This window comes from Mesoplodon bidens (assembly GCF_964165515.1).
Source record: "Mesoplodon bidens genome assembly, chromosome: X".
NCBI lineage: Eukaryota > Metazoa > Chordata > Mammalia > Artiodactyla > Ziphiidae > Mesoplodon > Mesoplodon bidens.
Window position 1 is genome coordinate 32,921,672 of NC_138163.1, and position 1,153,433 is coordinate 34,075,104.

Sequence of the window (1,153,433 nt, forward strand, 5' to 3'; positions counted from 1 at the left end):
TAGAGCAGTGCTCATTGACTGCTAAATGAATAAATGAATGAGTCAGAGAGGCAGAGAGAGTTTCCTTGGATTAAGATCCATATCAGTGGCCCCCCTACCTTATTTCTGCAAAATATATACTCTTTTGAACCATTAACTAATTGATCCAGTGTGTTAATGTCTTTTATTCAGATCTGAGTCATAGTAATTATGCCAGCAGTTTACTATACTGTCTCATCACAAGTTCAATTAAAAACACAAGTGTGTATCTGTATGGGATGTGTGTTTATCTATATAATCTCCAAAGGCAGATAAGAATATTATGTGTTTTTTGTTTGGGTAAACAGATCAACTTGTAGTGTGTTTCAGGTAGGTGAATACAGTTTATTATCTTAGTATCTGGGTAAATCTTGAGGTAAAAATTGACTCAGACCTATTCAGATTTTAATATCAGACTTTAGACAAATCTTTTCATAACAAAAAATAAATGGAGAATATATGATGGCTTAGGTCTTTTATATATAATTATATGGTTCCCAGAGGGGAGTTATAATTGAATTATAAGCTGCCTCATGAGTATTCTAGCCAGGGTTTAGAGAACCACGAAGCAGAGCTGAGCAATTTTTTTTTCACCAGCTAGAATGTGAACAAGACACCCTATAATTCAGTTATAACTAGCCTCCAGGAACTATATAATCATATTATAAAGTAGTTTGGGGAAACTGGGGAACTGAATGTTTTTCAACACACTGTATATGTTTAAATGATAATTTGATAATTTTCCTTCCCCTCTCACCTTTCCTAATCACGCAGGTATGGGGGCACGTTTTGTGACATTAGTCTCATGTACTTTAAAAAATTTTTGGAATAAATTATCATCCTGGGAAGTCCTTAGCTTACTCTCCTTTGATTGTAGGATTATCTGTACATACATACACATCACTTAAACTCTTTAGTCCTCAATTTTCCCAACTATAAAATGATATATTCGATTTAGATGATATTTAAAGTATTTTCCAACAATTAGGGTGCTTCAGAGAAGAAGACCAATAGGATCAGCTGATTATTGATTGATCTATGATAAAAATATATATCATATATATAGAACTATATATATACATATATAGAGAGAGATAGAGAGAGCGCGAGTGAGAGAGAGGGAGTTTAAGGAATTGGCTCACATGCAGGGTAGGCTGGCAGACTGGAGACCCAGGGAAGAGTTAGTGTTGCAGCTTGAGTCTGAAGTCTGGAAGCAAAATTCCTTATTCCTCAGGCCACCTCAGTCTTTTCTCTTAGGCCTTCAACTGATTGGATGAGATTTATTCACATTATGGAAGATAATCTTCTTTACTCAAAGTCTAATGATTTAGATGTTAATTACATCCAAAAAAATACTTCCACAGCAACATCTAGACTGGTGTTTGACCAGTAAGTGAATACTATGGCCTAGCCAAGTTTACACATAAAAATAACCATCTAAGTCTTTATAGCAAGAGAATTTTGTACTATTCAGGGTCTGCTTCTCCAGATTGTGGATTATCTTTTAGGAACGTGAATGTAAATTGGGAAGGTGAAACTTTAGCTCTGAAGCTTTGGTATAATTCAACATTGTCATGAATATAATATATAAAAGTAGATATTTTTATTTGTAACAAACTCATCCTAAGAAATATGCCTTCAGAAAAGAAAAACGTGTTTATATCTGTTTCCTATTGAAGACTTCCTCGAATTTTCTATTCTATAAGTAACTGATGGTACAGTAACTCTCCGTAGAAAACCCACCCTTATCTGCTTTTCCACCATCTTACCATCTTACGGAGGTTTCCTCTGAGTAACTAATAGTTGTGGTGGCTATATTAATTTTTAATATTTGAAGTAGTTTTTATTTAAAAGTAATGCATACACATGTACATTAATGCTCATAGCAGCACTATTCTTAATAGCTAAAAAGTGGAAACAACCCAAATATCCATCAACTGGTCAATAGGTAAACAAAATGTGGTATATACATACAATGGAATATTATTCAGCCATAAAAGCGGGTGCAGTTCTGATTCATGCTACAGTAATGATGAACATTGAAAACATGCTAAGTGAAATAAGACATTCACAAAAGGCCACATAGTGTATGATTCCATGTGTATGAAGTATCATGAATAGGTAAATCATAGAGCAGAAACTAGATTGGTGGTTATCAGGGGCTGAGGGGGAGAGTGGGAAATGGGGAATGACTGCAAATGGGTACAGGGTTTCTTTCTGAGGTGAAGAAAATATTTTAAAATCAATTGTGGTGAAGGTTGCACAACTCTGAGGAGACTAAAAACCACTGAACTGTGCATATTAAATAGGTGAATTGTATGGTATGTGAAATATATCTCACTAAAGCTGTTGAAAAGTAATGTACACATAGGAAAAGTTTCAAACAACACTGAAGAATATATATTGGAAAGTTAAAGTCTCCCTTTCACTCCCATCCCAATCTGCACTCACCCCGGGACTCATTCCTTTCTGGTAACCACTGTTAATATGTCTTGTCTTTGATTTTTCACTCAGTGGTGAAACACTGTTTTGTCCCTTGATTTTTCACTCCATGATGTTTTAAAACTTTCTGTATCAGCACATATACAGCTTTAACATTCTTTTGAACAGCTGTCTAGTAGTCCTTTATGTGGGTACATCACAATCTTTTTAAACGTTTCCCTCGTGCAGAATTCTTAGTTCTTTCCAGTTTTTGCAAAGATGCTGCATAGTCATTCTTTCATATCTATTCACAAGACAGTAGAAACATGTCTGTAAGATAAATTCTGAGACATGAAATTGTCTAGTGAAAGGGAATGTGCATTTTATTTTATTTTATTTTTGAATTTTATTTTATTTATTTTTTATACAGCAGCTTCTTATTAGTCATCCATTTTATACACATCAGTGTATACATGTCAATCCCAATCGCCCAATTCAGCACACCACCACCACCACCCCCTGCCGCTTTTCCCCCTTGGTGTTCACACATTTGTTCTCTACATCTGTGTCTCTATTTCTGGAATGTGCATTTTAGATTTTGATAAGTATTGATTGCTTCATTGCCCTATACAATAGTTGGACCAATTTAGACTCCCATTGACAGGGCTTGAGAGCACTTATTTCTCCTAATTAACACTGGGTATTATCAAACTCGTTAATCTTTGTCAATATGATGAGTAAAAAAATTTTTTTCTCATTTCAGTTTTTAATTGTGAAGAAAGTTGAACATCTTATATTTTCTCATATGTTTTCTTCATGTGAATTTTCTGTATGCTTTGTTCACATTTCTATTGGGCTGTTGGTCTTTTTATTATTGATTTGTAAGAGCTCTCAAACATTAAGGAAATTAGCCCCTTGTCTGTCATAAATGCTGCCAAGATTGCCCACTTTTTCATTTTTCTTTATTGTCTGTTTATGATATTTTTTTGATGGGTACTTCTTTAAAGTGTTTGCTTTGTTGCTTTCAAAGAGACTGGGATGTACAATAGAAAATATAGTTCACACTAAAATCACACCTTTATGTGACTTATTTTTTTTCGATGAGGCCATGAAGTCCCCTCTGGAGGAAACCCTCAAATTACCAGTGCTGTCAATACTCCACTTCACAGACCCTTGTCCTCATAGATATCAGATATTCCTTAATTCTCATCCTCAAGTTTAAGGGTATTTTTGGTTGTTTATTTTTTAATTGGACACAGATTGATCAATAAAAACATGATAACATTGAACAGATTTCAGATCATTTTTCTTTTGCCAGGTCATTCTCACTTCACTCAATATAACAGCTGCCACAGTGCTTACATTATATGCTAATTTAACTCTATTACTCTTTTCTTATGTACCAGATAAGAGTCTTTACAGCACACAATTTTGTAATGGAGACAAAAAGGCACAGAAAATGGTTTAAAGTAGAAAATGCAATTAAAAACACAGAAGACCTGACAATAGGGTATTAGCTATTAGTACTACTTTCCTTTTCTCTTCCCTTCCTCCCTCTCTTCATCTCTCCCTCCTTCTCTCCTTCATTTCTATTTTAGTTTTTTCATTTTTGTTTTTTTTCCCTTCCCTCTTTCCTTTCTTCCTCCCTCCCTTCCATGTTATGAAAGCAATTACACACACGGTAAAAAATGTGTGTGTGTGTGTGTGTGTGTGTGTAGATAGATATAGATATATCATTAGAAACAGGATACATAAAGTAAAACCTCCCCTACTCTGCATCCCCCCCAACTCTCCACTGAAATGCCCCAGAAGGTACAAGGTTTTTTTTATGTATTTTTCTTGAAATTTCCTATGGAAATACAAATGGGTATGTGGGTGTGGGTGTGCAGTATATCATCTTGCAAGAATATATGCATACAGATGAGTGTGACTCCCTTAGGAATAATCATCTCAGCCTATACACTAAATCTAGTGCCATCACTGCTAAACATTTTCTTAGGGTTTCTTTCTGACAACTGCTTTTAGACCTTGCAAATTATCACGAAATGTACTCACTGGTGGAATTTGTTTTCTTTGAAGATGGAGCTGATTTGGAGGGAATAAGCAAATGCTATTTGGAGTCAAGTCTGTTGGCTATAGGCGTTCAAAATATGTAGTATGACCTTTTATCAAAAACTCCAGAACAGTAAAGCTGATTTTTTAAGCAGCCCATAAACAAACACTAAAGATAATCATCAATGAGGAATTGTATTTTGAGTAATGACAACATTGTTTGTATGTTTATGGCATCACAAGATGACAGAATCAATAAAGGAGCCAAGGCTCATTTGAATGTATGAATTCCACTGTACTGGTGTTTGGATGTCAGAGTTCAACTTATAAAATTTGCCTTAGTTCCCCTGCTTAAGAGAAGAAGCCTCATTCTAGGTCAGCAGTGTGGGCCATCCAGCATAGACTTCTGCTTCTGACAGTAGCCCTGAGGGGTATAATGACAATCGCAGAGGTGAGGAAGAGCCCCCTGAATTTTTTTGGCAGTCTTTAATAACCCGTTGTACAAAGACTCTTTTTTTAAAAAAGAAACCTATTTTTAAAAGGATGTCTGATTATAGTCTGTTTCTGACACAGATATATTGTTTTAGTTTGGCTTAAATTCACCTCTTATCTCTTCAGAGAAGTAAGATATACATCTTATGACATTCTCTATCATCATTCACATTGAGACACTTAAAAAAACTTTTCAAAAGCTGTCACTTAATGAAATCATTATTATGTCCTAATATTCAAGAGTTTCTTGCTTCAGGACAGCTGCTCTTTTCATTGACTTTGATGGCCTGTATAGAAGCTTAAGATTTAAATTAATGAAGGGCACAATAATAATCTATGGTCAATCTTTCCTGGTTTAGGTAAGAATTGTGGCACAAATAATTGCTCTTTGTTTTTCATTCTGTAACATGTACAAATGCTAGATGCAGTAGAACTAGGAAAAACATTGCACTGTGATTATAAAGAGGATTTGTGGTACCATGTGTTGGGCATGAAAGAAAGTAATTATAAAAGCCATTCATAAGAAGTGAAACTTGGTTTCTAAATATGACAGGGTAGATAGGAGGAGGCCAATGATTTGGATTCTTAGTAAGAGCCCTGACTTTCAAAATGAAGAATAGTCCTCTAAATTAACTGCACATTTCCATCAACATATTGATGGTTGTGATGGGGCAACCCTGTGTTGTTAATCCTATGTTGTTAATACGTTGTTTTAAATATACAACTGTTCATGTCTATATACAGTGAAGCCCGTGCCAGGCAGTCCCAGTTCTTGTTAAATACAGGCTTCCATGTTCCTATTCACTAGTTTGTTCCTTTTTGGAACATGGCCCTTCACTGCAACTGAATGGGCAAAATGTGGGTAGAATCGTCTTCAAATGGTTTTATAGAATTTATGTTGACAAGATGTCATTCCTTCATTCAAAAAGCATGTGTTGAATACGTACTATGTGCCCGTCACTGTGGTAGGTGCTGGGAATATAGAAATGAAGAAGATGGCATATGCCCTTGAGGAACTCATAGTCTGAGGACAGAGGTTGGAGGAAGGTGCTGAGAAAGAAGTGTCTTTATGGTATTGATTGACTATACTAAAGGCTTTCTTCATCTCCTCCTCCATTAAATAAATAAAAGGCACACCTGGATTCAAATCCCATAATAATTACCTCACAGAATTTCAGTGAGCTTTATAATTTATGCATATAGTGTGACTAGTCTTTTGTGAACAGTCAAATAAATGGTAAGATCATGATTATTAATATATAATTTGCTTATATGGATTGCAATTGTGTGGCTGAGGTTTTATTTTTTCTTTTCTTTTCTTTTTGGAAACATGATTTTTACAATTTAAAAAGTGACAAACATTAGAAAAGAAAATGACTGTTTTCCCAAAGCCTTACAAGTGCTTATAGATCACACCAAACATGCTTTTATGGTGACACATTTCCTGTCTGTCCAGCATGGAATGCATATTACGCTTGCCTTAAACACAATAATTTCATTTGCCACTTAACTCCTGTCTCACACATTTTTCCTTCATACTTCCCTTGTAAGGGTCATGCCAAGGAAAAGTGTGCACAGAAAAACGTTACCCTCCCTTCCTCCACATGTCTCCTTTCTAGTCTCTGATACCTTCCCTGTCAAATTGAAGCCTTAAAATTGGACTCACTTTAGGACATGAAAAGCCAGCATTGAATAAAGAAACAGAAATACTTCAACCTGACTTATGGCAGAAAGCTTTATGTGCTGTTTTCCTGTCTCTGTCCTTTATGTCTCTGGTTTCAAGCTTTCTCTACTTAATGTTGAAACATTCAGTCATTGGGAAAAAATCAGCCAAATTAGTTGGCAGTTTATAGACAGATTTTTTTTTTAACTGACTGCACTTCTCGAGCTTTTTGACTTTATGATATGTTGGTACAGACTTAAATGTATCTTTCAAATGAGAGATGATATTTGCATTGGAGTAGGAGTGTCAACTTAATCACATTTTGTTTTTGTTAGCTATTAAGCCTAAATTCTTTTTTAGTTTATTACTAGTAAAAAGCCCAGTAAGTAATTTTACTTCCTTAGTAAATTCAATAAAGGCGTGGATAGCACACTGTATATGTGTATATTAAGGAATACGTGTGTATCATGTGCCAGCTATTGTGAAACATACTGAGGAAGCAGATAAGATGCTACCTCCTTCCCTCATCTTGAAGAAGGGTCACAGTGTAAATAGAGACTTACTGTAGAAATTTGGTGAGTGCTATGATAGAAATATGAACAGATAAGATAGGGCAGTTATCTTTTCAATAACTATCATTCATTCACTTAAATATTTCTTGAGCACCTACTATATGCTAGTTACTATGCAAAGCATTGGGTAATTAGCAATGAAAAAACAGTCTCAGTCTCTGCTTTCTGGAATTAATAATGAGACAGATAAGAAATAGTTATAAAATTAAAATTGTAATAAGTATGCTGAAGGATAATTACCGAATAGTATAAAAATATATCAGAGGGGACTTCCCTGGCAGTCCAGTGGTTAAGACTCCGCGCTTCCACTGCAGGGGGTGCAGTTTGATCTGTGGTCGGGGAACTAAGATCCCACATGCCGCGTGGCATGGCCCCCCCCAAAAAATATATATATATATATTGGCCTTAAACTCATTCTGGTGGGCAGGGAAGTCTTCCCTAAGCAAGTGACATTTAAGTTGAAAGGTGGAGGAAAGGCAGGAATGATCAATGCAAAGAAAGGACAACAATTTGTTGCGTTAGGACAGTGGTTCTCAACTGGGGGTGATTTTGCCCTCCAGAGGACATTTGGATATTCATGGAGACATATTTAATTATCACAACTTGAGGGTGGGATGCTACTTAGTATCTGGCGCACAGAGGCCAAGGATGCTGCTAAACATACAATGCACAGGGCTCCTCCCTCCCCCAACAAAGAATTATCCAGCCCCAAATGTCAATAGTGCTGACGTTGAGAAGCCTTGTATTGGATTCTAATAAAAGAAGGGAAGATCAGTGTACCGGGGAAAAGTACAGAAATAGTACAAGAGAAACCTGAGTTCAGTTCAGCAAACTTTATTGAGTATGTATTGTGTACTAGGCATGAGGGTGAAAGACATCGTTCCTCTCCTTAATGAGCTTAATCTACTAGGGAAAACATAGGTAAACTCCAGAAATAGTACAAGTGATATAAATAATTATACTGTGCAAAGGACACATTGAGAAGGGGTGACTAACACATTTTGAAGAGGTCAGGAAAAGCTTCCCTACAGATAAGACACTTGAATAGATTTTAAATTGTGAATAAGAATTAATCTTTCTGAAACCTTTGGAATCACTGAGGGCAGAGAATTAGAAAATGGACTACAGAACCTTAGAAATGGACTAGGGAGCCAAAATTAAGGCTTAGGAACACAAGAGAAGGGTATGACATTCCCTCAGCTAGCAAGCAGGCTCATCCCAGTGGGTCCTGGAACAAAAATACAAATGTCGCCTCAGGCCTGCGAACTGACCCCCTTCCTTGCCATCCACGGCTCTTTGTAGACACTTTGGGCAAAGAACTGTGGGGCACAACATGGTCTGGATGGAGGGGAAGATCAGGCTCAGTGTGGGCATGGCTCCCTGGGCTCTGCAACATTCTCATTCTGTGAGCAGGAGAGTGTCTAGGGTCCTCTAAGGTGAAGTGCAAGGCCGGGGTGTCAGCAGCTGGAAAACCCAGAAAATGCAGCTAGAGGCTTGGAGTCAGTTAAGTAGTTACAAGTCAGGGCACAGAAAACACAGATTACTTTAGGTAATGGATATACTCTGGATTTAGGATAGCTTTTGGATAGTAAACATGAGACACTGTTAGCAAGGACATCTTCATCCTGAGGCCCCAACCTCTGAAACAACTGTCTCAACTAGAAGCTTCTTGTGTATCTCCTGCTAGTGAAGGAACAAATACAAAAGTATTGTAGATAAGTGAATATTTCTTCAAAATAATTCAAAATTTGGGGTATATAATGTTCATTCTTCTGAAACACTCTTTTTTTGCTGTGCAGGATTGTACCTAGAGATGGATGGTATAGGTGGTTTAGTTGATTGTATCGTGACCCTTGTGTCCATGCTGTAAATTCTGATGTTAATTTAATTAGCTCATTGTAGAGCTATGGAATTTTTTAAAGCTAAAGAGGTCTTTAGAGCTTATATTGTCTAATGGGGTTCAAAATTTTACCTTTTATTTTTTAAGCAACAGAAACTTCTGTTTTTCAGACAGCATAGCCGTAGTGGTGAACAGTGTGCGTGGTGGAGCCAGACTGCCTGGGTTCAAATTTGCATCTTTTATTTACTGGCTATGAGAACGTGGGCAAGATCCTTAACTTCTCTGTGTCTCAATTGTCTCATCTGAGAAAATGGGGATCATGTGCTGATTAAATCAGCTAATGCATAAAAAAAGGCTTAGAACACTGCTTGGCACCCAAGAAAGTGTCATTAAAATGTGTAATATTTTTCCAAAAAATAATCTTTTATAGAACCCAAACCTATACAGCAGACAAAAGAAAACCATTTTGGTTGAATGGGAGAGGGTGACAGAAGTGACAGCGCTGCTCAGCCACACTCCACCCTACAGCCACTACCAATGTGGAGCCATTCCTTTTTCTTCCAGTAGAGGCAGTCTGGAGAGACTTTGAAAACCTGGAAATAATTTGAAAACCACCAATCTAAGCCAGTCACCTGTTTTTGCAAATGAGAAAATTGCTTTAGGTGTATTAACTCAGTTAATCCTCACAAAAGTTCCCATTTTGAAAAAGTTCAATAACTTGCTCAAGGTCATGCTACTAGTAAACTGCAGAGATGGAATTTGAACCCATGCAGAAAAGCATGTCAAAGGATACAGGTATTTTTACATGTTGGCTCCCACATCTACCATCTTCCCCAAAGAGGACTTTGTCATAGATTAGATATTTGATTTTGAAGTCATCTCAACTTTGTTTAATCTCAATTAAATTAGAGCATAGTAAATTAGAATATAGTAAACTTTCAATCAATATTACCTAGTATTTTTCTTTCCTACAGTTTTCAGTCACTTTCTACCGTTTTTTATAATAGTTTTAGCAACTATCATGTCAACATGCTACCTTAAAATTTATTTAATTAAATTTGTGCCACTTTTGGAAAACGTGTTTGGGAGAACAACCATTTCTCTGCTTCTGTTTTCTGTTGGCAAAGCCTGAAACATTTGTGTTCAGCTCATAAAAGTACTTGGTGCTGGCAAGCAGTGGAGTGGGAGGTGGATTGTCTGCTTTATTTGAGGGATCTATCCATTGGATTGCAGGTCTTTTAAAAAATTTTAACAATATTGGTCTTCATGTGCAAAATGAACTAAATGTCCTTTTCATATTATTATTGTTATGATGATGATGATGGTGGTGATGTCTTTGAAGGAGGGGAGAAATCTGGTTGCTTGTTGTGTGGCACTATGGTAGCAGTTGAGCTTGCTCTCTCCCGTATAAAGTGTCTTTGGTTAAAACTGAATGCGTTAAGTTTCTCCACTGCATCCAATTACTTCAGTAATTGAAAAGGATAGCATTCCACTGTAATTATGTTTTCTCGTTTCTGCATTTCTTTTAATTTATGGGATGATAAAAAGTAAAGCAATGCAAAAAACAACCATTTGAAGAGCCATTTGGTGCTGTTCCTGTTTGACCCCGTTCATTTGATATTTCCAGATTTTCTGTGATTTTGGTCTGTCTCCCTAAGCATGGTTGGTTAGCTTCACTCGTTATTTTCAACAGCACATTAAATGTCCCCTGAGACCCTGCTTTCTGGCTGACATTTGATACTGTTTCTGCTGTCACTTTGAAGATTCTATACTTCTCCAGCTGTCGGGTTCTGGAGTAACCTGCCTGTGTTGCTTACATCAGAATCATTTAGAAATTACAGGGAAACATGAATGGGATTGCATCAGTGTTTCTCATGAGCACTTTTTTACTTCCTATAGATGAAGTAATAGTAATAATAACAATAACAACAGTAATAATAATGGAAGATGGAGGATGAAGGTGAAGGATGGGGAAGGGGAAGATACCATCAAGAAAGTGAAATGAATGGGGAAAATACTTGCAAACCGTATGTCTGATAAAGGACTTATGTCCAGAATATATAAGGAACTCTTAGAAGTCAATAATATAAAAATAAATAACTCAATTAAAAAATGGGCAGATATCAGCAAGATGGTGGGATAGAAGGTATCACACTCATATGTCTCCTCAGCAAAAATAATTTGACAGCCATCCAAGGACAAAAGCACCTTTGTGAGAGCTTTGAGCTCCAGGTAGGAGATTGTAAAACCTTGGTGGAGTCCAACACTGAGGAGGGCATTTTGAGAAGTCAGGCCCCTGCCCAGGTGGCAGATTCCCCAACCATGGTCCCCCAAAACAGTTCTGTCTCCTCGTGGACTCAGCTATAGCCCTGTTTGGCTTTGGTCCTGCCTTACCAGCACCATCTGCTGAAGAACTTAGCAGAAATCATGCCCACTCGTGCCCCAGATGACAGGCCTGCTGAACTTAATCCTGACTGTGACTATGACCCGGCTCCAGTCCCACACAGTCATCAGTCCTGCCTGGGGACTGGGCAGGAGACATGCCTGACTGTGCCCTGAGACAGGCCTTCATATCCTGAAATGGGCCTATGACTCAGTTCCAGCCCCTCTCAGCCATGGGTTGACAACACATGGCAACATTAGCCATGGCCTGCTCAGAGACCGGGTGGGACATGCACCCATCCATGTCCCTGAAGCAGGCCCTGTGACATTGGTCCACCTGCAGATCCCTGTAACTCAGCTCAAGTCCCTCTCAGCCATGGGCCAAGAATATTCTTGTCTACCCAGGAGCCAACTGGGAGCCATGCCTGCCTGTGCCTTTGGAGATAGACCTGTTGACCTTGGTCCAATTGTGGGCCTTGAAACAGTCCTGTAACCTGGCTCCAGCTGCTTGCAGCCATGGCCTGGGAATAGTCCTGTCTGCCCAGGGACCCAGAGGGAGGTATGCCTGTCTGTGGCCCTGAGCCAGGCCTATAATCTTTGGTCCCAATTGTGGGCCCTGAAGAAGTCCTGTTACTCAGTTTCAGCCCCACTCAGCTGTGATCCGGGGCCAATCCCACCCGCCCAATGACCTGTTGGGATCCTTCCCAGGGACTCAGAAGGAGCCACAACTGTTTGCATACCTGGAAAACAGGCTTGCTTTCTGAAGGCACTGGGGAACGCTTGTCACAGTGCCAGTGCTACTGACCAAGGTCCTGGAGGCAGTCTCGTCCACTCAGGGACCAGACAGAATCCACACTCACCTGCGACCCTGGTCATAGGCCCGCCAACCATGCACTCCACTGTGGACTTAAAAACAGCCACATGACCTAGCTCCAAATGGCTTGACTAGGACACTGTACCATCAGATGAGGGACCTGACATAAAGACTTTACCAGCCAAAACTATTCTTTAAAGACTGGAAGAGATGTTTGCTTCTTCAAATGCACAAACACCAATGCAGGGCTATACAGATCATGAAGAATCAGGCAAACATGCTATCACCAAAAGAAACTAATAAAGTTTCAGTAAGTGACCCCAAAGAAATGGGGATCTATGAATTGCCTAACAAAGAATTCATATAATCCTCCTAAAGAAGCTCAATGAGTTGTAAGAGAACATGGATAGACAGCTAAAAAATAATCAGGAAAACAATGTGTTAATAAAATGAGAAGTTTAATAAAGAAATATAAACCATAAAAGAGTGGAATAAAAATCCTGGAGCTGAAGAATACAATGATAGGACAGAAAAATTCAGTAGAGAGCTTCAACAGCAGACTCGATCATGCAGAAGGAAGAGGCATCAAACTCACAGAGGTCATCTGAAATTAGACAGTTGAAGGAACAAAAAGAAAAAAGAATGGAAACCCACACGTATATAGTCAAAGGAGCCAAGAATATACAATAGGGAAAGGATAGTGTCTTCAATAAATGGTGTTGGGAAAACTGGATATCCACATGCAAAAGAATGAAATTGCACCCTTATCTTGCACCATACACAAAAATTAACTTGAAATAGATTAATGATGTAAATGTAAGACCTACAACCATAAAACTTCTTGAAGAAGCATAAAGTAAAATCTTCTTGATATTGGTCTTGGCAATGATTATCTTTTTTTAATGTACAATGCTCTTAGATATGACACCAAAGCACACGCAAACAAAGTAAAAATAAAAGTGTGGGATTATATCAAACTAAGAAGCTCTGTATAGCAAAGGTAACAATTGACAAAATTAAAAGGCAAACTAGGGGAAGGGAGAAAATATTTGCAAATCATGTATCTGATAAGGGGTTAATATCCAAATATAAAAGGATCGCCTGCAACTCAATAGGTAAAAAACAAATAACGTGATTTTAAAAACGGACAGAGGACCTGAATAGACATGTTTCCAAATAAGACACACAAATGCTCAGTAGGTACATGAAAAGGTGCTCAATATCAGTAATCATCAGGGAAATGCAAATCCAAACCACAATGAGATATTATCACCTCATACCTGTTAGGGTGGTTATTATCGAAAACACAAGAGATAACAATTATTGGTGAGGGTGTGGAGAAAAGTGAACCCTTGTACACTGTTGGTGGGAATATAAACTGGTACAGCCATTATGGAAAACACTGTGGAGGTGCCTTAAAAAATTAAAAATAAAACTATGATATGATCCAGGAATCCGCTTTTGGGTATGTATCCAAAGAAAATGAAAACGCTAATTAGAAAAGATTTATGCACCCCATGTTCATTGTACCATTAGTTACAATAGCCAAGACTTGGAGACAATGTAAGTGTCCACTGATGGATTAATGGAGAGAGTAAATGTGATTTTATATATAAATACACACACACACACATACACACACACACAGTGGAATATCCTTCAGCCATAAAAAAAAGAATGAAATCTTGCCATCTGCGAAATGGGTAGACCTCGAGGGTACTATACTAAATGAAATAAGTCAGACAGTGAAAAACAAATACCCTATGATCTCACTTATATGTGGAACCTTTAAAAAAAGCTCCGCGCTCCTAGGTACAAAGAATAGATTGGTGGTTGCCAGAAGTGGAGGACAGGGGTTGGGCGAAATGGGTGGAGGGGGTCTAAAGGTACAAACATCCAGTTACAAAGTAAGTCACGGGGATGTAACGTACAGGTTGCATCTTTGGAAGTTGCTAAGAGAGTAAATCTTAAAAGTTCTCAACACAAAAAAATTGAAACTCTTTAGTGACAGATGTTAACTAGACATGTTGTGATCACTTCACAATGTATACAGATATCGAATCATTAATACATCTGAAACTAATATAATGTTCTATGTTACTTATACCTCAATTTAAAATATAAATAAGTAAATAAAATAGAAGTAGATATTTTCCTTTTTCATAACTTAAAAAGATGATTTCATTTACTTTTAAATCCTGTCAGTGATGAACATTTAAAATGTTACCATTTTATCCTATACACATATCTTTGCCATTAAGACCGTCTATATTTATATGGGATGTTGGGTAGGAAGGCACACAGGAGTTTTGATTCCCCCTCTTGATGAAAAAAGCAACAGCAACAAAAAACCTATGTCCATTTTACTTGAGTGTTCAAAGCAGCATTATTCATGATAGTGAAAAAATAGAAATTCACAAAATGTCCATCATGTGATGAATGGATAAAACAAAATGTGAAATATCCTTACCAGGGAATATTATTTAGCCATAAAAAGGAATAAAGTTCTGATACATGCTGCAATGTGGGTAAGCCTCAAAAACATTATGCTAAGTGAAAAAGCCACACACAAAAGGCCACGTACTATATGATTCCATTTATATGAAATGTCCAGAATAGCCAAATCCAAAGAGATAGAAAGTAAGATTATTGGTTGCCACTGAGGGAGGAGAGGACAATGGGGAGTTAACTGCTAATGAGTATGGGGTTTCTTTCTCGGGTGATGGGAATATTCTGGGTTTAGATACTGGTGATAGTTGCACAATTATGTGGTTATACTAAAAATCACTGAAATGTACACTTTTTTTAAAAAAAGGGTGAATTTTATAGTATGTAGATTAGATCTCAATAAAGCTGTTACTAATTTTTTTAAAGGGAGAGAATAATAGCCAACATTGAGCACTTACTGGATTCTAGGCATTAGGCTAAGCATTTTGCAACATATGATCATATTTAATGTTCAGAACAACTGTATGTGCATAGATAATACACGTTTTCTCCTTTTTACAGATCTGAAAATTGAAGCTTAGTAACACTACTTAAGTTACTTCATAATGTACCCAAGGTCCCATAGGCTATAAAGTCCAAGGACTGGAATTTAGCATCTAGATAGCCATCTGGCTGTCTTGACTACCACATTTTCTTCCTGCCTATATTTTTTATAATAACTTTAGGATATAATTAACATACCATATAGTTTGCCCATTTAAATGAACCACCCATCAATGTTTGTTTGTTTCTTTGCTTGAGTATACTCACAGATATATGCAACTGTCACCCTAGTCAATTTTAGGACATTTTCATCTTATAACACATACAACCCCTACCCCCACCCCCAGCCCTAAGTAACCACTAATCTGTCACTGTGCTGGTAGATTGATAATGCTACCTGTAGCTACTTGCATCACTGTATTATCTGTTAAAATTGTGTTAGTCGATACAGATACAACCAAGGAATTGAGACTGTAGAATTCCTTTTAAAAATGGCTTGGAAACCTCCATGGCTAGAAAAGGGAATAACTGAATATGATTTAAATGGACCGAAGGCAAAGGAGGGACATTGCAGGTGTCGATTTGCCCTGTTTCTGGAATTACATTATTTTACTGAGGAGCTGGGTCTAACCAAAAAAAAAAAAAAAGGAAATCTTGATTGCAAAAAGTATATTTTGCTTCTGAGCAAGGATACAGAAATTGTTAGGCACTTTCCTTGACTTTGAAATTGGCACAATGCCCTCTAGCTAAATGGTTTTGCTAAGTGGCTTTGCAAGAAAACCTTTCTTACCCTCCTTGTCCCGAAGCTACTGCTTTTCCTCCTGACCCTCTTGACTTCAGTTTGAGTGCATGTCTTCCAGTTAACAGGTAATTTGGGGGAGTGTCAAAAGGTAACTAGTGCCCCCTGGGTTACAATTAACCTAAAAATTAAAAGGTGGAGTTTAAAATCCTCATTAAGTATAACAAAAACATGAAAGGGAGTTTCTAAATTGGAGTTGGATTTAGAAAGTCACCTTTGAATTAATGAAACTGACCGTACTTGACTAAGTACCAGGCTAGGTATTTGAGAGAGGGTATATGCTTGAGAGAGGATCTGTATAGTTTAGTAGGGATTAGTGGTTTAGGCAAAACGAGTAGAAAGATATTCTTTCTGGGAATCTTTTTCTGTGATCGCACTCACAGTGCACATACTAATGCCCTTGAGTTTTAATTACCACTAATTTCTGAAATATGTTTATGAGTGTTATATCATTGGAATTAAGAATTAGTGTTTTCTCATTTAACCTGGCCAGATATTTGGCAATGTCACATTGCCCTGAGAAATTCTTCATGATTTATTTTTAAAGATAGCATAATAAATATAGCTGGGGTTTCTAAAAATGATTTATAGTGAACTTACAGCTTAGTAGTGAATTCTAACTAATATGCATTACTCATAATGGAGGCCTGTAGCTTGTCAACTCTGAGCTAAAAGTGGGTAACAATATTGTTATTCTTCTTATGTAAACCTTAAGCACCTATTTTATGCTTGATATACTCAAAGCATGGTGGATGCTTAAAATATTTAATAATTCAGGCATGCCAGCGTTTTTTAAATAATTCTAAAAATTGGTTCTAAATGCAACAAGGTTCTTACTCTAAAATAGCATTTAGAATCTCATTTTTTGGAAGTCAGTTTGTGACCTCTAGGAGCAGAAATATATAAATATAATCATCTACTGAACAGGAAACATTGGGGAAAGGATTGAAAAATATCACTGCTCTTTTGGAATATTCAAAACTGAACTGTTCCCCCAGAAGTGCACATGCTCTCTTCTGGTATTTCTATTAAATGGTGCCTGGGTAGTAATAAGCCTTATTTACTTATTCAAATGTATTCCTCTCACCCCATCCCCCAACACACACGTTTGAAGGAGCAGATACGCTGTGGGTTCCATTGTCTTAACCTTCTCAGTTGCCACGTTTTTAGGGACGTTCATTTGGAGGCATGGAAGGATTTAGAGGTGAAATGAAGATGACCCCACTGACCCACAGTCAGTAGGCCATGTCCCTTGAGTTTAGAAATGCAGATGACCTTGCCAGTTCCTCTGTTCCCTGTGGTGAACATTTCTGCAGCAGCTGGTTGGGGTTAGGCTTTCTTCTGTATCCATGGAAGAGAGAAAAGGGAACTGGCCCATTTGAAGATCAAACCCCTACCTTGGCCTCATTAGTGCTGGGCTTTAACCAATGGATATGGGATTATATAGAAGTGAGCAAGTAGCAAAGGGCAACTAGCAAGTTCATGGCTATATGACAGAGATATAGTGTAGATATCGAGGACATTTTCTTCATTAGGAATGCCTCTGAAAGGCTCAAGGGCTTGAGTTCTTTGGAGAGCCATTTAAGACATCTCACGTGTAAGGTTTCAAACGGATTCAAACTGAATTCAGACACACTGTAGGTTTTTGGACTGAGGTCAAAGAGAGATTTTTAGTTGTTATGAGTGCATGAGCAAGTTTGTCTCTTTTTTACATGCAGGCATACAGATAAAAATAACACTTTCTAAAAGGGTTGTGTTTTTGTACTTAGTTCCTTCATCCTTTAATAACATCAGTAAAAAGTGAACAGATTTGGTTACCTAGTGGACCTCCTCTCAGTTTAGTTTCTATCACCAGAAATGGACAGGCAAAAGTTAGAATTTGAGGTTTTGTTTATTTTTAGTACTACTCTTCCAATATTTTGCTTTTTCCAAACTACCTCCAAGTCAGGAGTGCAAAGATAGGACGTGGATGCTCTGCTTCTTCAAGAGACAAAGAAATGTTTCTAGTATTTGTAGGTGGAAAATGGTATACTAATGCATATGAGAGTTTTCTTTTGTTTGTTTTGAATTTTATTTATTGTTTTATACAGCGGGTTCTTATTAGTTATCCATTTTATACATATTAGTGTATATATGTCAATCCCAATCTCCCAGTTCATCACACCCCGACCCCCAAGTTTTCTTTTTTTTAATTGAAGTATAGTTGATTTACAATGTTGTGTTAGTTTCTGGTGTACAGCAAAGTGATCCAGTTATATATATACTTTATATAATATATATATATATATATTTCTTTTTCATATTCTTTTCCCTTATGGTTTATTACAGGTTATTGTATATAGTTCCCTGTGCTATACAGCAGGACCTTGTTGTTTATCTGTTTTATATTATATATAGTAGTTTGTATCTGCTAATCCCAAACTCCTAATTTATCCCACCCCCACCCCCTTTCCCCTTTGGTAACCATAAGTTTGTTTTCTCTGTCTCTGAGTCTATTTCTTTTTGGAAATAAGTTCATTTGTATCATTTTTTAAGATTCCACATATAAGTGATATGATATTTGTCTTTCTCAGTCTGACTTACTTCACTTAGTGTGATGATCTCTAGCTCCATACATGTTGCTGCAAATGGCATTATTTCCTTCTTTTTCACGGCTGAGTAATATTCCATTGTATATGTATACCACATCTCATTTATCCATTCATCTGTCGATGGACACTTCGGTTGCTTCCATGTCTTGGCTATTGTAAATAGTGCTTCAGTGAACATTAGGGTGCATGTATCTTTTCGAATCGGAGTTTTCTCTGGATATATGCCCAGGAGTGGGATTGCTGGATCATATAGTAACTCTATTTTTAGTTTTTTAAGGAACCTTCATACTGTTTTGCATAGTGGCTGCATCAATTTACACTCTCACCAACAGTGTAGGAGGGTTCCCTTTTCTCCACACCCTCTCCAGCATTTATTGCTTCTAGACTTTTTGATGATGGCCATTCTGACTGGTGTGAGGTGGTACCTCATAGTAGTTTTGATTTGCATTTCTCTAATAATTAACAGTGATGAGCATCTTTTCATGTGCCTATTGGCCATCTATATATCTTCTTCGGAGAAATGTCTATTTAGGTCTTATGCCCATTTTTGGATTGGGTTGTTTGTTTTGTTACTGAATTATATGAGCTGTTTGTATATTTTGGAAACTGAGCCCTTGTTGATCACATCTCTCTCAGGAGAGAAAATATTTTAATTGAAATTAAGTTGAAATTAATTGGTAAAACTGTTTTTGGCTTAAACTGAATGAGTCATTAATGTGCTTTAAACTCTCGCAAAAAATGAAGAATTTGATGGAGAAAAGAATCTGGAGCTGAGTCGTGACAATAATTCAGTAACTTGAGTGTTGGGACTATTTTCTACTTTCACTGAAGTCACAATGATGGTCAGAATTTCCATTGACAAGAGTTATGCCTAACTGGCATAATGATTAAGGAATGTGGATTTGCTGAATCCTGAAGATAGATTTGATAATTTCTCTGGCATTTAATGCTGAGCTATAGCCACAGGTAGTAAAACATTCAGGAGTAAAGGAAAAAGGAAAAATAAACAAACAAACAAACATCGTTCCACCTTTCCCTTTGGATATATGCATAGGAATGGAATATGTCAATCTACAACCTAGCTTACTTTCAACCAACAACAAAACTAGAGACCACTCCGTAACTTTGAGATTATGTAGAATATCATTATTCTTAGGTATATTTCAGAAAGAAATCAAAGAACTAGCTATTAAGAATTGAATCAGTAATGGAATACGAACGTTAGTATAAAGATAATAAAGTCATTGTCATGTCTTGTAACAAATTTGAAATTACTCATCAAGTTGCAAGATTTGGTAGTATGATAGCTCTCCATTCCTGCAAATGGTTGTTGTCATTTGTCATTTAATGTAGAAGAATATCCTTGTATAATGAGTTGGATTTAATAGAGAGATGTGAATGCTTTCTAGGCTGATAATACACCACCACCTGGAATTTATATAGTCTCTGTTGTGGTTAGTGAGGAATCCTTCTGCCAAAGAGATATATTTCTATTTTGGGGTTTATTAAGGAAGATTACATATGATTTGATGATTTTATAATTTTTAAGTCTCTGTAATTTGTTAGGTACTTACTCATCTTTAAAGATGAAGGTCAAGTTAACCTGTTCCTAAACTTTATACCCAGATATGATTTTCTTGCCTTGTAATACCCTAGTCTGTATAGTGTGCTGACCAACCTGTTGTTCAACTCTAGGCCTGAATCTGACTTCTGTCACCTACCATCCATCCCTCCAGGTATTTTTTAAATGTTAGCATCTAGTCAGGGTCTTGAACTTTGTTACCTAATGATATCCTCTTCTAATGGGTCCATCATATTTCTTTTAAGAGCTCCACTTGGTATATATTATAAAAGAGGAGGAATTTCATATCAATGCCCTCTCCTTAGGTATCTACATATTTTTATTTTCTCCCCAAACATCTCTGACCAACCCCACTATGGTGCCTAAAATTCCTTCTTGAGAGTTAAGGCATCATTGCTCTAGGAGTCCCATGCTATAAATGCAATTACTTGTATTGACATATTTTGTTTGATTAGTTTATCCAAGTCATTTTCAGGTTTCTCATTTGAGAGCAGAGTCCTAAGGGAAAGGTTAAGTTTTGGCTTGGCTTGGGAATGAGAGGAACAAGTCTGAAGATCCTATTATTGTCCATTCTGCTATTAAGTGAGAAGACTGTTTAAAATTACTAGTGTAATTACTATTAAGATAAACAAGGGGAGGGCTATAGAAACAGGGAAAGAGGACTTAGAAGGAAAAGCAGATCTGCAAAGACCAACATTACCTACTTTACTGTTCTGCCCAAGACTGATTCAAAAATGTAACTCAGCTCATTACTGGCATTCACTTCAAGGTATATTGCTGCTTTTAAACTTAAACTGTGTCTAATTCTGTGATGAAGAGAAATTAATGAACAACCTCAGCTTTTCGGTATTTTTTTAAAGTGCACTAGAGTCATACTTAAAGCTGTTGAATAGAAAGTGCCCATTAATTGAAGTGTGGGATATGTGCTGATATGAGAGGTTTTATTATCCTTTGGAAAGTACAATGAATAATCATTAAAAGTCATTAAAGCGCACACATTCTACTTGACCTGTTATGTTTACATAAGCTTTGCCGGTATATACCTTTGTGGGTGTATCCTCTTCAATTGTTTTTTCTATTCTTTCTCCCTTTTATCCTCCTTACTATTCATTCATGCTTCCTTCAGCTGTTCACAACATTGCTAGGCTAAAGTAATATATAGTCCCCTGACTGGTACCATTGAATGGTACCATTTGAGGGATGCCACAAGGTCTACTTGCTAGTGTCTTTTGTTCTGTCCTGCACTGGTGCCTGAAATTTCCACCATTTTGGTTATGGTTTGTGGCTAAGCCTAAAAAATAAAAAAACAACAAACAAAAAAACCCATACGGGTAGTGCCTATGTCCAAAGTAAGTATACTTACATTTATTTCTTAGAAGGCAGAGAGAAGATTAAATGTTCCATTTCCTTAAGACTTAGGTAACCTGGCATGTTAGAGTTGGAAAGGGTCTTTGAGGTCCTCTCCAGTTATTAATTAAAGTTGGATTTTTTCTTGTTTCTTTTTGTTTTGTTTCAGAATTCTTTCATTAAATGAGATTTGATATGAAAGTTCAGTGAGTAAAATAGATGAATGAGAGAACATTAGGGCTCACCTTCTCTGGTCATTATCAGTTCTGTGGAAGCTTAGTTCTTCCATTTACTTTAAAATGAACTCATAGTCCTGGAACTATTTTGTGGAGAAAGGTGTTACTAGAAGCCCTGATTCTGATTCCTAATCCATCCTCTTTCTATCCATTGAACTAGTCCAGTGATTACTTTTTGTTTAACTCCCTCAAATTCCTTCTGTTCTGTGGAAATATGCATATGAACATGCTACATAATAATACTGCAGTAATACTAAATAGAGAAATGACAACCATAGGGAAAATAATCCAAAGGGGAAGGAATCAGGGTGGTTCTGAAATAGAACCCTTCCTTGCAGGGTCTACAACTTTTAAGAGAATCTCTGAAATATGGCTAGGAAGATTGGGGAGGGGTGTTGTATTATTAGCAATTTTTATTGTTTTTAATGACTCCCTAATTGACATTAAACAATATTCAATGAAAGTGGCCTTTAATAGAAAGGAGAGTGAATTGTAGGTCAGATTCTCCCAACTCTAGAAGATTACTTTCTGAAAACAAATAGCAATATCTGGTGAAAACCAGTTTACTGAGGTCATGTGCCTAAATTTTACTGCAAAGTTCCAAATGATGAATAGTATCCATTTTTTTCCTTCAGCTCAGATTTTTAAAATCGGAGGAAAGGATGTTATATATGGCAAAACAGATGTAATTAGTGAATCCAAATAGAACAGTTATTGTGCAGTGAAACAGTGGATCCAAATGGAATCTTATTAATTAAAATATGTCATATTAATTAGGAAGACAGTTAATGTCATAACATGTATCTAGATGTTTTAAAATATTGTAACTGATGAAAGTTGCCTATATTAAGCATGTGAATGGGTTTTTGCAATGGATGGGAGATTGCCCAGTTTTTGAGAATTGCAATCGGAGCATTAAAGAGGTGCTGACCATGAGGGAGAGAAATAAATATCATATCATTACGTTTAATTTCCATAGAGTTCCAATTATTCGATTATTGGTGTCCAAGTTTCTACAGCTTTTCCTTCAGAAACACTTCTGGAAGACATGCAGGAAGGTGAAGATCCAGGTTTTTTGGAGGCCTGAGGTTTATACAATTTGGGGGCCCCTCTTTAAAAAAAGAATACAAGATCACAAATGTGAAATTAGATATGAAAGTGAATATTTAGAAGGGACCTATGCAAGTGCGGTGCCCTGAGGCTTAAGCTTCAAGGTAAATCCACTCTGGCATGCAGAACACACCACTAAATAATTCAGTAGTTGATCAGTGAAGGAAAGGGAAATTTTTCAAAAGCCACAACCCTTTGATGTTGGCAGCGTTTTTGATATGCTAATGACATGTATAAATACAAGTGACAAGATTGCAATCATTTGGTCAAAGAAAGACAAAATTATAATGCACAGTTTGATGAGATCTAAATTAGATCAATTAAACTTTGATAGTGCTGTGACAATCTGGTATATCTTTATGCAGTGCATCTTGAGGAATTTAGTTACAATTATTTTAAATCATTGGTAGTACATTTTATACCAATGAAATGGGAATTACCAAGAAATACATTCAGTCTGATCCAGGTTAATAAGAAAAGGCTCAACATTTTCATAAATGCCCTCTTAAACAGATGGTCTTGTATAACATGTAAAATGAAATCTAGGATTAAAGTAATGATTCATTTTTTAATTTGTGATATATAGTCTGCAATTTAATCTAGAATCACTGTAGTTTTAGGCATCTGAGTCTATTGTCTGGGCAGTTCACAAAGTAACAGCATCGAGTTGATTTCAGCTTCAATAACCTTTGTACACACACTTTTTTATCTATCAGTTTCAAGTTTAATTATGTCTTTTTTTTCTGTAATTCATTAGAAGCTTTTTTTAAGGTCTATGTATATCATTACTAGCAGAAAAGTTAGAATATATGTTGATGGTTACTAATGGTGGATGAGCACAATTGACTCATGCTTTTGGGACCAGTGATATAGGTTAGGGAAGCTTTTGGCTCGCTGAGTAGTACCATTTGTGGGGGACCACAAGATCACCACAAGATCACTTGCAGAATGTCTCCCCCTCTGTTCTGCACTGGTGCCTGAAATTCCTCTCACCATTTTGGCTATGGTTTGGGGTTAAAACACTGGTCTGAAAACACAAATCATCAGAAAAATTAAACCTGCTGGAAGGAAAAAAACCTTATCTGATATCGATCCATGTCAAATGTAAAACTGATAAGAGCTTGGCTATAAATCCAGTTAAAGGTGTGTAGTCAAGAAGAAGATAATGAATGTTACTGGAATGTATTCATACACACGCAACTTGAATTTAGGGATATAAGTGTGATAAATTGGCTCATTGGGAATGAGACCTTAGTTCTACTCTTTGACTTGGTTACTAGCTAACTGTATGACTTCAGGAACGTCACTTGAATTCTGTAAGTTGTCCCTCTCTGTAACATATAGGAATTAGTCCCTTCCAGTGACAAAAGTCTGTTTAGTTAAATACATGTTGAGCATCAAACTTTTTTTAGCTTAGTCTTCTGGAATATTAATCTGGAGTTCTTTAAACTGAGGTCTGTAAGCCACTTGCCACTGATGAGCCTTGCAGTCACCATCTGCTCATGCACTACTAAATTCATATTTACTCTCCCTTTTCTGCTATTCACTTTTGGTATAGAGGTCTAGGTCAATTACAGTGGTTTTGTGAGATGAAAAATAAATTGAAAAATGACAACTTTATAGGCTGATTTAAAATTTTAACTTGAAAATCATCTACTGTAGACATGCATGTCCTACTTCAAAACAGGTGTGAATGTCCCTGTGACCATGATGTCTATTGCAGATAGTTAGATGTGGCCCTCAGAGAAAAGTATAGCAGAGGTCTCAGTTTAAATAGCAGAGAATGCCATGTGCCTATAATAGCTGTTATAAACAATAAGGTGCTTTTTGTACAGTAAATGTATGTATATAGCACTTACTATGAGTCAACCACCATTCTGAGTGCTTTAATATATTTACTGATTTACTCTTTTTAATACATCAGTGAGGTTTGGCACTCTTATTATGTCCATTTGACAGATGATAGAATTGAGACACAGAGAGGCTAAGTAACCTGTTTAAGCTCACAGAGCTCAAAGTGGCAGATGGAAGGATTGAACTTTCTGACTCCAGAGTCATACTGAATAAAGGAAAACAAAGGAAGGCTAAGCTGTCAAAGGGTGTAGAAACATCTCTGGAAGTAGCCAAGCAAAGCTATTTCACATCTACAAAGCTATATTCTAAAGAATATGTAGTTATTAAGAGCTACTTATCATAATAATCTACAAGATTGGCTAGTATGAGACAGAGAGGAAATGTGAGACAAGCATGGCTGGAGAAGTGTGGAAAACAGGGCTGTGAGGCTCTTGTTTTACTGACTCTGTCTTTCTGCCTTGGGATAATGATTACAGCCCCTGCAGAAATACACCTGTGAATGTGGTGTTCCATATACCAATGTGAAACAGATAAAGTTCTTTCCCACTTGGTTCTGTCGTAATGGCATGAGGAAGACAGGGCAGCTTATAACAAAAGTCTGGGAGAAAGTAGTGCACAGTACTGAGAATATTTCAAGAGCCTAGAGAGACTAATTTATGGGGAAAGATTAAAAGGATTAATTATATACAGCTTGGTTAAGTAATGACTAATGAGAAACATGAGACCTGTCTATAAGTATTTGAAGAACAAATATAACAAGGAGAGAAGGGATTTACTTATAGCTGAACTAGAAACATTAGTTGAAATTACAGAATGGATCATTGGGTGTATAAACCTTCTTGACAGGTGATATCTACTATACTGTAAAATAGATTCAGAAAATAAAACAAAACATAAAAGGTCCCAATATGGGTTTTAAGAATATCAGTAGGTTTTACAAGAAGGTGCAGTGACGTATATCAAGAGGTGTAGTCTAGGTTAAATACTCTGGTTCTAGAGTCTGATGTCCCTTAGAGTTGGGAAGGCCATTGTCCATCTAGCTCATAACAATGTTATAGTGAGGGTTAAGGTTGTTATGTTTTTCTTTTTATTGCCCAGTGGCATGTCCAGTAGTTTTTGTTCCTGGTTCCCTGGATAGGTGTTGCTACAGCAAGAGGGGCATCAGTGAGAATCAAAACCTGTTCTCCTGAGGGAGGAAGTGTTGTTTCAAGCAGAGACCAGAGGCTGGAACTCAGGAGATTAGACATTGCAAATTGGGCATTTTACTTAACATAGTAAGTATTCACTTATTTATAGACTGAATAAATGGATGAATGAACAAATCTCATTGAATCAAAATATCCTAATCTGTAAAACATGGTTAGCAAAAAATACATACTCATTAGGTCAGTTAACTACTGTGTGTGGAGCCTGACATCAGGACTTCAGAATGAGCCACTATTGAAGCACTCACTTTTGGATTCAAATTAAGTCATTCTGCACAGAGTAGAAGCCTGACGGTGCCGCCGAAAAGAAAAATAAATCACCATGTTTCACAACATTGTCCTGGTAGAAGAAATGAAGATTATTTTATACAATAGCTTGCCAAAGCATTTGCTTATCCTTTTGATTCTCTGTCACTAGAAATCACGCATGTTCATTAAGTTGAAAGTCCCAGTTGGCCATTCGAATATTCTCATAGACACTCCAAGTTGTGGTGGGCATTGCTGTACATGTAAATACAAGTGTATCGTGTCTAACCTCTCCCCAGTACCCTGTATTATGGTTGAACTCTATGGGGTTTTTGTCTTTGTTTCCCCTTTACAATTCTTTGCACATTTTGACACCTTAACTCGTAAACATTTCAAACTTAAATGTTTTTTTTTAACTCTCAGATGTTTAAAATCAACACAAATATGTTGCAAAACCATGATGCTTTATTTAGGGTGAAAAATCATTCTTTTTAAAGATACAGTGGTTGAGCTTTCAACAAATGCATCCTTAAAATGAGTATAGCAAAAGCAGTACCAAGCATAAATTACATTAAAAGATAAATCAGGTGGAAATAGAAAATTTTGACTAAGTGCCAACTGCTACATAATGTTGCTAAGACTTAAAGAATACATTTACATTTATTTAGGAAAGATTAAAGGCATCTCTGTTTGTGAAATGTCAATTAATAAGGACCTGCAGTTTTTGTTAGAGTGAGCATGCATTTTAATTGTTTCTGTGGAATTTTAATAATGATTAGATTGTCCTTTTAACCCAATTACTAGCCCTCAGTCTCCAGAGTAGCCTGAGATAATACACAAGATAGTTCCTGCAGTCTTTTTTTTATAAAGTTGTCCATTGAGAGTGACATGCTATTGTTTCTAGTGGAGCACCGTAATGGGAGGACAGCACACCTTCTCCATTCGCGAGGGATAGGCCCTGAGACCTTCTTGACTCCCCACGTCCTCAAATATCACTTTAGCATATAATTTCCCTCATAAAATGTAGTAAAGTATAACTGAAAAATTTAACAGACCCTTTTCAGACCATTAATGATTCTATAAATACAAGACCGAAGTCATTTACAAAGCCATTTTCTAGCTAAGAACTAGCACTTTCTTTTCACTGCCAGGATTCTCACTAGCAGTTGTTTTTCTTTTCAGGGCCATTTTTCACACAGAAATAAAGTTAGCTTTTATCACTTCAGTAGACTTGCTGCATACACCCCAACACATATAGAAGGGCATAGAGTTTTGGATGCTGGGTAGTTGGCCAGCTACTCAGTAGCTATACCAACTTTAGTAGACCAGCCTCTCAACACCAAAGATCCAAATTCTTGTGTCAGCAACACAACCGGTTACTACAGGTCATGGACCCATGGAGTCACTTCATGAATAGTCAAAATTGCGAATGTTAAATCCATAAATTCCAAGGATCTACTGTATTTACTACCTTAATGAGCTTGGAAGTCGCTCTTCACTGGTTATTAGAGCAGAGTATCAGAAGCATCTGAATCTTAACGGACTCTTGGTGCTAATATCAACTCTACAAAGAAATCTAGAAAAATGTTTTACATCATAGGTGTTGAAGACCAGTACTGGCCTTTTTTAAAAGAATCAATGTACCTTTACTTTAATAATGTGGAGATTATGGATTGCAAATTAAGAGATTTTCTGCACAAAAGAATCCCCAAAGAGGGCTTCTTAAAAAAGATTTTTAAAATGCTGCTATCCATGCTCACTTTTTGATACCCCCAGAAGTAGTATATCATTTCTAGTAAATTTTACTTATATTACTATTAAGAATTTAGAGAGCATTCTATTTATCTGAAAATTAGATGCTAAATAGCAGTATGTATGAGCCCTAAATACCTGCTATATCCAAACACTGTGCTTGGCACTACAGTGTATAAAGATATTAATATAGAAGCTTTCATTTGTTGTTCACTCACCATATGTCAGACATTGGGTAATCCCTTTACATGCATTATATCTTCTTACTTTTAATGATGAGCATATGAGGGATTCTCCTTGCTCTTAAGGAGTCTGTAATCTGTTTGAAGTGATGTCATAAAAGTTACATCTGATTGGTTCCTTAGGATGGCCTGAGAGGCATAAGGGGTTTTACCTGAAAATAAACTGGAAGTCCAACATCCAGTTTTCCAAGTCAATTGCATTCTCATTTTTTTCACAAACCAATTAATTTAGAATTTCTGGTAATTCAAGTAGGTGTCTCTGAAGTTAAAACCTTTGTATGTCTAATTTTAAATGATTTATAGAATATTATAATGATTTATCAAGAATATAGTAGGATATTATAGTAAAATCTTAATCTTCATTTGACCAATCTACCTTTGTGCTTTTTATTCCAAAGCTTTTCATTACATATAACAGGATCTTTATCTTCTATTAAGTAGTCTACAGCCCTGTTGGGTTTGTGTTAGTTTGTGAGTTTACTATAATCCTACCGGTGATCTTAGATCAAAATTTCATTTTTTTTCCATGGGAGTTGCAGGCATGAGGCAGTCCCAAGCTTGTTCCTTTAGAGCAGGCTCAACTTACTGAATTAGAATTTGTTGATCGGTGCATATTGATGCCAACTTTTGCAAATGACAATTTTTGGTCTCCCGCCTCCTCTGGTGTATACTTAACTAAGAAAATCCTGCAAAACCAAACAGATTGCAGAAGTCTAGCATCTCGGACGGTATGTAGATTTGTTGCTTTTCCTGGAGGACTCTTATCTGTGAAGCAATAAAGGCAGATAAATAAAGTCTCCTGAGTTATATATTGTCTACGGAGTCAAGGACTCTAGCTTTTAGTCCAGGCCTTGACACAGACTATGTAACTTCTAGCAGGTTACTTTATCTCTAGGGGCCACGGTTTCTACAGCTATAAAATGGGATGATGATGTCTATCTCATAGTGCTAGTATAAGGACAAATGCAAAAAAAAAAAAAAAAAAAGTGTTCCTTTCAGAAGAAAGGCACAATATACATCCAAAGTAGTGTTCTTAGATATGCACGTATGATGTGTTTTTTCATTGTTGGCATGTATAATGAAAACTATTTGTCATTTTATTTAACTGTTGCAGCCCAACAAGAGGTACAGATGAAGAAAATTTGGTTATGAACAAAGGAAGAATATTGTGTAGATGAGCTGAGTACATTTTTCTTCTGCAGTGCATGCAGTTTATTATTGTTACACTCAGGAAGAGGATATGAAAAAAGAAAGTAAATCGGCAGTAATTCAGCACCAACCTCTATAAAGTAAAATGTTCTATAGCAAACTCATGGTTCAAGAGAAGGAATTGCGACTTCCACTGTTTTGCCCACCCTTTGTTGTTCCCTGTCTCCTACTACTTATTGCCAGAGGCTGCTTTTTCCACTCTTAAAACCCCATTGCTGTCCCTCAGGAGGTTTAGCAGGCTCCACTGTCACAGCTTTGTCTTCTTCACTGATTTTAAAATGCAGTAAGGATGATATGATTATCTGTAGAACTATCCTTCCCCTGGATGACATAATAAACATTGAATTTTGGGTTTTTTAAAAAAAATAGATTTCAAGTCAGTAAGTCTTTACCTAGTGTCTACCGTGTATCCAGACTAGTGTTGGATACCACAAGGGACTGATGGAAAATAACCAACACAGTCCTGACACCAAAGAGTTTACATGTTGAGATGTAACATTTTTATGTATAACGCTCATGCTATCTTCCCTTTGAACCAGTAAGCTCACTGAGGCCATGAGCCATGTCTCATTCATATTGGGGTCTTCACTCACCTTTTGGGAGGGAGAATTCTTCACATATGGGACTGCTCCACACCATTGCATGAGAATTATTATGCCTGGACCCTGTACACTGAATGCCAGTAGCATCTCTCAGTCACTGTAACAACCAAAACCACCCCCGCACATTTCCACACTTGGGGTAACTGTCCCCTCAACTGAGAGTCACTGTTTTATAGCCTCGTAGATGCTACCTTGCACATGATGGGAGCTCAGTTTATATTTTCTGAAGGAATGAATTCATAAAACATAACAATTGGAGAATAATTCAAAAGAACATGAAATCACATGTAAGAATCTTTGGAACAGAATACTGGTACATTAGGGCTCTGGGAAGCAATACTGTATTACGTTGGGCTGTATGAATTGTTACCTTGGGCTGTGCCTTAAAGGCTAGGTAGACTTTCAAAACTGAATGGGAGATTAGCAGCCCCTGTAAGTAAGAGTAGCAAAATTAAATAAAAGTAGGTTTTGGAAGGTGCCATGCTGACTGGGTTGGAAGACTGTTTGGGGAGATAGTATAAGAAATGTTTGTTTAGGTAGGAGTGGACCGGACTGTAGACAGCTGAAGAGTCTAAACTTGAGCCTTGCTCCCAAAGGCTTGCGTACAAGGTTATAACAAGGTGGAAGTCTTATTTTATGAAGATGAATTTGGTTATTTGGGTATAATTTGGATATAAGAAGGCACATAGTGGTGACTAGTGAGGAATTGTTACCATAATCTAGTTGGAAAATATGTCATTCCCTCTTCTTTTTTGTTTTCCCATCCACATTTTTCTTTTACTGTTCCTTCATCTCTTTGGGGTATTTTTTTTTTTTTTTTTTTTTTTTTGCGTTATGCGGGCCTCTCACTGTTGTGGCCTCTCCCCTTGCGGAGCGCAGGCTCCGGACGCACAGGCTCAGCGGCCATGGCTCACGGGCCTAGCCGCTCTGCGGCATGTGGGATCTTCCCGGACCGGGGCACGAACCCGTGTCCCCTGCATCGGCAGGCGGACTCTCAACCACTGCGCCACCAGGGAAGCCCCTCTTTGGGGTATTTTGATACCAAAATTTGTTAATGTTTTTTTTTTTTTTTTACTTCTCCTTGCCTTTCTAGTACCAATGGAACATATTCTATTACTTGCATAATTTTTAAAAATCTGCATAGTTTTATCTTCTAGTCTTTATTTCACATTTTAAAACCTTAAAATTAAAGTACTGGAAGATGGAAACAAGAATCAACTCAGTCATCAATCTGCTCTGCTCCTAGGAGAAATGGGAGCATAAGAGGAAACATTTAACTCTAAAATTTAATTCTTAAATATGAATGGATGAAGTTCACAGAAGAACAATGCCTTCTAATTTCTGAAAAACAAAACACTTGACGATGAATTGGACTGTATTAACTCGTGTTTTTCTTAGCAGATTCTTTTATTCAATTGTCAGTGTTTTAAAATTTCAGTTGGAAGAGGGTTAGAAGAAGGAATGATATATGTCCTTACTTCTCAGAACAATTGTTACTTACTTAAGGTAACGAGAAAAGGGGCAATATAGTTATTAATATAGCAATATAATATGGCAACAACTCATTAATGTCTATTAATTTATAAAACAATTCAGATTAATAGCTAATATAAGGTTCCTAGGCTGGTGATTTAAACTTTGGAAGAAATACATTTCCAAAACATAGGTTTACTCAAGTGCCCATTTATATACAATCAATATACCAATTTCATATTATATTTAACTAGTCATTAAATGTCCCTAAGGGAACATCATGTAGCAGTTAACAAGAATCATTGTTTACAAATTAATGAAACTATTGCATTAATTAAAATATTTTAAAATTTACACCTTTTTTAAAAAAGTCACAATTTTCTTATACCACTAAGATTTTACCCTCCGTATGTTACATGTGTTAACATATAACATTAAGCAGAACAACTGTTAGACTGTTTGGGTAGAGATAAATGAACTTCTGACATCTGTCATATGTATAGTTTGAAAGAGAATTCTGGGGAAAAGAAAATATAAGATTGAACGTTTTTCATGAACAGGTAGTTAAGAAAGTATGGAATACAAAATCCTACATGATACAGGAAGCCACTCTGGTGGCTCAAAACTAGAGTAGTGGCTTTTTACCTTGATAATTAAATTTTCTTTGACATCTTTTTGAACTGAAGTCTTTTGGGAAGCCGATAAAAGAATGGTTAAAGTAAATACATTTAGGAAGCAAAGACAACAATGTAGTTAAGAGTGAGAAATGTATTTTTCCCATAAGAGTTCATTTGAGCTTCATGTGTCCCTAAATGCCAACCTTTGAACCTTTCAGGATTTAATTTTGGTAATATTTAGCCAATTATGATTCTGCAATTTGAAGAGGGAGAAAAAGGCCTCCTAATATCTACCGTGGCCAATGTGCCCCCTGCTTGGTAACATTGGTCCTCAGTTCTCATCAGTGCCCTACCTTGGGAACTGGGTTGGCCCATGTGTCAACTGCAAGGTCTCTATTTGCCTAGGCCATGGGCAGACTATAGGGATATGCAGTGCCACTTGTTTCCTCTTGGCCTTCTAAGAGGCCTGTGGTGAACTTGGGCCTGTGTTCCCTACAGGAGGATTCCGCTGCTTTCTTATTGTGCTGGTTGCATGAGTTCCAAAAAGTAGAAGAGCAGAGCAGTGTAATATTTACTTTTGAGGTTAACTAAGTTATCGTAAACATAGGAGAAGAACATGGACTTTGTAATCAGACCAACCTAAATTCCAATCCCAGGTTTGACACACATGAGCTCTGCCATGTCACCTTAGGCAAGTTGCTATACAACTCTGAGTCCAGGCTCCCCATGTGTAAAATGGCCAAAAGTATGCCTATTACCTGCTAGAATGCTTTGATTTTAAAGGGTGGCAAGACATAAGAAGAGATGGGGTATTTTCTGGATGTTGGAAAGAGTTGATATAATATAGACTGCTTCCAAGAGTGATTGATACCTGTTGTTGAGATTTAGCATGATGATAAAAATAAATAAGGACTATTCTTAACATCTGGCTTATGAATAGATTTAAGGAAAATCAAATAGAACATAGATCAGGATAAAAGTGAGACTTCAATGGACTGGAGCCAGAGAGCTCTCCAGAAGAAGGGTGAAAGAACTACCTATAAGTTCACCGTCAGGCAGCCTGAGGACCAGCCTGAAGCCCAGTGTCATCATTACTCAGTGTGCATCAGGGCAGGATCAGCAGTGCCCAAGGTAGTCGCAGAGCAGGAATTTAGAATATTTCATGGCCAGCATCTATAAAATGGAGGACTATACCAGGAAAACAAGAGTGATATTTTTATCTAATGACAATAGGATTCACATCCATAAAGCCAATTAATTCTCATCACAAATCTGTGGGAGAGGCATGACAGCTATTTTTATCTTTTTTAAAAAGTCTTTTTTAATAGACAGGAAACAGGTTTGGGAGAAGCAGTAAAAGGATAAAAGATCAAGACAGGCCCACCCCTAACATTTGCCAGGCCTCAGGGTAAGAATATATATATTATCATATGACTAAAAATTTTAAAGCTGTATATTAAACTGACATACTTTTAAATAAAATGTATTATACCTTCCTGCCTATGAAATTTATCTTAATAGTGACCTAGAGGGTCAGGTTCAAATTTAGAACACTTCTAAGTGTCCTCACATATACACAGTTGACATTCCAGCCAATGTGTAAACTCCATCCACATCTCCTGCAAACAGCTACTTCTTGACCACAGTGGACCTGGGGATATGGACACAGAAATCATGTCTGCCATTAGGGCTAAGGACTTGGGGAAGAAACCCTTAAAAATCTTGGAAATGGTTTCTAGCTCTTTGGGGAATTCCACGGTTTTGGACACCCAGAACATAGTCTCTCCCTCCCCCTCCCTATCTTCCTCTCCCTCTCTCTACTGTCTTCTTTATGTGAAGCTTTGGGTAATTACTGTGTAAGATATTTGACTTCTAAAGTCAAATATCATTAAAAGGCATCTTTAACCTAGCAGCAATTCATAAGAAATTTAAAAATTTCTGCTCAGCTCACAATTTTTAGGCTTCTTTGGTTTCTCTTTTAACTGCTGCTGTTTTTTGGGGGGGGCATTAAGATGCATTAATATATATTTAAACCAACTTCTCTGTTCATTTAAATCATTTGATGTTTTATAGAATTTGGTATCTTTGGAGTCAATATTTGGAAATCTTTAGTGGCATGTGAAGTCAGCATACAGCTGCTAAATGCCAACTTAACTAGTACCTCAGATAAAACTTTTAATTCTGGATGAGTTTATCCTGGGTTTTTAATGCCAGGCTGGTTCCTAAACTTGGGAGAAATTTTTAGGAACATTGGGTGAAATGGTTTTTATTTTCCTCTAAATATTTTTATTAATGATGAAATATGTCAAATATACAGGAATTTCACATGGCAAATATGCGTATACCCATCGCTCTTTTCTCAGCTCAGATCTAACATGTCACCATATTTTCTTTAGATTTATTTTCAGGAAATAAAACATTACAGACAAAATTGAAACTTTTTTTGTATCCCCCGTCTCATTTTCCTCCCTCTCAAATACAATTCTCAGATGTAACCAGTATCCTGAATTTGATATTTATCATTCTCATGTATACTTTTTTTTCAGCATCCCCATAAGTTTTCATTAAATACATATCCTTCATCAATGGTCTTTTGTCTCTTAACATTGTTTCTGTGATTTAACTATACTGGTACGTGAGGCTCTGTTTCAATCTGTTAACTTATATAAATTAATATACTAATCCTCCCCTACTAATAGACATTTAGACTGTTCCTCAAATTTAATTTTACAAACAGCTGCAGTAGAAATTCTCGTGAGTGTTTTTTGTGTGTATGTGTGAGAGTCTTTAGAGTATATACCTAGAAGTGGAATTTCTGAGTCAAAGAGCATGAGTACCTTCGACTTGACTAGATATTGTCAAATCGCTCTCCAAGGTGCACGAGGTGAGACTTCCACCATCAGTACCTGAAATTCCTAATTCTCTATATTCTTATCAACATTTATTTTTGTTAAATTTTTGCAGTCTGCATGCATGTTATTGTTCCTCACTGATTTAATTTATATGTCATTGATTGCTTGTGAAGTAAAGGGCTTTTTCAGATTTCTTTGTCTGAGAATTGCCTGTTGGTATCATTTATTTATTTTTCTACTTTTTTTTTTTTAATTGTAGCTTTTAAAGAAGTAAATCCTGGACACTAATCTTTGTAGTTAGGATCTTTGCAGTTTTTGTCTCCAAGTTTGTGATTTGTGTTTTCAGTTTGTTTCTTGTGTCTTTGATTGATTGGCATTGCAACACGTTTATAGATTAATCTGAGTACAGTTCATATCTTTCTGATATTGAGTCTTCCAATTCATGAACATATTTTAACTCGTCCATTCATTATAATCTTTTATGTCCTTCAGTAACTTTTGCCGCTTACTCCATAAAGGTTTTGCATAGCTTCTGCTGGATTTATTCTTAGGTTCTTTTCAGCTTTTGTTAATTCTATAAATAGGATCTTACTTTTTTTTTCTATTGAATTATCTAATTGGTTATTACTTGTATAGGGGTTTGCTATTGATTTTAGTATATTGATTTTGTTTCCAGAAACCTTGCTAAACTTTCTTGTTAGTTCTAATAGTTTTTACTGGCTCTTGGATTTTTTTTTTATGTAGACAGTTATATCATTTGCAAATAATAACAATTTTGTCTCATCCTTTCCATTTTTTTTTTTTTTTTGCTGTACGCGTGCCTCTCACTGCTGTGGCCTCTCCCGTTGCGGAGCACAGGCTCCGGACACACAGGCTCCGCGGCCATGGCTCGCGGGCCCAGCCGCTCCGCGGCATGTGGGATCTTCCGGGATAGGGGCACGAACCCGTGTCCCCTGCATCGGCAGGCGGACTCTCAACCACTGCGCCACCAGGGAAGCCCTCATCCTTTCCATTTTTATACCTGATTTATTTTCCTTATTTTACTGCATTGTCCAGGACCTCCATTAAAATGTTGAATAGAAGTAGTGAGAGTGGGTGTCTTTGTCCTGACTTTAATGGAAACACTTCCAAAATTACACCATTGATTATTCTGTTTACCACAGGTTTTTAATAGATACCCTTTAAGAAGTCAAAGGACTACTGCTGTATTCCTAATTTGTTATATAAAAATAGATTTTTAAACATAAAAAGATGCTGATTTTGTTAAATGCTATTTCTCTATTCCGATAACATGCATTTTTGTTTCCATATTTGTTAATTTGGTTAATTACACTGATTAATTTTTCTAATGTGGAACCAGCCTTTCATTTCTTGGATAAACTCAGCTTGGCTATGATATATTATCTTTTCTTACACATTCCTGGATTGGTTTGTTCTTTTTTTTTTTTTAAAGGATTTTTGCATGAGTAAGATTAGTTTGTAATTCTCCTTTCTTAAATTGCCCTTGTCAGGTTCTTCCATCATGGTTATACAAGCCTCAGTGAATGAGTTGGATAGCTTTCCCTCTTTTTTTAGTCTCTGGAACTGTTTATATAGACAGAAGTTATCTATTCCTTGAAAGTCTTATAAATTTTGCATTTAAAATTGTGTGAGCCTCTTGTATCTTAGAGTGGGAGATTTTTGATTACACATTCCATTTGTATAATGGTTATTGTTCATTTTTAGTTTTTTATTTCTTCCTTAAAGTGCTTTGGTAATTTACATTTTCCTAAAAAATATTCCTTTTATATAATTTTTCAAATGTATTTGCATAGAGATGTGTATTGTTTTCTTTTATGGTTTTTGTAGTTTTCATTATAGCAGTATTTTTTCTTTTTGGTCTTACTTTGCCTTTTCTCCTTTTTTATTTATCAGTTTTGCCAAAGGATTGTTCATTTTATGTATTTTTTTTTAATGAACGAGCTTTTAGCTTTACTGTTCCTTTCTCTGCTTTCTTTTTTCTATTGCAATAATTTCTGTGCATATTTCTATACTCCCTTCCTTTTACTTTCTGTAAGTTTAGTCTGAGGTTATTTTTCTAACTTTTTGAAATAAATATTAACTCACTTATATTTCCATCTTTCTTGTTAGTTAATAAAGGCATTTAATGCTATCTCTTTCCTTCATTGTATAACTTTAGGTGTGTCCCATTGATGTTGATACATGGACTCTTGCTGTCTCTAAGTTCTAAATGTGTTTTTTAATTTCCATTATGATTTCATATTTAACTCATTAGATATTTAGCAGTACACTTAAAGTTTTCATACATCTATGGGTTAAGGACTGTCCTGTTAACATTGATTTCTTAGTGCTCATCACTGTGTTCAAGGGCTCTCACTAATCCTGTCCCTGAGCCAGTGGGTACTTAGCTCAGTGCTGGTGTCTGTGCCTTGTTCTCTTTTCTCCCTAGGTCAGCAGTTTCTTATAAATCTGTGACCCTGTTCAGGTGGCCTGCCATCAAGACGTTTTACTATTCACCTAGCCTGCCTGAGAGCACTTCTATTGCTGACAGTCCTCTGGAACTGAAGTCTTGGTTAGCACCACATACTTTTGGACTCAGAACCTAGCACATCATTTGCTTCACACCACTTTGCAGTTTCTCTTCTGTTCCTAGTCCAAGGAGATGCTAATCTCATCTTTGAAACCAGCTATGTTTTTTTTCTGTTTTGCTTTTCCCTTTGTATGAATTATCTATCATTTCTGTGTATTTAGAATAGAGGGATGAGTCATTTTGACTTCCAGTAGCTTTCATATTGTTAAGGCACTTTATTCCTTTGTAAAGATAAAGAACTGGTATAACATCTTCACTTTCACTTCCCTGCCCCGCAAGCAACAGTATATATACTTATAGCCTCAATTAATCTTCTATTTTGACTAAACACCCCTCTTCATGCAATGTTGAAAATTGCTCTTTGCTTTATGGTCAGGCAGCTCAATACTTATAGGAACATTACCCTGTTTTTTGGAGCCTTCAGAAGTGATTATTCCCAAATAAAATAATACTTTTGTGTTGAATATTCTCAACATAATTTTTTTTAAACTTTCAACTTTTCAATATTAAACTGAAGGTCATGCTGCCTGTTGATAACCAGCTCACTCAAGTAACAGTGAATCATAAGGCCAAACAGAATTGATTGGGAATTGGCAGGACTCTGCATTCTCAGGGCTTATCAGGAGATTTAGTGAAAGCTAATCACTTCACTGCAAAAACAGCTAAAAATGTAAAGATCCCTTTTGCATTAGGTAAAGCATATTGATAGTAATTAGTTGAGAATAATAAAGCTAACTAACTGCATTATTCTAAGCATATTTTAATGGGTAGTAAGAGTGTAAGTTTTGGGTTAAAGGAGGCATTGTAGAATGCATCTCTTCTACCAGCATCCATGACTGAGAACAGTGGCTACATGCCTTATACTGAGTCATCTGGGAGCATTATTTATACCACTGACCCATCCAGTGAATTTTTTTTTAGGTTCTTTTGTCCTTATTCATGAGGCACAATCTACTCAGTAAAAGTGTATGCATGTTATCATCTGTCATCATCCAATGTTACTCTTCCGGAGCATTATTCCTTTCCAGAATCTTAACCTGCCCAGTTGATGAAGAGCTGTAAGACTCTGGTCAGTCTTCGAAATATATTGTCACATGTCCATGCCTAAAACTTAGCCAAATGGTGGATTTACAACCTGATACTTGTGGCTTTCAGAACTCATGTGGCCCAAAGCTTAGTGGACCACTTATTCCTTTAATCCTGCATATTATTTTTGTACATTCAATATGCAGAATATGTGATGTATAATAAATCTACATTTAAAAAGATAACACAAGAAAGAGAAATGAAAAAGTCTTACAGAATTAAGTTGTATTTCTTGGGGATCCACAGAGAATATATGCACATTTAATGCAGACCTAAGTTTCTCAAATATAAAATCAATTGTACTTTAACTCATACCTCGGAGGGATAAATGGTCTGTTTTAGTAGAAAGTGCCTTACTCTAAATTAATTAAGCCCCTTGATGCTTGGGATGCTAAGCAGAAAATTTGTAAAGTAATTTTGTAGTAGTCATAGAAGTGCTCTTTGAAAGGTTCATTATATATCATATTTGAGACTGGAGGTTTTAGAGCACTGGGCTATTACTGAAGTTGCTAAGACCAAGCATCAAACTCTGTTTACTGTAATAATTTTGCTACTTGCCCCCCATATTATAATACCACCCGAATCTCTGAGGAGTTAACCTAAAAGAAGATCATGTATTTTATACATTTTGACCTGAGAGCTTTCATCTTGTATTCAGCCTATTTTTACGGAACCCTGAGCACCACTTCTGCTAGTTCTTTGGCTTCCTCTTTGCAGAGGGACACTAGATATGGTCAATACTAAGAAGACTGAAACCTGTAAGATTCTGGTTTTATTTTTTTCTACCATTTGAGTTTCTCTGGGTCTTTCAGCCACCGAGTATAGAGTCACTAATCTCTAAAGTGAGGTCTTTTTCCTTGTGGAAAAACTACTTATTTGCCCTACAGGGGTGAGGCACATATCAATTATTTGAATATTGGGGTGGAGGGGCTTGATGTTGCTAACACATTCATTTCTAGCCAAAGAAACACTCAACAAATAATTTGCTGAATGAATGAATGACCATATATTGTGCTAGTACTTGCTACAACTTCCTTAATTTTTTAGTGTTGTATCATCATCAGAGGAGAAAAGGATAATAATTTCTGCCATGTACAACTGTCACGGAACAACTTAGAGCAGGGTTGGGCCAACTACAACCCTCAACCAGATGCAGCCTGCCTCCTGTTTCTTTTGTGTGTGTGTGTGTGTGTGTGTGGTTTGTGAGCTAAGAAGGATTTTTGAATGGTCGAAACAAAAAAATCAAAAGGAGGATAATATTTTGTGATATGTAAAAATTATATGAAATTCCAGTTTCTGTGCCCATAAACAAAGCTTTATTGAAACACAGCCACGTTCATTTACTTACATACTTACTGCTTTCACACTACAAAGGAAGAGCTGTGTATGACAGATTCTGTATGAACTGCAAAGCCTAAAAAATGTAGTATCTGGTTCTTTACAGAAAAAAAAAAGTTTACCAACCCCTGACTTAGAGGATTGATGAAATGGTTCTCATAAAGAAACCAACTAGGGGAAAAACAGTGCAACATAAACACAAATCGTTATGACTTTCATTTCTAAATCTGTTGCTATTATTTCTGAGCTATTTGCTTGCAGGCCTTTTTAATGGTAACAGGTGATAATGCACAAGAATAGAACAATAATTCCTATCATAATTGTCCACATTCATACAAAATTACAGGTATAGCTGCAGCTAGATGTTTAAAGAATAGGAACTGAAACGGAAATGTGAAAGTCTTCACTGGGGGAAAAAAAAAAAGGATAAATGATAATAGGAATTGCACCAAAGACCTGTTAAGAAGCACAGGCAAAATAATTGTTTGTCTTTAATTCATGTGTATAATCCCTGGGGTGGATTTTTAATAGACAGCCCAACAAAAGCTCAATAAATTTTACTAGACCATAAAGCAGTTTTCTAAGGCAAAACCTTAACTTCCTTAAAATTTACATAACATCAACCAGTTCAAGTAAAAGTTACATTTTATTTTATTAACAATGAGTCATGTAGAAAATTTTGGCAATTTATTTACAATCACAACATAAAGCCTTGGTGAGATATTTATATTCCTATGGGGTAAGCGTGTAGCATATTAATTCAGTGGTGGAGGGAGAAAAAGAATGGAATATTAAATTTTGAATAATACAAGGAAAATTCGGCAGATTTTAGGACTACAGCCATTTTTAGGACTACAAACTTACAACATAGGCTATCTTAAAACTGCACAAATGGAAGTGAAGTTTAACTAATGAAGTTCGTTTAACTAATGTAGACACTAAAACCAGATACTTAACTCCCCAAATGGGATTACATTTTGGCAGTTACCTAGTTAATTTGATTCATGGGGATTTGTAAATTGGATCATTCAGAGTCCAACGTGAAATGGTGATTTAAATGCAGCCCAATGGCCTCTGGAGAAATAATCAATTCTTTAGAATTCATCTGAAGACTTAAGTTTTATCCTAATTACTCACCTGGAGAATTAACTTGAATTTTGAAGCATTTGACTAGGAAAAAAAAATAAACCCGGGCCTTCCATTTAGAAAAACTCTCCAGGGGTACGCGGGCCTCTCACTGTTGTGGCCTCTCCCGTTGCAGAGCACAGGCTCCGGACGCGCAGGCTCAGCGGCCATGGCTCACGGGCCCAGCCGCTCCGCAGCATGTGGGATCTTCCCGGACCGGGGCACGAACCCGTGTCCCCTGCATCGGCAGGCGGACTCTCAACCACTGCGCCACGAGGGAAGCCCCCAAACCCTTTCTTGATCAAAAAAAAAAAAAAAAAAATTCAGTTATATTGCTTCATGAAGTTAGCAGATCTATTCAGTTGTTTATTTAGTAAATATTTATGAAATCTTTCTATATACGAAGTACTTACGGAACTATTGGGAATACAGAGGTAAACATGTGGATAAGACAAATAGGTTCTCTGCCTCTTTGGGGCTCACATTCTTGTTGGGGGAGATAGATGAAAACTGTATTTAAAAAACTTATTTCAGGAAGCAATGAGTTTCATGTAATTAAAAAAAAAAAACAGGTCATTCCTCAGAGACTGAGATAAGAGAGTACTACTCTATGGTCAGCAAAGGCCTCCCTGAGGAGTAGCTTTTGAGCTGAGACCTGAAAGATGAAAAGGAGCTGGTCATGGGGAGTTTATAGAGAAGATACATGGAAATATGTGAAATTAACCCCAGTATGGAGGCAGATTTCATTCCAGAGACTATTTGATTTTGCTCAACATTGAAACCCAACCTACGTTTTCCAATCAATTCTCAAAAACACCTTTGAGGGACAATTATGACATGGATTTTATTGCTATCATTATTTTTGTTAGATTATGATTAAGATTTTATAACTCTTAGAGTTAAGGGATGTTTTAACATATATCATACCATTTGAACCTCATGTGGTGTGGGTCCTAATAATATCCCCGTTTTATAGAAAAGAAGACTTGGCATTCAGGGAGCTCAAGTAGCTTACCCAAATCCGCTGAGAGAACAGTTTAGTAATTGTGCAGATAGGGCCTTGAATTCAGACTTTTTGTTCCAAATTTCCAAATTGCTCATTTTATTATACCATTCCACCTTAAGCTATACCTGGAATTATAAATGTCTGAATACTAATTAATATCCACAACAGACAACATATTTCTGTCTGATAAAATAAGATAGTTTAATATGTGCTACTTAGGAAAAATAATCAGAACAAAATTTTCCATCTGAAACTTCACAATGATTTGTGATCAAAATAGAGGATATGATTGATTTTATATAGTATCACACATGATTACCCATGTTTAGTTTTTTGGGCTTCCTCTTTTCAAAGTAACTCAACCTGTGTAAATATCAATATTGTTATTGGTTTATTTTTAAAAGGGGAATTGTTCTTTGAGCATAGAATTAGTCATAGTGTAAATTTGCAATTCAATGAGGTTTGTTTGGTTTCTTTTCTGTTTTGCTTTTTGTTTTTATTTTTGAGCCTCCCTGGCACTAATGCTAAAATGCCCACCTGCAGTGGCCTGGGTTTGTGGGGTATTCATTGACTTTATGTCCATACTGAAGTAGTGCACATTGTCTTATGTGCAAAACACATCTGGCTATGGTTGACAGGATTTTCATTTTCCATTCACAGATGTAAAGCATTTTCAATATAACACAAGCTTCAGCGCAACAAAATCAGCAATTTATGAGAGTCATACAGCTCTGCTTACCTTTCATTTGTCAAAGGTTGATGTGAAACATCTATATTGCTTGTTCAGTCTGTTAATTGTATGTTTTCATCCAAGCTGAACTGACAAGCTAAGATCTGTCCACTCATACTAGTCTGCAGGGAGGTGCTTGTCAATAAGGCCTTTAAACTGCTTTACATGTGACCTATAATTCAAGTGATTCTTAATAAAACAATATTCAAAAGGTTATCTACACTTTAACATTACAGTTGTGGCACACTCTAAAGAAAGGATGCAAATTTCAAAGACTGCAGTGTCATCATCTCTAAGGTTGTAACTTAGTTAATTTTAGATGCGTGTAGTATTAGTTTTGAGGAAGGAGTTAGGAAATTTACCATCGAAATAGTCTGCTTTTAATTTTTAGATTACTCAGACTTTTACAGAGAATTTGGAGAAGTTTGGATAAGTAACGTTGTGAGTTTTAGAGATGTTTTTTCCCCTATAGATAAGACCTGAAAAGTCATTTCAAAATCCAAATTGTAGAATATTCGAACCAGAAGCATAGTGGACTATGAGCCCCTTGAGAGGTGTGTCTCAACTCATTAGCTCTGGCTCTAGTGTATAAAAGGTGCTCAGTAAACAACTTGATGAGTAAGTCAGTTGTCTAACTTATTATTATTTACTGTTTTTGAACCTGGGGCCCAAAGAGGTGAAATGACTTTTACATGGTCACACAAGTTAATGGTAGAAGAGGAAAGAATTGAATCCCCTTCCACTCACTGCCCTTTCCTCTACAGCACCATGTTTCTTTCAATTAATTTACCTTGCTTCCTCAATCCTAATTTCCAATGACTTGGGTTGGGTAGGTGATTGGCTATTTAGACTCTGTCCCAGTATAAGGCTGCACTCTCAAAACAAAGAAAGTATAGATAATATATCAAAGCATATATATGGAGCTTTTAAGGTTAATAATGATTCCTCCATAAAGGGGTCAGTTTTTATTTTATAGGTTGGATCTCAGCAGTGACAGCTGAAACTAATGTACAGCACGGCTTTTTCTCATTAAAGGGCTATTGGGCAACACTGGGAGCTAGAACATTTTCTGAATAAATGATCAAGTTGAATTGCTTGCTCTGATATATTACACGTGTGCTCTATGATATATTGCATAATCCCTTGGGAAGTGTTATCTTATTGATGCACTAGAGGGAAGGTTTCACTAAGTGTTGCCAGATAAAATACAAGATGCCCAGTCAATTGTAACTTCAGAGAAACAATTAATATAATTGTTTATATAAGTCCCATCTGGGACTTAGTTGCTGAATCTGGCAATCCTAGATTATCTACCATGTAAGGTTGTCTTGATTTGCTTTTTGACAGCCTGCTCTTCATCGCTTGATTTTAATAGTGGTGGTGATTGCTTTGCTCGCTGTTCTCTTTACTGTGTGTCAGTGAATCTTCAGAGAATCACTGTGGGCCAGTTGCTAATGCTAGCAATTTACAGGACCTGTTAACAGATTAGTGATCCAGGCATAACAGAAACCTTTTCCCAGAGCCTTTTGGGAGCTGGGGCTAAACCTTTGAACTATTTTTTAACCTATTCAAGCACATGTCTCCTTTTAAGAAACATAAAAACTTATGGCTCTGAACTCCCTTGAGAGTGTTATTTTCTGTAGATTCTTTTGTGAAAATATTTAATCTTTTCCATTTTACATATATAAAATTATATTATGATAGTAAGTATGCTTTTTCAAGTTACACTCCACATAACATTGTTCTTGAGATTTTGTAATCCAACCCTGGAGAATTAGGCCCCCAGTTGAGAATCAGTGGTCTAAGAGATGCCAAAACCAATCAGTGAAAAGTCAAGTATTCAATCAATTTTTCTCTTTCTTTTTTGCTAAATCAGTGTTTCTCAAACAGTAACTTCAACAAAGGTTAAATAATAATTATATAGTTATTTTAATGTGTGTTACAAAATTACAGTTTTCCATTCTGTTGTAGAGGTAGAAAGCTTCATTTTGGAAACCACTGGTCCATATGAAAGCCCAGAAATAGGTAAGCAGAAGACTGCTGCCTTTAAAAATGGCCACATACAAATCTGAAAAGCCTTTTATTGTTAACAAGTGTAAAATTATAATACCTAGCATTTTTTCTCAATTTATCTTTTCAACACTGGGATATGATTATATTATTCCCATTTTGCAGATGAAAAAACTAAAACTCAGAGTGGAGAGATACCTGGTTAAACTATTGAGGATCAGATCATAATCTTTATTATAAACCATAGCTTGTTTTTATTTCTATTGAATTAATTTAAAAAATTACATTATTGCACATTTCTGTGCTTCAAGTGTCTATTGATATATGAACTATTAGATTTAAAGGAGGAAGTTTTTATGAGAAGATTAATATCTAGGCAATTACAGCTCTAGGAAAGAAGCTTAGAGATATGTATTAATTCTCCTTGTAGGTATTTGTTTTATTTTCATCCAAATGATAGGTTTATCATCATGCAAAAAATATGTAATAGCAGTGTTTTGTATTGTATCATCCACTTGTGGATTAAGCTTGCTGAAATGCTGTAGCAGCCCAGGGTTCACACGCTTAATTGGGTTAGGCTGTTGCCTGCCAGTTAACTAGGACTTACTGATTTTTTTCAGGTTGGAGAGCACTGTGACTCAGAAATCTTTACCCTTTGATTTAATCAACCTAAAATAAATACCAAACTTAAACTGATTTCTGAGTTTATCACATAATATCACTCAAGCACAGAGCATCGTTTATCATTGTGGCATATCCTGGCCTCCTAAATAAAGGAAAACACAAATTACCCCGTGAAATTTTTTGGTGGAAAGGTGTGAAAACACCATTTTACTAATTGACATCCAATATTAGCTCTTCATGTTAACCAAAGGCAGAAATGAAGAATCAGGATCTTTAGTGGTTACTGTAATATGAATTATGTATTTTAAGGTTATTGGCAGATTAAAGTATTAAGCACTGATTATTATTAAAATTAAATACTAAGATATTTATCAGGCTCACTTTAAAATTCACTGTCTTGAAACAAAATTTCTACAGCAATAAAATTTAGATAAAGTGTCTAAAATTCTAACCTAAAGCAATCATTTTGTAGTTACTCTACATTTATGATTGCCCATCACCATTTGCGTAGACATCTTGATTTTTGAGATAACCAGTTTTGTCTTTTCTGTTTATCATCATATAAATCTAAAAATGTTACCAGCTCCTTTGGAGACGAGGGACAGTGAGGTGCAGGAAGATTAGGTAACTTCATAAAGGACTTCTCTGAATCTTCATCCTCAGCCAGCACTAGACAGAATTGTAGATATTGAATATTTGGGTGTTCTGTCTTCCAGATAAAAAAAAACCATTCATAGAAAAAGTGAAATGTTGCCTGTTAACTAGGTAGTCAATCTATACAATGCCCAACTTTCAGATACTTTGAAAATATCTGGTTGTTTATTTTCATCTGTAAATCAGATGCTTGACAAGCTTGTTGCCCCAGCCATCTCGTATATTTTTAGATAAAGCTAAAATACCATGTTAATCAATCAACTAGACACCAAATGACCTCAGCTAATATCTGAATTGTTTTGATCTCATGCACATCCATCTTTGGTCTTGTGCCGTATCAGTGTTTTCATGTTTCCTTCCTTTAGCCTTTATTTAAATTGATTTTAAGGATAACAAAGTATAATTCATGTTAAATATAATTCTCACTTGATTTAGAGTGTTTTTTGCAAATATAATTATTATACTATTCTGTGAATATCTAAGTCACTTTCCAATTTACTATAATGAGATTATCAAGATATATATCAAAAAGAACACTTTAATTAAATTATTACAACCTAAAAAAACTGGCTCTGGGTATGATGGTATGATTAAATTATTATAATTATATGATACTTTTATTTTAAAGTACAGTTATAAATATATTTAATTTGAATATCTACTTTAATATTTTTAAGTTGTAATGAAGCAATTCACTTCTACATGTGTAGTCTCATTTTAATATTTGAAAGTGGACAGGAATCTGTTCTTAGTTTCTATCACTGGAATATTCCATCATTTTTCCTTGAAAGTTTTCTCCAACATGTAAAGTAAAGCAAACCCTAGATTCTCTTAGTGGAGCATTTAGCAAAATGTTTTCTCAAGATACCCCTTAAACAACAAAAATAATACACACACACAGCAACAACAACAATCAAAAGTTCATCGTTTAATACAATGGAGAAATACTGCATACAAACTGTAATATTATCTTGGAGATTCCCAATGTATATTAGTTAATTAGAGGCTCTATAAAGTTCTGCAACAAAGAAACCCGTTTATTTGAACCACAGTTTCCCAAACTTATTTGACCATAGCAGTCTTTTTTTTTTTTTTTTTGCGGTACGCGGGCCTCTCACCGCTGTGGCCTCTCCCGCCGCGGAGCACAGGCCCCGGACGCACAGGCCCAGCGGCCACGGCCCCCGAGCCCAGCCGCTCCGCAGCATGCGGGACCCCCCCAGACCGGGACACGAACCCGCATCCCCTGCATCGGCAGGCGGACCCCCAACCACTGTGCCACCAGGGAAGCCCGACCATAGCAGTCTTTTTGTGGGTGTGTGTAACACCTATTAGCATCCTAATGAATGAGTATTACGGGGAACACGCTTTGGCTAATGCTGACTCAGTCTAATTTCAATTTCTTTCAATATTCTTTTGGAATGAATTTTGAACAGCAACTTAGTTTCCTGGAAAGGGCATTGAGCTAAGAGGCAGGCAAGTTGTCATTACCTTATTCCTAGTGCCTAGCCCAGTGTCTGACACAGAAAAGGGGTCCATCGTTTCTGTTCTGTTACAAACTTGCCTTGGTATCTCGGACCAGTCTTTTGAACATTTCTTAAACTTCTTTGTCTTAAAAAAAGGAAGATCTCTTGACCTACGTTCTTAATAGATGTTGAGAAAATGGTAGAAATTTAAACATTTTGAAAGTAAAAGTACAATATAAAAGGTTATGTTCTTTTTATATACAGAAATACTTCGGGGAAAGATATTTCTGGGATTTACTTTAAAATACTCCAGCAAAAAAGAAAAATAAAGCAAATTTAGCAAAATATTAATAATTATTCAATCTAGGTGATAGGTATGTTGGTGTCTATTATACTATTCTATTTTTAATCTATGTTTGAAAATGTTTTGACTTAAAAGTTTTAAAAATTAAAAAAAATGGTATGCTCTTTGTATGTAAAGCTGCAGTTACAGTTTAGACATGTTTGCATGACTGTACAGAACAGGGCATAAGATTACAAAGAAGCGTGCCTATTTTGCCATCTTGTCCTCCCTGTAACCTAGGGCAGACAAATGTTGAACTGTCATATCTGGTTAGGGTGATCACATCAGAATTTTTATCTGTGTAAAACCAACTCATTGAAATGAGATTTGAACTTAAAACCTTAGGCTGATTATGACCGTGCTCTAGCACAGTAATTCTCAAAGTGTGTTCCTTGAACCAGCAGCATTGACATCATCTGGGAACTGGCTCGAAATGCAAATCCACAGGTCCTATCCCAGACTTACTGAGTTAGAAACTCTGGGGGTGGAGTCTAGAAATCTGTGTTGTAACAAGCCCCCCCAAATGATTTTGATGCATGCTCAGTTTTTAAAATCACAAATCACTGCTCTAACCTATTGTGTCGATCTACATAGACTGAAGTGCAGTATGAAAACTATCGTTAGCATTGTGTAAATTCTCTCTTAACTCTATACTAATAGGAAGAAGTTAACAGAGATTGTATCATTGCTTGACTTAACCTGCTGCTTCTCCATCTTTTGAGGACTGTTTACACAGGGTGAGTAGATTGAGGCAGGAGCTGAGAATGTGTCTACTATCTTAATGACCTGAGAGCCTTGCTGCGTGCCACGATAGCCCCATCCACACAAGACATGCTTATGGCATGCAGTGAGAACCTTTCATTGTGCAGGTATTTTTAGACACATCTTCTGAGTTGTTGTGGATGGCTTATTGTTTTTTTGTGACAAGGATATTCTCTAGCAGGGTCTGCTTATCTATAGATGATGGGTCGCATCCCATCTCCATGCCCGCAGCATATATAAAAGCACTCAAGTTACTGGATCACAGAGTTCGGGTTCAGTTACTATTTAACTAGAACTAGTTACTAAAGTAGAAATGTCCTTCTCAGTTTTGGTAAAAAGCAAAAGGAAACCATAGTCATCAGGCTGAGGCTTCCAAAAATTATAAAGCAGCCCAAACTCTGTCCTTTGAGGCTTTATGGTAGAGGTGGCTAACATCTTATAACTTGAAAATAAAATCCTAAATCAAGCTTCTTCATAGGAATTCACATTGCTCTACATTCCTCTATTAACTTGTTGAATTAGAGAAGAGGAGAATTATTTCCATACGGGGGAGGGGATTGATGAGAAAATGGAAATTTGGGAACTTTTCTCTAATTGCATACTTGGCATTATATATGTATTCTAAATGCAAAGCAATATAACCCTCTGTTCTTACATTTCTTAATGAGGAAGGCCATTTTGTTGATCGCATTTCACTTTTTATGCTAACACTTGGCAAAAGTTCTTCCCAAATGTTCATGGAAACACAGGATCAGACATAGCATTACAGGTAATTTCCTCAAACCTTCTCCCTATTTCTGTTGCCCCATCAAAAAATGGCAGAAGCTTTTGGCTTCATAGACACCGTGGCCATTTCTAATCCTGACAGCTGTAGTATGAGATTTACTGGCACTATCCTGCTGGCAAATCAAGGGCATGTTCTCACTTTGTACAATGAGTCAGTATTGCCATAGGTTTTATCATTTACAGTGTTTCCTTTTCTGCCTACTTTTAATTTATTCAATTCTAGAGCAATTAGGACTGTGAAAAATTTCCAGTTCCATTTAACAAATCTCTTGGGACAGTCAAGAGTTAAGTCAAGTTATGAAGAAGTGAATTGTAGAAACCAGAGGGCCCTTTAATTAGTAGAATCACTTGGGTGTGTAAAGGAAGGAGCCATTTACTGGGTCTTTCTCTGGCAGTTGCTACAACAGAGTCTAGTAAAGAGGAAAAGATGAAGGAGCAGGTCTTATGAAAGTGGTTCATTTTCTTCTTTTACTTTATTTTCATCTAAATCTATATGAAGTATTTTAACTGAAACCCATTTGGAAAGGGCTTACTTTTATGAGTCAAATGTACACCAATAAATGTTGAGGCTATTTTTAAGCTTTATCGAGGTATAATTGACAAAAATTGTATAATATTTAAGGTGTACAACATGTGATTGGATATATGTATACACTGAGAAATGCTGATCACAATCAAGCTAATCAGCACATCCATCACCTCACATAGTTACCCTTTTTGTGTGGTGAGAACGCAAGATTTACTCTCAGCAAATTTCAGGTGCACAGTAGAGTATTGTTGACTATCGTCACCACGCTGCAGGGTCCCAAGAACTTATTCATCTTATAAGTGGAAGTTCGTACCCTTTGACCAACATCTCCCTCATTCCCCCCACCCCCCAGCCCCTGGCCACCACCATTCTTAATGATATTCGGTCCTCTGGCAGAAAACCAGGCTTTCAGTCTAGGACAGGTTACAGGCCAGTTTGCAATGAACAAGGACAAGGTGCAGGAGATTTGGGGGTACCAAGACACTTTTGAGCTTTGTCTTAAGCAGGGAAGGACCCTCAGTCACTCAGGGGAAGGGAAAACTTAGAGGGCAGGTTTGACTGAGGGCCTTTATGTACACAAGGCAAGAACCCTTTTGTTGGCCCCAGAAGGCATTCTCCACTTACAGTATGAAAACATTCACTGAGTTCAGACCTTGATTAAACAAATACTTATTGAGCACCTTGCTCTCTAAAGAAGGAGACAGACAATATATAGCAATTACAGTATAAAGTGATAGGTGCAAGGATGGTGCAGGAAGCCCAGGTGAGAAGCACCATGTAACTTAAGGCCTCTTTCATTGACTAAACAAATATTTACTGGACACCTACTATGATCCTGGCACTAGGTACTGAGAAGGCAGTGATGAATATAAAAGACAGGACCCCTGCCTTCCTGGGGCTTATAGTCTAGGAGGGATGAAAATTCAATAGCTATAGCTGTACTCCCCAGTGCGATCAATTTAGTCATGGGAGTGGGGGGATGGGGGTCGTATTGATAGATACCTTCCTGATGAGCAGTAGGGCCTCATGCTTTGACCTGAAGTGTGTGCGTGTGCCTGTGTGTGTGTGTAACCTCTTTAGACAAATAGAGGTAAAGGTATATGTAGAAGTATATATGAAGTTAGGGTAAGTAATACTGCTGGAACAAACCACCCTCAAATCACAGTGGTTAAACACAATGAAAGTTTATTTTTTTGCTTACTTCTTAGTCCAATGTGGATTGGTGAGACTCCACTCTATGCACCATGCTTCTCATTTTGGTACATAGTAGCCTTTTCCTACCCTGCACTGTTTTGTATCCTTGTACGGATATAATCTTATTTCTCTAACTGGGTTTCTAGCCACCTGTAGAATCTTAGACCTCATTGTCTCCCCAGTGCCTATCATGTTTGTTGAAGATAATTTTCTAAATGTGTGTAGATTATTAAATCAAATGATAGAGCACATTTAAAGTGAGTCGAATCGTAGATGGTTAAAGCAGGGGAAAGAATTTGCACATCATTTAGTCCCAACTACCTCATTTTACAGACAAGAAAACTGAAGTCTAGCAAATAGTTCTAAGACTATCATTTCAGTCAATAAATCTCACCTGACACAGTCAGCCAAGTGTGTCCTATCTCATATGGAAAGGCTATTGTGGGACCAAAGGAGATGATAAAAGGTAGTTAACTATGGTGGGCCCTGCTTCCTTTTACTTTGCAAGGGAGGCTGGAGGGGTGTTTTAGTTAATCCACATTATTCACTGTTTCTGATGCTTGGATTCGCCTCCCTCATCTCATAAATTTATATGTGCAAGGATCCTTTCAAATATATAGCAGAATTTGAAAAGAATTGAAATTAGACAAAAATAAATAAAAACAAGGTTGCACATGTATGTATGGGATGACTGGAATACACTCTTAGGACAGCGGGCAAGCCCTTGGCAGGCTTGTAAGCAAAGTCCTCTCTGGAAGTTAATCAAGACACTAATTTGAATTGAAACAGGTGGGGGGAAAAATTGAGCTCATTCAAGTACAGTAAATTGAATTCCAGTGGGGTCAGTCTCTGGTTGTGATTAGAAGCCTTTGGAAGTCTCCAAAACGAGAAACAGAACCCTCACCGTCATAGCGTCAGCAGCTCAAGGTGAGTTTGGGAAAGGCTTTATTTCAGAATATACTTCTTAGATGGCTGGGCTTGCGGGCCAGCAAGAAACCATCTGGCTGCAACAAATACAACGTGTGCATGGTCATTTCTCATTTTATATGAAAAAACAGACTCAAACAGGGTTCAGAATTTTCCATACAGTTTATCACTTAGTGAAAAAAAACAAACTTACTATTTTGATATTAAGGCAAACATCTTCTGTTCATGCCAGACTCTAACTCGATGTACATTAACTTGCTCCTCTCATATTTGTAACATGCATTTTGCAAGTATGATGGTTTTAAAGGAATTCTGGAACTATAAATTCCACAAAACAATGTAATTTTCTTTGTTCATGTATTCTATATTTTTCTATTCTGACATAAATAAAAAGATGGCCCCAGTGTTCAGAGACTTCTGTTATTCTCAACCATGAATTTCAGATGAACTTTCAAGTTTCAACATTTTCCTTCCTCTAAGTCAGATAGTATTTTCAATTATTAAAATCATAATCTTGAAGATAAGCATAATTTTTGTAGCTTACTTGTAGATTTGTAATTTTAATGACTTAGTTTATGCTGAACATGAATAATAAACTATCACCTATTGAACCTGGAGAGCACCAGAAGTTACTAATATGATTTACAATGCACTGTGAAATGGGATTCATTATTGTCTTGCATTTTAAAGATTTTCAGTAGAGTAGTGTAAACAAGTATTTAATTAAGAAAATAGCAAGGATGTTTTTAGGGCCATATTTTATATAGAAAAGAATTATCCAATAACCAAGGAAACTCATACTTGGTAAAAAGAATTCTCTGCATGTACTGAATTCTACCTGAAAACTCGTTCATCCTTTTGAAAGCCAATAAGGCATTTATAAAAGCTTATCTACACGCTGCTGATGGCCCCTTTTCGATCTTGCCAGCTCGCCCTGTCTTTAAAGCAAGGTCAGTGGGAGGGCCTTTACTCAAGGGAGAGAGAATTTGAAGTATCCATGTTACTTTTCTTTTCTTAAATTGCCTTTGTAGAGCCAGACATCTATTAATGGGCCTTGACAGATCCTTGAGATTTACAAAATCACAGGTGGAGGGATAATAGGCTAACTTTGGTTTTTTTCTCCTTTTTTTTTTTTTTGGCTGCATTGGGTCTTCGTTGCTGTGTGCCAGCTTTCTCTAGTTGCAGGGAGCGGGGGGCTACTCTTGGTTGAGGTGCACGGGCTTCTCCTTGCGGCGCTCAGGCTTCAGTAGTTGTGGTGCACGGGCTTAGTTGCTCCGCAGCATGTGGGATCTTCTCAGACCAGGGAATGAACCTGTGTCCCCTGCATTGGGAGGCGGATTCTTAATCACGGCGCCACCAGGGAAGTCCCTAGGCTAACTTTAGATCATGCTCAAACTCCCCAGCTAGCATTCATTGGCAGCCCTCCTCCCCCTGTAATCTGGGTCTAATATTAACGCCTGCTTTTGCTGATGTTTGGTTTAAAAATGAGTTTCAGGTGGGCTTCTATTTCATGGATTAAAATCTTTTTCAAGTCCACTTTTATTAACTCATCAAGGTAGATTCTTCTACACTACATGGAAGATCTTTTCCCTTACTGTAATTTCCCTCATTCTTCAAGCCCGGGTCATCCCTACATCTCTCCAATAAAATCCTTGTCAGCTAGTCTAGTCCATACTGATCTCCACATAATTTGAATACCTATAGTATTTATAATGTATCTGTGCATGGATATCCACATGTAGGAATATTATTCTCTAATGGTCTTACATGAAATGTGTGATGTAAAATGTATAACCTCTTAATTTTAATATAAAGATTTGCATTTTAATATGAGTGCACATATTAGAACCAGAATTTATAGAGTTTGGTTTTCTTCTTGGGAAGTTATTGCTGATTTTAAAGATGCTGCCACTGCTCCAGAATTTGGGGGGAGTCCTTTCCGAGAAAAATTCCGTCTGATTTCTTCATGTCACATCATGTTCTTGATCCCCAATGAAATTATATAGCTTGATAGCTTACTTCATTTGACAGAGTTTATTCCAATTTATTTATTTATTTTCAGGTATTTACAAAATTTAAACTTCACCTCAAGGATAGAAGGTTTCCACTAGTGAATAGGGTAAGTGTGTTTCAGGTTTAGAACACAGTCACTAAAAAAAGAGTTTTGAAATGTTTGCAGCAGTGTAATAAGTGTATGGCTCCCTAAGGTGACTTCTTTGAGCAAGACAGTCCTCATTTGTTTGTATAAATTCTGCTGTATTGTTAAAAATCATCCATGGTTGCTGTGTTCTCAGGAGGCATATGTTAAATTGCCTCAACCAGAATGTAACCTCATGCCTCAACCTGACATTTAATCTCAGGAAACTTACTTAAGTTCTCTGTGCCTTACTTTTCCCATAAGTCAAATGGTTATAATAAGGCCTGTCTCATAGGATACTATGAACACTAAATACGAATACATAGAAAGCAGTTATACATTGAGCCTGCCATGCAGTAAATATTCAGTAAATATTAACTGCTCTGGTTATTGTTAACATTGGTTCTTTGTAAATCCTTGTTCTTGTCTACCTTCTTTTCTCAAATCCTCTGGTCACATTTCATATTTTGGATCCCAGTCGTCTTATGTTAAGTGACCATGCACAACACTCCTGCTAAAATCATCTTTATCTGTTTCCGAGCTTTCTCTTATTCTTGAAACCTCTCAGTAGCTTCCTATTTAATTCTGTTCTAACTTAAAACCCCTTGATGCCAGTTTCAATGCTTATATCCTATTACACTCATTGAAGTCAGAGACTATACATCTTTATGGTATCTAGCATCATGTAAATTATGTTAATAAATAACAGTAATACCATAATGAGCTACGTTGAAGAACTAGCAGCAACCAGAAAGGCACTTGTGGGAAACAAGTTTTTTTCTGGAATGAAACTCCCCAGTTCAAAGCCACATGGTGATTGGCCATAATATAGAATCACAGGTGAAGCAGTTGAAAAACTCATCCCTTCTAAAATGAACATGGACAACTGATGCTGTTAATAAACAAACTCAGGGATCATTGCCTTGACCTTGTACATAGATGAAAACAGAGTGGTTTAGGAGATGGAGGCTTTTCAGAGTGGTTTAAAAAATGGTCAGATGTTGTTCTACTTGAACAACCTTACTATCCATGTTGAAAATGGGACAAGGGAGCAATCAGATCTAAAGTCGAAAATTACAGCCCAGTTTGTGTTCAGGTCTCCTCTGTGTCTTCGTGTGGTGTCCAGAACCACTGCCTCACACCTGGCACTAACTGTACCAGGGAATTTGAGACTTTGGCATTTGACAGAGCACATGGTCAAAGTTCTTATCGTTCACTTGACCTAAATTAATGGAAGCATTTGTGATGAGAGCACACCAGTTATGTTAAATCACATTAAACTGAGACCTTTTGTCTCTGCAGAATAATGTTCTGTTTTGAGATTTCTCATTACACAAAGTAATGAAACAGCCAAATCACTATGTACATCTGCGTTTGTTGATACTTGACATTTGGTTTTAAAGTGAGATTTAAGAGGACCCATATTTAATCTGGGTTGGACTCTCCTGTGATCCAATTTATTTGCTGCCATTTGGATTTCATTTCTATAGTCGAGCATCCTGTTGCCCCAACATAAAATTAAAAGACCTTCTTCCTTTAATTAATTATACTTACCATATTCTGGACCATTATTCAACTCATTCACCTTGAAGAGTTGGAATTAACTGTATCTCAGGGCCATAGACAAATGGCACTCTCATCTAAAGTTGTGCTTTGGAGAGGTTTTGGAATAGAGTTGCTAATTGCTATTGGCTCAAATTCAAACTCCTTAATCCACTAGCATTTCAGACCTTCCAAAATCGGGTCCCAATTTGCCTTTTCCTTTCATAAATTCCCTTGTAAGTTCCCTGCACAAGGTAGTTGCTTTATGAACCAAGTATGTTCCTCCTTTTCCCAGCTTTCCGGGTACTTTAATCAAGCTGCTGTCTTCATACTTCTGTGCTTTCAAACTACCTGTCTTTTAAAGTCTACTGAAATCCCACCTTTTCTTGAAAGTTTTCCTTGTAGTATAGCCTCCTCTATGCTTTCCCTCTTTAATTTTTTGGGGGCTAGGTGCTAGATTCTGCTGGCTAGTTGATAAATGTTTTTACAAAGATAGACCTTTTTAACAAGATTATAATGGTTAAAGGGGCAAGGACCACATCTTATTCACTTATAAATCCTCCAGAGTGCCCGGCACAGTGCTAAGCATATAAACAACACTTACTGATCTATGACCGAGTAGTTGATTGGCCTGATGTACCTTTGAAATTGTTTATTTGATGAGTATATATTGCCTACTATAAGGAGGATTCTGAGAAAGTGAGAATTTCATGTGAATGAAATACAGGGTTGAATTTCATTTGAAAATGCAATTGTATTATTCTGGAAGGATAAAAGTGGTTGGTTGTTGTGGTGGTGGTAGTTGTGGTTTTTTATTTGTTTGTTTGGGGTTTTTTGTTGTTGTTGTTGTTATTTGGTTATTTGCCTTTTAGCTGTAATGGAATCAGTAAATCCCCTTCTGATATAACATGGAATCTGTTGGTAAGCAGCTGTTAGGTTTCTAATCCTGCAATCCAGAAAATAAAATTGGACTTTCGACTGGAATATCTATTTTTAGGAGTGCTGTATTAGACATATGTTTTCATATGGACTACTCAGAACCAAACTACATCTGTAAGATAGTTGCTAACATAGGGCAACCTGAATAAATTAGGTTTTTGTGTCACTAACATATTTTCAGGGACTTAAGAGGGTTTGCAAAAAGCTAGGTCAAAAAGTTAATATGGAGAAGGATTAAAGAATTTGAAAGATCAGGCACCTATTAGATGCTTTTAGTACTTCAGGATTATAACTTGGATTTTCTAAAGAATATGCACAATTCTCAGATTTCACTATTAAAAGTCTACTTATGAGTTTAAAATAAAAACCTTCTATAAGTAGTTTTTCCAGAAAAGCATTTCATCAGTTTTCTTTATTATGTCACTTAAGTTTAAACATCTAAAAATGTAAATACATATTTCCACTTATGTTTTTTTAAGGAAGAACAGTGTTCTGTTTTGTTTTTTCCTTCCAAATAAGTAAACAACTTAGTCTGTGAAAGGTTGTGTGTGATGTTTCTATAAAAACATTAGGCATTTTAAAGAAAAATGAAATTCAGAAACCCAGGTCAGCAAACTGAAAGTATTGAGGAAAAACTTTCAAAAGAAACTTAAATGCACTTGTAATAGTACTACATTCTTTTCTTTTATGGTTAATGCTCAAATACTTACCTTTAAAATTCACATATATACGTACTACTTTGATGATAATAAAAACACTTTGTGCTCACATTCTTTAAAGCATGTGATTTATTGTTCTACCAGTGGGACTGAGTTGCTAATGCATTCATACACTCCCCTTGGTGAAAAATGTCATACATATGTGTAGCAGCTGGCAGAAGTTAAGGGGTTAATATAAAGCCAAGAAATAGAAAACTGTCCCAATCCTGTGTTGTTGGCCTAAATAGAAGCAGCATTGTGCCGTGAAGAGTTCCAAACTAGGACTCAGGAAACTTGAATTCTAACTCTGTGAACTTCTGGAAATTCATGCATTAATTTATTAAATTAATATTTATTGAGCTAAGGGCAGGCATTGAGCTGGGTATTGGGGCTACAGTAAAATAAAATAGACAGGATCCCAGCCCTGATGTAACTTATAGTCTGGTGGTGAAGACAGACATTATTAAAATAATCACACATCTACACTATAAAACTGTACCTGTGATAAGTATGTGAAAGGAAAGACACAGTGCTAAATAAGAGCATAAAATAGGAGAATTTGAACAAGTCAGGAAGGTCAGAACAGGCTTCCCTGAAGAAGTGTTGATTAATACCTGAAGGTACAAATTAGGCAAAGAGGGGAAGGGAAGATCATTCCAGACATAGGAAAAGCATGTGCAAAGGCCCTGTGGTGTGAGGGAGCTTGGCATGTTTAAGGGACTGAAAGCAAGTTAGAATGATTAGAGCAGAAAGAGTGAGGATGCAGGTGGAACAAGATGAGACTGCAGAGGTCTGCAGAGGCTAGATAGTATAGGGCCTTTTGGGCCACATTAAAAGTTTATTGTTCATCCTAAGATCAGTCAGAGGCCTTTGAAGACTTTTAGGCAGAGGTAAGTTGTGATCAGATTTGCATTGTGAAAGATCACTCTGACTACAGCATGAAGAGCAAATCAGAGTAGGGCCAGATGAGAAGCAGGGAGAGTACTTAGGAGACTGTTGCAGTGGTACGGGGGCGGGTTGTGTGTGTGTGGTGGCAGCTTGGACTAGAATGGTGGCAGTGGAGAGAAGTGGAAAGATTCAACAGGGAGGACACAAAATTGGAAGAGCTTAGACTGGATCTAGGGATGATATAGAGGGGTCTGTTAGATGACTTGTGGATCAGGTTTGTCTAACTAGGTAGATGGTGTGTCGTTCCTTGAAATGAAGAACACTGTAGAAGAATTGTGATTATTTTGGGGGTCCAGGAGGGTAACAAAAACCATGCATTCTTAAATCAGATATATTGAAGTCATTTAACCTGTTTGGGCCTCAATTTCCTAATCTATAAGATGAGGGTGATGATTCATTGAGGTCTCTGTCTCCTCTAGAGCAGAGGTTAGCAAGTTTTTTCTGTAAAGGACCAGACAGTATTTTTGACTTTGTGAAACATGCGGCCTCTGTTGCAACTACTCCACTTAGCTGTTGTAGCTGGATTAAAGCTTTCTACCTCAGTTATCAGATATAACGTCCTTAGACCACGTCAACATAAACCTGCCAACGGATTTGATCAATTGCAGGAGATAATCAGTCAATTCAATGAAGGACTGATTGTATATTCAGTTAATGAGTCAAATCAGTAAAATTAATTGAAGCAGTAGACTTGAATGGACATAAGTATATGTATTATGACTATAACAGACCCAGCTGCCAACTTAAGGGGTGGCAATCAGGAAGGTATGGATTACCCCCACCAATGCAATAACTAAACAAAGCAAATCAGAGCAATCCTTGTGAAATGAGGGCTATACTAGGCATTTACTTTCTGAATAGAAGTTATTGTTTTTGCAGATGTTACTTCCTGTTCCAGTCATGGGTGTTGCCTTTGCCTCTTGTTTTGCAGCCTCAGATTAGTGGGACAGCCCAGGTACATAAATGATATGTGTGTACGTGCACGTTTGGCAAAATAAAACTATATGAAGAATATTATATTGTAATCTGATTTTTCAACTTAATGAATGTTTTGGACATCTCTTAATTTTATAAACTTTTTTGTTGAAAAATGCTTATTCTTAGCTTCGTGAATTGTCTGTATTTAAGTCTCCTTTGGCTTTATCCTTGCCACTCAAAGTTTTCTGAAATAGCTTCCTCTCATCCTTAATTGGTGTATATTTTGTCTGTAGCCACTGCTCAATAAATGTTTGTGTGGGAACGGGGTAGAAGCATCATATAATGTACTCCCAAAGCTCAGAAGATTTAAGTTTTGAATAATATACTATTGTTGATGAAATGTTTTTCTGCTTCTCACCATTAACAGGGATGATCAAGAGTTAACCGTGAACATGACTTATGCAATAGGCGTGCAAAATGAGGCTTCTGAGTATATGGACTATGGCAATTGGGTGAATAATTGAGTATCTCAGGAAAAAGTAAAAATTTTAATCGAATCATACCCATAATTCATCCTTATGAAATACTAGTTCGTTTCCATTCTTTACAGCTTGTCATGAATGAATGTAAGGAAGCTAAGCCTAAAACCAAAGATAGTTTTCATAAAATTCTTTCAATTTGAGACAGGTAGGTTGCCGTTTCCATGATTTATTTAATGAGATACTTTTACTTCATGCTATATTATTGTTATTTTATATTTATTGAACACTATAGACTGAGATGGTTGCAGGGGGAAAAGAAGGGAGTTTGTCAAGTCTTAGTTGACACCAATTCTGAGCAGAAGTTTTGCTCTAGCATTGAGTCAAAGCCACTGTCTCTGCCTATCATGAGTGGAACATGACCAGCAGTGAAGGCGAACTAAAGAGACCAAAATCTGAAAGCCAGGCAGATGGAGAGGGACTAGACAGAGCATTACAAAAACCCAGGAAGGTCTTGGTTGTGGGGAATAAATAGAAGGAAATCTAGACATGTAGAGAATTGTCCTCAGGGAAACCAAGCAGTAGATAAAAGTCTTAATAAGCAAGTTTAACATGTATCAGAGAAGGCCAGTGACAGATATTCAGGTATTCTGGTAGTCGCTAAATGTCAGGTCTAGCTCTACCAGGAGGTGATGGGGCCTGAGATTCAGAGCCAGGTTTCCATTCTCCAGAAACACTAGAGTGAAGGTACTAGCCATGACCGGGGAACTGTAGTTTTAGGCTAGAGAGTTATGAGAAGGCAAGACAAAGACTTGGTTCCTGGAACCAGGATCATGGGTGGGGCTTAATTGTAAAGGAGCAATAGTGAAATACTAAGAGTTCACAGGGTTAGAGCAAGTCTAGCAGCAAAGTTGATTGGATGCCATACACTTGAGTCACTTAGAACTTTAAAAAATTTTTCCGCTTGTCTAACTGGTCCCAGATTCAAGGATGGGAGGGGGGAGCATTGAACACAAATGTGGGTACCTAGTGACACTGGCTGCTCATATTAGAAGAATATGGAGTCAAGTATCCTATCATTATCAGAGCAGGATGATAAGTTTCCCTTTTCCATCAATCATTTGACTGAAAATGATAGAGTCATGAGAACAATTTTGCTACATGAATTTGAATGCTCTTTCTCTTTCTCTCTGTCACACACACACACACACACACACACACACACACACAACACACACTTCCACTCTCACAAATATATGGATCCACAAGAAGACAGCAGAGCCAGCCTTAAGTGTACATAGTCTTGTCTGTGGTGAGCTGTGCTCTCCCCCAACTGTATCCATTTCCGACTATGACTGGCCTGAAATTCCTGCACTGGCTGCTCCTTTAGGAAGAAAAAGAGATGGTTGCTAAATGGTTTCTTTGAGATATTCCAGATATTTAAGGGAAGACACAGAATGGGTAGCAAGTGTCACTTTGTCCAGGGCTAGTCCTGTACAAAATTCTTAAGTAGGGGTGAAATCAATCGATCTTTGCCTCTCTCCCACCTCCCCTTTCATACCCTTCTTCCCAATATGGCAAGTCTACCAAATTATATTCAGACTCCTCTGCACAATAACAAAACTCCCAATCATACAGCTTTAATCTCCCTATTTAGCTTTATCACTCCATGCTCTCCTATACTGTCCCTCTACTTCAGACAAATAGACCCACTGAACATTCTGTGAATAACATCAGCATATTCCCACTACACTGCATTTGCTCAAACTGTTCCCTATGCCCAGAAACCCCTCTTATTTATATCATGGTTCTTTCACTTACTGTGTGACTGCGAGCAAGTTATTTCACTTTCTGTAAACCTTAATTTCCTCGTGTATAAAATGGTAATAATAGTCCCTTTCCTGTAGGAGGGTTGTGAGAATTAAATGAGAAATGAATAAAAAGTGCAGAGCACAGTGCCTGACACATAGAATATGTTCAATATATAATAACTCTAATTAGTTTTATGATCATATCTTAAATACCCTATCTCTTTCATGAAATTTCTTCTTGATATTATTTCATGTGCTTTGGACCTATTTCAACATTTCCTTTCACTTTGATAATTAACTTTTTAATTAACTGTCACTCAGTGATAATAGATAATTGTGATATTGTGATTTATAATAAGAAATAGATATTTAGTCTTCATCCACTTTTTCTGGCACAGAGCTCCTAAAACCCTTGGAGTTTCCTAAGTGATGAGAGCCATAAAGGTGTCTCTTGATATGTTCATGAGGTGACTTTTGAACCTCACCTAAAGATGGAGACTGGTTGCCAGGAGAACCAACCCTGTGACTACAGGATTGTAACTTACAGTCCTACTCCCCTGACTTCTGGGGAGGGGAAAGGGGCTGGAGATTGAGTTCAATCACCAAAGGCCAATGATTTAATTATTCATGCCTATGTAATAAAACCTCCATAAAAACTCAAAAGTATGGGGTTCAGAGAGCTTCCGGGTTGGTGAACATGTGGAGGTGCTGGGAGAGGGCATGGAAGCTCTGCAGCCTTTCTTCATACCTTGCCCTATGCATCTCTTCCATCTGGTTGTTCCTGAATTATATCCTTTTATAATAAACCAGTAACTAGTAAGTAAAATGTTTCTCTGAGTTCTGTGAGCTGCTCTAGCAAATGAATCGAACCCAAGGAGGGGGTCTTAGGATCCTCTGATTTACAGCCAGTTGGTCACAAGTACAGGTAACAACCTGGACTTGCAACTGCCATCTAAGGTCCAAGGAGTAGGTCATGGGAATCTCCAGTCTATAGCTGGTCTATCAGAAGCACAGGTAAATAGTTTGGGCTTGCAACTGCTGGCCAAAGTGGGAGGGGGGGCAGTCTTAACCTGTGGAATGTAATGCTGTCCCTGGGTAGACAGGCGTTAGAATTGAGTTGAATTCATTGTAGGCCACCCAGCTGGTGTCCTGAGAAGTGCTTGTTTGTGTGGGGACTCACCCCCACTGCCACATTGGAATTGGTACTAGAACCAACTTAATAATAATAATAACAGCAACCATTTTTTGAGTTCTTATGTCATGCCAAGCACAATATTAAGCACTTAATGCATTATCACATTCAGTCCTTACCACAATTTTGTGAGGGAGGCACATTCTCTGTCTTTCCAGGCACCAGTTCTTCTCCATGTCTGTGAGGAAGGTGAAAAATGAATTTATTTTTGTTTCTAGCCTTAGTGACTAACACAGTGGCTGTCATGTTATAGGCACTCAATGGAAGATTACTGGTTGAGGGAGTGAGTGCTGTTCCCTTGATGCTCAAACTCCGCCACCACAGTGCTCTACCTAGGTTTCAACACCTGAGCTCATCCCTAGCTCCACCCACATTAAGTTGTATCTTTCCTACATTAGATACCCTCAGGGCTTTTGTTTCTGCTGGACAGTTGATAAATTAATCCTGATAGGATGATAGCAGCAGATAATTACTGTGAGTATGTTAATGTGTCACCCCTCCTACATACCTTATTTGCATTTTAATGGAGCAATTCTGGAGATAATCCCTTAAGGCAAAGGACTGAATCTTGAGGGTAAGAAAGCCAGAGTCAGTGCCAAGCTGCAGTTGTAGGGGTTGGGAGGAAGGTGGTGATGTACATATCTCAGAAGTGACACCATATAGACAGCTACCTACTCCACTTATGTGTTGTGCCAGCTTTGATGAGTAATTTTAAAAGCCAGAATTATGATCTATGGCTGTCCTTCCTTAGTATTTTATTAGATTTGTGGATTCTCTAGAGCAAAACCTCAAGACCTTTTGGGCAAAGATGAATGGCTAAGCCTAATAAGATGCATGGTGCTGTGAAATTAGATTAGCTAGGATTTGAATTGAAATTGTTTTCCAGATAAAATTTATCCAAAATGTATTCTTATGAAATGTTTGTTTGTAGTGCGTACAGTATGCCACTTTGAATGTAATTTTTCTCTTGGTACTGGGAAGGGGAGCATGTAGTGGGACATCTTAGAAGAGGAGAAAAATATCTCACTCTATACCTTTCTATTATCCAGGAGGCTTCAGATTAACTCACCATGGTGTATTCCATTTGGGGTCAATTATATCTTTAAGAGGTCGTAAGAATAACCTTTAAAAATTGTATTTAAAAAAAGAGGTCATAAGAAGTATATTACCACAGATTTTAAAAGGTTTGCTAATTTTACTTTGCTAAGCTTTATGCACATAATCTGCTTTTACACATAAATGATTAATTTTGAGGTTGATGGAGTTAGATTATTTTCAAATAATATGATGATGTCAGTTACCACAGAGAATTAATTAAATTTCTGCCAAATGGATTATTGCCCTAGCGTGAATGCTTAAGATGGATTTATTCAACAAATGTTTGATGGATACCAACTATGTACCAGAACTGTGAAAGGCATTATGGGGAATGTGAAGATTATTAATAAGTGAATACATTTCATATATCCTCAAGCCAAACCTGGGGTTTCAGACTTTTTTTTTCCTACATAAGGCTTCTTTAAGAAATTGCTTCCATTTGGTTCCATTGGTCTATTTGTCTTTTCTTACACCAATACTATACATTCTTGGTTATTGCCATTTTGTAATGCATTTTAAAATCAAGTAGCATAACTCCTTCAACATTGTTCTTTTTCAAGATTGCTCTGACTATTCTGAGTTATGTGTTTTTCTACCTAAATTTTAAAATCAGCTTGTCAGTTTCTACAAAAAAAAAAAGCCTGTTATTTTGATTGGGGAGGCAATTTGGGGAGAATCAACATCTTAATGATATATATCCATGAACATAGTATATTTCTTCATTTATCGAAATATTGTTTAGTTTCTCTCAGTAACATTTCATAGTTTTTTTTTTTTTTTTTTTTTTTTTTTTTTTTTTTTTTTGCTGTACGTGGGCCTCTCACTGTTGTGGCCTCTCCCGTTGCGGAGCACAGGCTCCGGACGCGCAGGCTCAGCGGCCATGGCTCACGGGCCCAGCCGCTCCGCGGCATGTGGGATCCTCCTGGACCGGGGCACGAACCCGTGTCCCCTGCATCGGCAGGCGGACTCTCAACCACTGCGCCACCAGGGAAGCCCCATTTCATAGTTTTAAGCATAGAGGTCTTGCACATTTTTGTTAAACTTTTTCTTAAATATTTTGTTTTCGTTTATGCTATAGTTATTGGCATTTTAAATTTGATTTTCCAGTTGTTTGTTGCCAGTATGTAGAAATACAGCTGATTTTCATATATTGATCATGAATCATGTGACCCTCCTAAATTCACTTATTAGTTTCCAGTAGTTAATTTGTTAGCACTGTAGGATTCTCTATGTATCCTGTAATTTGCAAATAAAAGCAGTTTTACTTCCTTCTTCAAAACCGGTATCGCTTTTATTTTGTATTTTTGCTTACCTTATTGCATAGTCTAGGTCCTGTAGTACAATATTGACTAGAAGTGGTGAATCCATACATCCTTTGCTTGTTCCTGATCATAGGAGAAAAGTTTTTAGTCTTTCACTATTATGATATTAACTATAAATTTTTTATAGATTCCCTTTACAGGTTGAGAAAGTTCCCTTTTTTAATACTTTGCCAAAAGGTTTTTTTTAATCATAAATGGGTGTTAATTTTTGTCAAATATTTTCTGCATGCATTTTTTGAGGTGATCATATGAATTTTATCTTTTATCCTCTCAATAGTGTGAATAACACTGACTGGTTTTTGAATGTTGTATTAACCTTGCATCCCTGTGATAAACCCTATGTATTTATGATTTATTGTCCTTCTTTATATATTGCTTGATTACCTTTGATAAGATTACATTGATGATTTTATGTCTATGTTTATGACAGATAATGATGCATAATGTTTTTTCTTGTAATGTCCTTGTCAGGTTTGGGTATTGGTGTTATAGTGGCCTTGTAAAATGAGTTGGGAATATTTCCTCCTCTATTTTCTGAAATAGTCTAAGATGATTATTATTTATTTATTTTTTAAATGTCTAATAGAATCCACCAGTAAAACCATCTGGGTCAAAAGTTCTTTTCTGAAATTGGTTTGAAAACTACAAGTTCAATATTTTTAATAGATATGTGCGTAATTAGATTTTCTATTGCTTCTTATGTAAGTTTGCCAATTTTTAAGAGAATTTGCCCATTTTATCTATGTTTTTATTGCTGTAAAGCTGTCCCTGTCCTAATTTAATGTCTATGGGATCTGTATTGATATCCCTACCTTCATTCCTGATATGTCTTCCACTTTATTTGGTGGTAGGGAAGAAATAGGTCAATCCTGAATTCCATAGCCAGTGCTTCTTAAACTCTAGGCACTTGTTTCTCCTTCTCTTCAATAATCCACCACTCCATCCTTCCCAAAATTCTACAATTACCCAGAAAAACCATTTTTAAAAAATATTTTATTGAAGTGTAGTTGATTTAAAATGTTGTGTTAATTTCTGCTGTACTTCAAAGTGATTCAGTTATACATATATATATTCTTTTCCATTATGGTTTATCACAGGATACTGAATATACTGTAGTTCCCTGTGCTATACAGTAGGACCTCATTATTTATCCATCCTATATATACTAGTTTGCATCTGCTAATCCTAAACTCCCAATCCTTCCCTCCCCCACCCCCGACCCCCCTTGGCAACCACAGATTTATTCTCTATGTCTGTGACAGAAAAACAATTTTTTTCTGTATAAACTACTGCTGTTGGGCTTCCCTGGTGGCGCAGTGGTTGAGAGTCCGCCTGCCAATGCAGGGGGTGCGGGTTTGTGCCGAGGTCTGGGAGGATCCCACATGCCACGGAGCAGCTGGGCCCGTGAGCCGTGGCCGCTGGGCCTGCGCATCCGGAGCCTGTGCTCCGCAACGGGAGAGGCCACAACAGTGAGAGCCCCGCATACTGCAAAAAAAACAAAACAAACAAACAAACAAACAAAAACTACTGCTATTTTTTTTCAGGGAATTTTTAATCATTAAGAAACAATCCATTACCTTGAGCCAATCAAACCTGACTCCAAAAATAGCTACCACTTTGAACTTTAAGCTACAGTAAGTTTTCAGATTGTTTGAGGAACAACCAAAAATCTGGTGTTAATGTAAATGCTTGAATTAATCAGCCAGAGTTCATGGTTCTAGAGATTGTCTTCTAAATTCCTAGGGGGAGAAACATAAAGCTTGTTAGGAAGTATAAAATCTTTGCTGAAAATTACATAAATGTCTTTGAAGATAGTCTATGTCATCTTTTTTTTTTTTTTTTTTTTGGTTCATAGGAATTTTATATAAGCCTCTCCCGTTGCGGAGCACAGGCTCCAGACGTGCAGGCCCAGTGGCCATGGCTCACGGGCCCAGCTGCTCCGCGGCATGTGGGATCTTCCCGGACCGGGGCACAAACCCGTGTCCCCTGCACTGGCAGGCGGACCCTCAACCACTGCGCCACCAGGGAAGCCCCTAGAGCTATTAGTAGTAGTATTATTTTAAAAATTAATAGTGATCACCTCTCCTTATATTTCCCCCACTGTGTCAGCTCATACACCATTCTTTCTAACCTATGTCCTGAATGTCAGTAAGAGACTGCAAACTTTTAACTACCAGATTTCCCTCCATCACGGGCACTGCAGCTGAGCACATTTGATGTGCCACATTTAATTTTCCATGCTTTTCAAAATGATGTTTGAGTTGTGATGTTGTGTAGAAATGTCAGGGCTACTGACTTGTCAGCCTCATTATGCTGTGCTTTTCCCAAACATTAATTACATTGCACAGAGACCATGTCTATTGTTTTCAGTTTTTTTCCCCTTAAACTATGAACTTTGAATTGCTTTAAAAATTAAATGCAGCCAATTAGTGTTTATAATATTCTCTTAATTAAACACAGTTGGAGGTCCAGGCTACGTATTATATGAAACACTGACAGCATTGCCAAAAGATAGCCCACACCCAGTTCATTTTCTGTGACAAGGAGTTTGTAAATGATTACAGCTCATGCCACATTTGTCAACCTATGTATATTCTGATGTCAAGATACTTTAGAGATACAAATGACTACTTATCTCTAAGCATAGTGGATGTCACCCATGTGTTAGTCACAGTTGCTCATGAGTAAATGTTTTAAGGTGACACTGCATCAAAGAAAGTTATAGTGGTCCTAGAGGGTGATTCAGAGGTCTGTGTCTTGATGGCAGTGTTTTTATAATTTCAGTATGATTGAATAATCAGATGCCCAGCTTAATCAAATAATATACTTTGTAGCACTTCCAAGGAATGAGAATTTAGTAAACAATATTTAAATGTAAAACTTCAATGAGTGGAGTACAGTCTTTCTTTGAATATTCAGAAGGCACTTCCAGTTGAGGCTCTTCTTCAGGGTCATCATTAGAATTATCTATTATAGTACTGGCTGAAGCCCCAATCAAGAGAGATTTCTTACTGACAGAATGCCAGAACACAGAGTGTTGACTGTAATTCACATGCTTTGTTGATGACAAAAGGGTCAGAGTCAGTTACTGTGGGCATTTTTAACCTTAGATATTTGAAACAAACACTAAATGAGACTCAGTGGAAAAAAAAATTCTAGAAATACCAATTCCTTCTCAGTAACTTGAGGCCAGTAGCTTCTTCAGGACTCTTACAGCATTGGCAGAGGGGGAAAAGAGCCCTAGCTTTGCATCACTGAATCCTATTAGAGGAATTTTATATAAGCACAGGAATACAACAATTCATAGGAAGTTACAAACTCTTAATCTTATTCAGCAGTGTTAAATCATATATTTAAGCGACCAGTGATGTAACACTGAGTCCCTCTGAGGCTGCAGAGGGGAAAAATTTTATCATTTGTTAGTTTCTATCTAGAGATGAGCTCAATTCTCCTCACTTAATATTAAACCCATGGAAGACATTCCGTGAGGATTCAGGCCAGTCCTGTCTCTGTCCTAAGGCTTAAAGAATCATGCCTGGCTAGAACTCAGCCCTGTAAAGTTGGTGGTTGCTGGAATACTTTGATTTTAGAAACACAAAGGAAAGCACTCTCTAGTCACAGGATATCTTCTTAATGGTCTACTATGGGGCTTATTTTTCAAAACTAGAAATTAATACCTTTAGTCAAAGATACTGAATTTCCAAATGCCCTCTGTAAAAATTAACTTCTGGTAGGGATAACCCATTTAGTTCTGATTAGTCATTAATCACTTTGAATAAATTGTTGACAGGTAACATCTGGAAAAGACATGAGAGAAAGGGATATATAGACAGATCAAGTAACCTTTGATGAAGGAGAGGAAAGAGGGATAGATTTAGAGTAGGGATGAAGGAAAGGTACTGTAGTAGGATCTTTTATTCAGTCTGGGAGCAACAAAAAGCCACTGGAATTCCAAAGAAGCAAGGGGAAGGGATCCTGGGTGTGGGTGTGGGTGTGGGTGTGGGTGTGGGTGTGGGTGCTCAGACACCTATACAAGATTTAGAGAGAGAGAAAAGCTTTACCTACTGATGGAAATCTATGAGAATTGGCAAATTATTATTGAAGACTATTGTTATTCCTTAATTTTCAGTATTGGAAATCCCTTCCTTTTCTTGATGTGATTTTATGACTCTGTCAAATCTTCATATAATTTCTTGCATACATAGTCCCCTTGTCAAAATTTTGCTCCATTTTAAGCAGTCTGATTGAGTGAGGGCTTATGTGTTGCTCAAGTTTCGGTTGGTGACTTTCTCAACCAAATCTACTTATTCATGATTCATAAAATGAGATGTGTTTATATATGTGTAGATTTCAAGCAGTATGTTAGGTATTTTGCTTGCTTCTGAGATACATGTAATTAATAAGTAAGCTACCAAACCTCTTTAGGCCTCTATTTTCACACCTGTAATAGGAAGAATAAGATGATGATGATATCAATGACAATGATGATGGCAGCCACCAATGAGGAATGAGTCCTTATTCTGTTCCCCACACTAGAATAGGAACTTCACATATATTATTGTAAAATAGTATGTGATATCCTTTTCCTCATTATAATATTAGAATATGTTCATTGTAAGAAAAAATAAGATGATAGAAAACAGTAAAAATTTACCTTAGTGCTATTATTTAATAATTAACCTAAGAATTCTACCATCTTATCCATTGTTGATACCTTGATGATATATATACTTTCAAACTTTTTGCTACAAAATACATCCAGCGTATGTTTTTGTTAATTCTCACATCAACATTGCAAGGTAGATATTGTTATTCTAATTTTATAGATGAGCAAACATGAAGTTAAGTGAATGGAAGAGATGGTAGTAGAACCCAGGTCTCTCTGACTCAAGAGCATTCCCCAATATGCTTCTTCTCACTCTTCTGTAATAGAGGTATTTGAGGATACATACTCCTCCCTTTAGCCAAGTAGACATCTGCACTTAGACTGAACTCCAAAATATTTCATTTCTTCCCCTATACAAAACAACTTGCCAGTAAGGAGTCATATGCATGTAAGACAAGGTTTACCAAATAAAAAAGATTGATCATACCTGCTGGAGGACCAAGTGACACTGTCTGTCATCCAAAGTGACAGTGATATTTCTGGAAAAGTCCCCTGTCTCACTCAGTGAACCCCTTCACTTAAACAGGAGGTATTTTCCCTGAGAGTTTCTATTAAACTGATAGCAAATGTTCTTGTAGCAGATAAAGCAAAATTTTCTTATTCTTAAAAATCTACAGAAATGTCTTCTTCATGGGACTTCCCTGGTGGTCCAGTGGTTAAGACTCTACGCTTCCACTGCAGGGGACGTTGGTTCAATCCCTGGTCGGGGAACTAAGATCCCGCAAGCCATGTGGCGCAGCCAAGAACAAACAAACAGACAAGACCAGAAACGTCTTCTTCAGATATTCCACAGTGCCCTGCTCTCCAGCATCTTCCCTCCCTGTTAGAGAAGAAGTAGACTCACTTGCAATGATTAAATCCTTTGTATCAAACTAAGGGCTACTTGGAGATTTTACAACCTCCGAGGGCAAAAAGGGCAAAGATATTATTCTGCATAGGAGCCCTTAGCTACTTTTGCCCTTATGCTTTTAGTATTCTGGGTTGCTTCCTGGTTTAACTTTCATTTTCTTTCCTGGGGGTTACTTTCATTTTCTGAAATGATAAATCCCCATTCTCTAGCCAGAGGTAAACATAAGGCTCAGTTGTATCTCCACTTTCCTTGAACTGATGACGAATCCAGATGACAACCTAGAGTCCTTCTCCACAGTGGATAATCTGGATAGTTTGTACCCACAAATGGGTCAAGCATATTGCATTCAGTGTTCCATCAAGTCATGCCAAGTCCATGCTCTCACAGGTTTAGATTTTAAAAGAAAGGGCTAGGAGGTTGGTGCATTTCCTGGCATGGAGTATACCTCTTAGTGAAATGAAAGACACTTTGCAGACCAAAAGCTGGCATGAAACATACCTTTGATTTCATCGGCAAGCATGCCATATGTCACAAAATTCTACTGCTTCCTCCCTGTTATTTCATCTGAGTGCCTCTTTCCTGCACATGGCTCTCAGTTGCAGTTAAGTAAAATGAATAGTACAGTTAATTGATGTAAATAACTTGAATTCATTTGGACCTAAGTTAGTTATTTGCTAAATTAACAGTATTCTGAGTTTGATACTCTTTATGGGAGGTAACATGTTATAGTGAAAAGAGGAGCAGACTAGGAATAATGAAACCTGAGTTCTCGTCCAAAGTCTGCTACTGCCTCGCTGTGTTTTGCAAATATTTGAGGCTCTGTTTTCTCATCTGGAAGTGGGAGTAATAATATCCTGCCAACGTGCTATGTCAGAGGGGCGTAAGCGTATAAATTGTAATATTGTATGTGAAATTTAAAAGTTGAAAATGTCTAAAGTACTTTGCAAAGTGCAAGGTACTCTTAATATATACCTTCTAATGAATGGCCAAATAGCCATGCATATATGAACATGGATAGGAAAAGCAGGAAGGACAGTAAAAATTTCAAGTTTTCCACACAAAACTTGTCATTCCTAATATTCTGGTGAAAAAGTAATACATCCTCAATGTAGAGAATAGGGAAAATATAAAGGAAATAAAAATCATTCATAGTCACACAACACAAAGATAATTGCCATTAGTATTTTGATGTATTTCCTTTCAGTTTTTAATTTTCAAAAAATAATTGGTAATAAACCTCTGTGTATGAGGGGTACTGCTTTTCTGGTTAAAAATTAATAGAAGTTAATTATAGAAAATTTAATAGTTCTCTGTAATCAACCCCTCTTCCCATGAAACTAGTTTTAACAATTTTTCAGTATTTCAGTTTTGTACCTTATTTTTTTCATTTAACATTGTATTCTAGTGTTTCCCCAAATCATTAAAAATTCTCTGAAACTATTTTAACTTTTTAGTACATAAAATTTTAAATATATATTGAAGTAGAGAGCATGATTGAATGAATCCAATATTTAGCCATCACATAACTTCAGTAATTTTCCACTCATGGGCAATCATGCTTTATCTACATCTCACTCATTTCCCTCTGTTGCCTCCCTAGACTTTTTTGAAGTCCAAGATATCATATCACTTCATCCATAAAACTTTAGTATATGACTACAAGATATAAAGACTCTTCCTTAACCTAATTTTGATACCATATTGCACCTTAAAAATATACAATAAATCTTTAATATCATCAGATATGCTGTACATTTTCAGATTTCTCAGACTATCTCATAAATGTATGTAGTTTTTCATTTTGTTCAAATGAGAATCCTAGTAAGATGTACATATTACAATTTATAGCTATGTCTCTTAAATCTCTTTCAATTTCTGTATTTCCCTTCCTGCTATTAATTTTTTTCCTTGCAATTTATTTGTTGAGGAAACTCGATCATTTCTCACACTCTTAATTTTGCTGTTTGCATTCCTGTTGCATTATTTGATGTGTTTCTCTGTCTAGTATTTCCTATTAACTGGATGTTAGATCTGGACCACCACTGGTTAATAGAAATATAATGCAGGACACATATGTAGTTTTTAAATTCTGGGAGCCACATTGAAAAAGGGAAAAAAACATGTGAAATTAATTTTAATAATATATTTTACTTAACCCAATATGCCCAATTGTTATCACATCAATATAAAATTATTAATGAGGCATTTAAAATGGTTTTTATTATATTCTTTGAAATACTAAGCAAAAAGGCTATAAATCCCTAATGTGTAGCATTTTTATAAAGTCCTGCCGTTAAAAGATCAGTGATTTGGGCTAGATTTCTGGCTGTGGCCTAGTAAGGATCTACAAAACCACTTCCTAAAAAACAGCTATAAACTATGAAGCTCTACAGGTTGACAAAAACAACCATTTAAACACCCTGGAAATCAACCAAAAGCCTCCAACAATCCAAAAGTCACCCATACTTGAGTAAACTATTGGACTTTAAGTAACAGTAGTGGGACTCTGTGGTTTTTTGGCCTGGGAATACTCGTGCTCTACACACACCCCTCCCCCCTTCTTTACACACACACACACACACACACACGCACGCACACACACAGACTGGTAGGTGCCCATGGTGGGACAGGCAGTAAGAATTGTAGCTGCACTGCCATGGTTGACAGTGGTTCACTTAATGTGGAGAGGTGCACGATGCCCACGTCCAGTGATATTGCTGGTATAAGTGATAATCTCAGTGGAATTTGACCAGTGGGGCGGGCCAACCGTTCTGCTAATCTGAGATTGTGGTAAGCGTATTCCTGTCTAGGACTGTGCACATGTGCAGTAGGCAATGGAGACTTGAGAGAGCCTCAAGCCAGCTCTATTCATCAACCCTGAGGCAGTGCACAGAGGAGACCTGTAGAGGCCCAGTGGAAAATGAAAGCTTTGGCAAACTTAAAAATGTCATGAGGGCTTCCCTGGTGGTGCAGTGGTTGAGAGTCCGCCTGCCGATGCAGGAGACACGGGTTCGTGCCCCGGTCTGGGAAGATCCCACATGCCGTGGAGCGGCTGGGCCCGTGAGCCATGGCCACTGAGCCTGTGCGTCCAGAGCCTGTGCTCCGCAACGGGAGAGGCCACAACAGTGAGAGGCCCGTGTACTGCAAAAAAAAAAAAAAAAAAAAAAAATGTGATGAACTTTGAATGTGCTCCCTTTTCCACACACAGATCCATTGGCAGAAGATAGAACCCTTATAGGTTCGAGGTGGTTGAGGACAACCTCTTTGCAATTATTGACTGATCACAAAGCTACAGGGACACAGAGTTCACCCTTAGGAAACCAAGCTTAAAAAAGAATATAACAAAAATGCTGACCAGAGAAACCAGCCATACATCATCAGATGACATATTTCACAGATTTAGCCCAGGCGGGTTAGTAAATAAATTTAAAAATCAGCAACAGTTACCTTCAGGGGAAAAGTCAGAATCCAGAATTGTTATATTTCCAAAATGTCCAGTTTTCAACACAAAATTATGAAATATGCAAAGAAAAAAAATCAGTCAATATAAACTGTCTCTTAATATCTCCAGATGTTGTAATTAACAGATAAGACTTCAAAGTAGCTATTATAAATATGTTCAAAGAAGAAAAAGAAACCATGAATAAAGACAATGGAAATTGTGAGAAAAATGAACAAACTAGTGATTTTCAACAAAGAAGTAGAAATATAAAAAGAACCAAACGGAAATAATTGAAATAAAAAATTCACTAGAGGGACTCAACAGCAGATTCAAGATGACAAAAGAAACAGTTAACTTGAAGATTGATCTATAGAAATTATTTAATCTGAAGAACAGAGAGAAAAACAATCAAAAATGAACAGAGCCTCAGGGACATGTGGGGCAACATTAAGAATACAAAAAAAACAAAAAACAAAAAAAAACCCCAACATATACATAGTATGAATCCCAGAAGGAAGTGGAAAAAGAAAGGGGTGGCAGAACATGCTTAATAAAAATATTTGCAGATTTAACACAACATACAAAAAAGATTATGTTCAGAAATAAAAAGGACATGAAAGACTGATAAATGCTCCAACATGGATGAACAAGAGCATTATGAAAGCATTGTGAAAGTAGCCAGATGCAAAAAGACCACATATTGTGTGATTCCATTTATAGAAAATGTCCAGAATAGGCAAATCCATAGACAGAAAGTGTATTAGTAGTTGCCAGGTGCTGGGGGGGAGGTTGAATTGGAAGTGACTGCTTGATGGATTTAGGGATTATTTTTAGGATGATGGAAATGTTTAAAAACTGGATGGTGGTGATGGTTTCACAACTCTATAAATGAACTCTATAAATGTTATATAAATTATATATCTAAATAAAGCAGTTTAAAAAAGAAATAGTAAACCAACAACAGAAACAAAACAAAAAGATCAGTAACAACTGACTCCCTGAATATTATTTTTTCAAAACAATAGATAACCTAGGATTGCTACATTTACAGTTGCAAAAGTCATTAATTAATAATCATAACTATAAATTGTTTTGCAGTTTACATGGGGCTTTCATATATTTCACATATTTTATTGGAGTCATCTGCCAGCACTCTGGGGGAGGAAGGTCGTTTAGCCTTTATTATGCAAAAAGGAGAAGAGGTTAGCTGATTTATCCAATGCCATACAGTAAGTGACACAAGATGGGCCCAAACTCAGACTTTCTGACTCCAAGTTCAGTGCCCTTTCTGCTATATTATATCAACCCCACTCTCTGTGGTAGCAACCCAATTGCAGTTACATTGTACTACTCCCTGTAGGTAAATATGGAAACTTAGATATTAGAGGAGGGAATCACAAAGGTGAAAATTACAACTCAATGTGTGCTGTGTTCTTACTGGGCATTTGTTGGTAGGGAGGCTGAGGAAGTCTAGTAAACTTCCGGCTTGTGGCCTGGAATGGTGCAGAAATCTGTATCAAACTGATCACACGTTGACCCAGCAACACCAAGCCTGTTCTAGGCCTCTTTCCTCTGGGTGTCTAGTAAAGGCAAAATGCGGTAGGCAGGAGAAATTGTGTTGGAGATTTATACCCAATAGCGTTTGCAGAACAGCCATGTTTTTATAGGTTTACTGGTATCACTCATGGCATTGTAGGATCCTTCCACTTAGATCTGAATTCCTCCTTTCCTGGGCATCTTTATGCCATCCTTGTCCATGAAGCTTATTCTCTTTGTTACATATGCAATACCTTTCAGATGCTTTGTAGGATCTAGAAGCCACTTAGTCTCCTTCTAAGCTGCTAAGCTGCAAACTAAAATCTTGCCTGAGTTTCCCACTCTGGTTCCAGCAGCTTCCTCTGAATCTTATTTCGAAGAATCTGACCCTCATAGCAAAGAGATTAAGAGTACAGGCTATGGAGCTGGACATTTTGGATTTGAATTCTAGCTTCACTAGCTGTGTGATATTGGTGAAATTACTTTACCTTTCAGTGCTTCTGTTTCTTTATCTGTCAATGAGGAAAACATATCTCATTATGAAAATTTTGAGGATTAAATGCAATCATGGATGCATATTGCTTAAAAAAGTTCCTGGATCTTCTTTTTAGTCATTTTACTTCTGATAATAATAATAATGAGGAGGAGGGGGAGGAGAAGAAGGAAGAAGAAGAAGGAGAAGGAGAAGAAGAAGAGGAAGAATCATTATTTAAGCAAGCTGAAAACTTGAACTTATACTACAGGCTTTCCTCTGGTACTTGTTTTTTACAACTTTCAATCATATTATTTTCATGTGCTAGCCATACCAGCCCTGTGAGGCTCATAGGATTAATGATATTAGGTATTCCCCCCACTTTACAGAAAAGAAAATAGTGGTACACTACTTTGTCATAAAGCTGGGTCCGGAACACACATTTTAAGATTCTCTCATAGGGCTCTTTCTAATACAGTCTGCTGTCTTTAACATAGTTAGCATTTGCCCAAAGGAGTAAAATACTTGGTGCAAAACTCAGCAATCATTATCAACCCCTGTATCCACCTCTACAATTAAGTCACTAAAGGGTCTACATCTTTGTAGCATATGTTATGCTAATTTGATTAGCTTCTTTTCCACCTAATATTTAACATAATTGAAATTGAAGTTCAAGCAGTAAGTAGTGAAAATGTTTCTGCTCCCAATTGTTTTACATGAAACTTGAGAGGGTTACTGATAAAGTGCGAATTTCACTGAACTAATGTAGAAGATGGGTGGCAACAGAAAGTTATGATTAATATTTGCTATTTGCAAACTATGGAAGAAAGTGATATCTCTGGTTGTTCAATGTCATATTTAAAGCCTATTACTTTTCAAGATACTGTATTAAATTTGATGCTACATTTTGGATAAGTGTGTTAATGCTAAAATTACTATGAAATTTACACCACCCCAGTGGATTTCATTGTAAGAAAAATGAATCGACTGTGATTGTTTATTTGGGGAAATAAGCAGCTATTGTTCTTCTCCAAAGAGTGAAAAGACTTTTATACATTGAGTTACCTTCAGTTTTTTTGAAGTGTTCCCCATATTAAGTGTTTAGCTGATTTACATAATCTGCCACAAAGGATATTGAGAAGTTATAAGAGAAAGATAATTTGAAATTACTTCAGGTAGTTGTTGGAGTTCCAAAACAGGGATGGTGTGATGCAGATAGATGTCACTGCAACTCAGAGATGTATTATTATTTTCAAATTACTAAGGTATAGAGATGTGCTAGGTATTTGTACACAGTTTTTAAAAAATCCCTGCCTCAACAAATTTGAAATATGAACGAGAGATTCTAGGCCCTCATTTTGGCATGTGGTAAGCTGTTGCCATTTATCTAATGGGATATTATGAAATACTCAATAAATCTTTAAAATTATGATATATATTGTTCCAGTTCCCAAGAACTTTGACCAAACGTCTGTGTGTGTGTGTCTGTGTGTCTGTGTCTGTGTGTCTGTGTCTGTGTGTGAGTTTTGGAGTCCAAATTCCCTAAGCAGCAATGGGGAATACAAAATTAGAGTGTCTAAAATAATTGGTCTAGAATTCTAGATGTTTTCCTTTTAAAGTCATTTTCCAGATTAGAGTCTTTTGTGGAGTCTGGCAACAACACCAACTTAGCCATTCACTAATTCTTCTCTCTCCCTGCTTGTCTCATGTGATCTAGCATCCATATCCATAAAAGTGTTTAGAGTTTTTATCCAAAAATAATGAGAAAAAATAGACACAAGAAGCCAGAGGAAAACAGAGCATCTACAGAAAGAGATGTGAGATTAATCATCACTATTTAGTTGTGGAATTAAATGACTTCCATTTTTCTTTTTCAAAATGGCCTAAAGAGCCTCCTGAGGCAATGGGAGGAAATCCACTGCAGCTGTTCTCACAACTGAGTCAAATCAGTTTTAGAGGAATATTTTTCCAGGAGGGACCTTTCATGCTTCCATTGTAAGACTTTAAAAGCACTAATAGAACAATTAGGTTAAACAAACTCATGTGAACCAATGCGGTAAACAGAATTTCATTTCAACTCTTGAGTATTATCTCTTTGATATAATAGGATATCTATGTACCACAAAAGCAGTCTATTTCTAAAGGTATCATTTCCTGGATAAGAAGCCCCATATGCAGTACATAAAATTCTCAGCCTATCTCCTGAAAAATGATGATTTATTTCTCTTTTTATTTACTAAAATGTTATAGCAGTATCCATGAGATACCATAATACCTGGCCAATTCCATAACAAAGCAAACTAGTGCTTTAGGCTTTATGTACCTATCTAGGCTCTCATCATACACATATTGGTAGGTTTTCTTTTTTTTTAAATAATAGAATTCAGTCAAACTACAATTCATTTGGTGTATAAGTAAATGGAGTCAATCAAACAGCTGCTGGGTAGTTAGATACTAACAGATTGTCTTCAGAAAGGCTCTTGGTTTTATCAAGTTTGTCATATTTTTCTAAAGCATCTAAAGCAACTGATTTATGTCCAGCCAGTGATCATGCTTTCCTCTTAGTATAAAGTTCATTCATCTAAAAAGGACAAAAATAAAAAGGGCAAACAACAAACTATGAAAGGCAGTTTCAGCAAATATTATAAAGGCTTAATTTATTTGCCATATTGTACCAATATAGTTTAATTTTTTAAAAACTCACTAAGGACCCCAGTAGATAAATGCACAAAAGCCATAAATAGTTCACAAAAGAGGATAAAGAACTAGCAAACACATGCAGAGGAAATATTCAACATCACTAATAATCAAGGAAATGCAAAGTAAAAGTGAAGATACCTTTAATTTACTTATTTCAAGTAGACATTAAAAATTAATACTCAAAGTTGACAAGGGTACAGCAAAAGGAGAGTGTTCCCATACATTGCTAATAGCAGGGTAAATCATTATAATCCTCCAAACCTTTTGACTCATTAATTCAACTTCTTGGAATCTACCCTAAGGAAATAATAAAAAATATCAAAGATGTTCATGTTATTTTTATTTGACTCCAGTTAGAATACTTGTAAATAGAAAGGGAAGAATATAAATACCCAATAATAGGGGAATGGGTGTGTAAATTACGGTACATCCACACTACACTGCTATTAAAAATGATGGTTACACAAATTCTACAGAAACATGCAAAAAACATCTACTGTGAAGGAAACAACATGAAAAAAAAATGTGTATATTATGACTGTAAAGAAATGGGCCAGAATGACAGCAGTCACTCTTACAGGCTGGTAGGATTATGGGGGAGATTCCTCCCTCAATTTTGCAAAGATGCAAGTGATCATGTTACTTTTAAAGCTTCCCCCCGCCCCCCAACAGTTCACTACTTAAATGTTTCTTAAGAAAAACAGACAGGTGAGAGAAGAATCAGCCAAGAATTCACATTTACTTCCTAAGTCCAATGTCTTCTGAGTCAGTCAATCTGCATTAAAATAAAAGGTCCTTATTAAGGGAAATTATTGTAATAATTCCAAAGAGTATGATCCCCCTTTTGCTAGCTGTTCTCCAGGTACTTGGTGGCCTCATTTGGTCTTGTCTGGTGTGCTATGAAGGCCTGTTTTCCTTGGGCAATATGCTCTGTACCCTTTAATTTTTTTTCTAGGGTGGAGTGAGCCTTTTTGGTGAAAGCCCCAACAGTTGCTATGAGTAGGACAAGTCTGTTTTCCGATTTGAGAGGGCAGCCATATATGATAAAGAACAAGATATGGAAAGAAAGTAACAGGAATAGAGGAAGAGGAAGAGAGGTTATCCTCAATGCATAGATGTATACACAGACCCACGGATTCAAAAGCAGTATTTTACTTAAACTACCCTATAATAGATTGGAATGAGTATGAAGGGTTGGGAAAAGGGAGGGGAAAGAAAGGAAGGCAAGCTGATAGGAGGAGGAGTGATAAATAATGTAAACTTGGCTTTGAATATACCCACCATTTTGGGGGGCAATCAATTTAAGCTTCCCTTCAATTTCATATACAATCATGGGATTTTAGAGCTGGAAGAGCTCTTTGAGATAATCTAATCTCCTTTTATATTTAGGTAAACTAGAGGCCCCGAGAGAGGGAAGATGATGTACCTTAGGCCAGTATTCCAGATATTCTTCTGAAAGACAAAGTGGAATAGTGATCAAGAGTGTGGCCTTTGGAGACAGATTGTATGAATTGAAATCTCAGCTCTCCTGCTTACTAGCTGTGTGACCTTGGGCAAGTCACCTAACTGTTCTGTTCCTTGGTTTTCTTTATAAAATTGGTATAAAAGTAGTACCTACCTCATAGGGTGCTATAAGAATGAAAAGAGGTAATATATGAAAAGCATTTACAACAGTGTCTGGTAGACCTGATACCTGGTAACTGCTGTGAGTTAGCTGCTGCTGGGGCAGCTGCTGCTTTTGTTGTGATAATCCTGCCATTCCAAGGCCAGTGATTTCCCCATACTAAATTGTCTCTCCATAGCCTTATGTGACTAAAGAAATAAACATAAAACCTCCTTGGGTCTCCTCTGAAGTCACCTTGGAGTTTATCTTGTTAGCAAGTAGAAAGTGGAAAACATGAGGGTAAACCACAGGTGGTGACATTTGAATTTATACTATGTGATCTATCTGAATGGATCTTCTGCAGTAGCAAAGATAATTGACTTCTTTGTTGTTTACTCTGTTACATTAGCAGCATGCATTTACCTACACAATTGCTTTTTTAAAAAAGTTTATCATTATCAAAATAATAGAGAAATTAAAAATTATTTTGATGTGAATTGCATTATATGTACCTTTGGTTTTTCTACGAGTTGATAATGTCATCATCGTGTCTAAATGACATTGGCTTGTCAGTGGACCTCCAGGCACTGAATGAAAAAGTCAGTTAAGCAGATATGAACCTATTCTTTACCTTAGAGTATTTAGAACAGCATCTTTTCAGAATTATTGTGTTTTCAAACTTTGTTACATTTAAAATATTAATCTCTTTCTTAATGTTTTACCACTTTTATTTTCAAAAGGTGAACTAGTTTTGAGTAACGTCAAGCTCTGTCTCTCAAGACCTTGGTAAATCTCACAGTTGTATACTTTCACAGCTCTAGGCACACGATTATGTATGCCTCCGTATCATGTGTCTAAAGAGAGCTGGAGTATATCTTCTGCCATCTCTGTCCACTGACGTAGATTTTAACATAAGAAATTGTGGTTGAGGGCCAGGGAACAGGGAAAGATTATTTTCTCTTGGTTTTTACCAATTTGTGGTGTAAGATTGTTTCCAAGGGACACTCAATGATTATAGCTGTGAATAGCTGTGATTAGAACTTCAAGAATGGTTCAGAATGGCTATAGGAATCTCTCTCTCTCTCTCTTCTCATCTCATTTTCATGTTGCAAGTACACATACTGAGGGAAAGAAGAATGTCTAGATTTCCATACATAAAAATACAGGTGATTTTAACATGATAAATCATAGTAACTAAAGCACAACGTTAGGCATTAGAAGTGAGATGTTTTTCATTTTTAAATTTAACTTGTCAGGTTCGAGTGGTGTAAATTTATAACCAGCTGAGGCTTAAGAGGGAGCATTATTTTGGCCATACCTCTGCTGTGTTAATCCCAAGCAGAGTGAACCAAAGATTTTACTGAAAGAGCAAGTGAGAGATCGGAAGTGTGCTTTAGAAAATAAAATAATATCTATTTATCTCCTTATGATAACATTTTATCAAGCATGTTACTGTTATTTTTAATTATAAGGTCCTTGATTGATATTTTTGCATTATCAATGGCCTTATGTGGAAAATAACTCTCCACCCCTGCTCAGTAAACTTTCAGTCTTTAATGAACAAAGAACTGTATGTGTTGGTTACAATGAAGTGAAGTGAATTTTATTGATGCCTCCTTTTCTGGGTGAAAGTCCAATCTTCAGCTGCAACAATGCATCTCGGGAAGTCTGCTATTGGTACATTTCTCACTTTGCACTGTTTGTAGCTAAGTCAAGGTCTAAAATCCAGGCAACTGTTTACTTTCTGAAGAATATGCTATGGGAACCTAAGAAGAAAGAGATTAAAATTGGCTTTAGGGGCTCAATGGAATTTCAGTGGTTGTGGTGATGGTGTTAGTGATGAACAAATAAGCAGTCCTTTCCCAATATCTTCATCTTTGGTGCTCAAACGTTACTTTGTCTTTTTTTTTTTTTTTTTTTTGAGTCATTTCATTCTGCTTTGTAGTAGAGTTGTTTATTTATCACTTATATTACATAACAACTGTGAGTTCCTTGGGGGCAGAGACTATGGCCTATTCATTTCTATATTCTCTCTGGCCCCTCTTGTGAGTCTTGGCAATGGTTTATTCACTTCATTTAACAGGTATTGATCAAAGGTCTACTATATGCAAGGCACTGTGCTCATTTTGGGGATATAGGAATGAATAGAACAGATAAAAATATCTACCTTCATAGAGGTTGCATTTTAGAGGGGAGAGACAGGTGGCAGACAATAAACAAAATATACAGTATATCATTTAGTGACAAGTGCTATGAAAGACAGGAAGGAGGATGAGAAATGATACTTTTCAGCGGTTCACAATGAGAGATTGCAAAGGCCCTGAGGTGGAATCGTGCCTGGTATTTTTGGAAACAGCAAGAAGGCTAATACATCTAGAGTGCATGAGATGGGGGAAATATCAGAGGATGAGTTTGGAGATGTTAGGGGAGGGAGAGGTGGACATTGTAGGGGTCCACCTAGGTCATTGTAAGGATTTCAGCTTTTATCTTAAAGGAAATAGGGTGCCATTGCTACTTGGTCATTGTAAGAATTTCAGCTTTTATTTTAAAGGAAATAGGGTGCCATTGCTACTTTTGAGCCAAGAAGAGACATGATACGACTTAGATTTACAAGCTTCATTCTGGCTGGAGTGTGGGGAACGTGCTATAAGGGACTGATGGTGTAGCAGCGGATCAATTAGGAGGCTACTGCAATAATCCTGGTGTGGTAGTGGGGAAGTGGAGAGACGTTGTTGGATTCTGGATATATTTCAAAGGTAACACCTACAGGATGAACTGATGGATTGCATGTGGGATGTGAAAGACAGGAATCAAGGATGACTTCAAGTAGTGTGGCCTGAGCAAACAGAAGAATGAAGTTGCCATTTGCCAAGGTGGAGAAGACTATGAAAGGAGCAGTTTTGGGAAGGGAAGCAGTTTTGAACATAGTAAGTTTGAGATGCCTTTTAGATATCCAAGTAGAGACACTGAGTAAGCAGTTGGATATTCAAGTCTATGGCTCAGGGGAGGGACCTATGCTGGAGCTACAGATTGGGGGACTGTGAGTATATAGTCAGTATGTGAAGCCATGAGATGGCATGAGCTTAGATTATTGTCGAATCATCAGTATATATTCATTTATAATACTTTATCTGCTTTCTCTCCAAGGATGCTCAACTCTGCTGTCAATTCAACCAAGCTAGGTGTCTCCGTGGGCCACTTAATGGAATTGGTAGATTCAGGAGTTAAATAGTTCTTACTATGTATGTGCCTAGGGTAGTGCTAAGTGGTATGGGGGACATAAAGAGGAATAAGACTCAGAGTCTGCCTTCAAGGACCTGGTTAGGGAACTAAGGCTTCAACTGGTGAAACTTTGCTCATTACTACGAAGCATTATGTACCACTGAATGCATATCAGCCAATCGATGAGCTTTATTGAGTGATTTCAGTGTTCTTTTTTCTGTACATGCAATAGAAATTCCAAAAAGTGAGATACTGTACATGATAAAGGAGCCACTATCTAGATGCCTGAAGATTTCTTTGACAATGCATATGGTGAAGAGCTGAAGAAGAATAAGGGTGTCATTTTCACTGCAAAATAAAATCATGGCATTATTTGGTTTCAAGCTAGGTTTCTTTAACATTGTATGAAAGGACCAAGTTGCAGAGTTGCAACAGTGGATGAAAATGATGATAAAATAATGCAGAGAATGAAAATAAGGACATTTTGACAGGACTTTAAACTTTTCAGAGGACTTTGACATCTCAGGTGGCGTTTGATCTTCTCAAACCACTCTGGGCTAAGTAAGGTGGATAATGCCTCTATGGGTCTTAAGAGCCTTAGTGGCTCCTAGCTCAGCATTCTGTGGGGAAGGGGGGTTCTTTCCGTGATTTATCATGAAGTGTTAAATCTCTGTTTCTAAACCCAATTTAGATCCTGCTGTTCCTACACCAGTATACTCACCAGAAGTGTTGTTTATATCCTCTCGGTACTATGAAGAACAAAAGTTTACCACCACCTAACTCATTAAAAATGCTCTGCAAGCCTGAGGCGCAGAAGCCACAGTATGAACACAGAGAGCTCAGTCCCCCTTAAGGACACTTTATTTCATGAGCCTCTCTAACTCAGAATCATTCTCTTCCTCAGAGCCCCTTTCTTAAATGCAATATTAAACCAGAGGCAAGTATGTGTTTTTTTCTGAATGTAGTTCTCTTACCAGTTTTCATTTCAGATGTAGGATGTGCTGGGTTAATATTTGTACTTCTGGCCACTTTCAAGTCTTATCATGTTTTTTTAATCTGACCACAGACTTTAACATTAAAATCATGCACACACCATAGAGCAACGCTGTCCTTTATTTGCCTTTCAATACAAATATTTTTGAAGGCTCTCTTTCACCTTGAGTATTTTCTAATACTGCTACCTCCAGCTTAATCCTAACTGCTTGACAAGGTATGCGTGTAACACAGTGTTATTATTGCCTCCGGCTAGCTTCATGTCATCTAGTTTGTCTTTTGCTCCCCTCCTTTGATAGTATTATCAGGACCAATTGTGCATCGGCCAGATGCATTTTCTCACAAAAGGACAAATCTAAGACTTGTGTTTTTCCCTCTTTCTTTCAGGACTGCTTACATTAAAGGAGTTCCTTTTTTTTCATGAAACTGAGCTTGCTTAATCAGAGATGGAGCAAACAGACTGCAAACCCTATCAGCCTCTGTCAAAAGTCAAGCATGAAATGGACCTAGCTTATACTAGTTCTTCCGATGAGAGTGAAGATGGAAGAAAACCAAGGCAGTCATACAACTCCAGAGAAACTCTGCATGAGTATAACCAAGAGCTGAGGATGAATTACAATAGCCAGAGTAGGAAGAGGAAGGAAGTAGAGAAATCTACTCAAGGTATGTTTTTACTGGATTTTTATAGCTAATATTATTTCTCATTAGGGAATGTTTGTATACATAAACATAGGTTTCAAAAACAAATTTGCTGATGTTAACTGGTTAATAATTCGCGCTACTTACATATGCTTAGTGAATCTGTTTCATATGCCAATCCAGCTGAGGTTGTCCAATTGTGCATGAATTTGGATGCAACAATCCTCTTATCAGAGCATTCAAAATTTGTCTAATCCTACAAATAGCCATTTACAGACCGAAGGATAAATAATTTATAGTAAGATGAAAAGTAAACAGCTAAGTGCTTTTCAAGCCATTGCCTATATGGGACAAAAGTCTCAAATAAATATTGGGCATCTAAAAGAGCTTTAAAAAGGTTAGTGGGGACTACCAAGCAAAGGTCGAGAAAGTTTGTCCACAGAATGCTGAAACCTTGTGCAACACAGTCCTAAGGGAAGGTAAGAATTGGTTGGACCCCTTCCTACCACAGCCATAATGTGGGGCATATCCTTTGGACAGCCTTGGTTTTTCAATTATGGATTGACAAGACAGTTTCTAATAAATAGAAAACAGGTAGATAGAAATATTATTTCCTTATTTCTTTTCAATTGATAGATACACGGTATTAGACTATTTTAACTACACAGGGAAAAAAAGATACTGACATTGGCACAGGTTACTTTTTTAAGAAAAGAATAAGTCTGTGTTGAGATTTAAAAAAAAATTAATTGGATTATCTAGATCAGTGGTTCTCAAAGCATGGACCCTGGACCAGCAGGAACAGCATCACCCACAGACTTGTTAGAAAGGCAAATTCTCAGGGACCACAACAAATCATGTAAAGTGTGGTTATTACAAATGAAAATTGCTGTATTCTAATTAGCATTGGAACCTTATGTTAGAAAAACTTTAAATGGAGCCACAGATTTAAGATATTCATACCAACATTTAGATATACACTAAATGTCTATATTAACTATGTTACTCATTTTTTAGCTCTTAACATACTTGCTAAAGGTCTTATATCTGTCTTTTCAAGTAATTCATTTTAATCTTCCCTATTTATTCAGCTAAAGACTGAAACTTTGTTATGAGTAATTTTATTCTTCTGCGTAACTGGAAATTGGAAAATGTCTTCTTATGGGAATTTTTTTGGGGGTGTTCTATTATGCTTTAAGAAATGTGTAGTTACCATTAAAATATTTCTCTATTAAGTTTGTCTTTACAGAATATGAACTTACAATTGAGACTAGTGGCTTATGGAATTGGAGTGTAGAGTGCTTGACCTAATAATGTTGTGAATTTAAATAAGAACGTATTTCTGGTGACAGTTTATTCTAAAAGTATAAGCAATTTTATATTAAGTCAATGTAAAGAGCTAGCCAGCCTCGGATTTTGTCTCTCTGCATTGTGATCAAAATGAATTTTGAGACGAGAGAAGTTTGTCCTTAAAGATGTCATCCTCATTTCCTTTTAATAACCTATTATTACTCAATAAGCTTATTTTTTAACATCTTTACTGGAGTATAATTGCTTTACAATGTTGTGTTAGTTGCTGCTGTATAACACAGTGAATCAGCTATATGTATACATATATCCCCATTTCTCCTCCCTCTTGTGTCTCACTCCCACACTCCCTATCCCACCCCTGTAGCTGGTCACAAAGCACCGAGCTGATCTCGCTGTGCTATGCGGCTGCTTCCCACTAGCTATCTATTTTACATTGGGTAGTGTATATATGTCCATGACACTCTCTCACTTCGTCCCAGCTTACCCTTCCCCATTCCCGTGTCCTCAAGTCCATTCTCTATATCTGCATCTTTATTCCTGTCCTGCCCCAAGGTTCTTCAGAACCATTTTTTTTTTAGATCCATATATATGTGTTAGCATACGGTATTTGTTTTTCTCTTTCTGACTTACTTCACTCTGAATGACAGACTCTAGGTCCATCCACCTCACTACAAATAACTCAATTTCGTTTCCTTTTATGGCTGAGTAATATTCCATTGTATATATGTGCCACATCTTCTTTATCCATTCATCTGTCGATGGACACTTAGGTTGCTGCCATGACCTGGCTATTGTAAATAGGGCTGCAATGAACATTGTGATACATGACTCTTTTTGCATTATGGTTTTCTGAGGGTATATGCCCAGTAGTGCGATTGCTGGGTCATATGGTAGTTCTATTTTTAGTTTTTTAAGGAACCTCCACACTGTTCTCCATAGTGGCTGTATCAATTTACATTCCCACCAACAGTGCAAGAGGGTACCCTTTTCTCCACACCCCGACCAGCATTTATTGTACATTTTTTGATGACGGCCATTCTGACCGGTGTGAGGTGACGCCTCATTGTAGTTTTGATTTGCATTTCTCTAATGATTAATGATGTTGAGCATCCTTTCATGTGTCTGTTGGCGATCTGTATATCTTCTTTGGAGAAATGTGTATTTAGGTCTTTTGCCCATTTTTGGATTGGGTTGTTTGTTTTTTTGATATTGAACTGCATGAGCTGCTTGTAAATTTTGGAGATTAATCCTTTGCCAGTTGATTCATTTGCAAATATTTCCTCCCATTCTGAGGGTTGTCTTTTTGTCTTGTTTATGGTTTCCTCTGCTGTGTAAAAGCTATTAAGTTTCATTAGGTCCCATTTGTTTATTTATGTTATTATGTCCATTTCTCTAAGAGGTGGGTCAAGAAGGATCTTGCTGTGATTTATGTCATAGAGTGTTCTGCTTATGTTTTCCTCTAAGAGTTTGATAGTGTCTGGCCTTACATTTAGGTCTTTAATCCATTTTGAGTTTATTTTTGTGTATGGTGTTAGGGAGTGTTCTAATTTTATTCTTTTACATGTAGCTGTCCAGTTTTTCCCAGCACCACATATTGAAGAGGCTGTCTTGTCTACATTGTATTTTCTTGCCTCCTTTATCAAAGATAAGGTGACCATAAGTGCATGGGTTTATCTCTGGGCTTTCTATCCTGTTCCATTGATCTATTTTTCTGTTTTTGTGCCAGTACCATACTGTCTTGATTACTGTAGCTTTGTAGTATAGTCTGAAGTCAGGGAGCCTGATTCCTCCAGCTCCATTTTTCTTTCTCAAGATTGCTTTGGCTATTCGGGGTCTTTTGTGTTTCCATACAAATGGTGAAAATTTTTTTTTAGTTCTGTGGAAAATGCCAGTGGTAGTTTGATAGGGATTGCATTGAATCTGTAGATTGCTTTGGGTACTATAGTCATTTTCACAATGTTGATTCTTTCAATCCAAGAACATGGTATATCTCTCCATCTGTCTGTATCATCTTTAATTTCTTTCATCAGTGTCTTATAGTTTTCTGCATACAGGTCTTTTGTCTCCTTAGGTAGGTTTATTCCTAGATATTTTATTCTTTTTGTTGCAGTGGAAAATGGGAGTGTTTCCTTAATTTCTCTTTCAGATTTTTCATCATCAGTGTATAGGAATGCAAGTGATTTCTGTGCATTAATTTTGTATCTTGCGACTTTACCAAATTCCTTGTTTAGCTCTAGTAGTTTTCTGGTGGCAGCTTTAGGATTCTCTATGTATAGTATCTTTTATCTGCAAACAGTGACAGTTTTACTTCTTCTTTTCTGATTTGGATTCCTTTTATTTCTTTTACTTCTCTGATTGCTGTGGCTAAAACTTCCAAAACTATGTTGAATAAAAGTGGTGAGAGTGGGCAACCTTGTCTTGTTCCTGATCTTAGAGTAAATGGTTTCAGTTTTTCACCACTGAGAACGATATTGGCTGTGGGTTTGTCATATATGGCCTTTATTATGTTGAGGTGTGTTCCCTATATGCCTACTTTCTGGAGGGTTTTTATCATCTTTGGGAGTTGAATTTTGTTGAAAGCTTTTTCTGCATCTATTGGGATTAGTATATGGTTTTTATTCTTCAGTTTGTTAATATGGTGTATCACTTTGATTGATTTGCGTATATTGAAGAATCCTTGCATTCCTGGGATAAACCGCACTTGATCATGGCATATGATCTTTTTAATGTGCTGTTGGATTCTGTTTGCTAGTATTTTGTTGAGGAATTTTTTTTTTTTTATTGGTACACGGGCCCCTCACTGTTGTGGCCTCTCCCGTTGTGGAGCACAGGCTCCTTGTTGAGGATTTTTGCATCTATGTTCATCAGTGATATTTGCCTCTAGTTTTCTTTTTCGGTGACATCTTTGTCTGGTTTTGGTATCATGGTGTTGGTGGCCTCGTAGAATGAGTTTGGGCGTATTCCTCCCTCTGCTATATTTTGGAAGAGTTTGAGAAGGATGGGTGTTAGCTCTTCTCTCAATGTTTGATAAAATTCGCCTGTGAAGCCACCTGGTCCTGGGCTTTTGTTTGTTGGAAGGTTTTTCATCACAGTTTCAATTTCAGTGCTTGTGATTGGTCTGTTTATATTTTCTATTTCTTCTTGGTCCAGTCTTGGAAGGCTGTACTTTTCTAAGAATTTGTCCATTTCTTCCAGGTTGTCCATTATATTGGCATTTAGTTACTTGTACTAATCCCTCATGATCCTTTTTATTTCTGCAGTGTCAGTTGTTACTTCTCCTTTTTCATTTCTAATTCTGTTGATTTGAGTCTTCTCCCTTTTTTTCTTGATGAGTCTGGCTAGTGGTTTATTATATTCTCAAAGAAACAGCTTTTGGTTTTATTGATCATTGCTATTGTTTCCTTCATTTCTTTTTCATTTATTTCTGATCTGATCTTTATGATTTCTTTCCTTCTGCGAACTTTGGGGGGTTTTTGTTCTTCTTTCTCTAATTGCTGTAGGTGTAAGGTTAGGTTGTTTATTTGAGATTTTCTTGTTTCTTGAGGTAGGATTGTATTGCCATAAACTTCCCTCATAGAACTGCTTTTGCTGCATCCCATAGGTTTTGGGTCATTGTGTTTTCATTGTCATTTGTTTCTAGGTATTTTTTGATTTCTTCAGTGATCTTTTGGTTATTTAATAGCATATTGTTTAGCCTCCATGTGTTTTTATTTTTTACAGTTTTTTTCCTGTAATTGACATCTAGTCTCGTGACCTTGTGGTTGGAAAAGATACTTGATATGATTTCGACGTTTTTAAATTTACCAAGGCTTGATTTGTGACCCAAGATATGATCTATCCTGGAGAATATTCCATGAGCATTTGAGAAGAAAGTGTATTCTGTTGTTTGTGGATGGAATATCCTATAAATCTCAGTTACCTCCATCTTGTTTAATGTATCATTTAAAGCTTGTGTTTCCTTATTTATTTTCATTTTGGATGATCTGTCCATTGGTGAAAGTGGGGTGTTAAAGTCCCCTACTATGATTGTGTTACTGTCCATTTCCCCTTTTATGGCTGTTAGCATTTGCCTTATGTATTGAGGTGCTCCTATGTTGGGTGCAAAAATATTTACAATTGTTATATCTTCTTTTTGGATTGGTCCCTTGATCATTATGTAGTGTCCTTTTTTGTCTCTTGTAATAGTCTTTATTTTAACGTCTATTCTGTCTTATTTGAGAATTGCTACTCCAGCTTTCTTTTGATTTCCATTTGCATGGAATATCTTTTTCCATCCCCTCACTTTCAGTCTGTATGTGTCCCCAGGTCTGAAGTGGGTCTCTTATAGATGGCATATATATGGGTGTTGTTTCTGTATCCATTCAGCCAGTCTATGTCTTTTGGTTGGAGCATTTAATCCATTTACATTTAAGGTAGTTATCGACATGTATATTCCTATTACCATTGTCTTAACTGTTTTGGGTTTGTTATTGTAGGTCTTTTCCTTCTCATGTGTTTCCTGCCTAGAGAAGTTCGTTTAGCATTTGCTATAAAGGTGGTTTGGTGGTGCTGAATTCTGTTAGCTTTTGCTTGTCTGTAATGTTTTAATTTCTCCGTCAAATCTGAATGAGGTCCTTGATGTGTAGAGTAATTTTAGTTGTAGGTTTTTCCCTTTCATCACTTTAAATACATCCTGCCACTCCCTTCTGGCTTGCACAGTTTCTGCTGAAAGATCAGCTGTTAACCCTATGGGGATTCCCTTGTATGTCATTTGTTGTTTTTCCCTTGCTGCTTTCATTATTTTTTCTTTGTATTTATTTTTTGATAATTTGATTAATATTTGTCTTGGCATGTTTCTCCTTTGATTTATCCTATATGGGACTCTCTGCACTTATTGGACTTGATTGACTATTTCCTTTCCCATATTAGGGAAGTTTTCATCTATAATCTCTTCCAATATTTTCTCAGTCCCTTTCTTTTTCTCTTCTTCTTCTGGCACCCCTATAATTCGAATGTTTGTCCATTTAATGTTGTCCCAGTGGTCTCTGAGATGGTCCTCAATTCTTTGCATTCTTTGTTCTTTTTTCTGCTCTGTGGTAGTTATTTCCACTATTTTATCTTCCTGGTCACCCATCCTTTCTTCTGCCTCAGTTATTCGGCTATTGATTCCTTTTAGAGAATTTTTAATTTCATTTTTTGTGTTGTTCATCATTGTTTGTTTGCTCTTTAGTTCTTCTAGGTCCTTGTTAAATGTTTCTTGTTTTTTCTCCATTCTATTTCCAATATTTTGTATATCTTTACTATCATTACTCTTATTTCTTTTTCAGGTAGACTGCCTGTTTCCTCCTCATTTGATTGGTCTGGTGGGTTTTTACTTCGCTCCTTCATCTGCTGTGTATTTCTCTGTCTTCTCATTTTGCTTAACTTACTGTGTTTGGGGCTCTCCTTTTCACAGGCTGCAGGTTCTTAGTTCCCATAGTTTTTGATGTCTGCCCCCAGTGGGTAAGTTTGGTTCAGTGAGTTTTGTAGGCTTCCTGGTGGGGGGGACTCGTGCCTGTGTTCTGGTGGATGAGGCTGGATCTTTTCTTTCTGGTGGGCAGGACTGCTTCCAGTGGTGTGTTTTGGGCTATCTGTGACCTTAGTATGGTTTTAGGCAGCCTCTCTGCTAATGGGTAGGGTTGTGTTCCTGTCTTGCTATTTGTTTGGCATGGGGTGTCCAGCACTGGTTCTTGTTGGTCGCTGAGTGGAGCTGGGTCTTACTGTTGAGACAGAGATCTCTGGGAGAGCTCTCACTGCTTGATATTATGTGGGGCCAGGAGGTCTCTCATGGTCCATTGTCCTGAACTCAGCTCTCCCACCTCAGAGTCTCAGGCCTGACACCAGGCTGCAGCACCAAGACCCTGTCAGCCACATGGCTCAGAAGAAAAGGGAGAAAAAAAAAAAAAAGAAAGAAAGAAAGAAATAAAATAAAATAATTAAAATTTAACAAAAGTTTAAAAAGTAATTTAAAAAAAGGAAGAGAGCAACCAAACGCATAATCAAATCCACCAATGATAACAAGCGCTAAAAACTATACTAAGATAGACAAAAAAATCAGAAACTAGTGAGTCGTTTACAGCTAACCCCAAGTCTACAGTTGCTCCAAAAATCCACCGCCTCAATTTTGGGATGATTCGTTGTCTATTCAGGTATTCCACAGATACAGGGTACCTCAAGTTGATTGTGGAGATTTAATCCGCTGCTTCTGAGGCTGCTGGGAGAGATTTCCCTTGCTCTTCTTTGTTCGCACAGCTCCTGGGATTCAGCTTTGGATTTGGACCCGCCTCTGTGTGTAGGTCACCCTCTGAGGTCTGTTCTTCGCTCAGACAGGACGGGGTTAAAGGAGCGGCTGATTCAGGGGCTTTGGCTCACTCAGGCCGGGGGAGGGAGCAGTATGGAATGCAGGGCGAGCCTGTGGCGGCAGAGGCCAGTGTGACTTTGCAACAGCCTGAGGCGTGTCGTGTGCTCTCCCGGGGAAGTTGTCCCTGGATCACGGGACCCTGGCAGTGGCGGGCTGCACAGGCTCCCAGAGGGGAGGTGTGGAGAGTGACCTGTGCTTGCACACAGGCTTCTTCGTGGCTGCAGCAGCAGCCTTAGCATTTCATCCTGTCTCTGGTGCCCGTGCTGATAGCCGTGGCTTGAACCTGTCTCTGGATCTTGTTTAGGCGGTGCTCTGAATCCGCTCTCCTCGCGCATCCTGAAACAATGGTCTCTTGCCTATTAGGCAGGTCCAGACTTTTTCCCAGACTCCCTCCCGGCTAGCTGTGGCGCACTAGCCCCTTCAGGCTGTGTTCATGCAGCCAACCCCAGTCCTCTCCCCGTGATCCGACCGAAGCCCAAGCCTCAGCTCCCAGCCCCCGCCTGCCCCGGCGGGTGAGCAGACAAGCCTCTCGGGCTGGTGAGTGCTGGTTGGCACCGATCCTCTGTGCGGGAATCTCTCCTCTTTGCCCTCCACACCCGTGTTTCCGTGCTCTCCTCTGTGGCTCCGAAGCTTCCCACCCCCCCGGCCCACCCCCTATCTCCACCAGTGAAGGGGCTTCCTAGTGTGTGGAAACTTTTCCTCCTTCACAGCTCCCTCCCAGAGGTGCAGGTCCCATCCCTATTCTTTTGTCTCTGTTTTTTCTTTTGCCCTACCCAGGTACATGGGGGAGTTTCTTGCCTTTTGGGAGGTCTGAGGTCTTCTGCCAGCGTTCAGTAGGTGTTCTGTAGGAGATGTTCCACATGTAGATGTGTTTCTGATATATTTGTGGGGAGGAAGGTGATCTCCACTTCTTACTCCTCCACCATCTTGAAGTGCTCTCTACTCATTAATTTTTTATTTAGCACTTGCTGTGTGTTAGGCCTCAAGTCACATGCTGGGGATGGAGATGACCATGATAGTTTCTGCTTGTAGGAAACTCATATTGTGGTGGAGAAAATAGATATCCAACAAATCATTACAATTAAATGTAATAAGTACTTTTACAGATAAAGTGCTATGGAAGTACATGGGTGAGTCAGGGTCCATAGAAAGGTGATATTTGATCAAGGTCTTAACCTTTGAATAAGAGTTTACTAGGAAAAGGACATTCCAAGAGGGTAGATTAGCAGGTGCAAAAGCATAAAACTGTGAAAAGGCCTAGCATGATGAAACTTTCAATATGAAAAGAGTGAGGTGCCTTGGCGCCAGATGACAAAAAGTCTTGCATGCCCAATTTAGGAGTTCCTTTTTTTCCTTAAACTTTTTTTTTAAAAGCTTTTAAGTGATAGAGAATTTCATGGTGAATTATAATTTTTAGGATGATAATTGTAGAAGCGAATTGTAGATGTGTAAGCAGCCGTATAGAAGATTGATTGCAATTGGGGGAAATTGGGTGCAGGGAGACAATCTATGAAGGAACTGAATTAGCCCAGGGTAAGAATGGTGATGAATGTCTAAGCTCTGGCTGTATCAGTAGAGGTGAAGAAACATATTCAAGAGGTATTAGTGTGGTAGAATTGATAAGAGTAATTGATTACTTGTCGAGGTTGAAAGAGATAACAGAGTCAAGGATGACTAAATTTCAAGGTTGGAAAACTGGGAGGATGGCGATCCATTTACCAAGAGAAGTAAAATACGAGTGGGTTTGGAAGGGAAGAGAATGAGTTTCTTTCTGAACATGTTAAATTTAAGTTGCTTGGGTGGCATCCAGGTGGATTTTCTTGTCTAGCAGTTGTTAATGTGTGCCTAGAGTTCAGGAACGATCTGGACTGTTGATATAAGTAGATTTGAATTCACAGGTTTCTTATAGTAGGAGATGCCTGGGGATGGATGAGATTACCCAGGTAGAATGTGTAGAGTGAGACCTGAAAATAGTCAAGGACAAAAACCTGATTCTGTCATGAACTGAAATAAACATGTTTTCAACCTTTTTAAATTTTTACCTAGCACCATCCTTTGCTATATTGACTTATGTAAAATATAAAGATCCAGGAGGTGAAGGTCTAGAAACTTAGGGTCTTCTTGCCACTGACTTCATGATCTTTAGAGACACCTAGGAAGGAAAATATGTGCCTCTTTGGGGGAGAAATGAATTAACCTACACTAGGCAAAATTGTGGGTCCCATGATCATCTTTTTTGTGAAGTCTGGAATCCTCTTTGTTGTTCTAGTCCATATATTGCTACCTATGTGTAAAAAAAAATGTTGATTTTCACAAATATATGGTAGCATCTTGCATCAACCTAGCTAAAGGTGAGCCTGACATTTTTAAGGAGTAAAATTCTCAGAAAATCATTGAGTTTTAAGATAGGAAGGAAGAAAGGTAACATAGTGTTGATTGGGCACCTGCTCCAGTGACAGACACTGTGCTAGATGCCTTTTAAGCTCACCAGCTGTACAGCCTTAAGCAAGTTACTTTAGCCCTCTGAGCCTGTAAAGTTCACTGCGAAGTTGACTTCATCATCATCATCATCATCAACACCATAATGACAATAATAAAAATAAAAGTAGTAATAATAATAATAATAAAACTTGAAGAGTACCTGCTCTGTTCCAGGACTCTGCTACATGCTTAAATTTACTGCTCATGCATGCCTTATGAGATATGAAATGTTATCTCCAGTTTACCAATGAGGTAACTGAAGCTTGGAGAGAAGTACTTTTCGAGTTTCTGCAGCTAAGAAGTAGTAAGAGTTGGGTTTGGAAATCAAGTCTGTGACTCTCGTATGTACATCATGAGGTTGTGATGTGGATTAATTGTGATCATAAATGTGAAAGTTTTTAGGGACTCAGTAATTGTTAGTTTCCCTTCATTTCCTTCCCTAAAAGCCTTGTCAACGTCTTTGTGTTCCGATGACCAAGGGTTTAGGAGGTTTAAAAAGGCTTTCTGTTCTGATTTTCTTTAGTAAAGGGTAGATGGTATGCTATGTAATTTTTAATGAAATATTCCTGAGTCTGTTTGTTGTTTTCCACTTTTTAGGGAAGTTACTGTGTCATTCAATTCAGGGCTTGTTGGGGGGAAACACTAATAAGAGGAAATACTTGATCCCATTTGACAGTATCTTCATATTCTTATCTTTATTTGCCAAGAAAGCAGAATCCCCCCTCCACCATGTACACAGAGTGCTGGATTTTAAAACTGGTTTTCTTATTTTCCAAAAACTTTCGAATTAAGAGTTGGACACTAATCTAATATTATTCACAATTCTTTGCTAATAGGATGAATGAGGCTTAGGCAAGCTTACTTTATATGATTTTTGATAGGTCTAATAGCAGGGGTACATTTCCTGGAGGCACACAGGCTAGCAACTCTTCCCAAGCAGCCTCACTTCCAAGGGAGGCATCCGTTAACTAAGAAATTAGTAAAAAACAAATGGAAAAAAATATGGATATATAAATCAAGGATAATAATTTTAGTTATGAGAATTGCCCTATAATTTTTATAACAGGTAAGATTAGTTTTGAGTATAGCCGTTTTACTGAAAAGTAATTATGAATGAAAGTCACCCATGCATAAAAAAAGGTATAGGGAGGACCTATTACAAATCCCAGAAGATCGTAGACTCCTGAGATACTGCAGCTGACACAGACATTTCATTTCTCCCTTCTTAACGTCTCTTTTGTGGCTTCTCTTTCTCCTACTATGGTTTTTGTTTGTTTGGTTGTTTTCTGCTTTCTGTATTACAACCTAAACCTAAATCTCACATTATCGCCATCTGGTGGATAAAAACGAAAACTGCCAATCTGTATTTACCAAGATTACATGGGAGCAAAGCTTATCTGTCATCCATCTATCCATCCATCCATTTTTTCAGTTACTCATTTATGCATCAAACATTCATTTAGTGTCAACTGTTCCAGGTACTTTGTTAGGTGAATGCAGTTCATCTTGAAACAAATGGGCACAAGTGACTATTATTTTCCTCTTAATTGCCCCTGGCTAATAAGCCACTTCATCCCACAGCAGAAGCTGCTCAAACAGTATTGCCACTTGTGGGTTCAAGGTGTAGACAGAAGCCCAGATTTGAAAAGCACATTTCTTGACTCTTATTTCAAACACTTAGCAGTAGTATAAACTATTGTTGGCTGATGTCTAAACAGTTTGGATAACAGTCCCTACAAAAATTTTGAAAGAACTCAACCTCAGAATCTGTATTTATGTGGTAAATATCACAGATGTCAGGTGTAATATAATGTAGCAAGGCCTATGAAATGAAAATTTCAACAGCATTTGATCACCTGTGATGAATTTTATGCTGTAAGCATGTTATGCCTCTAGTTGTCACAAGTTTCTAGCATAAAAATCTATAATGACTGCCCCAAAAATTAAACTCTAAGAGAAAAGTAAGTTATTTAGCAACAACTCCAATTTGCTCATGTCTTTCAGCCAGCATAATTTGTTCATGAAAACTTAATCAATAAACAGTTATTTATGTAGCGTCTAAAACTGGTATGGGATATCAGCGGCACTTGTGCCACTGCTCTCTCTACCTGTCCCATGGCAGACATCCCTGATCAAACAGTGGTGCTCTTTCTTGTTGAGCCCAACTGCGGCCTCACATCTTTATCAACACAGCATTCCATGTAAACATTGTCAGTCAATTAGAGTTGGCAAGAGAGATGAAACCTATTTCCTATCTGTGGTCTGCTTATCTGTGCCAAGTTCTGTGTTAAACTCTGAAGATATAAATGAATAAGAAGCAATCTTTGCCCTCAAAGAATTCAGAGTACATTTAGGAAAGCAGGTATAAACCAGCTACAGTGCTGCAGTATGATTGATGTTGCAATAGTGGTGTAGGTAAAGTATTATGAGAGTCTAGAAGCTAGAAACATGTACTCTCTTTGGGGAATGATAATGATGATTATAAGCGAAATATCTAACATTCATTAAGCACTAGGCATTGAGTAAGGCACTTTAGATGGATTATGTTATTTAATCTTCCCAATATGCTATGAGGTTGGGATCATTATTATCCCCATTGTAAAGATGAGAAAAGTGAGGCACAGAGATGCTAAATAACTTGCCCAATATTACAGAGGTAGTAAGTCATAGGACTGGGATTGGAACCCAGGCAGTCTGACATTAGATCCAACTGCTGTATGCAGAGATTGCTCCAAATTCAGATCTTAAGTTCAAGGAAATGGTGTCACTGTGTGTGTGTGTGTGTGTGTAATCATCTAGAAATAGATGGTTTCTGAAGTAGTGAGAGTAGAAAAAAATCATCCAGTGAGAATATGTACAGTCAGAAATAAAGAGAGCCAAATATAATACCCTGAGAAACATCTGAATTTAAAGTAGTGGGCAGAAGAAAAGAGTTGGTCTTGAGATGTCAGAGAAGAATCAAGGGGAAGTGGTATCACATAAGCTAAGGGAAGAGGCTTTCCAGTGGGAAGATGTGACTAAATAGTCAAACACTTCAACAAATAGAATGAAAATTGAGAAAAAGCAATAAAACAGGCAATTAGAAGGTCATTTCTGACTTTAGACCAGAGATTCTCTACCTTGGTTGGACATTAAAATTACCTAGGGAGTTTTACAAATCCCAGTGCCAACACTGCTCCTCAGACCAATTAAATCAGAATTTTCAGTGGTGGGTCCCAGGCATTAAAAAAATCTCCTCAGGGAATTCCAATGTGCATTCAGATGAGGATCCACTGCCTTAGAGTAAACAGTTTCAATAATCTTAGAGAAAGACACCAAATCCAAGGATTTGAAGAGTGAGTACAACTGAATATAATGACTGGAATAAGGCTCTACTGGAGAATGTTTCGGAATCTCAGGTGGAAGGAAAGGCTTTGAAAGGGTTCATTGCTTCCTCTGAGACAGGAAGTAAATTCCAAAACAGAGTGGCAAGTGTTGAAGTTCGAGTCTTGGATAAAGGAGGGGAAGGTTGTCTGCTGAAAGCGTGCATCAAGTCAAGAGCTTCAGATGAGTAGTGAGGGAGGTTTTTGACCTGGCCAAGATGGAGTGTACATACATACCTGCAGCTCAGGTGACGCAGGACGGAAGATGGAGATGTGGGAATATTAATGACGATAAATATCATTGACCACTATGTGTCAAGTAGTCTGCTGAGTGGGTTCACATATCGCTTGTATTTAGTCCTTGTCATAACCCTATGATGTAGTGATAATCATCATGACCCCTATTTTATAGAAGTACATAGCTTGAGTAAATAGCAGAGCTAAAAATTAAATCCGTGACTGATGTTCTTTCCACTACATTATTAGGTGCAGCCCTAGTACATGATGTCCACACTGTGCTCCATGCTTTCAATATGTGTTCTCATTTGAAAAAATGGTTTCCAAACAGTATTTTTTTTAAATTTTTTAATTAGTTTCTGCTTTATAACAAAGTGAATCAGTCATACATATACATCTGTTCCCACATCCCTTCCCTCATGCATCTCCCTCCTCCAAACAGTATTGAGTGCCAACTTGAAGTTGGAAATTCTTTATTTTGGGGGGTGCCACTCTGTAACAGATTTAAAGGAGATAGGGTATTTACTTTATGTGTTAAAGTTTCTTCTTCTAATGAAAAGGGAACTCCAGACTCTCCTCCATATTGTTACCAGTGATCTTTGTAAAAACACAAATCAGATTACACCATTCTTCTGAAAATCCTTCAGCACATCCCAATGTCCAGAGAAGTGGTTCTTCACAGCAGGGGGTAGAGGGGGGCGCACTACTAAATGCTTTGAGAGTCTAGTCAAAGCTCTGTATCTTCTTTGCAGAAAAAAATGCACACACACACAATATCTGCCGTGTATTTCAAGGGTTTCAGGAAGCTTGAAGTCATTCTACATCCATGGACCATGGGTTAAGATTCTCTAAGGGAATTTCATCTCCTCTGAGTTAATGCAACTTAGATCTTCCACGATCTAGTACTAAAAGTAGAAGCTACAAGGAGAAGCTGTTGGGGGTGGAAGACTCAGCCTCTGAATTTCACCTTCCCTTGGCACTCAGTCACCTTGATTTATTATGTTCATCATCAGCTAGGAAGTTTTCTACCCAGTGCTAAATCCACAGGTGGTCTGCATTTTGTTTCCGACAAGAGAGACAATATTTCCTTATATAGACATGTATATAACACACCCCTACATACAAACGATTTTAAGTTAGGCTGATGTGTACAAAAATATATATTGCACAGGTAAGTTTGGAAGCCAACTTTGGAGAAGGGAAGGGAACCAAATAGGTGGAAAATTGGAGGAAGGATATTTACAGTGATGCACTATAGAAGTTGTACCTTCATGCAACCTTCAGGAAGTCCTCATTTCTGTAAAACTCCCCTTTGCTCTTCATTTAGCCACGAGTATAGGTAGCCACAGTCAGTCACAATTTGTCGCTTCCTAGATACCAAGTCATTATCAAATGGGAGGTTCACCTAGTAGGGCTAAATTTCATGGAAGTAATTCTCTATATAGATTCTTAAACTAACTTTATAAAACAATACGCAGTTACCACTAATTATAGACATATTACACAGTGTGGTTTTACCTCTGACCATCTCTCTGGTTGATGGACACTCTTTATCCAGGAATAGCTAGGTCAGTTTCCCAATTCTTCAGCCTTGCTGCTTCTGAGGCTACATGGCCTTTTGCTCTCAGTCTGAAAATATCTCATCTCTGCACACTCATCCATTCAACTGCCTATCCCTGAGCCCACTTTGCTTAATACTTTGTTTAACCCTTTAATGCTTCTTTCTCAATCTAGATTAAAACCTACACCACAGTATGGAGAATAATTCTGGTGTTTTCTTCTCAAATAACTCTTTACTCAGTGGAATTATGTATTTTCCTTTGAGGATCTACATGATTTCAGAAGGAAAAGACTGGCTCCCTGGCTGAGTGTCACAGAAATGACTATGCCCTGGGAAACAAAGCAACTGTCCTCTTTTTAGGTGCATAATTTGGTTCCTCTTTTTGAACTGCTTCAGCTACAGGGCAGGCTCAAAGGGGATATGTACCCTGGGGTTGTGAAGACTGGGGAAAAAAAGCTTTGTTCTTTTCCTTTTAACTCTTTAGGGCCCATTTATTATATGGTTAACACAAAGGCCAGACAAGGGTAAGTCAGATCATTTGAATGACAAACATGATAGATAACATGGCTGAGGCAGAGAGACTATTGAAGATCGATGAAAAAGGGAGGTTGGTGAAATATAGAAGAAAGCAGTTGCTAAACCTAAAAAGTGAAGTGAAGGGGCATGGATTTGTTTCAATACATAACAGAGAAGCTGTGGCATCTTGAAGGATTCATAGAGTTGATTGAGACTATATTCATGTTACATGTTGCTTCTCTTTTATTACAAAGATTTGAACAAGATTTCAGAATTGGCATTTGAAAATGTAGCTTTATATTTCTGTGAACAGCAAAAAACAGTTTTAAATATTTGCAAAGGAATGACTGTGAGGTATGCCAACATGTCCTGTGAGGAAATTGCCCTGTCAGAAAACGGTTATTCTGCTTTTTTGGTCATCTGTGATGCAGAACTAGCTCCATATACAAATAAGTTCTATTTATTATCTACAGCACTTTTCTTTCTCATTATAATTCTGAAAGGGTCTAGAGGTGACAGAAGATAAATCTTGAATCTTCTGGAACCTTGGAAATAGTCTCATTTGAAGCCTTTATGCTAAAAGCTGAGGATTCTGCTGTCCCGTCAGTATAAACTGAACCATATGCAGTGCTATTTTGGTGCCAGTCATTCCTGTAACACATGAAGTATTTAATTTTATTAATCTTGAGCCTTTAACTGTTGGAGCAAATGACCGTTTGTGTCTTTTATGTCATGTAAGAAAAAGTTAGAAATGAGCTCAAAGGCAAAAAAAAAAAAAAAGAAATTAATAAAGGACACGCCCAAACCTTTCATAGAATTTAAAGGTGTAAGGTAAGATTCATTTCTCTACCTTCAACTAAGACATTTACAAGGCTTCGATACTAAAGTCCAATTATGTCTAATGGTTCAAGTCTAGAGTTTCAAGAACACTTTAAAAAATTATCACATTGACATACAAGTAGGCTGAATGCTAATGTGTCTGAAATTAATCAATAAATATGGTCCAAAACCACCTTCACTAATTGGAAAAAAAGTAATCTGTGGTATTGAAAAATGAGAGAGTCACAGGAAATGCAGAATTTTATTGTACATTTTCTATGTATAAATACACATATTTATATCATATACTTTGTGATCATCATTTATATGTATGTAACATAATTTATAGTTTTATATTTATATAATTTATATATGTAACTTAAAGAAACAGTGAGGTAGATTAATTTTTAATGGAATGGCTCTCTGATTTTTTTCCTATTGATTGCATTTTCTTAAGCAAGACATACTTGTATATAATAATGGAGAGGCAAAACAGAAGAGAAGCTATATGAAGTAGCATCTAAAATTCGAACATGGATACATGCCTCCTGTTTTTCCCATAGTTTCCCACTCCAAATGCCCTAAGCTCCAAGTACTCTCAGCAAGTGTTAGTGGCTGGCAAACTATGTGTTTCTCAATTGTTCCTCTCAAACTACCTCTTATATAGATGGCAATAAAGCTGATTTCTGCTACATCCTAACTGTAACACATTGCCAAGTCCATCAGTCAGCATGCTGTTTCCAAGCCACACTGTGATTGGCAGGGCCAGTATATATGGTCAATGGGCTATGCAACCTGTCTGATCTATTTGACTTACAATTGGGCTGGCTATGCCATCTTTCTGCCACCATGCTTTTGGAATTAACTTTAGAGCCTAGAACAGTATTTGGCACATAATAGGTGTTTGATGAATATTTATTGAACAAATGAATTCATTAACTATGTTGCACTTAATATTCTCTTCTGGTAAATTAAATTTGTAAGAGGCTCAAATTTGAATTTTGCCCACCTTGATTGCTATATATCTTTTTTACTTTTCATAGAAGAGTATTTGATAGTTTTAGTGTATGATGCTTTGTCTGAATGGTTTGTAGTCTTTGCCATACCATAAATAACAAGTTTAGATAAAATTGAAATATAAGTTCAAAACCTTTTGCAGTTAACAACAGTTAGCATAAAATTCATTGACAAAAAGCTTTCTAAAATGTGTGAGTCTTCTTTTTTCCCATGCCTTAGTTTGTAGAGTTGGATTTGGATGTGGGATTGGTTTAAGTGACTTTCTGTGTATGAGGAGGGTGTTATTCTGATCAGTTACTTCCAGTTTTATTGTACTAGGCTATAGATGTAGAAGCCAATGAAGAATGACCTCAGTGTAGAAATATAGAAACAAAGCTCAGAGGTGGCTTTGTATTGTTCATATTTATCTCATTCTTATCAATGCCAGCTGCCAGTGATGAGTGGAAAGGGAGATAATTCCAATTAAACGAGACTCCCTATTATTTAGACTTTTAATCATGGTTATACTGTACTAATAAGATGATCTAAAAGGTCTATTTGCAATTCTTATTTGCACATACTTAAATATTGTGGGATTGAAATGTACATTTCAGTGTAAAGTTTGGAGCCCACGTTGTTAGGATTCTGCCTTCCTAAGAACACTGTGGAGGGCTGTTGTCCTGGATTTGTAATCTTATGTGATGTTCAGATTCAACAAGAGTACCATCAGAAAGTTACCTTTTCAACAAACTAAACAAACTCTCATGAGTCATCCTCTTGGTAAAACACTTGAACTTCTGCTAAAATAAAGCTTAAAAAAATAGAAGCTGTAAAAAGGAACCCAATTAAGCAGTTTTTATTACTCAGGTTCTGAACCAAAGTTCAAAGCACTTAAAATTGAATCACAAGGCTGCCAAGGACCTTCAGAGAACATGCCTTCAGGCGGGAACACACTAAACCTACCCCTCTATGAGTTTTGTGAAATTTGGTTCTATTTCAGTTGTATCACCAAGCTTTGGTGATAGTGGGGTGTGTTGATTTTTCCCTCCCTATGTAAGTGTAGCAATTCTAATTATTCATTCTTTATACCCTAAGTCTCACCAGAGTTCAATGCAGTAATCATTGTTTTCCAGAGGAAGCATTCAATAAGTATTTGTTGATATTGATTTTGAAGGCATCAAGGAATTTGTACCGTTTTCTAGTGTTTGACAATGTTTATTGCTGAGTGTATTTTACCAGAATTCCACAGGTAGAAACTTTAAGCCCCTTTCCCCTTGTCCCATCCTTGGAGATTATGGATTAAAACCAGACATTATTAACCAGTAACTGGGCATTTTTTATAGTGCAATATTTTGCACATAGTGAGCCAGGAATTGAACAAATATTTATAAGTTGAATTAAAAAGTTGAATACTTTGGTTTTGATGTATTTGTTGATAAATTATTCAGGATGGTATAAGAGAAAGACTACTGAACTAACAGTGATTTACTTAATAGCCTAGCACAGTGTCATTACAGAATAAGTGCTTAGTAACTATTTCCTCAAAGAATGAAGGCATTGAATTGAATGAATGAAGCCTTGGGCACCCCTTCCCCTGCAACCTTCTCAGGCAATTCCTCATACCTTCCGTCCTGCCTCAGACATGACTCTCCTCTGAGGCTACTATTTTCTCCATCAGCCACTTTCTTGGAGCTACTCTTCACTCTCTCACACTCCACAAACCTCAGTTCCCACTGCAGCACTAAAACCCTTATGTTAAAAACCAACAAACCTCAATAAAACAAAAATCCTGCTCCTCTGTGGTGCATGCCATCTAGCTATACCACTTTACCAACCCTACTGGCATGGTCCCTTATTTCTGTATTGTCTTGGGAACTGGTAAAATTCTTCCTGTTCATTCCAAATGTTGGTATAGCCCCAGGTTTGCTTGCACCAGCTTTCATTTGTGGCTGAAGCATTGTTATAAATCTGCTCTTCCTATCTCATCACCTGGCTAGGTCCTTCTTAGCCTGCATGTCTCCATCTAGACACTGCCTGCTCTGGAAAGCCTCTCTTGGTTCTGTGCAGTCTCAGCTAGATGCCCCTCCTATGTGCTCCTACAGCACTCAGTACATATTCCTACCAAAGCACCAATCACTCTTAATTGTAACTGACTATTAACTTGTTTGTGTCTCCAACTAAACTGTAAACTTCTTGAGGGCAGGGACTGTTTTTTTGTTTGTTTTTTTTTTGCGGTACGCGGGCCTCTCACCGCTGTGGCCTCTCCCGTCGCGGAGCACAGGCTCCGGACGCGCAGGCTCAGCGGCCATGGCTCATGGGCCCAGCCGCTCCGCGGCATGTGGGATCTTCCCGGACTGGGGCACGAACCCGTGTCCCCTGCATCGGCAGGCGGACTCTCAACCACTGAGCCACCAGGGAAGCCCGGGACTGTCTTTTTTACTCTTGTAGACTTTGCTACATAGGTAAGTTCTCAAAACATATTTTTTCTTTTAATAAGATAACTTTTACAAGGTTTTGTTTCCTCTTATGTAAAATGAAGATGATATTTGCTTACTGTGGTACAGAGGATCAACTGAGATTGTATACATAAATCATTCTGAAAGCTGCTGGGACACAAATATTATTCCCAATTGTCAAATCCTTTCACAGGTGCCTTCTACTCACAGAATACCAATTGCAGCCATTTTCAGAGAGTGACTTCCTGCCCATTCTTAGGATCTAGGAAATTGTGTCACTGGAAATAATATGAAAATGAATGAAGCAGAACATTATGTATGGGAATAAGGGCACATGCTATGTCCACACCAGCTGGTCTGAGTTCATTGAGGATCGTAAATTCTCATGTATTTGCTCTGTAGCTTAACTATATGGATGAGCAGTAGTGGAAACAGGCTTAACAAACTTTTTGGCTCTGTCATAGTGACTGTAATTGTAAGACCTCCAATTAAGTTGCTGTGGACCACCAGAGAATGGTTTTCACTTCAGATCTTCTTGAGAATGTCTGCTAAAAATGACGTGATTAACACCAGATAATAAAAATTTTAAATCCTGAAAGAATATTGATGAAAATCAAATGTCTAACATCCATCTTTTTCAGTATTGTAGTCATGCATATTAACCAATTCGATTAGAAGAGTCTTCCTCTGCTATAATCTACCAGAAGCGTCATGGCTTTTGTTACACTGTAGGTCTCTAAAAACTCTATCCAAAGTAGTTCAGCATGGACCCCCTCTAATACTTGCCGATGACACTGACCTCAAAGACCTTTCAGTAGCAGATGAGTCTTATCCTGTTGGATTCTTTATCACCTTCTATTGCCTTCATGCCACAAACCCATTTGAAAAGTTTTGTGATCCAATCTCATTTCAGTTACTATCATTGCACACCTATATATATAATCAAAACTCTGTACATATTAATAGGTCTATTATGTTGGGAGTTCTCAGGAACTGTTAAAAAATGGAACAAATTTATCTGAACACTTCCCTTCATTGGTAGAATATAGGAGGCGCATTCTAATTGATGTTGTAGTTTGAATAAATGGAAATATTGCTCTTTATTATCCTGACGGCCTTCCTAAGTAAGCATCCACTGGATTGTTTTACAATTTAGTCTACTCAGAGTGAGAATGGGAGAGTTTCTAATCTTCTAGGGGATTTTTCTTTCTTCCTTGAAAGGTTATGATAACTAGAATTCGTAGCTCATAAAAAGCCCAAATCAATATTGCCATTGACTTAATCCACATAAGAGGCTTAACTTCATAGGTGACTTCTGAAAAGCTGAAACAAAACAAAAATCAGTCTCTGTTGAGTTCCCAAGTTTAAAATAAAGTTGAAAGCTGTTGCAGAAAAACGCTTCTCGGCTAACAAAGACAGCACAGTAGGACCCTGTAAACAATTATATCTCAGCAAATAAATGCTCATGCTTTCCCATTTTCAAGAACAGTAAGATCTAATATTTATTATGTGCCAGACACTGTGCTAAGCATGAACTTTAAGACAACCCTATGACATTTAGACACACTTATAATCCCAGTTCACAGGTGATGAAATTGAGACTTAGAGAGGGAAGTTACCTTTCCCAATATAACACATATAGTAAGTGGCCTAGTTGAGACTTAAACATATGTCTGCTGGATACTAAAGATCATGTCCTTTATTTTTTTTTAAACACAGGGTAAATACTTGCTTTATTTATAAAACTATTTATTTATTTATTTATTTACTTGGCTGCATCAGATCTTAGTCGTGGCATGTGGGCTCTTTAGTTGTGGCATGTGGGCTCCTAGTTGTGGCATGTGGGATCTAGTTCCTTGACCAGGGATCGAACCCGGGCCCCCTGTGATGGGAACGTGGAGTCTTAGCCACTGGACCACCAGGGAAGTCCCTAAAGGTCATGTTCTTAATCAATATACTGTGTATATAAAATTCATTCATCAGATATAGTAGTTGATGTTCAAGTAGGTCTATAATACAGGATGATGCTCTTTACCTACCATTAGAAATATCTGTGTGGTTTTCCTAGATATAGGGAAACACCCTGAGCCTTCTGCTCTTTAATGCAGGAATCCACTGTGATTGGCATCAGACCAGTATGGCTGTGTATGACTATAGTGTATGCCATGGCCATGGGACAGTGTTCTTTTCTTTGTCAGAATAGCTATCTAGGATTAAGGTCAAATTCTTGACTTTATTCTGACATTATGCTCTAACTACTTGAATTAACTGAGCCAGAGGTAGTGTACTCACTGATAAACAATTTATTCCAGGCCTTCAGTTTAACAGCCTTTCTTCTGTTGAAATTCATACCATCTGACTTTTGTTTTCTCCTTCCTTCTGCCTCATTAAAGTGGTCTATCAATCTTCAGACTACTGACAGGTGTTTTTCAGTGCCTGAATGTTGCATCATTTCATTCTCTACTAATATCTACATGAAATCCAACATTGAGGTTAACAATTTTTCTAACATCTAACCCTTAGAGTTCTTTGACATCTTTAGTAAATGCACTTGTCAAGATCACCAAGGCCTCCACGTTGCTAAATTCAGTGGTCAGTTCTTAGTTCTCATCTTGACCTTTCAGCAGCATTTGACACCGTTGATCACGCCTCCTTCCTCTTCACTTGATTTTCAGGATATCTGTATTCTTCTGAGTCATCCTATGATTCTCTGTTGGATCTTCCTCATCTTCCCAACCATGAAACATTGGAGGGCCCAAAGACTTCTTCTCTTATCTTTGATACACTTATTCCCTCGGTCCTATCATCCTGTCTTATGATATTAATACCATTTATATGCTGAAAAAAAATTCACAGCTCCGGCTTGGAACTTTCCCCTCAAATTCAGATTCGTATATCCAGCTGGCTATTTTTTATCTCCACTTGGGTGGCTGATAAGTATCTCAAACTTAACATATCTATACCAAACACCTCTTGTTCTCCACCTCACATTCTCTCATCCCACATTTTTATTCCAGCTGTTACTGCAGCTACCAGCTTTGTGCATATGTACACTAACAACATCTCCTCTCAGCTGCACCAGATAGCTCTATTTTCTGCCTTTTCTGCTACCTCTGTGTGGAATGCCTGTGGCAGCCCACTCAGTCAATCTGAAGCATGTGTAAACAGGGAAGTATGAGAGAGTTAATATGGCATGGGACAATTCCTGACCTGTAAGAGACAGAAAGCCAGTCATGAACGTCTCCCTCTTCTAAGTTCAAGCAGATAATCTTCCAGGCATTTTACAAGCTCCTCAGAGGGCCCCCAGTAAGATTAAGCTTCAATTACCCATAGCTGTGACTGGCTCAAACACTCACCCTTGGATTGACTTCCCATACTGGTCTTCCATTCCTGTTTGGGAATCACTTCCCAAAGTTCACTCCCGGCAACACAATCTCTTGTCTCAGGTTCTGCTTTATGGGAAACCTGACTGAGACATTATTCAAAACCAAACTCCTGGTTCTCCCTCCAAAACTTACTTCTCTATCTCAGATTATGGCAAATCTTCTTTCCAGGTCCTCTTTTCAAAAACCTTGGTGAGGTCGCTAACCTCATCTATTTTATCAGGAGACCTTGTCATCTCTACCTTCAACATAGGTTCAGAATCTAATTTTTCCCACTTCCTCTGTTACTCGCCTAGTCTAAGCCAGTATCATTTTTCATATTGATTTTTGCAGTAGTCTCCTAACCTGTCTCCCTGCTTCTGCCCTTCTACTCCAACATTTATTCTCAATACAATGGTCAGAATGATAATTTTAAAACCTAAGGCAGATCATGCCCACCCCCCAGTCAAAAGCTGCCATGGCAGGACTTCCCTGGCGGCCCAGAGGTTAAGACTCTGCGCTCCCAATGCAGGGGGCACTGGTTTGATCCCTGGTCGGGGAACTAGGATCCCACATGCTGCACGGTGCAGGAAAAAAAAAAAAGCTGCAATGGCTCTCCATCTAACTCAGAACACAAGAATCTACGTAATGTCTCCCTTCACATTTGTGACCTCATCTACTACTAACTTGTTCAGTCGTCCTGCTAAAACCACAGTGGCCTCTATGATAGTTCTCAATACAGGCATATTTCTGCCTTAGTGCCTTTGTAATTGCTATTCCCTCTGCCTGGCGTGTTCTTCCCCTTGATAACTACCAGGTTTGGTCTATCACCTGATGGAGGTCCACACTCAAATGTCACCTCAGTGAGGCATTCCCTGCCCATACTACTGAAAATTACAGTCTTCCCCCCATACACTCCTTTTCTGCTTTTTTTGTTTTTCATAGTTCTTATCTCTTAGGTGACTGTATAATTTATTGTCCAAACTGGGACATTTTTGAGAGTGAAAGAGCACACTAGGAAAAATCACACTAGGACCACAGATATAAGCCAAGACTGTTTGAGACAACGGAGATGCTATGGTCACCCTACTTATCACCATCTGACGTACTATTTTGCTTATTTTTATTTATGTTGTATATATTTATACTTACTATGTATGTATACCATAATGTATAATTAAATACATACTTATTTATATTTTTACTATATTTTACTTTGCTTGTTTATTTTCTATCTCCTCCCCTAGAATTAAGTTCTATGAGAGCAGGACTTTTTGTCTGTTTTGATTTCTGCTGAATCCTGGTACTTAGAACATTGCCTGGAACATATTAGGCATCTGATAAATATTTATTGAATTAATGCAAACCCACTAGAAGAGTGTCTGGTACATAATTAGCTCTCAATGAATATTAGTTATTGTTACCACTACTTACTATTTATCATCAAACAGAAGTGACTGCTTTTAGCTCTGACTGAGAATGGTGTATCGGGTGGCATTACTCTATTTTATTTACTCTCCAGTAATATCTTCATGGGCCACCTGTATGGAGATGCTTGCAACTGCCAAATAATTTTTATTGAAATGGCCTGCTCTCCTCCAGTTTTTTACTCAAGATGCCTCATAGTTGGGTGACTTACAATCCTTTGTGATTCCTGACATACTGATGAACTGTTCTTTTATACGTCAGAGCAGATAAAAAAAATTAACTGGTAAAACCTTGTAGGAAGTTCGTGTTTTAGAACATTGGATTAGCTTATTTAAAGTCCAGTTGTGAACATATTTTTAAAAAGCTTGAACTTCTAATTGTAATAAAAAGTAGCACATCTCTTATGCACTTTATCCAGTTAGGGAATGTGGCTATAAATATCTTAGAAGAGTGATTTTGAGTTCTTTCAGTAGAGTTCTAGAAATGCAAATTCAGGTAATTATAATGATCAATCATTTACTGGTATGTTAATTTCTTAATGCCTTCAATTTATCAGCAGCAGGTTTTTCCTAATTCTAAAGAAGCAACGCTTAATTCTCTTTTTACTGATTAATTGTGGAGAATTATACTTCTGGCAGTTGACAAAGGGACTTACATGGCTTGCTTCAATACCATTCAAGACATAGGTAAATAATAAAAGTAAACAATTCATGAGACGTGGAAACATAATTAACAGCGATCTTATAAATGTTTGTCTCCTCTTGCAAACACCTTGGCAAGCTATGGCATGAGCTTCCGGTTTTCTTTGGGTGAGAAGTACTTGTTAGCTAATCAATGTATAATCCCAAATGCTCCTTAAACATTAAAAAAATTGCTATTAGCCAGTTAGATAATTCAGTTGGACAAGCATTTATGGGGCATTTACTATTCAGAGAATTTCCTTTTGGTCACTGTCACAAATTAAATACAGCAGCAGCCCTTTGTAAAGCTAATGTTTGGAAGCATAGCTGATAGCTTTTTTATTTTGGCTTTTGTCTTACTGAGCCTTTGTATTTCAAGGCACAGGATTTCCTCTATAGTATATCTGCAGTCTTATAATCATGGGCTGCATTGTAACAGGATTGTGCTTTATTGAGATAGAATGGATGCATTGAAAGTTCACTTGGTAACTTCTTTTATTTTAATATAGAATTCCATGCTGAGAAGCCTTGTCTTCTAACCTTTTGTGCAGATAGTGTCCCTTATTCCCATTTGCCCCCTTTTGGATAGCCTCTACTCTATTGTCTACCAGAAAGATCACATCACTGGGTCAAGACTCATGCTTTCAATCTTGCTTCATTCACTCACTGAATGACCTTAGGTCTTCTTTTAACTGCCTTTACTAGTATATTAATAGTCACCTGGGGTCTTGTGGCACAGTTAATCAAAGTCCTAAAAATAATTTGAACTGTGCAGCCCTCCCTTCTGCCTCTAGAGAGAATCTTTGAACCAAAGAAGAAAAGTGAAATGGAAAGGGAGATTTGCTAAGATAATCAACAATATCTCTGTGTGATGATTTTGTTTTTTGCCACTGGCCTGTCTGATCCTCCTTAGTCTCCTAAAACTGAAATACTCATTTCTGAGATTCTTCTTTATAATTCCTCATTTGAAGAACAGACCTTAGAAAATGACGAGACTGACATCTATTTGAAATAAAAATAGTAAAACTGGTGATATTTCTTTATGATGCCTGTGTTAAGGTACAAGAGAACAGCAATTACTTCCAATATATGCTAATCATATAATATCAGGCTTGATCTGCATATAGATATGGTTCAGAAGAAGTGATTGAACTCTAGCAATATCCAAATTGTAATAAGAAGTCAGATAAGAATTTAATTCTCCTCTAAATTACATTTCCATCTCTTTTTCTCTACTGTTTTACCTCTTTGTCTAATGCTATTACCAGTATTCAGTGACTTCTTATTGCTACTAATAGACTTCTACTTTACTTAGTTAATTACAGCCTTATCAAAATAACTTTGAAACATTCAAAGGTACATTTTTGAATCATTTATAATGAGCCTGGTGGGGGGAAAATTTACAGTCCTCAAGGTGGACTTTGGTGTATTTTAAGCACATTCCTGTACATTGGGGGAGATTTCCTAACTTTTGTGGTTTCTGTTGGGAATGTAGTGGGCCCATTGGAAGAGTAAAAGACAGGTTGAAAAGTTCCCAGTTAGGAAGGCATTGCAATAATCCAGAGGAAGAGATGATGAAGAGCTTAACATAAGCATTGAATTTCTGAGTAAAGAAAAGGAGACATACATGAGAGAGAAATTAGAGTTTGCAGGACTTGGTGGCTGACTGGAAGTGGGTGATGAAGGAGAGAGAGGAGTGAAGGTTTCCATCTTTGGTAAGTGAGTGAAGAGGGGTGCTAACAATTAAGGTAGGGAAGCAAGAAAGACAGTGTTTTGGAGAAAAAGTGTTCTCATTTGAACATGACTTTGCAGGTTTTCCAGGTGGAAATATCTAGTATGAAGTTAGATATAAACTTGGAGTAGTGGTGCTGGAAAATGGATTTGGGAGTTGTTGATGTATAATTGATACATGAGATTGGATATGATCACACAGAAAGAGCATATACAGTGAGAAGAACACAGAAAAATGCAGATAATGGACAAAATCATAGTGTACACAAACATTTAAAGGACCGGTAGGAAGAGGAGCCCAGGAAAAATGCTGAGTAGTTAGAGAACTAGATGGAGAATGAAGACAAAGTAGAATTACAGAAGTCAAAAAAGAATAGAATCCAGAAAGAGGGGATAACAGTATCATATATGAAAAAAGGTCTCTGAAACCTTTACCAGATTTGGCAATTAGGAGTTCATTGCTGACTTCACCAAGAGAGTTTTTAATGGAATATTAAAGGCAGAAGACAGATTCCAGTGGATTGAAGAATGAGAGGAAAGGAAAGAAGTGGGGACATTAAGTATAAGCTTTTAATATGCTTGGCTGAGAAGGGATGGGATGGTCAAGGATAGGGGCAGTAGCTTAAGGAAGGCACAGGTTCCAGGAAGGAATTTTTCTCATCTTGTTTATTTATTTTATGGGAAAAAAAGAAAAACTTGAGCATGTAGGCTGGCCTAGTCCTGTATCTCCCACAGTGGCAATGAATAAATATTTGAAGTGTGAATGAATGGATGCTTATACAATGAAAGAAAAGGACTAATGAAGAAAGAAAATTTTAAGTGATAGGAAAGACAGGTAATAAATGATAGAGCAAGGTCCTGGAGAAAGCCAAAAGGGATGGGATCTGGAATACAGATGAAAGAGTTAGTCTCTGAAACATGAGAGAAGGAGGGATAATTGAAGGCATTCATGATGTCTCTTAATATCTGTTTTCTATGTTTAAGTAGGAGACAATGTCATTTACCAATACTCAGTGAGAGACGGTTGTGAATGGAGTAAGACATTAGCAGAGTGAATAATTAAGACATTGAACAGACTAGGAATAAATATGCTAAGTGGTATTAGGATTGCAAGGAAGGTTAACATATAAATTAGGATCTTGGTTTTAAGTGATAAAGTCAACTCAAACTAACCAAAGCAGAAAAGGGGAACTTATTGGTTCAGAGAATTTTAGAAAAAAATTTTTGAATATCAAACTTCGGAAAAGGTAGGGTTGTGACTGACACCAAAAACAACTAGAGCTAATGAACCAAATATTACCAGCATAGTCTTTAAATCTTTCTAGTGGTATTTATATTTAAGCTTCATTTTCTTTTATGCACATAGAATTTCTCCACAGAGTCAGAAACATGGCTGGTAAGGACTTATGAGCTTCTCCTCTTATAGTCTATTCTATGGACTCTAAGTCCTAAAACAGTAAGCAAGGACTCTGATTATTCCTGCATGGTTCAGTTGCCTACTTCTGGATCCATCAGTTATGACCAAGGTGGGTGGGACCTGTGAAATGTACCTTGATTGATAAAGCTTGGGTCAGGTGCTCACATATGAACTGATCAACTGTGGCAATTCATTACATCAATTCAGTAAATATTTATTGGGTGCTTAGAGTGTGCCAGGTCTTGTTGTAGGTGTTGGTTACACAGTGATAAAAAGCATAGACATGGTCCCTACGGTCCCTACTTCTGGGAGCTTACACTCTAGTAAAGGGAGGCTGATAATAAACAAGATGTTTCTGGCTATTGATAGACTGAATAAAGTAAAACAGAATGGGGCTGATAGACTGGGAGAATAGGAAGATGTCCTCAGCCTTGTGGTTTTTGGACCACCAAATTGAAGAGTAGGTTTTACGGCCATGATAAAATCCAGTAGGTAGAAGGGTAGGAAGTCATTGTCAGAGGGGGATTTCCTAGTTAAAGGTGTTGTAATGCCCTTTCTCGTTCAGATAAATATTTGTTTTCATATTTTTACCTATGTCTAACCTACATGCTTGAATACTTTGTTAATGTACCTAATTTCCAGGAACTTTCTGATGTGAGTTCAAAATACCCTCTCTTTTTCTCCCTCCGTTTTTAAATTGTGATCTTTTCCATTATTAAACACTGGCTTTTTTCCCAGGGATGGTACTGAAGAAGAAAATCAATGACATATCTAGCCAACCGCCTTGGACTGAACGGGCATTCAAATAGACTCCAAGAGCCAAGTACAGATGGTAATTTATTGTGCATACAACTTCTACAGAATGCCTTCATTTGAGCATTGCTGTATATACAATTACTTACCAGAATGCTGCAGTTTTACAACTTAGCCAGGAATCTGTGGAGAGATTAAGTTCACTAAGAAATCCACAAATGCAGTTTTCGCCCTTTTCAGTAATTCTTCAAACTCTCAGTAGTCTTCTACATGAAGAAAAGAGATTTCAAAATAGTTCTTCCATTTTACCATATTTCTCACTATCGTCATCCTTATGCAATTCTTATTTCCGAACCAATTCAAATTTATTAAACCATGTCCTTCTCCTGACATGTAGGTAGATGGAATTGCTAGACGCGAATCACTTACTGTGGCTATTGTGAAACCTAAAATTGTGGTAGTCATCCACACATATCACAGGCCTGCTCATTGTAAAGGTCATTTGGCAATGTTTATATGATACTGAAATAGTCACTTGAAAGTTGAACAGTTTAAATAAACCAGATACTTGACATCTCATAGGCAGAAAAAACACGAGGGCACTCCTAAATTCCTTTTTCTTATTGAAAACAGTTTGAATTACCCAAGTTTGTCCTTATAATTTGAAGTTGAAATTGTAAGGATATTACTACCTTTAAGAAGATATTTTCCAAATCTTGCTTTTTCTCTCTGGTCAAATATTACCTCATTGCTATGCTACTTTGGGGATGGCACCCATGTCCAAGCATTTATGAGTTTATATTATATTTGTGTTTTATAATATTATGGAGAATGGGTTGTTTACAACTGAAATTAAATTACATTTTTCTTTTCACCAACATATATGGCGTTCTATCACAATGTATTTTCTTTAGTATTTTGGCTAAATTTCAGTGGAAAAAAAAGTTAATCATTTTAATAGAAACACTTCAGACCACTCCTTAATGCAAACAATACACAATCAAGATTAATAGAAGCTATAAATAAAAAGAAGCTGTGATAGTATTGATAAAAATCAGCTCAGCAAATGAAAATGAGGAAGTTCAATAACAAATAATATACTGCAATGACATAGCCCATTGAGTTGCTATATGAGGCAGCATGAATAATAGCCCTTGATTTATTTATGTACCTTACAGTATGATCAGCATCTTGGATGGTAAGCTACTAGAAGGGATAATCAAACTTAGTATACATACAGGGGCTTCCCTGGTGGCGCAGTGGTTGAGAATCTGCCTGCCATTGCAGGGGACACGGGTTCGAGCCCTGGTCTGGGAGGATCCCACATGCCACGGAGCAACTGGGCCCGTGAGCCACAACTACTGAGCCTGCGCGTCTGGAGCTTGTGCTCCGCAACAGGAGAGGCCGTGACAGTGAGAGGCCCGCGCACCACGATGAAGAGTGGCCCCCGCTTGCCACAACTAGAGAAAGCCCTCGCACAGAAACGAAGACCCAACACAGCCAAAAATAAATAAATTTATTAAAAAAAGAAAACAACTTAGTATACATACAGTGGTGAGCCTAGTACCACTCCTAAATTAAATGTGAATGTGGGGGCTTCCCTGGTGGTGCAGTGGTTGAGAGTCCGCCTGCCGATGCAGGGGACACGGGTTCGTGCCCCGGTCCGGGAAGATCCCACATGCTATGGAGCGGCTGGGCCCGTGAGCCATGGCCGCTGAGCCTGCGCGTCCGGAGCCTGTGCTCCGCAACGGGAGAGGCCACAACAGTGAGAGGCCCCCGTACCGCAAAAAAACAAACAAAACAAAAGAAAACAAAACAAAAAATGTGAATGTGCATTCGATGCCACATGATAGTGCTTCTCCTAGTGTGACTGTGCCCATCAGCACTGACTAAGTTTCCAGTTCTCATTAGGGTTTTTTCTTTTAATCTATATTTTCTCTGTGCTTTCTCAGGGAACTGTTCCATTTGAATCTTAGTGTGAATTTCCTAATGGAAAAGTTCATGGTCTGTGTCTGTTAATACAGGGAGAAGCCCTGACATGAGCATCGTTTATTTGTTGAGCATATAGGCACTCTTGGAACGATAAAAATAAAATCTACAGTTGCTACTCTCCATATATAGAGTCTATCCTCAATATATAGGAAGAATAAGCACATACCTGTGGAGGAGTTTACAGGCAGTTAAATATAATTTACCAAAAAAAAAAAAAAAGTTCCATTTTATTTTTAACTGGATCCATCCATTTATAACAGTTTTTATACATATAGATTATCATAGTCATTATTGATTCCATATTACTATATCATTTGTTAAATGAATGACTGAATAAATGGGTGAATGTTTTCAGTGGTTCTTGCCAATATTTATGGGTGAGGTGTGGTGGATAAGTGCTAAATAATTACAGGTCATTTTAAGAATTGTGACTAACCACTAAAGATCTATTTATTAAGAACACCCCTCCCCCATGATTAACCATATTTTGCTTTTGCACCAAAGACAGTGTTGTCATTATTTGTGCTCTCCATCGGTATCTATTATGCATTTGCTTAGGATTACATTTCAACATACTGAAATGCATGTGCTGACTACTGTGGTACACGAAAGAAATATAGATCCTACCTTCATGGAGTTAATGGTCTACTAGGGGATATACACAGCAAACAGTGCTATGAAGGTAACCAACAGAGTGTACTGTTAGAAGATGTGAGGATGAGGCTAGGGGCCTACTTAGTGTGTTCAGGGATGGCCTGTCTAAAGAAGTAATCTTTAAACTGAGATAAGAGAATAAGAAAGAACCAAGCACGTGAAGAACTAGGGACAGAGCACTCTGAGCAGGGGGAACAGCATATGCAGAGTCTCAAAGGCATGAAAAAGTTTGGTATGTTTCAGAAACTTTAAGGAGACCTCTGTGGCTGTGCTGCAAAGAAAGAGGGAAAAGATGCTACTTGAAGCTGGGGAGATAGGAAAAGACCAGACTTAGGGCTCTGTAGGTCATGCTAAAGATTTTAGTCTTTCTCTTAAGGGTAATAGGAAGATATTGATGGGTTTTAATCTGTGATAGGAGGGGATTGACACGTTTAAAAGATTACTCTGGCTGCTGTTTGGATAATGACTGGAGAATACAAAAGATGGATAGGAGAAATCAATTATAAAGTTATTGCAGAGGTTCATGTAAGAGGTAAAGTTAGAGGGAAGTGGACTAAATTGATATATATTCTGGAGATACAACCTATAGGACTTTCTGTTCCAGGTTATATTTAAGTGGAGAGGGAGAGAGAAGAATCAAGAACGAGTCAGGTTTCTGGCTGGAGCAACTGATATGAAGAAGAATAAGAAATGAATGGGTTTTAGGCTGTGAATGAAGAATTTTGTTTTAAACATCTTCACTTAGAGTAGAGACACTCATTAGATATCTAAGAATATAAATAGGTATTTTTATTTGCTAGACAATGATGTAGGAACTTCCGAAGTTTCTTCCATGAAAATAATCGACAAGAGTGGTTTGACTGTCATGCTTTAATTAATTCAGCAAACATTTGTTGAGTCTCTGCTATGTGGCAGGTATTATACTAAGCACTAGGAATAGTAAGTCATAGTCACTGCCGATAAGGAGTTTATTATAATCTAATGAGGAGACTGGGAAAAAAACATGAATAATTTAAAATCCAGTGTGATAATAACAGTAGAAGGAACATCTAACTCAAAAAGGGGGTTGGAAGGGTAAGGGGAAGATTCCTGGAAATATGATATCTGAGTTTGGTTCAAAAGTAAAATCTAGCCAGGCACAGAGAAGCAAAAGTCATTCCAGACTATGTTTATTGGAAAGAATAGTGTCAATAACGGACTTACGATAAATCTGAAAAGGAGCATTTTAGTATTTTTCTGACCACAGAATATTTTATGTCTATACAATATGATTATTGAATATGTCCCCAATATCAGAATCGTAGAAGTGAAAGAGCTGTTAGAAATCATTCAGCATAGCCACCTAGTTTTACAGGTGCAGAATTAGACTGAAAAAAGAGGCCTGTCTAAAGAATCAATTCCACCGTTACTTTTTCCTTTACAAATATTGTAAGTATGCTGTGAATGCAAAGTCTAAGTGGTGCCTCAAAGCACTTATTTTTTTATTTTATTGTTTTTCGTTTTCCTTAATTTTATTTATTTATTTATTAACATATTTATTGGAGTTTGTTTTCCAATGTTGTGTTAGTTTCTGCTGTATACCAAAGTGAATCAGCTGTATGTATACATGTATCTCCATATATCCTCCTCTTGTGTCTCCCTCCCACCCTCCCTATCCCACCCCTCTAGGTGGACACAAAGCACCGAGCTGATCTCCCTGTGCTATGCGGCTGCTTCCCACTAGCTCTCTATTTTACATTTGGTAGTGTGTATATGTCCACGCCACACACTTACTTTGTCCCAGCTTACCCTTCCCCCTCCCCGTGTCCTCAAGTCCATTCTCTACACCTGCAACTTCATTCCTGTCCTGCCCCTAGGTTCTTCAGAACCATTTTTTTGTTAGTCTTTTAGATTCCATATATATGTGCTAGCATGTGGTATTTGTTTTTCTCTTTCTGACTTACTTCACTCTGTATGACAGAGTCTAGCTCCACCCACCTCACTACAAATAACACAATTTCGTTTCTTTTTATGGCTGAGTAATATTCCATTGTATATATGTGCCACATCTTCTTTATCCATTCAACTGTTGATGGACACTTAAGTTGCTTCCATGTCCTGGCTATTGTAAATAGTACTGCAATGACACTGTGGTGCATGGCTATTTTTGAATTATGGTTTTCTCAGGGTATATGCCCAGCAGTGGGATTGCTGGGTAATATGGTAGTGCTATTTTTAGTTTTTTAACAAACCTCCATACTGTTCTCCGTAGTGGCTGTAACAGTTTACATTCTCACCAACAGTGCAAGAGTGTTCCCTTTTCTCCACACCCTCTCCAGCATTTATTGTTTGTACATTTTTCATGATGGCCATTCTGACCCGTGTGAGGTGATACCTCATTGTAGTTTTGATTTGCATTACTCTAATGAATAGGGAAGTTGAGCATCCTTTCATTTCTTTGTTAGCAATCTGTATACCTTCTATGGACAAATGTGTATTTAGGTCTTCTGCCCATTTTTGGATTGGGTTGTTTGTTATTTTGATACTGAGCTGCATGAGCTGCTTGTAAATTTTGGAGATTAATCCTTTGTCAGTTGCTTCATTTGCAAATATTTCCTCCCATTCTGAGAGTTGTCTTTTCATCTTGTTTATGGTTTCCCTTGCTGTACAAAAGCTTTTAAGTTTCACTCAGTCCCATTTGTTTATTTTAGTTTTTATTTCCATTTCTCTAGGAGTTGGGTCAAAAAGGATCTTGCTGTGATTTATGTCATAGAGTGTTCTGCCTATGTTTTCCTTTAAGAGTTTTACAGTGTATGGCCTTACATTTAGGTCTTTAATCCATTTTGATTTTATTTTTGTGTATGGTGTTAGGGAGTGTTCTAATTTCATTTTTTACATGTAGCTGTCCAGTTTTTCCCAGCACCACATACTGAAGAGGCTCTCTTTTCTACATTGTGTATTCTTGCCTCCTTTATCAAAGATAAGGTGACCATAAGTGCATGGGTTTACCTCTGGGCTTTCTATACTGTTCCATTGATCTATATTTCTGTTTTTGTGCCAGTACCATACTGTCTTGATTACTGTAGCTTTGTAGTAGAGTCTGAAGTCGGGGAGCCTGATTCTTCCAGCTCCATTTTTCTTTCTCAAGATTGCTTTGGCTATTAGGGGTCTTTTGTGTTTCCATACACATTGGGAAATTTTTTGTTCTAGTTGTGTGAAAAATGCCACTGGTACTTTGATAGAGATTGAGTTGAATCTGTAGATTGCTTTGGATAGTATAGTCATTTTCACAATGTTGATTCTTCCAATCCAAGAACATAGTATATCTCTCCATCTCTTTCTATCATCTTTAATTTCTTTCATCAGTGTCTTATAGTTTTCAGCATACAGGTCTCTTGTCTCCTTACCCAGGTATTTTATTCTTTTTTTTTTAACATCTTTATTTGAGTATAATTGCTTTACAATGGTGTGTTAGTTTCTGCTTTATAACAAAGTGAATCAGGTATACATATACATATGTTCCCATATCTTCTCCCTCTTGCATCTCCCTCCCTCCAACCCTCCCTATCCCACCCCTCTAGGAGGTCACAAAGCACCAAGCTGATCTCCCTGTGCTATGTGGCTGCTTCCCACTAGCTGTCTATTTTACGTTTGGTAGTGTATATATGTGTCCACGCCACTCTCTCACTTTGTCATAGCTTACCCTTCCCCCTCCCCATATCCTCAACTCCATTCTCTAGTAGGTCTGTGTCTTTATTCCTGTCTTACCCCTAGGTTCTTCATGACATTTTTTTTCTTAAATTCCATATATATGTGTTAGCATATGGTATTTGTCTTTCTCTTTCTGACTTACTTCAGTCTGTATGACAATCTCTAGGTCCATCCACCTCATTACAAATAGCTCAATTTCGTTTCTTTTTATGGCTGAGTAATATTCCATTGTATATATGTGCCACATCTTCTTTATCCATTCATCCAATGATGGACACTTAGATTGTTTCCATCTCCTGGCTATTGTAAATAGAGCTGCAATGAACATTTTGGTACATGACTTTTTTGAATTATGGTTTTCTCAGGGTATATGCCCAGTAGTGGGATTTCTAGGTCATATGGTAGTTCTATTTGTAGTTTTTTTTTTTATAGCTTTTTTTTTTTTTTTTTTTGGCTGTATGTGGGCCTCTTACTGTTGTGGCCTCTCCCCTTGTGGAGCACAGGCTCCGGACGCGCAGGCTCAGCGGCCATGGCTCACGGGCCCAGCCGCTCCACAGCATGTGGGATCTTCCCGAACCGGGGCACGAACCCGTGTGCCCTGCATCGGCAGGCGGACTCTCAACCACTGCGCCACCAGGGAAGCCCCTATTTGTAGTTTTTTAAGGAACCTCCATACTGTTCTCCATAGTGGCTGTACCAATTCACATTCCCAGCAGCAGTGCAAGAGTGTTCGCTTTTCTCCACACCCTCTCCAGCATTTATTGTTTCTAGATTTGTTGATGATGGCCATTCTGACTAGTGTGAGATGATATCTCACTGTAGTTTTGATTTGCATTTCTCTAATGATTAATGATGTTGATCATTCTTTCATGTGTTTGTTGGCAGTCTGTATATGTTCTTTGGGGAAATCTCTATTTAGGTGTTCTGCCCATTTTTGGATTGGGTTGTTTGTTTTTTTGTTATTGAGCTGCATGAGCTGCTTGTAAATTTTGGAGATTAATCCTTTGTCAGTTGCTTCATTTGCAAATATTTTCTCCCATTCTGAGGGTTGTCTTTTGGTCCTGTTTATGGTTTCCTTTGCTGTGCAAAAGCTTTGCAGTTTCATTAGGTCCCATTTGTTTATTTTAGTTTTTATTTCCATTTCTCTAGGAGTTGGGTCAAAAAGGATCTTGCTGTGATTTATGTCATAGAGTGTTCTGCCTATGCTTTCCTCTAAGAGTTTGATAGTTTCTGGCCTTACATTTGGGCCTTTAATCCATTTTGAGCTTATTTTTGTGTATGGTGTTAGGGAGTGATCTAATCTCATACTTTTACATGTCCGTGTCCAGTTTTCCCAGCACCACTTATTGAAGAGGCTGTCCTTTCTCTACTATACATTCCTGCCTCCTTTATCAAAGATAAGGTGACCATATGTGCACGGGTTTATCTCTGGGCTTTCTATGCTGTTCCATAGATCTATCTTTCTGTTTTTGTGCCAGTGCCATACTGTCTTGATTACTGTAGCTTTGTAGTATAGTCTGAAGTCAGGGAGCTTGATTCTTCCAGCTCCATTTTCCTTTCTCAAGATTTCTTTGGCTATTAGGGGTCTTTTGTGTTTCCATACACATTGGGAAATTTTTTGTTTTAGTTCTGTGAAAAATGCCATTGGTAGTTTGATAGAGATTGAGTTGAATCTATAGATTGCTTTGGGTAGTATAGTCATTTTCACAATGTTGATTCTTCCAATCCAAGAACATAGTATATCTCTCCATCTGTTTGTATCATCTTTAATTGCTTTCATCAGCATCTTATAGTTTTCAGCATACAGGTCTTTTGTCTCCTTAGGTAGGTTTATTCCTAGGTATTTTATTCTTTTTGTTGCAATGGTAAATGGGAATGTTTCCTTAATTTCTCTTTCAGATTTTTCATCATTAGTGTGTAGGAATGCAAGAGATTTCTGTGCATTAATTTTGTATCCTGCTACTTGACCAAATTCACTGATTAGCTCTAGTAGTTTTCTGGTAACATATTTAGGATTCTCTATGTATAGTATCATGTCATCTGCAACCAGTGACAGCTTTACTTCTTCTTTTCTGGTTTGGATTCCTTTTATTTCTTTTTCTTTTCTGATTGCTGTGGCTAAAACTTCCAAAACTATGTTGAATAATAGTGGTGAGAATGGCATCCTTGTCTTGTTCCTGATGTTAGAGGAAATGGTTATAGGTTTTCACCTCGGAGAACAATGTTGGCTGTGGGTTTGTCATATATGGCCTGTATTATGTTGAGGTAAGTTCCCTGTATGCCTACTTTCTGCAAGGTTTTTATCACAAATGTGTTTTGAATTCTGTAGAACGCTTTTCCTGTATCTATTGAGAGTATCATATGGTTTTTATCCTTCAGTTTGTTAATATGGCGTACCACATCGATTGATTTGCGTATATTGAAGAATCCTTGCATTCCTGGGATAAACCCCACTTGATCATGGTGTATGATCCTTTTAATGTGCTGTTGGATTCTGTTTGCTAGTATTTTGTTGAGGATTTTTACATCTATGTTCATCAGTGATATTTGCCTCTTGTTTTCTTTCTTTGTGACATCCTTGTCTGGTTTTGGTATCAAGGTGATGGTGGCCTCGTAGAATGAGTTTGGGAGTGCTCCTCCCTCTGCTATATTTTGGAAGACTTTGAGAAGGATCGGTGTAAGCTCGTCTCTAAATGTTTGATGGAATTCGCCTGTGAAGCCATTTGGTCCTGGACTTTTGTTTGTTGGAAGATTTTTAATCACAGTTTCAATTTCAGTGCTTGTTATTGGTCTGCTTATACTTTCTATTTCTTCCTGGTACTGTCTCCAAAGGCTGTATTTTCTTGGAATTTGTTCATTTCTTCCAGGTTGTCCATTATTTTGGCATATAGTTACTCATACTAATCCCTCATGATCCTTTGTATTTCTGCAATATCAGTTGTGACTTCTCCTTTTTCATTTCTAATTCTGTTGATTTGAATCTTCTCCCTTTTCTTCTTGATGAGTCTTGCTAATGGTTTATCAATTTTGTTTATCTTCTCAAAGAACCAGGTTTTAGTTTTATTGATCTTTGCTATTGTTTCCTTCATTTCTTTTCATTTAGTTTTGATTTGATCTTTATGATTTCTTTCCTTCTGTGAACTTTGGGGGGTTTTATGTTCTTTCTCTAATTGCTTTAGGTGTAAGGTTAAGTTTTATTTGAGATGTTTCTTGTTTCTTGAGGTAGGATTGTATTGCTCTAAAGTTCCCTCTTAGAACTGCTTTTGCTTCATCCCATAGGTTTTGGGTCATCGTGTTTTCATTGTCATTTGTTTCTAGGTATTTTTTGATTACCTCTTTGACTTCTTCAGTGATCTCTTGGTTATTTAGTAGTGTATTGTTTAGCCTCCATGTGTTTGTGTTTTTTTACATTTTTTTCCCTGTAATTGAGTTCTAATCTCATATCATTGTGGTTGGAAAAGATGCTTGATATGATTTCAGTTGTCTTAAATTTACCAAGGCTTGATTTGTGACCCAAGATATGATCTATCCTGGAGAATGTTCCATGAGCACTTGAGAAGAATGTGTATTCTGTTGTTTTTGGATGGAATGTCCTATAAATATCAATTAAGTCCATCTTGTTTAATGTATCATTTAAAGCTTGTGTTTCCTTATTTATTTTCATTTTGGATGATCTGTCCATTGGTGAAAGTGGGGTGTTAAAGTCCCCTACTGTGATTGTGTTACTGTTGATTTCCCCTTTTATGGCTGTTAGTATTTGCCTTATGTATTAGGTGCTCCTGTGCTGGGTGCATCAATATTTACAGTTGTTATATCTTCTTCTTGGATTGGTCCCTTGGTCATTATGTAGTGTCCTTCTTTGTCTCTTGTAATAGCCTTTATTTTAAAGTCTATTTTGTCTGATATGAGAATTGTTACTCCAGCTTTCTTTTGATTTCCATTTGCATGGAATATCTTTTTCCATCCCCTCACTTTCAGTCTGTATGTGTCCCTAGGTCTGAAGTGGGTCTCTTGTAGACAGCATATATATGGGTCTTGTTTTTGTATCCATTCAGCCAGTCTATGTCTTTTGGTTGGAGCATTTAATCTATTTACATTGAAGGTAATTATCGATATGTATGTTCCTATTACCACTTTCTTAATTGTTTTGGGTTTTTATTGCAGGTCTTTTCCTTCTCTTGTGTTTGATGCACAGAGAAGTTCCTTTAGCATTTGTTGTAAAACTGGTTAGCTTTTGCTTGTCTGTAAAGGTTTTACTTTCTCCATCGAATCTGAATGAAGTCCTTGCTGGGTAGAGTAATCTTGGCTGTAGGTTTTTCCCCTTCATGACTTTAAATATATCCTGCCACTCCCTTCTGGCTTGCAGAGTTTCTGCTGAAAGATCAGCTGTTAACCTTATGGGGATTCCCTTGTATGTTATTTGTTGCTTTTCCATTGCTGCTTTTAATATTTTTTCTTTTTAATTAATTTTTGATAGTTTAATTAATATGCTTCTTGGTGTGTTTCTCCTTGGATTTATCCTGAATGGGACTCTCTGAGCTCCCTGGACTTGATTTTGAATATTTCGTTTCCCATATTAGGGAAGTTTTCAACTATAATCTCTTCAAATATTTTCTCAGTCCCTTTCTTTTTCTCTTCTTCTTCTGGAACCCCTATACTTCGAATGTCAGTGTGTTTAATATTGTCCCAGAAGTCTCTGAGACTGTCCTCAATTCTCCTCATTCTTTTTTCTTTATTCTGCTCTCCAGTAGTTATTTCCACTATTTTATCTTCCAGGTCACTTATCCCTTCTTCTGCCTCAGTTATTCTGCTCTTGATTCCTTCCAGAGAATTTTTCATTTCATTTATTGTGTTGTTCATCATTGTTTGTTTGCTCTGTAGTTCTTTTAGGTCCTTGGTAAACGTTTCTTGTATTTTCTCCATTCCACTTCCATGATTTTGGAGCATGTTTACTATCATTACTCTGAATTCTTTTTCACGTAGACTGCCTATTTCCTCTTCATTTGTTTGGTCTGGTGGGGTTTTACCTTGCTCCTTCATCTGCTACATATTTCCCTGTCTTCTCATTTTGCTTAACTCTTTGTGTTTGGGAGTCTCCTTTTCACAGGCTGCATGTTCGTAGTTCCCGTTGTATTTGGTTTCTGCCCCCAATGGGTAAGGTTGGTTCAGTGGGTTGTGTGGGCTTCCTCGTGGAGGGGACTGGTGCCTGTTATCTGGTGGGTGGGGCAGAATGTTGTCTTTCTGGTAGGCAGGGCTGTGTCTGTTGTGTTTTTTGGGGTATCTGTGACCTTAGTATGATTTTAGGCAGCCTCTCTTCTAATGCGTGGCGTTGTGTTCCTGTCTTGCTAGTTGTTTGGCATAGGGTGTCCAGCACTGCAGCTTGCTGGCCATTGGGTGGAGCTGGGTCTTAGTGTTAAGGCAGAGATCTCTGGGAGAGCTCTCGCCAACTGATGTTATGTGGAGCTGTGAGGTCTCTGGTGGAGCAGTGTCCTGAACTTGGCTCTCCCACCTCAGAGACTCAGGCCTGACAGCAGGCCAGAGCACCAAGACCCTGTCATCCACTCGGCTCAGAAGAAAAGGGAGAAAAAACAAAGGCTGACTAAATAAATAAATAAATAAAGTTATTAAAATAAAAAATAAAAGGAGAAGAGAGCAACCAAACCAATAAACAAAGGCACCAATGATAACAGGCAGTAAAATCTCCACTAAGATAAAAATGAAAGTCAGAGACATGTCAGATGCAGACAGCAAATCCCAAGTCTACAGTGGCTCCCAAAGTCTACCACCTCAATTTTGGGATGATTTGTTATCTATTCAGGTATTCCACAGATGCAGGGTACATCAAGTTGATTGTGGAGATTTAATCCACTGCTCCTGAGGCTGCTGGGAGAGATTTCCCTTTCTCTTCTTTGTCCGCACAGCTCCTGGGATTCAGCTTTGGTTTTGGCCCTGCCTCTGCGTGTAAGTTGCTCTTAGGCTTCTGTTCCCACCCAGACAGGATGGGGTTAAAGCAGCGGCTGTTTATGGGGCTCTTGCTCATTCAGGCCGGGGGCAGGGAGGGATACAGTAGTTATAATTGGAATGTGGAGCGAGCCTGTGGCGGCAGAGGCCAGCATGTCATTGCAGCAGCCTGAGGCATGCCGTGTGTTCTCCCGGGAAAGTTGTCCGTGGATCACGGGACCCTGGCAGTGGCGGGCTGCACAGGCTCCCGGGAGGGGAGGTGTGGAGAGTGACCTGTGCTCGCACACAGGCTTCTTGGTGGCTGAAGCAGCAGTGTTAGCGTTTCATTCCCATCTCAGGTGTTCGAGCTGATAGCTGCGGCTCGTGCCCGTCTCTGGACTTCGTCTAGGTGGTGCTCTGCCTTCTGTGGCCAGACAGGAGAGGAATCCCCTCACCTCACTCACCCAAAAACAATGGTCTCTTGCCTCTTTGGCAGCTCCAGAGTTTTCCCCGGACTCCCTTCCGGCTAGCCGTGGCGCACTAACCCCTTTAGGCTGTGTTCACGCCGCCAACCCCAGTCCTCTCCCTGGGATCCGACCGCTGAAGCCTGAGCCTCAGCTCCAGCCCCCGCCCGCCCTGGCAGGTTAGCAGACAAGCCCCTCGGGCTGGTGAGTGCCGGTCGGCACCGATCCTCTGTGCGGGAATCTCTCCGCTTTGCCCTCCGCACCCCTGTTGCTGTGCTCTCCTCCGTGGCTCCGAAGCTTTCCCCCTCCGCCACCCAGTCTCCGCCCGCGAAGGGGCTTTCTAGTGTGTGGAAACCATTCCTCCTTCACGGCTCCCTCCCACTGGTGCAGGTCCCGTCCCTATCCTTTTGTCTCTGTTTATTCTTTTTTCTGTTGCCCTACCCAGGTACGTGTGGAGTTTCTTGCCTTTTGGGAGGTCTGAGGTCTTCTGCCAGCGTTCAGTAGGTGTTCTGTAGGAGTTGTTCCACATGTGGATGTATTTCTGATGTATCTGTGGGGAGGAAGGTGATCTCCACGTGTTACTCCTCCGCTATCTTGAAGGTCCCTCTCCCAAAGCATTAATTTAAACCACTGAATTGTTCACTTATTACAAAAGAGTATTTTATTCTCAGGCAGATTGCGTTTATACCCTGATTCTGCTCTGTTATTTTTTCCCCCTTAATTCACAGGGAATAATGTGAAGCAATCCTTCAGTGAGTGGTATCTGCAATTAAGCAGCCTGTTTAACATTATAGGGCAACATTAACATATAGTCTTTCAAAAGAATGTTCTTAATTGTTGAGAATGTTAAACATTCTTTTTACCTCCTAAGCCATTTATGTTTCCATTTCTTGCACAGGACATACCAGTGTTTTGGGGGAAAGATGAAAGAACTGACTATTCATAGTTAAGTTACATTTGGTTGTCTCTTAGCCCTTTGTTTCTACTGCTCCTATCCTTTGCCAGACTAACTCTCTGTTCAGCTGTACCATTGATTTCCTACTTGTTCTGCCACCATTGTTTGTAGTTTTGTACATACTAGGAAAAGCAGCTGCTCACAAACCATATAGTCAAAATAATACAAAAGCAGAGAATAACACAGTTTTCATCTTCTTCCTCTCCCTGTAATGCCAAACACAGTATAAATGAGCTGAAAACTAGCAAAGAGGGCAAAATATGTCACAGTAGCAGCAGTATCTTCAGAATCAAAGGAAAGGATTGTATACTGGTCCTCACTAATTTAGACCAGTTGGGAAGAAGCTCCTCAGAATGTTTGAATGTATTAGTAAGAATTGCAATCTTATTACTCTAAAATATAGTGAATCAACACTCTTGTGTAATGCAAGTCCATGCAGTCTCTTTGGGGGAAGATTGTGCTAGTATCTGACAAAAACAAAACGGAATCATCTTAATCTCTGTCAGTAGGGACTGGTTCAAAAAAACCAAACAATTCTTCCATATAATGGGATACTATGCAGCCCTTAAAAAGGATGTGGATGGATATATCTCCAAGATATTATATTGTTAAACAAAATTAACAAAGTATAGAATAGTCTATGTGAAAAGTTCCCAAATTTTATTTAAAATATATTATACATACACTCATACAAAAAATATGCATGCACTATACTTTGATCCACATATACAAAGGTGCACACACACAATTACAAACACATATAGGTGTGTATATGCGTAAAAGATACATAGATATTCTTAACTATTACCTATGGAGAGTAACACTTAGGAACAGCGATAGAGGAAGTATCACTTTTCATTCTATACTTTTTTTTATTCTTTTGGAAATGTTTACCATGTGCAGGTACTTTTTTTTTTATAATGAAAAAGTATGAAATAACGTGAAAATTTTTGTATGGAAAATATATCGTGCAAAATAATATACATAGTGTTATATAGCTATATAAAAATTATGGAATAAAATATATCAAAATGATTTTTAAATGCAGAGGAACTTAAACTGGGTAAATAAAGTGTGGCCAAATAGAGATTCTTTGGTGTCTGCTTTAATGAACAGATAAGAATGATTACCAATTGTTGGAAATGTAAATGCATGCCTTTAAAACACTTTTTAAAATCCTTATTTTAAATAGCTGAAGCTTTTTCTCTTCAAATTTTAATTTTGCAATTAATTTGTCTTACGTGTATTTTTTCACTAATAGTAAATTTCTGGCAAAGCCTGTTGGAATTTTAACAAATTCTGGATTTGTAGACCATGAAAGAAGATTTTACCCATTTTAAAAAATTAACAATGGATAATATCTAATCCCTCTTTTAAAGTACTCTTTGAAACACTGAATTGAATATTGTCTGTAAGTTGAGAAGTCACTCGATTGCTCTAATCACCCTTGATGTGTCTTTAGATTTATTTTTCCTCTTTGAAATCATAGATATGTTCTGTTTGGTGAGCCAGGTGCTCACAACTTTGGGTTGTTGAAAGAGGGCTTTCCCAGTTGGTAGACTGTGGGTGCCTTTCTTTCTGTGGCTTCTGGCCTTTGGCCTTTTAGCTGCTCATTAACACCTTCCTGAGAGTGCTGGGAACTGAAAGGAAAGGTGAAATACAAAGTGGTTAATACTGCTGCCCCCAGGATAAAAATCTAGGAGGAGGGTTCTGTGAAAACCACAGGTTAATTTTCTCTACTGCTACCACATGGATAATCAAGAGTCAGAATCTGTAGAGTTGGAGGATTTGGTTTTACGATTACTCCTGGGATTATTTTTTTTATTTTTATTTTTTTTTGCTGTACGCGGGCCTCTCACTGCTGTGGCCTCTCCCGTTGCGGAGCACAGGCTCCGGACACACAGGCTCCGCGGCCATGGCTCGCGGGCCCAGCCGCTCCGCGGCACGTGGGATCTTCCGGGATCGGGGCACGAACCCGTGTCCCCTGCATCGGCAGGCGGACTCTCAACCACTGCGCCACCAGGGAAGCCCCCTGGGATTATTTTTAAACAGAATTTATGATTGATTTGAACATGAACTCACCAAGTGTACTGACTTTATTATGGAACACATTCAGAGGCACCTCTTGGGATTTTTTTTACTCTGGCACTGATTCTGATCTTGAACGGAAGTATGCAGAGATGCCTGAAATTTAATTAAAATAAAAATTTTTTAATTTACTTTTCTGTTTGCGTCATAGGCAAGTTTAGAAAAAACCCCACATGAATTGTGATTTATTTCATTTTAATCTCTAGGGACTTTAATTTCCATATTAATAAGAATATCTCCACTGATTCTTATACTCAAGAGTAAACATAGTAACTGTGACTCATGCTGAAGGTCATATTTGGAATCTCATATTTCCCCTGAGTTTTGGTGACAAACATTCTTTCTGGGATTCTTTCTTGCGTTTGCAAATCCTACCCATCCCTCAAGGCCTAACTCAAGTCTCCTGCCTTTGATAAAGTCTTCCTTCCCCACTTCCGCATGTATTGTGCACTGCCTTATGTGAACTCCTATGGTTTTTATTGTCTGACATTCACAGTCTTGCAGTTGACTGTTTACTACTAGCTAAAGCATTGGTAATAAAGCTTGTCTCTCCAAAGAAATGGTAGCTTCCTTAAGGGTAGGAACTGTAAATAGTTTTAATTGTATTGACATAGAGGTCTGTTGAATTCCTTATAGCACCTAACATAGAGGACTTAGTGGGTGCTCAGTAATATTGGATTTATTTTTAGTCCATTTTTAGGCTGTTAATGCAAGTTACATTAAAAATTCTTTGTATCTCACTATTGCCACTGCCTCAATTAGTTCCATCGCTTACTATATCATTTTTTTTTTTTTTTTTTTACAAAGCAGGACAAAATATTGCCACCGATACTGAACTCTAGTTTGGCTTATCTGCTGGCAGCAGGCTTTCCTGTAGGGCACTGTGAGCGTTTACAAAGCTAGTATAGCTAATCTGTTATAGAGCTATCTTACCCTTTTGGTCTGATTTATTTTCATGGGACTGCAGTATTCTCTAGGTGACTGTGGAAGCTCAGAATTCGACTTTTGCAAGCATCAGTGACCAGGTAGTAACTTGTGGAACCAGAAGTTATGGCATGTTCACAAGTGACCATCTACACTTTTAAAGGCCAAACACTTCCTGTGGTGACGAAGGGCCTTTTGGCCTCTATCTACTCCACCAGTCCCAGTAGGCCTCATGCCACCTGAGCTCTAATACCTATGTCATATTTTAATATAGCACATAACAATTTATCTTCTTTCTCCAACGTAGGCCATAGAAAATGTTTGCCTCCCTCCTCTGCTCAGATCTTTAAGAAATTTCCCTCTATCTGCCAGAAAAACAACTTGAGATACTATAAAATTTGAGAGACCTGCATGGAATCTTATGCAAGCCAGCCCTGCCAAGGAAATAACTCCAGAGGAATCAGGGACAATAGTTCAGGGTCGCAAAAGGAATCCTATCCTGCACTTGGGCGTTTTCTGCTGTTTCAGCCTCATGGTTCCTCTCCCTGAAAAGAACAGGTGTGCCTGACAGCAGGTGTGTTTGTTCTACTTTTCATATGGCAGCTGTCACTCCCCAGGTAACTCCCTTTTCCAGGTGGTGAATTCTTACAACCCATCATCTTCTTTCCTGGCTACCATTACTTTAAAAAAGGTTTGGCTGTCAACCGCCATCGTTGGACTTTATATTCTGTTGAAATGTCATTGTTGGTTTGTTTGTTTTTTTGCCTTTGTATTTTGGGTTGATTTTTTAAAAGGGAAAATATGTCTTCAGATGGATTCTATTTACAATTCAGACAAACTTAACGTTTTCCTTTTAAAAGCCTCCATGAAAGTCTGCAGCCCTCTTTGATTTAGATTGAGTTTTGAAGGCTCCTTCTGTGACAGCTTTGGGTTTCTCCATTTTTGCCTCTTCCAGTAGATCTTGGGATCTGTCCTCAGTCAAGACACCTGCTGCTGGGACCGCCAGTCACAACATGCTTGGCTTTTATCCTCCCTTGTTTCTATTCATAGCGTGTACTTCTCATAACTCTAAAGGACTATTTGATGCCCCCATGTTGTTTAATATCTACATGATTAAAGCAGCTGAGAGACTTAGCACATGTCCTAAGCCTAAGGAAAAATCCAGTCCCAAGGAAATTATATTATAGACCCAGATCATTTTTAATAAGTACTGCTGCTCAATCTTACCTCTGCCTCTGTTGGGCTCCCTTGGGCATTTTGTAGATATTTGAGAGTTAGCTTTAAAGGGATACTTTCAGGCGTGCACTCGGCTCTCAGTATAACAACATTTACTGAGCCTGAACAGTGTGCAGGACCATTATAGTGGTCCCCTGGTAAGATACAAAAGAAGCAAGCATACCATTCCAACACTCAAGGAATCAAGGGACCTGGAACTTAAGATGAACTGAGGGAGACAGAGTGCATACAAATAAAAGGCTTATGTGTATTTTGAAGGCACCGGATGGGGAAGAGTGACACAAGTGCCCATCGGGTACATAACGGGGCGGGGGGGGGATGCATAAAATGAATGTGTGATCACAGTTGGAAGGAGGTAGGCGTCTTTAGTGAGAGCTTCAGAAGAGTGAAAGGTGTGAGTGGAAGAGATTTCCTCATGAGGCTTTTCAGGGACTTCAGTAAAGGTGATGAATGAACAGTGCAGAAAACAGGTTTGTCTTCTGATAGAGTTATAGGATAATAATAATAACTGCTACTATTTATTGAATTTTTACTCTGTGTCAGTGTACAATGAGTGGAAAAATTAAGAGAACGAGAAAATATAAGCTTTAGATAAAAACATTTTTTAAAAAACTTTTTGGCTACGCCACAGGGCTTGCGGGATCTTAGTCCCTTGAAGAGGGATTGAACCCAGGCCATGGCAGTGGAGGTGTGCAGTCCTAGCCACTGGACCACAGGCAATTACCAAGAAATACATTCTTGAAGTGTTAAGTGTATGACCATATGTTGCAGTCTACCTGGGGAGGTGGGTGATGTGTGTGTGTGTGTGTGTGTGTGTGTGTGTGTGTGTGTATGTGTGTGAGACAGAGAGAGAGAGAGCGCCAGAAACAGATGGAAAGGGAGAGAGGCAGAAAAACAAAGACAAGCAAAGAGAGACAGAGAGAGGGAGAGAGAGAAACTTGGAGAATAGGGCAGGGTCTGGGAATTAGGGATTACAGTATAGGTGAATAGTAAGTTAAATGAGGAAAGGAGCACAAGAAAAGAGAAGAATTCATAGTTCTATATCTTGGGGTTAACTTCTTTACCTTCTGAATGGATTTGTCAGTGAAACCTTGGACTTATTTTGCTCATGCATAATGAAATAGAACATTTAAATTTCAAAAGAGTGTTTTCACAGAAAACAAAGTGTTTCTTTAAAATGTTAAATTCTTGACTTCTAGAGTATGTCCAGTTTTTCCACATATTTGTAATCTATGGTTAGTCTAGGGCATAGCCTATTGGAAATTAGAATGCCAAAGCCATGTCAGAAAACTAAGCAGGTAGAGATTTGCAGTGAATTATTTAAGAAACTCACATCATCACATTAGCACATGGCTTAGCTGTATTATGACACTGGAAAAGCTGGCATAAGAGCCTCCTAGAGCACCAAGTAATACGCCTGAGGTCCCTTTCCTGCAGGTGAATGCTCTAGTGGCCGTTATCACAATTTATGCCAGAGGCTTTTTTTTTTTTTTTTGCGCGGTAAGTGGGCCTCTCACTGTTGCGGCCTCTCCTGTTGTGGAGCACAGGCTCCGGACGCGCAGGCTCAGTGGCCACGGCCCACGGGCCCAACCGCTCCGCGGCATGTGGGATCTTCCCGAACCGGGGCACGAAACCGCGCCCCATGCATCGGCAGGTGGACTCCCAACCACTGCGCCACCAAGGAAGCTCCCAGAGGCTTATTTTTATGCAGACATAATCTCTGGCAGAAATTTCACAGCTTCTGCTGACAAAACTGACAGTGTCTATCGGCCCAGGCTACTAGACAACACCAGCAATCAGTTAGCAGTCAGCAAATATTTATTATGTCTTGACTGTGTGCCTAGCACCAACCTAGAAATGAGGGGGGTATAAAAGAAGAGGCATACACAATCCCCTCAAATACTTTAGTCTAGTTTGAGCAACCGAGCTGACATACTTAAAGTAACTAAAATAGTGACAAGGCTATATTGAATCAAGTGCCATGTTGGGAGAAGGGTGAGTATTTTAGGATGTTAGGAAACGGAGAGATCAGTTAGCTCAATAGATTGGGGAAGTCTTCATGAAGGAAATAAACTGGTCCTATAACTCAAAAGATAGGTAGAATTCAAAGAAACAGAGTGGAAAAAGGAAATCTGTTTATGTGGAGAATAATTCAAAGGAAGGCAAAGAAGAAACCTGGTGTTTTTATAGTTTAACAAGGAGACCGGTTAGATTGGCATGGAAGACAGGTTTGAGATCAGTAGAAAATAAGTTAGGTAGGGCCAGATTGTCAAAGGACCTTAACAACCAGGTCAAATATTTTGAATTAGATATATTGAGAAATGGGGAACCATTGATAGTTGCAAGATAGGAGTATAGCATGATCATTAAGGGAGTATCTTAAGAAGGTGAATATGATACTGATATACAGGACAGGTTAGAGAGGGGAGAGAAGGGTATACAAATATTACCATAGCTGTAAAAGAAGCACATATGGGAGAAGACTCAAATCAATAAAATGAGAAATGAAAAAGGAGAAGTAACAACTACAAAAGATCATGAGAGATTACTACAGGCAACTCTATGCCAATAAAATGGACAACCTGGAAGAAATGGACAAATTCTTAGAAATGCACAACCTGCCAAGACTGAACCAGGAAGAAATAGAAAATATGAACAGACCAATCACAAGCACTGAAATTGAGACTGTGATTAAAAATCTTCCAACAAACAAAAGCCCAGGACCAGATGGCTTCACAGGTGAATTCTATGAAACATTTAGAGAAGAACTAACACCGATCCTTCTCAAACTCTTCCAAAATATAGCAGACGGAGGAACACTCCCAAACTCATTCTACGAGGCCACCATCACCCTGATACCAAAACCAGACAAAGATGTCACAAAGAAAGAAAACTACAGGCCAATATCACTGATGAACATAGATGCAAAAATCCTCAACAAAATACTAGCAAACAGAATCCAACAGCACATTAAAAGGATCATACACCATGATAAAGTGGGCTTTATTCCAGGAATGCAGAGATTCTTCAATATACACAAATCAATCAACGTGATACACCATATTAACAAATTTAAGGAGAAAAACCATATGATCATCTCAATAGATGCAGAGAAAGCTTTCGACAAAATTCAACACCCATTTATGATAAAAACCCTGCAGAAGGTAGGCATCGAGGGAACTTTCCTCAACATAATAAAGGCCATATATGACAGACCCACAGCCAACATCGTCCTCAATGGTGAAAAACTGAAACCATGTCCACTAAGATCAGGAACAAGACAAGGTTGCCCACTCTCACCACTCTTATTCAACATAGTTTTGGAAGTTTTAGCCACAGGAATCAGAGAAGAATAAGAAATAAAAGGAATCCAAATCGGAAAAGAAGAAGTAAAGCTGTCACTGTTTGCAGATGACATGGTACTATACATAGAGAATCCCAAAGATGCTACCAGAAAACTACTAGAGCTAATCAATGAATTTGGTAAAGTAGCAGGATACAAAATTAATGCACAGAAATCTCTGGCATTCCTGTACACTAATGATGAAAAATCTGAAAATGAAATTAAAACACTCCCATTTACCATTGCAACAAAAAGAATAAAATATCTAGGAATAAACCTACCTAAGGAGGCAAAAGACCTGTATGCAGAAAGTTATAATACACTGATGAAAGAAATAAAAGATGATACAAATAGATGGAGAGATATACCATGCTCTTGGATTGGAAGAATTAACATTGTGAAAATGACTCTACTACCCAAAGCAATCTACAGATTCAATGCAATCCCTATCAAACTACCAATGGCATTTTTCACAGAACTAGAACAAAAAATTTCACAATTCGTATGGAACACAAAAGACCCCGAATAGCCAAAGCAATCTTGAGAACGAAAAATGGAGCTGGAGGAATCAGGCTCCCTGACTTCAGACTATACTACACAGCTACAGTAATCAAGACATAATGGTACTGGCACAAAAACAGAAATATAGATCAATGGAATAGGATAGAAAGTCCAGAGGTAAACCCACACACATATGGTCACCTTATCTTTGATAAAGGAGGCAGGAATGTACAGTGGAGAAAAGACAGCCTCTTCAATAAGTGGTGCTGGGAAAACTGGACAGGGACATGTAAAAGTATGAGATTAGATCACTCCCTAACACCATATACAAAAATAAGCTCAAAATGGATTAAAGATCTAAATGTAAGGCCAGAAACTATCAAACTCTTAGAGGAAAACATAGGCAGAACACTCTATGACATAAATTAAAGCAAGATCCTTTTTGACCCACCTCCTAGGGAAATGGAAATAAAAACAAAAATAAACAAATGGGACCTAATGAAACTTAAAAGCTTTTGCACAGCAAAGGAAACCATAAAGAAGACCAAAAGACAACCCTCAGAATGGGAGAAAATATTTGCAAATGAAGCAACTGACAAAGGATTAATCTCCAAAATTTACAAGCAGCTCATGCAGCTCAATAACAAAAAACAAACAACCCAATCCAAAAATGGGCAGAAGACCTAAATAGACAGTTCTCCAAAGAGATATACAGACTGCCAACAAACACATGAAGGAATGCTCAACATCATTAATCATTAGAGAAATGCAAATCAAAACTACAATGAGATATCATCTCACACTGGTCAGAATGGCCATCATCAACAAATCTAGAAACAATAAATGCTGGAGAGGGTGTGGAGAAAAGGGAACACTCTTGCACTGCTGGTGGGAATGTAAATTGATACAGCCACTATGGAAAACAGTATGGATGTTCCTTAAAAATCTACAAATAGAACTACCATACAACCCAGCAATCCCACTACTGGGCATATACCCTGAGAAAACCATAATTCAAAAAGAGTCATGTACCAAAATGTTCACTGCAGCTCTATTTACAATAGCCAGGACATGGAAGCAACCTAAGTGTCCATCATCAGATGAATGGATAAAGAAGATGTGGCCCATATATACAATGGAGTATTACTCAGCCATAAAAAGAAAGGAAATTGAGTTATTTGTAGTGAGGTGGATGGACCTAGAGTCTGTCATACAGAGTGAAGTAAGTCAGAAAGAGAAAAAATAATACCGTATGCTAACACATATATATGGAGTCTAAGGAAAAAATAAAAGGTCATGAAGAACCTAGGGGTAAGTCAGGAATAAAGACACAGACCTACTAGAGAATGGACTTGAGGATATGGGGAGGGGGAAGGGTAAGCTGTGACAAAGTGAGAGAGTGGCATGGACATATATACACTACCAAACATAAAATAGATAGCTAGTGGGTAGCAGCCGCATGGCACAGGGAGATCAGCTAGGTGCTTTGTGACCACCTAGAGGGGTGGGATAGGGAGGGTGTGAGGGAGGGAGACGCAAGAGGGAAGAGATATGGGCACATATGTATATGTATAACTGATTCACTTTGTTATAAAGCAGAAACTAACACACCATTGTAAAGCAATTATACTCCAATAAAGATGTTAAAAAAAAAAAGAAGCACATATTTGACTTGAATCCCACCTTTCAAAGAAGTCATGCAGGCCATTCCTAACAACATCCTAGATTCCGTTGTTAGAGGGACCATGCACTTACCTCAGGGTAGAAAATCTCCAGTTCTTAATTTTGATTTGGTTTCTACAGATTTCCTTTTAGGAATTATCACTCCTTTTTATTAGAGCTACCGCTCAAATTTTCTCCAAGGCTGATGAAATAGCTTGGCAACTCTTACTGTAGGAAAAGTGGAGCATATAAAAAAAGATGGAGTTCTTTTGTTTGTTTTTAGGAGAAACAGTATGTTTCAAGAGGAAAATATAAGCAAATCAAAATAATTTAGGTGGGTGACCCAAAACCCAGGATGTAGCTGAAAAGAGAAAAGCAAACAAGTGCCATCCCAAAGAAAGACAAACTAGAATAAGAAGATGGGCACTGCAGAGAACTCAGGACATAAACTAAATATCACAGAATTATACATAAACATTAAGACAATTAGTTATTTCAGTTTTGATTCATGCACTTGGTTATTTCCCTGTTAAACTTGGTAAGCGTGAACTTCATTATATTTATATCATCATCAAAGGGTACTTGATTGCTAGATTTGAGGGAAGGAAGTACTTTTCTTTAAAAAATTGGAAATGAAGACTCAGGAAAGCTACTTCTACAATGAAAACCTTTTAAAGATAATTGATATCAAGAAGAGAGGGTAATTAAATGACACTGTAAGGGAAAAAGTCGAGTATATCTTTACTTATTTGTCTTTTGCCTTCCTCTGTTCTTCCCCTACAGCATGATTTCTTTCCTTTAGACCAGTGGTTCTCAACGCTGGCTGTACATTAGGATTTCTATGGGAACTTTCAAAAAATTTCACTACCCGGACTCCACCCTAGATTAATTCAAGCTTTGGTATTTTCCAAAGGTCCCTAGGGGATTGTAACAGGTAGCCAGCATCTTTCCCTCTTCCCTCCTTATATAGTCCCTTAAGGCATAACACTTTTTGCAAAGGACATATATTTTAACGAGACTAAAAACTAATGTTACACTGATGATTGAAAGCTCTCGAGGGCAGATCCTAGTTTTGTTCCCTTTTATGTCAGTCACTGGGCTGTGTTCAGTAAAGTTCGTTAAATTAATATTAAGTAGAGGTATAAGTGGTAACTGGGATTGGAAATAGGACCCAGGACACATGAGTTTTTATATAAGGGGTGAGGGGCAGGAAAAATCCAGATTGTAGGAGGCACTAGTGGTGGCTGTAGCGGGAAAGTCCTGGATAGATCCTGTGGATAGAAAATGCCACTTTAGAACTGTAGTCTATTGCTAGATCTTTTAGTTATTTGCATTGTGACTTTAGGTAAGGTACTTGTCACTGGATGTCTCTGATCTTTGTAAATTGAGGAAAATAGTTTCAGCTCTATCTACTTCATAGGGTTGATGTGCAATTCAGTTGAAATTTATAGTTATGAGTGTTCATTTGACAGTATTTTTAAGTACAATAAGCTAGATATATGTAAAATTGTTATTATGATTTATAAAGCCAGCGAATAGACTTTTTGTCAGGATGAAAAGCCTGGAAGAATCAATAGAGCACTATAAGTGCCTTTAACCATCAAATTCAGTAGAAGTGAAAGAAATAGACTGTTTTTGAAAGGCTTCTTTCCTCAAAGGTTGTGCCCTCTATAAAGCTGAAAGATTATGTCCTTGTAGGACATTACGTAATTTTGGCAGCTTTCATTAGTGCTATGGAAATAATCCTAAAGAAGAAAGTTGATATGAATTTAAGTTCAAGGTACAGTTATTAACTTGCATTTTGAACTTGGGCAGCATACACATACATGTACTTGCATTTGTTTGTTCATTAAAGGGAAGGAGTCAAGGCATTATCATTTGTTGAAATCATTAATTAATCTATTCAGCCTATATTTATTCAACACCTATTATATGCCCAGCAATATTTTAGAGCCTTCAATAAAGTAGTGAAAAAAATAGACACGTTCCCTACCCTCATGAAACTTACTTTCTAGTTAAGAGGTTGGGCATAATATAACTACAGGTGCACAGAATTACTATTGGAAAAAAAATAGAGCACGGTAGCGTCATAGAGTGATGAATGAGGCTAAAATAGTGGATGTTTGCTATGTGTAAAGATCCACTATAGGCACCTCCCATATGTTATGTTTATATAATCTTCATAAGTATCTTATGTCATGTATATAATTACCTTTGTTTTAAGGAGAGGGAAACTAGGCTCAGAGTTCAAGAAACTTGCCTAAGGTTACATAGTAGCTATGTAACAGAATTAGAATTGAACTCAGATGTACCAGAGTTCAAATCCCATTTTTTTTCTGCTACATGTGGCTAAGTACTTAAGTGACTTCATCTATGTTTCCATATTCCTTTCTGTAAAAAAAGAATGTTCTTGATCAGAAATTTAAATCTGGCATGTTATGCACCCTATATGTCTTGCAGATAGTAACATTTTAAAAAATGAAGTAGTTAGCATTGAAAAGTAAAATATTTCATCTAAAATTATTGATTTCCAACTTGTCTTTAAGTATTGGAAAGTCTGCCCCCCGCCCCCTCCGGGCCTGTATTACCACTTGTCAACACCAGCTGAAGCTGAGCAGTAGCACCTCTTTCAGACAGAGTATATTCTCTGGCTCTCCACCAATCCTTATGGCCGTAACCCACCCACTTCCCTCGCTTATATTACTCACTTACCCAACCCATGCAGGTATTTGAATGTGTGACTCACTAGACCACATGGTCTGAAAAGCCCCTTCCAATTCCAAAATATAATCCAATGTTGAAAATTCAGTTATAAACGTTATATTTTTCTTTTAAGCTTTTAACTATTTATTTGACAGCCTTAGCTATATTTCAGTGAGTTTTCTTCCTTCATGTATTTCTCACTTTGCTTATATTTTATGGTTTAGCAACCATGTAAGTGGTAATCAAAACTGCACACTAACTCCTTTATTTTTCCATTTAAAAATATGATCTAGTGAGTCTTTATGAAGGAAAAAAATGTGAGACATGCTAAACATGTTAAGTCTCAAGCATGCATATAAAATATAAACAGCATAATTAACAAGTAATTCATATTGGTAGTTGAATTCTGCCAGTGTGGAAGCATGTAAGCCAGTTTAGAAGTCCATGTTTTAGTTAAGTCTGTCACTCACCATAACCTTTAAGATCCAAATAATTTATTAAGCTAATTTTAGTGAGAAGAGAAATCCAATGATAATACTGAAAAGTGTGTGGGAAAAGATCTCTTTCATGAAAATCAATCAAAGTATAATTATTCTTAAGCACAGCATTATTAAAATGTATTTCTATAATATAAAAGTTTTTATTAGTATTCTGTGATATAAGGTACCCTATTGCATTATTATGTTAAATTCTTTCTCTCTCCATATTTATAAGATTTATAGCATTTATTTTATAGTGGTAAACAATGGAACCTCTGCTAGAGTCAGAGTGAATTACAGTTGTGTTTAATGTTATGGGTACAAGTTGTTTTGTCATCTCACAGGCCCAATTATCTGTCCGTATAGTTGCCTTAGAGCTGCCCTGAGGCACAATCGCCTCTAAGTCTTGGTTGGTGGTTCATACTCTGTTGTTTGTTACTTGTTTGATTTCACACAGGTGTAGTAGGAGCTCACTTACATAGTGCAGGGTGAAGTATGATGTGAAGTTCCCTTCCCTTGTCCCAGCCACAAATGTCTCCTTATGTAGCCGGCCACAATGCCTGGGATTCCCAGCCTTGGAGAGCCATTTCTTTGAGTATAGTTATTGTTCCCTTTTGGAAAGCAAAACTGCTTAGGAAAAAAGGTGAAGCCATTGTCCCCCATATAAATAATATATGTTTCATTAACAGCATGAACTTGTTCATTGCTTTGCATGCCAAAGTGTCATGGAGCATAGAGCAAGTCCCTAGGGGAACAGGACACAGAACAGGTAACTCTTAAGGGAAGAGAGAGAACAATTGGATCCAGATATAAGATATTCACCAGGAAGGTCATGCCTGGGATGGCACTCTTTGGTGGAGAGCCTTGAACAGTCCATTCTTGGTTGGGGATAAAGGACAGGGACAGTAAAATGGGGAGGTAAAAGTGAAATAAGGTTAAATTTCACCTACTTCCTGCTACTCCCTCCCTGGGGCTAACCCTCATGTTATCTGTTGGTTATAAATTAAAAGGATAGTAAGACTTCAGTTAGTATTAGTGCTTGAGGAATGGGCCACTATAACTGAAAGCTTTTGTTAATTTAGATTGAGATATACTGTAAAATAAAGATACCAGTAAAGTTGCAAATTGCTGTGAAGGGGCAGGTAAGGGAGAAAAAGCCAATTTAAAAATTAAATAAGAAAATGTAAAGAATAAATAACAAAGGTGAACATTAATATCCTTATTTAATTCTTGAATTGACTTTTTCTCATTGTCCATCTACCTCTCCCTTCTGCCCCCAGTAATTTGGAAACGTACTGTTATCTACATTTTACAATATTGTATTAGTTTTCTGTTGCTGCTGCAATAAAATTACCACAAATTTACTGGGTTTAAACAACAAAAATTTGTTATCTTACACTTCTGGAAGTCAGAAGTTTGAAATGAGTCTCACTGGGCTAAAATCAAGGCGTCAGGATTAGGACATAGACATCTTTGGGGGGACCATTATCCTGCCAACCACAAATATAATAAATATAAATTATTACACTGATTAAGACATTGGGTTTGTCACAATAATAAAAATGGGTTGACATCTCTTATTCCTGGAGTAAAACACACAGATTTATAAATTTTAACTATGTATGCCTAAAAGAGAGAAACATTAAACAAAATGGTGAAAGTGTTTCAAAATAAAGAAACAAAGAGGTGTAAGAAAACTTTCAATAAATAGTGAGTAAGTAGAGAGATGCCAGTATCAGGTAATGTGGCATTTAAGGCCAAAAGCGTTAAAGTAGAACCTACATGTATTCATTTATTCAAGAAATATTTATTATACATAACTTTGGAACGATACACAAATGATTTGGTAAAACTACAAAGACAGTTGTGGGATGCAACTCTCACAATTTGACAAATAAGTAGGCAAAAAAGTAACAATACAATGTATTTGAATAATATAATTAAGAAACTTGACCTAATATTTTGACAAATACATAGAATTATAGACTTTAATGGAAAAGAATACACATTCATATCGTATGCCCTGGACCATCAAAAAAAATTGATCATGTACTTTGCCACAAGAAAAACCTGGATAAATTCCCAAGTAGAGAACTGACAGGTGACATTCTCTGATGAGAATTTTATAAAACTTAGAAATAAACAATAAAAAATGTGACAAAAAAGTAAATAGGAAAAAACCTTGGAATCATAAAATACTTTTTGTAAATAATTTTTGGATGAGAAAGGAAGTCTAAACAAATTTAAAATTATTTAAAAATAAACAAAAATCAGATTACTTCATAAAAAGCCTAAGGATATGGCTAAAAACAGCACAAAGGAAATTTTATAGCATTAAATGAATTTAAGGAAATATTGGAAAAAAAACATCCAATTCAAGGGAACAGAAAAAGAAACAATATCACATGAAAGTAGTCATACAAAACTAAGGTAAAATTATTTAAAGAATTTAAAAGCCAAAAGTTGGTTCTAGGGGCTTCCCTGGTGGCGCAGTGGTTGAGAGTCCGCCTGCCGATGCAGGGGACACGGGTTCGTGCCCCGGTCTGGGAAGATCCCACATGCCGCGGAGCAGCTGGGCCCGTGAGCCATGGCTGTTGAGCCTGTGCGTCCGGAGCCTGTGCTCCTCAACGGGAGAGGCCACAACAGTGAGAGGCCCATGTAACGCAAAAAAAAAAAAAAAAAAAAAAAAAAAAAAAAAAAAAAAAAGTTGGTTCTACAAAAAGATGTATAGAACAGGAGTTCTTTGTTCTACACTTAAAACATACATTGATAAATTTCCTGAACTCCAGGGATAACGAGAAAATCTTGCAGTGTTCCTGGCAGAAGGAGCAAGTTATCTACAAAGAAAAAAATTAAGACAGGTATTGGTTTTCTCATCTCTATTGTGGAAGCTAGAATATAATGTAATAGCATCTAGAAATTTCCAAGAAAAAAGGATAATCCAAGCATCTTATTACCCAATCAGGATATCATTCACCTGTTTGATTCAGAGAGAGATATTTGAGGACATACCAGAATTCAGAAAGTATATCACTCTCATACAGCATTGAAAAAAATATTTGAGAAAAAACTCAAACCCAACAATAAATTAATCAGAACAGAGACCTCAAGGTGAGAGAAGATAAATAAGGGAGGAAACAAGGATGAGCAATGAACCTTGCTCTCTGGAAAAATATTTAAATCTAAATAGAAAGGCAGATTGCTTCGGATAAAGGTCTAAATTAGTATTCTTTAAACAGAAAGGATATTTTATAAGGGAAATGTAATAACATTCAGAACAGACTCTCCAATAGAAATATGAAATCTAATTTAAAACTCTTCAGTAAACACATTTTAAAAAGTAAAAAAGAAACAGATGAATATATTTTATTTAACTCAATATATCTAAAACACTTCAATGTGTAATCAGTGTAAAAAATTATTAATGAGATATTTTGCTTTACTTTTTATGCTAAATCTTAGGAACCCCACATATGTATTGTATACTCATAACGCATCTCAGTTCAGACTAGCCACATTTCAAGTGCTCAATAGTCACAGGCTACCATAATTGGACAGTGCAAACCTATAACTAAAAATACTAAACCATCTCAGCAAAACATAAGAGTTGGGGGTGAGGAAAAGGGGGGAGGTAACAGCACTCAGAAGATCTCATGAGGTCAGGAAGATAAGGGAGAAAGATATTGAATGTAATATCGTTTTTAGGGTTAACAATAATAAGAAAAAGAAACAACCTGGATATCTAACTATAGAACACTAGTTTAAATAATTAACGGCACATTCATAACATCGAATATTCCTAGATATGGAAAGCATGAATTAGATGCATATCCTATTATAGAAGAACATCCATATTATATCATTAAGTAAAATAAACAAGTGAATGTAATTTATAAAATATCCCATTTTCATAAACATAAGAGGAAAGTCTCTTCATATGTGTCTATACATTTGTATATATGTTTATGGGCCTAGAGAAAGGTAAGGAAAGACAGTCACTCTTTAATGAATATCAGTTGCCTTGTAATGGGATTGGAGGAGGCAGAGAAGCAGTTATTAATTCATTTTGTCTTTTTGAACATCTGTATTGTTTGAATCGTTATAATGAGGAATGTTTTGGTAATTTCAAAAACATCTTATATAGTATAAATGGACTGAGAAAGAGAAATAAACAGCAATGGCTCTTGGTGAGTAGAAAGGATTTGATCTCTCTTGATGGAGTCAAAGCCTGAGTTAATAGCATAATTCAGTCATTAATAAAGGGAGGGTGGCATTAAAGGGGAAAAAAGTGTAAAAACAATTCTGTTATGTAGAAGGCCTTCCTAAGCAAAGCATGCAACCCAGAACCTGTAAAGGATAAAACTTGACAAATTTGATAACATGAAAATTGAACACTCGTAAGCAACAATAAGGGAGAAGCAATAGGCTGAGAGATAATATTTGGCACATATAAAATGCAACGGGATAGCACATTTCATATACAAATGAAAGAATTACATATTACCAATAAATATATAAAAAGACATTCAAATAAAAAGAATATAAATACATTTAAATAAAATGCAAATAAAAATGAAATAACATTTTTACCTTCTTATTTGGCAAAAGGAACAAAAAGATGACTAAGATCTACTGTTGGCAAGGACATAAGGAAGCTGGCACTTGGGCACACTGTTGGTGGGAATGTGAATTAGAATCATCTTTTGTAGCATAACGTGGCAGAACCTAACAAAACTTAAAAAGCATATATGCTGTGACCCAGCAATCAGGCTTTCAGGAATATATCTTACATAAATATAGCAAGAGTGCAGAAAGATGTCTGTACAAGGAGAGTCACTGAACTTTGATTGTAATAGTAAATACTTCAAAACAATCTAAATATGCAGGTCTGGTTAAATAAATCATGATATCCTCAGACAATGGAATTCCTTGCAAGTATTAAAAAGAAGGAAGTAGATCTATATATTCTGACATGGTAAAGGTCCATGATATAGTATTGAGAGGTGAGAGAGACAAGTTACAGAACCTGTGATATGTATCAGTTAATATGATGCTTACAGAACGAGGAATTCAAGTAAATCCATATTTTTGGTTGATTCAGGGTTAACCATACTTATAAAAAATTTCAACCTTTAATTGTTGAAAATCTTTTAAAATTGATTCCTTTTCTGAACTACTACAGGGCATTTAATAATGAGTATTTAGTAATGAGTAAAATAAAACTAAATAGAAGACTAAGTGGTTAGAACAAGACTTTGAAAAGAGATGATTTGAAGTGAGCCTTGAAAAATGATTATAACTTTCAACAGGCAAATATAGAGAGGTTGAACTTTCTGTGCAAAAGAGTCACTTGAGTGCAAAAGTGGGAATTTAAGGACAATATTCAAATACTGAATAGCATAGGTGTGGTTGGAGTGTAGCTACTTGAAGACCTGCCTTACTCAGGCTAGGCAGGAACAGGCTTTAGAGTGAAACAGATATGTTGCTACCTCCATTTTAATTCTATTCTAAAATTCTAGCTCCATTTTAAAAAATTGGCAACGTTACTTAACTTGCCAGGTTACTTAGCTTGACCCTGTTCTCTCATCTGTAAAATAAAGTTAATAATGGCTACCTCTCTGAGTAACTGTGATGACTATATCTTTAAATGTGAAATCTATGTAAAGCTCTTTCTTGCCACAAAGTAGGCCCTTACTGAAGTCAGTTCCCGTCTCTTCCTTGACATTGACTTGAGTAAGGCCTCTTTCACTTGGCTGAATAGGTAATGGGCAGTATATTTTTCTTGGAATTTCTCTTCAGGCTTAGAGCCCCACCATGACACTTTTCCTTGCTTCTGTTAGAAAACTGACTACTCTCTGACTCAAGTTTTCAGCATCTTCATCGAGTTGTCTTCCTCTTCCTAATTCTTATATGTAAATATTAATTCCTGTACTTCAGAGACAGCCCAAGCCAGGATATGAAACTCAGTCCAAGGAGTTTGGATAGAAAGAAGGAAGAATGTAGACAAGGTTTTTGTTTGGTTAACCTGAGCTGAGAAACCAGCATCACAATTGGGTTTGAGATTTGAGTCCAGATCTGATAAGCTACATGTTCCCTTTCTGTTTCGTTCCTAGGGGGCAGAGCTGATGTCAGAGTATAGAGAGCTCTGAGTATATACATTACCTGGCTACCACGGAAGGGTATTGAGCCAAGCGACTTAATTTTACTTGATAAAGGTGAGAAAGTCAGATGAGCCAGTGAATGTACTAGAAAGAAGCAGAGGGTGAATAAGTTAAACAGGGGTGTCCAGAGTTAAATCATATCAGGCAATAGCAAAATAGTGTGACCAGCTAGCAGAACAAGCACATAAACAGAGTTTATTGGAGTTGAAGAGATAAGAAAATTAAAAATCTACAGGAGGAATCTACCACAATTCAATTCAGTAGACAGTTATCAGGCACTAATTATGGACCAGGCTCTCCTCTTGGTCCTGGGATGTACAGGGAATACACCCAAGGACAGTTAAAAATCCAAGTCAAGAAACAAGAGCCAGTAAATCTGTGTGGGGTTAAGGGATGAGGTACAAACATCCATTAGCAGAGACTTGCCCATGAAGATATTTTCCAAATCCAACTCTACAACTATTTCCTCTGATTTTTTTTAGTAGTCAGAACTCCGATTGCAACGATGGAAACCCAACCCCAACTAGCTTAAGAAAAGAAAAGAATTTTTTTGGTTCATATAACCAATCAACGAGGTGGACATGGTCTTAGGGAAAGCTAGAACACAGGTCAGAACCATGGACTTGAGGAAAGCCAAGACCTCTTCTTAAGCCTAGCTCTCTCTGCATGTCAGCTTCATTGTGTACAAAAATTGGAAATCTGGCCGTGCTGACTGCTCTGGGCCATCAACCTACCTAGCTGACTAAGAGGAAAGGGTCCTCTTCTGCCTATTTGCAGAAAACATTTAAAAAGCAAAGGAAGAAAACCTGAGGACATACCTGGATTGGCCTGGCCTAGGTCCCAGACTAGATCAGCTGTCCACCTCTTGAATAATCGCTGTGGCTAAGACTTCAACACAAAGGTAGGAGCTTGTTTTCCAAAAGCACAAGTCTAAAATGGTGATAAAAAGAATGATTTCCTTAAAGAAGTGAGATTACAGATAGAGTGGTCACTGGGATAATCACTGTGAGCCAGTCATTCAAACATGTGGCAGTTCCACTGGGCAGGAACCTTTCCAAACACAGCTGGTCTAGAGATACTGAAGGTTGGGACAGGTATTTGGAAACTCTAGGCTGAAATGGAGACTACATGAGCGATTGTGAGAGCAGCAGATACCAAGAGGCATGTCTGGACCACCTCAAGCCTTCAGTTGTTCTCTATTGCCTACAGAATAAATTCTGAAATACTTACCTTATTAATTAAGGTCCTTTATAATATTATCTTTCTTTTCATGCTCAATATGAACTCTCTAATCCAGCCAGACTGGTGTATTTCCTGAGCAGAGAACCATGTGCTGAAGCTACTCTCATGCTATCATCGGTCCCCTAGATTTGACATCCTCATTTGCATCTGTCTGCTTATGCTACTGTCTTCACTTAGAATGCTTTCCCAATGCAATCCTTTATTCACCAAGTATATACTGATGCTTCTTTGTATAAAAAGTTGTTTTGGGGCTTCCCTGGTGGCGCAGTGGTTGAGAGTCCGCCTGCCGATGCAGGGGACGCGGGTTCGTGCCCCGGTCCGGGAAGATCCCACGTGCCGTGGAGCGGCTGGGCCCGTGAGCCATGGCTGCTGGGCCTGCGCGTCCGGAGCCTGTGCTCCGCAACGGGAGAGGCCACAGCAGTGAGAGGCCCGCGTACCGCCAAAAAAAAAAAAAAAAAAAAAGTTGTTTTGGACACGGCTGTATACAATGATATACAATGATGATCAAGACACATGTGGTCCCTGCTCTCAAGGAATTCACACTCTGGTCATGTTAGACAGTCATTGCATAATTATATAAATAATCCAAAAATTATAACTGTGGTAAGTGCTATGAAGAAAGAAGGACCTAATCTGGGCTGAAGGGCCAAAGAAGTGAGCTGAAATCTGAAAGATAAGAAGGAATTAACCAGGTAAAGAGTAAAGAGATGGGAAGGAGAAGAGGGAATGATATGTACAAATATCATGAGGTGAAGAGGAGGATGACACATCTGAGAAAGTGGAAGAAGTACAAGGTTGCTGGAGGAAGAGAGTAAGGGGCTACAGAAATAGATAGGGAGCCAGATCATACAGGGCTTTGAACAGTATATTAAGGACTTTGGGATTTACCCTAAACATTACAATAAAGTACTGAAAGGGGGTGATGTGGTTAGTTTCATCATATCTTTGGTGGCTATGCAGAGAATGGATTGGAACGGAACAAGATTAGAAGCAAGGAGACCAGTTAGGTTACTGCAGTCATCTAAGCCAGGGATTATTGAAAGAGAAGTTCCTTTAGCGTTTGTTGTAAAGCCGGTTTGGTGGTGCTGAATTCTCTCAGCTTTTGCTTGTCTGTAAAGGTTTAAATTTCTCCATCGAATCTGAACGAGATCCTTGCCGGGTAATCTTGGTTGTAGGTTTTTCCCTTTCATCACTTTAAATATGTCCTGCCACTCCCTTCTGGTTTGCAGAGTTTCTGCTGAAAGATCAGCTGTTAACCTTATGGGGATTCCCTTGTGTGTTATTTGTTGTTTTTCCCTTGCTGCTTTTAATATATTTTCTTTGTATTTAATTTTTGACAGTTTGATTAATAGGTGTCTTGGAGTGTTTCTACTTGGATTTATCCTGTATGGGACTCTCTGTGCTTCCTGGACTTGATTAACTATTTCCTTTCCCATATTAGGGAAGTTTTCAACCATAATCTCTTCAAATATTTTCTCAGTCCCTTTCTTTTTGTCTTCTTCTTCTGGAACCCCTATAATTCAAATGTTGTTGTGTTTAATGTTGTCCCAGAGGTTTCTGAGACTGTCCTCAGTTCTTTTCATTCTTTTTTGTTTATTCTGCTCTGCAGTAGTTATTTCCACTATTTTATCTTCCAAGTCACCCATCCGTTCTTCTGCCTCAGTTATTCTGCTATTGATCCCTTCTAGAGTATTTTTAATTTCATTTATTGTGTTGTTCATCGTTGCTTGTTTTCTCTTTAGTTCTTCTAGGTCCTTGTTAAATGTTTCTTGCATTTTCTCTATTCTATTTCCAAGATTTTGGATCATCTTTACTATCATTATTCTGAATTCTTTTTCAGGTAGATGCCTATTTCCTCTTCATTTGTTAGGTCTGGTGGGCTTTCATCTTGCTCCTTCATCTGCTGTGTGTTATTCTGTCTTCTCATTTTGCTTATCTTACTGTGTTTGGGGTCTCCTTTTTGCAGGCTGCAGGTTCGTAGTTCCCGTTGTTTTTGGTGTCTGTCCCCAGTGGCTAAAGTTGGTTCAGTGGGTTGTGTAGGCTTCCTGGTGGAGGGGACTAGTGCCTGTGTTCTGATGGATGAGGCTGGATCTTGTCTTTCTGGTGGGCAGGTCCACATCTGGTGGTGTGTTTTGGGGTGTCTGTGGACTTATGATTTTAGGCAGCCTCTCTGCTAATGGGTGGGGCTGTGTTCCTATCTTGCTAGTTGTTTGGCATAGGGTGTCCAGCACTGTAGCTTGCTGGTCGTTGAGTGAAGCTGGGTGTTGGCGTTGAGATGGAGATCTCTGGGAGATTTTCGCCGTTTGATATTAACATGGAGCTGGGAGGTCTCCTGTGGACCAGTGTCCTGAAGTTGGCTCTCCCACCTCACAGGCACAGCACTGACTCCTGGTTGCAGCATCAAGAGCCTTTCATCCACACAGCTCAGAATAAAAGGGAGAAAAAGTAGAAAGAAAGAAAGAAAGAAAGAAAGAAGATAAAATAAAATAAAATAAAATAAAATAAAGTTATTAAAATAAAAAAATAATTATTAAGAAAAAAAGTTTTTAAAGTAAAAAAACAAACAAAAAAACACGGACGGATAGAACCCTGGCACAAACGGTGAAAGCAAAGCTATACGGACAAAATCTCACACAGAAGCATACACATACACACTCACAAAAAGAGGAAAAGGGGAAAAAATAATAAATCTTGCTCTCAAAGTCCACTTCCTCAATTTGGGATGATTCACTGTCTATTCAGGTATTCCACAGATGCAGGGTACATCAAGTTGATTGTGGAGATTTAATCCGCTGCTCCTGAGGCTGCTGGGAGAGCTTTTCCTTTTTCTTCTTTGTTTTGCACAGCTCCCGGGGTTCAGCTTTGGATTTGGCCCCGCCTCTGCGTGTAGGTCACCGGAGGGCGTCTGTTGCTCAGACAGGACGGGGTTAAAGGAGCCGCTGATTCAGGGGCTCCGGCTCACTCAGGCCGGGTGGAGGGAGGGGCACGGAGGCGGGGCGAGCCTGCGGCGGAAGAGGCCGGCGTGATGTTGCACCAGCCCGAGGCGCGCCGTGCGTTCTCCCGGGGAAGTTGTCCCTGGATCCCGAGACCTTGGCAGTGGCGGGTTGCACAGGCTCCCCGGAAGGGAGGTGTGGAGAGTGACCTGTGCTCGCACACAGGCTTCCTGTTGGCGGCAGCAGCGGCCTTAGCGTCTCATGCCCGTCTCTGGGGTCCCCGCTTTTAGCCGCGGCTCGCGCCCGTCTCTGGAGCTCCTTTAAGCAGAGCTCTTAATCCCATCTCCTCGCGCACCAGGAAACAAAGAGGTAAGAAAAAGTCTCTTGCCTCTTTGGCAGCTCCGGAGTTTTTCCCCGGCTCCCTCCCGGCTAGCCATGGCGCACTAACTCCCTGCAGGCTGTGTTCACGCCGCCAACCCCAGTCCTCTCCCTGCGCTCCGACCGAAGCCCGAGCCTCAGCTCCCAGCCCCTGCCCGTCCTGGCAGGTGAGCAGACAAGCCTCTTGGGCTGGTGAGTGCCTGTCGGCACCGATCCTCTGTGCGGGAATCTCTCTGCTTTGCCCTCCACACCCCTGTTGCTGTGCTCTCCTCCGCTACTCCGAAGCTTTCCCCCTCCGCCACCCTCAGTCTCCGCCCGCGAAGGGGCTTGTAGTGTGTGGAAACCTTTCCTCCTTCATGGCTCCCTCCCACTGGTGCAGGTCCCGTTCCTATCCTTTTGTCTCTGTTTTTTCTTTTTTCTTTTGCCCTACCCAGGTACATGGGGAGTTTCTTGCCTTTTGGGGGGTCTGAGGTCTTCCGCCAGCCTTCAGTAGGTGTTCTGTAGGAATTGTTCCACGTGTAGATGTATTTCTGATGTATCTGTGGGGAGGAAGGTGATCTCCGCGTCTTACTCTTCCGCCATCTGCCCCCTCTGCTGCGATTTGAATTTTGACTTCACTTCTAACTAGCAATGGTGGCTATAGTCAAGTATTTTAACCTCTTCTCAGTTTCCTCATTTGTTAATTCAGGATAATACTAATACCTCTCTCAGAGAGTTCTTGTTAGGATTAAATGCATAATGTCTGCCAAGTGCATAGCATAGTGTTTGGCACCTGGTAAGCATTAGAGTAACTTTTTTGTTGTTGCTGTTGTTGTTATTATTATTTTGGTAAGGATCAGAAGGTACCATAATTTAATGTGACATCTAGTGGAGATCAGCCATCAATTTGTCCTCATTATCCCTGGTTGGAGCTTGGCTCCTGGTTTTAGAGAACGTTCTAGTGGAGCCAGTCTCTTGGGTTTCAGAAAGCATAAATTAAGGTATGGCTGGAAATCGCAATGTGTTGAGTTGTGTGCACATGTGGCTATATGTACATAAATATGTACCTATTAATCATTTTTATTAAGAGGACCCATTGCTTATGGTGCGTGCCATGTACTGGTTTTTATGTTACTAACAACTAAAAAGAAATCACTCATTTTAGAGGAGAGAAGCATATTAACTCTTTAAACAAGTAGGGGGTGCTTTTTATAAATTACTTGTTCCAGTTGCCTTAATGGTGCCCTAGTCACCCCCCCCCCACCCCAGTAATGTATCTCTGAAGACTAAGTAGTTTTCTGTCACCTCACCAAGAGAACTAGGATATTTCTTTTTTAACATGAAGAGCCTTGGAAGGTCGTGTGGATTTTTTCCCCTTATTTAACTTAATGAAATATTTATGTATGGAATCATGTTGGGAATGTATATAAGTGCATAGTAGACATAAATTGCTACCTCTGCTTATAAAAATCCAGTGTCTCTTTTACATGAATAGTAGTAGCAAAAAAAAAGTTACGATAAACGTTCTTCCAATCTTTTACATACCGAGTCTAATTTTATACTTAAATTATTCTACTAATTCTTAATGTAAAGGGCTTTTTTATTGAAATGTGAATTTGGAATCCAGTTGCATTTTTAATATACCAGTAGATAATATATATTTCAATTTCATATATGAATAATTAGAATTCCTAATGGCCTTTCCAGTTTTCTTCTCACACTTCTCCTAAGGCCCATTTGAATTTTATGTAGGTTAAGAAATAAAACTGATTTCCTAGATGAGTGAAAGTTATCTTTCCATAATTTTAGCGTAATGCTAAAATTAAACTCTTCACAAATCGACTGTTTTAAATAACCCTGCCCAGACTTGAAATTCTTAGAGCAACTATTATTTGGTATTTAAATGGGGCACCCTATCCAGAATGTACTTCTTTTATTGATTATATATCATGAAGTAGAACAGTGATATACGTATCATTTTATAGATAAACTGTGGAATAATTCAGTTTTTCTCTTCCTCCCCCCTACCAAATTCCAGTCACTGCAGGCTAGCCTCCCACTTCCTCCCCTGCACTCAAGATTATTTTAACCTCTCAAGTATTTAGCCAAAAATATTTTTGGAAGCAAAGTGAATACATATAGCAGGGCCATATGTAGCATATCTCAGCCTAGCTTCCTGAGGTCCTCAACTTCCCTGCTGGAGGATGCACAGAAGACATTGTTTTCACATAGTAGGTTCAGGTGTTACAAGAAGCTAAATTCCTGCGTGTCACTGCTTTCATACACACAAGGTTTAATGAAGCCTCCCGAAAGACCTTAAATTAATACCCAGATGAAATACACAGACAGTAATACACAGGTTAATATACAGATGAAAATCTGTGTAACACTGATACTGAGTTTGGTCTGAACACCATTCTTACAAATTTATTCCAAGTAGAATATGAGCTCCATGATGGCAGGGATTTTTGTCTGTCTTGTTCGTTGCTTTTTCGCTAGTACCTAGAACAGTGCCTGCCAAATTATATGGTTAATAAATATTTGCTAAAAAACATGAATTTTCTTACATTCTGGATGAAAACTCAGAGCTCCAGAATTTCCAGGATGCTTCATAGATTTCTGAAATTTTCTGAAAATTTGATTATTTGTGTGTAATGATTCTGACACCCTTACATATAAGGCACAGTAAGCAGCATGGGATATAATTTGAGACAAGTAAGGCCCTTTGCAAACTGGCCCCTCTACCTATACACCTATAGCATAGACACAGCAAATCATTTGCTATTCTTTGAATTTACCATTTCCTTGCACATACCTTTGCTTTCCTCTCTGCTAGAAATGCTCTTACCACCTTTTTAACTTGCCAGAGGCATATTCATCCTTTTTTAAGGTGCGACTCAAGGTAGCATCTCTTCTCTGAAGCCGTTCTCGATCTTCCAGGCAGGAGGAGTCCCTCACGTCCCTTGGACTCCACAGTCCTTTATGCATAAATTTGTCATGGCGTTTACCTCCTTGTCCTGTCATCATTTCCAGGTCTGCACTAGATTGTCAGCCCTTCAAGGGCAGAGGACCTGTCTTTTTTCCCTTTCTTTCTTATCTTCCTGGATCATATCATAGTGTATATCACACAGTAGGTGCTTAATAAATGCTTGTTGAATAACTTACGAACTGAGTGTATGAAAACTAAAGGTGGGAGTGTTCTATTAAAAATGATAATATATAATTTGGCATGAGTTTGGAGAAAGTAAGTGTACTAAACCTGGCTTAGATTTATCAGATTTGCTAGCACAGTGCTGTGGTTTGAGGTAACTGGCCACACAGAGGAACAGTTGAAAAAGAAAGAGAATAAACAGATGGAGTTAAAGTTCTAGGCAAGGAGGTGACACAATAAAAATAATGGATGCTGGATATGGAGTCAGAGAGGCTAACGGGCAAGTGGGTGGACAAAAGGAACAGATGTTTCCGAGCAGATGTTTTGTCAATACAACATCAAATCACTGTTTGGCTGTTTGTGTAGGTTGATTTTTTTTCCCCCAAGGTGATGATTTGGGGACTGAATGGAGTCAACTGTTCAGGCATTATGTAGACTCATATTATATCTGTCCTTATATCATTAATGTCATTGGGCAATTCTCATAGACTGATTCACCCGCCTATCTTTCCAAAATCTGTAAAATGAACACAATTGCATTCGTGTATATAGATTGGCCATTGTTTTTTAAGTGCCTGAAATGTTCGTTTGCTTGTTTGGGTTAAATATTTAGGCCAACGTTAATAAGGAATTGGGCCATATGAATGTCCAATTCAAAAGCATTAATGTTATTGTTGCTGTTTGTATTTGCTTTCTAGCTTTAAGAGGTTTTGGAAAACACATTTTGTAGAAATCGCCTGCGGTGTTAGCACTAAATGATAGCTAAAGAGAAGCATGCCTTTATCTAAGTTCATACCTCCTTGATAAATTTAAAATAAAGAGAAACTTCCTCAACATTTAATCAGAAACTGGAATATTTTGAACTCAAAACCATTCTCTGAATGCTGTACTACATGTGAAGTTCTGAATGTAGGTCACAGATTTAGCCGCAATCTATTTAGCTTGAAATGGTAATGCTACCTTGTAAACAGGAAATGCCCCCAATTTTGATCTGATGGTCTCCTCTGGCGGGGTGATAATGTGATGAAGTAATACTCCCACACGCATTTCCCAATGAATAATATTCCTCTCAATTTTGTTAATGTTAAATAATTTCAAAACTCAAGGCAGCTGCTGTGAGCTAGGGATCTAAACACAGGAGAAGCCAGAGTTTTATGTGTCCGCCTGTAGACACAGATGTTGTTTGTGTTGTCTGGAAGCCTGTAATATGCTCTAAAATCTCACTGTTATTTTCAGTGACTTAAAGTGCCATGATGGTGATGAAGTGAATCCATAAGAATTTGTACAAAGTGAAATAATACTTCAAAAGGTACAAAAATATGTTAGACTCTTATAAGAACAATGAGCTTATATATGCATAGTTTAAGGATCTCTTTTTCATACTGTCAGTAACAAAGGAAATGCTCATTGCCTCCCAGCTGCCATATCCCTCAAAGTATTTTGGCCGCTGGCTGTGAAAATCCAGATGGAAACAGCAGCGAGGTGAATGAAACCTGGGAAGGCGAGAAGCAGGAAGTTCTAGCATGAGCCACATGCACACTGTACAAAAGAGGAAAACTAGGCTGTGAATTCGAATGTGCTACTTATAACTTAACATGCTGTATAAGGTGATTAGGACTCAGTGATAAAATTGTCCCAAGTTGGCTTTGCCACTTGGTATCTATGTGGCCTTGGACAATTTACATAAACTCTATTTGAGCCTCAGTTGCTTTATTTAAATGATAGGGATAATAATAACCTTTCTCACAGGGCATACTATGAGAATTATATAAAGTAATGTATGTCTTGGGACCTGGTACATTGAAGATGCTAAATTTACATCTGGATGTGATCTTGGTGGCCTCGGCCTGCGGCGGCTTGAAGCATCATCTCAGTTCCCCCGACCAGTGACTGAAGCCAGGCCACGGCAGAGAGAGCGCTGAATCCTAGCCACTAGACCATGAGGGCCAGTGGCTGGTTACAAGGCCCTGGCTCGTCTACTTTGGAGAAAGGAATTTCAACAGAAAGACGGAAAGTAGTGAAACAAGTAAAGTGTTTACTAGGTGGAAAAAAGCACGTGTGGATAGATACATATGGGCAGGCTCAGAGAAAGAGTCACGTCTTTGTGGTAGTTTAAATCACTTATATGGAGGCAGTTCTTCCGGGTTTCCTCTGGCCAATCATCTTGCTTTGCCAGGCTCTGTGTCCATATTTGGTCTCAGTCAGGGCCCTCCCCTGTGTGTGCACGCATCTTTTAGCCAGATGGATTCCAAGGGTTTCTGGAAAATAGACCAAACATATTATGGTCTGGCGCCCCCTCCCTTCTCTGACCTCTGAGGAGCTTCCTGTGCATGTGTGGTCTGGGAGGTCTCCTTGACCTCAAGAAGGAGAAATATGTGGTCTCTTTATCTTTTATCCAAGCAGGACTCAGTTCCACCTTGCTCCTGCCATTATCTTTATCTTGGAGTATCAGCCTGGGGCCCATCTATCTCCTGCCTCAGATGTACTTTTTTTTCAATACATAAAAAAAAAAAAGCAAAAAAAAACCCCTGCATGTTCCTTGGTAGCTTGAGTTCCATCCGCTTGTGCCCTAGGACTGGAGAATGTGTGCTTTGAAATCAGAATTACTAGTCCAGGTGTTTAAGTCTAAAACCTTGTACTTTGTCAGTTACAAATGAATTTCCTGGTACATGGGGTAGATTAGTTTCTCAATTTCCACAGCAAATAGAGAATGGCCTTTCTTTCTAAATATAGGTTTGTACAGGTAGGATTGTAATGTAAACACAACTCTCAAAAATAATTCTATTAGTTCAGTTGAACTGTACTTTAGAATGAGGTCAAGACTGGCCCTGATTACTAGAGTGTTTGACTACTGTGCTACTGTTTCTGTGTAATAACCTATTCTACCATTGACTTTATATACACTATGCTACTAAAGAGCCCTTGTAGAAATTAGTGGTAAACAAAGGGGACATTACTAACCTCCCATTAGTGAGAGGTAGCTTTTGAAGGTTAGGGCTGCATTTGCACTGAGTTAACCATTTCCTCTCATCTAAGTCTTCTTTGAAACAAATAACATGCATTTGGACAGAATAGTTAGCCAGGATTATGTGAGAAATCTATAGCTGTAGACTAAACAAAGGCAACTAGCCTGTTAAGGTAGGAATGGCAAATGTGTGTCACTGGTATTGAGTCCACCTGATCTGTCGCGGTACTTTATCGCTGAGCTCAGATTGGCCCATGAATCCTTCCTGCCACATTAGGATCATACCTAATTTGTTGATCATGTTTGCATCAGTCTAACAATCAAAGCATTCAGGAATTTTAGTGTCCAGAATCGAAGTCCTTCTGATTTCACCATAATGAAGGCAAAATGGCAGACAAGTCAAGAGAAATTCACCTGTGATTTCCCTCATTCATGGTGGTTTGTGAACACAGATTGGTTTTTCAGTCTTATCAATTATGTTACTTTGTTTCACTGCTTCCAGTGTTCAATTGTGACATTTGAATTAGGCAACCAAAACATTCTTGTCTTCTCCATTTTCTAAAAACTTGCTTATTAAGGTATAATTAATATACAATAAACTGTACATATTTATAGTGTGCAATTTGGCAAATTTTGACCCACAAAAGCATCACCACAATCATCATAGTGAGCATATCGATAACACCCCAAAGTTTCCTCTTGCCACTCTGTAATGCTTTTTCCTCTACTACTCCCAACCTACTCCACCCCCAGGCAACCTGGGATCTGCTTTCTGTAGATTAGTTTGCATTTTCTAGAGTTTTACATAAATGGAAGCATATAGTATGTAGACTTTTTGACCCTTTAAAAAAAATCCAACATAGCTTGATATTTACCCATGTTTTTGTATGTATCAATAGTTCATTCCTTTTTATGGCTCAATAGTAGTCCATTGTATGGATATATGAGAGTTTACAGTTATTCACCTGTTGATGGCTATTTGAGCTATTTCCAACTTCTGGCTGTTACAAATAAAACTGTTGTTTAGGGGCTTCCCTGGTGGTGCAGTGGTTGAGAGTCCGCCTGCCGATGCAGGGGACACAGGTTCGTGTCCCGGTTTGGGAAGATCCCACATGCCGCGGAGCGGCTGGGCCCGTGAGCCATGGCCGCTGAGCCTGAGCGTCCGGAGCCTGTGCTCCACAGCGGGAGAGGCCACAACAGTGAGAGGCCCGCGTACCGCCAAAAAAAAAACAAAAAAAAAACCTGTTGTTTATGTACAAGTCTTTGTATGGACACATGATTTCATTTCTCTTGGGTAAATAGTTAGATCATATGGTAGGTGTATGTTTAACTTGATAACACGTGAAGGTCTAATTAGCCCTAGAGCAAACGTTGCACTCCACCCACCTAACAAAGCTGAATAGCAGGACTCAAAAGGATAAAACCGTTGCCAAGTATGGACCACACACCAAAACAAAGTTCAATAATAGATATAGGAATGCAAAACCCTTTTTGCGTACTCTACTCAGTGCTCACGAATTATGAGATTTTTCACTCTGGTTGAGAACAGGGACTATTGGCAGTCCTGTTTCAGATTTGCAGCCCTGTTTCAGATTCAAAGTTGCTTCCTTTAATCCTTTCAGATGGTTCTTTCTCCAGTCTCAAGTTGTTTCCTTGCATCCATGTGCTGTTCCGGACTCCGGTGAACATCCAGGGGGACCCTCTGCAGATCTCTGGAATTTTCTTTCTCTGCAGCTCTCTCCTCTTTGGTACTCTGTACTGCCAACTCTAGCTGTCTTGGCTTGCCCAGACTACCAGGTCCGTCTCCACAACTCAGAGAGACTGCCAGGCTCTCCTACAGTCTCCCTCCCCTGTGCTAAGGCCTGGAAACTCTTTGCAGGCAGTAAGCTGGCGCACTCATAGGGCTCATCCCAGTTGTTTCCCACATCTCAGGGATTACCGTCCTTTTTTGCCCAATGTCTGAAAACCATTGTTACATATATTTTGTCTGGTTTTTGTTGCTGCTGTTTCAGGCATGAGAAGAAATTTCGTCCCTGTCACCCTATCTTGACTGGAAGCAAGAGAACATTAAATTCTGGAGAATTCTTCTCCAGAATTTAATGTTTTTCTCTAAACATGTTTTTCTTGACTGGAAGCAAGAGAACATTAAATTCTGGAAAATTCTTCTCTGGAGAATTCTTCTCCAGAGTTTAATGTTTTTCTCTAAACAATTCAAATTCAGAAGTCCCTGATGAGTATCCTAAAATTTCTTTCTACAACTTTTGCCCATTTGGAAAGTTTCTTCTATCTCTGGGAAAAAAAAAAAGACACATTCTCTGAGTTCATGAAAACAGAGTCTCTCAGAGGAGCCACCTATTTACTCCAGGACACTCTACAAATTTGCCAAGATGGTAATTTCTTTCTGGTATATGGGATGGAACCAATGGATAAGAAGGACAAAAGAAGTTTTGACTCAAGTCAGCTGAGAGATCGTCTTCTACCAAGGCTTTGTGGCTGGTTTGATCAAAGGCCTCCCAGTTCTATACCCTAGGGTATATTTTGAAGAATTTTAATAGGAATTAGTTTCCCAGTTCTTTAAGCCAGAAAGAATAGTGAGGACAGCTTCCTTGGTGAGACTATCTCAGTCAGAAGATGGTACAGAGAACTTGTTCCGCATTAGTTTAAGATTGCTATAAATTGGTTTTTTTCCCTAAATCCACAGCCAGTGTGTTGCTGTCTTTCTCTTTCTGCCACATTTGTGGAGCATCAGTCAAAATGCATAGCTAATTTACCAAAATAGCAATCTTTCAATTTGCAGTGGTAGGCATTGTTTTATGTTAAATAAAACCATCTCATATGTGTCAGAATTGGATTCAAGAATTTAACCCTTTCAAGAGTGGTTTCATATTAAGTACTGACTTTAAAACTTTGGTATTTTATGCTCACTCCTTACCTAGAATTATTCTAAGGCTGGAAGGGATGGCAATACTACCTTATATTTATATGTTCCTTCACAGATCATACAACACTTTGCAGAAATTATCTCATTTGATTTTGAGAGATACTAAAAAGTTTAGAAAACTCTAGGATCCAGAGGTCTGATTCAGGAGGTAATACAGATGATATACATATAGAGAAAAAATATAAAATCAGGCTTAAAGCCATGTAGTAAAGAATAGAAATGCTATAAGGAAGGATGAGATTATTGGGAGGAGGGAGAAGAAAGTCAGAGAATACTTTGTGAAGGTACTGACCCAAACTGGATATTAGGAATTAGACTGGTGAAAAATCAGAGGGCCATATTCCAGGTGGTTGACACAACATGTCCAAAGATACTGAGGCACAGATAAATAGGTCATCTTTGAAAGATGGTAACAGGAGTCCCCTAATGGAGCAGAATGTAGTTTATTCAGTAGTTCTTTGTGGACAGTGACTCTGGTGCACAGTTCTACCTTGACATCTTTACTGAACCATCACAAAATAAATGCTTACAGATTAGGGTAGAATGTTACAGAAGTCACATTGTTTGCTTTTAAGAGTATGTGTTTGAAGCACTCTCAAGTGTTTTTAGTGGTCATCTAACTTTTTAGCTCACTGTTCTCACTTCTCTAGATGAAATTGTGCTGCAGATTAATGCAGTTTAACACACACACACGTACACATACAAATACATACATTAAACAGCTTCACATACTTTGTGAACATAATGAAAATATGGAAGTATACATGGAAGACCACAGTGGTCAGTAAGGATTCAGGCTCCAAAGTGTTATGAACAGCCAGAAAATTGGGCCAGCACAGGTAAGAAATGAGAAATTTTTAGGGCCATTGAACATCATGCATTTTCAGTGTTCAGTAGCCCTGAAAATCTCTCATTTAGGCCAGGAAGTCTCAGTCTCATTTGAAATGTTGAAATAAAGAGAACGTGCACAGGTTCTCATTGATCTAAATTTCTCTTGAAGTCCAGGACCTCCCACCATCTTTTCTAGTCCTTGATTCTTTTTCCAGACTCTTGTTATGAAGGGTATAGAGCAGGCCTCACCTTTTTTTATTGTAGTGGTAACTGCTGTGTGAGTTAGCTTCAGAGCAAATTCTCCCATCTTATGTGAGTACTGTCTAAGCTGGACCCTGCACTAAGATGAATATTAGTTCAAGGAAATAAATAGAAGTTGTTTATTCCCACATCAAATTTCCTTCCTTCTTAGATTGCTGAAGGATATTTTCATCTCTTTCTAAATAAGATTGGAGTCCCTTTTGATTTCTTCTAGGTTCCTATCTCATCTCCTTTCCTTTTGACTTTATGCTATAATTCTGTGTCCTTCTCTGGTTTGAGCCATTTTTACAGATTTGCAAATCAGTATACTTTTTTTAAACTGTTTACTTTATATTGGAGTACAGTTGATTAACAGTGTTGTGTTAGTTTCAGATGTACAACAAAGTGATTCAGTTGTACATATACATGTATCTATTCTTTTTCAAATTCTTTTCCCATTTAGGTTATTACAGAATATCGAACAGAGTTCCCTGTGCTATATACAGTAGGTCCTTGTTGGTTATCCATTTTAAATATAGCAGTGTGTACAAATCACTATACTTTTGAGAGCATCTTTTTTTTACATTAACATAGTCTTTTAACTGTGTTCTGGGATGGCTCCAGTTAGCTAATATCAGTCACAAAGGATGAATGTTTATACTTCGGGCTTTTAACTCTGCCAGATTTTTTGCCTTACTTTTCACTATACTGACAGATGGGGAAATCTTGAAAATTAAATAAGGCAAAATTGGTAGGTCCTGAGTACCGAAATAATGGGTGCATTTGGAACTGTGAGGGGGGAGATTAGGCTTCAGGAAGCTTAGTTATTTAAGTCATCTGATATCCACAGGCTCCAGACTTGCATGTGGGAGCACTCCATCTCTCACTCTGGTGCCCCAGAAAAGGCTGATGAGCCCTGAGCAGAAAAACAAAGGTCAGGTCTGGGTGGTGTGCCTTTAATACTCCGTTGTCATTTAGACCTTTAAAAAGGCTCTCTGTGATACTTGCCAAAGGACATGACATGGTCCTGTTAACTCACTCTGCTTAGTGCCTAGTACAGTACTGTGCATTTGATACAGCTTTTTCACAAAGTAACAGAAGAGGAAATTAAATTGGGCTGATTTTCTAAGACTAGGAGAAATCAGAGATGTCTATTTTATTTTGTTTTCTTGACTTGAAATTGAGTGGGTGTTCAGCAGAGCTGGGTTTAAGTAAACTTAGATGAACTGATTTGTTTGACAATTTGATATCATTTCCCCTTCAAAGCCCCCAAACTGAGAAATATAAAATGGTACCCAGTTATGAAAATTATCTGCCTCCTGTCTAGTGTTGCTCCTTCCTTCCTCCCTCCCTCCCTCCCTCCCTCCCTTCCTTTCTTTCTTCCTTCCTTCCTTCCTTCCTTCCTTCCTTCCTTCCTTCCTTCCTTCGTATTTCTTGCTTAAGACTGTAATAAATCATTGTATTTTTCCCTAGAGCCAGTAATGAATTATTAGTGGGTCTGTAGGGTTTTTTTAAATTTATTTATTTATTTTTGGCTGTGTTGGGTCTTCATTTCTGTGCAAGGGCTTTCTCTAGTTGCGGCGAGTGGGGGCCACTCTTCATCGCGGTGCGCGGGCCTCTCACTATCACGGCCTCTCTTGTTGCGGAGCACAGGCTCCAGACGCGCAGGCTCAGTAGTTGTGGCTCACGGGCCTAGTTGCTCCGCGGCATGTGGGGTCTTCCCAGACCAGGGCTCGAACCTGTGTCCCCTGCATTGGCAGGCAGATTCTCAACCACTGTGCCACCAGGGAAGCCCTGTAGTATTTTTAATTGTGTGAATTTCTATTCACTATGCCATAGAGTACAGTTTCTAATAGCCATGTTTATAAACTGATAATTTCATGTTTGATGAGGAATTATTTATTAAGTAGACTTTTTACATGATATATTTTATGTACTCGGGTTATTAATAATCTTGCAATTCACAATGGATACCTAGGCTGTATCAGTACTTTAACATAGCAAGACTTGTAATCATGACACAAGATCTTACTTAGCTAATGTGACTGAATATCTTTCACAGTAGAAGTATGAGTAGCACCTTGACTCATAAAACCACTAGTTCTTTTCCCATTCCAATTTGAAAATATTAACCATTCCACATTTTGCCATAACAGGCTTAAGTTATAATTACAGAAATTTATAGAGGTCAAGGGAGGTCACCTAGAGATCTGTTTCTAGTTGGAGCTGAACATTTTGCAAATGAGAAAACTGAGGCTCCAAGATATTAAGTGACTTACCCAAAAACTGCATGGCTAATTAATAAGAGCTGTCTTTGCATATAGTCTGTGAGGCTTGTTATGCATTACAGTAGTTAAAGCTAATAATTTTATCCCCTCTCCCTCTTTCTTATTTTGGAAATGGACTACACTCTTTGGAAGTTATATTCCAGATCACTCAGGTCATGGCTAAGATTTACCATGCTTTTTGGCCTCCAGTTATTTATTTGGAGTGTGATGACTTAAAGCTCCGTTTTAAGAGGAAGTGTCGATGGGTAGCATTTAAAGAAAAATAAAGTCTTGAGCTCATCAGAAACTCAGAAGTTCTAGAAAAATGCTGATATAAGTATTACTTTCCCTTTCAAGTTCTGATAAATGACTTCTCCAGGCTGAACACCTGAAGATCAAGCCCTAGATTCAGAGAGAATATACAATAGTTCATTTTATTCAGCACTCCATAGAATTTAAAATTTTTTTTAAATTATTAGCATTAATAGAGGCCTAAAGTGATCCTTCGTGCCAATCCACTCAATCTAGTCACGTGATTTCCAACTACAGAATGTTCCCTTAGCTGCTGAAAGCTGACCAGTGATCAGTTTCATCTTCAGTTTCCCCCCTAAAACTGGTTTTCGAAAAATGGTTTTCAATAATGTTCCTAGGAAAAATGTGCTCCCTAGAGGATCAGTGAGAAATCATGAGTCACTTAGCCTTGATTGCCTCTTGACTTATAAATAAGCAAAACGGAATTTTGACTACCTTTTTGTTCATATTACATGTGCTTTCTTCCACTAGGAGGAAAAAAGCAGGGCCTCCTTCTGGCTCAGAGACCCTTAGCTCCACTCTCTTACTATCTGGTGGGGTACAATCCACTAAAGAAACAATTATAGAGGTATAATTGAAGTACAATAAACTACACATACTCAAAGTGTACAATATGATAAACTTTGGTATGTATACACATGTGTGACTATTGCCATAGTCAAGATAGCAGATATTTAGATCATCCCAAAGGTTTCCTTGTGCCCCTTTGTTCTCCATTTCTCCCTTATTGTCTTCCCCAGATAACCATTGATCTACTTTCTGTCACTATAGGTTGGTTTGCATTTTCTAGAACTTTATTTAAATGGAAGCATGCATTACATACACATTCTGTTGGTCTTTTTTCACTCACTTATTCTGAGGTCCGTGCATCTTGTTATATATCAATAGTTCATTTTTTTTGACTGAGTAGTATTCCATAGTGTGCATATACCACAGATGATTTATCATTTCAGCTATTCATGGACACTTGGGTTGTTTCTAATTTTAGCTGTTAATGAGTAAACCTTCTGAATAACCTCGTACAGATTTTTGTGTGGACAGAAATCTTTATTTCTCTGTGATAAATGACCAGAAGTGCCTTGCTCTCCTGTTAAATTTAGCTTCACCTTTTTAGGGAACTGCCAAACTGTTTTCCAAAGTGGTTGTACCATTCTACTTTCTTACCAGCAGTGTATGTAGTTGCTCCACACTTGGTGTGATCAGAATTTTTTAGCCGTTCTGGTAGGTCTGTAGTTGTATCTCATTGTGGTTTTAGTTTGCACTTTCCTAATAACTAATGAGGTTGAGCATCTTTTCATTCATTTATTGGTCATTCCTGTATCTTTTTTTGTGAAGTATCTCTTCAAATCTTTTGCCCATTTTAAAAACTGGATTTCAACTCTTTATTAATTTGCTCAGATTTTGTCTCCTACAAGGCTGCAAAATAGGTTTTCCTTACAATAAGAATTAAATACATGTTTGTAAGGCCCACATACATCATTCACTTGGCAACATCTGTGTCTGCTTACTCCTGAAATGTAGTTTCTCATGTTTCCAGTCTATCCATTTAAATCCTAGATATTCTAAGATTATACTTACATTTCTCTTGTGACTAGCTTTTTGGTAAGAATAGATCTATAATAAATCCATTGAACTTTATCTTCTCTAGGGAATCTGTAGCATTTTAGGTAACAAGGTTATATGTGCAAGGCTAAAAACATCCACTTATGGTGCTTTGTAAGTGCTTTATAGAAAATACATCCTGTGGGAATTTTGAACGCCGCCAAGACATTTGTGTATTTAAGGAAATAATTTACAGTGGTAACATTGATTTCAAGAATGGGAAGCGAGGCTGTTCAATGAATAACACTTGCTGTAAATAAGTGAAACTTTTCCTTTTCTTTCTTTCCTTATTTATTTATTAATTTCTTTCTTTATCATTAAAAAATGAACAACTGATAACTTACTTGCATTGTTTCATTCAAAAGTTATTTATCAGCAAGGCAGTGTACTTTTATCTGACTGTATCTAAGAGAATGTGGGGTTTAGTCTTTGTATTCAAATCATAGTTCCAATAGAAATCTTATGTAATCTTTTTATCGTGTTACACCACATTTCCTTACAAGGGAACAAATCCATGTGCAAGTTTCTTTTTGAATGGGAAACAAATCTCTTTAACAAAGAGGGATTGTGCTTACATCCATCAGTGGTTATTTTTAAAAACTTCTCTGTTATTATCTGAAATGACAGATTAGCCATGTATTTATTTTTATTTGCTCATCCTTTTCCAATGAATGTCTTTACTATGACTCAGATGCTCATATTAAAATCTTTGGAAAGTCTCATCTCATATGCCATCGTATGAGTGAAAATAAATGCAAGTGTGTAAATTTATTTCCTAAATATTCCTAAAGTAAATTTAATTCACTAAAGTAAATTTAATTCCTAAAGTAAACTTAATTCCTAAAGTAAATTTCCTAATTAGTGCCCTGAATCCATGGCAAATAAACGGGGGGTTGGGGGGGGGCGGCAGTTCACAGTAATTCAGTTCAAACACTTTCTTGCTAGTGTCTCCGAATAGAATTTGAGCTGTTGTTGAAAAATCTTTGGTAATGCCACAATACGGTTGCTCTCTCACTTCTCCCCTTTTCCTGGCTCCCACTGATTTCAGAGAAATCTCTAGAGAAGCAGTTTTCAAAGTTTTCAAAGTCCCTGGAAAAATAGCATAGGCCTTACCTGGGTACTTGTTAGAAATGCAGATCCTCTGGCCCTACTGCAGACCACCTGAATCAGACACTGAAACTGGGGGTGTGGGGAGGGCAGGCCCAGCAGTCTGTGTTTTCACACGCCTTCCAGGTGATTCTGAAGCATGCCAAAGTTTGGGAACCACTGGTCTAGGGGAATGAAGGAAGTTGTGAATGCAGGCCTATATAAAATTCCTTTCCTATAGCTCCAAGCTGACAGGTTCATGATGAGGTTGCTGTAGCAACAACTGCACAATAGGATTGGATAATGAAACTTTGTGAAATTAAAAGGCATGAATATTAACCAATCCCATATTCTAGATCACTAAGATTTATATTGGGCAAAATGGATTTTTACTTTTAGCCTTATGTCAAGAAGCACAGTTTCATAAGGTTTTATGTTTGACAAGTGGAAACCATGCCATTTTTTAAGGATCACTCCTATAGAATTTAGACAATTTTGATAGAAAAATAGAATTACTCTTAAAGACATTCATCACAGGACTTCCCTGGTTGCACAGTGGTTAAGAATCTGCCTGCCAATGCAGGGAACACGGGTTCTACCCCTGGTTCGGGAAGATCCCACATGCCGTGGAGCAACTAAGCTCATGCACCACAACTACTGAGCCTGCGCTCTAGAGTGCGCGAGCCACAACTACTGAAGCCCTCGTGCCACAACTGCTGAAGCCCGCAAACCTAGAGCCCGTGCTCCGCAAGAAGAGAAGCCACCACAATGAGAAGCCCGTGCACCACAACGAAGAGTAGCCCCCGCTCGCCGCAACTAGAGAAAGCCCGCGCGCAGCAACGAAGACCCAATGCAGCCAAAAATAAATAAATAAAAATAAATAAATTTATTTAAAAAAAAGACATTCATCATAGAAATCATAAGTAACATCCTCAGCAGTGACATATAACCCTGAAAGAATTTATAATTGACTTTTCATAATAAAATATAGTAGCTTTATTTACCTGTAATACCTGTTTCAGAGAACACGGTGCTGGGTACCTAATGGCTGTTGAATAAGCATTAAGATTTGATTTGTTAAACCCTTGTTTGGCAATTACATGTCACAAAAATTGCTATTTTAAGAAATATATTTGTATTCTGTACTCTTCTTTCTAGTATATGGTCAGTCTAAATTCTAGCACTTTCTGTATTCAAAGAATTAAATTCATTTTAGGGTTTGCATTTTATTGATATGTGCTAAGGATTAGATGTGCTCAGTTAAGCTTCTTCCTGGCCAGGTGACATACCCTGTCTCTGATGTCAGTCTGAGAAAATCCTATATAGTGTACAACATCCCCGGATTACCTTATCTAAGTATTACATGGACATTTCAGATGATATGTCTTGGCATGTGGTCATTTTTCATTAACTTATTAAAGTCTGTTAAAGCATCTTTTCCCCTTTTTGACACCTTGCCATAATTGAATGCAAAGTTGACTGTAAGACTGAATGAATGCCTGATATTCATGCAGTAAGTTGATGGGGCTTCCTTGGTGTCTAGCAGACACCATGCCCAGATGGGTGTTTTAGGAAAAGGGGCTCTGTTGCTATCTAACATTGGCTATGGACAAGTGACATCTACCCTGTGGACTTCATTTTCCTCAACTGTAAACAGAAGGGATTCATTACAACATCTCTAAGATCTTAAACATTTTATGATTCTAAGGCTTAGGGGGAATTGGGGGGAGAATCCAAGCCTTGAAGCACTGCTGAGGTGCAATATACGATTGAAAGTTTTTTTATGTATTTCTTGAAAGAATGAATGAAACAGAATAATTAGCATAAAGTCAGCCTCATACTTCTTTGGAGACAATGGAAAATAGTGATATTAAGTACTCATAATTTTAGAGTTTAGACTAATGTGTTTTAGGAAAAATACTTCCAAAAAGTATACTTAATGATTTTTCCTCAGAGTTTTCACATTGAATTATTTATTCTTAACCCTAAGGTGTATTAAGTACTTAGAAAAGCCAATAATTTTAATGTTTTAAGCATAGGTATGCTCTGCAGATCATATATATTCTTCCTAGAAGAGAAATACCTTTTAAGGGACAGCTCTCTACACTTTATGCTCCCCTGCACTCACTTATTTCATTACATTTGTGCAACCTAAAATTGTAGGTATAAAGCTATTTTGGGCATGCTTTTTCCAGAACCTTGTAAGAATCAACAGGAGTATAATTTTAAGCTACAGAAATGCAAAATAAGCACAGAATCCTAGCTACCATAAATATAAAGGCCAGAATTCTAACTTGGCAAAAACACGTAAATACTAGCAATGGGGGAGAGGGACATAAGGACAAAAAGGTCGAATTTTACCGGGTATTTCTGTATGTTTATAAACCTTTTCTCTGAACGTTGTGTCTTCTCAGAGATGGAATTTTGTGAAACCCCTCACACTCTGTGCTCTGGCTACCAGACAGACATGCACAGTGTTTCTCGGCATGGCTACCAGCTAGAGATGGGATCCGATGTGGACACGGAGACAGAAGGTGCTGCCTCACCTGACCATGCGCTGAGAATGTGGATAAGGGGGATGAAGTCAGAGCATAGTTCCTGTTTGTCCAGCCGGGCCAACTCCGCATTGTCCTTGACTGACACTGACCATGAAAGGAAGTCTGACGGAGAGAATGGTAATAGAACTATCTATATTGTTTACATAAAACCCAGAGAGGATGCAGGTTTTAGCCTTTGATTTGTCTTCCTTCCCTATGTCTGCCTACCCTTCATTTCGTCTGCAGAATGGAGATGCAGGTTAGCAGGGTCCCATGGACAAGGCAATGTACCTAAGTATCTGGCAAATAGACACGTTCATTTACAATAATAGACGAAGTACTTTTTATTTCTGGTGATTCCCCCAAAGGAAATAAATCCCATAGAGTCAGCAATATCGTGCATGTCTTATTCATTACTCACCTTTTATTTTCATCTTTATTTTCCAGTGCAATACTAGTGATATTTATTTTAGAAGTACTCATGTCATGTATTTTGGCTTTGTATCAGTATATGAACAGTGAGACGAACAGCCGTATAGCAAGCTTTTTCTGTATGTGCTCTCTACTTTGATTCAGATTAACCCGTCAAGTGTACAGAGAAAGGCAAATTAACCAGATTGGACTGAAATGATTTAAAAAAACCAGAAGGTGAACATCAGCCATTTGCCAGACAATAAGTAGTAACAGCAGTATCATTAAATTGTAGTTATGTATTATTTTCTGACAACTTTTAGAAATGGAAAAGTTTTGTCATTTTGATTTGTTGGAAAGAGGTTAATTTATTTTGTTGTCTGCTTTTCTGTCTCTACTGAAGAACAAAGTCCTTTCATAAAAATCACATTAATGCTTATTAAACACATTAATCTCCTCCTCATTCTGTTTGTCTAAATTTCATAGGTCCCATCACCATGACCACAAAGCCTGGTCTGTTAGCAGTGGCTAATGAGTATTTTCTCAGATGTCAGAGAGGTAGCCAACAGCCCTGTACCTGCAGCTTTTTCTGTTCTATCCTCCTCTGCCTCCTTCAGCCTGTAGGAGACATTGGCCACAAGGATATAATCAGGAATGATATTTGTAATATCACTAAATATCCTATCACCAAATATCCTTGAGGGTCTTGATATTTTAGGTTTATTTTCATGTATGTATGTATGTATTGTTGACTTAGGCAAAGAGTGTAGAGGAGGTGAAGTGTGGAAGTGAGAAGGGAACATATTTGATCTATGTCATGCATATTCATGTAAGTGAAGCAGCATTAGGATGGAAGTTGGGAGACCTTGGACTAGTCCCTACAGTTTTTGGGCTTCAGCTGTCAAACAGGAAAAATAACGACCAAATTTATGTGAAATGGGGTGATAGAGGCTCTCCTGTATTTCAAAGACTTATTGTTCTTCCTCATCTCACTCCTGACATAAGGAAGTTATAGCCAGTTCACTGGGTTGAAACATTAAAATAAAAGAAAGGAATTTCCCCGTAGGGCTCCACCATTCTTCTACTCCTGCAAGACCCTAGGTATGGGGTTTCTTCTGGGGTGATGAAACTTCTGGAATTAGATAGTGGTAGTAGTTGCACAACTCTGTGAAAATACTAAAAGCCACTGAATTGTACACTTTAATAAGAGTGTGAACGTTATGGTATGTGGATCGTATTTCACTGAATTTGTTATTTAAAAAATACTACTGGATGAAGGGTAAGGATTGAAGATTGAAGAATCCCAGATGACTTGGACAAGGATTAATTAGTAAAAATGTTTGCTATTACAGGTTTTAAGTTCTCTCCTGTTTGTTGTGACATGGAGGCTCAAGCTGGATCTACTCAAGGCAAGTGTTTCCAAATATTTGACGACAAATTATTTTACCTCACCCCATCCCTGACACCCACCCTACAACATTCAACCCTGCCCGTCTGATAAACAACACACAGGCCTGGTTAATTAACCTGTCAAAGATTAGTTTATTGGTAGCTTGTTGGTTTGCTTTCCTCTGGAAGACTTCATGTATGTGTATGTTGATAGTAATGAGGAGGTGTGGGGGGGAGCTAGGTAGAATAGGGAAACATTGATTTAGCATGAGGGCAGAGATTTACATCAGGTTGGGTTGGTTTTGGCCTCATGACTTTCTGTTGTATCAATACATTATCTATGATTTTTAGCATGACTCTAGCCATTAACATAGTATAGTTCAGATACTGTCATAACTTTACACCTAGCAAATGGTCTTGGTCTTTTCCTTCCGATGCTCTGGCTTGACTTAAGAATCACACTATACCCATGTCATCAATTATAAATAACACCTTCAGATGAAGGAAATGTCGTTCATTCTTTTCTGTAGACCTGTTTTTATACTGTGTCATTCCTCAGTGGGGGGACATTGGTGTCCTTTTATTTTTGCCTTGATTGTGCTCACTGGGCTTTGCCCCTTTGCAGAGGGATACTGAAAGCAATATTTATTAATGATTTTAATGAAAATCAAACACTCTGTGGCAGAGGGAATCCTCACATCTGACCACAGGGCAATGACTCAAAATACGTAAGGAACTGGGGGAAATGGATCAGAGGGAAGATGTATTAGAATCAGCTTCATCAAAATGCGCATTATCCTCCCCTTCTTCCACCATGAGAACTGCTTACTGTGATGAGCCACTATACGCACTGTGTTCACGTGCCACGTCCCTTGGATGTGTTAGGAACCTTCAGGAATGTTTGGGGCTGTTCAGTTTCGTTTCGCCTTCAGTCTATAATCAGCCATCTACCTTGATCATGTAACACTATTTACTGAGACAGAGTTGGAAGACTCAGGAGTAAAGGCCGTGTATCTTTTCTTTTCTTTATAGGTTTATTTTCCTTATGATTTATTTTAGGAACTGGATGCGCTACCACAAAATTGGGCAGGGCACCAATATAAAACTATGATCCACTCTGCAAAAAATTAGTCCTTAACTGTAAGCCTCTTTTGACCCAATGTGCACCTCCAAGGAGGATTTCAATAGAACATAGTGATTAAAAGTTTGTATTGTGAAGCCAGACAGCTTAGATTTAAATCCCAGCTGTGTGATCTTGGGAAAGTTGTCTAAAGTTTCTGTGCCTGAACTTCATCATTTGTAAAACAAGGAGAATATTGCTATCTACCTCTAAGATTTTGTGATGATTGAATAAATTAATGTATATAAAGGTTTAGAATACTACTTGTTACATATAAGTACAATAAGAATGTTCACTATTCTTACTGATCAGCACGTCACAATTTCCAAACACACTTTTAATATCTTTATCTCAGTTCATCCTCCTGACCCATCTGTGGAATGATTCTGTTGTTATCAGCATTTTACATAGGAGAAAGAGTTAAACAGCAATTCAGAAACAAGTTAGCTAAATACAATTGATTGTTTTCCAAATAGCCACTTTTTTCCTCCCTTGGATCATGAATGAATATAATATATAAGATATGAACTTGAACAACTTTTCTCTACTCAGAGTTCTGTAAGTTTTACTCTGCTCCTACTAGTAATTTTCAGTAAGGAGTATACAGTTTGGAATCTTACGACCTAGAGTAAGATTTCACCAGTTTAGATTCCAAAAATTTTCAGTCAGTGATAACCAGGCCTGGCCTGCCTTCAACATTTCCATAGATTCTCACAGAGGAGGTTTGAGTTGAGAGTGTAAATGGTTTTTCTAAAAAAATGTTAATTTGAAAAAACAAGTTATTTTTAACGAATTAACATTTGTGTGCAAATGTGGCTATTTATTTCCCATTGATCTCATACATTCATGAAAGCAGGCCTAGCAAGGAATCTATTTCAGTAATTTGAGTTTCTATATACTATGTTTGAAAAGAGTAAATAGCTTAAAATTTGGGGGATTTATATACTTCACTACCTCAGACTCCATGCCACTCCATCCCTGTGTCTCAGTTAGTGTCAATGACATTTTATTTTGTTTCTGTGTTCCTATATACATTCTGATTTTTAGATTATTGATGAGGCAATGGGCACAATATCATGGATCGGTTTAGGATGATTTAAGCTTCACTCCTGTAAATTTGGGAGAGAAGTGAAGATAGGGGAAATTGTTAATTTGGGTGTTTTGTTCAACTGAGAAAGATTCTGAGATGTGATTTCAAAGACACTTTCAATTCTATCCATCCTAGGCTATAATGTCTTGGATTTTCTACTTATAGTTCCAAAATCATGTCTATAAGGACTTATTTCTTTCATTTAATTAATCGATCAAGCCTTTGAAAATATTTATTTTTTCTCATTTTCGTAAACTCTATTTGGTTACCCTTAATTGAATTGAAGTTTCTGATATGCTTTAACCCATGAAAAATTAAAATAAATAACCTTCCATTTCAGTACCGAAACAGACCGAGAGGTCTGCAGTGCAAGGAAGGGAGAGCAGCAGGTAACAGAAGAGAATGTGGATTTCTCGTCTTTCACAGGGCAATCAGAACACTAATGCACTTTATTTCCATTCCCTGAAATTTGTCCTAAGTAAACCCTTTGTCGTCTATTGACGCTTAATTGGCTGTTAGGAAAAATGCAGATTTACTCAAGTTAGCTTCAGCCTGAGGCCCATGAGCAGGACACTTTGATATCAGTCATAATACTTTATTCATGTTACTCCTTTTCTACTCCCATTCCACGTTACTACCAACCTTACTATTCATTATAGTCTAATACTTGAGTTGTGTATTTTCTATCTTCACGATGGTTTTTAATAAGTACTAGATAGGAAGCGACCTGAAGACAAAGCCTGGTTTATTCCATATTTTTGCTTCAGTACTTAGCCACTGGATCTGGAGCCCAGTAGGCACTAAATAAATGAAAAATATGCTTTGCTCTGAGGGGAAGAATTAAAACTGAGAGATAATATATTTTGTAGATCTTCTCTAATAGAAATGCTACAGTGGGTCAAACCTCTGGTCATCTAACACACAACTCTGCCTCTGACAGGTGATCCAGTGGGCTTTTCTTAGAAGGATTTCGCAGTCCTACTTGAGCATTAACCTCAGTGATTAGGGTGTTCCTCAATAATTACATTTGACTCTACATTAGGCTGGAGCAAAAAACTGTATCAGCAGCTAAATCTGAATAATCAATTTCCAAGAATGTGTTTTTCACATATGGCCTAAATGAAACACTTGGATTAGAAAATGTGAAAACGAAATTGCTTATCAAGAAGCTAAATAGAGGGAAATAGGTAGAGAAAAGACATTTATAACCTTTAACTAATAAAGTATAAGTTGCAAAGAAATTATTTATAGCTATGCTCTTGTTGATAATGCTATTTCTGTGTAAGCAATATTTATTGAGCACTTACTCTTTGCCAGGCTCTGTATTGGAGACTGGGGATATATAAAAGATGACCAGTACACGATCTCCTCCCTCAAGGAATTTACAGTCTAGTGGGCAAGATTGATGCCCTATTAATTAGGATTGTTTATTATTATTTATTATTGTTATTGCAGGTAACAGCTTGAGCTAGCTTAAAGAGAGAAAAACAAATTCATAAAAAGGGCATGTGAATGCTTCATGGGACCAGGACAAAGAAGGAACTAGATTTGAAGAATTGCCTGGGCTTTGCCTCTTGCTTCTGAATCCATTTCCTTCAGTCCTGTCTCTGCAGATTTACTTTCTCTAAATCTCCATCCACAAGGCAGGCATAAAACCTCATACAGTTCTCCAGTTTATATTTCTTCTGTTCAGGAAAGAAGTTGAGATTAACTGGATGTTTTTCAATGCCGTTTCTAAATTCCAATGAGACATTAATTTTCCCAGCTCGAGTCAGACGTCTACCACTGGTCCCATCAGCTACAACCAGGGAGTAAGGTCAGCAATACAAATGTTGCTTTCTGGGAACCCATCCACTGGATTCTTGGAGCAGTTTGCAATGCAGGCGGTCAGAGTCAAGTGAGCATGTATACCCAGTGAGGTCTACCAGAGAAGATAAAGAGCTAACTTTAATACGATTTAGTTAGTACCCTGATAAAAAAAATATGTGCAGCTTGCTATGAGAACACAAGGGATGTGAAGTCATTTATTAAAGTAAAAATTGCTGTATTAATGCAATCTAAATAACAATGTTCTCTGGACGGTGAGTGATTAAGAACATGGACTGTGGTATAAGATAGACCTAGGTTTGTGCCCTGGTTCTGCCACTTTACTGTGTGTCCTTGGACCGGTAACTAAAGCTCTCCAAGCCTCAGTTCCCTTGTCTGTCAAATGGAGACATTACCTATTTTAGTTTTTGTATGTGAGGATTAAATGAGAAAATGGGCATATAGCACTTTACAGTGTTTTATATTAAATTAAGTGCTCAATAAATCTTAGTCGTGGTTATCTTTCACACAACAAGAATTTATTATGCATATATTGTGAGGTAGGTGCTACAGGGTGAAGTCTCTTTTATCAAGGATTAGCCAGGGCTTCCCTGGTGGCGCAGTGGTTGAGAGTCCGCCTGCCAATGCAGGGGACGGGAGTTCGTTCCCCGGTCCTGGAGGGTCCCACATGCCGCGGAGCGGCTGGGCCCGTGAGCCATGGCCGCTGAGCCTGCGCGTCCGGAGCCTGTGCTCCGCAACGGGAGGGGCCACAACAGTGAGAGTCCCGCGTACCGGGGGGTGGGGGGAGGATTAGCCAGACATGCAGTGTGGCTTCTGAAACATCTGGTGTCCCAGGAAACACTAGCGTAGCAGAGTTCAGCCTACCTTCTCATTTCAAAATGGGTAAAATTCCTTGCACTTGTCTTACCTTAAATAATACATCATTTTAATAGCCAACAATCTTGTTCTGCTAAGTAGAGAAGACTATGAGAGGGAATTCAATGAAGCACTTCAGACCTGGCTGAGGGTTAACTTTGTACTATTGTATGTCCTATTGTCATTGTAGTAGCCCCTTAAGGTAGAACTGGGATTTCAACTACTCAGAAGCCCTGTTGATTTCCATGATTGTTGGGCAGCTGAGCTCCCTATGCACTGCTCAGGAACTTTACAGGTACCGGATTATCTGATACAATCCCATGATAGCCAAAAAATCCGTTAGTACTTCTCCCTATTGCTTCTGTACTGCATACCACAGAAACCTGGTAATATACCATGTGCTACCAATAAACACCATACCATCATAGCCATGCCTTTGTCATTCTCAGACCCTGAATTGCTTCATTGGAACAGCAGGCAGGAGTGGTGAAAAAATAGCTAGCCTAACACCTGGGTTTCTTGAATGACATGTAATAGTTATACCCAAATGAGGAGTTATGCCTTCTGATATTTGACCATGTGGGGCCATTCATGTGCATTTAATGGAGGGGATTTGTTTGTTCTACACTTCTTTCTTTTGCTTTTTTTTTGTTTTCCCTTGGTAGTGTAAGTTATACAGGACACTTCCATAGCCATGATAACAGTTCCTTGGGAACCATCTGAATGTCGAAGGAAGTGTGTGAAACAATGCAATGACTTGGTAATAGCTTTGGCAGGAGCCCTGCCATATAACTGACATCCTAATGGCTCTGTTGGACCCATTAGGCATGTATAAGACAGTGCAGATGACTTTGTAATGGCTCCTTTGGAGATGTTACACGATCAGAGGAAGAGTGTAAGTCATTGGGATTACTTTATGTGTGGGTGAGACACTTCTGTGATGACCATGATACTCTTACAGTTGAAGACAATTTTGATGATATTGAAATTTCAAGCCATTATAAAGTTAGATATAACAAGCTTATATTTTCCTTTTTAGTAGGGAATTTTAACTACTATTTTTTTAGTATGAAAGTAATATCAGTTGATGGTTTAAAAATTAAAACAGTAAGAACATGTTTAAAGTGAAAATCCTCTCCCTCTTTACGCTTCTATATAAAGTATAAAAGTCATAGGATTACAAACATTCCATCGTGCATATGCAAGAAAATAAAAATTATTAACCGGCATATAAATCTTTTAGGTAATTTTATAACTAGGACTTCCAATTGTATCACCAGGGCAAGAAATTATCAAGACACTCTTGAGAGGTAGCCAGTGTTAACAGTGTATTATGTATCATTCCCCAAATGTTCTGTACATGTACAAATGGGATAACATAGTAAAAAAAAGACCAATAACATTTTTCTAGTTAATATTATACCTATATAATATTAAATATATAAATATATAATATTAAATTATATCTATATAATGGATATAATATTATTATCTAGTTAATATTATATTTTCCCATGTTTGCAGTATAGATCTGCCTTATTCTGTTTTTTTTTTTTTTTTTTTTTTTTTTTGGCCACACTGAGTGGCTTGCGGGATCTTAGTTCCCCGACCAGGAATCGAACCCAGGCCCCGACAGTGAAAGCGCCAAGTCCTAACTGCTGGACCATCAGGGAATTCCCCTGCCTTATTCTTTTTAATAGCTGTATAGTATTCTGTTTCTGTATGTATCATTTTTTACTTAGTCCCCTGTTTATGGAAATCTAGGTTTCCAGGGCTTTGATATTAAAAACAATGCTGTACTTAACATCTTTGTACACATCTTTTTGCATACCTGTTGGATAATTTCTTAGAAGTAGAAATGATGGGCCAAGGATATGTACGTTTGACATTTTTTATAGATATTACCAAATTTCCCCTTTAAACAACCAGTTTATCTTCCTACTAATGCTATATACTACTATGCATCTGTTTTCCTGTATCCTTTTCAACACTGGCAAGGAATGAAAAAGATTTCTAATACCCATTCTGCTAGATGAAATATGGTATCTTTTTGTGCTATTATTTTGCAATTTACTTATGAGTGAGCTTGGGCATCTTTTTGTATGTTAATGGACCATATACATTTCTTTTTCCTAAATTGTCTGTTGACATCCTTTACCAATTTTTTCTATTTGAATTTTTCTATTTCTTTTTAAATTAATTTTTTAAGTTGAAGTACAGTTGATTTACAAGGTTGTACTAATTTCTGCTATACAGCAAGGTGACTCAGTTATGCGCATACATACTTTTTTTATATTCTTTTCCATTATGGTTTATCCCAGGATATTGAATATAGTTCTCTGTGCTATACAATAGGACCTTGTTGTTTATCCATTCTATATGTAATACAAATTTTCATATTTCTTATTAATTTTCAAGAACATTTTTTATATGAGGTAAAAAAAAAAACCTTGAAAACATTATGCATTTTTCCTAGTTTGTCATTTGCCTTTTGAAATAGGTTCATATGATGCATTTGTGTTTGTAGATATAGAGCTTTATATTTTTAAGTGGTCAAATTCAACCATCTATACTTTATAGCTTATGGAAGTATATGAAGATTAGATAGATAGATAGATATAGAGATAGATAGATAGTAGGTAAAGATACAGATGCAATTGTTAACAATATTATAATATCCCCAATTCTAAAAGTAACCTGCTTGAAAATTTATTTTAATTTTAGGTTAGAATATAAATATCTACATACAGATCATAAATCTAAATGGATGGTATGCATGCATGTAGTATGCATCATGGTTATATTTACCTGAAAACAGACTTCAATGTGGAAGTAGTTTCAGTATAAATACAGCATAAATAATGTAATTTTTAAATTAGAATTATTTAGGTTAGTCTTCATGATTGATCTTGATATATTGTTTAATCACTTATTTATTAGTACATTAAATAGTGTACTAATGAGTAGTGTACTAAGAAGCCAAAATGAGTTAATGTGAGGAATTCCCTGGCAGTCCAGTGGTTAGGACTCAGCGCTTTCACTGCTGAGGGCCCGGTTTCAATCACTGGTCGGAGCACTAAGATCCTGCAAGTCGCGAGGTGAGGCCAAAAAAAACCAACCAACCAACCAACCGAACAAACAAACAAACAAAACTCAAAATGAGTTAATGTGCTTACAGTACATCACGTTACTTTATAAGGATCCATGCAACTTGATATTTTAGTTGAATTAAAACATAGGCATGTTCATAGTATTTTAAAATATATTAGTTAAAATGAAAATATGTATCATAAAAATCTAGAACTAATGAATAAATCCAAGAGCCAATTCTGGGATGGGGGGCATAAAATAGATAAGACAATCAAGAAAATGGGAGAAGATAAGAAATAAGCATGTCAGGGCTTCCCTGGTGTCGCAGTGGTTGAGAGTCCACCTGCCGATGCAGGGGACACAGGTTCGTGCCCCAGTCCTGGAAGATCCCACATGCCACAGAGCGGCTGGGCCCGTGAGCCATGGCCGCTGATCCTGCCCGGCTGGAGCCTGTGCTCCACAATGGGAGAGGCCACAACAGTGAGAGGCCCGCGTATCGCAAAAAAAAAAAAAAAAAAAAAAAAAAAAAAGAAGCATGTCAAAATAACTATAAATAAAGAGGCAACTGCTTCATAAGAGACTACTTTGTGTACCTCTTTTAAGATATGCTTGAAAACATGGGTGGAATAGATGATTTTATAGAACAAATATGAATGACCAAAATGCTCTGAGAAGATAGATAAATATAAACTTTCTAATTTATATTACGGAAATAAAATTTCCAAAGAACCACCCAAACCAAAAAAAGTGGCAGATCTAGACAGTTTGATAGACAAAATCTGCCAAAACTTTAAGGAACACATACATCATTTCAATGCTACTTAAATGTTTTCAGAGCCTAACAAAAGTGGAAGCTTCCAAATCTTTTTTTAAATTTTTTGAAAGGAAGAAAAGCAATGAGATCTAAAGCAGAAAAAGAAATCACAAAGTAAATCTACAAACCAATTGTAGTTGTGAATACTGATGCAAAATTTTTAAGTAAAATACTGGCAAACAAGGTCCAGCAATATAGTAAAAGAAGAATACAGTACAACTAAGTGCAGTTCATACTAGGGAATGCAAGGATAGTTCAATATTAGGAATTCTGTTACTCTAATTTATCATATGAATAGATAAGTATAGACAAACCATATGAAAAGTTGCATAGATAACAAAAAGGCATTTCATAAAACCCAATGTTGTATTAAACAAACACATAATATTTACTCTCTGCTTGATAGTGTTAAGTATTTTAGATATTAATGAGTTTAATTCTCACAACCACTCTATGACTTAGGTACTAATAACATCCCCATTTACAAATGTGGAAACTGAGGCACAGTGAGGCTAAGTAAAAAGTCATTTAGCTAGTACGTGACAAAGCCAGGATTTAAACCCAGTCCGATTCCAAACCCTTGCATTTATCCACTTTACTATACTATTGCTCATTAATTTTTGATAGAGACTCTTAATTTTAAAAAATATATAATATATATAATTTCTTATGTAAAATCACAAAATCCAGTTTTACTCTAAGTGAGGAAACACTACAAAGATTTCTGTTAGAGTCAAGAACAGAACAAGGATGTCCATTTTCACCAATTACTTTAAACTTATAATGAAGGTAGCAACTGTAGCCATGAGAAGAGAGACTGAACTGAGAGGAATAAAATTAGAAACAATGAGGTCAATTATTATTTGTAAGTTATACAGTTGTATATCTAAAAAAATCTAAGAAAACTGAACAATAAATTAATACAAATGATAAAAATTCAGCAAATTAATTTGGTATAACATTAGGACACCAAATTAATAGTTTTCTTCCATACAAATCACAACCAATTAGAAAATACGGTTGAATAAATTATTACTTTTACAAAAGCAACAATGACAACCAAAATGCCTAGGAATAAACTAGCAAAAAGGCCAAGACACACACTCACACACACATACATTTACACACACAAACACACACACACACAACAATGCTATTGAGGAATATAGAAGAAAACATAAATAAATGGAAAGCCTTACCCTGTTCTTGGATGATAAGTATCACTATCATAAAATTCTCCCTAAATTAATCTGTAATTCTAACATAGCTCCAGTACCAATATCAATTGGTCATGTAAAAACTCTGATTTACTGGCGCTAATGTTCAAATGGGAAAAAAAAAGCCAAATGCAAGAATACCTTGAAAATATTTGGAAAAAAACATAATGTTGTGATAATAAGTTTGACAGATGTTTAAATATATTTAAGTTCATTTTAATTAAACTAATATTCTAATACATGAATAAAGTGTTAGAATGGCAAAGGAAGCCTGCAAATGGACCCAATACAAATAGGAATATAATATATGATAATGATAGCATTTCAGATCAATAGGGAAAACATGGATTGTTTAAAAAGGTGTTGAGACAATTGGGTAGCTGTCGAGAAAACAATCAAATGGATTCTGTACCTCACTCCCTAAACCAAAATAAATTCTGGTGAATCAAATTTTAAATGTGAAAATAAATAGTAGAAGGAAATATGGAAGAATTTTGTCCTAACCTAGAGTAGGAAAGCTTTTATAGATACAGCAACAAAAAAAAAGAAAAAGAAAAAAGAAGCCATAAACAAAAATGTTGTCATGCTATCTTTATTAGCATCCAAAGACAAAGGGTTAATTTCTCTTATGTAAAAAGTACTCATAGTCAATAAGAAAAATGTCTCAACAATAAAATGAAAAATAAAGTGACTCTAGGCCATAGAAAAGGAAATAAGAATGGTTCATGAGCATATGAAATATGTTAACCTGACTCCTAAGAGAAATGCATAATAGAACTATGTTATTTATCACTGATCACATTGGAAATAAAAAATTTGAGAATATACTTTGTTGGCAAATGTGTATAAAATGTTGGTTATAGGAGTATAAATAGATACAATCTCTATGAAAGAAAATTTGGCAATATCTAGCAAAAAATATACCTCCTTTTACTTAGCAATTTCACTTCCCGGAATTTATCCTACAGCTAGTCAGTGGGTATGCAGTGAAACGTGTGAGGATGTTCATAGTAGCATCGTTTGAAATATCAAAAAATCAGGGATATCAATCAAAATGTAAATCAATAGGAGGCTACTTGTATAATTTATGGTAGAGTCATGCAATGGAATACTCTGTAGCCTTACAAAGAGTGAATATACATAGTGGAAGGAGAAGTGGAATGCCTTAGCGGGAATTGCACAGGGGGATTTCAACTCGATTGACACTATATTTGCATATTTATTTATAATATTTTATTTCTTAAACTAGGTGGTAGGGGTACATTAGTGTTTACATTATTGCTCTTTATACACCTTTATGGACGTCTGAAATATTTTTTCATAAATTTAACACAAACAAAATGAGACAACTATGTATCAAAGTAAAACTATCTTCAACATACATCATTAAACAAAAACCACAAGGTTTGAATCATTGTATATAGAAATGGCCTTTTTGTCTGTGACCCAGAGTAAGAAATAAAATTTACATTGTGATCCAGTTCTCAATGAATCTATAAGCAAAAATAAAAACTAGAAAAAATTTTCATAAGACAATACCTACGCTTACTATGAACAGCGCACTCTGACATTTTCTGTTCTGTTTTATTTCTTGTCATTCTAATGTTAACTGTGATCCAGTAAATTTATTTCTTAACCAATTCATAGGTCACAACCTGCAATTTAAAAACTGTGGTGTCCAGTACACTACACTTGATGTGTGATTTTTAATGGAACAACATGTATATATGCTTGTAGGTATATAGAATTTCTCTTGAAATATTCACAATAGATGGATTATTCTGATTGCATTTGTGGAAGGGAAGTAGGTGACAGTGGGATAGGGTTGGAGGGAGATTTATTTTCATCTGTGCTCTTTTGTACTTTTAGAACTTTGTACCATGTGTTATTAAAATTTTTAATTTAACATAACTAAAAAGTAAATAAAATGACAGTGGTATCAAGGAGGAATGAATCCACCTCACTTGCTTTCTAGACCACTTTTTAAAAATAACCAAATGTAAACTAGATAGCTAATGGGAAGCAGCCACGTAGCACAGGGAGATCAGCTCGGTGCTTTGTATCCACCTAGAGGGGTGGGATAGGGAGGGTGGGAGGGAGATGCAAGAGGGAAGAGATATGGGGATATATGTATATGTATAGCTGATTCACTTTGTTATACAGCAGAAACTAACACACCATTGTAAAGCAATTATACTCCAATAAAGATGTTTAAAGAAAAAAAAAGAAAAATAACCAATAATTAATTGCTGCTTACAGGGTTCTTTCCAATGTTTGAAACTAAATGAAAAAAATAAAAGCTTCCCTAAAAAAATGAGCGCAAGATTATTAAATATTCCCTTTATGGCAATCTCCAGGTGTAGCTCTTGATTTATTTCTTTAACACAGCTTTTTTGATGTGTGTTCCTTGTAAAAATAAGATGAGAAACAAATCTGTTAGACCAAGGGTAATAGTTTGCTCTTTACATTACTATTAAGTCACTTGCTCATTTTAATTGTCATTATGAAATTAGAGCCACATCTATGGAAGAGCCATATTCTTCTATTTACTTGGAAAAAAGCTGTATTTGGAGATTGTTTCTGTCTTACAGAGAAAGCAAGGAAGGCATTGAAGTATTGTTATCCAGCCAACCAGCAGTTTTATGTTGAAAAGTTGTCTGCCAAAATTAGCAGTTTTAAAACAAAGACAGCTGAGAATTTCAAACCTTTCATGTAATATATACCATACTATTTTCCTTTGAAACCAAAAACATGTATTTGTCATTTAACAGCTTCAGTGGTGTACACATAATTGTGTTTGCATGAACAAATCACTATTATACTAGGCGGTTGACTTTAAATAGCATTTCTTTATTCTCCAAGGTCTATATTTTTAATTTTTTGTTTTCACTTTTATTCTCCTATCATCTAGAAATTTGTGTTTAAATAATTTTCATTTATTTTGTTGTTTGTAAGTGCAAAACTAGTTTTTTTGAGATAACTTATCTTTTCTTTTCATTGTCCCTTGGCAAGTTTATATTCGCTGAAATAATCCTGCAGCTAGAGAGGTTGTGTGGCCTGTAGAAATCTTCTGTGCAAAAGTTTAATAACTTTTACTATGAGAAAATTGGCAGCCTTGTGAAATAATCCAAGAATTTCCCTTCTACCACATTTTTTATAAACCTTGGGTTACCTCTGCTAAAGAAGGACCAAGACAAGAGAAGGTTAAAACTAAGGGAGTATCTCATTTCCTGATGAATTCGTGAGTTCTCTGTGCTTACTTCACCTGGCTTCCAGATTACCATGCTCCTCGTTTTCCTCTTATCTCAGTAGTCACTTCTCTGTCTTACTAGCTGATTCTTCCTCTTCTCTCTGACCTTTTAATATTGTAATGTCCCAGTGCTGTCTTTGTCCTAGAGTCTTCTCCATTTACACTCACTCACTGAGTGATCTCATTTGGTCTTGATGCTTAAAACACCATCTAATACACAAATGAGTCCTAAATTCATATCTCAGCCAAGACGTCTCTTCCAACATCCATTTTCAACTTACTTGATGATTGCACCTGGATGGCTAATGGGTATCTTAAATCTCACCTGTCCAAAACTGAGCTCCTAACCCTCCCTCTACTTCAAACTTGCTCCACTTGCAGACTCACCCATTTCAGTTGATGGAAATGCCAGCCTACCACTTGCTCAGGCCAAAAACCTTGGCATCGTCCTGAAAGCTGTCTTACTCTCACACCTTACATCCACTCTATCAGCAAACACTGTTCCTTTACTACCAACCCTACTGCTCTCACCCTTGTCCAAACCACCGTCATCTCTCGCCTGGTTAAGACCCCCTAATAGGTCTCCCTCCTTCCTAGAATGATCCTTTTAAAATGTCAGTCTATTCTGCTTAAACATATTGCAGTGGCTTCTCATTTCACTCAGAGTAAAATATTTACAGTGGTCTAAAATTCCCTCCCTGATATCTCTCTGATCTCACTTCCTTCTACACTTCCCCTTATTATTTCTGCTCCCACTTCAATGGCATCTTTGTCCCTCTCCAGAAAAACTGGAGCACACTTCTGTCTTAGGGACTTTGTCTTAGCTAAGTCCTCTGCTTGGAACTCTCTTCCTCCAGATCTTGCATCTTTAACTCTCACACATCCTCATGTCTTTGTTCAGATGTCTCCTTCTCAGTGAGGCCGACTCTGACCCATACTATATAATACTGCAACTTTCACCCAACCCCAAACTCCCAGTACCCTTTACCCTGCCCTTTTTTCCTCCATAGCATGTATCATCTTCTATATAATTTACTTGTGTACTGTGATGATTGTTTATTGTCTGTTCCCCCCATCAGAATTATAAGTTCCACAAGGACTGGAATCCTTGTCTGTTTTGTTCACTGAAGTATTTAAAGCTTCTATCAGAATAGTTTTGGACACTTAGTAAGTATTCAACAAATATTTTGAACAAATAAATAAATATAGAGATGTAATTCTTGCTATATATGTTTTGACTGTGTCTTTGCACAGAACTGAATAACAGTTTTTGATTGATTTGAACTGTTATTTCTTGCACAATTGATTTTTTGAGTGCCTTGTCTATATGCGTAAACCAATTTGGTTTCTGAATGATTTGATCAGTCAGCTCAATAAACTCAGTAGTTTTTAATCCCCTTTGTTAATAGTTGAATCAGTCAGACCTGTTTACTTGTTTCCTGGATTTGTTTAGTTTCAGTTTGTGATGACTGTACTGGCTTTTATAGGTAAAATATTCAAGCTAATTTATGCATGGAAAAACCACTGCAATTGATATGCCAAATCAATGCATGTAGACATAACCATATTCAATCACAATTAGACTACAAGTCAAATGAGTATTGTAGGAGAACTTTATAGTCAGCATAGTTCGTTTTAAGACTAAGAAATAGCAAATACCAATTGGTTGCATATCCATAAATAAATAAACAAATAAATAAGCACATACATATATCTTTTTGAGTGATTTATGAAAATAAGCAAGTCAATCAAAATTGTCAAACAGTTTGATTCATTTAAGACATTGCCTAAATTGATATGTTGTTTGACTGAATTGCCTGGTCATTCCGGTGGAAGTTATTGAACCTTTTGTTTATGAAGATACAACCATATTTTGTCAAATGACGCATCAATTTATTTTTTAAAAAAATTCCAATTAGAATTGATCAATCAATTCAGTCAAAATTGAAATGTGAGTCTATAGGACAGTCAAGTCTAAATTAAAACTAGGATAAGAAATTATATGAAGATGTTAAAGTGAGATTTTACTAATCCTGAGTCATGTCAGAGTTTGAGGAAGTGTCTGTACAAGTTGAAAGAACAGTGGGAAATGAAATTTCAACATTTCAGCCTTGAAAGAGTCATGAACCCATCAACTCATGACATTTTCACCAGTTCTCCCATACTTACTGCTGTCAAAACAGTGCCACAACTGATATTGAAGTACCTCAGGAAGGAAAAGCAAGACAAAACAACCACAAACAAGAAAGAAAGGAAACAGTAGCTCTATGGATTAAGTACTTGATATATATGTGTTTACTTACCCACAACATATGTGCATAAATTATTTTAACCTTTGGCTGCTTTCATTTTAGTCCTGGATCTGTAGGATACCGTTTATTAATTTGTATAACTTGCACAGGAAGCACTAAGGATTTGGAAAGTAATTTTATCTTTTCCCTCAAGTGTAGTTTTCTCCCTGAGCTCTGTCATTTGTACATCAAACTAACACTGCCATTTTTATCAGCTTCAGCCACAAGAAGGTTTATCAAGGTGTTTCTGTTTCACTTCTTGTTTCTAAGCAGCTGCCTAGAAATTGAGTCACGAGTCTGCTAAATTGGGCAGTCATTTGGAACTTGTTTTTTATCATGTACTTCTAAGAACCATAATTTTTTCTAAAAAGAAATTAGCCCAAGGTAAATCTCAGCAGAAAAGTGGTTTTCTCTGATAATGGTTTGCCTCCAATGAAGAGGTTGGTCTTTACCCACAAGAACTAGAAAGAATAATTTGGACATATTTTCTTGTACCTTATACCTCGGGCCTGTGAGACTTAAAGAAATATCTTGCCTTCCAACAAGTTAAGTTTCAGTTGTTCCAGATTGAATTAGTGTAAATAAAATAGAAAGAAGAGCCCTAGCAAATCAATACTGCATTGGTAGTAAACTGGAAAATACTGACAAATTATCCTTTTAGGCCTTAGCGAGGTTTAATCTAAACATCGTTTTCTCCTGACAGTATGAGAGAGAAGAGGGTAATTTATTACACAGTCCTGATATGGATGAGAAAAGACTGCTGCTTGTTCTTCACTGTTCTGGCTTTTTCCCTCTCCATGCCAGTTCAATTTTTGTTTTGCTTCAGAAAATCATTCTCCAATAATATATTTATAGGTCTTGTAACTTTAATGCATAGCAATTGCTGCCTTATCATGGTGCATTTGAGTACTTGCTAGCTTGTTTAAGAATGTAGATTTTTAAGTGCCCCTTTGAAGCTCAGGTGTCTCTTAATCCCTGCACGAAGCGTGTTCTTAAAAAGCGTCTTATGCAAATCTTTTCATAGTTTACCTGCTGTAGGGGATCAGTATATAAACTAATTTTTTAGAAAATCTGGTCACATTATCATGCAAATAATTACCCTGTTCCCAAATTGATGATTTTCATGACTTGGGCTTTTTGTTTGCTGGATTTATTTAAGGTGGCCCCTATTTCTAGTGCAATTAAGACTTATTAGCCATTTTCAGAAAAGGAGAAATTTGTGTTTTTTGATGGAAAAATATTTAGTGTTTCTTTCAAGTTTCTTATGATTTTAGTTGTTTCATCATATAACTCTTATTCTATGTGATAGGTGTGACGTTCAAATATGTGAAATGTGTGGGAGAAAAAATTAGGTCAGCAGTTTGTTCCTCTTTTTCTGTTAAATAAATTAGTTGTGTTAAATGTCACATTTTCTAACATGGATATGATAAAATACATTTTTAATTAACCCAGGAGGGATATGGACATAAGAAAACCAAACACTTGCTCCAGGCAGGATCATTTCTCAAGATACTGCATTGTGAACAATATTTAAATTACTGGTTATATTTATCCCATATATTTTGCAAAACTTGAAGTCTTATATTAACAGTGCACCTCAACAGTTAGAGTAATAAAGAAATGAACCTCAAACTTTTCACACATTTTGGGGATAGTATATATATTAAGTAGTAATAAATGTTTTCCTACATGATGTACCCCATACCAAATTGAAGCCTTACTATGTTTAATTGCTCATCTAGACTCCAGAAATATTTAAACTCCCAGGTACCTCTAACCAAAAGATTAAAAAATTAAGATGGAAATGGTGAACATATTTACAAAAGGAGGAATTTTAGTAAGAAACTCAGTTAAATTTAGTTTTATTGGTTCAGAAGGGAAATAAATTTCTTTTGGAAAACATTTTCTAAAAGAGAAAAATGTATTATGGATATATGTTTGGACTATTAAATATAAATGTTGCAATCTTAATCTTCTCTAGACCAAGCCATTGTGACAAGATTTCCCTATATAATTAGCAGCACGCTGCATATGCCAGTGAGTTAATGAGAAAAAGAATCAGTTTGATGCCTTAAACATAATTAACTACAATGTATGAATTTGCTTTACTTCAGATATTGTATGAAACATTATTACCATTTTGTGAGACTTCTAAAGTTATTAAACACTTCAGAATTCCCTTTGAGGGCAAGGCGTTGTTATAGGAAAGATACGGGGAGGTGTTGTGCTGGGAGAGATAAGGATTAAAAACAAATGTGGTCACAGGCCTTCTACTTAGCAGCTTGCTTACTTGGACCTAATGGTGTTGATAAAAGTAATTCTGATGGCATTATTAGCCTATCTCTATACAACTAGGCCAATTGACCAAATAAGATCAGTATTTTTTCCCAATTGTCAAGACAGCCAATCACCATGGGTTTGATTGGATCACTGCACAGTTGATCCAATTCATTAGTTAAGATTACTGAAATAAATCACACTTGGAGGAAACTCAAATGCAAGTTAGTAGGCAAGTACCATGTGGTGGAACAGTTCCATAAGAGCAAGCTCATCAAATGATTTCTGCAAGTCATTATTTATATCCAGAATTGATTCAGTGAGCAAAGTCATTTGAAGGGTCTTAAAGATATAAGTAGAAAAAGATGTTTTTAGCAATTTAAAGTGAAAACATTTGTTAGCATTTATTTTTTTTTATTTTTTTATTTTTATTTATTTATTTTTTTAATAACAAATTTAATCAGTTATACATATACATATGTTTCCATATCCCCTCCCTTTTGCGTCTCCCTCCCACCCTCCCTATCCCACCCCTCCAGGCGGTCACAAAGCACCGACCTGAGCTCCCTGTGCTATGCGACTGCTTCCCACTAGCTATCTACCTTACGTTTGGTAGTGTATATATGTCCATGCCGCTCTTTCACTTTGTCACAGCTTACCCTTCCCCCTCCCCATATCCTCAAGTCCATTCTCTAGTAGGTCTGTGTCTTTATTCCTGTCTTACCCCTATGTTCTTCATGACATTTTTTTTCTTAAATTCCATATATATGTGTTAGCATACAGTATTTATCTTTCTCTTTCTGACTTACTTCACTCTGTATGACAGACTCTAGGTCTATCCACCTCATTACAAATAGCTCAATTTCATTTCTTTTTATGGCTGAGTAATATTCCATTGTATATATGTGCCACATCTTCTTTATCCATTCATCCGATGATGGACACTTAGGTTGTTTCCAGCTCCGGGCTCTTGTGAATAGAGCTGCAATGAACATTTTGGTACATGTCTCTTTTGGAATTATGGTTTTCTCAGGGTATATGCCTAGTAGTGGGATTGCTGGGTCATATGGTAGTTCTATTTGTAGTTTTTTAAGGAACCTCCATACCGTTCTCCATAGCGGCTGTTCCAATTCACATTCCCACCAGCAGTGCAAGAGGGTTCCCTTTTTTCCACACCCTCTCCAGCATTTATTGTTTCTAGATTTTTTGATGATGGCCATTCTGACTGGTGTGAGATGATATCTCATTGTAGTTTTGATTTGCATTTCTCTAATGAGTAAAGATGTTGAGCATCCTTTCATGTGTTTGTTGGCAGTCTGTATATCTTCTGTGGAGAAATGTCTATTTAGGTCTTCTGCCCATTTATGGATTGGGTTGTTTGTTTTTTTGTTATTGAGCTGCATGAGCTGCTTATAAATTTTGGGGATTAATCCTTTGTCAGTTGCTTCATTTGCAAATATTTTCTCCCATTCTGAGGGTTGTCTTTTGGTCTTGTTTATGATTTCCTTTGCTGTGCAAAAGCTTTTAAGTTTCATTAGGTCCCATGTGTTTATTTTTGTCTTTATTTCCATTTCTCTAGGGGGTGGGTCAAAAAGGATCTTGCTGTGATTTATGTCATAGAGTGTTCTGCCTATGTTTTCCTCTAAGAGTTTGATAGTGTCTGGCCTTACATTTAGGTCTTTAATCCATTTTGAGCTTATTTTTGTGTATGGTGTTAGGGAATGATCTAATCTCATACTTTTACATGTCCCTATCCAGTTTTCCCAGCACCACTTATTGAAGAGACTGTCCTTTCTCCACTGTACATTCCTGCCTCCTTTATCAAAGATAAGGTGACCATATGTCCGTGGGTTTAACTCTGGGCTTTCTGTCCTGTTCCATTGATCTATCTTTCTGTTTTTGTGCCAGTACCACACTGTCTTGATTACTGTAGCTTTGTAGTATAGTCTGAAGTCAGGGAGCCTGATTCCTCCAGCTCCATTTTTCGTTCTCAAGATTGCTTTGGCTATTCGGGGTCTTTTGTGTTTCCATACAAATTGTGAAATTTTTTGTTCTAGTTCTGTGAAAAATGCCAGTGGTAGTTTGATAGGGATTGCATTGAATCTGTAGATTGCTTTGGGTAGTAGAGTCATTTTCACAATGTTGATTCTTCCAATCCAAGAACATGGTACATCTCTCCATCTATTTGTATCATCTTTAATTTCTTTCATCAGTGTCTTATAATTTTCTGCATACAGGTCTTTTGTCTCCTTAGGTAGGCTTATTCCTAGATATTTTATTCTTTTTGTTGCAATGGTAAATGGGAGTGTTTCCTTGATTTCACGTTCAGATTTTTCATCATTAGTATATAGGAATGCCAGAGATTTCTGTGCATTAATTTTGTATCCTGCAACTTTACCAAATTCATTGATTAACTCTAGTAGTTTTCTGGTAGCATCTTTAGGATTCTCTATGTATAGTATCATGTCATCTGCAAACAGTGACAGCTTTACTTCTTCTTTTCCAATTTGGATTCCTTTTATTTCCTTTTCTTCTCTGATTGCTGTGGCTAAAACTTCCAAAACTAGGTTGAATAAGAGTGGTGAGAGTGGGCAACCTTGTCTTGTTCCTGATCTTAGTGGAAATGGTTTCAGTTTTTCACCATTGAGGACAATGCTGGCTGTGGGTTTGTCATATATGGCCTTTATTTTGTTGAGGAAAGTTCCCTCTACGCCTACTTTCTGCAGGGTTTTTATCATAAATGGGTGTTGAATTTTGTCGAAAGCTTTCTCTGCATCTATTGAGATGATCATATGGTTTTTCTCCTTCAATTTGTTAATATGGTGTATCACATTGATTGATTTGTGTATATTGAAGAATCCTTGCATTCCTGGAATAAACCCCACTTGATCATGGTGTATGATCCTTTTAATGTGCTGTTGGATTCTGTTTGCTAGTATTTTGTTGAGGATATTTGCATCTATGTTCATCAGTGATATTGGCCTGTAGTTTTCTTTCTTTGTGACATCCTTGCCTGGTTTTGGTATCAAGGCGATGGTGGCCTCGTAGAATGAGTTTGGGAGTGTTCCTCCCTCTGCTATATTTTGGAAGAGTTTGAGAAGGATAGGTGTTAGCTCTTCTCTAAATGCTTGATAGAATTCGCCTGTGAAGGCATCTGGTCCTGGGCTTTTGTTTGTTCGAAGATTTTTTATCACAGTTTTAATTTCAGTGCTTGTGATTGGTCTGTTCATATTTTCTATTTCTTCCTGATTCAGTCATGGCAGGTTGTGCATTTCTAAGAATTTGTCCATTTCTTCCAGGTTGTCCATTTTATTGGCATAGAGTTGCTTATAGTAATCTCTCATGATCTTTTGTATTTCTGCAGTGTCAGTTGTTACTTCTTTTTCATTTCTAATTCTGTTGATTGGAGTCTTCTCCCTTTTTTTCTTGATGAGTCTGGCTAATGGTTTATCAATTTTGTTTATCTTCTCAAAGAACCAGCTTTTAGTTTTATTGATCTTTGCTATCGTTTCCTTCATTTCTTTTTCATTTATTTCTGATCTGATTTTTATGATTTCTTTCCTTCTGCTAACTTTGGGATGTTTTTGTTCTTCTTTCTCTAATTGCTTTAGGTGCAAGGTTAGGTTGTTTATTCGAGATGTTTCCTGTTTCTTAAGGCGGGATTGTATTGCTATAAACTTCCCTCTTAGAACTGCTTTTGCTGCATCCCGTAGGTTTTGGGTCGTCGTGTCTCCATTGTCATTTGTTTCTAGGTATTTTTTAATTTCCTCTTTGATTTCTTCAGTGATCACTTCGTTATTAAGTAGTGTATTGTTTAGCCTCCATGTGTTTGTATTTTTTACAGCTCTTTTCCTGTAATTGATATCTAGTCTCATAGCATTGTGGTCAGAAAAGATACTTGATACAATTTCAATTTTCTTATATTTACCAAGGCTTGATTTGTGACCCAAGATATGATCTATCCTGGAGAATGTTCCATGAGCACTTGAGAAAAATGTGTATTCTGTTGTTTTTGGATGGAATGTCCTATAAATATCAGTTAAGTCCATCTTGTTTAATGTATCATTTAAAGCTTGTGTTTCCTTATTTATTTTCATTTTGGATGATCTGTCCATTGGTGAAAGTGGGGTGTTAAAGTCCCCTACTATGAGTGTGTTACTGTCGATTTCTCCTTTTATGGCTGTTAGTATTTGCCTTATGTATTGAGGTGCTCCTATGTTGGGTGCATAAATATTTACAATTGTTATATCTTCTTCTTGGATCGATCCCTTGATCATTATGTAGTGTCCTTCTCTGTCTCTTCTAGTAGTCTTTATTTTAAAGTCTATTTTGTCTGATATGAGAATTGCTACTCCAGCTTTCTTTTGGTTTCCATTTGCATGGAATATCTTTTTCCATCCCCTTACTTTCAGTCTGTATGTGTCTCTAGGTCTGAAGTGGGTCTCTTGTAGACAGCATATATATGGGTTTTGTTTTTGTATCCATTCAGCCAATCTGTATCTTTTGGTGGGAGCATTTAGTCCATTTACATTTAAGGTAATTATCTATATGTATGTTCCTGTTCCCATTTTCTTAATTGTTTTGGGTTCGTTATTGTAGGTCTTTTACTTCTGTTGTGTTTCTTGCCTAAAGAAGTTCCTTTAGCATTTGTTGTAAAGCTGGTTTGGTGGTGCTGAACTCTCTCAGCTTTTGCTTGTCTGTACAGGTTTTAATTTCTCCATCAAATCTGAATGAGATCCTTGCTGGGTAGAGTAATCTTGGTTGCAGGTTTTTCTCCTTCATCACTTTCATTATGTCCTGCCACTCCCTTCTGGCTTGTAGAGTTTCTGCTGAGAGATCAGCTGTTATCCTGATGGGGATTCCCTTCTGTGTTACTTGTTGTTTTTGCCTTGCTGCTTTTAATATGATTTCTTTGTGTTTAATTTTTGACAGTTTGATTAATATGTGTCTTGGCGTATTTCTCCTTGGATTTATTCTGTATGGGACTCTCTGTGACTCCTGGACTTGATTAACTATTTCCTTTCCCATATTAGGGAAGTTTTCAACTATAATCTCTTCAAATATTTTCTCAGTCCCTTTCTTTTTCTCTTCTTCTTCTGGAACCCCTATAATTCGAATGTTGGTGCGTTTAATGTTGTCCCAGAGGTCTCTGAGACTGTCCTCTGTTCTTTTCATTCTTTTTTCTTTATTTTGCTCTGCAGCAGTTATTTCCACTATTTTATCTTCCACCTCACTTATCCGTTCTTCTGCCTCAGTTATTCTGCTATTGATCCCATCTAGAGTATTTTTTATTTCATGTATTGTGTTTTTAATCGATGCTTGATTCATCTTTAGTTCTCCTAGGTCCTTGTTAACTGTTTCTTGCATTTTGTCTATTCTATTTCCAAGATTTTGGATCTGGAAAATAGAAACTTGGATCATCTTTACCATCATTATTCTGAATTCTTTTTCAGGTAGACTGCCTATTACCTCTTCATTTGTTAGATCTGGTGGGTTTTTATCTTGCTCCTTCTCCTGCTGTGTGTTTTTCTGTCTTCTCATTTTGCTTATGTTACTGTGTTTGGGGTCTCCTTTTTGCAGGCTGCAGGTTCGTAGTTCCCGTTGTTTTTGGTGTCTGTCCCCAGTGGCTAAGGTTGGTTTAGTGGGTTGTGTAGGCTTCCTGGTGGAGGGGACTAGTGCCTGTGTTCTGGTGGATGAGGCTGGATCTTGTCTTTCTGGTGGGCAGGTCCACGTCTGGTGGTGTGTTTTGGGGTGTCTGCGGACTTTTTATGATTTTAGGCCACCTCTCTGCTAATGGGTGGCGTTGTGTTCCTGTCTTGCTAGTTGTTTGGCTTAGGGTGTCCAGCACTGTAGCTTGCTGGTCGTTGAGTGAAGCTGAGTGCTGGTGTTGAGATGGAGATCTCTGGAAGATTTTTGCCGTTTGATATTATGTGGAGCTGGGAGGTCTCTTGTGGACCAGTGTCCTGAAGTTGGCTCTCCCACCTCAGAGGCACAGCACTGACTCCGGGCTCCTCAATATTGGATGATGTGTTGTCTATTCATGTATTCCACAGATGCAGGGTACATCAAGTTGATTGTGGAGCTTTAATCCGCTGCTTCTGAGGCTGCTGGGAGAGGTTTCCCTTTCTCTTCTTTGTTGTCACAGCTCCTGGGTCTCAGCTTTGGATTTGGCCCCGCCTCTGCGTGTAGGTCGCCGGAGGTCGTCTGTTCTTCGCTCAGACAGGACAGGGTTAAAGGAGCAGCCTCTTCGGGGACTCTGGCTCACTCAGGCCGGGCGGGAGGGAGGGGCACGGAGTGCGGGGCGAGCCTTTTGGGAAGTCTGGGGTCTTCTGCCAGCGTTCAGTAGGTGTTCTGTAGGAGTTGTTCCACGTGTAGCTGTATTTCTGGTGTATCCGTGGGGAGGAAGGTGATCTCCGCATCTTACTCTTCCGCCATCTTACCCGGAAGTCTGTTAGCATTTATTAAAGAATGTTTCAACACTAGAATTTATTTATTCAACAAGCATTTGTCAAGCACCTACCATATGCAAAGGACTGGGGACCCAGAAATGAATAATTAGACATTTTCCCTGACCTTGAGAAGTTCACAGTCAGCTGGTAGGGTGGAGGAGTAGACAAACTAATAATTATGGTTTGATGTAATAAGTTTTATAATAAAGATATAAGCAAAATGCATGCAATGAAAGCATAGAGAATAAAATAACAAACAGGGGAAATCTGGGAAGCCATCACACAGAAGGTGATATTTGAAGTATGAATACAGATTTACCACAGAAAAGGAAAGGAAGGATATTTCAGGCAGAGTGAACTGAATGTGCATAAGCACAGAGGCATTAAAGGGCATGGCATATTCTAGAAATTGCAAGAATTTGAGTCTGGCTAAGTGATAGCATACTAACAGAGACAGATAAAAGATGATACGTGAAGATAATTTGGGGACAGTTTGCAAGGGCCTCATATGCTTGTCATTTTTCTCCTGAAAATATGGAGCGCCACCAATTTGTTAATGTGATAAGATTTGTACTTTAGAAAGACAACTTTTATGGCATTGCAGAGTATTGATTGGAATTCATTCACTAATTCAACAGTATTTATTGAATACTTACCATTTGTCAAGCAAGTGGTAGAGATAAAAAGACCAATAAATCATAGCCCCTGCCCTAGAAAACTCAGCCTGGTTAGAAAGACAGATATGCAGACGATTACAATTCAACATAATATGTCCTTTATTATAACTATGCCCAAAATACAATGAGAACAGAGAGCAAAGAGTGCCTAAGTTATCTTGAGGAAGTAAGATAACGGTTCAGAAAGTATGTTGACAGTTTAGCTAAGACTTAAAGGAAAAGTAGAACTTTGTCACATGGGCAGAGAAGAAAGACATTGTGGCATAAGGAAAATCTAGAGGTGACTTACATTTTTACAGTGGCATAGTAAAGTGGACCCTGCCCTTTCTTTTCTCTAAAATTACCCAAATACAAAAGGAGAATGAAAAGCAGAATAACCTTATGTCCGAATCACAATGAATGGATAAAGCCTGCCAAGTGCCATAATGATCAAGGAGTGTGGGAAGATGCCTAGAGATGACTAGTTTTCAGACAAAGCAGAGCATACATTCTCAAAGTAATCAGCTCATACTGTGAAATAAACCAATAATCCTTTATTTAGAAAGATGGGAATAGGGTTATAGACTGTTGGTGGAAGTTCCCATGGGCCAAAGGGAGTTCAAGTCTGAATAAGGAAGCATGTACATACATCATCTTTGCAGTAATCATTTTGAGGAATGATAGACAAGAGGGATTGAATTTTGAGTAGCCATTCAACTTCGAATATTCATTGACTGGAGATAAATAAAAGCTAAAACAATTGTCTCTTTCTGTCGCGCGCACACACACACACACACACACACACACACACACACACATGCACACCCCGTGTTGAAAGGATCTTTATTCTGAACCAGGGAAAATTTCTGTTAGTCAGGAACAGTGCATTATCCTGTCCCCTACCTGAACCTATTACTAATAGCTCGTCTAGAAAGAACTAACCTTATTCAAAGATGAGTAATAATCTAAATGGAACCAGAACATAATCTATACAAAGGAACTAGAAGAAAAATAAAAAATAGGAAAAACAAATGGCAGTTAAGCACTCACTAGAGAAATACGACCCACAAGCAGAAAAAGGTTGGAACAAACGATATAGCCATGAAAGGACATAGTATATAAATCAGAGAGCTCAAAGAGAGTGATAAAGTTATAACCAAACAACATAAAGGGAAATAATGTGAGACAGTGAAGCTCATGAAAATAACAAAAGAGCAAAAAGTAATCATGAAAATGAAGAAAACATTGGAAGCAGCAGTAAGGAGAACAGACACTACCAAAAATACAGTTAAGACACATGAAGAACAGAACAGAAAAAAGCGAAAGAAATTAATGGGATAAACAAATAGTTTTAAAGAAATAGAAAGTCAAATCTATTTAATGTGGACAAAGTAGATCCCATCTAAGTGCACGTTATTCCCAAAGATGAGAACCAAGCAAAAGTAACAAAAATATGTGAAGATAAAATTCAAGAAAACATTCTAGAAATTTAACTTGAATTTGTAGGTTGAAAAAGCACAGCATATCCCAGGAAAAGTGTTAAAGGGATGATCATTGAGACACACACTGGTAAAGTGATGAGACTTCAAGAATATTTAGCACATCTAGGTAAAACAGGGTGCCCTGAGACTACTTCACAATAAAGTTCAACACTAGCAAATAGTGAATCAGTGCCTACAAAGTCATTGGGGTAAAATTTAGAGCTCAAGAAATGTGAGGCAAGCAAGGTGTCTAGACCACTGAATTTAAGGTAGCACTCAATCTCAGATGCCAACACTACTCTTCACAAAAGAGTTAGTGCCTTCTTGAATTCTGTGCTCTAGGAGTCTCACTTGCCTCTCCCTAATACCAGCCCCAGATACTGGCTACGAAAGTATATAATATTTTATAAATGTAAATATATAATTTATAACTGCAAAGGTAACCAGTCGTAGGTAATAGTAGAACTAAAAACAGAATATAAAACTTCCACATTATCAGAAGAAATATGCACGTATAATACACACAGCAGAGAAAATATATACCATATCAATTAAGAGAAAAGAAGGCACCACTCTTAGCTCCTAGAAACACGTCTCAGGTCTTTGTCCTATAGCCTCTTCCATCTCAGCAACAGAGAACCTTCTTCACATTGAATCCCTTCTACTTCCTAATTTCTCTTATAATAAATTTAAACTTTCCTTCCTGGCATTTAAAATGATCCATCATCTGACTCCTCTTCATCTCTAATTTAATTTTAACAATGTGAAAATTCTATTATAGTCAGCTCTGTCTCTTTTTGATTTTACCTAGATTGTTCTACTGAGAATAGGCTTGAATCTTTTCTCTACTTAGGCATATCCTACCCCTTCTTCAAAGTGTATCTCATATATGGGCTCATCAGGAGTCTGCTTGTTATGTATTCTAGCCCACACTGACCTTTTCTTAACTCCTGCAGTACTCACATTTTGTTCTATCTCTGTTTTCTTAACTCTGTATACTATCTTTCATTGTTCTTTTTATGTGCGTGTTTGTGCACGTATTTTCCTCTCTCCCCATATAGTCTGTAGGCTCCTAGACAGTAAGAATGCCGTATACAATCCCACAGGATTTATCACAATGCTTTGTCTAATGTAGACAGGCAGTATATGTAGTTATTCATTGATTTCAGGCAATGAGGCTAGTTGGTAATGTATTTGTTAGTCAAAAGGACCCTTGTTGATGCCTCTTCAAGTCAGACAATAACTGCCTTACCTGTCTATTCTGTAAATACATATCTTTAATGAACTTTTACTAACCTAAATACATTATATGTTAGGCTCTTAGGTCCCTGTTTTGTTTTTGTTTTTTTAATTTTATTGATTTTCTTTTAAACTTTTTTTCTTTTAATTAATTCATTTTTGGCTGCATTGGGTCTTTGCTGTGTGCAGGCTTTCTCTAGTTGCAGCAAGCGGGGCCTACTCTTCATTGCAGTGTGTGGGCTTCTCATTGCAGTGGCTTCTCTTATTGCGGAGCACGGGCTCTAGGCACGTGGACTTCAGTAGTTGTGGCACGTGGGCTCAGTAGTTGTGGCTCATGGGCTCTAGAGTGCAGCCTCAGTAGCTGTGGCGCACGGGCTTAGTTGCTCCACGGCATGTGGGATCCTCCCGGACCAGGGCTCAAATCTGTGTCCCCTGCACTGGCAGGCAGACTCCCAACCACTGCACCACCAGGGAAGCCCACTGTTTTGTTTTTTTCCCTCTTCCACACTTGTTTCCATATAGGTCTGTTTGGAAACAGAGAGGTACCTCTGATTTTGCTGAGTTAATTTTTAAGTACATTTTTGCAATAATCCTATGTACTGCAAATACTAGGTGGTGGTGGTTTTGCACTTGAACTGAATTGATGAAGTGATAGGCAGTTAGTTAAGGTTACCGTAGCAGGATGGATATACTTTTCAAGTAAATTGTACTTTTTCTTGTGGTTTCTAGCAAGTCTTATTCTCCTCACAACAAGCATCTGTATTTTTCTTTATTTTCTTGTATAAGTGTGTGTGTATGTATGTGTGTTTGTGCATACATGCACTAGTATCTATATCAGTTAGTACCCTTCAGCTTGAGAGTGACAGATCACCTGATTTAATTTGGCCTAAGGACGAGATGAATGTTGGACTTCAGGTTTATATTTGTCTTCAGATATGGCTTGATCAGGGCTCAATTTATGTCACCAAGATCTAATTTATCTCTGTTTCTTGGCTCAGGTCTACTCTTGGGGTCTTAGCTACATTGTCAGGCTATGTAGTGGTGACAGAAACTTTTCTGGAGGGGGGAGGAAAACCTTCTTCTTTCCCAGAAACTCTAGGAAATGTCTAAGTGCATCTCATTCCCTTTGGTTAGTTGTTAGTCATTTGCCCAACCCTGAACTAATCACCATGGCCAGAGGAGTGAGATTTGCTGATTGTTTAAGCCCATTAAGGGCCTACCTATGGAGCTGAGAATGAGATCAATCTCATCCAAAACATGAGAGTTGTAGAGGGGTAGTTTACAAAAAAATATTTAAGGTACAATTTTACAAAAAGAAGGTTGAAAAGTACTGGCTAGCAAAAACAACAGCTCATCAACACTGTTTGGCTTAGTTGTTCTTTCTCCTGACCTGTGCTTAATATTGATACTCAGATTGCTACTGAGCCTCTTGTTTTTGAAGAATGTTCTTTGTTTTTTCAACAGCTTTATTGAGATATAGTTCACATGCCATACAATTCACTGGTTTTCAGTATACTCACAGTTATATGCAACCATAACCACAGTCAATTTTAGAACATTTTCATTACCACAAAAAGAAATTCCTACCCTTTAGCTATCACACCCCTAACCCTGTATCTCCCAACCCTATGAAACCACTAATCTACTTGCTGTCTCTATAGATTTGCCTATTCTGAACATCTCACAGAAATGAAATCATATACTATGTGGCATTTTGCATCTGGCTTCTTTCCCTTTGTACGTTTTCAAGGTTTGTTCATGGCATAATATGCATCAGCATTTCATTCCTTTTAATTGCCAAATAATGGTCTATTGTATGGATACAACACATCTTTTTATCTATCCACCAGTTCTTGGAAATTTTCACAGGGAGTTTACTCTTTTTTCTTTTATGTTTCTATTGTTCCATCTTGCTGAATTTTTTTATCATCTTGGAGATTCATATGCATCTATATCATTTTTCCCAGTTGAGAAGTATTTGTTCTCCTGAGAATGACATAAATGTGGTTTTCCCTCAGAGGAAAATAATCTTCTGGTCATATCTGTGGTCATAAGTAAAGCTTTTCTCTACTCTCTGTGAGATGTAGAGCAGCTCCTAAAACAGTAACTTTCAAACTTTTTTGGCAGTGATCCACCGTAATAAATACATTTTCCATTGCAACCCAGTAAGCACATAATATATATGAATATACTAAAGTTTCACAAAACAGTTCACCAAACACTACATGCCAATGCACTGTGATATCCTATCCTATTCTAGTCTATTCTTTTCTACCCTACCCTACAATATTCTTTTGTTTTAAAGTGCCCTTCATCACCCCATACATTGATTTCACAACCCACTAATGGATCACCACCTGAAGATTCAAAAACACTATCCAGAAAGATACTTTCTCATCTTTCTGAGGTAATGGCTAAAGAATGATTTTTTATTGTCTGATACCCATCAAATGTTTGTGGATAATAGAAAGCCCCTATGATGACAACTCTGTTCTAAACCTACTGACCTTGAGAAGCAAAAGAGTAATTATTGGCATAATTTGTCGTGTTGGGAACAATTAGAGTAACTGTGCTATGCACATTATTCCCTTCTCTTAGGAATCAACTTCCCTATTATGACCCATAATATTTCTTTTGTACCAAGAATCTAAGATTTACCATTTAAACGTTGTTACCATGACAAACTCTTTATGGGACTTCCCATCCGTGTTTTATTTTATTTCATTTTGTTATTTGTCATGTGCACTAAATTTTTTTCCTTTTTTTGATTGCAGTATAGTTGCTGTACAATATTATATAAGTTACAAGTGTGCAATAGTGTTTTACAGTTTTTAAAGGTTATACTGCATTTATTGTCATTATAAAAAAATTGGGTATATTCCCTGTGGTGAACAGTATATCCTTGTAGCTTATTTTTTTACGTAATAGTTTGTCCCTCATAATACCCTAACCCCGTGTTGCCCTTTACATTCCCATGAACAGTGTACGAGGGTTCTCTTTTCTCAACATCGTCGCCTACATTTGTCATTTGTGATCTTTTTGATGATAGCCATTCTGGCAAGTGTGAGGTGATAGGTGATATCTCATTGTAGTTTTGATGTGCATTTCCCTGATGATTAGCAATGTTGAGCATTTTTTCATGTGCCCCACCTGTATTTTAAAGGATGTCTTAAGGTGACAAGGTTTCTCTGGAGTGACAAGTCCAAAGGAAACATTAGTAAAATGTTCCCTATGGAAACTAGAATAACCTGAAAGACTATTGAGATTTTTTTTCATATGCCCTGCTTTACTAAATTTGGTTTTAACAGTTTAGGTTCTAGAAGGAAGGATAATTGCCAGTTAGAATTGAAATAGCTGTGAATAAAATGTGTGTCTAGGACACAATATGATAATATATAATAGCAATGTATTTTTTTTAAAACTACAATTCCTACAACCTTACATAGCACCTCTTCATGGTTCCTAAGTAGAAGAGTACTCTTATTCTCTTCCTGTATGACATTATTGCTGAATTTACTCTTTTCCCCTTCCCACACTTCTCCCCAAACACATATAAGCTGGGAAAGCTGCTCTAAAGTACCTTCCTACCTCATATACACAAACCTTCCTTTCCCCTTATCTTTATTTCCTATTCCTCCCGCACCACCCCATCCAGAGTCTTCTTTTCCCTCTTATACTTGTGGCCTTCATTTCCAAAAGAATCCAAAATGTAAAACTGACAGGAAATACAATCTGGATTAGAGGGAAGGGCAGAAACTTCAACTTCCCTTTTTTCTTCTTTACCTATCACCCTGATATTTCAGGGAACTTAAGTTTTGATTGCAAAATTACTGCAAAATCAAAACTGAGAAGTAACCACACACAGTGAGGGCTGAGGGAATCCTACAATGGAAGAACGTAAAGATATTAGAACCCTCCAGCATGTTACATGTTCTTAATTTTATTTATTCAAACTCTATCCTTTTTAAAATCTATATTTCCAGCATGGGTCATCATAACAGCTCCATCAAACATCCAATTTTAGCCTTTTTTGTATCAATTTGTTATTTCTTTGGGTGGAGAATTTCACACAAAGCACTGCATTTAAGTAATGCCCAGTAATGGCTAGGAAAGACGGTTTTGTATATATATTTTCTAAATGGCAGATAATGCCCAAATAAGGTAAGAAAAAACATAGATGAAAAGTTTAGTATGTGCTTCTATAGTCAAGCTTTATCCTGATTTCAGTTAAGAATTATGACTTATAAAGGTAAATATAAGAATGTAAAATATATGAAAGTTGTCAAATGTAAAGTGTATGAAAGTCTCACCTACCTGCGAAATTGCAAACATGCTTTCATTTATTCTTGGGGACTAATGACTTTAAGCCAGAACATCTCAAAATAACACTAATGACAATTACATAGGTTAGATGACTATGAAGTGGACTTGAATTAATGAGTTTTTTTCTTTAGTGATGTTGGCTAATATTCAGTCTTCAAGTATAAAATATCCTTTCCATGTTCATTTCCAAAAAAATCATTTTTAACCCAATTCAATTTTACATTTTTCTCTTATCCTACCAGGCAGAGTTTAATGCAGTATAGCTGGACTCGTGTTATCTTTTACTGAATAAGTTTATCCTACTTGCCCAGAGTTAATGCATTTTATTACTTTGAAAGTCATTATTGAAACTTAAACGTGTTTTCCACTATTTTACCTAACAACAGTGAGAGTATCTATTTAGTTAAAGTGTGTCTTCAGATTTTGAGATTCTTTCTCCAAATAGTATTTACAAAACATTTTTTGTTGTTCTATTGAAGTGAGCTTTTATAATTGGCATTTTGGGGGATATTTTCTCATTTATTAAATGGCTGTTGACAATTGTAAATAGATCTATGATTCAGTTCATTTATTTACCTCTTTCACCATGCCGGCCTCTAATGATGAAAAGATAAACAATATATTGTACCTGCTCTCCATAAGATTAAGGTACAAGCAGAAAAGTAAGTATCCTATAATAACAGTGTAATATATGCCATACTTGAGATATGAAGAAAGGAGTAAAGGAATGCAGAGGAGGAAGTAAGTAATTTGGCCAGGAGACAGAATAAAGAGGGATGCAAGGAGCCTTCACTTGAAGGGAAATTCTAGCTGGGCTTTTATAATTGGCATTTCAGTGTTTTTTTGGATCATGAGGATGATACAACATGTACTAGATTTATACTCTGCTGAATTTTTGGTTTGGACTGAAATCTACTTTTTTGATAAAAAAAGTATTCATCTGAAATAATTTGCCTGTATGTTTTAATAGATAACTCATCTGAAACCCTATCTTACTTCATACTTCCTTGACCTTCTTCAGGCCGGTGATCATTGCCTGCACTCCTCATCAGCAAGTCACTTCCACTGCTTCCACTCCTTTCCTCTCATTAAATCGCCTCTGGTATCATCAAGAACTCTAGGCCCTCACAACTCCCTAGCTACCTACCTACCATTCAGATCTTTTCATGCTTTCTTTCTTACTAATCCCAACACATTCTTAACCATTAACTCATTGACATCCTTGTATTGCACCATCTTGCCAGTCCTCAACATTGATCATTTTCACTTGATGTTTTCTTTCTTCCTTCTCCCATTGTGCTGACAACTGTCAAAGAAAATCGCATGCCTGATTGATTGGTGCCACTTCAAATTCATAATATCAAACCTTAGTCAAGTCTTTAAGACTACCCCTTGTCTTTATTTTTATCCCTAAGTCAGCTTCTTTTCTAAGCACTCCATTCTTACTGCTCTGTTGCCATCTTCTTTGAACTACTTGCTTTACGCACACCCTCACAGACAGCAGAAAATCTTGCTTCCTGTCTCAACTTCCTATCACCCCACCTTTAACATTCCTGTATTTATACTCAGTCTCACCAGAAATTTCACAGTCAGAAGTTGCCTTCCCCCTTTTCAATGTCAATTCCCATTCTGTGTTTTCAATCCTGTACATTCTTCACTTCCTTTGGAGCTTAAACCTTTACTTCTCTCTCACTTGTATTATTAATTTCTCCGTTACCTTGTAAATACTTCTTCCTTTACCAGTAAGCCCTCAGTCTTCATGGATTATTCCTTAATTTTTTCAGGTCTTTACCTAATGATAACCTGCTCCGTGAGTCCTTATCTGACCATGTAATCTAAAATGACAACTTTGGACTCCTTACCCATACATGTACACCCTATCCCCCTTCTCTGTTTTAATTTTGCCTTTAGCCCTTGTCACCATCTAACATACTTTAACTGTCTTATCATTTATATCTGCTTTCCCCACTAGAATATAACTCCATAGGGCAGAGTTTTTTGTCTGAATCCTTAACCAGCTATAACAATGTTTGGCACATAGTAGGAGAAAAATAAGTTATTGAATCAAATGAATAAAATAAACTGTAATTTGACTTCTATTTCCACTATTCTATTAGTCATAAAGATCATCACTAACATTTTGGCCAAATCCTCATTTTAGTTCTCATCCTACTTAAACTTTCCATAGAAATTACTACTATTATCCAATTGTTCCCTTGGGAAAAATGATTTCTCTAGGTTTTCCAAAATTTTTAGACTCCACTGATGTCGCTTCATCATCCTGCTCAAGGTCAAGTGGAAGAGTAGTGAGATGCATATTGGGATAGGCAAATTTGAACTTGATTATGGGTTGCCTGAATATCATGAATTTATTTTCGTATTGGGTATGTGTGTGCCTAGGCACATGCGTGCCACTTAGATACAAGATATATTTTGCCCTATTATCTGTCCTTTTCTATCCACTCTCATCCTAATATGACCAGATCTAAACCAAAAGTTTTCTGGAGTCCTCAGAGAATCTATCTGGTTATCCTCTTGCATTATCCTGTAATATTCAATGCTGTCCTTCTGGAGTCTACTCCATTCATTTTGACCTCAGTCTCTGATCTCAGGGTCCAAGTTATACATTGCACTGATTCTGAAGGGAAAGCAGAAAGATGAGAGGTCATAAATGGGATAAAGTGTGGATCACAGAGATCATTTTCTTGATGTGGCAACAATTTTCAGCTGGTAAGGTGAAGAGGCAATAAAAGCAGCAGTGCATATAGTCTGCAGTTTGAACTGCAAATTTGAGCCATAGCGTTGAATGTCCCTTTTGCTTTCTGGTTGTCTCTTTATTCAGAAGTCTATGTTAATTAAACTTTGCTCTCCTAGTGTATGAATGCCAATTCTCAGTGCCTGTGGTAAGAAAATCACAACCTATAAAATCAGTCAAAATGCACATTCTAGAAGAGTAATCACAATTGATAATGATATTTCCTAACATCCTTTTGCCCTTAGTATTCCTGGTATTTTCTGTACTGTTTTTTTCTAATTATTATCTGTGGAGATTAGTGGTTTGCCCTTTGCTTTCTGGCGTGGCACAGTGTACAAATGCTTTGTGGTAGGACTTTAATTTGTTCATGATGACACTCTTTCTGCCTTTGCCCATGGGAAAAATAAAATTGAGTCATTCTTCCTCTGGCCTTTTTCAGCAGCATATCCTGTCAGTATGATGTTTATCTCAACTTGCCTATTGATGATTACATTGATTGTGTCATATTCTGATACGCAGCTCTATGCTTCTGGCTTTTTAGTTTTGTAGGGTTTACTTCCTTTAAAAGGAAGTCCATGTGAACTTAAAAAATCACTGATCTCCTGATGCTAAGGAACAGAACTACCCTTGACATGGGTTATCAACCACTACTCTGTTTGGTGTAACTGAAAGAGGAAATTATGTGAATGGCAGAATACATAAAGCTGTGTGGTATTGTAGCCAAGTTCTACTGTTAATAACTCTTACTGAGTTTTTATTTTAAATCACTGGAAAATGTAACATATTTGAGGGGAAGGAAGTAGCATTTGATCTACTATTTGGGTGGATTGCCAGACTACCATCTTGTTTTTTAATCACTGATTTTGAATGTATTATCTGAAAGTGAAGTGAGTTTTTTAAACGTTGGGTCATTTGTTGATTTTTCTTTTTTCTTTTTTTTTTTTTTAGTCATGTTAAACACAGATTTGGGGTATGAATCCTGGCTTAGCTACTTACTAGCTGTGCCACCTTGGGCAAATTTTGTAACGTTTTAAAGCCGCAGCATCCTTATGTGTAGCCACTTCATAGGAGTCATGTGAGGATGTTGTAAGATAAGGGATGTAAATGCATAGGATAGTGCCTAACATACAGAAAGTGATTTATAAAGTTTGCATGTGTGCACTCATTAATGATTCAGTGAGAGGGAGTTGGTAGACAAATTAGCTGATTGAGTGCATTCTCTTGTCTTCTACTCCTTACTGTGGCATCAGACAGATTGTAAAACAATGTAATTATATTAGTTTCCTATTGCTGTGTACCAAATGAGCGCAAACTTAAGGACTTAAAACAACAAACATTTATTATCTCACAATTGCAATGAGTCAAGAGTCTGGGCACACTCATATGAATTATCTGTGCGTGGTTTTACCAGGCTGAAATCATGATGTTAGCTGAGACTGACGTCTCATCTGAGGATCCTCTTCTGAGCTCATGTGGTTGTTGGCAGAATTAAATTCCTGTGGTTGTAGGACTGACTTTCCTATTTTCTTGCTGGCTATAAGCCAGGGATCGCTCTCAAGATACCAGAGGCTACTCTCCAGTCCTCGCCACATGGCCCCCTTGTTGGTATGCAAACTCAGGAGCTCCCCAGGTAAAATCTGAAATGCCCCCATACATGGAGGGTAAGGAGAGACTGAAGAAAGATGCAGGCCACTCCAGATTGGTAGGTAGCAGTTTTAATAAGCAAGGAAACTTACACACAAGGTTTGTCTTGGATGGCTGCAAGATGAGTAAATCTCTGCACCAGCTCGTCAGAATCTTAAAAGTTTACATAGAGACCTTAACTGGGTTTGGTCACTTATACCATCCAGATGGTCTCCACAACATTTTACTTTCTCAAGGCTGCTTCTTTGAAAGAACTCCTACTGTGGGAACTGTGGGCAGAACGTACAATCCAAGGGCAGGGGAGGGGATGAGGAGCCTCTGATTGCCCAGGTTCAGCTCCAGGGTTAACTGGCGGTCATGTCTTTTCGATGACCTCCTCCAACACCGCCTCCATAGGCCCATTCACAGCATGGCAGCTTCTTCAAAGACAGCATCAGAGAGAGAGAGAGACAGAGAGAGAGAGAGAGACAGAGAGAGAGAGAGAGAGACTCTCTATTATATGCTGGTAAAATGAGTCTTACATGTCTAAGTGGTAATATAATTAGGGGAGTGATATTCCATCACCTTTGCCATATTCTATCAGTTAGAAGCAAGTCATAGACTGTGCCTACACTCAAAGGAGGGGGTTATATAAGGGCATGAACATGGGGGACATTCTAGGGTCCATGAGCCACAGTACTCAAAGAAGTACAGTAAGTCCCTACATACGAATGAGTTCCATTCCAAGAGTGAGTTCGTAAGTCTAATTTGTTTGTAAGTCCAACAAAGTTAGCCTGGGTGCCCAACTAACACAACTAACATGGCTATATATTACTGTACTGTAATAGGTTTATAATAATTTTCACACAAATAGTACTTAAAAAACAAACACAAAAAATAAAGAAAACATTTTTAACCTTACAGTACAGTACCTTGAAAAGTACAGTAGTACCAGCTACATCACCACTTCTTTTACACTTGCTTCCAGACATCCTGAGCTTGAAATAAAGATACTGTACTGTATACAGTATTGTACAGTAAAGTACACAGAAGCACAACCACTTGTAGAGGATGCACACATGTGACAATGTACGCCAGACACATGAACTAACTTACATGATTGGACATGCAAACGCACATTTGCATCTTTGAAATTTGGCAACTTGAAGGTTCGTGTGTGGGGGACTTACTGTAATAGATATTTCACTGGCCTAAAACCTAAGAGAAATAATGGGTGTGTCCTTTAATAATTCTTTAATCTGTCTGATGAGAACTATTATCAAATGCCTCTCATTTCTTTTCTCTGAGTGTATGACTTTTGAAACTAATGTTTTGGAGATTATTGCAGTATCATTTTACTGTAAAACTATTAATTACACAATTAATACAGCATTATACGCTTATTGCAAAAATGAAACAAACCATACAAAAGTATAAAGCTGAAAAGTCCTTTATTTTCCACCCCACCCTGTCTTAACCCATCCCCCTATCCAGAGGTACTCAATGATAATAGTTTGGGAAGTATGCTTCTGTAATAGTTTCAAAACCTAAATAGGATCATGCTATATGTGTTTTATGACTGGCTTCTTCCCTTTCTTAACAATGTACATTGGAGATCCTTTTATGTCAGTATATATAGATCTACCTCTGCTGCTTGATATTCCTTTATATGTAGGGGCAATTAGGCCATTTCTAATTTTTTTACTTACATGAGCAACACTACAGTGAATTCCATGTTCATACATATTTGTGCAGCTGCGTAATTATCCTTTAGGAAGTGGAATTGATGAGTCCAAGGGTATATGCATTTAATATCTTGATAGGAAAATAAATCAAAGATATCTGATATATATATAGTGCTAAAAGGTCCTCCCCAAAGTCCACATATGTTTACAGTCCTACCAACAGTGTGTACACGAGAGTACCCATTCTTTTTCAGAGAATGGCCTTTTCCAAAATCAGTAACATTTTACATTTTAGCAACTCCATAGGGAGAGCAGTAGAAGTCGATGAGCATAGGCATGAGTAGGAGTGGGAAAGCACTGGAAATGATGGGCAAGGTTAGTGCCCTTGTGGCTGGCCCCAAAAAACTTAAGTATACTAACAGTGTTTGAAAATGACTTTCAGGGCTGTATTATATCAAGAGATGCTATCTCTTGTGGTATATAAAATTAGAGTACTCATTCTAATTCAGCCCACATTATGTACACATACCTACATAGACGGGGAGAGAGGAGGAGGAGGGAAAGAGAATGAGAATGGCTCATTTAGAGAGTGAACATTTTGGGAGTATAAGAAGTATCAGGGAATGTTGGTAACGCATGTTATTATTAACTCAACAGCTCTAAGGGTCCTTCTTCAAAGCCATTTCCAAATCACCTATGATTACATGATTAGAGACCTCTTAAAACAAGTAAAATAGTTCTGTAAACTAGGTTATCTCTCAGAGTACTAAAAAGCCTGTTGAGAGCTATCATGTAAAAATGTCACAATACATAACCCCCAAAAAAGAAATACAGTGGCCTTCATAATATATAATAATGCCAAAAGATACACTGTAGGGTGGTATTTCTGGGGCTGCATGGAGATTTTTCAATTTGCTGATTACAAAGCCTACTCAGAATACCAAGGCTCATTCCAAACCATTGTGGCTTGTTGAGACCCACATTTCTTGTTTAGTCTTCTGAAAGTAATTATCAATGCTGCAGAAATACTCAATTTTATCCAATTTCTAGACAACTCCATTCCGATAGCTACTCCAATTTAGTTTCTCTGTTTTGAACGAGAGTGTATAGGAGGAATACAACAAGCAAATAAACCTTCTTTCTCCATGCTTTCTGTTTTGCACACACACACTTTTAATTAATTTTATGTCAACAGTTTGTGGATCGATCATGTAAAGTGGTAATCTTGGCTTAGTCCAATTTGTTTAATTACCCTGAATTACATGTCCAATCTGGAAGTTATAGACACACTACATTGCCAACGCTGAAAGTTGCTGATTAGAGGACAGCATTGGTGAAATGTTTTGAGAGATTTGAAGATATTTTTAATACAGGCAGTTTTTAAAGGAGTGATTAAACAAGATTTATACCATTTCTTAAGTTTAGAAATAATGATTATTTCCAATATATTCTAATTTCTCAAAATATGTTAAAGTGAAGCCCAAGTTTTGAACTATGCACTGAAAAAGATAAACAGTCAATGTGTCTAGGAAATGCTGCTTACCATATCCTTCTCTTGGTAATTGATGATACCTATCAGCATATTAAAGACTCTGAGATGTCCTGTAATTAAGAAACCTGTTAAACATGTGTTTAACACAAAGTTTCCCAAATTTATTTGTATTGAGAACTTTTTTCTCTTGAAACACTCATGAACATTCCCATACATTAGGAAATGCTGATTTAAGAGATATCATTACTAGTATTAGAATTATTTAGCTGTAGAATATTTATTTCAACATTTACCATGCTAGTTTCATGTCATTCCTTTTGATTCATTTGATGAAAAATTTCATTCCTTTTAAAAATACAAATATATCTCAAAATAATAAGATAATACATTTGGCTGGCAAATTGATGACAGCTTTTGTTTATAAAACTCATCATAAAAGCCTTATTAATTAAGGCTGTTGAATTAGCCATGCAATGGGGAAGAAGGTGATTCTGGATCACCACACCCCTCATTTCAAAAGATTATTTGATTCATGTTTAATAAAAAACACAGCCCACAGAAGATGGCATTTGATAACCCCTCATCTTTGAATTTATTTTTCCTGTTACCATTGTAGACTTTGCTTGTGAAAGATAATCTAAGGGCACCTCGGGAATTTGATAAAGAAGGGCTGCTGGGTCACCTTCATCCAAGTGATGAACTGATAACTGTGATTGAAAATTGTAGTCAACTTAAAACAAAACAAAATAAAGAAGGAAATTACTGTCAAATGGAAGTGTAGCTTTGAAGCTGAACCATTATAAATTGTATTGATGGGGAGCCTGCACCTGAGCCACAGTGAATCACTTCACTTGGATTATATTTAATAGCAATTGGAAATATTCTTATTCCTTATGCTTTTATCGTATGGCACTTTTTTTTTGGTTCAGCTCAGAAAGTCAAGTTTATGAGGAAATAAATTTTCAGTGTTTCATACATTGTCTTTAAAGAAACAGTGGTCACCACCTGCCGCTTGACACCCACTGAAGTCGTTTTTCTCCCCAATCAAAAGAAGCAGGTCAGCAATTTCCTAGCAGGACGAAAGTACTAAAGCTTCCTTTTTTCCCTTCACTATATCATGGGCAAGGCTTACACCTAGTCTGATTTGGGGCATATATCTTCCTAACCTCCCTCCAACTACTCTGCTCCCCCCAAGAAGAAAAAAAAAAGTATTTATACAATTGTCACAAGGCCTGAAATTTCATATTACCTTCTCCTTTGGGTCTAAATATATTTTCTGTGAAAGGTACATTTTGGCCAAGTGCTTATTCATGCAAAACTTTTATCACTTCTGAGCCTTCGTATAATCTGTTCCCTGTGCCTGAAACATTCTCCTCCTCTCTCTTCTCCCCCCATCCACTCACCCATCTCCTTCCCAGCCTACCAGACTCCTATGCAGCCTTTAGATCTAAACTTCAATGCTAGTTTCTCCCCGACTCTTCCCATACCCGCTCCCGTACACATTCAGTCACACCGTGTAATTTCCCCGCCTTGTCAAACTTTTTTTAAAAAAGTATAAGTCCCAGTGTTTTATAAAATGAGACAAAATATTAATTTTTAATTTTTAGAATAATTGTGTTTTTTATTATTAACCCCCTTGTCACCTGGAGTGCTTATTATACATGCAGATTTCTCAACCACAGCCCCAGAGATTCTGTATTATGTGGCCTATGATGGGTTCATGAATCTCCCGTTTCAACAAGCTGCAAAGGTGAGTGTGATGCAGGTGGTCCATGGATCTCATTTTGAAAAACAGTGGGAGATTGGGAGTGATAAGGAGATAGAAAGCAATATAAATATAGTAAAATAAACACCATCTGCATCAAGCCAATTGTAGATACTTCCTTAAAAATACAATACCAAATGCCAGATAGTTTATTTTCAAGGGACCCGGTGAACAACATGTTTTACCTCCAGCACAACTTTTATTCATGTTTGCCAAAGCTCCACAGTTAGTGACACATAATTTTTCAACATGAAGTATTAGTTCTGTGGAAGGGCCTGTGGTTAAAAGCCTTAGCTATCATTAGCTATCAGAGTGTATATAGTCTTTAACAGGAAGCACTCAAAATGTAGTACAAAATGACCACCCCTCCTCCTCCACTGCTACCACCCCATTCAACCACATAGTCTGTCAAGACTGAGAAATTGCTGCTGGGAGCACCAAAGGGAATGTTGCAGAAGGGGAACTTTCCCTTAAAGATCCAATGTAGATCTATAGACTGTAGCCCGTGCATTTATAAGAACTTGAGAATAACTTGGGTTATTGCCTAGCAACAGATTCTAGTATTGAGTTATTAGATACATCGGAAATGATAACCTCGAAGACACATTTACAAAAGTTTGTGTGCTAAAAATAGTAAAGTATTTCTGTAGTTGTGTGCCCTTGAAAATTCCTTTCTACTTGGCTAGAAGGTCCAGTGCCGTAAACTCTAGATGTAGCAGTAAAGGAGAGGCTTTGCCTATGGTAAGTAAAGATTCCACAGAGCACTGAACTAGAGGAAGTAAGTCTGTTACATAAACTGTGCATCTAGAGAGGAAGGTGAGGCATAATGTACTTCCACTGTGAACCAAACGAGACAGCAGGGAAGTTGATAAAGTTCTTGATTCCACTCTGGCTGCTAATGGTAATGAATCATTGAATGCATCTGTTCATTGCATTCCTCGGGCATCCCAGGAGGAGAGGACCATCAAACATAAAACCTCAAGGAAGTTCAACAAAAACACAAACTAGAACACTAAGAAAAGTAGGCATCTCAGTGAATGGATCTATGAGTACCACATGGTGCCGCTTAGGAGGTAGGGGAGCCCAGCAGAGAGCTGTGTCATTACTTACACGGATTTATAAAGAAGAAACAGAATCAAGTTTGGACCCTTCCTTTGAAAAAGCAGTTTTTTTGGTTGAAAGAAAACTGCTAATGATATCTGAATTTCCTCCCAGTGGGCTGCTGCAGTGTTTTATGAAATAGGTGAAAAATAAATTGATTAGCTTCCACTCAGCTTTGAGCATCGTTCAAATTAGCTGCAGAACAACTAAGGAGGAGTTGTGCTGTTAGGATCGGATCTCTGAAATGGGGGAGGTTGGGATAGGGAAAGGAGGAGTGGAGAGGCAACAGGAATCAGCTGTGGCTAACACACTCCTAGGCTCTGAATGAAGTGGCAAATAGCTGTAAGAACAAGGGGTTCCAGATGAATAGAATGCTGGGCAAAGCTGCTCCAAGAGTTAATGGCATAGGTCTAGAAAAGTCGAAGAGAGTGCAGCTTGGATTAAAAAAAAAACACAACACTATCTAATTTTGAAAGTGAAACAACGCTTAGTGGGAACAAATTTTATTTGTTAATTACAGGTAATAGAAATGCTGTTAGCTATCTAGTTCTAATATGGCTGGTGTGCCAATAGGAATACTTAGTACATGATTACTTCTTGTTACTGCTTGCATTTGAGCTCGGATAAGGCAAAATGAATGACAGCATTTGAGGCTTTCATTAATACAGATATGTTCATGCTTGATGAGAGGACCTGAGGTTTGAAAGAGGTGGGACTATGTAGGCAGTGGCATCAGTTGATACAAGGGAACCCGAATAGAATGGCTGATGGTAATGATGTCAAAGAAATCTATGCAGTTTTTTTTCCCAGAAATTTATTCTAACTGTATTCTGACCTTCAGACTAGAAATCCTTAGTAATTAACTTAAAAACGAAACCAGTGTGCTGTGGACTGAATTGTGTCCCTGAAATTTTAAATGTTTAAACCCTAACCCCCAATGTGATGGTATTTGGAGATCGAGCCTTTGGGAGGTAATTAGGTTTAGATGAGGTCATGAGAGTGGGAGTCTCATGATGGCATTAGCGCTCTTATAAGGCGAAACACAGAGAGTTTGCTGTCTCTGTGTTTGTTCTGTCATGTAAGGACACAGCAAGAAGGTGACCATCCGCAAGTCCTCACCAGAATCTGTCCATGCTGACACGCTTATCTCAGACTTCCAGCCTCCAGCACTGTGAGAAAATAAATTCCTGTTGTTTCAGTCACCCCATCTGTGGTATTTGGTTATGGCGCCCAAGCTGACTAAGACACAGTGTAGTTGTCATTCAACTTCCAACTTAGTTTCCTTTTCATAAATAGAGAATCAGCAAAGGAATCTGCTGCTTGGGAGTAAAGAATGGACGATGTTTGCATATCAAACTTAATTATTTCAAACCCATGAGTTTATCTCATTTTTCTAGTCATTTCTCACATCTCTGAGAAATTGTCAGGCCTTGGAGTTTTTTTCATTGATTCATTTATTTATTTCACAAATATTTGTTAAGTGCATACTTTGCATCAGAGGGTAGACTAGGCATTTGGTCATGGTAATACGGATTTCTAGGCAGTAGACTGAGAGCATGGAAATCCCAAGGTGTGATGAAAAAATATCAGAAGAGACATAGAAAACTTAGGGGGAAGAAAGGTAAACACCTGTGTCATGATTTTGTCTACACTCAGCTCTGATAACACTGCAAGTAAGACATTAAGTGCTGCAAACTTGGAAATATTTCTAGGAAACCACATTGACTTTCTAGAGGCCAACTGCTCAAAGGCAAGTATAACTATCTATTGAAAAACAGATCACAGACATAAACACACTATTATATAAAAAATAGATAACTAATAAAGACCTACTGTATAGCATAGGGAACTCTACTCGATACTTTGTAATGGCCTATATGGAAAAAGAATCTAAAAAAGAGTGGATATACGTATATGTATAACAGATTCACTCTGCTGTATGCCTGAAACTAACACAACATTGTAAATCAACTATACCCCAATAAAAATGAAAACAAAACAAAACAAAACAGATCACCTAAATAAACCTAAGGTGATTATTCATGAGAGACAAAGTTATTCAACATGTTCTTGATATGTCCTGGAGGTTTTATTTACAGATCTTCAGAAATTTATATAATCCCCAGCAGGGTCTCTTGTTTCCATCAAGGTGATCCTGGCATCACACATCTTCCTGTTCTGTAAGTGGGTGGTGGTTTGAGAGCATCTGAGGTGATAAAGACATAGTAGGTCTTGACCACAGGTAAAAGGACCAGTAGGTGGCATGTTGATTCTGTGTCTAACAAATTCTCTCCAAATTCATTCCTTTTTTTTCTTAATCATTCTCAGAAAGAAGCAGCCAGATTACTTACCTGCTAGCCAAGATGGGTCACAACCTATGTCTGCATGCAGAGCTTTTGAGAAGCCCCAGGTTACTGGGAATGATGCAGAAGCAATTGTACATGATTGGTACTCCTCTGAGCTGAGTTTTGTCCACTCTTTTCTAATAATGGGGAACACATGTTGTGTACCAAGGAAGTCTTTTTGCCTTTGCAGGAGTCCAGGAGTCCTTGCTTTCATTTACAGAATACAAGCTCCCTAAATATTGTAGGTAGGTTTAGTTTTAGTTTAAATTCTATTGCTTTTCTGGTTGCTCTCCTGTTTTCCCTTTCTTTAACCAAAAGGACAAAAGATGGTGTGTTTATCTAACTGTGTGCTTTCCACTGAGGTAGGAAGGCATCAGGAAAAATGCTTTCTCCACCCAACTGAGGATAATGTTTAGAAACAGCTAACTATTTTCTATTTTTGTTGCCTGTCGTTTTACCAAAAGTATCTAGTTACATGGAAAGGTGTTACTTGTCTGAGCCCTTGGGTATAAACCCTCTAGAAGTAATTTTAGGCATAGAAATATCTTATCCATGGTGAGTAAGTCCCTATTTTGATCAACAAAAAAGTGTAAATCACCTTGAAATAAGCAGAGCGAATCATATTCTAACCTCATTCCTTTTTTGCTAGAGAAATCGAGCTGAAATGTAAAAGTAAAATGGCATATTAACTTTGCTGTAACATATTAATGCCTAAGTAAAAGTATAATATGTGTGTGTGTGTGCCTGAAGATATGTATGCAAATCTCCAGGTATTTTTAGCTCTTTTCACTTGAGGTTGTCAAATAGGCAGTTGGGTACTGATTATCACATATTTTAAGAATGATCTGATTAACCTAAAGAGAATAGATCAGCAGCTTTTTGGAATATAAGGCATTTCAAAGATGTGCTACATGCAGATTTTTATTTTATTGGCAGATTTTTATGATTTTTGAGCTATATGGCAGCCCCTCTCCTTTATCTTTTTCACATTTATCTACAAATGTGCATTCAAGAGGTTAGTCCTAAGCCGTTTCTAAAGTTTACCATCTAACATAATTTGAACACATAAAGATACCTTAGAAGTCATTCTGAGAGTTAAATGTCTGAATGTTTTTTTCCATGTTTCCGCTATGTTTGTTACTAAGTCTCATTGCAAAATGAATGGCGAATACTCATAGCTCAGTGAAGGTTAATCGGGAAATTTAATAAATACTTTATAATCATATTATAATCACTGTGAAGTAGATGAATCTCTAGGCCCTCCCAAGAGTTTATTTGATGGGGGGTGGGTACCAAAAGAACTTATCAAGGTGGCCTTTGACTGTAAGGGAATCTTATGCCACGTGTTCCAATGACATCATTATCATAAGGCTTTTGTGTAGCACCGTGCATTTATCTAATGATGAGTATCCAAGAAAAGAAGTATATTTTAAAAGTAGTGTCGATATTATCATCTTCATTTGAAAGATGGAAGAACAGAGGTCCAGAGAGGTCAAACCACATGTCCAACTTTTAAGAAGTCATTGCCAGAGACTGAATTCTCAAGGCTCTAGTCCTGTACTCTATCCACTTCTGTCACTAGGCTGTGAAGCCAAGGATCTACTATAAGCAGAACTAAAAACAGCAGGATCTCCTTCACTTATGATATGCCAAAGAGATAAGTTCCAATCACTTGACAGAATGGATTGAGGCTGATTACATCTGAAGGACAGGGACCAGATGATTTAAAAGGACTTTTTTTTTTTGGTCCATGCCTAAAATGACCACTGATGTACTTCATTTAGAAAAAAGTGCTGTGAAGATGTTTCATTAATTTCCCTGTTCTGAATATGGTATCCTTTTATGACTAGCTGATAAACATTTTCATTGGGTGAACAGAGCAGATGATGTCACTTCTGTCTAATCAGCAACTCTCCATTGCCCTTTTGTACAGAGGCACTCCATTTTCTGTCCTTAGTCTTTTCTAAAGACAAACACAGACTTTATTTTTCTGTATGAAACCTTTTAACCATATCAAAAAAGTGCAGAAAATATAAAATTTATGTGTCCACAACCAATATTAAACCTATATTAACATCTTGCCACATTTGTTCCACAACGCTCTTTCTTTTTAAAGAAATAAAATGTTAAAGACCTATGTAAAGCTCTACCCCCTCCTTTCCTTCCCAGAGTTAACCAATTACCAGTGGAGTTTCTTCCTCTGTAAATTGCCTCATTTTGTCCTTTTCCTGTTTCTTCTTTTGAGTAATTAATGTTTTTCTAATTGATTTGTAGGAATTCTTTATATATTCTGGATATGATCCTTTGTCAGCTGTATACATTGAAAATATCTCCTCTCAGTCTATGGCTTGTCTTTTCACTTTGTTTATGGTTTGTAACCTTTTCCAATCTTTTTCTTTATTTCAATTTTCTGATGGAAAACGAATTATGGAAAACTTAGCTTCATACCCTATTAAGAGACAGATGCCTTCTGTAAATACAATTGTTTTGATCTTCCTGTCTTCCATATAACTTTCAAACTTAAAAAAAAAAAAACCCAGCTCAAATTCTAAAACGATTACTGCATCTCTATGATTACAGAGCAAAATAAGATTAATTTTGGATTGCACTGATGTGGTGCACATTTATTTCTTTTCCTCTTGGTCTTTCTGCTTCAGCACAAAAGCTAATTGCTTATGCATTTACCAGGCGCATCTGCTCAGGTGGAAGAAGAATCTCTCTATCTAGCTAGAGAACTGCTCTTCTTCACAAGTTTGACGAGCTGGTATGCCTGGGGGATATGTCTGAAGTCTCTCTGCTCATGTTTTATCCTGTTTGATTTCATTTTCTTTAAGTGTGAGCAATGTATTTTCTGTTTGTGAATAACATTAGGGAGCATACTTTTCCAATACACATCTGTAAAATACAAAATATTTGGCAATGCGTTTTTGGTTTTTTGCACCTTAACTATGCAACCGTTAACATCCCTCTCTGCAGTGTTGCAAAACTCTATGTGTTTTTTTCCCCTGTCTAACCTATAATTAAAATAAAGCCGCGTTTAAAATATTTTTCCATTGTCATCATCCTTGTGAGTTTCAGTAATTCCCTTTTGTTATCCCATAAGCCCAGTAGACATTTTAGGTATGGAAGAGGCTGTGTTGCATTCACTCAGATTTGATTGTTTCAGGTTCCTGATGAATGTAATATGATATGTTTAGAGGCAGCATTTATATAGTTTGAGCATAACCCATTTTACACTTCACTGATTTGCACCAAGCAAAGAACATTTCTGCCTTTGTTTCCTACGCTGATGGAGCCATATTCACATCTTTAGACATAATTGCCTTAAAGGGAAAGAAGTAGTTTTTTTTTTTCAACTCTGTTTTATTAGAAGTATGTGTCACTGAACCAACTGGTCAAGACAGAGCGAATAAGAGAGAATAAGATCTATGTGTCATAGTTGGATGGCAAAACTTAAGGCTCAAACTACAATCTAGATCATACCAGGTTGAGGCAAGTGAGCAGCCCAGGGACATAACCTGATTAACAGCACAAGTCATGGGATTAACAAACTGGAATCAGTAGAGTAAGAGTCCAAATCCAGATAGAGAGCAAGGATCCAAACAAATCCTTTAAGAGTGACAAAGATCCAAACTTAGAAAGCCAGAGCACTAGGAAGTAAAGCAAAGATAAAGTAATAGCAAATCAAGAGATTGCATGGAGGCTGTTTTCCTAAGTGTTTTAAGTCTGATTCTAGGATGGGACACATCAAAGAGGACTAATGCTAAATCCAGATATCAGGAAACTGTCTACTTTTATGAGAGGGGCAGTTCAACAGTCAGGCAAATAAGATGGTGGTGTAGAATACTTAGGTGGTTGTTCTGCATTTTTAATCTTTATATATTTTCTAGAGCTTGGATATGCAAGAGGTAAAAAATTACAAGAAAAATGTCTCCCTTCTCAAAAGGATAAAGATTTTATTATGCTTGTGTAGAGATAAAGGGTAATAGTCAGACTGATTACAAGTACTCTGGCGAGGAGTGGGAGAAGGAGGGAAAAGGTAGGAGGAGAAAGAGGAAGAAGATACAAAGTTTTTGAAGTAAGGGTTGTAAGGGAGCTGGGAGAGAGACTCGGACACTAATGATGAAGCGGGGGTTGTAAAGGACCTGGAGGTAAAAGAGAGATGGTACTTGGAAAGGAGGGAAGGCGTATTTTCCTACATAATCACAAATATATTTATCATTTGGGTATATATGTACTCTTCTGTACAAAGTACTGATGTGGGCCTAGGAAGTGATATATTTTAGACAACAGTTCTTAAAATCAAGTTATGTTGAACCTGCTTTACTGGTCTGACATGAGATTGTGATTTAAAATGTTCACCTGCTTATCCCTTAAACCAATATCACTAAGCCACCTGTGGTCTGTGGAAAATCATTTTATGGGCAGAGTCGTCATGAGCCTTTCCAGAGCCCACGCTATGTATTTTAAACTGAATTTCACCCCCTCCAAAAACATCCCTATTGTGCATGCAACAGCTGTGCCTCTTTCCTATGTCCTTGAAGCAACTTTTAATGAATGGCTATGTGAGATGATTCCCCTGAGGAGTGATAGTCCAATGATCATTTTTCACTTCTGGAGCCCCATTTTTGCTGTTATTTCTTTAATTTTAATATTTCCCGTTACGTTGAATCATTTATGAAGGTAACTCTCTGTGCCAACTCTTAGTGACCAGCAAACTGAAAACAAATCAGTGACCTCTTAGAAGCTAATGTGGGGAATGCATCCTATTGCTCCCAGTAGGATGGGAAATATTAACACTTAGGGTAAGATGTTAATAAAAACTAGAGTCAAATGTTGTAATGAATTCATTCATAGAGCAGAAATGTATTTTAACATTTTGCAATATATATGAAACATTTATAAATATCAACTAATGTATATTTAATGAACATGGCAAGGATTCTACTGCCTAATATCCAAATATGATATTTCATAATTATGATCTGCTCACTGGGCAACATTTTACAGATGAGAGGTCATGGCTGGGAAAACAATTTCTAGAAGCATAAGCCCCAAATGTACTTTTCATAGCATTTTAGCAAATCAGATTACTGTATTTACCCATGTTCATCTCTAGCCCTTAATTCTGAAAAGGAAATAGGCTTTATTATTGTTATTTTAGCCAAAAGATACTTACTGAGCACATCCTATGTGCTGAGGAGTCTTAAAGGACAGATGGGAGTCTAGGTCACGAAACGAGGTTGACCTTTTCAGGCAGTGGGACTCACATGTGCAAAAACCCAGAGGCATGACTTCTGGGGAAGATGGCGGAAGAGTAAGACGTGGAGATCACCTTCCTCCCCACAGATACACCAGAAATACAGCTAGACGTGGAACAACTCCTACAGAACACCTACTGTACACTGGCAGAAGACCTCAGACCTCCCAAAAGGCAAGAAACTCCCCAAGTACCTGGGTAGGGCAAAGCGGAGAGATTCCCGCACAGAGGATCGGTGCCGGCCGGCGCTCACCAGCCCGAGAGGCTTGTCTGCTTGCCCGCCGGGGCGGGCGGCGCTGGGAGCTGAGGCTCGGGCTTCAGTCGGAGCGCAGGGAGAGGACTGGGATTGGCGGCGTGAACACAGCCTGAGGGGGCTAGTGTGCCACAGCTAGCCGAGAGGGAGTCCGGGAAAAAGTTTGGACCTGCCGAAGAGGCAAGAGACTTTTTCTTCCCTCTTTGTTTCCTAGTGCGCGAGGAGAGGGGATTAGGAGCGCTGCTTGGAGGGGCTCCAGAGACGGGCGCGAGCCGTGGCTGAAAGCACGGACCCCAGAGATGGGTGTGGGACTCTGGGGCTGCTGCCGCCACCATGAGGCCTGTGTGCGAGCGCAGGTCACTGTCCACGCCCCCCTTCCAGGGAGCCTGTGCAGCCCGTCACTGCCGGGGTCCCGGGATCCAGGGACGGCTTCCCTGAGAGAACGCATGGCGCGCCTCGGGCTGGTGCAAAGTCACGCCGGCCTCTGCCGCTGCAGGCGCCACCCGCACTCCGTGCCCCTCCCTGCCCCCCGGCCTGAGTGAGCCAGAGTCCCCGAAGCGGCTGCTCCTTTAACCCTGTCCTGTCTGAGCGAAGAACAGACGCCCTCCGGCGACCTACATGGAGAGGTGGGGCCAACTCGAAAGCTGAGACCCGGGAGCAGTGAGAACAAAGAAGAGAAAGGGAAATCTCTCCCAGCAGCCTCAGAAGCAGCGGATTAAAGCTCCACAATCAACTTGATGTACGCTGCATCTGTGGAATACATGAATAGACAACGAATCATCCCAAATTGAGGAGCCAGGAGTCAGTGCTGTGCCTCTGAGGTGGGAGAGCCAACTTCACGACACTGGTCCACAAGAGACCTCCAAGCTCCACATAATATCAAACGGCGAAAATCTTCCAGAGATCACCATCTCAACACCAGCACCCAGCTTCACTCAACGACCAGCAAGCTACAGTGCTGGACACCCTATGCCAAACAACTAGCAAAACAGGAACACAACGCCACCCATTAGCAGAGAGGCTGCCTAAAATCATAAAAAGTCCACAGACACCCCAAAATACACCACCAGACGTGGACCTGTCCACCAGAAAGACAAGATCCAGCCTCATCCACCAGAACACAGGCACTAGTCCCTTCCACCAGGAAGCCTACACAACCCACTGAACCAACCTTAGCCACTGGGGACAGACACCAAAAACAACGGGAACTACGAACCTGCAGCCTGCAAAAAGGAGACCCCAAACACAGTAACATAAGCAAAATGAGAAGACAGAAAAACACACAGAAGGAGAAGGAGCAAGATAAAAACCCACCAGACCTAACAAATGAAGAGGAAATAGGCAGTCTACCTGAAAAAGAATTCAGAATAATGATGGTAAAGATGATCCAAGTTTCTATTTTCCAGATCCAAAATCTTGGAAATAGAATAGACAAAATGCAAGAAACAGTTAACAAGGACCTAGAAGAACTAAAGATGAATCAAGCATCGATTAAAAACACAATACATGAAATAAAAAATACTCTAGATGGGATCAATAGCAGAATAACTGAGGCAGAAGAACGGATAAGTGAGGTGGAAGATAAAATAGTGGAAATAACTGCTGCAGAGCAAAATAAAGAAAAAAGAATGAAAAGAACAGAGGACAGTCTCAGAGACCTCTGGGACAACATTAAACGCACCAACATTCGAATTATAGGGGTTCCAGAAGAAGAAGAGAAAAAGAAAGGGACTGAGAAAATATTTGAAGAGATTATAGTTGAAAACTTCCCTAATATAGGAAAGGAAATAGTTAATCAAGTCCAGGAGTCACAGAGAGTCCCATACAGAATAAATCCAAGGAGAAATACGCCAAGACACATATTAATCAAACTGTCAAAAATTAAACACAAAGAAATCATATTAAAAGCAGCAAGGCAAAAACAACAAATAACACACAAGGGAATCCCCATCAGGTTAACAGCTGATCTCTCAGCGGAAACTCTACAAGCCAGAAGGGAGTGGCAGGACATAATGAAAGTGATGAAGGAGAAAAACCTGCAGCCAAGATTACTCTACCCAGCAAGGATCTCATTCAGATTTGATGGAGAAATTAAAACGTTTACAGACAAGCAAAAGCTGAGAGAGTTCAGCACCACCAAACCAGCTTTACAACAAATGCTAAAGGAACTTCTTTAGGCAAGAAACACAACAGAAGGAATATACCTACAATAACGAACCCAAAACAATTAAGGAAATGGGAATAGGAACATACATATCAATAATTACCTTAAATGTAAATGGGCTAAATGCTCCCACCAAAAGACACAGATTGGCTGAATGGATACAAAAACAAGACCCATATATATGCTGTCTACAAGAGACCCACTTCAGACCTAGAGACACATACAGATTGAAAATAAGGGGATGGAAAAAGATATTCCATGCAAATGGAAATCAAAAGAAAGCTGGAGTAGCAATTCTTATATCAGACAAAATAGACTTTAAAATAGAGACTATTAGAAGAGATAAAGAAGGACACTACATAATGATAAAGGGATCGATCCAAGAAGAAGATATAACAATTGTAAATATTTTTGCACCCAACATAGGAGCACCTCAATACATAAGGCAAATACTAACAGCCATAAAAGGGGAAATCGACAGTAACACATTCATAGTAGGGGACTTTAACACCCCACTTTCACCAACGGACAGATCATCCAAAATGAAAATAAATAAGGAAACACAAACTTTAAATGATACATTAAACAAGATGGACTTAATTGATATTTATAGGACATTCCATCCAAAAACAACAGAATACACATTTTTCTCAAGTGCTCATGGAACATTCTCCAGGATAGATCATATCTTGGGAAAGAAATCAAGCCTTGGTAAATTTAAGAAAATTGAAATTGTATCAAGTATCTTTTCCGACCACAATGCTATGAGACTAGACATCAATTACAGGAAAAAATCTGTAAAAAATACAAACACATGGAGGCTAAACAATACACTACTCAATAACGAAGTGATCACTGAAGAAATCAAAGAGGAAATAAAAAAAATACCTAGAAACAAATGACAATGGAGACAGAACAACCCAAAACCTATGGGACGCAGCAAAAGCAGTTCTAAGAGGGAAGTTTATAGCAATACAATCCCGCCTTAAGAAACAGGAAACATCTCGAGTAAACAACCTGACCCTGCACCTAAAGCAATTAGAGAAAGAAGAACAAAAATCCCCAAAGTTAGCAGAAGGAAAGAAATCATAAAGATCAGATCAGAAATAAATGAAAAAGAAATGAAGGAAACGATAGCAAAGATCAATAAAACTAAAAGGTGGTTCTTTGAGAAGATAAACAAAATTGACAAACCTTAGCCAGACTCATCAAGAAAAAAAGGGAGCAGACTCAAATCAATAGAATTAGAAATAAAAAAGGAGAAATAACAACTGACACTGCAGAAATACAAAAGATCATGAGAGATTACTACAAGAAACTCTATGCCAATAAAATGGACAACCTGGAAGAAATGGACAAATTCTTAGAAATGCACAACCTGCCAAGACTGAATCAGGAAGAAATAGAAAATATGAACAGACCAATCACAAGCACTGAAATTGAAACTGTGATTCAAAATCTTCCAACAAACAAAAGTCCAGGACCAGATGGCTTCACAGGTGAATTCTGTCAAACATTTAGAGAAGAGCTAACACCTACCCTTCTCAAACTCTTCCAAAATATAGCAGAGGGAGGAACACTCCCAAACTCATTCTACGAGGCCACCATCACCTTGATACCAAAACCAGGCAAGGATGTCACAAAGAAAGAAAACTACAGGCCAATATCACTGATGAACATAGATGCAAAAATTCTCAACAAAATACTAGCAAACAGAATCCAACAGCACATTAAAAGGATCATACACCATGATCAAGTGGGGTTTATTCCAGGAATGCAAGGATTCTTCAATATATGCAAATCAATCAATGTGATACACCATATTAACAAATTGAAGGAGAAAAACCATATGATCATCTCAATAGATGCAGAGAAAGCTTTCGACAAAATTCAACACCCATTTATGATAAAAACCCTGCAGAAAGTAGGCATAGAGGGAACTTTCCTCAACATAATAAAGGCCATATATGACAAACCCACAGCCAACATCGTCCTCAATGGTGAAAAACTGAAACCATTTCCACTAAGATCAGGAACAAGACAAGGCTGCCCACTCTCACCACTCTTAGTCAACTTAGTTTTTGAAGTTTTAGCCACAGCAATCAGAGAAGAAAAGGAAATAAAAGGAATCCAAATTGGAAAAGAAGAAGTAAAGCTGTCACTGGTTGCAGATGACATGATACTCTACATAGAGAATCCTAAAGATGCTACCAGAAAACTACTAGAGCTAATCAATGAATTTGGTAAAGTAGCAGGATGCAAAATTAATGCATAGAAATCTCTGGCATTCCTGTACACTAATGATGAAAAATCTGAAAATGAAATCAAGAAAACACTCCCATTTACCATTGCAACAAAAAGAATAAAATATCTAGGAATAAACCTACCTAAGGAGACAAAAGACCTGTATGCAGAAAATTATAAGACCCTGATGAAAGAAATTAAAGATGATACAAATAAATGGAGAGATATACCATGCTCCTGGATTGGAAGAATCAATATTGTGAAAATGACTCTACTACCCAAAGCAATCTACAGATTCAATGCAATCCTTATCAAACTACCAATGGCATTTTTCACAGAAGTAGAACAAAAAATTTCAAAATTTGTTTGGAAACACAAAAGACCCCAAATAGCCAAAACAATCTTGAGAACGAAAAACAGAGCTGGAGGAATCAGGCTCCCTGACTTCAGACTATACTACAAAACTACAGTAATCAAGACAGTGTGGTACTGGCACAAAAACAGAAAGATAGATCAATGGAACAGGATAGAAAGCCCAGAGATAAACCCACACACATATGGTCAACTTATCTTTGATAAAGGAGGCAGGAATGTACAATGGAGAAAGGACAGCCTCTTCAATAAGTGGTTTCCTGGAAAACTGGACAGGGACATGTAAAAGTATGAGATTAGATCATTCTCTAACGCCATACACAAAAATAAGCTCAAAATGTATTAAAGATATAAATGTAAGGCCAGAAACTATCAAACTCTTAGAGGAAAACATAGGCAGAACACTCTATGACATAAATCACAGCAAGATCCTTTTGGACCCACCTCCTAGAGAAATGGAAATAAAAACAAAGATAAACAAATGGGACCTAATGAAACTTCAAAGCTTCTGCACAGCAAAGGAAACCATAAACAAGACCAAAAGACAACCCTCAGAATGGGAGAAAATATTTGCAAATGAAGCAACTGACAAAGGATTAATCTCCAAAATTTATAAGCAGCTCAATAGCAAAAAAACAAACAACCCAATCCAAAAATGGGCAGAAGACTTAAATAGGCATTTCTCCAAAGGAGATATACAGACTGCCAACAAACACATGAAAGAATGCTCAACATCATTAATCATTAGAGAAATGCAAATCAAAAGTACAATGAGATATCATCTCACACCAGTCAGAATGGCCATCATCAAAAAATCTAGAAACAATAAATGCTGGAGAGGGTGTGGAGAAAAGGGAACCCTCTTGCACTGGTGGCGGGAATGTGAATTGGTACAGCCACTATGGAGAACAGTATGGAGGTTCCTTAAAAAACTACAAATAGAACTACCATATGACCCAGCAATCCCACTACTAAGCATATACCCTGAGAAAACCATAATTCCAAAAGAGACATGTACCAAAATGTTCATTGCAGCTCTATTCACAATAGCCCAGAGCTGGAAACAACCTAAGTGTCCATCGTCGGATGAATGGATAAAGAAGATGTGGCCCATATATACAATGGAATATTACTCAGCCATAAAAAGAAATGAAACTGAGCTATTTGTAAGTAGGTGGATAGACCTTGAGTCTGTCATACAGAGTGAAGTAAGTCAGAAAGAGAAAGACAAATACCGTATGCTAACACATATATATGGAATTAAAAAAAAAATGTTATGAAGAACCTAGGGGTAAAACAGGAATAAAGACACAGACCTACTTGAGAATGGACTTGAGGATATGGGGAGGGGGAAGGGTAAGCTGTGACAAAGCAAAAGAGAGGCATGGACATATATACACTACCAAACGTAAGGTAGATAGCTAGTGGGAAGCAGCCGCATAGCACAGGGAGCTCAGGTCAGTGCTTTGTGACCGCCTGGAGGGGTGGGATAGGGAGGGTGGGAGAGAGGGAGATGCAAGAGGGAAGGGATGGGGGAACAGATGTATATGTTTGTCTGATTCACTTTGTTATAAAGCAGAAACTAATAAAAAATAAAATAAAATAAAAGTAAGAAAGTGGGAAAAAAAAAAAAAAAAAACCCAGAGACATGAGAGCATGGAATTATTCGAGAAACTAAGGCCAGCTTAGTTTACCCAGAACACAAGGTACCCGTGGGGTAGTTGAGACTAGAGAGGTGGGCAGGGACTACTTTACCAAGGGCCTTCCTTCTATGTCCTCTGTGGAATTTGGACTTCATTCTAAAGTCAATGGGGAACATGCAAGTGACATGATTGCATTTGCATTTCAGAAAGCTAAATCTAGCAGCAGCTTGAAATAAAGACTGAATGAAAGATGGTTAAATCTGGAGACAAGGAAGCCAATTAAGAGATTGTTCCATTGATCCAAATGAGAAATAATGGTTTGGACTAACATTGTGGAAGATGAAATAAGGTGACGGAAGAGGCAGCATGGTGTGAGCATGGGCTTTGGAGTCTGTCAGAAATAACTATTAATTCCAGCAATTACCATTTACTATCTCTGTGGCTTTGGGAAAGTTATTAACTTCTTTGAGCATACAGTGATGTGGCATGGTGCCTGGTGTGAGCTTTCAATTAATAAGTAATATTATTTTACTATTTGGATGCTGTGATCTACAGAAGTTGGTAACCAGTTGTACCTAGGGGTTGAAAGACAGAACATAATCTACGATGACCCCCAAGTTTTCCCTTCAGATAAAGTTGTCAGTGGCAAGCAAAGCCCCTGAGAAGTTGAAGAGTGGCATAAATGGTTGTTTCTCAATAATGAGAGAAAAAGTATACAATCTTATTTGTACATTTGTATTTAGGGATATGGCTTAAAAATAGGAACAGTGTCTGGTGACTATAGGGTAGAGAACTAGGGATAAAAAGAAAGGTAAGCAAGATAGATGGGACATTGAGGTAATGAGTTACTCTTTGTAGGAAGCTAATGGACAGTTTTAAGCATGAAAGTAATGTACTAAAAGTATGAGAAATATTGTGTGTCATAGAATCATAGAATCCTAAAGCCAAAATGAACTGTAGAGTCTGTCCTGTTCAATTGCCAAACCTACAACTCCAAGAATCCACTAAGCATATAAGCATCTCTACTTGTGGTTCACTCAACTCAGTATCTCCTGGGCAGAGCCTTTTTGGAAAGTAAGGTGGTGATTTTCCATGAAATGCTTCTCCAGACCTAGAGGGATCATTTGATAACCACTCATAGATCTAGCATTGAAAAGTGTTAGTAAAAATCTCTTGAGCTGATTCAGCCTACATTTAGAAGTTCATCTTTCTCTCTACCAATTTCACCTGTAATGTGTACCTAACTTTTAGCTTTCGGCTCTTGGCAATTTCCACGTATCAGTACAGCACATAAAATTTCTATTGACCTTTCTTTCAGCTACTTTTATTTTTTTGCTATTTCCATAAAAGACGTCCTTTGATGGCCACAAGGCATGTCACCAAAAACTTTTTTCCTATTACATCTAATAGTGTCAATAACACCTAATGTGTTCATTGCGTACTTACTATCTGCCAGACACTGTTTTAAGTGCCTTGCGTATATGAACTCCTCTAATCCTTACGTGAGGGAGACCCTATTATGTTTCCCATTTCACAAAAGAGGAAACCGAAGTCAGAGAACTTCAGTAGTTTGGCCAAGGCCACACAGCTAGTAAATTGCAGAGCCTGTGTTCAAACACATGCAGTGGCAGTCTGACTCCAGAGCCAGGCTCTTATCCCCTCATCATACTAACCAATATGTTTTGCTGGCTAAGAAACAGACACTGTTTTGAACATTACACAGCACTGTTCTGTTCAGGTATGATTATAACTCCCTTAATAATATTTATTTCTCTCATTTTCCTCTGCTAAAGTTTTCATCCAGGCATTTATTTCTGTTTTGCCAGTTGCCTTAAGATGCATTTATTTGTTCAAATTTTGTTTAAGTTTTTTATTATCAATATACGCTCAGGGCAATAACAAGGGTTGCATTAACAAAAAAAGGAAGGGGGTGGGGATAAATAAGTAAATAAGCACCCCCTGCCAGGATCTCCAGGGACTCTGGAATGTGATAAAGCAGAACAATGTTAAAAATTCATACTAGTAACTTGTGTTGTGTATTATGCATGGCAACTAAACTTTTTAGTGTCTTGGCAAAAGCCTGGGGTAGCAGAGAGGTACCTCAGAGCACAGAAAGTGCATTTGAAATGGTAATGAGAAGTGAGCCGTGTGACAAAGTGCTAGTCAGTGAAATATTTCTCTGAGATAAACATGTACTTGGAGAGGTTGGAAAGTCACTGACTGCTGCCGTATCTTGAAGGTTTTCCTTTTTCCCTCCCAAGCTATGCTTAGGTGACTTCACAGAGGGCACAATTTTCATAATGCAATAAATACCACTCCATCTGAAGCTTGATGCTAACATGTTGCATTATTAGTTCTCAGGATGGGAATTCGGGGTTTCATAGTTTTAAAACAGCAGATCCTATATTAAAGTACTTCCAAGGTTTAGAATCCTTTAAATACTACTCTGTTTTGAAGACAATTCCGAAGTTCTTCTTCATCATGCCTTAATAGACTATAAACTTCCTTTTTCTCTGGACTGTTGGATAAACAGTGAGTGAAGTTCCTTATATAATACATTTCTGTTGGTACAAAGTTCATTAGAGTCTCAGCCTTCTGGTCACTGATGAATAAAATATGATAATGAAAAAGAAGCAGCTTCCAAATTTACAAGAGTCATTGAGTACCATTTCTCATCACACACATATACACTTCAGTATTCAGTGCGGCCTGTGGGATACTGGTACAGTGAGTGAGCTGCCTTAAATCAGCAGGAACTTCCAGATGCTCTAGGATTTTGTTCAGAACTTTTGAGTAAGAGATTAGGAAAGAGAGGCTGTCTAGGGAAGCTCTCAGTTCAGGCCCTAAGAAGAAATTTAAGGGAGGAGAGGCAGAAGGCTCCAGTGGATTGTGAAAACTAAAGAAACAATCTCCAGAGGTAGAGCAGTCGGGACAGAGAATGAAGCTGTGAAAATGTTGTGTTGGGAACAAGGAACAAAGTCAAGGGACATTCAGATCTTCAAAAATTGTCCTTCACTAAGACGAAGACAACTATGGACTTGCCTCCGTGCTAAATCATCACAACCTATTACTCCCAGGAATATCTGAAAACTTGGAACACAAACAAAACCAGTCTGGAACTCCAGTGTCTTTTGACATGTATGTGATGCTCTTTGGTCCCCTTGCGAGGGCTTGTGGAGTTCAGTATCCTAACTTTGTAGCCAGCCTTGTGTGTGTAAGAGGTGGGATTGGTTGCGAATAAGCTCAACAGCCTGTTTAGAAAATGCCTTGAATTTTTTCATTATTCAAAGACCATAGGCCTTCATCTGTCTGGAAACGAATGAGGTCACGTGGATGTCAGTACTCAGATTTCCCTAACATCCCAATAAGCACTCACAGGTTTTCCCCGCAATGTGCAGGGTCACAGCTTCTTGCTGCCTTTGTCTCTCCGATTATTTCTGGAATCACCCAGTACCTTACATGCTCAAGGCCAATCCTTTCACGGTTTTCTGCTCTGCCTTTCTATTGCCATTGCTGCAACTAATGCTACACTCTTTATGTAGCCAGTTTCCCCTTCAGGACTCCGAATGTTACCCACCCCTTCAATGTACCAAACTCTACCACTACTTCTCAGCCCTTGCTGTGTTGCCAGAGTCATACTATGTCCCATACAGAAATGGGCAAACTGTCCCTCTCCCCTATTCTATGTCCATTTTTGCCACCTGGTCCCTGAAGCATCACCACTTACTTTTGCTCAATCCTTCATGAACACAGATCCTTCCATTTTTGTCAGCAGCCCTTATTAACATACAGGCTCCCGGGGGCAGGCAGAGAAAATGTGTTCTGTCAGGCCAGTCTCAGTTCTGCATCTCTGACTGCCAGATATCCCTCGCTACAAATTTCCATACAATACATGTACTCAAAGATCTTTCCTCCCTACTCCCTATCTAATTCATTCATACAAATAAACTCCCCTGGGAGTTCTTATATCTCCCATGCTCACTCTCAGTTTATGCTAAGTCAGGACCACCTAACCACCTAACTTGGGATACCTAGTGCCACGGATACTTACTGTGTTTGAGGTACTGGGGCCAAATGGATTTTTCTAGGTTTTATGTGCTATTTGAAGAAACATGAGGAATGAGTATTTAAGAAGAGGTGTTTTGGGTTTTGTTTTTGTTTTATGGGGAGGTGGGGTAGAGGTAGTATGTGATGAATATTGCCCACAGATCATAACATAATAAACTATGTAACAGCCAGCACACAACTATGAGCCCAAGAAGTCCCAACTTTTAATTACATAGGGTGAACACTTACAGGAAATAGTAAAGATTTCTGAACTGAGTGATTTCACCCTCCCTTTTGAATCTCTCACCCACTAGCTTTTGTTGCCTTGGACCTTTTTTTTTTTTTTTTTTTTTTTTGGTGGTACACAGGCCTCTCACTGTTGTGGCCTCTCCCGTTGCGGAGCACAGGCTGCGGACATGCAGGCTCAGCGGCCATGGCTCACGGGCCCAGCCGTTCCGCGGCATGTGGGATCTTCCCAGACCGGGGCACGAACCCGTGTCCCCTGCATCGGCAGGCGGACTCTCAACCACTGCGCCACCAGGGAAGCCCCGCCTTGGACCTTTTAAAAGTAGAGGCCACTGGTCTCATATATGATGCCCCTGAGACTTGAGATATGTTGGTTTGAAGAATGTAATGTCTTAGAGGACACAGACTGTGTCTCCTGTGTATCTTTCCGTCATCTAGCATGCGTGTACTCTCAGTGAATATTAAACAATAAGGTATGACCCTCTTAACCATAAGAAATGATTCCTCGTTTTGATGATGTGCCCTGGGAATAAAGGATGCTTCCTTCATTTTCCATGGCTGTCAAACTGGCATCTTTCATCAACACTAAATTCCCTTTTAAGTAGTGGAATGCCTTACATGGTGTTAACAGGAAATCTCTCAGCACTTCTAGCTATTTGTTGAAAAGAAAACAACTCTTTTTTTTTTTCAGATACGTCTTGCAGAAAAGCATTTCCCAAATAAAATACAAAAACGTGGTATCATATTTAGAGGGAAAGAAATAAGCCCCTGAATCATAGTGCCAGTTTCAAGTTTTCCTTAATGTTGCAAAGGTGATTATTTTTGCCGTAATCTTCTTCTGGCTGTTAGCCCAGGATGGCAAGCTGCATAGTGCCTTGTTAAATAAAAGAGAGGGGAGACTTTCTTGAGGCCATTTTTTCAGAGGATTTGTACATATGTGTGTGGGAAGAGTGTGGGTAGAATCCTCAGGACAAAAATTCCCATCTACTACTTTCATAATAATTCATGAAAAGATGGAGTTCTATCACTTGTTATTAATTCAAGCCCTGGGAATATACTCTAATCATCAGTATTGTTTCCAAACAACATATAAATATCATGGTGTGTTTCAAGTCACCAAAGAACTTACATTCTGTGGTTTCTTTCTTCCTTTCTTTCTTTCCTCCTTCCTTCCTTCTTTCTTTCTGTTGGGAGTCTCTGTTGCTTCAATAAGGAAAGGAATGGGTACATGTAGAATGGGTTAGTTCCTTGCCTTCGGCCTCTTTGATAATTATTCTCTACATTCCTTTTGTCTAATCAAATGTGTACTGTGCTAAAAAGAACAGTTTATTTGAAAAGGGTCTAACTGGCATGAGCTGCCGTTGCTGTCACGTTGAAGTCCCGCTGACAAGGCTGAGGTTGGCAGAGAAACAAATAAAAGCAACTGATAAATGTCAGAAGTGAGTTGTAGTAAAACATACTGTTTGTTTAATGTTGATAAAAGGGCAGGTGGAAAGTGCATCAAATTCTCTTCTCGGAGAGTTCTTGACTCATAAATTGCAAATGCTTGCCAGAAATTAAATTTATCTCTTATTTAGTCATGGCTAAAACAATTGGATAGTGAGTATACTAGGAGTATAGCATACAGCAGACACTGCTAGTGGTCCATGCTTGACTCTAACAGATCTGAGAATTATGAAAAATGTGTTTCAAAAGAATGATATTCTAATGTATCCTTTAGCCATTATAAATACTTAGATTTTAATATCAGAGCAGAAGGACTGTAGTATTCCAGGAGATAACCCTAGAGTAAGATAAGTCACTGTTTGAAATGAAAATATCGTTGGAAAATGTGTGTAAATGGTTGTTAATCAAAGCCTGTCTTTAAATTGATTTGATTTACTTTCAAATTTCTGAAATCTGTTACCTTCCATTCTGATTGCTCTGAAATTGACCATGACTCCTAATGTTTTATCTTAAGTTTTTAATTTTTTGCTTTCTTTATATCATCTGATAGTACTAGCACTGGGGCCATTTCTATTTTAAGGGTCACCTTCTTTTGAAATATATACATAGAAAGAAAAGGATTGACTTTCTATGTGAATAATAATTTACCTTTTTTTGCCTATTCTTTTAAGTCTGTGTTCACTATATTGACTTTTCCTAAAGGGGAAAACCTGCGACTAGTTAAATCAGGCCAAAAATATTTTAAACTGCACATTAATTTTTTTTTTAATGCAGTGAGGCTAGATAATAGCCTTTGACTTGGCATTATAACCAGGCTCTTCTCAGGATAATAAGGGCACACACATGCTGCTTATCTGATTGACACTTTTTTCAGAAGCAGGAGATAGTTTTATTGACTTTGGTGTAAATCCCAGCGTCAGGGCTTCCCTCATATAAAAAATAATAATGTGAACCTTGGCTGTTGGGAAGGTCACAGACTTTGGATCTGAGCCAAAGGTCTAAGTTTTATTTGGGGCTCCCAAGCAAAATTTTCACACAAGAATTCCTCAGATTCACTTCACTGCAACATAATCGCATTTTCACTCCCTCCCAGGTTTAGTGTGAGAGGCCCCTTTGTCACATGGGGCTGCTTGGGCAGTATTTATGCTTCCATATTGACTGCCTGCAAACCTCTCAACTAGAAAGTGAAAGTCATCCAGGTGGGCTTGATAAAAATCAGAAAACCCACATAGACTTTTTAGCAAATTCACTTTTCTCGCCTTGCTGTGCTCTTGTAAAGAATCTGCAATTTGGAGAGAAGTGACACATTTTCGCTATTTGAAACAACACTAGTGTAAGAAACAACCAAGGGATGTTGCAGTGGACAGAAGTGTGACCTTCACCAATATTGGTCCTGTCAATAAAAGAGTCCAAACCTTTGCTGTCAGGTGATTTAAAAAAAATTTTTTTTTCTGATTTTTGAGGAAATAGATGATCACTAGAAAATTTAGAAAGCACAGAGCAATAAATTTCAAAAATACAGAAAAGTATAAAAGTGGAAGGGGGAAAACTGTTTATTTTCCCACAAGCCAGAAGGAACAACTGTCAACGTTTTGGCTTATTTTCTTATAGGTTTTTCATTTTTTATTTAACATGTATCGTATTATTTATATCATATCTTGCCTTTTGTTCAACACTAGTCACATGTAAGTTATAATACCAGTAAACAACTTTTTGGAAATTATTTTAATGGCTCTATCATGTTCTGTAATTTACTTAAATATTCCCCTGATGCTGGATATTTAGGGTGTCTCCAATTTTTCGGTATTCTGAATAATTCTACACTGACTACTTTTTGCATGAATTTTTGCGTACATTTCAGATTATCTCCCCAGGAGAGCTTCCAGCAATAAAATAATAGGTCAAACAGAGGAACATTTTTAAGATTTCTGTTATTATGGTTTTAAATTAATTTCCAGAAAAACATAACTAATTTATATTACAGACAACAATGTATGAGAGGACGTGTCTCATTACTCACTTTCCCCAACGCTGTTTTAATATGTTTTTAATCTTTGTTAATTTTGTTCGTTAAGGGTGGTTTTGTGTTTTAATAACCTTTTTTGCCTTTGATCAATTTTCAAACTAATATAAACTTGATGACAGACCTGAAGGCCAGATCCTGTACCACAGGCTCTTCTTCAGGAGGTGAGACACGTTCTTTACAGTAAAAATTGCCTATTCAGTATTGCTGCATATTTGAAATGATATAAAAAGTATATCATGCACACATATTTTATATCAGTTAAATGCAAAAAATGGTTAATTGGGGATTAGGATGGTTCAAAAGGAAAAATGCTTGCATAACTAATGCCTGATTCTTTTTTTCTTTTCAATCATGGATATCATAAGCCATAGACTTAACGAGTAAAAACATGCAGAAGTTGTCATCCTGAATTGTTTGGATCTTTTGGGATTGATATTTTCTGCCCAGTTTTCTACCTAAAAAGGGATAAAGAAAGTTGACTCGTGTGAAAGAGAAACTTGTCATTTTCTACTTGTTAGAATATCATTCAATTCAAAATCAGTCTGTAGTATAACAGTGTTTTCCAAATTATCACCTTTCTGGGAAGAGCTTGAGAGTAAAAAATGTTAAGCATTGTCTTTCCCATCCTGGAGTGCTTTGGTTTGGTTTGGTGTGATGTTTGTGGCCAGGCCTGAATGTGCGATAAATGTTTTCTTTCAACCAGACCTGGAAGCATGGGTAGAGAGTTAAGAAATTAACTGTATCTGGTAAAAATAATAATAATATTTTCCTCACTTTCCTATATTTCATCACCTTCCCATTTCATTTTTTTATTTCAGCGGAAGGAAATGTGTGTAAATGAGAAAAGAATTTCTGTCCTTTTTAAAATTTTATTTTTGGTAAGGAAAAGTTTGGGATGTGAAATCAGTTTATTTCTAGAAATCCTCTAATTGGAAAAAATGCTGTCCTTTAATAACATTACTCTAGCCTTAAAGTATGGAAGGTAAGAGGTAATAATGCAGGATTGACATATATACACTACTGATACTATGTATAAAATAGATAACTAATGAGAACCTACTGTATAGCACAGGGAACTCTACTCAATGCTTTGTGGTGACCTAAATGGGAAGGAAATCCAAAAAAAGTGGGGATATATGTATACGTATAGCTGATTCACTTTGCTGTACAGTAGAAACTAACACAACATTGTAAAGCAGAATTTTCAAAAAGGAAGTAATAATGCACATTAAATGGATTGTGTTTGTAATTTTCTAAGTTACATCCTGCTGTTGTTTTATTTGGACATGATAAGAACACCCTGGCAGTGGTTTGGAGCATGGACTTTGAAGTCAAACAGACTCAAAGTCTCAAATTCTGATGCTGCCCCTTACCAGCTGTGTGATCTTAGTTTAAATACTTGGAAACTAAGTTTTCTAATCTGTAAAATGGAAATAATAGTAATTTTAAGACTGGGGATGAAAATTATAAGATTATTGGGAATTAAGTACACACACATTTCATTACAGGCTGCCCATGTAAATGCATGTATGTGATACTCCCTCTTATACTTACCTATTTGGTTCTTCCTTCCATCACGTGGCTACTAACCCCACTTCATGTGTTTGTTTTGTGGCCCTCCGTGAAGTGCATGAACAAAAAAGGTCTACAGTGGATATAGCAGCTAAGAAAAAGATACGCTGACAGGTGCAGAGAGCCATAGTCAAGGATATTTGCTTCATTTACCTTTTAATTTTTTTATTTTTTGGCCACGCCGTGTAGCATATGGGATCTGAGTTCCCAACCAGGGATGGAACCCGTGCCCCCTGCATTGGAAGTGTGGAATCTTAACAACTAGACAGCCAGCCCATTGCCTCATTTACCTTTAATTGGCTGAGCTAAAGAAGCAGCAATTTTCTTTTTAAAACTTTTAAAGAAAAATTTTGACAAAAGCAAAGTCCTCTTAAAATATCTTATTAAATAATTGATAAGTATTTTTACCCCCACATTTTGTGAATTAGATATAAATGAAATAAATGTGAGGGAAGAAAGAGATATAGAGACAGGAGGGAAGTCCTATAATGGAGGTCTAGTTAAATAAGTTAGGGTATATCTGTACAGCAGAACATTATGCAGCATTAACCATAATGCTTTAGAAGACTAATGACATGAGACATTTTTCATGATGTGTTAAGTGGAAAAAAAACTAATTATAAAACAGTGTCTATGTAATGATCACGATTTCTTGGAAAACATACTTATATGTGTTTTAAATCAACCAGAAGAATGTCCACAAAATTGTTTAGGATGGTCATCTCTGGGCAATGAGTGTATGAAACCTACATTACTTTCATAAATTTAAAATATTTTCAGGCAAAGGAAGAAAACGAACTCTGTAAGGATAGTATATTCCCATACTAGCCTTTTAGGCTCACAGATAAAAAAAACTATTATTTAGTGTTTTACACTTTTGTCTTTTCACTTTCCTCTTTGCCTGGCACAGGGAATTGAGAAATGTTATTGAATGATGATATATCAAAGTACAAAGAAGAAAATAAGTTTGTTAGACTGCTCAAACTTTCCTGTTTTACATTGATTTAGAATGGTAGGAAAAAAATAATAAATCTCAGCCCAAGATCTCATGTGCAAATTGGTAAGCATATTTATTTATCTGTTTCTGAGTAATTTCTTTGAAAAGTTCAGGTAAATTTCCATTTTTACCAATGCCTATTGCTCCTTAGTATGAAATATAACACATAGGTCTCTGCCATATTGTAAAAATGATGGTGGCACGTGAGGACAAGTGAAAGAAAAGCAGCTTAACATAACAGTGTAGGTTTTCAACTCGAAATGGTTCTTGGCCTATTCAGTGCCTGACTCTACTAAGCTTTTGTAAAGGGACAAAAGTTGTCACGAAGGAGCACTTTGCCACAGTCCAGTCAGGGGATGGTCAGAAGTGAATGTAAACTCTTTAAGGTAACTAACATGCATCCTTTATCTTCTTTGGTGCTATGAAATGCTGGAAACAGAAAGCAGCATAAGACATAAGACAGCAAGGTCATAGGTAAAAGTTGTTCTGAGGTCAACTTGTCATCGATTCAGGGGCCTAGATTCTTTTCTGCTTCTGTTGCCTATGACAAATATGTCCTTGCTCCAGGTTCACTCAGCTACAACAGTGGATTATAGACAAACAGCATGAAGCTCAAATGTTTCCGTCCTTCATTCAGACAATAAGCAATTCTTGAGAAGGGCACAGTACTAGCACTTTAGAGGTTACACAGGAGAATAAACATGAACTCACTCTCATGAAGTTTGCTCTGGTAGAAGAGATAAGACAAACACAAACAAAACTTACATTATGAGGTTAGAAAATGAGAAGTCCCATGAGAAAGGAACAAGCAAGGTTATGTTCAGCTAGTGGAAGCTTGGACGTAAATGGGGAGAAGATTTGTGGAGAAGTTGCATTTCAATTATGACCCAAAGTATGGGGACAATGTTGGCACAAGTAGATGGATGCAATGAACACAAGTAATAATAAGCTCTTTAAATACTTTCTGGTGTGTCATAAGTTTCTGGCATATTTGTACATTTATTAGGGTAAAAGGCTTAGCTGCTGTAACAAAATGACCCAGCAAAGAAAATTATTGCATTCTTATGCAACAGTCCAAGGTGGGTGAGCAGACACCTCTGCTGCACACAGCCATGCAGAGACCCAGATTCATCTCTTCATGTTATTCCATCATCCCTAGGGCCACTGTTATCATCTGGATAGTTGAAACTTCTCTTACTACATCATAATTCCAGGCAGGAACTTGGAAAGAATGGAGGAATATACTTACAATGTGTTAAGGCTTCCATTGGTGAGCACATGGCCACCTGGTTGAACTGGGCTGGAAAATGTGGTCTCTGGCTGGGTGGTCATGTGATTTCTATAAATGTTAGGAAGAAAGAGAAGACAGATTTTGGTGGATAGAGCTTGTAGTCTGCCACAGCTATTATTCCTATTGCACAGTACACTATTATTACCATGCCATAAATGGACCACAGTGATCTGAGATGGTTAGTCCATCTCCCTAAGCAGTGAATTTTCTATTATGTAAGTGACTCAAACCCAAGATATTCTTGTCATTATTTCTATAGAATAGGATCTAAACCATTCCCAAGCCTAGCTCAAGCTATCACTGAGTAAACTTCCTTGACTGCTTAAAGCTCATATCTTTGCCCCTAAGTATCAGGCTGTGAAGCAATGGGTTATAAAAGAGTGAATTGCAAAACCAGTGCATCCACCAGCACCAAATGCCCTGCTCTTTTGATTAATTCATTTCACAGTAGAGTGGCAAGGGAAAATTGGGTGAAATATTTTATTCTATACTGAATTCTTCTCCTTTGCCTTTTATTTATTTTATTTTATTTTATTTTTTGCGGTACGCGGGCCTCTCACTGTTGTGGCCTCTCCCGTTGCGGAGCACAGGCTCCGGATGCGCAGGCTCAGCGGCCATGGCTCATGGACCCAGCCGCTCCGTGGCATGTGGGATCTTCCCGGACTGGGGCACGAACCTGTGTCCCCTGCATGGGCAGGCGGACTCTCAACCACTGCACCACCAGGGAAGCCCTCCTTTGCCTTTTAAAAATCACTTACAGAAAAAAATCTTCAACAGTTCATTTTGAAATTTAAAATAATAGTTGTCTATTTGTGAAATATTTTATAGTGAATTAAATGGATAATAATCAATGTCATAGAAGTTTATAGCTTTCACAATGTGTACTTTTCTAATTGTTCTAATTTTTCATAGTCATCTTGGATAGGAAGTAGCGCATCATCTTATCCAAGCTTGGGAATTATACCAGTTGAACGCTGCGCAGAAATGTCTATTTTTAAGCAACTTTTCATTCTGTATCCTGTTGGCATAATGATTTATTTGTAACTCAGAAATGGAAGGACAAGAAGCCACCTGTCTGTAGTGATCACTTGTCTTATGGAATTTTAATTGCAATGCTAATTCAGTCTTGGAGTTAGATAGTCAACTAAATGATGATAAGTACAAGATATTGATAAATGACAAATAAGGGAAGTATTTAGTAAGTCACTGGTAAATCTGTTTTATCTTAATGTGTTGAGAAATTTGAAAATTAGGAGAAGGAAATAAGAGCATATTTATGAAATTTTATAAATTAACTGCTGGTCCCAGATATTATTCTAGATGTTGTAGAGGGTTACATAAAGGAGGAAGAGTGAACTCAGCCTTTGGTTGATCTTTGCCTTTATCCAATAGAAGACAGCATATACTTACTCAAAAGGACAAGGCAATATGTTAAGTATAGGTTATATTAGAAGAAAAGGACTGGCCTGTAAGGCAGGAGATGTGGCTTCCGGGATATCTTCCACCTGAGTATGCGACTCTGAGCAGGTTTCTGCTTCTCTCTAGGCCTTAGTTTCCCCACCTGCAATATGAGGGGGTTGCATTAAGTCGACTATGATCCCAAAGAGATTATGTGGTTATTTGAATTATGTAGCTGTACACTTAATAGAAACTACCTACTGATAGAGAATAGAGAACACTGAGGGAAAACAATACAAGTGTGAGAAGTTCACTTTCCCAGTAACGATAAGATTTAATGGAGAAATATTATCTAAGATTTTTCGAGTGATTGCTTTCAGTGACCTTCAAGAATGCTTCTAATGCGAGGACTTTATGATTACTGTTGGGCAAACAGTGAGATCTCTCTTCTTCTCTCTGAAACCCTTAGAAGATATAAATTGGATGCTATTTTCACAACTGAATCTCTACTCATCAGATGAATTAAGAGAGAACCCAGATGGAAAGAATAAAAATTGAAGGTCTGTGTGTGTTCAACAGTGAAGGGGCGGGGGTTGGTTCTCTGACTTTGGGTAAGATAATAAACTCTAATTTATGTAATCAGAATAAGAGAAGACATGAAAATAATGTATGACTTACTGAAAAGTGTAAGTAAAAGCCAAGCGGAAAGAGAAATGAGTTGTCTGATACAGGGAAGAACTGGAATGAAAGTGATGGGCTGCATGTCAGAAAGTGAAATTGGGACAGCAACACTAGGACAAAAATACATTGACCGATATATGAAAAAGGAATGGGGCTGGAATATTTTAAATTCATATGGCCCAGTATCATTCAGATTAATTTAAAAACTTGGAACTTGAGAATTTCATGGTGCTTGTGCGTGAGAGAGAGAGTGAAGGTTAGCAGTAATTAAAGAAGGGGAAGAAGTTTCTTACAATTATATAGGCCAGAAACATTTTCTCCTCCTCTCTCAGGAATTATGTTCTTTTGCCTGTTGCCTGAAAAAGACTTTGTATTGGAAAAGTTTCCGTTATAACACTCTGTAATAAAGAAAGAATTAGAGCTTTAGACTCTAGGTGTCAAACCATTGAGACCACATGATCTAGTGGCAATTCTAGACTCTGGTCTACACTCTGCCAGTGACATCAATGACATGTCAAGCTTTTAGCCAAGTCACTAAACCTATCTAACTTTTCTCATATAGCCAATAGGGATTGCCCCTCATGGAGTTGAATGTCATAAGAATCAAATAGGGGGTATATCACTTTGGGATTTTTAAGGTGCTATAAAAATTCACCAATTTCTTATACCTTCTTTCTTTGCTGTCCTATTTTTTTTAAATTTTAAGTGACTTAGTTCATAAGATTGTGCAATGAAAATATTTTTAAATTTAGGATTGGTTGGAGCACCTGGAAGTTTTGAAATTCAGATAAATTTCTCAAATTATTTCATGCAAGTCCTTCTTGATATTGCTGTTAATAATAAGAATAATCCATAGCCTGATTAAGACCAGGAGGCACTGAAATTTGTGGCTGGATTGTTTAAAACTTTTTGGATTAGATTAAATTGTTATCTTCCCGGAATCATTTATCTTCATGTCATCATTATCTTATTTTGTCCAAAATTGGCCTGGGGTGTATAGCCTTGCAATGACCTTACTGTGAGGTTACTATTTGCTCTTAGGCAAATTGTTTAGTTCTTCTTTAATGTTTAAAGTATTCTTACACAACCTGACAGCTTTCTGCTGTGGACTGACCTGAGCATGCAGAACTTTTAGGGTTTTTTAATAAGTAACGGTAGCCTCTGGAGAAGTCTTGAGATGATTGAGGGTTACTCTCTCCAAAATCTCACTATCAGGTTACAGTAAAAGCAAATCTCAAACCAAATCCTGCCATATACACATATATTATTTAAACATTTATTAGCAGTTCAGCATATAAAACAGTTTGTTCAGCGTGTTATCTAAACTCAAGGAAATCCCAGTTCACTGTCCTTTCAGGTGCTTAAGAGATTCAGCCAGACAACTTCTCTGAGAGTTCTAAAAGATATTATGGGTTAATCCTGTCTTATAAAAGGTGCTCCTGCTAGTGAGAAGACTATGTAATCATGGTATTAAGTTCAGAGATGGTGTATCCTTGGTTGTTGGTTGGTTGAGAAATGACAATGATAAGCATGATAAGAAAGAAGATAACAATAAAAGTAGCAACCACATTACTACATCACATTGATATCCCCAAAAGGTAAATTTCATGAGGGCGGGAACTTTGTTTTATTTACCAGTCTATCGTCAGCACCTAGAATTGTGCTTGGAACATACTAGGCACTTAGTAAATTTTTGTTGCATGAACAAATGGACAACAGCAACAGCTAAAAATTTCAGTAACTGATGGGCCAGGCACTGTTCTAAGCATTATCACATTTACTCACCCTATAAACCTATGTGAAAAACAAGTTAAATAGAGTAAAGCTTTTACTAATATAAATGTTCTAGAAATGAAGTATATTAATTGATTGAATTTTATAGTTAACAGAGCATCACACTTCAATTCCTTTTTATCTTAACCCTTTTCATTGCAAATTAAAAAAAAAAAATCAGTGACTTTCCTGGCTCACTAAATAGAATCTAGAGGACATTCTTGAATTTTTGATTAGCTGATTGAAGGTTTTCTCAGGGTCCCAGGAGAAGCTTCAAGCATCAGTTGTTTCACACAGAATCATAAATGGAGAAGGTGTAATACATTAGATTAAATGCATAAATAATCTCATAACATTCTCTAGAAGTTGTTTTTTCCTTCTCGCCAGTGTGGGCAGGGTTACGCTGTTAATGTTTTAATATAGCCTTGTTTTCCTCTGCCAGTGGTCTCATGGAGAGCCAGTAGTGCACAGTGGAGAAAACACAGGTTTTGGAGTGTGAAAAGATTACATTAGAATCCTGGTTTTGTCATTTAGCTGTCATGTAATTTAGGCAGTTGTCTTAACATCTCAGAGTCTTAGTTTCCCCTTCTATGAAATGGGGAGAATCCCACTTAGTCTCAGGTTTGTTGTGAAGACTGAACGAGTAGTGTATGTAAATCACATAGTTGCTGCTGCTGTGAGAATCTCATGCACTCTGAAAGGCAACTTAAAACATATATCTTGCTTTAGAAACACATGAAGTATGATGCATAGGCAAGAGAATAGTCTTTGAAAGTTGACAAATCTTGAATGGGCTGTATACAAATAATTAATTATGAAAGTACTTTGTTCCTTTTATAACAAATGACAATGATAAAATACTAATCCAAAATAACTAAGGTGATTTTTAAAGTTTTACAGCAAATGGTCCATTTTATGAATTCTGTAGAGTAAAATCTATTAATCCTGAAACTATTAATTATTTATGATTATGAGTGCAGTGGCTAGGCTACATCCCATTGCTCTGTGTAAGGTGATAAGCAAATTCAGACATAGAATAAGCTGGCAAATAGCATAAAATACTTGAGGGAAACCAAAGTGTTTTCAAACACTTTGTAAGCACTTGTTTACATAGAAATAACTGATATGCAAATTGTGAATCATTCTTCTATATTTCCAAAAGCAAGTGCTTAGGAGTGTTTCTTTAGCCTATGTTGAACTCTTGTATATATTTAAAATATGTTGCATGAACACATACACAACTGCATACACACATGCACACATATATACATACATGCATATATTAATCGTTTGCTTTTTAATGAACTATAATTCTTATGAGTCTTTTTGCAAATTGGTCCGAAAAAAAGGTTATTTTGGGGCTTCCCTGGTGGCGCAGTGGTTGGGGGTCCGCCTGCCGATGCAGGGGACACGGGTTCGTGCCCCGGTCCGGGAGGATCCCACATGCCGCGGAGCGGCTGGGCCCGTGAGCCATGGCCGCTGAGCCTGCGCGTCCGGAGCCTGTGCTCCGCAACGGGAGAGGCCACGACAGTGAGAGGCCCGCGTACCGCAAAAAAAAAAAAAAAAAAAAAAAAGGTTATTTTGTTGTATTTTATCATCTCCTTTCTTTCCAGCATGCTAATGTAATTACCATTTTATGCCCAGTGATTGATTTTGTCTTTATGACAGCTGTATGATTTTCATCTTTGTAATCATCTCTTGATACATTCACAGATAGAATAATTTCCAAAATATTTAGAAAGAAACAGAAACATGTTCCGTTCATTTTCAAACTTCATACCCAATTTCTTTTCTTTTTTTTTGCGGTACGCGGGCCTCTCACTGCTGTGGCCTCTCCCATTGCGGAGCACAGGCTCCGGACGCGCAGGCTCAGTGGCCATGGCACACGGGCTTAGTTGTTCCGCTGCATGTGGGATCTTCCCGGACCGGGGCACGAACCTGTGTCCCCTGCATTGGCAGGCGGACTCTCAACCACTGCGCCACCAGGGAAGCCCCCAATTTATTTTCATTAACACAGTTTTACAAGATTTTAAAATACTTTTACTTATTTTCAAATATGTTAAACCCCTAAGTAAAAGTAATTTCCTTTAAAATTGCTTAAAATTTGAAACAAATACTATTTTTTGCACAGAGGAATCCTTCTCTCAGCTATTTTACATGCTTTTGTTTCATACGAGTTGTTCTAGTCTATCTAATGTTCAAATAACTATTTGCCAAGTCTTTTCAGATTGTTTAATTGAACGATTCTGTTTCATCGAACAATTCACAATGTCTTAAATCAGTTTTATTTCCCTGAGTACAGTGTTTAGATAAAATTTGCTTTATTCACCTAAACTACTTCTTTTTTAATTAACAGAGAATCTTTTATTATTGAAAATTATCTCTGAAGTATAAAATGCTATGTACATACTGATGGTATTTTAAAGAAAAAAAATAGAATCTATTTAGCTTCTGCCCATAATTTTTCTGGCAACGATTTCAGAGGACAATAGTCATTTAAAATTTAATATTGTCTGGTGTTTTGTAGAGTCCAAATTAGAACGTTATAATTTACTGTATAATGAAATCACTGTTGGAATAAAAATCCCTGGATTTAACAGAGTAAGTCAATTGTGTCTTGGTTTTAGGAAAGTCTCCTTAATGTATTGTTTCATGCGACCAAATTGAAAATTGTCTTTATAAACATTGTAGAGCACTGTAAGTTACATTGTTTTATGTATTTATTTGTATTTACTTGGGCTACAGCATATGATTTGATGGAGGATAAGTAGAGAGTAAACCTTTTATTTTATGCACATGGGCTCCGTGGAGTGTATAAACAAGCATTTCTAAAACCCTGAGTTGGCTCTGACAGACCCAAGGTATTGATGTAGCAGCCTGCCAGCCATTTACAGTCATGCATAGCCTCTTGAATTCCTCATTAGGAAATAATGAGGAAACAGTCCTAAATACATTCAATTGATTATGCATTACTACTGATGCTTGCATTGCCTTTCAGTACTGGTTAGGCCTACTCTAGAGTTTTAATTAATAGTTTCCAGCACTTGCTAATGGAAACATTAGATATATGCCATCAAGGCAGACATAACTTATTTGTTTGATTTAGTGAAAATGTTAAATCCTGTTAAGACTTGGTTACCACAGTACTAACATTGGAGAATACTTTCAGTGTAAGTTCATATCCATAGGATTCAGTTAAATAAGACTGGTCTGGAACTGGAATCATTCCTGGCCACCAACGTGAATCACATCCTGCCTACCCTCCATCCTTTATCACACCTCTTTGTGTTGGCCCTACTGTGTCAGTTAAGGTCTAATCAGGAAGGGAGAAATAGAAATTAAAATAGAGGGAGTTAACATTGGAACTTGGTTACACAAATCGTGGAGGAACTGAAGAACTGAATATGGGACACTGAGGCCACCACGATAAGCAACGGAAGGAAGCCACCGCTGCCTCTTGGGGTGAAGGGACAAGGGAAGAGTCAACTGACATGGAAACCTAGGAATGGGGAGCAGGGATAAGGAACAGAGGAGGAGAACCATGAATACTGCACCTGAGGGCAAACAGATCCAAAACAAGCACAATTGCTGTGGGCTTTTGGAAGGAAAATGAGGAGAGAACAAAGGGATGAAAGTGAGCTTGAAGCTCTGGAGAAGTGAGTAATCCATGTTAATAATAATAATAACAATGATAATGGTGGTGATGATGATGATAGTAGTAGCTAACATTGTGGAGCACTATGTGTCAGGCATTGATCCAAGCACATTAGACATTAGGTCTATTTTATCCAACAATAGCCTGCTGAGTTAGGCACTACTACTATCTCCATTGTACAGACAGAGCTGGGGTACAGAAAGATAACTTAACTTTCCCAAAGTCACACAGCTAAGATTCAAATCTAGGCAGTCTCATTCCATAAATGGGGCTCTTAACCTCTACTCTACACTACCTCCCAAAGAAAAACTATGCTGCTTCCCTCTTGGCCATTCCATTCCCCAGCCATCTACATAATTGACCGTGTCCTAAGTTAATTTGATGACACTATAATAATTTTGGTAAGAGACAACAAACCTTTTGCATGCCTTGCAGCTTTTATTAAAACACTTCCTTTTTGGCCAAAGTAATCTTGAGAAAAAAGAACAAAGCTGAAGGTATCATGCTTCCTGACTAGAGACTATACTACAAAGCTATAGTAATCAAAACACTGTAGTCTGGCACAAAAACAGACACATAGATCAATGCAACAGAATAGCGAGCCCCCAAATAAATCCATGCACTTAAGATCAATTAATCTATAACAAAGGAGGCAAGAATATACAATGGGAGAAAGACAATCTCTTCAATAAGTGCTGCTGGGAAAACTGGACAGCTACATTTAAAAGAATGAAATTAGAACATTTTCTCACACCATCTACAAAATAAACTCAAAATGGATTAAAGACCTAAGTGTAAGACTGAAAACCATAAAACCCCTAGAGGAAAAAATAGGCAGACACTCTTTGGCAGAAACTGTAGCAATAGTTTTTTTGGATCTGTCTCCTCAGGCAAAGGAAACAAAAGCAAAAAATAAACAAATGGGATCTAATTAAACTTAAAAGCTTTTGCACAACAAAGGAAACCATTAACAAAATGAAAAGACGGTCTACTGAATGGGATAAAATACGTGCAAATAATATGACTGATAAGAGGTTAATGTCAAAAATATATAAACAGCCCATACAACTCAATATTTAAAAACAAACAACCCAATTAAAAAATTGACAGAATATCTGAATAGACATTTTTCCAAAGAAGACATACAGATGATCAACAGGCACATGAAAAGATGCTCAAACAGCACTAATCATCAGGGAAAGGCAAATCAAAACCACAATGAGATATCACCTCACATCTGTCAGAATGACTATCATCAAAACCCCTCAAATAACAAATGTTGGAGAGGATGTGGAGAAAAGGGAACTCTTGAACGCTGTTGATGAGAATGTAAATTGGTGCAGCCACTATGGAAAACAGTATGGGGTTTCTCAAAACACAAAAAATAGAATTACCATATGATCCAGCAATTCTACTTCTGGGTATATAGCCAAAGAAAATGAAAACAGTAATTCGAAAAGATACATGTGAGCGTCCCTGATGGCACAATGGTTAAGAAGCTGCCTGCCAATGCAGGGGACACAGGTTCGAGCCCTAGTCCGGGAAGATCCCACATGCCGCGGAGCAACTAAGCCCAGGTGCCACAACTACCGAGCCTGCACTCTAGAGCCTGTGAGCCACAGCTACTGAAGCCCGTGTGCCTAGAGCCTGTGCTCCACAACAAGAGAAGCCACCGCAGTGAGAAGCCTCCACACCACAACGAAGAGTAGCCCCCGCTCGCCGCAACTAGAGAAAGCCCGTGCACAGCAATGAAGACCCAATGCAGCCAAAAATAAATAAATAAATAAAATAAATTAAAAAAAAAAAAGAAAAGATACATGTACCTCAGTGTTCATAGTAGAATTTTTTACAAGAGCCCAAGATGTGGAAGCAACCTAAGTGTCCATCAACAGATGAATGGATAAAGAAGATGTGGTGTGTGTATATATATATATATATATATATATATGTGTGTATATGTATATATATATATATATATATATATATATATACAATGGAAAATTTCTCAGCCATAAAAAAGAATGAAGTTTTGCCATTTGCAATAACATAGATGGACCTAGAGGTTATTATGCTTGGTGAAATAAGTCAGAGAACGACAAATACTGTATGTTATCACTTATATGTGGAATCTAAAAGGTAAAACTTCATGAATGAATGTAACAAAACAGAAACAGATTCACAGATATAAACAAACCAGTGGTTACCAGTGGGAAGAAGGAAGAGGGGAGGGACATGACAGGGGTAGGGGATTAAGACGTACAAACTACTATGTATAAAATAAATAAGCTACCAGGACATATTGTACAGCACAGGGAATATAGCCAGTATTTTATAATAACTTTTTTTGTTTTGTTTTTTTGCATTACACGGGCTTCTCACTGTTGTGGCCTCTCCCGTTGTGGAGCACAGGCTCCGGATGCGCAGGCCAAGCGGCCATGGCTCATGGGCCCAGCCGCTCCGCGGCATGTGGGATCTTCCCAGACCGGGGCATGAACCCATGTCCCCTGCATCGGCAGGCGGCCTCTCAACCACTGCGCCACCAGGGAAGCCCTGTAATAACTTTAAATGGAGTATAATCTATAAAAATTTTGAATCACTATGTTGTATACCTGAAACTAATATAATATTTTAAATCAACTATACTTCAATAAAAAAAGGAAAAAAATGCTTTTTTAATAATAGGAAACACATGCATGGAGGAGTAGATATTGTAATGTTATTTTTGAACCATATGAAATTGATGTTTTTGTATATCAAAAACAGTTCAGTATTGGCAATTTCTTATAGTTCAACCTAATGTAGAGGTTATCCAGTAAAGATAAATATCTCCCATTCCCCCCCTCCCAGTTTCTCTGAAATCAACCACTCCTACTAGATACTAGGTATCTTTCCAGAGATATTATGTAAATATACAATCACATATGCAGATATATTCCCTCTTTTGGCCTAAATAGAAGCACACTATACTTACTGTTCTACACCTTGTGTTTTGTCATTTAGAAGTATCTTAAAGATCCTTATTTTAAACAGCTGCCAAGTTTCCAGTTACACAAGTGTACTGTAATGTGTTTACCAATACTGCTTTAAGTTAGTTTCATTCATTTGCTATTTTCATTTTTTTATTTGCTATTATAAAAACATACTATAGTCAATATTTTTATGCATGTCATTTATACATGAAAAAGTGCTAGAAGTAGAATTTCTGTTCTGAAGTATCTGTGCATTTTAAATTTTGATAAACATTAACAATATTTGTCAAATATTATTAAATTGCCATCAACAGAAGTTAGATGAATTTGATTTCATCACCAATGTGTGAGAGTGCCGGTTTCCTCAAACACTTGCAAACACAGGGTGTTATCAAACTTATTGAATTCTGCCAATCTGATAGAGTCAAAATCCAATATTACTGTATTTTCATTTTGCATTTTACTAACGATGAATGATGGGGGATTTTTCATATGTTCAAGAGCCACTGATATTTTATTTTCTATAAACCATATTGTTTACCGCATTGGATTCTTGGTCTTTTATTATTGACTTGTAGGGTGCTCTTTGTATATTAAGGAAACCAGTCATTTATTTGGGATTTGATTTGCAAATACTTTTTCTATTTCATTGTGTTTCTTTTATGTTTTTAATGGTGCGTGTGTGTGTGTGTGTGTGTGTGTGTGTGTGTATGAATAATAGTTTTTTAAAAATGTTCTATATGGTTTAAAAATACCTGTACTGGGAAAAGCAGACTATACTTACTAATCAAGAAATCTGAAGGAAAAAAGTTTCAAAATTGGCTGGCTCATTTTTGATGTAGTTGGGAAGGTTCTAGTGGTTTGTTTTATTTTAAGCAAAACTACTTACTTTTATCCTTTATTTCAAAATTTCTATTCTAGATTTTTAATTCTAAAAATGATTTTGTATAAGCATTCATTGTATGCTTGGAACAGTGTGTCATATAAAATACATAAAAATATTTTTTCTTGGGCTTCCCTGGTGGCGCAGTGGTTGAGAGTCCGCCTGCCAATGCATGGGACACGGGTTCGTGCCCTGGTCTGGGAGGATCCCACATGCCACAGAGTGGCTGGGCCCATGAGCCATGGCCACTGAGCCTGCACGTCCGGAGCCTGTGCTCCACGGCGGGAGGGGCCACAGCAGTGAGAGGCCCGCGTACCGCAAAAAAAAAAAAAATTTTCTTGTTACCACAGTGTATTCATATAAATGTAAAAACAGAATAAGAAGAAACAAGAAAACCTTTCAGCATAATTTTTTTGTTGTGATCCTTGTTTCTGATTTGTGGAAACAAATTGGAAAACTTTTTCCAAAATGGATTATAAAAAGTTATCAAATTTTATGATACTGATACTGTCATTAATCCTACTGATAAAGTCATGCCATTTGTTAGGTAGTTGTATTTATCTATAGGAATGTAAAATAAAACCTTAATATTTAGCAATGATTGAGATCACCTGTTTCTTTTCATTCCGGCCAAACATGAATATTTTAAAAGTCATCAGGGCTTCCCTGGTGGCGCAGTGGTTGAAAGTCCGCCTGCCGATGCAGGGGACACGGGTTGGTGCCCTGGTCCAGGAAGATCCCACATGCCGCGGAGCGGCTGGGCCCGTGAGCCATGGCCGCTGAGCCTGCATGTCCGCAGCCTGTGCTCCGCAACGGGAGAGGCCACAACAGTGAGAGGCCCGCGTAATGCAAAAAAAAAAAAAAAAAAAAAAAAAGTCATCAATAATGACACATTAAATGCTTTCTTATTTTAGCTGCTTTTAATTTTTGAAATACTATCTTGAGCACTCATTATTACATGCCAAGCCTATTTGATAACTGTTAAGAAATGATTTAAATGGTTGTTAGTTATTAGCACAAATAATTTCATTTGTGTTCCAAAGCATTTTCTTAGTGTCAAGTTAAATTTCTGTCTGGTTTACGTCCATGATATCACAAATATCTCCCGTAATCATTCATTCCTTTATTCACCCATTATGATAATCACCATAATTTTATTGAGCATTTATTATATAGGCACTGTGCTAAGGGCTGGAGATACAGCTCCACTGAGGTGCATATGTTCTGACTTATTTAATGAAGTTGCCTTTTTTTATCATCATGACTCTCCAGCTCTACTCTATAATACTGACTCCATTCCTTTCTCACCCCTTATTACCCTATCAACCTCTGAAAAACTAGTATGTTCCATTTTACCATGTATCTCATTTGATTTGAATCTCTACCTCATTACATCCAAATTCTTCTTTGAGGCTTTCAAGGTTAGAAATATCATCTGTCACTTCCCTTTGTATCTATTTGATATTATTTTCCTATGACTCCTCAACATATTTGCTCTTGCAGTAATCTCCTCAGCACAGCACACTTCAAAATCACTCTTCTTATTACTCATGTTGTTCTTCTCACCTTATCTCTTTTCTCCATCCTTCAAGGCTAACATGTTTCTGAGTGAGAAATACACATGATGTGATATCTGGATTCTTGTACCAGATCTTACTAGCTCTTAATAACTGTGTGACCTTGAGCAAGTTAAAAGAGATAAAGCAGGTAGCATATTTCCTGGCACATTAGAGGACACTAAATTTTTTTCTTTCCAACCTCACTCCACATAGTTTTCGATGAAGACTTCACTGAATACACACTCCTCTGAACTAATCTCTCTCTCCTCTTAACTGCAAATACTCCCTGTGTCACACAAACCAATGCTATCTTGCAGTGATGCTATTTGTAATTTTTTTCTCCCTAACTAGATTATAAACATCTTGAAGTGAAACTTTTCTCCTTGTATGTCCACTACCCCCCTCCCTCAAACACGTGTTATAATGCCGAGGATACGAGGCACTCAATAAATATTTGGTGGTTAGTTTGTCTATATGTGAAAATAGGATAGCAGCGTCAAACTTTCTTCAATTGGTAAGATATAATTCTAGGAACACATATAATTTGAGGACCTGGTACTTCTTTTTTCGTCTTGTTGTGGTCCCTGCTAATGTCTATTGGTTTATAGATGACTGGATACACAAATTTAGCAAGAACCATTTTGTGACTCACAAAATCTTCATTATTCAAAGTCATTTTTCAATACCTCTTAATTGGTTTTAGGATTGTAGGGGAAAATGAAATAAAAGCTGTAGTGATTTAAAATATCATAGGATAGAGGGACCAGGAAATTAACATATTTAATTACAGATTTTGAATGACTTCAAAGGAAACTCAGTTTTTTTCAAGGGATTAAGCCAGGAACTGGGCCCTTATTACAGGAGGCCACTTGGGCCTCCATTTAGCCAGTTACTGGCACATTCATTGACAGGAATAATTTAATGATTGTGAATAATCACCAAGTGTAGGAAATAAGGTCCTCTTTGAATCATAAAGCTTTTAAACATGAAAAATATTATGCATTTGTTTGAGAATGGTGAAATGAGTCAACTAATTTCGTATAGTCCTACCAATTATGAATGTGTTATTTCTGGCAAGCAGGTCTCTTTAAAATTGCATATGCTTAGTTCCTTGCCAAGGAGGTGAGAGAAAAACATTGTCAGCGTCTTTATACCCAGCTGAGGCCAGGTGTTGTTCATTAACATGTAAATAATGCAATGACTGCCAATTAATATTTTTAAAAACATTAACGTCTATGGGAACACAGTTATAGCACCTATAAAATTTAAAAAAATATATACATCTTAGTGCTTTAGGTTCATAGAAGACATATAATGTACAACTTGTACTTTTAATTACACAGTGCATCAAGTTGCTATTCCTTTGCAGAATGTCATGTATGAGCTTAGAATGGTAAGTAAAAAGTACATTGGCTGGTTACTGATCATAGCCAAATATTGAGATTTTATTATGGGTTATAATATTTATTCAGTTCCTACCGTGTGTAAAGAATTGCATTAAGTGCAAGGCATTCAACGATAAACAAGGCAGAAATGGTCTGTGCCTCACAGAGCTCATAGTCTAGTTGGGCTCCACAAGTAAACACACAAACATACAGATAAACACACAAATATATTAATATCGTTATTAGCACTCATGTGAAATGAGAGGGTGCCATTTGAAAACATGATGGGGTCAAGTGGACACAATTTGGGTAGAGTTAGGAAGCTATCTATTAATAAGCAACATTTCAGCTGAAACCCAAAGGATAAGCAGGTGATGATATACTAGTGAAGAGAGTGAGGAAGAGCATATTAGCAAGAGAGAGCAGTGCTTAGGAAGGCCTTGAAGCAGGAAAGAGCTTGATGTCTTCCAAAGAACTGACAAAAAGAATACAATACCCACTTCAAGATAGTGGTTGCCTCTGGGGAACAAGGGAGCAGAATAGAATTTAGCAGAGGTAAGAATGGGACGTCAAGAGTAACTGTAATGTTTTAATTCTTTAATAAGAGATATGAAGCAAATATGATGAAAGGTTAACTTTTGTTAATTTCCCGTGGTGGATTTATGGATGTTTGTTATCTACTCTCAGTACTTTCCTGTGTGATTGAAATACCTGATCAGTGAAGGGAAAAAGCAAATGAGAAGAGATGGAGTTGAAAATTTCTTTCAGTAGCATAAACTGGGTTTAATTTGCTATAAGGTAGAGTTAAAATTTTTAATCTGTTTTTGCCTCAATTTAGTCTTTAGAAAAATACTCTTTATATGCTTGAGGTAGTCAACATCCTTAGCTGCTAGTGACACTTATTAGGAAACCCCATTACCTATAGATGACATAAATACTGTGATATTAATAGATATAACACGGCAGTAAGCACATCTTTCTGCCGCACCCCACTCTTAGGTCCCATAATTTGTTTTTATAGTTATAAGACCACTTGGGGCTAAAACAGTGGGACTTAAATAGTGGGACTTTTTCAGGTAGCCAAATCCCCGTATTAAGAACAACTAAATAAGCCAATCCTGCATCAAATGCTGTTAACACCTAGCTAGCTCAGTTATAGTGTTAAGACTTTAATTATGTTCCCAGGGAAAAATAAATCATGCCACCCTCTCTGAAAACTGCAGTCAAGTAAATAGGAGATCCTTGAAAGGAATTTCTTGAATTTCTTGTGGTATTTTAGGCTTTATCAAGGTTTTATACCTGAATTAACAAATCTCTAGGAATATCTAGTGAGTGAAAAGCTGGAGGGAAAACGGTTCCTATAAATCATTTTGCGAAGCCCCCCAAAACTATGTGATATGGAAAACCACTTAGAAAATAATCAACTGGAAATTGCTCTTGTTCATCTACTCACCTACGTGAAAATGAATTTGGGACTAAAGCTTATTTTGAGAAATGCACATGATGGGTTTACAAGGGGATATGGGGATATATGTATACATATAGCTGATTCACTTTGTTTTACAGCAGAAGCTAGCATGACATTGTAAAGCAATTATACTCCAATAAAGATGCTTAAAAAATAAAATAAAATGAGGACACACACACACACACACACACACACACACACACACATTTGCTAGAGCATCTGGGGAGCTCAGCTAAGCCCAAAGGCTTTTGAAACATAACCAAAAAGGCTCATGCAGTTAAGGTGCTTCTTCCTGAAAGCTTCTGTCAACAACACTTTGCTTGCCAAAGTAGACTTCACATCTTCTAATTAAGTAAATTATAAAACTTGATTTCTTTCTTTAGGATTGGTGGCTATTTCACTTTCTTTCATATAAGAACTGGAAACATATTGACAGATGTTAACAGTTTCCTTTGTTTCATCTCCTGAAATGTAGCTTACTTCAAAAATTGAGAAGGTACAAAATACTCATGCCTCTCTGACGAGAAATACACCAGGGAGACTGTTTCCTCCTTTTCCCTCAATGACAGAAACATGGAGAATTGTTCATAAAAGTTGTCAGCAATTGAAATTCTTGACATGACTTGAAAAGAGAATTTGCGTGGGACACCGCCACCCAAATTCACATCCAGTTCACTCACAGTAGGACTAAATTTCAGTTCAACAAATATTTGAGTCATTACCATATGCAAGGCACTTCATGGGCTAAAACTGAGTAGGATACAACCTGAATACACAAGGAGTTTATAGTCTACTTGCGGAGATGAAATACAGATTCTACTTAACTTCAGAATAGGAGTAAGAATGGGAGAGTGGGACATGCAAAGGTAGCCAGGGAATGGGAAATGACTATTACTTCTTTCAATTCCTAGATAAAACGGTTCCAGTTAGACTGATACCCCTTATTCTTATCACATTTTCATGGAAGACAAATTAGTAGAAATCTAGAAATATTCATTGTAGTTTAAATGGCTGTTTTAAATACCAAAGTGAAATTAATGATGTATGATTATCTTTCGCAATCCAGGGAAACTTTTTTTTTCTTCATAAAAAGTCCATTTATAACAATGAATGTCAAGGTCCTGTAAGTATAAATCTTACAGTTGTGGTTTAAATAACTGAGGTTGTACTCCAGAAGATATAGCTTTGTAAATTATGTTTTATAAAATTTCAAACAGAAATTTTATTCTGTTTGACAAAGTATATCTTCCATTTTTAGTGTAATAATGAGCTCTCTCCAGCAGAGCACAACATTCTCGAAATCTAATGTTTGATGCTGGTCGCAAGACGGTGGTACTCAAGGTACTTGTTTTAGAAAGAAGAAAACAGAAAGGTTATCCTGTGTTTTAAGATTGAGAAGTCCTGATTTTATAAATTGGCTTGGATAGAAAAGTGCATAAAATATAATGCAAAGGTCATAGGGGTCTGTTATCTGTTCCAAAATAGTGATCCCTGGTGGAAAAGCAGTGAAGTGCATATTGCCATGTGCTGCAAAATGAAAATGTGTTATACCGCCCTTCATAAGCAGGACCTGCTGAACTGAATAAGCACAGATGTACTTCAAATTAATATTTAATCTGATACCAAAAGCACTTAAAGGAGTTAGGGATATGAGTTCCCCGTAAGAAATGACTGCTTCCTCACAGACAGCAATTATGGTACCAGAAGATAACACAAATAAGATTCTCTTTAGGCTTGAATAGTAAGTCTGGAGGTGAAAGTATATTATTGTCTCTATTTTGAATTTTCTAAAAATTTCTTTAAAAAAAAGAAAAAATTATTTTTGAATGTCATGGCACGGATCAAATCTAAAGCTAATAAAGTGACTTTGATTAAGAGACTATCTCAGTCCTTGAGAGTAGATGAGAGTGACTTTTAATTGACATCATTAGAATATTATTAGAATGAAATAGAACCAAGTAACCCTTATTGATCTTTAAAAGGAAAGTGCCTATTATAAAGTTACTATTCTAATTTCTTTTTGTTGCTTTTTGAGGCCATCTTTAGAAAATAAATCCCCAAGATAAGTTTGAGTCCAGAGCCATCTCATGCCTTTCATTTTAAACTTAATTTTCTTCCAAGATTTTAGCATCTCATTACATATTAGGTACTCAGAAACTACCACCTTAGGTTAAAGTGACATTTCATTTCTTAGGGTGTTTTTTTGAATTATCTGTAAAAGGAGTGACTGAACCTACTATTTCAATAGGAGGTTTAAAGCAAAGACATTTTGCAAATATTATAGGTATTAACTGGAACACGTTGTATGACAGTTAAAAGCAGGCAGTATTACACTTACTGACTGTCATGTTTAAAGTATTAACTCCTTCTGAAGGATAGTTAGCTTTTAGATAATCAAAATGACAAGTGGGTGTTGTACTGAGATAACTATTTTTAGATGATGGGTTGGTCTTATACATGGTGGCAATGAGAAGCTATGTACATCTTTCAGTTTTAGAGGAGATAAAAAAACATGTTCCTTCCCAACCATTCATTAGACAAGTATGAAACGTACTATTTATTCATATATTTGTTGAGCACCAACTACAGCCAGACACTAGATGTACAACATTGAATAATGCTGCTTATGGAGCTTATATTCTAGTGGGAAAAAGAGGGAAACATCAAAAAAACAAAGACAAAATTTTGAATTAAAGATGTAAGTACTATGAAGGAAATATACAAGATGTGATGAGGCAAGGGTAAGGTAGGGAGAATCTTTGAAGCATAGGCAAAGGACTTGTGGGAAAAGATGACCCCATCTAGGGACTTCTAGAGGACCAGTGTGCCAAAAATGTGGTGGACTAGATGGAGAACAGCTCAGCAGGAAGCTATAAACTAAACAGTGGTCAAGTCACAAGGCTTTGGAGGCCATGATGATGAGTTCAAAAGTCTTCCTAAATGCAATAAGAAGGCTTTGAAAGGATTTAAGCAAGGGAAGGGTGTGTCTAGGGCTGGTTATTGTACAAGAAATAGATTGAAGGGGGTAAGATTGGAAGCGGGGGACCAAGAAGGAGATTATTGCAGTTATTCAGGTGAGACATGAAAGTAGCTTGGAATAGGAAACAGGGAGAAGTGGATAGGTGCAAGATACATTTCTGAAGGAAGCCAATAGAATTTGGTGATGAATTGGATGTAGGAGGTATGGAAAAAGGTGAAATCTGAGATAATTCCATTTTCTTGTTTAAGCAACTGGGTACCTTGTGATGTCACCTAGGTAAGATGAGGAAAAGAGTGTGGTGAGATTAAGGAAATCAAGAATTATAGTTTAGGGATGTTAAATGCATGTTTATGAGATACCCAGACTATATCTTGAATTTCAGTTGGATATACAAACCTAGGCTCTAGGAGTTCTGGAGTTAGCCTTCAACTAACTGGGAGGAGTCAGCAAACAGCCGCATTTAGAGTCATCATTTCTTGATGATAGTCCCTGAATACTTACCCCTTTGGATTCAGGCATTGAAGGCTCTACTCAAAATATCGGCACCACCTCCATGGTAGTTGATCATTCCAGATGCTGTCTCATGGCACTGGCTTGAGAGAATGTGCCACAGGATGAATGAGTTTTGTTGGGATACAGAAATTTTTTTTAAAGGGACTCGATTATAGTCTTATTTAAGAATGTATATTTGGGTGAGATTTCTTAGCCAGAGGGGAAAGGGCCACTTGGGAGGAAAAGAGGAAGCTGTAAAGGAAAGGGGGTTTTAAAGAAAGAGGGAAGAAAATGCTCTAAACAAAACTTTGAGTCATTTCACAACTTTGCATAGAACCACGCCTACTACCAAATATCTATATGTAAATTATTCTGAATTCCTCTTTATTAATAAGAATTGCAAAATTTAGTGAGCACTTACTATATGCCAGGCACCATTTTAAGTATATGAATTAACTCATTTAATTCTCTCCAGAAATCTGTGGGATATTTGTTATTTGACCACTTTTACATGAGGAAACAGGCCCAGAGAGATTCAGTAATGCCTAAATTAACAGAGATATTAAGTGGTATGCTAGGATTAAAACCATGGTAGTCAGTTTCCAGAACCCTTGGTCTAAACACTACACTATACACTTAAGTTTGCATGTAATATAAAAATGTGATTGTAAATGGCCTTCTGTATCTCTAATAAGTCAGTCTCTCAACATGAGTGCCACTGACATCTTAATATTCATTATTTTTCATTCTGTAAGCTCCACATATTTTATGGCATGGAGAATAATTGTGATGATGGTTCTGTAACATGAAGATGTCTGCTTCCTGGTCTACATATTTCATGATTTTTATTTTACTTTATTTTATTTTTGTTTTCTTTTCATATTTCCTAGCTCTTTGCCCTTTAAAAACAGTAACAAGAGCAGTATTCACTGGTTGGGATAGAAACCACCATGCAATTCTGCAACCCTGTTATACTGACCATAATTTATTGATGAAGTCTGCCATCTCAAACTCTTTAACCGTATTTCCTCCCATGGGGAGAAGACTATAAAATTATTTTCTTAACTGGCACATTTAATTCCAGAAACTTGTATCTAACTGGTATTGTGGTGAACAACCTCAGCAGCTGTGCCAGATTCCGAGCCATTTTACCCCATAGAGAGAAATGAAGCATGCTAATTGGCTAATCTATATATTATAATATTTATTTATTTAATGGGATAGTTTTAAGTTAGTTTGGTCATATATTTAAGCCCATGTTTAGAAACCAGTCTGTTTTCAGACTAACATTCAAGAACTACCCAAGTGTAGAGAAAAGCTTGATTGAGATGTTTAAAACAAAACAAAAATGATCTTTTATTGAGTTTAAAGTTATATGTTAATGACTGGCTGTTTTTTAACCTCAAAATACTTAAAACTCATTGAAACTTTATGGTAATCAATTGATTTTCAACTTACTAATTTGAAAATGTTTTGCCTTTTTTAAAAATCTTAAAGAAACCTTTTTCTTTCTCCTTATGCCTGGTTCCCATCTGTCCCTGTGCCTATGGTCTTGCCCTTTTTCTTTTGCAAATGATCTATTTCCCTTTTAATAAATATGTTCCCAATTTTTATAGTAAATATGAAACAGAGTTTGCTCTTATTCTGTGGCTGAGAAATGGTAAAAACTTATGACTCTAAAGAGTTTATTACTGAGAAAGTCTGTCTCTTGAAGTTATTGATGGATCTTTGCAAAAATTATGAGAAATTTTTCTCTCTTTTGATCGCCATCAATAGTACTTCAGTGGAAGGTCGGTTTAGAGGTAATTCCTGTGTCACTGACATGTTTTTTTTTAATGCCCTGACCAAATAATAGACAAAAATCTATAAAACAAAATGACCTACAGTTACCGGAAGCTTGCAGGCAGGCTATCAGGATTCTGGAAATCTACCTACGGAATACTTAGCACACAATTTTTATTCAGCATTGAGTAGGAAAAGAAAATGCAAATTCTCTCAAAGAAAAAAATGTATAAGGAAAAGTGTTGGGGAAAGGAGAAAGTATGGGATTTAGGGAGGTGGAAAATCAGATTACTTGAGTTATTGAAATGATTCAGGCTGGCAAGTTTCTAGAAATACTCCCAGTTTCCCTCTGAGATAATTCAGTCCTCCCAAAGATAGGTCAGAGAGAGGAAATTTTGTACTATCTGAAAGAAATAAAATCCTTGCCTGGATCCATCCTTCATAGGGAGGTTAACATTTCCCTGAAGGCTTGCTATCACCTCTGGAGACACAGTGTGATGTGTCTGGGGGGTATATTTTACACACACACACACACACACACACACACACACACCCCACACACCCCCCACACACACACACCCCACTAAAATAAGATAGAGAAATAATGAATCTACTTATTCCCAGCTTCTGACTGAAGTATGCCAATCCCATTGCTCTCATAATACAGAAAATTAATATATCCTGTCAGGGCCACATGATATGAATACTAAAATGCTGTGAAGTGACTGCATATGGAAGAGTCAGGAAATCCACTTTGATCTACATTTTTGATGTTTGATAATTGCACTTATTATCGGGTCCTTTATACTCTTTTCCTTTGACACAAGATCCATTATCAGTGACAGCATGAGTGTGAGTATGGGTTTGATTTGAAAAACCACTTAAGATGAGGTAATGGAAAAGAAGCTTTTTTTTTTGGTCCACGCATATTAAGAGAATGGGAGAAAATTAAGTCTCATCATACAGTGCCTCACTTGAATTATTTCTCTTTTATGTGTGGTATTGTTTGGGTGCCTTATGAAGTTATTTTTTTTAAGAATTTGTTTCCTAATGAAATATTTTGTATATACACACACTCTGATTTGCTTTGATACCTTCATTCTCTGACAAAGCATTGAGTGAATAAAGAAATGATGGCCACAGAGAATAGGACAGGTCACTGTAGCCAACCTTTGTAGCTTCAGAAATCATTATAAGTAGAATTCAAAAGAGGATGTGGATAGGGCTCAAAACAAAACACAAGCTCATACTTATAGCAAGACAGATAATTGGTAAATTCATTAATTAGGATTCTTTCTGTATCTGTTAACCTATTTTAAATAACACAGATTATCTTGATGCAAGTCATTATTGGCAATTAATATGTGATAATGTATTTGAACTTTTCTTATTGCCTAAATTTCACAACAAGGACCAAGGCTAATTTAGCACTTTAATGCAGAAACTTGAACATTAACAAATTAGTATTCATCACAGTAGAAGCCTAGGTAAAATGCTGATTCATTCATTTACTTCTTGTTTGTCTCTGTTACTAGCATTACCTACTGTTTGGTCGTTGGCTGTAAATAGTGTATAATATAAATTAAAATGAGGTAAATAATACATAGTCAAATAATAAAATTATAAAACTCTTTCAGCCAAAACTAAATGCTATTCCTGTAGTTTTGCTTTTGAGTTTTTCTTTGCTGTATGGAAGAGAAAACAAACTTGTCCTTAATCAAGTTAAGTTGTATTTAATCGGGGGCAGCTAATAGAAATAATAGTCTTCAATGTTCCTCTTTTCCATTGACTATTCTTTTTTTTAGATATGTTCTCAATAAAAGTTTCTGGAGAAGTAGTATTCCTCACAGCTTTTGGAGAAAATGACACTGCATTTGGAAATGGTTTATGAAGTAGCTTTTTGTAGTCCCTGACTTTCTCTGACTGTACCCAATGATCAGGTGAAAGCATTTTATAAAGTATAAAGCACCACACAATTGTCATCAAGTGTTAGGAAAAGTAGAATATGGGAAGGTATGACAAAGTGCAACCACAGACTTTCCAGATGAAAGCCTTAGCCAAATTTGTGCTGCCTTAAAACTGCTAGTCTATTTGTTCCTGTTCAAGTGCATGTACTTTTACATTCTAGCTCTTTATTTCACTGTTTTCTAGATTTCTGTAAATCATTTAGCACATCTTTAGGGAACTGGGAGGAGGTTTAAAGTAGTTTTAATTGGAAATTTATAAAATAATATTAAAAGTCTGTGGGGAAGGAAAAACAATTTTCCCTCTACCCTTCTAGGGTCTTGGCTGAGAGCCCTACCCCTATAATAAAAGACAGATTAACAGGAGAAAAGCAAACAGAAGTTTAATAATATGTATACCTTGGGAGATACCCAAGAAAACTGAGTAACTCCCCGAAATTGCCCAAACCACCAAGTTAAATACCTTCTCCAACTAAAGACAAGAAGATGTTGTGGTGGTATGGGCGGCAGTTATGGGAGGTTCAGGAAAAGCACAGTAAACAAGGGTAAGGTTGTTATGCAGATTTAAGTCGTTACACTCTATTATAAAAGCGTTTCTAGATATTTAGGGCCATCCTTCTTTCCCTGGTACAGACTGAGAGATACCCTTACAAATGGAGATTTTCCACATAAATGTAAATATCTCTTACAAAAGGATAACTTCTACTTGGTTTTAGGAGCTTCTCTAGTGTAGTTTGATGCTGTTATTTGAATATGATCTCTAGGGACAAGCGAGAACTTATTGGGAAGTGGCGACCCTCCAATACCATTTTGATAGAGGTTGACCCTGGTACTAAACTATGAATATCAGGCCACATCAAGAGTATTACTAAAGGCAGGGCCTGAAGTCAGAGAATTAAAAGAAACTGGAAAGAAGCCAAAAACAAACAATCTGATTTCAAATTCTGTTTATAGCCAATAACATCAAGACAAGATTTACAAGAGGATAATTTTCCCAAAGTTTGTGAAATCCTTTAACTGAATTAATTCCATATGGTGAAGGTACACACAAAATGTTTATAGAGAGACATTAATTGTTAGTAGGATTACACTTCCCAGTTTCGCAGAATATTAACTTCGATGCCTGATCAATACCATAGCTGATCTCAGATATTTCAGTTGCAACTAACATGCATCTGCTTTTGTATAGAAGTGTTAACGATTAGCACCGCAATGAAATGCTGTATAACATTTAAAACTGAGATTTGTGTTGGGTGAGCAATAACATTTTCATTTAAATGATAGAGTAAGGGATATTGAATGAAATTACTAATGTTTTCATTAACACTAAGAGGAAAGTATGAACTCCTGTGATTATAGAACTATTAACCTCTTTCAAAGTGAGATTTTGGTGTCACATTTTCATAGTGAGTTACATTATTTTTTTAATAAATTTATTTATGTATTTATTTATGTATTTATTTATTTTTGGCTGCGTTGGATCTTCTTTGCTGCACACGGGCTTTCTTAAGTTGGGGCGAGCGGGGACTACTCTTCACTGCGGTGCACGGGCTTCTCATTGCGGTGGCTTCTGTTGTTGCAGAGCACGGGCTCTAGGCGCGCAGGCATCAGTAGTTGTGGCACGCAGGCTTCAGTAGTTGTGGCACACGGGCTTAGTTGCTCTGCGGCATGTGGGATCTTCCTGGACCAGGGCTCGAACCTGTGCCCCCTGCATTGGCAGGCAGATTCTTAACCACTGCGCCACCAGGGAAGCCCCATTATTTTTTAAAGAATAGAAAGAAGTCTCTCCATCCCATATTTGCATTGAGTTGTTGTTAGGCCATGTTCATTCCTTTGCTTTGTCTTTCTGACTTGCTTTTTGCATTATCATGGATAAGAAGAGGAAGGGCAAGCATTGTATAATAACTTGCTTTGTCCATATAAATAGTGGCTCAAATGAAAATCTAGCAAGTTGTTGGACCATGATAATATTGCATTCCATATTAAAACTCAGCTATAGGAGCACCAGGCTTCCACTGGTTTTTCATTTCTGCTTTGTAACAATTATATATATTTCTTTTAAGCTCTTTCATTTGGATACAGTTGATTTCCAAAATGTTCAATTTGCGGGTAGTGTTCACTTAAGAATTCCCTGAATGTTTGAGAAAATAATTTGAATGTTGACTGATGGTCCACTAAATCCTTTGAAGTTGACCACACAGTCTTCCTGCATACCATAAACCTAAATTGGTGTGTATAGGTATTAGAGGGAGTAATCTACAGAAAAAAAAAATTTATTTTGCAGTACAATTTATTATAAGTTCATTTTAAATCATGTGGTTAAAATATAATTTAACAGAGCACTGATTATGTATATACACTTGCCAGAGCATATATGTTGCATACGGAAGAGATATGTCTGAAAACTCATTGGCAAAAGCACATATCCTTTATTAATTTGTCTTCCTGTATAAATATCAGCTGCTTCCCACTTTGAAAGTGCAGAGTTAAGGTAGAGAATATAGAGCGGTTTTCTTTCCCTGCTTCCAAGTAAGATAACATCATAGTGAATATATATTTTGCTTTATAGTCAACATTCTTACAATGTACATTTTCCAGTTTTACCTGGAAATGCCCTAGAACATTTGTATATATCTATATATTTTTTATATTCAAAAGTAACATTGGTCTATTACACTAATAATACAATACATGAGCTATATATAGTTCCTACTTGAGACAAATGTATTTTCTGTATGAAGCTCCTATAAGAAGTTCCAAATATTCATGGACTAGAGTAAACACAGTTGAGCACAATACAATATTTGTGAATAATTTGAAATTTAACCTACTTGGATATATTTTTTGGGTGAATGACAAGGTAGAGTCATTACCTAGAAAGACTGGATTGCAAATCTGGGCCTCTTGGGGAGGTACTATCCTATACCACTATTTGGCACATTAAGTCTATTTTATTTTGTTTTGACATCTAGAGTTATTTGACCAGCAGGAGTCTGCCTTTCCTTAGCCAAACTCATAAGATACTGATGTATAAAACCAGTAGGTGAATTAATTCTTTTAAAAACGTGAAATATAGCTATTAAACAGGTTAAAATATTCTTGTCAGTGGTCCAAGCATTAATTTCCTTTGGGAAGCTACATGGGAAATCAAATGATAACCAGAAGGCTTCTTGTGTAGGGGTAGAAAATTTTTTCCTTCTTCCCTTCTAGGTTCTTTAGCTCGTCTAATAATTAAAATGACACAAGATAGATCAACAGGAGAAAAACAAATTTCATACATATAGGAGCCCATAAAAATACTCATATACCATCTTGAGCTATGCAGAAGGGGGTAGGGGTCTAGGGCCTCAGAGGGAAGGAAAACAATTCACAGGAAGATGAGAAGAGCAAATGTTTGGCAAACAAATTTTTGCCATGCCATGCAGATAAGGCTTTGTGATATAGAAGTTCTCTCTGATAATAGCTGTCTTCCTGGTACTGGCCCCCTACCTCAATTCTTCTAGGCAGTTAAGGGGGAGGTAAAAAGCTTTTCCTGAGTCTGCTGGTCTTAATTGCCTTCATCTCAAAACAATACATGTGCCAAAGTGTTACATTTTGGGACAGTGTGTTCTGCTCCCCCTCACTTGACAACAATGGATTTGAGAGAAAAAAGGAGTTAGTTTGGAAGATCAAACTGAATATCCCAGTATGGGATAGACCTAGTCTAATGCCAGATACTTAGGTTCCTGAATCAGGGGACCCCTTTAACTAGACAAAATGGGTAAGGGGGACAATGATGAATTCTTCCTCTGATTCCCCTTTTCTATGACTCATGTTTCTGATAGCATGTTCTTTCTTCAGATAAACTACTATAACTATATTAGCATGTCAATTTAATCACATCTGGCTGTTCCTGAAATACTTGACCACTCAGTTATAGATTATTGTTCAGGATGGGTTTCTTCTACAAATAACTGATCTCACTCATTACATATTTTCCTAATTTCATTCTCAATTAATGGCCTTTACTTTTAAATTTGAGAAGATACCTTATTTTCATGTTCTTATTGCTTCCACTTCTCAGCCTTGAGTTATTGCCGCATCCTGCACTTCACGCATAGGTGAATAGCCAAAGAACAGATATATACGTAGCCACATAATCAAGACTCCTTTGATAGCAAGTAACAGAAATGTAAACAAGAAAAGTGGGAAACTGAATTTCTTATAAAAATAAAGGGTCATATCAGAGAACCCAAGAACATAAATCATTATAAGGCCTAATGAGGGACTGGAACCAGGAATTGGAAAAAAAAAATCAGTAACTCCCAAAGTCTCAATTTCTCCATATATTTCTCTCTGCAGATGAGTTCTGTTTGCTTCAATCTGTACATGGCTGGGAAGGGCCACACCTCTGATTTAGAATTGATATGACATCTCAATTTAAAAACTTGACTGAGACTAAGGCTCTGTTCTAATTCTAAAGTCCCAGGAGAGATATCTGATTAGTAAATCTTGGATCAGGGGCCCACTGCCGAGATATTTAGCCCTTAGAATATTAGAAGAAGAATCACGTAAGTGTCACAGGAGCCCTTTCTCTGTAGGTGTTGGGCAGTTTTCAAACAAAAGGGAGGGTGAACTAAGCAAATACCCCCAAATTGACTGTTACCTATGAAGAGGGTAATGAGAATTAGTCATGTTCTTGACTTACACATCCTCACCTTTTAGTTCAATTATTGTAATTTTTACATTAGAACTTCCATTTGTCTTTTAAAATATTTTCTATTTCTCTGATGAGATTTACTTTCTTTCCATTTATTATAAGCATATCTTCCTTCATATTCATGAGCATAGTTACAATAGCTGCTTTGAAATCCCTGTCTGCTAATTCCAGCATCTGGGTTACCTTGGGGTGAGTTTCTATAAGGTCATCTTTTCTCTTGAGAATGGGTCATTTTTTCCTATTTTATCATATTATTAATTTTGGATTATATCTTGGACATTGTGATTGTTATGTTACTCCAGGGGCCATGAGTGCCTGGGTTTCTCATACCCCCCCACAGGGTTGCAGCAGAGGAGGGAGGAACATTTTATGATGAAACAAAAATTCTGTGGGTGGGGGAGTTGGGGGTGGAGGAGGGTGAGAGGTGCCGCCCATAGGCCACAAATCTCTACAAGTGCCTGCTATCCCTCTCCTACTCCCCACCCCAGCACCAGTCCAACCCCTTCACCCCCAGCTGCTCCTAGGACTAGCCTGTAGGCAGGCAGGTGGGAAGGGGGTGTCCTGAAACCAAACTGGAAGCCCCCTCTGCCTCCCAGCTGGGGCCCCTGGGCTGGGGGGTCTGTGATCAAGCCTTATTCTGTATTGGGGATGGAGGTTGGGGGGAGGGAAGTTGGGGGCTGCTGGAGAATGTATTCAAAACAATAAAACTTTGGACCTTTGGATGCAAAAAAAAATGGATTCTGTTATATTCTGCTAAAGAATTTTGATTTTCTTTTTCCTTTTTATCTTTAGCAAGCAATTCAATTTTTTTTTTCACTCAGTCAGCAAACTCTGCCTCTTGGGTTGCAGCTCAAATCTCAATTCAGTTCCTTTTTTCTCAGTTGGAGTCTGCCCCACACGTGCATGGCTCCTGGGTCAGCCAGAGATTGGGGCAGAGTTTATATGAAGAATGTGGGGTGTAGCTTCTCTATTTCCTTTTGGAGGCACCCTCTTTATTTTTCAGTGACTGTCATTGCCTGAACTCTGTCTTCTGTTTTTTTTTTTTTTTTCTTTTTTTTTTTTTGGCTGCATTGGGTCTTCATTGCTGCGTGTGGGCTTTCTCTAGTTGTGGTGAGCAGAGGCTACTCGTCACTGTGGTGCACAGGCTTCTCCTTGCGGTGGCTTCTCTTGTTGCGGAGCATGGGCTCTAGGCATGAGGACTTCAGTAGTTGTGGCATGTGGGCTCAGTAGTTGTGGCTCGCGGGCTCAGTAGTTGTGGCACACAGGCTTAGTTGCTCTGTGGCATGTGGGATCTTCCCAGACCAGGGCTTGAACCCGTGTTCCCTGCGTTGGCAGGAGGATTCTTAACCACTGTGCTACCAGGGAAGTCCCTGTCTTCTGGTTCTTTAACTCACAGATACTAAGAGTTTTCTGTCAAAGTTTTTGCCACTTTTTGCAGCTCTGACCACTCCCTACCCTCAGGTTAAAAAAACATAAAAAATGGAAACTCACTCACACTTTCTTTTCTTCCAAGTTTCAATTCCCCACCAGAATCTGCTTGCCTCTGTTTAGTTTCCAGTGACTAAGGTCATTGATTTTTTTTTAAATTGAAGTTTGTCCAGTGGTTATTGTCTATAGGAGGGCAGAGTAAGGTAGAAGTTTACTCAGCTATACACTTCTCTTCACTTATTGGATAACTCTCACTGCTCTTTAGGATAAGTTAACTTTTTTCATTTTTCAAATTAATGTTACACATGTTTACTGTAAAAACAATATAATAAAAGTAGCTAGCATGTATATACCACTTACTTTGTGCTAGGCCCTGTTCTAAGCACTTTACATATATTAACTAATTCATGAAATCGAGTACCACAAAATGATGTAAAGTACATTTAAAAGTTTAACTTCTCCTGTCATTCTCCTCCCTGAGAGGTGAGTATTCTTCCTGATAATTTTTACACAAATGAGATTATACTATATATCATCTTTCTGCAATATGTTTTTTTTTCACACTCACACTATGTTATAGATATCTCTCCAAGTCACTTTAAATCTTGAATTATCTAAAAGAAATTTGCTACTACTACTACTACTGCAATCCACACACACAAACACATACACACTCACAGACTGGGTACTTTCATAGAGAAAGTTGCAATGGTCATTTTTATGAATGAATTTTTAAGGTTAGGGTAGCATCGCTAACTAATTTTCTTTTCCTCCTCCCTTAGGTGGTTAAACCATGCCCATGACCAGTGTCAGAATACTGAGATCTAGACTATACATTTAACCAACTGTCCTTATTTTAATCAAATCATTTAAGTCTACATAATCATTATAAGGCTAACAATGAAATAATATATATGAAAAATACTTTGAAAAGTTTAAATTGCTAAACAAACCAAGTAATATCAATTCAACCTATATTTCTTCAGTGATTACTGTGTATAAGAGTCTGTGCTGATTCCTGGGGTTTATATGAATAAATGAGAAGCAATCCCTATCCTCAAGGTGATAGCAATCTAGTTTTGAAAATAGGCATATGAACAGCCACAATGTATTTCAATTTAGAAATAAAGTTAATTCTAATGATACAGATTTTTTTTAATGTGTTATGGGAGTGCCAACGGGAAGGCAATTGATTCTGACAAAGAGGAACAGAGAAAGATGTCTTCAGAGATGATGACATGTGAACTGGACCATGAATGATAAAAATAATTTCAAGTATGCAACAGAAGAAAGAGAATGGATTCTAAGATGAGGGAACAGCTTGGGTGTTGACATGAATGTATACTTTTTCCTTCTGAGAATGCCAACTACAGTAATTCATTGTGGTAGAAGCAGAAGTTATGGTATATGACCGTGGGAGGGTAAAAGTTAAGGATTTAAAGTAGAATGAGACTGGTAGAGTGATTCACATTTAGATTATAAAGGGCCTTATACACGTCCTTCTAAGGAATTTGTGTAGAGCATGATAGCCAATGGGTGAAGGATTTTGACCAGAAGAATAGCATGGTGTGTTAGTTAAGACGGTACCAGCTTCTGTTACAAACTAATCTAAAAATGTACACTGGCTCAAAAATAGTAATTTCTTTCTTGTTCATCTAAATGCAACCTGAGAATTCCTCATTAGTAGGCAGTTTTCCCAGGTTTGACCCAGGTCCCAGGCTCTTTCCACTCTATGGCTCCACTGTCTTCTACACATGGCTTGAAAAGTTGCCATGTTTGTCTGCATTAAGCTAGAGGAGGGGAGAGGGGCAAATAAGATCATGAATAGGAGTTTTTTATGGATCAGACCTGGAAATGGTGCTCAACACTTCTGTTTTCTAGACTCAGACATATACCTAGACCTACCTGTAAGAAAGGCTGGAAAATGTGGTCTAACTGTGTTCCTTGGAAGATGGAAAAGATGGTGAACAGCTAGGTAGTCTGTGTCCTGCACAGTCAGATTTAGTTTTTAGAAAGCATGTTCTGGTGGCAATGTTACTGCTAGATTGGAGGGGAGGATACTAAAGGCAGGTTGTTGTAATAGTTCAGATGAGACATAATGAGGCCCCTCAGGCAATGCCTAAGGCATTTGCAGCAGGGTAAAACAGGGATATACTGCAGAGGCAGAATTAGGTGACTGAGATTTTGGGGGTGGGGAGGTTGTTAACATGACCAACTAGATGAACAGTGAATTCTCTATTTCATGTCAATAATGCGCATCCAAAAGTAAAAGGTTGCTTTCTTAGACTCATAATTACTGAGTGCTTAATTGATCAGTGCCCTTTACTAAGAACTATAGGCAAATAGAGTAGAAATATTTGATAGAGCCCTTTCCCTCAAGGAGTTTTTCATCTATCCGGGGAGGGAGAATATACCAAAAGAAGAATTTGAGAATTCTGTGTGTATCAGTAACATAAATTAATTCACCACAAACTGAATCCAGAGTGCTAGAGATATTCAGGGGAGAGTTGTGATCAGGGGTACATGGGATCATTTGGACTAAGTTTGGGGTTTAGATTTTATTCCTTCATTTAACAAACATGTATTAAATGTATGGTGTGCTTGATAACTGTAGTGCCTGGCTCATAAAGGGGCTGAATTAATATTTTTATTGAATTAAATATTAGTTGTTTAATGAGACAAATAAAACACAGTCCTTGCTTCTTTTTTTTTTTTTTTTTTTTTGCGGTACGCGGGCCTCTCACTGTTGTGGCCTCTCCCATTGAGGAGCACAGGCTCCAGACGTGCAGGCTCAGTGGCCATGGCTCATGGGCCCAGCCGCTCCGCGGCATGTGGGATCCTCCCGGACCAGGGCACAAACCCATGTCCCCTGCATCGGCAGGCGGACTCTCAACCACTACGCCACCAGGGAAGCCCACAGTCCTTGCTTTTGAGGGACTTATTTGAAATAAGTAATATGTTTAATAGGATTAACATACAGGTAAATCAACTAGTATGAAAAAGTGTAACGGGTGGTAGGCTAGAATGGTCCAGTCAGGGCACAAAAGAAGGAGTGTTCAGGAAAGTATTTGTAAAGGAGACCCTTGAGCTTGTCTTGAAATAAGAGCGCAGGTGATCACACAAACCAAAGATGAAAGATGAGTGAAGAAAGCTCTTTCCAATACAGAGGTAAAGAAGGAAAAATGACGAGTAGGCAGAAGGTGAAGTATAGTGCTCCTGAGGGTAAGAACCAGGTTGTGTTAATATCTGTACCCTCTTGCCTACCATAGTCCTTAGCCCTTCGCAGATGCTCAGAAAGGTTAGATTCTATCCCTGTATGCATTTTCGTAGTCCATGCTAGTATGTTTAAGTTTACTTCTCTCCAACTTCAGACATCAAAGTAATTAACAGAGGTGGTAAAATAATGATTTTTCCATCAGTAGTTGAAGGCTCTGCTTGTCCCTGCTGGTGACCTCGCTTTGCATTCCCCTAAGGCTACAAAGTCATTTTCCGGTGTATGTGGTTGCTTTAAATCACAGTTGCAAACCATCACTGATATAAGCCATCTGAATCCCAATTTCTGTTCAAAGTGAGATGCCTAACTGAAATAACAGTGTCACCAAATACCATCTTGAAGTCAAAATCAGATTGAGGCAACAAATAAAGTTTTGTGTGATGTGAATCACCAGTGGTTTGAATTCCTCTTACTGTAGCAGAACTATATTTCTTAAAAGCTAACAACCATATTTTCTTAGTGAAATTTACTACTTGAAGTATGTAAGTACCCTTTGGTCCTTAAAGGGTAATAATTTTAACCTGGAATATTTCAGAATAGGATAATAAGTTAAGAAATGAGCACTTGGGCAAGGTGTTTGAAAATGTAATTTTATTTCATTGGAATTTTGGTATCTATCCTCATTTGTGTGTTTATGCATAAAACAAGTATCTATTATAATTTAAACTTTGTGGTTTAATCTTCCATGAGCTCAATTCCTAATCTACCTGGGCAGAATTGATGCTCTTTTAAAATGAGGTATACCTAAAGCTTCTTTGGTGTTTTCCTACTAATAAATACCTTACATTAATAAAAAAGGGTAGGGTGAATATTTGATGTCAGACAGACTGAAGTTCAGCTCTCAGGTTTGCCACTTACTAACAAGGTAGCCTTTCTGAGCCTTGGTTTCTTCATCTGTGTCCATTTGGGTTGCTATAACAGAATTCCATAGACTGGGTCACTTATAAACAACAGAAATTTATTTCTCACAGTTTCAGAGCCTGGGAAATCCAAGATCAAGAAAGCAGCAGAACCAGTGTCTGGTGAGTGTAAGGTCGGATCTTAACAAACGGCACCGCGAAACAGAGGAAAGCTTCAAGTGAGCTTTATTAGCGGGTGCTCCCGGGCCAGGTTCACTGGTCCGAGAGAAAGGGGCCAGAGAAGTCGCACCCGGGCGAGGGTTGGGCAAGATTTTATAGGGGAAGAAGGGAAAGGGGTGTGGTGAATCTGGGAGAGCACAGGGTATTCCTTATTTGGTGGTCTCTTCGGGTATCGTGGCAATATCTGGTGCCGGTTACATCAGTCTTGAGACCGCTAGTCCCGCCCCTTGAAAGGCGGGAAGGCTGGGCCAGGTGGAAGGTCCCCAGGTCAGTTCCTGGAACTGGGTGGTCTGGAAAGTCTCCAGGTCAGTTTCTGGAACTGGGTGGTCTGGAGAGTTTCGGTCTGATGCAACCTGTGAATCTGATTGCGTTCCCCTGCCTCGGGCCAGTTGGCCTTACGGTGAGAACCCACTTCCTAATTCATAGATGGCCCTCTTTGTACTGTACCCTCACATGGTGGAGGGGACCAGGGAACTCTGTGCGATCTCTTTTTAAGGGCATTAATCCCACTCATGAGGGCTCCACTCTCGTGACCTAAGCACCCCTCAAAGGCCCCACCTCCTAATACTATCACATTGGGGATCAGGTTTCAACATATGAATTTTGAGGGGACAAAACATTCCTTCCATAGCAGTCTGTAAGTAACAGCTACCCTCTTGCAGGATTGTTTGAGGCTTAGAGATTATATTGTGGAAATCACCAAGTATGAGGTGTTTAAAGATTGGAAACTTCTATTGCTGCCAGTGTTGTTGTCTGCATCTTTCAATTAAAGTTATTCTTTCTGGGGGAGGAGGAAAGTGTGTTTGGAACTGTCCTCTGCATATATAACACTTTTAAAACTTTCCCCCCTTTGCACCAAGGTATTATATGCAACTGCAATATATACAACAGATAAAAGTGAAAGTGAGGACCTCAAAACGCCAACCCCCATCCTAGTCCCTAAGACATGTTCCTGAAACACAATTTGAAAACCATTCCCTCAGTGGCACACATTTAAAAGGACTGGGGAAATTTAAAATGTAACTTTAAGAACAATAGCAAGATGATTAGGAAAACACTGTATAGTTTCTGATAGATCCTTGTATGATCTAAATATTTATTCTATGGTTGGTGTGATGAAATCACTGCAGTAGAAACCTACAAGAAAATTGTGCACTATGCCTACTGACCTTAGCATTTCAAAAAGAAGAAAATGGAAATGGATGTCCTTTGAATAGGGAGGTATAAACTTTTCATGGTTTCCTATCTTTCTTGCAGTCTTGCCAAGGAGGATAGCTACCACCCGTGCCCACAATTATTAGAGGAAGGGACTAATTCCCTCATATAATGCAAGGCTACTACTGGAACAAATGTTTATGGATTTTTTGTTTTTTGTTTCTAATGTGAATATAAACTTCATCCCTTCCTCGAGACACTTTATTACAATCCATCAAAACATGACTGTAAAATACTGGTTGTTAGAATAAGACTCTCTACAGCCATTTTCCAGAAAACTGTTTTAATAAATCTGTAGATTTTCAGTATACTCAATGATCCATAGTGTCCCAGTGTGAATTGTCACTCCCTGGGGTGGTGCACTCTTTGTAGTGTGCAACCTCCTGACCATTACACAGTGACCCTGCCAATATCCACATTTTTTAATGAAGATGAACTGTTTGGGTAATTTAAAATGGCAGCTAATTAAAAATGTAAGTTTCACTTTAAAATTTTTACGAAATCTTTAGGAATTGTGTTCAAATAAAGCATTAAAACTACATAGATTCTTGAATTTCAAGGGCTTCTCTGTAGGTAGGTAAAAGAACAGAATTTCAGCTGTCAACAAAATTATAAGCAGATTAGGTGCTATCTATGAATTTAAATGTAAATTTTGTAATAATCTTCCTGGAGGTGATTGAGTTGAATATAATTTACGCACATTGACAGATGAAATTCCTTCTTTTACTTTTTTTATGACTTAAAATATATTGGAACTATAAATGCATCCCCTTATGGGGATATATGTTATATGTATAGCTGATTCACTTTGTTATACAGCAGAAACTAACACAACATTGTAAAGCAATTATACTCCAGTAAAGATGTTAAAAAAATAATAAATGCATCCTGTTGACTTGTAAGCTGAAGTACCTTTAGAATATTGAAAAACCAAGGCAGCATTTCTTTCAGTCCTTAAAAGCAAATTTTTCACAAAAGTTCCACTCGGTGGAACAAAAATAGTTTTCAGTTTAAGAGGACAATTAAATAATCCTGGCAGTGAACTCCGTTTTGTGAAATGAATTCACTGAGTAATGAAAACCAAACCAGTACAACAGGGGTCAGCAAACTATCGCCCGTGGGCCAAACCTGGCCTACTGCCTGTTTTTATAAATGAAGTTTAATTGGATCACAGGCACACCCATTAATTATGTATTGGTTGCTTTGGAGAGTGAAATACTTGGACAGAGACCATAAAGACCTGCAAAGCCCAAAATATTTACTGTCTGGTCCTTCACAGAAAACGTTTGCTGACTTATGCAGTATTAAGTTATTTCAGGTAAATATTAAATTCTAATTTAATATTTCAATATTAAATTATAGGATTATGGAAGCAAATTCATAAATATAGGGAGAATATTCTACACCACTTTATTTTTTTATATTTTTTTATTGGGGTATAGTTGCTTTACAATGTTGTGTTAGTTTCTGCTGTACGACAAAGTGAATCAGCTATACGCATACATATAGCCCCTCCCTCTTGGACCTTCCCCCCCCCATCTCACCAATCTAGGTCACCACAGAACACTGAGCTGAGCTCCCTGTGCTATACAGCAGGTTCCCACTAGCTAACTGTTTTTACACATGGTAGTGTATATATGTCAAACCTAATCTCCCAATTCATCTCACCCCCCTCCCCCCAAACCCCCGTGTCCATATGTCCATTCTCTACATCTGTGTCTCTATTCCTGCCCTACAAATAGTTCATCTGTACCATTTTTCTAGATTCCACATATATGTGTTAATATATGATGTTTGTTTTTCTCTTTCTGGCTTAATTCACTCTGTATCACAGACTCTAGGTTCATCCACCTCACTATAAATAACTCAATTTAGTTTCTTTTTATGGCTAATATTCCACTGTATATATGTGCCACATCTTCTTTACCCATTCATCTGTCGATGGACATTTGGGTTGCTTCCATGTCCTGGCTATTGTAAGTAGTGCTGCAATGAACATTGTGGTACATGACTTTTTGAATTATGGTTTTCTCAGGGTATATGCCGAGTAGTGGGATTGCTGGGTCATATGGTAGTTCTAGTTTTAGGTTTTTTAGTTTTGTTTTCTTTTTTCGGTACGTGGGCCTCTCACTGTTGTGGCCTCTCCCATTGCGGAGCGCAGGCTCAGTGGCCATGGCTCACAGGCCCAGCCGCTCAGCGGCATGTGGGATCTTCCTGGACCAGGGCACGAACCCGTGTCCCCTGCATCAGCAGGCGTACTCTCAACCACTGCGCCACCAGGGAAGCCCCCGCCCATGTTTTGATTGGGTTGTTTGTTTTTTTGATATTGAGCTGCATGAGCTGTTTTTATATTCTGGAGATTAATCTCTTGCCAGTTGCTTCATTTGCAAATATTTTCTCCCATTCTGTGGGTTGTCTTTTCATCTCACTTACAGTTTTCTTTGCTGTGCAAAAGCTTTTAAGTTTAATTAAGTCCAATTTGTTTATTTTTGGTTTTATTTTCATTACTCTAGGAGTTGGGTCAAAAAAATCTTACTGGGCTTCCCTGGTGGCGCAGCAGTTGAGAGTCTGCCTGCCGATGCAGGGGACACGGGTTCGTGCCCTGGTCCAGGAAGATCCCACATGCCGCGGAGCGGCTGGGCCTGTGAGCCATGGCCGCTGAGCCTACACGTCGGGAGCCTGTGCTCCGCAAAGGGAGAGGCCACAACAGTGAGAGACCTGCATACAGCAAAAAAAAAAAAAAAAAAAAAAAATCTTGCTGTGATTTATAACAAAGAATGTTCTTCCTATGTTTTCCTCTAGGAGTTTTATAGTGTCTGCTCTTACATTTAGGTCTTTAATCGATTTTGAGTTTATTTTTGTGTATGGTGTTAGGGAGTGTTCTAAGTTCATTCTTTTACATGTAGCTGTCCAGTTTTCCCAGCACCACTTATTGAAGAGACTGTCTTCTCCATTGTATATTCTTGCCTCCTTTGTCATAGATTAGGTGACCTAGGTGCGTGGGTTTATCTCTGGGCTTTCTGTCCTGTTCCATTGATCTGTATGTCTGTTTTGGTGCCAGTACCATGCTCTCTTGATTACTGTAGCTTTGTAGTATAGTCTGAAGTCGGGGAGTCTGATTCCTCCAGCTCCGTTTTTTTTTTTTCTCAAGATTGTTTTGGCTATTCAGGGTCTTTTGTGTTTCCATATAAATTGTCAATTTTTTGTTCTATTTCTGTGAAAAATGACATTGGTAATTTGATGGGGATTGCACTGAATCTATAGATTGCTTTGCGTAGTATAGTCATTTTCACAGTATTGATTCCTCCAATCCAAGAACATTGTATATCTCTCCATCTGTTTGTGTCATTTTTTATTTCTTTCATCAGTGTCTTATAGTTTCCTGACACCACTTTACTTTAAATGTTAATTGTTATCAGAAAGGGTATTGAAAATTAAACAGAACATTTTAACCTCCCTGTTGTACATCCTTAATGCACTCAGACATAATATCACTCAATGGCATCAAACAAACGCCAGCACTGATATCAAACCATCCCACAGAGGGAGCTGTTGTGACACTCAGAATCTGAGGGAGAAGCAGAAAGTCAGTTCTGAAATACAGGAGTTCAGCATCAGGAAGACAGGGAAACAATTAGATGGAGTAGTACTCAGACTTTATTTGCAGAACCCTTTCTTCACAAAATTTCAAGTGGAAAGGCAAGATATGAAAAACAAAGAAGTAAAGGTGATGATGAAGCTAGGGAAGATGAGTCTTAAAGTTCTGCTTGCTTGGATCTCTCTCTTCTGTCTGTGTCTTCCGTGGAGAGGAAGTATGTATTTTCAGTTAGCAGTGTCTTACTGAAAGTGAATCAGAAAGCTTACTCAAAGAAATGGAATATGTGTGTCCAGCCCATCTAATTTACAGCATGTCCTGATAGGCTTATGCTCGGTTGCTCTCTCCCACATATTTTGTCCTTTGTTTTCCTGTTATGAAATACTTGTGACATACTGAAAAAAAGTTGTGTTTAATATTTACTCATCAAATTTTATAAAATGTTAAACCTAATAAATTTGCATATGAACAGAGATATAGTTTGGAATGCTTTTCAGTCAGTATTCGTGGGAAAAGTTTATTACTTCTTTGAAAAAAACAGTATTTTTTGACATTCTGTTCATGACATTAATATGTTTTTCTATGTTTAATTGATTAAACCAGTACTATCGCAAGAATGAATAATGATAACAACAACGGATGTGACTTACTGAGTACTAACTATATGCCAGGCACTATTTCCCAGTATGTTCTGTGGGTTAATTCATTAATCTTTACAAAATCCCTATGACATAGAATCTGTTATTATCTTCATTTGAAATTGAAGAAGCTGAAACACAGAGTAGTTAAGTGTCTTATTCAAGGTTATCTAACAAGTGAGTGGCAGAGCTGGGATTAGGCCTTTGAACTAAGTCTGGCTATAGTGTGCTTTCTTTCATTCTCTCACAATCACTACTTTTAAAAAAAATTTTTATTGGAGTATAGTTGATTTCCAATGTTGTGTTAGTTTCAGGTGTACAGCAAAGTGAATCAGTTATACATATACATATATCCACTCTTCTTTAGATTCTTTTCCCATATAGGCCATTACAGAGTATTGAGTAGAGTTCCCTGTGCTATGCAGCAGGTTCTTATTAGTTATCTATTTTATATATAGTAATGTGTATACATCAGTCCCAATCTCCCAATTTATTCCTCCCTCCCTTATCCTCTGGTAACCATAAGTTTGTTTTCTACATCCATGACTCTACTTCTGTTTTGTAAATAAGTTCAGTTCTAGCCTTTTTTTTTTTTTAAAGAAGATGTTGGGGGTAGGAGTTTATTAATTTTTATTTATTTATTTTTGCTGTTTTGGGTCTTCATTTCTGTGCGAGGGCTTTCTCTAGTTGTGGCAAGGGGGGGCCACTCTTCATCGCGGTGCGCGGGCCTCTCACTATCGCAGCCTCTCTCGTTGCAGAGCACAGGCTCCAGATGCGCAGGCTCAGTAGTTGTGGCTCACGGGCCTAGTTGCTCCGCGGCATGTAGGATCCTCCCAGACCAGGGCTCGATCCCATGTCCCCTGCATTAGCAGGCAGGTTCTCAACCACTGTGCCACCAGGGAAGCCCCTGTAGCCTTTTTTTGATTCCACATATAAGCGATATCATATGATATTTGTCTTTCTCTGTCTGACTTACTTCACTCAGTATGACAATCTCTAGGTCCATCCATGTTGCTGCAAATGACATTATTTTGTTCTTTTTTATGGCTGAGTACAAGCACAACTAAATGAAGAGGAGTAAGCAATTTACCTGAAAAAGAATTCAGAGTAATAGTAAAGATGATCACTACTTTTTAATTGTTATCTTTTCCTGCTCTCTATTGAATTGATTTTATTCTTTTCTCCCTCTATTAATAATTATTCATTTTAATTCCATTATTTTAGGAGATAACTTTAATTTTTATCAGTCTTTTTTGGCTTGAAGTCTAAGATTAGTTTCTCTACTCCTTTCCTTAATAATAGATGGAGCTTAGAATGCTTTAATTTGATCCTCCCCTCTTCACTTACATGTAATTATTATCTAGTTTTTTGGTACCACTTTTTCTTGACACACCAAAATTATTTATTATAATATTTTACACATTCATTTAGATTTACCCATGTGTTTACCAGTTATTTTACTCACCACTCCTTGTAGCTCACTCCTTTTTTCTAGACTCAGTTTTATGCTTCCTGAAGTGCCTCCTCTCATAGTGCTTTCAGCAAGGGTCTGTTTGTGGTAATTTCTCCTTCCTTGTCAGAAATTGTCTTCATTTCAGCATCAGTCTTGACTAACAAATTCACTAGATATAGAATCCAGTATTGACAGTTTTCTCTAAGCATTTTGAAAAAATTCTATCAGTTCGATTGTGTGGTACGAGTAATATAATATCCAGAAATGATGGCTTAAAATATAGAGATATGTATTTTCCTCACATAACAAGCAGTTCAGAGCTAGGCAAGGCCAGCGTTGATTAATTGAGAAGCTCAATTAATTGAGAGCAGCTGATTAATTGAGAGCTGTTCATCAGCTTCTCTGTGACTCTTTTGGCTTGTCTGTTTTAGTTTCTAAATGGCTAACAGCTCCAAACATCATGTCCTCACAATGACAATGTCCAGAGGCTGGAGAGGACAGATTTCTCCTTGTCTCTCTCTCTCTATCAGATAGGATAATCTTTCCCCAAAGCCTCTTTCAGACTTCCTCTCTGCCAGAAACATGTCCACCCAATAACCCAGTCACTGGCAAAAAGAGAATGAAATACCCTGATTTGCTTAAACCAGTAATGGAACTCAGGGTGGGGTACATCTTTCATACCCGAACAACTAAGGGTTCTGTTAGCAATGCAGAAGAGGTTAATGACTGTTGGGTAGGCAAACTACAGTGGTTGCCACACATTGTCTTACAGCTCCAGTGGTGCAATTGAGGAATCAGCTGTCAGTCTAATTAAGTATATATAGTTCCATTGTAGGTTATCTCTTTCTATCTAGTTGTTTTAAGATTTTCCCTTTCTCTTTGATATTGTGATAATTCACATAATTCAAGAAGCAGATGCCAAGATGGGATTAGATGTGCAAGAGTTTTTTGGAAGTCTCTTTGAAGGACACAGGAGAGAGAGCTGAAGCCAGGAAGGATTTTCAGACCAAGATGCAAGGTCTGTCCTGTAGGGGAGGAATAATTGAGTGGGAAGAATTTCATACTACAATGTGGATCCAGGAAAGTTTTAGCCAGGCTGATGTAGAGTCCTAGAACCAAACTTACAATTAAAGGAGTCCCCCATCTTGCAGGAATGGCCTGCACTAGTACCTAAACCTCATTCAGCCATTGCCTAGGAGTAGGCCTTAGCATGAACCTGGTACTGGATTCAAAAGGGCCAGAGCTGGTCAATTCTGCACCCACAGAAGATCTGTGTGGTGCATTTTCATGGCTGCCTCAGATGTTCTTTAGGTATGGATTTACTTTTATTTTTCCTGCTTGGGGGTTGTGCTTCCTGAATCTGAGAATTTTCCCAGAATCTGAGATTCTTGAATCAGTCTTGGGAAATTCTCAGCCATCATTGCTTCTTCCCATTTTCTTTATTTTCTATTGCTAGAACGTTCATTAAAGCTATATTGTACCATGTCATTCTGTCTTCCTTGACCCTTACCCTTTCTTTTAAAGTTTCCATCTCTCTCTCTGTCTGCACTGCATTCTGTGTAATTTCCTGAGACAGACATTCAAGTTCACTAATTCTTCCTTTATTTGTGCCTTACTTGGTATTTAACTTGTCCTTTATGTTTTAGTTTCCATTGAGTTTTTCACTTCAATATTATATATTTTTTAATTTTAGAATTTCTCTTAGTTCTTTTTATTGTCTACATGATCTTTTTTTTTTCCAAATACTGCTTTGTTCTTATGTTTTCCATTCTTTATTTGACCATTTTAAACATATACTTTTTTTTTAACATCTTTACTGGACTATAATTGCTTTACAATGTTGTGTTAGTTCTGCTATATAACAAAGTGAATCAGCTATATGTATATATATATCCCCTCCCTCTTGTGTCTTCCTCCCACCCTCTCCCTCTAGGTGGTCACAAAGCACCGAGCTGATCTCCCTGTGCTATGCAGCTGCTTCCCACTATCTATTTTACATTTGGTAGTGTGTATATATCCATGCTACTTCTCACCTCATCCCAACTTACCCTTCCCCCTCCTCGTGTCCTCAAGTCCATTCTCTACATCTGCGTCTTTATTCCTGTCCTGCCCCTAGGTTCTTCATAACCTTTTTTTTTCTTTTTAGATTCCATATATATGTGTTAGCATACAGTATTTGTTTTTCTCTTTCTGATTTACTTCACTCTGTATGACAGACTCTAGGTCCATCCATCTCACTACAAACAACTCATTTTCGTTTCTTTTTATGGCTGAGTAATATTCCTTTGTATATATGTGCCACATCTTCTTTATCCATTAATCTGTCGATGGACACTTAGGTTGCTTCCATGTCCTGGCTATTGTAAATAGAGGTGAAATGAACATTGTGGTACATGGCAAACATGTGGTTAGGTGCATGTGCACAGACTTTTTTTTTAACATCTTTGTTGGAGTATAATTGCTTTACGATGTTGTGCTAGTTTCTGCGGTATAACAAAGTGAATCAGCTATATGTATACATATATCCCCATATCTCTTCTCTCTTGCATCTTCCTCCCTCCCACCCTCCCTATCCCAGCCCTCTAGGTGGTCACAAAGCACCGAGCTGGGGGCAGAACAGGAATATAAACGTATGCTTTTTTACAGTCTTTAAATAATGGCACTATTATCTGAAATTCTCAGGGATCTAATCTTATAGTTTGTTGAATCTGTTGACTTTTGTTTAGGTAAACTGTTTCCTCATATAATGTTTAACTTTGGATTGTGATCTTATTTGCAGTTGCCTCTGCCAAGGCCTCCAGATACTTCCATATTAAGGTCTCATATTGCTAATTTTGAGACCACACAGAAATTGTAAACCCAACTCTATTCGTTTTTTTTTCTTTTTGGCCTTCTAGTGCAGCTTGTGGGATCTTAGTTCCCCAAATAGGGATCAAAACCCATGCCCCCTGCAGTGGAAGGACAGAGTCCTAACCAGTGGATGCCAGGGAAGTCCCTGTAAACTCAACAGTAAATCCATGTATGACATAGGCCCGTGCTTATGAATTCTCAGGAATGAGTGTTTATTATTTTCACCCAGAGGTCATTCCAGGACAGAAAAGATTCTTTCTTGTCCCCTTATGCCAGTGAGCAGACTTGTTTTTTTTTTAATTTAATTTAATTTATTTTTTTATACAGCAGGTTCTTATTAGTCATGAATTTTATACACATGAGTGTATACATGTCAATCCCAATCACCCAATTCAGCACACCACCATCCCCACCCCACCAAGGCTTTCCCCCCTTGGTGTCAATACGTTTGTTCTCTACATCTGTGTCTCAACTTCTGCCCTGCAAACTGGTTCATCTGTACCATTTTTCTAGGTTCCACATATATGCGTTAATATACGATATTTGTGTTTCTCTTTCTGACTTACTTCACTCTGTATGACAGTCTCTAGATCCATCCACATCTCTACAAATGACCCAATTTCGTTCCTTTTTATGGCTGAGTAATATTCCATTGTATATATGTACCACATCTTCTTTATCCATTTGTCTGTCGATGGGCATTTAGGTTGCTTCCATGACCTGGCTCTTGTAAATAGTGCTGCAATGAACATTGAGGTGTATGTGTCTTTTTGAATTATGGTTTTCCCGGGTACATGCCAAGTAGTGGGATTGCTGGGTCGTATGGTAGTCCTATTTTTAGTTTTTAAGGAACCTCCATACTGTTCTCCATAGTGGCTGTACCAATTTACATTCCCACCAACAGAGCAAGACAGTTCCTTTTTCTCCACACCCTCTCCAGCATTTGTTGTTTGTAGATTTTCTGATGATGCCCATTCTAACTGGTGTGAGGTGATACCTCATTGTAGTTTTGATTTGCATTTCTCTAATAATTAGGGATGTTGAGCAGCTTTTCATGTGCTTCTTGGCCATCTGTATGTCTTCTTTGGAGAAATGTCTATTTAGGTCTTCTGCCCATTTTTTGATTGGGTTATTTGCTTCTTCAATATTGAGCTGCATGAGCTGTTTCTATATTTTGGGGATTAATCCTTTGTCTGTTGATTCGTTTGCAAATATTTTCTCCCATTCTGAGGGTTGTCTTTTCGTCTTGTTCATGGTTTCCTTTGCTGTGCAAAAGCTTTGAAGTTTCATTAGGTCCCATTTGTTGATTTTTGGTTTTATTTCCATTACTCTAGGAGGTGGGTCGAAAAAGATCTTGCTGTGACTTATGTCAAAGAGTGTTCTTCCTATGTTTTCCTCTAAGAGTTTTATAGTGTCTGGTAAGCATTTAGGTAATACATATAAAACTATACATTTTATAGTGTAATGTAAGCATTTAGGTCTCTAATCCGTTTTGAGTTTATTTCTCTGTATGGTGTTAGGGAGTGTTCTAATTTCATTCTTTTACATGCAGCTGTCCAGTTTTCCCAGCACCACTTATTGAAGAGACTGTCTTTTCTCCATTGTGTATCCTTGCCTCCTTTGTCATAGGTTAGTTAACCATAGGTGTGTGGGTTTACCTCTGGGCTTTCTATCTTGTTCCATTGACCTATGTTTCTTTTTTTGTGCCTGTACCATGTTGTCGTGATTACTGTAGCTTTGTAGTATAGTCTGAAGTCAGGGAGTCTGATTCCTCCAGATCCGTTTTTTTCACTCAAGACTGCTTTGGCTATTCAGGGTCTTTTGTGTCTCCATACAAATTTTAAGATTTTTTGTTCTAGTTCCATAAAAAATGCCATTGGTAATTTGATAGGGATTGCATTGAATCTGTAGATTGCTTTGGGTAGTATAGTCATTTTCACAATATTGATTCTTCCAATCCAAGAACATGGTATATATCTCCATCTCTTGGTATCATCTTTAATTTCTTTCATCAGTGTCTTATAGTTTTCTGCATACAGGTCTTTTGTCTCCCTAGGTAGGTTTATTCCTAGGTATTTTATTGTTTTTGTTGCAATAGTAAATGGGAGTGTTTCCTTAATTTCCCTTTCAGATTTTTCATCATTAGTGTATTATGAATGCAAGAGATTTCTGTGCATCAATTTTGTATCCTGCAACTTTACCAAATTCATTGCTTAGCTCTAGTATTCTGGTGGCATCTTTAGGATTCTCTATGTATAGTATCATGTCATCTGCAAACAGTGGGAATTTTACTTCTTGTTTTCCAATTTGGGTTCCTTTTATTTCTTTTTCTTCTCTGATTGCTGTGGCTAGGACTTCCAAAACTATGTTGAATAATGGTGGTGAGAGTGGACATCCTTCTCTTGTTCTTGATCTTAGAGGAAATGCTTTCAGTTTTTCACCATTGAGAATGATGTTTGCTGTAGGTTTGTCATATATGGCCTTTATTATGTTGAAGTAGGTTCCCTCTATGCCCACTTTCTCAGAGTTTTTATCATAAATGGGGGTTGAATTTTGTCAGAAGCTTTTTCTGCATCTATTGTGATGATTGTATGGTTTTTATTCTTCTATTTGTTAATATGGTGCATCACATTGATTGATTTGTGTATATTGAAGAATCCTGCTTCCCTGGGATAAATCCCAATTGGTCATGGTGTCTGATTCTTTTAATGTGTTGTTGGATTCTGTTTGCTAGTATTTTGTTGAGGATTTTTACATATGTATTCATCAGTGATATTGGTCTGTAATTTTCTTTTTTTGTAGTATCTTTCTGGTTTTGGTATCAGGGTGATGGTGGCCTCATATAATGAGTTTGGGAGTGTTCCTTCCTCTGTAATTTTTTGGAAAAGTTTGAGAAGGATGGGTGTTAGCTCTTCTCTAAATGTTTGATAGAATTCACCTGTGAAGCCCTCTGGTCCTGGGCTTTTGTTTGTTAGAAGGTTTTAATCACAGTTTCAATGTCATTACTTGTGATTGGTCTGTTCATATTTTCTATTTCTTCCTGGTTCAGTCTTGGAAGGTTATACCTTTCTAAGAATTTTTCCATTTCTTCCAGGTTGTCCATTTTATTGGCATAGAGTTGCTTGTAGTAGTCTCTTAGGATGCTTTGTATTTCTGTGGTGTCTGTTGTAACTTCTCCTTTTTCATTTCTAATTTTATTGATTTGAGTCCTCTCCCTCGTTTTCTTGATGAGTCTGGTTAATGGTTTATCAATTTTGTTTATCTTCTCAAAGAACCAGCTTTTAGTTTTATTGATCTTTGCTATTGTTTTCTTTGTTTCTATTTCATTTATTTCTGCTCTGATCTTTATGATTTCTTTCCTTCTTCTAACTTTGGGTTTTGTTTGTTCTTTTTTCTCTAGTTCCTTTAGGTGTAAGGTTAGATTGTTTATTTGAGATTGTTCTTGTTTCTTGATGTAGACTTGTATAGCTATAAACTTACCTCTTAGAACTGCTTTTGCTGCATCCCATAGGTTTTGGATTGTTGTGTTTTCATTGTCATTTGTCTCTAGGTATGTTTTTATTTCCCCTTTGATTTCTTCAGTGATCTCTTGGTTATTTAGTAATGTACTGTTTACCCTCCATGTGTTTTTTTTTTTACATATTTTTCCGTGTAATTGATTTCTAATCTCATAGCATTGTGGTCAGAAAAGATGCTTGATGTGATTTCAATTTTGTTAAATTTACTGAGGCTTGATTTGTGACTCAAGATGTGATCTATCCTGGAGAATGTTCTGTGCGCACTTGAGAGGAAAGTGTAATCTGCTGTTTTTGGATGGGATGTCCTATAAATATTAATTAAATCTATCTGGTGTATTGTGTCATTTAAAGCTTCTGTTTCCTTATTTATTTTCATTTTGGATGATCTGTCCATTGGTATAAGTGAGGTGTTAAAGTCCCCCACTATTATTGTGTTACTGTTGATTTCCTCTTTTATAGCTGTTAGCAGTTGCCTTATGTATTGAGGTGCCCCTATGTTGGGTGCATATATATTTATAATTGTTATGTCTTCTTCTTGGATTGATACCTTGATCATTACATAGTGTCCTTCCTTGTCTCTTGTAAAATTCTTTATTTTAAAGTCTATTTTATCTGATATGAGTATTGCTACTCCAGCTTTCTTTTGATTTCCATTTGCATGGAATATCTTTTTCCATCCCCTCACTTTCACTCTGTATGTGTCCCTAGGTCTGAAGTGGGTCTCTTGTACACAGCATATATATGGGTCTTGTTTTTGTATCCATTCAGCAAGCCTGTGTCTTTTGGTTGGAGCATTTAATCCATTCACGTTTAAGGTAATTATCGATATGTATTTTCCTATGACCATTTTCTTAATTGTTTTGCATTTGTTTTTGTAAGTCCTTTTCTTCTCTTGTGTTTCCCACTTAGAGGTGTTCCTTTAGCATTTGTTGTAGAGCTGGTTTGGTGGTGCTGAATTCTGTTAGCTTTTACTTGTCTGTAAAGCTTTTGATTTCTCCATCGAATCTGAATGAGATCCTTGCCGGGTAGAGTAATCTTGGTTGTAGCTTCTTCCCTTTCATCACTTTAAGTATATCATGCCCCTCCCTTCTGGCTTGTAGAGTTTCTGCTGAGAAATCAGCTGTTAACCTTGTATGTTATTTGTCGTTTTTCCCTTACTGCTTTCAATAAATTTTTTTGTCTTTAATTTTTGCCTATTTGATTATTATGTGTCTTGGTGTGTTTCTCCTTGGGTTTATCCTGTATGGGACTTGCTGCGCTTCCTGGACTTGGGTGGCTATTTCCTTTCCCATGTTAGGGAAGTTTTCGACTATAATGTCTTGAAATATTTTCTCTGGTCCTTTCTCTCTCTCTTCTCCTTCTGGGACCCCTATAACGGGGATGTTGTTGCGGTTGATGTTGTTCCAGAGGTCTCTTAGGCTGTCTTCATTTTTTATAATTCTTTTTTCTTTATTCTGTTCCGCAGCAGTGAATTCCACCATTCTGTCTTCCAGGTCACTTATCCGTTCTTCTGCCTCAGTTATTCTGCTATTGATTCCTTCTAGTGTAGTTTTCATTTCAGTTATTGTATTGTTCATCTCTGTTTGTTTGTTCTTTAATTCTTCTGAGTCTTTGTTAAACATTTATGGCATCTTCTTGTTCTTTGCCTCCATTATTTTTCCGAGGTCCTGGATCATCTTCACTATCATTATTCTGAATTCTTTTTCTGGAAGGTTGCCTATTTGCACTTCATTTAGTTGTTTTTCTGGGGTTTTATCTTGTTCCTTCATCTGGAACATAGCCCTCTGCCTTTTCATCTTGTCTATCTTTCTGTGAATGTGGTTTTTGTTCCAGAAGCTGCAGGATTGTAGTTCTTCTTGCTTCTGCTGTCTGCCCTCTGGTCTCAACTTATTCTGCTAGTGTTGGAAGGTCTCCTGCAGAGGCGGAGGGTGGCTGTGGCTCACCGTGGGGACAAGGACAGTGGTAGGAGAAGTTCTGGGAAGTACTCCTTGCCGTGAGCCATCCCAGAGTCCACCATTAGCCCCACAAAAGACCAGACTCTTTTTCTAACATACCCATACCCTTTTTTGGCCTGTAGCGTATATAAAGGTCCATATATATATGGGCAACTGCCTCCCTTGCAAAGACCCAAAGCCTACCTCCTGCCTGTCTCACTTTAGCCTTAAAACCTATGTCCTTAGATCACCACTTGAAGGGAAGCTGCAACATCAACTCGTGGGCATGCCACTCTTGTTTACAATTCCCATCTTGGCTTTGGCTTTTGTTGTTTTTCTCCTACTTCTTCTGAGTGCCATTCTTCATGTGAGTAGAGGTATGCTGTGTTCGTCCAGAATTTCTAAGTGTTTTGTAGTGTAAAATTTTAGGTTTTCTAGTCTACTACTATTTCCAGAAGCTGAATTCTTAATTCTTCCTCTATACTATCTCCCTGTAGTTTGGTTTCCAAGCATCAAACTTCACTTGCCATTGACACATCTTCTCTTTAAAGTTTAAGAAATCATGTTAGTAGAAAAAATCTTGATTCCTCTAACTTCAGAGAAAACTGTAGTGCTTCTAGGGGAACTAGAGAGGTCTCAGACATTCTAGGCAGAGAGATGCTTGAAATGTTTTAACCAAGCTTACCATTACATCACTGAAAAAGCAGTGGTCTTTTTTAGAGAGAGTACTTGGAAAGGTACATTGCTCCTTTTTTAGCATAGGCCATGGTTTCAAGGAAATTGCTCTTAATGTTATCTGTTTCCTATCATCTGGTAAGAAACAGTGAGGAAATAAGCCTATTGTGACCCAGTTGGCTAGTTGTGTAAGTTATAAAGTTCTATTTTGTCAATAAAGACTTACTTTTCTTAAGAAAGTTTATGTTACTGAATCCTGTAAGTGCTGGGTGAAAAGAAATCAGCTGCTAGATTATTACCACAGATTCAAGGTCCTATCTAGTGACAAATGCAAACTGAGGTCCATACAATTAACAAAAATAAAAACGGGGGCTTCCCTGGTGGCGCAGTGGTTGAGAGTCCGCCTGCTGATGCAGGGGACACGGGTTCATGCCCCGGTCCGGGAAGGTCCCACATGCTGCAGAGCGGCTGGGTCCGTGAGCCATGGCCGCTGGGCCTGCGCATCCGGAGCCTGTGTTCTGCAACGGGAGAGGCCACAACAGTGAGAGGCCCGCGTACAGCAAAAAAATAAAAAAATAAAAATAAAAATAAAAACGGGTTCATTCTTTGATATAATTGACACAGAATGACATATATCTGCCTTTCAACATCTGCTTTTTAATAAGGTATCTCCTTTACCGTATGTTGTGATATTGTTTTAGAGTTCCTAGAAAGGGGATTTTAAATTGTTGTCTACCAAGTAACTATTGGAAATTAGAGATTGGCTTTTTAAAATGTTTACACCTTTTATATGCCATTTAAGGGACAATTTTTAATTTAATTTAATATAGCAAAATCTGATAATTTTAAGGTTTACATTGACAGGGTTGAGCTGAAATTTACCTTGAAATACCCCATGAAAAGGGTACTATGAAGATTACAGCTAGCTTGTTTCACCTGCTTAAGAGCATAAACCATTTTAAGCACATTAAAAGCAGTAATAAGAATACAATAGACATTTTTACAGTTTTTGTTTATCCGTGAATCTAAGTGCCTCTACAGGACATTAGTAGTAGCAACATATTTGTAGTGCACGTGAAAGTAAATACAACATACTTGTATTTTAAATATGATTCAAACTTAACAATGAAACTTGACTCTGAATTAGGCTGAATTCACAGAGGTGAAAAATATTTCTACCCATTTTTTTTAATGTAAATATTTTGTAAACTGAGGGAAAGCACAGTTTCTTTTTCTTAAGCTGTTTCTTAAGGAATCATTACATTTTCATGACTCACACCTTTGGATTCCATTTTTATTTACAATCCCAAATCGAGCTGCACGTGTCTCTTCTCTATTCCAAGTAATCTTTTGTCTCATTTATTTTGAAAATGTGGTCAGAGACAGGGTGTGAGTGGGTAATATTCAATGCAAACAACATGACTACACATAATTTAAAGCATTCACTGAATTTTAAACTGACATTTAAGGATCGCTCTGGACTAATTTATCTTGCCCTCTTCAGCCTACGTATTTCTTCTGTGCATAATTCCTTCTTGAAGTTAATGGGAATTTGGCATGTGGCAGGAGTACATGTTTCATGAAATGGGAATCTGGGACCTGTCATTTGATAAGAATTCTGCTTCTACCTTAATTGGTCTGTCCCCCTAATGTCTTTCACTATACTACAGCAGTGTAGGCAGGCCTTCCATTCCAATGTGAAATGAAACTATTTTAAAGTACAAGGTATATGTGGGTTACCATGAGCAGAGGATAAGTAGTATGATCTATTGGACTGAAGATAGAAGGATTTTGAAATGCTATGCTTACTGAACATAACATAAAAATAAAAGTTTCTATGTGCTGCATTACAAACATTTTCATTATAACACATATTTTCACTTACCCATACCAGTAAACCCTGGGAAAACATCTTAATTATGCAATGAGCTTCAAGACTAGGACTTTAAATCAAAGGGAAAGTAATGGCTTTTCTAGTTTTTCTTCAGTGCTGTGCACACTGCCCTGCCTTTGTCGTGATATATATTTTTTCTAATTTTCCATTATGCAGATAAGTATTTCTTATAGGTAGAGTGAAATAATTTTTAGCATCTAAAACATTTTCAATTAATTATTTGTAATTTGCCAACACATTGAATAAACTGTAATATATATGCAAGGGAGCACTGTGCAGCTTAAAAGAAAAAAATAACAGGGAAGATTTCTATGCACTGATATGGAATGATCTCAAGATGTATTTTTCAGTGAATAAAAGCAAGATGTAAAGACGTATGTAGGGTGTACTATATTTACATACAGAAAGGGAGAAAATAATAATATACATTCATACATTGTGCATTGGCATGAAAAAATACTGGAAAGATGAATAAGAAACTAGTAAAAATGGTTACCTGCAGGGGTTGGAGGAAGAATGGGGTTGACTGGGAAACAAGAGAAAATGAAACTTCTTAGTGTATATCTCTGTATACAGGTTGGGGTTTGTTGGTTTGTTTTTAGTTTTGAAACGTTAATTATTGGAATCAGGAGAAAAGGAATTTACCAATACCAATACATAAAATTCTTTTTTACCTGTTGATTCTCCAGGAATACATAAGTTTACATGTTGGACCTAGATTTTTTTCTTGGCCGTGCCACTAATTAGCTATATGACCTTAAGCAACTCATCTGGACTTCAATGTTGTAAAATAAGGAATTTAGAAGAGATGGTTTCCAAGGTCCCTTCCAGCTCTAACGTTCTATGAAATGCAAATAGGTGACAGCATAATATGGGTATATATAAGTCAACTTCTTAAGGACTGGAATTGTGTGTGGCTGATAAGATTATTTATTGCTGCTCTAGGGTGTTCTATTTTGGCTAATTTTTCTCCAGAAAAAGTAACAGTTAAAGTGAGTTTTCTTACTCAGGCAGATAGATGCCTATATATAAGTTACCTTTTGAAAGTAGATATAAATTACCTTTTGAAAACCCAAATTTACTGCTATGCTAAAGAGAATTTCTTTTAACGTTGGGTAAAAACTTTATACAAATATTTTTTAAGATACCGTAAGTGTACTAACACAGATGAACTCAAAACATTGACTTTACTTGTTAATCAGTATTTTGATAAGCTTCTGAGTCTTTATTAAATATGTGTTCATGTTTGATATCCATTCTGTTTAAGCTTCAATTATTTAATTACAGGTCTTGATATGAAACTAATCATGCATATATCCATACGAAGCTTGCATACTGACGGGATAAAATCATTAAACAGTCATTACTGTAAACTGACGTTGGCCTGAAATTTTTGCAGTTAACGGGGGAGTTGATGCTTGATGAACAATCCAATTAAAACTGGCAACAAAAGACCTAAAATGTCAGCCAAATTGCTTTTTAATAGTCAATGCAGCCGTCACAAAACATAAACATTAAAGTCCCCATAGAAGCATAAAGCTTCATGGTGAAACAATTCTAGAAAATGAATAATAATTACAGCATCTTGAGGATTCTTTTAATAGATGTGCACTCATTAAAAATATTTTGTTGGTTAGAATCAGATGATAAAGTATGTTTTGCTGAATACTTCTTTATATTTGTTATGGTAATGGTTTTATTTAATATTAGATAGGTATAATTTCTATTATTATCCAAAAATGTTATTTAAAAGGCATTTTACTAACCTAGAAGGCAAGGTTCTGAAAAAATACATAATATGACTTGCTAGCTCCTCAAAATATAAAAAAAATAATGAATCCTCGGTTACACTGAAGTTCAGATGAAAAGGCAGGGAAGCCAGTTGTGATTTCTACAAGTAATCTGAAAGCAAAAGCCGACATTTACACTCTTGAGGCTCTGGGTGAATACTGAATAAATATGTGAATGGTTTAGTCACCTAGATGTTTCCTACTATCCAACAGTTTGGTTTTTAGTTGAAGATACAAATCCAAATATTTTATTGAATTTTTCACCTTTGGTTCAGGTGCTTCACACCTGGAGGCCAAAGTGTTAGATATTTATAAAAGATTGTCTTGTGTGTTATGAGTAATCCAACTTCTCCCTCTGTCATTACTGCCATCTTTTTCAATAAGCAGAGAAAGAAATTGTGAGGTTTTTATCTTTGTGACATTATAACACAGGAGAAAATATCAAATGGCTCCTAGGGGAAATGTTTAAAGCATCAAGGCTTTAATAATCTATTCATTTATTTTTCCAATAAACATTTGCTGAACACTTATTATGTGTCAACATGATGTTGACCACACTGGGAATCTGGAGCTGAGTAAGATTTGGATACCATCCTAAGCTTTCTATTGAGTTGAAGGTTAAACATGTAAACAATCAGCCGTAATACAAGGGAGAAATGTATGAAGAATTCAAATGAGGAAAATAAAAAATACTTGTCTCTCAGATTCACATGTGAGTTAGGAATTCGTAGCCTACCATATATTTTTTGAAAATATTTTGTAGCATAGATATACACAGTAGAGCCCTCAAACAGATGGTACCCTAATACATTTATGTATTAGAATATCTGTCAATTAAATATTGCCTTCCTCTACAATCATAGAGTGTAATTTTTTTGTGCTATGAAGGGTAAATTGGCATTCACACTTCTCCAGCTGTGGTTTCTCTGTTTTATCTTTTGAGGAAGTTAGTGCTGTTTTCAGAGCAACAATTAAAAAAAAAAATCCCTCAAAGGAGTGATAGACACACTGGGACTTCAAACTCTATTAGCTGAAACAGTGAGGAGAAAACCCTGTAGGAATATAAATGAAACTTTAATGGTACCATATCACAAAATACTAAATGACCCAACTATCCTTGAAAAATTGCTTATCTTTTCATTTTTTTCTTAATACAATGATGACTAAAATTTGGAGGGAAAATTCTAACATGTAGGCTATATCTCTAAGCCACCATCTCAGCCTATAGAAAAGTAAAATTGACTTGGTCTGTATCTTGCACATAATCAGATAAAATGATGTCAGCAGTTTGATTAAATGTTGGTTTGAACAGACCAAATCAGCCAGCTCTTTTGCCGATGTATGGACCACAGAATAATAGATAGAAATATAATCTTCTGCCCCTAAATTAATATTTTAATTTAGAAGAGAACAATGAGGATTTCAATGTGAAAAATAATAGATAATAGATGATAGATTAAAATTCTTATGACCTCTTGTAAAATGCTTTGTGTTTTGCATTTACAAAATGCAAAATGTCCATTAAAACTAAATAATATATCTCACATATTTAGCAACGAATCAGGTGTCTGTTATGTCCTAGGCATTGTTCTGGGCACCAAGGATTCACGAATGTATAAGACAGAGACTTCACCTTCAAGTACCTCCTTGCCTAGCTGAAGAAACTCACACAAAGAAATAATTATAGTAATGTGAGATCTCTGATAGATAAACTGTAATAAGTTATGTGAGAACACTTGAAAAGGAATGGATGAAGGCATCACAGAGGAGGTAACATTGCCTAGAAGACTTGTATTCATCCTTTAAGACCCAGCTTCATTGAGGAAGGTGGGAGGCAATGGCATCCAAGCAAAGGAAGCATGTACAAAATTATAGAGACATGGAAGAGCGTGGCCTATATGAAGTGGAGGGACAGGAGATAAAGCTCCCGGCACTTATATGCTCTACTAAGGATTTTGCACTATATCTTATAGACCAGCGGTCCCCAACCTTTTTGGCACCAGGGACAGGTTTCGTGGAAGACAAATTTTCTATGGACCGGGGGTAGGGGCGGGGGAGGGGATTGTTCAGGTGGTGATGCGAGTGAAGGGGAGCGGCAGATGAAGCTTCGCTGGCTCGCTGCTCACCTCCTGCTGTGCGGCCCGGTTCCTAACAGGCCACGGACCGGTAATGGTCCACGGCCCAGGGGTTGGGAACCCCTGTTATAGGCAATGAAGAGCCACTGTATTAGTCGTAATTAAGAAAACAGTTGTGGATTCATTCATTTTGATTATACATTGATAATACATATATGTAATTAAATACGTTGTTAATAAATCCCAGAGCTATCAGATATTCTTACTTTGATAGGAATCAAATATTTGAATTCCAGGGTGTTATCTATATTCAGTGTTTCCTACATTACCCTGAATATATTTAGTCAGGTAAAGATTTTCTAAGATGATTTCTTAGTAAAGCATGATTAACATTTTTTCCCATAAAAGCTTGAATATAATCAGTATCATGTCTATATAGAAACCCTCAATTTTTAAATATAATATTCAAGTAGAACTCTTAAAAGAGGTCAAACAATGAGCTTACCCCACATAATTAATACCTAACTGAAGGATTGCTGGAAAATACATTTTTATTATCCACAATTATTTTAATGTTAAAACCAAAAACATGAAGACTTTTGGCATCATAAATTACTTTTGAGCAACTTGATTTAATGGGCGACATGGTATATTGATCAGTGACTTTCGATGTACTTTTCTCAAAATTTCTCACAGAAATATATTTTACATTATAGTAGACAAAACTGAAACAAAAGTTTCAGGAAACACTTCTTTCCTTTACTAAACAAATACTTACTTTCAGTAAAAAATGAAATCATGGAGCTAATGCTCTATGATATATTCTGTTCTTTCATTCTTTTTTTTTTTTTTTGTGGTACACGGACCTCTCACTGTTGTGGCCTCTCCCGTTGCGGAGCACAGGCTCCGGATGCGCAGGCTCAGCGGCCATGGCTCACAGGGCCCAGCCGCTCCGCGGCATGTGGGATCTCCCTGGACCAGGGCACGAACTTGTGTCCCCTGAATCGGCAGGCGGCCACTCAACCACTGCGCCACCAGGGAAGCCCTGTTCTTTCATTCTTTAAATGATGGTCAAAGTTGGTCTCACAACCAATCAATTGGTCATAGCCAGAAGTTTAAAAAGCACTGTCATAGATAGACTAGTTGAAAGAAAACTGGATCTGAAGTCAAAAGACTACTGGATTAGAAGTTGAAAGACTTGGGTTCTTTTCCTAGTTCTTTTCACTATTTACTACCTCTGTGACCTTGGCAAAGACAGTTAACTTCTCCATTTTTTAATATACAAAGTGGGGATGATGCCTTCTGTGTCTGTCTCACAGACTCCTGTTGTGAGGAACAAATGAGATAATATATTTCAAAGTGCTTTACAAACCGTAAAACACTATGTAGGTGTAAGAAGGTGATATCCATGAAATGAGACTATACTTCATTGTTATGTATTTCATGTGACTTTAGTGAATCTTTTAATCCTTCAAATTCGTTCTTGAAAAATAATTTCCTTGAGGGTATCTAGTCACACCAGATATATATGAAAATAAGATTGACAAAGTGTTTCCCATTCTGAATAAGAGACAACAGTGACATTAGCTCAATACAGTTTACATTTCTGGCCTCTCAGAAGAGAACCTGATACAGATCACCACCCTTTAAACAAGGATACTTGTTAAAATAATGGGAGGAATGCATGGCTTCATATTATGTAATTTGCTTATATGACATATCTTTTATGATACATGGTACTACTGCTAAAGTTAGCCTTTGGCAAAGATATGTCATAAACACGTTTGCAGAACTCTAATAGAAAGAGAGAGACAGACAAGCCACTCATTTGAAAAAGCAATGTTTAGTAAAATATTATTATGAACTACCTGTGTTTGGTTCTTGCCTTGCTACAAATGACCTGAAATTCAGTATGACGTGATGATCAATTGCCCAGTTTTCTCCATCCTTCCAGCAAGCATTTATTGAGCGCTGACTCAATAAATGGCACACTGACTGTGCCACACTGCAGGTACTAGTGGAGTCATGAGAAGAAAAGAAGCCGTGGTCACTGTCTTGCAAACAATTTATGGCCTGTTAGGGAAGGTAAAACAAGTACATAAACACAAGGCACAATATTAGGCTGTTTTGGTTGCTTGAAACATAGACTTGCTCAGAGTAGCTCAGGTGATAAGGATTTATTGTCAGCGTGCATATCCAAAGACTGAAAATGAATCCAGCTCTAGAAACCTCAGCAGTACAAATTTGTGAATCTTCACCTAGACTTCTGCTGTTGGTATGATGCAGTGACTGGCCTCATGTCTGCTTTTTTCTGTGACCATCTGCTTCTCTCCCCGCCACCACCTAGCTTCACGTCTTAGGAGGTGCTGAGAGCATAAGAGGAATACAGTGCTGTAGGAGGTCAGCAGAGAAAAACATTCCTTCTTTATTCAGATTTCAAGGAATGCTTAACAAAAGGAGTAACATTGGTAACTGGCCTCAGAGGAGTGGGATGTAGACAGAATATGGGATGAAAGCACACTCAAAGTGGAAATTCAAGTATTAAAATAAACATTCAGAGATGGAATGGACTAATTGTCTGTTAAATGACAAACATTGCAATTTGGTTGGAGAAGAGGAAGTATGGACAGGTAGACTGCAGCAAAATGATGCCCTTTTAACCTCCCAAATATATTTTTTTAAATTTTGAATTGAATTGGAATGTAACCAGTCTCTCTATATATATTAAATTATAATAATATATTTTATAAAATGATTGTATATATAAATAGTTTTCCATTTTAAGAAACAGTTTGTACAGAGCATACTTCAAAAAAATGTCTTCCACTGGCCTTTTCTTCTGTTTATTTTGCAGAAATTGGAAGACATTTGTCACTCCATTGACAAGGTTATTTAGTGAGGCACGGCAATAGGCAGTGTGTGGACTGATAAAGTAAGAAATTCCCTGTCCTTAGAATTCACCATTTAGTTGAGGGACAAGACAAACAAGCACAAACACAGACATAATGGTATCAGAAGCAGGTACTTACAGACAGCTGTCACCAAGTGCTTGCATAATCCCTAACCATTGTACACAGGTAGTACTACCCAACTCCCTTATTAGCTTTCTTGTCCCCTTACCTTTTTTCAGATCCCTTCCTCCTCTTCCCTTCAGCAGCACAAAGAGACACCTAATTGGTTCTCAGGTTGAAATATCTAGTCCTGGGCTTAAAGGCCAACAATCAATTGCTGCCCACCCCCAAACTCATCTGACTATGTCGTTCCCATTTGTACTTAGCCATGCTCTGCTGTCCAGAGTCTCAGACTTATTCATCATTGGAAAATACTGTCTTTTGAGGATCTCAGTGTCTTTCTTAATAGAAGGCAGAAGAGCAAACAATGAATGACTAATAAAATTTGATTGTCTTTGATAAAGTAACATGAATAAGAGCTTAACACATAAATTCCTTGATAAGTGTTGGGTCAAAGCTTAACCAAACCCTGCAAATAACAGTTATATGTTTAATAGTTGAGATGTACTAGCAAAAGTGTTTTATTTTTCTTACTAATTCTCCAGGAAATAGAGGCTAACTAATTCAATAGGATTCAACAAAGTCCCAGTCTGTTCCAGGATAGAAAGGTGTCTTCTTGCTTCTCTTGAACGCCCTCCAGAAAGAGAAGACTGCATCCACACCTATTCCAAATTAATTTCAAACCCAAGTGATATCTCTATGCCTAATACCTAATTCAACTACTGCCATAGCACTGATCACCTTGTAAAGCAAACATATAAATGGCTCTGGAAAGAAACAGAGACGTGTCCTCACATGAAACTTAGAATATTTGTGGAGTGACTATATACAGATTAATGATGTGGCCATTAGTAGTGGCAGCTCTACTGAGAATAGCAGACACGTTTCTACAGAAACAAAGAACCTCATGTCTCACCATTTCTTCAAATTGACTCTAGGAAGATGTATGTGTATGTGTGTGTATGACTGCATGATAATAGAAATAAGCTTTCTTGGGGCTTCGCTGGTGGCGCAGTGGTTAAGAATCCGCCTGCCAATGCAGGAGACATGGATTCGATCCCTGGCCTGGGAAGATAGCACAAGCTGCGAAGCAAGTAAGCCCGTGCACCATAACTACTGAAACCTGCATGCCACAACTACTGAAGCCTGCCTGCCTAGAGCCCGTGCTCCGCAACAAGAGAAGCCACTGCAATGAGAAGCCCGTGCACCACAACGAAGAGTAGCCCCACTCACCTCAACTAGAGAAAGCCCAAGCGCAGCAACAAAGACCCAACGCAGCCATAAATAAATAAATAAAATAAAATAAAATAAAATAATAGAAATAAGCTTTCTTATGTAAGCTGAAGATTTAACATGTAATTGGTTTTATTGAACTTCTTTCTAGTATCTTGAATTAATAGTATTTATAAGGTATTGAAACAAGATACCGTTAGTTCAGTATAAAAAGTTATAATAGATTCATGGAAAATAATTTACAGCAATAAGAAAATATTTCTAAAACAAATGGACTTGGCACTTAAAAAACTATGGTCTTGTAATATGCTTTAACTGTATACATGTCTGTCCCCCATGCTCCGGCCCCCAACCCATCACACTGTGAGCTTTTGAGAGCCGTGACATTCACTTTCACCATTATACCTTGTGTATAAAACATGCCTAACCCTTAATAAGTAGTCTATAGATGCTTATTTAGAGAATTAAATAACCGGCTTGGAGTAGGGAAAATACTAACTCAGCATTAGCATGTATATAGTTTTTTGTCCCGTCTTTTTTCTCATTATTTGCTTCTGCCACCTTGCTCTTCCCATGTCATTCACTAAGCCACCAACAAACTCTGATCCCTTTCACTCAGGCCATTTCCCTTCCCTATCACTCAACTTTTCTGTGAAACCTTATAGACGCGTCTGTTCTCTCACTCTCTCTTTTTAACTGTATCACTCTTTACTGTTCCTTGCTGGTTAAGTCAGTTAGGTTCATATGAATGTGCTTCCCCTCCCCCTGTGTCGGTTGTATTACCTTCTCTGATGACCACCCATTGTTTCTTATGGTGATTTTTCAGGCCAATGCCTATGTTAGGGGAAGGGTGAAAGGGTTGAATGGCACATCTATGTCTGTAATCTTTGGAATGAGGTTAGTCAGTAAAGAGTACACAAATGTATCTTTTGTTCTTCCTTAGTTCAGCCTATAGTGTGTTTTGGGAAAGACATAAGATGCAGATCATTTGGTATAAAGGTGGAAAGTGATTATGACATGGAGTAAAACTACCTTCATCAGAAATGCCACCCTTGTTTGACTGTGTGATCTTGGGCAAATAACATAAATTTTCTGTGCTTCATTTTCGTCTTATATTTAAATGTATTTATGTATTGCACCAGCAACTGTAAAATCATAATAATTTACCACATCTTATAATGGGAATGATATGTAAATGGAATGATGTTTGCACTTCTCTCCGTGTCAGAGAACTGAGAGTAATTAAATACAGTAGAAAAACATTTACTCGGGAAGTCTGAGACCTGATCTGTTCTACATTAATTATATCAGTGTTTAGATATCCTAATTCTAAATGAGCATAACAAGTTTTAAAGGGATGTTAGCTCATAAATTATGCCATGTAGTGTGGGATGGTAAAGTATAGTGAGAAATAATTTTTTTTTTTTTTCGGTACCCGGACCTCTCACTGCTGTGGCCTCTCCCGTTGCGGAGCACAGGCTCCGGACGCACAGGCTCAGCGGCCATGGCTCACGGGCCCAGCCGCTCCACGGCATGTGGGATCTTCCCAGACCGGGGCACGAACCCGTGTCCCCTGCTTCGGCAGGCGGACTCTCAACCACTGCGCCACCAGGGAAGCCCGAGAAATAATTTTTTAAATCAACAGTTTTAGGAAGTATGAAACATAATATGGAATGCAAGATATGGTAGAAAATAAGATTTTAAAGCATGAGTCTTAGAAAATGTTTATTTAGTGTTTATATATTATTATCTAGATCAATTAAGGAATATGTTGGTGCTAGGGGCTGAATTGTGTCCCATCCCCCCTCCCAAATTCATATGTTGATATCCTAACCGCTAGTGTGATGGTATTTGGAGATGAGATCTTTGGGAGACAATTAGGTTTAGACGAGGTCATGAGGGCAGGGTCGTAATGATGGGATTAGTGCCCTTATAGCAAGAGACACCAGAGAATTAGCACTCCTTTTCTCTCTCTTTTCTTTCCTTGCTTTTTTCTTTCTTTCTTTCTCTCTCCCTTTCTTTCTTTCTTTCTTTCTTTTTCTTTCTTTATTTCCTTCCTTCTTTCCTTCCTTCCTTCCTTTCTTTCTTTTTTTTTTTTTGCCTCTGGATAAATGATATCTCTAGTCTTACCCAAATCTGATTTAGATGATGTTTAGATAAGAATTTGGACTTTAGACTTGAGTTGATGATGGAATGTGTTAAGACTTTTGGAGCTGTTTGAATGGAGTGAAAATATTTTGCATGTGAGAGCATGAATTTGGGGGGACCAGGAGCAGAATGCTATGGAATGAATTGCATCACTCCAAAATTCATATGCTGAAGCCCTAACCCCCAGTGTGATATTGGAGATGGAGCCTTTGGGAGATTATTAGGTTTAGGTGAGGTCATGAGGGAGGGGCCCTAACGATGGGATCATTGCCTTAATAAAAAGAGATATCAGAGAGGTTTCTCCCTCCCTCCCTCCCTCCCTCCCTCTCTCTCTCTCTCTCTCTCTCTCTCTCTCTCTCTCTCTCTCTCTCCATGCCATGTGAAGACACAGTGAGAAGGTGGCCATCTACAAGTAAGGCCAGAACCTGACCATGCTGGCACCTTGATCTGAAGCTTCTATCCTCCAGAACTGTGAGAAAATAAATTTTTATTGTTTAAGCCACCCAGTCTATGGCATTTTGTTATAGCAGCCTGATCTGATGAAGAGAGTTGGCTGCTTATCATCCTATTTATGTAAATATTTGGCCCAAATTTTCCAAATGCAATCACTTGTTTTCTCTTTCCATTGTATAAATTAAGGAACAGGCTGTACATATTTACACAATTCAGTGCATTAAAACTATTCTTGCCCATTAAAGCATAAATGGCCAGGAACGCCACAGTTCTTGTGTTACCAGCAAGATCTATGATGATGACCATGTCATCATCTATTACAATTTGTCCACCCTGTCCATAGTGCTTGGATTTGGCCACTGTGATATCACTAACCCACATTATCACACTATGACTATATGACTAAGGTAAAATAAAGATTCAGTTAGTGAATTTTATTGAGGTAAAAGAACATACAAAATTTACCATCCTAACCATTTTTAAGCGTACAGTGGTGTTGTGTTAACTATATGCACATCGTTTTGCAGTGGGTCTCTTTTTCATCTTGCATAATTGAAACTCTATACCCATTGAACAGCTCCCCAGTTCCCCTCCACCCTTGGAAGCCACCATTCCTTTTCTAATAGTTTGACTACTACTTTAGATATCGCATATAAGTAGAATCATGCAGTATTTTTGTGACAGGCTTATTTCATGTATAATATCCTCAAGGTTCATTCATATTGTAGCATACAACAGGATTTTCTTCTTTATTGAGGCTGAATAGTATTCCATAGTATGTATATGCCACATTTTCCTTTTCAGTTCATCCACCAGTGGACATTGACCTTGCTACCACATTTTGGCTATTGTGACTAATGCTTCAATAAACACGGGTGTGCAAATATCTCTCTGAGATCCTGTTTTCAATTATTTTGGATGTACACCCAGAAGTGGGATTGCCAGATCATATGGTAATTCTATTTTTAATTTTTTGAAGAACCTCCATAATGTTTTCCATAGCACTGCAACATTTTACATTCTTCCCATCAACAGTTCACAAAGTTCTAATTTCTCCATGTCTTCACCAACACTCATTATCTCATGTTTTTTGCTAGTGGCCATCCTAATGGGTATGAGGCGATACCTCATTGTGGTTTTGGTTTGCATTTTCATGACGATTAGTGATGGTGAACATCTTTTTGTAGCCTTGTTGGACATTTGTATATATTCTTTGGATAAATGTCTTTGCAATTCCTTTGCCTATTTTAAAATAAGATTTTTTGTTGTTGTTGAATTATAGGAGTTCTTTACATATTCTGTATTTTAACCGCTGATCTGATATATAGTTTGAAAATATTTTCTCCTATTTCATAGATTGCCTTTTCATTCTGTGGGTTGTCTCCTTTGCTTCACAGAATGAACAATCATTTAAAAAGTAATTTTTAGGAAAAATATGTTGTTCTGATACTTCTGCTCATTGGATTCCTGGATAAACAAACTTGTTGTAATGTTTAGGGCATTAGGGGTTTGTTTTTGGTTTTGTTTTTTGCTTTTTTTTAATTGAGGTATAGTTGCTACACAATATTTTATAAGTTACAGGTATACAGTGTAGGGATTCACAATTTGTCAACTTTTTATACTCCAATTATAGTTATTATAAAAAATTGGCTATGTTCCCCATGTTGTACAATATATCCTTGTAGCTTATTTTATACCTAATAGTTTTTACCTCTTACTCCTCTACCCCTATGTTGCCCCTCCCCCTTTCCTTCTCCCCACTGGTAACCACTAGTTTTTTCTCTGTATCTGTGAGTCTGTTTCTTTTTTGTTTTATTCACTAGTTTGTTGTATTTTTGAGATTCCACAGATAAGTGATATCATACAGTATTTGTCTTTCTCTGTGTGACTTATTGCACTTAGCATAATACCCTCCAAGTCCATCCATGTTGCTGCAAATGACAAAATTTCCTTTTTTATGGCTGAGTAGTATTCCATCGTGTATATATACCACATCTACTTTATCCATTCATCTGTTGATGGACACTTAGGTTGCTTCCATAGCTTGGCAATTGTAAATAATACGGCTATGAACATTGGGGTGCGTGTATCTTTTTGAATTAGTGTTTTTGTTTTCTTCCAGTATATACCCAGGAGTGAAATTGCTGGGTCGTATGATAGTTCTATGTTTACTTTTTTGAGAAACCTCCATACTGTTTGCCACAGTGGCTGCACGAATTTACATTCCCACCAACAGTGTACAAGGGTTCCCTTTTCTCTACATCCTCACCAATGTTGGCTATTTGTGTTATTTTTGATGATAGTCATTCTGACAGGTGTGAGGTGATATCTCATTGTGGGTTTTTAAAATAATATTTATTTATTTATTTTATCTTTGGCCATGTCAGGTCTTAGTTGCAGCATGCGGAATCTTTCATTGCAGCACACGGGCTCTTCTTTGTGGCGCATGGGCTCTGTAGTTGCCGCACATGGGTTTAGTTGCCTTGTGGCATGTGGGATCTTAGTTCCCTGACCAGGGATCAGACCCATGCCCCCTGCAGTGGAAGGCGGATTCTTAACCACTGGACTACCAGGGAAGTCCCCTCATTGTGGTTTTGATTTGCATTTCCCTGATGACTAGCAATATTGAGCATTTTTCATGTGCCTGTTGGCCATCTGCATTTCTTCTTTGGAAAAATGTCTATTTAGTTCTTCTGCCCATTTTTAAATCAGGTTGTTTGTTTTTTTGATGTTGAGTTGTATGAGCTGTTTGTACATGTGGGATATTAACCCCTTATCGATCATATCATTTGTGCATATTTTATCCCATTCAGTAGGTTGTCTGAATCAGTAGGTCGTTTTGTTGATGGTTTCCTTCGCTGTGCAAAAGCTTTTAAGTTTAATTAGGTCCCACTTGTTTATTTTTGCTTTTATTTCCTTTGCTTTAGGAGACAGATCCAAAAAAATATTGCTACGATTTATGTCAAAGAGTGTTCTGCCTATGTTTTCCTCTAGGAATGTTATGGTTTCTCGTCTTACATTTAGGCCTTTAATCCATTTTGAGTTTATTTTTGTATATGGTGTTAGAGAATGTTGAGTTTTGGTTTCTTTTCTTTTTTTTTTACATTTTCAGGTCTTTCAAATGGAAGTGCAATACAAATTACATTAGAATGGTTGTGTTATAAAGAATACAGTAATTGATGCATAACAAGTTACTAAAATCCATAAAATATAAAATAACGTTTAATTCCTCTTTAAAAACAAAAGCCACCTCTAATATCCCTAGTATTTTTAGAGTTTAGATTTTGACATATCCATGAAGCATTACAGTATGGATTTGTATAATATAGCCAACCGTTAGAGTGACATGTAGTGGTACTACTTCTAGGGTTGCTACTTGAACTACCCTAACTTAAGCCATCCTCATGATTATCCATTGTTGTAACTCTAACACATACTTAGTAAGCGAAAATCCCTACATGTGATTCGTAGTTGAAGGAAATCCATTTTATTTTAATAGCATGTGTTTGAAACCAGTTTTGTACTCTCCATAAGTAGAGAGATGGTCATCATGAGTGCCAGTCGTACAAGAATTTATTTTAGAGCCATAGTATTTCATTAATAAATATGATTAGGTTTTAACATGCAGGAAGAAAAATAACATAAATAAATTGCTCAGTTGTCTTTTTAAAGCAAGCCCATTAAGCAATCTCTTCTGATATTTTCAGGATCAACTTCGGATAAAATCATATACCAAATAAGTTAAAGACTGTTAATAAGGATCACGTAAATTATATAGACACTTCTGAAATGAGGATATTTGCTACTGAGAATTAAAAAGAAGAACTTAATGATGTGTGAACGAGCATACTGAACTGGGTTTACAAATAGAGTAACCCACTACCTAGATTTCATTATGAGTTGTTACATAGCTAATTCAGTCACAGCATTTTATCTTCATTGGTTGCAATAAATATGAATGGCAAGTGTGATAGAAGCACCGTTGGTGTGATTTGCTTGGAATCCCAGGAGAGATGGCTGAGTGGCAGCTAATGGAGTTAGTTCAGTACTATGGTATCAAGGCCTTGGACCAGGTTCTTTTCTTCATTTAGCCTCATATTCGTCCTCTCTAAAGGCGGAACAATATATGACTTTAAAACAATGCATTTTCTTCAAAGAAGTGGAAATTATTCATCGCCTCAGAAGACTTTCATGATCCCACATTCTTAACATTTTTTTCATAGTCCAATTTCACAACGTATTAGTTATGTGAACAAGAAGGTACAATAATAGAGTATAGAGGACCAAAAATAATAACCCTAAGAAGCAGTAAATGAAGCTGATGGTATCTCCACAGGGAATGTGTGTAGACTAATGTTGTGTTTTCATGGCACCAATACAATTGATTAAAATTCTTTGTCAGTTATTTCATTTGGATTATAAAAAGGCTCTCACTTGATACAGTCTCTCCTCCCCTCCCCCCCAGAATTACCCATGTGTTTTAATGACATATCCACAACCATAGTCTCTGTGACAAATGTAAATGATTCCAGTCAGAAGGCTGGAAGAGGTCTCAACGTGCAAGTAGCCATGCCTCTCTCCATCTTGAGCTGCTCTTCCTAGAGAGAAAGGGGGTGAATTTTTCTTTCCTTCCTAGTTCACAGGTACATATTTTAGCAGCAGCATCAACTATGTGAATACAGGTAAGCTTTCACTGAATCCTTTTAAAGAAAACGGTTTTCCTAATCTAAATTCATAATGATAATAATTACAGTAATAATTATTTTGGTAACTAACATTGAGGACCAGGCACTGTGCTAAGTACTTGGCATACAATTCTGGTCTGACGCCCATGCTTTTTATATGTACTAGGGACTATCATTAATATACAATGTTTACATATATATATATATATATATATATATATATATATCAAGTCATCTACCCCAAATTAGGTTACAATATTGATCAAATATCATTAGCATATAATGTAGATGTTGGTCTCAGTGCCAATACAGCAAAGTTCCTGTGTATGTATTTACAATGAAAGCTATACCTATGGGACCCCATACTTCTAAGTAGTAGTCATAGTTTGTTCGCTGATATTTTCGTGTATACTATTTGTAAATATCTCTGAATATTCTTGACACTTTAACCAGCTATCTACAGTTCCTTCCCTCGTGGGGTTTTATGTACTTTGACGGACTTCATTGAAAGGCGGTTTCGTTTGCAGCTTGGCCCAGTGAATAAAGCATCAGATAATATTCTGAAGGTCTTTGAGAGATGCAGGTGAAAGCTGCTCCCTAAATACAAAGCACTAATGTTGTATTCATGAAAATGGTTTTTCTTCACATCCTTTGCTCTAATGTTAAAATCCCGAGGTGTTATCATTTAGAAATAGAGTCTGTTATCTGAAGTAAAAGGGACTGAGAGCATAATAAAGCTAATCAATAGAGAATGTTTGGTGTGACTTGGAGGAAGAGGAAAGGATAGGATTCAACTGTTCTTATATTGACTCATGATTTCAATAATAGCTTCTTAGAACCATTGGGAAGAAAATAAGAAACGTGTGAAAATTGTAAAATATTTTTTAACTATAATGGAGAAGTTTTAAATAATCAAAAAGCTTAGAATCAGATAGATTTTTTTCTTAGGTTACTTACTAGCTAGTGCCTGAATTTTATAGATTTTGTTGGATTCAATAACTGATCATTCATTTAATAACATTATTTAGTGGTTACTATGTGCCAGGTACTCTACTAAGTGTTTTATACACATGACCTCGTTTAATTTTCACAAAAACGTTAAGAGATGTTTAGTACTATCCCTATTTTACAGATAAGGAAATAGAGTCTCAAAAAGGTTTGATTGCTCAACATCAAACTGATAGTAAACGGCAGAGCTATGATTTAAACTCAGATTGATCTCATCTTAATGTCTGTGTCATTTGGAAATGTCAGGATGTACTTACAAATTTAAACAAGTTATGTGCAGATTGAGTTCTCTAAATAAGTAGATGAGTAGTAGAGAAAGTACTCTATACTTGTTTCACCTTATTGAAAATAAACAAATGAAACCAAAACACCCCCTCCTTTGTCTTCTGCTACTGAATGAAAGGTGTTCCATACTAATTAGGTTTAATTCCCTCTCTTATTTGGCTCCTCTGTCATTTCTTTTGAACATTATAAGCAGTAATAACATATTCGTAAGATATGAGCCCTACTTTTAAAAAAAGGTGTATTTCTTTTTTTAAAATTTATTTATTTTATTTATTTATTTTTGACTGCGTTGCATCTTCGTTGCTGCTCACGGGATTTCTCTAGTTGCGGTGAGTGGGGGCTACTCTTCGTTGCAGTGCGTGGGCTTCTCATTGCAGTGGCTTCTCTTGTTGCGGAGCACGGGCTCTAGGCAAGCGGGCTTCAGTAGTTGTGGCTCATGGGCTCAGTAGTTGTGGCTCGCGGGCTCAGTAGTTGTGGCTCGCGGGCTCTAGAGCGCAGGCTTAGTAGTTGTGGTGCACGGGCTTAGTTGCTCCAGGGCATGTGAGGTCTTCCTGAACTAGGGCTTGAACCCGTGCCCCCTGCCTTGGCAGGTGGATTCTTAACCACTGTGCCACCAAGGAAGTCCCCCCCAAAAAAAGTATATTTCAATAGTGGTTCACACTTGACCTTTTATTTCTATACCTTGACCTGCACCTGACTTTTTATGATTACTACTAGAAGGCCCTGTGGTATACTGTGGCCCAATTTGCCCATGTAAATCCCCTAAGTGGGAATAAATGGGAAACACCTAGAACTTGTATTGTGCAGAGAGATAAGGGGACATTTCCCTAGTGTGGCCATAGCAAGAACTTGAAGATCAGGGAGCTGGTTGGACATTTACCCTGCGTGATATGACTGAGTCACAGAATTATGCTTTACATAAGCTGTTTCCAAATGCTAATGAATCTGGGAGTACAAAAGACAACAATCCTGTAATACTATGTTCTTTCCCCCGTTAGACATTTCACTCTGTGTAGGCTACCAACCACCAAATCAAGGCTTGCTTTCATGAAGTACAAGGGAGGCAAATGGAGCCATGTACACATGCCTGTGTTCAAATTTTATTTAATATCTTTTGTAGTGCTTACTTGCAGTTGACAAAGCAAACTTGAGTCAAGTCCAGGTTGTCATCACACCCCACCATGAACCCAGATCCCACTGCAGTTTGGCCTGGTGCAGACCCCCCTTATTAATACACAGGAAGGAGCTTCTGTGCACTCATTCACTGATTTCAGGCACTACAAGAGGTCTCTTTGAGAACTGTTTCACATAAGCAATGTGTGTTTAAATCCTCTGTCCCTCTCAGCATCTCATCTATCATACATAAAATGTTTCCCCTGAGTACCGTTTGAAAAAGGTTATTTAAATGACCTTAACTAGGAATTAAGTTGCTTAAGATACCTTCTTAAAGGAAACACTGATCAATCACTACCTATGAAATATTTTTCTTAATTTCTAGGATTACCATTTATATTTATTTGTTACTGCAGTCTCGGATATTCATAGTTTCCTCAACATATGTTCTCATTTTTCCTTCTGTTTGTGCAGGCTGACACTCTTCCTCTTGAGACAAGTTAATTTTTTAGTTTTCCTAAGGCATCTATACATTAAATCTCAGTGGGTGAGAGAGTTGGGAGGAACTTGTCTGAATTCACCAGTTGTTCATTCAAGTCTAACGTTATATTAATAGATTTCACTAATTTGCTTATTTTTGATGGACCTTTCGCTTGATCCACTAGCAGACACATCTATACCAATATATCAGTATATTTCCTAATTGAGCCACGTTCTCATGACTTTATTAGCCATCTTCCAGTTAATGAAGTCTCAAGTGCAATCTATACATAATTTGAGGATACATGTGAAAAGACATCATTACAAAAGAATTTTTCAGAAAACTTTTTTGTATTCTGGGCGATGTTCATCCAGAATGTTGCATTTTGTTTGGGGAACCATAAAGACCTAGTTAAATTGGAGGGAGTCCAGGGAGATAAGCAGTAATGTAATTGAGGGAATGAATCAGAATTTGAAGGAAAAATAAAATGAGTTAAATATGCATAGCTTAGCATAAACAAAGTTTATAAGGCAGGCTTAGTAATAGGTCTTAATGTCGGCACCTCTCCAAAAATTAACTCTACTTAACGTCTCACTAAAATAACATGTTGAAAAACAAGAAAATGAAAATTTGTAATAATGAGTGAATTAATCAATGAACATTTCCGAACACTTCAGGCAGAAAACTTCAGATACAGGCTGTGCCCACACAATGCCAAAACAGCTGGTAGGAATGTGAAAAATTCAGTCAAATAAGGTATTTGTCATCATCAAATACTCTCCCACCATAGTGGCTATAATTGGTTTTTTAAAAATAAATTTAATTGAATTCAAACTTTAAAATTTTGAATTCATTCAAATTAATTAAATTTGCAAACAAAATTATAAAGCTGTATTGAATAAAATTATGAGCTAAGTGTGTGGGAGCTATAAAGATGATTCAGACCTGGGTCTTGATACATGACAAGTAGATGCAACGCTTGAATGCATGACAGAAATAAAACATACACTCTCCTTCCTGCAGAACTATCGCTTCTCAGCCATACCTTTTGGGAGATTCCCTCAGTAATCCAAAAGATATCCTGCAGAATAGTTGATGGAAGCCAGTAGTGTTTTATATCACAATTCTCCTTTTTTTTGGCTCCAATATATTTGAATAACATGTACATGTATAAAACACTCCTGTGAGAATGCCAAGATTTTTTTCCCAATTCCCCCCTCCCCATTTTCTTTTTTGGGGGTGAGAATAACCAAACTTTCATCATCCCTATGATATGCATAGACTCATTTTACAAGCATGTGATATGGAACTGGTTTATGGGATCGGAGTTGTACCCAATTACTAGCACTAACTCTAGCCCCACCCCTTTTTCTCCCATCCAGGAAAGCATATCCAAATGTAACTCAGAGTGTATTAGAGGTGTCACCTTGAATTCACTTTCATCTACCATTTTTAAAATAATTTGTCTGTGAACTTTAGTCCTCTATTGTAGTAACAGGCGATTGCAAAACATTGGTTATTTAGATCCTGTAGCAGAGAAGTGCTGAGTTAGAGCAATAGACCAAAACATAGGTGAAATTTGAGAATCATCTGGGTCTTGTAAATACTGCCATAACAGTGCTGTCTCTTCCCATCGTCCCTGGTGGAGACTACGTATGTTTTCAGTCTCCAAGTATAGATGTTGGAACCCCTCTCCACCACTCCACTGGGCATCCATGGGTCCCTGTTGTTCATGGGGGAACTTTCTCATCAAATAGCCAGGCAATGATTGTTAGATGGTGTTTAATGTAACATTATTAATGGTTAATAATAAGAACTTTTTCTTCAGTCTTTTTTTGAAAAGAAAAGCTTGGGGTGGAGGGGCTAAAACTTTCCCCAGCCTTTCCTAGTTCTCCATGCTTTCTTTTTATCCTCTAGGAATTTTTTGTCTTTTGCTTTTTGTTTTTTATTACTCAATATAGTTTGCCCTCATTATTTAACATATGGTAGTTTGAAAAATATTTTTCTTAGAGCTTTAGACACAGTCACAATGTTTTCTTAATTTGTGCTTCAAACATTCAGAATTCCATTTTCATAAATGACATTAGAATGATTTTCATCCTTTGCTTTTTGAACAAATATAGCATGACCATTTTTAATAATCTAATGAAAAATGAAGCTCTGAGAATGAAAACTTTGTAAAATTCTATAATATCTGTTATTAGCTAATTTATTAAATGATTCACTGTCAATTAATTCATAACCCTCCATTACCTACTTGCAAATAAATAATGAACTTGGGGACTGAAAATAATTGAAATACCTACATACGACTTTAGTTTGAGTATAAACTAAATATGAACTTTTAAGGATCATTACTTTTTTATATTTTCCTTTTGATATACTTCACTGACTAATAATGGAAGCCACAGCATCATTGTCAGCATAAGATAAAACAGGGCAATTATCTACTTCCTGTTTCATACATAATGGATAACAGAGTTTCCTTCAAGACCATAGTGAAAAAAGGCTTTGGCCGACCACTAATTTTAATTGTTAATATCATATATTAATATTTAGAATTTGGGGGCTTCTGTGGTGGTGCAGTGGTTGAGAGTCCGCCTGCCGATGCAGGGGACGCGGGTTCGTGCCCCGGTCCGGGAAGATCCCACATGCCGCAGAGCGGCTGGGCCCGTGAGCCATGGCTGCTGAGCCTGCGCGTCCGGAGTCTGTGCTCCGCAACGGGAGAGGCCACAGCAGTGAGAGGCCCGCGTACCGCAAAAAAAAAAAATTTAGAATTTGACATTTAAAATTTCAAATTGTGCCATGAAGTAGAGCTCTTTACCATTCTGCTTAGAAAAATAAATAGGTAATAAATATATTGGCTTCATTTTTCTTTTCTTTTTTTTTTAACATTGCCAAATTACTCTAAAAACATAAACAAAGATGTATCCTTCTTGTATTTTCACAACCAAGAAAATCAGATAGTTTAAACATTTACATTAGTAATTTAAGCAAAATAGCATTTAGCCACAGTCCTCTCTTTTTTTTGGTTGTAAAGTCCTAGTTTGTTTGTCTTAATCTATGTCAGAGAGTTGACTGAGTTAACAGACCAGGCATTTATTGGCAGGAATATTGACTATTATGTCTGAGATTGGCTAATTGCACTATGTAAAGCCAATACAGCGTGCAGCACAGTTGGGTTCCCCCAAAAACAGAGACAAGGAGAAATGGATTGCGGGAGGGCTGCCTTGTGGATATTTAACTCTTTGTTATGCTTGTACAACACACTGGAAAACAGGAAAAGAGATTAATGAGACCTAGAAGATAGAAAGTTTAGATTTTCTGGAGGTAGACTAGCACATCCTTTGAAGATAAGCATCAGCTTATGGAGAGGCTGAAGTGCAAATATGTGTTTCAGCACAGACATGTCAAAGGATAGTAGGTGCTTCACCGTTGACCTTTATTTCTAGTGGTTGTAACGAAGATCAACTTAACTGACAAAAATTAATAGAGCATACTCTCTTACTTGCTGGCTTAGTGAGAGGACCATTCAAAGTCCTCAAAGGGATGGACTTTACAATCTCAAAGATAGTACAAAACACTGCAGGGCTCGGGAGCAGGCAGAGGGCAGTAATCCAAAACCCAATTGAAACCATGTAAACTGGATAACATTATAATTTATTATTGTTGGCTTTCCCCCCAGGGCTTCTGTGACTCTTCTCCTGCAGTCATCTGCTTTCATTGCGAATTCTCTCTGTTTCTCTTTCCTTCTGCCTCTTTCTGTTGTTTTCTATGTCTCACTCATTCACATGCCCATACATATACACAAATACCTATTAAGCATTAGCTATGTGATAGACTTTATTTCTGTTCTCAATCTAATGGTTTATTTAACTAGTGAATCTGCTTTTATTAAAGGTTCTTAGCATATTAATATTAAGGCAGTATTATTTGAGCCAGAAGAGTAATAAGGTATACTTGTTCAATTTTCTTTGGAAAAGCAATTTTCTTACCTTCATATTCTTTGAGCCTCTAATAATAATTATAAGGTTAAGAACAGAAATGTCCACAGCTAGATACACTTAAGACTAATTTGATGATCCCTGAACACTATCAAGTTAATGGATATTAGCCATAACATGCAAATGTATAAACTATGTCCTCACCGGTTGTGAAAGCTCCTTGTGACAATTACTATAAAGTAGTAATATATTGATACATTTAGAATTAGTAGGAATAGTTAATATTACTAATAAACCTCTCTTCTTTCTTTTAAACCTGTTTTTTTTTGTATCCCCTCTCCTTCCTGGGAGGGAGAACAGCTCAGAAAACCAACCCAAGGAACCAAAGGCTTACAATTGGCCTCAAGAGACTTGACATAAGTAGTTATGGCCATAACCCTTGGTGCCCTGATGTTCTTTGCTCATGTAGATTACTAAGGTCTTCAGAAGTATTAATTAATTGTACCTTATAAGAGTTCAGAGAGGTGGTTAAATACTAATACAGCCCCATAATCCTTTATCCAAAAATCTTTGGGGTCCACTTGTTTCAGAATTTAGAATTTTTCAGACTTTATAAAAGCAATGGCATAAATATATACTGTCTATTGTACAACCCCTGGACTGGGATGTGGGCCAGCACCTCTTAATAAAATGCATCACTATTTTTGTAGCTAAAGGTAGGAGAATTCACTAAATGAAATACATAAAGACTATAAATATCCTCATATCAGTTCTGGTTAGGTTTTCCCACCAATGAGTTAGAAAAGAAAACTCCATTTTCAGACATTTTTTTCAATTCCAGAATTGCAGTCAAAGCATTGTGGAGCTATCCCTGCTTTGGCCAATGGGGTTATAAAACAGAGACTAAAGTGAGAAAGTACAGACATGTTCTCTGACCTTCTGTGACCTTTTCCTAGAACTATAGGAATATATGCGCCCCCTTTTGCAACGTATACTGTATAGTGACTTTGGGAAAAAACATATTTTGGGGGGGTATTGTCATAGTGTCACTATAGAAAAGAATGATCAATTAATTAATTAAGTACATGGAGTTTAAAAAACTAGGCCTGGGGCTTCCCTGGTGGCGCAGTGGTTGAGAGTCCGCCTGCCGATACAGGGGACACGGGTTCGTGCCCCGGTCCGGGAGGATCCCACATGCCGTGGAGCGGCTGGGCCCGTGAGCCATGGCCGCTGGGCCTGCGCGTCCGGAGCCTGTGCTCCGCAACGGGAGAGGCCACAGCAGTGAGAGGCCTGAGTACCGCAAAGAAAAAAAAAAAAAAAAAAAACTAGGCCTGTGTCCACTTTGGTCAAATTGTTCAAGAAAAATTATCTATTTGACTTTACCATATTAATGACAATATTTTTTTAATGCCTACTGAAAGTTATTTTGCCTGTACAGTCAGTTCTGCTACAGTGCATCTTTTGAAAACATTAATTTGTTCCCATTCTGTTGGTATATTTGGGAACAATTTGAACGTAAGAGAAATTGCATGTTTGCATATGTGCGATTCCATCTGTTAAAAATACTAGGTGAGTGCAGGAAACTGCATACAGCAGATAGAGCCATGGAGGAATACACAAAATGCACACATGCTTACATCTGAAACATCCACCAGCTATCTTCGTTCACCACATGTATTAGAAGCCTTGCCCATCCACATCTGGTGTTAGAACTTTCTGTCTGATTCAGATAACCCTCCTTCCACCACTTCACAATAACTCACAAGTTGCAACCCTTCTGACACCCACTTTCACAAGCACATTCAGGTATTGTGCCCAAACCCCATTTTTCCCATAAGCCCCTTACCCATGCATGATTTTGTGATATGCAATGAATTTTCAAAATGCAAACATCACCTTATAGCTGAATTGACTGTATGTATTAATGAAATGAAAGGGGTAAAACACCCTGGCGGATACCTTGAGAAGTTCCCACACAGTGTTTCTGGGCAGATATATTCTAATTTCTGGTGAAAAGTTTCTCTAACACATGATCCAGAAGAAGGTTTATTTGCAGAAAAAGAGAAAAAAAGAAGTCTATGCATGACAACTTTCTTCTCCCACTTACCTTTTGACAACAAGGATAATGTTTTTTTGAAGGCTTATACTTCAGTTAACAGCTCTGCCACACCTAAAATGCCTTGGATATAGAGTTTGGAGGACTCGTACCCCCCCACCCCCCGAGAGATTTTCTTTCCAAGTTATTCTAGGACCTTAAACCTGAAACTGACTCCCATCCAAGTATATTATGTGAATTAGACCTTTCCATCTGAAAACTTAATTTACTTTCAGAAAGCTTTATAAGTATGTCTGGATACCCATATTTGCATAATCACTACTCCCCCCTTCTCCCTTGCGTCTCTCTCTTGGGCACAGAAACGTATGGTTGCCAGATACATTTGGAAGTGAGTGCATGTGACTCTTAACCCCTTGGAACTGGTGTTCTAGAGCTCCTGACACGGAACCCTAATGTAGTTTTTATTAGTATTTAATGTTGAGAAATCCCATTTCATGGAGCCCAAGGATTAAATTACTTCATTTGGGAGGGAACCAGTGCATTCCCCATCTTTTTCCTGAGGTGAAAAAAAGAATGAAGCCGAGATGATTTACATTTCATAAAGGCTTAAGGTCCGGATATATTCCACTCAGTCCAATCTTCTGAATTTTAAAGACAGTATTAACAAGTAGGGAAACCTCTGCATATTTAAAATGTGGAAACAAAAATAGACAATAAAATAGATATAAATAAAAATATACATATATATAATCAAAATATATGTTTTCAATACATATAATCGATATATATAATCATAATGACTATACAAAGCAGTACTACCTGTGGAAGAAATGATATAATATGTTATAACAATAGAATGATTGTAGTTTTCAATGAAGTAGAATTTTTATCATTTTTCATAATTAGAAAGGAGTTGCAAAGATTTTGAGGAAATCCAACAAGCAGTAAATCCAAATGATAATGAGTGATCCTTTCTTTTGAACAATTGTACCGAACAGGAACTTTCTTTCTTTCGAACAACTGTACTGACAGAAACACCTACTCATTAGGCTAGTAGATGTCACACGTGTTGCTTGGAAGGTGTTCTGAATGCAAGACCTAAAACTGATTCCTTTTCTTTCTAACTCTGGGCTCCCACCTTTTGCTTCCCTTCCTTGCATCATTAAGTTCATGTATTTAGGTGACAAATCTGTAGAGTGTGTCACTGCTGCTCTCTTCACATCTTGGAGGGCATGATTTTAAGCACCGTCTTCAGGGTATCATTGTCCTTCCCCATGGCTCTGGGAGAGATGTCACTGAGACCTCCAAGGGGGAAACCTGTGCTCTATGAGCTGTCTAGAAATCCAGTGGCTATATCAGAATGAAAGAGCCAAGGGAACCTTAAGGGTGGTTCTCTAGGTCCCACAGACCAGTGAAACACCTTTCTATCAATAAAAACTTTTAGGGATCTTACTCTGTACCCAGCACTATGCTCGATCTTATGTGGCATTCAAGAAAGGTAGAAGGTGATTTGCTCTAAGAAACATGTTGTCCCTTTGGGGAGATAGGACAAAAACATGGAATAGCAAGGGAATGTTGTAAAATTGCAAACTCAGAGGCCAATTTTATGATAAAAATAGTGAGTGTTGAAGTCAGAGAAGAGAGTCATTTATTTTCTGGAGTAGTATAATGCAAAGAGTTCTGGGCTGGGAATCATCAGACGTAGGCAGGCAAATTCATACAAGGCGAATGACTTTGAACAAATCACTTCACCTCTCTGAGCCTTGGGTTCCTCAGCTGTAAAATGGAGAGGGAATGAGGGAGGGCTGAACTAGGTGGTTCCTATGGTCAATTCCAGTCTCTCTCTTTTTTTTTTTTTCTCGACCGTGCTGCGCTGCTTGCAGGATCTTAGTTCCCTGACCAGAGACTGAACCCAGGCTCCTAGCAGTGAAAGGGCGGAATCCTAACCACTGGACCACCAAGGAATTCTCCAGTCTTAAAGTTTTATACTCCTGCTACCTTCAAAAGACAGTCACTGACATACGACGTCTGAGCACATTTTACATGAATTAAAGTTAATTATTAGGAAAAAGGATTTTTATCTCTATTTAACATATGAGGGGGTAAAACTTCCAAATGGTAGAGGCAGAACTCAAACCCAGGCTTTTCATGCCCGCAAATTCTGTGCCCTTTCCACTATGCTGTGTTGCATTCCTTTGTAACGGTCTAAGAGGGGAGCAGACATAGAAGCAAATAACTGCAGTGCAGGTGGTATGTCATAAGTGAAGAATCCAGAAAATGTGGAGGAATCTGTATCTCTGTATCTTAAGGAAGTAAAGAGAACTTGTATTACAAAGATCTGCAAGACAGTGAACGGAGGATTGGCCAGAGTCAGGAGGTGTGGGTTCTGATCTTGGCCATGCCACTAACTTGCCAAGTGTCTGGACAAGCAATTCTCTGGGCATCAGTTTTCTCATCTACAAAATTAGTGTCTCCCCAGGTGTTTTGGGTTCCAGCATTCAATGCTTCTTTGAGCCCCAAGGATGGAAAGCATGCTCTGGTTAAGGTTATGAGGATGAACCCAGAGGTTTAAAAAAATTAACGAGATGTTAAGTACTTGTGATGATGTTTTTAGTGGGTATGGAATTTGGGCTGGGCCTGGAGTAATGGGGGTGATTTAGAAAATTCATGAAGCATTTTAGTTCCTTTTACATATACAAGGGTAGCTGACTTTCTAAAGGAATTCTTTGTATAAAATGAACGATCACCACTCCTTATCTTTTGTACAGTTCCGTTCTTCATATAGCAAGCTTATTTAAAGGGAGAGCCACCTGTACTAGAAAACACAGCCAAGAATTTGTCATGCTCTTGGGGCACTGGTATCGTTTTAAAATACGAAAATGATGCCAGTGTCTTCAAAATTCAAGTTTGAGGTGGAAGGGTTGAAAAGAGTGATTTTTTTTTTTTTTTTCTGTTATCAGCCACTGCAAAGTGAGTCTCAGCACAAACCAGCTGAGCCCTTTGCTGGGCATCGAAAGCCTGTGGCATTTTTCTCCTTTTCAACTCTCAGTCATTTGGGAGGTGGGATAAAGCCATGCTGTCTACAAAGTTCATCTGGAATGTGCTGGTGTTACAAGAAATCACTTGACATCTACTATGTTTCTCCCGTGAAAGAGAGGTGGTTATCAACTACAGTAGTGATTTCTTTTCAAAGAGGTTTAATTGGGGTATTTCTCATGGGCCAAATTCTAACTTACTGTGTGTACGTGTGCCTGCCAGGAAAACAGAGGGAAAATACCAAACAATAGCAACAACAGAAGTCTGAGGACCGCTGTCCCAGGCTGCCCCCTCTGCAAACAGGCAGAAAGAACAGTTTATAAGCTGCCTAAGCTGCAGCTAATATGGTAGAGCTTCTAGAAAGGTGTGGCAAAGGGGGGTGGAGTGTGGACTGTGCTTTGCATGGCCGTGGAAATATGTGTAACAACCTGAACAAACTCCTTCTAGCCTCCCTTTTATAAGTAGCACTCTGAGTTGGGGGGCTGGCGGAGACATCAGTCTCACACAGTTGAGTTACACACTTGGGAGCTGTTTTTCCGAAGTATGGATTTGCTCCCATGTAGGCAGGCTGGCATCCTTTCCTGAGGAAAGCCAGAGGTGGCCTTATACTTTTATTTGAAGTGTGGAACGATCTTCCTTGCAACAAATTTGTCCCTTTCACTGGTGTTTTCCGAAGTGAGACTTTTGCAGCTGATGGAAATCGGCTCACTTCTGTTCTGTAATTCAGTGTCTTGTTGGTGATTTATTTGTTCAGTAGCAGAAATGATGACAAATTGTGTGAGGCAGCCTCATTTACTTTTGAGCTGCTATAGCCCTGAAGAATTTACATGTAAATGCGACTGTGAATGTTTTACATTTCATAAGCGTGCTGCACGTGTTTTTGTAAGTTAAGTGACATTTTTACAAGTAGACTGAACTTCACTCTCCCCCCACCCCACAGGTTATATTATTCTGAAATCCTGATAAGTCTGCCGTGCTGTTTTCCTGCCTGCCAAGTGAGAGAGTCTGTGTCTATTTTGTGTTTTTCTCCTTCTCTCCTCTTTAGACATGCAGAGCAACTCACACAACCAGTTCACCTTCAGACCCCTCCCGCCGCCGCCGCCGCCTCCGCACGCCTGCACCTGCGCCAGGAAGCCGCCCCCTGCGGCTGACTCTCTCCAGAGGAGATCAATGACTACCCGCAGCCAGCCCAGCCCAGCCGCTCCAGCTCCCCCAACCAGTACACAGGATTCAGTTCATCTGCATAACAGCTGGGTCTTGAATAGCAACATTCCGTTGGAGACCAGGTATTTGAGCTATTATCAATCCCCTGAACTTAAATATTGGCACAGGATGATTCCACTGAGTGCAGAAACGCATAGACATCTGCAGAGATGCACAGATACTCACACAGCTACACACCCAGATGCCTGGGCAAAAAGGCAGACCCCTCCACAGGCACACCATCTAGATCCAGGCACAGCCACAGACCAAAGCAGACGCCCGTGTAAAGAGGAAACCACAGATGCATCAACACCCCTATGGTGGACACCCACAAAAAACATAGGAAGCCAAGCAATTGCCCAAACTGTCATTGTATCCTCGAAGGAAAAGACAATTGTCCCTTGTTTTCAGATGCTGCAATATTACAGGAAAATCCAGACACAATTGGAGGAACAGCGATAGTTTACATTTTATTTACTTTAAGATTATTTGACAAAGTAAGTTGCCTTCAAACGTTTTTAAAAAGCATTTGCGGGCCTCCCTGGTGGCGCAGTGGTTGAGAGTCCGCCTGCCGATGCAGGGGATACGGGTTCGTGCCCCGGTCTGGGAGGATCCCATATGCCGCGGACTGGGCCCGTGAGCCATGGCCGCTGGGCCTGCGCATCTGGAGCCTGTGCTCCGCAACGGGAGAGGCCACAACAGTGAGAGGCCCGCATACCGCAAAAAAAAAAAAAGAAAAAAAAAAAGCATTTGCTCCATCGGAAGTCCATGTGTAATTTCAAAAACTTGATTCTGCCTTTAGGATGAAGTTTGATCTTTTGAGCAAAAAGTTTGCCTCTGTTTTTCTGTTGCTTCATATATTAGGTTTCCAGATTCCTCCTCAAGTCTTTGTCAGGTGATTAAAGCTCTACTCCTCCACAGTTCTACGTGCCTTGATCATAATAGACTTTAGCACTAGATGCGATTAATTGAGAAATTATTCATCATTTCTAGTTACTCTCTCAAGTCAAAGATTACAACTTTCTATTAAAGTAGAAAAACATTAACTAATAAAACATAGTATTCTCTTATCTTGTTAAACTGAAGGACTTCCCCTTGTCTTCTATATGTCGTCTTTAGATCTACCACCAAAGCTTTTTCTAAACACATTTGTGTGTAAACACTGTGGGTATAATATATCACTTCATAAGCAATGTCTGGTGTCAACTCTGATCAACTTCTATCCCAATAATCTGAGAATTGGAATGGAAAGGGGAAGACTAATAAACTCACATTATAAGACTATTTTTCTTTAGCAGCATATTAACTTAAATGCCAGCCATAGCATCAGAAGTATGTCACCACCAACAAACTAATGGCACTATGGCCCAAATCCAGGAAACTCTATGGCATCCATCACTAACTAGATTAAATAGTTTCATAAACTGATATTTCTAATCTTTCGCAAGAGGTAAAATAGCAGTCAGCACCTGTGGTGAAGATAACTGAATTATCACTGTGCTAGTGATAAGGTTTGTGTATCGTTCCCTTTTTTTTTTATTTTTTATTTATTTATTTTTTTGCTGTACGCGGGCCTCTCACTGTTGTGGCCTCTCCTGTTGCGGAGCACAGGCTCTGGACACGCAGGCTCAGCGGCCACGGCTCACGGGCCCAGCCGCTCCGCGGCATGTGGGATCTTCCCAGACCGGGGCACGAACCCGTGTCCCCTGCATCGGCAGGCGGACTCTCAACCACTGCGCCACCAGGGAAGCCCTTTTTTTGATTTTTAAATTGAAAGGCAGGGAAGTGAATGAAGTGAGAGAAGCAGAGAGCAGTGTATATCTTCAAGGAGTTTTCACTAACGGTGGTGATTTACTCACTCTTCTTTTAATTCCTTTGCAGGGCCTAGTGATAGCTAAGAAAGCAGTGGGCCAATCTGGTTAACTAGCAATCTTGATAAGCAAACACACTTCTTTCATCTAAGAAGCCAAATAACAGGAAATCTGGAAGGAGGGTGGGGAATGGGCTCAGGCAAATGGGAAGAGAAAACTATTCTTATTTGAAATGTACATCTAGGCATGTTTGTACAAACTGCACCCACGGACCTTCTGTATCTATGCAAGGAATGTATTAATTGGTCTCAGTTTCATAAGACGCAGAGAAGAACATAAGTTTTCATGTGAGACTGAGCAGAGAGAGAGTACCTTTTTAGTACATTTGAAAATATATTCAACATCACAAAGTTGAATTTTAAAAAACCTAGAAACCCCATCAGCTTGATCAGCAAGGATTTTCCAAATATATCCTTTACAGTGTTCATTTCACATGTAGTCAATAGAAGGTAACTCTGTGAGTACCCTGGCACTTAATTATGAGCTGTGTGACATACCGCTCTGAGCCTCAGCTCCCTCATCTGTAAACATGAATATAAAATTGCCTGTCTCGGGACTTCCCTGGCAGTCCAGTGGTTAAGACTCCGCGCTCCCAATGCAGGGGGCAACGGGTTCACCCCCTGGTTGGGAAACTAAGATCCCGCCTGCTGCACAGCGTGGCCAAAAAATAAATAAATAAAACAGTGGATATGTAAGCCAGCTATACTTCGATTTAAAAATAAATAAATAAATAAAAATGCCTGTCTCAACAGATTGTTAAGAAGATCAAGCTAGTGTAACAGAATGTGCCTCATACATCATAAAGCATTATAGAATTTAAAGGTAATCTTGCTCTCCCTACTAAGTGGTTACCTGCTTCTGCCTAAATATCTCCAAAATAAGGAATGGACTCATTCATAATGCATTCCATTTCATCTCAGACAACTACCGGAAGAGTCTTATTGAACCAAAAATCTCCCACCTCTTAACTCCACCCATTCCTCCCAGGTCTAGTTCTAGGGTCTCACAAAATAAATAAAAACCCTCTCACACCTGACAGCCCTTCACTGTTGCTGATACTTCTCTTCTAAATGTTTCCTCAGTTCCTTCACTTGCTCTTCACATTAACTGGTGTCAAATCCTCCATCCTGGTCTCTTCCCTTAGAACATACTTCAGTCTGTCCAGACTGCGCTTGAAGTGTCACGGCCAAGGTTGAATGCAGGTATAGGTTATTAGGCTCTTTGGTTGAAAGGAGCAGAGGTCATTCAAATTGCCTCAAATAATTGAGAACATCTTTTTAAGACTGTTATCTCTCCCTGGGAACCCAGGAAATACTGGTCAACCCACAAGGAAGGATAAGGCCTATAGATCTCTGGCACCAATATGACTCAGCAATTCTCTGCAGTTTTGCCACTCTCTGTCTTTTTCTTTGCCCAATAGCTTATCATCAGCTTGATATTTCTTTTGTCTACCACATAGTCTCTGCCTTCTCATAGCAATGTCAGGTTTTCATTGCACTATGTGACTCCAAGTATACTTCCCAGCACCTCTTACTTTATCCCTTCAGTGTCTGTCCCATTGTTACCTGCCTAATTCTCCTGCTAGCTCTAGGTTTTTAAACCTAAGAGAGTGAATTTGATTAGCCCAGTTCATCCCTTTTGTACCAGGCAGTGTTTAAGTTTCTTGGCAAGCCCTGTCAGTTATTCTCTCAGTCAGTTAAGACTAAGGGGAGAGAAAGATCATGTGATTTAAAAAGCAACAGCATTGACACCTACGGCTGCCCCTGAGCAAGAGCTGGGAGCAGATCTATGTACCTTAGATGGAAGTCTCAGCAGACAATCAACTTGACTGACTCATTCAGGAATTTGTGCTATGACCAACAATCGGATGTCTCCCCTGTTCTAACTAAAAGTTTCTCTTAATGCCGTCTACTCCAATATCAGCATTTTTGGTGAACACATAACACTACTGATACACACCGAAAACACTAAGTAACTAAACTCTTAAAACTTAAACGAGTTCTGAGGCTAAGCCACATTTTAGTTATCCTATAATTATAGAGTTGGTGGGTATTTTAATTGTGTGTTTGGGATTGGGAAGATGTAGGTATGAATAGGTTTAGAGGTTTGATTTGGCCTAATTTGATTTCATCTTGTTAACCTGTGGATATGTAGCTGACTTCTAATTCTGCCATACAAAGTATTGGATTGGCCAGAAAGTTTGTTCGGGTTTTTCATAAGATGTTGCAAACCCGAACGAACTTTTTGGCCAACCCAATATTTGCATTCTATTGCTCTCATAACTGTATCATCTGTAAGTTTGTTAGGTATGTTTTCTTCATTTTTATGTAAGTCATTAATAAAAATGTTATATAGGATAATATTAAGGTCAGAGCTTGGTGGCATGCCACTGGAAACCTCCCAGCAGGTTGACATTTATCCATCAGGCAGCATTCTTTTACTAGCATACAACCCACATGTCTCCATCTTATTCACAGGCATATCATGAGAGACCTTGTCAAATGCCTTGCTGATATCCAGATAGAGAGTGCCTACATTTTTACTGATCTGCCAATCCAATAATGATATCAAAAATAGAAATGAAATGAGAATTGTCTAACATGACTTGTTCTTAGAGAATTTATGCTGCCTTCTGACGGTTACTACTTTTTTCTTAAGTGTTAACAAATCATCCTTTTAATAACCTGTTTTAGGATTTTGCACTCAATCAACATGATGTCCCTTGTCTAATATAAGGACCCAATGTGCTTTCTGTCCCTTTTCAAAACCAAAGCCAACACTAAGGTCTCCAGTCTTCTGACATACGTCACCCATACCACAGTCCCAAAGCTTTAGCAACTATGACAGGGCCATCCAATCCACAAGACCTCTCACCACTCTGCAATGTAATTTTAATTCATTTAGAACAGTTGAGTGCCTTCTTAGGGACACCTTGCCTATCTTAGGCTTCGATTTATGGTTATGATATTGACTACCCTTTTAAGTCTAGAATCATTCTTTTTCACAAAAAAGATACAGTCATTCGATATTATTCCATGAGTTGTATGTCTATCCTATCCTTGCTCTTCTTGCTCTAAACGTATTTTTTAAAAACTGTTCTGTTGGGCTTCCCTGGTGGCGCAGTGGTTGAGAGTCCGCCTGCCGATGCAGGGGACACGGGTTCGTGCCCCAGTCCAGGAGGATCCCACGTGCCGCGGAGCGGCTGGGCCCGTGAGCTATGGCCACTGAGCCTGCGCGTCCAGAGCCTGTGCTCCGCAACGGGAGAGGCCACAACAGTGAGAGGCCGGCGTACCGCAAAACACCAAAAACTGTTCTGTCATCTTTAGCAGGTATTTTTCAACCTTTAGGGTCATTTTGGGTATGAATCTTCTTGGCATTTTTTTCACCACACCCTCTTATATTTATTTAGCCCTGATTTTCATCCCTTTATCTCAGTACATGTTCTTTAGAAATCAAAACTGGATGGAGAGCACCCAGTACAGGCACACTGGTTTCAATAGTCAGCAAAACTCCCCAGCTCCCCAGCTGACTCTTAATTCATCTCCCTTTTTTGGAGTGTCTCCGGGCGTGGAATCATACCTACTTCACTTTAGAGAACTGCTTTCCTAAAGTCTAGGATTTTGCTTCATAAAGTACTTATGAACTCTCAGCTAAAATGGTTGCTTTCTCTAAAGGTTTCTATTGCCTTCGACTCACCAGTTTCTCTTTTTTAGTCAGTGAGAGAAACAAATATCCTTATCATTTTCTCTACCTTCTGGGAGGTGGAGTTGTCAACAGTGGAGGTTGAAAACTTGTCAGATGTTGGCCTTTAGTTAAAGGATACGTCTAGCGGATGTCTGTGGAGCTGAAACCACTCATGTTTACTACACTTACTCTTAGAACACTTTTGGAACATCTGTGTTGGAGCATCTATTTCCTCCACCTGGCCAAGTGGCTTACTGTAGACTCCCTGATCTCTTCACCAAAATGAATCCTGCTTAAAGATTTTGCTGTGATATTCAATACCAGGGAGAACTTGGATCTGATATTAACATCACCACTTCAACTCACAACGACAAATCAGAATTGTGTGGAGGAGTCAGGCCAGAATAATGGGTAGCAACTATCTTCATTGATTTTTAGCGTATTCTGACAGATGGCTGTAGCTTGTTATGAGGCTAACTGCCCTTGGTGGCTTTAGGCCAATGTGACAGTTAACGGGAGCCAACGGGTTATTTTTACAAAAGAAGAGCCAGGGCCATTGGCAGAGGAGATGTTGACAAGGAATGGAAAGAGAAATGAAATCTACATGACCAATGCTTTTTACCAGACTTATAGAGCTAGTGTCTATCTTGGGGAAATAAGAATCATTTGGAAGAAATATTCATTAGTGGTGATGGCAGTGATTTAAATATCTATGGGATAATACTCTTTAAATATTAACCCATAAATGTAAGGTCTCTAGTGGTAGTTACCTTTATTTTATAGTACTACTAAAATCTACCTAACATTTATAAGTAGGTTTTCTTTTTTCCCTTAGGGTGTTTGCTGTGGAAAAATAGATTCAGTGATCATTTTTTCCAAGCTCAGAATATACATATTCAGTGCTTAGATCCAACAATATCGCATGCTTGAATCCTTTAACAGCACTGGGGTTAGCAAAATCTATCTTCAGCCACAGATTTAAAGATTCTTTTTAAGACAAGAAAAGACTTCGTAGGACTAATCTATGACCTATAAATCCTGTTTACTACAGATGAACAGGAATCAACCAAGCTTTTCAGCCTACACCAAATGATGGATGTGGAATATGTTAAATTTACATGAAGGAGAACTCTGTAGCCCTTAAAATATATTTTACATATTGAGAATAAAAATATATCTATAGTAGTCTATTGCACTTGGACAGTGAAGAGCAATATTTTAGAGATTATCATGATATAGTCTCTAGTCACTTTGGTAGTGGTATTATTTTTTTAATGCTTTTGAATTGACTATTTATAGTTTCAATTGAAAATTAAAACCATAGGCAAACATAATGTGTTTCATTTTATAAAGAAAAGGAATTTCACTATAGGTGCGATGAAATCTGGTTTTAATATGGAGAATATTTATTTAGCAATCTAAATGTGAATCTAAACAGATGTTTTTAAGGAATTTAAAAAAATGAGTTGATCGGTGAAATATATAAGTAGAACAAACAAAAAATACATTTTAGAAGAATCTCTGTACTAACCTTTTTGCCCTCCCTCATCATATATACTTCCCTATCCTGGGTTGTATGTTTAAACAAAAATATCCGGTTTTGATCCAGAGAGAAACTAGTTCTTCATTGACTACAAAGTTATTTATCCAGTTAATCATAATAAATATTTTCATTGCCATGTCGAGTTAATAGATACTTGTCTGTTATATTTTACTAAAAGTATAAAATATATTTGAAGTAGCAAAAAATAATTTTCCTGTCAATTATTCTCCTGATTTTCTACAGAGGGGTGCGTGCGTGTGTGTGTGTGTGTGTGTGTGTGTGTGTGTGTGTGTGAAAGACATTCTACTAAACATCTCCCTTTGGGAAAATCCAGCTGTTTTTTTATTAATTCCACAACACAAAAATGTTTGTAGCTTTAAAAGCAAAAGACAAGATCAGGTTAAGTCCTGAGGTCTTTAAAATGTCTCTGCAAGAATTGTGAAAGTGTGGTACTGAGTAGTCCATTTAAAGAACAGGAAAGCTCAAAAAGAATTGCCCCCTTTGGCGAACAAATAAGCAAATAAACAGTAACATCTGCTTCACCATTCTGTTAATTTTTTTGGTGTGATATCTGAAGGTATAAGAATGTGTACAATGTGAATATTTTTAATGAAAAACAGTTCATTTTAAACACTATGAGGAATTAATTCTAGCATAGATAAGTTTTAACAAACTTTGACCAATACTTATTGAGTGCCCACCATGTACCATCCACTGTTCTAGTTGCTGGGGCTACATCAGAGAACAAGATAGACAAAATCTCTGTCTTTATGGAGTTTACATTCTAGTGGGGGAGACAGTTTTTACCCTAAAATGTTAATTATATTCAGACTAATAATACTGTAGGAATTGTGGCCTGGCTAGATGTAATATGGGAGACGGGGAGAGGGGACGAAGATACCTCTTAGAAGTCTTCTTTTACCTGCCTTCACTTCCCCACAGCAACTTTCATAGAATTGCCCCTTATCTATGGTCTCATAGCACCCTGTTCATGTGTCTGTGAAGACCTTATTCCATTGTATATTTGCCCTCGAAATATTGCAGTTACTTGTCTTTATTCCCCGTTGCAACGTGAGTGAAGGACTATGCCCTTTTTTTACTTTGACTCCTTAGTTCTTGGCTTATATAGTTCAACAAAATTTTTATAGGGTATATGGATAGACCGATAGAGTAACTGAGCAAGGAACTACAGATGGAGTAGATATCTGAAATCAGAAACAGTAGTTTGTAGAAGCAGTGAGTTTTATTTTGTAAACATGTATGTGGGACATCCAGTTTGAAATGTCCAATATCTAATAAATAGCTGCAAATATGGATCTGTGTCCCAGGAAAGGAAGGAAAATGGAAAACGTTTTTCTACTACTACTTACTGAATGCTTTCTGTGTGCCAAATATTGTGCCAAGCCATTATCACATTTATTCCAACTTATGGTTTTTAAAACTGAGGTTTATAGAAGTTGAAAAATGTACCACAAGGTCACCAGTTAGTATGTAATGAAGCCAGCTCATGATAGACGTGGATAATTAAGAATTTCATAGGTAGACATAATAACTGAATTTCCATGAATGATGGAGGAAATACTGAAAAACCTATAGGAGAGTTTAGTGTAAGAAGAGGACAGTAGGGCTTCCCTGGTGGCGCAGTGGTTGAGAGTCCGCCTGCCGATGCAGGGGACATGGGTTCGTGCCCCAGTCCAGGAGGATCCCACGTGCCGCAGAGCGGCTGGGCCCGTGAGCCATGGCCGCTGAGCCTGCGCGTCCGGAGCCTGTGCTCCGCAACGGGAGAGGCCACAGCAGTGAGAGGCCCGCGTGCCGCAGGGAAAAAAAAAAAAAAGAAGAGGACAATAAACCAAACCGTGGAAACACTTTTTGGGAGTCCATGAAGGAGAGAAAGCCAGTACAGGTGATTGAGGAGTAATCATAGAATAGAACAAAACCAGGGAGAAGAAAATTTCAAGGAGATAGTGATCATGATTTCCAAATGTCTCAGAGGAATTAAATAGGATGTGGATGAGAAAACATCATTGATTCTGTCCATTACAGACTTCTTGATTTTTAAGCAGCTAATTTCAGTACAGTGGTAAAATTGAAGCAAGACTGCAATGGGTTTGAAGGATTGGTAAGAGGGAAGAAAATGGAAATAGAAGGTAGAGTACTGTTTTGAAATGGAACAGTAGATTGAGAACAAGCTGAATCTGGGTAAAACGTCCTTATAAATTGGAAGGAGAAAAAAGAAAAGGGGAGAACTACATTTAATAAGGAGGTACACAGTAGTCACCAGGATGGTGATGTGATTGACAGAAGGAAACCTACAGACCAAGCTAAAGATCAAGTTTCCTTAATGGTAAAGAATATGGAAACTTGCAGAGATGATCACATAATGCTGAGGAAAACTGCGTGATCCCACAGTGGTACAGGCATCCTGGGTTGCCAAGTCTCAACAAGGGCATACAACTGATAATGACACTGCCTTTGGGGAATAATGCATCCCTTAGGTACAAAAAGTTTGTCTTTGCTAATCTCATACTAGAGGGAAGTATTATACCCTGCTTATTTAAAGTTGACTTTCAAATATAAGTCACATTTCCAAGGGCAAGCAGCTGTTATTGGCCAACCCAAGATTATAATTCAGACTTCTGGTCTCCACCTGGCACATACAAAACTCTAGGCAGTCCCCTGTTGTTGATGAAGGTACTCAATAGTGATGTATGCCCAGGGCCTCATTGATAACATAAATGCTAACTTATGACTATTTCCGATTGAACTATCAAAATGTCAAGTACAATATAAAAATAATATCAAGATATCATTGATTCTTTCCTTTTGTGGCATTATATTAGCCTCCTAAGTAAATTGATTTTCTTTTCAAATAAAATATTTGCAATCCGCTATTTCCCCTACCGTTCAACCTTTCAACTAAAATAATTGGTTGTTTTTGGTCTGTGACAGTCAGATCTTTCAAATCTGTCACTTACCATACTGAATAGTATCATTAACTTAGTTTTATAACACCATGGCTGGTTGCTTTTTAGTAGATACGCTTGTAGCTAAATACTTTTCCTTATTTGTAATACTCAAAAGACTCAGATTTTAGATAACATTGTATATATGTGCATGTGTGTGTGCACACACATGTAGGCATATGTGTATATATAAATATGTATGTATAATTATCTACTGTCCAAAGTCCTTTCACTCGTTATCTCATTTTAAACTCTTAACAACCCTGGGAGGTAGACATAATAGAAATCATGCCCAGTTTAAAGATAAAGAAACTGGGTCTTGGGAAATTTTACTCATTTCTCCCTGTGGCAGTTTATTACAAGATTTGGAGCTAGAGTGCAAGTCTCCATGCAACCAATCCAATATTCTTTGTACTATAACTGTTTGTCTCTGGAATATAAAGAATCCCAAGTCATCCCTTTTGGTGAATATTTATAGTTCAGTTAAATTTCCCTGCCTGGAGACATAATCTAGGTTTTATTCTATTTATATTAAAATCTTGATGAGCCTAAATGCCCAGAAAACTGGGGGTTCTGGTTAATTGGATTTGGTGGTTAGCTTAAGGTTAAATAGAACTTTTGAAAAATTACCATTCTTGTTGAAAATTATTCTTAAATGTGAATCTACTTTCCATTTTAATCCAAATGATCATAATTTAAACTTTTATAATTGAAAATCTTACAGTAAGTGAGGGTTGTCTAGATGTAAAAGATATTGTAGATAGGACAAAATGTCTAGCAGTCCCAGGATATCCTTTGTAAATTTTGGATGGCCTCTTGTGAGTAGTTGAAAAAGCACTGAATTTAGAGTTAGAAATCATGAGTCCAGGTCCAATTCTGCCACTAAATAGTTGTGTGACCTTCATAATGTCTCTTTCTTTTTTTAAAATTAATTTATTTAATTTATTTATTTTTGGCTGCATTGGGTCTTCATTGCTGCGTGGGCTTTCTCTAGCTGTGGCGAGTGGGGGCTGCTCTTCATTGTGGTGTGTGGGCTTCTCATTGCGGTAGCTTCTCTTGTTGCGGAGCACGGACTCTAGGGCATGGGCTCAGTAGTTGCAGCATGCAGGCTCCGTAGTTGTGGTTTGCGGGCTCAGTAGTTGTGGCTCGTGGGCTCAGTAGTTGTGGCTCGCGGGCTCAGTAGTTGTGGTGCACAGGCTTAGTTGCTCCGCTGCATGTGGGACCTTCCTGGACCAGGGCACGAACCCGTGTCCCCTGCATTGGCAGGCGGATTCTTAACCACTGCGCCATGAGGGAAGCCCCAATAACGTGTCTTTCTTTCTCCCAACTTCATTTTACTCAACAGTCCAGTGAGAGAATAAAGCTAAGTGATATTTGAAATCGTTTCTGGCTTTACTAACTGTTATTCTATGGCTTTTGCCTTCTTGCCTTCTTGTCATTTGCTCCTTGACTCTACTGAGCTTTCCAGTTAGTTGGATTCTAATTAATTGCAAGATTACTAATTCTAGGTGAGGTCCCCAAACAAGTCAGATAAATTTAAGTTGAAAAATCATGATTCCTTTCAGAATTTCCAGTAGCCAAGAGGAAATGAGGAAAACACTATATATCCCTGTGTGTCAGAGTGTAGCGATAATGACAGGCAAGTATAGTTAAGAAGGCAGTCTTAGGCCAGTGCAAAACTAGTCTATGATTCCGTTTTGCCTGATACATAATCGGTATTCAGTAAAAGTTTGCCGAATAAATGAATTTAAGAACAAAACCCTTCATAGAGAAAGGATTCAACATGCAACACCTTATGCAGAAATTTATCTTGCCTTGGGTCATATTGTGAAGCAGCAGTAGTTTCAATATTTTCTTTCATATTGTCATTCTTTGTCTAATTGTGATATAAATATAACTTCATTTTTGTGTTTCTTATTCAAAGGTAAAAATACAATCTGTTTTGGGTTTAAGTTCCAATCAGCCACTTCTGTATCGCATTGTGTAAATTCATGATAATTTTTTTCTGTGTAGTGACAACAATGCAGAGAGAAAATAGGCTCAGGTTTAATAATATATTTGCCAAATGGAGATGTATGTTTAGAGGTCAAAGAAGTACATGAAATCACTATACTCTTGAAGTTGGTCTTACCTTGTTGATCTTTCTGTGTTGTCCCTGAATAATTAACGTGAACCAATCTTTCTCCCTTGTGTTCTTCAATCCGCTCAGCAGGGAACCAGGGAGAGAATATTTCTGTGGAAGGAAGACCTGGTTTCCACAAATTCTTCTATGCTCAAGTGGGAATATAATCACTGAGTTTAGAACATGGCACAAAACTGAATTTGACTGTTTCTTAGGTGGCCTAACCTGAGGGGAGTTAATGTTATTTCAGTTGCTGTGATTATTATATATTGTGCATGTTGTGTTTTTTTTAATTTATTTATTTTATTTTTTTTGGCTGCATTGGGTCTTCGTTGCTGTGCGCGGGCTTTCTCTAGTTGCAGCGAGCGGGGGTTACTCTTTGCTGCAGTGCGCAGGCTGCTCATTGCGGTTGCTTCTCTTGTTGCGGAGCACGGGCTCTAGGCACGTGGGCTTCAGTAGTTGTGGCACGCGGGCTGTAGAGCACAGGCTCAGTAGTTGTGGCGCACGGGCTTAGTTGCACCGCGGCATGTGGGATCTTCCGGGACCAGGGCTCCAACCCATGTCCCCTGCATTGGCAGGCGGATTTTTGACCACTGCGCCACCAGGGAAGTCCCAACTGTATATGTTTTAATCAGTAGTTCAGGTTTTGGATTTATGTCTCATGACAGGTTCATGAGGGGTACAGTTTGAAAAGCAATTTAAAAAAATTGAAAGTAGAAAATGTTTTCTATTCTCCATATTTCATAAAGATTTCTTATTTGGTCAGCGGCGTAAATGTTGGAGGTAATTATGAGTGAGTTGTATATGCTCTCTGGCCCTAGGGTTCAGGATATTTGTTTGGATAATAGAACAATCCCAAGTGCAGATAGTCTCATAGGAGGAACGGCTGTGAGCTTGGGGAGAAAGGCAAGGAAATCTTTCTCTGAGAGTCTTTAAAGAATGACAGATTCCTTCCCATAGGGACATGGAATACTTCAAAACTGCATGTTCCAATCGGAGGAATAGTTTTCAACCAAGGTTTCTCAACCTTGCCCCTGTTGATATTTCAGCCTGGATAATCCAGGCTGAATAATAATAATTCATTGCTGTGGAGGCTGTCCTGTGCATTATAGGCCGTATAGCAGCAACCCTGACCTCTACCCATTAGATGCCAGGAGTCCCCTCTCCTCAGTCATGGCAACTAAAAATGTCCCCAGACATTGCCAAATGTGGGCCCATTTGTCCCCAGTTGAGAAACACCCTTTTAGATTAATGGTTAGACGAAATCTATTGTTTCCTTACCTGCTCACTTTACTCACCCCTCTTCAGACTCTTGCAATTTCTTTTTTCCCTTCCCACCTTCCCCCTTCCTATTCCTTTCTTCTTAAGCTTTTGTTGGAGGGTTTAGATAATTATCCAGTCTATAACATAATTGGGGTTGGAAACCACTGCTATAGATTCAATGTTTGTATCACCCCAAAATTCACATGTTGAAAACTTAACGCCCAAGGTGATGGTATTAGGTAGGGTTTTTTGTTGTTGTTGTTGTTGTTTTTATTTTTATTTTTATTTTTTTTAGGTAGGGTTTTTCGAGATTAGCTCATGAGGGCAGAGCCCTTGTTAATGGGATTAGTGCTCTTATAAAAGGGGGCTCAGATTGCTCCCTACCCCCTTCTGCCACGTGAGGACACAGCAGTAAGTTGTCAGTCTGCAACCCAGAAGAGGGCCTTCACTGGAACCCTACCATGCTAGCACCCTGATCTTGGACGTCCAGCCTTCAAAACTGTGAGAAACATATTTCTGTTTGTTATAAGCCACCCAGTCTATGGTATTTTGTTATAGCAGCCCAGACGGACTAAAACAACCACCAAACTAAATCCATTTAGTCAGTGTATCATTGCTGACTAATAGCTAGTCAGCCTATAACAAGGGAGGCCAGAGTGACCCCTAAAGCAACTAACAAATGATCTCCTACCCTTGCATATACAGCCATATCTATCTACCTAGATAGATATCTATCTATCCATCATCTACTTCTCTATAAAATTTCCTTTCTTATTCTGTTCCTTTCTCTTCCCCTACACTCTTCATTCTTCCTATATTCACTCTTCATTCTCTCTTTCCTATCTTTATATCTACACCACTCTTGGGCATTTCTTAGCTCTTCTGATATTTCTAAAAAACTTACATGAGAACACAGACGCCTGGAAAAAAATGGCATATTTGGGAAACCGTATATGACATAGGATGTTCAGAGCTTAGAGAGCATGGGAGACAATAGCTGAGGTGAGGCAGAGAGGCCTGCAGAGGCCAAATTATGAAGACTCTTATGAAGGTAATAGACCTTCATTCAAAAACAGGAAAAACACAGGAAATCAGAAAGAAAAATATATCTACAAATTCTGTTACCCAAAGATAGTTACTATTAAGATTTCCATACGTTTTCTTTGGGGTTAGATTTCTGCAGAATACAGATTTGAAATTGGAATTGTTGTTGGTTTTGTGTGGGAAGGGACAGCACGTAGTTGTGGTTGTGCTGTATATATGAATTCTGGGTTTTGTTTCCCAACATGGAAAATCACTTATTGCCTTAGAAATTATCTGGTTAATGGGAACAGAAATGCTTTAAAAAACCAAATCTAGTGAAAAGGAGGTTTTAAAAAATGATACAGGATAGTCTCACAGGGAAAGGACAGTGAGTACAACAAGACCTAATGAGAGATAGAGCTCTCCCCATTGTTCTGTTTCTTTCTGGGGCCACATGCATGCTTCTCTCTGCACACATGCTCTATTCTCAGGCTTCATTCTAAATGGGATTTTTTTATCTGTTCCCCTGTTCTGCTGCAACTTCAGCTCTGGCTCAAAATGACCTTGCATTTTGGCTTTCCTACCTGACAGGTTTCTGTGTCTAGATTTCTGAGAGAGAAGTTGAGAGAGAGAGAGAGAAAGATGGAGAGAGAGAGGAAGAGAGAGAGGGGAAGAGAGGGAGGGAGAGAAAATATCATTGTCTCTGAGGTTGGATGTCCAATTCTGGTCCAATTAACTATAACCGTGAGCAGTGGGGAGTGGGTTTGGGAAGGTCATGGATAGGGATGCTCTGTCCAGGGCTCTTTGCAGAGAGACAAAGGTCAGCATATCTAATATGCTTTTATGGTTAAAAATTCTTAATATTTTTTATGACTTCTTAACATTCCATGGAATGAATGGACTAGACTCCTTCCATATTTGAATCTGTTCTCTTATGCAGAAGGACATTGAGAATCATGGGTTGGAATTTTTTAGGGCTGAAGACTGGAAGTGTCAAACACCACTTTTTCTCACCCTTCACATTTCACTACCCAGAACTTAGTCACATGACCATACCTAATGGAAATGGTGACTGGGAAATGTAGTCTATCTGTGTGCCCAAGAGAAAAAGAACATGGACGTTGGTCAGGAGTGGACAGTTTCTGCCTCAGGCCACATCTTTGATTTTTGAGGCTGATATTTCAGAGGACAGCCATGCCCTTTGCCAGTTTGTCCCTTAGAGAAACATTATGCTGAATAGGTTAGAGGACTGATTTGAGTGGCATTTCTTATGTTATTTTATAACATTGTAAAAAACATTCTTGCCTTTATTATACATGTATGAGTAAGACTTTCAGAGAAGTGAAAGCTAATGAAAGCAAGTGCTGATCAACATCCTTTAAAAGTTGCATTAGAATGATAATCTAGATTTTTAACCTGAAGAGCTGAGTGGTAAACTCTCAGGTTCTGTCCTTATTATACTCCTTTGTATTTAGTTTGAAACACTCTGTTTAAAATAAAATGTCTTTGCTAATATAGATTACAATTCAATAAAAAGAAATGATACAGAAAAGTATACCATGTCAACTGGCTCATAAAGTAAATGAGGATAATACATATCTGAGGAAAATGAGGGTGAATAAAAAGGTAATTAAGGTATATAATTCTCTACCCGCTATCCACTCCTCTAAAAAGAGAAATAAATAAATAAGCCAAGTAACCAGTGAAGACCAATTCTACAAACTCAGCAGGTTGCTCTGGTGTGTAAAATTGGGAATGGACTTTCAGCTTTTGCAAAGGGAAACATAATTGAACTTCTTTACAAAATGAATGAAATTCTCTTAAATCTTAGAAAATTTGGGGTCTGGTTTAATTTTAAACGTGTGCTAATAAATTTTGCCTAGGTTCCATGTTTGTTCCCATTTAAAATGGTTCCCTGGTGGGAAATGAACTTTTTTTTTTTTTTTTTTTTTTTTTTTTTTTTTTTTTTTTGCGGCATGCGGGCCTCTCACTGTTGTGGCCTCTCCCGTTGCGGAGCACAGGCTCCGGACGCGCAGGCTCCGGACGCGCAGGCTCAACAGCCATGGCTCACGGGCCCAGCCGCTCTGCAGCATGTGGGATCCTCCCAGACCGGGGCACGAACCCGTGTCCCCTGCATCGGCAGGCGGACTCTCAACCACTGCGCCACCAGGGAAGCCCCGGAAATGAACTTTTGAAAACTGTGGGGTGGCATTTTGTTATGCCTTCATGGAGAAGATGTATAAAATCATAAGAGGATTGAAAGTCTCACCCATCAGTAGCTTTCCAAATTGTTTCTAGTTTGAAAGGATTACAGCTTCCACACCATATCTCGGGACCTAAATTACCTTTAAATACAAAGAGAATGAAAAAAATGGTAAGATTACTAATCTAAGTAAATAATTTTTATATGTTGGCCTTATCCTTTTAATACAGGAACGTTTATATTAATAGAAAAGACTAATTTGATATTTACCCTTCAAGTGGTGTAGGGTTTTTTTAATATCAATTTTTAAATTAAAAATTACATCTACAGAGCATGGATTTAACTTAGAGAAAGAAAATGAGAGGATGACTTGAAAGGGCGTTATTATGAAGTGGAGAATAATTGTTTATTTTCATTTATTTTGGAATCTACTAAAGCATCTTGGTCAAACACTATAGAATACGTAGTATTTTCTTTCTCTAGCATTTATATATATGCCATGTGTGTGTGTATGTATATATATATATATATATATATATATATATATATATATATATATATATATATATATATTCCAACCCTACTAGCTCTAATGTGTCTCTAAATGTCCTGTTACAGAAATGTTTAATTTATATAGGAAAGTCTGATACACTGTTGAATGAAAAATGTTCTGATGTATTCTAAACAAGGAGACGTGACAATTAGTTCACTTTCATAAGTATGTATCCTCCTAATATCATTTGTCAATTCTGTAATTAAAAGAGTTGAAATAAATATTTCCATAAAAACATATTCAGTGGAATAATACGCTCATATATGTTCATTCTGAACAGAGAAATGCCAGATGATCATGTGATTGAAGAAGATTTTATTACCTTAATGATTAGCAGTAAGAGTGACATCAGGGATGTCATGAGTTAGTATGTGCACAGTGGTTAAGTAAATGGGTTTCATTGTTCGTGCATAGAAGTAAAAATATTTATTGAGCACCTACTCTTTGTGAGGCACAATTCTAGATGCTGGGGATACAGCGATAAATAAGACAAACAGAAATTTGTACTCTCATGTAGATTGCATCCTAGTAATCAAAAAAACTGAAGTAGATTCTATCATTTATTGGTTGCGTGACCTTGGGAAATTTACTTAAACTTAGTAGCTCAACCTCAGCTTCCTAAACTATGACATGTGGATAATATCATCTACCTTATAGGGTTACTTTGAGGATTCAGTGAGAAAAAAAACCCCACAAATTATTTTAGCAGAGTGCCTGGCACATAGATGTTCAGTAAGTAGTCATTGCTATTGCCATTATCATTCACAGCGATTATTTCTAATTATTAGTATTTTTATTAACAATAATTCTTTCCTTACTCAGATGTCTCAAGTAGAGATGAAATGTGACTCAACTATTTTTTTGACTTATTTGTTTCTTTTAGATTTTGTGAAATTAAAATGAAAGCTTGTAATTGTCCTTTTATATTCAGGAAACCAGGAGATATTTGCTCACAAGTGAAACAGTTATTTTAGAGTCCCCAAGCCTCATTCATTCTGTACAGAGAATCAAGAGCCTTTTAGAAGCAAAAACATCATGCAAATCAATATATATTCATTGAGTACCTTTGACGTATGAGACAAGGAACCTAGAAGTTGACTTGGTCCCTGCCCTAACGGAATATACCATACAGAAGCAGTTGAGGAGGTAGGGTAGATACTACTTCTGATTAAAAGACAAGAGGGCATAATAGCCACAAAAAAAGATTTTTAAAAGAGCTCTCCCATTAGCTGCTAACTACCTCACTTGGAAAATCACATGAATACCAATCTAGACCATAGAGTATTACCATTTAAGAATAGATTATAGAACTAAGGCTTAAGCCTAGAAAACTTAAGGTTTAGATATATATCCTGAAAGTATATTTTTTTAAAAATCTCTTAAAAATTATGAACAACATGGAGAGACTATAAACTTTTTTATGAACACTTGGCATATAAGGTTTGAATGGGACATATGGACAGGGTGACTTAAAATTTGGAAGAAAGAAACCTAGGGCAAATAAAATGAACTCCACCTTTATATAGCTGTTAATAAAAAAAAAAAAATTTGTTACCCCCAAGAGGTTGTCCAAGTTGATAATACCATTTAGGCTCAGACAGAATTTGGATAAATACTCTTTTTAAGAACATTTATCCTAAAAAGGAATATCAAGAATAGGCTATTATGCAAAAACTAGAGATGTTGAGGTTGATATCTTGCCAGTAACCACGCTTTGTCACAAAAGAAAACTAGATATTCACTAGATATTCTTGTCAGAGAAGAAAATGGGGCTGACTCAGCATGACATTTTCTTTTATTTTCTCATGTTGTTGGAGGCATAAGGATGAATACCTATGAATAGACATTTCTTCAAAGAGGATATGAAAAACAGCCAACAAGCATATGAAAAGATGCTCAGCATCACTAATCATCAGAGAAATGCAAATCAAAACCACAGTGAGGTATCACCTCATACCCATTAGGATGGCCATCATCAAAAAGACAAGAAATAACAAGTGTTAGCAAGGATGTGGAGAAATGGAACCCTTTGCACTGTTGGTGGGAATGTAAAATGATGCAACTACTATGGAAAACAGTATGGAGGTTCCTCAAAAAAATAAAAGTAGAGCTGACATATGATCCTGCAATCCCACTTCTGGGTATATACTTAAAAGAATTGAAAGCAGGATCTCAAAGAGATATTTGCACACCCATGTTCATAGCAGCATTATTCACAGTAGCCAAGAGGCAGAAGCATCCCAAATGTTCACCAACAGATGAATGGCTAAACAAAATATGGTATATACGTACAATTAATCAGCCTTGAAAAGGAAAGAAATCCAGTCACACGGATAAAACTTGAGGACGTTAAATTAAGTGAAGTAAACAAGTCACAGAAAGACAGATATTGTGTGATTCTACTTATATGACATATCTAAAATAGTCAAATTCGTAGAAACAGAAATGAGAATGGTGGTTACCAGAGGCTGGGGAGAGGGGGAAAGAGGAGTTGTTTAATGAGTGTAGAGTTTCACATTTGCAAGATGAAGAAGTTCTGGAGATCTCTTTCTCAATAATGTGAATATACTTAATAGTACTGAACTATACACTTAAAAATGGTATAGGATGGTAAATTTTGTGTTCTGTGTTTTTTATCACAATAAAAATGCATTTAATAATTTTTTAAAAAGAATAAATCCCTGAATTCCGCTATCCTATCTGAATGTGATTTGGCCCTAACACCTTGACTCAAGGCCTTTTTATTGCAGTCTTCTTTATTATTTTTTTTAAATCAACCTCAGCTTCTAACTGGAAGTAAGTTGAATTCCTTCCTCTGGGTATAAAAATTAGTCTAATGTTTGTAGCTAAGGGAATGCAGGTTTAGAGACTCATAAGTATGTTTACAAGATGTAAAAGAAAAAATTCATTGGTTATTTATGCATCTGTTGTTAGAAAGTTGTAGATTTCTGTCTATTTCCTATAGAATTTCAAGTGCCGCATTAAATCACATCATTTAGTGCTAACAGATACCCTCAGAATTATGTTGTATGTAGGGTTTAAAAAGAGAAAGTACATTTTCCCCTTTTTTATAGATGATTTTAAAATCCTTACAGGAACATTTATTAAATTCCCATTTACCAGCACTGGGTCTCATCAGTCTTAAAGATATATATATTTTTTTCAATTTCCTTATATGCCCATTTCCTTTTGGCAATATCTTGCTTTTCCTTTTTAAATTTGAAATTGAATATTAAAACAGATGCAAAGGAGAGTACTACTTACACATAAACTCTTGAACTGCATTTTTATCATTTCCTCTGTGGAAAAAAACCTAATTGTATGAAATTGATAGCAACATTTTAGTATATCCTCAGGTCCCCTGGGAAAAGCAATGTGCTTAGACAGATGATCTGATTTTATGAGCACATAGCTGAAGTCTAGCAGTGTGCATTTGTCTTTAAGCTCCTACTTTTTTCAGGGACTATGAAAACACATTTAGGCAGTAGTTTCGCTTTCCAGCAATGGACTGCAAAGCCTTTGACAATACATAGCATTTGCATTGCTGTTGTTCATGATGCACATCAAAGTATAGATCACTTTCAGCAGAGAATCTTAATCTCAGCCTGTTAATAAGAAAACAGGAACCTTAGTATATGAACTCATTTTATTATCTACCCTCACTGAGGACTGTGATTTGGATTCCACTCAAATATGAATTAGTTTAAATGTTGCTCTGCTGCAACTGTTGAATTTATTCATTATGTTGTAATACTTTACTTATGAAACTGCATTTGGAAATCCTTTGGTATATATCAAGATGAAATTACAGTGCTCAGGGATATTGATTATTGCTTGTAATTGCCATCATAATAGCCAACAATTCTCCGTCTTTCTTTTACCTCTTAATGATATACAAAACCAAATCAATATCCAGCATATGGGGCCACTTACATTGTCTCAAAAATCCAATTGTTCTCCTTCATAAATATGCAAAGGATCGAAGATTTTTATCTCCAAACATTGAATAACAAAGCCCCTTACTGCTAGATTTCTCTTCTATCCCATAGGAACATATCAGAGTGTTGCTGTATAGGATCAGTTATATGCAAGTGACATATTATCGCCTCCAGTGTAACCACAAAGTTGTGGTGGGGAAGTGGGGAGGCTTCTCCACTCTGCTGTTTGTAAAGTGCTATGCTTCTTCCTCAACTAGTAAATTAGATGGCCAAAGGGGAAAACATAGGCTGGGAGAGATAACCAGACATTAAAGAAGAAATCTACCTCCTTATGACATGGAGGTGATTATTTCAGGGACTAAAGAGGAAGTACAATCAAATGGAAGAAACATAATGCTGTGAGTCACTTTTTCAATAAAATATGTTTATTCTTATTTCTACCACATACTGTTTGTCCATTCTGGGCATACGTTCAGTGCCTTTAGAAGCAGCAATAACTCCTTTACAGTCTTAACGACTGAAGACTAGCCTCTTTCTAATGGTTCCCCATTCATTCAAAAAAGTTAAGATGGTCTTTAAAACTTACTATGAGAATATGTGACATACAGAAAAATAGATATGTATTATGAAGTACCGTTTGAATAGATTGTATTTGGTTAGCCCTGGTCAGTTAACCCAGAAGATTAGATAGAACCTGGTGGTAATCTGGTGAAGACTGGTTGGCAGGTAGCACAGTGTAGTGGAAATACACTATTTTGCAAGTCCTCGATTCTAACTACATTGATATCATTAACTACTGATGTTTCTTTTAAATAATCCACTTTTATTCTCTGGGCCTCCATTTCCCTAACTGCAAAATGAGGGTGTTGGGCTGCTAGCTGATTTCTGAGATCCCTTTTAGCTCTGTGATTCTGTAGCCATCATTCTCACGTTTTTCTCTCAGGTCCCAAAGGCAACAGGGTAAAAATGTGGCTCAATCCAATATCATCCACATGCCAAAATCAACACAAAGCATGCTTCTTCTGTGCCCTATAAGGCCTGGATTCAAAGCTTCATGTGTCCACTAACTGCAGTACCCTGGTATACTGTACTGTGATGTCGTGGTTAAGATCAATAGCTCTGGAGCCAGACTGCTTGGACTTGAAAGGTGGCTTTACCAGTTACTAGCTGCGTGACTGTGGACAAATTATTTAACCTCTCTGTGCACTGGTTTTCTCATCTGTAAATGTACATACTTACTGTAATGGGATTGTTGTGAAGATTAAATTATATAATGCTTTCTGAATTAATTAGAATAATGTCTGGCACACGTAAGCACTTAATGAATGTTACCTCTTATTATCATTATTATGATAACTATTATCATTACCACTTTGCTCCTACTAAACTTCTTTCAATCTCTGTTTCATCATCTGTAAGATTATAACAATAATAATATCAACCCCACAGATAGATTAGGATCAAAATATTGCATATAATGTAACTACTTTGGTGCCTGGCTTTTCTAGGTGCTCAATAAATTAAGTTCACATAAATAGAACCCACTACTCATGTGGTTGGTATTAGTCACTGCATTTTCCCCACTGATCCCACTCCCAATCTTTTTGATACTAGTTACAAGAACAATACAAGCTCAAGGCAGAAAACTTCAAAAAATATCCCTACTATCCAAAGGTAACACAAATTATTATCTTTCCATGAGCATATATATTTTTTTATTTTAAAAATTGTATTCTATTGCCCATATTGTTTTGAAACCTACTTGCTTTTACCTGGTGATATCTGTAAACACTTTTCCTAGTGAATAGATATTCTTTTAGAGTGCAATTTGTAATGGTTGTATAGTATTCTACTGTGTGTTTATAAAATAATATACTTACCCAACTATCTATTAATGAACATTTGGGTGTTTATCTTTTGCTGTTATAAATAACACTTCAATGAATGACTTTTTATATACATTGTCATGCGCATCATTTCCTAAGGATAAATTCCTATAGGCATAATTTTTGGACAAGGAAGATGCATATTTTAAGTCTTTTGTTACATAATACCAAATTATCTTCCAGAAAGCCTTGTGAATCTCCACTCCCCTCAGCAATCCTGCCCTTTAAATAACTTTTATCCTCATATACTAAAGCAAAACTCTCTAATGTGGGTATTTTCATTAACTGGCATGTTGACAGTTGTTCTTTCCTTTAAACATATATGCTTTTGTTCTTTAAAAATGGAAGCTAAAATCAGTCTTTAAATATTCTTAATGATTTATGCATTTGGGCATATGTGACATGTACAAGGTGATGTTGGCTCTTTGCTCAGTGGAAGGGTCTTGTGATGTATTACATGAAAATGTGGCACCAGAATGTTTTTTGTTTAGCAGTGTATTTTACTGCCCCAGGCAGCACAGTAGAGTAGATTGAAGACTTTGGAGCTGGAATGGCTTGAGATCCCATTCTGGCTTTGTTATTCACTTCCTAGGTGGATTTAAGCAAGTTACTTAACCTCTTTCGGCCTCCATTTCCTTAAATACACCATGCAGATAATAATGTAGCCTATTTCATGTGAATGATTATTAACTGAGATAATGAGTGTTTAACACAATGCATGGCACTTAGTACCCGATAAGGGTAAAGTATTGCACATAAACATATGTTTATGGCAACTCCTTACATGTGAATAAATCACTACTGTTTATGAAATACCCATATTACAATAGTCATGAGCTGTCAATAATCATCCTCTAGTAATTCAAACATGACAGCAATATGAAGTTCCAGGACAGGCAAAAGTAATGTAGGGGGCTTCCCTGGTGGCACAGTGGTTGAGAATCCGCCTGCCGATGCAGGGGACACGGGTTCATGCCCCGGTCCGGGAGGATCCCACATGCCGCGGAGCGGCTGGGCCCGTGAGCCATGGCCACTGAGCCTGCGCGTCCAGAGCCTGTGCTCCGCAGCAGGAGGAGAAGCCACAACGGTGAGAGGCCCGTGTACCGCAAAAAAAAAAAAAAAAAAGTAATGTAGGGTAGAAAAAATGCAAAATAGTGGTTGCCTCTGGGGGTTAGGGAATAGGGATTTACTTCGAAAGGCAGGAGGGTACTTCCTGGGGTGATGGGAATGTTCTGTATCTTGATAGGGGTTTAGGTTGCACAGGTGATTGCATTTGTCAAGTCTCAGTAAATGTACACTTAAAATTTGTGCATTTCATTGTGTATAATTTTTTATATTATATTTACATATAACAGTTTATAAGTTTAAGGTGTCCAACATGTTGATTTGGTACATTTATATATTGCAGTACAATTAATTGCCATTTGTAGTGTTAGCTAACACCTCTGTCACATAATTATTTCTTTCTTGTGGTGGGAATAGTTAAGATCTACTGCCTCAGCAAGTTTGATATTTATTTTACATTATTATTGTCTATAATAATACTGTGCATTAGATCTCCAAGACTTATTCATCTGCTAGTTGCAAATTTGTAACCTTAAACATCTCCCTATCCCCCACCTCTCAGCTCCCGGTAACCAACACTCTGCTCTTCGTTTTAACAAGTTCATGGATGGACCTCGAGGATATTATGCTGAGAGATAAATCAGACGGAGAAAGACTGTATGATATCACTCATATGTGGGATCTAAAAAACTCAAACTCATCATGTATAAATTTTACATTACAAATCTATAAAAAAATTATTGAACTCTGGATAATAATATGAAAGTTGAAATATGTGAAGGGAAGTGTACTGATGTATGCAGCTTACTTTGAAATGCTTGAAAAATGAAATAAAAAATGAAATGTTTTAAAAAAAGATGGACTAAGATAGGAATGGAGAGGTGGATAAATATGTGCTAGAGTGAATATAGTCATATGTTAGTTAAGTATAGAATCTAGATGACAAGTACATCTGTGGTTTTGGGGTTTTTTTTATTTTTAAAATTGTTTATTTGATAACAATCTTTTAGTATTTGAATCTAGCATTTTTAAGGCCAGTGCTGCTCAACTGGATACGCACATCATACTTACCTAGGACGTTTTATTAAAATATACATGCTTAGGACCTACTCCAGATTTACTGAATTTCTTTACTTGATATTCTCTTGAGTAGATGTGTGTTTATTATAAAATTCTTTCCTTTGGCTGTATGGCAGTTTTTATAATAAAATACTGGGTGAAAATATGTCTGTGAAAGCTAGTCTCTAAATAAAATACTGGTCTCTAGGCCATTCATATTATCAAAATGCTTGATGATACTTCTCTTTCTGTTTTTGAGTATTATATTTAATGAAAGGGAGCAGTATAGTGAATACCATCAAATGTGGAATGTTAATGTTCAGAATTTGAGAATTTCATTAGTCAACAAGTCAGGGAACGGAAGACCTCTTTCCTCCTCTTAAAAGTCTAAAATAGGAAAACAAAAAGGAGACCACCAATGGCGCTTTGGAGTTAAGTGTTAGGTATATGAAAATTTTGTTGAGTTCCTCCTAGCTGCCCTGTGCTTTGTCATAGCATGATTGTTTTAAATTAGTGGAATTTGTATTTCTGTAGCAAGTGGCTTTGGTTTTGATAGCCCAAACTTTTGTTTCCTTTCCGCAGGCATTTCCTGTTCAAACATGGATCTGGTTCCTCGGCCATCTTCAGTGCAGCCAGTCAGAACTACCCTCTGACATCCAATACTGTGTACTCGCCTCCTCCCAGGCCACTTCCTCGAAGCACCTTTTCCAGACCTGCCTTTACCTTCAACAAACCCTACAGGTGCTGCAATTGGAAGTGCACGGCCTTGAGCGCCACTGCAATCACAGTGACTTTGGCCTTGTTACTAGCCTATGTGATTGGTAAGCCCTTTTTTCCATGCTTCGCTTTTCTTCTTAATCAAAGTCTTGTTTTGCTTGTGGTGGAGTTGGGGGCAGCGGCAGGGGGGGTTCCCTCTCTACTCTGCGACCTACAAATGTGAACTAAGGCTCAGTATTATCAATAACAAATAGATTTCTAATTAGGTTATTTATTTATTTTTTGGTACTTCCTAACCTTAAATACTGCTGAGGAGCATAAGGATCGCTCTTTGAGAAGAAATATTTATGCTACTAGCACAGTCTTATTGATTGCAATTACTGTAGTTAACCATTTCCCCTTCAATTAAAAGGTTGTTATGGTTTTCTCATTAGAAGTCATAAGTACCAATCTACAATAGCTTCTTAAATTATAGTTAAACAATAATACTGCTACCGAATTTTCAGGTAGCAATTTCATTAAAGTAGTAGTTACTTGGAAGCTATTGGAAAATCCAGGGCATAATCTCTTTCCAAGAACGCAGAGTTTTACACTGGGACTGAAAAAAATGTCTTCTTATTTTCACTAGATAAATGGCTGCAAAATTGTGTGGTTACTGTGTTTGTGAAGGTAAAAGAGAAAACAGTAGTGAGGCACACTTTCCACTTTTAAGAAAAATGTTGTTCTTGAAGCATCTTGATTAAAGTCACCCTTACTTGATAGCAAATCGTATTGATTTTTCTGGCTGGCATTTTATTTTGACTGAACATTAATTTCCTTGTCTGAGTGGTTTTACAGTCTAAGATGTAAATTAACTTAAAAAACATGTATTTTGTGGAAGCACTGTTCCTAGAAGGATAGCATATCATGGTAGAAAAAAAATTCTAAGTATGTCACTTGTATCTTCTTTTCAGGTTTAGCCTGATTTCTTAATTGAAGGGGAACTACCCACAAAGATACATTGAATATGATTCTGAGAGATAGATTAAAAAGCGATTTCGAGTTTCTTAATAATTATAAAAAAGTAAGTTTTGTTGAGTCTGATTTATTAAAAAATGTGAACAATAAGAAATTTCCCATAACCAGTTTTTATAAGAGTCACAGAACAAAGGGTAGTAAGTTAAATAAACAGATATATTTTGTAGGGGAGTCACTGATAATGTCAACAGTATAGGATCATAGCCTATATTGATGTTCATGATTATCTCTTTTCTATTTTCATTGTACAATCTGAATATGTTTGAACAATGCTTCTATTATATGTGGATAATATTAACCTATAATATCAAAAATGTGTCCTTTATCTCAGACACTTCAGGATAACCCAACATGTATGTTTATTTGTTTTGTAATAACGTTTTATGAGGAATAGCGCTGAAGGAATGGAGGTCGGAGATGAGAAAGTACTGTAATATAAACAGGGTTTTACCATGGTATCATTCAAAACGAGGAGTAATTTGAAAAGTTTAAATACATTAGAGGCCCTTTAAAATGTTATTGTTCAATTATGAGACCAACTCTTATCTTATAGGTTAGCTTCTATTAACTTTTACTATACAGAGAGATAATATTTTAGATTCAAGACTTTACCTCTGGAATAAACAAATCCAGGTATAGCAAGCTTCTTATCAATAGGTTTATACTGTGTTCAAACCTATGTTTCTATTTAAATTTATTATATGGCCACTCATATAAAAAATTGTATTATATACTCTGAGACTTGTTTAATTAGATTATGTTTATTCAGAAGCAAAAGTGGAGGGCTTCCCTGGTGGTCCAGTGGTTAAGACTCTGCCTTCCACTGCAGGGGGCATGGGTTTGATCCCTGGTCGGGGAAGTTCCACATGCCATGTGGTGTGGCCAGAAGAAAAAAAAAAAGTGAAAGCAGAATGTTTCAGTTATTTCAAGGACTGCCTTTTTTGATAGGGTAAACAGTGGCATATAAATCTGATATGACAGTAAGGCCGTATAGTACAACGGTTATGAGCATGGATTTTTCAGACCTCTGCCACTTCTTAGGCATGTTACCTTGGGCAAATTATTTACCCTTTTAAGGCCTCCATTTCCTCATCTGTAAAACTGTCCTAAAACGGTGCCTGTAGCATAGGGTTGTCATAAGAATTAAATGAGTTAATATAACTAAAGAACTTGGAATAGGACTTAAAACACAGTAAGTATACTATAAATGTTAAATATTATTATTGTTGTTGTTACCATTACTACCTATGTAATCATTATTCACTAGTAAAATTCACTGCTTCTCAGAGTTAGCCATTTTATTCATGGCTGTACCCCAGCACCAAGAACAGTGCCTGGCGCATAGCAACCCTGTCGGTAAAAGTTTATTGAAAAAAGCGAATTATGCTAAGCACTCTACTTGTATTAGCTCATTGCATTATCAGAACAGTCCTTAAGGTAGCTATCAGTATTAAATCTGTTTTATAAATGAGGAAACTGAGGCACAGCCAAGGTAAGAGATCACATAGAGGTCACAGCACTAAGTAGGGATCCTGAGCTTTGAGCTTTAAGCCAGAGCAGCAGACTGACCCCAGAGGACATGTTGTTGAGTGCTAGGCCTTGCTGCCCTTCTAGCACTGCAGCAGACCTTGCAGTTCATTTACTTCTTGGTCTACTAAGTAAATCCACCATTTTTTTTCTTATTAAATCACAAATTAAATTTGATTTACCAGGTCATCCATTGCAGTAGTTACTGCAACTGAGATTTGTGGATCAGTGAGAGATATCTGTTGAAATGCTTTTCTGTGTGACTTTGAAAATGCAGAAGTATCAGGCTAAATACTAGCACAGTAGGCTGAGTGGGTTCAAAATGAGGAGATGTTGATGGCAAACACTGGAACTTTGTTCTGAGTTCTGTCATGGACTGGAACTTATGTGACTTTGGATAATCAGTTAAAATCTCTTCCTCCACTTACCCCATCCATCACTGACCACCTCAGGAGGACAGAGTAAGAATTCATAAAGAGGCATTTAAGTGAAAGATGTCGCATAAGAACTGTAACATGCAAGATGATTTTTAAATGGCCTTCGGTGCTTGAAATAAAAAAGTATTATATTTCTAAATATGAAACCATTTCACTCTCAACTCTTGCTGAGTCTGTAAGAGTCATCTGGTTTTTTTCCAATCCCCCTTTGCAGTTTCTGTCTAACCCAAGTAAGATCTTTCACTGAAACTATTTACCGCTTCTGTTTCCCGTGCAAATTTCTTTCTGCTATTTCATGTTCCTCTATTATCCATTATACATAACCTTTAGATATGAATGGCTATAGGCTGTGCTGCCCTCAATCCACTACGGGAAATCACATCAATATCAATGGGACATCAATAGATGTTCTGTGCATTATGGCTCTGTAAGTGGTCATTGGAAAGCAGTGGAAATCCAACAAGTGAAAAGTCAGAGCTGGATTATTCAGGCAACCAGCCCCATCCCCACTCCTACCCACTATACCTTTTGGGTCAGCAAGTAAATAATTTCTTTGAATAAGTTTTGAGGTCGTAAAATTCAGTGAAGGGAGGCATGGAAAGATACATATTATGGAATGGCTATTGTCATCGCTTACCCATAAATCTGTAATATTTTCCATCTGAATCAAAAAATATGTCCTTACGCTTCATCCTCTCTGATATTTTGGCATCAGTGATGTATCAGTGACAGTCAGAAGCACATTTGCTTGAATTTACAAGTGAGCCCTATGAAATAGTAGTCAGGAAGACAGATGACCATTTGCAAGGCATCAAGAGGAGGCGAGGTTAAGATGCTTCATCAATGGTTGTGAAGGGCACAAACTCGGCTTCTCTGGTAATCTTTGATGTTTTGATCAAGTTTCTCCACAGTCAGCAGTTTGTATAAGAGGCAGTAGAAACTCACAAGAATACATTGTGCCTGGGGTCAAATGGACTGTTGCATTGAATGAGTTGGGGAGTAGGGATTTCTGTCTCTCAAACCCAATATCATCAGTTAATGATATCAATGTTCTTTTTCTTTTGCCATGAAATTAGTAGTGATTCATACCACCTTCAGGGGATGCAGATAGTGTCCAAACTCTACCGATGAAATAATTTAAGTCCGTGAATCTCCTTGCCATGACATACTATATAGCCCACATGTAGAAAGTTGACCAGAATGGTTGTTAATACAGAATTAGGAGAGATAGAATATTGAGCCCAATTCTGTGGTTGAAAGTGTAGGGCTGAAACTATTCAAGAGGGCAAAGGGCCTACTGCACCTTGCTCTCTGCATCAAAATTGAGTAACAATGATTTTAGTGCTTTCTTCTGCCTCCTTTATACTAGTCCAAATTGCTCTACTTTCTAGGGTTGTTATGACAGTGGAGTAAGAGTGCTGAGAGTGATAGAATGAGAGGAGTGGAGTGTGTTTACTTTGCCTCCATCACACAAAAAAATGCAAATACTTTATAATACAGGGAAGAAACAAAATAGAGTAAGGCAAATTTTGATTTTGGAAAATTCAAGAACTTAGTTTTTTTTTTAATGGAGAGAATTGAAATGGAGGTTTTTTTCCCCCATCAGATCTAGATAGACAGTGCCCCTTCCCACAAAGTTTGCTGAGTATAGATAAATACCCTTAACAAAAACCATCTCTTTCACTTACTAGTAGCTTCATTAATGCCTCTGTGCCTCAGTTTCCTCGTCTATAAAATGGGAATGTTGATAATACCTTCCTGATAGATTTTCTTTTTAATTAAATGAAGGGAAACATGTAAAACACCCAGGACATTGCTTAGCAGATCTAAGTAAAGATTAATGCTTATTATTAGTGGAACAGGATTATTAATAGGATTATTAATTTGAGCGGAGGTAAGCATAATGAGCATACAGTTTATCCTAACATAAACTACTTTTGTTTCCCTTCCTACCAAAGTCATCTAGAACAGTTTTTTCAGAGCTGGAATGTCTGTTTCACAAGAATCCTCTAATGGGTTTGTTGTTTCCTTCTGCCTGGTCTATAATATCTGTAACTTTGCCTTTATTTTACTAATTTCCCTTTTCCTTGGTGTTTTGGCCCTTCAAATGGTTTGTATTTCTATCTGGAGGCCATATCTAGGTTGAAACACATTTTCTTTAAAATGCATTATAGCTTATAACATTCAAGAAATGACTCAGCATAAAATGCAAAAAAGCATTTTACTTTATCCTATAGACCATTATCAATCCTTTTGGTGTCACATTTATACTTATTACTACTTTCAGTTCACTCTTGTGGACCCATTTACGATAATGATGGCAGTTTCTGCGTTAGCATTGACTTTGCCTCCTACCCATGAATCTACCAACTTTCTAGCAATCTCTCTAGGCAGGGATCTGGAAAATGGTGGTATAACTTCAGTCTAATTATAAATCTGCCATCCATGCATTTATCAGAACTCTTCTTTAAAAAAGGTTTATATTTGCATCTGACATCATCTTTTTGGTGTAATATGTCCCATAAGTTTTATCCCCACTATGTTAAGTGGCACTTTTACCTGTCATAAATAAAAGTATAGATTCAATCTGAATTAAACATACTAAAATGACAGGAAGAACCTGTGCCACATACAACTAATTTCAGAACCATTGTTAGCACCTATTGCTGAAAATGAAGGCACTTTAATGCAAGGCAAATACTATGCTTCTATATATATATATATTTTTTTGGAACTCTAGCATCCTGTAGATTTAAGACATAAAGAGAGATAATTTCTTGGGTGAGTGAGTAATGGATACTAAACATAAGTCTTGCATCAAGAGATTATTGTTTTGTCTCAAGGAGGGGTATTCACCCTACTAAGTACTTCCCATACACCACTGTCTAAGCCTGGGTAGAGAAATTAAAATGAGGCTTTGTGAAATATAGGGTTGGCCAAAAAGTTCGTTTGGGTTTTTGGTACCATCGTGTGGAAAAACCCGAACGAACTTTTTGGCCAGCCCAAAAGCTAAAGATCCACTGGAAGGCATAGTAAAAGAGGACTGGGCAGCATGTTAGTAATTCTGGAGGTTTACATGCTTAAGAAGTTTTACAGCAGCAAGAATCAATCTTGCAAATGCAAGGGAAAAACTCTCTCTCAAGAAATCTCTTTCAAAATAAATAATTTGAATTCTTTTGCATAAAGGAAATTTCACTCCTGTTTAACTTAGTTTCTGCTCATCCAAATTATATATATACGATACATATATAGATATGTTATACGAATATTTTTAGACCCACATTGCGTAAGTCGTTAAGCTATACTTACTCTGAAGTGAATAAGAATAAACTAAATTAGAGCAATGGCTTTGAAACAGATGGCAGGTTAACCCATTTTAAACTTCAGAAATGTGACTGAATTTTCATATAGAACAGCCAGAATGGGTAGGGCTAGGATCACCAGCAGAGTATCTGATTTATCACAGTCAAAACAAAGAGGTGGCATCTTACAGGGTGGAGACACATACATTTGGAGCTTAGCTATATTCCCTTTAAAGAGAGATGAAAAAGCATATGTTTTATTAAATACGAATACATTGGAAAACCTGAGGCAGCACAAATGGAGGATATGGTGACAGGAAATGAAGATAATAAGCAGGGACAGATCACGAAAGGCATTTTTAAGTCATGGTAAGGAGCTTGGAATTTATCCTAAGAGCAAATGGAAGTTTTTTATGGTTTTTCATTAGGGCAAGAAAATGATTTGCTCAGATTTACATTTAGAAAAATCACCCTAATGGCAGTATGGAAGTTGGAATTGGCAGACAGGACCAAGTTGCACCAAAATGGAGGCTTGCAGGGCGAGTGCAGAAAGAAGACAAAACAGATAAGGAAATTATAGACGCTACTAATAACGTTTTTAAAGTGGTCAACCAAAGTATCAAACTTAGTAGGGAAGGCAAATAGGAAGAAGAAACTAATGGCATTCTAAACAAGAGGTGGGTCCAAGTGTCTAGAACTATCAATGATATCGTAGGGTAGTTATAGCTATGAGCGAGCTGAATAGCTAAAATGAGATGGTCAGAGGCTAGTGTATCAGAATTTTAGATTTCAGACTCGGAGCTTAAAAATGTGACTCCCCTGTATATTTTAGACCTAGTTAAGGAACATATATGAGGACCTCTTTCCAGATGAATCATTTGTTCAGGAAAGACTAGATTCTTAGCTAGGGATAATCTCACAAGATGGTCTTCCCTGGGTAGACTCACAAGCTCACCAAAGTGTGGGTAGTGTTGAAATAAGAGCACCACATTATATTGGATCCTCCAATATAGACAAGACCCATGTGTTATTCTAGATCACAGTATGGCTCCTCAAGAGCTCCTTTCTTGGGGATCCTGTTGATCTCTATGGGATAATAATGAACAAGATGACCCACTGTAATTTTCTACTGATTAAAACCTCATTATAGCTTTGCCAATCTAATTAAAGTAGACCTTATATAGCAAATTATAGTTAACATCTAGAGTAATTGCTTACCATGAGAGTTTCTAAGGAAGGGCCTCACAAATGTCTCATTATCACGTTGAATTGGCAACAGGAAATTTTTAACTGGAAGAAAAGACTTATGGTATGGTGCTTTGTAAAACACAAAAACTCTTGATTCCATTTCATTTCTTTTATATTAAATGAGCTTCATGTCCTGATCAAATGATCAGGAGACTGAAGGCTAGCATATGTACATGGAACATCAGAGGAGGTTGTGAGTTCTCAGATAAACTAGTTGTGGCTATGGCCAAAAATGAGTACAAATGGGATTTTGACAGCAAGCAATCTGTGCTGTTCTACCACCTGGTACAGAAGAGGCAGATTTTGCTTTTTGATATTCATAGGTTTCACCAAATCAACTAGCCCCATTTTTTATGTTGTAGATAACTTTGTTTCAACCTTAATTCAGTTTTGCCTTTTGTTCCTTGAAGGAAGAACCTAGATTCCCTTTGATCTTGAACTTTATTTTAATTAAACATAGATGTTAAATATAGCAAATAACAGTACCACAGTGTCTTTTCTATATTCCATATGTCCAAATACTTTGCAACATTAACTAATAAAATTATAGGGTTAAGTGAAAATAATATCAAGAGAGAGTACATATTAGACTTTGGATTTTACTCATAGCAAGCAACCAAGCTAATACTGGGTGCACAATGCTTAAGAGAGATGCCCGCTATTAAGAAATTAGGAACAAGTATACTTTGCTATGAAAGAAAGTGGAAATTTTGGAAATGAAGCAGTTTTTATTAAAAGATCATGTGCTGCCTCCAGACAGAATCCTGATAAATCCAAACCTTCTGAAGTTATCAAACAGTTTAGTAGTTTCCCCACCACCTCACAGAGAGGCAATAAGTTTTTTTATATCATTGACCTTGGTGGTAAAGCTAGCATTTGTCAAGCCATGAGTAGTTGAAAGGTCAGATGACTTTTGAACCTAGTTGAAAACCTAGTTGGGGAGATGAAAATTTTTATGCCAGTGGGAAAATGTGGTAAAGCATTGCACATGCTCGGTGCTACTCCAGGCTGTAATAGCACATGCTCAAGGATTACCATATAGGATATTGCAGACATGGCACTAGTTAAGACTTACCAACATAGAAGGCTGTGGGAGTTTTTGAAAGCCAGATGGCACAATAGATTCTTCCTTTGTCATGGCTAAAACACAGCCTGTTGCAAGATTGAACAAACCCAAATAAACCATTAGTGTCTTTGGTTTCTATTGCTGTCTGCTGTATGTTATTAGTTTGGTTTCCCTGACCAAATCCTGCCCTTGGATTAGCTGGTGTAAGTCTCCTTGCTGACAGGCACCAATCTAGTCTTCTGAAACAATGAAATATAAAATGTAGAGATAAGAACCCATCAACAGAGGGAGAAAAACTAAATTTTAAAAATAAGAGATGCAGTGGGCAATCAAGATCAAATATATAAATAAACATTCACAAAAAAAAACCACATGAGTTTATAGGGTCCAGTAATGGGTATGTCTTTTGGCCCAAAATAAACAGAATTAATTGTTAGCATACACAGCAAACTGGTGAATATAATTCTATTTTTATTGGAAATAATAGTGTGTGTATCTTTTGTGATTTGAGTAGGCAGGAAAGAAAAATATTTAGATTACTTACTGACTATCTCAGCAGCATTCCCACTAATGAGGCCAAGGTCATGGGCTCAGTTACTATTTCAACCTTTTAGCTCTGTTCTGTTTCATTACTAAAGCCCACAGTCTCAATCTCCCTTTTTTATCCATCCCCCAAATCAGAAACCTAGTCCTGCCTTCTACCCCCTAACAAAACCTGAACTCAGAAATGAATCTGGTAAACTAGGCAGGTTTTGCCTGACACACATAAAATTTGTTAAATGCTGCCAACTAATTTAAAAACTTAAGTCTAGAGATTTTACATAAAATCTCTGGTTTACATAAAATTTCTAGCCTCTCTTTAAAAATAAGAAGATCTGACATTCCCAGATGTGCATTCACACATTCATCCACACATTTTTGAGTACCTATGTGCTACTCACTATTCTAGTCTTTTGTTTTGCAAAAATAATATGAAAACCATTGACTGCAGCTAAATAGGGGCTGCTCCCAAAAGGCGCATAAACTCTCCAGTCCATCAGAGTAGCCATACTGCCCTCTTCACTTTTTTACACTACCTGCCTTCCTTCTCAGTTGGCATTTACGCTTGCAACCTATGTAATAAGATAATTCACACTGAAGTAAAAAGGGCTGTGACAAAGAAAATGTATTATATCTCCCCAAGATTATTTGCATTTTAACAGAAGACAGAGTCGTACGCCAAAAATGGCAAATCTCTGACATTAATGTCATTGCTTCCCTGTCCCAGACCCATGGAAGATATAAGTAATCGAAGCAACAAACATTCTTTCCTGCTGAGTCTAGATTCTGCAATTTGAGTTTACTCAGAAGTTGGAATATATTTGCCATCACTACTTTCAGCCAAAGAAATGAGATACTCATTATGAATTTCCTATCATTAGAAGTTTAGGAGGAGGGATTATGTAAGGGGCAGAAAAATATAACACAATCACCCTATTAGTAAACCTGACCCTGTTCACAGTTACTAATGGTAGCCCTAACCATGGCCAACTATCTCATAGATGCATGGAACTGAACATAAAGAACAGTGACAGGTAAATTTATAACACATCTTCATTATTAGAGCCTCATTTCAAATGAATGTCCTGTAAATACTGGGTACACAATGTTCAAGTATATGTTTCTGCATATGTGTTATATAAATGTAAAAGTAGATATTAATAGTGAGTTCTGAGTTCCCGTAGAATAATGCTGGCCCCTTAAATTCAAATCTCTCCACACCATCCTCCAGAAAGAAATTCACATCAGCAAGGAGAGCAAATAAAACCACACATAACCCACTTCAATAGCATAACTAGGAGATGGAATTCCACACACTTTCGATTACACATAAGGAGAGAAAAAATACTCAAAAGAAGGAGAACTAGCTCTGTAGCCCATGCCAGAGCCAAGAGTGAAACGAAGACTAAATAGAAAAGAAGATGTGAGAGCTGGGGCCTAGCGATGGCAGAATTGATCAATTAAAATGCCCTTGGGGGCTTCCCTGGTGGCGCAGTGGTTAAGAATCCGCCTGCCAATGCAAGGGATATGGGTTTGAGCCCTGGTCCAGGAAGATCCCACATGCCGTGGAGCAACTAAGCCTGTGCACCACAGCTACTGAGCCTGCGCTCTAGAGTCCGTGAGGCACAACTACTGAGCCCACGTGCCACAACTACTGAAGCCCGCGTGCCTAGAGTCCATGCTCCGCAACAAGAGAGGCCACCGCAATGAGAAGCCTGTGCACTGCAACGAAGAGTAGCCCCTGCTCGCCACAACTAGAGAAAATCCACACGCAGAAACGAAGACCCAACGCAGCCATAAATAAATAAATAAATAAATTTATATTAAAAAAAAAAAAGACCAGATAGTAGTAAATATTTCAAGCTTTGCAGGCCATACAGCCTCTATCACAACAATTCAGCTTATACCCAAAAGCAGCCATAGACAATCTGTAAATGAATCAATGTGACTATGTTCCAATAAAATTTTATTTATGGGCGCTGGAATTTGATTTTCATAAAATTTTCATGTATCCTGAAATACTGTTATTCTTTTGATCTTTTTCAACCATTTAAAAATGTAAAAGCTGGAATTCCCTGGCAGTACAGTGGTTAGGGCTCTGCGCTCTCACTGCCAGGGGCCCGGGTTAGATCCCTGGTTGGGGAACTAAGATCCCACAAGCTGTGCTGTGTGGCCAAATAAATTAATTAATTAAATTTTTTAAAAATGAAAAGAAAACTTAAAAAAAAAAGCTATTCTTAGCTCTCAGACCATACAAAAACAGAAAGCAGGCCTGATTTGGCCAAGAGTTGTAGTTTTTTGACTTATGATCTAGAGAACAAGCTTAATCCACCTAAGAGTTAATGAGGGAAACTTTGGCAGAAGGGCTGTTGGTGAATGATGATACGCTTAATTGTAGATTTAAGGTTAAAACAAAGGTGAGGACAATGCTGGGGAATTGTATTCAAATGTTACGTATTTTTGATAAAGTAGTTATTACAATTAAAGCTTGGGAGAAGAAAAGAAAAAAGTAAAATAAGCTCAATGATTGTCACATAGAGTCAAAGAGTATAATTTCAAGCTGACAAACCAAATAGTAGAAAGCCAAGCAAGCAGAAGGGGGATGAAGAGCTTTATAAAAAGTAATAGCATAAAGGTAATCAATAGAACAACAATACAAACCTTCTTAAATACCAAAATAAAAAAAATTTTAAATTTTTTATCGGGGTATAGTTGATTTACAATGTTGTGTTAGTTTCAGGTGTACAGCAAACTGAATCTGTTAACGCATATACATATGTCCATTCTTTTTAGATTCTTTTCCCATATAGGCCATTACAGAGTACTGAGTAGAGTTCCCTGTGCTATACAGTAGGTCCTTATTAGTTATCTGTTTTATATATAGTAGTGTGTATGTGTCAATCCCAATCTTCCAATTTATCAAAAGAAATTTTTAAAAACCAAAGAAACAAACTACATAAAGAAATAAAATAAAATTAACATAGCACTGTAAATATAACAAAATAATATGTTGAGACTAAACATATCTGTCATATCAGTAAATGTAAGTGGGTTTAATCACCTATTAGTAAAAGGAAAAGATTTTCAAAAGAGCTCACAAAGCAAAACCTAATTCTATGCTGTTTAGAAGACACACCTGAAATGAAACGAGTCAGAAATGGCTAAAAATTAAAGGATAGACAAAAGGTTTATCGGGCAAATGGAAGAAGCAGTAAGAAAGCAAAGCTTATAATCTTTATATCAGACAAAGTAGAATTCAGGCCAAAAACCATTAAACACAACAAAGAGGATACTCTATAAAAAGCTATGACTATCTATGCACAAATAACAACTGCCTTTACAAAACAAACTGTAAGAGCTCAAGGAGAAATAAACAAAAACAACTAGTAATAGAATATTTTAACCCATCACTCAGGTCACATGGATAGAAACTTATTAAGTATATAGAAGACCTAAAAAAGCAAAATCAGTAAGATAGATCTATGGCTGTATATTGAACTTAACACCCTGATAATAGAGAATATACCTTCTTCTCAAGTACTCATGGAACCTTCACAGAATTTGATCATGTATTAGGTCACAGCAGGAACCTCAGTGAGTTTCATAAAGTAGAAGTTACACAAACATCATTCCCAGATCATGGTGAAATGAAACTGAAAATTAGGACGAAAATTTTAAAACCAGAAAAGTCCATCCACCTGGAAATTTTTTAAATCTTAAGTCTCGGGTAAAGGGGGAAATGAAACTTTAAAATTATAAAATTTCTAAGAAATAATGATAATGAACCCAGCACATGTCAAAATTTATGGGATATAAGTAAACCATTTAAAAGAAAAAATTTGTATCAGTAAAAATAAAAGAATGAAAATAAAGCTTAAAAAGCCATAAAATAAGCTAGAAGAAGGTACAAGAAAGGAAACAATAAAAATAAAGCAGAAATAAATGGGGTAGAAAACAGAAAAATAATAGAAAAGTGGTGTTAAAAATCAACAAACAGGGCCTCCCTGGTGGCGCAGCGGTTGAGAGTCCGCCTGCCGATGCAGGGGACACAGGTTTGTGCCCCGGTCCGGGAGGATCCCACATGCCGTGGAGCGGCTGGGCCCGTGAGCCACGACCACTGGGCCTGAGCGTCCGGAGCCTGTGCTCCGCAACGGGAGAGGCCACAACAGTGAGAGGCCCGCGTACCGCAAAAAAAAAAAAAAAAAATCAACAAACAGACAGACCACAAGCTACCTTAAATCAAGAGGAGAGGGGGAAATGTATGCAAAATAAGAAATGACGGGAAATATCCATTGATACAGAGGAAAGTTTAAAAACATGGTAAGTGGCTACTTTGCATGAATCTCTTTCGCAGGGGGTGTAGTATTCTGTACACCCGCCAGCAGTGTGTGACAGTGCCCATGTCCTGATGGGTGTCACAAGTTTTTGGATCTTTGTCAATCAGATAGGTTAGAAAGGGTACCTTGGGGTAGTTTTAGTTTGTATTTCTCTTATTATGAAAGAATATTCAGTGAAGCTGAATATCTTTTCGTGTGTTTAGGGATCTTTTTTTGTGAACTGTATGTTCATATCTTTTATCCATTTTTCTATTGATTTTTTTTTGGTCCTCTTTGTCTCAATTTTTAAGAGTTCTTTACATATTAGGAAGATTCACTATTTTTAATACACAACTCTGTACACCCTCAGGAGGATATATTCTAAGGAAAAAACCCGCAAACTTTGAACTTAGTAGGATTAATTCTGGTAGTGGCATTGGTGTAGTAACTCTAATACTTATTTTGTGTGTCTTGTACAATAAGCAAATGAGTAAATACATTGATGTTATTGAGAATTTGGTTCACTCTGTGAAAAAGGAGATAAAAATATGGGATTAGGGAGAGAAAGAGCTCTGTTGTGCTGGATTAGAATTAGGAATATCAATATGCACTCATTCTTTTAAAAACATACATACATACAGATATATGTACATGTGTATATGTGTACACACACACACACACACACATTAACAAAGATAAAATCTAAAAGTTTTGTTCTGTGTGTCTATATCCTTGCTCTGTTCCCTGAAAGGACTTAAAAACAATGACACCTCAGTAGTAATGAGCATATCTTAAAACTAGACTTTGGTTTCTAAATACATTTCCTACTGAAAGCTCCTTAGAGAAATGGCTGATTCTAGGTCTGTCAAAAAAGTCAGTGCAAATTAAGCCTGGAATATCTTGTGCTAGAAAGCAAGGAAGAGTTGAGACATGTCAAAATGACACAGAAACCAATTTGGAGGAGCTCCCACTGGCCAAATTTGAGTATGTAATGATGGTAATGGATTATACATTGAACAACAACAAAAAGAATCTGAGTCTATTGTAATACTTTAAAAATAAAAGACACTTAATTTCTAGAAGTAGATCTGAATTGTATTGTAATTCGTGTAGATCCCTTTATGCATACTCATAGTATCTTTCAAATTAGGTATTTCTAATTTATATGTGAGAACTGACAGTCAGAGAGGTTAAGCAGCTTGCCTTCAACCGCACAGCTAGTTAGAGGAAGGACCATCACTCTTAAGGTCTGTGTGACTTTTCAGAAAGAGCCTATGGTGCCCTTATTATACTAACTGACCTCTAAAAATGAGCTCATATAACAAATACCGTTTTATAACCTGCTTTGGGAACATCTTTTTCTATTATTTAACATTTTTCTACAACATTATTTTTAATTGCAGCATCATCCTCTACTGTATACAGTCACTTATATAATCAGTCCCTATTTGCTGGAATTTAAGTACTTTTCCTTATCTTGCTGTTATATACAACATCATGTTGAATATTGTTGTTTTAAAATTTATTCAAATCCTTTTCTTAGTATAAATTTCTAAACATGGAATTCCTAGATCAAAATGTTTAAAAACATTTCCAACACTTTAGGTATATATTGCCAATTTGCCCAAACATTTTGCAACAGTTTACACTCCTGCCAGCAGTACACAAGAATGCTCATTTCTCTGAACCCTTGAAAACTTTTGATATCGTCAATTGTAAAAAAAGAAAAAAAGCCATTTTGATAGGCAAAATGATATTTCAGTGTTTTAGCTTGCATTTTTAAATTACCACTGTGGGGCTTCCCTGGTGGCGCAGTGGTTGAGAGTCCGCCTGCCATGCAGGGGACATGGGTTCGTGCCCCGGTCTGGGAAGATCCCACATGCCGTGGAGCGGCTGGGCCCGTGAGCCACGACCACTGGGCCTGAGCGTCCGGAGCCTGTGCTCCGCAACGGGAGAGGCCACAACAGTGAGAGACCCGCATACCAAAAAAAAAAAAAAATTACCACTGTGGTTGAACATTTTAAAATGTCACTGCTAACTTGCATTTCTTCTTTTGTGAATTGCCTGTTGATATCTTTTGTCCGTGTTTCTACTAGAGGGTCAGCTGATATTTATTGATTTATAAGGAATTTTATATATTAAAGATTTTGACATAAACTGCATATTTTAACATTGACTAAAAAAGAATCAAAATTACAATTTTAAATCATAGGGGAAAAAAAATAAAACTGAGAGACTGCCGTATTCTTTTCCCACATCTCCTGAACTCCTGGTAAGACATTTCAGGAAATAGTAAAAAAAAAAATTTAGACCCATTTTCGATAATTATATGAAGTTGAGTAAACTTCCTATAGCCTACCTTTTCTTTAAAGCAAAATTTGAATCTGCTTCAAAAATAGAAAACAAGGGGGCTTCCCTGGTGACGCAGTGGTTGAGAGTCTGTCTGCCGATGCAGGGGACACGGGTTCGTGCCCCGGTCCGGGAAGATCCCACATTCCGCAGAGCGGCTAGGAGGCCCGTGAGCCATGGCCGCTGAGCCTGTGCGTCTGGAGCCTGTGCTCCGCAAGGGGAGAGGCCACAACAGTGAGAGGCCCGCGTACCGCAAAAAAAAAAAAAAAGAAAACAAGGCTCGGATAGCAAAGTGATCAGTTTTAACAAAAATGCTAAGAAGGTGGAGATAAAAAAGAAAACAGACTGTAAAACCAGTAGAAAATATATGGTGTATACTTCACTTACATGTAACCCAGTAATCCAATAAAATAATCAGTGTCCATATAAAAAGATGATCCTACTCATGTTCCTGTATTTTGAATTGATGAAAGATTGTTAGAGAGCTTCCAGTTCTCTCCTATGCACTTACCTGAGAAGGATGGACGAAATTAGTTTGAGTAATGATTCTGTGGGCAAAGAGCAGAGTTTTCCTCTATGCAAAAGCAACTGGTTGGCATAAAACCTTAACCTATAATATTGGCGTCATTAGCCCAATATTCCAACCAAATTACTTCAGTACAAAATGTCAGTGACTAGCAGAAATGGATCACATCCTCTCTTGGTCCCGAATAAGAGAGAAGCTGGTCTCTGTGTGTCCTAGGGCAGAGCACTTCCTCTCCAGCTTTTAGTTTCCTCTTCTGTAAAATGAGATTGACCCAAATGTTTGGTCTGTGGTCTTTTTTTGTTTGTTTGTTTTGTTTTTTTCCAAAAGAAGCTTTTAATTTTAGAACAAGTTTAGATTTACAGAAAAGTTGCAAAAATAGTACAGAGAATTCCCATATACTCCTCATCTGGTGTCTCCTATTATTAACATCTTCTATCACCATGGTACATTTGTCACAACTAAGAAACCGACATTGAATATTACTATTAACTGAACTTGACACTTGATTTAGATTTCACCAGTTTTTCCCCAATGTCATTTTTCTGTTCCAGGATCCCATCCAGGATAGGATATTACATTATGTGTCATGTCTCCCTAGTCTCCTCTAGTCTGTGACAGTTTCTTAGATGACCTTGACAGTTTTGAGTAGCAGTGGTCAGGTTTTTTGCAGAATGCCCCTCAATTTGAGTTTTGCCAGTGTTGTTCTCATGTTTAGACTGGGGTTATGGGTTTGGAGGAGGAAGACTACAGAGGTGCATTATCATCGCATCATGTCAAGGATACATGCTATCAATGTACATGCTATCACTGATGATGTTAACCTTGATCACGCGGCTGAGGTTGTGTTTCTGGGTTTCTCTACTGTAAAGTTACTCCCTCCCTCTTTTCTAAACTATTAGCCTGTGGTCTTTTTGAGCTCTGATATACCATGATTTTATTATGTTACATACAGATTCCCTTATCTGCACAGATCAATTTGCTAGAGTTGCATCCATCACCCAGGAATGTATACTTGTGCTGGGTAACTCAGCTGAAAATTTTCTTGGGACCCATTTCATACTATATGGCTATGTGAGAAATCTCCATTATGTTTCATAGAATGAGACTCTAACCACTTTCTTTGTAGAAAGTGCACTCTACATTTCTTAGTAAAGAAATGATGACTTTACAAATTTTAAGGATGCTCCAATTTTTGGAAACCTTTTACCAAGAGAACCCCAAATCTGCAACTTCCAAATCCCAGTGATCAACATGATGGAGAAAAAGAAATGAGCAGGTTTGGGGGATGTTGGTGAGGGTGAGGAGAGAAATGAATGTCTGTTCTAAATTAAGTCAAGGATTTGGAATTAGGAAATCAGTTGAGGTGTGTGTTTGTCTGAATTCTGCTGTAGAGCTGTGTGAAGATGGTAGCTGAAGTTCTGTTAGAGACTTGAGTCCCTCAACATTGCTCTTGCCGAAAAAATGCAACTACACAAACCTCATTTAGGGCAAGAAAGCAAAGGATGCAATGGGCAAATGACCTGCCTTTCTCCACTTCCAAGATAGTTTTGGAAAGGCTAGCTTAAGGGGACAGTTAACCAGGCCTAATAATAATGGTTAACATTTATGGAGCATTTATTATGTACCAAGCATTTTTCTAGGTGCCTTACATGTACTGACTCACAAGGTCTTCACTAGAACCCTATGGGGAAGATGCTATTATTATGCACATTTTATAGTGAGGTTACTGAGACACGGAGATTGAGTAACTTGCCCAAGGTCACTCTGATACTAACTGTAGCAGAGTTGAGATTTGAAACAAGACATTTCCGCTCCAGACACATGACAACTGCCTCCCTTTAGATAGAGTGTAAAGCTCCAGGAGGGCAAGCGTTTTTGTAACCAAGCAGTTACTGTTGTATCTTCAACACATAGGACGGTGTCTAATACCTAGTAGTCTGCCAGCAAATAATTATTGCATGAAGGGAGGGAAAGGCTTGAGGATCCTGATAATGAATCAAGCCCAAACATTGGTGACTCTTCCAGAAGAACACCGTCATGATGCCACCTCAGAAAACTCAGAACAAACTGGGCCATTATAATCTCCACCAGTTCATTCTCTGTATCGCCCCATCTGATCAAATCTTATAAGGCAGCTAGAAGGGCTTGGAACATACCCAGCTGTAGTTTTCTCCTACTCATCTGTTTTCCACCTTCTCTATTATATATTCTGACTCCCCAACCTCATCTGAGCCCTACTCTTTAATGCTAACGCTGAATAAGCAGGTAATGGAAAGGGTTTTAACATCTCAAAATCTAAAAATTTGCAGAAGAGCACATGCCAGGTATCTATGGCTGTGACAACATGATGCCACATCAGGAAAGTGAGTTTCAAAGCATCAGCTACCAGGGGTTGAGGACATAAATCAATGAATACATTCCCATTTTTTAAATTTAAATACATTCAGGTCAAATGAGTAAGAGGAGGAGAGAGCTTCTGTGTAAGTCTGTTTCTCACTTTCCAGTCACCAGTTTTATATGGATCTTTTTAAAAGAATTTGCATATTATTACCAATAAGCATTCAACCAGGAAAGAGGATGAGAGACTGTTGAGGAATCTAAGAGACTTCCATCATCAGTAATGATGAAGTGATAGGCAATGATTTGGACCATAGCGAAAGGGAGACTTCGTTGAGCAGAAAACGAAGTAAAATGAGAAAGAAAAAGAAAATGTTAAGGAAGAATCAAGAGTGCCGAGTCCTGGCTAAATTGACATTTTTGCTGCATTATTCATTAAGGTGGGGGTTTGGGGGGAAAAAAAAGTGTCCCGTCATTATGCTGCTTATTTCTCCTGACTCCACAAGGCAAATAAATAATACAAAAGTAAATAAGATTTGAGTTATGGAGAGCACTTATTGGTGCTGTGACTTGAGATGAAAACACTAAATAGTTGTGTCTGTCTGATAAGGAATACGCAGATGGGCCCGTTACGCAACTGCAAATGGAGATCATATATTAAACCTGTGATAAGGTACCCAAATAGACATGTTATTTATAAATATTGCTGCAGCCTTGGAATGGAAAATATAAAATACATAGTAAATGAAAGTTTTAAGATAATATAATATAGAACTGGGATATTAAAATGATTTATTACCTTGATAGAATCTTTTCTAGCTTCAATGTTGGATAAAACTAGGACTGTACTAAGGCAAAAAAAAATGTATGCTGCAGTAGAGAATGTTTCATTTCATTTAGGAGAGGAAATGTAGGGATTCAAACATGTGGAGCCACAAGAAAGGTGTCCTTATTACCTCTGTTGTACTGTCTCAATCTTTTCTTTAATTGGCATTTAATTTTACTGTTTCACTGTGGCAGACTAGCAAAATGTGTTACGTAAAACTGTTCAAATTATAAAACGCTTTTTTTTTCACTTTTTTTAAAATTAATGAAGTCCTTCTTTCAAAGGAAATTCTACCCATACCCGACATGACAGCTTTTAAAAGTGTTTGAAAGGAATCTCACAGCCATACTGATTCCATTCAAATTGCTTTGAAAAGGAACATTTAAGTATGTTTTATTTATGTTTATGATGTCGTGCAACCACAGATAATATTTTTAGTAGGAAATGTATATGTATAACCCTAGGAAAAAAAGAGAAAATTTGAATGAAACTGCTGAAGCAAAAGTAAGGTACCATAAATAAACATGCATTACTTCCTCTATTTAGTTCTTAAAAAATGTTTCTCTGAAAACTAATGGTTTTCAATCCTACATATAATCTGGTTATTACCAGGATAAAGCCAAGATCTGAAGGTGATTTATCAAAGGGCTATAGTTCAGTCATACACCAATTTGATGTTTAATGTAATGAAAATGGGATTTATTTTAAGATGGAAAGATAACCTGGTTTCTGTAATGCTAGCAGTCACTGCATTTAATTCAAGTAGCATTTATTTTTGCAATGATGTTCCTTATTGTGGAAGCCTCTTGCTTCACACGATGTCCACTGAAGTATTGGTCTGGTGAAATTGCTTCCAACAGGAGTTAACTTGAAAGCCTGAAGTCATCAGGGGTCACCATCTGGGTAATGTACCTGGTATATTTTTCAGGAAGGGAACTGTCCAACATACAAGTAGATCTGTAGCTTTGACAAGCTTTGGAAGTAAAGTACAAAAGCAGTAGCATCCCTTAGCCTGAAGGAATATTAAGCAAGATATGTAAGGGAACTAGTGGGGAAAAAAATTGCTGACAAAAAGGAAAAACAAATTACCTTGAAAAATATCACATGCTTTTGTCTTGGCATGATTTGAAGCTTATGACATCATCTATAATGGGCAGGACTTTTATCTGTAAGACAGATTTCAAATTTTCTAAATAAATTTATTTAGTCAAATTTGAAAATAACACCAAAAAATTTCTTGTAATAAAAAACATAGCATCCTTAGCTGAATATGTGTGCAGTTTGAGATGCAAGATGAATCTCTTGAAAGCAAACTTGTATTTGCCTTGCAGATATTGCAATTTCAAGGTTACTTGTGTATTTATTATCAGAGCTCTATTTACCTTATTATTAAGTGGATTGGAATATTATCTGTAGAAGAGTGGACACAAAACACCAAGAGATACAGAGTAACATAGAAGGTTTCATATCTTCTGACGCTGGCATTATGAAACTATTCCAATAAATTTAATTGCCTAAAAAAGAATTCTTCCCAGCACCCAAATTTTCCTGATTCAGATATTTCAAGGGTAAGTTTTTAGGCCAGTACATTTCAAACTATATCTGTGGAGCTTTTGGACTCCCAATTCCTTTCAATCAAAAGAGTTCTGTTTTATCTTTTGATGGGTTTGAGGGTTATTCATATTTAATTGCTGGATTGTTCTACTGCTTTAAAATGTTTTGAAAAGCCCTATTTTAGACAGAAAACAAAACTTAAAGAGATGGAATAAAAGAATGCATCTATCCATTCAGCTTTTTAAAAGGTTTGTTGAGCACCTACTATTTTTTTTATTGTATAACAATATGTGAATACAGTATCACTGTAAAAGATTCTAACAATACTATGAAAATGTTGAAGTTCCCCCAGCTCCCCACTCTAAAGATCAATAATTTGATATTAATCCTTCCATTTCTCTTTCTATACATTTACATACATAGAAATACCTTTTCTTTTACTTAAATAGGGTCATTGGATGTGCCTTGTTCTACACTGTTTTTTATACAAATCTTAGAGCTCTTTCTATGTCAGTACATATAGGTCATCTAGTGGTGTGCTGATAAATGTTTAACAACCAGCTCTCTGGGCAAAAAAGCCTTGATTTGCAACATTTGCTGATTCCTGGAGTGTTAAAACACCCACCATGGTGATGGGTCAACTACCAATGTGAAGTCCCTGAAGGTGGAATTGGAAGAGATGTGCACAGTTGGCTCTTGTAAACCAGTAGAAGCTGGCTCTAGCACACTACTGGGTCAGTCCTTTCTCTCTCTCTCTTTTTTTTTTTTTTCTTTTTGGCATCTGATTTTGAAATGCATTGAGACTTACAGAAGAGTTGCAAATATAGCACAGAATTCCTGTAAACCTGTCGTTCAGTTTCTGCCAATATTAACATCTTGCATAACCATAGTACAGTTGTTAAAAGTAAGAAATTAGCATTAGTATGATGCTATTAACTCAGAGTTTATTTTGGATTTCTTCAGTTTTCCACTATTTGTTCTCCTTGTTCCAGGATCCTATCTAGTATACCAAATTGCATTTAATCGTGATGTCTTCTTAGTGTCCTCTAATCTGACAGTTTGTCAGTATCAGTCCTTTTGATTCTTATGTGGGATTTTATATTATGGGTTTACCATTCTCTCATAGATGGATATATTGGTGGGGTTTTTTTCTTTACTATATTAACAAAATCATTATATTAACAATGCTGTTTTGAACTTCCTTGTACATGCCCATTTATGCATGTATAGGCATACTTCAGAGATATTGCAGGCTTGGTTCCAGACCACTGCAATAAAGTGAGTCATATGAATTTTTTTGTTCCCCAGTGCATATATAAATTATGTTTATACCATACTGTAGACTATTAAATGTTTAATAGCATTATGTCTAAAAAAACAATGTACATACCTTAATTAAGAACTACTTTATTGCTAAAAAATGCTAACCATCATCTGAGCCTTCAGCAAGTCATAATCTTTTTGCTGGTGGAGAGTCTTGCCTCGATGTTGATGGCTGCTGACTGATCAGGGTGATGGTTGCTGAAGGTTGGGGTGGCCAGGGCAATTTCTTAAAATAAAGCTATGATGAAGTTTGCCTCACTGATTGACTCTTCTTTCACAAACAATTTCTCTGTAGCACATAATGCTGTTTAATAGCATTTTACCCACAGTAGAATGTCTTTCAAAATTAGAGTCGGTCCTCTCAAAACCTACCCCTGCTTTATCAACTAAGTTTATGTAATATCCTAAGTCCTTTGTTGTCATTTCAACAATCTTTACAGCATCTTCACCAGGAGTAAATTCCATCTCAAGAAACCACTTTTTTTTTAACGTCTTTATTGGAGTATGATTGCTTTACAATGGTGTGTTTCTGCTTTATAACAAAGTGAATCAGCTAGAAGTGTACATATATCCCCATATCCCCTCCCTCTGTGTCTTCCTCCCACCCTCCCTATGCCACCCCTCTAGGTGGTCACAAAGACCGAGCTGATCTCCCTGTGCTATGCAACTGCTTCCCACTAGCTAGCTATTTTACATTTGGTAGTGTATATATGTCCATGCCACTCTCTCACTTTGTCCCAGCTTACCCTTCCCCCTCCCCGTCTCCTCAAGTCCATTCTCTACGTCTGCGTCTTTATTCCTGTCCTGCCCCTAGGTTCGTCAGAAGCATTTTTTTGTTTTTGTTTTTGTTTTTTAGATTGCATATATATGTGTTAGCATACGGTATTTGTTTTTCTCTTTCTGACTTACTTCACTCTGAATGACAGTCTCTAGGTCCACCCACCTCACTACAAAAAAACTCAATTTCGTTTCTTTTTATGGCTGAGTAATATTCCATTGTATATATGTACCACATCTTCTTTATCCATTCATCTGTTGATGGACACTTAGGTTGCTTCCATGTCCTGGCTATTATAAATAGAGCTGCAGTGAGCATTGTGGTACATGACTGTTTTTGAATTATGGTTTTCTCAGGATATATGCCCAGTAGTGGGATTGCTGGGTAATATGGTAGTTCTATTTTTAGTTTTTTAAGGAACCTCCATACTGTTCTCCATAGTGGCTGTATCAATTTACATTCCCACCAACAGTGCAAGAGTGTTCCCTTTTCTCCACACCCTCTCCAGCATTTATTGTTTCTAGATTTTTGATAATGGCCATTCTGAATGGTGTGAGGTGATACCTCATTGTAGTTTTGATTTGCATTTCTCTAATGATGAATGATGTTGAGCATTCTTTCATGTTTTTGTTGGCAATCTGTATATCTTCTTTGGAGAAAAGTCTATTTAGGTCTTCTGCCAATTTTGGATTGGGTTGTTTGTTTTTTTGATATAGAGCTGCATGAGCTGCTTGTAAATTTTGGAGATTAATCCTTTGTCAGTTGCTTCATTTGCAAATATTTTCTCCCATTCTGAGGGTTGTCTTTTGGTCTTATTTATGGTTTCCTTTGCTGTGCAAAAGTTTTGAAGTTTCATTAGGTCCCATTTGTTTATTTTTGTTTTTATTTCCATTTCTCTAGGAGGTGGGTCAAAAAGGATCTTGCTGTGATTTATGTCATAGAGTGTTTTGCCTATGTTTTTCTCTAAGAGTTTTATAGTGTCTGGCCTTACATTTAGGTCTTTAATCCATTTTGAGTTTTTTGTTTTTTGTTTTTTTTTTGCGGTACGTGGGCCTCTCACTGCTGTGGCCTCTCCTGTTGCGGAGCACAGGCTCCGGACGTGCAGGCTCAGCGGCCATAGCTCACGGGCCTAGCAGCTCCATGGCATGTGGGATATTCCCGGACCGGGGCATGAACCCGTGTCCCCTGCATCAGCAGGTGGACTCTCAACCACTGCGCCACCAGGGAAGCCCTTGTGTTTATTTTTGTTTATGGTGTCAGGCAGTGTTCTAATTTCATTCTTTCACATGTAGCTGTCCAGTTTTCCCAACACCACTTATTGAAGAGGCTGTCTTTTCTCCACTATATAGTCTTGCCTCCTTTATCAAAGATAAGGTGACCATATGTGCGTGGGTTTATCTCTGGGCTTTCTATCCTGTTCCATTGACGTATATTTCTGTTTTTGTGCCAGTACCATACTGTCATGATTTCTGTAGCTTTGTAGTATAGTCTGAAGTCAGGGAGCCTGATTCCTCCAGCTCCATTTTTCTTTCCCAATATTGCTTTGGCTATTCGGGGTCTTTTGTGTTTCCATACAAATTGTGAAATATTTTGTTCTAGTTCTGTGAAAAATGCCATTGGTAGTTTGATAGGGATTGCACTGAATCTGTAGATTGCTTTGGGTAGTATAGTCATTTTCACAATGTTGATTCTTCCAATCCAAGAACATGGTATGTCTCTCCATCTATTTGTATCATCTTTAATTTCTTTCATCAGTGTCTTATAATTTTCTGCATACAGGTCTTTTGTCTCCTTAGGTAGGTTTATTCCTAGATATTTTGTTCTTTTTGTTGCAGTGGTAAATGGGAGTGTTTTCTTAATTTCACTTTCAGATTTTTCATCATTAGTGTATAGGAAGGCAAAAGATTTCTGTGCATTAATTTTGTAACCTGCTACTTTATCAAATTCATTGATTAGCTCTAGTAGTAAGAGACCACTTTCTTTGCCCATCCATACAAAGCAACTCCTCTTCTGTTAAAGTATTATCCTGAGATTGCAGCAATTCAGTCACATCTTCAGGCTCCCCTTCTAATTCTCGTTCTCTTGCTATTTCCACCACATCTACAGTTACTTCCTCCACTGAAGTCTTGAACCCCTCAAAGTCATCCATTAGAGTTGGAATCAACTTCTTCCCAACTCCTGTTAATTTTGATATTTTGACCTCCTCCCATGAATCACAATTGTTCTTAATGGCTTCTAGAACACTGAATCCTTTCCAGAAGGTTTTTAATTTACTTTGCCCAGATCCATCAGAAGAATCACTGTCTATGGCAGCTATAGCCTTATGAAATGTATTTCTTAAATAGTGAGACTTGAAAGTTGAAATTACTCCTTGATCCATGGACTGCAGATTGGATGTTGTGTTAGAAGGCATGCAAACAACATGAATCTCATTGTACACCTCCATCAGAGCTCTTGTGTAACCACATGCATTGTCAGTGAGCAGGAATATTTTGAAAGGAATCTTTTTTTCTGAGCAGTGGGTCTCAACAGTGGGCTTAAAATATTCAGGAAAACATGTTGTAAACAGATGTGCTGTCATCCAGGCTTTGTTCCTCCATTTATAGAGCACAGACTGGGTTGATTTAGCATAATTCTTAAGGGCCCTAGGATTTGCAGAATGGTTAATGAGCATTGACTTCAACTGAAAGTTACCAGCTGCATTACTCCCTAACAAGAGGGTCAGCCTGTCCTTCGAAGCTTTGAAGCCAGGCATTGACTTCTCCTCTCTCGCTATGAAAGTCCTAGATGGCATCTTCTTCCAGTAGAAGGTTGCTTCATCTACATTGAAAATCTGTTGTTTAAGGTATCCAGCTCATTATCTTAGCTAATTCTTCTGGATAACTTGCTGCAGCTTCTACATCAGCACTTGCTGCTTCTCCTTGCACTTTGTTGTTATGGAGACAGCTTCTTTCCTTAAACCCGACGAACCAACCTCTGCTGGCTTCAAACTTTTCTTCTGCAGCTTCCTCACCTCTCTCAGCCTTCATAGAATTAAAGGAGGAGGGCTTTCTCTGGAGCAGGCTTTGGCTTAAGGGAATATTGTGGCTGGTTTGATCTTCTATCCAGACCACTAAGACTTTCTCCAAATCAGCAATAAGGCAGTTTTGCTTTCTTATCATTCACGTGTTCACTGGAGTAGCACTTTTAATTTCCTTTAAGAACTTTTCCTTTGCATTCACAACTTGGCTAACTGGCACAAAAGGCCTATCTCAGTTTTCAGCATGCCTTCCTTGCTAACCTTAATCATTTCTAGCTTTTAATTTAAAGTGAGCAATATGTGACCCTTCCTTTCACTTGGACACCCAGAGGACTTTGTAGGGTTAACTGGTCCAGTTTCAATATTGCTGTGTCTCAGGGAATAGGGAGGCAGGTGGAGAGCAAGAGAGGTGGGGGAATGGCCAATGGAGCAGTCAGAACATACACAACATTTATTGATTAAGTTTTCTGTCTTATATGGGCTCGGTTCATGGCACCCCAAAGCAATTAAGGTAGTAACATCAAAGACCATTGATCACAGATCACCACAGCAAATATAATAAGAATGAAAAAGTTTGAAATATTGTGAGAATTACAAAAATGTGACACAGAGACATGAAGTGAGCAAATGCCGTTGGAAAAATGGTGTTGATAGACTTACTGGAGACAGGGTGGCCACAAACCTTCAATTAGTAAAAAATACAATAGCTGGGAAGCATATTAAAGCGAAATGAAGTAAAGCAAGGCATGCCTGTATGTGATTATTTCCTTAGTGCAGATTCCTAGAAGTGGAATTCCTTGGTCAAGGAACATTCCCAATTTAAATTTTGATAGACAATCAATAGCAATCACAAAATTGCTTTCCAAAGCTGATTTACCACTTTACAGTCTTATCAGCAGTGTTTAAGCAAGAGTACTTCTTGACTACCAGGTGCTGAGTTAGGTACCAGGGACAAAAAGATGAAGAAGACGTGGTACCTGCCCTTTCAGTGCTTAAAATGATGAGGCATTCATATAAATAGGTATCTTCAACATAGCATGGTGCATTCTATAACAAGGTGCTAAAAGAGAAGCACCATATATCTCTTTGCAAGATCAGTACTGTCCAATAGAAATACAACCCACACCAACATATAATTTTAAATTTTATAGTTGCCACATTAAAAACGTAATAAGAAGCAGGTGGAGTTAACTTAAATAGATTTTTAATTTAATGAAATACATATCCAAAATATTAACACTTCAACGTGTAATCAATATGAAAATTATTAATTGGATAATTTGCATTCTTACTTTCATACAAAGTCTTTGACTTTGACTAACCACATTTCAAATGTTTTATAGACACATGTGGTGAGTGGCTGCCATATTAGACAGTACAGACCTAGGTCGTTCAGCATGTATTTCCTACATCTACTTCTGAAGCACTTCTGCAGTCTCTCCCTTATAAGTGAATATTTGCCTTTTGAAGGGACATGGAATGGGGAAGCATTATCAATTATAAACATTACCAGAGACCATCAGTCTTACTTAAGAGAAACAAAGACCAACATCCTAACAGAGAGTACAGAAAAATAACTGCAGAGAGGCTTGGAGGCTCCAGCCTATAGAAATATGCAAGTTAAGAAGAGCTTCTTCTGAAGTCAGGCTGCCTTGAGATCCAAGATGCTTGATTGAGTTTGACACTTGGGGACAGCGAGATACTCCATTTGTTACTTTAACTTTGTAATAAATTTATAATTTCGGAGCATAGCTCTTTGCAATTGGATAAAACAAGAAGGATAAGAATTATAAAATCTACAGGACTCAGCACTAAGGAACATTTGTGAGGAGAGCATTAGGGACTGCCATTCTTAATCAGCTGAAAAGACATTACTCCTGGAATATCTGAATAGGCAGACACATTCTGTCCAGCCGTTGAACTTTAGTGAAGTGCAAATAATGGAACTGGTACTTCCTGAGAGATCTGGCTAGTGTCCAACCTTGCTCATTGAGTATGTATATTTTTTATATATGTCTTTAGGAAAAAGAACTTTGACTTTGTTTGGGGTCAGGAGTAGTTATATTAGACCTACTATTACCAGTAGTGCTCATTTGTAGGTATATGTTGGGGCATGTTGTGATTTTAGTTTTATTAATTTCTATTCATTTGTAGTTTATTGGTGACCAGTTTGTGAAGTTGGTTAGAGCACAGAGATAACAGGATTATGGTTCCAATCCTGCTTTTTTTTGTGTGGGGGGGTTCGCAGTCCTCTCACTGTTGTGGCCTCTCTCGTTGCGGAGCACAGGCTCCGGACGCGCAGGCTCAGCGGCCATGGCTCACGGGCCCAGCCGCTCCGCGGCATGTGGGATCCTCCCGGACCAGGGCACGAACCCATGTCCCCTGCATCGGCAGGCGGACTCTCAACCACTGCGCCACCAGGGAAGCCCCCAATCCTGTTTTTGAGTTTTCCTACCACTCTTCTCTTTCCTAACTGAGCTCTGGCCACACTGAGCTCCTTAGTGTTCTTCATATATTCCGTACAAGACTTCAGGGTTTTCTGTAATTGCTGTTCTTTCTTCCTAGGAGGTTTTTCAACTAGATATTCATATGGCTTCACTTCATTCAAATCTTGGTTCAAATATTACCTACTCCAAGAGAACTTCCCTGACTACTCGGATTTATTTTTTTTCCTTTAGAGCATTTGTAACTACTGGACATTATTTCACTTATTTATTTCTTTGTTTCTATATAGCCATATTATATTACACCATATATTTATTCCTTGTCTGCCTCTCGTAACTTACCACCCTCTTACATGAGTTTTGGGGGGGTAGAGATTTTTTTTTTAATTCACTGCTGTAAACTTAGGAAAACAGTGCCTGGCACAAAGTAGGCACTCAAGAAATACTTGTTGAATCAATATATGAATATAACTTAACACTGCCCTCTTTGTTCATTACCAGTTGTACCCTTATTTCTAACCAGTGGGCTCATAATGTTTATACTTGGGTTTAGGGGACTTGCTTAAAGTGTGGCTATAAATACATAGCATAGATCTGAATGGTGATCTACTAGAAGGTAAGGACTCTGTATCTTCCTCATTGTGTATCCAAGGCTGATATGCAGCCAGTAGGTCCTGGTCAGGATATATTGGTTGTTTACATTCAACATCCGTATGGGTCAGCCAATACCTTTGCAGTCCTGGCTGTTTATTACCTTTTCCTGTATTCCCAACATTCCCTGTGTGCTCAGCATATGCTTTGAAAATACTTGTTGAATGAATCAATAAATACATCCCCATAATAGAAATATTACCATATCTTTCTAGTGGTGTGTTGGTATATCCCAAAGTTCAACATAGTTTTATGTATTGGTCTTAGTGTGAACAAAGTATTATTTATTTCTAATAGAACTCAAACACTGGAGTTATTTAGTTACCTCAGTCTACCCTGCACATAAATGCACTCTTTGATTTCCTTTCACAGCTCAGTATATGGAAGTTCAGTTTGGAGGAGAGAAAAGACCCATAGCCTTGCCATAGTACCCATAGTCTGTAGCAAGTAATTTTCATTATATATTCACAAATAGGTACATCACACAAAGAAAATGGGTACATTACAAACAGCTCATTGCCTAGAAAAGGTATAAGTAAACTCAAAAAATTATAAAGCTTTACCACCCTCAAAAGGTATTTGACTAATTGTGCATACCTCTTTATCTGTCATGATCGGCTAGAAGCAGTCCATTTCATTTGATGGTGAAAAATTAAACCTTATTTTATTATTTTGAAGTGATTCTCAGCACATGTATTTTCTCTCTCATTGTTAAGTGCCCTCAGGAAACTGGCTTAACTTAAATAAAGTATATAAAATAGCCCCCTTGATCTGCAAAATGAGAACTACTATGCCTTTTGTTCATTATGGCCCATCTAATTTCAAAAAAGTAACTGAACCAAGAAAGTCAAACACATTTTCAATTTAGCTTCTAATATCCATCATATTCAAATTATTAGGGGACTGAGTAGACTGAATTTTCTATAAAGCTGATAAATACCTTTAATTGGAGTGAGGATGTTAAACCAACTGTACTTTGAGTCTTTTGGCAAGGAAATCTCAGGGATGTCCCTACTATAGCTCTATTAGCATGCCATACTGTACCTTATTCAAAACCAGTATCATTTGAGTTTCATTTGTTTCCAGTAATTGCAAGAGAAATTCATCAGGCAGTACTGGCCTTAATCCAAAGAAAAGGGTAGAAACCAATTAAATGCTTAAAAGTTTTAAGGATAAATTAGAAGGTAGGTGTTAGAAATCTCTTTAGCTCAACTAAAAGTGGATGAGTGATTTTTAAATAGGCTATCTGGCTAGCTTTCTGGTTCTCGGTTGCTAATTCATATGCTATGTATTTGTGTTAGACATATAAATTAGCCCCTTTCAGTCTGCCTAGGAACATAAAGAAAAATATGAGATGGCTTATGAACAGATACACCTTTTTTTTTTTCTTTTTGCCTTTTGGTAAGATTTGGTTGATTTGAAAATTGCAGTAAGAAAACAAATAAAAGGATGTCTCCACCTTCTGTCCTAGGCACTGTTTTCTCCTAATGTTCTCTCCACTCAGTAATCTCATTTGCTCTCACTTCAACTGTTGCTTATGTGCATGTGTGATTCTAGTCTTGCCCTAGACCTAATATTTCTCCAGAACTTCAAACTCCTGTGTCTGGCATGACTATCTAGATAGCCCACCAGTCCCTGGAACCTGGAATCTCCAAATATTAATTCATTGTATTCCTCCCATCACGTCACCCTTCCCCAAACCAACTAGTAAGCATTCAACAAACACATATCCAGCACCAACTATTTGTAGCTAGTGCTGAGCTAAGTGTGAATTCCCTAACTCTGTTAAGGGTTCCACAGTGCTTTCAGTTATCAGGCTCAAAACCTTAACCGTTTTGGATTCCTCCCTTTCCGTCACTCTTTCCTATGCCCATCCCTAGCACACCTACACACATACACAAGCGTGCAAGCACACACCCACCCACTCATACACAGAGCTTGTTGCCAAATCCTGAAATGACATTTATGCAATTTCTCCTTAAGGAATCGCCTTCTTGGCATTCTCACAGCCACGGCCCTAAATGAGACACTCATCATTTTTCACCTAGATTATTGCAGTGCCATCCCAATTTGTGTTCTTGCAACATCTTTAGGCCTCCAACCCATCCTTCTCCACACTACTACCGGGTTTATCTTTCTACAAAGGGTGCTCTGATGATATCATTTATTTGCCTAGAAACCGTCAGTGCTTCTCATTGCTATTAAATTAATCTTCCTAAAGAAAATTGATCATAGCCCTCATCTGCTCAGAAAATAGCAGTGCCTCCCTGTTGCCCAGTAAATTGAATCCAAATACCTAAGTGTGGCATTCAATGCCCCCCACAATATGGCCCTTATCTACCCTTCCAGCCTTTACTTCCACTAACTTCTATACGTAGCTAAACTCCAACCAATCCCATCAACATCCTTTGCCTCAAATACATCCTGTGCTTTACAAAGTCATATTTTGTTCAACCTGCCCCCTCACCCCACCCATTGTTGACACCTGCCCCACATATCCTTCAAGGTCTATCTCTAGTCCTACTTCCTTCTTTAAATCATCCCTGATCAACCAAGCCAATTTTAATCTATTGTCCCTTTAAACCATTTCTTTTAAAACAAAGTTTCTTTGTTTCCCAGATGGCAAACATCACACATGTTCATTGTAAACAATATAGACAATACAGAAATCATAAAGAAAATTAAAATCCTGCATAAACCCCACATACTGTTACTATGTTGCAATACATCCTTCCAGCCCTTTCTCTCGCCACATAGCAACATATGTGCGCATGTGCGTGCGTGCGCACACACACACACACACACACACACACACACACACACAATATAGATCATACTATTCATACTGTTTAGTAGCCTGATGTTTTTCATTTGATGCATCATAAATATTTCCCATGCCATTACATAGTCTTCTGCAACAAGATTTAATAAGTGCTTAATCTTGTATTATTTATAATATCATCAGTTATTTAATTAATCTCCTTTTGATGAATATTTAGATTGATCATAACTTTCTACTCATTTTTAAATGTTACAATGGATAGACTTGTAGTTTCGTACACATTCATAGCTAATTCATAGAAATTGAATTGTTTGCTAAAAGATTAAGCCAAATTTCAAGTTTTCTTAATAAATGGTGCCACATTACCCTCCAGAAGGTGACTGGTTTTTTATACTCGCATCAAGAGTGTATGAGAGGGCTTCCCTGGTGGCGCAGTGGTTAAGAATCTGCCTGCCAGTGCAGGGGACACGGGTTTGAGCCCTGGTACGGGAAGATCCCACATGCCGTGGAACAACTAAGCCTGTGCGCCACAACTACTGAGCCTGCGCTCTAGAGCCCCCAAGCCACAACTACTGAGCCCATGCACCACAACTCCTGAAGCCTGGGCACCCAGAGCCCATGCTCTGCAACAAGAGAAGCCACCGCAGTGAGAAGCCCACACACCGCAACGAAGAGTAGCCCCTGCTCGCTGCAACTAGAGAAAGCCCCCGTGCAATCTAGAAAAAGATTTGTCAATCTAAAAAAAGATTGACTTAAAAAAAAAAAGTGTATGAGAGTGCCCATTTTCCTGCATGCTGATCAACACTGAGTATTTTTTAATTCTATGATAGCAATTTTTTAAAATAAATTTATTTATTTATTTTTGGCTGCGTTGGGTCTTCGTTGCTGCACGGGGACTTTCTCTAGTTGCGGCGAGCGGGGGCTACTCTTCGTTGCGGTGCAGAGGCTTCTCACTGCAGTGGCTTCTCTTGTTGTGGGGCACGGGCTCTAGGCACACGGGCTTCAGTAGTTGTGGCTCGCGGGCTCTACAGCGCAGGCTCAGTAGTTGTGGCGCACGGGCTTAGTTGCTCTGCAACATGTGGGATCTTCCCGGACCAAGGATCGAACCCGTTTGCTCTGCATTGGCAGGCAGATTCTCAACCGTTGCGCCACCAGGGAAGCCCTATGATAGCAATTTGAACCTGTATTACCTCAATTATTCTGTGTATTATCATTATTTTATACTTGTATTACTTCCAGCTCCTACCCTAATAGGCATCTAGATGTTAACATTTGCAGTAGCTATCACAGGACCTTATGCATACTAGGCACTCAGGAAATATTTGCTGAATTGAATTGAACGAGGGCCATAGAGAAGGTCTCTCATGTTCTCGCGATAGCCTGTCCACCACTACTCTGCGGTTTCCATGTGCAAACTAGAGTTACACGACTAAGGGAAGTGGAAGAGGAAGGGGTCACAGCACTGAGGAGCAGAGTCCAATCCCACTGTAATTGCTTAACCAGAATTTCAATTTCTGCTATCACTGGGATAGCTTCAGCCTCAAAATTTTAAGCACTGTTTGGGAAAGTCGCTACATGTGTGATGTGGGTATCAACTCCAGGTTGCTTGGCCTAACTGAAAGAAAACCAGTCATGGCATTTTTGGGTGGAAAGGGACAGCTGGTTTAGAGACCTTTTTGACAAGTCTGGAATAAGTTCATGTATGGCTTGTTTTCTTGCAGCAGTACATTTGTTCGGCCTGACTTGGCAGTTGCAACCAGCTGAAGGACAGCTCTATGAAAATGGAGTTAGCAAGGGGAACAGAGGGACTGAATCCATGGATACCACTTACTCTCCAATTGGAGGAAAAGTTTCCAATAAATCAGAGAAAAAAGGTACAGTGATCAAAGTGACTGATTGATTATTGATAACTTTTCTTCTAATTTAGTCATTAGAACCAAACCTGGGATGGTTTCACTTCACATTAAATTTCATGATCACTCGAAAGAAATACTCTACGTGGACAGAATAAATACATGTAAATATCTTGTGAAAGCAGGTTTTCCTTTCTCTAGTGCCTTGAATATAAACCAATTAAACTTTTTAAATATGTTGGCAATTTTGAAAATAGATAAATATTTACAGGATGGAGGTTTCAATACAATGGAAATTGCATTTCGCATATAAGTACCCTGAAGCAACGTGGGATTTTGATTAAGTTCTCTGTGTCCAAGCCCAGCATTTATATATAACACTTTACAAAGGGTATATGGAAATTTCTTCTGTTTATAATAAGAAAATGCCTTCTATGTGTAATACAAGGGCGAATGTTTATGTCAAAGTGGGGGAATATGAATTTTTTTCCTAGTTGCGAAACATGAATTCTTCCTAGTTGGGGAAAAGAAAGAAGCACTTTGAGTACTGAATTTTTAAATTTAACCAACATAAGCTTGAACTACCTGACATTTACAATAAATGTCACAGTACTGTACCAGCAGTCCCAACATTTTATTCATGTTGAATGATCTTAGTCTTAATATTCAAATATTGAAAATAACTGGAAATTTGTATTGTGATTTCTCTTGATATAAGATACAGTACAGAGGGCCTTGAGCCATGTAAAATATCGGGATGTCAATTCAAAAAGTAGAAATTGAAAACAAAACGTATAGCCAGTACTATCCTAAACATTTTTAGATTAAATATAAACAGATGAATGAATGAATGACCCAAACCCTACCCTTAAATTAAGAAGCTTATAATTTTATAGAGGTGGAAAATCAGTTTTGGTTCATTAGTTGAAAATAAGAGATTTTTATAGTTGTTTCAATGACTACTCTTGTGTTTTTAGTTCCTTCTGCGGAGTTATTTGTGGGTTTTGTTTTATTTTTGTTTGCTTTTGAAAAAGGAACTTTGCTTTGGTCTATGCTTCAGTAAAAATTAATGCTTAGGGTTCAGGAAAACATTATGGTTTATTCCAGTTTTCAATTCACAGTGCAGTTTGCTTTATGTCCTTTAGAATTACCATTTCTAGCCTGGGCTGAACTTTCCCAGCAATTTCATTGTTGCTGCTGAGAGGGGCTGAGGGTAGTGCAGGGGTCAGAAATGGCAGAGGAAAGGGTCTGAATACACTTGGACATTTTCTCCCTTACCTTCTCTCCTGCTATTTGATTCCTTTATATCTGCAAGTACAAGAGCCACCATTTGGTATCATATGCTTAGGGATTTTTTTTGCCAGTCACACTGAAAATCATGAATTATCTGTTTGATGAAAATGAAGCATACAAGACAGCAGAAGGTCATCACATAGTTGTCATCAGAGCATATTCATTTTTTATTCTAATTCAGATTTCTAGAATTCCTTTCCAAAAAATAGTTTGATGATGATGACTAAATTGTATTAAACAGTTACCATGTGCCAAGGGTTACTCCAGACACTAAACATGTATTTATATCATGAAAGTAATGCTATGGTCTTCATTTTCCAAATGAGAAATAGAAGCACAGAGAGTTTAAGTCATTTGCCCAAGGTCACAGAGCTAGAAACTGGTGGTCTGATTCCAGAGACTTGTCTCTTAACTTCTGCATTATACTGAAATCCACACATGAAACATATATGAAAACCACAAAAGACATTTTATGCCCTGAAAACAAAGCCCCAGTGTCTATTCATGATAGAGTTTAGGTAAATTCTGTATTTTAATGTGTTGTGACAAGTTTCATAAATGGAAAATGTTTTTTAAGTTTCTGCTCAATTACAACAACAAGCAGGCCAAACCAATTTCTTTATTAAGAAAAATCATTAAAGGTTGATGCCATATATACCAAATTATTATCTTAAACTGACTTTTTATGGAAGTCTGGACAAAACGTTAACAATAGCTGCACATCATAGTTCTGTTATATTATATTAGGTCTTTACTGTGTATTACTTACCAAGTAAAAACATAGCTCCTCTTTTATAAAGTCCTGTGTATACTAAACCAAGCCTTGCAGAAGATGTAATATACTATAAGGATATTTTCAGATGGTCACCTGTATCCTTTTACAATTTTCTAGACATCACACAACCCCATAAATACAATTCTAAACTCGAAAACCAGGTAATTCTTTTTACACTGTTTTCTTTACTCTCCTAGAGGGTTGAACAGTATAGCACTGTAGTTAAGAGCCTGGACTCTGGAGTCAGGTTTGGCTTTGAATACTGACTTTGTCATTTGCTGGCACTCCAACCTCAGGCAGTTAATTGACACAGCCTTGCTGAACCAGTGTCCTCACCTGCAACATATGGATGATAATATAGTACCTGTCGCATAGAGTGGCTGTAAGGAGTAAGTGAGACAATGGATGTAAAGCACATTGTTTAATTTAGCAAAATAATTATTATTGGGTCAGATGATTGGAAAATTACCTTGTATTGGCATCCTATTAGATACTATAGATCCTGCTTTCAAACTGACATCAACTTTTTTATGAATGATGGCCTCCTTAGGATTTAGATGTTTTCTCTCTTTAAAGTTTGATTTCTCTTTACTTACCAATTTAACATATATTATTTTTAAATTATCATCACTTTCATCATCAAAGGCATGGATAAGTAGAATGGCACTTTAAAAATAATCAAATTCTACTGGAATTGGTTCCCCATTAACAGTAGCTATATGTATCTGCTTCTCATTAGATTAAAGAATTTTCTCACCACTTAATTTTCAAAATGAAAGAAAAAAAGTGTATTTGATTATATATATTTAGTATGCTAAAATTTTCTTTTTAAAATTTATTTGAATAATTTAAACTTAATTTCAAAAAGAAGATATGTCACAACCATATGTCAGAATCTGCCAGAAAAATCAGTTATCAATTGTTCACTAATGTAAAATTGAAAGTATTGCACTAAAACAGGCCCTACTACCTTAGAAGCTTACAAACTAGTCATAACTCACTCTTTCTCTTTAACTTGTAAATATTAGGTAACAGCTGGTTTAAACAGAGCAGAAGATATGAGCAAATGAAAGACTTGTTCCTAGACCTGAGTCATGTAAGGTCCATAAATTGAAATGAAAATAATTACAGTGTAACTTATCAACCAGTATAGAATGTTAAAATCTTAAAGATTATCAAATCCAATATCATTATTTAAAGATGAAGAAACTGAGGTCCAGAGAGGTCAAGAACACACAGGGATGGTGGTGCAGTTGTTGAGAATCTGCCTGCCAGTGCAGGGGACACGGGTTCGAGCCCTGGTCTGGGAAGATCCCACATGCCGCGGAGCAACTAGGCCCGTAAGCCACAGCTACTGAGCCTGCGCATCTGGAGCCTGTGCTCCGCAATGAGAGCCCGTGACAGTGAGAGGCCCGCGCACCGCGATGAAGAGTGGCCCCTGCTTGCCGCAACTAGAGAAAGCCCTCGCACAGAAACAAAGACCGAACACACCCATAAAGGATGGAAGGAAGGAAGGGAGGGAGAAAGGGAGAAAGGAAGAAAGGAAGAAAGGAAAGAAAGAAAGAAAACACACAGAGAACTGGGACTAGAACCAAGGACTCCTGGTTCCACCTCTTCTGTTTTCTCTTCTGTTATTGTAATAATGCAACACAATCTAAACATGTAAATTCCTAAAGAGGTTTTCTAAGGGGGAATCAAAGACAGAAACTGAGCTGGTAAGAACATTAATTTTATTCAGGCTATTGCAATAGGGAGAGCACCCCAGGTTCAAAGATCAGTTTTGCCTAAGGCTTTTATAGGAGGAGTACATGAGCTACAAGCGGGATGATTTACAGTTGGAATTGTTTTGTACTCAGGGCAAATCTCAGTGAGTCAGATGAACAGGAAATGTTTTCTCTGTGTCTAGCTAGTTGAAGGGGAACAAACAGTTCTAAACTCCGATAATTATTTGTGAAAGAACGGGAAATTGGAGGGTCTGGATCTGGTTTTTCAGCAGGTTCCAGCAAAAGGGGAAAGGTCTGTTTTGGCCTTGCCACAGGTAAACAAAGGAGTCATGTGCAGTTCTTATGGGAGTGCTGAGAAAGAATGGACAGAGAGCCTTCTCTAATAAGTCTTCGGGAAAAGGGTTTTCAGTTTGGTTATTTTTGCTTATTTATTTGTTTGTTTTGTGGTAAGCCACTTCCTAAATCATAAAAGGGTGGAAGGATATCTGAAAGCAAAAGGTTGGGGTAATCTCTTAACCAACTCTGTTTTCCAGGGGCATAGGGCTCAGGTAAAATCCAACATTGTCAGTAACAGTCTGAATGAGGAAGAAGTTTATTGGGTAGATGAGGGTACTGAATTCCTGCAGGTTGGATGCCCAGGAACAAAAAGGGTGGGTGGAGAGACAGAAAACTAAAGGACACTAAAGACAACCTTTATCTCCTTTACAATTTTTGCAAAAGGCTGGCCTTGGGAGGAAGTGACATTTCTTTTAAGTTCATCCTACAAAATCTATCTCCGCAAAGTTGAAGGAAAAAAAAGACATTTTCTAGTCAATGTCTGTTGAATATACGACCATGTAAACAACGTATAGCCGATTGATATGACACCATCTATAGCCTGTCGTGAAGATGCTTCAGCCAGGACCAAACTGTGACTATAGCTTCACCTGTCTGGGCTCCAGTTTCTCCTCTGAAAAAAAAGGGAGTTGGCTTTGCAGGGAAGGAAAAATAATTTTCCCTTTACCCTTCAGGTTCTTGGCTGAGACCCCCTTGTAATAAAAAGAAAGATAAATTAGGAGAAAAACAAGCAAGTTAAATAACATGTGCATCTCCTGTTTTCATGGGAGAGACCCAGGAAAACTGAGCACCTCCCGGAAATGACCCAAGCCATCACCTTAGATACCATCTCATCTGAAAACAAAAGATGTGAGGGGAGTCAGTTAAGGGAGGGTATCAGGAAAAGCGCAGTAAATGGACTATGGGTGTTAGGCAGATTTAAGTCATTTCCTTCTCCTTTGATCAATTAGCCATTCCAAGTAAAAGTTGACCTATTTTTGCAAAAGGGGATATACTCCTGGGAAGTGGTGGAAATGTGTGTCTGTAAAATTTGTAAACCGCATCTTCCCATTTAAAGTACCTGCAGAGAATTCTGTTGTCATTCAAATAATTAATTCCCAGTTTTCTGCATTATAAGTTTCGGTTTTTGACATGTATATAACAATAATCATATGCACTTAGAAAGCATTTGCAGTTTCAGAATACTTTAATGTCTTTTATCCACATAACAGTTTTATGCTGTAGCAGCTATTGTTACCCTTGTTTTATAGTTGAAAAGGAGAACACAAGAAGGTTAAGTGACTTGCCTTGCATAATAGACATAACTACAGGCAGAGCTGAGATTAGGATCCAATCTCTTTACTGTTATCTCAGCACCCTTTTTTGGGTCTTTTCTTTCTTTTTTACAAAATTCTTTTCTCAAGGCCAGTTGTTTAAGTAACAGCTGTCTTGATTAAAGATCTCAATGCTAATAGTCACATCCCTTCCCTAAGAATACTTTTTTTTTTGCCATTTTCTGCACTGTTTTTTTAATTGATATTTTATTGTCCTTGTAATTTCTTTGAAGTCTTTTATTCTCCCACTACATACATTACCATATCTTCCCCATGTGGATAGTCATCTTTAGTTATACCCTTTCTAGTCCCACTACCAATATAGTCACCATATCCACCATGTTTTATCAATTTTCTCTTGCTGTATCCTTAACATCTATTTTCTAAAACATTCTGGTTGCCATCACTACTTAATTTCAGACGTATACTTAATCTTCTCACCTGTCTCCATAGTGTTCCGCATTTTCTATTTAAAAAACTTTTTTTTGAAATATAGTTGATTTACAATATTATATTAATTTCAGGTGTACAGCATAGTGATTCAGTATTTTTACAGATTATACTCCATTAAAAGTTATTACGAGATAATGGCTATAACTCCCTGTGCTATACAATATATTTTTGTTGCTTATCTATTTTATACATAGTAGCTTGTATCTCTTAACCCCATATCCCTAATTTGCCACTTCCCTCTCCCCACTGGTAACCATTAGTATTTTTACATCTGTTAATCTTCCTCTGTTTTGCATATATGTTCATTTGTATTATTGTTTAGATTCCATATATAAGTGATATCATACAGTATTTGTCTTTGTCTCACTTATTTCACAAAGCATAATATTCTCTAGGCCTATCCGTGTTGCTGCAGCTTGCAGTATTTCATTCTTTATTATGGCTGAGTAATATTCCATTGTATATACATACCACATCTTCTTAAGCTAGTCATCTATTGATGGGTACTGGGGTTCCTTCCATGTCTTGGCTATTGTAAATAGAGCTGCTATGAACATTAGGGTGCATGTATCTTTTCACTTTTCCATTTGTATACCCAGGAGTTGGATTGCTGGATCACATGGTGGTTTAATTTTTAGAGGAAACTCCATACTGTTTTCCACAGTGGGTGCATCAATTTACATTCCCACCAACAGTGTATAAGTATTCCCTTTGCTCCACATCCACTCCAGCATTGATTATTTGTAGACTTTGATGATAGCCATTCTGACAAGTGTGAGGTGAGATCTCATTGTTGTTTTGATTTGCATTTCTCTAGTAATTAGCGATGTTGAGCATCTTTTCATGTTAGCCATCTGTATATCTTCTTTGGAAAAATGTCTGTTCAGGTCTTTTTCCCATTTTTTGATTGGGTTGTTTGGTTTTTTTTTTATATTGAGTTGTAAGAGCTATTTATATATTTTAGGTATTAACCCCTTGTTGGTCATATCATTTACAAATATTTTCTTCCATTCAATAGGCAGTCTTTTCATTTTGTCACTGGTTTCCTTTGCTGTGCAAAAGCTTTTAAGTTTGATTAGGTCCCACTTGTTTATTTTTGCTTTTATTTCTTTTCCCTTAGGAGACAGAGCCAAAAAAATATTGCCATGATTTATGTCAAAGAATGTTCTGCCTACGTTCTCTTCTAGGAGTTTTATGGTTTCAGGTATTACATGTAGGTCTTTAATCCATTTTGAGTTTATTTTTGTATCCAACTTGTTTATTTTTGCTTTCATTTCTTTTCCCTTAGGAGACAGATCCAAAAAGATATTGCTATGATTTATGTCAAAGAATGTTCTGCCTGTGTTCTCTTCTAGGAGTTTTATGGTTTCAGGTATTACATTTAGGTCTTTAATCCATTTTGAGTTTATTTTTATATATGGTATGAGGAAATGTTCTGATCTCATTGTTTTACGTGTGTCTGTCCAGTTTTCCTAGTACCACTTGTTGGAGAGACTGTCTTTTCTCCATTGTATATTCTTGCCTCCTTTGTCATAGATTAATTGACGATAGGTGCATGGGTTTTATTTCTGGGCTCTCTATTCTATTTCATTGATCGATGTGTCTGTTTTAGTGCCAGTACTGTGCTTTTTTTTTTTTTTTTTTTTGTGGTATGCGGGCCTCTCACTGTTGTGGCCTCTCCCGTTGCGGAGCACAGGCTCCGAACGCACAGGCTCAGCGGCCATGGCTCACGGGCTCAGCTGCTCCACGGCATGTGGGATCTTCCTGGACCGGGACACAAACCCGTGTCCCCTGCATCGGCAGGTGGACTCTCAACCACTGCGCCACCAGGGAAGCCCCAGTACTGTGCTTTTTGATTACTGTGGCTTTGTATTATAGTATGAACTCTGGGAGTGTGATACCTCCAGCTTTGTTCTTTATCCTCAGGATTGCTTTGGCAATTCAGGGTCTTTTGTGGTTCCATATGAGTTTTAGTATTATTTGTTCTAGTTCTGTGAAAAATGTCATGGATATTTTGATAGGAATTGCATTAAATCTGTAGATTGCTTTAGGTAGTATGGACATTTTAACAATATTAATTCTTCTAATGAAAGAGCATGGGGTATCTTCCCATTTCTTTGTATCATCTTCAGTTTCCTTCATCAATGTTTATAGTTTTCAGAGTATAGGTCTTTCACCTCCTTGATTAAGTTTTTCCTAGATATTTTATTCCTTCTCTTTCTGATAGTTAATTATTATTATATAGAAAAGCAACAGATTTCTGTATATTAATCTTGTATCCTGCAACTTTGTGGAATTCATTTATTAGTTCTAATAGTTTTTCGGTGGAGACTTTAGGGTTTTCTATATAAAGTATCATGTTATCTGCAAAGAGTGACAGTTTTAATTCTTCCTTTCCAGTTTGGATGCTTTTATTTCTTTTTCTTGTCTGATTTTTGTGGCTAGGACTTCCAGGACTATGTTAAATAGAAGTGGTGAGAGTGGCCATCCTTGTCTTGCTCCTGAATTTAGAGGAAATGCTTTCAGTTTTACACCCTTGAGTATGATGTTAGCTGTGGGTTTGTCATAAATGGCCTTTATTATGTTGAGATTTTTTCCCTCTATACCCACTTTGATGAGAGTTTTTATCAATGGATGTTAAATTTTTGTCAACTGCTTTTTCTGTGTCTATTGAGATGATCATGTGATTTCTATTTCTATTCTTCCTTTTGTCAATGTTGTGTATCACATTGATTGATTTGTGAATTTTGAAGCATCCTTGTGTCCTTGGCATAACTCCAACTTGATCATGGTGTCTGATTCTTTTTGTGTATTGTTGGATTTGGTTTGCTAATATTTTGTTGAGGATTTTTGCATCTATATTCATCAGTGATATTGGCCTGTAATTTTCTTTTTTTATCATGTCTTTGTCTGATTTTGGTATCAGGGTAATGGTGGCTTCGTAGAATGAATTTGGGAATGTTCCATCCTCTTCCATTTTTTTTGAATAGTTTGAGGATAGGTATTAGTTCTTTATATGTTTTATAGAATTCCCCTGTGAAGCTGTCTGATCCTGGACTTCTGTTTGCTGGGAGTTTTTTTATTACAGCTTCAATTTCACTACTAGTGGTCGCTGTGTTCATATTGTCCATTTCTTCTTGATTCTGTCTTGGCAGATTATATCTTTTAAAAATTTGTCCATTTCTTCTACGTTGTCCAATTTGTTGGCATACAAAAGGGTCTTGTTTTTTTAATCCAGTCAGCCACCTTATTTCTTTTGATCAGAGCATTTAGTCCATTGACGCTTCAAGTAATTATTGATAGGTATGTACTTATTGCCATTTTATTACTTGTTGTCCTTCTATTCTAAATGACACTCTTGCTAGGGAAAGTATCTCAGGTTGCAGGTTTTTCCCTTTCAGGACTTTGAATATATTATGCCACTCCCTTCTGGCCTGCAGTTTCTGCAGAGAAATCAGCTAGTAGCATTATGGGGATTCCCTTGTATGTGAACCTTTGTTTTTCTCTTGCTGCCTTTAGGATTCTCTCTTTATCTTTAACTTTTGGCATTTTAATTATGATATTTCTTGCTGTGGCTCTGTTTGGGCTCATCTTGTTTGGGACCCCCTGTGCTTTCTGTACCTGGATATCTGTTTCCTTCTTCAGGTTTGCGAAATTTTTAGCCATAATTTCCTCAAATACATTTTTGATCCCCTTCTCTTTCTATTCTCCATTTGGAACCCCTATAGTGCAAATGCTGGAGAGCTTGATGTTATCTTAGAGATCTCTTAAGTTGCTTTCATTTTTTTTTTAATTTGTTTTTCTTTCTGCTGTTCTGATTGGGTGATTTCCATTATTCTATCTTCCAGACCACTTATACGTTTTTCTGTATCACTTAGTCTGCTATTCATTCATTCTAATACTTTTTTTTGTTTCAGCTTTTGATTGTTCATTTCTGATTCGGCTAGTTCCTTGTTAAAATGTTCATTGTTTAGATCATTTCTTTTCCATAATTCAGTTAACATTTTTATACCAATGTTTTGAATTCTTTATCTGATAAATTATTATCTGATACTTTATTTCTGTTTCATTTTTCATTTTTTCAGGACTTTTCTCTTGCTCTTTCAGTTGAAAGTAGTTCCTCTGCATTTTCATTTTGCTTAACTTTCTCTATCTGTATGAATTTAGGTGAAACAGTTACCTATTGTGGTCTTGAAGGAGTGTGCTTATGTGGCAGCAGCCCCATACAGACTGCTTGTGCCCAGCGCCTTTGATGGGAGGACTGGATTTGACGTGGATGCAAATCACATCTTGCTTCAGGGTGTGCTGGCAGCTCTCACCTTGGTAGGGTGTGAGGCTGGAAATGGAGGAACTAGAGCTGCTCAGGGTGTGAGGTGGGACTTCCTCTCTGCTCAGTGGTTATCACCGCCCTGTCAGGGGCAGGGTCTAATCAAGTTGCTGGAGCAGAAGCCCCAAGGGTTTGACTCGAGCTGGCTCTGTTTCAAGTATGTGATTTTCACTCTCCACACACTGAGACCTCTGCCCCAGAGGAGGGGAGTGCTGAAATAAGCGGGGCCCATGTGCAGACAGAGGTCTGATGCACTGCCTATGTAGGTGTCTGAGGCTCCACTCAGAGGCAGCCTCGGGTGCGAGACCCCTTCGTTTCTCACAGTTGATCACTGCCCACTGCCTCCACCACCCCTGCCCCCTTGTGGAATTGCTCCACAGGTCTGGCGGGACCCGCTTGGACTCTCTGCATGTATCGAGTAGTGAGCTGCAGTAGAGCGGCTGCCGTCAGAGATCTGGGCTGCTTCTGAGGCGCTGCCTAAGTAAGTGTCAACAATAGCTCCGCCCCCGCACTGGATCACCTCTGCGGCCCGTGATCTAATCTTTTCCCCGGTCATATCAGCCCCAGATCCAGTGCCGTGCTATGGCATGGAGTGAGTGGGGCCAGAGCGTTCACTCAGCTCAGGCTGTGGTGCATGGCATGGTGGTCTCAGGAAACCCAGCAACTGCTGGGGCAGACCTCACAAGCAGAGTCCAGGCTTCACCAGACTTTCTATCTGACCCAGCAGTCCTCCAGACAGCTAAGGGGGCTTGTCTTCTCCGCTTGGTACCCATGGACTGAGACGTCCAGTCTGTGGTTCGACCTGCTCACTCCCCAGGGCCGGTATCCACCTATGTGATATCCCTTTTCCTCCAGTTCCCCTCCCAGGTGCATAGGTCCAAAGCCGAGACTTTTCTTTCTGTCCTACCCGATTATGTGTGTATCTTTCTTACAACCTTGGTTGTACAGGAGTCCTTCTAACCAGTTTCCATTTAGTTTTCAGTGAGGATTGTTCCACATGTAGATGTATTTTTGATACGTTGGTAGGGGGATGTGAGCTCCATGTCCTCTTACTCTGCCATCTGTATCTCCCTCCTCTCCCTAAGAGTACTTTGCAAATCTTACATTTCACACCAAAGATCTAGGTTCCCCAAGCACTCCCTCCTCCTCAAAGGAGAACACATACACTTGCACACACACAAGTACCCTTGGGAATTGAAAATTAAACAACAGCACAAAATGCACCTTTCTGACCTCCTTTCCTTGTAGACTTAGCTGAAGAGGTGTGTGTGTGTGTGTGTGTGTGTGTGTGTGTGTTGCTTGTTTTTTGGCTTTGTTTTGTTTTCTTTCCACCTACGGAATAGTTACATTTGGAGGCAACTTATGCTATAACAGTTGTGGGCCCTGAATAACAGGTTGAATTCTAAATTTACTTACAGTTTCACCGATATTTATTTCACAGACCCAGTCAGTAAGTGAAGATTCATTTTGTGGTACCAAAGTAAAAAACTGCACCAACCCCACCCAGGTAATCATTGTGCATTCAGATGGAACACAGTCCTGCATTATAATTCTGTGGTTCTTCAATATTCGTCCATAGGACTTGTGGATATTAAAATGCACTCAGTTGCCATTTGAGTCAGCCCATAGTTTCAGTATCTTTTACTTAGAGGATACTAGAGTCTAGGATATTGTTGTAGAATTGCGAATAATTCATATAAGCACAACAAACCACATGAATAAAATAGTAGTAATGCACTAACAAAGACAACAGTGTTGGGAGCATAACATTATTAGTTTTAAAGATTGATGGCAAATTACAGTAAATGTTTCCTATAATGCTATATAGATGTTTCTCTAAGACAAGGTTTCAGGGGTCCCAGCTAGAGTGCTGCAACTTGTTTTCAACTATATTAAATCACTTTATCAATATACCTCAGTTTTAACAAAAGCTTTTCTAAAGCATACTGGAGGCCTGACTTCTAAAAAGATTTATGGAAAGGGTTCACTATGCTAAAAGGCCAACTTATTTACAGTATAAAAAATTCATGTTAAATGTTCTTGGCCATATATGTTTTACGTTTCATTCTTGTTTCATTTTAATCCTCATTTCCCTTTTTTTTAAACTTTTTTTTTAAACATACCTTTCCTGTGATGCCTATGAACTATGTTTGCCTTTTGGTCCCTCTACCCCAAGAGTCTACACCTGACAGAGGCACTAAATGGTATGCTATAGAATGACATAGTTATCCTCCTGGAGTAGTCCTTTGACAGCTACGGGATCTTCCCATAACATGTTTATAATGTCTTAGTTTTTTGAAAGAAGCAGTCCATTGTAGAAATTTATCAGCCATGTGTATATCTAATCTTGTTGAGTGTCCAGTTATATCTTTTGGCCTGTATTATTTTTGGAGGAAGTTCAAACATTTAGTAGCTTTTTTGTGAAGTCAGGGTAACTCTAGTATGTAAAATTTACTTTTGAAAATAAAGTGCTGAGGTTCCAGGATCTAATGCACAAGTCTGCATTTTTTCCTATTCATAACTTTGGCAATCCCATATATAATAATCACAAATCCTTTCTTAGCCTTTGCTTTTCTAATACTAAGAGTCTTTGGTTTTACTTCTGTACTCTACTTGTAGCTCCTGTGCTCCCTTAGTCATTTTAGTTGCCTTTTCCTATTTCCATTTTATATCCTACCAAAGGTGTCCTCACCAGGACTGTACACAGATACCGTCTTGCCATTGCCAGTGGTCCAGGGAGAGGGAAGAATACATGTAAAACGTTGAATTGTATGAGATTCTTGACCACCTCAAACCCTCCATTAAAATAATATCAAGGGAAGAAAAATGAAATCTTTGTATTCAGAAACATAGAGTAGAAGCTCATGATTTTTGATGCTACTTTGAGTCAAGGTGCTATTTTAACTGTAGTAAGTACTGTGGAAAGTTAAAAAATGAAGCAGAAGACATAGCTTTTGCCCTTGAGAAAGTCCCTATTAAATAGTAGAGCTGGAAGAAACATGCATACATACACACACAGTGCAAAATAACATGCAACCAACTGTTGTACAGAAATAGAAATAAGATGGTTAGGTGACTAAGAGGCTTAAAAGAAAGAAGATGAAAAGATGATTGTTATTATAGAAGTAGCTTGAGCTGAGCCTTGAGAAACAAGAAAAATCAATCCTAGTTGACCTTAAAGACCGCATGTTTAGGAGACTGGAATGATAGGGTGGTAAGGGGGAAATGCAGGTGGTAATAGCCTATGTGGTAAATGAATAATGAAGCAATAGAGGCAGCAGATGGAGACAGTTTGGCAAGGAAAGGAAGGATATAAATAGTTTGATAACTAGATGAAGGAGCAGTTGTTTCATTTTATTCCATTTTTTTATTAAAGAAGAGAGACATGTGGTTGTTTGAATATACAGAATAAGAAACTAATAGAGAGGGAGACATGGAGGGTGCTTGTAAGAAAGGAGATGGTAAAGGGACAACGTCTCTCAGGGGGAGAGATGGGGAGGGAGGAGCCTCAGAGATAAACTGACACCAACTGTATGGCACACTGTGTATGAGAGAGACACTTTGATATTGTGGAAATAAGAGGTAAGAGTTCAAAAAGAAGACAAAATACGTTCAATAGATGTTACCATCTATTATGATTACTATTATTATTACTCTCTGTAATGACTTTTATTTGTGAAGAAAAGTTTTAATTTTTTTTAATTAATTAATTTATTTTTGGCTGTGTTGGGTCTTTGTTGCTGTGCACGGGCTTTCTCTAGTTGCGGTGAGCAGGGACTACTCTTCATTGTGGTGTGCGGGCTTCTCCTTGTGGTGGCTTCTCTTGTTGTGGAGCACAGGCTCTGTCTAGCCACGCGGGCTTCAGTAGTTGCAGCACACGGGCTCAGTAGTTGTGGTGCACGGGCTTAGTTGCTCTGCGGCATGTGAGATCTTCCCGGACCAAGGCTTGAACCCGTGTCCCCTGCATTGGCAGGCGGATTCTTAACCACTGCACCACCAGGGAAGTCACAGAGTTTTAATTTGGTATAATTATAGATTTTCTGGATTCTCAAAATGTATCAAAATCTGTAGCAATATGACAGCCCGTGAGAACTGGTGCCTATGCTGGCTGCTTCTCTTTCCCAAGACCTGGCACAAGAAGATATGTAACCCCCTCATTACTCTCAGCTATGGGATAGGAGGATCATAATATAATTGTCTTTATTAAATGCCTGGTACGTAGATGTCAAGAATTTAGACAGACGTGATTGTCCTGTCCTCTGGGAACTTATATTCTAAGATACAAAGGGGGAAGCTACAGAAAATGAGCCATGACCTGCCCTCCTGCCACTATCCCAAAGTCCAGAAGGATGTGATCATAGTAACCTACATATAACAAACATCTAACATTGTATAAAATATAGAAAATAGGCATTCCTGCTGTGAACTACCAATTACATGTCCTAAAAGTACTGGCCAGGGGACAGTTCAGCTTCTAGGTAACAGGTGACCTTCTAATACCATTTAGAAACACATCAAAACTCATATGACAGTGCACGATAGTTTGTGTGAATGTGTGTGTAGGTTATGCATGGCAATTTATACCTTCCAACCATATTTTTTGTAATAGCTTTGTTGAGATATACAGTTGTATGATTAGAATTTTTTTTTTAAGTGACAGGAGTATGTACATCCATATACAGTTGTCCCTTGGTATCCACGGGGATTGGTTCCAGGACCTACCCAGGGACGAAAATCTGTGGATGCTCAAGTCCCTTATATAAAATGGTGTAGTATTTGTGTATAACCTAGGCACATCCTCCCCTATACCTTAAATCATCTCTAGATTACTTATAATACCGAATACAATGTAAATTCTATGTAAATAGTTGTATATTTGAGTGCAGCAAATTCAAGTTTTGCTTTATGGAGCTTTCTGGGATTTTGTTTTTCTGAGTATTTTTGATTCACCATTGGTTGAATCCACAGATATGGAACCCATGGATATGGAGGGCTAACTGTAATTTACATACTGTATAATTCACTGATTTAATGTCTACAGTTCAGTGATTCTTAATATATTCAGAGTTGGGTAGCCATCACTACTATTTAATTCTAGAACATTTTCATCACGCCAAAAAGAAACTTCATAGGCACTGGCAGTTACTTCCTATCCCCAGCTCTCCCCCAGCCCCTGGCTACCACTAATTTATTCTGTTTCTATAGATTTGCCTATTTGTACATTTCATATAAATGCGGTCATAATGTGTAGCCTTTTCTTTTCTGTCTTCCTTCACTTAACATAAAGTTTTCAAGGTTTCTCCATGTTGTAGCACGTGCCACTACTTTGTTCCTTTTTTTTTTTTTTTTTTTTTTTTTTTTGCGGTACGCAGGCCTCTCACTGTTGTTGCCTCTCCCGTTGCGGAGCACAGGCTCCGGACGCGCAGGCTCAGCGGCCATGGCTCACGGGCCCAGCCGCTCCGCGGCATGTGGGATCTTCCCGGACCGGGGCACGAACCCGTGTCCCCTGCATCAGCAGGTGGACTCTCAACCACTGCACCACCAGGGAAGCCCTGTTCCTTTTTATAATATTCCATTGTATGATAATATTCCACTGTATGGATATAACGTATTTTGTTTATCCATTCATTAGTTGATGGATCTTTGTGGATTTTCACCTTTTTTGGCTGTTATGAATAATGCTGATATGTGTTCAAAAATAGATCTATAGAGTCAAAATGCAATTCAAAATTAGTCCTTTAATTAAGGGTAAGATTTTAACAATGCCATTTTATTTCTGTGTGAGAAGATGTATGCAATACTCGATAAGATACTGTACTGGAATCTGAAGTCTGTCAGTGTGTGGCCATAACTATTTACACTTATACAGTAGTGTATTTCTCAAGTGTAAGATTAGTTAGTGGACTTTTCTACAAAATCAGCTATTATCATTGTCAGTAAGACAGAGGTATTTCATTGCTGAACATATTTTATTCACAGTCAGTTCCCAAAGGTCTATGTATGTAGATGATTTCAATTCTTCCTCGCACCAAACCTTGTACTGAAATGTCAAAATAAATGATCAACAGTACTAAATAAATTATCAAGATTACTATTTTATTAATTCACTGAAACAGTATTTACCAAGCACCTACTATGTACAAGGTTCATTCTTCCTTTTCTTTCTCCTGCATACTCCTGGGTGTAACAATATAAAAGGCATGTGTAATACACCATCCAGAAAGTGAGAGTTGAATACATACTTTTCTTCAATGGTTCGTATAAGGAAAATTATACAAAGCCACATAGATGGACAGGTTAGGTTTTTCCCCATCCCCTTTTCATCTCTTAACACCTTTTGATCACAGGGAATAGGCCCATTTTGCTCCAAGCACTGTTATTGTAAATTTCACAATGACTTGTTACTGTGAAACAATCACTGTATTTGAAAGAACACAAAGAAGATGGTGCTTAAAACATGAGAGACACACTAGGACTAATTCAGGTGAAAGACCATACCAAAGCCACTTGATTGTGTCTTTTGTGCTATAGGATGAAGTGAAGGGGAAATAGAATCTTAAGGCATATTTCTTTTTCATCTCTTTGGACAACATTCCCTTCAGTTAAAACGGTACTTTTTTAGCTTAGATACTTTTTATGGAATTTGCAGATGTCTTTAAAAGACTTCTAAGATTGCTGTTATGGACACAACCAAAGACTTTAACCTAGTCATTTTTACACAAGGACCTGATAGTGGAATCTTTTAAATAACCACGTGTCAGTATCTTCTACTAATGTCCCACTGAGTTTTGCACAGAATCATTGAATCCAGTCTAGCTATATTAAGTAGAAAAAACTAATACATGTGTATGTCCAGTTATTTACCCCCTCTCTTATAAGGACAATGCTATTAAAATCATGTTATTAGTAGTCAGGTATGTGTCTGAACGAAGCTTTGGTTTAGTCAGTAGAACTACTACATATGATGTCTGTCACCAATTCCAGCCTCTGTATTTTATCTTTCAGGTAGCTTGACCTTCTCCTTTTGCACCATCAGTTTGCCATCCTTCAACCCAGCCTATCTGCCATTGTTTTTTCCTACTCTGCAGTTGATGCCTGTGTTGCAACCTATAAAGAGAGTGTTTAGCTCAAACTAAATTGGTGGATATTGGTGAGACTGTGATAGCTACAGTACTTCAAAGTCTGATATAATCCGTGGCTATCTGCACTTCATCTTGGATTTGTGCAAGGAAGTGCCTGTTACTGAAGAATATGACCCTCTTGGGCCTTCTGATATGCTTCAGTAAAATAAGTGATTAAATGATAATTAAAACATGAGTATTAAAATGATAATTAAAACGAAATCTGTACCTTAGTGCTGTATTTTAACTCTGCCACTGACGATTTGCAAATGAAGGATCAGAATCAGTGTTAAGTTTGTCCAAAATTATTCCACTTACCTATATTGATGCAGAATTTTATCATGAAATCACATTACATGTTGTTTTTCTGCATGTAATTTCCTTCTCTTTAGTTTCCTCCTTTGAAGTACATTAAGAAAAATAATGAAATAATAAATTAACCAATAATCACTACATTGTAATCCATAACTAATTTTGAGAGAAGTGAAAAAGGAACAGTCTATTTAGTGAAGTAAATTGCTAACAGGGAGATATCTTCCTTTCTGATGCACTAAGCTCTAAAAGGTTAGGGGCTGAGAAATTTTCCATCTGCAAGCTGTGAAGATTTCTCTAATACCAAATCACTGCAAAAAGCTTGCTTTGCTATTTTTATTTAAGTTATAGCCCACATGTGCATTCATGTTGTCACGTCTCTTTACCTACCTTGTCTTAACTGTGATGCAGGCTCTCAAAGAGTAAGACCATCTTCTTTTAAAATCATTTTTATAAATGACATGTATATATGCTTTGGATATTTGGTAATGCTAATAACTAGGAAACTCCAACAACACAACTTCACGAGTTTCTTTAGATTTGGTGAATAACATTTAAGTGGCCTTATTATGCAATATATGATGCTATAAAATACAGAAGGGAGAGATGGTGTAGCATTCAGTAAAGCTCATATATAAAGGTTAATGTCCATCAGCCAGTTTTGTCCTGATTTTTTAAAAATGACAGAATCTATATTCATTGGAGACTGTTCACAGCACCTTTAAAATACTGTTTGCTGAACCTAAAACATGTTTTTGTCACTTTTTTTTTATTTCAAAGTGAATTTATTTGCTGTTAATGAGCTAAATACTATGGCGAAAATCTACATTGCACAGCACCAGGAATGATGACATTTCTAGGTACAAATAATAACGATCATTTATTGAGCACTTGTCATGTGCCATGCTGGGTGTTTTTTTTTGAATTTTTGAATTTTATTTTTTTAGTTTTTTTATACATACAAATAACCCAAAGAAAGTTTAGTATTAGTTGTTTTGTTTGTTTGTTTGTTTGTTTATACTGCAGGTTCTTTATTAGTCATCAGTTTTATACACATCAGTGTATACATGTCAATCCCAATCGCCCAATTCAGCACACCATCATCCCCACCCCACTGCGGTTTTCCCCCCTTGGTGTCCATACATTTGTTCTCTACATCTGTGTCTCAACTTCTGCCCTGCAAACCGGTTCATCTGTACCATTTTTCAAGGTTCCACATATATGAGTTAATACAATATTTGTTTTTCTCTTTCTGACTTACTTCACTCTGTATGACAGTCTCTAGATCCATCCACATCCCTACAAATGACTCAATTTCATTCCTTTTTATGGCTGAGTAATATTCCATTCTATATATGTACCACATCTTCTTTATCCATTCGTCTGTTGATGGGCATTTAGGTTGCTTCCATGACCTGACTATTGTAAATAGTGCTGCAATGAACATTGGGGTGCATGTGTCTTTTTGAATTATGGTTTTCTCAGGGCATATGCCCAGTAGTGGGATTGCTGGGTCATATGGTAGTTCTATTTTTAGTTTTTTAAGGAACCTCCATACTGTTCTCCATAGTGGCTGTATCAATTTACATTCCCACCAACAGTGCAAGAGGATTCCCTTTTCTCCACACCCTCTCCAACATTTGTTGTTTGTAGATTTTCTGATGATGCCCATTCTAACTGGTGTGAGGTGATACCTCATTGATGTTTTGATTTGCATTTCTCTAATAATTAGTGATGTTGAGCAGCTTTTCATGTGCTTCTTGACCATCTGTATGTCTTCTTTGGGGAAACTAAACCTAAAACATTTTAAATTCTTAGGTTTATAATATTGTTTGCATGACCAAATGATGCATTTTAACAAGTGATAAAAGCCCCTAATGAGGATAGCAGTTGAACAAACTGAACATTAAATTGAGAACAGACGTGTCCACATAAAGATGGTCTGTTAATTACTGCTGACTGAAGAGATTTGTCCGCTCCAGGACCTTAAGAGTTAAATGTATAATCAACCCTTTAGGGACCAAACTGTTCTGCCTCACATGGAAAAAAGTAACTTCCACTGAAAAATAAGGTCCTCAGTTGGTCATTTATCATCTCAAAGGGCGTATTTTATTATAAATGTCAATTCCACAAAATTATGTGTCCTGTAGTACATAATTATGTTCAAAATTGCATTTGAAATCTATTATTAACAGTTAACAGTGAACATTCTTAAAATAGTTATTACTCTTAGCCTTAACACAGAAAGCAATAATGGAGGTATTTTAGGGAGTTAAAAGCTGCAAGGCATTGGCCTCTGAATAAAGCCACTGCAGGTGTGTTTCTTAATGGGCTGTTAATTTTATAGTGGGTGAACACAAAGGACAGAGACCATGTGTGTTTTTAAACTGTGTTTGATGTGGAAAAGGAGTTGATGGCTGCAAAATATAAAGGCAGAGTGAAATGAGGCCAAATTGAACTTGCCCTCCTGAGATGTAATCCTCCTTGCTTAAAATCAAGGCAAACTAATTCTTGCCCCCCTGCTTCTCTCTCTTCCCTCCCCACCACCACATAATAAAGAATCCCAAGAAACTTATATTAAGCTAGCACAGCTGAAATAATTAGAAAATATGGCAAGAAATAATAAAGACCTGATACACTAACATTCTCTCATACTAACCAGCTCCTTCTAGGTTTCTTGTTTTTGCTACTGTCACTAAGTCACAAAATTACAATTTTGACCACCCCGCCTCATTGCCCACACGTAGGTTCCCAGGGTCCTCAGAACCTTGCTTCCCAGCATGTGGGCTGTGGACCACGAAGCATGGGCATTAGTTGGGAACTCACAGGATCTTAGTTCCCCGACCAGGGATTGAACCCGGGCCCTGGCAGTGAAAAGCACCGAGTCCTAACCACTGGACCGCCAGGGAAGTCCCTACACATTCCAGTTTGAGAAGCACTACTATAGAACTGTCCTTTACATTGTCTTCTTCCATTTTTTTTCTTTTTTTTTTTTTTGTCTTTTCTTCCTGGGGAAATAATTTGTTTTATTATTATAAATAACTCTTTATATTTTAGATATGTTTTTTGTAAGAAACATAATTAGATTTTACTTCTTAATTCCGAATGGTGGTTCTTACCTTTTAACACAAACGTTTAGCTCATTACTCTTTATTTTTAATTATAGATATAGATATATGAAATTTATCTTCCATCTTCTTTTATGTTTTCTAATTGTCCCATCTAGTCTGTCTTCCCCTTCTTACCTTTGTTTAGATAAATTATTTTTAATCTCAGTATTATTTTCTCTGTGCTGGTTCAAAAAATAAATTTTTAGTTTTTAGTATTTATGCTTGAAATTATAAGATTTTTAAAATTTATAATAATCTGAAGTTAGTTGATATTTGTACCATTCTTCAGGGTAATCCAGTTTTACACTTCCCAGATAATATGTGATTTTTTTAAACATTATTGAGGCATAATTGACAAATATGATCATATATATTTAAAGTATACAGCATGATGATTTGGTATACATATATATTGTAGAATGATTACCAAGATCAAGATAATTAAAACATTCATCACCTCGCATAGTTAACACAGTCAACTCGTGTGTGTGTGTGTGTGTGTGTGTGTGTGTGTGTGTGTGGTGAAAATGCTTAAGATTTACTCGCAGCATTTTTCAAGTATACATTACCATATTATTAGCTATAGTCACCATGCTGTACACTAGATCCTCAAAACATCTTATAACTGAAAATTTGTACCCTTTGACCTACATCACCCCATTTTCCCCTCCCTCCAGCCCTGGCAACCACCATTCTATTCTTGTTTCCATGAAATCGACTTCTTTCTGTCTGCCTTATTTCACTAAGCATAATGCCCTTCAGATTCATCCATGTTGTTGCCAATGGCAGGATTTCTTCTTTTTTATGGTTGAGTAATATATATATATATATATATATATATATATATATATATGTATGTATGTATATATAAAATCTCATATCTTCTTTATCCATTTATCCACTGAAGAACATTTAGGTTGTTTCCATATCTTGGCTATTATAAATAATGCTGCAGTGAATATGGGAGTGCAGATATCTCTTTGGGATGCTGATTTCAATTCCTTTGGATATATACCCAGGGGTAGGACTGCTGTATCATATGATGGTTCTATTTTTAGTTTTTTGAGGAACCTCCATACTGTTTTCCAAAATGGCAGTACCATTTTGCATTTCTACCAACAGTACACAAGGATTTTCTTTTCTCCACATTCTCACCAACATTTATCTCTTGTGTTTTTGATAATATCTAACTGAACAGGTGTGAGGTGATATCTCATTGTGATTTTGATTTGCATTCCCCCAGTGATTAGTGATGTTAAGCACCTTTCATATGCCTATTGGCCATTAATATGTCTTCTTTGGAAAATATATATATTCGAGTCCTTATATATATTCGAGTCCTTTGTCCATTTTTAAAAATTGGATTATTTGCTGTTTTGCTATTGAATTGTATAAGTTCTTTATATATTTTGGATATTAATGCCTTGTCAGATACATTTAGCCTTCCATATTCTCGGGTTCTGCATCTGCGGATTCAACCAACCTCGAATCAAAAATATTCGGGGGAAAAAGTTCCAGAAAGTTCCAAAAAGCAAAATTTGAATTTGCCACAAGTGAGCAACTATTTACATAGCATCTACATTGTATTAGGTATTGTAAGCCATCTAGAGATGATTTAAAGTATATGAGAGGATGTACATAGGTCATGTGCAAATACTTTGCCATTTTATATATGGGACTTGAGCATCCACAGATTTTAGGATCCATGGGGATACTAGAACCAATCCCCCGCAGAACTGAGGGATGGCTGCATATGGTTTGCAAGTATTTTCCCCCATTCTGTAGGTTGCCTTTCCAATTTATTTATTGTTCCCTTTGCTGTGCAGAATCTCATTAGTTTGATGTAGTCCCACTTATTAATTTTACAATTGACTGGAATGTACTTTTTCCACATGAGCTGTTGGTTCTACCCTAAATTTAGATCTTCATGTCATTCACCTGAATCATTGCCCCATAATTCCTATATCGTTCTTGTGCCTTCCTGTTCTAATGCAGCCTACTTTCTGCCTCAAGATTAGCCTTTTTTTTTTTAAATTTATTTTTTTGGCTGCATTGGGTCTTCGTTGCTGCGCACGGGCTTTCTTTAGGTGCAGCTAGCGGGGGCTACTCTTCATTGTGGTGCGTGGGCTTCTCACTCCGGTGGCTTCTCTTGTTGCAGAGCACGGGCTCTAGGTGCGTGGGCTTCAGTAGTTGCAGTACACGGGCTCAGTAGTTGTGGTGCATGGGCTTACTTGCTCCGGGGCATGTGGGATCTTCCCAGACCAGGGCTCGAACCTGTGTCCCCTGCATTGGCAGGCAGATTCTTAACCACTGTGCCACCAGGGGAGTCCCAAAATTTGCCTTCTAATGTACCCAACCTCTCCCCTCTTTCTAAAAACCTTTAATGGCTTTCCATCCTTTACTAAGTAAACTATTTAGGACTGGCTCTCAAGGAGCTATAGACTATCATGCCGTCCTTTCCCTCCAGCCCTATCTCCAACTGCTCCTCTCTATATACCCATACCCTGCACCTTAGCTTTACGGTTTCCCTCTTTGTTTTGGTTCAAGCTGTTCCCTTCACATGGAAAATCCTTCCCAACAGCTCTGTTGAAATCCTTTCCATCCTTTAAGGCCCATCTTCAGTACCACTTCCCATACATAGGCTTTTCTGATTCATTCTTTCATTCATTCATTGAATAAATATGTACTGATCACATACTATTTGCTTATATTTTTCTAGTTACTGGGGATAAAGCAATAAACAAAACAGCCACAGCCTCATGGACCTTATATTCTATCGGGAGAAAATAGGTGATAAACAATAAATAAATAAAACATGTGCTATGTTAGGTGGTGATAAGTGCTAAGGAGAAAATTAAAGAATATGAAGGGGACTGAGACAACTAGGAATGATGAGTATCCTCCAACCAAAACCTTTTCCTTCCTTTGTATACCCAGCTCAGGTATTTTCCTTTACAATGTGGATATTTGTGTACTTGTCCTATTTTCTCTCTTATATTCAAAGTTCCTTGAGAGCGAGAACTGTATTTTACTCATCTTTGTATCTCCTACAGCTACCACGACAAAACTCAGTAAATAATGGTTAAAATGACTCAAATGATGGAAATAAATGCAATAGTAGTTTAGAGGAAAGAGAGACTGATATAGTGGTTGGTTATGGAAGGCTCCTCGGAAGATATTAAATTTGGGTAAGGTCTTAAAAGATGGGTGGGGTGAGGAGGAAGAAAGAGCTGAGTAAGGTTTTTTGATATACCTGTTCTTGAAAATCTAAAAACCATTGCTTTATAAATTAAGATTAATATTATGTATAATTTTCTTTACTTTTAAAACCAGTGTTTCAGAAGGGACGGGCAATAGACACCGGAGAAGTTGACATTGGTGCACAGGTCATGCAGACCATTCCACCTGGCTTATTCTGGCGTTTCCAGATTACTATCCACCATCCTGTATATCTGAAATTCAATATTTCTTTAGCCAAGGACTCTCTGCTGGGAATTTATGGCAGAAGAAACATTCCACCTACACATACTCAGGTATTTGATATTATAGGTATTTCTTGACCCTTATAGAGAGTGGTGAGATGAATAGTTTAGGGGTTGTGACTTGCAAAGTATGTGGGAGTCAAAGGTGAAGGCAGACGGTTTTTGTAATGAGCAAATATCGAGAATAATCACAGTCAAGCGAATGAAAAAAAAATGGTACTGAGAAATAAGGACTAGCATTTAGCAGAGCAGATTCAAAAAAGGGAGTTTAAGGAAACATTCTTGCAACTTGAGTTCTGCTTCCTGGAACAGGATGGTCATGAGCCTTCCCAGCCCCCTCCTCTTACTTAGCTTTGGTGCCCACACCTCCGCTGCTTCCATACATTCCTGACCTGTGGTCCCAATAAAGCAATGCAAATCAAGAGGGAAATGAGTCAAAAAGGCACGTTTTGTCTTGCAGGTAAAATTTTTTCCTTGTTATTGTTAATAAAAACACAAATATGTAAAACCTCTATGGTTTACAAGACCCTTTTATAAACCTTTGCCACATCATTTCCCTTAATTTCCTTCCCTTATCTCTTCCTTACATGAACCCATTTGAGGCCCTGCTCCATCTAAGAAGTAGCATAGGGAATCATAACCATCTGGGGCTTGGGATACGTGTGCCATGTGCTTGTCCACCGATTAGGAAAAAAAAAGGACAGGGTCTTTGAATGTTTAAATATATTACCACAAAGGTAGTAAATTATGATGAATGTTCTTAAATTTTCAACTGTTCATTTATTTGTTTTAAAAACTGTAAAACTCTTTTTAATTTGTAAAGAAGGTCATGGTAACATTTCAAGGGAAATGTCTATTTTCAAGTATCTTCTCTCAGATACTTTAGTAAAATATCAAGATTCTCTTGCATAATACTAAGTAAGAATTTTTATATTTCTTGGTTTATTATTTTTAAACAGTTATTTTTTCAGAATTAATAATATGCTTTTGGGTTTAGATGTTCTTAAGAACGAATAACCTCTTCTCCCACTTTGCCCACCTCCAAAGCAAAGAAGTATGAAGTAGCACAATTGAAGTGAGAGATGTTTATCAGCCTTAGAAGTAAAAGTAGCGGCTCATATTTGTGTTTGTATTTGTTCCAGTTTGACTTTGTAAAACTAATGGATGGAAAACAACTGGTCAAACAGGACTCCAAGAGCTCTGATGATACCCAGCACTCCCCTCGGAACCTGATCTTAACCTCACTGCAGGAAACAGGTTTCATAGAGTATATGGACCAAGGGCCTTGGTATCTGGCATTTTACAACGATGGAAAAAAGATGGAGCAAGTATTTGTGTTAACTACAGCGATTGGTAAGCTGCCTTGGCTATGATTTTGAATTGACAGTGTAACTCCAGAAAGACATAATCAGTGATGAAAGTGATACAGATGTTATGTAAGCATATTGCTCATTCTACCTTAAAGTCATTACTCGGGATAGGTCACAATGAGAAAGGTTTATATTGTTGTTGTCAGTAATGTTGTTTAAATGCTGATTAAGATTTTTTAAATGCTCCTTTATTTGCTGCCATTTTAGGTTACTTGCCATGCTCCTTTTTATATGTTTTCAACAGGAATACTTACCTGGATGATATTAATACTGTTACCGAGAATACATAGATGAACAACTTCATGAAGAAGGGAAATAAGCAAGAGAAGCCCTGTTAATTCAAGTTCTATTAAAAAAGAAAAAGCGAATAAATACCTTTTTAAATGAAAAAACTAGCATCAATCCAGTTCTTCTTTACAACAACTGATTCTAGAACCATTAAGATTTAAAAATACAACCTAAGAGTAGAGAAGAGTCTTAAGGATAATAACTTGGGTCATTCAGAGTTCTTTCTTTAGAATTGTTTAGTTTAAAAATCATCACAATGGCTCTTTCACTGCGCTCAGAGCCCTTTAAAGCATGTTCTTTTTAATACAATGTCTACACACACTGTTATTCACTTTCACCCTAGTTAATCAGAGACAGCAAGCTCTTGTCATTTTTTTGGGTGAAGTCATTCCTCATAACCCTTTGTGTGAATAAAGCTGAGATCTTTAGCAGATTTAGAGCCCTAAGGGTAAACAACTCATAGACACGGTATTTTACTGTGTGAATTTTCCTAAAACACATGTCTTTTAAAAGAAGGGAAAGTGTCTTACAGCTGTCAGTTTTCTATACACCTCTCACCACCTTATCCTTTAGTTAACCTGTTCAACCGTATGTTTAGGAAGTTGTGTTGACTGTTAATAGATATACCATCTGCTCTTTATAACAATTATGTTTTATTTTTACTTGATGCTGAAGACCTTTTGTCAGTAGAAAATGGTATTCCCACTGCAAGATTATCAAAAACTTTCCTCTAAAGTAATCAGAAAGGCAATAAAAATGCACTGATGATTTTCCCCCTAGAGAAAACTCCACTGATCTTACATCTTCAAAAGACAAAGTGTTTGTTAAATTAGAAAAAAAAAATTTAAGTCATGACACTGTTTTGCCACTCACAGATTCAGTGGGGCAAATTCAGCGGACACACCTTTCATGATATTTGTCCACCAAGACCTAGTTTTGATAATGCAAATACTAATGAGTTATGAGAGGTTGAGTTTCTCCTAAGAAATCAGAGGATTTAGAAGATTTAAAACATTTGTGAAGAAGATTTTCTCTCTTCCTGTTATCCTTACCCCTAAGCTCAAGTTAAAACACTAACCAAGTCATTAACCTTTCAAAAATCAATAGACCCAGAAACATGCTTGAAGTTTTTTTCCTGTTCCTTACTTCCTCCCCGCAAAGAACCTAACCTTTGAGATATAATTTTCTGTTATCCAGAGATGAAGCTGTTAGTTTCATCTGCAACAACATATTTGCTTTTCCTTATGCAAATCAGTTTCTTTACTTTTCTGTTATCTTTAAGATTAGAAGCAACAGAAACATTTCTCCCATAATTCCACTTAAAGAGAATCCAAGTAAATTTCCCAAAATGTCAAGGGTATATAAGTTATTCACTCTAAATTCTCCCCATTATTTTTATGTTTTTGTACTTTATCTTAATCATAGTAAAAAGAGGATAATGTATTTGATTAAACAAATTAAGGTCTGTATGAACTTTTCTAAATGTTGCTCCTTTGTCTATTTCATGATAATGTTAGAATCAGTTGATTGATCTTAACTATATTTGGTCTGCTACTCATAGGGATCAAAACAGCATTAATAACCAACATTTATTGAATGACTAATATAGGCTAGCTACTAGCCTATATTATTATATGTTATTTTCTAGCTGTATAGACAGAGTTATCAATATCCCCTAATCTCAGCCAACCTGCTCAATAACATGATAATATATACCATCTATGGAGTGCCATTCTGCCCCAAGCACTCTACTGGATGCTTTACATTCAGTTATCTTGTTTGATTCTCATCACAACCCCAATAGCATAGGTATAGTGCTACTTACATTACAAGTAAGGAATCAGAGGCTTGGTATGAGTAAATAATTTGGTAGTCTCACAGCCAACAAGTGGCAAAATTGAGATTGGAGGCACTCAGTATCTCTGATTCCAAACCCCTGCCCTTTAGACCATACTCATTCCATACGGTTATTCGTTAGCTTTGGCTTTTCCCATGAGAAAACCTGCCAGAAGCAAAACCCATCATCAGAGCAGATGCAGAAACCAAGGGGCTTTAGGCTGTAGCATAAAAACAGGGTTTTAAGCGTAGAACTTTAAAATGATTCTCAACTCTAATGAACTGGTGTCTAGGAAGTGAGTCTGAAGTAAGATTTAAAAGATAGAAGGCAAACTTCCTGGAGGCCAGTATAAACAGAAAAGCACATTCTTTTTCATCACTAGTTATTTATGTGTTTCTGCTGTAGCCATCCTCCTTTTGGAGTCCCTAGGCTATCCCGATGTCTCTTTGATACCCAGTGGAGGTGGCAGCTTCCAAAACTTCCTATATTGCCTTCTCTTCTCATTTGCATTGCAGGTGTTAAGCTCTGTGCAGCATTCTGGGCCCAGGAACGGTTCTTAGATAAGTCAATAAGATGTAGGGATTTTTATTCATTTTGGTAGCAAACTTTATTAAACATGTTTTCTACAATAGCTACATTCCCACAAGGCTGCTTCCATAAAGTTGTCAATAGGACCTGGTGTGAAATTAAATTCAAGTATATTTACCTTTGAAAGCTTCCTCCATGGCCTCCTATTAACCATCCAGGGCAGGGGAAATCCAAATGTAGATTTAAGAACTGCCATTACTTTTTGGTACAAGAAAGCAAGATAAGAAAATAGATAATCATTGTTCCATCTCTGAATGAAAAGAGAAGAAAAGACCCTTTGTGCCTTTTCGTAATGACCTTTTAAATAAATTAATGATTTTCTGAAAATAACTAATGTTTTAATGAGTTAAAAATGGTTAGCTCATTGTCAAATGTTACATTCCTGCCAGCCCAGTTGCTCAGCAAATTCCACGTGTCAGTTTCTTATCCAGTTCAGTTTTCTAGCACAGGGATCAGAAAACAGGCCACCATAAACCTGCAAAAAGGAATCTGATGTATTCACACGGATTTCAGAAGAATAATCTCTGATTGATAATAGGGTGGCTATCCACACAGCCACTGGATTCCTTCTCAGCTTTCTAAGAATCACCTAAATGGACTAGATACCACTTTCTTCCTCTTGCTTTTATTGCAGAATTCCAAGTCTAGACTAGAATTCCTCTAACCTGGAAATTTACTATCTGAAGCATTGGTTCTTAATGCTTTAATTCGGTCATCACCTGCAGAGTCACCTGAGGTGTTTGTTAGACTGTAGATTACTGGGCTGCATCCCTCAGAGACAAAGTCAGTAAATCTGGAGTGAAGCTCAGGTATCTGCATTTTAATTGCCTCATGTGATCCTACTGATATAGGTGGTCAAAAGGCCACAATTGAAGAAATGCTATTTCCCAACTCTCTTTATAAATTCTCATAGTTTAATGGAAGATGCCAAGACTACTTACTGGAATATTTCCTTCTAATTGGAAATAGCTTATCCAGGTGAAACTAGATGAAGTAGATAATTTGGATTGAAAAGAAAAAACTGGTACATACGAGAAGTATGAGTGTAATGGGCTAGAACATGAAAGTCCGAATCCAGGAGTGCTAAGTTATGGAAAACTTACAGAAAAGAGTAATGAGAAGATTATTTTTTTAAACTACAGGAGTAAAGCATGCATATCATAATAGTTCATGGACTTGGAATTTGATGCTATCATACTCAAATACAGTTTTAAACTAAAAACAGTTTTTAACGTCATCGTCAGAGACTGATTTTTGTATAACTTTATACCTCTTCAATCAAGTTACTTAACACAAGACTTATCAAAGTACTGTTGCATTGCATATCTTTATGTCACCACAACTACCTATGGGCACCTTCAAAGCCTTCTCAATTCCCCTGAAACCTATTCTTCTCTAAGAATGGATTGAAGGGAAATTAGCGGCAAAGAACTGATAAGCATTTACAGTCAAGAAAGCATTTCTCAACAAAATACTTAGGTTCTAATGCTTTTAGTGGTGGTGAATTTAATATGAACACTTACTTTAAAAGCTTTCCATTGTCACTTATTAATGAAAATGAAATACTGATTATCATATTTAAGCTGTCAAGATAGTAGATTAAACATTTTAGGTGCTAGAGAAGAAATTTTTATTTGCTACGACCTAAATTTGAAAAATAAACAATAGACTTCGTCTTCTGGGTTACATTTTAAAGTCCATTTTGCTTTTGAGAAATGACCTATAATCCTCGTACATTTTTAGCTTTATCATGAATGTCTCATAAGAATACAACTCAACTAGACCCTTTATGCACTTTAGAGGTGAGGTTGGTTTTTAGTTCCATTCCTGAATAGCCAATTCAGCAAATCCAGGATGCTTTTAATAATTCGGTACTGCATATGACATCTTACAGAAGTCTTTGGCATCTGATTTTAAATAGTAAGTGCTTTGTAGACAGCAGAGGGCAAAGATTGTTACAGGCCCAGAGTTTCTGCAATTTAGAAAAAATTAAGGACTCTACAATCTATAGGTTTGTTCTTTTTTTTCTTTTTTTCTCTATTAATAGAAATAATGGATGACTGTTCGACCAATTGCAATGGAAATGGAGAGTGTATCTCTGGCCATTGTCACTGCTTCCCAGGATTCCTTGGGCCTGACTGTGCTAGAGGTGAGGTTGCTCTGTTATACTGATTGATTGGGGAACTCAATGTCATTTGAGAACTCAGAATTAGTAGCAATAGGAGGAAGAGGAGGGACAGGAGTGGCAGTAGCAGCAGCAATAGCAACACCTGAACTGTCACTACCAAAAGCTGAGCACTTGCTCTGCCAGGCACTGTTCTAAACACTTTGCAGTACTTCTTTTAATTCCCACATCCTATGATAGTCCTACGATGTAGATCTATTATCACAGTTTTATGGGCAAAGAAATAACCTCAGAGAGGTGAAATACCAAGGTTATCTAACAGCTGGGATTTGTACCTGGATCCTCTGACCCAACCACTCCATGATACTTCTGTTCCCTTCATAAACTCATTTATAATGGATGAACTTTAAGAAAGGGCAGAGTGGGTAACCGGTTATACACACCAAGGTAAACTGGAAGGGGTGGACAGTCACCAAATCGGTGAGTAGCCTAGAAAGGAAAGACTGGAAAGGCAGAAGTTAAACTTTCAAACGTTACTAGACTTAAACTAGACTTGCCCATAGTTTAATTCTTGAAAAGCTGTAGATAAATCACACTGTGTTTTCCCCATAGACTCCCAGTTATTACTTTAGAGATGCTTTCTGCTCATTCGCAATGTGTTCGTTAAGTTCTCAGTCTGCTAATGCTTTAATCTCAGGTTTCTCAGCCACTCCGTTTCTTTAGATTAAATTCTATTCAACAGAGAATTCTTTTTTTCTTTTGAATTTTATTTTATTTATTTTTTATATAGCAGGTTCTTATTAGTTATCTGTTTTACACATATCAGTGTATACATGTCAATACCAGTCTCCCAATTCATCCCACCACCACCACCACCACCCACCCCCGCTTTCCCCTATTGGTGTCCGTACGTTTGTTCTACATCTGTGTCTGTATTTCTGTCTTGCAAACCGATTCATCTGTGCCATTTTTCTAGATTCCAAATATATGCGTTAATATACGATACTGGTTTTCAACAGAGAATCCTACAGCATTTGCTAGGTTCCAAGTTCTCTGATAGATCTTGAGGAGGTGGGAGGTAGAAGTAGAGGTGATGGCTGGTATTGAAAAAATGAATAAGAGAAGGAAGGTACAGGCCCTGCCCTCAGGAAGCCCATATTTTTAATAAGGAGACATACAGTGACAAAGCGGAGTGAGTGTTCTAATAAAGGTCTGCACAGTGTGGGATAGGCAAAGACATCTGTCCAGCATAAATCTCTTTAAATGCACAACTTTTTAAAGATAACATTCTATAATATGAATAACTCCCTACTAGTTTTACAGATTTTCAGGGAAAATCAAAAGCAAGTACTTGAAATAATTTCTCCACTCAGGATGTTTTTATAATTTATCTTTCCCCCAATCCCATAAGAGGAAAATTCTGTTTGTAATCACGAACATGTGCCAATTTAATAAAGGCTAAGACAGAAATAGTACAATTTTTTTTTACCAGAAATATTATACGAGAATCAATAGAGAATTGCTCTTTGGAGATTTTAAAAGCATTATGCGAACATTACAAGTTCATTTACCAACCTTCAGATTCGTGCCCTGTGCTGTGTGGTGGGAACGGAGAATACGAGAAAGGACACTGTGTCTGCCGAAATGGCTGGAAGGGGCCAGAGTGTGACGTTCCAGAAGAGCAATGCATTGACCCAACGTGCTTTGGCCACGGCACCTGCATCATGGGAGTCTGCATCTGTGTACCAGGATACAAAGGAGAAATATGCGAGGAAGGTCAGTGCCCTGTGGTAATCTATTGCTCCAGGCTTTTCTCTCACTGAATTGTCCAAGGTGTCATTCTGGGTTTCTAGTAGAGATGTAAGTGGTCTTTGCAAACCATTAAATGCTCCACATGTCTACTTAGTACATGGAGCGGGGGAGTTCGTGTCTCTTCTGACAGCCTCTAATATTAACATGAGGCTTTATCTGTGGCCCTTGCAGAGCAGTAGAGAAAAATGGCATTTCCCCCCTCGTTTTAACAGTTTTATAACTTGAGAATTTCCATACTGATGATTTTAGGTGTTAATTTACATGCTTTCATTATTACAGAGTGCACTAGGCTACATCTTACTTTAAAGCACATAATAAAAATAATAATACATGCACATTTGGAACCATTTCATGAATGTTTTCTTTGGGAGTGATTTGTAATTACCATTATTATTATTGCTTTATATTGTTTATTTTTACATACCTCCTGCTGAAACTTGACCTCCATGCCTAAGGAAGTAGACTTACCACTAATGAGTTTCAAGGCAGTGCCTTTATATTAAAATTCACCCCAAAGGAGCCTTTACACATACACACACAATAGTTTTATCATTTACAAAACATACTTCAAAATAGTAATAGTTTTATAATTTAAAGAAGACACATTGGAAAATAAATTTACTAGTAATCAGACCTTTTTCATGTCACATTCCTCAAATAAGACTGATTTCAGAAATAATATTAAACCATTACCATGGGAGATGGTCTCATCACAACTGTTGTTCAGGAAAGAGACTGCTGAAAATGCGCTATAATTGCTTTTTAAGGATGGCTCATTGAGACTATTACATAGCATTTTAAAGGGTTTAATCTCATTCCACTCCATGAGCAAGCCAGAGTTTAGCTTTCCACTTCCCATTAGCCATAGTAGAATTTTGGTGTAAAGATTGTATCTGTTGCAATATGAATGTCATTGGTCCTAGGGAAGGCAGTAGAGTTCCTGAGTTACTTTTGGAAGCTGTTTTTATGGGAATCCATCTGCAACCATGATATTTTAAGTTGTACATTCAGATGCTATATGGACACACAGACATTCACCAAAAAATGGTGTCTATCACAACATCTACAGTCTGCCCTGAAAAACATTTAACCTAATTAATTTAGACCCTTCTAATTTAAATTTTGTAAGTCGTTGAAAAAAAGACTTAGCTTATGTTTGCCTTCTAGGGGCCACTAGGAAAATTTACAGAATAACCAAGATAGCAAGGAATGCCATGTTTAAAGGTATAAACTTTTCAAATACAGTTTTTTAACAAAAAATATTTTAAGTCAGACATCACAAACCAGGAGCTCACAGGTTGAACTGGGCCCATGGATGAGTTTTGTTTGATTCACAGAGTGGTAGTGGTGGTGTTTTCGTTGTTGTTTAATGTGACGTATTTCCCAAAATTTAAAATAGAGAAATGTCATATAAAAGTCTCTGTTTCTAGCTTCTCTTGAACAACTAGAAAATCTGGTAACCTTGGGCCCACATTCCTATGTGGTGGCAATGATTGTAACCAATTAGCAGCAGCTTCCTTTAAACTGGACACTTATTCCCAGCACACCCTGTTTGTTTGTTTTTTTAATTTTTGAATTAATGTACTTTATTTTTTAGAGAAGTTTTAGACTGATATAAAAATTGAGCAAAAAGTACAGAGTTCCCATATAGCCCTCACCCCTACACACACACACACACACACACACACATACATACACACACACACAGAGTTTCCCCTATTATTAACACCTTGCATTAGTAAAGTACCTTTGTTACAATTGATGAACCAATATTGGTACATTATGATTAGTAACTAAATAAAGCCCATAGTTTACTTAGGGTTCACGCCTGGTATTGTGCATTATGTGGGTTTTGCTGAATGGATAATGTCATGTATCCACCATCATGGTATCATCCAGAATCATTTCACTGCCCTAAAAATCCTCTGTGCTCCACCTGTTTATCCCTCGTCCTACTCCAGCCCCTGGCAACCACTGAGCTTTTTACTGTCTCTGTAGTCTTCCTTTTTCAGAATGTCATATAATTCGAATCACACAGTATGGAAAATTTTAAACTGGCTTATTCCATTTAGCAACATGAATTTGTCTCCTCCATGTCTTTCCATGGCTTGATAGCTCATTTACTTTTCACTGAACTTCCATTGTCTCGATATACCCATTTGTTTATCCATTCATCTATTGAAGGACATCAAGGCTGTTTCCAAATTTAGGCAATTATGAATAGAGCTACTGTAAACATCCATGGGCAGGTTTTCGTGGGGGTGTAATTTTCAACTCATTTGACACCCTGTTTTCTTACATCCAGCCCGTCTCATTCATGTATACTACCAACCTGGTCCTTTCAGCCATATGACTTTGTGCCTCTTATTTATGTATGACTTGCCTATTCATTGAAGATGGCCTTCTAAAAAAAGAAACTATATTAAGTTAAATACTATTTCATTTATTTAAATTACTGTATTTTGATGTAATAAAATTACCTCCTTCTGAAACAATATTCTACATTTTAGACTTTTCCTCTCCCTCCAAATAATGAACAGATGAAATCAGGTGTACCTTCTGGTGTTTATTTGCTGATTAGCTCAGGTATTAAAGCATTGTGCTAATGATCCTGAGATCATGGGCTAATTATAATGGCAATAACACTAATTATAATACTGCTTAGTTAGACTTACTCTGTTCCATGGTACATGCCACACCCTAAAAGTAGGCCAGTCTTGCAGATGATGGCAGATTGTATCAGTCTATTTCCACTGCCAGAAAAGTAATTCAAAGCATACATCCTCATCATGGTTAAGTTATATTGCTCTCATCTTATTTGTATGGGAAGATCAGAAATTTGGAAATCAACTTTCCCATTTCCCATGGGATGGTCGCTCAATTATAAGCACAAAATGATTTTCCCCAAGGCAAACATAGGAATCTACTTCTAAAATAGAGTGTTTGTTAGAATGTGTCCAAAATTTTCCAGACTTCACAGAATCCGAGACAAATATAATTGAGTCTGTGATATTCTAAAGCATTGAAAACTATGTCACAGCATCCTGGTAGAAGGAGAAGCCACGAGGAAAAGAATTTTTAAATTACGTTAAAAATGTTGCATTTTCAGTGCTTCTTAGGGATAAATGAGAAATTATAAGAAATTGATTATATTGTATGATTTCATGAAACAGCAGTCACCTCACCTAATACCTTAAATAATCCAAACTTAAATATATATAAAAACTCCTCTAGACACATCAAATAAAAGCCATTTCTGGGAGTTATGATTCCAATTTCAGAAAAGGGGAGGAATGACTTACTAAAAATTCTTGATCTTTCTTACAAAGCCAAGGAATTCTTATTGAAGGCCCACACTGGTCCACCCACCCATTTGCGTGGGAGTACTATACACTGCTCATAATTTCACATAACATATGTGTGGTTTCCTTCTTCTAAATTTAGGTTGCAACCTTTATGATAGCCTACCATATTTTCAAGTGCTAATAATATTCTGGTTTGAACACAGCATTTACATGAGTCATTTTATTGCCTAATTAAAACAGCATAAATGATATAATATTAGGAAATCAGTGTATCTCGGTTTCGTTGTCCTAAGGTAAACTGGCCACACTTATTTACTTTCAACCTTTTCCCTCCTTTTTGGGGCCTTCAGAGGACTGCTTAGACCCAATGTGTTCTGGCCATGGCATCTGTGTAAAAGGAGAATGTCACTGTTCTACTGGTTGGGGAGGAATCAACTGTGAAACTCCACTTCCCATATGTCAAGAGCAGTGCTCAGGACACGGGACTTTTCTCCTGGACACTGGAACATGCAGCTGCGATCCCAAGTGGACAGGATCTGACTGCTCAACAGGTATGTCAGAGTTTTCTTCTTGTTCTTCTTCCTTCACTCCCAAGTTCTTACTGGTCTTTACCTTAAGGTAGTGTCTCTTAAACTCTGATCTGTATGCCTTTGTGGGTTTTAAAGGGCTTCCAGGTATTCCCTAGTCTAGTATTTTACTGGATTTTCATATACAACATACTGCTGGGCTTTTAATCATATTTTGCATTGTCATAGTTCTGTATTCTCCTGTAGTTATTTCATCCATTCTCAAGTCTTTTGTTATCAGTTCTATACAGATTATTTGAAATCTATGTCTTCCCCAAATTTAAGTAGTCCTTCCTTTCCAGCCATCTGCAGAATATTTACACTGGGTGTCCCATCATGTAAAAACTCAACTTAGCCAGGCACTTTACTCTATTTCTATATTGCCATGCTCCTGCCCAATTACTAGTCCCACAACTTTGCTCCTCTACCCTAACATCATCCACAGTTCTCCGTTGTCTATAGAAAACCTTCAGATATCCTAGCCTGTTATCAAAAGCCCAGTAAAAACTATTCCATATCTCTCTCTCCAGCCTATCTTCTACTTCTGCTTCCTGCATAGATCCCTCCTTGCACTAAAGTAATCTGTATGCTCTCCTTACCCCCACTTTTCTTTATGCCCTTTCCTCAGCAGGGATGCTAATCCCTCTCCACCTGTAAAAATTCAACTCATCCACCCAGACCAACTACAGTTTTAGCCATTTTATAAAACTTTTCCTGGTCACATCAACAGGATCCTCTGAAATCCTACCGCACTCATTGCTAGAGAATCAAAAAGGCATTGTGATGTAGGTATTTGAGTACGTGACTTGTTTTTCCACCTAAACCAAAAATAAGGGATTGTCCTTTATATATTTTTTCTTATCCTCAGACCATGTGCTCATTAAGTGAGTAGAATTAATAAGTAATAGCTCTTACAAAGCCTCTGCTGATGAATTTTGTTGAGGATGTAAAATGGCACGTGATAAGCAAGAAGGACAGGTGCTCTGTCAGCACCTGAAATAGTTTTGAACCCAAAATCTGTAATACTGTACTATAAAGAAACAGGAGAATCACTCTGTTAAGGGAATTAATTCTAACCTAATACTTCACTGTACAAAATTTTGTTGCCTCACATAGAAATAATATGGGAGAAAGGATTGCATTTTACAATTTCAGAAAATGATTAAAATGCTAAAGACAGTGTAATAATAACTAAAATGCAAATCTTAAAAATCACTCACTTATACACTTAGCAAATATAGTGTGCCTACGATGTGCTTGGCATGGTGCTTGGTGCTGGGGATATAGTGATGAACAAGATGGATGTGGTCCTTGCACGCAAGGAGCTAGTGGAGAACACACATTGAGCAATTAGAAGATAGTTAACAAAAGGGAAGTAACTGCATATTAGGGGACTTTACAATATAGCTCTAACCTGATTATTAATTTATTTACTAAATGTTATTAAACACCTTCCATCCTTCCATGTGTCAGATATAGTATCATGGCCTAGAGCATACACTTACATAACAATTACTGTGTATTAGGCACTTTTCTAACTGTTGGACTTATGTTCACTTAATCTTCATAACAACCCTATGAGATAAGTACTGTAATTAGGCCCACTTTACACATGAGGAAACTGAGGCACAGAGAGATTAAATAACTTGCCCAAAGTCACCCCTATAACAAGTACCAGAGTCCGAATTTGGACTGAGGTATTCTGGCTTCACGCTCCATGCACTGAACCATTGTACTATACTGTCCTCTGGGAGCCCATCACCTAATTCACCATGTATAAAGAGGTATCATTGCTAGGCTGTGTCCAAGGCCATGTACTGCAGAGCACAAAGAGGGTGGCATGGGTTATTTCTCTGAGAAGAAACTCTACAGCCAAGAAGACTTTGGAAAAGTCTTTTTTTTTTAATTTATTTTATTCAAGTATAGTTGAATTACAATGTTGTGTTAATTACTGCTGTACAGCAAAGTGATTCAGTTATACATATATATACATTCTTTTTCATATTCTTTTGCATTATGGTTTATCACAGGAGCTTGAATGTGCTATACAGTAGGGCCTTGTTATTTATCCGTTCTATATATAGTAGTTTACATCTGCTAATCCCAAACTCCCAATCCATCCCTCCCTCACCCCCCCTTGGCAACCACAAGTCTGTTCTATATGTCCGTGAGTCTGCTTCTGTTTTGTAGATAGGTTCATTTGTGTCATATTTTAGATTCCACATATATGACAGGGACATAATAGGTGCTCAATAAATGTTTGGCCAATGGACAATTAAATGAGGAGGTGAGAATGGTTCCCTAGCTCTCACATCTAGGGGCAAACTGCTTCACCTCTCTGGCTTCAGTGTACTAGAATCCTTAAGGATGCTGAGACAGGTGAACTAGAGGCTACCACATTTGTGAAACATTGAACCACATATCTCTACACTTCTTCTATTAAACAAATTTTCCTTGAGCACTTACTATGTGCCATGTGCTAGCTCTTGGGATACATCAGTGAGGAATACAAAAATTCCTGCACTAATGGAGCTTGCAGTCTGGCTGGGAGAGATAGACAGTAAACAATGAACAAGAAGTGTGCAAGTTTTTGAAACATGAGGAAACTGAGGACCAGCGAGGTTCAACGACTTGTCCAAGGCCATAGACCTGGCTAATTTGCAAACGTGCAAGTAGAAACCAGGGCTGTTGATTTCATTCTACATCTAGCGTTCCTTCTAGCCTCCACCCTCGCCCCCACCAAAGGAAGAGTTAGACAAGGAGCCAGGGACTCAGGTGTATAGATTAGCTTACTGAAAAGGGAAAGTTCGAGGAGATGAAGGGCATCAAATATCAAGTGCATGAATGACACATTCTTGTCCAGATACAATGTGGACTAAACGCAGACTAAATTAGAATGCAGACTAAAGCCACGTTCATCCATTCTAGACCCAGTAGAAAAAAACACTGGAAACATCTCTTGCTCAAAGAAGCAGAAGAGTGAATAAGTATGATCCAAAACTTTGCAGCCTTTCAGGCAAAAGGCTTCCTAATAAAACTACCAACTTGAAAAATAGGGGGAGGAAATGCCTTCCAAATCTCCGGTGTCATGGTATGAATAGTCCTTCTGTGATTTTTAAGCTCCATAAAGGTTGTTCCCACAGAGCATACTTAACCATCGAGATGATCTCACTGTGCAGACTTTTAATTGAGTGTGCTCAGTACAGGATGCAATTTAACATCTGATTCTTATAATGGATCATGTCATTTCAAAGGTGGTGGATATGCTCTTTGCCATTGATCATTTTCTTCCTCTAAGAGCATGACGCTTAGCTGTTAGCATGTTAACTGTGCTGCTCTGATACCAAGGGGACTGCAGTGAATGGTTTACTGATTATTTTTAGTCTGTTTTCTAGGTACGTTGAGTATTGTTAGTGGCAGTGAATTGATAGTTGATACAGGATTCTTTCACCTGAAGGTCTCATGGTACTTCACAAAGGTTAACTCATTAGTCTTTAAAAATACCTCAAGAGGAATACAATAGAAGCTAGTTATAACATAGTTTAGATTTGGATATACCGCAGGTCAAATCATACTCCCTTAAAATAGAACTCCTTGCCATGAAATCTCAGTAATACATTTAGCCTATACTGAAGATAACTGGCCTTGGCTTCTAATATCAGCATTGTAAAATGCATCTACTACATGTCTTTCATAAAATCTGGCTTCTCCTGGTCACATCGTCTTTGAAGGGGAGCACAAAAACAGAGTTTGGAGCTTTGTACTCCTTTCTTCCTGATGAAACTTCCTCTGAGTCACCCCGTCTATTCTTACTCTCAGATAACTGACTGTGAAATTCATAGAAGGTAAGCATTCACAAGGAGAAGACAGCTTCTGCTCTTTCTACCGTGATTACCTCTCATTATACTGGATCTTAGAACTGGATTAATCAGCTAGAGAGATGGAACATTACGCTCTGAAGTATTTCTGAACCTCAGATATATATATATATATAGATAGATAGATAGATAGATAGATAGATAGATAGATAGTTTGTTTGTTTGTTTTGCTATATAACAGAAATCATCTGAGGTACTATCATCATGTACCCCATCCAAGCCGGGTTAGTTTCTGAAGATCCCATAAGGCTTTGTTATAAGGATATTTGTTTTCAGGCTATCCTATGACATGTGGCCATCTTGTCCATCAGAGAGATGACACTGCGTGTGTGTATTTGTGTATGTGTGCACCTGTGTGTCTTTTCACAGCACAGTGACTTTGAGTAACTAATTTAACTTATTTGAGTCTCAGCTGCCTCATTTTTGAAATGGTAGAAGATTAGCCAAATGGCCCTTGAGGCCCCTTTCAACACTGAGATCTCTGATTCTTGATACTGTTTAGTGAGCTGTTGACACTGATTATGAATGGTTCATGGATGCAGTCCATAAACTCTCTTAACTCCATATTGTTTATGGTGAGGAAATATTAATTGTAAATAGTTTTGTTTTCGTTATAAGGACATCCATACTTTGATATATAGACCATGCTCTTTGAGAATCTACCTGTATTTGTAGAGATATACATGCACACACACACATATACATGTGTATATATAACAATGTCTCGTTATGTTTTTAAGTGTTGCCTAATGGATGGTGATATGCATCTACTAGTAAAATGGATAATTAGAGGAGGAAGTTGTAAAAGGCTCATATAATTATTATTGCTAGGAAAACTTTCCTTGATTACACAAGTATCATATGCTTTTAAAACATTATTAGTTTTCCCCTTTATTGAAAGTGCCAATAGTCAAAAGATTTTCATCTGATTCTACATACCTATCACATACAATGCATCACTTTCCTGCAATTTCCAGGTATTGATTAGGCCATTTGAGATGATTAGTGCGTACGCTGTATTTTTCCTACAGATATTACAGTAACAGCAGGGTTGTACCTGCCATTTGATAAAGAAGCTTTGTTCCAAATCTAATGTACATGCTGCGGGCACAACGATATAGTCATTCATCATGCCACTGAAGAGAAAAATCCACTCATATATAAAGTAACTACTATTAAGTATCTTCAGTAGAAAAGAGATAATCAATGTACCCAGATTAGGGACCTAGGATTGCAGGTACTTTTCCCTCTTCAGTTCGGGGGACACACTTGAATTTCTTAGGCACAGTAGCTGAGTTCTCAGAAGAAAAGTTTCTATTAATTAGTAAACAATGTTAATATATTATAATGCTACAAATTCCCTGGACTTAAATAAAAGCTCAAATATAGACAACTAGTCACCAAAACATGATGGGAGGTTCTTTTTAGCGTACAGGGACAAAAGGCTTATGACTAATTCCTAGGTAGGCTTAATTATTTTTAACTTGCATTCAAAGTATGACAACCTCTGATCAAATTTATTTTAAAGTATTTCTTTTTCTACTCAGTAAAAAAATAAAGGGTAAACCTTAAGGTGACTCTGATTTGATTGATTTAATAAAACAAACCCCTGCTTGAAACATAGTGGCTACACCATTAACACTACAGTGAGGTCAAAACATTAACTGTAGATTTACTGAATCAGTAAATGAAGTTCATTGGTGGCACTAGAAATACAACCCAAGAGCATCCTTAATAGAATTTCAATTCAAATTAAGGGTGTAAGATGGAATCCACATAAATATTTTTGAGAGGTAGATATGAAATGGAAAAAAATCATACTATTATCATGATTTCCTAGCAACACATCCTACTCAGAGATGGTTTGACACCCCCGAAGTTTTTTTTGTCTCAAGTGAAAATAGAAATTGAACCCCAAAATATTCTCAGATTCAGAAATCCCTTATTTTTATAAAAGAGAGTTCATTTAATAGCCATAAGATTATATATACAGTGCAGTGATTCAAGGCACATCAAATATCAAATGTTTTCGAAATACGTCTTTTACATTCTGTTCTGAGACAATAAAAACCATGCCTGTTCTGCCATCATTAGCTGGCTGCAGTGCAAAAATCCAGTGAAACTTTTGACAATTTGACAAGTTTGAAAAAGGAGGTACATTTGCAGCTTCCTCTCTGTAAATCTGAACTAACTCTACTGACTGTTCCAGGACATTAAAGCTTTAAAGTTGTTTTTGAAACCAGGGACATATATTAAAATAAGGTGGCAACTGTGAGGCAAGAAAATGTAATTAAGTAAGCATGAGTGTGAAGATGCATGCTTACTTACATGGTTAAAGTACAGTTAATAATAAGGAATGCATTTGGACAGACCAATAGGGGCATCAAAAGAAAACAGGAAAATTCTGTGCTTCACTATTAAATGCATTCCTCTCACTTACCCAAAGTCTTATTCTGAATTCCAATTCATTTTCTATTTGGCATTTTTCTCAATTCACATTTATCTACATGAAATGAAAACAGACGCAGAAAAGGGTGTATCTAAAAGGTGTATTTGGCCCTGTAGGTGAGATCCTGCAGGGCAAGTGGCCACCTGGGTGCCCACCTCCACAGTCTGACCTGCCGCCTGCTTGTCTAGTGGAGATGGCTGAGAGGGCTCGAAGGAAGCCAGAAATCAATTGTGCACAATCGGTGGCCAGGACATGGACAAGAATCAGAATAAGTTGTCCCAGTCCTGTGCAAAATCAAATGATTAGAGATATTGAAGAGCACCCCATACATCTCCCCCAAATACACTGAAGGATACTTTCATTCCTGTAATTAAAACATCCTGCGTTGATCTGTTGGTTTTAATTTCTTCTCCAAATACTTACATATCCATTTTCTTCATTTCATTATTATGGCCATAATCCGGGGTCATTATTAGAATGTGGATTGCATATTGAGCTTTGATGATACAAAATACCTCCAGGACTGTTCCAGAGATTTGCTCTACATGTATTCTTCTGAGTCACTGGAAAGAAGGAGAAGAGACATAGGAAGGACAGAGATTAGTCCTTCATTAAAGAGTAAGGACAATACATTTTTACCTGGAAACTTAATAAGGTGGAGCTCATAGAAATTCTGAATGGGTACTTGCCTCTGCTATAAAGAACTTGACTTGTACTTGTACTTCCACATTCCCAATAACCTAGCAAACAGGTTTCTGTTACTCTCGTAACATCCATAAGGTCTAAGCAGGGTTGGTAATAAGTTTCCTCATTTTATAGCTGAAGGAACTAATTTGCTGTGAGACACAGGGAAAAAGTTACTTTATTGTGTATGCTTCAGAGTTGAGGTTGACAGTAGAATTCACAGCCCAGTGTCCTATCCTAAGGATCAGTGTGGATTAATTTTGTTTTTATCCTGCTTGTGACTTGCAGAGCTTCCTGAATATAAGAACCCATGTCTTATATACACTACCAAATGTAAAATAGATAGCTAGTGGGAAGCAGCCACATAGCACAGGGAGATCTGCTCGGTGCTTTGTGACCACCTAGAGGGGTGAGATAGGGAGGGTGGGAGGGAGATGCAAGAGGGAGGGGATATGGGGATATATGTATACGTATAGCTGATTCACTTTGTTATACAGCAGAAACTAACACAACAATGTAAAGCAATTATACTTCAGTAAAGATGTTAAAAAAAAAAGAACCCATGTCTTTCATAAATCATAGAAAATGTTCAGTCATCATCTCATTGAATCTTGATTTTCCCACTTTCTCTGTTACCTCCTTTCAGAAGTTCCATTAGACTGTCCCACTCTGGTCTCTATGTCTTTTATTCTTTTTCCGATTTTACATTTCTTTGTTTCTCTGTTGTTTTGTAGGTGATTTCTTCAAATTTGTCTTCTGGCTCACTAAATATCTCTTCAGCTGTGTTTATTATGATGGTTAACCCTTCCATTAGATTTTAAATTTCAGTGATATCTTTTAATTTCTAAAATTTTAATTTAGTTTTTTTTTCAAATATGCCTCATTAATTTTTGGCAATTTCTTGCTCCTTAATCCTGTTTTTGTTTACTCTCTTTTCTTTAAACATACTAAGCATAGTTATTTTATATGCTATATTTGAAAATAGATCATGTTAAGGCTTTGTGGGTCTGGTCTGTGGTTTCTTGTTTCTGTCAACTCTTGCATATGATGGCTTGCTTTTTTGTTTCTTTTATTTTTTAATTGTTGGTTCAAATATGTTTAAATTCTGAGTCTGGGGAAGATTTACATTTGTTTCTGTCAGAACCTGTCTGCACTACAGATCAGGGCAAACTTTATTTTTTTACTGTAGTATAGTTGACTTACAATATTATATTAGTTTCAGGTGTACAACATGGTAACTATTTGTACTAATTTAAAGTTTAAATTAAAAATCTCAGGTTATGGTTTTTCGGACCATACAGATGGTACAAATTCAGGCCCCAAACCCACATGAAACTTGGCTAGTCACCATGAAGTATCAGAGGAGGCTTGTTATTTAACATCCTCAGACCCAAGCCTGAGACAGATTATTTCCTTCTAGTCTGTTTCTGCAAGGCACATTTTCATCTAGATTGGTTTTAATATGGATCCCTGATCCTGTGCAGGCCCAAGGTTTAGCTAACAATCTGTTTCCCACTCTGGACCCTCACCAGAACTCTAGGTCACCCAGATCAGCAGATGCCTCTGGTGTACTGGCATACCTCTGACTCTCCATATAATCTTAAGCTAATCAGCCACTATGGATCTCAATTTATACACCTGCAAAATGTGTTTTTCAGCCAAATTCGCATTTCAATTTATTTTTAATAATTAACGTTTTCACTTTAAGTGGAGAAAAAATATTTAAGTTCTAATTAAATCAAGAATTTTTTCTACTAAGGTATGTGTGAACACATTAGAGTCCAACAAACCTATAAGAGTTTATTCCAGCTAGCAAAATGGTTCAGTTAGTGTGCATTGGAAGAATGTTCTGAGAAGTATTGTTCAAAAGATATTTCTGAAGCCATAGCAGTCAAAGTTAACGGTGGAGTCAAGAGTAAACAATTTCAGCAATCAAAGAGAGCTTCCCACACTTCTCTGCTAGGTCCATTCATTTTTAAAATTGAATTCTGCATGTCAAGCAGTGAAAGGTAAAGCATTCTAAATACTACTGCCTGCTTTCATTTCCAACCATCTTTGTTTATTTCTTCTTTGACAGACTTTTGGCATAATCATGGAATATTGACACTAGATTAGATCTTAGAGATCACCTAGGTTTGCCCTTCCTGTTATAAAAGAAAACTGAGGCCCAGAAAGGTTGAATGATTTTTTGTAAGGTCAAGTAGCTAATTAGGCATATAGTTAATATGAGAGACAAGTCTCGTGATTTCTGGTTTAGACCTTTTGTCCAATATACCATTCAGAGAGCCTTGTTCAAATTCAACAGATGGGGCTTCCCTGGTGGCGCAGTGGTTGAGAGTCCGTCTGCCGATGCAGGGGACGCGGGTTCGTGCCCCAGTCTGGAAAGATCCCACATGCCGCGGAGCAGCTAAGACCGTGAGCCATGGCCGCTGAGCCTGCGCGTCCGGAGCCTGTGCTCCGCAATGGGAGAGGCCACAACAGTGAGAGGCCCGCGTACCGCAAAAAAAAAAAAAAAAAATTCAACAGATGTTACCTTTCCTTTGTCAGCACTGCCACTGAATCTCTAGAAAATTGGCAATGAGCATATATACAGGGCAGGATCCCAGCATCTATCTCTTCCTTGACTATCAGAATGTTATGATTTAGGGGAGAAGTAGGTTGATGAAAGTGATCTGAGCCAGTGTTGGAAAAAAAAAAAAACAGTGTTAGGAAAATCGTCAGAGATTCAGCATAGAAAAATTCAGACAGAAATGAACTCAAATCCCAGCTCTGCTTCTAAGAGTTACTGTGTAACCTTGAGTAAGCTAATTGGTTTCTTCGAGCCTCTCCTGTAAAATGGGGAAGTAATTCTTACTTTGTAGGGTAGTTGTAAGGGTTAAATGAGATAATATATCTGAAACACCTAGCATAGTGCTTCTCCCATAGTAGACATTAAATTATAATAATAAATGGTAGCCATTATTGTCATTATATTTCAATTCTCATTGTAAAGACACATTTCAAAGACAAATCTTTTGTAAGTAGAAGGTAGATTAGTAGCTGTCTCAAAGAAATTCATTTTCAGATGTGGTAAAGCTGAATTAATTTAAAGGAGTATGAAAATTCTTTCTATTCCAAAGTCATTACATTTTCTTTTGGTCCCTTCCCAAATGGTATTATTTCTTGTGTTTGTAGAATAGATGTTTCACTGAAAAGTTGGCTAAAAAGTATTTATTCTATCTCTTCACTCCCTTTATTTTAAGTCCTGCTATTCATCATAAAATCACATTCAAGGAAAATTTATATTCCTGATCTGTCTGCTAAGATTAGGTTCAGTAACAGGAAATACCTCCCTCAGGGGAGGCAAAAAAAAGAGTAGCTTTAACAAGATATAACTTTGACCTTACTCTCACACAAAAGAAATCTAGAGGTAGGCAGACCAAGGCTTATATGGTGACTCCAGAAAGAAAGTTTCTGCTGGCTCACACCTCTAGTATCCCTAAGATGGGACCCTTATCCTCATTGTACACAATGGCAGCCAGTGCTCCAGCCACCACATCTTCATTTCAGGCAAGATGAAAGAATGGAGGAGAAAAGGGCCTGTCTCCTCTCTTTTAAGGAGACTTCATTGATGCTGCTGCTGGAAGCATTTATTTATATCTCATTGACCAATAATTAAATCATGTGACCACACCTAGATGCAAAGGAAGCCAAGAAATGTAATCTTTATTTAAGGAAGCCATGTGCACAGCTAAATAACATCAAATTTCATTGTAGTTTTCTAGCTTCCAGCCAACACATCAGGGCAACAAGATCACTTCCATGACTCACCATGTCCTCAACATAAAACCAAACCCATAGCTCAATGGAAATAAAACTTTCTTTGTATTGGGACAGTGAGACACTTCACCTACGGATCCTCTTCAAGATTTAGTATGGAAAATGGATTAAGGTATCTCCTTATTAGTTACTGTATTGATAACATGTTGAAATGATAATATTTTTGACATATTGGGTTAAATACAATATATTATTAACATTAATTTCACCTGTATTTAAAAATATTTTAATGTGGCTACTAGAAAATTTAAAGTTACATCTGTGGCTTGCATTTGAGGTTCACATTATATTTCTATTGGACAGCATTGCTCTAGCATATGGCAGTATTAAGTTTAGCCTGGAAAATATAGCTAAATGTATCTTCTAAATTAAACTGAACATAATATAACTAAATGTATCTTCCAAATTAAACTGAACATATTCAGATAGCAAGGTAACTTGAATAAGTACCTTGTAGTATAGGATTGTCGACAAAGTCAGCTATATGTGGAAAAGGTTTACTAAAAATGATGATTTGGGTTTTAGTATAATTGATCAACAGTCCTTTTTGGCACTAAGACACCAAGGGTGACCATTATTAAATCCAGTTCTAGTTTATGACAATAAAACCATAAGAAAGAAGTATAAAAGAATGCTTATACTTATATTTCCTAAGACAGGAGAAGCATCAAGTCATTATACTCAGAGTTCTGCAAAATATAATAAAGAATACAAATGTGGGACAACAGTAGAATAATTAAATGCCTAATGATAACCTACTTCTTGTATAGAACATAGGCCTGCGAAGCCCAGACTTTTAATCTCTCGAAGGAAACCAGCATATGTTTTAAATAATATGTCTAATGAAGTAATAGGTTTCTAACTTGGATGGACGAAAGAGTTTTTGTGTCATAAAATGAGTTAGAACACTCTTGAGTCCAGCCAGAAAACCTATAGAGATAATAAACAAACTGGCACAGATTAGAGCTTGTCATTCAGAGTGGCTCTTGGGTGGTTCTTCAACCATGAAATCTTCCTCAGCTGCTTTATTTAGCTTGATTGTTTAAAAAATCATGTGTGCTATGTAAGGGGGAATTACTAAAACATAGACAGAGGTGGCTCGGGATCACCAAGTTGTCAGTTGTCATCTGAGATGCCATGACCTTGTTCTCTAAGTACATACCTGTGTAACTACCACAGACCCTGGCCTCTTTACGGGATGGAACAACCAAATTCAGATCTTTCCACAAGGTCATATGAAATCTGAGTTTTTACTTAGCAATAAGCTTTTCATAAACACAGCTTGACTTTGATAAAAATCCAATGGCCTCTTTTTATTGAGGAAGGTCACCACGTTTGTTTTTCTCTATCCAACATTCTTGGCAAACCAGATACTAGGACAGTAGAGACAGAGAGTGTATCCATTTTAATTATCATCAACCCATTCATAATGAGAGATGTCCCTCGCTTCAGGACCATGGTCTCTGGGAATCAATGGAGTGTGATAGCTCCCAGTCCATCTCAATCGTCTCAACCTCCTGGCATTGTTAGTCCAAACATAAATGCAAAAAAGCTCTAGAACAGCTATACCAAGGGTTAAAATAGTGACAAAATTATTAATTTCTGCCTTTTTCATAATATCCATCTAAGCAAGGTAGTGAGAAAGAGAAGCTAATCCTAGTCAATAATCCTATATAGCAAATAAAATCTATAATGTTGGCCTCCAGGCTAGATACAGACAAAGTTTCTTGTAGATTTATCCCATATCCTGCTCTTCAGTACCAGCAGGTCTGGTGCATAAAAACATTTTTTATGTGTGAGGAAATTTCCTTTTGGGTTAATACATCTCCGTCTAAAAATATCTCTCTCTCTCTAAAAGATTGGTTGATGGGGAAGCAACCCACATAATCCCTGAAGACTTCTGGTAGAAAGCAATAGGATCCACCACCATCCTAGAATTCAACTCTTAAGATATGACTAATTCTACCAAAAGGAGCAGAGAATGGATAAAATTTTAAAGATGATTTTAAAAGGGTCGTATATCTAAGCAAACTGTGTGCACCTTGACAGGAGATATACAAGGGTACGGGCAAATCATTTCCAGACTGTCAGCGAACTGAATCAGGACCAAAAGGAAGACAGTCCAGTATATAAGTCAGACATTCAATAGCGGTTCACCTTACCTCTGCCAAGTTTTGTAGTTGTTATTGTTTCTTAGCTAAGTGGAGAGGGAAAGAGGCAAAACTCTCATATATGAGAAGATACCTGTGTTAAACACAAGGTCTCATGAACATGTTTAAACCAATCAGAAAAGACAGTGTAACAACAGGGTCTCTACCTGTGGAATTCCAGCCTGGGACGTACCAGAAAAATCCTGGTCATCAAAGAACACTTTGGTGACTCTGAGGACTCTATTTTATATAGATAGATACATCCAATATAATTATTATATAGTACATTGTCTGTTGAAGCTTCTACCAACACTGGACTAGTTCAACCTAATCTGGCAGACAAAAACCTCTGTCTGCAAAGTTGGAAGACCCCCTATTTCTGCAAATGTATCAGACATACCTTTTCTGGCCCAGGTAATCTGTACCATGGTGGGGCTCATTAATGACTATAATGATGATTATGATAATAATAATAGTGACAAAGATATTACATTTATTGAGCTCTTACTATATATGTGCTTTACAAATATTATCTATTTAATCTTCATGACAAGTCAGTATTTCCAAAGTATTTTCTATACAACTGTTTACTGCAAGATGTTATAGACAAGCAAAAACCACTCTATGGTGAAAAAGTAAAAGGAGATATCTACGTGTTAGCTCCCACTTGAAAATTCACAAAGCACATTCTCATGTTATAGATTCTAAAAATTCCCTGCATAAGGAAAGCTGTCTACCAGAGCTTCCCACAAAATTTTGATCAGTAAACCCAGGTTTCACCTAACATTTCTTTATATCCTGTGGAGACAGAAGTGTTCTTTGGAACCACTTTGGGGAAAGGTGCTATAGAATGCTATCATCATTTTATAGATAAGGAAATGAAAACCTAAAGAAGTTCAGCAGTGTGCCTGAGATCACGTAGCCATTTGGAGGCAGAACCTTTGAAGCTAGGTCTATTTATTGCCAAAGCCCATACTCATCATTAACTGTAATGACTCAGATAATTGTTATCACATATTAACTATTATGTTCAATATGCTATATGTATATTGCCTTTCATCCTTGTAACAATCCTGCAGTGAGAGTACTGTTATTCCCATTTTATAAATGAAGAAAATGAGGCTTGATCAGATCCAATGACTTACCCAGTCCTTGCCAGAAAAGCTTAGCCAGGGCTGTCAACAGGACTGTAGAGCTGGCCGGTTCTGGTTATGTAGTCTTAAGCAAATTACCTAACCTCTTGAATTTTCAATGTCAGTATCTGTAAAATGGGTGTAATATCTCTGGCACATAATGGTTAGTAAATAGTTTCTAAAACAAGTGTAATCAAGCCAGTATACTTTGAAATAAACACATAATGAGGTACTTCCCTGGTGGTCCAGTGGGTAAGACTCTGTGCTCCTAATGCAGGGAGCCCAGGTTCAATCCCTGATCATGGAACTAGATCCCGCATGCATGCCACAACTGAGTTGTCATGCTGCAACTAAGGAGTCTGCATGCTGCAACTAAAGAGCCCATGTGCCACAACTAAACCCGGAGCAGCCAAAATAAATAAATAAATAAATATTTTTAAAAAACACATAGTGAGGTTTAACATCATTGGAAGTATGGTTCATGAATTTATTCATTACCTCTAAGGTAGATAGATGTGAACTTGATATCAATCAAGTTTTTAGGCATCATTAGAGAAGGCAGTTGAGGGCCAGAGAGTAGCAGGCTATCAAATAAACCCCAGGCCCAGGGAGGGAAGATATAAATTCTGTAAAGGTCATACTTTCAGATTCAGTCAAAAAGGTTCAGCACAGTGTAATACAAAGAACACAATTCAGTGTCAGGCAGAGTTTGATGCCAGCCTCACCCCTAATTAGCCGCATGACCTTAAGCAACTCATTTAACCTCTCTGAGCAACAACACCTCATCTCAAACATGGAATTAACACTACTTTGTAAGGTTGCCATGAAGATAAATGCAGTAATGTATGTAAAGATTCTAGCACTGAACCTGGCACTCATGACATGGTACGTTTGGCCCCTAGGACTTTGCCTTCTACCTTCTAGAGCGGCATACTGTAACCAACAAAAGGGAAATGTATCGATGAATGGGCGTCTGTCTGGTCCCAGAAATGTGCCTGGCGCCCTCAAGGTGGTCTGAAGTGGAAACGATGTTAATTACAGTCTTTTAACTATCAATCTCAAAGTATCCTCAATCGCTGTGAAAGTGACATGTGTCACTAAGAATAAGGAGCCCAGAGAGAATAAAGTAATCCAAAAAAAGTTTTAAAGCAACGGGGAAGGAACATTTCCCAACTTTGGCAGCTGATTTACATCTATTAAACTGATATAACCAGGTGCAAAATCCTGGGGCAAAATTTAAATATCACTATTTTTTCCCTGCAAATTTTCAAGCAAGGTATAAATTCTATGTGTGTTTATGCAAATATCTTATAGATGTGTTACAGATACACTTGGTGGGGGGCATTTCCCCCATTCTATGCTGAGGCTAGAGCACACTCTACTGACTGCCTAAATAAAAGTGCACATAGCATTTAATCTCCAAGCACATATTTAAACCAGAAAGTCACACAAATCAAACATGCTCACAGCCACACAAATGCACAAACACACGTACACCGAAACACTCACGCACACACTCTTAAACACACTTGTACTCATGCACACACTCTTTTTTTTTATTTCAGATTTTAAAAAGGCATTTTTTTAACATCTTTATTGGAGTATAATTGCTTTACAATGGTGTGTTAGTTTCTGCTTTATAACAAAGTGAATCAGCTATACATATACATATAGCCCCATATCTCCTCCCTCTTGCGTCTCCCTCCCACCCTCCCTATCCCACCCCTTTGGGTGCTCAGAAAGCACCGAGCTAATCTCCTGTGCTACGTGGGTGCTTCCCACTAGCTATCTATTTTACATTTGGTAGTGTATATATGTACGTGCCACTCTCTCACTTCGTCCCAGCTTACCCTTCCCACTCCACGTGTCCTCAACTCCATTCTCTACATCTGCGACTTTATTCCTGTCTTACCCCTAGGTTCTTCAGAATCATTTCTTTTTCTTTTTTTCTTTTTTTTTTTTTAGATTCCATATATATGTGTTAACATACGGTATTTTTCTCTTTCTAACTTACTTCACTCTGAATGACAGACTCTAGGTCCATCCACCTCACTACAAATAACTCAATTTCGTGTCTTTTTATGGGTCAGTAATGTTCTATTGTATATATGTGCCACATCTTCTTTACCCATTCATCTATCGATGGACACTTAGGTTGCTTCCATGTCCTGGCTATTGTAAACAGTGCTGCAATGAACATTGTGGTACATGGCAAACATGTGGTTGGGTGCCGGTGCACAGACTTTTTTTTTTATAGTATCATGCAATCTGCAAACAGTGACAGTTTTACTCCTTCTTTTCCGATTTGGATTCCTTATATTTCTTTTTCTTCTCTGATTGCCGTGGCTAGGACTTCCAAAACTATGTTAAATAATAGTGGTGAGAGTGGACATCCTTGTCTTGTTTCTGATCTTAAAGGAAATCGTTTCAGTTTTTAACCATTGAGAACGATGTTGGCTGTGCGTTTGTCATATATGGCCTTTATTATGTTGAAGTAAGTTCCCTCTATTCCTACTTTGTGGAGGGTTTTTATCATAAATTGGTGTTGAATTTTGTCAAAAGCTCTTTCTGCATCTATTGAGATGATCATATGGTTTTTTTCCTTCAATTTGTTAATTTGGTTTATCACATTGATTGATTTGCATATATTGAAGAATCCTTGCATTCCTGGAATAAACCCCTCTTGATCATGGTGTATGATCCTTTTAAAGTGCTGTTGGATTCTGTTTGCTAGTATTTTGTTGAGGATTTTTGCATCTATGTTCATCAGTGATATTGCCCTGTAGTTGTCTTTCTTTGTGACATCTTTATCTGGTTCTGCTATCAGGGTGATGGTGGCCTCGTAGAATGAGTTTGGGAGTGTTGCTCCCTCTGCTATATTTTGGAAGAGTTTGAAAAGGATAGGTGTTAGCTCTTCTCTAAATGTTTGATAGAATTCGCTTGTGAAGCCATCTGTTCCTGGGCTTTTGTTTGTTGGAAGATTTTTAATCACAGTCTCAATCTCAGTGCTTGTGATTGGTCTGTTTATATTTTCTGTTTCTTACTGGTTCAGTCTTGGAAGGTTGTGCTTTTCTAAGAATTTGTCCATCTCTTCCAGGTTGTCCATTTTATTGGCATAGAGTTCTTGTAGTAATCTCTCATGATCCTTTGTATTTCTGCAGTGTCAGTTGTTACTTCTCCTTTTTCATTTCTAATTCTATTGATTGGAGTCTTCTCCGTTTTCCTTCTTGATGAGTTTGGCTAATGGTTTATCCATTTTGTTTATCTTCTCAAACAACCAGCTTTTAGTTTTATTGATCTTTGCTATTGTTTCCTTCATTTCTTTTTCATTTATTTGTGATCTGATCTTTATGATTTCTTTCCTTCTGCTAACTTTGGGGGTTTTTTGTTCTTCTTTCTCTAATTACTTTAGGTGTAAGGTTAGGTTGTTTATTTGAGATGTTTCTTGTTTCTTGAGGTAGGATTGTTATTGCTATAAGCTTCCCTGTTAGAACTGCTTTTGCTGCATCCCATAGGTTTTGGGTCATCGTGTTTTCATTTGTCATTCGTTTCTAGGTATTTTTTGATTTCCCCTTTGATTTCTTCACTGATCTCTTGGTTATTAAGTAGTGTATTTTTTAGCCTCCATGTGTTTGTATTTTTCACAGATTTTTTCCTGCAATTGATATCTAGTCTCATAGCATTGTAGTTGGAAAAGATACTTGATGCGATTTCAATTTTCTTAAATTTACTGAGGCTTGATTTGTGACCCAAGATATGATCTGTCCTGGAGAACGTTGCATGAGCACTTGAGAAGGAAGTATATTCTGTTGTTTTTGGATGGAATGTCCTGTAAATATCAATTAAGTCCATCTTGTTTAATGTATCACTTAAAGCTTGTGTTTCCTTATTTATTTGCATTTTGGATGATCTGTCCATTGGTGAAAGTGGGGTGTTAAAGTACCCTACTATGAATGTGTTATTGTCGATTTCCCCTTTTATGGCTGTTAGTATTTGCCTTATCTATTGAGGTGCTCCTATGTTGGGTGCATAAACATTTACAATTGTTATATCTTCTTCTTGGATCGATCCCTTGATCATTCGTAGTGTCCTTCTTTGTCTCTTGTAATAGTCTTTATTTTAAAGTCTATTCTGTCTGATACAAGAATTGCTACTCCAGCTTTCTTTTGATTTCCATTTGCATGGAATATCTTTTTCCATCCCCTCACTTTCAGTCTGTATGTGTCTCTAGGTCTGAAGTGGGTCTCTTGTAGGCAGCCTATATATGGGTCTTGTTTTTGTATCCATTCAGCCAGTCTGTGTTTTTGGTTGGAGCATTTAATCCATTTACATTTAAGGTAATTATCGATATGTATGTTCCTATTACTATTTTCTTAATTGTTTTGGGTTTGTTATTGTTGCTCTTTTCCTTCTCTTGTGTTTCCTGCATAGAGAAGTTCCTTTAGCATTTGTTGTAAAGCTGGTTTGGTGGTGCTGAATTCTCTTAGCTTTTGCTTGTCTGTTAAGGTTTTAATTTCTCTGTCAAATCTGAATGAGATCCTTGCTGGGTAGAGTAATCCTGGTTGTAGGTTTTTCTCCTTCATCACTTTAAATATGCCCTGCCACTCCCTTCTGCCTTGCAGAGTTTCTGCTGATAGATCAGCTGTTAACCTTATGGGGATTCCCTTGTATGTTATTTGTTGGTTTCCTCTTGCTGCTTTTAATTTTTTCTTTGTATTTAATTTTTGATAGTTTGATTAATATGTGTCTTGGCGTGTTTCTCCTTGGATTTATCCTGTATGGGACTCTCTGTGCTTCCTGGACTTGATTGACTATTTCCTTTCCCATATTAGGGAAGTTTTCAGCTATAATCTCTTCAAATATTCTCTCAGTCCTTTCTTTTTCTCTTCTTCTTCTGGGACCCCTATAATTCGAATGTTGGTGTGTTTAATGTTGTCCCAGAGGTCTCTGAGACTGTCCTCAATTCTTTTCATTCTTTTTTCTTTATTCTGCTCTGTAGTAGTTATTTCATCTTCCAGGTCACTTTTCTGTTCTTCTGCCTCAGTTTTTCTGCTGTTGATTCCTTCTAGAGAATTTTTAATTTCATTTACTGTGTTTTTCATCATTGTTTGCTCTTTAGTTCTTCTAGGTCCTTGTTAAACGTTTCTTATATTTTCTCCACTCCATTTCCAAGATTTTAGATCATCTTTACTATCATTACTCTGAATTCTTTTTCACGTAGACTGCCTATTTCCTCTTCATTTGTTTGGTCTGGTGGGTTTTTACCTTGCTCCTTCATCTGCTGTGTGTTTCTCTGTCTTCTCATTTAACTTAACTTACTGTGTTTTTGTTTTTTGCGGTATGCTGGCCTCTCACTGTCGTGGCCTCTCCCGTTGCGGAGCACAGGCTCCGGACGCACAGGCCCAGCAGCCATGGCTCACGGGCCCAGCTGCTCCACAGCATGTGGGATCCTCCTGGACTGGGGCACGAACCCGTGTCCCCTGCATTGGCAGGCGGACTCTCAAGCACTGCGCCACCAGGGAAGCCCAACTTACTGTGTTTGATGTCTCCTTTTCACAGGCTGCCGGTTCATAGTTCTCCAACCCCACCCATTATCAGAGAGGCTGCCTAAAATCATAATAAAGTCAAAGGCACCACAAAACACACCACCAGTCGTGGTCCTGCCCACCAGAAAGACAAGATCCAGCCTCATCCTCCAGAACATAGGCACCAGTCCCCTCCACCAGGAAGCCTACACAACCCCCTGAACCAACCTTAGCCACTGGGGGAAGACACCAAAAACAACGTGCACACACTCTTTAACACTGCACAATCACACATATACTGAAATATACCATCGCACACTCATGCATGCACTCAAACACATGCTTGCTCCCTCATACATACCCCTGCATGCTTGCACACATTCACACACTTCCACTCACACACACACAGTGTATGTCCATTTATAAAGAATATTGTCATTAGTTTGAATAAAAAGAAAATTATTTTGTAAAATCCTAGCCTAAGCTTATTTTATGTGCCCATTGAACACTTAAGAATTTATTTACTTACGTTACATTCTACATCAGAGAGTGTAGAGAATTTTAGAGGCTGCAAGTTGTATTCATGCCCTTTTGAAAGTTAACTCTCTCATTCTACCTCCAAATACAGAACATCTTTAAAACTGAAGTGCTTTGGGGAACAAAATGTAAAATTCTGTAATAGTTGTAAATTGGTATGTGCACTGTAGAGTAATTTAAAATCATTAGAAAGATGAATTTTTTTAAAGTAAGTGCCTCACTAGAAAATGAGTGAAGCAATATCACAGTGTATTAATGGAGCTTGAGACATCTTAAGTTGATTTTGAAATTAAACATCAAAAACTGAAACTTGAAAAAAAATAATTAGGTAAACCATTATATGTATCGCAATCAAAAAGAAAAAACCTCTTGAAATTTAGGAAATTGCAAATTATGGTGTCAGTCATCCTGATTTGGCAAGGGCAAGGATTGTCAATGAAAAGAAAACATATGTCTACTTAAAATATTCTTGAAAACTGAGCTGTGCCGAGGGTTTGCTGCTCTGTTTTGGTTTCTGGTGGGACGTCCTTTTGCTTATATTACATATCAGTGTAAGAGGTACATTCTGCAAAGGACGTGCAAACCTCTTATCAGTGGAAGACTTGACCCTGTGATCTTTTTGCAAAGGAAGTTGGTGACACTAGCCTGGAGGAAATGGTCAAGCTACTCATCTCCTCTTTTCCCACCCCTAATATTAGATTGAACTGTATGAAATTGCTGATACTTGACCTATAAATGTGACATTTTCATATGATTCAACCTAATATTTTCAATAAAACTAGATTTCGGAGGGAAAGGAGTGCTGACCCCAGCAGTATACTGAAAATAAAAGTGATCTCAAAATCATTTCTGAGACATGTAGCTAGTTACTTAATTGCTAGTAGCTCATGTGCTAAAAAATGGGAATAAAACCAACCTGCCACACATAACTCAAAAGTTAACTGGATGAAATTAAATAGCAGGTGTGTTTTTAAACAGTCCAAATTACAATACAAATAAACTTAAGTGCATCCTCCCTTGTCTGGATCTTTCATTTATTCAGGCTGTTCTCAGTGTGTAAGCTAGCTTGCCCAAAGCGTTTCTCCATTTTTACTATCAGGGCCAAATATAATACTTAATAATTTGAAACATCTCCATGCTGAAAACATTTATCTTCATCTACCCCTGCATAAGGAGGATTAAGAAATCTTCAACTCTATCTGGATTTCTCTATTATATGGATTGAACCCAGTCTCTGTCAATACAGGTACCTACAGTTTTGTTCTATTCTATTCTTCTCCTATCTCCTTGGGTCTCTAGCAACTCCTGTCGAGTAGAGTGACAAGATACAATCTACCCCCTTCTTCTAGGTAACTGCTCCTGTTATTTATACTTCAGGGCTGGTGATACTGCATGCTTTGTGGTTGTGACCTTGACCATTTATAGTAATTATCTCCATAAGAAGAATGATTTCAGCTCTGAAAAAAGAACTTACTCGGGCTCTGTGTAAGGCAACAGGCTTATATTATGCACCTACTACGTGCTGAATCCTATGTGTTGTGAGAATGGGACATACAAACAGAATGGTAATCCAAACAGTATGCCTGATATTCAAAGGAGAGAGAAATCAGCTACAACTTAAATGTGCCGTAGTATCAGGATTGTTAGGTAGATTAGGGTGCGTTTTGGAATATAGTTACAATGTTTACAACGAATTTTTAATTTATATTAGAAGGTTCTCAAGATATAGGAATTCCAAAAGTAAACTAAAAAAATGTATCTAATATGTCCATAAAGTGCGTAAAGTACAGAATAGAAAGAAAGATGCCAAAATATCAGTGGCATTTTTCACTAGACTGGGGGGGGTTGTCTTTTTCTTCTTTACTCTTTTCTGTATTAGGGACTCACAGGACTTAGGAATGTAGAGAGCAACATAAAATTCTGGGCAAAAAGATACTTGAAGATAAGTTAAGGCCCTTGTTCATTCAGAGAAAAGAGAGTTTGTAAGAGACTTAGTAATAGTCTTCAAGTACTTGTAAAGCTTTCAGATAAGGTATAGTGACCAGGTGTTCCCAACCCCATAAAAATATAGAGTAAAAAGATATAAGTAAGATACAGCAAAAGAAATCAAGTTTGGCCATCTGGGAAAATTTCATAGGGGGAGGAGATCATTTAAAAATCAGAATTGCTTATGATGGCAAATCATGGCATTTCCTTTTTAGGTGATTTGAACAGCAATTTCTTCATCTGCCTATGACGATTCAGGAACAATCTGGGCAGTCTCCTAAAGGCAGAAGGGTTAACTGATTATAATCTTGAAATTACTTCCTCCTTTGATTACATCTTTTGTTCTGTGCCCTCAGAGCACATGGTATAACTCTGGCCTCTGAACATTATACCCTTTCTTATGGGCCATTCTGTTCAAATCCATCTTGATAGTCTTTAGGAAAGCAACTGGAGAAGATGCTCAATTCACTAGTAATCAGGGAAATAAAAATCAAAAAGAGACTTCTTTTTTCACTCATATTGGTCAAAAGTGTCTAGAAACAAGTGTTCTTTCACTGTCCCTGTGGGTGTATTAATTGGTACAGTCTTTTGTCGGTATCCATCAAAATTTAAAATGCAGATAGCCTTCACCCCAATAATTCTATTTCTAAGAAATATCCTAGAGAAATACTGGCACATGTGCACAAAGAGGCATTTTTTACAATAGAAAAAAGTGTACAAACTATCTAAATGTCCATTTGTAAAGATTAAACTATATAACATCCAGACTAGGGTATGCTATATACCAAAAGAATGAGTTAGTTCTAAATGAACAATAATATTGTCTTAGAAATATTTCCTAGTTCTAGAAAAATATATACAATATTATACCATTTAGGTTAAAGTACTGTTTAGTCATGTATCTCTGTGTACGTATATCAATTTATTGCATAAAAAGATGTCCAGAGAGAATTTTATCAAAGAGTTATTGGTGGTTACCCTCTTGAGAAGTAACTACGACTGGTGGCTCAAGATGTATTATTGTTTTATCTGTAGTCAAAAGTTTTACAATGAAAATGTATTTTTTAATTACTTGTAATAGCATGTAATTAAAGACAAATAAAAATTAGGAAACGGGTATACAATATAGAAATGGAGGCAAGTGTTTAAAATAGATGTTCATGGCATTTGACAAGGAAAAAAACTAGGAAGATTAGGCTAAAGCTAAAAAGGATGGTGGCAACAGGGTTTGCAGGGAGAGACAAAATATAGTGGGAAAAAAATCATGCTTACAAAAGCAAAAAAAAAATTCTTAAGATTAAATAATACAAAATGTGCAGAACTGTGAAGAAAAGTATCAAACTACTGAGTAATGCCCTACCAGGTGTCAAAATGTGTTATAAAACTTAAGTAAATAAAACAAGTTGGTATTGATGCCTGAATAGACACATCATGGAATGGGATAGAAAGTCTAGAAAGCAACTGAGTACACATAAGAATTTGCAGTATGATAAATCAATAAGGATAGGATGGATAAACCAATATATTCCAAAAAGTTTCATCCCAGCCCAAGCAGCATGAAAGTCTTACCACATCTCTCTGAATAAGTACGAAAATGATGGGTGGAATAGAATTCCCCAGAGTAGGAGTAATTCCACAGCGTAAAGAAGTTTGAATGGTACTGGTTTAAATATACTGATTTTTCATGGTTCTTAGGTTCTATATTTTTACTTAAAGATTTTACTTTCCTATGGTGACACAGGAAATGATAGGGGAAGTTCTCAAGAATGAATATGTTTGTGAATAGAAGCCAGGTATTATTTTCCTTAATATATAACCCTCACTTTCATTTCATCCACAGCCTCTTGCCTCTTCTGGTGAATTTATAAATAAGGTCTCATTGTCCAGGAACCTCAGTATTTCTTATAGACTCTAAAAGAACTCAGGGAGGGGGGAAACTAACTGGTGAACTAGTTTCCTTTCTGGGAAAAAAAATCATCATCATAACAGGAACAAAAGCTTAATTCAAGTCTCCGAGGAATTTAAAGTAAAAATCATAGGGCAGCAAGATGGAAAGCCCTAGGTTTTTGGAACCAGTCCAAGCTGAACCAGAAGGGCCTAATGCAGTCATTCATTGATTTGAGAGATAGGATATGTCAAAGGTATTAGAGTTACAGCAAGGCAACCTACAAGGCAGAGGCTAGCCTGCCAACCTTTACTTGATCATTTGCTGCTTGATATTACCGGCAGGAGGGTCAGAAATATTGCCTCTTCCCTGCCCCCTTTCCTCTTCGTGTTATATCTAGTCAATTCTCAATTCCCCTCTGCTTCAGCTCCAGTTATCTCAAAAATAAACCTTCTCCAGAAAGCCTATCTTTATTACACATATATCATTTTCCTCATACTTGGCACTGTTCAATCTAGTCAGGCATGAAAATTAGGGAGGGATGATTAGAAATCCCTTAGTATCCTTTTGTCTCAAGTCACCCTTGGCATTCCTATTTAGTGGCACCTATTCAGTGACACCTCTTAGGACATATGGCAAGATACTAAGCACCTTAATTTCTGCTTTAAAGAAGGAAACCTAATTAATATCAGTAGTAATGACACTCAGAACTTTGGCATGATCCAAAGGAAGTCTAAAAATTATACGAACAGCCTAACGACTGAACTTCATATCCTGAGGAGTTTCAGGATTCTTCTAAAGACCACTTTCCCTTGTTAGATGCTTTTTTTTCTTAGCATCAGGGCCAAAAGCGGGGAGGACTCTCAATAAGGTAGAGCCTCCCTCCTTCAGATAGAAATATCTTGGGCAGGTAGGGTTTTTTTTTTTTTTTTCCCTCTTCTCTGAATTCCTATGTAAGTTCTTCCACTGATTCATTCTATAGATATTTAACAAATACTCTATGCCAGGCACTGTGCTTACATGATGCAGATGGTGAAAGAATCCAAACCCATTCCCTCCCTTCATAGAACTCACACTTGAGGTGGTCTGGTACATAGAGACCATGCATTCGACTTCTACCGTAGCACCCTCACCAAGAATAAGGACTCACTCCCTTGTTGAATATGTTTCTTAAAGTTCACTTGAATGTGCATCTGAAATGACTGGAGTGCTTATTGAACATACAGATTTTTGCACTCCCCCCTCCTCCCCCCCCACAGATTCTATTATGGGAAGCCTGGGATGGGGATCAGTTATCAGCATGTTTAACAAGCTTCCCAGATGATTGCGATGCAGATGATAGAAGGACAACACGTTGAGAACACTGCCTCCACTTTTGCTCATAGCTAATTAGTATTTCACATATTTTAATTTAAGGCAATTAACTTTTGTCCAGTCTTCTCTGGACACAGAAGACAGATGCTTAGCATCTTCTTTATATAAGAAGTCTAGACACAGCCCGGAATTGACCATTTTGTGGTTGATTTTGGGCTTTCGGCCATATTAATAGCCAGTTGCTGTGCAATCTATCAGAACAGATATGTGGTCAATTCAGCCATTAAGATGCCCAACGAAATAACTGAGCTGATGGTGCCATGCTAACACTGAGACATGTCCAAAGTCTGGCAAGTCACAGCAAGGACGGTTTTTTAGTTCTTTCCTAATCACGGTGACAAAGCGTAAAGAAGAACGCTCTAAGTAATTTCTATTGAAACAGTTTAATTTTTTGATCCACCAATGGCTGATTCAGATCTGAGTGTTGACAACTAATGATGGCAAGGAATATTTATGTCCTCATTCCTAAAGGAACATAATAATGCCAATAATGCCAGGATTAAATGACATAATATGAAAAAATATTTATTTCATGGCTCCAGTAGGTGCTCAATAAATATCTTTTCCTACAGAATGATCCAGACTTCATAGAAGTTAATCTCTATTGAAAAGTCATTAAGTAAAAAAAAAAAAAAGTCATTAAGTAGTTGTGATAGTAGAATATATGACACTACCAAAAACCAAAATAAAAAGATAAAGTAAGAGAAAACACTTAGGTAATATATGAATTATCTTTCTTTTTCCACCTTATTTCCTAGAAGTTGTTAGCTTTTGTAAGAGGTTTTGGCTTTTAAAAAGTGCTACCTTACCTTTGTGTGGCATTGCACTTTTCAAAGCTCTTTCCCAATCATTATTGCATTTGATACAACAATCCTGTAAGGAAATATTCTTACCATTAGACAGATGAGGAAACCAAGGTCCTGAGAAGATACATGATTTGCTCAAGCTCACCCAGTCCATGAAGTGCCTCAAGTAAAGACTAAGTTTCTTGAGCAAGTCCAGTTCACCCTGTGTACAGGTTGTTTAATAACTGAGATCATGCTTGAGTATCAATAAAGTGTGCTTGAATTTCAACAGCCTTTCAATTCAGGGTTTGAAGCCACGACACTTTCATGCAGAAACACGTCTGATCTAGGCGTGAAATGCTACCTCAACCAGTATTTACTCAACTGTTTTGATTGTCCTGCTATACCCAGTGCTACACATTTTTTAAAAAGTAAATATAGGACTTCCCTGGTGGCACAGTGGTTAAGAATTCGCCTGCCAATGCAGGGGACACGGGTTCGAGCCCTGGTCCGGGAAGATCCCACATGCTGCAGAGAAGCTAAGCTTGTGCACCACAACTACTGAGCCCGCGTGCCACAACTGCTGAAGCCCATGCACCTAGAGCCCGTGCTCCACAACAAGAGAAGCCACCGCAATGAGAAGCCCACGCACCGCAACAAAGAGTAGTCCCCTGCTCGCCACAACTAGAAAAAGCCCACACGTAGCAATGAAGACCCGATGCAGCCAAAAATAAAAATTAATGAATGGATTAATTATTTTAAAAAATAAAGAGTACCCAGGAAACTTCCAATGCATTTGTAATTTTTTAAAAAAGTAAATATAAATCTTTGTATTATCATCAATACACATTGCTTTCTTCTTCCTTTTGTGGAAGAAACAGGAATTAAGAATGCTGTAGGGAAGATGGATTCCAGGCGTAACGTCACATAGTTTATAGTTACTGGCCTAATATTAAATCTTTGGCCTGTTCTTAGCAAAGAGACCCTATTTTGCTCTTGGAAATACCTTTATCATAACTTCCCAGATAGGGGCATTTGGCCCAATGCACTAAGCAAACCAAAACACACAAAAAAGAAATTACCCACTCTGTGCCCAGATTTTATAGATTTAGATCCTAAACCATTTGGCTTTGACCATCTCATACCTCAATTCTTGTTTTTTTCTTCAAACTTCTTTAATTATGATATTTAACCCCCTTCTACATTTATACCTTCAACCGAATTCTCTCCAGTTTGAAGCATGTTCAATTCCTCCTAGTTTACATCCTTGGTTCTGCCTTCTAGTTACCGTTCAGTATGTCTAAAATGCTATCTGGGTAACCTCCCTTCTAGCTTGAATAAACCCTGGCTCCTTTCCTCCTGTATGCCATCCTATGTGCAGCCACCCCATTTCAGTGTAGTCTTCTTGTATATGCATGACCTAGAAGTGGAAGAATTGGAGACTGTTTTCATGGGCCAGCAAGCATAGCATGGAGCTTCTTGGGAGGTAGATATATTAACTTCTTAGGTGCAACAATCTATACCACGGCTAATTTTTTAGATTGCCTTGACATTCCACATATTAGGCTGTCAAAAGAGAATCTTATGTGAGGGCTGCATCCTTTACAAGTATAATAGGGGCAAACATGGCCACCCCTAAAATTTGTGCTAATATTTGTGGAGCCTCAAGCAAGGATACAAATGGAGACCTGCCTATGTCCAGACCTCCGTCTCCTCCCAGCACTGATATCAATGAGGGGCTTCATACGGATGTTCCTGGATACACCCTATCCATATACCATGCCCTCTCACCCCCAGAAAACAATTGTCCTTTGGCCATTGCTCAAGCTTAGTGGTGCACATATTGGCAATACATTCCCTACTAGGCAGAGTCCTATATAGTAGGCTCAGGCCATTTAGACAGGGAATTCCAGGCTCCCAGCTGCCCAGGAAGTGGTCTAATAGGGGTTGGAGATGGAAACTCCAGGTGGGCATATACCATTGGCCCAGTGAACTTCTTGCCCCAAAGGAGGAGTGTGGCTGTAGGAAGGCCAGGTGGGGCCATTCAAAATGGGCTCAAAGGAGACCCTAGTTGCCCAGGTCTAAGGGTGATATAGTGTCTTGGAGTTTTCAGTATTGTTAAGGCCCAACCATCTAGTGCTACAGAAAATACATTGGGGAAAAGAGTTTTGTGATTCAGGTGAGATGTTATCAGGCAGTGAAATGAAATACAGGATGAGATGGGCAGATTTAAAGGTTACAAAAATAATTTGTAGAATGAAATACTTTATGACCGCCTGACCTATATTATAGTTGGTTCTTCCATTTCCCACTGTCTCTTCATTCTGTGCCTGGATTCTGTCTGAATTTTCAAGGACACTTGGTTTTTTTAATGGTTTATTGAAACTAGGATACTTACTCTGTTCTTCTTTTATTTTATTTTCGTAATAAGTTCAGTGTACATATACATTAAAATCAAGTACACTGGGATCAGCAGGTGGCCCTTTCCTGGATTTTCTCAACTTTATTTCTTGCCCTGATCATTTCTATTTTTTCCTCATAATGCCTCAGGCATAGGAAGCAGGGAAAGTTTAAGGTGGTGTACATGAGGCATTATGATAATGGATCAGAAAGTGCTTGGTAAAGAGTAAAGTTCTATACAAATGTAACTTGTTGATCATCTTAGCAGACAGCATCTTTCTGTAGCAAACTTGCTTCAAATAGTACCCCTCACTCAACACCAAAAGGGAATTTTGAGCTAAGACCTTCACTCAGCTTTACAGAATGTAGAAAGCAAAGAAAGGTAACATCTAGGCAATAGAATGGAATATGGATTTTCTTTTCTTTCCTGCTCTGGGAAGAAAATGGACTGAGGGACTAGTAGATTGATTTGCTAATCTCTTGTATGATCGACTGCATATGTGTTATATGTGAAAATTCTTTGCATTCATATGTGAACACAAAATTGATGTGAGAATGTGCTTAGATGATTGATAGATAGATAGATAGATAGATAAGTAGATGAATGGATGGATGGATGGGAGTGAGAGAGAGGCAGGAAGGGAGAAAGGGAGAACATTCAGATTAATAGGTCCTCCTCTTCCCTCTATTTCCCCAACTTGGAAATTATAGGCCTTGAACAAAAATATCATTATTCTGTGTATAGTTATGTAATCAGTTGTCATTTCAAATGCATAGCACAGTAAGAAATGTCCTCTCTCTTGGGGATTTGCTGTTGGCATGCTTTTTACCACCACAGTTGGTGATGGATGGATGACACTGCTGGAAAGAGAATTCTGGGTTTAATTCCTAGGAAAAACATTGTCACATATGTTTGCAGTACAGAATATTGCTTCAACCTACTAGATTTGAAGGTTTTTATTCTATCTGATCTACCTGAAGGCTATGACAGGCTCCTCCTCTCAGTAAGGATAACTTTTCACAGTATAGATTCTTAATAGGGGGTAGTTATCAGAATGGGTGTGGTAGAGTGGGTATAGTTTGAAAAAGCTCCCCCAGGTGGTTTTGACGTGTCCCCCAACACACACACACACACACACACACACACACACACGCACGCCTTGACATCACCGTTCTAACCATTTTTATTCTATGCCTAAACAAGTGCTCCTGAAATATACATACTCTTTGATTTTTTCTGTCTTGATTGAAACTGTTCCTCATAAAAGCTGGTGACACTGAATGACCTTTCTTATATTCAAAATGATCATTTTTCTTCCAGCCATAATCCAATAAAAGAATTTTTGTTTTCTGAACCAATCATATTTTAAAATTCAGCAAGGATAAAAACTTACAGGCATATTTTATTAAAACATTTACTCTTGCATATAAGGCAAGTTGCTTAGTGGTAAGAGGCAGCTATGGAGTTCAAAATGAATCTAAAAATGTGTACCTCCTTTGGAATTTAGTTTCTAAACCATGCTGTGCACTTGAGATTCAGCATTCACCATGGGTAACATGTGCACCTAATACATTGTGACATAAAAAGTCACAATACTCTTGAGGATTGGGTATCACAGTGGGAGAACCAAAGTATAGTGAGTAAAACAAGAGACAAAGAATAGATCATTCTGTGATTTGCTCCCATTATAGCTTCCATTTTATCTCATGACCCTGAAAGAGATTATTGGTCTTCTTATCTGTAATATAAAGGTACTCATTCTATATGTTTGCATTGTATGTGTACTGGGGCACACAGTGAATTGTGAATTGTGAATTGTGTTCACTAAATCCTGAGGTTCCTTAAAAGGTACCTTACTATCTTCTAAAAAAGCAAGGGGTTCCATATATATGTGTTAGCATACAGTATTTGTTTTTCTCTTTCTGACTTACTTCACTCTGTATGACAGACTCTAGGTCCATCCACCTCACTACAAATAACTCAACTTCGTTTCTTTTTATGGCGAGTAATATTCCATTGTATATATGTACCACATCTTCTTTATCCATTCATCTGTTGATGGACACTTAGGTTGCTTCCATGTCCTGGCTATTGTAAATAGAGCTGCAGTGAACATTGTGGTACATGACTGTTTTTGAATTATGGTTTTCTCAGGGTATATGCCCAGTAGTGGGATTGCTGGGTAATATGGTAGTTCTATTTTTAATTTTTTAAGGAACCTCCATACTGTTCTCCATAGTAGCTGTATCAATTTACATTCCCACCAACAGTGCAAGAGGGTTCCCTTTTCTCCACACCCTCTCCAGCATTTATTGTTTCTAGATTTTTGATAATGGCCATTCTGAATGGTGTGAGGTGATACCTCATTGTAGTTTTGATTTGCATTTCTCTAATGATGAATGATGTTGAGCATTCTTTCATGTTTTTGTTGTCAATCTGTATATCTTCTTTGGAGAAAAGTCTATTTAGGTCTTCTGCCAATTTTTGGATTGGGTTGTTTGTTTTTTTTGATATAGAGCTGCATGAGCTGCTTGTAAATTTTGGAGATTAATCCTTTGTCAGTTGCTTCATATGCAAATATTTTCTCCCATTCTGAGGGTTGTCTTTTGGTCTTGTTTATGGTTTCCTTTGCTGTGCAAAAGTTTTGAAGTTTCATTAGGTCCCATTTGTTTATTTTTGTTTTTATTTCCATTTCTCTAGGAGGTGGGTCAAAAAGAACCTTGCTGTGATTTATGTCATAGAGTGTTCTGCCTATATTTTCCTCTAAGAGTTTGATAGTGTCTGGCCTTACACTTAGGTCTTTAATCCATTTTGAGTTTATTTTTGTGTATGGTGTTAGGGAGTGTTCTACTTTCTTTCTTTTACATGTAGCTGTCCAGTTTTCCCAGCACCACTTATTGAAGAGGCTGTCTTTTCTCCATTGTATAGTCTTGCCTCCTTTATCAAAAATAAGATGACCATATGTGCGTGGGTTTATCTCTAGGCTTTCTATCCTGTCCCATATTTCTGTTTTTGTGCCAGTACCATACTCTCTTGATTACTGTAGCTTTGTAGTATAGTCTGAAGTTGGGGAGCCTGGTTCCTCCAGCTCCGTTTTTCTTTCTCAAGATTGCTTTGGCTATTAGGGGTCTTTTGTGTTTCCATACAAATTGTGAGGTTTTTTGTTCTAGTTCTGTGAAAAATGCCAGTGGTAGTTTGATAGGGATTGCATTGAATCTGTAGATTGCTTTGGATAGTAGAGTCATTTTCACAGTGTTGATTCTTCCAGTCTAAGAACATGGTATATCTCTCCATCTGTTTGTATCATCTTTAATTTCTTTCATCAGTGTCTTACAATTTTCTGCATACAGGTCTTTTGCCTCCTTAGGTAGGTTTATTCCTAGGTATTTTATTCTTTTCGTTGCAGTGGTAAATGGGAGTGTTTCCTTAATTTCACCTTCAGATTTGTCATCATTAGTGTATAGGAATGCAAGAGATTTCTGTGCATTAAAATGGTCATGAAGAACCTAGGAGCAGGACAGGAATGAAGACGCAGACCTACTAGAGAATGGACTTGAGGACACGGGGAGGGAAGGGTAAGCTGGGACAAAGTGAGAGAGTGGCATGCACATATATACACTACCAAATATAAAACCAATAGCTAGTGGGAAGCAGCCGCATAGCACAGAGAGATCAGATCGGTGCTTTGTGACCACCTAGAAGGGTGGGATAGCGAGGGTGGGAGGGAGGGAGATGCAAGAGGGAAGAGATATGGGGATATATGTATATGTATAGCTGATTCACTTTGTTATAAAGCAGAAACACACCATTGTAAAGCAGTTATACTCCAATAAAGATGTTAAAAACAATTTTTTTTTAAAAAAAGCAAGGGGAAGTTAAATAGGTTTTTATGTCTTCACCATTTTGTATCTGTTTTATATAAACAGGGGTTCTAATTAAGATTTCATTTGAACAAAATGTGTTGTGGTAGACATATTAGTGTTCACCAAGATTCCAGTTGTTTTCTCTTATGGGGCATGGGGCCCCCATGTAATTAGGTGTGACCACATGATTTGCTTTGGCCTATGAAATGTGAGCAGATGTCAGGTGTAACACTTCCAAGGGGAAGCACCTAAGAACCACTGCATAATTCTCCAAGTTCTTTTATTCTGTCTTGGAAAACCCTAAAAGAAAACCCTCATGTCATAATGGCAGTATTCTAAATAGTGATCACAACATCACCTCCTGGACTACTTTGGACATGTTGCATAAATGAGAAATAAGCTTCTGTTGTTTCAAGCCACTGAGAGCTGAGGGCTCATTTGTTACCTGATCTAACCTATACTGACTAGTACAAGAGTTACCTTTCAGAGCCACTGCTATAATGGAAAGAGCTGAATGTCAGGAGCCCTAGATCTAGTTCCAGCTCTGCCACTGACCAACACTGTGACTTTAGTCAAGTCACTCATTTCTTTGAGCTTCTATTTCCTCTTGTTTAAAAAAGCAGAGGGACTTCCCTGGCGTTCCAGTGGTTAAGACTTCACCTTCCAATGCAGGGGGTGCGGGTTCGATCCCTGGTCAGGGAGCTAAGACCCCACATGCCTTGGGGCCAAAAAACCAAAGCACAAAACAGAAACAATATTGTAACAAATTCAATAAAGACATTAAAATAAATAAATAAATAAAAATTAAAAAGCAGAAAAAAGTAAGCTGCATGCTTCATAGAATGTTTAGGAGATAAAATGATATATTAAATACGAAAGAATAATTATTTAATTATAGTATTTTATTAACTCTAACCAATATAAATGTTTGCAAATCAATATAATGCTGAAAATGTCTCCAAAAGGGAGAACAAAAGACCAGATTCCTAAATGTTTTCTCCCAAGTGCCTAGTACCTCCCCTGGTAGAAAAGATCTTATGTAAAGGAGGCATCATCCCTTTTCCAAGCCACTAGTATACCTAAATCTGGCTGACTCATTTTACTAAGGATCCACCAAGAAATAATACTTCCTTTTGAGATTTGACTACACACACTTAGTAGGAAGAAATGCAAGACATGTCATAATCAAAGAATTTACATGGCAGTAAACTTTACAAAGCTTGTAAAAGACCAAGAAACAAATGTAGAATTCATAGCTTTTCTGTATTATGACACAATTACTACAAAGTAGATTCCAAGGACACTGAAATTTGGACATTTAAAATACATGTTTCTCTTACAGTTATTTCATATGTTCAAAGGTAAAGAGCAAATACCTACTTCCTAAACTGTATAAATTTGTATGTCATGGAAGACAATCTTTTTCCCTATTCATTTCTGAATTATTAGCTCCTATTTTTGCACACTATAAGCAGAATCAGATGATATTTTGAGCTTATACATTGTCAACTTTCTGAAGGGGTCTAAAGCAATACAATGAAACTGCTATAGGATTTTCAACAAATTATTCTGGGCCTCTTTTTTTCAATTATCAAAACAAAAATAGCTATCCATCTCTAATGAGGTGATTATGTGCCTATGTTAACTTGGGATAGAGAATTAGAAAGCATTGTGAGCAAGCCCTCACTTACAAATCGATTATAGGAAATATCAGTTATTATCTTCTGATCACCCACAGTGATCACAACATGGTGCGTACCGGCATTAATCTTTATTGCCTAGACTGCCCTTGGGTGATTCCAGGGTAAAATTTATGTCTGAATTTTTAACATCTACCTCTTATGGTGACGGTATATTTACAGCCATAGCCATATGTTTTCCTTACCTTCATGCTTCCTTGGCTTTAAGCATCAATCTTATATTCAAGAGTCATAATCCTTAGGGGCAATGTTGCTGAATTATTTCTCCCAGTCTCAACTCTTTGTGTGCTTCTGCACTCTAGGTTTCAAGTACTCTTAACTCCAGTGAGGGCAACCAAGGGTTACGTGAGCATGAGACAGAGGCAAGTCTGAGTTATATCTTTTGATGAATTTCATTTCCCCACCCCAAGTCCACTAGAAATGATGGAACACAGTTCCTTCGGTATTGCCACAATTTTGATTAAGCATGTTAAAAGGCTTGTTGGCTGCAATTTGAACCCCTGGCAACAACTGTCTTAAATTTCACTTGTAGCATGCCTTACTCAAAACCGAATGTTTTAGAGAACATGTGAGAGAAGAAACAACAGCACTGGTTCAAGGATCTGCAAATCCATCTCCTCTAAAAGCTTAACTTTTAAAAAGTTGATCTTGGCTTGGGAGACTCTTATTTCTTCAACAACTGTGTCAGTCTAATTTTCCACCCTATCAGATTAAGCTTTTCTTCATTCGTTGTAAACGATTTCCCACAATATCCTTATTTGATCTGCCAACTTGTGCAATCTATGGGCCCTAGGGGGGACTGCGGAAGGCAAGTTCTACTATTCAAAAACCCCTTGTGTGTTGGCCACAGCATAATTGTATTTCTGCTTTACACCTATATCATGGTTGGGTAAACAAAGTTATACCCAGTGGTGAATGAGTATTCCTTTTCAGTAGTATCAATTTCCAGAGCTTTGGCCCGATGAAATGAAATATCTGTTAGTATGTTTACCATTACCAGTCCAACTCATAAGACTGTATTGATTAGATTTTTGCACTGCAAAAATACCATCTTAAACCAGAGTGAAATCAATATGGGTGTGTATTTTTTATATACAAATTGGATTTAGCTCAAAAAGAATATTCTTCGTTGGAGCAGAAATAAATCTGGAAAGAAAATCTGATAAAGCATCCTAAAATGAAAAAAAAGAAAAAAGTTTACCCTTCCTGGTGCTTTAGTCCTTTCCCCTGACTATTAATCTGAGCTCAGTCCTTGCTGTCTGAGTGGAGATTTCTTTTCTGTTCAAAGCAGATCAATGTTTGCACAAATTAGGACTTGAGATAACATCATCAGCGTGCAAATGCCTTCTTTAGATTTAAATGACACAATAGCGTTCCATTCAGCTCTTTGGGAAGCAGCACAAACTGAAGTACAAAACAGTCAGTGAGGCTCCTGATGGCAGTGCGCTTACTGTAAAGCACAGAAGCTCTTTTTCTTGGAGCACTTAATGCTTCAGAAACATCCCACCAGATGGGGTAGGATTATTTCCAGAAAGCAATTAAGGCAGTTACTGGAGCGATGGTAAGGCATCACTGTGAGTAAGCAAATAGCAAAGTTGCAGCCCCTCAACTTTACTAGTTTTCATTTGATTTGGTTAAAGCTGAAGTTCAGAGATAATGAATGTGGCTTTGGAAAGCTGAAAAGTGATGTATATTAACGCTGAATGTGGACTTCCCTTGCATGAGGAAAACTGCAGCTTATTCCCAAAATAATTTTCTGAGCACTGTGCTAAAGCTAAAGACGGCATTCCCTAGTTCCCTTATAATACTAACAAGAGCACTTTACTAATAAAATCCCAGAGCACCTGTTCCTGGGCTCCTCACGCAGGAACTGCTCACTAAATGTTAGTTGACTGACTCTTCTCACGATATCAACTGATTTGCATATGTACTTTACCTTCCCCGTGCCTGCTACGCCCACTGTCTTCCCCATCTCAGGAAATGCAAACTTGTTCTTCCAGTTGCTCATGCCAAAGACTGTGAAGTCATCATTCTCTCTCCCTTCCACATCCAGTCGATCAACACATCTTACTGCCTCCATCCTCAAAATATATCCAGAATCTGACCACTTCTCACTGCCTATGCAGCTAGTATCCTGGTCCCAGGCCACCATCATCTCTTGCCTGGATTATTGCAGTAGCCTCTCACTGGTCTCTCTATTTCCACCTTGTCCCCCTAGAGTCTATTCTTAACACAGTGGTCCTTCGTAAGTCACATCGTGTCACTCTTCTGCTCAGAACCTTCTATTGTCTTCCCATTTCAGAGTAAAAGCTGACTTCCTTACCACAGTTTACAAGGCTCTACCCAACCTGTTCCCTCCCACTCCCATGGCCTCTCTCACACTGTCTCCTCTCTCCCTCATTCACTCTCTCCAGCTACATAGTTTTGACTCTGTCCTCCTTGTTATTCCTCAACACTCTGGGCCTTTCTATTTGCTATTCCTTCTGCCCTTCCCCAAAATGGCTTCAAGGCTTTCTCACTTCAATTATCTGTTCAGTTGAAACATTATTAATAATTGATACATTATTAGAGAGACCACCCTATGTAAATGGCAACTCCTCACCCTCCATTGCTCTGTCCCCTTACACTGCTTTACATTTAATCACAGCAGTTATCACCACCTGAAATATTCCATATTCATTTACTTACTGTCTTCCTTACCCATACCCCCTCCCCATACACATACATTTCAGAAAATAAGCTCCACAAGGTAGAAATGATCTGTTTTGGTCTTTGCTGTATCTCCAGTGCCTGGAACAGTACCTGGCACATCATAAGTTCCCAACCAGTATTCGTTATCAAACAAATCTACCAGAGCACGAAAAGGCCCACCATCTTGTCTCATTCCCTTGCTCTCCTTCCTCCTCACATCTATGATGTATTGGGAACCTGTTGCTGGGTGCTGTTGCAGATATTGTTCTCACTCTTTTCCTTATGATGAGCTCTATAAGGTATATTATCCTCATGTTAATAAACAAGCAAATTAAAGCCCAGAGAGTAATGTAATTTGCTCAAGATGACTCAAATAGTATATTAGAGCTATGACCTAAACTGTAGTCTGTCTGATTCCAAAACTCCTGCTCATTCCACTCCTGCAAACCTAGTGACTTTTTCAGCTTATCCTCCTGTCCTCTTTTTCCCTCTGCTACTCTCCCTCTAGCAGCTAGAACATTCATAAAATACAGGAATGTTGGATCCAGACAAAATCTTAAACATTAACTCATCTAATAATCTTGCTTCCTCCCCTTCCTTTCCTACCTTCCACCATTTTGCAGTTGGTGAAAATAAAGCTCAGAAATATTAAGACTTGTCCAAGGTCATATGGATAATAAGAGGCAAAATGAGGACTAGAACCTTCTTATTCCCAATCTTGTATTCTCAGTGGAACACCTACACATCTCTTAACAGCGAACTGGGCAGCTTGAAGTTACTGAGAAAGGATTCAGATGAAAAAGATGATAAAGGCTCTTAGAGAGGGAAAGAAGAGAGGGATTGAAGAGTGCTTGCTCCCCCAAATCAGTGGCTCTAAAATATTAGAATGCATAAAAATTACCTAGAATATTGTTAAAAGGCAGATTCCCAGGCCCCTCCCTCACATTTTGATTCAGTAGGTCTGGAGTAGGGCCCAATAATCTACATATTTAATGCATCTCCAGCAGGCGGTCTGGGGGCCATACTTAGCTAAACTTATATAATCCAAACTCACCAGGTTTAGGGTGACAGTATATGGTCTTGTTGAAAAGGTGCCACAAATTATTTTTAAGAAGAAAAACATCATCACATTGCTTTATTTAAGAGAGCTTGGAGGGCTTCCCTGGTGGCGCAGTGGTTGAGAGTCCGCCTGCCGATGCAGGGGACACGGGTTTGTGCCCCGGTTCGGGAGGATCCCACGTGCCGCGGAGCGGCTGGGCCCGTGAGCCATGGCCGCTGAGCCTGCGCGTCCGGAGCCTGTGCTCCGCAACGGGAGAGGCCACAGCAGTGAGAGGCCCGCGTACCGAAAAAAAAAAAAAAGAAAGCTTGGAGAAAATCCAATTGTCATTTCCGTACTGAAGTGGTTTATAAATTTCAGACGTTAATACACACTGCCACAGTAAGAATTCAACTTTTCAAGTCAGCAAAAGTAACACAAGATGAAAAAAAGTCTGCTTGGTTTGATATATGATGACAAAAGTATGTATGCTAATTAAAACCCTCTCACTTAATGGGAACTGTGCATTTATTAATGATGCATGACATTGGCATTCCAGTGGAACAGTAGATCATGTTCCATATTATCCAATACATTGTATTACAGTAAACACCCCAAGGATTAATAATCTTTCATTATGGGAAAATGGAGTTTAAAATCATTGTTAGGTTACTGGACAAGTGACATCAGTCCTCAAAGGCTGAAAATACAACACTGAGAAAAGCAAACATTACCAAAGACGAAATTGGCAAAACAAAACCAGAAGGGTATTCATAAATTTTAGGTAGCTGTGCTTTCAATATTGGGAAAAGATACTGAAGATTAGAAAATGGAATTTGCTCCCAAAGCTCACCAGCAATTTTCTTGCCCCTTGACTCCATATATAGATCACACCTGGAGTTATTTGAGCACTAGACCAAAGGAGAAAAAAAGTTGTTTTATGTGTGATTTTTAAGGTAAAACTTTCTGTTGGACCTAAGAAAGGACAAAACTGTTCTTATACGCACAAAGCCACCCAGTCAAAAGTAGTAAAATTCAACCCTTTTATTATCTGTAGTGAAAGAAAAGCCCATCTAGTATGGTGAAAGTGGTATTGAATTTAGAGAACACTTTGAAAACTCATACTCTAGATATTAAAGGCCAATTTTCCAAAATGCAGCCTCCTTTCTGGTTGGACTCAAATTGATTTTTCTAAGAAAATTTGGAGCCTGACACTTTGACTTCACAGTAGTTCCTGGGGCTCCGTCCTCAGGGCTTTTTTTTTTCTTTTCAGGCTGGAGTTTTTTTATTTTTTATTTGAGATGGCCAACTAGGGTATCAAAGAAAACAATTTTAGTTGTTGATAAAGTCTCCAGAAAACCCTGAGAGTCCTGCTAAGGTATACACTGACCGGTTTCTCTCTTTACATGCTCAGGGCTTTTTTTTATGAGCTCCATGTAGAGGAAACCGAATATTGGTCCTAAATGGGTTATCATATTTGTCCTGGGTCTAGGGGTGTTCTTCAGAAATAGAAAGGGCATAAAGGGGAGAGATAGGAAGGGAATGATATGATATGACAGTCGGTGTGCTAAATACTTTCGTACGTATCACCTGTTTATTTTTTTAATATTTATTTTATTTATTTATTATTTATTTTAAATAAATATTTATTTATTATTTTATTTTTTAAATATTTATTTATTTTGCTGCTCCGGGTCTTAGTTGTGGCACTTGGGATCTTCATTGCCGGTGTGGGATCTTTAGTTGTGGCATGCGGGATCCTTAGTTGCAGCATGCAAACTCTTAGTTGCGGCATGTAGGATCTAGTTCCCTGACCAGGGACCAAATCCCAACCCCCTGCATTGGGAGCACAGAGTCTTAGTCACTGGACCACCAGGGAAGTCCCCATATCACCTGTTTAAAACAACACTTTTAAGTAGCTATTTTTATCTCATTTGCCAGATTAGGAAACTAAGATTAATTTCTGCAAGTCCACACATCTAGAAGATGGCAGATCCAGGATTCAAATCTAAGTCTGTCTATCATGAAAGCTCACACTATTCCTGTATATCAAGATTATTCTGGTTTATTGTTTAAGCTTTCAAAATGTTTGCACATATTTACACCATATTTTTGATATTCCTGTAAATTAGGTTAGGTGATAGCGTACTCCTTTTGCAAATGAAGACGTAAACTCAGAAAGATTAAATCACATATCCAAGTTCATCTGGATGATAATTAGCAGATCTGGGACTCCCAGCTGGGTCTCTTGATTCTACGTCACACATCAGTGACTTTGTACCTAAAGATGAGTTTCTGCCCCAGTGCTTTAAAAACTGATCATTTGGGGCATTTTAATACAGAACAGTAAAGAACTCTATCCCTTGAAGGAATGAAATTTTGGAAAAAAGCAATGTGATTCTGTTTGAGGAAGGCAACATTTGAAGATATCTCATACATACAGAGATATTAAAAATATGGGATTGAACCTACTACACATTAGTACTCTCTTATGTCATTGTTAGCTTCTGAAATAAATAAAAATATAATCAAGAGATAATGCCAAGGGAATGGAAGGTGTCTAAGTAGAAGAATTTCCTATGACAGCTGAGCAATCCACATGTCAAGGCAGAGCAGAGGTGCCTTCATTTTTGAGGGGGAACTGCTGATTTTGAGATGGTACCATATCACTGTGTCTTTTTTCCATTATGCTAAATAATTTATGTAGATTAAATAAATTGACAACAGAAGTTAGTGCAAAGGTGTGAGAATAAAAGAGGAATATAGTCAAATTAAAGGGTGAAAACGTTATTCTTATAATGTAATGATTTTATTAAAGTATCATTTGCATATATTATAGAGCAAATAGCTTAAATGAAAAAAAGAAAAATTGGGCACATTAGAATAACATCCCAATTTAATGTTGGCTGCGGTAAGTATGGTGTTGCAAAAGTTACAATTTTTCTGCTTTTGTCACCTCTGGTCACTTGAACTAAGTGATAAGAAATCTTGTAAAGCTTCCATTTCATTTTGATGTACACTTGCGCTTATTATATAGCAATGACTATCTGAATTTAGATTGTACTTAAAAATGAAATTCCCTTTCTTATCCAGCCCATCAGAATACAAGTGCCTACCAACTGCTGTAGGGCATCCAAGCTACTCTTGAAAGCAATCCAGTATAGGGGTTAAAAGTGTGGGCTCTAGAGTCAGACTGTATGGGTTCAAATCCCTGCTCTACTGCCTGGTAGTTATATTACCTTAGGCAAATTGCTAAGCCTTGATCCCTTCATCTGTAGAGTGGGGTTCATAACAGTTCCTCTATCATAGAGCCGTTGTGAGAACTAAGGAAAAGAGTTCATTTAAATCATTTAGTACAGTGTCTAGTATCTAAAATCCCCAATAAATACTAGCAATGGCTATTATTATCATTATTCTTGCTTAGTGCCAAGAGATGTACAGGTTGAGAATACTTTATGTGGTCTTGATAGCTACAGTAGAACCACTGTTTGTTTAAATAACGATAGAAATGTATTCTCTCACAGTTCTGGAGGTTAGAAGTCTGAAATTAAAATACCAGCAGGGAAGCACTCCCTCTGGAGGCTCTAGAGTAAAAATCTTTCTTGCTTTCTGCAGCTTCTGGTAGCTGTCAGCATTTCTTGGCTTATGACATAATTCCAATCTATGCAGCCATCTTTACATGGTCTTCCTTCTCTTCTCCTTTTCTGTCTCTTAGAAGGACACTTATCATTGGATTTAGGGCCACCAGGTTAATCCAGGATGATATTATCTCCAACTCCTTAACTTAATTACATCTGCAAAGACCCTTTTTCAAAATAGGGTCAAATTCATAGGCTCTAGGGGTTATGACAAGGACATGTTATTCTACTCACCACACTAGGTAAAACATCTGTAGTTTCATTTCCTCTGCCTTCATCAACTCTTCGAGTGATACATCAGGGAAAGGGCTTTTTCGTTCAGGCTGCTATAACATAATGCTACAGACTGGGTAGCCTACAAACAACAGAAATTTATTTCTTGCATTTCTGGAGGCTGGGAAGTCCAAGATCAAGGCACTGACAGACTCAGTGTCTGGTGTGGGCCTGCTTTCTGGTTCATAGATGATGCCTTCTTGCCGCATCCTCACGTGGCAGAAGGGGTGAGCTAGCTCTCTGTGGTCTCTGTTATAAGGGCACTAATCCCATTTATGAGGGATCCACCCTCATGACCTAATCACCTCCCAAAGTTCTCACCTCCAAATACCATCACACTGGGGATTGAGATTTCAATATATGAATTGGGGGTGGGGGGTGGGGACGCAGTCAATCTATAGAAGAGTTGTATCATTTTGTCTTTGTCTCAAAGACATGGTTTCATCAAAATTGTGAAAATAGCAAAGTTTACCTTCAGTGGCCTATAACCTCTCCCTAGGCTCTTGCCTTCCCCTATGTGGCTCTTCTGTCCTGTTCCTCTCCTCTACACATAGCACCCTCATTCTGCCTAGGACACCCACCTGCCATCCCCCCAAGTCTTCTTTACCCTGAGCAGCACCTCAGATTCAAGACTTAATTTTCTCCTTGCAAATTCCCAGTAATCTTATTATCATTTATTTTAACAATGCTTTTTAGTGCATTCTCCTAAAAATCTGGTAAGGAAAATAATGTCAGCCTTAAGATTAAAATTTGTGAGAAAACTGACACACTGGCTAAGGGTTCTTTTCACTAGATCAGTCAGTGACTTTTGAACTCCATTTTTGGCAACAGAAGCTTCCAGTTAAATCTTCTTCAGAGCCCCAATAAATAACACAGATAACAGTGGAGCTGTTCATGTGGACATGGAGGTATCTGAACTGTAATGGGATAATATTTTAGTTGTTGAGATTCCAGGCACTAGCTGCAAAGGAGTAGCTGTCCTTTGACTCCAGAATCAATCTATTTAACCCATTTGTAATGACACTGAACAGATAGGACCTTCTCAACCTAAAATCTGTAATTATGTGCTAGTGCTTTAAAGTTCTCATTAGTGGTTTCAAACGATAAGCAAACTAGGGAACATTATTGTAATTTATTGAGAAGAGTAAGATTTTCAACTGGGAGAGTATTCAACTTTAGATTTATTCTGTCACCTCAGAAGTTTACTAAATTATAGGTTCAGTGGGTTTTATTTTTTCCTCATCAGTAAAAGGTTACAGAATTTCTATATAAATAGTTCATTCAAGGGAGAATGCACAAATACTTATTTCCCCCGAGTTCAAATGCAAATGGTCTATCATTTCAATCTCTCTTGCAAATACCCTAAAATCCCCTGCCCCATTGGGCCTTCCTGGCAAAACTCAAACAAGGAACGATGTCACCCGTTAAACTTGTCCCTGTCTGTACCCAGCAGCCAAAATCTGTTGGAGAAAAATCACCATTTGTGTAGATTGGTACCAAGAAAAATTCATGATCACCAACCTCACCTTGGCCCTCAACAGTAATATTGCGCAGCAATACTTTTCCCAAACTTTCAACTTCCTCACTGTCCATTCACTCTCAATGGATGACCTTGCCTCCTACCTCACAGAGAAAATAGCCATCACATGAGAACTCTCTCAATTTCCTGCCATCAAATCTTAAATAAGATTGCGCCCATGCCCTCTTTCTTCCTCCTGCCTGTCAAATGTCAGTCCTTCTACCTGTGCTCAAGACCCTACCCCTCTTTCATTTTCTCTCACATACAAGTTTAACTCCAAAGTTTCTGCTATATCTTTTTCAAGAGCTTTTAAACATGATCTTGTCTTTCTCATTTGAAAAAATTTTCTTCTGGAATCCTACATTCTCTGCTAGCTAGCCAATCATCTCTTTCCTCCCTTTCATGATTCAACTTCACTTCTCCACTTCCTCCCATTCATACTTCTTTTTCATTTTGAAACAGTCACAAGATTACAGAAAATTTTAAGTACAGAATTTTAAGTAAAGAATTTCCCCCGGAACCTGTACGATTAAGTTGTCGAACCATTTCCCCCAATTCTTTTATTGTCTGTTTCCTAAAATAAGGATATTTTTCTACATAGCCACAATGCAGCTATCAAAATAATAAATTAACATTCAGACATCACTATCATCTAATGCTCAGACCCCATTCATGTTTTGCCATTTGTCCCAGTAATGTCCCTTATAGCAAAAGGATCTGGTTCATAATGAAGCATTACATTTTAGTTGTCATGTCCCTTTATTTTCCTTCATCTTGGAACAGTGCTTCAGTCTTTGCTTGACTTTAATGACTAACATTTGTGAAGGCTGTACACCAGTTATTTTGTAGAATGATTCTCAATTTTAGGTTTCCTGATATTTCCTCATAATGAGATTTAGGTTATGCATCTTTGGCAAGAATATCACAGAATTAATGCTGTGTTCTTCTCATTGTATCCCATCAGGTGGTGTCCATTATTGATTTGTCCCACTACCAGTGAAGTTAACTTTTAATACTTAAGATGGTATCTGCAAGGTGTCTCCATTGTACTCTCCCCCTTTCCACTTGTAATTAATAAGTATTTTGTGGGGAGGTACTTTGAAACTATGTATATATTCTATTACTCATCAAACTTTCACCTTATACATTCACTTTTTTATATCTGTTTGAACTCATGGTTTCCCCTATAATTCAACGAATTATATTTGTTGCTATTTTTATTTTGTTACTCAAATTGTTTTGTTTTGGCCAGTAATAACCCCTTCAAGCTGGCTTTTGTGTCCTTTTGACATATCCTCATCATTCTTTGAGCACTTCATTCCTTTCTGGCACAATAAGATGTTCCAGTCTCATTTTGTATTTTCCCTGTTCTAGCCCTGGAATCAGGATTTCTTCAGAGAGCTTGATTCCTTTTGGTGTAATGGTATTTAGAAGTCAAGTTCTGGGCACTAGGTATGTTCTTTGCTAGACCCTCACAGTGAACAGGGCTAGGGAATATACACATACATTTACAAGCATAATATACTTATTTACATCTATATTACTTTATCTATCTATAGAAAACTATGAATTTCCATTAATAGTTCTAATTCCACAATGTTTATTCTAGTTTTCTCCCTTTCCATATTTGTACGTCTCTTCTCTGAAAGAGTTTTTAGCCTTAATTCCCTTCTCCTTAATATATGTACTCTTAATATATCTTAATATATATAATACATATATATGATATGTACTTAATATATGTCATTCATCAACCTATTGATTCAGGCTTCTACCCCTCATCACTTCACCAAAACAGCCGTCACTCAATTTACCAGTGATCATCATTTTACTAAATACAATGGACACTTTTAAATCTTTATCTTACTTGACTTTTAGTAGCATTTGGCATAGCTAACTGTTCCATATTTATGGAAAACACTTCCATTGGTTTCTGTGATGCTATGTTTTTCTGATTTTCTTCTTACATCTATGGCGAATCCCTCTCACTCTCCTTTGCTGGATCTCCCTCTTTTACTTGACCTTTAAATGTTAAAGTTCCTCAGTCTTAGGCCCCATTCATTTCTCGTCTTAGTCTACATTCATTCCCTTAGCTTCAATTGCTATTTTTACTTGTGACTCACAAATTTAATCTCTAGTCCTAACCTCTGTTAATTCGAGACCCATAAACCCATCTGCTTACTTGATATCTTTACTTACAGGCACCTGAAGTTAACATGTCTAACGCTGAACTCATGATCTTCCCCCCAAAACTTGCTCTTCCTCCATTATTCCCTATATTGATAGAAATAGCCTAAGTACCCATGCAGTTACCCATGCCAAATCTAGACATCATTCATGGTACCTCCATATCCTTTACCCCGGTTTTATCTAATAATTCACTAAGTCTTATTGCACCTACCCTAGCCCTAGCGACCATCGTCTGTCACCTGGACTCTTATAATAGTCACCTAAATGATCTCCTTGAATCTCTTCTTCTTCCTTCCACCCCATTCTCTATATTGTATCCAAAGAGACCTTTTTAATACAAATCTGATTTTTGTCACTTCCTTACTACCTTTCAATACTTTTCCATTGCTACTACTATAAAGTCCAAAATTTTTAGCAAAGCTTACAAGGCCCTGAATTCTCTGACCTCTGTCTTTTCTCCAGTCTCATCTCACACCATTCTACTCCTCTGTCTTACTCTGCTTTGAACACACATTATCTGTTTTATCTACCCCATCACCACACGCATATACCCACGCATCCTGTGGGTTTCAACTTAAATACCAGTACCTGAATGAGGTCAAAATCCTGACATCCTCAAATTAAATTAGGTCACCCTGTTACATTCTTTCATTGCACTTTGTATTGTCCCTCCATAGTACTTACTGTGGTTTCTATCTACATAGTTCTTTGAATGTTTATGCAGTAGATTTTATGCTCATGAAGGCTAGGAGTCCATATCTATCTTTATTATAATTTCACCAGTTAGCACATTGTGCTTAACTCGTGGTGCACAGTCAACAGATATTTATGAGATGGATGAATGGATAGAAAGTTAAAAGTAAGTAAAAAAGGAAGGAATACTGATCCTCCCAAAGATAAATATTTGGGTAAGAGATTTCAGTCAAACATTTAGATATATCCAAATAATCACATATTTTAAGTTTACATAAATATAGGCAAACTACTTTTTTAAGTCAGGCATAAGATCCAATTTGATTGGCCGGCTTCTAATAATTTCACTTTGTGTCGTTCAGAAATCACTCTGTGATTTTGAAACGTTTTCTTAACTCAGTTACTCAAAAATGAAATTGGATTGTATCCTGGACAGGGCAGGAAGGTAATTTAAAGAACCCATGAACATTGTTGAAATTATCATGCAAGCTTATTCAATGCAATGTATATTTAAATTGAAAAAAACTGTCTTTATTAAAACTAGATAGGTGAATTTTTACAGCTTCCAGCACTAAAATATATTAGATTTGAGAGTCAGGTTAGATTAATTTCTAACTTTATGGAAATCATTTTTATTAAAAAGTGGAAAGTTAAGAATTTGACAGTTACAGGGTTTGGATAACTCTAAAAGGGTCATCATTTAAATATGCAGGAAAGTAAAATCAGAGTGCTTTCATGATAAAGATGATTTGTTTATTTTATGTGCTCATTTTTAAAAGCTGTTTTAATATTTAGGCTTGTTAAAGAAAATCTGAAATGTGGTTGACTATATTAGAACCTAAATAAGAATTTTGATTTTCATTTCCTTTTATAAGAGCCAACCAAATAAATCTCAGCCTGGACTTAGATGCTAAAATGAAAAAGATTAAGGGGTTATTTTCCCTTAAAGTGATCAAAATATTTGTTTTTTATTTGCAAATACATTCTATAATTTTCAAGTTAGCTGATATTTTCTACTTTGATAAAAGAATATTTCACATAATTGTAACTTATTTGCTGATCATTTATATTTCATATTGTTTCAAGTTAAAGGACACTTTGGTTTCTGGGGGTGATTGACTCAGAGGTGGATCAAAACATTGTTTTCCCCAGGAGGTAGCTGACAACAGAGTGAGTGGAAGCCACCTCTGTCCTTTGAATCTGGATTGCTCTTGGTGTTCGTAAAAGTTGGAAACCAAACTTCAAATTAAAACAAAATTTTGCTCCTCCAAAAGAGCAAAGGCATTTGTCTAGTGTGTTTTTTGCTGGTTTGCAAGTGACTTGGGAGGTTGTAACTTGTGAGAACTGACTTCTGAAGTTTAGGCAAAACTTAACTATACTCACATTCTAGGCCTTTCAAACCAACGATTGTATAGTATGAAGTCCTCACTAAATGAGGAAAAGAATGAAAATAGAGTTTCAAGTATCTACCAGAGAAACTTAGTGGCTCATAGCCACTGGTTTTATCTCGTTACTTTGATTTATTGTTAATCTCAGCCAAGTGCGTAAGAATTAACACTCTCCCCTTTCCTGCCTTTTAAAAACAATTTTTTTTAACTGAAGTATAGTTGATTTACAATGTTATGTAAGTTTCTTGTGTACAGCAAAGTGATTCAGTTATACATATACATATATTCTTTTTCAGATTCTTTTCCATTATAGGTTATTACAAGATACTGAATATAGTTCCCTGTGATATACAGTAGGTCCTTTTGTTTATCTATTTTATATATAGTAGTGTGTATCTGTTAATCCCAAACTCTTAATTTATCCCTCCCCTCCCCCTTTGGTAACCATAAGTTTGTTTTCTATGTCAGTGAGTCTATTTCTGTTTTGTAAATAAGTTCATTTGTATCATATTTTAGATTCCACATGTAAGTGATATCATATGATATTTGTCTTTCTCTGACTTACTTCCCTTAGTATGATAATTTCTAGGTCCATCCATGTTGCTGCAAATGGCATTATTTCATTCTTTTTTATAGCTGAGTAATATTCCATTATATATATATGTACCACATCTTCTTTATCCATTCCTCTGTCGATGGACATTTACGTTGTTTCCATGTCTTGGCTACTGTGAATAGTGCTGCTATGAACATTGGGGTGCATGTATCTTTTGGAATTAGAGTTTTCATCTTTTTCAGATATATGCCCAGGAGTGCCTGCTTTCTTTTTGTATCCACAACAGCACTTAGCACGGAGCTTGCAATGTGCCAGCTTCGTAAATATCTATCATTCTGCATCTTTTGCCAGCATTTTAAATTCAACACATCGAAAACCAAACACAGTGCTCATCCCAATCAATACTGCTTTTTCTAGACTTCCTGATTTCTCTCAATAGTGCCAACATTTTTGTAGTCACCCAGACTGAGAATTTCAGTCAAACACTTTTATGTTTATCAGTAATCAATGTATTAAACATATATTAAGGGGCTTCCCTGGTGGCGCAGTGGTTAAGAATCCACCTGCCAATGTAGGGGACACGGGTTGAGCCCTGGTCTGGGAAGATCCCACATGCCACGGAGCAACTAAGCCTGTGCACCACAACTACTGATCCTGCGCTCCAGAGCCCACAAGCCACAACTACTGAGGCTGTGTGCCAAAACTACTGAAGCCCGTGAGCCTAGAGCCCATGCTCTGCAACAAAAGAAGCCACCGCCGTGAGAGGCCCGCGCACCACAACAAAGACCAGCCTCTGCTCGCCGCAGCTAGAGAGAGCCCACGCACAGCAATAAGACCCAACGCAGCCATAAATTAATTAATTAATTAATTAAATAAACCAATCCAGAAAGTTCTTAAAAAAAAAACATACATTAAGGTCCTGTTATACCCTGAGCTACATGAAGTACTCAATAAATGTTTACTAAGTGAATTAATGAAATAATTCCACATGTATTTATTGAGTGCTTATCATGTGTTAGGAAATGTAAGCGAGAGAAAAAAGATTGAGACTCAGCTACTGCCTTCATCACCTTATAATACAGTAGGGAGAATATGTATACAGAGCTACAGTAACAGACTATACGCAGTAACAGCCATAATAGATGTGTGAACAAAGCACTGTAGGAGTACAAAGAGGGTCATATCATCCCTGCCTTGGAGCATCATGGACCATAGACTGTTGCCTTAAGAAGGTGTCATTCAAGCTGTAAGCTGAAGGAACATTGGGGCAGATAGAGATAGACCGAGGGAAGAGCACTGAAGGAAGGGAAAACATGATGTAGCTCCAGATGCATGAAGAGGAAGGTGATTCCAGAAAAGGGCTGGTAGTCAAATTTGTCTGTAGCAAAGGATGCAAATAGGAGAATAATGAAAGCTAAAGTCAGAAAGGTAATGTGCATCATTTGGTTGGGAAGAGTTTCGATTTCTAGGCTAAGGATTTTGGACATTAGTGTACTTTGGGAAACTATGAAATATTTTTACACATAATGTGTGACCAGAGCTGTGCTTTGTCCAGAGAAGAGAAACCAAGATGTTAACTGTAAATAAACCATGTAATATGAAGAACACCTAAAGAACTCATGGATGGTAGAAGAAAAACTTTGAGATCACGTAACTATTTTCAGTTATCCGAGAGGCAGACCAGTGGAAGAGAGAGTATGTCAATTTCTGGTAGATCAAACGGACAGAAATAAAACAAATTGGTGAAAGAAAGAGGATAATTGGTTGTGCTGTGTTTAAAGAGAGAACAGAACATTTGAGAAACCAATAAGGAGGCTTTTGTGAGACTCAGGACAAAAGATGATGAAAGCCCTGATAAGGAGAGATCATCATGATAGCTAACACATACATAGCACTTATTATCTACCCTGCACTGTTGTAAGCACTTTACATATATTTACTCATTTGATCCTTACAGCAGCCCATATTATAGATGGGAAACCAAAGCACAGAAAGATTTAGTGACCTGCCCAAGGTCACATAGTTAATCCATAGCTCACCTAGTATTCCAGCCCACGAATTCAGGCTTCAGAGTCCAGACTCTTAACTACTATGCTATACTGGCTCTCAGAGAGAGAAATAAAAGGGGAAAATAAAACAGAAGAATTGAAAAACCTGGCTAGATATGAGCAGAAGGGAAAAAGAAGATGAACACATAATGACAAGGTTCCTAGTTTGGAAACCAGGAATATTATCATGGTAATAACGAAAGTGAAATCAGGAGGAGCTTCAAGACCGCGGAGGAGTAAGGTGTGGAGATCACCTTCCTCCCCACAGATACATCAGAAATACATCTACACGTGGAACAACTCCTACAGAACACCTACTGAACGCTGGCAGAAGACCTCAGACCTCCCAAAAGGCAAGAAACTCCCCATGTACCTGTCTGAGCAAAGAACAGACACCCTCAGGTGACCTACACACAGAGATGGGGCCAAATCCAAAGCTGAATCCCGGGAGCTGTGTGAACAAAAAAGAGAAAGGGAAATCTCTCCCAGCCTCAGGAGCAGTGGATTAAATCTCCACAATCAACTTGATGTACCCTGCATCTGTGGAATACCTGAATAAACAACGAATCATCCCGAACTGAGGAGCTGGACTTTGGAAGCAATGATATATATTTTTTTCCGCCTTTTTCTCTTTTTCCTTGTGGATGACAGGTTCTTGGTGCTCCAGCCAGGCATCAGGGCTGTGCCACTGAGGTGGGAAAGACAAGTTCAGGACACTGGTCCACCAGAGACCTCCCAGCTCCACGTAATATCAAACGGCAAAAATCTCCCAGAGGTCTCCATCTCACCACCAAGACCCAGCTCCACTCAACAACCAGCAAGCTACACTGCTGGACACCCTATGCGAAACAACTAGCAAGACAGGAACACAACCACACCCATTAGTAGAGAGGCTGCCTAAAATCATAATAAGGTAACAGACACCCCAAAACACACCACCAGACGTGGACCTGCTGACCAGAAACACAAGATCCAGCCTCAACCACCAGAACACAGGCACGAGTCCCCTCCACCAGGAAGCCTAAACAACCCACTGAACCAAGCATAGCCACTGGGGGCAGACACCAAGAAGAACGGGAACTACGAACCTGAAGCCTGCAAAAAGAAGGCCCCAAACACAGTAAATTAAGCAAAATGTGAAGACAGAGAAACACACAGCAGATGAAGGAGCAAGGTAAAAACCCACCAGACCTAACAAATGAAGAGGAAATAGGCAGTCTACCTGAAAAAGAATTCAGAATAATGATAGTAAAGATGATCCAAAATCTTAGAAATACAGTGGAGGAAATACAAGAAACGTTGAACAAGGACCTAGAAGAACTAAAGAACAAACAAACAATGATGAACAACACAATAAATGAAATTAAAAATTCTCTAAAAGGGATCAATAGCAGAATAACTGATGCAGAAGAACGGATAAGTGACCTGGAAGATAAAATAGTGGAAATAACTACTGCAGAGCAGAATAAAGAAAAAAGAATGAAAAGAATTGAGGACAGTCTCAGAGACCTCTGGGACAATATTAAACACACAAGCATTCGAATTATAGGGGTCCCAGAAGAAGGAGAGAAAAAGAAAGGGACTGAGAAAATATTTGAAGAGATTATAGTTGAAAACTTCCCTAATATGGGAAAGGAAATAGTTAATCAAGTCCAGGAAGCACGGAGAGTCCCATACAGGATAAATCCAAGAAGAAACACGCCAAGACACATATTAATCAAACTGTAGAAATTTAATTACAAAGAAAAAATAATAAAATCAGCAAGGGAAAAACAACAAATAACATACAAGGGAATCCCCACAAGGTTAACAGCTGATTTTTCAGCAGAAACTCTGCAAGCCAGAAGGGAGTGGCAGGACATATTTAAAGTGATAAAAGGGAAAAACCTACAACCAAGATTACTCTACCCAGCAAGGATCTCATTCAGATTTGATGGAGAAATTAAAGCCTTTACAGACAAGCAAAAGCTAAGAGAATTCAGCACCAGCAAACCAGCTTTACAACAAATGCTAAAGGAACTTCTCTAGGCAGGAAACACAAGAGAAGGAAAAGACCTACAATAACAAACCCAAAACAATTAAGAAAATGGTAATAGGAACATGCATATTGATAGTTACCTTAAATGTAAATGGATTAAATGTTCCAACCAAAAGACATAGGCTGAATGGATACAAAAACAAGACCTGTATATAGCCTGCCTACAAGAGACCCACTTCAGACCTAGGGACACATACAGACTGAAAGTGAGGGGGTGGAAAAAGATATTCCATGCAAATGGAAATCAAAAGAAAGCTGGAGTAGCAATTCTCATATCAGACAAAATAGACTTTAAAACAGACTATTACAAGAGGCAAAGAAGAACACTACATAATGATTAAGGGATCAATCCAAGAAGAAGATATTACAATTGTAAATATTTATTCACCCAACATAGGAGCACCTCAATACATAAGGCAGATACTAACAGCCATAAAAGGGGAAATCGACAGTAACACAATCATACTAGGGGACTTTAACCCCCCACTTTCACCAATGGACAGATCATCCAAAATGAAAATAAATAAGGAGACACAAGCTTTAAATGATACATTAAACAAGATGGACTTAATTGATATTTCTAGGACATTCCATCCAAAAACAACAGAATACAGTTTCTTCTCTTGTGCTCATGGAACATTCTCCAGGATACATTATATCTTGGGTCACAAATCAAGCCTCTGTAAATTTAAGAAAATTGAAATCGTATCAAGTATCTTTTCTGACCACAACGCTATGAGACTAGATATTAATTACAGGAAAAAAATATGTGAAAAATACAAACACATGAAGGCTAAATGATACACTACTTACTAACCAAGATATCACAAGAAATCAAAGAGGAAATCAAAAAATACCTAGAAAAAAATGACAATGCAAACACGATGACCCAAAACCTATGGGATGCAGCAAAAGCAGTTCTAAGAGGGAAGTTTATAGCAATACAGTCCTACCTCAAGAAACAAGACTCATCTAAATAAACAACCTAACCTTACACCTAAAGCAGTTAGAGAAAGAAGAACAAAAAACCCCAAAGTTAGCAGAAGGAAAGAAATCATAAAGATCAGATCAGAAATAAATAAAAAAGAAATGAAGGAAATGATAGCAAAGGTCAATAAAACTAAAATCTGGCTCTTTGAGAAGATAAACAAATGGATAAACCATTAGCCAAACTCATGAAGAAAAAAAGGGAGAAGACTCAAACCAATAGAATTAGAAATGAAAAAGGGGAAGTAACAACTGACACTGCAGAAATACAAAGGATCATGAGAGATTACTACAAGCAATTATATGCCAATAAAATGGACAACCTGGAAGAAATGGACAAGTCCTTAGAAATGCACAACCTTCCGAGACTGAACCAGGAAGAAATAGAAAATATGAACAGACCAATCAAAAGCCCTGAAATTGAAACTGGGATTAAAAATCTGCCAACAAACAAAAACCCAGGACCAGATGGCTTCTAGGCGAATTCTATCAAACATTTAGAGAAGAGCTAACACCTATCCTGCTCAAACTCTTCCAAAATATAGCAGAGGGAGGAACACTCCCAAGCTCATTCTACGAGGCCACCATCACCCTGATACCAAAACCAGACAAAGAGGTCACAAAGAAAGAAAACTACAGGCCAATATCACTAATGAACATAGATGCAAAAATCCTCAACAAAATACTAGCCAGCAGAATCCAACAGCACATTAAAAGGATCATAAACCATGATCAAGTGGGGTTAATCCCAGGAATGCAAGGATTCTTCAATATATGCAAATCAATCAACATGATACACCATACTAACAAATTGAAGGAGAAAAACCATATGATCATCTCAATAGATGCAGAGAGAGCTTTCGACAAAATTCAACACCCATTTATGATAAAAACCCTCAGAAAGTAGGCATAGAGGGAACTTTCCTCAACATAATAAAGGCCATATATGACAATCCCACAGCCAACAATGCCCTCAATGGTGAAAAACTGAAACCATTTCCACTAAGATCAGGAACAAGACAAGGTTACCCACTCTCACCACTATTATTCAACCTAGTTTTGGAAGTTTTAGCCACAGCAATCAGAGAAGAAAAAGAAATAAAAGGAATCCAAATCAGAAAAGACAAAGTAAAGCTGTCACTGTTTACCGATGACATGATACTCTACACAGAGAATCCTAAAGATGCTACCAGAAAACTACAAGAGCTAAACAATGAATTTGGTAAAGTAGCAGGATACAATATTAATTCACAGAAATCTCCAGCATTCCTATATACTAATGATGAGCAATCTGAAAGTGAAATTAAGAGAACACTCCCATTTACCATTGCAACAAAAAGAATAAAATACCTAGGAATAAACCTGCCTGAGGAGACAAAAGACGTGTAAGCAGACAACTATAAGACACTGATGAAAGAAATTAAAATTGATACAAATATATGGAGAGATATACCATGTTCTTGGATTGGAAGAATCAACATTCTGAAAATGACTCTACTACCCAAAGCAATCTACAGATTCATTGCAATCCCTATCAAACTACCACTGGCATTTTTCACAGAACTAGAACAAAAAATTTCACAATTTGTGTGGAAACACAGAAGACCCCAAATAGCCAAAATAATCTTGAGAAAGAAAAATGGAGCTGGAAGAATCAGGCTCCCCAACTTCAGACTCTACTACAAAGCTACAGTAATCAAGACAGTATGGTACTGGCACAAAAACAGAAATATAGATCAATGGAACAGGATAGAAAGCTCAGAGATAAACCCACGCACATATGGTCACCTTATCTTTGATAAAGGAGGCAAGAATATACAATGGAGAAAAGACAGCCTCTTCGATAAGTGGTGCTGGGAAAACTGGACAGCTACATGTAAAAGAAAGAAAATAGAACACTCCCTAACACCATATACAAAAATAAACTCAAAATGGATTAAAGACCTAAGTGTAAGGCCAGACACCATCAAACTCTTAGAGGAAAACATAGGCAGAACCCTCTATGACATAAATCACAGCAAGATCCTTTTTGACCAACCTCCTAGAGAAATGGAAATAAAAACAAAAATAAACAAATGGGACCTAATGCAACTTAAAAGCTTTTGCACAGTAAAGGAAACCATAAACAAGATGAAAAGACAGCCCTCAGAATGGGAGAAAATATTTGCAAATGAAGCAACTGACAAAGGATTAATCTCCAAAATCTGCAAGCACCTCATGCAGGTCAATATCAAAAAAACAAACAATCCCATCCAAAAATGGGCAGAAGACCTAAATAGACATTTCTCCAAAGAAGATATACAGATTGCCAACAAAAACATGAAAGAATGCTCAACATCACTAATCATTAGAGAAATGCAAATCAAAACTACAATGAGATATCATCTCACACTGGTCAGAATCGCCATCATCAAAAAATCTAGAAACAATAAATGCTGGAGAGGGTGTGGAGAAAAGGGAACCCTCTTGCACTGTTGGTGGGAACATAAATTGATACAGCCACTATGGAGAACACTATGGACGTTCCTTAAAAAGCTAAAAATAGGGCTTCCCTGGTGGTGCAGTGGTTGAGAGTCTGCCTGCCGATGCAGGGGACACGGGTTCGTGCCCCGGTCTGGGAAGATCCCACATGCTGCGGAGCAGCTAGGCCCGTGCGACATGGCCGCTGAGCCTAAACGTCCAGAGCCTGTGCTCCGCAAAGGGAGAGGCCACAACAGTGAGAGGCCTGCATACCGCAAAAAAAAACCCAAAAACTAAAACTAAAAATAGAGCTACCATATATGACCCAGCAGTCCTACTACTGGGCATATACCCTGAGAAAACCATAATTCAAAAAGAGTCGTGTACCAAAATGTTCATTGCAGCCCTATTTACAATAGCCAGGACATGGAAGCAACCTAAGTGTGCACTGACAGATGAATGGATGAAGAAGATGTGGAACATATATACAATGGAATATTACTCAGCCATTAAAAAGGAACAAAACTGAGTTATTTCTAGTGAGGTGGATGGACCTAGAGACTGTCATACAGAGTGAAGTAAGTCAGAAAGAGAGAAACAAATACTGTATGTTAACACATATATATGGAATCCAAAAAGAAAAAATAAATGGTCATGAAGAACATAGGGGCAAGAGGGAGTAAAGATGCAGACCTACTAGAGAATGGACTTGAGGATACGGCAAGGGGGAAGGGTAAGCTGGGACAAAGTGAAAGAGTGGCATGGACATAATTACACTAAGATACGTAAAATAGATAGCTAGTGGGAAGCAGCCACAAAGCACGGGGAGATCAGCTCGGTGCTTTGTGACCATCTAGAGGGGTGGGATGGGTGGGGAGGGAGATGCAAGTGGGAAGAGATATGGGGATATATGTATATATATAACTGATTCACTTTGTTATAAAGCAGAAACTAACAAACCATTGTAAAGCAATTATACTCCAATAAAGATGTTAAAAATAAATAAATAAATAAATAAATTCAATTAGAAACATAAAAAAATCTACAAACAATAAATGCTGGAGAGGGTGTGGAGAAAAGGGAACTCTCTTACATTGTTGGTGGGAATGTAAATTGATACAGCCACTATGGAGGACAGTATGGAGGTTCCTTAAAAAACTAAAAATAGAACTACCATACTACCCAGCAATCCCACTACTGGGCATATACCCTGAGAATACCATAATTCACAAACAGTCGTGTACCACAATGTTCATTGCAGCTCTATTTAGAATAGCCAGGACATGGAAGCAACCTAAGTGTTCATCGACAGATGAATGGATAAAGAAGGTATGGCACATATATACAATGGAATATTACTCGGCCATAAAAGAAACGAAATTGAATTATTTGTAGTGAGGTGGATGGACCTAGAGTCCATCATACAGAGTGAAGTAAGTCAGAAAGAGAAAAACAAATACCATATTGTAACACATATATATGGAATTTAAAATAAAATAAAATAAAATAAGGTCATGAAGAACCGAGGGGCAAGACGAGAATAAAGACCCAGACCTACTAGAGAATGGACTTGAGGACACGGGGAGGGGGAAGGGTAAGCTGGGACAAAGTGAGAGAGTGGCATGGACATAATTACACTAAGATACGTAAAATAGATAGCTAGTGGGAAGCAGCCGCATAGCACAGGGAGATCAGCTTGGTGCTTTGTGACCAGCTTGAAGGGTGGGACAGGGAGGGTGGGAGGAAGGGAGATGCAAGAGGGAAGAGATATGAGGACATATGTATATGTATAACTGATTCATTTTGTTATAAAGCAGAAACTAACACACCATTGTAAAGCAATTATACTCCAATAAAGATGTTTAAAAAAAGTGAAATCAGGGTAAAAAATGGGATTATGAGTAGAAATTAAAAGGTAGGTTATAAATATTTTGTGTTTAAGGTGATGATGGCCTAGCCAAGAAGAAATATGTAGCATGATATCTGAATTGAATTGAAAGTAAGTCAAGGACTTTAACTTTGTCTTAATATAGCCAGGTTAATATACTCCCTACCCATAGCTTTCCCACAGTACAGTACAACCTCTCTGGAATGTTGATATTGTGGAACAAGGATAGATATGAAGTCAAATTCTTTATGTAATAATAATCCCATTATTAGTTCTTAGAAGAATGATTATGGTAGCTCTTAGGAAACATATAAAGAATGTCACTTAAAGTTCAGATGACACTAATAGCCATACCGCATTTAAACATTTTAGTGATTGCCATAGAGTAAAATTATAAATTAAAAACTAAATGTATTAAATAGCACTAAATTGTGCATTCAGTTGATGTATAAGGACATTTATATGCCTTTGTCTTCATCGTGCAGAGGATTTTGTTGACTCTGGATTCTTTACATTTCATTTCTCCGTGTCATATTTATTTATAGGGGTAAAAATAAACTGTAGGTTCATGGTCTGCTGGGCAATGATGGCAGCTTTGTAAATATGTATGCAGCCCTTCCCCAGGTCTTTGACAGAAAGCTGCTTTCTGTGCCTGTGTAATGCCTTGAACACACCTTACACATTAAGGATGCAGGTGGAACCTACCACAGTTTCAGAGATTGCCTGATGACTGCTAGCTTTGTCTCTCTTGTGGACTCCAATTAGACTTCATTTTCTAAATCCAGAGAGCCCTTAGCAAGAGTGCTGAATGGGGTAAAAACAGCTATATAAGCTTTCTTTCATTCAGAGTAAATTTTCCAGTCTGCATGAAGTGTCCTTCCAGCAAACAGCTTTGGCTTCACCCCTGAAGTATGCTATCAGATGTGTTTTGGAGCTTGGATGTGTCTGAAGATCTCTCAGTCCATCATTTGTAGAGCTTCAGGGAACATAGACCTTTCTGTGCTCACTTGGAAGGCTTATTGCCTCAGAAAAACACCAAGCAGGAGTTTTAGATGTGCTTAATGAAATTCATTTTGGGAAGAAGAGAGGTAATGTCAAAATTTTTTCAATAGGGAAGAAGAGGTCTAATATCAATCAGAAGGAAGAGAAAGTTCTCCTTAGCACAATTTTAACATTATGTCTAATCATGACAAAAAGAATGCTAAATGTTATATATAAAGAACAGCTTTCTTTTTTTTGTTTTTTTTTTTTTTGCGGTATGTGGGCCTCTCACTGTTGTGGCCTGTCCCGTTGCGGAGCACAGGCTCCGGACGCACAGGCCCAGCGGCCATGGCTCACGGGCCCAGCCGCTCCGCGGCATGTGGGATCTTCCCAGACCGGGGCACGAACCTGTGTCCCCTGCATCGGCAGGCGGACTCTCAACCACTGCGCCACCAGGGAAGCCCTAATGAACAGCTTTCTGACTTAACCAATAAATACTTCTTAAGTAGCCACTCTGAGCCAGGATGTAATGATAATTGCTCCAGTAGTAGTTGTATATAGTTTAATGAGTGAGGGCACTGTTTTATTGAGGCCAAGGACATGAGTTTAATACCTTGATGAGCCAGTTAGGCTTGCCCTTTTAGGTGGTCACAGGCTGCAAATAGGTAGCAACAATGGTAAGAAAGTCTAAGCACAAAACTGTGGATAGACTGACACAAACTTCTCCACAGCTGAACAATCAGTTCAGAGCACAGGGCCTGCTACAAATCATATGTTTGGAGTTTCCAAAGTTAATATTTTCTCCTTAAGGGTGATGGTGTTACCCTGACAATCTGGTACCTGATTGGGTCAAGTGAAAAGCAGTTGTGAGACAGGTGTCTAGATATCAACATTCTTTGCCAATTGGGGATATTATTGGATAGACGAGTATGTTGGGTTCGTAATCAAAGGATTGAGACAGTTTTGCATCTGTAGCCATGAATGAGTAGAAATTCACCTCAGCCTCAGTGTTTCCAGCTTCTGATCACTGAGTTAAACAAAATATGATCTCTAGAGTTATGGGAGGATATTTCATTTGGCCAAAGAGCAAACAGGATTTATTCCAAAGGAAAGAGTCTAGCTACTGAAAAAACCCAGTTGAGTATTTTATTGAATTCAAAAGTTGTAAGCCAGCAATGATTTTTTCTGTCTTGTCAGGTTTTTCACATTTACCGAAGAATAGTTCACCAGTTTATAAAGGAAATCCAAAGCCATATGATAACCATAATCCATGAAACATTAAGCTGAAAGTCAATTCAACTTTTGATCTTCACATACTAGATTCCTTCAGATTTAGTTCTTATCCGAGAATTTGAGACTCGTCTCAAGAGTTTTATAGGCTGGAGTGTGTTGTTGTCGTTACTGCTGTTTCTATGTTGCTATTTGTACAGAAAGAGCTAACTGACATGTATCATTTGTAGTCTCTTCAATCAAATTGTTGTTCAAATGTTAGACAGTGTTCAGATTACTAAAATATATTGAAGCTCATTGTAATGTTGGGGCTGAAAGACGAGTGTTATGCTTATGTCATAGGTTTCTGTGTTAAAATGAGAGATACACTATTACACCTGAAACACAGAAAATGTGATACATGGCCCACAGTAAAACCGAATCTTTGTCATAGCAACGTACTGATAAAGATTGGGTGGAGGTGGTATTGAATTTAACTCTGTGCAATAAAATAGATAATATTTTCCCAATTGCTTTTCAGAGAAACAGGGACCCCAAAAGTGTGTGTGTGTATGCATGTCTGTGTGCGAACCTGCGTGTGTACGAGCCTGAACACGTGTTCTACAGAGTTAACAGTTATTTATAATAGTCCCACTCTCAAGTAGAATGTCTGCCACTGAGGAATGCAAGGACCTGTAGTAGTAAAATAAAAATGATTCAGATATTTGAAAAATAATACCAAGTACACAAACCTTTATTCTTAATAATATTTATTATTCTTGGTTGATTCATTGCTTGATTTTAGTGAAGAGCCTGGGATACACTGTAAAAACTTTTCCAGTCCTTAACCTGCTTGACTTTGTACTGCTCACACTTATCAAATCAACTTACTTTTTTTCCTTACTCTTATTTCCCATATTAATCACATAAAACAATGAGAAAATCTCATAGTTTCCCCAATAAAAATTGTATGATAGTCTATCAAAGAGAAGGTCTCTATCTATTCAGGTTCATTCATTCCCAATTCTTGATTTTCCTTATGCTCCCAGCCTGATTTCCTTTGATCTTTAACTGATTCTACTAGATGCTGAACAAGTGGACATGTAATACTTCCTTAATTTTCATGAAGTTTTACATCAAAAGTGTCATTTCTTTGTTTAGAATACCATATTGAATTATTGAAAATGTTACATAAATGTGTATTTTAGAGCCTAGCTAATACCCAGATTTAATATTTCAGGGTGCCCAATATTATCATTATCTAATGTTGGGCACAGCCAAAGTGCTAAGAATAACAGAATTTACTTGACTGGGAACTTTTGTCTAAGAAGTAAACCTAAGAGAAATGGTTCTGAGGGAGGCTCTGAAGGATTTACTGTTTAATCAAATTGTTCTTTGTCAGCATGCAACAAAGAAGTGTTCCAGTTGTATCCTAGTTCAATTTATACAAGTGTTGTTCATTGTTGACATGCATAAAGAAACTTATTAAAAATGAAATGTCTCAATAGAACTTTAAAGTGTCTGCCTATATTTTTCATGTTCTTTTCCAATACATTTGCACAAAAGAGTGTTTATATTTTAGCATTCTTTTGTCATATTTTGTAGCCTGTAATGTTAATGTATTTTCAACCAGATAGAAAATATTACACATGGAATAGAACTATTCATAAGACAAATATATTAGAGCAAATATCATTTCTAGCATGTTTATAAATTATACAAGTGCCAGCATCTGTTTTCTGTTAGTCCTCCCACGCCCACCCCACTGCTAATCATAAAAGATTAGGATTGAAAAACATCTTAGTTTGAGTCCAGAAACTCCATTTGGAAATGGAGGCAATTGGAGGGATGTTGATGCAGTTCAAAGTGAGGAATGCTTCTTGTTGAAGATCTGCTTCTCTGTGTGTAGTAATTTATTTCTTAGAGGATTCCCTTACTCATGCGGATATAGCATCCCACCTGGATCCTTGCGGTGCTGAAACTGTCAGTCAGATTAGTAGTTGTGGCTTATGTCTGTGGGGGGTTTCGTGTTGAGGTTAAGTCACATCTCCACTTATTTATTCAACAGAGTGGTCCCTAAAGACAGTTGTTTCTTTTTCTTTTTCTTGCACTGTTTACAACATTTTATTAAAGTACAAAATTGTTGGAATTAACCTAAATAGAAAAACATAGTAAATATTTACAAAACCACTGATAACACCACTCAGGTCACACACGTGTAACAAATACAGGAAGGTTTTAAAAAGATTACAAGTTGAAAATTATGGAGATTTCCCCAAATGGTTATAACAGCTCACTGCTGAGTATGGCATCAATATAATATGTAAGGTCTTTGAGAGAATGCTGTCCCCGACTCTTGCAATCTAGTGCCTCCTAGAAATTTGTTCTTTGGGAGATTCAGACTCAGAGGCAGCCAGAGCGGACAAGTCGTTTCTTTTTTCTTTTTTTTTTTTTTTTTTTTTTTTTGTGGCCACGTCCTGCAGCATGCAGGATCTTAGTTCCCCGACCAGGGATCGAACCCTTGACTGCTGCATCAGGAGGAAGGAGTATTACCCACTGGACCGCCAGGGAAGTCCTAAGACAGTCGTTTCTTATCTATTCTTTATTTCTTTTCTTTTGGATATTATTACTAAATATTCCAAACACATAAAATAACATAATGAACAACTGTAAGCCCACAATTTAGCTTTAAAAAGTAACAAATACAAATAAGACCCTGTGTATCCTTTTGTGCTTCCAGTCCCCTCCCTTCCCTGCAGTGGAAGCCACTACCCTAAATTTAATCATTCTTGTACATATTTTTAGGTTTTTACAAATATGTATATACCCATAAAACTATATTGTTCTGCGTATGTTTAAATTTCATATGAATAACTTGCTTCCTTCCATTATCATTATGTTTTTAAGGTTTATCCATTTTGAGGCATGTACCTCTACTTTATTCAACTTAACTTCTGTATTTTTTTGCATTGTATGAATACACCAAAATTTATATATCCATTTTCCTATTGATGTACATTTAGGCTGGACACACATACACACACACATACACACATCAATGAATATACTTCAAAATGTTCTGAGTCTTTTCTGTTTCATATGGATTTTAGGATCAGGTTTTCAAGCTCTATGAAAACGGTTGTTGAACTAGTAGAGGAAAATTGACATCTTAATGATATTGAGGTTTGTGAGCCATAAACAGTATATCTCCCCATTGATTGAGTCTTGGTATGTGTTCTTCAAAAAGTTTTAAATTCTTATATAAAAGAATGTTGAACTTTTTTTTTGCTAGATTTGTTATTATTATGAATGAGATCTTTTTTAAAAAATTACATGTTCTAATTGGCTGTTCCTGATATATAGACAGGCTGTTGATTTTTTTCTGTTGATCTTGTTTACAATAACTTTGCTATCTTCTCTTCCTGTTTCCATAGTTTACCTGTATATTCAATTTTGTGTCTTCCTTTCCAGACATTAAGCATTTTATATTTTTGGTTGCCTTATTGTGCTAGCTAAATTCTCCAGTACCAAATTGAATTTGAAGCAGCAGTTAATTGTAGTACTTCTGACTTTAAGGGAACTCTATTATTTTATTACTAAGTTTGATGCTTACTTTAGGATTTTGGTAAATCACCTTTATCATATTCAGTAAATTCCCTTCTAGTCCTATTTTGCTAAGAGATTACATCATAAATAGGAGCTATTTTATAAATATATAATATTATATAATAATCTTTCCATATATAAGATGATAATTTTTCTTTAATACATTATGAAATGAGATTAAAGTGAAACGGATTAATTCAGTGATGAATTGCATTAATAGATTTTCAAAAGTTAAACCATCCTAGCATTCATGCCTACTTGGTTGTAATTTTCTATATGTGTGTGTGTGTGTGCGCGTGTGTGTGCATTGCTGGTTTGATTTTCAGATGGTTTATTAGAGATTTTTGCAGCCATGTTTATAAATGAGATAGACCTACAAAAAAGTCCCTTCTTCTTTACTTACCTTATTTTAGAACTAGATTATAGTAGTCTCATAAAATGATTCAGGAATTCTTTTCTCTTTTTGTGTTCTCTGGTGTGACTTAAAATAGAGATTATCTATCCGTCTCTTAGAAGTTTGGCTAAATACACCTGTAAAACCATCTGGGCCATTTTCAATGTCATTAAGGTGTATTCAGGCTTTCTATTTCTTCTCAAATCCATTTTTTTTTCTTGAAAAATAATCTACTTCACCTAAGGTTTCAAAATTACTGGCATAAAGTTGTTCATAGCACTCTTTCATTTATTTTTATATTTTAATCTTTAATGCTTACTTGTTCATTTCCTTTCTTTATTTCTGGTTCTACTTTGTCAAAGCTTTCTCTATTTTATTATTCATGTCAAAGACACAGATTTTGGTTTAGTTCATCTTCTCTGTTGTTTCTTTGTTTCTCATTTCATTAACTTTAGCTCTTTTGTTGTTTCCTCCCTTCTACTTATATGCAGTCTTTTTTCTAACTCCTTGGGTTGGATGCTTTCTTCATTAATTTTCAGTTGTTCTTCTTTTCTATTAAATGTATGAAAGGCTGTACATTTCCTCTAAGTTACTGTCTAAGCTGTATCCCACAGGTTTTTATAAATAGTATTTTCATTGTTATTCAGTTCCTAGTTTCCAATATAATTTTTATGTGATTCATAAATTATTTTAAAGTTTATTTTTAAGGAACACTTTTCTGCATTTTTTCTTTTGCTTTTTGTTTATTGATTTCTAATTGTAGTGCATTTTGCTGAAACAGCATGATCTATATGTTGTAGAATCTTTGTCATTTGTTGAGCCTTGCTTTGTGAACTAATAATTGTCAGTTTTGTGGGTATTCTGTGTGTTCTTGAAAAGAATATGTATTGTATAGTCATATATTGGGGGTTCTATATATGTCCATTATATTAAAGTTGTTAATTGTACTATTCAAATTTTCTACATCCACTAATTTTTTATCTTCTTATTCCTGAAGTTGAAATTTTCAATTTGTCTTATTATAAGTATGTCGAGTTTTCCTTTATATATCTTGAAGCTGTATTTTCTTACAGGATCAGGCTTGTTACATCTTCCTGGTGAATTAATCCTTTTATCATTATATAATGACTATCCATAATAATGTTTTATACCTTGAAATCTATTTCATCTGATAATATTATAACTATATCAAATTTCTCTTGGTACTTTACTACAGTGCCTTTTTCCCCTTATTGCTAACTTTTCTGTATTAGTGTGTTTCAGCACATCTCTTATTAACAGAAGGAACATAACTAGATTTTCTTCTTCACTCAGTTCCAGAGTCTCACTCTTAAATTGCAAGTTCAATTTGTTTTTATTTACTAGGATTACTGACATGTTTGGAGTTATATCCTATAATCTTCTTTTGTATCTCCTATTTACATCATTTATTTTTTCATTGACTTTTTTCTGCCTTTGCTCTGATTGACTGGGTTATCTTCATTCTTATTTCTCTTTTTCTGGTTAGGAAGTTATATATTCTGTTTATTTTCTTTTGGTCATTATCTTTATTTTTTTTAAAGGGAGGTTTAATTTTTTTTAATTAATTAATTTATTTGGCTGCGTTGGGTCTTAGATGCGGCACACAGGATCTTCGTTGTGGCATGTGGGATCTTTTGTTGCAGCGCGTGGGCTCTTCATTGCAGTGTGTGGGCTTCTCTCTAGTTGTGGCATGTAGCCTCCAGAGCGTGCGGGCTCTCTAGTTGTGGCACGTGGGCTCTAGAGCACGTGGGCTCAGTAGTTGCGGCACATGACTTAGTTGCCCCGTGGCATGTGGGATCTTAGTTCCCCGACCAGGGATCGAACCCACATTCCATGCATTGGAAGGCAGATTCTTAACCACTGGACCACTAGGGAAGTCCGTGGTCATTATCTTTAATTTCTTAACATTTCATTAAAATATAACACACACACAGAGAAAAGGACAAAAGTCCTAACTGTACAGAAAAGGACAAAAGTCCTAACTGTACAGCACAGCGAACTATCCAAGTAAGAAACACCTGGAAACCACTGTGAATATACTCTACCACTGATAGCATGTTTTTTTTCTCTATCTTTTGATTAAAAGAAATTCTTAATTTTGATATAGTCCAATTTATTGTCTTTTACCTTTATGGCTAGCATTTTTGTGTACAGTTAAAAAAATTTTTTTTTGTTAAAAAAAATTTTTTTTGTACCCTAAGATCATGAAATTGTTTCCTTATGTTGTTCTAGAAGCTTTATCAGTTTATGTTTAGTACATTCTGTCTGGAGTTGATTTTGTATATGGGGTGAGGTAAAGATGAATTTTTTCTTAATGGATATTCAGTTTCCCAGAACCATTTAATATAAAACAGTAGTCATTTCCCACTTGCCTACAGTACCACCTTTACCATAAATCAAGTATCCTTATATGTATGGATCTGTTTTAGGACTCTATTTACTCTCAGTAGTCTATTTGCCATTGTACCAAAGCCCACTGTCTAAATTAACATAGCTTTGTAATAGGTCTTGCTATCAGCTAGAGTACGTCATCTCACTTTATTCTGCTTCTTTCTTTGGCTGATCAAAATTTACATAAACGTACAAACACACACATACACACACACAACTGCCAAGATATTGATTGGGGTTGCATTGAATCGGCAGAAGAATTTGGGGTAAATTGGCATCTTTAATTTTGAGTTTTTCAATTCACGAACATGTTATAGCTTTCCATTTATCCAGGTCTTCTCTAGTTTCTCTCATAAAGTTTTATAGTTTTTCAGTATAGGTCTTGCAAATATTTTGTTAAAATTATTACTAGATATATGATATTGTGATGCTATTGTAAATGGTATTTTTAAATTTTCTCATTGTTTGCTGTTGATATATAGAAATAACTTTTTTATCTATATTAACCATGTCTCTAGAGATCTTGCTAAATTCACACATTAATTCTAATAATTTATCTATACAGATTCTTTTTGTAGTTTGTACATGCACAATCATACTATCCATGAATAATGTTTTTTTAAATATTTTTTTAACATCTTTATTGGAGTATAATTGCTTTACAATGTTGTGTTAGTTTCTGCTGTATAACAAAGTGAATCAGCTATATGTACACATATATCCCCATATCCCCTCCCTCTTGTGTCTCCCTCCCAACCTCCCTATCCCACCCCTCTAGGTGGTCACAAAGCACCGAGCAGATCTCCCTGTGCTATGTGGCTGCTTCCCACTAGCTATCTATTTTACATGTGGTAGTGTAAGTATGTCCATGCTGCTCTCTCACTTCGTCCCAGCTTACCCTTCCCCATCCCTGTGTCCTCAAGTCCATGTTTAATACAAGCTATCTTCACCAGTGTTTCACCCTAATTTCACTTGCCACAATGGAAGGATTTTTACAACCCAAAGTCCCATGACTGAGTCATATTTCCCATCCTGGCTTGGTCTTTAGAAATACAAAGGAAAGGGGCTTCCCTGGTGGCACAGTGGTTGAGAGTCCACCTGCCAATGCAGGGGATGTGGGTTCGTGCCCCAGTCCGGGAAGATCCCACATGCCACAGAGCGGCTGGGCCCGTGAGCCATGGCCGCTGAGCCTGCATGTCTGGAGCCTGTGCTCCACAACAGGAGAGACCATAGCAGTGAGAGGCCCACGTACCGCAAAAAAAAAAAAAAAATTCCTACTTCCATAATGATTTCTTCTCTGTTCTGTAGTTCATTCAGAAGTCTATTTCTTAATTTCCAAATTATATGGATTTTATAATTATCTTTTGTTACTGATTTCAAGTTTAATTCCATAGTAGGTAGAAAACATGCTATATATAATTTCAATACTTAGAAATACGTTGAGACTTGCTTTATAGCCTAGCATGTGGTCAATATTTGTAAATGTTCTATGTGCACTCGGAATTTCTGTGTATGTTGTAGTTATTTAATGCAGTGTTCTGTATGTATCAATTGTATCAAATTTGTTAATTATGTTGGTCAAATATTCCATATTCTTTCTAAGTCGTCTGCTTGTTCTGTCAATTAGTTAATGAGAAAGGGGGTCATAAAAGTCTCTGACTATAATTGTGAATCTGCCTTTTTCTCTGTTTTGTTCCTTCAGTTTTGCTTCAATATTTGGCTTGGTGTTTTCTTCAGTAGCCATTATCCAGTCAAGTATTTTTTCTGTCCCCATGAGACGGACAAAAGCTTTACCCAACCTTGGAGCCTTCCAGCTGCGTCTACCAGAATTGACAGACACTTCTAGAAAAGAAGCATCCAAAAATATCAGACACCTCTCTGGGTTTTCGTTTTCTCCTGGAACTTGGCCCAGCAATTCTTTACCCTTTTGTGAATTCTAGTAGTAACATCCAGCAAATTTTAAAATATATTTTGTCTAGATTTTCTAGTTCTCATCAGAAGAGAATAGTAAAAATTACTTAGGTCACAATCACTAGAAACAGATCTCCACCTTTACATTTTTATATGCATACTTGACAAAGTATCTCTTACCTAACTCCTGAAAAATACAAGGCTTTAGAAATATTGAACACAGGGCACTCCATTGCACGTATTATGATAAGATAATATTTTATTTCACTACTGTTTTCTAACCCCCCAATTGTTATTGATGTTGTTGTTGTTACTATTATATAGTCAATGCTTCTTTGCCATCTCTCTGGGCTAGTGGATAGTTTAGTAGTCCCCATCTCATTGAGATTGCAGCTTTTCAGGGATTGTCCTTGCTTTCTGCAGGAGTTTCTGTCCAACTCCCCATCTTAAATGGGACAAAGACCTCATCTCTTTTCCCTTTGTGGACACAGATACCCAAGCCCCTGGTCATTACTGGGTATAATAACCCCTCTATGCTGCCAGAGGGTTGACTTATATGCTTACATCTTTGACTGTTAGCATCCTCTTTGCTTCCAGTGTTTGAGAATTTCTCTTTCTTGTGAACTAAGACAAGCAATTTTAAAAATTATTACATTATATTCAGCATTTCTAAGAATTTATATCAAGGTGGTTTAAAGATAGCCTAGTCTGCCATTTTGCCAATACTGTTCATCTAGTTCTGAACAGTGAATGAATACTAGATGAATACTATTTCATCTAGTCCTACTACTTTTCAGGAAATCATCAGAATGATGTACTCTTATGTCTAAAATTTATAGTTGTATAAAGCAATATATGCAAAATGTTTGCCTCTCATTGTTTCAGTCAGCTCTGGCTTGATTGGCTTTGACCAATTTAGCTTTCTAATCTTAGAAAGGCCCTTTCAGTTCAGCTTTTAGTGTCTTGAGGGAGGCCATTAAGGGGAGCAGAATTACAATATCAAATTCACTATAAGAACTGAATTTTAAAATCCAGATTATCAATCATAGATTCAAAATCAAGATATAGACTGTTGGTGCTAATTCAAGATTAACCTACTTGAACTACCATTTATTAGGCTAAGTCCCCCCTTTTTGGTACTGTCTGGGTCCTAGACTTTTCTCACAACCTGATGATCCCACACACAGTTTTCTATTCACTCTTCCACCCAGTGCAATCTGGCTTTACAACTACCACTTTATCAATACAGCTCTTCCTAAAGTTACCAACAATTTCCATGTGGTAAATCCAATGGGTACTTCTCTGCCCATGTCTCACTTGACCTCTGAGCACTATTTTTTACATAACTGAAACCATTAGGTGGCACTTCAGGGGCTCCGAGGAGCTCCAGTTCTTTATGTCTCAATGCAGAAAGAATTCAGCAAGAGGCAAAGTGATAGATAAGAAGTGATTTATTAGAATAGGACACTTGTGAGGCTTACAAGCAGGTGGGCGAGAGGGTGCCGCACCCCAAGAACTTAGTGGGCTACAGTTTTATAATCAAAGGAAAAGTGGGGAGGGGGAGAAAACCACCTTCTTCCTCATTCTGGAATAGACATCAAAATTCCGTCCTCATCAGTCCCTCCTCCACGTTGGTGGGGGAGTTTTCTTGTCCCTACATGGTCAAGCTGGGACTGTCATGGTGCAATGGAAATGAGCAAAAAGGCAGTAACATATACTAAAATATGTTAAATCATTTCAGGTTTTAGTATAATGTCACCTTTTCCTTATATTTTTGTTTTTAGTGCGTGCAGAGGAGCGTGTCCTAGTAATCATTAACTTACTGAGCTCACTGGGAAGGATGTGGGTCTCATGCCACCATTGTTTCATTGTTTGGGGGCATGTCTCATGTTTCTGTTACCTGGTTTTGTTGCTAAGCAAGCCTGCTTGGTTTTGTGGTTAAGCAAACCTGCTTTCTTGAGTGATCATTAACTTACAGGGGTCTCCTATACTTTTTTCTTTACTTATAATCCCCTAGTGGGATTAACTGTTTAATCACCTACTTTGGCCCTTTACTCTGTCCCTATGATAACTACCCCCTTCTTCTTGAAAAAGTGTCCTCTTTTGGCTTTAGCTATACCACAATCTATTAGATTTCCTCCGATCACTCACTGCCCTCTCCTTCCCAGTCTCCTTTGATGGATCCTCTTTTTCTACCTTATCTTTAAATCACAGGAACACCTCAGGGCTCATTCCTTAGGGGATATCATCTGGTCTCAAACTTAGATGCTAAATAACACCTATATGCTAATGGTTACCAATTTCATATCTCTAGCCCTGGCCTGTTAAATTCATATATCTTAGTGCTTAATTGACATCTTCATTTGGCTATCTATACGTTATCTCAATGTTAATCTGTTTGATCTTCCATCTTATTCTTCCTTTATCCTTTTCCATTTTGTTAGTGGCAGCATTATCCACCCATTTGTTTGAGCCAAAACTTTTGTTTTTCCCTTTCCTTCATTTCCTATATCCCCTCTTAAGGAATTCATATTGGTTCTACCTCCAAAATGTATCTCAAGCTGCCCAATGACCCTGTCAGGTGTAAATATTATTACTTTCATTGTGTAGTTACACAAGCAGAGATTAAGAAAGCATATTAGTAATTTGCCTAAGGATACGCAGCTTTTATGCAGGGGAATTCTTATTCCAAACCGTGTACTCTTTCTATGATATCTTGACCCTCAAAGAATACTTGTGAATATATTGATCCAGATAGTAATAAAATTCATAATCATGGCTTTATCAGAAGAATATTCTCACCTACTGAAAAATAACTCTGCTATCTATAGAGTAGAGACCTTTGTTACATATGAAGAGCTTTGTTACATGTAATATAGGGTAATACTTGTATCATCATATGTCAATATCTATCAATATATAAAACCAGTTTCAGAATTTGAGACTATGAAAGATAGACAACTTGGCTTCCAGAACACCCTCTTTTTCCTTCAAGGATATGTGGCCAATTGTACCCAAAACCTATTGCATTCTTTCGATAGGCTTTTACCTCCCTTCTGCTCCTCCAGCAAGGGAATTTTATGAGGAAACAAGCTAGCCAAACTTTGTTTTGGTTTTCTACTGTCATGATTTTATTAATATTCAGTGTTTCTCAAAAAAAAGTCAGGGATACAGAAGAGAGAAACTGGGCAGAGCTAATAATACACCTTGATTATATTGGCTAAATATTGAATGGCATTTTGAGATAAGAAGACTGTGTGTTTTAATCAACCAAGAGTCATTTTAAATCCTTAAATGCAAATATTGTTAGTATGATCAGAGAAAGCAGTTGATTACTGTCACTGGCAGCTTTACCTCTTGTATATTATGAATTTTATTAGAAAGTTATCATCTTTCTGATTGTAAAACCCGAATGAAGTTAGGGCACTGTGTGTTTTCCCCAGTGATTTCTTGTAGCGTCACAAAATCCCTACAATGTTATCTGTAATCTTAATGAATGTTTAGTGAAAACCGCTTGACATTTGTTTGGCACTGACTTCACTTCTAAGCCTTGAGTGCTGTTATCATTTTGTGGACTGCTCAAAAGCAATATGATTTAGAGCTTATTTTATACATAGAGATATAACTACCTTTTTTTAACAGAGTTCCTTGTACATTCACTCAAATGCTAGAGGGCTTTGTGACATTTTATTTATATATTTTAAATACAGGTATAGACTGAGATTTTGGTAATTCTAATGTGTTTTTGAAAGAGTAGGCTCTGGTTGTAATAAAATATGTAAATACATCTTCTTTGAATTCCCCACAGAGCTCTGTACCATGGAGTGTGGTAGCCATGGAGTCTGCTCAAGGGGAATTTGCCAATGCGAAGAAGGTTGGGTAGGACCAACGTGTGAAGAACGCTCCTGTCATTCTCATTGTGCTGAGCATGGCCAATGCAAAGATGGAAAATGTGAGTGTAGCCCTGGATGGGAGGGCGACCACTGTACAATCGGTAAGTACCACCATACTTTGAACCAAATAAATTGGATTAATTGAAGAAGTAAAGCAATCTAGCAAGTCAATCACCAAGCTGTTTGTAGAATTTGAGATGGGAAGAGGGAAGAAGTAGGAGGGCTGGCCATAAGTTTGAAAGTTTCCTTAACTGGGAGGTTTCCTGTTTTGTTGATAATCTTACTTATTTCTGTGTCTTTTCCTTTCTCATTTCTTCATTATTCTTTATATTTTCTGCTTTCAAGTGCTTTGAGTTACTCAAATGAAAGATGATACATTAGAATATAGTGTCATTAGTTAATAAGAAAAGTGCTTTTGTTGTAAAGTTAACATTCACTGGCCATTTTTCCTTTTGAAAAGTATAGGTTGTTTTGGTTGAAAGCACTTAGAGGCAGTTTCATTAAATGGGACTACTTTATCAGGGGCCATTCAATATCATTAAGGGCTGTCTTTAATGTGTATAAGGAAGACACTCCTGACCTGCCATCAATAGAACATCTGTGTTGAATTGTTTATTGGGTAGTATAGAGAGTTCGTACCGAGGCGTCCACCCTCTCTCATCCCTTGTCACCAATTTCAGTAATTTTCAGGCTGCTTCCTGGGAGAACACCTGTGGGTGTGAAAAAGTCTATGTAATAATTAATCTATCACGTGGTCTTCTCACCACAAAAAACACTAATAATAATGAAAGTTTCATTTATAAAATACATTTTTCTGAGAAAAATATCAAAGCCCTTGACACACACATGTATCTGCCACAAAGGTTCCCTGCGTATACAGAGGGACAAGTATGATTACCATTGTTCAGCTAAGGAAACTGGGTCACAGAATGTTCCAGTGTCATTCTATGAGCACACAGAAAATTCATACAGTGCAAAAGCAAGCGTGGGCCTCTGGATACACAATTCATTGTTTATGGGCTTTTTTTCCCCTCTAGACTGTACTACAGCTTTCATTTTTAGGTGATTTTTGTTATAATGGTTGGAACCTGCCAAAGTAATGTATAGTATGTATAATATATATAACATATAATTTTAATAAACTGCATTACTACTCAACTACAGTCAGTCTTGTTCTGTGACTGTGGAAAATGCTTAAGATTCATTAAAAAGGTGGTGAGGGGTGAGATTCAGATGCAGCTTAAGTAATTACATTCCTGCACTAGAGTAAGTTTATTGCCTTCACATAGGAGGATTTAAATATTGTCATGATTACCAGAGGTGGTTACTCCAGAACTTCCCTTCTAAAGATATTACTAATAAGAAGTTCAAGCTAGCACTCTTTCATGAGTTATTACTGAAATGTAAAACTGCAGTTCTTATACTTTTAATGAAATATGACACTTTTTTAGGAAGCCTAATAGAGTTTCTTGCAGAAAAGCCATTAATATCTTTCCCACAGAAAATATTATTCACAAACTACACAGGCCAGTGTACCAACTTTTGAGCTGCAGGCATTTCAGAATTCACAGTTTGCTGTTCTCCCAGGCAACAGATGGTAAACCATTAGTACTTGTTGTATAGCTTTGGTCTCCCAGAAATTCATTCAATCACTCTTTTCCCCCCTTTTTAGCTCACTACTTAGATGCTGTCCGAGGTAAGCCCGTTCTCTCTAGTTTTATAACAGAAAAATATTTTAAACCGAAAATATGCATGTGGGAAAGGAAGTGTTGGTGGGGTTTGGGTGTTGTTTGTTGTTATTTTTAATGTTGGCAGTCTTACTTAAGTGCAATATTGTCAGGTTCATGCCGTAATAGACTTAAAAGTAATCTGCTTTCCCAATATCAAAGATTCATTTTTTGCCGTAGAGTTTAATAGACTGATAAGCAGTTTTAAGAATTATTTTTCTTTGTCTTGATGTCGAGTGGTGTGTGTGTGTCTATCTGTTTATATGACAGAGAGGTAATTATTAAATAAACTAGGTTAGGTAGACAGCTGAACTTTTTCTCTAACATAACAATATAGCTTTAAGTCCGTGTAGAGTATCCTTACAATGGCAGAAGAATTATTCCCCTGTTAGTACCTCATCATCCATCCCCACCAGGGATCTGCACTCGATAGAGACTGCAAGGATTTTTCTGTCAGATTTCCTGGTGCCTTTCATTACCTCAGCCTCAGAAGATTGAAAATGTCCTACTCAAATTATCCCTAATTTCTCTTTATCCACTGTATGTGCATGAGAATGGAACTAGATAAATTTCTTTCTTAATCTTATACATGTGCATGAGGAATATATATATAATCTTTTCATACTTTCTAACAGCCATCTGTCATTTTATTTTAAAGTCTTTTCTTCCTCTAGTCTGTTGAGAGTTGCTAGGAAAACCATTTGTAAGAAACACTGGATTACTTCTACAGATTAAAAAAAAATTCTTTTGCTTTTTATACTTCTGGAATTTTCTTTCAAAGACAGAAAATGGAAAGAATATTGATTGGACTTGCTCCTGTAAAATCCAGATCTGGTCCTGTGTTGCTACTGGGGAAATTTCCAGAAGCTATATGCCATTATTGCTCTCTCTGTTCATCTGCCCACTGAGCACTTGGGACATGCAGAGTTGCCCTTTGGAAGAGCCTATCTCCGAACCACTGGTAGAAAGAGTAGGTCATCCCTGAGAAAAGTCTAAATAGAGACCATCGTTAGTGTTTGTGGTTAGGGTTATCAATGGATAGAAGTCATTTAAGCATTATAATTTCCTCTTGACTATATTTATCCAATTATTCTCTAGAATTCTGAAAGTCTAAATTTGGTGTGCGTTAATTCCATAAACATTTGTTGAGCACTTACTACAGGTATACTATTATGCTAGTTTCTGAGAGAGATACCAGATAAGTAAAAAAATCAATCCTTAGCTTTCAGATCAATAATAATCCTGAAGAGAAGAGCTGAATAGATGTAAAGCAACTGCAGCACATTTCTAAGGCACCATATGGGCAATTAATGGTATGGTCTGAACTGTATACCAACATACCTAAGTCCTGAAGCAACATATCACAAGGGAAAAATCAGCACAGAGTAGCAGTAGTTAGGAGAAGTATCTCTTCATAGAAACTGCTGTCTTTTCCCAACTTTTTGGCCATAACTAGATACAATATCATCCATCCAGTTTTGATTGAGATGAGGAGATACCTTTTTCGAAAAGAAACAAAAAACATGTCTTGTCCCCATCATAGTTTTTATCCTGTCTGAATCAGAGGTTGGGAATTGGGGTTAGCATTAATAATGTTTAATTGGCTCTCTAAGGAAAAGCACAGCAGAGTAAGGGATAACAAGTTCCCTGGGAAGGTGGTATAAGCAAGCAAGCTCCTCTTCCATTTATTCAACACCTCATCTGAATGGAGCCCAGATGATTCGATTTTTCCCTCTAGGCAGATACATCATTGTTGGCCAGTCCCATTCTGATGTCTCTGAATTTGTTACTCTCTGCTGTCTTTTCAGATGGCTGCCCGGGGCTCTGCTTTGGAAATGGGCGATGTACCCTGGATCAAAATGGTTGGCACTGTGTGTGTCAGGTGGGTTGGAGTGGGACAGGCTGCAATGTTGTCATGGAAATGCTTTGTGGAGATAACTTGGACAATGATGGAGGTGAGTCATTTATTAAATGTTCATAAAAGAAAGGAATAGCCCAGCCTCTAGCACAGTGATGACCAATCTGGCCAAGAGTGAAAATTAGGAATCCTTATAAAGTCATACTATTTTGTAAATCTCCATTTATTGAATATTTACAGTAACCAGGCAATACTCCAAACTCTTTCCATGTATTATATCTCATTTAATTCTCACAATAATGTTATCAGGTATAGGTACTATTTTCCCTGTTTACAAATGGGAAAACTAATACTTGGAGTGGGGATGGTAAGTGACTTTTCCAGGATCACACAGCTAGAAAGTAACAGAACCAAGGTTCCAGTTCAGGGCTATATGACTTCAGTTTCTGTTTTCTTAATTGTTACAACCATGCTGCCTCCCATATCTGTGGCATTTATTCTACTAAATTAAATCAGCGTACCACTGTCTAAACTGTCAGATGCTAGTGTAGCTTGCACTATACACATCGTGAGGTAGTTTTCTTTGTTCTTAGTTATTTAGAGCTCCCTCTTGTGTCTTTACCTTTTAGTACCACTTTACATCTTTCAAAGGACACAGCATCATGACAATTCACAGTAGAGTATTTTACATTTAATTCAAGAGCTGCACATGTTTTAGAAAGCCATATGTGGCTCCAAGGCCTCAGGGTAACCACTTCTGTTTTAATCAAGCAAACAAAGGCATCTAATACATTGTACAGTCAGGCCTCAAAACAGCCAAATCACCTCTGACTGAGCCTAAAACAACAAATCCTCACTTTCCTCTTACTTTCTACTCAAGAAAACATGAAATTGACAAAAAAATTTATTTCTAATTTCTGTATATTAACTTAAAATGAAGTAGGTTGTTAAATTTGACTCCTTAAGGTTTCTATTTGTGCTTAGACAAATTATATACCTTGTCATTTGAATCCAAATGAGGCTTAAAACAATAAGGTAGCAATCATCGTTTAAGCACCAAATAAGGTGTAAAAGTGTCCTCTTTTATTGTTCTGGCTAACAGTTTACCTTTAAAAGTTATAAGACCTTATGAATTTTAAGTAGAAGCAACTTTCTGATTAAGAGCACAGGGCTTTGAAGTTAGAATTTCTGGGGTCAAATATTAGCTCTGCTATGTACTTCTGGCTGTAGGGTTTGGGAAAAGTTTCTTGCTATCTCTGTGCTTCAATTTCCTTATCTTCAAAATGGGGCTGATAATAATAATAACTGTCTAATAGGGTTGTTATAAGAATTAAACAAGATAATTCATGTGCACTACTTAAAGGATGATAAATTACAGCAATCAATGCACACATGCACACAAACACACACACAAACACACACACACACTAAATTTAGGATAACAGACCATTTTCTGAAGAGACTGTTTACTTCCTATCTAATTTGAAATTTTTGTTAGGGAGGCCAGAGTGAGATAATCAACCATTTACTTGACTTCTGTGGTCCACCAAGACTCATTTTCTTTTTTTGTTTTTTTCAAGACTCATCTTCTACACCCATCATTCTCAGTTCATCATTTAAGTCCCAACTCAAGCCATGTCTCCCATGATACCTCTGACATCCACCACCCCAACCTACCATGGTGTTTATCATATGCACCATACAATCAAGCGCTAAATTATATCCTGTCTGTATTGTTTCCTTGTTACATGTTAAGTATGACCCAGAGTCCATAGTTTCATGCCCAATATAATTACTAATAATATTAGCTTACTTGTATTCAGGGTTTACTATGTACAAGGCACTGTGCTGAGTCCTTTATGTGAATGATTTCACTTAATCCTCGTGAGGTAGAAACTACTATTAACACTACTTTACAAATTAGGAAACTGAGGCACTGAGAAGTTAAACAAACTGCTCAAGATCATATAGAAAGTAAACGATAGAGTCAGGGTGTAAACCTAGGTGGTCTGCTTCATTCCAAAAAAGATTGGAGGCAGTAATGGAGATTTCTCAATTGATATATTGATTAAAATGTTATGCTCAGAAAATACATTAACAACCTATGCAAGTATAATTTCTTTCTTTCTTTCCTTCTCTATTTATTTGTTTTTGGCTGCGTTGGGTCTTTGTTGCTGCACGCAGGCTTTTTCTAGTTGGGGCGAACAGGGGCTACTCTTTGTTGCGGAGCACGGGCTCTAGGCACGTGGGCTTCAGTAGTTGTGGCTCGCGGGCTCTAGAGCACAGGCTCAGTAGTTGTGGCACACGGGCTTGGTTGCTCCGTGGCATGTGGAATCTTCCTGCACCAGGGCTCGAACCCGTGTCCCCTGCATTGGCAGGCGGAATCTTAACCACTGTACCACCAGGGAAGTCCCAAGTATAATTTCTGACTCAGGGTTGAGCTAAAATAAGTTTCCTGCTTAATAAAGTACAGCTTGATAAAAATAATTGAATAATTATCAAGCATTTTCTGTGGCCTCAAGGTCACCTGAAGGGAGCCAAAAATGTTTAAGGAATGGATCAATTAAATATTAATGAAATAATGGATTATCAGTTTTCAATATCTGTGGTATATATAGATACAAAAGGTATAGAAGATGTTGCTGAATGCGTATTGACCTATGAACATTACTTTAAAATTGTGTATCTATGTGGGAATCAAAAATCAAAGACGCTGATGTGAGTTTAGTGTATTTTTATGATTGTCTCCTTAGAGAGTAGCAGGGGGAGGCTCCTTGAGATATTCAATTACCATTTTTTCCTTTGGTAGGATTAAGATGATACTGATGACAAATAAATATTTAGTTCTACTTTGAGATGGAAAGATAGATTAAATAACCTCTGAAAGTCTCATGACTAAGATTTTGGACAATAAATCCATTTTTATACTGTTTAAGTAACATCCCTAAGAATATATTAAATGCCCAGAATTTGGTGGTCTCAGCTTTCCAGCTATCCAGAATGGCTGGATTCATTTCCAGCCATCCAGAATGATTGTATATGCCTAATGATTAATATTTGCATACTTGTTTGTGCATGTATGTGTGTGAGTTTTAATTAAATCAGAAAGTGCCAATTGAACCTTTTGGGGGAAAAAAGTGGTCCTAATTTTTTAAATGTTAATTCTTAAGAAATCTTCCCAGTCAAAAAAAAAAAAAAAATCACTTTCAAGCAGTTGCTTCAAGTAGCTGCTTCCTGATTACTCCATATCATTGCTGATACTTAAAGAATGGCAGGATTTTTTTTTTTTTTGCATTCTAATCAGCTTTGAATACTCATTAGTATTACTGCTACTTCCTGAAGCTTTGACTTTAGTTACACTCTGATTCAATGCATTGTGACTCTTAGTAACTAGTTGGGCTCATTGAATATGTGGGTGACACAGGTCTGGGAGCTACCTAAGAGCTTCTTGAATAATAAAAACAGAACTAAGAACAAATAACCCTTGGATTTTTTTCTTAACATGCAAAAAATTGAAAACTGTCTTTTACATTGTATATTTAAGAACTAATTACTGCAGAAATCACAAATCTATCAAATGTCTTGACCTCATGTATCCCTTTAGTTAACAAGCACATACCATGGACACAACCTTGTGCTTGGAAGAGGAGACTTAACCTTATGGTGACCACATTTTCATGTGTTCATCATGTGTCCTGATTTAGGGTTTGAAAAATATAATCACCATACATTACATGCACATATGAATTGACATGAGAAAAAAAGTTTAGACATTATATTAACTGAATCAGAATAGCTAAAACAAAGAATAGTGAGAGCAAGCTAGAACTATCAGATGTTAAAATAATATTTTAAAACTATGATAATTAAAACAAAATGGTACTGATGTAAGCATAGACAGATCAGTACAACCGAATAAAAGCTTCAGGAACACACCCCGGTACAAATATTTAGGATATTATAAAACCAGCATCAAAAATCAGTGGGGAAAAGAAACATTATGAAATAGGTGGTGCTGAGACAACTATTAAGGAAAAAAAAACCTTAGATTTTCAATTCATATCTTATTCCAAAAGAATAAAATAAATAAAAACATCCCAGCTGATTAATGAGTTGAAGGCAAAAGAAAACTCAAACACAATTAGAAGAAAATATAGGTGGTAGATCTCAAGATTGGAAAGGACTTCTTAAACATAAAAGCTAGGAAAGAAACCACAATAGGAAAAAAATGATAAGTTGGACTTCATAAAAGTTTCCAACTTCTTTGTATTCTTTGGCTAAGTTTATAGACCATCCGACATCTATTTGGAGATACCAAAATCTGCATTGTCTGATATGGTAGCCACTAGCCACATATGACTATTTAAATACAATTTAAATAACATTAAAAATTCCATTTCTCCGTTGCACTAGCCACATCTCAAGTGCTCGACGTCACATGAGGCTAGTGACTACTGTGTTGGTGCACATCTAGAGCATTCCTATCAATGGAGAAAGTTCTGTTGGATAGCGCTGATCCAAATGTTTGACTCAAAGGTTTATTTACCTTTCAGCCAAATATTTCAGATTGGGCACCCAATTTTCCATTCATTCATTACTACTTTGTGCCAAGTACTGTGCTTGACACTGAGGAGAAAATGTCAAACAAGTTTCTGCCTTCATGGAGCTTATGGTTTAGGTATTAAACAAGAAACCACACAAATAACTATATATTTAAAATTGTTTAGAGTGCTATAAAGTTTTTAGAGTGCTATAAACATGTATAGCAGGACCTAACCAAGTCTATGTGGCAAGGGAGGCCTCACATGAGTCAGGGGAAGAATGTTCCAGGCCAGGGAAACAGCATGTACAAATGCCCTGAGGTGGAAATATACTAAACTCTTCTAGAAAGTGAAAGGTAAGTCATTGTGGCTGGAGTCAGGGAGAGATTGGTAGGAGATGAGAATATAAAGGTAGGCACTGGCCAGATTATACAGAACATTGTAAATTTTTAAAGATCTTCAGCTATCAAAGATTACAGTTTAGTCCCTCAAGTCATAGAGGAAGGAAGGTGACTTCTGATACTGTGGAACGATTGTCACGGAGGTTAAAAAGATGTACAATACAGAGTGTTTAACCAAAACAGTCTTTTTCCCCCGATCTTTTAAGTGTTGGTCACATGTTTGTCCAAGCTTCTCTTATATAAACTCTTATATAAACTCTTCCGGTGGTCTATATTCATATTCATTGGTAAAATCAATAAGTTAATTGCCTAAAAGAGAATGATCTTCCAGGAATCATTCTTCATAACAAGTCACCATTCACTAAGAACAATAGCTATTTGCAAGCCTGTTTTATGATGCAGTGTTTCTAGATCTAGAAATCAGCGCCATGGGTGAATTATGAACACATATAAGCTCATGGATCAATAAGCCTCATGTTTTGAATGTCACCAGCATGCTGCAGGGTTTAATAAATAGGAAAATAAAATAGAAGGAGCAATGAATGGGTAACATTTGCTCTGTTTAAGGGCCCCTCTCTGCATTTACTTTTAAGATTTGGCTGGGAAAAAAGACCTGGCAGCAGAAAGCATATTCCTAATTATCCTCTTCTGACCATACCCCCCTCATTTCCAAGGAACCCATTTATTAGAAGATCATCACTTAGTTATGAGAGCCTAAACTGCCAAGTGATTCCAGATACGAGTGGAAGTTGGAAAATCTAAACTCTATAATTCAGTTAACCCCTCTATAACTGGATCTGTCACATTATTTATCGACTAAGACTAGTAATACTTGACATCTTCCTACTTTGTAGTGGTGAAAATGAATGAGAATGTTTGAAATACAGTAATATAAAGTGTGTGATAAAGATGTGGTATCAATGAAGAATCTATTTGTAACTTAACATATTTTGATGCATTCATTGAACACTTATTAATCTCTAGGTGCATTTATAAATGTCCTAAAAATAGGACATTTAGGACATCCATTTATTCATTCAATAAATAGTTATTGAAAGCTTACTTGGGGTCAGGCACTATTCTAGTCATTGAGGAAATAGCAATGAATAAAAAAGACTAAATCCGTGTTCCATGGATCTTATATTCTAGTTTTGAGAGGCAGACAATAAACTAAAAAAAATTTTAAATAGTCTGATAGAAGATGGTAAGTGTTATGGAGAAATTGTTTTTTAAGCAGGTTAAAAAAGGATAGGGAGGACTTCCCTGGTGGCGCAGTGGTTGAGAGTCTGCCTGCCGATGCAGGGGACGCGAGTTCGTGCCCCGGTCCAGGAGGATCCCACATGCCGCGGAGCGGCTGGGCCCATGAGCCATGGCCGCTGAGCCTGCGCATGCAGAGCCTGTGCTCCACAACGGGAGAGGCCACAACAGTGAGAGGCCCGTGTACTGCAATAAATAAATAAATAAATAAAGGATAGGGAGTGTGCGACAGAGGTGGCATTTTAAATAATGTGGCCAGAGGAAGCCTTACTGAGAAGGTGGCATTTGAGTAAAGACTTAAAGGAGGTGAGGGGTGAGCCATACTGACATTGGAGAAAAGAAGATTCCAGGCGTAGGAACAGTGGGGAAGGGGGTTGTGGGATACGGTAATGGGAGGTAAGGTCAGAGAGGTAAGAGAGAGACGGTGAAGAACCAAACTGTGAGGAAGTAGGTCTTGGTCAGGACACAGGCTTTTATTCTGAGCAATTTGGGAAGCCACTGATGGCAGGTGGGGAGGACGTGAACATTAGTGGCATATAAACAATTTACTTTCCTGATGCAGCAAAAATAAATGTATAGGTTATAGAAATAACAATGATTTGGGCAGTTCCAGTACTAAGTGCACTTGAACTTCTCCCACTTTCTTTTTACCAATACAGCAAAATACTAGGGTGAAAGTCAGCCTGAATAAATGAAAAAAGGTGAATTAGAGACTATTTTCAAAGGAAATACAGTCATATTACCTTCAATCCATATAATGGCAACAACTAAGCTACCAGGAGTGCCTAGTAGAGGGCCTGCTTTAGTAAAAATTTTTGAATGATTTGTAATGAGTCCATTGTTTGTAGGTTTCTAAAATGCCCGAGAAGATTTTGTTCAGGTGAATCACTGGAACGATCAGCCCTTCAATTTCTTTTTCACTATTAATTTGCTTGGTAGACGCTCTATTCTATCGATGCTGAAAAGGTTAAGCTTCAGTCCAGCCCCTGTCCAAATGATAACAAATTCTGAATTTGTGAAATTCAATGAATAAAGATTTACTGTAGCATTAGTGTCTGTTTAGAGCCACATAGATTCCTACCCATTTGACAACCTAACCAAGCAGAGTTCACAAAATGAACACATTCTAACGACCTGAATATGCTACAGAAAAGTTAACTGCCCTCTGGCCAATGATAAGGCAACTTAAATAGAAGTGAGTCTGAACATTTTAAGCTGCCACTGCAGACCATTGGCATCTACCCCAGGACTCTATCCCTAGACTCCTTGTAGCCTGTACAGTCTATAATTTGGTTAATGGCAAGAGGTAACAGTTATCGAGAGTGCTAGCTACTGAACACTAAGCACTATGCTGATAGGATTATGAGAGCATGTGATCCTTACAACAATTCTACTCATCCCATCTAGTAGATGAGGAAACTGAGAATCCAGGAGTTGCACTGATTTGTCCAGGATCGTGTACATTGTAAGTGGCAAAGTCAAGATTAGAATCAAAGTCGTCTGATTCTTTCACCTTAACCACTTCATGTGTTCTAAATACTACACTGATCAGTCACTTGGAGGTCTTACAGCCTAGGTCAGTAGTACTAGTCATACTGCTTGGATGGTGATGTCGGACGTGTGATTTGTAGTCAGAGCACTGGGTGTTAATATGACTCCCATATTTCTTCCAACCACATTCAGCTTCCCTTCCTTTATTTGTAGAATGGAGATGAGAATGTCTACCTAACAGGGTTGTCACAAGGATTTAGTTAAAATACTACATGCGGAAGTAACTAGTGCCATACCTGACAAATATTAACTAATCTATACGTGTTGCCAAATCCTTTTGGATAGCCTGCCATGGAACTAGTTGTCCGTTTTTATCAAGGTGATAATATGGGTGCTGTCCCTAAGAGGATATATATTTGTAAATTCATTTTAAGGATTAGGAAAATGTGGGTTTTCCCTATATTGTTCATATTCCCTTGTCCAATCCTGCTTTCAATCAAGGGCATACATCTAGTAGGTAAAAGTTTAATAGTGAGTGAGTTGATCATGTACAGAAGAAACCAGTGTCCTTGACCTTCATCAACCCCAACTGAGCCAGCTGGCATAGTCCCTAACTGGCTGGCAAAGCTAGGATCAGTGAATGCCCTGTTTAGTCCTTCAAGACAATTTAACCTCCCTTTTATTTTGCTAGCTTTTATTTTTATTCCTTTAAAGGGAACAGGCCCTAAAAGTAAAATAAGCTAACATTTGATATGTCCGTATCTGACACCTTGAGCCTGGCTGTCAAGGGTGCCACAGCTTCCAATTCAGGGCGATAAAAGAACCATTAACAGCCAGAAAAAAAAAGAAAAAGAAAAAAGGAAACCCACACAAGCAGTGTGATATCATTTGCACTTCTTTGTAACAGTCTAGACATACTGTATGGAGTGTTATCCAATGTGATAATTGGTAGGTAGATCTTTGCCCATGTACTGGGCTTACCTATGAATTATAATTCGGGGTTGCATACCATTGTTGGTCTGCTTGCCTGCAGCCTTTCTAGATTCAACAGAAGTCTTGCTGTTCTCAGAAAACAGAGGTCTTAGAGGGTCAGCCCTGTATAATAGGCAATTAGTGAATATGAAACATTAACTTGGAATTTATAGCACATAACTAGATGAGAATGTGAGTCCCAATTTTGAATTGGCTCTGTGTTTAGCTTTAGAATCCGGTTTTGAAGATCGTTTGGGCATTACTATTTATTTAAAATCTATTTCTTTTCAAAAATAAGTTAGAATTGTGTGGTTGACAGGTCGAAACCTGTGAATGCCCAATCTGATTATTACTACTGCATTTGCTGCCAATTGAAAGATAAAGGTGACTGCCCATCTGAAAAGCAGTTTTTCATCGTTTAGTATATTATGCATCAATTCCAGACCTCAGAAAACTGTTTTAATCTGATTGATATTTTTGCCAGCTTTCCAGTGCATCCAGATGTTTAATTGGCAGAGTAAAGAGATAATGTGCTAATAGGAGGCTGAGAACAATGCATTGGAGAGAGAGGTGATAGTGGCATCTAAACTCTGTAGAAAACCTGTTAATGTAATTTGCTGAATGAGGGGAGAAAGGGGAGCAGAAGGGAACTTCTTAGTGAAACTAATCCACACAAAAGTTATTCATCAGTGAAAAAGAAATACATATACAGAGAAGTAAAAATCAGGGGCAAAAATACACTGAACAAACAGGGTAGGCCAGGAAGCAGCAAACTGCATTTTAAATCAAAGTAGTGTCTATGGTACAGGGAATTTGAAAGGACCTCATGTGGGGAAGAATATTTCCAGGGTGCCCTAGGGCTACTGTTCCAAACGGCTGCTCTCTTAGTGTTCCTGACTTTCATTGCCCCCAGCTGTGGTACTTCCCCCTCCAGCTCAACAGGGGCAGCCATGTGAAGGAGAGAGAGCGAGCAAAAGAGCTGCGTGAAACCGGTGCCAGTAACTTTCATCATCAGCCTTAAGGAGCGGGTGATCCATCTGAACCTCCCTATTCCACTGCAAGCCAAGAAGATGAGCATCTTTATATTTACCCTTGTTGAACATCTGAATTAGAGCTACTGGTCTGCTTTAAGGACCATGGAAGGGCTTTACCTTTTTTTTTTATGCTTATTGGGTGTGGAATGAAGTGTCCATATGCTCAAATAATCACTCCAACCCCTTCTCTTTGCACGTAATTCTTATAACACTTATAGCAGGTTTAACTAGTGTAAGAGTCAGCTGTTTTATGCACCTATTCCTCCTAAGTTCTGAGCTCCTAAAAACAGGGAAAGTGTTCTTTTTACCTCTTTCCTTCCCCAAGCATCTAACACAGTCTTGTGCACCTACAGTCAGCCCTTCGTATCCTCAGGTTCTGCATCCTTGGACCCAGCCAACCATGGATGAAAAATACTTGGAAAAAAAAGAATTCCAGAAAGTTCCTAAAAGCAAAACTTTAATTTGGCGCATGCCTCATAACGATTTACATAGCATTTACATTGTATTTACAACTATGTACATGGTATTTACGTTGTATTAGGTACTATAAGTAATCTAGAGATGATTTAAAGTATACGGGAGGATATGCGTAGGTTATGTGCAAATGCTGTGCCATTTTATATAAGGGACTTGAGCATCTTCGGATTTGGGTATCCGTGGGGGTCCTGGGACCAATCACCCTCAGATACCGAGGAACAACTATATCAGGTTCTCAACAGTCTCCCCTCCTCCTGTAACCCCTGTGTCCCACATCATTCCTCTACCAAAGAATGAAGCTTTTATGTGATTTATCTGTTGGAACAACCATGGATTCAGGAGTCTGGAGTAAATGGTGAAGGCCTAGGAAATGAAAGAGAGCCATTCATCACTATATACTTAGTGAAATTTCTTAGTATTTGCTTCAAATAACTGCAGTTAGGAACAAGTAAGCTCTAGTCACTTCTACAGATTCCTAAAAAAGTGGTTCTGAAAATTTAGTATGCTTCAGAATCACCCAGATTAAATATGGCATAATCCTGGCCTCTGAAGAAATTCTGCTTCAATAGGCGAGACTCAAGAATATACAAATTTAATAAACTCCCCAGGTAACTGACTACACATTTGAAAATCACTGCCCTGCTTTAGACACTTTGTCACCATCAGAATACCAGCTTCTATTGTGGGAATTAGGAGTAGACAAGTATATTGGGAGAATTTTTAAAAAATACAAAGTCAGGTTGGCAAGCATTTGTTAATTATGTGTTCATAAATGTACATGATGTGAGAAATTCAAAAAAAATTATAAGAAATAGTTGCAATCCTGGAGGAATGGTCTTGCTGAGGAAGAAAGAAACTTCAAAAGAGTGATAACTAACAGAATACTCTCTTCAAGTGCTAAACAATGTAGTACTGCTGGAGGATTCAGGAAAGATTTATGAACAAAATAGTTTGAATTTCACTGATGTGCCATGTAAATTCAGAATGGGTGATAATTCATGAGAGACATGTGAATTTAATAGATTCTAAACTCAAAATGTGGACCGTTACCTTTGGCTGTATTCTAGATATTTCTCCATTCGTGCATGTTATTAACTATGTTGCTTTTCTTGACACTAAATTTCAAAAATTTCTTTTCAGATGGTTTGACTGACTGTGTGGACCCCGATTGTTGTCAACAAAGCAACTGTTATGTAAGTCCTCTCTGCCAAGGCTCACCAGATCCTCTTGACCTCATCCAGCAAAGCCAACCGCTCTTCTCTCAGCATACTTCAAGACTCTTCTATGATCGAATCAAATTCCTCATTGGCAAGGACAGTACTCATGTCATTCCTCCAGAGATCTCATTTGACAGCAGGTATATATGTATTTATTCTACTCCTTAATGAACAGTGGTCATGTTTTTCCTTAACCGTGAAAGGAAGATACACACACACACACACACACACAAAAACACATGATGTGTATTATTCATAGTAAAGTATAAATGGGGCTTTTAATGACAAAAACAGAAGTGTAATTTTCAAATTTATTGTTTAGCTTCTGGATTGATCCCTTAAAAAAATTCTTGAATTTCAAAAGCCAAATTTTAAGTTTTATTCCATGGTGTAAAATGTTTCCATATGAAAGAGTTGGGTGAGTCTGATGTCCCAATGTGAAATGCAAGACTTGTGAAAATCTGTCTTCTAGGGAAGCTCAAATGCGTGAATTGTCACTAAAGACCCGAGACCGAAGTCTAACCCATAAGATGAAGAAATTTTAAAACACTAACTTACTTATTTGAAGTGTAATAACATGAATTTGCTCATTGTTCTTCTCAGCTTCATCTTCAGCAATGATATATTTTAGTCATTAGCACTAGATATAAGTAAGTCACTGAAGTCAACATTTCTGATCTCTTAAAAATGTCCATGCCTTGTTCATGCCACAATTCAACATGTTTAAATATTGTTATTAAACTATAAGGATGTTTATCTCTCAGAACAGAAAGTCCAGCAGTTGGGTTTGGGGGTTGGCTGACCTAAGGGTTTAGTAACATCATCTAGGCCCCAGGTCCTTTCCATTTCTCTATTCTACCATCTTCAGCATAAGCTTCATTCTTAGGTTGGTAGCAAGATGGCTGTGGCAGCTGCAGGTTCACTTCAGACACAACAAGGACCAAAGGAAGAAAGAGAAAAATATTCCCCCAAGCATGGAATATAAACTCTTCCCTTCACTCTGACTGTTCCTCATATTTCACTAGCTTCTAGACTATTACAAACAGAAATTAAAAAAAAAAAAAACTTGGAAAGTATTTGTCCAGGAGCTCCTATCTACATCCCACCCACTCAGTTGCATCCTGGTGGGTGTTATCAGGCCCCAAGAAAAACTCCGTCAAGAGTTTATATTGATATGAGTGATAATCTAAGAAAATCACAGCTCAATCTTGACCTATACACACTAGGAAAGGGAAAAAAAATGATGTGCATGGAAATTTAAAACACTCAGCATCCTTCTCACAGATTGTACACTAGAACTGTCATTGAAACTTAAAACTTTCTCATTATGTTTATTATGTGCAGTTCTAACCTTTTAAATATTTGACAGAACCCCAAACCAACTGCCAGTGCATCACAAGAAAGGCCTTTTCTGCCAGGGAATCTAGTCAAAGTTTGCCTTCTCCCAAGAGACTCGGTCATCCCCATTTTGAAGTATTTCCCCCAGCTCATTAACAACTCTGGGGTAATTTCAAGTGGCTGTAGTCAAAGTAATTCTTGAGATAGTGAAGCCTTACTTATTGCACACCAGAGGAACAAAGGGAACAAAAAGCATTATTCATGCTTAAGGAAAAGTCAGTCCAAAAGAAAAAAAAAGAGGTAAATGAAATAACCACTGCCATGACACGGAGATATGTATTAAATGACTCACTGAACTCAAGTAAAGGGAGAAAGTCAGGACCTGAGAGAGACAGGAACCAAGTCACTGTGATCCAGAGGAGGGCATTTGAGCAATAAACTTAGAAAAGTGAAGAGAAACTCCAGCCCCTGTGGTTCAGCTTCATGCTTCAGCAGCGTTGCCAGCCACTCACAGAGTGAACAAGCCTATTACTTGTGGTACTTAATGCCCTTCTCCTCCTCCTGGTTTGATTGAGTTTTCCTCATTCTTTTGTAAAAGGCTCCAAGTTATCATTTGGCCGGTAAGTCACATTTGAATTCAGAACGACGGGCTCCTTCATCCAGTGGTCTCCGCTCTGACACACATGTCTAATCTGTCAGAAAAGGTGCAGGCCTTTTCCAAGGGAAACGGTTGAGGACAAGCAATGTAACTATATTTCCTTTAAAAAATCAATTCATGCAGTGTTATTCGGGTTATCTCTGGATAAAATCAATCCAATTCTGATCATGTAGAGTATAAGTAATAATAGGTACAAGCTCTTACATCTCCATAGTACTTTTTAGTTTGTGCAGCTCTCAAACATACATTATTTCATCTTATCCTCACAGTATCCCTGTGAAGTAGGTATTGTCTTGGTGCATTTTACATATGAGGGAATTGAGCTTCAGAGAGATTAAATAACTTGCCCAACATCACACAGCCAGCAAGTTTCTTTGTAGCAATTCTTGTAATCTTTCTGTTATACCACTGCTGCCCCATTTCAACTTGTCCTAACATGAGCCTAGTGACTCAGATCTCATTTATACTGGATGAATGACATCTGGGTTAACACAAGAAACTTAGAAACCGAGCGATATTGTAAAATCCAGCTCATTTTAACACATTTCAGTGACATTATTTACAAACTCCGAGTCAATGGTAATGAGCTTCTTGGTAGAAGAACACTTTTTTTTTTTTTTTTTTTTTTTTTGCGGTACGCGGGCCTCTCACTGCTGTAGGCTCTCCCGTTGCGGAGCACAGGCTCTGGACGCACAGGCTCAGCGGCCATGGCTCACGGGCCCAGCCGCTCCGCGGCATGTGGGATCTTCCCGGACCGGGGCACAAACCCGTGTCCCCTGCATCGGCAGGCGGACTCTCAACCACTGCGCCACCAGGGAAGCCCAGAAGAACACTTTTGAACAACTGGTAAAACAGGCCTTTTGCTACGCGTAAATTGTTATTAACCACTTCTTATGTGTCAGGTCTCTTGCTAAGCTTTTACATGTGTTATCTCATTTAATCCTTACAAAAACCCGATATGGTAGGCACCGTTATGATCCCCACTTTTCAGGTGAGAAAACAAGAACTGAGATTTCAAGTGAGTCACTTGCCCAAGGTCACAACCAGTGAGTGTCAGAGCCAGGATCTGAAACCAAGCAGATTCATACTGAGAGCCTGACCTCTAAACCACTATGCTGAGCCACTTTGGCTACTTAGAAAGCTCTGCTGAAGACTTATGACCCTTATCCATCTGTGACTGTGGGGTTGCCCTCCTCAGACAGATCTAGAACACTTAGGTACTATAATCAGGGGAACCATTCTCCTCTTTGGCTTTTGCCACATAAGTGAGTGATAGCTGAGTAGGTGGATGAAGAAGGCATTGCCAAGGGGCTCATTTGCCTACTGGCAAAATGTGACCCACACGGAGGACTTGCTGCTGAGTGTTGCCACCATCAGAGGCCTTTGAGCTAAAGATGGTGGCATACAGGTGACTAACTGTTGCAAGGACAGATAAAGGTTAAATAACTGTGCATCCAAGTGAGACTAGCCTTTCTTGTCCTGAGTTGGCTGCACTGGCATGTGAGAGCACATAGAACATAGACCTCCTGTGCCCCTCATGGTGTAAGGTCACTGGGAACATGCCACTTGCCCATGGTAGAGTCTCCAGCAAGCCCAAGTCAGTTACCATTTTTTCCTTAAATACATTTTACCCTGTAGCCTGAGTTTCTTGTTTTCAGTCGACTCCAAACATGACTACAAAGTAAACCACATATTCTACGTGCCCTGTGTGACTTATTACTTTTTAATAATGTAAATAGGTGAACAGAAGCATTATTGATCTTCAGTGTCTAAGCATTTAATCACTATTAATAATGTAAAAGGTTTTTATAAATATGTAAAAACAAGAGTACATTAAACTAAACGACAGCAGTAATTTGCAAAGCCGGACATTTCACTCATCATCACTAATGGAGAAGTGCATTTAAAAAACAAAATCCTACTGGGGTTAGTGCAACCGCTGACAGCAAGGTCTGGCCAAACTCGTTTGTCTGTTTTGTAGCCACGAGAGGCCGATCCCCACATCAATCCATGTCAAGTGTCTACATCAGGCATTGCTTAATATCAGCCCACAGATGTATTTTGTTTGGTCCAACGTTTAGAAACTAAGAGATCTAACATAAAAATTGGAATGTCTTCCTTCTCTAGAAAATTGACAAAGTTGAACATCTCTGATAGAGGCCATCCAGAGCTGAGGGCCACTTACCCCTCTGGAATGACTATGACATGCCTCTCTAGCTCACCATTCACTGTTTCCCTTGCACCTGACTCACTTCCCTCACTTTTAAGGTCCTGCCTGGCCCTGCTGGCCTTTGAGTTCGTAACCTCCGGACTACACAGCTTCTATAGCTTTTCATGGAAAGGCCACAAGTGTTCGTTTTTTTCTTTCTGATCTGTTTCCCTGAGAGTCTTTAAAAATCCAATCTTAACTCTTTACTTAATTTTTGAACCTTTGCTGTGTTGGTTTAAAAAGAGAAAAAAAGTGACCGAACATAAACTAAAACCCACATTAATGGAAGGATGTTTCCCCCCTTAGTTCACGGGGGGACCTGTGGACACCTCATGAATAAGTTGGTGTGCATTCTGCCTCACATCTTAGAGTAATAAACCCCCAGGTCCCACCATAGTAGAAGCAAAATGTCCACTTTCTATGAGAAAGATGTGTATGTTGAGAGGCATTTGACAATTGTTTGTCACTTAGAGTAAGTTTTAAGAACAATTTAAAGATCTAAAACTTTGCAGCTATGCTGCTGGGTGTGGGTGTAGCTGCCTCTTGTGCCTGCTCCTGGTGGGATCCCTAGCCTTAGTTGAAAAGTTCTAGAGTTGGGACCAAACTTAATCCAGAACTAAGTACATGACAGCACTGTTAACACGCTACAAAATGAAGAGGTTGAGCAGGGTGATAGGTTTCTTCTAGTGCTAACTTTCTGTGAAGTTGCTGTATTTCCATTTCTTGCTCCACACTGGGATGTGCAATATTTAAGTTCTGAACTGTCCTCATTGCTAAAATCTAAGTTCTTTGAGGACAAGGATCAAGTCTGATTTGTTCTCTCCCTGTTTTGATTATCTATCAAATAAATATCAAACTGTGTAGCAAACTACTCCAAAACATAATGGATTAAAACAATTTATTATGATTACATTTCATGATTCTGTGGGTTAGAAAAAAGAAAAGAAATTCTTTTCTTTTCTTTTCTTTTTTTCTTTTCTTTTCTTTTCCCGGGCAGGGAAAAAAGAAAGAAATTCAGACAGGGTATGGCCAGGATGACTTGTCTTTTCTCCATGATATTTGGGCTCTCAGCTGGGATAACTCAAATAGCTGGGGGGCTGGAACAGCTGGACAGCAGCCAGGAATCCCTCTTTCTACCTACAGCCTCTCTACTTGGTTTTCCTATGGGCATGGCAGCCAGTCTCGAGTTTGTCAGAGCTCTTATATGGTGGCTCAGGGCTCCAAGAGGGAGCGTTCCAAGAGACAGGAAACAACAAGATACCAGTCTCTTTTTTTTTTTTTTTTTTTTTTTTTTTTTTTTTTTTTTGCGGTATGTGGGCCTCTCACTGTTGTGGCCTCTCCCATTGCGGAGCACAGGCTCCGGACGCGCAGGCTCATCGGCCATGGCTCACGGGCCTAGCCGCTCCGCGGCACATGGGATCTTCCCAGACCGGGGCACGAACCCATGTCCCCTGCATCGGCAGGCGGACTCTCAACCACTGCACCACCAGGGAAGCCCAAGATACCAGTCTCTTAAGGCCTGGGTCCAGAAAGTGTCCCAGTGTCCCTTGTGTTATATACTGTTTATCAAAGTAGTCACAGAGTTTGTCCAGATTCAAAGGGAGGGTCATAAATCCTACCTCTAGCGGAGAGAAGTATCAAAGAATTTGTGGCCATCCTTAATCTACCATACCACTGTATCCCCAGATCCAAACACAGCATCTGGCAGAAAATTGGTAAGAAAATGAGTGAAGGAGTGAGTGGCTTAGTTGTAGTGATATTGAAGTGCTCTTCTCATATTTGCTAATGAAAAACTCTTTTTGGTTGCCTAGAACACACAGATGATATTAGGACCTCAAATAAGTCGATTCCCAAATGTAGAAGCAGCCTAAAGGTAAGATTACTGTTCTCCAGATAGCACAGGAACAAATTCATAAAGGACGAAGTGATTATATAACAGTAGCAAAGTAATTACTCTTTTTTTTTTAACTTATGAGACATTCCACCACTGCCAGAGCCTGTCCATAATTGACATCATTTATAACTTTGTGTAAGCATCAATAATCCTCTCTGCCTTCAGTGGGCTAGATAATCAAAATTTGAAACCAAGAAAAAATTAGAAAATAAGGAGCAATACCAGGAAGTCAGTAGGAATACTGCTGTGAACTGGCTCACTTTGGTGTTCCAGCTCATGAGAAAACCAAAGACAAGCACCCCAAAACAAATTGAGGTACCACAAATGCCTTGAGCATGGCTTTCTTGGCAAACTCTTTACCTACCCGAGTCCTTCCCTTCCTTTACTATACCCCATTCAGTAATGAAATCTTGATTCATGCACCTGATTATTCATGATACCTGGCAACAGCCATGATTACTATCATAACTTGTTTAATAAATTATGCCTTTCTGCACTTAATTGATCTGGGAATGTATACCATTTGAAATCCTGTGAATGGCAGAATGAGTTATTAAATCAAGAATGAGGTTAAGGTGAAGGTTGCAGGAAGATGATAATTGTTGTTGATCTCAGATTTGATGAAGACTTAAGAATAACCATACTTGACAGATACAAATTACTATTTTTTTAAATGTACATTTTATTGAAATATTAGTATTTCCAGAGTAACTGAGAACTTTAAATTTCTCTACAAGAGATACCAAAGTCCTCTGCTGTCTCTAATGTAATCTAATATCCTCCTATCAACTCATTTTTATAAAGTGATGAGGATATGTATTCACTCATTTATTCAACAGGTATTTCTTGAGTCACCCACTCTGTGCCAGGAACTGTACAGATGGAGGTAAACAAAAGAAACAGAGTCCCCTTATTCACAGAACTCCCTTTACGTTCTAGTGGTGGAAGCAGTCAAAACATCAAGTAGATGCATAAAGAATTAAATGAATTATAAATTGCAGTAACTTCTGTGGATAATGGAACATCAGGGAGCTTGGGGTTCATCAACTCAGGGTCCCAAGTTCGACTGCCTTGATGAAGCAGTCAGGTAACCATAATGGATGTAAGACAAGGTATTCTAGCAAATGAGACAAAGTCATTAAACAATTACAGAAGTGAGACTGACCTGGAAGTTTTCAGCAGAAACTCAGGGATGGGACTAATTGACTCAAGTGAGCTTGAGGAGGCTCCTGGATGGCTTGCAAGAAAAAATACAGAGCTTATTTGGACGGTGAGCAGCTTAACTATTTGCAGGAAGTTTCATCCTTTGACATCTGGGCCTATAAATAATTTTAGTTCAATTTGAAATGTTTGTGTTAAACAGATGAATTCAAGGGGAAAAAACAATCATCCAAAACAATTCCCATTTACCACACTGAAAAAAATTCCCATTTAACCACACTTTGGTGTCATTTGTAATGATAGATCCTACAGTTTCTTTCAAGATAATCCACATTGGGGAAGATTAATCATTTCACTCTTGAGATTGATGAACATGGCAGTGTTTACTTGGTTTGCATAATGGCACTGTCCTAGGCTCTGGCCTACAGCAGACAAATTGCCTTCCCCATACAGTCTAGTGAGGAAAACTGACAATAATAAAAAAGGTAAATGTCAGGTAGGTATAAGTACTGTCAAACGAGATAAAGAAAATTTAGGGACAGAGAGTGACCATTTTAGACAGAGTGGTCCGGGAAATCCTCTCTGGGCAGATGACACTAGAGCAGAGAGCTCATAGCATTCATCTATATGTTAGATGATCTTGGCAAGAATGTTTCCTGCCTCCTGGACCCTTCTGCAGCAGCTTATCACACAATCCAGAGCCTGGCTGTCACTTTTAGGGTCCACTGAATCAAGATTCTGTGGCATTGTGTGAAACAGAAAGGTAGAACAAACCTTTCTCAAGGAAATACTACATACTGGTTATTGTACCAGGTTTTACTGATAAATGGATGGGGTGCCTGTCCTTCAGGAATACATTGAGAAAAACTGAATACCTCAGACAAACTGAATGGCCTCTGAAAGAGAAATCAGCAACAGCCCTCGACCATTTAAGTCATGAAAAGAATTTTAAAAAATAGCAGATTGTCATCAATTAGTGTTGACCCTAAAAGAAATCAGATACGTAGAAACCACATCCTGATTTGGAATTATGAAAAAGAAGAGGGGGGCTTCCCTGGTGGCGCAGTGGTTGAGAGTCTGCCTGCCGATGCAGGGGACACGGGTTCGTGCCCCTATCCCGGAAGATCCCACATGCCGCGCAGCGGCTGGGCCCAGAGCCATGGCCGCGGAGCCTGTGTGTCCGGAGCCTGTGCTCCTCAACGGGAGAGGCCACAGCAGTGAGAGGCCCGCGTACAGCAAAAAAAAAAAAAAAGAAGAGGTAAGGAAAGCTTATATTTTAGAATATTTATAAGGAAATGCAATGTTATTACAATATTAAAGCATTCATTGAGTTAACATTCACAGTCTATGTACAGGTATCCCCCAGAAGGTCTGTACCTAATCATTCATAATTTTGCTGAGGAACAAATTTGAATTCATTTGCTTTGTGTTTAACTTTTTCGTGAATCTAGTAGTTAAGGACCTCCAAGTATACTTAACTAATGGCAAATCTTTGTGTATTTTTAATCTTAAGAATGTGAAAGACATTATGCCAGGTACACAACTAGGGGTTGATAAACACACAATGCAACAATTGCTGAATAAATTGAATAAACTAAGGACTGGGGGAAGCTCTTTCTAAGGCATCAGCACCTGCAAATCTATCTTGTGTTCACCTTTCTTTCTAAAGTGAGGCACTGCACATAACCTGCCCACATTTGGAAAAGGGACCCAAGAGTGGTTTGGCTCTGCCATGATTCCTTGTGAGTCTGTCTGTCTTCCCATGTTGCTTTTCCTAAGCAACCTCCTTTGCTTATCACTTCTGTAGTTGTCCCAAGTGAGAAGATTGCTGCTACTTGCTAATAAAGCACTTTGATCTCGTTTATGTGAAAGGTGTTACGTGCGTGAAGATGGGATCTCCTGATTTTCAGAGAACTATTTTGTCTAATGCTAAAGTTCAGGAAACATGTTCAAGACACATTTAAAAACTTACAAAGTGCTGAAGGTTCCAAGATTTATAGTGCTGACTAGCTCCTGAAATCAGCAGTCAACAGCTAAATGTACCAAAAAAGAAAGAATGTGTGACTTTCACTTCTTTGCAAATGCTCTTGGGCAAAGAAATCTGAGCACAAATCTTTCAAAAGCTGTTCAATTGATTATTTGTGATACTTTGAAACTCAGATGTTCTGAGGTGCTTACTAATGGTGATTAGTAATACCAGTAGCTGTCTACAGCTTATCTCGGTGTGAATAGGTGTCTTCTAATATTTTATCTATCTTACTTACTGCTCAATTAGGATTGAAATTCGAAAGGATCAAATCCTTAATACCTACTTCTCAGCCATACGATTTGCTTGCAGTGACTCTAGCTAGTTCTGTCATCTTATCTTGTCCCTGGAGAGGGCAGAGTCAATGCAAGTCTAGGGAGAAAGAACAGATGACATCTTGTGGTGCATCTCCACCGTACACTCTGCACGTAGAAAGTGCTCAGCAGCTGGTAAATGTCTACAAAGTAGTGACATCCTATGGATAGCGCCATCTTTGTGGGTGAGCATTTTCTTTTCATCTGTAGCCACATTATTTACATCTTGACTAAAAAAATCTACAGCTTAGGCCATTTAGAGTCCAGGTCAAAAGACGTCCACCATTTCTACCACTTACTAGCTGTGTTATCTTGAGCAATTTTTTTTAACCTCTCTGAATGTGTTTCCTCATTTTTTAAAACAGGCTAATAGTAGTACCTACTCAGGGTTATATTGATGGTAAGTGAAATACAATAAGGAAAGTGCCTGGCATGGTACCTGACTCATAGTAAGTGCTTAATATCTTATTTATACAAACACATATATTTACATATATATATACTTTATATATATAGGGTACATAATAGAATATAATTTGAAAGGTCCAGTTCAAAAGACAATCACTTTACTGGGTTACTTTACTGTTACAGCATCTTTGTGAGGTGACTGGGGATAAGACAGGGAAGAACTACCACTGTCACTTTCCATAAGGAACAAAGGAGGCTGAGAGTAATCCCATTTCTTAGGAAAAGTCACATCGATGATTATTAACAAGCCAGAGCTAGAACTGGCGTGGACAGTTAGGCCACACTTTTTCCTCCTGGAAGGAAGAGTAATCCATGGCCAGGCTATAGCCAACAAGACAGACTTGCCCTGTATTTAACGACTATCCATTATTTGAAGGGCAGATTCACAGAGAAGTGACAGGAAAGGTTAATGAGGTTAACAAAACCCCGTAAGGCTGATTACAAAGATAAACCATTTGAGTAATGCGGAAAACAGGACAAAAACAAACCAACCAAAAAAATAAAATAAAACTTGAGACTATTCAAGAGTTGCAAGGGCTTCCAGGGCAAATATTTCAGGATTCAAATTCTGGACAAAAATAATCATGTGTCTAAATGAAGCAAACTGGCACTTCTGCAGTCCTGAAAATGTGACTGTGTTGTCAGTTTTCTTATTGCTTCAAAACACTTGATCTTTTTCCCATTACTTCGGGGACTTCAGGCATCCAAAGCAAGCCTACTTTTGACAAGCAATTACCAGGGCAGATGGGAAAATAGGCACCCTACCTCAGGGTGAGTGCCCCCATTTTGTTTTACTTGAAACATCACTAGCCATGAGGAAAATAATTCTGCTTAAAAAGCTATCTGCATTTGCAATAGCACCACCTTTCCCAAAGTCCTAGAATGTTGATGGGTAATGCTTCCAGCTGCTTTTAATGTTACCCATTTGGTAGGTATTATTTATTTGGTCTAGTGACCAACTGAGTAGGATTAAATCAGCCTGCTCTATTTAACTAAAAACTCATGAGATTTTATTGGGTTTGCATATGAACATTCACTGCATTCACATTTTCAGAACATGAAAACAGGTTTATGCTATAGAAGTAAATGTTTTCATGGTACTGTACCAGCTTAGATGACATACATCAAAAAAATAACTAGTATGTGATGTGTGGAAACCCCCAAAATATCTGAATATTAGAACCCTCAAAGGTATTTGAGTTATGAAATACCAAATTGTAATTACATGGTTGTATATAAAGGAATAATGGGGTTAGTGTTCATAAATTAAGCATTTGAGGAGGACTATTCATTCATTCTTTGCAATCACAGGGGTACTATTTAATTCCCTGAAGTAGTCAATTATCAGACAAAACTCTCATGATGAGAAGGTCGTAATTCACAATCCAGAATGCTGGCTTCTAATAAATGAACTGTTACACAGGAACCTCAAAGTGGTCTCTGAAACCCTTGAAGTAGTGCTGTGGGATAGGCTGGAAGTATTTTACAACTTCATATAAAAATATTTGGGTTGAAATTCGATGGAGCTTTCTTGAGCACATGCTGTGTACACCAGGCACTGGGAAGGACAGAGGAAAATCATACCATCCCTACCCTGGAGTGACTATCTAATGAGAAAGACAGACCCATATAACTCTCATCCAAGACAGGCTATGACAAGTGCGATAGCACAGATATGAGCACTAATGAGCATAATAGGGCTGGGGAAGAAATTAACATTTATTTGGGACAGATAAATCAGGTTAAGACATATTTTTCCATTTCATAATCTCTGGGTTTGAAGGGATCCTACAGTTCATCTTGTAGTCCAACCACCACTTTGTCATGACAGTTTCAACATGACTCCCCAAACTGCAGTTTTGCAAACCCTATTCCAGAGGTTTGTATGGAAGTATTAAAAATTCATGCCTCAGATTTCATAATGGTGAGATTGTGAACCAGTTGGTGACTTGCCTGCCTTTATACATGTGGTTTACACCTCCTGGTTCCTTCCTCAGGAGTTCATACACCTTAACTGGCTGAGTATATACTGTTTTTGCTTTCCCTAAAGTTCCATCTTTAGCACCATCAACATCACTTGGGAACTTGCAAGAAATGCAAATTCTCAGGCCCCACTCCAGACCTGTGAATCAGAAACTCTGGAGGGTAGGCCCAGCAGCCTGTGTTTGAACAAGCCTTCCAGGTGATTTTGGTGCATGATCAAGTTTGAGAGTCACTGGTGTATACGAGAGAAAGATAACCAGAAAGGACTGAGGACCAATACTACAGTCCCAAAAGTACACTCTTAAAAGAAGATCCTTTATTCATTGTGTGCCACGATGGATAAGAGGGCATCATAAGCCTTTTGTCCCAACCGCTCAGAGGTATTTGCATTCCAGTAGCGCCCCCAGAAACAGCAGTGATTTAGCCCAAATGACACAATCTACAGCTGTGCAATGTTACGGTATAATAAGCCCGTGGAGAAGATGTCAGGAGAACCATGAAACCACACACCTCACGTGCAGCAGGTTTCTGTCCCTTGGAGATTTGAACCAACTGACAACTCACAGAGGAATTTACAGGGCAGGATTCCAACGCCACTGAGCAGAGGATTCACGTAGCCTCTCTCAGCCCAGTCCTTCTCCATGCTATCTCTTGACCAGAGCTGTCAGCTGCGGAAAGGATTTCATCTGTTCCTGTGGAAAAAACAACCTAACCTGTCCACCTGCTGCTAGATCCCCTGCTAGCCAGGTCCTTGATTTTGAATGTTACCCTTCAAAGGTTGCTTATGCTCCTGTTAGCAACAAAAGCAAATAGCTATAACTTCCCTAGCCCTTGAGCCTCATTTTCCTTACTAAAGATTTTAATCAGAAATACCATGCAGTAAATTACATCTTCTTTCAGCAATTTAGTTTTCAGCCTTGTTTTTCAAACCAACTTTTGTGCTTGAGGTTAATGTTTTTTGCCTGAGGTGTTGAATGAATATTGGAAATTTGACACCAAAGACAAAAGACAACAAAGAAGGGAAGAGGAAAATGAAACCAAGAATTTATTGAAGGCTAGGGATAATTTGACTATGCCACGAAAATAGCAAATACAGAATGAATTAGATCTTTTGCATCAGAACTGTCTAACAAGCAGCTTGTTAGTTAAATAAGCCTCTTGGTAAAGTGTATTCTGACTTGCATTTCCCAAGATGCCCTGTTCTTCAGACCAAGCTCCAAACACCTAGAGGTTTCAGCATTTAGTTAAAGGGAGAAGCAGTTCCTCTGAGGTTGCTGCTTTAGCATAGCGACGGCAGGTAGACAGCTTGGCCTGTATTATCCAGAGAAGAAGAAAAGAGACACTTGTGAGGGGTGATCTTCCCCATACATCTTTTTAAAGTCACATTGGACACGTTCATCCAAGTTCAAGTTATCTTGCTCTAACCCACAATAGCAGGGAGAAGTCCTTGTTTTTAGAGGTTCAAGGAAGCAAAATATCCCATCCAAGTTTGTGGATCAAAGAAGGAGGGCCCCGGACAAAGATGGAAAGCATGCAGTACCCGCCACTGAGAGTACACAAACACACACACACAGCCAACACAAAAGACAGTCACACTGGGTACATACCTGCTATACACATGAGCAGGGCCAGCTTCATGATAGTCCAGACAGTAGCTTCTGTAATCTAGTTTGAAAGGTTCAGAAGAGTTCCGTATATTACTTAATTGAAAAAGTTTCAGGAAAAGACAGGTCCTTAAAGGTTTAGGACTCAACGTTGAACTTTTTCATGTGGCAAAAGTTTAAGAGTTCAAGATGTTTCCTCAGGACAGGCCAAGGACAGGCCAAGTATGACTGCCTCACTTAAAGGGTGATTTGAAGAAGCTGGACAGGAAACAGGGAGGCACGGCAATTCGGCATGACAAGAAACACGGAAAGTAGGATTGTGGGATTACTGAAGACAGACCCCAGCCATAGATGCCTCACTGCTTCAGCAAGGATCTAACCTAGGAAAAAGGTGAATTATGCAGGCCACCTTGGATATTGGAAACATAAACAGATTATATACATGGGGGAGAAAGTATATTTTAGTGGTTGCGTAAATCAGGAAAAATAAAGCAGATACAAGGCTACCCCCCACAATTATGAAGAAAATTGAGTTTAGAAGCTGGAGCGCACAAAGCGGCAGTTGTGCCGTATGAAGTGGCACAATACACCATATCTGCCAAGACTATATCTGAAGGTTCCCTAGGGGCCATCTGGAGCTGGAGTAGCCTGGGGAAGCGAGCAAACTTGAGAGCATTCTTTTTGAAGTGGAGAGTTTGCCTGAGAAGACTTTTATCCTAGGTTTCTGCATGCAGTGCCAATCCAAATTACTGCCAATTAAAAAAGAATAATACTGTCCCGAAATTTAGACAACTTATACTGATGCAGGATGACTGATGGTGGTCAAAGATTATAGTAAGTACTAGTAACCCAGGAATGAAAGGAGCTAAGAGTTATTCTTGTGAAAAATGGATGACATGGAGTGTATAAATAATGGAAGCAAATGCAGCAAGATACAGGGAATCTTAGAACATTTAAAGTCTAATACGTTACAAAGAGAGTTCAATGCTGATAAATGTAAAATAGTAAGTTTTATGGGGCTTTATCATATGCTGTAAGTTGGTGTGGATCATAAAATATGAGGAATAAAAAAAGTAGGGGAGTTGAAAGACAAGTCTGAGCATTATTTATGAATGATGAGTGAAATGAATGAGAACAGGTAGACAATGTCTTGAATAATGATGACTTTGATGAGTCGTTATCACACAAATCTGCGTGCTTCATAAAATATGAGGAATATTAAAGAGCAGAGGAGTCAAAAGACAAGTCTACTCAGAATGAGATACAGAATGAAGGAAGAGAAGAACACAAGTGCACAGAATAATGATGACTTTTATGAGACTTTCACTCACCAGCCTGGATCCTTCATAAATATAAGCTGTATAGAAAATAAAAGAGCAGCAAAGAGAAGAGACAGGTCTGTGTCTGTCATAAAATATGAGCAAATAATGTCAACTAGGCTTGACAAAATAAAAACAAAAATAATTGAGCCTAGTACAGCTGTGGGGAGACACAATGTCTAGATTAATGTGAACAAATAAAATAAGTGTGTATAGAATTGTCTTGCCAGTAGGGAATCAGTGACCACCTAAGTAGGCATCATTGTTGAAAAGCCCACCTTGTTAACTGGTAAAGCCTTGGCAAGTTCATAATTAGCCCCTACCACACCCCCCCAAAAGCCATCAGCACATAGGGCTCAGGAAGCAATGTTGAACTGATCTTCAAATGAAGGTGGCCTCACTAATGCACATCTCTTCTCAGCCCCTCTGGCTCCGATCCCTGTGTAGTTTGCAGGAGATTTTCTCAGCTGGTTTCTACTTAATCTATACCCAGTTTGTCAAATTTTGCTTTGTAAAGACCTTCAAAATGTTACTGTATAAAACTAGAGACATCCTTCTCTTTTCATGTCTTGTTACATTGGATTTAGAACCAGGGACCAGATCTGTCAGGATTAGTTCAAAATCCAGAACTCAGTGACTTTCAAATATCTTCTCTATTAGAACAAATGGGATTTCAAAATCTCCCCAAAAAGGAACTGGAAGAATCAGACAAGGCAAAGCAAGTGCCAGTGTGCCACTTGCATGCCATTCAGAACCATTATTTACAGAATTCATAAGATGGACAGCTCATTGGAAAGAAGAAACCCGCTAATTTATGTCAGAACTAGGAATGTCGGTCTGAAGAGCTCAATAAAGACACTAATAGCAACAATTATACTAGCTTAGCTTTGTGCAATACTTAATGGCTTATAGTTTGTGTTGGGGGAAGGCTTTAGGTAATGCAGGATAAATCCTATCAGTATAACATATCCCAGTTCCTCTGATTGCAATAGAATTTAGTAGTGATATTTATTGGCTATAACATATAACATAAGCTTTGGCTGGTAACTGTCATTTGCTTTTTCACAGTTTTTTTTTCTTTTTTCTCTTGAACCATCTTTGTGGCCAAGAGCCTTTAGACACATTGCCTTGACTTGCTGATTGAAAGAATCTATAATGCCAGGGTGGAATTATTATGGTTACTTTGGAAAGTCATGTTTGCCCAAATCACATGGCCCCTTTTAATCCAAGATTGAGCTTGCCTGGATACCCTGAATCTCACTTGGTGAAAAAAATGACATTAATGCCCTAGGAAAAATCATTGACCCTGCCCAACCTCTTCAACCCTACCAGCTCCAGCTATAAAATGCACGTTCTAGAGCTCAGGGCTGCCAACGCTAGGACTGGACTCTGGTGAGACCCCTTCCCCCCAACCCCAGTAACAATAGACAAGTGAAAAATCTGTGCTTGGGGGTTGCCCCTGGGCCTTCTTAACTGCCAAGCTCCTAAACTTTGTTACAACTTGTTGGCCAAGCTAGAGCTGAAAGTATACTCGTTTTAGTGGACTATGTCCCTGGGAGACAGCTCTGTTAAGGGCTAGTCTAATGGAATCCCCTTATTTGGCAAAGATGAAACTCATTTGTTTAAAGGGAAAATCTCCTGAAATATTTTATTTCAATCAGGCCAGAGAAACATGGTACTATATAGTCAGGGACCATGTCTCTTTTGCAGACTTTAACTGTTAAAATTTTCCCAACTAAGTCTGCTTTTTTTAAAAAAAATTATTTTTCCAGAAAAAGCAATTTAGCAATATGTATTAAGAGCCTTAAAAGTGTTCACACCTATGTATGTAAATGCATAGAAAATGCCCTCAACAAAATGATATTGCTGATTACCTCTGGGGAGAAGACCAGGAACTGGGAGGGAGGTGGTCAGCAGGGACTTTAGTCACGTCTACAGTGTATTTATGTATTAACTAATTTTCATTTTAATTACTTTTAATAAGAGAGAAGTATCTTTCCACAACTAGGACTATCTCCCAAGGAAATAATAAGAAATTCAATGCAGGAAAAAAATAAGAAACAACTAAATATCCTAAAACAGGGAATGGATTAAACAAGGAATACTGTTTTAGGGCTATATTATCTAATATCAAAATGATATATTAAGGAATTTCTAATTACATTGGACAATGTTAATAATATACTGCCAACTTAAAAATATCAGGATTCATGGGCTTCCCTGGTGCCGCAGTGGTTGAGAGTCCGCCTGCCGATGCAGGGGACACGGGTTCGTGCCCCGGTCCGGGAAGATCCCACATGCTGCGGAGCGGCTGAGCCCGTGAGCCATGACCGCTGAGCCTGCGCGCCCGGAGCCTGTGCTCTGCAACGGGAGAGGCCACAGCAGTGAGAGGCCCGCGTACCGCAAAAAAAAAAAAATCAGGATTCAGAACTATACCGAGTATAATCCCAATTTTTATTGGTAAAAAAAGATATTCGTACCGTCACCAAAATGTTATTAAAAGTTACTACTCGTTGGTGAAATTATTGTTTTCTTTGTTATACTGAACTGTGTTTTCCAAACTTTCTCCAACTTGGCTTCTAGAATCTAGTTTCTGCATGCTTTTATATTTGCCTTTGATCTTGTGTTGCAGGCGTGCTTGTGTGATTCGAGGCCAAGTGATGGCTGTAGATGGAACCCCTCTAGTAGGGGTGAATGTTAGTTTCTTGCACCGCAGTGATTATGGGTTTACCATCAGCCGGCAAGATGGAAGGTACGTCAATACTGCTTCTGATCATTGTGCGGGCCAAATACCGACTTCTAGCCATGAGTCAAACCAGGGCTCCAGTGATACATTGTTTATAAGCCCATCTTCCTTCAAGCTGTATCTAAAAAAGTCATCAGTGTTATTTATTTCCTCTATTCCCCATCTAAATCAAACCAAGTTTAACTTCTAACCAACCCTGTACTATTACTGTCAAGTCTTCCTGAAACCCTGGCCATGTGGAAAGTCATCTAGCCTTCATCTAAGCCTTCATCATTTATAAATCCAAATTCAAAGTCCAGTGAGATGATGCAGGTAATGAAGCATTGAACACCTAGGCTGTTCTTTCCATGATAGCCTCAAAATATTTCAGAGAGGGCTTCCCTGGTGGCGCAGTGGTTGGGAGTCCGCCTGCCGATGCAGGGGACATGAGTTCGTGCCCCGGTCCGGGAGGATCCCACGTGCCGCGGAGCGGCTGGGCCCGTGAGCCGTGGCCACTGGGCCTGCGTGTCCGGAGCCTGTGCTCCGCAGCGGGAGAGGCCACAGCAGTGAGAGGCCCACGTACCACAAAAAAATAAATGAATAAATAATAATAATAATTAACCTTTAAAAAATATATATATATATATTTCAGAGATAAAGTTGTCCAAAAGGTTTCTTCCAAAGGTATACAATTCAACCACATTAAGACATTAAAAGAAAAAAAAAATGTGTCCTCCCTAGACTGCCTATTTTACTAGTGGCTATAACAAGTCGAAAAGCATGGCCAGCTTAACCAATTTCCCTTGGTGTCTATATAACCATAGTGATTTAACCTTAAGCACCAACCACCAAGCTGTTCTCTAAGGGCTTCCCCAGGTTCTCAGAGACCGGGAAAGCAAGACCACTAGTTAAATCTTTTCCTCCTGGAAAAGGATTTACTCACAAAAACATTTTTGTTGCCATCTTTCAGGTAGACATTTGTTTAGAATATTTGAGTCAATAGGCCCATGTATCCAGCTTAAAGGTACCTATTTTTAATTCTCAGGAACATTGTAATGATGGCTTTGAGGTACCCTAGTCTCCAGATGGCTACCCTTGAAATGTCCTACTGATAACAAGCTGCTTCAGTACTCATATAAAGAGACCTATTGCCTTGAAGCTTTATCACAGTGTAAGAGACTATGTCATTTCAAGAACCTAAAGTCAGACCTTATTATTAGTCCTAGCCGCTTCAGAATTGTTAATTGTTCAACTTGGGCTATGCTGAATTTATTTTTTCAACTGCCTCTCAAGAAAAGGCTTACAAAGAGTTTAAACCTACTTAAGAACAACTTTTTAAGATTTTAGGAAATTATATGAATTATTTGTATGTAATTTATATTGCTAAGTAGTAATGAGCCATCTATTCATTATAACAAGCTCAGCAGAACTACCCTGGGAGCATCTAGTCTGAATATATATATATATATGCAATAAAAACTATTTCCTTTCAAATATTCTATAATCAGAGCTCTCTACTAATTCAAATGGGCTTTTCTCTCAATTAGATTGAATGAGGGAATTTTGGTAGTTCATGCACCAGTAGCTGGTACAGAAAACTGGCCTCTCCCTTGCCAGCAGGTTCAACCATGTGCCAGAAATTGAGAAATGGATTATTTCTTTAAATAGAATATGCCCACAGGGACATTTGGCTTCTCATGGAGAAATGATGGGCCTTAGGTTTTTTAGCTTGTTTACAAAGGTTTCAGTGAATTATTCAATATTCACAAAAGAACCTAAAAGAAATGTGATGTCTAAGAAGTCTATAAATTTTCTGTTTCCAGTTTACAGAAAGCATTAAAGAAGGACAGTTTTTATTGTTCTTTTTGTGGTTTTAATCTTAAGTAAAATGCCAGGACCCTCCCACTGAGCTCACTGTGAGAACTAGGTTTATATAGATGACAGATACTAGCCAGAGTCTCCTCTGGCAGTAACTCTTCCCTCAGGCTCCACAAAGGGTGTAGGCATTCAAAATATGTGCCCCAAATGCCAACCAGACAGTCCCACTATCATCTCTTAGACATAAAGTGACAGTGTGATGAGAGTTTCCATTTATATGTCTCTGCTGGTTGCTACCTCAGATTGAGTTAAGTACATTTCAGAAGTAGAATATCATAGGGAAACTACAGATCTTCCTCAGTTTATGATGGGATTACATCCCGATAAATCCATCGTAAGTTGAAAATATATATATATATATAATATATATATATTATATATATAATATATATAAATATATATACAGTTGGCCCTTGAGCAACATGGATTTGAACTGCATGGGTCCACGTGTGGATTTTTTTCAATAAACATGTATTACAGTACTACACGATTCGCAGTCTGTTGAATCCGTGGATGTGGAACTGTGGATATGGAACCCTAACCCCCCACGTTGTTCAAGGGTAACTGTATATAGAGAGAGGGAGAAAGAGATTTCAAGGAATTGCTTATGTGATTGTGGGGATTGGCAACTCCAAAAACTGCAGGGTAAGCTAGCAGACTGGACTCTCTCGGCAAGGAGTAGATGCTACGTCTGCAGTCTTGAGTCTTCCTCTGAAAAACTGCAGTTTTGCTCTTTCAACTAACTGAATGAGGCCCTTCCACATTATCAAGGGTAATCCCCTTTACTTAAACTCAGCTAACTGTAGATATTAACCACATCTACAAAATACCTCCCCAGCAACACCTAGATTAGTGTTTGATTAAATAACTGGGTACTGTAGCCCAACAAAGTTGACACATAAAACTAACCCAACACAGGACGCTTAGGGGAAGTTCCCAGGAGAACTTAAAACTCAGTATCTGCTTATGGAGATAATCAAAAACTGGCCTAGAGTTCATTTGAACTACAAGAGAAGACATCTGTAAATTTAATAGGGCAATGGATCTGATTTGAGAAGAAAGTTAACATTTGTTGAGTCCCTACTATGTGCTTGGCTCTTAAGTCTTTATCTTATTTACTCACTTATGGTAGTAGCTGAGTGATAGACCATATTAGCCCCATTTTACTAATGAGGAAACTGAAGTTCATGAAGGTTAAATAATTAGCCCAAAGACACAAAGTTAACATGGCAAAGCTGAGATTTGAACCCAGGTGTGTACGAAGCCAAAATCACATTCTTTCTACAAAACAAGACGCCTGGCCTGTCTGCTTAATCTTTCTAGAAGTAGAGAGTAATTCCCAGGTACATATGTTCTTGTTTGGGTAGTTTATTTTGTTTTTGTGTTTGCATTTGTTTTTGTTTTCAAATAAATAAGCAGTTCAGTTTTAAGGACTCGAGCTGAGATTTGGGTGAAGCAAATAAACTTGCCCAAGGACACAGTTGAATCAGTGTAGAATGTGAACCAGAGAAAAGGTCTCTTGACAAGTAACGTCGGATTTTCCCCCACTACGCTTGCCTTAAACTGCTCCTATATTATCATGAATTCAGCCTCTCTGTCTTAAACCATAAGCTGTTTGGGGTTTTCTTTTTTTACTTCAAACCTAAATTATTTTCTAAAGCTAATGCAGTTCTTCAAATCCTCTTTTTGGAAACTGCCTTAATATTACAGCTACTTGACTGAAAAAGCAACAATAAAAAATACAGTATTAGCTATCCTTTGTTACTGTCCACTTATCTTTACATGAAAGATTTCTGCAACAGGACACAATTGGTAATACTATAATAAATATAATAAATGTCATATGAAGGGAGTGGCGAGATATCCATAATTAAGTCTGATTCACTATCAGAGCATTTTACCACTGAAAAGTGTTTTAAGAAAGTTCTTTTTTTTTTTTTTTAACACAGAATTGTTTACATCTCTCTCCTGTGGATTTAGGTTGCTTTGAATATTAAGGAGCATCCATTGCCCTTTATCCATTTTTAAGATATAATGATAATATTTATCATTATCTTGTATACATAGTATTTTATGCTTTTTGAATGCTTTCAAGTACATTATCTCAAAGACATCATTGTACTTAAAAGAGCAGGAAGGTAGAGCCATCTAGTGCAGAATGAACTGAAATCTGAGTCTATTATGCTCCAGCTGAAGAGTCATTTCAGAGACAACATCAAGAGATGGACTTACAGAAGAGGTAGTCTTGTTTAGTCAGAGATATGGAAGGAGTTGTCAGTGGAGATGGACAGGGTCCATTACAGACTTCCTTACAACAGGAAACAAAGAGGCATTCTAGAGCGAACCAGAAATCCTAAATCTAGAGTTCAAGTAGAATCAGGAGCCAAAGGGGGTAGCCAGATGTGGAGGGTTCAAGCATGGTATTGTTCAAGAAAATTTCACTGAACAAATTTCCTCAGCTGGTATCTCTCTCCAGATGCCATCTCAAAGTCACCATCAGGTTTCTGACACTATGTTTGTGACTGTGAACAAGGTATTTAACCTTTTGGCTCCTTACTTCTATTGAGTTACATTATAGGAGTTTTTTTTAAGATGAATAATGCAGCATATTACAGATGTTGCTTAATGTTCAATGGCCATCTTTCAGTTCTCTCTAGCACAGGGAGTAGCAGTGATGTCAGATTTGGCTTTGCAGAAATACGTGCAGTGATTTTGTTTAAGATAGCATTAAAATTGATTTATAAATCCTAGGTGAATATCAACTGGTGATGTGGAATTTTTTCTCACCAAGTCTACTGGATAGTGAAAAGAACTCTCCATGGAATGAATATTTAGTTAGACGGAATAGAAGGAGTAAAATAGAGAATACAAATGGATATAGTTGCATCCCCAAAGAAGGAAAGAGCACTGAAATTACCTGTTTTTTAAACTTTAAGTTTATTTTAGTTGTTCATTTGGTTGAAACTGTCTTCTGTTTTGCCTTCTCAGCTTTGACCTCGTAGCTGTCGGTGGTATCTCTGTCATCTTAATCTTTGATCGGTCACCTTTCCTACCTGAGAAGAGGACACTCTGGTTGCCTTGGAATCAGTTTATTGTGGTGGAGAAAGTGACCATGCAGAGAGTTGTATCAGACCCACCATCCTGCGATATCTCCAACTTTATCAGCCCAAACCCTATTGTGCTTCCTTCACCACTCACATCATTTGGAGGGTCCTGTCCAGAGAGGGGAACTATTGTTCCTGAGCTGCAGGTGGGTACAGTGACCTTGAAAGTGTAAAATCACAGTATCCATGGGGTGCTCAACAGTGTATAATGGCTAGATTCCTTTTCCTGGTACTCCTGCCAGCCCTATAATGTGCTGCCCTTTATTTTTCAAGAGAAGCCTTCAAATGTAATCTCTCTGGCACACATTTGCAAGGTGATTGGCCGGGGCTATAAGGTGCTATCTCTGGCCATGGGACAAAGCAAGATGAACTAGCTGTCATGAGGATTAGACCCCAAACCTTGACCTGATGAACACTGTGCTCAAAAGAACAAAGCTTGCTGGCTCAATAGTGATAACAGTATAATCAATGAGGTGGGATCATTTGTGGTTCTGAAATTAAAGCTCCTTAAGAAATCTAGTTTTCTTCCACTGTCTAATTTGCGTCCGCTGTCGTTATTCTTAGAAGTCATGACAACTCCTCTTGTTTAGCTGTGTTTAGTAAAGGTAGTTGTCAACCCTATGCATTTTGTCTAACACTGCTTTTTAAGTGTTCAAGCTTTATAGTCAGAGGAAGACATTTTTGAAACTTCATATTTTAGGATTCCTGAGCATTTTTCTTTTCTTTTTTTCTTAACATCTCTATTGGAGTATAATTGCTTTACAATGGTGTGTTAGTTTCTGCTTTATAACAAAGTGAATCAGTTATACATATACATATGTTCCCACATCTCTTCCCTCTTGCGTCTCCCTCCCTCCCACCCTCCCTATCCCAGCCCTCTAGGTGGTCACAAAGCACCAAGCTGATCTCCCTGTGCTATGCGGCTGCTTCCCACTAGCTATCTGTTTTACATTTGTAGTGTATATATGTCCATGCCACTCTCTCACTTTGTCCCAGCTTACCCTTCCCCGTCCCCATATCCTCAAGTCCATTCTCTAGTAGGTCTGCATCTTTACTCCCTCTTGCCCCTAGGTTCTTCATGACCTTTTTTTTTTTTTTTTTTAAGATTCCATATATATGTGTTAGCATATGGTATTTGTTTTTCTGTTTCTGACTTACTTCACTCTGCATGACAGATTCTAGGTCCATCCACCTCACTACAAATAAGTCAAATTTGTTTCTTTTTATGGCTGAGTAATATTCCATTGTATATATGTGCCACATCTTCTTTTTTTTTTTTTTTAAACTTTATTGGAGTATAATTGCTTCACAATGGTGTATTAGTTTCTGCTTTATAACACAGTGAATCAGCTATACATATACATCTGTTCCCATATCGCTTCCCGCTTGCATCTCCCTCCCTCCCACCCTCCCTATCCCACCCCTCCAGGCGGTCACAAAGCACCGAGCTGATCTCCCTGTGCTACGTGGCTGCTTCCCACTATCTATCTACCTTACGTTTGGTAGTATATATATGTCCATGCCTCTCTCTCGCTTTGTCACAGCTTACGCTTCCCCCTCCCCGTATCCTCAAGTCCACTCTCGAGTAGGTCTGTGTCTTTATCCCTATTTTACCCCTACGTTCTTCATGACATTTTGTTTTTCTTAAATTCCATATATATGTGTTAGCATACTGTATTTGTCTTTCTCTTTCTGACTTACTTCACTCTGTATGACAGACTCTAGGTCTATCCACCTCATTACAAAGAGCTCAATTTCGTTTCTTTTTATGGCTGAGTAATATTCCATTGTATATATGTGCCACATCTTCTTTATCGATTCATCGGATGATGGACACCTAGGTTGCTTCCATGGCCTGGCTATTGTAAATAGAGCTGCAATGAACATTTTGGTACATGACTCTTTATGAATTATGGTTTTCTCAGGGTATATGCCCAGTAGTGGGATTGCTGGGTCATATGGTAGTTCTATTTTTAATTTTTTAAGGAACGTCCCTACTGTTCTCCATAGTGGCTGTATCAATTTACATTCCCACCAACAGTGCAAGAGGGTTCCCTTTTCTCTACAACCTCTCCAGCATTTATTGTTTGTAGATTTTTTGATGATGGCCATTTTGACTGGTGTGAGATGATATCTCATTGTAGTTTTGATTTGCTTTTCTCTAATGATTAATGATGTTGAGCATTCTTTTATGTGTTTGTTGACAATCTGTATATCTTCTTCGGAAAAATGTCTATTTAGGTCTTCTACCCATTTTTGGATGGGTTTTTATTTTTTTTGATATTGAGCTCCATGAGCTGCTTATAAATTTTGGAGATTAATCCTTTGTCACTTGCTTCATTAGCAAATATTTTCTCCCATTCTGAGGGTTGTCTTTTCGTCTTGTTTATGGTATCCTTTGCTATGCAAAAGCTTTTAAGTTGCCTTAGGTCCCATTTGTTTATTTTTGTTTTTATTTCCATTTCTCTAGGAGGTGGGTCAGAAAGGATCTTGCTGTGATTTATGTCATAGAGTGTTCTGCCTATGTTTTCCTCTAAGAGTTTGATAGTGTCTGGCCTTACACTTAGGTCTTTAATCCATTTTGAGTTTATTTTTGTGTATGGTGTTAGGGAGTGTTCTAATTTCTTTCTTTTACATGTAGCTGTCCAGTTTTCCCAGCATCACTTATTGAAGAGGCTGTCTTTTCTCCACTGTATATTCTTGCCTCCTTTATCAAAGATAAGGTGACCATATGTGCGTGGGTTTATCTCTGGGCTTTCTATCCTGTTCCATAGATCTATATTTCTGTTTTTGTGCCAGTACCATACTGTCTTGATTACTGTAGCTTTGTAGTATAGTCTGAAGTCAGGGAGCCTGATTCCTCCAGCTGCATTTTTCATTCTCAAGATTGCTTTGGCTATTTGGGGTCTTTTGTGTTTCCATACGAATTATGAAACTTTTTGTTGTAGTTCTGTGAAAAATGCCAGTGGTAGTTTGATAGGGATTGCATTGAATCTGTAAATTGCTTTCGGTAGTAGAGTCATTTTCACAATGTTGATTCTTCCAATCCAAGAACATGGTATATCTCTCCATATATTTATATCATCTTTAATTTCTTTCATCAGTGTCTTGTAATTTTCTGCATACAGGTTTTTTGTCTACTTAGGTAGGTTTATTCCTAGATATCTTATTCTTTTTGTTGCAGTGGTAAATGGGAGTGTTTTCTTGATTTCACTTTCAGATTTTTCATCATTAGTGTATAGGAATGCCAGAGATGTCTGTGTATTAATTTTGTATCCTGCTACTTTACCAAATTCATTGATTAGCTCTAGTAGTTTTCTGGTAGCATCTTTAGGATTCTCTATATATATTATCATGTTATCTGCAAACGGTGACAGCTTTACTTCTTCTTTTCCGATTTGGATTCCTTTTGTTTCCTTTTCTTCTTTGATTGCTGTGGCTTAAACTTTCAAAACTATGTTGAATAAGAGTGGTGAGAGTGGGCAACCTTGTCTTTTTCCTGATCTTAGTGGAAATGGTTTCAGTTTTTCACCATTGAGGACGATGCTGGCTGTGGGTTTGTCATATATGCCTTTATTATGTTGAGGAAAGTTCCCTCTATGCCTACTTTCTGGAGGGTTTTTATCATAAATGGGTGTTGAATTTTGTGAAAAGCTTTCTCTGCATGTATTGAGATGATCATATGTTTTTTCCCCTTCAGTTTGTTAATATAGTATATCACATTGATTGATTTGCGTATATTGAAGAATCCTCGCATTCCCGGGATAAACCCCACTTGATCATGGTATATGATCCTTTTATTGTGCTGTTGGATTCTGTTTGCTAGTATTTTGTTGAGGATTTTTGCATCTATGTTCATCAGTGATATTGGCCTGTAATTGTCTTTCTTTGTGACATCTTTGTCTGGTGTTGGTATCAGGGTGATGGTGGCCTCGTAGAATGAGTTTGGTAGTGTTTCTCCCTCTGCTATATTTTGGAAGAGTTTGAGAAGGATAGGTGTTAGATAGTATTTAATGAGTACCTTGAGCGGGTACACCAGTCCTTTCACAGATATTAGGAAGCATGGGTCTCTTTCAATACAAGTTTTCAAACTGCTCTAGGATTGCATGATTCCTTAGGGAAATGAAATACCATGGTGGTGAGTGTCATGCTATCCTTCACTATTGTACTTCTGCCAGCACCTAAGAAGATAGAGCCAGTGGACAGCTTTGGTATCAAATAGCTAATGTAGGGCTTCCCTCGTGGCGCAGTGGTTGAGAGTCTGCCTGCCGATGCAGGGGACACGGGTTCGTGCCCCGGTCCGGGAAGATCCCACATGCCGCAGAGCGGCTGGGCCCGTGGGCCATGGCCGCTGAGCCTGCGCGTCCGGAGCCTGTGCTCCGCAATGGGAGAGGCCACAACAGTGAGAGGCCCGTTTACCGCAAAAAAAAAAAAAAAAAAAGCTAATGTAGAGGAAGAAAAACTGAGCAAAGAATAGACAGAAGGGATTTGTGCCCTCAGAAAGAAAAGAATGACTAGAAATCCTAGACAGTATGAGACAGAGAGTATTTAACAATCAGTTCTACTATGTGCACCAGTTTGGAAAAGGAAGAAGGGACAAGGTTCTAAGATAAAAATGAGTAAGGGCAGAAAAATATCCACACTCTCCACGTCCCCTTAAATGTGTTAAATAGGATGGGCTCTTTCTTCAACTGTATTTGGAAAGTTGAAAGTCACAGAATACAAGATGTAGTTTTAGTGACCACTTTTGGTTAACTCCATCCATGCTAACAAACAAATAAGTAATAGTAATTAATTAAGGAAACCTAGAGTTATTTTCACTCTGGGACCAACGTTTGTAAAAGATTTGCAGAGGAGTTAATGGGAGTTATTTGCTTCTCAGTCACAGGTGCCAGCTTGGAAAAACTTGTTGCTAGCTATTGATACATCCAAACACAGAGAAATATGCAAGCAAAATTTGATTAAAAAGTTGGCCCTCGGGGTCATTGCAAAGCTCCAAAGAAGGCAAGTTCTATGGCATCAGGAAAGATTAGTTCTAGGGACACCATATTCTCTGTCATAAAATATCACTTGCTGGGGCTGCTTCCAGAGTCCTTCCTCTTAGAGAGTCTAACCTGAATAAGAGCTACAACAGTGGTTTGTGATATATAACTTAACACATCGAACAAGCTTTTGTGTCTGAATATATGAGAAAAAACCTTTGATGGAACCCATAGCACTGAAATCCTTGACATTCAGCAGTGTGATCTTCTCCAACTCCTAGAAAGCAATTTTTGGAACATTGTTGAAAAACCAAAATTGTTATTTTCACAGTCTCTCCTGGAAGGAGAAAAAGGAGAGCAATCCTCAGGATAGGCTGGACATCTTGTCCGCATGCAGATTTGGTGCAAAATTCGAAACCTATGGTCATGTAGCCTCACAAAGATTCTAGACCAAACGCCTTGACATCCATAATCCCTTTAAGCTCTCTCCTTTGGCATGTTTCTAAGACAAAAGCATGCAGTATCCTTGCCTACCTGTGACCACTGATAAGAGCCAATGTGACTTTTTTTCTTTCAGGTTGTACAGGAGGAGGTCCCCATTCCTTCCAGCTTTGTGAGGCTGAGTTACCTAAGCAGCCGCACCCCCGGGTATAAAACCCTGCTACGGATCCTTTTAACACATTCAACCATTCCCGTGGGGATGATAAAAGTACACCTCACAGTAGCTGTGGAAGGGCGACTCACACAGAAGTGGTTTCCTGCTGCAATTAATCTTGTCTACACATTTGCCTGGAACAAGACCGACATCTATGGACAGAAGGTTTGGGGCCTGGCAGAGGCTTTGGGTATGTTGAAATAATTCTGTGTAAATAGCAGTGCTGTGTTCACAAAACAGAAAGTACTAGCTGCATATTAATTTGTATTTGGAATAATTATGGGTTTTCTTCTATTTGAGGGATCTAAGGCACTTTTTCATTTAAACACTCCCTTTGGGCCTGTTTAGAGTTCCCTTTTGACACATTTTTGCTTCAAAACGATTTTAGTTCCTCTTTCATCATGGCTGCATACCAGTGGAATCACACAATATCTGACTTGTAACTGTCTCCAGCACTGAATGTTGCCTTCTAACTGTGACCTTTGGTGTGGTGTTCTTCAGGTCACATTTTCATATTTGACATTTAGACTGTCATTTCCACTTAGAAAACACAAAATTTTAACTTACAAGCCTCTCCATGTACTATCTTTTATGCCTTGGATAGTTAGACTCCATTAACTTGTTACTGTGGTAGGTTAAATAAAAAGTCATCCTGCCTTCCTAGTCCTTTTGACTTTAAAACCTAGAATCTTACAAATAGCGGGGACCTTAAGAGGTCCTTGGGGGTCTATGGTCTTCAGATATTTAATTCCTTCAGACAAACGGCATTTTTTAAAAATGAGACTGAGACAGATTTGCCAACTTTTTATTGTGCCAAGTAAGAATATTTTTTAAAGGAAAAAGAAAAAGCCCCTACAATCTACTAATGCCTACCAGTACCATAATTTCATCAAGGAGGAATACCTTAACATCAAAAAAAGGAATAGTCTGTCTTAAGAAATGATAGTAAGCAATCTAATACTGGTGCTCAGAGAGACAGACAGATAGGCAGAGAGACACCGATGTCTTTATTTCTCTCAGTCTGTAGAAGACAGTGAAAACTTCCTAAGAGACCTGACAGGTCTTCAGAACCACAGTTAGGAGCCATTGACTCTTGTGCCTTCAGGCAGTAGCTCATGGAAACCACCCTTGGACAGATGAGAAGACTATTTTTAAAGTTCTCCAGAGGAGATCTTTTCATATTCTCCCTTGGAAGTGTCTATCATGGTATAATCCGCATATAACTGACCTATATTTCTTAGACTACAGTGTGTCAATTTCCTCTCTTTCTTTCCAGAGGGAAGCATAGGGAGGGGAAAAAAAAGACTGGTGACTCTTCTTTGCCCAAGAGACCCTCATATATTTAAATAATCAACTCATCTCTGTTGGGCTTTATTAGAATACTAGGACCATGGAGTGGTTCAGATTTCCTCAGTTAGTGAGGAATTATTGTAACGACACAGGGGAAAGTAAGGAAGGAACAAGAAAAGGCATCAGCAGCCTCAAAGGTGGGCCTCATCAAATTGCAGCCTGGCTCGGGATACATTGTAGTCCTAGAAGATCAGCATCTGCTCTGTCAGCTGAACAACAGCTCTGGTTGTCCCCTCTGCAGCAGGAGTCCACTGCTTCCCACCATGGAGACCCAGCCATACTGATGACGGAGCTCATCACTTCTCCCGTGGTACTAACTACCCTCTTTTTCTCTCAGCTCTTACCAACTCCATGATCTAGTGTCTTGCTCTGTATCTTGCATTCAGATCTCTCTTACAATATTGGGTTTTGTCAGCCAATCGCCATGCAGTAGAGAACATCCGAAGGCAGAGCTCTACCATTAGGCTAACTACCAATGAGGTCGGTGGCCAGCCTGTGGAGTCCTGCCCAATCCCTAGTCCAGTGAGTGTAGTGATGAAGAGAACAACTCTGGAGCCAGACTCCCTCCCTGAGTTCAAATCATCCCTTCTCTACTTACTAGCAGCTATGCAACACTGGGTAAATTACTTAATCTCCAAATGCCACAGTTTTTCCATCTATTAAATGGGTATCATAAAGAGAATGTTACAGGTTATTATGCTATGACGATTAAATGAGGTGAGTGAGTGCTGGTTGCTGGTATGGTCAGCATATTGAAATCACAAGGTATATAGCATGGCGCCTATGCAGGTGTTTGTTGCCTCAGCTTCTCTAATAAGGGAGCTGTGGGCTTAACAGGTAGGTACTGTGTTAATTATTCTCCATTTGCCCTCCCAGACACACACACACACACACACGCACACGCACATGCACACACAGTCTCTTCTGTGACCTTCTCTGAGCTTTGAAAGACTGGCTTCTATGGACCACATTGCCTGGACTCCTTTGCTCTCTGGCTTCCCTCTTGATTTGGTCAATGGATGGCACCATCAGGAGACAGCAGGGTGGAAGGAGAGAGAGGTCAGGGTATTTATCCCTCTCCCTGCTTCACTGCAGTTCTGGCAGTGACTACACTGGAAGATGGGAGCTCCTGTTGAGTAGCCCCTCCTCCAAATCCCCAAGCTCTCTCTGGTCTCCTGTATCACTCCCTCCCCTTACCCCTCTCTGCAAGCCCAGACAGCTTCCCAATGTTGCCAATCCCTGGGTGGGTCACGACCCTTGTTGATTCCCTTCACCCTGCTCACGCCTCTTTAAATAGTCCCTTCATACAACTCTTTGCTGTGAACACTTCTGAGTGTGATATCTGACTCCTGCTGGGAGTCAAATATCACAGCCTGGCTAATGCCTACTCAAAGCCTCATGTTCCCCTCTCCAGGATATTATCCTAAAGCCTTTGCTTCACTAGAATAATCTAAAATTCCTCTAACTTTCCTCCATAGGGCTTTGTTTTCCAATTCTCTATGGCTTTCCTCAGAACCCTTGCCAAGTTGTGAGATTTGGGGGTTTTTTTGTTTTTATTTTATTCTTAAGTTGTGACACTTAGCAATTTACCCAGTACTCTGATGAAGAGCTGACCAAGACAGTGTCTAGCAGTCATTTCTTGCTAGGGTTCACATAAATGCAACTCAGCCTGACTTTTTTAAAACAGTAACAGCTTTATTGAGATATAGTTCACATACCATAAAGTTCACCCATTTAAAGTGTACCATTCAGTGGGTTTTAGTATTATCACAATGTTGTACAACCATCACCAACATCTAATTCCAGAACATTTGCATCATCACCCCACAAAGTAGCCCTATAGACACTAGCCGTCACTAGTCACTCCTCCCTCCCCTCCAGGCCCTGGCAACCACCAACCTCCTTTCAGTCTCTATGGATTTACCTTTTCTGGATATTTCAAACAAATGCAATCAGATAATATGTGGTCTTTTGTATCTGACTTCTTTCAGTTGACATAATGTTTCCAAAGTTCATCCATGTCATAGCAGGTGTCAGTCCTTCATTCCTTTTTATGACTGAATAATATTCCATTGCATAGATATACCACATTTCATTTATCCATTCATCAACTGGTGGACTTATAGGTTGTTTCCACCTTTTGGCTATTGTGAATAATGCTTCTATTAACATTTGCATACAAGTATTTGTTCGAATACCTGTTTTCAATTCTTTGGGGGATATACCTAGGAGTAGAATTGTTGGGTCATATGGTAATTGTTTGACTTGTTGAAGAGTGGCCAAACTGTTTTCCACAGTGACTGCACTATTTTATCAACCTCACTTTATGCATAAAAATGTGTTATACATCTTCCTTTTAAATACTCCCAGTGCTGAAGATTCTAAAATTTTCCTCCTTGTTGTAGTTAAGCACTCTTAATGACTTAGTTTCTGATATATCCATGGATGATTGAATAAACAACTAAAACACAAAGAAAAGCAAAGATGTTCTAGTATACACACCAGTGATGAAGGCTTCATCCGTATTGTTTGCCTATGGATGTTGTTTTACTTCCTATTTCTACAGTTATGTTCCTGGCCAAAACTTGCTCCAGCATTCTGACTATAAACATGGCCTTAATTAAAATGCTGAAATATATATTGTTGGTTCCTTTTTAAGGCTAGTAACAGTAATAAAAGCAAGAGACAATTGACTCACTCAGAAATATCCAAGGGAGAGGGAAAAAATGTTCCTCGTGATGTTTTATGTGTACTTAAGGGACATTTTTTTTTAGAGTAGAGAAAGAAAATTGGCAAGGATCCCAAGGAAAACAGCCAAAATAATTTCAGGTGTGGTACCTAAGATGGAATATGGATTATTTACCTTGTAGGAAGTGTTCCTGATAACTTAATCATGGTTAAAGGGATTTTATTTACTACCTAGTCTCCATTTCCACTTCCGCGGAGACTAAGGGAATTTTCCTGGCAGTGGTAAAGCATTAGGATGAGTAGTAGAATGAAGATGGACAATCTACTTCTCTGAAGATGGATTGTGAGTGCCTTAAGAATATAACAGACAATAAATAGTTCAGGTGATAAATGGATGGAGACAAAGGGATCAAGTATGTTACCATTGAATTCACACCTTAATAGATATGATTGAATCTAAACAAAGAAGCAAACATTTAGTTGTACTCCTAGCCATATTTTTTAATCACTTAACTGATGTTAGAAGGAACAGGCTAAATTTTGCACCAGATATTAACAATGGTACTATATATGACACTTCTCAGATTTGCTTCAAATTCAGAAATCCTAGTATAGGCTTTTGGTAGGTAGAATAATAGCCACCACCTCCCAAAGATGTAAATATATTATGTTACATGGCAAACGATAATTAAGGTTACAAATGGGGTTAGGGATGCCAATCAGCTGACCTTGAGATGGAATGATTATCCTGGATTGTCCGGGTGGGCCCACTGTCATCACAAGGGTCCTTAAAAGTGGAAGAGGGAGGCAGAGGGGAGGTCAGAGTTAGGGGATAATATAACTATAGAAGAAAGGCACAGCAAGATGCAGTTTTGCTGGCTTTGAGGATAAAAGAAAGGAGCCAAGGACCAAGGAATGTGGGTGGCCTCTAGAAGCTGGAAAAGGCAAGGAAATGGATTCTCCCTTGGAGCCTCCAGAAGGAACTCATCCCACTGACCCCTTGATTTTAGCTCAGTGAGACCCTTTTCAGACTTCTGACCTCCTTATCTATAAGATGATAAATCTGTCTTGTTTGAAGCTTTTAAGTTCGTCATAATTTGTTACAACAGCAATAGGAAACAAACCTTGACCACTATTCTTACAGTTCCAGTTATAGCTAGGATTTTGATTAAAACTATGGCTTGAAAGGTCTCCCACTCTTCTTCCTTCCCATGCCAGTTAAATATGAACCTCTCCCACCTGTTTCTGGGTGATGGAGAAAGAGATCAGATTTAAACAAGCTGAATTTGAAATGATGGTGAATATCTAAGTTGAAATGCCCACTTAGTGTGAAATGTGGGACTCTTGTTTCCCCCATGGCTCAGCTGTGGGAAATTGGTGTGATCTCTAAGGGCTAGAGTGTCATAAAAGAAGAATAGATTGTTGAGAGACAGGCAAAATGAGAAAAGGAGTACTTGAGATCCTAGGGTATCCCACCAGTTTTTACAGTGACACAGATTTTGCAACTAGAGGGATAATACCAGAGTGAATAAATTACCAACAGAGGTTGTGTGAACTAATTCCTTGGAGAAGTATCAATGGCAGCTGATAAGATTGATTAATCCAAGTACAATATTGATCAAGTGGAAGAAGAATAAAATCTCCCTCAGGGTTGCAATACAAAAACCACAATCAGTAGTTCATCCGGCTTAAAGATTTTGTTGTCTGATACACAGACAAGACTCCCCTGCTAAAAACTCCATGTGAGCATTTGAAATAATTTGGCCTTAGTACTTTATTCTCTGGCTCTAAATAAGGTATGATATCTGGAAATCATTGTATATTAGTTAGTTTCTTTCCCAACTCTGCTGCTTGCAAAACTGTAAAAAAAAAAAACTTTTTTAAGTTCACAGTGCTGTTAAAATTCTAGAGACGGCTTATTTAATTTGACAGACAGGCTTGTTCAGGGGCTCTGATCTGCATCCATTATATGAATTTTGTCAGAATAATTCCCTATGTCCGCCTGTGACCGCATACCTTATCAATATATAATAATGCATTCTGCCCGGTCTTCATTTTAATTAAATTAAACTGCAGTGGTTTGGAGTCCTGGAAGTGCAGGAAATCAGCCATCTGCCTTTAGTAGCACTGCTATAAACAATTCTATTTTTCTTCAAGGTTATTGGCAACAACAATTGCATAATTATTTAGTACAGTAGTTTGGCAAGAAAGAGTGGTGTTTCGGGGAGAACTAGACTTCCTAAAGGTTCACGACGCAACGGAGTCTGTCTAAATTGTGTTAGAGAGAAACAGGGCAACATTAATGGTAATAGGCGCTAAGCTAAGTTTGCTTTGTGCACACAAAACATCCCCAAGAATGAGGCTTTAGTGTTCATAAATTTCCCTTCAGTAAAACCTAAGCAGGCTGGTCAGCCAGAAAAATAGCATCCACTGAATATTTCGATAATAAATGGGTAGTGCTTTACAATTTACAAAGTTCTTTCACATACATTTTCTCATTTTAATCCTTATAACATTCCTGCCTGGTAGGTGTGGCACGATGAATATGATCTTCATGTTACAGAGCGGGAAACAGGTTCAGAAAGAACAAGTGACTTGCCGAAAGACTGTTCCAGAGCAGGGATTCAAACTCGGGTCTCCCAGTCCTGAGTTCTGCATGCCTTTTACTGCTGCCTCTCTTCACTAAAGGGACCAACCCACTTTACTGAGTACCCAATTCAACGCCCCAGTGGCTTTCTGTCAAAGAAGCTAGCAGAGATAATAATCTTTCATCATTTCTCCCCACTCATGAATTCGTAATCATTCACTGAGAGCAGGGCTGTTTTATCCATTCAGCTTTATAGGCACAGCACCAAGGATGTGAGTTTTTCAAGGACCTACAAAAATCTTCACAACCTGAAAAATAAATTTATTGGCTGACTAAGAAAACCAGGAATCAACGTTAATAAATCGATTAAATAAATGTCTGCAAAATGGAGCCTTATGTCAGCTTGTCCACTCCAACTCAATTTTCACACTTACACATGAAATGTGGTTAATGTTGGATATGGGTGGTGGGTTGTGTCCATTTTAATATTTCTCATAAAATGTGAGACCGGCCCTCCGAAGAGTACCTAGAGCTTACCAGGGTTTTTAAATGACCCTTGATTGACACTCTGGTAAGCAAGTGGTCTGTGCCCATTTCAAACTGCTGGTCACACCCAGTATTAGACTGTGAAATCCATTTGGTGAGTCAATCAATATTTTTTAATGGAATGGAATGGAATGGAACATAAGTGAATAGAATAGAATAGAATAGAATAGAATAGAATAGATCAGAATGTAAAACTATGAGGAGAGTATGGTTTTGGAAAACTTCCTTTCACTTATACGTGTGTGTATGTGTGGGTCACATTGTTGGGTCACAATTAAATGACTTTCAGGCATAAGAATTTGAAAGCCATTGGCAAGGTAATATAGTCGAGACAGAAAAATTAAATGATTTACCAAACCATATGGTTTATTTTCCAAGTCAGCATTTATGACTGTTCTTGCCTCCCAGTCCCCTCTACCAACCCATCTCAGGGCATTATGGCGATATCTCTTCAAGATTAGGTGACCATATATATAATTTGTCATTCAAACCAGTATACTCTTGAGAGTGAAAGAGGATGCTGTTAACAGTAGCATAACTGGATACTGTTTGGGGCCAACCAGGATACATGGTGCTTCTGCTTCAAGGTTATCCCTAGCTTCCAATCCTTATACCTTAAATTCAGAGCAAATAAAAGGTTATTTATGTAAAGCACTTCTGAATCATGGGTCTTGCCCTTAATAGCTGTGATCTAGCATAGAGGTAAAAGGCACTTGCTAAGAAGTGACTGGGTTTGAGCTCTGGTTCTGCCATTTACTACTAGTCAGATGACCTTGGACTAGTCACTTCACCTCTCTGAGTCTATTATCTCATCTATCAAATGGGAGTAAATATATCTTCCTCATGAGCTTGCATGAGTCTTCAAATTAGGTAATATACACAAAAATGTATTTAACTGTTAGGTGTTATGCAAATGTCAGGTGATATTATTTTAAGGAGGCCATGGATGAAAGTTCCAAAAGGCAGGTAACCCTTCAGGGTATGGCCTCTCTGACATGACAAATTATCCTGCCCTGTGTAATATCCACTGTGTCTGCAGTGCTTAGCAAATCACCTGCCTGGCACATAGAACTGCTCAGCGAAGGTTTGCTGAGTCATTAAATAACCAGCACCTTTCTTTCCATTACAGTATTGCATCCCCTTTAATCAATCACATTGTTTCAAAGGATAGCTAGTCCATTTTCAAGGTGAATCCATTTCCTAAACCCCCTCCCAAAGAAAAATGCCTAAATACTGCTAGAAGGTAGTAACCTTTTGTTTTCTTTTGTACTGGGTGAGGGGCGGGGGAGCGGGGAAGGGGAAGGGGTTGTTCTTTTTTTTTTTTTTTTTTTTATCGGTACACGGGCCTCTCACTGTTGTGGCCTCTCCCGCTGCGGAGCACAGGCTCCGGACGCGCAGGCTCAGCGGCCATGGCTCACGGGCCCAGCCGCTCTGCGGCATGTGGGATCCTCCCGGACCGGGGCACGAACCCGTGTCTCCTGCATCGGCAGGCAGACTCTCAATCACTGCACCACCAGGGAAGCCCTGTTCATTTGTTTTTGATGCACTACCCAGACACTGACTATCTAGCTACCCTGACCTTCTTTCAACCTCCCAAAGATATGAAACCTCAAAGCCTTGCCCACATGCCGCGCTCTCTGCCTAGAATGTTCTTCCCTGTTCTTCATGAGGTAAACCCCTTCTACATGAAGAGGCTTTCCCTTGTCTTCCCATTCCAACTTAAATTCCCTTGTTACGCTGTCTCATAATACCCTGCGCTTTCCCACCATAGCAGTTATCATGATTTGTGTGTGTGTGTGTTGTCTTGTTTCATATTTGTTCCTCTCGCTAGAACGTGAGCAACGCGAGCTCCACTGGGGGGAGTGCTATCTTGTTCCGTCTTATTCCTTCTCACATTCCCAGTGCCTGACGACAGGAAGTACTCATTAAATATCGTGAATTTGTTCATCCTGCCTTCTGTGGTACACAGGTCATCTGGGTTCCGGGTTCGCTTTTATGCAGCTAGGCTCGGACAAAGCAGTCCGAAAAAAAAATTCTTAGGTAAGTTGTCAGTGTACAGGACCTCTTGGCCGAAGCGCTGTGTGGCTACCTCACTCCTGGATGCTTTTTACCTTTTCTACCTGTATTTTCTCTTCATTCAACTACTGTGTCTCTTTTAGCACTATGATGTTTAAACTGGTAGGGTTATTTTTGTAAACCGGTAAGGTGCAGATCCTAAGTAAAATATTACCAAATTAAATCCAGTGACTCATTAAAAAGATAATACATCAGGGCTTCCCTGCTGGTGCAGTGGTTGAGAGTCCGCCTGCCGATGCAGGGGACACGGGTTCGTGCCCCGGTCCGGGAAGATCCCACATGCCGCGGAGCGGCTGGGCCCGTGAGCCATGGCCGCTGAGCCTGCGCGTCCGGAGCCTGTGCTCCGCAACGGGAGAGGCCACAACAGTGAGAGGCCCGCATACCGCCAAAAAAAAAAAAAAAAAAAAAAAAAAAAGATAATACATCATAACCAAGTACCGTAGAGTGTATTTTAGGACCTCAAAGATGGTTCAGCGTTAGGAAATGTATTGCTATAATTTACCACCTCAATAGATTAAAGGAGAAAACTATGTGAATATCTCCATAAGTACTGAAAAGGCACTTGGTAAAAATTCATCACCTGATTCTGACACTCTTAGTAAGCCAGGAATAATAGATAAACAAAGCATTTCAGGCCACTGGGCACTGTGTCAAATTGAGGAGTCTCTGGGGTTATCCTATCCTATGAGTAATCACTAGAGAATAGGAGAAAGTAGAAGTCATTCTGGGAGCAGGTACCCGTTCTCAGTAGATAGCATTTTATCTGTAGTTTTTGTCTATTGTGGCCGTGGCCTTCATTTGGTTTGTTAGGCCTCTCGTCTTTTATTGTTGTTGTTTTATATTAATCTATTTTAAAAGTATGGGAAATATTTCTTGTTCTATTTAATGATTTCTTTTCAATAAGAAGGTTTCGATCTTGTTGTTACTTACCTTTTAAGTGTGATGAAATTATTTTTAGATGTTCCTTGAGTTCATGAAGGTAACATAAATTTCTCACACTGACTATCAGGCTACTTTTAATTATATATTGCCTTCATAAATGCAACCATTATGAATTCTGAAGCCTTAGCCTGAAGCTGTTGAAAATCATCTGCTTAATCTTGTCATATTTTGCACATCAGTTTCATTGCATGGCATCTTTACCTTGGCTGTTTAATGTCAGTCTCTTATCGCAGCCCTTATAGGTGAATGTCACAGTCACTAAATCGTGTGTCAGGAGCACTGTGGCCCTCCACCTTCTTGCAGTCCCCGCATCACACTAATGCTGCTGCTCTGATAAGTGGAGTGTAATTCAGTTACTATTTTTCTAATGTCAAATGGCTTTGGGGGAGCAAGCTGCAGTCTTTCTTTATAAGCCAGTAGAATAAAGTCTTCTTTATAAGCCAGTGTTGTTGCAAGATGACTAACAGTGAAGTCAGGTGCAAATCCTGTGACCAGAGGACGGCATCCTCTACAAAAGTAGCAAGGCTATCTTGACAATCAGTGACTCTTGGTTAAGGAACATCCCATTAATATCTCTGTGTCAAGGTGAGGGAGAGAATAGGGGAAGACAGAAATCCAGACGGAATTAAGGGTGTCACAAGAGAGGCAGTCACATGGTTCAGAGAAAGTATTCTGCCATATTAACGGCTCTTTCTCAACTGCCTTCCCAGTATGTACACACCAGCATGGGACCACTATACCAGCTCCTAGGAAGGATAGCCTGGGACCCCCTCCTTCCCCACCTATCTCCACTCACTGCCAGACTGGTCTATCCTCCATAGCGCCTCTGAAGTGTTGATGAATAATTATTCTTTCTTTCCTATTACACTGTTCTTCCCAGGTCCCACTCCAGAATGCCGGAGGCTGAATCCTTTGCCTACACCGTGCTGTGTTGATGATCAGATGTGAGAGGCACCAGGCCACCTGGGAAGTGGTAGTGGGTCCACTCTGCTTATTTAACTGAGACTCAGCTGTCACAGTACCAGGCAGAGTGTAATGTCGGGGCTCAGCCTTTTCAGTGCCAGCCCCTGAGTAGCCCTTTTTCCCCCCATATTTAATTATATGAAAAAGAGTAGGCGTTCAGTGCGTTACAGTCTGCTTCCATGAGAGGAAGTCTAGGATTGGTTGCTACTGTATTTGCCAGTTCCTTGTGCATTTGGAGAGCAGCTCAACTCCGTGGGGTGAAACGTCTGCCTTCTCATGCACCGACTGCAAGTTCCAGGATTCTGTTAAAGCGGCTGCTGTCAGAAAGAAACCTTGCCTTGTTACTCTGAGCAAGGAGCCACATACAAAAATACCCCGACACACAGCCATTCTCATTAATGTCAGTTGGAATTTTGGACAAGTCTTAAGTATAAATCATAACATTATTAGCTCAGAGAGTTTTCTCAAGAGAAAGTAAATCTAATAAAAATTAGAGGGAACTCATTAAGTGGCCTCCTTGTTGCTATTTGCTATGACTAGGGGAAAAAATAATATAATTGTGGGGTTTTCAGCCAGTGCACTTTTTTGTGGTGGGCTAGAGAGCAATTCAGACATGAGGAGGTGAAGAGAATGACTCATTACCATTGCACTGAGGATACTTTATGTAAGCATTTCCTGCCACAGAGTTGGGAGGATCTTTGTTCCTGAGAGGAAAAAAGCAGGCTCCAAACCACCATCAGAGGTCACCAGGGCACACTACTTATTTGCAAAACTGCACAATCACCTTCTGGAGAAGAGATTCTAGGGGAGCACATCAGGCTTAAAATGTATAAGAGGCAGATCCTGACAATAGCAGGGAAGGAGATGTGGCTTTAAGGGAACTTGTAATCATTATCGTTGTGATTATTTATTAATCAAGACTTTTAAATGTTGGCAAGAGGGCTTCCCTGGTGGCGCAGTGGTTGAGAGTCCGCCTGCTGATGCAGGGGACACGGGTTCGTGCCCCGGTCCGGGAAGATCCCACATGCCGCGGAGTGGCTGGGCCCGTGAGCCGTGGCCCGTGAGCCTGTGCTTCCGGAGCCTGTGCTCCGCAACAGGAGAGGCCCCAACAGTGAGAGGCCCGCCTACCGCAAAAAAAAAAAATGTTGGCAAGAGAAGCAGAAACTGTGTTATTCTTCACACCAACATGGCCCTAAGTGTGCTTTCTCACCCCCTGATTTTTCCAACATGAGATACAGTGCTCTCTTTGGCTTTTGGGTTTGATTTCCCAACTTGAACTGATCAAATACAAGCTTGAAAGAATGCACTTTAGAATCATAGAGTGAAATGCTAAAAGGGGACTATAAGAATTATCTAGTACAGCAGTTTTTGATCTGAGATCTTTATTTAGACTTCAGGAGATCAGTGATCCCCCTAGAATTATATATAAAATTTTGTGTGCCTATGCGTTTTTCTAGGAGGAAGATACATAACTTTTATCACATTCATAACAAAAGGTTCCCTGACCCAAAAGGGTCTAAGAACCACCAATTCTAGTCCATCCTCTCCCTTCCTCCTTTGTTACCAATGAAGAACAGACTCCCAGAGACGGAGAATAATATGCCTGCAACCACACAGCTAGTTAATGGCAGACCCAAGAATTGAAGTCTCTTCTGACTCTAGGTCTGAAACCAGTTATTTCTACTATAACAGAGTTGTTTTAACAAAGCACTGGGGACATGATAAGATATCAAGGAGATTGTAGACAGCAGTGATTTGTGCCACACGTGTAACCTGAACTAGATTACCTTTGAGATCCTCTTCACCACTGAAATTCTGTGTTTCTATCCATGTTAATAGAGAATAGCATTGAACCAGATGATCGCAAACTAATTTCCCTTTAGAAATCATTTCCACTATATGATTAGTCTTTCCTGTTCCCTATTGATCTCCCTTGCTAACAGTGCTTGGTTAGAGCTAATACTAAAATGAGTTTGCATTCCAAGAGTCTTCACCAGCTGATGGCAGGGTAGAAGGGCATCCCCATCAGGACCAGCTACATAATTTGCAGGGCCCAGTATTAAATGAAAATACCCAGCCTCTTGTTAAAAATGTATTAAGGATTTCAAGACAGTGACAGGAGAACATTAAACCAAGTATGGGGCCCTTCTAAGCGTGGGCCCCTGTGTGGCTGCGCAAGTCACGCACCCGTGAAGATGGTCCTGATCCCTATTAAAGCCTTGATGGAGGGGGGACAAAGAGAAGTAAGCCTGTGGTTTGAAATTGGCCACAGATGACCCCCAAAGGTAATGAGTTGTATATTCACAATCATAAGGACTTTTTGGCTTATCTGTGCATGTGCTTGCACACACACATGCACGTGCACACCTGAATCAGTTGGACTAAAATTACCATCTTTTCTCTTCACCTAATGCCCCAATCCAACACTAGTCTGCTTGGATTTTTCCTCTTAGGACCTATTGCACTGGCATTGTTGAAGCACACATTTTCATTACCAGTTTTCATAACCAGATGCCAAAAAAGAAACAAGTTCTCCAGGGGCATCTGAAGAGTCAGGTAGAGGCAGGTCCTCGAAAGCAATGGCATACAACCAGCTAGGGATATTTTAAGCTGCCAGAAAGGGGGGAAAAGCAGCTTTGGGCTATACAGTGTAGTGAGCTAATACTCTCAGGCTTAGAACATTATGAGGACACAAAGCATTTTAAATTCAAGAATCAGAACTCTGGGGTTCCAACAGGTAAGCAGATTTACCAGCTGAGAAAATGGTTCGGACTTGGGATACTTGAGTTCTACATATTTCAGTAGAGCAGAGGCACCCAAGTTACCACATTCTGCACTTCCCATTTTAGCAGCATACTGGGGTTCCCAGTTTAATACACGACATCCATGCTTCATAAGGGTTGGAGCCAAATGTTGGGTGATGTCCCATTGGTTAGAAACCAAAGCCTAACATGCACAAAGTGGAATTTACACTCACAGTGCTTGTAGCACTCTAAGCAAACTCAGACTTCTTGGCAAACTAAAGGCCAGTTAGCATGGGAGAAAATATAAATGGGCAAATCGATTTTTATTAGTCTCATGTGTAGTCAGTTGTTGTATAAGTGGCCCAGCACTCCAAAGCCAGCTTCCTAAGTGCATTTCGCACTCCAGAGAGATCAGAAAACAACTTTCCCTGCACTTCTACTACAAAGGTAAAGAAAGAAATTGTATCACCACAGCTTAAGCCTTCAGGGAGCTTATTTCTTCAGTTTTACAACACAGCCTTTTACCCAAAAACCCATACTAAAGCTTGATGTCCAGAACATATGGTGCGTACCTAATGACAGCCTCAGTGAGTCACTCATTCATATATTTATCCAATATGCACTGACTGGTCACTTTTGGATGCCCGATGCTATGCTAGGTGAAAACTATTTGTGGTCAAATTTCAACCCAAATCAGAATTCAATAGCAGGTGTGTTAGCCAGAGGCTTACCAACCAGTGCAAAAATGAAGCAAATCTTTTTAAATGTTCTAATGTGTTATTAACTCTTTGTTTGCAGTGTCTGTGGGATATGAATATGAAATGTGCCCCGACTTTATTCTCTGGGAAAAAAGGACTGTTATCTTACAAGGTTTCGAGATGGATGCTTCTAACCTAGGAGGCTGGTCATTGAATAAGCATCATATTTTGAATCCTCAAAGTGGTAAGCACATTTTTTGATATTTATTAATACTGTTTTCCTAATGCTATATACATATATATGTAATACTTATTGCAGAAAATTTGGAAAAGTACAAGGAAAAAAGTACTTATAAGTCCACCACCTAGAGATGACCACATTATATTTCTTTTCAAATGGATCTGATTTCAAATTAGTGCTAGTAGAGTGAGACCTCTTCACAAAGTTATATGAAACTGGGTTTTAAGAATCATCTGTCGGGGCTTCCCTGGTGGCACAGTGGTTAAGAATCCGCCTGCCAATGCAGGAGACACAGGTTCGAGCCCTGGTCCGGGAAGATCCCACATGCCACGGAGCAACTAAGCCCGTGCGCCACAACTACTGAGCCTGTGCTCTAGAGCCTGCGAGCCACAACTGCTGAAGCCCACGCGCCTAGAGCCAGTGCTCCGCAACAAGAGAAGCCACCAGAATGAGAAGACCGCGCACTGCAACGAAGCATAGCCCCCCGCTCACCACAACTAGAGAAAGCCCTCACGCAGCAACAAAGACCCAATGCAGCCAAAAATAAATTAAATAAATAAACTTATTTTAAAAAAATCATCTGTCATTACTGCGCTATCCCAGGTGATTAACCAGTTTATCTGACATTGTAACCAACTTCTAAAAATTGGAATGATATTTGCCGTATTTCATATGATCTAAGACACCATCGATTATAAGTACACCATTATTTTATGGAAAATGCTGTCAATTAAACAGTGACACACATTGATTGCAAGATACATACTTATTCCAGAGATGTGAAAATAGGAAGCAAAATGTGCATCTTAGAATTAATGAATCAACTAAGTGATACAGTTTTTAAAGAGTTTTAGTGAACTCTGTCCCATTTTAAACACAACAACCCTGCAGTGTGGCCTTAACCCCATTTAAAAATCAAGACTCCGAAGCTGAGTCACGTTACTTTCCCCTAGGGCTCACAGTAAGTGGCCAAGAGCTGTCCATGTGCTCTTTCTCTACGCTAGTTTTTTATCCACATAAATGTCAGTATATGCAATAAGAAGCTGGGGTAGAGTAAAGGGACAGTAATGGGTAATAGAGAAAAAGAGGTAAGAGGAACACAGGGGAAGAAGAGAAAGAATCTGGGAAAAGAGTACAGCTCTGGACTTCACTTAGTTTTAAGCCTCCTAAGTCCTGGACTTAGGAAAGAGGGAAAAGCAGTGAGAATCAGGACACTCCCATCTTCAACCTTTGCCTTCTTTGTACCACTTCTCCTGCTGTTACTTTCTCCTAGTTTGTAATTTAAATGTTAAATAAACCAGGAGAGGAGCCCACAGGTGGCCCTTAAGTCCATGCTTCTCTCAGACAGACTGATTTTGCTACCCTGGTTATAAATGCTTCATCCAAGTCACTTCATCTCCTTTTGCTGGGAAACCAGTCGTTGGTGTTTCCATCCAGCGTCATTTGAACATCTACTGGTAAGTTTTCACCGTGAAATGATATTCCTTTTCATCTAAAGAGGCAGATTCTGACCAACCTTTAGTAGAATGTGTACTTTGGGTTATTTCTCCAGGACTGGGGAAATGAATGTATATATGAGGCAGCTACACCCTTCCATCCAGCTGCCCTTGTATCCCTCTTACCTTTGTGAAAGGCCGGGTTATCTTGTAAGGCCATGAACTGACCAAGGCTAAGAGATCCGTTTTATAACCACACCTATGGTCTTATTCATTTGCACCGTAGTTAAATCAACCAATCCAACCAGCCACACAGACTGGGAAATTTTGATCGGCAAAGCTAACCAGGTTTGCTTCAACCACAGAATGAGACCACCTACCAGAGTCCCAGTGTGGGCCCTGAAGATGGAGTCCATTGCTATGTGCCCTTGTTATACCTCCTTCCCCCCATTCAAGGAAGATCCTAAATTCCACTTCCAACTGTTTTTTTTTTTTAAGAGCAAAGATTCAGGCACGGATATAAAATGTCAACTTTTTTTCTGTTGTCAAAAGGAGAATCACAGTTTTAAAAGTATAAAAACGAAAGGGCAGATGCCACTTATTAAATTATTAGGTTTTTTGTTTTGATTTGAAAGAGTTTGACATTTTAAGCAGCCGTTTCTTTTCCACTCACTTTTATTGGCTTGTATGGATTGTCTCTTTCAAATGCCTGTCATTGACATTAAACACAAAGTGGAAATGACCTCAGTCCAGCCCCCAGCTGTGTGCTCCCCAGTCCTATATTCTCTTACCATTTGCTTCACCCAGGTTTAAAAATTCAGAACAGAGGGGAGCCATTCAGAAAGTTGGCTTTAGGGGCCCCCCTGATTTCCACAAATGTGTCCTTTTCACCCCTGATTCACCAGTAATTGGTTTTTAGGTAATAGGTACCAAGTTATTTCTGGGAATCTTTTTAACAGCTTTACTGAAGTATAACTTATACACCACAAAATTTACTCATTTTAAGTGTACACTTCAATGATTTTTAGTAAATGGTAGAGTTGTGCAACCATCACCACCACAGAGTTTTAGAATGTTTTTATCACCCCAAAAGATCCCTTGTACTCACCCCAACCCCACTAAATCTACTTTCTGTCTCTTTCTGAGAATTTTTATTCTGAGAAAGAAACCTTACTTAAGATAGATCTTTTAAAAGGAAGATTTGTTCATGTTATCATCTCATTTTGTGGCACATTGTATTTCTAACCAAGAACTGGTCACACTTGCCAGGAAACAGAGCTGAAGGCAGCTCTGCCGGTGCCTTTCAGCCTGCCCTTGGACACGAAAACCTCTCTTGGGACATTTTCAGAATCTAAATCCCACCCATAAACGCAGTTTTAGAAGCAGGAATGATAAGTGTGAAGGAGCAGCTTTGAGAGGACCAATTAGAAAGCAATGCTCTTTCCGCCTCAGGTCAGACCGTCTTTTCTGACTGATTAAGGCCAGAGCCTAACTCTTTAGACACCCCGCTTTTTTGATCTGAGACAGATAGCAGATTAGAAACAAGAATCTGTCTTCCCCCAATTTCCTCTCGCTGGTTAAAAAGACACCTGTAATTAGATTGGATGTCTGCTGCCATTCAATTCTGCAGTTTTTCTTTGGCTCCAACATCATTATGCAGCGGGTAGTTTCTAGTAGGCAGTGTTTTCAGACCATTTGTCATTTCAGTTGCAGCAATTGTATTTACCTGACAATTAACCATTGGTTGTGGAGCATTGTTTCCAAATATTATGCCTGATATATCGAGATGGTTCCTGCTTTCACTGTGAGATTTAAAAAAAAAACTAGGAATTTGTGTCTTTCAATATTATTCCTTCAAAATACATCTTCTTAGTGATTACAGAGAGTACATATTTATTCTTTTAAGATAAATCAGTTCTTTAAAATTATGCCAGTTGAGTGTTTAAAATTATTAGGAAAAACAATCCAGGGTTCTGATTGGGTATCGTCATCTGTCTGAAATGGATAAAGAATTTCCTTTAACTTAGCCTCCAAGATAGGCCAGTAGTTTGTTGGCAAATGGTTTTAGTGGGAGGACAAGTAAGTTTCCATTGATCACGTTGGCATATCTCCCAGTTTGTGTTTATATCCTCTCAGTCAAGTCCTAAGAGAAATATGTATTGGGTCCCATGTTGTTCATAAGCCTGAAAAATGGTTTCTTCTTTGAAATCAGCATAAAGCACCACCCACTGGCTCCCAAGGGGAATTTTTATTTCAAACTTATTTATAAGCTTCAAAAGAAGTTCTGAGCAAGGTAGCAGGAAGATATGAGTAGTGTGTTTAAAAGTGTGCTTAACTTACTATACAACAGGCTTGACTTTTTGGCAGAGGAAAGGAAACCTTGAGGGAGAAAATGTGCTGTAGGGCTCCAGCCAGTGGAGTTTCTTTGTTGACTGTAAACAAGACACCCAATCCTTAGCAGGAAGTTGGCCTTCATATAAATAATGTGTGTAGTCTCAGGATCATTTGATTCTGTTTTCAAAATGAGCATGTGTGGCAGAATAAACTGGGAAGGAGGCAGCAGTAATTGATCAAGATTTCCAGGAACATAAACAAAATATTTTCAAAGCAACCTTTTGCAGAAGAATTGGTGTTAAATCATTGTTGCTAGATGGTATGCCCCGGTTCTATGTAATGGAAGGTTAAACAGATTCTTGAAATAACAAAAACACCCTTCAAAATGATCTATCTTTCCGGGGCAATACAAAAGGGGTTTGCCCATTTTTGTTTTGATTGCTTCAGCTTTAAACAGGAATGGTAATTTCAGTACACGGGCACTTTAGTACCTTGCATGAAAGCAAGACATCAATTGTTGAGATGTAATCAGAAAGTACATTGCCTTATGTTTTATTTCCTTTAATCATTCTTCTTCTTTGATGGAGTGCTGGGCTTTCTAATAGAAAAGAGGAGTTTTAGAATTGCAGGCTTAGAAGAATGGTTTAGAATAGCCACCTTAGTTTTTAAATTGCCAGGAGCCTGGTAATAACATGTCATTTTGAAGGTAATTGTTAACTATACCATTATATTAATATTAAAAAAAATGGAGATCTATCTGTGAAAATAGATGTTAATAGCAAATCTGCTATTTCCAAGCCCATAATTGGAAATATTTTTGAATGATATACCCTGTAGTGCATTGCTAAAATACTGACATGCTAAACAGTTGGTTTTCTCATTTATTAAAGAACATATCATAGTCTCATTGGTAGGATATTCAGTGAGTGATCATCAGGAGATTTCTTTTCCATGATGTTGTGCAACTGTCATACCAGTTCTCATTCACTTTCTCCCAATTCATTTAAATTGCAGTATTGATCACATTGCAATTAAGTGTTTTTTGAGAAATGAAATTCCATCCTATTAATCTAACTTAATTAACTATTCTAAATCTTTAGAAACTTCTTTACTGCCTAATAAAGTTATTAATAAAATAAATAAGAAAGTAGTGAGCCTCAAGATATCTATCTCATGGTTCTACAATGACAGACCAATTTGTTGGGGCATAAGCTCATAGCTGGTCCTGCAGATCATATGTTGAAAAAATAGCCAGAAATCACCTTGGGAGGGAAAGTAAAATTACTTAAGATTTGAAATCCAAAGGCTATATGAGTATGGGATTTCTGTTTCCTGGAAGGCCCCTTCTAGGTTCATATTTGGTGCCATGGTTTTGTGCATGTTTCACCCTCTTATCTATTTTTGCCAGCAACGTTCCTATTTCAGAGTGATCAGTAGTTTCTATGGTAGGACTGTGGGACTAAAAGTTGGAAGAAAACTGAGGGAGACATTTCAGGAAATGTTTAGGGAGAGTAACAGGTAGTCCGAGGAGATAGATAGCAGGGGTCATGGGAGAAAAAATAAGACTGGACAGGATAACTGCATTCATTCATTTGCTGTCAGTTACTTCAGCCTGACACATTGGCATGCCTTCTCACCAAATGGCTTTGTTTTTTTTTTTTTTTTACCTGTCCTGGCTCATTCTGGGCAGACTTGAGCTATTTAGCACAGCAGTACTTGTTCCTTGGGTTTTCTGCCCAGGCTCAGCAGGTTTTCAAAATCATTGGAATTTGGACAAGGAAACTATAAGAGACTCAAAGCCTATTTTCAACATTTACTGAGCACTTATAACAACTTGGCCACAGGGATGGGCACTGAAACGCAGGAAGGAGTAAGACAGAGGGTGTGCCTTCAAGGAGCTCATGTTCTAATAGGGAAGACAGAGAAGTGATGAAAACTGTATCATACATGTGGCAAGTGTTATAACAGAGCTATGGAAAACTGCACATACAGAGGAGGAAGTAACTAATTCTGGCTGGATAGAGCACTGGGGAAGAACTGAGCTGAGCTTTGGAGGATAGGTAAGAGTTTCCCAAACAAACAAGATGAGGAAGGCATTCAGGATAGAGGGACTAGCAAAGTACAAAAGCAGAGAGGAAGGGCTTCCCTGGTGGTCCAGCGGTTAAGAATCTACCTTCCAGTGCAGGGGACGCGGGATTGATCCCTGGTCAAGGAACTAAGATCCCACATGCTGTACAGCAACTAGAGAGAAGCCCACGTGCCACAACAAAGCCCCGCCACAGCCATAAATAAATAAATAATTGTTTTAAAAAAGCAGAGAGGAATGGAAGCATGTGAAAACACTTGTAAATAGTTTGCTGTAGCTGAAGCTCAGGAGACACAGGAGAGGGCGATGAGACAGAAGGCTGAAGAAGGAGGCAAGAGCCAAATCATGAAGGACTTTGTATTCCTTAATAATAAGGAATGGACCCCTTACTCCACAGAGGGTGTGGAACTGTTAAAAGGTTTTAAGCCACAGATTGAAATAATCTCTATGGCAGGAGTGTGGACAGTGGTTTGGAGCTGGGTATGCATGGAGACCAGGAGACCAAGAACTTAAGACAAACTGAACGAAAGCAGTCGTGGTAGGAACGGAGACCATGAAACTGGTTCAACATATTTTAGGAGATAGACTCAATGGGGGTTTAGTAATTAATTAGGTTTAGAGAGTGAGGAAAAGGAGAGCCACAGTGGTGCCCACATTCCCAACTTGGGTAAATACACGCCTAGTGATACCTCGGAAGATCAGTAGGGAACACAGGAGGAGGAGGAGGGTTTGGTAGGGGAGTGCAGAAAAATAAAATAAAAATAATGAGTTCAGTTTTCAATTTGTTGAGTTTGAGGTACCTGTGAGGCATCCAAGTAAAGAGATCTACTAGGAAATTGCATGTCAGGTGAAAACTCTAGACGGGAGAAAGTTTCGGCATAGAGAGATGGGAGTTAAAGCCGTGAGAATGGATGAGATTGCCCACAGAAAATGACTGCAGAGTATTTTCCAGCATTCTCATAAGTCAGTATCTCTATTTCCTGCACTGATGATAGTGAGATATGGTCCAAAAGAGTGGAAAATTCAAGTCCTTTTCTTATATCTTTGAAGTGCATTCTAGCAATATGATTTCTTTTCTTTTCACAGAAGTAGATTACCTTCCTGATTGTGTTTTGCTATGGTTAATATTAAAATTGACTGATACTCCCTTTTCACGAACCCGTTGCATAGTGTGGGTGGTTTGAAGTCAGACAGGTGTGCGCCAGGCATCAGAAGAAAATCAGCCAGAGATGAAAAATGAGCCACAGATGATTCACAGAGCCCAAAGTGAACAGGAGATCATTAAAAGTTAGTCATTAAATGCTTCATTGAGGCATTTAGAATCAACATTAAAGGGACTGGGTATATTACTCCATTTCACAGATGGGCAAACTGAGGCAAAGTGTTATGCTGCCATTAGTTGCAGCTGTGCAGTCAAATAAAACCTGGGGCAATGTGCTTCACTCTCAAGTTCTTTTATAGCAGGCCAACGCTCCTTCCTGCTTTGAACAATGAGAAATTAAAATATCACTGAGAATATTGTGTGGTAATTTTTTTAATTCTTTTTTTTCCCCCTTGGATCTAGGAATCATACATAAAGGGAATGGAGAAAATATGTTCATTTCCCAGCAGCCTCCAGTCATATCAACCATAATGGGTAATGGACACCAACGGAGTGTTGCCTGCACCAACTGCAATGGCCTCGCCCACAACAACAAACTCTTTGCTCCCGTTGCCTTAGCTTCTGGCCCTGATGGTAGTGTGTATGTTGGTGACTTCAATTTTGTAAGGCGAATATTTCCCTCGGGAAACTCCGTTAGTATTTTGGAATTAAGGTAAGTCTCCTCTAATCTCTGTTTGCTTAGTGGATAAGGAAAAAGCAAGAATGAGAAAACAGGAAGAGACAAGGCATTGCCAGAAGGAGCAGAAAATGCAGTTGCCCATATTGTAGTACTGAGCTAAGATGCAGGAATAGGGACACAGACATAGGTCACCATGGCTACTCGTACTTGAAGAAACCTTTGCGCACTGCTTTGGAGAACCAGGAAGTGTTGACATCCCTGTATGTGTGGCCTTCCCTGGGTGCATTCCTGTCACTGACGTGGATCTCAGTACTTCTGAGTGCTCAGGTAAGTCACTCAACCCCTGCTCTGGCCACTATGAAGACTGATCAGCAATATCTGGTATTCATTCTAGCAGGTAGAAGTGTTGTCAAATCCAAAAGGCTAAATTTTCTAAGTTCCCCAGGTCCAGTCTTTTGAAGTGGTCATTTCATCAAAAGGAAAATGGCCATCTGTGTTTGTGTGGCATTTTGAGGAAGGATTACTTTTTTATCCTTACAAGCTCTAATCCATTGGGAAAAAATGATTAAAGCATTCATCTTTAGGCTTTCTCCCTCTGTTTTAGAAATTTTCTTGAGAGTACAAAGTATTTTGGCACCTTTTGAAAGGAATTCATACCTCTTGGTATTTCATATTTCGAAGTTACACAAAGATAGCAAGTAAATAGACCATGGCTTAATCAGCTTTATTTCTCTTTATAAGGATATAAGACACAAATATATGCCCCCCGGAGTCCTAGAAAAGGAAAACATCCTCTCTCATCCCAGTAGAGATAAACAGACCTGTTTCCCTTTCCCTGGGTAAACTGGTAGAGCCTTTCTTCTCATTGGTTATGACAGCTTTATCCCTGACACATGCCTTCAGGGCATTAGGCTGAAAATTTCCCTATGTTCCAGGAGACTTCGGCGCCACTCTATAAACTATTCGACAAAACAGTTCTTGCCTCATTCATCACCTCATTGACCTGAAAAGTAGTGACTGGGAGAATAGAGACAATGATGGAACAACTTGTATGTATGGAGCACAGTCAAGACCAGTGAAAGCACATGCAAAATCTTGGGTCATTTTCATTTAACACTCATGTTGACACAAACGTGGAAATTTGAATACATAAGGACAGTCCTCGAAATTTTTCAGATTCTCGTGCTTTGCTTTGGAATCTACCTCCTGTTTCTCAGACTGAGTTAGTCTTTCATACCTAGCTGGGGAAATCTTCTAGTCCCAAGCCCCCATCCATTTTTCACATTAATTCACTCCAGTTTTAATACATTTCTTAATTATAATTGCAAACGCTGTCATAGAGAACGAAGCTGTTAAATCCCTTGACTGATAAAAAATAGATTGTAAAATTAAGATTTTATAAAGATAAAGCACATCTACAGAGTCTAGAGAGGTACTAATTCATAGCACCCTGCCCTAATCAAATGTTCATGTACCTCGGGATGTCATACCTCACTGGGATTTGTCATTACAAGCACTATATCCCTTTGGGCACCTACTTACTGGAAAGTCAATAAGGAAGGCCAAGATGGCTGTATGCCTGGATTTGCAAATGTTTTATACAGCATTCTATGTTGTTTTCAAAATCCTAGGGAAGTTCTGTCTACCTGATGCGGAACATGGGTGGAGCACTGAACAATTCATTCACCATCTGAATATTTCCAGGCATGCAGATCTTGGCCGTCCGGTAGACAGAGACCTTGTCTTGCTGACCCTATATAGCCAACCCTATAAAACCTATATAGCTAGCCCCTATATAGCTAACTCCTCAGAGGAAAAAACCATAGGATTATCTATAAAAACAAAAAAGAAAACCCAGCTAAATTTAGTCCTTTCCGTTGTAATTTAAATGCAAATTTACCTAAGGTGGAGCAATTGTCATTCATCAAGGAGATTCTCCCTCGTCAAGGATCCTTAACAGTTCACAAATTTGAATTTTAGTCCAAAGTACCTTATGACCTTCAACATAAAGTCATTTGAAGACTAAAGTAGAATAACTTGGACCCTAATTGCAGTGATTTTCTCAGTAGAAAGGAAAATTCATTTCTGATGGCGTGAAGTATTTTCCGATCCCTCTACTCCTTCTTACTCCAAAACACCGCTCTCTCTCACTGTCACAGCTCTTCAAATGCATAGGCGAGTGCACACAATGAGCTCATACACCCAGGCCCTCACTTAGCCTGAGTCTCCCTGGCTGGCTCTTCTGAGCTGACTTCCTGTAGAGCAATTCTTCCTAACATTCTCTTTTTAAATTCTCAGATCTTTTTGAGAATCTATTGTATGTTATGGGCCTTCTCCCCAGAAAAAAACATTCACAAAAAATTCAGGGGTCACAAATTTTCCCTCTCCCCACATTCCCCCCCACCTCCCGTGGATGAAGCCCTTTCATAGACTCATGGTTAAGATTCCCTGCATTAGGTTCAAGAAGAAAAAAATAGTTCTTCCTTCACTACTCCGACACTCCTCTGACTGGCCATCGGAGAAATAAGCTGATTGAATATATATATATATATATATATATATATATATATATATATATATATATATATATATATATATATATATATATATGATCATTTTGACCTAATTAACAGGTAACTCCCTATTTGACTGCAGTCAATACCATCCACCCAGTCTGTGACAGCAAACATTATCTGTCATGTTTACTCAGAAACTAATACAGTTCTTATTAGATTCACTTTTTTTAAAAAAGTATCTATCCTGATCGGTAGCCTGTACTGTACCCATTGCATCTTTCACATACAATTGGTGAATTTTTATATTTGCTTTGTAACTTTTCCAGGCTTAAACTTCCTGGGGAGAAATAAGTTGATATAAGGGGCTTTGCTAGCTTCACAGCCATAATGTTCATTGAATTCTACTGTATATAGACAGAAACTTCATTTCATACCAGTTTTTGGTTGATGTTAAAATCAGTTAATTTAATTGCCCCCCTCCAGTGCATATTAGTCATTTTATTCGGTTGAGTCACCTGTTTCCTTGGAAACACAGACTATATATAGTCATTATGTTATTGGTTGCATTTAAAGCTGTGAATGAAAGAGCAATATCCTCAATAAGTTGTTACAGAAAGGGATACAGAACATTCTAGATCTTCACTGTCTGTCAGGTTATTCATTATATAACTTAACTACTCTGTTTTCTACTTTTCTATCTATAAAATTGGCTTCACGTTAATATTTGAGCATCCTCTTACATGTCTTAAACGGTTTAACTTGTTTTAAGATCCACAGATGTGTACTTCTCAGCCCAGAGTTTGATGACATTTTGAGAGGACATAAAGCTTACTCCTACTGGATGCCCTTCTAGATTTCCTTCTCTTTCATCCTCTTGTTCCATTTGGGGGCACATTGAACAATTCCAGATGCCCCTTGACATTTCAAAGATTAGAAGACTATAGATTTTTCCTCTCAGCTCTACTGATCCAAACTGTCCCCAGTTGAGTTTCTTTCATCTGACCTCAAAAATAATTTCATTTTCATTGGTGGATGATCATTTATTTCCTCAAGCTGATCCCCCATTGGCTGAATGGGGAGGGCAAGGAAAAGTCAGTTATGTGATTATTATTAGCAACATGCCAAGAACAACAATATTATTTCTTGTTATTTAAGTATATAGTATCCCTTTGCCTGTTTACTACAGATTTCATCTGCACATATACATCTTAGTGCTTCCTTCCAGTGAGAAACTGAGATAAAATGATAAAGAAGGGAAGCTTATAAGATCATGCAATTAAACCTTAGGGAGTCGCAAAAATACATTCTGTGAAGATTTTTTTTTAAGATAGATTTATTTCTATATGAGATAGTTTAGGTCTAGGTATCCCTAGTGACTTGCTTCTCGTGTTAAAATTTTAAACACACACACATATTTCAGTAACACAAAAGTGATATCACAGATTTGTGAGCTTAGCGATAGAAAGAGTCCATGGAGGCATCTGGTACAACGTAGTGCCCACTGCATCCCTGACGGTTGATCATCTGTACTTTGTTTGATCCTTTTCAATAACAGAAAACTTACGTATCTCTCTAGACAGTCCATTGCATCTCTGGAATGCTCTGTTGAAAATTCTTCCTTATATTGCCTTCATGAAACATCCACTCAGTAGTGGCAAATGTTAACATCTGAAGCACAGAAGCCACTTCCCTCGTTTACCTGAGAAACTTTCGCAAGTGTAAAGACAGATTACCATAGGTTCCTGAGCTTTCTCTTCTTCATTCTCTACATCCCCAAGTCCTTCAACTATTTCTCATCAATTAATGACTGTTTCCTCTTCCTTTGATTATGGCCTCAGGGTCATTTTTCAGTTTTCTAAAACTTACATGGATAGTTATATAAGTAAAAACAGGAGGCACCATGTCAAGTGCTTTGCAAGAATTTAAATATGAATATCCTCTTGCTCCCCTCTCATCTTCTAATTTCACGAATCTATTAGAAAACTTATTAAGCATAACTGGAAATGACTTATTCTTTATAAAAACCTCATGCTGTTATTCTTCAAGATGCTGTTATTCTCCAGATATTTATTTTGTCCTTTCATTAAAAATGAAAGAAAGAAAAAAAAAAAATAAGAGCCTGGCAGATGCTTCTTGGTACCTTGAGTAATTTGGACTTGACAAATGTCACTGTGACATGAAAATTTCTCGAGATGTTACTGTTTCTTTTACAGTGACTGGTTAATATTTCCTACATTGTTCTCAGGACTCAACTCCTGTCATTGACTAGGGATTGAGTAGAATTGGAATAGCACCCACTTAGGGGCAGTTAGCATGCTGAGAGGCAGTGGAACTTGTAGAGTACTCTGCTGAAGGAGCATATGGAACGTGGACTTTGAGGGCTCTGAAAATATCTGAGAAATGACCAAGAACCTTCCTCTTGTCAGCAGCACTGGAGCTACAAAGACAGAAACAAACTACATGTAGGTGAAATAGGTGGTTACCTTCCCAGTGTAACCTCATGTATTAGCATTGACACTCAAAGGCTCCCTTTACCTCACCCCAAAACATCTTCGCTGGCCTTCCACAGTGCCCCAATTTCCACTCTAAGAAATGTGTTCCTCTGAGTTGAGACATTGCCTCTCCGAGAGTCCCCAACACAGGAACCTGTGTTAGAATGACCCATCAAGCTAACATCATCATTAATCCCTGGGCATGGATTCGTTTGTGAGATTGCTTTTCAAACGAACTGCTAGCTGAAAGCAGGACCCTAAACACAAGACAGGTAAGTTGAGATAAGGCCAAGGGACAGAGCCAGAGAATGAGGACAGTCTTAGATGAGGGTTTGCTGAAGTTGGAAGATCTAAGAAGTCAACCAGTGGCAGGAGTGGGAACTCGGTCTTCAAAGGAAGACTACCATGGGAAGATGAGCAGGCAGGGAAGTCCGTTCTTTGACTTCAGATATTTCTGGCTACGTATAAGGGAAGAAGCTGAAAACAGCATGAAGAACAAGCAAAGTGCTGCAACCAACACAGAGCAGGCCAGGCAAACTCTCATGACGACTGGTCACGAGACAGCAACTCCGAAGTTGGCATGTCCCTTTTTTCTCCATCCCCCACCTCACTGGATGTACAAAGAATAGGTCAGAAATGATGCTAAGTGAAAGAAACCAGACACAAAAGGATACGTATTATATGATTCTGTTCATATAAAATGTCCAGAATAAGCAAATCCATAGAGGCAGAAAGCAGATTAATGGTTACCTGGGGCTAGGGGAGCTGGGGAAATGGGGAATGACTGCTGATGGGCACGGGGTTTCCTCATGGGATGATGAAAATGTTCTGGAATTCAGTGATAGTGATGGTTGCACAACTCTATGAATGTACTGGAAACTGCTGAATTGCACCTTTTAGAAGCGTGAATTTTATGGTTTGTGAATTATCTCAATAAAAAGTTTTTAATTAAAAAAGAATAGACAGCCCTTTTAATCATGTAGGTCCTGAACAAAATCAGAGATCTACTTAAAGGTCCTACCATCAGGAGCATTTCTTGCTCTAAAAAGTTGTGCCATTCCACTCCTTTCTCCGAACTCACTGCAAGCTTCAAGTCAGTCAGTTGCCAGGTGGTGATGCCCGCTGATGGGCCCAGGCACTTGTGAAGCGCTCACACGCTGACACCTCAGCATGCAGTCCATTGCCAGCTAGACAGCAGACCGACTTTGGTGGTGGCTCAATCCGAAATCTATAACTAAAAGTAATTCTGGGACAGAACAAGGTCATACACCGGAAATAAATTCCGTCATTTTCACTTCCTCCCTCTGAGATGCTAACGAGAGAAGCTGCTCTGCATAATATGGGACATCTTTCCAAATTCACAGTGACATTATTGGCAGGATCAGAAGAAGCTGCAAGAAAGTCAGACCATCCCCCTCCCCACACCTTGCCATCACCTAAGAATTTCAGAACCCTTTGTAGCCACACAAATGGTTCTGTACCATGAGACTCTGTGGTAGATGAAACCATGCTTTAATGAGATCCTTTTAGTATTTTTACAACTCAGCTTCCTTCAGGAAGATCAGCCCTGTAACGGTGATTAGAGCCAGCCTCAAGCACACTCACCCTGTAATTTAGAGACCACAAAAACAAGCAAGTGTCTGAAGACAAAAAAACTCAAAGAGGTTCAAATGTCTGGGGCCAGATTTCTAATCACATCTCCCCACCCTTACCTTTTGATCTTTTGTGTCAACCCAGGGGATACCCACCCTTTTGACGTGGCCCCATGAAACAGAAAAGTCAGTGGATCCTCACCATAACCCAACTAGTAAAATCCCAGAAAGATTCTCTTTAAAAAGACTTGAATCAGTAGTTGCAGATGGCTTCAAAAGAAATCATTTTGTATCTTTTCTTCTTTCCTGATGTTCCAAAGAATAAGAACATTTTCTAGTTTAGATAAAAAGATTTGTTATCTTCATGTTTTTCAAAATGACATAAGGGCCAGGTTTAAAAGGATTTTAAAATTTAAATGACTATATTTCACAGATGATTATAGCCTTTTAGTTCTGGGCAGATTTGACCCAAAGTCAGGCCTGTCCACGGACTGCGCTTCCGGTGTGAGAAGACCCATACCGGGTCCCAGAGTGAAATAGCCTAGGCAGTGCCCTGTGCCAAGAGGATTACAGATCAGGGGCTCCCCAAAGCGCTCTGCTGCTTCTGACATAGTTCTGTTTTGCCCACCCCAGTTGCCCCCTTGGTGCATGGATAACTGGACAACACAAGGCCCTAGGAGTTTGATGTAAATGGTGTTTTATCAAAGCTATCTTGATGCAGCAGTTTTGATGCCAGGGACATTCTATCATGGTCGAAGAGAAAACTTTTATACTTTCAATTTGTTAAATTGTTTAATATTGCTAAATAATGTGCTAATGTTCACAAGACATGTCCCTATCTTATCTCTGCAATCATATAAGTGGCTTAAAGTTGGGTTTGGGATGTCTGTTGCACGCAAGACTTGATAATGAAAGAGTTTGCATTTTGATAAAGTGGCTTTCAAAACTAATAAGAACCTGCTATATTAAAAAATAAATAAAATAATATTCAAAATTTAACAAAACAGAAAAACAAAATAGAGCCTAGAACAGTCAGACCCTTTGCAGTGGCTACTTCTTCAAAACCTAGCCTAGTGGTTCTTAAACTTTATTCTGCATCAGAATCACCACCTGAGTTTATTCAAAATGGAATTCCTGGGAATTCCACTCCCACTTCAAGATCCTGATTCATATGACTGGGGAGAGCCCCAGGAAACTGCATATGTGGCAAGAACCCAACCGATTCCAATGAAAACAGTCCCGAGTGAACTTTTTGAAAAAACTGCCTTAGAGCTTTGCCCACTCACCATGCAGGATATTCAGTCACCTTGACACCATTTTAGGAGGAGCAGCCTGGAGGGATTGAGGGATTGGGTCCACTTTGGCTTGCATGTCTAAGTGATCCCTGTGGAGTCCCTCTAACAGCCACAAGCTGAGTTAGGAATAGGTGTGTCTGGTTAGGTTTGGCTTGTTGAATGATACTGATGACTCTCTGTTTGCTTTTACTTGCCACTCGTGGATACCTTGTGCACCCTAGAAACAGAGATACCAGACATAGGTAAGCAAATCACATGGGTGGCTACCTAATGCCCCTTCTTGCCTAAGATGCCACCTCCTAATAATGCGCTAACAGGGAAACTTCTTAAGTAAGGTTAAAGGCATAATGTGAACATGAACTTGGAAGTTATAACTCAGGTAAGTGTCTTCCAAAAGGAGAGAGCTCCACTAAGTGGGAATTTGCTGGAGGATCAGAATATACCAAAAAGAAAACAAGATAAGTGAAAGCTGGCCGTTCAGTACTTCATGGGAAAGCAAAACTTTCAGGCTTATATTTTCCTTAGGTGATATCACAAGTGAGTCTGTAAGTTCAAATAGATTCGATGTTTTCAAGTTGCAGGTAGAGAGAGAGGTAGCACAGCAATCTTCCTGCTTCCAGGAATGTAGTTGACGTGTGTATTAAGAGAGAATGCCCATGATGACCTTCTCGAATAAGATTTTTCCATTTTCCTCTTATGTGACCTCATGTTTTCTATTTTATCCCACCAAAAAATAATAAACTTTAAACTGACCATTTACTGACAAGGGCACATAACTCTGAAATTAGTCATAATGAGTATTTGTATTCAATTTGTTTATGCGTTACACTTGTCAAAACTGTTCTAAATTACCTGAAATTGCAAAGGAGAAAATTGAATTTGTTCACTTTCAAATGCCAATTGTCATCAAAATGGCACTGATAGGGTTTGTAATTTGGATTTTGTTTGGGAGATGCCACTTCCTAAATACCAGTGCACAAGATCAGCCTTGCTACTTTAGCATAGCTGATTCCTTAAGCAAATTAAATTGGTTATCAAATTGCTTACTGGTAAAATGTTGCCCAGCATTAATTATAAGCATTAATTGCCCATTTAACAATCTGTGTGATTTTAACTAGCATGAATGAAGGGATCTTTGCTAAGTTGAAGGGCATTGCTTGCATATAAAACTAACCAGAAGGTGACAATAAGTATAACACTGAAGCTGTAAGAGAAATCTTCACGTATCTCAAATTGCAATACACGTTTAGACACAAGGGATTAGAACAAATTGGAATGTAGTCCAGTGGTTTTTCTTTCTCAGGTTTGGCATGTTTTCACAAAGTAGAAAGAAACAATCTCAAAAGAGCTGATGTGCACTTGGGAAATGGCATGAAATGGCAAGAAATTACATCTCAATATAGGAGACCTTCCTGACTGTTGGCTGTCAAGAAAATAACCATCGGATTTGAATTTGGTGCGTTGGGCTGTTCCATTTTCTAAAGGCCAGTGTGCAAAGTTTGAGAACAGCCTCGCTGAGCAACATAGTTAGAAGAAGACAGTAACAGTGATTTTTTTTTTTTGCCACTTTCAGAACAAGACTATTCTTGTAGGTATTTATTTTCATACACAGTCACATATGATCTAATCTAATATTAGTCCAAGCACAGGCTTGTTGGCGACCTTGGGCGAGCCTTCTATGTGTCTGGGTTTCCCCAGCTGAGGTTTGAGAAGAATGATAATTCCAACTTCCCTCACAGGCACATTGGGGATATTCAATAATAAATGAATGGAATGCATTCCAAAGTGCTTTTGTGCAAATAACATTTCCCATGGAAAAATAGCCTATGGACTTTTCCTAAACAAAACATGATTGATCTGGCTCAGTTGAAACTTCCACAGACTGGCTACCAAAGTATTGAAGGTTGTTTCAGGGAAGGGTTGTGACCCCTTCTGTATTCTAGAGAGATCTAAGGGCACTGGAAAAATTTTATTCTGAAGGCAAAAAGTGCAAGTAAATATGTCAAAACTTTTCCTCAAACCCCTATTTAAGCAGTCTTTGCTACAGAGATGCTTTGTCTGATATGACTGCCAAATCAATTCTGGAATCTGTTGGGACCCTTTACAGTTTATTTACAGCAGCTGTCATGGTGGTTCCAGGGTTGAAGATGTCCCTGGAATCTACCGGATTCTCTTATTTGATGAAGGTAAGTAGAAAAAAATCAAGTATTCCAATTGGATTTGATTTTTTTCCAATTAAAACCATAAACTGGGTCTCAAATCAGTATTTGCCAGCCTTACTATCATAAATATAAATATGCTTAGAGGGCAAATGCAATTACAAATACAATCAGGAACATGCCAGTCCTTAAGAAGTATCTTAATCATTCTAATGACCTTCTCCCCTCCATTTTGCTTGGCTAAGTAGCCAAGGCCCGAACTCCTCTATGTCTTAGTTAGTTTCATGTCCTACAGTTTAGTTCAGCACTTCCTGAACATCAACCCTGTCGGACCCTCTGTTGGCACTGAGGTAGAGAGAGGAATAAGGTTCTTGCCTGCAAAGAGTTCACAGTGTAGCTGGAGAGAGAGAGATGTGGAAAAAATAGTGCTTACACCCAGCACTCAGGTCTCAGTTTCTAATACCATTCTTCAATAAAAGGAACCAGGGGTCCTTGGAGAAATGACTCATTCTAGTCCTGGAGCAGGGATTATACAAGATGAGTCTGCAACATCTTGTACTTCCAGAAAGTAAGGAAGTGCTCAAAAAAAACCAAAATGCACCGACATTGATGGGGGTTTATGAGGGGCACATAAGCCCACAGAAAGAGCTCCCAATGGCTAGAGCTGGAACAATTTGAGCAACAAAATAAAGTCACAGGAGTTTAATGCAAAGTATAAAGCAAATATCCATGAGTCCATACTGATATAAATAAATGGTTGAGTTCATAAATAAATGGAGGAGAAAAGATAAGGTTCTCATGCAGAAGAACTCCAAATAATTTATGTAGCTACTCGACCCTCAAGGAGGTGGAGTATAACTCCCTACTCCTTAAGTGTTGCCTTGGCAGAATGACTTCCTTCCAAAGAATACAATGTGGAAAGTAAGAGAGAAAGTAAATTTGCAGAGGAGAAACTTGACAAACACTACCTCAGCCAGGCGATCGAGGTCAACATCAACAGTAAGTCATGTTGATATTATTACCCTTGATTTGATTTGATGAGAATGGCACTTTACCCTTGTGGTCTTCCTCCCCAAAACCTGTAATCGCTGTATAACTATGAGAAAGAAGAAAAATCAGACATGTTGCCGTGGGGGCATCCTACAAAATATCTAACCTGTACTCCTTAAAACTATCAGGGTCATCAAAAACAAGGGAAGTCTAAGAAACTGTCACAGCCCAGGGAAGCCTAAGGAGACGAAGACTAAATATAATTTGGTATCCTAGGTGGAATCCTGAAACAGAAAAAGGATATTAATTAAAAACTAAGGAAATATGAGTAAAGTATGGACTTCATAATTTAAAAAAAATAATGCTAATGCAATGTGATAGCTGCTGCTAGGTCACGTGTCCCTCCTATCTGCTCATTTCTCTCCCTTTCTACTTCTACTGTAACACTTGGATTAATGACAATCATAGCCTATTTACTGATCTGACTCCCCCACTAGACTGTGAGTTTCATGCAGCAAGGCGCTGTATTGGGCACACAGGTAGGTCTCCAGACCATAGCACAGTTCCTTGGCACATTGTTTGCACTTAGTAAATACTTCTGAACGACTTGATGAACAAATCCACAATACAGAAATGGTATTACCAAGCAAGGAGTGCAGCTGAGAGATGTCAGGACTAATGACGGTGGAGATAAAGAGAAGTGGGCAGATCGGAAAAGAGTTTAGGAGGTAGAATTTTTTTTAAATGATGTTTTCCTGGATATGGGGAATGGCGGAAAGAGGAAGTAAAGAATGGCTTCTGGTTTCTGGCTTAGACCATTGGGTGTGAGGCAGAGTGCTGTGCAGTGAGCACGTTAGAGATAAGACAAGATTGCTCTCCTCCAAGCTCTCGTGGTTTACTGGGGCATACCAGTACATTTTTTAAAAAGTAATATGACGTGTGATCCCCGAGAATAGAGGTAAGCATAGTGCAAATAACCGAGCCTAGACATTTCCGGAAGGCTTTCTTCAGAAGGTGATGCCTGAGTAAAGCCTTAAAAGGTTAAAGAGAATTAATTACTAAGTGAAGAAAGGAATGTGCACCACACCAAGGAACACTTAAAAGTTTGTACAGTTTTTAAAGATGGGAACCAAATGATCAGAATAACCCTGGAGTCAGTATGGGGGGAAAATGGATTTAAGATTTCAAAGACACCTCCTATGGGCAGGACTATAGAAAATATTCCAGGCCACAGATGATAAGAGTTAGAACTAATGTGATGGCAGGAGGGACAAATCTTCTGAAAGCTTGTTTCCAGGCACAATTAGGCACAATGTGGAGAGAAAAGGGGAGAGTAAGGGTTAGACTTCCATGTTGGGAGCTTGGATGATATCAGCAGTACATGAACCTTAAGTTCAAGCAAAATGTCCCCCAAACCAAAGTTCCTGCAGCTATTGGAAAAATGATATTAGGAATAGTCAAAACTAATGAATGAGCTCAGCCACGTATGCAGATAAAAATAACACAAGGTCCTATGTAAGTATGTAACTGAAGAGTTTCAGGAATACCGAAATCCAATCAAGGTTACTTGAGTGTCACCTGTTGGAGGTATGGATGATTGTAATTATAACCAAAACAAGGTCAAATATGATCACTTCTATTATGTCCTGAAAAAGAAAAAGTGTATTAGAGAAGTACAGTGGTCAGCTAACAAAAGGAAGCTTGGAGTGGAAAAGTATCTCCAGCGCAGCCCTGCCTAAGACACACTCCTCACTTTTTGTACGTGCCTTTCAATTTCCAGCAGGACCCTGGGAGGACAGTAGTGACCGCAGGTGAGGCAGGAAGCCCAGAAGACAAGAAGTAGGTTTTTGAAGGATGGGGAAGGCAGGAAGAGAATAACTTCTGTTTTGGATTTGTTGAGTTTGAGGTGACTTAGACATCCAGGCAGTCATCTAGTAGGTAATTGGAGAACTGAGGGGGCTATGAAAGGTATGTATGAGAAAAAGTATCTCCTGGGATTTTCTGTCTTCTGCTTCTTTCTCTACCCCCAAATGGACGGTATTGGAATATCAGGAACATTACAGGTTAGCAGTATGCACTGAATTATATTTTAATACCAGACCCATTACTAGAAAAACAAAGAGGTTATCTATCGCCTCGGTACATAAGGAAGATACATTAATTCTTTTATCTCTTAAGAGAATTTTCCATTTGTGACAAAAGGCAGACCCCAGGGAGTGTATGCTGAACAAATTGCTTTGAATAACTTTACTTTTCTCTTCCTTAGCACAAGTCCTGCTCACAAATACTATCTGGCTATGGACCCTGTGTCTGAATCACTTTATCTATCAGACACCAATACCCGAAAAGTCTACAAGTTGAAATCTCTTGTGGAAACAAAAGATTTGACCAAGAATTTTGAAGTGGTGGCAGGAACAGGAGATCAGTGCCTTCCCTTTGACCAGAGTCACTGTGGAGATGGAGGGAGAGCATCGGAAGCTTCACTGAACAGCCCTCGAGGTAAAAATTAAAAATCCTTTGGTTATTTAAAGGTTTCATTTGACTTCTCAGAATCCTAAGATCGTTATCACACTGTAGTCCATCCATCCCAATGTACCTCTGACAGACATCATCTCTGAAGTCTGTCTCGGAAGATAGGCACACCCAGGACTAATTCTTAGCCAATATGCATTAGTGTAGTCATAACTGTTATTAAAATATTGGAATGCTTCTGGTTGATAAATAGTTATTGCCCAGAACCCTCTGCCTCCTGGACACCCCAGCCTGTCCCCATGATCTCCTTCCTGGAAACTCCCAATAGTCCAACAACTAAAGGGTTAACTCCTGGCCAGCAGGGAGCCTCCAGGAGGAAGACTTTAGCACTGTGGCCTGCACTGGTTTGGGGTCAGGTCTGTGCCACCTTCTACCGCTTTCAAATATATTGAGTATCTCACAGACTTTAGACATTCCTGGCTTTTCCTTAACAACCAACCTTTAATGAACCTATCTTCCATTAATTTATCTAAATCATTCTTGAAGCTATTTATATTTTCAATTTATATTACCCCTAGTATAACAAATTCCAAATTTTTTTTTTTTTTTGGCCTTCTGTGAGAGCTCAGCCTTACTATTATTTTTTTCTAAATTCAGCTTCTCAATCTTTAAGGGCCAACCCTCAATTCTGTTGCCTGGGATTTGTAAATAAACGTGTTCTCCCAGTCAGCTTCATGATTTTATAGACTTGGATCATATTCCCATCTTAGGCCACTAAGCTGAAGGATAGTCAACTTTTAAGTCTGTCATCATATATCATCCACCCTATCTCCTTTATTATTTAATCATTCTTCTCTGTTCCTTCTCCAAGATGTTGTGTGTATGTGTGCTTTTATCTCAGCGGGTTTTATGAAGTATTCATTGTAGTGGGTTTTAAGAACCCAATGTGTTTTTTTTAACTGTTACACAAATAATACACAATTGTTGCAGAAAAATTAGAAAAGAGAGAACACAAAAAATGTTTTTAATTGAGGTCACCCATAATCCTACCACATCTAGAAAACCACTGTTAACATTTTAGTATATATCCTTCTAGACCTTTTTCTATGCATATCATATATTTTATTCTCTAATAATGGAATCACATTATAGAATGCTGTTCTGTAATTTGCTTTTCATACTTAATGTATTATGAACACCTTTCCATGCCAAAAAATATAGTGAGGTCAATGTGTTTAATTTGTTAGATGGTCAACTTACTATTTCAAATATTAAGAGGTTACTCTTTAGCTATTTGACATTTGCCATATGGGGATTAAATTTCAACTACAATCGGAGTTTAAAGCCGTCCCTTTCTTCAACGCCATACTCAAGGCATGTGTCTTTCATAAAGCCCTTCTGGCTAACCCAGCCCATTAAATCTGAATTTCTTTTAAGTGTCTCCACTACCCAATTAGTACCTGATTATATTTTGCCTTCTTTTACTTTCCAGTCCTTTCATGAATGGAGTGGTTTTTATTACCAAAGTGAGCTGCTTGAGATGAGAAACTATATCTAATATTTCTTATGACTCTTCCCCACCTCCTCAGCAATATCTTGCACGGTGTGAGATCCACTACACATGTTTCTTGTGTAATTGACCAATTAGGTAACTTATCCATACCCAAGTATTCCTAAGAGGAATTTCAATGGCACTTAAAGGGGATGACCTTTTTTCCCTAAGGGGCCATAAGCGTCCCCACCCATAAGTATCATGGTAAAGTGTTTGGAAATGTTTCTTTTTTCCTCTTGTACCTGTGCTCGATCCTTACACATAGTAGGTCCGCAGTAAATATTTGATGAGTGAATGCATAACTCAGGTGCAACATATAATCACCTCATCTTTCAAGGAAATACATCAGGCTGGGTCCCACCTTTTACACAGGTTTAAAACGCTTACAGGTATTATAAGGATTTCTGCATGAGAAATAGGGAGGAATCAAGCTTGTATTGTGCCTGAAATTGACATCCTCCCGAGTTGCTGCTGGTATGAAAACCACTCATCTCACCTACCACATTCAACTTGCCACATAGAGGATGAATGTCAGCTTTTCCAAATAAAGCAAATAATTGGTTCACTGCAGCTCTGCTTTTCTTTTCTTTTTTTTTTTCTTTTTTTTTTTTTTTGGCTTGGAAAGCAGCAATAATAGAGTCCTGATGAGCAGGATTTACATGAACTCTGGAAACGTCAGTAATGAGAGTGCCAAAATTTATATATCTATTAAAGTTAACATTAAACTAAGTTTTTCTTCTTGTCATAGCTAGTAGCGCATTTTCCTTTGGCTTGACTTATGCAGCCTTCTATCTGAGCGTGGCTTTTAAAGTAATCTGGTACACTTTATTCATCCCAAAGCAGTAAGGGGCCCTAAGAACAGCCGGCCCAGTCTTCAGACAGCTGAATGTCTAATCCATCCAAGACAGCTTTCACATAATGTACTAAAGCTGCTGTTGGCAACATCTGCTCTGATCCAGTGAGTGAATGAGGATGTTTAAAGGGAGGGAATGTGTGACTCACACTGTGTCCATCACATCTCCTTCAACCATATTCACAGTGTTTGAGGACCCTGTTAGTGATCTTTGAAATCACTCAGATGGCAGAACCTATGTCCAGACATCGGTTGATCTGAAAATGCTGGTCAGAACACTTAGGTGCCTAGCTAGGGCACCTATCTCCACGCTGAATCTAGATAGCACTTACCCTTGGCAGTGAATCAGAAGTGAGGTTCTCATTATATGGAAGGCTGCAGGGCAATTTCATAGACTTCCGTAGAGGAAGGAAATATCATGCAAGAAGTCATTAGGGCACGGTGTGCATATTGAGAGGAGAGTATTGCTAATTGCTAATTATGTCTTGGAGGTTCTCCTGCAGGTTCTTTATCTCTCAAGAAAGCCCAATTTGTTTGTTTTTTGGCTTTACAGCTACCATGAACATCAGCTCCTTCATCCTTCCCCCTTAGAAGACAGCAAATGTTTAATGGATTTCTTGAAGGAGAGGTTTGATTTTTCTCTCCACCTAGAAGCTAATAAAGAAAAGCTGTAGATCAGTAGAAAATGGAAATGTACATCTAGGGAGTATCATTTCTAGGTTAGGAAAGAGAGCTCGCTCTAAGACTTTAACAAGCAACATATTGCAATTACAGGCAGGCTCTCCAGCATGTCCTTAATTATGCAAGGTAAGTCAAATAAATGTTAATCTGCAAGACAGCTAATTTATTTTCTGAATCTATTCTAAAAATAGGATGAAATAAAATTTGCTTTTGAGATCATCTGTCCTAACGTTGGAATAAATTATCAAATGGGATTAAAACCAGTCAGCAAAAGGTCAGCAAAAAAAAAAAAGGTCAGAAGCCATAGGATTTTTTTTTTTTTTTTTTTTTTTGAGAAATGGCAGCAAACTGTTATGAATACTGGGTTAGGGAGCCTAGGCTTTTGTGTTCAGTCCATGTAATGCCACTGTTTCTTGGAAAGTCACCGTACCTCCCTGAACGCTGAAATAGACTTAATGATGCCATTGACTAGTTTTGTTACATTGGGCTAGTCATATACACACTGGGTCCTGAGATTGCTCAGTTGTAAACTGAAGGGCTTGGGATGATCTCCCTCCCAGCTCTAATGTATTAAAATAACCATAGCTCTAACTTATTTAGTGTCTACTGTGTGCTGTACACTGTGTTAGATATTTTACACAGGGTATCTCTAATCTTCACAATTCACAAGGTAAATAGTATTATCCCCATTGTAAAGACGAGGAGATAGAGGCTCAGATACCTTAAGAAATTTATCTAGGATCAGACAGTTTACAGATAACTCTGGAATTCAAACCAGGTCTGCCTGACTCCAAAACCCATGAGGTGGGGTGGGGGGCGGGGTAGCCTTCCCTTCAGCTAACATCCATGATCTCTGTTGGCTTCTCTAGGAGGGTAGGAAATAGTGGAAAGTGCTTTTCAATCTAATGACATGTATTCGGTGAAAACAAAATATTTTTATTTGGAAGATGAATGACTTTCAGTCCAGTTTCCTTTTCCTATTAAAACTATTCCTCTGGGCTTCCCGGGTGGCGCAGTGGTTGGGGGTCCGCCTGCCGATGCAGGGGACACGGGTTCGTGCCCCGGTCCGGGAGGATCCCACATTCCGCGGAGCGGCTGGGCCCGTGAGCCATGGCCGCTGAGCCTGTGCGTCCGGAGCCTGTGCTCCACAACTGGAGAGGCCACAACAGTGAGGGGCCCGCGTACCGCAAAAAAAAAAAACAAAAAACTATTCCTCTGATTTTTCTGATAGTGTACCCATAATGCACTCCATAGCATTTGCATAATCTGTAAATGGAATTGTTCAAATAAATCTCCAGGAAACCTTGTCACATCTCTTTGGAAGATTCTGCAATTAGGAACTTCAACTTTTTCTTAAGAGATGGAGTCAGGAAACCTTAACTTCATTAAACTGACTACAACTGGTAGCTAAAAATTGTGTTTAAAGGAAAAATGGAAGTACCCCTGAATAGAGTTTTATATAAGATAGCCCCTGGGTACTTCTCCTGGGAAGAAGTCTTTATCTGATCCAGTTTTACGCACTTTGATTTGAATCCCAGTAAAGAGAAACATTTGCCATTTTATTCATCAATACTTCAATGTAATGGGGCAAGGAAAAAAGTTTAGCCAAGAAGTTGATGGTGTGCTAATCCCTGGCATTGTATATGAGTTTGAACTGACTTTGAAAGATGCTTTTAAAACATGCATGGATGATGTAGTTGAAACTTAGGTTCCATTTATTATTTTTACTGCAACGTTCTTTAATTCTACAGAGAACTCAAACTAATGAGTCATGTAATAGATGACCAAGTACTTAAGCAGAATGTGAAATGCTACTAGGTGGAGATATAAAATAAAATTTGTGACAAGCTGAATACATTTATTTTTTTTAAGTAGCTACAGAGGGTGAAGGAGCGACTGGACAGGATGAAATTAATCAATGACTTAATTTTGTTTTCTTGGACCTCACCAAGGAGTATATTTCTATTTTCATGTGCATCTTTAAGCATACTGACCTCAGAACTCAGCAGGAATTGGGCAATAGCCCCACAAATGCAAACAGCCCTGGAGCCACTCCCAAGGAGGGAAATGATCCTTAAATCTTGTTGGCTTCCGAAAGTGTTTTTAGGTTATTCATGACACTAATCACACAGGAGTTCCTTTAACTTTATTGGCAATTAAGAAAGCTGGGTATGATAAAGACTAGACAAAAACAATGTTTTTGTCCCTACCCAGATCTATCCGAGGTGCACCCTGAAGCTCTACTGATTCCCCTGGTATCTAAATGCTATTTTGAAAGGCTAAATTTGGAGTTAGTGGAAAGATGGTAGAACTCTCATCAGTGACATCTTGCTCATGTAACTGGTATCTATGAGGGAGAGAGTATAGTGCACAAACACATATGAGAATGTTCTTTTGGTTCTATTATGCACCTAGGGTGCAATAAGACATTTCCTAAATTCCTTTAGTACATGATCCACTATGGTGACATAACCATTTGGATTGGCACCAGTGCCAGCCCTCACCAAAATTACAGGCAAGCTGCAGCATGCGTAAAATGAATGGTATATTTGGGAAACTATAAATAATCCAGTATTATTAAAGTAAACATATTTGAGGTAATAGGAGCAGGGCAAGAATAAGAAGTTTGCATTTTGTCCTGTAGGCAAAAGATTTGAAGCAGGAAAGTGACATGGTCATTTGATGGATGCATTTTTTTTTTTTTAGTTTCTGCTTTATAACAAAGTGAATCAGTCATACATATACATCTGTTCCCACATCCCTTCCCTCATGCATCTCCCTCCCTCCCACCCTCCCCATCCCACCCCTCCAGGCGGTCACAAAGCACCGAGCTGATCTCCCTGTGCTCTGCGGCTGCTTCCCACTATCTATCTACCTTACGTTTGGTAGTGTATATATGTCCATGCCTCTCTTTCGCTTTGTCACAGCTTACCCTTCCCCCTCCCCATATCCTCAAGTCCATTCTCAAGTAGGTCTGTGTCTTTATTCCTGTTTTACCCCTAGGTTCTTCATGACATTTTTTTAAAATTCCATATATATGTGTTAGCATACGGTATTTGTCTTTCTCTTTCTGACTTACTTCACTCTGTATGACAGACTCTAGGTCTATCCACCTCATTACAAATAGCTCAGTTTCGTTTCTTTTTATGGCTGAGTAATATTCCATTGTATATATGTGCCACATCTTCTTTATCCATTCATCCGATGATGGACACTTAGGTTGTTTCCAGCTCCGGGCTATTGTGAATAGAGCTGCAATGAACATTTTGGTACATGTCTCTTTTTGAATTATGGTTTTCTCAGGGTATATGCCTAGTACTGGGATTGCCGGATCATATGGTAGTTCTATTTTTAGTTTTTTAAGGAACCTCCGTACTGTTCTCCATAGTGGCTGTACCAATTCACATTCCCACCAGCAGTGCAAGAGTGTTCCCTTTTCTCCACACCCTCTCCAGCATTTATTGTTTCTAGATTTCTTGATGATGGCCATTCTGACTGGTGTGAGATGATATCTCATTTTAGTTTTGATTTGCATTTCTCTAATGATTAATGATGTTGAGCATTCCTTCATGTGTTTGTTGGCAGTCTGTATTGATGGATGCATTTTTGATAGATTGTTTTGGTGACAGGGTAAATGCACAAGAGCAAGGCTGGGGCAAAGAAATCATAGGGAATGCTAGTATTTATAGGGTAGGCAATGGAAGAGGATCTAATGAAAGAGACAGAGAGGAAATCTTCACAAGTAGAGGAGGTGAACAAAGAAAGCTTGGTATCCAGGAAGCCAAGGGAATCGTTTGTTTCAAGAAGGTGTGAAAAACAATATCAGATGTCACACATTTGTAGCCATTGGATTAGGCAACGAGGAGCTCATTGGTGACCCTGCCTTTGGTGGTCTGAATGGTGGTAGAGGTGGAAGCCAGATTTCAGGCATTTGATGAGCCAGTGAGAGGTGAGGAAGTAAATATGATTAGTGAAGATCATTCTTCTGAGAGGCTTGGATGTGAAAGACAGAGTGATAAGTAGTAAGAGGACAAGGCACTCAGGGGAGGCTTTTTCTGTGGGAGACATGGCAATGATGATAGGTAAATGGGAAGATACAGGAGACAGAGGATAAATGATGAAACCAGATCTTGAGGAAACTGGAGCAGGCCTTGAATGGGAGGGGAGATTGAAGAGACCATCCTAAGATAATGTGTAGGTGTAAGGCTGAGAACTTTGTTTGTAGATAGAAGGTGCTAGAAAGTTGATGGTACTCCATTCTGATAGCCTCAGTGTTCTAGAGAAGTGGGTCTATTCTGCTAAAAATGAGGAAGTACAGTTAGGCCTTGAGGTATGTGAGAATGGTTTGGAAACACCACTTAGTGAAGTCAGCTTTTTGGGTAAGATCAACATTCTACCGCCCATGCCAAATTCCCAGCTCAGTGTCAAGACATTTCCTGTGAGAACTTTCCTCCCACATCCTTGTCCTAGAATCAGAGGCATCTTGAGAAAAATATGTTTGACAAAGCCTTAGAATTCAGACAAAATATTTGTTCTTTATTACTCAGTGATCCTGTGCTGTTTCCACTCCTGGGTATTTCCTTCCTAAACTCTGTTATTGGTCTGTCAGTTTACGGTAGCTACACCTGATGACTTAGTACCTGTGACACAACCAGAATGAGAGCTTAACTTGTTATTTGCAGTTGGTCTAATGCATCTGCTTATGAGTAGTCAAAAGATGTAGACCTTACATTGTGTCAGCAGCTGGAATCTGAGAACCTTTCTGCCTTTTCTGTCACAATCCTAAAGCCATAAGCTGTTGGTGGAGAAGTCAGACAAAAGGAAGGCACTTACATCTAGCCGTGGCTAATTGGTCCAGGTCACATCCATGGTTAATACAGCGGAACTTGTATTAAGTTCATTCAGGTTTTATAAAGCTACAAATACAACATTAAATGACTTTTTCTTCTGCATTTATTTTAATTTTCATGCATTCTAGCAAACAGATAATACTTTAGAGGCCAAATACCATGAGAGCTAAGTTCCCAGGTTCTGGAGTCAAACAACTGGATGCAAATCCCAGACCCACCACTCATTAAATGTGTGACCTTGTGTAAGTCACCTAACTTCCTTGAGCTTCAGCTTCCTCATCTATGAAGTTAGAATGCGAGTAATAGTGCCTACATGAGAGTGTTTGGTAATGCAGGTGAAGTGCATTGTAAAGCACAGTGCCCAGCCTGTGGGGTGTACACATTAAGTGTTACCTGCCATTATGATCAGGCTTGCTGTTTGGTTGCTAATACTAATGCTGCTTATAATAGTGACCCAAACGTGGAATAAGTTACTTTTAAAGGAGGCAAGTTCCAAATTGTCCAAGGAGACTTGGTCATTTCTAGGGTAGAATGGTGCCACAAAAGAAGCAGGAGTCAAGGTAGGGTGGGATTCGGGTATTACATGTGATTTGATTAGCTGATCCCTCCCGACCTTGAGATGCAGCAATTCTAGTGCTGGTTCTTTCTACATGTTGTATTTTGAGGAGCCCCCTCCCCCACCAAGACCCATGTAACCAAAATAATTCCCTTAGAAGCCTGCCATTAAATTCATTCCATGAGGGTTTTCTTCGGATGTGAACTTCAGTGTTGAATGCAGGATATTGCCTAGGAGAGCAACACATTAATTCCTCATTAAAACACTTTATGGGGGCTTTAAGGACATGGAGCACAGGATGGATGTGTTTGGAGAGAGATCACTGGAGGGGGACAAGCCAAGGTGGCAGCTACTCCAGGTAGCATGAGGAAGGGCGGTGCTAGGTATCGGGCAGAAAGGCAGCAAAGTGGAGAGAGATGGGAGAATAACGATGATATACTTCTCTGCAGTATTGTCTAGAATGAAACTTCAACCCCTACAAATCAGGACAGACAGAATGGGATTATGATTCTTCCTCTTTTTATTTGAGATCACTAGCCCCCAAAACTTTCCTTATCACAGCTCATCAGTGTCACATCACCTCAGCTGATTAAAAAAAGAACCCCCTCTCCATCAAACAAAAATGACAGGGATCACACACTTACAGACTGCAAATCACTAAAATCATATTTTGAGTGGTGTATTATGGTAACCTATAAATAACTAATTGCGTAAAATTGCTTTAGTAGTTTCTAGATGGCAGCTTTAATTAAAAGCACCAGAGACATTTAGAAGTTTAGAAATGGATGGCATGTTATTTGCCCTTTTACCAACCATAAAATGGTAATTAAGGAATTTGATTCACTTCTTCCTATTAAAAGTTTTATGAGAATAGCAACTTCCTTCTAAATACAGTTTCTCTTCAGCAGAAGGTAGTACGTTTGCTCTATCAGTCTTCTCCAGCAGGATAAGATGTTTCAATGTACAAATTCTTCAGAAGTTAATTAAGAAATTTCTTTCAATGCAAAATGTTTGTTTTTAAGGTTCTAAAACATGAAACTGTATTAGAGCTAAAGCTTTGATCATGGCCCCATATTGCTCCACCATCAGTACGAGATGGCCCAGTAATTTCAAGTTTACCAAATGCATGGAGCTGACTGTAAAATCAAAGAAATGAGGAAGTCATTTCCTGGTGAGTCTAGCATGCTTTGCTGATTCTTGAAGGAATCTGAAATCTACCGTGGGTTGACTTCCCAGGGAACCAAGAATATTCGCTCCACAACAGAGGAGTCATCAGAAGATGTTTTTAGCTTCATTGATCCTCCAGTCATACTGGATGAATTAGCAGGTGTAGAGTGTAAAACTCAAACAACATGCAGCAAGCCTAGATAACTTTGGAAATCCATTATTTTAACATCATCACAGGCTAAAACACATCTGGAAATGGAGTCAGGAAGCCCATTTTTATTTTATAATTGATCAATTAATCGCGGGTTTTGGCCATTTCAGACCAAGGATTAGAGATGGCACAACAGAGGGTATTTAGACCAGCATTTTGAAGGTACTGATGACTTAAGTTATATGCACATAAGACAACTGCTAAGTTTTTTTTTTAAGTCAAGCAGATTCTCAAGTGAACTGAATCTAACTAAGCAACAAACTAGCAGTAAAGGAGAGGCTGTTTGAAATGTCTCCTCTTCATTCCCTCTTTCAGGGACTCCCCTGGCTAACTCTGAGCCCCCTCCCTGCAGCCCTCAGCCTGTCTTCCCCAGATAGAAATCCAGCCTTTCCCTTCCCTCTCCCCTAGTCAGAGCTGTGTGGGCATACAGTGGTGTATGCTAAAGGGAGACTGGACAGTGGGAAGAATATTTTATCCTGACATTGTTTACAATTTCCGGTGAATGGGGATAGTAAACACAGTCCTGTTATTCATCAGTTTTATTATTGTTTTTAATATTCCTATCAAAAATGCACTCCCCTCATTGTCTGCACCCAGAACAGACCATTCCCATAGCCCCCAAACCTGCAGGTATAAGGAAAATACTCACAAAATAATATTCAGTGGAAAGTTCAGGATACAAAACTATATACTGTATACTGCTACATCTGTAAGGGGGCAGGGGTGGTACATATGTACAGAGAAAAAAAATTGAGAGGAGGTTTATCTAAATGTTAGCAATGGGACTTTCCTGGCGGTCCAGTGGTTAAGACTCCATGCTTCCAATGCAGGGGGCATGGGTTCAATCCCTGGTCGGGGAACTAAGAGCCAACATGCTGTGCGGCATGGCCAAAAAATTTTTAAAATAAAATAAAATAAAGTAAATGTTAGCAATGATAATTGCTGCATAAGGAATTTTGAGTGATTTGATTTTGTTCTCTTTAATTTTCTGAGCATTTATTATTTTTATAATGCAACAAAAGACAAAACATATTATTTTCTTTTATTTATTTGTTTGTTTGTTTGTTTGTTTGTTTGTTTGTTTGTTTTGTGGTATGCGGGCCTCTCACCGCTGTGGCCTCTCCCGCTGCGGAGCACAGGCTCCGGACGCGCAGGCTCAGCGGCCATGGCTCACAGGCCCAGCCGCTCCGCGGCATGTGGGATCTTCCCGGACCGGGGCACGAACCCGTGTCCCCTGCATCGGCAGGCGGACTCTCAACCACTGCGCCACCAGGGAAGCCCAGCATATTATTTTAAAACACACACATTCTGTCCTGTCCTATGACCAACCTCTGAGGACCCAGGTCTCTTTGCTTTCGTAAATGACAGCTCTCCAGAAAGGGTCTCATAGTACTGATGGTTGCCAATGGGTTGCTCTCATCTGAGCATGTTACTGGAGACCTGCTGGAGGGGCTGTACCATCAGCCAAGGGAAAAAGCTCAGTGGAAGACCTTGAAGGCATCCTGGCAGGCCCGTAGTAAAAGACATTTTAATTATATTTATTTTTTAAGAAAGAGGAATATAAAGAATACAAATTAAAACGGCCTATAAATCTCACCATCTAGATAAGCCCCATTGATATTGAAAGATAAAAATATGAAAGTAATATGTGTCTGTGGTTTGAAAGTCGGAACTCTGTAGAAAATCACAGAAAGAAAATTCTAGGCTTCTTTACCACAAACACACACACCCCAGTCCCTCTCTCTAAAGGTAACCAGTGTTAACAGTTTCTTGCGATTCCTTTGAGACCTCTATATGTATTTTTCTCTTACATAAAAGGAATCATATCATATACATTACTCTTCACCCTCCTTCTTTCATGTGATTATATTTCTTGAAGATCTTTCCATAAAAGCATGTATATATATCTGCCTCTGTTTTTAAGAGATGTATGATATTACAACATATGGACATACCATAATTTATTAAGTAATTTGCTTCTTGATTGATGTTGTTTTTTTAAAATCCTTTATCACTGTAGCACTGCATTGAACAACCTAATTCATGTGTTTTGGAACACTTTTGTGAGTATATACGCCGGATTAATTTTCAGCAGTAGTAGATATTACCAAATTGCCCTCCCAAAAGATTGAACACAATTACACCAATAGCGTGTAAGGATGCCCATTCTGCCATACCCTCAGCCACACTGAGTATCATTAAACCTCTTAATATATGCCCATCTGATCAGTGGAAAGTGTTATCTCATAGCTTGTAGCTTTAATTTGAATTTGTTTAATTTTAAGTGAAGAGGAGTGTCATTTCATATCTGTTGTGACCATGTGTATTTCTTTTCCAGTAAACTCACTTTCATATCCTCTGCCAGTTTTTCTACTGAGCCGTTTGTCCTTCTCTTTTGAAAGTTAAGAAAAGCATCCCTTTGTCTCTCCTATGTGTTGCAAATATTTTCCAAGTTTGTCATTTCTTTTAACAATGTAGAAGTTTTCTAACTTTATTTGGTCAGATTTAGCAATATATGCAATATATGTCCTTAAGGTCTCTAAAGTTTGTGTCCTTCTAGAAAAGCCTTCCTGTAGTAAAGGTACTTTTAAGGCAAGTGAGCAGGCCTTTCAATGACCTTTAAATCGTACTCTTTGTATTTCCCATTTGGGCCCCGTGAAATCTGGAAAATTTAGGAAGTGTTTAGAGTAGTTAAAACCAGAGACTTTGGAATCAGGCAGGTAGGAATGGGTTCGAATTTATTACTAACATCTCTGAGCCACTGTTTTCTCATCTGTAAGATGGAGACAGTGCTCCTACCTTCCTTATAGGGTTATAGAGGATAAAATGACACAATATGGGTTAAGCCAGTATCTGGCACAGATTAAGTACTAAATAAAGTATGATGATAAGAAGGAGGATAAGTAAATTTTTTAAACTAATATTAACTGGATTGTTTTCAAGACTAGTAGTAAACGTTTTGTTTTCAAAATTGTTTTACTGTATTCAAATTCTCTTCTGTCAAACCTTGTTGATTGTATATACACAGCCCTACTTTAATTCTCTTTGCCTGGAAAATACATTGTCCAACTAAAAGGAAAACTTGCAACTATGTTTTTAAAATACTTGGAGAGAGGTACTGAAGGGAGCTTGGCTGAAGAAAAATGTATGGAAAGTCACAAGTACACATGTGTATAAGGAGACATGCTACGCTGTCATTACAGTGTAAAAACTGGAAACAACCTAATAATCTGTCAATCGGGTTTGGTCGAACGATGGAATATTATACAACAGTAAAAATGAACTAACTAGATACCCGTGTAAAAACATTAATAGTCACAAAACATAAGGTTGCATGAATGCAAGAGAAAATTGCAAAAGAATATATATGTGATATCATTAGCATATTTTTGTGGTAAAATATACAAAACAAAATTTACCATTTTAACTTTTTTTTTTGGCTGTACCTTGCAGCTTTTGGGATCTTAGTTCCCCAACCAGGGATTGAACCCAGGCCCCGGCAGTGAAAGCGTGGAGTCCTAACCACTGGAGCAGGGAATTCCCCCATTTTAACCATTTTTAAGTGTACGATTCTGAGGCATTAAGTACATTCACATTGTTGTGCAACCGTCACCACCATCCATCTCCTACATAAATTTTTGAAGCATAAAAACATACTGTATATTATTTTTTGACATATACATATGTAGAAAATGTAAAAAAAACATGCAAGGCGAACACACTAACTGCAGACTAGTGCTTACCTCTGGGGAGGGAAGGGAAAAGGGAACAGAGATAAAGACATGGGTTTTGACTGTATTCATAATATTTTCTTTTTTTTTTTAAGAGCTATATGAAACAAATGTTAACACCTATTAAATTGAGGTGGTAGATGCATGGCAGTGTGTAATGATTTTCTGAGTTGTCGACCATTTGAAACCTTTCATAATTAAAAAAATGTTAAGTCAGAAATAGGGTTTAGAAAACAACTTGCAAATTTATACCTGAAAATTCCATTTTAAAAAGTGTTTTAAATAAGGCTTTCACTCATACAGAGACAGTGTTCAAAATATTTAACAACCTTTAAAGCACAGGAACCAACATATCAGAACACACACCAGCTTTGGCCCTGGAGTAGGGTCTTCAGGGACCCCTACAGTGGCCAGTATTAATCCCTTATTTTCTGAACTGATTGGATGTGAGTGAGGCTCTTCCATTAGCTTCAGAGCTCACCAACACATCTAGTGTGTGTCCATATGTGGAGTTCCCTAAATGGCTGACACTGAACTTCCTCAATATTAAAGAGCCTTGATATAATGAGTCAGCTTTATCATTGACCAAAGAAAGTCACTGTTCCCTCGGGAGTGAGTCCTGGGCCATTTCAAGTTTCTCTCTGAGGAATCAAAGGCTTAATGACTGAAATGTGAGGTTGTCTTTAAGCCCCAAATATCAAAGCCTAGCCAGGAAGCTGCAGTGTTTTTTGCTCTATTTTTCTTCCAGTTTCATTTCCTAGCTATTCCATTTGGTCTTTCAAAAGGCTTGTTACACTGTATAATAGGTTTTTGGGGAAAGGAAGGTGGATGGGTGCCCCAATTTACCAGTATTTGCTCAGGAAAGAAAGCTGATTACAGCAGTAATTTCCCTTAGAAGGCAGGAATCATTCCTCATTGTGGAAGGCGTCTCTAACCCAAGGAAACTGAAGCCATGGTAATAGATTGATAGGTCTGCTTTGTCCTCCTCCCCATCACCACCCCCCAGTCAAAAACCCATCAGAATGCCTTCTGCCAAGACTACCTACTTTGGTTTCTATAATCTTTTCTCTGTGTTCTCTTGAACAAAGTAAAACCAGAACTGTAGGCAGTCAACTGCCCCAGCCCTACCTTAGGGCTTGAGGTCCCTCAAAAGGTGCCTCCCACTTTTCCCAGAGTGGTAAAACTGGGGGCATCTCTGGGGAGAGTGGTCTGAAGAAGGGCTACTTTTAAATCTTCTGATTTTAGCCTGTTAGGCTTGAAATTTTTGAGAACCCAGAGATCAACACTGAGAGCCCTCAAAACCTTTCTTTATGTGGTTGTGGAGGGGGGTGTTCATTTTTGTTTTTTGTTTGTTTGGTTGGGTTTTTTTAGTTATGCTGGGCACTATTTTATTTCCCAAGTATATCTGGTCTAGTTTTAACAGCATGACTTTATTCAAATAATCTATTTGAATGTTTAAAAAAAAATTAGTCAGTTAACACATGACCAAAACCGCTGCCTTCTGAATTGGCCCTAAATTGATATCCTCCTAGTTCCTGGAAATGCTGAATATATTTTGAACAGTTGAATTAAGGAACCATTGCAGCTGCAAAATGTTATCTAGCAGTATTTGTAAATGCCTGTTTCCTTTTGTTTTACCTTCTTTATTAGACTTGCTGGCTGTTATTAATTTGTTTTTTTCTAATTGCACAAATTGTTCTCTTTCTAATATAGAGCTTAGTCATTTATTATTCTATAAACACATAAAGCACTTCTGTATGGCAGGAACTATGCTAAGTGCTGTCATCAAACACTGCAACCATCTCTTGTTACAACAAAGATCTCCTGGTTATCAAGCAGGTGCCCAGAGGTGTGCATCATCTTAACTAATACTTTCAACATATTTAACTAGTGTCAATGAGACACTAGTGTCAATGACCCACTATACTCTTTATAAGACTCCCACTGGTTTTAGCTACTCTGTCAGACCCATGTCATGCTCCTGGTATATCTTATTAGAAAAAGAACCATGTTCACTGACCTTCAGTGTTTTGTTAAGCTTTTCAAGCAGCAGACAATCTGGTCTGCATTGGGAAATTTGGAAATTATAAGTGCTTTAAAAAGGCTTGATCCCTGCCTGTGAGTGAAATATGATCTGGTTAGGGAGACAAGGAAGGAATCGTCAGAGGAAACGGTAATCAGCATTAGGTTGTGTGATATAAACTGTAAGCACTCAAGGGGCTCAGAGAATGGAGAGCTGGTTGGGACTTGGAGAAAAGGGGAGAGGAAAATGAGCAGAAGGGGGAAGATGTGGAAGAAAGGAAAGGGATCTGAAAAAGGACTGGACACGTGGGTAAAGAAAAACTAGGGACTAGATTCTAACCTCTCTTCCTGGTAGGTGAAGTGAATTCCAAAAGGAATGAGATCAAAGAACAAGGCAAAGAAGTAAGGGTAGGGCAGTGGAGAACAAAGAGGCCATCTAAGTGGGAAGTGAATGACTCAGCTCTTCCTACGAAGGTTGGGGCGGTCTTGAAATGGATTGGTTAAAATGGCCCTGTCTCAGTATGTAAAATGCATTCTTGAGTCTAGTCAAAAAGCCTCACACTCTTAGTTACAGGCCAAGCTTTAGATTTGCAACGTAATGACATATACCTGATGTGATCCTCATTCCTAGCCACTTATATCAGCGGAATAACACATCTCTTCTAAGAGGCTCAGATTTCTACCATCAGACAAGATTGATGAAATTGTTTGATATACTCAACAAGGAAGTACCTCCATCAAGATATTTGCAAGTCTTTGAGTTAGTTTATATATTATAATTATTGAGGCTAGACTTGGCACTGTGTCTTAAAAAATGAGTAGGATCTGGATACTGGGAGAGGGAGAGGGGATTCCAGGCACAGGAGTAGTGCAGGCAAATATGTAGTGATAACCAGGGAAAGAGAAAGATGTGTTTCAGAGACAGTGAGTAGACCAGTTTGACTGGAAAAGTAACACAGGACCCCTGTACAGACTGCTCCTCACTATCAGCACGGAGGAGACGCTGACAGAATGGCACAGAGGGTTCCTGCCATCTAAGTCAAGCTGTGCTGAAGCAGGTCATCATGTAACAGATAATCCACAGCAAGATGCCAGAAAACTAACAGTTAATCAAAAACAGAAATATTAACACCACTTGTGTTAACCTTTCAAAAAGATTTCACAGACTATTCTGTTTCGATGTGATTTTATTTGATCTTTACAGTAATCCACTGACATGGGCGTCTCAGCTTTTCTTCTCGCAATTAGACAAAGACAAAATCTCAAGGACTGGGAGATTGTGTAAATTTTTGAAAGTCACAGTCAGCCTCACAACAGGATCTCCTTGTAGCTTCTACCCCCCAGACTCTTTCCTCCTACTCTCATAGCTCTCCTGAACATGTCTGGGTAATTGAACTTAGAGGAAAAAAGGTGGGGAAATGGCCTTGGAAACCCCAGTCTCAATCAAGACAAGGCCAGAGATGTCACCAGCCCCCTTTGAACAGCGAATCCCAGTTTTTTTCAATACCTTTCAATGTAACCTTCTTCTGCACTCAGATTGTCAAACTTGTAGGTCAGAGCGTGGAAAAGAAAAAGTCAAAGAGTGGTTTGTCTCATTAGACAACTGCTTTGCTTAATTTTTTCCTTTTACTCAACTGTCATATTTGTGTTTGTTGTTGTTGTTATAATAATATATTTTTGATTAAGCCCAAATTGGTCCTCCTAAGTGTCTCTTTAAACCTCATTTCAAAGGTTTGAAAATTGTATTCACAGAGTGTTCATCACCCTGCCTTTCTGACTTCCTGAACTTCTCTTCTAGTGTTAGCTTCATTAGTCAAGATGTACGGCCGTTGGGAGAATTTTAAATGGGCCTTCCGCGTTGTCTTTGAATAGATACTACATGCAAATAACTTTCCTGCAGAAATTTTCATTCTTCTTGAGTTAGCCCACTATTGTGAATAGTAAGCAGTGTCAGGCTTAATTCCTCATATCCTCCTTTTATTGAGTATTCAGGCCAAGGTATTCTACTTAGTTTGCTTTTTTATCAGAACCTCTTGGTCGTTCACATATCTTGAAAGAGACTTATTTTCCCCCAGAGTGTAACATCTGCAATTAGTTTTTTGCTGGTCCATGGGCAATAAATGAACTTTCCCTCCTCAAGCTAATTGTTCACGTAAGGTTCTTGTGAGGTGGTTTGTTTCCTTAGGATGACAAAGGCATTTCTACAAAATATATCTGACTAGTGTCCCAGATACAGTTGCTTGATAATTGAAGAATTTTTAAGGGGGGGTATATAAAATATTCAGCTCGTGTCCAATAAACCTCATTTATCTTAGCCCATATACTGAGTCCCCTTAAATCTCAGCCTATAGGCATCTTTTGAGCAAGAACTCTAGCACAAAAATAAAACATGAGATATGCATTTCAACTTGAACTAGAACTGTCTATTTAACCCAATCGCTTACACACACACACACACACACACACACACACACATACACACACACCTCTATAAAGCAAGGAAAAATAACTCATACCATCCCTAGTGTCTGGTGTCACTGTTAAATGTTGAGACACCAGCACCACCCCCAGCCCAGGGTCTCCCTGAGCCGGTTGCACAGCATGGAGCTTCATTTATTTGATTCTCTGGATGAAAACTTTAGCTATCTTATAAAAGCTTGAAGGCTTTTACACCAGTAGTTCAGTAGTGCAGTATTTCCCCTAAGCTAACAAAATTGTTTTCAACCTCTGCCTTGTCTCTGTGCTGAATCTAACATAGGGCACTCTGCCACTGACCCGGGTTATGGACTTAAAGCTTCTACTATGTCTGTCCAGCATAGAAGAGCCTAAAATGTTGAAGCAGAGCCTATGTGGAAATCTTTGTCTATGGTTCTAAGGCTTAGAAAAGTCACTTTCAGAAAGAATTATAGCAATGACTGAGCAATTAGGACACCACTTAGCACCACTGTAAGACTTCGCCCTCTTAAAAGGGCTCTCATTTCATTGGCTCTTGTGAGCTTCACACTGTTTTAACCCTGTGCAGTAGGTAGGGTGTGGGTTAGGAAATCAAGACAAGTCCTACAGCTAATCTGTAACAGAGGTCATCCTGAAGCCCAGATCCCCTGATGTGACCCTGGAGCCAGTGTTCTCTCTACTTTCCCTTATGTGGTCCAGAGTGAAGCAAATTAAGTGAAATCTTGAGATACTGCTGTTTCCTTAGAACTTCTAAGATTAGAGTACGGTTGGAAGAGATCATAAGATCGTAACACAAAGTTGTGTTGATAGAGCAAAGTGGATTTGCAGGGAACCTGAGCTATTCAGTGTAGCTATCTACATGGATCAAATTCAGTTGCAGTTAATTTGATCCATGGTCCTTATGCTATTTGCTCTGAGTGGTCAATTCCCCTTTTTCCCATATTCTCATCATCACTAATTGATAGGGGGCTGTACTCCTCTTCAAGGTCTTTGGAGAAAGAGATTACCATTGCCTCCTTTCTAAACTCATTTTTAGAGAAATTCATATGCAGATATTGACATCGTGGCATGCTTTATTTGATTCAAGATAGATGTGCTTCATTATAGATGCGTGGCAATTAAGCCTATAATTCAACAAGGTTTATTGAACATTTGTGCCCGGGTCTACTGGATTTGTTGAGATATAAAACTAAAGCATAAAATCCAGTTCTTGCCCTCAAGGAGCTTATTGCCTAGACAAAGCATGACTGGATAATTCACATTTGAAAAAAAAAAAAGAAGCAGCTTCTTTAGGTTAGAAAACAGAGAGACCAGAAAGTGGAGTTTACAGAAAAGGCTTTCTGGAAGAGAAACATCTCATAAAAACCTTAGAAGATGAACAGGAATTGAATTGGTGGTTGGTGAATGTAATAGTGAGGACAAGCTAACAACTATATATTACACACACACACACACACAATCTCAATGGCTTAACAAAATAGTCGTTTATTTCTTGCTCACATCACAGTCCAGTAAAGGTTGCCTGTAGGATAGGAGAAATCCCTGCTCCTAGCAGTGACTCAGGAGCCAGGCTCCTTCCATCTAGTGGCTTGTCAATCTCTTAGGCCTTGGAGTCCTCCAGTGGGTACTCTGCATCCAGCCAGCCTAGGGGGGTGGGGGGGGGCTCCATAAAGGAGCTCAACAGAGGTTTTGTTAGGGGCCAGGCCTAGAAGTAGCATATATCACTTCTTCCCACACCTAACTGCAGTGGAGGCTGGGAAATGTAATCTAGCTCTATTCTCAGAAAGAAAAATAGATAGGATGACCTGAATACATAGCATTGTCTCCGCCGTACTAAAGGGGGAGAGCTTCCTGAAGGAAGGATGAGGAAGAGAAGGGGGGCAGAGCAAGAGCAAAGTCAAGTTCAGCTTGAACACCTACTTTTCTGGTTTGATGAACTTGTCATAAATTCTGAGCTTTGATCTTGGTGGGAACAAAAGAAGCTGCGTGCTTAGCAAGCATTGTGTCACTAGCCATCCAGGGATTTCATTTTCCCGTGATGGAGAATTGTAACTAGATTTGATTATCTTTGGTTTCTCAGAGCTTATAAACCAAGACATAACTTCTTTTTAACTGGACTTCATTTTTTAGAGCAGTCTTAGGTTCACAGAAAAATTAAGCAGAATCTTTATACACTGAAACTACTCTGTCTGATACTCTAAAGGTGGAAACATGCTATTATACATTTGTCCAAACTCAGACAGTGTCCACCACCAAGAGTGAACCCTAATGTAAACTATGGTCTTTGGGTAATAATGATGTGTCAGTGTGGGTTCATTAATTGTAACAAACATACCAGTCTGGTGCAGGATGTTGATAGTGGGAGAGGTATGCATGTGTGGAGGCAGGGGGTTTATGGGAAATCTCTGTATCAGGACATAACTTTTAACAGCAGTACTAGTTATTAGATTTATTCTAAGTTCATGGATCTTGTCTGCTCACAGCAGCCTCTTCACTGACGATATATTCCTCTTGATTGACCTCTAGCAAGCATCATAAATTGGCAACTCAGAGAATAAATCTGGTTCAAAATATAATTCATTTGTCCCACTCTGTGTCTTTATTAAAAAAAAAAAAAGGTTGAGTGCATTTAGGTGGGACATGCTTTTTTTAGTTAACCTTTGTTTCCCCTAGAACTTGTGTAATCTAACACCTGACCTAACTTACAAACTAATGTCACCTGCCTGTCCCCTGATGACATATGAGTTTGTGACCCTTGCTTCTGGGGTCTCCTTTTTATTTAGTAGATCATAAATAATAGTCAAGTTACCAAAGTCCCTGTCACACGGAAGCTCTGGGTGCTTTCCTGAAACTCACCAGCTCTGTAGGAATGAAGCTGCAGAATATCTTTGAAGAATAATTCTGAAGAGGTCCAGGAGCTCTACAGGAATATAAGAATTCTTACAATTTCAGGGGAGGGATCATGGATCACTTTGACCATCTAACAAAAGCAATGGACCATCTCCTCATGACGATACACATACACAAAACATTTTGCAGATAATTTCATGGAGTTTCTGGACCCTCAGAAACCATTCTGTACACCACTCCTGTGGTAAAGTGATTGATAGCCCCATTTAGGCTACATGGGATAGTGATCAAAAGAATGGACATTGAAAGTCAGACAAACATGAGCTAAATCTAGCATTGGCAACCTGGAGTTAGTCATTTGACCTCTGAACCTCTATTTCCTCTTCTAAAAAATGACATTAATAATACCTACTTCACAGGGCTACTGTGAGGATTAAAAAGAGAAAATGTATGTAAAGAGTCCAGCACAGTGCCTGGAATATCTTAGTATTTATTCTCAGCAAATGAAAATGGTTATTATTTAGTGATAAAAGTCAGCCTTAATGGGTTTTTTGTAGTGCTTACCTGGATTTCACACTGGGCTCATCAGAAATTCAACATAGTCCTTCAGATTTCTGCTTACCTGTGATTTATAATCTGAGAAAACACTAGTGACCTTCATTTCCCCAGCCCATCCCCCAAGGCTGCTCCCATGGTACCGTGGACTTGCCCCAAACTAGTGCTTATCTCAAGGCACTGTAATTGCCTGGGTATTTCTCCATCTCCCCCACTGGTTTCTGAGCTTCTCAAGAGCAATGCCATATCTGTTTTATAGTCTGCAGTAGTCCCAGTGCCTAGTACAGTGCCTGACATATAATAGGTTCAAAATAAATCCTGAATAAATTAATAAGTGAGGACAAAAACAACTTTCCCAGTAAACTTTTAGGAAAATAGTGCTGGTGGAGGTGGGAGAGCTCTTCATTCACTGTGCCTTGCCTGGAAGGCTAAAGCTTTAAGAGAATGAGAAGGAGTGAAAGTGAAGACAAGTGGCCTTACCTGTCTTTCTCTCAATCACGATTCTTGGTCAACTAGCCCACGAATCTCTTGTTCCTCGTGATGTCTCTGAGTGCCTTCTGAGTCTTGAAAGGAAGGACATATTAGTCTGAATGCTTATCATTTTAATTTGTATTTAACTTCTTTGGAAATTGACCTTTACTGTTAGAATATAGTGTAACTTTTTTTTAATTAAAGAGGTCATCTGATTAAATAACTCACACTATTCACTTGTCCTGTAATGTTACGGTAAGTTTATTAGACTCTCTTATTTGAGAACTCCTGTTCTCATTGTTAACCACACAGTGAAATCATCTCAGCTGGCCATTAAGCTCTGCTTCCTTCCAACCCTAGTAAAACACAGATATTTGTAATCCCTCCAAATTCTAGAAGCTCCATTTGGTGTCTAACTAGCAAGATAACAGGCTTATTGTACAGAAGTAACTTGGCCCTTTCTGATTTTGGTAGGTAGTTATAAGTGGACAGTAGTTAGATCAGTTGGGGAATGGACTTTTCTGCCTAGTGGAGAATTTCCATATAGACCACACATATGATACCAATTTTCAGAGAATTGAAATGCACAGAAACAAAGCAAAAAATTTAAACTCTCTTTGATTTAAAGGGCACTTTATGATCAACTGGCTAATGTCAGCTACACAATTTAGCACACTCAGTATTGGAGATTGAGCTGATGCCATATTGCACTTAGGACATTCCCCTGAAAGTTTATTTTAACCATTTACCTCTGTCTCATAAAATTAAAGAGCAGATTGTGGCAGGAAAAAAAAAAAAAAGCAGTATTTCAGTTTTCTGGTTGCTAGGGCTGTAGATGGAGAGAATTTTATGACTACTTTCCAAAGCTTATATTCTGAAAGAAGGTTCATTTTTAATACAGAAATAATAAAAATGTAGGTGGCCTCAACAGCTGTAATTTTTATAAATTAAATGCAGAGATGCCTTCTGCCAACATTTGAAATTGGCATTCTGCACAGCCAACAACTCTGATCTTCTCTGTTATCTAATTTGGGATTTTAGCTACTATTTCCAGGCTGTTAACCTCCACATCTGGACTCTCAGTGATACCACATCAGGTTGCCCCTGCTGCTTCAGTATCCATCAGCAGCATCCTCTTCCCCAACAGGTGATAAATTTATTAGTAACTATCCAGGCTGCCCCAGCTTTAGGCAATTGTCTTCTTAAGAATTATAGTATTTATTCATTGGAGGATAATAAGACAAGGGAAGAAGTCAAATACTTTGGCCCGTTAATTTGCAGCTGTTTCATACAGAGCTATGCTTCACAGAGAAAAGAGCCTGCAGTTCAGATATTATATAATGTCCCCTACTTTGCATAAGACACTGTGAATAATTTTTTTTTTTTACAGGATGCACTTTATTTATGAGCAGGTTCCTCCATAGAAAGAGCTTGTTAGGGCTTAATGCTGATGAATGGAGACAGCACCATTCACACTTCCAGGTTATGGTCTGTCAGTGCTTTCATTATATGCACTAATTTACAAGGATTTATTTATTTTCTCACAAATGTAAAAATGTGCTCCAAGCTAAATATGCTGTCTGGGCATCTGAGGGAAGTGTATTCCTTGGTTGTTCGTCCCACCTCTATCCCACCCACCCTGCATCACTGCCTAAGCTTGTGGTAATCGCACAGATCTATATATTTTTTGCTTGCTCTAAAAATGAATACTGGTTAAAATGTTAAACCCTGGAAGTGAGTCTTTTCAATGCAGTTTAATTCCTTTCTCATTCAAAGACTGTGCCTTCCATTGTGTTTTAAGTGCTAATGAAAACCCTGTCAAGTAAGCACATCAAGGGACCTGACCCTTGGAACAAATTATGCCCACAGCATTGGGTAACAAATTTTGGAAATCTGGGTACAACTATATCAAAATATGAACGTCATACTGAATCTGTAAGATCTTGCTAGCCCCAGATGGCTTTATGTGCTCTGAAATCACTCACGTTCCCATCTCTGAAGAATAAAACTTAAAATAGACTGGGCATGTGCTACCTCCTCCCACTCAGTCTAACAAACAGTAATAGATCATACTGCATCATCAACATCCCTGGGCTATAAAGATACTCATTATGGGAGATGACCACGCCCCCTCCCGCTCCCCAGCCAAGTAATGGCAGAAATAATTCTCTTTTTCTTACCCGTGATTTCCAGTTTGGTTTTTAACCTCAGTGAAAATTAAATACCCTTTAAACCTCACCAGCGAAGAGTGTAAAACTAGTTGTTTGGGGAATTTGTCTGTGTGTTGGTTGTTTGGTTGGTTCATTGGTTGGGGTAGGAAAATGAGAGGAAATGAAAATATGTACATATAAAATATGCCTAGATGCATAAATAAAACACCTATCACACAGTCCCTCAAAGCCCTTTCTACTACTTCTTTTTCAACTCCAAACATCAGTATAACCCAATTAAATTTAATTAAAGAATCTCAAAAATTGGAGTATTTTGGAATTTGGACTGCGATAAAAGAAATTGCTACACAAATATATGAAAGGAGAGTATCCTACAAGCTGTCAGCCAAATGAGCCCTGAAGGCCAACAGCGAGGATTTAATAAGCCTCATCTGTGGAGTTCAGCTGACAGGAACAGAGAGAGAGCGGTTCAGTGTTTAGAAGTTCACAAAAATTAAAAGTGGGAAAACCATGTAAGTCCAAGATTATCCTCCCCAGATCAGGCCAAACTCCACCCTCTGATGGGGGTGAGGAGTGTAGTAGTCAAGGAACAGAACGGTCCTCTCTGATGTCAGCATAAAGATGTATGTTTCTGTACTGCTAGTTTCTGGAGGAATACATTTGTCTGTACCTTTTGGGAATGTTTCAGTTTTCAGGGATTTGATTCTCTAAGTTTTTCATCTCCCAGTTAGAGCAGCACTTGCACAGTATCCTCTTAGTCTTGCTTTCCATGTACCTGAATTCTTCGTCCTTTAGCGTGCACAGAACTTGGCACAGTGCCATTCAGTATGCGTTTGGTAAATAATTCATGATTTCATACACTTCAAGCCTGTCTGCTCTTAGCCTTTCTCTCTCCAGATCTGAGTCCTGATCTTTTCAGTTCATCCTCTTATGACAGCCAAATTTCCAAGTTCACATTCAGTGATATTGAATACAGAGGTCATAGAAGGTGATCCCAAATCATAGGCCTGCCACACACCAGACCAAATTCTAGGCATTTAAGAAACTGATTTCGGGGGCTTCCCTGGTGGTGCAGTGGTTGAGAATCTGCCTGCTAATGCAGGGGACACGGGTTCAAGCCCTGGTCTGGGAAGATCCCACATGCCACGGAGCAACTGGGCCCGTGAGCCACAACTACTGAGTCTGTGCGTCTGGAGCCTGTGCTCCGCAACAAGAGAGGCCGCGATGGTGAGAGGCCTGCGCACTGCGATGAAGAGTGGCCCCCACTTGCCACAACTGGAGAAAGCCCTTGCACAGAGGTGAAGACCCAATACAGCAAAAATTAATTAATTAATTAATAAACTCCTACCCCACCCCCCCAAAAAAAAGAAACTGATTTCGCCGAAACACAAAGAAAAATATAAAGCAGAGATAGCCCTTGATTCATCTTCAGTCCAGATACTCTGGAGATGAAAGAAATGTTCCTATGCCATCATCCTTTGACCTGCCGCGGTCTTAAAAGTCTTTTTAAAAACCTTCTTTACGGTCTTTATGCCACCAAAAATAATAAAGGGACTTACTGACATGGAATTCCCCTTGTTTGGACATGCTGGTTTCCTTGGAGAACTCACCAAAATGTAGATGACTTTAGAGGCATTCAGGGAAAGTTAAGATGAATGTGGGGCTTCCCTGGTGGTGCAGTGGTTGAGAATCCGCCTGCCAATGCAGGGGACAAGGGTTCGAGCCCTGGTCCCAGAAGATCCCACATGCCGCGGAGCAGCTAAGCCCATGCGCCACAACTACTGAGCCTGTGCTCTAGAGCTGGCGAACCACAACTACCGAGCCCACGTGCTGCAACTACTGAAGCCTGTGCGCCTAGAACCTGTGCTCTGCAACAAGAGAAGCCACCGCAATGAGAAGCCCACGCACCACAACGAAGACCTGATGCAGCCAAAAATAAATAAAATAAATAAATTTATTTTTAAAAAATGAATCTGTAACTTTTATAGATGTTAAGGATTAATACTTCATGAGGAACATCAGGATTAATCAAAGTACATCATAAAGTCGAGCCTTAATATTAACCTCCTGCCAATGAATTAACTCATCTAAAAGCAGTTTATTAAGTTGGGTTTATAAACTGTCTTTAGGTGAGTTCACTCTTTGCCAGGAAAATTATTGTGCGTGTGTGTGTGCGTGTATGTGGGTGCACGCATGAGCACTAAGAGGACATGCTGGTTATCACAGATCTTCCTAACTTTAACATACATTCTGAGTTTCACAAGGTCTGAATAAAGGAGAACTAGGAAAAGACTAAATTGTAAACTAGTTTTAAAGTAATGCCATGTGGTTATTTTCAAAGTAGCAAGGGAAGCAGGAGTTGAACCATGTGTTCTTTATCAGTGTCTGACACTTTTTAAATGCATTATTTCATCAGATACTTACTACAACCTAGGCATAGAATAACCAACTCATCCTAGTTTGTCCAGGACTGTCGCAGGTTTAAAACTGAACCCTGCCTCAGTCCCAGGCAAGCCAGGACAGTTGGTCACTTTAGCCAAGTAAAGCAATAAAAGGTATTCTGAGACCAATTTCCAACATGGGGAGAACCACCAACAACACCACCAAGCAATTCTACACCAGTTGGGTGTCCTACAATTTCACTTAATTCTGACGTGATCTACCCGTAAATAGTATCAGATCCCACAGGTTAAGGGGTGAGTCCTGCAGGACTGCCTCCCCCCAACACCACTTCACATGCCAATCACAAGTCCAGGTTGTCACCTGTGTTTCTGACAGAACTGCTATAGATAGGAGGTTCCAACAACTCCCTTCTTGGGTTCCATTATTTTGATAGAGCGGCTCAGCTAACTCAGAGAAACAGTTTACTCACTAGATAACTGGTTTATTATAAAAGGATGTAACTCAGGAACAGCCAGATGGAAGAGATGCATGGGGCAAGGTATGGGGAAAAGGAGAGGAAGCTTCCAGACCCTCTCCAGGTGCACCGTTCTCCCCAAATCGCCCTGTGTTCACCAACATGGAAGCTCTCCAAACCCTGTCCTGGGTTTTCAATGGAGGCCTCATAATCATAATTGATTAAATCATTGGCCATTGGCGTTTGAACTCAATCTCCAGCCCAGGTCAGGAGGTGGGACTGAAAGTTCCAATCCTCTAATCACCAGGTTGGTTTCTCCTGGCAACCAGCCTATCCTTCGGCCAAAGTGCGGCCCAAGTCACCTCATTAACATAACAAAAGTCACCTTTATCTCTCTCACCACAAGCAATCCCAAGAGTTTTAGGAGCTCTGTGTTAGAAAACGGAACGGAGACCAAAATTCTTTATTATAAATCACAATATCACAGGCAGATCATCTTTTCCATATTTTACCAAAGAGGAGGCTGAATGACTCAATCAAAGTCACACATCAGTTGTAAGTGGTGCATTCAGTATTAGAACCCCAGCCTTCTAACTGCTTTTATGTATTTTCCAAGAAACAAGACTGTAATTAGCACAGTGTGTAAAACTACTGTGAGAATTTTATTGACTTTTATTTTTTCTAGAAGCTTAACCATTCCTTTTGTGACACCATAATTTTTCTCTCCAGCTCCCCTCTGAACAGATAATACAGAGAAAAAACTCAGTCCAGTTTATCAGGATTATTACAGATTCCGTTAACTGAGTGTGAATTGATGAAAATAAGTTTAATGCTTTCCAAGTCAGTTATTTCTAATGCAACTATGAAAATAAGCAGCGGCCTGTGCATCTGCACTCTAAAAGAAATGTAACATACACTGCCTCCCCTGTCTTTTCCCATTTGTCTTAGAAGATTTTTTTTTTTTTCTGTTTGTGGGAGTAAGCAAGTATCAGGGGGGTGGAAATGTAAAACTGGACAACAAAATTATTAGACTGGCTTTCTCTCCACATATCACGTTTTGTCGTTTCTTCTCAATACACAGAGGAGTGAATGTGTGTCCAAACAAACCTCCCCCGTTACTGTTCTGTCTGTGCTGAGCAAAATTGAATCCATATGTCTTTAAAATGCCTTTTCATTTCTGTGGCTTCTTTCAAAATACTGATCTTGGTGCACATGTGGCCCTCTAGACTACTAATGCTCAATTGGTCTTCCCCAACAGGCATCACAGTTGATAGGCATGGATTCATTTACTTTGTGGATGGGACTATGATTCGGAGAATTGATGAGAATGCTGTGATCACAACTGTAATCGGCTCAAACGGTCTGACTTCCACACAGCCACTGAGCTGTGACTCGGGAATGGACATCACTCAGGTAGGCACCAATGGTTTTCAAGCGCTATCGCCATTTGGCATCATGGAAATGGATAACAATTTTCTCATACAGAAATTAGGTAGAAAGGAAGCCTGGCGTATCCATTATAACACCAGATAGCAGAAGTTTCTCTTTATTTAAGTTACTTTTTTCCGCCTCAGAAAAACTCAGTTGAGAGAAAAGAGTAAACTAGGATGGGAGTAACACTGGGGGTGGAATGTTGGCGTGAACATGAAAGTCTCTCAAATTTGAATCAATTAGAGGGTAAGGCCAATGTCACTTATTGACTATGGGCCAAGATGTGTAATTTTATTTTTTTTGAATAATACAATAACTCACATCTGGAAAAGTACTGACTACTAAAGTCTGGAAATCTTTTTTAATGAATATGTGAGCATGACTTATTATTCATGTCTATGTAAATAGCTATTTCTAGGGCGGTTCTTTGTGGGGTTTTTTTTTGAAGTAAAAGCAACATTCCCTCTGAGATCTATTTTACATGTATTTAGGAAAGCCTTTTGCCAATGAGAATAAAAGGGAAAATTCAGTGTAGTTCCCGTCGAGTTCAAAATTCTGATTTTACCAGAATTATGCAAAATCAGGATTAGACATGTAGAGATTACAGAGCATAGAGCGCAGTCCCAGCACCTTGTGGATGACTTTCTTAGTTTGCAGACACAAGCAGTTGGTATGTTCAGTGAGGGAAACAGACTAGACAGTCGTCAAAGGGACTTTCAAACTAACATTCCATGAATCTATGACTCTGATGAAGTAGGTTATTTATCTTTTCAAATGAATCACAGTAGAAGTTGAGAGTTCTAGAATTGGTTAGTGTATCAGAGAGGATGGTTTTGACTGCAAGTAGTAAGACACTTAACTAAAAGTAATTTGAACAATAAGATTTCATTAATTCACATAGTGAGATGACCAGAAGTAGGCAAAGATGCCAGCAGATTTCCTTCCTGTGTCACATTGGCCAGAAGTGAGTCACTGGCAAAGGGGATGTCCAAAGTGGATTCAGACCCTCTGGAACTGGGTCAACCTCCCTGAGCAGACTGCTACCTAATTCTAGAACCCAAATCAGGGTTCTGTTAGCAAGGAATGAAGGATTGCTCTTCAGTAGGCAACCAGCAATATTCTCCACGGTTAAGGTGCCCCTGCCTCACCCCAGAACCTCAGAAAATAGTCAAATAGAGTCAACTACAAAAATAAAATAAGAATTGGAAGGCCTGGAAAACTGACAAAATGAATGAACCCTCTTTAAGAGAGGTAAGAGTGGATCAGGCTATCAAGTCCTAGAGCAGCCTAACTTTCCACGATGCAAAGTCCTGCAGGAGGCAAGCAAAAGGAGCTTTATTTATGGCAGTGAGGAAGGGCGTGAATGTGTTTATATGGAGGAGGGGGATGAAAGAGAGAAGATGCACATATATGATTCACTTGTGGGATAGTTTTAACTTAAAATAGAACACTTAGTATTGCAGTCAGTCAGCTCTAAACAATTTATCTGTTTCGGTGTGGAAAGTTAGGCTGAAAAGAGAATTCTTTGTCTAAATAGAGCAAACATAGGATCCTCATCACCATGAGAAGGGTTCTTTTTCACACGACACCTCGCAAGCCATAACTGCCACCGTAAAAGCTACCTCATCCCTTTCAGGTTGGCAGGCAGAGTGCAGCCCACTGAACAGGAGACAGAGTCACTGTTTCTCTATGGCATTTCATTCCAAGCCTCAGTTTCCCTGACAGTAGCCCCCTTCCCTATTCCTTACACAACATCAGCTTGAGAAAAACAGTCGTTTTTTTGGGGAGAGGTGGGGAGGAATGGAGAGTTAAGTGGGGTGGGTCAGGGTCCATGTTCGAAACCAGCAGGACAGCCTGGGAGAGAAATCAGGCTTCATGTCCAAATTATTTGGCTTCTATCTCCGCGGCTGCCCATCTCTTTGTGTTGTGTGCTTCAAGCACCCTAAAGAGTATCTGGTATTTTTCCTCTTAGGCCGGCACAGGACAATGAGGCTGGACTGATGTCTACTTCAGTGTCCAGAGTATGACCTTCCACTTTTATTAGGAGCCTGCTTCTCATGGCCCCAATCCTTCAGACTAGAACTTCTTCTGCTGGTCCAAATCCCCTTCCCTACCCTCCTTACACCTCACCTCTTCCACGGGACCCTTCCCTAATGCTTCTAATCCTCTCTGTGGTCTCATTCCCTTCCTGGAATTTAATATCACAGTGTTTAATATATAATCCGCTCTCTGTTGCCAAACTATGTATCCAGCGAGTTTCCCACTGTACCTTCTTTGGACATGCATAGTAAGTGCTCAGCAGGCATAGTTAACGCATATACCAATATGAAAAAGACACTATGGTACAAAGAATGTGAAGGAGTTAAGTGCAGACAATGTGGTGAAGGACCTTATAAGCTTGATGGAGTTCCAGTTTTATCCAGTGGACAATGGGGAGCCAATGAGAGCATTACGCAGGAAAATACATTTTTAAAATAGTCTTAAACATGGAAATTCATTTATTTTTATTTATTTATTTATCTTTGCGGTACGCGGGCCTCTCACTGTTGTGGCCTCTCCCGTTGCGGAGCCCAGGCTCCGGACATGCAGGCTCAGCGGCCATGGCTCACGGGCCCAGCCGCTCCGCGGCATGTGTGATCTTCCCGGACCGGGACACGAACCCGTGTCCCCTGCATCAGCAGGCGGACTCTCAACCACTGCGCCACCAGGGAAGCCCGGAAATTCATTTTTAAAGGAGCATTCTAGCTGTAGTATAGAGAATCAAGTGGAGGGAAACAGTGTTAGAGGCAGGGAGACCACTTAAGAGGCAGTCAAAGCAATATAGGTGTGACAGGGACAAAACATCAATAAATAAATGATTAGTCCCTTTCCAAGAAACTTCAGTGCAAATTAAATTGCTTTCCAATTTTTTTTTTGGCTGTTCAGGTGACATTTCTTTGAGATACAACTCCGTGATGACCCTGATCGTGAAGCTGCTCAGCTTCATGCGGGTTACATAGGCACGCAATGATAATGGCCAAGCCTAAAGTATCAGCAGTGTGGATTAAGAAAGCTAGACAGATTAGTGAAATATTGGCGCTACAATCAAAGAACTTGCCGACTGACAATTTTGGAATTAAGGAAGTATACGTATAGTGGTACCATTCGCTGAGATAAAAAATACAAGAGGAGGAGAAGCAGGTTTGGGTGAGGGTTGGGTGAGGGGTTTATTTGGGGGCAAACTGAGTTTGAGGTACCATTGCATGTTCAGGTAAATACATCTGGCAGGCAATTGGATATCAAGGCCTAAAATGGAGATGAGATTTGGGATTATCAGTTTTATCCCATGGTAATGGCAAATAGGGAAGTGGGTGAGATCTTCCAGGGAGGGTACATAAGCAGAAAAAAAGAGAAGGCTTCAGACCAAACTCCAACCATAACAATATTCAAGAGAAGGATGAGGAATAGGAACCTACAAAAAGGAGACTGAGATGAAGAGACCTGACAAGTAGGAAGAAAACCAGGAATGCATGTGGTCCAAAAACGCAAGGGAAGCAAGCTTTTCAAAAGGAAGGGAACAGTTAATATCAAATGCTGCTTAGAGGTCACGTAAAATAAGGTGTGTTGTTGTTGTTGTTGTTTTAAGAAGCCATTTGGTTGGACAGCATTCGTGACTCTGATAAGAGTGCCTTCGGTACAGTGCAATTTAATTGGAGTTGGACTGCAGTGGTAGAGTGGGAGGTGAAGAAAGTGAAAATAGATCACTCTTTTGAGATGTTTAGCTGGGAAGGGGGAGGATCTGGCATTGAAGCAAAGCAGCACTCAGGTGCGGCACAGGTGGACAAAAGCTGGAAGACACCAAAGGAAATGCTCTGGGTCAAAGTGTCTACTGGGAGGAAGCCAGCGTGTGGCACAGCTTCCCAGGTGCTCAGCCTCTATGGACAGAGTTTCCACTGTCTGTTTAGACAATGGTGGCAGATTGGGGACTTAGGTTTCCCATGACTCTGCTTAAGAACATGGGCTGTCTTGAGCTAGAAGGAAGAAAGCTGAGTAGGGAGCTTCATAACACCTTCCAAGAGGAAAGCCCCAGTTGTTTATAGTAGTACTTACAGTGATCCAGCTGAGCTTACACAGTGCTCAGTTTTATATTTCAGTAAATCAAAATATATTGATGGGTGAGGGTAGAGACAAATGTCTAAATGAGAGCACACAGATTCTGCTGACAGGCACAGGCAAGAGAAAAAATAAGGCCTGTGCTACAGCATGAAGATTTGAATCAGACCTTAGGAAGAGCTTACTGATTCTAAGACAATGTGGCAGTATCATACATTATCAAAAGATCTTATAGAATCCCCACCTTTTGAAACTTTTAAAGCAAATGTTGGATAGCAGTAATCTATGAATGCTTGGAATACAGGCCTCTCTGGAATCAGGAAGATGGATCAACTGTTTTCTCAAGGGCTCTTACAACATCATGAAGGTTTCTCTACAGAAACATAAGCCAATTGCTAAAGTTCCTTGTTACTCTCCCTACATTTCAAAACCAAAAGGTCCTGGGCAGTCTCTGCCTGTCCAGTGGTTAGGACTCGGCGCTTCCACGGCCTGGGGGGCCTGGGTTCGATCCCTGGTCGGGAAACTAAAATCCCCCCCACACACACAAAAAAGTCCCCAACATGGGAAGGCCCATTCATGCTAGCATAGTATAATACCTTTGGAAGCTGGGACGTGATGCCTTTGTTTTCTGTTCTTTTCTGAGGCAAACCTGAGCCCCTGGGAAGAATCAATCCTCAAAAGCGTGCCCTAATCCTCAGCAGATTATGAATATTCTCCTTCTGTTAATTCTAATAATAACTGCTACTACTTATTGAGAGCTTACTATGTGCCAGGAACTATGCTAAGCATCTTACTCACACTGTTCCATTTTATCTCCACTACCCAACTACCCATGAGAGAAGAAGCCACCCTCCCCATCTACAGAGAAGAAAACTGGTAGTCAGAAGGATTATGTATTGTGCTATGACCATAGAGTTATTAAATCATACAGCCAAGAGTTGAGCAAAAACTTTCTGACTCCCAGTGTGCAGTTTTCCCGCTTCTGCATTTTCAATGACAACTGGAGATGACCAAATATAATTGTATTTAGTGGGTGACAAATGTCATTTGGTTGAGGAATATGCTGTTTATTCACAGAATGCATGTTTAGTGGCACTTAGGAAAGAGTTTAGTAAAATCTGATCATCTCAAGAAATGAAATTTGCTTTGACAATAAAATCAGCCATTTGTTCAAAATCAATATCTTTTTTTGATTTACTGAAATGTGAAACTGAACTCTCGGTACAAACTCTGAAGCATAACTGCCCATTGTAAGCACTGCTATAAACAACCAGGCCTTTCACTTCAGGAGATGAGTTGATTATGAAGAGATTGGGCTCTATATTTCTGTTGCTGCTTTTGAACCATCTTGCTCTGGTAACTCACTTCCATCTTGTGCCTGACTAGAATGGAATTGGGAGTTAGACCAAGTCTCTTGGTGTGCTAGCAAATTTGAGAGCTGGTTTACTCCTTGGGGCCAGCCCAGTGCTCTCCCCAAAATCAGCCCAATAGCAGATACACAAGCAACATGGAACTCTTGTATGCAGATAATCCTGTTGACCCACTGTCCATAATGTGCACACTTTGAGTATCCAATACATAACCAGTCCTCCGTATATGCTTGTTGGATCATCTTTATACTACAAAGTGCTTCCCCAAAGCACTCATTTGTCCGATGGGCCTTAACAAGTGGAAGGAAGCATCCTTCATGGTTATGAAAGAAGAACAGTATCTGGTTCTTTGGAGGAACCAACCTTGACCCCATTCATTCAATCTATTGAGCTAGTCTACTGGGAATTCTCCTCCTCTCCCCAGTCATTCCCTCCAGAATATTCTCCCCATTTAGTAATAGTCCAGCCTCTCCTCAAATGCCTCTTGGGATAGGGAACTCACTACCCTTCCCCAGCAGCGCATTCCATCTTTGAATGTCTCTGACTAATGGAAAGCTCTTCTGGGATCCCTCTAACTTTTTAATCTTCCTTTAACTTTCACCATCTAGTCTTTACTGCAACTCTTTAGGCCTCGTGGTATGAATTCATCTGTCTTCTATGAAATAAATATATTTGTGAACCAAGCACTATACTGAGTACTTTCATATATATTATCTTATTTAATCCTCATGACAGTCCTTCAAGGGAAGTATTATGTTCCCCTATTTTTAATAAACGTGAAAAACAAGGTTCAGAGGAGTTGAGAAACTTGGTCAAGGTCACACAACCAATAAGTGGCAGAGTTGAAATTTGAACCTGGTTGACCTGATGCCAAAGTTCACATTCTTTTCACCAAACTATTATACCAAACTGCCTTCTCCACATGACAGCCTTTTCAATATATGTGAACAACTCTCTCAGGCCTCCTAAGTCACAGCCCTGATTCATTTAACTGTACCTCACTTGCCACGGTTTTGAGTTCCTTGACCATTCTCCTCATTCTTCTCTGAACATGTTCCCATTTATCAATATCTCTTTGAAAGTGAGGCTTCCAGAAATGAGTAAAATAATCCAGATGTGCTCTGGCTAACTCAGAGGTAGAATGAGGACTACCAGAACCCTCTTTCTATATTCTCTGTTTTGGGTCATTTTGCCTGGTGGTTTTCAGAAGGACTTTTGCCAAAGAACATTTACTTCAAACAAAAGAAGTCCCCATTTATAAAACTGATGCAAACAGCAAATTCAAACAAGAAGTAGTATCCTAGAACCTTCTCTATTCAAGCTCACTCCCACCCGGTGGTAGTTTGCATGGCAACCCCCAAAGCACTTGTGCAAAATGCTAGGGAAATAAAGAGCACAGGTTAAGAAACCACAGTTAAAGTTGAGTTGGATTTTTGGACACTTTTGACATACGATGTGATTACAGAGGACTAAAAATTCACATGTCTCTCATCCCCATCTCCTCATCTTGTACTTGCACTGTTGGTTTTTCGATTGTTTTGACTGTGACCCTCAGTACGAATTATATTTTACACCATTATTCAGGATATATAGTTGAAATAAAAGTTTCATGAAACAATACTGACTTACCCTTACTACACATACATCATAGTACTGGATCTTATGTTAGTCTGTATTCAATTCCATCTCATTAGATTCAGTCCCTATCTTTGTATTCTGCTATTATCCAATATCTTCACTACCCTTCCCAGCCTTGTGTCACCTATGGGCTTGATGAATGCCTTCTATGTCTTCATCCATGATAAAATTGATGTATAGATAGGCCAAGAGGAAATTGTGGCACCACTAGTGTAGTCATCTCTTACACTGTGAATCCACCTGTTTGAACTATCACCTATGGGTTGTGATTCATAGTGGATCAGGAAAGCAATATGATGGCCTATGACTAGTTTTCAAGAAAAATGAAATAGAACAAAAAAAAATCAGAGTGTATCATGTGTGATAAGGGTAAATAAGTATTGTTTCGTGAAACTTTTATTTCAATTGTATATCCTGAATAATGGTCTAAAATATAATTCTTACTGAGGGTCACAGTCAAAACAAGCTTGAAAGCCACTACACTCACCTATATTTCCCCTAACTTATCCACAAAGGTATCATGAGAAACCTTACCAAGTTGGTAACTCTGTTTAAAAGAAAATAAGAATCCCTTGACATAATTTGTTTCCAGCCATAGTATCTATAAACACCATTTCCTCATCTAAGAACTAAGAAACAACTGTTTAATAACCCATTCCAAGACCTTTCCTAAATCAACATCAGGTTCCCTCCTTACAGTTTGTGGGGCACATCTTTGGATTCTTCTTGAGGTCAGACCTATGTTTAACCACCTCTAATCGTCCAACACATCTTCTACTGCCCAGTATTTCTCAGTAATTGTAAAAATTGGTTCTAAAAACTCGTTTGCAATTCTCTCTAAGAGGTAATTCTTTCTGTCCAGGAAACTTGAACTCAGTTTAAAGAAGTCTGGTGCTATTTTACAGTCCCTTCACCCATCTTGGACTTTAGTAACTTTGACTCAATGTTCTTTGTGGTCATTCTGTTTAACAAAGGAAACAAAACTTTCCTCTCTCTCATCCATCTGAATTATACCACCTGCCCCAAGCCACGGACCTTTGCCTTCCCTGATAGTCTTCATGTCTCTACGTGCCTGAAGAAAAGCTATTTTCTATTGTTCTTTAAACATTTTGCAAGTCTCAGATACCCTAACCACAACTGGATAGAAGGAGAAATATAAGCCTCCTCTTTGAAATCTACGTGTCAATTCAATTTTACACAAGTGGATTCAGCATTTCTTGTAGTTTTGAAAAACTATATATAATAACATTCATGCATGAGAAGTTACAGCAATCCAGGGAGAGCAAAGAAAAGAAACAGTAATTTTAGTACAGAAAAGGCACCTTCTTTTCCCCTTTTTAAACTCTTGCCTAATGTACCTCATCGTCTCTTCTTCTCTCCCCTGCCAACCTTTTCATTTCTACAGAATGTCCTCCATCACCCTGAGTGATATGGATGCTACTGAAACTCAAGTTCTTCAGGGGTTACTTGCCTTTCTTCGTGCACTTCCATCACTCTCCCATGTGCACACTGAAAGAGAACAGAATTATATCTTTGGAATGAAGGCCATTACAAGTGAAATTCCCTGCAGGGACAGACTTCTGAATTTTGTGAAGCTCTGTAGGGAACCAAGAAAATATGAATTATAATAAGTTTGCTTGAATAAAGGGGTTTCCCGGGGAGAAAAAAAAAAGAAAGTTTATTTTAAAAGTTCTTGGCACCGGAGATGAAAATCTCACCACCTCCACCCCCTCCACCACCCCCTCCCAATGCCTCAGTGACTATGGAACCTATCTCACTGTCAAAGCAAAGAAACGGTCTGTGGCCACACTCCAGATAATTCAGACCAAGGGATGTGCGGTGGAAGGAAGGAAGGACTGACTTGCCGGTAAATGGCAAGACAGGGAAGATGTAAGCAAGTTAATCTGAAATATCTGTAAACACCTCTATCAGGAACCAGCAATGCCAGTGGGCAGCAGGGACAGCTAGGTGGGAGTAAAAGAAAGGTGACAAAAAGGATAAGAGAAGTTTAGGGAGTGGAAAATGGCTCAAAGAGCAGATGAATGAGGCCCAGGGAGTAGTAAAATGAAACCAAAAAAGTTATTTGACAGCCCTTGTGCCAACCATTTACTTCATCCTATTTGGCTGGTTAGTTTAAACAACTAAATCAACCACTTTTTTTTTTCGGCCTTGCCTTGCAGCACGTGGGATCTTAGCTCCCCAACCAGGGATCGAACCCACGTGCCCTGCAGTGGAAGTGCAGGGTCTTAATCACTGGACTACCAGGGAAATCCCTGAATCAACCACTTCTATAGTGACCACCAAATAATGAATTGGATGGTATTAAAACATATAACAAGAAAGAAAATCTGGTACATACAGCCAATGGAATATTATATAGCCTTTAAAAAGAAGGAAACCTGGGGCTTCCCTGGTGGCGCAGTGGTTGAGAGTCCGCCTGCCGATGCAGGGGACGTGGGTTTGTGCCCCGGTCTGGGAGGATCCCACATGCCGCGGAGCGGCTGGGCCCGTGAGCCATGGCCGCTGGGCCTGCACGTCCGGAGCCTGTGCTCCGCAATGGGAGAGGCCGCAACGGTGAGAGGCCCGCGTACCACAGAGAAAAAAAAAAAAAGAAGGAAACCTTGTCATATCCTACAACATGGATGAAACTTGAGGAAATGCAAAGTGAGATAGACCAGTCACAAAAAGACATATACTGTATGAGTCCACTCATATGCAGTATCTAAAGTAGTCAAAATCATAGAGACAGAAAGTAGCAAGGTAGATACCAAGGAGAATGGAGAGAGGGAATTAATGTTTAATGGATATAGGGTGTCATTACTGCAAGATGAAAAAGCTCTAGAGATCTGTTGCCCAACAATGTGAATATACTTAACACAACTGAACTGCACACTTAAGGTTAAGATGGTAAAAATGTTATGCGTGGGGTTTTTTTTTTTTTTTTACAATAATAATGATAAACTCATACCGACCAAACCTCCAATGGATTTTCTCACTTTCTTTCCCTATTCTCATGCCTGGACAGCATCAGTAGTGCAGCAGTCTTGCTGCTCGGCAGTCGGTTCTTGCAGCAGTCCAGATATAAGCATCCTAAGTCAGGAATGTTCTGCTCTGTTCATTTGAGCCACGTGCACTCTGTCAACCCACATCAGTCACAGCCAGTCCCTCCCGCAGATCCAAAGGCTCATGAACGTAAACATGGGGGAGGGGGAAGTGCTACTCTCTAAGGTAAAGAGGAAGCTTAGTCTACGCCAACTGTGGCAGGAAGGCGCTGCTAACTTAGCCACGCTCTTCTCAGAGAGCTCAAAATATCGATAACTTTAAATGTGAAAGTACTTAAATTAGAGAGTGATGACAATTGACTAAAAATGAGCAAACTTCCTGTCAGACACGTTTATAAGCTTGGAACAATTATTCACTTCTTCAGGAGTACTAAGGCATATTTTACCAGTTCTCTGGACAATTTCCTAATCACCCACTTCCCTGTGACTAAGGTAGCATGTCTAGTAGAAAAAACATAGCCAGTCCTGGGTGTGAGTCCAGATTCTGCCATTTATTAGCAGTGCAACCTCAGGCAAGTTACTTAAAGTCTCTGTGCCTGAGCTTCCTCAACAATAGAAAGTGGGATAAAAGCCCGTATTGTTTCCTAAGGCCATTGTGATAGTTAAACAAGAAAACAAATATGAAAGACCTTTGTTTTCTGAAAAGCACTTGCAACTGTAAATTGTTGATGTTAATCAGAAGTGAAGAGAGAGGTCATATGGCATTACATGTAACCTTGGCTTTTGTTTTCCTTTGCCCCACCAGTTAGGTGATTGGCATGTGGAAAGAAGGTTTCACAAACCTCCAACTATATAGCAATCAAATTATACTGTCACACAGCATGAGGTGGCAGTTAATGTTGTTCAGACTCTGATTTGACAACAGCACCAAGAACCATAAAGAAAGTTGACTTTAGGAGTCCCTAGTGACTCTCCACATTACTCACCTGTAAAGGAGTGATCCATTAGCGTTTATGGCTGGAAATTACAAAATAGCACTAAATAAACAATGCTTCTAGTTGCCGTATCTAGATTTGAGGAAAAGAATATCTTTTTTTTTTTTTTTTTTTTTGCTGTACGCGGGCCTCTCACTGTTGTGGCCTCTCCCGTTGCGGAGCACAGGCTCCGGACACACAGGCTCCGGACACACAGGCTCAGTGGCCATGGCTCACGGGCCCAGCTGCTCCGCGGCATGTGGGATCTTCCCGGACCGGGGCACGAACCTGCGTCCCCTGCATCGGCAGGCAGACTCTCAACCACTGCACCACCAGGGAAGCCCTATTTTTAGTTTTATAAGGAACGTCCATAGTGTTCTCCATAGTGGCTGTATCAATTTATGTTCCCACCAACAGTACAATAGAGTTCCCTTTTCTCCACACGCTCTCCAGCATTTATTGTTTGTAGACTTTTTGATGATGGCCATTCTGACGGCTGTGAGATGATATCGCATTGTGGTTTTGATTTGCATTTCTCTAATGATTAATGATGTTGAGCATTCTTTCATGTGTTAGTTGGAAATCTGTATATCTTCTTTGGAGAAATGTCTATTTAGGTCTTCTGCCCATTTTTGGTTTGGGTTGTTTGTTTTTTTGATATTAAGCTGCATGAGGTGCTTGTAAATTTTGGAGATTAATCCTTTGTCAGTTGCTTCATTTGTAAATATTTTCTCCCATTCTGAGGGCTGTCTTTTTGTCTTGTTTATGGTTTTCTTTACTGTGCAAAAGCTTTTAAGTTGCATTAGGTCCCATTTGTTTATTTTTGTTTTAATTTCCATTTCTCTAGGAGGTCGGTCAAAAGGATCTTGCTGTGATTTATGTCATAGAGGGTTCTGCCTATGTTTTCCTCTAAGAGTTTGATAGTGTCTGGCCTTACACTTAGGTCTTTAATCCATTTTGAGTTTATTTTTGTATATGGTGTTAGGGAGTGTTCTATTTTCTTTCTTTTACATGTAGCTGTCCAGTTTTCCCAGCACCACTTATCGAAAAGGCTGTCTTTTCTCCATTGTATGTTCTTGCCTCCTTTATCAAAGATAAGGTGACCATATGTGCGTGGGTTTATCTCTGGGCTTTCTATCCTGTTCCATTGATCTATATTTCTGTTTTTGTGCCACTACATACTGTCTTGATTACTGTAGCTTTGTAGTAGAGTCTGAAGTTGGGGAGCCTGACTCTTCCAGCTCCGTTTTTCTTTCTCAAGATTGCTTTGGCTATTTGGGGTCTTCTGTGTTTCCACACAAATTGTGAAATTTTTTGTTCTAGTTCTGTGAAAAATGCCATTGGTAGTTTGATAGGGATTGCACTGAATCTGTAGATTGCTTTGGGTAGTACAGTCATTTTCACAATATTGATTCTTCCAATCCAAGAACATGGTATATCTCTCCATGTGTCTGTATCATCTTTAATTTCTTTCATCAGTGTCTTATAGTTTTCGGCATAGAGATCTTTTGTCTCCTTAGGTAAGTTTACTCCTAGGTATTTTATTCTTTTTGTTGCAGTGGTAAATGGGAGTGTTTCCTTAATTTCTCTTTTAGATTTTTCATCATTAGTGTACAGGAATGCAAGAGATTTCTGTGCATTAATTTTGTATCCTGCCACTTTACCAAATTCATTGATTAACTCTAGTAGTTTTCTGGTAGCATCTTTAGGATTCTCTATGTCTAGTATCATGTCATCTGCAAACAGTGGCAGCTTTACTTCTTCTTTTCCGATTTGGATTCCTTTTATTTCTTTTTCTTCTCTGATTGCTGTGGCTAAAACTTCCAAAACTATGTCGAATAATAGTGGTGAGAGTGGACAACCTCCTCTTGTTCCTGATCTTAGAGGAAATGGTTTCAGTTTTTCACCATTGAGAACAATGTTGGCTGTGGGTTTGTCATATATGGCTATTATGTTAAGGTAAGTTCCCTCTGTGCCCTGCTTTCTGGAGGGTTTTTATCATAAATCGTTGTTGAATTTTGTCAAAAGCTTTTTCTGTATCTATTGAGACGATCATATGGTTTGTCTCCTTCAACTTGTTAATATGGCGTATCACATTGATTGATTTGCGTATATTGAAGGATCCTTGCATTCCTGGGATAAACCCCACTTGATCATGGTGTATGATCCTTTTAGTGTGCTGTTGCATTCTGTTTGCTAGTATTTTGTTGAGGATTTTTACATCTAGTTCATCAGTGATATTGGCCTATAGTTGTCTTTCTTTGTGACATATTTGTCTGGTTTTGGTATCAGGGTGATGGTGGCCTCGTAGAATGAGTTTGGGAGTGTTCCTCCCTCTGATACATTTTGGAAGAGTTTGAGAAGGATAGGTGTTAGCTCTTTTCTAAATGTTTAATAGAATTTGCCTGTGAAGCCATGTGGTCCTGGGCTTTTGTTTGTTGGAAGATTTTTAATCACAGTCTCAATTTCAGTGCTTGTGATTGGTCTGTTTATATTTTCTATTTCTTCCTGGTTCAGTCTTGGAAGGTTGTACATTTCTAAGAATTTGTCCATTTCTTCCAGGTTGTCCATTTTATTGGCATAGAGTTCTTGTAGTAATCTCTCACGATCCTTTGTATTTCTGCAGTGTCAGTTGTTACTTCTCCTTTTTCATTTCTAATTCTACTGATTTGAGTCTTCTCCCTTTTTTTCCTGATGAGTCTGGCTAATGGTTTATCAATTTTGTTTATGTTCTCAAAGAACCAGCTTTTAGTTTTATTGAACTTTGCTATCGTTTCCTTCATTTCTTTTTCATTTATTTCTGATCTGACTTTATGATTTCTTTCCTTCTGCTAACTTTGGCATTTTTTTGTTCTTCTTTCTCTACTTGCTTTAGGTGTAAGGTTAGGTTGTTTATTTGAGATGTTTCTTGTTTCTTGAGGTAGGATTGTATTGCTATAAACTGTCCTCTTAGAACTGCTTTTGCTGCATCCCATATGTTATGGGTTGTTGTGTTTTCATTGTCATTTGTTTCTAGGTATTTTTTGATGTCCTCTTTGATTTCATCAGTGATCTCTTGGTTATTAAGTAGTGTATTGTTTAGCCTCCGTGTGTTTGTATTTTTCACAGATTTTTTACTGCAATTGATATCTAGTCTCATAGCGCTGTGGTTGGAAAAGATACTTGATATGATTTCAATTTTCTTAAATTTACTGAGGCTTGATTTGTGACCCAAGATATGATCTCTCCTGGAGAATGTTCCCTGAGCCCTTGAGAAGAAAGTGTATTCTGTTCTTTTTGGATGGAATGTCCTATAAATATCAATTAAGTCCATCTTGTTTAATGTATCATTTAAAGCTTGTGTTTCCTTATTTATTTTCATTTTGGATGATCTGTCCATTGGTGAAAGTGGGGTGTTAAAGTCCCCTACTATGAGTGTGTTACTGTCGATTTCCCCTTTTATGGCTGTTAGTATCTGCCTTATGTATTGAGGTGGTCCTATGTTGGGTGCATAAATATTTACAATTGTTATATCTTCTTCTTGGATTGATCCCTTGATCATTATGTAGTGTCCTTCTTTGTCTCTTGTAACAGTCTTTATTTTAAAGTCTATTTTGTCTGATATGATAATTACTACTCCAGCTTTCTTTTGATTTCTATTTGCATAGAATATCTTTTCCCATGCCCTCACTTTCAGTCTGTATGTGTCCCTAGGTCTGAAGTGGGTCTCTTGTAGACAGCATATATACGGGTCTTGTTTTTGCATCCATTCAGCCAGTCTATGTCTTTTGGTGGGAGCATTTAATCCATTTACATTTAAGGTAGTTATCTATATCTATGTTCCTATTACCATTTTCTTAATTGTTTGGGGTTTGTTATTGTAGGTCTTTTCCTTCTCTTGTGTTTCCTTCCTACAGAAGTTCCTTTAGCTTTTGTTGTAAACTGGTTTGGTGGTGCTGAATTCTCTTAGCTTTTGCTTGTCTGTAAAGGTTTTAATTTCTCAGTCGAATCTGAATGAGATCCTTGCTGGGTAGCGTAATCTTGGTTGTAGGTTTTTCCCTTTCATCACTTTAAATATGTTCTGCCAGTCCCTTCTGGCTTGCAGAGTTTCTGCTGAAAGATCAGCTGTTAACCTTGTAGGGATTCCCTTGTATGTTATTTGTTGTTTTTCCCTTGCTGCTTTTTATATTTTTTCTTTGTATTTAATTTCTGATAGCTTGATTAATATGTGTCTTGGCATGTTTCTCCTTGGATTTATCCTGTATGGGACTCCCTGTGCTTCCTGGTATTGATTGACTATTTCCTTTCTCATATTAGGGAAGTTTTCAACTATAATCTCTTCAAATATTTTCTCAGTCCCTTTCTTTTTCTCTTTTTCTCCTGGGACTCCTATAATTCTAATGTTGGTGTGTTTAATGTTGTCCCAGAGGTCTCTGAGACTGTCCTCAATTCTTTTCATTCTTTTTTCTTTACTCTGCTCTGCAGTAGTTATTTCCAGTATTTTATCTTCCAGGTCACTTATCTGTTCTTCTGCCTCAGTTATCCTGCCATTGATTCCTTCTAGAGAATTTTTAATTTCATTTATTGTGTTGTTCATCATTGTTTGTTTGCTCTTTAGTTCTTCTGGTACTTTGTTATACATTTCTTGTATTTTCTCCATTCTATTTCCAAGATTTTGGATCATCTTTACTATCATTACTCTGAATTCTTTTTCAGGTAGACTGACTATTTCCTCTTCATTTGTTTGGTCTGGTGGGTTTTTACCTTGCTCCTTCATCTGCTGTGTGTTCCTCTGTCTTCCAATTTTGCTTAACTTACTATGTTTGGGGTCTCCTTTTCATGGGCTACAGGTTCGTAGTTCCCATTGTTTAGGATATCTGCCGCCAGTGGCTAAGATTGGTTCAGTGGGTTGTGTAGGCTTCCTGGTGGAGGGAACTGATACCTGTGTTCTGGTGGATGAGGCTGGATCTTGTCTTTCTGGTGGGCAGGACCGCATCCGGTGGTGTGTTTTGGGGTGTCTGTGACTTTATGAGTTTAGGCAGCCTCTCTGCCAGTGGGTGGGGTTGTGTTCCTGTCTTGCTAGTTTTTTGGCATAGGGTGTCCAGCACTGTAGTTTGGTGGTCGTTGAGTGGAGCTGGGTCTTGGCGTTGAGATGGAGATCTGTGGGAGGGCTTTTGCCATTTGAAATTGCATGGAGCCAGGAGCTCTCTGGTGGACCAATGTCCTGAACTTGGCTCTCCCACCTCAGAGGCACAGGGCTGACACCTGGCTGGAGCACGAAGACCCTGTCAGCCACACAGCCAGGTATGTGGGGGAGTTTCTTGCCTTTTGGGAAGTCTGAGCTCTTCTGCCAGCCTTCAGTAGGTGTTCTGTAGGAATTGTTCCACATGTAGATGTATTTCTGATGTATTTGTGGGGAGGAAAGTGATCTCTATGTCTTACTCCTCCGCCTCTTGAAGGTCTCTCCCTGTGGCAATATATTTTTTAAAAGTTAGATCATTTTTGTCTACTTCTTGACCCAAAAGAGGTTTCTCTGTTATTTCCAATTCAGCACTACACTTGGAAAACAGACATTAGAATTTTAGAGCTGGTTAGTTATTCCTCCTTAGGAGGGCTAATTCAGTAAATGACCCAATTGTTGATTAAGTGTCATCGCTTTTTTTAATGTGAAAGCACTTGGAAAAGTATGAACTGCTTTACAAATATAAGGGATGATGTAAGATGTTAATTGGCATCTTCAGGAAATATTTTCTGTTGATTCATCATACACTTGCTAAAATGGGAAGACACAAGGACAAAATAAGTCTGCAAGGTGTTTATTCTGATTTTATAATATCTGTGATTGTCAGTCTCTATTTTAAATGCATTCCTGGATAATGTTATTTATTGCTCATTCAGTCCAGACCTACTCTCCTTGCTCTGTCAAATGCAGGAAAACACCTTCTGGGACTGCAAAGGAGAGCCAAACTTTTCTCTAATCCTTTAATAGAGGGTGCGGGAGACAAAAATCAGGCCTTTAGGGTAGATTCTCCTTCATAATAATATTAATATAAAAAGTCAGTAAAGTTGAATGGTTGGGAAAACAGACCACCTGGATTTGAATCCCAGCTCCACCACTTGCTAGAAGTGTGTCTCTTGGAAAAATTCCTTATCTGTAAATGGAGATGACAGTGATACTTTTCTCTATAGGGAAGTTGTGAGGATTAAATGAGATAATACTGATACATAAAAAATCACTTAGCAAAGTACCTGGCTCATAAGTGCTCAATAAATTAGGAGGAGGAGCAGCAGCAGCACCAGTAGTAATATTTGACCTTCCATTCACAGAACAGAAAATTGAAGTGATAATTTACAGAACCAAGATATAAAAGGACCAAGAAGTTTGGAACTGCTATAGAAATTGTGTAATCTTCCCTTCCGTCCTTTGTACATAGGGGTACCTTTTGCAGAGAGGCATGCATAAACCTGTATATGAGTTTGATGGGCTGTATCAAGCATATGCTCCAGAGACTGGTCTTAATCTACTGTGACCTTCACAGAATGTTTCATGTGCCTAATGCTGATGTGACGCTCTATCTAGATCACTTAAAGCGTGTTCACTGCAGTCATTGAATGGTGCCCCAAATCCTTCGTTTTCTTTGTACTTTAAGAAGTGTCACGCGGACTGTGGAGCTAGGGTTGGAATGTAGTGTGAGTTTCATACGTCTGTGAATTTGAGATGTATAGATTTTAGATAATCTTCCATCACTTTGAAATCAAGAGGTAAAGAGCAGCTGATTCAGTGGGTGGCCATCCTAGGTGGGTCAATTTCACAAAAAAAATTAAATATGAAAGTAGATAAGTAAGATGACAGGGTTTTTCTAGGTCAATACGAAGAATATGACTCTCCCAAGACAAAACAGAGGCTCCCAGCTAAGTGGAAAATCAAAAGGAAAGAAGTTATGAGGCTAATATATTCATAATAAGAAAGAGAGCAGTGTCCTAGAATTTCTGAAGCAAGTTTAGTCTATGAGTTGCTTTGTCTTTTTCTTTTTTTAATCAAGATATTCAGGTTCCAAGCATGTCAATCAGTTTTAAAAAGTCTAATGTATAAAAACCCAAATTTAACAAAATTATAAACTGGGAGAAGCATTACAATAAAATTACCCACAGAGTTTCTTTCTTTCTTTTTTTTTTTGGCTGTGTTGGGGTCTTCATTGCTGCGTGCAGGCTTTCTCTAGTTGTGGTGAGCTGGGGCTACTCTTTGTTGCGGTGTGCGGGCTTCTCATTGCGGTGGCTTCTCTTGTTGCGGAGCACAGGCTCTTGGCGCATGGGCTGCAGTAGTTGTGGCACGTGGGCTCAGTAGCTGTGGCTCTCAGGCTCTAGAGTGCAAGCTCAGTAGTTGTGGCTCGTGGGCTTAGCTGCTCTGCAGCATGTGGGATCTTTCCAGACCAGGACTCGAACCCATGTCCCCTGCATTGGCAGGCGAATTCTTAACCACTGTGCCACCAGGGAAGTCCCAGAGTTTCTTTAAATATCAATAATTTCCCTTCTCCAAATTCATTCAAACTCTTTTTCTTTTAACTGCACTTTTTAGGCCTACATCTCTTAGGTAAAATCACAATCAGGGTAGAATAGCCTATTACCAACGATATTTGCATTGCTCCCTCCAAAGTGAACGCTCGGTTGTTTATGTAAGAAGTGGAGAACAGCAGGCCAACATCTTCAACTCCAGCACATCCAAATTCTGCTGAAATGTCTGCACACGAGCAAATAGCCAGAGTTGTCAGGGGCCTTAAAATAAAAGTCAAGTACCGTGCTCAATTCTATATCGAAAACATAATTTATCACATAAATAAAACTCCCTCAGCAGTGTCCTCTTTCCACACAAAGGACACTGGCATGTTAGCTCTTATTAAAACTATTAAGCACTAGAGGAAGAGCATCTTCAAAGTTCAGGGAGAGTCACAAGATGCAAAGCTTGCAAACTATTTTTGAACCAGTCAGTCTTGCACACATTTTGCCTGGCAGGCGCCATAACCTGAAATAAACCTGGAACTCTCTAAGATGCAGAGGTATCTGGTTGGCAGATTCAGTGGTTAGCATCTAGGGCTTATATGGCCAACATCCTGGGCTAAGTCCGTATGTGAGCCAATTGGCCTAACTGTCTTTCAGACTTTATCTTTAAATATAGCCTTACTCTCTGTTAACTGTGGGAGGGGGAAGTGCATGAATCAGTGCCAACCCATATTTATTAAATGGAAACACAATTCAAAGAGAAAGTTCCGTTAGCTGTCATGAGGAGTGTCATCTTTTCATGCAGAAGTTAGTATATTTGTAAAAAGTGAACACGGGAACATATGAAACACTTACCAAGAGGCTACACCTGCTGAGAGGTGTTTATCTTGAGATACATAAGAAAAACAGGTGTTCATTTGATCCGCCTCAGAATACACTCCCCATTCCAAATCGAGGGGAAAAGGATTCTGAAGGAGCAATCCTAATTTCTGACAAGGAGACTAGCAAGAGAGAATATAAAAGACATTTAGTAGTAAACGCCCATTGTGTTATTATTTAATAAGTAAATTCTAAGCACACAGGAACTATTGTCATGGGTCCACCTTATGAATCATTCAGTACAGAATTCTTTCTCCAAAAGACGTATGGGAGAGTGGCATGATCCACTATGAAATCATCCTCAAAAATCACAAGGGTGAGAAGCTTTTAAACAGTAAGGACATCAACATGGCAGTGCCAGAGAGTCAGAGAAGCTCTGGTTAAAGTCAATCACAGCCAACTTCATTAAAGTCCACACACAGCAGATTTATTTTATGTGGCTATTTTCTGGACATGGCAGCTTCACAGGCCAGTAGATACACCGAGGATGCTACTGACTAATAAATTCTCTCAGTACAAGATAGTTCTTTGCTGGTTCTGGTTCACTTTTACTAGTTTTCTATTACCACTGCCCTGCAGTGGGTATTGCTCTTCCTTTGTCATTGTATATGGGTTGATGCTGTGAATCTCAGTGAAGATCCAGTCAGAAAAACAGAAATTAGTTATTTTAACAGAGAGAGATTTAATATAGGGAATGGGCTGCACAGGTGTTAGAGGGTTGCAAGAAAAGAGATAGTATCTTCCGGAGGCAGTCACCACCTCTAGGGCTGGGGAAACAAAAGAAAGGGGTTGGACTTGTCAGAACCTAGAGAGGTGGAGGATTCGATCCATCGAAGTGGGACCTACTCCTCTGAGAAGAGGATGCCAGTCAGCCTGCTTCCGGTCCCTGAGAGGGAGCATGATGAGACCAATTCTCCGATTACGGAGAAGAGCTGGAAAGTGCAGCCAGCCACTGCCACCAGGATGAAGGGCTACTGTTACATCAACACTGACTGGAACAGAAAGCAAGCAGGAAGGAGTGAGTGCCTTCTCCCTCCTCTAGCCTTCCAGAGTCGCTTTATTTCCCAGATTGTCAGGATGGATCAAAAATCCAAATGGTAAAAAAAGAAATGTAGTTTGCAGAGTCCCAAGCCCAGTATCACAAAGCAGTGTCTTTATTTTATTTTATTTTATTTTATTTTATTTTATTTTATTTTTGCGGTATGCAGGCCTCTCACTGTTGTGGCCTCTCCCGTTGCGGAGCACAGGCTCCGGACGCGCAGGCTCAGCGTCCATGGCTCACGGGCCCAGCCGCTCCGTGGCATGTGGGATCTTCCCGGACCGGGGCACGAACCCGTGTCCCCTGCATCGGCAGGTGGACTCTCAACCACTGCACCACCAGGGAAGCCCTTTATTTATTTTTTTGAATTTTATTTTATTTTTATACAGCAGGTTCTTATTAGTTATCTATTTTATACATATTAGTGTATATATGTCGATCCCAGTCTCCCAATTCATCCCACCCACCCACCCCCACCACCTTCCCCCCTTGGTGTCCATACGTTTGTTTCTCTACATCTGTGTCTCTAGTTCTGCCCTGCAAACCGGTTCATCCAAAGCAGTGTCTTTAAAGGGGTGAGTCTGGAGCTGGGAGACAATAGCTCACTAACACACTGTGCAATGAGGTGTTGGATTTCCATGTCATTGTTGCTGCCGGAGTCACTCACATATGCTTATGGTTTGGATGAAATGTTAATTAGAGTGGACTGTTTGCCACAGAGGATTTCATCATTACTGAATCCATAAGAAGCTGTTATGGGGAGACCTCAACCAGAGCTGCTCAGTTTGTTTGCTAGAGTGATTCTGACTCCCCTCTTGTTGAAGCTCGGGTACTCAATATGCATCACCATTTTTTGCTTTTGTTCAGGCTCAAGTCCGTAGCCTGCCTGCTTCCTTAAATGATTCTGTACACATGATAAGTGGTCAGGTGGCCAGTCTCCAGAGTTCTAGAAGCATGAAGCCTGAGCTGGGCCATCTGTTGAGGATGTGCTGTTTTGTATTACACACAGGGAAGTGGTGGGCAAAACCCGGAAGTGCACTGGAGGCCTAATGAAAATAAGACCAGTTAAATCTTCCCTCTAAATGTTCATTAGGCCATCTGTTCTTATTAGTGTTCTTATCATTTGGAAACATTACAGAGTTAAGATGAGACACAATCTGTGGTGGAATTCTAGTCTAACTTGAAATAAACTTTTGAGTAGAGCAATCATGACTTGTGACATTTCTCTTCCCATTTAGAACCCTGCCCACTTCTAAAGATCTCCATGGTGAAATTTTTTAATAGTTCCTTCCTGAAATATTATACCGGAAAACAGGGTTAGCAGTAGCTACAGAAATGAAAACATAATCTCAGAGTGGCTGATCAATGAAATCAGAACATTTCATAAAAGCAGTGCAGTCATACTTCTGGCCTGTAAATTGCTTTAGGTGCCAAAGGGAATTGGAAGCTTGGTCTATCCTGTCGAGCCAATACTATAATATTAACAACCTGCAACAGACAAGTTTCTGCAACTGCTCAACAGGAAGAAACGCTACCAAATGATTCCGGGGCCTTCTTCAAATTCCCTGGCTCCTACGCAGGCAAAGCCTTGGCTCTCAACAAGAGCCCCACCCGCTACTGCATGAAGACCCACAGTGGTCTTCTCTTTACTCCAAATTCTCTCAGAATGCATGGTCTCATCACCTGGTCTCACATTGGATTTCGTGTTACCTTGGAGTGTTCTCTGGTCATCTCCCCTTCTGTATGTGTATCTTCCACAGTGCTGGCTATACACTGGGAATTTAAGAAATACATGTAAAATTAAATTGAAATAGAGACACAAAAGAAAAAGCAAAAAGACAGTAAAACTTTCATGTTCCTCTCCCCACCCGCAAAAGTGCTGAAAGTGTTAAGTTCTTTGTAATGATAAAGCCCAAGATACAGAGAGATACAAATAGTAAATCGGCAAGTAGCGTCATGTACAATATGTTCTTACAATAACAATCAAATTTACAAACAAATTAGCTGTGGAGTCTGAAGGACATTCTGTAGTTTTCACACTGGGCCTTCATCTCCTGCTGATAGATGACTTTGACTGTAAATTGAAAACTGGAAGTGGTTAAACATTCTGTGTATTCACAAGTGCCATTTCCAAAATTGAGGCTTCGGAGAGGAGATGCAAGAAAGGGTGACGGAAACTCAGAGCAATTATGCCTGTTATGAAGATGAGGTAGTGGCAATTACACAGCAGACTCATACAGAGTGTGTACCTGCTGATTGCTCTGAGGGAGCCTCTGAGAACAAACTTTTATAGCACCCATCAGGCCTTGGGTCTCTAGAGGAAGGAAAGATTTTCAGCCACTCGGTCAGTGTGCTCTTGGACAGAGCTTATGGCCCCAGGAACCATCTTGGAAGGGATACGTGCTTTTTTCTTAATGAGCTTGAATGAAACTCTTATGTAACAGAGTGGTTTCATTCACTGTGTCTTTCCTATTCTCAAGCTTTTTGGTGTCAGGACCCCTTTACACTCCTAAAAATTGTCGGAGACTTCAAAGAGCTTTTCTCTATGTGGGTTTTATCTATTTACCTTATTAGAAAGTAAAAGTGTGAATTTTTTTAAACACAAAGCTATAGTAGCCTCAGGCACCCTCTGGAAAACTCCACTATATACTCATAAGAAAGTACAAAAGGCAAATAGTATTAAGAATAATTTTGACCTCACAGACCTCCTTGAAAGAGTCTCAGGGATCCCCGAAGTCTGCAGACCAAAATGGAAATACCATATTTCCTCAATTCTAAGACAGCATGTATTCTAAAACATAGCATCAATTTGATAACTTTAGGTAGTGAGGAGAGATGCTCCATTAAATGTATGCGTTGATTATAAGGCACAACCTCACTTCAGAAAACTTAAAATATGGAAGGGGTAGGAAATACACTTCTTAAGATTGAGGAAATATGGCAACTCCCACTAATCTCAGTGGGTCCCTGGAAACGCAGATTTACTGACTGAAACATGTTGATAAAAATTAGTTTTTCTTAGAGCTAATTTGTGTTTTACAATTTTTAAAATGCATTCATGGACTGAAGATGTTACAGTCAGTGAGGCACTAATGTTCTCATTCAATAAACACTTGCCAACTGTAATGCCAGATACTGGAAATACAAAAATGAATGAGACCTCATTCCTGCCCTTGAGGACTCACAGACCTAATAGAAGACAAAGGCAGGCAAACAAATATTTATAGTATAATGGAGAAGCATTGGATCTGAATGAGTCATGGACCTGGAAGAACAGCTTGAAGTACCCAAAGATGGAGCCCTGGGTGTCCAAGAATGCTTGAGGTTAATCACTAAGTTTAAGCAATTAGTCATCCTCATAACAAAGGGCTGCCCTAGTGGACTTTGGCACATGTGTCAGTTTCTTTGGGACATTAATTTATGTCAATTTAATTTAATTTTGCAAACCCTTTATTTTAATTTATCCAGAGATGTAAACCTAGAAATTTATTAGACCGGATTGACCATATTGGTATAGTCAGTAGCGCCAGTCAAAAACAAAGCCTAACAGAACATTTTCTTGGTTGTGATTGGATTCAGCTGAGAATAATAGAGCCCCTTCCCCCTGCCCCCCCCCACACACACACCAGTGATATAAGCAAGATAGCAGCCAGACTAGTATAGTCCAGGACTGGATGGCAGTTCCACGAGGTCGTCTGGGACCCAGGCTCCTATAATTCTGCCCTGCCCACCTGGCACAGAACTTCCATTTTCATGGCCACCTCATGGCCTAAGACATCTGCTAAAATTCCCACCACTTATATCCATATTGCATACTGGAAGAAAGGGCAAAAAGAGGCTCCTTCCAGTTGGGTCAGCTCTCCTTAAGCAGCATCAATTTAAAAGTGTGGATACTTCCACACCTCCTCTTACATCTTATTGCCTTGAACTTTATCACATGGCTACAGATAACTGCAAATCAGGCTGGAATGTCTTCAGTTCTAGATAGCAGTATGCCCAAATTTTAATATTAGTGCACTAAAGGAGGAGGAAGGAGTGGAAGAATGGTAGGGTATGTCTAGAACTAGTAGTCTCTGCCGCAGGCATCTTAGTAACCACAAGTTCAGCATTTTGTTTTGACCCTGATACTGTCTGAGCGTCTTCAAATTTCTAAAAGCCATCTGGAAAAAGTTTGGTTTGGGGCACTTGGAAAGCACAATGATACTTTTCAGAGTGATGGTTCCTATTGATCTTCCTTTTAAAAAGTAAATTATTGCAAGATGAAACATGCCGGCTCTGCTTTGGGGGGTTTTTTGTTTGTTTGTTTTGCTTTGCTTTGTTTCCTCAACTTCCAAAATGTTTTTGAAACATTGGGATAGGTGTGATTTAATCTGTAGGCTCTGCAGCAAAATGATTCTAAAGATCAGTGCAATTGTAGCTCTTGATTAGATTGATCCTGGCTATTCATCTGCAATGAATAATGTGACTTACGTGTCAGTTATTCTGATTGGGCAGCCGTGGACACAGACCAGGCTGACACACTTGACCAAAGGTTGAGGGGTTCCTCAGACTCTCCAGCCATTATTCAGAGAAACACAAGAATGTGGATCTGAGATAATGGGAAATAATTTGCCGGTTGACGAGTCCGTGTCATCTTAGTGTATTTCATCTTCTAATAATTTCCACTTTTTAAAAGCAAGATCAATAAGGGCCATCACTCTCAAAGGTGTCATCCTGCTTTCCGACTGCAGAAAACCAAACTTTCTCCAGACGGTTTTTTCCCTCTTTTATAAATTTGAAGAAGCTCAGACAGTATCAGTGTCAAGAAACGAGAAGGCCATTTGCAAACTGGCAGAAAGTGATGCTAACAGTCTGCAGTTGTCAGCTTTTAGAAGCATGGGGAAGTCTAACATGGAGTTGGCAGAACAGCTGGCAGAGAGCACTGCGTCCCGTCACTGCATCTTCCCCCAGGTTGGCGTACTACAGAAGCAATAATCATACGCTTCCTGGAAATTCCTGCTGAAGAGGCCTCAGAGATCAAAAGCAAACAGTCACTTTTCAGAGGAGCCACAAGGCAGGAAATGTACTAAAGGAGGGAGATGAGAAGTGTCCTGTTTAGGATAGGGAGACAGGGCCGTTTGGGAAACAGCTGGTTTCTTCAGCACAGTTGAACTTGGGGAAAAGAAGTTATTAGCACTTGGTAGCAATGGCAAAATATAGTAACAGTCATGATGTGTTTCTGAGGCTTTTCCATGAAAAGTAATTTCTTAAAATAGATGGAGTGGAACAGGAGTAGTCTACTGCTCTGTGTCACTAGCAACACCCTGTATCTATTAGAAAAGGAAGGAAATGAAGTCAGCCAAAGGTTGTCAATTACATGAGGGCAGGGCCTAGTCTGTCTTGGTTAGAGCTGGCTCCTTAGTGCCTAGCATAATGCCTAAAATGGGATAAAGAGCCATTTATTGGCAGAAGAAAGGAAAATGAAGTAGCATGTTCTACACTTGGAACTGCACCAAGAGTACTGTTACAAATAACAGTGGGGAATCCAAGTAATAAGCTGAAATATTAGCCATGAAATTGGCTGACAAATGTATGTGAAATAATATATCCCAATATAAGCCAAATGTTTCTTGGAGGACACATAGCTTAAAAGGACTCTCAAGCAATGGAATAAATGAACAAGGAGGGAATGGCTGGTGACAGAGAAGCAAGGGAAACCTTGAAAGAGCATGACGATGTGACTGCACTTAAGAGTTCATGACGGGCTTCCCTGGTGGCGCAGTGGTTGAGAGTCCGCCTGCCGATGCAGGGGACACAGGTTCATGCCCCGGTCCGGGAAGATCCCACATGCCGCGGAGCTGCTGGGCCCGTGAGCCATGGCCGCTGAGCCTGCACATCCGGAGCCTGTGCTCCGCAACGGGAGAGGCTACGGCAGTGAGAAGCCCGTGTACCGAAAAAGAAAGAAAAAAAAAAAAAGAGTTCATGAGAGGGGGCTTCCCTGGTGGCGCGGTGGTTGAGAGTCCGCCTGCCAATGCAGGGGACGCGGGTTCGTGCCCCGGTCCGGGAAGATCCCACGTGCTGCAGAGCGGCTGGGCCCGTGAGCCATGGCCGCTGAGCCTGCGCGTCCGGAGCCTGTGCTCCGCAACGGGAGAGGCCACAGCAGTGAGAGGCCCGCGTACCGAAAAAAAAAAAAAAAAGAGTTCATGAGAGGGACTTCCCTGGCGGTCCAGTGGTTAGGACTCTGCACTTCCATTTCAGGGGGCACAGGTTCGATCCCTGGTTGGGGAACTAAGATCCCACAAGCCGTGAGGCACAGCCAAAAAAAAAAAAAAAAAAAAATCAAATAAGGGTTCATGAGATAGCCAAGGAATAGAACATGTCCGTAGTCAGACAGGAATGAGAAGAAATACAGGCATGTTCCATAATAAAAAGTAGCCTTTGCAGAGCTCTTTCTGTGTACCAGGCACTGTGCTAACTGCTTTATGTGGATTTTTTTGGTATAATTCCTATAATAAATTTTTGAGAAGGTATTATTACTATACCCAATTTCTAGATAAGTAACCTGAGGCTCAGAGAGGTTAACTGATTTGCTCCAAGGTCACAGAGTTAGCAAATAACAAAATTTTGAACCCAGGAAGTCTTAACTCTGAAGCCTGAGCTCCTAACCACTTCCTTCTACTACATCTGAGCCTTTTTCTACAGAGAGAGTATATAGCTTCCATCAGATTCTCAAAGGGCTTTGTAAATCCAAAAAAGTATGAGAAACAGTGTAGCAGACTCTAAGCCCATGAAGGCAGGGACTATATCTGAATCAGCACTCGGATATTTGCGAGAGGGGTGGAGGGACAGCTATGTTAACGTGTGAATGTACTGGTGAAGATCTGGCCTCCAAATTGATTCTCCTGCATGAGTCTGGTCTCCCTCCAGCCTGCTCCCCAAACTGCAGCCTAAATAATCTTTCTAAAGCCCTAGTCTGACCATGTCACCCCCCAACTTTAAAGATCTTCATTGACTCCTCAACACCCTCAGTTCAAGTCTAAAGTCCTTAGCCTACACAGCCCTTCATGGCTTAATGCAGCGGTTCTCAACAAGGGACAGTTTTCCCCTTAGGGGACATTTGGTAATGTCTGGAGACATTTTTGGTTGTCACAGCTCAAGGGAAGGTGCTACTTGCATTTAGTGAATAAAGGCCAGAGATGCTGCTAAATATCTTGTACTGCACAGGACAGGCCCCACAACAAAGAATCATCTGGTCCCAAGTGACAATAGTGCCTCAGTGGAGAGACTTAAAATTAGTCCTCGGCAAACACTGAAACTTCATTTACCACCACTACCTACCCTACTTACGCTCCAGCAACCCCAGACTGCGGTGAGCTCCACACTCCCGTATGGTTTCGTGCTTCTGTGCTTTTGTTCATTCTTTTCCCTCTGCTGAGATCACTCTTCCCACCTTGCTTTTTCTCAGTACCTTTGCTTCATCCTTCAAGATTAAGTTTACATTTCTCTTCTAGGAGTATTGCCCCAAACTTCCTCCTCTGTGTTCCCATGTCATCCTGGGCACGTCTCTATCGTGTCACTTAACCACGTGATATTGAAATGACCTGTTTCTGTATCTGCCTTCTGTCACTTGACCGTGAACTCATAAAGGGCAGGGACCTTTTTTATTTACCTTTATAATAGTGCCTGAGACAGAGTAGGCACCACAAAGCATTGAACTGAAAGATAACAAATGACAGAGAGAAAGACAAATCACTCAACTCCTAATGAGCTTTGACCTTCGCAGCAACAACAACAACAAAAGGTTGAAATCAACCTTTAGGTTGAATCTAACCAGGTAAAGGGGAGGCCAGACTTGGTGAGGAGAGCGTGAAGAAACCTGTCCACTCTTCTAGGTGAGGAATCAGATGGCATAGAGGCAAAGAGCAGACATCTGAAAATGGGGATATTGATAGTTACTTTCTCAAGTGATTGCTCTAAGCATATAAAGTAATAATCCATGTAAAGAGCCTCATACATAGGAAGCACTCAATAAACAGTAGTTACTTTTATTAAAGGCTCAGATGAGTGGGCCTGTAATTTTACAGATGTTATTGATTAGGACCAGTTCAAAGGAAGGGGCAGCACCTATTTATATTTAAAAAGTAGGTCAATTAAAAAAAATTTTTTCTTTTTTTGCGGTACGCGGGCCTCTCACTGTTGCGGCCTCTCCCGTTGCGGAGCCCAGGCTCCGGACGCGCAGGCTCAGCGACCATGGCTCACGGGCCCAGCCGCTCCGCGGCATGTGGGATCTTCCCGGACCGGGGCACGAACCCGTGTCCCCTGCATCGGCAGGCGGACTCTCCACCACTGTGCCACCAGGGAAGCCCCTAAAGAAAAATATTAAGGCAATAATAGTGCAAGTGGTGGACAGCTAAGGCAAAATTCATTAAGCTGTTATGTGGACACCTGCAGTCTGGGAAAAGGAGCCGAAAAGGAACTATATTGAATGGTGACTGGACTAGGTTCCTTCTAGCGCTAAAGGTTTATGACTTTGAGAGCATTTTTCATGTTAATACCATTTGCTATCCCATACTTTGTCCAGGCACTGGGCTCAGTAAGTACCTTGCCTCCTTATCACAATTAATCCACGCAATATCTCTGAAAAGTAGATAGACTATCATTAGCTTCTTTTCCTTATTGCAGATGAAGAAATCAGAGACTCATAGAAGATACCTCATTTGCCTAGGGTTACACAGTAGTATGGGAAGGAACCAGCCTCCGTTTACAAATTATGGTCTGTGTCTACAGTGTGAGATAACTGAGGAATTTTCTAGTTTAATCTAATCAAGGGCTCATATTTAGATACTGCTGTTACACATGGCTTTTCCCCGATAGGATTCTGTTGCTTTATAAACTACTACTTAGGTCAAAATCAGCTGGCTCTTTAAACCAGCCATGGGACTGGCTGACCTGAGAGCCAAGTGCCTTCAAGGCAGATTTTCAATTAGCAGAGGAAGACATGGTGCTGTCAAGGCTTGACATCCAGACCAAGAGCCCCTTTCTGCCCTGGGTTATTTCTCAGGGAAGGTTGTTGGGAGATGGGCACATTCTACCAGCTGGCGGCTACACCAGTGACCTTTAATGCTAGTTTAGCTTGAATACATTTTGACATTTCAAGCAAATTAATGTATTTTTACAAGGTGGGGCGATGACCACAAATTAGGCCAAATGGTTTGCCTGCAGACCAGGTTACTGTGCAAAGATTCTCCCACCACCCCCAAAAGAAATGTTTATTTCTCTCCACCTGGACAAATGCCAACAGCCCTCAGGGGTTAACCTTAGCCCCACCTCAGTAGTCTATAATTCTGGGGTCTCTCTGCAACTAACAGATGCTAATTCTGACAGCCGGAATGAGCACAAAGACTCCAATCCGCATGTTACGTTGTGTGTTATGGAAATGCCTTGGTATAAAGCACCAGTTCCTTGAAAAATTACGTGGAAAAGGGAGTATCTAACATGAGAAGCAGATAGAAGGAACTAACAACCTACGAGAGGTGAAAAGATCAAGTTTCTGAAAAGACAGACCCTAGACTACTAAGTAGCCACACATCTTTCATCTGAGGCGTTTTCAGAGACAAATCAAATGGGAATTAAAGGGATTCTGTGTAGCTCGTACAGAAAGTGTCTCAGAAGCACAGAGGCCACTTTAGTCACAGGAAACTGCCAGAGGGTGACTTATTTGATGGAACAGAAAACAAACAGACACAATAGCTGGTGTATTTTTGAGGCAATTTTAAACCTAATAAACATGACACCAATAGTGTTGACTTAAATCAGCTTGGGCGAGTTGGAGAATTTAACAGCTCATCTTCCAACTACCAGCCTTTGTCTCAGAGGCAGCCTTGACAGCAGAGAACAGAGTCCAAAACATGTCCTTCTCTGACTTCTGCCAGGTGTGTGCCGTCCCCGGCCTCTGCCCCGGCCTCAGCTCTCAGAGTGGGGATAATTAGAACGTCATTTCTGCCAGCTTTGTTTTTTCTGGGTCACTGACTTCAGACTTGATCAAAATACGAGTGTTGGACTGAAATCAATTGGTTTCCTCTTCCTCAGCCAGCCCCAGCTTATTTCCTGGGGGACTGTGCTCCAGAGGCCCAGCGTGCACAGACAGCTTCTGTAGCAGCCTGATGGTGTGTATAGAGGTCCAGAGTGAGGGCTGTGGAGGGGTCCACGGCGCAGGCGCTCCATCTCCCTGCTCTCCCTCTCCGTGGCAGGGCGCTGACATGCAAGGGCCTCAGACAGACGTGCTGAGGCACACATCACAGCAAACTGCTCTGGGAGCTGTTAAGGCTGGTGTTTAATGTTTATCCAATGGCCTCAGTCTGAAAGGCTCTGTAGAACATGCATAACAGAAGCTCAGCTTTATACTCCATTAGCATCCAAATTCCTAGCTGTCCAGAGGCATATGGTACTGACCAGAGAAGGCCAGCCTATGTCGAGGCTGAGGGCACGTAGGGCCAGGAGGACAGGTTGAGGCTGCTGGGTGTCTGGGAGAGACACTCAGAGACAGGAGGCAAAGAGTCCCAAGTGGTACAAGAGGGGAGGTCAAAGACAACCTTTGCCTTCTTTATAACATTACCAGTTGCCCTCCATTAAGAGACAGAATTAGAGAGAAGGGCTTTATCTCAGACTGGCCTTTGTCCACTTCATTACTGAGTGGAAGGCCTCTTCCAACCTGGAAGTAGTGGGCCTCAGAACGTGATGATAGCATATATCTTGTTTTCAGACTTTGGGATTCAGTGAGAAAAACAAAGCTTTCCTCGGGCTTTCACTCAAGGCAAAAAGAATTGCAGCTGCATTACTGTTACTATCTTGGCCAGGAATGGGGCAGACTCTTCTGCCTTTGCTTAGCCATAAGAGAAGAGAAATAAAGTACAGAATAAGTGAGTGGTGGAGTCGAGAGTGCACGTAACATAGTTCTCTGAGAAGTGCCCGGTGATAAATAGCAGCTGTCGAGGAAATGTCAGGGTAGGCATTGGGCTGACTCCTGTGTCGAGAAAGGAACTAGAGTAGATCTGTGTTTGCTTGGCCTGTGTGTCCCAGTGCCCAGCACAGCACTTGGCACCAGCACGCCAGACACACACACACAGACACACACACACAGACACACACACACACACACACACACACACACACACACACCAGTCCTTTCGCTTCTAACTCCTTGATGTGTCTCAAATCCATCTACTTCTCTCCACCCCCACTGGCGCCAACCTAATTCAGGCCACCATCATCCCTCACCTGAACCACTGCAGGAACCTCTTAACTAGCGGCCTGTCTCCCACCTCACCTCCTCCTCCAATATGATCTCAACAGCAGACAGTGTGATCCCTCTAGAACCCAAATATGATTATGTCACATCCCTACTTAAAGCCATCAGAATAAAACTGGACATGTACATCTCTCCATTACCTGGTGCATTAGTCTGCTGGGGCTACCACAACGAAACACCGCAGACCAAGTGGCTTTAACAAGAGAAAGTGATACTCTCATAGTTCTGGAGGCGGGAAGTTCAAGATCAAGGTGTCGGCAGGTTTGGCTTCTCCTGAGATCTCTCTTCTTGGCTTGCAGACGCCCATCCTCTTACTGTGTCTTCACATGGGCTTTTCTCTGTGCATACACATTCCTGGTATTTCCTTCTTCTTTTTTTTTTTTGCGGTACGCGGGCCTCTCACTGTTGTGGCCTCTCCTGTTGTGGAGCACAGGCTCCAGACGTGCAGGCTCAGCGGCCCTGGCTCACGGGCCCAGCCGCTCCACGGCGTGTGAGATCTTCCCGGACCAGGGCACGAACCCGTGTCCCCTGCATCAGCAGGCGGACTCTCAACCACTGCGCCACCAGGGAAGCCCTCCCTCTTCTTATAAGGACCTGAGAGCCCCACCCTTATGACCTCATTTAACCTTTATTACCTCTGTCAAGGCCTCATCTCCAAATACAGTCACATTAGAGGTTAGACTTCAGCATATGAATTTAGGGGGGCACAATTCAGTCCTGATACCTAGCCACTGTCTGCCTCCTGATTCTCACCAATCACCTCTCCCATCACTCAGCCCGTATTAGCCTTACTGGATTGTTTGTAGTATCTGGATGGGCCATACTGTCTCTAATCTCTGAACCTTTACCCATGCTGCTCCCTCTCCCTGGATTGCCCTCAACTCTGCTGCTTGCCATTTCCACCCCATTCCTCTCCTACTGGTCATTGCAGACCCTATTTGGGTACCACCTTCTCTGGAAATACCCTGCCTCCTGACTCCTAGTCTGGGTAAAGAGCTCTCACGTCCTCTCTGCTGCATCCTTCTCATGACATGGAGAGTAATTGCCTGATGGCTCTCCAAGGGTTCTTGTAGACCATGAGGCATTCGAAGACAGAAGCTGTGTCATTTTGGAGATCTTTTGAATGCCCAAAGCCTAGCACAAGGCTTAGCACTGAGAAGGTGCTCAGCAAACATCCAATGAAAGAACAAACCAACCTGTTTCTTTGCTGAGGAAAGAAGGATATGGAGTGAACCAGGCCAAGCCACATGAGCAGTGCATTACAACCTAGGATTCCAAATCCCCAGCTGATGAACTGTACCTGAGTATTCCACAAGACAGATGCTAGGTCTGTGCCAATGAAAGGTCCTGTCCCAAAAGGTTGCTGATAGAGTAAAATCGGGTTTCTCTAGCACTCTGTTGTCCAGATGCCTCTATGACTTTGCTGTTCCATGCATCTACAGAGCAGTGAGAGAGATTTGCATCTCATAGTGCCACAGAAGCCCTAGAGCAGTGGTCCTCAAACTTTATTGTGCTTCAGAATCACGTGGAGGACTTGTTAAAACATGGCTGGCTGGGCTCCAACTCCAGAGTTTCTGATTCAGTAAGTCTAGGTTGGGACGTGAGAATTTGCATTTCTAACTGGTTCTCAGGTGATGCTCTTGCTGCTGGTCCAGAGAGCACACTCTGAGAAGGATCCTTCTGGAATTATAGCAGCAAATAATTCACATTATGTTGGAAATGGCATAAATGGTAAATGTGTTTACCAGAGCACTTAATCAACTGTCCTTCCGAACTTTGCCAGATAACACCAACATTGCTGAAATTCATGAGACGGGGAACCAATAAACCAATTTTTCTTTCAAGGTAAAACGGCCCCAGAAAGATATTGTAACCTAATGGTGTGTGTTCTGTTCTTTTTGCAGGTGCGATTAGAGTGGCCAACAGACCTTGCAGTCAATCCCTTGGACAATTCATTGTATGTCTTGGATAACAACATTGTGCTTCAAATTTCTGAGAACAGGCGAGTGCGGATCATTGCAGGGCGCCCCATTCACTGCCAGGTGCCAGGCATCGATCATTTCTTGGTCAGCAAGGTAGCAATTCACTCCACTCTGGAGTCGGCAAGGGCCATCAGCGTCTCCCACAGCGGGCTGCTCTTCATAGCTGAAACAGACGAGAGGAAAGTAAACCGCATTCAGCAAGTTACCACCAATGGCGAGATCTCCGTCATGGCTGGTGCCCCCACTGACTGTGACTGCAAAATTGATCCCAACTGTGACTGTTTTTCAGGTATGACCTTTTTAGCAATTCAGCAGCTCCCCCTCTCTGTTTTCAAAAGAAAAACGTGCATCAGAAAAGTCAAAAAAAGAAGAAAAGTATTACTTGTAAACATTGGTGTGAGGCAGTGGAGAAAGCAATGGATTGGGGGTCAGACCGCTTAGTATCTTGTCCTTGTTCTGCAACTGACTCACTGAGTGACCCTAGGAAAGCCATAAAACCCCTTCATGACTCACTTCATCTGCTAAGTAGAGAGACCACGTGTCTCAGTTATATCACCTTGCTGTTTTGAAGATAAACTAGTATAATAAAAGTTTTGGTACTCTAAGAAGCTAAGACCACTCTACAAATGTAAGATCATGATATTATTTGTACTTTGGAGAAAGGGAAGCTAGGTAAAACCTACATTTACTGATTTAGCTAAGGAAAAAATTACTTCCAATAAGTGACTGGTTTCCAGATTAACAATGTGTGCTATTTGAAACCCAAAGGGACTAGAAGCAAACTGCTTTCAGGATACAAGGGCAAAATTAAATCTCACAATGGAGGGTTCTCAGGACATCAGTCTCCTACTTACACTGTTTTTTTTTTTAATATATATAGATTTATTTATTAATTTATTTATTTTTGGCTGCGCTGGGTCTTTGTTGCTGTGCGCGGGCTTTCTCTAGTTGCAGCCAGCAGGGGCTGCTCTTTGTTGTGGTGCGCGGGCTTCTCATTGTGGTGGCCTCTCTTGTTGCGAAGCATGGGCTCAAGGCGTGCGGGCTTCAATAGCGGTGGCGCGTGGGCTCAGTAGTTGTGGCTCGTGGGCTCTAGAGCGCAGGCTAAGTAGTTGTGGCGCACGGGCTTAGTTGCTCCGCGGCATGTGGGATCTTCCTGGACCAGGGCTCGAACCCGTGTCCCCTGCATTGGCAGGCAGATTCTTATTAACCACCGCACCTCCAGGGAAGCCCACATTGTTTTTTTTTTAATCCAAAATTTTCTCCAGAACCAATAGTGCCCTTTACTTCCAATTGAAATAGGGGGGAGAAAAGAGCCTTTTCTCCAAATCACGGAGTGGATATTCCAGACAGTAAACAGTCCTGTAAATGTCAATAGATGCATTTATTGCTGGTACGTGGACATCCCTCCATGCTGCATGCAGTCCTATTAAACCGCTCATCCACGCCCAAATGGTTCTTTTAATCTTTACCTTTCCTTGGGACAGAGGAATCAAGAGTGAGCAACTTGGTCAATATGACTTTTTTTTTTTTTTTTTTTTTTTGCGGTACGCGGGCCTCTCGCTGTTGTGGCCTCTCCCTTGCGGAGCACAGGCTCCGGACGCGCAGGCTCAGCGGCCATGGCTCACGGGCCAGCCGCTCCGCGGCATGTGGGATCTTCCCAGACCGGGGTACGAACCCGTGTCCCCTGCATCGGCAGGCGGACTCTCAACCACTGCGCCACCAGGGAAGCCCGGTCAATATGACTTTTGATTGATATTTCCAGTGTTTTCCTAGACAACTAGTTTTATAGTTATTTTGCTAATTGGTGTCTTTCTTTCAAGGCAAGACTGGAATGTTTATTCCAGTTATCAAATTTGATGTACTGAATCATTGTTGCACTTGCAGACTTAGTGTACTTTGACAACGTGACAATGAAAGTTAACAGAAGAAAGGTGTCTGGGCACAGTAGGACTGGAAAGCCCTGAGATAGATGCTGTGAGCATGGACAGGCGTAAGTCTCTGGCTAGGTCTGGGGTGGCTGTCATCATTTGCTGTTTTTGTATCTTTCAATGCAATAGATACAGAAGAGCAGGATTGACGATTTCACAAAACTGGTGTTAACTGAGAGAATTGCATCTCACTGTTCATCTTTAGTGGCCCTGACTCAAGAATTGTGAATAATGGGTTTCAAATATCCAGCTGGGGCATGTGGAGAATGTTGGTTCACTGACTGTTCCCTTTAAAATGATTCTTGATGCACAGCGATTTCTGTATATGGTATGTTTGTATAAATGCTTGTGACCACAACTATTAACATCAGGGCCTTTCTCCCACAGGTGATGGTGGCTATGCCAAAGATGCAAAGATGAAAGCCCCTTCCTCCTTAGCAGTGTCACCTGATGGTACCCTCTACGTGGCAGACCTTGGGAATGTTCGAATTCGTACCATTAGCAGGAACCAAGCCCACTTGAATGACATGAACCTTTATGAGATTGCATCACCTGCTGATCAGGAACTGTACCAGTTCACTGTCAATGGAACCCACCTGCACACCTTGAACTTGATAACGAGGGACTATGTGTATAATTTCACCTACAATGCCGAAGGCGACTTGGGTGCGATTACCAGCAACAACGGCAATTCTGTGCACATTCGCCGAGACGCAAGCGGGATGCCCCTTTGGCTTGTGGTGCCTGGCGGGCAGGTGTACTGGCTGACCATAAGCAGCAACGGAGTCCTGAAAAGAGTGTCAGCCCAAGGCTACAATCTGGCCTTGATGACCTATCCAGGGAACACAGGGCTTCTGGCTACCAAAAGTAACGAAAATGGATGGACAACCGTTTATGAGTAAGTTTCAAATTCTCAACATGGGGTTTGTTAGGTTTGCATTTGCAATTGTATTACAGTGGGAAAATGACTTAGTAATTGCTGAGTGTTGCGTGCTATTTTCTCCTAACAGCCACAATAAAAAAATAATAATAATAAGTCAAGGAGAAAATTTTACCCAACTCCTAGGCTTTGAACCCATTTCTCCAGAGCACTTTTGCAGGGCATAATAATAAAAACATAGGCTGAATGAAGAATCAAGCGTGGCACTGCATGAGACAAGAATGAGGTGGAAGTCCATGTGCTCGAGAAATTTACAGCATAGCTGGGAAAACAAGGGAAAATTAAATGACAAAACTAGAATATAGTTCTAAAGTAGCAAAGAAGCAGTGTAGTTTAACTAGTATTTATTGATCCCTGTGGGGTTTAATGAATGAGTGAATGTGTGCACAGCCCAGCCCAGCCCAACTCAGTTTAAGTTGTGAAATGACGTGGGGCAAATGCTGAAACAGGAGAAGCTGCACTCCACTGGCTGCTTCTGGGAAATGTGGAGTCAAAAGCTTCAGTACAGTCCTGCGCCCTCCCCCCAGTTTCCCTGCACAAGGCAAAGACTCCAATACATTTGGGTATTCACAGACCGGATCTGTGATAACTTTGTTTAACTGGGAATTAAGAGAAGGTGTGTCTGACGGCAGGCTACTAGGAGGTGTCCTGTCATGGCAATAGAGACCATTGTCCTTGCCTTTTAAGGCTGGACAATGTTATTTGCAAGTCAACCCATTTAGAAAGCTAGTCTGCGAGCACTCGGCAAGCATCTTCCCCACGAAGGGAACTGCTGAATTTTTAACCAGTTTACCAAGTGAAGATAATCCATGGAACTGAACCCAGAGCCTGAAATGGCATTCAAGTTGAGGAACGTGAGAAGCGGAGATACTAAATACGAGGAGTTCCAGGTGTGACTCTTCCGTGAGAATGTAGGGAATATGAAGAGAATAGATCCCACGAAACCCTCCTGAGGAAAGGGACAAAACAGTTGGCCTTCAAGTTTTGGCTCATTTCCCAAAGAAATGCCACTTATACAAAAGAGCTGGACAGCTATTTTAGTTTCACTGGGAAAAATGTGTTCAGTTTCTGTTGCAGGTCTTCCTCTATTTCTTGAAAAACTTCTCTTACATCTTAATGAAAGTAATAAAAGCTACTGTTCACTGAGGGTTTACTATGTGCTAGGTCCTAGGGTAGGTGATTTACATAAAGTATTTTGTTTGATCCCCAAAATAACAACATGGGATACGTGCTCCTGGTTTGCCTATTTTATGGATGAGGAAACTGAGGCCCAGCATGGTGAGCTTGTCCTGATTCACAGAGATGTCCAGGATTCAAACTGCAACAGTCTGACTCAAGAGCCCACATTTTGAAATATACTACCCTTAAGAAAGATAAAAGTTCTGGGCTTCCCGGGTGGCGCAGTGGTTGAGAGTCCGCCTGCCGATGCAGGGGACACGGGTTCGTGCCCTGGTCTGGGAATATCCCACATGCCGCGGAGCGGCTGGGCCCGTGAGCCATGGCCACTGAGCCTGCGCGTCCGGAGCCTGTGCTCCGCAACAGGAGAAGAGGCCACAACAGTGAGAGGCCCGCGTACCGCAAAAAAAAAAAAAAAAAAAAGAAAGATAAAAGTTCTAATGAGAATTCTTTTTTTCACAAATTCACGCAAGATCACACTGCAGCTGAAATTAGACAAATAGCTTTGTGTGTGTGGGGGGGGCGGTACGTGGGCCCTCTCACTGTTGCATCCTCTCCCGTTGTGGAGCACAGGCTCCGGACGCGCAGGCTCAGTGGCCATGGCTCACGGGCCCAGCCACTCCACGGCATGTGGGATCTTCCCGGACTGGGGCACGAGCCCGTGTCCCCTGCATCAGCAGGCGGACTCTCAACCACTGCACCACCAGGGAAGCCCGACGAATAACTATTTTGAATGCTAATGGTTAAATTCAGTTAAGCAACAAGAAATGGCAGAATTATTAACTAGTTTTCAAAATAACCAGTTCAACCGTTCACTTATTTACCAATCATCACATTGTACACTTGAAATACATGCAATTTTATTTGTCAGTTATACCTCAATAAAACTAGAGAAAAAAAAACCCCACAAAATAACCCATTTAACCATTCATTTATTTATTCAACAAATATTTGCTAAGCAGCTAGTATACGCCTGACAGCGTTCTGGTGCTGGGGATATAGCCGTGAACAAGACAGATACAAATCCCTACCTTCATAGTGCTTACATTGTACTGGAGGGAGACAAGTAAAATGCACAGAACTGCAGATGGTGATAAGTTCTGCGAAGGAAATAAAGCAGGGTCAGGGGGAATCAAGATTTGGGAGCAGAAGGGGTTTTTATTTCAGGTTGGGTGGTCAGGGAAGGCCTCACTCAGAAGGTGACATTTGAGTAAAGACCTGTAGGAGGTGAGGGAGTGAGTCGTGTGGGTATCTGGCGGGGAGGAAGGGGGAAAACATTGCAAGCAGAGTGAACAGCAAGTGCAAAGGCCCTGCAGCAGGAACAAATCTGACATGTTCAAGGAATAGTAAGGCAGCCACTGTGACTGGAGTGGAGTGAACAATCATAGTAGGGAGACAAGGTAACGAAGTGGCCAGGGCCACTTCACATAGGGCTTTGCAGGCCTCTGTAAAGACTTTTTGACTCTGAGTAAAAGGTGGGACCACTGGAGAGCTTCAAGTAAAGGAGTGACAGAATCTGCCTTACATTTGTAAATCACTCTGTATTGCAAACAGACTGTATGGTGGAAGTAGAGGAATCTAATGGAGGGAGGGGGCTATTGCAATAATCCAGGCAAAATGGTGACTTAGACCAGGGAGTGAGGGCAGTAAGTGATAATATTCTAAATATATTTTGACAATAGAGCCGTCAGGACTGACAGATGGGATGTGGGGTATGGGGGAAAAAAAGGGTCAGAAATAACTCCAAAGTTTTTGGCCTGAGCAAGTGGGTGTTGGACTTGCCATTTACCAGGATGGGGAAGACCAGGCAAGGAGTACCTGATGCTGGGTGAGAGTTCAGGGTTGGATATGATCAGTTTAGACGTCCAAGGGAAAATAGCAAGTTGGCAGTTGGATTTATGAGTCTGGAATTGAGGGGAGAGGCTGGACATGTGAAATTTGGAGATTCAGATTTAGCGTCCACCAGTGTTTTGGTTGTGTTTAAAGCCATGAGATCTTCATGGAAAAGTGAGTGTAGCCAAGGAAGAAAAGAGATCTGATGATGGAACCTAGAGCACCCCAACACTGAGTTGAAGATATGAAGAGGAACCAGCAAAAGAGACTGAGAAAGAAAATCCAGTGAAGTAGGAAGAAAACCAGGAGAGTGGGACGTCCTGGAAGCGAAGTAAAGCAAGGGACACAAGGAAGAAGGAGTGATCAGCCATGTCAAATACTCCTGATAAGTCAAGTAAGATAAGCATGGAGAATGACTGTTCCATCCAACACTGTGGAGATCATTGTTTACCTTCAGTGCTGTGGGCACTGGGGGACAGAAGCTTTAGCAGAGGAGTTTTAAGAGGTAATGGATACACACATGTTCATAGCAGTGTTATTCATAATGGCCAAGAAGTGTAGAGAAACGTGTCCATCAAGTCATGAATAACCAGACGAAATGTGGTACATCCATAGAATGCGATATTATTCATCCATGAAAAGGAATGAAGTTCTGGTACATGCTACAGCATGGATGAACCTCAAAGACATTATGCTAACTGAAAGAAGCCAGACACAAAAGGACAAATATTATATAGTTCCGTTTATATGAGATATCCAGAAAAGGCAAATTCATAGAGACCAAGTATAACAGATTAGCAGTGGCCAAGAACTAGGGAGAGGAGTGAATGGGGAGTGACTGCCAGTGAGTACGGGGTTTATTTTGGGGGTGATGGAAAGGTTCTAGAAATGGTGCTGATGGTTGCACATGTTGTGAATGTACTGAAAGCCACGGAATTGTGTACTGTGTACTTTTAAATGGTGACTTTTATGCTATGTTAATTATATTTCAATAATAATAATCATAATAATAAAGAGAGAAACTGGGAGGAGAGTTTGGGGACAGCGAGTAAAGAACTCTTCCGAAGAGCACTGCTGTAACGAGAAGCAGAGAAATTGGAGTCGAGGGGGAACAGAGTAATCAGAAGGAGGTTTGTAAAATGAAAGAAATAATGGTACATTTGTGTGCTGATGAAAATAATCCAATACAGAGGGGAGAACTGATGATGTCAGATAGAGAGCAGGATGTTGTAGTCGGATAGTTTGTGGTCCCGACGGATACTTACAGCAAGCGGAGCCCAGGCCTGTTACCAGGACTCGGCGGGCAGTGAGAAAAAAGTAGCCTCTAACGTCATTGTTGTTGGGTAACCAATCTTGAGGCATTAAGAGATGAGAAACACAGGCATTCACGTGGGGGTAATCATGGAATGTTACGGCCACAAGGAGACATCAGAGGTCACTTTACAAATAAGGAAACGGAGGCCCAGAGTAGGGGACTAATTTGCCCATTCACGTTGCTGGTTGGCTGGGTCTAGAGTCGGATCTTTGAGCTTCTAGCCCACTGCTTGTTCCACTACTACCCCCACTGCCTTCCAGAAAAAGGAAGAGGATTGGGGATTACAAGAGTGACCATGGGAAGTCTGGGGAGCTAGAAGATTTCTGCTGCGGTAGCAAGACAAGAGGAGTATGAGAGCGCCATGAAAGAGAAAGGGAGGCTGGATATCCGTTTCTTCCTTCTCCCACCTTCGCAACTCTAGCCAGTATTATGCCAAAACCCTCTGTGGAGAGAAGGTTCCTCTTCCTCCTGAAGCAGTGCGTTCTGTCCCCAACGGAATGCTGTCCCCGTCGGTTCTTGCCTGTACATATGGGAACGAGCAACTTCCCAACCTTCAAAATGAAACTAATTCTTCCCAGACTACTCTGTACAAACTCTGGTTCCTTTCACTTTTATCCTCCAACGCTTTAGCCGCTTCTGAGCACTCCTTCGAGGTTTTCCTTCTCCTTCTGAAGCCAGGGAGCACCGAATCGGACCTGCTCTTCCAGTCAGGGTTACAGCCACGCTGAGGTCGGTAGAAGGCGGCCTTGGGCCACTGTTACCAGGCCCTCCTAAAAGAACTTGAGCGTTGCTCTGGGGTGAGAGAGAGGCTGCCTTCTTTGGCCAAAAGGTGACAAATCCTTTGCCAAGGTGGACGTCAGATTTCTGTTCTGAGACGAGAAACAGAAAAAGAGAAACAGAAGCAAAAGTTGGAAGGATGGAAGACTGCTGCCTAGAGGTAGCTAAGCCAGTAATCCGTTCAACTTTCGGTTATCAGCAACGACGGCAGGGAGAAATGACACAGATGACCCTGAACAGTGTGGACAGTCCAAATGGGATTTTAAAATGCATCTGGTGCCGTGGTAGTATGTGGGCTTGTCTTGTGTAGTGTGATGTTGTTTAAATAGTTCATTGCTTTCCATAATTCCGTTTGACTTGGACCAGGATCAAAGTTGCACACCCCAAGTATTAGTACTTGATGCTTGACTGCCCCTCAGTGTCCTGAGTGTCAGGGGAAAAGCTGACCACAGAGAAATGGCTAACAGGGAGGTGACAAAGCAGAACTAGGAACGAGGCAGGGGTTCTGGCCCGAGGGGCTGGCGGGCTCCTAATTGCAATGACCCTGCCCCAGCAGAGGCTGCAAGAATAGCCAGGATGCCCTTGCTTGTTTTGCAAGCTTTTCCCTGGCAAAGGCTTCTGCTACGCTCAACTGAAAAGGTCCCAGACTGAGGCCAAAGTGTCAGTTTTGTCACTGCTGCCAGTGCAGGCCGAGCTGACAGTTCCTCAGGCCCTTGACCTTTGTGGGAGCATGACCTCTTGATCCCTGGTTTTCTGTGTTCTGTCTATCCCGGGACTTGGTCCGCACATTCCCCACCCCCAACCGCCCAAGAAAACGCCATTCACTGACAACTTGGAAATGGCCTCACGATAGCTCCGGGTGCCTTCTAGGCTGTTTTACAAATGCTCAGTCTTATGGAAGATGGCTAACGGGAGGTTCTCCCTCCTCCCTGATTAGATTAGCGGGACGGGGGCGGGGCAAGGTAAACAAGCCACGTCTCTGGGTGAGATATTTGCCTAAGCAGAGGATGGGATTCCCATGCAGAACTGGTTCTGTAAGTGAATAGTCAGTCCGAACACATCGAAGTGTTTCCAGTGCTTTTGAGAATCTCAGAGTAGGGAGAGAACTAAGGCACCACATGGTCCAGGCCCCTGCCTATGGGCAGGTGAGGGATTTCATTTAAGCAAGAAGAACGTAGAATTGCCAACAGTTCCTTCAGGACTCCAGAGACAGACTGGACACCTTTGCTCAGTTCCTTCCCCTTGTGCTTTATGCCCTTGATAAGGCTCAGGAATGGGCAGAGAGAACTGTCGTGGCTCATGCTGGGGAGAGAGAACTACCAAAGAGAAAGGGACTGAACAGAAGGAAGAGAGGCTGCTGGCCGAACGAGCTTTCAGAGCCTGGCTGGGCAGATGAGCTGCACGTCACAGGACGTCCGTGTAAGCTAAGCCTCCACACCACCTGGGATGGCTCTGTCTATCCTCTCACCACGCTGACTCTCGTACCCACCCCTTCCTTCCCATTCCCACTGGCAGATCCTGTTTCTCTCATTCAACAAGTATATGCAGTGAGAGTCTGCTCTGTGCCACACACCGAAAATACAGAGGTGATGAGACACCATGTCCTGTCTCTAAAGATGCAAGAGTTTACAACCTAGGAAGGAAGGCTGGTCCCAAGGATAGGCAATCACAATGCATTTCATAAAGGCAAGAGGCCACCATCTTCTCTTACACAAGCTGAGGCGTTAGCCTCCCAACAGGTTTCCCTGCTCCATAGCTTCCCTTCCGAGATTCACTGCCACCAAAGAAGTGCTTGAATCATACTGTTCTCCCCCTGAAGAGCTTCCTATGCCTCTCCATTGTCTACTGACTGCATGCTTTCCTCCAGAGCCTGGCACCCCAGTTTCCCCGTGCTCTGCTTTCAACATGCCTCTCCGGCCTCATCTCCCACTCCCCCTGCGAGAGGACCCTTGTGCTCCAGCATCACGCGTCCCTCGATGGTCAGCCCAGCCACCGGTGTGCCTGCCTTTGGAATGCCTTCCTCCCGTCCCCAGTCTCTACCTACCAAGGGATTGATCTCCAGCTACCCTCCAGGATTCAAATACCACCTCCTTCTCTTCTGCTCAGCCTGCCTGGAAATAACTTCTGCCTCTTCTGAGCTTCTGCAGCTCCTTGTTTACAGAAGTATATGGCAATATTCTGGCATCAGAGTGATTTGTGTGCATATCTTCTCTACGCTACTAGACTTTGAATTTCATTCACCACAGTATCCCCAGTACCTAGCACAAGACTGATATTTATTGAATGAAGGACAAGTGAAGATAGAAGGGTATTATGGACTTGAGCTGAATCATAGGAAGCCACATGAAGTTATTGGTGAAGAAAGGGTAATCCAGTATTTCCTAAAGAATGCTTATTAGGTTGGTCAGGTTTCTGGCATGAGAGGGTAAAGAGGGTCTATTTCCTTTAACAAAAAATAAGTAATGAGTTTTTCTTCTATAATCTTCAATATTTTCTTAAGAGCAAAGATGGAGGAGCTCCTAGTTTTTACCCTGCATGGTTTAGCTCTGGCTTAAATTGTCCTCAAGGGAAAGGGCAGGCTATCCCTTATGAGAGAATATCAGACCAAATATATTTTTAATGATGTGTAAATATCATCTCCCCTAACATAAACTATATGTTCCTCAAGAACAAGAATGAATTCTGAATTTCCTTTACAAATGTTTCCTTTGATCCACGGGGACGTGTGTGTGCACGCACACGGTGGAACTCTGTAAAGTCAGGGACGGGAAGGGTCAAGGTGATGGCAAATCTCCTCTTACCAAGCTCACTCCTGATGACCATGAAGGCAACAGTTAATTCCTGATCACACAATTCACCAACCAGAGTTTGCAGCCCAGGGTAGGGAGGGGGAGTGGGGGCAGGGAGGTGGAAGTTACAGCCCTGTTTCGGCCTGAGGGGATCAGTTGCAGCATATTGGCTTGTGTTCACTGCACCAAAGGATGCAGGCACCAGAGGGAAACCCACAGAACAGCGTAAGAGATTTTGATTAAACTTGTTTCTTTGACATTCAGTCTGGAAACATGCAGTCCCCTGTGATGGAGGGGAAACAACAACAACAACAACAACAACAAAAAAACCTCGGGCTTCCCTGGTGGCGCAGTGGTTGAGAGTCCGCCTGCCGATTCAGGGAAAACGGGTTCGTGCCCCGGTCCGGGAGGATCCCACATGCCGCGGAGCGGCTGGGCCCGTGAGCCATGGCCGCTGAGCCTGCGCGTCCGGAGCCTGTGCTCCGCAACGGGAGAGGCCACAGCAGTGAGAGGCCCGCGTTCCGCAAAAAAAAAAAAAAAAAACCCAAAAAATCCTCAAGCAAGCCATAAGAAATCAAAGGCTTCCTTTATTTCTTATCCAGTTTGGAGCAATCTTTCCAAAGTTGTGGGATCTGCCTGTTGCTCTTCCTTTGAACATGACCCCACAGAAGAGACTTGGGCCTGTAGGTTTTGACTGAGCCCAGGAGAGGCACCACACTGCAGACACCACCAAATGCCATTGCTTTGACTGTGACTAGCAGAATTGGGGTGGGTGAGTGTACTGGGGGGTAGAGTGCTTTGTCTTTTGGGTTTTTTTCCCTTCAGTTTTACTGAGATATAATTGACATACAGCACTATATAAGTTTAAGGCATGCAGCATAATGACTTGATTTATATATATTGCAAAATGATGACGACAGTAAGTTTAGTGAATGTCTGTCATCTCATATAGATACAAAAAAAAAAGAAGAAAAATAATTTTTTCCTTCTGATGAGGACTTTTAGGATTGACTTTCTTAGGAACTTTCATACATACCACACAGCAGTTAACTATTGTCGTGTTGTACATTGCATCCCCAGTACTTATGTATCTTATGACTGGAAGTTTCAACCTTCTGACCACCTCTGTCCCATTCCTCCGCCCACCCCCCGCCTCTTGTAACCACAAATCTGATCTCTCTTTCTACGAGTTTTGTATGTTCGGGTTTTTGGTTTTGTTTTTTTTTTCAGATTCCACATATAAGTGAGATCATACAGTATTTGTTGTACTCTGTCCGATTTATTTCACTTAGCATAACGCCCTCAAGGTAGAGTGCTTTGTTTATGATAAAGTCAAATGTACACTTTCAAATAAGGAGGCTTATCCAGCCACAGAAAGGAAATCAGACAATACAGCCTTCTAGCTCTCTAGCGCCTGGGCAGGACTATGGGAAATTCTATCTTATCCCCACCCCATAGCCTCTCTCAGCAGACAAGGAGCCAGGCAGCAGCCTCCCAGCTACATCTATCCAGGGAATTACACCACAGGCCACTGCTGAGGTTCATTCAGATTTTTGACCTCTGCTCATGGATGGCTCAGTTAACATCTGATCTTGTCATCTTGCCCTGAGAAGTGGGCACGACCACTGCCGTCACCTTTCAATGAAATCTTGCTTTAAAACAAGGGGCTATGTGACTGGGAAAGAAAGAAACTGCCCTGAGCTGGAAAGCCTGTTGGAAACCTGCATGCGTAGCATCTTAGGTCAGATCTCCTGGAGGAATAATGAAGAGTGACCTTGCCAAGTGCTGAGGAAACCCTTTAGAAATCAGGAAAGGGAAACCAATGAGGCTGAGTTGCTGGTGACGGATGTGAAACAGAGAGGAACTGCCTGAGTAATCCAGGCTGTGGGACCACAGTCTCCCTAGCGAGGGGGGCCTGCAGCAGCTTCTTTCTGTCTGCTGCCTGGAAACCCCTCCCTACGGGGAAAAGCAGGTTGGTACCTTGCAAGAATCAAAACTGGATATTGTTTTCCTCTCCTGGAAGGAAGACCAGGCAGACAAAGTCGGGGCTGTGTTAGGTGTTCAGGCCCTTCCATGCCCCTTTCTCATCAGGGGTCTTCTTCTTGCAGCCACAGAGCCCCGAGCAGGCCATGGGCAAACGGGCTGAGCAGGGGGGAGGATTTTGCCATTAACCCCAGGCGCAAACAGCACCCTTCAGCCTTTCCTCGATAATGAGGCCTTAGCAGCATAGCTGCAACATGCCAATAACCGTTTTGACTGAAATCCATTTAAGCAAAGGGTGCATCCAATTAAACAACTAGGGCTTGCCATATCTATGATGTCAAATGACCTATTTGATTATTTTTATTTGCATGCCTGACTGTTTTAACTGATAGCATGTGTGTGCACGTGCACACACTCATGTACACACAGAACTGAACTTGAGATGGCATTGTGTATAGCCTCAAGTTCAGTTTTGTCCTATAAAATAATGTCTAGCCCCTTTTCCCAAGCCTACCAAAGGCTGGTCTAAGTTTTAAAATTTCAGCAGCTATCCAGGCTGAGTTCTTTAAAGCGTAGTGGATTAACACTGAATCACTAGGCCATTTTGCATAATTTTGGAGGGAGAAGGCAGTAGAGCCAGACTCCACCACTGTGTTCAGGCTGTATCCTGCTCACTTTGGGTAAAAAGAATATAATTGTTTAACATTTTAAAAGCAAATAAAAGTACTTAACTATTTTGTAATTTGCAACTTGAAAACAGTAATGGGTTTCCAAGTGCATGTCCTTACTTTTAATGAAGTGTTTATTTTTCATGGTTCTGTTGGCAATAAAAGAACAGCTCCACATCAAAAGCCTTCAGGGAAGCAGTTTCCATTTGGAGGACAGTGAGATTGCCAGTAATTCTGATTTTTTTTTTAAAAAGTCAACTCACAAGACTATATTTCTAGATATAGGTTATTGCCTATTATCCCGGGTAATTATTTTTTTTGGTGTCTTACTCATATAGGCAAATTACAACACATTATGTACTATATTATAAAAAGATTAAAAAATTAAGTGACACTGAGATCAGAGGGCTCCAGAATGTTTTAATGAACATGTTTCCATTGTCTTCTGTGCTTGGTCATTTTGTTGGAAGAATGATTAATTCATTTCAAATTTGGCAGCTTAAAGAGCAGCAAACATAATTTTCCTATCACAGTGCAAAATCAGTTTATTGGCCTTCTCAGGCTGGTGGGGGCGGGGCGGGGCGGGGCGGGGCGGCGGATGGTCATGCCTCCTTTTTCTTTGTCAACAGCACCCTCTGCTGGTCCTTGTGACCCATCACATCTGATGGGATCGACCCAAATTGCAAACGGAGGGCTCCCTGCAACATTGCACACAGCAGGACATGATTCATAAATCAGTTTTCCACCCTAGTGATTCATTACCAGCTATATTTTTTCTGTAAAACAGCACAGCTCAAGGAAGTCATCAAGAATTCAGAAGCAGCAAAAAATACCTTCGTTTGATTAATCATCTCTCTGACCTTTTTCTTCTTATTGAACAAGGTTAATAATACCTGTTATCACTCAAAGTTAAACTGTATTAGCTGCCAAGTGATTTTTATTTTGCAAAAGCCTGTTATCACTGCCAAGAGACTTCAACATTGGGATTGGTTACATTCCTCAGGTATGACCCCGAGGGGCATCTGACCAATGCAACGTTTCCCACTGGAGAGGTCAGCAGCTTCCACAGTGACCTGGAGAAGCTGACAAAAGTGGAGCTAGATACTTCCAACCGCGAAAACGTCCTCATGTCAACCAATTTGACAGCAACTAGTACCATATATATTTTAAAACAAGGTAAGAATATTTCCAACTTCGCCTGACTCTAACAGCATCTCTCTTACTTCTACCATCAAACCTCTGCACACCGTCAATGAGTGGAATTCACTTTTGGCTGAGAAGATGACTTCTTCTCCCGATATTCCAGCTATGGAGGCTGAAACCCAGACAAAGTCACACCTTTCACAAAGTTCCTATAGCAACATTGGACCACATCCCTGTGGGAGTTATGAGGTTAAATCCCTGCCAAATCTACTCTTCCATCGAGTCATTTCCCAACACTGTTTGTAAAGCTCTTTAAGCTCTGATTGGGTCATATTAAAGAAATGAAGTCTGTGTCCCATCTGAGATTAGGATTCTAGAGCAATGCTGACATGGGTGAATAAAAAGGATGAATGAGGATACACACCAAGCAGGAATATAAGGGAAATGAGAGAATTAAAAGCTCATTCTGTTCAAAGAGAGGAAAGTAAAGGAACGGAAGGAAAAAGAAGGAAGGGAGAGAGGAAAGGAAGAAAGGAGGGAAGGAAGGAGAGAGGGGGGAGAAGGAGAGGAGTAAACAGGAAGGAAGGGAGGAAGGGAGGTGGATTTGGAAAGAATGTCTTGGAAGCCGAGGGAAGTGGACACAGAGGAATTGTTTTCTCTCTGCCCAGTCATTAAGGACTCTTTCTAGTGTTAGGCTGAGCCACTCTAAAAGGATCGGTGGCGACCTTTGTCAGCGTATCATTTTGTGGAGTCCAGCAACTGTGCTGGTGTCCCGAGGCAGTGATGATGCTGAGTTAAAACTTCATACTCTGCTCATTCTAGCTCCCAGCATATCCAATGGAGGAGGCCAATCCACCGAGTCAGAAAGGGAGTTTGTGAGGGAATTCTTTAAAAATGAGAAAGTTTTTCAAAACAAAAACAGCCTGCAGTATTGCACAGGAGTCTTTTATCCAAGAAACAAGACAGCCCAGCTGTGAACATAACGAGACCCAAATGGACAAAGAGCGTGTCGGCCTGTCAGAGTGGTTGTCTAGCCCAGAGGGCAGTTAGGTCCACGGCACCCCACCTGCTCATCCTTTCCTAAACTTAACCTCCTAAAGCTAAACTTGTCTCTCCTCTGCTTCTGTGCTTCCCTTTCTTCCCCGTCTTCCTCCTGTGCTCCTCTGTCTGCAGAAAATACCCAGAGTACCTATCGGGTGAGTCCAGACGGCTCCCTACGTGTCACTTTTGCCAGCGGGATGGAGATCAACCTCAGCTCAGAGCCCCACATCCTGTCCGGGGCGGTCAACCCCACCCTGGGCAAATGCAACATCTCACTGCCCGGAGAGCACAACGCCAACCTCATCGAGTGGCGGCAGCGGAAGGAACAGAACAAAGGCAACGTTTCAGCTTTTGAAAGAAGGCTGAGGGTAAGGCTCTATGATATACTAATTCAGGAGAGGGTGCTAATGGCTGATAATGGTTCAGTATCCTGAAATGAACATTCTAATAGGAGCTTTCTTTCTTATTTATGTATTTATTTATTTTAACATCTTTATTGGAGTATAATTGCTTTACAATGGTGTGTTAGTTTCCGCTTTATAACAAAGTGAATCAGCGATACTTATACATATATCCCCATATCTCCTTCCTCTTGTGTCTCCCTCCCTCCCACCCTCCCTATCCCACCCCCCCAGGCGGTCACAAAGCACCGAGTTGATCTCCGTGTGCTATGCGGCTGCTTCCCACTAGCCGTCTGTTTTACGTTGGGTGGTGTATATATGTCCATGCCACTCTCTCCCTTTGTCCCAGCTTCCCCTTCCCCCTCCTAATAGGAGCTTTCTTTGTCATTAGCCAGCTAAAGTGCTCTGACAGTAGCAATTTCAGGCCCCAAGAACATCTGGATCGAGAAACGTGTTTAGGCGGGAGGCCCTCCAGAATCCCTCACAAGGCCTAGAGATGGTCAGCAGGTCCACTGAGCTGTCCCAGACCCCTGCTTTGGGGTAGTTGACACTTCATTTGGAAAGGCCAGGCAGGCACACACAGAAGGATGTGAGACATCAGGCAACATCTGGACAAAAGCAAGATAAAGGGCGAAAACAGTGAATGATGTCATTGACATGAATATACATATTAAGGGCCAAAGGGGTCAAGGACTAGTACTCAGATTGGGCTAATGGTGCTCAGAGACAGCTGCCCCGGGGAAATGAAAGATTTGGGGGTTTTCAAGTTCTTACCAAGCACCGTTCACCACAGTTAACCAGGGATCTCTCAATCACAATTGCCTTTCTGCAGCACACGAAGCCTACAGACACCACAGCGCTCTGTCTACCTGTCCCTTCTTGAACGTGAACCAATGTTAGGATGACGTGACCAACTTTCCAAGTATAGTAACATTCAATATCAGCCCGAGAGCAACTGCCAGCCTGAGGGAGATGATCACTCACTATTGAGGCCTGCTTTGAGCACCTGTGTCATGCCTGGGATACCTGGAACACTTGCATTTTCTTCACTCACAGTAAAATTTCACTCACAGTAAAAATGTGGTAACCTCTAGGCTGTGGCAATGCAATGCCAAACAACCACCCAATTCCAGTGACAAGCCGTCAAGTCAGTCCCATGGCTTGATACGGACAAAATGATGTACACTAGCGCTCACTTTCCAGTCAGTTCTGTTGGTAACACAAAGACACAGACTTCCATGCTTGTTGTTTGTAACAGCTACTAAGGTTGTCTACATGCACAAGTCAATTTGTATGTTTTGGTTCCATTGGCCAGAATATTTACTAGGTATGCCGCTGAATTGGGAGGTGAAACCAATCCAAATAGTCAAACCTGTCTGTGTGACAGCAGTGAGGGTTTCTATCAGAGTTCTTCTAGAAATGAGATCTCCTGGGTAGAACCCTCGATGGGGAAGTCTTACAACTGGCTTAAGGAACGCCTTTATTTTCTTCACCTGTGAAATGAAATGTCATACTAGAGAAAAGTCAGAATTAACTACATATGGCTCATCAACCTCAGGGACTCACCCCAGAACAATTATATCAAATAAATGATCTCTTAGTGCCTCCCCAGCTTATAGTCTGAATAAAAGATTATGAATCATATCATACACTATGTGACTTTAGGATTTTATATTCTTTAGGAGAACTCATTCCATACCGTGTGACTTGACTTTAGTATTTTCTACTTTCTACGATCACCCACCCTGTTTTCTCCCTTCCATATGCACGGATAATGGAGAGAGACTGTAAATTGTAATTTGCACTTCATATCCCAAATTGTTCTTAATACTGAGAAGCTAGTGGTCATAAAACATATGGGGGCTCTTTCGTGTTGAGTAGAGTGAAGTGTTATTTAGTTAGTACCATTTATAATTGACCCGTTTCTCATCCCGTGCTAGAGTTGAGCAGATTTGTGAAACGGCTTATAAGGGCAACAAATTCAGGGCCCTCTCCTCTATGACTTCTAGGGTTCTTCCTGAGGTTCTGGGACTGAAGAATGGCTAGGTGGTGTTACTGTACATGTTCCTAGAAATCTAGCAACAATAATAATCCTTTACATATGTTTAGTGCCTTACAATCAATGAAATGCTTTCATAGTCAGGATTTTATTTGATCACCACAGCCATCAATTTTTTTTATAAATTTATTTATTTATTTATATTTATTTTTGGCTGCATTGGGTCTCCGTTGCTGCGTGCAGGCTTTCTCTAGTTGCAGCGAGTGGGGGCTACTCTTCGTTGCGGTGCGTGGGCTTCTCATTGCGGTGGCTTCTCTTGTGGCAGAGCATGGGCTTCAGTAGTTGTGGCACGCAGGCTCAGTAGTTGTGGCTCACGGGCTCTAGAGCACAGACTCAGCAGTTGTGCCTCACGGGCTTAGTTGCTCCGTGGCATGTGGGATCTTCCCGGACCAGGGCTCGAACCCGTGTTCCCTGCCTTGGCAGGCAGATTCTTAACCACTGTGCCACCAGGGAAATCCAACAACCATCAATTATTGTTATTCCCAATTTCCCGATAAGGAGACTAAGGCCCAGAGAGGTTAAGTGATTTGCCCAAAGTCAAACACCTATTAAGGATCCGAGCCAGCACTAAAATGCAGGTCTTCGCCTAGCGCAGCACTCTTTCCACTACATCATGCTGTGCTGCCTTGTTCCTTAAAATAATTAATCTATAAATCATTGCCCCGCTCAGTGGAGCCACCTTGGCAGGGCCTGACTCCTCATTTCAGTGCTGACAAAAAGAGACAAATAATCGACTCTAATGTACTGGCAAGCGTGGGTGGTGCGGGACAACCGGCCTCCGGGCAGGCAAAGTGCGGAGGCGGCAAGAGGAAGGCTGTTTAACTGGGTAATCCTTACGTGCTGTCCCCATCCTTAGGCACTTTGGCTTATATTACTGCCTCAGTTTCCCCAGATTAGACATATCCAATTTAATGGAATGAATACGCTCCCCAAAGGCAGGTGTGGATCCGGTTTTAACCAGGCAAATTCTTTTTCCTTACTGACTTTATTATTTCATAGATGGTGCCCCCTTCACTTATGGTAGCTTTCAAGAGGCAAGCTGATGACACGTGAGATGTAACTTTCTCTCTCTCTGGGCCAAATATGCGGTCGTGACCCATTTGTAAACATCCATGTAAAGATTAAGGCTCTCTGGTGCCCTCAAGTACCTGGAGACCTTGCACCGAATCTTCTATTTCTCCTGGAGGAGCTGCTGTTCCAGAGCTCTCCAGACAGAATTACAGGTTCAGATAATCACACAGCATAGAAACCCCTGCTGTCCTGGGGGAAATAGGGCTCCTCTCTGAAAAACCACACAGAGGTGTGCTTGTAATTTGCAAATGTGCTTGGGCAGCAGGTCATAAAACACTAATTTTTCGGGCACAGAATGACAGGTTCGTTTAAAGGCTCCCTTGGTAAGATGATGGACACCAAATGTTCCCCAAAGCTACCTATCACATCCACCCCAGACCTTCTAGGTGGAAAGAAAAAAAAATCAGAAAATGATAGACCTCTCTTGAAGATAAAGCAACAAGAGGTGCTTTTCTCCAACCATCGGTGATTTTCTTTTTTCATACACACTCGGGGTCCTCTTCAAGGTGAGGAAACAAACTGCTGGGAAACATGATATCCTGCTTAGCCTGAGCAGGCAAGGGATTTGTTACCTCTGGGCCATCCTTCACCAGCTCCATTAAGTGAAATAAATCACATTAACGTCCTGAAATTTCATTTATTTTAAAAAGCCGTTTCCCCCCAACCTGAGTTGTATTTGAATCATCTTCCTTGCAAAGTACTTTCCCATCCAGTCTATGTACCTTCTCATCTGCTGCATCAGTCTGTCTCCATAAATACATTTCCCTGGACAATAGAGAAATTAGACATGCACCAAAAGCACACTGGTTTAGGAACTACATCCAGATCGCACCTTGCTGTGTCCGTGGATAATAATGCTATTAAGTGAGACTTATCCCAGCATTGGACCTCAGAGCTCTTTACAAGATTTCGCAGACTGAGATGTGAGGTTAGAGCAAAACTCCAGAACTGCAGCCTCCTTTATTTAAAGAAAAAACAAAACCCCAAGAAGCTTAGCACTTCAAACCAAAGTCATCAAATCAAGTAAGATGATTATGTGTTTACAAGCAAACTGAAGCCAAGACTAATCTAAAAACCCTCACGATTGGTTGTTTTTCTCTCCATTCAAAGATAACTGAGAACAGGGTAGATTTGTTTTGAAATGCAACATGTGACTGTTCATACGCGAGCTGAGCTCTGAAAGGGGGAACAAGCCCAGGTGAAACACAAGGTCCCAGGCTGACAAATGATGGGGAATGTGGGAGACAGCCAAGAGGGTTCCAGCGTCTCCTTCCTTTCTCAGAAAATGTGTTTGCTTCACACTTTTAACTTCCTTCTCCCTAGGTTTGCTGGAGGGTTTCATTTTGTGAAAATTTAGATAAGGAGCCTGCTTGCAGATAGATTCATCTACTTTTAAAATATATCTGTGGCTGTCAGTCCCAGGTAACAGTGCATTTACCCCTAAGGAGTCACCTGGAGACAGGAGATTTAAGGAATCAAGGCCACTGGGCAGTGTTGGTTTTTGGGGTCAGGGGATTCTTGCGGCCTTCAAATCACAGAAATTTACTGTGATTTGTAAATTTAACAAATTACTATATTTGTTAATCTTGGGTCAACTCCACAAAGATAGCTAGACAGAAAGTATTATTTCACACACTATTTCACTTGTATATAAGCATTAATGATTTGGTATTAAAATTTTTAAATGCCTGTTGTACGGTTACCCAGATGAATTTGCCAACGGGAAAGTAATTAAACAAGAGCAAATTATTTTAGTGCACAAAGTGTCCAAGTTAAATGGTATGGCAGAAATCAAGTGAGAGGAATGCGTAAGGTTTTGAAGAAGAACTGGTATGCCCATAACTTTACACCACTTTTCCCATCTATAAAATGAGGGATATGAGCTATACAATCTCTATGATTATGACTAGTAGTATTATTACCATTAATCATAATCATGGCAACTAACATTCATTGAAATCTTATCTGTGTATGGCCATATATTAACTCATTTATTACTCATAACACCTTATCAGGTGTGTTTTTTTGTTTGTTTGTTTTGCGGTACGCGGGCCTCTCACTGTTGTGGCCTCTCCCATTGCGGAGCACAGGCTCCGGACACGCAGGCTCAGCGGCCATGGCCCACGGGCCCAGCCGCTCCGCGGCATGTGGGATCTTCCCGGACCGGGGCACGAACCCGTGTCCCCTGCATCGGCAGGCGGACTCTCAACCACTTTGCCACCAGGGAAGCCCTCAGGTGTGTTTTCTTATTAACATTCTCACTTTACAGATAAAGAAACCAAGGCATACAGAGGGCACACAGCTAGTAAATGATGACACAGGATTTGAACCCAGGCAGTCCAGGTCAATAGCCCATGTCGTAAGATTCCTTCTGGCACTAAGATTCTGTGGGCTGGCAAGGTAAAGAGAGTGCCTTGGGAGGAAAAAAGAAAAACAGGTATAAAGAAATTCCCGGTGGAGCAGTGGAGGCTGATGTTAACACTGCATACATGCCCTGTTCATTTGTAGGCAACTCTGTGAAACAGAAGCAAGCCTAAGTCGGTTTTGATTGTCAGCGTAGCAATATCAATAAAACATAAAATCTGTAGAATTGTATTGCTCGATTTCTAAAAATCACGAACTAATTACCTTGAAACCAGTGAGCATAGAGTAGCGGGCACCAATGTAAAAGCAGCTGTGATTCTGTCCATTCTCACAGCTTCATGGAAATTAAGTGCAGTGCATCTCCCAAACTGTAACGTGGTTATTTGGCCCATCTCACTTATTCACCTTTCAACTTCTTCAGCAAAAATCAAACAGGTACCTCAGTTGCCTTGTGAGTTGAAATGCTAGACAGCATCCTTGAAAATTCAGCCTTCTCCTCCTTTATTCTGAAGAAAATCAACTGCCGTGATTGGAGCTTAGAGTTTAGCACATTGTGTGTGTGTGTGTGTGTGTGTGTGTGTGTGTATTGGGTTGAACCATAGGAAACTGCCCTTTTGGTAGGCCCAAAACACTCAAATATCAGCAGCTGCCTATGGATATTTATATATCTTTATATTTATATATCTTATATATCTATATATCAACCTAATATGTCTTTATATATTATCAACCTAATATATCTTTATCCTACTAATTGAATGAATCTCAAATTGCAAGGGGTTGAAAGGACTTTCTCTTAAGCAATTAAAACTCAAACTCCTAGGAAAGAGCAAGGAAAGGATGTGAGGGGAGGCAGAGGACACTTTTCTTTGGAGCTTCTGCCTGTACCCACCCTTCGCAGGCACTTTGATTTCTGCTGGCAACACAACCCATGGCTCCCCAGTGCATGCTCTTTCCTCTTTCCTTTCTGGTCGAAGTGTGAACAAAAAAGCAAGCCCTTCTCTTTACTTCTCTTCAGCAAAGCTTAAAAAAAAAGCCTAAAGAAAACCAAAGAATAAATTAAAGCATAAATACTTTCCCTATTAAAAAAATTACCAAGTCCAACTTTCTTACCCCAACATACAACTCATCAGTTGCCAAACTCAAGTGTCTTGCTCAATGTCCAAAGAGACTCTTTTTAACTTGGGGCTATTCTCAAATGTCAACCTTTTCTTTGCCCCTCTCTTTTCCAGGGCAAAGATTGGTATAGATTGTTTGGAGGAAGAGCCAAAATAAGGATTGATGACCCACACTTAGGTCAAGGGCTATTATTGTCTTTCAGGCAAACAAGAGTTTGTATGAACGTGTTGCTTTCCCACCCTTGCTCATGACCCCAGCAGTCAGAGGTGGTCAGCCTAGCATTCTTTCTCTCAGCCTTCTCACATGTGGGTTCCATAGGAGACTCACAGGGTGGGGGGCTGTGGCATCTTCAATTCCTTCATCCCCTTTCAGCTCTTAGCCAAATTTTACATTATCTTCCAAACCTGACTTTAAAACTAGTGTTTCAGGGCTTCCCTGGTGGCGCAGTGGTTGAGAGTCCGCCTGCCAATGCAGGGACACGGGTTCGTGCCCCGGTCCGGGAGGATCCCACATGCCGTGGACCGGCTGGGCCCGTGGGCCATGGGCGCTGGGCCTGCGCATCCGGAGCCTGTGCTCCACAACGGGAGAAGCCACGACGGTGAGAGGCCTGCGTACCGCAAAAACAACAACAACAACAACAACAAAAAAAAAAAACCCTAGCGTTTCAGCAACATCTGAATATCCGAGTGCATTATCCAGAAACAGAAGCATGGTTGCAGAAGTCTTGACAGGCAGGGAAAGAACATTAGGCAGAGTTTTCTTCTGCTCGCTTTGTAGTGGATTTTTTTTTTAATTTTATTTGTTTATTTATTTATTTATTTTTGGCTGCATTGGGTCTTCGTTGCTGTGCACAGGCTTTCTCTAGTTGCAGCAAGAGGGGCTGCTCTTCATTGTGGTGCGTTGGCTTCTCATTGCGGTGGCTTCTCTTTTTGCGGGGCACGGGCTGTAGGCCCGCGGGCTTCAGTAGTTGTGGCTCGCAGGCTCTAGAGCGCAGGCTCAGTAGTTGTGGTGCACAGGCTTAGTTGCTCCGTGGCATGTGGGATCTTCCCAGACCAGGGCTCGAACCCGTGTCCCCTTCATTGGCAGGCAGATTCTTAACCACTGTGCCATCAGGGAAGTGCCTGTAGTGGATTTTTTACAGTGGTCCCTGCTTGTGTAGCTGTAATGACTTTATTAAGAAATGTGTTCTTGAGTAGTAAACTTAATCTATCAGACAAATAAAACCACAAATTTAGTTGAACTGGAAATCACTTGTTACTTTGGCTCTTTAACTATCATTATAACATAAATTGTAACAGTTACAACCGTCTCTGGGAGTACATGGATATTTTACAGCCATTGTAAATGAACAGTATTACAGTTAGAGATATGTGGCTATAAAACCACAGGAAAGGTAGTAGAAGAAAGAACACCTGGTTTCGTATAGGTTTCCAAGCCCTGTGTATCAAAAGACAGGAAATACGCGCTTCTCTATCACCTTTTAGGTGATAACAGCAGTTTACTGTGTATTTATGCACCACGGCACTGCACACATTGGCTACAGATGGTTAAAGAGTCATGTTTCCCAATCTGTGTCTCTATTCCCTGAATGAAACCTACCCCTGCAACTGACAAGACTTCCTCCCAAATAATTGGAGTATCTAATCACTAGTCTTCTGGAATTCATGGCATGGAACATTTCCTGTCCTTTTTTTTTTTTTTTTTTCTTGCAGAAGCTCAAAATTAATGGCAAATATCATTAGCCCCAGCTGGCTGATGAAGAAACTGAAACCAAAAGACGTTGAAAATAGCAGACAATTCATAGAAGACGTACATGTGGCAAATAGACGTTTAAAAGGGTTCAACCTCATTAGTAACCAAATAAATGCAAATTTAAACCACAGTAACATACCATTTTCCCACTCTCATGTTGGGAAAAGCTTACTAACGATGACAATACTCAGTGGTGGTAAGGGTGGAATGAGATGAACTCTTCCACTGCTAGTTAATAAGAGCATAAATGTGTAAACCTTTGTGCACCATGAAGTAATATCTCGAGTTGCATCAGGAGTCTTTAACATGTTATCATTTGACCCCGTAATTTCCCTTATAGGGTTTTGTATTAAGGAAATATTTATTTACAAAAATGTTCAACAAAACATGAAAGATAGAAAAATGGAAAACAAAAACTCTACTTTCCAACAATAGGAGAAAGGAAAAATAAATGTTTATCATGTAGAAGATATTATGTAACACTAAAATCCACATTTTAAGAATATTTAATAACATGAAGAATGCTCAAGACAAAATATTAGCTGAAAAAGTAGGACACAAAACTTTAAGTACAATTCTAATTGTATTCTTTAACTGTATGGGCATAGATTATGCAAAAAAAAAAAGTGGGCATGAAATGCTGCAAAGTACTAGCAATGATTCACATTGAAGGATGGGATTACAGGTGATTATTTTCTTTGTATATTTCTATATTTTCCAATTTTTCTCCAATGAAAAAATATCACTTTTATAATGGGGGTAGAAGTTAAGGAGGTTATTTTAAAAAGCAAAGTGCACAAAATTACTGAGCAAAGGAAAACCAGAGTCTGAAATGAGAATGCTGGCTTTGCAGTCATGCAGGCCACTAAGATAAAAACTCTGGATCTCATTTAGATGTGGAATCAAAGAAAAAAAAAAAGAGGTCATAGATACAGAGAACAGATTGGTGGTTGCCAGAGGCAGGTAGTGAAGGGTGGGTGAGATGGATGAAGGGGGTGAAAAGGTGCAAAGCTCCAGTTAAAAGATTAATAAGTCCTGGGGATGTAATGTACAGCATGGTGACTATAGCTAATAATACTGTTCTGTATATTTGACAGTTGCTAAGAGAATAGATCTTAAAAGTTTTCATCACAAGAAAAAAAATTGTAACTACATATGGTGATGGATGTTAACTAGATTTTTGTGGTAATTATTTCACAATATATACAAATATTGAACCTGAAACTAATATAATGTTATATGTCAGTTATATCTCAATTTTTTAAATAGCAAAAAATAATTTTAACAAAAAAATTTTAAAAACGTCTTTCTGAGCCAGGATTTTGAAATTGGACTCAAGACCCCTAAAGGTTTCATGTTTGAGTTTCAGATCCCACTTGAGATTTTGTTTAAACTGTTTATTTATGTACTTATGTGCATTTTTCTGGGGGCACAGTATATAGCTTTCAGATATTTAAAGGAATCCTTGACCACAAAAATTATAAATGAACATGAAGTTTAGTTGAATAGCTAGTGAATCCATTTAGTCCGACTATTATTAACGTAGTCAAATCCTAATGTTGGTTTTTTCCCCTACCTCATTAAACAGATATTTAATATTCTGTTCAGGATCGTGTTGACAATTCCTACAGATAGAAATCTAATACACCAAGCTACAGTCCTTGGAATCTGACACATGGGCCCATTCAGAAGCCTAACTAAAATGCAAAAAGTAATGATATCTAAAAACAACAATTACTAATATTATTTTTACACATCACCAGGTACCTGTATATGTAATCTCATTTAATTCTTAACACAGGTGTGTGGTGTAGAGTGGTAAATATCACTCCCTTTTCACAGATAAGAAAACTAAGGCCCGAATACAAGAGATGGCTGGTGCATAGACAAGCAGCTAATTCAGTCTCCTGACTCCCGAGAACCACAGTTGTTTATACTTCTCAAAGTTTCCCCTTTTTTATTTGAAGGGGAGAAGAATTTGCCACCCCAAAACATACCTCTTTGGTATAAAGATTATTTTAGGCTGATGGAGAAAGCAACGACTTAAATCTGCATAACAACCTTGTTTACTGTGCTTTGCCTGGTCACCTCCCATAACTGGCTCCCTCCTCCCAACATCTTTTGTCTTTAGTTGGAGATAGTATATAAGGTGGTGGCTTGGGCCATTTTAGAGAGTTACTCAGTTCCCCTGGGTCTCTCCCATGTGTACAGGAGGTATACATGTTATTAAACTTGTTTGTTTTTCTCCTGTTTTTATTACAGGGTGAGGATGGCAGTGGGGGGGGGGGTCTCAGCCAAGAACTTAGAAGGTTCCTTCCAGATATGCTTGGACCCCCTTCACCCAAAAGAAAAGTCTTTTCCTTGAGAGTTGGGTGAAGACTACACGGCTACTGTATCATATTTGCAACTTCTTTTTTTTTATCAATTTTTTTTTTTTTTTTTTTTTGCTGTACGCGGGCCTCTCACTGTTGTGGCCTCTCCCGTTGCGGAGCACAGGCTCCGGACGCACAGGCTCAGTGGCCATGGCTCATGGGCCCAGCCACTCCACAGCATGTGGGATCTTCCCGGACCGGGGCACGAACCCGTGTTCCCTGCATCGGCAGGCGGACTCTCAACCACTGCACCACCAGGGAAGCCCATTCTTTTTTTTTTAATAGCTCCAACAATTTACATATTTTATTTTATTGGCCGCACTGTGAGGCTTGTGGGATTTTAGTTCCCTGACCAGGGATCGAACCTGGGCCCTGGGCCATGAGAGCTTGGAGTCCTAACCACTGGACCGCCAGGGAATTCCCCACTTTTGCAACTTCTTGTGAGTCAGACTAGTTCCACATAAAAAGTTATAATAAAACAAAACAAACGACTCACTGAAATGAAAACTGAGCTAAACTAAAATAAATAGAACAAATTTTTAAAGCCCTCCCCTTGGCCTCCCACCCACCTACTTCAAAACCCCTGTCTTCCAGAGCCTTCTTCAGCTCTGTGTTGCCATCAGCTTGCTGTAGCAGTTACTGGTGGGAGTGCCAAACATTGGCATTACTAGCTGAAGAGTAGAACAGATCGTGTCAGTTGTCCAGTTGCTTTGAAAACCCAGTAAAAGTGGCCTTTTTGCCAATTTAAAAACTTTTTAACTAAGCCATTTAGTTATTTGGTTATCTTGTGTAGACCATGCTGAATTTCCTCAGAGTCAGGATTTCTCTAGGACAACTTTGGGGCCGTGAAGTACACAGAGGGGATGCTGGCATGCAGTCAAGGAAGCCTAAGACCAGAACCAAGCCGAGCTAATTGTTTCTAAACTTGGTACCCAGATTGAACTCTATGCTCTAATCTCACTGAGTGGTGCCACCCTCGCAAATACTGGGGGGACCTACCAACACCTGCCACATTTACCTTCTGGCCTCCATGAAAACATTGCTGAGTGGGCTTCCATCTCCAGGAGACAATCTGAGTTGCTCTGTGTTCCCCCATGATAGATGTGAAGTAATAAAGCTCTATGCCCAGAGGAACAGGAAGCCAAAGAAGGGAATCTCTGTATAAATTAGAGGGGGCTCTCTATATTCGTTTTTTCTGATTTCTAATTATGTAAATAACTCACCATTCTGTGTTTTAGCCACTTCATTGGTAAAAGAGGGGGAGGAAATCCCGTTCCTTGGTAGGCATCTGACTCACATAAAATAAGATTACATAATCACTGAAAATTGTATCAGCACTCTTGAGGCTTGAGTTGGGAAAAAGCAATCAATAACCGTATGTTGAGGAGCTAGCACATACCAGTAGTTAAGACATAGCCCCAACCTTCCAAGATTGTACAGTCTGCTGGGAGAATAAAGACAAGTCTCATCGAGGAGAAGCCAGGCGGATTCAAAGGCAAGAGAGACCCCATTGCTGGAGAAACAGAAAAAGCTTTTCGATTGTGAATGCACTTGATGAGGGGAACTAAGGCAGTGCTTCAAATGTATTTCCTATCTCTTTTTTGTAGGCCCATAACAGAAACCTGCTCTCCATAGATTTTGATCATATGACTCGCACAGGAAAGATCTATGACGACCATCGGAAATTCACCCTTCGAATTCTTTATGACCAGACTGGACGACCTGTTCTGTGGTCTCCCGTAAGCAGATATAATGAAGTGAATATCACATATTCACCTTCAGGATTGGTGACGTTTATTCAACGAGGGACATGGAATGAAAAAATGGAATATGACCAGAGTGGAAAAATAATTTCAAGAACTTGGGCTGATGGGAAAATTTGGAGCTACACCTACTTAGAAAAGGTAAGCATGTAGGGGAAATAAACTAGTTCTGAGTTCCCGAATGAGAATATTGAAAGCGGCACTGACTACCCGCCTTGCTGAGGACCTGCAGGAGAAAAGTCTGTGTTCTGGCTGTTCTGCTCTATAGAAGTAACAGCAACAAATTATACCTGTAAGGATAAGCTGCTTTTCAGCTGAAAACTTTCCCCAAAACCCCACGCTCTGCCAGGTACTCTTTCAAACTGAAGTCAGGATAATGGCTTCGATTTCTCCTCATTTGAGCATATTTGTTCATGCTCCTGAAAATGTATCTTTATTATTATGAAAGCTCACACTGAAGTGAAATAGGTAGAAAATTATAAAATTGCGTGTTAATGTATCGCAGCTCTGGAAAAGAGCCTCTTACACAGAGGATAAGGACTTCTACTTTTGTTAGGATAGTCAGTAAAGGTTTAGCGGTATACATTTGAGGACTAATTTTCCCAAGTAATCGGTCTGAGGAAATGGTAGCAGTGGGACCTCGTTGGTAATAGTCCTTTGTACGTAATGACTCTCCAGTAGCATCTGTAATAGGAGCTCGTGGCCTCTGTCTGCTCGGAATGGGCAAGGATTTTAATCCCATCACTGGATCCATTTGTCAAACATCAGCCCCCCACAGCAAAATGATTTCTAGCCGGATCAGCATCAGAAGACAATAAGAGAAATTGATCTCTATGTGCCATCTCAATTTCTGATGTCCTAAGATACTGTCTCTTCTTTCCCAAATCTATCCATTCAACTTATCAGTCCTGAATTAATTTCTGGGAAAATTGGAAGATGCCTTCCCTTGAGGATTCAAGGGTGGTCGGTGCAAAGTCACCCCTAGAAGTTCTTAGAAAAGTCATGGGCATTCATAGCTCACATCGCAAAATTTCACTATTTGCACCAAATGATGCTAAGCCTTTCTGATATACCCCTGAAAGTTTAAAAAAAAAAAAAGTGTGCCAGCGGTTGTATGTTATTATAAAACTATTGTATTATTTCCCAGAGTCAGTTGCTGGGGAATTTGCCAAGTTGGGAATGCCTAGGAGATAAAGCAGAGCTCCACTTGGGAGCCAGGGTAAAGGAGGGAGTTCTCTGCCTTATCCACCTCCTGTCCTTTTCTGCTGAAGAAATCGATGAAATCTCTAATCTGTACTCTACACTGGGAACATCTGAATTTTACAGAGTAGATCTTTTATCTTTTGAATTTTAGTAACAAGGATGACTGGCAAAATCGTATGACTACTGTCCACAAAGTGCTAAACTTGTTACAAAATTAACTGAATTCAAATATTTGGTGTACGTTCACAGAGGCAAGGCATGTAATGATGACCATCGTATGAAAAAAAGATGCCACTGATTCTAGCAGAATGTAGGCTGATTAGTTTTTCCAGGAATGAGGATAGGTTTGCGCTGATCCTCCCACAGGTCTACGTGTGACTAGTGAAGGAGCTGGCACGCCTTATGAGTATGTACAGTTTTGAGGAAATTCCCTGGTGGTCCAGTGGTTAGGACTCAGCACTTTCACTGCCAGGGCCCGGTTCAATCCCTGGTCGGGGGAACTAAGGTCCCCCAAGCCGTGGGGGACAGCCAAAAAAAAAAAAAAGTATGTACGATTTTGAACTCAGAGCCCCAGCCTCATTAGCTTCACAGTCTGGCCACTGAGCTAACTGCCTGTAGACAGTTGCTTCTATGTCTTGTAGAACTTTCCCTTTAGGCTGTGTCCATACGATGACAAAAGAGCCTGTTGAAACTTAAATTTCAGCCCTGCATATAGTTATTTAGCCTCTTCTCTGACACCAATGAAGCAATTTTATTGTTCCCCTTTTCTGGATTAACTGATTATTTCATCACAGTTATTTCAGCAAAGAATGATGTGAAGCAAACTTCGCATACGTCTGTTTTGCTACAGAAACTTACTTGGCAATAATTCTTTAAAAACAAAACACAACAAAGAGAGCTCCCTGAGACTGTCAGTGTCTTCAGTAGACAGAAATAAGACCTTATTGTCACAAAACAATGTATGGAGAAAAGCCCTAGTGACTTCCAAAGACTAGTTAACTGACCAGTGAGACAGCCAAATCGCTTGTGCCTTTTAGTTGACATTTCTCCCTTTCTTGATTTCACATTTAATTTGTTCTCTAATTACAAGATAGCCCCTGACTTAAGCAATGCTATTATGCAAAACTCAGAACCTACAAAACACATAATTATGGAATGGTTCTTTAATTTCCAAAAATCATCTATCACGAGATTGATTTTATTAACATTATTATTACCAGTGATAATAACTAATTCACTGAATAGAAGCAGCGATTAAATGAAATAACAATATAAAGCACCCAGCACATCTAGTCATTCAATAAAAGTTAATTCCTTTCCATTTAAATCGTGCATTCTAGTATTTATTCTAGTATTTATATAAGTCGAAGAACTTAAAGGCTGGCAGTCACTGCTACTTGAAGGTAAATTAAAACAGGAAAGAACGGAAGGAAGGAAAAAAGGAAGGAAATTAAAGCAACTTTGAAATTGTGATTCTAGAAAGAAAAGGTAAAGAATATTCAATTTACCAAAATCCAGTTAACATGTAACTTTTCCAGTGAGGTGATGAGGTTCTCTGCCTCCCCGTGCTCTCTTTAAGTCCTCTCTTTAACATGGCCTCCGCTGGAACATTCTTTCACTACGTCTGGGGCAGAGCAAGACAAAGAGGCTGGCTCTAGTAGCATATTTTGAAGTAAGAATTCTCAAACTTTAAAAATATAAGTCTCTTTTTATACCTCAAAATGCTTCTGGTAGTACCTCTGTAAATTTGCTTGCCATCCCTATACCATGATATATTAAAAATCAAACAGCAGATATTTCACCTTAATGGGCAGAAATTTTGTAAAAATTGTTTGACTTCCTCTAGAGTAAGTAAAAATTACTCGTATCATTTTCATGCACAATGGTTTGTAGCCATTAGGAGAAAAATAATTATTTGGCTAATAGCTGCGGTGGCTTAAATGATCTCATCTCTATTTAAAAAAATCAGTTATTGTTTCTTAAATTTTCTCTGTGCGGTCATTAATTCTCTATCTTGATTTATGAGCCTTCCCTGAGTTAATTATATTTTGAAGACTTGTGGGGCTAAAATTTTGTATTACAGTAAATTTACATTTACATCTTTCCGTTTCCTAAAATCGTTCTTAAGAACTTCATTTTTAAATACATTTAAATATATTTTATAATCATTTAATAAGATGCTTTAGTCTGATACATTTACACAAAATTGCCTCTTCGGGGCTGAAATTTTCAAAGGCTGCCTCGAGGGAGAGAATGCAGCCTTTGGCTTGTGCTTCCAGGTGGCCCCAGACTGCCATCTGGTGGTCATTCAAATGCTTTAATTTTTCAAATTTCTGCCATTTCTCATTTCTACTCGTGTTCAAATGAGTATACAGCCATGATTGTTCTTGTTTTCTTCTTTACAATGATGTCACAGTCTTTTCGGATCTCACAATCAATTTTTAAAAAATACAAAGTCTCCCACTCCATTGTTTCAACTAATAAGAAATGGCCTTTTACCATATAGCTGCACTATGGGCACTGGATGGACTCATAAGTATTATTTTTGAAAAAGCTGATAATAATGCCCACCCAAAGTGAAAAAGCAGGCAAGTGAGGGCTAAATGCTAGTCTGGCAACGCAATGGTTACATTCATGAGATTTCCAATCACATCATCCACATTTTTGCCATTGGCAGGAAGCTTTAAAACAGACCAGGGAGCTTTCGAGACAGCGCAGCATCAGCACCACCCAGGAACAGGGTCAGGCAGTAGTTTACTGCAGCGCAGAGGATGAGAGCAGGGAGAGAATACAATGGCGATGTGCTATAAATGTTTGGCAAGGCTGGTACAGCGACTGGAAAAGGCCTGGCCCAGGCAGGCTGGTACTAGATAATGTGTGCGAGCCATATGGTGATTGTCCCTGGCCCACATCGCAGGTGACAGATGTCATTTGTTCATGGCATATTGACAGAAGAGAGTAGAAAGTAGCTGAGAAATCTGGCTTTCAGCATAGAGGTGATGCAAAGGCATTTCCCACCAATTTCCTCCCAGGCTCTGTTGAGTTCTGCCTTGGTCAAGGACTCAGTGGTCCCTTTTGTGTCCTCGTGCCCACGCAGGAGTTCCAAGTCTCTAACCTTCTGTTCAGCAGATTTTCTGGAGCTGCAGGGTGTCCACAGGTGATGAGGTGATAGGATTTCCACACAGCTCTGTATCCCCAGGCAGAGTACTTGGTGGAAAAGAAGGAAAGGATAAGTGAACAAGCAAATAAGTGCTGACTTTGACTTCACAGTACTGACATGCGATTCCATATCAACTCTCAGACGAGCAAGGATGACATGCAGTTTGAAGAAGCATGTTCAATATTAGAGTATAATTTCATACTTAGAAGATTTAAAAGTATGTTATATATGCTTATGTAATTCATATTCATAACTATTCATGTAATTTATATTTAGAAAATGAAAAGATACCTATTGTTTTCATAACAGAAACTTCAGAAAATAAAACTCAACTAAATCTTTTTGCTTGATAAGCCAATTCTCAAGAAAGAAGGGGTAAAAGCTCCCTTAGGGAGATATATCAGAATTTCCAGGGGTCAACAATTTTTATTTTTATTGAAAGATGAGATTTAAATGCTTTTCAATTAGAAATAGGGTTTGAGTTCTCCTTACAATAGTGTTCTTTTTATGTCTATATTTAAAATTAAAATAAGATAAACCAATATCAATGAAACACCCATAACGTGCAAGGCGTTATACCTCAACAAGTAACTGTTTCTCAAATACAGGTCAGTTTGGGGGAGAGGGCTTGCATAACCAGAGAATTCTTCACTTTTAATGGCACGTTTCCCTAATATAGTTTAAAACATGAATTGCAGGGCAATACAGTAGTCCCCCCTTACCTGGAGGGGATATGTTCCAAGGCCCTCAGTGGATGCCTGTGGATAGTATGGAACCCTATATATACTGATATTTCCTGTACTATCGGGCGGGTAGCATATACAGCGTGGATACACTGAACAAAGGGACGATCCACATCCTGGGAAGGACAGCGTGAGATTTCATCACACTACTCAGAACAGCGTGCAATTTAAAACTTATGAATTGTTTATTTCTGGAACTTTCCATTTAATATTTTCAGACAGCAGTTGACTGTGGGTAACTCAGAAAGCAAAACTGCAGATAAGGAGGGGACTACTGTAACAGTAATGTTTTATATACAACTTTTCAGAAAGGCATCTACTCTATAAAGTCAATAAGTATTTTTTGGTGACTAATACTTAATATGAGGCATGCCTTGCCCCTCATTTACCTCCCTCCAATCCACCTCCACACTGAAGCAATAGTAACCTTTCTGGAATACCTACTGGATTGCCCTGTCCTTCGATTTGCTTTCAGTGTTTTCCTTGTTGCCAGCAGGTTAAAGTCCAAACTCCTTAGCATGGCTTAGAAAGCCCAGTGTGATCTAGATCCAGCCTACCTGCCTGGCCTCATCTCTTGCCATTCACCCACTCCTTCCAACACACCCATACTCTGGCCACACAGAATTCCTGTCATTCCCTGAAAAAGCCATGTTCTCTTTCTTATCCTGACCCTCACAATGCTATGCCCTGTGTCAGGAATACTCTCCCCATCCTGTTCCACCCACCTCCCTGCCTTCATCTGGCCAACCCCTAGTCACCCTTTAGGTCTCAACTCAGATGTCCCAGTCTCCAGGACGCCTTTCTTGACCTCTTAAGTCTGAGTTAGCTGCTCTTCCTCCGCTTCCCATAAGCGCCCTGTACTTCCTCTGTCATAACACATTTCACACTATATTATAATTGTCTGGTTATTTGTCTTTCTCTTCCATTAAACTGTAAGTTTAGGATAGACCCATTATTGCCCACTACTGTATCCACTAGGGTCCACCACAGTGCCTGGCACATAGTAAGTGCTCCATAAATTTGTGTTGAATGGATGAATGTGTATTTTCTTTAATCTCCTGAACTCCAATGGTACTATTATGCTGTCGTGCCTTTGTCTCGTTTCAGTCTGTGATGCTTCTCTTACATAGCCAGCGGCGTTATATCTTTGAGTATGACCAATCGGATTGTCTGCTGTCAGTCACCATGCCTAGTATGGTGCGCCACAGTTTACAAACCATGCTTTCAGTGGGCTACTACCGGAACATCTACTCCCCACCAGACAGTAGCACTTCTTTTATCCAAGACTATAGTCGAGATGGCCGACTGCTACAGACCCTGCAGCTGGGGACAGGGCGCAGAGTTTTATACAAGTACACCAAGCAAGCAAGGCTGTCCGAGATTCTGTATGATACCACCCAGGTCACATTAACATATGAAGAGTCTTCTGGAGTGATTAAGACAATACACCTGATGCATGATGGCTTCATTTGCACAATCAGATACAGGCAAACAGGTTTGTTGTGAAAGGGTGGTGATGTATACAACCACATCAGTCTTATGAAATTTTTGCTGGCCACAGTCTGAGATATAAGCATTAACCTATAGACATTCTTCAATTCAACCAAATTTCACTTGCATTATCAAATTATCTTCCATTGAAAATGAAAAACATAAGTGACATGAAAGCTGATTCCTTAAAAACATACAGTACATTTCTCTATGTCTCAGCTCTCAAGAAAGTTGAATTCTAGGTACCTAGTCTAACTGTGTACCAGTCCCTACTCACCACCAAATCTTCCCAAAGATGCAGCTGCGAGATATGAGTCTCACTGAAACTAACTCAAGCCCTATATAACCTCTATAAGCCTCAGTTGATGGCAACATGTCTTTAAAAGTCACAACTTTTGATTATATTTCATCCTTTTGGTTTATAAAATGCCCAAATCCAGTTACTTGAATGCTGGAGTTGGTCAAAACCTGACTCTCTGACTTTGTAGCACAGGTTATATAAACTGAAAGTATTTTTGTCAGTAATTGTTTTTAAAAAAGCATGTTTATAATATCAGTTTCATCACCTCAACTACTGGATGGGTTATTACTTTTAAAGTTCCTATAGTTAAATTATTCTATAACTATAATATACAGTATTTAAATTTTTTTCATATTTGGTGACCACAACTATGAGAATATATATATCTATGAGATGCCCAGGTATTAGATATCAGAGGTCAATCTCTAATATTTTATTTTGAATGTAAAAGCATCCATACTAAAGAAAAGAACACTAGAACTTTCTGATTGTTCAGTATTGAGCGCCTAGCTTTGTTCTCATTATTTTTATTTTGATCCCTTCAGGACCTCTTATTGGGCGCCAGATTTTCAGATTCAGTGAAGAAGGCCTTGTGAATGCTCGGTTTGACTACAGCTACAACAACTTCCGCGTCACCAGCATGCAAGCTGTGATAAATGAAACCCCTTTGCCCATAGATCTGTACCGATATGTCGATGTCTCTGGTAGAACAGAGCAGTTTGGAAAATTCAGTGTAATTAATTACGATTTAAATCAGGTCATAACTACTACAGTGATGAAGCACACCAAGATCTTCAACGCCAATGGACAAGTCATTGAAGTCCAGTATGAAATCCTAAAGGCAATTGCCTACTGGATGACTATTCAATATGATAATATGGGCCGAATGGTAATATGTGATATCAGAGTAGGAGTAGATGCCAATATAACAAGATATTTCTATGAATACGATGCTGATGGGCAACTTCAAACTGTTTCTGTAAACGATAAAACCCAGTGGCGTTATAGTTATGATCTGAATGGCAACATCAACCTCTTAAGCCACGGGAATAGTGCTCGTCTTACTCCTCTCCGATATGACCTCCGAGATCGCATCACCAGACTAGGAGAAATTCAGTATAAAATGGATGAAGATGGCTTTCTGAGGCAGAGGGGAAATGACATATTTGAATATAATTCTAATGGTCTGCTGCAGAAAGCCTACAATAAGGCTTCTGGCTGGACTGTGCAGTATTACTACGACGGGCTTGGGCGACGTGTCGCCAGTAAGTCCAGCCTAGGACAGCACCTCCAGTTCTTTTATGCAGACCTTGCCAACCCCATAAGAGTTACTCATTTGTACAACCACACGAGCTCAGAGATTACATCCCTGTATTATGATCTCCAAGGTCACCTTATTGCCATGGAGCTAAGCAGTGGTGAAGAATATTACGTAGCGTGTGATAATACAGGAACCCCGCTAGCTGTGTTCAGCAGTCGAGGTCAGGTGATAAAAGAGATACTGTACACGCCTTATGGAGATATCTATCATGACACTTACCCTGACTTTCAGGTCATCATTGGTTTTCATGGAGGACTCTATGATTTCCTTACTAAATTAGTGCACCTGGGGCAAAGAGACTATGATGTTGTTGCTGGTAGATGGACGACGCCTAATCATCACATATGGAAACAGTTGAACCTCCTTCCTAAACCATTCAACCTCTACTCTTTTGAAAATAACTATCCAGTTGGCAAAATTCAAGATGTTGCAAAGTATACCACAGGTATTTAAACGGTGTAATACTTTATGCTAAGGTAAAGAGAAAACTCGTTTATCACATAATCTCAATGCCTTTGTAAATATGCTTCCTCTTCCTGCCAGCTAGCCCACAAGTTATTGTGCAATCACTCTCTTCCTTAGTCTTCTAGAGTGAGCAGAACTGTGTATGTTGGCATAAAACATGATGCTTTTGCATCCCAGTACATTTTCTCTTTCCTTTTAAGCTTTCTTTTTGTAGTTTTCACTCTTAAAAAAGTTTCTACAAATAATTTCATAGAAGAAAAATCGGGATTCTGTTGCATCAAGTCAATCTAACATCACAGTCTGTGTGGCCTTATTACCACTACCACATTGAGAATTTCCACACAGTAAACTGAGCTGATCTCTGTGATTATCCATGAATCAAAAGGTTTCCCTGGGGAAAGGATCATATGTTTGGAGTGGGTGACATAAGGGGGAGTTTATCCCTAACTTACCATTGGCTATACATATTGAAGGCAGGAGAGGCATCTTTCAAGCTTTCCACAAAAGTTGTAAAGTATGGGCTTTAAAATCTTTTTTTCTTTTAAATTTGTGTCTCACAGACATTGGAAGTTGGTTGGAGCTATTTGGTTTCCAACTACACAATGTACTACCTGGATTTCCCAAACCAGAATTAGAAAATTTGGAATTAACTTACGAGCTTCTACAGCTTCAGACAAAAACTCAAGAGTGGGATCCTGGAAAGGTTAGTATATGTTTTACCATCTCTATTTAGCTGAAAAAAAACAGAAGAGCATCCAACACCATGAAACATATATTTGCTTACTTATGTTTGAGTCTTCTTGAATATTCACTTAAATGTCCATGATTAATGAGGAGGTAGAAAAAAGCTTCCATGAGGAAAGGATCAGGGAATTGGAGCTTTGGGAAAAGAAAAGACTAACGTGTGACTTGATGACTGCTGCAGAAGAAGAAAGTGGAACTGAACTTTAACAATTCTAAAATGGGCTACCAAGGGCAATTATGGAGGGGGACTTCCGTGGTGGTCCAATGGTTAAGACTTTGCCTTCCAATGCAGGGGGTGTAGGTTCGACCTGTGGTGGGGGAGCTAAGATCCCACATGCTTCATGGTCAAAAAACCGAAACATAAAACAGAAGCAGTATTGTAACAAATTCAGTAAAGACTTTAAAAATGGTCCACATCAAAAAAAATCTTAAAAAGGGGGGGGGGCAATTATGGATTCTATATAGGGAAAATTGTTCACTAAGAGACCTAAAACATCAGATCTCCAACTGCAAAATAATTCAGGGCATAGTGCATTAAGAGCATGGGAATAACAAATTAAATTATTCTAATAGGGCTTCCCTGGTGGCGCAGTGGTTGGGAGTCCACCTGCCGATGCAGGGGATGCGGGTTCGTGCCCCGGTCCGGGGGGATCCCACATGCCGCGGAGCGGCTGGGCCCTTGAGCCATGGCCGCTGAGCCTGCGCGTCCGGAGCCTGTGCTCCGCAGCAGGAGAGGCCACAATAGTGAGAGGCCTGCGTACCACAAAAAAATAAATAAATAAAAAATTATACTGATAAATGGGACTTCCCTGGGGGTCCGGTGGTTAAGACTCTGAGCCTCCATTGTACGGGGAACAGGTTCAATCCCTGTTTGGGGAACTAGGATCTTGCATGCTTCATGATGCAGCCAAAAAAAAAAATTATTCTGATAAAGAAAACGTACAGAGGGTGGGAGGGAGGGAGACACAAGAGGGTAGGGATGCGGGAACAGATGTATATGTATGACTGATTTACTTTGTTATAAAGCAGAAACTAATAAAAAAAAAAAAGAAAACGTACAAAAATACAAACACATGGGCTTCCCTGGTGGCGCAGCGGTTGAGAGTCTGCCTGCCGATGCAGGGGACACGGGTTCGTGCCCCGGTCTGGGAAGATCCCACATGCCGCGGAGCGGCTGGGCCCGTGAGCCATGGCCGCTGAGCCTGCGCGTCCGGAGCCTGTGCTCCGCAACGGGAGAGGCCACAACGGTGAGAGGCCCGCATACCGCAAAAAAAAACAAAACAAAAATAACACATGGAGGCTAAACAATACACTACTTAATAATGAAGTGACCACTGAAGAAATCAAAGAGGAAGTCAAAAAATACCGAGAAACAAATGACAATGGAGACACGACGACCCAAAACCTATGGGATGCAGCAAAAGCAGTTCTAAGAGGGAAGTTTATACAGTCCTACCTTAAGAAACAGGAAACATCTCAAATAGACAACCTAACCTTGCACCTAAAGCAATTAGAGAAAGAAGAACAAAAAAACCCCAAAGTTAGCAGAAGGAAAGAAATCATAAAGATCAGATCAGAAATAAATGAAGAAGAAATGAAGGAAATGATAGCAAAGATCAATAAAAACTAAAAGCTGGTTCTTTGAGAAGATAAACTAAATTGATAAACCATTAGCCAGACTCATCAAGAAAAAAAGGGAGAAGACTCAAATCAATAGAATTAGAAATAAAAAAGGAGAAGTAACAACTGACACTGCAGAAATACAAAGGATCATGAGAGATTACTACAAGCAACTTTATGCCAATAAAATGGACAACCTGGAAGAAATGGACAAATTCTTAGAAGTGCACAACCTTGCCGAGACTGAACCAGGAAGAAAGAGAAAATATGAACAGATCAATCACAAGCACTGAAATTGAAACTGTGATTAAAAATCTTCCAACAAACAAAAGCCCAGGACCAGATGGCTTCACAGGCGAAGTCTATTAAACATTTAGAGAAGAGCTAACACCTATCCTTCTCAAACTCTTCCAAAATATAGCAGAGGGAGGAACACTCCCAAACTCATTCTACAAAGGCACCATCACCCTGATACCAACACCAGACAAAGATGTCGCAAAGAAAGAAAACTACAGGCCAATATCACTGATGAACATAGATGCAAAAATCCTCAACAAAATACTAGCAAACAGAATCCAACAGCACATTAAAAGGATCATACACCATGATCAAGTGGGGTTTATTCCAGGAATGCAAGGATTCTTCAATATATGCAAATCAATCAACGTGATACACCATATTAACAAATTGAAGGAGAAAAAACATATGATCATCTCAAGAGATGCAGAGGAAGCTTTCAACAAACTTCAACACCCATTTATGATAAAAACCCTGAAGAAAGTAGGCATACAGGGAACTTTCCTCAACATAATAAAGGCCATATATGACAAACCCACAGCCAACATCGTCCTCAATGGTGAAAAACTGAAAGCATTTCCACTAAGATCAGGAACAAGACAAGGTTGCCCACTCTCACCACTCTTATTCAACATAGTTTTGGAAGTTTTAGCCACAGCAATCAGAGAAGAAAAAGAAATAAAAGGAATCCAAATTGGAAAAGAAGAAATAAAGATGTCACTGTTTGCAGATGACATGATACTATACATAGAGTATTCTAAAGATGCTCCCAGAAAACTCCTAGAGCTTATCAGTGAATTTGGTAAAGTAGCCGGATACAAAATTAATTCACAGAAATCTCTTGCATTCCTATACACTAATGATGAAAAATCTGAAAGTGAAATTAAGAAAACACTCCCATTTACCAATGCCACAAAAAGAATAAAATATCTAGGAATAAACCTACCTAAGGAGACAGAAGACCTGTATGCAGAAAATTATAAGACTCTGATGAAAGAAATTAAACATGATACAAATAGATGGAGAGATACACCATGTTCTTGGATTGGAAGAGTCAGTATTGTGAAAATGACTCTACTACCCAAAGCAATTTACAGATTCAATGCAATCCCTATCGAACTACCACTGGCATTTTTCACAGAACTAGAACAAAAAATTTCACAATTTGTATGGAAACACAAAAGACCCCGAATAGCCAAAGCAATCTTGAGAAAGAAAAATGGAGCTGGAGGAATCAGGCTCCCTGACTTCAGACTATATTAGAAAGCTACAGTAATCCAAGACACTGGAACAAAAACGGAAATATAGATCAATGGAACAGGATAGAAAGCCCAGAGATAAACCCACGCACATATGGTCACCTTATCTTTGATAAAGGAGGCAAGAATATACAGTGGAGAAAAGACAGCCTCTTCAGTAAGCGGTGCTGGGAAAACTGGACAGCTACATGGAAAAGAATGAAATTAGAACACTCCCTAACACCATACACAAAAATAAACTCAAAATGGATTAAAGCCCTAAGTGTAAGGCCAGATACTATCAAACTCTTAGAGGAAAACATAGGCAGAACACTCTATGACATAAATCACAACAAGACCCTTTTTGACCCACCTCCTAGAGAAATGGAAATAAAAATAAACAAATGGGACCTAATGAAACTTCAAAGCTTTTGCACAGCAAAGGAAACCATAAACAAGACCAAAAGACAACCCTCAGAATGGGAGAAAATATTTGCAAATGAAGCAACTGACAAAGGATTAATCTCCAAAATTACAAGCAGCTCATGCAGCTCAATAACAAAAAAACAAACAACCCAATCCAAAAATGGGCAGAAGACCTAAATAGACATTTCTCCAAAGAAGCTATACAGATTTCCAACAAACACATGAAAGAATGCTCAACATCATTAATCATTAGAGAAATGCAAATCAAAACTACAATGAGATATCATCTCACAGCCGTCAGAATGGCCATGATCAAAAAATCTAGAAACAATAAATGCTGGAGAGTGTGTGGAGAAAAGGGAACACTCTTGCACTGCTGCTGGGAATGTGAATTGGTACAGCCACTATGGAAAACAGTATGGAGGTTCCTTAAAATACTACAAATAGAATTACCATACGACCCAGCAATCCCACTACTGGGCATATACCCTGAGCAAACCATAATTCAAAAAGAGTCATGTACCACAATGTTCATTGCAGCTCTATTTACAATAGCCAGGACATGGAAGCAACCTAGGTGTCCATCAGCAGATGAATGGATAAAGAAGATGTGGCACATACATACAATGGAATATTACTCAGCCATAAAATGAAACGAAATTGAGTTATTTGTAGTGAGGTGGATGGACCTAGAGTCTGTCATACAGAGTGAAGTAAGTCAGAAAGAGAAAAACAAATACCGTATGCTGACACATATATATGGAATCTAAGAAAAAAAAAAAAGGTCATGAAGAAACTAGGGGCAAGATGGGAATAAAGACACAGACCTACTAGAGAATGGACTGGAGGATATGGGCAGGGGGAAGGGTAAGCTGTGACAAAGTGAGAGAGTGGCATGGACATATATACACTACCAAACGTAAAATAGCTAGCTAGTGGGAAGCAGCCGCATAGCACAGGGAGATCAGCTAGGTGGTTTGTGACCACCCAGAGGGGTGGGATAGGGAAGGTGGGAGGGAGGGACACGCAAGAGGGAAGAGTTATGGGAACATCTGTATATGTATAACTGATTCACTTTGTCATAAAGCAGAAACTAACACACCATTGTAAAGCAATTATACTCCAATAAAGATGTTAAAAAAAAACAAGAAAAAAAAAAAGAGTAATGAAGCAAAATAATAAATATTACAGAGAGAAAGTCTGGAAAAATAGGAATACCAAAACATTCAAGGTTCAGCAGATAATTCCATCACTTAATGTGGTACAAATGAAAACAAGAAAGTACTTTATCTTTCAGTTGAAAGAAAGAGGAATATCTGTGTTTGCCAAAAAAAAAAAAAAAAATGGCTTTAACAAAACTGAAACTTGGGTGAGAGGGCTTGAAATTCAAGTATAAAAATTATAAAGGAAACGAAATTCTAAATAAGTACTATAGGTGTATCCCTTTTTGTAAATACATATAACATGTAAATGCTTTTTGTAATTAAACGTCCTGAAAAAAGTTTAACAAAATTTTGAAAATTTCTGATGCTTTGTAATGGATACTTGGAGGTTCATTATTCTCTTCTCTTTGTTTCTTAGTATGTTTGAAATCTGCCATAGTAAAAAGTTTTTTTTTTTAATCCACATAAAAAGATCCATGGACTTGCTGATTTGCCCTTGTGATTTATAAGGTCATAAGCTACTTGAAAGCAAGTATGCTGCCTTATACCGTCTCTTTATACCTCACTGTGGCTAATGTATTACTCTACATCCAATAAGAAACAGCTAGTCAGTGTCCGTTGAATGGGTAAAAATAAAATGTCTTTGGGGGGAGCTAGACCCACTTAAGTGCCTTTTCGCTCTGTGATTCTATGGTATCAAGTTAACATATTTGCTTATGCTTAACTCTTAACACCAAGATATCAAGAAATATATGCCAGGTGATCAAGTCACCTTTTAGTCTTTTCCAAAGCTCTGGTGAAGAGATTCCAAATTTGGTTTGTTTTTAAATCACAAACCAGCAAATTAAAGAGAGAAGGAAGCAACCTGGCAAGCCTTTGCTTTCTACAATCACCAAGCGTATGCTAGGTGTCTAATCGTCTGCTGCCTTTGCTCTGTGCCTTTCTTCTTTCCTAGACCATCCTGGGTATCCAGTGTGAGCTCCAGAAACAGCTCAGGAATTTCATTTCCTTGGACCAACTTCCTATGACTCCCCGATATAATGATGGACGGTGCCTTGAAGGAGGGAAGCAACCAAGGTTTGCTGCTGTTCCTTCTGTTTTTGGCAAAGGTATAAAATTCGCCATCAAGGATGGCATAGTAACAGCCGATATTATAGGAGTAGCCAATGAAGATAGCAGGCGGCTGGCTGCCATTCTCAATAATGCTCATTACCTGGAAAACCTACATTTTACCATAGAGGGGAGGGACACGCACTACTTCATTAAGCTTGGGTCTCTGGAGGAAGACCTGGTGCTCATCGGTAACACTGGGGGGAGGCGCATTCTGGAGAATGGTGTCAATGTCACTGTGTCCCAGATGACTTCGGTGTTGAATGGGAGGACTAGACGGTTTGCAGATATCCAGCTCCAGCACGGGGCTCTGTGCTTTAACATCCGGTATGGGACAACTGTCGAAGAGGAAAAGAATCACGTGTTGGAGATCGCCAGACAGCGTGCCGTGGCCCAGGCCTGGACTAAGGAACAAAGAAGGCTGCAAGAAGGGGAAGAGGGTATCCGGGCATGGACAGAGGGGGAAAAGCAGCAGCTGCTGAGCACTGGGAGAGTACAAAGTTATGATGGGTATTTTGTTTTGTCTGTTGAGCAGTATTTAGAACTTTCTGACAGTGCCAACAATATTCACTTTATGAGACAGAGCGAAATAGGCAGGAGGTAACAAAAAAAATCTCTGCCTTTGCGTCACCAAAGACTGCCTGTTTTTAAAACATAAAATGGTTTATTGTATTGGTTTTCTAGATCAGAACTCTGTATATGTAAATATGGAGGAAAAACATATCCAACTGCCTTTCAATGTGACGGAAGATGGTATTTTAATATTGTTTGTTTAAACTCTTTAAGAAATGACAGAAATTTTTAGTTCTTGTGTGGCAGTATTCAAAATAACACAAGTAGAACTCAAACAGCTAAAAAAAAATTTTTCAGCAAGCACCGCTTTCAGTTTGTGGAGCCATGCAGATGTTCAAATATAAAGAAAGAACCCAAGGTTCTCTACGTCAATTGTGACACGTGGTTTCATACTCAGCTTTTGGCAGAACTTGCGGGCTATTTGAAAGGTGGTGCAATCATATCTGAACCTTGCATTTCGAAAGACTGCCAGCTCTTTCACGTGTTCCAGATCTGTTCTAGGAAACTTTGAAAGAAGTGTTAAAATGTCCTCGGCCACCATCTCCTAGAGTCAGGACCCATTTGCCCTTCGTCCCTGATGATTCCTCCTTGCTTGTTGAAATAGATGCCATGTTGTTGTGCTGTGTTTTGGCGTGTGGTGGCTGGGTTCTGTCTACCACGCTTCCCTGTGGGTGTGGTCACCAAACCCAATTGCCACTATTTGCTCGTGTGTACATGATACCAAGGCAGCTGGCCAATGTAACTCCTCCCACCCAACTTGTTTTGACTACATTTTGTACTCAGTTGTCCAGCTGTATTGGTGTCATGAAAACATAGCTTTTATTAACCTGGGTAGGGATTCCTCATTTATATATAGGGTGTGTTTTGGTCATAGTTTCACATTCGTGATTCAGTATTTATACACTAATCCAATGGTTTTGTGCACATGAAAGGTAATTTACTACAAAGTGTGATTCTGGTACAAAAAAAAATAGGCTTTCACAGGCATACATGCCTGGGATGCCGACACATTACACTCACTACTACTGCAGAAATTCATAAGAGCCAAAACCTTTAAAAAAAAAAATAGACATAGTACTAAGGTGAAAGGAAAGTACCAAAGGGAAGACCAAACTAAACATCACGGGAAGTTGCTGCCACATTGTTTCACCCCACTTAGATTTATCTTTCAAATGTGCAATTCTGTATTGAACATCTCCCAGCCATAGTCAGGAAATTTAATTGAGTCCTTTCCAACCTAAAACATTTCAACTAATTATAGAGAGGCAGACTATTTTTTACTAAGATAATTTATATGGTTAGTTATTTTAGTTCTCTGTCTTTGCCCATTTATTTTTGATTTAATCATCTCTCCTGCCTAGGAAAATAGCTATTTTCCAGGAAGGGTTATTTTGTTCTCCGATCATTTAAAATGCAGAAAAAGATCAGGATTAGTGTTACTATCAGCTGCAGTTTCTCAATCTGTATGAATCCTGCCGTAAAAGAAGCCCCTTGGTGAGCTGGGAGTTTTGTGCCCAGTGACAAAGAAACAGTTTGTAAACTGCTGTGCAATTGTAAGTTACCACAAATGAAAATACAGGACAGCACAATGTGGCCTGTGGAAAATTCTCCTGAGCCAGCTTCAGCACTTTCATCACCAGGTCTGGACACTCACTGTGTCTGAAGGAGAATTTATGATGGAATGTCGCAGTTTGGATTCTTCCCAGCCACTACCTAAATGCAGTGTGGGGTCATTGCCTTGCTTTGTGATGACAGTCTTTTTTGAAAATATGCAAAGTCAGAATCCAGGCTCACATTAAGGTTTTTAAAGAGTCTGGCTCCTAACTACACAAAGTAGAATGAGAGAAAGGCAAGGGCCCGCTGACAGTAGGGGAGGGTGTATCCCAACATTTCATTTTCAAAACCTTCAGGTTGGGATTACACATGTATTCCAAGAGAGAGAAAGAATTCATGATGAACTCATATTGGGGTTTTTTTCCCTGAATCAGGCCTGTGTTAATGGTATAGTATTTATTCAGGACAGGATCTAAAATTACTAGCAAACTTGTTGAAAATTTGAATACCTCCACACCAGCCTAAAAATGGACCTTAAGTTCCTAGAACCTCTGATGTTCTTTTAAATCAATGGAAAAATAACTTATGAACTGTATATAAAGAGTGCATTCATAAATGTGATGATGTATTTTATCACTAATCCAAGATTTCAATATTAGAGTCTATTTTGCGTATACTTTAAGCGATTATACTTTTTTGCAATTCACTGATGATGTATCATTTTCAAACTGCTTTAAATATCCATTAGAAACAAGGATTTGAAGCTTTTACTTAATAGTAATTACCATGAACTGTGCATTTCTAGTTTGAAATACATATTTATTTAATTTGTGCCTTCAGTTTCTTAAAGTTATATTTGTATTATATTCAGAAAACGCACTTTTTATCGCTTAGAGCTGTGGTTTTAATACTGCCTTGAACTATTACTGTTCTCTTTACCACTTCCAAAGTTTTTTAGGAGGAAAGAGAAAAAAACCCAAAAGGTTAGCACTAATGAGTAGTAAATCTAAGAGAAACATTTTGGCATTTCTTAATAAGAACATGGAGATACTGAGTACATCACTTCCTATTCATGTGGCTACAAAGAATGCCTTTATTGACTTGTAGTTCTGAAGTTTAAATTAATGAAAGAACAATTCATTTGTATTTCTTGATGAAAGTAAAAGCATTTTAAAGAGAAATATATGAATTTCTCATACCCAGAAGACAGGTGGCTGACACTACACAGCCACACACCATTCAAGTAAGTTCAAGTGAGAGCACAGCAGTTGGGCTCTCCTATGAAGAATATTCTGGGCTGGGGGCAGGGAATACTCCGTGGTTGTTTCTTTTTCCTAGTTAGGCCCATTTTATTTGTGCTTTTTTTGTTTTATTTTGTTTTGACTCTTGCACTACAGTCTAGAGAGCCAAATGAGCTGAAAAGTTCACAGTTGAACAGACATTTAAATATATTTATTTTTAGTTGTCATTCTAATCATTACTGATTAGAAGCATGATTCCTGAAGGAAAGGGATATAAAGCCCAATTCATACTAATTTTTAGTAAAACACTCACCATATAAATAGGCCTATGTTTTATTTTTAACCCAACAAAATAATGTATAAAATAAGCGTGTCCTTTACTGTCAATTTATCTAGAAGATCTATAATATATAGACTATATATATAATATAATATATACAACATAGCCAAATGTATGAAAACTTAATGATGTATAATTTGGAATTCACATGCTATGTAGAGAGGTAGACAATTAATTCTAATTTTTGTAAGATTGTTCTTTTTCATTACTGTTGACACAGTTTCAAGCATCCTATCATGTTGTTTCTACTTTTTTTCCTCTCTTTCCTTTTTAAAAAAAAATTTTTAACCATACCAGGCCCTACTGTAATAGCACCTAAGAGAGTCAGGGCAAAGTTTTTGCATTTATAAAGATATATTCCTGTAAGGGCAACTGTAATGGAGTTCAGTGGTAATGGAAGCAAAAGTACAGTAATCAAGTATTGAAAGGAACTTTTGGAGAGACTGGAATGTATTATAGCTTGTGGAAAAACAGAAGGCTACAGATTGGATGCAACGTTCTTGTGTTCTTAGAGGAACTCACATACACATAGCTGACCTGACTAGTACTTCAGATCTCAGACTGCTCTTCCACAGCCTTCTGTAAGGTTCTTTATTCTGCAAAAAAACAAAAACAAAAACAAAAAAACCCAAAAAAACAAAACAAAGAAAAAAACCAGAAAATAACAAACAACAACAAAAAAGAATTCAACCACAAAATAGTGACTGTTTCAGTGTGTCCTTCACGTGAAAGCTATTAAGGACCAAATATACTACCGTGTGTAAGAAGAAATTACTTCCTAAACAGTAACTGAAAATAGTTAGAGTTAAACTTGCTGTGGATTTTGTCTTGGCAGTTGTCATCTTACATTATTTGTCAAAGGAAACGTGTTTGGCAGTTAAAAAATCTTTCCTTAGATTTAGTGGTGGACTTTAACCTCTTAAATAAATGTTAGTATATCAGATTGTGTCCTTGAAAATATTTTACTTGTATGGTTCATGACAATGTCTAAATCTTTACTATTCTTCTGGCAAAAGCATCAGTTAAGAAAGAAGGTGAAAAAGAGAAGTATAGCCTTTACGTCAGAAAAATATTCTTTTTAGCTGCTTACTTTCTCATGAGAAGTAAAGATGTTTACAGTGTATGCCAAGATTTTCAGTTTCTATATAACAACAGTTAGAGGTTCTAATCATACAGGAAATTGTGTTATAATGGCCTGAGCCATGTTGCTAGGAAACAATAGGTTCCAGTTTTGTATTCCTGCTCTCAATCCTGTGCTGAAAAGTGACTGGATACTGTACAGGTTCATGTTCTCTGGCTGCAGTTAAATGGTCTTTTGCATTTTGCTCTGGCTTTCAGGCCAGAAGCATGCATTTTTCTACAAGAGCATCACAACAACATGCTGTAAGTATTTAAAGTTAAACATTATGTGTCGATATTTGAAAGAAAAAAGTACTTTGAATATTTCATTTTTAAAAAATAAAATTGCAAATGAACACTGTGTCCCATTTTATTCATGCGCCAAACTGCATTCTCAAGTCAGTCTGGTCACCTGAGATTTGAAAAGTGGCTCCCTAACAGGGAGCAATAAAACCACATCACCTTGAAAATATAGGTGCAGAAGTCAAAAAGGCACTAATCCTAAGCAGACGCCTCTTCACTTTTATTTTTCATACATATAGGATCTCTGACAAAAATGACCATTTACTAAAAATAAAAATTATAAAAGAGTAGCTGTTTCAAGTTTAAATGCCTCTAGGCTAGGACTCATAAAATTTCTCTGTCCTGCTGATGCCTTTCTCGGCAATAGAAAGAAAATTAAGAATTGAAAAACAGGGGTGGGAGGGAGCTAAGAGAGCAAGGCAACCCAACACATTGGCAAAGAATGAATGGGGCAGGGGAAGCAATCAGGAAAGACTGAAAAACAACAACTCTTCTGAGGCCCGAAGTCCTGGGCAGTTACAATGGCCATTGGCACTTATTTTTCACAAAAAGACATTTACGATTGACACTGGGAAGGCTGGCCAACAGATCTTCCAAAATTCATCTTGATAGTAATGGGGTACCTATAGTCCAAACAGCCTGTTACTGAAACTTGCTTGGAATCCTGGAATTTACACCACTCTAAAATGCCCTGCTGCCTTTTTATTCACTGATATATACAGAGATACAGTGAAAAGATTGACAGAGCAGAAGACAATCCTGATTGTTTCAACACACCAGATCAGCAAAAAGCAACGGGGGTGGGGAGTGGAGTTGGGGGATATTGGTAACACCAGGAGATTGTTTTTTCAAAATATGCATCCCACCCTCAGTACAAAAAGAAAGAAGCAAGAGCTCCTACGTTGTGAGAATTATAAAGGAGATAAGGGATTTCTCCATGTTACTTCCCTATTCACCCTCACTTTTAGAGATCTTTAAATATCAATGCTATTTAAACATTTAGTAATATTACTACCGTAAGTTTATATAATTCTAGTATCTCAATAATCCTGTGAGGTGAGCAAGACTTAATTGTTCCTGTTTGGCAAATGCAATACCAGCAACAGACTGACTTACCTAAGGTCACTGGCATAATCAGTGACAAAGCCGAAAAGCAAATTCAAGTCTCATTTGCTATGTTGATGGGCTCTCTCCAGTCGATCAGGTTATATTCTTTCCACATAAAAATATTCATTTAAAAAGCAAATGACCTAATGATGAAAATTCAACCTTTTACTACAAGTTGGGCCAATGACCCCAAATTATGAAAGTGTCCAAACTGGGCAGTTTAACTTCACCCCGAGCTGCAAACTGCAAAATTATGGTGTCCCATTTACTGCAAGGGCAAACATAGGCGACAAAGTTGAATTTATAGCCTACTAACAGGAAGACTAGGCATCTGTAACCTTGAAATGCTCAAGGGCAAATCTGGGTTTTATTATTAATAGACTTTGGATTCTGAACTCAATAAAGTGAATCGAATAAAGCATAAGCTGATGTCTAAACATTCTTAACAGATTTTAAAGCTGGTTCTCACATTTTAACTTCTCTATCCATTCTACCACAAATAATATCTTAAATCCAGCCCTTGATTTATACCAGAAGACTTAATCAGAGGCATCCTCTGTAGACCTATTCTACCTATGTACTACCACAAAGGTTCCCTGCCTGTAACAGCCAAATGGACAATTACCTAAGCTTGTCTCCCTACTGACCTTATCTCTTCAGAACAAATTTCAGAGAAAATGAACAAGTATTTGATAAACTGTCATGTTCCTTGTGGGCTTGCTGACATACGTTTTTTTCCTGAAGAAAGGTGTGCACTTAGAAATACATGTGCATTTTTCTACCTTTACTCAGCATCTTACAGGTATATGTTAACATGGCAATATTTTAGATATGGCAAGGATATGACCTTTCTGTAAAGGTGCAAGCTATTATGTACTGGGAAATAGCAAGGATGCTCATGCCAGGAAAGAAGAAGTGCAAAAAACTTGATGACTAAAAGGCCAGCAAAAGAAGACAGTGGGTAGGCACATCAACTGGAAAATTTGACAATAGCAAAATCACAAAAGCACTTACCTTTTTCAGTGAATCAGTCCAATAAGATAAGTAAGATGACCTTCATCGATGCTTTATTTAGTATATTAATAGCACCTATCTTTGAATATTTTTGAAAGGAATATTTTAAGACAAATTAGAAAAATAAAGCTTTCAAATACTTTATTAAAATACGAAAAACCATAAATAATTCAAAAAAGCTTTTTCAAAAAAGGCCCTGGTAAAGGAACATGCAAACAATTCCTGTATTTAGGATTATTCCATAATGAACAAATTAGAGTAAAAATTAGTTACACCTATTAAAATTTAAACCCAAGCTACAAATAATTAAAAAGTATCTAAACATATGCATTTTATTTGGAAAGTCAGCTTTCTGAATTCCTTTAAAGTGATGCTTTTACTTCTAGAAATGGTAACTGGAGCACAATACATCATTGTGGCCATACTCCACTTTTGCACTCCCAGAGCATCCGGGTTAAATGCTCAGAAATCAGATGTTGCCGGCAGAGAGAGTAGCTTTGTCTCTTGGCAGTTCACTAATTATTAACCAAGCTCACCACCTCTCATGTACAACCCAGAATTCCAAGTTACTGGTTTATAATGAAACTTATAATGAACCAGCTTCCTATGGACCATGGGCCAGAGTACTGGGTTAACTCATTCTTCCTTTAAAGATAGATCTACCTAGGAAACCCTTGTACACTGTTGGTGGGAATGTAAATTGGTGCAGCCACTGTGGAAAACAATATGGAGGTTTCTCAAAAAACTAAAAATAGAGCTACCATATGATCCAGCAATTCCACTTCTGGGTATATATCCGAAAAAAACAAAAACACTAATTTGAAAGATACGTGCACCCCAATGTTCACAGCAGTATTATTTACTGCCAAGCTATGGAAGCAACATAAGTGTCCATGAACAGATGAACAGATAAAGAAGATGTGGTATATATATATACAATGGACTACTTACTCAGGCATAAAAATGAAGGAAATTTTGCCATTTGCAACAACATGGATGGACTTGGAGGGTATTATGCTAAGTGCAATAAGTCAGACAAAGAAAGGCAAATACTGTATGATATCACTTATATGTAGAATCTAAAAAATACAACAAACTAGTGAATATTTTAAAAAAGAAGCAAACTCACAGGTATAGAGAACAAACTATTGATTACCAGTGGGGAGAGAGAAGCGGGGAGGAGCAATATAGGGGTAGGGGATTAAGAGGTACAAACTATTCTGTATAAAATAAGCTACAAGGATATATTGTACAATACAGGGAATATAGCCAATATTTTATAATAACTATAAATAGAGTAGAACCTTAAAAAAAAAAAAAGACAGATCTACCTACATGTTGGGACCCTCACTTACCATGTACTTATCACCTTTTATTGTTATTTTCTTGTCTTTTATTGTTATTTTCTTTCGTCTTTTATTGCTATTGTTTTCTTGTCCAACTAGGCAGGGGGCTACCTGAGCGTGGAGGCCAGGTGTTTTTACTTCTCTACCCCAGTGCCTATTGTGTTTGCTAAGTGAATGAATTCTATGAGGCCTGAAGCAACTTGACATATAATTGAATTGTAAGAGTCATGAAAATATAAATGTGAGAAGAAAAATACCAATACCCATCACTGCCTAAAATCTTGGCTCTCACTTAGGTTACAATTACTTGGAATTGTTAAAAATTAATGTAACTTGGGCCTCCCTGGTGGCGCAGTGGTTGAGAGGCTGCCTGCCGATGCAGGGGATGTGGGTTCATGCCCCGGTCTGGGAGGATCCCATATGCCGCGGAGCGGCTGGGCCCGTGAGCCGTGGCCGCTGGGCCTGTGCGTCCGGAGCCTGTGGTCCGCAACGGGAGAGGCCACGACAGTGAGAGGCCCGCGTACCGCAAAAAAAAAAAAAAAAAAAAAAAATTATGTAACCTGTAAGCTTCCAATGGTCTTGTAGGGCCACCTGATAGGGAGACTGCTTGTAAATCAGCTACTCATGAGCCACAGCTGATGAGCCGCAGCTGCTGTTTTTACATGGAGTGGCAACTACTGGGGCAGAGGTAAATGAAAAGAAGAAAAGTCCACTTCATCAGATTTGTAATATAATTTCAAATCCTGTAGCATCAAATATAATAAACATTTAGAGCATATTTTAAATTACGGGAATTTTAAACTACAGATTGGTCTGTGGATTTTACTGTCCAACGTCAGAACACTAGGCAAGAAGGTTGCTTTCAGAATTAAACAGAAATTCTTCACTCTCTATCTAGTACTTGTTTTTAGCACACAGTGCACAGCTTCATATATCCCCAGAGAGCCTATAACACTATAGCTATCAGAGAGCATAATACCTAATGTAGAACCGCACATGACAAAGACGAGGGACACGAACCAGCTTCCTGCCATATAATCAAGCAAGACATTTTAAAATCAGTAGCTATCAAATAATATTTCACTAAAAATGGTGCTTTTGAGAAAAACTGAGGATTATTTTTATTTGGCAAGAATTGACATTAATCTTTTATAAAGTATCATTATGTTTTAAATCATTTCCCATTTGTAAATACAATAACTGAAAATAACCTGTGGAATTATTTTTCCCCAATCCTCATCTCAAAGCTCCTCATTATCCGAAAAGTCCATTTCAGCTTTAACATCATGCTAGATGCTTCCATTACAGGACTATGATGGTTTTAGAAATACTTTTGTAGCTCACTGAACTGTATTATCTATTATATATAAGACTTAGCATATATTTAAATTATTGAAAATAAAGTACAAGGTGTGTTTTATTTTTCTTCATGGTGCTTTCAGGAAGACATCAGGATCTTCTCTTCTCCCTAAAGAAAAATAATAACAAAAATCAAGAAGAGATCAATTTACAAGCTATTAAAATTACAGGTTAACTCAAACATAAAGTTTCCAACTGCATAAAGTTCACAAAGATACAATCCAATGATATAGCTCAAGCAACTAGTATTTAAAACTGTTATAGAGAATGGAATACTAAGCCAGTTTGTAAATTGGAATTCTATTTACATTTCTTTTAAAAAAGCTAACTACTCATTAATTTAATTCACCACTTGAGTCTGAGTCTAATTGTCAGTTTATGCCTGAGCCTGGGTCCCTGTCAAAAAAGGAAATAACAACTCATTTTATTTTATCATAAATATTTATTGTTTCAATCAACACGTATCCTCTTACTCCAGATAGATGATTAACCCCTTTCAATAGATATCAACTATCACAAATCTGACAGCTGAGGACATTGGCTAGTATTCGGTGATTAGCTTGACATGTCCACTAAAATAGCTTTGCTCAGGAGATGTAACAATTTGCGCTAGTGGAAAAGTAAAGTCTACTAACTTCCTTTCCTTTGCTACAATAAAATTTTATTAATTCAAGCACCACAAATTCAGAAACCGGGATCACGTGGACCAAGCTAACATTAGCCTTTCCATCCCTGAAGGGAAAACACTATCTGATAATAAGCAAAAGTAAAGGACAAGTCCAGATGTTCTCTGAATTGTCCCATCTTTCAAATTATTTGTGTCTGAATTAGTGAAGTGAAATGGTACTCATGGAGCAACAAAACAGGCTGGGGAAAAAAAGACGGGATAAGAGAGATTAAAATGTTGTGGGCTCATAGAATTTTTTATATTTTTGCAGAGTTTTATTAAAAGTTTATAGTATAGCATGTGGAAATCATAGCATGTGAATAGGCCCCTCTCACTGGGGCTGCTGGCTCCATCTTCTTTCTCATTGCATTTTTCTGTAACTATATGTTTATGACTAGGGTGACTCATAGCCCTAAGCTTCCAAACCTGTCAAAAATCAACAGTAAACCATACCTGTAGCACCTTGTGTACTTCTAGCTGAGGGCTTCTTCTCAACTGGATACTGCAAAGGTATTACAATACCTTGATCTGGCTTCTGAAATGCTGAAATGAGATTTTTTATTTTCCGGAAAAATCTTTTATGTACCCCAGGTGCTGTCTGGAAAATAAAAGGCCAAGCAGATTATTCACCTACCTCATAATGATACAAAAAGGGCCTACAAAATGTGCAAGGGATGCTTAGAGAGGTAACATTTGTGTAACTTGTTCAAATATTTGAAAACATAAGGAAGAAGGAAAAACAACCTTCTAGAAGAGCTTACTTTGGTTGGCTGAATTTCCCTGCAAGAGGAGCTAATGAGCTGTCATTTCAGTTCTCCCGAGGGTGGTATTAGTTTGTACAAGCTGCTGCTCACCACCCTGCCCTTCCTGCCTGCTACCCATCATACATCCCGAACCTCTAAGGGTATACAGGCCATTACCCACAATGAATTCACCAACAGAGAGGATGCAGTTAAACAGAGAAAAAACACAGATCCTACAGGTCATTAATAAAAAGCCTAAAGAACCAAAAAAAAAAAAAAGCAAACAAACAAATAAAACAACAACTACAACCCATCCTCCCTGCCATCATTCCAGAGTATAAAATGCTACACAGGAAATTAAAAATTGGCTGTTATGAGGCACACAGTGCAGGGCTAGTTAGTCCTCACACTCTTTCACTTCAAGATATGTCCTGCCTCATCCTACACATTAAATTTTTTCTTCCTTGGGAAACTTCCCTATCCTCCCCAAGTTGCTCTTTATGTCAACACTTCACTGTGACAAGGTTTTCTCTATGACACGAAAATGAAAGACTAAGGTCACCTTTATTTATTTGTTTGGTTTTGAAGGGATCATTATTTGCAGGTGACTATTAAAATGTACTCCTCTCCTGACATCAATTCTCTTGTAAAGACACTACTTGAAATCAACAACAATTTCCTGCAAAAGCTTATGAGCCAAGCTTTAAGCATCAGCTCAAAACTGTCATTTTACATGAAATAAAATAGTATTGCTATAAGCAATTGAACAATGACCAGTTTTTTTAGAAAGCTGTTTTTCAGCTATTCCATCTAGAAAGTTTTTGAGGTGGGAGCTATTTGTTTGTTAGCATTTAATGAGAAAACATGAAGGCTGGCATACAGACGTCTGTCAGCTAGACAAAATGCTAAAGACAGCACACTGTCCACTATAACTCTTGGTCATTTCCTACACTAGGGTAAAGAGTTTTTCATTGAAAACACTGAAAAAGTTCTTTTTAGCTTTAAATTAGTGTCAGCTCATAGGCTCACACAGCTACTCAGTAGACACAGAATACTCTCCCACTCAGCTCCAACCTTACAGTCAAAACACCTTCCCAGAACTCTATTGAGACCTCATCCAAAATAATATGGCCATTCTTACAGGGGTCCAAACAGTTATTTGGCTCCAGGATAGAATCTCCAAATGTCAAAGGCAGGCCATAGGCACAAAATAACCTTCTTATGTCTTCCTTAGAGTACTTTTTCATTTTCAAAGCACTTTCCCATCTCTTGGCAGTTATTGGTTGATTTGGTTACTCCCATTTGACAGATAAGAAAATGGAAATACAAAGAGATAATTCAGCTTGCCCAAGGTCACACAGATAACCAGAGGCAGAACTGGCTCTAGATCCCAGGACCCAGTCTCTTGCCTTTCAGATTAGGCAGATTAGAGACCAAACAGGTTCTAGTGAATTTAGAGTCACCAACCAGAAGAGAAACTAATCCACTCCCCCGGTGTGGAAGGATTTCAAACCACACATCTTTTTACCTGTTCTTGTGGCTTGTAAAACCATTTATCAACAGAAGCATCTTTTTTATGAGGATTTGTATGCAGTTAACACTTGATCCTCCATGCTAACGGAGAGGAATAATAGCACTGAATGTAAAAAAGCAATTTGAATTTGGCATGCAATGTTGCATTGGCAAATAACTGACTGAATTTATAGTGCTTTGCTTAGGTCAATAAGTAAAATTATTTAACATCCACTGATCTACTGATGATCAAATATCCAGAAAAGCCCAAAAGCACTGAAGTCAGCAGGGAGATGTTAGTACATTTTTTTACAATGTACCGCAGACAATGAACATATTAATAAATGACAGGTGACTGTATGTGGAATTCTCTGAATTAACAATTTGGCAAAATTTTAGCCTGAGTCATATGAGATAAATTAATATACTAGGCAATGATAAAACCTAAAAGTCTACCTAAAGCTAGAAAATCACATAATATTTGTCTTTCGCAGTTCAGTGGATCCAGGGTTCAGTTTCACTCCACTCTTTGAAACAAACTGCAGACACACCTAGATTTCTAGCACAATCTTTGCACAGAAAATTTAGTGCTGTCAAGATTTTTCCCGCAATGTGGCAAACTAAAGCATTGTTCCAAAGAGCAATATAAATATCTGTTATTTACCCCATTTTGAAAATACATTTACCACAAGAATTGTACCACTGACATCTCCCATCCTGTCACTGAACTCAGCTATTGTTCAAATTTGCACATTTCCCATACAGTCATCTCTTAGTTATCCATGGAAACATGCTGTGGATCATAGCTGGTCTTCAATATGCTCTAGAGAAATTTCTTCCAGTCAGGTGATATGAGCTCTGAGAATACACACTAGTTTAATATTCACCATAAGAAAACATAACTAGAAGGCAAATTTAGTAGATAGAAAAAAAATGCAATATGCATTTCAAAAATAAATCTAAAGAGGTTTTTTTTTTTAACTGTTTTCCCTTTGGAGAAAACATGCCAATCTTCTGCTCTCTTGGTGCAGATAATTACAATAGTATTAGATAAACGGGTCAGACCAGACAACAGAATGAGAGAGCATTTGTGTTCAATAAGCCCTTTCTTCCCTAACATGATCAAAAACATGTAACAATCTGCATATGATGTTATACTTGAAATGGAAGAAAACAAGTTTAAAGAAAATGGTACCTAAGCCCTACTAATTTAAGATCCTTTCCATAAAGAATATCCTTCAGCAGCTGAAAGCTACTTCTCTAGGGAGAAGGGCTATTTCTGGTCAAATTATATACAACTATATATGTATATATCATACACTACTATTCCTCATAATAAATGAAATTTAATATCCTATTCAATCATCTCTGCAGTGATGCAGAGAACTTTTAAAAATAAACGGGGATAAACCGTTTTGATTAGAAATAGTACTGCTTTTCCTCTAATTAGAATGGTAGCATCAATTATCCTGATATAAAGCAACAATGTGTTTGAAAACTTGCCCTAATTCATCGCAGTAGTTCAAAACATTTGTAGTCTGCAATTTGTGCTCTCTAGTTCACCGGTGCATCTGTAAAGGTTAGAGCTATTTTACTTTTTTTTTTTAAGTCTAGACTTCAGAGTTTCTTAAATGCATAGACTGATTGAATTATTAATAGAGGTTGATATTAGCATTTACGTTTTCAAACAGCTCATAATGAAGTGCTTTCATTATAAAGATGGACTGTTTTTATAAAGAGTCAGAAATCAGAGAAAGCATGTGAAGTCAGAAGTTTCCATTGTAGAGACTTCTACTTTGCTAGCATGGTAATATATTGATACTACCCTGGTACGTGGAAAGAGATTCACTCTACAGGCATTTCTTGCAATGGTACTGTGACTTTCAAATGTTTTCAAAGCCATAAGAACCCATTTTTCTAATGATATCTTTCTCAGAGCCCCCGTTGATAAGCAAAATAAAAAGGACTGCTCAGATTAAAGACAAATTGGGGACCCAAAGCATACCCACACATCCTCCTATCCTTCTGTAACCCCCTGGGCAACTCCAAGGCACTAGATGAAAGAACCTTAGGATTTTGCGGAGCATAGCTTAAGAGTCACTGGAATGTTCCCCCTCTCTCTCTTCTACCTATCCTTGTCCTTCCCATATGGCTAAGCTGGGAGTCCCGCCTCCACAGAAGAGCAGCCTTGATTAGTACTTGGAAAATCCTCTATTCTTCAAATGCTTGTGCTAGATAGCACTTGACTATATACAATCATATTGTTCAGCAACTTGGGTGAGTTCCCATTTTTAAGGGCTTGCTTGCTAGTCCTGTGACTAAGAGCTTTCTTTATATGCATTATCTCATTTAATCTTCAAAATGAGCCCTATGAGTAAGGGACTATTTTTAGGCTTATTTTACAGATGAAGAAACTGGTTCAAAGAAAAATTAGGTAACCTACCCAAGGTCATAGACCTCTCAGAAAGGGGTTGGGGGTAGATAAGACCTGGAACACACATCCACCTGACAGCAAACACCAGGCTCTCACATTGCTGTTTAATTCATGTTGTATCTCTCAAGGGTCTTACAGGCTCTTAGAAAACAGGAGTCATGTTGTTTAATCCCCCACAGAACCAACACTTGCATTAGTATCATTTGGTAAATAATTGTCGATTTGATTTTTTGTATATTTTTGATACGCTTTCTAAAATTTCACATAGGCACTAAAAGTTTGACACAATCCTTTAACTTTGTTATCTTTCCCCCAAAGTAAGACCACTCCATACAGTGGTGGCTGAACAGAACTGGGACCAAAATTCTCTAAAGGCTTCTTAATGATCCATGAACAATTTTGGATTGGAGCTTTAGTGATTTGAATCTGATGAATATTTTGGGAATGTAGGATTTGACAGCTCTTTTATAAAAGCAGTCTAAATTTCAAATACCTCCCTGATACCCCCAGAAGCAAAAATAAATAAAAGAGCTATACCTCAGCACTCCAAGAACCTGTTTCTGTCTGGGACACTCGGTATGTATAAATGTAACCTTGATACCTGTGAAAGAATAAACTTCCATTACTGAAAAATTCCAAAAGAACAATGGATGCTCTAAATTTGAGCTTTAACTATTACATATAAATGATACATATACTGGGACACACGTATATTGCACCACTGCATTCATAGAAAGAAAAGCCTGTGGAATCTAACTTGCTTGCATATTATATCTAGCTAATCACAGTTTCTAGTAAGCCTTCTTTATCTTTTCATTTTTTTTCAAACATGGGAGCTCACACTTCTAAGGATTTGTCAAGGTGAGAGACTGTTGGGACAGAAAGAAACTAGAGACCTGCTGTAATTGGTAAAAATTATGAATTATTAAACAGATTCAACAAAGCATAGTAATATTATTTTTTGAGTACATACAGAGCCTTAAGGTAAAAATATTTCACTGGGGATAAGGTACTATCAGGCCCACTTAAGTTAATAATAATAATATTAATTATAAATATAATAAATGTGGTATATTCATATGATATTACTATTACTATATAACTTTATAATACATTATAATATAGTACTAATAGTAATTCAAATTAAAAAGGAGTCCTGCTAAAGTACTTGAAATTAGCTTGTCCTTTTAGATGGGGTAAACGTTTTCCCCCATTATTCACTGTGTACGCATACTGTATATCTGTATAGTTGATTTCTACTACATGCCAAGAGTTTTACATGTTGTATTAGTTTGCTCAGGCTGCCATAGCAAAATACCAGTCTGTGTGGCTTAAACAAAAGAAATTTATTTTCTCACAGCCCTGGAGGCTGGAAATCTAAGATCAAGGTGACAGTAACATAGGTTTTATTCTGAGGCCTCTACTCTTGGCTTGTAGGCAGCCACCTTTTAGCTGTGTTCACATGACCTTTTCTTTGTATGTGTGTGTGTGTGTGAAGAGAGAGATCTCTCTTCTTATAAGTCTACCAGTCCTATTGGATTGGGGCCCCATCCTTACAACCTCATTTAACCTTAATTACATCCTAAAGGCCTATCTCCAAATACAGCCACATTGGGGGTTGAGCTTCAACATATGAATATGGGGGGAGAGGGTACATGATTCAGTCCATAGCATTCCAACACTGGTACCTCCAAATTCACATCCTTCTCACATACCAAATACATTCATTCCATCCCAACAGCCTTAAAAGTCTTAAACACATTCCAGCATCAACTCTGAGGTCTAAATAAAGTCCAAAGTCTCTTCTAAATATCATCTAATGAGATACAGGTGAGACTTGGGGATATGACTGCTGCTGAGGCAAAATTCTTCTCCAGCTGTGAACCTGTGAAACCAGACAAGTCATGTGCTTCCAAAATACAGGAAGGCAAGCATAGGACATATATTCCCATTCCAAAAGGGAGATATCGGAAGCAGAAAGGGGTGACAGGTCCCAAAAATGTCCGCAATCTCCTAAGGCAAATTCCATTAGATCTTAATGCTTGAGAATAATCCTTTTTGGATTGACGCTCTGCCCTCCAGGCCTACTGGGTGGCACTGTCACCCCCATGGCTCTGCAGGGGCAGCCCCACCCACTTGGCTCTGTTGGGCAGCTGATCCCACCTTTGAAATCTAGGTGGAAGCAGCCTTGCCCACCTGGGCTTAGGCCCTCTGGGCCTGTGGTGGGAGTGGTAACCCTGATAATCTCTGAAACAACTTCAGGATCATTTTTCCATTTTCTTGAAAGATAAAGCATGTTTGCAGCCAAATTGCACTATTGTCCGGTCCTGTTCCCTTTGGTCCAAACCGACAGTGTCTCTGATGCTTTGGTCCAAACTCTATTCCTGGCTTCTGTTGAGATGACTAGCTAACATCATGGGCAATCTCCTTAAGGAGTGATTATCCAGCCATTCCCTTGGTATTCTCTCCAGACCAAACTTCCTCATTTTTCTGCCATATGAGTAGGCTGAGAATTTTCCAAATCTTTGTATTCTGGTTTCTTTTTGCTTAACAATTCCTTCTTCAATTCATGTCTCTCCTTTTGCATTTTATTATAAGTAGTCAGGAGGAACCAAGCTATTCCTTCAACACCTTGCTTAGAAATCTCTCCAGCTAAATATCCACTTTGCAAGTTCTACCTTCCACAAAATACTAGAACACAGTTCAGCCAAGTTCTTTGCCATTTATAATTAAGGATGGCCTTTCCTTTAGTTTCCAACAACACGTTCCTCATTTCCATCTGAGACCTCATCAGAATGACCTTTAACATCCATCATTCTACCAATACTGTGTTCACAGTGTTCACAGTATTGGTAGGCTTTTTCTAGCATGCATCTCCAAACACCTCTAGCCTCTACCCATGACCCAGTTCCAAAGCCACTTTCACATTTTTAGGTGCTTGTTACAGCAGCACTGTACTTCTCAGTACCAAAATCTGTACTAGTCTGCTCAGGCTGCCATAACAAAATACCATAGGCTGGGTGGCTTAAACAAAAGAAATTTATTTTCTCACAGTTCTGGAGCTGGAAGTCCAAGATCAAGGTGCCAGCAACATAGGTTTCATTCCAAGGCCTCTTCTCTTGGCTTGTAGACAGCCACCTTCTTGCTGTGTGCTCACATGAGAGGGTGCTCTCTCTCTTCTCATAAGGCCAGAACGCTATTGGATTAGGGACCCACCCTTATGATCTCATTTAACCTAAATTACCTCCTAAAGGCCCTACTTCCAAGTACATCCCCATCGGGAGTTAGGGCTTCAATACATGAATTTGACAAGGACACAATTCAGCCCACAGCACATGCATTATCTCTTTTGGGCCCCACAGTAATCTTATGAACTTTATATTGTGAAATTGATTTTATAGATGAGGAAACTGAGACTTTGAGAAGTTAAGTAACCAAAGCCACACTACAAATCAAGCACCAAAGATGGGATTTAAATCAGGCGTCTTTGACTCTAGAGCCCTGGCTTTTGATCCCCACACTGTAATGGATATAGATTATTTACTGCTACTTAACTTGCCTAACAAACCTTTGCTTCCTAGAAAAGTATGGTAAACTTTATGCTGAATTACTTCAAATTATGAATCTGAATCTTAACAGAGTTTTATTTCAGACATTTTCTGATTGCTATTCTTTGGCACAAGTTTGGGTCAAAATATATCTTTGATTAGAATACATGCTGGGAATTCCCTGGCAGTCCAGTGGTTAAGACTCCATGCTTCCAATACAGGGGGCGTAGGTTCCATCCCTGGTTGGGAAACTAAGATCCCATATGCAGCATGGTGCAGCCAAAAATTTTTTAAAAGAAGAAAAAAAAGTACATGCTAAAGTCTGGTAAAATTAAATGTGTTTAAACCTAAAAAGAACCTAAAGTATCTCAAACAGGGTCAAGCTTGAGTAACTGACCTCACTTACCATTAATCCCCTATAGAACTAAAAGTCTTTATGTGGATTAAATTACTATATTTTTAATCACTATCCATCAGTACTATTACCTAAAGTATGAAAAAATTAGGTCTAAAACACTCTAATCAGGTTCATTCGATTTGTGAAACCCAAAAAAAGGGTCAATTTAATTTGCTGGTGCAATTACAGGAAATGTTTCATTTTTGTTATAAAGGTTTGCCAGAATATTTAGATCATATATGAAATAGCTTGATATATGCATATAGTATACTTTTTAGCATATATAATATGCTAAATAAATATAAAATATTACATTGTAAAGTCTTTTGTTTTTTTAAGCAATTGAAATGTACCTCACTGATTTCAGTAAGTATGCTACAGGGAACAAAGCAAGAGCTTTGATTTCCATTTTTCACCATGGGAACTCCAAACATAAGGGTTTAAGTGGTTTTCTTAAAGTCACACAGCAGAGAATTCCCTGGCAGTCCAGTGGTTAGGACTCGGTGCTTTCACTGCCAGGGCCTGGGTTCAATCCCTGGTCGGGGAACTAAGACCCACAAGGTGCCGAAAAAAGAAAAGAAAAAAAAAAAAAAAAGTCACAGCAAAATGGAGGTAGGAGCAGGGAAATAGCATAGGCCTTTAGTTCCATTTTCCCTATGGGAAGAGATTAATGGCAATAATTCAGTATCATTAAAGGTGTTGTGGAAATGCATTATTTAAAATTTCAGCAACGATGCAAACAAAATCATAGGCAATCAGTTTTCCACTTTCTCAAACAGTGGGTCTCTAAAAGATACAATGAATCTATCTCCCTACTATCATTCAGCCTCCTTTAGTCAAAATAAATGAGTCTGTTTTGAAAATGATTTCCTAACGAATCTGATCTTATCGCACTTTCAGTTAAGCAGCAGGAACCTGAGTACCACTTCAAAAGTCCTTATTACCTCCTTCAGTCTTGAACAACCTGGTGCTGGTGGCACATAAAGCTCGTTGTGATTAACCCATCCAATTTTAACAATCTCCTACTCCACAACTCCTCAAATTTCTGAATGAGCAAAATTGTTTCACCCCTCAAACAAGCCAGCAGTTCATCTCTTCCATTTCCGAGTTGCTGAAGTCACTGACCAAAGATCCCCTGTAGCCAACTCTCGTTGATATACTCTCATATATCACTGATGGAAGAGATTTAAAACAGTGCGATTCAAACTATGTTCCCAGGGTAATAACAGTGCATCACCTGGGACCTTGCTAGAAATGTAGAATCTCAGGCCCCACTCCAGAATTGCTGAGTCAGAATCTGCGTTTTAACAAAATTTCCAGATGATTTGTAGGAACATTAAAGTTACAGAAGGATTGATTAAAATGCATGGAAAATGCTCACACCTCATTGGGAATATTGATGGCAATTTCTCCAAAGTCAAGCTGGCTTCTTTCACCACCCCCATAGTCACTCAATTTTTTTTTTAGTCTATGTTTTAAGAATGAAATTTTATTTAAATATAAGCTGAAGCTTTTTCAATGCTTTTGGTCTTCACAGAACAGTGTTTCTGAACTTTTTACTCCCTCTTCCCCAACAAGATTTCATAGTTTTGTTTTCTGTAGCTTGTATTATGAAACAATAATTCTATAATACAAAAGTAAATGAAAATATTGATTATGTTTTTTCCAAACTACACTTACTCTCTCCCTGTCCACTGAAAAATCACTCTTTTAGGAAATAAACTGACAAATTATAACAAGAGCCATAAAACTGTGCGTATTTTTACCTAATGACCTTCTTTATCTTCATACACTCTAAGGAATCAAATGGAAAAAGCAATTTCACAAAGATTTTCATAGTAGTTCTATTTTAATAATGAAAAATGGAATTAACCTAAGGAATGTTACTCAAAATAAGGAAATGGCAGCAGAAAGAATGGTTCAAAACTATACCAAAGTTCAAAGGTATTAGAGAGCTACATTTTTCAGAAAATTTTAAACACCTGGACCATGTTGATATAAAATGATGGTATGTGAAAGAAGTGGACACAAGGAGAGCCGCCACTCTGATTACTGTTCAAAACTATCCCCAGATGTATATAAACTAGAAGTAAATTTAAACGAATATAAATGCATCCTTGCATATTAATTTTCCTTTTTTTTTTCTTTTGGCCATGCCACGGCATGCAGGATGTTAGTTCCCCGACCAGGGATTGAACCTGTGCCCCCTGCAGTGGAAGCACGGAGCCTTAACCACTGGACCGCCAGGGACGTCTTGTAATTTCCCTTATAAAGTTATACAAGTGACTAACAACGTTTTTTTAAAGAAACAGAAGTAAGATTACAATTTGGAGCTTACAAATCTAGCCTAAGCAAATCACAAATCAGAAAAATATCATTCGTCTTTAAAAACTGTTACATCCCTTTTAGGATTATTTTTCCTCTAACTCCCCATTAATATAGACAAGCCAAGAATGTAGTGTAATTTTAACTTCCTTCCTCCTTCAAACCTTTTTGTCACACTTGATGATAAGCCTGGAATTTTATATTTATCATGAAAAAATCTAGAAAATAAATAATTGGTAGAAAACAATAGAAATTTTTGTTGTTGTTGTTGCCATTAATTTTCTTAAAAAATTAATTTCTTAAAAAAACCAAATATTTTGCATTTTAATGACTACAAAGCATGTGTTGATTCAGTCCCTGCTGATATTAAAATTTGCCTTTATTTTTTCAAAAGCTGTCCCCAACTCTTAAAAAAGTGTTCTGGTTAGAAAGAGACAAGAAGAAAGCAACCTGACTTAATTTTTCTTTTCTCCAAGGGTCAGCGTTGGGGACAGATCTTGCTTTACAATTGACAAAACCACATCAATTCCTTCTTTATACCACTTCAAGGACTACACAAAAGAAAAGGTTTAGGTACATCTGACTTCTTCATGACACCACAAATAAAGCAAGCTAGTGCCCAGGCTGTCTATGTCTATACAAACGAATGTTACATGCAAAATTCAAGGCACAATTATAATGTGACTGTTTTTTTAAACAAATATTTCAGAGCTTTTATACCCAGAGGAATGGTAACCTATAGAAAGCCACTCTGATCCAAGAAGTTTTCGAATTTCCTATGGCCCAATCTTCATTCTTTCAGTGAATTTGAATTTTCAGAACCATCAAAAGTCATTCAGCTTCAAGTTTGATGGTAAAACTATGTGATACGTTTCGATGAGTCATGACAATAAATATAATCTCTTCTTCCCTTGAAGTGCCACAGAACGTTTTATTTATGTACTCATACAATGGTCTAACTTTGTCTCACAATTATTTATGGAGCTTTTATTTATATTAACAAACACCTACTACATATTAACTTTATAAATGTTAACTCATGCAATAATTCTCATAACAACCCTATGAGGTAAGTACTGTAGTATTATTATTGCCGTCACCCTTTCCACAGTTAAGGAACCTGAGACAGAAAGTTTAAGTAACTTGCTCAAGGTAAAATAGCTGGTTAAGGGCCAGAATTGAGATGCACACCCAGAGGGTCTGGCTGTAAGATATGGGCTCTTAACCATCTTTCTATGCTGCCTCTCTCTTATATCAGAGGGAATGAGTTAACAAATTGATCTTACGGTGAATCCAAAAGCATAGTTCTCAAAAAGGGAGGGAGTCTGCTTGGCCTTACGACCAGAGAGAAAGGGCAAAGGAAGGGGTTAAAGCATAGAGACAAGATGGGGAGAGCCCAAAAGAGGTCAACCTAGGCTTCCTTTTGGTTTAAACTAAATGACATCTTCAGACTAATCTTGCAACTTAATTTTACATTGTCAACCAGAGTCAGCACTTGATTTATTGGCCTGTGAATTGTCCATTTGGTGGTTTGTGTATTGCACATTTAATCCTAGGCTGGCCTTCAGGCTTGCTCTGCCATTAATGGATTGTACTTAGATAATCCAAAGTAATTCTAGTAGCCTCAATTATCATGAAGATAAATGTGGTGCCAACACACATATCCAACCGTATTCAAAAATTAACTAAGTTTTCTAATTTCTCATTCTTCTGTTCCCTGCAATTACAACTGATAAGCTGGAGTTTTATTTTGTCACTGTTCCTTCACCCATTTCTCCAGTTCAGTTGTTTGATAGGCACTTTATTCCTAGTCATCCTTTAAATCTTAAAGGACAAAAAGATAATTATCCTTTTATCTAAAGACATATATGTCAAATAACTTCATTATATGTCCTTGAGGCTAAAGAATATAATAGCATTTCTTTTTCCAAATCTTCCATCAGATAAAAGTAGCAAACTCAGATATGTACAGAGGATGTACAGAAATAAACTATTTCTTCAAAGTAATTATTTTAAATATTTTAAATTTGTTTTTCTCTTATCACCATCAAACTATCCCAGTGGGCATTTAGGACTTTCCCAATGGCTGTCTACATTAGGGGTGAAAAGGGGAGAAACGTGAGGGCTCACATGTACCTTAGTGAAAAGAAACTTGATATACCTTGAAAACCAAAAAGAGTAAAATTAAATTAAATTAAATTTAAACTATTTGCATTAATAAGAACATTTAGTATATTGAATGGATACAAAAAAAAAACCCATAAAGTCAGTAGCTTTCCTGTTGCAAAAGAAAATATAGTGGGAAAAGATTCCATTCATGATAGAAACAAAAAAATAGACACATACATTCATACTCACAATAACTAGAAATAAACAACAAAAACTATGCAAGACCTATGGGAAGAAAACTACAAACCTCTATTGATGGATGTAAATGAAAAAATTAATAAATGGAGAGACATATCAGGTTTTTGGATAGGAAGACTAAATTCTTTAAAGATGACAATTCCTCCTTAACTTATTAATGAGTTTAATGTAACCCCAATGGGATTTTTTTTAATTTAACAAAATCATTCTTGATTTCATCTTGAAGAACCAACAGGTAAGAACAGCAAATAATTTTTAAAATGTATTAAAACATTATCATACTATATATAGCGCTAGTGGTACAAGAATAAATAGATCAATTGAGCCAAATAGATAACTGCAAAACAGTAACTGTTATATGTAAGAATTTAATGTATAGTAAAGTAGGCTAATAAATCAATCAGGAATAGAAGTTCTATTTATAAATTATTAGCTATTTCGAAACAAAATCAAATTAGATCCTTTTTCCACACAAAAATATAATTCCAAATGGAATTAAAGAGTTAAGTGTAAACTAACCAAATCATAAATTTAAAACAAAAATTGAAGTGAAGTTTTATGACATCTCTGCAGGTCAAAGAACTTTCTAAGTTGGGAAGCAAAGGGGGAAGTCAAACACAAAGAAAATGAGTGACGGACTTGACTACTAAAAATGTTAATTTTTTGTGTGTCAAAGAAAAGTAATGGCAAACACCAAACTGAGAAAAGATACTTTCAGTAGATCAAGGATTAGTATATAAAAACATCATGTGTTAAGGAAAATAGTAAGATCCAAATGGTTAAATAGGCAAAGTACACAAAGAGCCAATTCATGAACAAGGAAATACAAGTTTACCAACCATATAGACACTCAATCACTAAAGAAATATGAAATAAACAGTGAGACACCAAATTTCAAGAAGAATTTTTTTTTAACAAGAATACCCATTTCTAGGGATGGTGCGGTGAGACAGACACTTTCATGCAGTACTGGTGAGCATATATATAAACTGGAATAACCATTTAGGAAAAAATATTTGGTGATCATGTATACATCAAGAATCTTAAGCTGTTCATGTTTTCTGACCTAAAAATTACACATCTTGAAATTCATTATAAGGAAGTCATCATAAGTACAAGGAAACCTTTATGGATTGAAATATGAATCATGACAGAATTTATAATAGCAAAAAACTGGAATGATTCAAATGTCTAAAAATAGATGACTGGTTAAGGAAAATATAGTTGGACTGGTTGGACTATCATGAAATCATTAAAAATAATGTTTTAAAATCATTTGTAAGAACATTATATATAAATGTGTTTTTTTCACATTAAGTGGAAAATGCAGCAGAATACAACAGTGTAAGAGCACATGTGTTTATAAAGCAATTTGTTTTATTAAAATACAGAAGAAAAACCACTTAATTTTCAACAATAATTGTCTTTAGGTTATAAAACTATAGATGATTTTCCCTCATTTCCATTATCTACATTTTAAAAACTTTCTACAATATGAATAAGTGTTTAGGAACTATTTTTAATAGACTTGCACCAAAATCTAGATTTACTTATTGAAAATAATTGGAAGAAAAACTTCTCGCTTTAAATGAAAGTGAGCAATCCTATAAACGGAAAATTTAATACTTTATGAGATTCAATTTCCCAAAATGAACAGAGAAAAAGGCCTTATCTAAAGGCCAGGATTGGGAGTTCAGAACTAGGGAAAGGAGCAAACCTAGTTAGAAAGTATAGTTTAAAGTGGAGTTAGAAAGGCATATGCAATGTGTTATTTCTACAATAAAAATACAGAAACTGAAACTCAACCAAACCTTCTTGGATAATGAGAAGAAACAAAAGACAGATTGAGAAACTATTCTGAGTGAACCCTACAGTCAAATATATGTTTGTTAGCTATGCCTTGCTGCTCATATATATATGACACCATTTACATTGTTATTTCTGCTGTATATCATAACCATAGATGTTTTGGTTTAAAATGAGTATGTGGCTTGTTTCAAAATAAAATTTGATTTTGTTACTACAGCATAGTAGTAAAAAGGAGGAAATGAAATGTTTATGTTTATCAAAAGGGATCCTTGGCTCAAAAAAGGTTGAGAAACTGCCATAAAAGGCAACGTATCCTTGTGTCTTTCCTCTGGAGCAGTCTGGCCATCACCCTCCAGGACTCAGAGGCCTCAGTGTGCCCATCGAAAGATATGCTAGGGGGACACCCAATTTGCCGACAATTTTCTGCTACTTCATAAGGAGGTTTGCACGGAGAACTAAGAGTCATAAAAACTGCATTTATGCAAGATTTACTTTGGGTGAAAACTTGAGAATTTCCCACCTGCCTAAATTAATACCTTATGTGGTCCTGGCCTACGTGGGAAAAAGGCTAAGATTATCCTTCTCTCTTGCATCTTTTACCAACTGTAATCTTATGCAGAAGGTAGAACACACATTACTATTCCTGTTTTACAAATATGGAAACCAAGACCCAGAGAAGTTGAGTGATTTCCCCAGAGTCCACACCCTGGCCTCCTGATATCAGCCCCAAAGCTTTCTGCAGTAAAGAACAGTATTTGTCTTGACAGTTCATTCGTTAATTCAAAAACGTTTATTGAGCACCTATTGCGTGCCTCACAATGCCTGTTACGTGCCAGGCTGTGTTCCTGGTGTGGGAGACAATGTCCCTGTCCTCACGGAGATTACATTTGAGCAGGAAAGCCCAGCAAGACAAAAGTAGACAAGCAAATGTCAGATAGTTTAAAGTTCCCTGAAGAAAAATAAAGTGATGGAGTGTAACTGGGACAGGGAGAGGGCACTTATTTTAGATAGGATGGTCAAGGAAGTCCTCTCTGAGGGAAGAGGCAGAAGGAATAGTTAAGTGCAAAGATCCTAAGCAGGGAGCAGCTTGGCAAGCTCGAGAAACAACAAAGAGGCCAGTGTGTCTGAAGTCTTAGGAGCATCCTGCCACACACTGTCCCCTGCTCTTCCACCCCTTCCTAGGCTTCTTTTGTACCTTATTTTTTACCTCTAGGTTAAGGGGCCCATTACCTCCTTTGTCAGCTTCCCTAAAGAAGCCCCTTTCACCAGTCTACTCACTCCTCCACCTTCTTTTGATAAGAAAAGAGCCTAGGAATACTAGTTGCCTTTCACTGACCGTCTCCAGTTTCCACTTGGGAAAAACAATAATATAAAGAAAAGGTAAGATCTGAGCCCAAGAGATTCAATAGCTTGCACGTATTGCCCTGGAAGCCTTTATAACAAATGTATCTAGCGTGGCCTGAGAGTTGCCACAAACATGTCGACCGTTTAAAAAAACACAATAAACAATGAAAATCCTCTAACACCAGGCTCAATACAGTCTCTCTTCAATGACCCAGAAGGAACTTCAAAACCTTGCAGTGTATCGTCAGACACCGAAATTACTACCAAGCATTTTCCCTCATTTTGTTTCTGTCTAGAAGGTACTGTGCAGGGCTGGTGTTTTCGTGGATGTTTTTGTCCTGCTAACAAAGAGTGATCGAGCTAGGTACTTCCTTAGAAATGCCCTGTGAGTACTTAAAGATATAGACTGAAAAAAAACAAAGAATACAATAATAATACTGAGTACCGAAAGAGACTGAAAAAATAATAATATAATAATAATAACAACAACAACAACAACAGCTTACTTTTACTGAACATTTAGTATGTGTCAGGTCCAGTGCTAAATTTTCTACCTGCATTATGGCATTTAATCCTCACACGCCTATGAGGTAGGTAGTAATATTATTTACATTTTATGGACAAGAAAACTGAGGGGCTGAGAGGTTAACTTGACAAAGTCAGCATCAGACCAGCACAAGATTAGGTCTCAGGTCTGCCTGACTCTGGAGCCCTGGAGCAAAGATGAAGGTGCATCTGATTCAAAACGGGGCGTTAGACTAAGATGCTTAGGTAAAGAGCAAAACTGAATCATACAAGGGTGTTTTCCCTCCATTCCCTTTATGACTATTGTCAGTCCAAGCTTTTATCAAGAAAGGCCCTATTTCTGAAACCCCCCTCCCCCTGCCAACTCCTCTAAAGAAAACTCAATAAGTAGATCCAGAGAGGTGGTTTTATTCAGAAACATCCCTCTCTCTGCATCCTGACCTAACTGGTATTGATGTCTTAAAGTAATAGATTCAGTTTCTTAGTCTTCTTCCTCTCCTTGAATTTGACGTTCCTTTGGGAAGGCACCTCCAAAGCCATTTCAAGAGAGCTGGAGAGAGAGGCTTCTCCTTCCCTGAGGAGCTGGTGGCCCCAAAGCTGGCCGCTCCACCATCATCGCAGGCCTCCACCTTGCTGGCCTCTATTAGAGGCCAAAACTGAAATCGGGAGCCTGAGTCCTTTTGGCAGCAAAGGTAAATTCTAGACTGCGTTTCCCCACCCCAAAGGGCATCCGCAGGAGGCCCAGGCTTGAAACCCCCAGGGAGGGGCCTGGGCTGGGCCTGGGGCCGCGCGGTGGGCACTGGAGGCTCCCACTGTGTACTCACAGAACACACAGGCAGTACACTCCCGGGACGCTCTCGCTGTCCCTCAGCAAATAGCTGCCGTCCAGACCCGTGGCGAGCAGGAGCTTCTCCCCCGTCTCCCGGCTGATTTTGCCATGATACACAGCCACCGCGTCCATGGCCTGGGGAACTCTTGGGAGCACCGAGGCACGGGACGGCAGCAGGCAGGTGCCACCGCTGCTGCTGCTGCTGCTGCTGCTGCTGTTGCTGCTACCGCCGCAACCCAACACGAGTCAGCCACCCGCCTCCCAGTTCAGCCAGATGTGCAAAAAAGAGAGAGGAGCGCCCGAACAACAGGATGTTGTCTACCTGCCTGAAAACCTCCCTCTCACGGTTCAATTAAAGCCAGCTCAGCAGTTTAGCAGCTTGGTTATTGCCGTAGGGTTCGATCCCCCTCCCAGGCCCGCCCACGCAATACAGGGTTCGGGTGGGTGGGTGGACAGAGAGGGGAGGACCCTTGGAAGAAGGTCTTTGCAAGATTTGGCCTGTACTCCCAACGCACGCCGACAGGAATGCTTGCTAATGCTCCTGCCCTTGTGGTTTTCCCGGGGGGCCACCATGACTTAGCTTAACTAACTGACTTAACTTAATTAGCTTAACTAATCAGTCCCCAAAGGGGTTGATGATAGAGGCAAGTTGTACATGACCTTCATGTGGGGCAGAAACATACTGACAGAGAATGAAAGGCCCCAAAGTTCTGAGACCAAAACACTGTCGGTGAACAGCCACCCCTGAGCACAGCCAGGAGGCTCCTACAGAACCACAAGTAGTAAGTGAACGGCGGACTTGGGACAAGTGGCTCCTCTCGCCCTGCCCTAGTCATCTCCAGCAATCTTGATCCTGAACAAATCAAAGTTTCCCAACCTTCTTGTCCAAGATCCCAAAGTGCTGGTTGAGGTACAAAAATCAGTCTGCATCCAAAAATGTTCCAGATTTATCTATCTGATGGGCCTTAGATGAGAGAACAAATCATTTAATTGGTGCTGTCTTTCTTTATGTGGACTTGTATTTGCCCTTTGATGTATAGGGCCCACCTTCTAGCATTTGGGGCATTGAACTTGTTTGAAATCACACTGTGAGTGTTGAGAATTGTGTTGTAACTTTTATCATCTGTTGTTAATAGAGAATATGGTTTTAGTTCAGTTGATGCTAAACTATCATAAATTTTTTAGAACCTTTCAACCTTTATTTCCTTCTCTCTTCTATTTCAAGATGTGCTGTTAATATTTCCCCCAAACTTCCTCCTTTTGCACTAGAACAAGACTTTGTTTAATGTTTGAAGCTGAACGGTCTTCTACATTTTTCCTTTTGAGTATGTAAAATAATTTTTTAAATTGGAATTTAAGTAGCCGAAGTTATGTTGTCTGTTGTATCTCTTCAACAACATCAGCACCTAGTTCCTTGAGAACCTGGTACAGCTGGGAGCCCAATAGGGAGAACAATTTTTTGTTTGTTTTGCGGTACGCGGGCCTCTCACTGCTCTGGCCTCTCCCGTTGCGGAGCACAGGCTCCGGACGCGCAGGCTCAGCGGCCATGGCTCACGGGCCCAGCCGCTCCGCGGCATGTGGGATCCTCCCGGACCGGGGCACAAACCCACATCCCCTGCATCGGCAGGTGGACTCCCAACCACTGCGCCACCAGGGAAGCCCGGGAGAACAATTTTTAAATCTTCACTAGTCCTACAGATGGATCAGACGTGCAGAGCTGCCTTACGTCAAAAGCCAGATATTTGCTGTCCATCTGCTAGGGTTGAAAACAATCCTCTACGATTTCAGTGGCAGCTCGCAGTTCCTCTCCTTGATTGATGCATACTCGGCCTTAGAATCTATCAACCTTGGTAGATAAACTGTAAACATAAGCCTCCTACATTCATCTGCAACACCAAGAATAAAAATATAAAACAGCATTCAAGATGATGTTGGGGGATGGCTCTGGGGAACTGAGCCAAGATTGTCTCATTATCTCCCTACCTCACTTGCTTATGGCCAACTCCACCTCTCACCCTTTTTCATGCTTTGGGTCAAGGAAGAAATTGATGTGATAAGTGAATGCATACACCAATGTTAAGGACTTGAGAAGTTAGTCCACCCTGAACTCTTTATGTTTTGAGTGGGCAAATGATTAGCCCAGAGATTAGCGGGCAAATGATTAGCCCAGAGTGGTGGAATTTCAAACCCGAAAGGAGAAGATAGGGAAGGGGATCCTCTCATTCACTCCCTATGGACAACAGCCCACCTAGGAGGTGAACTGTGAGAACATTCAGTGTCACATAGGCAAAAACAAAACCTAAGCTTTTTTGTCTCTGAACAACCCCGAACAAATCATCCACAAATTTAGGAACAGAGCAACCTCAAGCTGACAGCAAAAGTGTACCATGCATTCTTCTTTTCGTTCTCTGTTTTGTCCTGTGTTGCTAAAATAGCACACCTGTCAAAGCAGTCAGGTACGATGGGGTTCAGCACAACTAAAGCTGTATGAAAAAGGAACAGATAAATTATAAGGTAATAGTACAACTCTCACATCCAGTCCCTCGCTGTCATCTCACAAGCAACCTGACAGCTGAGCCAGCCCACTACTGCAGCGTTGATGAAAAATACTATCTTCACCCTAGTGCTACACCAGTACTAAACCTGACTTTAGCAAATTCAAAACCTCACGCTGAGCCTGAAGTATAGAGAAAGAAGAATTGTAATGGCTTTCTTCTCTCTCACCATACCCACAAGAGAGGAAAGGGCAAAAAATACAAGGGGGGAGCAACAGAGATAGCAGAGGCACCAACAGAGAAAGACTTAGGAAGAATGGGCCCCGTAATACAAATATAGTTCCCTTAGAAGCAGAATTATCTGATTGTTTATTGTCTGTCTCCCCAACTAGAACGTAGGGTCCATGATGGCAAGATGTTGTGTACCTTGGTCACCATTATAGCCTCAGTGTCTGGAACATATTAGATGCTAAATGTATTTGTTGAGTGTGTGAATGAATGAGTGAAATTAGTGCTCTCAAGAAAATAAGAGGAAAAAATACACACATGCACACACACAGATTTGGTTCTTACGTGCCTCTGGCCCACTTTTGAAATAGCAAGACGAATTGGAAGCACTGGCCCAGCGATTATGAGAGTCTGATTATACTCCATATTTTGCCACTAAATCACTTCCTCTCTCTGAGCCTTATTTTCTCCATCTGTCAAATGGAGTTGAACCAGATGACCCCTAAGGCTACTTCCAGCTTTAACGTTCTGTGCTTTAAACGAAAGCCAAGCATACTTGAGAGAGAACCAGAGGGGAGAATGGGCTGAACTCATTTGTGTGCAAGAAGCAAGGGCTGTTTCCTCAGGTCTTACCCAATAGAGGGAAGATTTTTGTTCTTGTTGTTTTTAAATAACCTACGAAATAAAAACCATGAGGTAGAGGAAGAGAGCTTCACAGCTTAAAGCAAACTACAACCTTTTAGAATATAAATGCCATTTAAATCAAATATAAAAGCATTGACAAACTGTCAGCCAAGGTCAAAAGTATCTTCTTATCTAAACTTGTCACCTCCTGAGGTCTCTGAGAGGTGACAGCATTTTGTCTGTGGATGCCCTGTCTGAGGTGCTACTTGTCTTCATTTCAAATGCCCTAGGCTATTCTCAAACCCAGATAAATTAAAAGGGTGATGGCAAGGGTGGTTAGTTTTATAGAGTGGATCTGACATTCCAAAATCTTTTTCTCTAACCTTTCAAAACTAACTTTGTTCTTCAACTAGCTCATCTATAGGTGTGAATTCTCCTGTGACAGTGTTATGATATTGTCACCTGTGGTGAGTTTACACATTCTTTCTTACTAAAATTGACTTCCTTTACAAAAAGGAGAAAAGAAAAAAATTACAACGTCTTTTAAAAAAAAGAGCACCTCCTTTTGATAATATGTTGGTTTACCTATGAGGTTAATTTTCCTAATGCCCTTTTGTAAGTGAAGATTCAGAAACAGTGTTGTGTTTATTTAAGCCTTCTAAAAATGTTTATTCTTTCAACCAACATTTATGAGCATCTACTGTATGATGGACACTAGGTTAGAGAGAAGAAAAGCATATACCTGATCTCAAGTAGCTCATAGTCTAGTGAAGACAGACAAGCAAACAAACAATTACAATTAACTCAATAAGAGCTGCGATAGAGGGAAGGATGGGGCTCTAGAGGCACAGTAATGGGACATTTAACTCAACTTACATTCTAAACCTGCACAACCTGCTCGAGACAATGTCTTTATCTTTCTGTTATGTACAGTTCCTTTCACTCGTCCTAAGTTTACCTCCTTCATGACTCAGAAGGTACTCCCTAATTCTAGCTGAAACTCTGCCTGCTTCTGAGGTTTTATTCTTGGAATAATAGCTAATATATGTTAACTGAATACTACATTTCAGGCTTTCCTGCTAAGCACTTTGCATATATTATCTCATTTATTTATATCAACAACCTTATGAAGCAAATACTATTATTATCCCCATTTTACCAATGGGGAAGCTAAAACTCAGAGATCCTGGGTAGCCTGCTCAAGGTTTCACAACTGGTCAGTGTGAGGCCTGGGATTTGAACACAGGCAGCTGACTTCAGAGCCTGTGCATCTCACCATATCCTCTTCTGTCTCCCAATATTAATTCTGAGGTCACTGCACCGGATTGGTCAGGCTTCAGTTTCCTATCTAGCAACCGTAATTTTGACTTCTAGAATATTCTTCTCACACTTCTCAAGTGTCAAATGTTCCCATGCTCTGACCTGTAGCATGTCTATGTCTATCTATATATGCCTTATGAGATCAGATACACTGTTCTATCCTGGGCCTCATTGGTCAGTATGCCTTGGAAGGCTCTTCCAGAGTCAAGGTCTATTCGTCCAGGCTTTAAGATCTGGGATCTGGATCATCAGCTTATGCATGCAAATAGATCCCTGAGTAGTTTGTTTGTTTGATTTTTAAGTGGTCTGGACATCTTCTCTCCTGGGAAGACCTGGATACACTGGTAAAGTCTTATTGCCCAATTATTTCTCTACACCAAATGAAGGCCACTCCTAGCCAGTTTTTACTTATCTTTCCCTGTGAAGATAAAATGAAATGACATATGCGATGTGCCCGGAAACTAAGAGACACTCAAAGTTTCTTTTTCCTACTAGTCTGTGAACTCCTAGAAGACAGGGATGATGTCGTCGTATTCCTCTTTACATACCCAGGTCCTAACACAGAATCTGCACCTACTTAGCTCCATTGCTTTCCCCTTCCTCTTTCCCTTCGTAGAGAACCCTTTGCAAATTTGTCACAAGGAGTATATCGTTTCTGACACTGACTTCTTTCACATTCACTGTTTATCAACGACAATCCTGTGGTCTGCCTCATTTGGGTTTACAGAAACAACAGTTCATAACTCACATCTCAGTACCTGACAGACAAATAAATCAACATGTAGCCCTTTTGGTCTCATCAAACCCATTGCCTTTGGATCGTGTCTGAATCTTCTTTCTACCTCCCTTCATCCTGGCTGGGGGCACTCAAGGTATGATATCAGGACAAGAAAACATCACCTCTTTGTAAGGGAGCCTCCAGCTTTCCTTGTAAAAATCTATTCTCTTTCTTGGAAGCTCAAAAATAAAGTTCTACCACTGATGCTTAAACTAAAAGATTAAAGTCCAAGAGACTATTTTATCCATACTTTTTTTTTTTTGCTTGAACATTTTTTAGGAAATCTCTGATGCTTTGAAACATGGATGACCACTTTGATCTATACACCACAAACACCAAAATTTGGCAAAGGAATAGAATGAAATGGACTTTATAAATGTTTCCCTAAGCAGCTTTGTAAATACAAATGAAATATTATATCCCAGGGACTTCCCTGCTGGTCCAGTGATAAAGAATCCACCTTCCTATACAGAGGACGCAGGTTCGATCCCTGGTCAGGGAACTAAGATCCCACATGTTGTGGGACAACTAAGCCCGTGCACTGCAACTACTGAGCTTGCGCACCTCAACTAGAGCCCATGTGCCGCAAACTACAGAGCCCACGTGCTCTGGAGCCCGCGTGCCACAGCTAGAGAAGAGAAAACCCGCACACCACAACTATAGAGAAGCCCACGCACTACAACAAAGAGCTCGTGTGCTGCAACGAAAGATCCCACATGACTCAACGAAGATCCTGTGTGCCGCAACTAATAAGACCCGATGCAGCCAAAAATAAACAAAATAAATAAATAATAAATAAATCTTTTAAAAAAATTATATCCCAGCAAGCAAAATAGCTAATGGTGGATTTCTGAATGAATTTTGTAGTTACAGATGCAACATTGGCATTATTTTTCTTTTCCTTCTCAATAATAAATATGTCATGAAAAAATGTTAGAAACATTGCTCAGCGGGTAGTTCAATAGTATGAGTCTTTTACAAAGCAGGTCATATATGTTCTGAAGTTTCAAAACTGTCTAGACAATATCAGGCATTTTAGTGGTAAAAGTATGAAATTTTCAATATTTGCTCAGTCTTTTCTTTCCTGGAACTAATATGGCTCACTGAAATGATCAAAGTAAATATATATCAAACAAAAAAATAAATGAGATTAAATATCCTAAAACTTTTACTTACAGACAAAACCCTCAGAGGGCTCTTGTGTCATCATCTTATAAACACTGGAGTATGGTTTATTGCTGCCTACCAGAAAAGTAATCACAACTTTCTGCCTCGTGTGCAATTATTTTTGTAATGTAGTACAGAATGAAGAATAAAACATAAAATAGTAGATATAAACATAAAAACAAAAAGCTGCAGAATGTCACAAGTGAAACTGTAATATTGCATATTATTTTGAAGTAAAACACACTCAACTTTTCTAGCAACTGTTTCATCAAATGAGGGCACAATCTGAAACCATCTGGCTATCATGGAAGTTTTGCAAACTAAAATGGTCCATACTGAACTTGGACTGCTCTAAAATCCTTTAGCACTTACTGGTATTTAACATGTATTAAAACTACTAGCTTTCTATACAACTTGTTCCTAACTTGTGTTCCCAAAGTCCATAGAAGTTTAAGAAGGCAATAATGATGGATTCTGAGGTATTGTCAGTATTACAAACAGCCTAGTAAAATGGTCCATTTGCCTGCAATTAGGCTGCATGTAATAATAGTAATATTCATTGAATCCTCACAAAAATCCTAAACTTAAATGGCAAATGACTGCTCGTAGTTGGAATTATATCAACCTTGTGTGAGGAAACTTTATACAGGCTTTCTTAATTTTTTAAAAAAATTTATTTATTTTTGGCTGCGTTGGGTCTTCGTTGCTTCACGTGGGCTTTCTCTAGTTGCGGCGAGCGGGGGCTACTCTTCGTTGCAGTGCGTGGGCTTCTCACTGCGGTGGCTTCTCTTGTTGCAGACCACGGACTCTAGGCACGCGGGCCTCAGTAGTTGTGGCACACAGGCTCAGTAGTTGTGGCTTGCGGGCTGTAGAACACAGGCTCAGTAGTTGTGGCACACGGGCTTAGTTGCTCTGCGGCATGTGGGATCTTCCTGGACCAGGGCTCGAACCCGTGTTCCCTGCATTGGCAGGCAGATTCTTAACCACTGTGCCACCAGGGAATTCCCAGGTTTCTTAATTTTAACTGAGAAAATAATCATTTATTAAATAATGCTGTTTGATGCACAGAATCCTTCGAAAACCAACATCTACGGGCCAGAAAATATGCTGGAAAAATGGAAGAAAAAGGACTGATAACTGGTGTCTGGTGTATATTTGTCTTATTTCTTCTAACAGAACAGGAGATCGCTGAGGGCAATAATGATCACCTTCACAGAGTCTAACACGCTATCTAGTGCATAGGAAGTCTTCTTTCCATGGATGCTGTTTGCTTGATCTGTAAAGTACCATGATGTTCAAAACATCGATTCCGTTACCATTTGCAACATGAGTCTGGAGCTTTTGAAGTCTCCTTTCCCCCTACTTCCTCACTGAAAAGTACATATGCATATCTATTGGACTGTTACAGCTGGCACCTTACCCACTTAAAAACTGAGTAATTCAGACAGACTTTAGATAAGCAATCAAGATGGGCTCTATCTTAATAGTACTGAACTCAGCTCAAAGATCTTTTCATAAGGCCAGTCTGCTGAATGAGATACAAGCCACTCCCACTGCCTAAATCACCATCCCCCCCTTTTTATTTTTTGCAGTCCTGAGATAATAAGTGGTCCTACTTACTGGCAGCCTAGATGATCACATATCCCAAAGCCTGAGAGATTCTAAAAGCGCAGCTCCTGACCACCAGACCGCCACTATGCCTCAAAGTCTCTCCATTATAGTCATTTCATTGGGCTTAGGCATTGATAATCCATGTTAACATACAAATATATTACTTAGTAAGGGCAAAAGGTTAAGGCAGTGTGATATAATGGAAAGAGCGCAGACATTAGAATCAGTAAAATTTTATTTTGAAGCCAGGCTTCACCAATTCCCAAATTTGGGTATTGAGTTATCACATCTAAAAAATGGGGGTAATAATATTCACTTTGAAGAACTATTAATACAGGTACCTATTATACCTTACAGTCACCAAAAGGGTAATGTGCTTAGAGTGCCTAGCACATAGTAAGCACTCAATGGTGTTAATGATCTTATGACCATTGATAAGCCCTTATACTCATTACCACAGCATCCAGAGCAGAACCCTGAGGGCAGGGAAAGGGAACAACCACTCACTGGGGCTCAGAGAAGTTCAATAACTTGTTTAAGTTCACATAGCTAGTGAACAGCAGAGTAAGTATCTAAACTCAGGTCTAATTCCAAAGCCCAGGTTCTTGCCTAAGAAACCTCCTGCCTTTTCTTGTGTGTACCCATTCCAGAAGAAAGTAGTGATTTGACAGCCTCAGTTATTCAGGTTGCTTTGGAAAAAGTCAGCCCTGAAAGACTGTAATCATATTAAACTATATAAAAGCTATGCACAGGGTGAGTGCTTTCATGTAGACCTAAAGTCATGCCAATGAATAGCAGAGTCCATTTGAAACCATAAATTAAAGCAAATGTAGTGAGATCTAAAATGATCTGCTGGCACACCAAAATGGATTATGCTGGAAAATTCCCAAGTCTCATCTTCCCAGAATTCTACAGAGCTATCAGCATACACAAGTGTATCACAAAGCCATTCTCCAACCCAGAAAACCTAGCTTTGGGTTGATGTCCCTGATGGTCCCGCTCCTCCCCAGTGCCCTCCCGAGTTACCCAGGCGTCCTGGCAATCAGGACTCCGAGGGAAGAGAGAATGCTGGTGGGTCAGGTTCACGTCTGTTCTCTGCCCCTTTCCTGTCTCTACACCAAGCAGGTAGCCAGACTCTACCCGCCTTTGCCTCAGGGAACATTTGTCTTGCTAGCTGACTGTCTAAGCCTGGCTCTTCTCCAGAATCCTGAGCACCTTGATGGGATTATGCATGGGGGGAGGGGGCAGTGCCTTGCAGGGCAGAAATGCAGGGGGGGAATTTCTGCTCAGGGGACCTCTGGGAGACAGGGCCTCAGGGAGATGGCTTCTCGGTGCATGTAGGGAGCCTGGACACCAGGCATTAGGGCTCCCAGCCTAGGCAGAAGCCCCCTCCTCACCTCACCTCTCGTGCCCTACGGGCCCAGGAGTAGCAGAGATGCCCACCTTCAAGGAACCGTGGGGACTTGGACAGTGAGGGGAGCAGGGACAATCACAATGGATTGAAGACCCTGTAGAATACCCTCTGCCCTCCCATTCTTGAGTAACTCACAGGAAGAGGAGGGGCCTTCAATAGTGAATGAGATTGGATTCTCTGTCACCTCAGTGGCATGCAGGGAAAATGCAGGTTCAAACTGCCGCTTCTGAGCAAACCTGCCATGAGGTACACACTACACAGAAGACACAGCAAGTAAGTGCACACTCTGTATTACTAGGTAGAATCAGAAAACCTCTGACAAAGGTTGAGCTTGGTGAATGGGGATCTCCCGGGGGAACTCGAGGACACCTTTTGCTCAGACTGGAGGCTGATCTGACTTCCCACCCCCTGGGCTCCACTTGCCTCTGAGAAGCTGGCAGAGAACACACCAAGTGGAAGAGAAGGGCCCAGGAGCATTCTCAAGAGTGCTTGTCCTAGTCCAGTTCTATTTTTAATCCAATTAGTCCTCCCAAGAGAAGCGCCATCCATAGCACGATGTCTGTCCTTGGAATCCATTTTGTTCTTCATCCACTGACCAGAAAGGGGCTTGGGATGGTGGCTGCCTGAAGCTGAGGGCTCAAACACTCCCCCAAGCACTGTCCTTCTTTAAGACAGTCGCCCAGTGGTCTTTCAGGCAACCAGGAAACTAGCTGTCCCTCTCAAGGGAGGAAATCAGGAGAGTAACAGAAAAGTCTTGCCTGCAATTTTGTTAGGCCACTTTTCCACTCTTTGCCACTACTCATTTGTCTCACATGGGACCAGTGAGATGAGCAGTTCGGCAATCAAGTCCTTCCATTAAAGTCTCTTTGTTGCCCCCGGAACTGCAGAAATATCTCAATGTTATTTCATTTGGGCTTATCCAAAGGCCACATTACATGCAAGGCAAAGAAGTCACTCCTGATATAATTTGTATCCCAAATTAGGCTCTCTCCTGTTATCTAACCAAACTCACCAAATCAGGTTATAATGTGTGCACCAGATAATAACATATAAGTCCAGCTCCTAACACATATCAGACAATAACTGTTTAATGAATTAAATGAAATTCGTCACGTTTGCTATCATCTATACAATTTAACACTGCAACCCCCAAATCTTATGAATTAATTCCTTGTCCCAACAGAGAAATTAAATCCTAACAAAATTATTTTGCCCTCCTTTTCCCCCAAGTTCCAAAGCATCTCTTCTTCCCCGACGTCTCACTCTTTTTGGCTTCAGCCAGTTGGGGGGTGGGGGATGGGGGTCTCACTGAGGTGTGAGTCAGTCAGAAACGAAGAGTTATTTCTTTAGGCTCTTGGAAGATCTTCTAATGGGATAGGTTCAGATTCTTCAGCAACAAGCAAATTCCGTGCGGCTCAGAGACACAAAAATAGGCCCTCACTTATAAAACTTAGAAAACGAGAACAAGAAGCAAACATGAACACCGCAGTAGTTTACAAAGGAACGATAGCATTTTCAAGGAAAAGCAGTGCTCCTAAAATTCCTTATAGCTTATAACCAAAAACACATGGCTGTTCCCAGCCAAAGACATGGCATTTTCTGGAAAACAAGGTTAATAAGAAAACAGGAAAGAGTGAAAAAGGAAAAAACAGTCTTGACTTCAGCTTCTGCAGGGTGTCAACCAATCAGCTTCAGCCATCCAGAATTCAGCACTTGCAAACATAAATGCATTAGGAGAAATTCCTTAAAGAGTGAGTGTGATACTCAAAAGCAATCCGTCTTTGCTCAAGTAAATGAAAAAAAACAAGAAAGCATATAAATCCATATGTATCTATGTGTGTATGTGTACTCAATGATAAAAAGTTGTTATTTGGGGTAATGGGACAATGAATTATTTTATTTAATTTTCTATATCATAATTTTAGTTACAAATTTTCTGTGAAGTAAATGAGTTACTTTTTAATCAGGAGGGAGTCTTAGGAAACTGGTTTTTCTTTGGAGTATTTCCATTCTTACTTACCTTCCCGAAATCAGCGGGTTTGTCCTGGGACGGGGCCTCCACTCTCAACTGCCATGCAGACTTTCTTGCATTCATAGCAGGCCTTGCACCATGGAAAATTCATTGCTTTACACCACGGGCACTCCCAATTCACTGAACTGCAGCCTGAGGCAGACTTCTCCTGGTGGTGTGATTCTGAGGCTTTTTTCCCTTTTGGCCGCTTGGTCTTCTGCCCCTGAGGCTGTTGTTTCTTTGGGTTTTCTCTCCCACTAGGGCTCCAGCTGTCCCCCTGGGCGGTTGCCCGAGGCCTCTCTGGACCTCCTTCCTGGCCGAGTCTCCTGTTGAACAGCGGCGGGGGCATCCCCTGGGGCCCTTGTGAACCTCCTTCCTGTCTCTGGCTTCTGCTGACCCCCAGGGGGCCAGTCCCCTGGGGCCTCTCTGGATCCTCTTGCCTGTGACTTCGGCTGTTCCCCAGGGGGATGGTCCTCTGGGATCTTTTGGGAACTTCTTCCTGGCTGTAGCTCCCATTGGCTCCCAGGGGGATCATCCCCTGGGGGCTCTCTGGGCCTTCTTCTTGGTTGAGGCTCCAGCTAACCCTCAAGTGGACCGTCCCCTGGGGTCTCTCTAGGACTTCTTCCTGGCTGTGGCTCCAACTATCCCCAAGAGGGACCATTCCCTCGGACCTCTCTGGACCTTCTTCGTGACTGAGGCCACAGCTGTCCCTAAGGGGGACCATCCCCTAGGGCCTCTATAGACTTCCTTCCTGGTTAAGACTTCTGATATCCCCTAAGGGGACTGTACCCTGCAGGATCTCAGGACCTTCCCCCTGGCTGTAGCTCCTCTGGTTCCACAGTGGGGCCATCTCCCCGAAAGCCCACGGGCCAGGTGGATAGATCTCCGGAGGCACCTGAAATGGGACGACTCCAGCTTCTGTTTCCATGACTACTGCTGGTGGTACAGGTGGCAAGAATGGGAATCCCATCGGGAATGGAAATGGGTATGGTATCGGCACATTGGCAGAGGGGGTTGCACGGCCTGGGCCCAGAGACTCGGGGGTCCCGGCACATAAAGGACATCTGTCGAGGCTGGCATCTGGCTCTTGAAATACAGCCTGTCATGCTCCCCCATGGCTACCACATCTCTCTGCTGCTCTGCGCTCATGGGCCACTCTGCAGCCCCAAGTTGCTCGGCTCGAGGCCCAGGCACCAACTCTTGGGCCAGTGGGGTGACCTGTGCCGACCTGTCGACCAGGAGCAGCCGCCCACAAAGCACATCGCGCTGTTTCAGCGCCTGCGGCAAGGCGGCCCGCGTGAGGTGCAGCTGCGTGACCACCTCCTCGCGCTCCTCGCACTCCTCGTGCAGGCGCCGCGGCTCAGAGGGCCCAGGAAGCCGCCTCGCGTTCCTCTAGCTTCTGCTGGAGCCGCCGAACCCAGCGCGCCTGCTGCTCCCGCTGCCTCGAGCCCACACGCACGCTCTAGGCCAGCGCGCTCCAGGCACAGGCCCTCTTGATGGTGCACGGCACCTGCAAGTCAGCGACAACGCGCAGCCGATCCTCTACCTCATTCCAGGGCCGCGAGCAGAAGGCCACATAGAAATCGGGGCCGCCCCCGTTCATGAGGACTTCACTGTTGATGAATCTGATCACCTCGTTGTGGCGGAACCCGCTGGCACGGTCCCCAAAGTCCACGGCCATGGCCGCTGCGGCCTAGTCAACCAACCGCCTCACGGGAGATGCCGCCTGCCGCCGCCGGTAAAGCCCCTCACCTCCCGGCTCAGTCCGCCTTCAGTTCTAGCCCAGTCCTGGCCTCTTCCTCGGCCTCTTTCCTCTGTCACGGTCCGGCTTTCCTCACAGAAAGTAAAGCAGAGCCCCTCACTGCGCCAACCCCAAAAGGGCAGACGCAGAGACCACGCGTCACGGGCGAGCTCCGAGTCGCCCCCGCAAGGCCTGCTGGGACTAACCTCGCTGCCAGAGCCCCACTTCCGGGTGAGCAGGCCGGAAGCTGCACTGCGTGCCGCAGTGAACCCAGACGTGGCAGAAGGGAGGGGGGAGTTGGAGCAGGCAGCGGGGCGCAGGCGCACAGTGGCAGCTGGCGTAACGGTTCCCTTGGAGATGCTAATAGTTGCCAATCCCACACCTAGGGCCTGCAACCACACACACACACACACACACACACACTCCTGTTCTAAAAGGAAGGGTGAGTCAATGGAGGTCAGAGAACTTCTGGGGGAGGGAGGGAATTGAGGTGGAGGAGACTGGGGCTGCAAGACCCCTAGTTTAGGGAGGTAAATAGGTAAACATATAAGAGGAGGGAACACTTTCTAACTCATTAATGAGACTAGTATTATGTTGTTACCAAAACCAGACAAAGACATCACAAGAATAGAAAACTATAGACCAATATCCTTTATAAATATAGATGTAAAACTTCTCAACCAAATACTAGCAAATGGAATCCAGCAGCACATTAAAAGAATTATAAAACATGATTAAGTGGGATTTATCTCAGGAAAACAAAGATGGCTCAATAAATATTGGTGTAAAACACCATATTACTAGAATGAAGGGAAAAACCCACATGATCATCTAATAGATACCAAAAAAACTTTTGAAAAAATGCAACACACTTTCATGAGAAAAAAAAAAAGAACTCAAAAAACAAAGTAGAGGGCTTCCCTGGTGGCGCAGTGGTTGAGAGTCCGCCTGCCGATGCAGGGGATACGGGTTCGTGCCCCGGTCCGGGAGGATCCCACGTGCCGCGGAGCGGCTGGGCCCGTGAGCCATGGCCGCTGGGCCTGCGCATCCAGAGCCTGTGCTCCGCAACAGGAGAGGCCGCGACAGTGAGAGGCCCGCGTACCGCAAGGAAAAAAAAAAACCAAAGTAGAAAGGAATGTCCTCAACCTGATAAAGGGCATTTATGAAAAACCCATAGCTAACATTATACTCCATGGTGAAAGATTCAAAGCTTCCCCGCTAATATCAGGAACAGATAAGAATGCCAGTTGTACCCCTGCTATTCAACATTGTCCTAGAACGTCTAGCCAGAGGAATTAGGTGAGAAAAAGAAAAGCTATCCAGATCGGAAAGGAATAAGTAAAACTGTTTCTCTTTATAAAGGACATGATCCTATATAGAGAAATTCCCAAAGAATCTACAAGAAAGTTACTAAAACTAATAAACAAATTCAGCACAGTGGCAGGGTACAGGATCAACATGCCAAAATCTGTGGTATCTCTGTACGCTAGCAATGAGTGATTCCATTTCCAGAAAATTAAGAAAATAATTTCACTTTCAATACTATCAAAAGAATAAAATACTTAGGAATAAATTTAACCAAAGAGGTACAAGGCTTATACACTGAAAACCACAAAACACTGCTGAATGTGAAGGAAACCTAAGTAAATGGAAAGACATCTCATGTTCATGAATTGGAAGATGTCAAAGTGATCTACAGATTCAATGCAGTGCCCCAACAGACTTTTTTCTTTTCTTGCAAAAATGTAAAAGCTGATCCTAAAATTAATATGGAATTTCAAGGAGCCCTAATAGCTAAAACAATCTTTAAAAAGAAGAATAGGCACTTCCCTGGCAGCCCAGTGTTTAAGAATCTGTGCTTCCACTGCAGGGGGCCCGGGTTGGATCCCGGGTCAGGGAACTAAGATCTCGCATGCTGCGCAGTGCGGCCAAAAAAAAAGAATAAAGTTGTAGGATTCATGCTTTCATGCTTCCTGATTTCAAAACTTATAAGATTAGAGTATCAAAACAGAGTGATACTGGCATAAAGATAGACATGCAGATCATTGGGATAGAGTTGAGAGTCCAGAAATAAATCTATCACCTCTGGTCAATTGATTTTTGACAAGGGCACCAAGACCAGCCAATGGGAAAGGAATAGTCTCTTCAACAAATGGTTTGGAGATAACTGGATATCCACAGGTAAAAGAATGAAGGTAGACTATTACCTCAGCTCATATACAAAAATTAACTCAATTTTTTGGTTTTGTCTGTTGTTGCTACTTGTTATTGTCATTTTAGTTACTTTTCTAAATTATTTTTGTAAAATTTCCATTTATCATATGTGGCCACTGAAGTCTGTGTTCCATTAGTTTAGTGGTCAACTAGTGTATTGACAGAGTATCTATAAACACCTAAAGCCCAATAATATTTTTTAAAAGAGTTTTTAAAACTCTCCCCACTCTCTGAAGATTGTCTGTGTTGGGACACGCCTTCAATGCTTAGCCAGGCCATTTACAATACTGCCCTCACCTTTACTTCCTGCTTGTGCAGAGCCTGAAGGTTAGCCAGAGGTGAAAGTTTAGGATCTTTTCTGAGGATTAGGCCTTTTCTGAACATGTGTCCAGTCTTGGGCATATGCATGGCCTTCTCAATTCCCTGACTTAAGCAGGAGCTTTTAAAAACTCTCACTCCCCTGTAGATTTCCTTTCCCAAATTCTTTCTTACCAGGCTTTTTGATCTGTCTCTTGCTTGTCCTGACTGCTATCCCTTGCCCCAAGCTGCTCTGGCCAATACTTTTGCCTTCAAGTGCTTTTGGCAAATGCCACTTGTGGGAAGCCATCCCAGACCTGGGAATGCTCTGAACTGGGTGAAACAAAGGCAAGCCCTTGTGTACCAGTCCTTCCAGGAGCCACTAGACAGATTGAAATAAACAACCACAATTCTTTGAGAATAAGGTCTGTAATGGCTCCCTCAGGTACTCGGCAACCTGCACCAGGGGTACAGGCTGCTGTCTTCATGGCTGCCTCCCATCTGGTATGTGGGGAAGGGTTGGTAGACAATTTAAAACACCAGAGAACTCTCTTGCTGCAATGCAGCAGCTTCTTTCTTCGTTAAGCTTTCCCCTGGTTGTTATACGTTTTCAACTAGACTCCAGAGTTCTGTAAAAGTTGATTTTGACAGGTTTTGCCAGCTCATTAGTTGCTTTAATGGAGGGATGGAGCCCTGGGGTTCCCTACTCTGTCATTTTTGGTATAAAGAAAGCTATCATAGCCCCAAACCATTAATAATCCAAGTAAGATTAATTTCATCTCCTTGTCATCTCTCATTCATCCTTCCAGCTCAGCTATCACCTCCTCCAGGAAGACCACTCTACAAGCCATACTGTAATTAGTTTTTTATTCTTCTTTTTCACCAACTAGACCTAATCGCTCCAGAGCAGAGACTGTATCCTTTCATTTCTGGATCGCTAGCACCTAACATAGTTCTACTTACATGATAGCGCTTATAAATGCCAAAGGGAAGGAGCAACAGAATAATGGAAGATGGGGGTAAAGAAAGAGGGAGAAACAGAAACAGACGATTCCATGACTTCTATAATCCTGTTTAAAATTCAAACTGAAACCTATAAGGGGATGTCCTTGTCATGGTTTCAATTTTTTTAAAAAGTAATTTTGGGAATTCCCTGGTGGTCCAGTGGTTAGGACTCCGTGATGTGACCACCCCCCACCCCAAAAAAAGTAATTTTGTTAAAGACATACACATCCCTAAAGAAAAAAATTCACCATAGCCAAACTGATGCATGTATCTTGTGGGGAAGTGCTTTCATACAATGTTAAACTTTATAACAACGTCAAACTATTTTTAAATTAATGCAACAACACTTCATAAATGCCAAGGTATTTTAAAATTATTAAATTTAAGATACATTTGATCTTTAAGACCTTTATGGAATCAATTTCCACTGTATTGAAACAGGAAAGTGATAGATAATGGCCCGTAAAGTGAGATTTTAAAAGTAACCTGACTGAGTTATCACTCTTGATGAAACAATGATAACATCACAAATACCACCACACTTTACTTTGCAGGTGTGCAAGTTTGCAAAGTGCGAATATATGTTTACAAGAGAATAGAACAATTCAATTGCATAAATTAATCAATCTGAGAAACCACATTAAAAACATAGCTAATTTTTACATGATTTTCAGTAAGTTCATATACTTTCAATTTTAGTGTAACCTCTGTCACAAAGCCTTCATAACAACTTTAAATGATAATCATTGATGATAAAGGAAGGAAAATAACATTTTAAAGTTCATCATATTAGTATGTATCTACGCTTGTGCAGATTTAATCTCCCAGGAATCAGAGGTGGTAAATAGAATAGAGAAAAAGCATATACAGTAAATATAAGCTATATATGCTGAGTACTGAGGAACAGTTTTATACTGCTTTAGGAAAATTTACACCTTTTATTACAAAGGCTTTCTTTTCTTGTACTTTGCACCCACAGTGACCTCTGCAATATAGCTGCCCAGAAGATGCCAAAAGAAAAGAGAAGAGGCACCTAGGCAGTTAATCTCAGAAATACTAGAGCCACGTTCCCTGAATTCTTTTCCCCATGTGAGCACAATACATGGGCAGGAAACCATAGTAGACAATCAACCCAAGTGTGAGCATAGCTGAACACAATACCACATTGTAAGTAAATATAGCTTACAATTAATTTCATCTGACCCATATTGACAACTTGCATAGTTATTATTGTCTATATGGTAAAATTAGCCACGAAGAGTAAGCAGATTCTGTAAATTCATTTTACACAGACAAACTGGATTTTTGTATTTCCTTTCTCCATGTTAGTTCTCAAGTATCTGTAAGTAACATCACTATTGAACATTTTCCCTGAAATCGCTCACAATTTTATGTCTTCCTACCCCCATTCCCACCACAAACACACTCATATACACAACCTCTTACATCTGCTCACATTCCAAGGTGCCCTGGAGAACTCAAGGAGGCAGGAACTCTGGGGCATTAAGCTCCAGCTGACTAACTGACTGGCAAGTCATGCTTGGATCACCACACTTGGAGGACAGGGCAAGGACAGATGAGCCATCAGCCAAGTGCCGCGGTGTGAAACAAAGAGGAACGGACTCTCAGTCCCCAAGGATCTGAGAGTCTTAAGATTGGTACAGAAGGTAGGGGGCTGAAGCAGAAGGGGAGGAACCAAGTAAGTGGCAGATCTGTGAGCAGCTAGTTATCTCAGGACAAGCATAGGCTGACTGGTACAGAAAAACTGGGGATGCAGCCTTTGGGAAAAATCACTGGACTAGAATTGGAGGAAATTAACAGGCCCTTTTTGCCCTAGCAGTTCTTAGAAATAGCTTACCAACAGCACCATCTCCAAAATACATTTATATTATTAATATACATTCATTTATACTAGAGTGTAAAATGACTACTGCTCTGGTTTTGATCTGAAGGCAAGGAGGAGACTTTTGAGGGCACTGGATACCTAAAGGTCAATAGGCTATAGCTGATGACTGAATAACAGGAAGAGGTGAAGTCAACTTCTGTTTTTCTCTGGTGAAGGTAGCACTGACAAGCCTAACCCCATGCCACCTCACAGCCTTTTTTTTTTTTTAAATGCCACTTAAGGTATCCCTGTGATTTTTCCATAACCTTTTTGACCCTTGCTCAGTGGATTTCATTTAGCTATTAGAAAGGAATGGGCAACAGGCAGTGCTGATAGGACTTTATCCAGAGTTCCCAAACCTGAGAAGGACATAAAGCCATTGGTAGAAGAAATCAGTTATCCTTCCAGACTTGCCTCAAGGCTGAGAAGAAAGGATGGTGGCTTCTTTACCAGCTCTGCCAGGGTCTGAGTTCTACACTCCACTACTGTCCTGCTCTTCACAAGTCAGTGACTAGGGAGACAGCAGACCACTCTAGAGGCACCATCTCTTTCTACGGAAATTTGAGATTAAAACCTTGTACTAGATAGGGGCACTCATTACCCACGACCCCAAGAAACACAGACTTATACAAACGCTTCAGGGGAGACAGACACTGTACCCAACAGAGCAGCACAATGAGAGGGCAACATTCCTGCCCTGCTCTCTCTGCTCAAGGGCACGCTCGGCACTGTACACTCCCCAGAGGTGTATCTGCTCTGAAGTGCCACCCATCATCTCTCTCTGGAATGTACTTTTTCCCATCTGCTCTGACCCAAGCTGAGTGAATGCTTTGGACACTTTCTTGCTGGTAATAATAACAGCTGTGATTTAGGGAATGCTCACGTGGTGACTATGCAAAAAAAAAAAACCTATATATTACCTCATTGAATCCTCATAACAACTTTATGAATTACAGGTACAATTATTATCCCTTTTTACAGATAGGAAACTGGGGCTCATAAAGATTAAGTAATTTGCCCAAGATCACACAGCTAGGAAGTGGTGGATCTAACACGTTGGTGAAGACGGCATACTTGTTTTTGATCTTTTTCTTTAAAGAAATGTAATGTTAGTGATACAACTACAGTTCTCCTCCATCACATTTTCTCCCTCTCTCCCTTCCTCCTTCTTCCTCTGAAAGTAACCCAAGGTTGGTGTATATCTTCATGGGTATGCTTTTATAAATATGTATTTACCCATAAATAATATATAGTATTACCTCTGTGGTAAATGGTATCAACTGTTTTCAAACTTCCATTTTTCACTTTACATGATGTTTTCTAAATCCTCACATGTTGATAACTATAAATCAGTTGATTCATTTTTAACTGCTGTTTAATATTTCACTCTATGAATGTGCATTTTCCAGTTTTTTCACCATTAGCAACAGCTGTGATCAACAACACTGTACATGTCTACTGGTGTATATATGTGAGTATATGCCTAGAAGTGGAATTTTCCCCATACAGGCACCTCCAATTTTATTATACATTGGTGAATTGTTCTCCAGAATGGTCTTAACAGTTTATAGTTCAGTCTGATTACAAATACAGAATTTCTGCATTTCAGAACTTACTAAACAGAGTCATCTTAAACATAATAGCAGAGCTGAGACAACTGATGCCTAAGAGAAACAGTGTAAGATAGTGGTTCCCAAGCCATTGGTTCCCATCCCAATGTCCAGTAGAATTATCCAGTAGACTTATAGAATGCAGATCTCCAGGCCTGGCCCCAGACAAAATGCTCCCAGGTGATCCTGATGCAGTTGATCTGTTAATTAGAGTTTGTAGACCACTGGTCTCAGCTACATTCTGACCATACCCTCACTATTCAAGATTTTTTTCATCTTTAACCATATGTTAATTTAGACTATTAGAAAGCAACACATATGTCTGCATTAGCTGCTCCCCTTTACACATTACCATAGAATATGTGTTTGGCTTTTACTAAGGGCTGTCATAGAAGAACCATGTAAGAATCGGGAGGGAAGAGGGTTGAAATTGGGTAATTCTGCTTCATTCTGCTGTATTCTGTATTAAGATTGCTAATTAAGAAAAAATAGTCTTGTTTTCACTGCCCCAAATTCATCAACAGCAGCCAGACAAGGAAAGGGGAAGAACCTTATGCTGTAAATTTTCAAAAGAGATAACCAGGGGAAAGGAGTATCTAGTGCTTCCAAACCCACCTCCATTCCCATAATTAGTGCTGAGGAAAGAAGGAGTGTTCACAAAAACCTGACAACTTTTCATGAATTTTCTTCAATTTATAGAGACATGGCATGCAAGGATGAGTAGGAGTAAAATTGCCTAATTTTTCCTGAGTCAGTTTTTTTTTTTTTTTTGCAGTACGCAGGCCTCTCACTGTTGTGGCCTCTCCCGTTGCAGAGCACAGGCTCCGGACGCGCAGGCTCAGCGGCCATGGCTCACGGGCCCAGCCGCTCCGCGGCATATGGGATCTTCCCGGACCGGGGAACGAACCCGTGTCCCCTGCATCGGCAGGCGGACTCTCAACCACTGCACCACCAGGGAAGCCCCTGAGTCAGTTTTGATGTAATATGTTTCTAGGAATTTTCCAATTTCATCTAATGTTTTCGATATAGTCTTTTATAATATACTCTTATCATCTACTTAATGTCTGTGGCATATGTAGTGATGTCTAATTTTTTGTTTTCGTATTTTCTTGATCAGTCTTGCTAGAGATTTGTTAACTTTATTGTTCTTTTTTGTAAGAACTTTTGGTGTTGCTGGTCTACTCTGTTGTATTATTATTTTATATTCTGTTTCATTAATTTCTGTTCTTACTGACAATGTTGAACATTATCTGAGCTTTGTGCTCCCACCCTTTAGTACTCCCGCCAACTTGCAAAGGACCACCCTGCCCTCACATATCCCTAAAGAAGACACACCTTCTCCACTCTTCCTCAACACCTCAAGTAAGATCCATCTTCATCACTCCTCGTGAATCTCATAAGACTTACCTACAATTCCCTTATTTACCTGCTTCTATAAAACCCCAGACCCCTTCCTTTTGAGACATGCTTAAGGAATATTCACCTGATTGCAATAGCTTGTATACAATTATCTCCTTAAATGTCCAGTGATTTTGTCTTTCACATCATCTTTATTGTTTTCTTCCTTCTGCAATCTTTGGACCAATTTTTTTTTTAACTTTATGAGGTTAGTTTTTTAACTTTCAACTTTCTTCTTTTTAATATATACACACTTAAGGCTGTAACTTTCCCTCCAGGTACTACTTTAACTGCATCCCACAAATTTTGATATGTAATATATTCATTGTTGTGAAGTTCAAAATATCTCTTAATTTCCAATGTCTTATTTGATCCAAGTCTTATTTCAAAATCTATTTCTTAATTTCCCAAATGTGAGGGTTTTCTGGATATATTTTTGTAATTCATATCTAATTCAATTGCATCAAAGTTGGAAAGTATATTCTCTGAGATTTTAATTATTTGAAATGTTAGGCATATCATTACAGCCCAGTTCATGATCATATTTGATAAGTGTTCCACATGTCCTTGAAAAAAATTATATTCTGCAGTTTTTGGTATAGTATTCAATATCCTTTCATTAGCTCAAATTTGTTCATTGTACAATTTGAGCAACAAAATAAATAATAATATTGGATTATAACTCAGAATAAAATAAATATCCAAGAGTCTCTACACATATAAATAAATGATTGAATAAACATATAAATGGGGGAGAAGGGACAAATCTCCCATGCAAAAGAATTTGAAACAAACTATGTAGATACCCTACCCTAAAGGAGGGGGAGCATAACACCCCATTCCTTGAGTGTAGGCTGGAATTAATGGCTCAATTCCAAAGAATAGACTATGAAAAAGGGAAAATAGTAACTTCACAGTGGAAAAACCTGGCAGACACCACCTTAACCAAGTGATCAGAGCTAATATCATTGGTGATGAGTCATATTGAAATCACATACCCCCCTCATAAGATGCAAGAGATGGGTACTTCACTTGTATGGTGTTCTTTCCAAAAACCCATAACCCCAGAGAAATCATGAAATTTCAATCATGAGAAAATATCACATCAAACAAACCCAAATTGATGGACATTCTACAAAATACTTGATCATTCAAATTTAGCCAAGGTCATGAAAGACAAAGACTGACAAATTGTGACATACTGGAGGAGACTAAGGACACATGACAACTAAATGCAATGTGGTATCCTGGATTGGATATTGGAAAAGAAAAAGGAAAAAGAAAATATTGATAATTTGGACTTTGTTCAAATTAAGAACTTCTGTGCATCAAAAGAGACCATTAAGAAAAGGAAAAGACAAGCCACTTGTAATACATATATACCAGCGGTACCCAACCTTTTTGGCACCAGGGACTGGTTTCGTGGAAGACAATTTTTCCACGAAAAATTGGGGTGGGGGGGAGGATGGTTCAGGCAGTAATGTGAGCGATTGGGGGGATGGTTCAGGCAGTAATATGACTGATGGGGAGCAGCAGATGAAGCTTCACTCGCTTGCCTGCTGTTCACCTCCTGCTGTGTGGCCCAGTTGATATATACAATAACAGACTCATGGCAGACTAAAGAAAGAACTTCTACAAATCAACAAGAAAAAGACAGACAACCCAATTTTTTAAATGGCACGTCACAAAAATACTGAATAAGCACTTCACAAAAAGGATAGCCAAATGACCGTTAAACACGTGAAAATATGTTCAGCATCGTTAGTCATCAAGGAAATGCAAATCAAAACAGTGATACACCACTAAGTACCTATTAGAATGGCTGAAATTTAAAAGTCTGACAGTACCAAGTGTTCACAAGGATGTGGAGCAACCAAAGCTCTCATACATTGCTTATGGGTGTGTAAATTAATGCAATCACTTCAGAAAACTATTCAACAATATTTTCTAAAGTTTAATACTAGCCTACTCCCAGATCCAGTAATTCTATTCCTAGGTACATAGCCAAGATAGTTGATACCCAAGATAGTTGAGTGCATATGCCCTTCAAAAGACATGCACAAGAGTATAATAGCAGCTTTTTTATAATGGCCACAAACTAGAAACAAGTCAAATGTTCATCAGTAGTAGAATGAATAAATAAATTGTGGCATATTCATACAATGGAATATGAGCAGCAGCAATAGAAAAGGACAGTCTACTGCCACACACAAAAACATGGTTGGATTTCACATACATAATGTTAAACAAAAGAAGCCAGAAACAAGAATACTTTCAGTATGATTCCATTTATATGAAGTTTGAGAACAGGCAAAATTAATGAATTGTAATGTGATGAAAAAAATGGCCACAAGCTTTTTTGCAGCTCCTGCCATCAGGCAGTAGAGTTTATTTCTCCACTCCTGGAATCTGGGATGGCCTTGTGTTTTACTTTGACTGAAAGAATGCAGTGGAGGTGATACTGTACAACTTCTGGGCAATTTGCTGTGCCTTTTTGCTGCCCTGAGATCTCCATGTGAAGCAGCCCAGTCTAACCTCTTTGAGGATTAAATACCCTTGTGGAGAGTGGGGCCCAGCTGACAGCCAGTACCAACCACCAGATACATGTATGACACCATCTTGGACCATCCAGCTCCAGTCAAGCTGTCAAATGACTGCAACCAATGAGTGACCACAGGTGAGACCAGCAGAAGAATTTCCAGTTGAGTCCAGCCTAAATTCCTGACCACATAATTATGAGCAAATAAAATGGTTGTTTTGTTGTATTGATCCACCAAGTTTTGGAGTGGTTTGTGATAGACAACTGATACATTGATATAAGACAGAATACCGGTTACCTCTTGGGGGTGGATATTGACTGAGAAGGAGCATGTGATAGCATGGTAGATTTATTTCGTATCTTGATTTGAGTGGTGGTTATGCAGGTGTATATTTACACACTACACAGGTGTATATTTATATAAAGTTCATCAAGCTGTACACTTAAAATTTGGACATGTTTTATATGTTAAAACCAATAATTTGTTTTAAAGGCAAGGTCCAGTTTGGTTTGGTTCCCCCTGAGTTTGGTAGGCAGAATAATGCCCCAAAGATGTCCTAATCCTTGGAACCTGTGAATGTGATAGGTTACCTAGAAAGAGGGAATTAATGTTGTGGATGAAATTATATTTGCTAATCAGCAGATAGGGAGATTATCCTGGATTATCCAGGTGGGTCCAATGTCCTTAAAAGGGGAAGCAGGATGCTGAAGAGTAGAGTCGGAGGGAGATGTGACTACAGAAGAATGATCAGAAAAATGCAACATAATCTGGCTTTGAAGATGGAGGAAGGGGACCATGAGCTAAGGAATGCAGGTGGCCTCTAGAAACTAGGAAAGACAAGGAAATGCATTCTCTCCTAGAGTCTTCAGTGGGAACTAGCCCTGCCAGTACCTTGATTTTAACCCAGTGAAACCTATTTCAAACTTCTGAGTTATAGAACTGGAAGATCCTAACTTCTTGTTGTTGTAAGTCACTAATGTTTGTAGTAATTTGTTACAGCAGCAATAGAATACGAAGCAACTGACCTCAGTGGATCTAGTTATAGCTCTTAGTGGCCAGCAATCTCATTTTACACCTAACTCCTTCCTCCCTAGTAAGGCAGCTCTAGAGGAGCCAGGGCAAGAACAGTTCTCTTGTGCACAGCCTCAGAAAACCAAGACCATGGGCTGGCTTCATGGGTGTACAACCTGTGCAGTTGCACAGGGCCTTATGCTTAGAAGGGCCTCGCCCTTGGTTTAATGCTTTGCTGTTACTGTCTTGAAATTCTTAATAATTTTTGAACAAGCGGTCCTGCATTTTCATTTTGCACTGGGCGCCACAAATTATATCGTCAGTTCTGCTGCCAATCCCTGCACTCCTCTTTACTCAGTGCCAGTGCCAGCCCACCAGACCGGCCTCTCTTTAAATTGTTGGTAAATTTATTTCATGGGTCCTATTATCCTTCCCTGGCATTAGGCCTTAAAAATGGCCACTCTCTCTAACTTGATAGATCCTCCTAACTCCAAATCTCAGGACAGAGAGGCTGGACATATCATTCTTTTCCCTCCCTGGACTTCTCATGGTGACTGGCCCACCCTTGCCCCAGACGTATGTACATCTGTCTGGTGAACATCTGCGTAACTGAGATGGCCTCTTAAAGATCTGCTCCAGGGTGCCCTTCTGACTGCTTGTACGGAAAGTAACTGGCAGCTTCTTTCTCTGAAGAGGAGAAAATATAATTACAGTCAGCCCTCGGTATCCTCAGGGGGTTGGTTCCAGATACTAAAATCTGAATACTCGAGTCCCTTACATAACTGGCATAGTATTTGCACATAATCTACACACATCCTCTCATAGACTTCAAATCATCTCTAAATTACTTGTAGTACCTAATACATTGTCACTGCTATGCAAATAGTTGTAAATACAATGTAAATAGTTGCTGGCGTGGCAAATTCAAGTTTTGCTTTCCGGAACTTTCTAGAATTTTTTTCTAATATTTTTGATCAGTGGTTGGTTGGATCCATGAAATTGGAACCTGTGTATACAGAGGGCTGATTGTATATTGGAGAGGACACTCACTACAGGTAGAACAGTAGTGCTTGGTGATGTTAATAAGTGTGACAGAAAAAGGAGTTATGTGGCCAAGGAACTTTGTCAAACTGAGTTTGAAAAATTAAATAGCCTTTTTTCCTGGAGGACTTCTCAGCTCTCTTAATGTGCTAAAGGACATTATGACTCTCCGAAGTGGGGATTGAGAGAGAACTAAAGTATGTAGTGCTTCACGAACTTATTTGACAAGGGACCTCTTTTCTCCTAGGGAATCATGCAGGACTAATTTTCCACAGAAAAAGGTTAGGGAAATTGTCTCCTAAACAAATTAGGCCCTTACCAGGCTGAACCTTTAGTTTATCTCCTTTTGCATTAACTATAACCTTGCAAACAAACACATACTTAAGTGAGAAGACTTTTTTTGTCTGTAACTCCTCCCTTCCACTGCCCCGCTGCTCACATATATACTCTATACAGAAGGACAGCAGCCTAGAGAGTAGAATTCAAATTCATGCTTCTTGAGTGGGGTGATGATGGTGATAGTGATGGTGATAATGATGATGATAGCTAACGTTTATCAAGCACTCATTCTGTACCAATAAGCTCTGTTCTAAGCACTTGTCACGTATCGTTTTATTTAATACCATGGCCTAGTTTTAATTAATACCCCGCAGAAAAAGAGAATACCCAGGGCTTCCCTGGTGGCGCAGTGGTTGAGAGTCCGCCTGCCGATGCAGGGGACACGGGTTCGTGCCCGGGTCCGGGAGGATCCCACACGCCACAGAGCGGCTGGGCCCGTGAGCCATGGCCGCTGAGCCTGCGCGTCCGGAGCCTGTGCTCCGCAACGGGAGAGGCCACAACAGTGAGAGGCCCGCGTACCGCAAAAAAAAAAAAGAGAATACCCTGCATTTGTAATGCAGGAGCCTCAGTTTACAATTGATAAATCTCAGTGGACACCGCTGATGGTAGACCCAGCGTTTTTTTGTCACAGGGTAGCAGCATTTCCAGTGGCACATCTCCACCCAAAGGATTAGAGAATTCCTTTTCTGTTCATAAAACGAACAAACCAAACCAACCAAACAAACCTTATAAAACCAACAGCAAACTACTGACAGCTTAATTGTAAACCTGCGAGGGATGAAGCTGAAACACCTGGCATTTTCTCCATTCAAATATACATCAGTGAATGACTGATGATACTGCCGTTCAAGAAAACTAAGATTTGTTCTGGAAGCTGGGAAGTGATTACTCGAGTGAGCTCTAAAGCAACTGCTGGGGGAAATATGCTCTCAGCCTCTGAAGTTACACTCAGGTCATAAAATATTTCTATGAACACATGTAGAGGATGTTCAGCTAATGGAATATGAACACAAAAAAGGAGAACTCACTTGGTTTTTATCTTTTATATAAAAAAGTAATAATAAAAGCCAACATGATGGCTGTTACTCTCACAACAAATACCTTTACAACACAAATTTCTTCAGGCCCCTCTAGCCTGTGGATACTACAGAACTAAATGTAATCACCAAATTTTACTGTTTCTTCCACTCAGTGCACCCAAAACCCCAACTTCTTCAATTAAGGGCCTTCTAGGCATTCCTGGGGAATGGATATCACCTACGAGCACAAACAACTCTAACCACTGTCTAATCAACTGCCATGTGGTTTCTGCCATTTTTTCTGCTTCTACCTTCCGTACCCACTCTCTTTGCTGGGCATTATGGCATCAGCCAGGCACCACTGTCCCCCTCTAGTCATCTTCTGCCATCTTCTACCAGGCTTCTCGATGTCTCATTGAAGCTGAGGCACTGGAGTCTAGAGATGTCAGATCTGCATGGTGCTGTGTGGACAAGTGGGGAAGAAGGCTGCTTATGCCCTATTATCTTTTTTAGTGAAAGGAGGAAGAGTGGATACTGTAAGTGAACTAAAAGCCTCATCATTCTTATTGGGAGCATGCAGATATCGTTTTCATCATAAGCTACCAAAGGGGAGCAGAATTTGCAACATGAAACTATACCTCTTTGGCATAAGGATTATTTTAAGTTGGTTTTTTTTTAAAAAAAAAAAACAGCAGACACAGGAGAAGCCCTGAAAACCATGTAGAAGTTACCCTTTTATGAGAGAAATTTACATATATTAGAATTCATTAAGGAAATCTCCATTTGTAAGGCACTCACGTTTCTCTTTCTCTCTTGTCTTTCCCCCAAGAAAAGGAGGGGAAGGTGACTAAATCTTTAGAAACTCTTACCAATGGAGAGGGCAATGACTTAAAGTGTCATAACAACCTTACCCTTGTTTACTGTGCTTTACCTGGCAACCTCCCATAACTGCCCCTGCCCCCAACATCTTTTGTCTTTAGCTGGAGATGGTATTTAAGGTGTTGACTTGGGCCATTTCAGAGTTACTTTGTTTTCCTGGGTCTCTCCCATGTATGCAGGAGGAATACGTGCTACTAAACTTCTGTTCATTTTTCTCATTTAATCAGTGTTTCATTACAGGGAGGGGTCTCAGCCAAGAATGTAGAGGGTAGAGGGGAAATAATTTTTCCTCCCCTACAGTACTCAGTCTCACATTTAAATGGACAGGGAGACAAATCTGAGTGATTCTATTTTCCTTAAATAGGAGTTCCTGACCTTTTTGTATGCCATGCACCCCTTTGGCAGTCTGGAGAACTCTATGGACCCTTTCTTAGAATAATGTTCTTATATGCATAAAATAAAATACATCAGATTACAAAGGAAACCAATTATGTTGAAATACAGTTTTTCAAACAATTTGGGGTTTTTTTGGTTGTTTGGCCTCGCTGCGTGGCATGTGGGATCTTAGTTCTCCAAACAGGGATTGAACTTGCACCCCCTGCAGTGGAAGCACAAGTCTTACCACTGGACCACCAGGGAGTCCCTATCAAACACTTTTTAAACACAAATTTTATATGGTAATATATATGCTTTTTATTAGCTTGTTAAATAAATGATCTAGCAGCAAGTCTAACACCACAATAATTCAAAGTAGTGCATGAGTAAATAATATTTTGAGACATTTGAAAAAAACTGCAGTGTGGTATAAAAATATCTATGATTTGTTTCCATGACAGAGTGACAGATACTGCTACTCCATTGTGGTTTGTTGCCTATGTTCATAATTGGGGGAAAATGCTAAATTTCAAAGCTGTAATTGTTTTCCCTTCCAAGTTCACAGACCCCATGAATTCTATTCCTGAAGTCCAGGTTAAGAATCACTGCCTTAGAATGAGTTCTCTTTAAAAAGTACTCATAGGGCCTCATCCTAAAAGACTTATAGCTGCTCGTCCCTGCAGTTCATTGCATAAGCCCAGACAAATCCAAATCCCAGCCAGGACTCAAGCTGGGAACCCTACTATATTTAGATGAAATGTTTTTAAAACTAGATGGGTCTATTATTAGGATATTTCTACATAATCAAGAGATCTCCTTGACTGGGTCAGTTTTAACCTGGCATTGCTTCCCAGTATCCACAGTCCCTACCAATCTACCCACCACACTGTGACAAGAGTGATCATTTAAAATGCAAACATGATCGTGTCACTCCCCTACTTAAAATACTTGGCTCTTCTGGCCCTCTGTTGCTTTCAGAAAAAAGGCATTTCATAAGCATGTTTCCACATGTTAGCCTACCTCCTTCCCTACCCAACCACAGTTTATACTTTAGTAATTCAAAATCACTAAACCACATGCAGTCGTGCACATATACCTACATTTGTACATACCATCCCCTTTTCCTGGAATGTCCTCCCACCCCATCCTCACCCAGAAAATTCCTTCTTGTACTTTAAAATCCAGCTCAGGCACTAACTCCTCTGAGAGCAGGTGTCAGGCCTTCCCTGGCCTCCCTGGGAAGAGTTTATTACTTTCTCCTATGTGCTACCACTCACTGAACCTTGACTATACATATAGTGTGGCACTTATATAAACTAGTTTATTGAATGAGCTAGACACAGTAGGGTGTAAGCAGAAAGCAATATAGTTCTTTCACACCACTGCTTCACACCACAAGCTCTGTGGAATCATTTTTCCCCACCCCTGCATGAAATTTCAGACAGAGCTCATACCTTTTTCAGTCACTCTCAGATATTAAAAAATAGTTTTGTTTTTTAGGCATTAAAAAGTCCAGTCCAGTCTAATATATCACAGCTTCAATCTGTCACCTATTTCCAAGCTTCTCCCCTCTCCCAGCTCAGGTCTAACTCAGCCAGGAAACTTGCAGTGGGGGAAGGGTATGGAGTGTGGTTGGCTTCCCCCCTCATCCATTTTTCTCTTTTATCCCTCCTCCTCCACTCACTGTACTGCCTTAAACCCTGCCTCCAGGGTTGAAGCACAGGGAAGGACTAGAAGGAAGGACCTAAACAAGCTTTCCTTCACTGGTTCAATTTTAACCTGGCATTGGAGAGTGTCACAGATGTCCAAATCTGATACTTTCTCCAGGGGGTTACTTGGAACTCCCCTGTCACTGGAGACCTCTCACCTGCAGTTTCCTTGGCCTGGGCAACACCTGCTCTGGCTGGCCTTGAAACTGAGCAGGACCCTGTGGGGCCTTCCTCGGTACAAAAGCCTCTCTGTGTCCTGTTTCTTGTTTGCAGGAAAAAGGTTTCAGCCTCCTAGACGTTCCCTGAGTACCAAAGGGCAAATTCAAACAGTTGCTAATCAGGGAAGGGAAGGAATGCAGTCAAGAACAAAGGAGGAGCAATCAAGAAGCAATAGTACAGCAATAAAGCAGAGTCCTAGTTCCTTCTCAAGGACTATACATAACAATAACTTTGAGGGAGTTCCCTGGCAGTCTGGGGGTTATGACTCCACGCTTTCACTGCCATGGCCCAGGTTCAACCCCTGGTTGGGGAGCTAAGATCCCACAAGCTGCCCGGCGTGGCCAAAAAATATGTATATATATTGGGTTGGCCAAAGAGTTTGTTCGTTTTCTCCCATAAGATGGCTCTAGTAGCACTTAGTTGTCTTTAACTTCATTCAAAACAATTTTGTTAGATTGTATTGTGACAACTGTCATTTCAGTGTTCATTTAAAAAAAACTTATGGTGAATTTTTGTGTAGCCATTTTAATATTGAAGATGAAAGAGAAAAAGCAACATTTTTGGCATATTGTGCTTTATTAAAACGCAACTGAAACACACAAAAAAACATTTGTGCAGTGTCTGGAGAAGGTGCTGTGACTGATAGAACATGTCAAAAGTGGTTTGTGAAGGTTCATGCTGGAGATTTCTCACTGGACAATGCTCCACCATCTGGTAGACCAGTTGAAGTTGATAGCAATCAAATCGAGACATTAATTGAGAACAATCAATGTTATACCATGCGGGAGATAGCCAACATACTCAAAATATCCAAAGCAAGCACTGAAAATCATTTGCACCAGCTTGGTTATGTTAATCACTTTGATGTTTGGGCTCCACATAAGTTAAGAGAAAAAAACCTTCTTGACCATACTTCTGCATGCGATTCTCTACTTAAACGTAACAAAAACGTTCCTTTTTTTTTTTTTTTTTTTTTTTTGTGGTACGCGGGCCTCTCCCATTGTGGAGCACAGGCTCCGGACGTGCAGGCTCAGCGGCCATGGCTCACGGGCCCAGCCGCTCCGCGACATGTGGGATCTTCCCGGACCGGGGCATGAACCCATGTCCCCTGCATCGGCAGGCGGACTCTCAGCCACTGCGCCACCAGGGAAGCCCAAAAACGTTCCATTTTTAAAACAAATTGTGATGGGTGATGAAAAGTGGATACTGTACAATAATGTGGAACGGAAGAGATCGTGAGGCAAGTGAAATGAACCACCACCAGCCACACCAAAGGCCGGTCTTCATCCAAAGAAGGTGGTGTTGTGTATATGGTGGGATTGGAAGGGAGTCCTCTATTATGATCTCCTTCCGGAAAACCAAACGATTAATTCCAACAAGTACTGCTCCCAATTAGACCAACTGAAAGCGGCACTCGACGAAAAGCATCCAGAATTAGTCGACAGAAAACACATAATCTTCCATCAGGATAATGCAAGACTGCATGTTTCTTTGATGACCAGGCAAAAACTGTTACAGCTTGTCTGGGAAGTTTTGCTTTATCTGCTGTATTCACCAGATGTTACACCTTCGGATTTCCATTTATTTAGGTCTTTACAAAATTCTCTTAATGAAAAAAATTTCAGTTCCCTGGAAAAGGCAGGGAAAAGGCACCTGGAACAGTTCTTTGCTCAAAAAGATAAAAAGTTTTGGGAAGATGGAATTATGAAGTTGCCTGAAAAATGGCAGCAGGTAGTGGAACAAAAGGGTGAATACATTGTTCAATAAAGTTATTGGTGAAAATGAAAAATGTGTCTTTTATTTTTACTTAAAAACCAAAGGGGGCTTCCCTGGTGGCGCAGTGGTTGAGAGTCCACCTGCCAAAGCAGGGGACGCGGGTTCGTGCCCTGGTCCGGGAGGATCCCGCATGCCGCGGAGTGGCTGGGCTCGTGGGCCATGGCCGCTGGGCCTGCGCGTCCGGAGCCTGTGCTCCGCAGTGGGAGGGGCCACAGCAGTGAGAGGCCCGTGTACCGCAAAAAAAAAAAACAAAAAAAAAAACACAAAGGAACTTTTTGGCCAACCCAATATATATATCTTTGAGTTCTTCTGCAGGAACTAATGTCCCCATCCAGGTGGAGGATGGTAACTTCAGGCTGAGCACAGGATTCCTGGAGCACCGCCCTGTTACCTCACCACCAACCAATCAGAAAAAAGTGATTCATCCTGTAGCCCTCACCCCAAATTTTGTCTATAAAAACTATTTCCCCAAAAGCATTGGAGAGTTAAGGTCTTTTGAGCATGAGCCACCCATTCTCCTTGCTTGGCCCTGCAATAAACCTTTCTCTGCTCCAAACTCCAAACGTTTTGGTTTGGCCCCACTGTGTGTTGGGCACGTGAACTTATTTTGGCAACAGCCTCTTTCAACTCCTCTGTCCCTGGTTTCTGTCAGTCCATTCCTCTGTTGCAGTCGCTTCACACCTCTGAGTATTCTTCTTAGGGGACATCCCTTATAAGATGACCCAACTCTAAATTCCTACCATGGGGACTATTTCTGGCCCCTCAGAAACAGACAGCTTTGCCCATATGTTGGTGGAAATACAGCTCTTCGCAAGTGCAACCCTTTCCTCTGTTATCACAGGCTGATTTAGCCATAGCCTCTCTTACCTTAAGATTTTGTTTTCAGATGTAAGTCAGTTGCCAGTCCCTGCAAATGTCGATCCCCAGAGAATACATATCGAGCCATTGGATTGTTTTTCTTGTAGCCTCATTCCACTTAAGTGAGTGGGAAGTACCTCCTCCACTCCCCCAGGAGCAGGAAAGACTCCAAGGCATTCTTAAAATTCTCTTCAAAATCATCCTTTCTACTACTTTTCTCTCAATCAGTTCTCGGGCTAAGGGGCCACAGATCATGCTTTGGAAGTCACCCTTTAGCAAATTCCATTAAAATGGTGTGTCACCTTGCTTTAAATATGTGATCCTTTTGTTTTCAACTTTGGATTCTCATCTAAAACGGAAACAGGGAAGTTCTATCTTAATATTTTTTGCATAGGACTGCATTCACTACTACACTATGAGCTCCTTGACACCAGGCAATAAGTTTGACTCACTTTTATACCCCCAGAACCTAGCATAGTATCTGGTATAGGGAAGGTGCTCAAAACTATTTGTAGACTCCAGTTCAAGATATTGACCTATGTATATGCATTGTTCACAATCCCTCCTATAGTCCACTAAAATAAAAGTACAGCAGTACATAAAGGACTAAACCTCTAACAGGAAAAAGAATGAGTTGAAGGTGAGGGGACTGCCAACAAAAGGGGTTCCAACAAATTTCTGGGAGAAGGAAAGTGGATATGAGCAAGTTGGCAGGTGAAACAGATGGATGAAACCACAGTCTAGAATATATTATGAGGAAGCTACAGAGGAGATGGGAGCCAGCCTGCCTGGCAGAACCCTGGAGATACTCTGGGCTCTGAGTCAGCAAGTACAGAAGGGAGCAGGAATGAGAAGTGGGGATTTAAACTGGGGAATTAATTGAAGATTTGTAAAACAGAACAGCTGCATCAGTCTCCACCACCAAAATCCTCCCCAAATTCTTTGCCCAGAGTACCAGTTACTGGCATCTGCCAACAAGCAAAAAAATTAAAAACAAAACAAAAACTAGAGGGCTTTTATCTAAAAACTAATGAATGCCACTGAGAAAGTTAAGACTTCTAGTTTGGATATCAGCTTCTCAGAGAAATGCCCTTTTCACTAGGCATTTAGAGGGCTCATAGCCAGATAATCAGTTCCCAGCTTACCAACCCTGAAAATAAAGCTTGCCAAGCCTGCCTTACCTCATAAAGACTTCCCTGTCAGAATTCCCAGTCAGCCGTTAGAGAAGAGAGCTACCTGGAAAACAGACCTGCTTTACCTGGGAAACAGACCTGGTTTCCAAAACAGCAAAAAGAAAACCCACATCAGCTACCCAGTAATTTTTCTTTAAAAACAAATGGGGCTTCCCTGGTGGCGCAGTGGTTGAGAGTCTGCCTGCTAGTGCAGGGGACACGGGTTTGAGCCCTGGTCTGGGAGGATCCCACATGCCGCGGAGCAACTAGGCCCGTGAGCCACAACTACTGAGCCTGCGCGTCTGGAGCTTGTGCTCCGCAACAAGAGAGGCCGCAATGGTGAGAGGCCCGCGCACCGCGATGAAGAGTGACCCCCCGCTTGCCACAACTAGAGAAAGCCCTCGCACAGAAACGAAGACCCAACACAGCAAAAATAAATTAATTAATTTAAAAAATAATAATAAAAAAATAAAAATAAAAACAAATGGACAGGGTAGTGACAGCACCAAAAATTGCAGAGTGGGGGACTCCACTGCTCCATCCCTTCACAAAAGAAACTATTGAGCTTGCAAAAACTGTCAGGATCAACTTTTGCAGAACTCTGGAATCTACTCAAAAACTTAAAACAAACAGAGAAGGCTTGGTGAAGAAAGAAGTGGTTGCTACATGGTAAAAGAAAGAGATACAGCATTTTAAATTGCCTGCCTGTCATCCCCCAATCTCCAGATTGGCGGTGGCTCCAAAGATGGCAGCCCACACTCCTGGAGTAGGTCGTTAGTACCAGAGGGAGCAACAAAACTTATTCTCAAAGACTTGTCCATTTCTACCTATCTGGCAGCCCTTTGAAGAACAGGCACAAAGGCTTGTCTTTGTTTCACATGAAACAGAGTATTCTCACAACTGGGACAGCTTCTTAGGTAGTATTTACCAAAAGCAATTAAAGGCACAGGTATTGGCTGCAGCAGATTGTGGCAAGGGGCAGCAATGGGGACAAGTAATAGACCAAAACATATAGGAAGGAAGAGGTTATGAAAGGAGCTATGTGTGGATATAACAGATTTTGAAAGCTCCCAGATATTCCAGGGAATTGAGAAGGCCATGTACATACCCAGGGCTGAATGCCTAAACAGAGAAGGCCAGAGAAGACCGTAAGTTTCACTTATGGCTGACCTTCAGGCTCTGTATAAGCATGAAGTGAAAGCTGAGGCAGAGTTGTAAACAATGTGGCTACTGTTTCAAGGAGTGCCCAAGACAAAACTAATATGTCAAGAATGGCAGCAGATTTTTTTTCCTTCTCTGGCCCCAGGCATTTAAGAAGACTGTCAACACACTAGCTTACCACCAAGCTCATAGATTGTAGACTTCATTGGCCACACAAAACAAAGAATAGAGTCCATACAAAAATAGTTTAGAAAAGTCACTAAACAAACAAACAACTGTAACCCAAAGCAAGTAGCAACAAAAAGCCATGGAAAGGGGGGAGAATCTGATCTCCAGATGTACCACATTAATATTCAAAATGTCCAGTTATCAACAAAATATTTCAAGGCATGCAAAGAAACTAAGTATGGCCCATTCCCAGGAAAAGATGATATCAATAGAAATTCTCCCTGAGAAAGCCTAGACGTTGGACTTAACTAAACAATGACTTTAAATCAATGTCATAAATATGCTCAAAGAGCTAAAGAAAATCATGGACAGAAAACTAAAGGAAACTAAGAGAATACTGTGTCAAATAGAGAATATCCAATAAAGCAAAATAAATTATAAAAAAGAAACAGGGAGGGTGGCAGGGAGACGCAAGAGGGAGGAGATATGGGGATGTATGTATATGTATAGCTGATTCACTTTGTTATACAGCAGAAACTAACACACCACTGTAAAGCAATTATACTCCAATAAAGATGTTTGAAAAAACAAACAAACAAACAAAGAAACAGATAGAAATTCTGGAATACAATAACTAAAACAAAAAATTCACTAGAGCAGTTCATCAGATTTCAGCAGGCAGGAAAAACTGTTGAGAGAACTTAAAGATAGGTTCTAAGGAGCAGAAAAAGAAGAGTGAAGATAAATGAACAGAGCCTAAGGGACATGTAGGATACCATCAAGCATGCCAACATAGGCATAATGGAAGTCCCAGAAAGAAAGAGAAATGAGCAGAAAGAATATTTGAAGAAATAATGGCCCCCAAATTCCAAAATTGGATGAAATATATGAATCTAAACATCCAAGAAGCTCAACAAACACTACGTAGGATAAACTCAGAGACTCACACCAAAATATATTATAATCAAATTGTTGAAAGATAGAGAATCTTTTTTTTTTTTTTTTTAAGTTTATTTATTTATTTTTTTAATTAGTTTCTGCTTTATAACAAAGTGAATCAGTCATACATATACATCTGTTCCCACATCCCTTCCCTCATGCATCTCCCTCCCTCCCACCCTCCCCATCCCACCCCTCCAGGCGGTCACAAAGCACCGAGCTGATCTCCCTGTGCTCTGCGGCTGCTTCCCACTATCTATCTACCTTACGTTTGGTAGTGTATACACGTCCATGCCTCTCTTTCGCCTTGTCACAGCCCACCCTTCCCCCTCCCCATATCCTCAAGTCCATTCTCAAGTAGGTCTGCGTCTTCATTCCCGTTTTGCCCCTAGGTTCTTCATGACATTTTTTTTTTTAATTCCGTATATATGTGTTAGCATACGGTATTTGTCTTTCTCTTTCTGACTAACTTCACTCTGTATGACAGACAAGATAGAGAATCTTGAAATAAGAAAGAGAGAAGTGACTCATTATGTATAAGGGATTCTCATAAAATCAACAGCCAATTTCTCTTTAGAAACCTTGGAGGCCAGAAGGCAGGACTATAGAGTGCTGAAAGAGAAAAACTTGTTAACCAAGAACTCTATATATTTGGCAAAACTATCCTTCAACAGTGAAGAAGAAATTAAGACATTTACAAATAAACAAAACCTGAAGGAGTTCATTGCTAGTGCACCTGCCCTCTAGGAAATACTAAAAGGAGTCCTGCAGGCTGAAATTAAAGCACACTAGACAGTAAAAGCCCTATAAAGAAATAAAGAACACCAGTAAATATTCTTTACATACAGAGGTAAATATAAAATCCAGTGTTTTGCATTTGTAACTCCTCCTTTTTTCTTATATGATTTAAGACAAATGAATAAAACCATAATTATAAATCTATATTAATGTGCATGCAATGTATAAGATGTAATTAAACATATCATACCTAACATCAGAGCCCCAAAATATATAAAGCAAAAATTGACAGGAATGAAATGAGAAATAGTACTACAATAATAGTTGCAATCTTCTGTACTCCCCTTTTAATTACGAAGAGACAAAAGGTCAATAAGGAAATGAGGACACTATAAACCAACTAGACCTAGCAGATGTATACGGAACATTTCATGCAAAAGGAGCAGAATGTATATTCTTCTCAAGTGCACATGGAATATTCTCCCAGATAAACCATATGGCAGGCTACAAAATAAGTCTCAATAAATTTGAAAAGTTTAAAATCATACAAAGTATCTTCTCTGACCATAATGGAATGAACCTATAAATCAACAACAGAAGGAACTTGGGAAAATGTACACGTTTGTGGATACTCTCAGATAACCAATGGATCAGAGAAGAAATCAGAAGAAAAGTTAGAAAATATTTTAAGATGAATGAAAATGAAAAAACAACATAACAACCTACAAGATGCAGTGAAATCAGTGCTCAGAGGGAAATTTATATATGTAAACACCTACAATAAAAAAAGAAGATTTCAAATTAATAACCTAGCTTTCCACCATAATCAATAAGAAGAAAAAAAAAGAGGAAACTAAACTCAAAGCTAGCAGAAGGAAGGAAATAAAGTTTACGGCAGATATAAATGAAATAGGTAATATAAAAACAATGAAGTAAATCAATTAAATCAAAAGTTGGTTTTCTGAACTTTGAAAAAAGATCAACAAAATTGTTAAACATTTAACTCAATTAAGAAAATAGAGAGAAGATGGAAATTACTAAAATCAGAAATGAAAGTAGGGAAATTACTACCAACCGTACAGAAAAAGATGCTCAACATCAGTAGTCATTAGGGAAATGCATATCAAAACCACGAGATACCACTTCACACCCACTAGGATGGCTACAATCAAAAAAAGAGAAAATAACAAATGCTAATGAGGATGTAGAGAAATTAGCACCCCCATACATTCCTGGTAGGAATGAATATGGTAGCCACTGTGGGAAATAGTTTAGTGATTCCTCAATAGAGTTAAACATAGAATTATTATATGACCCAGGAATTTCCTCCTAGAAATATACCCAAGAGAACTGAAAACATATGTTCACACAAAAATTTATAACAAATCTTCATAGCAGCATTATTCATAGTAGCCAAAAAGTGGAAACAACCCAAATGTCCATCAACTGATGAATGGTTAAACAATATGTGGAATAACCATACAATGGGATATTATTCAGCCATAAATAGGAATAAAGTCCTGATACATGTTACAACATGGATGAACCTTGGACTCAAATGCTGAGAGAAAGAAGCCAGATACATAAGGCTACATACTATATAATTCCATTTATATGAAGTATCTGAAATAGGCAAATCCATAGAGACAGAAAACAGATCAGCATTTCCCTGAGGCTTGGGAGAAGGGAGAATGGGTTGTGACTGCTCAGTGGTATGAGGTTTCCTTTTGGGATGACAAAAATGTTCTAAGGCTAGATGGGGTGATACTTGCACAACATTGTAAAAGTACTAAACATCTTTCTCAAATGGTAAATTTCATGTCATGTGTATTCCTACCACAATTAAAAAAAAAGAATGGGCAACTTAACCAATTGATCAAAACTAATATTACCATGGATACAACATAGAAATGAAAATGAACAAATGACAGCTATTCACAATCGTTTGATGAAATCTCACAAAGATTGAATATAAGAAACCAGACATAAAAGAATATATTCCGTATGATTTCACTTATATGAAGTCACAAAATGAGCAAAATAGTTTTTTTTTCAGTTTAACCATACTCATTTATAATTTTTCAAGTATACTGAACATTAATTTTTTTAAAAAAACTGCTGGCGGTTGAGAGTTTTTTGAGCAGTGTTTTTTCTGTTTTAACTGAACTAATCATTTATTTATTTATTTATTTATTTAAAATTGAGGTATAGTTGATTTATAATATTGTATAAGTTTCAGGTGTACAACATAGTGATCACAATTTTTAAAGGTTATACTCCACTTTTAGTTATTGTGAAATATTGGCTATACTCCCTCTGCTGTACAATATGTCCTTATAGCTTATTTATTTTGTGCATAGTAGTTTGTACCTCTTAATCCCCTATACCTATATTGCCCCTCCCTTTTCCCTCTCCCCACTGGTAACCACTAGTTTTTTTTCTATATCTGTGAGTCTGTTTCTGTTTTGTATATACATTCATTTGTATTACTTTTTAGATTCCACATATAAGTGATATCATACAGTATTTCTCTTTCTCTGACTTATTTCACTAAGCATTATACCCTCCAAGTTCATCCATGTTGTTGCAAATGGCAAAATTTCATTCTTTTTTTATGACTGAGTAGTATTTCCATTATGTGTGTGTGTGTGTGTGTGTGTGTGTAGTATATACCACATCTTCTTCATCCATTCATCTGTTGATGGACACTTAGGCTGCTTCCATATCTTGGCTATTATAAATAATGCTGCTATGAACATTGGGGTGCATGTATCTTTTTGAATTAGTGTTTTAGTTTTCTTCAGATATATGCCCAGGAGTGGAATTGCTGGATCATACATATGGTAGTCCTATTTTTAGTTTTTTGAGGAACCTCCGTACTGTTTTCCACAGTGGCTACATCAATTTACATTCCCACCAACAGTGTACAAGGGTTCCCTTTTCTCCACATCCTCACCAACACTGGTTATTTATGGTCTTTTTGATGATGGCCATTATGACAGGTGTGAAGTGGTATCTCATTGTGGTTTTGATTTTCAGTTCTCTGATGATTAGCAATGTTGAGCATCTTTTCACATGCCTGTTGGCCATCTGTATGTCTTCTTTGGAAAAATGTCTATTTGGGTCTTCTGCCCATTTTTCAATCAAGTTTTTTTTTTCTTTTTTTTTTGATGTTAAGTTGTATGAGCTGTTTATATATTTTGGATATTAACCTCTTATCAGTAATATAATTTGCAAATATTTTTCTCCCATTCAGTAGGTTGCCCTTTCATTTTGTAGATGGTTTCCTTTGCTGTGCAAAAGCTTTTAAGTTTAATTAGGTCCCATTTGTTTACTTTTACTTTTGTTTCCTTTGCTTTAGGCGACAGATCCAAAAAAATATTGCTACAATTTATGTCAAAGAGTGTTCGTTCTACCTGTATTTTCTTCTAGGAGTTTTATGGTTTCCAGTCTTATATTTAGGTCTTTAATCCATTTTGAGTTAATTTTTGTTTATAGTGTTAGAAAATGTTCTAATTTCATTCTTTTACATGTAGTTGTCCAGTTTTCCCAGCACCACTACTGTACTGTTTTTTGTTTTTTGTTTTTTGTTTTTTTTTGCGGTACGCAGGCCTCTCACCGCTGTGGCCTCTCCTGTTGCGGAGCACAGGCTCCAGACGCGCAGGCTCAGCGGCCATGGCCCACGGGCCCAGCCGTTCCGCGGCATGTGGGATCCCCCCGGACCGGGGCATGAACCCATGTCCCCTGCATCGGCAGGCGGACCCTCAACCACTGCGCCACCAGGGAAGCCCTACTGTCCTGTTTTGATTACCGTAGCTACAAGCAAAATAATTTTAACGCTAGATGTTTGGACAGTGATTATTTTGGAGGAAGATGAGGAGTGGTAATTGGGAGGCTATATGATGGAAACATTTGGGAGGTTAGTAATGTTATTTTTTTGACCTGGTTGTAGTTATGTGGGTTTGTTAACTTTGTAATAAATTTATGATCATTTTATTTTTCTCAACATGTGCTATATTTTAATTAAAAGATTTTATTTATTTATTCTTTTGACCACGCTCTGCGGCTTGTGGGATCTTAGTTCCCCAACCAGGGATTGAACCTGGGCCCTTGGCAGTAAAAGTGTGGAGTCCTATCCACTGGACCACCAGGGAGTTCCCATAAAAAGTTTTTAAAAACTAAAAAAACCTAACATTACCAATCATGGGAAGGAAGGAAAGAAGGAAGGAAGGAAGAGAGGGAGGAAGGAAGGAGGGAAGGAGGGAAGGAAAGAAATAAAGCTAATATAAAACACCAGAAAAAATTTTAAATGTACAAGAAACCATATTCCAAACATCAAGCAAACTAAATTAGTATAAGTTTTATTCAACTGATATATTGTAAGAAAATACTATAAAATACACACATACAGAAAATTCATTTCACCTTGATAGTAGGACCCATAGAGAATGTGATGTACTTTTTTTTTTTTTTTTTTTTTTTTTGCGGTACGCGGGCCTCTCACTGTTGTGGCCTCTCCCATTGCGGAGCACAGGCTCCAGATGCGCAGGTTCAGCGGCCATAGCTCACGGGCCCAGCCGCCCCGCAGCATGTGGGATCTTCCCGGACAGGAGCACGAACCCGTGTCCCCTGCATCGGCAGGCGGACTCTCAACCACTGCGCCACCAGGGAAGCCCAATGTGATGTACTTTTAACACAGATTGGCTTGGCATTTCTTGGCCCAACATTATATGACTCAGTATCGAATAACAATTATATGAACATATATAATTTTTTACTTAGTTTTCTAATTTTAGAGTTGGCCTATGGACAAGGCATGAAACATGTGGTTGTATTTGCAGGAAGGATTTAGTCAAGAGAGCTGAACCATTATATGTATTATGGAATAAGAGATTTGTTGTAGGAATATAACTTTACATAATTGTGAAAGAGGCTGGGACAGTAAGGATCAGAAAGAGAGTTGGAAGATCAGGGGAAAGACACAAAACATCCAGGCATGTCCTGGTGTCAGAGTGGGAATTCACAGGATTGATGATGGAGAAGTCTATGGAAATCTGTGTGTGTAATATGTATAAAGGCACATATGTATATATATGTATGTTTTGAATATGTGTATAAAACATACACATATGTGTATGTGTGTATATGTATGTGTTTATATACATATTTTACATAAAAATATATTTTCTATTTTTAAATTACGTATATATACATATATATGTAGTGTGTGTGTATACCATGAGCCATACTTATACTAAAAAATTATCCATTGTTTTTCTGAATTCAGTTTAACTGGTGTCCTGATTTACCTGGCAACTCACAGCCCTAGCCTGGGATAACCCTTAGTCAGCAAGTCTGGCAGTTGGGAAGAAGAGCAGGACTCTGAGTTGGGGGAAAGCAAGGACAAGCTGGAACTGGCAGGCACCTCTGCATCTGGCTCTCACTGCATGTAACAACAGCCTTCAGAGAGTGAAATAGCTGCTTCATTTCTGCCTTCCAAATCTCAAACAAATTTCTCTTTTGGCCAATTCTAACCTGGTACCATAAAGGGAAGAACATTCTGAAAAACATCGTTCCAGCTTAGCCAAGCTGATAAAAATTACAGAGAATTGAAACAGGTCTAATATGTTTAAATCACAGGAACTATGCCACTGGTTAACCCAATAGTAGATGAGGGTGATTGCTCTTCATAAATCTATTCCAACTAATGAGTAGAAAAGAAATTATAAAATTAAAATATCACCATTTTGCAACTTCTACGGCTTAATAGATATAAGCATTAAGCATCAATAGCTGCTAACATCACAAAAAGAGAGACGGCCAGACACTATATGCCTCCCATATTCTTGCCAAACACCACCTATAGTTTTGCCAAAGGAATCAAACCTGAGTTTGATGCAGTCTCTGCATTCACCTGCCAATTTGCCAGAAACACAGAGGACAGAGAAACATGTTGCATTCCACCATGAGCGTGAAATCAGCAAAAACCAGACTGGGAAATGACAGATTTTATTCTCTGAGTTCATTGAGAGTTAAATTGTAAAGAAAAGAGAGGGATAAAGGGTGAACCTAAAGATTAAACAAACTTAAAAGATATATCAAAATGTGCATATTTTAATGATAAAACTATTTTTAAAACACAAGGAAGCAATTACTCTAGAAGTCAGCATAGTGGTTTCTTAGGACAGGAATGAGGGGGTTGCGATTGGGATGGGGGTCATGGAAGGGCTTCTGGGGTAGCTGGCGAAGTTCTGTCACTTGATCTGGGTAATAGTTACAAGAATGTTCTCTTTATAGTAGTTCATTGAACTATATGTTTTGTTTATTATTTATTATTTATTATTTATTATTTATTTATTATTTATTATTATTATTTTGTTTATTATTTACAATAAAATATTTTTCAAAAAGCAATTTGGAGGAAACAGACTATTTGAGGGAAACTTTAAAAATATTAATATCTTAATAGAGATAAGAAAGGAGACTGCATCCACAAAACAAAACATAGCTCTATAAAAAAGGAACATTTGGAGAACAAAAGGAAAGGCTGTTAGAAATTTAAAACCGGGTAACAGAGTGAAAAAAAATAATTAGAATGAAAATAAAGCTCAAAAATAAAGTTGAGGGCCTCCCTGGTGGCGCAGTGCTTGAGAGTCCGCCTGCCGATGCAGGGGACGTGGGTTCGTGCCCTGGTCTGGGAGGATCCCACGTGCCGCGGAGCGGCTGGGCCCGTGAGCCATGGCCGCTGGGCCTGTGCGTCCGGAGCCTGTGCTCCGCAACGGGAGAGGCCACAACAGTGAGAGGCCCGTGTACCGCAAAAAAAATAAATAAAATAAAATAAAATAAAGTTGAAATTAGAGCAAAAAGATAACTAAGTTCTGGCCGATGAGATATCAGTGGACTATATCCTTTGAAAAGGAAACTGGCTATCCTCCACCCCTCATTCCTTCTTTCCATGGCTAGAGTGAAGAAGTCATGCTCATTATCCAGTATGAACCATGTAGACATGGACTACACCATAGGGTAAGAATCAGCAAACTTTTTCTTATAAAGGGCCAGAAAATAAAGATTTTAGTCTCTGTGGGCAATGTAGCCTCTGTCCCAACTACCCAGCTCTGTCACTATAGCTCAAAAGCAACCTTGGACAATATGGAAACAAATGGATATGGCTGTGTTCCAATAAAACTTTATTTATGGACACCGGAATTTTAATTTCATCTAATTTTCACATGACACAAAATAGTCTTTTTTCCCCAATCATTTAAAAATATAAAGACCACTCGTAGTTCGTGACCAAAACAAAGAAAAACAAAACAAACAAAAAAACAACAACAAAAAAACAAGTGGTGGGGAAAAAAAAACAACAAGTGGTGGACAGGATTTGGCCTAGGACTATAGTTTGTGGCTCCCTGCCCTAGGGAATGTCAGAGCATTATGACAGAGGAACCTGGGGTTCTGAAACAACTCATGGAACAGAGCCAGCTATCTGAACTGAGCTCTAGAGTACTACATGAGAGAAATATACTTCTATTTTGTTTGGCCAGCATATTTTGTATCTCCGTTATATTGACTTAGTCTAAACTCTAATACAAGGCACTCTTATAAAGTCTCAGAGAAACTGAAGTTAAATAATTGTTAATGAGCCAATAAAGCATTTGATGAGAAGGAGGGGGAGGGAGCACTAGCAATTCCACTTCTAGGTAAATACTTTAGAGAATCTCTTACATATGCACATAAGGAAACTAGTATGAGAATGTTCATTGCTGTATTTCTTACAATAACAAAACTTAGAGCTACCTAAATGATTATCAGCAGGGTAATGGATGAATATTGTGATATAGTCATTCAATTGAATACTATAGATAAGTCAACATGAGTGAACTAGAGCTACGTGTATCAACATGGAAAATTTCTCAAACATGACTGAGCAAAAAGCAAGTTGCAAGATAATAAATACACAATGATGCCACTTACGTAGTTTTAAGGAAAACTAATACTAAATACCATTTATGGATATGTATACATTGAAAGTATATACTATGCATGGAAATGTTAAATATGAAGTTCAGGATAGTGCATGGGGTGGGGTGGGGGGGCAGGGAAGGATGGAGGAAAATGGGGCCCTGGAAGGGTACAGGAGGTGCTTCAACCATATCTTCCAAAATGATCACCATGAAAAATTTAGTTACCATCTGTTACCATACAAAGATATTAGATACTTTTTTACTATATTCCCTACACTCTACATTTCATACCTGTGACTCATTTATTTTGTAACTGCAAGTGTGTACCTCTTAATCTCCCTCACCTATTTCTCTCATGCCCCACCTCCTCCCCTCTGGCAACCACCTGTTTCTTCTCTGTATCTATGACTCTCTTTCTGTTTAGTTATGTTTGTCCACTTTGTTTTGTTTTTTAGGTTCCACATATAAGTGAAATCATGCAATATTTGTCTTTCTCTTTCTGACTTATTTTACTTCTCTAGGGCCATCCATGTTGTTGCAAATGGCAGGATTTCATTTTTTATGGCTGAGTAATATTCCATTTTGTGTGGTGTATATAAATATGTCTCTTACAACTTCTTTATCCATTTGTCTATTGATGGACACTTAGGTTGCTTTTATATCTTGGCTATTGTAAATAATGCTGCTATGAACATAGGGATGCATGTATCTTTTTGAACTAGTGTTTTCATTTTCTTTGTATAAATACCCAGGAGTGGAATTGCTATATTGTATGGTAGTTCTATTTTTAATCTATTGAGTCAGTTAATTTACTGTGTTAATTTTTTAAAAATCAGAACAAACAAAATTAAATGTTTGTTGAATGAATGGTGAATTAATGAATGTATACATCAAATATCCTGATATTTTGTATATAGTAGTTTCATCTCAATGTTTAGATTCACAAAGATTTCATGGCTAATTATTCAAGGCTAGCCAACATAAGAGCAGTAATAAATTCACTCACTGTCCTTTTGTTTATGCATCAAACAAGGTCTCTAGTCCAAATATCCAGGAATGACAAACAGGCATTTCTCCTACTAGTAAGGTTTCCAAACACAATTAATTAATTAGGATATATATGATTTGCATCATATAGACCTATAAAGGTTATAACCAGGTAGTGAGCACTGCCATCAGGAACTAGTATGTCAAATGGGGAGGGGGTGTTTCTCTGTTTGCAGTGTACTCTGGTGGTTTGTTGGTGGTAACAATGGATGATGAATGATAAAGGTGATAAGGATGTGAAAGAAATCCAAGCAAAAGAAAATGGCAGTGAGTGGAACAGAAAGGCAACTTACTTTTGAACAAAAACTAACTAATCAAAAGCTGGATTTGCTCAGTGATGTCTAGGTTTTATAACTAAAGATTTATAGCCATATTTTTTAACTCTGTTGTTACCTAAAATTCCTATAGGAAACAACCCCAAAACTAGATAGACAAATTGCATTATATTTATAAAATGAAATACTGCATGTCGATTTAAAAAATAAACTATTGATATGCACAAGAATATGAATGAATCTCAAAAATATTATTCTGAGTGAAAGAAGCCAGACATAGAAGAGTACATACTGTTTGATTCCATTTAAATCAGGTTCTACAACAGGCAAAACTAAATTATGGTGGTATCAATCAGAACAGCAGCTGTGGGTCAGGAAGGATTTACTAGAAAGTTTCAAGAAAATGTTATTCATCTTGATATGGAGTAATGGTTACACAAGTGTATACGTTTGTTAAAAATAACAACAAAAACCACCTCATTGACCTATACATTTAAGCTATATGCATTGTATTTTATGCAAATTATATCTCAAAAAAGCTGATTATTAAAAATCCCTATAGGAAAAATAGCATCATAATTATGAGTCTGAAAACTCTCTAGCCCAGAGATCACAAACTGGCAGCCCACAGATATATTTTGTTTGGATTCCATTTTTTAAACTGAATTAGTTGCCAACTTTGGAAATTGACATTAAAGTTTAAAAAAAAAAGAAAGTCCAGCTTCTCCTGAAAGATCTTGAGATATTACAATATTGGGCCCACATTTTTACATGACAATAATTTGCTGATACACCTGCCCTGTTACACAAAGCACGTACTCTCCATTCTCCACAGCTCCCACCACTGGATTGTCTTACAGCAGACCAATTTCATTCAATCTCTATTTTCTGTCATTAGACAGGAGCAGCTAGAGATGGAAGAGCAAGAAAGGAAAGTACCAGAAGCCAAGGGAAGAGAGAATTTAAAGACACCAACAGTGTCAATTATTACAGAGAGAGCAAGGCAAATGAGAACTGAGAAAGGTTCTAGCCAATTAAAATGTCGCTAGTGGTTTCAGTAGATACTGGGAATGGAGGCAAGATTACAAGAAGTTAAGGAGTAAAGGAATGGTTAATAAATAGGAGAAGCAAGTGATAGAAGGATGATGGAATATAAAGAAATAACCAATCCTAATATCTAAAGTCTATCACCAAAGTTCCCTGGGTTATAGAATAGATCATTTCCACATGCATCTTCTTACATCTCTGCTCCAAGAAGCTGAGGATAGAGTGGGGAGCAAATACAGACCCTGTCCCCGCCCTCTTAGAACTCACAGTTGAGTGAAATGATACCAGGTAATAGTCACATTGAAGGTGGGATAAAGCAGAAATGCAAAGCAAAAGGTTAACAAGAAAAGAAAAAGAAGAAATCAAAATGACAGTTATTAAATAGAAAAACAAGGATAAAAATGGAAACCTTCCAATTTATTTTTCAAAGTAATCATAATCCTTATTCCATGCTGATAGTGTGTGTGCACACAAACATAAGACCAATTTTAGCTATGAGTATATGTGCAAAAATTCCATATAAAGTACCAGCAAAATGAATCCAACAGCATGTAAAAAGAATAATATGTTGCTAAATATGGTTTATTTCAGGAATATAATGAATACAATGAAACCTATCCATACTATTCATCACATCAGTGAAGCAAAGGAAGAAAATATTGTGTTTATAAACACAATGGCAATAGTACATTTGATTAATTTCACTTTTAAAAAAAGAATGAAAAAAATCTCTTGATAAACTTGAAATACAAGGATGTTTCTTTATTAAGATAAAAATGTTTTTTAAGCCAAATGCCAAAATCTTACTTAAGGGTAGAACACTAGAAGCATTTCCTTTAAAGTCAGGGACAAAACAAGAATTCCCCCTACAATCAGCATTACGTACATTTTCTAAAATTGCAATTAGTAAAACAGGAAAATGAATTTATAGGATTTATTTAAGTGTAGTTGATTTACAATATTGTGTTAGTTTCAGGTATACAGCAAAGTGATTCAGTTATATATATATATATATTCTTTGCCATTATAGGTTATTACCAGATATTGAATATAGTCCCCTCTGCTATATGGCAGGACCTTGTTGTTTATCAATTTTATATATAGTAGTTTGTATCTGCTAATCCCAAACTCCTAATTTATCCCTCACCACCTCTTTCCCCTTTGGTAACCATAAGTTTATTTTCTGTGTCTGTTAGTCTGTTTCTGTTTTGTAAATAAGTTCATTTGTATCATATTTTAGATTCCACATGTAAGTGATATCATATGATATTTGTCTTTGTCTGACTTACTTCACTTAGGATGATATTCTTTAGGTCAATCCCTGTTGCTGCAAATGGCATAATTTCATTCTTTTTTATGGTCTAGTAGTAGTATTCCATTGTATGTATATACCACATCTTCTTTATCCATTCATCTGTCGATGGACATTTAGGTTGCTTCCATGTCTTCACTATTGTAAATAGTGCTGCTATGAACATTGGGATACATGAATCTTTTCGAATTAGAGTTTTCTCCAGATGTACGCCCAGGAGTAGGATTGCTGGATCATATGGCAACTCTATTATTAGTTTTTTAAGGAACCTTCATACTGTTTTCCATGGTGGCTGCACCAGATTTACATTCCCACCAACAGTGTAGGAGGGTTTCCTTTTCTGCACACCCTCTCCAGCATTTATTATTTGTAGACTTTTTTTGTGTGTGTGTGGTACACAGGCCTCTCACTGTTGTGGCCTCTCCCATTGCGGAGCACAGGCTCCGGATGCACAGGCCCAGCGGCCATGGCTCACGGGCCCAGCCACTCTGCGGCATGTGGGATCTTCCCAGACCGGGGCACGAACCCACGTCCCCTGCATCGGCAGGCGGACTCTCAACCACTCCGCCACCAGGGAAGCCCTGTAGAGTTTTTAATGATGGCCATTCTGACCAGTGTGAGGTGTACCTCATTGTAGTTTTGATTTCTATTTTCTAATGATTAGCGAGAATGATCATCTTTTCATGTGCCATGGTCATCTGTATGTCTTCTTTGGAGAAATGTCTACTTAGGTATTCTGCCCATTTTTTTATTTTTTGTTGTTGTTGTTGTTGTTTGTTTTTTGTTTTTTGCTGCCCTGCATGGCTTGTGGGATCTTAGTTCCCTGATCAGGGATCAAACCTGGGCCCTCGGCAGTGAAAGCACAGAGTCCTAATCACTGGACCGCCAGGGAATTCCCAGCTTGTTTGGTTTTTTTTGTTATTGAGTTGTGTGAGCTGCTTGTATATTTTGGAAATTAAGCCCTTGTCAGTCACATCATTTGCAAATATTTTCTCCCAGTCCGTAGGTTGTCTTTTTGTTTTGTTCATGGTTTTCTTGCTGTGCAAAAGTTTATAAGTTTGATTAGGTCCCATTTGTTTATTTTTGCTTTTATTTCTATTGCCTTGGGAGACTGACCTAAGAAAACATTGGTACAATTTATGTCAGAGAATGTTTAGCCTATGTTCTCTTCTAGGAGTTTTATGGTGTCCTTTCTTATATTTAAGTCTTTAAGCCATTTTGCATTTATTTTTGTGTATGGTGTGAGGGAATGTTCTAACTTCACTGATTTACATGCAGCTGCCCAGCTTTCCCAACACCACTTGAAGAGACCGTCTTTTCTCCATTGTATATTCTTGCCTCCTCTGTTGAAGATTAATTAACCGTAGCTGTGTGTGGGTTTATTTCTGGGCTCTCTATTCTGTTCCATTGATCCATATGTCTGTTTTTTGTGCCAATACCACACTATTTTGATTACTGTAGCTTTGTAGTATTGTCTGAAGTCTGGGAGGGTTATGCCTCCGGTTTTGTTCTTTCTCCTCAGGATTGCTTTGGCAATTCTGGGTCTTTTATGGTTCCATATAAATTTTAGGATTATTTGTTCTAGTTCTGTGAAAAATGTCATAGGTAATTTGACAGGGATCTCATTAAATCTGTAGATTGCTTTGGGTAGTATGGCCGTTTTAACAATATTAATGCTTCCAATCCAAGAGCACGGTATATCTTTCCATGAAATAAAGTATTTTTAATAAAGAAAACATCACATGGAAAATAAGTGGTACAGTCCAAATTAATGTATTAGAAACAATTCCCTCTGCTCTATCCAATTTGAAGATTTGGAAGCATAGGCTGCATTAAAGATAAGAAAATTCAACTTCTTCAGTGGCATGTGCTAAGTGAGGTCTGGACTCCCAGTTGATCAAGAATGTGAGTATATCTTTGTTTATAATGAACCTGGATCTATGGAAGGATCATCTGTCTAAAAAGCATGCTGCATAAGCTAGAAATGGTCAAGAACATGCAACCTATGTGTGGCACCTCCATGGGTGGATTTTACTTATAATGTTTGATTTTACACAAATGTTTAATATAACAGGACTTTTTATTACATGCAGTTATCATAGCAAGTAATAATTCTCTTTATATCTAATTCTAAAGCACAAATATCCTTTATTAATATTCATTTTATTCCAGTGTTATTTGTAAATTACAAATTTATTTAGAAAATATAGAAAATTCATATATACATTATAGATCTACAAATAAATTATTTATTAAATGCATATTTTATAAATCTACATTTATTCCTAATTTATTTTATAAATAAGTTTGTAATTTTTTATAAATTTGATTTGTAATATTCTAAACAGAATTTGTTTATAAAATATTAATTTTAAGTATAAATATATTTTAACAGATATCATATAGCTTATTTATAGAATTAATTTCTGAATATTATTTCTAAAATAAATTGTTTTATAAATGGTTGATAAAAGAGGGAGAAAGGAGGCATTTTGAGGCATTTCTTTCTGGATTCCTGGTTTCCCATTTTGATCTCCAAAAATCAAAGGAAAGATTCAATCACTAAGGAAAGAATAGCTTCCTCATTGTGTATGCTTCAGTGGAGTGCATGCCTGATTAGTTCACAACTGTTTTAAAGGCATAGGAACTAGATTCATTCTCGGCACTCACTAAATAGCAGGGGAATGGGGAACCAAGGCACTATTATTTATTACATTTAACTGCTCTGTTCCTTCCACACTAATAGTTGAGCCTCTTTCAGTTGCAGTAACAGAAAGAAGTAACAGCATATATACAGTAGGATAATATATCATCACTTCTCTAAGATTTTGAAGCTCATTAAAAAATATATTGTCCAAATAATCTAGCAATTGTTTTTATGGTGCATCCATGGAATGAGACATATTCTGACAGCACATCAACAAAGTGTCAGGCCCTGTGAGAGATACTGGGGAATTATTCACACCATTCTGTTCAGTTTGCTGGGGTTTTTTCTTACAAGTTTTTTTTTTTTAATTTGATTGTAAAAGTTTGCTGTTTCTGAAGGCTCCTTCTGGTTCATAAAACTATGTCACCAGCAGAGAAGAAGGTGCTTGACTTACTATGTGTTTATTCAGTATATTCAATTATCAAGTTATTTAAATGGAAGGTATAGAGAAGGGCATCTAAGACAAAGCCCTGCTTTATTCTACTTCCAATTACAATTTAAACTGTCAGGTATTTCTACTCACTCTGATTCTTATAAGATTGTCTTTTTTTCTAAGAAATTTAAAATGTATATAAAACTTCAGAAGATAATATAAAAAATACCTATATTTTCATTATACAGAACTGAGGATTGTTAATATTGTCATAAAGGCTTCAAGTTTGCGCACGTGCACACACACACACTGTTGCACTGCAGCCAGTTCATAACTTATTCTCAAGAGCTTTTTGTTAAGTTTTGGGGAATTTTGAGAGCTGATTGCTAAATCTTTGGTAGGTTGAAATTTTCCTTGGTGGGGGTATTATACCATGGAAATCTACAAATGCTATAAATCAGGGTTTTTTTAATTCCTGGAGAACCAGTTGTTAAACATTTATCAGCACACTACTGCTTATATATAAAAGAAAGAAAGCCCTTACAGGTAAATTCAGCTTGTCTTGGACCCACACTCCCAATACCATTATCCTTCCCCCTCCTCAGAGGCAATTGCCATTATAAATTTGGTGTATGTTATTCCAGAACATCTCCTGTACTTTAAATACATTTACATGCTTCCATAAATAACAGAGTATACTTTTGGTATGTTTTAAAATGTACATATATGGCAACTTGCTTTTCTCATGCAACATTTTGTTGCAAATGGATATAGATCATTCCTTTCATCTGCTATTTAGAAGCCTACATATGAATATACAGGTTGTTTCCAATTTCTCACCATTAGAGACAATGCTAAAATGAATGGCTTTTGTCCATATGTACATGAGTTATCTAAGTATTTACCCAGAAGTATAATTGCTAGGTTATGTGCACAGCGTCAAGTTTACTACGTATTGTCAAATTCCTCTCTCAAGTGTGCAAAACCAATTTATGCTCCTACTCAACATGAGTTTGAGTTTGCTTTGAGTTTGAGTTTGCTCTTTGCTTCACGTTCCAGCCAATAATTGGTACTGTCATACTTTCACTTTTTGTCATTCTGATGGGTACAAAATGACTTCTCATTGTGTTTAATTTTCATTTCCTTGATCACTAGTGAGGTTGAGCATTTTTTCTCCTATTTATGGTCCATTCGTGTTTTCTACTCTATGAATTCCCTTTCATTTGCCCATTTTTCTATTTGGTTGATTGCCTTTTTGGTCTTGATTTATAGTTCTCAATATACTCTGGATACTAATACTTGTCTTTTCACTTTGTTTATGGTAAGTCGTTTTGTTTTTGGTGTTTTGGATCGGGTGAGAGGCAGGTGCATTTCATCTCTGTGAGCTCTTTGAGGACGTGGTCTGTGGGCTAGTGGTCAGAGGACTTATCTCACTTGCCCAGGGTGATGACACACCCAAAAGACGTAGTTTCGAAGGCCACAAGTTCTGGCTGGCGGCAGATCTAAAAACAATAGACTTACTGTCTGCTCCAACCAGTTTTTTTTCAATTGCTCCATATTGTCTTTCCTCTAGGCCTTTGCACATGCTGTTTCCTCCACCTAGAATGCTCTTTAGTCTCCTGTCTGTGCCCCAGAGCACCTTTTACATTCCCTCTCTTAGCACTCACCACATTGTACTGCAATAACCTGTTAGCTTGTCTGTCTCCTCCACTATCTGCCTTTGTAGCTCTAGCGCCTAGTAGAAGTCTTGATAGAGTTCATTGCTTAAAAAAGAGAAAAAGGGTTGTTGAATGAATGAGTGATTGAGTGAGTGGGTATGGTAAGACACTGTGTGCCCCCCCACACACATATATACACACACTATAGGGGCAGCTATATTGAAGTTCAGAGAATGTTTCATTCATTCATCCAGCAACAAATCCCTAACGCTTGCCAGGCACCTGCTAGTGATATAGACCCTTCCCTCACCAAGCCCACAGCCAGATGGGGAAGACAGACTCATACCTGCCAAGCACAGTACAGTGACATGAGTGTCTTGTTGGAGAGAAGCAGAGAGTACTGTGAAGTATGCAGAGGAAGGACACTTATTCCAGCCATGAGTGGGAAGGAGTTTGGAAGAAGATCTCTCAAAGATGGAGATCAGCCAAGAAGAGATGATAATTCAATAATCAGCCTCTTAATTAAAAATGTAAATGAAATTCTCCCTAGCAATCCCAGGGGCTGCTGTTTGGCTTTCTTAGATTATGTCAATAAGTGAGTCTGGCCAGGTGTTTACTCCTTGCTTCAGGTTATAGCAGCACCTATCAGTGAATTCCCAGTACTAGAACTCCACCCGCCTTGGATAACAGATTAAACCCAAGGATCACCCGCTGCCCCTCCCCTGCTCACTCTACTCTCTCCATTTGTTCCTTCTAGCTACAAATTGCCTCACAGCCCCATCTTTATCTTCATTCTCACCCGCAATCCTGGCCCCTCCACCAACTCTCTGCAGCCCCTTCCTATCACCAGGACAAAAGAAAAACAACCATCCCACTACAGTCTGCTCCCAATCAGTGTTTCCTTGGTGCCAGGTACGTACTAAGCACTGGCTAGGCCCTGAAAACTGAAGAATGAGTAGGAGCCAGCCATCAAGGATCTTAGGGAAGAGCTTTCTAAGCAGAGAAAAGAGCTAGTGCCAAATCCTGGTAGTGAGATAAAGCCTGGAGTGTTCTAGAAACTGATAGAAAGCCAGGGAGACAAGAGCATAATAAGTGGGGGGTAGAGTGGTATAAGATGAATCTATAGAGATGGGAAAAAGAAAGGAAATGGTAGGTTTTCTACTAGGTTTTCTTCTGTTTTTTCTTTCATGGCGTCTGCCAGTTCTCACCATAAAGTTGGGGTAGAGATGGGAAAAAGAAAGGAAATGGTAGGTTTTCTACTAGGTTTTTTTTCTTTTTTTTCTTTCATGGCATCTGCCAGTTCTCACCATAAAGTTGGGGTAGAGATGGGAAAAAGAAAGGAAATGGTAGGTTTTCTACTAGGTTTTTTTCTTTTTTTTCTTTCATGGCATCTGCCAGTTCTCACCATAATGTGTGTAGTCCAGCCCTTAGGGATAATCTGTGCCGTTAGGGAGGATCTGCGCACTGTCGGGGATTTCTAGGAGAAATCCACAGATAAGAAAAGTTCTGGGTCTTATCAAAGGGGAACTTCAGTCCAAGGAAAGCAGGGTAAGAAAGCATAAGACTGGGAGAGCTAGAAACCTGTTGCTCAAGGTCTGTCACCAGCCCTCTCCAGCCCTGGTTCGTGGGCTCTTCCTGAATCACATCGCAAAGCTTTTTTCGTCTCTATCCCCAGAGTAATCATCATCCAGGCGTTAAGACCCAGACTGGGCCAAAGTGACATACACAGATTGGAGCACGCGCAAGTTTATTTGTGACTTGCTGTCTGGGACTTAGGAACGTGCACCTGCATGGGAACAGTCTTTACTCCCAGGACAAGGGACAGCTTGCACATCTCTAGTTAGGAGTCATTTCAATTGAGCATTACATCACTGACAAGGCATAACAGCCTCCTGGGTCCCTTTGTCATTATTCAAACATCTGTTTCCTCCTGCCTCCCCTTGCCTTCTTCTGGGGTCCTGGAGCCCTCTTTTGCACATGGCTCCCTTCCTGAAAAATCAATCATTCTTATTTATTTTCCTGGAACTGGAGAAGAGTTGAAAGGTCTGGCCCTCTCCCTTCCCGGCTTTGCCTCTCAACTGTTAAGGCCTCTACAAAGGTGTTGGAAACAGAGGGGGCTTGTCTTCTCTCAGGGACAAGAAACACTGTCAGAACTTTGCTTAGGCTTCTACTGTGCTCACAACGCCTACTGTTTGCTTGAACACAAGGTTCCTTGTCCAGGACCTAATTTCTTGATCTCTGGTCTGTTGAGAGACGCAAGAGCATGTGTCTCTGATGGCCATGTTTTGCAGCCAGCTGAAGTCTCTACTAGTCCAGGGCAGGCAGTCTGCAGCGAGGTGGAGTGCCCCAGATGACCAGCCCAAAGAACCAACCTTCCTCTCAAAAGGAGCCAGTGCTTTGCTGTAGGAAATGTGCCAGAAACCTCTGAGACCTCCTTCTCAGAATTTAGAAAAGGCAAAACCAATCACTGGGTCTTTATTCCTAATAGACATCCATCACTAGAATAACAAAGCTCATACAATTTACCATTGAAATGGAATGCTTAAATCAAACAATAAAAGATGTTTATCTATATTCAATTTTGGATCTCCTTATATAGAAGGAATTATATTTTCATCAGGTGATTTTTTTCACGTCAGTGCACAGCTCCCTCCAACTTTTTCTAGATCTGATATGAAGCCAATACTTTTCGATACTACTGGGAAAAACAAAGAAAGAGGAAGTCTGAAAAGCATCAGTGGATCAAATATGCATTTGTTTGTGATTCTATGTAGGTAAAATTCTACCTCACCTCTCCCTCTAATTCCTGAATCTGTTGGGAAGACAGATGGCATCAGAAGGAAAAAAATGTAATAGCATGCCCAAAGCATAAAGCCCCCATTTGCCTTTCTTTTTCTTCTTTATATAAAATAACTTGGTCTAATACTAATGAAAAGGATGTACTCCAAAGCCTTTTTTTCCCCATAAAGAGCTGAAAGAGCCACCTAAACTCCCAGTATGGAATTTGAGATCACTCAAAATACATTTCATTTCAAAGTCCCTTCAACCAATGTTTTTCTCTTCACAGGCACATTTCTTCATGTCCCTTTACACCCACACATTCTCATAGTTCCCTTTAAGAAATGTGTCATGAAAGAGAAAAGTTATCAAGATTGCATTTTATTTTTTCAGCTTTATTGAAGTATAATTGACAAATACAATTGTAAGATATTTAAAGTGTATGTTGTGATGGTTTGATATACATGTACACTATGAAAGGATTCCTCCCATCTAGTTAAACATCAGTCACTATATATATGTGTGTGTGTGTATGTGTGTGTGTATGTGTATATATATATATATATATATATATATATATAAAGTTCCACTCTTTTAGCAAATTTCAATTATACAATACAATGTTGTCAACTGTAGTCACCATGTTTTACATTAGATCCTCAGACCTTATTCATCTTATGACTGACAGTCTGTACTCTTTTACCAATCTCTGCCTATTTCCCCACCTCCCAGCCCCTGGCAACCACTTTTTTCACTCTGTTTCTATGAAACACAGTTTTTAAACCTGGGCAATTCTACTTCCTCCAGTCTGCTCCCTTCTCCCTTGGTGGAGCCTCTGTTGGATCTGTCTGGCCTTTTTTTTTCCTTTTAACTTATTGATTGAAAGTCATATAATATAAAATTAGCCATTTCAAAGTAAACAATTCAGTGGCATTTAGTACATTCACGATGTTGTACAACTACCTTCTCTGTGTAGTTCTAAAACATTTCCATCACTCCAAAAGGAAACCCGGTACCCATTAAGCAGTTTTCCCCATCTCCCCTCCCCCAGCCTCTGGCAGCCACCAAGCTGCTTTCTGTCTCTGTGGATCTGTCTATTCTGGATGTTTCATATAAATGAAGTCATACAATATGTGACTTTGTGTCTGGCTTCTTTCACTTAGCATAATGTTTTCAAGATTCATCCACAGTGCAGCAGGCATCAGTACTTCATTCTTTTTAAGGATAAATACTATTTCATCATATGGATGTATCACATTTTATTTATCCATTTAGTGGACCTTTGGGCTGGCCTCTCATCTTGAGCCTCCTCCTCTTGTAATCATGAAAGTCTTTGGATCCTGTCTGTCAAAGTAAGTGTGGCAGAACCTTGTGATCTATACGGAACTATAGTCAACTTGTGGAAACCTGAACCTTTACCATCTTCTAACCCAGTGGTTTTCAAGTAGGGGCAATTTCAACCCAACCCCTTGGCCCCCTGGGGATACTTGGCAGTATCTGGAGATATTTTTGGTTGTCACAGCTAGGGGCGTGCTAGTAGCATCTAGTGGGTAGTGGCCAGAAATGTTGTTAAACATTCTACAATTCAAAGGACAGGACCCACAAGAAATATCTGGCCCCAAATGTCAACAATGCCTAGGTTGAGAAACCATGTCAATTTAATCTAAGAGATTAGCTGAGTTGCCAGAGGTTCCAGAGAGATTTGGTAGGATAGACAACTGCTCATAGATCTAATCACTTTGTCTTGAAACTGCAGTTATGTATAAGAAATTCATGGTCAACATACATGTACTGAGCACGTATATATGAGCCCGATTCTGGCCTGCCTCAAAGTATTCACAACCTAAGCTTCATATAACCATTCATTTATGTAATATATATTATACACAAGATGTTATAAAGCTAATAAATTTGCTTCCTAAGGGTGTGAGGTTTTTGATTCTAGCTTTTTAAATTGTGGAAACACTGAGAAACTAGTTACTACATCCACAATATATTGTATTAGTATCATTTCAACACAATAAGCCAACTTATTTAATTTGGCATCCCTCAATTTACCCATTCCCACTTCTGTGGCTTAGTGCCCCAGGCCTCAGCTACTTGTGTAAGAGATTTCACAGTGGACTCTATAAACCTTAAATCCCATCTTTTTAGACTACTGAGTTATTCTTTCATTTCTTTTAAACAGAAAAACCACACTTTTTCTTGCCTTCTTCTTTTTTTTTTTTTTTTTAATTTTTTGGCTGTACCACACAGCATGTGGGATCTTAGGTCCCTGACCAGGGGTTGAACTCACAGCCCCTGCATTGGAAGCGCCTTTTTCTTGTTGTGGTGGTTGTTTTGTGTGTTTTGAGGTTGTTGGTATTTGTTTATTTAATGCCAAGAGGGAGAAGTTTAGTGGCAAGGCAGAACAAGACATTATTTGAAAACCCAAACTGTTAACACAGGACATGTCAAAACCGTCTCTCCACTCTCCACCGCTGTGAAAGACCATATATGGTCCCCAGGAAATGCAGAGTGTTCACATCTATCACCCTCCCTTTTCCCAGCCCGTGCCACATTGGTTTATGATTAAGAGGAAATCTTGACTGTCTAGGCCATACCCTAAGTGTTATTGCAAAGCAGGCAGTTGGTCCTGTTGAGATTTATATCATTTATTTTACTGCCGCCATGGGAGATTAAAAATTAAATCATAATTTAAAATATTTTCCTAAAGGTTAGGTAGGCATGTTTGATTTCTTTATTGCTCTATTTAATGTCAGAGGCTAGAGCATTCACAGAGGACTGACAGTGAGGAATGATGGTATTTATAAACCAAATGTCATTAAGTTTACCTTGGAAGAAGATGCATTCTTGACTTTACCTAGAAAATTATGCACAAATTAATTCCTACGATAAACTAGTTTTTTCCACACTAAGATTGTTATACTCTACTTTAAAAACCATAACAACAAAATATGTCTAAAGCAATGAATGATTGCCATTACAGGGTTTCATCTAAGCTGGGCACATATGCGGTCAGGAGCACACAACCTCAGAAGGCTCCTGAACAGTCCTGGCTTGCTCACACAGCTGAGGATAGCAGCAAGACCCTAAGCCAGACTGTAAAATTTTTCTTCAGGGCCCAGATCTCAGGTTTCTGTGCTCTTTGTACCCATGAGGAAAGGTAAAGTCAGCCAGTATAAAACCTGGCCCAGTGACAGAGCCAAAACTTTCAGCAAAGCTGGTCACATGACATGAGGATGCAAATCTCAAGGAGAGAGAATTCAACTAGAGAGCATGGAGCCTTAAAACGGAAGAAAATTTGCTGGATAGTGTGTGTGTGCATGTCTTTCCTGTGGTACTTCTCAGCACCTTTAATATCCTAATATGCACTGTTACTGTCTAAGAAAGGGGATGGTTTATTCTGCAAACATATTTGACCATTTATCAAGGTATATCCACATCTTGTGGGACCCTATGGTTTCGTGGAAACTGTTTTGGGAAATGTTGCCACCAGAACATTATATCCAGAAGTCAGCAAGGCATCTGATAAAGTCTTATAATATTCTTGTGAATACTATAGAGTAATGAGAACTGGATGAAAACTGGATTGTAGGGTTGCCACATAAAATACAGGACACCAAGTATTGCATGGCACATACTTATATTAAAAATGTATTCATCGTTGGGCTTCCCTGGTGGCGCAGTGGTTGAGAGTCCGCCTGCCGATGCAGGGGACATGGGTTCGTGCCCCGGTCCAGGAGGATCCCACATGCCACAGAGCGGCTGGGCCTGTGAGCCATGGCCGCTGAACCTGCGCGTCCGGAGCCTGTGCTCCGCAACGGGGGAGGCCACAGCAGTGAGAGGCCCGCGTACCGCAAAAAAAAATTTTTTTTTAATGTATTCATTGTTTATCTGAAATTCAAAATTCAAACTTAATTAGGCATCCTGGGTTTCTTGTTTGTTTGATTTTGTTAAATCTGTCAACCCTACACTGAGGAGGTTCATGAGTCTCCTAAACAAATCTATTTTTTCTGTCTTCACAAGATACATTTCATCCTTAAGCAGAAGCCTCATGGTTCTACCATGAGGCACAGTCCAGAAAATTAGATCCTGCTCAACATCATGAATGTGGTCAACTGTTCATTTCTTGTATCTTCTATTCTCTGCCAAGGTCATCCCTTTCACCCTATGAAAGAAATAAAAATGCTACCTATAACTCCCAAGCCCTTCAAGTTTCACATCCAACTTCAGAATCACTAACAAACCAGTTCAGTCTCTTGATTATTTCATTTGTTCCCACATGAATCAACAAATGTGGATAGAGGTCAGTGAGCTTGACAAATCTTGGCAGAATCTCTGTTTTGTGGCTGTACACTCCAGGAAGAAGGAACACTGTGGCGATCCTGCATTGCCCTCTGTCCCCCATATTCATTCATTGAACAAACAATAGCTCCTGATCACCTAGAATGCACCAGGCACTGTGCTAAGCATTGGTTATACACAACAGCTAAACATGACAGACATGGTCCCTGCCTGCGTAGAGGTTATAGTCTAGTGGGGAGGAAAGAGGGGAAAAATAAGTAATAAACTAGATTATTTCAGATAGTGATAAGTTGCTTTGAAAGACAGTAGAGGAATATGATACAGAGAGCGAATAGGCTGGGGAGAGACCAGCTACATTAGAAGGGGTGGTCAGGGTAGGCCTCTTTGAAGACATAACATACATATAACCTGAGGCATGAAGAACTAGGAGTTCAACATGCCAAGAGCCAAAGGAAGACAATCCAAGCAGAACACAGGCCACAATGCTTGTTCCCAGAGTTAGTAACAGGACCCATGCTGATACGGCCTGGTAAATGCATCCTGTAACCCCCAAGATATCAATCCTCACCCCAGGCTTGCTTTCACACTCTTCACACTAAAGGACAGCAACTTAAAAGGCTGAAGTGAAGGAAATAGCACCAAAAATAGGTCAAGAGAGAACAGAGAGGCAAATGGCATTTTGCCTCTGTTGCCATTTAATACAAGAGAGAAAACACAGAGGCAATGGCTGGAAAACAGTATTTTTATCACATGTAACCTTTATCTTCGCGGAAGTTCTGGAAGTTCTCACCTAAAACCTACTGTGATCTTTCAGATTCTCTCTCCCTGGCTTGTTCCTTGGGGAAACTATGCAGCAGTGTTTTTTTTGAACTCAGCACACAAACCAGATGATTTGGCTCTGAGCAGTGGAATGAAAATGATTCCCAAATCATTTGGGGAACTTCCCCTCCCTAGATTGAGTAGCAAAAACAGCAATAGTAATTAGTCCTCAAGCCCATCTTGGGCTCGAGTTTTTTACATGTATTTTTAAATGACTCCCAAATTACCTGCCTTCTGAGGCGACAGAATGAGCAACTGTTTTCTCATATTTTGGTGTGGTTTACTATGAGGTTGCTAAAAGTGAAGAAGGCGGCTAACTGAAAATTTGAGTGTCAAATACCGCAAGTAAGAGATAAACACTGACTAAGGTAGGTTGTTTCAGAGTGGTACTTACAAAATGTAACACAGTGAATGTAGGCCAGATATGGAAAAGAAGATAAACTAAGATCCAGTGTTTTAATTATGTATGAAAAATATATCGTTACTTTAGTTCGCAGATGAGAGGAAGAGGTGTTATTATTGCCAAAAGGTGCTTTTAAGGAAGTTTCAAATAGAAAAGGACAGATTGGGAGCTCTTTAGCAACCTGGCTGGGTGTTTTCCAAGAACTCTTTTGGGGCAACGGCAACTTAGTGAATCTACCATTGTCTGACTTTCAGGCTTATGATCTCGGGAGCCTTATTTTGTCAGCATACCCAGAGTAGATTGAATCTCCCAGGAGTCTCACCTTTAGTCATTCAACAGTGTTCCTTAAGAGCCTTCTGTGTGCCTGACTCTGTGTTCTGAGCAGTAAGATGTAATGGTGAGTAATACAGATATTAACAAATCCCTTCTGATGGGTGCATTCTTTGTTCAACTAGGTTAGTACACCTACAACCTAATTATCTCTTTTTTTTAATAAATTTCATTTATTTATTTTTGGCTGCGTTGGGTCTTCGTTGCTGTGCACGGGCTTTCTCTAGTTGCAGAGAGCGGGGCCTACTCTTCGTTGCGGTGTGCGGGCTTCTTATTGCGGTGGCTTCTCTCGTTGAGGAGCACAGGCTCTAGGCGCGTGGGTTTCAGTAGTTGTGGCACGCGGGCTCAGTAGTTGTGGCTCACAAGCTCTAGAGAGCAGGCTCAGTACTTGTGGCGCACGGGCTTAGTTGCTCTGCGGCATGTGGGATCTTCCCGGACCAGGGCTCGAACCCGTGTCCCCTGCATTGGCAGGTGTATTCTTAACCACTGCACCCCCAGGGAAGCCCCCTAATTATCTCTGATTTCACTGATCTGTGAGGTCACGCAACCTTTTAATGACCAAATCTGAGCATTATCCCACTTAACTACAGAAAATCTAATCTTTTACCAGATTTCCCTCCCCGGGAGTCTTTGAGAGTCCCTAAGGAATACTTACACATTCCTTAGATCTATCCTACTTATCCAGCACAGCAAGTGTTCAGCAAATCATTATTATATGTGTGAATGAATTTTGATATATATTTAGGTTTACAAAGCACTTTCGTGGTTCTTTCATCTTAATCAATCACTTACTATGTGCTCTGCAGAATACATGGCACTGCGGGTGATAGATAACTCTCCCTGCCTTCAGGGGGGGTCAAATCTCATTTGTGGAAAACAAATAGACAACATACAACACTTAGCTAAGAATCTGAGCAGTATAGCTAGTGAGCATTGTACAAGAACTCAGTGGGCATTCAGTAGCTAGGTAGAGTGTCACATTTGGAAATGGGAGATTCCCTCCCTAGCAAAAGGAAAAGATAAGAATTTGGGTTGTGCATAGTGCTTAGAGCCCAGTGGTAAGGCCCATCTGGCTGGAGCAGGAGGCATGGTAGGAAACAGATTTGTATAGGTCAGATGTGGCCAGATTAAATGTCAGGCCTTCAGTGCCAGATTCAGGACTTTGGGCTTCACTGGCAAACAGGGAAGAGCCATTTTTCAATGGTGTTTATGCAGAGAGAAGCATAATGATATTGCTAGCACTGGCCTATTAGGGTTGAAGGAGAGAATAGAGCCAAGTATTTCAAACTTTACTAATAAAAAGTGATACCACTGATGGAAATGGGAAGCTTTTTGTTTTTCCCCTAAAGGGATGAAACTTGTATAAATCGATGAAAAGAGATGCTGCACTAAGATTTGAGGTTAGAAAAAATTCAGAATGCTGTCCCAGAAGAAGGTATTTTGGTGGGTTGAAGGAGGTAAATTGATTGAAAGTTTCTAATCTCAGCTTGCACTAGATTCCTAAATCAACCTTGTCCTGATATGACTTTCCCACTATTTCTACTCAGTTCAGCAAGTACTAACTGAGCACCTAGTGTCCTCTGAACTCTGTGTTAGGCAGTGTGGGGATAGGAAAGAAGCATAGAGCATCTAGCATGGCCCCAACCATCAGGAGGTAACAATCTGGGGGATAATGCTGTTGTTCTTAAGTACCTGCTCTGTGCCAGATTTGTTACTAAATGCTACCCAAGAATTTACATGAATTTAATCCTCTCAACCACCCTGTAAGATAGGTTTAGTACAGTCGGCCCTCCATATCTGCAGTTTCAACCAACCATGGATCGAAAATATTCAGGGAACAAAAATTCCAGAAAGTTCCAAAAAGCAAAACTTGAATTTTCTGTGCATCAGCAAATATTTACATAGCATTTACATTGTATTGGGTATTGGAAGTAATCTAGAGCTGATTTCAAGTATACGGGAGGATGTGCGTAGGTTATATGCAAATATTACGCCATTTTATATCAGGGACTTGAGCATCTGCAGATTTGGGTATCCACAGGGGTCCTGGAACCAACCTCCCATGGATACCAAGAGAAAACTGTATCTTCATTTTGTGGATGAAGGAACTACGATTCAAAAAAAAGATTAACCAAAAAATTGGTTAAATTACTTGCCCTAAGTCACAGTCAGCAAGCAACCCATGGAATCAGGATTCAAATTAAGGTCTGTCTGATGTTCTTGCTTTTAACTATTACTCCATCATCCAGGGCTTACGTGCATAAAACAATTAAGGAACAATACCAGATAATACTGCTCAGCACTTCTCATTCCTCTTTATGGTCTTGTGTGCTTTGTGTGACTGGAGGGAGGTTCATAAGGAGAATGAGATGTGCTGTAGAATATTATCTTGGGATGACCTTTCTAAGGATTAAAGGTGGGTCAAACTGGAGATGGAGAGCGTCAAAAAATTTCCGTCTCACGGGGGCTCCCTGGTGGTGCAGTGGTTGAGAGTCTGCCTGCAGATGCAGGGGACACGGGTTCGTGCCCCGGTCCGGGCAGATCCCACATGCCGCGGAGCGGCTAGGCCCGGGAGCCATGGCCGCTCAGCCTGCGCGTCCGGAGCCTGTGCTCCGCAACGGGAGAGGCCACAACGGTGAGAGCCCAACGTACCGCAAAAAAAAAAAAAAAAAAAAATTTCAGTCTCACCATACGGTGGTACATTTCTCCCTCTCTGGTTACTGACCCATATTCATTCTCTAGTACCTTTCCAGCTTCTACTCTTTCACTTTAACCCATCTTTAGACCTCCTAGATATGTAGCCTTTCAGTGGTCTACCTTGAGCCAAGGATAGAACACATAATACCTACAGGAGTGGAGGGGGTGGGAATGGGTAACATGTCCCTTACCTAATGTCAGTTATCTCAGCCAGGCTCTTGATAAGAGCTAGGGCAGACAATTCAAGGTTATGTTCCCTATCAAGTAGGTAGTCTAGTTAGTCTAGTTCAGTGGCCTCCAAATTTTTAACACAATTAAGTTAAAAAAAGGTGTATAGTCTCCAAAAAAGTAAATATAAATTTATTTACAAATTATATATACATACTACAACTATACTAATGGATTGCATATATCATGATATAAACATACACAAAATATGAATTTTAATAGGATGAGAAAAGATAAAATCAGTCGTATTTAAAATAAAACTTTAGGAGGGAGGGGCAAGATAGGGGTAGGATATTAAGAGGTACAAACTACTATGTATAAAGGAAATAAGCTACAAGGATATACTGTACAGCATAGGGGATATAGCCAATATTTTGTAATAACCTTAAATAGAATATAATCTATAAAAATTTTGAATCACTATGTTGTACACCTAAAACTAATATAGCATTGCAAATCAACTATACCTCCATAAAAATAAGTGAAATAAGACTATTTTTATTAATGGTACAAAAATAATTTCGTTCTCACTTAAAAGTATTATTCAGCTTAATTTATTAAATGAGAGCAATATGACAACACAGGTTCTTAATTTTTAAAATCTTATATCCATTTGAAGGACTGGTTCTAAATTTAGGTTATTTCAATACTAGGTTTTACTGGATATCTTGGTTGAAAAAGAAAGGACACAAAGACACATAGATCCAAACAGAAAAAGTACATCATTGTCTGTGCTTAATGTATCATCACAAAAGCGGTTTTAAAGATTTCATACTCCAATCATGCAAGGGTTTTTGTTGTAATTTGTCTAGCAAATGTCCATATTTCCTGATGTTATGCCTACAAAATTCTTCATTTGGAAAAGTTTTAAAGAGGTTAGAAATATTTTTTCAATTTTTAAAAATTATGCAGATACCAGAGATCTTTCTTAGGTGACAAAGCAACAAAACCATATAAACGATAAAAACATTTTCCAGTATCCATTTTTAAAATACACTTTTTTTTTTTTTTTTTTTTTTTTTTTTTCTTTTTGCGGTATGTGGGCCTCTCACTGCTGTGGCCTCTCCCGTTGCGGAGCACAGGCTCTGGACGCGCAGGCCCAGCGGCCATGGCTCACGGGCCCAGCCGCTCCACGGCATGTGGGATCCTCCCAGACTGGGGCACGAACCCGTATCCCCTGCATCGGCAGGCGGACTCTCAACCACTGCGCCACCAGGGAGGCCCCCATAAAATACACTTTTTTTAAAAGCAGTTACTTTTCACTCATTAAAAGTCACCTTGAAGGGATAAATTAAGTCTTTTTCTTTTTAAATAATGTCTTCTGGATATCATATTATTGCCAACTACTTAGCAAGTAAAAGTCAGCAAATGTGGAATACTCGTTTTTGTTTAAAAGAAAAGAGTATAACGTCTCTAAGTTCCACTACTTTTCAAATCTTTTCCTCAAGATAACTCGTGAACCCTCTGGGTGGTACAAAAGATTTCCAATGGTCATTCTCCCTACAAAGTATTCAAGATTTAAGATTTAAGATTTAAGATTTATGTTTAAGATTATATGAGCCATAACATTCTCCCTGCACAGGTGGACCACAGGGTGTTGCAATATACTGAAAGCAAGAACAAGTGAGGCCACTGCTGAGAACCACTTTGAATTGTGAAGCACTCATTCTTCCTTCATGGTGCTGATGGATATATGTGACACATCTAACTCAGAGATCCAAGTGAGGGGAACAGCGTCAATCCAAAGATTAAACTTTAGTAAGGCTTAATTTCTTTCTTTTTGAGATAAAAATTCAATATAAATTTTAATGTTTTCCCCATACTCAAATAGGTCATCTTGCACACCCCCTGGGGGTCCATACATCTTTCTTCCACTTTGGAGACCACTGGCCTAGGTTACTGATTAAGTGCAAGCCATAAACTTTGAAGCCAAATGACTAAGTGGGTGGTAGGGAGAGTAATTAAGAGAGTTGAGAAGCTCACACAGTGTCCTTAACCAGGGGAAGGCCATCCTAGGTCTGCTCAGAAGTGGGCTGAAGGAGTAGCTAAGACAAAAGAGGATCAGTGGCTAAACTTAATACTATCAGGTGCTAAAACAATATTTTCAATTCCATACTGTGAGACATTCTTATGAAAGTAATAGATGTTTCTGAGAAAGAAAAGCTAATAAAGAAATTTCATATAGAATACAACATATCTAAAATATAATTGTTAGTAATTACTAACATTTCTAATGCTCCCTATAGACTCAAAGCAGTCTCCCATTTATTAACTTGTTTAATCATCACAGCAAGCCTATGAGATATATGTAGTCTCATGCCCACTTTATAAGTGAGGAAACTGAGGCCCAGAGGGAAGACTTTACTTGCTCAAGGTTGCACACCTAAAAATGGCAAAGCCAAGCTTAGGATTCAAGTGTCGCTTCTCTTCCTTCTGCCCCCAGCCTAACATGGCACACAGCAGCGCCAGTCTGGGGCCAGCAGCTCAATTCCAATACAAAACTAATGAATTCCACTCCAGGAACTCCTCTAATCCTCCTTGGGTCCTTGCCTTCAAATCCTAAACAGAATGGCTTATCCTGGACCCCTGACTTCCCAGACACTATTAAACCCCCTAAAAATGTCCACTTTGCTATCTGTATTCCTCAGTCTTCCAAGGACCAGGAGCAACTCTGGAAATATACTTAGTGCACAAAAGCCACATGCAGCGTGGGATGTTTTCACTTACAGTGTATGCTTAAGTTTATTCTTCCTACCAGACTATAAAGGGTTGCAAAGTGGCCTGTGGTCCATTCACTGGGGATATGCATTGGTTCCTCTTAGTTACCACATGACATTTCCTAGGACTGGGAGGCAATGCACAGAGTAGGAGCTACTGCAGAATTTTATCAACTATGACATGTGGATAGAATAAAGGTGAAAATATTAAAATTCCTTTGGATTTAGCACTTTGAAACTTAATGTAGCATCCTTCATAGAACTAATTTGTTCTTCAAGGCAGCTTATTAATGGAAAAAAGAAATGGAATATTCCTGAGGGAATAATTTCAGTACAGATGAAGGTCAGCTAGTCTTTCCTTTAAAAAGTGTTAATACCTCAGCATGGCACAAAGTAGCATGGCACTCATTTAGCAAATTTACATACATACTTACATATACACATATATGTATGTGTTATGCATATACACACAAATATATATATATTTGAAAAATTAACATACACGAAAACCAGAGTACTCTTAATAACTAGAGAAGCTATAGAGCATCACAGAAAGATATGGGTTAAACTGAGTATGTGAACCTGGGCAAATTAACTCTCAGTCTCAGTTTCCTAATCTTTAAAATGGCAAAATAATAATATCTACCCCCATTGGATTATCGGGAGGATAAAATGAACTAATGCATGTAAAATCCTTAGCACACTACCTGGCAATTTGCCCTCAATAAATGTTAGCTTTTTTAAAAATGATGATTATTAGCTATTATTATTATCATTATTATTGTAAAAGCAAGAAACCTAAAGATTCATTTCTTCTGGAGTGAATTGAGCAAAGCCTATGTTGTCACTACAGAAAGTTATTTAGCCTAGAGAAGGCTTGAGGAGTATGGTCCAATGGTCCATGAAGGGGTTGGACGGGGACAGCGCTGAGGAGCTGTTCTCATTGTAAATGAAACACTGATCACGGAGAAATGAGCAAAATTCAAGTAAGAGGGACATGGGTGGAAATAAAGTTTCCTGACTTCCCTGGAAATGGAGCAGGCTGCTGAGAAAGCCAGCGGGGCCCCAACCCTAGATACCACCCAAAAGTTACAAACACCCATTCATCTGGCAGAAAGTAGGTTTCAGGTCCCAAGAATTGTATTTATGAATCTCTTATACATCACATGCCCACCAGCTGTAATGGGAAATTTCCATTATCAATCTACTGGGAAACCATCCGGGAACCCTGGCTTCTGCCTTTGACAAAGCCCATTCACATGACCGCAACAGTAGTTCTCTGCCCCGGCACCATAAAGATCATGATCACCAGGCACCTTCCCAGCACCATTATCACTTTCACCTTTAAATGTCATCGTCTGAAGAAATTAATGGGCACATTAAATTTTCCGCCTGCAAATGAGCAAATCCAATTTTTTCAGATGACTCATGGAGAAGCAATCTGAATTTTCCATCCAACATTAAACTCAGAAAAGCCAACACCACACCCACATGGGGTTTTGTTGATTTTCTGTACCCCAAACCAATCTGAGAAGTACATTTCTTTCTGAATACAAAAGGCTCAGTTGTAGAATTAACAAAGTGAGATGGGATTGTGAGATGATAAATTAACTATTTTAGGTCAAAGAAGTGTCGATGAACATGGCATTCCTTTTGGCCTTAGATTTTAAGTTCCCAAAAGTTCCTTCTTTGTAGGTCCAATGCTCCTTCTATATTCTGAGGGTTAGACAAGACTCTAGACTGATTTTACTTGTACATTTCAAGTAGTCAAGTCCAACATTTATTGAGATCCTGCCCATCTTCATAGCTTCTTAGAGTACATTTTCCTTCACTTTCAAACTGGGAGCTTTATGTTTTCCCAGCTTAGTGAGGTTGGACTGATTGCTGAAAATAGCTTGGAAAGAAGACCCAAGAGGCAATTTTGTTTTAAGAAGTAAGGTCAGTTTTCAGGGTGCAAGGCTGGGCCATACCTAGAGTACAGAGTATAGAGGACACAATCAGAAAGCTTTGCTTTCCACATCACTTCATTTGCTTAGAAAAGGTGGGGCTTCTGGCATGCATCGCACACACCAGACAGTCCTGCTTCTAACCTAAAGTATCTAGGTTATTTGTAGAGAAGTGGCAACTTCTGTAATGGCTAATCTCTCCATTCACATCATGGGCTTCACACTCCTAACTTTGCCCCCACTTTCTGGAAATCATTGAGATAGGAAAGAAAGCACTCATGCTATAGCCACATGGAGAGCGTGAGTTACATATATAAATTGTGGAATCTCTTACCAGGTATATTAGTTTGCTAGGACTTCCATAATATATCACCATGGGCTGGGTGGCTTAAAGAACAAAAATTCATTTTCTCACAGTGCTGGAGGCTAGAAGTCTGAGATCAAGATGTTGGCAGTGTTGTTTCTTCTAAGACTTCACTCTTTAGCTTGTAGATAGCTGTCTTTCCCTGTGTCTTTACAAGGTTTTTTTCTGTATACATGTGTGTCTCTGTGCTAATTTCCTCTTCTTATGAAGACCCCATCATACTGGATTCAGCCCCACCGTAATAACCTCATTACAGTTTAATTACCTCTCTAAAGACTCTGTCTCCAGATATAGTCACATTCTTTGGTATTAGGGGTTAGGACTTGAATATATGAATTCTGGGGAGACAATTCAGCCCATGACCAGGCTTTTAAAAAATGTGTGTTTTATATGTGTGGGTTTAAAAGCTTTACTGAGGTATAATTGACATACAATAACTGAAAGTAAGTAATATGTATAATGTTATAAGATTTGACATATGTATATAGTCATGAAACTTCTGCCACAGTAATCAAGATAATAAACTTCTTCCTCATCCTCAAAAAAAAAAAAAGCCCTTTGAGATGTTCAGGACAGCGACGCTTCAGTGGGCCATCTTCTCGATCAATTCTTAGTAAATCTCTGCGATCAACCTGATATCTCAGTGAGTAAACCATTGCAGACACCAAACATATGGTCAATGAGTTGAGATATATACATGTGCACTAAATACTATCATTGTAATCTATATGGGGTCAGCTTTTGCAAACACACTAACTCTTAGCGTGCACGCACGTGCACACAGATACAGACACACACACACACACACACCCCTACCCTATCCCATGGGTCCTATTCTTCCCTCTAGTTCTGCTAGACTAATTAGATAAACCCCTCCCCAGCAAGTCTCTGATAACTGTTTCCACCTTAATGTATTGGTGTCCCTCCCCATCCAGCTCCCTACATTTTTGAGAGGGGCTCCAGAACAAACAGTATTTTGTTTCTTTCTCTAATGGGAAGTTCAGGCCTTGGGGCTTGCCTGTAGGAGAAGAATTTGGCAAAGGAAGATCCTTTCCCCACACCCTACAAATCACGAGGCTTAGGTGACTGCCTATTTCCCTCGACATAAAGCTGGCTCCAAGTCCAAACACACACATATGGTGTCCAGCTGCCTCTCACTTCAGCGTCAGAGACTTGGCCTTCCTCTTGTCTTCCCCAACCTACATTCTATCACCTCCTCATAGATCACTGATGGGAGCCATATGTTCAGAATTTACATGAACTGTATTCATAATGGAAAATTCTAGTTAGACTTCTGCAATAGATATCTGGATGTCAGCTTTGTTAAATTTCTCTGGACACAGAGCAAAGCCATTTGGCAGTCATATGTCTCTCCACGTCTTATAAAAGTAAAATAATATTTTTTTGTACTTAGGTAGACTTTCTTGACTGTAGAGTCTGAAGACTTTTGTAAATATTCTCACAAGCATGTGATTCCCTTTCATCTGTTTAGACTATTATATCACTTTCAGAGGCAAAACTTAACTCTTTACATTTCTAAATACATTCCAACCTGTCCTCACATAGAAAGAAATATACACATACAAGTTGTGTGTCATCAATTGCAGAAGCCTTTAGTCCAGCCTAGACAGATGTTTCCCCATCTCCTGATCTGTGCCAGATTTGCACTTGCTTATACAGTGTCTTCTATGGTCCTCTAATTGCTTCCAATGTGTTAAGGTGATCTTGCCAACCATACTGTAACATCCTTGAAGCCCTGGTCTGCATATGATACTTCTTACATAGCCTGCAGAACTTACCATGGAGGTGAGCATCTGGTAGGAACTCTAGAGTAAATGATTGGTTGAATCAAATTCATCTTCTTAATGTAGTCTCTTAAAATTTGGGGTAGAACATTTTAAAATAAAATCAAGGCATATGAGTGGGAGGAGAGTGTGAGTATAAAATGATAGCACAAGGAAGGTTTCTGGGGAGATGGTTTACATAAATCTATACATGTGCTAAAATTCATGTAACTGTGTACTTCCCCAAAAGTCAATTTTACTGTATGATAATTTGAAAAACTAAAAAAAATTTAAATCAAATCAAATAAGTGAATATATTTTACTTTAAGTACTGTTCTCTAACTAATCTTAAAACTTACTCTAATCCTTGTTTCCTATCCAGAATTGAGTAAAATGTTTCTTTCAAATCACACACACCTTTTATAAATCAGGGACAATCATCACATAGGTTTCAGATACCTCTCCTCTTTAATAATCATCTGAATGATGCCAGAGGTTACACTATCCAAACTGATCAAAGGAAACTGAAGTTCTAAGAAGTCTATTAAAATGATAGCGCTTAGACTAGAAGCTATTTTAAATCCAGTGCTTTTTCAGTATACCACAGAGGTAAAATAATATAGGATTCGTCTGTTTATATGTTAATGTCCTTCCTCATACCACAGAGGATTTGAGGCAACTTATACATACTTACGTATACAAACTTATACATACAACACATTACATGTAAAAATTATATTAACTAAAAATTAAAATTGGGAGAAAAAAAAGCCACAAAGCCAGAGGGCAGAATAGGACATAGATATTCAAGCCATAGAATCCTACATGGTTAATAAAGTTGGAGCTTCAAATTTGGCTCTGAACATCCTGGCAGCCAAAGCAATATGATCATGCAGGATTATTTACCAGATTTGTATTGTCCGTGAGGAATAAAAGCATACCAGTTCCTCAGGATAAAAAAAGTTTTTTCCTGGCACTTAGTTCTAAAATTTCTCATGTGGGGATGTCATATGGAGGACGCTGAATAATAGAGTGGATGGAGTCTTCGACAACATCCTTAAAATGTATTTAACTGTTTCTGCAGGATTCTAAAAAAAAATCCTGTAAAAAATGTTCCTGGGTCAAACAAGTTATGCCTTTAGCAAATTAACTGCCCCCCTCTGAGCCTCGGTTTCCCCATTATTCCCTACCAGCTCTGACATTCCTAGACTATGACTTGATTAAATATTGGCCTTCCACCAACTTATGTGATCTTTTCCAATCCATCTTCATTGCACGTGTGTATGTTTGTATGCTGGATATATCTTCAGTGGTCTAGGTCATTCAGTTTCTCTTTCATTTCACATCCTCAAACAGGGCCAATCTCAAATGTAGACATAACAGACAGCTTGCAATCTGATATAATTGTTTAGCGATTAAAAAGTCCCCCTCCCAGTCTCCCCCAGTACTACTCCCCAAATAACCCCAAAACAGTAAAACCTTCTCCACAGGCCCTGATACCGGAAATTCTGCTATCCCTTGGCCAAAGGGTAGGAGAAAGGAAGAAAATTGACAACCCACTATGCGCTAGATACTTTTACACAAATTTTATCTCATTAATTTTTTACAACAATCCTATGAGTTAGGTATTAGTATCCCAATTAAGAAATAGGCTTATGGTGGATTCGTATTCTGTCAACCTAGCTAAGCTGGAACTAGGGTCTCTAGAATTTCCTTCCTTATTCCAAATAATTTTATCAGGGCCATGAGAGAGATTTTGCATGAAATTTGAAAGATGTAAGTGAAGTGGCAGCCATCATTTTCTTATGCCCAGATGGTAGGGGCGGGGTGCCAGGTGCTATTCCAGCCTAGGCATCTGCCTCTTCTCTCCTGGCTCTGCTTTTGGAGTGGGGCAGTGTCTGAGCCCCCAGCAACTGCTAAGCCTCCTCCTTCAGCCCCTCTGACTCAGGGGCCAGGTGTGAGTTTAGTTCCATAATGAAGCACACCACCTTCTCCTGCAGGACACCCCCATCTTTGAATTTGGAGACTTAAAAGACTATGAGAGATTGATGTGGATTCCAGTTTGTTTCATGGGTTCCAGCTGGTCCTTATAAGTTCTAGTTTGACCTTGCTCTCCTCTACTTCACATTCATCTTTCCTGACTATCTGTCCTGCTGACTTCAGGCCCAACACCAAATGCAGAAGCAACAGCCTGATGTGAACTGTTTAATCCACTCCCACAATTGTCTAAGGTCAAATCCCCATGATAAATCCTTTGTTTTATATCACTCCTAATGGTTCTGCTTCTCTAATTCAACACTGAGTGATACAAGGCTCAATGAAGTAAAATTATTCGCCCAAGGTCATAAAGCTTGGAGCAGAGTTGTAAATTCAAATAGGTTTATCTGACTCCAAAGTCCACACTTAATTGCCTAGGAATTAAGAATTTCCTGTTACCTAACAGAATTTCCTGTTACCCACCCACCAGCCCTGATGAGAACCAACACTGATTTTTCCAGGGAGATAGTAAGCAACTGTACTCAGAACTCCAAACCCCCTATCATGCTTTATTTTCTGCCATAGAACTTATTTAACATACTGTACAATGAACTACTATATTTTGTTTATTGTTTGCCCAGTCCACTAAAATGTAAGCTCCATGAGGGCAGAAATGTGGGGGGGGGTTGTTGTTCATTGATATATCTCCAGTACCTAGAAAAATATTTTGCACATAGCAGATGCTCAATTAATTTGTGTGGCTGAATGACTGAATCTATAAAATACCAGTCAACAGGGACGGCACTTTGGGGTAATAAAAGCACTAAAGGAATCCAAATTTAGTCAAGAAAAAAGTTATTATAAATGTTGTAAGTGTCAATCTCTCTTAAAACAAAAGCTAATGGTGATAACAAAGCATTTTAATAGTGTCGAGAACTCATATCAACATAATGAAAAACTACCGCTAATAACAACACAAAAACCTAAACAAATATATTGTCCAGGGTAACCTGCCATCTCTGACACTAGCTCAGTTGTACAGTAAAGCTACATTTTGAAATATTCCTACTTGCAAGTCGGTCATTGTTGACTTCTGGCCTTTGTCTCTTTAGGAAACAACAGCCAGAAAAAAGTAGAAAGAAGCGCAGGTGCAGAATCATAGGCTGTCACAGCTAAAAGTACTTAAAAGATAATCTTTCATTTTACAGGTGAGGAAACTGAAGCCCTGAGAGAAGTGATTTGCCTAAGGTCACACAGCCAGATCTGGGTCTGGGTCTCCTGTGACCTAGAATCAAATCTCTACTGTACTGTGACCTCTCTAAGCAGCAAAAGGAGACGAATAGTATCTACCTTAGAGTTGACATCAGAATTAAATGAAATAATACACGAAAAACACTTAGCACAGTGCCTCGCAGAAAGTAAACATGTTAGCTACCTCTCCCTGCCAGACAGACACGCAGACACACACACCCCGTAGGCCATCAGTATAAATCTTTCCTCTTCTCTCCTTCTGGGTCCCCTACAACTCACACTATCTAAATAAGCTTTTCTACTTATTTTAACTCTCTTTTGTGATGACAGTTCTGAAACCACTTTAAGAATCTAAAGAACCCAAATAAAAATGCAAATTTCAGAAACAGGGACACTTATTTGCTGAATAAACAGATTCATAGCTGGGTTTCTTTAGCTAGCATATTCCACTGGCATATTTAAAATTGGAATTGTTCACCAAAAGTGCATTTACTGACTACCATTTCAAGATGAAGAGCAATGGCAGAGTTCCAGGCACACCTGCATTCATTTCAAGCCATCTGGAAAATTCCTGACATCCTCATTTCCCTCAGTGTAAGTTTGACAATCCCTATGCTGTTGTCTGCCTTCCAAAAGTTGATGAAAAGGAAAAGAAGTCACTTTTCGTTGGGGGTCTATTCTGAAAAGGCTTTAGTAGAATCTACCAAATTTGGCATTTTGCTAGGTGCAAATTGAGAAATGGTGGAATGACGGACAGCAGAACTGGGGGGAGTAATGCACTGCCAGCGGTTTCCTCAAATCTCATTCTGCAGATGACCACGTCTTCTGCCACTTCTTAAAGTTAACTCTGTTGGGGTTAACTTGAAGATGTTACTAGAAAGCTGAATATGCTCCCCTCAGTCAGTGGAAAGTCCATCCAGAAAACCCTAATGAGAACACATACCCGTCTGATACTTCAAGAGCAAAACTGAATTCATGTTCCTAACTATTTCCAGTCAACAGTCACTAGTAGTCTGTCCTAAAAGACTGTCCTTCTCTATGTCTATCAAACATAAGTGCATCTCATCTTGTGTATGCTCCTAGGGCCCTGTGACAGGCCAGAGGAACTAAAATTCTCAGCAAGCACTGCAGTACTCTAGTGGCAGGGCAGAGGGGAAAAAGAAAGTTATGCTCCAGTCCAATTCATCGTCCACTGCAGGACAACACAAGCACTAAAGCCATAACTAGATCCTCCCAGACACCCCCCAAAGGAGGCCACTGCTCCCATTTCCCATAATCTTTCTTTGGACCTGAGACTTGCTATGTGGCAAGCATGTAAGAGGACCAAAGGCAGGTAATGAAGCCAGGCAACCACATTCTACCTATGGGCTAGCCTCCAACCATTAAAAACATTTGGTGTTCAGAAGTTTTTAAAAGCATTCTTCACATGACCAAAAAAATACCATAAAATAGATGCTTTGGGTCATAAAGTAATACTTAAGATATGTAGAGTCTCAAGGAGCTGGGTTAAAATCCAACTTCTAGCAGTACTAGCTGGGCATTCCTAAACAAATAACTTTATCTCCCTAAATTTCAGTTTCCTACTCTATAACGTAGAGATGATAATTATACTACTACTTCATGGGATTGTTGTGAGTATGAAACATAATATATGTGGTATGATGTCTGCCATCAACTTTATAACACTTCTGCATACACAGTGTGATATTATATATGGGACAGTAGGTTTTAGCTTTACTTCTAGGGTCAGTCATTTGCCCTCATCAGGATATAGATGGGGGAAGGGAGCCAGAGTTATAGCAGAAAGGGCCACAATACAGAGCTGATGACCACAAGTGTTTCTGTTACCTATATCTCCGAAACGGAACCTATACTTTGGTAATTAGCATAACAAATGTCAAAAATTTGTTTCATTGATGCCTGCTAACTTGAATGATAAATATAAAAATTGTCTCTAACTGGTTAAAAAAACATCTTAGAGATACTCCCATCCTTGAATGAACAGGGTATAAGAATCTAACGCATCTTGTAACCTCTCTGTACCATTAATGAAAGACTTGAAAATATCTAAAGAGCCTTATTCCAGCCATTGATTTAAAATTTTTTTCTTGGTTGTCTAATGTCTACTATAAGGCACAAAAATCCTGCTTCTGGGAGGAATGCCACTGAATATAGAAGAATAGAGGACTACAAGAATCCTCCCTAAAAGCAACTAATGACCCAGCAAAAACTGCCAAAATCAACTTTTGAAGAACTCTTGAATATAAAATCGAAAACTGACAATAACCAGGGAGAGATTTGAAGAAAGAGGAGGCTGCTTTGTGGTAATAGAGTGCAGTGTTGTTTTAAATCACCCACCCACCACCCCCCACACATCAGACTAGCAGTGGCTGTGCAAACCACAGCCTGCACCTCTGATGCAGATTGCTAATGCCAGAGGGAGCAATACGGACCTTATTCTCAAAAAATTGGGCCTTGACCTGTAAGGCATTTCTCTCAAGAACCAGAGCCCAGCTACCCTTTGTTTTGCCCAACTCCCCTTTGTTTTGCCCAACTCTGAGTTCCCAGTGCTAGGGCAGTTTACTGGGCAAAAGCATTCAAAAAGGTACAGGTATTAGCTGAAGCAGGCTGGGAAAGGAACATTTGCAACAAGAAATAAACCAGGAAGTCTTGGAAGGAAGAGGTTGGGAAAGGAGCTACATGTGGGAATAAAGGCTTTAACAAGCTCCCATGTATACCAGGGAATCGAGGAATGCATACACATGCCCTACGTGGGATGCATATTCATAGAAGGCCAGAGAAGACCCTAAGCTTTAGTGTCTGGCTAGCTTTCAGGCTCTATAGAAGTAGGAAGTAAAGACTAAGAGTTGTAAACAGCCTGGCTAAGCACTGAAGGAGAACCCCAACACAGAACCAACCTGCAAAGACTAGGAGAGTAGTCCTTTTTCTTTCTTTATTATTTTTTCTTCCTTTTATCTTTTGTTGGCTGTAGGCATTTAAGGTAACTCTGTCAGAATACCAGCTGACCACTAAGCTAACAGAACAGAGGCTTCAGGGCTACAAATAACAAAGAATACAGACTTTATGAAAATAGTTTAGAAAAACCCACAACAGGCAGCAACAACAAATTCTGGGAAGGGTGGAAAATCTGTTTTTCAGAATTGCCACACTATAATATTCAAAATGCCCAGTTTTCAACAAAAAAAAATTTCCAAGGATTGCAAAGATACAGGAAAGTATGGCCCATCCACAGGGAAAAAATTGAAACCATTCCTTAGAAAGCCTAAGTGTTGGACTTAATACACAAAGACTTTAAGTGAACTGTCAAATATGCTCAAAGACTTAAGGAAACCATGGACAAAGAACTAAAGGAAACCAGTAGAACAATGTCTCAATAAATAGAGACTATCAATGAAGAGATAGAAATTATAAAAAACCAAATGGAAACTGAAATGAAAAATCCACTAGAGGGGTTTAGCAGCTGATTGAGGAAGTAGAAGAAAGAAATAGCAAACTTAAAGATAGGTCAGTTGAGATTATTCAGTCAGAGAAGCAGAAAGAGAAAAGAGTAAAGAAAAATTAATAGAGCCTAAGAAGCCTGTGGGACACCTTCCAGTATGTACCAACATATGCATAAACAGAGTCCCAGAGGGAGAGTAGAGGCAGAAAGGAGCACAAAGAATGTTGGAAATAATAGCCAAAAATTTCCCAAACTGGATGAAAAACATGAATCTGCACATCCAAGAAGTTTAACTAAACCCAGTCATGATAAATTCAAGGAGCTTCACAGCAAGAAACATAAGTCAAATTGTCAAAAGACAGAGAGAATCTTGATAGAAGCAGACCATCACATATGAGGGAGCCTCAAAAGATTAATAGCCAATGTCTCTTCAGAAACCATGGAGGAAGTAGGATGACATGTTTAAAGTTTTGAAAGAAAAATAATGTAAACCAATAATTCTACACCTAGCAAAACTATCCTTGAAAAGTGAAGAAAAAATTAAGGCATTTCCAGATAAACAAAAACTGAGGGAGTTCATCACCAGTAAATCTGCCATACGAGAAATATTAAGGTGAATCCTACAGAATGAAACGAAAGCGCACTAGACAATGATCCAAAGATACATGACGAAATAAAGAACAATAGTAAAGGAAGCTACATAGGTAAGCATAAAAGCCAATGATATTGCATATATGATTTCTAAGTCCTTTTTATCATTCTTTTCTGTCCCCATATGATTTAAAAGAAAAATGTGTAAAATAATAATTACAAAGCCCTGTTAATTGGCACACAATATATAAAGATGTAATTTATGAAAATAACAACACAATGCAGGGGCACAGAGATGTAAAGGTGCAGTTTTTGTATACTACTGATTTTATTAATACTAAATTAGTATTAATTCAAACTTGATTGGTATAAAATTAAGATATTAACTGTAATCTCAAGGGTAAACTCTAAAGAAAGAAACTTTAAAATATACAGGGGGAAAAAAGCCAAGAAGGGAATCAAAACTGTACTCTAGAAAAAAAATCAGTTAACCATAAAAGAAGGTAGTAATGGAGAAACTGAAGAACAAGAAAGGTCTAACCCAACAACCAAAGGAGAAAAACGCAATGAAAAAAATGGGCAAAGGATCTGAATAGACATTTCCCCAAGAAAGATATCCAAATGGCCAACAAGCACGAGAAGGTGTTCAACATCATTAATCATTAGGGAAATGCACATTAAAACCAAAATGAGATACCACTTCATACCCACTAGAATGAGTATAATTTTAAAAAATATATTAATAATAAGAGTTGGTGAGGATGTGGAGAAATGGGAACCCACATAGATTGCTGGTGAGAATGTAAAATGTGGCAGTCCAGTGGAAAGCAGTTTGGCAGTTTCTCAAAAAGTTTAACATAAAATTACCATATGACCCAGCAGTTCCACTACTAGGTATATACCCCAAAGAATTAAAAACAGGAACTTAATCAAGTACTTGCATGTGAATGTTAACAGCAGCACTATTCACAATAAATAAAATGTAGAAACAACCCAAATGGCCCTATCAATAGATTTAGAAATGTGGAATATACACAGGGAACTATACTCAATAACCTATGATAAACCATAATGGAAAAGAATATTTAAAAAAGAATGTAGCAAGAGGGAGGAGATATGGGGATATATGTATATGTATAGCTGATTCACTTTGTTATAAAGCAGAAACTAACAGAGCATTGTAAAGCAATTATACTCCAATAAAGATGTTAAAAAAATAATGAATATATATGTATAACCGCATTACTTTGCTATATAGCAGAAATTAACACAACATTGTAAATCAACTATACTTCAATAAAAATTAATTTTTAAAATGTGGAATATGTATACAGCAGAATATTACTCAGCCATAAAAAGGAATGAAGTACTGACATATGCTACAGTATAGATGAACCTTGAAAACATTATGCTGATTTTCTGGACCAGTGTCCTGTGAAGAAATCTGTGCCTTAGTTGTGCCTATGCAGAGCAATTATTCCTTCACCTTTTCCTTTTCTCCAGTTACCTTTCCCCATGCTTCCCAGTCTCAGCTTTATCCTAACAATATTATATAGCAAATAAAAAGACAGTGACAACAGAGGGCAGACAGCAGAAGCAAGAAGAACTACAATCCTGCAGCCTGTGAAACAAAAACCACATTCACAGAAAGATAGACAAGATGAAAAGGCAGAGGGCTATGTACCAGATAAAGGAACAAGATAAAACCCCAGAAAAACAACTAAATGAAGTGGAGATAGGCAACCTTCCAGAAAAAGAATTCAGAATAATGATAGTGAAGATGATGCAGGACCTCAGAAAAAGAATGGAGGCAGAGATCGAGAAGATGCAAGAAATGTTTAACAAAGACCAAGAAGAATTAAAGAACAAACAAACAGAGATGAACAATACAATAACTGAAATGAAAACTACACTAGAAGAAATCAATAGTAGAGTAACTGAGGCAGAAGAACCAATAAGTGACCTGGAAGACAGAATGGTGGAATTCACTGCTGAGGAACAGAATAAAGAAAAAAGAATGAAAAGAAATGAAGACAGCCTAAGAGACCTCTGGGACAACATTAAATGCAACAACATTCCCATTATAGGGGTCCCAGAAGGAGAAGAGACAGAGAAAGGACCAGAGAAAATATTTCAAGATATTATAGTCAAAAACTTCCCTAACATGGGAAAGGAAATAGCCACCCAAGCCCAGAAAGCGCAGTGAGTCCCATACAGGATAAACCCAAGGAGAAACATGCCGAGACACATAGTAATCAAATTGGCAAAAATAAAAGACAAAGAAAAATTATTGAAAGCAGCAAGGGAAAAACAACAAATAACATACAAGGGAACTCCCATAAGGTTAACAGCTGATTTCTCAGCAGAAACTCTACAAGCCAGAAGGCAGAGTGGCAAGACATATTTAAAGTGATGAACAGGAAGAACCTACAACGAAGATTACTCTACCCAGCAAGGATCTCATTCAGATTCGATGGAGAAATCAAAAGCTTTACAGACAAGAAAAAGCTAAGAGAATTCAGCACCACCAAACCAGCTCTACAACAAATGCTAAAGGAACTTCTCTAAGTGGGAAACACAAGAGAAGAAAAGGACCTACAAAAACAAACCCAAAACAATTAAGAAAATGATCACAGGAACATACATATCGATATTACCTTAAACGTGAATGGCTCAAATGCTCTAACCAAAAGACACAGGCTTGCTGAATGGATACAAAAACAAGACCCATATATATGCTGTCTACAAGAGACCCACTTCAGACCAAGGGACACATACAGACTGAAAGTGAGGGGATGGAAAAAGATATTTCACGCCAATGGAAATCAAAAGAAAGCTGGAGTAGCTATCCTCATATCAGATAAAATAGACTTTAAAATAAAGAATGTTATAAGAGACAAGGAAGGACACTACATAATGATCAAGGGATCAATCCAAGAAGAAGATATAACAATTATAAATATATATGCACCCAACATAGGAGCACCACAACACAAGAGGCAACTGCTAACAGCTATAAAAGAGGAAATCAACAGTAACACAATAATAGTGGGAGACTTTAACACCTCACTTACACCAATGGACAGATCATCCAAAATGAAAATAAATAAGGAAACAGAAGCTTTAAATGGCACAATAGACCAGATAGATTTAATTGATATTATAAGACATTCCATCCAAAAACAGCAGATTACACTTTCTTCTCAAGTGCGCATGGAACATTCTCCAGGATAGATCACATCTTGGGTCACAAATCAAGCCTCAGTAAATGTAAGAAAATTGAAATCATATCGAGCATCTTTTCTGACCACAACGCTATGAGATTAGAAATGAATCACAGGGGAAAAAAACGTAAAAAACACAAACACGTGGAGGCTAAACAGTACATTACTAAATAACCAAGAGATCACTGAAGAAATCAAAGAGGAAACCAAAAAATACCTAGAGACAAATGACAATGAAAACACGACAATCCAAAACCTATGGGATGCAGCAAAAGCAGTTCTAAGAGGGAAGTTTATAGCTATAAAAGCCTACCTCAAGAAACAAGAAAAATCTCAAGTAAACAATCTAACCTTACACCTAAAGGAACTAGAGAAAGAAGAACAAACAAAAGCCAAAGTTAGCAGAAGGAAAGAAATCATAAAGACCAGAGAAGAAATAAATGAAATAGAAACAAAGAAAACAATAGCAAAGATCAATAAAACTAAAAGCTTATTCTTTGAGAAGGTAAACAAAATTGATAAACCATTAGCCAGACTCATCAAAAAAAAGAGGGAGAGGACTCAAATCAATAAAATTAGAAATGAAGAAGGAGAAGTTACAACAGACACTGCAGAAATATAAAGCATCCTAAGAGACTGCTACAAGCAACTGTATGCCAATAAAATGGTCAACCTGGAAGAAATGGACAAATTCTTAGAAAGGTATAACCTTCCAAGACTGAACCAGGAAGAAATAGAAAATATGAACAGACCAATCACAAGTAATGACATTGAAACTGTGATTAAAAATCTTCCAACAAACAAAAGTCCAGGACCAGATGGCTTCACAGGTGAATTCTATCAAACATTTAGAGAAGAGCTAACAACCATCCTTCTCAAACTCTTCCAAAAAATTGCAGAGGAAGAAACACTCCCAAACTCATTCTATGAGGCCACCATCACCCTGATACTAAAACCAGACAAAGATACTACAAAAAAAGAAAAGTACAGACCAATATCACTGATGAATATAGATGCAAAAATCCTCAACAAAATACTAGCAAACAGAATCCAACAACACATTAAAAGGATCATACACTGTGATCAAGTGGGATTTAACCCAAGAATGCAAGGATTCTTCAATATACGCAAATCAATCAATGTGATACACCATATTAACAAACTGAAGAATAAAAACCATATGATATCTCAATACATGCAGAAAAGATTTTGACAAAATTCAACACCCATTTATGATAAAAACTCTCCAGAAACTGAGCATAGAGGGAACCTACCTCAACATAATAAAGGCCATATACAACGAACCCACAGCAAACATCATTCTCAATGTTGAAAAACTGAAAGCATTTCCTCTAAGATCAGGAACGATACAAGGATGTCCACTCTCACCGCTATTATTCCACATAGTTTTGGAAGCCCTAGCCACAGCAATCAGAGAAGAAAAAGAAATAAAAGGAATCCAAATTGGAAAAGAAGAAGTAAAACTGTCACTGTTTGCAGATGACATGATACTATACATAGAGAATCCTAAAGATGCCACCAGAAAACTACTAGAGCTAATCAATGAATTTGGAAAAGTAGCAGGATACAAAATCAATGCACAGAAATCTCTTGCATTCTTATACACTAATGATGAAAATTCTGAAAGAGAAATCAAGAAAACACTCCCATTTACCATTGCAACAAAAACAATAAAATACCTAGGAATAAACCTACATAGGGAGACAAAAGACCTGTATGCAGAAAACTGTAAGACACTGATGAAGGAAATTAAAGATGATACCAACAGATGGAGAGATATACCATGTTCTTGGATTGGAAGAATCAATACTGTGAAAATGACTCTACTACCCAATGCAATCTACAGATTCGATGCAATCCCTATCAAATTACCAATGGCATTTTTTACGGAACTGGAACAAATCATCTTAAAATTTGTATGGAGACACAAAAAACCCCGAATAGCCAAAGCAGTCCTGAAGGAAAAAAATGGAGCTGGAGGAATCAGACTCCCTGACTTCAGACTATACTACAAAGCTACAGTAATCAAGACAATATGGTACTGGTACAAAAACAGAAACACAGATCAATGGAACAAGATAGAAAGCCCAGAGATAAACCCACACACCTATGGTCAACTAATCTATGACAAAGGAGGCAAAGATATACAATGGAGAAAAGACAGCCTCTTCAATAAGTGGTGCTGGGAAAACTGGACAGCTACATGTAAAAGAATGAAATTAGAACACTCCCTAACACCATACACAAAAATAAACTCAAAATGGATTAGATACCTAAATGTAAGACCGGACACTATAAAACTCTTAGAGGAAAACATAGGAAGAACACTCTTTGACATAAATCACAGCAAGATCTTTTTGATCCACCTCCTAGAGTAATGAAAATAAAAACAAAAATAAACAAATGGGACCTAATGAAACTTCAAAGCTTTTGCACAGCAAAGGAAACCATAAACAAGACCAAAAGACAACCCTCAGAATGGGAGAAAATATTTGCAAATGAATCAATGGACAAAGGATTAATCTCCAGAATATATAAACAGCTCATGCAGCTCAATATTAAAGAAACAAACAACCCAATCCAAAAATGGGCAGAAGACCTAAATAGACATTTTTCCAAAGAAGACATACAGATGGCCAAGAAGCACATGAAAAGCTGCTCAACATCACTAATTATTAGAGAAATGCAAATCAAAACTACAATGAGGTATCACCTCACACCAGTTAGAATGGGCATCATCAGAAAATCTACAAACAACAAATGCTGGAGAGGGTGTGGAGAAAAGGGAACCCTCTTGCACTGTCGGTGGGAATGTAAATTGGTACAGCCACTATGGAGAACAGTATGGAGGTTCCTTAAAAAACTAAAAATAGAATTACCATATGATTGAGCAATCCCACTACTGGGCATATACCCAGAGAAAACCATAATTCAAAAAGACGCATGCATCCCAATGTTCATTGCAGCACTATTTACAATAGCCAGGTCATGGAAGCAACCTAAATGCCCATCGACAGACGAATGGATAAAGAAGCTGTGGTATATATATACAATGGAATATTACTCGGCCATAAAAAGCAACAAAACTGAGTCATTTGTTGAGATGTGGATGCACCTAGAGACTGTCATACAGAGTGTAGTAAGTCAGAAAGAGAAAAACAAATATCGTATATTAACACATGTATGTGGAACCTAGAAAAATGGTACAGATGAACCGGTTTGCAGGGCAAAAGTTGAGACACAGATGTAGAGAACAAACGTATAGACACCAAGGGGGGAAAACCACAGTGGGGTGGGGATGGTGGTGTGCTGAATTGGGCGATTGGGATTGACATGTATACACTGATGTGTATAAAACTGATGACTAATAAGAAACTGCAGTATTAAAAAACAAACAAAAAAACAACTAATACTAAACTTTCTTTGGGTTTTTTTATGGAAATATGTTAATATAAATGTTTCAGACATTAAAAAAAAAAGACTGTGACAAGTTGAAAGGCACAGCACAGAATAAAGGAAAAATCTTTATAAAAAAAATAAAAGAAAACATTATTCTAAGGAAAGAAGCCAGACACAAAAGGCCACATGTTGCATGATTCCATTTATATGAAATTCCCAGAATAAGTATATCCATAGAGACAGTAAGTAGATTAGTGGTTTTCAGGGGCTGGGAAGGGGGGGAGGGAGAAAGTAAGTGGGGAATGATTTCTTAATAGGTATAGGATTTTCTTTGAGGATGATGAGATGTTCTAGAATTATTGGTGATGCTTACACAATATTGTGAATGCACTAAATGTCACCAAATCGTACACTTTAAAATGATTAACGGTTAATTTTTTGTTGTCTGAATTTTACCTTAACAAAAGGAATAATTTTTTAAAATCCTGCTTCTGAAGTGTGGTTGTACCTTCTTTCTGTGACCTTTCTTAGGCATGTTGTGGTCAAAGCCTTTTAAATGACAGGGATACTAATTGCTGGGACATTATCAAGCTTATAGAACTGGTTGCATGAAATATTTTGTCACTGTTATTAATGAATATTCATTTAATAAATGTTAATGTGTATGACAAAATTTCATCATCCAAGACTTTCTTTCATTATAACCTCATAGGGAGATTGTGAAAAAGTGAGACCCTCACCCATCTCAAACTCAAACTTCTTTGTCAGCTCCCATTATCTCCAAACAAATAAACACAGATACAGTTAAATTGACTAAGGTCAGTTTACAATACATGGTAAGGGTTCAGAGAATGTTCATTGTTATTATTATGTTTTGAAATGAATTTAATTATGACATTAAAACCTACAAAAACAGTGAAAAGGGAGGGGTGTGATTTAGTTATAGTGCAAAAAAGAGGATTTCTAAATAAATCACATCTAACCAAAGTACAATCATATAGAGTACAGGTTCCAGAAGCCCACCACCACCACACATGCAGAACTATAAACGTTGTAAGGAGAAGGCTAGGGAAGCCATCAAATACCTTTAGACAATAATATATATATTATGCTTAATCACACAAGCAAATTTACCAACTCCCAGTGGTTAAAGAATGTTCCCCTGAAGCCAGATTGTGTTTAAACTCCATTTAAAATAACACATTCTAAGCTGTTAAGGCTTTTCACTTTCCTAAGCATGCTCACACAGCTAATCATCTTATTCTCTCCATACCAGTGTGAGATAGGTAAGGCAGGCATTATTCTTATTTTACTGATGAAACTGAGGCACAATGAAAGGGAGTAACTTGGCTAAAGGTACACACAGGACTCAGGTCTTCTAATTCTCCTCCCAGAGCTTTTTTCAACTCAACTTCCAATTATGTAGATTCAGGTTCAAATGGGGTTCCATGCAAGGAGAATATCACAATTGAGATAAAGAATCAAACAACTAAACAAAAGAAACCAAACAGTGTAAAGCCACAGAGCAAAATACATGACACATTTTTCTCCAAAGAGTCACTCAGGTTTTTTTTGGGTTTTTTTTGTTTGTTTTTTTGTCCACGCCGCATGGCTTGTGGGATCTTAGTTCCCAGACCAGGGATTGAACCCAGGCTCTCAGCAGTGAGAGCGTGGAGTCCTAACCACTGGACCGCCAGGGAATTCCCAGAGTCACACTTTTTTAAATCCCCATTTGCAATATCATCTTGCAACAACTTTGGTAACACTCAGAGGCAACAGCCAAATAGAGATTCAAAGGAGAAAAATCATACCACCACCACATAAAACTACTCCACCCACCCTACCGGAAGGCAAAGGCTTTGGCCTTTACTGATGTGATGAACAGGTCGCTGAATGCAAGTTCAGTGCCACAGCAGTTCAGGCCTCCACCTTGCCCCAAGGGTGGAAGCAATACAAACTGGGGTGGAGATTCTTCCATCCAAATAAGATTCTGGCTTGAAACTCAGTGCCGGGAAGCAAGCATGAAAGTTGCTGACAGGAAGGGAGGTAGAAAAAGGAAGTAACTCTGCATGGAAGCTCCATCCCCTTAAGCTGCAGACAGTTCTTTCCTCCCAGCTCCTATAGTACTTTTAGTTTGTGCTACTAAATACTTACAAAATGAGCAAGCATGTGTGGAATACCTTCTGTATTGGCTCAGTGTACCATAGGAGAATTCAGAGGGCATCAGAGACAAGTGGTAAGTATGGTGCCTGCCCTTAAAAGAGCTTTACTATCAAGTTGGGGAGGAAAGATACTTATATCCATGAAACAATGAGGCCAGGGTACAGGGCATTAGATAATAAAAGGCAAAGTTATGTAGTAAAAAGTAGGCAACATAAGAGGTCAGAAAAGAGGCAGGGAGAAAAGGAACTCATTTAATCCTTCTAATAACCCTACAAGGTAGAAACTAGTATCATCCCCACTGTACAGATGAGAACCCGTAACTCAGGTTATGCAAATTGCCCAGGAAACATAGGTAGTAAGTAGCAGAGTCAAGAGTTCAACCAAGAGCTGTCTGAATGCAAGAGGACTGGAGTAAACAGAGAATGCTTCCTGGAGGAACTAGGGCTTGAACCAGGCCTTAAAAGATGTGGAGGGCTTGAAATTTGAAGGGCCTTGAAAACAGGTAAGAATCTGTAACCATCAAAAGGCAGAATCACCTGCAGAAGGCACTATCTTAGGAATATGAAGCTACAGTGATATGCAGAATGACCCAAAGAGTGAAAGACTGGAATCAGGAAACCAGCTAGGTAGCTGTTACAGAAGGCAAGCATGCAGTGCTGTAGGGCAGCCTGAACAAGGAGAGAAGGTGATATGATGGAGTAGAATTAAAATGTTGCAGCTTAAGGGTAAAAAAAATACAAAACAAAACTAAACAAAAACAGGGTGACTTTAAAAATAGGATGGATAAGAAAAGATTCCAAGAATTTGAGCCTGAAGTACGCTGAGAATGCTGGTACCACATGATAGAAATAATGTCATCAGGACAGAAAGCAGGCTGGAATGCTTGGCTTGGAACAAATTGAGAGTGAGGTGCAGACAAAAACTCCAAGTAGAAATGCTAGGAGGCAGTTGAAGAAATAGGTCAGGAGCTCAGATGAAGTCAGAACCAGAAGCGTCAGTCTCCACATAGAAGCGCTAGTTGAAATCATGAATGTTGTTTAGTTAATGTGGCAGACATTGTGCTTTGCCTACCACAAAGCTTTTCCTCATTTCTTCTTTGCTTACAGAATCCCAGTTTTGTCCTATAGCAGATACTTGTGCTCTTAAGGGAGGCTAGGCATGCCTCTGCTGCAGAGGAAAAACTCAGAGGGAGTGGTCTAGGCCAATGGTTCTCAACCTTGGCTGCACAGGGGAGTCATCTGGGGAACTTTAAAAACATTGATGTCCAGATCCTACAGTCAGGTTCTGATTTGATTGCTCTAAGACATGCTGGGGCATGGGCTTTTATTTATTTTTCCATAAATTTCATTCTTTATTGGAGTATAATTGCTTTACAATGGTGTGTTAGTTTCTGCTTTATAACAAAGTGAATCAGCTATACATATACATATATCCCCATATCTCCTCCCTTTTGCATCTCCCTTCCACCCTCCCTATCCCACCCCTTTAGGTGGTCACAAAGCACCGAGCTGATCTCCCTTTGCTATGTGGCTGCTTCCCACTAGCTATCTATTTTACGTTGGGTGGTGTATATATGTCCATGCTACTCTCTCACTTCGTACCAGCTTACCCTTCCCCCTCCCCGTGTCCTCAAGTCCATTCTCTACGTCTGCATCTCATAAATTTCTTTCTTTATTTTTGGCTGCGTTGGGTCTTTGTTGCTGCATGCAGGCTTTCTCTAGTTGCGGTGAGCAGTGGCTACTCTTCGTTGCAGTGCATGGACTTCTCACTGCGGTGGCTTCTCTTGTTGCAGACCACAGACTCTAGACATGTGGGCCTCAGTAGTTGTGGCACATGGGCTCAGTAGTTGTGGCTCGTGGGCTCTAGAGCGCAGGCTCAGTAGTTGTGGCACACGGACTTAGTGGCTCCACGGCATGTGGGATCTTCCCGGACCGGGGCTTGAACCCATGTCCCCTGCATTGGCAGGCAGATTCTTAACCACTGCGCCACCCGGGACGTCCTGGGGCATGGGCTTTTAAAAGGCTCTCCAAGGTGATTCTCATATGCAGGCAGAGTTGAGATCCACTCATCTAAACCAATCATGGTAGTTTCATTCCCCTTGTCAGTAATTGACTTAGGTAATTATAGCTCATGAGTCCCAAGGGGAAGTTGGGTGGGGGTATGGGAGATGGATTTTCTTACTCATAAAATTAAACACACTGCAGGAAACAACTTTTTTAGATGAACATCATAATTTCTACATGTAATATGTGGAACTGCTACAACCATCTTGCAGTTCTGCAAGGGATATGCTAAAGATAGCAGATGAAAAGATGGAAAATGACTGGGTTCTTAGTGAGGTCCTTGAGCTACTGAACTGAGCAGTTCTGGGACCTCTCTACCTTTAGATATATCTTTTTATAAGAAATAATATTTGTTTTTATGGTTTAAGTCATCTTGAGTTTTCTGTTACTTGCACCTGAAAGCGTCCCACTTGGAAACACATATAGATGCCTCTGCCATGGATTTCCATTAAAAGATTTCACATATATTTCATAGTAGATATTACACTATATTGTGTTCATTGATTTCCTGTCCGTCTCCTTCCCTAATTTGAGTTCTCAGAAGGATTATATCTAATACATTTCTGTATCCCCAGAGTGCACTTTAAGTCTCCAAACATAAATAAATAAACATTAAAAATGTTGGATGGATGGATGAAAGAACACATAAAGAAAAGAGAAGAGTGCCAATGACTGTGTCTTCAGGAGAATTCATAGTTTGAATGAAGAAAAGAGAGAAGGCTTCCCTGTTGGCGCAGCTGTTGAGAGTCCGCCTGCCAGTGCAGGGGACACGGGTTCGATCCCTGGGCCGGGAGGATCCACGTGCCGCAGAGCGGCTGGGCCCGTGCGCCACAACTACTGAGCCTGCGCTCGGGAGCCCGCAAGCCACAACTGCTGGGCCCACGTGCCACAGCCACTGGGGCCTGCGCGCCTAGAGCCTGTGCTCCACAACAAGAGCAGCCACCCCTCGCCACAACTGGAGAGAGCCCCGCGCGCAGCAACGACAACCCAACACAGCCAAAAATAAAAACAAACAAATAAATAAATTTAAAAAAGAGAATTGGGAAGTACAAGAAGTGTGGCCAAAGGGATAGAAGGAAAACTAGCATAGGGCTTGGTCACTGGAGCCAAAATATTTTTAAAATCTAGTAAGTTAGGGTAGTCAGTGGGAACAAGAAAAACATGGGAGTGAAGAAAAGGCTATTGAGATTTGGTGAGAAAAAATGTCTGGGAACTTCTGGCATGTATTTTCCCAAGCAGACCCAAAGCCTCATGTGGAATTATTTCTCAACAATCTGGGTTACTTGCCCTCTGCAATGGAATCTTTATTTTTTTAAATTTTATTTATTTATTATTATTTTTTTTTTTGCAGTACACGGGCCTCTCACTGCTGTGGCCTCTCCCGCTGTGGAGCACAGGCTCCGGACACGCAGGCTCAGTGGCCATGGCCCACGGGCCCAGCCACTCTGTGGCATGTGGGATCCTCCCGGACCAGGGCACAAACCCACGTCCCCTGCATCGGCAGGCAGACTCTCAACCACTGCACCACCAGGGAAGCCCTGCAATGGAATCTTTAGCACAGTCAGGTGCTTAAGTAGTCAAAGTAGTGTTTAACGGAATTTCAGTAACTCCATCTTCAGTTTGGTTTCTGGTGACATCATCAGCTTTGGGGACCCTATACCCAACAGAAACTAGATCAAAGTCAAGAATTATTACCATCATGTGTTAAAATATCTTTAGAGGAAGAGAAAAAGAGATCAAATTTTCTCTGCAGGAAAGTGGAGAACTTTGGGTGTCAATTTCTGCAAACGCAGAGCAGCACCTGTCACAAATATGTCTGGGTGGCATGAAAAGGTCACCTGCTTGCAGCCTTACTTTCTGGCTCACAAGTCGACAGGGGGTTTCCCAGCGTGGTAACACTCTCATTTAAGACATTCTGGAGCCCTAATTTCCATTTCAAATAATAGATTATCTTTACTTTCGATTAAACAAGTAACTTTAACCCATTGCCATGGAATTCCTCTACATGACTTTGGTCTCTGAGAACTGCATGTTTCTGGGAAGGAGTCTTGGGGAAAGTCCCCTTCTTCAGTGCACAAGCCCTTCCTCTTTTTCCATCCAGGAGCTTTTGCCACTGCCCGGCAAGAAGAGAGCATTAGGTCGTACAGGTAGTAAGTACCCTTTGAGAATTCTGTGAGATGTACAGGAGCCCATTCTAACCTCTAAACAGTTAGCTGAGAAATGTCAGGAACTCGCCCAAATTCAATGAAGTTTGACCTTAACACAGTCTCCAAAGACTATGATTGCATTAGCGTGTTTAATACCATAGTCCAGTGTTTCCCATTGTTTCCTGTGGTAGGTAAAATAATGACCCCCCCCACCCCGCAACAAAGATATCTACATCCTAATCCCCAAAACCTATGAACATGTTAGGTTACATGGCAAAAAGGACTTTGCAAGTGCAATTCAGTTAAATATCTTGAGAAGATTATCCTGAATCACAAGAGTCCTCATAAGAGTGAGACAGGAGTGTCAGAGTCAGAAGATGTGATGGCAGAGTAGAGGGGAAAAAAGAGGGGAGGGATTTAAAGTTGCTATTCTGTGGACTTGAAGATGGAGAAGGAACGTGGGTGGTCTCTAAAAGTTGGAAAAAGCAAGGAAACAGATTCTCCCTTTGAGCCTGCAGAAGGAACACAGCCCTGCTTACACCTTGATTTCAGGACTTCTGAACTATAGAACTGTAAGATAATAAATTTGTGTGATTTCAAGCCCGGAAGTTTATGCTGATTTGTTAACAGCAACGGTAGGAAACCAATATACTTGCCGTCATGACTTCTTTTGAAAAATACAACTAAGTGGTCAAATAAATCTGTGGTCTCCAGACTTCTATTAGAAATTCGCAGTGCATGTTAGTTCACTAAAGGCTCTGAGAAATCCTATGGAAAAGAAACCTACTTAAGTTTAACTCGTGTTGACTTGGAAAACATTTTTAGCTGCAACCATCAGTTATCATCCGGCAGAACCAGGTTCCTTTCTCAGAACACTTGTTTGAGGTAATTATTGCATGATAATTTGACTGAAGCTGAGGATAGATGTGTTAACCAAAGCAGAGCTTAGTGTGGAGATCTAGAAGGTGGTGAGTCAAAGAACAAGAAGCTCTCAACTGTTGCTCAACTGGTCCAGAAAAGCTCATTCTCATAAACAAATATGAGTATTTAGCCTTTGTTCTCTGATCTGTTCCTAGGGTGGGGCTATCACAGGTGGATGGCAGATGCCCTTGAGATAGTTCAAGGAATTCCCCTAGTTCTCATTCCTTTCTCCCCAAACAACCTTCTACTATCATTAAACTTCCCTTTCAAATCTGGCCTGACAGGCTGACATGCCAACTCCAGTCTGATTAACAGTTATCTGTACCCCTGAAAATGAATAAGTTGGAATTCTGGCTTTGGATCGCTATCGCTTGTTATTTAAATCTGGTTAGCATGAGTCCATCCCCAGGAGATTACTGACCTCTAAGCATCTCTAACAAAATTCAGTTTCTGGGCCTAACTATTACCCTATGAGGTCCTGCCTAAATTGCCAGACAGACAAATGTTCTTAATGACACGTCCACCCTGCCTCACTCCTCTAATTGCCATATCCCTATCTGGGGTAATTTCCTTGTCCCTAACAGCTCTGTCACCATGTCTAGGAAAAGCTCATTGAAAGTGCATTCAGTTGACTGAGTTCACCTGCAGGGTGAGATCAAGCAATATTGCACATGAACAGAAAAGTGCCACAGGGGCAGAGAACAGGGACAACTTGGGACAGATATGAGGATCCTCCCTTTGGACCAATGCAATGAATGTAAATGAGGCGACCACATTCATTACCTATACTAAAGGGAAGACGTCAGAGCAGAGATGACAAATAGTAGTACCATGTACCAGTCCTGATCACTTGGTAGAAGGCAGATGGGATGGTGAGTTAAGATTTTGTGAACAGCTATTGTCTTCCCTATACTTCATTTCAAGGACTTTTCCCTTTCCTTCGTCTTTCCACATGGTATCAGTAGGAACTACTTGTTCCTACAACATGACTTGCAGCCCTCTGTCCATGGTTTTGTAAATCCCTCTTTTATGAGTTACATTTGGTTAGCCGAAGTTTATCCCCAAGAGACTGAATCCAGGGCTGGACACCTAACCCAAACTGAGCTAATAAGTTCCCTCCAAGAGGATGTGTGAATTAAGAGAGAGATCAGTTTCTCTCTCTGGGTGATCAGATTCAAAACATGTAAAACTTGGGTGGTATTATCCACCAGATTTTCCTCCATATGGACTAGAAAGAGAAAGGTGATCTAATATAAGAGAAAAGAATGAACACAGTACAAAGAGGTAGAGAAACAAGTGGTAGAGAGAGAACCCAGACAGTATTTATCCCATAGCCCCAGTTCATCTCTGAAGTTCACTTACATTCACTTGGGTTTTGTGAGACACCCCTGGATCCATACTAAAAAAAAAAAAATCCCCTTTTTGTTTAATCTGTAAAATTGGGATAATAACTCTACCTTCTATAGTTTATTTAAAAGAGTCTGTGAATGTGAAAATTTATAAAGCCTTTAGAACCGTGCCTGGCACATAGTAAGGGCTAGATAAGGATTTAAGTTTTTCTGTCACTTGCAACCAAGAACACCCTAACTAATAACAGAAGGATACAAAAAGGCATGCTCAGGCTCAATGGGAAAGAGGGCTGTGATCACATAACAGTGTCTACCATGAGAGCAAAAGAGAGAGGTGACAACATACATATATTATGCATAAGAAGTACTTGCCACTTCACCAACTCAAAGTACAAATTTTAACATTTCTTTCAGTGTTCAAATTATTATGACTGAATTTTTATATGCCCATATTGACAGAAAATTCAGCCTTTATCTTGGGGCCCCTTAGAACACAGGGTATCAGACACTCCCTGAGACCACAATAGTTGGCCCTCTGTATCGGTGAGTTTCACATCTGCACATTCAACCAACCACGTATCGAAAATATTTGGAAGAAAACTCCCAGAAAGTACCAAACACTAGAACTTGAATTTGCAATGCCTTGGTAACTATTTACATAGCATTTACATTGTATTTACAACCATTTACATAGCATTTACATTGTATTAGGTATTATAAGAAATCTAGAGATGATTTAAAGTATAGGGGAGGATGTGCTAGGTTATATGCAAATACTATGCTGCCATTTTATATAAGGGACTTGAGTATCTGAGATTTTTGTATCCGTGGGGGTCTTGGAACCAGCCCCCCATGGATACTGAGGGATGACTGTATACGACCTTGACTGCTGGGCCGGTTATGTCCCATAAGGATGATGGGACTTGATTGCCCCAGACAAATGTTTCTAGATAAAGTAGGCTGCAGCTCTTCCAACTCTTTCAGACACATGGATCTTTGCTTGTGGCTTAACTTTGTTCCTGGGAGGGGCTATGTTGAGGCAGATTTTGGTATCAGTGGCTTCAAAGACTTGGCAGAAATGTCTCCCAATCCCCCTTGTACCACAGGACCTCCAGTGCAGAGGCCAGCCACCTGGTTCTGGCTCCTTCTACCCTCATGCTTTTTACCTCTGGAGCTTTGTTACCCTTTCTCGAACCCTGGAATGGGCCAGGGCCACCCTAGTCCATCCCAATTATGTTACAATAACTTTGGGCCTCAAGTAGAAAGGGTCAGGATCTCAGTCAGAAATTCGGGATCTCAATCTCAAAGAGAAATCCTGATACTCCTTATACAAATTTTCCCCATAACATCCTGACAAGTGTCAATATTCTATGACAATGGGCATGGAGTCATCTCTATTTTTGTAACTAAAGGGCCATTCTGGTGACTTGCCTGGAAGAAAGGAAGAAAGCCTCAAAGTGAATCAGTGTCTTCACATCCCTGGTTTAGAGAATGGAAAGACACTGGCACCTAGAGGAAGGGACGGCGGTAGAGGAGTTAAAGGTGCTGTAGGTACAAACAAGACCAGAAGCGACGGATCCAAACCACAATTTTGCTTATCATCAACCTAACACAGTCAAGAGGGATTATGCAGGGAGGTAGCTGAGGGCAGCACGGGTGACTACACTCCCCTTGAAGGAGCACTGCCTGGGAGCCCCCAGACCTGCTGCAGGCAGTCTGCGAAGCTTTCTGCTTGCTTATTATCAACTTGGCAACAAGAGCTTCACTCCCATTGGATGTATTTATTGAGGCTGCGTTAGAGCAGTGGTTTCCTGAAGTGTGGTCCCCAGACCAGCAGCACCCAATTACCTGGGAACTTGTTAGAAATTCAAATTTGGGGGCACCTCCCCAGACTTGCTGAATCAGAAACTCTGGGGGTGGGAACAAGCAGTCTGTGTCTTAATCACCTCCAGGTGATTCTGGTGCACACTCAAATGTGCTAACCACTGGCCTAGATCTGTTTTAATCCACAAGCTCTGTGCTCTGTGCTGAGGTGGGGTTGCCAGATAAAACACAGAACACCAAGTTGAAGTTGAATATCAGATAAACAACACTAATTTTAGTGTAAATATATCCAATATCAATGGAGAAGGCAATCACTTCAATCTGCATAACAACCATACCCTCATTTACTGTGCTCTTCCTGATATCCTCCCATAACTGGTCACCCTCCCCGCAGCATCTTCTGTCTTTAGCTGGAGATGGTATTTAAGGTGGTGGCTTAGCCCATTTCAAGGAGTTCGTTTTCCCCGTCTCTCACCATGTTATTAAACTTGTTTTTCTCTTGTTAATCTGTTTTTATTCCGGGGTGGGGAGTCTAAGCCAAGAACCTAGAAGAATAGAGGGAAAATAATTCCTCCTACACACACCCTCAAGGGTCCCCCAGCTCAGTTGGGTGTGCAAAGCTTTGACATGATAGCAATTACAAAGAACAAGCACTCCAGAGTCTAAAACTTAGATCTCGGGGAATTCTAAACAAGGGGGGCAGGGGGGTGCTCTAGGATAAACCAGAAAATTTAGGAATTATATTCAAGTTCACAGTTCAGACTCCAGAGGTCCCAGCTTCTGTAGTTTCTGGCCATGAGAATTTTTTTCCTCTCTTTGACCAAACTCCTGCCTTGTACCCATAAGGCACCTTTGTGTGAATTGGAAAAAGGCATCCTTTCCTTGGGTCACCTGGTTGTGCAGCTTGGTGCATGGATCCTGGGCTGGAGTTCAGCCCCCATGGGCCCCCTCAGCTAGGCACAAGCTGCACAACCCTTTGTGGCAGCTCTGAGCCTACTGCCCTTGTGACAGATCCGCCTATTTGCTGGCTGACTTGGATTCATTCCAACTGCTTACTTTCGGCCTGCTTTGTTTCAGGGTCCCGGCTATCAGTGGTGGGGGGGTGGCCCTGCCCCCCACCACCCAAGGCTTGCTTTTCTAAAGCCATGTTTGTCAAAAGCATCCGTGTGCAAATTCCTTTGTTCATAATGGTGGCATTTAAGTTGAATTGCGCATGAAATTGTCTTGCTAAAGAAGCAGCTTTCTCTATATAAAAGGGGGCAAGAGAAATTGAAGGATCTGATTAGTTAATAAGAATTCTGAGTAGTGAAATTCCAAATTAGCATAAAACAATTTCTCGTTCAGAGCACGTGCAGCACCAGAGTAAAAGAATTCTTTTCTTCCTCTTTTTTGTTAAAGCATTTTGTTCTAAAATAGTATAATCACAATAAGACATTCCAATGTGTGAATTATAGTATATTAAGTCATGACTAATTGCATTGATTTGCATTCAGCGTTTTTTAACATCTGTGTGGTAATTATCCTAATCCAATTTGTTATGCAGAATACAATCAATGTTATGTATGTTAGTGTTTAGGGCCCCCTCACAATTTCCTGTAATAAAACAGAATGAAATACAAAGGTAGCTCAGGTGGAAAAACAGGCACATCTTTTATAGATATCAAGCTCCCTTTCTTGATCTCCAAAATTAGCTAGGGGTGGGGGGCAGCAGAGATCAAACAAATTTAATTAGCATTTTAAAAGGAGGCCCAAGAAAAGAGAGAAAGAGAGCACGTGCGCTCCAGAGAAGAGCGAGTGAGAGCAAGCTATATTAAACCCTCAGGAAGAAGGCTTTTTTCTAACAGGCTGTAGCTTTCAGAAGCTGCCAGAAATAATGTCCTGACCTTGCTTGAGAATGAACCAATGAGACCGCGTTCTGCTGACATAGTGCTATTTCAGTAAGGGTTGCATCTTACCTGAGAGTCAGTGTTTAGCTTTAAACCTTTCATTTTTCTGTTCTTTTAGGAAAAAGATAGAAGTCTGCCTGATAGCTCCCAGAAAGTCCTAGGAATCTGGGGCATAGACAACGTATCTGAGCCAACCTTAGGCACAGGGAAAGAAAGCAGCTATGTCTGTGTCAGTTGTAGGGATACTAGAGAGCCTTTCCCTCACCACCTCTGGACACACACACGAACACGAACACACACACATGCGCGCGCACACACACACACACACAACCTTGCTGCCACCTCTCAGATGTCTGAATTTCCTACTTTGGAACATCCAGTTCTTTAACTTCTGGATCTGCCCCCTTTAAAAAATGCCAGTCTGCCTCATCAAAAGTACGAACCTTAGTGAACAGCCTCTTTCAGAAAGAAGAGAGTAGAGAGAAGGTGAGGGTACCAGATGTCTGAGGGGGAACAGATGCTCTGAAGGGGTTAAAGCAAAAAACAAAGACCTGAGAAGCAAAAGTGGCAGACATTACAAACACTATTCACTTACTTTGCTATTTTGCTGAGTACGCAAGTCCTGGCACCCTGCAAATGTGGAGAGAACCCATGTCTATGGGGAGAGGGAGCAAAGTAGACGTCGGATCCCCTCCAGCATTCTCCCCACCCCCTCCCCAACAATCAGTTCCCATTCCCTTTCTATCGCCCTCGTGGTCAATCCATCGTGTAAACCTCTGGGTCCCCAACCTGCCTGATAATGAAGGTCACCAGGAAAGCTTCTTAAATATATAGATGCCTCATCCCCACATCAATTCAGATTTAGCAGGTATGGGGCCCAGGCATAGGTATTGTTAAAGCTGCCCCGCAGGTGATTCTAATGGATGGCTCCACCTGGCAACCACCAGCATCAGCTTAGGTTTCCCACCAGGTGTGCCTGCCTATGCAAAATTTGCCTGGGCAAATGGAGATCACAGTGGTGTGGCAGATGCCAGACATAATGAGAAAAGCTATGCCCCAGCAGACTAGGCCTGAAAGAGACTCCCTCCTTGACCAAAATTTAGTCAGGCTCCTCTAAGCCCTCTTTTCAGCCAGACCTCCTCTTCAGCCCTGTCCTTAGCCTGCCTTTGGCAAAGAATCCTGCAAAGTCAGTTTAGCGGAAAATTCCCCCACCTGAGATTCCTGATCACCCTTGATGTCTGATCAAGTTCCTACCCCTCACCTTTGATTTCTAAGTCTTTGGTTTCCCTTTAGTAATAATACTGTTAAGCCAGCTTAGCAAGAATTCCCTCACCCTTAGTCTATCTTAGCTAGGGCTGCTGTAACAAGCTACTACAGACTGGATAGCTTAAACAACGTTTATTTCTTACCGTTTTGGAGGCTGGAAAGTCCAAGATCAAGAAGTTCAGTTCCTGATGAAAACCCTCTTCCAGGCTTGCAGATGGCCTCCTTCTCACTGTGTCCTCACATGGGAGAGGGAAAGAGGGAAGAGGGAGGGGTCAGGGTAAGGGGCTCTGGCCTCTCTTCCTCTTCTTATAGGAACACTAATCCTATCATGAGGGCCTCACCCTCATGACCTCATCTAAACCTAATCACCTCCCAAAGGCCCCACCTCCAGATACCATCACATTGGGGATTAGGGTCTCAACATATGAATGGGAGAGACACAAACATTCAGTCCATAACAACATCTAATCAAATTCCTCTTAGTAATTTTGCATCCACTTACCCCCTCACCCTGCTCATTGGCTTTAAATCTTCACTTGTCCTTGTTACATTAAGAGCTGAGTTCAGGGACTTCCCTCGTGGTGCAGTGGTTAAGAATCTGCCTGCCACTGCAGGGGAAATGGGTTCGATCCCTGATCCAGGAAGCTCCCACATGCCGTGGAGCAACTAAGCCCGTGTGCCACAACTACTGAGCCCACGTGCCACAACTACTGAAGCCCACGCACCTAGAGCCCATGCTCTGCAACAATAGAAGCCACTGCAATGAGAAGCCCGCACACTGCAACAAAGAGTAGCCCCCACTCGCTGCAACTAGAGAAAGCCCGCACGCAGCAATGAAGACCCAACGCAACCAAAAATAAATAAATAAATTTATAAAAGGAAAAAAAGAGTTGAGTTCAGTCTCTCTCCCCTACTGCAACAGTCTTGAAGAAAGTCTTCTTTACCATTTTAACAAGCCTCAGGGTAACTTTTAACAGGCCCTTAAGGGAAAAAACTACCTCTGCCAGGCACCAGTACTCCATTTTAGCCAACTATTCTCTGGCTAGTCAAGGCCTGCTTCAGCCCGCTAAGCAGGACCCCAATGGCTCTACCCAGGTGCCTAATATATAAGTAGGAAAGACTGCTAAGGATTGGCAGTCCTTGATGGGCATTTGTTTGCAGTATCTGTGAGCAAAGTTATGAAATTCCCATCATTCAAACAAGCATTTACTCCAGGTCTTGCCCTGTGCTAGGAAATGGGGAATAAAACTAGGCCCCTTTGCTCTCAAAACTCATAGAAAAGCAGGGAAGGCAGACAAGTAAACAGATAATTACAGCACACTTGAGAGCTGTGACCAGCTTTTTGTAAACATTTGCTGGAAGGTGGGGAACCAGCTATTGTGATTAACTGGCACAAAGTCTTCCTTGGATCATCCCTCTGAGGTGATGCCTTCACCTTGTTTACCCTGCAGAGCTGCTCCTGCTTCCTGCTTATCTTTTTCTACAACAACATCCCAGAGCACACCTTTCCCCCAGGGTTTCCTTCTAACTCCCAGCACACCACCCTTCCACGGCTAACGTCTGCCTACAAGATAAAGCTCAATTTTGTTAACCTGCCATTTCAAGCACCCCATGGTCCTGAAAGGATGGCTTAATCCCCATAAGCATCAGCAATCAGCAAGGCATGCTGGACATCTAGCTCAGGAAGATAGAAGACAGGGCAGCACAGAACATTCCCTGATTCCTGCGTCTATGCTGTCCTCGCTGGACCTTGGCCAGTGGTGGGAGGTGGGTTATGCTGGAGGTGAAACAGCAGGGAAGGGGACAGGGCACAACCTTTAAAAGAATGACAGCCATAGGACATGACAAAAACTGGTTAGAACCAACTAGGTACAAGATGGCGGAAGATTCGACTTCCAGTAGACCTTGAGCCTCATTATATGCTCATTGTAATACAGTAGCATATGCTAAATGACACACCCACAGGTGCCATGACAGTTCAGAGGCTGACCATAAAAGGTCAAAAAGTGGGCAGTGACCCAGTTCCTGGAAATCCCCACCCCTTCCCCCAATATATCAATAGTTGGAATAATCCTTCCAATCAGGCATGAGAGCTCATTATTACTATTCAGATGGGCCAGCAAGGCATTTTGAAAAGGTTTTTTTTTTAGATTTATTTATTTGTTTTTAATTTTTTTTTTTTTTGCAGCATGCGGGCCTCTCACCGCTGCGGCCTCTCCTGTTGCACAGGCTCCGGACGCACAGGCTCAGCGGCCATGGCTCACTGGCCCAGCCACTGTGCGGCATGTGGGATCTTCCCGGACCGGGGCACGAATCCGTGTCCCCTGCATCAGCAGGCGGGCTCTCAACCACTGCGCCACCAGGGAAGCCCTAGATTTATTTTTTATTGAGGTAACATTATATGTTTCATGGGTACAACATTATGTTTTCTCCTTCTGTATATCCTCAGCATGCTGACCACCAAAAATTTAGTTTCCATCCATCACCATACAGTTGATCCCCTTTACCCATTTTGCCCTCACCCTCACCCTTCCCCCTCTGGTAACCACTACTCTGTTCTCTGTATCTACGCCTTTGTTTTTGTCTTGTTTGATTTTTTTTTATATGCCACATATGAGTGAAAGCATACAGTATTTGTCTTTCTCTGTCTGACATTTCACTTAGCATAATACCCTCTAGGTCCATCCATGTTGCTGCAAATGGCAAGATTTCATTCTTTTTTTAATGGCTGAGTAATATCCCATTGTATATATATACCACACCTTCTTTATCCATTCATCTGCCAGTGGACACTTGGGTTGTTTCCATATCTTGGCTACTGTAAATTATGCTGCAATGAACATAGTGGTGCATGTATCTTTTTTAGTTAGTGTTTTTGTGCTCTTCAGATAAATACCCAGCGGTGGAATTGCTGGATTGTGTGGTAGTTCTATTCTTAGTTTTTTGAGGAACCTCCATACTGTTTTCCATAGTGGCTGCACCAATTTACATTCCCACCAACAGTGCGTGATGGTTCCCTTTTCTCCACATCCTTGCCAACACTTGTTGTTTCTCGCCTTCAAAGGTTTCATAACAACACACATGAGGGCAACAGGTTATTATTATTATATTATAATTATTATTATTTCCAAGAATAATAACAAGGAGAGGGGACAACCCTGACTCAAAGGTAGTCTCTCCAAGTCACCTCTCACCCAGGTGCTGGGTACTTGGTAAGACACTTGTCACCACCCTCCCTCACCTCCTGTCAACATGACAGCAAAGCACCTGCTGTATCAATCACAGATGCCAAGACCTACCCACAGATAACCATTCCGTGGCCTCCCCATTCTTTTTGAAAACTTGTCATTATCATTCTCGAAGTTCTGGTCCTGGCACACCCTGAGAAATATCCATTTATGACAGGCATTGTGCTGCTGAAGAACCCTTGCAAACCTTCCTTGCAACTGAATTTGAACCTGCAGACAGGACCACAGGCTAAAGAGAGAAGTAACTGGAGTGTGTCTGGCGTATTTGTAACTTTTCAGCAAACTACTCCCCACTCATCAAAACATCCCCACCCTCATCTCAGGGCCCTGCGGGGGGGGAATAGGCAACACTCTGCCCCACTGACGTTGACATGATATGTTGGCCAACGAGTCGACAGCACACTCACTTTGAAGGGGAGGAAGCATCGCAGACTTCCTGCAAGGTCCAGAGGAAGATTTAGTTTAGGGGTGGAGGGACATAGAGTTTTGTCTGTTTCCCTATAGATAGCCACCTGCTAATAAGGAGGACCCTATTTTGTTAGGCCTCTGAAAACCCACAAAAATCTCCTTTGGTGGTCACTGTCCATCACTTGGCTGCTGGCCCCAGTCATGAGGAATTTTGTGGTATTGCCTATAAATCAGTGTAGCGGAGGAGAGCTGCTACAGACTTTGACACTTATTTGGAAGCTCCTTTATTTTGTTCTCCTCCTGTAGGCAGCACTGATTTGATAAGGGCCAAGGTCTAGAGACAGAAGTAGCAAGGGGCTTAACAGCCAACACCCACTTGGCGTCTTTCCTTTCACTGCCATGACTTGAGGCTTCCAGAGGGGTCTGCAGGCTTAACACAAAGTCCCGAGCAGAGGCTGTGGCTTTTCAAACATCAAAGCATAAGTAGGGGTCTGAGGTCAGGTGAGCCTGGTTGGGGTGGTGGAGGGGGCAGCGGGAGTGAGTCCGCAGATGAGACTTAGCTCAGAGTTCTTAAAGGGGCTGAAAATGCTCTCCTTTCACCAGTCAAGCTAAAAAAAAAGGAAGGGGCGGGAATGGGACAGAAAATTGGAGAGAAAGTTAAGAGGAGACCAACCCAGGAACATAGGGAGCTGTACTCAGGTTGTTCTCTGAGAGGGCCATACCATTTAAATGCCTTTTAGCCATTTAAGAGCACAGAATCTAGCTGAGTGCTACACAATATAACTCTCTGTGATGATGGAAATGTGTTACAAATACACTATCCCGTATGGTAGCCACTAGCCACATGTGGCTATTAAGCACCTGAAATGTGGCTGGTATGACTGAGAAACTGAATTTTAAATTTTATTTAATTTTAATTCATTTAAATTTCAGCTTAAATAGCTACATATGGCTAGTGGCTACCATGGACCAGCACAGGTCTAGAGTTACCAAACTCTCTGGGTTCAAATCCCAGAGCTGCCTCTTATTAGCTGGGAGACTTTGGCAAATTATTTAACATCCCTGTGCCTCAGTTTTTTCATCTGTGAAATGGGAATAATAAGGATTCTCACAGGACTGTTATAAGGATTCTAGGAATTACTATGTATAAAGGGATTAGAGAAGTGTCTGGTGCTTAATAAGTGCTATATATAATTGTTTTCCAATTAGAGACACTCAGTAGAGCAGCATTCCCACAGCCACTGAGAGGCCTCTGCAGAGAAAGACCTTCCTCTGCTACAGAGATAGGTGGAACTCATTCATGCTTCTTAAGCCAGACTTCAGAAGAGATGCATGTCAAATCATGGCCCTTCTCCTGAAAGACTGGGAACAGTGTGTGTGTGGTAGGGTGCAGAAGGAAGTGCTCAACCCTAGTCACTGTCTGCAACTAGCTCCTCATCACAGACACACAGAATGCTCCTTGTCCTTCCAAGCTCATCCTGTTACGGGTATGTGAGAAAATTCAGACAGATGTCAGCATCCTCAGTATTGGGAGACAGTGAGGTGTAGCCATGGAAATCTGAATTCCAATCCCAGCCTAGCCGTTAACTTACCAAGGTGAGGTTGGGCAAAGGACTTATCTCCTCTGAACCTCAGTTTCTCCATCTATAAAGCAGGGGTATATTAATTCCTCTCTTCCAAGATTGGTATGATGATTGAAGGAAATGATATAAGCAAAGCACTTAGCACAGCACGTGGTAGCTACTTTTTTTTTTTTTTTCAGTACATGGGCCTCTCACCGCCGTGGCCTCTCCCGTTGCGGAGCACAGGCTCCGGACGCGCAGGCTCAGCAGCCATGGCTCACGGGCCCAGCTGCTCCGCGGCATGTGGGATCTTCCCGGACTGGGGCACGAACCCGTGTCCCCTGCATCGGCAGGCGGACTCTCAACCACTGCACCACCAGGGAAGCCCGGTAGCTACTATTTTTATTATCCATTCCTGTATGTTGGAATGAGAACCAATCTAAAGTAAATAAGTGAGTGAAGTTCTTTCACAATCCATCACCAACAATTCTCTGAGCTCAGTTGGGGATAAGGCAGTCTACTTCCTATTGCCCAAAAAAGTGGAAATTAACTGTAAAGCCAGGGCTAAAACCCATTCCTACTGCCTCCTAGCCCCAGGCCAGGCAAGCACCACAGAGCCCTTTCAAAGGGCTGCTAACTTCTGATGGGGTTCTAAAGTATTTTTTGCATCAGTCACTCTCAGTGTAGGAAACAGAAGTGCAAGTTACTTCATTAAAAGCACTCACACATAACTGGATACATTTACGTATTAAGCAGGCAACGGAGACTCTAATCTTTCTATTTTATGTACGGCTGTAATCATTACTCAGCATCAGAATGGTTGTCAAATACTCAGGATACTACAGAGAACTCTCAAACCTTTGCTAAGTACAGGTGATGATTTGAAAGTGCTCCCATTCACAAGCTGGATGCAATCTTCCCTCGACATCCCTTGCACCCTGGTGACCATGTGTACAAGCATCCCTGGAGCGCATTCAAGTTGACTCGAAGCATAGACAGAGATATGACTACGGGTCTCTTGGGCCTCTGATGTTTGATGTAACTGATCAGGTAAATATTACACATAGGGAGCAGGTCTCTATTGTTTTGTGCATCATGTTGTTGGTTTGGAAATGGAGCAGAGAAGGGAGACAGAAAATTCCAGTGCTCTGAGCAGCACAGGGACTATTGAGGATCGAGCACCATCTGCAGTTGTGGGAAGGTCAGTAGTGTGGCTCAGCAGAGTAAAGGAAGGCAAACTGAGTGCCTCTGAGAAACTTGGCCTTCTTATAACACTGTTTCATCAGACCAGCCCTAAATTCAGCCCCTCAGCTTGAAAAATAACTCCAATTCAAAACCCAATCCAGACAAATACCAAACCAGACAAAGGTGTTATAAGAAAACTATAGGCCGATATCCTTCATGAACACAGGCCAAAAAATGCTCAACAAATTATCAGCAAATCGAATTCAGCAATACATAAAAAGGATAATACCTCATGACCAAGTAAGGTTTATCCCAGAAATACAAGACTGGTTAAACATTTGAAGATCAATCAGTGTAATTTGGACTTCCCTGGTGGCGCAGTGGTTAGGAGTCCGCCTGCCAATGCAGGGGACACAGGTTCCATCCCAGGTCTGGGAGGATCCCACATGCCAACTAAGCACACGAGCCACAACTACTGAGCCCTCATGCCACAACTGCTGAGGCCCGCGCACCTAGAGCCCATGCTCTGTAGCAGGAGAGGCCACCTCAATGAGAGGCCCGTGCACCACAGCGAAGAGTAGCCCCTGCTCACCACAACTAGAGAAAGCCCGTGAGCAGCAACAAAGACCCAATGCAGCCAAAAATAAATAAATAAAAATAAATAAATTTATTTAAAAAAAGATAGACATATATATCAATGGAACAGACTAGAGGGTCCACAAGTAGATCCACATATGTATGGTCAGTTGATTTTTGACAAAAGTGCAAAAACAATACAGTGGGAAGAAGATAATCTTTTCAACAAATGGTGGACTTCCCTGGTGGTGCAGGGGTTAAGAATCCAATGCAGGGGACATGGGTTCGAGCCCTGGTCTGGGAAGATCCCACATGCTGCGGAGCATCTAAGTCCATGAACCACAACTATTGAGCCTGTGCTCTAGAGCCCGTGAGCCACAACTACTGAGACTGCATGCCACAACTACTGAAGCCTGTGTGCCTAGAGCCAGTGCTCCGCAACAAGAGAAGCTACCGCAATGAGAAGCCCACACACCACAACGAAGAGTAGTCCCCGCTCGCTGCAACTAGAGAAAGCCCGCACACAGCAATGAAGACCAAACGCAGCCAAAATAAATAAATAAATAAACTTATTAAAAAAAAAAAAATGGCACCAGGACAATTTGACATGTATGCGCCAAAAAATGAACCTCAACCCCTACCTCATATCATATATATATATATAAATTAATTCAAAATGGATCATAGACATAAACGTAAAAGCTGAATCTATAAAACTTCTAGAATAAAACATATTCAAAAAGAAAACTCTGTGACTTCTGGTTAGGCAAAGATTTCTTAGATACAACCAAAGAAATAATGAACAATAGAAGAAAAAATTTAATACATTGAGTTGCATCAAAATGACAAACTTCTGCTCTTCCAAAGGTAGGCTTAGCAAATGAAAGGTGAGCCACAGACTGGGTGAAAATATTTGCAAAACACACACCTGATAAGGGACATATACCCAGACTATATAAAGAACTCAAAACTCAATCATAAAGACACAAACAACCCAATTAAAAATTGGGCAAATGATTTGAATAGATACTTCACCAAGGAAGAGACACAGGTGGCAAATAAGCACATGAAAGGACCTTCAACATCATCACTCATTAGGAAAATGCAAAGTCAAACTACAGTCAGCTAAAATTCACATCTATTAGAATCACTAAAATTAAAAAGACTGTCCAAGTATTAGCAAGGATGCAGAGCAACTAGAACTTTTATGCATTGCTAAGGGAATTCAGAATGGTACAGCCACTTTGGAAAGTTTGGCAGGGATTTTTTCTTGTTGTTAGGTATACACTTACCCTATAACCCAGCAATCAACTTCTAGTTATTTACCCAAGAGAAATGAAGATATATATTCATGTAAAAACCTGTATATAAATATTCATAGCAGTTTTATTAATTATCACTACAAGCTGGAAACAACCCAAATGTCTATCAGCTGATGCATGTATAAAAGTATAGTGCAGGGCTTCCCTGGTGGCGCAGTGGTTGAGAGTCCGCCTGCCGATGCGGGCGACGTGGGTTCGTGCCCCGGTCCGGGAAGGTCCCTCATGCTGCAGAGCGGCTGGGCCTGTGAGCCATGGCCGCTGAGCCTGCGTGCCCAGAGCCTGTGCTCCGCAACGGGAGAGGCCAGAGCAGTGAGAGGCCCGCTGTACCGCAAAAAAAAAAAAAAAAAAAAAAAATTATAGTGCAATCATACTGTGGAATATTACTTGATAATAAAAAGGACTGAACTAAAACATGGATGAATCTCAAAAGCGTTATGCTAAATAAAGGAAGTCAAACTCAAAAGTATACATACTATATGATTCCATTTATACAATATTCTGGAAAAGGCAAAACTACAGAAATAGAAAATAGATGAGTGGTTGCCAAAGGTTGGGTATAGGGGCAAGGGATTGACTGCAAAGGAGCTCAGAGAACTTCTGGGGGATAATGAAAGTATTCTATATCTTGATTGTGTTGGTGGTGACACAACAGTAGACGTCTGTCAAAACTCATTGAACAGCACTTTAGAAAGGAGAATTTTACTGTATGAAAATTATACCTCCATAAACTGGACTTTGAAAAACATGAGTCATATTGTGAGCCTATGGTAGAGAAAAGGTCTACCAAGCTTGTCTTCCTTAGCTTGTCTTCCATACTGAAGGTATGCGTGTTTGGGGGGAATGTCGCACATTCAGGAAGGACCTCCATCCTTGCCCTGCTTGCCAGAATGCCATCCTTGGGAGGTTTGCCTTTTGATTAACAGTTGGGCAAATACTATTTAGGGAAGAAGGGAGGAAAGGGAGGAGAGTCAGCGTTGCCCAGTAGTTTAGGGCACAGGTTTTGACATCAGACCGATGTGGGTTCAAATCCTAGCTTTGTTTTTTCCAACTTCTGTGACCTTGGGTGACCCACTTAATGTGTCCGAGCCACAGTTTCCTCATTTCTAAGACAGGAGCAATAATACCCAGTTATCTCCCTGGGTAACTAAGAAGCTCAAATAAGTAACATAAGTGAAAGTGCCTGACACCAGGTGTAACATAGTGATAGGAGATGACATAGGAAGTAATGTATATGAAAGTGCTTGATCAATGATAACCAATCTTATTCCTAAATCAAAAGATCATGTGGGGGCTTCCCTGGTGGCGCAGTGGTTGGGAGTCCGCCTGCCAATGCAGGGGATGCGGGTTCGTGCCCCGGTCTGGGAGGATCCCACATGCCACGGAGTGGCTGGGCCCGTGAGCCATGGCCGCTGGGCCTGTGCGTCCGGAGCCTGTGCTCCGCAGTGAGAGAGGCCACAACAGTGAGAGGCCCGCATACTGCAAAAAAAAAAAAAAAAAAAAAGATCATGTGCAGTAGAAGCAGAGCAGTCTGGCTGGTAGGAAAGTTACGTGGGAGGGGTTACTGCCTCCCACCTGCAACCACACTCAACCCAGCTCTCCACGTGTGACATTACCCATTCAGTGGGTGACCTCTATTCTGGAATTTCCGGGACAGCCACAGCTCTGGTCCATCCACTCAGGGGACCACATGTCAGAGTTGGGGAAATAGGGGGAGTGTAGTTAAGGGACACATTCCTAGCCTCTCCCTTTCCCACCCTCTTCTTTTCTTTCCTCTCCACCCCATCAATGGGGATTCGCTTAGACTTCTTTCATATGAAATCAAACAGAACTAGGAAGGTAAATCTCCTGGGGACGGGGGCGGGGGAAGAAGGCAACAAAAAAGCCACCCACCTCTGTACAATACATTTGAACACCAAGTGGAAATGGTTGAGAGATCTCCGCTATTCCAGTTATCTGTGACGGGCTGCCCTCCCCGCCCATACCTTCTCCCGTCCTCCCTCCCCCTCTGCCCTCCCCTCCTTTCTCCAGAGGTGGCTACGGTTGAAAAAACATTTGTCTCACAGCTGATCAACTGGGACTGAGAGGAAGGCAAATGAATTATTTCGGTTCCGCAGCAAGTGCGAGCGTGGGTTTTTCAGCACCCGCCCCCCCCTTTTTAATTAATGAACAATCTGGCCCATTGCCGCTCCCGTAGGTATGCAAAACAGCTTCTTCATTTGAAATCCCTGTTGTTGAATGTACTCCGTGGGGCACAATCACATTGCCGCCCCCTGTTTTGCATAAGAAACCGCTGTTTCCAAGATAAGAATCTTTTCATTTCGCCGTCATGAGCTCATCCTTTTTCCTGTGCATTGTGGCTCTGCCTCCTTTGAGTCAATACCCAAACAATGACTGCCTGCGCTCGCTCGGGCATCCTCCTGCCCCCAGCCCCTGAAGACAGAAGGCTGTGGCCTCCGGAAGCCTGCCTAGGCAGGCAACCCAAGTTCTTTTCAGGCCTCAGATGTCAAGAGGGCAAGAAGTAAGAAGATTCGAGAGCTCTGAAAATCTTCCTCTGGCTTCAAAGCAGACCCTGGGAAAGAAACCCTGAATGGCATGGTGTGTATGGCAGGGGGCAGACAAGCAGTGCCCTGGTATCGTGAACTTAAACAGCCTGGGAAACCTAAGGACAGGGAGTGAGGCACCCACAAATGTGCAAAGCTGCTCAACCACTCCTCCTCTGTCCCTGGTTATCAGACTGCATCCTGTTCCTGCCCTTTGGTTTGGACCAACACCCATAGCAAAAACCACACAATGGTGCTGCACTCAAACTAGAAACTGGAAGGGGCCTCAGTGGAATCCAAACCCTTTCCTCCTTCTGCATGTAGGTAAATTGAGGCCCGGGGAGGGGGAGCACCTTGCCTAGTGACACTCAGATAGTTAGTTGAAGGGCTATGTGCTAAGACCCCCTTTTTTTTTTTTTTTTTTTTTTTTTTTTTTTTTTGCGGTACGCGGGCCTCTCACTGTCGTGGCCTCTCCCGTTGCGGAGCACAGGCTCCGGACGCGCAGGCTCAGCGGCCATGCCTCACGGGCCCAGCCGCTCCGCGGCATGTGGGATCCTCCCGGACGCGGGCACGAACCCGTGTCCCCTGCATCAGCAGGCGGACTCTCAACCACTGCACCACCAGGGAAGCCCTAAGACCCCAGTTTTAATGCTGTTTATTCCACCACACATGGCTGCCTCTGGAGGGAATCAATAACATTTGTGTACAAAGCGCTAAGGAAAAAGATAAGATAGAAGATTAACTGAGATCACGGTAAACTACAAAGCCTATACAAACAGTAGGGGTTTTATGTTAGCCTCCTCATTTGTAGGAGAGGAAATAGTGCAACAAAGAAGCTTTAATCAAACCATAGATAACGAACATGTATCCAGAAGGAGGCCAGGTGCACTGAGGCCGGCAAGAAATGGGGAAGACAAAGGCCGTGCCTTCAGAGAGGTTGAGAGGATAGAACGTTTTGTCTCTGCAATTTGATCATAAATCCCTTCAGGGCACAGCCTATGTATCCTTGGTAACTTCTAGCATAGAAGAGCTCACAGTAGGAGTCTAATCTATCCCTGATGATTGGTTGGTTGACTAGGAGAGACAAGACCTCCCACGCTGACTCTGACGTGTTCCCAGCATTGCTTTTTCTCCATGTTTGGTGGAGAGGAACCTTTATTACATTTCAAGCAAACAGTTCCCCCAGGGCCCTGAGAAAGCTTCAGTGATTCCCAGTGCGTTTAGCCCTCTGTGGCCCTCAAGATGGGAGGGAGGCGTTTTCCTCCTAGGCACCAGAAGCAGTAATGTTTCAATGCCACGAATGATACTGCTGAGAAAAAACCACTGCATGGAGTCAGAAGGAAAGATTTCCCTCACCTGCTTACCAGTTTGGGGGAACATAAATCTTATATCATAGATCTAAAAGGAGCGCTAGAGCAAAAGGCAGGAGACCTGGGTTCACATCCTAACGTGGCCCCTCATTAGTGTCAGGGAGGAGATAATTTCCCTCTTCCCCTCTTGGTTCTTTTAGTTGGTCAAATAATTTAAATGACATAAAACAAATTAATAGGAGGAGAAAATCAGATTTAATTTTGTGCATATGCGGGCTCCGTAGGACTATGAGGCCCATAGGACAGTCAGGTAAAGTAGGGTATATATGTCATCCTGGACTAAGGAGAAGCGGGTAAGGGTCTGGGACTTCAAAGGGAAGGAAGGCAATTCACAGGAAGATGAAAAAGAGCAAATGTTTGTAAACAAACGTTTGCTGGGTCAAACAGAAACAGTGGGACACAGAGGGAAATTTTAACAAACAGACTTTGCTAGGTTCCTCCCTGCCCACCAAACCTACTTCATATTATGCTGTAGTTATCCATGGTGATACCTCCCTTCCTAGAACAGGTCCTCTATGTAAATTCTTCTAGGCAGTTAGAGGAGAGGTCAAAAGTTCTTCCTGAGGCTTTTGGGCCTTGATTGTTTTCAGCTCAAAGTAATCTGCATGCCAAAGTGGCACATCTTGGGATGGCCTGCCCTGAACCCCATCAGTAGTTGTGAGATTTTGGCGAATCACCTCTCCTCTCTGGGGCTCAGTCTCCTCATCTGTAAAATGAGGGCACTGACTAGACCATAGTTTCTCAAACTGAGTTTTGGAAGTCTAACTCTTTTCAAATATGGGTATTTGGTGAGGGAAGGTGAATATATAATAAAAGAGGTACCTGGTGGTAAAAAGACAAGGAGTGGTACATCCAGAAAATGGGATATTATTCAACACTAAGAATAAATGAGCTGGGACTTCCCTGGTGGTCCAGTGGCTAAGACTCTGCACTCCCAATGCAGGGGGCCTGGGTTCGATCCCTGGTTAGGGAAATAGATCCCACATGCCGCAACTAAGAGTTCGCATGTTGCAGGGCTTCCCTGGTCGTGTAGTGGTTGAGAGTCCGCCTGCCGATGCAGGGGATGCGGGTTCGTGCCCCGGTCCGGGAAGATCCCACATGTCACGGAGCGGCTGGGCCCGTGAGCCATGGCCGCTGAGCCTGCGCGTCCAGAGCCTGTGCTCTGCAATGGGAGAGGCCACAACAGTGAGAGGCCCGCATACCGCAAAAAAAAAAAAAAAAAAAAGAGTTCACATGTTGCAACTAAAGATCCGCATGCTGCAACTAAAGATCCTGCATGCTGCAAATAAAGATCCTGAATGCCGCAATGAAGATCCCGCACGCCGCAATGAAGATCCCGCACATGGCAACGAAGATCCCGTGAGCCACAACTAAGACCCAACGCAGCCAAAAAATAAATAAGTATTTTAAAAAATGTTTTTAAAAAATAAATAAAAATAAGTGAGCTGTCTAGCCATGAAAAGACATGAAGGAAGCTTAAATGCATATTACTAAGTGAAAGAAGCCAATTGAAAAGACTACATACTGTATGATTCCAACTATATGACATTCTGGACAAGGAAAAACTATGGAGACAGTAAAAAGATCAGTGATCTCTGGAGGTGGGGGTGGGGACAGATGAATGCAGAGCACAGAGGACTTTTAGGGCAGTGAAAATACTCTGATTGTTATTATAATAATGGATACATGTCATCATACATTTGACCAAACCCATAGAACGCACAATACCAAGAGTGAACCCTAAGGTCAACTATGGACTCTGGGTGGTGACGTGTCAACGTACATTCATCAATTGTAACAAATGTACTAATACTATGGTGGAGGATGTTGGTAATGGGGGAGGCTATGCATGTGTGTATCTTCCTCTCAATTTTGTTGTAAACCTAAAACTGCTCTAAAAAATCAAGTCTATTAAAAAAAAAAAGAACCACTGGACTGAATAAGTGTTTCTAATTATAATATATTTCATGATTCTATGAAATCCAATTTGTGTTCATGGAATCTGCTTTAAAAGGAACCAGGGTTTTTGCTATTTAAGACAACTCCACTTCCAGTTAACTTTGGTGAGTTGAACACATGCACTTAGCTCCTTCCTGAGACCCCACAAAAAAGACAGTAAAGGAATTAAAAGGCCAAACACCATGAGGACAAAGGAAATGGGAAGAGAGGCTACAACAGGCAAGACAACACCCTCCCCCCACCTACCTCCAGCAAAATGTGGAAACTAGAAAATGGATAAACGAGTAGTAACTGATTTAGCAGACTAGAGAAAGCTGAACCCTAAGGAAGCTATTTGTACTGCAAACCCCAAAAGTCTCAAGCATTAAATGTACCAGGTATCTCTGAAAGTGGGAGTATGGAGTTGGAATCAGGATGATTGCTTGAACATATTTATAAGGAGCAGCTAGTTCCCAGATCCCTTCCTCCATCTGAGTAAAGGATGAGACACTTAAACCAAGCACGAGATGACATTCTGAAAATAGGGATTAAGTTAAAGTCTGCATTCTGATCATTGAGACCTCCGGTCCCTTTCCTTGGCTCAGTTCCCAAAAATACTGGCAGCCAAAGTTTACACACTCCAAGTTGGAGATTGGAAGATTCTGCTCTGGGAAACTGACTGAACCCAGAGAAATAAAACAGAGATTATACTGGAAAAATAGGCAGTTGGTCAAATTATGTAGGGTCCTGTAGGTCATATTAGAGTTTGTGGATTTTAGCCTTAGGGCCTGAAAATCATCCAAGGGTTTTAAGAAACAGAACAGCAAGATCAAGTTTGCATTTTTAAATGATTAAAAAGGAGCTAGTGTGGATGTTCAAAGACAGAGGACTCTGGACCACGTGTTGGCTAGTTTCAATCATGTTAAAACACAATTGCTTACTTTCCCTTTCCATCTTCCCTTCCAAGCTTGGAGGAGTCAGTGGCAGTGAAGAGAGCTGCCATGTGGAGACACGTCAGTGGTATGCCTGCTGGTGCCTGAGGATATAGCGCTAGGGAGGGATACAGGAGGTGCTGTATGGAGGGATGTCAGTATTATCCCCAGTGGCACCCAAGGGCATGGGATGGTAAGGGGGAGAAGAGGGGAGCGGCACAGAGATGCATTGGAGGTGTGCCTGTTAGTGCCCAAAGATATGGGTTGTTGAAGCAGTATAGGATGCCACATTGAAGCACACTGGCAACGTGCCTGCTGATATCTGAGAATGCAGAGTGCTGGTGGCAGGGTGCAGGGGTGGTAGGTGGAGGAGAAAAGCTAGTGTAGTTGGGAGACCGGTTATATTAATTGACCAAATAAGTGAGGATTTTATTGAAGATAATAAACACCAGGTTTCTTACTGTTGGAGAATATAGAAAAATCATGGAAAGGAGCAAGACCAGACTGAACCCCAAGATTCTGAGTTGAAATTGGAGGTTTTGATATGAACCCATGCTTTTTTTTTTTTTTTTTGTAGTACGCGGGCCTCTCACTGTTGTGGCCTCTCCTATTGTGGAGCACAGGCTCCGGACGCGTAGGCTCAGCGGCCATGGCTCACGGGCCCAGCCGCTCCGCCGCATGTGGGATCTTCCCGGACCGGGGCACGAACCCGTGTCCCCTGCATTGGCAGGCGGACTCTCAACCACTGCGCCACCAGGGAAGCCCAACCCATGCTTTTTTAACATTTATACTCAGAGAGATGGAGAAATGTATTTATCTATGTATGTGTGTGCGTGTGTGTGTGTGTGTGTTTATTCTAGGCCCTCTTACAGATTAGCTCTGTCTATAAGAGGACCTAGAGGCAATGACAGCCTGTTAGCAATGAGTACACCAAGTACCCAGATCATGGTTTATATGTACCACCCTCCACCAAAGAAAATGCACAAAAAATAATGGGAACATGTCAAAAGAATACAGCTACCACCTTGGAAGGGGCTCCCAATAGTCAAATGTGGGACAGTTTGAGCATCAAAATAAATAATGATAGTAATGGATTACAACCGATTATACAAAATTGGAATCCATGAGTCCATATTGATATAAACGAATGAATAAACAAATGGGGAATGGGGCTGACTGTAGTTTACAACGAAGCCCACCACAATATATTCTATCCTACATGCCATTCTTACAATGTGATGTTAACAACTTTCCCACTGAATGGTAAATGCTACGTCCCCTCCCCTTGAACCTGGGTGGATACTTGTAACTTCTTTAAACGAGAGAGTACAATGAAAGTGAAGCCCTGTGACTTCTGAGGTTGTATCAGAAAAAGGCCATGTGCTTCCACCTTACTCTCTTGGGATGCTTGCTGTTGAATCTCAGTCACAATGCTACAGTGGAAATCAAGCAGCCACATGGAGAGGCTTCATGTAGTGGTTCAGGCTGACCAACTGAGGTCCTAGCCAAAAGTCAGCACCAACTTGTCAGCCACGTGAGTGAGCCACCTTGGAAGTGGATCCTCCAGACCCAGTCGACTGCACTGGTTGATACGTCACCTTGCCTAGATGCAGATTCCTGAACTAGATCAATGATTATTGTTTTAAACTACTAAGTTTGAGAATATTTTGATACACAGCAATAGAGAGTTGGAACAGGAGAGGATCCTGTTTTTTCTTTATAGTAGAATGCCAACTGATAAATGTAGAAAGATTGATGGAACTAGAACATCACTATTTGGCCACCATGACAAACAGTGGCTGATTCAGGAGGCTAAGGGTGGCTGGCGGAGGACTGATGAGGAGCAGGACGTTGGCATAATCTGGGAATATCTCCCCACAAAATACTAGTTACAAAGAGAAAAAAGTAGTGTCTTTATGGTGGAGAAACCTGCAGACACCAACATGACCAGGTGATCAAGGTTAACGGTACCAGTGACAGGACAGGTTGGCATTGTGTGCCCTCTGATGTGATGCACTGAGAAGAAAACATGGCCTGTGTCTAGTCCTAAGGAAACATGTAGGTCATCCTACAAAATGTAAAACCAGAAGTTTCTAAAACTGCTAAGGACATGAAAGATAGGAAAAGACTATGGAACTATTTCAAATTGGAGGACCCTGGGGACTTCCCTGGCAGTCCAGTGGTTAAGACTCCACCTCCCACTGTAGGGGGTGCAAGTTTGATCCCTGGTCCGAGAACTAAGATCCCACACACCGTGCAGCGTGGCCAAAAAAAAAAAAAAATCAAGTTGGAGGAGCCTGAAAGATATGACAACTCAATGCAACACATGTTCCTGGATGGAACCCTGGACCAGTGAGGAAAATGAAACATTGCTGGGTCAGTCTGGGGACTATACAGGGAGAAAGAGAGCAAGTGAGCACAACTGCAGTGAAATGTTAACACTTAGGAAACTAGATGAAAGGGATGTGGAAGTTCTTTGTACTGCACTTGTGACTTTTCTGTAGGTTTGAAAACATTTCAAAATACATTATTTTTCAAAACCACACAATTGCTTATTTTACCAAACCATTTCAGATCAAAGGCTCATTGCTTAATTTCAACCTCTCAACCAATTGTGTTCGTCAGGGCAAAGAGGTAAAGATATGGCATGCCTAACCCCAAACCACAGGTATGCAAATCACATTGCTAACCAGGCCCCAATTCATACTAATTCATCAACATTTCCATGCCCAGTGCTGCATCAGCTCTCTCAAGTCCAACTGAGACAGCAGGGTTTGCAGACTTCACTTCCAATGTCACAGGTGCTCATTGCACAAAACAGCCCCACCCCTGCTGTGATGTAACAAAGAGGTACTCCTTTGTGGTAACAGTCTTTATCTGTCATCTGTTAGTCTTTGGCAAAAAGGTAACATATCTCTTCAACGTCCCTCTGATTTATTTTCTGCATCACTCTTCCTCTGTCACCTCATTCTCTGCTCCTGCTGGCCTGATGGCTTAGGGGGTAGTTCTGAGGCTCGCCCTCCTCAATTAGCATCCTACATGTAGGGTCTTCCCTGTCTTCCCCCCAAAGTATCCTGCCCCTCAAACACATAAGGTTTTTGTTTTTTTTTTGCTTTGTTTTGTTTTTGTTTTTTTATCAGTTTATTTATTTAGTTTATTTATTTTTGGCTGCATTGGGTCTTCGTTGCTGCACGCAGGCTTTCTCTAGTTGCAGTGAGCGGGGGGCTACTCTTCGTTGCGGTGCGCAGGCTTCTCATTGCAGTGGCTTCTCTTGTTGTGGAGCACGGGCTCTAGGCACGCGGGCTTCATTAGTTGTGGCATGTGGGCTCAGTAGCTGTGGCTCACGGGATCTAGAGCGCAGGCTCAGTAGTTGTGGCACACGGGCTTAGTTGCTCCACGGCATGTGGGATCTTCCCGGACCTGGGACGAACCCATGTCCCCTGCATTGGCAGGTGGATTCTTAACCACTGTGCCACCAGGGAAGCCCAAACACATAAGTTTTACAACAGAGGTATCCACATAGTAACTATATGAAAGAACTTAGATAATATGAATAATTATAGAATACAAATTAAACCACAATGTGGTTGTCATTAATTGTAAATTAGTACAGTCTTCATGGCAGCATGATGGTAATATATATATTGAGGATCATGAAAATATTCATGCCTTGTGTCATGCATTTTGATATAATAATCCTACTTTTAGAACTTTTCCCAGAAAGATTATTCAAAAGCTAAAAAGAGTATTATTTGTGATAATGAAAAGATGCAAATAATATAAATGTGTGGTATTCATGTATTCTTTCAACAAATATTTACTGAGAACCTGCTATGAACCAAGTATACAATAGAACAGAGTCACGTTTAAATATTATGATAAATTGACACAATGAAATGTTACATTACTGTTAAAATACTGAGTAGAAAAGAAATATTCATAGGAAAACGTTCATGAAAATGTAAAGTAGAACACAAAATTTTATTTATTTATTTTTAAAGCAGCATTATTTTTTTAATGTTTCTTTATTATTTCTTTATTATTTATTTATTTTGGCTGCGCTGGGTCTTAGTTGTGGCATATAGGATCTTCGTTGCAGCATGTGGGATCTTTACTTGCATCAAGCAGACTTCTTAGTTGTGGAATGTGGGATCTAGTTCCCTGGCCAGGGATAGAACCTGGGCATTGGAAGCATTGAGTCTTACCCACTGGACCACCAGGGAAGTCCCAGACACAAAACTTTATAAACACTATGTAAAACTGTGTACAAACTGTAAATTATAATAAATCCAGAAACTTCATTAGATGTGTAAGTATCTCATTTAAATGCTCACAGAAACTCTAGTATTATTGCCCCCATGGTACAGATTAGGAAACTGAGGCTCACAGGGATTATGAAAATACAATACTAGAATGTTAGTTCCAGAAGCTAATGTTTTTGTTTGTCTTGTATCCCCAGTGCCTAAAACAGTGCCTCGCATACAGCAGACACTCAATAAATAGTTCTTGACTGCCTGAACTGACTGAGCCATGATTTGGACCCAGTGTCCCTATCTGAAATAAGAACTTCACTCAAATAAGCTAGACCCACCAGGACCATGGGGGAGTGAGTACAGAGTGGGTTTAGGTAGCTTGAGTCCTTCCTCATGTCGTGAGGGCCTCACAGCCAGGCCTCTCCTTTCCTTTCTCGTTTACTGCCTGCCCTCTGGTGGAGTTACTAAGGAGTAGCAGGAGTCAAGGAAGAAAGGGCCAGAGTCATCACTGATTGGACAGATTACCTGTGTCTTATCTATATGTAATTAACATCCAGTTTTGTCTGTTTCTTTGTGGTATGGAGACAGCTACACAGATTTCCACCAAATTTGCAGGCTATGTTTAAGATGGTGTGATTTAGAATGCACTGTATTGACAAAACTAACTTTGGGGACCCTGGAGGGCGCCTTGGTTATTTTTTCCTTTTTTAGTGAATTATATGGCCCATCATTTGAAAGGTTTGTATGAGTTAAGAAATGTACACCTTATGAATTTTGCTAAAATAAAATGTCATGGATGAAGAGGACATTCCAAAATTGCATTAGTTTTTCAAACGTATTAATTTTAATTTTGTTTTTTCTCTGAACACAAAGAAATTAAATACCACAAAATTCACACCAAAGATTTGTAATAAATATTAGCTTCACGTCACCAAGAGCATTTTTAAATGAGAATTTTAAGAGAGATGGAAACCCAATTTGAAAGGCATACCCATGTGAGGGCCAGTTGGAAAGATAGGCTCTTTCAAGGGCACATGAAAGTGCAATGAGAAGAATGCTTGGTGGGCGATCAGGAGAATCATGTTCTTTCACAGGCAGTTGAAACCAAAGTCCAGTTCAAAGAGACACTTGGCCACTGATCAGGAGATATGTGAGCTGTGAATTCAGATGCTTCTGCTAGAGAAAATAGTGCCTTTAAATTTGAGCTCCAGATCAATTATGCCAAGGAATCTACACCAGTTCTATGTCTGGAATCTGAAAGGAGAGCCTAAATGTTCCAATGAAAAGGTCATGTCGGAGCCAATTACTAAGCCCCCAAAATTGCTAAAATCTTTATTAATGAAGCAGCATCCAGAATGCCAAGATCTTTAAGATAATATCAGAGCTTAAACTGTATATTTCCATGGGGTGCAGTAGCGAGGAATCAGTATTTAACTCCCCCAAACCACTCATTCCCTCAAACTACCCCTTCATCTTTTAAATGCCTGAAATACCAAGTATCTTTCGCCTCATGTCTATTAATAAATCACAAGCACAGATGTTTCAAATAATCAACGTTGTTCTGTGATGGAGCTACTTCTCATACAGGCAACACTATGTACTGTGTTCCTGAGTGGTTAGCAACAGGGATCTACTCAAACCTCACCAGAATATAACAATAGATGTGACCTCCAAAGAAACTCATTACAAAGTTAAAAATTATTACAGCTCTGAATTAAATATTTCAGTTAGAGAAAAGTATTACAATTCCAACATTCATGTTTTTATTGTTTCTATTAAACTTTATTTAATGGTAGTTAATAATTAACTCTCAGTACTTCACTGAGAGTTTCCCAGAGTCTCTTTCTTTCCTGGCACTTATAATGAAGGCTTGTAGAGTTAACCCCGGGTTTTCTCTCTTATTGACAAAAAGAGATCAGCCTGTTAAGCACTTGGAAAGCCCTCCCCTCTGACTAGCACAGTGCTTGAAAAATAGTAAATACTTAATAAATATCTGCTGAATGAATCACCTGTACTATATGAATTGGGGTTTTTGGTTGTGAATAACAAAATCCAATTCTGGTTAACTTAGGGAAAAAAGAGGGATTTAATTGAAGGATAGATACAGGGGATCAAACAGGTTTAAGAAAAGGCTGGCGAACCCAGCTCTCCAGAAACTAGGGCAGAAACCAGGCAACTCCAGAAGGTGTTGAGCAAGAACTGCTTAGCATCTTGTCTAGTCTCTATCACTCTACTCACTAGCCAAATCCAAGTGGAAGCTTCTAACTGACCCAGCTTGGGTCCACATCACTGCTCCTGAGTTAGGAGAGGACAAGGTATCTTTAATATTCCTGCCAGACTTTATCCATTACATATAGAGAGAATTTCCCAAAATGAAATTGATGACCTCTGGCCAAAAGTAGGTAGAATGGATGCAGGAAGGGAAGGAGAAAGGAATAAAGTCTTTTTCTAAGGGCTAAGTAAGAAAGTACTTAGGAAGAAAGTACTTAAAAACGTTTTTTTTGTGTTTTTTTTTGTTTTTTTTTGTTTTTTTTTTGCGGTACGCAGGCCTCTCACTGTTGTGGCCTCTCCCGTTGCGGAGCACAGGCTCCAGACGCACAGGCCCAGCAGCCATGGCCCACGGGCCCAGCCGCTCCGTGGCATGTGGGATCTTCCCGGACCAGGGCATGAAACCCGTGTCCCCTGCATCGGCAGGTGGACTCTCAACCACTGCGCCACCAGGGAAGTCCAAAAGTAAGTTCTTAATAAGAAAAATTACTAAGTAATGTTTTTAAGTATTGCCCTAGAGGTCAGGCCTCCTGGGACTCTCTATGGGGGACAAGTCATTGACCCCAAAACAGGGAAATTGCTTTCAAAGGGATATTAAAGTGAGAGGGGCTTTTGCTATCCAGTACCAATATAATGCAAGGAACTGAGAGGAGGTTTCATTGCTTCAGAGGAGTTGATACACTATAAAATGTAGGCAGGTACAATGACCTTCACCATGTGCATTCTCAGTAGGGATACTGAGTAGACAAGAGGCTGTGAACTGAAAGACCTAGTCATAGTTTGTAACTCATTTAATGAGCTTTATTTAGTAAGACTTAACCACTCTTGTGCTTTAACTTACCCATCACCAAAATGAGGTTAATAATACTTGCTTCACCCACTGTATTAGTCAGGGTTTGCGGGAGAAACAGAAACTATAGTGTGTATGTGTGTGTGTGTGTGTGTGTGTGTGTGTGTGTGTGTGTGTGTGTGAAGAGAGAGAGAAAGAGAGAGAGAGAATGAATGACAGAGATTGATTATAAGGAACTGGCTCACACCATTACGGAGGCTGAGAAGTCCTAGGACCTGCAATTGGTGAGCTGGAGACCCAGGAGACCCAGGAGACCTGAAGGTGTAGCTCCAGTCTGAAAGTCAGCAGGCTCAAAACCCAAGAAGAACCAGTGTTTCAGTTTGAGTCCAAAGGTAGGAAAAAACAGATGTCCCAGCTCAAAGGCTCAGGCAGGAGGAGTTCTATGTTACTCACACAAAGGTCAGCCTTTTTATTCTATTCAGGCCTTCAATTGATTGGGTGAGGCCCACCTACATTAGGGAGGGCAGTTTGTTTCTGTTTCTCTGGAGAATGCTGACTAATACAGATTTTGGTACCAAGAGGTGTGGTGCCTCTGTAACAACTACCTAAAACGTGGAAGTGGCTATGGAACTGGGTAATGGGTAGAGACTGGAGGAGTTTTGAGGTGCAGACTAGGAAAGGCCTAGATTGCCTTAAAGGGACTGATGGTAAAAATGTGAATGTTAAAGGCGATTCTGGGGAGAGCTCAGAAAGAAAAGAGGAGAGCTGGAGAGAAAGCCTCCATCTTATTAGAGAACACATAAATATTCATGAACAGAATGTTAGTAGAAATATTATTAAAGTTCATGGTGTTGAGGTCTCAGAAGGAAAGCAAGAAACAGGTTATTGGAAACTAGAAGAAAGGTGATCTCTGCTATAAAGTGGCAAAGAATCCAGCTGAATTGTGTTCTAGTGTTCTGTGGAAGACAGAATTTATGAACAATGAAATTGGCTATTTAATTGAGGAGATTGCTAAGAAAAATGTTGGAGGTGTGGCCCAGGTCCTCCTGACTGCTTATAGTAAAATGTGAGAGGAGAGGGAAATTGAAGAAGTTCTTAAGCAAAAAGGAATCAGAACTTAAATATTTGGAAAATTCTCACCCTGCTCATATTGCAAAATATGAAAATGGATGTTCTGAGGAGAACATGTACGGCGTGACTAGACTATCACTGAATAAAAAGATGTTGGGATTAGACAAGCAGAAACACTGCCAGTTCCCACTGAAGGGGGAGAGAGGCTTCAAAAAGAAAGAAGGCCGTTGAACTTCTTGGGTTCTATAGGGTGGGATCATAGAATTATCTGGCTGTGAACGTGTGTCAGCCTTCCACAGAAGAGAAGAATGACTGGAGACCATTAGGGCCACCACTCCCACCACAGTCCCAGGGGACACACTTGATTCCTCTTCAGTTTTTGAGGGTAGGCCCACCTCTCAAGTTTCAACAGACCAGGTTGCCTCAACCTGGAGCAGGGCCACAGGGGCTGGAACACCACCCAGCAGAGCTTCAGGGGTGAGAACACTACGTAGGGCCATGGGGACAACACTGCAAACCCCAGTTGGTCTGGATGGCAGGCTTATTTTCAAACCTCAAGGTCTAATGGAATTTGCTAGCTTTCAGACCTGCTTGGGACCTGTCACCCCTTGCTTCTTTCCTATTTCTTCCTCTTGGAATGCAAATGTCTGTCCTATGCCTGTCCCACTGTATTTTGGAAGCACATAACTTGTCTAGTTTCACAGGTTCACAACTGGAAAGGAATTTTGCCTCAGGATGCTCATACCTGAGCCTCACCCATATCTGATTTAAATGATATTTAGATGAGATTTTGGAATTTAGAGTTGATGCTGAAATGAGTTAAGACTTTGGGGGCTATTGAGGTAGGATGAATATATTTTACAAGTGAGAAGGACATGAATTTGGGGGACAAAGAATGGAGTATCATGGATTGAATGTTTGTGTCTCTCAAATTCTTATGTTGAAACCCTAACCCTCAGGGTGGCTGTACTTGGAGATGGGGCCTCTAAGGAAGTAATTAAAGTTAAATAAGGTCATAAAGATAGGGCTTTGATCTGATAGGATTAGTGTCCTCATAAAAAGAGACACCAGAGAGTTCTCTCTCTCTCTCTCCCCATGCACACACCTAGGAAAGTCTGGGTGAGCACAGAGGAAGAAGGCAGCCATCTTCAACCCAAAGGGAAAGTCCACATCAGACACCAACCCTGCTGGCACCTTGATCTTGGATTTCCAGTCTCCATAACTATGATAAAACAAACTTCTGTTGTTTAAGCCACCAAGTCTATGGTATTCTGGTTTGGCAGCCCTAGCAAACAAATACACCCACCATGAAAAATGTTGAGACAATCAAATAATTTAAGAGATACAAAAGTGCCTTGTGGGGAAAATAGTTAAAATAACTGCATAGGTATAAATATCATTGTTTTTATGTCTATAATTCAAATAGAATAGGCTACACTGACCATCAGTTGTTATGGAGGAATCTCTGAAAGACCTAAGTGTGAAAGACGACTACATTTTCAATGTTATTATCAAAATATGTACAGGGAACATTTCCAATCAGTGGGGAAAGCATGAATTATTCAATGAATTGTGTGGGACCATTTGGAAAAAAATAAAGTTAAACTCCCACTTTATGCTAAACATATAAAAATTCTACTTCCTTTTAAAAATCTACATTTTATAAAAAGCTCAATAAGAGTAGAGGGAAATGTTGAAAACATTTTTATAATCTTGGGATGGAAAATATCTTCTTAAGTTTCAAATTCAGAAGCCATAATGGAAAATATTAACAGATCATACTATGTAAAAATTTTCAAATTCTGTACAGCAAAAAATAATGCAAACAAATTTAATGGACAAGCAACAGACTGGGAGAAAATATTTGCAGCATATAAAACAAAGGATAAATATCCACCAAATATAAAGAGTTTCCACAAATTAATAAAACACCAACTATACAATAGAAATATAGTCAAAAGATGTAAACAGGCAATTCTTTTCATTAGAGGGTTTTTAATACAGTCACAATGTTGTGCTACCATCACCACTATGCAAATTCCAGAACATTTCATCATCCTAATAAGTAACCCATTCCTCTCTACCCCAAGCCCCTTGCAACCATTAATCTACATTCTACATAAATCCACAATCTACATAAATCAGGGATCCCCAACCCCAGGGCCACAGACCAGTACCAGTCCGAGGTCTGTTAGGAATCAGGCCACACAACAGGAGGTGAGCAGCGGGCGAGCAAGCGAAGCTTCACCCGCCGTTCCCCATAGCTCCCCATCCCTCACATTACTGTCTGAACCAGTGCTCACATTACCCTCTGAACCATCCCCCCACCCCAGGTCCATGGAAAAATTGTCTTCCACAAAACCCGTCCCTGGTGCCTAAAAGGTTGGGGACCACTGACATAAATGTATGGATTTACCTATTCTGGATATTTCATGTAAATTAAATCATACAGTGTGTGACCTCTTGTGTCTGGCTACTTTCACTTAGCATAATGTTTTTAAGGTTCATCCACATTGTATTATGTATCAATACATACATCATTTTTATGACTGAAATATTCCATTGTATGGATATACCACATTTTTTCAGGTATTCATAAGTTGATGGACATTTGGGCTGTCCAAAAACACAAGTTTTTGTGTGAACATATATTTCTCAATCTCTCAAATATATACCTAGGAGTGGAATTGCTGGGTCATTTGGTAATTCTGTTTAATTTACTGAGGAGCTGGCAAACTGTTTTCAACAGCGGCTGTACCATTTTAAGTTCCCACCAACAATGTATGAACGTTCCCATTTCTCACATCCTTGCTACAACTTGTTATTTTCTCAGATTTTTTGTTTGTTAGTTTTTATATAGCTATCCTAGTGGGTATAAAGTAGTATCCCATTGTGGTTTTGATTTGCATATTCCTAAAAACTAATGATATCAAGCATCTGTTCGTGTGCTTGTTGGCTGTTTGCATATATTCTTTGGAAAAATGTCTATTTCTTTGCACATTTTAATTGGTTGTTTTTCCTTTTGTTGTCGAGTTGTAAGAGTTTTTATATATTCTGGATGCTTATCAGATATATGATTTCCAAATATTTTCTCTCATTCTGTAGATTGTCTTTTCACTTTCTTGGTATTATCCATTGCAGCATAAAAGTTTTTTTTTTTTTTTTTTTTTTTTTTGCAGTACGCAGGCCTCTCACTGTTGTGGCCTCTCCCACTGTGGAGCACAGGCTCCGGACGTGCAGGCCCAGTGGCCATGGCTCACGGACCTAGCCACTCCGCGGCATGTGGGATCTTCCCGGACCGGGGCACGAACCCGTGTCCCCTGCATCAGCAGGCAGTCTCTCAACCACTGCGCCACCAGGGAAGCCCAAAGTTTTTAATTTTTATGAAGTCCAATTTATCTGCTGTCTTTTCTTTTGTTGCTTGTGCTTTTGGTATCATATTCAAATAACCATTGCCTAATCCAAGGTCACAAAGATTTACACCTATGTTTCTTTCTAAGCGTTTTATAGCTCTTACATTTAGGTCTTTGATCCATTTTGAGTTAACTTTTGTATATGTTTTAAGATAGGGGTCCAGCTTCATTCTTTTGTGTGTGGGTATCCAGTTGTCCCAGCATCATTTATTGAAGACTATTTATTCTCCATTGAACAGTTTTGGCAGACTTGTCAAAAATAAATTGACCATAATGTATGGGTTTATTTCTGGATTCTCAAATCTATTCCTTTGGTCTCTATGTGTGTACTTATGCCAGTACCACATTGTTGAGATTACTGTAGTTTCGTGGTTTTGTTTTTTTTAAAGAGTTTTTTAAAATTTATTTTAAAAATTATTTTTCTTTATTTATTTTTGGCTGGTTGGGTCTTCGTTGCTGCGCACAGGCTTTCTCTAGTTGCGGCGAGTGGGGTCTACGTTGTGGTGCGTGAGCTTCTCGTTGCGGTGGCTTCTCTTTGTTGTGGAGCACGGGATCTAGGTGTGTGGGCTTCAGTAGTTGTGGCACATGGGCTCAGGAGTTGTGGCTCATGGGCTCTAGAGCACAGGCTCAGGAGTTGTGGCACACGGGCTTAGTTGCTCTGCAGCATGTGGGATCTTCCCAGACCAGGGCTCAAACCCATGTCCCCTGCACTGGCAGACAGATTCTTAACCACTGCACCACCAGGGAAGTCCTATCCTTCATTCTTTTAATATGAGAATGTTAATTAGAGAATATTAACATCCTCTAATATGGCATATTACACTGTTTAATTTTCATATGTTGAAACCACCCTTGCACACCTTGGATAAATTCCACTTGGTCATGGAGTATAATCCTTTTAATATGCTGCAGGATTCAGTTTGCTAGTATTTTGTTGATGATTTTTACATCTATATTCATATGGGATATTAGTCTGTATTCTTCTTTTCAGTGGGATCTTTGTCTGGCTTTGGTATCAGAGTAATACTGGCCTCATAGAAGGAGTTAGGAAGTGTTCTCTATTGTTTTGTACTTTGGAAGAGTTTGAGAAGGGTTGTTGTTTCTTTCTTTAGTGACTTTTCTGAACTAATTTTGTAAGGTTTGTATTCTTTGTCATGTGTGGCCACTGAACTCCTTCTTCCATACACTTAGTGGTCAGCTAGTTATTTAACAGAGAATTCCTTAAATGCCTTGGAACTACAGCAACAATCTCCTGGTCTGTGCAGAGGGGCTCTGTGTGTGTTGTGCTGAGCCATCAACTAGCAATCAGGCAGTTTACAGCTCTGCCTGACCTTCCCTCCCTGATTCCAGATCCTCGAAGTGAGCCATAGGTGAGAGCTTACAACCTTCTCAGATCTTTCCTGAGCATTTGCACAGCCTTGGGCATACACGTGGCCTTGTAGATTCCCAGGAATACATAGCTTTTCAAAGCTCTTGTCCCCCAAAGCATCTCATTTCCCAGCCTCTCCTCCCAAGCTTTTCAGTTTTCTATTGTTTGCTACTACTGTTATCCCTTACTTCAGGGAGCAGCAGCTAAAAACACTTGCCTTTAAATATTTTCAACCAATATCCCCTGGGTAGCCACCTTAGCCCTGGGAAAGTTCCAAGTTAGGTAAAATTAATGCAAACCTTTTGAGCTAATCATCCAGGGAGATACCAGATAGGTCAAAATATTAACCACAGTTCTTTGAGAATAAGGTCTGTTCTACTTCCTCCAGTACTGGGTGCTTGTACCAGGAATATGGGCTCTTGTCTTCAAGGCCACTGCCAAGCTTGGGGTAGGGAGTGGTACCAGGGTAAGTTTAAATGCCACAAATCTCTCTTACTGAGATTCAGGTACAGTTTCTTGATTAAGTATTCCCCTGGTTGTTGTAAGTATTTGTTTAGTTTTCAGAGTTCTGAAAAAGTTTATTCTGACGGCGTTCACAGGTTTTTTCATTGTTGTTTTGGAGGGATGGACTTTTGGAGTTCCCTGTTTTGCCATTTCACTGATGTTTCAGGCAATTCTTAAGATGAAAAATAGGTGATCACTTGTCATGAATACCAGGTGTTCAACCTCACTAGTTATTAGTGAAGTGCTGATTAAAATGAAATTACCCTTGGTCTATTAGTTAGCAAAAACTAAGAAGATTGAGAATATCTAGTATTGACAATAATGTGTGAGGAAATAGGCCCTCACATGCTATTGGTGGTATATGAAATAATAACTTTTAGTGTGTAGTTGGTAATAATCTCTCAAATATTTCAATGTGAATTCCTTTTAACTCAGTAATTCCACTTCAAGGAATTTAGCTTATGGATTCACTCACACACATGCATAAAGATATATTTACAGGGATGTTTTTTGCAAGATTGTAATAGTGAAAATCTGAAGGCAAACAGGGGTGCCCAATAGGAGAGTGGTTAAGTAAATTATGGCATCACAGACCCTGCAATATACACCCTATGGTGACAGAAATTCCAACCTAACATCATCAGCAATTGGCTTCTTCCTCTGCCCAAATCTCAGATGGGGAGGCCAAATATTCTTATCTTATAGTGTCAGGGGGGAGGGTGAGAGAATTTGGGACTTGGAGGGGAGAGCAAAATCAGACAGCAAAATAGCCATGTAGAGGGAAATGGGGCATTGAAGATGAGTCCCTTGTCTACACCATTGTTCTGATTCGATATCCTCAGATTCAGCCCATGAAAGCAAGTAATAAACCAAGATGTGTAGTATAATCCCGTTTGCCTGTGTGTGTGTGTGTATACTGCATACATGTATATGTATTTACGTATATATGTAAATTCATTTTAATAGAAGTGGATGGAAACACACAAACTAATAACCATAGCTACCTCTAAGAAGAGAAATGGGGGAATGGGAAGGAATGAAGGACTCTCACATTTTACTCCATGTAACTCTATGTTATTTGAACCTTTAGAACAGCAGTGAATTCAGCTCACTAAAAAAAAATCATCTAGTTCAAAAACTTGTTTAAGATAAGCTTTCAGACAACATTAACACACATTGGGATGGGGGAAATCAGTAGTAGCCCCATTACTCTAACAGCAACAAGCATAATTAGAGAATGCCAGAGCCCAGCGTGAATTTATAGATCACAACCTCAAGAGATGCGACTCGCCCAAGTTGACATAGTGAGTTAGTGACAAAGTTAAGTGTACAACCCAGGTCTCCTCAATGCCATAGGAAAACTGTATTCGAAAACCAGAGAGAAAACTGGAAATGATAGTAGGAACCAGTGAACCACTAAATCTGAGACGTGTGCTACCCAGTCCTCCATCTCAGTGAACAGGGAAAGAGAGAAAGACAGAGGCTTGTTATGACACCACAGAATGTATCAGGTTGGAGTTGTTCAAGAAGAGGCTGTGCATTTTGCCTTCTCTGAGGCCTCCAGTGCTGGTACCTGTCACTTAGAATTCCCCCAAAGAGCTGTTTGACAATTAGAAAAGGAAATTAAGCACTTTAACGGTATCTGTGGAGTCACCGGCTCTAAAAGAGCCCCATGCCATGTTTAGCTCTTCGAAGCAGCAGCAGTAATAAGCTGTTCTCTCTCTTCGAGGTATACATTTTTACTAATTGTTTTACTCAGAGAAGCTAGGAGAGGGGTGGCAGAATCCACCTCTGGCTCATTTGAGTAAAAAGGGAATTTACTGGAATGGTCTGGTCGGTGGTACACTGGTAAATATTTAACAACCAGCTCTTCAGAACAACAACAACAAAAAATCTGACTTGTACGGTTTACTTATTTCCATCATATAAATACTCCCACCATGGCCAATTGCAAGCTACTGACGTGACATTATCTGGTTCCCAAAATTCCTGAAAAGTTAACAATAGGCCCTCAGAGCTGATAGGGAGAAGCTCACAGGATGGAAGGGAGACAGAAGAAGGTCAGCAACTAGGCAGTACCAGAGGGTCTTCATAGCAAGAACTATTCAACATCACAGTCGGGTCACCACCATATTAGCCTCTCTACGCAGAGAGAGGCTATACTGCCCCGACCACCTCTCATAGGCTTTATGCCCTGTAGGGGGAAAGTCACTCATTCACCTCAATATCCATAAACTATGCAATCCAAAACGAATGCTCATGGCCACACACTTACATCTCAAAATACCCTTACTTCTGGGCCCCAGTTCATACTTGCAAGCCCCAAATTGCAAGGTCCCTTCCTGCTAGCTCCTAAGCTGTAGAAAACGAGTTTGTAACATAAATTGGGGCAACATCTAAATTCAGGGTTTCTTACTGTTTTGTGTCTTTTAAAAACATTTTCTTATGGAAAATTCCCACACACATATAGAAAGTAGAGGGAAGGGGGAAGGGTAAGCTGTGACAAAGTGAGGGAGAGGCATGGACTTATATACACTACCAAACGTAAAATAGATAGCTAGTGGGAAGCAGCCGCATAGCACAGGGAGATCAGCTCGGTGCTTTGTGACCGCCTGGAGGGGTGGGATAGGGAGGGTGGGAGGGAGGGAGACGCAAGAGGGAAGGGATATGGGGACAGATGTATATGTATAACTGATTCACTTTGTTATAAAGCAGAAACTAATAAAAAAAAAGAAAGTAGAGGGAAGAGTACAATGAACCCACGTTCTCAATAATCATCAGCTTATGGCCAATTTTGTTCCATCTATATTCTCATTCTTTTTTTTTTTATGGAAGAAAAGCATCACAAGAAAGATCAGAAGAGTGGTTAAGACTGTTACTTGGAATTGGAATAACCTGGTAAAATAATAATAGTTACAATTTTCAGCGTAACTATGGGTTAAGTGCTTTACATAAATTATCTTGTCAGATCTTCACGACAGCCCTGCTAGATTGGCATTATTATCTTAGTTTTTCAGATGAGGAAATTAAGGCTAGGAAAAGTTAAAAACTTGCCCAAAGTCAAAAAGCATTAGCAGAGTCAGAATTCAAACCTGGAAGGTTATAAACTATATTGTACCCAAAGTATTAATGGTGGTTGCCTCAGGATGGCAGAATTGTGGGATTTTACTTTCTTCTTTTTGCTCATTTTCCCTTATTTCTCTAGAATTAACATTCCTGGGCAGCATAGCGGTGCAGACACGCTGGTGGGTGCTAAGATGTTTTCCTTCACAGGCACAACTGGTTTGCTGCCAGTGCATCCCTTTGAAGCAGCTTCAAGAAAATGCAATTAAGCAAGCTTCTGGACTTTTTTTGTGGGGTTTGTGAGGAGTAGAAGTGAGCTCAACAGTCATCATGGAGCTATTGCTATCATGTTCTCAAATGTGGTCTGAGCTCAGTGGACTATGTTCAGATAAACATAGCATCCCGGCCAAAGAAAGAATCCCCCCAACTCTCTTCTGCACCAGTCTGTGTGCACGATTGAAATTAATGCCAGGGCTTCCCTGGTGGCGCAGTGGTTGAGAGTCCGCATGCCGATGCAGGGGACACGGGTTCGTGCCCCGGTCTGGGAAGATCCCACGTGCCACGGAGCAGCTAGGCCCGTGAGCCATGGCCGCTGAGCCTGCGCGTCTGGAGCCTGTGCTCCGCAACGGGAGAGGCCACAACAGTGAGAGGCCCACGTACTGCAAAAAAAAGAAAGAAAGAAAGAAAGAAAGAAACCAATGCCAATTTGACTGCATCCAGAAGACTGACCAGGAGAGTGATTAGTATAGTAACCACGTTAATGGATCAGTGACTAAGCACCTACTCTGTGCCAAGCCTTAAGGTATAGTTCCTGCTGTCAAAAAGCAGACTCAAAGTGGACCATGAGGAACAGCTGAGGGAACTGGGAAGTATGTCTAGTCTGAAAAAGACACCGCTCCAAGGTAGAGGGAAGGAACGAGGTCAAGCAGAGTCTGAAGCTTGTTTTAAACTCTTGAAAGAAATGTTGTATAAAAGAGGAATTGACTTATTCTATGTTATTCCAAAAGGCAGAATAATTCATACCTTGAGACCACAGCAAAATGTAGTCCACAGGGCTTCCCTGGTGGCGCAGTGGTTGAGAGTCCGCCTGCCGATGCGGGGGACACGGGTTCATGCCCCAGTCCAGTAGATCCCACGTGCCGCAGAGGGGCTGGGCCCGTGAGCCATGGCCGCTGAGCCTGCGCGTCTGGAGCCTGTGCTCCGCAACGGGAGAGGCCGCAACAGTGAGAGGCCCGCGTACTGCAAAAAAAAAAAAAAAAAAAAATGTAGTCCACAAACAGCACTGGGAAGGGCTATAGTTGGAAATTTGCTAGGCCCCCTCTGATGGGATATAAATAATTGAGGAAAGGTGAACTTCTGGGTGGAGCTGAAGGTTTGGGGATAAACCAAGCTGGCAGACATGCGATGCACATCTCACTTCTGTCCACCCAGGATCTGCGTCTCCTGCACTTCTTAGGATTCTGTTGTACTGCCAATCACTAGCACACAAGGATGTGCATGTGACCCGAGCTAGACCAACTTAACTCCCTCTTCTAGGAATCTGACTTAAGGGGAGACACATAAGTGCCGAAGGAGATGGGAGTTGTGTAAATCAATGACAGCACTCTAAAGATGCGGTTCATGAGTCCCCACTCAGGAGCTTCTCTGGTTTCTATCCTCTCAGTGTCTCATATGTGGGCTGCAGTGAGAACGTGGTGAGAACAAAAGTGTACCTCACTCAGGCCCCAGTTATCAAACCTGGAGGAGACTGGGTCTCAAGAAGAAGGCAGCTGCCCAGTTATCAGAAGTGGGACCTGAACTCGAGGCTGGCCCAGAAGCAAGAGTGACCTGAGGAAGAGTGTCAGAGTGCTGGCTTACCATCACCGACTTCCCTCTGGCCTGTGGTCAGGGTGGGTCCTAGAGCCTGGGACAGAGCTGGCACTGTAGCTCAGGAAATGGATGATCCCCTAGTAAATGGTCCCAGCAGGGGGAGTGCATCAGTCAGGGTTTAATTCAAGAAGCAGAGGCGCTAGGAGTGGCCCTAGCCACTAGGAGCCACTATACCTACATCTATATCCTGTATAGATGTAGGTTATATGGGTTTGCTACAGAGATTTGACATTATGTAATTGTGAAAGCTGGTTAAGCATTCTCTGGATCTCTATCAGGCTGTGGTCTTTGCATCGGATATTCCAGCTTGAAGTCCACAGGGCAGGCAGTTGGCAAGGGAAGATGGATGTAAAATGCAGCAGAGCAAGGACACACTGAAACCCACAAGCACAAGCTGAAGCTCGGGAGGAGAAACCAAAACCCGCGTCAGTTCTGGTCGCCACTGACTTTGGTAGTATGGGTGTCCTGAGAAACACACACACCTGTCCCAGGAGTTGGAGATGCTGAAGAGAGATCCGTGGGAAAGTAGGGCAGTGGCAGGCCCAGACTGCCTCATACCAACGAAGTGAGTCAACAGATGAACAACATGTATGAGCTACAAAATGGCTACTGCTTCATTTCCACCTTGCAAATGTCACACAAGAATCTGTCTTCCCTACACAGGGAAGGAAATTCTGGGAAAGGTAGTTCAGCTTAGCCAAATGAACTGCACAGTAAGGACAGAAGTAGAGACTGGAAACCAGGAATGGCCTGATGGGTAGACTTCTGGCTAATAAATGTTATAGGAGTAACTGTCAAACAACTTGAGTTATCTGATCATCATTTTGACTATATCATAAGTCAGGAAGCTCCTCATCTCTGGATGTATTCAAGTAATGATTTACAGCCAAAATATTTGGAATACTTAAGACAGTTAGGATCCACACTTTGTTTTTAGAACAAAAAACATCATTCGTCTGGTAGATGAATCGGAGGAGGTAAGACTTAAGAAAGGGAGACTAGGGACTTCCCTGGTGGCACAGTGGATAGGACTCCATGCTCCCAATGCAGGGGACCCGGGTTCGATCCCTGGTCAGGGAACTAGATCCCATATGCATGCCGCAACTAAGGAGCCGGCGATCTACAATTAAGGAGCCTGTGAGCCACAACTAAGGAGCCCATGAGCCACAACTATGGAGCCTGTGAGCTGCAACTCAGGAGCCCACCTACTGCAACCAAATAAATAAATAAATGAATAAATATTAAAAAAAAAAAGAAAGGGAGACTAGCTAGAAAGCTATTTCAGTAACATGGGGGAAAGGTCATGAGAACTTGAACTGGGCCTTAGTGGTAGCCATGTTGTGGGGAAGAATGGATTTGGAAGACAGGTAGAGGGAGACTCAAAAGGACTTAGCAATGGACTTGAGGTAGGACAGTGTACTCATTTCCTATTACTGCTGTAACAAACTACCACTAATTTAGTGGCTTAAAACAACAGAAATTTATTCTATTATAGTTCTGGAGGCCAGAGATCCAAAAGGAGTCTTATGGGTCTAAATTCAAGGCTTAGGCAAGGCTGGTTCTTTCTGAAGTTTCCAAGGGAGAATCTGTTCCCTGCCTCTTTCAGCTTCTGGTGGCTGCCAGCATTCCTTGCCTTGTGGCTGTATCACTCCAATCTCTGCCTGCACAGTCACATGGCATTCTCCTCTTCTGTGTCAAATTTCCCTCAGCCTCTCCCTTTTAAGGACACTTGTGATAATATCAAACTCACCCGGATAATTTTCCCATCTCAAGATTGTTAATCATATCCACAAAGTCCCTTTGCCATACAAGACAACATTCACAGGTTCCAGGGATTAGGGTGTGAATATTGTGTGAGGAGCATTATTCACCTATCACAGGTAGTAAAAAGAAGGAAAGCAACTGTAACTCTGGGACCTCAAATCTGCATGACTCAAATCATGATAGAATTATTAACACAAGTAAGAATATCAACAAGAAGTGAAAACAGTTTGGAGAAGAGAGTTTAGTTTGGGCTATGTCATATATAATATGAGGGACTGATGGGACATCCATATGGAGATGCCCAGGAAAAAAAACTAGAAGTTTTGGAAAAGTATCTAGGCTGAAGATAAAGATTTGAGAGCATCTACAGAGATATGATAGAGGAAGAGTATAAAGCCTTTGAAGGTAGGGCTTAGACACTTATAGTTCTATCCTTGGTGTCTAGCATGGGGTTTGGCACATAGTAGATGCTCAACAAATGTTCATTGAATGAATGGATGAAAGTAAGCTCCCAGAGGAGAATGGCAGGGATGGGTAGAGAGTATGGATGAAGGAGTGAGCTTTGGCTGGAAGGAGAAAGCTTTCTTCTTTGAAACAAGAGGCAATAAAAGGGGGAAGAGGCAGCTATGCAAACTAATTTTGAAATGGACAGGATATATTGCAAGATCTCAGTGGACAATTTGTGGATTACAAAATGGAAGGTGAAGTCATCAGTAAGAAATATGACTGGGATTGGATTGAGGTTTGAGGAAAGTAAACCCTAAAATGTCAGGACTTGAAAGGACCTTGGAGAGTATCTACCCCATAGCCCTCATTTTACAGATAGAGCTTAGAGAAAGGAATGTATTTTCTTGGGTCACCAAGCCAAATAGAGTTTGGTTCAATTCATGCAATAAATATATATTGAGGGGACTTCCCTAGTGGTCCAGTGGGTAAGAATCTGTGCTCCCACTGCAGGGGACCTGGATTCAATCCCTGGTTTGGGAACTAGATCCCACATGCCATAACTACAAGTTTTCAGGCCGCAACTGAGAGTCTGCATGCCACAACTTAGAGCTTGCATACCACAACTAATACCCAGCACAGCCAAAATAAATAAATACATACATACATACATACATACTAAAAAAAATGTATATATATATATATATGTACTGAATGCTGACTCTATGCCAGGCAGAGCCTACGCCAGGTGTGGCAAGTACAGTGGAGAACAAGGCAGACTTAGGCCCTGGCCTCATGGAGCTTTTAGGGAGCCCATGAGCCATGGCCGCTGAGCCTGTGCATCCGGAGCCTGTGCTCCACAACGGGAGAGGCCACAACAGTGAGAGGCCCGCGTACCGCAAAAAAAAAAAAAAAAAATTTAATATGTTCTTGAATATTTGCTATTCATTTTTCTTACCGTAATTGAATGATACAAACTAGTAATGAATGTTGTCCCATATAGACACCCACAAATCCCCTCCAGTTTACCCCCAGGTGCCATACAAATGTAATCTCTTTCCATTTGTGTTGTTATGTAAAAGAGTTGGGAAACACTGACATAAAGTCACATTAAAATAAGAATAAGAAGAGAGAGAGTTGCTTAAACCACTTTATTAATCAGGACTCATTTAGTTGTAAGTGGTAGAAGTTCAACTCAAACTAGCCTGAGCCAAATAAGCAATGGGGGTGGGGGAGTACCTTTATTGACTCAAGAACCAAAAATGTATAAATGGCAGGGATGGAGCTGACCTCAGTGATGACTGGCTGAAGGGACACAAATACCGTTAGCTGGCTCTTGCTCACTGTCTCTAGATCTCCATTTCTCTACCTCTCATCGTTGCTTCTCTTGGAATGTTAACTTTTCTACCTCCTGCTGTCAGATTTTCTACACAAGGTAGGGAAGAAGGCTTTAAACAGATCTTGGCTTATATCTTTACAGCTCATGTCCTATATTAGTATGAAAAATTCTGGGGAAGGATTCTGATTAGTCCACTTCAGGTCAGGTGGTCACCTCTTGACTAAGGGTAGAGGATCTGTTAGCAAAAGAATAGTCACTGAAGGAATCATGACTCAGATATCCCTCGAATTTTTGTTTTACAAGACCTACAGTGTAGTTCAGTATGCCTCTGGTCTGGAAGAGACAGGATTGGAGGGTTTCTGGAAGGGAATTGTACCAGCTTACAGATTACCTTCCAGAGTTCCAATTGTTATAGAGCTGAGAGGGCACCAGTCCTACCTGGGTTAATTATTAGGTGAAGTCACCATAGGTTCTCTGGGGTTCATGGTTAGTTAAACTCCAGGAGAAGACTAAAAGGCACAGTAAAATCAAAACTGTGACATTCATTATACAGAGGGTACGACAAGAGTAATCTCTTCCTCCAGATGTAAAGCGCCTCTTTTTCTTTTCAGAAGTGGCTGGTGGGATTTTCCAAGGAGACTCTGTAGTTGACATGTTTACACATTAAAATGAATAACAAAGACCTGGGGAGAAACTTTATTCCCACAGCAAAGTTGTTATAACAATAACCCAGTATCAGCATATGGCCATGCCTGCACTCAAGAGGACACCCCACACCACTATAAAACAAGGGCAAGAGCACGCTTCTCATCCGGTTATCTTTGCCAGTGGGCCTCAAAATCATCAGCAACCAATCAGCAACGGCCAAACTTTGCTACCTCTGGCAAGGTGAGCTAAACAAAGTATTCAATCAATCTCCCTGCACACAAACTTTCAATCAGCCCCTGGGGCTGCTGCTTTATCTACTGGTAAGCACTGGACCAGCAAAGTTGGAGGCCTCCAAAAGTAGTAGAAAACTTGGCACCAGTCCTCATGGAATTGGCATTCCACTTGAGAGAGACAGATGTGATATTAAGAAAAATTTTAGGAATCACTGTGTTGTGCACCTAGAACTAACATAGTGTCATAGGTCAATTATACTTTAATTTAAAAAAATCTCTGTGATGCAAGAGGCAATGGCCATGACACTGAGGACCCAAAAATGAAGAGGAAATGCTGTAGGTAGTGTAAATGAATAACTATACTAGTGTAAATGAATAACTAATCACTAGAACTTTCCTGCACATATCTTTATGATAACATTTATTACATTGTGTTGAAATTGTCTAAAAAATTTTGTAATTACAAGTATGAAAAAAACAGCCTTCATCTACACAGGCAATACTACTAACCTACCAGGAACACAAGTACCACCACTGCCCTATTGCCTCATCCTCCAACCCCTGAACTTGGCTGCTTTGCCTTGTGTGTATCTGGAAGATTGTGCTGCATATATGGGTCAAATTTAACAAGAAAATCGGTGGGAGTTCCTTCCCAGGAAAACTCAGCAATTTCTTTGGAGGCTGAGGTACCGGGAGAATCCTGACATCAGGAGTTACAGAATGTCTGACATTCATTCATTCCTTTACTTAGTAATTCATTCACAAATGTTTATGAACACCCATTAATTGCTAAGCCATGCGCTAGGCATTGGACAAGACAGACGTGGTGGTCTCTGCCCTTATGGAGCTCACATCCTGGTGAGGAAGACAAATAAACTGTCTTTTCTCCAGGAGATGGAGAGAGCCCACATGACAAATGACCTTGTCAGTGCTGACCAGAAAGTTCCAGGCTGGGTGATGAAGATTACATTTCCAGTGAATGTCAACATTGCAATTATGTTAGGCATTAAATCTAGGTTTGGTATCATAGGCCTTAGCACAAGTGACGCTATTTTGGGCCTGGAGCTTTTCTTTTTAACAAGGTAGTGGAGAGCCTTGCAAACCAGGAAATCAGAACTTGGACTTTATCCTAATGGCAGTAGGAGTGGGAGTGAGTTTTTCTAAAAACAAATGGCTCCTTCCTCTACACCGTGTGCCACAGCCATACATCTGACAGGCTTGTATCTTGTGGCTAAGAACCATACATTTACACTTATGTTTTATGACACAATAACTTGCAAGACAGGGAAAGAGCCTCAGTTGTGCGCCTCTGTGGTAGAGACTTCTCACGCTTATTGATGTCTGATTCTCCTCTCCTTCCAAGCACATAGGAGATTACACTTCTCCATCCATCATGAACTTGGTCAGGGCCATATGACAAGTCTGGCCAGTGGCTTACGGGCTGAAGTGGCATGTATCACTTCTGGAACAGAGTATTTAATTGCTTGTGCAAGATCCTCAAACTCTCTTTCTTCCAATGTTACATCAACTAAGGTTAAAACAACCAGATGTTTAAGAGGGTACGATTATCGGATGGCAAAGTCCCCATCAGTCAGGAGGGAATAGTTACCACATAGAGGTACAGTTGCGCTAGGAAGTCCCTCAGGCCTACATTGGATATGAGAGACAAATACATCTTTGTTGCATTAAGGCACTAACATTGGGAGTTATTTGTTACCATGTCATAACCTAGAATATCCTAAACTAATGTTCCTACAGACTTGGAGGGACAGGAGGAGGCAGGTGGCCAGCTTTAACCAAATTGTCCATTCTTCTCCTTTGCCTAAGAAGCAGCTGACTCCCTCCCTCCCTCCCTTCATCCTTTTTTCTGATGGATTTTCTATTACACAGAGACACTCTCCATTTCCCATCTATACCTACTATACAAAATTCCTCGTGTTAAAACGAATTGTTCTAAAACTCAATATTTTAAGATGCTTCTTTGAAATATCCTGTGCTTATATCAAATAATGAATGAAAACTTGCTGGACAGTGAGCACTAATTTTCAAATTTAAAAACCAATAGAGAGCCCCTTCAAGTACCACCCTCTTTCTTATTCATATTCTTCCTATTCAGTAAACACCTCAGCTTGGGCTTCTTAGCCAGCCAAAACACAAGACCAAAAAATGTAAAGCTAAACAGTTGACTCCACTGTACTAAGGGCAATTAACCAGAACAATTGCATTTCTGGCATGTACTGGTAGAATGGAAATAGCATCATTGGAATAACATATTGCCACAGAGGTGCCTGTTTTTTATAAACAAATGTGTTGGCAAGACCTATTCAGCAACAGGCAGCTTTTACGAAAGGCAGCATTGCAGGTTATCAATGTTTGTTCCATTTAAACTATCCAAGGTTGGGAACATGAACAATGGAGGAAAGAGTCAGTTGGACTCTGCCTGTTATGATGGAAAGTTAGCAAGGTGCCTAGAATGAATTGTGAGGCCTAGGAATTTTTTGAAAATATTGGTGCATAAAAGTTGAGAAGGTTGTTATTTACAAAAAACAAGCACAGAGCTCGGAAACTGGAAAGGTGAATCCATCTTTAGTTCAAACTGCTCCTTCCTGGGGAGAGGTTGGGGAGAACCCTTGAACGGGCCCTTCAGTTCCAGACATGCAAAGCAAGTAATGATACTTTGTTTGTTTTGTTTTGTTTTTTGGCTGCGTTGGGTCTGCGTTGCTGCGCGCGGGCTGTCTCTAGTTGAGGCGAGCGGGAGCCACTCTTCATTGCGGTGCGTGGGCTTCTCGCTGCACTGGCAGGCGGATTCTTAACCGCTGCGCCACCAGGGAAGCCCAGATGCTTTGTTCTTGAAGGAAACTATGAAGCAACCTGAATGAAGATGTTTTTAGACTGATGAACTGAGTTCTGTTTGGTAATGTAAAGTGTTGCAAAAATCGTTGGGTGTAGTTGAACTAGAGTTACCTTATGTTTCTGCAAGGTTTTGTTTTTTTGCCCTGGGGAACTGTCCTTTGCCTTATAACTACTGCTTATTCTCGTGGAAATATATCTTCACATACAGTAGATGAGAAGTTGAGCCTGAAGGAACAGACAGGAATGGCTCTCACCTTGCAGAAGAGAGAGAAAATAAAATGGGATGGAATTAAATGCTAGCTTCCGAATTCTGGTCATTGAGGGCTAGATTATTTGGACAACCCTCCTACTGAAAACAACTGAAAACCCTGGATAAGAATATAAAAATCACCATCTTAAAAGCATAAAAGACCCAACAAGACAGTGTGGAACTACCAGACCAGAAGTAAAGGGAAAATATTCACCAGAGAGGTGAATAAGAACAAAAGGAACTTTTTCCCTGGGGTTTTTTGACAATTCCAAAAACTTCAAATTTTCACATTGGAAACTCACAGAACAAGTGGCAGCAGGACAGAAGTCAAAGCCCAGAGCCCTCACAAACAGGAGACTCTCCCCACAATAAGCTTGGACCCCAAAATGCTACACCCTCAGGGAAATGGTGAACCAGAATTGGGACAGTCCTTACATAGGATACAGCCCAAATCTGACTCTCTGGGTCATTCTGAGAACTTCAATCCTTGAACTAGACTTAAGGCAGTCCCATATTGCTGGTACCCCCAAGTGCCTAACAGAAACAAATCCATATCCCCTTCGGAGGAAGACACCGTTACTCTTTTTTTTTTTAATTGAAGTATAGTTGATTTACAAATGTTGTATTAGTTTCTGGTATACAGTAAAGTGACTCAGTTATATATATATATACATATATATATGTATATATTCTTTTTCATATTCCTTTCCATTATGGTTTATTACAGTATATTGAATATAGTTCCCTGTGCTATACAGTAGGACCTTGCTGTTTATTTTATATTTAGTTGTTTGTATCTGCCAATCCCAAACACCTAATTTACTCCTCCTCCACTGCCTTTCTCCTTTGGTACCCATAAGTTTTTTATATCTGTGAGTCTGTTTCTGTTTTGTAAATAAGTTCACCTGTGTCATATTTTAGATTCCACATACAGGTGATATCATATGGTATTTGTCTTTCTCTTTCGGACTTACTTCACTTAATATGATAATCTCTAGGTCTATCCATGTCGCTGAAAATGGCATTATTTCATTACTTTTTATGGCTGAGTAGTATTCCATTATATATATATGTGTGTGTGTGTGTGTATACATATATATATATATATATATATATATATATATATATATATATATATAAATATATATAGACCACATCTTTATCCATTCATCTGTCGATGGACATTTAGGTTGCTTCCATGCCTTGGCGATTGTGAACAGTTCTGCAATGAACATTGGGGTGCATGTATCTTTTCAAATTAGAGTTTTCTTTGGATATTATGACCAAAGTAATGTTAATACAATATTATTACCAAATATTAAGTCCACATTTACATTTCCCCAATTATTCCAATAATGTCCTTTACAATTTTTTTAAAAATCCATGAACCACCCCAGGACCATCGTACATTTAGTTGTCCTGTCTGTGATGTGTGAAGAAGTATCTTTCTTTATATGTATTCTGCTTGGGAATTATCGGGTTTCTTTAATCTGTTTATTGCTGTCCTTCATAGGTTCTGGAAAATTCTCAGTCATTACTTTCCTGTATATTGTCTTTGTCTTTCTCTCCTCTCTCTCTGGAACTCTTATGAAATACAGTAAATCCTCATTATTTGTGGATTCCATACTTGAAAATTCACCTACTTGCTAAAATTTATTTGTAACCGCAAAATCAATACTTTGTAGTGTTTTGTGGGCATTCCTGGACATGCGCAGAGTGGCAAAAAATTTGAGTCACTTGATGAGCATGTTCCCAGCTGAGATCAAACAAGGTGATGCTCTGCCTTCTTGTTTCAGCTCTCCTGCTATAAACGGTGTCCTTTTTTCAGCCTATTTAGTATCATGTTTTTTGCACTTTGTTTAAAATGCAATGTTGATTTTGTTGGTTATTTCTACTGGTTTTTTCTCTTGGAGTCTAGTTTCCTTGTGTGCTTGGTCATCTTGGACTGTGTGTTGCTCATTGTATTTAATTTTTTTTGTAAGAATAATTTGAGATCAAGAGTAAAGGTGTTTTCTGTTGGTAGGAATATAAGTTGATGCAGCCACTATGGAAAACAGTATGGAGTTTCCTTAAAAAACTACAAATAGGGCTTCCCTGGTGGCACAGTGGTTGAGAATCTGCCTGCCAATGCAGGGGACACAGGTTCGAGCCCTGGTCTGGGAAGATCCCACATGCCGCAGAGCAACTAGGCCCGTGAGCCACAACTACTAAGCCTGCGCGTCTGGAGCCTGTGCTCCGCAACAAGAGAGGCCGTGATAGTGAGAGACCCGTGCACTGCGATGAAGAGTGGTCCCCACTTGCCACAACTAGGGGAAGCCCTCGCACAGAAACGAAGACCCAACATAGCAAAAATAAATAAATTAATTAATAAACTCCTACCCCCAACATCTAAAAAAAAAACAAACTACAAACAGAACTACCATATGACCCAGCAATCTCACTACTGGGCATATACCCTGAGAAAACCATAATTCAAAAAGAGTCATGTACCAAAATGTTCATTGCAGCTCTATTTACAACAGCCAGGAAATGGAAGCAACCTAAGTGTCCATCAACAGATGAATGGATAAAGAAGAGTGGCACATATATACAATGGAATATTACTCAGCCATAAAAAGAAACAAATTTGAGTTATTTTTAGTGAGGTGGATGGACCTAGAGTCTGTCATACAGAGTGAAGTAAGACAGAATGAGAAAGACAAATACCATATGCTAACACATATATATGGAATCTGAGGGGAAAAAAACTTCATGAAGAACCTAGGGGTAAGACGTGAATAAAGACACAGACCTACTAGAGAATGGACTTGAAGATATGGGGAGCGGGAAGGGTAATCTGTGACAAAGTGAGAGAGTGGCATGGACATATATACACTACCAAACGTAAAATAGATAGCTAGTGGGAAGCAGCCGCATAGCACAGGGAGATCAGCTCAGTGCTTTGTGACCACCTAGAGGGGTGGAATAGGGATGGTGGGAGGGAGGGAGATGCAAGACGGAAGAGATATGGGAACATATGTATATGTATAACTGATTCACTTTGTTATAAAGCATAAACTAACACACCATTGTAAAGCAATTATACTCCAATAAAGATGTAAACAAACAAACAAAAAAGAAGGACACTACATAATGATCAAGGGATCGATCCAAGAAGATATAACAATTGTAAATATTTATGCACCCAACATAGGAGCACCTCAATACATAAGGCAAATACTAACAGCCATAAAAGGGGAAATTAACAGTAACACAACCATAGTAGGGGACTGTACACCCCACTTTCACCAATGGACAGATCATCCAAAATGAAAATAAATAAGGAAACACAAGCTTTAAATGATACATTAAACAAGATGGACTTAATTGATATTTATAGGACATTCCATCCAAAAGCAACAGAATACTCATTTTTCTCAAGTGCTCATGGAACATTCTCCAGGATAGATCATATCTTGGGTCACAAATCAAGCCTCGGTAAATTTAAGAAAATTGAAATCATATCATGTATCTTTTCCGACCACAACGCTATGAGACTAGATATCAATTACAGGAAAATATCTGTAAAAAATACAAACACATGGAGGCTAAACAATACACTACTTAATAACAAAATGATCACTGAGGAAATCAAAAAATACCTAGAAACAAATGACAACAGAGACATGACGACCCAAAACCTATGGGATGCAGCAAAAGCAGTTCTAAGAGGGAAGTTTATAGCAATACAGTCCTACCTTAAGAAACAGGAAACATCTCAAATAAACAACCTAACCTTGCACCTAAAGCAATTAGAGAGAGAAGAACAAAAAATCCCGAAAGTTAGCAGAAGGAAAGAAATCATAAAGATTAGATCAGAAATAAATGGAAAAGAAATGAAGGAAATGATAGCAAAGATCAATAAAACTAAAAGCTGGTTCTTTGAGAAGATAAAAAGAAAATTGATAAGCTATTAGCCACACTCATCAAGAAAAAAAGGGAGAAGACTCAAATCAATAGAATTAGAAATGAAAAAGGAGAAGTAACAACTGACATTGCAGAAATACAAAGGATCATGAGAGATTACTACAAGCAACTCTATGCCAATAAAATGGACAACCTGGAAGAAATGGACAAATTCTTAGAAATGCACAACCTGCCAAGACTGAACCAGGAAGAAATAGAATATATAAACAGACCAATCACAAGCACTGAAACTGAAACTGGGATTAAAAATCTTTCAACAAACAAAAGCCCAGGACCAGATGGCTTCACAGGCAAATTCTATCAAACATTTAGAGAAGAGCTAACACCTATCCTTCTCAAACTCTTCCAAAATATAGCACTTCCAAAATATAGCACAAAATATAGCACACTCCCAAACTCATTCTATGAGGCCACCATCACCCTGATACTAAAACCAGACAAAGATGTCACAAAGAAAGAAAACTACAGGCCAATATCACTGATGAACATAGATGCAAAAATCCTCAACAAAATACTAGCCAGCAGAATCCAACAGCACATTAAAAGGATCATACACCATGATCAAGTGGGGTTTATTCCAGGAATGCAAGGATTCTTCAATATATGCAAATCAATCAACGTGATATACCATATTAACAAATTGAAGGAGAAAAACCATATGATCATCTCAATAGATGCAGAGGAAGCTGTCGACAAAATTCAACACCCATTTATGATAAAAACCCTGAAGAAAGTAGGCATACAGGGAACTTTCCTCAACATAATAAAGGCCATATATGACAAACCCACAGCCAACATCACCCTCAATGGTGAAAAACTGAAACCATTTCCACTAAGATCAGGAACACGACAAGGCTGCCCACTCTCACCACTCTTATTCAACTTAGTTTTGGAAGTTTTAGCCACAGCAATCAGAGAAGAAAAAGAAATAAAAGGAATCCAAATTGGAAAAGAAGAAATAAAGCTGTCACTGTTTGCAGATGACATGATACTATACATAGAGTATCCTAAAGATGCTACCAGAAAACTACTAGAGCTTATCAATGAATTTGGTAAAGTAGCAGGATACAAAATTAATTCACAGAAATCTCTTGCATTCCTATACACTAATGATGAAAAATTTGAAAGTGAAATTAAGAAAACACTCCCATTTACCAATGCCATAAAAAGAATAAAATATATAGGAATAAAGCTACCTAGGGAGACAGAAGACCTGTATGCAGAAAATTATAAGACACTGATGAAAGAAATTAAACATAATACAAATAGATGGAGAGATATACCATGTTCTTGGATTGGAAGAACAACATTGTGAAAATGACTCTACTACCCAAAGCAATCTACAGATTCAATGCAATCCCTATCAAACTACCACTGGCATTTTTCACAGAACTAGAACAAAAAATTTCACAATTTGTATGGAAACACAAAAGACCCTGAATAGCCAAAGCAATCTTGAGAAAGAAAAATGGAGCTGGAGGAATCAGGCTCCCTGACTTCAGACTATATTAGAAAGCTACAGTAATCAAGACACTGGAACAAAAACGGAAATATAGATCAATGGAACAGGATAGAAAGCCCAGAGATAAACCCACACACATATGGTTACCTTATCTTTGATAAAGGAGGCAAGAAGGCAAGAATATACAGTGGAGAAAAGAGCATCTTCAATAAGCAGTGCTGGGAAAACTGAACAGCTACATGTAAAAGTATGAAATTAGAACACTCCCTAACACCATACACAAAAATAAACTCAAAATGGATTAAAGACCTAAATGTAAGGCCAGACACTATCAAACTCTTAGAGGAAAGCATAGGCAGAATGCTCTATGACATAAATCACAACAAGACCCTTTTTGACCCACCTCCTAGAGAAATGGAAATAAAAACAAAAATAAACAAATGGGACCTAATGAAACTTCAAAGCTTTTGCACAGCAAAGGAAACCATAAACAAGACCAAAAGACAACCCTCAGAATGGGAGGAAATATTTGCAAATGAAGCAACTGACAAAGGATTAATCTCCAAAATTTACAAGCAGCTCATGCAGCTCAATAACAAAAAAACAAACAACCCAATCCAAAAATGGGCAGAAGACCTAAATAGACACTTCTCCAAAGAAGATATACAGATTGCCAACAAACACATGAAAGAATGCTCAACATCATTAATCATTAGAGAAATGCAAATCAAAACTACAATGAGATATCATCTCACACAGGTCAGAATGGCCATCATCAAAAAATCTAGAAACAATAAATGCTGGAGAGGGTATGGAGAAAAGGGTACACTCTTGCACTGTTGGTGGGAATGTACATTGATACAGCCACTATGGAGAACAGTATGGAGGTTCCTTAAAAAGCTACAAATAGAACTACCATATGACCCAGCAATCCCACTACTGGACATATACCCTGAGCAAACCATAATTCAAAAAGAGTCATATACCAATATGTTCATTGCAGCTCTATTTACAATAGCTAGGACATGGAAGCAACCTAGGTGTCCATCAACAGATGAATGGATAAAGAAGATGTGGCACATATATACAATGGAATATTACTCAGCCATAAAATGAAACGAAATTGAGTTATTTGTAGTGAGGTGGATGGACCTAGAGTCTGCATACAGAGTGAAGTAAGTCGGAAAGAAAAAAACAAATACCGTATGCTAACACATATACATGGAATCTAAGAAAAAAAAAGTCATGAAGAACATAGGGGTAAGACAGGAATAAGGACACAGACCTAGTAGAGAATGGACTTGAAGATATGGGGAGGGGGAAGGGTAATCTGTGACAAAGTGAGAGAGTGGCATGGACATATATACACTACCAAACGTAAAATAGATAGCTAGTGGGAAGCAGCCGCATAGCACAGGGAGATCAGTTCGGTGCTTTGTGACCACCTAGAGGGGTGGGATAGGGAGGGTGGGAGGGAGGGAGACGCAAGAGGGAAGAGATATGGGGATATATGTATATGTATGACTGCTTCACTTTGTTATAAAGCAGAAACTAACACACCATTATTTTAAAGCAATTATACTCCAATAAAGATGTTAAAAAAATTAAAGGAAAAAACTATACAAAGAAGAACAACAATAAAATAAAGCAAAATTTGATATTGAGTGAAAAAGGAAACAATGAGAAAGTAATGACAGTGTTCATTTTTTACATGTACTTTTTGGTAATTCCATGTTGAAATTTTGCGATGAAATAAAGACATTTCTAGACAAGCAAAACCTAAGAGAGCTTGCTTGCAAGAGACTCACACTAAAGGAAATTCTAAAAGACATACCTCAGTCAGAAGGAAAATTATTCCAGATATAAAACCTGAGATTTAGAAAGAAATGATGATGAAAAAATGTATGTATATATATATATATATATATATATATATATATGTATGAGTACATAGGTAAGTGTAAGTGAATATTGACTATATAAAATGATATTAATAATTCTTATGGAGATTTGTGAAAATTAAATAATAATATTTAGTAACAGGATACATTTATCCCAATAAGAAAAAAACAGGCTAATTTCACTAACAGAACCCAATATGCCATAGTTGGATATAGTCATGAGGTATAGTGAATATCAAATATGAGTAATGGAATTGTTTAGCATAGCAACTTGTTTAATGTATTATAAAAGGAAGAGCTAAAAGGAGAAAGTTTAAAATACAAGGTTTTTAGGATTAATATTATGTGAAGTAAAAGTCATTTTAAGCATGAGTCTCTAGAAAAGGCAAATCGTTTTTTTTAAGATTTTTGAAACATTTTATTTTGACATAATTTCAGACATAAGAAAGTTGCAAGAATGCTAAAAAATAATTCCCATGTACCTTTCACCCAGATTCCTCAAATGTAGATGTATTACCACATCTCTCGCTCTTTCTCTCTCTTTATTTACACACACACACACAAAGATAACTAAAAAATGTCCATATGCTTAGGAATTTGAAAATAGACTTCCAAACAACTCAAAGGTTAAAAAAGGAAGAAAGAAATCATACATTATATTAAAATAAGAAAATATATTGAACTGAATGATAACAAAAATTCTAAGTATCAAATCTTGTGGGATTGTCCCACCAACAAAATTAAACAGATATTGATAATTTGCCTTATTTGTTTTACATCTTTATTGAAGTTTAAAGTTTTCTTTGTAAGAAATAAAATATTACACATATATCCCTTTACCTCCTTTCCTTCCCAGAGGTAACTACTACCCTGAAATTGGTGTGTATATTTCCCATGTATGACTTGCACTTACTACCAATAAATGCACTCATAAACAATAAATAACTTTGTAATATCGTTTTTTTAACTTGTGGTAAATATTGCTTACAGCAAACCGTTTTAGCCTTAAGTATTAGAATGAATCACATTAAACTGCCAATATTTGATCATCATTTTCCTATAAAAAAGACAATTTTATATAGCCTAGCCTAATATATATATGTATATATATACAAGGCTGAAAATCACTGAATTAAAACAAAAACCAAAGTGCAGAAGAAAGAGAACAAGAAAAAAACATAGAGACTAGTGACATAGAAACTATACATAAAATAGAAAAAATCAACAAATCCAAATTTTTTGAGGTTAATAAAATTGGCAAAATTTTGGTGAGATTATTCAAGGAAAAAAGGAAGAAGACATAAATAAGGAAGACAAGATCAGAAATGAAAAGTAGATTTCATGCATATGTTGAAAACACTTTTAAAAGGGACTTCCCTGGTGGCACAGTGGTTAAGAATCCACCTGCCAAGGCAGGGGACACAGATTTGATCCCTGGTCCAGGAAGATCCCACATGCTCTGAAGCAACTAAGCCTGCGAGCCACAACTACTGAACCCACATGCCACAACTACTGAAGCCCGTGCACCTAGAGACTGCTCTGCAACAAGAGAAGCCACCACAATGAGAAGCCCACACACTGCAACGAAGAGTAGTCCCTGCTCACCACAACTAGAGAAAGCCTGCGTGCAGCAATGAAGATCCAACTCAGCCAAAAATAAATAAATTAATTAATTTTTAAAATAACACTTTAAAAAAATAAGATAAAAATTACTGAAACTGACTTGAGAAGAAATAGAAAATTTGAACAGATCTATAACAAGTAAAGAAATGGTATCAGTAATCAAAAACCTTCCAGGGACTTCCCTAGCAGTCCAGTTGTTAAGACTCTGTGCTTCCAATGCAGGGGGTGCGTGTTCGATACCTGATCGGGGAACTAAGATCCCACATGCTGCAGCATGGCCTAAGAAACAAACAAACAAAAACAAGGGAAAAAAAAACCCAAAAAACCTTCCAGTAAAGAAAAGCCCAGGACCAGATGTTAATACTGGTGAATCTTACCAAACGTTTAAAAAATAATTAACACCAACCCTTCTCAAACTCTCCCCAAAAAATAGAATTAGAGAGAATACTTTCTAATTCTTGAGGCTAGCATTACCCTGACACCAAAGCCAGACAAAGCCATCACAAGAAAGGAAATTTACAGACCAATATCCTTTATGAATATAAATGTAAAAATCCTCAAGAAAATACTATCAGACCGGATTCTGCAGTGTATCAGAAGGATTATAAACCATGACCAGGTGAGATTTATCCCACAAGTGCAAGGGTAGCTCAACATAAGAAAATCAATCAATGTAGTAATACGCCACATTAGTAGAATGAAGGAAAAAGTCTACACAATCATCTCAACTGATGCAGAAAAAAATTTACAAAATTTAACACTCTTTCAGGATAAAACACTCAGAAAACTAGGGATATAAAGGAAATTTCTCAACCTGATAAAGGGCATTTATAAAAAATTCACAGCTGACATCATACACAGTGGTAAAAGACTGAAAGCTTTCCTCCTAAATTCAGGAACAAGACAAAGATATCTCTTCTCCACTGCTATTCAACATAGTACTGGAAGTTCTAGTCAGGTCAATTTGGCAAGAAAAAGAAAAGGCATCCAGGACTTCCCTGGTGGTGCAGTGGTTAAGAATCCACCCACCAATGCATGGGACACGGGTTCGAGCCCTGGTCCGGGAAGATCCCACATGCCACAGAGCAGCTAAGCCTGTGCGCCACAACTACTGAGCCTGCACTCTAGAGCCTGCGAGCTGCAACTACTGAGCCTGTGTGCTGCAGCTACTGAAGCCCACGTGCCTAGAGCCAGTGCTCCGCAACAAGAGAAGCTACTGCAATGAGAAGCCTGCACACTGCAACGAAGAGCAGCCCCCACTCACTGCAACTAGAGAAAGCCCACACGTGGCAACGAAGACTCAACGCAGCCAAAAATAAATTAATTAAATAAATCTATTTTTTAGAAAAAGCTACAGTTTAAAAAAAAAAGAAAGAAAAAGAAAAGTCATCCAAATTGGAAAGGAAGAAGAAAAATTTATTCACAGATGACATGATCCTGTATACAGAAAATTACAAAGACTACAGAAAAATCTACTTAGGCTAATAAATAAATGCAGCAAATTTGCAGAATACAAGATCAACATCCAAAAATCAATTGTATTTCTATGCATTAGCAATGAACAATCCAAAAAGAAAATTAAGAAAACATTTGCATTTACCATAGCATCCAAAAGAATGAAATCCTTAAGAATAAATTAAAGCAAAGAGGTCCAAGACTTGTGTTCTGAAAACTGCAAAACATTGCTGAATAAAATTAAAGACCTAACTAAATGGAAAGACACCCCATATTCATGGATTGGAAGGCAATATTGTTTAAGATGGCAATACTATCCAAAGTGATCTGCAGATTCAAAGCAATCCCTATCAAAATTTCAATGGCCTTTCTTGCAGAAATGGAAAAGCCAATCCTCAAGTTCATATGGAACTGCAAAGGACCCTGAATAGCTGAAACAATCTTGAAAAGAACAAAGTTGGAGGACTCACACTTCCTGGTTTCAATACTATGAAGTTACAGTAATCAAAAACAGTGTAGGGCTTCCCTGGTGGCGCAGTGGTTGAGAGTCCACCTGCTGAGGCAGGGGACGCAGGTTCATGGCCCAGTCTGGGAAGATCCCACATGCCGTGGAGCGGCTGGGCCCGTGAGCCATGGCCGCTGAGCCTGCGCGTCAAGAGCCTTTGCTCTGCAATGGGAGAGGCCACAACGGTGAGAGGCCCGCGTACCACAAAAAAAAAAAAAACAGTGTAGCATTGGCTTAAGGACAGACATACAGACCAATGGGACAGAACTGAGAGTACGGAAATAAACCCACATATCTCTGGCCAATTGATTTTCAACAAGGGTACCAAAACCATTCAATGGGGAAAGAATAATCTCTTCATCAATTGGTGCTGAGACAACTGGATAGACATATGCAAAAGAATGAAGTTGGACCCCTAACTCACACCATATATAAAAATCAACTCAAAATATATCAATGACAAATATAAGAGCTAAAAATCTTAAAATTCTGGGCTTCCCTGGTGGCACAGTGGTTGAGAGTCCGCCTGCCAATGCAGGGGACACGGGTTCGTGCCCCGGTCCTGGAAGATCCCACATGCTGCAGAGCAGCTAGGCCCGTGAGCCATGGTCACTGAGCCTGCACTTCTGGAGCCTGTGCTCCACAACGGGAGAAGCCACAACAGTGAGAGGCCCGTGTACCACAAAAAAAAAAAAAAACTTAAAATTCTTAGAAGGAAACATAGGAGTAAATCATGTTCATTAGCAATGTTTTCTTAGATATGACACCAAAAGCCCAAGAAACAAAAGAAAAAAATAGATAATTTAGACTTCATTAAAATTAAAAACTTTGGGCCTCCCTGGTGGCGCAGTGGTTGAGAGTCCGCCTGCCGATGCAGGGGACGTGGGTTCATGCCCCGGTCTGGGAGGATCCCACATGCCGCGGAGCGGCTGGGCCCGTGAGCCATGGCTGCTGAGCCTGCGAGTCCAGAGCCTGTGCTCCACAACGGGAGAGGCCACAGCAGTGAGAGGCCCGTGTAACGCAAAATAAATAAATAAATAAATAAATAAATAAATAAATAAAATTAAAAACTTTATGCTTGAAAGAATACCAGCAAAAAAGTGAAAAGAAACCCTAAAGAATGAGAGATAAATATTTGCAAATCATATATCTGATAATGGTATGGTATTCAGAATATATAAAGAACTCTTAAAACTCAACTGCAATAACAACAACAAAAAAATTAAAAAATGGACAAAGAACTTGAATAGACATTTATCCTAATAAGATATACAAATGACCAAGTAGCATATGAACAGATGCTCAACATCTTTAGTCATCAGGGAAATGAAAATCAAAACCACAATGAGACACCACTTCACACCACCTAGGATGGCTATTAAAAAAATAAAACACAGGGCTTCCCTGGTGGTGCAGTGGTTGAGAGTCCGCCTGCCAATGCAGGGGACATGGGTTCGTGCCCCGGTCCAGGAGGATCCCGCATGCTGCGGAGTGGCTGGGCCTGTGAGCCATGGCTGCTGAGCCTGCGAGTCCAGAGCCTGTGCTCCACAACGGGAGAGGCCACAGCAGTGAGAGGCCTGCGTACCGCAAAAATAAATAAATAAATAAATAAAATTAATTAATTAAAAAAATAGAACACAGAGGGCTTCCCTGGTGGCGCAATGGTTGAGAGTCCGCCTGCCGATGCAGGGGACACAGGTTCGTGCCCCGGTCTGGGAAGATCCCACATGCCGCGGAGCGGCTGGGCCCGTGAGCCATGGCTGCTGAGCCTGTGCGTCCAGAGCCTGTGCTCCGCAACGGGAGAGGCCACAACAGTGAGAGACCCACGTACCGCAAAAATAAATAAATAATATAAAAATAAAATAAAACACAGAACATAACAAGTGTCGGTGAGGATGTGGACAAATAGGATCCCTCATACATTGCAGATGACCATATAAAATAGTGTAGCTGCTGTGAAAACCAGTTTGGTCGTTCCTGAGTCAGTTAAGCATAGAGATAGCATATGACACATCAACTCCCCTCCTAGGCATATGCCCAAGAGAAGTGAAAACATTCACACAAAAACTTGTAACAAACCTTCATAGTAGCATTATTCATAATAGCCAAAAAGTAGAAACAACTCAAATGTACATTGACTGATAACTGGATAAACACAATGTGGTATATCCACATAATGGAATATTATTCAACCATATAAGGGAATGAAGTACTGATACATGCCACAACATGGGTGAATCATGAAAACATTACGCTGAGTGAAAGAAGCCAGACACAAAAGGTCATCTATGATTCCATTTATATGAAATGTCTAGAAGAGGCAAATCCATAAAGATAGGAACCAGACTAGTGTTTGCCAGTGTGGCTTATGGGAGAGAGGAATGGGAAATGACTAATTAATGGGTACAAGGTTTCTTTCTGAGGTGATGAAAATATTCTGGAATTAGACAATAGTAATGGTTGCACAACACTGTGGATATATTAAAAACTACTGAAATGGTATACTTTAAAATAATTAAAGTGATGAATTTTATCTCAATTTTTAAAAAATTCCTAGGGCCATTAACTCTGATTATGCTAGACTTAACTACTGATCCAATATGGTGTCTGGCACCTATTATATGCTCAATAAACATTTACTGAATGAATGCTCAAATGAGTAAATGAATAAACAGAAATACCCATCAAGCATACTAGATTGTAATCTCCTTCAGGACAGACATTTTTGTCTGTTCTGTGTATTTTATTCATTGCAGTATTTCCCAATGCCTGTAATAGTGCATAGCATGTGGTCAGTATGCAATAAATACTTCCTGAAGGAATGGATAAAAGAGTTTTGCTGATTTCTTATAGGGGCTATTGCCTGAGTGGGATCACAATAGTCTAGGGTCTGATCCTCACTTCTAGAGGTCTAAAAACTTGGTTCAGTCAGGGTACCAAGACTTGCTCAGTCTCTACAGAACTACTGCACACTAATCAAACTGGCCGGAAGTTCTTTTTTGTGGTAGGGTGCTGGTGAAAAGAGTAACTTGAACAAATTATTATTTTCTTAAAACAAAAAGAAAACTGCCATCTTCTTCCCTGTAGAGGAGATTCAGAAAATTCTGTTGGATCACATTCATTCAGGGAGAATGTCTTGAAGAGTGCCTCTCTCTCAAAGGAGAGGAGTGGAGCTAGCTAATACTCTAAATAAAGGGATAACAGATCTTTCATGTCCTCACAACATCTGCCTCTCAGGCACGCAGAGCTGGGAAAAAGGCCATAGAGCGTAGAGCCTTCTGGGATGGAAGGGAATGAGAAGGGAACTGCTCACTTTCAGATTCTAAGTTCGGGAAACCTGTCAAGTTAGACCCAGCCACAGAGGCCCTTACCAAAACAGTGCCCTGTTTCTCCACCCCCAAGTCAACACAATTATCAGTCTTCTCAATTTTTATCAATCTAAGAGATAAAAACGATCTCAATGTTGTATTAATTTGTATCCCTTTGATTACTAGTGAGGCTGAGTATTTTTATGTGTCCATTGACCATTTGGGTTTTTTTCTAAATGAATTACTCTTTCATATATGTTGTGGAAATAAAACCACAGCCTTGGAAATTTTGAAGTATGGCTTTTGTCATGGATCAGCATGGAAGAAGAAATGAGAGGGATTGAGTGAAACCAACCAGAATTCAGCAACTATCACACTCTCGGATCTTAGCACATCACTTCTACATTTCTTTTCAAATGAGTACAAAGATCTATCCCCATATCTTTTCATGTATTCTTTTGGGATCCACAGGAGGCCATTGTGCTCACAAGTAAACATATTTCAAAAGGTAAATGTACATTTGAAAAGCAGTTCAAGTATACATTTTGAAAACAAGGGCAGTCAAACTAAAGATGGCAAAATATTCATCTGAACAGAGATTCAGATATATGTTATCTGAGAAAAGAGTCAGTCTTGGTCCAGAAAAACAAAGGAGATTAAAAAAATAAAGTATTAGAGGATTTTTAGCTGAATTTCTAACATTTATAATACTTGACAAAGTTATTTGATTATGGAGAGACTAATCAGGTAATCAACATCCATTGGCCATTTTTTAATTCTGGTGTTGGGCTTTTTCTTACTGGATTTAAAAGAGCTCTTTATATACTAAGTAAAATTTCTCTTTATCATAAATGTTGCAAATATTTTCCACAGATCATTGTTTTTATTTTAGTTTTCATGTGCTATTAGGAAGCTATATATATTTTTCAGGTTTTAAAACTTTTTATTTGTATATTTAAAAAAATTGTGCATTCCAATAATTAAAATCATTTGAACAACAACAAAAAAAAATGGCACTCCGATTAAACTGCATTTTACAGCCCACAGGACACCGTGGACCGGCTTGCTTTTTACTCTAGATTTCACTGTCGTCCCACCCAGCTTCCTCCTTCACCAACAAGCAAGTTCTTTTCCTTCTTTGCCAGCCAGACAGGCGGATAGGAGAGGCAGGCACAGCCTTCGTTGTCAGTAGTTGTCCATTCTTTGATGTGAAAAGAGGCAGCACAGTCATTTAAACTTGATCCAACCTCTTTGCATCTTACAAAGTGAAACAGCTAAAATAATTAAAATAAGAAGGCAATGCTTATGGAATGTACAGTACATATTGGCGGCACACGCCTCATTACGACTTGCCTGCTTGTTTCTCCTGTTCAATCGTTTCTTTTGAAGGCAGTGGATTTTTCGCTTGCGTTTCTGTTTTCTTCAATTTCAACTTACCGAATTTCTCTATCTCAGCCATATCATGTTTGTCAGACATGGCTGCTGAGGAAGCGGAGCGAGTTGCCAGCGAGCGAAGTCTGGCCTGTGAGGTGGTTGCCGCCGAGTAGGAAGCTATACGTTTTTTGTTGTTTCTGAGTTTAGGATAATATCAATACTTTAAAATATCTTCCACCTCAAGATTAACAAAATGTTTACCTATATTTTCTTCTAATATTTTTGTTTTGGGGCTTCCCTGGTGGCGCAGTGGTTGAGAGTCCACCTGCCGATTCAGGGGACATGGGTTTGCGCCCCGGTCTGGGAAGATCCCACATGCCACGAAGCGGCTGGGCCCATGAACCATGGCCACTGAGCCTGCGTGTCCGGAGCCTGTGCTCCACAACGGGAGAGGCCATAACAGTGAGAGGCCCACATACCGAAAAAAAAAATTAGTAATATTTTTGTTTTAATATTTAAATCTTTGATCCATCTGGAATTTATTTGGTATAAGGAATGAGGTAGGGATCAGTTTCCCCCTGCCCCCCCAAGGTTAACTAATTGTTCCAGCATCATTTCCTGAAAAGTCCATCCTTTCTATACTGGTTTGAAATGCTACTTGCATCATGTAATTAATTTCCACAGAGACTTGGGTCTGTTTCTGAACTCTTTATTCTAATTTATGAATTTTAAGTGGAGTTCTATTTTTCCAGTTACCATTTTATTTCTGCTCACCACTCTGAATATTCCTTTCCTGATATCATGGTATCTCTAAGAGCAAGTCAGAAAAAAACTTGCTAAGCATGAAATGAGAATCAAAAGAAATACATGGCTCAGGAATATTTCATTTCATTTCATCCAAGCTATATGTACCATCCTTGCCCAATAAGAGAAAACACCTCTCTAGTGATCAGTGGTATACAAAGCCCTTTTGTGATCTAGCTCTTGTCCCTTTCCAACATCACCTTTGGCCACTTCTCATCCTCTCCTCCCATCACCATTTGCATATAAGTTCCCAAAACGTCTTGTCATTTCACATCTTCTTGTCTTGCACTTGCTATTCATTCTGCCTGGGAGCTCTTCTCTTCCTTGTCCACCTGGCAAAGTCCTATTCAAACTTTTACACCCAGTCACACATATAAATTTTCTGTCACTCCTTCCCCCCCCATGATGTCCCTTAAAAGAGTGAACTCGGGGCTTCCCTGGTGGCGCAGTGGTTGAGAGTCCACCTGCCGATGCAGGGGACATGGGTTCGTGCCCCAGTCCAGGAAGATCCCACATGCCGCCGAGCGGCTGGGCCCGTTAGCCATGGCCGCTGAGCCTGCGCGTCCAGAGCCCATGCTCCGCAACAGGAGAGGCCACAACACTGAGAGGCCCGCGTACTGCAAAAAAATAAAAAAATAAAAAATAAAAGAGTGAACTCGGGGCTTCCCTGGTGGCGCAGTGGTTGAGAGTCACCTGCCGATGCAGGGGACATGGGTTCGTGCCCCGGTCCAGGAAGATCCCACATGCCGCCGAGCGGCTGGGCCCGTTAGCCATGGCCGCTGAGCCTGCGCGTCCAGAGCCCATGCTCCGCAACGGGAGAGGCCACAACACTGAGAGGCCCACGTACTGCAAAAAAAAAAAAAAAAAAAAAGAGTGAACTCGGGGCTTCCCTGGTGGCGCAGTGGTTGAGAGTCCGCCTGCCGATGCAGGGGACACGGGTTCGTGCCCCGGTCTGGGAAGATCCCACATGCCGCGGAGCGGCTGGGCCCGTGAGCCATGGCCCCTGAGCCTGTGCGTCCGGAGGCCGCAACGGGAGAGGCCACAACAGTGAGAGGCCCGCGTACCGCAAAAAAAAAAAAAAAAAAAAAAAAGAGTGAACTCTGAGTCAGGGACTATCTTATTCATATTTGTATTTCGATGCCTAAAACAATGAGCACACAGATGTTCAACTAATGTTTGTTGAATGAAAGAGTTAATTCAAATCATGCCAACGTTTCCATTGTTATAGGTATTTTTCCTTTTTTAACATCTTTATTGGAGTATAATTGCTTTAAAATGGTGTGTTAGTTTCTGCTTTATAACAAAGTGAATCAGTTATACATATACATATGTCCCCATATCTCTTCCATCTTGCATCTCCCTCCCTCCCACGCTCCCTATCCCACCCCTCTAGGTGGTCACAAAGCACTGAGCTGACCACCCTGTGCTAGGCGGCTGCTTCCCACTAGCTATCTATTTTACGTTTGGGAGTGTATATATGTCCATGCCACTCTCTCATTTTGTCCCAGCTTACGCTTCCCCCTCCCTGTATCCCCAAGTCCATTCTCTAGCAGGTCTGCATCTTTATTCACGTCTTGCCCATAGGTTCTTCTGAACTTTTTTTTTAGATTCCATATATATGTGTTAGCATATGGTATTTGCTTTTCTCTTTCCAACTTACTTCACTCTGTATGACAGTCTCTAGGTCCATCCACCTCACTACAAATAACTCAGTCTTGTTCCTTTTGATGGCTGAGTAATATTCCATTGTATATACGTGCCAGGTATTTTTTTTTCTCTGACTTACTTCACTCTGTATGATAGTCTCTAGGTCTGTCCGCCTCACTACAAATAACTCAGTTTCGTTCCTTTTGATGCCTGAGTAATATTCCATTGTATATACGTGCCACATCTTCTTTATCCATTCAACTGTTGGTGGACACATAGGTTGCTTTCATGTCCTGGCTATTGTAAATAGAGCTGCAATGAATATTGTGGTACATGACTCTTTTTTTTTTTTTTTTTTTTTTTTGCGGTACGCGGGCCTCTCACTGCTGTGGCCTCTCCCGTTGCGGAGCACAGGCTCCGGACGCGCAGGCCCAGCGGCCATGGCTCACAGGCCCAGCCACTCCACGGCATGTGGGATCCTCCCGGACCGGGGCACGAACCAGTGTCCCCTGCATCGGCAGGCAGACTCTCAACCACTGCGCCACCAGGGAAGCCCTATGACTCTTTTTGAATTATGGTTTGCTCAGGGTATATGCCCAGTAGTGGGATTGCTGGGTCATATGGTAGTTCTATTTGTAGTTTTTTAAGGAACCTCCATACTGTTCTCCATAGCGGCTGTATCAACTTACACTCCCACCAACAGTGCAAGAGGGTTTCCTTTTCTCTACACCCTCTCCAGCATTTAAGTTTGCAGATTTTTTGATGATGGCCATTCTGACTGGTGTGAGATGATATCTCATTGTAGTTTTGATTTGCATTTCTCTAATGATTAGTGATGTTGAGCATCCTTTCATGTGTTTGTTGGCAATCTCTATATCTTCTTTGGAGAAATGTCTATTCAGGTCTTCTGCCCATCTTTGGATTGGGTTGTTTGTTTATTTGATATTGAGCTGCATGAGTTGCTTTTATGTTTTGGAGATTAATCCTTTGTCAGTTGCTTCATTGGCAAATATTTTCTCCCATTCTGAGGGTTGTCATTTTGTCTTGTTTATGGTTTCCTTTGCTGTGCAAAAGCTTTGAAGTTTCATTAGGTCCCATTTGTTTATTTTTGTTTTTATTTCCATTTCTCTACGAGGTGGGTCAAAAAGGATCTTGCTGTGATTTATGTCACAGAGTGTTCTGCCTATGTTTTCCTCTAAGAGTTTGATGGTGCCTGGCCTTGCATTTAGGTCTAATCCATTTTGAGTCTATTTTTGTGTATGGTGTTAGGAAGTGTTCTAATTTCATTCTTTTACATGTAGCTGTCCAGTTTGCCCAGCACCACTTATTGAAGAGGCTGTCTTTTCTCCACTGTATATTCTTGCCTCCTTTATCAAACATACGGTGACCATATGTGTGTGGCTTTATCTCTGGGCTTTTTATCCTGTTCCATTGATCTCTATTTCTGTTTTTGTGCCAGTACCATACTGTCTTGATTACTGTAGCTTTGTAGTATAGTCTGAAGTCAGGGAGCCTGATTCCCCCAGCTCCGTTTTTCGTTCTCAAGATTGCTTTGGCTATTCGGGGTCCTTTGTGTTTCCATACAAATTGTGAAATTTTCTGTTCTAGCTCTGTGAAAAATGGCAGTGGTAGCTTGATAGGGATTGCATTGAATCTGTAGATTGCTTTGGGTAGTAGAGTCATTTTCACAATGTTGATTCTTCCAATCCAAGAACATGGTATATCTCTCCATCTATTTGTATCATCTTTAATTTCTTTCATCAGTGTCTTATAATTTTCTGCATACAGGTCTTTTGTCTCCTTAGGTAGGTCTTTACTATCATTATTCTGAATTCCTTTTCAGGTAGACTGCCTATTTCCTCTTCATTTGTTAGGTCTGGTGGGTTTTTACCTTGCTCCTTCATGTGCTGTTTCATTTTGCTTATCTTACTGCGTTTGGGGTCTCCTTTTCACAGGCTGCAGGTTCGTAGTTTCCGTTGTTTTTGGTGTCTGTCCCCAGTTGCTAAGATTGGTTCAGTGTGTTGTGTAGGCTTCCTGGTGGAGGGGACTAGTGCCTGTGTTCTGGTGGATGAGGCTGGATCTTGTTTTTTCTGGTGGGCAGGTCCACATCTGGTGGTGTGTTTTGGGGTGTCTGTGGCCTTATTATGATTTTAGGCAGCCTCTCTGCTAATAGGTGGCGTTGTGTTCCTGTCTTTCTAGTTGTTTGGCATAGGGTGTCCAGCACTGTAGCTTGCTGGTCATTGAGTGGAGCTGGGTCTAGGCGTTGAGATGGAGATCTCTGGGAGATTTTCACCATTTGATATTATGTGGAGGTGGGAGTTCTCTTGTGGTCCAGTGTCCTGAACTTGGCTCTCCCACCACAGAGGCACAGACCTGACTCCTGGCTGGAGCACCAAGAGCCTGTCCTCCACACGGCTCAGAGTAAAGGGGAGAAAAAAAGGAAAGAAAGAAAGAAGATAAAATAAAATAAAATAAAATAAAGTTATTAAAATAAAAAATGATTATTAAGAAAAAATTTTTTAAGTAATTAAAGAAAAAAAGGACAGACAGAACCCTAGGACAAATGGTAAAAGCGGCGCTATACAGACAAAATCACCCACAGAAGCATACACATACACACTCACAAAAAGAGAAAAGGGGGGGAAAAATATATATCATTGCTCCCAAAGTCCACCTCCTCAATTTGGGATGATTCGTTGTCTATTCAGGTATTCCACAGATGCAGGGTACATCAAGTTGATTGTGGAGATTTAATCTGCTGCTCCTGAGGCTACATGGAGATATTTCCCTTTCTCTTCTTTGTTCCCACAGCTCCCGGGGTTCCGCTTTGGATTTGGACCCTCCTCTGTGTGTAGGTCACCTGAGGGCGTCTGTTCTTCGCTCACACAGGACAGGGTTAAAGGAGCAGCTGATTCGGGGACTCTGGCTCACTCAGGCCGTGGGGAGGGAGGGGTACGGAGTGCGGGGCGAGCCTGCGGCGGCAGAGGCCGGCGTGACGTTGCACCAGCCTGAGGCACGCCGTGCGTTCTCCCAGGGAAGTTGTCCCTGGATCCCGGGACCCTGGCCGTGGCGGGCTGCACAGGCTCCCGGGAGGGAATGTGTGGATAGTGACCTGTGCTCGCACACAGGCTTCTTGGTGGCGGCAGCGGCAGCCTTAGCGTCTCATGCCCGTCTCTGCGGTCCGTGCTTTTAGCCGCGGTTCGCGCCCATCCCTGGAGCTCCTTTAAGCAGCGCTCTTAATACCCTCTCCTCGCGCACCAGGAAACAAAGAGGCAAGAAAAAGTCTCTTGCCTCTTCGGCAGGTCCAGACTTTTTCCCGGACTCCCTCCCGGCCAGCTGTGGCGCACTAACCCCTTCAGGCTGTGTTCACGCCGCCAACCCCAGTCCTCTCCCTGCGCTCCAACCGAAGCCCGAGCCTCAGCCCCGCCCGCCCCCGGCGGTTGAGCAGACAAGCCTCTCGGGCTGGTGAGTGCTGGTCAGCACGGATCCTCTGTGCGGGAATCTCTCCACTTTGCCCTCCGCACCCCTGTGGCTGCGCTCTCCTCCGTGGCTCCGAAGCTTCCCCCCTCCACCACCCGCAGTCTCCGCCCGCGAAGGGGCTTCTAGTGTGTGGAAACCTTTCCTCCTTCACGGCTCCCTCCCACTGGTGCAGGTCCTGTCCCTATTCTTTTGTCTCTGTTTATTCTTTTTTCTCTTGCCCTACCCAGTTACCTGGGGGAGTTTCTTGCCTTTTGGGAGGTCTGAGGTCTTCTGCCAGCGTTCAGTAGGTGTCCTGTAGGAGTTGTTCCACGTGTAGATGTATTTCTGATGTATCTGTGGGGAGGAAGGTGATCTCCACGTCTTACTCTTCCGCCATCTTGAAGCTCCTCCTCCGTTATAGGTGTTTTTATACCGCCCTGAGGTGGTTTGCATTCAGCAATTTTTCACTCCTTCCCACCCCATCCCATTGGTCTAGTACACTTTACTGAACTGGGCAGGGGTGAGGATGGGGACAAAAGAGGGAAAAGGGGGGAGGGGAAAATGAGCAGTCTCCTTAATCACCAAAACCATATTAGACAGTATCAGTGGAGGGTAATAGGATTCTATTTCCATGTGTATTTTTCTGAATTCGTTGCTAGTGTAAAATAAGGCATACCATAAAAGCAGCCGGGGATCAATACTGTAATAGCAGGGTATTGAAATTCTTATAATGGAATTAAGTCAGATATGATGGCAGTTTTGACTGGACAAATATTAAAAAATAATTGAACTGTTTTCTTATACTGATAGGTACCTTATGGTATAGTTTTGAAACTAGAGACAGTTTCTCTCATAAAATATTGTTCATTTGGGCCTAAAGACACCTTTATTTGCATGAGCTACATTTCTAAAAAATAAAAATTTTAGTAGCAAATGTGAGCTTTAAAGTCTTCTCAGAATTTTACTAAAAATATGGCTGACATAGAAAAGTACTTATGCATTAAAATCCCTTCTCTCCAGGGACTAGTCATTTTAATCTGGTTTAGACACACAGTCCTTGGAGTCAATTGTACTGTATTATAAAATGACAAAGGTTGATTTGAATTCTGTCAAATTGTTCTCCAAGTTCTCCATGTAATTTTTTAATCTCAATATTTCACTTTAAAATTTAAAAATTTTTCCTCTTGATTTATCAGCATACTTTCCACCATATACAACCACTATCTAATTTTTTAGAAACAAAAGGTGAGGTTATTACCAGGTGATGAAGACATGGTTGATTTGTGTTAAAACCAGCAGTGAAAACTCCGTAATTCATTTTGTTTCTCTTAAACATATTTCTTCAAAGTGGAATATATAAAGACTTCCTTAAAACCTAGTGTATTTACTTTGCATGACCTTTTCTGATGGTATTTTTCACAGAATGATGGAGGAAATAGGAAGGTTTATCTGGATAAATTGCTTTGAACCAGTCAAAGCAGGCAATCTAGCCACTGAGTTATTTCCACCCTCTGATGATTTGTTTGAAACAGCTGAGGAGGGATGAGCAGTAGCTTTGTATATTTCACTTTGGCAGAGCTGTTCAGCCTCCACCACTGGTCTTATTAGCAGACATCCATTGGCAGGTGGCTAGGATGTCATTGAACAGAAGGGAAGCAATGTGATGTGGTAGTGGTAAGCCTCTCTCTGACATGGTGCTCATGGTGCGTTTTTACTTTCTATTTTGGTCTTTTAAAATGTCCTATGTTTACACTGTCATAGAATAAATAGAACCATGACATATTTTACCAGTTTTCCCCTACCCAACATCTTTTATATGGGTAATCTGATCTCATTAAACTGAGAGACATTCATGCTAATCCCTGATGTCATCACCATATCTTACAACAAATACTGTTGAACACCATCTTGGCCAGGCTTGGTTAATAATACCCCAAAGCAAGGACTCTAATAAGAAATTTCCTGGCATCAGACCAGCCAGAGAGCTATTTTGGGGTGGGAGGAAGAGGCTACACAGATGACTGGCTCTTCTGACAGAGTCAGAGTGTCTTTTTCTCAGTATGTTCCCTAATCTTGATCCTTCAGTCAACTGAAGATTTATTTACAGGATTCTGCAAGAATGAGGAAAGCTGGTATGAGTATAAGCCTTTATAGGACTTTAAAAAGAAAACAGAGGATCACATAAAATAAAAATTAAAAAAAGAAAAAGACACAGAGGATTTAATCTTTGCCATTAAGACTTTTACAGAAGCTTTCTGGGAACCGAAGTTAGGGGAGACTTCAGAACACTTGGCAACAACCTGAACCAAGTGAGGTAACTTCCAGTGGCCTCTCACCATCTCGTTCTACACCTCATCATTCACCTCCACAGACCCCCAAAGGGGCTATTGCCCATACTCTATTCTCAAGATCTTTTCGGATTTCTCATCCAAGTTTACCAGTCTCTAGGATAAGATAAACCAATCTATGCTAAGTTATGCTTGATCATACAGTATTCCAAAGAGCAGTTGCACTCAAATAGGGTAGTCCAGAGAGCATATGCTTTTTTCAAAAGGAATTTGTGGAGCAATGTTCATAAAAATGACCAGAGGAGATGAGACTGTGTCTTTTGGCCCACCTATGGTGGGGCAGGACCTGGAGGTGTTGGGCTTAATTAGATCACTGCTGCACAGATTTCTTCAAACAACTTCCTTGTTGAGACACAGTAGTTGGACTTTTAACCCTATGCCCTTCCATAGCCCCTACAGTGTTCATACTATATAAGATAAAACTAACACCAGTATGCATTTGCCCCATTAATAAAATGGACCTTGAATCAAAAGATAAACAAAAAGTTTTAATTCTAGACGTGAACTCCAGTAGAACTTAACATCTGTACTACTTGATATTTAATATTATACTCCCTTGTAGTGTTGGTTTATTTTCTCATAGACACATCTTCCTAACTCAAGTGAGGGCTGAGACCATATCCAATACTTCTTTTCTGCCCATGGTACTTAGACAAACCTATGCACAAAATAAATATTCAATATTCTTTGAGGAATTGAAGCAACATTTGATGCTTAACTCTAAGAGGATGTTCAGTATCACATGGTTTGTGTGCTTGTGTGGGTTTCACACAACAATCACATCTCTTCTTTCTGCTCTGCATTATGGTTATCACCATTTCCTTTAGTAGATAACCTTTGAGGTGTCTGCATAGCTCACAGCACTTCTTGTTTCTCTCAGTACTATTCTTCTACTTATATGGATAGGAACCCACGCTTACGCTATGTGACTCTGCCTCCATGGTTTCAGTTTATTAGACTAAGGGTCGTGTCTGCCAGAGTTAGCCAATCAGATTTTTCTCTCTGGGGAATTTTTCATGGGGCCTAGAGTCAGACAGTCAGTCTCTGTGTAGACAGAGAAGCCAAGGAAGTCATTCTGCAAAGAGAAGCAAAGATGAGAGGCCAAAAGAGAGTATGATTCCTGGGTTCCTTGCTGGCTTTCTGGTTCCTGGTTCTAGTTTCCGCCTGAGACCCACCTACATTCTTGCCTGTAGATACCATGAGGCCTCCACCATTTCCTTTTTGTAAATGACAATGTATAGGTTTTTTGCTTAAGCTGGCTTGAGACGCTATTTACTATTTAAAACCAAAATCTTACCCAGTCCACCTTCCTTATCCAAGTCTACCAAAAGGGAGTGAGGCAACTAAACTGGTTGGCTGGCACAATTTACACACCTAGCATTAGAGAGCAGGCTAGGTGGTGGAATGTCTTGTGACTTGTTACATGCATAGTAGCCATTCAGAAATCCAAGAAGTTGTGATCTAAGGCCCAGCCATCATTTACAGACTCAGGGGACATGAAGAAGGCCTAGTCTCATTACCAAAGCATGCTTCTTGTGTTATGTGGTTTAAAAAAAAAAGGTGGATGTGGTTTATGATCATGTTTGAAGCTGTTTAATTTTTTAAATGCAGAATTTGATACTATGAAATAACACGCTAAGAAGAAAAAAATTGAACCATCTCACTCAAAAACTGGAGTTTAACTGCAGCTCACATCTATAGGGAAGAAGGGAAGAAATATATCTGGTGTCCTGTAACTCTCACCAAAGGTGGCAGGTATCAGTTCCATGTGAACTGAACATTGGCTAATGACTAGATAACCTATGTTAGAGAATGAGTTTGTATTAGGCCAACCATTACTATTTCATTATAATATGCATATTACTATTGAGATATTTTCCTTAAAATTTATACTAAGTACCCAGATGCAAGTCTGCCTACTTCTTTCCTTAATCGTGTTCCATCACCTTACTTTCTAGTCCATAACTAGAGCAGTCCTTTCATCTTTCTAATCTGACCTCTGTTGAGTCTCTCTTGCCCCAAAGGCAACACTTCTCTACCAAAGCCCAGCATCCTTCTTTCAAATTGAAGCCTTCTTTTTTTACCCCCAGCTTTAGTTATTTTTAAGTTTTTTTAGTAATTTTAGATATACAGAAAATTTGTACAGAGAATTCCCATTTACCTCCACTCTGTTTCCCCCAAGGTTACTATCTTATATAACCATGGTACATTTGTCAAAACCAAGAAATCAACATTGGTACATTACTATTAAGTAAACTCCAGACTTAGGTTTCACCAGTTTTTTCCACTAATGTCCTCTTTCTGTCCCAGGATCCAATCCAGGAGACCGCATTGCATTCAGCAGGCCTTCCTTTTAATCTGCAATAGACAACCAGGAGCTTGAAGGAAACCCATCTTTTGTGCTTTGTTATAGCAAAGTGATTCTCACTTTTTACAAAACCATAAAGACGTCAAACTGGAAAGTCTGCCTGGTAAGAATGTTTGCTGGTTTCAGAGAATATCGTCATTCCATTGGTTTTTCCTCCTCACTGCTCCTGAGATCCTGCCTCAGCAACTTTCTTCAACATTTAACATGGCTTCTTCCATCAAACGGTGTTTTCCTTAAAACTTAACAATTTTCACACCCATACCTCGGGGAAATTAGAAACAATGAGTAACCTCCAACAATCGTTTAATAACTCAAATGATGCCCTACCTCTGCAGCCTTGTGTTCTCTAAAGAAAACCAGAGTCCTCCCTGGTTCTTCTCATATCCTCTCTTAGTCAAGTTCGTTCATCTCTTTCTAGTATCTCTCTTTCCCCACTACAGGTGCACTCCCCACTTACTGTCCCCCCTATTAATCTTAAAAGAACCCAGCTCACAAATGGAAGAGATTAGCGTTTCTTGGGGGCAGGTATGGGGTGTTAATGAAAACACATGATGCTATGTGGAAGTGGAGCTGAATGAAGCAGGATTTTATGACGTTCCTCTGTGTGCTGCTATGGATAAAAATCATCCCAGAACTCTTTCAAGTCACATAATCCAGGAAAGTTCTGGAGCAGGGAAATTACTGAATGTCAACTGTAGGGATGTACTGAAGTATTTGGCCAAAATCTCTCAGCTATGGCCTCACTCTTTTAAAGGCCAAATGTCGACCTCAATATCACTTCTGCCATCCTGGAACACGTGCAGAATGGAATCATGTATGTTACCATCATTTATAATCAGTCTCCAAATGTCAGAAAAAAATGAACAAAGAATATCACCTACATTTATTTGTAATAGCTAAACATTTATTTTCAAATATAGGTAAGCATTCTAGACATCAGTTGGAGTGAAAAATCTCCCTATATGCTTTATATGTTGAAATCTCTCAGTCATTTGAAGTAGAAATGCATATTTATCATGGCAGGAGTAAAATGCTATGATACTTATTGATGATTATGAAAACTTTCAATTTTATGTACAAAAATAATTATTAGGAACTTACAGTTAAATAGGGAAATATATGAAGTCAACATAATTATTAAGAAAACACGAAGTGACCAAATAACTTTAAAAGCATCATCTTCTTGGAGCCAATAATTTTTTAATTAAGTATAAGACAAAAATAAAAATTAGATGCCATATTCTAACCTTTGTAGAGTTGTCTTTTGTATTAGCATTCATAACAGTAAGCAAAATAGCCTTTAAGGACTATATTTGATTTTTAATTATAATGAATGTTTTAAGAAAAAGCCTTATTTGAAAATCCTTCATGGTGTATGAAGCTGTAATAAAAGCTAAATGTCAACTTTTCCATCTCAAAATTTTATAACGAAGAAAATTTTCAAAACCATGCACAACACCCATGATAAATCGTGTTCTATCCAAATGTAGTGATAAAGATTGTAGTGACTATAAAGAGAAGAAGGTATTAGAGACAAGTGAGATAGTCAGAGATTGATTCTCACTAAGCAAACTTCAAAACAACAGACTTTACAGGAATGCTTTCAACTTCCTCATAATTTTAGGTCTATGGAGTTCAAAAATCTAAACAAAACTTGTTGAAATGATGCTTATAGACTGCCAATGATTTTCAGTAGTTGAAATGGAAGGATTTTGAGATGTGCCCAAGCTATAAATCCCAGGTACAAAGTTTCTGCTAGAAATTAAGTTACTGGAAAACGTTTTTTTCTGAATTATATTCTACTGTGCACAAAATGATTAGTGATACCATTAGATGTGCTATTTTTTAAGTTTTGTGCATCATACACTTGGACATGCAGAAACACCCAGAAAAATGTTTTTAATCAGACAGCACAATGGATTAATGCTTTTGTTTTACTTGCTTACAGAATCAGCTATTTCTATGTTAAAAAAAAAAACTACCCCAAAGCTTACTGGCTTAATAATATAACAATCATTTATTTAGCTCACAATTTTTGGGGTTGGCAGTTCAGTCTGTTCTCAGCTGGGCAGTCCTGGTCTCAGCTGAGCTTCTTCATGTGTCTATGAGCAGCTGTGGGTCAACTAGGTAAATCTGCCTCTGGGGGTTGATTGGATATATATACATGCAATGAATACTAAGGTATAGGTGGAAATTCATAGATGATTTTAATACCTTGAGTCAATTACATCACTCCATTGTCACATTTCTAGATCCAAAAATTAAAGGCAAATTTTTTCAAATGATTTTAAAAAACAGCAAGGGCTGGTTTCCATTCCTGCCAAGATGTATACACTCCATTCTGTCTCTCTCACTGAATGCAGCTATAAAACCTGGACAGAATGCATGGAGCAGCTATTTAAGAACTCTGTAAAGTAAGTGCTAGCACACATCTTGGAAAATAAGAATTCAAGGTACCACAAAATTGGCACCCTTAAGCAATCCTGTGATGGCAGGGGAAACAGCACTGACAGTAGCAGTAGCAGGGACCCATGGAAGCCTAACACTCTCAGAGAGGGGAACCTTCCTCTTCAGGAAGATGTAGTACCAAAAGGGTGAGGCAAACTACCATTGCTTTTTTTCTCTTTACTCCAGACATGGACACAGTCACAAGAGGTACATGGCAGAACAGGGTAACGAAAGTCCCAGCTTTCTGGCCAGAGGACCAAATAGGGGAGCCCTAGGAACCAGAAAGGACCAGGGAGTTGGTGGAGAGGGAGGGACTCAGGAAAATGACACTAGAAAGTGGTTTATGGACTCCTTATAGAACTATACACCAAAAATAAAGTAATTTTACTGTATGTTAAATTGAGAAATAGAAGAAAAACAAGATAAACACTATTTAAAATAAAAAATTAATCAAAAGATCTTGCTAAGACCAATGTCAAAGAATCTACTGCATATGTTTTCTTCTAGGGGTTTTATGTTTTCAGGTCTTATAATCAAGTCAATCCATTTTGAGTTGATTTTTGTCTATGATTTTTGTGAGATAGTGGTCTAGTTTCATTCTTTTGCATGTGGCTGTCCAGTTTTCCCAATACCATTTATTGAAGAGACTATCCTTTCTCTATTGTATGTTCTTTGCTCCTCTGCCATAAATTAATTGTCCATATATATGCAGGTTTATTTCTGAGTTCTCAATTCTGTTTCTTTCATCTATGTGTCTATTTTTCTGCCAATACCATGCTGCAGCCACTATGGAAAACAGTATAGAGAGATTCCTCAAAAAATTAAGTATAGAACTACCATATGATCCAGCTATTCCACTTCTGGGAGTTTACCCAAAGAATACAAAAACACTAATTTGAAAAGATATATGCACCCCTATGTTCACTGCAGCATTACAGTAGCCAAGGTATGGAAACAAACTAAATGCCCATTGACAGATGAATGGATAAAGAAGATGTGGTTGGTATAGAAACACACACACACACACACACACTGGAATACTACTCAGGCACTTAAAAAAGGTGAAATCTTGCCATTTGTAACAACATAGTTGGGCCTTGAGGTTACTATGCTAAGTGAACTAATTCAGAGGGAGAAAGACAAATACTATACAATTTCACTAAGATATGGAACAAAACCAAAACAAAGTAAGTCAACAAACCAAACCAAACACAAACAAACACATAGATACAGAGAACAGAGTAGTGATTACCAGAGGGGAAGGGGGTTGCAGGAGGGTGAAATTGGTAAAGGGGATCAACTGTGTGGTGATGCATGGAAACTAAACTCTTGGTAGTGAGCACACTGTAGGGTATGCAGAAGTCAAAATGTAATATTATACTCATGAAACATATAATGTTACAAACCAATAACAATAAATAAATAAAATTAATCAAAAGGAAAAAAACACCAAGGGCATACAAAATATCAGAAACAAAACCATAAATGAGGGCAGCAATCTTAAAATGGCATCTAAAAAATCTTAAAAAAGCAAAACTTCCAGTTTCCAGTCCAGCATGAAAGAAGCTTATAAGTCTCCACTAGGAGGGAAAATAGTTCTTTTCCCATATTTGATACTATACATTTGGGCAAAGAATTGGGGAGTTCATGAGGAAGCTATAAAACATTTGAAGATCTCACTGAGGACATCTATGAGTTGTTTTGCCAATACTCATTCTTTCATTCATTTATTCTCTCACTTAACAAGTATTAGCTGAGCACCTATTATGTGCCAGGCGTTATGTAAGTTGCTGAGTTTATGACAAAGTTCAAGACACAGTTTCTGGCCTAAAGGATCTCAGAGATTACTAACAATACAGGTCCAGTTTCCAGTCCAACATGTAAGGAACTTAGAAGTCACCTCTCCAACCTAACAAGTAAAAGGTTGAACAAACTGAAAACTCAGCAACTCTTCTTAGATCCGTGACAGAAATGATGTCACAGGGCAGACTGCTGCTCACCAAATGGGAGAGACTAACGGGTGAATGCAGGATAATCACAACTTACCTGAGCAGAAACTTCTGTGGGAACCAGAGCTGGGCAGGGAAACCTAAACTGTAATTGACAAATTGCTGGAAGCTCGGTGTGGCCAAGTCTGAGAGTTTAAAACTGCAGGGGGTTAGATTGTTTATTTCAGATTTTTCTTGTTTCTTAAGGTGAGATTGAATTGTTATAAACTTCCCTCTTAGAACTGCTTCTGCTGCATCCCATAGGTTTTGGGTCACTGTGTTTTCATTATCATTTGTTTCTATGTATTTTTTTATTTCCTCTTTGATTTCTTCAGTGATCTCTTGGTTATTTAGCAGCACACTGTTTAGCCTCAATGCGCTTGTGTTTTTTACGGGTTTTTTTTCCTGTAATTGATTTCTAATCTTAGAGTGCTGTTGTCGGAAAAGATGCTTGATATGATTCCAATTTTCCAAGGCTTGATTTGTGAACCAAGATGTGCTCTATCCTGGAGAATGTTCCATGCACTTGAGAAGAATGTGTATTCTGCTGCTTTCAGGTGGGATGTCCCATAAATATAAATATCAATAAAATCTACCTGGTCTATTGTGTCATTTAAGCTTGTGTTTCCCTATTTATTTTCTGTCTGGATGATCCGTCCATTGGTGTAAGTGGGGTGTTAAAAGTCCCCCACTATTATTGTGTTACTGTCGATTTCCCCTTTTATGGCTGTTAGCATTTGCTTTACGTATTGTGGTGCTCCTATGTTGGGTGCATACATATTTATAATTGTTATATCTTCTTCTTGGATTGATCCCTTGATCATTATGTAGTGTCCTTCATTATCTCACTTTTTTTTAACATCTTTATTGGAGTATAATTGCTTTACAATGGTGTGTTAGTTTCTGCTTTATAACAAAGTGAATCAGCTATAAATATACATATATCCCCATATATCCTCCCTCTTGTGTCTCCCTTTCACCCTCCCTATCCCACCCCTCTAGGTGGTCACAAAGCACTGAGCTGAGCTGATCTCCCTGTGCTATGTGGCTGCTTCTCACTAGCTATATATTTTACATTTGGTAGTGTATATATGTCCATGCCACTCTCTCACTTCATCCCAGCTTACCCTTCCCCCTCCCTGTGTCCTCAAGTCCATTCTCTACGTCTGCGTCTTCCTTATCTCTTGTAACAGTCTTTATTTTAAAGCCTATTTTATCTGATATGAGTATTGCTACTCCAGCTTTCTTTTGATTTCCATTTGCATGGAATATCTTTTTCCATCCCCTTACTTTCAGTCTGTGTGTGTCCCTAAATCTGAAGTGGGTCTCTTGTAGATAGCATATATACGGGTCTTGTTTTTGTATCCATTCAGTCAGTCTGTGTCTTTTGGTGGGAGCATTTAATCCATTTACATTCAAGGTAATTATCGATATGTATGTTCCTATTAGCACTTTCTTAATGGTTTTGGGTTTGTTTTTGTGAGTCTTTTTCTTCTCTTGTGTTTCCCACTGAGAGAAGTTCCTTTAGCATTTGTTGTAAAGCTAGTTTGGTGGTGCTGAATTCTCTTAGCTTTTGCTTGTCTGTAAAGCTTTTGATTTCACCTTTGACTCTGAATGAGTGCTGGGTAGAGTAATCTTGGTTGTAGGTTTTTCCCTTTCATCACTTTAAGTATATCCTGCAACTCCCTTCTGGACTGCAGAGTTTCTGCTGAAAAATCAGCTGATAACCCTTGTGTGTTATTTGTTGGGGGATTCCCTTGTATGTTATTTATTGCTTTTCCCTTGCTGCTTTTAATATTTTTTCTTTGAATTTAATTTTTGTTAGTTTGATTAATATGTGTCTTTGTGTGTTTCTCTTAGGGTTTATCCTGTATGGGACTCTCTGTGCTTCTTGGACTTGGGTGGCTATTTGCTTTCCCATGATAGGGAAGTTTTTCACGGTAATCTCTTCAAAAAATTTCTCAGACCCTTTCTCTTTCTCTTCTTCTTCTGGGACCCCTATAATTCGAATGTTGGTGTGTTTAATGTTGTCCCAGAGGTCTCTGAGACTGTCCTCAATTATTTTCATACTTTTTTCTTTATTCTGCTCCTCAGCAGTTATTTCCACCATTCTATCTTCCAGCTCAATTATCTGTTCTTCTGCCTCAGTTATTCTGCTATTGATTCCTTCTAGTGTATTTTTCATTTCAGTTCTTGTGTTGTTCTTCACTGTTTGTTCTTTAGTTCTTCTAGGTGTTTGTTAAACATTTCTTGTATTTTCTCGATCCATGCCTCCATTCTATTTCTGAGATTTTGGATCATCTTTACTATCACTACTCTAAATTCTTTCTTCAGGTAGGTTGCCTATTTCCTCTTCATTTATTTGGTCTTGTAGGGTTTTACTTTGCTCCTTCATTTGTAACATATTTTTTGTCATCCTTAAAACTGCAGGGGGACCCAGCCATCAGGAGTCCCCCAGACTTTTGTGAGTTTTACCTCCTGGATCTCTACCAGGTTCTCATAGTGAATGTCAGAGAACAATCCCCTCCTGCTTCCAGCAAGGGGAGGGGAAAAGGAAATACGCTGGAGCATTCTTTTCTCCTTAACAAGCTCTGCCCTAAGGAGAAACTATTTAATAACTAAAGCCTAACTTGCTGGGGTTTTATGAGAGCCTAACTGACCTGGGGAAGGGAAATAAATACAGCCAACTCTAGCCTTCCACCTGGGAAAAGGGAAATAACCAACTCCAGTTCACTCAAGCCATTTTGTCCCACCTAGGGGGGAGAAAAAAAACCTGAGAAGCACATGTGAAGTTCACAGTCCAGAGGGACAGGTCTCCCTTAAAGTCTGAGATCTGTCAACCCCCCAAAAAATGCACACCCTAAAAGGTGAGAATTATGTTTTATTTGGAGGAATTTCTGAGGACTTAAACCCAGAAGACAGCCTCTTAGATAGCTCTGAGGGACTGCTCTGAAGAGGTAAGGGAGGAGCCAGGATATATAGGAGTTTTTGCAACAAAAACCAGGTAGCTGGAACATCAAAAGATTGCTGTTAATTAAAGAAAACCAGACATCTCAAGTTAATGAATTTAGCACTTTTCTAAGTATAGAAAAATGTAAGAGTCTGGGCTCATTTAAATCATTCCTTTGATATGCACCTTAAGGGCCAGTACCCTGCTTTTCTCTATCCTGAATCCCCTCAGGGGGCACAGTTGAGGGTGGCTGCAGTGGCTGAAGGCTTGATGGCATCTTTTGTTTACTGATATTGCAGGCAACATTCTTCCACAGATCTAATACAGGATTATAGAGTCCTGTCCCCTTCCCCCACACCCTATCACCACACCAGTAAAGGCCTATTTACAGCCGTTCCTTTTACACAGTACATCATACCTGCCTATCAAGAAAAAATTACAAGACACTAAAGGGCAAAAAAACAGTTTGAAAAGATAGAGCAAGAATCATAACCAAACTCAGACATGGCAGGGATGTAGGAATTATCAGGCCAGGAATTTAAAACAACAATGATTAATATGCTAAGAACTCTAATGGATAAAGTAGACAGCATGCAAGAACAGATGGACAATGTAAACAAAGAAAGAACCAAAAAAATGCTAGAGGTCAAAAACACTAACAAAAATGAAGAATGCTTTTGATGGGCTTATTACTAGACTAGAAATTGCTGAGAAAAAGAATCTCTAAGCTTGAGGATATCTCAATAGAAACCTCCAAAACTGAAAAGCAAGCAGATAAAAGATTGAACCTATGGCTTCCCTGGTGGCACAGTGGTTGAGAGTCCACCTGCCGATGCAGGGGACACGGGTTTGTGCCCCGGTCCGGGAGGATCCCACATGCCACAGAGTGGTTGGGCCCATGAGCCATGGCCACTGAGCCTGCGCATCTGGAGCCTGTGCTCCGCAGTGGGAAAGGCCACAACAGTGAGAGGCCCGCATACCGCAAAAAAAAAAAAAAAAGATTGAACCTACCCCCCAATATCCAAGAACTGTGGAATAACTACAAAGGATGTAATATTTGCATAATGGGCATACTGGAAGGAGAAGAAATAGAGGAAGGAACAGAAGAAATATTTGAAACAATAATTACTGAGAATTTCCCCAAATTCGTATCAGACACCAAACCACAGACCCAGGAAGCTTAGAGAACATCAAACAGGATAAATGTCAAAAAAACTACACCTAAGCATATTATTTTCAAGTTACAGAAAATTAAAGGTAAAGAAAAAACTCCTGAAAGAAATCAAAGGGAAAAAAAACACCTTACCTATAAAGGAGCAAAGATAAGATTTATATCCAACTTCTCAGAAACCCTGCAAGCAAGAAGAGAGTGAGTATATTTAAAGTGTTGAGTGAAAAAAAAAAAAAGAAAACCACCAATCTAGAATTCTGTACTCTGCAACAGAATCCTTCAAAAATGAAAGAGAAATAGAGACTTTCTCAAAAAAAAATTGAGGGAATTTGTTGCCAGTACACTTGCCTTGCAAGAAATGTTAAAAGAATTTCTTTAAAGAAAAGGAAAATTATAGAGGTCAGAAACTCAGATCTATATAAAGAAAGGAAGAGCATCAGAGAAGGAATAATTGAAGGTAAAATTAAAACTTTAATTTTTATTCTTCTTAATTGATCTAACATATAATAGTTTGTCCAAAATAATAATAACAACACTGTATTCAACTATTATGCCTGTGTGTATGTGTGTGTGTGTACAGGCACACCTCAGACATATTGCAACTTCAGTTCCAGACTGCAGTAAAGCATATATTGCAATAAAGCTAGTCACACAAATTTTTTGTTTTCCTGGTGCATATAAAAGTTATGTTTACACTATAGTGCAGACTATTAAGTGTGTAATAGCATTATGTCTAAAAAAACAATGTATATATCTTAATTTAAAAATATTTCATTACTAAAAAATGCTAATCATCATCTGAGTCTTCAGCAACTCATTATAGTAACATCAAAGAGTGCTGATCACAGATCATCATAACAAATATAATAATAATGAAAAAACTTGAAAGATTTCAAGAATTACCAAAATGTGACACAGAGACACAAAACAAACAAATGTTGTTGAGAAAATTGTGCCATAGACTTGCTCGATGAAGAGTTGCCACAAACCTTCAATTTGTAAAGTACATAATATCTATGAAGTGCAATGAAGTGAGGAGCAATAAAATGAGATAGGTATACGCTTATGTATAAGTGAAATAAATGACAGCAATAGTACAGAAGACAGGAGGGATGTATTAGGATTATCTTGTTATTATAAGGTACTTGTACTACCTGTGAAGCAGTATAGTCTTATTTTAAAGTGAACTTGGATTCGTCATAAATGTATATTGCAAACTCTAGGGCAACCACTAAAAAAAGTTTTAAAAAGAAGTATAACTGATATGCTTAGAAAGGAGAGAAAATGGAATTATATAAAATGTTCAGTTAAAACCATAAAAGGCCAAAAACGAGGAGAAGACAAAAATAGGAACAAAGAACAAGGATAACAAGTAAAAAACAGTAATAAATATGGTGGATATTAATCCAACTATATCAATAGTCACTTTGAATATCAAGAGTCTAAATGCAACAATTAAAAGACAGAGATAGCGTGGATTGAAAAAACAAGACCCAACTATATGTTGTCTACAAGAAGCCCACTTTAAATATAAAGACACATATAAATTAAAAGTAAATGGATGGAGAAAGATATACCATGCTAACACTAATCAAAAGAAAGTAGGAGTAGTTATATTAATTGCAGACAGAGCAGACTTCAGACCAAGGAAAGTTATCAGGGATAAAGAAGGGCATTATATAATGATAAAGGGGTTGATTCTCCAAAAAGACATAACAGTCCTTAATGTGTATGTGCTCAAAATCAGAGCATCAAACCAGTAAGGCAAAAACAGATAGAACTGCACAGAGAAATAGATGAACCCATTATCATAGTTGGAGACGTCAACACCCCTGTATCAGAAATAGATCCAGCAGGCAAAAAATCAGTAAGGACAAAGTTGAACTCAACAACACCATCAACCAGCTAGATATAATGCACATCTATAGACTACTTCATCAAACAACAGCAGAATACACATTATTCTCAAGCTCACATGGAACATTCACCAAGGTAGACCACATTCTGGGCCAAAAACCACACCTTAACAAATTTAAAAGAGTAGAAATCATACAGTGTATGCTTTCAGACTACAATGGAATTAAGCTAGAAATCAATAACAACAACAACAAAAGGTAGATGGAAAATTCCAAAATACAACCCATTTCCAAATAACACATGGGTCAAAGAAGAAATCTCAATAGAAATTTGAAAATATTTTGAACTAAATTAAAATGAAAACCTAACTTGTCAAAATTTGTAAAGTACAGTAAAGACAGTGCTTAGAGGGAAAATTACAGCATTGAATGCATATATTAGAAAATAAAAAAGATGTAAAATCAATAATCTAAGCTTCCACTTTAGCATACTAGAAAAAGAAAAGCAAATTAAATTCAAAGTTAGCAGAAGGGAAAAAATAATAAGAATTAGAGCAGAGGGACTTCCTTGGTGGCGCAGTGGTTAAGAATCCGCCTGCCAATGCAGGGGACACGGGTTCAAGACCTGGTCTGGGAAGATCCCACCTGCCTTGAAGCAACTAAGCCCGTGAGCCACAATTACTGAGCCTATGAGCCACAACTACTGCGCCTGCTCTCTAGAGCCCATGAACCACAACTACTGAGCTTGTGTGCCACAACTACTGAAGCTTGTGTGCCTAGAGCCTGTGCTCCTCAAGAGAAGCCACCACAATGAGAAGCCCGCACACTGCAATGAAGAGTAGCCCCCACTCGCCACAACTAGAGAAAGCCCACATACGGCAACGAAGACCCAACACAGCCAAAAATTAATTAATTAATTAATTAAAAAAATAATTAGAGCAGAAATCAATGAAAATGAAAACAGGAAATCAACAGAGAAAATCACTGAAACCAAAAGCTGGTTCCTTGAAAAGATCAATGAAAGTGATAAGCCTCTAGCCAGGCTAATTAAAAAAAGAGAGAGAGGATGCAAATTACTAATATCTGGAATGAAAGAAAGAACTATAGATCTTATAGTCATTAAAAACGTAACACAGGAAGGCATACCACCAACAACTTTATGCCAACAAATGTGATAACCTAGATGAAGTGAACCAATTCCTTGAAAGATACAATCTTCCAAAACTCACGTTAAGAAGAAATAGACAATCTGTGGTGGGAATGTAAATTGGTACAGCCACTATGGAGAACAGTATGGAGGTTCCTTAAAAAAACTAAAAATAGAACTACGATATGACCCAGCAATCCCACTACTGGTCATATACCCTGAGAAAACCATAATTCAAAAAGAGTCATGGGGCTTCCCTGGTGGCGCAGTGGTTGAGAATCTGCCTGCTAATGCAGGGGACACGGGTTCGAGCCCTGGTCTCGTAGGATCCCACATACCGTGGAGCAACTAGGCCCGTGAGCCACAACTACTGAGCCTGCGCGTCTGGAGCCTGTGCTCTGCAACAAGAGAGGCCACGATAGTGAGAGGCCCACGCACCGCGATGAAGAGTGGACCCCACTTGCCACAACTAGAGAAAGCCCTCGCACAGAAACGAAGACCCAACCCAGCAAAAATAAATTAATTAATTAATAAACTCCTACCCCCAACATCTTCTTAAAAAAAAAAAGAGTCATGTACCACAATGTTCATCACAGCTCTATTTACAATAGCCAGGACATGGAAGCAACCTAAGTGTCCATCAACAGATGAATGGATAAAGAAGATGTGGCACATATATACAATGGAATATTACTCAGCCATAAAAGGAAACAAAATTGAGTTATCTGTAGTGAGGTGCATGGACCTCATACAGAGTGAAGTAAGTCAGAAAGAGAAAAACAAATACCATATGCTAACACATATATATGGAATCTAAAAAAAAAAAAGGTTCTGAAGAACCTAGAGGTAGGACAGAAATAAAGATGCAGATGCAGAGCAAGAAGCAAGAACTACAATCCTGCAACCTCTGGAACAAAAACCACATTCACAGAAAGATAGACAAAACGAAAAGGCAGAGGGCTATGTACCAGATGAAGGAACAAAATAAAACCCCAGAAAAACAACTAAATGAAGTGGAGATAGGCAACCTTCCAGAAAAAGAATTCAGAATAATGATAGTGAAGATGATCCAGGACCTCGGAAAAAGAATGGAGGCAAAGATCGAGAAGATGCAAGAAATGTTTAACAAAGACCTAGAAGAATTAAAGAACAAACAAACAGAGATGAACAATTCAATAACTGAAATGAAAAATACATTAGAAGGAATCAATAACTGAGGCAGAAGAATGGATTACTGATGTGACGGTCTTGTTTTACCACTGTGAAACAGAATTCTATATGATCCTAATTGTTGAGACAATATGGAAAGAGGCCAACATCACTACCTTTCCCTACTCTTTCCTCAATTACCCCACTCTCTACTGATCCTAATACCCGCAAATTATCTTTTGTTTTCCTACTAATTCACATCTCAAACGACTATTCCAAATCTCATCACCCTCTCAGAATTTCAATTACTAGTATTAATTTCCTTACAACTAACCATTTTCTACTAACAATCCATTCCTCAACCGATTTTTGTTTCTATCCTTATTAAGTCCCATTCTTCACTAACCTTTCACATTATCCATCGGTGTCTTTAAATCTCCACAGCCCCTTTTCTTAATGTTTCACAGCCAGTAAAAAGAATAATGTAGATCTATATTTACTGGCTTGGAAAGAGATTAACAGTAAATAGGATAATACTGTCCTATATAATGAGTATGTGTGTGTTTGTATGTGCATAGAGAAAAGTCTACAGCAGCACTGTTCAGAAGAGATAGGGACTTCCCTGGTGGCGCAGTGGTTAAGAATCTGCCTGCCAATGGAGGGGACTCGGGTTCGATCCCTGTCTGGGAAGATCCCACATGCCGCGGAGCAACTAAGCCTGTGCACCACAACTACTGAGCCCACGTGCCACAACTACTGAAGCCTGTGTGCCTAAAGCCCATGCTCTGCAACAAGAGAAGCCACTGTAATGAGAAGCCCGTGCACCACAATGAAGAGAAGCCCCTGCTCGCCGCAAATAGAGAAAGCCCGCACGCAGCAACGAAGACCCAACACAGCCAAAAATAAAACTAAATTAAATAATTAATTTAAAAAACAAACAGAAGACATAGGACACACATCACAAATGTAATTTTCAATTGTCTAGTAGCTGAATATAAAAAGTAAAAGAAACAAGTGAAAATAACTTTAACAACAAATTCCAGGGCTTCCCTGGTGGCGCAGTGGTTTAGAATCCACCTGCCAATGAAGGGGACACGGGTTCAAGCCCTGGTCCAGGAAGATCCCACATGCTGCAGAGCAACTAAGCCCGTGTGCCACAACTACTGAGCCTGTGCTCTAGAGCCTGTGAGCCACAACTACTGAGCCCATGTGCCACAACTACTGACGCTCGCATGCCTAGAGCCCGTGCTCCACAACAAGAGAAGCCACCACAATGAGAAGCCCATGCGCCACAATGAAGAGTAGCCCCTGCTCACCACAACTAGAGAAAGCCCGTGCACAGCAACGAAGACCCAACTCAGCCAAAAATAAATTAAAACAAAACAAAACAAAAAAACCCAATGCCTTCTTTAAAAAAAAAAAAATTCCATTTAACTCAATATATGCAAACTTTTGTTATTTCAACATGTAATCAATACTTAAAAAGTTGAGATATTTTACATTTTTTCCCTACTAAATTCAGTGTATATGCTCACAGCACATCTCAATTTGGACTAACTACTTTCAAGTGCCCAACAGCCACCTATGGCTACTGGCTGTCATAATGGACAGCACAGATCTGGAAGGATACACACTGAATTGTCCACAGTGTTTTTCTTTGGAAGGAGGGACTGGCTGGGGAGAGCAGAGGTAAGAAATGAGGGATTTTTTACTTTTACCTTTTATTACATTCACAATGAACATTTCTATCTTATAATAAAAACTGATGTCAATTGACAGACCCCCTCTACCATTACTCTAGATGCCCACTAACAGAACTAACCTTTCCTCTGATAGCAAATCTAATTCCTCTGACTCAATGCATCTGTTATTACTCAAACCCACCCCCTTCTTTGTGACCCCAATCCCTAAACAATAATCTCTTCACTCTTCACATTTCTATAGCTTCTCACCACGTTTAGTCTCTTCTCACCTCCACTATTCAAAGGTTAAGGAAGACTTAACCACTCACTCATGTTTCATGATGTTCAGCTGTGGGAGGGTCTGATTTGGGGCCACAAAACTCATTCGTGCGCAGATGTCCTTATAATCTTGATTCCTTCTCTCAAAGTCTTCCACGTGGGCAGCCAGGTGGGAATTGACAACACAAAAGGTAGTGTTGTGAAATACAAATCTCACAGCTACCCCACCTTTGTTTCCCTGTTAGCAAGAGTAATTATTCACAGTTAGTACAAGGATGCAACTAGCACCTGAACCTCACATGGACATAAGTCATAACTGAGCTCATTTCCAAAGTAACTCACCATCTTCCCCATGATTCCAGTCCCAACTGTTTCTGTAGCAACATCACAGATATATGGCCACTGATCCTTTTTGGCAAATATCAAGAGCATCATCCCAACAAGACGGACCAGTTGAACCTATGAGTTGCAGGGAATTAGAAGAGGTTCATGTTAATACCACTCTTTGCCACATATCGAATTCCCACAACTAATTTTCCACCAAGAAGATATAACCATGTCCTAATCTGAATCCAAATCCTCTAATTTCCCATAAAGAGAAAACAAAATTTCTCTGGGAAAGCTTTAATCTGGCTCTGACCAGTAGGAGTTAAAAGTCTTTGGAGACACGAGTACACTCTGCTCTAGATTAATTATTTTAATCACTTTTTAGCCTACCATGAGTAGGCAGCATTAAAAATTCAAATAATAATGACAAAGCCTCTATCCCAGCTTGTTCCTTTTGCCTCTTCTTCCTAGTTCCTGATTTACAATTTCCTAAGAAATTAAAATGTATAAAATAACAATCCTTTTTACTTTTAAGTCTGTGAACTAGAAATATGTCTGAAATGTGTATTAGTCTATATGAGAGGAATAATATCTTCAGGAGTCTGATCACCTATATCAGCTGTTAAAAGATGCAGATGAAAATTACTTAGACAAATGATTCCTTTTAAAGGGCTTGGTATGGTAGCCCCATAATTAAAATAACTCTCCTGGTAGCCTCTACCATGTGCCTTCTAGAGACCAACAAATTGGGCGACCTTGCTAAAGTCAACTCTATTCTTGACTTACAACCAAGTTTCGAGCTCATTTAAATTCCACAACACTTCTGTTCTTGCTCCAATTCCAAAGCTTGCCCTATGCACCCACATGCTTCAAACTGCTTTTCTGTAAAGCATCCAGTTCTGACCATGTCAGCAAACAATTTCAATCTTAAACTCTCATTGCAAAAATCACTTACCTTATGTGTCATCATTTGAGTTAATTATTGCTATGAGAACAATAAAATTCTTCTTTTCTCCTAAAAACTACCTAAGCAATGAAACTATAAGATTGGGAAACTTAGAGAATTTTTTTCTAGGAAATAGGAATAAAAAGGATTAGTGTGCCCTATTCCAGTATTACACATGGGGAAGAATTCAATTAAACCACTCTTTTGGAACAAGCTATAGATAACAGAGTAACTTCTAGTGAGTTCTATTTAGTTGTATACTAAAAAAGATAATTAAATGTGGCTTACTTTCTTATACTTGGCTTTGGAATGCAAACCCCTCTCCACAGCCAAGGACCACTCTTGTTCCTTCACAGATTCAAAGTAGAAAAAGGCTTCTGTGCTCAAGTCCAGCTCTTGGAATCTGAGAAAACAAGAGGATGTGGGATCTACACACATCCCATAATTATCTCTGACTACCTCCTGTCCCATTTTCTGAGACATTAGATGAAAATACGGGGAAAAGATATATTTTAGAGAACTGCTCTATTGACTCAGGTGATCAGTAAGGACAAGTAGTTTTCTTTTCAAAAGACTCCCCGCCACAAGTATATGCACAGGCTATGCAAAACACAAACAAAAAAAACTCCATAAGGGATAAAAATAGAGCTTTGCTTATATATCCTAGAAATGGTCACTGTTAGAATTAACCTCAAATCTCAGTTTCTATGAAGTATATAGTTTTCTATGGGTTTTGAGAGGATTAGATGCTTCCTTACGCCAATTTAGGTATCTGTTCCTTTATGATCTCACAAATTTGACCCACAGGTTAACTCTCACATATAGTCTACAGTAGGTTTCTACAAATGGTGGGGGGAAAAAAAGCAAAATGTCACATAAACTGACACCAAACATACAGCCAAAATGAAATTCCAGATGTGTATTTTACCCAATACAGTAGATATCAGGAGGATTCGGATCACAGTTCAGCCAAGGTTCTAACCCACTACCTGGAGACTGGCCATTCACGTTCCATGTTCCAACAAAGAATCTAATACATGATACCAAAAAATAATTTAAAAACAAAGGTCAAGTGTGAATGTTCACAATAAGCAACATAATGTCTCAAACTGTTTTGTCATACACACACACACAAAACCCTCTTGCATGTAGAAGACAAAGGCAGTGGGCTTATTCTCTCCAAATTTTACAGCAGGTAAACCTACAGAAAGGAACCAAGTCTCTATTTAAAAAACACAAATTTAATTGCTCTACCACATTTCCTTTCTATTACATTCCATCCAAACTCATATTTGAAGGGAGAGCTTGTGGATGGGAAAGAGGTATCTTCATGCTATAAGGATGTCTAATATGGATAACTATTCGATAAGGAGTTGTAGTTAAATCCAAAAACTCACTTCCCGAAGGATTACAAGGACATCTGTGTAGGAAATTCTGTTGAGACAGATATAGTATTAAGGGGGAAAGCAGAAGGGAAAACTCATGACTGTCTTAACTGTTTACATACAAATATAAGCATCACGGGAAATCTGAAGATCTGGAGGTTTCAGCATAGGGATATAGTCATGACTGAATTAGAATAAATGAGGCATAATGGGATAGCAGATGGGACTGGAATCTTGGACTAAAAGGGTACATGCTGTTCGAAAATAACAAAGAAAAGTGTTGCTGCTTTGAACATTGGGATACACGCCACACACCACACATAGTGAGTCCAGAAAAGAGGATATCACCAAGATGAAATGAAAAATATAATAGAGGAAAGAATCCAAGATAGACCTCCCAATCAAGATGCTTGGGTGAAACTTCCTTCAGTTAACTTCCCAAAGTAGGTAAATTAAAGTCTAGTGGTAATGGCGGACTTAATTTTCCAGTATTGGCAAGAAGAAATTCAGCAGGTCAGATAGATAAACACACTTGCTTATGGAATGTACTAGGAGACAATTCTCTAGTACTTGTGAGCTTGACTTGGTTCTCTAAGAGTGGATAGAGAGATTAGTAGATGTGGTCTCATTAGTAATTAGAAAATTCAAGGGAAATTGTAGCATTTGCATTATTTTGGATATGTATGTTATTGACCAGCATAAAGACAGGGGCTTGAATCAGCTCACCATTCTTTTCTTTATGCTTTTATTCTGAATTAAGCTAATTAAACTAATACCTTAAATACCAAAAGACCATTTTTTCCTATACGTACTAACGTTTAGCCTCAGTAAGTAGAAGAGAGACTAACCTGAAAGTCTGAATGTTGACATATTCTTTCTCTCGCTTTGCCAGGATGTGTTTGATGAGACCCTCCCGCTGCCCAGACTGGGTGTTTGGTACAAAGAGCTTCCACATGGTATTGGTCACTTTGGGCTGTTCCTTGTTAGGAGCTTCTTTTTCACGTGGAAGCCTAGCAAATAAAGGAGGAATTCAAAAGTGAAATTGCCTTAAACAATTCCCATGTGTGTCTCACACATGGGAAATCTGTTTCAACATAGGACTTACATTCTATTCACTGAAGGCGGTGGGGGTGGTGGTTCCCGATGAACCCCTGTAGGCTGATTCTGCAAATTTATTTTCTTGTCCAAATTCAAAGATGAAAAATTATCCTCAAATCCAAGAAACCCTGAAGGACACAGAACCCAGAGTGGAAGGGGGGAAAAGATAACATCCAACTTATCCAGGATTGATAGGACTTTGCTTTCATCAGCGGTTTTGGTTTGATCACTATTTGCTCAGTGGCGTTACCAAACAGAAAGGTATAAGAGTAGTGATAACGTAGACTGGGGGAAGAAGCACATCTGTCCCTGAAGCACTGACATATTAACTAGAATGACAGTAAGTTACGTTAACTTGGAACGTGAATAATAAGAGCTAGTATTTATAGAAGACTTTTAGCACAATGCCTGGTTGATAGTAAGGAACTATATCTTTATCTCACTTAACTGTCACAAAGACCTCATGTGGTAGGTGCTATTAAAAATCTTCCTATGTTACAGAAAAAGAAACAGAAGCTCAGAGTTGTCAAAGTAATTGGACCAAGGTCATATAACTAGTAAGTCAGAGAACTGGGATTCAAACCCAGGTAGTCTGGCCCCAGAGCCTGCAGTTTTTACCCCTCTGCTAAGCTGGCACTGAAATAGCTAATGTGCCACAGAAAGCATCAGGAGTGAACATGAGTCAGTGGGTACGGACTTGATAAAACCACTCCATAGGAGAAGGTATCTGACACTGACATTAATCCACATGATCTTATCTGCCCAGATAAAATCTATTGACTCTGCAATAATCATAGCAACCAGGGAAAAAAAGAATCTTTTCAGTACCTGAAAAAACAGAAGAGTTGTCCTCAGTGTCTAATTTCTGGTACCAGCTGGATGAGTCCTTTTGCTCTGGAACAAGAAGTTGTGACTGTGCTGGAGAGATAAGGGTCATAGTCAGAATGGAATGACTATTCCATTGAATGGAATATACCATAACCAAAGGCCACACTCAGCACTCAAGTGCAGGGGCCAGCGCCATTCCTGAATACAAAGGAAGAGACTAAGAAATTGAGGGCAGCTCTGGGATCATCTGGGACCAGAGGAGGATTACAGTCTGCAGTAAGCTGTACAAGGAATGAAACTGAAGATTCTGGAAATTGACTCAGTGTCCTTAAAGCTGAATAGACTTATTCCCTAACCTATCCCTGGGACCATTCCTGAAGAAAAAAAAATCGCCTATCAAGGCTCTAGGGGCGAGGTACTTTGCTAATGGCCACTTGCCTCTGTACAGCATGTCCCATGCAAATAGTAGAAAGAAAACTGCTGAGGCTTGAGTTACCTTCCTGAGCAGCAAGGACCTCTGAGAGGAACTTCAGACAGTGTTCCTCATCAGGGATTTCAAAGCGGCGCTCTCTGGTCCAGTCCCCCTGAATCCAAATTTTGCAGCCACCTAAAAAGAATGGAAATCCATGTACATATAGCTATGGAAAATAATGTTTTCTTGAGATATTTTCAACTTACCAATTTAATAGGAGAAGGTCCAGACTGCAAATATTCCAGACCTCTAACGTGTGAAGCATGCCTATAAGATCAAGGGATTCGGTGTGGTGGTGGTGCTGGGGGTGATGCACAGAGGAAAATCTAATGAAGGCTGATAAACTGTGTAAATGAGCAGCCCAATACAGTGATATGATACGTACTGAAATCACAGTTTCCTACTTTCTGATATATTGCTCAAACGTCACTGTAGGAACCTCCAAAATCTAGCAGAAGATCAATTCCTCAACCACCCTCCTCCCATCTCCTAGCTGGAAATTCCTACCATTTCAAATCCAAATCATATAGTAAGAGTCTCTGAAGTGTGAAGGGAAAAAAGGATATATGATGGTTTGTTCCTAGGTACAGATTGTACCCAGGCAATTGAATTTATAAGCTAATTAAAAAAGAAAAGCATAATGGGATTGGTTTGAATTATTCTGAAAAGAAGCATCTATACCTCATTTACCTCAAGTGAAAAATGTATGTCTTGAATAAACTCACAAAAACAATATAATGACCCATGTCCAGGAGTGGTCTGGTTCAAGTACAGTCAATTGGAAAACAGTATAATTAGAAGCAAAGTTATCTGGGACTTTAGTTTCTTATGTATATAACATACTGTCTCCCCTTTTCTTTTTTTTTTTTTTTTTTTTTAAATATTAGGTGACAAATTTATTGGACACTTTTTTTTTTTATGGCTGTGTTGGGTCTTCGTTTCTGTGCGAGGGCTTTCTCTAGTTGCGGCAAGTGGGGGCCACTCCTCATCGCGGTGCACGGGCCTCTCACTATCACGGCCTCTCTTGTTGCGGAGCACAGGCTCCAGACGCGCAGGCTCAGTAATTGTGGCTCACGGGGCCAGCCGCCCCGCGGCATGTGGGATCCTCCCGGACCAGGGCTCGAACCTGTGTCCCCTGCATTGGCAGGCAGATTTTCAACCACTGCGCCACCAGGGAAGCCCTGTCTCCCCTTTTCTAATGCCCTCTATTTACCATCGACTGTCTGGATATGGTGACCCAGGAAACCCATGTCCTTGTTTACATTCTTGTTTTAACTGATTTATTACATTTATTGCTTTCTCATGGCCCTGGAAACTATAAGCTCCTTAAGGGCAAGAGGCAGGCTGCACATACCGGTTATCCAACACAACACTCTAAATGGTCTCCCGGGGTTGTTTGGGACGGAGGGGTTTCTCAGGACTCAAGACTTCCAAAGATAAGACTGGGAAAGTCCCAGGCAAACTGGGCTCATCGGTCACTTTACTGATAACAATGACATCAGACTTCACAGACAGAAGGCATTTAATGACTACCAAACTGGACTGTTTCACACTTGTAAATAACAAAGACATGAGAAAATAAAATGAAAATCCTAGTTTCTTATGGTAGAAATCCACTTCTGAACCTTTGACTCTCTCTTTAACGGACAAAAGACTCCAGAATTTGCTTACAAAATAACACTGGATGCTCTCTCACCATGCTGCATGGGAAAGAGGACAAATTACCCCCACCACCCAACCTTGTACTCTCCTCCCTCCCAGCCCCTCTGGCCTCTGTGATCAACAAACACTCCTCTATCTTCCACTTCTCCTCTGAATACTCCCTGCATCTCTCAGTAGTTCTCAACTAAGCGTGCATTAGAATTACCAGAGGCACTTTTAGGAAATACTGACACTTGGGGCCCCATCCCAGGCCAAGAAAACAGAATCTCTGGGGGTGAAGCCCAGACACTGGGAGTTTCTAAAACACTCCTCCAGGTGATCTAGTGCATCCAGACTGAAAATCAGAGTCACCTGCAAACTGGCTGGCCCCTGAGACTAGCTCCCGCTGCGGCCCTCTAAACTAGAGGCTATTTATAGTCTTTCACACCCTATGTAATTTAAGACTGATGTCCTTATTTGTCCTAATGCCATCTCCAGACCATTCCCTCTCCTCCTCCCTCATGAAAAATCCCTTCTCCGTTGAGGCTCACCCACTGGGCTATGCCAGTTTCTTCCCTTCCCTCCTCCATGAAACCATGTACCAACTTCCCAGAAACTTCCAAATCCGGGCCTGATTAAAAGACTTCCTCTCCACTCACAGCCCTGCTTTAATTTTGCGTCCCTGAAAAATTAGCACAGAAAGCTCAGTCAACACCTTCAACTTCCTCATCCAACGACCTTGCCCCTCCACCTCAGCCACCTACTCCCTCAGTCCCTACTGGGGCTGCCTCAGTTATACCCTGGACGTTTCATCACAGAAACACCATCACCTCATAAATCTCGAATTCAAATATCCCACTCTGAACTGTTCCTCCTTCCAGCTTACCTGCCCTTATGGGAACCTCCAGCGCACTGACCCCTCCACTTTCTCAGTATCCATTCACTTCCTCCTGCTTTCACTTCCCTTTTTATCAAACAGATGCCATCGTTTCACTCTGTCGCAAAAACCCAGAACTGCCTTACCACTCTGTTCTGGCTAACACCTACCTGGCTAACTCCCAACCCTCAGAAATCCAACTAACTGCCTTCTCTGTACTTACGTCTGAGGGAGTAAAACCACACACACACACACACACACACACCATTATAAACTGACTGCTAACCTCAACGGGGCCCTATATGATAGGAGGCAACCTAAGTTTCCATAGTCAGCTTGTCTCCCACTACTATTTGGAACCACTATTCACACCTTCTCATTTATCCTCACTCTTTGGATCCCCCTCTTCTCAAGCTGTCTTCATCCTTTATGAGCTTCCCCTCATACTTCACAGGAAACGGAAGCCATCACATGGAAACCTACCTGTAGCTGTACTCATCGTCTCCTTTCTCTTCTGATGCACGAAGGAAGAGTCCTCCTATCAAAGGCCATCTTCTTTTTGAATTGCAACCCCTCAGGTTCTCTCAGGAATCTCACAATCATTCTCTAGACACCTCCCCCAAGTATCTTTAACCTCTTCCTCACACAGGCTCCTTCTCATCAGCATTAAAATAAATCATGTTCTAAATCCTCCTCATTTAAAAAACAAAAAACCTTCCTGGACCCCATATCTCCCTCCAACTCCGGTCCACCTCTACATTCCCCCTTTGCAGTCAAGCTTTAAAAGACACACAGTTGCTACTTGCTCACCTGCCATTTCTCTCTTTAATCCACTCCAATATGACTTTGGCTCCTACCACCCCTCTGAAATTGCTTTGTTAAGGTCACCAATAATCTCCATATTGCTAAATCCAATGGATACTCTTCAGTCATCTTATCAGACCTAGCAGCAGAAATCAACACTTGACCCCTCCTTGAAATAGTCTCTTCCAAAGGCTTCTATGACACCATGCTCATCTAGTTTATCTCTCTCTTTGGTCACTAATTTTTAGTGCCCTTTGAAGCACCTCCTCCTCTATCTGAACTTTAAAAAGTAGAGTAAGTTCGATCTTAAACCTTTTTCTCACTGTGTACCAGCACTGTCCAACAGGACTTTCTGTGATGATGGACATGTTCTTTAACTGCACTGTCCAATATGGTAACCAATGACCCCATGTGGCTAAGGAGTACCTGAAATGTGACTAGTGCTGAGAAACTGAGGAACTGATTTTCTAATTTCGTTCTAACTAATTTAAATAGGCACATACAACTAGTGGCTATGGTATCTGAGAGCACAGCTCTATATACAGTCACATCAGCTCTCATGGTTTCAAATACCCTCTATGTGCTAGAGACCCAGACTTTACTTCTGAGCTTCAGATGCATACATTCAACTGCCAATTTATCACCTACACTCAGATGTCTCAAAGAAATCTCAAAGTAAACATAGCTAAAACTGAATTCATGACCCCTACCCCAGGAAAACTCATTCCTCCTGCAATGTTCTTATTTCTGCAAATGGTACCACCATCCACATTCATGCCAGAAATCTGGGATTCATCCTTGACACTTCAGCTCACCCCCTACACCCATACCAATCTCTGTTGATTTAACCTCCAAAAACATTTATCAGATCTGTCCACTTCTCTCCATTCTTACTGCCACCACACTCTCTAGCTTAAACTACTGAAGGAGCCTCCTAACTGGCACCCCAACATAGGCATAAAATCCTTCATATTCTTTCAATTTTTAAAAATCTGGAAATCCAGATTCCTTATCATGGCTTACAAGGCCCTACTGGATCTGGTCCTAGCCTGTCCTACCTTGGTGCTGAGCCTTATTTCAGGCATCCTGGCCTTCTTTCATTTCAAAGAAAGTGTCAAGCTACTTCCCAATTTGGGGCCTTTACACATGCAGTTCCTTTTACCTGGAATACTCTTCCCCATTTTCACCTGTCTCTTATTTATCCCCTCTGGTCTCAATTTAAATGTCACTTCTTCAAAGAGGCCTTCCCTTAGTACCCTGCCTAATTTAGTTAGCACTCTTATAAATTCTCTGTATTTCTCCTTGATAGCATTTATCAAAACTGCAATTATGGGGAATTCCCTGGCAGTCCAGTGGTTAGGATCCTGAACTTCCACTGCAGAGGGCCTGGGTTTGATCCCTGGTCAGGGAACTGAAATCCCACAAACCACGCAGTGTGGCCAAACCCCCCCCCAAAAAAACAAACCAAAAAACACCCCTGCAATTATACGACTATACCTTATCAGTTTAAATTCTGTTTCCTTCACTAAGTTTCATGAATTACCATGACTATATTGCTTTCTGCTATATCCCCAGAACACAGTGCCTGGCACATGAAAGGTATTCACATGTTTATGGAATACATTAGTGGATTATAGGCATCTATGTGACACTAGTATCAAACAGCACAGAAGCAAGAACCAAAGCTGGAGGAGCAATCTTATCTATGTTGTTCTCTACTGATTGTGCAGCACTTAGAATAGTGCCTGGCAAATAGACGGCACTCGACAAATATTTGTTGAATAATGAACAAAAGAGGGTTTAATATTAGGGAATTAGTGTAATACATTCCATCAATAGGTCAAATAAGGAAGAACAATATAACCATCTCTATAAATACAAAAGACGTTTGATAAAATTCAATATACATTCACCATTTTAAAAACCACACAAACTTGAAATAAATGCAGTTTCTTAATATGGTTTTAAAAAACCCTATCATATCAACAGGCAATAACATCCTCAACAATGAAGCACCACTTAAGGCATTCTCACTGAAATCAGGACCTAAACATAAATCATCATCATTATTTAACACTGATCTCCAAATTCTTGTTGGTGTAATGAGACATGAAGCAAAACTAATAGTTATAGCTACTAGAAAGAGACAAAACTACTATTTGCAGATGACTAGGGCTGTCTATCAAAACCAAAAAAGAAAATAAACAGCCCCACAAAAATAAAAATAAATTTCTGTAAAGTGGCTGGATAAAAGATAAATATCTAAAACTCAACAGCTGCTCTGTATACTAGTAATAAGCAATTAGAAGATAAGAGAAAAAAGGTTCCACTAACAATAGCAGCAAACAAATAAAATCCATCAAAAGATAGTTAACCTACAAATGTATGATAGCTATGAAGAAACCGCAAAATGTTACTGAGAGATATAAAGAGAAACTGAGTAAGTAGAGAGAAATATACCATGTTCCTTGACAGTGACTTAATTTTATAAAGGAGTTAATTTAATAAAATTTGGTGCATATCTATGGTGAAACATTAGCCATTAAAAATCATGTTTTTGGAGGAAACAAGATGGCGGAGTAGAAGACGTGCTCTCTCTCCCTCTTGCGAGAACACGAGAATCACAACTAGCTGCCAGACAATCATCGACAGGAAGACACTGGAACTCACCAAAAAGGATACCCCACATCCAAAGACAAAGGAGAAGCCACAATGAGACGGTAGGAGGGGCGCAATCACAGTAAAATCAAATCCCATAACTGGTGGGTGGGTGACTCACAGACGGGTAAACAATTATACCACAGAAGTCCACCCACTGGAGTGAAGATTCTGAGCCCCACGTCAGGCTTCCCAACCTGGGGGTCCGGCAATGGGAGGAGGAATTCCTATAGAATCAGACTTTGAAACCTAGTGAGAATTGATTGCAGGACTTTGACAGGACTGGGGGAAACAGAGACTCCACTCTTGGAGGACACACACAAAGTAGTGTGCGCATCGGGACCCAGGGGAAGGAGCAGTGACCCTGGGGGAGACTGAACCAGACCTACCTGCTAGTGTTGGAGGGTCTCCTGCAGAGGCGGGGGGTGGCTCTGTTTCACCGTGGGGACAAGGACACTGGCAGCAGAAGTACTAGGAAGTACTCCTTGGCGTCAGCCCTCCCCGAGTCTGTCATTAGTCCCACCAAAGAGCCCAGGTAGGCTCCAGTGTTGGGTTGCCTCAGGCCAAACAAGCAACAAGGAGGGAACCCAGCCCCACCCATCAACAGTCAAGTGGATTAAAGTTTTACTGAGCTCTGCACACCAGAGCAACAGTCAGCTCTACCCACCACCAGTCCCTCCCATCAAGCCTCTTAGATAGCCTCATCCACCAGATGGCAGACAGCAGAAGCAAGAAGAACTACAATCCTGCAGCCTGTGGAACAAAAACCTCATTCACAGAAAGATAGACAAGATGAAAAGGCAGAGGGCTATATACCAGATGAAGGAACAAGATAAAACCCCAGAAAAACAACTAAATGAAGTGGAGATAGGCAACCTTCCAGAAAAAGAATTCAGAATAATGATAGTGAAGATGATCCAGGACCTCGGAAAGACAATGGAGGCAAAGATCGAGAAGATGCAAGAAATGTTTAAAAAGACCTAGAAGAATTAAAGAACAAACAAACAGAGATGAACAATACAATAACTGAAATGAAAACTACACTAGAAGGAATCAATAGCAGAATAACTGAGGCAGAAGGGGTGGGGAGGAACAATATAGGGGACGGGGAGCAGGAGGTACAAAGTATTGTAAGATAGGCTCAATATGTATTGTACAACACAGGGAATATAGGGAATATTTTGTAATAACTGTAAATGGAAAGTAACTTTATTTATTTATTTTTATTTATTTTCGGCTGTGTCAGGTCTTCGTTGCTGTGCATGGGCTTTCTCTAGTTGTGGCAAGCAGGGGCCACTCTTTGTTGCGGTGCACGGGCTTCTCATTGTGGTGGCTTCTCTTGTTGCAGAGCACGGGCTCTAGGCACACGGGCTTCAGTAGTTGTGGCACGTGGGCTCAGTAGTTGTGGCTCGCAGGCTCTAGAGTGCAGACTCAGCAGTTGTGGTGCACGGGCTTAGTTGCTCCACGGCATGTGGTATCTTCCCAGACCAGGGCTCGAACCCGTGTCCCCTGCATTGGCAGGTGGATTCCTAACCACTGCACCACCAGGGAAGCCCGAAAGTAACTTTAAAAATTGTAAAAAAAAAATTTTTAATTAAAAAAAAAGAAGAAATAGACGATCTGAATAGGCCTATATTTATTAATAAAATTGAACCAATAATTAATAACCTTTCAAAACAGAAAACACTAGGCCCAGATGAATTCTACCAAATATTTAATACCAATTCTTTACAATCTCTTTCAGAAGACAGAAGCAGAGGAAATACTTCGTAATTAATTGTGTGAGGCCAGTGTTACCCTAATACCAAAACCAGACAAAGACACCAGAAGAAAAGTACAGACCAGTATCTCTCATGAGCATAGTTGCAAAAATCCTCAACAAAATATTAGCAAATCAAACCCAACAATGCATAAAATGAATTATACACCACAACCAAGTGGGATTTATCTCAGGTATGCAAAACTGGTTCAACCTTCAAAAATCAGTTATTTAACCCATCACATCAATAAGCTAAAGAGGAAAAATCACATGATCATATCAGTAGATGAAGAAAAAGCATTTGACAAAATCCAACACCCATTCATGATAAAAACTCTCAGTAAACTAAGAATAGAGGGGAAATTTCTTCAACTTTTGTAGAAAGAATATCTACAAAAATCTTATAGCTAACATCATACTTAATGGTGAGAAGCTTGGAGCTTTCCCACTAAGAACAGGAACAAGGCAAAATTTCCCCCTCACCACTGTTTTTTAACATCACAAACTCTAGCAAATGCAACAAGACAAGAAAAGGAAATAATAGGTATACAGATTGGGAAGGAAGAAATAAATTGTCTTTATTCCAGATGACATGATTGTCTATGTAGAAAATCTGAATGCACAGACCAAAAAAAAAATAGAACTCCTGGAATTAATAAGCAATTATAGTAGCAAGGTTGCAGGATACAAGGTTAGTATACAAAAGTAGTCAATTGCTTTCCTATATACCAGCAATGAATAAGTGGAATTTAAAATTTTAAATGCAATGTCATTTACATTACCACACCAAAAAATGTAAAACTTAGCTATAAATCTAACAAAATATATACAAGATCTATATAAGGAAAACTATAAAACTCTGATGAAAGAAATCAAAGAACTAAATAAATGGAATGATATTCCACATTCATGTCAGTTCTTCCCAAATTGATCTGCAGATTCGATATAATCCCAATTAAAACCCCAGTAAGTTATTTTGTGGATATCAACAAATTGATTCTAAAGTTTACATGGAGAGGCAAAAGACCCAGAATAGTCAGCACAGTATTGAAGGAGAGAAACAAAGTTAGAGAACTGACACTACCCAACTTCAAGACTTACTATAAAGTAGTCAAGACGTGTGGTATTGGTTAAAGAAGAGACAAGTAGATCAATGGAACAGAATAGAGAGCCCAGGAATAGATCCACATAAATATAGTCAGCTGATCTCTGACAAAGGAGCAAAAGGAATACAGTGGGGCAAAAATAGTCTCTTCAACAAATAGTGCTGAAACAAGTGGACATCCACATGCAAAAAGAAAAAAGAATCTAGACACAGACCTTCAAGAAACTAGCTCAAAATGGATCACAGATCTAAATGTAGAATGTAAAACTATAAAACTCCTAGAATATAACATAGGAGAAAATCTAGATGATCTTGTATTTGATGGTGACTTTTTAGATACAACACCAAAGGCACAGTTCATAAAAGGAAGGATTAATAAGCCAGACTTCATTAAAATTAATACTTTTCAACCCTCAGAATGGGAGAAAATATTTGCCAATGAAGCAACTGACAAAGGATTAACCTCCAAAATTTATAAGCAGCTCATGCAGCTCAATAACAAAAAAACAAACAACCCAATCCAAAAATGGGCAGAAGACCTAAATAGACATTTCTCCACAGAAGATATACAGACTACCAACAAACACATGAAAGGATGCTCAACATCTTTACTCATTAGAGAAATGCAAATCAAAACTACGATGAGATATCATCTCACACCAGTCAGAATGGCCATCATCAAAAAATCTAGAAACAATAAATGCTGGAGAGGGTGTGGAAAAAAGGGAACACTCTTGCACTGCTGGTGGGAATGTGAATTGGTACAGCCACTATGGAGAACGGTATGGAGGTTCCTTAAAAAACTACAAATAGAACTACCATATGACCCAGCAATCCCACTACTGGGCATATACCCTGAGAAAACCATAATTCAAAAAGAGACATGTACCAAAATGTTCATAGCAGCCCTATTTACAATAGCCCGGAGATGGAAACAACCTAAGTGTCCATCATTGGATGAATGGGTAAAGAAGATGTGGCACATATATACAATGGAATATTACTCAGCCATAAAAAGAAATGAAACTGAGCTATTTGTAATGAGGTGGATGGACCTAGAGTCTGTCATACAGAGTGAAGTAAGTCAGAAAGAGAAAGACAAATACTGTATGCTGACACATATATATGGAATTTAAGAAAAAAAATGTCATGAAGAACATAGGGGTAAAACAGGAATAAAGACACAGACCTACTAGAGAATGGACTTGAGGATATGGGGAGGGGGAAGGGTAAGCTGTGACAAAGTGAAAGAGCGGCATGGACATATATACACTACCAAACGTAAGGTAGATAGCTAGTGGGAAGCAGCCGCATAGCACAGGGAGATCAGCTCGGTGCTTTGTGACCGCCTGGAGGGGTGGGATAGGGAGGGTGGGAGGGAGACGCAAAAGGGAGGGGATATGGGAACATATGTATATGTATAACTGATTAAATTTGTTATAAAGCAAAAAATTAAAAAAAAATTAAAAAAAAAAGAAGAGAGGCGGAAATCTTATATAATTACCCAAATCATGGCTCCTAAATGAGGTCTGATTATGGTGCTAAAGCCCCTTAGGAAAAAAAAAATACTTTTGTGCTCTGCAAAAGGCACTGTCAAGAGAATGAAAAGTTGATTCACAGACTGGGAGAAAATATTTGCAAAAGACGTATCTGATAAAGGATTGTTATCCAAAATACACAAAGAAGTCTTAAAACTAAATGAGAAAACAAAAAACCTGATTTTAAAAAATGGGCCAAAGACCTTAATAACCATCTCATCAAAGCAGCTATACAGATGGCAAATAAGCATATGAAAAGATGCTACACATCATATGTCATCAGGGAAATGCAAATTAAAATAATAATGAGATACCACTACATACCTATTAGAATGGCAAAAATCCAGAACACAGACACCACCAATTGCTGGCAAGGATGTGGAGCAAGAGGCACTCTCAATCATTGCTGCTGGGAATGTAAAATGGTGCAGCCAGTTTGGAAGACAGTTTGGTGGTTTCTTAAAAAACTAAACATACTCTTACCATACAATTCAGCAATCATGCTCCTTGGTATTTACCCAAAGAAGCTGAAAACAGGTCCATGTAAAGACCTGTGCACAGATGTTTATAGCAGCTTTATTCATAATTCCCAAAACTTGGAAGCAACCATGATGTCTTTCAGCAGGTAAATAGATAAACTGGTACATTTAGACAATGGGATATTATTTAGTGCTAAAAACAAATAAGCTATCAAGCCATAAGAAGACATGGGAGAATCTTAAATGCATATTACTAAGTGAAAGAAGCCAATCTGAAAAGGCTACATACTGTATGAATCCAACTATATAACATTCCGAAAAAGGCAAAACTATGGAGATGGTAAAAAGATCAGTGGCTGCCTGGGGTTGGGGTGGGGATGAGGGATGAATCAGTGGAGCACAGAGGATTTTTAGGGCAGTGAAAATACTCTTTTTGATACTCTAATGATGGATACATGTCATTATACATTTGTCCAAACCCATGGAATGTACAACACCAAGAGTGAACCCTAATGTAAACTATGGACTTTGGATGATAATCATGTATCAATATAGATTGATTGATTTTAACAAATGTATCACTGTGGTGCAGAGTGTGGATAATGGGGGAGGCTATGCATGTGAGGGGGGCAGGAGGTATATAAGAAATCTCTATATCTTCCACTTAGTTTTGCTGTGAACCTGAAACTGCTCTAAAAAATAAAGTCTATTAAAAAATATTCAGAAAACATTTTCTTCAAGCAGTGCACAAAACTGACAGTGCTGAGAAATTAGTGTTCCTGCATCATAATGTCAAAACTTTTTAATGTGAAAAACCTCATTTTTAAACAAAAATTTAAAATAGTTTTTCAATAAAATTTTGGATTTACTCTTCTATTCCTGAAGTTTTTTCTACGATAGTGTTATTTAGTTTTGGCCTTAGCTTCAGGAAAATATTTTTTTAACATGTGGCCATATAGCATTTTGCCTAAATGTATATTCAGTGCACCTCTAGTCACCAAGTAAACAAGAACAGCAGAATCACTAGGAATATTTCACTTAACCCATTGTAAGTTTTCTGATTCATCCAATGGGCATGTATTCTAGCTCCTCCTCAGTTTAGGTGTACCTTCATAACTTAATATCACTTTTAAAAAATCAAAGTCACCATTTTGGGTAGACATTCCCCAACATTTATCAAGTTCAGCACTAACAATCTTATTCGGTAAGTCAATTCATTCGGTTATCTGGGCATACCTTTTACAACTAGTTCCTCTTCGGTGGCTGGCTCATCAGGAAGTCACACTGTTCAAAGCTAAATCTTTCCTGCTGTTGTTTTTTCATGGCAGATTTGGTTATTTCTTTAAATTTTTTCCAGCCTAAAATTGCTATAGTGTTGCTCTCTACTTTAGAATTTGGGGATCTGATTCATCTGTGTGCTAAAGCAAATCCCAACTTAATTCTCAAGACTTATACTGGCCCTGACAGTGAGTATTCCCTTGGCCTGCCTTCACGCTGAAGGGCAGTGGCTTTCTACTCTGGGATGGGTTCTTGTTTGGCTCATCTTTTACTCAGGCTGACTTTTAAAACACATGGGCCTGTACTTTGGCAAACACAGACTAGTTGTGCTCTAAGGACTTGTCAGACCGTATACCCTCAAACCCACGGTTGCTCAACTTATCAAAAGCTCTGCGGAGAGAAATCAAATTTTATGGAGGATTGCCTGAAGGCTATGAAGTCCATCCATTTCTCTGGTCTAAAATTTATCCCTGGATAAAAGTGTACCCCTGGGGCTTCCCTGGTGGCACAGTGGTTGAGAGTCCGCCTGCCGATACAGGGACACGGTTTCGTGCCCCGGTCCGGGAAGATCCTACATGCCGCGGAGCGGCTAGGCCTGTGAGCCATGGCCGCTGAGCCTGCGCGTCCGGAGCCTGTGCTCCGCAATGGGAAAGGTCACAACAGTGAGAGGCCTGCATATCGCAAAAAAAAAAAAAAAAAAAAAAAAGTGTACCCCTGAATACAAGAAAACTGTATCCCTGGACTGAATTGCTTTGGCCTCGACTTAACTGCTTTTTTAAAAATTGAGATATAATTCACAGACCATAAAATTCTCCTATTTAAAATGTACAATTTGGGCTTCCCTGGTGGTGCAGTGGTTGACAATCCGCCTGCCAATGCATGGGACATGGGTTCGAGCCCTGGTCCGGGAAGATCCCACATGCCGTGGAGCAACTAAGCCCGCAAGCCACAACTACTGAGCCTGCAGTCTAGAGCCCGTGAGCCACAACTACTGAAGCCCGAGAGCCTAGAGCCCATGCTCCGCAACAAGAGAAGCCACCGCAATGAGAAGCCCACGCACCGCAACGAAGAGTAGCCCCCATTCGCCGCAACTAGAGAAATCCCACGTGCAGCAACAAAGACCCAACAGAGCCAAAAATAAATAAATTTATTTTAAAAAATAAAAAATAAATAAAATATACAATTCAATGTTTTTTTAGTATATTCACAGAGTCGTGTAACCATCACCACAGTTATTCTTTGGAACATTTTCATCACCCCCCTCCAAAAAAACCCCATACCCATTAGCTGTCACACCCCCTTTCCCCTCACCAACCACCACCATCATCCACTGCAAACCACTTCTCTTTTCTCTTATAGATTTGCCTTTTCTAAATGGTTCATGAATGGAACCATCCAATATGTGGTCTTTTCTGACTGGAATCTTTCACTAAGTATATTTTCAAGGTTCATCCATGTTGTAGCATGCATCATTACTCCATTCCGTTTTTATGGATGAATAATATTCCATTTGTGGATATGCCAATTTTTTTTTTTTTTTTTTTTTTTTTGCGGTATGTGGGCCTCTCACTGTTGTGGCCTCTCCCGTTGCAGAGCACAGGCTCCGGACGCGCAGGCCCAACGGCCATGGCTCACGGGCCCTGCCGCTCTGCAGCATGTGGGATTTTCCCAGACCGGGGCACGAACCCGTGTCCCCTGCATCAGCAGGCGGACTCTCAACCACTGCGCCACCAGGGAAGCCCGTGGATATGCCAAATTTTACTCATTCATTCATCAGTTGATGGACACTTGGGTTGCTTCCACTTTCTGACTATTGTGAATAATGCTGCTGTGGAAGTACTTTTTTTTTTTTTTTGGCCACGCTGCGTGGCTTGTGGTATCTTAGTTCCCCTACTAGGGATCAAACCTGGGCCCCTGCAGTGAAAAGAACCAAGTCCTAACCACTGGACAATCAGGGAATTCCCTGGAATTACTTCTAATGAATTGCACCTTAGCATTACACTAGTAGCTTACACTGAGGGATATCACAAGAAATATACTAGAAATGTGAGATTTTTGACAGTAAGTAAAATTTATTGCCCAGGATCCTATTTATAAGAATTCATAAGAGTTAAGCTTAATCTGAAGAACTGGTTTTGTTTTAGATGCTTAGAGACACTGAATCCTGTAATCCCACATGCCACGGAGTGGCTGGGCCTGTGAGCCATGGCCACTGAGCCTGTGCGTCCGGAGCCTGTGCTCCACAATGGGAGAGGCCACAACAGTGAGAGGCCCGCGTACCACAAAAAAAAAAAAAAAGAAAGAAAGAAGAAAAAGAAAGCTTGGAAACAAGATTATGGCCCACTTCTAGCAGGTATACAGGACCTTGATTTTTTACTTGTAATTGTCTTTTGTCCTGATTTCTTGCTTATTTTTATATTGTTCTATTATCCTTTTTTGAACAGCATGGGGTATAAACATTAGTGGCCATTTAGCCCCCTCTACAAGTCATGACTGAACAGAAACAAGGCCTTGAATATTGAGAGAAAGCAAACTAGAAGTCATTTGGGCAAGAGGACCATATACACATCCTCTTAAATTTCAATAACTGCCTTCAAGGCAGAGGTGGAAAATTGTAAGTTACCAAGACATAAATAAAAAAATCATTTTACCTTTATCCACACTTTCTAAAATGGGATCCTAGAAATAGTAGAGGTTCTTCAGTTAAATGTTTTCTACCAGAGATTCAAACTACCTACGGAACTCATTTGTTATTTTCATCCATTTCACATATAGGGGTTCCATGTACAATTTCAGTTTACAAAATAGTCCTAAAATGTTTGAAAATACCTGGGAGTGAGAAAACCAAGAGACAGGTAGTTGGAAAACTTGGGTTTGCCCTTAACTTGCTTTGTTATTCCCTGGACATGCTTTCTTCTGTGTAGAACGAGGTGAGTTGGATTAGAAATTTCTGAGGGTCTTTCCAGCTCTGCCACTCTATGCTAAGTCACAAAAATTAAATAGCTTTCTGAATGCAGCCACACTACCAATTATTTAACAAGGCAAAATCTTATTTAAATAGATTGCATTGATTTAAGTTTGAGGAGTTCTGCCGTAGGGGAAGTGAATAAGCCATCAGTGGTGTTCTTGTTGCTTTTTTACTTAAACTCTTGAATTAAAACCGTATGTACTTTTTAAAACAATGGTAAATTAAGTGGTCTTCCAAAACCGTATACTGTCTGCGTACGATCAGTGAACTACCTAGTCTCTTTATTTGGTACTAGGAACAGATTGTTAACCTTCCTTGTTTCCACGGACCACACAGTCCTAGCTTAAAGCTAGGGATAAGTGATTCTTTCTTCCCTCTCCCTCTCTTCTTCTCCTCCCCTCCTCCACCCTTCCTCTCTGCTCAGTCCTTCCTGTTCAACATTTTGCTATGGAGATTTTCAAACACAGAAGTTGAAAGATTTCTACAATGAACACGCATATACCCACCACCTGGAGACTACAACTAACATTTTAACTACACATATCTATCCATCTAATCCAGCTCATCCATGAATTACTCTTATTTTTGGTACGTTCTGAAATAAGACAGAAGTTCATTTCACACCTAAACACTTCAGTATAAATATTAACTAGAGTTAAATATTTGTTTATGGTGTTTGTTATTAGGTAAAATATAAATAACGTGAAATGCACAAATCTTAAGTCTAAGCGTTTGAGTCACACAGGACAAAGTTTATCCATCACTACATATTGTTCGCTTGTGTCACTGTCCAGTCAATCGTGGCCTCTACACAGTGGAGACAACCACTGTTATGATTTTTTCCACTATTTCTTTTTATTGCTGAGTCATATTTACTGTATAAATATACCTCGGTTTACTTATCCATTTTCCTGTTGATGGAACTTGGGCTTTTTCCAGTTTGGGGCTATTATAACTAAAGCTGCTATGAATATTCTTGTTCAAGTCATTTTATAGACATATGCTTTCACTTCTCTTGGGTGAACACCTAAGAGTAGAATTGCTGGATCATAGGGTACGTATGTGTATGTTTCGTTTCCTAAGAAACTGCCAGACCTTTTTCCAAAACAAAATAGCAGTTTCACTTTCTCCACATCCTTGCCAATATTTTATGCCGTTAGTCTTTTTGATTTTGACCATTCTGGTGGGTGTGTAGTGGTATCTCGTTCTAATTTGCATTTCCCTCATGACTAATACTATAGAACATGTTTTTCATGGGTTTTTCTTCCCATTCGTCTATCTTTCATGGTGAAGTGTGTGTTCAAATTTTTGCCCATTTTTATTGGGTATTTATTTCATTTGAGTTGTCAGGAGTTTTTTTTTTTTTTATATATCCTGGATACCAGTCCTTTTTCAGACATATGTTTTGTATTTTCTCCCACTCTATAGCTTGACTATATATTTTCTTTTCTTTTCTTTTTTTTTTTACGGTACATGGGCCTCTCACTGCTGTGGCCTCTCCCGTTGCGGAGCACAGGCTCTGGACGCCCAGGCTCAGCAGCCATGGCTCACGGGCCCAGCTGCTCTGCAGCATGTGGGATCCTCCCAGAGGGGCACGAACCCACATCCCCTGCATTAGCAGGCGGACCCTCAACCACTGTACCACCAGGGAAGCCCTATATATTTTCTTAATGGTGTCATTTCAATAGCACAAATTTAAATTTTGATGCAGTCTATTTTATCAATTTTTTCTTTGGTAAATATTGTTATCTATGTCCTAAGAAACCTTTGCCTACCACCAAATAACAAAGATATTCCCCTCTGTTTTCTTTCTTTTTTTTTTAAGATACTGATGATGTATTTTCTTTGCTTCTTTTTTTAAAAATAAATTTTATTTATTTTTGGCTGCGTTGGGTCTTCATTGCTGCGTGCAGGCTTTCTCTAGTTGTGGCAAGCAGGGGTTACTCTTCGTTGCGGTGAGTGGGCTTCTCACTGCGGTGGCTTCTCTTGTTGTGGAGCACAGGCTCTAGGCACACAGTGGCTTCTCTTGTTGTGGAGCACAGGCTCTAGGCACACAGTGGCTTCTCTTGTTGTGGAGCACAGGCTCTAGGCACACAGGCTTCAGTAGCTGTGGCACGCGGGCTTAATAGTTGTGGCGCATAGGCTTAGTTGCTCCGCGGCATGTGGGATCTTCCCGGACCAGGGATTGAACCCGTGTCCCCTGCATTGGCAGGCAGATTCTTAACCACTGTGCCACCAGGGAAGTCCCTCCCCTCTGTCTTCTTTTAGAAGCTTTAGATCTATGATCCATATCAGATTGATTTTGTGCCTAGTGTGAGATAAGGGTTGAGGTTAACCAGTTATTCCAGCACCATTTTATCCAGTAAAATAGCAGAATATAAAATTAAGATACAGAAATGAATAGCCTTCATATACACAAGCAATAATAGGGGAGATAATGGTAGAGGAAAACCCCATTCAGCTTGCAATAATGAAGATAAAATACTTAGAAATAAACTTAACAAGAAATGTGCAAAACCTATGTGAGGAAAACTTTAAAACGCTCCTGAAAGATACAAAGCAGACTTGAACAAATGGAAAGACACCCCTTGTTCTTGAATAGAACAGCTTAACATCATAAAGATATCAGTTTTCCTCGTGTTAATTTTTAAATTTAATGCAGTAAAATACTAAAAAGTAGTTGCAAAAAATGACAGAACTTCTCACTGTCGGCCTGGATAACCACATAGGAGTGACATCCTAACCTAGAACAGCTACCCTGGATTATAGAAGAGCAGGAAAAAACTCTCTTATGTAAGCCACTGTATGTAAGCCATCGTTGGATCTTAACAGCAGGGTATCCTGCACCAACTAGTACAGATCAGGTACCTTAAAGCGGCATGCTGCCAAACAAAATAAAGTATTTGGCATTGTCCAATTCAGAGGTGGCCATGGAGAATAAAGAACAAGGAAAAACTTCCAGGAGGAGGATAAGGAAGACAAAGGATAAGGAAATCCCATCCAGAGAGCAGAACGAGAATCTGACCAAAGGACTTCCTCCACTGCCATCCTTCTTTCTTCTGAATGTGGGCCATTGTGGTTATTCTGTCCACGCTGCACTATTCTATATTGGGTGTTAGAGGATACCCATCTGTATCTGGACCTGATGGAGAAGACTGAGCATAACGCAGAGAAACTAAATTTTGAGTTGCATGTAGTAACTGGATAGGACTTTGGATTGTTTCCCTTGGGGAATGGGGCAAGCACGTCCTAAGAATGGCAAGAGGGATATACATGGATGGCCAGAGGGGAAAGTCTGAGGCAGAGAATGTCAGTGGTCAGCCAAAATCCATTCCTCCCTTCTTCCTGGGCATATGGCTAGGCTACATTTTCCAGCTCCCTTGCAAGTTAGGTGTGGCCACATAACAAAGTTCTCTCCAATGAAATGTGAACAGAAGTGATGTGTGCAATTTTCAGGCGCACATCCATGATCTTTCCCCACCTCCTGTGGGCTAGAATGGTGATGACCAAACAACCTGGGAAGCCATGTATTAAAGATGTCAGAGTTGCCTGCCATGAGCCTGTGTCTTTCAACAACCACGTAGAGAAAAGGCACCTGCCAATTTGGAAGAGCTGTCCTGAACTGCTACCAGCGGGAGAAAATTTATGTATTAAACCACTGAATCGCTATTGAGTCTCTCCTTGCAACAGCTTAGCCTTCTGAAGTTAATACAGAGGCCACTGGGGCTCTCAGAGCAGACAATTCTTAACAAAAGGCTTTTGAAGGTGCTAAAATCCTAAGAAATGCCAGATAAACCTTTAAATGCTATGGAAGGGCCAGTTAAATGTGTCTACACTTATACTGAAACTTGGTACAAAGGACACTGGGCCCAAGAGATTTAGAATCAGAAAATGAATCTGACCCAAACGCGTTTTGGCAGGCGTGAAATCGAGTGCCACGCTCTGCTCCAAGCTTAATCTTAACACCCCATCCAAACCTCTCTCAACTCACTACCAAAGCCATTTGCAAAGGAGGAGATGAAATTGGCTGCTTCACTAACAAGGAAAGCCAGGAAATCAGTGGCAAGTTTCCATGTGGCATAAGCCAGACCCTGACAGCTATGGAGGTTGGGGGCTTCATGTAACAGTTATAAGTTCAGTTACTATTGCACAGGCTATGGGAAAGCCACATGGGAACACCCTTCTGTCAGTTCCCTGAGAGATGGCTGCCAAAGAAAGGCATCCCCAGAACTCCACCAAAAGGGTGACCTGCCATCAATGAGTTAGCTTGGGGCACAGAGCAAGAAACTGTGATTCGGAGGAGGAAACAAAGCTCTGTAGATAGGTTAGAGAGAATATTGGTAAGGAAATCCAGCAAAATGAAGGTCACTGGGACATAGAAGAGTTTCATTGGAGTGGTAGGAAGGAAGGCCTGATTGGAGAGCTTTCAAGAGAGAATCAGAGAAGAGGAAGTCCAGACAGCAAAAGGAGAAAAACAGGGCAGTGGCTAAAGGGAGATGATTAATCCAGGGAATGCTTTTTTCCCTAGTTTTGAAGATGGAAGGTTTGCATGTTGTTAGGAATGATCGAGTTGAGGGGAAAACTGATAAAGCAGGCAGGGGAGAGAGGGAAATCCAGTGTCTTTGATACAGGGACAGTTTATCCACTGTAACAAAAGGAAATGCAGTGTATACAAATAGAGGCAAGTAGCTGGGTACATTTAGTAGCACAAAGATGAAGAGAGGTGGTTTAAGAGCATGCATGCAGTGTGGAGTCAGATGATGGGTTCAATCTAAATTCCATCACTTTTGAGTTATGTGCCCTTAGGCAAGTTGATTTAACCTTCGCATCATTTCCTTATCTGTAAAATGTGGGTAATATCAACTAGAAATCTGATGCAAGAATTAACTACCAGTGAAGTGCTTCGAATAGTTTGGCATACAGTAAACATCCAACAAAGATTGGCTGTTATTTCTTCAAAATTAGTTATAATTTTGCTATAAGTACCATAAAATTATTTAAAAGCTAACTTGCCAAAGATTCACTAAACTCCTCCTGCCTATCCTGAACTTAAGATGGAAGAGGTAAAATAAAAAGCAAGTAAACTTACTGTAGCTGACCCTCCATTTTAAGTTTGCACGATCAGCCCCAAGCTGACTTCTACTGAGGAACCTACTTCTCAGGAATTTAATACAATTACACAACTGAAACTGTAGGGAATGTATTATTTTTCTCAATGGTAGAATAAGGCCTAATGTGACTAATCCATATTAGTATACAAATCAATTTATTACAGCTCATTTAAAGGCAAACTACTACTATTATCTTGGATATTTGCCAATTCTGAGAACACTGCATTTAACAATGAAGTGACCAAAGGTACAGCTGTGAATGTCCTTTTTCTTTTTTAAAGCTGATGTGAGGTAGTGGGTGGCCAACTATCTTCCAGTTTTGCCCCACCCACCCCTAAGTGGCTACTAAATAGTTCTTACACCCATGATGGCCACTTATTTATAAACTGAAGTACAGGTGACTTAGTGTTGTCCATGATGCTCATTTATGCTGTCCCCTCTGCCTGGAATTCTTGGCCTTGGTCACCCTGCCCCCATTTCACCTAGCCCACCTTTCAGCTTTTAAAATTCAACTCAAGTAGCAGCTTTATTCATAGTAGTCAAAAAATGGAAACAACCCAGATGTCCATTAGCTATTGAACAAATAAACTGTTGATACACACAGTATGGATAAATCTCAAAAACAGGCTGAGTGAAAGAAACCTGGCACAAAAGGATATTGTATGATTCCATTCATATCTAGTTCTAGAACAGCCAAATTTTATCTATGGTGGAAAGATAAACAAGAGTTGTTGCAGAGGGGATGAAAGCAGAGATTGATTGGTAAGGAGTACAAATGAACTTTCTAGATTGATGGTAATGTTCAATATCTTTGATAGGGGTTTGGGTTAAACAACTGTAAGCATTTGTTACAATTCAGCAAATATATACTTACAGTTTGTGTATTTCATCATATATGAATTTTATGTCAAAAAGAAAACATGGTAAATATTAAACTCCTAATGATAAATGCTGGAATATTTAGGGGATAGTGTACCCATGTTTGCAATTTACTTTTAAATTACATGAAAAAGACATATTGATAGATGGATATATGGTAAAGCAAGAATGTAAAATGTGGGCTTCCCTGGTGGCGCAGTGGTTGGGAGTCCGCCTGCCGATGCAGGGGACACGGGTTCGTGCCCTGGTCCGGGAAGATCCCACATGCCACAGAGTGGTTGGGCCCGTGAGCCATGGCCGCTGAGCCTGCATGTCTGGAGCTTATGCTCCGCAATGGAAGAGGCCACAACAGTGAGAGGCCTGCATACCGCAAAAAAAAAAAAAAAAAAAAAAAAAAAAAAGAATGTAAAATGTGTTCACTGTAAAATTCACCGTTGCTGCGTGAAATTTTTAATAGTAAAACGCTGAGGGAAAAACTCAAGTGTCAGCCTTATAGGAAGCCTCCCAGAGCACACCCACCGTAAGTGCCCCTCCTCTGGGCTCCCATAACACCCAGTAAAAACATTGAACTTACCCCATTTTATTAGTTCTGTATCTGCATCCCAACGCCCAGCAGAACTGTAATTAACTTGAAAACAAAGTCTGTCTTCTTGGTCTCAGCAGCTAGCACAAGGCCAGGCACACAGTAGACAGTAAGACTTGTTGACCTGAAGTGATGCTTAGTGAACTCATCTCCTGGTTTCCTTATAATCAAAGACCTTGGCTCATTTTCTTTTGCTGAATCATTACAGCTCCCAGAATAATCTATCTGACCTGGAATTCATCCATGTGAATCCTTACAAGTTCCCTTTTTGGCAAGATTTTGAAGACATCCCTTCTGGTTAATCCTACTCCTCTTCCCCAGTCTCTCAACTTTAAAAACTATTAACTAGTAACTATCGATGCGCTCAGGGCTCAGATTTAATTTACACTCTTTACAGAAGCCAGCTGGGCAGCATATTAAGGACTATGTTGACTCATATTACTCAATTCTATAGCCACCTGGACTCCTTAAAGATGCTCCATTTCCTCACCATGGCACAATGAATATGTGCTATTTTATCTTTATGCAATTATCTATGTAATCCTTATGTATCAAATAGTTTCAATACTGCCAGGACTTAACGCAGCCAGACTGTCTGGGCTTGAGTGCCAACCGCATCACCTACTAGCCATATAACCTTGCCCAAGGTGTTTTAACTTTTTTTATGCTTCATTTTCCTCACTGCCTCCTGATTAAAAAAAAAAAAAAGTCGAGGGGAGGGACAGGGGTGGTGTAGGGGAGGGAGGATGATAATAACATGTTTCACCTGTTGTCATGAGCCTTATTAGTAAGTTACTGCATGTAAACCAAACAGTGCCCAGCTTTTAGCTGTCATTTATTATGTTCAGTTCCACATCACCAATGGCAGAAGACTGGGCTTATAATATCTACAAAGCAGCCTAAACGACCAGTGTGCCAGTGTTACATTGATATAAATCATTTTTTAAGAGTACAATGCAGGGTGGTGACTATAGTTAATAATACTGTATTGTATATGTGAATGTTGCTAAGAGAGTAGATCTTAAATGTTCTCACCATATACACAAAAAAATGGTAATTATATGAGGTGGTAGATGTGTTAACTAATCTTTGTGGTAATAATTTCACAATATATGCATGTACCAAATATTCATATTGTACACTTTAAACTTATACAATGTTATATGTTAATTACATTTCAATAAAGCTGGGGGAGAATGGGGGAAAAAAAAAGGGTACAATGCAGGGAACTCCTTGGCGGTCCAGTGGTTAGGACTCGGTGCTTTCACTGCCATGGCCTGGGTTTAATCCCTGGCCAGGGAACTAAGACCCCACAAGCTGCGTGGCGCAGCCAAAAATTTTTTAAACAATTTAAAATTAAAGAGTACAATGCAAATCTTAACACATTGAAGACTAAGAGTTTTCAATAAGAATTCAATTAGTAAATTCTTTTTCAATTATGGGCTTTCACTCACCTCCAAGCATCAGTCACTTATCTAAGGGAGGTTTTACACACACACAAACTCTTTCTCTCTCTCACTCTCTAGCTCAGCACACACTGCTGGTTTCCTTCCTAGCACTTATTACAAGTTTAATTATTTTATTTGATTCTTTCCTTATTTGTTTGCCACACTAGATCTACGAGAGAGGAGCCCTGTCTATCTTGTTCACTGCTAGATCTCTAACACGTGCCTTAGCACATAGCAGGCACTCAAATGTATCCTGGATGAACAATGCAGATATTTTAAAGAGCATTTAACTCATACCAGATAAAAATTAAAGTAATAATGGTCACAGGTTTCTATTTTAAAGTAATAACCCAATTAGGGATTTAGTCTCATTTAAAAAAAGTATGATTTATTAAAAGTATAAAATGGCAATGTTTTCTATAAATTATTCCCACCCAAACATGTTAAAAGATATGATAACAGGTACACTTTCTAAACCATTTATAGCCACCCTCCTCCTTCAATTACAAAAGATAAAACATACAACATACTGTAGGTTTATTTTTATTCAAAAAGTTACTGTCTCAAGACATAAATACAAATCAGAAAACAGTACAATTAGGACAATAGAATGTGGAGGACAACAGGTTAGAGTAATATATAAAACATTTTTAGCTGGTTGAAAACAAAGCTGTAAGAACTGCTTTCACAAAGAAGTACTCCTTTCAAGAGTGAGAAAAAAAATCAACTTAGGTTTAAAATCATATATACAGTCCTCTCAGCAGTTCTAGTAAATGCAGTGGTGTGAAAAACAACATAGGCAATACTTTTTTGCACCTAACAATATTTGTTGATGGAAAATCTGTTAGACAAGTCTGATTTCATTTGTTATTAACCATGATTTAATAAAATAATTGTATTTTATCATGATCTTTAGCTAACCTATGGTTTTTGGCTACCACAGCCCAATGCTTGTTGATTTCTGACTCTAAGAACTGGAAGCCTTTTGGTATTCACCCATCTGAAGATATTCTTGTATTGCAAGCATATTAAGGCATGGAATGATTAAAATAATATACCTCAAGAACTGAGAGACGACTGACAAAAGATAGATACACATGTAATATAAGTTAATATTTTGTTTTAAACGATGTCTAGCTGCCTAAGCCTCGCAAAATGAGTTGATGTCAAAATGGCAAGTAGCCACTTTCTGTTTTAAACTAATTTGTGAAAGGACATAAAATGAAGTTTAAAGCTTAGCTTTCAAAGAATATTATGGGTTATGAATTCTATTATCCCATCTAATTTACATACAGAGGAAATGTACTGTAACCTGTTAGAAGTATCTTTAACCTGAAGACTGCTTGCAAAGACAGATAGATAAAACAATATAAAATACAAATTTAAAAATCATTTTAAAGCATGAACACTCATGCTTTTCTATTTTTAAACATTGTTAAACTTTCAATATATTTCTGAAACCTCATAATTTTAAGTTGGAATTTAAAAGTAAGAAAAAACTAAACAAACTGCGCAATTATAAAATCAGCACCAATTTATATATATATATAATTTTATTTAAAATTTAGATCCCTATTCCCACACTCTAATAAGCTGTATAATTTTTGTTTAGAATTTTTTCTGCAAACATACTACAATAAGCTTCTTTTATTTGGAGACAAAATACAGTGGCACTACTGGAAGGAATATCACAACATTACATTTTTATTTTAAAGGACAAGCAAACTTTCAGGGTTGATAATGGGATAAGCATGTTTGAGACTGGTTACCTTCTGGCAGTTCACTGCATCTGGGTATTTCTGAAAAGTATAGAGAAGCTCTTGGATTTTAAAAATATCTTAAAATACATTTTAGATGAAAAAATTGTAAAAGTTCTGCTTATAAGTTTACTTTTCTCCACAATTACAATATTTTAAAAGAAAGCTTTGTTGATTGATGTTTCAAGCATTTAAATTTAGAATGCTAAAAACAATTCTATCCTATAATTTCAGGGTAGGGGAATAAACTCAACCTTAAATTTGTTTCTTGGATGTAAACAGAAATCCAGCAGAGGTCATCATTACTTAGTACACCCAGTAAATAAATGTGAGAGGATTCATGTCTGTACCAAATGCCTCTTCAGATTGTTATATTTTCTTTAAAAAAAGCATGAAATAATTGATTCAAAAGCCAACTAACAGCGCATAAATAAAATATTTACTTTCTAAGAAAAACTGTAGCTTATCATCAAATTGTTTACTTGTCCTTTACTTTTTTCAGGCAAACAAAACTGCCCCTCAAATGCACTTGATCTTGGTAAGTATAAGCATGTCATATTCTCCTTAGAGAAAAATCTGTACAGAATTTCACTGTATCTACCACACTTTATTTTAAAATTTCCTCTTCCACTTAGAAAATGACTTCACCACAGATTTAATTGTGTACTGGTATTAAAACATTGACACCCCAAGAACCTAATGAGAGAGAGGAAAAAAAATCTGGTTAAAATTGTCATTCATTTCTTTGTAAAATATATTACATTGATACTTGGTAATATTAAGTTTAATAACATGCTAAAAATCACTTTGAAAAATTCCCCTCTCCTCAGATATATAATTCTAAAATTATAATTACCATTAACATATAATGAAATAACATCAGGCCTAATCACAATGCTACTTACCTCACAAATATAACTAAAAGCAAAGATCATGTCTCATTTATACACACCCCTAATGCCTAGATAATGCCCTGAACATAGGCACCCGACATTTGTTGAATGAACAAATGAATGTGCTTCTTGACATACACTTCTGGCACAAGATGTATGGCAAACTTGGTCATTTGCACTGTGAAGTGGGTATAGTTTTTAAAAAGGCATTTGAACATGCAGACCAAAAACATCCAAAAACAATATAAATATGTAGAAAATAGGAAGCTTTCTGAGTGAATGAACAGGACTACAAATTTTAAGAAATCAAATAAGTAAGGTAAAATCTGAGCAAACAAAGTTATATTGATGCTTTTCATTACATTTCAGTTGGGAAAAGAATGTTACATAAAATCTAATAATTACTTGTCACTAACTTAAAAAAGTAAAAGCAGGTAATAAATGGAGCAACTCCCTCTCGTTCATTAAATAAGAATAAGATATAACCTTCAGTTGTACATACTAAAAGTTAGGCTCTTCAATTAAAATTCCAGCACTTACTATGACAATTAAGTAATATTTTAAAATACTATAATAAAATAGTAAAAAAAACTGATATTAAAGTCAGAGGTAATGAGCTAAGACTGAGATTACAAAGGGCTCTTACTTGTAAATTATTAAACCTCACTTTAACAAAAGTCATAGAACTCACAAATTGTTCTGATCTGAATTGAAGGAACTGTGTATTTTCAGACCAGAAAACAAATACCTATCTCATTGCAAGCTCACTGTAGTAAATTATCAAGTAAAGTGTTTGGAATCCCCAGTAATGAAAGCAATAGAGAATTAATGTACCCCATTTCTTACCTGTCATCCACCAAAACCACCACCACTACTCACCCCTTGCCCGCCCCCACCCAAGTTTCAGGGTTCTCCTTTTTTGGTTAGAGTCAGAGTTTGGGTGATTAGAATGTTTCCACCAAAGAGGCCTAGGTGATACGTGATGTTTAAAGATCCCTTCTAGCCATAACACTCTGTGACTCTGGGTAAAGGAAGATCTAATGGTGAATGAAAGGATAAAATCTTAATTAGCAATTTTAGTGTAGAGTGTGGCATGAAGATGAACTCAAGTTCTTTCCAAACCAAGTGCCTACCTAGAAATGGCCTGAACAGGTTGTCTTTTGTTTTCTCCTGTGTTTGTACAGACTAGGTTATAAGTAGATTCTTCTATTAGAACAGTTAAATTAGCTCAATTATACCAAACCCTTCTTTTACCAATTTTATACTACAGATAATTCTAGTAAGAGTCTCAACACGGAAGAATGATATTAGTGATACTTATTCTCTTTCTGTGCTAACATGAGCTACACCTGTTTCTGGTGTTAACATTAATAACCACTTAAGCATATACTTTAAAAGTACCAACAGCAAGCTTTGGTGTGTTGAGACAATACTGGCACTAGTAGCAGAAAGCAACCACTGGCACAATGGGATAAACCAATGTTGACACTGTTTCCAAATATGAAACTAAATAAATCATAAATCTAGAATGTTGTATATATGCAACCCAAAACTGATCTGCTCAGAGTTTTCCTATTACCACTTCTGAATTACATGGATAACATGTTACGAAAAACACATTTAGGATTTATTTAGTATCTATACTAGGATGCTAGTATCTACAATAGGATGCTTTGGGTTACTTCACTTAAAATTAGAGAATCTTAGAACTGAGTATAAAAGGATTTAAAGTCTCAATTTTACTATTGTTTTGATGACTCATTTATCACAGGCTTGAGTAAAAACAGATGTAAGCTATTGTAGAAAAGCAAATGCAGATTTTTACATTTAAAAATTTCTATTATTCCACCTCTTAAGTTATTGTTGAGATAATGAGGTAAAGTTTAATGTATATTTTAAAACAAACTAGTATTAACTTAAATATATATACATGGTCAAAGATGTCTAAAGATACCTGCACTTTTAAAGATAGTGAGCACTCAGTTATGTGACTGCTGCCATCATGTGGTAATACTATAAAACTACAGGTACAGACGCATGTGCTCATTTTCCCAGTTTTAGAAGCAGCAGAACTATCCTCTTAGTTATGACATATTCAATAAACACAAGAATGCCAAAATTTTTCTACAAATAACAAATAATTATTAGGTCCCTATCTTTGGCCTCACTCAGATTATAGCCTTCCCTAAATGTTAAATGTCAAAAATACACACACATTTACATTGCTGTTCAACTACTGTAGTAACCTAAAGTGAAGAGCACCTTTTTGCAAATCTAGTAAGAGACTAAGGAAACAAATGCCTACAGTTTTCCTGACTTTAGATGAACACATGAAAAAATAAGGAGATCTCTGCCCACATCAATTTTGACTACAGTTAATCATTCCAATTTCTAAAATATTTTTCTTGGTATTTCTTCCACAGTAGAGGCAGCATGAGATTTTTAAATCAAAAGGAACTCAGGTCAAATTACTACTCTGACACTAAAGTTGTATAACTCTGAGCAAGTCACTGAACCACCTCTTCAGTCCAAGTTTGCTTGAGTGTAAAAGTGGGATCCCACCACCTTTCTTACAAGGTTGCTGATTAGATCAAACTAAATCGTGCCTAGCATAGTGTCAGGCACATAAGTTTTCAAATACTAGCTTCCATCCCTTTTCACCTCAAAGTGATAGTACAGTTGGACTAGAATACAAACCCCTTGACAGCAGGGGGAGCACCTTATTCATTTTAGTACCACTTTCCAACTCGATAAACTGCAGAATTAATGCATTTCATTATATCTGCTTGAAAAGATTCTCTTTTATTCCTCATCACAATCACTACCTAAATGTTTTATTTAACGAACTGGAAGATACATACTCCTAGATTATCAGGGAAACCACATACTTCAATAGGCATTTAAACTACAGACTTAAGGGTAGGCCTAGGTCACCTATGTTACTCAAATTACGGTCTTGTTAGAGATGCAGAATGTCAGGCCACACTTCGGACCTACTAAAGCAGAACCTACATTTTAATAAGATCTCCAGATGATTCATATGCACCTTACAGATTGAGAAACACTGGTTTAAAGGATCCCAAGGTGGCTTGTCCAAAGATTTCTATACCCGCTGATCTATGAAATATTTGTCTTTTAGCTCAAATAGCTGGCCTTATTAATATAAACATGTTAACATCAGTTAGTTTGTCAAAATTCTTCCAAGAGCTATCTGAAAGCAGATTATGAGGCAAGAAGAGGGCAAGGAGAGAATGGCAGAGATAGGGGCACAGAAGGCAGGCCTCAGAGGATGATACAACAGTCACCTGAGGCAGGAGGTGTTAGAAAGAAGGAGCATAAATGGGTAGACACTGAAAAGTGAGATAGAAGGGCACTTAACGGATTTATTAATTTGACAAATAAAACTAAATACCTACTAAGCTAGGCAAAACTCAAAATGAATAAAATCATCACTGCCTAGAGTTCAGTCTGAGTGAAATGTAGTATCTTATTTCACTACACCAATCTGGTAGTTATCAAAATAGAAGTATATACAAAGTGTTATGGGAACTGAGAATAAAGTATCTATCTAAAAAGGTTAGGAAAAACTCTGCAGTAATGTTCAAACTGACTACTGAAGAAAGAATTCACTACGAGGAAAAGGAAAGGGGCAATTCTGACAGAGAGAAAAGCTTTTACAAGGTCATGGAGTCATGAAAGAGCATAGTGTGTCTGAGAGAAACTATAAGATTTGAACCAAGGCATTCTCAGGGAGAACATGGTAACAGGGACTGATAGAAGAAACAGAATTGACAATACCTAACAATAACCAATTATCTCAATCCCCTTATCTTTATTACCAAAGCCTCTGTTCAAGTTCTATTTTTCACCATGCCTTCATATTATGATTATGACTATTATGATTATTTTTCTTCTCTTTCATCCTATCCAAAGAAATCTTTCTGAAACACAATTCTGATCATGCCACTCCCTCATTCAAAATCCTCCAATATGTAACTCAAGCCTACAGGAAAAGTCCAAATTCCTTAACATATCACGTCCCAGTTGGCCAGGGATTCAAAGGCACTTTGAATCTGTTACCACCACTGCATAATCCCTCCCCAGCCCTACCCCGAAATCCCTCCTGCCTTCCTCTTTTCCTCCTGTCCAGTTGTTTTTATCCATTCTCAATGTATTGTCCCAGTTCTTCAACCTCAGACTTACAGACTGCCTATTACTTTTGATTTTATAATCTTGAGGCATATTTAAATTAAACCTACTGATTCATCCATAATTGAAGCTGGATCAAAGAAATCAGGCTTCAGTTCTGTTCTCTCTCGTCTGTTCTTTGATGGTGGCTAAGGGAGAAAAAAGGAAGTTAGTTGACAATTGTCATATCTATAATAAGCCAAATAGTAACTGAAAATATTGAAATTATCATTAAGTGTTCACATGGTCCATGTAATTGCAATTGTACCCTACAATATTTCAAATGCTATATATTCAAACTACAGACTGTTTAAACATGCAAAACCAATTCATTCGTGGAAAATTATACTTAAAGATGAAAACTGGAAAACCAATTTTTTTGTTTTACTTTAAAAATGTCTCTCTCAACTTTCCTTTCAATCTGAATTACGCTATTCTGAAGAGAAGCCATATTTACTTATTTCTTCCCTTTAAGGAGAATACACCAAGGTATACTAAGAAATAGAATCAGAAGACCTGGCTTATAATGAATCTCAGCTTTACTGCTTACTAGTTTTGTCTCCTTGGATAGGCTGTCTAAGCTTCAATATCCTCAAGCCTTTCAACCTACCTCACAAAGCTGAATGAGCTGTGTGGCAAAATGAAATATATACAAGCATTTTGTATACAACAAAGCCCTAATTGTATATATGATGTAATTATCAAAGAATATACCCTCATATATATTAAACTTCCAAGTTTAAGTATTTTACTTTACTATCTGATACAGAAGTTGATCTCAATAACAGGGTAGATCATGTTAACAATGTATTATTTTGATAATGGTAAAAAGAGGGCAAATTATAAGGTAATATTATACTTAGTATACTATTAAGCAAAATAAATCCTTTAAATCTATATATTCCTAAATTAATCTGAAAGTTCATCATCTTAAATTAGGACCTAACACCCACACCAACCTCACCCTCTTCCTCAATCCCTTCTCATGTATCTAAACTCATGGCAAGTATTTTATTTAAGAATTTTGCAAAACTTACTTTTCATAGCAAGTATTTCTCTCCTCTAATAATATCCAACTTAATTTCCAAAAAATCTAAATAGAAAATCCTACAGAATCATTGTACCTTACCAAGTCTATATCCATGGTGTCGAAATCCATCCCCTCATTAAGATCTTCAATCCTCCCTTCCGAGGACATCATAACATCTTCAACGATTGGCTCTTCATCATCTTCCATTAGGCTTGTACCACGCCGACTAGAGAAATACAAAACAAGGTCAAGATCTGAACCAAAGTTGTGACTATTAATATATTGGCAGCAACTATGTGGCTCTGTCTATTCAAGTGTAATGGAAAATGATGGAATTAAAGGTCAGGGAAAATGATTACGCATTGATCATGTCATCAATGATGTCAAAACCCCAATGTTCACTTGTCTAAAAATGCTATGGAGTTAGGTTTATTCGATATTACTTCAATACATTTAGCTTGATAGTTCTGATATCCCATTTAGAAGTTCAATGAGAATTTCCCACATGGGAACAGACAAGATACCTCAAATCCTTTTTGAAAGTAGGCAGGGTACAAATTAATAAACAAGTATAAAACAGAGACCAAAGAAATGACATTTTCAGAATACATATATTTTCATGAATATATATTGTTAATTTTACCCATCACTCACTCAGTACCTAAAATGTACCAGGCACTCACTCACTCATTCACACAGTGCCTACTATGTGACAGGCTTCTACTGTGTCCTATGGATGCAAAATAAAAGATAAGTAAGACATGGTTCCTGCCCTCAAGGAGCTCACAGTCTACTCTGGGAAACAGAGATAATTAATTATGACAAAGTGTGATAAATATTTCAAGAGAAATATGCCTTTAGTGCTATAAAGATATACTGAAAGAAGAGATTAATTCTCCTTCAGGAAGAAATGAGCAACATTTATGCTGAAATTTGCATTCTGTATCCTATAAAACTCAAAACTGAGACATATATAGAAAAGTAAAATAAAAATTAAGACCAAAAATTCTGTTATCACATTATTATAAGAAAAAAACTCAAATTTCAAGTTCACAAATTAGCCCAGATCGGCATAAAAGAGTCAACATAATAGTGAAATTAAGTGTGACTTCTTATTCCCCAGTTTGGCTAACATTTCCTTCTTTTCTCACTCATTTAAAGATTCTACCTCAAAAATCAATTATTTATTGAATGCTTGCTTACAATTTACATAATACCATGTTGAGTCTTAAAAGATAAAGATAGCAAGACGTGATGTCTAGTCCAGACTACCTGGACAAATATGCTGACAATGGTCCCTATTTCCCAAGAGTTCTGGATAGTAAATGACAAATTTACTATATTTGGTGGAGGCAACGTGAAGGGGATATGTGTGCTCTGGGGACCATATATTATAGAAAAACAGAAATTCATTCTGCACTTCATTTGAAGTATAAGAAAGATATATGTGATACAAACTATGAGAGAGAGAGAGAGAGAGAGAGAGAGGGAGAGGGAGAATTTGGAAGTATTTTTAGTTATAGGGTAGATACCATTACAGAACAATTGTTGTAAAACAAAAATATTTTAAAGTCTCAAGCAATAGAACACTTATGGTACAACACCCAAAAGGATCTTCTGGTAATAAATTATTTAACTGGGATAATTTCTTAGTCACCTGAGGAAGTTTATCTCTAAGAAGAATTAAAACTAACTACAAACATTGTATCTATATGAGACGATGGATGTTCACTAAACTTGTTGTGGTAATCATTTCAGGATGTATGTAAGTCACATCATTAAGCTGAACATCTTAAACTTATACAGTGCTGTATGTCAATTTTATCTCCATAAAACTTGAAGAAAAAAAGTTAATCAATCAATCTACAAACAAAAGAATAATGATAAATGGTACTGAGTAATGAGATGCTGTGGAAGATCTTGGGCACCGGTGGGCAAGTTTTCAGGGGAGACATTAAGGACCAAATGATTGCACGGCAGAATTCTGAAGTGTTTGGACTGGTGACTGGTCAGAAGCTAAGAAATCACTTGTTGAATTCAGCGTGAATTAAGAACATATATTAAAGGGAATGTGGCTATAGAAACAGAATAGGGGACAGAATCAAGGGATAGTATAGAGAATGAACATATTAGACATACTCGGATCAGAATCTATAGATGTGATAAAGTATACCTTGTCTGTAGAGGTTCTTAACACCACTACAGATAACTAAAGTGAATTTAAGTAGACTACCACTCATGTGGTAAATGATCATTTCTTAAGAAATATAGGTAAAATTCTCATCATTCAAAAACCAATAAAATGAAACAAAATATAAATTTTTAAAAGGTAACAATTATTATCTCCCAGCATTGAAACATATACCACATTATATTACAAATACAAAGCTTTCAAACTAAAAAACTTAATCAGAATCATCAGATCTTCCCCCTTTGTACCAGTCATCTAAAGACTACTTATATGCCATTTCTTTTGGAGCCAAAGCTAATAAAGATTTATAAAAATCTCATACAGATTCCAGTAAAAACAAAGTATTTGAAAATTAAACTACAATTTTTTTTAGCATTGGACATTTATTCATTCAATGAACATTTACTTAGTACTTTTTAATGTGCTGAGCACTAACAGGAAACAAAAGTAGTCCTTGTTAAGTGGTACAAATTATTATGTATAAAATAAGCTACAAGGATATATTGTACAACACAGGGAAATGCCAATATTTTATAATAACTATAAATGGAGTATAACCTTAAAACCCGTGAATCACTAAATTGTACACCTGTAACTTATATAATATTGTACATCAACTATACTTCAATTAAAAAAAGAGAAAGAAAGAAAGAGGTCCCTGCCCTTAAGGAGCTCACAGTCTAGAGAAAGGGACAAATTCATAAACAAATTACAATACAATGTGGTAAGTGCTATAAGAAATAGGAGTATACATAGTGTTACGGGAGCATAGATGACACCACAGCTTCACATAAGGTGACACCTGAGCTTGTTCTTTTATGATGATTTTGCCAGTTGCCAGGGAGTAGGATATGATACTAAAATGTAGGCAGGGGCCATATTTAGAAAGATCTTGCATGCCATGAGCTAAGGAGTTTGAACTGTATCTTGCAGGCAATGGGGATCCATGGAAAGGTTTTAAGGAAAAGAGTTACATTATCAGATTTTTATTCTAGAACAGCAATTCTTGATGGCAGTGTGAATGATGGAGTGGTGGTGAGGGGAGTGAGGGAAGGGGTTGGTGAGAGGATAAATGGGAGATTTGAGGGAAGAAAACGAGTTAGAAAGCTAATATAATAGTTCAGGTGAGAGATGAGGGCCTGAACTAAGGTAGGGATCAATTAAAATGTAACAAAACTGAATTTTTAGCTATAGTTCTGTGTACCAAAATAAACAAGGATTCATATTTAAACTTTTCCAACAGATCAACCTACGATCAGTCCTTTAGCTAACTAGTTAATATTTAAGTTTTTTTTTCTGTTGGAAAGACCAATTTTTAGTTCCTTGATTATTTCAGCTTAGTTACTCTAGAGAGTTTGCTGAAATTTTTAGATAAGGCACACATTAAAATATGTTAAAATGAATTAGTGAACTTCCTGTACTCAGACAATAAGGCACTCTCACTTACATGGCATGCTGAAGATTAGTTCGCAGTTTAACATAGCTCATTGCTGCTCTCTCCTGCTGTTGCCTTGCTTCCTCTTGTTGTCTTTGAGCTAACATCCATGTTACCTGCGTGCTTCAAGGAGAATTTTATTCTTCTTTTAACTTAACTTTTTTCTATGTAATTAATAAAGTTATAGTACAGAAAATGATCAAATGTACTTACTTATAATCAAGAGGAGTTTGATGATGTTCAGTCTGCATTGGATAGACACTCATGAAACTGTCCTCAGGTCGTAATCTTTTAGGCTCTCTCATAATTGTTGAGGTGAGTTGTGGTGTCTGCATCATAACTGGGGTGTGCAGTGTTTGTTCTCTGCTTAGCCACATACTGTCACTACTACTGCTTTCTTCAGCTGAGAAAGAAAATTAACAGCAATGAAGTTCAGTCACTAATTTTGATTAACCAAGTGTCTGATACAATGTGTTCAGGTCAAAAAACATCTGTTTGCTTTCCACATGCTAGAGCTTGGAACAGAAGGATACAAAGGTATGTAAGGTGCAGTCCCTGCCATGCCCTTACAGCCTAGTTGTGGAAAAAGAAAACACAGGCAATTATAACACAGTGTGGTAAGTGCTAAAAGAGAGGGAAGCACAGATAGAATGAGAACAATGAGAGGGATCAGAGCCAGCTACCCAGAAGTTACTTCTGACTAAAGTAGATACTGTGTGGACTGTGAAGTCTCCTAGGCAGGGGGGAGGACATAAGCAAAATCACCGAGGCATGAAACAACAATGACTGAACCATACTAATTTACTGATATTCAGCAATTTTTGACCTACAAACTAAGAGTTTAGTACTCCTGGAGTAGACGGCAAAAGGTAAGGCTGAATAAAGAGGCAGGTATCAATTTATGCAAAGTCTTATAAGCTGTGCTAAGGTGAAAGGAACTACTGCTGAAGGTTTTATGGGAAGCAATGTGGCGAGTTACATGTTTTAGACAAAGTATGTAGTGGTAGTGTGGAGGGTGGACTTAAGAATATGAAGACTAGTAAGCAAACAGGCCACTTAGGAGGTTAACTGTGTAGACCAGGTGAGTTAGAGGTTCAGAACACTTTAAAATTTATAGTGGCATGCAGGGAATACATCTTTTAATTTGATAACTTTTCTATTTAAAAAAAGGAAATTTTATTTTAACTTGCTATCAACCCCTAACTATTTTAACTGGTCAGGGACACTGTAAGAGAGATTTCTCCACAGACTGGGATGTTGGGACTATATGATCAATCAAGTCCAAATCTAAGTTACAAGTTTAAGTTATAAGTTACGAGTTTAAGTTATAAGTTACGAGTTTATGCATTTATATTATTGGATAAAAAGTACTAAAACCATTAATCCATGTGGCAATTTAACAATATGGCCCCTAAAAAAATAAATAAAATTAAAATATGGCCCCTAAATCTTTGACACTCCTCACATTAACAGGTGGGGGATGATGTCCCATTCCCTTGAACCTGTGCCCTGTGATTGCTTGGTCCATAGAATATGATGGAAATTATGCTATGCCAATTCCTGGCCTTAAGAAAATGGCAGCTTCCAGAGTTCTTGTCTCTTGAGACACTTGCTCTTGGAGCCCAGTCACATGCTGTGAGAAAGCCAAATAGCCACATGGAAAGGACATGTGTAAGGTGGTCCTGGCAGACAATCCCGCTGAGGTCCCAGCTGACAGCCAGTATCAGATACATCTGTAAGTGAAGATGCCTCCGTATGATTCCAGTCACCAGCCTTTGAGTATTCCTAGCGGAAGCACCAGACATCATGTCCCTGCTATGTCATAAGTTTTGGGGGTAGTTTGTTACTCAGGAATAATAGCTGCAGCAAATTTTGGCAACTATGCTAATTTGTTTAAAGTTTCCTAAAGAGAGGAAAAAAGTCCCCAGACCCATTTTGAACCAACCCTGGAGTACTAACAGTCCAAGAGATTCAAGTGTCATAATGTATTCTTAACCCTAAGATTATAGGCAGTAACTTGTATTTCTATCAAGTTCTTTATGATTAATGCTCTTCTTCATAGAAATTCAAAAGTTGGGACCTCTCTGAATCTGTTGTACCACTTAAACTAGATGATTTGATCTCTTAGGTAATGATTAGCTCTAAAATACTGAGTCCATATCCCTATACAGAGTATAGTGCAGTGATTTAAGAGCAGGTGCTCTAGAGTGAGACTGCCTGGCTCTGCTACTTAATATCAGTGTGACCTTAGGTAAAAGTTCTTAACTTCTCTGTACCAGCTTTCACATTTGGAAAATGATTATGTACCTAAAGAGTTGTAAGAACTGAATTTATGTATGTAAAATGCTTAGAACAGTACATTTACACATAATTGGAGGACACATTGTTCAAGATATTATTTAACAACACATATCTCAAATTTAAAAATAAGGTGACCCTTAATGACAATTCAGTCATTAAGGTTTATGGTAAACATAAAGGACAAATATAAAGAGAATAAACTACATTCTTACTGAGTGCGAGCTGCATGCCTTCAACCACTTTCCGTTTTCCTGTAGATGGCTTTGATTTTTTACTCCGCACGGTTGACCCCCGACTGCTGATTCCACTAATGACTGACATGGTGTCATCATCACCACCAGCTAGCAAAGAATTTCGGTATGACATCAGTGGAAGCCACACATCTTCTCTTCGGAGTGACATCTGAAAGGTCATGAACTTCTCCAAGTAAACATACCTTAAAAAGGAGTAGAAACCATTAGCTTTGATACATCAAATTGACATAGCTTTTTTTTTGCTTTTTGCTTATTCCTATAGGCTCACACACTATAATGGAACATACATGATTTAATGAGAGTTAAATAAAAAGTAAATTAGAATGAAAATAGTGGTTGATGGGTCTACATTTCCTCAAAGCATACAGTAACAACTGAAGGATTATTAGCGTTCTGTCTCAAGTCTCTGTTCTATCCTAACATTTACAAGTCCTCTGTTAGAAGAACAAACCTGAGTCATATTCCTGGAAAGAGGACTGGATTTAAAAATTACACAACTAGGGTTCTACCAACCCCTAGCTGCGTGAGCATAGGCATATTACTTCACTACTCAATCTAAGCCTCATCAGTACACTGATGAACAATTTTGTCTCTATCAAGATTCTCACATTAAATGAAATAATTCATAGCATTTCAGCTTATTATTTGTTGAGCATCTATGTCCCAGGCAATGGGGGTAGATACAAAGGTCAATCAGATATGGTCCCTACCTGCACAATATTTTCAGCCTGATGGAAGTCACACATCTACCCTTGGATTCAAGTATCACAAGGATTTTATGACATATATAATATAGCAATCAAAAATCAACTAACATTTGTGTGACTACTGTGTGCTAGGCATTTTCCTCTTGGGTTCTTTAACTTTACTCTTACAGTCTTGTGAGGGAGACATTCTCCCCATTTGACAGATAAGGAGAGAAAGGATAAGAAAAGTTAAGTAATATATCCATGGTCATAAAAATGAGAAAGCAGTATAACCATGATTCAAATCCCAGGCTTCTGACACTAAGAGTTCAGTGCTTTATTGTGTAAATTATGCTTCACACAAGTTTCATCAACTAACTGTAAAGTGCAAACCAAATTTTGCTGTCATAATAATGGCTAATTTGAATCAGTTCAGAATTACCAGTTTTGGACACCATAAGAGAAAGGACAGGAGAGATGAGTTACAAACATACTGCTTAGTGTTAGCTGTATATATTGTAAATATATTTCAGCTACACACAGTAGTACAGTACTCATCAAAGCGTGGTCTGGAAGTTGGCTATTAGTCTGAGAACTTACCAGCCTGACACAAGATGTGCAGTCTGAGCCAAAATATACTCATTAGTTGAGAGATTTACAACTATGTATCCACCACAAAGCTTAACAGAACATTCCAGATAAGTAGCCCTCCCTGATGCTAGCTCCCTTTGTCCTCTTTCCAGCCACAGAGGTTGCCATTAACCTGAACTTGCTATTTTTTGTCCCCATTTGTAATGTTTTAATACCTATTTGTCTGTAAACATCATAGCACCATTTTGTACTTAGCTTTTTGCACTCAACATTATAATTTTAAAATCTAACCATTTTGGAAGAGTGACGTCAGCTAACACTATGGTGGCAATCATTTTCCAATAATGTAAGTGTATCAAATCAACATGTTGTATACCTCAAACTTACACAGTATTATATGTATGTCAACTATATCTCAATGAAGTCAGAAAAAAAAATTTTAAGATGAATGAGATCTGAGGGCTAATGTATAACATGGTGGCTACAGTTGATGATACTGTGTACTTAAATAATACCACATAATTGAAATTTGCTAAAAGAGTAGAGCTTAAGTGTTCTGATAAAAAAAAATGGTAAATATGTGAGGTGATAAATATGTTAATTAACCTGATTATGGGAATCCTTCCACAATGTATATGAAATCATCATGTTGCACACTTTAAATATATTACAATTTTATGTGTCAATTATAGCTCAATAAACTTGAAAAAAATTTTTAAGATTTTAAAAGCAGATCAATTGGATTGTGTGAATCTTATTTCAATCCCAATTCAATCAAATAAAAGTCACTGTTGACATCTGATACTAGAAATTTGAACAATTAAATGGGTTTTTAATAAAATTAGGGAATTGTGTTTACTTTTTAAAAATCTAACCATTTTGACCACTGTATAGTATTCCATTGTATATTAATCTATTGATACCATTTTCTAGCTGATAGATGTTTAGTCAGTTTTGAGTTTTTCCCTATTCAAACAATGCAACAGTCAAATACTTTAATAGTTATCCTTCTACACATGTGTAAGAGTTCCCCTAGGGTATCTACCTATGAATAGAATTACTGGATCATGAGGTAGGGAGAATCTTAAACTTTACTAGACATTGCCAAATGTCTCCAAAGTGGTCTTGTACCAATTTACTCTGCCACCAGCAATGTATAAAAGCCTCTATTGCTCCACATCTTTGGCAATACTTGGCGCTATCCGATGTCTTAAGTCTTGCTAATATGCTAAGTGAGAAATGGTTTTTTTTTGTTTTAATTTTTATTTCTCTAATTAATAGTGCCAATGCAATTTTGGGGGGGGGCGGGGGGGCGCACCACACAGCTTGTGGAACCTTAGTTCCCAGACCAGGGATTGAACCCAGACCCTTGGCACTGAAAGTATGGCATCCTAACCACTGGACCACTAGGTAATTCCTCAATGCAATTTTGAACTGGGATAAATTTATATATAATAAAATGCACAGAAATTAACAGTAAAGTTGGATCAGCTTTGCAAATTAATGCAGCCATGTAACCCATACACCTATCAAGATACAGGACATTCCTATGACCCTACAGAGTACCCTGTATCCCTTTTCCCATTCAGTCTCCCCAACCCCAAGAAGTAACCACTATTGTGATTTCTATCACCGTTTTGTCTGCTTTAGAATTTCATATAATATCTATACAATGTTGTTTTTTTAAAGACTTTTTTGATGTTGACCATTTTTAAAGTCTTTATTGAATTTGTTACAATACTGCTTCTTTTTTATGTTTTGGTTTTTTGGCCGCAAGGCTTGTGGGATCTCAGCTCCCTGAACCTGCACCCCCGGCAGTGGAAGGTGAAGTCTTAACCACTGGACCACCAGGGAAGTCCCCAAGATCTATATAATCTTTAAAAGCAAAATACTGGTGGGCTTTCAGAAGACATTACCTATGAGTTATTCATATTCTTCTGTCTTTTTATACCTCAAAGCCCGGGGTTGGGGGTTGGGGGTGGAAGAGATGAAAGAAGATTTTGAGACTTTAATTCCATTTGTTAGGCTCTCTTAGAACGTAAGTCACCATTTTAGAAGACCAAACCATAAAAGTATCCTGTTTAAATGGCCTGTTGAGAACAGGACTTGTAGTTAAAGTACAAAGATAAAAGAGGGGGACTTCTACTTTCCAGTGTAGTCACGGCTCAGGACACAGACTAAGATGCTCCTGATGGATCAGAGATATTATTATCTGTTAAATGCTCCTTCCTTAGTTAGGCTGAGCCAAGAACTCAAATAGGAATACACAAAGCATTCCAGTTACACCTCTAAAGCCACAACTACACTGTAAGGGGAATTCACAGAATTAAAATGGAGTATTATGCATAAAACAGTTATAATCCTTAAATTATAAAATTTCAGAAGTATAAAGTTTTTTGTGCATTAATGCAATCCTACAAATCTAATCTAATCTGAGAGGGAAACCAAGTATAACAATCTTTAAGAATTCCAAAACAAAATTAAATAGAGTATTTCTAGCAAATACATACACTGTTCTTTTGTCTTGTCGAAGTAGTTTAGAAGAAAATTCACTGAGAATATCAAGAAATGCCAAATTTAAAGGTGGATGGCTCTCTCCTTGTGGATTAGGCTCTTTAAAAGCAAATTCTATGCCATCTCTGCAACAAAAACAACAACAAAAAAAGACAAATATTTAAAGGACTACAATACAAAATTGAGTAACTTAGGGAATTTCTCTATACTTCATCCCACTACTAAGATGTTTCCTTTGTCATGCATTTAATCTGAGGAATAGAGAGAATAAGGAGGCTATAGTGCGAGAATGAGCAAATATATTTACATTTTATGTCACTTTTACTTTGTTTTGGTTTTTATTTTTATTTTTTGGCGGGGGGGGGGGGGCATGCTGCGCCACGTAGCTTGCAGGATCTTAGTTCCCCGACCAGGGACTGAACCCTTGCCCCAGCAGTGAAAGCGCCAAGTCTTAACCACTGGACCGCCAGGGAACTCCCAACTGTTACTTTCTTTAAAACAAAACAGACACACACATACACACACCAGCTGGTCTTTATTTAAAATGTGGTTTGGTATATCTACATTCTCTCCTCAGTTCTCTTTTCCATAGAAAATAACCCAAATCCTTTCACATAATGATCAGTACATTTTCTGTATTTTTCAAGACACAAAGGAGATGAACTATAACACATAGGATCAACTTAAAAATAATTATTCAAAACTATCTGTAATGACCCACTTAAGAGTAAAGTTTAAAAATTAAACTCCACTCAGGGCCCACTTTATATTTATTTAACAATAAATACCTCTATTAATCAAGACAACTACCCAACATTATATATATATATGAAGTAAATAATATATTACTTCTCAAAATAATTACTACATGTGTGGTCCTTAAATATTACCTAAATTCTCATCCATAGTATTAAAAGGCATAAAAAGAAATTTGAGACTTTTAGAGCAAAGTGAAAAGGAGAGAGTAAATTAAAGTTGAGGAAGGTATAGGACTAACAAAGAGCAGAACAATTTCTGAAGGGAGACATTTAACACTTCATAATTAAGGAAGCAACAGGAATTTTAAAAAGACACAAAACAGAGAGCTTTCAATGAAACAGAGCCCAAGCCTCTTGATTTTTCCAAAGGCAAGGCTCTTTATCCACAATAAAGACATAAAGGGTATTAATAACCACATGTTGGTTATGTTAGAGCTCTAAAATATACTTAAAAGTAGAATTGATCACTAAATTACATGTCTAAAATAAAATCAGATGATTTCCAATTTTGATAAGGCAAAGAAAACATGCAGACAAAATAAAGATTGTGGCTCAAAACAAGAGAAACGGTCACTACAAAATAGAGAACAGAACCAGAAACAGAAAACTTGAAACAAAGAAATCAAATCTCAAAAAATTATCTACCCAGCAAGAGAGATTATGATAAAAACTGTTAAAAGAGATTCTATAATACCTGATGAATATATGTTGCTTTTCTTCACGTAATTTATAAAGATTTTGTATGGTTTTAATTAAAGCAAAGACTTTTCTATAAAAGGTGTTCTAGTCCCAATTCATGTGTTAAAAGAGATAGCACTATCACTGGTTCTTAAGAAAGGAGACATGCCACAGATTTGTAAACAAGTAATAAAGCATCAATTGAACTTGGTTATTCTAAACAAAGGAGCAAGATACAAAAAAACTTCATGATTAACAAACAGAAGAGCTGAATAAAATATTTGGAAATTACTTGTGTAGCATAGCAATGGCCTCTCTCGTTTTCAATTGATCGAGTCCAAAAGTTAAAGCAAAACGTCGAGCAAGTTCTTTTATGCCGCTGAATGTTGAGGATGACCTATCAAAATTATAGCCATTTTCCTGTATCATTTCATTAAAAAGCTGTTTGGAAAGAAAGAAAGCATGTTAAAGTTTTTTAATAACTATGGATTATTAACAACTAATTTTAAAATACTACATTTTATATTTAAAATATACTTGATGTTCTATAAATAAGGCATTGTACTTCATTCTAAAACATGGATTTTTAAAAACATGATACAAATGACCAAAATTGTAGCACTTCATATATTCAGACTAGAAGTAGTTATTGACTTTAGAAACTCCTTAGATTAGTTATGACAGAATTCTTTTCTGCCGGTATTAATTGGATATTAAAATAGCATATAAAAATATAAAGAAAAAGGAAACCAACTAACAACTATGCTCTTATTGACATTTAACTGATGGATCTTCACATCAAGAACTTTCATCATAAAGTTAGCAAAACAAAATACAATCTTTCAACTATCAAGCTGCCAAGATTTTTAACAGATAATGGCTACTACTTAAGAATACAGTGCAATGGGCACTGATCTGCTGGGAACATAAACTGAGAAAACCTTTCTTTCTACAGAGCAATCTGGCGATGTGTAGTGAAAGCTTTAGAATTTTCATGCCCTTTGAGTAAGCAATTGTTATTATCAGACTTTATCCAAAATGAATGATAACAGTAATATTTGTATACAATACATAAGTACAAAAATGTTTGTCTTAGTGTTATTTGTAATGGCATGAATTGGAAAAAACCTCAACATCAAACGAGAAGAGATCTTGGTTAAATTATAGTCCCTCTATAAAATGGAATACTACACAGTCATTAAAAATGCAGAGGAGAGTATTTAACGGCATGAAAGTGTTCAGGATTTATTAATATGAAAAATTCAGCATTTCAAGACAATGCACAATAAGATTTTTTATTTTTGTAAAATAAGATTTCATGTAGGCATAAAAAAGATTAGGAAGTCAAAAATTAAAACATTGCTAAGTGAAAAAAATTAAGGATAAGTTGTATTTTTTCTAGTTTTCCTATAATATTTTCTAAACTTTCTACAGCAAACAGCTATTATTTTACACCAAAAGTTATTTAAATGCCGCCTTTAAAACCTTTTAACTTCTATTAATTTTAATAAAGAATATCAAAATATGCAAATCAAATTAAGAACTTTCATACCTAGATTTCTAAAAAGCAAGAAAGTTTATCAAAGTGAAATGGGTTGGGTTATGTTCTGCATGCATTTGATCTCTACAGACAAAAGTATACTAAGCAAATGATTTTTGCCTAATTAAACCTGCCTTGACACAGCCAAAATGAAAATGACTGGTACCTTTTGATTATAAGGTCGATAAATGCTCATTAAAATACATGTGCAAATGTACAAAGAATAAAGTAAAATTCACCTGAAACCTACCAAAGCAAGTTAACCACAGCTAACATTTTGGTGATTATTTTTTCCAAATAGGTACACAGAGATGTGCACAATTTTATAGAGATGCTATACTGCAATCTTTTTTTATTCTCAAACTATATATTGTAGAGATCTTTACAAATTAATGAATACAAACCTACACCAATTTTAAGTGCTACACAGCCACTGCAGAGATATACTACACAATATATTCATCTAATATCCTATTGCCAGGCATTTGGATTATTTTCTAATTTCTTGCTATTATAAATAACTTGGTAATGTATAATCTTCTACACTCATTTTTGCAAACTTATCCTATTACCACTGTGGACGAACTTCCAGAAGTAGAACTGCTGCCTCAAATGGCATACACATTATAAATCTTGACATATATTGCCAAACTGCCTGCCAGGAAGGTTGAACCAATATACCTTGCTGACAGAACCTGTCTCTCCCATACCTTAGGCGGCTATAGGTTTTGCCAATCTTGCCAGTCTCAAAGCAAAAAATGATCTCACTTGTACAATGTCTACTAGTGAGATTATTTTTCATTTCCACTTTTATGAACTATCTATTGCATCCTTTGCCCAGTTTTCAACTGTTACCCTTGAAAACTATTAAGTGCTTATTTTGTTAGCCTAAACCTGGTATTCTTCATGTCTTACCTGTTGCAAACTGAGAATAAGGGTCTTTGCACACTGAATTTTGTCTATCTGCCTTGTTTTACTCATTGTTTCTTTGATGATATCGCCATAGTCATTATAATACTAGAAAAGAAATTTGTACAAATTAGGCCTTTGTCTCTTAAAACTATTGGACAATAAGACTAATTTTAGGTTAGTCACATAAGCATATCACAAGAATGTTATTTGGCTAGAATTATGCCTTCAAAGACACGAAAGAATGTTACTAAAACTTCATTATAATCTTTAAACACATAATCCCTAACATCAGTAAATTCAGAAATATCAGACAGTTAAGATCTAATCACATTAAGCTCCACAGTTGGTATTAAGGAGGTGTATTGTTTAACAATAATTAAGTTATACAGATTTTCAGAAATAAAACAAAGGACAGAAACAAAGTTCTTGTGCTCTTTGTGAACTATTAAGACAATGAATGTAATCAGTTACTTTCATAACTTATTCATTGCTAATGACATGAAGTTCATGAGCAGTTTCCAAATTTATTGATTTGGCTTATAGAAACTAACAGCCTGTTAACAACATTTAAAAGAAAACTTACTGTATGTGACATTTACATTACACTGCACAGGAATTTTTTTTCTAATTTAAGATCTTGTTTCAAAATGCATACATTAACAACTACCAGAGATAACAGGATAACCATGCTCCTGTATGACTAACAAAATTGACTTTAATCTAGAATACCTAAGTCTAAAAGTTTAAAATTTGCAAAATGACTTCAAAAACAACCTTAGTTAAAAAAAAAAAATCTAACAAGTATTAGGCCAAATAACTTAAGTTCCAAAGTACTTTATTAATGGTTCTATCATATAGGAAAGTATTCTGAAGAGATAATTAACTAGGTTTTGATAAATGTATTACGTATTTTATCCTGTAAAAGCAAAAGCTTTAAAAAAGTTTACATTTATAATTAGATTTTACTTGAAAAAGGCTTACAGAAAAATCATCACATCGTATTTAGTCACATTCTGTTAGTACAATCAACAATATCCTTTCTACTACTACTTAAAAGTTAAAGAATCTCACATATATTTATGACAATTTGTGAATAACCCACTGTGACTCAAATCAGATTTTCAGAGCTTAAGGAACCTTAGCTATCACAGTGGAACAGATGAAGAAACTCAGGACACAAAAGGTACTGAATTACTCAAGGTCACAAGCTGCATAGTAACCAAGCCAAAACTGTATTATCTAGTTCTCTGACTCCTAAACACTTTTTTATGTTACATCAAGCAGGGTAGGGACACCATCCTGTTGTTTTAAACTAAATCACAAAAGCAATTTCTATTAGTGACAGTTAACCTAAGACAAGCTGTTTGCAATATTCCAAACACAAATGAACTCAATAAACCCAAAATGTCCATTAATGGAGGATCAGAGGTATGAGAAAATTTACTGAAAATGTTAAATATTTTAAGAGATTTCTTTTACACTAGAAAAGTAATTTACTATTAAAAAATTCAATGGCAACCAAACGTAAAAGCGACTTAAAAATATCTCGCTATCCATTTTTCAACTTTACCTTCATATACTGCTTAAAGATATCTGCAGCTGTATTCATCTCCACCACAGTATATACAATTAGCTTACAAAACGCTGCAAGTAAATTTCTCCTTTTGTGCAGAGCTTCAATTTTACTGGCTTCATCTTCCTGCTGACCATCTGGGGAAAAAGGTTTCCAACATTAAGCCATCTGTATTTTACTTCAGTCTTGTGTGTGTGTGTGTGTGTGTGTGTGCGCGCGTGCACGCGCGCGCGTGTGTATGTGCATGCGTGTGTGTGTGTCTGTGTGTGTATCAAATTCAATATAAAACATCTTTATTTTGGAGAATTTGAAAAATAAGGGAAAAAACATTTAAATAAAATAAAAATTATAATCACTCAATATCTTCATGAATGACCAGCCCATTTATTCCAACACACAAAATTTTTGTGATGTCAAATCAGAAGGCTGTTTAGTGAACATGGAACAGGAACAAGTGTAGTGAGTGAGAGGAACTGATGTTTAGTGAAATCAGGCTAAGCTTGCCTAACACATTAATCTACTTCCCTAGCAGGATAGTTTGACGATGAGACCTGCATATTCAGTATCTGTTGAGTAAGGCTCTTTTTCTCTAGGGGCAGACAACCTCAGAAATTCTCCTATCCCTTCTAAAGATGACCCCACCCAACCTCAAACCCAACTTTTATTGACAGATACTTTCTTTATACATATTACAGATATTCAGTTAGACTGGCCTAGAAACCATTCTGTCTTTTTAAGGTAACTTCACATATACCTGCTCTGATCCATTATGTGAGATCTTGATATTCAGTTATCAAAGGGGCAAAATTATTTCCAAATTCATAGTTGAGAAAGCCAGATTACAGCCTCCAAGTGCTGCCAAAGGATTTTCAAATTATTTGATACTGTGCATAAAATTGTAACGAAGCCTTTTACATAAAAAGCTATGCAAAGAATTTTCCTCTTGACAAATTTTACAAATGAAATTACTTACATAAAAAATACTGTGTATAAAGTAAGAACTCTTTCTAAACAAGTATTTATTTTACCCTGTCTCTGATAATCCTTGATAACTGCTAGTAAATAAAAACCAAATTTTAAGAATAGGAATTTGTTTAAGACAGACCATCCGAAAAGTTTGTTATCAAAAGTGCCTATTCCAGAGTGCCAGTCATTTGCTTAGAAACCTAAAATATACTGTTCATTCTTTTAAAAGAGTACACTAAACATACAAGCTAACTTTTTCTTAATGACTCTGTGATTATAATGGATTTCTACACAATATTGTTTCCAATCATTGTTTGGTACTGTTCTCAGGAACCAGAGGGATACAGACTTATTCCCCCTACAGACTAAGTTACCCAGATATTAAGAGATTTTTGAGCCCTGATTTTTAGGTTTCTTCACTTTTTACTTATCAAAAATTAGCCACCTTTTTCTCTTGTGGGGATTAAAGAATGTTAGAGAAGTGTCTAACACACTGGGCCTTCCATAGATGTCAGTTGCCATTATTATTACGTGTTGCCAGTGCCTCTAGAAGCATTCCCTATTTTATTCTCCCCTTCTAGTCTGATGTGGGCTAACAAATCAAATAACCATGGGTCTACAATACCAGGGGTTAGATGAGTATGAAAAGCAATGGAAACTATCATATGTTGCTGGTGGGAGGATAAAAGAATAAAACCACTTTGGAGAATAATCTGGCAACTTGTGGTCAAGTTTAAGATGCACACAGACTATATAATCTAGCAATGCCACTCTTAGGTATACAGGCACACCTCAGAGATATTGCAGGTTTGATTAGACCACCGCAATAAAGGAAATACTACAATGAGTCACATGAATTTTTTGGTTTCCCAGTTCATATAAAAGTTATGTTTACACTATACCGTAGTCTTACTAAGTGTGCAATAGCATTAAGTCTAAAAACATGTACATAAGTTAATTAAACACTTCATTGCTAAAAAATGCTAATCATCTAAGCTTTCATGCGAGTTGTAGTAGTAACATCAAAGATCACTGATCACAGATCACCATGACAAATATTATAATAATGGAGAAGTTTGAAATGTTGCAAGAATTACCCAAAAAAAGACACAGAAACATGAAGAGAACAAATGCTGTTGGAAAAATGGCACCCACAGACATGTGTGATGAAGGGTTGTCACAAACCTTCAATTTATAAAAATACACAGTATCTACGAAGTGCAATAAAAGGAGGTATGCCTGTACACTAGAAAAGCATGTGTTCAAGGAGATAAGTATGAGAACATTTTTGTAACACTATTTATAATAGGAGAAAAGATGGAAACAACCTAAATGTTCATCAATATGAAAACAGATAAAGTGTGGTTAATTCATATCACATAATATTCAGCAGTCAGGACGAATAAGCTATAACCACATGTCAATACTGACAAATTTCACAAATAATGTTAACTCAAAAAAGCAAGATGAAAAATAAAATGTTCAACATGATATCATTTATGTGGAAGCTAGCAACAGAAAATAAACTATATATTGTTAAAAGATACATAAATTCCTAGTAAAATAAAATTAAAATGCAAAGGCATGATAAACAGCAAATTCAGGATAGCAGTTATCTCTAGGGAAAAAGAATAATGGGATGGGGAGGGATACAAACAAGGGCTTTCTTTTGTATCTATCTATTCCTTTAAAAAACAAATCTGAAACAAACAGAGCAAAATTTGACAAATGCTGGTGGTTGGTATATACAAGTGTTACATTTTATTCTTTTCCACAGAACTGGAATACATTTCATTTTTAAAGTGGAAATAGAAAAACAGGAAGTCCAAGGAGGTAAGACAAAGTGTAATTCCAGGAAGCTCCCAGAAAATTTAGGAGGATTGGCAAGCTTATTCTCATTCCTATTTCCTATGATCTAAATGAAGTTGAGGTAGTCCCCAACTAACAAAAGGGTTATAAACCAAAACCAATTTTGTATCAGTTTTGGGAATATAACTATGTTTTCCTATAGAAGTTTTAAAAACTCCTACTCATCTTTTAGGATCCATTTCTGATGTTAGCTTATTTCAATGGTGTTCTGACTCCTATAGAACAGTTAGAACTTCCTCTACATGCCCACCAACACTTTGTAGCTACCTCTATTACTTATCAAATTACATTATAATTACTTTTTTTAGATGTCTTTTCCACTTGAATTGAATTCTTAAAGGAAAAGACCATGTCTCATTTTTTTGATATTCATAGCATCTAGTATACTGCCTGCTGACCAATAAATGTCAAATGAATGTTAAAAATAAAGTGTAACTAAACCAATAGCTGAAAGTGAATGGTAGAAAACTGTAAGTATATAAACTTTAGTACATGGATTTTGATATCTGTTTTGGCTACTTAGGTTTCTCAATTCTGTTCTGGTTAAGTTTTTAATACTTGAGAACAAAGTTCTCTATTGATAAAAAAAAAATAAGCTACAAGCCATGTCTAGAATTATATATAGTTAAAAGCTTTGCAGTGATGTGTCAGTTTATGTATGGACATACACATACTGATGTTATATATCCTTCAAGTTTAACTTCAAATTGGAAAAAAAAAACCCAGAAGAAGTCACCAAATACTATATGTTTTTCCACGATTTCTTGTTCAAGTAAGGCATCTGTGTATGCAATTAGGGTGCGAAGAGTAACTTAACACTAGGCAAGGCTGGCTTGATTATTTACCTGTAACATTCTGTACTGCCCCAGACTTTTACAGAAAAATTATGCTATGAAAGTATACAACAGAAAGGTCATTTAAAGAAACACTTTAGGGCTTCCCTGGTGGCGCAGTGGTTGAGAGTCCGCCTGCCGATGCAGGGGAAACGGGTTCGTGCCCCGGTCTGGGAATATCCCACATGCCGCGGAGCAGCTGGGCCCGTGAGCCATGGCCGCTGGGCCTGTGCATCCGGAGCCTGTGCTCCGCAACGGGAGAGGCCACAACAGTGAGAGGCCCACATACCGCCAAAAAAAAAAAAAAAAAAAAAGAAACACTTTATTCTGCTCTAATTACTTGAATATTGGTATTACCAATTATTAAGGGGAAAGAGAAGTAAATTTTGTTGAGTACCTACCTACTACATGCCCAGGCACGTATATACTAGTCACTTTGCTCAATTTAATTAACTTGTACAGTTCTGTAAGGTAGCTACAAATTAGAAAAACAAGCTCACAACTAGTGAGAAACAAAGATTTGATTCCAAAGCCTATGCTCTGTGATACCACACTGTCTTTACAATATTACAAGCAATGAACACAAATTGCACTGGAAAATGTACCTCTGTTTCATGTTTTAAGAATAAAATATCAAACAGTAGTGTAAAACTTTACATTGCTGTTAATTAAACTTGATTTATAGTAGATACACAGATTTAACAAAAAGATGGCAATAAAATTACCTGCACTGTTATTGTCATCATCCTGTTCAATGAAGACATGATCCAGAATAAAGCTGAGCAACTCAGACTGCAATGAAGAATCAGGGGTGTAAACTAATGGCTCTAACATGTCACGCCCTCCTGACATAATCTGATGGCTGAAGATCATCAAAATATCACATAGAATAGTGAAGGCCTAGTATAAAAAAAAAAAAAAAGAAAAAGAAAAAAAAAAGGATAGCATGCCATAAACCAAAGTTTCTCACGAACTGCCACAAGTAACTTACATATTTAATGTGGAAATAAAACCCAACTTTCTATATTTGAAACTCATAAGAAAAAGCAATGTCTAGTATTTTCCTAAGATTTTAAAAGTGAAGACTGTAATTTTTTCAACAATAACTACTGATATTTGCATTGTGATTTACTAACTACAAGATAATTTCACAAATATTCTTTTTAATTTTCAGCAATTTTCTTTTAATTTTTTAAATGATTTGTACAATATGTTAACATCATCAGAACATGCAATCAGGATTCAATCTCAGGTTTTCTGACTCCAAACTCCACCCTTTACACTATATATACCACAATATCTCATGGTATACATTCTCAAATATCAAATAGTGTATAAACTTGGTACCATTCTTTTCTTCTATGGAAGAAAACGCTTATACCAAGAAGATGAATATCTCCTAGAAGATCTCTTAGAAGAGAGATCACAAAATCTATAAGACTTCTTAAGCACTTTCATTGTCAGTATATGTGATGATTAAGTAAAAAAAACATAACCAAGTGTGGGTCTGCTTACTAATCATCAGGCAAACCTGACAGTATAATAAACATAAGGCTGAAGTGGGACTTCCCTGGTGGTCCAGTGGCTAAGACTCCACGCTCCCAATGCAGGGGGTCTGGGTTCGATCCCTGGTCAGGGAACTAGATCCCGCATGTCGCAACTAAGAGTTCGTATGCCACAACTAAAGATCCCACGTGCCACACCTAAGACCTGGCACAGCTAAATAAATAAATAAACAAACAGATAAATAAATAAAGCAATAAAGCTGAAGTTATATATATATATTTTTTTGGATGAAGTTATATCTTGAAGAGCTTTATAAAAACTCTGCCAGGAGTTTTAAATAGGGTCAAACACTCGTAAAAGTAGTCAGAAGGTAACTGGAAAAAATTTAGTTATTTGTTGGGAAGTGATAAGGAAAATAAAATTTTGTGATCACAAAGTCAACAGAAAATTACATTTAATGGAAGACTACTACTAGAAGGACAATTATAATATAGAGTTCAAAGCAGATTTTAATAATAGCTTTGCCTTTTTGGAACTAACCACATTTATTTTTTCTCTATGCTTTTACCTCTTCTTTTGGTCTCTTCCTCTCATTTTACTACTATAGTAATAATTTATACCTATCAAGATATTTGAGTTTACAAAAGCTTTTGCAACATACACAGTAAGGATACACAGTAAGGATACACAGTGATAAGCGTGGTGACATTTACTAATTAGGTGAACTGACAGGTCTTGTAAGCTAACCAGGACATATTCCTGGAAGCTGTTAGGAAGACTAGTACACAGGCTATTTAATGACCAAATAATTAATCTCCAAGGCCTGAACAACAGATTATATATAAAGGAGATTACAACAATAACCCATAAGGAATTATGTGCTAACACTGTAAGAAATATGGACTATTAAGCTGAGTATCTTGGTGGCCTATGAAAATATATCAAGTAATACTTCATGTATTAAGTTTGGATCAGTGTATACTTCATTGAAACCCTATTCTAAGACATTAACTATAAACTCATTTTACTACCTTCTGAAATTTTGTCCCTCTTATCTGAATAGTAGAGAAGAAAATGTCCCAAGTCCTTTATTGTTACAGTTCAAAACTAAATAGGCTCTTGGTCCCAGGATCAGAAGTTATTTTACAGATGGGAAAACTACCCATGGCACCAAGTAACAATATATTTCCAGATTGAGAAGCTTGGCAGCAATGGAATCAAGAGGGCATATGGGGTGGGAAGGTAACACTCTGAAGACGGAAGTGATTAAAATTTTTATTTCAAAGTCCACATAAGAAAAAATAACTCACACAATCAGGATGGGCAGGAATGCCAACATCTGATAATACTCTCAGAGATAACAAAACCAGATGGACCTTTCCTCCCTGAGGCATACCTGTTATACTTGTTGCTTTCAGGAATAATTTATGTAACTGCATACACCTACTTTGTATATATGGGTCTGTTTACCATGTGTGGCATAAAGAAACAATAACACAGAATAACTGCAATATGCGGGTAATCTATAATGCTCCACATGGAATTAATGTTAATCTATTTTTTGAGCATGGTATATATACAGACAGATACAAGATATTTCTAATTTGCCCAATTTCAGTATTTCTTAAATTTTCTATATTAGTTCAGATATTTATTCAGAGTTGCTTACAAAAGACTGCTATCTATAGTAATTACTGACCTGTTCTTTAACAGTGGTATTCACGTTGGTCAGGTAATGCTGACATATCTGACAGAATACCCTCATCTGTTTCTTTAAACGCAGCAAGTCCTCCTTGAAAAAATTTAACATGAGCATTTTAAAATACTGTATTAAAAACTCATTCCATATTTAAGATATTTTAAATTACATAAAACATCGCCATATATTTAACTATGTTAACTCTGCTTGTACATTAGATTTAAATTCTTTATTATTTATCAAAAAGGAAAACAAAAACCACTTTTAAAATCTCAACAAATCACAGCCTTAAAAACACCAGGTATGTTCATGATAATTAGCTGACATTTAAAAATATTGTTTATATCATCTTTAACTCAGCCTTTTTCAATTTCCATTTCTCTGTTCATTCTGTAATACACTTAATTTACTATGTACTTAATATTGTAGGCCTAGTGCTTAAAATCCTCAGACTAGTAGTACATGCATATCATTAATGAATATATAAATACTGGTGGCGTAGTAAATATATGTTTTCACAAAGCTGAGTGTTAGAATATTCACTCAAAGCCAAATATCACCGTATAGAAAAAGCATCTGTATATAAGAATAAAATTTTATCAAAAAAAATACCAGGTATATTAACGGATAATAACCTATGTGATCTGGGTCCTTTAGAATGAGAAAACTTATATGACCATATATGGCTATCCATATAAATCCACTACCTCAGAGTGCTTAACAAGTAAAGATTTATGTTCCATCCTCACTTTGTAATTTGATGGGTGGCCGACTGATGAATGGAATGAAATAAATGATAAAAAAGGGACAGCATGTTTCATTTTTCATTTGTAGGATAGTGGTTGTCCTTTTTAAAAACAGAGAGGGACCAAAGAAAAATTCGTTTTGTGGTATTACTCCACTTAAGAAAAAAAAAATTTAAGTGTCTCATAAACCTACACTAAAAGGATGAATCTTTTTTTCTTTCTCTAATTTTTTTTTTAGGATTTCTTTTCTTTTTCTAAATATTTACATCAGTTAATTTAAAATAGAAAACTACTTTATAAAGATCAGCCACACTAATTTATTTAAGGCATAACCTCTGGCCCGTCTCCTGATAATGGATGCCAAACGATAGAGTATCAGTACACATTTGGTATATGTAATAGACAAGTTAAATAAAAACAGGTTTAACTTAGAGCTTGATTTGGTGAAGAAAACTCAACCAAGCTTCAGTAGAAATAATTTTTGCATTTAATAACCTTCATTTTTACCCTCTTTCCTCTACTAAAAGTATTACCTTTTATTCCATGTTAATTTTTAACTCAATGCTTTTGATTTAGGTGAGCAATCATATTTGCTAATACAGTCATTGTTCCTATTACAAGCTTGATATTGAATTAAAATTTTTGGGTGTCTAATAAAAAGTACACTATTTTAACAATAGTACTACATTGTCTTTTCAAGGGAGAAAATATCCATTTGTAGATATAATTGCATCTTGTGCTTAAAAACCTCAAAAAATTCTAAAATTATTCTGTGATTTTATGCAAAACAAACCGATTATCAAGAGGATTCCTTTTTAAGGAAAATAACTATGAACAGCTAATTCTATAGCTTACAGAAATTACTTAATATTTATAAAAATGTGCCCAATTAATATTTAAGGCAACATCTACTACTACAAGTATGAAGTTTAAGTTTCTAATTTACAAACGAAAAAGGCAATACTGTTTAGTTCAGTTACTAAACACATCAAGGATTACCACTACAGATAAAAATTCGAAAGTTCTATGACCTAGTAGCTGGCACATTACACTCAACCAGAAAGTGATTTATCATGAATCTGGAACATCAGTACAGAGATCCTGAGTATGAAGAAGGAGACCCCAAAACAATACAAGGCATAAGATCTAGGGACAGGTGGTTTGTCATAATTAATTAATATAACTCAATAGCTGTATCTGTATGTTTCAAAGGCTCTTGGTCATGATTTACAAAATCTGTAGTTCTTTATGTACCCAGCAATTTTGAGAATGATATGGAAATCCATAAATTATGCCACGTATAAATGTGAATTTTTAAATTTAGAATCATGCCCTAAACAAAACATATTAATGTTCTTTCACTGAATATACATCAAACTACAAATAACTATTTTTAAAAGTAAACATGCCTACAACGTGACACACCATATTAACAAATTGAAGGAGAAAAACCATACGATCATCTCAATAGATGCAGAGAAAGCTGTCGACAAAATTCAACATCCATTTATAATAAAAACCCTGCAGAAAGTAGGCATAGAGGGAACTTTCCTCAACATAATAAAGGCCATATAGGACAAACCACAGCCAACATCGTCCTCAATGGTGAAAAACTGAAACCATTTCCTCTAAGATCAGGAACAAGACAAGGTTGCCCACTCTCACCACTCTTATTCAACATAGTTTTGGAAGTTTTAGCCACAGCAATCAGAGAAGAAAAGGAAATAAAAGGAATCCAAATCAGAAAAGAAGAAGTAAAGCTGTCACTGTTTGCAGATGACATGATACGAGACATAGAGAATCCTAAAGATGCTACCAGAAAACTACTAGAGCTAATCAATGAATGTGGTAAAGTAGCAGGATACAAAATTAATGCACAGAAATCTCTGGCATTCCTGTACACTAATGATGAAAAATCTGAAAGTGAAATCAAGAAAACACTCCCATTTACCACTGCAACAAAAAGAATAAAATATCTAGGAATAAACCTACCTAAGGAGACAAAAGAACTGTATGCAGAAAATTATAAGACACTGATGAAAGAAATTAAAGATGATACAAAGAGATGGAGAGATATACCATGTTCTTGGATTGGAAGAATCAACATTGTGAAAATGACTCTACTACCCAAAGCAATCTACAGATTCAATGCAATCCCTATCAAACTACCACTGGCATTTTTCACAGAAGTAGAACAAAATTTCACAATTTGTATGGAAACACAAAAGACCCCGAATAGCCAAAGCAATCCTGAGAATGAAAAATGGAGCTGGAGGAATCAGGCTCCCTGACTTCAGACTATACTACAAAGCTACAGTAATCAAGGCAGTATGGTACTGGCACAAAAACAGAAAGATAGATCAATGGAACAGGATAGAAAGCCCAGAGATAAACCCATGCACATATGTTCACCTTATCTTTAATAAAGGAGGCAGGAGTGTACAGTGGAGAAAGGACAGCCTCTTCAATAAGTGGTGCTGGGGGGCCTCCCTGGTGGCGCAGTGGTTGAGAGTCCGCCTGCCGATGCAGGGGATACGGGTTCGTGCCCCGGTCTGGGAGGATCCCATATGCCGCAGAGCGGCTGGGCCCGTGAGCCATGGCCGCTGGGCCTGCGCGTCCGGAGCCTGTGCTCCGCAACGGGAGAGGCCACAACAGTGAGAGGCCCGCATACCGCAAAAAGAAAAAAAATAAAAATAAAAGTGGTGCTGGGAAAACTGGACAGCTACATGTCAAAGTATGAGATGAGATCACTCCCTAACACCATACACAAAAATAAGCTCAAAATGGATTAAAGACCTAAATGTAAGGCCAGACACTATCAAACTCTTAGAGGAAAACATAGGCAGAACACTCTATGACATAAATCACAGCAAGATCCTTTTTGACCCACCTCCTAGAGAAATGGAAATAAAAAAAAATAAACAAATGGGACCTAATGAAACTTCAAACTTTTGCACAGCAAAGGAAACCATAAACAAGACCAAAAGACAACCCACAGAATGGGAGAAAATATTTGCAAACGAAGCAACTGACAAAGGATTAATCTTCAAAATTTATAAGCAGCTCATGCAGCTCCATATCAAAAAAAACAAACAACCCAATCCAAAAATGGGCAGAAGACCTAAATAGACATTTCTCCAAAGAAGATATACAGACTGCCAACAAACACATGAAAGGATGCTCAACATTATTAATCATTAGAGAAATGCAAATCAAAACTACAATGAGATATCATCTCACACCAGTCAGAATGGCCATGATCAAAAAATCTAGAAACAATAAACGCTGGAGAGGGTGTGGAGAAAAGGGAACACTCTTGCACTGCTGGTGGGAATGTGAATTGGTACAGCCACTATGGAGAACAGTACGGAGGTTCCTTAAAAACCTACAAATAGAACTACCATATGACCCAGCAATCCCACTACTGGGTATATACCCTGAGAAAACCATAACTCAAAAAGAGTCATGTACCAAAATGTTCATTGCAGCTCTATTTACAACATCCCGGAGATGGAAACAACCTAAGTGTCCATCATCGGATGAATGGATAAAGAAGATGTGGCACATATATACAGTGGAATATTACTCAGACATAAAAAGAAACGAAATTGAGCTATTTGTAATGAGGTGGATAGACCTAGAGTCTGTCATACAGAGTGAAGTAAGTCAGAAAGAGAAAGATAAATACCATATGCTAACACATATATATGGAATTTAAGGAAAAAAATGTCATGAAGAACCTAGGGGTAAGACAGGAATAAAGACACAGACCTACTGGAGAATGGACTTGAGGATATGGGGAGGGGGAAGGGTAAGCTGTGAAAAAGCGAGAGAGAGGCATGGACATATATACACTACCAAACGTAAGGTAGATAGCTAGTGGGAAGCAGCTGCATAGCACAGGGAGCTCAGATCAGTGCTTTGTGACTGCCTGGAAGGGTGAGATAGGGAGGGTGGGAGGGAGGGAGACACAAGAGGGAAGGGATATGGGAACAGATATATATGTATAACTGATTCACTTTGTTATAAAGTAGAAACTAACACACCATTGTGAAGCAATTATACTCCAATAAAGTTGTAAAAAAAAAAAAAAAGTAAACATGCCTAAATAGTAGATTAGAAATAAGCAAGATTTTAATGATATGTCTTATGTTTAAGTTTGCTGAAAAGTTAATGCTATTTAATAAAGACGCCAGTGAACCACCACAAACCTTTGTAGAGCTGCTTTCAGTTATCTTTGCAAGCTGCCAAAGGATTACATAGTGAGTGCACTGCAGTGCGTGAATAACAATCTATAAAAGAACAAAGAGAATACAATTAAATTTTAAAAGTCACAAGTCTTCTTTCTCAAAGTTAAATATGTAACTTGTAAATAAATAAAAACCTGTTCAGGCATGTCTCCATTTTCAATTCCGGTTTTCAATAGTTTGTAATTACAAGCAAACAAATCCCACTTTGAAAGATCATGGGCACTGTAAAAAAGAATTAAGTTATATTAAAAAGTTAAGCTTAATCACATTTGTTCTGGACTTGAGTGTTAACAGAATACTGTTAAAGTAAAATGTAGTAAACTTTCTAACATGTGCCCACAAGAACAAAAAAAAATGTATTTTTAAAAAGTATATTAGTTGATAATTTGCTGTTCCCCAATTCACAATATGACTCTATCAAGTACTTTTTTCCCAAAAGCACAAGAAATCCAGCCAAAAATTTGACACTATAATCCCAAACATGCAATTTGGTTCTGATTTTGCTACAGTTTTAAGAAATCAGAAACTTTAAGATTGAACTTACTTATGAAAAGCAGTGATTCTCTTCAATGTTGACAATACCTGATATGCATCATCTTCATCAGGTTCTTCACCCTATGAATGTTAATTATATCATATTAAACATTAATAACCACAAAATGAAAAATCTTAGGCTATCACATTGGTGATTTCCACACCTTGAAAATAAAGAGTAAACTAATTAAAAACCACAAAATAACTTTGTCTTTCAATACTTAGACCTGGCCAAATTTAAAGCAATGTGGCCAGAATAATGGGTCAACATAGAGCTGTTATGACAGATACATTATACCCAAGAGAGAAAAACTGAATGACGTTCTCCTTTTTTCCTTTAAGTGATCTTGAGACAAAATGAAGACATCTGCTCTTTCACAGTAATAAATGCATTGGGACAATAAAGAGAAATATATTAGAGGACAAGCAAGAGATCATAAAAGGTAATACCTAAAGGACAAAATCTACTAAGTAAATGAAACATAGTGCTCAAGAAAGATATATCAGACCAATTAAAATTAATTTGGAAAAAATCCTCTGCATAAGGACTAGATATACTAATCCTTTTTCTGGGTATCAACTTTCCAATTTAGAGTAACTTAAGTTTTTGAAAATTTTATGAGCCTCACTATAAGAAACTTACAAATTTTTAAAAATACTATCGAACTTACTGTATTAAACTCCAGGTCTCTCAAAAAAATGCTTGTTTTTCACCATCAATTTTTATACAAGGTTAAGTAATTAAATTTAATTAACAAACCATAGTTTGATTTTAAATTAACTTGTCCTAATCAGAATCATATCCAGACAATAGTAGAGCCATTACAATTTTTAAGAATGTGATCATTTGTACATCAACATATTTGCACAAACCTCCAATTAAGCAAAACATAGTAAGCATGAAATGTTATACACAGAAATAAGAAAGTTAAAGAAGTAACTGCTAAACAAAATAACTGGAAATTACAAAAGTCCATATCATTTTTGCAGCATTAATGACAAAAGTGATGTGGAAAAGGCTAAATGCATTAATTTGAGAATCACAACTTTTTACTTTATGCAAATCAATTAAACTGTTAAGTGTACCTTTCCAGAAAAGATAAAAATCACAATAAAAATACAAATGTATTTGAGTACCACACTTAAGCCTCTTTGGAAATACAAAAGAACAACAAAACAACAAAATCGACAGTGTCTATAATTTATCAAGGCTTTATAATATCAAAGACCATAAATAAACTTCCAAAATGTTAAAGAAATACCCCAATTTTTGAGGTTGCGTGGCCACAGTCTAGCTCAACTTTTCTGTTAACACCCTGTTCCCTAACAGCCTCTTGTTCAACTAAACCCTGGAAACGTCCCAGATCATTTCTTTAAATTAAAAAAAGGGGAAAGACATTAGCTTTGCTTTCACCCTCTCTTAGTTGCAGATTCTTGCCACCTTCCTATTTTGGTGGATGAATAATAGTAACACGATGAATCATAGAACAAAAAGTCTGAATGACTTTTCAACATACTGCTAGGGATTATCACCAAGACTGGTGACTAATTTGGTTCCGGGGGGTGGGGTGGGGGGTGCGCAGTGGGGCACAGCTGACAAAATACTTGTAATATATACCTCTTGCAGAAAATCTTCAAGAAGCCGGTTAAATTTATCGGCCAACTCGTCTATCAGTTGACTTCTTGAAATATCTACTCTGTTGAAAATTGTGAACTCTTCATTACAGAGTGCATGATAAGTTTTAGAACATGCTTCCAAAACATCTGTATCTGTGTGCTTCTCTACAATATTCCGGATCTGTCGTAATAAGGCATCCAAATGCTGCAAAATCAAAGTTTTCTTCATTAAAACTAAGGTATATATGATAGGCATAAAATGACTACACAACCGGGATGAAAAGCTTCAAACACAGTAACTTTATAACCAGTAGGGCATACCTTAAGTTCTTCTAGTCATAATAAATAAATGCACTGACCCACCCAAACTTATTTCCCCAACTTCAACAGGAATAATATTACCTATCTCATAGGGCCTTGGTGAGATGTTAATATATATAAATACATATGTTCCTGGAACACAGTAAATGTATTCAATGGATGTTAGCTGCTTTCATTTTGCAATTGTTATTATCTAGTTACCCACTCCTAATCTCCATAAATGGTCAGTGATACAGTCACATAATGGCTAGCAATGATGGTACGGATATGGGCGTGCATCAAAGGGAAACCTCATTAGTGCCATTCTCTAATAAATCCACCTTATCTAAAATATATATGGCATACAAGATACAGGTTTCCTTTTACATTAAAAGTTATAAAAACATATTTCAAAAAATATAAATAAACAATATGATGGGATGAACTAAGTTAATTTTTCTTCAAGGTTTTTTATACACAGAAACACCATACCTTTTCTAATCGTCCAGTGGTATATATTTCCAAATCAAAGTACTGTGGCAATTGCAACAAGTTAGTCACCTTTTCAGCATCTACAGAGTACTTCGAAATAAAAAAAAAAAAAGAAAATCATGTCAAAAACATCACAATAATGGTAAGTAAATATGATAAGTGCAAAATTCTGTGTGGCACTTCCAAACAAAACTTGTAATTTCTTAGTAACACTCCTGATACTGACACAAACTTACTTTAGCTAATAACTGAGGAAGGGCCACAGCAAAGAGTTCAGTGATTTTTGTCCGGTCATCCAACTGGGTCTTCTTCTCCTTTGCTGTTAGCACCTAAGGTAACACAACAAAGTTTCTAAGTATTTATTAATAAGCCCACTGACACTGTTAGGTGCTCAACTTTAAGTTAAGATATCCAAAATAAGTAATAAAATGACATTTTAAATGATCGATACAAGAATTTCTACTATAAAACTTGAAACCCAAAAGTAACAGAGAGAATAGCTTGCACATTATATTTTTAAAAAATAGCAACACTTTGAATAGGTCTAGAGGCAAAATCAATACCCAGTTAGATTAACTAACTCTACCTTTGGATGAAAGGAGAAGCAGTTAGGAAATGCAGTTTAGGAGCTTATATAATAGGATTGAGTAGGATTTCAGTCTACTATAAGTTGTGCCATGATCCATGAGTTATGAAATCAACATAAGTAATGACCAGCAATTAGAAAAACAAGACAAAAAACACGAAAAGAAAACAAAGGAAAATAGAATGCATCACATAAATTGCAGTATTGTTTGATGAAATTCTGTTTCAGTTATACACAAACACATATATATAGATGTGTACTAGGTCACATTATAAAAATGTATTTTTGTGCTTCACAAAGTTTGAAAGCCTGTGCAACTCTGGTCTACAATACAAATATATGTGAACTTGGAAATAATGCATTAAAATCAAATCCCAGGAAATAGGAATTTCCCCCATATTAATGAATGATTATCCTGTCTTTATTTCTAACTTTTATTAAAAGAAAAGGAAAGCAAATCTATAAATAAACCAAAACAGACAAATACACCATTCTAAAATGTTGCACAACAGGCAGTCTTAAAGGCAGCGACTGTCAATCACTTTATCTCCTGTAGTTACTGTCAATCACTGCATCTCCTGTAGTTAACTCACAAAGTATCTTATGGAAGGAATGTGGATTTCGCAAATTGCTAATGTTTTAAAATTTACTTCTAACACATATTTATAAGCAAAGATTGCCTGAAAAATAAAATTTAAGATTCAAAAATTTGATTATATGGTTACAAATAAGAACTTTAAAAAAGATATTGAAAAAGAGACATATAATTTAGAATACTGAAAATATGTTGGCATACCCTTTTTCCTGTCCCTCTCCCCACAGGAGGATGACATTCAGCAGCTTGTCTAATGGTACAAAGCATTATTTCAATCAGAGCGCTCTCTTGTCTGTCCGTTAGCGCTGAAAAAAAAATCAGAAAGTTAACCTATTTCTTTTCTTTATATGCCATTTATAATATTACATAACAGTTCCTTCTGCCTGTGACAGAATCTGACCTAATGTACTAAAGAAAATCCCATTACTAAATCACAAAAAGGATCAGAACAAGTTAAACCTTCCTAAGCATTACAAATCTGTAAAACACTGCTCCACAATTTGAGAAATGAAAATATGAACAGATACAAAAAAATAAAATATAATAAAACAAAATAAAGAATATTGACAGCAACTACATCTTTCTACATAGCATAATATTCAGGTGTATGAAAACAAAATTATTCAAAGACTTTGAATCATTATTTTAATGCTAAAAGATAAAGAAATGGAATAAGTAAACTCTATTTTCAAAATTATCTAGACAACAAAAATACCATAATTAAACATCCTTACCTTCCTCTCCACTAAGTGGCTCCTCCAGCAACAAGCTATTCATACATTCCCAGTCTTTCAGCAGCTCAGTAGCACAGTCCCACATGCTATCCACAAGGTATGCTGCGTGCTCATGTAACTAAAATTTAAAAAGAGCAATGTGCTCTTAGACAAATATCATACTAGCCTTAATCAAAAGAATGGAAGCTTGTTGGCACCACGTGCAAACTCAAACAATTTGTTTTTTGAGGTCAAATGGAAGAAAGGACAGAGAAGAACTGCCTTAGCTTGCTATGTATAAGTAAACCCTGCTAGGTAGTAACATTTCTCACAATAATCATTAAATCATTCACATGAAAATTATTTTTGAAGAGACTATATGCATGCATATTTAGTACCTGACTCAATACAGTCATCCTTCTGTATCTAAGGAGGATTGGTTCCAGGACCCCCCGTCAGATTTTCCGAGGATGCTCAAGTTCCTTATATAAAATGGTGTAGTATCTGCACATAACCTACGCTCATCCTTCCATATACTTTAAATCATCTCTAGATTACTTATAATACCTAATACAATGTAAATGCTATGTAAATAGTTGCCAGTATATGGCAAATTCAAGTTTTGCTTCTTGGAACTTTCCAGAATTTTTCAAAAAATATTTTCAATCCACTATTGGTTGAATCCCCTGTTGGCTGAATCCACAGATGCAGAACCCACAGATATGGGGGGCCAACTGTATTACACGGGTGAACTACTCTCAGTTATAAAATATACTACAAATTTATTGTAACTTAATGGGAGCTGTAACGATTACTTAAAATACAAAATACATGATTACTTATCAATTCAATATATAACTAAATCATTTCTCTTCATTCTGTGAAGCTTAAAAAGGCCCTACAGCTTCCCAACTCATTTTAGGGGACAAGCATTACCATGATACCGAAACCCATCAAAGACATTACAATTAAATATATATATATATACCAATACCCTGCATGAACATGGAGGAAATGTTCTCAAAATATTTGCAAACTAAAACCAGCAATATATAAAAAGGATAACAGATCATGACCAAGTAGGGGTTTATCCTAGGAATGCAAGGTTGATTCAACATTCAAAACAACAATCAACATAATTCATCACATTAAAGTAATGAAAGATAAAATAATCATCTCAAGGGATGAAGAAAAAAGCATTGGACAGAATTCAACATCCATTCATGATAAAACGTCTCAGCACCCACACACCTTTGGATAATTAATATTTGACAAAGGAGACAAGAATATACAATGGGGAAGAGACAGTCTCTTCAGCAAGTGGTGTTGGGAAAGCTGGACAGCCACATGTAAATCAATGAAGCTAGAACACACCCTCACACCATACACAAAAATAAACTCAAAATGGCTTAAAGACTTAAATATAAGACAAGACACCATAAAACTCCTAGAAGAGAAAGACAGGCAAAACATTCTGACATAAATCGCACCAATGTTTTCTTAGGTCAGTCTCCTAAGGCAATAGGAATAAAAGTAAAAATAAACAATGGGACCTAATCAAACTTATAAGCTTTTGCAAGCAAAGGAACCCATAAACAAAACAAAAAGACATCCTACAGACTGCGAGAAAATATTTGCAAATGATGCGACTGAAAAGGGTTTAATTTCCAAAATATACAAACAGTTCATACAACTCAATATCAAACAAACAACCCAATCAAAAAATGGGTGGAAGACCTAAATAGACATTTCTCCAAAGAAGACATACAGATGGCCAATAGGCACATGAAAAGATGCTCATCATTGCTAATTATTAGAGAAATGCAAATCAAAACTACAATAAGGTATCCCCTCACATCAGTAAGAATGGCCACCATTAAAAAGTCTACAAATAATAAATGCTGGAGAGGGTGTGGAGAAAAGGGAACCCTTCTGCACTGTTAGTGGGAATGTAAATTGATACAGCCACTATGGAGAACAGTATGGAGGCGCCTTAAAAAAGTAAAAATAGAACTACCATATGACCCAGCAATCCCACTACTGGGCATATACCAGACAAAACTATAATTTGAAAAGATACATGCACCCCTATGTTCATAGCAGCACTATTTACAATAGCAAAGACATGGAAACAACCTAAATGTCCATTGACAGATGAATGGATAAAGAAGATGTGGTATTGACAGATGAATAGATAAAGAAGATGTGGCACATATATACAATGGAATATTACTCAGACATAAAAAGAAACGAAATTGAGTTATTTGTAGTGAGGTGGATGGACCTAGAGTCTGTCATACAGAGTGAAGTAAGTCAGAAAGAGAAAAACAAATACCGTATGCTAACACATATATACAGAATCTAAAAAAAAAAAAAAAAAAAAAAAAGATCATGAAGAACCTAGGGGCAGGATGGGAATAAAGACGCAGACCTACTAGAGCATGGACTTGAGGATATGGGGGGGGGAAGGGTAAGCTGTGACAAAGTGAGAGAGTGGCATGGACATATATACACTACCAAAGGTAAAACCGATAGCTAGTGGGAAGCAGCCGCATAGCACAGGGAATCAGCTTGGTGCTTTGTGACCACGTAGAGGGGGTGTGATAGGAAGGGTGGGAGGGAGAGAGATGCAAGAGGGAAGAGATATGGGGATACATGTATAGCTGATTCACTTTGTTATAAAGCAGAAACTAACACACTATTGTAAAGCAATTATACTCCAATAAAGATGTTAAAAAAAAAAAAGACTCCATGCTTCCAATGCAGGGGGCATGGGTTCGATCCCTGGTCAGGAAACTAAGATCCTGCATGCCCTGCAGGGCGGCCCCCACAAAAAAAAAAGACAGAAAGAAAGATATATGTGTGTGTGTGTGTGTGTGTGTGTGTGTATACACACATACATACAGTGGAATATTACTCAGTCACAAAAAAGAATGAAATAACGCCATTTGTAGCAACATGGATGGACCTAGAGATTATCATACTAAGCGAAGTCAGTCAGAAAGAGAAAGACAAATACCATATGATATCGCTTATATGTAGAATCTAAAAATACAACACAAATGAACATATCTATGAAACAAAAACAGACTTACAGATATAGAGAACAGGCTTGTGGTTGCCAAGGGGGAGGGGAGGTGGGGGAGGGAAGGACTGAGAGTCTGGGATATTAGCAGATGCAAACTATTATGTATAAAATGGATAAACAACAAGGTCCTAGTACAGCAAGGGAACTATATTCAGTATCCTGTGATAAACCATAACAAAAAAATATGAAAAAGAATATACATATGTATAACTGAGTCACTTTGCTGCAGAGCAGAAATTAAACACAACACTGTAAATCAACTATATTTCAATAAAATTGAAAAAAACTTCTCAGCAAAAATAGGTATAGGAGGAAACATCCTCAATATAATAAATGGTTACACAACACCTATAACTAACAATGTAATTAATGTTGAAATATTGGATGCTTTTCCCCTAAGATCAGGAACAATCCAAAGCTATCTACCCTCACCACTTTTATTCAACATTCTACTGGATGCCCTAGCCACTACAATAAGGCTGGGGAAAAAATGGCATAAATGTAGCAAAGGAACAAGTAAAATTATCATTATTTGCAAATGACTTGATTGTATATTATAGAAAATACTAAGAATTTTATTAAAAGCTTACTTTAAAAAGTGAATTTAGCAAAACTGCAGATAAGAGATCAATATGCAAAAACCAACTGTATTTCTATATATGGAAACAATTAGAAAATCTAATTAAAAGGCCCTAACACGATTAAATAATACACATATACTAAAAATGTATGTTGGGTCCTCTCAAATTCTGGTGAACAGGTAGGTTTTCAACCTAAGGGAGACCTAAAAGAGCTCATGTTAAATGTAAATCTGTATCTGCAACAACAATAATAATCACAGGTACCAAACATTGAGAACTAACAAAATGCTAGGTCTGTGCTAATAGTTTTACATGGATTATCTCAGCGTTATCTAAGAAATTATTATCCACATTTTTACAAGGAAAATGGGCTTAGAAAGATTAAGTAACTGAATCAAGGTTATACAAATAATAAGTAGGGAAGCCCAATCAGGTCTTTCTGGCTCCAAAATTCATGTTCTTAGCACTACATATAAATATACTATTTGAGTATCTTACTAACACAGAAAAAAAATTTTTTTGGTGTGGAGTTGGTAGAACTCTATTTTATCCAACACTCACTGTGATATTTGGAAGATTTTAAGATTTACATCATTTGAACCCCACCTCCAAATTGTTTTGAACATAAGTATAACATGAACATCAACTAACCTCACTTTCCAGAAAGAAAAAAACCAATGTCTTAACAAGGTTGGCATTTGGACCTTGTCGTCCCCTTCTTTTCATCATTCCATCCTCCTCTGAATCTCGACGACTGAAGAGCCTATGATAAATGCACAATACTTACTTTTAAAATAAACAAAAATTTCCTAATTTAAAAACTATCTGAATTCCATATTTAAGCATTTAACAAAGGAGTACATGGGAGCTGAGTAGGTACAGTATTTTCCAACTTTATACTAAGTAATTGCTATAAACCTTTTTCATTTCACACTTGGTGGTACTTCTAAATCCTTTTAAATTAACTTCTCAAGTTAGCTGCATTGTGAATTATTTCTTTTTAAAACCCTTACTGCATTTTAACCAAGCATTTCTTTTTATAAAAGTATCACAATGACTAACCTATACCATTTATGCACATAAATCTATGATAAACATTCTTCTCTTTAAAAATGACATGTCTTTTCCTTCTATCCTTTGACTAACCTATACCATTTATGTACATAAATCTATGATAAACATTCTTCTCTTTAAAAATGACATGTCTTTTCCTTCTATCCTTCTTGCACAATTTATCCCAAAGTCTGAACTTAGTGGCCTCTTTCTACGGGTATCATGATCATTCTTCCTTATAAACAACAAAGTTATCACTGGATAACAATGAATAGAAAACTGTAGTGTAAATGTTTTATATCATGTACTCTTTCTAATAAATGCTTCACCCCAAATGAGCATTTTAATAAAATCTTTTAAGACTTTACAATCTTAAAATCTTACAGTTTAGTCCAAGTGGTTCAAATTGTTCTCTTTAAAAGCCATTACATAACATTTGCTAAATATTTTCGGTGATTAGATATTCACACTGCTATCTATACTACCTAATCTGAGGTGTTATACAGCAACATAAAAGTAATGAGACTAAAGGATTCTTGTGGTTCTTATATCAAACTGTTATCAAAGTACTCGAAGTAAAACCTTTTATTATTTTGAAAAATATTTTTTGTAACGTAAAAATAGGCTTAAGACCGGTACTGAATAATTTTTAATAAGTTATATTTATATATATTTTAATATGAATTATAACACAATAAATTACTTCCATTAAAGTATACTTTAGACAAATGAACAACAGAAATACAGATTTACTTTTTGTAGAGAAATTCTCCAGCTGCTACTGCTACTGGCCGATGAGCTGAATAAACCAGATGATAGACATTTTCACAATCTTCTGCAGTAAGAACTTCTTCACTACTCCTAAAAAGAAATAAGCAATAGCAGTTTTCAAAGTAATGCTGCAATTTTAAGCATACTGATTACAAAAATTCATATTCACACATTAAAAAATAGTACACTTTCACTTTTAAACTTGTGTTAAAAAAAACCTTCAGGGCTTCCCTGGTGGCGCAGTGGTTAGGAATCCGCCTGCCAATGCAGGGGACACGGGTTCGAGCCCTGGTCCGGGAAGATCCCACATGCCGCGGAGCAACTAGGCCCATGCGCCACAACTACTGAGCCTGCACTCTAGAGCCTGCGCGCCACAACTGCTGAAGCCCGTGCGCCTAGAGCCCGTGCTCCACAACAAGAGAAGCCACCACAATGAGAAGCCTGCGCACCATAATGAAAAGCAGCCCCCGCTCGCCACAACTAGAGAAAGCCCGCGTGCAGCAACGAAGACCCAACGCAGCCAAAAATAAATGAATAAAATAAATTTATTAAAAAAAAAACCTTCATTAAAAACTTCTGCTGAAAGAAGAAATCAACCTTATTTGATTATCGTCTATCAGTAAAAGCATCCCCTGACAAAATAGCTGAGTATTTTGTTAACACCTAAGATCAATGGGAGGTAAAATTAGAGTGAATACCGAGTATAATGAAACATATACTAAGAGAAATAACAATGTGACAAATATGCTAAAGGGAAATGAAGACAAAATAATATAAACTAACGTAGGAATAGAAGTGGTGGTATGCTAAGAGCTTAGAGTTAATAATCACAGAGAACATTTTGCATGTATTTCATAGTAATATTAAGGCAAGATACAATATTGCAACATTAAAATATACTAACACCCCAGTTATCTCACAATGAAGAATAATACTTCATTCACCATGTACTAAACACCATATAAGGCAATGCAAAAGCATTTTAGCAAATAATTAAAGTTTAAGTGCCAAAGACCTTTACAATGTATCATTAAAAAAATCTTACTAAAATGCAGTGCTCATTTTACTGACCTTATTTTAAAAGAACAAAATAAACCTAACAAAATCTTGGTAAATCAAAGTCATTATTAGGCCCATCAACCACAGTACACCAGGGTAAACCTTGTTGGGTGCTTCCATAGTGGGACTCTGCATTTGAAGTCCTGACCTCTGGCACCTCTTTCCCTCCTAATATGCTTTTAGTCTACTGTGAGATAAACAATCTAGGTTTTTTACCATTGTATGTAAATTAGGAATCATAGGACCACCATCAGAGAAAAAAGCCTAAGGATAGTAGATGGTTAGTTCAGGAGCTCAGATCCTTTTTGGTTTTCCGCTGTGCACAAGGTTTCCAGAAGTCTGATGTCTAAGGAAGTATTACTTCTTTTTGAGAAAAATGAAAACAAAATGTTACAAGTTTCAAAAGCACTTTAATTTAAATTAACTCGATGTGTAATACTGCATCATTTTTGGAAAAACCACTTGTGCCATCTTATAATAAAATATATACATATACATATATATTGAATCAAATCAGTGAAACTATAGTAAATGTGTAGTAGTTCACTCATGTTAACCAATAAGGAATGTTCCTGACAGGTTTCAGTTATTAGGTATATACATGGCTGAATCAACAAAAATGGCCATTACCCTTCATTAAAATACCAGAAACAACAAAAAAAGATGTCCACAGGGAATTACAGAGGGAAAGGGGAGAAGCTGTAGAAATATAAGTAGGATACTATTATTTTCTTATTTACTTCGGGATTCTTTCAATATTTTTATAACATGTGCATATAAAAACTTATAATTTTTAAATCCAATTAAAAATTAAAGAAAAATGCAATTGTTAAGACTGCTCAAAATCCCCCCAGTTAAGTGAATTCTCAGAAAATGTCAGTGTATCTAGAGCTGCCTTCTCTTTTCTGGTTTTTTTAAATTTAATTTTTATTTTATATTGGAGTATAGTAGATTTACTATGTTGTGTTAGTTTCAGGTGTACAGCAAAGCAATTTAGTTATACATATACATTTATCTATTCTTTTTCAGATTCTTTTCCCATATAGGTTGTTACAGAGTAGTGAGCAAAGTTCCTTGTGTTATACAGTATGTCCTTGTTGATTATCTATTTTATATATAGTAGTGTGTATATATTAATCCCAACCAACTAATTTAAATTTTGAGGTAGAGCTGCCTTCTTTTTAATGACTGCAATGTAGTCCATTTCATATAAATGGGGTTAACAACCATGCTTCTCACACAGGACTGCTGCATTAAATGAGATAACCCCTATGAGGTGCTTCTATTAGTTATTATATATAAATTTAATTCTTCCTCTATTAATAATCACCTAGAATATTTCCAAAATTCTATTACAAATAGTACTATGTTAGAGAATGTAAGCATTTTATATTTTGAATAGATACTGCCAAGCTTTGCTCCAAAGAGGTTATACCAATTCATAGTCCCATCAATAATGTACAAGGGTCTGTTTTTGCATAGCCTTACCAACATAGTGTATTACCAAACACATGTTGTATCTTTGTCAAGAAATAGGTAAAAGATGGTCTCATTTTAATATACATGTCTCTAAGTATGGCTAAACAACTTTTCATATGTTTAAATTTTTATTTTCTTTTCTGTCAATGATGTGGCTCCTAACTTTTGACTGTTTTCCTATTGGGTTTCTGTTCTTTTTATTGATTTATTGAAAGTGACTCCTATGATGCAAATATTTTGCCCAGTCTGTCATTTGTTTTCTGAGTTTGTTTATATTTTATGTCATATACACATTGCTAGTTTTTTTTCTTCTAGTTTTTCATGTAGTTAAAATTCCGTATTTTTTTTAATGTCTAGGTTTTATGTCATGCTCAGAAAGACATTGCTCAGTTTACATATAAAATATAAATGTTTAATCTTCCCCTAAGTTTTCATCTAGCACTTTAATGGTCTCATTTATCTACATTTAAACATTTCATCCACCTGGAAATCATTTCTATATAAGGTCGAAATATGAATCCAATTTAATTTCCCCCCAAATAGAACCTAAGTGTCACAAAACCATTTATTTTCTGATAGGAAATGACCCTTACCCTACACTAGGCTCCTGGATGCATTTAAGTTTGTCTCTTTTCTTTATTCTGTGCCATTGATTTCTGTCTATTCACATACTAGTGTCAAAATTTAAAAGTTACTATGGTAGGGGGAGGGAGGGATAAATTAGGAGTTTGGGATTAACATATACACACTGCTATGTATAAAATAGATAACCAGCAAGGACCTACTATATATATGTATAACCGAAACACTTTGCTGTACACCTGAAATTAACACAACACTGTAAATCAACTATACTTCAATTTTTTAAATTAATAATAATAATAAAAGTTACTGTGGTTTTACAATATGACTTAAAATCATACCGGGTAGTTGTCTCTCATTAGTTTTTATCAGAATTTTGCTGGCTACTCTTACATGATGACTTTCCCATACATATGAGTATCAGAATTAGCATGCTATGATTTTTTTTGAAAAGGCCCTTTTGCAATTATTTGGATCATGTTAACAACCTAAATGTCCATTAACAGATGAATGAATAAATAAAATGTGTTATACATACAATGGAACATACTGAGTCTCAAAAAGGAATAAAATTCTGATACATAACCTAACATGGATGAATTCTGAAGACATTATGCTAAGTGAAATAAGCCTGCTACAAAAGGGCAAATATTGTATAATTCCACTTATATGAGGTACCTAAAATAATCAAATTCAGAGATAAAGAGTAGACAATATGACTTAAAATCACACTTGGCAGTCATCTACAGAGTATCAGTATGGGAAGATAAAAAAGGTTCTGGAGATGGATAATGGTGATGGCTGCACAACAATATGAATGTACTTAATTCCACTGATCTGTACTCTTAAATATGTTTAAATGGTAAATCTTATATATATATCATCATACCTTTTTAAAAAGAAAAAAAGGGAATTCCATCACTTTTACATTTTAACATAATAGAATACATTTTAAATTCAGATTTTTTACAGATAAGTTTGAGTAAATACTAATTTCTAAAAGTGTGACAAGGGACTTCCCTGGTGGTCCAGTGGTAAAGAATCTGCCTTACAATGCAGGGGACACAGGTTTGATCCCTGGTCAGGGAACTAAGATCCCACATGCCAAGGGGCAACAAGCACGCCACAACTACAGAGCTCTCGCACCTCAACTAGAGCCCACGTGCCGCAAACTATAGAGCCCATGCACTCTGGAACCCGTGCGCCACAACTACAGAGCCCACGCGCACTGGAGCCTGCGCGCCACAACTAAAGAGAGAAAACCCGCACGCCACAATTAAAGAGAAGCCCACGCACCGCAACGAAAGATCCCGCATGCCTCAACGAAAATCCTGCATGCCGCAACTAAGACCCAACACAGCCAAAAATAAATAAGATAAATAAATAATAAATAAAATCTTTAAAAAATAATAGTGTGACAAAATATGATAGGCATATTTAACACATTCAAGTGTTTAACTTTATTTCAAGAGCATCTAGAGACAGTAAAATTGAAAGGAAACTAGTCAAGAGAATGAGAACACATGAATTCCTAGCTCAGAATTTTCTAGTCCAATGGTTCTCTCTTCCTGTTTTCTCAACTTTACATGAAAAAATTAAACTTCTTGCTGTAAAACCCCAAGTTATTAAAATTTAGATCTAGATAAATTTAAACCAAGTATTCTAATGTATTATTTAGATAACTAGACATTAGCAATATGCAATAAATACATACTTATTACTGTTGGACTTCCCTGGTGGTCCAGTGGTTAAGACTCTGCACTCCCAATGCAGGGAGCCCGGGTTCGATCCCTGGTCAGGGAACTAGATCCCACATGCATGTTACAACTGAGAGCCTGCATGCCACAACTAAAAGATCCCACATGCCGCAACTAAGACCCAGGGCAGCCAAATAAATAAATAAATATTTTTTAAAACCCATACTTACTGTAAAACAAGAGTGAGTAATTTTATTGCTTGTACTGCAACATCATATTCTTTGTCAAGGGTCATAGACACAATTCTATCCTAAGGACAAAAATAATTAAAATATTCTTAAAGGGAAAGCCAGAAAAAATACTTTCAAATAACAGGTAATTTTTAAATACTTAGAGTAATACTAACCTTGAACCGACTGGTAAATAGCTCCAGTTTGGAATTAAGCTCTTTGTTATAATAAAGCCCTTGTAGAGCAGTGAGACATTTGAGTCTTACCTCACCTTGCTGAATGAAACAAGAGGAGAAAATGCATTAAAACTCTGCATATTTTCAACCTGAACATTCAAGATACTTACAATATTTTCTACTTTAAATGTTCTATACAATAGCATTTCTTCAGAAACTCTCATCTTTGATAATGCAAAAATAGCAATCAATACATAAACATTTAAAACTAAATACCTTGGGGTTACTACTGCTGTAGGTCAAATGAAAATTTTTTGAAAATTTTTTCAGAGCAATACTATTGTGAAAGACAATAGTAGCATATTTCACAGTAAGTTTTCCTTTACAGAAAGTAATATTTGTAAGGAATATATACAAAGAACTTCAAGGCTTGTGAAGAGGCAGACTAAGAGAAAGGTAGATTAATAAAAAAAAAACAAAAAAGGTCAGAAGCCAAGTTGTAACTTATAATCTGGCTAAGATACATGTTTATCAAGAGAAGCAAAATTAAAGAAATTTTAAAATGTATATAGCACTTACATATTAACAGAGTAAGAATTCTTCTTACTGCTCTAAGAAGTGTCTCACCACTACCACCATCACCTACATGATCCAATTGTTTCAGTACACAAACTGTTTCAAGATTGAAGGCTAAATCAGTGGCCAAGATTCAAAAAACTAGGGAACTTTGTGATAGAAACCATATTTTCATGGAGCGGACAGAAAAGAATAAAGGAGAGAGGCCTATAGGAATGTGCTCCCAGTTATACCTATATGAAGATAAGTCACTATGAATGAGAGCAGCAGATAGCTATGCCTATGTGTAAAAAGAAAAGCAGTCTATAAGGCATATCTTACCTTATCATGCATAGTCCAACCAACATATTTTAAATAACTGTCATTAAGAAAGGCATCACTATACATTTTCATCCAAATGCCAATTTCTTCAATGCAAATAGCTCGGATTTCAGCTATTGCATCCCTGCATGGAGGAAGGAAAATTATGCATATTAGTGCCAGTATACCACAGGATTTGTGGTTTATTTAAGCAGCGCCAAATACTTCATACATACTATGAATATACCACTACCTTAAGTATTACTGGGGATTTCAAAGTAGAATTGAAGCATGGCCCCCGAATGCCAAGAGCTTACAGTCTAGTTGTCAAAGCATAATTATCACCATATAAATATTTAAAGTTAAATAAACCTACAAACAGAATCCAATCCCCACCTTTTATACCATGCCATACCCCAGCCTTTGTTCACACCTCCTGGGCATGGTGTGTTCAGACAGCAGGAACACTAGTCTGGTTAGATAATATTTTCCAGGTGAGAATTAGTTACACCTAATATTGAGGCCAAGCTCAACTTGGATTTGAATGTCAGACTAAATTATTTTGAATTCATCCTGTAGGTAACGGTAAGTCATTCAAGGCTTTTGAGCAGAAGAATGATTCAACAAAAGAACATTTTAAGACAACTGCAATAATCTCTAGGCATGAGAATGACGAGGGAACAGACTAAGGTAATGGTGACAACAGAAATAAAAAGGTAAGAATAGACAAAGGGATATTACAAAGGAAGTATTAACCTGATTCAATAACTGCCAAGTTAAGGAAATGACGGAGAAGTTAAATAAACATGCCACCAACATTTAAAGAATAGGTTACAGCAGAAATGGTGGTAAGATTACCTATTTCTTTCCTCTACTCATTCAAAATAAGGGAAACATCTCACTTAAATCTATCCAGCTTTTCCCACTGATATTCAAATGGAAGAGGAAAGAGTCAGGAATCAGAACGTACAGTCTCTACTAACATAGTACCTCCAAAATCAATTAAGTATTCTGTACCCTGACTCCTAATAACAGCAGTAGCTTCCATTTTCTGGGCATCTACAAGTCAAGCACAACATTACCCCATTTTCAGATAGAAAACAAAGTTGAGAGCAGTTAAGTAACTTGCATAGAGTGTCTCAATCAGTGGAAGAGCTTAGATTCTAACACTGATCTTACTCTAACACGATTTCCACTAAACTTATATTACCTAAACCACTAAATATCCAAACTTGAACAGAATAAGAGTTACATTAAAAAAACTATCCTGACTTACCGGTATCTATGTACAAACACTCCCTTAAATATTGCATTCATCATATTTTCTATTTCATCTTGATTTTCTTGAAGCTGAAAAGAACACATCATTTCTTTTCAATTGTAATGGAAGAGAACCAAAAGGACATCTAAATGCTGTTGCAAGCACAAATGCAGGTTTCTCCAGTGTTTTGGTTATTACACCCAATTCCTTTTTTTTTTAACATCTTTATTGGAGTATAATTGCTTTACAGTGGTGTGTTAGTTTCTGCTTTCTAACAAAAATATGGAACACTTCACGAATTTGCGTGTCATCCTTGTGCAGGGGCCATGCTAATCTTCTCGTTCCAATTTTAGTATATGTGCTGCTGAAGCGAGCACCCAATTCTTAATTCCACTAAACAAAAAGTGTCCACATACAAAAATTAAGAGCTGTTGTCTATCAGGTAGCCACAGTCCCTTGATACCTGGAATATTTGTACTTGGTTTTTAATGTTTAGCTGGTAGACTAATTTTTTAAATGGTCACATATTTTCATTGTATAAATGTACATAAAGAAATCTGTTATGTAGTTTATTATAATACATATTATATAACATAATCAAAAAAGCATAGCAATGTTTCATTATCTTGGTCTTCAGCATCTGAAAAATAAGTCATGTTAACTAGTGCCTGCTCAAAGAACAAAAATGATTTGAGTAAAATAACTTGGCAAAAAATTTGTCTCCCTGCTAAATATTTTTGAGGAAAACAAGGCTCACTTGAAATAATCAACTAAACATTTCAAATCTTGGTTGACTTATTTACTCCCATATATTTTCAACTCAGAGCTTGAGAGTTAAGAGAAAATTGTTTCAGAGCTTGAGAATTACAAGGAAAATCTTTCACATGCTAAGTATTAATTAGCTTTTTTTTTTTTTTTTGCGGTACGCGGGCCTCTCACCGTTGTGGCCTCTCCCGTCGTGGAGCACAGGCTCCGGACGCACAGGCTCAGCGGCCATGTCAGCAGCCATGGTTTACGGGCCCAGCCGCTCCACGGCATGTGGGATCCTCCTGGACCGGGGCACGAACCCGTGTCCCCTGCATCGGCAGGTGGACTATCAACCACTGTGCCACCAGGGAAGCCCTTAATTAGCTTTTAGATTATGTTGTATGTTTCTGTAAAATTTTTTTTTCTTTTCATGATTATAATCTCACATTTCCAAATAATGCTAACAAGGGCATGCACTTGTATTCATTAGCACAGTCAAAGGCACAGGTGGTCTTTCAACATGTTTAAAAACTTAACCCAAGCTAGAAGTATTAATATCTTATATTTGTACAAGAATTTTAAACTCAAAACCCCTTTTTACCTATATCCACTCATTCTATGTTCAGAATCTTAGAATCAGGCCATAATTTCATGCATTATGTTCATCTAATAAAGCATCCAATGCAATTTATTAACTAAATTAAGGGGCAAAAAGGTCAATTCTTCATTTCAACTACAGTTGACCCGTGAACAACGCAGGGGCTAGGGACGCTGACCCTCCACACAGTTGAAAATCCAAATAAAACTTATAGTTGGCCCTCCGTATATGCAGTTTCTCTGTGTCCACAGTTTCTCCACATACAAGGTTCCACAACCAAAGATTCAACCAACCGTGGATCATGTAAGTACTGTAATATTTACTACTGAAAAAAAATCCAAGTATCAATGGATTTGCACAGTTCAAACCTGTATTGTTCAAGGGTCAACCGTACGTGAAAAAGATGAGGAGTTTAGGTATGCTGGAAATGTGGGCAAGATATTTCTGGCTTTTCTTGAGCAGGGGGCATTTTAAAAAGTTATTGGCTATCTCAGAAATAACCAACTTTTAAATTATAGTTACCACTACCCCCCAAAAAATGTCAAACTCAAGTAAGTAATTTATGGAATACCACGGCAAATATTTTAACTCAACTGCATTACTAATATTTCTGAAACATCAGACTTTGCCTATTAGAAATAAAAATAAACATCCCCAATATCAGATAGCAAAATATTACATCACCAATGAAGGAGAAATTTAAATCAAAAACACAACATCAAGGGAATTCCCTGGCAGTCCAGTGGTTAGGGCTCGGCACTTTCACTGCCAGGGCCTGGGTTCAATCCCTGGTCAGGGAACTAAGATCCCACAAGCCGCACGGCATGGGGGCAGGGGAGACAACAACAACAACGACCAAAAAACACAACATCGAAAGATTTTATTTATTATTATTTAGCATAAAACTGAAAAAATATATTTTCCTCATTCAAAGTTGAATTTGGTGGTCATTAATGTTAACCAGGTGCCTCTTACACTACAAAAAAACCAAAAACACAGATTATGACAGCAAAAATAGCTTATAAGTTATTTTTCAAAGTGACTTTACATAAGTGAAACCTCATTTCATCCTGACAATAAGCTGAGGGAGGAAGTTAGGAGAGATATTTTCACAGTAGAGATGAACAACACTAAAGCATTAAGCAGCTTGTCAGACTGGCCCAGGACTCCTTATGTGAAGCCTTGAACTCTTAATCCTAGTCCACACAGAAAGAATATATACACAGAAGGTATTGTTGGCATGAATAATCAACAAAAATAAGTTAGATGTATAAACAACTTGAAACATGTTTAAATTTTTCAAAAAAATTTATCTGATGAACTAGCAAAGTTATATCATAATTAATGGTGACCAAGTTAGTTACAGATTAATAGCTTAAATATTCAGTGCAAAAGTGTACGTACCTCTTTCCGCTTCTGTAGCAGGAGTTCTAGCCTCTCATTGGCTCGTTTTCCAATCATTTTATTCCGTTCTGCCTCATATTGTCTTTGTGTATTATCCATATTAATGCTAAGATTTAGTGCCACATTCACCAAAGCTGTCATCAACTTCATAGCTATTTTTAAATGGAAAATGTTGAACTTAGTCTCAGACACAAAAATTTACAAGTTAAGATCAAATTAAGAGAAATTAAAAACAAGATGGGCTGTTCTGCTTCTAACAGAAAAGAAAAATATAGCTGCTACAAATGAAAACAACAATAGTAAAACAACAGCTAATGTGTATTGAATACTTAGTATATGTCAGTTACCTATGCTAAATACTTTTCATGGATTAACTCCTAATCCTTACAACAGCCCTCAAAGTTAAGTATTATCCTCATTTCATTCATGAAGAACCTGAAGCTCAGGGAGATTAAGAAATCTGCCTCAGACTACACAGTTCATATACATAGTTAAACCAAGATTCAAAACTAGGTAATCTGACTCTAGACTATGCTCAAATCCCACTATACTATGATATATGTCCCCTACAATGACCTTTTCCAGAGACCACGATTCACCTTCTAAATAAATTTTGATTCATACAGCAGTCATTTAGCTATCCAGTAACAAAAGGGGGAGGGAACTTAAGTGCTTTTTATCAAAGTACAGTGTGTAGAAATGTTGGACAGTTTTATCAGTATTTGATTTCCTTTAATTTTACTCTATTACATATCATCATAAAGACAATGGTGCGATTATGAAGGACAGATCTAGATAAAAAGTCAAAAGTACAAAGAGTAAAATATCACTCAATAAAGTGCTTTTTATCAGAGTTCCTCCAGATCTCTACCTTCTGTTACTGAACTCTTGCTACTGAGACAAGACTCACTGCCTGTGATTTCAAACTTATTAATTGAAATATCTGAACACTTTATGCTTAATATAGCTTAGTCCAGACTATGTCTCAGACCTGGTTCACTGTGTGATAGAACACCACAAAACTAAACCTTAATTTGTGGCTATTGGCTCTCTTTAAAAGAGATTCCCAATCTTCTGAGCTATTCCACACCTTCAGCAAACCAGTTTGTCATTCTGATCTAAAATTACCCACCTTACCCCATCATATATGTTTTAATTTACTTTAACTGTTTAAGTTCTTAAAAAGCTACCTAAATTCACAGAGCAAGATCACATTCATATTTTGTGACCTCAAATCTAAAAGCAAAACCTACAGGTTGATTGTATGCATTTTATTATTTTTTTAAATGGAGGGCTGAGCAGAAGTACATCTTTAATCATAGCTTTAATTCTCTGGGGAAATACTCTAAAGGAAAAAAACATCCCCACACTTAGAGAAAGAAAAATTTTTGTAGAAATCAAAATATTCTATCATTAAGGCTTAGAATACTATAGTAACAATTAATGCCTAGTTGATTTATTCAAACTCAAACCAAAAAGCACATATTCAATAACAGTACTTTCAGCACAAAAGAGAAACCAGAACATTTTATCAACATCAACACTAAAAACCACTGTTCTAGAATTAATCATGTGAGCCTTAAAAATGTAACTCATTTCATTAAAATTTAAAGATCAAAGAATCTGACTCAGCCTAAAGTTACTCAGAAGCGTAAGAAAAATCAACTTTTTGTGGTGTGATTAAATAAGCATCATCCTGTAGTGACCATCATACCATGAGGGACTATGCTAGCAGAGACTATGCATAAAAGTCATTTAGAACTACATATCCAAAATGACTGTTCCCCAAATTTGCTGTCAATACCTTCCTTGATAAAACATATTTCAAGAACCCAACAGATCACTATGCCACAGAAAGGGAGAAGAGGTGGATAGGAATCAAGTAGGTTTACCACAAGAAAATTAATTATGCCTTCAGAGAATCAAAACTGAAAATATCACTCCATTCCCAGTAATTCGTGAGGGCTGACGGAGAGGTGAGAGTGTCCTCTTAGGGGCTACTTAATAAACAAAATTAATTTGTCACCATTATTTCATTTCTTTTAATGAAAATCATTTTGATCTCTAACCTAAGAAAATGCACAGAAAATATTTCTAAATACTGACCTGCCAGGGTGCTTGTGTGTCGAAATGCTCTGACTTGTGAGTCAGACAATCCTGTAAGAAGTGAAATGACCGTATCCATCATGTACTCATCATATATGATACTATATTGACACTGCCGTACTAATACGCCAATGAATTCACAGAAACTGGATTTGAACTTCTTCCACTGAGGACCAGCCATGGTAAGTGGATAATCTCCACTATCCTAAAACAGAAATTTTAAACAGCAATTTCATTTAAAACATATGACTTAATAAACTTTTACTTTTTTTTTCAAATACCCTAGGCAGAAGCTGAAAAGACTCCTTTATCGGACCTCCCTGGTGGCGCAGTGGTTAAGAATCCGGCTGCCAATGCAGGGGACACAGGTTCGAGCCCTGGTCCGAGAAGATCTCACATGCCACGGAGCAACTAAGCCCGTGCGCCACAACTACTGAGCCTGTGCTCTGGAGCCCGCAAGCCACGACTACTGAGTCCACGTGCCACAACTACTTAAGTCCACACGCCTAGAGCCCATGCTCTGAAACAAGAGAAGCCACCGCAATGAGAAACCCGCGCACCGCAACGAAGAGTAGCCCCCGCTTGCCGCAACTAGAGAAAGCCCGCGCGCAGCAATGAAGACCCAATGCAGCCAAAAATAAAATATAAATAAATAAACAAATTTATTTTTTAAAGAAAGACTCCTTTATTTCATCTTTCTTCTATAATAAATCCTCAAAGTAGGCAGGAGAATAATATGCAAAGGTAGAGGTACCTTTGAACACATCTCTTTTATTTAAGATCAAAATGGATGGGACTTCCCTAGTGGTCCAGTGGTAAAGAATCCACCTTACAATATGCAGGGGACACAGGTTTGATCCCTAGACAGGGAACTGGGATACCATATGCCATGGGGCAACTAAGCCCATGAGCCACAACTACTGAACTCACGCCTCAACTAGAGAGCCCGCATGCCGCAAACTACAGAGCCCACGTACTCTGGAATCCACGCTCCACAACTAAAGAGAAGCCCGTGAGCCGCAAATAAAGATCCCACATGCCTCAACAAAGATCCCGCATGCTGCAACTAAGACCCGATGCAGCCTAAAATAAATAAATAAATAAATAAATAATAAATCTTTAAAAAAAACAAAATGGATATTCTGAATTCACTCTAACCAATGAAAACATATACCAATTACATACCAAAATAAAAAGCCTCTCCCATCAAACAAAACATTATTCTGATAAGCAAAGATACGGTTACTAAATTTCTTTAAAACAAAACCAAACCAACATCAAACCAAAGTTATATGTTTTAATGGATTCAAAATGATGAAATCACATTCTCAGCCAGTCTAATGGATTGATGTATGAGTTATAAATAATCGAAGGATTACAATGTATGTTTTCATTAGCTTCAGGACATCAAATAGTCAGCAGATGTAAACAATGAGATAATTTTTTAAAAAATGGAAATGTGGCTAGAATGATCTGGAAAGACAGGTACTCAAGTACTCCTACATATAAGATGGGGCATTCACCAATGAAGATACACTGAGGTCCTCCATAAATCATTAAAAACAAGCAAGTCATAAAGATAAAAACAGAGATCAATACTACACAGAACCTCTAAGAGTTTCTGACAAGAATGTCCTAGAAACTTAAGGTCATTTTATCAGTATGGTTTAGTAAAAATTTTTAACAATTAAATTTTGTCGTTAGAGCCATACATTTTTAAAAATTTTAAGTCATGCCATAAAAAAGTTGAACTATGTCTCATCTGAGAATAAGGTCCTAATACTCCACAAAAAGGTTTTCTTCCATTTAGTGCTATATTGAAAAGTGTCATCTTAATTGCTGTTAGCAACTTGGTTTGCTGATATTTTCAAATCTTATTTCAGGATTCTTGTTTCAAATAGCTGTTTAGAAGAAAGAAAATTCTCACTACAACATTTAATATCAGAAAGTTAAAATAATACCATTCCTCTTAATTATATCTCAATTACTTAGAGACTGATTAATAGCACTTAGTGATCATCAAAGCCATTTTAACAACTCTTGTCTATCTTTAAGAATGATAGTTGAAAGTTCCTTCATCTGAGTAAGCAAAAACCCCCCAAAAAACATCAAATAAAACTCAAATGAGACAAGGCTTTCTACTTGAAAATTCATGGTGAAAAGCTTTAAAGAGTAAAACTACTGGTGCTGGAATACAGCTGTGAACAAAACAAACAAAAATCCCTGCCCTGAAGGAGTTTATATTATAGTAAATCTAAATATGTCTTTATTGGCAACAATACTTCAAAGACATCACCGTGATAAAGGATCAACTAAAGTCTAAGCTACTACTTATTATGGATTTGTATTGTTCTTAACTACTCATATTTGAAACAAAATAAGACTTTAAACAATTTTACACATATATTTATGTATGTATTTTCCTTTGCCTAAGCTTCCACCTGGTTCCCCAAGTATTTATTGAATCTTCCTTCTACAATATTCTAAGGTATGTTTGTAGGCACTTAATTTTATTCTTCCTTGAAATTTTAATTTTTTGACAAATAAAAACAGCTACCATTTATTAAGTCCTTACTATATGCCAGGCATTGTAAAATGCTAAGTAATTTTTCAAACATTACTGCATGCAATTTTCATAACAGCCTTATAAGTATTTTTAGCTCAATTTTACAGATGGTGAAACTGATGCTAAGACAATTTGCCCAAGGTCACATGGCCATCATTTGATTGGATTTCTACTGCCAGAGCTCTTACCCACAACACTAATATTCAGAATTTAATACTCTGAAGAGTAAATCAAGATGCATAAAATTATCATAACATTTAGGGTAATAACTTACCTCATCAAACTCTTCAGTCATTTTTCGAATTATTTCAGAGTTCTGCATATGTCTAAACATTTCTGCTGTGACAACACCTGAAATTTGCAAGTGTAAGAAGTTAATGGTAAATTTAAAAAATAACTTCTAAGTCCATCCCTAACACTAAAATGTCTACAATCGCACAATAAGGTGTACTTCAATATCACCTGATCTTTACCATGTTACTCAACCCTATAAAGCACAAATGCCATTCTCAACATATACAAGAAAAAAGCCCCACACTTCTGACAGGTATCTTTTTTTCCTAGAACAATCAGCCTTAGCCATTTCTACTTGGCTTAACTTTACTTATGCATAGAATGACTAAGACCCTTTTTTTTTTTTTTTTTTTTTTTTTTTGCTGTACGTGGGCCTCTCACTGTTGTGGCCTCTCCCGTTGCAGAGCACAGGCTCCGGACGCCCAGGCCCAACGGCCATGGCTCACGGGCCCAGCCGCTCCGCGGCATGTGGGATCTTCCCGGACTGGGGCACGAACCCGTGTCCCCTGCATCGGCAGGCAGATTCTCAACCACTGAGCCACCAGGGAAGCCCTAAGACCCTTTAATATAAAGCATATGTCATCAAGCATGAGGCAGCATCCAGGGTAACATTTAAAACCTTGAGGATGAACCTGAAGAAAATAAGGGAAAGAGTAATAGGTAGACTTCACTTTAGCCAGGTTTCTTTATTAAGTACAACAATATGTAAGGCAACTATATCCCATCATCCCCTCAAAGGGCTTCAAATAAACATAAGTAGTAAGCTGTAGTTCCTGCTCATCCAGAAGCCTGTAATCTAGTTGTAAGTTTAAACAAAGAATAATAGGGGGCGGGGGGAGCAGAGAGAAAGCGGAAAATAAAGTATTAAAGTTAGTACATAATAAATGCCCAAATTAGTTGAAAAGCCAAGAAAGGCTATAGCTCAGACAAAAAAAAAAGATCTGGATAAGTAGGTGTTTCTTATAAGGACATTTAGAGTATTAAAGGAGTATGGAAGAGGCAAGGAGAAAGGATGCACATTACAAGTAGTATAACTGTATCACTTTGCTGTACACCTGAAATTAACACTGTAAATCAACTGTATTTCAAAAAAAAAAAGTAGTAAAAGTTAGCCAGGTATAGGTCAAATATCAAAAAAGGGGTTTCTAGGAAAAAGTTATGAGTAGGAGACAATGCAAGAAGTCATACATGAATTTCCACTGATGGGGTGTCACTTTTTTTTTTTAAAGAAAAAATGTAAAAAGTGAATTTCCTAAACCACATTTCTTCTAATGCTAGATTATTTATTCTTTGCCAGTCTAATCACTATGAATACCATAAATATAGTAACATCTAAAAGAATGTCTTGGGGCTTCCCTGGCAGTCCAGTGGTTAAGACTCCACACTCCCAATGCAGAGGGCACGGGTTCGATCCCTGGTTGGGGAACTAAGATCCTACATGCAGCACGGCACAGCCAAACAAAAAAATTTTTTTAATTTAAAAATAAAAGAATGTCTTGGTACAGGAACATGAGATTTATTATAAAAGTCAGATATATTTCAATTGACCAAGCTCTATTTTATATATGCATGCACATGTGTGTGTGCGCATATAAATTTAAAAACAACAATAGAACATCATACTCTCTTTCCAACCCCAAACCTGAAAAGAACAACTGCTATGTAAGCTCCCTTCTCTCTGGGCATGCAATCTGAAGACCTTCCAGTAGCGTAACAAAACCAGCAGGAGTAGAATAGGAACTAACATCCATTGAGCTGCCTATGCACCAGCCACTTCAGCCCTGGTAACAAGCCTATATAGGAGGTACTATAATCCTGGCTTTACAGATGAGGAAACCGATGCTAAGGCAAAGAGAAGTTAAATAATCTGTATGAGATTATTAGTCTACATCTTGCTGCCCAGCCCCAGGTGAGATCAATTTCTACTGGTACTGTGAAAGACCCCTTACTTACATTAAAAACTCAAATGATTGTTTAAAAATATTAACAAATTTGAAAGAAAGCATGATTTCCCTGACTAAAGAAGCACATTCTCAAAAACCTTTTGAGGGGTTTTTAATTTATATCTAGAGCCATGGATGTATCTCCAGAACCTTCTCATACTTTATACCCAGGTACTGTAAATTTGGCAGCGCTAGAGAAGGACAAATAACTCAATCCCTGAAATAATTTCTACGAAATAAGCATTTATATATAAATAAATCTCCAAGTAAACATATTGCATACATTTTGACAAACTTCTAAAGCTCCTCCTCTCATCTCATAGACCATATAACAGCCATAAACCCAAATATAAGCAGAAAACAAAATAGCTGTCACAAACTCCATGCATATAATAACTCCTGAGGCAGGTGTAAAGGAGCCATCAGGACATCAGGCCAGCTCCCACTGCCTTAAAAGTGTGGGGGACACGAAGCAAGACTGCTTTAAATACTGGTAAACTGAAAAGTGACAGCTGACCAGGAAAGAAAGAAGGAAACAACTGGCCACAGAATCACCAACCACAGAGCAGTCTGGAGCCATTCAGTTTAGGGCCAAACATCTCTCCACATACCTCAATACTTCAGAAGGCATAACTACAGTAAAATAACTGATGCTCATAATAACAATCCTAAATCCACAGGAAAACAATCCTAAATCCACAGGAAATCCTTTTTAAGCATGCTTTTAAGCATGTTTCTAATTCATTTATAAAAGAATTCTACCAAAATATTTTGAGTATGTTTTGTAAGTACTTAATGACCTTAACTTTGATTACATGGTAAATTTCTCTTTATGGAGCTTCCTTGCTTCTAAAATAAATATTATAGCAGTGTTTAAATCTACCTAAGTTTTCAACACCCTCAATTTTTAAAAATTTTCACAACCTTGTTTGTGACAAGGTATGTCCAAATGTTTAATGGGCAAGCTCCTGATTTAATAAATACAGTGATGCCAGAAAAGGAATGTATCTGATAAAGGGGAATGCTCTGACTACGGCTTTGTTTTAAAACTGCAATTCAGAAGCCTAGTTAGGAAACTAAAACTGATCAAACTATGGTATAATAGCTAAGACTGAATATAAAAATTAGAGTTTCAACTCATTAAATTATTTCTGGCACCTGTTCAGTTGGTCTGCAATCAACCTTCACATTTTCAAAGAATCTAAAGAGAAAGGACATTGCCCTTGATTACATAACACCACAAACAGGTACTTGTACCCTTCTACTCCAGAAAGATGGAATGGACATAGACAAAAAATAATAATATCAACATATCTCATTTTCTAGAGTTAATCTGGTTCATCATACCGTCATTACTACAATACTTCCTCTGAGCAGATTCAGTAGAATTTTCTAATACTGATTTACAGCTACCTTTAGCTAAGAAGTAAACTAGGCAACTCTCTGCACTCTAAAGACAAGACATTAAAATTTCTCAAAAATGGCCATATTAATGGCATTATGAAGACCATAGACTCAAGAAGTTAATAAATTTGTCTATCAGGCCTCACATATATAACATTTAATATGCAGACTGCACTGAAAGTTGTGATCGACCTCATAAAATGCATCAGTTCTTAAAATGTTACTTGTCTTCCAATTCCAATGACAGGATTTTTAAAGAAGTTTTGTAGAATTAAAGGAGTAGACATAAGTAAATTGTTTTCTGGGATCTCTTTTCAGATTTGTTTATTAAATCAGTCATTCTTTAGCACCTTAATTTTTTAGATCTACTTTTAGGCAATCTTCCCTCCTCCTAACTTCTAATGCCAATGTTTTTGGTGCCATTTTCATTAAAAAATGTAATACCCTTGGAAAACTCTGTAACATTTATTAGCCTGTGCATCTTCTAGAATTTCAAGAATGGGCCAAGTATTAGGGAGACACAGAATAAATCAGAACCTGACCATGATCTTGACTAACTCATTTACTGATCCAGATCAGGATGTATGACTCCCCCAACTTACACAATTTTGTCCCCCTGGCCAAATGTGTGTGCTACATGTTTCTGTCTCAGGGAAGACATTTTATATTTTCCCTACTCTTACTTCAGAATCTTTTAAAATAAAGTATAAACACTTTAAAAAAGACCCCGCTCCCCACTCCAGTTTCTCTACCTTTTAGGAAAAAAAACCTGTAAATGTCACCAATTCCTTACTTTACTTACTTAGTTACTTACTTACCTACTTACTGTTATTCATGGCACTTTTTAACTCCCTACACTTTACAATTCCCTGCCACTTGAACCTGTATCTCTTCATTATCTTCCTCCTCCCTTCTTTTTTTTTTTTTTTTTTTTTTTTTTTAATTTGCGGTACACGGGCCTCTCACTGCTGTGGCCTCTCCCGCTGCGGAGCACAGGCTCCGGACGTGCAGGCTCAGCGGCCATGGCTCACGGGCCCAGCCGCTGCGTGGCATGTGGGATCTTCCCAGACCGGGGCACGAACCCGTGACCCCTGCATCGGCAGGCGGACTCTCAACCACTGCGCCACCAGGGAAGCCCCCTCCTCTCTTCTTAATCCATTTCTTTGCTCCTAAAACCAGATGCTGAAAGTGGGAAATATATCTAATAAAGTAACATAACAATTATAAATTGCCAAGTTTTTAGTTAACTTTCACATATGAATATAACAGTCTCAACAGACTTTCTCTCTTTGTTCTTTGCTCGTTTTTCCTTACATACATTTTGTATGGTTATAATGCAAATAACTCAGTATCGTGGCATTAGTTTCCACATAAAGTGCTAATAATTTTTAGGTGAAACAAAAAAGAAGAGAACATTTGAGAACATTCTGCTTCCAAAATAAATATACCTTACCTTTACAGCCTGAACACTGAATAAAAAAGTTGATGAGGTCAAGAAGTGCTATATCTCGGTCATGCTTGTATGACTCTATCCAATCATCTACCACCGACTACAGCAGAGGGGGAAAAGAACCATTAGCTTTTTCTAACGTTCTAAGAGTTAATTAAGTCAGATTAAAGTCGTTAAGATTCAACATTAAGTGGTATCACATTATTTCAATAAATACATACACTTGTATACTAAAATTTAAAGTTAAATTTTAACAGTAAAATGGAATCTAATTCAGTAAATTAATCACCTGATTGTACATAAATGATCCATCTTCCTCGTTTTTGCATTAAAAGGAATCTGAAAACTAAATATGGGAACCAACTCTATAAACTGAAATTTCTTAGTGATATTATAGATATCTTAGAAAATACTGATATTTGACTAAAATATTGTACTAAGTAATATCTAAATATTAACACTGCAATGGAATGAAAATTTTACAAAATTTTTGAAAAGAAGTGAATGCCTGGGTCATTGAGGAAATGCAAATAAAATAACACCCTCCAAATTGATCTACAGACTCAAAGCAATCCTTATCAAAATCCCAGCTGGCTTAGCAGAAATTGAAAAGTTGATCCTAAAATTCTTAGGGTAATGCAAGGTATCCAGAATAGTCAACAGTCTTGAAAAAAGAACAAAGTTGAAGGACTCACACTTCATGATATTAAAACCTACTACAAAGCTACAGTAATCAAGACAGTACAGTACTGGCATAAGGACAGATACGTAGATTAATGGAATAAAACTGAGAGTCCAGAAATAAACCCTTAGATTGATGGTCATTTGATTTTTGACAAGGATGCCAACCCAATTCAATAGCGAAAGACTAGTCTTTTCAACAAATGGTTCTGGGACAACTGGATATCTGTATGCAAAAGAATGAAGCTGGACCCTATCTCACATCATACACAATCAAGTACCTAAATGTAAGAGTTAAACCTATGAAACACAGAAGTAAATCTTCATAACCATTGAGTAACGCAAACCCTTCTTATATATTAGACCAAAAGCACAAGAGACAAAATAAAAAATAAATTTGACTTATTCAAAATTAAAACTTTGTTCTTGAAAGGACTCCATCAAGGAAGTGAAAAGACAACCCACAGAATGGGAGAAAATATTTGCAAATCATATATCTGATACGGAACTTGTGCCCAGAAAATATAAAGAACTACAATTCAATAATTTTAAAAAGCCAAATAACCCAATTAAAAATATAGGCAAAGGATCGGAATAGACAGTTCTATACAGAAGATATACAAATGGCCCTTAGCACATGCAAAGACGCTCAGTATAACTGGCCACAAAGAAAATGGAAATCAAAAGCACAATAAGATACCACTTCACTCCCACTAAGATGGCTATAGTAAAAAGTACAGACAAAAATAAATGCTGGCAAGAATTTGGAGAAATGGAATGCTAAAACACTGCTCGTAAAAAAGTAAAATGGTGCTGCCACTTTGTAAAAAGTTTGGCAGCTCCTCAAAAGGCTAAAGAGTTAAATGACCCTGGAACTCAACTCCTAGGTATTTATTACCCAAGAGAAATGAAAACGTATGTCCAAACAAAAACTTGTACAATAATACTCATAACAGCATTATTCACAACAGGCAAAAAGTGGAAACAAACCACAGGTACATCAAGGGATGAATGGATAAATAAAGCATGGCATATCCATACAATGGAATGTTATTTGGCAATAAAAAAGAATGAAGTTATAATACATGCCACACCATGGATGAACCTTAAAAACATACTAAGTCAAAGAAGCCACTCAAAAATGACCATACATTTATATGACCTCATTTATATGAAATGTCCAGAATAGGCAAATTTATAGAAAGTAGATTCATGGTTGCCTAGACCTGGGGGCAGGTGAGGAGAAAGTGATTGCTAATGGGCACGAGGTTTCTTTCTGGGGTATTGAAAAAATTCTAAAATTAGATTGTGGTGATGGCTGCACAACTCTGTGAATGTACCAATACTAAAATTCATTGAATTTACACTTTAAAAGGGTGAATTTTATGGTTTGTGAAGTATATTTCAATATAGCAATTTTTTAAAAAACAGAACTAAAAAATAAAAGCAACACTATATTCCTTTGTGGACAAAAGAGGAAACCACAAAACAGATAAAAACAATTTTTAAATAAACAAAATTTTAAAAATTAAGATGATAAATTACAGCTAACATAAAAAACAAAAAGTCAGGAGGGAAAATGTTTTAAGTTATATACCAATAAATACAGAATTTGGGTATGAACTGAATGAATAAAATATGTACAATTTGATGTACAAAAAAGATAATAAGATCACATGAAAAAGAAAAGAAAATATTATTTAAGAATCACCTGGCTCATAGAGATTTACTGGACATATTCTAAAATGTTGCTTAATTTCTAGATTTCAGTCCTTTTCTATATTTTATAGCAGCTTGTGTATGTTAACCAACTCAATTTATGAAAGAAACGTTTCTAAGATGATCCCCAAATATGATATGGGCAGTATCAAGAGAATATATTATGTGATATGGGAGTTTTAAAACATGGCCCCAAGTTGTTTGACATTGCTCCCCAAAAAGAAGTGAGGTCTATGTTCCTTTCTCCAGAACAGAGTGCAGCAGAAATGATGCTTCCAAGATTAGGTCATAGAAGGCTATTCAACTTCTGCATTGGGTTCTTGCAGCACTACAAACCTAGATACTTCCTCTCAGGGGTCTCTCCAAACCCAGAAGCCATGCTGTAAGAAGCCAAAGCCACGTGGAAGAACCATTTGTAGGTACTCCAGGTAACAGTTCCAGCTGAGCCCAGCCTTCATATCACTCCTGACTAGGTACCAAACATGAATAAAGAAGTCTCCAGATGATTATAGTCCATATTTGTTTTTGTCACCTCCAGGCATTCAAGCTATCTCAGCTAAGATCCCAGCTATCATGGATGGAAGCACAGAAGAGACATCCCTATTTACCTCTGTCTGAATTCTAGATCCACAGAATCACTAAGCATAATAAAATGGTTGTTCTTTTACATCACTGAGTTTGGGGTGGTTTGTTATGCAGCAATAGATAACTAGAACAAGGGCTATTCTCATCAATAAAGATACAAAAATATTTAATGAAATCTTACAAAAAAATCACATCACATCAAAAAGTTATTCATGAAGATCAAGAAGAGTTTATACTAGAGTTTACATAAGGCTGCTGTAATAAATACAAATAAAATATAAATAGTAAAACTAATACAAGCTATCACAATGAAATATATTTAAAATTTTTAATCATCAAATAGTATACTAAAAACTCATTCAATAAAATTCAACATCTATTATCTAATAGAACTAGGGGCACATGCATGATTTCTTCTTTCTTAAAATTTAAGAACTATTTTAAAACCAACAGCGAGTCTTGTACTTATTCACTCTCACTCATAATCACCGAAATAGGGATATCCTGGGGATACAAAAAAATGAATAATACACAGTCCCCAATCAAGGAATTAACAATCTAGAAGCAAATACAGACATGTGCATAACTATAATACAATATACTAAGTGCTATACTGGAAAGAGAAGAATAAGAAATACATTCAAGGGGAGAAGGAGATAGAGTCCAAAAATGTTTCCCCAAAAAAGAGCGACATTTGAATTAGTCAGTCCTGTGATATGGAAGGGAGAAAAATAAGACTATTCCAGGCAGTAAGAAAAACAAAAAGAAAGGTCTAGGGGCAGAGAACATATGGCAGCCAGAGAACAGCAAGTATGCCATAAGGAAATCTGGGCTGGAACTTTTAGATAAGGAAGAACTCTTAGAAGTTTGTAAACAGGAGACTTCCTTGATCAAATTTGGTGTTAGAAAGATAACACAAGTGGGAGTACACAAAACAAACTGGAGGCGGAGAGATGATTCAGGGAAATCAATGGAGAGATACTGTGGATATACTGCTTTTAAGCGGGAAAGCACACTTAGAAATAGAAAAACAAATGGCATAGAGGTACAATCTTAACATATGACAAACCATAAGCAACACAAAAATAAGGAAAATGTTCACTCTTTAAACACTGAGATACCATTAACAAAAAGAAATATAAAGCTAAGCCCTCACATTTTCTATTAAAAAGTTCTGATGAGCCAAAAAGTTAAAAAAAAAAAACCCTACAGACTAGACAAAAATAGAATAGCCTAATTAGCTGCAGATATAAGTTGAGATTTCTGATGTTAACAAAAATGATAAGATATTAGAAAAAAAAATTAATGCATTTAGCCACTTAGAATAAAATATTATAGAGAAAAGTATAATATAAATATAAAAAGGAAAATAATGAAATGGTATACAATTTAACAGAGATAATTTATCCCTTCAATAAAATTAACCCAAAATGGGAACCAGAGAGGAGGATAATTTTTTAAATTAGGAAATGACTAAATAAACCATAGCACAGTAATATAATAAAACATTATTTCTTTCAAATGTGTACACAAAATAATCATTTAAAACATTAAACAAGAAATAAAATCCACATCCTAATCACAACCCTATGAAAGCTAACCATATATGGATAAGTGACAGTGAATTCAAATTTAAGAAAATACGTTGCACTATACAATTGGTGATAGTTCAAAAGCTAACAATTCTTTTTCATTTTACGTGTAAAAAATGTGCCTTATTAGTTCCAATTGATATTTTAAAATTTATTTACAAAACCATACATATTTAGATAAATGCATATTTATAATCAAGATTTACATTTCAGTTATTTATTAATAACAAAAAGTTTAATGACTAGCCTTCTCTAAACCATCCATGTGCACCTTTTGTTGATGAAAGCTAATTCCATGAAGGAAAAAAACTATTCCCTATAGTTTTTATAAATTAAATAATAATTTCATTAAGCGTGTATACTGAGTATAGTGTTGATTCAATTTTTTTAAACCATATGGGTTTAGCCTCCAGTGTAAAGCTGAAATGCTTCTACTGTCATAAAATTATGAAGAAACAAAGTTAGGATAATTTGACATGGATATGACTCCAACTCTGTACTCTTCTGGTAAGAAACAGCAGAAGTTATAAAATTTGTGATAGACAACAGTGATCAAAAGAATTCACTAAAGTGGACAGTGATTACATTAGGTCACTCAGCCAAGAATTCTGTATGTGCAAAGAACTTCATGTTTTAACAGCCACTATATAAACTCTAAGGAAATTGAAATGTCACAGTCAGGGTTTACATCAGCATATTTTTTGACATAGTTTTTATTATATGCCATTAAAAGAAAATAATGCAGCAGAAAATGACTCAAGACACAGCTTAAATGTCTTATGTATGAATAGACAGATCCCTTTTTTTCTGACTAGTTTGTTGCTTTTTTCTAATATGCAGAATTAAAAATTTTTTAAACACAATTACAAAAATCAGGGATATATTTTATATAACTCATTTAAGTTCAAAATGTACAAATGAACCAGGAAGAACACAATAAACATTACCTGCATAGCACTCTTGCCCATTTTAACAACTTCAAACAACATCATGTTTTCCACTCCATTCTGCTGGTGATGACCATTCATTCGGTTTGGACCAGGAGGTTTTCCTCCTCCATTTCCACCTTTGCCCTTTTCTCCTGGGCCTTTTTTGCCTTTTTTACAAGTCTGCATAAAAATACAAGCTGCTTAAGTTATATCCTTATCCTTGAGAGTTCAAAATAAAGCTACAGCAGAAGCAGCTGATAGCGTGCATAATTATAAAACACTTAAACCTGACCTAAAGGGGAGTGCCATACACATGCGTCATAATAAAATGATATGGTTGTGACAGCCTCTTTGTGGTATCAATTTTTTTAACTTATACTACCATATACCTCATGTGACACTGCAGTTAGGAGCACAGTCTCTGTAGACTGACAGACTGCATAGGTCCCAAATTTCTATTCCTGTTAGCTGAGTGATCTTGGACAAGTTACTTAACCACACTGTGCTGCAGAGAGATTTTCTAATTTGTAAAGTGAGGATAAAAGTAAAAAAAAAAAAGTGCCTACTTCATAGGACTGTTGCTTTAGGGTGCAGACTGTAGCGGGCAACAAGAATAACAAAACTCTATGAAATAAGTAACTCGTAATTAGTTCAACATTTTAACTTGATGTCTATTGTTAGTCTTATAAATCACTGCAGTGCATTGACAAAGGAATTCTAAACAGTATGAATAGGTATATCAACCTCTTTCTTGTTCTGGGCCTTCCCTCCAACACTTATTTATCATGAAAGTTCAATTAACGAACACTATGGAAATGAAGCCCCTTTATAAGAAAGTTAACATTGGGTGGAGGGACTTCATAAATCAGTGAAAAGGCTGCCTACATGTCTCAGATATAAAACACCTCCTTATTATTAAAAAAAATGTCATTCCCCAACTCACAGTCCTCATTTCTAAAATGCCAGAGTTGTATCAATATCTTTACAGGTTAGAATAGATGATTTCGAGGGTCTCTTTTAGATCTACCCATTTCTATGATCTAGAGCAAGTCAGCAAACTTTCTGTAAAGTACCAGATAGTAAATATTTTAAGGCTCTGCAGGCCACATACTGTCCCTGTCACATATTCTTTATTTTTACTATCCTTTAAAACTGTAAATACCTTTCTTAACTCGTGGGTAGTACAAAAACAGGCCATAGTTTGCAGATCCCTGATCTATAGCCAGATCTACAAATTTATTTCCACTGACAGTCTGTATGTTTCTATACTTTGTTTCATAAAGGGTCCTTTCTCCTTCAAGAATGTAAAACCACCCTACTCTTACGAACTACTTCAGGGGCTTCCCTGGTGGCGCAGTGGTTAAGAATCCGCCTGCCAATGCTGGGGACAAGGGTTCGAACCCTGGTCCAGGAAGATCCCACATGCCGTGGAGAAACTAAGCCCGTGCGCCACAACTAGTGAGCCTGCGCTCTAGAGCCTGCGAGCCACAACCACTGAACCCATGTGCCACAACTACTGAAGCCTGCACGTCTAGAGCCTGTGCTCCGCAACAAAGAGAAGCCGCCACAGTGAGAAGCCTGGGCACCGCAACGAAGAGTAGCCCCTGCTCGCCACAAATGGAGAAAGCCTGCGCGCAGCAACAAAGACCCAACACATCCCTAAATAAATAAATAAATAAATTTTAAAAAAAATTTTAAAAAAAGGTAAAATTTATTTAAAAAGAAAAAGACAAAGTTGGTCTAAGATATGAACTTTAAAATACAACTGTAATGGGGATACATGTATGTATATGTATAGCTGATTCATTTTATTATAAAGCAGAAACTAATACACCATTGTAAAGCAACTATACTCCAATAAAGATGTTTAAAAAAAATAAGTAAAGGGCCTCCCTGGTGGCGCAGTGGTTGAGAGTCCGCCTGCCGATGCAGGGGATACGGGTTCGTGCCCCGGTCTGGGAGGATCCCATATGCCGCGGAGCGGCTGGGCCCGTGAGCCATGGCCGCTGGGCCTGCGCGTCCGGAGCCTGTGCTCCGCAACGGGAGAGGCCACAACGGTGAGAGGCCCGCATACCGCAAAAAGAAAAAAAAATAAAAAAATAAAAAATAAAAAAAAAATAAAAAAAATAAGTAAGATAAAAAGATGTAATGTACAGCACAGGGAATATAGCCAAAATTTTATAATAACTATAAATGGAGTATAATCTATAAAAATAATGAATCACTATGTTGTACTAATATAATTTGTCCATTATACTTCAATAAAAAATATAAATTAAAAAAAATACAACTGTAGAGGGAGATCAGCTCGGTGCTTTGTGAGCACGTAGAGGGATGGGATAGGGAGGGTGGGAGGGAGGCTCAAGAGGGAGGGGATATGGGGATATATGTATATGTATAGCTGATTCACTTTGTTATAAAGCAGAAACTAACACACCATTGTAAAGCAATTATACTCCAATAAAGATGTTAAAAAAAATTAAAAAATAATATAAAATATTGAATCCCTGGTCCAGGAAGATCCCATATGCTGCGGAGCAACTAAGCCCATGCACCACAACTACTGAGCCTGCACTCTAGAGCCTGCAAGCCACAACTACTGAGCCCACGAGCCACAACTACTGAAGGCCACGTGCCTAGAGCCTGTGCTCCACAAGAAGAAAAGCCACTGCGATGCCCGTGCACCACAACAAAGAGTAGCCCATGCTCGCCGCAACTAGAGAAAGTCCATGCACAGCAATGAAGACCCAACACAGCCAAAAATAAATAAATAAAATTTATTTTTTTAAAAAAAGACTATGAGGTAGTATACTATAGTGGATTAAGAGTATACCACCTTTCAACAGATGTGGGCTCAAATCCTTAATGACTAAACTTCTCTAGACCTCAGTTTCCTATCTATAAAAATTAAGTTTTCTAATCTACAGGGTTGTTCAAATATTAAATTAGATAACATGTAAAATTATTAGCACAGTGCATGGAACATACATAGTATAGGGTCAAAATATTATTATTGTTATAATAAATCATTGATCTGACGCCTAACACCTCACTCACAGCAGTGGCTACTCTATTCAGATGCCACTATAAGTCTTATCCCAGCTTGCAAATTAAAGCCAAAAGCAGAGTTTCGGTTTTGAAAGATGACTGCAGAACAAGGAAAAGTGGTTTTCTAATGAATAAGTATATACTACCCACTAGAATTATGGCTGTCTTTGGATAGTCATGAGTTAACATTTGTATTCATTCACATTCTCTCCCCTCCGCCAAACTACCACTTTTTAAGGGACTAAGAATGCATATGAAATTATGAAACACATGGATTATGTGCACTCTAAAAAGATGTTCCAAGGAGTAGTTAAATAAATTATGTTCCATACATAAAATGGGATCCTATGACACCATTAAAAATTACAGACAGGAAAAATTCACTGATAGGAAAGCTGCCGACAACATGCCATTAAGTTTTAAAACCAAATGAAACAGTTTGCTCAGTATGATTCCATTTAAGTAAAATTCTATGTGCATTTTTATATATAGGTGTATATATACATGTGTATGTTCATCAAAAATGTTTACATATTTAAAGTGGGAAATTTTTACTTTGCTCATTGTACATTTCTGCATTATTTAGACTTTTTAAAAGTAAATGTGGATTGACATATATACACATGTATGTATAAAATAGATAACTAATAAGAACCTGCTGTATACACAGGGAACTCCACTTCGCTGTACAGTGGAAACTAACACAACATTGTAAAACAACTATACCCCAATAAAAATAAATAAGAGAATCATCAAAAAAAAAGAGAGAAAAAAAAGTAAATGTATCATGAGAAAATATAAATCCAAAATTCATTTTGGCAAAGAAAATGCTGAACAAAAGCAAGTCATCTTTTGCACAATGTATTTACACATGCACAGAGTCAAATGTACTTTCCAAAATAGCAAAATGATTTAACCATTCACTAAGTTACCCACACCTCTCGGGCTACCCACTCATACTCTAAACTTGCATTCTATTGACTCAGAACTTCACTTTGTTAGTTTTTATCCTTGACATTACTTATAAAGAGTCACTGTCAACAGTAACCCATTAGACTTAAACGCTTGTAGGTTACATTTTTAGGGTGCTTTAGAATAAGAAATTTACTGATTTGCTTTACATTGGACTACTCATGTACAAATAAAAATAAAGCCAACAGAATACCACATTTTGCTTAGCATACTATGCTTTATAAAATAAACTACTAGAAACAATGACATATTAATTTCAACTTTATAGTAGTAGAAGTGTTCAAAGGCTTGCCATACCAATCAGGGGAAAAAAGCATTTTTAAAAGACAACAACATCTGAGACATAACTAAAACAACTATATATAGTATATAATTATATTTATTCATATATGTATATTTATGACCGTAAGAACCAAAATAAAGACACATATCCTATACATACTTTTCCTTTGCCTTGCTTTTGGTTTTTTCCTTCAATGTCTTCAAAATCTGTGTCAGAAGAAAAATGTGTTTCTGACTCCCTATGACAAAAAGATAAGCAATTATTTAAAACCTTCCTTAGAAATGTAGATGGAGTTTCTAAATTTTGCCATATTTTCTAAAAGAAAGGCTTGGTTAACTCATTACAAAACTATATTAGCATTAAATGTAATTAAGATGCTTTCCCAAAGCAACATATCGTAGCCTATTACCAAACATTTAAAATTACATAACACAAAAACATTAATCTAAAACACAAATGTCTAAGCATGTTTTTATTTTGTTAATTTTTAACCAAAGCATAAAAACAAAACCAGGGGCTCTCAAACTTGTAACTCTAGGAACCGTGGTGTTCTATTGGAATGGCTGGTTTCATTTTCTGATTCAAAGACCATGGTGTTCAGGTAAAACTGTATTTTAGCACTAGGTATGGGATAATCTTTATTAGGGAATTTTAGCAATATTAAGGATCTTATGACCTTTCCTATATAACACAAAAATATTCATAATCTAAGTGTAACTATACAAAACATGTATTTCTGAAAGAATATACGTAAAACATTTTTACAAACTAAATCATTTGAAACGGGGTAGGGAAGTGTGCTAATTGATCAAAATCCTTTATGAAGCCAAAAGCTGTTGAGCTATAGTCAGGAAAACTGGTTCTAGTTAATATGGTACTAGGAAATTGTGATCTTGGACAACTGACAACCACTCAATCTTCTCATCTACAAACAATGTTTATGCAGGAAAGAATGAAATCTCTGAAGCCTCTTTAATCTCTAAAATATAGATTTATAGTTCTTAGAAACTGTCCCTCATTCTGGAGTAGGAGGGGTGCTTTGTATAATCTGGATTTTCTAAGGCAAAATGGAAGTAAACCAATTTAAATACACATGTGTGATGCTTCCTATATATGTAAACATGGGTCTATCTATCTAAATAGTAGTAACAGACCCACACTTAAATGCTTAAGGAACAGACCCACACTTAAATGCTTAAGGCAAGGCATACTTAGTATCAATATTTGGGTCACAATGGATTTTAGAACTGAACAACACACGTAAAAGATAAAGGTTTTACCATTTTAAATGTGTAAAACTATTGTCGGTTTTGTTTAAAATAAATAGAATCAAAGTGAAAGACTATCTTTCTAAAGCTAGTCTTCTCTAACTAGATTTCTTCTATTTCCATTTTTATTGCTATAATAACCAGTTGTCCAGAGGCTGTGAGTTAGGAATACTTTATAAATCTAAAATAATGGTTAAGATGCTAGCAGGGGAAAAAATTACTATTTATAGCACTTACCTACAAAGTTATTTAAACAATGTATTGAAGATAGTGGCAATCCTAACTATGTCCTATAATGTTGCGAGGAAAAGAGCCTGTAATAAACACCATTTCCCATAGTTAATGCACCCAAAACTGAATGACTACTTAATATTAACCTTGAAACTCATGCCTCTTACACCTTAAGAAGACTGTTGTCATCAATAATCTTCCCACATGCCTATATGGCTTTGCAAAAAAATTTTTGAAAATGGTTTTAAACATCTTGGTGTGTAAGTAATCTTCTTTCTTCCCCAAGATATCTGTGGGACACTAGCTCTCTTAGAGAGCTCAGTAAATGCTCTAAGTCTGCAATCACTAGTCTTTGCCAATATTCTGACAGCCAAAGAGTAATCAAAGGCTCAATTACATTCTTAATCCTCATCTCCAGGCTATCCCAACTAAAAGAATGAGCCACTAGAGGCTTAATTACTAACTGGAAAACCTTCTGAAGAAAACTGAAGTGAGTAAATGGGGTAATAAGAGTATAAAATATCCCCAACCAGAGAAGAAATATTCTTGTGAGTCTGTCTTTCTCTAATGCTTCCTTCTGTTTTTAAGATCAAAAGAACAATCACAAAAACCTATCCTAGGTGAAATCAACATATGCTAATATGTTTATGGGGTATACTGGTCTCACCTTTTAGTGGCTGGAAACTTCATGAGCCATCCATCACATGACTGAATCTTCCACTCCTTTCTCTTTACCCTGCCCCCACCTCACATACCCAATCAAATACTGTCTATTCTACCTCCACAACATCGATTCCCTCTTATCCATTATCCTATTTCAGGCCCTAATTACTCGAGAGATATTCTAATTTATAGATATTCTAATTTAAGTCTAGTTTATAACGCAAACCTTTTTAATTACCTCTACTGTATTAATGTATTTGAGAAATTTCATAAGATAATTTTATAGTAGTCAAACCAAAAATTAATTTTTTTTCTCAGACTATCCCATATCCTCCCTCAAACAAAAACAAGAAATTTTCCTCAAGAATCTGAAAGTAGAGTCAATATAAACTGGGATTAAAATCACATTAAAAATCATACTTTGAAATATTGGCAATATCCCAGCAGACCCTTAACACTCTGAAAATAATAAAATTATTTTTAAAATGAAAATCTATAAAACATCAAAAGCAGACACTGGCCACCATTATGTACAAAGATATCTGCTGTTTTCAAAATTTTTAGCAACCAGACTGTTTTTAAATCAAGGTCTTATAAAGACCCTAATATGTGGTATATGTGTGCATAAAGTTAATGGGGTCCACGAGCAGTTTAAAGGTTCACGCTTCACTTAGGTACCTCATGAAACTGGAGCTTAGTATGAAAACCACTGCTGCATATAGCGGCTCAAATTCTTTCCTACATCAAAACACCAAAGAGTAATGAGAATAAAAGCTGAAAAAGGAGTATAGTAGCTTTTAAGACAAGGGTAAAGAAAATAGCTATGTTGAAGTCACTTTATGGACCAATGAGCATATAATTTGTTTCTGGGGGGTTAAAAAAAAAGGAAAGCATGTCCTACCCTCCTACGTTTGTTTTAGCCTGTCATTTGATTTTCAACAGAAATCTGACATTACATCCTAAATACTATTGCATGGTATATATTCCTTACTAATGAGAACACTTAACATTTTAAGAATTTCATGACACTCCCTTCAAAACAGTTGCTATTGTAAAACCAAGTATGGACTCAAAGAACTGAACAGCAAAAATAATAAATTTTCCAGGATCTAAATTATAAAATATACTAAAAAAAAGGCATGGAATTACTGTTACAGAACCCAATAAGCATTGATATAAACTATTTCCAAGTATGCATGCTATTTTATACTGAAACATTATATCTTCTCAAGCAGAAGTAACTTTAACTGAAGTTAATACAGTTCCCATTTTGTGGAAAAAACAAGTATTTAGAAATTATCATAATATACTTACTGAAGTAGATTAAAATCAGTTGGTATTTCTGGAGCTGCTATCATTTCTTTATCATCTTCTGGGACGCCCCAATGTCAGAAATATATTCATATATTTACGTGGGTATAATGATGGTTTGCTTCTTTCTTCTAAGAGAGACAATTCCTTTAAAAGGGACAGGGGGGCGAGGGGGGAAGAATGCCATATTTATTATAAACACACCAAAAATATTGGGAAGGGTATCTACCCCAAAACTAAATTTCCAAGTGTCTGCTAATGTGTTTTAGTAAATAAGGATTTCTTTCCCTTGCATTTGACTGCTTTTTCTAGATATGGATTTGTTACAACTGTTGTAGCCCCGTGACAGTAACAACAAATACAAAGAAAGAAGCTTCTATTACAATTATTTTTTTAAATTTGTTATGATTCTCCAGCCTGGCTTAAAAAGACAGATGCCCTAACTAGGAACAGAATGTGACTTTTACTCATCCTAAAATCTTTATGACAAGTTTAAACCATAATACAAGACGCCTGAAAATTCTATAGCTTTCTGCTTATGATGTACAGTATAGTTAAAAGGAGCTAATAAAAAAATCTAAGATATAATTTTAAAATACTTTAAAAACAGGTTCTTCTACCATAGAAGAAACATACGGTCCAAAAGCCTGGCTTATTAATAAATAACTACACTTCATGATAATACCACCTGCATTGAACAGGAAAGGGGAAAAAATGTTAGCTCTGATCCATTCCCTCAAGGAACTTATAATCAATTTAAATACCAATAATGTCATATGGACAACAGATGAATGCCATTTGTGACCAAAGTAAGTTTGGCCATAGGAAGATGCAGTTCCTAAACAAGAGAGTGACCTAAAAGTAAATGACAAGTCTATAACAAAAAAGAGAAAATAGACTGGGTTTGAAGCTCTGAATCTTATGTATAACTTTCTTTTAAAATTTTATGCTTTTATTTCCAAGCAAATCTCATACTTGGTGGCCACCTAAAGACTAAACATATCGAATTAATAATAAATATTCAAATATCACATAGTGATGAACTTCTAAGGATCTCTTCCAGCAGAGTAAACTTTATATAAGAAACTGACCATTCAATTTTTCCATTAAGTTTAAATCTCAAAAAAATCATAAATGGCTACTAATATGTAATTAACATACAAAAGTTCAAAACACTGCATTTCCTTGCTCACTCTAATTAAGCTACTATGAATAGCAAAATAATGAAGAGGAGAAACAAGAATCAATAATATACAAATTAAGCCCTAATCAAGGGTTGTCTATACCACCACTTTGAGTTTCTTTTTTTCTGAAGAATACTCATATTGTAAAATCTTTATTTAGATATCACTGTTAGTATAGTCTTCTCACACTAAATCATGGTCCCAGGATTGTTACCCTCCAAGACCACTAATTGTTAATTTGGTTTTATTTTTATTGTAACCTAAGGAATTATCTAAGTAGTATATCAGAGTTCTGAGACTTGCCATCACATGTAGAATACACTCTAGCCTCCTAAAAATCCCAACTAATTTAAAAAAGAAAACTGTTTTTTAAAAAGAGAACAATTTTGTTTTTTTAAGTGAGCTGGAGAGGTACAGAGATAATAAGTTCTAGCCAACACATCAAATCATCTAGATGGCAAGATGGAAATAAAGAGTTTGCTGTGTCTGTCTGACTACCTGTCCCCTCCCCTCTCTCTCTAAGCATTTTATAAAACCAAACTTGATGCATTCCTTAAATATACAGTTTTTAAGCAGACTTTAAAGATAGTCCATAAGTGTATTCTACTAAAGGACATAAAGAATGAATCAGCTCTGAAAAGCAGAGAGCACTAAATAAAACAGGTACTGTATGATATACTACATTCCTCTAAATAGCACAAAATTAATTTCTAGTGTACAAGAAGTCTTGCCAGGTCAAATTATTTTTCTCAAAGTACGGCTATACTAACATGTACTTGGTAATTAGAAACCAAGGAAAATATAAAAGAAAAACAGAATTTATAAAGATGTGAGTCTCCCAGACAAGGTGTCTGTATTTTAAAAAGAAATACCATGCCAGGGTCTGATAGGTTTAGAAAAAATTATTAAACTAGCCAACTCCCTACCCCAGTGAAACACCTGTTTTTAAAAGTTTCTAAATATTAAAAATCCATCCAACCAAGTAAAAGTATCTACCATGTGCCAAATGCAGCAGTGGGCACTGGGCATACAGTAGTGAACAGGAGAGCGATGATCCTTGCCCTTATGGAAGTACCTGTAACAGTAAATGTGAAAATATATTTCTAGGAAAAGGCACCTACCTCTATTGCAACCTATTATTAAACATAATATTAAATCCCATGTATCTTGAGTTTTTACTACTGTAATCATGCTCTAAGTAACCAATTTGCCACCAAAACAGTTCTTCATAGCTCAAAAAACTTATATATATTAAAGTTGTTTTGTAATTTAAAGGGGTAGGGAGAACGATGGATATGTTAGCAATGGTTTGCGGTTTTTTTTCTTCAAGAATATAAACTTTATCTGCAGGAAGAACTTCGAATTTTTCCCATTTTATTTTAAATGTCTACAGCTATACATAAATACAATTTGCTTCCCCCAAAGATTTTCATTAAAAAATTCACAAACAAGGTCTTTAAATGTACTTAATGTCATTTGACCTAAGTTGGGAATCCCCAAACTGTAAGAATACATAATGCTCAAATAAAAGTATAAGTTTAATAATCAAACTCACCACACCATTTCTGGCCTACTGTATGTAGGTTATTAATTTTTAAGAAATATGCTCAAAGATCACAAGGTGGAGCTCTCACCTAATGTCAAAGAAAAGCTCTGAGATTTTTAGCATTTGTACCAATTCTCTATAACTACTATAAGAGAGTTAACATTCCAACAGCTTTGGAGGATAAAGCACAGAAATAAAATTTGCTTTAACTCTCAATCACTATTTCCCCTTTGGGAAAAAATACATCCAATAACAACTAGTTTCTGCTTCTCCTTACTGAAAACTAGGCAAACACATTTATCGATAGGTTGAATAACATACTTTAAAGTAAAACCACTTCCTTAGGCTCAAGTGTGTAATACACTGCCATTAAAGATTTATTAAAATTAAAAAGTAATAGGTGATTATATATATTTTAATTCTATACCTTAAATTCAAGTAAACGCTCTCAGCAGTAATGCTTTTGATATAAACAGAGATCTAAAAGCTGAAATTTGATCACCATACTTTTCAAGTTATCTATAATGAATCTGTTTAGGGCCTGTTACTCTGTTTAGATCCCGAGTTAACTAATTCAATAACAAAGAAACTTTCTTCTTCCACTTCTGAAAACCTGTTGGATACCTACTACTCTAGCACATAAACACAAATATATACTAAATATATATAATTATGCTTGCATCCTTAACTCCAAAAAATGACTTAATTGATTTAAATTATCCACCCACTGCTAAAAAAGTAAAAATACACAAAAAACAACCTGTTTTTCTTTGATATTGTTTAAAAAACTTAAAGTAATTCTGATTTCTTTTTATAGAAGAATGATTGTTTCAAAGTTCCTTTAATTCAATCCCAAGTGGTTTCAAGATAGAAAATAAAAAACTACAACACTAACAAGGTCCCCCAGAACCCATATGTTATTGGGGAGTGGGGGAAGCACTTAAAGTAGCTGGTGTATTAATTCTTTCCCTAAAAATGCAGAAATATTCAACTGCTAAAAGCTAGCAAATTCAGGACATATACCACACGTCACACCCTTATTTTAACACTAGCCCAAAAGGGTTACGTTCTTCTATCTATAAGGATCACATCTTGGAAACGTATAAACCCTTCTGAAATGCCACCATCATTATAATGCAAACACTTAAAAATAGGAACTACTTAAATGCCCAGCCATGGATTAACTTACGGTACAAAAATGTAATTCATATTCATACACTGAAACTACATATGACGACTGTGTAGCAACATGGGTAAAGTTTGATAAGTTAAAAGCCTTATATTAGGATACAATATTAACCAAAAAGAAAACAAAGGAAAACAGTTAACATATCAGAGTGGTGAAAATGTGGTTGATTTTTAAATTTTTAATTACAATGTTATCATTAGTAAGAAAAAAAGTAAATTATGAGGGTGGATATTTATTTTTCAATGTCTTCTCTTAAAATCTGAACTGAGAGGAACTACAAAACTATCTCTGCTGCTAAAACCTGATCTATTCATATTTCAGATACATAATGTCAAAAAGTTACACATCTACAAAAAGAAACTGAGTTCTATCATAAAATTATCTTTATTATGTTCACCTACTCAAGATTAGCAGGGAACAGAAACTTTCATATGAACTCCCGACAAGACCCAAAGGTATGTTCCTTTTATTGGCTTAGCTACTTTCTTAGGAGATAGCAGACAGAAGTCTATCATTTAGGATGAGTGTGAAAGAAAAGGGAGACTAGTTCCTGGAGTTATTTACTAAAAGCAGGAAAGTCACTATCATTCCTTATGTCAAATGATACATGGCAACTTTGAGTACATAGGTAGGGCAAGAAATGAAAAAAGCCTTTAAAAAAGATTTCTCCTTGCTCAAAAAGATATTTTTCCTCCCTCTGTTTATCTCCCTAATTTCTGCTAATAGTCTTCTAAGTAAACGACAGGGTGAAAAGAATGACAAATCAAACAATGATCATGTATATCCAGGCCAGCAACACAATTTTAACCTAAGTGTTTCTTGATAGCATACTCACATTACACCTACCACATAAATCATTTGCAAATGTATTTACCTTTCCACAAACTAGGAAGGAATCTTAAAGAATTTCTAATGGAAGCACCTGCTCTAGTGCAGGAATAGGTAATCTGGAGAAGATAGGACTAGAAGAAATCTAAATACGTAAAAGAATTAATAATCCTGTCTACATTTCCTAACTAACCGTAGGAGAGGTCAAATATCTGCCCTTACGGGGCTTCCCTGGTGGCGCAGTGGTTGAGAGTCCACCTGCCGATGCAGGGGACACGGGTTCATGCCCCGGTCCGGGAGGATCCCACATGCCGTGGAGCAGATGGGCCCATGAGCCATGGCCGCTGAGCCTGCCCATCCGGAGCCTGTGCTCCGCAACGGGAGAGGCTGCAACAGTGAGGCCCGCATACGGCAAAAAAAAATATATATATATATATGTATATATATATATACATATATATATATATCTGCCCTTACAAACTTAAAAAATAATATACAGAAAAAAGGGAAGGCCAAAAGTAAAAAAAAAAAAACTTTCTAAAATAACTAAGTAGACAAAGTGAACACACCTAATGCCACAACACTTCAAAAACAACTTTTACTTTCAGGAAGAGGGGAAGGAGCAAGCTGGGGCACAGTCTACACACATCTGGCATCACTACACACTGCCAGAAACTAAGCCAGATAGAACTGGAAACATCCACCTGTTCCCCTCCTATTTTTAAATGTATGATAGTATATGCTCAGCAATCTTCCTTATTTTCTTGTCTACCCACATTCCCCAATACTTTCCAAATGTGACTCAAGTACTAACCACAATTAGGATCACCTGGCCCAACCTACTCAGCTTGCCCCAGTTCTCGACCATCAGTTCTGATTTCTGTAGAAAATCTAGCACTCCATCATTAACTTCACATGCACAAAGTGCTACCATTTTGAGGAGAGGGGAAAAGGGGGGAGATAAGAAAAGGCTTCTGCCTTATTCCTGCAGACCCACTACTCTATCACTCTATACTCAGTCGTACCCTGTGCCTTAGTCATCCAAGGATCAATACTCTGCCTTGTTCTCGCTGTAATATATCTACCAGCTCCATCCCAGGAACTGGAATCCTGCCCCTAAACCTACCCTAAAAAGTTTCCCTGTGTCTCTCCAGTTGCCCTAATCCAAATGCCACAATACTGTCCTCCTCTCATCTGTCTACCATACTGACACTGACGGCTGCTAGACACTGGATACCATATCATACCTGATACAGTGGACATATATAAACTATCTAATTCCAAGTCTGCTACATCCCCAGTTTGCCTAACCAGCTACTGTTGACTAGACATTATCTGGCCCTATTGCAAAATAAATATCAAAACAGGTAAATATTTGTTTTATCATATACTATCAAATATCATACCTCAGGACTTCCCTGGTGGTGCAGTAGTTAAGAATCTGCCTGCCAATGCAGGGGACATGGGTTCAAGCCCTGGTCCAGGAAGATCCCACATGACGTGGAGCAACTAAGCCCGTGCGCCACAACTACTGTGCCTACGCTCTAGAGCCCTTGAGCCACAACTCCTGAGCCCTTGAGCCACAACTACTGAAGCCCACGCACCTAGAGCCCATGCTCCACAACAAGAGAATCCACCGCAATGAGAAGCTCACGCACCGCAATGAAGAGTAGCCCCCACTCGCCGCAACTAGAGAGAGCCCGCGCGCAGCAACAAAGACCCAACGCAGCCAAAAATAAATAAATAAATACATAATCATACCTCAGTCTGCAAGGTCAACAGCTAAATCATGAATCATTTTTTAAAGTACTGTCAATGTTCACTCTTCATCTCACTTATACTTGAATATCATACTCTGAAGTTAGCCTTCTGCAATAATTTAAAGTATGTATGTGCCCCACTGACATAACTTTCTGTATGTTAAGACATGAGTAAACAGCAGCAATTACTAGTGGGTGTAGTGGCTTTCGACATTTCAGAGGTGAGACAAAATTAGCTGGTATAAATGAATGTCTAGGTCTGAAAATCAAATTTACAACAATGAGCTAATTTCATGTGTTAACACTTGTAAATGGTATACAGCATGATATAAGCACAGTGCATCATTACCATCAAACCCACTTCACACTGGGCACCACTGGCTCACTGGCAGATTTCAATCAATAGCGGTTATCAAGGCAGATTTCATAACAATGTTGATGAAGACAGGATAATCCCGCCCAGATTTTGATGGAAATCCAAATTTTTATTTCATATACTCTCAGACTGATTACACCAAAAGAACTTTCACATTTATTCAAGGCGCTAAAAAGTATCTAAATGAAACCCTGAGTGTTTATTAATAACTCACATGAAGATGGAGACACAACTGTAACTTAGATACAATTCGGTTAATAAACAAAGTGTAAAATAAATCACTTTATAGAGAACAGTGGGAAATTTTAATCTAAAATTTAGAACTGCAGTTACTACTACCAAGTATAGTATTTTTTATTCATTTTATTATGGCAGCAAACATAACATACATGCTACATATTTAATACCTTTTTTTTTTTTGGCTGCACCACGTGGCATGTGGATCTTAGTTCCCCAACCAGGGATTGCACAACCCCTGCAGTGGAAGCGTGGAGTCTTAACCACTGGACCACCAGGGAATTCCTATATTTAATATCTCTTGCCCCTTCCACTTCTGATTAGGTAACACTTTATTAAAATACCCAGCATTCGCATCCACTTGATATAAACCACTAACCTTCCTACTAACATCCACAGTACACAATTCACAGGCTTGAATTATATTCATATTAAAGTTCAGAAATCATGTTTTCACAATAAAGTTTATGAATACAGTATAGGTACTTCCAATTTCTCATTTCAAATCTAAAAGGCTGGTAATTCTACACAATGACAATGACAGGAGGGTCACATGTATGTTGTACTCCAAAATTATTTTAATTCTCTCTAAACTTAAGCTTTCCTAAATAAAGATTAAAACATGTAAATTACTTTTTGAAAACTAAACTTAAGCCAGATAAAGACACTACAAAAAACAGACCAATATCCCTGATGAACATGGATACAAATATCCTCAACAAAATATTAGCAAACCAAATTCAATAGCATACTAAAAGTTATTATACACCATGACCAAAGTAGGATTTATTCCCAGAAGGCAAGGCTGGTTCAGCATATGAAAATCAATTACTGTAATGTACATATTAACAGAATGAAAGGCAAAAACCCTTCATGATCATCTCAACTGATACAGAGAAAGTGTTTGATAAGATTCAACACCTTGGGACTTCCCTGGTGGCACAGTGGTTAAGAATCCGCCTGCCAATGCAGGGGACACAGGTTCACGCCCTGGTCCGGGAAGATCCCACATGCCGCAGAGCAACTAAATGCATGTGCCACAAGTACCGAGCCTGTGTGCCACAACTACTGAAGCCCACGCACCTAGAGCTCGTGCTCCTCAACAAGAGAAGCCACCACAATGAGAAGCCCGTGCACCGCAAGGAAGAGTAGCCCCTGCTCGCCGCAACTAGAGAAAGCCCACGTGCAGCAACGAAGACCCAACGCAGACAAAAATAAATAAATAAATAAATAAGAAGATTCAACACTTTTTCATGATAAAAACACTCAACAAACTAGACAATGAAGGAAAATACCTCAACATAATAAAGAACACTTATGAAAAGCCCACAGTTAATATCATACCTAATGGTAAAAGACTAAAAGCTTTCCCTCTAAGATCAGGAACAAGGCAATGATGACCTCTCTCTCCACTGCTATTCAACATGGTACTGAAAGTCCTATCCAAAATAATTAGGCAAGAAAAAGAAATAAAAGTCACCCGTATCAGAAAAAAAGAAGCAAAATTATCTCTGTTCACGGATGATATAGTCTGACACGTAGAACACTCTAAAGATTTCACCCCCACCACCAAAAAAACTGTTACAATAAACAAATTCAGCAAAGTTGCAGGATATAAAGTCAACACACAAAAGTCAGTTGTGCTTCTATACACTAAAAACGAACAATCCAAAAAGGAAACCATTCCATTTACAATAGCACCAAAAAGAATATTTAGGAACAAACCTAACCAAACAGGTGGAAGACTCAAACGCTGAAATTTATAAAACACTGCTGAATGAAATTAAAGAAGTCACAAATAAATGGAAAGACACTCCATGTTCAGTGATTAGAAGGCTTAATATTAAGATGTCCATACTACCCAAAGCAATATACAGATTCAAAACAATCCCTATCAAAATCCCAAGAGCCTTTTTGGGCAGAAATAGAAAAATTCCTCATAAAATTCAACAGACTCCAAATAACCAAAACAGTTTAGGAAAAAAGGAACAAAGTTGGAGGAAACACACTTTCTGACTTCAAAACATATCACAAAGGTGCAATACTAGCATAAAGACAGACATACAGGGCTTCCCTGGTGGCTCAGTGGTTAAGAATCTGCCTGCCAATGCAGGGGACACGGGTTTAATCCCTGGTCCGGGAAGACCCCACATGCCGCGGAGCAATGAAGCCAGTGAGCCACAACTACTGAGCCTGCACTCTAGAGCCCACGAGCCACAACTATGGAGTCGGCGTGCCACAACTACTGAAGCCTGCGCGCCTAGAGCCCATGCTCCACAACAAGAGAAGCCACCACAATGAGAAGCCCGTGCACTGCAATGAAGAGTAGCCCTCGCTCGCCGCAACTAAAGAAAGCCCACGTGCAGCAACAAAAGACCCAACACAGCCAAAAATAAAATTAATTAATTAATTAAAAAATAAAAAGACAGACATACAGACCAATGAAATAGAATGGAGAGGCCAGAAATAAACCCTTGAATACACATTCAAATGATTTTTGACAAAGGTGCCAAGACCACTCCATGGGGTTTCTCTTCAAAAAAATTCTGCTGCGAAAACTAGATGTCCACAAGCAAAAGAATGAAGTTGGATCATTCATTATCTCACACCATATACAAAAATTAATTCAAAATGGATTAAAGATCTAAATGTAAGACCTAAAACTATAAAACTCATAGAATAAAACTTAGGGGAAGACACCAAAAGCACAAATAGACAAATGGGACTACATCAAAACTTTTACACAACAAAGGACACAACCACCAGAGTGAAAGGCAACATACAGAATGGGAGAAAAGATTTGCAAATCATACCTGATTAGAGGTTAATATCCAGAATATACAAAGAATTCCTACAACTCAACAACAAAAAATTAAATAACACAAATTTAAAAGGGACAAAGCACTTGAATTGAAACCAAATCAAAACTACAATGAAATACCACTTCACACCCTCTGGGATGGCTAGAATAAAAAAGACATAACAACAAGTGCCTGCAAGGATGTGGAAAAAATTGAACACTTGTGCACTGTTGGTAGGATTGTAAAATTGTGCGACTGCACTGGAAAACAGTATGGAGGTACCTCAAAATTTTTTAAATAGAACTGCCATATAATCCAGCAAATCTCCACTTCCAGGTATATATCCCAAATATTTGAAAGCTAGGTCTCCAAGAGATATCTGCACAACCATATTCATAGCAGCAAATTCACAGTAGCCAAGAGGTGGAAGCAGCCCACGTGTCCATTAACAGCTGAATGGATGAACAAAATATGGCATATAGATACATTGGAATATTATTCATCCTTAACAAAAGAGGAAGTCCTGTCACACGCTACAACATGGATGAACCTTCAAGACATTATTGTAAATGAAATAAGCCAGTTAGTCACAAAAAACAAATACTGTACAATCCCACTTACATGAGGTATCTAAAGTATCAAATTCACAGAAACAGAAAGCAGAATGGTAGTTACCACATTTTGCGGGGGGCAGGAAAGGGGAAGGTGTTTAATGGGTACAGAGTTTCAGAATTGCAAGATGAAAAAGTTCTGGAGATCAGTTTCACAGCAATGTCAATTTACTTAACAATGCTGAATTGTCCACCTAAAAATGGTTAAGATGGTAAACTTTACGGGGTTTTTTTGCTACAATAATAAAAAAATTTTAATTTAAACCCTTTTATCAAGCGTCTCTTGTATCAAATATTAACAAGATTTTACCAATTACTTGAGAACACCTTTCTAGTGAACAAGCATACTATACAACATAACTATTGATATCTTTTAAAATGTAATTTTATAAATTAAGACACTGACAATTGACATCTACACTCAAAATACTGTATTTGTCTCCTATTTATACAGTAAAAAGGAAACAAAGCTTGTATCTTTATGGCAAAACAGTCAAAGAAATATCTAGCTTAAAAAAAAATCAACTCTACTTAATGCAGTGTGGTGGCCTAAATGGGAAGGAAATCCAAAAAAGAGGGGATATATGTATATGTATAGCTGATTCACTTTGCTGTACAGTAGAAACTAACACAACATTGTAAAGCAACTACACTCCAATAAAAATTAATTTTAAAAAAATTGTAGTATTTGGTTGAACAATGTAAGGTAGTCTCAGCTATATCTTTACTCTGGTAAAGAGTTTAGCAGTTTCTTCTAAAAACCATACAGCTCACCACAAAAAAAAGAAATGATAATTATGTAACAGAACAGAAGTGTCAGCTAAAGCTACTGTGGTCATCATATTTGCAATATATAAATGTATCAAATCAGCACATTGTATATGTTAAACTTATTCAACGTTATATATAGATGATTTTGATAAAAAATTAAAAAAATTAAAACCATACACACATTTGCCATAAAAACCAGCAATCTTACTTGTGAGCATTTATCCCAGAAAACTGAAAATCTATGTCCACACAAAAATGTGTCTATGGGGCTTCCCTGGTGGCACAGTGGTTGAGAGTCTGCCTGCCGATGCAGGGGGCACAGGTTCGTGCCCCGGTCCGGGAGGATCCCACATGCCACAGAGCGGCTGGGCCCGTGAGCCATGGCTGCTGAGCCTGTGCTCCACAACAGGAGAGGCCACAACAGTGAGAGGCCCGCGTACCACACACACACACACACAAAATGTGTACATGAATGTTCACAGCAGCTTTATTTGTAATAGCAAAATATTGGAAACAACTCTGTTATAGGTTGAATTGTGTCCCCCCCGCCAAACTCCTATTTTGAAGTCCTAACCCCCAGTACCTTGAAATATGACCTTATTTGAAGTTAGGTTCTTTACAAAAGTTATCAAGTTAAAATGAGGCCATCAGGATGGGCCCTAATCCAGTATGACTGGTATTCTTATAAAAGGGGGAGCTTGCAGACAGATACACACAGTGAGAATGTCATGTGAAGATGAAGGTAGAGACCTGGGTGATGCTTCTATAAACGAAGAAACCCCAAAGATTTCCAGCAAACCACCAGAAGCTAGGGAAGAGGTATGGAATGGATCCTCTCTCATTGCCGTCAGGAGGAACCAACTTGGCTGACACCTTTATCTTGGATTTCTAGCCTCCAGAACCGTGAAAAAATAAATTTGTTGAAACCACCTAGTTTGTGGTGCTTTGTAATGGCAGCCCAAGCAAACTAATACAAACCCAAATATCCTTCAACGGGTGAATGGTTAAACAAACCATAGTACATGGAATATGAGTCATTAATAGAAAGGAATTAACTGTTGGGATGCAACAACTTGCGTGAATCTCAAGGGAATTATTTTGAGTGAAAAAAAGTCAATCTCAACAGTATAAACTGTATGATTTCCACTTATGGAACAGCCTCCAAAATGACAAAATTATGGAGAACAGATTAGTGGTTGCCAGGGATTAGGAACAGAATAGAAGAAGGTGAGAGGGGGGGATGAGTGTAACAATAAAGGAGTATTATGAGGGATCTTTGTGATGATGGAACAGATCTGTATCTTGATGGTGGTGGTGGCTACATCTATCTATACATGTGTTAAATTGCACAAAATTAAAAACACACAAAGACAGTCACACAAAAAAGCACACATATAACTGTAAAATCTGAATACACTGTGGATTGCACCACTGTCAATTTCCTGGTCTTTATATTGTACTACAGTTATGCAAGATGCTTCCATTGGTAGGAACTAAGTGAAGGATACATGGGACCTCTCTCCTGTTTTTGCAACTTCCTATGAATCTAATATTAATTATACCAAAATCAAACTTTAAAATGTCTAATCAAAATCCTAGAAGTTTTTTTTTCCCAAAAAAAATCAACAAACTGATACTTAGATGAAAAAGTAAAGGAATCAGAAAAGCCAAAACAATTTTGAAAAAGAACAAATTTGGAGAACTCACACTATACACTGTATCAAGGCTTACTATAAAGCTACAGTAATCAAGACGTTGTAAATGGTGATTGTGACAGATCAATGGAATAGAGACCTGAAATAGACCCACACACATACGGTCACTCACTTTTTGACAGAGGCACCAAGGCATTTCAATGAAGAAAGACTGTCTTTCCAAACGACTATATATCCATTTGCCAAAAAAGTTCCTTAATCCATACCTTGTACCATATGCAAAAATTAACTCAAAATGAATCCTAGACTCAAATGTAAAAACCTTCAACTATATAATTGGGTGGCTTTTTGAAAAATAGCTTTTTAATATGATTTTTTAAATTTTATTTATTTATTTATTTATTTTTGGCTGCGTTGGGCCTTCATTGCTGCGCGCAGGCTTTCTCTAGTTGCGGCGAGTGGGGGCTACTCTCCATTGTGGTGCACAGGCTTCTCATTGCGGTGGCTTCTCTTGTTGCAGAGCATGGGCTCTAGGCGCACGCGTTTCAGTAGTTGTGGCACGTGGGCTCAGTAGTTGTGGCTCGCAGGCTCTAGAGCGCAGGCTCAGTAGTTGTGGTGCACGGGCTTAGTTGCTCTGTGGCATGTGAGATCTTCCTGGACCAGGTCTTGAACCCATGTCCCCTGCACTGGCAGGCGGATTCTTTACCTCTGTACCACCAGGGAAGCCCTAAAATTGGGTGGCTTTATTTGTAATCACCAAAAGGTGGAAAGCAACCCAAATGTCTTCAACTGGTGAATGGATAAGCAAATTATGTTATATCCATACAATGGAATACTACTCAACAGTAAAAAAAGAACAAACTTCAGATATAGAGTCAGCCGAATCCCAAATGTATTCTGCTAAGTGAAAGCTGCCACACTCAACAGGCTATTTATTGTATGATTCCAATTATATGACAGTCTGGAAAAGGCAAAAAACCTATGGATGGAAAATAGATCAGTGGTTGCCAGGGGCTCAGAATGGGGAAAAAGAGCAACACATACCAAGGAGTTTTGGAGGGATTCGGGGGTAGAGATATCGGAACTGTAATATATGTTGCTGTGATAATGGTGATACAACTATATAATACACTTGCCCAAACTCACAGAAGTGTTCACTAAAAAGAGTGACTTGCACTTTATGTAAATGATATCTTAATAAAAAAATTTTAAATCTGTGTCCATCAGTGCTGTTCCCCCCACCACCAACCAAATGCTTTCTTCCAATTAATTTCTTCAACATCTATACTAGAACACCAAAACTATCTGTTTTAACCACTTGAACAATATTTAATTCCATGTTACTCTGGTCATTTTAGTCAATTAACACATAAGCTGTCCCTCATACCAACTGGTACATGACTGCAGATTTTGGCCAAAAGCCATATGCATTTGTAATATTAACAAATAATATTAAAATTGGCCTCCATACACAAAGGTTATACCAATTTGTACTTCCACCAGCAACCAACCTATGTATGGTTGTGTTTCTGTACAGCTAAGAGCACTGTTAAGACTTCCAAATTTTTGCCTATCTGCTAAAATGAAAAGTGATAATTCAGGTTATAGGTGAATCTCCCTACACAAAATGTTACTTCACAAACTCAGAAACCAAATATACATTTTCAATAAATCCCTTGTTATTCAAAACTTGTAAACCAGAAGATTTGGATAATGCAGTATTTGCCCACTAATAAAAATCAGGAACCAAATAGGTCTGGCTAAGAAGCGATACTTGTAGTTTTAATTTGCACTTCTCTAATTTCCTTATACTTAAGAGCCATTCTTACTGTCTTTTCCATAAACTCCTCCTGCTCATGTCATTTGCGCACATTCCTAACGGGCTGATGACCTCTTTCTTGCTTACTTCAAACAGAAAAACATTCTCTCCACTGCTTCCAAGGAGACAGATCACTTCCTGCTATAATGGCGTCTTTGCGCAATAGTTATTACATACTGCCCTACCATCTCTCCTAATCTGACCTTGTCCACAAGGGCTTTATCTTCCAGGCGCTCACCTCCTTATCTACTCCCATTGCCACAGACAAAGGATGTTATTATCTTTTGCACTTGAGATTTCTCAGATCAGCCATCCCTGGGCTAACTAGCTCACTACTCTCCATGCTTCTTTTTGTTGTTGTTGTTGTTGTTGTTGTTGTTGTTGTTGTTGTTGTGGTATGCGGGCCTCTCACTGTTGTGGCCTCTCCCGTGGCGGAGCACAGGCTCCGGACGCGCAGGCTCAGCAGCCATGGCTCACGGGCCCAGCCGTTCCGCGGCATGTGGGATCTTCCCGGACCAGGGCACGAACTCGTGTCCCCTGCATCGGCAGGCGGACTCTCAACCACTGCGCCACCAGGGAAGCCCCTCTCCATGCTTCTTTGATGCACTACCCACCCCCACCCTTACACATTTTTTGTGATTTGCACATTTTATGTCTCCAAGTATGTAAAAAAGAAAAGAAAGGAATTTAGTTACAGAGGGCTTTTTTTCTGTTCTCCTTGTTATTTCTATACTAGATGCAAGAAGAAAAACACCCTCATGCCACCATGGTAAGACCAGAAGTCTTACCAAAATACTTAAGTAATGAAATGGTTTCCATAACACATCACTGACTTCCCCTAAACACTCATAAGATTATTTTCTAAAAGATTAAAAGTCTTGTCCAATGTCACACAGCTAGTAGGAGATAAAACTCTGGGCCTGAACCTGCCTTCTGCATATTTGCTTCACAAATAGATGGGTGCCCTGTTAGGATAATCCACATATCAGCTCTTCAGAACAAATGAGATTATGCTCTTAAAGTCCTGTGAATCAGTTAATTTCAAATATAAGAGAGGTGTTAGTTTCCCTCCTCTATGTTTACGTAAATGTCTAAAACTATCACATAGGAAACCCCTGAAATATCTTACACACCTTGTTCAATACATGCAATAAAAACAATATTTTTTCCTTACACTCGTGTACACAAAATGATCTCTAGCAAAATCTTGAGCAGCAGAAAATCCCCAACAGCTACTTTACCATCAATCTTATAAAGCAAATAAGCACTTATTGTTTGTAATTGTACGTCCCCAAAGGGGAACAGTAGCTCCCCCACCATACTTCTAGGTGATCACGTAATAAATAATGGAAAATTCTATCTATAAGAGAGTGCTTCTCTTAAATTCCAGTGGGCAAAAGAATCATATAAACGCTTGTTTAAATGCAGGGTCACAGGACCCACAACTAGGGACTCATTCAGTAGACCTGTATACAAGTGTCAGGCATCTTGTATTATTCACAAATCCCCTATGTAGGTGGGTCCAATTCCACTTTAAGAAAAGCTGCTGTTAAGTCATGGAATAAGCAACCTCTGATATACAGAATGACCCAGTTTTAGAGACAGAGAAGGCATGAGTAGTTAGGGAAGAAAAGCAAACACACTTCCCCCTTCCTGCTTGGGCCACTTAATCATCTGAACCTTCTTCACACAAATGTCAGAAACCCAAAGCTGAATGATGCATTTCCCCCAGAATGTCCTTAAGAAGCTTCCCAAAGTCTAAGCCACCAGTGGTCACCATATCACTCTTCTTTCCACAAGAAAGAAATGTGCCTTTCCTAAAAGATACTGCCCAAGTTTAAGCTAACCATGATTGAAATCTCCACGAAGTTAATTCCATATAGACTTCAATTTGCCACTGGGATCTTCTTCTTTCCAATTTCTATCTTCTACAGAAACACCAGGAGCTGCCAGTTTCTAGAAATTCTGAATAACCCAAGACAAAAGTTTACTCAAATGGAAAAAAGCATTAAAAAGTATATTTTTAGGGGCTTCCCTGGTGGTGCAGTGGTTAAGAATCTGCCTGTCAATGCAGGGGACATGGGTTCGAGCTCTGGTCCCGGGAAGAATCCACATGCCACGGAGCAACTAAGCCCGTGTGCCACAACGACTGAGCCTGCGCTTTAGAGCCCACAAGCCAAAACTACTGAAGCCCGCGCACCTAGAACCTGTGCTCTGAAGCAAGAGAAGCCACCGCAATGAGAAGCCTGCGCACCACAACAAAGAGTAGACTCCACTCGCCGCAAATAGAGAAAGCCTGCGTGCAGCAACAAAGACCCAATGCAGCCAAAAAATAAATAAATTAAAAAATTTATTTAAAAAAAAAAGAAAATACACTGGCATTGGGAATTCCCTGGCAGTTCTGTGGTTAGGACTCCACACTTTCACTGCCAAGGGCCCAGGTTCAATCCCTGGTTGGGGAACTAAGATCCCACAAGCCATGTGGCGTGGCCAAAAAAATTAAATTAAATTAAAATTTAAAAAATAAAGTACACTGGCATAAATATGCACAGGAAGCCCCAGGGAAGTGGCTCTTAACTGGGTAAGGGGAGCTCGGACATGGTTTCCAGGTGACCCCAATCTAAATCTAGAATGATATGCACAGTATGCTGGCAAGTGGATGCAGGAGCATTCCACGCATTAGAAACAGCTCAAGCAAAGAAACATGGAGGCATCAAAACTCGTGGCATGTTAAGGCAACTAAGAGCAGTTGGATACTACTGCAATGTATGGGGTGGGGGGTTGGTTTGGAATGCCCTGGTCAGCTCCTTCTGAACCTCAGTCACTACCCTCTGTAAGGCACATTCCCTGAAGTCTCCCAGATAATCACTACCTCTTTCTGTTCCTAATGATCCTGTATTTTTAATGTTTTTGTTTCCTTAATTACCTTCTGTATTGACTGTTGACTCTTTGAGGACAAAAACTGCATCTTATATACAATTCACCCTGAAAAGATACAGCTGACCCTTGAACAACACAAGTTTGAACTATGCGGGTCCACTTATATGCAGATTTTTTTTTCAGTAAATACTACAGTACTACATGATCCAGAGTTGGCTGAATCTGCGGGAGCGGAACCACAGATACAGAAGGCTGACCACGGTAATTTGAGCATCCGCAGATTTTGGTATCCACAGCAGGTCCTGGAACCAACTCCCCACAGAAACCAAGGGACAACTGTATAGTAAAATCTATTCTTTTGACATAAAATATGTCCTCAATCACATCCCCATGAACTTCCCAACACGATAACAACAAAAAATGTCTAAGCTAACTTATTATAGAGAAATAATTACAATACCATTTTTTCTGGAATAAAAAACACTAAATTAGGGCTTCCCTGGTGGCGCAGTGGTTGAGAGTCCGCCTGCCGATGCAGGGGACACGGGTTCGTGCCCCGGTCTGGGAAGATCCCACGTGCCGTGGAGCGGCTGGGCCCGTGAGCCATGGCTGTTGAGCCTGTGCGTCCGGAGCCTGTGCTCCGCAACGGGAGAGGCCACAACAGTGAGAGGCCCATGTAACGCAAAAAAAAAAAAAAAAAAAAAAAAAAAAAAAAAAAAAACACTAAATTATATGTATGTCCTATGCCCAGAAAAATTCTGCATTTTTAAAAGGCACAGGGAGGGACTTTCCTGGTGGCGCAGTGGTTAAGAACCTGGCTGCCAATGCAGGGGACACGGGTTCGACCCTTGGTCCAAGAAGATCCCACATGCCACGGAGCAACTGAGCCCATGCGCCACAACTAATGAGTCTGAACTCTAGAGCCCGTGCGCCACAACTACTGAAGCCTGCGCGCTCTACAGCCCTCGTGTTGCAACTGACCCCACCTGCTGCAACCACTGAAGCCTGCGCACCTAGAGCCCGCGCTCTGCAACAAGAGAAGCCACTGCAATGACAGGCCCGCGAACCGCAACGAAGAGCAGCCCCCGCTGGCACAACTAGAGAAAGCCCGCACACGGCAACGAAGACCCAATGCAGCCTAAATAAATAAATAATTGTTGTAATAAATAGATAGAGATAGATAGATAGATAAATAAATAAATAAATAAATAAATAAAATACGTAAGAGAGACAGACAGACACACAGAGAATCAACCCTTAACTGGAAACAACTGAAAAAGCAGCATTCTGGTAACTTTTCAAACCACCAAGACCATCATACCATTTATCCAGGCAAATTCTTTCTAATAAGCTTGTTTTAAAATCAGAATATAAATGAGAAATGCAAGAATCAATGGTGCACTGGGTCTTGTAGTACTCACAGATAAATGGAAAAACAGAAGAAATCAAACAAACACCTAAACCAGTCTTTTTTATGGAAGCAATGAAACAGAAAAGAACACACATACCATAAAATATATCAACCATAAAGTATATGAAGTAATTCGGAAGGCAGAGAGCAGTAAAGTATTTGCTTTGCTGATTGACAAGAAAAAGTAATGGGCATAAAAGATTACAATGGATGGTTCCCCTCATAATACTGCAGTGGGACATATATCTGGGGTTTAAAGCCCAAGAGCTTGAAAATTCTCAAATAAATGCATTAAGGTACAAAAGTAGTTATATAATATGTAGGTCTACTTGTGGTGGCTATCACGTTCAAGAACAAGGAGAAGGAAAAAAAAAAACTAAAATTCCATTGCAAAATGCAATGGGTTGAATGATAATGTGTGCTGAGAGCTTACTAAAAGAATAAAAAGCCGGGCTTCCCTGGTGGCGCAGTGGTTGGGAGTCCGCCTGCCGATGCAGGGGACGCGGGTTCGTGCCCCGGTCCGGGAAGATCCCACATGCTGCGGAGCGGCTGGGCCCGTGAGCCATGGCCGCTGGGCCTGCGCATCCGGAGCTTGTGCTCCGCAATGGGAGAGGCTGTGACAGTGAGAGGCCCGTGTATCACAAAAAGAATAAAAAGCCAATAGTTGAGATTACTTGAAGTGTCCACAAAGTATAAGAAACATTATACTGGACCCTGTCATCTAGGTCAAACCTGCTGAATATTTTAAGGATAATCAATGTCCTTCAGTGCACACTACACAGGAAGCATATGACCTTGGTTCCCACAAAATAACACAAGAAATTACCTTTAAAACGCTTAGAATAATCATATAGCATCCATTACACTAATAAATCACTTTTTCTCATTTTTTTCCCCAGGCTTTGTGCATGCCTGAATGTCTAGGTGTAAAATTTTCAAAACTATAACCACAGAATGGATGTAACTGTGCATAATTTTTCATCTCTATATGCATTTCTACCATTTCTGTAATATTCGTAATAACTACTACTAATAGTTTCATGAAATTCCACCACACGTGATGTACTATAACCTACTTAGTTATTGTTAGACATTAAGATTGACCCCAGTATTTCATTACAATAACTAATACCGCTTCCTGTGTACATACCTTATGTTTAATTATTCCCTATCTTATCATTATTAGATCCAAGTAGATCAACATTTATTTTAGGGCTCTTGGTTAGAGATAAGGTGCATGCCTACAATTTTTTGCTATTTGTAAAGTGAGGAGATTTGCACCTGTACTTTGTGTGGTTCCTGCTTAAGGATTTAAAATGACAGATTTGGGCTTACCTGGTGGCACAGTGGTTAAGAATCTGCCTGCCAGTGCAGGGGACACGGGTTCGAGCCCTGGTCCGAGAAGATCCCACATGCCACGGAGCAACTAAGCCCATGCACCACAACTACTGAGCCTGCACTCTAGAGCCCGCGAGCCACAACTACTAAGCCTGCGTGCCACAACTACTGAAACCCACGTGCCTAGAGCCCATGCTCCGCAACAAGAGAAGCCACCGCAATGAGAAGCCCGCGCACTGCAACAAAGAGTAGTCCCCGCTCGCTGCAACTAGAGAAAGCCGGCGCGCAGCAATGAAGACCCAACGCGGCCAAAAATAAATAAAAATAAAATAAATAAATGTATTAAAAAATATATTTAAAAAATAAATAAAATAAAATGACAGATTTATCAAGCACTTAGCTTAGTGCCTAGCACCCAATAAAAATCAACAGGTAGTAGTAATAATATTGAAAACTTCATATCCACTAACATTTAAGATCATTAACAGTTGTTCATATCAATTTGTATGAATGCTAAATAAAACAATGGTAACATTATCGAGCATATTCCATGTGTCAGGAACTTAACATACTACACTATCTTTGATTATTTCAAGGTAGGTAATATCCTGCCCACTTTATAGATGAGGAAACAAAAAAGTTAGGTAATTTCCACAAGGTCACAGTTAATGAGGAAAGAAGTCATAGGATTCCAACTTAAATCTGCTAGGCTCTAAGGCTTATGTTCTTTCCACTATCTCAAGCTGCCTCAAAATACATTTAAATGGTTTTGGAAGCTATTCAGCATTACAAACATAGATGTGAATCAGAAAAATATTAAGAAACCCAAATACCTTTGTTATCAGACAGCCAGTTCATCCAGTAGCATACACATCTCCAAAATCAAAGACAGGGAAGACTAGAAACGATACAGATTCGATCTGAGGAGAAGACCTGGGTTAGAATCCTGGCACACCAGCTTTGTAATGTTAAATTCATATATATATATGTGTGTGTGTGTGTGTGTGTATACATATACACACACACACACATATATATATGTGTATATATATGTATGTATATATATAGTTTAGAATCTTTAAGGCTTCTTCCTGATCTAAAATTCTATGCTTCTAAAGAACACAGAACCAGAACACATAAGATGTATGTTCTAGTGTTTAATTTACTAATTCTAGTTGTGTGACCTTGGGCCGTGTTGTTTGGCTCCTCCAAAAGGGTAATTCCTCATTTGTAAAATAGCATGAATACCACAAGACCTCCCTCCCGAAAGGATTATTATGAGAACAAAGTGGAAGTACTATGTAAACTCTACAACGCACTAAAACTACTATGGAATCATCACTACTATTACATTTGACTCACACACGTAATGACCAGCATACTCAGAATTTGGTATTAGGTAATAGGTTCAACACAGGAGAACACAGTGAAAGCAAACATACCTCCCCCTCTGTCAATCCCCCTACAAGATGGTGGCAAAACGGCAATGTAGTTTTCTAACTACTCTTTCTCACCTGCTTCGGATTTCTTAACTTTTGCAACCTGTAAAAGAAACTTGTCTAAGTTTGGAAATACACAAAATCAGATGCTTAAGAGTAAAAGCTTGTCTTAACTTGTGAAGATAAAACTGATAAGAAAATATGCTAATAGTCATAGCTCACATAATGAGTTCAGACATAGTTACACACAGCAAAAAATTTACTTAATGATCTTTGGAGACTGGTGCCTTTTTAGCCTTACCTCTAATTTCTTGTATTCTATCATAACACTGACAAGCCTCTCAGATCTTTTTCCCACTTCTCAAACTGATTTAAAAAATAAAAAAACAAAAAACTCTGAGACATTCTTAAGTTCAGAAGTTTAGTTACATTCATAAGTAGGACTGAATTTATTTCTGAATATCTCAATCATATCCAGATAAATTAGTGAATAATTCATTCATTCAACAAGTATTTCTTAAGGACCTACTATGTACCAGGCACTGTTAGAAAACAGCATTAAACAGTAAAGCCCCTGTTCCCATGGTGCTTAAATTCCAGTAGGGCGAAGACCACAAAGAAATAAGAAAATACCAAGCAGTGGTAAAGCTACCATGAGAATAAAACAAGGTGATTGTGTTGAGAGGGGAGCAGGGATCCATTCACTACATTTAAACGTAATATAACATGCATGATCATTTTAACTAAAGTTATAAGTAATACATTTTATGTTCCTAACTAAAGTCAGTCCTAATCCCCCCAAAAATGCTTGCAAATTATTCTATATTTCTACTTGCCCTGAACTTCTCTCCCCAGACCTGAACATTTTTTCTCTACAAAGCTGGTAATGTATCTTTAATCACTCTAAAGTTAGATAGTCCAGAACATTCTCAGATATCTAAAGAAGAGTATCTTTTACCATTGGTTTCACAATGCCTTGACACTGACAAATTCTCAATAGGGGAAGTCTATGAACTTACTATCTGGAAGTAGTCTATGGACTGACTACTACATGGCACAACCATTAATGCAATCATGTAATTATTTTTTTTCAAAGAACGATGTCGAACAGCCAATTTCACTTTATCTACACTGCTCATGACTAAGAATAATCATTACTATCAAGAAACAGGCTGAGGGCTTCCCTGGTGGCGCAGTGGTTAAGAATCCACCTGCCAATGCAGGGGACACAGGTTTGAGCCCTGGCCCGGGAAGACCCCACATGGCACAGAGCAACTAAGCCTGTGCGTCACAACTACTGAGCCTGTGCTCTAGAGCCCGCGAGCCACAACTACTGAAGCCTGTGCACCTAGAGCCTGTGATCTGCAACGAGAAGCCACCGCAATGAGAAGCCCGCGCACCGCAACAAAAAGTAGCCCCTGCTCACCACGACTAGAGAAAGCCCGCGTGCAGCAAAGACTCAACGCAGCCAAAAATAAACTAATTTTTTTTAAAAAAGAAAGAAAAACAGGCTGAACTACTAATAAAAATTTAATTTCACTGTCGGCTTCATTGCTAAGAAGACTACACTGCAGTGAGAAAAAAAATCTGGGCTTTTCCCACTGGTTCTCTCATACTCTGTTTACAAAACACTTGAGCACAGCTCATCCACAAACTGTCCACTGAATGCAACTTAACACTACTGGGCTAGACAAGTGGATGGATAGATTATTGCAGGTTTCCTAAGCAACTGCTGTTCGTAAATTGAACTAACACCACGAATAAGGTGAACAGACATTACAAAACAATACACAAATCCAATATAAAATAATTAGATACTTCTATTGAGACTTAATACTAAAAACCATCACTACCAGTAATTAACCAGAAAACTACTGTATACTCATAATTAAAAGGCCCTCAGGTTAAACTTAAGTGTTGGCTGTCGCATTTAAAATACCTTGCTCAATAATAAGAGGAAGGGCTTCCCTAGTGGCGCAGTGGTTGAGAGCCCACCTGCCGATGCAGGGGACACGGGTTTGTACACCGGTCCAGGAAGATCCCACATGCCGCAGAGCGGCTGGGCCCTGTGAGCCATGGCCGCTGAGCCTGCGCGTCCGGAGCCTGTGCTACGCAACGGGAGAGGCCACAACAGTGAGAGGCCGCGTACCGCAAAAAAAAAAAAAAAAAAAAACCAGGAGGGAAATGTTCATTCTAGCTATTAATCAAAGAATGCAAATTAAAGGAATCTGAGATACCACTAGCAAAATTGCTTAAAATAACATTTCCAAAGCAGGGATAATGTGGTTACCATACACGACAGCAACGGTGGGACTGTAAGGTAGGTACGACCCTACTGGAAAACAATACACCTTCAGTTACAAGGAGCTTCAAAGTGTTCATACTCAATGACAGCATGATCCCCACTGCTGGACATAACTAGATAAGGGGAAAAAACAAAGTTACTCATAGAAGCTGTGCCTTCTAAAACAGAGGAGGAAAGAGACAGACAAATGTACAGCAAGGAAAATAATTAGGTAGTTGGTTGTATGGCACACACACAAAAAGACAAAAATGTGTAGAGCTAAACTGGTTCTGAGACCCAATTCCAATGTTGTGTTGGGGGCAGGGGTGAGGGGGTGGGGATATCTCATACAGCACCAAGTAATTCTCCAGACATCAGCTGGGAGTTCTACAATTCACCTCAATTCTGACACTGTCTACCCAGAGACTGCATCAGATTCCACAGGTTTAAGGGTTCAGTCCTACAGGACTGCCCCAGCCCAACCCCACTTCAGAGGGCAGTCACAAGTCCAGGTTGTTACGGGTACTTCTGACCGACTGGCTATAAATTAGAGGTTCCTAATGTGAATGAAAACGTTGCCTGCCATATCAGCAAACAAAGGATGCTATCTATGGCCATCAAGCCATCAGCCACTACCGCTGCCCCGATGGTGAGCCCTGAGGTAACTCAGGATGGAGACAAACAGGCTTCCCGCTGCCAAACCCTCAGCCACAGCAGCCACCCTGCAATGGTGCACCCTGAGGGGACTGAGGACGGGAAAGCACAGGACACTGGCCCTATAGTTAAGGTGCCTATCAAAGGAATGACTTCAATGAGCCCAGACTCTTGCATCTTCCCATACAAGAAAAGTGCTAAATTCATTAACTTGAGATGTCTGGTCTTCTTTAACTAACAGTAATCTTTTGATATTCTAACTACATGTTTTTTTGTTGCAAAACTCGTATTTATCCTGGCCCCTTCCTTACCTCTTTGGAGCAGTCCCTCAGAGCTATCACAGAGGCTGTCTTGCGGATTTAAGTCCTCAGAAATTCCTCCAAATAAAACATAATTCTCAACTTTTAGGTTGTGCATTTTTTTGACACTAAGAACCCCTCCTTGGGTTCAATTAATTTGCTATATCGGCTCACAAAACTCAGAAACATTTTACTTAGTAGATCACCAGTTTATTGTAAAAGGAACTCAGGAACAGCCAGATGAAAGAGATACAGGGCAAGGTACGGGAAAAGGGCGAGGAAGCTTCCAAGCCCTCTTGGAGCTCGCCATTCTCCTCAAATTTCCATAAGTTCACCAAACCAGAAGCTCTCTGAACCCTTTCCTGTCGGGTTTTTATGGAGGCTTCGGGATTGATTAAATCACTGGCCATTGGTGATTGCATTCCATGCCCCCAGAGGTGGGGGTGGGGTGGGGATTGAAAGTTCTAACCCTCTAACCACAGCTGGCTCCACTAGCAACCAACCAGCCCCCACCCTAAGGTGCTTTCTAAATGTCACCTTATTGATATAACAAAAGATACCTCTATCACTCTGAACACTGAGGAAATTCGAAGGGTTTGGGGAGCTCTGTGCCAGAAACAGAGAAACCAAATATATACTGCTTATAAACCACAACAGCACAATAGCCCTACGTCACATCAGAGTCAAAAATATATTCCAGGGCTTCCCTGGTGGCGCAGTGGTTGGGAGTCCGCCTGCAGATGCGGGGGACGCAGGTTCGTGCCCCGGTCCGGGAGGATCCCACGTGCCGTGGAGTGGCTGGGCCCGTGGGCCATGGCCAGTGGGCCTGCGCGTCCGGAGCCAGTGCTCCGCAGCAGGAGAGGCCACGGCGGTGAGAGGCCCGCGTACCGCAAAAAAAAAAAGAAAAAAAAATATATATATATTCCAGATGCATTAAATTTTTAAATGTGTTGGGGGGGAAAAAACAAAAAAATTTCCATGTGGTGGTAGGTTGGCGAGTGAGGTGCTGCAGGGGATATCAGAGTACGAAAAAGCATTTGATGTTCTGTATTCTTTTTACTTTAACAATATATACATTATTACGACCATATAAAATATACACATGGCACTCTGTACTTGCCCTTTTGTAACACTTAACATAGTTAATTGTAACTGCTTATTTAATATCTTTTTTCCCTACTAGACTGTAAATTCTGAGGGCAGGGATCAGGCCTGCCTTGTTCACTGATATCCCCAGTGCTTAGCACAGTGCCTGCCACTTATAGACACTCAAATATTTGTGGAGCAATTCTACTTCTCAGTATACACACAAAAGAACTGAAACTAGAGACTCAAACAGTTATTTGTATACCATGTCCATGGCAGCATTATTCACAACAGCCAAAAGGTGGAAGCAACCCAAGTGTCTACCATGGATGAATGAACAAAATGTGGTATATACAGAAATGGAATATTATACATCCTTAAAAGGGAAGAATATTCTGACACATGCTACAACACGGATGAACCTTGAAAACGTGCTAAGTGAAATAAGCCAGTCACAAAAGGATAAATATCTATGCTTCCTCCTACATGAGGTACCTAGTCAAATACATAGGAACACGAAGCAGAACGCTGGTTACCAGGAACTGTTTGAGGGCAGAGGGGAGATAGGCAACTATTTAATGGGTAGAGAGTTTTATTATGGAATGATGAAAAAGTTCTGGAGATGGATGGTGGTGATGTTTGGACCACTATGTGAATGTAACTAATGCCATTAAACTGTATACTTAAAAGGGTAAAATTTTATATTTTACCAAAATTTTAAAAAATAAATAGTTTTGGATTGAAGCAAGTAGAATTATGAGTAGTTTTTTAGACTGATAACAATAATTTCTCTTTGCAATATTATCCCAAGAAGCAGAAAAGTGAGAAAATTTTGTAAGATAGTCACGTCGGGCTTTATTTCTACTCAAGATAGTTTTTCCACAAAATTTGAAGAAAAGTTAAGGGGTTGCCTACACACTTATCTCATATAAAAGAACAGAGGAAAAAAAGAAAAGGTTTTCCTTTTCAAAACAGACTCCAGCAAATCCAATCATAATTTTCACAGCTATTTTGAAGAGGACATCAAATTGCAGTATGTTATCTAATACCACTCATATTTAAGTACAATCAATTCTTTGAGTATCCACAGCGCCATACAAAGTAATTCCAGTAAAATTTTCATTGACTTTTCAGAATGCAATAAGCCAGATATGCCCTCCCTTCCTGTCCCAGACCACTTCCCAGCTTAGTCTGGTAACCTGGGACCCAGGCTGGAAGAAGAACCCAACTCCCCGAGAGATGCCACAAAGAAAACAATCTACATAAGAATAACCATTGATTATATCAGCTTTAAAGTTAATTTCATCTTGACATAATTGAAACAACAGTTTTTATACTATATACAATTTAAAAGCATCTCCCAGATGGGAGAACATGCCATCTGGATTCTTTTCAAATTTTAGATGCTTATGGATTTTATGCTACATTTTCCTAGATTTTCTCCTATATCCCTGACCAGTCTATCAATGTTCCTACTTCTTCCTCCTACCCAGTTAATAATAAGGTTTTCACTCCTGGCCTTCTACTCCTCTTTATTTATAACTTCTCCCCTCTAAAGACCAATGTACAGTATGCACAGGGATCCCTAAGGTCTATCTCCTACTCTTATATCTGCTGAACTCCAGTTGCACTAATATCAGCTTAAGATTGAAATATCTAAAAATACAATTTTGTCTTTCTCTCAAAAATCAGCTACCATTTAAGTGCAAGAGCATGGTACAGTGTTATCACTACCATATTCCAACTACATACATTATTGCAACAAATTTTATGAGAAGCAGAAAGAAAGAGGTATGAATTCCATGATATCAGAAAATAATGATTTTATGTGCTATCAAAATATTAACTAAAACAATTTTTTAAAGTTTCAGTACATGGCAGTTCTCTTTTTTTTACCATACATACACGTTTATATACATATTATGACGACAAAGCTAGGAATCTTCCTGTATGAAGCCAACTCCCTGCTTCACAGCTCCACACTGCGCACATCACAAATACACTATAAATGGTCAATGAACAAATCTTTAGGCAAAACGAGGGGTTGAAAGTTAAGACAGCAAGAAGCTGGAAAGCAGACCTCTACTAAGAGATAAAAGGCTTCACAGAACCTAGAAGCTGACCTGAGGGCACATACTCCTCCCGGAATTCAAGGCAATTCATGAGAACAGACTTCTAAAAACTACAACATGAGACTGCACTGCCTCCCCACTCCCACCCCAAAACAGCCCCAAGCACAATCCTCATCACATCTCTGTTTCGGAAAATGCCCATCTTGGTCCATTAAGATTAAATCAGTCTAATTCAGGATCAGCTTGCAAGTAAGCCTAGTGAGTCTCGGGATACCACATATGCATCCACTCAACAAATATTATACAACCTACTATGTCCCAACCACTGTTCTAGGTGCTGGGGTTAAGGCAATGAACAAGACAAATATTCTTGCCCTCAATGAGTTTACATTCTAAGGTGGGGAAAGAGATAACCCACATAAAACTATGTTTGATAATGAAAAGAGCCATGCAGAGAAATACAGTAAGGAGAAAAGGAAGTGTTGGGGGCAAAAGATATTTTACATGATATGGCCAAGGAATACTTCACTGAAAGGCTAATTACTTGAGGGAACAAAATGTCCTGAAGAAATGAGCAACCACACCAGACAAAGGGAACAGTAAACACAACAGCCGAGAGGTGAGAACATATTTAGGCAAATTACTAAATTTCTTTAGGCCTCAGTTTTCTGTAAAATGAGTACAATATCCCCTATACAATGTAAGATGTAAAAGTAGTATATCAACTATCTGACATACAGAATGTACTCAATAAATGAAAATATTACAGTTATCTGGGGGCCTATCATGCCAGCAAAACCCTAGGCATATTGTCTGGCATACAGAAAACACTCAGAAAAGTATTGTTATTTAATCCCCATAATAACATAAGGCATGCAGGATTACCCATTTTATAGCTAGGAAACCTGAGGATCAGAAATTTTCCCAGTCTTCTGTTGACCTCTAAAATTCCTATTAGGATGAGCAAACATACTTCACGATTAAAGAGAAGACTTAAAATAAATACACTGCCAAGATGAGGAAACCATTCACATTAATGTTAACAATCAGCAGTATGGTACTGTAGTGCTAAGAACATGGGACAGTAATCAGATTGCCTGGGTTCACATCAAGTCTCCACCGCTTTCCTAGGTATGTGTCCTTGCGCAATTTTACCTTTTTGTTTTGCACCTGTTTCCTCACCTGTAAACAGAAAACAATAGCAGTACCTACCTCAGAGAGTTGCTGGGAGGATAAAATGGGTTTATTTTTCAAATCACTTCTATTTCAGTGCCTAGCATATGGAGTTATATAGTATTATTAGTAAAAGCATAAAAGTAAAAAAAAGGAAATCATCATCAAAACAGTTCTACTTGGGCTTCCCTGGTGGCGCGGTGGTTCGGAGTCCGCCTGCTGATGCAGGGGACGGGGGTTTGTGCCCCGGTCCGGGAGGATCCCACGTGCTGCAGAGCGGCTGGGCCCGTGAGCCATGGCCGCTGAGCCTGCGCGTCCGCAGCCTGTGCTCTGCAACGGGAGAGGCCACAACAGTGAGAGGCCCGCGTACCGCAAAAAAACAAACAAACAAACAAAAAAAACCAGTTCTACTTTCCATGGAGAATTTTAGAAATTGTACAGATACTGGAGATGGAAAAGCAACAGAAAAGGGGCGCTGGAGAAAAATGAAAATCAAAACAGAACAGAAGAACATAAAGTAGCATCATGATGTTATCTGGATTTAGACCAATTTACCTGAACAGATTTTGCTCCCATTAGTATTACTGTCCTTTAGTAGGAACACTACTAGTGAGACATATGCCAACAATGCTTTGGATAACATTTTGTTTCATAGTTTATTTTATAAGAAGTTTAATTCCTTAAAATTAATTCAGATGTCACTTTACTGGGGATTAAAACAAATTCAATGTAACAAACTTTATCATCTTCCCCCACCCAACCCTCTTCTAGGTGTTATCTGATGCTTATTACAAAATACGAAACATATCACATCTAACTTCAGACTGAGAATGATTTATTCCCTATCAGCTCTTGGTAGAAAATAAGCCTTTCCCCTACCTAATTTCCAAAAGTTTTCTACTTTGAGAAGTCTAACTTCCTCAGTCTCATCAAGTTAGGATGCTTGCCCCCTCTTACTCTCCCCCCCCCGCCAAAAGTTATCACTACACAAGTCTATAAATATCCCACTGGAAGGCAGTGTATCACTGTGTAAAGAAGTGTGCTGGAATTAGGCAGAACTGGACTCAAAAGTAGGCTCTGCCACTAACTAGCTGAGTGAACTTGGGCAAGTCACTTAACTATTTTGAACCTCAGTAAATGAAAATACCACCAACTACCTCACATGGTTGTTTTAAGAAATAAAAATTAAATGTTAGGGAGCCTTGCTGTGTAGTAGATCCTATAAATGATATCCTGTAGATACACAAAGTTTATCATTAATGCAAAGCCAACTAGAGGAAACTAACTACTTCTCTTCCAACATACAGGTCTTGAAGATGAGATATTAATAATGTAATTATAACGTAGGGTTACTTTCCTAGAAAACCTAAGGTTTTAATTACCATTTCAGAATCTGTATGATACATATTACACAATGAGACAAGAATTCAAAATCAGATAAAAACGTAATCCCTTGTCTGAAAAAGGTAAACTAGTTATAAGACATAAGTTTGGATATTCACCAATATTGTACATATAAACATTACATATTTATACACACAAATAATTATCTCTCATGTTAGGTTTGCTATTTTTCTGCAGCAACCTGGATAACTGTTTCAGTCTAACTTCAAAGGTTTAGGAACTAATTCCCTACTAAATGATCTTTTCTAATATAATCCTGTATTGTCCAGATAATCCCTCTGAAATTTTTCAAGTATATTTAGAACACCCAAATATGAATGCAACCACTGAATAGTCCTCAATGAATAGTAGCACTTTATGCATTGACATGTAACCAAAACTCAAAAAAGTACATATACTCAAACTGGAAAAATCCATTTGTCATTGACAAATTTGCTTTTCAAAAACATACCTTCAAGCTTCTACTTCCCTGCCAGCCATGGCTACCACCACTTCCTCAATTCTCCTGCCAGGAATAAAGTCTGAGGAATGTCTTTTGGCCTGAATGAGTGGTGGAAACAGGGAGGGACATATCCCAAAGGAAAAATATTATGGCTTTGCTAATATTTCCTACATTTTCTCTACTTCTTTAGCATAGAAGGGAAATTCTCAAAGGTTCATGTTCCCAACTATCTTCAATACTACTTTTTTAAATCACAAAAAAAGGCCTTTTTTAGTAAGAGAATATTAAATGTGTTCTTTGTAGTAACATTCTAATCACCATAAAGTTTGCAAATTAGTTACAAGGCAGGAGATACATTGGTGAGTGTGGAAAAATTCTTGCTTTTGAAAAGAGAAAAATGTTAGAAACCCAAGAAAAGAGGGTATCATACATCCCAATCCTGAAATGGAAATACTACTTTAAATATACCAAACCTACATCATCATATATATGTAGAGAATGAATTTAATGAATATCATATACTGCTACAAAGACATTTCAAGCTAACACTCCGACAAAGAATCCAAAGTCAAAAAGCAAAACACAAGCATGGATAAATTTAAGTTCCTATTTAAACGCAAGCATTTACAACTTGAGGTAGAGAAAGACACACAGGAGTCCCATATAACAAAGTGATTGTTGATTGCCTCTTTTTCTTTTACACAGAAGCACAGTATCACTTAGAAGGTCTCAACCTTTGGACAACAGTAACTGGTTACAGGGAATGATCATGGGCTCCTTAAACTTAGTTTATTAACAACCATCGAAGACTGAACTGAAGCATTGCAATACTACATCAACAGTCCTTAATTGTTATTTTCCCCCAAAGCTTTTCAGAGTAGTCCTTATTTTTAAATACTTGTCACTAATCTTAAATTAAGGACAATATCAAAACTGCATTGGGCTTCCCTGGTGGCTCAGTGGTTGAGAGTCCACCTGCCGATGCAGGGGACACGGGTTCGTGCCCCGGTCTGGGAAGATCCCACATGCCGCGCAGTGGCTGGGCCCGTGAGCCGTGGCTGCTGGGCCTGCGCGTCCGGAGCCTGTGCTCCGCAACGGGAGAGGCCACAACAGTGAGAGGCCCGCGTACCGCAAAATAAATAATAAATTTAAAAAAAAAATTTAAAAAAACTGCATTGATGGCTATTGGTTTTAGCTTAGTATTCTTTAATATACAGTAATCCCAATACATAATGTTTCCAAAATGGGTTAGTTTTAACCCTTTTGGGGTGATAAAACTCAAACTGACAACATTGACTGAGGGCAGAGACTATGTAGTTTACCACTGTATATCCCATCCCTGAAGGCACTTTAAGTATCAGCTGAAAAAACAACAAATGAACTCTTTTGAGAACTTGAATAAATGCAGTTATACATTTTGTACATTAATTTCACAGGGTTCTCACACCTCCACCCTACCCATGGGCCCCATATTAAAACCCAGCAATAGCTTTTTTAAAAAACCAACTGTATTAATTTCTGTAATAAATCAAATCCACAAAATAACCTTTTGTTTACCAGTCATTATGCGGCCCACAAATTCCTTCCTCTGGTCAGATATGCAGTCCCTGCCTTCCAAGTTCACGATGGCTTTAATGAACTAAATAAATGACTTTAAGAATTGAATAGACCTACTTAATAGCCTCTCAGTTGTTTATAAGATAGTGATGCCAACAAAACTTACAAAAGTGAACTAGCTAGCGGAAAAAAAAATTCCTCAATGAAATATTAAAATAGCTAAGTATGAAGTCCTCTTAAGATCAGCTACTACTCACCCTCACTAAAAGAAAAAAGAGGGAAAAAATCTTATTTTACAAAATAGTAAAATCTGTGATTATGCTGAAATCATTTCACCAAATGTTTGAATCATTTGTGGGGGGGGGGTGTACCACAAACAAACAGGCTGGGAATACAAAGCAGTTGCAAAAGTCACCAAAAATAAAAGACAACTATTAATTTTACGAAATGACACATCAATCTCCAAAAGACTTAATTTTCAAATTATGGTACAGAATCAGTTTAACTTCGAATAAGTCTCTAAACTAGACCTTTTTCTTTCTTTTCTAATACTACTTCTCCTTAGTCACAAAACTGTGTCTCTTTCAGCTTTCTTCTCAGAAGAAATTTTCCATCTAAGAGCCCCCATGAAATATCATACAATTCACATTTCCTCCTAAGAAACCCGTAAAGGGAGTCTAAACAATGTAAGGAAAACAAATACAGATGTAAACAGTAAAAGTAGTTATCATGGAGTTTTCTGTTTTTATTTAGGAGGACCTCACTCAGAGAAGTTGGTCTTCAACATTAAGACATCATCACTTAAGTCTTAAAGAGTCACTTGAAAAAAGCCAACTGGAAATTCTACTGGGTTTTTAAAAACACTGTATCTTGTCTTTTACTGTCGACCCCATACCAATAAAAACTCCTCCCAAAGAGTAAAAACAAACAAACTCTAAGAATATGGCAGTGTAAAGTAATTTAAATCACGTTCATGCCCAAAGAAATCTCCATAGGGGTTTCGAATCTCTTCCTACCACTTACTAACTGAGCAAGTTACTTGGCCTCCTAAGCTTTGGTTTTCTCTTCTAAAAAAGGGGGGTGGTTGCTAATTAGGGTCATCATACATCCTAGTTACTCTGGGACAGTCCTAGTTTATACTATTATCCTAGCATGCCATCCAGTTAGTGCCCCCTTTCACTCTCAACAGTATCCTGGTTTGAACAAAAAATCATATGGTCATCCTACTTCAGAGGGTTATGAAGACTAAGTGAGCTAATACACATAAAGCATTTGTAATAGTGTCCGGCACACAGTAAGAGTACAGTTAGTGTTACCTATTGCTAATGTTAGCCACTGTCAAAGACTTCTTTTAAAAGGCTTTGAATAATATGATGAACAGAGCTCCTACAATATTCTTTTTTACAAATGAAATTATGCATTTAACTTCCCACATTCAATATTCAATTCTTTAAAGCAACTAAGTAGCACTAACTGCTTGAAATCAACACTGACCAATTTATCCCACAGAAATGGCAGTATCAGCAACTGCATTCACTTTTTATCAAACCTAAGTTTTAAGTAGAGGCTATATTAGGGTTACTGACAGGAAAGAAACCATGAAAAGTAAAACCTTGTTTGGCACCAAACCAAGTCCCTTAATATTCTAGCAACCTTTCTCAACCAGGGTTCCTCATGTTATTAACCACAGAACTCAGAAAATGATATGAGTGACAATTTCCTGAATTCCCCCAAGAACAGTACATAGCTAGTATCTTTCTAGATGCACTGGAGAGAAACTAATTTATTATATACAATGGATGCCTTGGGGCATAATTCTGTGGTAGAACACCAGTGGTATTCTTGGACTACAAAGGGGAAAATATGGATGAAAAGACTCAATATTGAGTCTGGGTAGAAGACAGTATCACCTGGAAAAAATAGTTCCTACAGAATGAAGCTTAAGGAAATGATTAACATAAAATATATAAATTTGACTCATGGCTGTGAAAAGCACTAATATTTTTGGTTTTACCCCATCTCCACTAATTTATCTTAGGCCAGCTACATGATATCTAGCATTCCTTCAGATTAGAAAAGTTCTAGTTATAGTTTATGAAAAGCAGGAAGGAGAAAGAGGAAAAGCAAAGAAAGCTGAGACCAAGATTCTGATCATTAATGAACCAAATAATCCAGGGCAGCAATATTAACTATTACCTGATAAAAAATAAGAACAAGAAATTTTAATTAAGTGAAAAGATGAACTAGAATAGAAAGTAGAAACAGAGAAGGTACTAACACTTAGAAGAAAATATTTTTAAGGTGCCATTAAATAACAAAAAAATCCCCCTACAGAACCAATCAGAGCAATGAATTATAAGAGTCACCTAAATTCTCTTTTCAAATCACTCGATATACATGCTGAATGATTGGGGAACTATTCTCAGACACATTTAGCTCCATTCTATATAGAGCTTAAATGACAAAAGAAAAAAAATATCAGTGAAACCACTCTATCTACCATAGTATGACCTACCAAAAATCAAGAATACAATTCAACATATTATCCCATCTAAAACAAAAATATATATATATTATTCCACAAACTTTTGTATAATGAGCATACTCAAACAAAACTAAAGCTCAGATTTGTTTCAACTATTTCAACTATTAGTATAAAACACAATTGAGACCGTTCATCAGGCAGCAACTCATCTAACCCTACATTAAAAATCTACATTAACCTTGTACTATACATTAAAAAAATCATTTTGTAACACTGAAAAGATACATGCTTTCAGTGATAGATATCCCAAGACCTAACACAGTTAAGAGAAATTACTGAGTTTAACAAAAAAGTACAAAGGTTTTGAGGCCAGACTAATATGGGTGTGAATTCAGACTGTCAATTATTATCATGTGACAAGTCATTTATTCTGAGAGCCTCAATTTCCCCATCTGTAAAATGACAACCATCTATCTTGCAAGGTAGCAGAGAAGTTTAAACAATACATGTTAAAACACACAGTACAGTTATTGGCATTTAAAAGTCACTCAAATGGCAACTAAATTAAGAGTTTCTTAGAATATCTCAGGGTTCAACAAGTTATAGGTCAAATCCCATTACAACAAATGTTATTCATGCAAAAGTGTAAATAGGACCTGCTTTTTCCCCCTCTAACAACATTCAACAGAATTTGAACAATATATATATATATTTTTTGCGATCACAAGCTGTTTATATTTACCAGTGTTTGGGTGTTCCTGAAGAATTTAAAGGGATACAGTAGGGAGCCAGTCGCAAAGATTGAACAATGTATTTTTATAAAGGAATTTTACCTTTGAGGTGTACATTAGATTATCCAGAGTTTACAGAAATCGCTCTAGTTTGTCTCATCAAGCCTAGTCGTGTATTTTCCAATTAAAATAAAAAAGAAGAGACCATCAACATTATTCACCCTCCCCTCATTTGGGGGAGGGGGTGGGGCTTAAAACAATTTCAATAATCTTAGACTAGACCAACCATATGTAAAGATTTGTTTTCTTCTGGCTAGTAGCAAAGATAGAACTATAGCAAGCATACATTAAAAATACAGTTCAGAAAAAAAAATACAGTTCAGGTAGCAGATTACCATAGCTGCTAAAGAGATGTTTTTTTTTAAATGCACATATACAAAAATTAAGACTCCACCAAGCAACACCACTCACACTGACAAAATATAAAATTTGGTTAAATTAAATGCAAAGCAGGCAACTCAGGAGACTGAAAAATATCAAGCTGACAATTTTGTTTTCTCACGTACCTTTGGCAAAGAGAACACGCAATAACCACCACTCACGATAGCAGGAGATATTAGAAAATTATTATACAGGAGCAGTACTGAACCACAAATTAAAAGTCCTAAATATGTATCAAATGTAGAAATTACACAAATAAAATACATGTAAAGAACTTTTAAAATAATCTGTATCTTTAAAGTTTCTTCTTTACTCTCTGATAATTAACGGTGTTTCAATATATACTGACACCCATAGATAACTGGGACTATCCCTTGCCTTTGCTATGCTCCCCAACTCCCAAAATAGGTATAGGATAGTGCTCCACTACACAGTAAACTGTTGTGTTCAAGTCTTCGAATAATCTAATAGCGATGCCAAAGTACTAACACAAGACCAGTGTTTTTTTAACATGTGAGACAAAAAAGTCACATTAAAGATATGAACCTTATCCCACTGAGATGTAATAGATCATTGCATCCATCTAATGTAAATTTTAAGCTCGAAAGTTAACTTGCAGCATCAAAAACTGAAGTCTTCCATCTATTATAAAGAACCCAAAGAAGAATAAGCTATTCACTGTTTACTCCCTTCCCACACATGACTGTGGGTGGCATCAGTTAAACATGCAGAGTATTAAGCATTACTAAACTGTCCAAGGTGTATATTCACATCTAACCCTATATTCCCAAAGGATGGTTTGAGCTTGAGCCTGTCCCCCACCCCAACCCACCCATTTTAATTCATAGGTTCTCAGGAGACCACCGACGTCATTAAGGTTCAAAAAGAAAACAATGAAAAAGTAATAATTTAATTTCATTAAAATCTTGAGTACTTGGGTTTTAAAAAAAAACCTAACTAGACTTCAAAGTTACCAAACTCATAATTTGTTGCTTTAGTAGTTTAGCTCTTGCCTCACAATAAAATAAATCTGAAGTCACAACCCTCAACATTTAGGATTATTCGCATATGAGTTCAAAATACATAATCTATCTTCTCTTAATATCCTTCTAAAGCTAAAATGATGAATGTGAAATATACAAACAGACTAATATTAACAATTATGAAATGTCTGTCCCCAGCCTAGGGTGGAATTTTTGCTTTAATAATGATTAGGGATCACACTCCGCCAAATACAGAAGTTAAATATCCATTATTTTCAGTTCCCTTTAAAACTTTGACATATGTTCAAAAATACATCTTATAGGGTGAAAAAACCTGCCACTGAACAACACAAAATTGCAGAAAATAAGGCACTTAACTTCAAATGATCTACAAATTCTTTGTAGGAGCAATTTACAAATACACTAATTAAGGAGACTGAAGGTTTTAATGGCAACACATTTTTACTTTACTGTTGATGGGTAATGGTCAGATGTTCTTAATATAAAACATTAAAATATTTTACATATCAACCTTTAACTATTTATAGCATCAGATGGTTAAAAGTGGGGGGAGGGGAGCTTTAACTCATTTTGTATGTAAACATTCATTTTCAGATCAATTTTTTTAAAAACCACCCCACCCCCACTGCCCGTCTCTGATACCTTAGGATGCTATAGTTATTTCACAGTGGGAAAGAACAGGTAAGAAGTAGATTTCTTTTCCAATCCTCTTCTCTACCCATTCATTAAACACCAAATACTGAAACTGAATTCAACTCCTACCTCGATCTTCTTACCAGGAATGCTCCCTAGGGCACCCGAATCCCTTCCACTGTCATTTATTCCAACTGCCAAAGCCCCTCCTATTAATAGTAAATCCCTTTCATACTGACTCACTGGAACTCCAACTTAATGAAATAGACACCAAGCAGAATTTACAAAATTTGCTAATGGAATTTTCCTATTTTCAAAGGATTAAAAAAGAAACTAAAAGTAGAGCACATTCAGACTAAGTTACAAACATGTAAAGTTCAACCAATTTATAACCATTTATCTTGCTTATTCTATACTGGTTCAATTTAAATATTTTTTGAGTTTGTAAGTCAGACATTGTGTAATTACTTATACACAAGGCCAAGTTTCCCAGGCAAATAATATGTAAATATAAACTTAAGTCATTACACCAAAATTGCAAGACAATCTGAATTTTTTTCTTCCAAATTTTTTCTGTTTAATTATGGAAACATTCAAGTACAAGCTAAAGTAGAGAGAATAGTACAATGAGCTCTCCTGTACTCATCACCCAGCTACAATCATCAACTCAAGGCCACTTTTGTTTCATCTCTACCTCCCACCTCTCCCCCAATTATCTTCAGAAAAGAATTAAAAGGAAGACACTGTGCTCAGTATGTACAGAGAAAAATCCAAAGATAAAAAAGTATCAAAGACTAGCAAGAAGTCAAGAATCTAACAATGTAACTGTACAGCCACCCTATACAACCCCTTGTTAGGTGGTAATTTTTTTTAAGAATTCGGATTTTTTTTAAAAAAGGGAAATACCCAGCTTTAAGAATCTGATAAAGCCAATAAGATCCCAAGGACATATTTAAAATTACATCTAAAAGGGTAAATAAGAATGTGATGAAAACGAACTTAAACATTTACAATTAGCTTGCATCCACGTAGCACCTTGGCTCAAAACTAAAAAAAAAAAAAAAGACTATTTAACATAATGTGTCATAAAATTACAGTTCAAGCACTTGAAAGACCGCTGAACACTTATGCCTTAACTGGTCCTTCTGATTCCTAATTATAGATTGATATCAGTGTAGGAAAAAAAACAGGCATTTTACCGTAAGTGGTTTAAAATGTTCAAAATTACCCCACCGTTCACTGGAAAATACATGAAATCAAGTCTAAACTACCTGAATTGTATGTCATTAAAGAGAAATGTATCCACTTTCCAGGCCGATTTTTTTTTAATAAGTTCACATATACCCTTAAACGCAACGCGCTAGGCTACAGATAGAATTAGGAGACCGCCTCCTGCTTTTGCTCCTAACCAATACGCAGAGAGAGAAGGTTGGCAGGAAAGTGCTGCGAGGACAGTAACAAACACCAGCAGCTCCCGAGCAGGCCCTGCTAGAGCCAGGAATGACGCACTTCGGTAACCCGACTCTTTCTCCCCTCCACCCCCGCCCCCAGCAGCGGTGCTGACACCGCCAACAGCCCGGAGTAGGAAAAAAGACAACAGAAAAAAGGCAGAGGTTGGACCGCACCAGGTTTCATCAAGAAACCTCGATTATTCCTCTTTCGACACTAACCACTAGGACTAAACAGGAAAAGAAGCTTCGTGCTTAAGCAAGTCCCATCATGGTGGTTTAAGAGTCACTAAATTAAGCTGATAATGAGCCCAATCCACAGAGACAAATACAGGGTGTGGCTGCCGTGAAATACGGCGGTCCGTGGGAGAAAAGGGGTATGGAATTTACACTCCAGTGTGAGGGGAAGATGGGGCTCTACGGGGGGGGGGGGGAGGGCGGCCCGCGCATTTTAAGGAACCATTTCAAACCAACACGAGCTCTTCGTTTACTTAAATCTAATCCTACACATCAAAAGTTTTGAATAGATATATCACGTAAACTGTAAATAACCATTTAATCAAATACTATGACCCTCAATTAACAAACTACATCCAAGAGAAAGGAGGAGGGGGGGCGGTAGGCAACAACATATAAAACATTTCTAGGCCACGGAAGAGAAAGTCTCACAAACCAGATGAAACTACTAATGCAATATTAAAAATTACAGCTGAACACTGCAGCACGAAAAATCACACGATAAAACCCATTACAGTTCATGATTAAAAATAAAATGGCATATACACCAAGGGGGAGCGGAAACTAAATGTCGAAAGTACAGCGGTTTACAAAAAAAAACTAAAGGCAAAACAAGACATTCTCGCGACGGGGGAAAAAAAGGGCAGAAATCAACAATACGTTTACGAATGTAGGCCAGAAGAAAATGAGAACGGGGCTCAAAGTTTTGCGGAACTACTTGATGCTGTTTCCCACACCTTCTCTCTCCCATGGCCCATCCGACCCGTTCCGTCCTAAAATCGCCGTCCACAGATCACCGGGTACGTGAGAGAAGAAAAAAGAAAGTCGACCCCAAGCAAGAATAAAAAGTGTGGAGGGAAAAAGCAGAAGCTGCCTACCTGGGGCAAGGATCAGCTCAGTTCGTGCCTTGAGAAAGACAGTGCGGGTGGGGGTGGGAACGAAAAGCAGCACTAAAACTAAAACAAAAGTGGCGCCAAAACCCCCCAACAAACAGCCTTCCACTCCCGCCCTTCCCCCCTCCTCCCATGCCAGGCAGGCAGGGCCCCCTTCGGGGCAAGGTCTGCACGCGGGGGCCAACACCGCCAGACCCCAGCCTATTCAGAAAATTGTTGCCCGAAGAAAACTGACCGAAGTCGGGCCTCGGAAGGGATGGAGAGATCGATGCCAATCGCTTTCCCCGGCAGTTCCCCCACCACGCGCTGGAGATGATGGGGCGGGGGAGAAGCAGAGGGGCCCGTCACATGAATGTTGTTCCCTCTCTAGGAAGGGAGGAAGAGAGGGAGGGAGAGGAGGGAGGGAGGAAAGGAAGGAGGGGAAGGGAGAAGGGAGGGGGCACGAGGGAGGGGTGTGATCAGAGTAGATTTTCCCTCGCCTCCCTCGGTCCGAGGCCCAAATATACACAAGCGAGCCTCCTCGCCTCCCCTCCCCCCTAGGTTCCCAGCACCACCATTTTGCTCTCTTCCTTCCCCTCGCCGCGATGCCGCGCTCTCCCCCACCCCAACCGCGGCCGCCCGGCCTTCCCCACTACGGCTCGCACCCCACCCCACCTCCAGTTCGGGCTCTCCCAGGCTTAAGAGCCTGCCGGAGAAAAGGCACCTAAATCTAACACTACACCGAGAAGCGGAGCCTCCATCTTGCGCTGCTCCGCGTTCTCCATTTTGGGCCACCCATGGGGGGGGGTCTCCGTAGAGGCCCCGAGGGAGACTGGGGCGAGGGAAGGAAGAGAAAACCTTCAGCGAGGGTAGTCGAAAAGAAGAGTCCTGCGGTAGAAAGCCACTCTAGGAGTAGGAGGTAGGGAGGAAGGGGGGCTGGAAGTTCCTTGGTAGTGCTGAGGGAGCCACTTGGGGGAAGAGGGGAGAAAGAAGGGCTGGGGGTTACGCGGGGACGAGGAGGCTTCTCCCCGCCTTCACTTGACCGCCCGCTCCACGGCGGGCCCCGCTGGAGGCAAAGGAAGAAGAGAGGAAATTAAACGGCAAGAATGCCCAGTCTCTTTCCCTCCCAACTCGTCTCTCGCGCCCTGTTTCAACCACACGCGCCTCACGGTGGGCCCCGCGCCCTCCGGGTGCCCCTCCAAACTTCTAGAAGCTTCGCCTCCGCCATTTTATAACTTACCTCCCCCCTCAGCGTATACAGAGGCAGCAACGAGACTGTTCGCCTCCCCCACTCCTCCTTCCTTCTTTCTCAGGCCGGGGGCTTCTTCACCCCTGGGCTGGTACAAGATATTTTTCCCTTCCTCTTCTTTACACCCTCGAATTCTACTCAGGGACGGAAGCTCCCGCGGTTCTAGAGCGGTGGGGGGTTTTGAAAGTGGCGGTCGGATCCGGCGGGTTTTTTTTTTTTTCTCTCTCTCTCTCTCTCTCTTTTTTTTTTTTTTTTTTTTTTTTTTTTTTTTTTTTTTTTTGGTGGCGCTTCGGGATTGTTTGGGGTGTTCGCTCTTCGGCGACTTGGAGGCGAATGGAACGCGCAGGCGCCATCTGTCGGCCGCGAACCCGCGCCCGGCTCCCGTTGGGAGGGAGCGTCATCTAGCGGCAAAGAGTCGCCACTGCAACGCCTGGCCCCCTGCCCTCCCACCCAGCGTCCTCCTCCCAATCTCCAGCCAATCGGGGCCGACTGCCTCCCGGGTTCAGCGTCTCCGACGCCGCCTCCCAGCGAGGCGCCCGCAGGGGCGCGCCGCCGAGTGGGGTAAACAAGGTGGCGTGCCCGCGCCTGACTTACTCATCCGTTTAGCAGCGCTTCCGCCGCGCAGCCGGTCGCGCCGCGTTTCCTCTTTCTTTATTGGGGGGGGGGTCGAGGGGAGGGCGGTAGGAATGTCCGGAGGAGCCCCCGTGCTGTGGGAAATCGGAAACTGGGCTCGCTGGGGACTCGTGCTCCGGGCCTCTCCGCCCCCCGCGCAGCCCGAGGTGGCAGCCTAGTCGGGCATCACCCTTCGACGTCCACTTCTGTGACAGGCCCCAGCGAGAGGGCTCCGGCCCTAGATCCCGGACCCTCGCTTCACCGCGCTGCCTACTCCTTCCCACCGAAAGAACTCAACTCTCGTAACTCCGGCACCTGATCCTAAGTGATTTAGGGGGGTTGCTTTTTGAGTTGTTTTGTTTTGTTTTGTTTTGCTTGTTTTTTGCTTCGGGTGTGGAGAGCAAGCGAGCTGATTCTCTACCGGGAAGACCTGGCACTGGAGGAAAAAAAAAATTTTTTTTTCCTTTATGACACTAGTCCCGTCTCCCAGAAAACGTGGTCTGTCTCTCTCCAGGGTCTAGGAGACTTAGGGAACTGGGCTACTAGGCTAGGCCGGGCGCTGGACCAATTTATTCTCCACTCTTCGGGCGGAGGGGAGGAACAGGACGGAGCGAAGTGGAGGGAAATCGAAAATCGGGCAGAAGGAGTCGAGGAGCACCTACGCGGTGTTCCCCGCCTCCCCCGCTTATCCACAGTCTTCCTGGAAGCGTGGGTGGAGGCGGCCTCGCGACTTAGTTAAGAATTTGGGTTCCTTCTTATCCTGCCTCCTCACCCCTCCCTCAAGATGTTTGAAATGCGAAAGGATACCCTAACGCTCCTTCGACCCCAAACTCTAAGTCTTTATCCTTTTTATTTATTTTTTTGTTTGTTTCGAATCTAGCGTCCCGGACCTTTGACCGCCGAAAGCTCTCTACGGGGGGGGGGGGGGACGGGGGGGCGGGGGGGGAAGGATCAACTCGGGGACGGCTTGTCCTCCGAAGCGCCGCTTTTCCTAGGACGGGAAGAAGTGACCTATTAGTGTTTCCCTTTGCTGTTACAAATTTATACAATGTTTAGTTAATAAGAGCTGTTTGTTTTTTTTTTTAATTTGTGGTTAAGCTGTTCTTTTAATATTAAATTAGATTTCAATTAGAAGGGAAAAATGTATTTAATAACAAGACAAATTTTCCAAATGAGAAATAATGCAAGACCCATGTAAATCGTGGAGAATTCACCCGATATCGCTTCTAAAACATTCCTAATGCAATATAATGATTACTTTCAATCCTTAAATTATATCCTTATCACGCCTGTGTCTTAGGATAGGAGAGAAACTCTGTGTTCACTGGTTTTTTTAAATTTTTTTGCAACTTTAAAAAAGAGTTATGGTATATTTAATCAACTGAACAATAAAAGTTAAACAGAAACATCTAAATATCAATAACAAGAAATAAAATCTGAGACATTTTTACTTACCTCAAAAACTTTGGGGAGTGGAATACTGTTCAAAATAAATTTCCGTTTCTTTTATAGACCATCTTTGGTAGAATGTTATTCAGTTTTTAACAGATTCAAGTCACAGAATGATGCAGCTAGAACATTAAATAGGGAGTAGTGGAAAATTTACAGTTATATAAGTTAATGCAAAATTCCACTTAAAGTAATAGAAATATTGGGCTCTGTACCAAATCATTTTACATTAATTTAGTTCAGTTGTGCCAATTTAATATCAATTGATATCAATTGATATTAAATGATTTCCGTTTTAGTATTAGCTGAAAATTACTGATTTTCTGGTCCAAACATCACGTTGATAGTACATGGTGCAAATAGTTTTTTATTTATTTTATAAATTAACATTCTCAGCTGATTGTCTATGTAGCAACTGAGACTTCTTTAAACAATTTTATACTTTGAACAAAATTGAAAAGTTCCTCTGTTTAGTAAACTTACTTTCATTTTGTAAAAAATACCACTGAAGAAAATTAATAAGTGTAACTGGTGTAACATCAGAAATTTTATAACAAATATATACCAATATTTGAGAATGTTTCACAGTAGCTCCTCTTTTTTTCTAGAGTTCATTCAAAAAATATTTTAAACCTTCAATATGTGCAGACCAGAGTGCTGTGTGCCCCGGTCCTATCTGAGAAGTGGAATTTATTTGCTAGGGTACTGAAAGACCAAGAGTACACCCTTAGAATTTGAGGACAAAGTGAGAAAATGTCATCAAATGAAATATGTAACTGATGTAAAATAAGCTTTAATCTTAATTATTTGTAGCATGTTCCTCATGAGATAATATTGTAATGGCAGAAGCTTTTGGTGCCTGATAAGAAATACTGAGAAAGTAAAGTTGAATAGTTAGAATATTTGATACTGTGTAAGGGGCAAGACAGTATTTGATGCAAAAATATTTTGTTCTTTAGAAATGCGTACCCCACTGTGTAGCAGAGATGATCCTCCAGTCTTACCACAGTCTGAATAAAGCATACCACAATTCTCTTTGCTCTGACTCCATGTAAACGGAGCAAGCTTCTGATTATAATTAGGTTTTCCAGATAGTCTCTTACTTTACACAGCATACATATATATTTTTTTATTTTCTAACACCATTCTGTATGTTACCTAAAATCCAGAAGCCTAAAGATGAATATGTTTGAGTCCACAGAAATTTAAAATTATGTATATCAAAATACCATAAAGTCAAAAGATAAACTATAAGTTGTGAGGAAATATTTGCTACATGAATGAAAGAGGCTCATTTCCTTATATACAAAGAACTCTCACAAATCAATAAGATAAAAATACTCCAGTAGAAAACTGAACAAAGGATATAAACTGTCAACTTATTGGACAAGAAATGCACATGGCTACTAAATATATAAAATATATAAAATAGTGCTCAACTTCATTCACCACTAAGACATGCAAATTAAATACCACTTTTACCATATTGGCAAGAGATTTTAAATTTTTTTTAATTTTATATATATATTTATTTATTTTTGGCTGAGTTGGGTCTTCATTGCTGCACACAGGCTTTCTCTAGTTGTGATCAGGGGCCACTGTTCGTTGCGGTGTGCAAGCTTCTCACTGCGGTGGCTTCTCTTGTTGCAGAGCACAGGCTCTAGGCGTGCAGCCTTCAGTAGTAGTGGCACACGGGCTTCAGTAGTTGTGGGTTCACGGGCTCTAGAGCACAGGCGCAGTAATTGTGGTGCACGGGCTTAGTTGCTCCATGGCATGTGGGATCTTCCCGGACCAGGGCTCGAACCCATGTCCCCTGCATTAGCAGGCAGATTCTTAACCACTGTGCCACCAGGGAAGCCCTTAAATTCTGATAATACTCAATGTTGGTGAAGAACTAAGAATTCTTATATACCATTGGTGGGAGTGTAAATTGTTTAAAAAAAAGTATGTCATAACATGAAAAATTGACCTAGCATTTCCATTTCTAGGAATATATCATACAGAGATGCTCATGCAAATTATACAGAGATTATGTAGAAGATTTTCATTATAGCTTTGTAATAAAGAGAAACTGACAATGATAGAAATGGCGTCATTAGGGGACTGGTTAAGGAAATTGTGATACATCCATACAATAGGGTTTTATGCCCACCATTAAGGCAATTAAGTATGTATTTATCTACTGATACACAAATGTGTCTAGGATGGGTTAAGTGAAAAAAAAATCAAGTTGAAAGAGCTTGTATAGTATGATCCCATTTGTGAATATGTATATTTACAAATATATATATGTGCTTGTATAGGCATAAAACATTCCTGAAGAACATACAGGAAACCTAACAGGTTATCAATACCTCTCAGGAAATAGGTGGTACAGGCTTCCAGGGCTTGTAAGTTAACTTTTCACTTTATACATTGTTATGTTAAATTTTTTTTTTTTTTTACAGTGAGCATGTATTACTTAGGTAATTTTTACGGTCTTGTACTCGTTACTCCAGAAAACAGTTTGGCAGTTTCTTATAAAGTGAAACATACAGGGCTTCCCTGGTGGCTCAGTGGTTAAGAATCCGCCGGCCAATGCAGGGGGCACGGGTTTGAGCCCTGGTCCGGGAAGATCCCACATGCCACCGAGCAAACTAAGTCCATGCGCCACAGCTGCGGAGGCTGCATTCTAGAGCCCAAGGGCCACAACTGCTGAAGCCCGCACACCTAACAGCCCGTGCTCCACAACAAGAGAAGCCACTGCAATGAGAAGCCCGCACACCGCAACGAAGAGGAGACCCCGCTCGCCGCAACTAGAGAAAGCCTGCGCTCAGCAACAAAGACCAACTGAGCCATAAATTAATTAATTAAAAAAAAATAAAATACACTTACCCTATGACCAGCAATCTTACTCCTGACCATTTATCCCAGAGAAATTAAAACTTATGTTTACACAAAAACCTGTACATAAATGCTCATGGCAAATTTAAATGGCCAAAATCAAGAAATAACCCAAATGTCTATAAACTGGTAAATGGCTAAACAAACTATGGTACATTTATACCATGGAATACTACTCAACAATGAAAAGGAGCTATTGATACATGCAACAACTGGGATGGACCTCAAGGGCATTATGCTTAGTGGAAAAAGCCAATCTCAAAGAGCCACACAGTATGATTCCACTATATAAATTCTCAGAATGATAAAATGATAGTGATGGAGAACAGATTAGTGGTGTCCAATGGTTAGGGTTGGGGAAAGGGTGTAACTATTAAGGAGTAATGGGAGAGAGTTTCTTTGTAGTGATGGAACAGTTGTGTATCCTGATTGTGGTGATGTTAACTTAAATCTACACATGTGATAAAATTTTATAGAACTTGGGACTTCTCTGGCAGTCCAGTGGTTAATACTCCTCACTTCCAATGCAGGGGGGGTGGGTTTGATCCCTGGTTGGGGAACTAAGATCTCACATGACCCGAAGCATGGCCAAAAAAATAATAATAATTTTATTGAACTACACACAGACACACAGACACACACACACACACACGACTATATGAAAAAATGGTGAAATCCAAATAATGTCTGTACTTGAGTTAACAATATTGTATCAATGTCGATTTCCGGGGTTTGACATTGTACTATGGTTATGTAAGCTGTTATCGTTGGGAGAAGCTGTATGAAGGGTACATGAAATTCTCTGTACTATTTTTGCAACTTCTTGTAAGTTCTAAACTATTTCAAAATAAAAAGTTGTAATAAAAAAGTTAATGCTGGTAATAAAAGTAAAAATATCTGGTTAGTAGAAAGGTAATTACTCCATTATAAATTAATAGATTGAATTTCTCATATACAAATCAACTTGTGAACTGAGGTATAATGACTTAATTTCTGAAATCCTTATCAATATTCTATGAACTTATATGATTAAGGACTTGATACTTTGATACTCAGGAGAAGACTGTGGACTGTGGTGTCAACAGGAACTAGACATACCAATAAGCCTTATCTGAAATGAATAGCTGGTACCTACTGAGACATCTCAAATGTTATGTTACTGAATTTGCTGATTTTTTTTCTTACTTTGAATAACATACAATATTTCCAGTATCAGTTAATGGAACTGAAGCTATATCTTTATACGAAAGATTCAATCTCTCACATCCAACCCTTCCTACTTCTCGTCTGAGCTGCAATAATAGTCCTATGTCCAGTTTCTTTTGCATCCAATCCAATCCTGATTAGAATACTCTACCTTACTTCCTTACTTTTATGCTTGCTTACTTCCTTCTTTCTTACTCCCTTACTCTAACTCATTCACTTACATATTCTCTTATTCACTCACCTGGCCAACAACAATGCTCCACAAACACTAATGTGCTTAAGAATTACCTGGGAATCTTGCTAAAATGCAAATTCTGATTCAATGAGCCTGAGGCTAGGGCGGTACCTCAGATTCTGCATTTCTGACAAACTCCCAGTTCGTGCCCAGCCCACGCTGCTGGTCTAAAGTCCACACTTTAAGTGTGAGGGCCTGAGGAACAAAGTACAAACTCTTTAGGGTAGCTTTTAGTGCCTTCCACGGAGTCTTATCCAAATCTCATCACTCATAACTGTGAACTTTGCTGGGCCAGTGTCTGTATAGGTCACTGTTGTATCCCCAGCGCTTAGTATTGAGCCTGAAACAAGATAGGTGCTCAAAAAACATTAGATGGATGATTGAAGGAATAACTGACTGAACTAAACAACAATTCCCTGCTCATATACTGTACATTCTAAGCAAACTAAATTACTTCCCATTTTCATGGTACTTTCCCACGTATACCTTTTCTCATACTATTTTCTCTCCTTTCCTAAGATTTGCCCCATTCAGATTCTCTTCATCATTTTTGGGTTTTTTTGTTTTGTTTTTGCTTTTTTTTTGGCTGCACCTCATAGCTTGTGGGATCTTAGTTCCCCAACCAGGGATCAAACCTGTGCCTGAGGCAGTGAAAGCACAGTCTTACCAATGGACCGCCAGGGAATTCCCAAATTCTCTTCATCTTTAAATGCCCAGTTTAAAGGAGAAAATCTCCATAAAGCCTTCCCCGATGTCCCAGTACGGAAATGATCTCCCTCGTTTTGCAAGCCTCTTCCCTACCAGATTTTGAATGCCTTGCAAATAATAACGATAGTGTTCATGTTTTGTTCACATTTGCTATAACCACCATGCCTAGCACAAATGTTAGCATATAGTAGAAAATCAATGTTTATATTAAACTGAAATGGGAGAATAAAAGAATTATCTAGATCAACACTAATGTATTAGAACTTTTTGCAATGATGGCAAGTTCATAATCTGTGCGGTCCAGTATGGTAGCCACAAGTAGCTACTGAGCACATGAAATGTGGCTAGTACAACTGAGGAACTGAATTTTTTATTTTATTTAATTAAAATGTAAATGGCCACATGTGGCTAGTGGCTACGTATTGGACCATGGCTATCTAGATAATTCTAGTTACAATTGTTCTTCATTCAGCAGTATTTACTGAGTACCTCCGATGTGCCAGACACAAAATAGGCTAGGAGCTGATGATACAAACATGAATAATTCATGGTCCTTGACCTCAAAGAGCTTGCAACCTATTAAGAAAAGACAGGATCAAATAAATCCAATCAAGTGTTAGAGGTGCTGTTATAGAAGATTGACAAAGTAGATTGTGTGTACAAAGGTGAATATGGGCAGGAGTCAGAAGAGGGTTTGTAAGCAAAGTAAGATTAGTATTCATCACGTAAACAAAAGATAAAACGCTTTGCCCAGGGAGGAGGGTAAACAAAGGCATGGAAGTCAAAGCAGAGAGACCCTCTCCTGGAACTACAAGTAGTTCATTTGATTTACACCTAGGAATTGGAAGGCAGAGAGCTCTATTAAAAAGGAGAGCTAGAGAAGTTTGTACTGGAATCATAGGCAGGAGCCCAATCCCAGAGGGTCCTTGGAATGCCTTGCTAAGGAAGGAGCCCGGTATCCTCCCACAGGCCACAGGAAGACATGGAAGCCACCTGCTCATTTTGACATTTTAGAAAGATGTATCTGGAACACAGACTGGAAAGGGTTAGACAGTCTGAGAGGTGATGGGGCTTGGACTAAATAAGCAGTGGCAGTGAAAATGTAGTCAGGATTTAGATAGGGTATACGTGCTTTTTAGCTTGAAATAAGATGATAATTACAGTGAACATCTTTGTTTTGTTTTTATTTGATAACCCATTCGATTTTCCTCTTTTTTCTTTTCTTTCTTTCTTTTTTCTTTTTTCTTTTCTTTTCTTTTCCTTTTCGCATGCAGGGACACAGCCTTCACTGAATGGCCAAATCTCCATGGAAGCAAAATCGAAACGTGGTATGACTATCTGGAAATTTCAAGGAAAAAACTACTTTCTGCTTAAATCATTTGAGAAATAGTATCTAAAATAACTCATTCCTATCAGCAGCTAATACTTTCATCACTTAATGCTGCCACTGATCCTAGCTATTTGTATTAAGTAGTTAAACATGTCATAGGATTTATGTAGACAGATGACATTTGCCTTATTTTTTTTTTTTTCTTTTTGCGGTATGCGGGCCTCTCACTGTTGTGGCCTCTCCCGTTGCGGAGCACAGGCTCCGGATGCGCAGGCCCAGCGGCCATGGCTCACGGGCCCAGCCGCTCCACGGCATATGGGATCCTCCCAGACCGGGGCACGAACCCGTATCCCCTGCATCGGCAGGCGGACTCTCAACCACTGCGCCACCAGGGAGGCCCTGCCTTATTTTTTGAGCGCCAACATTTAATAAACAACAACAAAAAAGACATCATGGCACAGGCAGACCTATCAACTCAAACTTATGGATTACTTTAAAGGTCCTATTGTGATGCAGGATTTTTCAATATGTTCAAGAGACATTTATCATTTCAAATCCATACACATTTAATGGTTACATTATTTTTCATTTTGTTTGTTGCCGTTGTGGAACTGTTGCTGGGTATTCACTTTTATAGAAATAGCAATTTTTGGAAGCAGTAGCATTGTTGTTAGCAGAACAACACACCAACACACCCACCCCAAATAAACATTTTTAGCTATTTCCCTATATTGCGGAAAGTGATTTGGTTAAATTTAGCATTGTTCAGGGACTTCCCTGGTGGTCCAGTGGCTAAGACTCCGTGCTCCCAATGCAGGGGGCCCGAGGTTGATCCCTGGTCAGGGAACTAGATCCCACATGCTGCAACTAAAGATCCCTAAAGATCCTGCGAGCCACAATTAAGACCCAGCGCAGCCAAATAAATAAATATTTAAAATAAATAAATAAATGAATAAATTTAGCATTGCCCAGAACTTCCAATAAGACTGTCTTTTATTGGCATGCATGCAAATTTGTAAAGCCAAAGTCATACACTACCTTTAATAGCAACAAAGGCGACTCCTTGAATTTAAGTGCAGTATTTCTTACTAGTAACTATGAATATTAAGTAAAATTCAAATTCTAGAACCGCTGTCAACATTTGATGTCTATCATTGGTAGCAAGTTTACTGTTATATGCTGATAGCACTTCTAATGTTAGACTCTAGAAATTAATGCTAGAACTGCTTGTGGAAAGATTGAGCGGTGTGAAGAAAGGATGAAGGGAGATTTGCAAAGTGGAAGAGGGCTAGAGATAGAAACTTCGGAGAAAATACATTTTATCTCCAAAATATAGACAATACTGGATTAGATTCTGGACCAAACCTTTTTTTTTTTTTTTTGCGGTACGCAGGCCTCTCACTGTTGTGGCCTCTCCCATTGCAGAGCACAGGCTCCAGACGCGCAGGCTCAGCGGCCATGGCTCACGGGCCCAGCCACTCCGCGGCATGTGGGATCTTCCCGGACCGGGGCACGAACCCGTGTCTCCTGCATCAGCAGGCGGACTCTCAACCACTGTGCCACCAGGGAAGCCCCAAACCTTTTTTTTTTCTTTTTAAGCTATAAAGGGCATTATTGGGGCAATTGGCAACATTGAATACGTCTAGTAGAGTATATAATAATTCTGTATCAGTGTTAATTTCCTAATTTTGATAATTGTATTATAGTTACTTAAGTGGATGTCTTTATTCTTAAGAGATACATACACACTGGAGTACTTAAGGATAAAAGGGGCATTACGTCCGCAACTTATACTCAAATGGTTCAGAAAGAAAGGTAAATATATTCTTTATATACACGTTACATATTATGGTAGCGTGCTAGAACCTGCCAGCACCAGCTCCCGAGAGCTGATTGTATGCATGTCTTCCCAGCTCCAGTTAGTGACCTCACAGTGAGAGCTTGAAATCAGCCATGGTGAGAGCATTGACACCATGAAAATCAGCAAATGCTATAGATCAGGGCTGTTTTTTCCCCTGGAGAGCCAATTGTTAAAACATATTTGCCATGGATCAAAATCAAAGATAATGTCTAGATTCATGAAATTTTTCTGTTATTATAATTTGATTTTTTTTTTTTTTTTTTTTTTTTTTTGCGGTACGCGGGCCGCTCACTGCTGTGGCTTCTCCTATTGCGGAGCACAGGCTCCGGACACGCAGGCTTAGCGGCCATGGCTCACGGGCCCAGCCGCTCCGCGGCATGTGGGATCTTCCCGGACCGGGGCACGAACCCGCGTCCCCTGCATCTGCAGGCGGACTCTCAACCACTGCGCCACCAGGGAAGCCCTATAATTTGCTTTTAACCTGAGTTGATACATTCAAAAAGATCTACTGCTGCTAAATACTCAATAACAATAATAATAATAATAATATTTTTAATATGTCATCCTCTAATCACCTGAAAATATCTTTCAAACTTATCTTCCAAAAAAAGTAGGCAAATATATACATGATCTTAGTTTTGTAGTTATTTATTGTACACTGTAAACTAAAAGCAATCACATATCTAACAGTAGAAATCAATTTAGTTATGCCCAAACACTGCTTGCCTCCCAAGCATCTGAATTCTTCCTGGCACTTTTTGAAGCCTCATGTCTTCCATAAGGTCTCTCTTGAATACCACATTCCACATTGGTCCCTTCCTTACAGTTCATAGAACTGTGTGGAAGGTACATAGAAGAGCATCCAGACTAACCTCCTCATTTTTCAGAGGAGAAACTGAAGACCAAGAGAGTAATGTCCCCAGTATAACACAGTGTCCGGTGACAGAGTGAGGAACACACCCTCCTCCTCTCTTCCCCAAACCCTGAGCTATTTCTCTACACCACTAGAGCACACACTTGCCAGACCAGACTTAAATATTAGATCATAGCCTTCTGCTTCCTGGCCAAACTTAGTATGCTTACTCCCTCCGAGAGTAGGAACATCTGTCTAGCACAGTAGATGCTCAATGAATAAAATCTGGTGCTCAGTAAGCACTTGATATATCCATTCGTTTGGAATGCCTTTCGCGTGCTCTTTTTTTTCTTTTCAAAGATGCCTTTTGATTTATTTACGAAGCTATAAAACCTGACATGTATTTTCTTAGAGCTGTAAATGAAGAGCTGGCTACCAACAATGAAAGTAGATGACTTGTTTCCCAGAGGGTGGGACATCCAAATGTCTAGGTGCCGAATTATAAAATGAGATCAGCCTTGGAGTCTTTATTGAGGTTTTATTCTTTCAGATTTAAATATGGTTTATAGAACACTTTGAGAATCAATTTAAACTCACTTTACAGAGCAAAATATTATAGCCATTTAGGTATTCTTAAAGGAGAAGTGTATTAATTAGTAGCACAAGAAAATGCAAAAACTAATGGCTATCAGAAGTTGTCTGTCCCTATTTATAAAACATAGCACTTTCTTACAATCTTCAGAAAGAGAAAATGATAAAATTTGAATACATTTTCAAAAGGACTACCAGATGAAACTTAATGAGGTTAGTAGTCTAAGATCCCAATCATCAGAGACTTTTAACTGGGGTATTTATTCCTTTATGAGTTGTTGAAACATTCTTAAGGTTTACAGCCTACCATTCAGTAAGTTAAGACCAATAAAAAAGCCACTTGACCAATTCAGTCGTTTCCCAAGAAGAAATAACAAAACAGTCAGTTTGAAAAGACATTCATTAGTTACAACTGTTGTGACATAGACCTCAAAACCTTTGAAGTATAGTGATCAGGTTTTTTATACATAGTAGAAAAATTGTGTGCTGTTTGATTTGAGGTCAGGTTCTATCCTTCAATTTTCAGATAACAGTATGTTAAAAATAAAAGGCAATCAAAAATTAATTAATGAGGGACTTCCCTGGTGGTCCAGTGGTAAAGAATCCGCCCTCCAATGCAGGGGATGTGGGTTTGATCCCTGGTTGGGGAACTTAAGATCCCACATGCCACAGTGCAACTAGGCCCACGTGCCTCAACAAGAGAGCCTGCGTGCCGCAAGCTACAGAGCCCACGCGCCCTGGAGCCCTCATGCCACAGCTAGAGAAGACAAAACCCACACACCACAACTAGACAGAAGCCTGCACCACAACAAAGAGCCTGTGTCACAACGAAAGATCCCACATGCCGCAACTAAGACCCAACGCAGCCAAAAAAATAATGAAAACTTTAAAAATTAATTAATGAGACCAGTATTTGCTGTCGTGGCATCATTATTTCAACCAAATTGTGATTTTGATGCTCAAGAGGATAGCTGCAAATGTTTAGAAAGTCACAAGCACTGTTGATTTTGAAGACACTGGAATGGATAAAACACATACATAGTTCCTTTGCCTGTGAAAAAGAAATCAGAGCCATATTTCCTAAAAATGTACCTTTCTAGAAATAGTTAATTAAAAATGGAGAAATCTAGAGAAATTCTCTCATATGTGTACACAAGAAGACACATACAAGGATGTTCATTGCCGCACTTTTTATAATGGAAACAACCTAAATGTCCATCACAGAAGAGTAGATGTATTGAAGTATATTCATATGATAGAATACTATGCAGTGGTGAAAATGAACTAATGCTACATGTATCAACATGGATAAATCTCAAAAATGTTATGTTAAAAAAAGCAAGGTGCAGAATAATACTAACACATCATGCTTAGTTTATTATATTCTAAGTGCTTTGTATGGTATCAACTCATTTAGTCTTTAAAACAACCTTACATTGTAGGTATTATTATGAATTTCCATTTTACAGATGAGAAAAATGAGGCACAGAGAGATTAAGTTACTTGTCCAAGGTCACACAGCTGGTAACATGTACAGCAGATATTCTAGACCACCTTTGGCTCCAATGTTTGTGCTCTTATTCACTGCACTATACTACCTCTACTACTGATTGTATGATACCATTTAATAAAGCTTAAAATATGCAAAACGATGTTCTATACAGTTTATGGATAGACACATATGTGGTAAAAATATGAAAGCATGCATGGAAATGAAAGGCATCAAATCCACAAATGTGGCTCCTGAGAAAGGGAGACGGTAAATGAATGGAGGCAGGAAATTTCAGCTATATCATATCCATCAAGTCTTATTTCTTTTACAAAAAAGATCTTCAGTAAATATGGGAAACGTTTAAGACTTGACAGTACTGGGTAGTGAGTACAGTGAAGCTTATATTATTCTCTATGAAGCTTATTATATTATTCTCTCTATATGTCTTTATTTGTAAAACATTTCATAATTTTTACAACAAGTTTTAAGCAGAAGAAATAAAAAGGTATATTATAAAGCCAGAGTATATGTCTTGGATCTCCAATGTAATAAACAATTCTGATTGTAGTTTAAATATTTATACAAATAATGCAAAATAAAGATTCCGTGAAATTCAGAAACCCTTTTTCATTTCAGTTGAAATGCACTTGGATATTTAATAAAAGCTCAGTGATACAATCTAAAAAAATTAGTTTCTACAGATAAAAGTAATGAAACTTTACAATGAAATATTATTAGCATACATTCACATAAGCATAACATATACAGTATCTTGAGAGACCATGTCCAAATTCAAACCAGAAGTCCACATAACCATTTTGGAATACAATACTGTTGTTTATACATTTAAATTACATGGCTTAAAGAAAGTTGTACTTAATCAAGGAAAAGGAAGGATTCTGAAAACAGCTTTCAGAAGTATCCTGATAAAAGATCAGGTTTGAAAAGATGCATAATTCTATTTGAATAATAGGACATTTTATTTGTGTAACAACTAATCCCACATTTTAATTTAAAGGTCAAGTCATTGATTTGGAGCAAGGCAGAGGAGAAGAGAGACTGTTCTAGCTCCCTGTTTATAGACATTCAGGTAGTTACAGGAGACCTCCTAAAATCTAAGATGAGGTAACTTTCTCTTAATTTGGTGGAAAGGGGGTTTCTGGTTTTGTTGACAACAGAAAGAAACACTTTTATTCTTATTCTCCCCTCTTTAGTGAAACAGAAAATCCCACAGATTTCATGTCAATATCTCTTCCCCTAGAAACACAGACAACAAAGTCAAGAGAGCGGATATTTTATAAATATTCGTGTAGTTTTTTCCCCCTTTTAATTTTTTTTCTGCCTTCCTCTTACTTACACATTTCAAAGCACATTTTTCCTGTCCAGAATAATTATCCCCATCCTTTAACCTGGGAGTGAGAGGAATTTTCCACTGCAAACGTTGTTGTCTAGCTACTGTGCCCATGAATTATGTTTCTGAAGCATTGATTGTCAATGATTTCCAAAGCAGTATTCACTCCACACTCTGGGGGTCAGACAACTTTTAGCACATCCTCAGAACTTGAAAGGAACATGGGGTTAATTACCATGTTTATGAGACATTTGTTGCCTCCTCTCTCTTCCTCTATGTGTGTGAGCTCACCCCTTTGGTGTGGAAGATCTGAGAAAAGAAGGTGAGAAGGAAAAATCAAGAAATTATAATACCTTTAATTTCTAACAAGGAGCTCCAAATACTGTTATTTTAAAATGTTGCATTTGTCTTTGCAAGCGCCAACTGTGATGGGGGGAGCTAAGGGGAAGGACTGTGCCATCATTTAACCTTTCAGTTTCATTATCTGTTAACTGGGAATAATAATACAGGCTTGACATACTTTGGTTCTTTGAAGATACGTTTAATAATAAATGTAACAAATGAATCTATTCTCCTTTTTAAAAATCAGGACACTAAAAAGATAAAGGTGGGAATTCCCTGGTGGTGCAGTGGATAAGACTCCTCACTCCCAATGCAGGGGGCCAGGGTTTGAGCCCTGGTCGGGGAACTAGATCCCACATGCATGCCGCAACTAAGAGTTCTCATGCCACAACTAAGGAGTCCACATGGTGCAACTAAGGAGCCCGCCTGCTGCAACTAAGACCCCACACAACCAAATAAATAAATAAATAAACAAATATTTAAAAAGGAAAAAAGATAAAAGTAAAATCCTTGTATTAATCAGCATTCTCCAGAGAAACAGAACCTACAGGATCCATATCTGTATCCATAGCTATATCTATAATCTATATCTATATCTATATCTATATCTGTGTGTGTGGAGAGAGAGAGAGATTGATTGTAAGGAGTTGGCTCAACACAATTATGGAGGCTGAGAAATCCCAAGATCTGCTGTTGAAAAGCTGGAAACTCAGGAGAGCCAACAGTCTAGTTCCGATTTGAGAGTGAACAGGCTTGGAGACCCAAGAAGAGCTGATGTTTCAGTTTGAGCAGCTCAACAATCAGGCAGGAGGGAGGGTCAGCCTTTTTATTCTATTCAAGCCTTCAACTGATTTGATGAGGACCACCCATGTTAGAGAGGGCAATCTGCTTGACTCAGTCTACTGATTCAAATGTTAATCTCACCCCAAAACATCCTCACAGACACACTCAGAATAATCTTAGACCAAATAACTAGCAACCCCTTGGCCTACTCAAGTTGACACATAAAACTGATTATCACAGTTCCCTTGGCCACCTCCCCAACTTGTTCCCCTCCCTTCTTCCCATAGATAACCATTTTTTTTTTTTTTTTTTTTTTTTTGCGGTACGTACGCGGGCGTCTCACTGTTGTGGCCTCTCCCACTGCGGAGCACAGGCTCCGGACGCGCAGGCTCAGCGGCCATGGCTCACGGGCCCAGCCGCTCCGCGGCATGCAGGATCTTCCCGGATCGGGGCACGAACCCGTGTCCCCTGCATCGGCAGGCGGACTCCCAACCACTGCGCCACCAGGGAAGCCCAGATAACCATTTTTGAGTTTGATGCTCATTCTTCCGGGTAAATCTTTTAAATACGTCTACCTAAATAGGTAGAGAAAAATACGTAGTATTGTATTGTAGTATTCGACATAAATGGTATCAGATCATACATATCCTTTTGTGGCTTGTGGTTTTCATTCACATATGTTTTTTGTTTTTGTTTTTGTTTTTAATTTATTTTTGGCTACGTTGGGTCTTCGTTGCTGTGCACGGGCTTTCTTTAGTTGCGGCGAGTGGGGGTTACTTTTTGTTGCGGTGCATGGCTTCCCGTTGCAGTGGCTTCTCTTGTTGCAGAGCACAGGCTCTAGGTGCGCGGGCTTCAGCAGTTGTGGCACACGGGCTCAGTAGTTGTGGCGCACAGGCTTAATTGCTCAATGGCATGGGGATCTTCCCGGACCAGGGCTCGAACCTATGTCCCCTGCATTGGCAGGCAGATTCTTAACCACTGAGCCACCAGGGAAGTCCAGTATTTCTTTTGATGGGAGAGAACTAAACTAGTTTAATGAAAACTGATTGTAGAGTTTTAAGCTAGTCTTTTTGGTTTGTGTGTAATCTTATGAATTGATGCTTTTTGATAAAGATTCTTGAGGTAGAGATGGTATGGCAAGAGGCCAGCTCTCCACCCAAACAGGGCTTTTCAGAGTGGCTGTACTTTAGAGAGAATCAACTTAATTCTGGATCCAGAATTCATTTCTGCATATCCAGGACCTAATTTTTTCAGTGAACCCATCGTGATACCATGTTTCCAATATCCAAGTACTGTTGAAGCCACCTCAGGTATAAGTAGGTAGATTCTTCTTATTTTACATTTTCCAGAGTACTTCATGTTCTTTTTACAAAAATTTCTTCTCAAAGTCTTTGGGATCACACCAGATTATTTGAGCCTTTTGATGGCTGTGACTCCTAAATTAGGTTGTCGTTCATAAGTATGAGTTTTGTTTTTTCAGAGCTCACAAACCAAAATACTAATTTTTAAATTGGTTTTTAGACCTGGGTATAAGTAAACAAACCCCCTCATTCTATAAGTAGGTACTATTATCCCTATTTTACAGATATGGAAACTGAGGCTCAGAGAGGTTAAAGGAATTTCCCCCGGGTCACAAAGCCCTGAAATGGCCGAGCCAGGATTCAGCCCCAGGTCTGGTTGACTTCAAGTCCAGTGCTTTTTCCACAGTATACTGCAGGTTTTCATGACATATTTTCTTTCTCTATCCCCAATCACTTTGCAACAATATGTATGTATATATTTGAGGCATATAAAAGTTCAAGTAAATAACAAGTAAAACTACCATTTATTGTCCACCCATTCTATGTCAAGCACTGGGCTAGGCATGGTACCTTTTCTGTAAAACCTCATAACATCCTTCTAAGGTAGATATTATGATCTCCATATTACAGATGAGAAAACTGAGGTTCAGAGTTTAAATGACTTTCACAGAGAGTGCCAGGGCAGGATTCAAACTCATATCTATTAGGATGCAAAATGTATGTACTTTCTACTACAACCAAGACCTTTCAGTATATTATTGTATTATATTTCTATGTATTATTAATATCTTTATTCTGGTCAAGGTTATATCTTTCTTAGGCAGCCTTTGTGTCACTCTCTAGCTTCCCTTAATAGTAGGTTTCATTTCATGTCTTACCTTAATGGGGTGGAGTTGAAGGAAGAATTAAACTCTTACTGTTATCTAGTGCCTTTTTTATTAGACTGTTGCATATTTTTTTCTTAATAAAATTATTTTGCTTGCATTTTTTAAACTGCTGACAGAACATCAGTAAACAGAAAATTTATCACCTGTGAAGAGTTCTCTGTTCTTTTCCTTAATATAATTTGGGTCTTTATCGAAGTATGTTTCTAGTTCTATAAGCATTTTTTATCTTTAAAAAATGGCTAGGGCTTCCCTGGTGGCGCAGTGGTTGAGAGTCCGCCTGCCGATGCAGGGGACACGGGTTCGTGCCCCTATCCTGGAAGATCCCACATGCCGCGGAGCGGCTGGGCCCGCGAGCCATGGCCGCGGAGCTTGTGTGTCCGGAGCCTGTGCTCCGCAACGGGAGAGGCCACAGCAGTGAGAGGCCCGCGTACAGCAAAAAAAAAAAAAAAAAAAAAAAAAAAAAAAAAAAAAAAAAATGGCTAAAATAACAGAGCAAGAAGAATCACTCATAAATTTCAGGAGTCATTCATTCGTTCATTTGTCCACTCATCCATTCAACTCATATTTTTAGAGTGCCTATTATGTGGCAGGCACTATGTTAGTTTCTGAGGATAAAAAGATAAATGTGACATAATTTCTATTCTCGAGAAACTCACAATCGGTGGGGGAGACCTATAGGTAAATTGACAGTTACAGTACAGAGTGATGAGTGCTGTGCCTGAACGAGAAAATAGGGTAGTGCTTTCAACAGTAGGTCCTTGGGCCACCTGGGTTCATATCCTGGCTCTGTCATTTACTAGCTGTCACTATAAGAATCTACTTCATACAGTTGATACAAGAATTGAGTTATTCACGTGAGTGATCAATAAATAGTATTATTCTGATAGCCATAAGCACTGGGTGATATTGCAACACAGAAAAGGGGCACCTAACCCAGATTGAGAGGGGGGTTTGGGCAGTAGTCCTAGAGGTTGAGTCTTGAAAAAAAACTGGGAGTTACCCAAGCAGAGAAGGGGACAATGGTTTTTGACACAGAGTCTAGCAAAGGCACCAAGACATAAGGGGATACAGCATGAGTTGAGGAACGACAAGAAGTATAGTATTGCTGAAATATAAAGGGCAAGGGCAGGGGGGCAGTAGAGTGAGGTTAGACAGGGACCAAATTGTGGAGGGACCTTGTAATCAGCACCAAAGACTTTGAACTTTATCCTGAGAGTGATAGAAATCCATGAAGGCTTATAATGAGGGGGCTAACATCAGCAGATGATTCTGGTGGAATCATGGATGATGGACAAGGGGGCAAGACTAGTATCAGGGAAACTTGTTAATAGGCTGTGACAATAGGTCAAAGGAGAAATGATGAGGGAGGCGCTGGACTAAAGCTATGGCAGTGTAGATGGGAGCATGGGACAGAGTCAAGGGGTATTTAGGAATTGTAAGAAGTAGCAGCACTTAGAGGCCATTTGGATAAGGTAGGTAGAAGATGTGAATCCTTATTTCTACCATTCACCCAGATAGGAAGTATAGGAGAAGCAGTTTGGGGAGAGATTTTCTTGACTTCAGTTCTGAATGCTTGCAAAATAAAATCTAAATTTCTTAGCACGGCATTCAAGGTCCCCCACGATCTGGCCCCAAATTATATTTTCAACTGTATCTCATGAGTATAGCTTTCCCCAGTCAGATTACAGAAAGTGGTCCTTTCAGGCTGTTTTCCTAAACCCCTGCCTCCTTCAAACAGACATAGACACAGGTAATGAGATAATGTCAATGAGATAATGTGATTTCTCTCTCCATATATATATATATATATATATATATATATATATATATATATATATATATATATATATAACACAAATGATGAATAAAGAGGTGACATTTCAGTTGTATGATTGTTAAAAATGACTTCCAGTGAATTATACCTCCCTGTGCTCATGTCCCTTCACAATGTGATGCTATGACTCCTCCTATCAAGAGGTGAAGTCTATTTCCTCTCCCCCTTGAATCTGGGCTGACCGTGTAACTTGGCGTTGACCAGTAAAATGCAGCAAAAGTGACATTCTGGGATTTCTGAGCCTAGGCAGGCCTTAAGAGAACTAGCAGTTTCTGCTTTTGCTCTTAGAACCCAGTTGCCATGGAAAAAAAGCCCAGGCTACTCTGCTGGAAAGAGGCTATGTGGAGAGAGAGGCCATGGGGGAAGAGAGACCACGTGGAGAGAGAGGACCAGGTATGAGAGTGTCCCAGCTGAGCCCAGCCCCCAGGTGACCCACCTGCTGACTGCAGCCACACAAGTGAGCCCGAGAGGACCAACAGAACTGCCCAGCCAACCCAAAGAATCTTGGGAAATAATAAATCAGGTTGCTTTAAGCCACTCAGTTTAGGGAGAGTTTGTTATGCAGCAATAGGTAAGTGAGACAAACCGGCAATGGAAAGGTGAATAAGGAATCCTCCAGGAAGATAATGGAAGCAAGAGCTTTCCAGGCAAAGTGAATATAATGAACCAAGGCACAGAGGCGTCAAAGTGCACAACCTATCTCAGGAGGGGCAAGTGGTATTGTGTGGCTAAAGGAAAACAGGAGGTACACTGCAGGGAGGAGCTGATGAAAGGGGAAGCTGGATGTAAGTCTGGAAGGGAAAACTCTTGTTACCAGTTGCAGTTTAATGTTATCATATCTTAGAACATCACACAGGAATTGTGCTTCTCTTGTATTGTTCCTTTCCTTTGTGAACTCTTTTCTCCCAAACCTTCTCAAAGAAATTGTTCGGTCGTTATCTGGTTTCTTCAATGTCATCATGTAGAGATTACTAAGAAACACTTTCAGAATTTAGCTGCCTGCCCAGTGGGTAAGTTAACATTGCCTTTCATTTTTGCTGAATTTTCTTTGCTATTCATTTATTAAAGAAGCAAACATTTATTGAGTTCCTAGCATATGCCAGGCACTTGGGATTCAGAAAAAGTAAGCCACCGTTCTCACCTTCTAGAAGTCTATAGTCTATTGGGTGAAATTGACAGGCAGTAGATTACAATAGAGCATGCTTAGCCCCAGAAAAGGAGAGGTTTTCATATAATTATTATTATCTAAGACAATACTGTATTTACAGAAAGAATTGCCATCAAGATCCTTTATTTGTTTCTGAAATAATAGACTTTAGGTTTTTAAGTGGCCATGAAACTGTGATGGGCTTAATGCCACCAGATTTGGTAAGAGACCACCTGGAATACTTGAATGTCAAAGTAAACTTTGTGCCAAGAAAGCCAAATTACATATGGCCAGACTCCCTTTTCAGTTACTATGTAATACTTTTCTGAAATCCTCATTGTTAAGTTCTTACTATTTTTCTTTCACTTTCTTCTTGCAGCCTAAGACCAATTCATTCATGTATAATTTCTCCGGCATTTGGAGGTCTTGGAATCAGTTCTGTGCTAATATTCACAGCCTCTGGATCTGGAGCTCTTCATTGCTTCTTTTCCCCTTTTTGCTTTCAAGAATACTGTTTTTCAATTCCCTACACCCAGTTTCTTTTCTGGCTCATTAGAAATCACTGTATAGCCCTTTAATTCTTTTATAGTGTACCTAGCTGACAGTTCCATTTTGCCGTGTCTTTGCAAACCTCTAGGAGAGCAGCCAGCCCTTCCTTTTCTCCCATGTTTTCCCCAATGTGGTAATCTTGATCTTGTGTCTGCTAAGTTATGAGCTCTCTCCTATTCCACGCTGGTGCTGAGATCCCTAACTCAGCCTCCAGGAAATTATTTTCCTCTTTGCTTGGATGATATCCTTCGACTTTGTGGGGATGGAAAATATCATCCTGTTGAGCCTTCAGGATGTTGTTTGAAAGAATGTTGTTATTTGCCAGGAATATCCGTACAGTAGTTTGACTTCCAGCATATACATTATTCATTATTGTTCAGCCACACCTAGTCTTGCATATTATACCAATAGGATACTGGGCAGAGATGTGACTTTGACCCGGAATTCTTTTCAGTTCTATATCAAGGTGTTTATTAGTTTGATTCTATCTGAATTACCTCATTATTGACTCACACAGGATAATTTAATTGGAGAATCTTTCAATACTTAAACAGATGGGCTAAGCTGGTTTTTCCGCTTTTATTCCCTCAGGATAATAATTATCTAACTGAGAATATCAGTGGCTACAACTAGAGTCTTTTGCATCTCACTTTGGTCTTATCTACTGCTACCTTTTTGGTTCAAATATATATTCAAAACCTAGACTTAATATTTTTCTTCATTTCCAAAAAAAATCTGTATCTGCATTTGCTGACACTTGATACTCTTAGTGTGAAGATTTAATCTTTATAAGATTTATTCATTTCTCCAAACAAATCTGAAACAGTCATTTCACAGTGATGGCACCTGGGTTAAGACAAATTTCTGCCCAGACATCAGCATGATTTCCTCACCCTTATTCATAAAAATAGAATTCAATAATAAAATAATTAAATAGGCATTAGGAGGTACAGTTATTTGGTTTTTTTACTTGAAGTATAGTTGATTTACAGTGTTTCAGGTGTATAGCAAAGCGATTCAGTTATACATATATATATAAAATATGTTCTTTTTCAGATTCTTTTCCGTCATGGGTTATTACAAGATATTGAATATAGTTCTCTGTGCTATACAGTAAGTCCTTGTCTATAGTTGTTTTTCTTTTTTAACATCTTTATTGGAGTATAATTGCTTTACATTGTTGTGTTAGTTTCTGCTGTATAACAAAGTGAATCAGCTATAAGTATACATATATCCCCATATCCCCTCCCTCTTGAGCCTCCCTCCCACCCTCCCTATCCCATCCCTCTACGTGCTCACAAAGCACTGAGCTGATCTCCCTCTACAGTTTGTTTGTTTTTTGTTTTTTTTGCGGTACGCGGGCCTCTCACTGTTGTGGCCTCTACCGTTGCGGAGCACAGGCTCCGGACACGCAGGCTCAGCGGCCATGGCTCAAGGGCCCAGCCGCTCCGCGGCATGTGGGATCTTCCCAGACCGGGGCACGAACCCGTGTCCGCTGCATCGGCAGGCGGACTCTTAACCACTGCGCCACCAGGGAAGCCCTGTATTTTTTGTTTAATTCATATTTTTTATTGAAGTATAATGGACAAATTATATTAGTATCAGGTGTACAACATAGTGATTCATTATTTTTATAGATTATACTCCATTTATAGTTATTATAAAATTTTGGCTATATTCCCTGTGCTGTACATTACATCTTTTTATCTTATTTTTTTTTAAACATCTTTATTGGAGTATAGTTGCTTTACAATGGTGTGTTAGTTTCTGCTTTATAATAAAATGAATCAGCTATACATATATATATCCCCATTACAGTTGTATTTTAAAGTTCGTATCTTAGACCAACTTTGTCTTTTTCTTTTAAAATAAATTTTACCATTTCTTTTTTAAATTTTTAAAAAAATTTTATTTATTTTATTTATTTATTTTGGGATGTGTTAGGTCTTTGTTGCTGCACGCAGGCTTTCTCCATTTGTGGTGAGCAGGGGCTACTCTTCGTTGCGGTGCCCAGGCTTCTCATTGGGGCGGCTTCTCTTTGTTGCGGAGCACAGGCTCTAGGCATGCAGGCTTCAGTAGTTGTGGCACATGGGTTCAGTAGTTGTGGCTCGCAGGCTCTAGAGCGCAGGCTCAGTAGTTGTGGCGCACGGGCTTAGTTTCTCCGCGGCATGTGGGATCTTCCCGGACCGGGGCACGAACCCGTGTCCCCTGCATCGGCAGGCGGACTCTCAACCACTGTGCCACCAGGGAAGCCCCTGGTTAACTATTTTAAAATTGAAAATTTTATTGTGATAATTGTAGACTTGCCTATAGTTATAAGAAATAATACAGAGAGATCACTTGTACACTTTGCCCAGGTCTTCCCAGTGTTAACATCTTGTAAAACTGTAATATTATATCACAACAGAATATTGACATTGATACAATCCACTGGCCTTATTCTGATTTCCCAAGTTTTAATTGTACTAATTTGTGTACGTGTGTTTGTGTGTGCATGCATGCATGTTTGTATTAATTTATATACAATTTTATCACCCATGTAGATTCATGTATCTACCACCACAGTCAAGATACAGAACAGTTCCACACCACAAGGATTCCTCAAGTTGCCTTTTTATAACCACACCCACCTCCCTCTGATCTCCCTTCCTCATTATATTAAAAAAAGTCTGTATTTTGTATCTTTTCAAAACATACAATGGCAGAGCTACTAATAAAATCTATTTCTTTTGATTTTTAGTTCAGTGACCTTTACATCTTGTTTCTTACACGTCCCTTTTTTGGAAAAGCACTGACTGGCTAGGCAGTCAGATTAGTGGCAACCACTAATCCGTCCTCCATTTCTTACATTTCGTCATTTCCAAAATGTTATATAAATAGATACTTTTCAAAAGTTTTCTGCACTTAGAGTGAGAAGCATATGCAGTGCTACAGTATTTCAAGAACGGTAAAAGCCCTCTTTGTGTTTTTTACTCCGTTTGAAGGAAAATATTTCCTACCAGCAAAGTAAAAGAGTAAAATTGACCCAGTCTCTGGATATTTTACTCTCGTAAAGTTCTAATTTAGTGATGGTAACTGAAGCCCTTCAGCATGGACACTGCTTCAAGCAGTGGTTTCTATTAAAGGAAACTCTGCCCCCTCCCCCCACCAGGCAGTGCAGACAGAACATTGGGGTTGGGGGGAATGAAGGAAAGCTTTTGCCCAAGATTCAGATGTTGAAATTGTAACACATATTGCTAAATGACAGAATTCAAAAGGCATTTACGAAAAAGTTTGATTTATACTCATAGTCTCAGATTCCATTTCATATTCCATCTTGGAACCAAACGTTCAGAAGTGTGCTTTCCTTTGAACATAAAGATGTCACCGTGAATCCAAGGGCATTACGAGGAAATATACGCTTGACGTTGTTTTTCCTGTGATGGGGAGCAATACCACGTTCTCTTGCTTCCTTCTCTCAAATGGCAAAAGAAGTTTGTGGGAAGGCTGCCCAGGTTAGGGGTCAATGGTTCTTTTCTCATGTGTTCTCAGTTGGTTTTGTTGTTCTAGGTTTCCCCTTACTACACAGATAGACTTGGATGTTGTCACAACATCTTGCTCCCATCTCCCCTCTTGTTTTCTGCTTGGCCAATCCTAGCCTCTTTCCTCCCCCCACTCAACAACTCAACATTTGGATTTCAGCATCTCTTTTCTCCTCCTGCTGTGGAGTCATCTAAAGAATTTCACCTGCTGGGTGTTTCCAACAGTCCAATTAAAATGGGGGAAAGGGGAGGAGGGAAAGAAGAGGAATAAGAACAGCAAAGAAGAAATTATCAAGTATTAAGCAAAACAAAGAGAGACCTCCTGTTTGGTTTCAGTGAAGCCATTGAGCTGATCTTTTACAATCTGTTGGGACTGGCGTCAGAGAGGAGATAAGTGAGCCAACTGAAGTGGAAAGATTGAGAATGAAGGTGGAGAGTGATCTGGAAAACTAAACTCCCCCAAAGAAAAGACTTTAAGAATCCTAAAGCCAAAGGATTAGTGGTCTTTACTACTACTGTGGGTTGTATTCTAAACATTTTAAAGGCGACTGGTATCAGTGGCTAAAAAATGTAGTAGCAACTTGAGAACAAGGAAAACTTACCTGAACTGGGTCATTTTTAATATCTATGAAAGACTGAGTAGAGGAAACCAGCCTGAGAGACTCACTGTGGTGTGTAATTATGCACTTTGAAAGCGCAGTTCATCCATGGATCTCAAAGCACATTACCAACTTTAATTATTTTTCATAACACCTCTGTGAGACCATTATTTCCTACAGATAGATGAAGAAACTGACATAGAAAGGGTACCAGGCCCTTTCAATCACACCATGAATCACCTGCTGAGTTGCTCCCGTTACTGATTTGTCATTTGAATTAACTGACCATTTCCCAATGAAGAGGGAATGCTTGAGCAGGACTTTGAGGGAATTTTGGCTTCTAATTTTTGCTTAGAAGCAATGGAGGCTGAATTCCTTTTAAGATGAAATGCTGTTCAAAGAGTCATTATTTAATGGAATGTGTATGGAAATATATTAAAATATTATTCAAGACACATGCCAGAACACACACAGAAGCCTATAGCATAACAGCCCATGTGGGTACTTTTGTCCTCCGTTAAACTTGCATAGAAAACAAAACAAAACAAAACAACAACAACAACAACAACAAATATATCACATACAATCATAAAATTTTAGTATCTGAACAGCCTTCAACAATCTCAGGGCCTGTAGCTTTGGTCGCACCACTCTGATGAAACCTGCTCCAATTACTGGGCCAATCCCTCACTTGTCCTTCTTTGTTCCTGTAATATATACCACACAATCTAGCTCTGTATCACACTATATTTACACTCTTTTGTTCCTTTGATTTATTTTGAGTTAAACAACACCGTGGTTACCAATGGTCGCTGCATTATGTTTGGAATGGGGGAATACCTTGTGAATGATGAAGGTAAATCTCTTTCTACTACCAAGACTATAAACTGCAGGAGGACCCAGCCTGGGTGTTACTTTCTTCTATCACTATGTCCCAGAATTTCTGTGTACACTGCAAGCAATTAATACACACTGTTGGTACGATTAAATAGGATTAAGAGACACTGGTGGAGGTCAATGATGAAGTGAAACAAGATTTCATTAAACGTATTAAACAAGGTGGCTTAATTTGAATATATATTTCAAATAAAAAGAAACTTGTGTGAGCCTTGTATATACCGTCCAGCCCCAGCAAAGGCTTAGAAAAAGTGATGGTTGCCTGGTGAGTGAATATCCTTTCCTTTATACCCCAACATACCTCACATAACCTGCTTTAGAAAAAACTTACCTGTTTTGTGCTCAGAAATTCAAAACCCATCATACCATCTTGAATTTCTCTAATCTGTAGGGGGAAAGAAAACCAAACTGATCCAAAATGTGTACCCAAGGAGACCTAGCGCACACAAAATGGCCTTGAGGATTCCCAGCAAATGCCTTTAGACCTCCCATTCAAAACCTCCATTTTTAGTCTTCAGATATGTCAGACTTTCTTGATTCTGAGCTCTGCACATGCTTCTCTCCTAGGCAGAAATCCCTTCCGCCACCTCCTTGACTATTGCAAGGGCCCCGTACTCCAGAATACTGCCCCCCAACACTCTCCCCAAAGTTTGAATTAGATACAGTTCCTATTGCCCTTCAGTGATAGAACTGACTCCCTAGCATCTAGCACAGAGCCTGGCACACAGTAGGTGTTTAATGTTGGTGCATTAAAAAAAACAAAAATGAAATTTGTAGAAAGTCAGTATTGATTCCAAATTGTATTACATTTGTCAATGCACAACTTTTAGATGAGGAGGCTTTCCCACTCCGTTCACTTACTAATTTGTTCTTTTATTCCTTCACTCATACATCTATGTATTAAAAAATTAATTCTGATTATTAGTGGACTAGACAGCATGCTAGTCATTGGGAACGTAGTGATTAGTAAGACATGGTTCCTGACCTCCAAGGTTTGCCTTGGCAACGTAGTGAAACATTCTCTTCCTCATTTCCAAATTCTTAAGATCAGAAACATAGTTAATCAATTTTGTTCTTTAGAATTACTTTTTCAATTCTAGTTGAGTAGACATGGTAAGGACCACATATACCTATTTATTACTTCTATTTGGCTTTGTGGTTTGGTATCATATGGCCAGCCAGGTCTTGCTGTACAAAAAAAAAAAAAGCCTGGATTTGGACGTATACACTCAAAGTTCAGACAGTGAGGCAGCCAATTTAGCTAATTCATGCCCCAAATTAGCCAGAAACATATTCACTGCCTATAAGAACAGCTTGACTCGTGATTCACCATATGATTTAGGTGAGTCAGGTAACCTCTATGTCTGGGGTTCTTCAGCTGTACATTATAGAGGTGCTGTGACTATAATGAATGAGAGACACAACAGCATAGTGCAAGAGTACCAGACCAATTATTTTATCCTCCCTGAATTTATCTGTTTTATATAGTCTTATTTTCATACGTTAGAAAACAGAGCTGGCCTGACTGCCCAAGTAAATCTATTTAAGGGCCACTTGAATGGCAGGGTTTATGAACACAATTTCCACAATTGTACAGCAACAATTTCTCCAATTATCTCTGTGCCATTACCCATACACTTCTGATTTAAACACAGGAGTAACCATGTAGAGAGTGGAAGGCAAAGAGATAATGCATGTAAAGGATTTTGAGAGCCACGGAAATGGCCAAGAAACTGTATAAGTGAATTTCATCAGTATACATCCTTGATTAATCAGATACTGGTCCACAACTGTTTCATTTTGTATGAAACTAACCCATAATTAGTCCAGTAAACTCTAATTAGAGGAATGATTCCTTGGGCTTATATAGTTATACTTTTTGAAGCTCTTTCATGTACATTTACTCATATGATCCTTGCAACAATCCTCTGAGGTAGGTGGAGCAGGGATACTTATCCCCATGTGTTAATATTTTTGTTACATTTCGTTACATGTAAATGACCATATATTGATTTATAACTCATACTAAGTACAGGTCTTTTTAATTAATTATTTTTTTAAAAATTTATTTATTAAAAAAATTTTTGTTTGGCTGCATTGGGTCTTCGTTGCTGCGCGCAGGCTTCCTCTAGTTGCGGCAAGCAGGGGCTACTCTTCTTTGCGGTGCACAGGCTTCTCATCGCAGTGGCTTCTCTCGTTGCGGAGCACGGGCTCTAGGCACGCGGGCTTCAGTAGTTGGGGCACACAGGCTCAATAGTGGGGGCTCGTGGGCTCTAGAGCGCAGACTCAGTAGTTGGGGCGCACGGGCTTAGTTGCTCCGCAGCATGTGGGATATTCCCCGGCCAGGGATCACACCCATGTCCCCTGCATTGGCAGGCGGATTGTTAACCACTATGCCACCGGGGAAGTCTTTTACTTAATTCTTATATGAGCTATAAGAACATAATGTATCTGAAATATTTACAGTAGAAAACCAAGAAAGGCATAAGTACAGTATGTTCTTTTTAGTAGTCAAATAAAAAACAAAAATCTAGTTGAAAGAAAAACAGGTTTTTCCAGGTGAGTCAGGTCATTCTCTTAATGATTAACACAGGCCTTTGTTAAATTTCTGCTAGCAAATCCCTGCACAATGTTTATTTAATGAAAAATAAAATAATTTTTAGCAAGTTTTTCTCCACTTCAGATTAATTTTACGGGGGAAATTTGGGGTCTTTGTTTTCAATTTAAGTTCCTCTGAAACATCAGTAATTGTTCATGAACATACTCATGTGTTATTTTTTCCTTCCTCAATCCAACTGTCAGTAATCTGGCAGAAGGAGAGCCTAATCACTGCCAAACAAAATTCCAATATTTAATGAGAAAATACATTTTTGATACTTTAGCCAAAAATGCAAAGCCCCTTATTTAAGCTAATGGAATTCAAAAGAAATCCCTAGTACCTAGTAACGAAATAAAGTTAAAACACAACACACAGACTTAAAAAAAAAGCTCAAAAGTTTTTGTAACAAATGGACATTTATAATTTTGCCTGTAAAAAATATTTTTGAAACATAAAATTCTCTGAAACAAGAATTAGATTTTGAAGCAAGATCATTGTTTAAATACTGTTACCTCAATTAATTATACCCTAGTCTTTTTTTGAATATTTAAATTCTTCTGGGAAAATAAAAGGGGGAAATAAAGTTTGGTTTCTCTTGGGTTCTTATTCCTTATTTGTTTTGAACCAGTATTCTTCTATTATTTATTCATAAGCCTAAAGTTAACAAGCATAGGCCCGTGCAAAAGATTCTTTATGCTGTAGTCACTAGTTATGGTGCATATAGGGTCTTGGAAATATCAAATTAAACAGAATAAGATTGGAAAAAAAAACTCTAAACAGACCAAATCTATACAAAGCCAAATGGCTAGGTTATGGAAGTGTTTGTTATAAGCAAATTAGTTTGCAGGAAAAGAAAAGAAAACTAAGTCTGACTTTCATCTAGCCTTTATCTACCTTAAGATTTTTATTTTGGATACAGTTAGAGACCAATATTGACCTTAGTGTGGATTTATGTAACTCTGAAGACCTTTAGAGACCTAAAACCACTACAAGAATTTTCTTTTGTGCCACACTTTAAAAATTTCAGACCTAAAAAAAGAATTCAGAATTGCTACTTACTATGAATTAGAGAGGCGGACCACTTCCAACTCTATCATTTGTAGATTAACTGCTCACATTTCACTGAAGATTTGGCTCTTTCTAGAAGTGCAGGTCTGTTCTGTACAATTTCAACTAATTGCTGTCACATTAGTGCTTATAAGTGAGACTTCAAATACTTAACCCTTTCACTGCTTGATTGGAGGACAGTTTAATGGCAATGAGCAATGTGAGGCTATTCTGAACTTGGCAGTGTAGGGGCTTAAGAATGATTTTCATTATCAAATTCAAAGAGTACTGTATGCAAGAAAATTTTGTTGAAAAGTGGAATCAGAAGGGATTTTCAGGATGTTGCATTTTAAGTCTTCGCATTTTGGTAGCAGGAGAAAATACAGGACTGGATCAGCAATGAGTTACAAGGAGAAGAAAGGTTAAGGATGACAGTCATCTGCAGAGAGCTACATCAATTTAACTCACAGGTTTCAGCCATTTAGTTATTTCTGGATTCGGACCCCATACCATATGCCAGTGGTTTTCAAACTTTAGCCTGTATAAGAACCACCTAGAGGGTTTGTTAAAACACCAATTGCTGTGTTACACCCCCGAGTTTCTGATTCACTAGGTTTAGGTTGGGGCCCAATAATCTGTATTTCTAACAAGTTCCCAGGTGATGCAGGTGCTGCTGGTCCCCAGACCACACTTTGAGAACCACTAGGTATCCATACACCATGCAGTTAGCCTACCTTTATATATATATATATATATATATATATATATATATATATATATATATATTTATTTGTTTGCGGTACGCGGGCCTCTCACTGTTGTGGCCTCTCCCGTTGCGGAGCACAGGCTCCGGACGCGCAGGCTCAGCGGCCATGGCTCACGGGCCCAGCCGCTCCGTGGCATGTGGGATCTTCCCGGACTGGGGCACGAACCCGTGTCCCCTGGATCGGCAGGCGGACCCCCAACCACTGCGCCACCAGGGAAGCCCTATTCCCTCACTTTTTATTCCACCAGATTTGCTTGTAGCTTCTGAAACTCTCTGGGCAGCTGCCTCTACAGACTCACAAAAATCCTTCTCTGCTGCCTGCCTCAAAGGGGCAGTGGCTTCTTAGGTCTCTTGCTTGTTCAAGCCTTGTTATGGTGACTATACTATCTCTTGAGTCAACGAGGCCAATCTTTGTGGGGAGGGGGGATTCATATTTTACACATGTTAAAAATTAACTTTTTATGCACTTATAGAATTCTATAAATTAATTCGAAAGCAGATGTCTTTTTTTAAAAAATATGATCTGACTTGATGTGTACCCTACCGCCTGGCCCAATGGCATAGGATATATTTAGGACGTTACATTGTATTTAATTTTCTTCTGAGAAAATGAAACTAAGTAATAAGATATCATTTTAAAGAATAGCGCTTTATTGAATAAGTTTTATTCACAGAAAAATAAGCTTTAATCTATGATGACTGCCAGATTTTACAGTAGAAAGCAATTGTCTTAGTTTTCCATACTAATGGAAAGGTTTCTACTAAATGAAAAGAGCCATAAAATTATATTCACAAATATAGTACTCTCTCTCACACATTTCACATGATTCTTCACAACACTAACACAATGACATAAGAATCAGTCATTTTGTCAGGTTAGATAAAGTGTAACAGTAATGAAAAAAATGCAAACTCTTCTAACAAAAATTACATTAAAGCCTTTGTTACATCAAATAAAAATGCAAATTTGTTGCTAAGTATAGACATAATGACAAAATATATAGTAATTTTAAATGTTACACAATGATGTAATGATACACAAGAATGTAATAAATGCCAAAAAATCTATATGCATTTCTGCAAACTTTAGACTTCAAAATAGAATCTTACCACCCAAACATTAATGTAGTATTGTACAGTTTGAAGCTATATGTATTTGATTGTCCTATTGTATTAGTTATAAAGTATCATTTAATATGTAGTGAAGGTTATGGTATGGTATACAAGAAAAAATAAACATTTGAGACCTCCCTGGAGAGGTAGCTGGAAGTTTTTCACCGTCAAACTATGTCCCAGTCTGGGCTATCACTAATTAGCTATATAGCTTTGAACAAATCATTTCACCTTTCAGCCTCAGTTGCCTTATCTGTAAAACAAGAGGGATGAATTTAGATACTCTCTAAGGTCTCTTCTAGCTCTGACACCCTATGATTCTATTATGCTGCAAATGAAATTCACATTGTGCTAAGTGTACAAGAGTCAAACTGAAACTGATTATGAAAGTGGGAATAAGCCAACTGTTTCTATTAGGGAAGCTCAACTAAATTTGGTAAGAATATATTTTTCAAGTTATTAAAACAGGAATTTAAATATTTTTGAGGATTTGACCTACTTGTTCATTGTAATTTGCATCTTGACTATGACAAACAACAAAAAAAATGAGTAAGAGTCACTGAGTTATCATCTAAGTTTTAGCCCACATTTCCGGAGTCAAGGCATATCCACGGAAGGTAAAAGAGTGTTAGGTAGGGAATTAACATTTATAACAGGTATTTTACACATATGGCCTCCTTGAACTCATAACTTTGTAAGACACGTACTATTCTCATTTCACAGATGAAGAAATGGTTACCTCTTTTTTCTTTTTAAAGCAGATTTGGCTAAAAATAACCATATTTGTCAAATATTCCCTCCTGCTTTCTTATTTCTCTAATGGAAATGATACACAACCTATCCTACTTCTCCCACCCCTCCACCCCTTTTCCCCATATTCAACAACTGGGTGAGCAGGAAATAAAACAATGATTTTGGTCTAAAGGGTACGATACGTGGAACTAATGCTGTGGTGGTAGTCTCCATTCAGAGTTCAAAATACCAATTTTATCCACTAAAATGAAAACAGGAAAAAAACTACCAACATTTAAATAATATAACAACAAAAGATCATAATACACAGGGCCAAATCACATCATATACATTCACTACACCCATCCTACCCCATCTTAGCCCCAAACCAAAGGGAAAAAAAAATAAAAACAAACAAAAAATCTAGTAGGAAAGGCAATACAAAGCTACTAATTAATAAACTGGAATTTATTTTATAAACACTAAACCCATTTCTCAAAAATTAAGACAAAGCTTTTCATCAGCACACCAGATTATTACAAATAAAGATAATTATTTATTACAAAACAACGTGACTCTTCGCATGACTAAGATGTAGTAAAATAGGTGGTGCCTTTTGAAATCTTAGAGTGAACTTTATACAGAAAAGGAATGTCTACATGTAGATACTGAGAACTATTTTGGGAAGGGGTAGGCAGAGATTTGGATCTGGCTATATTTTTGACCTTGCAAGTGATCATTCTTTGCACAGTTAGATGGGAAGGATCCAGGGCTTTTCATAGTGCAAACAAAGACAAACATTGCTAAGTCTTTAAAAATTGGATTAGAAGTTGGAGTGCTGAGTGATTTAAGAACCTGAAGCAACAGCATTTCTAAACAATTCTTAAAATAAACTTGATAGCCATATCAGCTTCATGCATTAAATTTCACAACTCATGGGGAGAAAAAAGGTCTTGCTTAACTCTAAACATATAAGTTTTAAAAGAGTTTTAATGAACTGAGGCTTCCAAAACTGGAAAAGCCTTATGTTAAAACAGTTCAGTCCTTGGCCAACAACTAGATTGAACTAACTACCTGACTTGGAGCTGACATGTCCTGGAAAACACATTTTTAAAACTTTAACACTTTTCTCCCCTTGTAATTTAAATTTAAAGCTTAAACTATACATGTAAAATTTAACTTAATGAATATATAACTAAACCTAAGTAGAAGAAAGTGCAAAGGTAAAGAACTGAGGATTTACATAGTAAAACAAAAACAGGGCAGTCATTATTTGATTTTAAAAATTCTCATTTAAATTTGCAGTGCTTTAAATGAATATCAAAGTAGTAATCAACAGAGGTTAAGAGACCATAATACTCTTTCTCTTAGAAAATACAACAAAAATATAACTTTTAACAGTTCCACTCTCAAACTTTTCTCTACAGTAAAATGCCTCACTCACCTCTACAACAGGTTGTTGTGAGAATCTTTGTCTGGGTGTTCTATGAAGCATTTTTAAACTTTCATTTTCTTTTTTAATATATACTGATTCTTATTCAAGTTTTATTTTCTCTTTAATATTCAAACAACTATTCTTCTTTTCTTGTCAATATTTTATAATTTCCAATAGGTTTTTAAGGATCTTGAGAGAACATTTATTTCAGAAGTATCTACTACTATTACTAGACAAGAAAACAAAAAACTTAGGTAAAGACTTGACATTTTGTCTTATATACATCTTAATCATCCTAAAGGTAAAAACTCACATGAAACTTTAAGATACAAGATGATATGAGAATCTCAACATGGAAAGCTGTCACTATAACTACGAGCAGTGTACAAACATGCTTCTACTTTTACCTACATAAGCTGACAGATGTTTAAAATACTGGGTTAACGAAGATCTTTTAGTAAAGTGACTTAGGCAGGCTTAAACTAGCAAGGATTAAGGATGAATCCTTACTAATTAATTGGAAGATCTGAGACATATTTTATATTTCATTTTACAAAATCAGGAATATTTATTTTGAAACAAGAGAAGAAGACATGGTCTACCTGTCAGAAAACTACCACTCAGAAATATTTTTCATCCACAAAGCAGGAAAAACATATAAACATTTAAATTTCACACTGGCACCAAAAAGGTTAACTGCCCTGCCTTCTTGGATTAGAAAAACTGAAGCTGAGCAGTAAGTAGTTTTGCAGGCGTTTGAACATGCCTAAGCCTTTAAATCAGTAAAATACTTTCTAAAAATTCTGATTACAAAAGTAATACAGACTTATAAAAAATTCAAACAGAACAAAATAAAAAAAGTAGAAAGTGAAAGGTCCCTCCCTGTAAAGCCCCTCTGGGACCCATTCCCCCCTCCCCAAAGAAACCACATTTAACAGTTTGGTGCCTATCTTTCCAAATCTTCTGTTCTATATGTATATAAAACACACACATCTCACTTGGTTCATTCTATACACAGTGTTTTGCCACTTGATTTTACACTTAATATACCTTTGACATCTTTCCATGTCAGTACGTGTAGGCTAGATGGTATTCAATTATTAAATACCCTTTTAACAATGGCAAAATCATTTTTAAAAATCATCCACCCAAGTACATGTGTATAATTTTAAAAGAAAATGGAGAAAATCCTAAAACACAAACATCTAAAGATAATCTCTATCTTTCTACCAGTGTAGAATAGTTCATTCCTTTTTCACACAAAACAAATTATGTGATTGGGGAGAGTAACTCTAATCTGTACGTTTACAAAGAAGGCTCCATTTGTTAAGCCTATCTAAAAAGGATGAAAAAGTCAGTTGATTAATTCACTTACATTTAGAAATCTAAGTCAGTGTACTACAAATACATATTGTGATCAGTTATAATAATATGATGCTTCTTAGTCTAGGGTTTCAATTAAATAACAGTGAAAAAATAGGACAGATAATACAGCTAAAATCCTGAAAAATCCAGAAATTCAAATTTTAGATTGCTAACTATAACATCACAGTTTACATTTTTTTCCTACTTGGTAGCAAATGCTAATGGAATTCAATGCTGATTTCTTAAAGTTGGTTCACATCACACATTCAATCAGCGTAATAAGAATATAACACGCCTACTGTAGTTAGATTAAGACATAAAAATTTTTTGCTTGAAAGTAATGACTGTGTAGCACATGGGACATTTGTCCACTGCTTCCGCACACTGTTTACAAGTGACCAGATGTCCACAAGGAATAAAAACTACAGCAATATTTCTATCCATACAGATTTTGCAAAGCTTTTCCTCTTGCAGGAGCCTTAGCTGCTCTTCAGTACTAATCTCTGTACAAAGAGAAAAAAAAAGTGTTAATTTTAGACTTTCTTAGTTGTTTAAATTCACTGAAATAATGTGAACCCCTACTATGTGCCAGACACTAATCAAGTGTTGGGAGATAGGATGACTCACATATGGCATCTGCTCTTAAGTAGTTCACATGCTAGTGGGAGAGAAAGATGTGAGCTGAGGCTACGGAGGTAAGCACAAAGTGATAAGTTCTATAATAAAGTTACATACAAAGTGCTCTGGGACAAGACCACAGAACAAGTTCTTCTGTTCAGACTAGCTGGGGAAGGCTTCACGGGTTGGCGGCTGTTGGATGGGGGAGGGGGAAGTGGAAGAGTGACATTTAAAAATAGCAATTTGCTAAGCAGAGAAGCAAGGCTTAGGTAAAAGAAGTAGCATATAGAAAAGGCATGGCTTATTCCAGAAATGGAGGGATGGATTTGAGGGCCACTTCTGAAGTGGGACAAGTAGGATTTGGTGACTGGATGTGAGGGATGAGGAAGAAAGGAAATAAAGTTGATTTCAAGATTTCTAGCACAGCTGACAAGGGGATGGTGATGCCAATAGGAAATATAAAAGGAGGTACAGGTTTGGGATTTTCAAGATTTTTTGAGGTGTTTGCACAGCATCCATATAAAAATGTCCAACAGGCAATCGGAGAGTCAAGTCTTGAGATGAGAAGAAGTCAGGGCTAAAGATAGAGATTTGGGTGTCATCAATACACAGGTGGCACTGAAGTTCTTGCTTAATTCAGCCTTTGTCAAACTAATTTTTGTGAAATGTTAACAAATATGCCATAGAAATGTTTCACTGTCATATAACTATAATGACAACATCAACAACAGCAGCAATTAACAGTAATATAGCACTTCTACTATGTGCTAGGCAGTATTCCAAATGCATTACTTATTATAACAACCTTTGTAATCACTGTATACCAGTGTATACCAAATTTAGCCTCACATGAGAATCACTTGGGGCATTTGTTTAACAATATATTCTTTGGCCCCATTCACTGAATCTAAAATAATGGGGTTGAGCACACTGCCATTTGGGAATCATGACTATCAAGTTCAGGGCAGTATAATAAAGCATATATGCCCTCTTAGAAGTTCAAAATGCATTTCCCTATTTAACTACAGAGTTCATTTTTCATGGCATCTCTTTTAACATTCTGGGGAACACTATTCTGAAAACAAGTTTGGGAAACAGTGGTCTAATTTTATTCAACAAATACTTACTGAACACTTAGCTAGGTTCTAGGCATTAGAGATAGAACAATTAACAAATATATAGACCCTGGGCTCCCAATCATTCATAGACAAGTAAGGAACACAAGCAGACAGGAAATTATAATACAGTGTGATGATAAAAAGTAATTATAATGTGTCATGAAGAACACAGGAAGGGTGTGTGTCCGTGCACACACACAAAAAGGGGAGGCTTCCCAGAAAAAATTATACCTAAACTGGGTCCTAAAGGATGAGTAGGAGCAAAGTAGGAGAGGGAGACAGCTTTGGGGGACAGGAGCAATGGGAGAAGAGGGTTCTGGGCAGAGGAAATGACATAAGCAGGCTCCAAGGAGAGAGACAGAACCAGGCCTGCAAGTACACAGGTAAGGCTTAGGAAGAGAATCTGAGGGGGAAATACCATGACATGAGGCTACAGAAGGTTAGCAGGAGCCTGATCATGAAGGATTTGGCAACCCATGTAAAGGAATTTGGACTTGACACCGAGGACCCCAGGAGCCAGTGAAGGGTTTTAACCTGGAAAAAAATATCAGAATTGCTTCAGAAAGGTTTTCTTGATTAGTGGTGGAGAACAGGATTATATAATCTCTTTTTTCTTAAAAGGCAACTTCCTGGGCATAATCAAAACTCAAACATGGAACATAGAGATAAGAAGATAAACTGCCTGCCCCCAAGAAGCTTGTCTAATGGGCAGGAGGGAAAAAAAAAAAGTTCCAAAATGATGTTACAATTGCTTTAACAGCAGAGAGAGTAGAGGGAGCTGCAAACTCTGCTATGGGTATTGGAGAAAACTTCAAAGAAGTGACCTTTGAGCTGAGCCTTGAAGGATGAGTTCAAGAAATGGATTTAAGGAACTGGGGGTGGAGTGGGGCATCAGATGAGGTATACAAACAGGAAAAAGGCATTCGGGGCATAGGAAACAACAGAAGCAAAGGGATGGCATTATAAACTGATTTATATTATATGGAAGCATCTGACCAAAAAAGTCAGAATAAAGTATATATTCATGCCATCACCAAGACTGTGGTAACCAGTGCAAGCTAGCCTGTCAGAGGAATATGGAAAAGTAGAGTGACTTGGTGAAGGGAAAGCACTTGAGATAACAGGCTTTCTGCTGCCGTCCACAAGCAGAGGGACTCGGAGATCATGCAGAAGCAGAAAAAGGCAAATAAGAACGAAGAACCCAAGTAACTTCATGTCCAATCCTCTTGCACTTCTCCTGTGTGCCTAGAGCTAGTCCCACCATGCTAGAGTTTCCTCCTGTAGTGCTCACAGGTCCCAGCACGGCATTCCCTTTGCCCTGAGTCTACAGCAGGTCTCTTTTGTGCTTCCTTCCCTTCAGGTAGTCTCTCTACACCTGGGCCAGTCCTGGGGGTATGGGGACTACCCCTTCCCAGCGTTTTTAAAAAAGTAGCTTTGTAATTCCAAGAAAAATCAAAAAAAGGAAGACAATTAAGTAATTTACACGTTACTTTTGGATGTAATGCCACAATGAATAAAAAAGGACACTGGATCAGATACCTCCAGTAGTCAAATTTACAGAGACAGAAAGCAGAATGGTGGTTGCCAGGGGAGGGGGAAATGGGAGTTGTTGTTTAATAGGTAAAGAGTTTCAGTTTTGTAGATGAAAAGAGTTCTGGAGATTGACTGCACTACAGTGTGAATGTACTTAAAACTACTGAACTGTACACTTAAAAATGGTTCAGAAGGTAAATTTTATGTGTATTTACCACAACTGTTTTGTTTTTGGCTGCGCCGCGTGGCTTGCTGGATCTTACTTCCCTGACCAGGGATGGGACCCAGGCCCTCAGCAGTGAAAGGGCCAAGTCTAACCACTGGACCACCAGGGAATTCCCCACAATTTTTTAAAAAGTAAAGAAAAAAAAAAAACAAGAAAAAACAGGAACACCGGACCAGAAGTCAGGAAACCTGAATTTTACTCCCAACTATCTGAGTGACCTTGAGTAACAACATATCTGCACTTCAGTTTTCTCTGAAGTAATGAAAATTTTATATGATCTTTAAGGTTCCTTTCATTCCGATTGTTTGTGATTCCATGTTTGCAGACCACAATGGATGAAATGTCATGCCTACCAAACACAGATATCATGAACTCCACTTTTCCTACCTTATTTCAGGCTTGTATACAGACACTTACTTGAGATGGTGATAGTCTGGGCATTCTTTCCAGACTAATAGTTTACCTCTGGCAATTACTTCACTCTAGCCTTTAGAGTAACTATTGGGTTCTTTCCTTTCCTGAGGTACCTTTCCCCTTCTACTTCCTACAAGGCCCCCTTCTAGGTCGGGAGGTTCTGGCACATAGCAATAAAGGCAACAGCTAGATAATCTTTGATGTTATTTGCTAAGATTTTTACTACATTATTTTAAACCACTTCTAGAATAAACTGATGTTGTTAATGTTCCTATCAGAGCAGATTCAAGTGGAAAGACAGACTGATAAGAAATGTGTATGGGTTATTTGATTTTTACATTATGTTCTGTAATATACACATAAGGATTAAAGCAAGTGCCTTAGCACACACATGAAATAAAGGGCTTTATATCATACTATGTTGTTTTTAAAAAGAAAGAAAAAAAGATACTAATTTGGTACTATCTTTAGAAGACTGGGGTATTCTCTGTCACAGAGCCAATGGGATAAAAACTAGTATTGAATCTAGGATTTCTCAATGAGTAATAATAACATTGTACTTTTTTCTAATAACTTCCATCTGCTTTACTTCAATTAGGCCCACCCTCTATTTTGTATAGAATTAAAAGATTCTTAGTGCCAGTCTTTCCTCATCAGCTTTTGGGAAGAGAAATAGACAGCCGTCCTCCATGAGAAGACAGCCTGTAACAATTACTTGCCTCTCAATTTTGTGAGACTAAGGAGAGATCATGTGATGAATTCTAACCCGTGCCCCTGAGAGCTGGCATTTGTTTAGGCCCTCCTTCCCACACTACCCTGGCTTGCAGTCTCAGTAATGAGAACCCCCCACCAACTCCCGTTGGATAGAGGACAAACATGCCCCAATGCACTCTGTCCCTTGTTCTCTTCCTACTGCAACCCACTAAATCTTTCTGTTGTAAACACCTTCAGGTATAAAAACTAACACCTTATTGTCAAACTTAATTAAGCTTGAGTTGTGGTTAAGGGGAGAATGGCACAATCACTTGTATCACGAAGTAAATGGTTTGTTTCACCATCACCAAGACACGTGGAGCTATTATAGGTTTAAAATACATGCATCTTTAAGGAAAAGATGCTTTCTTTTACATCAACTAATGTAATTTAAAACATCATTAATGTTATACTGTTTTATGACTTATGTAATTATCTGAATAATGTTTCAAAAGCATCTGAAATAACCTAAAGATCAAAAGGGTCTTTAAGGTTAAAAAAAAAAGTGAACTTTTAGGTTCATTAGCCCTTGGAGAGTTCTCATCTTTTGATATAGGTGGTCAAAAGCTTAGAGAACGATTATAATAAAGTACCCCAAGAATGTATTCAGTTTGATAACTTTTCTTTAACCTCCAATGTTGTTGGCAAGCTCTAGAGTAGCTGTCATCCTTAAAGGAGAAACTTGTATTTTTTATCTTTCTTTTTCCTAAAAGGAGGTTATATACTTCTCTTCTACATTATTTAATACACTTTCTATACATGATTCATAGTATTAAGATGCCATTAATTCAAGCTCTATTAAGCAATATGACCCCTTTATATATTTATATCATATGAAATGTTGCAGAACACTCTAAATCCAAAGAGTTTCAACTATAAAACTTACAGTCTACACACAATGATAAAAGTTAGTCTTTGTTGTTCTTTATCTAAAATAGAGCATAAACTCACACTTTTAAAATGAATGGATCACTGGATCTTATTTGGACCCTGAGTAGAACAAATGAACTGTAAATACATTTTAAGACAATGAGGAAAATTAAAACCAACTGAATTTCAGATGATATGGAGTTACTGTTAATTTTGTTAAATGTGACAACAGTATGTTATGGGCTAAATGTCTGTCTCTCCAAAATTCATACACTGAACCCCTAACCCACTGTGTGATGGTACTTGGAGGTGGGGCCTTTGGGAGGTAATTAGGTTTAGATGAGGTAATGAGGATGGGACTCCATGATGGGATCAAGGTCGTTATAAGAAGAGGAACAGAAAGCAGAGTGCTCTCTCTCTTGGCCATGTGAGGACTTAGAGAAGGCAGCCATCAGCAAGCCTGGAAGAGAGTCTTCACCAGGAACCAAATCTGCCTGCACCTTGGTCTTGCACTTCCCAGGCTCCAGAACTATGAGAAACAAATGTCTGTTGTTTAAGCCACCCAGTTTACAGTACTGTTATAACAGTCTGAGCAGATTAACACACAGTATTAAGGTGATGTTAAAAGAAGTCCCTATCTGTTAGATATTTATTGAAGCATTTATAGGTAAATGATATTTATAGGTAAATGATGTCTGGGATTTACTCTGAAATACTACAGCAAAGAAAAAAAGGTGGGGGAAGAAGTGAAACAAGATTGGAAAAGTCTTGATAATTATTGAAGATGGTCGATGCGTACATGAGGGTTCATTATACTATTCTCTCCACTTTTGAGTATGTTTGACAGTTTTCATAATAAAAAGTTTTAAAAAACATTTATCCTAATATGAGAGGAGGGAAATGAATGGGCCACAAAGTCATGTAAGATACTATCCATAATGAAGTGATGTTAGGTGTGTCTTACTTTTTAAAAACAGGCATGCGTACCTTTCTGTAATGAAGTCTGACCTGATTCATCTTGTGTATTGTCTTTCTGAGCACTCACTAGATCTGTAACCAGAACCTCAAGTGATTTATAGTTGCTCCCAGATGTCTGAATTTTTTCCTCCATTATTTTCTTAATGTCCTTGAAACTGAATCCCATTCGTATAGCTTCTTGTACCATAGGATTTTGGAATATGGTATCATCTGAAATGAAAATTGGTGAGGAAAAGGATCATAGAGTTTAATTATTTTCATGAACATAACTCAACAGCAAAGTATAATTAAAAAGAAAAATTTAAGCAACAAGCAAAAAATCAAAACCAGGGACTCCCCTGGTGGTCTAGCAGCTAAGACTCTGCGCTCCCAATGCAGGGAGCCCAGGTTTGATCCCTGGTCAGGGAACTAGATCTCACATGCCGCAACTTAAAAAAAAAAAAAAAAAAGGATCCCAAGTGCCGCAACTAAGACCCAATGCAGCCAAATAAATAAACAACAACAACAAATCAAAACCAAAGTTGCTTTGGGAAGAGGATTTAGAAATATCTGGGCATTGAAGAATCACTTTCAGAATCTTACAACAGTTGAAAATGCAATGAGTATGTATTTTGTAGCATTATGAATTGAGATTAGGTGCTTTAAAGACTACATGAACAGTGCAAGATAAGGTCAAACAGATAAGAAAAGGGTTAAGTGCTTCAAAAATCTGAAAAGCGTGGATGTCTTTAGTGAATCACCAGTAATTATTTTGAAAAAATCATGGGAAATAGAGGAAGACGCAGTCTGTGACCTTGAATGTATCAGTTTCCTATCTCTCTGACTTAGTTTCTGCAGCTGGGGGTGGGTGTGGACTAGATAAGGCAAGAAAGCAAATAGAGTCACTTTAATGACACTCAAAGTAGGAATACAGATTGTGTAGTGATGTGCTAAAAGAGGAGACTTCTCCTGACTCATCAATTCCACTCTTCGGTATTTTTTTTCTTTTCCACGCCGCACAGTTTGCAGGATCTTAGTTCCCCGACCAGGGACTGAACCTGGGCCCTGGCAGTGAAAGCGCCGAGTCCTGACCACTGGACTGCCAGGAACTTCCCCACTCTTGGGTATTAAAAATGAGTACATATATCCACCAAAGACATACACAAGAATATTCACAGCAGTGTTATTTATAACAGGCCCAAACTGGAAACAACTCAAATGCCCATCATCAGGTGAATGGATAAGTAAATTCTGGTATATTCAAATATTACACAGCAAGAAAGAAAAATGAACTACTGCCACAGACAACATGGATCAATCACATAGATATGATAAACAAAACATCATCATAATGATGAACCAGAGACAAAAGAGTGCATACTGTATGATTACATTTTTAAGATGTTCAAATCTAATCTATGGTAATAGAAGTCAGAATATAACTTGAGGGTGGATACTGACTGGGAAGGGGCCTGAAGGAGCCTTCCAGGGTGGTGGAAATGTTCTATATCTTGATCTGGGTGATGGTTAGATGGACCTCTACCTCATACCATATACAAAAATGAACTCAAAATGGATGAAACACCTGAATGTAAGAGCTAAAACCATAAAACTCTCAGAAGAAAACACAGGTGACCTTGGATTAGGCAATGATTTCTTAGATATGACACCAAAAGTATAAGCAACAAAAAACAGACAAATTGAACTTCATCAAAATTAAGAAGTAATATGCTTCAAAGGACACCAGCAAGAAAGTGAAAAGACAACCCACAGAATGGGAGAAAATATTTGCAAATCATATATTTGACAAGGGACTTATATGTATAATGTATAAAGAACTAAAATATATAAAGAACTATTACAACTCCATTAATAAAAAAAAAGTAACCCAACTAAAAAAAGGGCAAAGGAGATGAACAGACATTTCTCCAAAGAAGACATACAAATGGCGCATAAGCACATAAAAAAATGCCCAACATCATTAGCTATCAGGGAAATGCAAATCAAAACCACAATGAGACACGCTTCACACCCACTAGGAGAGCTGTAATAAGGAGACAGACAACAAGTGTTAACAAGAATGTGGAAAAACTAACTGAAACCCTCATACACTGCTGGTGGGAATATAAAATGGTGCAGCCACTTTGGAAAACCATCTGGCAGTTTATCAAAAGTTTAAACATAGAGTTACCACATGACCCAGAAACTCCACCCCTAAACATATATCCAAGAGAACTAAAAACATATGCCCACACGAAAACTTGAACACAACCGTTCATAGCAGCATCAGCATCATTCATAATAGCCAAAGAGTGGAAACACCCCAAATGTCCACTGACTAATGAATGGATAAACAAAATGTGGTATTATCCATATAAAGGAATATTTTCCACCATAAAAAATAATGAAGTACTCATATATGATAAGGGTTGAACTTATATGACTGGATGAACCTTGAAACCACACATTATCACTCCATTTATATGATACGTCCAGAATAGGCAAATCCATAGAAACAGAAGTAGATAAGTGGTTGTTTGTGCTTGGGGGTCGAGGGGCCGCAATGGTGAATGACTGCTAAGGAGTATGGGGCTTCTTTCTGGGGTTATGATAATGTTTTGCAATTAAATAGTAGTTATGGTTGTACAACCCTGTGAATATACCAAAACCCACTAAAGTGTATACTTTATACGGGTGCAATTTTTGCTGTATGAATTATATCTTCATTTAAAAACACTAATCCTAAACCAGAGCAAGAGTCTTACTAGGCATAAAAGGAAGAGTATGCAGTATAAGGATGATTATTATCAAGAAATGTTATAGAATCTTTGTTTCTGGATAATTTCAAAAATACTGGCTGGAATAAATGATTTCTTAAACTGTATTATTTATGCACATTACAAAACCTTAATCAAATAGTATCAAATTGGCTCTCCTTCTCTAGCATATGTATGAATGATATATAGTATTCTCTTGCCTTCTAATCCTTAAGATACTAAATAGATGATGTTATGAGTATAGGGAGTGGGGAATCACCAGACATATTCTAAATTAAACTTTACCATTTTTGAAACATGATGCCTAGGTTGAGAATGAGATCTGTAGTGTGATGTAGGATTCAGAAGACCTTATTTACAGTCCTAGTTCCACTAATGCTTTGTAATGTAACCGTGGGCAGGTCACTTAACCTCTCTGTTTCTTCATCTGAAAAGTGGGATAACAGTATCTTCTTTGTTTCACATAATATCTTTCTGTGCACACTTTAGTTTTTAAAGATGCCTATCATGAGTAAATAATCTTTGTGATAAAAATCCTCTACCTCTCTAAAAGGTAATAGGAGGTAAACAAACCAAACCATACTCCTTTGTGAAGAAGCTGGGGAAGGCAAAAAGATGGCATGGGATAAGGAAGCAGGAAGGTTAGGGCTGATCATAGTGATGGCACATTAGTAGAGCACTGGATGCACAATCCTGGCTAACTAAAGAAACCCCATTGACAAAAATACACTTAACGCTTTTTGTGATTTTAACAGAAATAACAATGGAGAGCCTACAGCTGTTCCTCTCGAACTTGGAAAAACTGTCCAACCTCTGAACCAATGTTCCCAGTATATAAATATCCAACTTAAATTTATAGGCACTTCATTAATTCTTAAGTCTATAGCAATCTCATCTAAAAGATATATACCTTGAAAGAATCAGTTTACCTTTCCACCTTATAAATAACAAGTATAATAAATTGGCAATGAAATTAAAGTATTTATTTTAATAAGAATATTTACCAATTCTTTTAGTTAATGATGGTGTTTTTTCAGCAGTTCTCGTCTAAAATAGAAATATGAATTATAAGTTAGAATTCCTTTTGGTAGAAGACAATTACTTCAATTTGAGAAGTTATGTTAATCATGAGTTTATAAATTAGCTTTATTCCAGTTGAACATATGAATATTCACAAGAGGCATATAGCCTGATGAAGCTAGAAGTTAAAAGATCATCTAACCCAATCCATTCACTTTACAGACAAGAAGCTGAGGCTCAGGGAGATTAAACAACTTGATTGAGGCAATACAGTTCATGGGAGGGCCATAATGGCAACTCTTGTGTCTCATTCTAGTCCAGGGCTCTTTCCAAAGTACTGATGCCTTGGCCACCCCAGGCCACACTATCAATATAGATACCTTTTTGAGATTTTAAATACTGTCTGTGAAAAGTTAAAGACTAGTAGTACAAAACACATTATACAATTCTAATTTCAGAAGGCTGAGGGATTCAAGTGTTTTAGTTCTTCAAGCCCATTTTCGCCTACAGTGATACTTAAATCAGTTCATCCTGATTCCCTTTTCACAAATTTGCTTTAGCTTAAGAAAAACGAGCACTCTTCAAGATCTCCCCTTTAAGCTCACCATACATTACTGTTTTACTTTAAAAATTTTTATTTTATATTGGAGTATAGTTGATTTACAATGTTGTGTTAGTTTCAGGTGTACAGCAAGGTGATTCAGTTATACATATACATATATCTATTCTTTTTCAAATTCTTTTCCCATTTAGCTTATTACAGAATATTGAGCAGAGTTCCCTGTGCTATACAGTAGGTCCTTGTTGGTTATCTATTTTATTTTATTTATTTATTTTAATAAATTTATTTATTTTTGGCTGTGTTGGGTCTTCATTGCTGTGCGCAGGCTTGCTCTAGTTGGCGGCGAGCTGGGGCTACTCTTCATTGGGGTGCGTGGGCTTCTCATTGCAGTGGCTTCTCTTTGTTGCAGAGCACAGGCTCTAGGGGCACGGGCTTCAGTAGTTGTGGCACAAGGGCTCAGTAGTTGTGGTACAAGGGCTCAGTAGTTTTGGCACGCAGGCTCAGTAGTTGTGGCTCATGGGCTCTAGAGCACAGGCTCAGTAGTTGTGGCGCACGGGCTTAGTTGCTCCGCGGCATGTGGGATCTTCCCAGACCAGGGCTCGAACCCATGTCCCCTGCATTGGCAGGCGGATTCTTAACCACTGCACCACCAGGGAAGTCCCAGTTATCTATTTTAAATATAGTAGTTTGTATATGTTAAACCCAAACTCCTAATTTATCCCCCTCCCCACCTTTTCCCTTTGGTAACCGTAAGTTTGTTTTCTAAGTCTGTGAGTCTGTTTCTGTTTTGTTAAATAAGTTCATTTGTATCATTTTTGCTCACTGACTTCCTTTTGGTCACACATACCTTCTTTTGGTGTCTTAACACCTCCATCAAGCCTTCTGCCCTGGGGGCGATTCTGTTTCTTCAGGTGATTTTGCATAACTCTCTTCTGAACCATTATATTTTGTTTAGCGGTGTAGCAGAGTTATATTTTTTAACAACTACTTTTTAAAGACTGTTTAGGTACACAGTAGAATTGAGGGGAAGATACAGAGACTTCCCATGTACCCCTTGCCCCAACACATGCGTTCCCTCCCTCATTATCAACATCCTTCCCAGAGTGGCACACTTGTTAAAATCAGTGAACCTACACTGATACGTCATAATCACCCAAAGTCTATAGTTTACATTAGGGTTCACCCTTGTTGTTTTACATTCTATCACCATACACTATTAATCTAAAATACTACACTGTGAATTTTATACCAAGAAATCATTGCAAAACAAATTATGTAATATCTGAAAATATATATTCTACAATATGTGACTTACCAGAGACTCCTCAATTGAATGGGTTAAATGAATGTTGTTTATGTATTCTTGTCCCTTCTCTTCTAACAGATATCTACACCTAAACAAATAAAAGGTTAAACTTTAGTAGCTCATAAATTAGTAAAGTATAATTAAAGATATAACCTCCATCATCTTAATTAACTTGCTTTTTGATATTTCTAAGGAGCCACAAAATAAAATGTTACTCAATTCCCTATTAAACTATCATTTTAAGGTTAAAAAAATGTTCCATTTGTTATCCTAATATGCTAATGTCAGTAGAGCAAAAATATCAACTTGAGAACTTTCAGCTTTTACACAAGTTATTAAATTAGCACCTTGACATTTAAAAACAAGTTTTAAGTAATCTTAACGAGTTTTATTTAGAGATTAACCAATTGTACATTTTAAAGGAATTCTTTAGGCTTTCAGCCTTTCCTTTTAAGGTTGCTTAAGGTTAAGATTTATTTTCAAATGATCATTCTGAAGTTTTAAGTTGTACTATTTTGTAGGCCAAAAATCCACATCACTGTACACTGTACACATCTGTGTACTTTAAAGAGGCAACATGGCAAAGAGACGTTTAGAATATGTCATCATTCTAAGATGCCACTGAGTGTAAGCAGCATGCTTATATTATGTACTACCACTGCCAATTAAATTATGACCCACCACCAGATGTGTCCTGATTTCAGAGATCTGAAAACGTGACCAACTGTGTGCCTTAGAATCAGCGAGATTCAGTAATATTTGTTAGAGGGCGTGATGGATTCTTAAGGAATCTCCTTGGCAATGTGGGCTCTCATGCCCATCATTAAAGAGCCTACTTCCCGCAGTGGATAAGAATCTGCCTGCAATGCAGGGGACACGGGTTCGACCCCTGGTCCAGGAAGATCCCACATGCCGCAGAGCAACTAAGCCCGTGCGCCACAACTGAGCCTGTGTGCTGCAACTACCGCAATGAGAAGCCTGCACACTGCAATGAAGAGTAGCCCCCTCACCACAACTAGAGAAAGCCGCACAGCAACAAAGACCAACAAGGACAAAAAATTTTTTTTAATTTAAAAAATAAAAAAAATAAAGAGCCTACTTCCAACAACAACAAAAGCATACATTCCTTTTTTTTTAAAAAAAGTAATTAATTAATTAATTTGGCTGCGTTGGGTCATCGTTACTGCACGGGGGCTTTCTCTAGTTGCGGCGAGCGGGTGCTACTCTTCGTTGTGGTGCGCGGGCTTCTCATTGCAGTGGCTTCTCTTGTTGCGGAGCATGGGCTCTAGGTGCATGGGCTTCAGTAGTTGTGGCTCACAGGCTCAGTAGTTGTGGCGCATGGGCTTAGTTGCTCTGCAGCATGCGGGATCTTTCCGGACCAGGGCTCAAACCTGTGTCCCCTGCTTTGGCAGGCGGATTCTTAACCACTGCGCCACCAGGGAAGTCCCATACATTCCTAATTTGGTGTTTAGAAATAGAATCATCTGAACGTCATAGATGTGATACATAAGTAATAAATGGTTTGGTCACTGGAGAAGGCTTAGGTGTTTTTTTTAAATGTATATAAAGTAGGTGACCCCATTTTTATAAACCTGGTGTGAATTTCAAATTTCAGTTGGTGAAGGCAAAAATAGCTGACGTGAAAAGTTATTCAAGTCTTCCCACTGCTTATGTACTGTCCAACTTTGCCTGTCACTGAAGGAACATTTAAATACCTTACCCTGGATACCACCTAGCATGTTGTTCCCAAGGGTCTTCACTGGGCTTCCAATTAGTTAGCCCTCCTCCACAGTGAAAGCACTTTACTTTATCACCTTCACCTAAGAAACACACAAGTAAAAATACATGTATTTGGGCAATTACAAGCTTACCCCAAAATATCCTTTTAAATACTATAAAATTAAGCATTTCTAAATTACATGAAAGTCTCATAGCTTAAAGAAGATATCTGAATTCACATCTAAGTAACAGATAAGATCATTTGAGGAGGAAATACACACTAAATTCACTGATTCAATTTGAGGTATTTTACAGAAGACAAAAATAAAATTTCCCAATTTTTATGTGAAAAATCACAATTGTTTTAACATATGTCATTTGGGGCCATCAATACTACATTTACTTTTTCAAACTGTGAAACTTTAACAATAAAGTTGAGCATAATGAAATTACAGGATAAGTTTCTCTAAGGTTATAGCTATATGACACTAAACAAACTTTAAAGATTGCTATATAGTACTAAGTAAATAAAATATTGAAATAACTTGTATTTTGTATTTTGGCACTATTCAATCTTAAAGTAACTGGGTCAGATATATAACGGTATAATTTTTCTGAATATTCCTGGAAGCCATCACACTAATGGCCCTTCCTTCCCTACTGACATGTCTACAGCAGTCCATTTGAAAAGTGCTCATTTTAAGCAATAAGGCATCTTTCGAATATACAGGGCGGCTTTCAAATATATAGTCTATGTACAAAAGGCAGGTATCAATTTTAACATCAGCCAAGGTAAACTCCCTAATGTTAACTCTTCTTATAGGGTTGTTATGAGGCATAGAGAAAATGCATGTAATATACGTATTGAGCACATATAGTAGGTGTGCAATAAATTATAGTTAGTATTACTATCAGACCTACTCTTCTATCAGGGATATCTATCATCTTTTGCATGTCATTCTTCTCCAAAACACAATTACATAAAGATAAATATGACTCATAATACGGTAATCTTTTCCACGTAAATTCAGTGGTTATATTACAGATTCAACATAAGGGTTCACAGAATAATACTAATATAAATAATGATGTCAGCCTACACCTAAATATTTACCAGTTCAGGGGGCAAATGGCATCTATTTACTTTTTAGGAGCCCTGGGATAGTTGGAAAGTTATTTATTAGCCTAATTTTATAGTAAAGTTTACCTAAAGCATAAAATCCAGCTCTTGCAAGCTGCTCCTTGTTAACTGAGTATATCCATGTCCCAAATGTAATGATCCGTGCTTCGTAATCTGCCATGGCTGGATTTCTTGGAGGATTTGTTGAATTTGGGAAATTCCTATCGGAACTCACGACATCAGATTCACTTTGAATATTAAAATTCCGGCCCAATACAAAGAAGCAATTAGGAAAGTGTCGCCTGTGTTCTGACCATGCACGATCACAAGGTTCCCAATTTTTCAGTTTCCCGCCACAACAAAAGCACTGTACTTGATCATCAATACCCGTATAGTAGAGTCCAGCACTAGCTAACTCTCTTGGGGTTAAGTGGGCATAGTCTGGCCAGTTCTGAAATGACTTTAATCTAGCTTCTTCACTACACATGGCAGGGTTCCTTGGGTATATGGTGTCTGATAAATCTACAACCTGTCCAGTTCTCAAAAGATAGTCTGCATGAGTCTCAGATGGCCTTTCTAAAACAAAATGATTTCTGTTTCCCAGATAGTTTTCAGCTTTGTACTGACCATTTTGGACACCAGGATTTGTAGGCTGTGCAGCATTACTTTCGAAATAAAAGCCATTGATAAATCTGCAATTTGGGGATACTTTTCTGTGTCTTCCAACTGCTGAGTCTCCATACTGCCATCTATCTACTGCTGCATGACAACTAAAGCACCGCACGGTGTCTCCTTCACCAGTGTATAGAAAACCAGCTCGTGCTAGTGTTGATGCTGAAACAGGACTACTACTTGGAAAATTAGCAAAAGTTTTCAATCTATTAAACTCTTCTACAAATTCTTCATCCTTACTGATGTCTGCAGGTACACAAGTTTTAGATCCTTCAAAACTGTTAAAAGTCATCTTCTCTTGAAAATAGGACTTGTCCACCTTTTCTAAAAAGAGAACATTACATTAGTAAATCCAAAAGTGTGAAACACAAGCAATATACTTTTGATATTAGGCGTTAACAAATTACCCACTGATGACACAATATTTAAGAAACATTCTAATTCTAAATACTAGAATTCTACATTACCACATGATTCAGGTTATAAAGTAAAAACTAGCAGTTTTGTTTTCTCTTTTAGAGGAAAGTAATATTTAAGCAGGTAAATCAGAACTATTCATTTTAAGTGCCTATTTTACATAAATATGAAAACTATGTGATGCAGAATATATTAAAATTATTAACCATGTAAAATCATTAATTAGGAAAAACATGAAAGAAGCATAAAATATGCAGATTCTTGAAGTCTATGCATAATTGTTATAATGGATCATTGTATATTCAAGGCATCTAAGTTCAGTTTTTACAATTAAAAAAAAAGAATGTTCAGGGCCTCCCTGGTGGCGCAGTGGTTGAGGGTCCGCCTGCTGATGTGGGGGATACGGGTTCGTGCCCCGGTCTGGGAGGATCCCATATGCCGCGGGGCGGCTGGGCCCGTGAGCCATGGCCGCTGGGCCTGCGCGTCCGGAGCCTGTGCTCCGCAACGGGAGAGGCCACAACAGTGAGAGGCCCGCATACCGCAAAAAGAAAAAAAAAAAAAAAAAAAAAGAATGTTCAGAATGTCAATGAATTTTTAATATTTCTTTATTGATTAGCAAAAGATAAGTTTTATTCACAATGTTGGTTCCAATGTATTAAGAGCATCAAATGTTTATGGTTTTCACGTATAAACAGTCCATTTTTGTTAGAATTGGATCATTTCAAATGTATATAATACTGCCCTCTAGAGGGTGGCACAGGAAAAATACTAAGTACTTGTAGACCTTAACTGCAGTTACTTTTGCTATCAACTGCCCACGGTCAAGAAACAAACTGTTCAAATGGAAGAGAAGTACTATTGTAGCCTCATTAGAGCTGCCAAATTACAGCTGTGTAATATTTAACCAAGATAAAATACTAAAAGGAACTGGTTGGATTATGAGAAGAGTGGCCAAGATAATTTATCCTCCAAACCTGAACTCTTTTGAAAGTGAAAAATGATGCTACTAATAATTACACTGGGACAAGAGGCACAAATAAGGGTTGCCCCAGGCAAACCTGGTTCTCTAGAACCTCACACTGTTCCTGACACTGTGCTCAGTACATGCTTGCCAAATGCAAAATAAAAGAATGGTCACAATGACTCTGTCTCTACTTCATATGTATAGTAACTGATTTCTTAGGAAGAATTAGCAGCTCTTTGGGCATTATGTTGGCACAATATGTCTTGGAACATCATCTCTCTTGGAGTTAATGTTCAACAAAAGGCTTCTGTCTTGCAGGCTGGCAATGGACTTCAGTCTTTCCTGGACCCAATTTACAATGGTATTAATTCATATACACCTCAAGAGCTGAGTTATATCTGCATACAACAATTTTTGGAAGACAGTCTCCATGATTTTTGATTATTGTTTCCCAGATGTCTGAAAACATTCCAACACTAGCTTCAAGACTCTTTGTTGAATCAGCATAAGGTAGATGACAAAAACCAAGATTCAAAGAAACCAAGGCTGGCTGATAGGCTAATGAGATAAAATAGGGATATGTGTAAAGTCTTATACTCTGACTTTAAAAATCTGTGGTACAACTAAAGGAAGATGGGATATTGGTTTGGAAAGAAGTCATGTGAAGAGAAACCTCCAGATTAAAATCTTGGGATTTGAGTTAATTACAAACTCATCATGAGCCAACATTACATGGCAGCTAAAAAACTTGAAGTAACTTCAGTCTGCATTAACGTACAGGTGTGCAAAATCCAGATTCAATTCTGCTACATACTGAGTATTATTTTTAATTCTGAACACATTTTAGAAGGGACATTAACAAAGTCCATTCCATAGAGAGCAATCAGGATGATGAAAATGGTATCCTATGAAGAATAGTTGGAAGAGTCAAGTATTTATCTCAAAGGGAAAAGAAAATTGTAGGGAGAGGGGTGTAGAGGATAGAATAACTATCTAAAAGGCAGTCATGTAGAAAAGGGATCCAAATTCTGTTTAGCTTGAGGGCAGAATTAAAGTTAATGAATATAATTAAAGCCAGCAGACTTTAACCCAATACAGGGATGAACAGCTACAACAATCAATATCAGTATAAAATGGATTGGGTTGTCTTGTAGCTTATGAATTCCTCTCATCACTGGAAGGGACTCTGGCATGGACTAGGAGACAGGATTAAACATTTCTAAGTCTATAATTATCCTGAAGAATAAATGCTGAATATAATCTAAAACATATGAAAGTTACCTTCTCTGAGGTGGTTAAGTTTTGTATCTCAGGTCAATCAAAATAGAAGTGTAAAATCAATGATCTATTCTCATTTCATAATAGTGAATATTTTGCATGGTTCAAGTAGTCATCCCATTTCAGATAATATTAGATAAAGCTCCATCATTCAACACTAGCAGGAGAATCTCTATTTGAAGCTTTCAAGTGGAGACCTCATCTTCCCAGGGGTTATTTCCATACTAATAGTTTAGATTTCACTGTTTTGAAAAGCAGATATTTATTCAGAAGCATTCAACTGAAAACTACATATACATTATCAGAGTGTGAGCTTTTGGAGAAGGATGAGAAAACAGAACTACCAGAAAGGTTAAGACTAAAAGAGAGAAAACCGACTGACAAAAGACAGAAACCTTGGGACTGGAGGAAAGTGCCAAAAGAAAGGGATGGGAGATGATTTTTTAAAAAAAGTATTTAAGTGAAATGCAGGTGGGAAAGATGATATTTAGAAAATAAGTATATGTGGGGCACAGGAATACAGAAGAAAATGAGGTATGAATACTGGAGAAGGTTTTGGATGTGAAAAAGTCAGAGTGGAATAAAGTATGCTGAGGTAACTTAAGGTCTCTTTGTGAAAGCATATTCAGGCTTTGTACCGGGTAAGGAGAAAGGTAAGAAGGCACACAGAGAGAAAGATATCCAAGAAAGCTTTGACATAAAGGGGCCAGGCAGTCAGAAATCTTGAGGGAACAGTGGTTGGGAAAAATGGCACTCTGAAAGCCAACACTGGCATAAAAAGGATCAGGAAGCGGTGGTACATGTTTATATGAGGGGTATGGAAGATTTCAAGATGGTGAGATGTTGTGTTTAAAATATACATATAATGATGACCCAAAACCTATGGGATGCAGCAAAAGCAGTTCTAAGAGGGAAGTTTATAACAATACAATCCTACCTCAAGAAACAAGAAACATCTCAAATAAACAACTTAACCTTACACCTAAAGCAATTAGAGAAAGAAGAACAAAAAACCCCAAAGTTAGCAGAAGGAAAGAAATCATAAAGATCAGATCACAAATAAATGAAAAAGAAATGAAGGAAATAATAGCAAAGATCAATAAAACTAAAAGCTGGTTCTTTGAGAAGATAAACAAAACTGATAAACCATTAGCCAGACTCAACAAGAAAAAGGGAAGAAGACTCATATCAACAGAACTAGAAATGAAAAAGGAGAAGTAACAACTGACACTGCAGAAATACAAAGGATCATGAGAGACTACTACAAGCAACTCTATGCCAATAAAATGGACAACCTGGAAGAAATGGACAAATTCTTAGAAAAGTACAACCTTCCAAGACTGAACCAGGAAGAAATAGAAAATATGAATAGACCAATCACAAGCACTGAAATTGAAACTGTGGTTAAAAATCTTCCAACAGGGCTTCCCTGGTGGCGCAGTGGTTGAGAATCTGCCTGCCAATGCAGGGGACACGGGTTCGAGCCCTGGTCTGGGAAGATCCCACATGCCACGGAGCAACTGGGCCCGTGAGCCACAGCTACTGAGCCTGCGCGTCTGAAGCCTGTGCTCTGCAACGGGAGAGGCCGCGACAGTGAGAGGCCCGCAAACTGCGATGAAGAGTGGCCCCCGCTCACCACAACTAGGGACAGCCCTCGCACAGAAATGAAGATCCAGCACAGCCAAAAAAAAAAAAAAAAAAAAAAAATCTTCCAACAAACAAAAGCCCAGAACCAGATGGCTTCACAGGCGAATTCTATCAAATATTTAGAGAAGAGCTAACACTTATCCTTCTCAAACTCTTCCAAAATATAGCGGAGGGAGGAACACTCCCAAACTCATTCTATGAGGCCACCATCACCCTGATACCAAAACCAGAAAAAGATGGCACAAAAAAGAAAACTACAGGCCAATATCACTGATGAACATAGATGCAAAAATCCTCAACAAAATACTAGCAAACAGAATCCAACAGCACATTAAAAGGATCATACACTATGATCAAGTGGGGTTTATCCCAGGAATGCAAGGATTCTTCAATATATGAAAATCAATCAATGTGATACACCATATTAACAAGCTGAAGGATAAAAACCATATGATAATCTCAATAGATGCAGAAAAAGCTTTTGACAAAGTTCAACACCCATTTATGATAAAAATACTCCAGAAAGTGGGCATACAGGGAACCTACCTCAACATAATAAAGAACATATATGACAAACCCACAGCCAACATCGTTCTCAATGGTGAAAAACTGAAACCATTTCCTCTAAGATAAGGAACAAGACAAGGTTGTCCACTCTCACCACTACTATCCAACATAGTTTTGGAAGTTTTAGCCACAGCAATCAGAGAAGGAAAAGAAATAAAAGGAATCCAAATCAGAAAAGAAGAAGTAAAACTGTCACTGTTTGCAGATGACATGACACTATACATAGAGAATCCTAAAGATGCTACCAGAAAACTACTAGAGCTAATCAATGAATTTGGTAAAGTAGCAGGATACAAAATGCAGAAAAATCTCTTGCATTCCTATACACTAACAAAAAATCTGAAAGAGAAAATAAGACACTGATGAAAGAAATTAAAGATGATACAAACAGGTGGAGGGATATACCATGTTCTTGGATTGGAAGAATGAACACTGTGAAAATGACTATACTACGCAAAGCAATCTACAGATTCAATGCAATCCCTATCAAACTACCAATGGCATTTTTCACAGAACTAGAACAAAAATTTCACAATTTGTATGGAAACACAAAAGACCCTAAATAGTCAAAGCAATCTTGAGAAAGAAAAACAGAACTGGAGGAATCAGGCTCCCTGACTTCAGACAATACCACAAAGCTACAGTAATCAAAACAGTATGGTGCTGGCACAAAAACAGAAATATAGATCAATGGAACAGGATAGAAAGCCCAGAGACAAACCCACGCACACATGGCCACCTTTTCTTTGACAACGGAGGCAAGAATATACAATGGCAAAGAGACAGCATCTTCAATAAGTGGTGCTGGGAAAACTGGACAGCTACATGGAAAAGAATGAAACTAGAACACTTCCTAACACCATACACAAAAATAAACTCAAAATGGATTAAAGACTGAAATGTAAGGCCAGACACTATAAAACTCTTAGAGGAAACCATAGGCAGAACACTCCATGACATAAGTCACAGCAAGATCCTTTTTGACCCACTTCCTAGAGCAATGGAAATAAAAACAAAAAATAAACAAATGGGGGCTTCCCTGGTGGTGCAGTGATTAAGAATCCGCCTGCCAATGCAGGGGACACGGGTTTGATCCCTGGTCCGGGAAGATCCCACATGCCGCGGAGCAACTAAGCCCATGCACCACAACTACTGAGCCTGCGCTCTAGAGCCCGCAAGCCACAACTACTGGAGCCCACATGCCACAACTACTGAAGCCTGCGTGCCTAGAGCCCATGCTCTGCCACAAGAGAAGCCACTGCAATGAGAAGTCCGTGCACCACAACAAAGAGTAGCCCCCGCTCACCGCAACTAGAGAAAGCCCGCACACAGCAACGAAGACCCAACGCAGCCAAAAATTAAAAAATAAATAAATTTGTTTAAAAAAAATAAACAAATGGGACCTAATGAAACTTAAAAGCTTTTGTACAGCAAAGGAAACCATAAACAAGACAAAAAGACAACCCTCAGAATGGGAGAAAATATTTGCAAACGAAGCAACTGACAAAGGATTAATCTCCAAAATATACAAACAGCTCATGTGACTCAATATCAAAAAAACAAACAACCCAATCCAAAAATGGGCAGAAGACCTAAATAGACATTTCTCCCAAGAAGATATACAGATTGCCAAGAAACACATTAAAGGATGCTCAACTTCACTAATCATTAGAGAAATGCAAATCAAAACCACAAAGAGGTACCACCTCACACCAGTCAGAATGGCCATCATCAAACATTCTATAAACAATAAGTCATGGAAAGGGTGTGGAGAAAACAGAACCCTCTTGCACTGCTGGTGGGAATGTAAGGTGATACAGCCACTATGGAGAACAGTATGGAGGTTCCTTAAAAAGCTAAAAACAGAACTGCCACATGACCCAGCAATCCCACTACTGGGCATATACCCTGAAAAAACCGTAATTCAAAAAGAGTTATGTACCACAACGTTCATTGCAGCACTATTTACAATAGCCAGGACATGGAAGCAACCTAAGTGTCCACTGACAGATGAATGGATAAAGAAGACGTGGGACATGTACACAATGGAATATTACTCAGCCATAAAAAGAAACGAAATTGAGTTATTTGTAGTGAGGTGGATGTACCTAGAGTCTGTCATACAGAGTGAAGTCAGAAAGAGAAAAACAAATACTGTATGCTAACACATACATATGGAATCTAAAAAAAAATGGTTTTAATGAACCTAGGGGCAGGACAAGAATAAAGACCCAGAGGTAGAGACTGGACCTGAGGACACGGGGAGGGGGAAGGGTAAGCTGGGACAAAGTGAAAGAGTAGCACTGACATATATACACTACCAAATGTAAAACAGATAGCTAGTGGGAAGCACCTGCACAGTACAGGGAGATCAGCTTGTGCTTTGTGACCACCTAGAGGGGTGGGATAGGGAGGGTGGTAGGGAGACGCAAGAGGGAGGGGATATGGGGATATATGTATACATATAGCTGGTTCACTTTGTTATACAACAGAAACTAATACAACATTGTAAAGCAATTATACTCCAATAAAGATGCTAAAAAAAAAAGCAAAACACTCAGTTACAGGTAACTTGTTACAACAGCTATAGGAAACTAACTCACATTGTTTCTATTTCTTTTTGGTTAGACGCTGCCTAAATGTTGAGGATTTCTTTTAATTTCTCTAGTTACGTTCCTCTTTGGACAAGCGAGTATAATTTAATCAACTGGATTTCATCTAACATCTACATCTGTCAAGCAACTGGGACTGCTAACATATTACCAGCGCATGTTAGCCAAGTGATACCTATTTAAAATAGGACTGAGATTACTTTTATAACATAACAAGTTAATTTAAAAATTTAAGACTGCTTTAAAGCACAGAAAACCTTTTATTCTAAGAGGGAAAGATTTTAAAATTCCTGGGGAGGGGCTTCCCTGGTGGTACAGTGGTTAAGAATCCGCCTGCCAATGCAGGGGACACGGGTTCGAGCCCTGGTCCGGGAAGATCCCACATGCCGTGGAGCAACTAAGTCCGTGTGCCACAACTACTGAGCCTGCGTTCTAGAGCCTGTGAGCCACAACTACTGAAGCCCGCACACCTAGAGCCCGTGCTCCACAGCAAGAGAAGCCACCGCAATGAGAAGCCCGCGCACCGCAACGAAGAGTAGCCCCTCCTTGCCACAACTAGAGAAAGCCCGCATGTAGCAACGAAGACCCAATGCAGCCAAAAATAAAATAAATTTGAAAGAAATGTTAAAAAAATAAAAGGCTTAATAAGCTTCAATGAACAAAATAAAACATACATATACCTGTACATATACATACACACAGTATACGTGTGTGTGTGTGTGTGTGTGTGTGTGTATTTATTTAGCCTAGTCAGCTGGGTAAAGATAGCCATGGGCGTGTGCCAAGGAGAGGAGACTGACTGCTTCTCTAGCAATAATGTGGGAATATGGGGAGTTGGAGGGGAGAAAAAAACACACAGAAAACCCACTTACCTGGTATTTGCACACAATACAAAAGTTTCTATTTCCCTCAGGTTTTTATTATTAAAGTTGTCAAATATATAGAACAAAGGTTATTTTAAATGGGAAAAGGATATAAAGTAGGATGTATATCTGACTGCAACTGTGTGAAAATATATACTCATGGACAAACCTGGAGGTAATTTTTAATATATGGATAAAATATGTTGGTTAAGGTGACAGGATTATAGGTGACCTTTTTCTCCAAAATGTCTTTAATAATATTTTTACTTAAAGTCTCTCCGGTTAGCACCACTGGCCTGGGTCAGGAGCCTGGTCATGGGGAAGGCAGCCGAGAGCAAAGAGGTGGATGGGCTAGTTGCCCCCTCATCCTCCTCCACCAGGGTTCTGCAGTCACCAAAGCAGAGGGAGACAGGATGGAGTTGTGTCTCCACTTGCACCACAGACAGGCTGCCCCAGCCACCCTGTGGAGCTCAGCATTGAGACCCAAGCCACCTCTGCAGGTGCATTTGGTGAGTTGCAGGCTCCTGGGCTGCAGCCCCTGCACTCAGCATGACTGCGGCTGCCAGGGCATCCTGGAGAAGAGCAGGTTCGGCACTGAATTTCATCAGTTTTTGATAGAAAGAGCAAAACTTGGACATTTTGAGAAGTTTTATGGATTACTGCAACATGTTCATAAGACACCTAATGTTGACATTTTATTAGGCTATACGGACATCCAGGGATACTTACTATCTATAAATAAAGATGATAATTATCACATAACTACTTCAATATCCAACCTGCTGCTTAGGATTTTTACACAGAAAAAAAGGAAGAAGCAAACAGTGCCTTTGGTACAGACATGCTAATGAAGAAGGAAAATGTTTTAACCAATGTTTTGTCAACCAGAGAAAAAAGCCAGATCTAGTTAATTGGTATGCACCAAGACTTCAGGTGTGTCTTCTATTACAGATGTTGACATTCCCCCAGAAACACACCATAGGATTAGTTCATCTTCACAAACACAACAACACTGAACATTCCCTAGGGACTCTATAGCTGGGATGGTTTCATTCTAAGGGAGACACTACATGGCTTAGAGAAGGTCCGAGGGGGAGAGAGAGAGAGAGAGAGAGAGAGAGAGAGAGAGAGAGAGAGAGAGAGAGAGAGAGAGAGAGAGAGAGAGAGTGTGTGTGTGTGCGCGCGCGCTACTTTTGTTTTTTTAATTTTTGGCCATGTTGTGTGGCATGTGGGATCATAGTTCCCCAACCAGGGATTGAACCTGCATTGGAAGCACAGAGTCTTAACCGCTGGACCGCCAAGGAAGTCCCTTCCTCCCCCCACCCACCCCCCGCCAGGGATCTTTATATCCTGGCTTATTCCAGGAGGTCTGGCTCGCAGCACAGGACTATATTGGCTGTTAATGATGACGTTTTAGATGTTAATGGTATAGAAGTTTCAGGGAAGAGTTTTGATCAAGTAATAGGATGACTGCAAACAGTTACAACGTCATCATAATAGAAGGTAAGTAAACAGGAGAATAACGTTAGGAACAGTAGGACTTCTGGCAGCTCTAGCCAATCTACTGATAATAGCTTTCTTGGCTATCCACAGCAGATTGAACCAAACATTGAGCCAAAGGATGAAGATGACATTATTACTGAAGACAGCGGTGTGCCACACTAGATTCCTAAAGCTGTTCCTACTATCAAAAGACTGGAAATGGTTAACCCAAATAGAACAAACTCAGTTTTGAGTCTGGAAAGAATAGTTTTATTCCGTCTAATTAAATGAGTTTAGCACCCCTAGCAAATGGTACAAACAGAATTTGAAACACATGTTCCAGATCAAAAACTCTTAGAAGACGGAACAATCATAACATCATGAAACCATCGTTTGAATGTTTTCTGAGTGAGGATGTCACAGGACTTGCAAATTTGGGTAGTTTAAGAACTTTTAAACTTCCAAGCCAATGACCTGGAATAGGCATGAGAATAATGTTGCAAGTTTAAAATGTTCTTAAAATAAATAGAAACAGAAAATAGATTAGTGATTGCTTACAGCTGGGAGAGGAGGGGAATGGGGAATAACTGCAAATGGTTACTGACTGGGTTTCTTTTTGGAGTAATGAAAATATTCTAAATTAGATTGTAATGGTGATTGTGCAACTCTGAATATACTAAAATCACTGAACTGTACACCTTAAAATTAATTTTATGGTATGTGAGTTATATCTCAATAAAGCTGTTTAAATGCTTTTCAAATAGTAGTTTGGTAATTGTTAGTACAAACTTTGGTGGATCAGAGGTGATTTTAAGTCTAAAACAAAGGGAGCTCTGCTAATCAAATTATATGCTCTTGATATGGAAAACTAGATGCTACAGTACATTTTCAGAACTATGTGAGAGGACTAAATTATTTGTTTGAAGTGGTTAAATATTTAACCTGTTACAACGATTCCAGTTAGTTTTTCCTTTAACCACATTCTTTAAATTTTAATGTGAAATCTGATTCTCTTTTGGTACTCTGAGGACCTCAGTTCTTGTGTACCCAGTATTTTATTTCTTAATGTTGTTCTCTTGTCGTTAATTGTTACAAATCATTTTCTGAAATGCATTATTTTCTAACTTCTAAGAAATCAAACCAATTGGCTGTTCTTAGGAGTTTCTTTCCACATTATGAAGCACTGAAGCTATGTTCCTAAATTATGAAATTCTGTGACAGTTTTTCACATTGATGTTTGTCCAGCCTATAGATTATATATTTATAAAATAATTCCAAATAGGTATAATTTATGTTTTAAAATGCAGTTAATTTCACTGACTCTGGTAATATAGGAGACACTCTCCTTTAATTCTTATCCTCATTCCTAATCTCATTGGAAAGCATTCCTTTTGTTTTGGGTGTGTGTATCTATATATATGTTGGTAGGCTTTTGAACTTTTTTAATGTACATATGGTCCCCAACTTACAGTGGTTTGACTTATGATTTTTCCAGTTTATAATGGTGCAACAGTGATACGCATTCAGTAGAAACCTTACTTCGAATTTTGATCTTTTCCTGGGCTAGCACAGTTTGATACTCTGTAGTGATGCTGGGCAGCACGGCGAGCCACAGCTCCCAGTCAGCCCAGGAGATCACAAGGGTCAATAACTGATATACTCATAACTTTTCTGTACCCTACAACCATTCCACTTTCACTTTCAGTACAGTATTTGATAAATTACATGAGACATTCCACACTTTATTATAAAATAGGCTTTGCGTTACATGATTTTGCCCAACTGTAAGCTAATGTAAGTGTTCTGAGCACATTTAAAGTAGGCTAGGCTAAGCTATGATGTTTGGTAGGTTAGGTGTATTAAATGAATCTTCAGCTTATGATACTTTCAACTTAGGATGGTTTTATTGGGATGTAACCTCATTGTAAGTTGAGGAAGATCTGTATTCAAGTAGTGCAAATTGTTTTGGATATAAAATGCACTTAGATTAAAAGGTTTTTACACACAGGACAAACCTGTGCACTTTTTTGTGCAAAGATTTTGGATTTTCTTCAGTGAGATTATTCTGGGAACACTGCCTACACTTTAAGAGAAAGCTGTGGTATTTACCACTGACAAGTAAAGTTTATCTATATTATTTTCATTAGGCTATTTATTTCCCACACATCCACTTAGAACAAGTAAATGTGAGGCTGCGAACTTTCATTCTTTACCTGATTTCTTCGGCATTTATCATTGTACTATGTGCATAAGCACTACAGTATGCATGTACATAGAAATTAAGAATATTATGAAGTTCCTGTGGTTTATAGATAATTCCCCCCCCAAATTATTAAATCATCTTATAGTAGGGCTAGTATGGATGCCTTTGTAACAGTTGTGTGCTATTAAAAGAATGAAGGATCAAATGATTCTCTTTCAAAGGATAGCTTCTCTAAATGGTTAAAAAAATATGAAGAAATAAATTCTGGATTAATTGAAAAAACCCTCTAATGTTAAAGCGATAGAAAAAAAAATCCCACGCAGGGAAATATTTTTGTGAGATTTAATATCAGAACACTACTCAGAAATGTATTTAAGTATTAAGCTTTCTAATAAAAATCTTACTTGAAAACTAACAGTAATTTCTTAAAGTGACTACTATTTGGTAGTCAATTATTACAGTATAAGTAATTTTAAAAAACAATCTATCCCATAATATCATGTTTCAGTTATCACAGCATCTTAGAACAAAATAAGCAAGCAGTTTTATATGTGTACAAGACACTGAAGAAAGTAATTTTGAAGATTAATATAAATTTAATTATTTAAGATGGTATACTAGGGAACTATCTCTGATGACTGAAAGTTAGCAATTACAAATACTTATTAAATCTCTTTAAGTCAAAGTAGCACCTGAATAACAAATCACTGTTCTTAACAAATAAGCAGCGAAACCTCTAGTCTTTTTCTATTGAGCTCACAGATCTCTACAACCTGCGTTTCACCCGTATGGGCTCTGGAAGAAATTCAGTCACTATAGACTCATTTAATGAACTAAAAATACTTATCATCCCTGCAACCAAGGGCTTTGCTAATCTCTCATCATGAAAAAGCATTTCTTAAGTAACTATATTGACGTGGCACATTAAAAGGGAATTAAATGATTGTTATGGGTTGAACTGTGCCCCCTCAAAACTATGTTGAAGTCCTAACCACTGGTTAGGAATGTGACCTTATTTGGATATAGGGTCCTTGCAGATATAATCAAGTTCAGACAAGGTCATTAGGACGCCCTCATCCAATATGGCTGATATTCTTGTAGGAAAAGGAGAAGAAACACAGGGAAGATGGCCATGTGAAGACAGAGGCAGAGACTGCAGTGATGATGTACTGACGAACCAAGGAACACCAAGGATCAATGGCAACACCAGAAGCTAAGAGAAAGCCACGGAACAGGTTCTCCCCAGCACCTTCAGAGACAGCATGGCCCTGCCAACACCTTGATCTTGGATGTCTAGCTACCAGAACTGTGAGAAAATTAATTTCTTATTTTTTTCTTTTTTTGGCTGTGCCGTGCGGCATGTGGGATCTTAGTTCCCTGACCAGGCATCAAACCCGGGCCTCCTGCAGTGGAAGTGAGGTTTTAACCACTGGACCACCAGGGAAGTCCCTGAATTTCTGTTGTTTTAAGTCACTCAGTTTGCAGTACTTTATTATGGCAGCCCTAAGAAACTAATATTGGGTTGGCCAAAAAGTTCATTTGGGTTTTTCCGTAAGAGCATACGGAAAAACCTGAAAGAACTTTTGGCCAACCCAATACAATGATGTTAAAAATATGACAAAAATTAAGCAAACAACAAAACCCTATTAGCTCCCACTGCAGTACTACCATGCTAACTGAAACACATTATGTAATTAAATAAGGGCATCTGTTGAAAACTCAGAAAACATGTTTTTAGAATCTCATCTATGACATCTTTCCTGATTCCTCCATTCAAAACCCTAGTAGAATGACTACTCTTTGTGCCCTCACTATATCCTCTAAATAATTTGCTGAGGGGGCTTCCCTGGTGGTCCAGTGGTTAAGACTCCATGCTTCCACTGCAGGGGGCACGGGTTCAATTCCTGGTCGGGGAACTAAGATCCCGCATGCTGCGCAGTGCGGAAAGAGAGAAAGAGACAGAGAGGGTAAAAGAAAGAAAGAGAGAAAGGAAGAGAGAAAGAAAGAGAGAAAGAAAGAAAGAAAGAAAGAAGGAAAAAGAAAGAAAGAAAGAGAGAAAAAGGAAGAAAGGAAGAAAGAAAGGAAGAAAAATAGCTGAGGAGCCAAGTTGTACTAGAACAAGACTGAATAATTTCTGCATGTGTGTATGTTTGTAGGTATACCTATATGTACGTTGTTTGAAGGAAGGTCCTTTATAGCAAGGGCTCTGTCTTATCACATTTGTATTCCCAATGCCTACAGCAATGCGTGACATACAGTAGTGCTTCATCAACATTGGGCAAAAGAATGAATGTTGGAGCACCTCTATTAGGTCACTGCTGTCACTATCCCACATCCCACCCACCACCTCCACTGGACTCTTGAGATCACTGTGAGGACTAAAAATTGGTAATATGCCATTGTGCCCAGGAAATGTGACCGAACTAGGAAATATATGCATACCAAGCAAACAGTACAACTCAGTGATAAAAACCTATACTAAAATCACATTTCAAAAATACAAGATTTGTAAAACTTTTCATAGTAACATCATAAAAATCTTATATGTGCTAACTCAAAACACCGTCATAATTTAAAATTTATCTTAATATTCTCTCTTTGCTCATTATACGTAGAAATATTGTAAGATTTTTCTCATCAGTTGCTTTTCTCCCCTATAGAGGATCCAGCATAGGGATCTTGTCAAACAAGCAACATTCTCCTTGACCCAGTGCAGTGGAGGTCAATCCCTCTTTTTTTTTTGTTTGTTTAAGATTTATCTATTATTTTTTAAATTTATTTTTGGCTGTGTTGGGTCTTAGTTGTGGCACGTGGGATCTTTCATTGCGGTGCATGGGCTCTTTGTTGCGGTGCATGGCTTTCTCTAGTTGTGGCATGCAGGTTTTCTTTTCTCTAGTTGTGGCGCACAGGCTCCAGGGCGCGTGGGCTCTGTAGTTGTAGCGTGGGGGTTCCAGAGCGCATGGGCTCTGTAGCTTGTGGCACGCAGGCTCTCTAGTTGAGGTGCGTGAGCTCAGTAGTTGTGGCGTGGCGGGCTTAGTTGCCCTGTGGCATGTGGGATCTTAGTTCCCTGACTAGGGATCAAACCCACGTCCCATGCACTGGAGGGCAAATTCTTTACCACTGGACCATCAGGGAAGTCCCTCAATCCCTCTTTTAATGATCTTAAAGTGTTAGTTCCCTGCTTAGAAATAGCATTTTGGTTTACAAAGCTGTAGTATCTAAGAAATGTATCTACGTAAATGTGACATAGTATAAAAAAGCTGTATTTTAAAAATGGCATGCCCTTGGGCTTCCCTGGTGGCGCAGTGGTTAAGAGTCCGCCTGCCGATGCAGGGGACACGGGTTCATGCCCCGGTCTGGGAAGATCCCACATGCTGCGGAGTGGCTAGGCCCGTGAGCCATGGCTGCTGAGCCTGCGCGTCCGGAGCCTGTGCTCCGCAAGCGGAGAGGCCACAACAGTGAGAGGCCCACTTACCGCAAAAAAAAAAAAAAAAAAAAAAAAAAAGACATGCCCTAAACAAAAAGGGTATATACATATACACATATATGTGTATATATATTATTTTTTAAATTCAGCTTTTATACTATGATACATTTACATAAAAATTCAACTTTTAGGACTTCCCTGGTGGTGCAGTGGTTAAGAATCCGCCTGCCACTGCAGGGGACACGGGTTCGATCCCTGGTCCGGGAAGATCCCACATGCCACGGAACAACTAAACCCATGTGCCACAACTCCTGAGCCTGAGCTCTAGAGCCCACGAGCCACAACTACTGAAGCACGTGCGCCTAGAGCCTGTGCTCCGCAACAAGAGAAGCCACCGCAATAAGAAGCCCATGCACAGCAACAAAGACCCAATGCAGCCAAAATAAATAAATAAATAAAATTAAAAATTCAACTTTTAGTCAAATTGTTCATTTATACTACTAAGTTCTTCAAACTATGAAACATATTTTCATTTAACCTTAAGTTAAATGGTCAATAAAACATTTTTGAGGTTAATTACATTCAATCAAATCAAAAGTTCTCTCCCTAAAATTAAGCACTAGAGCCATTTAAATAACTGAATGGCATTAATGAGCACTTAGCCCATAAGCTCAGTCAATAACATCAACTTATTAATACTGCTGCCTACAATATATGCTTGATCATGAAGCCTACTTCTGTAAACACCTGAAAGGCCATACTGAGAATCCACAAAGGGAGTATCAATTACATGTTCTATACTTAATTTAGAAAGTCATAGTAATACTTAAATTTGAGCCCAGACCTCCAATATTTGGCAAATTATTTATAATAATTAACTCCACAGGTACAGTTCTCTCGGAATGGACCCACAGTAAGGTATTCCCTCATCTTTTTCTTTGTTTTTTTTTTCTCTCATCTTTTTCGACAAATTGTGGGAATGTGTTCCCCAAAAGAATGTTTTGTATGAAGAATACACGGGTTTGGGCTCAAGAATTCACTCAAGATAATAAAAAGGCTTAAGATCACTAGTATCTCCTCCTCCATTTTACTGAAAACTGTTCAGAACTTAAAGACAATTTACAGTGCTCGTTAATCAAGTCTTTGATTCAAAAACAAACCATCTATATAACCCAAACTGTAGATCCATAACACAGATTAATACTATTTATGCCTATTCAGAGTCTAGATTAAAACCTTTGCTAAAATCAGAACAGGCAGAAAAACAAAACCTCATGATGGATATCAACCCAATATTTAATACAAACAACTGTTTTCCTTTTTAAAAGAGAGGGGAAAAAAGAATCCTACTATCCAGGCTGTGAATACTTTGTTTATCCTTTAAGAACCTTTTCTGTGTGCATGTAACACATGCACGTTATAAATATTTCTAAAGGGGATTTATAGTATATGCTATTTTTATAATTTGCTTTTTTCTCTTTAATAATATATCATAAGCATCTCTCCACATCAATTTTTATCTAGATTAGAAACATTATTTTAAATGGATGACTAGTACCTGACTGTATGAATGTATTTATCATAACCTCACCAATTCCATACTGCTGAACATTAATTTTAGATGTATATTTTTAAAAAGAGAAAATACACACATGATCAAATAATTCAAGAGGTACAAAAGCTGCTGCATCCATTCCACCCCTTATACCTTAAACCTCTGGTTCCCTTCCTAGAAGCAGTCACTCTTACCAGTTTCTTCTGCATTCCTCCAAAGATAGGTTTTAAAAATCACAAATGTCGGACTTCCCTGGTGGCACAGTGGTTATGAATCAGCCTGCCAATGTAGGGGACATGGGTTCTAGCCCTGGCCCAGGAAGATCCTGCATGCCATGGAGCAACTAAGCCCGTGTGCCACAACTACTGAGCCTGCGCTGTAGAGCCTGTGAGCCACAACTACTGAAGCCCGCGCGCCTAGAGTCCATGCTCTGCAACAAGAGAAGCCACCCGCTCGCTGCAACTAGAGAAAGCCTGTGCGCAGCAACGAAGACACAATGCAGTGAAAAATAAAACAAATTAAAAAAAACCCACAAATGTTAACATATTCTATATATATACAGTTATGCACCTTCATTGCTGGACATTTATAAAGCTAACAATTTTTTTTTTTTTTTTTTTGCTATATGCGGGCCTCTCACTGCTGTGGCTTCTCCCGTTGCAGAGCCCAGGCTCCGGACGCGCAGGCTCAGCGGCCATGGCTCACGGGCCCAGCCGCTCCGCGGCATGTGGGATCCCCCCGGACCGGGGCACGAACCCACGTCCCCTGCATCGGCAGGCGGACTCTCAACCACTGCGCCACCAGGGAAGCCCTAAAGCTAACAATTTTTTGCTATTATAGAGGATGTTGGAGTGAATATCCTTCTGTTTACTTGCTTTTAACATCAATATTAAGTGGTCTCAAACAGGAGTGTATCCTGTCACCATCTATTTTTAATCTATCTTGTTTTTGACTGAGAACAGTCTTAAGAAAAAGCTTGAAAGCACTTATTAATCTACGATGAACATCTCTATAGAAAATAGATAAATTTACATATGGCAAATACTAATGGCCAACAAACGTATGCAAGAATGTTACATATCATTAGTAATCAAAGAAATAAACACTTTAAAAGATACCATTTTTGTCCTGTTTGGCAGAGATTGCCATCACTACCAACAATAAAAATCCAGCAGTGAAGGTATGGGACAATAGGCACTCTTGCTGGTGGAACTAAAAACTGGTACACCTTTTCTAGAAAGCAATCTGACAATATATTCTAAAAGTCTTAAAATATATGATTTGTTTCTGAACCAGCCATTCTAGTACTAAGCATTAACACTAAGAAAATGATCAGTATATATAAGGATGTTCAATACAGTGCTATTTATAAAAACAAAAAAACTCAATTCTAACAAAAGAGAACAACAATTTGGTAATGTGTATACTACAGGCTGTAGAAGAATACTACAGAACACAGATACGTATGTGTTCATGATGTTGTATTTGGTGAAATGAGCTGGTTATAAACCAGTATTGGTCAGTATGATCCCAATTATAAAAAATATTGATATAGACAGACTTAGGCTAAATTACACATCAAAATTCTACTGTGGTTATTATCTCTGTGCACTGGGATTATTGGTTTTCATTTTCTTTGTTGTGGTTTTCTTAATTTTCTAAATTTTATCCAGCAAATATATTAGATTCTAATCAAAAGAAAAAAGCACTTGGACTCTTGATTAGTCAAGGTGTCTTATATAATTCTGCCCAGCAGGCTGGGGCTGTTATTTGGCTATTTGCCATGTGACAATGCTTCCTGCATCTGTGAATAAACTGGCCCAGTAAGCTATCAATAGCGGCGCCTGCTATTGCAAGGTTTTGGTTCTTCCTTCACAGAAGATAATTTTTATAACTTATTACAAGGAGAGGGAAGAATATACTCTTAGGTTCTTATCTTTTTGCCTATCCTGAGAATTTCTGCCAACTCGATACTTTGTAATATTACTGTCAAACATCAGGTTAAAAAAAAAAAAGAGGATACAGGTCAACTCCCAGAGATAAAAGCAGTAACCAGGTCATGTCCACAGTGGTTGGCCATGAACACATGTCTTGTGGTTCACTGCCTGGGTGGCAGTAAATCATTAGCAGAGAGGGCTGAGAACACAGGTAATAATAATACCTGACTGCTACTTATTGTTAACTTGAGTTGAAAATAAAAGTTTTCATTGAAAAATGTTCTGAGCGATGTCTATTGCTGGAGTTCTAAACTTGTTCACTCAATGCCTTAAAAAAATAGGGGCTTCCCTGGTGGTGCAGTGGTTGAGAGTCCGCCTGCAGATGCAGGGGACACAGGTTCGTGCCCCGGTCCGGGAGGATCCCACATGCCGCGGGGCGGCTAGGCCCGTGAGCCATGGCCGCTGAGCCTGCGGGTCCGGAGCCTGTGCTCCGCAACGGGAGAGGCCACAGCAGTGAGAGGCCCGCATACTGCAAATAAATAAATAAATAAATAAATAATAAATAAATAAACTAGACTTCCCTGGTGGTGCAGTAGTTAAGAATCCGCTTGCCAATACAGGTGACATGGGTTCAATCCCTGCTCCAGGAAGATCCCACATGCCACGGAGCAACTAAGCCCGTGCGCCACAACTACTGAGACTGTGCTCTAGAGCCCGCGTGCCACAACTACTGAAGCCCATGTGCCTAGAGCCTGTGCTCCGCAACAAGAGAAGCCACCGCAATGAGAAGCTCACACACCACAATGAGGAGTAGCCCCCTCTAGCCACAACTAGAGAAAGCCCGCGCATAGCAATGAAGACCCAACGCAGCCAAAAATAAATAAATAAATTTATAAAATAATAATAATAATAAATTAATTTGGGGAACTGGTAAGAAAGGAGTCTCCCCTGATCCTTGGCCAAAAAAAATTTCCCTAAAATAATTTTTACAAAAGGGCAGCTCAGAATCAAGTACACTGAAAAGTAAAATCATTTTATTTTGTAGACATCCACAAGCAGAACTTGTTCAACATAATTTACTTATATTTGTAATGAACAGGATAATAGAAATCACTCTTTCATTTTAAGATAAGAAAACTAAAGCATAAGGAAGTTAAATGAATCGACTAAGGCCATAGCATCTGGAACTTATTCTGTTTGATACTCATCCAGATAACTTATTCTGACAGAGTGACTAGGATGCAGTACCGAAAAAAGTCAGATGGTTCCACAAGTGCTATTCTGAGGTTCTTTTGATGGATGATTTGGTGAATGGGTACTACCTACTGTAGATCTTTCTCAGAATTAAGTATTCTCCTCCATGATCATGTTGGGATCTCAAGCAAGTGCTGAAACAAGTGCTTGATAAAAGCCAACATCTTTTCTTTTTCCCCAGTAAAAATATTTTGTCCTATCTAAAAGACACTCTGTTGTCTATAAGCAAACATTTAGTAGGTTTGTCTTCCATTGGGCTTGAGTTAAAAAATGACAACAAAGTAAAGGAAACTGCCACAAGTGACTATAAGGCAAATTAAAACAGTACAACATAGGTAATGAATGCTCACATGTTCTAAACACTATCTGTAAACTAATTTTCATTTCCTTCCACCCCATCATTTTAGCTACATGTATTTTCTCTAATCTACTAAAACATGCTGAATTGAAACTAAGTTTCTAATCCTATTTGTTTTAACAAGGTCAAAATTTAAACATGAGCTTGTGTGATTCCACAGCCCATCCTCTTCTACCATGTTACCTCTGATAATAACTAAAATATGTAATGTGCTTCACAATTTAGAATTTTTTCATATATGGTAGCTAATTTAACCTACACAACACATCACACCCCTATTTGAAATATGAGGAAACTGGTTTTCTGACTGGTTGTTACTCATCAAAAATCATGTGGCCCGTAAATGACAGTAAAAAAAGCAAACCCAGTGATTCTGACCAATATAAGTATAGGAAATTATTACTGGCAGAAAGGGTAGTCCAGTGAGGTAGAAAATGTTAGGCTCTGTGCCCTTTCAAGGCTTAAAAAATTAGGTGGAGCCATACAAAAGTATATCACATAGCAATATATGCTGAGAAGCCTGTGTTTTGAGGTCAACAAAATTATTACAGGAATAAGCATAAAAGTTCAAACCATATATAAGTATTTATAGCTATGCCAGGGAATACACAGCGGCACCACCTTTGCCCAGTTTAGGAAATAAGCCTTAACTTACTCAGTTCAACTTCTGTCTGACCATCTGAGTTCAAGCTACTCCCAGTCTATGCAGGTACACCTCACTTTTCACCACAACCCACATCCTTGAAAATACATTATAGAAGCAGATCATAATAGTGAATCACATGTATCCATACCAATCACACCAAATCAAATCTCAAAATGTATTAAATAGCAGAGCTACAACTGTACCATAATTAAAAATAATAAAAATCCACACCAAGTCCTACAAAATGGACATAAATATGCTTTTATCACACAAAGGACAACCTATTAAGTATACACAAAGTAGATAAAACATATAACTCTTAAGTTTGGCCTCAAATTCTTATGGTAGATACATTTCTTTTATAATATATAATATTCCAAATGCTCTTTTCATGTTTTGAATTAAGTGGAATAAATATACTTAAAAATTTATGAAAAAGAAAAAAGAAACATGGAGGCAACGAAGTTGAGTGATTTGCTCACAATCCCACAGCTAATCGGAAACAAAGCCAACACAAGAACTCAGGCTTTCAATCTAGTGTTCTTCCCACTGTACCACATGACCTCTAAGACATGAAAATAGTATTTGTTCAATTCAATGTCAACTTATTTTACCACTACTGTTTTTATCTCCTCAAATCTACTCACACAATGACCTTAAACAGTGCTACAGATTACATTCTGTAATATGTAATACTATTACCAGATTAGACCACAGACAAACCTTGAGAACTGACAGCTCATGATAACCTCCCATCCTCAAAAAAACAAGGGCATCTATTTTGCCATATTCATCTTTTGAATTCTACCACATAGTATAATACCTGGCAGATATAGTAGGTGCTCAGTAAGTTGTTTCTTTTTTTTTTTTTTTTTTTTTTTTTTTTTTTTGCAGTACGCGGGCCTCTCACTGTTGTGGCCTCTCCCACTGCGGAGCACAGGCTCCGGACGCTCAGGCTCAGCGGCCATGGCTCACGGGCCCAGCCGCTCCGCGGCATGTGGGATCTTCCTGGACCGGGGCACGAACCCGTGTCCCCTGCAACGGCAGGCGGACTCTCAACCACTGCGCCACCAGGGAAGCCCAGTTGTTTCTTATTTTTTAAATAAATCATAGCACTTTTTTTTTCTGTAAGCACCAGCTACGAGACTTAAATATGAGACCAAACAAAAACAGTGAAATATCATTAGTTCATATTTGGAGTCTCTAAGCCTTTATAATATAAACAAACGATTTACTAAACAAGTTAATGTTTACAACCAAATATAAGGGGAACATTTATGTTACTAAAATATTTCAAGCACTATACAAGTTAACTATACAAGTTAATTACAATAATTCTTATCTACTGAAATGGGCCTAACTAACCTTTAGTCAGCATTACTTTGTCCCCCTCGTTGGAGTCATCGAATGCACCAGAAAGCAATAAAATTACAGGTGTAGTACAATGGGCGCCGGACTAGGACCTAGCCTCTAGTCCAAGCTCTGTTAATAATCAGATATATAACCTTGGGCAATTCACTTTTTGTGTCTTAACCTGTTCATAAAAACAAAAGAGCTGAACTACTAATCACCAGGGACCTTTATTTACGATCTTAAATTTTTTTTTAATGATTCTTATCCACAAAGATTCTACATTCAGAATTTTTTCACTGTGCCAAATTTGATATCCTGAATGTTATAATCTGCTACATAATTCAATAATTAAAAGCTTAGCACATTTTCTAAAAATATATAAAGACTAATATAATATTGTTACCTTCTCCCATTAGGGGCAATAGGAGCAAACCAAAGAGGGAATATAAGCATCCAATAATCAGGCCTGCTTTGCCAGTTGGGCTGACATGAACCACTCTGGATTTTACAATACAAATCACTGATACATAAATACATATATGTATATAAATATATATACACATACCACTGATACTTGCTTATACTGATATACGTATGTGTGCAAACTTTAACACTTGTTTTTAGTTATAAAATCAATACTTGTTTATGGTAAGAAATTCAAACAGTACATTAGGTCACATCTGAGGTGCAAAGTAAAAAGCTTCCCACGCCCCTCCACCCTCCATAAGTAACCACTGTTAACATTTTTTTTGTGCATCCTTCAAGAAGTTATCTGAGCATATACAAGTAGATGTGTGTGCATGTATAAATCTTTTTAACCTAAACCACTGCCACTTTCTTCTGGCTCCATAAGCATGTTAAATATACTGAAAGAAGGTAGAACAGTTGTATGGCACAAAGCTGTACATGCTTCACAAATGTGCACTGAATACATTTAATTTTCTTGCTTGGAGGCTATGTGGAGCAGTTGTGCAGAAAGAGCAGTGAGCAAGGAGCCAGACAACCTGGGTTCTAATCTAAGTAATGGAGTAGCCTTAGGCAAGCCATGAAATATTCCTGTGCCTTAGTTTCTGCTTTTGTAAAATATCATGCTTGGACTAAGATCCCTTCCAACTCTAAAATGTTGTAATTCTAAGATGGCCGTCTGTAACAGTGTTCTCTTGAACTGGATATAACAAATGTTAAGTAAAAAAAGAGAAGAAACACTCCAATCTTACAAGGGTAAATTTCTATGTGTCATTAACTATCAAGGTAGTACCTTTGTGACATAAGTAGTGACGTAGTTATATTTGAAAGCAAAGTAGTAGATTATTAAAATCCGATACGTTTTTATGAAGTTTTGATTGACGTTTTTCTTTTTTTGGTGGTGGAGAGGGCTGTTGCTTACTGTCAGCAATAACCACTCCCCCTCCTCCCGATTAGAAAACAAGGGTACTATGGAGTTAAAATAATGAAACTGAAAGTTAGACTGAATTTTGATTTACTCACAGAATATGCTGGGGAGGTGACAAGGGCAGCAAAGGTTGGAAAGAATTACTAGCTAATTTCCTCTTCCGGAAGGTCTTTGGCTCCTGTTCTTTCGGTTCACACGCCCTCACCAGACACACTCCACCCAGCTCCGTACCTGCCACAGGCGTCAGAAGGGCGGGGGGAGTCCCCTTTGATCACTGAAAAAAGAAAAAAGTTCTTTGACTCGATTTACCTTAGGGGTCACGGGGTTTACGGAGGCACCCGGGCGGCCTGAAGCCACCCACGCCTTTCTTCCGCAGTCCCGGGAACCTGGGCCCCAGAACCCGGGCCGGCCACCTGCGCAGGGCAGGGGCTGCCTTCCCGCCCTCCCCCGCAGCGCGGGGCCCGAGGGGAGGGAGGGGAGAGGAGAGAAGGAAAGTGGAGGGAGGAGGAAGCCCGTACGAGCAGTACCCACCGCGCCAGGAGAGCCGGCCTGGATCGCCCGCGGCGCCCGAAGCAGTGCTGAGGGGAGGGTCCTGGAGGAGGGGCGGCCCGAGCCCCAATATGGAAATGCCAACTCCTCTCGGCGGCCAGGCCCCAGCCTGGAAGGAAACGGAAGTCCCTTCGTCTCCCTCACTCGCACCCACCAGCCCGCCCACTCCCCGGAGGAACCCCGAGTCGGGGAATCCAAAGTGCGTCCACGCCAAGGCCTCGAAGCGACAAGGCACTGGGGGCGGCCCGTCCGTCTCCGGCCTCCGCCGCTCCGCTGGGCCCCTCGCGGTCTCCCGGCCTCTGCCCGGCCGCTAGGCCAGCCTCCCGCCCAGTAAAGCCCCTCCTCCTTCCCCCTCCGCCATTTTCAAACTTACCCCTCCAGCCCTCGCTTAGCGCTGAGCCCGCCCGGGACTCCGCCGAGGTCCGGCCACTTCCCCGGGCCGGAAAGGGGTAACCGGACAAACGAAGCCTTGTTTGCCCCTACACCCACCCCCCCCAAGCTGGAAACCAGAACCTGACGGAGCGGTTGCGCATGCGCAGTGGGCACCTCGCAGTCCCCGCCCCCAGCTCAAACGTTTCCTCTTTTACCGTGAGGTGATTTTTCCGACGGTTTTTACCTGTTGAGCTCCGGGGTGGAGGAGTCGGGGAATAGAGGTAAAAGGATGAAAAGACAGGGGCTTCCCTGGTGGCGCAGTGGTTGAGAGTCCGCCTGCCGATGCAGGGGACTACGAGCTCGTGCCCCAGTCCGGGAAGATCCCACATGCCGCGGAGCGGCTGGGCCCTGTGAGCCATGGCCGCTGAGCCTGCGCGTCCGGAGCCTGTGCTCCGCAACGGGAGAGGCCACAACAGTGAGAGGCCCGCGTACCGCAAAAAAAAAAAAAAAAAAAAAAAAAAAAAAGGATGAAAAGACAGAGAAGAGAGCGAACATGTTGAGTTCTTGCTAGAGACCAGGCACTGTGGTTGGCGTGTTCTTTGTTGTAATTTTGACAACTCTCATATGAAACCCATTTTAACAGGAAATTTGAGGCCCAGAGAGGCTAACTGCCCCAATAGCACGCAGCTAATAAACGAGAGAACTGAGATTAGAATGACCTGTATCCAAGGAGGGAAGGTGAAAGGAAAAAGGAAGACAGTCAGTGGGAGCGGGAAAGGGATTGGGAGATAAAGGGAAAATGAATAGGGAAGAAAGAAAGCAGAAGGAAGGAAAACAAAGGAAATCTGTGTATATAAAATGCTGATCGTATCCTGGATTTATTTCAAATATGCTGTAGGAACCGACAGATGAATCAGACTGACAGATGAATTGTGTTTCAGAAACTTGGGCTCCCTTACAGGCTAGTGTAGTGAGTTGAGAGGTTCTGAATGAAAATGTTTCATGTCTAGGGGAAGATCATCAAGTATCACCTGGATCCTCAAATGATGCTGACCTTCATGAAATTATTATCCTGATAAGTCAGATCATTGTCATTTCTCTGCTCAAATCCCCTCAAAGTAAAAGCCACAGACTTATAATGGCTTACAAAGGCTGTGGTAGCCAGCCACCAAGATGATTTCCAACGATCCTTATCTCTTGCTCTTCACACCCTTGGGTACTTCTCTTATACAATGAACCAGGGCTGATCTGTTTAACCAAGAAAATATGGTGGGAGTGACAGTGTGCCATAAAGGCTAGGTCATAAAAGGTGTTGTGGTTTCTGCCTTGCTGTCTCTTGGATTGGTTGCTCTGGAGGAAGCCAGCTGTCATGTCATAAGGATACTCAAACAGCATTTGGAGAGCACGTGGCAAAAGACTGAGCCCTCCCCTTCTTCTCATCTCCTCCTCCCCCACCCAAAACAAACACCAACTTGCCAACAATGTGAGTGAGCCACCTTGTAAGAGGATTCTTCAGGATAAGACTTCAGAGCCACAACCTCCCAGCCAAGCCGCTTGAATTCCTGTGTATTGTTTTATTATTTATTTAATAAATTTATTTATTTATTTTTGGCTGCGTTGGGTCTTCGTTGCTGTGTGCAGGCTTTCTCTAGTTGCAGCGAGTGGGGGCTACTCTTTGTTGCGGTGTGCAGGCTTCTTGTTGCGGAGTATGGGCTCTAGGCACATGGGCTTTAGTAGTTGTGGCGTGTGGGCTTCAGTAGTTGTGGCGTGTGGGCTCAGTAGTTGTGGCACGTGGGCTCTAGAATGCAGGCTTAGTAGTTGTGGCACATGGGCTTAGTTGCTCCTTGGCATGTGGGATCTTCCCAGACCAGGGCTCGAACCCATGTCCCCTGCATTGGCAGGTGGATTCTTAACCACTACGCCACGAGGGAAGCCCCTGGGTATTGTTCTAAAAAGCTAAATTTTAGGGCAATTTGTTATCAGACAGTGGATAACAAATACAAAGGCCCTACGCAATCAGGATCCTTCTTACCTTTATGTCCTCATATCCTACTACTCTATTCCCTTGTCCTTTTAGCTTTCCTGCCTCAGGGTCTTTGTACTTGCTCTTTATTCTGCCTGAAACACTCCCCCCAGATATCTCCATGGCTGTCCTTCACCCCCTTCAAGTCTTTGTTTAGTTGTCACTTTCTCAGTAAGACCTACCATAACCACCACATTTAAAATTACAATTTCTCAGGACCTCCCTGGTGGTCCAGTGTTTAAGAATCTGCCTTCCATTGCAGGGGACGTGGGTTTGATCCTCGGTCAGGGAACCAAGGATCCCACATGTTTCAGGGCAACTAAGCCCACGTGCCACAACTACTGAGCATGCAAACCACAACTAGAGAGACTGCCACAACTACAGAGCCCACGCACTCTGGAGCCCACACACCACAATGAAGATCCTGCATGCCGCAACGAAGGCCCAACGCAGCCAAGAATAAAATAAATAAATAAATGTTTTAAAAAAATTTTTAAGGGACTTCCCTGGTGGTGCAGTGGTTAAGAATCTGCCTGCCAATGCAGAAGACATGGGTTCATGCCCTGGTCCAGGAAGATTCCCACATGCTGTGGAGCAATTAAGCCTGTGTGCCACAACTACTGAGCCTGTGCTCTAGAGCCCACATGCCACAACTGAAGCCCGCATGCCTAGAGCCTGTGCTCCACAACAAAGAGAAGCCACCACAATGAGAAGCCCATGCACCGTAACGAAGAGTAGCCTCCACTCGCCACAACTAGAGAAAGCCCACGCACAGCAATGAAGACCCAACTCAGCCATAAATAAATAAATAAATTTATTTATTAAAAAATTTTTTTAATTTACAATTTCTTGACATACAGATGGCTAACAGACACCTGAAAAGATGCTCAGTATTGCTAATTATTAGAGAAATGCAAATCAAAACCACAATGAGTTATCACCTCACACTGGTCAGAATGATTATGATCAAAAAGTCTACAAATAACACATTTTGGAGAGGATGTAGAGAAAAGGGAACCCTCGTACACTGTTGTTGAGAATGTATATTGGTGCAGCCACTATGGAAAATAGTATGGAGTCTCCTTAAAAAACTAAAAATAAGGAACTCCCTGGCGGTCCAGTGGTTAGGACACAGTGCTTTCACTGTGGTGACCTGTGTTCACTTCCTGGTAAGGGAACTAATATCCTGCAAGCTGCAGGGTGTGACCAACCCCCCCCCAAAAAAAAACAAAAAAAAACCCAGAAAAACAAAATAAAAACCTAAAAAACACAACTACCATATAATCCAGCAATCCCACTCCTGGAGATATATCCAGAAGAAACAATAACACTAATTTGAAAAGATACATGCACCCCTGTGTTTATAGCAGTATTATTTATTGGGTTGGCCAAAAGGTTTGTTCTTTTTTTCCCATAAGATGGCTCTAGTAGCACTTAGTTGTCTTTAACTTCATTGGAAACAATTTTGTTAGATTGTGACAGCTGTCATATCAGCGTACATTTAAAAAAAGACATCAAAATTGGTGAATTTTTGTGTAGGCATTTTAATATTGTAGATGGAAGAAAAAAGAAACATTTTCGGCATATTATGCTCTATTGTTTCAAGAAAGGTAAAAACACAAGTGAAATGCAAAAAAAAAGATTTGTGCAGTGTATGGAGAAGGTGCTGTGATTGACTGAACATGTCAAAAGTGGTTTGCAAAGTATCGTACTGGAGATTTCTTGCTGGACAATGCTCCACGGTCAGGTAGACCAGATGAAGTCGGTAGTGGTCAAATCGAGACATTAACTGAGAACAATCAACGTTACACCATGTGGGAGATAGCCGACATGCTAAAAATATCCAAATCAAGCGTTGGAAATCACTTGGACCAGCTTGGTTATGTTCATCGCTTTGATGTTCGGGTTCCACATAAGTTAACTGAAAAACACCTTCTTAACTGTACTTCCACATGCGATTCTCTACTTAAACCTAATGAAAATGTTCCATTTTTAAAACAAATTGTGACGGGTGATGAAAAGTGGGTACTGTACAATAATGTGGAACAGAAGAGATCATGGGGCAAGAGAAATGAACCACCACCAACCACACGAAAGGCCAGCCTTCATCCAGAGAAGGTGATGTTGTGTATATGGAGGGATTGGAAGGGAGTCCTCTATATGAGCTCCTTCTGGAAAACCAAACGATTAATTCCAACAAGTACTGCTCCCAATTAGACCAACTGAAAGTGGCACTCAATGAAAAGCGTCCAGAATTAGTCAACAGAAAACACATAATCTGCCATCAGGATAATGCAAGACCACATGTTTCTTTGATGACCAGGCAAAAACAGTTACAGCTTGTCTGGGAAGTTCTGATTCATCCATCGTATTCATCAGACATTGCACCTTTGGATTTCCATTTATTTAGGTCTTTACAAAATTCTCTTAATGGAAAAAATTTCAATTCCCTGGAAGACTGTAAAAGGCACCTGGAACAGTTCTTTGCTCAAAAAAATAAAAAGTTTTGGGAAGATGGAATTATGAAGTTCCCCAAAAAATGGCAGAAGGTAGTGGAACAAAAGGGTGAATACGTTGTTCAATAAAGTTCTTGGTGAAAATGAAAAATATGTTTTTACTTAAAAACCAAAGGTGGGACTTCCCTGGGGGCGCAGTGGTTAAGAATCGGCCTGCCAATGCAGGGGACATGGGTTTGAGCCCTGGTCTGGGAAGATCCCACACTCTGCAAAGCAACTAAACCCGTTTGCCACAACTACTGAAGCCCACGTGCCACAACTACTGAAGCCCGCACACCTAAAGCCCATGCTTCACAACAAGAGAAGCCACTGCAATGAGAAGCCTGCGCACTGCAACAAACAGTAGTCCCAACTCGCTGCAACTAGAGAAAGCCCACATGCAGCAACAAAGACCCAATGCAGCCAAAAATAAATAAATAAAATAGAGGCTCTTTGCTGGGACTAATGGCGGACTCCTGGAGGGCTCATGCCAAGGAGTACTTCCCAGAACTTCTGCTGCCAGTGTCCTTGTCCCCACGGTGAGCCACAGCCACCCCCTGCCTCTGCAGGAGACCCTCCAACACTAGCAGATCTTTAGTGTTTCCACAGTGGAAAGGCTATGAACCTCTGCTGGACTGGGAAATTACATTACTTAGAGAATGCAGAGCGCAAGAATGCTGGAGACCTAGATAATGTGATCTTCTCTAAGGTGAAATAGAGGAGGAGCTTCAAAATGGTGGAGGAATGAGATGTGGAGATCACCTTCCTCCCCACAAATACATCAGAAATACATCTACAAATGGAACAACTCCTACAGAACAGCTACTGAACGCTGGCAGAAGACCTCAGACCTCCCAAAAGCCCTGTGGCTGACATGGTCTTGGTGCTCCGGCCGGGTATCAGGCCTGCGCCTGTGAGGTGGGAGAGCCAAGTTCAGGACATTGGTCCACCGGAGACCTCCTGGCTCCATGCAATATCAAATGGCGAAAGCCCTCCCACAGATCTCCATCTCAATGCCAAGACCCAGCTTCACTCAACTACCAGCAAGCTACAGTGCTGGACACCCTATGCCAAACAACTAGCAAGACAGGAACACAACCCCACCCATTAGCAGAGAGGCTACATAAAATTATAATAAGGTCACAGACACCCCAAAACACAGCACTGGACATGGTCCTGCCCCCAGAAAGACAAGATCCAGCCTCATCCACCAGAACACAGGCACTAGTCCCCTCCACCAGGAAGCCTACACAACCCACTGAACCAATCTTAGCCACTGGGGGCAGACACCAAAAACAACGGGAACTACGAACCTGCAGCCTTCTAAAAGGAGACCCAAAACACAGTTAAGCAAAATGAGAAGACAGAGAAACACACAGCAGATGAAGGAGCAAGGTAAAAACCCACCAGACCAAACAAATGAAGAGGAAATAGGCAGTCTACCTGAAAAAGAATTCAGAGTAATGACAGTAAAGATGATCCAAAATCTTGGAAATAGAATGGAGAAAATACAAGAAACACTTAACAAGGACCTAGAAGAACTAAAGAGCAAACAAACAATGATGAACAACACAATAAATGAAATTAAAAATTCTCTGGAAGGAATCAATGGCAGGATAACTGAGGCAGAAGAACAGATAAGTGACCTGGAAGATAAAATAGTGGAAATAATTACTGCAGAGCAGGATAAAGAAAAAAGAATGAAAAGAATTGAGGACAGTCTCAGAGACCTCTGGGACAACATTAAACGCACCAACATTCGAATTATAGGGGTCCCAGAAGAAGGGAAAAAGAAAGGGACTGAGAAAATATTTGAAGAGATTATGGTTGAAAACTTCTCTAATGTGGGAAAGGAAATAGTCAATCAAGTCCAGGAAGCGCAGAGAGTCCCTTACAGGATAAATCCAAGGAGAAACACACCAAGACACATACTATTCAAACTATCAAAAATTAAATACAAAGAAAAAATATTAAAAGCAACAAGGGAAAAACAACAAATAACATACAAGGGAATCCCCATAAGGTTAACAGCTGATCTTTCAGCAGAAACTGTGCAAGCCAAAAGGGAGTGGCAGGACATATTTAAAGTGATGAAAGGGAAAAACCTACAACCAAGATTACTCTACCTTGATAGAAAAAAATAATAATAATAAATTAATAAAATAAATTTTTAAAAAAACTGAAGGCACTTTTTGGCCATCCCAATACAGTAGCCAAGACATGGAAGCAGTCCAAATGCCCATCAACAGATAATTGGATTAAGAAGATGTGGTATACATACAATGGAATATTACTCAGCCATAAAAAAGATTGAAATATTGCCATTTGCACCAACATGGATGGACGTAGAAAATATTCTGCTCAGTGAAATAAGTAAGAGAAAGACAAATACTATGTGATAGGACTTACCTGTAGAATCTAAAAAATAATACAAATGAATCTATATACAAAACAGAAACAGACTCACAAACTTATGGTTACCAAAGGGGAGAGGAAGGGGAGGAGGAACAAGTTAGGGGCAAGGGATTAACAGATACAAACTACATAAAATAGATAAGCAACAAGGATTTACTATATAGCACAGGGAATTTTTGACCCAATATCTTGTAATAACCCATAATGGAATATAATCTGCAGAAAACAAAACAATGAATCACTACGCTGTACACCTGAAACTAACACAATATTATAAATCAACTATACTTTAATAAATTAAATTAAATTACAACTTCTCCTCTTAGCACTCCCTGTCTCCCTTCCCTGCTCTACTTTGTCTTTTTCCCATGGTATCTTTCACTTTCTAACATGCTATATGGTTATCTTATTTATTATGTTTATTGTATGTCTCCTTCCTCCCACCCTTGCTAGAGTATAGGCTCCAAGAGGACAGAGATCTTTGTTTTGTTCACTGATATTCCAAGTGCTTAGAACAGTGTCTGGCACAGTGTAGGTACTCAGAAGATATTTGTTGAATGAGTGAACAAAAATTTCATAAACATGTCAGACCCTTGGTAAATACTTGTTGGGTGAATTGTCATTTGGGAGATATGAACACCAAAGGCAGATATATCTGGGGTATGGTGTCTAGATTTTATAGTTAGGGATGCATAGAGCTCTGAGGTTAGAAAAAACACAATCTATGGAGAGGTTACTCTAACCTGTCGAAGGACTTTTTTTGTAATTGTTTCTGGTTGAGGAGAAGGAAAATTTACAGAGGGAAAGAACAAAGCTATATTCGTCTGCACCATATGAAACTGCCAATATTCCACCATTGCTAAATGTCCCAAACAGCAATTTAATATGGTTCAACTTAGTAGGAGAAAGGAAATTTGGTGGCATAAAGACTCAGAGGAAATGAGAAAGAGATGGGATCACGCATGAGTAGTGGCATTAGTCTTGAACAGGATAAAGGACTCATACTCAGAGGCTCAAGGGCATGAGATGTAGGTAAGGAGAGAGGAATGTTGAGAGTGGTTACCATACCTCAATGGTGGCTGGCTTCTATGGGAAGTAAAAATATGTAGTTATCTGCTGAGGGAAACAGCAAAGGTTTAGCACTGTAACAGTTTTTGCAAAAGAAGTTATAAGTGAAAGTCCAAATAAATAACTGTAGAAGAGAATTGCCTTGAGTGAAGGGAGGTGGAGTGAGCCCTGACTTCCAGGCCTTACCCTTGGAGCCATCAGTTTTATGTACCTTCTTCTGGCAGGAAGGGGTGTACATCGGCATAGGATTACTCTTGACATCCTCAGGAAACAGCTTTTGTGAAGGTCATTCATGTTGAACAGCACCTATTGGCAGCACCTGCCCCTCAGTCTCCTGACTTTTGCTCGGGTGTCTTGATTGCTAACCTCTCGTTCCCTCCTTGTTTCCACTAAGATTGTGACTGTAATTTCCTCTCTTTGAGCAGTCATAAAGGTGACTGCCCTTATCTTGTTCCAGCAAAACTAGCATCTCCAACCAGTCCTCCCTTTCCCTTCTCTGCCTTTATCTGCCAGGGACCCAGTCATAGAGAAGAGACCTGTTGCTTGTCTGGGGTGGGGACAGAAGAGCACAGTCTTGTCTCAAGCTAATGGAAAATTCCACCTGGGCTTTCTATTTATGAATCTTTGTATGTTTGTCTATTCAGCCTGCAAAAATCCAACAATCCAACAACAAAGTCAAGGTCAGGATGTTGTCACAGTGTGTCTGGAGTGGGGTAGAAGTGAAAGCTACCGGAGTTGAGATCCAGGAGAGAGGCTAGCATGTTGGAGGGGTCATCACCCAGAGCGGTTGTGGGATTTGTGTTTAGAGTGGAAGACTGAGCAAGAGGCCAAAGACGTCAGTGGATGTGAGGTAGTGTACTGAATATAGATAGATAATAATAGCATTTGCTGAGTGTTTGCCATATGCCAGGCACTGTCTTAAGTGCTTGGCACACTTTATCTCTCGTAATACTCTCAGTAACCCTATGAGCTAAGTGTTTTTTTTAATTCTCATTTTGACTCAGACCCTAGAATGGTGCTTGGCATATAAAGGGTACTTAAGCCAGATCAGGTCGGTCCTCCACCTAAAACCCTGCAATGGCTTCTCACTTTGTAGAGGCAAGCACAGGGTGCTGTGGGAGCCCAGGGTGGGGCTCTGGACTGGGGGAAGAGTGGGCTGCACCAGGAATTCAGTCTTGAAGGACAACCAAGAGATAGCTAGGTGAAGCAGTGAGAGAAAGGCATTCTAAGCAAACATATCAGCATGTGCTAAGTCACGCAAGTGAAACCAGACAGCATGCATTTAGGGAATGGCAGTTAATGCCTTTTGGCTGGAGTGTAGCTGCTAACATTTATTGAATGTTTTATACGTTCACAGTGTTAAATGCATTACAGAGATCATCATTTTACAGATAAGAAAACTGGGTACAGAGAGGTTAGGTTGCTCAAGGTCTCAAAACTAGTAAGTGGTGGAGGTGTGGGTGGGTGATGATGGGGAGACGGCTGGAGCCTGACAGAGAACTGAAGCTCCAGAGAGGTAGCCAGGGCCTGGATTCAATCCTTGTGTATTTGGTTGCTTGGGCTGCCATAAGAAAATACCACAGACTGGGTGGCTTACACACTAGAACTGCATTTTCTCACAGTTCTGGAGGCTGGAAGTCTGAGATCAAGGTGTTGGCAGGTTCATTTTCTTCTGAGGTCCCTCCTCTTGGCTTGCAGATGGCCGTCTTCTCCCTGCATCTGTACATGGTCTTCCCTCTTGATCTGTCTGTATCCTAATCTCCTCTTACACAGATGTCAGTCATATTTGATTAGGGCCCACCCTGACCACCTCATTTTAACTTAATTACCTCTTCAAAGGCCCTGTCTCCAAATACAGTCACATTCTGAGGTACTGGGGGTTAGGACTTCAGCATATGAATTTTGGAGGAATAGAATTCAGTCCGTAACCCCTTGCACGGCACATTAAATAATTTGGCTTCTATCATATAAGTCAGTGGTTCCCAAATGGGGTGATGAATTGGAATCACCTGAAGAGATTTTGAAATTACTGATTTGGGGGCACTCCTTCCTCCTGTGATTCAGAGTCAGTGAATGTGGGCTATGTTTGGGGAAGATGTAAATCTTCCCCATGCTTTCCAGTTGATTTTGGTGCTTTCCAAACCTGCTTTCCAGCCAGGTTTGAGAACCACTTCTGGAAGCAACAGAACCATCAAAAGTTTTTAAGTAGGGTAGTGAAGTGATGAGAGTTGGGTTTTAGAAAAATCACCCTGGTGTAGTAATGTAGAGAATGGATTGGAGGGAAGTGGTGGTGAGATGACTTAGGAGGCAAGTGAGTGCAGTAACCAGGAAATGAGGAAGGTCCCAGCAGAGGCAGTGGCAGTATGAACGGAGTGTAAAGGCATGATTTCAAGAGCTGTGAAAAGGGGATATTTGTGAGAGGAAGAAGGGGGAAGCTGAGTATGAGTCATGTCTTCCCATCTAAGACAGGTCCCTTTAAAGACCCTTCACAGAAGCCTTATGGAGCTTGCATTTACACCTCGTTGACTATTCCTAGCTGCAAGGGAGAGCGAACAGTGTATTCTTTTATCTGGGTACATTTCCACCCAAAATAAATCAGGGTTCTGTTAGGAAGGAAAAGAGAGTGAATACTGAGTAGACAACTAGCTGTCTTTGCCTCCACAATATTCATGGATTGGAAAACTCAGTATCATAAAGTTATTTTCCCCAAGTGAATCTAAATTTAGATCCTGTGCATTTCCAATAAAAATCCCAACAGAAATTTTAACGGAATATGGCAAACTAATTCTGAAATTCATATGGAAGACCAAACAAGCAAGAATAGCCAAGACAATTTTGAGGAAGAGGGACAAGGTGTGGGGACTTGCCCTTCTAGATATCAAGACTTATTGTAAAGGCTATAGTGATTCAGACAATGTGATGGTCCATACAGAGGCAAAGAGGCCAATGAAATAGAAAGGAATGCCCCAAATAGACCCACATGTTTCCATATAGAAACTCGATGTATGACCAAGGTGACATTACAAATCGGTGAGGAAAGAATGGATGGGCCAGTCAAGAAATGATGCTGGGCTTCCCTGGTGGCGCAGTGGTTAAGAATCCACCTGCCAATGCAGGAGACACAGGTTCGAGCCCTGGTCCGGGAAGATCCCACATGCCACAGAGCAGCTAAGCCCGTGTGCCACAACTACGGAGCCTGCACTCTAGAGCCCGTGAGCCACAACTATGGAAGGCCGTGCACCTAGAGCCCGTGCTCGGCAACAAGATAAGCCACCGCAATGAGAAGCCCGTGCACCACAATGAAGAGTAGCCCACGCTTGCCGCAACTAGAGAAAGCCCATGCGCAGCAACGAAGACCCAACGCAGTCAAAGATAAATGTAAATAAAATAAATAAATTTACAAAAAAAGAAATGATGCTGTGACAGGGACTTCCTTGTGGCTAAGACTCTGCACTCCCAATGCAGCGAGCCCGGGTTCGATCCCTGGTAGGAGAACTAGATCCCACGTGCCACAACTAAGAGATCACGTACTGCAACTAAAGACCCCACATGCCGCAACTAAAGATGCCGCACGCCACAAAGAAGATCCTGCATGTGGCAATGAAGATCCCGCATGCCGCAACTAAGACTCTGCACAGCCAAATAAATTTTAAAAAGAAAAAAAAAAGAAATGATGCTGTGGTTTCTGGGCTATGTTTTGGGGAAAAATATATTTCTCTACTTCACATTCTATAAAAAAAATCAATTCCAGGTTGATTAGAGATATAAATGTAAGAAGCAAAACTTCTACATTTTTAAAGAAAATTTAAGAGAATATAATTTCATCATAGGGTAGAAAAAGATTTCTTAGGCTAGTAGTTTTCATGTTTTTTGTCCTCATATCTCTAAAAGAATTTTGAAACATTGTGTATCCTCTTTCACGTGTTTAATATGACATAAAAATGTTTTCATTATACATTAAAATAATTACAAAGGATATAATTTCCAATGTATAGTAAATGTTGGCATAAAAGCCAAATCCATGGTTATTTTATTTATTTACTGTTAAAAATTTATTTATTTTATTTATTTTTGGCTGCGTTGGGTCTTCGTTGCTGCACGCGGGCTTTCTCAAGTTGCAGTGAGCGGGGGCTACTCTTCTTGGCGGTGCACGGGCTTCTCATTGCGGTGGCTTCTCTTGTTGCGGAACACGGGCTCTAGGCACACGGGTGTCAGTAGCTGTGGCACACGGGCTTCAGTAGTTGTGGCTCACAGGTTCTAAAGCTCAGCCTCAGTAGTTGTGTTGCACGGGCTTAGTTGCTCTGCAGCATGTGGGATCTTCCCGGACCAGGGCCTGAACCCATGTCCCCTGCATTGGCAGGCAGATTCTCAACCACTGCGCCACCAGGGAAGCCCTAATTAATTAATTTTTATTTTACTTTTGGCTGCGCTGGGTCTTCACTGCTGCACGTGGGCTTTCTCTAGTTGCAGTGAGCAGGGGCTACTCTTTGTTGTGGTGCATGGGCTTCTCATTGCAGTGGCTTCTCTTGTTGCAGAGCACAGGCTCTAGGCACACGGGCCTCAGTAGTTGTGGCATGCAGGCTCAGTAGTTGTGGCTTGTGGGCTGTAGAATACAGGCTCAGTAGTTGTGGTACACAGGCTCAGTTGCTCTGCGGCATGTGGAATCTTCCCGGACCAGGGCTCGAACCTGTGTCCCCTGCACTGGCAGGAGGATTCTTAACCATTGCACCACCAGGGAAGCCCCATGATATATTTTATTCTTAAAAGTCTTTTATTTATCACCTTTTCATAGTTCTTTGCAGCAAAAGTGTGAATATAAAATAAAATTTTAGCAAATGTCCTGTAAATATAAGTTTTCAGCTATTAAAAATTTCTCTGAGGGACTTCCCTGGTGGTCCAGTGGCTAGGACTCTGCGCTTCCACTGCAGGGGCCACTGGGTTCAATCCCTGGTTGTGGAACTAAAATGCTGCAAGCCACGTGGTATGGCCAAAAATTTTTTTTTCTCTGGAATGAGTTATTGTAACAGTTATTATTGGTATAAAATTGCTCAAAACATAATTTTTTTATACATTTTGGTAAATGAATTGAAAGCATAAAAAGTCCAATTTTATTGGAAATGCACTCTTCAATGAGCTGGATTTTTTTCCCTCCCATATGGCTATGGATGAATACTACTTGTTGCTAGAATGAGAACTCAGTTTCAATTCTATTTCTGTTTTTATTTTTACAGATATACACACTGAGAAACTTGTTCAAACATATAAGAATATAGGAATATAAATAGTAGTGTAATAGCCATGTAATTTGATTATTTGAACACTTTCTGAGTTGTTTGCCAAATCACATAGTGATCTATCAGAAATGTCTTTTTAGGGACTTCCCTGGTGGTCCAGTGGTTGAGACTCTGAGCTTCCACTGCACGGGGCACAGGTTGGATCCCTGGTGAGGGAACTAAGATCCTGCATGCTGCGTGGCATGGCTAAAAAAAAAAAAAAGAAATGTCTTTTTGTGATCTTTTATCTGACTACCTGATTAGATTTTCCTTCAAATTTGTTGAAAGCAAAGGATTGGCAACCATCTGAATTGCAAAAAGATTTGTTACTCTTTCTCTAGAGCCATTTACTTTCTCAGTTTCTAGGAACTATACCAAAAAGGCTTTTTAGATGACTAGTAACTATACCTATTTACTTTTTCTCTTAGAGGTAACTTATTTAACCCGATATGTTCAGAAAGGGTTGGAAAAATAAAAATATTGTTAATTTGAATGAATTTTTGCCAATACAGTATTTTAAAATAAAATGCTTCTGTTTTATCTTGTGTTTTAAATATATTATCTTCAAAACTTTGGGGAGCTGCTGATTTAAGTTTAGTCAGTTTATGTAAAATGCCCACCATATATTCTAAGACACTCATAAAAAAAAAAGTCAGGGCTTCCCTGGTGGCGCAGTGGTTGAGAGTCCGCCTGCCGATGCAGGGGATACGGGTTCATGCCCCGGTCCGGGAAGATCCCACATGCCGCGGAGCGGCTGGGCCCTGTGAGCCATGGCCGCTGAGCCTGCGCGTCCGGAGCCTGTGCTCCGCGGCAGGAGAGGCCACAACAGTGAGAGGCCCGCGTACCGAAAAAAAAAAAAAAGAAAAAAAAAAAGTCAAATGAGACTTACTTCATTTTAAAAAGTCTGAGTTTGAAACTCAAATAAAAATGTGTTAATGCATTCCTTGTAACAAGCTATCTCATTTCTGAATTCTAAGATAGATGTTGCCTAGATGAAATAAGGCATTGCCATCTTCAGTATTTCTTACCCAGGCTCTTATTGCTTTGTTCTCATGGACCTCTCAGGAGCAGGAAAGACACAAGAGTTTGATTAGAGGAGACTTCCTCAGCATCAGTAGTTTTCTACATGTTATTCCTTTCCCCTAACATGTTATTATGGAAATTTAAAAACAAATAGAGAAGTTGATAGAATTGTACACAAACATCCATTATCCTCGGCACCTAGATTCTGTAATTAGCATGTTGCTATGTTTACTTTATTACCTGTCTTTCCGTCTACCCAGCCTTCTATCCATCCATTAACCCATCTTATGTTTTTAATTTCAAAGTAAGTTTCAGGCATTAGTACACTTCACTCCTAAATACTTCAACATGCATATTATTTGCTCTTGTGGGGTTTTTTGTTTGCTTGTCTGAGGCAGTCAGTCTTCATTCCCACCCCAGAAGCAAGCACTGTTCTGATTTTCACTGTGAATTCATCTTCCCTGTTCTATAATTTCATATATACACAGAATGTACACTTTTAACACCAATATTCTGATTTGCCCCTTTGTTTGGCTCACCAGAGGTTTTATACATGGGACAATGAACAATACTAAGATTCCAGTTGGCGAAAAAGGATACAGGCATTTGTGAAAAGAAAGATGGAAAAAGAGACCCAGAATGAGGCCACCACACAGGCATTCTGAAATATTTCATTTTAAGAAAGAATAGCTATGGAAGTTGAGGATCTAAAAATCGATTCCTTCAAAGCCATCCTTACTCTCAAACACCTTAAAAAGTTTTCACATACCCCTAGGGAATGTGTACCTTAGACCAAAGATCATTGCCATAGACAAGATGGATAAAGTACAAAATGTAAAGGAAGGATACAAAATTAATGCACAGAAATCTCTTGCATTCCTATACACTAACAACAAAAAATCAGAAAGAGAAATTAAGGAAACGCTCCCATTTATCACTGCAACAAAAAGAATAAAATACCTAGGAATAAACCTACCTAAGGAGACAAAAGACCTGTATGCAGAAAACTATAAGACACTGATGAAAGAAATCAAAGATGATACAAACAAATGGAGAGACATACCATGTTCTTGGATTGGAAGAATCAATATTGTGAAAATGAATATACTACCCAAAGCAATCTACAGGTTCAATGCAATCCCTATCAAATTACCAATGGCATTTTTCACAGAACTAGAACAAAAAATTTTACAATTTGTATGGAAACCCCGAATAGCCAAAGCAATCTTGAGAAAGAAAAACGGAGCTGGAGGAATCAGGTACCCTGACTTCAGACAATACCACAAAGCTACAGTAATCAAGACAGTATGGTACTGGCACAAAAACAGAAATATATATCAATGGAACAGGATAGAAAGCCCAGAGACAAACTGACGCACATATGGCCACCTTATCTTTGCCGAATGAGGCAAGAATATATAATGGAGGAAAGACAGCCTCTTCAATAAGTGGTGCTGGGAAAACTGGACAGCTACATGTAAAAGTATGAAATTAGAACACTCCTTAACACCATACACAAAAATAAACTCAAAATGGATTAAAGACCTAAGTGTAAGGCCAGAAACTATCAAACTCTTAGAGGAAAACATAGGCAGAACACTCTATGACATAAATCACAGCAAGATCCTTTTTGACCCACCTCCTAGAGAAATGGAAATAAAAACAAAAATAAACAAATGAGACTGAATGAAACTTAAAAGCTTTTTCACAGCAAAGGAAACCGTAAACAAGATGAAAAGACAACCCTCAGAATGGGAGAAAATATTTGCAGACAAAACAACTGACAAAGGATTAATCTCCAAAATATACAAACAGCCCATGCAGCTCAATATCAAAAAAACAAACAACCCAATCCAAAAATGGGCAGAAGATCTAAATAGACATTTCTCCCAAGAAGATATACAGATTGCCAACAAACACATGAAAAGATGCTTAACATCACTAATCGTTAGAGAAATGCAAATCAAAACCACAATGAGATGTCATCTAACACCAGTCAGAATGGCCATCATCAAAAAATCTACAAACAATATATGCTGGAGAGGGTGTGGCGAAAAAGGAACCCTCTTGCACTGTTGGTGGGAATGTGAATTGATACAGCCACTATGGAGAACAGTATGGTGGTTCCTTAAAAAACTACAAATAGAACTACCATATGACCCAGCAATCCCACTACTGGGCATATACCCTGAGAAAACCATAATTCAAAAAGAGTCATGTACCACAATGTTCATTGCAGCACTATTTACAATAGCAAGGACATGGAAGCAACCTAAATGTCCATTGACAGATGAATAGATAAAGAAGATGTGGCACATATATACAATGGAATATTACTCAGCCATAAAAAGAAACAAAACTGAGTTATTTGTAGTGAGGTGGATGGATCTAGAGACTGTCATACAGAGTGAAGTAAGTCAGAAAGAGTAAAACAAATACCGTATGCTAACACATATATATGGAATCTAAAAAAAACATTACAGATGAACCTAGGGGCAGGGCAGGAATAAAGATGCAGATGAAGAGAACAGACTTGAGGGCATGAGGGGAAGGGGAAGCTGGGACGAAGTGAGAGAGTAGCATTGACATATATACACAACCAAATGTAAAATGGATGGCTAGTGGGAAGCTGCTGCATAGCACAGGGAGATCAACTCGATGCTTTGTGATGACCTAGAGGGGTGGGATAGGGAGGGTGGGAGGGAGGATCAAGAGGGAGTGGATATGGGGTTATACGTATACATATTGCTGATTCCCTCTGTTGTACAGCAGAAACTAACACAACATTGCAAAGCAGTTATACGCCAATAAAGATGTGAAAAAAATGTAAAGGAAAAATGATTAAATTTGACTGTATTAAAATTTAAAACCTCTGCATAAGAATACATCCCATAAACAAAATGGAAAGACAAGATATTTGCAACTTGTAAGAGATACATGATTAGCATCCAAATAAAGAGCTTCTTAAGGAAAGTAAAGACAGGGACTTCCCTCATGGCACAGTGGTTAAGAAGCCTCCTGCCAGTGCAGGGGACACAGGTTCAAGCCCTGGTCCGGGAAGATTCCACATGCCGCGGAACAGCTACTGATCTTGCACTCTAGAGCCCACGAGCCACAGCTACTGAGCCTGTGTGCCACAACTACTGAAGCCTGAACACCTAGGGCCTGTGCTCTGCAACAAGAGAAGCCCCTGCTCGCCACAACTAGAGATAGCCTGTGAGCAACAACAAAGACCCAATGCAGCCAAAAATAAATAAATAAATTTATTTAAAAAAATTAAAGACAAACAGCTCAACAGAAAAATGAACAAAAGATACAAGTAGACAATATATAAAATGAAATATGGTTAATATGAAAATATGTTCAATTTCATTAGTAATCAGAGACATGCAGATTAAACAATAAGAACCCAAGAGGGATGAAAAGATATGTCTACAAAAGACTTGGCAAGAATGTTCTTAGCAGCCTCATTTATAAAGCCAAACACAGAAAAGACACAGTGTCTATCACCAGAAAAATGGATAAACAAGCTGTGGCATACAATGGAATTCTACTCAGCAGTAAAAAGAAACAAACCAGTGATAGATGCAGCAACCTGGATGAATCTGACAAACATGCTGAGTGAAGGAGATTTTCCACAAAAGAGTACATATTATATCTAGAACAGATAAAAACTAACCTGCCATGAAAGCAAAAACCAAAACAGAATAGTGTTACCTGGTGGGAGTGGGACCAGGGATTGACTTGGAGCGGAATTAGGGAACTTTCTACGGGCAATGGTAATGTTCTATATTTGATGGAGGTTTGGGTTACACAGGTGTATATGCATTTGTTAGAACTCAGTGAATATATAACTATGGTTTGAACATTCCACTGTAAATAAATTTTACCTTAAAAATCTGTCAGCAAACGTCGAACTCTTATTAATAATATGCATGCTGAAGTGTTTAAGAGTAGAGTATACTGATGGATTCAATTTACTTTTTTTTTTTTTTTTTTTTTTTGTGGTACGTGGGCCTCTCACTGTTGTGGTCTCTCCCGTTGCGGAGCACAGGCTCCGGACGCGCAGGCTCAGCGGCCATGGCTCACGGCCCAGCCGCTCCACGGCATGCGGGATCTTCTTGGACCGGGGCACGAACCCGTGTCCCCTGCATCGGCAGGAGGACTCTCAACCACTGCGCCACCAGGGAAGCCCCTCAATTTACTTTTAAATACATTACAAAATATTACGGATTGAATTATGGCTAGAGGGATGGATAGATAGATGATAAAGCAAATAGGACAAAAAGCTCATATAGCCACCACCTGAATTCACTACATACTTAAAAAAACTTTACTATGTGTTTAAATTTTTTTCATAATAAAATGTGGGGGGAAAAGCAATAATGTGACACTTACACCCATCAGATTGACATAAATGAGAACTGACAGTGTTGTGTGAAGATGTGGTGAAATGTAGTGGAAGTATAAACTGATACAACCACTTCAGAGAGTAATTTAGCAAAATTTAGTAAAGCTACAGATGCTCATCTTTATGACTCAGAAATCCTACTTCTGAGTATATAACCTAGAGTTTCATGTGCCCAAGAAGATATGTGCAAAAATGTTCTTTGCAACATGATTATCATGTTTTGAAACATTTAAAATACTAAGTTGCGGGGAGAGGCCACAACGGTGAGAGGCCCGCATACCGCAAAAAAAAAAAAAAAAACTAAGTTGCAAGAACAGTGCAATGGATACCTGCACACCCCTTATCAATTGTAAGCATGTTGCCACATTTGCTTTATCTCCGCACGCCCCTTATCAATTGTTAGCATGTTGCCACATTTGCTTTATCTATGTGTAAATATATATATTTTTCCCCTGAATCATTTGAGAGCAAACTGCACTTAATTCCTAAATACTTCAGCATGTATTTCCTAAAGCAAAGACATTCTTCTACATAACCACAATACATTGATCACATTCAGGGCATTTTAATGTTTATCATTATACTATTACCTAATTTACAATCCATATTCACATTTCTCCAATTATTGTAGCAATCTGCTTTAGTGTTGTTTTATTCGCCATCTAGAATCCACTCAAACATCACACATTGTATTTAGTTGTCATTTCATTTAGTCTCTAATCTAGTAAAGTTCCACTGCCTTTTTTGTGCCTTTCATGACATTGACTTTTTTTTTTTTTTTTTTTTTTTTTTTTTTTTTTTGCGGTATGCGGGCCTCTCACTGTTGTGGCCTCTCCCGTTGCGGAGCACAGGCTCCGGATGCGCAGGCCCAGCGGCCATGGCTCACGGGCCCAGCCGCTCCGCGGCATATGGGATCCTCCCAGACCGGGGCACGAACCCGTATCCCCTGCATCGGCAGGCGGACTCTCAACCACTGCGCCACCAGGGAGGCCCAACATTGACTTTTTTGAAGAGTCTAGGCAAATTGTGGTTTGTCTGTTTGTTTTTAGATTTTAGAGATTTCATTTATTTATTTATCTATTTATTTGTATTGAAGTATAGTTGATTTACAATATTATATTAGTTTCAGGTGTACAACATAGTGATTCAATATTTTTATAGATTATACTCCATTTAAAGTTACTATAAAATATTGGCTATATTCCCTGTGTTGTACAATAGGCAAATTGTTTTTGAAGAATATTCCTAAATTTGGATTTGCAACATTTTTAAAGAGTAAACATTTTATTTTAGAATTGCTTTAGATTTAAAGAAAAATTGCAAGAATAATACAGAGGGGTAACATATACCAGTACACAGTTTTCCCTATTATTAAGTTCTTATAAGTAGGATGGTACATTTGTCACAATTAATGAATCAATACTGGTACATTATTATTAACTAGAGTACATATCTCGTTCCGATTTCCTTAGTTTTTACCTAATGTCCTTTTACTATTCCAGGAACCCATCCAGGTTACCACATTACATTTAGTTGTCATGTCTCCTTACACTCTTCTTGGCTGTGATATTTTCCTGAACTTTCCTTACTTTTGAGGAGTACTGGTGCAGTACTGTTTTGAGGAGTACTGGTCAGGTATTTTGTAGAATGTTCCTCAATTGAGATTTGTCTGATATTTTTTCTCATGATTAAACTGGGGTTATGTATTTTAGGGAGGAAGGACATAGAGGCAAAATCTCATTCTCATCACACCATATGAAAGGTACATGTTAGCAACATGACTTACCATGTTGATGTTGATCTTGATCACCTGGCTGAGGTAGTATTTTTCAGATTTCTCCACTGTAAAGTTACTTGTTTGTGACCCTTTCCATACTATACTGTTTGGAAGGCTGTCACTATGCTTAGCCCACACTAAGGAGTGGATAGTCATGCTCTGCCTCCATGAGGGTGGAATATACACATAAATTATTTGGAATTCTTCTGCATGGGATATTTATCCCTTCTCTTCCATTTATTTATTCAATCATTTATTTATATCAGTATAGACTAATGGATAAATACTTCTTTATTTGGTTACTCAAATTGTTCTAGATTTGGCTAAAGGGAGTTCGTTCAGCTGCCTCCTGTGTCCCTTTGATATACCTCCATCGTCATTGCATTGGTTTTTTGTTTCTTTGTTTTTTAGCACTTCCTTACTTTCTGGCAATACAAGATGGTCCAGGTTCATCTTGTATATTTCTTGGCCCATTCCTAGAATTAGCCATTTCTCCAAGGAGCCCTCATTCCTTTTATTGGTATTAGAAACCGAGATCTGGGTGCTAGGTGTGCTTGTTGCTACTGGATTGTCATTGCTACTAGGCTCTCTCAACTGACAGATCAAGGAGATATATGTATGTGTTACAGGACATTAGGAAAATTAAGACTAACATTCAAAAAGTCAATAAGCTGCAGGAAGCCTGTGGACTATTTAAAAAATACCTTATTGGAAGCCTGAGAAAATGTATGCCAACGGTCAAAAAATACTAGGCGCCTGGGAAATGAAATATGCAACTTGGTTAACTGGCAAAGTCAAAGAGGCTATTGTAAGGGGGAAAAAGGCATCTTTCAAAAAATGGAAATATAGTTTCTAATGAGGAGAACCAGGAAGTCTAGAAAATATGGCAGCTCAGATACAAAGTACAAATTACATGGCCTCAAAGAGAATGGTGAGTTCTTTGCCAGGGACTCTAAAGCTCCTCTCTGAAATACATCCAAGAGAAAGCCAGCTAGAGAATCAGTGGGATTACAAGGATTTAAAAGGGATTTGACGTGTGGTAGGAGCCTGGGAGGTAGAGGTTTCAGGTTGCTGGTGGCTTAAATGAGAGGGCTTTGGGTGAGGCCCTGGAGAGGTGATTGAGTAAGAAAAGTTTTACCTTTCCCTCCCTCTCAGTCTCTCCTTTCCTCCTCCTATTTCATTCTCTCCCTAGCCTTTTCTAGAATTGGCTTTGCTTTGCCCCTCTTTGCTTTTTTAAAAATTAAATTAAATTTATTTTTTATACAGCAGGTTCTTATTAGTTAACCATTTTATACACATCAGTGTATACATGTCAATCCCAATCTCCCAATCCATCCCACCACTACCACCACCCCCCTTGCCACTTTCCCCCCTTGGTGTCCATACGTTTGTTCTCTACATCTGTGTCTCAAGTTCTGCCCTGCAAGCTGGTTCATCTGTACCATTTTTCTAGGTTCCACATATATGCGTTAATATACGATATTTGTTTTTCTCTTTCTGAGTTACTTCACTCTGTATGACAGTCTCTAGGTCCATCCGCGTCTCTACAAATAACCCAATATTGTTCCTTTATATGGCAGAGTAATATTCCATTGTATATATGTACCATATCTTCTTTATCCATTCATCTGTTGATGGACACTTAGTTTGCTTCCATCTCCTGGCTATTGTAAATAGAGCTGCAATGAACATTTTAGTACATGACTGTTTTTGAATTATGGTTTTCTCTGGGTATATGCCCAGTAGTGGGATTGCAGGGTCGTATGGTAGTTCTATTTGTAGTTTTTAAAGGAACCTCCATACTGTTCTCCATAGTGGCTGTATCAGTTTACATTCCCACCTGCCCCTCTTTGCCTTTAATGTCCTTTTTCTGTTTCTCCTTGACCAGATCTTGGTCATTTCCACATTGTGGTGCCTAGGGAGACTGCAAAACACTTCCGCCTGGGCTTACCCTGTAGGCACACAAGTTCTCACCTGAAATCGGTGCTAAGAAATTTCTGCACCTAAGTAGCTCTGATCACGAATAGGTGAGGAGCAAATAGTTGCAAAGTCCTTTGCTCCTTCCTCTCCTGTTGGAGAGGTTAGACGACTGGTCACCCTTGGCCTGGTAGGGTTTAGCTAGGGGAGGCTGACACCTGGTGGTCCCACCTGGGAGATGCACAAGAGTTCATAATAGCCCCATGCCTTTACCATTTACTTACCATTTATTGAGCTATTTGCTTTATATGAATTACCTCATTTAAAACTCACAACGACCCTGTGAAGTGAGTATCATGATTTCAGCTTGATACATGAATGATTTATCTAAGCATCTATGAACTGATTTAAGCAATGGGGTCAGGGTTTTTTATTTCCCATTTTTCTTTTCTTAGCTCCTGGGACAGTACCTGGCTCATAGTAGATTCTCAGGAAATATTTATTGAAATAATATTTTTTACTTATCAACATCATGAAACATTAATTCAGAGGGCAGTCTCTTTGTAATAGAGTTGATTTGAATATTGTGCCACCCACCAGATAAGCCTAGTTTCAGTCTGCTGCAACTCTTGCTTAAATACCTTTCCCCAGAAATCTCACCACCTCAGATACTTGGAGACCAAGTCTGCTGCGAGAAATATTCAAATCTATTGAAACTCTACTCAACTACAATCATCCTACACCCTCTGTCCTGGACACCACAAGGCTGGGTCTCTGTCCAAATGTAGACATTTCAAGTTGAGAAACCACCAAGAAACCACAAGGTTTAGTCAGGTGAGGCTGTTCAAATGCTGCATTCTTAGAATCCCTGCAAAACATTAGGTGTCCAGGATGGATGACTGCTGATAAGAACCTGAAGTTGCCCGGGATAGTGGCCAATGTATTAGAGAGGAAGACTGTGAGTCAAGTGACAACATATTCAACCAATGAGAGAGAGAGAGAGAGAGAAAGAGAGAGAGATTGGCCAGGAGGCTCTTAGACTATCACAATGAAGAAGAGAAAATAGATGGAATAACTTCAAGGAAGCAATATTGAAAGAGTTGTGGCTTGGAAGTAGTGATGAGGTAGGAGGAGAATGCCAACTGTAATATGTGGAGAATGAACGAGCAGCCTCCACTGGAGGGAGATGCACGGGGAGTGGTATCTTGAGGAGAGAACCATGTTTCATTTAAGGTCAGAAAGTGAGAGAGTTTCCATGGAAGAGAGTCTATCTTTTTTTTTTTTTTTTAGTATTTATTTATTTATTTAGGCTGTGCTGGGTCTTAGTTGAGGCATGTGGGATCTTTTAGTTGTGGCATGTGGACTCTTAGTTGCAGCATGCGTGCAGGATCTAGTTCCCTGACCAGGAATTGAAACCGGGCCCCCTGCATTGGGAGTGCAGAGTCTTACCCACTGGACCACCAGGGAAGTCCCAGTCTATCTTTGAATGGGAATTCCCTAGGGCCAAGTGGAAAGGTCTGGGAGGGAGAGATAAAGTGGGAATTTGTGTAGGTGAGGAAGCACAGAACAGGGTGGAAATGAAAGGAAGAGATGATCAAGGGGCTTCATCTTGGATGGTGGCAAAATATGATAGGATGCAAAGAAGGGTGGTATTAACTTTCCTCAAAGCTAAAGCAGGCTAAGGCCCTTGGCTATGGTGGGAAACTGGGACATTTGGAGTCATTATTGTGAAACTTATCAGGGAGGGGTCTGGAGCTATCAAGGTAGAAGTGGTGGTTGCAGAGATAAAAGCAAAACCATCTGAGTGATTAAGTTGGCAAGTAGAAAAGGCAGGAATAGGAAAGTGAGTATGGCCTTGAAAAGGCTGAAAAGTGAAAGCTCTACACATTGGCTGACCTCAAGTGAAAAAGAAGGGTATTTTCAGAAATCAGTAGGTGCCCCACAAGAAATGTTATGCTCTTAACCCCCCAAAACTTATTGGGCTCCTTCCTTGTCTTCTGTTTTCAGCATCTACTTAGATGACAGCTTTCTAAACTTTCTTGGCAGGTTCTTGGTACCTCCTTTTAGACATCTCTTGTTGATCCTCATGGACTCCATTAAGGTCTGTGCCCCTTGAGACCACGGATCAACCATGTCTATCTCTCGAATGCCCCTCTGTTTCTGTCTCTGCCCATTTGTCATGTTTTCATCATGAAAGTAAAGGAAGGGGAGCAGTTGAAGATCCAGAGAGACTCTGAGGTGAAGAAGAAGGAAATTGAGGAAGGTTATGTTGAAGTCCTCATTCTTTTCTGTACAATGGAAGACATGGTTGTTGGCTGAAGGTGAGGGGGGTAATTCATACCTCATTTGGTTGTTGTGAGCATTAAACAAGATAGTGGATGTGAGGCATTTAGCACAGTGTGTAGCTCAATAAATTGGAGTTTTAAAAAGCTCCCTGTGGAGAAGTCAAAGTCCTGTCTGGGAATGGCAGTAGTCAAGGCAATTGATGAGTGTTGGGCAAGGTTCAACACTCAGCAATGGATTAGTGAACAGATAGGAGCTGGGATCCAAATAAGGAGAGACCGGCAAGCTACTAAAGCTCAAGGAATAAACTGAGGATTCATCACAGTGTATAACCTTAAGCAGTGAGTTTTAAGTGAAGCACGGATCCTGGCAAACGATTTGCTAGGCAGGGGGCCACCTTAGACCCAAAGGTTATACCTTTCCTGGGTTGAATTCCAAGGGCCATTCATTATGACCCATTAGGGTGTCTTGAGAGCTTGACTTTGTACAGAATCCAGAGAGTATGATTTAGAGAGTTTCTTTAATAACAGTAGGTAGGAAGAGGGAGTAGAGAAATTGGGACAGGGCAGGGGACTGGCAAAAGGAAATGTGAATGAGGGAATTTAGGGTACCAGAAGACATATTGTTGGAGTGTTTCATAGTAGGATGAAGCAAAAAGAGGGAGAGTGTTTTGTAGGAAACAGAAAAACTACAAAAAAGAAGGGAAGGAGATAGAAAAAAAAGTTATATATCTGTTTTTTCTCCATCAAATATAGTACCTAGAACCCAAGTAAATAATTGCTAGAAATTTAATTCTAAATGAGAACACAGTAACTCTTTAAAATATGAAGTGAATTTATTCATAGAAAATGGATTAAAACTATACTATTAAAATTAAAAAGATGAAAAAACGGAGCAAGCAGGATTGATACAAGACACTTCCCCAGGAATTTTTTAAATAAATTTATTTATTTACTTACAATTTATTTATTTATGTACTTATTTTTGGCTGTGTTGGGTCTTCATTGCTGCACGTGGGCTTTCTCTACTTGCGGCGAGCGGGGGCTACTCTTCCTTGTAGTGTGCAGGCTTCTCATTGTAGTGGCTTCTCTTTGTTGTGGAGCACAGGCTCTAGGCGTGTGGGCTTCAGTAGTTGTGGAACATGGGCTCAGTAGTTGTGGAGCACAGGTTTAGTTGCTCTGCAGCATGTGGGATCTTCCTGGACCAGGGATCAAATCCGTGTCCCCTGCATTGGTAGGCGGATTCTTAACCACTGTGCCACTACGGAAGTCCCTCCCCAGGAATTTATTTATTTATTTAATTTATTTATTTATGGCTGCATTGAGTCTTCATTCTTGCATGCAGGCTTTCTCCAGTTGCAGAGAGCAGGGGCTACTCTTCCTTGCGGTGCACGGGCTACTCATCGCGGTGGCTTCTCTTGTTGTGGAGCACGGGCTTTAGCGCACAGGCTCAGTAGTTGTGGTGCATGGGCTTAGTTGCTCCGCGGCAAATGGGATCTTCCCGGACCGGGGCTCGAACCCGTGTCCCGTGCATTGGCAGGCGGATTCTTAAACCACTGTGCCACCAGGGAAGCCCCTCCCTAGGAATTTTTAAAATTCTTTCCCTCTTAGAATAAAAGGTTTTCTGTGCTTTAAAACAGTCGTAAATTTTAAAATTAACTTGTTATGCTATAAAAGTAATCTCAGGGCTTCCCTTGTGGTGCAGTGGTTGAGAGTCCTCCTGCCGATGCAGGGGACACGGGTTCGTGCCCCGGTCCGGGAGGATCCCACATGCCGCGGAGCGGCTGGGCCCGTGAGCCATGGCCGCTGAGCCTGCGCGTCCGGAGCCTGTGCTCCGCAACAGGAGAGGCCACAACAGTGAGAGGCCCGCGTACCGAAAAAAAAAAAAAAGTAATCTCAGTCCTATTTTAAATAGGTACTACTTGGCTAACATGCACTGGTAATATATTAGCAGTCCCAGTTGCTTGACAGATGTAGATGTTAGATGAAATCCAGTTGGTTAAATTATACTCACTTGTCCAAAGAGGAATGTAACTAGAGAAATTAAAAGAAATCCTCAACATTTAGGCAGCATCTAACCAAAAAGAAATAGAAACAACGTGAGTTAGTTTCCCATAGCTGCTGTAACAAGTTACCTGTAACTGAGTGTTTTGTTTTTTTTCTAACATCTTTATTGGAGTATAATTGCTTTACAATGGTGTGTTACTTTCTGCTGTATAACAAAGTGAATCAGCTATACATATACATACATTCCCATATCCCTTCCCTCTTGCGTCTCCCTCCCACCTTCCCTATCCCACCTCTCTAGGTGGACACAAAGCACCGAGCTGATCTCCCTGTGCTATGCAGCTGCTTCCCACTAACCATCTATTTTACATTTGGTAGTGTATATATGTCCATGCCACACTCTCACTTCGTCCCAGCTTACCCTTCCCCCTCCCTGTGTCCTCAAGTCCATTCTCTATGTCTGCGTCTTTATTCCTGCCCTGCCCCTAGGTTCTTCAGAACATTTTTTTATATTCCATATATATGTGTTAGCATATGGTATTTGTTTTTCTCTTTCTGACCTACTTCACTCTGTATGACAGTCTCTAGTTCCATCCACCTCACTACAAAAGACTCAGTTTCATTTCTTTTTATGGCTGAGTAATATTCCATTGTATATATGTACCACATCTTCTTTATCCATTCCTCTGTTGATGGGCATTTAGGTTGCTTCCATGACCTGGCTATTGTAAATAGTGCTGCAATGAACATTGGGGTGTGTGTGTCTTTTTGAATTATGGTTTTCTCAGGGTATATGCCCAATAGTGGGATTGCTGGGTCGTATGGTAGTTCTATTTTTAGTTTTTTAAGGAACATCCATACTGTTCTCCATAGTGGCTGTATCAATTTACATTCCCACCAACAGTGTATGAGGGTTCGCTTTTCTCCACACCCTCTCCAGCATTTATTGTTTGTAGATTTTTTTTTCTTTTTGCTGTACATGGGCCTCTCACTGATGTGGCCTCTCCCGTTGTGGAGCACAGGCTCCGGACACACAGGCTCAGCGGCCATGGCTCACGGGCCCAGCCGCTCCGCGGCATGTGGGATCTTCCTGGACCAAGGCTAGAACCCATGTCCCCTGCATTGGCAGGCAGATTCTTAACCACTGCGCCACGAGGGAAGCCCCTCTACTCCTCTTTCTATTCATATCAGAGCCAAGCTTTAGAACAGCAGTCTATAGTCCCACCTCTACCTCCTCACTTCCCATTCACTCCTCTACCCCAACTGCCTCCCCACCCCCTGCCCCGAAAGCTGGCCTCTGCCCTCGGGAGTCTCCTGAGATCACCAGTTGCCACATCCAAAAGGTTGCTTTTCCAGCCCTCACCTATTGTACCTGGTTGGGGGATCGGGCACTGCATCCCAGCTTCCTCCGTGAAACTCTCTCTTCCCTCAGGTCCCTGGATTCTGCTCCTGCCTCTCCCCACTTCTCTGCACACCCCTTGTGCCATCCCATGCCCCCATGGATGCTGTCCTCTGGGCCCCTGAGGACCTCCCCCCTTCTTTGCACAACTCTCAGGTGTCCCTCCGCAAGAAGCTCTGGCAGGTCCAGCCTGCAGCCCCTGGGCTCGCCTCTGCAGCGCAGTGTGACCGGCATTCGGGGCGAACATCTCTCCCCCTCTAGATCTTAGGTCCTCGCAGGCAGGAGCACCCTGTTTCTCACCTCTGGGTCCTCACCACAGGGCTTGGCGCCTGGCTCTGAGCCAGGGCTTGATAAAACCGGGCAGCTCTGGAGCTGGAGGCCTGCGTGTTTGGAAGCACGGGCAGCAGCGGGGCCCTGCGCAGGATCCCTGGGCTCCCCGGAGCAGCAGGAGGGGAGGTGCCGCCAGTGAGTGGCAGCAAGGGCCGCCTCTAATAACCCCGGTAAGGGCTCGGTAATGTTTGCTGAATCAGCTGACAGGCGTCGGTGCAGACTTAGCCAGTCATGAGAGGCCTGAAGGGCCCCTGAAGTCCCGCTGTTAGTAGAGACAATTTGGCAGGCAGAAGAGCCAAGGCTGCATCAGCGGCTTGGAGGCAGGAGTGCCCAACTGCAGGGGAATGAGCAGGAGTGGCCCTACAGTCTCAGGTCAAGTGCAGGGCTCCAGTGACTTCTGGCTACGGAGGGGAGCCGGGCCCCTCCCTGCAGGCGGAGCCCGGGCCCTCTCCACAGGAGCGGGCGGTCCACATTCCATCACGGGGGTGAGGGGCGGCCTCCCCCCCTTTCCCGCGACTGGGGGTTTCCCCAGAAGCCAGACTGTCCATTTTCAAAGTGGGACAGAGCCCTGGGCAAACCGGGACAGGTGGTCACCCTCGGTGGCATTGGAAGGAGTGTCAGTCTCAAGCAGGGCTCCCTTCCCTTCTGCTGTTGGGAGCAGAGGACATTAAGGGGGGCCTTGGTCAGAGTCGCAGCCCCACCAGGATGTGCCCAGTGGGACTGTGCCTCTGCATCTGGCCTGCAGGGGCGGTGGTGAGGGCTGCCTGGAGGTGGCATGGGTTGGGCCCTCTTCTGGAGGACTTATCCTAGAGGAGTTGGGTCTCAGTGCTGGTTTGGGGTCCCTGTGCTTGGTATATGTATTCAAAGGGGCCTGGAACTGAGTTGGGTCTGATCTCTGTTTTGGGGACCTTGTGTCCAACAAGTGAACACATAAAGTCCTGGGAGTAAGCTGAGACCATTCTGCATGGTCTTGAGCTGGGGTCTGTGTATCTGAGTATGGCCCGAGTCTGTCTTGGATAATTCCTAATCTTGCACTATGGACTGGGTTAGGCAAGGGTGTGCTGGGTGGGGAGGTGTCTATATCTTGGTCTCAGCAAGGCCAGCCCCCTCAGGGGTATCCGATCATGTATCTGAGAGGCAGCTGTCTCACAGTATGTCTAGATGATGGTTGGCCATAAACCCTGGTCTGGGCACAAACCAGTTTGGGAAGTGCTGCCTGTGGGTATGTAAGTGGGTCCTGTCCTTGACAGTGATGTTGTGCCATTATGTCATCCTGACTGATGATGTTTCCTGGGGTATGTGCTAGAGATAATGGTATGGACTATGGCTGTCCCCTGGCACACTGGGAAGTGGTAGTTTTCAAACTGGCCCTTTTTTAGACAGAGTCCTTCTTAGTGTGTGTCTGGTCCCTACATAACTAATGGCTGACCCTTGCTATTATTTATGATAGAATTCTTGTGGACTGTGCACCCTGAATTCTGGGCAGGTTTTAAGTGTCCTAGTCAGAGATTTTCCATGTTTCCTCAGTAAGGATGGAGAATTTTCTCAAGTAGCAATGGTGTGGCTGAAGTGAGACTGCTTTAAGCTTCTTGGTAGGGAGCAAGTCCTGAGTCTTGGGGTAATTAAACTGGAGGGTCACAGGCAGACTCTACTTAGGAAGGTGGAGATGTGGTCCCAACTTGTGTTAAGGAAACATACTTTTTCCTTTTTTGAAAGGAGGCACAGTACAGGTTTTGCAAGGGTCCAACCAGGGCATAGGAATGTGTGCCACTCTTCCCAAATAGCCTAGGGCATCCATCATTTTGAGAGATAAGTTGAGCATCCGAGCATTTAAAACATGCTACAGACATGGAAGCAACCTAAATGTCCATCAACAGAGGAATGGATAAAGAAGATGTGGTATATATATACAACAGAATACTACTCAACCATGAAAAAAGAATGAAATTTTGCCACTTGCAGCAACATGGATGTACTTGGAGGGCTTTATGCTAAGTGAAATAAGTCAGACAGAGAAAGAAAAATACTGTATGATATCACTTGTATGTGGAATCTAAAAAATACAACAAATTAGTAAACATAACAAGAAGGAAACAGACTCACAGATATAGAGAACAAACTAGTGGTTGCCAAGGGGGAAGAGGGGTGGGGGAAGGGATGGATTGGGAGTTTGGGATTAGCAGATACAAACTAGTATATATAGGATGGATAAACAACAAGGTCTTACTGTATAGCACAGGGAACTATATTCAGTATCCTGTAATAAACCATAATGGAAAAGAATACTAAAAAATAAAATAAAATACGCTACAGAAAGAGTTGACATACTACAGCTCATGAGCCCACTGCATGTTTTTGTTTTGTTTTTCCACTGCCTGTTTTATGAGTAAAGTTGTATTGGAACACAGCCACACCCATTTGTTTATATATTGTCCATGGTTGCTTTCTCACTACAACACCAGAGTTGAGTAATTGGGACAGAGAGCAGATGGCCCATGAAGCCTCAAATGTTTACTATCTGGCCCTTTACAGAAAAAGTGTGCCAATCCCTGTGCTAGAGGATTGTTCCCATTAGTTCAGCTTGTCTGGGAGAATAATAGCATAAAAACAGCATAAAATTCAGTCTGTGGCCATACTCCTCTCAACAACCTCTTGACATGGGTTGACATTCTCATCACATTTTACAGGTGAGGAAACAAATACAGAGGGGTAAAGTGACACAGCCAGGAAGTGCCCAAACCAAGATCTGAACCTGGGCAGGCTGGCTTTATCAGACTGGCCCCTAACTACTACCCGGAACTACCTCCTTTGTAGAGCAGAGCTAGGAACAAAAACTTCATCAGGTCTCCAAACTACTAGTGTCACCATGATTCCAGAGCCCCCATGAAGCCTCTGCCTGTGGCTGCACTGAAGTAACATGCTCTCCGAGTACCACTGGGACCCGAGGAGACAGGTAACTGCACTGTTCTTTCCATCCTGTCTGCTTTCCTTGGTCATGTCTGGGGTGAAGTCACCCCCATTCTCCTCTACTCAACTGTAATCTCCACCTAGAGAAAAGTACAAAGAATTTCATAATTAGCATCCCACCATTCACTATGAAATTCTAGCATTTTCTTATACATGCTTCAGAATTTCAGTTATTAAGAAATAAAATATAGCCCCAGTTGGAGCTCCCTCTGTAATTCTGGATCTCTTTGCCTTGCCGTTCCAAAAGTAGCCACGACATGGAAATTGGAGTTTATCTTTCCCAGGCATGCCAGAACTCTTTATTAGCCTGCCTTTTAAAAAAATTTCATCATCCAACATGGGCAAGAAATACCAGTTCTTCAAGTTCATATAGTCTCCCCAGTCACTCCTCATCTCACCTCTAATGAGGTATCTTTGAACTCCTTTGTTTGGAGTCCTAATCTACTAATCCACTCAGAGGTGTGGCTGCCAGGCAAGAGAGGGGGATGGAGGTAAACAGAACTGGAGTGATGACTGAGTTATTAGGCTGACACAAATAAGTGCTTCCCATCTCAGCTGTCACATCCAGTCACCACTCACGGGGCTGAAGCAAATATAGCAGGGGCACTTGCTCTGAGGGCCTTTTTTCAAATAGTGTTCCAGAATGAACTGGGCAAGTTTACCCAGAGCAGAGGAAAATATCTTGGTCAAAGGGATGAGGGTGGAAGGGAAGCCAGAAGTCACAAGTAAGAAGCAGTGACAGGGACTTCCCTGGTGGTTCAGTGGTTAAGAATCTGCCTGCCAATGCAGGGGACACAGGTTCAATCTCTGGTCCAGGAAGATCCCACATGCCACGGAGCAACTAAGCCCGTGTGCCACAGCTACTGAGCCTGTGCTCGAGACCCCGTGCTCTGCAACAAGAGAAGCCACTGCAGTGAGAGGCCCATGCACTGCAACGAAGAGTAGCCCCCGCTCGCCTCAACTAGAGAAAGCCCACGTGCAGCAACGAAGACCCAACACAGCCACAAATAAATAAATAAATAAATAAATTTTTTAAAAAAAGGAAGCAGTGACAAGCCTCAGCTTCCAAAGATGATCTTCAGTTTTACATAAGAAAAGGGGGTTATGAGATGGTAAGTTCAGAAAATAAAATGTAATGTAGATTGAGGCAAACAGTTCAAGGCCTGGGCTGTGATGAGAAAGGAGTAATAGGGACCTGTGCTGCATTCCTTTTAATGATTTGCTCCTCTAGATGAGCTCTCTGCTCTGCTCTGTACCGACCCATATATGTACATCGGTAAGCTCCATTGCCTCTAGCTTCCAGTTGGGCTTGGCCAATGGGAAGGGCTGGCAAGAATGGAGAAGAATGAAGTTGGGATACTTATTTCTATGACTTTTTCCCTGAGAGGTTTCTGGAGGCGGGCTGGCTGTTTCCCTCACCTGAAAGTTGTAGCTTTTCCTGTCAGGTAACCCTAGCCACCTAGATCTTGCTCTCCCCCCAACCCAAGTTCAAGAAACCACTCCTTCCCTTTGCTGCTTCAGGTTTAAGAGTGTTAAGAGCCTTACTAGCCTTGGGTTCTGGAATATCATTTGTGGATTCTCTATACCCTACCTAAATTTAGTAAATAGTTGCTTTATTAAATGATTCTTTCAAAAAATTTAAGTGTGCCATCTATTCCCACTGGATGTTAACTGACACAGGCTCATTCATATACTACTGAGAAAATTCCTGAAGAATTAATTCCATTACTTCTATTAATGATAAGTTAACAGCACCAATTTTCAATTCAAGGAAGAGATATATAGACTCTCTAACTGATAATTTTGTGAAACCACTAACTGTATACACTCAAACTTCTAAAGAAATCATTTCCAGGAACATTGAGCCTTATGCCCAGGAATGTATTATATATTTTCTGAAATGTTGAGTTTTACAAAGGTAATCTCTGATGTGCTTACTTGCCTAATGCCTGTCTTCCCTACCGGACTGTAAACTCCATGACACCAGGACACTCTTTTGTTCACTGCTATATCCTCAGTGACTAGGACAATACCCCTCAAATAGTAGATACTCAACAAATGTTTTTTTTATTTAATGAATGGTTGAATTATGGTTCCTTGATAGTCAAAAGCAGTACTAAAAACAATTAACCATCATGGAATACTGATGAGTCATTCTTTTAATTAGAGGCAGACGTAATGGAGCAGGCATTGGACAGTTACCTCTGTGAATGATGTGGCCTCTTTGGGGCTTACAATCATACGTTTTCGTGAAGGTGGTATGGGAATGTTCACAAATTTTTCAGGGTGTCTGATCAATTATAGAAATAACAGGAAATGGTAAATTTCAACCCAGCCTGCACAACATTGTTTGGGCTTTACTTTAGGAAAGGCTTTAACATATTCAGAACTGAGGAATCCATATATATCCTTTGCAGAAGTATGCCTGTAATATCAAGCCAACCCCTGAAGGCAAGAGGTGATAACATCAAGAAACCTATAAATGCTTTTGATATGAGCACCAGCAGAGATTTCTTAACTTGCTTGAACCTCTATCGAACACATTACCCAGGAGATAACCCTCATCAGTACACCATTTGCAAGGCATTCATTTGCTAACGCTTATGGTCAATCAACAAACATGCATAGCATACCTACTATTTGTCCTGCCTGGCAATGATGAATCATAGTTCATATCTGTGATTGCTCACAGACTAGTGGAGCCACAATCACAATATAATAACATAAGTACTCTGATAAAGGTATTATTGTTTGTTCTTTTTCAACTTTTTATTTGGAGATAATTTCAAACTTACAGCAAGAGTGCTAGAATAAGAATAGTGTAAAGAACACCTATAAACCCTTTTGTTGATTCGAAACCTCAGGAGTTCCCCAGGTGAAATCTGAAACCGGCCCCCTGTACTCAGAGGGCAAGGAGAGACCAAAGAAGAGGCAGACCACCCCAGACTGGTTGGTGGAAGTTTAATAAGCAAGGGAACTTACATAGGAGGCTTGTCTTGGGTGGTCGCAAGACAAGTCCATCTCTGCACCCGCTTGCCAGCATCTTAAAAGTTTACATAGAGGCCTAAATTGGGTTCAGTCACTTATTCAGTCCAGGTAGTCTCAACACCTAGCTCTCTCAGGGCTCTGGCCTCAAATCACCTCTGGCTATGGGAGCGGTGAATGTACATTCCAAGCAAGGACAGGGGAGGGGTGAGGAGACTCCCATTGCTGGGTCCAGCCCTAAGGTCAACTGGCAGTCACATCCTCTTGATGACCTCCTCCAACACATTTACCCCAGATTCACTTATTGTTAACTTTTAACCCCATGTGCTTTATCATGTGCATGCTCCACCTATCTATCTATCTATCTTTTCTCTTGAACTATTTGAGAGAATTATATATCATTGACCTTCACCCCTAAATACTTCAGTGCATATTTCTGAAGAATATGGTAATATTCTCTTACTTTAACCATAATCCAGTTATGAACTTCAGAAATTTACATTGATACAATACTTGATTATTGTTATTATTATTTTTGGCTACTCTGTGCGGGTTGCGGGATCTTAGCTCCCTGACCAACCAGGGATCGAACCTGTGCCCCCTGCCCTGGAAGCGTGGAGTCCTAACCACTGGACCACCAGGGAAGTCCCATGATAAAATACTTTAATCTATCATCCCATATTCCAATTTTAGCAGTTGACCTAATAATGTCTTTTACAGTATTCCCCCCCATCCCCACCCCACCAGTACAGGATCCTGTCTAGGGTCAGATATTGCCTTTAGTTGTCACATGGTGGAGGAGGTCATCGAGAAGATGTGACTGCCAGCTGACAGGCAAGCTTGTCACGGGCTACCAGCATCAGGATTAAGGCATCTACGGTACAAAATTTAAGGAAACACTGAGTTCCACCTGGAGGAGTTTGACAAGTGAATAGGAATATACCTAGCAGAGAAGAGAGATGAGGTCATTTAGGACAAAGGAAACAGCGAGCATAAAGGCAAGGAAGCATGAAGAGCATGGTGAGAAGTGCAATGTAATCACAGTATAGGGTATTTGTTAGAGATGGCCTGGAGATGAGGCTGATAAAGTAGGCTGAGACCAGGATACAAATTGCCTTAGTGCTAAGAGCCTGATCTGGACTTTACCCCATAGGCAGTATAAAATGGTGAAGATTTTTTTCACACCCTGGATTGTTTAACTCACTCGGTCATCAAGTTGCATCAACTCTACTTCTACACTGCTTCCCTTTAAGGGTTTTAATCACAGGAGTAACATGATTATAATTTTTTTTTAATGAGACAAACCTCGCAACATTGTATAAACTAGACTGGCAGGATGAGTGATAAGAAGGGTGGAACCTGAGTCAAGTGAGGAGGCTCATCAAGCAAGAGAACTGAATTGAGAAAACAGTAACAGGAAGATAGAAGAGGAAGCGGAAAATGTTTATGAGATAGAATTAGCTAAGACTCGGGTACTGTGAAAGGATTTCAACGTAAAATGGAACCGGAGGATAGGAAATGGAGAATCTCGCATGCGCCCTCAGAAGAACGAAACTTAACCAAGAGACTGATTTCCCATAAATGCCTGACTTACAGAAGACCGAGACTTATCTCCTGACCAATGAATATCTAGCCCCATCCTCAAGCCAGTGAACTTGCTGCTTGGCCTCTGTCTAGACTTCCCCCCCTTTGCATTCCTTGCTCATGAATGCAGCCCACCCCAAACCCTCAAGGGACTCACCTGTAGCTTGCTACAGTTTGCATTTCTTGAATTTCGATTTCTCTGTTATTCCCGAATAAACTCAATATCTGGTAATTCAAACTTGTCTCAGTTTATCTCTTTATTTAGGTTGGCCATACTGATTATATGTAGAATCTGGAGAAGCCCAGGATGACTTTTCAGTTTCTGGCTTGAAGGACTGGGTGAGCAGAGGTGCCATTCAAGACGTAGGGAAAATGGCAGAAGTAAGTTTGAGAGGAAAAATAAGTTCAGTTTTAGACCTGTTGAGTTCGAGTTGGCAAAAAGATATCCAATTAGAAGTTTTCATGAAAAGGTTTTGAAATAACATCGCAGTGGAACTTGGGCAGCTTCCCTCTTCTGATTTCCTTTTGCCGTCACAATCAAGACAAAACCAGGAAATTTAAGTAAAATATTTGTTTCACCAAGTCATGTCTGGGAGTTCCCAAGAGGTATTTCTAACGTTCTTGTGAACCTATCTTTCAGTGCTATAGTTATTCTATGGCACCTGCTGTTCTCCTCATTTGCCTCAGCCCTCTCATTGATATCCATTGCTCAATTAAACACATAAAGAGTGTCTCACTTTTGTCATAGCTACCAGTGTCCACTGGCAAAATATAATTTTTAGAAAGTTAAAAATATGACTTGTACAAAATATAAAATGAGCCCCTATAAATATTTTATTTAGAGGTCACGGGGAAGATGGTGGAAGAGTAAGACGCGGAGATCACCTTCCTCCCCACAGATACACCAGAAATTCATCTACACATGGAACAACTCCTACAGAACACCTACTGAATGCTGGCAGAAGACCTCAGACCTCCCAAAAGGCAAGAAACTCCCCACGTACCTGGGTAGGGCAAGAGAAAAAAAAAAACACAGAGACAAAAGGATAGGGACGGGACCTGCACCAGTGGGAGGAAGCCGTGAAGGAGGAAAGGTTTCCACTCACTAGGAAGCCCCTTCACTGGTGGAGACTGGGGTGGGGGTGCGGAGGGGGGAAGCTTCAGAGCCGTGGAGGAGAGCACAGCAACAGGGGTGTGGAGGGCAAAGCGGAGAGATTCCCGCACAGAGGATCGGTGCCGACCGGCACTCACCAGCCCGAGAGGCTTGTCTGCTCAACCGCCAGGGGGCGGGGCGGGGCTGAGGCTTGGGCGTCGGTTTGAGCGCAGGGAGAGGACTGAGGGCGTGAACACAGCCTGAAGGGGTTAGTGCACCACGGCTAGCCGGGAGGGAGTCCGGGAAAAAGTCTGCAGCTGCCGAAGAGACAAGAGACTTTTTCTTCCCTCTTTGTTTCCTGCTGCGCAAGGAGAGGGGATTAAGAGCGCTGCTTAAAGGAGCTCCAGAGACGGGCGGAGCCGCGGCTCACAGCGTGGACCCCAGAGACGGGCATGAGACGCTAAGGCCGCTGCTGGCACCACCAAGAAGCCTGTGTGCGAGCGCAGGTCACTGTCCACACCCCCTTTCCGGGGAGCCTGTGCAGCCTGCCACTGCCAGGGTCCCGGGATCCAGGGACAACTTCCCTGGGAGAACGCACGGCGCGCCTCGGGCTGGTGCAACATCACGCCGGCCTCTGACACCGCAGGCTCGCCCCTCCCTCCGTGCCCCTCCCCCCCCCCCCGAGTGAGCCAGAGCCCCCGAAGCAGCTGCTCCTTTAACCCCGTCCTGTCTGAGCGAAGAACAGATGCCCTCTGGCGACCTACACGCAGAGGCGGGGCCAAATCCAAAGCTGAGCTCCGGGAGCTGTGCGAACAAAGAAGAGAAAGGGAAATCTCTCCCAGCAGCCTCAGAAGCAGTGGATTAAAGCTCCACAATCAACTTGATGTATCCTGCATCTGTGGAATATATGAATTGACAACGAATCATCCCAAAGTGAAGAGGTGGACTTTGAGAACAAGATTTAAGATTTTTTCCCCTTTTCCTCTTTTTACAACGAATTATCCCAAATTGAGGAGGTGGACTTTGAGAGCAAGATATATTATTTTGTCCCCTTTTCCTCTTTCTGTGACTGTTTATGTGTATGCTTCTGTGTGAGATTTTGTCTGTATGGCTTTGCTTTCACCATTTGTCCTAGGGTTCTATCCGTCCGTTTTTTTTTTTTACATTAAAAGAAAATTTTTTCTTAATAATTATTATTTTACTTTAATAACTTTATTTTATTTTACCTTACTTTATTTTCTTTTATCCTCTTTCTTTCTTTCTTTCTTTCTTTCTACTTTTTCTCCATTTTATTCTGAGCTGTGTGGATGAAAGGCTCTTGTTGCTGCAGCCAGGAGTCAGGGCTGTGCCTCTGAGGTGGGAGAGCCAACTTCAGGACACTGGTTTTCAAGAGACCTCCCAGCTCCACATAATATCAAACGGCAAAAATCTCCCAGAGATCTCCATCTCAACACCAGCACCCAGCTTCATTCAGCGACCAGCAAGCTACAGTGCCGAACACCCTATGCCAAACAACTAGCAAGACAGGAACACAACCCCACCCATTAGCAGGGAGGCTGCCTAAAATCATAATAAGTCCACAGACACCCCAAAACACACCACCAGACGTGGACCTGCCCACCAGAAAGACAAGATCCAGCCTCATCCACCAGAACACAGGCACTAGTCCCCTCCACTAGGAAGCCTACACAACCCACTGAACCAACCTTAGCCACTGGGGACAGACACCAAAAACAACTGGAACTACGAACCTGCAGCCTGCAAAAAGGAGACCCCAAACACAGTAAGATAAGCAAAATGAGAAGACAGAAAAACACACAGCAGGTGAAGGAGCAAGGCAAAACGCACCACACCTAACAAATGAAGAGGAAATAGGCAGTCTACTTGAAAAACAATTCAGAATAATGATAGTAAAAATGATCCAAAATCTTGGAAATAGAATGGAGAAAATACAAGAAACGTTTAAAAAGGACCTAGAAGAACTAAAGAGCAAACAAACAGAGATCCAACAGAACACTTAAAAAATCAAAGAGGAAATAAAAAAATACCTAGAAACAAATGAAAATGAAAACATGATGATCCAAAACCTATGGGATGCAGCAAAAGCAGTTCTGAGAGGGAACGTTAGAGCAATACAACCCTACCTCAAGAAACAAGAAACATCTCAAATAAACAACCTAACTTTACAACTATAGCAATTAGAGAAAAAAGAACCAAAAAACCCCAAAGTTAGCAGAAGGAAAGAAATCGTAAAGATCAAATCAGAAATAAATGAAAAAGAGATGAAGGAAACGATAGCAAAGATCAATAAAACTAAAAGCTGGTTCTTTGAGAAGATAAACCACTAGCCAGACTCATCAAGAAAAAAAGGGAGAAGACTCAAATTAATAGAATTAGAAATGAACAAGAAGTAACAATGACAATGCAGAAATACAAAGGATCATGAGAGATTACTACAAGCAACTATATGCCAATAATATGGACAACCTAGAAGAAATGGACAAGTTCTTGGAAATGCACAACCTGCCAAGACTGAATCAGGAAGAAATAGAAAATATGAACAGACCAATCACAAGCACTGCAATTGAAACTGAGATTAAAAATCTTCCAACAAACAGAAGCCCAGGACCAGATGGCTTCACAGGCAAATTCTATCAAATATTTAGAGAAGAGCTAACACATATCCTTCTCAAACTCTTCCAAAATATAGCAGAGGGAAGAACACTCCCAAACTCATTCTACAAGGCCATCATCACCTTGATACCAAAACCAGACAAGGATGTCACAAAGAAAGAAAATACAGGCCAGTATCACTGATGAACATAGATGCAAAAATCCTCAACAAAATACTAGCAAACAGAATCCAACAGCACATTAAAAGGATCATACACCATGATCAAGTGGGGTTTATTCCAGGAATGCAAGGATTCTTCAATATACGCAAATCAATCAACGTGATACACCATATTAACAAACTGAAGGAGAAAAACCATATGATCATCCCAATAAATGCAGAGAAAGCTTTCGACAAAATTCAACACCCATTTATGATAAAAACCCCGCAGAAAGTAGGCATAGAGGGAAGTTTCCTCAACATAATAAAGGCCATATACAACAAACCCACAGCCAACATCGTCCTCAATGGTGAAAAACTGAAACCATTTCCACTAAGATCAGGAATGAGACAAGGCTGCCCACTCTCACCACTCTTATTCAACATAGTTTTGGAAGTTTTAGCCACAGCAATCAGAGAAGAAAAGGAAATAAAAGGAATCCAAATCGGAAAAGAAGAAGTAAAGCTGTCACTGTTTGCAGATGACATGATACTATACATAGAGAATCCTAAAGATGCTACCAGAAAACTACTAGAGCTAATCAATGAATTTGGTAAAGTAGCAGGATACAAAATTAATGCACAGAAATCTCTGGCATTCCTGTACACTAATGATGAAAAATCTGAAAGTGAAATCAAGAAAACACTCCCATTTACCACTGCAACAAAAAGAATAAAATATCTAGGAATAAACCTACCTAAGGAGACGAAAGACCTGTATGCAGAAAATTATAAGACACTGATGAAAGAAATTAAAGGTGATACAAAGAGATGGAGAGATATACCATGTTCCTGGCTTGGAAGAATCAACATTGTGAAAATGACTACTACCCAAAGCAATCTACAGATTCAATGCAATCCCTATCAAACTACCACTGGCATTTTTCACAGAAGTAGAACAAAAATTTCACAATTTGTATGGAAACACAAAAGACCCCAAATAGCCAAAGCAATCTTCAGAACGAAAAATGGAGCTGGAGGAATCAGGCTCCCTGACTTCAGACTATACTACAAAGCTACAGTAATGAAGACAGTATGGTACTGGCACAAAAACAGAAAGATAGATCAATGGAACAGAATAGAAAGCCCAGAGATAAACCCATGCACATATGGTCACCTTATCTTTGATAAAGGAGGCAGGAATGTACAGTGGAGAAAGGACAGCCTCTTCAATAAGTGGTGCTGGGAAAACTGGACAGGGACATGTAAAAGTATGAGATTAGATCACTCCCTAACACCATACACAAAAATAAACTCAAAATGGATTAAAGACCTAAATGTAAGGCCAGAAACTATCAAACTCTTAGAGGAAAACATAGGCAGAACACTCTATGACATAAATCACAGCAAGATCCTTTTTGACCCACCTCCTAGAGAAATGGAAATAAAAACAAAAATAAACAAATGGGTCCTAATGAGACTTCAAAGCTTTTGCACAGCAAAGGAAACCATAAACAAGACCAAAAGACAACCCTCAAAATGGGAGAAAATATTTGCAAATGAAGCAACTGACAAAGGATTAATTTCCAAAATTTATAAGCAGCTCATGCAGCTCAATAGCAAAAAAACAAACAACCCAATCCAAAAATGGGCAGAAGACCTAAATAGACATTTCTCCAAAGAAGATATACAGACTGCCAACAAACACATGAAAGAATGCTCAACATCATTAATCATTAGAGAAATGCAAATCAAAACTACAATGAGATATCATCTCACACCAGTCAGAATGGCCATCATTAAAAATGTAGAAACAATAAATGCTGGAGAGGGTGTGGAGAAAAGGGAACCCTCTTGCACTGCTGGTGGGTATGTGAATTGGTATAGCCACTATGGAGAACAGTATGGAGGTTCCTTAAAAAACTACAAATAGAACTACCATATGACCCAGCAATCCCACTACTGGGCATATACCCTGAGAAAACCATAATTCAAAAAGAGTCATGTAGGGGCTTCCCTGGTGGCGCAGTGGTTGAGAGTCTGCCTGCCGATGCAGGGGACACGGGTTTGTGCCCCAGTCCGGGAAGATCCCACATGCTGCGGAGCGGCTGGGCCCGTGAGCCATGGCCACTTGAGCCTGTGCGTCCGGAGCCTGTGCTCCGCAACGGGAGAGGCCACAATGGTGAGAGGCCCGCGTACCGCAAAAAAAAAAAAAAAAAAAAAGAGTCATGTACCAAAATGTTCATGGCAGCTCTATTTACAATAGCCCGGAGATGGAAACAACCTAAGTGTCCATCATCGGATGAATGGATAAAGAAGATGTGGTACATATATACAATGGAATATTACTCAGCCATAAAAAGAAACGAAACTGAGCTATTTGTAATGAGGTGGATAGACCTAGAGTCTGTCATACAGAGTGAAGTAAGTCAGAAAGAGAAAGACAAATACCGTATGCTAACACATATATATGGAATTTAAGGGGAAAAAATGTCATGAAGAACCTAGGGGTAAAACAGGAATAAAGACACAGACCTACTTGAGAATGGACTTGAGGATATGGGGAGGGGGAAGTGTAAGCTGTGACAAAGCGAGAGAGAGGCATGGACATATAAACACTACCAAACGTTAGGTAGATAGCTAGTGGGAAGCAACCGCATAACACAGGGAGATCAGCTCGGTGTTTTGTGACCGACTGGAGGGGTAGGATAGGGAGGGTGGGAGGGAGGGAAACGCAAGAGGGAAGGGATATGGGAACATATGTATATGTATAACTGATTCACTTTGTTATAAAGCAGAAACTAATACACCATTGTGAAGCAATTATACTCCAATAAAGTTAAAAAAAAAAAAAAAGAAAAGAAACCTGGAGGCAGAAAGGACCATAAGAACATATGTCCCTGGTAATTCAATGGAAGTTAATACGTTCTCTACCACTTAATAAATAAATATAGAAGTAACAGTAAAAAAAAAAGAAATATTTTATGTAACTCACTAATGAGGAAACAGCAGTATGGTAAGTTGGTTCAAAGGAGAATTTGAAAGAAAGTGCATATGGCACTCAAAGAAATAATTTAAAATAAGACTACTAAGTTAGATTTAGATAGCGTACTGGTTAATGTCCTATAGGGAAATACAACTGTTACCTTTGAGGCCATCTTTTCTAATTGACAGAGGCATTTGCATCTCTACAAACAGACGACTGCAAGTTAGAGATTTCATAGGGACTTGGCTATAATCAATAGTAAATAGTAAGTCAAACAAATCACATTTCTTTAGAGAATTAAATAATCTTTAGGCAGGCCTCTTAGACAATGCTCCAATGTGACATGGAAAGAATATCCTTTTGCCTTATTTCCAAGTTTTGCATAATTTTTCACCACATAAGAACATCTGTGTCAAGAGTATAGGCTCTTTCTATCACTGAAATTGCAAATGATTGAGGTGTCAGGGGAGTGCTCCCCTCCCATGCTATTACACCTCAGCTTATGCTGTTAGCCTATCTCTCTATAGGGCTCAAACATGTGTCTCTGAGGCTGGGCAGGGGAATCAACACCTAAGCAAAATAAGGTACCATCTTCTTTATTTTCATGTCTCCCCAGGTGCCCATGCAAACCTCCTTTACACAGGTGACCTGTGCAATTTGATACTGATGCAAAAAATATCTTTGTATTGCTTGCCCCTCCAGGTTATGAGACATGCCTAGACATGGTTGAATTCTGGCCATGGGAACAATGAACACAGGCCAGGAGACCCACAATAGTCATCTTCTTGGATGATTACTGTCATCCCAGGAGGTCATGAAGGATGCCATATAGCTGGCTTGGGAACAATGCAGGCAAAGGAAACAGCCAGTACTCACCCTGCCCTACTAAGGACTAAAATGACATCTTGATTCATCACTCTCTCTGATTCAGATATGATTGTTTATTGCCATGAAGACTATGTTTGAGAGCACCTGAGCACCCCCCACCCCAGAGACAAGCCAGTGTGTCAGGGTAAGCAGGAGTAGATAGTGATTCTGTACCATCCTCTTTGTTTAGGGCCTGGTAGTCCTAGTAAAGCCTGGCCTTCTTACCTCACTTTTTCACAAAAATCCCAAGAGCCTTGTAAGAAAGAATAAATGTCTTTTGCACTCCTACTTCAGATGTGTATTTGCCTATTTTTCTAGGACCGAAGCCCATGGCTCTGACAAGTACTGTCACTTGATGTGGAGGAGAGCCCCAGGCTCAATGCAAATGGCACTGTCCTGGCCCCAGTTCTAGGGCAGCTCCTTGCCCTGCAAGGAATTTCTTGTCCTGGCAAAAGAACAGATGGCACACTCAAAGGATTTATCTGAGGTGAATTGAATGAAAATGTGGGCAAGAATAAGGGAAGCAATAAAGGATGCTAATGTGTTCAGGGAGAAGCAACAGAGGGAAGTCATTATCACCCCTCGACCAGAAGAGGCAAGGGAAGGGAAGTAATACCAGAACCTGGTGAGAAATGGAGTGGGGCAAGGGGGCTGCCTAGTAGCAGTTGTGGCCAATGAGGAATGCCTCCCTTTCCAGAACCAGTGCTGGGCAGGAAGGGGACAGAGAGAATAAATACCCTGACTTCTCTTTCTTCTCACCCTCTAATCTCATGTCAGTGCTCGCGACTGACCAAACCTAACCAGAAGCCAGAGGGCAAGGGGGCTCATATGATAGAGACCATGAAAGGGGTAGCCTCCTGGGGCACAGGGCAAAGTAGGAAAAGGTGGAGAATGGATTTGGGAGGCAAATACCCGTCACTTTACTCTCGTGGGCAAAGCTCTTGGTTTGCTATCTCACCCTGTCTGTCAGATACTTGTGAGGGGGGCTAGGGAGTGTTCTCCATGCCCTTTCAGCAATGCTGCTGGCAGGAGGCTAAAATGAAACTTAGGGTCCAGTTTTTCCAAGATGTTGTCAAGTCGTGGGTTAAGTGAGGTTTTGACCCAGGGCTGCAAGATAACGGAATAGACAATGGGAGAAACCCAATGATAGATGAGGAGGGAGGAAAGGAGAGAGGGAGGAAGAGGAGGGATGAAAGAAGGGGGAAAGGGAGGGAGAGATAGAAGGGAGAAGGGAAAGCAGGAAAATAAAGGCAAAAAAAAGAAAGGAGTGAAGGAGGGAAGGAGGAAGGTAGGGAAGAAAGGAAAATAAATTTAAA

At 38.8% G+C, this 1,153,433-nt stretch overlaps 6 protein-coding genes across 15 annotated transcripts; 1 reads left to right on the plus strand and 5 right to left on the minus strand.

Annotated features, from left to right (window-relative positions):
* Positions 1-85,143: 85,143 nt before the first annotated feature.
* Positions 85,144-673,663, plus strand: TENM1 (teneurin transmembrane protein 1; the record flags this gene model as incomplete). 3 transcript variants are annotated; one of them, XM_081221281.1, is made up of 32 exons in its annotated part: positions 85,144-85,360; positions 169,959-170,219; positions 171,845-171,901; positions 319,792-320,032; positions 345,705-345,943; positions 379,603-379,755; positions 403,832-404,031; positions 405,123-405,333; positions 410,111-410,212; positions 411,770-411,964; positions 415,656-415,856; positions 487,767-487,952; positions 489,524-489,547; positions 491,387-491,533; positions 502,750-502,966; positions 520,433-520,552; positions 525,392-525,653; positions 531,067-531,334; positions 545,839-545,982; positions 553,400-553,649; positions 561,733-561,753; positions 566,927-567,159; positions 595,372-595,526; positions 629,206-629,572; positions 631,599-632,109; positions 643,696-643,868; positions 645,009-645,244; positions 657,622-657,918; positions 663,991-664,378; positions 665,221-666,441; positions 667,022-667,164; positions 672,905-673,663. In XM_081221281.1, the coding sequence occupies 32 exons, from the start codon at positions 85,144-85,146 to the stop codon at positions 673,661-673,663; spliced, it is 8,199 nt and encodes a 2,732-aa protein (XP_081077407.1). The 3 variants fall into 3 exon arrangements, with proteins under 3 accessions (XP_081077407.1, XP_081077409.1, XP_081077408.1); XM_081221283.1 differs by having other exon boundaries at positions 379,606-379,755; XM_081221282.1 differs by lacking the exon at positions 561,733-561,753.
* Positions 673,664-682,756: 9,093 nt separating this feature from the next.
* On the minus strand, positions 682,757-701,737 carry SH2D1A (SH2 domain containing 1A). Its single transcript, XM_081221985.1, has 4 exons — positions 701,511-701,737; positions 688,909-688,972; positions 684,136-684,280; positions 682,757-683,124 (listed from the first exon to the last, which is right to left on the minus strand). Exons 1-4 carry the CDS (start codon positions 701,645-701,647, stop codon positions 683,084-683,086), a joined length of 387 nt encoding a protein of 128 aa, XP_081078111.1. The 5' UTR covers positions 701,648-701,737; the 3' UTR covers positions 682,757-683,083.
* Positions 701,738-713,115: 11,378 nt separating this feature from the next.
* TEX13D (TEX13 family member D) lies at positions 713,116-714,844 on the minus strand (the record flags this gene model as incomplete). The annotated part of the gene is given in 5 exon segments (XM_081222997.1): positions 713,116-713,844; positions 713,926-714,163; positions 714,166-714,526; positions 714,528-714,625; positions 714,629-714,844. Coding segments are annotated over 5 exon segments (1,575 nt in total). The 3' UTR covers positions 713,116-713,182.
* A 143,346-nt stretch (positions 714,845-858,190) lies between these two features.
* LOC308609155 (thymosin beta-4-like) lies at positions 858,191-858,537 on the minus strand. Its single transcript, XM_081222703.1, has one exon. It carries the CDS (start codon positions 858,463-858,465, stop codon positions 858,331-858,333), a length of 135 nt encoding a protein of 44 aa, XP_081078829.1. The 5' UTR covers positions 858,466-858,537; the 3' UTR covers positions 858,191-858,330.
* Positions 858,538-912,362: 53,825 nt separating this feature from the next.
* STAG2 (STAG2 cohesin complex component) lies at positions 912,363-1,032,639 on the minus strand. Of its 6 annotated transcripts, none has more exons than XM_081221285.1 (34): positions 1,032,404-1,032,639; positions 990,500-990,643; positions 987,183-987,261; positions 982,739-982,900; positions 977,218-977,314; positions 972,398-972,474; positions 969,558-969,762; positions 967,452-967,603; positions 964,718-964,791; positions 963,463-963,586; positions 962,566-962,664; positions 962,390-962,469; positions 957,325-957,432; positions 956,170-956,281; positions 951,871-951,988; positions 951,338-951,441; positions 950,192-950,284; positions 949,956-950,045; positions 949,165-949,368; positions 947,557-947,627; positions 947,147-947,234; positions 946,974-947,054; positions 942,017-942,109; positions 939,537-939,711; positions 935,141-935,280; positions 933,574-933,675; positions 931,411-931,559; positions 929,679-929,807; positions 925,850-926,073; positions 923,550-923,739; positions 923,349-923,459; positions 919,810-919,936; positions 918,752-918,829; positions 912,363-914,295 (listed from the first exon to the last, which is right to left on the minus strand). In XM_081221285.1, the coding sequence occupies exons 2-34, from the start codon at positions 990,541-990,543 to the stop codon at positions 914,272-914,274; spliced, it is 3,804 nt and encodes a 1,267-aa protein (XP_081077411.1). In that variant the 5' UTR covers positions 990,544-990,643; positions 1,032,404-1,032,639; the 3' UTR covers positions 912,363-914,271. The 6 variants fall into 6 exon arrangements, with proteins under 6 accessions (XP_081077411.1, XP_081077410.1, XP_081077413.1 ...); XM_081221284.1 differs by lacking the exon at positions 1,032,404-1,032,639 and adding an exon at positions 1,031,420-1,031,509; XM_081221287.1 differs by lacking the exon at positions 1,032,404-1,032,639 and adding an exon at positions 1,031,170-1,031,198.
* A 31,255-nt stretch (positions 1,032,640-1,063,894) lies between these two features.
* XIAP (X-linked inhibitor of apoptosis) lies at positions 1,063,895-1,107,732 on the minus strand. 3 transcript variants are annotated; one of them, XM_081221292.1, is made up of 7 exons: positions 1,107,617-1,107,732; positions 1,083,806-1,083,889; positions 1,081,775-1,081,874; positions 1,080,064-1,080,142; positions 1,078,171-1,078,213; positions 1,074,420-1,074,620; positions 1,063,895-1,068,403 (listed from the first exon to the last, which is right to left on the minus strand). In XM_081221292.1, exons 2-7 carry the CDS (start codon positions 1,083,855-1,083,857, stop codon positions 1,068,210-1,068,212), a joined length of 669 nt encoding a protein of 222 aa, XP_081077418.1. In that variant the 5' UTR covers positions 1,083,858-1,083,889; positions 1,107,617-1,107,732; the 3' UTR covers positions 1,063,895-1,068,209. The 3 variants fall into 3 exon arrangements, with proteins under 3 accessions (XP_081077418.1, XP_081077416.1, XP_081077417.1); XM_081221290.1 differs by having other exon boundaries at positions 1,082,981-1,083,889; XM_081221291.1 differs by having other exon boundaries at positions 1,082,981-1,083,884; positions 1,107,617-1,107,707.
* Between the last annotated feature and the right edge of the window lie 45,701 nt (positions 1,107,733-1,153,433).

Excerpts from the sequence above, each read along its gene's own strand:
- SH2D1A (XM_081221985.1), bottom strand. The coding sequence starts at position 701,647 with ATGGACGCGGTGGCTGTGTATCATGGCAAAATCAGCCGGGAGACGGGG. Across the intron at positions 684,281-688,908 it reads CAGGTTCTTGGAGTGCTGAG|ACAGCACCTGGGGTACATAA; the intron begins GTATAGCTCTTT and ends TTTATTTTCCAG. Across the intron at positions 683,125-684,135 it reads AAGTACACAAGGTGCTACAG|GGAGAAGAGAAGATCCTGAT; the intron begins GTATGGTTTACT and ends ATTTTTCTTTAG.
- LOC308609155 (XM_081222703.1), bottom strand. The coding sequence starts at position 858,465 with ATGTCTGACAAACATGATATGGCTGAGATAGAGAAATTCGGTAAGTTG.
- STAG2 (XM_081221285.1), bottom strand. The coding sequence starts at position 990,543 with ATGATAGCAGCTCCAGAAATACCAACTGATTTTAATCTACTTCA. Across the intron at positions 969,763-972,397 it reads TGACTGAAGAGTTTGATGAG|GATAGTGGAGATTATCCACT; the intron begins GTAAGTTATTAC and ends TTTCTGTTTTAG. Across the intron at positions 931,560-933,573 it reads TTATTCTCAGTTTGCAACAG|CTTTTTAATGAAATGATACA; the intron begins GTAAGACATGAA and ends CTTTCCAAACAG.
- XIAP (XM_081221290.1), bottom strand. The coding sequence starts at position 1,083,857 with ATGACTTTTAACAGTTTTGAAGGATCTAAAACTTGTGTACCTGCAGAC. Across the intron at positions 1,078,214-1,080,063 it reads ATTCAATTGAGGAGTCTCTG|ACGAGAACTGCTGAAAAAAC; the intron begins GTAAGTCACATA and ends TTTCTATTTTAG. Across the intron at positions 1,074,621-1,078,170 it reads ATCATTAACTAAAAGAATTG|ATGATACCATATTCCAAAAT; the intron begins GTAAATATTCTT and ends TTTTCATTTCAG.